The sequence below is a fragment of the Mauremys reevesii genome, linkage group 1 (assembly GCF_016161935.1).
Source record: "Mauremys reevesii isolate NIE-2019 linkage group 1, ASM1616193v1, whole genome shotgun sequence".
In the NCBI taxonomy this organism is placed as follows: domain Eukaryota; kingdom Metazoa; phylum Chordata; order Testudines; family Geoemydidae; genus Mauremys; species Mauremys reevesii.
In genome coordinates this window covers 76919278-78072710 of record NC_052623.1, presented here as the reverse complement: position 1 = coordinate 78072710, position 1153433 = coordinate 76919278, and the positions used below count along the sequence as shown (strand labels likewise).

Below are 1153433 nucleotides of genomic sequence, written 5' to 3'. Positions count from 1 at the left end.
TCCATGTCCCTTCAGCCAGAGGTTGATAGCATATAGCTGAGCTGGAGCCTCATATTTACTACAGACTCAGCTGGTTATATTGTCTGAGATAGTTTGTTCTCCTTAACAGGTGACCATACCAAGAGTGACCCACCTATATCTCCCTTTTACCTATCTTCAGATGTAACAAACTATCTCTCTGTGGAGTTTTCTCCTTCCCTGTAAGATTGGCTTCCAGATGGTTCCCGGTCTCTCCACTTTGTGCTTATCTTTGTATCTCTGTAACTCTCTGTGGCAATGTAGGTAAATAATTCTTCAGGCAAATGTGGGGTTAAAGTATACCCTGTCCATAAAACATTCAATTGAAAGACAACATTTGTCCAGTAGTGAACACCCCAAGATTACTACTACTGCTGTTTGGACCTAAGTTGAAGGATGACATTGAGGCCAATGATAATCCAACTATAAGCTTCTATTTCGCAGATCTTGGCCACAGTTGTTAAGCAATGAAAATGTGTTAGGTGCTATCCAAGACTCAAATATAGGTATAGTTCTTAATCAGAGAGTTCACAATCTACTCAGAAGGGAATCATATCTAGATTTGATTTGATTTTAATTTAATAAATGACAGCAAGTCCAGACTATCCTCAAGCAAAGCACTGGAAAGCAGAAAAGTAAATCCAAATAAAAGTCTTGACCATGCCTTAATACCACATGGGTGCACACCTGCACTTTAGAACTTTATTAAATCCAGAGGACTGCTCTGTCCATGTGGCTGAGTAGATTCACTGTTCCTTTGGTGTTCTGTCAATAGCAGTCCCTCTAGGGAACTTGGCCCTTCTGACTTCAGTTCCATTGATTATGATACTTCCCCCTGTTTTACAAACATTTACATATAAACATTAAAACCAAATAACTGATGCCCAGATCCCCACTCCATGTCCCTTTGACCAGACATTGCTAGCACATAGCTAATTTCAAGTCTCCTCTTTACCACAGATTTAGCTGGTTACATAGTCTTTGAGATTTGTCTCTTGATGTGACCCAACAACCAGACTGGGAATGAGCTACCTCTTTCTCCCTCTCATCTGTCTCAGATTCTAGAGAATAGAACCTCATTCTCTCTCTTTGAAGTGTCCTTCCTCCCTGTGGGGTTGGCCTCCACATGGTTATCTGTGTTGTGTCTCCTAGCTAGTGTTTCTAGTTTTCCAGATCACTTATCCTTCTTGCATAGTTGCCTCATATGATCTGGGTGCCATTGCATCCCTCACAACTTTAGTTCACTCCTTCTGGTATCTCTCTAATGGATAGATCCTCACAGGAGTGCTTGTCACCCCTCCTTGGCAGCAGGGTTTTGGTCCTTCACCCTATCAGTGCCTGTTCTAGACTGTTTTGGTACTGGGGTATTTCTGTAGGCCAAAAATGCTAACAAGGAAGCTGAACCAAAAGAAAGAGTCTTGTGTAACAGTCTCTTAGTTGTTTTCACAGCTGATTCTACCTTACCATTACTCTATGGATATGTTGGGGAAGAGGTGTGGTGGTCAAACTCCCATCTGCGAGCAAATTCCTTGAATTTTTCCAAGGTAAACTGGGATCCGTTGTCAGTGAACACAGTGTCCAGAATACCATATCTTACAAAGCAGGCCTTCAGTTTGCCAGTTACTGACTTGCTTCTTGTATCAGGAAGGGCATCATCCTCCCAAAATGTGAGTAGTAGTCTACCATAATGAAATACTGCTTTTCATTGAAGTCCACTCCCATTTTTCCCATAGTCAGGCAGGCAGCTCATGTGATGATAGAGTCTCTTTCTGCTGATGGTTATCACATGACTGGCAGGTATCACACCCTTCTATCAAGGAGCGGAGTTCTATATTAGTTCTTGGCAAGTATATGCACCTTTGATTCCATCTAAGATAGCAGGATGAGGCATGTGCTTTTTGCATGACATCCTTATGTAATGAGACAGGGACAACAGCTCTGTCCTTGAAATATCATTCCATCCTGCACACTCAGCTCATCTTACATTTGAAAATATGGTTCTGTTCCAGTAGTTGGCCTTTGTCTTTTGGCCATTCTGCTAGTATCACTGTCTTGACTGCCCGTATTTGACTGTCCTTTTCCATAGTCTCTTTGATTTCCATCATCTTCACTGTTGAAACTGACAGTGCAGTATGTTAATGGATTCAATGTCCTGATCCCCTTCCCCAACTTGGTGATGCTGGGTATATATGCCCTGATCAGTGTGTCAGTTAACACCAGTAGTTGACCTAGATAATATCCGATCTCTACCTGGCAGTTCTGAGGTGGTATCAACATGCACTGCAATCTCTTTGGTGCCCTAAAAAGGTCCTTTGACATGATTGTCTCTAGGGATTTGTGGTCTGACTGCACCATTACTGGATTACCATAGGTGTAATGATGGAATTGCTCCACTCCAAATACTACAGCCAGATAATCTTTTTTCTGTTTGGGTTTATCCCTGTTTAGTTTCAGATTGGACTCTGCCTGCATAAGCAACCACTGTGCCTGCAAAAAAGGTACACCTACTCCTTTCTCTGATGCATCATACTGGACTGTCAGTGGCTCTTGTGGCTGGTAGCACTTTAGGATGGGGCATCAATTAATCATTTGTTTCATCATATAAAATGCTTGGTGTTGGGGACCTGCCCAGTCCCACTCAACAACCTGACTTGTGAGCTGACATATGGGTTTTGCTACTGCAGCCAAGTATAGACAGAACTTGGACAGAAAATGTATCATTCTTATGAAACACTATGACCCTTTCACATCCATTGGACCTGGCATGTCTCTGACTGCCTTGATTTTGTTGGGATCAGCTTTCAGTCTCTCTGCTTTGAGCAGATGTCCAATGTTCATCATCTCACACTGCTTGAGTAGCATTTTTTTGTGTTGAGATTTATGTTCTTGCCCCTGAATTGCTGTAGAAAAGCTTGTAGTTTTGCTGTCATGATCTTGTTCAGCTTCTGTATCATTATTCCCTCCACCTACAATAACAATGTCATCTGCAATTATTTTCACCCCAGGGAGTCCTTCTAGCGCTTGGGTGAGTCTTCTTTGGAACATCTTTGGTGATGGGTTTATGCCCATTGGCACGTGCAGCCATCTGTAGTAACCAAATGGTGTTGTAAATATTGCCAGCATGTTGGGCAGTTTATCCAGGTTTATATGCCAAAACCTGTTCCTCACATCAGAGACCATAAAGATTTGGGCTTTGGAGTTTTCTGTCAAGATGTCCTTGAGTGTAGGCAGTGGATGGTGGCATCTTTTTAAAGGCTGGTTCAGTGGCTTTGGTTCTATACAGATGCAAAATATGCCTGATGGCTTTTTTACCATCACCAAGCTGCTTACTCAGCTGTTCTGGCCTCTATAGGTGCTACAATACCCTTCCTCTGCAGACTTGTAACCTTCTTGTGTACAGAATTTTGTAGTGTCCTGGAATTTTCCTTAGTGGTGGGCACACAGGTTCCACTGTGTGTTGTACTTCCAGTCACACACATGTTTTGAGGCACACATTGCCTGTGAAAACATCCCCATATGCTTTTAAAATAGTCTCTGTTGTCCACAGGACTTCTCTTTTTGCTTCTTGCACTGCAGCTATAAAAATCTGATGTTGCACCTTGATTAGATCCCTAGATGTATTCCTTGTATGGTCTGTGGTGTTTTACCATCTACTATAACAAACTTCACCTGGTACCATCTGTTGTTTTTCAGGTTAGTTACTATGAGGTCACATTTTCCCATGGGCTGCATTATGCTCTCATTGAACATTATTAGATTGCACCTACTATTTGTAATGGGTGTCTTCAAGTTCAATTCACCCCAAAGAATGACATAGTAGGAGGCCCCACTATCCAGCTGAAATCACACATGGTTGCATTACCTATTACCATTGTTGCAAGTGTAACCCATGTGCCTAATAGGGAGATATCTCTTTAAGAGACCCATTGGGAGGAGGTAGGAGTGAGTTGTGTCTGGGTCATTGTTGCTAGGCCAATTTAGCACTCCACATCCAGAAGCTTCTGGAATTGGGTGTGGTAGTTTTGGATATGCTCCAATAGGTTCCCTGTTGCTGGGATCAGACTCCATGAGGGCAAGCATCAGGGCAGCTGTTTTACAAAGGGCCATGTGTCCTGTGTGGGTTGTGAGAAGCTGAGCCCAGGGGCAGAAAGCAGGCTGTTGTCCCTAACTGAAGCGTTTTGCAGCAGGTTAATGATACTGTTAACCCTCTAACAGGGAAGCATGGACAATCCTAATTATAGCAAGGGGAAATTGGGAGGCAAAAATAACTTCTATTTTAATTGTGTGCTTTGAATGTTGTTTTGATTTTAGCCAAACTGTTCTAGTTAAATTGTCTCAACTAGTCTGATTCACCAACTTTTCTTTAAATGTAGTAATGGGGAAAGAGTCATTTATATTTTGCTATTCTCAGTTTTGTATTTTCTTGTAACAGGGTTTTCTTTAAATCTATACACTTGTGATTTAACTGAGTATGTAGTTAATCAGTTAGCTGACTGGCTAGCAGTGATTTCAGCAGAGGAAGAGTGTGCATGGATTCCAGCTGAAGATTCCTAAGAGCAAGTGGAGGGAAGATGTTGTTTTAGACTCAGCAAACTGTATAGATTTGGTAATCAAAGACTCTAACTGAGACTTAGGTGAACTAAACCTAAGCTTTTGGGAACTCCCAGATTCTTCTCACTTTGTTTCTGTGGGGACTGAACTGTTCAGATTTTAATTTTTCTTTATTTATGTTTATGTACAACTGTAATGATAATGTCTGTGGATTATAAAATAGATATCTTATGCTGTAAAAATTAGATTATTATTTGTTTCCTTATCACAAGATTTTATAAAGCAGGGTTCGGCAACCTCTGGCACGCGGCTCACCAAGGTAAGCACTTTGGCGGGCCGTGCCAGTTTGTTTACCTGCCGCATTGGCAGGTTCAGGGAATCGTGGCTCCCACTGGCCGCGGTTCACCGTCCCAGGCCAATGGGGGCTGCAGGAAGCGGTGCGGGCTGCGGGATGTGCTGGCCGCGGCCTCCCACATTGGCCTGGGATGGCGAACCGCGGCCAGTGGGAGCTGCATTCCACCAAACCTGCCTATGCGGCAGATAAACAAACTGGCTGGGCCCGCCAGGGTGCTTACCCTGGTGAGCCGCCTGCCACGGGTTGCCAACCCCTGTTATAAATAGGGCTGGCTCCAAGCACCAGCCGACCAAGCACATGCTTGGGATGGTACTTTGGGGCGGGGCGGTGCTCAGGTTTTTTTGGGGGGTTTTTTTTGGTTTGGCGGGCAGCACTGGAGGGTTTTTTTTGTTTGTCTTTGTTTCCACCAGGCAGCGCTCGGAGTGGGGGCGTGTTTTGGCGGCGCAGCGCTCGGGAGGGCGGGAGCTTTGGCGGCGCAGCGCTCGGGGGGACAGGAGCTTGCACAGTGCTGGGGGGGGCTTCGGTGGCAGTCAGGGGGGTGGGGGCTTGCATGGCGCGGTACTCGGGGGGCGGGGCTTAAGGCGCCGCGTCGCTCAGGGTGGGGCGGGGGCTTCAGGCGGAGCAGTGCTCAGGGGGGTGGGGTTTCGGGTGCCACGGCACTCACGGGGGGGGGGGGGTTACAGCAGGGCAGCGCTCTTTTTTTTTTGCTTGGGATGGCAAAAAAGTTAGAGCCGGCCCTTTTTATAAAGTTATTTAATTAAATTCATTTCTTTAGTTCCTTTAGGGACTTGAATGTGGGGAGGCTGACCCTATACAATCCTTGCTGAAACTCCTTAGACACTGAACTCTGGGTCTCCAGCTACTTTTCTATGGGAGTTGGGGTTTTTTTAGGCACTGGAGTAGGGCAATGAAGTGAACTCTAGCCCATCCAAAGGTTATACAAGCACAGCAACTGGTATTGTCCCATGTTGCTTTCCTGTCCCATCAGTCTGAACCTGATATGTTCTTGGACTCAAGGAGAGAGCCATGATGTCATTAGCAAGGTCTGATGGGCAATCCCCCTTTTATACTCTTGTACAAGTTTGACCAAATATTTCTGAGAGCTTCTTCTGTTCTTGCATACACTACTAAAATGGTTCAACTTAGCATATTCCTTGCAATGCTGTAACAGTGCGGGGCATTTCTCTTTTACCCCCTCTTGCTGCCTCCCACTGTAAATGCACGTTGCTATGGATATGGAGCACTGGTCACTGCTCCTTTGCTGTTGTCTTACTGCATGTACTTCTGGGGGAGTTGTACCTCCTAGGGATTTCATCCTTTCTCTTGAGGCTTGTAAGACATTGTAAGGCATCTGTTACATGCCCTATGTCTAAACATCTTCTAATGAGAGAGAACCTTCCTGGAGCAGCTGATCCCACAGGTGGTGATCCCAAGTGCTGCAAACTAGCCTGTCCAGAATTAGGGAATTTGTCCATCCCTGAAATTGCTAGTATCAGCCAGTGTTTGAATAGAAGTAACATAAGGGTCAATCCCCTACCCTTTGGATTGGTCTCTAATGAAAAACTTGTGTTATTCCAGTTTCATTCTGCTCTGGGAAGAAATAGTTACTCAGGGCTCCTAGGACTGTTGTGAGTCTTGAGGTAATGGAAAGCTTCAGAGTAGCACAGATCTCAATAAGGTAAAATAAATGTTTTGTTTCCCTGCTGTTGTTGCTCCCCTGAATGCCCACATCTGTGTAGAACTCGAACTTCTCCTTCCACCAGGGCCATTCCTGGGCTAAGTCCACAGCGACGGGAGGGCTTCAGATTGAGTCCATGTCTTACACTGCCTATTGCTGCACTTGAGAGATCTCACAGCTCAGACATTGCCACCATGTGCCATTTGCAATGGACGAAGTTGAATGCAAGTTAAATTGAGCAAGTGGAACTTTATTAAACCCTGTGCACTGTTCTGGCTATGTGGCTGATGTGGTCCAGGTGAACTCATCTCATGCCCCAGTTTCCTAGCGTTTCCTCAATAACATTCCCTCCAGAGAACATGGGCCCTCTGACTCCAGTTCCACTCATTATGATACACTAAGGAGGAGCAGCTATACAGCTGCTGCCAAGGGTGTCTGGACCTCCAGAATTCTTTGTGTGTATGTCTGGTGAACAAGTGGGCTCTACAGTTCTTTTGGGGTCAGGATTTGGCAATAAAACGTATCCCTGAAGTACAGATAGTAGATTTACTTTGTATTAAACATCATAATTCAGGGCTTGGCAACCTCTGGCATGTGGCTCACCAGGGTAAGCACCCTGGCGGGCCGGGCCAGTTTGTTTATCCGCCGCATCAGCAGGTTCATCTGACCACGGCTCTCACTGGCCACGGTTCGCTGTCCCAGGCCAATGGGGGCTGCAGGAAGAGGCGCAGGCGAGGGATGTGCTGGCTGCGGCTTCCTGCCACCCTCATTGGCCTGGAACGGCTAATTGCAGCCAGTGGGAGCTGTGATCGGCCGAACCTGCGGATGCGGCAGGTAAACAAAATGGCCCGGCCCGCCCGGGTGCTTACCCTGGTGAGCCACGTGCTAGAGGTTGCCAACCCCTGCCATAATTGATGTTTTTTTGGTATCTGTTAGTACATTTAGCTATTACCTCATCTTACATCGCAACATATTTGATAAGTATGTAAAGGTAATTAGATGAGTTTGGGGTCTGTTTACATAGAAATGGTAATGGGTTGCAGAGTCTTTAACTAGCAAATTTGAAACCAGTGCAATCTAATAGTTACTTTAAGGCATTGGGTCACATTCTGCAGCCCTTAATTAAGTAAACATTAATTGAAGCCAAGGGAGGATTGTTTGATTAAGGACAGGAGAACTTGGACCATTGCTATCTGACAGCTGTTAAGTGATTTCAGTCCAATTCTTAGTATACAGGTGTCCACATTACTAAAACCCTTGGCAGTATCTGCAGAAATTATAAGGATTGAAGGGTATGGTGATTTGACTATCCTCTCGCCCCAAGAAATGACCTATCCCAGGCAGTGTGGACAAGCATGCACCATCCTCTACTCAGTTGAATCTGCATGTGTCCATTCAATATTACCTTTTTTTGGAATCAGTTCTCTTGATTTAAATAAAAGAGTAGTACTCGGTGCTATCTGCTGGTCATCTGGACATTTCAGTGTGACCAGTGAACAATGTTACATCCCAGCATTAGCTGATAACACAGGACACTCAGTACCAGGAATATCAATAGTAGGATGTTCTATATAGTGACAGGGAGAAGTTAAGTGCTGCAATCTGCTCTTTCTTATTTTATTTTTTTAATTTGGGAGGAGCTATAGCTTTGTGTGCACAAATGCCTCTGCGTTTGCGCAGCGGCAGCAATTTGGCAGCAGCTTCTGTCTTCAGCCGGAAGACAGAAGCTGCACCGCCGCAGACAGCTGAACATAGAAACTGCGGCCGAATTGCCGCCACCGCGGAAACACACGTGCTGCCCTAATGGCACATGGACTGCCCCCGCCATCTGCGGCGGCAATTCGGCATGCTGCTTGGGGGCAAAAACACATGGACTGCCTCCCCTTGCAGAAACAAGCACCTGTTTGGAATGCTGGTGCCTGGAGCCGCTCTGGCTCCTGTACAATAAATGGAGGGAGATAGGCACCTTAGACCGCAATTCATAGAAGCCAGCATGTAGGCCGGGAGCTGCCTCAGCTAATGAGAGATATGGATGAGTGGATGTGTACTAAGACCTGCCCTTATCTCAGAGATAGGTGCCTAAATCCAGGCTACAGGGAAGCAGCTGTCTCTGCTAGCAATTCACAGCCAGGAACCCTCTTTAGTTAGTCACCTAACCTGTTTTTCAAGAAGCAGGGGAAAGAGGGGTGCCCACTGTATAACTTTTAGCCCCATAGCTACGATATTTACCCTCAAACTGTCCTCTTCAAGCTGTACCACTATGGATAAATAACTAAAGCTATGTTTACACTACAGCCTATGTCGGCATTAGTAATGTCACTCGGGGGTGTGAATAAACATGTGCACAGTACTATGTTGGTGGGAGAGCTTCTCCTGCTGATATAGCTTCTACCATTCATGTAGGTGGATATTTTATGCCAACGGGAGAGCTCTCTCCCATCCATGTAGACCATCTTCACCAGATGCACAGCAGTGACACAGCTACATTGGTACAGCTGTGCCCCTGCAGCACTGTTTGTGTAGACATAGCCTAAAGAGTCAGTAGCTCTGGTGGACAGGATTCTGGGTCTCCCACTTCCCAGGTGAGTGCACTATGCACCAGGCTACAGATTCATTCTAATACTTGTGCTCACTTTTTCTTTGAGAACATTTGTGCCAAAGAGAAGGACTCTACAAATGGGTTGCCAAGCATTTGTGCCAAGCATGAGAAAGACTCTACAAATGGGTTGTTGGATTACTCACCCGGGATACAGGAGACCCAGGATCCTGTCCTCCTGCTCCATTGTTTCTTTAATTGTTTATTCACAGTGGAACAGCTCCAACAGGAGAGACTAAGAGAGCCTCACATCAGCATAACCCATAGCTCACTGGTTAGAGCAGTCATCTGAGACAGAAGAGGATTTCTCTCATGACTTTTAGCTCAGAGGTTACGATACTCACCTGGGATGCAGGAGACCTCCCTGTTCAAATCTAACCTCTGCCGGAGAGGTAGAAGCTTTTGAAACAAGGAGGTCTCCCACATCCCAGGTGAGTATCCTTACCTCTGAGCTCCATCTGCCTTGAGTGAACTCCCCTTAGGGTACTGACCAGTAAGCAGTCTCAGAGACCAGCAGATTGGGCCTCACACATGACCTGGCTGGCCAATGCCTATTTTCCCCTGGGTTGTGAATCACTCTGGGGCTTAGGCAGGAGATAAACATCTGGGAACCAAGAGGGAGGCAGCAGTGTGCATGCTCAAAGGCAGAACATAGGCACCTATGGAACTTTTACTGCAAAAATTAGATGTCATGAATTTAGGAGCCTACAGGATTCACTGAGAGTTTTGTGCACTGCAGTGGAGCCTAATGCTGGCACTTAGGCACCTAACTTCCTTAGTGCATCCAGACCTCTCCTCTTTAAATTTGCTTTTTCTTCTCTCTGACATATAAACCTTGCTAAAATAAGCAGTCATTTTCAAGGTTTATACCCTTCATTATCCCCTTTGCTTATCTTGTGTACCAGACTTGTGCTTTTTAAAAGGCCCTTTTTCTTCTAGGTATGGCTGTTTACTTCTTGCACAGTACTTTTAAAGAGAAAATGTCATGTTGTGATATCTCCAGGTAACCTCAACGCGATGCTTTTTATTTTTTTTTACTACAACTTTATTTTATAGTGGAGCTTTTTGCAGCAAAGCCATTTCCCAGCACTGCAGAAATTGGAAACAAAACAAAAGTCCCACAGTCAAGAAAAAATCAATGATCTTTCAAATAAATCAAGATTAAATCAAATCAAAGCAGCTTTAAGAGTGCATTTTAAAGCCAACCAATGGCTTGGCTTACCTGATAGCCCTACCATAAGCACAGCAGGTTAGGCTAAAGTATAGAGCCTAGTAATAGAAGGCTGTCCCCTCTCCAGCAGAATGTTATAAATAAATGAAGAGACATAGAGCTAGCTTCTGCCACCTTTATTTATGTAGCATTGCTTGTAGAGTAGCACCTTACTCTACAAATTATCCCTTTGGTTCCAGTTCACTACACCTGTAGTAAGATACTACTCAGTGTGAGGATGGCAAAATTTGGCCTTGAGCTATCAATTGGATACCTCATTCAAATACTCATCATTAATTTAAATTTGATCCAAAAATATATTTTAATCCAGATAAGGCAAAATTTATGTTAATGTGAAATTCGTAGATTCCAATTAGAACAACAACACGTTGTAGAGAACTGTGTGTAAGCAAGAACCTTGGCCACTCTATTTTCATACCAGAAATGTCAGACAATCCTTTGAAATATTAGATGTCCTATTAAGCAAGCCTATATACTCATCAGCCCTAGTAAAAGTTAAGGTATGTACCAGCTTTTCAGCAGCAGGCAAGAAAAGACTTGACTGGAGATTGTACTCTTGTTTTTCTATTACAAGTAGTTCTGGCATTAATAAGTTAATTTTTGTTCCAAGCTCTCCAAGACTCTGCTAAATTGCCAAGTTAGTCATTACCCATCCATTTCCCTTTCACCCAGGTGCTCTGCACAGTTTAGAACTTGACATATTAGACATCATGGTGACATTCTGCATACATATACAATCTTAGTTTATTATTTAAACTGCAGACTACACCTTACCTGCTTTGTGCAACGTAGCACATCTGTGGTATTTTGTTCAGTACACTGATAGAATATAAAGTAACCATCATAGCTGAAAGACATTACACTTCTCTTTATGCAGCTTGCAAAAGTGTTAGACTTCTGGCTTACAGAACAGCATATACCGAATATCTCTCACAGATATACTGTAACCAGTTTTACTTGTTAGCTGCTGGCCCATAATTTACCGTCTATTTTTTTAACCCAGTTATTCAAACTATCAAGGTCAAGCCTTTGTTTTCTTTGGACCCAGGGTCTGATACCCTTCCTCAAAATGAGTAATACCTAGAGTCCCTCCCTATAGCCCATACTTAGGAAAAGAACTCTGTGAGGGGGTGGGGCTTGGGACACTCACCCTCTCCCATTGGCTAGTTTAGGAGAGGAGCTGCCTATGGTGCTGGCCATTATGGATCCTATTCTCAGGAGTATCTCTCACCATGCATTGTATGGGAAGCCTAGGCACCAAACACAGGCATTGGGGATTCCAGTGATTTTCAAGACACTTCAGTGTTAGGCTTTGCCTCACTTGTCTTCTCCTGGTTTGAGGATCATACTGGAATCACCAGAAGGCAGAAATGTAGGCTCCTAGAGGACATTTACAGCAAAAATTAAGGTACCAACTGTTGCAACCCTATACATAGTTATGGCTCTGTATGGCCAATTGTCGGTCCACGGCCATCTTGTTCTGCTAAAAGGACAAGGCAGCCTCCATCTTGGACCAGGTTCTTGTTCCACAGGAGAGGGCAGAGACCTAATTCTGCCCAGCAACACCGTGGTGTCATGTGCAACCCTGAGGTGCGGTGTGCAACATTTTAGTGCTGTGTGCATTTTCCCGCTCTTTTTGGCCTGGTCATCTAGGGATCAGGCTAGTGCCTTGTGCAGAGACGCCAGTGTGCAGATCCTGTTGGCGTGGGGGGCAACAGCTCAGAGCCTGGAGGGTGTAGGAGCCAGGGACCAATCAGATGCTGACACGAGTGAATGAGACCCTTCGAATAAAACTAGGTTTCCCCCCAAAATCTTTGTGGAGTATCCGCGTGTCAGCTGAAGGGCCTGATCAACCTTTCAGCCAGGTCTCCTCCCGTTATAGCTAGCTCGTGTCGTGTCGTTTTGGATTCGTCATCGCTTTGGATTTATCGTTTTGGATCTATTTCTATCAGCTCGTCATGCTTCTGGTGTCTGCTCTGCTGGTCAGCTGCGCCTGGAGTGCGGTATTTGCTTTCTAATTTCTGACAGTTTGCTTACCTAGCTTCCCCTTCCCCCCCCCTTTTAAATTGGTACCAAGTGTGTATACAGTATATGAGAGTTGAATTATTGAGCTCATGATTGCACAGTTGTCTAGTTTGTATAGTTTTTCTGGTTTTAGTAGATAGTTAATTATAAACTGTTATAAGTTGTGTGAGTTACTGCTCTGTCTTTGTCTGGAGTGCTTGGTGCTAGGTGCTGTCTCCACCTGAGGATTAGCTGACCAAGGGGTTTCTGTCCCCGCAGTCTGTGTGAGTGGAACCTGCACAATCGCAGCCGCACCACACTCTGGGTAAATCCCTTAGTGTGAAAGCAAGGGCGGTTGAGGCAGTGACCTGTGGGTCTCTTTTTCTGTGTTGCACCGGGCACCGCTCTGACAAACCCGATTTCCTCCTTGTGTAATTGGTGTGTCTGCCTACTCAGTGTGAAGCAGTGAGCAGTATAGATTTGTATTGTTAATGATTTTTGGGTGTGTTTGTATTGTTTAATAACATCCCAACTAAGAATTGCTCGCCTCCTCGGCCAACATTGTAACTATCCCCCCAATAAACGCAGCCACTTGGCTTTAAATTTTATTCTGGTCCAGCCTGGTTTTTCCTCTCCCAATACCAAAGCTGATCGAACCGCAATCGGTTTCGGACACCAACAAGGGAGTTTAGGCAACTATAAGGTTAGATGACATTTGGCTGGGGGTTTTGTGGATCGCAGTGGTCCTAAAACTGGGATTTAGTCACCTAAAGCTATGGGCAGTGGGGCTATAAAATAAAACCGTAGATGTCCAGGCTGAGCTTGGAGCCTGGGCCCTGGGACCCCAAAAGGGGGAAGGATCCCAGAGCGTAGGCTCCAGTCTGATACTGCTAATCTACACTGCAATTTTATAGCCCCATAGCCTGAACCCTGAGAACCCAAGTCAGCTGAGATGGGTGTTTTGTTGCAATGTTGACATATCATGAGGGTAAGCTTATCAGAAACTGGATATCTGTAGTTCTACAAGTGTAGCATCTAATCATGCAAGGTGCTGAGCACCTACTTTAAAACTTTAAGCATTCTCATCTCCCATTGACTTCAGTGGAATTTGAAGGTGCTACCATGTGATGATCAGCATCTCAGAGGATTGCCATTTCTCTGTTATATCAATCTTTGAGTTTAGATTTTCATTAGCATATCCCACACTTCACGCAGTGTACATACTGTTATTTGCCTGTTATTTGTGCAATGAGCCATTCATTCATTTGATTGAAATTGTTAATTTTAATATCCAGTCGTGCCTTTTTTCACCCTTACTATTATTCTTTATCAGTAATTTCACCACCATCTAATTCAGGAGTTGGCAACCTCTGGCACGCGGCTCGCCAGAGTAAGTACCTTGGCAGGCTGGGCCAGTTTGTTTACCTGCTGCGTCGGCAGGTTCAGCCGATCATGGCTCCCACTGGCCCCGGTTCGCCGTCCCAGGCCAATGGGGGTGTCGGGAAGTAGCGTGGATGAGGAATGTGCTGGCCGCGGCTTCCTGCCACCCCCATTGGCCTGAGATGACGAACCACGGCCAGTGGGAGCCACAATTGGCCGAACTTGCCGATGCAGCAGGTAAACAAACTGGCTCAGCCCGCCAGGGAGCTTACCCTGTTGAGCTGCGTGCCAGAGATTGCCGACACCTGATCTAATTAGTGCCTTAAATCAATGGGAGAACACTGCTGTCTTCTACAGCTTTCAGCAAGTCATCCTCCATGTTTCACCAAGTCATCTTCCATCAGTGTTCACAAAATATTTCTTATACTCACAAAGCAATGTGTGCTGATCACTACCTCTTACCGAACATTTGCCCTTACTATGATATGCTATAGAGATTATTGGTGGTTTTGGAAAAGAAAAAACAATTTTAAACTCTTTGAAGAAAAACTATACAATTCTTGACTAATGCTGGTATTTTTCCAAACTCTCTGCTCAGTGGTGGCTTTTATTCATCTCAATTTTCCAGTGCAGGGCATCTTCACAACAGCTGCACTAATAGCCAATACTCTGTGCCAGTTTTTTTTCCTTCCTAAGCCACAGAATACATTAAATCACTTTTACTCAATAGTTTGCCAATTAGATGTTTCAACTGGATGAGTTTTCCTCATCAATTGAAATTACTGGTGATCATTTAAGCCATTTCCCTACCTCATTGCCACCACTTCTGATGCCATAATGCCTATGCCAGCTGCCTTTCCCCTCACTAATCTATCTATAATGAATGGACCACAGTTGATGTCTAGCTTACAATGCTTGAGCTCACGTCATGAGCTCAGGAGAAGAATGACTTGTGATCAACTCAGAATATTCTGCTCCTTTTTGTTTTCCCTGTTCAGGCTCTTCTCCTCATTCCACTCACACATTGGACCTCATGAATATGTAGTATTAATTATACTTTTGCTCTTATTTTATTAGATTTTAGCTGGTTTCTTGTCTCCTCAAAGCTAAGATCAAGTGTAGTATCTGCAGGAAGTGTGTCTACGCCAACAAGGCACGACCCCATGTCCTAAGTAGCTGCAAGCCCCATTCGAGAGCTTGGCAGCTGTGACACAACGCTGTCCAAGGTCGCCTGGCCAGAGCCATCCCGCCACCTGTGGGGAAGGTTGTCGTAAACTCCGCCATCCCCAGAACCAACAGCCAGCTGCGACCAGACATTGTCATCACCAATTAGGACCGGAAGAAGATCATCATGGTGGACATTACTGGACCCCAGCCTTCCACAATGCCCAAGCTCGAAAGGTAGAGAAATGTGCCCCTCTGGCCGAAACCTTGAGAGCTGAGAATTACCATGTTCAGACACATGCAATGATCATCGGAGCCTTGGGTGCATGGGACCCCAGTAATGAGAGAGTGCTGAGAGAATGTGGAATCGGTCAATGCTACGCTCAGTTGATGCAGCAACTCATGGTGTCGTTCACCATCATGTGGTTGAGGGACATCTACATAGAACACATCACCAGACATCGGCAATACCAGGAGGGATGAGCTGGAGTGCCGATTAGAAGAGCAGTCAGCAAAGTAACTGAAATACTTTCCTCATGGATTTTATTTTCTAAATGAACAACCTACCTAATTCTCAATTACTGAGGAACAATCTCCACTCATTATATTTGCTTTCCACAACCAAATCTCTGTACAACTTTTCATCAGTGATGAACCTGAGTATTCAGATTCTAATATCTAAACTGTATTGTTAAATTTCTTCACCTAAATTTGGGTTATTGCTGATTATGTACTCTATGTATCATACGACTTTAAAAACAAACTTTGTATTTGTGGATAATCTAAGCACTATACCAGGGGTTGGCAACCTCTGACATGCAGTTCACCAGGGTAAGCACCCTGGCAGGCCAGGCCAGTTTGCTTATCTGCCGCGTTGGCAGGTTCAGCAGAGTGTGGCTCCCACTGTCCGCGGTTCGCCATCCTAGGCCAATGGGGGTGGCGGGAAGCCACAGCCAGCACATCCCTCACCCGTGCCACTTCCCGCCGCCCCCATTGGCCCGGAGTGGCCAACTGCGGCCAGTGAATATCCTTGTTGAATACAACATAAAAGAACTGAATCTCCAGCTCCCTCATCATGCCAGTGCAGGATAGTTCTGAGGCTTTTTCTTCTAGTACAGTATGTTCTAAATGTTCTTGATGTTTTTGTCTTTTTTCCAAACTTTTACTGTTGTTTACCTGCCTTTAGTAGTTCCTGAGAAATATGCACAATAGTTCAATGCCTTAAAGCAAAACATTAATATTAAAAGGGAGGTTTATTTAAACTTTTTATTAGCAGAGAGTTCAATTAGCTTCACTACAGAAAGACTCTGGAGTCAATGACGAAAGTCACTGATGCTAAGATTTAGCCAAGAGTTAAAATGAATGACATTTAACCTAGCTTTAAATGAATAATCAGTAGTAACCAGAACACAAAAGCACTGATCCAAAGCACGTTGCCGTCAGCTGACTTTAGATATGGCCCAAAAATAACTTATCTGATTCTGTATCTATTCAAGACTTGTCCAGTCTCTAACACATTGCTAATCTCAGATTTTGGATCTTTTGCTTCAGTGGAGACAGTGATTTTTTATTCCTATGTTGGAAAATGTTACCTAATATTTGCAAGTTCTTTCTGAGCAAAGCCATTTTCAGGTTATTCATTTCTTCCTGTTACTAATAAACAGCTATTATCACTTCCCAATTTCAATTTCTTTAGCCATACCATAAATTTTCCTACTAGAGCTGATCAAAAAAATTGCGCACATTTTTTTCAGTGAAAAATAGCCTACTGCTGAACTGAAAATTATTATGAAAAGCTTCAGTTTTTGAACTTTTCTAGGTTTGTTTGTCTCCTTTCTCTCTTTTTTTAATGGTTTGACACTTAATGCAATAGATTCCATGATACCAAGATCTGGTGCTGTTTTCCTTTTTAATTTGTTCTGTTTTCATTTTTCCCTTTGCAGTGGTGTAACTTTTCTGAACTCGGAGCAGTTTGAAAAGTCACAGTAGCAAAAATAAAAACCATACCAAGCAGGGGCCAGGGGTTTCATTCATTGTATTTTACCTTGGGCAGAAACCAGAAAAAAGACAAAATTTGAAATTTTTGAAGGAGATATTTCACAATTAAAAAAAAATAGATCTTTACAATCTGCCCAGACTAAGGGGCACACAACTGCCCACTCACAGGCAGAAAAACAATATCTCCTTTGCACCAGGGAGGAGTAAATTACTTCACCCCTTTTCATGGAGTGGGTTTCTCCCCACTATGCACTGAGCCTGTTGCTCTGGCCAGCAAGTAAGAGAGAGCAGATCCAGAGCTCTTTCATAGATTCATAAATTCCAAGGCAAAAAGGTACCACAGTGATCATCTAATCAGACCTCCTATATAGCACAGGCCAGAGGACTTCCCCGGAATAATTCCTAGAGCAGAGCTTTTAGAAAAAATCCAATTTTGATTTAAAAATTGCCAGTGATGGAGAATCCACCATGATCCTTGAATCATAGAATCATAAAATATCAGGGTTGGAAGGGACCTCAGGAGGTCATCTAGTCCAACCGCCTGCTCAAAGCAGGACCAATTCCCAACTAAATCATCCCAGCCAGGGCTTTGTCAAGCCTGACCTTAAAAACCTCTAAGGAAGGAGATTCCACCACCTCCCTAGGTAACCCATTCCAGTGCTTCACCACCCTCCTAGTGAAAAAGTTTTTCCTAATATCCAACCTAAACCTCCCCCATTGGCAATTTAACTTGCCGGCAAGAATACTGTGGGAGACCATATCAAAAGCTTTGCTAAAGTCAAAGAATAACACATCCACTGCTTTCCCCTCATCCAGACCCAATTATCTCTTCATTGAAGGCAATTAGGTTAGTCAGGCATGACTTGCCCTTGGTGAATCCATGCTGACTGTTCGTGATCACTTTCCTCTCCTCTAAGTGCATCAGAATTGATTCCTTGAGGACCTGCTCCATGATTTTTCCAGGGACTGAGGTGATGCTGACTAGCCTGTAGTTCCCCGGATCCTCCTTCTTCCCTTTTTTAAAGATGGGCACTACATTAGCCTTTTTCCAGTCATCCGGGATCTCCCCCGATCACCATGAGTTTTCAAAGATAATGGCCAACGGCTCTGCAATCACATCCGCCAACTCCTTTAGCACCCTCGGATGCAGCGCATCTGGCCCCATGGATTTGTGCTCATCCAGTTTTTCTAAATAGTCCCGAACCACTTCTTTCTCCATAGAGGACTGGTCACCTCCTCCCCATGCTGTGCTGCCCAGTACAGCAGTCTGGGAGCTGACCTTGTTCGTGAAGACAGAGGCAAAAAAAGCATTGAGTACATTAGCCTTTTCCATATCCTCTGTCACTAGGTTGCCTCCCTCATTCAGTAAGGGGCCCAAACTTTCCTTGACTCTTCTTGTTGCTAACATACCTGAAGAATCCCTTCTTGTTACTCTTGGTAAATTATTCCAATGGTTAATTACTCTCACTGTTAAAAATGTATGCCTTATTTCCAGTCTGAATTTGTCTAGCTTCAATTTCCAGCCTCTGAATCAAGATAGACCTTTCTCTTTTCTGCAAGATTGAAGGTCCCACTGTCAAATATTTGTTCCCCATGTAAGTATTTATAGACTGTATTCAAGTTACCTCTTAAATTTCTCTTTGTGAGCTAAACCATAAAAATCATAGACCCGTAGGACTGGAGGGGACTTCAATAGGTCATCTAATCCAGACCCCGGCACTGAGGCAGGATTAAGTATTATCTAGAGTCTTCTAGACCATAGATTAATAGATTAATAGAATGAGCTCTTTGAGTCTATCACAGGGGTCGGCAACCTCTGGCACGTGGCTCGCCAAGGTAAGCACCCTGGCAGGCCGGGCCAGTTTGTTTACCTGCCGCATCCCAGGCCAATGGGGGTGGCGGGAAGCCGTGGCCAGTTTATCCTTTGACCGCGCGGCTTCCTAAACTCTTCTCTAAACTCCAATTTATCGCCATTATTTTTATGAACCAAACTTGTAATCTCATAAAAAAGTGTCAAGTTAGTTTAACAGATCCACTTTCTCTTAACCCATATTTACTGGCATTAATTATAATTATAGACCCCCTTTATTTTTTTATTAATCCAGTGCCATATGAGCTGCTCCATTATCTTGCCTAGGATCAATGTCAGACTGAGAAGCCTATACTTTCCCTGGTCACCCCATTTACCCTTTTAAAATATTGGCACAACATTAGCTTTCTTCCGGTCTTCTGGAACTGCCCCGATGTTCCCAGACTTACTGAAAATCAACATTAATGGTCCAGTGAGCTCATCAGCCAGCTCCTTTAAAACTCTTGTATATAAGTTACCTGGACCTGCTGATTTAAAAATGTCTAACTTTAACAGCTGTGGTTTAACCTTCTCCTGAGATACTAGTGGATATCTCTCTGCCTCTCCTCACCCAGTTGTTAACAGCATGGGATATCAGGTAGGAAGTCCCTGCACTCCCCAGTGCAGCCAAACACCATCTGAGCAATGTCTAGTAGATGCCAAATAAGGGCCCTAGCTGAATACTGGTATTGCAACATATTGTCATGTTAAGTGAGCCCCCATGTTGTCCCCGTCTGGAATTGTTTTGGAAATGACACAGACGTTGCAAGACTTAGCACCTCAAGTTATTCTATTTTGATCCTCTGGCTGACTCAAGGAGTGGCACTAAAAGATTCTGGAAAGAATTGGCTGCAATCTTTACCAGAAAGATCACTTCAAAAATGAATGGTATTTGAAGAAAGTAGGGACAATATCAAAATCTCTAATAGTGTCTCTAGTGGCTCCTTGGGGGAAAATATCTACTTAGTGATTATATCAAGGTATTTTCTCCTTTTCTATAAAATAATGTCTAGCTTTCTCTTGAACTTATTTATATTGCTTATATTTTTTGCTGACATTGACAATTCAGTACTTTGAGCCAATGGCTTGAGCTACTAATCAGTCCAGAAGACTCATCTACCCAAATAATTTTTAATATGCTCACACTGTTCCTCTTTCTTTGCTGCTTCTCCCAATTTAATGTTACCAGCAGATTTAGGTACTTTTAAAATTATACCTTTCTCAAGGTGATTTATATAAAAGCACACAAATTATGTTAAAGCATAATTAAGGATCTGAATTAAACCCAAAAAAGCAAGTGAAAAAAAACAACCCGACACTCCCACCGTATTTTATATAAATGTCCTAAAACAATAATGAAGAAAAAAAGCACAGCAATCTGAGTAAAGGATGGAGTGTCAGCCTGAATTTCTGAACTTTTGCATTTAACTTAAATTGCCTTGCTTCGATGGGTGAGTCAAACTCTTTGCATTGTACTTCAGCACACTTTTTTGTGGCTTGATACGTTTCCTTGTAGATTTTCATAATTTGGGGCCAGATTCTTCTGCCTCTACTCAGATTGTGCTGTCCTATTGGAGTTCATTAGACTAATCACAGACTAAGACATGGATTCACCTGAATAAGGTTAGAAGAATCTGGCCCTTGATTTTTATGAATTAAAAACAAACTGGCATAAAAGAATTAGAACAGATACACTGACTACCTTTACAATCTATGGCAGAGCCATTGCAGATGAGTGAAGAGCTGTTAAAATACAGACTATTTCATGGGTTGTTTTGTTTGCCCATTTACATAGCCAAAGGTTAAGCCTCCATATCTATTTCTTGTACAAATACGAAATGTGATTAGTTCATAACACAGACTAGTCAGTTTTCAAACTTAATTTTTGTTTTTAGAGATACATTAGATGAGAGGTGAATCATTTAAACCTGTATTGGTTCACACTTGTACAGTTTTTCATTGTGCTAACTTGTGATTATCCATTCAAACAAGGAAGCAAGGGGGAGGAAGTACTCACCTTACATCCCTAAGCTGGTTATGTGGACTTTGTATCGGAGCTATGTACCTGCTCACTTCCTCCCAGGAGCAAGTGTGCAGCGAGGGATGGAAATAATGAAGCCTTAGTTCCACCTTCCTCCATGTACCAGCCAATGCAGCTGAGTCAGTATGGGGGGATAAAAGGGGACATAGTAAGCTGCTGGAATAGGTACTACACCCCTGAAGCGAAGGGAAAGCAAAGGAGACGTTATGACTTGCAGGTGCATATGATTCACAGCATCTCCTGTAGCTACTCTTGGAGTGGAGCAGCTTACATATACCACTCTTGCTCAAGGCTGTACTAAGGTCTAACCCAAAGTGTGCAATATACTCTATATTGACCCTCAGGCTGAGACATGGTGTGACCAACTTCAGTCAACAGCCAGTCTTTATAGTGGAGTTTATAAAATCAGCAAATAGGGATTTAATATAGAACTACTTAAAGACCTTTAACCTTAACAGTGTTGCTTTAATAGTAAGGAGGTTAACTAGGGTTGTTAATTCCTTCCCTCTTTTTCTCAGGGTATGTATCCCAACATGGATACTGCCTGTTAATTCATTCCAGGGCACTCAAATGAGCTTCTATTTTGGAACATGTACTATCTGATGCAAGTAAAGAACTGGCCAGAATTTCAATGGCTTGAGGAAGAAATTGATATTATATCATTCACAATACAATTTCTACACATGAGAGAATAGAGAACTAGGGCAGTACCCCTGGGCAATGCCTTCATCAGGGTTGCCAGGGGCATAAATCAGAGCAAAATATGGCCCCTTGTGCCTAGAGAAAGGAATGGCTATTTAAAGAGATTAAAGAACATTTTCTGATATTAGAGAATAAATACAAATAGAGATGAGCCAAATCCTACAGAGGATTAGTTTCCAAAAAAGTTAAATTCCACAGCCCATCCTTTGGAAAAAGAGCTTCATATTTTATTTCCATTCTGTATGCTAGCCCACTACTATTGTTCAGCCTGATTATATGCTTCCTGACTGGTAAGAATGGTAATGTCACCGTTTCTGCCCAGGCCCTCACAGAATTGCAGTGTTAACCACTCCCAACAGCTGCATTTCCAAAGGATGTGAAAATTAATAACTCTTATTGAATGACTCTCAGGTGTTTGATTACTTTAAGCGTTCTCCACAAGAGTCTTCTAGTTAAATGCCATTCTTCATATCCAAATAAATAGTCCCTAGACTATTACTAAAGCTGTATGATCTGGGGTGATCTTGATAATTTTGCTTCAGCCAAAAAGAGAGGGAGAGAAAAGAGGAGAACAGATAACTTTTGGAGAGGAAATTAAAGAATTAGAATTAAAATTCTACTATTATCTGGGTTTATGACAAGCTCAGTTTGCTGTTATCTGATAAAATCCAGCATATTTTCCTTTTAAACCAGAGGAAACTTTGAGCAATAAATAGAAATATATGTCAAAAGCTGGAAATTCAAAGGAAAAGTTGCTATTTCTTTTGATATCTACTTCAAAAGTTCCCTTTTTTTTTTTTGGTCTGATATAATAGTAGTGTCTGGGGGTAGAACTGTTCAGATTGATTATTTTGTTTAAAGTTTTGTTTTGTTTTGTTGTTGGTTTTTTTACATACTTTATATCGTTAATCTCTATCAACACTTCTTCAAATGGGAAAGTACGTCATGTTAATGATTGAGCCAATATTTCCAAACTTGGGTGCTGAAAGTTAGCTACTTAAATCCATATTTGAATACATAAACAAATAGCCTGTTTTTCAGAGATGCTGAGCACCTACAGCTTCCATTGCATATTGAGCTGTCACAAATATCTGGAGATAGGAATTGTTTTTAAAAGTTGATATGCATCACTGTGCGCATTTGAGAAAAAGGAGTCGTTCTTCAAATACCTGGACACAGTTTCCATTAACTTAAATGGAAGTTACACTATTGTATCTGAGGACAGAATTTTGCATTGTAAATACAATAATTTGAAGATATGACCCCAGTTAATTATTTTTATTAGCTATTGTATTGTCTATGGTAAATACATACCTACCTATATGTGTATTATACCTTTGGATTGCCAAGCACAATTTAAATGGTTGAGAAAATATTTAAGTGAATATTAGGCATTTAAGGTTCAACACCATTTTAAACTTGTGTATCACAGCTTTTCTTTAATCCTGAGTTTACAATTTATATTTTGATGTTGATTTTATTTTTAAAGTTTGTTTCTTCAGGTGTATTATTGAAAGATGGGTAATAATGTCTCATTGCCATAGTAATTTATACTATAATACAGGGGTAGGCAACCTACGGCACACGTGCCGAAGGCGGCACGCAAGCTGATTTTCAGTGGCACTCACACTACCTGGGTCCTGGCCACCAGTCCGGGGGGCTCTGCATTTTAATTTAATTTTAAATGAAGCTTCTTAAAAATTTTAAAAACCTTATTTACTTTGTATAGAACAATAGTTTGGTTATATATTATAGACTTATAGAAAGAGATCTTCTAAAAATGTTAAAATGTGTTACTGGCACGCGAACCCTTAAATTAGAGTGAATAAATGAAGACTCGGCACACCACTTCTGAAAGGTTGCCGACTCATGTATGCTATAATACATGAGTCAGATCTCCCTAATTTGTGCAGTACACACAACATTTCTTCATCATCATCATCATCATCATCAAAAAAGAAAGCCAAAGTGATCTTATCAATTATAGACTGATCATGTATTTACCAACTGTGTGGAAATGTTTAATGGCAAATCTGGAAAAGAAGCTCAAGATACTGCTAATTCACAATGGCATGTTGCCTCCTGAGCAAAAAGGATGCACAGTAAACATGAAAGATATAAAAGACCACTTCAGGCTGACCAGGAGGCTCACAGAAGATGCAAACCAAAAAATAAAAATAAAAATAAAATAAAGATGGTATACCAAAAAGTATATGGTCCCATGTTCATAGATCACTGAGACACTGAAAATCTACAAGTTTCAGTCAAAGATCATTTACTTTCTGCAGCAACCTACGGTTAACTGGAACACTTAACTCTACCTGGAAGGGACTGTCATTGCTGAGGTCCAAATTATGTGAGGAATCTTTCAAGTCAATTCCTTATCACCAATGCTGTTCATGGGAGCGATGCTGCCACTGACATGAATTACATGAAATAAATTGTTTATCATATCAGCAAAGAGCAACAATGAGTTAACCATTTGTTATATATGGATGATATGAAACAATATAAACAGCCACTAAAAGAGATACAGAGATTAACATAGAAAAGTTTGTTCAAAATATAAAGCTATGAGTTGCCTTGGCTAAATGTGCATCTGTAAAGAACAGCAAACTGATGTAATAAGATGGCAAGTAAATTAATGAGGGTGGTATTAAATGTATCTGTCAGCATGAACCATACAAATACCTTGGAATCAGAAAACCAGCTCCTCAAAATTTTTTTAGCTAAAATCCTAATTATTTAATTTATTTTCATCAGTTTGGATTTTTCAAGTACAAATTGAAAATTTTCACTGAAAATTCGACATTTTGGGGGGGTTCGTTTTATTTTCATCAGAAATGTCCATGGATTTTTTTTCTCATCAACTTCATTATTAAACATTACACATTACTGCTGGTTACTCCCTTTGAGATCTGCCTATTTTCAGCATACCTATTAGATATCAGACGTGTATGTCACTATGCACCATGGAACTAATACCCAGTGATGGAATACTAATTAAATTGAACATATTTGGAAGAGAATTGTTTTGCTGTCATTCCAAGCAACATTTCAATAAATCTTGTCTAAATCCTGTATACTTTATGGAAGAATAGAGTCTTTGCAGGCAAAGAAGCCTCTTCATTAATCTATTTTGATGGGTTTAGACATCACAAGAGAACTCTTTGTATCAAACATTGTTCTTCTTCAAATGTAAATTGTCATGCTGCCAAAAAAAAAGCCCTTATGCTTTTCAGTTCCAGTAATGTCAATGATGTGTGCACAGCATTATGAAGGGGTAATTGTGCATATGGTACTAAAGTAGATGGCCTGAGATAAAGTTTGTATCCCATAACTATGTATTATACCTGTTATTTGTGACTATTGCTGTGAAGAACTTTATTTTAATAAAACGGAAACAGATTAAACTCACCTGGTCTATTTTGATGCAAAAGTCATTCTTTTATTGAGTTCCCCAATTCCCCTTGTACGGTTCACACAAAACTCTAAGAGGAGTTGAGCTGCCCTGAACCTTCCCTCCCTTAAAAAGAGCACAGACCATTTACCTGCTGCTGTCATGTGGGATTAATCAGGTGGCTTCCTCTTTAGAGCATGGCTGGCTGACTTCCACCAACCAGTCTGAGTTTAAGAAAGGTGAGCAAGAGATTATTTGTCACTGAAACACAGGCTGAATGGAGAAGAGACTGAAATTGAATTTGTAAGATTACTTGTCATTGAACCACAGACTGAAAGGAGGAGAGGCTGAAATGACACAATTGTAGATAAGGCAACACAATTTAATAGATATAAGCAAAACTTTAGAGGGCTTCTGAAGAACTCCCTCAATACAAGAACTCAGGTTCAGTACAGATTTGTTTATGCTTAATCAGGTCACACCATCTAACTTTTTTGCTGTGTTAAATACTACTCCAGTTCTGCTGCCACTACCAAAGAGTCTTTCTTTTTGCTGTGCCTGGAAAAGAGGAGATTACAGGAACAGGACATTTTCATCCCAAACTATCACAAAGCATTTCACAAAATATATACAAACTGCATAATTGAAATGCAGCCATTTTGAGGGAGGAAGGTACAGCTTGTAAGGCAGTATGCTGCACACCTGTGGAAGAAGACATTTTGTGAGCGGCAATGCTAGCAATGTGCAAAGATTATGGTCAAACCAATGCTCCCTTCTCCATGATGGCACCTCAGCAATAGTGTGATGCCGGGCAACAATGAAATGAGCTATTTTCCCATAGGAAGTGTATCAAAGAAGTGTCAATGAAAGGAACACACTCAGTAATGTTTGTGTTTCCCCCAAGTTTCTTGGATTCCCAGTGAGAGATCCAAGCTTCTTGTTTTTTATTTTTTCTAGATTTGACTTCATCATTTCAGTGCTATGAAAGAATGTATCGAAGACGTGAGAGTGATGGGAGCTGAAGAAGGGAAAGTGCTAGGAAAGAGGGAGATGGAAGAAACTGTTGCTAGCACCACCTTCACACAAAGATAATTCCGCAACTTCCTCTAAAATGTACATAGGGATCATCTCTGCAAGTTGGCAAGGGATACAGGGTCAAACCCTGCTCTTATGAAGAGCAGCCTGGAATCTTTAATGTCTATGCAGAACAGAAGGACTTCTCCTAATCAAATCTCATCTGAAAACTGAGGGATAAATGGCATCATCCTCAATAAAAATGCCTCAGAAGGCTGAGTCAACCTTACCAGGGTTAGAACCTGTGATCTAGGGAGCACATAAGCCAGATTCACTACTGGCATAATTGAACTCAATGCCGGGGGAGTCTAGGAATTTAACCAGGGACTTCAGCTATTTAAAATGGGTTTATAATATGAAGCCATGCTCTGCAGCTTTAAAAATTATTAAATCCACATATAGGGTCAGCATTCTCCAATTGGCAACTAGAAGAATGTATTCATTTTCAGACCTGCTTCGATCTTTGATGGTCAGAATGGTCATGTACCTCTGTCAGAGATGGTCATGGAGATCACAGTATCAGAACGCTGTCAGATATTTATTATCATTGTAGGGGCATCTTCCTGGGAAAATGGGTGAAAATAGATGTTAGCTCCTTTAAAGCCACCAGCTGTCTAGCTACTTGCTTTATGCTCCCCGTGGAACAACCACATGAAAATAAATGTGGGGAGGCAGCTACCTGCATGGTCAGGGGAGTAGAAGATGGCAGCTGTGGCTTCTTTTACCACCCTCTGGAGGTAAGTGGGCAAAGACACAACAGTCAGAGCATATGATATGAGGAAAGGAATAGAGACACCAGGTAGTGGGTAGAGAGAAATAGGCAGATATTTGATGAGGTGTGGAAGCAGAGGGGCGGAGCCAACAAGAATTTGCGGAGAGACGAGGAGAAGGCCAGATGGATGGCAGAAGATGTCATGATTAAGATGGATATTTTGGGTGGGTGTGGAAAAGAACAAGTGGACAGAGGGTTCTTTAAAGTTGTGTCCACTTTAGTTGTTCTTGGCGACCCTCCAGAATATTGCTAAATCTTGCTCTTGTAAGCAAATGTGTAAATTTTTCACAGGAGATGTACACACGAAGTGATACATTTTCAAATGCTTGTGAGTAAGTGAAGTTCTCCATTTGTTATGAGCAACATATGCCTATTTCACTTCTGTAAAGTTTATTTATTTTCACAGATTGTAACGTCCAATGAATTATTACAATACTGAAATCTGTATATATTTATGCTAATATTCTTGGAAGTTATACTGTTCCTTGATCTATAGTCCACTCACTTTATATTGGATATACTTCCAACTAATCTGAGGGTATATTTTTAATTGTACATTCATTCAACTGTTACATGTGTTTTGGGTTTTTTTAATGGAAGACAATATCATCTCTAATACATCAATGCTAAAAATAACAGGAGAGTTTATCTTACACTCTCCTTGTAGTTATAATGTCCAATCCTAAATGTTGATATAGAACTCTGATTGCATAGCATCTCAAGAGACTGATCCCTTTTCCTGAACGGCAGCAGTTTGGGCAATACTCTTGCTCCTCAAGAGTTTAGGCAAGAGTTTGTCTGCAGCCTCCCTGCATTCAGCACTGATAGAGATTCTATTTACTTTTGCTTGTTTGGGGTTAGGTGGGGTTATTGATAGTTCTGGGATGACAAGATAGGTGATTTTGTAATGCCATTTTCCCATACGGTTTTGAAAATCTTGATTTTAGTTATACTTTTAGTATGAGAACTGTAAAAATTAAATTAATTCTCTTTGAAATTATAAGGTCTAAGCAGTTATCAAACATACTGAGGAGCAGTAAATACAATTGTTATAATATTTGCCTCCATACCTCATAGTTAATGGTAAGGGAGGAGCTCTCAGAAACCCTTTTTTCCTCCCCAGATCTTGCTGTTGACTGATGGCTGAACCAGTAATTTACAGCTATGGTGATCTGGTTACTCTTGTGTTATGCCTTTTAGGGATTACCTGTCTCCTTAAATGCCTAGTTATGGCATGTTTAATATCCCTTTGTACCATTCCAGCTGCAGGAAAGGACTTTATTGGGGCCAAGGGTCTGGCCTTGGAGTATCAGAAATTAGATGATAATTTCATTTATCTACATTTGTCTGAAAATAACAAAAGCTAACTGCCAAGTGTGGCAGCAAACACACATCCATCTCAGTCTGATTCAGATCTGTGTAAATCAGGAGTAACTTCACTGAAGTCAATCAAAATACAGCAGGGTAAAAACTGATGTACGATCAAAATCAAACCAGTCCCTAAATAATTCTGCATCTATTCATGTGTTTTTCTGTACTTGAATAGTCTCTCACATTTCCCAGATTTTACAAATACATACATGTAAAGCATTTAGCCCAGACCTCTAAAGAGTAAATGAAATAGTCTAAGTGAGGTCCTGAAGACCTGAAATCCTTATTCAGGCTAGGAGGGAACATGTATTTGGTAGTCTCTTTAAATACAGGTTCCCATTTTTCCACACTACTCAAAACTACATCTGACATGACTGGAGTTTCCATTCAAGACAATCCTTGCACTGGAAATGAATTTAAAGATCAGAAGTGAGGTCATGTAGCTGAGTTAGTAGTATAGAGGGAAGTTTACATTTCAATACCCAAAAGATGCTTATATTTGTCCCATACTTTGAGTCCCTTGCTCTTCATACTAAATTAATTCATTCAACTGCCCCCCACCCCAAATACCCTAAAATAAATAACAGAATTTGTCAATACTCCTCCACTGCCTTCTCATATACAACACTGTGGTAACACTACCATGCCTGTTGGTAAAAGGTACCAAATAAATGACATCATAGTCTATAGTTTAGAAGCAGCTTTGCTCATAAATAAAGAGCCACTTACTGTCATCATATCAACTATATAACACTAGCCAGCTCATTGTTTGAGTATCAAGACTTGGGAATAATGTCTTTCAAATTACATATTTTTTATTTCCCCTTAATTCTTTACTTCTGTATTTCTATAACCAGCTTATATTTGATTTCCATGTGATTTAACGTCTAATGCTATGGCTGGATTTTTAAAACTGCTAGATAATATGAATATTAATAGCATATGCTTCACAAGCTAAGATATAGATATTCAAATATTATGTTTCAGGATAGAACATAAGATAACTGCTTACAGGGGTCAGGGCAGAATTTTTCTCCCATGTATAGTATTGTATAATTGACTTGGTGTATTGCCTGTAGACTGAGAATAAGGGAAGGTTCACCTTCTTTACAAGCACCATGTATTAGGGTAAGAACTGTTGGCCAGACCTAAAAGACAGGCCTGTATTTCTAATGGGAATGGGAAGAGAAGTAGCCTGGCTTTCATTCCAGTGATCGTTATCCTTCCTGGTATTAAAATGCCTGCTACAATTAATGCTGCCCCCTTGAACAAATAGTATTTACTCAGCACAGCATCACAGGTCTCATTGACTATAACAAGAGCATGGGATCATATTTTCATTTTATTTTATTAAATGTTCCTTAGTATTAAATATCCCTCTACAGGTTTTTCCACCCCAAACATGTTTATTGTGGAAATTTCAATGAGCGGCACACACTCAGTAATGTTTGAGTTTCCCCCAAGTTTCTTAGATTCCCAGTGAGAGATCCAAGCTTGTATTTTTATTTTTTTCTACATTTGACTTTATCATTTCAGTGCTATGAAAGAATAATAAGAGTGTTTCATTGCACCATTAGCAGTGTTCTCAAGAGCAGATTGTATTTGGACAGCTGTACAAACTGCCAAAATGCTAGTTCACACTGATTATCTCTCATCTTGATTACTGCAACTTCCTTCTCTCTAGCCTCCCTGATATGTATACCCCTTCTCTCCACTCTATCCAAAAGGTGGGCTGCTAAAATATATCTCCACAATGACAATAGTTATAGTACTTTGTAATTTTATATAGCACTTTTATCAGTGGATCTCCAAGCACTTTACAAAGGTGGATAAGTGTTATTAAGGAAACCCTAGCTTGCAGTTGTTAGTTGCATTCTGATTCAGGAAGAGGATCTCTTTGCTAGTGCCTTCATGCCACTCCCACCATGATGGTATCTGATGAGCTAAGTCCTTGAAAAATGTCGCACAGCGAGCAAAGTCAGAAATAGAAACCCAGGGTTTGACACTGCAAGGTGCCAGGCAGCCTCAGTTACTACTGGAGCCAATTATGAGGGCACTCGGCTTCTCACAGAGCTGGCCCAAGACTGTAAAATAAACTCCCACAAGAACTCAGGACTGTCACAACCCTCACTATCTTCTGCTCTGAGTGCAAGGCATATTCCTTTTACCTTGCCTTCTCTAACATAAACATATAACAACAAGTGTATATGTCTACATATGTATTTAAAAAATTCCACAACAAAAGACTCCAGTGCACACCTGTTTCCCCCAGGGATAGGATGAGAGAACACATGCCAGATTTTAGTCACATTGTTCAGTGCTGTACTTGAAGGTGCTCAGATACTATAGCAGGGATCGGCAACCTCTGGCATGTGGCTCACCAGGGTAAGCAACCTGGCGGGCCGGGCCAGTTTGTTTATCTGCTGCGTCGGCAGGTTCAGCCGACCATGGCTCCCACTGGCCTCAGTTTGCCATCCCAGGCCAATGAGGGTGGCAGGAAGCCGCAGCCAGCACATCCCTCGCCCACACCACTTCCCGCCACCCCCATTGGCCTGGGACAGCGAACCAATGTGGCAGGTAAACAAACTGGCCCGGCCCGCCAGGGTGCTTACCCTGGCGAGCCGCGTGCCAAAGGTTGCCAACCCCTGTACTATAGCAATGAGCTCAGTATAAGAACCTATATAGAATAGAATAGAATCAAGTTCAGACACTCATTTCTCCCAGCTCCTATTTCTCTGCTATAATATCTGGAACATACTGCCCCGCATAGACCACAACTTCCTTTCATTATAATTGAAGCTGTTATTTTATAATATATGTTACAAAACTGTTTTATAATCTTAATCAGTTATGTTAAATATGACTAAATCTGATAATTAATGTACATGCATTTTATTAAAGAGTTGAGATGTACTTTTTTATATATTGGCAGATTTTTGCACTCCCGGTGAATGCTGTACTTAGGTACAAAGCACGACTTTAATGCTCCACTAATCACAGAGGCAGCATTTCAGTAATGACTCATAACACCACTCTGGTGTTCTGACCTTGCTCTGCATCCCTGGATCAAGTTTGGCATTATGATACTAATGGCAATGATAACTTTCACACTAACAGCCCTCTGGGGACCAATCGAGGCATCTTGAGATGATCTCAGAGTATTCAACATCCAGGTCTTGAAGAGCTTCTGATTCATCAGGAGGATGTTTCCGACAGGCAAGCACTCTCCTCCAAAGTGAACTCCAAGTCTCACAGGTGGATAAAAAGTGAGCAAGACAGCTAGAAGTCAGCAGAGCTTGTGCTTTCTTTATATGACACTTGACCTGATAAACATTATTGAGTGCTTTCTAGGGCGACAAAGTGGGCACTCAGCAATTCACAGTACTCCAATTCTTTGTTCTCCCTGTAGGACTAGGACAGCTCTTGGAGCTGTGTTATCTCCAAAAAATTGGGGGGGGGGAAATCTTATGACAGGCACCTTTCAGGCCATATCTAAGCTAGTAGCATTGGTGGGGAGGCAGAGTGCATAATTTTCTAACCTTCTTTTTAAGTGATAAAACAGTGACTTGAACCCCCAACCCAGTTTAACCTCCCACTATGTTAGGCACTGCACAAACACCTTGTAAAATAGTCTATGTCCCAAAGACATTGCAACCAAAATAGATAAAGGGTAAGAGAAAGTAAGTATTCTTAGCCCTGTTTTCAAGATGGGAATGAGGCATAAAATGATTGCCTGGTAGAAGGTCACAGAGGAATCTGTGGCACAGACAGGAATTGAACAAACGTCCACTGATTTATAGAGATGGTTGAATAACGATTTTTCAGTTTGCTGATAATTCTGAACAATCAAAAACAGCTTTGTTTTGGTCAAAATGAAAATGATTTTTTTTTAATTTGTGGCAAATCAAAAAAATGAAATGATATCTCCAGTCAAACTGAAACAAAACATTTCATTTTGACATTACCAAATATTTTGATTTTTTTTTCTTTTGGTTTGGTCAAAACTTGGCAAACTTTGACTTGAATTCCTGAATAGTTTTGGTCAATCCCAAACTGCCTTTTTCAGACAATATTCTCCAAAAAACAAAATTGCCTAGCTCTACTGATCTACCATTAAAATAAAGTAAAATAGGAAAAAGTTCCCTCAGCCGTATAATGTACATATTACAATCATGCATTATTATACAATAATATTTCCACTACAGTTTTCTGTACTTTTAATAAAAATGCCAGATTATGGGGCATGTCTTCAGACCTGTTGCTTCCTAGAATTTTCAACTTCATTTACCACACTAATAAAAGGGAGCCTTATTTCAAGTATTCTTGTGAAGCTGGATGCCACAAGGGATTATTAGTGGGTTATAAAGACATGCAACCCATGGTTACAGGAATAAACTATCATTGTCTGCTGAATATTCAATGGCCAATGTAAAATCATTTATTTATTTATTTTGGTTTTGATTAATGATCTAAGTCTCCTGAATACCTGAACAAAACAACAAGTTGTGTGTACAGCAGTTTACGGATGATTAAAAAGCCGTAGATCCCTTACATTGTGAATTAGACATAACATAACAAATCATTGGTTTTAAAGGGGTACCAGCATGAGGCTTACAACAGCAACCAGTTGTACAAGAGACTCACTGTTACATGTGCATCTTGTTAGCTTCTCTACAGCTCTCTGCCCCTTAAATGTGTGCAGCCACAGTCTCTTTCCCTCCCCAAACTCTCTGAGGTAGCTAGTGGGTGCCAGCTATGAAGAAGTTCTTTTGCTGAGGTGCTTGTGATCACAGTGATTGTGGCCATTCCGTCACAGGGGGAGCAAAGAGTGAGCTGGTTCCTTATACCATCCATCAACCGAGTGCACAGCTGCATACAGGCCAAATAGAAGAGAACCCTAAATTAAACACAGCTTCCATGCACATATAATATACTTAACAAGTCATTGAAATATAGTCGTGAAGTGGCTGTTGCTGGCGGATCAAAGTTTCCAGCTGCTGTATTTGTGCCCTTTTTAAACCACCTGTTTATTTGAGCCACTAAGCAAGCATTTAACCTGTCTGTTTACATTTTTGATTGGCACAATTAACAGACTCATGAACAGTTTGCAGTAATTATTGAACTGACTCTTCTTATTATGAAATTTCAATATTATTGACTAAGATAACAAATGAACTTGCATGTGTAAAAGGCTTTTAAAAAGGTACTTCTGAGAACTGTCTAGTGCTCTAATTGCTGGCTTTTCAATAGAACAAAGCCACTAGCCAGTAGATCAAAGTCTCCTAGATGCTTACAATCAGTTATATTCACCAGGTCTTTCCATGACACTGATTTAGCATTCTGTTTGCGTAAACTACGGGCTTAGCATTTTATCTGGAGTGGACAGGGACAAAAATGATTGTGCATCTTGATCAATGTACTGTGTCTTTTCAAGGCTAACTGTGATGCACAAATAATCAGCAAATTAGTAGAGCTGCAAACCTTTGCAGCTGATTTTGAAGACTAAATCAAAGTACTTAAAGTGTTGTGCTCTATTAGAAGTTAAGTGTTAAACAGCAAGAAGCAAAAAGGTTGTCCTTGTACTGGCAATTGCCACAACAAATCCTTTCAGATGCTGCTTTATGGAGCCATGTTACCCTGATGCTTAAATCTGTAAGACATCTAGGACACCCTGTGTTGTCGGGCAGCAACTGTATTTTATCCACTGTACTAGAGCATGATTTTCAACTGAACATTAGTGTCAACAATAATTCACTCTAGAAGCCTTTTCTGAATGATTAAGCATATGTAAACAAGTCACTCTTATATGTCAGACAGTAGCTGCTGACTTTGGAACATCAGAAATACAATTATGTTCAATAACTCCAGAATAGCTCCTACCAAGAATAAATTTGCCTGTAAAATGTAAACATTTTTTCTGGATGATTTTTTAAAAAGGCAACCTAGCAAAAAAATAAAATAATTTTGTAACTTTATATTGTACTAGCAAGAGGCTTGATTTGATTCAGGTACTTTCAAATACAGAAATATCCACTTCTTCTGCAGGAAGGGGAAATTTCATCCAAGTTTATGGTGTTCACAGCGGCAGTCCTGTTTTTGTTTTTTACTTCACTTTTAAATGCCTTTGCTGCTTACGTGCCAGGGGTCATAGCTGTGAGGGGTTTCTAGATGAAGGATCTTATAAAGAAAAGGAAAGACACTCTTTGTTCGCTCTCTCTCTCATGGAGATTTTATCTTTTCTCTTCCTTTCTTTGTTGTTTTCCTCAATCAAAAACAAGTTGTCTAGATTGAAAGTACATGTTCTGCTCTTTGTGTGTGGAGAACAGAATGGAATATTCCGTATGGATTTTTGTTTGGATTAGATAGATAGATTAGATAATAGAAAGAACTACTAGTGAGTCTAGCAATGGCATTGGAAACCTCTAACAATGTTAGCTTCTTTCCATGATGTCTCTGCTTCTTTCTGATTTCCCTCATTTCAGTCTGAAAAAACCAGCAGTTTTGCCTAAGTCAAACTTATCATTTTGCTTAACACTAATTTCCTATAAAAAATACTGGGTTTAGAGGTTTTTAGAAGGTCACTTGTTTTGTCATGAAAACTAAATTGACAAAATGTTGTCACTATAACACTTTCTCTCTCTTCTTCTCAAGCAACTGCTCAGACTGATCAGTCATGTCATTATATCCCCAACAGAGGGAGATCAACATATGGTAGGATGACACAAGACCCCAACACACTAATAACTAAGGGTATGTCTACACTACCCGCCGGATCGGCGGGTAGTGATCGATTTTTTGGGGATCGATTTATCGTGTCTAGCGATCCTCGGCCAGTGGGAGCCGCAATCAGCGGGGCCTGCAGACGGGGCAGGTAAACACACTGGCCCGGCCCGTCAGGGGCTTTCCCTACAGAAGGGGAGACCCCTGTTTGAGAAACCCTGTATTAAAGTCAGACAAACAATAAGCCAGCTAGTGACTCTTGGTGTTGCCCTGCTTGCACACTACATACAATATATGTGAAAATGCTTATCTGAGTTCGTGGACTTGTTGACTGTTTGGAAATGTGTGGCTTTTTTGTGGTCTATCTTATAGCTCTAATCAAACTTCCCCTTATAGACTCAAAGTATGTTATTCATTTAACTGACTGCCAATGAAATTGTGGTACTTTAAGACTAATGTGGACACTCCCTATACATTGTTCGTTAGTCTAGAGATCATCCTGTTAACTGATTGCCAAGTAACTCAGGATAAAGAAGTCTAGTGAAGACAAGATCTCACAGTTCCACTTAAAAATCCCACCAGAGAAATCAGTGGGAACAGATAAAAACTACAGCTCCCACCAGGAGCCACACACTGTGTCTGTTATGTCCTTGTGGTCTGTAGATGAATAAGCCAAGCAACATCTTCTACATAATCCCACCCACTTCCTTGTAAGGGATTCAATTATTGTATTTATTCTCCTCATTTGAAAAAACTGTGGGTGGAAGCAAGAAGAAAAGTAGTGGCAAGGGGTGGTATACCTCTTGCTTTTATTCAGTAGCATGACATCTGCTACATTTGATTGTCTGAGAGTCATAACACTTTTTACCACTTCTGCATAACATTTTTCGAACAATATGAAGCATCATTAGTGTATTTCAGTTCTCAACATTATCGCTTCATGTTGCTTTATTACCATAATAAACTTGTGAATCATAGTAACTAACACAGTGGGGCTCTCGTAGTGATTTCATTTTCGTACCCTCTTTTGTAATCATAAATGTGATCCAGAAAATTGTGAAGTCAGCAGTTCTATACAGCTTATTAATAAGGCACATTACAGGAATGCATTAAAATCTCAACAGCTGTAATATAATGAAACACTCTACTTATAATTGCAATTATGCTAACACTTAATAATAATTGGGCCTTTGTGTCTGTTTCTCATTTTCTTGATAGATGATTGGGTCTTTCACAAGTAGCCATCCCCTCAGCAGGTGACCTGCTTGCAAACATCACACAGTCTAAAGAGGGCATGAAGCTGGTAATAGCATGAGAAAGGCAGATCTGCAGGTGGAGTTGCCATCTGTGTAAAGGGAAAATGTAAAATAAAGAGATGTGTGGGCATCTCTTTTCACGGAGATGAGATGTCCAAGGGCAAAGAAATGAGACACTGAAGATAATGTATGGTAGAGAGAACAAGGTGGGCAGGTGAAGAAATCTCCTAAAGTGCACTGCACAGCTTGCTGCCATTAATGATATGTAGCACTGCAATGTCAAGAGTAAACAAACTACCCATTGTTCTCCTCCAGCCCAGAAAAATCAGTACAGGAAGAAACAACTGGGAAATCTATTTCAGACCCCACTTCCTATCCAGAGGTAGTAGCAGGGATCTGAGAGATAGGCCAGTGCATATTACAGCCCCATGTTCTGCACGCAGAAAACACTGGTTTCCCTTTTTTTCATCCGGGGGAAGCAGCAGGACTCAGGCTGTTAATGGCCCACTTGCATTCTAGAAAATGACCTATATCAAGGCAGGCAACCCACTTTCTCCAACAGCAAAACCAGGGATCCCTGGGACTTTTGGTCTACTTCTTCTCCAAAAGGAACAGGAGATCCTGAAGAGGAAGAGGAACTGGTCCTCTTTTATCCAGTATCAGAATATTAGTCATCATTCTTTTAGACAAGTTAGATATATTCAACAGGGCAGATGAAGTTCACCATAGGGGACATAATGAACTAGCTAAAGCAATCTCAGAATTGTTAGTGATTATCTTTGAGAACTTGAGAAGGATGAACAAGGTACCATAGACTCGGGGAGGGAAGGTTCTGGAACAGTGTTGGTGAGAGCATTGACCGGTTGGTTTGGGCAGGTTCCCTAGCTCACTGCCTGTTCAGATGTATGTTGTCTCCCCATCTGGCTGTGGTTTATGTAGCGTGAGCTAGAGGCCCACAGGCCGAGGCTCACTGCAGTGTAGGATTCTGCTTTCGCCAGTAGCCTGGGGAGTGGATCCAAGCAGCTTGCAGCAAAGCAGACTGTCAAATCCTGGGTTAAGTGGACCTGGGCAGTCCCTTAATCTCAAGCAGAGGTGGAGGGTAAGGCCCTAACTGTCCATCTCTGGGACAATTGTCTGGGGTCATGACTGAGCACTGCTGGGTTCCGAAGGAGGCAGCTGTGAGTTCTCGTGAGTTACTGACCATAGGCGAATAGCCACCACAAATCTAGGATGGTGGGCTATTCAGCTTTGACATAACTATTGTCTATTTTACCCATGGTAAGCAAGTGAAGTATGGAGAAGGTCTTCAGCCTAGAACAGGGGTCAGCAACCTCTGGCATGCAGCTCACCAGGGTAAGCACCTTGGTGGGCCCGGCCAGTTTGTTTACCTGCCACGTCCACAGGTTCGGCTGATTGTGGCTCCCACTGACTGTGGTTCGCCATCCCAGACCAATGGGGGTGGCGGGAAGCCACGGCCAGCACATCCCTCGGCCCGTGCCGCTTCCCATTGGCCTGGAGCAGAGAATCGCAGCCAGTGGGAGCCACGATCGGCCGAACCTGCGGATGCGGCAGGTAAACAAACAGGCCTGGCCCGCCAGGGTGCTTACCATGGTGAGCTGCGTGCCAGAGGTTGCCGACCCCTGGCCTAGAAAGATGGTCCTGGCAGTCTAATAAAAATACTTTGGAGTATGCAGTGTCTATTTTGGGGAAATCTCAAAACCCTTGGAAGGAAGGGGCTTTCCAGGGATATGAGGCATTACAAAAACTACAAATATTGTAGGGACGGTATTTGGTAAGCAAGCCGGTTCCCAAGAAAAAATTACAGAAGCAAGCATTAATTTATGGGCCCGCCATGGTGTGTAGGGCACTGGATGGTAGGGTGAGTCACCTAAAAGCTCTAGTCAACCAGGCAAAAGATTGGGAGAAAACAAATGGGTTGGAATTGGAGAAGGCAGTGGCACAACATCAGATGGATACTGCCCAAATGACAAAACAAGCTGGGAAAATCATGCAGCTAGAAGAACAGCTGCAGGAGGCCAATTCATGCAGGGCAGGGGCGGAAAGGGAAAATCAAATCCTGTCCACAAAATTAGAAGAGGCCCTAGCTACTATCAGGCATCTCCTGAGGGAGACCAAGCAGGCTCAAGGGTCAGAAGTAATCAATCATTCAGCCTGCTTGAACAAGATTCCGAGGCTGTAGCAGCAGCTAAAGATCTCTAGGGGTATGATTAGCGAGATGGAAACCAATCCGCTAGCCGAGTTCACTTCCGGGGAAGATTCAGAAGTGGAGTCTGAGGAACACAGGAACAATCCACCATGTTACTCTATTGCAGGGAAAGGCTTTGTTCCATCAGCACCATTTAATTTAGATGAAGACCCAAGGATGATGGGATAAAGTAATCCACCAATTGCCCCGATCACTACTATAGTCACGCAATATTGGGTTCAATGGCCTACCGAGACGCCTTATGAAACAAAGGTGTTATTGACAGAACAAGCAAAAGCTTTAGGAAAGCAGCTGAGCCAGCTTGATAAGAATAATGCTTTGAATTGCCTAGTGTGCTTAAGCTGCTTACCTAACCTTAGCAAGGAAGATTCCTTTATGATAGGCAGGGAATGTCTGAGTGTAGAGGATTTCAATGCCTTACCAGATGGATTGACTATGGGACATGACACTGAAATTGTAGATATTGTGACAAAGTTCCTCCTTTACCTTGGTGGGTCCTGCGCTTATTGGCAGATTTGCTCACCTCAGTGATCTTCCCCACAGTCTGGGTCAACTCCTCCTGTGTCTGATCAGGAGTTGGGAGGTTTGGGGGGGACCCAGGCCCGCCCACTACTCCGGGTTCCAGCCCAGGGCCCTGTGTATTGCAGCTGTCTATAGGGCCTCCTGTAACAGCTGCATGACAGCTACAACTCCCTGGGCTACTTCCCCATGGCCTCCTCCAAACACCTTCTTTATGCTCACCACAGGACCTTCCTCCTGGTGTCTTATAACACTTGTACTGCTTAGTCCTCCAGCAGCACACCCTCTCACTCTCAGCTCCTTGTGCCTCTTGCTCCCAGCTCCTCACACGCACTTCCTCTCCTCTGGCTCCCCCCACACACACACACCGACTGGAGTGAGCTCCTTTTTAAACCCAGGTGCCCTGATTAGCCTGCCTTGATTGGCTGCAGGTGATCTAATCAGCCTGTCTGCCTTAACTGGTTCTAGCAGGTTCCTGATTACTCTAGTGCAGCCCCTGCTCTAGTCACTCAGGGAACAGAAAACTACTCATCCAGTGGCCAGTATATTTGCCCTCTACCAGACTCCTGTACCCCACTGGTTTGGGTCTGTCACAATATATATATATAGGTGTGTATAAAAAATTTTTTTCCTAATGATAACCTTATTGGGAAAGTGTATTCAGAAAAACGGGAAGCTACAGAGTATCCAGAGACCTATATAGCAAGGAAAAGGTTGTTGTATTGGTTAGCTGGTATGGCACCAGTAGACCGGAATGGTAACGTGCAGTATAATGTGCCAGCATTTTGTGAATTGGTAATACAAGAGCTTACACTTGCCCTGAGAATAGCTATAGGACCAGTAAATCCAGCAACCATAGGGCTCCAGCAATTGCAGGGGCTGTCCACCATCGAGACAGCCACGTCCAGTTTCTTTGCACAGACATTGGATCAAGACTTCAGCTATTAACACCTGCCAAGGACTAATACTTACCGGATATCTGATTCCTGTATGCCATCAATGGACCCAGTGAAGACTTTGCCATTAGCCCAGATCTGTTGATCTCCTGCTTCAGCGGTAGAGAGCCAGATCCTCTGATGTTCCTGAGACTCTGGGACAGTCCATCAGTTGCCGGTAACCTCCATTTGCAGTGAAAAAGAGACAGTAATTGTTTTTCGGGCATTTAATAGTTTAACCAAGGGATGGTTTAAGGGTCTGGACTTTATGCCCCTTGCTGGAATATATTCTTGGGTATTTCTAGTGATCCCTTTAGTGGATCTCCCCCAACCCCAGTTGTAACTATCCCTTAATAAATCTTCTTTCTGTTTAAGATTATATTTTCTCTATCTGTTATTTCAATGCAACACAGGCATTACAAATTTCTAACTCTCCCAGTTGATAGATGCTGGTAGGAGTCAAACCTGTTATTTATATGTCACCTCCTTATTATTCTATAACAGGATGTCCAGCTACACTCTATGACAATTCCCTGTTTACAATTGAATTTTGAGACCAATCCCTTAGCTAAATTTTAATCCATTTAATGTGTAACATGTTAATGTTATATCATGCTAGCTTTTTAATCAAAATGTTGTATGGTGCCAAGTCAAACACCTTACAGAAGACTATATATTACATCAAAACTATTACTATTATCAAGACAATTTCTAATATAATCAGAAAAAGATATCAAGTTAGTTTGAAAGACCTATTTTCCCTAAACCCATGCTGATTTGCATTAATTACATTCCTTCATTTAATTCTTTATTAATTGAGTTCCATTTCAGCTGCTCCATTATCTTATTGGAGATTGAAGTCAGACAGAAAGGCCTATAATTACACAGGTCATCCTTTTACACTTTTTAAAAATTGGCACAATGTTAGCTTTCTTCCAGTCTTCTGGAATTTCTCCAGTGCTCCAAGACTTATTGAAAATCAACATTAATAGTTCAGCAAGCTCCTCAGCCAGCGCACAGATCCATAGACTTGCAGACTTTAAGGTCAGCAGGGACCATTGTGATCATCTAGTTTGACTTCCTACTCTTTTAAAACTCTTGTATGCAAGTTATCTGGACCTGCTGATTTACAAAGTCTAACTTTAATAGATTCTGTTTAACAGCGCTGAGATACTAGGGAAGGGAAAGAGTGTGAATATCACCATATGATGAGACTATATCATCTGCTTTTTCCCCAAACTCTGAACAGAAATATTTAGTCAACGCTTCTGCCTTTTTTGTGCTATTACTGATAATTCTACCATTTCCATCTAGTAGTATTGTCAGGATTCTTTTTCTTCTTAAAACATCTTAAAAACTTATTATTATTGTCCTTATCTTGGATTTTGGCTTTTTGGGTATCAAGTAAGATATTCTCACGTGATTCCCAATCATCATTCACATTTTTTTAATTAAATTCTTCCTCCTAGCTGGCTTGGCTCATAAGTGTTTTCAGCTTTATGTAATTGGCACTTTTAAAGCACCAAGTGTGTACATTACTGGTCTAGAATTCATTCTGTTTGTACATTATAAATGTCATCAAGTCAGGCTCTCTTGTACCTAAGTGACTTAATTTTTAGTTCTGTGATCAGTTCCTCTTTATCTGTTAAACAACATCTAATATAGAATTCAACTGTATTTGGTTCAACATTTTTTGAGTTAGAAAATTGTTTAAAAATTCCAAGAATGTTTTAGTACTGCCAGCATGAGACCTCCAGAATACATCATTCAAACTGAAGTCTCCCATGATCATGCAGGTTTTTTTTGTCTACACATTATAAATAGATGTGTAAGGTGGTGCTCATCCTGTCCCCTAATGTGATTTGGTGATCTGTAGCAGACACCAACTAAAACCCCATCATGTGCTTTATCTGCTAGGGCACTGATCAATAAGCATTCAAGATCATTTTCTTCCAAGTTATCAGTGACTGGGAAACAGGTAATGCTATCTTTGACATTAACTGCCATTTGTCCTCTCCTTTTGCCCACTTGATCCTTTCTAAATAAGTTATAACCATTGATTTTAACATTCCAATATTGCAAATCATCCTACCAGATTTCAGTAATACCAACTAGATTGAATTTATGCTCATAAATGTGCACTTCCAATTCTTCTTGTTTGTTATCCAGGCTCTTAGAATTGGTGCAAACTCAGTTCAAGATTTCTATTATTCTATTATTCTTTTTAACAGGCTCTTCTTTTTCCAGCTGCCAAAGTCAAGTTTGTGTTAGAGTGGGATATGACTGTATCAGATTATGAACTCTGTGTTGAACTATGTGTGGAAATATTATCACTGTGCATGCACAAGTCTGGACTTACCCAGGGCAGCCCATTTTACTTCATTCCAGACAGTTGCCCATGTCCTAAGAAAGGGTGTCAGACAAGAGGTCTGAGCCCAGGACTATGCTCAAAAGGCCCAGACCTAGAAACTGTGACAAGAGCCTACCCAGACCCACTTGGCTGGGCCCCAGAAACATGCAACAGACTCGTAACCACACAGTGGGGTGTTGGGCCAGTTTGTAACATATTGGCAACAGAGTGGGATCATCATGGCAGAGGGTAATTTTTTTAAAGCAGGCTTTTGCAAGGAAACAAGCTGCAGCTCTTAAATCAAAAGCAAGTAAACATGAATTATGAAGTCCTTAGATAAGAGCAGCTTGTAAATTTATACTTCAGAGCTGGTCTCTGCTGTATAAAGATGACTAGAATTAAAGTGGGATACTAGCCCCAAACCAGAACCTAGAGGAGATCCCCCCTGTCCTCCTACAGGCACATCACCAAGGACACTGTTATAGTGCATCCTTTTCAGCGTACCATCTTGTGTAATGCAGCAGCTATTCAGCCTCCATGTTCCAGCTGCTCTTCTACTGCTTCACCCATCCTGCAGCATCTCCTGGGTTGCAGAGTCTTATAGATCTGCCCTTCCATTGCACACAAAATGAGCATGAAGCAACATTTTTTTTCCCATGCCTGCAGGAGAGCTTCTAGACACCGGGATTTGCCAGTCCTTGTCTGTAGCCATCCTTCTCTCCCACAAAGAGTGTTCTACATCTGCTCTCTCTGCCTGCTCCTCCCAACTGAGCAGGGCTCTTCTTTTTAAACCCCTCCCTGAAAGCCTGCCTCCTACTCCAGGTGTCTGAATTTGGGCTAATTGTGCCATCAGTAGTCCCCTTCTGCCTTGCAGGGAGATTTGTAGTCCCATTACAGAGACCATTCCACAATCAGTCCCATGGACTCATTGGAGGACACGAGGTGGAGGAATGGTCAATCTCCATCCAGGATGGGGGCCTCAAAATGACAGGACCTGAAGTGGAAGAAGCTGGTGAAAAGGAAGCTGCTCATGGAGGAGAAGCAGCGAGACTGGAGGCCAAGTGTTTTGCTAAAAGAGAGCTCAAGTATCTGCATGAGCTGCAACAAGAAAGCATGAAGTGGCATCAAGCACTTGAGAAGCCAAAGTCCTAGTAATCCCGTAAATGGGGTAGAACTTGGATCACCAATCCTGTGAGAAGCAGATGCTAAATATTTGCTCCAGTTTAAGTAGTGAGGACATGTTGATTCCTATCTCCCAGCCTTTCAGAGCGCTTGTAAATTAAACCACGTAGTCCTGGCAAATTGTCTGCAATTTCTAATTCCCTATGGAAAATCCATAGATTCAGTTTAAAGCAGCTTTTCTCCTTCAATATGAAGTTACTCAAGAGTAAACAGATAACAAGTGTAGTTCAGAGTGGAAACCCAAAGAGGAATGGCCCATGCATGGGACTCCGAAGAGGGGACATGCAGGAGCTTCACAGAAATTGGAAGTGGGTAAGCCCAAAGTGTGGGGAACATTGGCCACAAGCTGATCCACAAAGAGAGATCCCAAGGAGTTGAGGTGTTTTACCTGTCAGGGGACAGTGCACAAGTGGGCAAACTGCTCAGTGACCATCTGCCAGGAGATTGAAAATACACGACACTAGGTTAACATGCTAGCATTCCAACTGGAGGATGGCTAGGAAGCTGCCCCAAGGGTGCAGCAGGTTAACATGATGATTTCAGCCCCAGAGGGGTTGACCACAAGAGAAGGTAGATGGGAAAAGGGCCCGAGGCTAGAGAGACGTGGGTGCTGTGACTCTAGCTCAAGTCAACGTAGTGGACCAAGCTAAAATTTTGCTCAGGAAGCACCCAACACTGCAGAGAGCCTTCCACTTAAGATACATATAACTCAGCTATATCTGAAGTGGGATGAAAGGGAAGGACCCCAGGATATTAAGGTCAATGAACACCTACTTGTGGAGGTGCTGTTTGACTATGAGTTGCACACTTGGCCTGGCAGCATACACAGCACCCTAGTATTTACAAGGAGTCAGATCAGAGAGTTTCAGCCAGCCATTATACAGGGATGTAGGCACACAGAATGGGTGACAGTGAGCCACTGGCACAGCCTGTGAGAGTGCGTATCCTGGGGCAAAGTCAGTGTTAAGATGGATGAGATCCCAGCGTGATGGGGGAGGGAAATGAGTCTGTCAGGGAGGAGCAGGCTACACTGTCTGCCCCAGCTGTAGAGTTCAAAACTGGCTGATTCCTCCTTAGAGAAAGTGAGGGCTGAAGCAGCCAGGCCGAGTTCTAAAAACTAAAAATCCTCCTGCCAAGGAAAACATAAAAAGATTCCTGTGGGATACAGGGCTTCTTGACAGGAAATGGGTTCCCCCAGGACAGATTGAGACTTGGGGTACCAGGAGACAGTTGGTGGTGCCTCAGAAACATCAGCTTAAGCTCCTCTTCAGCTCTGTGTAGCTCAAAAGTTTGTCTCTTTCACCAACAGAAGTTGGTCCAGTAAAAGATATTACCTCATTCATCTTGTCTCTCTAATATCCCAGGACCAACACAGCTACAGCACCACTGAAAGCAATTACTAATAAAGTTATTATTAAGCGTTCTTGCCCCTGCGAAGACTCTCAGACCACTGCACAGCAAAAATATAAAGAGTGGGCTACATTCTGATACCTTTAATAACTTGGATAGTACCTTTCACTCTGAGCTGTCCCATTGACTTTAGTGGAGCAACCTGTGGAGTAAATTGCTACTGAAGTTGAATAAGGATATCAGGACTGAGCCCAAGCAGCAGAAATTAGACAATATAAAAACCAGCTGCCCTACTCAAAAGATAAAACAAAGTATCATCATTTAAAATTTTGACATTAATAAACCCCTGTGTGATTATTTTTTTTTATCAGACCAATGATTCTGGTAGTCAGTAGGAAGATGCAGATGCCACACTCGGGGTTAATGTGTCATTGAAAGCAAAGGCAGACAATTTGCCAACTTCGTTTTTTTCCTTATTTTCTCTATTTGGTCGTTTTCAGAATGAATTCATGAGAATGATGGGAATAAGAGACTTGCATAGAATTGCCTAGATATGCTTTACCTGACATAAATCTAGATAGGAAACAACCATGTCATATCAGACATCCTCTCTGAGCAATCTGAATGATCTTGAATCATTTAGCTTCAGTTTTGAATGAGTAAAGCCCCAGTCCCAAGAGCTGTCTTCTTGTGCTTTTCAAATGTTGAGGAAATGTACTTGCAGATTTGTGTAACACCTCAGAAGCTTTATTTATGGATTTGTGGCTATTACAATATTTAAATACATACATAAGCCTTTTAGATTTAAACAGGCTTTTTTATATAAAACCCCTTTCTGAAACATGTGAAATTTAACCAAACCAGAAAATGAAAGCTGAGCTGGGGGTGGTGTTTATGCGTGATCTATACATTACTCACAAGATAGATTTAGCGTTCAAGAATACACTTTCTTTCTACTTAGGCTACTCCAATAAAGGTACCCTGATTCGCGGGCAGAACTCTCATTGTGTCATCATGCATTGTTCACACATTTCAAGGGCAGTATGTGGCCCTTATGTATTTAAATCTTCAGAATCAATTACCAGCCATTTTAACTGTTCTGATTCACACTTCATCAACATGATCAACATGTTCTACTGCTCTCTACTACTTTACTCCCTCAGATTTCAATATATTTTTCTGGGTAGAATTTAAAATGTACTCTTCTCCTCCTCTCACTTGATGGAAAAAAATTTGTCAGTCCATTAAATTAATGCAGGAATATTTTTACAACTGAGTACAGCTAACATTACAGAGGATTTTCTGTTGCAGTATATTTAATTATCAGGAAATTTAAGAGAATTAGATAAAATATTTTCAGAAAATTGCAATGGTATAAAACAAGAAAAATGCTTTGTGGCATGCTTTATAATGATTTGATGGTGCTGCTTTTAGGCTGGGATTTTCCAAGATGCTTAAGGGAGTTAGGCACCCGACTCCTATTGAATTTAATGGGATGGGGTGCCTAGCTCCCTTTGAAAATACCAGTCTAGGTTACCTTGCTGTTTGTGACTTTTTTGCAAATAACTGATAGGTCTCTGGAAAAATCTGTACACATTTAGGGCCAGATTCTGGCACCCTTATTCACACTAATACCTTAATCCACAAGTGCTCCCATTGACTTCTCTGCAGGGGCGGCTCCAGGCCCCAGCAAGCCAAGCGTGTGCTTGGGGCAGCAAGCCACTGGGGGCACTCTGCTGGTCGCTGCAAGGGCGGCAGGCAGGCTGCCTTTGGCGGCATGCCTGCAGAGGGTCCGCTGGTCCCGCGGATTCAGCGGACCTCCCACAGGCATGACTGTGGAGGGTCCACTGGTCCTGCAGCTTCAGTGGACCTCCCGCAGGCGCCTGCGGGAGGTTCACCGAAGCCGTGGGACCAGCAAACCCTCTGCAGGCAAGCCGCCGAATGCAGCCTGCCTGCCGTGCTTGGGGTGGCAAAATGCCTAGAGCCGCCCCTGCTTCTGTGGGACTAATTTGTGGGGTAAAATGCTACTCCATACAAGTAAGGATATCAGAAAAGAACCTATAATAAACTATTTATACTAAAACTTAAAAGAAGAGTTCTTCATGTCTCTTCTGGTCTCCTAAAATGCAGTTACTTAATATTACTCTTTTCTGCATTGTGCAAAAGTTTAAAAAGAGACATCCTCAAAAATCTGCCCATGGAATAGATTCATCATCATAACAGGTAATCAGGATAATACCATCTCTAAAAAAGATTATGATATTATAGCTGTTTTGTGTCTGATTTATGGTACATTGCTCACACAGCATCTGCATTTTAATATTCTTTATTGTTACAAAAATCAAAATTTGTATCAAAAAGTAAAATTTGCATAGATTGTTATTTAATGTGGGTTCATTTTAATTCTGCAACTTTGTCAATGAGCATGAAAATTGGAAGTGGAAAAACAAGTTTGCAGTTGGTTCTCCTTCCAAAACACAAACAGTAAATCATACCCACACATAATTTCTTCTGTTCTATATTGTAAAGGTTATGTTTATACGATGAGCTGTGAATGAGATTAATGAGTTTTTTCAGCACTGTAAACCTCCTCCACTGAAACAGGAGCTAAATTCCCATAAATCACAGTTTTATGTTCACATATTTATGGGACAGTGAAGATTTAGAGTTCCTCTTTAGGGAAAAACTACCCCAAACAGAAGAGGAAAAAATTACAGATTCTGTAGTGTAAAGATGGGTAAACAGGGACAAAAGCACGAATGGACTGTATTTGCTTTAATGATGCCAGTAATTTATTAAAAGCTATTATTATAGCTAATCTTTTTGCCAATACTTCAGCTGAAGTTACAATACATCAGCCCAATATGCTTGCTCCTCCATGTCATTGCAGATCAAAAGCAATTAAATTATATGCCTTTCTGACAGCGTTCTTTAAACCCATTTCTTCTTTTTTTTGTCCAAAAAGTGCCAACAATATTACAGCTGGTGTCCTTCAGACCCTATAAAGTTCCTCATGTGAGCCTGAGAATAATTATTTACTTTTAGGTCACCTCTACACAGATTATTACAGATATGATTTCTCAGCTCACTCTTTATAGAAAAGTAATGGCATTAACTGCATTTTCTTTGATTAATCATGCATAACATTTTAATTTGTCTACCCAAGAAATGCAGGATGCTTCAAGAGCTTTTGCCCATAAATTGTGTGGCGAAGAAATGGCTGAAGCTATTCTTGAGGCTATTCTTGAGGCTATTCTAGTGTCATTTTTATATCAATAAGTATTCTGATGCTGTCTGTACTACATTAGTGTAACAACACCTGAAAGAAAACATAAAACTGTAATTATAACAAGAATATCACAGTTTCTGAGATGCCAGTGATTTCTTCTTTCAATAACTGCAAATAAAGTTTGCACTATTAGGAGTCTTCTGACACCTTTTCTTTCCAGCCTGTATTTCAGGCTTACAGATCTTTGGGGACCAGGTAAGTTTCTCTGACAAAAACTTAAAATGCAAAGTGTCCTAAGCTGAATTGATTTAACTAGGAGGAATGCAGTGGCATCTAAATACAGAAGATGGTTTTGATTACATGGGACATAAGAAATAAACTTGTGACCTGCCCATAAGTGGACATTTACTTCTTGTGAGTAGTTCATTAACAATACTTCTCAGCTACTACCCTCTACAAATTCAGATTGAAAATAAGGGGTAAATTTTTTAACAAGAGCAATTAACAATGAAACAATTTATGAAGGGTTGTGGTGGATTCTCAATCGCTGACAATTTTTAAATCACGATGGAATGTTCTGGTAAAAGATCTGCTCTAGGAATTATTTTAGGGGGGTTCTATAGCCTGTGCTATACAGGAGATCAGACTAGATGATCACAAAGGTCCCTTCTGGCCTTGGAATCTATGACTCTATTGCAGGTTGACCCATCATGTACAGGTTGCTTATGTGGAACACCCATACTGTTAAACCCTTTACTATGATATAAAGACTTATAAGAGTTACCTTTGCCGTACAGAGTGCTGAAAATGTGTGACCTTCATGATCTAGTCTCCAAATGTCAACTTAAGTTATGTGATAGCATCATGTCCAGACACTACAAAACCAGTAAGATATATTATTTTTCCCAAGTGATCCTCACTCCCACACATTACCCTTAGGTTCTGATCAACTGCTTACAAAGGTTGTTGTGGTGTTAGCTGTGAATGTGTAGAGTCCCACAAGGGAGCATACAGCAAGGTGATCAGAGTCTGTATCAATAGGAAATAAAGTTAGGCTTGCATTCACCCCAACCATGGTTTCCTGGGTCTCTATAATCTCTACACAGTGTCAAAGTGGGATTGAATAACGAGTCAACAGACACAAAACACCCCAGCAGAAAGGGAAAAGAGGGAAGGGAAAGCAGACAGCAAGCCCTCCTGCCCAGCCAGAACAGCTGAAAAGCTGCACAGAGCTAGCAGCACAACAGGCAGAGAAGAGGCCTGAAAACACAGAAAGCCCAGAGAGAACCGATAGGGTGAGTCCAGACTGCACCAGGGAGGCTAGGAAAGTAGGGGAAATTGAAACTAAGGCTAGGTCTACAGCAACACCAGTTGCTTAGGGAGCCCCGCCACCTTACGCCATACAGAGACAGCAAAGAAAAAGGGGAGAATCTATAATCTGATAAAGTAACAGAGATGGCTTCATCTAACCCAGCTTTTTTCCATATATCAACCCCAGCAGAATTTGGTTTCCAGCACCCTGAGGGATGGCCACTCCGGAGAAGTAGATTCCGGAGATGCTGTCAAGCTTCTGGTTGTGATTAGGAGTCAGAGGAGAAATAAGTGAATACCCTGCTCTATACAATGGAACCAGCATCAGAGGACATTTCCTTTCCAGAAGTCTCACAGCTGTTCAGATGAAATAGTTTGATACAATTAAAGAAGAACTGGATAATCATTTCATGCCATTCCGCAATGGGGTTTTTGAGCAGGCACCTTTTCACTTACACAAGCAAGAGACAGCTGAATCAGCAAATGATTTAAATATATACAACCTAATCCAATGCTGTGGCTATTGGGGAGACGAGCGAAGAATTTATCATAGGGTGTCTTGTTGTAAGAGTGAGGACAATCAACCATCAGAAAGGCTCCAAAGTTATCCTAACCACTAGAGACAACCAGGAAAACTGTCCTCCAAAGTAATTACTTAAAGAAGCAACAGACTCTTCTCAGGAATAACTTTTGGGAGGAACCCACTGTAGAAGCCATGGACATGGGGAGGAAAATACTTCAGAATGACCAGAAACAATAACTACTCAGACAAGTGCAAAAACAAAGGGATCCAGGGAGGGTTAGTCTTATATAGAGTAAAGAAAAGGAACAGCAAGAGCATGAAAGCACCCCCATGGTGTTGCAAACTACTTCATAACAAATAGCATTGTCCAGAAAGGGACACTATATGCAATAAATGTCTAAAAAGGGGACATTATGCATCAGTCCGTTTATCGAAACACATGATAGTAGCTGTCTTTCAAGAAGAAGACCAAAAAAGCCACTGCAATCACACACGATGGAGCAGTCGGAGATGGCCAAAAAAGAACCATCATGGATCACCACGATCACCTTGGTAAAGTATAAAATAGACTTCAAAACAGACACAGGCACAGATGTAACAGTAATTCCAGAATCATATTATACGAGGATGAAAGCACCAACACTTCAAGAGCTAGAAAAGATATTGAAGGGCCCAGCACAGTCTTCATTAAACATGGAAGGAAATTTTTCGGTCTTTCAAAATCTTGGAAAGAAGATTACATCCCAAAAGGTACACATTGTAGATGGCCTACACACTGCTGAACATGGCCACCCAGCAATCAGAGCCTTAGGCCTGGTTATAAGGATAGAGCTGGTCACCATGGACCTAGAACCTGAGCGTCCTTATTCCAAGGACTGGGAAATTAGACTTAAAATATTACATTAAACTTCTACTGAATGCAACACCGTTTCCTCTGTTGACACTTCCCTTTACTGTCCAGGGCAAAAGACAGCTCAGCCGCATGGAGCAGATGGGTGTCATGTCCAGAATGGATACCCCAAATGAATGGTGTGCTGGCATGGTAGTGATCCCAAAAGGAAATGACAAGGTTCAGACCTGTGTAGACCTTAACTAGATAAGTGAGAATGTCTTTAGAGAGCAACATATACTCACATGTTTTGAACATGCCCTTGGACAACATAATGAAGCAAAAATCTTCTCAAAATTTGAAAGGCCAGTCTGGGTTTTGACAATAGCACTTGCTGCAGAATCTGCCCTGTAAAAAGCTTCATCACACCTTTTTGGACAGTTTTGTTTCAATAGGTTAGCTATCATTTGGCCTACTGACTGCTCCTGAACACTTCCAGAAGAAAATGCCACAACTGCTGGAGGGTGTGGAAGGGGTTCTCTGCCAAATAGGTTATATCCTTATCTCTGGATCAAGCCAACATGACCGATGTCTCTTTGCAGTCCTGGAAAGACTGGGGAAAGTAGACCTAACGCTTAAGAAAAAGTGTGAAATCTCAAAACACAGAATCAAGTTTCTAGGCCAGATCATTGATGCAGCAAGGGTCAGACCGGAGCTACAGGAAGTGCAAAGCCAGTGATTACAGAGATGAAGGATCCTCTCAGTGTCAATGAAGTACAATGTTTCATGGGCATATCCTACAAGATCCTACAGACCACAAGAAACAGAAGCAAAAGCAGAGTAAATTTGAGTTAAAAATTGAATATTTTGTTGCTCCAAAGGGAATAATGACACTTGTCATTTTACAAATAAGTTACTCACTACACCTTTACAATAACATTAGGTGAGATCCTGACCATAGGAAAAAAACTGTTGCACCAAAAAGTTTGAATATGCCCAGCTGTATAAGGGAATTTATCTCAAACAATCACCAATTTTGAAACAGAGAGAACCCAAAAACACCTAACAAAAAGAAGGTCTCTGAAAACACAGCATAGATTTAATATGCCACACTTGGGAAATCTAAATCAAGCACATAGTAGCGGAAGAACATCATGGGTTAGATTGAGCGGGATAAATTAGTCTATACAAGTATAACCCACAGAGAAGAGTCCTCAATGAGAGAAAATCATTCCAAAATCGAGGGAGATTCCAGTAGGGTACATACCTCAATCCCTCTTGTGACATGGAAAGTAATAGACAGCCAACTCAGCCCCCATAGTGGACTGTATTGGGCATAGCCAGGATAGACATTGCTTAAAAGAATCCTTCACGGTACAATTGTCTCTGCCCAGCTTCCCAAGTCTATAGGAAGTATATCATGGATTTCCATGCCTGAGTCAATAAGTAGCATTAGAAGAAACTGCACTGTCCAGCCTTCCTCACCTTTGCTAGCCTTTTGTGGAGTACCAGGAAGAAACAGGTAATAAAATTAGAAGCAGTTCCGGCAGATTTTGACTGGAGCACTCACCAGTGCACAGCTGTGTAACCTTCACTATACTGATTTCAAGCTCTGTGGGATAGGAACCATCTTTTTTGTTCTGTGTTTGTACAGCATGTAGCACAGCGGGGTCATGCTCGATGACTGGGGCTCCTAGGTGCTACCACAATACAAACAATACATAACAATAAGGTTCAAGCAATGCTACTAAATTCAGTGGAACTAGTTTCATGAATAAGTGTAGTCTCAAACATAGGTAAAGGATATTCAATCAGCCTGTTGTGGAGAAACCTCAATAAAAAATGTAGGGCCTAACTGTACTGGTCCACACTCATAGTGCTGTGCATTTACTCACATGAGCAGTCCTACTGCCCTGAATGCATCATGAGTTAGAACTGCAGAGCAGGATCTTAGAGTTTTACCATTATGAAGTCTGGCAGACAGATCCAACTCTAGAGTTCTCAGAGGAAGCACAGTTTGAGATATATCTACAGGCTCTGAAAGGTTTCCTACCACATGCCTTCGCTCCTAGGCAAGGCATTAGCCACTGTATTCTCTGTCCCCAATATGTGCTCTGAGCAGTTAGAGTAAATTAAATTTTCTGCTTTGCTTCCAGATTTTTATGGTCATGTTGGCCATGTGTGCTGATCTGGTTCCCCCTACTTTGGATAAAATAAGACAGTACCATTTCCTGAGAGTGAAGTTCACCTTGGTGGAAAGGACCCACATAAAGTCTATGAATCACTCAGGTCTCCCTTACGTTAACAGGCTTATGTTTCACTTAAGTAGGGTGTATTCTTGGGTGGCTCCTCTGCCCAGAGATGAATTCCATCATGAGAGATTGTACTTGAGTTCTCTGGGTTATCTGTAATAACTTGAGATCATGTCACTCAGAACAGTTCAAACCTGTTTATAATTAGAAGTTTAACAGGTGCCACAATCTATTTACTCTTTGGTAGATGAAAATTCCCCAGCTAACCTTTGAAGTCTGTCTCCAGTAAATCTAAACAGAGACATCTAACATATATGGTATATACGTTTATAAGAATTCAAGGGCCTCAAATATTTAATATATTTCTCTCCATAACACTCCTGTGAAATATTAATATGGCTATCTGTAAGGTGGGAAACTGAGGCACAAAGAGACTCAGTGTGTTGCCCAAGGTCATGGAGAGAGTCTGTGGCAAAGCAGGGAAAGGACTCTGGTTTTCTAGGCTAGTGTTCTAACCACTAGATCATGCTTTACATCTGATAGGATGATGAGGGTCTAACGGCATTGTGTCTAGTCAAGCAGTTTGTGATAGGGAAACAATTGATTTCCATATAGTTCCAGTGTCTCTTCCATCCAACAGACACATTTGGGTATTTCTGTTGTAGAAGTTGGATGGTTTAAAAAGCAAGGATAAGCGCTACTAGAGATTCCAAAGTCTTTTAATAGGTGTACTGTGACTGAAAAGGGCAGTTTTACAAGCATAACTGACTTTACAGCAGTCAAAACACAAATTCACTTTCTACTATATCAGATTGAGAAAAGCATTTTCTTTCATGAAAATTCCCTACATGGCAGGGAAAGGGAAAAATAGAAGTTCTGTTTATCAGTTGACTACAGCTTGTGAAAGTCCAGTAGCACGTGCTGGTGCTTTGCTGTACCATGTAGCTGTATCTTATATATATATATAAGATACATATATGTATAAGATATATATATGTATAAGCTACAGAGAAAAAAATATATATATACAAAGAAAAATATACTCAGAAATAACAAGTGCACATACTTACAGGATTAAGGTTGCAGCCTGAAGTGTTAAAATAAGGTGTCATTTAATTTCCATGGCAACAAAAATAACACTTTTTTTAAGTATTGACATAAGGTGTGCCCTTTGAATGTAACATAAAATCATTAAGATGTTTTAGCTTGATTTTTCTGCCCTTTAGAATATTTTATGCTTTGAAAATACTCTGGCTCAGTTTTTCACCTGCAAACACAGAGTTTTCCAAGATACAAATTGTCTCACTGATGTTTTCAGGTCTACAAACATATCCCAGCTGCTGGCTTGAGAATTAGGCCATTTCATAGACAATGAAATGCTGTATGTAATTTAAATATGATGATATGCTCGGCAGATAGCTCAGACTTTTCATAAAGTCTAGCTTAAGTGCTCTGTCACACATTTAATTATGCACACAATCTGATTTATGAACAATCCTTGAAGAATTGCCTCAGTCTGAATTCTCATGATATTACAGGTGGATGTTATGAGAAAGGGACCAGTTGGGATAAGAGAAATAGTCCTGGGATGCTGTTTTCTTGGTGGAGAGGTTTGTGTTTGAAAGATAGTAACAATTCCCTATACTTTATTGCAGGGGAGGCTCTAGGGATTTTACCGCCCCAAGCACGGCAGGCAGGCTGCCTCCGGCGGTTTGCCTGCAGGAGGTCCACCAAAGCCGCAGGACCAGCGGACCCTCCGCAGGCAAACCGCCGGAGGCAGCCTGCCTGCCGCCCTCGCGGCGCTGGCAGAGCGCCTCCCGCAGCTTGCCACCCCAAGCACACGCTTGGCGTGCTGGGGCCTGGAGCTGCCCCTGCTTTATTGGGTAACAAAAGGGTAAGGGATTGTGGTCTACCTACTGCATTCTGTAGAGCTCTGTAAAGCAATTAGAATTCAAAGCAAAACTGATAACTGTTGATGTCTTACCAAGTTTCCAAAAGGAAAGTTAAGGTGTTTTTTTTTTTCTTATTGCATTTATACAAGTATTAACCACTAGGGGAAATTCTATGGCCTGTAAGATTCAGAATGTCAGACTAGATTATCATAATGGTACCTTCCATTCTTAAAATCTATGAAAAAAAGAATATTTTAAATAAACTGGAACAATTTGAAAAGAATCTGCTGAAATCAGGTTCAATTTATCACTGGTAGAGGATTAAATTGACTAATCTCTAGAGGAAAACACATAATGTTTATACCACAACTCTCGGTATGGATTCCAATGGGAGAGGGAAGTTTTGTATGGTGGACTCCACAGAAACAACCCCCAAGTGATGGCTGCTTCGGAATTCAATGAACCAATTGGGCAAGATGTCGTTTTTATCACAATAAATTTGAATGGGCTCTATCTTTGGTTCATACCATCATATGCTGGTAGAGCTTTTGGTTGCTGCCATGATTTGTGTTGTGTATTTGGTTGTCATGGGTTTTGTTACTATGGCAACTGAGTTAGACTATTAAGGGATAGCTCAGCCGGTTTCAACCGGCTGAGTGAGCTCTCTGTCTCTGTAAATAAAATGGAGGTTTTGGTTAGCTGTCTGCTCTCTGGCCTCAAGTGATTTCTTCCTAAACCGGCTGCCCCAAGGATATAACACTGGCAACGAGGATGGGATCCTGGTGCTGCTCCAGTAACAGAAGGAAGTAGAAGTCAAGGTAAAGACCAAACAAAGAAAAAAAGTTGCTTGTTTGCACTGACTGTGAAAGTGAAACTAAAAATCATGGCTACTCTGACCAGGCCCCTGGAGCCTTTTGATAAGAAAGGCCGTACCGGGTCAGACCAAAGGTCCATCTAGCCCAGTATCTGTCTACCGACAGTGGCCAATGCCAGGTGCCCCTGAGGGAGTGAACCTAACAGGCAATGATCAAATGATCTCTCTCCTGCCATCCATCTCCATCCTCTGACGAACAGAGGCTAGGGACACCATTCTTACCCATCCTGGCTAATAGCCATTTATGGACTTAGCCACCATGAATTTATCCCCCCCCCTTTAAACATTGTTATAGTCCTAGCCTTCACAACCTCCTCAGGTAAGGAGTTCCACAAGTTGACTGTGCGCTGCGTGAAGAAGAACTTCCTTTTATTTGGTTCTTGTATTATGTGAATAAGTAATAACTTTTCCTTATCCACTTTCTCAACATCACTCATGATTTTATATACCTCTATCATGTCCCCCTTAGTCTTTTCCAAACTGAAGAGTCCTAGCCTCTTTAATCTTTCCTCATATGGGACCTTCTCTAAACCCCCTATCATTTTAGTTTGCTCTTTTCTGATTTTTTTAGTAGAATACCTTTTGAGGTGAGAGACCACATCTGTACACAGTATTCGAGATGCGGGCGTACCCATGGATTTTTAATGATTCCTAACATCCTGTTTGCTTTTTGACCGCCTCTGCACACTCGTGGACATCTTTTGTATGTATAGTTGGGGTTATTTTTTCCAATGTGCATTACTTTACATTTATCACACATTAAATTTCATTTGCCATTTTGTTGCCATCACACTTAGTTTTTGAGATCTTTTTTTCTCTTCTCATCATCTTTTTCTTAAAAATTCTATTTGAGTAGTTTAAGTATCATCTGCCATCATTAATTCCTACCCTTTGTTCCCTGTCCTTAACAGTTTTCTCAATCCATGAAAGGACCTTTCCTTTATCCCATGACAGCATGTCCACCGGATCCCCTTGTCACATGTTTGTTGACCCCTTCAAAGAACTCTAATAGATTAGTAAGACACGATTTCCTTTACAGAAACCATGTTGACTATTGCTCAAGAGTTTATGTTTTTCTATGTGTCTGACAAATTTATTTTTTACTATTGTTTCAACTAATTTGCCGGGTACCGGTTAGAGACTTAGGTCTGTAGTCTGCCGATCACCCTAGAGCCTCTAGTTAATAGTTCCAAACTTCACATTTGAGTTCTTTCAGAACTCTTGGGTGAATGCCATCTGGTCCCGTGACCTCAGGTTTGGGAATCTCCTACATCCTCAGCCGTGAAGACTGAGGCAAAGAATCCATTTAGTTTCTCCGCAATGACTTTATCATCTTTAAAGCTCCTTTTTTATTTTCATCGTCAAAGGCCCCCCACTGGTTGTAGCAGGCTTCCTTTCTGATCTGTACTTAAAAACATTTTGTTATTACCTTTGGAGTTTTGGCCTGCCGTCTCACTCTCTCTTGGCTACACTCTTGCACTTAAGTTGCAGCGTTTGTTTTGATGAGAATACAGAGCAGTGGCATGTGTATACTGAGCGTTTTGAGCTTTTTGGTATTGCAAATGACATTACAGAAGCGAAGAAGGTGCCAATATTCTTAACTGTTGTAGGGGCTAAAACCTACTCTCTGCTACGCAGCTTACTACACCCTGTTAAGCCTGAGACTAAATCTTACTGTGACATTGTGGAAATCCTGGGGTCTCATTTCTCCCCAAAACCACTGGTAATTGCTGAAAGATATAGGTTCCACAAAAGAGACCAAAAGGAAGATGAAACAGTTGTACAATTTGTAGCCATTTTAAAAAAGCTAACAGAACACTGTGAATTTAAAGAGATGTTAAATGATGCCCTGCGTGACAGGTTAGTGTGTGGCCTCTGCAATGAAGCTATACGGAAGCGCCTACTGACAGAGGCTCAGCTTACATTACAGAAGGCTGTTGATATTGCTGTCTCCATGGAACTGGCTACAAGGGAGGCACAATACATCAGTGCATCCCCTAGGGTGCAAGAAGTGTCACAAGAACTGACCCACAAAACGGTGCAGAGTCAAGAATGTTACCGCTGTGGTAAGCTGGGTCACCAGGCATCAGAATGCTGGTGTAAGGACCTGGTGTGTCGACACTGTGGCAAAAAGGGACACATCGAGTATGCCTGTAGACAAAAGAAAAAGAGGCCTGTGGTCTGGCCGACAAAAAGAGGAACCTTGCATACCCTAGAGCAGACCCAGGATGATCAAGGTGACACCTCCTCACAAGAGGAAGTGCCACTGCATGCTTTGTCTTTGGCAGCGGGCTCACATGAATACTGGGTAACCCCCTTATTGGAGGGCAAACCTATACGCATGGAACTAGACACCGGTGCAGCTGTCTCACTGGTTCCTGAGACTGTGTATAAGGAAAAGCTACAGCATCTTCCGCTTAAGGCAACAAAAACTGTTCTGAAGACGTATACAGGTGAAGCTGTGCCCATGTTGGGCACTATTGATGTTAAGGTGGAGCTCAATGGACAGGTGGCTAAATTGCCACTGTTTGTGGTGAGAGGTGACTACCCAGCCTTAATGGGTAGGTCTTGGCTTGGGAAGATTCAACTGAACTGGGCAGAAGTGCACCGGATGACTAAAGAAGAAACCAGTCTAACCCCTATACTAAGGAAACATGCTGCTGTTTTTGGAGATGATTTGGGAAGTATGAAGGGAATCACTGTGACATTGAACATTAAACCTGGCAGTCCACCAAAATATCTGAAAGCCCGAACTGTGCCATATGCCATCAGGCCAAAAGTTGAAGCAGACCTGGAGCGCCTGGTCACCAATGGTCACCAATGGAGTCCTAATACCAGTTACCCATAGCTCATGGGCCACTCCTGTCATTCCAATAGTAAAGAAAGATGGCTCTCTCCGGATTTGCGGTGATTTTAAAGTCACTGTCAACCCAGTGTTGTGTGCAGAGCAATACCCGCTTCCCCGCATCGATGACCTCTTCGCAGGCCTGGCTGGGGGACAAAAGTTCAGTAAGATTGATCTGAGTCAAGCATATTTACAGATGCACGTCGATGAAAAGTCCCAAGAGCTGTTGACTATTGTGACTCATAAGGGTCTTTATCGATACTGTCGCCTACCCTTCGGAATCACATCGGCTCCCGCCCTGTTCCAGAGGGCTATGGACCAGATCTTGTGTGGCTTGTCAGGAGTTCAGTGCTATCTGGATGATATCCTGGTCACTGGAAGAAATGAAGAGGATCACTTAAAGAATTTAAAGGCTACCCTACAAAGACTGGAAGAGTATGGCCTACGAGTTCGCAAAGACAAGTGTGAATTCTTCAAGCCCTCTGTTGAATATTTGGGACACATCATCGATTCTGCAGGTCTTCATAAGGCCCCTGCAAAAGTTAAAGCTATTGTGGAGGCTCCCCCACCTCGAAATGTAAGCCAGCTGCGCTCATTTCTAGGACTACTGAACTATTATGGGAAGTTCATCTCACAGTTAGCCACACTGCTAAAACCACTTCATGAGCTCCTTGGGCAGAACAAGGCCTGGAAGTGGACTGAAGCCTGTGATGTTGCATTTAACAAAGCTAAGGATGCATTGTTAAATTCTGAAGTTCTAACGCACTTTGATCCGTCCTTACCCCTGCAATTGGCCTGCGATGCTTCCCCTTATGGAGTGGGAGCGGTCGTGTCACACATTATGCCTTCGGAGAAGAAAGACCTATTGCTTTTGCTTCACGCACTCTAAGCAAAGCAGAAACTAACTACGCCCAAATCGAACGTGAGGCATTAGGAATTGTTTGGAATTAGGAAGTTTCATCAGTACCTATTTGGGCGAAAGTTTACTCTTCTTACAGACCATCGACCTCTGACATCAATTTTTGGACCCTACACAGGCATTCCCCCATTAGCTGCTAGTCGTATGCAACGTTGGGCATTGATACTTTCTGCACACACATATGAAATCAAATATCGGAAATCCACTCTGCACGGCAATGCAGATGGCCTCTCAAGGTTGCCTTTACCGGTCAAACATCAAGATAGTGCCCAAAAGGAAATCTTCTACTTTGAACAGGTAGAGAATACACCCATCACTGCTACTCAGATAAAGAAGGCAACCCGCATTGACCCAGTATTATCCCAAGTTATGGACCTGGTGATGCATGGAAAATCTCGACAAACCTCTTCAGTCTCGCCCGACCTTGTTCCCTACATGTCCAGGCGGACGGAGTTATCGGTCCAATCTGGTTGTTTGTTGTGGGGGAGGCGTGTCATTATTCCACCACCCCTGAGATCACAGATGTTAGAACAGCTACATTCCGGTCACTGTGGAATAGTGCGCATGAAGGAAATTGCACGAAGCTAATTTTGGTGGCCTAGATTGGACAGTGCTATTGAAGAGAAGGCAAAAGCTTGTATGTCATGTAAGGGTGTAAGAAATGCACCCCAGTGGGCACCCCTACACCCATGGGACTGGCCTGAAAACCCATGGCAACGTATTCACGTTGACTTTGCTGGCCCCCTTGAAGGAAGCATGTTCTTGGTGGCAGTAGATGCCCATTCTAAATGGCCAGAAGTCTCTATAATGCAGTCCACTACTGCAGAGAGTACTATCCAAAAACTACGAGGACTCTTTAGTCATTTTGGTCTGCCAGAACAACTTGTGAGCGACAACGGACCGCAGTTTGTCTCTCAGGAGTTTCAAAATTTTATGAAGGCAAATGGGATACACCACATCACGTCAGCACCATATCATCCGTCTACCAATGGATTAGCTGAAAGATTTGTGCAGACAATGAAAAACGCTTTGAAATCAGCAAAGGGACAACACTCCATTCAAAAGCGTCTGGATACCTTCTTACTTTCCTATAGAAACACACCTCATGCTACGACCCAGGCTTCCCCAGCCTTTCTAATGATGGGACGACAGCTGCGCACTTGCTTTGATCTGCTGAAACCTTCTGAACCCAGACAAACTGTGCAACATCAGCAGCAATATCAAGTCATCAGACGGGCACCCAGAGCAAAAGACCGAACCTTTAGCCCAGGACAGCCAGTTTTGGCTCGGAATTATACTTCCAGAGCTAAATGGGTCCCGGCCACAGTCATCACTCAAACAGGACCTGTTTCCTATACAGTCCGGACTGCAGAGAATCTTACCTGGCGGCGACATGTAGATCAGCTGTTGCCAGGTCATGCCAGTCTACAGGACCCATCTGCAGTTGAGGGGTCTGACTTCACCCCTCCTGGTGAGACACCGAATCATGAGTCACCTGTTCCTGACTGTTCTCCTCCATTACTGCCGGCAGCTGAGATACCCCTTTGCCCAGCACGAGCTGATACCACCTCCTCACCTATTCGTGCTGCGGACCCTGAGCCCCTAGTACTTTCGGGTGCAACAACACCAGAAGTTCGCCGTAATCCACCTAGAGACAGAAGGCCTCCTCATCAGCTGGATCTTTAGTTAGGGCGAACCCACGGTTATGGGGCAAAATAATCCCCAGGGTTTAGCCGGGAATGGAGGCAGTCTACCCTCCTTCTCTAGTGTAGTGTGTGTTTTATTTAGGGGATGTTCTTATTAGAGGGGGAGGAATATGTTGTGTATTTGGTTGTCATGGGTTTTGTTACTATGGCAACTGAGTTAGACTATTAAGGGATAGCTCAGCCAGTTTCAACCGGCTGAGTGAGCTCTCTGTCTCTGTAAATAAAATGGAGGTTTTGGTTAGCTGTCTGCTCTCTGGCCTCAAGTGATTTCTTCCTAAACCAGCTGCCCCAAGGATATAACAATTTGGGCCATGTAAATCAAGTATGCATGAACTGGGTCTTCTGTTAGTTGGTATTTTTATTTCCACTGCCAGTGATTCCAAAACCCCTAAGACAAATAGTTAGTAGGTCTTTGCTCAGGAAACCATTTCTTAACCTTGATATTCTGGCTGGCAATCACCTAGAACCCAGCACATCCATTTATTGGCCAGGTTTATCAAGAACATAGCAGGGCAATGTTGGCATCATCTGGAGGCCACAAATTTATTTGACTCCATGCAGTCAAAATTTTCGCTTGACTATGATTTGGAAAATTTATTGGTCTATTGGTTGAGGAACTTCTTTGCCCAAAGGACAGTGGTCAACAATCCATGCTGATTGTTTTAAGTTTAGCAGCAGCCTTTGAGACTGCTGACCACAGGGTTTTGTTGACTCACTTGTGAATTTTGACAGAGGTCTATGCAATCACAATTGAATGGTTCCTTCCCACCACTCAGAAACATTCCAGACTAATAGTGCTAGGGAATTGCTCATCTACTGCAAAGGCTCTCTCTTCAATAGGATTCTACAGGGTTTCTATTCTGTCACTCCTGTTGTTCATTGTAGAGTTAATTCCAGAAAAAGAGTTAGTAGATGGTTTGGGCTATGGTCAATCAACATGGGGCTGACACCCAGCTCTGTGTTTCTTTTTAATTAAATCTAGAAAGTGTAGTATCTTTTCTTTCCCAGTGCCTGGATGAATTTAAAATCTCTATTAGAGTGAGATAGTTGAAACTTAGTCCATGTAAGGCAGATGTCATGTTAGCTAGCTGGAGGAAGCCTTCAGAGGGTTTGTCAGGAATGGTTTCTGCCCCCATGATTGAGGCACTATCCTTACTCTTTAGCATGGACATTTGCCATCTTAATATAGTTCTGGCTCTCCATCTGCTCCTTGAGTCCACATAGCTGCAGTGTCCAGAAATGCCTACTTTAATCTCTGTTCACAGTAAAAATGGATTAAATTTCTCTCTGATTCCAACTTTGTCATGGTCATTTTTTCTTTACCAAACCTCTTTCTATATTTTTCTTGTTGCAGACAGATTTTAGAAAGCAGTTCAGCCATCGCACCCATTTCAGAGTCCTCATTAATTTCATCCCTTACCTCATTTACTGATGGCCCTTCTTATTTCCCCTCAAACTCTTTGGCTAGTATTAATTTATTTGGTGAGTAAAGTGGCCAGGGGTGTTGTTTTGTTTTTTTGCATAGAGTACCTTAGAATAGATCTACCGATCAGGACTAGCTCAGAAAGAGAGTACAATACACACAGCAAAAATAACTATACCAGCCCTCCAGACTTAAATTATTGAGGAAAATTGAGAAGACAGATCATTTATCTTTGAAAAGAAGAGTTTTAATTGTGACCTACTTGGTTTATTAGAATTAATTAGGTCAATACACTTGACCTATTTTTGAAATTATAACTTAAATTGATTCTAAATACAAACTTTATCAGAATGTTAGTAACCAGGAAAAATGATTGCATCACAGGGATCCAAAAGACTTTGCAAGCACTAATTTTCCATTTGAATAACATAAGATCTTATGCAAAAAAATTAAATTATAGTTAACTTTAATATTGTGATAAACTCAATAGTAAGCAATTTTGAGCACCAGCACAAAATCTAACTATAAAACATTCCATTTTCATTCCCAAATCCGTGAACTAAATATGCAATAGTATCAGCATATCACTGTTTTATATAAAATACAGTTAATTTCCAGCAGCTGAGGACACCATCAACACTATTGTTAAATCGTTCCATAATTTTCCTAATAATTTATATCAGTGAATTACAATCACTCCATTTCCAATTATCCAACATTAATTATTTGCATATTTACCTTGCCCTACAGAAGACCAAAGTTGTTCCTAATAATTATGGAACAAATTAATTGATTTTTAACGATCATAAGTAAATTAACAAGAATCTTCCTGGAAAGAATCTCTTCACAGACCTGCTGAACTGTTTTGTATTCATTGAAGAATTCTGAACCCACTTAGAAGGAGTTAATACCAGAACTACATGTGAACATATTTATTGCCTTACACTTTATAAACTTGCTTAAAATAAATAATCAAAGGAAGAGAACTATATCTGAAGGTCTGGTGTCATGAAAGGGAATTAGAGCTGGTCATGAATTTTTTGACAAAATGATTTTTAGTCAGAGAATGCCAGTTCAGTGAAACCAAAACTTTTTGTGGGCATGTATCAGTTTTGACTAAACTTTCTTTAGGAATTGAATTTCTGATCTAAATGAGAGAGAGCCCCCAGAATATCTAATAGCCTGGTGGTCCAGGCACTCACCTGGATTGTGGGAGATACAAATTCAAGTGCCTGCTCTGCTTTATTCAGGTCAGGGACTTGCTCCTGGGTGTTCCACATCCCAGGTGAGTGCCCTGACCACCAAGCTATTGGCTATTCTGGGATCTCTCTTCCTCATTCTGTTTCTTTGGGGGGGGGGGGTGGCAACCTGAAAAGTATCCATGTGAAACGAGGACCTCTTTTAAATCTCAAAATGATTCACTGGACAGGAAAACTGTTTCCTACCCATATTTAATGGATATTTTCATGATCTAACATATGGAGGATAAGAATACTTCATACTAGAGCCTATCTAAAATATTTGAGCGTGTGGACAGGTTTGTTTCTGTGGCAGCCCATTGTGGCCTGTCAAGACCTGACTGACCCAGCTGCAGGTCTCTGCTGGTAGCTCACTGTGTTTGCAATTCTGAGGTAGCTATGCTTTAGCCCTATAGCCAAAAGAGATTTTAGTCCTACCTCTCCGGGGGTGATAAGGATTAAAGGAAATCACAGCTCAAAACATGGTCATCCAATGAATTTTCTGTGAGATCCTGCTTTTCTGTTCAGGGCTTGTCTTCAAACAGTTCATACTTCAGATCACCCCCAAGGGCCTCGTCATCCCTTCTAGCAGGAGGCTCACCTAACTGACAAATTTAGCTCCGTCACCAGAGTACAACCAGGCTTCTCTCACATCAGGAGAAATGGAACTCTGCTGTCCTTCCTGGGCAGCCCCAAATTAGGCTGGGTCTCCTCCTTTAAACTCCACTCTCCATACCTAACATTTGCTGCAGGTGTAGCAGAGTGTGGCTAATTGGGTCCATTGGCCCCCACATTAGCAGCAAGAGACTCAATCTGCCCCACCACACATTCTCCCCATCAGGACCTTGGGGCACTGGTCTTCTCTGCCAGCTCCCTTCTACCTGAAGAGAAAAAGTCTGCATTTGGAGAGAACTCTGAGCCCTATTCTGGACATGGTATGAGAAGAGCTGGAGGAATACATACCTGCTTATGAGTTGCATAGCAGCCATCACAGAGGGGCATGATTATTGATCAGAGTGAATTCTTTGTCGAAAAAGTAATATCAGAGTCCCTCCATGCCTTCTTCACAGCAAAGCCCCCTTTTTTTTTCTAAAACAGAGTAGGCCTTCTCCCTTGGGAACTGTTTTTGGCTCAGATAGAAGATGGGATGTTCCCCACCATCAATCACGTGGGAAAAGATAGCTCCCAACCCAACTTCAGAAGAATCAATTTGTAATAGGAATTCCTTGGTGAAGCCTGAGCTGTATAAAATGGGTTTCCTTCAGAGGTGAGCCTGTAGGATCTGAAAGGCCTTCTGACAGGCTTCAGTCAATGGACCTTTCTTGGTCTGCTGTTCTTGAGCAGATTGATGAGAGGGGCTGAAATAGATGAGAACCCACATGGGGGAGTTAGAACACAACACACTGGTGCACTCTACAAATGATACCCCCAAGTTCAGACTCCAGGGCTATGTAGACAAGACTTTCTTATCTTTTATTGTGGTCAACTCAGCATGGCCCCCTACTGATATCTACAGGAATGTGGGTTCAAATCCCGACAAGTAATATTAGTTTGTAATTAAAGACCAACCAAGACCACTGTGCAGCGATCCTGCAAAATTGGCCTGCAGCAAGTGGCAGAATATCAAATCAGGCCCAATATATGAAATGAGTTTGACACCCATGAACTAGACATAGAGTTCAGTATGTGCTATCTGATGTTACAATAGGAGGCTGGCCTTTAACTGGGTACTGAGGAGGTCTCTGTTTGCAAGAAACTTGTTAAGCAAAAGGTTGGAATTCCCAAAATAAACAACTTTCTCTCTGAAAAGATGAGTTTTCGGATTAAGAGTTTAACTAGTTTAGATTATGAGCCTGAGCCTGAGCCCTCACTCCATGTATGCAGACAGAATTCCCACTGATGTCCAAGACTTTTGCCTGAATAAGTAACAGGCCCTTAAAATGTGTAAGTAAATATGTTTAAAACAGTATCATTAAAATAGTTATTCCTTTATTTACCTACCAAGACCTGAGCTCAGAGCTCTGTGCCAACTTTGACCTTTACACATTCATTCTGTTATGATCAGTTTCTCAAGCTCCTTATTTTGTGTGTGCTTAAAAAAAAAAACATTTCCGTTGATGAACAATATATTTTAATGTAGGAGGCAGCATTTTCCAGTATATAGAAAATTGAACTGGGAGTCAGCAGATCAGGATTTTAGTGCCAACTTTGCCACCAACTTGCTGTATATCATCCGACGAAGTGGGTATTCACCCATGAAAGCTCATGCTGCAAAACGTCTGTTAGTCTATAAGGTGCCACAGGATTCTTTGCTGCTTTAACATTAGATGAGTCACTTCCCCTTTTTACATCTGAGTTTCCCCATTTGTAAAACTGGGAGGATGATACTTATGTTTCTTTGTAAATCATTCTGAGATGTAGGGATGAAATTCCAATATAAGAGCTAAGTATTATTATTAGTGGCATAGATTTCTGGACACAGGCTCCTCAGAGCAAATGGCAGGAGAGGCAAATGAACCAGACTAAGGCTCAAAACTATTTTTTAATAAACACAAAACATTAACATAGGCAAAATAATACCCATGTTGAAATAAAGTCTTTTTACAATATAAATATTTTTAAGTCTTTATCAGGCTGAGTGTGCTGAAGAAGTCTTAAGGCCAGGGCAATTTAAACAAGAATATTTGAAGGGAAAAATATAAAATTTGAACCACAAACCATCTGAACTTATACCCATCTCTGATGAACTTCCTGCATCTCTGATCCTATTCAACCTGTCATACTGATCCAAAAAAGACACTGATCACTGTAAAGATGTGGTGTGACATCCTGGGGCTATCATGGTACATAGGCAGGAGGCCTGTAGGTTCACCTCTCAGTTAAAGATGTTGCATTGGTCATACTATATTAAGTGTTTAATACACACACACCATTCCAGAATCTGGACATTATGAAATCAAGAATATATAGCTAACATCAGTTTCACTATGTGGATATTCAGTATAAGAGGTTGCCAGCACACACCTTGGTGCAGGGCCGGCGCTTCCATTAGGCGACCCTAGGTGGTTGCCTAGGGTGCCAGGATTCGGGGGGCGGCATTTTGTGCACTCCCCACGGGGCACACGAGAGCTTCCGGTTCTGCTCCCGTCGCACTGCCGAAGAAGGAGCATCTGCCGATGTGCCGCGGAAAACAGCGGCAGGCAATTGAGCAGCTCAATGACTGCCGCTGTCGCCTGTGGCATTTCGGCGGAGGGTCCTTCTTCAGCGGCGCAATGGGAGCGGAACCAAAAGCTCCCACATGCCCCGTGGGGAGCGCACAAAATGCCACCCCCCGAATTCTACCTAGGGCGCCAGAAACCCTGGCGCCGCTCCTGCCTTGGTGGGATAGAAATAGAGTCATGGGAATAGCAATCTAGTTTTAATATGAATATGATAGTCTTGGAGGGAAGTTTACCAGCACACAGACGGAAGCAATACTATGAAGTCTATGGTAAAACTCCATTGATGTCAATGGGGACAGGACTGGATGCTTACTGTTGTTTCCTCATGGACTAAGGCCTGGTCTACACTAGGACTTTAATTCGAATTTAGCAGCGTTAATTCGAATTAACCGTGCACCCGTCCACACCAGGAAGCCATTTAATTCGACATAGAGGGCTCTTTAGTTTGAATTCTGTACTCCTCCCCGACGAGGGGAGTAGCGCTAAATTCGACATGGTTATGTTGAATTAGGCTAGGTGTGGACGGAAATCGACCTTAGTAGCTCCGGGAGCTATCCCACACTGCACCACTCTGTTGACGCTTTGGACAGCAGTCCGAGCTCGGATGCTCTGACCAGCCACACAGGAAATGCCCCGGGAAAATTTGAATTCCTTTTCCAGTCTGGCCAGTTTGAATCTCATTTCCTGGTTGGACATCGGGGCGAGTTCAGCAGCACTGGCAATGATGCAGAGCTCTCCAGCAGAGGAGTCCAAGCAATGTCAGAATAGAAAGAGGGCCCCAGCATGGACTGACCGGGAAGTCTTGGATCTGATTGCTGTGTGGGGCGATGAGTCTGTGCTTTCGGAGCTGCGCTCCAACAAACGGAATGCAAAGACCTACGAGAAGGTCTCCAAAGCCATGGCACTCAGAGGATACAGCTGGGATGCAACGCAGTGCCGCGTGAAAGTCAAGGACCTGAGACAAGGCTACCAAAAAATCAAAGCGGCAAACGGACGCTCCGGAGCCCAGCCCCAGACATGCCGCTTCTACGAGGCACTGCATGCCATTCTCGGTGGGTCTGCCACAACCACCCCACCAGTGTCCGTGGACTCTGATGATGGGATAGTGTCGATGGCCAGTTCCTCGGCGATGTTCACGGATGGGGAAGATGAGGAAGGGTTTGAGGAGGACGAGGCAGGCGACAGTGCTTACAACGCTGATTTCCCCGACAGCCAGGATCTCTTCATCACCCTCACTGAGATCCCCTACCAACCCTTCCCAGCCATTACCATGGACCCTGAATCAGGAGAAGGATCAGTCGGTAAATGATTTAAACATGTTAACATTTATTTTTTAACAAAACAGGAATATAAGCTAGGCGAAAAGAAGGTCTATATATAGGGGGACGGAACAGGCATCTTCTTCGGAGATCTCCAGGAAGCTGTCCTGGAGGTAATCGAAAAGCCTCCGTGGTAGCACACTTTTCCGCGCCAGGCTCTCATCTGGTACTCCGGGACCATTGCTTTCACGAGCATGGCAGCAAAGGCCCCTGGTTTGTGCTGGCTTTCATGCAGCATGCGCTCTCTGTCTGCCTCACTGACCCTCCTCAGGGTGTTCTCGCGCACAGACTCCTGCATTTAAGTAGAGTGATTTTTGTACTATTAGTACTGGTAGTGCTTCACTGTTCCTTTGCACAACAAGAAGCGTCACTTTACAGCCACGTGGTGGAGGCTGCAGAGTGGAAGCATACAGGGATCTTTCCCAGGGAAGAGCCGCGAGGGGGTGGAACAGGGGCAGAGTTTATGCTTTCAGGATTGCCTGCAGCAAGAGGACAGAGCTATACATTCACTTTTAAGCAGCCAAAAGTCTTTGGCTTACCATGCCTGGCTGCTCCATGGATTCTGCTGTCCTGCTCCGCTTCTCTGATCTGCAGTGCGATACCCCAGGCAATGAAAGCGAATTCAGACAAATCAAACTTTCCCTGAGTGAGTTCGCATGAGATAGGTGCTGTGCATGGTCTTGTTAACAGACACTGATTAGACTATGTTCCTTGTTCGCAAACATGTATCTTTGTAAGGAATTCACTCCCTTTTTCCCATCACACAGCTGCAGCTGCAGCTGTATCCCGACCTGCTCCAGCATGCCCCTCACAGAGGCTGGCGCAGATTAGGCGGTGCAAGAAAAGGACACGGGACGAGATTTTTGCTGAACTTATGGGCTGCTCCCGAGCCGAGGCGGACCAGCAGAGCCAGTGGAGGGAGAACCTCACTCAGCAGCAGCACTCACACAGCGAACGGGAGGACAGATGGTGTCAGGAGGACCAGCAGGCAACTCAAACGCTGCTTGGACTAATGAGGGAGCAAACGGACACGCTCAGGCGCCTCGTCGATGTTCTGCAGGACCACAGGCAGGATGACAGAGCCCCCCTGCACTGTATCTGCAACCGCCCTCCCCCGCCACAAAGTCCAATACCCCCCTCACCCAAAATAACCAGAAGGAGGGGCGCGAGGGGCCGTGAAAACTGTCACTGCACCCCAGCAGAGAGCTCAATTACCCAAAAGCTCTCAGTCCATAAATTTTGAAAAGTCCCTACCTTTCTGGCTCACCCAAGCCCAAATCCCAGTTTCATCCCCCAATTGTGTTGTTGAGTATTAAAATTAATTAGCTGTTAATTACTGTTTCCGCCATGTTTCTTTGCAGAAGACTTTGTGTGAAGTGGGGGGGGGGTTGTAATTGTGTAGGACATTCACCATTACCAGGGTACAGACATGGGGGCAGGATCAACAGCAGGTTACACACAGAGTGCAGTCACTAGGCACCCTGGTCAGTCTGTGAGGTGTTTTTAATGTTCTGTTCATAGGCGGCAGGTGCCCTGCTCAACGTATATTTGGAGGTGGGTCTCTGTCTGCTGCCCCAGGGTCCTAGCACCTGCCATCCACAAATGGCAAGGCAGGCTGCCCTTACCCTGCCTTTCCACCACAGCCCTGAGCCTCTACAATGCCCCAAACCCTCAGCCCCAGCCAGAGCCCTCATCCCCCTACACCTCCTCCCCCTTCCCACACACCCCTCACCCCTTACTACGCCCCCACCCCCAGCCCAGAGCCTGCACCCAAACTCCGTCCCAAACCCTGCACCCCTCACCCCTTCCTGCACACCCACCTGTAACCGTCCTCCCCCCCAGAGATCGCTGTAGGAGCAGTAGCCTGTCATTCCTGGAGTCTAGAAGCTGTCTCTACATCACTGCACACCCTACCCACCACAGTCTGTGTCCCTGTTTCAACCCTTTATCGCGAAGTCATTAGTAAAGACAAGGTTGTTAATTAAAAATGCTCCATTACCTTTATTTTTACACGGGTGTTGGAAGGGGGGAAACGTGGTGAACAGGGTATGTAAGCATAGAAAAAAGTCAAAAGTAAGTGAAAGAGGGGCAGGTTCAGCTTATCTGTAAAGAAACAGAACTGTCACAGGTTACCCTGCTCGCTGAGGAACCTAGCTTTCAAAGCCTCCCGGATGCACACCGCTTCCCGCTGGGCTCTTCTAATTGCACGGGTGTCTGGCTGAGCATAATCAGCAGCCAGGCGATTTGCCTCAACCTCCCATCCCGCCATAAAGGTCTCCCCCTTGCTCTCACAGAGATTGTGGAGCACACAGCAAGCTGCAATAGCAATGGGGATATTGGTTTCGCTGAGATCCGAGCGAGTCAGTAAGCTCCTCCATCTCCCCTTCAGACGTCCGAAAGCACACTCCACCACCATTCTGCACTTGCTCAGCCAGTAGTTGAAGAGCTCCTTGTCAGTGTCCAAGGCGCCAGTATAGGGCTTCATGAGCCAGGGCATTAGCGGGTAGGCTGGGTCCCCGAGGATCACTGTAGGCATCTGCACATCCCAACATTTCTTTGTAGTCCGGGAAGAAACTACCTTCCTGCAGGCGTTTAAACAGACCAGAGTTCCTGAACACACGTGCGTCATGAACCTTGCCCGGCCACCCGACGTTGATGTTGGTAAAGCGTCCCCTGTGGTCCACCAGTGCTTGCAGCACCATTGAAAAGTAGCCCTTTCGGTTAATATACTGGCTGGCCTGGTGGGCCGGTCCCAGGATAGGGATGTGAGTCCCATCTATAGCCCCACCGCAGTTTGGGAATCCCATCGCGGCGAAGCCATCTATGACGAACTGGACATTTCCCAGGGTCACTACCTTTGAGAGCAGGAGCTCCACGATTGCGTTGGCAACTTGCATCACAGCTACCCCCACGATAGATTTGCCCACGCCAAAGTGGTTCGCTACTGACCGGTAGCTGTCTGGCGTTGCAAGTTTCCAGAGGGCTATGGCCACTCGCTTCTGCACACTCAGGGCTGCTCGCATGCTGCTGTCCTTGTGCTTCAGGGCAGGGGACAGCAAGTCACACAGTTCAAGGAAAGTGCCCTTACGCATCCTGAAGTTTCGCAGCCACTGTGATTCATCCCAGACCTGCAGCACTATGCGGTCCCACCAGTCCGTGCTTGTTTCCCGGGCCCAGAATCGCCGTCCCATAGCATGAACATGACCCATTGCCACCATGATCTCCATGGCGCGGCGTACCGTGCTTTGTGAGAGGTCTGAGCCACTCTCTGACTTCATGTCCTCACCGCGCTGCCGGAGCCTCCTCGCCCGATTTCTCAGCATCTGACTGTGGAAGAGGTGGATGATAAGGTGCGAGGAGTTGACAACGGCCATAAGTGCAGCGATGATCGCAGCAGGCTCCATGGTCGCACTGCAGTGCTGTGGCGTCCGCACTGTCACGGACCAGAAAAAGTGCGCAAACTGATTTCCCGCCGGTGGGAGGGACTGTTGAATTCTGACAGTTACCCAAGACCACCCTCGACACAGTTTTCCCCCCAGCATGCATTGGGGGGAAATCCCAGAATTCAAATGGGCAGCGGGGAGTGCAGGAACTGTGGGATAGCTTCCCACAGTGCACTGCTTCCAATGTCGACGCTTGCCCCGTTAGTGTAGACTCACAAAGTCGAATTAGTGTCCTTAGTGTGGACACACAAATTCGACTTTGTAAGGTCGATTTCAAAAGTTTGATTTAACTTAAATCGAACTAATCTGGTAGTGTAGACATACCCTAAGTTGATTTTACACTGCAGCAGTGAGCTTGATGTATTCTTGAACCAAATTCTGTTATGTTTCCTTGGTAGTATTGTAGCCATGATGGTCTCAGGATATTAAAGAGATAAGGTGGGTGAGATCATATGCTTCATGGGACCAACTTCTGTTGGCGAAAAAGACAGGCTTTCGAGCTACACAGAGCTCCTTTTCAGGTTTTCTTTGGGCCTGAAGAAGAGCTTTGTGTAGCTCAAAAGCTTGTCTCTTTCACAAACCAAATTTGGTCCAATAAAACATATTACTTCACCCCACTTCTCTCTATGATTTCCTTTACTAATCTAATGATTCCTTTGAGATTGCCATGTCCTTGGGGAAAACAAAAACATGTGGCATCATGTTTTAATGAATAAATCTTGGTAAATTTGCTAGCATTATTTCTGCTCTGCTTTCTGACCCTATCTCTGTTACTAAATTGCACCACAAGCCTCCTCTCTCCGCCCTCTAAAAATTGCCTGTAGTCCTTAGTAACAGAAACCATCCCTCATCAGCAACAAGATAATCAGTACAGGGGGATAAAAAAAGCTGGGGTAATGCTTCAAAAGTCTGGCCTTAGCTTTAAAACTTGAGAATTTGCAGACAAGTATGCTTCAGAGTTCTGGTACTTTATCAACTTGTAATAACTGTAATTTCCTAATTATCTGCTCCAGTGCAATAATAAAACCTTTTACTATTTCACTTTTTTTCCTACAAGGGAAGAGCTTCTAGTCTCTGCAATGTTACCTTCTGCTTCACCTCAACATTCAGAAAAGAAGGCCTTTAGTAATATTAACCTCATCCTTCATAGCCAGCCATCCCGGTCTCACAACTGTCTTATATTTCTAAGTTTTTTATTTATTTAAAAAAGCTTTGTGTTATTTTTCTTCCCTTCCTTTACCCTTTTTATCAGTTATCTTAGCCTTCCATATGATTTTGGTCTCTTGACCTATGCCTGTGTTACAATTCGTAGCCAATAAAGTTCAACCTTTCTTTCTCTATGGAAGCTTCCACTCATGCTATGTGGTGAATGAGGAATTTATATGTATGAGTTTTTTATAACTATCATATGCATCTCTGTTTACCAGTGTGATATTATCCTGCCTGGCTCCATAAAGTTAAATCAAAGGAGGCTGTAGAGGGATACCAAGAGGAAACAAAACAATGACAAAGACAAGGTGCTATCAGATAAGGTTCGTTGCAGAAGTAATGGGGAAGGAATTAAGTAGGAAATAACCCCCAGCCTATTGCCGACTAGCCTGGCAAGATGTACTCTTTCCATACCTAAACCTAGGACCAAAGAGGATGCTAAAATAGTAAAGATGCTGTCCAAAAGAAGAAAGGGATATTGAGTGGGTTGTCAGCATGGTAACAAAGAGGAACACTAGTAGAGAGAGTCACAGAAAGCATGCCATAGAAGCCAGTCTGTCTACACCTGCCAAAGATGGGGTTAACTGGGCTGAGGGGAGTTTACAATAGCTGGCAAGGAAAGATTAAGGTGTAGGCCATTTATGCTGTCACTGACTCCCAGAGTAAAAGAGCTTGCAGGTGCCAAACCCAGTTGAGTCTGTCTTGTTGATAGGTTTCAGAGTAGCAGCCGTGTTAGTCTGTATCCGCAAAAAAAAACAGTAGTACTTGTGGCACCTTAAAGACTAACAAATTTATTTAGCATGAGCTTTCGTGAGCTAAAGCTCACTTCTTCGGATGCATAGAATGGAACACACAGACAGGAGATATTTATACATACAGAGAACATGAAAAGGTGGAAGTATGCATACCAACAGGCAGAGTCTAATCAATTGAGATGAGCTATCGTTAGCAGGAGGAAAAAAAACTTTTTGAAGTGATAATTAAGATGGCCCATAGAAGGTGTGAGGTGAACTTAACATAGGGAAATAGATTCAATTGGTGTAATGATCCAACCATTCCCAGTCTTTGTTTAGACCACAGTTAATAGTATCTAGTTTGCATATTAATTCAAGTTCAGCAGTTTCTCTTTGAAGTCCACACCATCAGACACACCATCAGGGGCTCGTACACCTGCACATCTACCAACGTGATATATGCCATCATGTGCCAGCAATGCCCCTCTGCCATGTACATTGGCCAAACCGGACAGTCTCTACGGAAAAGAATAAATGGACACAAATCTGACATCAGGAATCATAACATTCAAAAACCAGTGGGAGAACACTTCAACCTCTCTAACCACTCAGTGACAGACTTGAAGGTGGCAATTTTGCAACAAAAAAACTTCAAAAACAGACTTCAAAGAGAAACTGCTGAACTTGAATTAATATGCAAACTAGATACTATTAACTGTGGTCTAAACAAAGACTGGGAATGGTTGGGTCATTACACCAATTGAATCTATTTCCCTATGTTAAGTTCACCTCACACCTTCTATGGGCCATCTTAATTATCACTTCAAAAAGTTTTTTTTCCTCCTGCTAACGATAGCTCATCTCAATTGATTAGACTCTGCCTGTTGGTATGCATACTTCCACCTTTTCATGTTCTCTGTATGTATAAATATCTCCTGTCTGTGTGTTCCATTCTATGCATCCGAAGAAGTGAGCTTTAGCTCACGAAAGCTCATGCTTAAATAAATTTGTTAGTCTTTAAGGTGCCACAAGTACTCCTGGTTTTTTTTTGTCTTGTTGATGTCGTTGTTAACCAAGGGTCAGTAGCCCAGAAATGCAGTCTAAGAGTGGATCGTGAGAACCATGCAATTCCATTGAGACAAGGCTGAAGGTAGCAAAACCTATCCACAGCGAGGAACTAAAAAGGTTCCAAAGCACAGCTCGTTCTGTAACTGTGACACACTGATGGAAATTTTGTTCCACTCTCCTTGCATTCCCGCCATTATCATCTTTGATAAGATGCTTGTCCTTGGTGTACTGAATGGTTACTGCCAGAATCAATTCTTTCAGTTACTGAGAGAACGTCCTGCCTTGAGCCAACTGCGGAGCAAGGGACCAGGAGGTCAACAGCAGCAAAAGGCTTTACAGACACCAGTAAGGAACTGAACTTACACTCATGCTGTCCTGTGATACTTTTCACGTACCTTTTACAGAATTAACAGATGTTTTAAAAATGCACATCTAACTTAAAATATGTGTAAAGACTACTAAGGTATTAAGTAGAGACTACTTAAGTACTAAGGACTATTCTTCACTACCCTCTGCTCATCAGTAATCATGGTACACCTCAAAAATGAAAGACATTTACTCTGAAGAATAGAGCCTCCTAATTCACAGTGCAATAGTTCTTTTTAACACCAGCCATGATTCTCAGTCTTTCAGACCTCATCCATGTTGATGAGATAGTTTAAAAAAACACTTGGTGAAATGTGCAAGTTTGTGTAGAATTTTCTGTGTGAAACCATTGAAAATTAAGTGCAATGTTCAGCAATCATTACACATTTTCTTTTTAAAAAGGCCAGATCTGAGGATCCTTCTAAATCTCAAATACACACTTCAATCAAAAAAAATCAATATATTGTTTTTATAGAGAAATTGAATCATTTTACATGAATTTCTTTGCTCATTGACATTCTTTTTACACCCTGTACAGTAAAAAGAGATATTAAGGATTATTTTATTCATAGAACAATACATCCAACAAATGAAACATCAAAAGAGTATTCTTTTGTAGCAGATTATATTGTAATGCTTGCAAATATGCTTCTACAGCCTGAGATTTTTGTACCTATATCTTCATTTTACAGGCAAGGTGGATAATGGCTGTGCATATAATATATTTTATGTGGATTTCCAGCAAGTCTTTGATCATGTTTTACACGGCAGGCCTCTGCTTAAAACTACAAGCGCTAGAGATCCAGATTAAGATGCAGGAAAGGATAAAGGACTGGTTAAAAAATAGACCATAGTTTATTTGCTGGAAACTTAACTTATTGAGATTTTACACAGGGCAGAGTTCATGCTTGAAAGTGTTAACATCTACAGATCATATGACCAAGGCAAAGGCACCTATCTATCAGTTAAATCCAAAGAGGGCACACATTAAACAATGAGGGCCAGGAGCGACCCAGGAATGTCTTGATGCCAACCAGCAGAGGGCACAGCTTTTTACAGGGATACTCTGGATCAGATAGATTCATAACAGTTCACCAAAGTGTGGCATGTGAGGTCTCCATCATAAGCCAATAGCCCACTAGTCCATCATAATCATTGTGAAATGCAAGTACAGATAATATTTAAGAAGTTATGTATCTATACTGAAAATTATGTTCTTAAGGTCACCTGCCTAGGATATGTTCCTTTCACACAGGAGGAAACAGATGCTTATCTCCCTTTCTGGACATTTGTGTGATGCGCATTGTATGTCTCACAATGTAGGTCTATTTGCATACTGAATCACAGGCAAAAAGAGATTGCAAGACAGAAGATTCAAGAGAGTAAAACAGAGTGTATTCTGTTTATGATTAAAGAAAAAGGTTTGTTAGGTATACCTGAGGGGACAAGGAAACACACAAATTTCTTCACCGAAAACACAATCACAGCTAAGCCCTGACTGTAAAATACTGCAAGCATTTTGGGTGAGCATTACTCTGCAAGACAGGAGATAACCAGTTAATTAAGTCTAGGCTCTAGAATATGTTATGATTTTATTTTATGCGTAGCCATTTATCTCCAATACTTCTACTTGCTGTTATTTGAATCTTTGTGCTTTGTTAAATAAACTTGTATTTGATTTCACTATAAACATATCTAAGTGCTGTGTGTCAAGTGGTTTGGTGGTTTAAAGTGAAACTGGTAAACTGGGGTGTATTGTTCCTTTAGAAGCAGCAAATCTGTGAATACTGCAAGGGACCAATGGAACAAGGGCTGAACACTCCTGAGAGAGGCTCAGAGGACTCGCTAACCTGTAGGTAGAGTGATAGCAGGACCTAGAGGGAGTACTTGCATTGCCTGTGGCAGGCACAGACAAGGCTTCCTCACATGAAGGATAGGTCGTAGAAAGGTGTCTCTCAAACCTGGGTATTTGCAGAAACGCACACCAGTATGGGTGCAAGGAAGATTGACATACACCTCCTGCTGCAATGAGGCTCCTGCTTATCAGGAGAGACTCTCCCTGAGACAGGTCAAGTGACATTGGCCCCATGTTGGCCTCAAGATTTCTGTTTGGATAAGGTGGCCAGCTTTAATTTATGGCTGGACTCCATATGAGCACTGTGAAAGGAGGCTGCTATGGAGTCATACTTAATCAACAATCTTCTGGCCACACCCTCTCACCACACAACAATAGTTACCACTTTGTGGGTGGTGTTGACTCTATGCCTCTCTCTACATAGCTGATGTTGTGGCTACTTTATGCCACTGCATTCTCTCCTCTGAGCGAGCTTTCCATTGCCAGAAGACTGAACAAGAGTCTGCCAGTTGATGCCAATATAGACTTACAAATAAAACTGGCCCAAGGACTGCAAGCCTTAAAAAAGTACCTATATGTGTGTCAGAGGGTTCTTATAAGCGTTCTGTGACAGATTGACACTTGATTCATGTACATGTATGCATATGTAGCTGCAATGCAGGTTAGGTTTTTTAATCCATATTTGCATATCCATATGCATGTAAATAAAAGTGGCATGCTGTTCAAAGGTGCTAAGCACCTGCATGTTCCATTGACTTCATTAGGATTTGTGAGTGCTCAGTACTCCTGATCATCAGGCCACGATTGTTTAGGTATGTAAATATGAACTTAGAACTCTAACATGAGGCACCCAGATGTGAAAGTGCTGGTCTAATAGTACATTACATACTCATACTTGCATACTGTAGACCCAGGGCTAATATGTATATTGCAAGTATATGTGATGCTGAAGGAGTCATCTTAGCTTCTCTTATCACAAAACACTCAAAATACTTGCTTCATTAAATTGCATTATGGTTTATTAATGTGTCCATTGTGGTTTTGTTAGGCACTTTGGTAGTTAACTGCAGTACCTGAAGCACAGTTGGTTCTGCAGGACATGGTGGCTGCTTAGCAGCATCATCTAATGTCTACCATTAGGCTCCAGATTATTTATTCACAACAGTGAGAGAGCTAAAGAAGTCTAAGGGCTAGTCTACACTTACGAGCCGGGTCGACGTGGTGAGTTCGACTTCTCGGAGTTCGAACTATCGCGTCTAATCTGGACGCGATAGTTGGAACTCCGGAAGCGATAGTTCGAACTCCGGTATTCCACCACTGCAAAAGGCGGTGGCGGAGTCGACCTTGGAGCCGCGGACTTTGATTCCGCGGCGTCTGGACGGGTGAGTAGTTCGAACTAGGGTACTTTGAATTCAGCTACGCTATTCACGTAGCTGAATTTGCGTACCCTAGTTCGACCCCGCTTCTTAGTGTGGATCAGCCCTAAGAGTTTCCAAGTATAATTTTTGAAGTTCATTTACCTCTTTCCCAATGGGTAAAGTACCTGGAATTAAATATAAAGCCTCAGACCTTCTGAGACTCAAGTCTCTTCCCTTTGAGTTTGGCAACATCACTACAGACAGGCCTCATCCCTAAGAAGCACAGAGTGCAGGTCAGTTCTCCACCACTGTCTGCTGCACTTCTGAGCTGGTCTGCTCTTCTTCTGAGTTCCTCCTCAAAGCGATATATGCTTTGCTGGTTTGGAGAAGAAGGAGGCTGCCTGGCCTCAGAGCAGCTGCTCAACTCCAGGAAATAGTAGCAAAATATTTGGTCTGCTGAACAGTTAGACATTTATAGTTCTGCAGCAATTTCACAATTCCAGCTGACCTGTAGGAAAGGAGAGTTAATGTATTTATTTAGTTTAAACAGGAAGGGCCTAGGCAGCATAGGAGGTGTTAGCCAATGCATACATATTAGGCATAGCATACACTGCATTAACAAGTGTTGGGAAGTTATGTAAACTGAATGTATTATACTCGTCCAATGATTCAGTTCATGCATGTCCAGTATTCCACTACACTTTGCAAAGCTGAAATCAGCATTGGCATTAGAAAATAGGAAACTTACAAATATAAGAACATAAGAGCTGTCATACTGGGTCAAACCAAGGTCCATCTTGCCCAGTATCCTGTCTTCACCTGTGGCCCATACCTCAGCTTCAGGAGCAGTGTACAGAACATGGCAATTGTGGAGTGTGATCCACCCCATCTTCCACTCCAGATTTCTGGTAGTCAGATGTTTAGGGTTGTCCCGAACATCAGGTTGTGTCTCTGGTTATTTTGGTTAATACCCAATGATGGACCTATCCTCCATTAACTTAATCCATTTTTAACCCAGTTATACTTTTGGCCATCAGTGGCAATGAGTTCCATAGGTTAGTTGTGTGTTGTGTGAATAAGTAGTTCCTCCTGTTTCTATTAAACATGCTGCCCATTAATTTCATTGGGTGACCACTGGTTTTTGTATTGTGGAAAAAAGGAAATTAAATTTCTCCATTTACTTTTTCCACACCATTCATGATTTTATAGACCTTTACAATATCCCCCACCTTAGTCATCTCTTTTCTAAGATGAACAGCCATAATCTTTTTAGTCTCTCCACATATGGAAGCCATTCCATACCTCTGATCATCTTTGTTACCCTTCTTGTAACCTTTTCTATTTTCACTATATTCTTTTTCAAATGGGGCAACCAGGACAGGACACAGTAATCCAGGTGTGGGTGCACCAAGGATTTATATAGTGGCATTATAACCTTTTTGAACACCGCTGCACATTGAGCATACATTTTCAGAGAACTATGCCCAGGACTCCAATATTTCTTTCTTGGTTAGCTAATTTAGAATGTATAATTGTATGTGTCATAATATTGCCAAAGCAAAGATGTACCAATAATTTGTACAAAGTACAGTTAGGTAGTACTTTCGTGGCTTGTACGGGGAGACTCTGGCAAACCAGTAAAGTGCCTAAAACCACTATGGCTTATTGTTAAAGGCGGCCTAGTCAGCAAGCTGTAAATTGGCCATTCAGCAGTCTCAGCTTGACCAAGGCAGGAGGGGAGGGGGTTTTGGGTGCCACAGCAAGGGCAGCTTGACCCCGCATCCTTCCTGATAAGAATTGTGTTGAAGTTGCTGATACATGCATTTTTAAAAAAGCAGGATGTACCCTCAGGAATGTCTATTGGGGTCTCAAGGCTGCAGACTCTGAAAAAACTCACACCTGGTTAATCAATAATCATAGGAACCTCTTGCCTGATCATTAAAACTGCTTACTTAACAAGGTTTCTTTAAGGGATGTGTCATTCTATTACTAATGTATAAATAAGGGGAAAAAGCTTGAGATAGTTGGACTCATTTGGGGACTCTTTTGGACTCTCTGTGGATTCTCCCTCTGGATACATCTTGCAGTCCCCACTGGCAGACGGAAGATTTGGCCACTGGAAGCCTGCCGCTGTGTCACTCCAAAGCCTCACTCAGCTTTGGTAATTATCCAGGTTTGGGGGTGATTTACTAATCTTGTTGCAGACGTGTGTAAGTGCTTGAGACTAGTAAAGCTTAGCTTTAAGTGAAAGCACTCTTGTGTTGTCCTGTTTGTGCCAGCCATCTATCGGTTGGACGGCCGAGTCTCCCCTGATTTATTTCCTGACACCTCCTTGCACAGAGTAAAAGTTACCAAGAGCTTTGGGTTGAAAGAACCCCGGGTAACAGGCTAATCAACACTTGGAATGTAGTTTCAAAACGAGATATAGGAACATATAGGAAGGTACTTTCATAGACCAGTACCTGGAATGCTAGACTCCATAACAAAGATAAGGAAGGTACAGATCAACAAGTTAAGAAACCAAAACAAACTGGTTGGATTTTAGTGACGTGTAAAGAGTTTTGTAACCCATAAAAATCATGTTATAAATACTGGTAGCTGAAATACATATCTTTGAAGAATACCTGCTGGGGAAGGTGAACATGCTGCAAGAATTTGCTTCCCCAAATGAATGAAAGTATGTATGTCTCCCTTTCAGACTGCTTTGTCTTTAGACAATACATTTGGCCATGTTTGGTTATTTGGTCTCTTGAACATTTTAAAGAATGAACCACGAGTGTAGTCAAACAATTGGCTACGCCTTTTGATCAATAAAGGGCAACTTTTCAAGGGCCAGTCTTTCCCTTCTCCATGTTCAGGGTCAGAGGTGGTGCCATGGGGACAAGAGGGCATAATTTTTTTCTTCTATGCCCCACTTGCCCCAAAGTTTACCAGCCATCACTGCTTTTAAGAACCATAGAGATTTATTTAGTCAGTTAACTTTCGCTTCCCTTGGCTGGTCCTTCAATTGAACCTGAGCTCTCCTGCTATGAAAGACTGTCCATCTCTTCCCCTCTTCTACCCAAAGATTCCGGAGTGTCTCTAAAAGCCATTCAAATTCATATTTCCCCCTACCAACACATGGTTTCTTTGTTCTTCTGTTAAGGATTTTCCATTCCCATTCCCCTCAGAGAAGTTGGGGTGATAAATCTTCTTAGAATAGCCACTGTATAGTCAGAGCACAGTTATTAAGGTTAGCAAGATTCTATTTTATCTAGTCTGCAGAGATGTGCGATAGCCCTGTCAGCAAATGGTGATTCCACATGAAGTTAGAGGCATTCCTTGATATAACAATTTCATAATAACAACTTCGTAATATCAATGAGAACTCATACATTGTACATAGACAGAGCCCAAAATTGTCACATTCTCATTGAAACAGATGAAGTTAATGGGACTATTTGTATGAGTAAGTCAAGCAACATTTAGCCCAGGGACTACAACCTGAAACGGTTAGACAACCTGAAACAGCTGTCAAATAGAAGTTGACCTAGGATGTGGCAGAATAAAACAAACAAACCTCTTTTATTTTCCAAACAGCTAACAACCTTCCCATCCGCCACACCAAACAATATTTTCATAGTTGGACACATGAAACACTTTCCGAGTATAACCCCTTTCCCCAGCAATCAAAGAACATTTTCAGGGTTACTACACTTGCTGCAAAATATCGCAGAGCCTCTAAAATAAGAAAGTCAATACATATTAGACAAAAGAAAGAAAGAATATAAGGAGAAAGCAAGCAACCAGAGATGAGGAAAACAACAGGGGGTTGCTTGTTGAGCCTAGTGACCTTTTTTGCTGCTTCTTAATATATTGAAAATTGTGCCGATCACAGGAGAAAAGTCCTTTTTATTTTGGAGTCTTTCCACCTAGATGTTGAGGTATGTGTTTTTCTCTATCTAGCTTCAGCACTTTTATTTTTCCCCCCAAGTGATGCTTTTAAATGCATCTTTATGTAAGATAGAGGAGGGAAAAACTGATTATGCGTCTTTAAGTCATTACTACTGACACGTATGCAAACTGCTAACTAGTGTTATTTGCCCTCAGTGCTGCTTGTATTCTTTCCTTCACAAGCAGCATCAAAATCACTCGAGGAGAGTGAAACACAGCCCCAAGTGGGTCTCAGAGCTTATTAAACATTTAATAAGTAATCAGGATCCATCAAAGGGTGGACTCTACCTTACAAGTGGCAGCTAGAGGCAAAAACTGCTTTACAGCTTGGCCTGAAAATGTTTTGCTATTAAAATGACATAGGCACAAGAAGCAGGAAGGGGGCGGAGGTGTGGGAGAGAGAACTATTCTATTGCTAGCATGTAAATATAGAGTAATCTAAGAATAGCTGATTTATTGACTTTTACATTTATTATTATAGGTCCTTAGGATCTGTGAGCTATGACTGCAGATACAGTTATGTGCATCTATCTATGCATATGTGTTTGTGAATTGAATAACTCAGAAGGCTTTGATCCAGTTTCAGCTGAAATCTCATCTTTCCTGCTTGGTCTATTAACCATTTAGATCATATCATATTTGAGGTGTTTTACTGATGTTAATTTGCATATAATTAGGAAGGAATGTAAGACTTTTGGTGAAATTTACATGCATTTAGCACCATATGTGCATATGCTGAAGCTGGAATGAGATGGAAGATAAAAACTCGTTTTTGCATGGGTGCACCAGAATCAAAGATTTCTTTCCTGTGATTGCCAACCTATATAAACCTAGATTACCAACTCAGACTGTGGGCTTGCTCCTGAGAGGGGCTTAGCTGTGCAGTTGAAGGCACAGAGGTACTTTGCAGATACTACCCCTATATCTATCTATTCCATTTTAATGGCCCTTATCAGCAAAGTAGGAAAGTGCCTTCTCATCGTTAATGTATTTATCCTCATTTATCCTGTGAGGAGGGACATGTCATTTTCCAAAGGGGCAACTGAGGCAGCAAGAGACTAAGCGGTAGGCCCAATATCACACTGAAATTCTGTGGTAGGGTAGGACAGAGAATTGAACAAAGGTCTTCAAAGTCCAAGGTTAGTGCTCTAACTGTGGGACCATCCTTCTTCTCCTGATACAGGATTATAATGATTTTACATATGCTTGATTTAGAGAGCCCATTTGCAACCAAGATTTATTCCAACTGACATATGGTCAGGGGTGGAGCCACAACAGTGGAAAGACCACTGAGAGGGAGGGGTTGCAAGAGCAGACAACAGCTGCAACCTCCTTTCCATTGTGAGGAACCCCAGCACAGTCCAAAAAGTGTGTGGTAGTGGTTGAGAAGGGGCTATGGCTAGACTAATCAGGGATCGCACTAATCCTTCATTAGGTTCCTCCAGTAGAGTTCTCAGTGAGCATCACTGATAGTATATAAAGCTACACCCAACATCACTAAAAGAAAGACCCAAGAGAGAGCACACTTGTCTGGTCTGCCACAGTCAGTGGTCTGCCACAATTCATTATAAGTTTGTGGATCAGGTTACATTAAAAAAATCCAGTAAACTGCATATTTTTCATGTAGCTCTGAAAGGGTAAATGTAAGCATGCATTTGTGTGTTATTCTGATCTTTACACAATAACGTTACAATGTCAAGAATTAAGAATTGTTTTTTATTATGTGCCAAGGACAATCATTATGAAAGGAGCATGTGTAGCATTTGGAATAACTAACGAATCTGGAGTCATCTTGTAATTTCAATAAAAACAGTCTTCTCTTCAGTCTGTTCCACTGAAGTCAATGAGAATCTATCCATTGACTATAAAATCCTGGACTCAACATATAGACCAAGTGAAAAGGCTGTGTTCTGGAATGTTCCATAGAGCCTAGGATCTTGCCCACAGACCCCAAGATGGCAATCGTATCTTCCACATCCACTGTTCCCCACTCTATCCCTAGTGCATACGAGTCTGGTCAGTCTTGGGCCCACCAGCACTCAAAACCCAATTCCACAGTGAGGCATACAGAACCCAGAATAGCTGAGCTCCACAATCTTCTTTTTCAAGTGAGATCTCTGATACAGACATTGTTAACCACCTTCCATCTTTCACAATTGCAACAGAGTTGTAAAACTTCCACTCTTCTTTGGATACCAGTCCATCTAGTGATGTTTCTGATGCATCTGGCTCTCTTTCTTTTCCTCCTGGTTTGCCTGCAGTCTTATCTGATAGTACAAGTGCTAGAATCAAGTTGCTCTGTGATCAGCGAGCAACGTGTCTGCAGAAAAATGTTGTTCTCTTACCTAGGATCTCAAATAATTGTGCTCTTTTAAAATGTATCCTTCTCATCATCTCATTGTTCGTAGTTTTGGTTAGCGTGCAAATATTTAACATTTTACTGTAACACCAAAACTCAAGTGCCCTGAGTCATCTCTCAGTGTCCTTTTTAAGTTTCCATCTCTCATATCCGTATAGGAGGGCTCACCATATGTCCCATTTCAGCAATGTATTTGTAATATTAACTTTTGACAACATACAAGTCTTTGGAAGTTGTTCAATGCTTATATTGCAAGCTGTATCTTTCTCTTTATTTCTTGGGCCCATCATGCATCTGATGTTATTGGACTCCATAAATAGGGGGAGCTATTCACTTGTTTCACCACATGACCGTCGTGATATAGATATTTCCTACTTTGTGCACTACTGTGCTTACTTAATTTCATATTTTTGTCTTCCTAATATTAATCGTCATTCCACATTTTTTGCTGGCATTTTTTATAGTACTAAGCGTATTCTGAAGTTCTTCCCTAATTGAAGCAATCCAAATCAGGTAATCTGTGTATTTTATGTCTTTAGTGTATACACCATTGACTTGGATGCTCTGGTATGCTCCACAACCTGGAGACCCACTTGTCAAGCTTCCCACATCCTTCTTCTTTCCCACATCCTTGCCACACTGTTTCTACTGCATTTGGGGCTTCTTCTCTCTCAGACAATACAGGGCTAACCTCTTAATTACTAATAGTTCCCTGGGTTCTTTATGTTTCTAGCCATAAGTGATAAAGGTTGTATTGGCTCATGATAATTTTTTGTAGTTATTTTGCTTCATGTGGGTTTAGATTGCCTAAGTTTAACTTTGAGTTTGAGGTTTAAACAAACTCAAAAACTCAGTGCAGAACTTGGCAAAACCTTCAAAATGTTTCCCTACCTTCTAATCAAAATCACATGAAACCACTGACTTTCCAGATGGCTTCAAATGACACCATACCATGGCCCAGACTCTCTCAAAACTCAGCAAAGCTGAGCAATGTTTTTATGAAATAAGGTGAGCCTGGTCCAAATTTCAGGTTTAAAATTAAACCCAACAACAAGCATACATTGACTGCACTGATATGGCACTGAACGTGCACTGGCCACTTTGCAAATGTTAGATAATTACTCCTCACAGCATCCATGCAAAGTAAGTAGTTAGGTATTGCTATTCCTATTTTACAGAGAGATAAATTGAAGTTAAATAACTTGTCCAAGACATGAAGCTAGTCATTGGCAGAGCTGAGACTAGAAGCTAGGTCTTCACACTCACAGTCTTGTGTGCTAATCACTAGGCCATGCTGCCTCTCAGTGTCCTACCTTCACTATAAAAGTTTTGCACAGCTCTAATTATCATCCAGCTCCAGAAGTAATCACAATTACTTTGGTCAGTTGGGGCTAAAACAAGAGTGAGAGTTTCCATGTTGTACATACTTTTATTTTATCATTAGAATCAGGGAACTGGGCCTTCAAAAGATATAAATGTCTAAGGACTTGTGTGCACACAAACTGAAACCATAATAAATTGGTTTTAATTCACATCTTTATTTATTTCAGTACAAGTCAAAGTGTGTGGAATATTTTGGAATAAAAGTACCTTATATCAATTTAACTTAAATTTTATCTGGGGCAATGTTTGCCCACAGGAGTGTATGATTCCTGTGCTGCCCTGAGCCCTTGTGCATATCATCTAAAGAGATGGGGTGGGGGAATGATTCCTTGATCTTTCCCGTCCTGAGCACACTCAGTAGGGTCAGGGTTGTTCTGGATCTTAATTCTTGCCCAAGTAGTTATATAAATACGTTTTTGCCAAGCTAATCTGTTTTGTTACCTAGGATTGCTGAAATGATGCTCAAATAAAAGGGATTTTCTGACACTAACTCCTACCTATGGAGCATAATGTAAAGTGACTGATGGAACAGCACACACAAGGATATTGTAACTAAGAAGCTTCACTTTCCACTGCTTGCAAATATGATTTTAGACTATCTACTGCTGCATTTCTCCAACCACTTTTCTTTGGCAATCACACACACTTCTAAATTAAGATTTCTACATCGTTGACAGCTAATGATGCAGTGCACTGCCTTTCCTGTTAATTACACAATATTATTTCCCTGGTATTTCTTAGGGCAGGTTACGATTTCCTATTGGGTCTGACTTTTTTCAGCTTGTCCTTTTGTTATTGGTAGAGTACAGGCATTTAAAGACATTACAAAGTGCATATGTATTACAGCATATTTTCATTTGTGGTTAACCAAGAAACTATATTCCCATCACGTGAAAGCCACAGTGAACCATGCTCATGCTTTAAATCACCTGCAGGGTAGATAATTTTAACATGGTGTACCTTAGGCTGACTCTGAAGGCCACCAGGAAGCTGCAGCTGGTACAGCCTGTAGCAGCACACCTGCTAAGCAGAGCAGACTAATGAGAATATATCACACAAGAGCTGTGCAATTTACATTGGTCAGCAATTCAGTCCTGGGCCACATGCAAAGTCCCAGCCGTCATCTACAAAGCCTTAAATAGACGGACACCTGCCTCAAAGCTTCTCTGATCTGTGCACTGGAAGGACAACTGCATTCAGCAGGGTCACGTTGGCTGATGAATCACTTATGTGTTTATTTAGATTTATAGTGATTCATACAAGGTACATATTCAAGTCTCCAAGCACTTTTTACAGAGATAAAAAGCAAAAGCATACAAACAAGAAGACAACCGCTCTCTTTTCATCCCCAATTCTAGAAAATACTCAGCCACCCTCCTCAGCTAACATGTAAGCAACCACTCACCACAGATTATGAAACGGGTCAGTCATTACTTGCACACCTTGGCTGTGTGGAGGCATGAGGCACAGCAGGGTTGTCAAGCATAAGATGACTGTTGCAGACTTCATATGGAAGTTGTTGATGAACACATTTATAGATTGACAAAGGTACACCGTGGAGTGTGTTATGGGCTTACAGAAAGTGTGTAAAATTTGTGTGTGTGTTTCTAAAAGGATCTGCATGCTACATTAATGTTGATAAAATATTTTCTCTTTACGTTTCAAAACACCATTATATTTTACTGCTTTAAATATGTCAGCATTTGCTAATCGTTACCACATAGTGCTGCCTTGCGGGCAAGTGACCTTAGGTATGTGATATCTGGTTCAACGGACTTTTGTGGTATGATTAAGTATTCAGCATCTTTTTAAAATGATCTTTCCAGATGTAGGTGTCCAGGGCCGGCTCTAGGTTTTTTGCCACCCCAAGCAAAAAAAAATTTGGCTGCCCCCCACCCCAGCCCTGGGCTCTCACCCCCCCACCGCCAGTGCCCTCCCCCACCCTCACCCCCTGCGCCCCAGCCCTGGGCTCTCTCTCTTCCCCCACCCCCACACCCCTGCTGCCCCAGCCCTGGGCTCCCCCCCCACCAATGCTGACTCCACCCACTCCCCCCTCGCCTCCAGCCGGTCCAGTGCTGGCAGGGTTGAGGTAAGCAGCGGGGCTTCCAGGCCACGCCTCAGCCCAGGGTCCTCCAGCCTGGGCTCCCACCTCCAGGACCGGCTGGGACCCAGGAGGGCAGAGCCGGGGTAGGGTAGCCCCAGAGGGAGCGGAGCTCCAGAAAGCGGGACGTGGGCCCCACATGGCAGCACCCCACCCTCTATGGCCCTGCTGCTGCTGCTGCTTCTGGCCGCCTGCTGCAGTCCCTGGGCGGCTTGAGCCCCAGCTGTGGCCCTAGGGGGGCGGCCACCCCGAGGCACCTGCAGGTGGTTTGTGTGCCCCGCGGGGCAGCCCCCAGCCTGAGTGTCCCCCGCTCAGAGCCTGCCCAGCCCAGCCACAAGGTGCGGGCGCTGCTTCCCCGCGGCACAAACCGCAGTCCCCAGGGCGTGTCCCGTGCTGCTGCTGCCAGGGCCGGCTCTAGGCCGTCCGAAGAAAAAAAAAAAAGACGGCCAAATGCCGCCCCTGAAAATGTGCTGCCCCAAGCATGTACTTGGTTTGCTGGTGCCTAGAGCTGGCCCTGTAGGTATCCTCTGTTTTATTGTATTTTTATATATTTTGCATAAGTTGCTTGTTTTATTTTAGGTAGAGATTTCTTACTATTTATCCTATCTTCAATATTAGCTAATTAGTTTTTCATGTTTGTCTCTGAGAATTAACTACAAGGACAATTTACAATCCTGATTGAAAATGAGACAGCACTGAGAGAATATTTATGCGTAGAAAGTCTTAAATCACAGCTCCAACCAAAGGGTAAATATAGTAATTGTGTAGATATATCTACCTGATATTTCCTTTTACATGACTCACCCTAATTATAAAGGCTTTCAGTGTTAATTGTCTGATATTTCAATTGCTGTAAGACACTGCCTTCATGAACACCCTGGAATTCTGCCCATAGCAGTTCCAGACATCTAGCCTTTTGCCCTTCTTTCATATTTTCTAGGATTAAACAGCTCCAGAGCAACAAAGAAGGCCACCATCTAAGAGCAAATGGAGTACAATAAGCCCAGATTTGTCAACATTTCACTCATACAGCAAAGCCAATATTTTTTTCCCAGGCATTTCAGGAAGAAGTAGGCTGAGAGACATATGGCTTATGAAGGAGTTTGGTAACAGGCATTTAGTGAATTATGAATGTCAGTCTGGTATGTGATATTTTGAAATAAATTTGATACTGTGCAAATTCTTAAATTATTTGAATGTCACAAGAGCACTAGAAATTTTGAGCATTGCTATTATTATTTTATAAATTCAATTAAATACATTGAAGGTAATAGCACTTTTCTCTCCTCTTTCTGCAGTCATTTGAAACTTAACAGAAATGTGGAGTATCTGAAATATGTAAAATATGTTTTTAAAGACTTTTATTAAATAAAATAAACTGAAATCGAATGTTAAAGGAAAAGTAGCTTGTAAATAGATACCCCAAACTCACCGTCAAAGATCCATGTGTATCTGAAAAGTATTAGTACTAGTAGTATTCATGTTTATTAAGATAGTGACTAAAGGCCAACCAAGAATAGGGACCCATTGTGAAAGGCTCTGAAAAACTGAGTAGTCAACTGTCCTGCCACAAGATCTTACAATCTAAATAGACAAGAAATCCTGGCTAGGTGAATTGGTAGAACACACCATCAGAGCAAACAGTGTAATGACACCGAAGGTCATGTTTTCAATATTTTTTGGGGGGTGGAGTTACTTAGGAGGGGATCAACTAAATGAGAAGGGAAGGATATGATGGGGACAGGGCAGGGCAGAAGACAGTAAGAGGGGCAGGTGTGGAGTGAAGCTAAATTAGGATGACCATATTTCCCAAAAGGAAAACAGGACACTGTGCAGGGCTGGCCTGAGCCCTCGCCTTCCCGCACACTGGGCTGGCCTGAGCTGCTCGCCTAAACCCTCCCACCTCCATGCAAGGTTTGGGTCGCTGGTTGCTCAAACCCTGCCTGCCCACCTGCACAAGCCCTGCTTCCCCCCTTGCAAGGGTCTGGCATTGCTGCTCGCCCCCTACACTTTCCTCTGCACCCCACTTTTTTGACAAAAGTGAGCATTTGTCCCATTTGTTCTTGCCAACTGATCAAGCTGGCAACAGCAAACAGGACAAATGCACATTTTTCCCAAAAAGGTTGGGACAGCCAGGACAGGGCTTAAAAAAACAGGACACACAGTCACCCTAAACTGAGGTGAAGAGACTGAGAGGGAGGGAGAGGGTTGGAGCAAGCCGCCAATCAGCACAGGGCAGAGAAGTCCAGTTGAAACTGTAGAAAGTTCTCTGAATGTCACAAGGTCCCTGCTTTTTCTGCTTCTGCAGCTGCTCCTATGAGAGCTGGAGTCCCTGGCTCACTCCTTCCTCAAGCCCACATGGTAGGGTGGGGAGGCAGCACCTGGGTCCTAGTGTGGCATGCTGTCTAGGCATGCAATACATGCATTGCATGCCCCAGAGTCCACAACAAAAGTTGCAGGACTTTCATATTCTTGTAGAATACGACAGTCCTGCATGTCAGCAATCTGTTCATGTCAGGTGTCTTCATGTTTTGCTGGCAGGGCATGCAATGCTCCAAGTTGCACCATGTTGCCTAGGCAACATGACTCCGTAGGCAGTTGACTTCCTGACTGGCTGTAAAAGTAGTTGAGGCATGCAAGTTTAGACTTGAATCATCCATTGGGTTGCAGAGCTGGCCTTGGGACCCAAAAGCACAAGCAAGGCTGGAGGTGCCTAGATGGGAAAGAGCCATAATTGAGACACTGATCCTGGCCAGTGGGACCTGTGAGCCCATGCAGGAGGTTGCCAGGCCACAGGATCCAGGGCCTGGCAGCAGGAAGCAGGAGTCATTTCCCACTGGGGCCCCAAGGAGTCTGGAGGGGAGCAGGGAGCCACCCCCAAGTCTCCAGTGGGGCTGGCAGGGAGCCGGGGCATCCCTGAGTAGGGGCAGGCAGCAGCTGCCGCCACCCCCATGGAGGCACATGTATTGTGTGGAGACCAACAAGCTTGGGGCAGTGCTGGGACCCCACCTGCTGTGCTCTGGCCCCAGTCCCCTTTTCTCCTCAAGCGCAGCATCAAAGTGGACTTTCACCTGCTGCCTGAGACTTTCTCTGGGCTGATAGCAGGAGACTTCATACTGCTGCTGGCGCTGAACAGCCGAGTGTGTCTGGAAAAAGATGCCCATCAAGACTCTGCTGCAGAAAGGTGAGGCTGTCTAGGCTTGCCAACTTTCTAATTGCATAAAACCAAACACCTTAGCCCTGCCCCACCCCTTCCCAAAGTCCCCGCCCCCACTCACTACATTCCCCCTCCCTCGGTGGCTTGCTCTCCCCCACCCTCACTCACTTTCACTGGGGTGGGGCAGGGGATTGGGGAGTGAGAGGGGGTGAGGGCTCCAGCAGGGGGTACAAGCTCTGGGGTGGGGCTGAGGATGAGGGGTATGGCTCCAGGCTGGGGATGAGGAGAGGGCTCCAGGCTGGGGGTGGGGCAAAGGGATTCAGAATGTGGGGGGGGGGAGAGGGAGCTGTGGGTTGAGGCAGGGGGGTTGGAGTGTGAGAGGAGAATCAGGGCTGGGGCAGGGGGTTGGGGTGTGGGAAGGGGTATGAGCTCTGGGCTGGGGCTGGGGACAAGGGGTTTGGAGCACAGGAGGGGGCTCCAGGCTGGGGGTGGGGCCAAGGGATTCAGAGTGGGGGGGGCTGCTGGTTGAGACAGGGGGTTCGGATGTGGGAGGGGGTATGGGCTCTGAGCTGGGTGCAGGCTCTGGGGTGGGGCCGGGGATGAGGTGTTTAGAGTGCTGGAGGGGGCTCCAAGCTGGGGGGTGTGGCCAAGGGAGTCAGAGGGCGGGAGGGGGCTGTAGGTTGAGGCAGAGGTTGGGGTGCAGGAGGAGGTCAGGGCTCTAGGCTGGGGGTTCAGGCTCTGTGCTTGGACCGGGGATGAGGGGTTTGAGGTGCAGGAGGGGACTCCAGGTTTGGGGGGGGCTCAGGGCTGGGGCAGGAGGTTGGGGCTCAGGGTTGAGGCATGGTCTTACCTCAGGCGACTCCTTGTCAGCAGGGCTAAGGCAGGCTCCCTACTTGTCCTGACACCGCGCTGCACCCCGGAAGCAGCTAGCAGGTCTGGCTCCTAGGCAGGGGGAGGGTGGGCAGGAGGCTCCGCGCACTGCTTTTGCCCACAGGCACCGCCCCTACCCCCGGCTCCCATTGACATGGTTGCTGGCCAATGGGAGTGCGGAGCCGGTGCTCAGGAGCAGTACATGGAGCCCCGCGGTCCGTCCCCCCCACCTTTCTCTGAACAAGCGGCCGACCGGCTTTGAGAACCACTGACTTAGACTCAATGTTACAACACCTAATGTTTAGGTGCCCTGCAGCTGAGTAGACACCTCAGCTCCAATTAGGCACCCAGGCTCCCTGTACGATGCATGGGGAGAATTAGGTCCATAAAAGGGGTTTACAGACACAAGCTAGCTGGGTGGGAACCCACCTAAGATAGACAGAAGGAAATGCCAAAGAGAGGGTGTGGCCAAAGCCCCACCCTCCAAAGGAAGCTAAGCACCTGTGTCCAGGCTAGAGGGATGCATCTATCTCTGTTCAGGATTCACAGCTGTGAATCTGCTGCAGGAGATAGGTGCCCAAGCACTTTCTCACAAAATACTGAGGAGGAGATGCCCTAATAGTCTTTAGCCTAGTGGTTAGACCACTCACCCTAGGATCCCTAGATTCAACTTCTCTTTTCTGCCTGACGTGATGTAGGGAAATGAACTTGGCTCTCACAGCCCTCAGGAAAGTGCCCTAATCACTGGCCTACAAACTGCTCTAGGGAAGGAAGCTCTCCTGTTGAAGCTGTTCCACTGTGTATCAATAATTAACTAGGAAATGGAGCCAGGCAGACTGGCACCTGAGTCACCCATCTGTTAGGTGAGTGCCCTAGCCATTGGGTTATAGAGTTGCTCTTACACGCTTGTTGGCCCAATGCATAGAGTTAGGCAGCAGCTGAGCAGGAGTTTTAAGAATCTAAAATGTAGAGTTCGGTTTCTGAAGTGACAAGTCCCTAAATCCCTTTGTGGATCTAGCCCTAAAAGTTTGTATTGTTTTTCAGACCCTTTTGAGCCTTTTCAGTGATTAAGAAGAATTTGTAAGAATGAACTTCTGTTTTGAATCACTAGTAAAATATCACTATGATTTGAATATAATTGTTACTTCATTTTAAATGCTCCTGTTGCACATTATACACTGAAAGTGTGATATTTTATTTATACATGTATACATTGTGTTATATTAATACACAATGTTTTTCTTTTACTCCCAGCTTTTGTATGAATAATGAAATATACAAATGTTAGATATGAGTTTAATATTTAACACAGGGGTTCTCAAACTAGGGGTTAGGACCCCTCAGGGCATCAGGAGGTTATTAAATGGGGGATTCTGAGCTGTCAGTCTCCACCTCAAACCCCCCTTTGCCTCCAGCATGTATAATGGTGTTAAATATATTAAAAAGTGCTTTTAATTTATAAGCGGCAGATGGAGGGGGGTGTCACACTCAGAGGCTTGCTATGTGGAAGGGGTCACCAGTACAAAAGTTTGAGAACCACTGATTTAACACAGTCACATTGTGGCTGGTTTTACATGAATGATCAGGGTGGGAGTGTCCAAGAAATCTCCACTTGCTCAAACTGCACAAGGGTCAACTACATTTGCACTGAAGTGCTAGTTATAAATGCAATCCATGCTCTTTTGCGTCTAGCTTGTACAACACTTATTCTCATTACAGAGGAATTCTTCTGTACTCCCAGCATATTCTGTTCCCCTTTTCGAATGACTGTGCCTTAACTCTGCCCCATGTGTCTTTATTCTGTTCCAAAGACATTCAAAAGTTATTGTGTGCTTAGCCTGTTATTCAGGGGTATGTTTTCTTCCAAATCTCTTGCTTATAGCCAGTGATGTGGTATCCAATAAACACCAAAGTGCCACAAGACTCTTTGCTGCTTTTATAGATCCAGACTAACACGGCTACCCCTCTGATAATAAACACCAATGTACAGATTGTGGGTCATGTTGCTTAGACAAGCAAAGTTGTTACTCCCACCCACTGCATTATGAAAGTGTCTTCTATCAAAAAAATGCATGCCAGTGTGGCAATGAATGTGTAAGTCAGTGCCCAATCCAAGTATCTGCCAAAGATCTGTGGTAGGTGTAACTCCTGAAGCTAAACCCATTCTTAGATAGATCCATTATTTTATTGCAGTTACTCAATTATTTCAGACTCAGGTATTCAAACAGGGTTGCCAACTCTCGCGGTTTTGCTGGGAGTCTATCAGAATCACGCTCTATCTCCTGGAGGCTACTGCAGCCAAACCGGGAGATTTTGGGCACTGACAGTCTGGCATGCAGCGGGGCTAAGGCAGGCTCCCTACCTGCCTTGGCTCCACACCACTCCCGGAAGCACCTGGCACATCCCTCTGGCTCCTGGGAGAGGGGAGCAGGGGATCTCCACGCACTGCCTCCATCCCGGTGCCAACTCTGCAGCTACCATTGCTCCCCCCCCACCTAGGAGCCACTGCCAGAGGGATGTGCTGGTCACTTTCGGAATCCGCCCAAGGTAAGCACCACCCCCCTCACCCTCTCTGCACCCCAACTCCCTGCCCCAGACCAGACCTCACACCCAAAATCCCTCCCAGAGCCCACAACCCAACACTCCCTCCCAGAGCCTGCACCCTCCCACACCCAAACTCCCTCCCAAAGACTGCACCCAGCACCCCCTCCCACACCCAAACTCCTTCCCAGAGCCCGCACCCCTTCCTGCAACACAACCCTCTTCCCCAGCCCACACCCCGCTCCCCAGCCCACACCCCAACCCCCTGTCCCAGCCTGGTGAAAGTGAGTGAAGGTGTGGAAGAGTAAGGGGGGGATGGAGTGAGAGGTGGCGGAGCCTAGGAGAAGGGGCAAGTCGGGGCATGGCCTCAGGGAAGGCCAGGGCAGGGGGAGGGGTAAGGGTGTTTGGATTTCTGAGATTATGCAGTTGGCAACCCTATATTCAAAGTGCTGGTCAGAAAATGACTAAATGAAAATTCAACAAAAGCTGGGGAAATGTTTTGTGAAAATTGTTGATTTCCCCACACACACTTTCCATGTAACTCTTGGTATTAGCATCATTTCTCTATTGCCTTTGCTCCAAAAGTGGGTCCACTTCAAAGAAGTATATGCAAAAATGCATGTATGTTTTTGTGTGCACATTTTAATATGTAACACAAAACTGTCAGTCACCACTTTCATCTGCATATAAAAGATCCCTAATAGCATTGAGCCTATCAAAATGTGACTAGCTGTGAAAAGCAATCCCAAGAAGGAGTCAGAACTCCATGATTCATAACTCAGCAAAAAAGAAACAGAAGTGAAATCTGCAAGCACAATGACATGTGCCCCTGTGTGCTGAATAGCCTTTACAACTGCAGCTCACACACAGTCTAGCAGGGTTTCACACATGTTACAGTGTCTTCTTTAAGGAAGAATTTGGGACATAACCACCAAACACAGAAGACTTTGAGCATTGAAATAAGAGTGGGCCAAGCAAAGAATGCTATTAGATGGCAAGATGAAAATTTGGCCTCGTGAATCACCATTAACTGAAAAAGGGAATAAGTAATTAACAATTTCTCTTCTCTTAGCCCATCATAGGAAGCCTTTTCTATCTGGAGAGGAAAACATACGCTGACTTTGACAAAACAGACAGCAACTGTAGTAACTAAGGATTTGAATAATTGAAATTGGAACTAGTTTTGCTTACGCTAACTCTTGTGATGCAAGTTCAGAACCCTACAGATTTTAAGGTCTCAGTCTTGTAAGTAGAAGGTTTGTGAGAGAAAAATACTGAGCCATCAATAAGATTGCTGAGGGTGGTGCTTTTTTGTACATGATTCAAAAAAGTGTGGTAAACAAAGGAGACAGACTGTTTCAAGAACTCTGTGTCCTGTACAAGACATGAAGCACAGAGCAGCTATACAAGAGAAACAATTGTTCCATTGGAAACATGCCTGGCAATGGCTTATGATGACTACCACTGTTCTAAGTTTTGTCTAAGTGCAGCTCTTAAGCACAGTCAAATAGTTGTCAAACAGTGGCTGTCAGTGGGAGAAACTGAAAATCCTAAAATTGGCTCTTCGCATATTTTTGTGCATTCACTGGATTGCATTAAAGCAGATTATGTCCTGGCCAGGCACTGGCTGTACCCATCCTTGCCAACGCCCCTCTCTTCAGCAGTGCTCTCTTCAGTGACGGATGCAGAGATTTGGTTACATTGTTAAGTACAGCATACATTCTCCACAGTGTATGAAAGCCTACTGGCACGGGTACTTAGCAAAGACTGAGGGTTAAATCCTGGCCCCACTGAAGTGAATGGCAAAACTCCCATTGACTTCACTGAGGCAGGATTTCACCCAGAGTGCGAAGTTCTAGTGCTCATTTGGCTCATTGCATTTCTTTTCAGCAGCTTTAGGAAGCCTGAAGGATCAAGCCCTTAAAACCTTTTATCTTTTGAGAAACTTCCATAATAAGTAATTGAATTAAAAGCCTTTATCCAGCAAAGGAAGACTTGTGAGAGCTGACATTTTTAAATAATATCTCCATATTTACCATTCATAAACTCTCTGGTTAACAGGAAAAGCAGTTAGGATTCCATTTAAAGTTTAAATGTACTGATAGATTTTGAATAAATTTCAAGTGGGGCTGCTACAAATATCCTCCTGTCCTTGCCCACTGCAGAGGTGGGAATGGGGCGGGGAGTGGAGGAGGTGTTACAAGCATGCCAAGCTAAAACAGACATTGCAGATGCCTCTTCTCCTCTTCCTTCAGATATCTGTCCAATACCCAGCATTAGTACTTCGGAGAGCAATGGCCATGATTTTTTACCCTTATTTCTTCCTTACTGTTTTATTTTTACAGACATAATGGTGTCTTTTATTGATTTTTTTTCGTGTCATAAAGACTTTTCAATATGGCCACTGCAGTTAAAATGATATTTTTTTAAACAACATTGTTGATATTTTAACAAAAATATGTTTCAGGTGCCATCATTTATAGAGTGATGTACTCATTTGATTGGTAAATAAGCAATTTCATCCTACTGTCTACATAGTGGTATGGTGTTTAGAGCTATCAGGAACTGGAATTTCTCTTCAATGAGAAATTATGACATTTCAAAAAAAATCATTCCAAATCATAACGGAAAGCCAAAATTGCAGTGAAATGAAAATTTAGAAAACTTAGTTGGGGCATGCTGAAACGTTTCATGTTATTGAAATTTCTACATTTATATTATATAACATATTAAATATATATTTATACACATATAATTTAATATTTAAATCAAGATTTTAATATAAAAGTGTAAATGAAATGATTTGACAATGTCAAACCTTTTTTTTTAACATTTTCCCATAGAAAATTTTGTGGAAATCAACAAGTTCCCATGAAATGTCACAATTTCAACTAGATTACATTTTTCAATGGAAAACAAAAATGTTTTCAACTAGCTATATAATAATTACACAGGATTCATAAAGGAATTCGTTCTGGGCCAGATCTAAAGCCCCCTGAACTAAATGGGAATCTTCCCACTGAATCCTGTGGTTCCTCCAGCAGACACTCAGTGAATACTTCTTTTATCAAAGATATTGTATAGAAGCAAAGTGCTGTACAAATGCTATAGTCATGCTTTGTCTAATTAGAAAGCGGAACAACCTTCACATCTACAGCTTCGGCTCACTGCTTGGAGGGAGAAGGAAGAGAGTTCAGTGTAGCATTAAGAATGCAGTGGGATAAATATCTTGCAGCACTGTGCTCCATAGAGGGCTAGCCTTATATTTTCAGGAACACCATTAAGAGCTGACTTACACATTTTTGGGCATGTCAGATCCAGAAGTATCAGGCCATGAGTTGCTTCATGCTGTAGTTCTGCACTGCTGACAGGCGTCTGTCAATGTATTGTTTCTTTCCTCTTCAGTACCAGTAAGAGTAAGTCTAAACTCAGGTTGGAGTATGTGTATCTGAGCGGGCAGACAGGCATGAGTACAGTAGAACCTTAGAGCTACGAACATTTCGGGAATGGAGGTTGTTTGTAACTCTGGACTAAACGTTATGGTTGTTCTTTCAAAAGTTTCCAACCAAACATTGACTTAATATAGCTCTGAAACTTTACTATGCAGAAGAAAAATGCTGCTTTCCCTTTATTCTTTTAGTAGTTTAGGTTTAACGCAGTGCTGTACTGTATTTGCTTCTTCTTCCTTTTTTTTTTTTTTTTGGTCTCTGCTGCTGCCTGATTGTGTACTTCTGGTTCCAAATGAGGCGTATGGTTGACTGGTCAGTTCGTAACTCTGGTGTTCATAACTCTGAGTTTCTACGGTATGCTAAAAATAGAAGAGTAGCTAGGGGTAGCATGGGCGGCAGCTCAGGCAAGCTGCTTGAGTAAAACCCTATCTAGATCCCCTGGGTATGTACTCGGGCAGCTCGCCTGAGCCACCGCCTCCCAGCTACATTATTTTGAGTGTGCTAGTTCGAGCAGAGCTGGCACATCTGTCTGTCTGCGCTGGGAAGCACACTCCCAGCTGCAGTGTGGACATGCCCTAAGGGAGATAGTGCTGGCCAATGAGTTGTAGAGCTTGCATGGGATTTGGATCCCCAAATGGGCAGGTCCTTGATTGTGCATTTGCTTGCTTTGTGCAGAAGGTCACCTCTGGCTCTGAAACAGGATGTTCATGAAGAAGCTAAAGCTATAGTTTACCTTTTTCTAAGAAAAGATTTTTCTAATATCCAAACTACACTACCTTGGTCCAAAGTGAGACTGGTCTCAACACACACAAAACAGAATGCCCTTTAAAAGGAATTTTATGTTTTAAAAGAGTATAACATAAATTTGTGGAATGGCAAGTGACATTTCCACTCAAATAGACTGAAAAGGTCTTAAGGCTTTCTCCCGATCTTAGCAAAGATTTTATTTTAATTTTTTGCATTTATGGTAAGAGACAGCTTTCATTTAAGGTCGGAGTGAGTACAGGTTTTAACACCTTTTCACAAAAATATGAATCCTATTTTCCTTTACTCATCTTTAGCCATGGAAGTGTGAATGTGAATTATGGGAATAAGAAAATTACAGGTAATTTGTGTTTGTTGTAGTCTTGTTTCTATGACTGTGGGAGAAAATGGCCATCATTTGTAGCCCTGGTAACTGGGACTGCACATGCATTTGTTAGCTTGTCTCTCTGGATTTTAGCAAGAGAAAAAACTGAAAATGAGATTAACTCTCATTTTAAAAAAAAAATCAGTTTAAACAGTAATTTATATTAAGAACTATTTTTATTAATGATTTCTTCTGTCAGATTTATTTATGTTCAGTCCAGCAGTGAAACAAAAATAGAGACAATTTTCCTTTCTAAATGATACTTTGGGGGCAAGATCAGATTAAAACGACCAAAGCCCCAAGTCAGTGCAGCATCTAAGTATGCTTAATTCCTTCCCTATCCAGGACTGCTCCTATACCTAAGCACAGGAGTAAGCTAAACCTTGCTTAATGTTAAGCACTTGCTGAATCAGGGCCTAAAACTGAAGGTTTTATCCTTGAATAAAGTAAAAGTTTAGTCGCAGGGGGAAAAAGAGGGCAGGGGCTGCTGATCATGTGGGGTCCTGAGCCCTTTCTGAAAATGGTGGAGCATGACCCTCTATTCTCATGTAGTCCATGAGAGTCAAAGGTGATCCATACCTGATAATAGGTGCTCAGTATTTGCAGCATCAGGCCCTCCATTAGCATCAGTTTTCAGCCAAAATCATGGTTTGTTAATTTAAAATTGATTTGATGTGATGGAACATTGTCCTTAATGCTTCTCCCTGCATCACATACAATTAAATAAAAAACTTGTGATATGTTGATGCGATAGCAGAGCCCACAAGAACTAGGGTCTATTTTGAAAAAAAGTAGCCAACTCTTTTAGATTTCCATGAGAGCTTACTTTTTTAATACTACTGTGAAAAATCCATCTATGCCATGAAACATACCAACTCTAATGACCACACTCCATTATCCATTTGTTTCATATTGCGTTGTTCTGTCTCTGTACCCATTGTGCCTTTAGGGCTGGACTTGGAAACGTTTACTTGTGAGTAATTTCATTTACTTCCTTAGAGATACTCAAGTAAGTAAGGACTACTCACCTGAGTAAGGGTTACCAGGATCAATTCTGTAGCCTTGTCAGCACAGCTTATGTATTTTACAGTACAGTTGCTCAGGTGGCTGCTATCTAAATAAATAATAATAAATAGCAAGTGTCTCAAACCAAAACCCCAGCTACAAGCACCCCTAGCCCTTTGGGTGTTTGAAATCTCAATCTGGATAAACTTGTTTGGCTTGATCATATCTCTAATAAAATTTTTAAAAAATGAAAAATACAAGAAGAAGAATACACTGATAACATTAATGGTATGATTTAAACCCCACAAAAACCAGAGTAAGAAATTAAAACCCATTCTTAATTCATCTAGTAATATTTTTAGGTGTTGCATGGCTACCACACAATGTGTGATCTTACATAACACCCTGATGCAAGAATTACTGGTGAAATTCTATGGTCTGTGTTCTTCAAGAGGTCAGATTGGATTATTATACTGATCCTTTCTGTAGCATCTGTAAGGATAGTACTGTGAGGGTTAAGACAGCAGCTCTTCAGAGGAGTGAGGGGCAAGGAGGCAGGAGAGTGAAGGAAGCTTGAGGGCACTAGAATGCAGGAAGAGGCACAGGAAAGGAGCTGTGGCTTTACAGGATTTTTTTTTTTTTGCAGTTTTTAATACATCTGCCACCTCCCTGATCTTGTAGGCAATGTCTCTCTCTACTGTAGGGCAGAACCTGCCTCCAGGTTATTCCTTATCAAAGTGATATCCTTTACTCCATCAGAAAACACCTACTAGTGGTACTGTGGCATCTAGGAGCCATTGTCATGGACCAAGATCCATGTGCTACACGTAGTACAAAAACAGAACAAAAAGATCTTCCCTGCCCCAAGGGTTTTTACACTGTAGGTATAAGCCAAGAGACAAAATACAGATACAGACAGAGAGGGCAATCAATATCGATCAGCATGACAGGCAGTGGTCGCCACACGCTACCAGTCTAATCATCGTCAAGCTTTATGTAGATATTCCAGCAAAGGAGATTTTTGAAGAGGGATTTGAAGGTGTCTCGTGAAGTAGCTTTGAGGATGTTTACAGGGAGCACCTGTCTCCCAAGCATAGCAGATAGCACTAAGGTGTTTGACTGAAAATTTAGCAAGAGGGCAGTGGAGGTTAACATCATTGGCCAATTGGAAGAGAGCATCAAGAGCTTGATAGTGAATGAGAGATGTTAAGTAGAGTAGGTACTGAGTGAGAAGAATGAATACAAGCAGCTTATGTTTGATCTGATAGAGAAGGGGGTGACAATGGAGGGATTCAAAGGGAGAGCTGACGGGTGAAGCGACAAGTTAGGAAAATAATCATTGCAGCAGCTTTCTGAATGGATATGAATTGGACAAGACTGCATTTGTCACGGCCAGAGAGAAGGGTGTGGTAGAAATTAATATGCATGATGAGGAGTTTCGGAACAAGAGTTTTAGCTATGTGGATTAATAGGAAAGGCCATATCTTAGGGTATGACACTGACAAGTGCGAGTGTGATTGTAGCATGGGTATATGTTTGATTTAATCTAGGTAGAATGGATAACAATGCCAGTGTAGACATGGTGGCACAGGTTTCAGCACAGGCTACCAATCAGAGTATTTACCCAAGGTCCCTAGAGGGCTTATACTCTGGCTTCTAGCCTGTGCTGAAATCCATGCCAACACATCTGCACTGTTATCATTACCCAATCTTGTTAGCTAAAAGCTGGCACTGGTCTGCCTACCCATACTAAAAATCACAGTTTCACGTTAGAGCAGGGATCGTCAACCTTTGGCACGTGGCCCGCCAGGGAGCGGGCTGGTCTGGTTTGTTTACCTGCCACGTCTACGGGTTTGTCTGATCATGGCTCCCACTGGCCGTGGTTCGCTGCTCCAGGCCAATGGGGGCTGCGGGAAGCAGCGTGGGCTGAGGGATGTGCTGGCTGCTGCTTCCTGCTGCCCCCATTGGCCTGGGACGGCGAACTGCAGCCAGTGGAAGCCGCGATCAGACAAACCCGCAGACGTGGCAGCTAAACAAACCAGCCCAGCCTGCCAGGGTGCTTACCCTGGTGAGCCACGTGCCAAAGGTTGCCAATCCCTGCTTTAGAGTGTGGACATCTTATGCAGAAAGAATCAGCAAAATTTAAACATATCCTGGATGTGAGGGCCTAGCAAGAGGTCCCAGCTGAATATGCTGCCCAGGTTACAGGCTTGAGTTGCAGGCTGAATGGTGGTATTGTCTACAGTGAACACAAAAGCAGGCAGTGGGGAGGAATTAAGAGATCTGTTTTAGCTATGTTTAGCTTGAGCTGTCAGCTACACATCTGCAAGGAAATGTCAGACACAGGCCAATATTTTTGCTTAAACAGATGTGGAGTACAGAGGTAAATCTGTAAGTCATCACCACGGAGACAGTAGTTGAATTTGTGTTTGCAGATGAGATTACCCAGAGATAAGGTGTAAAGGGTGAAGAGAAGGGGAACAGGGCCGAGCACTGGGCCCACAGAAAGTGGGAAGGCAGATGAGGAGGATCCTCCAAATGACACTCTAAAGAGGTGATTAGAAAAGTTGGAGGAGAACCAGGAGTGGGCAGAGACGCGGGAAGCCAAAGAAGGGCAAGATTTGAAAAAAAGAAGAACATGATTGACTGTGTCAATGGCAGCTGACAGATCAAGGAATATGAGAAAGGGGTACAGGTTCTGAGCTTTAGCTAGGAAGATGTCTTTATTAGAGACTTAGGTGAGAGCAATTTCAGTGGAACACAAGAGGCGGAAGCCAAATTGGAGCGAGTTTAGGATGGAATTGTGAGGAGTATGACCGCATGTTCTTCAGGACCCAAGACAAACTACAGGGAAGATTTGAATAGGTTGCAAAAGTCCACAGAGTTTATTGAGACAGTTCCCCGCACATATACCCCATCACACACCCTCTCTCTCAAGCCAGTTCCCAAGGGACTGGACATAGATGACAACTGTTCACCCTCTACCCCCCAGTCCCATGGGAGAAGAAGTCAACATTCAGGGGTGCTTTCCCTGCTTTGTGTTGAACCTGAAAAGCATATGGCTGAAGAGCTAGGTAACACATCATTAGTCCGGGGGTGTATTTCTTTCATAACCACTCACCAACTTAAGGCGGGGGAGGAGGGTGCTGTATAACCAGGATGAATGAGTTCCCAAGGAGGTAATAATGATGTGCATCCATTGTACATTTTACAGGCAATTTTCTTTCTCAGTAGCAGAATAGGCCAAATATCTGGGAAAGAACTTGCAGCTAATATATACCACTGGATGTTCCTCTCACTAGACCTCTTGGAACAACACTGCCCCTAGTCTGACACCTGAAGTGTCAGTTTGCAAGTTACATGTCTTCAAGAAATCTGGGCTAAACAGTACCAGTTCCTCACATAGCACTTCTTTAATGACTGGAAAACTCTTTCAGAGGCATCAGCCCAGCAGACCTTCCTTTGGGAGCTCTCTTTGATCTGGTCATGAGGGGGCTGCTAGTGTTGAAAATCTTGACACAAACTGTTGATAATACCCTGCAAGCCCAGGAGCTTTTGCCTCTATTTTTTCATCGTTGGGGCAGGACAGACTGTCAAGGCCTGCATCTTGTCTATGAGGGTGGGACTTAGCACTTCCCTACAGTGTATACAAGGTAAATAGTTTCTTCCTTTCCAATTTTGCATTTGGCTGGGTTCACCATCAGCCCTGCCTCCTCCAGGGACCAGAGCTGATACATGAACAAGGTAGATCTCCCAATCCCAGCTATAAATGATGACTGTCATGCTGTCTGGAGTGCCTCATGACAGGGTGTGCCTACCTCAGGGCAGACTGTCAAAAACAGGGCAGACACCCCAAACTGCAGGTAAAGTATATAATTAGATTTCACCCCAACCCAGTGACAAATGCATGAAGTCCTGGATCACTATAACAGTCTCATCATGGGGTCACAGACAGTCCACTTAGACTGTGCAGACTATCTTCCCACTCAGGCAAGCTGGAAACAGTGATAAATGGTCACTTACACCAAAAAAAAAATTAAAAATCACACAATATTCAGCAAAGAGTCCTGTGGCACCTTATAGACTAACAGATGTATTGGAAATCATGCTCCAATACATCTTTTAGTCTATAAGGTGCCACAGGACTCTTTGCTGCTTTTACAGATCCAGACTAACACGGCTACCCCACTGATACCTGACACAATATTCAGATTGCTTGCAGTCCCACAAGACCAGTCACTTACCCCAGATGCAAGTGCAAGTGCTGGAGGAACCAACTAGGGGAAAAGCTCTTCTTGACCTGCTGCTCCCAAACAGGGAAGAAATAGTAGAGGAAGCAATAGTGGATGGGAACCTGGGAGGCAGTGACCATGAGATGGTTGAGTTCAGGATCCTGACACATGGAAGAAAGGACAGCAGTAGAACAGAGACCCTGGACTTCAGAAAAGCAGACTTCGACTCCCTCAGGGAACTGATGGGCAAGGTCCCCTGGGAGAACAACATGGCGGGGAAAGGAGTCGAGGGAAGCTGGCTGTATTTTAAAGAATCCTTATTGAGGTTGCAGGAACAAACCACCCCAATGTGTAGGAAGAAAAGTAAATATGGCAGGTGACCAGCTTGGCTTAACAGTGAAATCCTTGCTTGTCTTAAACACAAAAAAAACAGCTTACAAGAAGTGGAAGATTGGACAAATAACCAGGGAGAAGTATAAAAGTATTGCTCAGGCATGCAGGAGTGAAATTAGGAAGGCCAAATCACACTTGGAGTTGCAGCTAGCTGGAGATGTTAGGAATAACAAGAAGGGTTTCTTCAGGTATGTTAGCAACAAGAAGAAAGTCAAGGAAAGTGTGGGCCCCTTGCTGAATGAGGGAGGGAACCTAGTGACAGAGGATGTGGAGAAAGCTAGTGTACTCAATGCTTTTTTTGCCTCTGTCTTCACAGACAAGGTCAGCTCCCAGACAGCTGCACTCTGCAGCACAGTATGGGGAGGAGGTGACCAGCTCTCTGTGGAGAAAGAAGTAGTTTGGGACTATTTAGAAAAGCTGGATGAGCACAAGTCCATGGGGCCGGATGCACTGCATCCGAGGGTGCTAAAGGAGTTGGCCGATGAGATTGCAGAGCCATTGGCCATTATCTTTGAAAAATCATGGCGATCGGGGGAGGTCCCGGATGACTGGAAAAAAGCTAATGTAGTGCCCATCTTTAAAAAAGGGAAGAAGGAAGATCCAGGGAACTACAGGCCAGTCAGTCTCACCTTAGTCCCTGGAAAAATCATGGAACAGGTCCTCAAGGAATCAATTCTGAACCACTTAAAGGAGGGGAAAGTGATCAGGAACAGTCAGCATGGATTCACCAAGGGCAAGTCATGCCTGATGTGGAGGCTAGGAAATAATTAATAAGGATTTGAAGGGATCTTAAATGCATGTTAGTTAAGTTAGCATGAGTTAGGCTAGCTGTGACCCTAATGATGTGAAATTTGTAGAAGCAAGATAATGTGAGACAGAGTGAACTGTGTGAAAAGTTATTACGACCTTGCAATGTGCAGTCTTGCTTTTTTCTAGTAGTGAGACAAATAAGATAGCAAAGAAGCTTATGTATAAACAAATGCAAATGTTTTACGGTCTCCATGATTGCTAGCTATTGTCTGTAACAAAGGTATAAATGCTTGCTGTGATTGTTTACTAATTGAGAGAAACCTGTCCGGGACAAGGGGCAACCCTGTTTCCTAGGACACTCTCTCCCTCTACTGTAATTACTAGAGAAAGAATAAAGTATTTGATTTTGCTGCACCCAAACAGAAAACGAGAACTGAGTTTTTCTTCGACACTGACTAACCTAATTGCCTTCTATGATGAGATAACCGGCTCTGTGGATGAGGGGAAAGCAGTGGATGTGCTATTTCTGGACTTTAGCAAAGCTTTTGATACAGTCTCCCACAGTATTCTTGCCAGCAAGTTAAAGAAGTCTGGGCTGGATGAATGGACGGTAAGGTGGATAGAAAACTGGCTAGATGGTCGGGCTCAATGGGTAGTGATCAATGGTTCCATGTCTAGTTGGCAGCCGGTATCAAGTGGAGTGCCCCAAGGGTCAGTGCTGGGGCCGGTTTTGTTCAATATCTTCATTAATGATCTGGAGGATGGTGTGGACTGCACCCTTAGCAAGTTTGCAGATTACACTAAACTGGGAGGAGTGGTTGATACGCTGGAGGGTAGGGATAGGATACAGAGGGACCTAGACAAATTAGAGGATTGGGCCAAAAGAAATATGATGAGGTTCAACAAGGACAAGTGCAGAGTCCTGCATTTAGGATGGAAGAATCCCATGCACTGCTATAGACTAGGGACCGAATGGCTGGGCAGCAGTTCTGCAGAAAGGGACCTAGGGGTTACAGTGAACGAAAAGCTGAATATGAGTCAACAGTGTGCCCTTGTTGCCAAGAAGGCTAATGGCATTTTGGGTTGTATAAGTAGGGGCATTTCCAGCAGATCGAGGGATGTGATCATTCCCCTCTATTCAGCACTGGTGAGGCCTCATTTGGAGTACTGTGTCCAGTTTTGGGCCCCACACTACAAGAAGAATGTGGATAAATTGGAGAGAGTCCAGCGGAGGGCAACAAAAATGATTAGTGGGCTGGAGCACATGACTTACGAGGAGAGTCTGAGGGTACTGGGATTGTTTAGCCTGCAGAAGAGAAGATTGAGGGGGGATTTGATAGCTGCTTTCAACTACCTGCAAGGGGGTTCCAAAGAGGATGGATCTAGACTGTTCTCAGTGGTAGAAGATGACAGAACATGGAGTAATGGTTTCAAGTTGCAGAGGGGGAGGTTTAGGTTGGACATTAGGAAAACCTTTTTCACTAGTAGGGTGGTGAAGCACTGGAATGGGTTACCTAGGGAGGTGGTGGAATCTCCTTCCTTAGAGGTTTTTAAGGTCAGGCTTGACAAAGCTCTAGCTGGGATGATTTAGTTGGGTTTGGTCCTGCTTTGAGCAGGGGTTTGGACTAGATGACCTCCTGAGGTCCCTTCCAACCCTGAGATTCTATGATTCTATGATCAATTGGTACCTTAGATCTTACACCAAACATAATGCCTGTAGCCAGTCTTGTAATAAAGTATCTAAAAGTTTATTAACTATGAGAAAGAAATGAGAGCTATTTACAGGTTAAAGCAAGAAAACATATACACAAATGAGTTGCAATCTAAATCCTAAGAGTGACAGAGCTGTAATGCTCAGTGGTTTGAGCAGTGGCCTGCTAAACCCAGGGTTGTGAGTTTATTCCTTGAGGGAGCCGTTTAGGCAATTGGGGTTAAAAAAGAAAAAAATGTCTGGGAATTTGCCCTGTTTTGAGCAGGGGGTTGGACTAGATGATCTCCTGAGGTCCCTTCTAACCCTGATATGATTCTATGATCTGTCAATTCAAAGTGTCTTCCATGGCAGACCAAGAGGTAACCTTCAGGGGTCTCTGGCTTCAGTTTGGTGTCTCAAGGCCTGTGACAGTTCAAAGTTTGAACTTCAAACAACAGAGATGGAAAATTTTCCTGTCTTTGTTTTATTTCCTTCATTTAGCCTCCAAGTCCATAGGAGGAGCTTGTTTTCACAAAGTATTTCCAAGATATGATAGGGACATTCACCAATCCTTTGTACTGCAATGTTCCTTGATGGCCCATCTGATTTGGATAGTTCTTCTGGATGCACAGAGGAAAACACTTTTCCCATCTGAGGTCACAAGTTTAAAGAAAACATTTTCAAAGTTATAAAGCAAAACTTACTTTTTTCCTTTTAGCATGGAACACAGACATTACAAATAAGATGAATGCATACAGCAACCTACAAACATTCTATAAAGTCTGAACACTAAATACATTCTTATAAGACTATTTTGGCTCTCTTCTCTGTGTTGTCTGGGGTCAGTGTACCTGGGGCCTCCTACAGTTCCCTGAATTTTTCCAGCACTTTGTCAAAATATTCCAAGTCCCGGCCCAAAAATCACTGGGTAAGCCAGGGTTGAGGCTACTCGCACAATCAGGAACTCCGTATATTAGCTTATAGTCAGCTGCACTCAGGCACTAGGATACGACTTAAAGTTGTTGATACAGTGTAAATAAATCATCCCCCCCGGGAGTCACCTGGCATTTATCAAGTGGCCCCACACCAAGGTCTTACCACATCGTGAGTCAGCAAGACCTGTGATTTTGATCCCATTTACTTGGATGAGAATGGTCAACTTGGTGAACACACCTGCCCAGCCCACCAGGGGCTTTCCCTACACAAGCGGCAACCCCAGTTTGAGAAACCCTGAGATAGATAGTATAACAATCATGAATGCCAGCCAGGTTGAAATAACTTTGAAGAGGGCCCCAAAAGGCCTTCTGCACCATAAAAGATCTGCAATTCACCTGTGTCAAGGGATGCACAAGGCTTTTAGCCTTAGACTGTGGGTGGAGCATCCACTTGGCAGGGTACTCCCTCATGCCACATAGCTGGGCGCCACGCTTAGAACAGGACAGCAGGAGGGGAGCATTGGGCTAAGATGGTGAGGAGTATTCAGATTTAATGTACAGAGTTTCAGTGGCTGGGAACTTTTGTACAGGGGTGTTGAGGAGCCCCTGCTTAGCATTCTGCACATAGCCCAACTTCTCAGGCTCTGTGGGTAAAGAGGTGAATTTTACCCTAAATGCACATTCTCACAGGCTTTTTTCTACTGCTCTTAAGCAAAACACATTCAGTTACCTAAGCAACTGTCATATCATCAGGTTATGCTAGCTGAAAGAAATGCATATAAATATGTGACAACCCCTTTGTACCTTGTTTTCTAGGAGAAATCTGTCTGTTAATATACAGATATGTCTGAGCTAATACTTAGTAGATTGTACTGTACTAAATTACCATATAAACTGTTGTCACAACCTGGTCCCAGTCCTCCTCTCTGAACAGTCTGTTGTGATTGGCTCTAATCACTGAATCCTGTGTGCTTGTAAGCTTCTTGGGGCCTGGATAGTGACTGATCATTGGTCATATCTCTGGGTCTCCTAGGCACACTCCCAATGTGAAGGCCCTGGTCTGACACTTTTCCTTGGCAGTGGAACCCCCACTGTCTGGCTGAGTACACAAGTTGCTTAGAAACATTCCTCTTAGCTATGGGAGCTCTGGTTTCCTAGTTACTCCCTTCAGGGAAAACATCAAAGGGATTTCTTAGGGCTTGTCTAGAAGGCGACACTCAGGAAAATTAATCTGAATTAACGAAAGGCATGAATTTAAAGTGAATTAGTTAAACTGATTTAAAACCCTGTTTGGACACGTTCAGTCAGAATTAAAGTGGCTTTAATTTCATTTATTAAATTCACTGGAATAAACTGAATGAAGGACACTTTAATTCTTAGTGAGAGTGTCCACACAGGAGTTTAATGCAGTTTAACTAATCCACTTTAAATTCACACCTTTCGTTAATTTGGATTAACCTTCCTGAGTGCCCCCATGTAGACAAGCCTTTAAACACACGCACCTGGGCATGCACACATACATTTTACTCTTGAAGAAGAGAATTACACAGGGACTCATCCCTGTGAGTCCTGAATTTGATCTGAGTCCATTACATTGCTAACCCTTCTGACCTTTTTGGTAGGGTGGCCACTCACACATTCCTTGAATAGCAGACATTTGGGTACTTCCAGGAATGGCATGGGCCTGCCCCTACCAGCATTACCCTGGCATGACCTCAAACATAGTGTACATGGAAGGGGGTGCCTTTTAAGAGTGTGTCGCCCAGCACCCACTGGCATGAACTTTCACACAAAGTCACACTGGTGGTGGCGGAGCAGTGCTCTCTTCAAATGGGCATCCCTGTACAGTTTCGTCTGAGTACTGGATGGGGAACAAGGAGGACACTCTGGTTTAATACTGGATGAGTGACCTGCCTAACTTCTTGGCCTACGTATCATGTTTCTGGTAGTGAAATGTTTTGCTTAAACAGCATTCCTCTTTTAAAACAACCTCAGACACCTTTTCTGCCCCTGCACTTCCACTGCACCTTTCCAAGCTCCAGTCCCCTCTCTCCACTCATCTTCTCAGCAGAGAGTCTTTTAAAGTCGAGGGCTCTGCTGATAGAAAACCCATCATTCCACAGCAGTCATTCAACATTGATGGCCTTTGATTGCTCTGTCACAGCTTCCGAGACCAAGTCTCTTCACTAAGTGTCAAGTTCCTGCTTCAAAATGAATGCTGAAAGCCATACTAAAGGTTACATTCAAAATGGAGTCTGAACTACAACAAGGCATTCACAAAACCAAACTGGAATTTATAAGCCAGCATAGGCATAACTCCCAAACTGTCATAAGTTTTCTGAATGTACCTGTCAATTAAAAGTGTGTTCAGTATAACAAGGAAAAAAGTGAAGGACAGAGTTTGAAAGAAGAAGCCAGCTCTGAGTAGAGACAGAAAAGCTTGTCTGTGTGTGAGCAGATGGGTGGTCACTGGTAACTCCATTAACTACCCCAAGTTTTATCACTGCTCTGACTCCATGGCAAAAGGAGTGGTTTGTTACTAAAGCTACTCTGAATAAAGGTGCTATAAGTATCCTAGGCATTGTCATCCATGTGGCCAAGCCATTGTGAAGAACTATGAGTTATACATAATCAGGGCCAGCTCCAGGGTTTTTGCCGCCACAAGCAGAAAAAAAAAAAAGCCGCGATCGCAATCTGCGGGAGCTCTACTGCCGTCGCTTCAGTCTTCAGCAGCAATTCGGCAGCAGGTCCTTCCCTCCAAGAGGGAGTGAGGGACCCACCGCTGAATTGCTGCGGAAGAGCCGGACATGCCACCTCTTCCCCGTGGCCACCCCAAGCACCTGCTTGCTGGGCTGGTGCCTGGAGCCGGCCCTGTACATAAGAGTTTTTGATAAGCTCAGCTCAGCTTACTCTTTGGCAAGGTCCATATGCCTAGGGTGCTGATGATTTTGATATTCAGCCTCCTGATGAATTCTCATAATAAATTTTGGATTTGCACATTTCCCTCCTTTCTTTAACAAGGTGTGTGACAGCCTGTAGTTCTGCATAAGGACAGACCTGGTTAAATCCAACCCCCCTTGTAAACTCCATCACCTTTCAGATTAATAAACCAATCTGTAGCATAGAAGCATGTTAAGTAATGAATTACAATTTCAATCTTCCTGTCACTGAAAATAAATTATTATATCATCTATGCACAAGGAAAGGAAGCATTTCTGTTTGCTCATACTTCATTACGATGCAGAGACTCATACTAAATTAAGGGAATGTCTATACTCTGGAGACTATACCAGCATATCTCTGTCTTCATAGCTATGCCAGCATAGCTCTGAAGACATGGCCTGCACTGACAGAAGGAGTTTTTCTGTTAGTGTAGGAACACTACCTCCCCAAATGAGGATAGCTATATCGATGGAAGCCCCTGTCTATCAGCACAGCTGTGTCTACACTGGGGGTTATGTCAGCATTGCTAAAACAGTCAGGAGTGTGGTTTTTGCACATCCCTGATTGACATAGCTATGCTGATATAACTTTTTCATTGTAGACCAGGACTAAATGTAGACTAGATTCTCAGTTAGTGTACCTCTATTGAAGTCTATGTTGATTTATATCAGCTGAGGATCTGGCCATTGTGACTACGTGTTTAGGTGAAAGTGAAATTCTATTATTTGTATAGAGAGTCCTTTGTTCCACTTACTTGGCTCTTTTAAAACATGGTAGAAAATAAGAGTCAGCTGCCTAGTTTGTTTTGGTTTAAAAATAAAAAATACAGCCTAATGCTGCCTTTATATTCATTGAAAAGAACCACATTTCTAAATGTTACTCTGAATGCGACAGTTTTTCCCTGATGAGAGGGAGGGACAGTTTCCTACTGAGTGAAAATGCCATCTAGGAGCTGCAGCATAAATAAGGCAGTTAGACTGTAGGATTGAAGCCCAGAAATGGGGGAATTCATACAAAAGGAACTTAAGTAACTAGCAACAAAGGATATGTGCATTTATCAATACAATGAACAGCTCCTTGATATGAATTTTTGTTTTTGACCAGCACAGCCAAATAGTTCCAAAATGTGAATTTTCCCCCTACTGTTTTTAAGGCTAACATGAACATAAACAGTAGGAGGTCAATACCTCTCAAGTTTACACTGGAGCCTGTTAAGTATGAGGATGAAGGGTTTCCTGTTGCTACTTTGCAGTTGTTGTTTTCTGTGCCAGTTTTAGATGTTCCATTTTGATATGCAAAATAACACAGGACAAATTTTAAATCACCTGCTAAACAACATGACAATCTTATCTCACTTTACCTTTCAAAACATAGCCAATTGATTTGGTCTATTTTATAGTAGACAAGGATTTTATTTTCAGTGTGGTAGAAGTTGGGGCTTTCTTCATTAGATTTTATAAGGTAAAGGGATAATTGCCAAGTCCAACTGAGCCCAAAATGTAAACATGATTTTTACAAAATGAAGGTCACTAGGAAGGTTTTCACAAAGGCATCTTTGTAAATAACCATATAATGTAATAAACTGCACCCTGTAGTATTTGTGACCCAAACACTGGAGGATCGAGCTAGGGCTAGACTTCCCACCTACACAACTACCAAATGGAGAAGAGATGAGTCTAATCAACAGCATCTCCCTTCCCTCCATCTCTGTGCAAGTTCCTTGCTTGTAAATGCAATGGATTTAGGATTCTATGGATATGAGGGGTGTGGGTAGGTAGTGAGGGTAAATAGCCAAGGAAGAGTCACTTTATTTGGCCTCAAGTATCAGAGGGGTAGCCGTGTTAGTCTGGATCTGTAATGTGTCTGACAAAGTGGGTATTCTCCCACAAAAATCTTATGCTCCAATACATCGGTTAGTCTAAAGGGGCCACAGGACTCTTTGTTGTTTATTTGGCCTATTCCTTGACACACCCATGGGTCAATACCCACAGGAATTAATGCTGTCTGTGTTAGCACTGATTTCTGTGTGGTTCCCACTCCACAGGGATAAATTGTCTCTGAGGAAGGGACAAGATGCAGACAGACATACTTTAATAGCACAGAGCCAGATCAAGTCATGCTACCAGGCAGGGCCTAGTGAACAAGGGCTGTCCCTCTAAATGAATGCCTCAGTCTACAGTAGATACTCAGAGATCTCCATGATTTTCCCATAGTTAGTGGTACAACCACAGGTTGGAATGCCATGCCCTCCCTGCTTACTCCACCATGTTCCCCAACCAAGTCACTTGTCTGAAATTCCACAGCACAGAATGCTGAAGGAAATTGTGAACACTTCCTTTAGTTATTCATTATACTGTACTAACACTAACAATAAACATGCATAAAGTATTCCATGCTCAGAAGCATCTGGGTAGCTACCAGAATATAGAGTGGTCATTATTAAAGGTCAACATTTGCCAGCAATTGATATCTGAGACACCATATTTTTTTCCCGTCCTAAGAGATCTCAGATACCACAATGAGCTAATTATTGGTAAGTATTGATTTGTTTTTCAATAGGAATAGCTGCAGTGGATTAAACAAAATAATGGGTAAGACTAAATTCAAAATAATAATTAATAATGCTATCACAACATTTATACAACCCTTTCCATCCAAGGATCTCAAACCACAGCAAAACATTAATTAATTAAGCCTTAGGCACATTTCTGATCATTTGTCCCACAAATGAATGGTAGCCTTCTTTACGGTGAAACCTGGCAGGTATTTAATATAATACAACAGTCTGAAAAGAACCTGAAGAATACTTTATTGAAACTACAAGGGGAATTTAGTTGGGCAGAATATAATTACTTGATTTGAAATTAGTATCAATCATTTGCTGTTACTCTGTACCTTTTACGACCACAAGCAGTCAAGACTTCAGTTTTATGACTCACAGAGTTGTACCAGTACCAGGATTACAGTATCTGTCTGTTATTTTTGTGGGTGCTTTATTCCATTGCTGAAACTGCAAAGCAACTTTAAACTGTTTGCATTAAAAATTGATGAAAGTAGATCAAAAAGATTATTTTAAAAGTTCTTCTGGGAAATGTTTATTTGTACATTCAACATTGCAATATAAATTACTGTAAGTGAGTTAAAGATTCAGAATTAAGAACATACTGAATCATTTAAAAAAAAACTGAAACATTATTTTATGAGTTGTTCAATAGCCACAGCTCTTTTTAGTTTTAAAGTTTACTTGTGAACTGGTGAATTATTCCATAATACGAAATAATACCCGACAAATTCTGATGTCCCACTGGTCTAAATCCAAAGTAACTGCCAGATTTACACCATCATAACTGAGAGTAGAATTTGACTCTACATCTCAGGGCATTTTATGCTCTATGTTAAGAACTATATTTTGGACAATCATGGCTGAAGAGTTCTCAGGCTCTCCAATGGGAATCAAAAATGATCAGCTATTGGGCAACAATTTTGCACAAGCCCTCTAGCAGATTTTTTTTTCTTTTGCTGTGCTATAATGTCTACCACACATTGGCCATTATAATTTAATTTATAGTGCTGTAGTTTTCCTTAGCATGCAGTTTATAATGTTCTCCATGGTACTCATTATACAGCCTACAGATTACTAGCAGTTCCTGGACATGTTTTTCAAGTTCAATATTTAACCCTGGTTTCTTGTTCTGTAACTGGAAGGGTCTGAAACTGTGGTGGAGGCAGCTCAGTCAGCCAGTGAGGACAAGGGCGTAACTTTTGGGACATCTATAGCCACCCTTGAGGCTATGCAGATGTGTTCCTCAGGAAACTGTGTACAGGCCTCCCCAGCTGGAAGGGCAATGGACCCATCTCAAGGTTGGGGGTAGATGGAGCTTTGGAGTTATTGAAGAGGCACAAAAGCTCTCCTGAGGAAACCATGTTCAACTGTTGTAAAATTCTGAAATAGACATTTATAATTATGAAAATGTAACAAAGCCTGTCCATGTGAAAACTGGAGGAATTGTCGCTTCATGTAAACAACTAATTAAAGAGTATGTATTTCAAAGCATAAAAGTTAGGGAGTGTATATATTACACAATATAAAGTAATACCTATGGTGATCTGAGTGGGTATCCAGATAGTACTAGAGGAGTTAATTTCTACAATCAAAATATAACTGAGGAATTGTCATTTTTCATGGAATTCCTGCTGGGGAGGAGCTAAGGGTTCCTCTTAACAATACAAAACAGAACCATCTCAAGCCCCTAGCCAGTAATCTGGGAAAAATAAGCATTAGACTTGAGCACCTGTAAGAGAGCACTTCCTCACTCATAAGTATTGAGTCTGTATATAAGAAAATTAAACTTTTAATAAAAGGGAAAGGGAACTCAGCATTAATTTGGGAAAGCACCACAACCTTGTTTCAAAAACATGCAACCATAAGTAAACAGATACCCCACAATACATTGGACAATGGCCTTTGCTTCAATTTCCCATCTTGTGGTCTGAAAGTCCTATCATGCTGCCTGGAGTGGTTCAAAACCATGAGTGCCAACTTCAGGGCAGACTATCAAGAAGCAGACCAGAGACCCCAAACTGGTTGTGTGTTTTATAATTAAATTTCACCAACCCAGTAAAAAGTGTGAACTCCTAAAGCGTTATAAAAGCTTTACCATGAAGTCATAGACAGTCCCCTTGGGCATTCCAGTCTATCTTGCACCCAGGAAAGCTGGACTTTGTGAGAGTTGGTTGCTATATACACCAAAGATCACAAAAGTGTTATTACAAGGTTAAAGCAAGCAAATTTATATACACAGATGAGTTATAGCCTATGGTTTCCAAAAGGTGACAGAATTGTAGTTATCTGTCATCTCTGAATGTCTTTTAGGGCTGACCCAGGCTGACCCTGGGGATCTCTGCTTCTCTTTTGTAGCATCAGCCCTGTCAGAGTCCAAACAGCAAAAGAGATAAAAAATAGTCTTGTCTGCTGTCTTTATTTCCCTTTTCCAGAATTCAAGATGATGGAATGAGCTCTTTTGCATGGAATCTCTTCAGGAGTGTGTAGAGGCAATTAGCAAGGTCTTTGTCTTACAGTGTCCCACAATGACCCATTTCATTTTGATAGCCTTCTTGATGAGCACCAGATGATCCCTCATGATAGGTTCGCAGTTCCAGAGGAAACATTTTTTACACATATGAAGCAAAAACTTAAATATTACCTTATAGCACGTGATAAAAATGATATTATAAGTGAGATGAATGTGTGCAGCAATTTATGAGCATTTCTTAGACTAAACGCATTGTTATAAATGTGGCAAACAGCAGAGGCTAACAGAGGGAGTTTGCCAGGGATCTGTCCAAGAGGAGGTATGCTAAGTGCTGCATTAGGGGGGCTGTGTTGGTGAGTATCTGAGTGTCTGTTGTGGGGACAGTTTGTCAGTTTGACCATATGCTTGATTGTTTGTTTGAAAAGTGTGAATGGAGAGTGCTTTGTTCCAGGTGGGCCTTGACTGGGCCTGACTGTTGTAAAAAGGTAGTCAGCAGCGAACCAGTGGAGAGGCGAACAGCGGAGAGGCTAACAGAGGGTGTTTGCCTGAGAGTTCGCCTGGAGAGAGCGCACTGAGGCTTTCATCTTGCGGGCTTCTCTGAGTAGTTACTGCAACAGCTGAGGAAGCTCTTAGAAGGAAGGTAATATACAAGGTGAGCTTACAGCTGTTGTAACCTGCACAGGTTGTGCCATGTTTGTCTTTCTTCCACAGGACAGAAGCAACTTTGTCTGTACAAAGTACAAGCTGGTCTCCATATTGGAAGAGAAGTTTCGAGGTCTGAAGAAACAAGTATCGACCCGGCGTTGCTCAAGAGAAAATGAAGATTTCCTGGACAGACACCAGGATATGCTTCTACGGGTACAACATTCTGAAGAATCAGAGCAGGCTGCGCAGCAGGGAGAGAGGGATGGTGAAGAAATTTGGCAGAATATGACCTCCAGAAGAAGAAAGAGGAGCATAAATGTATCGGCAATGGAGATACAGGTGAGCAACCGTTTTCATGTTCTCTCCACAGGTACTAATTCAGAGAGTGGACTAAATGATACATCTGAGGGAAGGGAGCAGAAGGAGACTCCACCGATTGGAAGGCATGAGATGCACTGTTCTAGAGATGGGAGTTCCATCACCACTGCTCCCAAGAGAAGGAGGCGGGGTGGTGGTGGTTGGGGACTCCCTCCTTAGGGGGACTGAGTCATCTATCTGCCGCCCCGACCGGGAAAACCGAGAAGCGTGCTGCTTGCCAGGAGCTAGGATTCACGATGTGATGGACAGACTGCCAAGACTCATCAAGCCCTCAGTTTGCTACCCCTTCCTGCTTCTCCACATGGACACCAGTGATACTGCCAAGAATGACCTTGAATGGATCACTGCAGACTACGTGGCTCTGGGAAGAAGGATAAAGGAGTTTGAGGCGCAAGTGGTGTTCTCGTCCATCCTCCCTGTGCAAGGCCTGGGTAGAGACCGTCAAACCCTGGAAGTCAAAGAATGGCTACACAGGTGGTGTCGGAGAGAAGGCTTTGGATTCTTTGACCATGGGATGGTGTTCCAAGAAGGAGGAGTGCTAGGCAGAGACGGGCTCCACCTAAGGAAGAGAGGGAAGGGCATCTTCGCAAGCAGGCTGGCTAACCTAGTGAGGAGGGCTTTAAACTAGGATCATCGGGGGAAGGAGACCAAAGCCCTGAAGTCAGTGGGGAAATGGGATACCAGGAGGAAGCACGAGCAGGAGAGTGCAAGAAGGGAGGACTCCTGTCTCATACTGAGAAAGTGGGACGATCAGCAAGTTATCTTAAATGCATATACACAAATGGAAGAAGCCTGGGAAACAAGCAGGGAGAACTGGAAGTCCTGACACAGTCAAGGAACTATGATGTGACCTGAACATACAAGGATCATGAAAAGGGAAAAAAAAGATTAATTTGTGTTGGTGAAGTCAGACCTGCACAGTCATGCTCATGCTAACTTTAATAGGTAAATTTTAATCATATGTTCTCTGCTCCAGATTTTAGCCCTCTGCTCCAGGATTATTTCCTTCTCCCTTATATTATTTTCCCCTTCTTTGAGTACAGATCATGTCCTATGTTCAGTTCACAGTATATGACTTTTCCCAGTATCAGTGCTATATAGCTGTCAAGTCCTGCATAATTATGAGTGTTATGAATTTATCTACTTTTTAGGAAGGATATAAAAAAACCCAAAACTACTACTCATGCCTTTAGATGCAGAAGTCAAGACAAAGACAACTCATTTATCAGATCCATAATCACTTGATTTATTTTTAAGAGATTTTGTCTCTATATTTTTATTTTTAATCTCCTTCTCTACATATGCTCAGAACAGACTTGCTGGTTGAATTGTGGATTTTAAGTTATGAATGAGAGCATTTGTCCTGCGTTTTCTGTATTAATATGCAATGTACTCTATATGTAACCTCTTTATGTGATTGCATTGGTTTAGATTTCCAGCTACAGATTCTATTTAAATAGAAATATTTGTAAATACAGGAAAAGGTAGAAATTCCAAGCCTGTAAAAGCAAAGTAGTTGAGAAAATAAATGACCTACAAGCGTCAGCTACAGGGTCAGTAATCAAATCTCTAACGTCATGTCTTGAAAAGGAATCATGGGATTGCATACTAAATACTTGACATTATTTTCTTTGCTCCCAAAGAGAATATGACTTTCCTGTGCAAAACATTCAAAGTGTCGTTTATGCCCTGTGCTCTCAGCCCTTCAAATTGTTTAAGACTTTAAAATTTAATCAAGGGATTTCTTAATGGAGGCTAAGGAAGAGCAACATCAGAAATACATTTGACAAAAAGGTAACAAATTTCTACTTAATTATTTACAATGGCCCTACACTGCTACTTGGAGACACAAAGTAGTCAGGCTCCTGAGCATCAGATCCAGCAGTCTGGAAGGACAAGGGCATCAATTCGTCCTCACACCATGCAAACAGTTTCTAAGATTGCATCTTGTTGATCTTGATGAAATTACAAGTCTAGGATCTGATGCATTTTGCCAGTAATTTACAATCACAGGTCACTCTGAGTTGAATGTTTTCAAGGCACATCTAGCCCACTTGTCATTTGCATGCAGCACATTTTATCACCTACAAGATGGTTTTTCATCAAGCTGCCAGATAGGCATTTGCAATTCTGGAAGGAAGGCCTGTATTTTAAAAAATTGACCTCTTTTCATCCATCACAACATTAAAACAAACATCAATGCAAAATGCAGTATTAAAGCAATTAACCTATTAACTTGAGGTCAGGTCTTTGCCATTTTGCCATTTATGGAGTGACAGGCTCTTCCACTTGGTCATTGACATCTGGACTGGACCAACTGTCTGGTCTTTCAGAATGCTGTTTCAGTTGATTACAAAAACATGAAGTACCCTTTTTCCTGCCACTTGGGACTATACCTTGTTAAAGTTTTAGCTGTGTGTTTTCCCGTTGCTTGTCCATTTAAAAAATAAGGGATGTGAAGTTTGGCAGATTTTATGTAATGTTCCTCACAGCCTGCAAATAATTGACTGGGTGAGATACTCTAGTGGCATCTGGCCCACCCCTCTAGATGCCAGCTAATAAAAAAAAGTTCCTTGCAGGTTTTTTTTTTATTGTTATGAAACACAGGCTGAGGTGCCACAGGGGTCCTACCGAAATAATAACTAAAGCAACCATTGCAAAAAGAAGGAAACATTTCACAAACCATTCCTAAATGAGAGGCTGAATGGTTTAAGAACTTGCCTAATGCCAACCCTTCTGCTTGAGGTCTATACATAACTTGATTTGGAGTCTCTGAATCAGCCTGGAGTTTTTTCATGCAACAAAAGGTCTTTCTGTACACCAGGAGTGGAGTGCAGAGTGGGCCAAATCCTTGCTATGGCACAATGGAAAACGGTATCCTGGTTAGCTGCCACACCTCAGAAGCCTTGCTCATATTCGGAGTAAAATGAACACAATACCAGGTAGATAAATATGAGTTACATGTTGCCTAACTGCTTTCTAGTCTAGGACAAGGAGAGCAGAGTCTACGAACTTGCGGCCCCAGGCTCTGAAACAAAGCTAGGTGAAAAAATATATTTGCAAACAGGTTGACTAAATCTGATCTGAGATTTGAGCTGACCATGTTCATACCTTTTTATGTTCGCTTTTCTTGAAGCATTTTGGAAACTGGTTTTGTCCATATAAATGTTTGGGAGGTGCTTTTATGTTCACTAATATGAATTTTGTGTATGAATATCATGTCTGGGACATGCGAGCTTGCCTGGCTACTGGTATACTGGTGTAGCAACCCTATCCACCTGGTTACCTCCATTAATGCTTATCTCCTTATGGGTTTTGATGGCCTGGGCTGGCTGGATTCATCTGGATTCTACCTCTAGCTCATGAGGGTGTAACTGCCTTATTTTTCCCCATATATATTTATTTGGTGGTGCCTCTGCTCCTGTCACTCCTTCCTGGCAGGTTCACCAGGACAGCTTGGAAGGAAAATTCTAATTCCCGGGTAACCCTGACTTACTTGCCAGATAGTTGGAGATTCCCAAGAAATAACACAAACACATACAATATATTAAGCAGAGTAATTATATTAAACAGGAAGTAAATATAACAAGGTAAACACTACTCTTAGGGTCACCGCCCTCCCCATGCGGATAATACCTATGAATTTCCCCAGTCCTGTGACCTGATATAGCAAGAAGAAAATTTAGTGTCCTGTTGGTACGCATACTTTGTAGGGACCATTGATTACCTGTGACAACGATATCTTCTCTAGCAGCAATAAGCAACATGGCTGACTTGGTTCAGTACAGCCCAAAAGACTCAAACGCAGGATAAAATAGTAAATCCTTCCATAGGTTTAATAGGAAATAGGTTATAAAATCCCCAAACCCTTATCCCTGGCTTCAGGACACATTTCAGGGAATAGGGAGTCTCCCATACAATTTCCCCAGCTATCTAACTAGAAGATGGTGCACTCACAGCTCCGCGAATGACCCCCAGTTTCAGAGATGGTGTGACAGGATCCTCAGGATGCAACCTGGGACTATGGGACTGCTGTGTCCCTTTAACTCACTAATCTGGGTTGTATCTCATAATGCCTTACTGGTGACAACCAGCAAACCCCTCCTGGTGCTGTTACCAGTCAGTACAACCACATGTGCAGCCCAACACCCAGCTAGATCGCATGAATGCTCCCAGAGCCACACATGAATCACACAGAGTAAGGCACCAGCCAAATCCCCAGCTCCCAGCCTTGTACCTCAGGAATATACTGCACTTCTCAAGACCCTTTCTTGAGCAACACAAGTTTATTAATTGGTTCACCTCTTCATCAATGGAATGTGGACATACACCAGCCTTTGTAACCTGAGCAGATTTACCAAGCACTTAAGTCAAACTCACTGAGTACAGCAGGACACACCAGCATGATATTAGATGTTTTCGCAACTGACTCACATTGCTGAATCATATTCAATTTGTGATCTACTATCACCCCCAGATTCTTTTCAGCAGTACCACTGTCCAGCCAGCCATTCTCCATTTTCTATTTGTATATTTGATTCTTTTATCTATTTTTATTTTTTTCCTAAGTGTAGTACTTTGCACTCGTCTTTATTGAATTTCATCTTGTAGATTTCAGAACAATTCTCCAATTTGTCAAGGTCATTTTTAATTCTAATCCTGTCCTCCAAAGTGCCAGCACCTTCTCCCAGCTTGATGTCATTCAAAATTTTTATAAGTGTAAGTATGATAAAGAGAATTGACTCTGTATGGGGATATATGATTTAGGGTGTGTTCAGGGGTGAATACACTGTCATTTTTCCATGGTGACAAGGTAGCACCTCGAGCTGAGAAAGTGAAAGAAGGGGGCCCCTCCCTGGGCGATCGCTGGAGGAGAAGAGAGGAGACAGTTCAGGGACAGAGCCTAAGGGCTTGTCTACACTATCAAGTTTTGCCGATGTAACTAATGTTGACAAGGGAAAAATCGACAAAAGCAAAGTTGCCAAAGCGTGTCTACATTTGCTCCCTCTATCGACATATCATGTCCACATTCGGGGCACCTTTGTCAACAGCGAGAGTAATGGACTGTGGGCATGTATTGCACAGTGCCTGGCGACACCATCTATCGCTAGGTGTTGAGGGAATGTGGAAATGGAGCACAGCGCATCCTGGGATGTGCAAAATGTACCATCAAGCACTGCTTTGTGTCCCACCTCTCCAAAGGTCTCTGGCTTCCTTTTGCATTGTTTTTCCAACTGTCATTCTTTTGTAGTGCACGCCAGCATCTGCAGTGACAAAGGATGGCTCCCTCACTTCTCTCCTATGCATTGTTAGCTGTCATGAGGACATCACGCATGGCAGCACAGTTACTCACAGAGTTACTCACAAAGTTAACCGAGGATGAATCGCAGGCACCCGAGTGTGATATGGACAGCAGCAACTTATCAGTGCTTTGTGCATTCACAGAGCAGCTGCATATGGTAAACCATCGCTTTTGGATTGCATTGTCATGCAGGGGTGGGATGACGACCAGTGGGTACAGAACTTTAGGATGCATAAAGCAACCTTCATGGAGCTATGTGCTGAGCTGTCCCCCAACCTGCGGTGCAAGGACACCAGGTTGAGAGCTGCCCTTCCGGTAGAGAAGCATGTTGCAATCGCTGTGTGGAAGTTGGTGAATCCAGACTGCTACCGGTTAGTTGCAAATCAATTTGGAGTAGGAAAGTCACTGTTGGGGCTGTATTACTCCAAGTGTGCAGGGCAATAAATAGCATCCCGCTGTGGAGGACCATGACTCTGGGAAATGTGCATGAAATAGTGGATGGCTTTGCAGAGATTGGTTTCCCTAACTGTGGCAGGGCGATTGATGGCACACACATTCCAATTTTAGCACCAGACCACCTTGCCTCTGAATACATGAATAGGAAGGGATACTTCTCCATGGTGTTGCAGGCGCTTGTAGATCACCTGGGGCATTTCATGGACATCAGTGCAGACTGGTCTGGAAAGGTGTGATGCATGTATCTTCAGGAACAGTGGCCTGTACAGAAAGCTGCAGGCAGGGACTTTCTTCCAGACCACCAGATCACAGTGGGGGATATAGAAATGCCCATTGTAATCCTGGGAGACTCAGCTTACCCCTTACAGCCCTGGCTCATGATACCTTAGACAGGGTACCTGGACAGCAGCAAGGAGCGTTTTAACAACAGGCTGAGCAGGTGCTGTGTGGTAGGCGACTGTGCCTTTGGCCATTTGAAAGCTTGCTGGAGGTATCCCAATGGCAGGCTAGATGTTACTGAGGACAATATTCCTGTGGTCATAGCTGTGAGCTGCACTCTGCATAATCTGTGTGAATCTAAGGGTGAAATGTTTGCTCAGGTGTGGAGCACTGAGGCAGAGCACTTGGCTGCACAGTTTGAACAGCCAGATGCTAGGGCTGTCAGAGGAGCCCAGAGGGCTGCCATTAACATCAGAGAGGCTTTAAGGCAGTGGTTCCCAACCTTTTTTGTCTGGTGGGCACCAGACGACGAGCTATGGAGGACTGCGGCGGTGGATGAGCATCCACCAAAATGCCACCGACAAGTCACAATGTCAATAGGCATCACTGCCAAAATACCACCGACAAACAGAATCATCCAGAGGCGTCACCACGGCAATGCCGCCAAAAATCGGCGGCATTTCGGTGGTGATGCCTCTGGATGACACTGCTTGTCGGCGGCATTTCAGCGGATGCTCGTCTGCTGGCCGGTACGCGGGCACACTTAGATGCCCCGGCGGGTGCCATGGTGCCCACGGGCACCACATTGGGGACCCCTGCTTTAAGGAACCACTTTGACAATGAGGGGCAGTAACATGTCTGCTTTGGAGTTGCTTCCCTGGTGCATCCATGTACAATTTTGGGGCCCAAGATCTATGCAACAAAATGCCTTAGAAGCTTTTGTAGAACACAGAATAAAAATTCTGTACCATTAAATACCTTAGCCTTTATTTATTGTTAAAAAGGGTAAAACCTCACAACTGTGTGTAGCTCCAGCTATCATTGTGCAAGCTGTGAGAGGGGGTGGAGTGATGGGGAAACTCAGGAGTGCTGTGAAGTGAAAAGGAATTGTGGACATAGAGGAGGGTGGGGTTGGCAAAGAATTGTGCATCTGCATGTGCTGCAGTGGAGGTCAACCATGGATCTGCTCAGTCTGCAGCTGTATCAAAGACTTGAGCATCTCTGTCTGATCCTCCATAACTTTTATAATCCGCTCTGTCGCTTGCCTAGCAAATGCAGCATTCTCTTTTCTGTCCTGCCTTTTGGCTCCCCAGCACTCTTTCCATTCTCTGGTCTGTCTCTCATCGCACTGCACCACCTCCCGGAACATGTCTTCTTTGCTGCACCTAGGGTTTCTCCTTATCTGCCAAAGCCAGTCCGCGGGGATGCGTGGTGTGTTCCCCAAGACCTGTGGTGAACAGAAGAGGGATTGTTACATTCCAGCAAATGATTGAAACATTTTAATAACAAGGGCCTTTTGCTAGTAGAAATCATTTTCTCTCTGAACACTAGGCAGGCACACAGCTTCGCAAGCACCCCAATCATGGTGAGTGTCGGGAGTGGGTGGGGAGGCGGTTGTGCATACGGACAAAATGGTCACGGCTTGAAGGCAGCTTTGTAGGGAACTCATTCTAAAATTATCACACACTTTTTCACAGGCGGCCAACCTGCTGGCTGACATCTCACTGCTATGGGTTACCAGGGAAACCAGGGCCCAACTGCGGAATGCTTGCGGCTTTCACCCGGTCTATATGCAGCTCAGCTATGTGCCGCTTTGGTCCCAGCTCCAGTGATTGCTAAATGGCTCGGTACAGTTTCCTACAATGGGAGAACTAACAAGGCTGCAATCCCTTGGAATCTGTGGCAGAGGATTAACAAGTACCTCTTGGAAACTTTCCAGAGCCTCTCTCTGGAGGATTCCCTGCAGGTCTTGATGTCCATTGACACCCTGGTTAGCCATGCAGATTAGCTACACAGGGGAATGTCCAGCTCACAGAAAACACTACCTGCCTCCCAATTTTTGATTCCTTACACAAGCCACAGCAACTTACCTGGCGTCTCATCTGCTTCTTGCTCTCTGTTGAGCACTTTTGGAGTAGAGAAAAGTTCCTGGCTGCCTGCCCCACTGGGCGACCCCACTGGGAGCACCACATCCTCTTCTAGCTTGACTTCTTCATCCAGAATTTCAGCCTCCAGGTTACCCCCTCTTTCTGCTGCCTGCAAAGTATCCACAGGGCTATCGGCGATGGAGATGGGGTCACCACCGAGGATGGCATTCAGCTCCTTATAGAAGTGGCAGGTCTTAGGTGCACCACCGGAGTGATAGTTCAACTCCAGCACCTTATGATATGCCTGCCTCAACTCCTTTATCTTCACTCTGCACTGCTGGGTGTCCCGATCATAGCCCTTTTCGCACAAGCCTAGAGAAATTTGCCCATATGTGTCCCAATTCCTATGGGTCACTCGCAGCTGCGACTGAACAGATTCCTCTCCCCATATACTGATCAGATCCAACAACTCAGCAGTGGTCCAAGCGGGACCGCATTTGGTGCAATAGCCAGCCATGCTGACCTGGGAAGCCACGTGAGAAGCTCCTCTGGGAAATTAGCAAGCATGAAATGAGATTTAAAATTCCCAGGGCTTGCAAGACGGAGGGGCGGATTGGCTGCAGAGCAGCGGCGTTCAAACCGCTGACCAGAGCAGCAGCATGGAAATTTCGGGACACTTTCTGGAGGCCAATAAAATCGAAAAAAAAAAAGCTGTGGTGTCTACACTGGCTGTTTGTCGACAATAAAGGAAGGGGAAAAGACAAAAGTCTCTTGCAGGCGTGGAAGTTTTTTGTCACCAAAACTAGGCATTTTTTCAAAAAAAAAAAGGTCACATTGCAGTGTGTACACTATCACTGTTTTGTTGACAAAACTTGCCAGTGTAGAGAAGCCCCTAGAATGGAGAGAAACAGAGAGTCTATGAGTAAACTGAGAGAAATAGGGAGGTGGAGAGAGGGCAGAGAGATGAAAACGGGGAGGAGAGAGAGGAATGGAGGGAAATTGGAACTGAGAGAAATCAAAAGTAAGTGGAGAGAGTGAGATTGAGCAGGACCGACAGAAATGCAGAAGCGGGTCCCTTTAGTTTAAAGCTGGCTGGTCAAGTCAGTCCATGTTTGATGGCATGTTCCTGAACATCAGTTCCTGTTTGTTCCTGCTCATCGGTTCTGCTCATCTCCTATCATTGATTCATGTTGTGCTGGGGATCTGGAACAGGAGTATCAAAGGTCCTTCAGATCCAGTGGGTCTGGTCTAATGGGCACACATGCAACCAAGCATCCCAAGAAGTCATCAGAGACACTTGAGGCTCAAAGACTGACTTGGGTATTAGACAGCACCCAGGGAGAGATTTGGGGAAAGGGGATCTTTGAAATAAATAAATAAATAATAAACTGTAAGATAATACAGAGATAGATATATTTCTTTATTTAGAGGGTTATATTTAGGTAAGTACACTCAGTAGTAAGTTATAGTATATATAGTATATAATTTGAACAGTTATTACATTGTATTATGTATATTCTTGGGTTTCTTTGTTCTGGTTTAAATAAAATGCATGTTATATTATTTTTGACAACTAATTGTATTATCTTGGCTACCATTAAATAACCTTTTATCACGGTATAATACCTGCCACAGATCTCACTTTCTGGCACCACCACTGTGACGGACCATTACTAAATCTTGGTCAGTGGTTTAAGGATGGTGTGACCCTCAGATATGTTTCCAATTATAACACCATAACCTTCCTCTGAGAAGTGTGCTTACATAAGCATACTCTTCACTCCATTATCCAAGTCATTAATTAAAGTTGGTGTCCAGCAGGTTGCTGCCTTTCATGCTTTTTCTCTCTTTATGTTTTATACCTGTATAACCTCATCACCTTTTATGGTTTCAATTATGATAATTAGCCAAATCTACCTCTCTGCCTCCAACTACTATCCCTCCGTTAAATCACTCATCTCATGTGATACTCACAAGTTATTTGGAATGTCCTGTCACCAATTCAAATTCAAGTTGATGAAAAACAAACCCCCAATCTTTCTCATCTCCTCCTATCCATCACTGCTCCACCATTATCATCCCATCACTTTTACTCACAACCTAGGTCATATTTGACTTCTCCTGACTTTCACTTTGACATTAATGGGAGATGATGGCAATCAGCTCCTTTCAGGTTGGCTTGGGCCCTAAGAAAGCAATTGTGGTAACTCTTTCAAAACTGTGTGTTGTTCATTATCTGGGCAATTTTTAAATCAGAGACCCACAGTGGCTGGGACAGAGATGCTACTGCCATGCTCCACCTCCTACTTCCAACAAAAGCAAACAAAGATTGCAGGAGAAATACAACATTGCCTCTAGTATCAGAGGGGTAGCCGTGTTAGTCTGGATCTGTAAAAGCAGCAAAGAGTCCTGTGGCACCTTATAGACTAACAGACGTTTTAGAGCATCCAACAAAGTGGGTATTCACCCACGAAAGCTCATGCTCCAAAACGTCTGTTAGTCTATAAGGTGCCACAGGACTCTCTGCTGCTTTAACATTGCCTCTGAGTGCTATCCTGAGAAGCATGCCCACCAGTAATCAGCAATAGCACCAATTAAACTAACCGTAAAAAATGACATTTAATGCTGAAGCAGATAATAAATGAACACAAGTAAAATATTTCAGGGGAACAAGGAGATTAAAGGTGAGTCGGAACACCTGGAAACCACCAATGGCACCATATAAGACTTAAAGAAGAAATTACATACACATTACAAAAATATAATTTTATAATTGGATACAGCACCCTTGTTGCTGTTATACCATATGTCTTTTTATAGACTACTGAATAATTTAGTAATGTATTTTAAAATTAGAATATGTTACAAGACCCCATTAATATTTCATGAAGCTTTGTTGAATTTTGCAGTATCAAAATTACATCTGTTAGTGTTTCTTTCAGTGATGGTCAACTATATTTGCAAGTACACAGACACATACACACACACAGCTCTATTCCTAACTGTGGGTATCCCAAAAGCAATAGATGTTATATATCACATATATCATCCAGACTGTTAGCACTTCCCCTTTAAGATCTTAGTTCAGTTTCTTCTTTCTGCTTTATCATCAACATTTAAATATCACTGCAACATAATTTTTTAAGCTATCAAATGACAGAACTTACCACTAATATTTCAATGTACCTTCAGAATACTAACATGAGCAAATCCTGTAACCCTTAGTCTAGCAAAATTCCATTTGAGTAAAACTCCCTGGGGAAAAATTGGGAGTTAAGAAAACTGTTGCTCTTGATAAGAACAGACACCTTTTCCCACCCGTCTGTTATGTCAAGTGCCACACTCTTAGCTTTCAAAAATGTCATACCACCACTTTAGCGTTGCAAAAAGACAAACAAACAAACTTTCCAAAATGGTGAATGCACAGTGAAAGTTGTCTTATGCTGCCCCTAGAAAATACGGCTAGAAAGACTTTTTACTAATAGAGAACAAAGATATTATGATGTAAGTAATTTTTATATAACAGGATTTCCCACTATTTATATTCAAACAGATCTTTCATATTCTTCTTGTGCGACAATTACTGCGTCAATGCTTTAAGATGCAGATAGACTCATTTAATTAGCATTTGGAAAGTAATAAAAGTGATTGCATCTGACCCTTTCAGTTCAGAAAGGCATAACCCCTACCACAATAGGACTGCAAATAGCTACCCACTAACTGCTTTCCTTATCAAACCCTAATTATAGAGATTTAAGTACCTGCCTTCCCAAATACAAACTTATATTAATTTTGCTGCAATAATACTGTCAATCTCAGCACAGCTGTGATATACAACAACCCAGTTTGCTCTATCAATGATTCAAAGAACTAAGCCTTAAAAAGACATTGAAAATTATATTCAATTGCAATTTTTACCAGTTGCTGTCAAGGTAACCTCCAACATTCAGTTGTCAGGTTCCCAATTAAGGGCTCCTCCCAAGCTCATTGAAGTCAATGGGAGTCCCCTATTTCAGAAGCTCCCCTTTCCACCCACCAGTTACTGTACTGAGAGTCCAGTTCCTCTTTCCCATTCTTTTCAAATGACTCAAGATGATATTTACACTCTTTCCTCCTTTTATGGGTACACTTTTGCTGAATTCTATCATGTGGCCCTCTGTTTCTTAGCTACATCTTACCTGCAAAATGCATCTGTTGGAAAGTCTATAGAGATGCCAAAAGTACTTTTAAAAACCAATTTCTTTTCTTTCTTTCTCACCCCATAGTTTAGAGAAGCTTGACAAACTATTTCCTTTGCCTAGTACCTATTGTGAGTGTGTTCATTTAGCAAACATTGTTTTTTTCCTTTGTGTTTCTTATGACTAAGTGAACATGCCTCCTTTTCATGTATTACCCCTAGTTTTTCTCCTGTATCCCTGATGATACAATCAATGATGTAATGCATCCAAGAATAGGCTTTTATAAAGCTGTGCTCTCTCTCCTATCTCTCTGACTAGCTCTTTAGTGCTAGAGTGCAAGCCATTAAAGCAATCACAACACTAACATAAGACCAAATGCTGGCATCTGTACAGCTCAAGTACTTGGGCTGTGTTCAAATCTTCTTCACTGGCACAGGAGAGGAGAGGAGGAGAAGGACTTGTTCTTCATGCCATCACTCTGTGGCTACTACTGGAATAGTCCCAAGGGTGGAACTTGCCAGAGTACTGTGCCTATGAGAATCTACTGTCCTACCCCTAAATCTGTCCTGTATAGTAGGGTGTAGGGAGCACAACTCTGAAGTGTGCAGAGGATCCGACCCCCTGTACAGGCTCCTCCAATCCTGCCATACACACACAATTCTGCTTTTCATACCGGTATAGAGAAAGGTCAGTGGTCTCAGGCAGTGGGTTCTTTTGCTCACAGTGGACAAACATAAGAATGGCCATACTGGGTCAGACCAAAGGTCCATTCAGCCCAGTATCCTGTCTACCGACAGTGGGTAATGCCTGGTGCCCCAGAGGGAGTGGACCTAACAGGCAATGATCAAGTGATCTCTCTCCTGCCATCCATCTCCACCCTCTGACAGAGGCTAGGGAGACCATTCCTTACCTATCCGGGCTAATAGCCATTAATGGACTTAACCTCCATGAATTTATCTAGTTCTCTTTTAAACCCTGTTATAGTCCTAGCCTTCACACTAAACTGCTGTTTAGTGATCCTCCTATGTCTGGAAGTAGAAATAAGCTTTTCTCTCTGTATATGGAAGCACAATACTTACCAGGTCTGCAGTTGCACAGAGAGGGGCTCAAGGAATCACGTGATGAAATATGTTGAAGGTGCGAGTGGCCAACTCCCCCATGATCCTATTGCAGCCAATGGACTCTCTGTAATGGAAGCTAACCAAAATTACTTATATAACAAAGAGATCTCAGCCCAGTGTTGCAATCTCTCACAATGTGATTGAGAATTTTGTAATTGTTACTGTTTTTCTTCATGCCTCAGGTGCTGGAATCTTGCATGACAATCTCAACATGCATTTTTTTAAAGTAATTCCTAGTACTTGCAGAAAAAAAAATGTAAATGCTGATAAACAAGCAAAGACAAATAAAAAGAACCCAACATGTATTCATTTTTTTTACGTCTCCTGATTTTTAACACAATCTTTTTTTTTGAAGGCCGTGAATATGAATTTTGAACATATGAGATTTGCAACACTGCTAGCCTCAGCACTGAGCAACACATACAGAAAGGTTCAGCTACAGAAGGGATCCTGTATGACTCTTGCCTTTCTCATCTATCTAAGAAATAGACAGCAAATAATATTTACACACAATGCTGCAGATTAAGTACAACAGCAGAAATTATTCATAAAAATTTACTGGCCTATGTAGCACGTGTAAACTCACAGTTAAATTACCTTTATAGTTTACTGTCTGATCCCCTGAATTGCCCTGAGGAAAGCTGTGATGATGGGGCAAAGAAAATGCAGTGTATAATATACGGGCTGACAAAGTCACTGATTCAGGAAAGCACTTAAGCACAATCTTAAATTCATCCCTATTCAAGACAGCACTGAAGCATGCTTAAATTTTAAATTTAAAGCACGTGCTTCAGTGATGTCCTGAATGGCGAAGCTCTCCTGAGTCAGAGACTGAATTGTTATAATAAATGCCATTAAAATAAGATAAATGATCATGTAGGAAGTGACAAGACAGTGAGAATTTTTTTTTTTGAACCAGCTTCTGTTGGCGAGAGAGACAAGCTTTTGAGTTTACACAGAGCTCTTCTTCAGGTCACTGTTTACATGTAAGAAGTCTAAGTCAATAACGATATTCAGGACCATGATAACAATGGGCTACACTCAGGGCCGGCTCCAGACCCCAGCGCGCCAAGCGCGCGCTTGGAGCGGCATTTTGCCGGCAGGGTGGCAGGCGGCTCCGGCGGACCTTCCACAGTCATGCCTGCGGGAGGTCCACCAGAGCCGCAGGACCAGTGGACCTCCCGCAGGCATGACTGCGGAGGGTTCAGTGGTCCCGCAGCTCGGGTGGACCTCCCGCAGGCATGACTGCGGATGCTCCACCGGAGCAGCGGGACCAGCGCACCCTCCGCAGGCATGTCTGCAAGAGGTCCCCCGGAGCCATGGGACCGGCGACCGGCAGCGCGCCCCCTGCGGCGTGCCACCGTGCTTGGGGCGGCCAAATTCCTAGAGCCGCCCCTGGCTACACTCTGTCACCTTTACTCATACTGAATAGTCCCAGGTTCTAAGCCTCCAGAGCTAAATATTACTGTCACTTAAGTAGTCAGGGCCTTAGCTACATGAGCAATCTCAAAGGCACCATGTTGTGGATAAGATACAATGTAGAATATATGCTCCCAGTGAAATGAATGCAAAAGAACGGGGAGCTGTGTAGGAGAAGGTAGCCAGGCAGACCTAAATGTATCTTAACATGGATTATTTGATGGCTATGTAAACAATATTGCAAAAGAGTATTGCACGACTCTGTTGGGTGGGCTCTATTTTAATCCTTAAAGATGAAGGAATTATAAATGGAAACATATAATGTGATAATTTTATCCATATTGTTCACTATGTCTTATTTAATACCATCATCACTCACATTCCAATGGATTGTTCACCACTTGAAGTAGCCTCTCCAGTCTTCCACCAATAGAAATTCACCAACTGAATACCATGCAGTGCTCTTTGCTCTGTTTCATAAGAAATATAATGCTGCAAGGAGAGCCAAATAGTTCTGGTTGGTTCTTAAATGGGAGTCAGCAAAATTAAAACTTGAAATTAAAACAAAACCTTGAACATGAGAATGGAATCATGCCAAAAGTGCTGTAGTCTAGCTAGATGTACAGTACTTACAATACAATTAGCTTGTCAAAAAGGAAATGCTATAACATTAAGTCAAGCTGGTTGCAAAATTTCCATCAGAACAATGAAAAACGTAACAAATATATATTTTTGGTGAAAATCTACCTTTTTTGTGTCTCTCTATTTCTGACAAGTTCAACTTAAGGAACACGCCAGTTACTTGAGAGAAGTTTCTTGCACAGTTCATTCCTTTCACCTCCATGAACTCCCAGGAAGTTGTGTTCTTTGTGTCATTGTGAGGAGAGCTATCCAGTCCAATATTCATAAACAAATGGATATGCTACATTTAAGACCAAATTCTTCTTTCAGAGCTACCCGTGCTACCCCACTGGATTCAATGGAGCTGCACAGCTGTCATTGTGGACAGAATTTGGCTCACAGTGTTTTCCATAATGCAAGGAGCTGAGGACCTGATATACTCCAGCTGAGGACCTGGCCCATAGCTTGAAATCAATGTTTACTATATTCATTTATACAGAACCCCAAAAGAATCATCTTCACTTCTGAAAGAGTTGCAGCCAGTATAAGGAGTGGCCTTTACAGGTAAAGAATTTGCTTAAGAAGAACACTTTGTACTTAATACCTCCTAAAAACAAATAATGACTGTATGAGTGCTTAACTGCACCATATGCACACCAAATATGCCCATGAATTTCATAAGCTCAGCAAAGGGAACCAGTATGTCCTACTGCACAGGCAAATTAGAGACCTGGGACTTCATATGAAAACAGACTATCAAACGCTACATGAATCAAGAACCTGTCAGAATGGGATCAGGTAGCCAGTTTGTTTCCCCACCCTCTATTTCCCCAAAGCTGTTCTAAGTGCAATTCAGAGGCAGCCCAGGATCAGGTTTAAACTACAGAGCTGAAAACTTTGCATATAAAACAAATTATTACAGTGAATGTGACTATGTGAATAAAATTCCAGATGGAAAAAAGTTTCTCAGCCATTTCAGTATGTGTGCTTTTGTGCATCCTACTGTTACATGAGCAACTGTAATAGCTAGCGGGAACTGGCTAAATTCTGGCACCTATTGGGAGCTGAAATACAAGTTTAACGTTACAACACTCTGATCATGAGATTAAAGATGCCACATGCTACAAGCTAACATATTCAAACTCCAACATTTGTACATTACAGCATTGTAATGCAGGAGACAGCACAGCTCACCATTGTAGCTACTCACATGGCAAAATGTAGCCCCTCCACTACGTACATTCCTGAACCTCATATATGTCCATGAGATATTTTGCCCCCTCAGCTATATTAAAACAAGATTTAAAAAAGACTTATGTAAAGAAAACACTTGTGGTGCCTTTAAGCCAAGCCCTGAGCAAGAAGTGCTGCCTAAATAGTTCAGTAAACCTGAGACACATTGTGACTTAGAGATGCCCCTCTGAGGTACCTATCCTTGTGCCTCTACTTGTTTCAATGGAGATGGCTAGGTGACCTATACCATAAGCATATTACACCACCATCTTCAGGCACAGCTGTGGTGGACAGTGCAATAGAAAGGCGGAGCCAAGGCTCTGCTCATTTCCCACCCACTCCCTGCCCACCTGATTTGGGAGGAGTAGTGATCACAAAGTGCCCACATACTCCTGCTTACCCAGACCCAAGGTCAAGCTGGGTTGTGTAACAGAGGGTCTTGCTCCCCTGACCAGTCATGTAGTCCAAGGCACAGTCTGGCCCAGATTTAATGCTGTAATGTCCATATATCGCAGATTATATGGTGGGGGCAGGGCTATAGGATGGCATTTTAACATATAAGCTGGAAACCACTTGCAAAATGGGCAAGTGATGGACAGAGTCTTCTGGCCACATTCTGAACTCATTTACGTATTTGTAAATACAGAAAAACCCCATTGGTTTCAATTAAGCTCTTCTGGATTTACATAGACAAGAGACAAAATTTGGCCCTGAATTTCCTAGTTAAGTGGGCTGTGTGGGAAGAATATTTTCATTTTACATTTTTAAAAGAACATTTCAAATGGATTTTAACCCTGTTTAATTAAGATTATCAGTCCAAAGCTGCTTACTGTTTCTTCAGATAAAATACGGGATGCAGTGCATTGTCAGCATAGTGACAAGTGCACTACCTTGTCATGGGATAACAGGTGTGATTCCCCTCCCCCATTTCCGTACACCCTATTAGATAGATAGCCTATACATCTCTTATGCTGAGTATTTATCTGTGTTCTACAGCTTCTGAAATTAACAGTATTTTAGAGCAGTGGTAGTTACTCCATCGTTAAGGTAGTAAGTACCTTCCATTATAAGCCCAATTCTAATTCTAGGAACATTGAACCATTCTATATGAAATTTCTCATGCATGATGTTCTGCTAGAAGAATTTTTTTTCCTTTGAAAGTTGAAGGGTAATTGAACACGGCATTTGTGAGATTTGAGAGTCTGTAAAATCAGTGGTAATTTGCTTTCTTAACATTATCTTAATGTGTTTTATAACAGCATATCCCCAAAACAGCATGGTGTAGAAACTCCAAATGTGGTTTGTTCTAGTGTCTTTGTGAGGAGTGTGGAGTTTATGAGCTTTACAAGAGCGGACAGAACTACCAGGGCTAGGCTATAGACCACTCTTAAAAGGTCCCCGGGAGCAGGTTTGCAGTCAGAGCTGTTGCTTAGCAGATTCTCTGAAAGAGTGGGACTTCAGAAAAAGCTTCCTGACTGAGAGACATTAAAAATGGAACTAGGAATAAATGAAAATGTTACTTTAGTAGAATTAGTTTTCTCGTATTACAAAATAAGGGAAATACCCATACAAAAATCATTAAAATGAAAAAAGATTTAAACAGCTTTCTATTAATTTAAGACAATTCTACTGGAATATTTAGGGAAAAGATATTTGAAAATCAGGAAATTACAATAGTGTATGAGCAGATAAAAAAACCCAGGATTGTCAGAAGGTCTGGAACTTTCAGGTACAGTATCAAACCCAAGTTTATCTTGGGCCCTTATACTGATAACCATCCCCTATCTATCAATTTCAATGATACTCCAAAGACACATATTGACTTAGACCAGTGTCTCTCAACTGGTGGGTCGCAATCCCAGTCATGAAAGTCACTCGAATGGGTCACAAGGCACTGAAAATTGTGTTACAATCTAAAGCAGCAGTTCTCAACCAGGGGTCTGCTGACCCTGGGGGTCCACGAGCCCTTTCCAGGAGTCCGTGGGGCCCTGCAGCTGAAACACAGAGCGCGAACCCTAGCGCCCCCCCCCTTGGGGCTGAAGTTGGGAGGCATGCGGCTGAAGCCCTGATCCCAGTACTCTTCCCCCACCTCCCGAAGTGCTCCCTGTGGGGCTAAAGCTGGGAGGCATGGGGCTGACTCCCAGAGCCCCGAGCAGGGCCGGCTCCAGACCCCAGCGCACGAAGCGCGCACTTGGGGCGGCATTTTGCCGGCAGGGTGGCAGGTGGCTCCGGCGGACCTTCCGCAGTCATGCCTGCGGGAGGTCCACCGGAGCCGCGGGACCAGCGCGCCCTCCGCAGGCACATCTGCAAGAAGTCCCCCGGAGCCGCGGGACCGGCGACCAGCAGCGCACCCCCTGCGGCGTGCCGCCCTGCTTGGGGCGGCCAAATTTCTAGAGCCGCCCCTGGCCCCGAGCCTTGGTGCTCCCTGTGGGACAGAAGCCCTGAACCCATGGGCAGAGTTGGGGGCCTGGCGGGCATTGATCCCCAAACTGCAGCGCAAGAGCATGACAGTCCTGGGGGCAGCTCCACACCTCCCCCCCATTTCCTCCCCCTGCCTCCGGCCAGGTCAGAGACAGGAAGCCAGAGCTGGGCAGTGCAGGGCAGCTGCTGTTCTGGCTGGCACCATGGAGCAGGCAGCGGCAGTGTTCCCTCCTCTTCAGCTGGTGCCCCAGGTTGAAGCTGCTGCTCTGCTCCCAGCCCCCTTTGCTCCTGCAGAGGCTGCCAGTAAGAGCCGCCCAGGTGGAGAGACCTGGCTTCATTGCTGGCAGACCCCTCCGGGAACAGGGACCACAGGAGAGTCCTCCCAGCACACAGCCCCTAATGCCCTCCTCCCTATACCCTGAGATTATGCCCTCCCTGCACCCTAAGTATCCTGCCCACACACAACACCAGCTACCCCCTCCCTGCACCCTGATTTACCCCCCTGCCTGCACACAGCCCCAGCTACCCCATCCCTACACCCTGAGTTCCTCCCTGCCTGCACACAGTCCCATGTACCCCGTCCCTGAACCCTGAGCTACCCCCCTGCCTGCACACAGACCCAGCAACCCCCTTCCTGCACCCTGAGCTACCCCCTCCCTGCACACAGCCCCTAGCCACCCCTCTCCCTGCACCGTAAGCTGTTTTCAAACTTTTTGAGCTAAGCGCCCCCACCTGGGTGGCCTGCTGAGGTGAGTCAGGGCCAGGTGTGGAGGTGGCACTCTCTCCCTGGACCAGGCTTGAGGTGGAGGTGCTTTGAGTCCCACTGGCAAATAGAAGTCAAATTATGCCAATGTCTAAGGCCCCTGCGCCGAGACTCCACAACCTTGCTGGGCCCTGGAGTTTTTATAGCATGTTGAGTGGGGCTTCAGAGAGAAAAGGTTGATCTAAAGCAAAGGAAATCTCGCTCTCCCACTCCCTGCACACCTTCATCTCTAAAAGAGACACCACAAAGAGCAAACAGAAAAAGAAATTTTGCTACAAGGGAGAATAATCACAGAGAGGAATTTTAGAAGACCATGATTCAGCAAACCATCCCTCTTTAGCAAAGCACTCTTCCATGGCCTTAACTTATACAACACATTTAAGTCCTATTGACATTAAGCTTATACTTAAGATTCAGCACATGCTTATGCTTTGCTGAGTTGGCACCTCAGGGAATGTCTACACTTAGAAACTTAAGACGCCACCACAGTAATTACCGTGGTGGTGCATATCCCCACTACCCTCCTTGGGTTGGTGGTACGTGTCCTCACCAGGAGCTCTTCTATCGACCTGAGAGTCAGTGTGGGGAGCTGAGAACCCTGTCTCTCAGCTCCTCTGGCAGCTCTCTGTCAGGAGTCTGGCTGCCCCACAGGCTCCTGTGCTCCCAGTGGGCTCCCCATTCCTCGCTAGGAGTCAGGGAAGTCACCTGGGGCTTCTTGCCTCCTCATTCCCTGCCAGGAGTGGAGGAGAAGTTGCCCAGGACTTCTCAATCCCGGGGAGCAAGGTCCGGCTGCCACAGCTTCTCAGCCCCCACCCCAGCCACACTCCATCAACAGCCGTCAGCCTTGTCAATTGACAAGATGGTCAACGTTCCCAGCCAGGAGCCGGCGGGGAAGCCACCCAGGCTTCTTTCCCCAGCTCCCAGCAAGCAGCATGGTCCAGCCACCCAGCTCTCCAGGGAAGTTGGGGATAGCTGGGCTCTAGCTGCCTGGGTTTCTTGCCAATTTCACGGCTCCTGTCCTGAAATTGACATGACAGCAAACAGCAGATGTAAGTAAAGCAGTGTCTACACAGACATTGCACCACCCTAAGTACACCGACATGAGCCCTATGCCTCTCATGAAGCTGGAGTTACGTTGGTGTACTAGGGCACTTAGGTCAGCAGAAGCAAGTCTGCAGTGTAGACCCTGACATAATTAAGTCAATGTAAGATGCCTTACGTCAACCTAACTGTGTAGCATAGACCAGGCCTAAGAGAGGAGGAGAAAGCAAGGAGAGAAAGATGAGAGGAGACCATTGTGAGAAAAGGAAGCTAAAAATATTTTCCTCACTCTGGAGCAACACTTTTTCCTGGAAATACGGTAATGATCTAACTAAATTGATGCTCCCCTTACAATGAAAATTTATGCTTAAATGATTTAGCAACAACAGTGTATGATGAATAAATTATACATGAAGATTAAGTAAGTCAGCATTAGAGCATCAGTTGCAACTCATTTTTACAACATTAACTGAAGGATACTTCAACGAGTGAGCAACTGTCTTCTAATACTTGACAGAGCTAGCTGCAAAACAAACAAATAGTGCAAGTGCATGAATATAGATTTGTAACAGATAATTTAATAGTTCACTCTCCTATTTAAAGTTTATTCTAACTAGAGTGTTCTGAGATTTGCATTTATTTATTTTTGTGTGTGTCATTGACGCCTTCTTCGAAAGATAATTTTTTTAAGCTCATGTTTTAGGGGTAAGATACATATCCTGACATCTAGATAGGTTCATTCAAATGGGGAGAGGTTTTGCGTACCCTATCTTCTTTCTCACTGATGAATGAGTCCACCATTTTTTTGAAGTCACTCCTACAATTTCAGAATCCAAATGCAGCTATAGCTCTTTGATTGCCCTGCATGGATCATTGCATTACCCATTGCATTGATTGCCTGACTGGGTAATATTATCCCTGGAGTTAAATTAATTTTGTGCTCAGGGCAAGCCTTGGATTGACAGCTCTAGAGATTACACCAATATTCACATCCTGAACTAGCTGTTATTGATTAAAAGGGGCTCCACAGATGTAGTGATAGGAAATATTCAGGGGTTCCCGCTCCACACTCTGTATTCTTTTCTTAATCTGGTACAATTTATTTCTACACTCAGAAATCTAATGCCTTTGTTCATGGATGGTAACAAAAAATGTATGAGTTGGGAAAACTTTGAGAAGTTTCCACTTCAACAAACTGAAACTTGCTAGGTAAGGGGTAAAAGTGATCCCAGTTCAAGAATTGTATGAGGAAGGACACAAACACACTGGGGCAAATTCATACTTCATGACGGCCCACCAAAATCAATAGGCATATACCAGGAGCAACATGGCTCATTATGTATACTAATACAGACTATTCCTTGTGCACCCAAATTCCACTGAACAACAGTGGTTTGGAATGTGTAAATACTGCAAAATCAAGGCTCTATTTTCTGTTTATATGACAGCAAAAGAATGATAGAAGCAAAGTGATTTCACTGTCCTGAAAGAGGTAGTAGCAACAAGCAACAAGATGCTCCAGGGAGGACAGGATGGTCTCAGAATATGCTTGTAGACATGTACCTTAGCTGAAGTCCAGGTCCAACTTATGATGGTGTAAACCAGAAGTAACTCGGCTGAAGTCAGTGGAATTATTCCAGGGTAAAATAAGTGTGAGAGCAGAATTGGGATCCAAGTTTCTTGTAGCATGGAAGAGCCTTATACAAACAAATCAACTCCTATTTACAACTGTTTTTGTAGTTTTAATAAACCATTTAGTTGCTACAGTTTAATCATTTAGCACCGCATCAGCAAATGTAAGCCTACTCAGTCATGGGCTGGTGACAACAACATTTGCAGTTAAGAGGATCTACTGCATGAAAGTGAGAGAAATGCCTGGAAAACAGCAGTTGTGTTTTTTTAAATACATTCCTAAATCAATATAGCATACCTCTTCCACATTAACACTCATCTTTCTTCAAACAATCCTAATTACCATCTCATATCAAAACACTGACAAAGAAAACCCATTTCATATCAATTTTTTATGATAGATCCCTTTAATGATTGCTATCCATGGTGCACAGCTTTTATTTGTTAAGCTGACACAGAAAATTAGCTCTGCTTTTCCCTTACAATCCTCCCCTGAACACAGACCAGATGGCATTGAAAATCAGATAAGAGAATAACAAAGTTAGCAGGAGAAACTGGGATTGTTTAAAATAACATAGCATTTGAAAGATATAAAAAATATCAAATCTCTTTCCTTTTGCTCTTTGGCATGAGCAACCCAATACATTTTTATTTCAGTCTATTTTGTGTCTCTCCATTAAATTAAACTGAAGAAATGCAGTGCAAACGACTCTTCATTCAGGGAACTAATAAGCACAGTAAGTCATAAGCATTACATTGTATGAGCTATAGTTTTTCACATTTCTTGCACACCTGGGAGGCATTAAACAATTTTTCCTCTGGAGGAGACACCTTTCCCCATCCAGACGAAATACTTTCCTTACACAGCAACTAAATAATGAACCTCTTTAAGATAACCACAAGTAGAGGGGGTTGTGTAACAGAAGTGCATCATGAAGATGTTGTGTAGTTAGAGGCTGAAGCTCATTACTTTGCTGTATAAGATAAAACCACCACTCAACATCCACTAAAAATCTATTGCTTAAATTATACCTCCTCCACAACACACACAGCCTTAGACAGTTGCAACAGAGGGAGGAGGTAGTGTGGATAGCCTTGCCTCCCTCATATTCTCTGCCAGCGCAGCCATACAGAAGACACTCATAATCCAGGCACTTGGGCGTATAAGGAAGGGTCTGGCTAATGCTGACTGGCTCTAGAGGTAGGTGTTTCTGACCAAGAGATGGACAGAGTCATGCCCCACCCACTTACACTCCTGAGGTCTGATCATTAACTTCAGCAGGTGCAGGACTGAGTCCCTGTCTGGCTGTGCCAGAGAGAGTACTTGGCATAGTTTTTTAAACACATAAAAAGGTCTCATGTGCACCATGCTCCCCTCAACCATAGTACTCGGGAGACTTTATGCCTTTTTAAGCCTGACAAATTTAGGGTATTCACCTTTCCCCCTACAAAAGTGGCTCAGCCCCATAGGAAGAAAAAGTGAATCCTATATATCTTGCATGGAGTGGGGGATGAGGAAATATGCTAGCTAGAGAATAAAGGATATCTGATATACTGTTCCTGTCTCTGTGTCAAGACCCTTTTTGTGAAACGCCAACTGGTGCCTCAGGGGAATTATTGTAAATTATATTCATGGGGAGCAGAGGGAGAGAAAGACACTAAACGTGTCTTTCTTGCTTTTAAAGGTTATTTTTAATTTTCCATTAAATCTCCTTAATGAGAAGGCTGTTGTTACCCTAGACATACCTGGCTAAGTAAAATAGGAGACAGATTCAACCCACAGCATCTGATGGATGAGCAAATATTAGAATATGGCAGTGAACCCTCAGCAGCAACCTTAAACAATGTTTGCTTGTTTTTTAGGAGGCAACAAGAATAACTTCTCCAAATGAAAGTGCAGGGAGAAATTCCAGGTACACAGAACAGAATCACCCACATTTGAATTTATTTTTTCTTATATTACAGATTTTCAAAATACAAACATATATGACCAGACATAAAGTATTATACACGTGACAAAACAACCAGTACACATCAACACTCATAGCCCTTGGTGCTGAGAACCTCCTCCTCGTCTCCTCTCTGAGGCACTGTTTGCTCCCAGGAAAGTAGAAATCAGGCGTTAAAGTAAATAACGGGTTCGGGAGAAGGAGTACCCCTTCTCTCTTTGGCTTCTGGCTTGGGGGAGCAGCATTCCCCTCTTCTCTTTGGCTGGTGCAGTGAGAGCTCTCCTTCCTGTTTCAATCTACTTTAAGCACTGGTAGAGATGAAACAGTCCCTGAGTTCCCCAGAGCACAGGGGGCTGAAATTCTACTTGTCCTTTAACAAGGCACATAACAGGAGAGGATTCTTTACATCCTGTCTACTTTTTCTCCCCCTCTGCACAGACACACACACACACACACAATGTTCAGGAAGAATATGGCTCTTACAATTACAAGGTCTTTATTCATTTTTTTGAAGCACAGTCTCTCCAGATTAGTGTTAGACAGAGACTATCTTCTGTCATTGACAATGGCCCTAGCAACACAGAAATCATAGCTGAGGGTAGACAGCACAGCTCCTTCACTGCTCATCGGTTGTTGTGAGATAATAACGACAAAACTTCTTATTCATGGGTGACACATTCCTCTGGCACTTTACCCTCTGTTGGCACCACACAATCAAAATATTAGCGTGAGTTGGGAGAGTGTTGAAGAAAATGGGGAAAAGAGCTGAGCAAATGCTTCACAGTGAATAATTTCATAACATTTAACCTCTTTTTCAGTTTGCAAAGTGCCCACAAGTAGTTTGCTGTTTTCTCAAATGTATGAATTATCTGAAAATATTCACCGAGTAATTTGTGTCAATAATTTGATTTCTAGATCACTGTTGAGTGTTTGGTATTTGAGATGCACTGGATATTTTTTACTGGACACAAAGATTTGTTTCCTGACTGGCTGAGCATAATGAGTGAGATTTCTGGTGCAACTACTTTTACAGTTAGAAATTCAAATTTTACTTTCTCAAATATTTGGTGAAAATTTGCTATTTTAGCCAGAAACATATTCCTACTAGTAACCTATTAACTAGAATATTTGCAGCATTGGAATTCAAATGAGTACAACTAATGCAGATTCTGTTTGGTTATTCAGATTTATTATTAATTATGTTTTATTATTAATTATTATTATTTTATTTTGTTATGTATACACTGAGTTCTAATGGAAAATCATTCTAGGAAGAAGAGCTAATGCTAGAGCAGACTGTCCTTTACTAAGTGTTGAGCTGTTATTAGCCTCCCTCTTAATCCAGTTTCTCCTATTTGGCCTATAATGTATGTGGCAGAGAAGTCTTCTTTTTGTTTTCTTTCTCTCTAAAGAGCTCAAATATAGTCAGTAACCTTATCTGTGAAAATCTGTATCCATGTAGAGGTCGACTTCGCCCCGTTGTGGAAAGGCAAGTACAAAGTCCTTGAAACGCTGGTTTTAAAAGTGTAATCTGGCCTTTTTAATAGCAAATATGGAGTCCTTTTTAGTGTCTCTATTAAGCTGTCCTCCAAATGAACAGCAGGAATAGCAACACTACTTCAAAGTACTTTGGCATATGTCACATTTTCTTTCTCCAGCAGCTAATTCATCAGGAATGATCAAAATCAACATTAATGCAGTTTATTAGCTGTGTGGTCTTCCCCAAAATGTCTCATGATGATAACTGGACTTTCCATAAGAGTCTACTGAGATTCACAATGCATATATGCATGTATAGTTTCTCAAACCCATTACTCTTCTACAGCATGCTAAACTCGTTGATGGCTCATTTGTACTGCTCATAGAACCATTCAAGCATTTTCAGGGTTGAATTCCTCCAGCTGTTGCTAGTAAGTTTGACCATAAAGAGGGAAATGCTCACGCATGGCCACCCTTTCTGTAATTGTGATGCTTGCAACATCTCATTTTCCTTCAACATCAGCTATAATGAGAACTCAATGTTTATTTTGCTAGAGATGCCAAATTCACTATGCTGTTGTGCGTAGATTCCTAAGACTGACTGAGGGGTTGTTAGTCATGGAGATAGGTCAAGGATCACAGAAGGTGAGAGTAGAACTAGCAAGGAGGAGGGATGCTGCTGCTGCTGCCACTGCCACATTATCCCGTTACACAGGCCCTATTGTTTAGTTTCTTTTCATATTTACACTGGACATCTTCTAGGTGTTGGGAATTTACTCCCACTTCCTTCATCATTTTTTGCTCTGTTTCTTCATTTCCCCGTATCATTTTATCTTTTTTGATCCTCTACCATAGTAACTTGCCTGTATGTTTTCACTGCATCGGCATCCTCAGCCATCCTTTTCCCACAAACACAACCCTTAACATTTTTACATTTCCTTTTTTATTTGCCTGCAACATTCTAACAACATTCTGGACAGTCTAAAAACTAGATCTGCAGCAGAAATTGGTTTTGCATATTTTTAAACAAACTTCTGAGTTTGTTTTCTTTAGTTCAGGATGCCCGGTGAAAATTCCACTAACACTTCTGAGTGTGAGCGTTGTTAGGTTGGGCCATTTAAACTCATTTCCCAACCATGGTCATTAGACATTTCCTGTACAGCTCTTACAGCTTCATGGAATCTGATAGCCCGTGCCCTTTTTGAATGAGAATCCAAGATAGATTAGGCTCCAGACTCCTTTCTTTCACTATCCTTTGTCTACATTAAGGACTTTACATACCCTAATTACAGTCAGCAGGAGCCAGCTGTACAGGTGCAAATCCCTAGTGTAGACAGATGAATTTGCTATTTGTATCAGTGCAGCTTACTCCAGTCTCAAGAAGGGGTAAGCACTACTAGTGCTAAATAAAGCTTTGGCTGCACTGACACAAAAGTGCTTTTTTAGAGTGAGCTAACTAATGTGCAGTAGTTATCTTGCTGTAAAATCCAAAGCGGAGCCAGGGCACTTCTTGCTTTTACCATGAGATAGCTAGGTGAAGTCAGCACTACACCCTGCACCTATGGTTGACCTCAACTAGTTTACCTCGCAGTACAACTAAAGCTCCTTGTGTCCACTATGGTTTTACATTGGGATAGCTACTGCATGTTGGTTATTCTATGATAGACACATTCCTTGTTTCATTAGTGAAGACATAGCCTTTATCTGCCTATAGTATGAGTTCACGCTATATCAGTGGATAGCCATCTGTGGCTGAAATTAAGGCAAAACCCCAATGCAGACAAGGTCTGAGAGGTCGTTTCATCTGTTTGGGGAGTTCTGCATAAAATTCTCTGTTTAAAACCACAAGGATTGCAGTTAGAAAAAGGTGATTACAAATAGAGAGGAAATCCTTCCAAAAGAAAAAGTTTGGACAATACATCTAGGCTGAAACGCTGCAAAAGGCCCGTTTTGTGCTAAAGAAACAAAGTCTAACATTTCTCAAGAGCTCTAATTCTCTTTCACCCAACTGGTCCTTGTTCTTCTCTTCTCCTTTTTTGCAGGCAACATATCAGAGGCACAACCTTTGGTGTCAGGTGTCTTGTGTCATCCCCTGTCCTGCCTGACTCACATCCAGTTATATTCTGCTTGTTTGATACTTCTGTCTCATTACCATACCAGACACCCCGCAGAAAGTGATGGCCATGTTCCCTCCTGTCTCCACAGTGAGGGATATTATTCTGCCACTCATGCTGTTCCCAAGTTATTCACCATTATAATCACTGTGCTGAATATACAATTTAGGCTCCTCTTTTTCGCTACACTATTCCTACCTTAATTTTTTTGAAGATGTATTAACACAATAGTTGATTCTCAGGCCACCTTTGCATCTTATTACACAATTAAGCATGCTCTCCTCTTGGGGCTGCCTGTTCTGTGTTCTGGCTTAACAACCCTGCCTTTGTGTGTTAATTGGTCTGGTTGCAGAGGTTAACCTGGTTCCAGCTCCCTGTCTGTCTGACTTCTGAATTTAAAAAGACAGGACTCATAGAATTCTTCTAATTCTCTCTTAATTCACTTTACCCTATCCCAAATATGAATTATGGGCAGATTAAAGACAAACAACCATGTATGCTGAGTGGCTTAGCGTCACGTTCATATCAGTGCCAAGGAGTACAGAATGCAAAACATACCTGTTGTCTGTTAATCTGATGTTTCCCCTCTCATTGCTTTAACTATAATATTCATGTTTTGTGTTTGCCATGAACTGACAAAACTTTTCACTCCAAGAGAACAAAGAATTTTATTTTTATTTTTGGCTTTTTGCAAATACAGTAAAAAATGTGAGATTTTGTAATCAGAGAGCCATGTTTGCTGATGATGAAGTCTCACTTTGATGTCACCGTATGAGGATTTAGCACACTATTCGTAGGGGAATACACCTCTAGCCCGATATAACGCGACCCGATATAACACAAATTCAGATATAACGTGGTAAAGCAGCACTCCCGGGGCGGGGTGGGGGGGAACTGTGCGCTACAGCGGATCAAAGCAAGTTCAATATAATGCTATTTTACCTATAACATGGTAAGGCTCCCAAGGACAGCGTTATATGGGGTAGAGGTGTATGTATATATGAGGTCAGACCAATGCGAGAACCACAAACAAGGTGTTAATGCACATTGCTTCTGTGATAAATGAAGGGGGAGGGGGCAGCTCCCTTTTATGAACACCCAGCCAGCCAGTTAGCTATGAAATTCCTCTTAGTAGCTGTTCTGTACTTGCTTTACCTGTAAAGGGTTAAGAAGCCCACAGGTAAAAGGAACGAAGTGGGCACCTGACCAAAAGAGCCAATGGGAGGACTAGAACTTTTTAAAATGGGGGGAAAACTTCCCTTTGTCTGTGTGGTGTTGTTCTCTGGGAAAGAGGGGAACAGGGAGCAGTTATGCTGTGAGACGCTTTAAGCCAGGTATGAAAAACCATCAGATCACACCTAAAGATTGCTTAGCTGATCCCCAGAAATGTAAGTAAATTAGGGAATGTCTAGGAAGACATAATTAGGGTTATTTCTTTTATTTTTTATTGGCTTGTGGACTCCTCTGTGCTAACCCCAGATGCTTTTGTTTTGCTTGTAACCTTTAAGCTGAACCTCAGGAGAGCTATCTTGATGCTTAATTTTTGTAATTGTTTTTTATAAGATCTAACAAAAAGCCTAAGATTCAGATGTATTTTCTTTCTTTTTGTTTTTCATAACATTTACCTTTTTTAAGGACAGGATTTTTTTTGTGTGTCCTAAGAGGTTTGTGCACATGTTGTTTAATTAGCTGGTAGCAACAGCTGGTTTCCTTTGTTTTTCTTTTTCAGCTCTTCCCCGGAGGAGTGGGTGTGAAAGGGCTTGAGGGCACCCCGCAGGGAGGAATTCCCAAGTGTGCCTTTCTGGTTTTAAAGGGGTTTTTGCACTTGGGTGGTGGCAGCATCTACCCATCCAAGGTTAGAGAGAAGCTGTAACCTTGGGGGTTTAATACAAGCCCAAAGTGGCAAGTATTAATTTTTAAAATCCTTGCAGGCCCTCACCTTCTGCACTTGAAGTGCCAGAGTGTGGAACCAGCCTTGACATGGTGGCAGAGCGGTGGGATTATTTGAACCAGAAGCACAGACCTCAGGATTTTAAAAGGACACATTTTTCCTTTTGGCTGCTTGAAAGCCAGGGAGTTTTTTCTTTTCTTTTCTTTTCTGACTGAGGGGGAACAGGCACGCAAAGGGTTCGGCCTGCAAAGCCAGGGAGTCCAACAAGCAGTTTATTTTTTTTTCCTAGCTTCATGGCAACAAAATAGCTGGCTAGAGTAGGGCAGCCTGTGCATGAGGTTGAGGTCAGGCACCAAACCCTAGAGAAGTCAGTCTTCCCAAAGCGGCACTGTGATGTTATTGACATAAACTGGGACCATATAGATCATTGTTGCCACCAAGATCCTCTAGTGGCACCAAATCTTGTATAAAGGGGGTCAAATAATGTATCTAAGACAAGGTTATGGTTTGCTGGTTATGATTATGCTATCTGTATGCATGTATCATTTTTGGATTTAAAGTTATAAGTATTGGCTCTATATTGTCTGTATTTCAAACTTGTGCTATGCTTCTGTGTGATACCCCAGACAAGTTGGTGTCACCTCTACCTAGCCTGCTTGATACCCCATTAAGGACCATCAGCTATACAATTGTCCCATTGAGAGAGGGCAGACACACCTTGTGACTCAGCAAGGCATGCAGGGACATGCCTATGGACAGAACTCTGAGGTTTTTCCATGCCATTCGATGAACAGCTTGTCTTTGGGACAAGGAAAGCAGATGCCACATGGCAAGAGACTATAAAAAGCTGCTGCAGCTCCTCCATCTTTTCTTCAATCCTGCTTCTGACCTCTGGAGGGACTTTGCTACAAACTGAAGCTTTGAACAAAGGACTGAATGACCCATCCAGCTGTGGATGTACTCCAGAGACTTGATTTAAGCAGTTTATTCTATCACTGCTACAAGCTTGAACCAAGAACATTGCCATTACTGTATGTAATTAGTTCTATTTAACCAATTCTAGCTCTCATCTATATATTTTTCCTTTTATGAATAAACCTTTAGATTTTAGATTCTAAAGGATTGGCAACAGCATGATTTGTGGGTAAGATCTGATTTGTATATTGACCTAGGTCTGGGGCTTGGTCCTTTGGGATCGAGAGAACCCTTTTTTCTTTTACTGAGGTATTGGTTTTCATAACCTTCATCCCCATAACAAGTGGCACTGGTGGTGATACTGGGAAACTGGAGTGTCTAAGAGAATTGCTTGTGTGACTTGTGGTTAGCCAGTGGGGTAAAATGAAAGTCCCCTCTGTTTGGATGGTTTGGTTTGCCTTAATAGTAAAGGAACTCCAGCTTTAAGCTGTAACTTCCCTGCGTTAAGCAATTTGTCCTGAATTGACACACACAGTTGTGTCCCACCAAAGCCAACATCGTTACAGGCACACCACAGAGAAGACAGACCCAGATCAAGCCCAGACATTCAGCTCCATGACAGAAATGAAGGGAGGGGATGGGGGACCAGTAACTTCCCAGGAGGGAAGAGTCAGCCCTCCCCAATCCGAGATCCAGGTGAAGCGCTTGGAGGCAGAAGCAGAGGAAAGAAGAGAGGCAAAGCGCATGGAGCTGAAGTGCTTAGAGCTGGAAAAGGCTAAGCTGGATCAATCAGGTAGCCCTAACAGTCCTTCTCCCCATTCCAAAAAATTCCCTACATACAAGGTAGGTGATGATACAGAGGTCTTCTCAGAAAATTTTGAAAGGGCCTGCCTTGGGTATGACATCCCTACAGACCAGTATATGGTGGCGCTAAGGCGACAACTCAGTGAACCCTTAGCAAAGGTGGCAGCTGAAATGTCTAAAGAACACATGAATGAGTACAAACTTTTTAAACACAAGGCCAGAATTAGGATGGGACTAACACCCGAGCATGCCCATCGGTGGTTCAGAGCCCTAAGGTGGAAACCAGACGTGGCATTTTCCCGACACGCCTATCACATTGTAAAAATTGGGATGCCTGGATAATAGGAGCAAATGTTAAATCTCTGGAAGATCTGTCTCTCCTAATACAAATGGAGCAGTTCTTAGAGGAAATAGAAAGGAAAGGAAATAGAAAGGGAAGCCCAAAATTGTAATCGAGGTGCGGGAGATCAGAATCAAATGGGTGGAGGTGGCGGAGAAGAAGAAAGCTAGTAGCAGTTGGTGCGAATACCAGAAGGGCAACCCAAGACGACACCCCACCATCAGGGTCAGCCTAAAGACCCACCTTGCAAGGAGGAGCACTCCACACAACCAGGGAGACCCCAGATGCCTTCTCGGCCCACCACCCCACTCTCCAACCACCCACCTCGCCCCAGCCCCCAGTCAGCTGGGCGATGCTTTAAATGTAATGAGCTGGGGCATGTGAAGGCCAACTGCCCCAAGAGCACCAGCCGACTGCAACTCATCACCCTGGAGTCCCATCAAGAGCCTTCAGGCTGAGATGCCTCACAAATACCCCCAGACTGAAGGGAAACTGTGTTTGTGGGCAGGAGGAAGATTACTGCATGGAGAGACACTGGAACACAGGTGTCAGCTATCCATCAATCCCTGGTGGACCCCAATTCATCGACCCAGACACCTAAGTGATGGTGCAACTTGCCTATAGCCAAGTTGCCTGTCCAATGCAATGGCTGGTCATGAATATGGACTTTTGCAGTTTATGATGATTATCCCATTTCCATGCTGCTGGGAGAAGACTTAGCCAACCATGTGAGGCTAGCAAAATAGGTGGGGATGGACATCTGCAGCCAGGCTAAACAGGCCTCCACACCTAACTCCATTCCTGAGCCTCCTACAGGAACCCAGCCAGAGTTGGTGTAACCAGACCCCAGTCCAGAGTCTATGACAACAGTTGTAGACCCAGCTCCTGGAACCTAGCCAGAACCAGCCCAAGGACCAGAACTGGTGGAGCAGTCAGCACCGGAGCTTGTGCTTGCAACCCCACCAGAGTCTGGGGAGCCAGCACCAAAGAGCACTACAGAGCCAGCACCTGCAGCAGCAGCTAAACCAGCACAAGAAGCTCAACAGGAGCCTGAAATACAACCTAGTGCACCAGTGGACAGTGAAAACAATGGAAACAACCCTATCACCTGCAAGGCTTCCAGTGGGACCAAGCCAAAGTCCACAACCCAGCGAGGAACGAATGTCTCCAGCATCAAGGGAGCAGTTCTAGGCAGAGCAGGAAGCGGATAAAAGCCTCAAGGAAGCTTGGATAGTGGCACGGAGCAACCCACCGCCTCTCAACTCTTCCAATAGGTCCAGGTTTGTTGTAGAAGGAGGACTCTTATACAAGGAAACCCTTTCTGGTGGGCACACGGAGGACTGGCATCCTCAGATTCAGTTGGTAGTTCCAACTAAGTATAGGGAAAAGCTCTTGAGCTTAGCCCACAATCACCCTAGTGGCCATGCTGGTGTGAATAGGACCAAAGACCATTTGGGGAAGTCATTTCACTGGGAGGGAATGGGCAAGGATGTTTCTACCTATGACTGGCCTTGTGAGGTGTGCCAGAGCGTGGGAAAGCCCCAAGACTAGGTCAAGGCCCCTCTCCAGCCACTCCTCATCATTGAAGTTCCATTTCAGCGTGTAGCTGTGGATATTCTGGATCCTTTCCCTAAGAAGACACCCTGAGGAAAGCTGTACATACTGACTTTCATGGATTTCACCACCCAATAGCCAGAAGCAGTAGCTCTAAGCAACACCAGGGCTAAAAGCATGAGGCAGGCATTGGCAAACATTTTTGCCAGGGTAGGTTGGCCCTCAGACATCCTTATGGATTTGGGAACTAACTTCCTGGCAGGGACCATGAAACGTCTTTGGGAAACTCATGGGGTGAACCACTTGGTTGCCACCTCTTATCACCATCAAACAAATGGCCTAGTGGAAAAATTTAATAGGACTTGGGGGTCCATGATATGTAAATTTGTGAATGATCACTACAATGATTGGGAACTAGTGTTGCAGCAGTTGCTTTTTGCCTACAGGGCTGTACCACATCCCACTCTGGGGATTTTCACCCTTTGAACTCGTTTATGGCCATGAAGTTAAGGGGCCATTACAGTTGGTGAAGCAGCAATGGTAGGGGGTTACATCTTCTCCAGGAACTAACATTTTGGACTTTGTAACAAACCTGCAAAACACCCTCAAGGATTCTCTAGACCTTGCTCAAAAAAATCTAAAGGATGCTGAACAAGACCAAAAGGCCTGGTATGATAAACATGCCAGAGAGCATTCCTTCAGAGTAGGTGACCAAGTCATGGTCCTGAAAGCGCTCCAGGCCAATCAGATGGAAGTGTTGTCAGAGGGACCGTTTATGGCCTGAAAGCGCCTGGGAGCTATTCATTACCTCATAGCGTTCCCAGACCCTACCCTAAAAGTATACCATGTTAATTCTCTAAAGCCCTTTTATTCCCAAGAAATCAAGGTTCTCCAGTTTACAGCCTAGGAGAGAGACGACGCTGAGTGGCCTGAAGGAGTCTATTGTGAAGGAAAAAGCAAGGGTGGCATGAAAGAGGTGAGCCTTTTCATGACCCTTGGGCATAAACAGCGACAGCAAATCCAGGAGCTTTCCACCAATGTTTTCAGCCACCCCAGGACAGACAGAATGGGCATACCACTCCACTGGTATGACACAGGTGATGCTCGCCCAATTACAGCCCAACCCTACCGGATGGCTCCTCAAGCCAAAACCATAATAGAAAGGGAGATCAAGGACATGTTACAGATGGGTGGAATCCACCCCTCTGAGAGTGCATGGGTCTCTCCAGTGGTTCTCATTCCCAAACCAGATGAGGAAATCCGCTTTTGTGTAGACTACCATAAGCTAAATGATGTAACTCATCCAGAAAACTATCCAATGCCACGCACAGATGAGCTATTGGAGAAACTGGGATGTGCCCAGTTCATCTCCACCTTAGACTTAACTAAGGAGTACTGGCAAGTGCCGCTAGATGATCCCACCAAGAAAACGTCAGCATTCTGTAGTCGACCCTCGCTCTCCCGCTTGGAGGGAGGCCACTCATTCTGGTTGCTTTTGCGCTTGTCTGGCCAAGGCACGAAGCTGCAGAACACTCTAGGGCCCTTGTCTCCACCCCAGGTGGAGAAAGGCCTCCCCAGGTCCTCTAGTTCCCAGCCCCACAATAGGGCTGGGCACCAGACAGTCATGGCCAGGCTTTAGCCTGGGCTTGGGGGCTCAAGCTGCCAGTAATTAAAAACTGGCTACAGGGGACTGGCTTCAGCTGGGGTGGGGCTCCGGCCGCCAGCAAGGCAATCACAGTCTGTGGAGCTGGTTCAGGCCTGGGCTTGAGGAGGCTCAGGCTGCCAGCAAGCAAACTTCCCTGCACCGTGAAGGGAGTCGGCCACCCAGGGGTAGGGTGGCAGGGGGATGCGGGCCCACCCTACTCCACTCTGTCCCAGCCCAGGGCCCTGGCAGGGGCAGGATTGGCTGCCCCTGCGTCAGCAGGGATCCAGCCGCAACACGCCGACTGAGCCACACCCTGGCTTCACAGCAGGCTGCTCTGCGGCTGCCCCTGGGCCACTTCCTGCCTCCCCAGGGTTTGGTACCTCTCGCTTCCAGGGCTCCATGGGCTCCTCGAGGTACACCGTGGCCAGCAGTCCAGGCCACTCCTCGTCAGGATCTCCCACTTCTGCAGCTATCGGACAGCCGGGGTAGGTTCTCCTCCTGGGCACGGCAGTATGGCCAGAGCATTCTTCTCCTCCAGGGATTCTGCCACAAATGGGCTTCAGGGCCTTTCTCTTATACTTCTGGCCCCTCCCTGGCACTTCTGGCAAGGGGAGCGGGGCAGGGCAGGCTCCGCCCACCAAGGCCACTCAGCCTCCCTTCACTTCATCACCCATATGGGGCTGGATGAATTTAATGTGCTCCCTTTTGGACTGCGAAATGCACTCGCCACCTTCCAGAGACTGGTAAATAACCTTCTGGCTGGATCTGGGGAATTTGCAGTCACCTATCTTGGCGATGTGGCTATATTCTCAGATTCCTGTGCAGAACACTTGGAACACCTCCAAACTGTCTTCCAGCACATAAGGGTCAAGGAACTATCAACCCCCTATAGGCTAAAGTAAATGCTATCCAAAATTGGCCTGTCCCTAAGTCAAAGAAACAGGTATAATCCTTTTTGGGCTTGGCTGTGTATTACCAATGATTTGTACCACACTACAGCCAAATTGCCACCCCACAGACAGACCTGACCACAAAAAAATAGCCAAATGCAATTCAGTGGACTGAGAAGTGTCAGAAAGCCTTTAACGAACTTAAGGTGGCCCTTACGTCTGACCCTGTACTAAGGGCCCCAGACTTTGATCAACCGTGGGTATAGAAGCATGTGTGTGTAGGAGCAGTTTTAATGCAGGAAGGACCAGATCAACAATTCCATCCTGCCATGTTTCTCAGCAAAAAAATTTCTGAGAGGGAAAGCCACTGGTCAGTCTCATAAAAATAATGTTATGCCATTGTATATGCTCTGGAGAAGGTATACCCATACATTCGGGGACAGCGGTTCCACCTGCAGACTGACCATGCTGCAATGAAGTGGCTTCACACAGTCCAAGAGACTAACAAAAAGCTTCTTCAGTGGAGTTTAGCTCTTTCAATACAACACATTTCAGGAGCCTCTAACAAAGTGGCTGATGCACTCTCCTGGGAAGGTTTCCCAGAAACAGCCAGGTAAAAATGTCCCTGTATTCTAATTCATTGTAGTCCTTAAAATGTGAAAAATACTGTTTAGTTCTTCATGTAATAATTAATAGAATTAACAGTGCATGTATCTTACTTCAAAGAAGTTAAAGGCAAAATGACTGATTGGAGGCCAGCTTGCTCTGTCATGGGCTGTTGCTTCCAGTTGCTGGGGTCAACCTGACATGCTTTCCATTTGACTTCAGTGTGTCTTTATATTGCTTGCACTGGTCATCATGAGAAATGGTGCCTTACTTTAGCTGACCATCAAATACGTCCTTTGTATTCTCGAATTGGCCATACAAACAAGATGTCCAGACCAATAAAGCTGAGCTTTTATGAGCATGCTTTGAAAGCCAGCCATCTGACAGCAGTTAAAGATTTTAATATTGGGAATCTTGTCCAAACCATTTGATCTGGCAGACAGAGTGAAGACAGTGCCTATGGAGCTCATCAAGTTTCCTAATAGGATGGCAATATGTTGTCCATGTCTCACAACCATATAGAAGCATTGTAAGTGTGACTGCCCGATAGACATTTAGCTTAGTACTTATTTTGACACTCCCTCATTCCATAGGTGGTGTGACAACATTCCAAATGCAGAATTGGCCTTAGCTGTGCAATGGGCAATATCATAATCCAGGGATCAGCAACCTTTGGCATGCGGCTCACCAGGATAAGCACCCTGGCGGGCCAGGCTGGTTTGTTTACCTGCCGCGTCCGCAGGTTTGGCCGATCACAGCTCCCGCTGGCCCCGGGGGTTCACCGCTCCAGGCCAACGGGGGCAGCGGGAAGCAGTGGCCAGCACATCCCGTGGCCCGCACCGCTTCCCGCAGCCCCCATTGGCCTGGAGCGGCGAACCGTGGCAGGTGGGAGCCGCGATCGACCGAATCTGCAGGTGCGGCAGGTAAACAAACCGGCCTGGCCCATGGCAGCTCTCTCCCCCCAAGTCGATTGGCGCTGCAAGCCTAGGAGGCGGGAGAAGTGAAGCAGCAATGGCGTGCTCGGGGAGGAGGCGGAGCAGGGGTGAGCTGGGGTGGGGAGTTCCCCTGCGTGCCGCCCCCCATCTTACTTGCTGCAGGCGGCCCTCCCCACACCTCCCTGCCCCATCTCCCTCTGCCTAAATGCCGGCGGCGACTGGGCAGCAGAAGATCCGGCAGCCCTGGTCGCCGCCGAAGAAAATGCCGCCCCCTAAATCCTAGCACCCTAGGCGACCTAGTTTGCACCGGCCCTGCATGTTAGTAACAAGTTTGGGAACCACTACATTAGAGCTTTCCACTGTTTTAACTAGATTGATGTAGATAAGTTCTGAGTACGCTCATATTTCATTAACATAGACAGGAACCAAGGTCCAGCTCTTCAAAGCTATTATGGTGCCTTACACCCCTTGATTTACCTTTAAGAATCTGGGCCCAAGCAGATGTAGTTTATGTGTCAAGAAGCTGGAAGAATCTTGACATATAAACTTCCCAATCTTGACTTATAAAGTGCATCAATTTACATGATCAGACTTGAAGTAGATTTATTGGAGTCCAACTGAGTGTAAGAGGGAAGAGATCTAACTTACACCACCTTACACAGCAGGTCTGGATTTGACTCATAGAAATTAAAGACAGAAAATGCCTTTTCCATCATCTGCAGTCTATTTTCTAGTGCACAGTGCAATCCAGTTACCTCATGCTCACACTTTCCTATTTTAGATGAGAAGGTAAGGTGACCTTTCTCAGTGAGCAATTAGTTGGCCAATAGTTTCATGGAAATTCTTGACTAGCTAGGAGGGCAACAGTGCAACATTATTTTAGGTCATACGACTCTCAAGCACTTAGGCATGCAGGAGTAAAATGCATATGCGGAAAATACCTTGCTAATTTTCACTTCACTAATCTACTTGCATCATAGTTCACACACAAAACCCAGCAGTTTATCCCCACCTGTCTGTTACTGTTTAACAGAAGAGGGCTGTAGTGGTTTCCCATATTAAATATTACTAAGACTTCTTTACTTTTACAAAATAAACTAGAGAAATGTTCTAGTATTTTATGAAGTATTATAATAAATAAGTAAAACTAAACTTCATCTTTCAAATATGTGAACAATGTATAGGTGTGATGACTTATCCTTGTGGGTTTTTTTTTTAACTATTTGTTCACTTTGGGCAAAATTCAGTTCTCAGTCAGGCAGAACTCTTATTAAATTGTGTGTGTGTGTGTATAGAGGGGTGGAAGAGGGAGTGTAAATATATCCTGCAAATTAATGTGCAGTGTGTGTGTTTGTGTGTGTGTGTAGAGGGATGGAAGAGGGAGTGTAAATATATCCTGCAAATTAATGTGCATTATTCACCATTGATTATTTTTAGTAAAAAATAAAATACTACCATACATATGCTATGTCATCCGTGAAAAATACTTCTCTTTGCTATGTAATCAACATAGAAATATAGGTTTGGAAGGGACCTTGAGAGATCATGGCACCCATCCCCCTGCGTTGTGGAAGGAGCAAATAAACTGAGACCATCCCTGACAGGTGTTTGCCCGACCTGTTCTTAAAGACCTCCAGTGATGGGGATTCCACAACCACCCTTAGGAGCCTATTCCAGAATTTAACTATCCTTATAGTGAAAAGGTTTTTCCTAACCTAAATCTTTCTTGCTGCTGTGGACCTGAAGAACAATTGATCATAGTCCTCTTTATAACAGCCTTTACGATATTTGAAGACTGTTATCAGGTCCCACCTTAGTCTCTTCTTGAGACTGAACATGCCCAATTTTTTTTAACCTTTCCTCAGAGGCATGGGCGCCAACTTATATGGGCTCGTGGAGCTAAAGCCCCAGGAATATTCAAAATCAGGGGCTCTGCTCCACCAATATTTGGAGCTAGGTTTCGCCCCTTTAAATCCCAGCCACGGCCGGGAATCAGAGGGCTCTGGGCTGCCCGCTGCGGCGGGGAGCCCACAGCCTTTTAAATCCCAGCCGCGGACGGGAATCAGAGGGCTCTGGGCTGCCCGCTGCGGCGGGGAGCCCAGAGCCTTTTAAATCCCAGCCGCGGCCGGGAATCAGAGGGCTCTGGGCTGCCTGCAACCGCGAGGAGCCCAGAGCCCTTTAAATCCCAGCTGCGGCGGGGAATCAGAGGGCTCTGGGCTGCCGGCAGCCGCGGGGAGCCCAGAGCCCTTTAAATCTCAGCCGCGGCTGGGAATCAGAGGGCTCTGGACTGCCCGCTGCGGCGGGGAGCCCAGAGCCTTTTAAATCCCAGCCGCAGTTGGGAATCAGAGGGCTCTGAGCTGCCTGCAACTGCGGGGAGCCCAGAGTCCTTTAAATCTCAGCCGCGGCTGGGAATCAGAGGGCTCCGGGCTGCCTGCAACCGCGGGGAGCCCAGAGCCCTTTAAATCTCAGCCGGGGCTGGGAATCGGAGGGCTCTGGGCTGCCCGCAGGGGCAGAGAGCCTAGCGCCCTTTGAAGCCCCGCCCCGGCGGCTGGGATTTAAAGGGCTCAGGGCTCCCCGCGGCTCCCAGCAGCTCAGAGCCCTTTGAATCCCAGCCCCTGGACGCTGATTGCCCCCTCCCCAGACCTCTGTCCCAACTGCCCCAGGACCCCACCCCTATCTAAGCACCACTGGTCCTTATCCCCGTTACCCACTCCTGAGACAACTGCCCCTAACTGCCCCTTGGGACCCCAGCCCCTATCTAAGCCTCCCTTCTCCTTGTCCCCAACTGCCCCCTCCTGAGACCCCACCCAACTTCCCCCCAGGACCCCACCCCCTACCTGTCCCCTGATAAACCTCCTAGACTCCCATACCTATCCTACTGCTGCCTGTCCCCTGACTGCCCCTCCGGACCTCTGACCCATCCAACCCCCCCTGCTCCTTGTCCCTTGACTGGCCCCTGGAACCCCCTACCCCTTCTCCAACCTTGTGGCACTGACGCGTTGTAGCTTCATTTTATATCGGCTTACAGGGCGGGAGTGGGGGGGGGCACCACCATTTTGTGCCCCACCAAAAATTATACAAACCTGCCGCCTATGCTCAGAGGTCAGATTACATAAACCATTTATAATTTTTGTTGGTCTCCTCCAGACTCTCGCCAATGTAACAACATCTTTCCTAAAGTGTGGCACCCAGAATTGGAAACAGTACTCCAGCTGAAGCCTCACCTGTGCCGAGTACAGGGCAACAGTTATCCCTCATGTCATACATATAACACTCCTGTTAATACACTCCAGAATCATATTAGCCTTGTCCACAATTGCCTCACATTGTTGACTCATAAGCAATTTGTGATCCACTATAACCCCCCAGATCTTTTTCAGCAGTACTACCACCTAGCCAGTTATTCCCTATTTTGTAGTTGTACACTTGATTTTCCCTGCCTAAGTGTAGTACTTTGCACTTGTCATTACTGAATTTCATCTTACTGATTTCAGACAATTTTTGTAATTTGTCAAAGTTATTTTGAATTCTAATCCTGTCCTCTAAAGTGACTGTGCTGCCTGTGGGAGCCAGATGAGGCCTTCAATTAGGGTGAACTGCAAACAAAATGGGGCAGACAAACCCCAGAAGTATCTAATACTTAGATTTACCAAGCCAACACATAACAGTTTCTATAGTACCTCACTGGTTACTCAGAAGGTCAAACACCGCAATTCCCTTAAAGTGCCCAGCCTCAGGCCTCCGTCCAGACACACGTGTCAGCTATGATGATGATTACTAAAAATCTTATCTCAGCATATAAAAGAAAAAGTTCTCCTGATCCCAAAGGATCAGTCACATACCCAGGTTCAATTATAACTTAGATCTTACCCAAAATATATGCTATTAGCCAATTCTTATTAACTAAGCTAAAATGTATTAAAAAAGAAAAGAGAGCGAGAGTTGGTTAAAAGATCAATATACATACAGACTTGAATTCAATTCTTGAGGTTTAGATACACAGTAGAGATGACCTTGTAGTTGCCAAAAGTTCTTTTAGAAGTAGTCCCAGGGCCGCCCAGAGGGGGGGGCAAAGGGGGCAATTTGCCCCGGGCCCCGGGCTCCGCAGGGGCCCCCAAGAGAAGAGCGGAGGCTCCCGCCTCCGTCCCTCTCCTGGAGCCCTAGCGCATCAAGCGCCGAGACTCCGGCCGAGCCCCTGAGCCCCGCCCCGATCTGTGTGGTGAGGGGGCGGGGCTGGGAGCTCCAACGGGGACTGAGCCCCGCCCCGCTCAGAGCGGCGTGGGGAGGGGGCGGGGCAGCTGCCTCCGCTCGGCGTGGAGCTCGCAGCCCCGCCCCCTCACCACGCGGCTCTGAGCGGGACGGAGCTCAGGCCCTGCCGGCGATGCGCTCGGTAAGAGGCCTGGCCCCGGCGGCCGGGGCCAGGCAGGGGGGGGGAGAAGCAGGGGCCGGGGCCGGGCTGGGGGGGAGAAGCGGGACCCACCGCCATCGAAGCGCAGCCCGGTCTTTGGCGGCGGGGGCCCCTTCTGTTCCGGGACCCACTGCCAAAGTGCCCCAAAAGCCCGCGGCGGGGACCCCCCCCGCCACCGAATTACCACCGAAGACAGGGCGGCGGGTCCCGCTTCGGCGGCGGGGGGCTCCCGCCGCGGGTCTTCAGGGCACTTTGGCGGCGGGTCCCGGAACGGAAGGGCCCCCCGCCGCCGAAGACCCCGGGCCCCCGGAATCCTCTGGGCGGCCCTGAATAGTCCATAGGTTATAATCCAATGTCCATATTCAGGGTGACTCCAGTCAGTGACTGGGGATCTCAATCCTTATGGCTTAGGGTTTCCCCTTCTTGAAACCCAAAGCAGATCTGAGATGAAGCAGGATCGTGTCCCAGGGTTCTTATACATTTCCAGCAGCCTTTTGGCCTGAGAAAACAATAGGCTTAACTCTCACAAACATCGGGGCAATTAGCACAGGGTAATTTATCCACTAAATAGTTCAGCTACAGGTTACCACAACCTTCAAAGAGACATAGAGACAAAAATACTATTTCACTCAAGTATCTTCCTAAACGTTAATATTCCAATCGAAGCTATAGCAATAGACAAGACTTGTTTGCTTACATCCCAAGACCTGAGCAAACACCTACCCTTCTACTTCTAATAATGCAGACTTGTATTTCAAAGTGCTATTCATTTACATATCTTCCTAACAAGTCTCTAAAGTTCGCCCATGGGTCAGGGCCCTCTGTGAGTTAATTAACTCTTTCTGACCCTGTCACCTTTCAATGAGATATTATATTACACTCATAACATCACAACCATACTCTCCACTCTATTATCCAAGTCACTAATAAAAGATATTGTATAGTACTATACCCGGGGTAGACCTGTGCAGGATCCCACTAGATATATCCTCCCAGTTTGACAGCAAACTGTTTATAGCTTGTCTTTCACTTCAGTTTTTTAAATAATTGTACATCCATCTTATATTAATTTCATCTAAATCACAGTTCCCTAGTTTACTTATGAGAATATCAAGTGGGACTGTCAAAAACCTTATTAAAATCAAGATATATCATGTCTATTTCTTACCCCCATCCACTAAGCCAGTTATCCTGTCAGAGAAAGAAATTAGGGTGGTTTGGCATGATTTGTTCTTGACAAGTACATGCTGGTTATTCATTATGACTCTATTAGTCTCGGTTAAGGATCGGCAACCTTTGGCATGCAGGTTGCCAGGGTAAGCACCTCTTTGTTTACCTGCTGCATCCACAGGTTTGGCGGATCAAGGCTCCCACTGGCCACGGTTCATCACCTCTTGATCCTAACCTATTTAAAGAACCTCTTATTGCCTTTTATGTCCCTTACTCAGTGTAACTTATTTTGTGCCTTAGCCTTTCTGATTTTGTCCCTGCCTGCATACTTGTGCTATTCTTTTCTACTCTTCCTTAGCAATTAATCCACATTTGCTTTTTACTTGTCAGGTCACAAAAGAGCTCCTGATGGAGCCTTATGGTTCTCTCGCTATTCTTCCTATCTTTCCTTCACATTGGGATAGTTTACAGTTGTATCTTTAATGCTGTCTCCTTGAGAAACTTCCAGCTCCTGAACTCCTTTTTCCCTCAGTTTTTCTTCCCTTAGGATCTTACCTATCAGATCTCTGAGTTTGTTAAAATCTGCTTTTTTGAAGTCCATTGTCTTTATTCTACTACTTTCATTGCTTTTCCTTAGAATCATTAAATCTTTCATGTCATGATAATTTTCACCCAAATTTTCACCTTCAAATTTGCAACCAATCCTTTCCAATTGGTCAGAATCAAGGCTAAAATGGCTGTCCCCATGGTTACATCATCCACTTTCTGAAACAAAAATTTTCCCCCCAATATATTTCAAGAACCTATTGGAAATTTTGTTTTTTGCTGTATTATTTTTCAAAAAGATGTTTGGGTAGTGAAAGTCCCCCATTATTATGAGGTCTTATGTTTTGGATATTTCTGTTATTTGTTCCAATCCACTGCCTCTTTCTGACACCTACCCTCATGTCACCTCTATTTTTCCACTTTTATTTTTACCCAGAGACCGAATTGGTCTGCCTCTCACCTCCTTCTGGACCTCAGAACAAGTGTATATATTCTTGCAGTAAAATGCAACACTTCTTCCCTTTCTATCCTGCCTGTCCTTCCTCAACGGTCTATACTCCTCTATACCAATATTACAGTCATGAGACTTATGCCACCAGATCTCTGTTATACCAGTTAAACAATGGTTTAGCTTATGGACTAATACTTCCAATTCTTCCTGTTTATTCCCCATATGCCTTGCATTTGTGTGTGACATATAATGTGGGCAGATTGCCCCACTGATTTCCCTCTTGTTGCTCGTATGACCCTACTGTCCCCCCAATAACAAGCCCTCTGTAAAGGTTGCCTTTTTATGCTTACCTGTGGGCTTTTACCTGCTCCCTTTGAACCTAGTTTAAAGTCCTCCTCACCAGGTTAGTGAGTCAGTGAATGAAGATACTCTTCCCCTTCTTGGTCAGGTGGAACTCATCTCTTCCCAGTGGTCCTCCTTCATGGAAAAAGCATTCCATAGTTGAAGAAGCCAAAGCCCTCCCATCTACACCATCTGCACAGTCATGCAGCCATCTCCATGCTTCAGTCTTGGCCCTTACCATCAATACAACACCTCCCTTTCAAAAGCAGATCTAATAGCATCAGAATTATCATTATGTATTTTGAATACCAAACAAAACAGCAACGTTACACACATGTATCACCTTTAATTCCAGTCTACAGCTGGTGCTTATTAAAGCAGAGCAGTTTTTAAAAATATTGCATTCAAAGATGAAAATTTACTGGAAATTTTTTAAAATGACAGGTCCTTTGCAGCAAATGAAGGCGTACTGCTTAGAGAAGAGTAAATGTAGCCTCACATATACTTGATGCTGATTCAGTCCACACAGATGGCAACAGGGATGCAAATGAAATGTGTGTCTTTTGATTGTTATTATTTAATATTTACATCAGTGTAATGCCTAAAGGCCCCAGTCATGATCAGAGCCCCATTGTGCACTAGGCTCTATACAAATATATACCAATGTGTTTTGGCTCCAGCTCCATCACTCTCCTGCTGCCCAGTAAACTCATTGATGACTCATTTGTATTGCTCCTAGAGCCATTCAAGCATATACAGGGTTGAATTCTTCCAGCTGCTCTGAAGAGTTTACAATCTAAGCAGACAAGTGACATACATTATATTCCCTAATAAAAAACCCTTTGTTTAGGCGAAATTTATGCTTGAGAATATACAACAGTCACCTCAAGGTGACAGTCCTCACACGATTATAGTAGTTGCAGTAGCAAAAAAAGTACTCATTAAGGAGTGAGGAAATCAAAAGCATTTGACAGTACAGAAATATGGTTAAGTTTCCTGCCTTAAATCTCTTAAGTTACACAGATACGTTGGAATGTCCCTTCACACTGCTGTCCCTGTGGTTTCCTTCTCTTTGGCCCACTACTCTGCTGTCCTCCATGCTGCCTCTCACCTCCTGCTCCTCACTATGCTGTTTTTCTCTTTCTTCCCTGCTCCAGCATTCTCATACTCCTTGCTCAAACCATCACATCCCTCCACACCAATCCCTGCACTTCGTTCAGAGAGCTTAAGGGAGGGGGGGTTGCAGTAACTGGAGCTAAAAGAGGGCTTTGGAGACAGAAAAGTATGAAGACATTTCCTTCTGTAGACAAGATTAATCCAATACACTTAATTTAAAAATTCCCCAATTTTAATTCTCAGAAAGTATTAGAAGATTGTAGCTGTGGTGACCATGACTTTGAAAATGAGCTTTAATTTACAACACATTGTTTGACGAATGTCTGTTGTGATGGAAATATTAACCTATCCCCACTGACAAGCCTCCCTTACCTTTCAGTTTGAAGTCTATTTCCAGCAGGAAACAGGATCAAAATTTCCTCCCCAACCCCTTTTTTAAATGAAATTTTGGGATGTCAGTGATCATGTAACTCAATATTTTAAGCTTATCATACCTGATGTGCCATTCTGATATTAATAACTAAACTCTTGATATTGTTTGAAATTACAGTGCAATCAACCAATCCTGTGAACTAGTTCTCAACTAGATATTCTGGTAACCTACCGGTAAGTTATATCTCTCTCCTTTTTTGTAACTATTGTGACAAAGTCAGGTCTGACAGATATTAGAGAGTGGTGGAGGGCAGATATAGCAGCTCTAGAATGGTGAAGGCCCTGTTCCCTATGAGCTGAAAAAGGGTTACCTCAGGTTAACTAGAGACACCTGAGGCCAGTGACCTTTATAAACTCCTCTTCTGGTGAGAGAGGGGATGGGAGAAATGGGAGATAAGCTGCTGCAGGGCTAGTGGCAGCAGGGGAAAAGTTTTCTCCCGAGTGGAAGACTGCTTTCCTTCCTATTGGTTAGGCACCTAAATACTTTTGAATGATGGGGGTAAACTGGGGATATTAGTCTGTACATGTCCTTGTTCTGTACAGAATGAAAACATTGGACCAAATTTATTCCTGGTACAATTCTATTGATTTTAGTGGAGTCATACCAATATCGGGCTAAATTTATACTGGGAATAACTTTATTGATTTCACTGGTGTTATACCACGGGCCCCTGTTTCTAGAATCAGAAAGCACTCATCAATTTTCCTTTCAGTCCACATTCCAAATAATGTTTTTGGAAAGTGTTTCCTTTCCTTTTCTTTTGAAATCAAACAAGAACATGATGTACTGATTCTTTGTAACAAAATGTCTCTGAGCATTTGCTGGGCATCCCACTTAGTCTCCATAGGTCTTAACACTATGTCATTTAAGTGGTGCTACATGAGCATTACAGTGATTGCCACGGGACAGACAGGGGCCGTTTTCTGTTTCAAAGTCATAATCTGAACTCTGACATCCTTGACAGTGGCACACGTCAGATCAGAAGTTCTTGCTCCCAAGTTTGTGCCAGCGTGGAGTGATATAACCAACAGCTTTGATTATCACCCTTTTTAGATAGTCAAACCACACAAGCTGCAAAAAGGCAATGATAAGAGCATGGTGTAAGATCAGAAATTCAGACGTTAGCACTAAATCATAGGCTTGCAAATGCCAATAATTATAGGATTAATGGAGGCCACTGATAGAACCTCTAGATACGAAAAAAAGTCTTGTAATGCTTTTTAAAACAACATAAATAGAGCTTTGGAAAGAATAGCAAGCCCTATTTTGGTGACACAGATGGGAGTAGCAGCCCTTACCAAATGAGGGTCAGATGCTGCTTGTAACAGTGGCCCGAGTTACTTCAGATTCATACTGGTGCAACTGAGAGCAGAATCTGACCCTGAAAGACTTGCATTTCAGAGCAGCAACTCTGTTCCTTGCCAGAAACAGTCCTTAGAGATACAGTTCAGTATGCATTGCTCTCATGACACTTGGTGGGCCCAAGCATACTGTTCTTGTGGAATGGCATAGCTCTTATAAGTTTTTGATCCTAGGAGAGTGCTGCACCTGTGACTGAACCCCAAGAACAAAAAAAGCTGGTTTGGGAAATGATATGTTTTGCAAAAAAATTCACAATATCATTTTCAGAATTTGTTGTGAATTTTGAAGGAAGACAACAATATTTTATTTTAATTTTATTTGTGAAAAAATCAGAAATATTTAAAAACAATTCCATGACATTTTTTGTTAAAAAAAATGAAATTTTTCATTGAAAAAAAAGTTTTGAATTAAAATATTTTGACTAGCTCTACTGAGAAAGAAAAAAAGAAAGCATAAAGGAGATGGTAGCATCTGAGAATGTGGAAGACAAAAGTGCAAGAAACTCCCTGAACTATGTTACAAACAATCAATCATAGAATATCAGGGTTGGAAGGGACCTCAGGAGGTCAGTCCATCCCACTGCTCAAAGCAGGACCAATCTCCAACTAAATCAATGAATAACTCTAATTGCTTTCAGTGTGGAAAAAGAGGAGCAAGAAGAATCAATCTGATCTATGTTATGCTGAACCTATATTGTAAATTAATACCGTGAACTTGAGTCTTTTCTCACTCACACTTGTTTTTTACTGGCTACTCCACTGAATTCTGCTGAGTCACTCTTCATGTACATTTGTGTGAGAGGAGAATCGGGCCCAAATAATATAAAGAAAAGGATATACTGTATATTTCTGATGCTATTTTGGGTTTGAAATGTTTTTTTATTATTTTTCTTTTAAAAAATTTTTTTTAAATATCTATTTTGCCATTTAAATCAGGAAGTCAAATTATGTTTTGTTTTTTGTTAAAGTATTAGGACTTACAGATTGGCCACAAAATTGGCCTTTAATAAGGGTGGCCTTCAGCATTTTCAGATGAATTAGCCAGTAGCTGAAGGTCACCCTTATTAAAGGCCAATTTTGTGGCCAATCTGTAAATCCTAATACTTTAACAAAAAACAAAACATAATTTGACTTCCTGATTTCAACGGCAAAATAGATATTTTTAAAAAAAATAATTTTAAAAGAAAAATAATAAAAAACATTTCAAACCCAAAATAGCTTGTTTTTAACATATTAGTGCCTTAAACTAAAGAACTGTTTAAGGTTGTGTAAAACATGCATTCATTATCAATCAAAGAATAATCAAGCAATGTTCAAACTCTTTGCATTTCAACAGAAGTCAGCGATTAAATCGAATCACTAACCTTTGTGTAACTGAAAAATATCATATAGAAGAATGACCCTTTTGCATTTCTGCACAACAACATGCAATGGGAGTGGACAAAAAAAACAACAATAAATCATATCAGGGTATAGAGAAATATGTAGAAAGAAGAATTTGTGCAAGCTGTTACTCAGAGTACTTGTAGCTTTGGCCTCATAACTCACATGGCACTTGAGGCATGTTCCAGTAGCTGTGTCTACACTTCGAGCTGGCAGTATGACTTCTAGCTCGAGGAGGCATACCTGCACTGGCTCTGATTGAGTCAGTGCACTAGAGTGTAGCATGAGCAGCAGCATAGGCTAGCTGCTCTGAGGACAATCCCGGCTGAGACACTAGGTGCATATGTAACCCGTGTCTGCTTGATAGGGTTCTCTGTCCCTCTCTAGTGGCAGCTAGGTCAGCTAGAGTAGTGGTTCTCAAACTTTATTTTTCGTGGACTGCTTGAAAAGGGCTGAGGGTCTTGGCGGACCACTTAATGATCTTTCCAAATGTTTGTACCATTAGCTAACTATTGTAAAATGCTTTGGATAAAAGTGCTGTGTAAAAAAAGTAATAATAATTAACATTTTTGTTCTACAAATAAAAGCAAACAACTCATATTTTAATATCAGTAGTCTTACCTTTCTAATATGATGGATGTGTCCCCGCCGTGGCAGCCCCCGGGTTGGGGCTCGGAAGGAGGGGGGGGTGTCTCCCTCTCTCCCCTGTTGTGGCAGCCCCTGAGCTGGGACTAGGAGGGAGGGGGGTCTCTCTCTCCCCCACCATGGCAGCCCCCGAGCTGAGGCTGGGAATGAGGGCTGTCTTTCCCCAGCAGCCACAGTCCTGGAGCTGGGGAAAGTCACCTCTTTCTCTGGCCGCTGCAGCCCTGTACGTCTCAAATTCCACCCATCCCCTATACTCACCCCACTGCCCCCTCCCACGTACCCCTTATTCCCCCCAAGGCCACCACCTCACCTTACATGTGCATCTTCTCCAGGCACCAGGCACCTAATTAGTGGAGCCACACCGGTGCGGTTCCATTAATTAGGTGGGTGGCCCTCCATTCTCTCGTGTACGGCCACCCAGGCACACACCTTAGAGGGAACTATCCATGGATCACCAGAATGGAGCTTGCGGACCACTGCTGGTTCATGGGCATTGGTCCTGCTTTGAGCAGGAGGTTGGATTAGATGACCTCCTCAGGTCCCTTCCAATCCTGATATTCTATGATTCTGTGGACCACAGTTTGAGAACCTCTGAGCTAGAAATTGATGAGTCTCCTACAGCCTTGGCTAAGAGAGATTTGTCTTTTAGCTCATGCAGTAGAGGCTCATGCATTAAGCTCCAAAGGTCCCAGGTTTGATCGCGCCAACAATGACCAAGGTCTGTCTGTGTTACACATACTGAGGGTAGCTAGCCACACACATCTCTATTCCCTCTTTTTAGCACACTAGCTTGATCCGAGCTAGCACACGTTTGTCTCCTCGAGCTGGAATTTATACCTTCCAGCTCAAAGTATAGGCATACCTGCAAATACACATCCTGCTGTGGTTTATAGTCCTAAAATGGAAGAATTATTAACTCTGGCAACAGTTTACCAACCCATATGAAATGGTCTGATGTAGTGAAAGTGCATTTGCTTGCATTTCAGAGCCTTTCTTGTCCTTGTACAATTGCAAGGCAAAAATAAACTGTTTTCCCCTTAACCAAACAGATATAGCCCCATGATGTGAAATTACTGAAAAGATGTGATTTGGGGAAATTACAGCTCCTTGCTTAGTATGTATTGTGCATGCCCTACAGCCTTCCCTAACCAGTAACTCCCAATTTCATTTAAATTGTAATGATTTCCTTTAAGGATAATTACGTGCCCAAGAGCAATGCATGCATAATAATGCTGCTTTGGCCTGGTTGAATGTAGAGGAGAGTAATAACTGTTTATTAATATGATAATTAACTGTTAATGCTTAGCAACCTAATTATATCTGTTAAACAACTTACAGTTTTGAGACAAATTTTGGTAGAAGGAATTCTATTAAAAATAATAAAATGTTATGAATATTATAGGAAAGCCACAATTACACTTTAAAAGGCTGTATTCTGCCTTGACTTACACCAAATGGATTCTGGATTTTTGCGTATTGTGAATTAAAATTGGCTCTAAGGCCTCCCTTGTTCTAATTATGTGCAAGCGGTGTTAGAATCTGGTGCATATTCAGGAAAGCCCAAGTACTTGAGGTGGCTGTGCATAACTGAAAAAGTCAGAAGAAAATTAACTAGTCCCTCCAGCTGAGAACATTGTACATATAGGGCAATTTAAAAAAAAATCACCTGTTTCTGTACTCGCATACACTCACAGGGTATTTGACTCTAAGTGGGTGAATCTCCACTGAAGTCAAGAGAGGTACACAAGCTCAGAACAGTGGGGAATTTAGGACCATTTTATTATAACTTATGTTTCAGTGGCACACAGATTGTTCTATATGATGAACAGATGTAAAGAAAGACACAGCCCCTGGTCCAGAAAGCTTATAGTACAAAAAGACTAGTTGGAGTTTGAAAGATTTTAAAAGTTTAGGAAAAGGCCCACCAGTGGTCTTAAATTAGGAATACATTTGTCCCAATATATTTATGATGTCCTATCACAACACCTTAGTTATTGGAAACTTCTGAAAATTTCTCCTAATATTACTTGTACTTGCAACCTATATGGTGACGTCCAAGGGCCACTTTTCCCCCATCCATCTGCTATAATGTTACCAAATTTCTCATTCATAGACATTAGAGTGCTTTACAAAGGAGGGCAGTATCATGATCCCCATTTTACAGATGGGGAAACTGAGGCCCGGAGAGGGGACATGACTTGCTCAAGGTCACCCAACAGGCCAGTGGCTGAGCCAGAAGTAAAACCCTGAGTAACTGTCCAGTGTCCTATCCACTAAGTATGATGCCTCCAAATACTTGCCCCCGATTCCCGGCAAACAACACTTGGTTGAAGAGATAAGAAGATACTCTAATACCTTTTAAGTTTCTTTGATCATCTTCTATCCCTGAATTTTGATAAAAGCCACTAGTCCTGATACCAGTTATTTCTCCAGTACTTGCTATCACACCAAGTCTGAGCCTGGAGTTTGAATGCCTGGTTTGCTGTCATTTCACCAAGTGCACTTTGACTAATCTATCCCACAGTCATCACCACTGTATCTGAAACCCTGACAAAATTATATAAAGCCAATATGTTTGGGGTTTTCTTTTGTTGTTGTTCCTTAACATCTTCTAATAAATCTAGCACATGTGGCCACTGCTTTATGAAAATATATTTAGAAAAGTATCATCCTGAATGAAGTCATATCTGTGATCCTTCTGGTCTCTTGTAGAAGGAGGCCTATGGCTACAGGGTAAATGCTATAAAATCTCTGTTTCCTGTTCCTACAGTTCTTACATGCTATAAAATCTCTGTTTCCTGTTCCTACAGTTCTCACATGCTATAAAAGCTCTGTTCCCTGTTGCTATAATTCTCAACATAGATATTGACAGCTCCATTCTTCAGCATAAATAATTGATGTGGTAGGACCTAATGCTGGAAAGAAAGGTCCCTGTGATGCTTGGGTGAAGTCCATTTGAACATCAAGACCAAGATCTTGAGTTTAATCTGGTATTGGAATTGAAAGCAAGTGTCATTTGCAGAGCACTGGTCATATGGCCTGTGTTCAGTATGTGTCTCTCTTCCAGCTAAGTGAACTAGCTGGACAAGCACTTTACTGTATGATGTGTTCTTGTAGACATGTCAGTGCCAAGATATTAGAGAGAGGGTGAGGTAATATCTTTTATTGGACCAACTTCTCTTCGTGGTCTTATTGGACCAAGCTTGTCACTCACCAGTAGAAGTTGGTCCAATAAAAGATATTATGTTAACCACCTTGTCTCTCTAAGCACTTTACTGACATTCCAAGGGCCTGGCAATAGGTTTATATTAGAGGGGAAAATGGGATGATGAGGAAATTAGGGTCTAATTCAAAGCCCACTGTATATGTCTGTCTTTCCATTGACTTCAATGGACCTTAGATCAAGCCCTTACTGAGCAGATATCATAAATGCCAAAATGAAAACGTATCTTAATAATAGGGATTTGAATTATACAGTTATTGGTTAGAAAATGGATTGACAAGAAATTTATCCTCGGATGCCTTTTTAGATCTAGTGTAGGATAGTTTCATTTTCTTAAAGGTGGAAGAAGAAAGAATGCATGCTGAAATCTTTGATCTCATATGTAAGAAAATCAAATATAAAATGGGAGCGCACAATATCATTTCTCTGTATTTACAAACTTGGGGAAACTCATCCATCTTTCAGCAAAAAAATGGGTTATTGGCAAACTAAAATGGCTGAAAATGTTTCGATATCTTTGACCAAGCTATTTCAGGGTGATTCATTTATTGCATTAAGAGCTATTAATACAAAATTTAAGATCCCTGACTTTCCACTTTTTTCTTTATTTCAGAATTAGAAATTTTGCCGCAGTGAGGACAATTAAATCCCATATTATTACAGAGCTGATGAAGTAAAAAGACTTTTTATTTTTCCATAACTCTTTCATGGATCTTGCAGGCAGATTATATAGAGCATTAGGAACTGGACTAACACCAGAGGTGAAAGGCTTGCTAGCCCAATCTCAATCTCTTTAGCTAAAATATTTTTAAAACCCATGAAAACATGCAATAATTATGTTTTTCTACAACTTGGATTCACATGATTATTAATAGAGGCCCAATACATCCCACTGCTTTTAAAGGGAATCAGTTCTACAGTGCTTTGTTACCCGCAGTTACAATCACTTGCCCATAGCTCTTATTATCCAGAAAGAATAAAATTTAGTGACTCCCCATACAACAAAGCTTTCTTCCAACGACCTTGCTCCCTAGACATACAAAACAAATAAGCAAAGAAAATGCAAAATAGAAGCTTTCAATCTTCTCCCATCTTTTAGGAATTCCATACTCAAGGGCCTAGTACAATCCCTATGCAAAAAAGGGGGAAATTTGGAGTATAAAGTCCTCAGAACAGTAACCTTGCCATTTTTTTAACTTGTCTGTAAAGCACCGATGGGTTTCTATAAATAACCAGTGCTTACATGTGTCTGGTCAAAAGAGTTTGCTGACCCACAAATAACATTTCTACAGCTGGATTCCTAAGAGGCACACATTTCAACGTTGCCAGGGAGGTGGGGACCCTCTCATTGGTTGCATTCCCCACCTCCCAGGATGTAAGTAGCCAATCAGATCTGCAGCAGAAAGTAGGCATAGTTCTTCTCAGGAGCAGAAAAAGCCCAGGCCATCACTGCAATTCAGGGTGACTCTGCTCCTTCTTCTCAGTTTGTGAGCAAGGGGACGGTTCTTCTGCTCTTCTCCCAACCCTTTTTCCTCTCTGCAACATCCAGCCTTGGATGAGGGAAAAGAGTCCCCATGGCAGCCCACTCCAGGCTTGAGAAAGGGGGTTGAAGAGCCCCAGGAGCTGCAGGGAAAGCAGTGTTGAGGCTGGAGGGTAGGGAGAGAAGGGCAGAAGATTGAGGGCAAAATTGGTTGAGAGCTGGAGGGATAGAGCAGAGGTGGGGCAGAACTGATGTGGGAGTAAGGGGACCAGCAAATGGGATATCACTTTCCTTTCTGTAGAACATATTAGACCTCCACGTTTTTCAGACCACTGTAAGCACTGAAAATAATAATATTAAAAGAAAGGGAAAATTATTCACTGGTAACTCCTTTCGTTGTTATCTTCTTCTCATCACCTTATATCATTGCAAATCTTTCTTCCATTTCTCTGTTCTTTGACTTCCTACTCTAGAAATTTCTCAGGAAGGAAGTGAGAGGACTGGGTCATCATATATATGTGTGTATGGGGTGTGTATATATCTAATCAAATCCATCTATATATATATACACACACACACACATTTTATATATATATACACACCCACACATACCCACACACACAGAGATACAGATTTTTGCTTCCTTCCATCCTAATGGGCAGATCTATAGGGCTGTATGTCATTACATGCTCTCTCTATAATGTCAACACATACAAATCCTGGAGCATGTTCTCTCCTGGAGCCCATTTATTGTTCTTTGTTGAGTAAAGTGATTGTCCTCAGCAGTGCACAGAATAGGGAAGACAATGCATGCCACAAGGCACTTACCAATACCATCTGAGTTAGACACAGTACAGTCCACATGAATTAATACACAAATAAATTCAATGATACATAAGTCCCAAAGTATAAGTGAGTGTTCATGCTTTTTTTCCCCATTGTGTTTCCCTGTGTTGGTGCAGGGTGGGGAGTTTCCTTATCATCAGAAGTGTAAATTCAGCCATGATCAAATTTGCTGATGATGGAAGAATTGGAGTAATAAAACAACAGAAGTAGAGAGAAGCAAACTGCAATGTGACGTGGAAAGATTTGAATAGTGCGGTAAAGGCAATGAGAAAAGTAAAGTGATACAAATAAAGACAGAAATAAAGAGAAGTAAAAATTAGGGAAGAGACATCTGGAAAGCAGCAAGTCCCAGGAAGACCTGCAGGGAATAGTAGCTGCAAACTAATTAAGAGCTCCCAATGCAAGTCCGTTGTGAAATGCAGTTTATGTCTCACATCTTTATATAAGGAGCTTCCATATTCATTGTTTATGAGTGCCTATTCAGAACTGGAATAGGCTGGAGTTGCAGAAAACCATAAAATAATTGCAGTGTTGTGTAGCCATTTCATTGCAACATGTCAGCATCATGTATTGATGCAGCAGCACAGTGCCAGGGTCACAAAACAGTATCAGGACATTACACCAAGATTCTGTGGCTTTTTGCCATTGTTAGATATCCTGTTCTATGTGTGGGTGCCTCTTCTTCTCCTCCAGTTCCATCACTCAAGTAATGGGGATGGCTCTGGATCATTTCTGTCTGTTTCTTAAGTCCCACCATATGCGGTCTTGCATGTATCAAGTGTGGGGAGTGCTCCTATGATCAGTATTGCTCACTCTGTTCATTCCAGTCAAACACTGAAGATTCTTGAACAACTACATACACTGCCCCCAAGAGATGCACATTGAAAAGCTTTGTCTTTAACTTCTTGAGCCTCAGACTAAGTATTGTTGTCTTGAAGGTAATATACAGAAAGGAAATTAATTAATCACACTCTCAGAAAATATTAGGATAAGAAGCAATGGCCAGAAACTAAGGAAGGGAAAAGTTAGGCTAGTTATTAAAGAAGGTTCCCAAATGCATAATAAGAGTTAAACACAACCCTCATGCACACAGGGACAACTATATTGTCTTCTCTGGAGTTGTCCCAACTTACAGCAGGCTGAACTGGTTCTCAGAGTAATTGGTCAGCAAAAGAAACTCCCAGGAGAATGGACTGAAGCACTATCAGCACAGACATTCAGGAAAAGTTTACATAAGACTAATGACGCAGAGTTGTGCTAGATCAGTTTCACCTTCCTAATAAGAATAAGATTAAGACTATAATATCAAGTGTGGAAAGAAAATGTGTGTGCCAGAGTATCAGTTTACTAAGTATTTAGCAGTGTTGCACATCTCAGTGGTTTCTGGGATAGATAAATAATTTGCTAAATAGGCCACATGACTGATACACTCCACCATTCTGGAGTAAGAGCTGAACCCTGGTGTTACCGCACATACAGCTGAAGTCTGCCTTTGGCTACATGTGGGAGACTTCTGCTGACATCACTAAGAGCCACAGGCACATAGGCAAGGGCAGAACTTGGCCCATAGTAAAAGCATCTCTGGAAACCAGTCAGGGTTGGGTGGGGGGAAACGGGAGGTTTGGAGGAAACTGACTGGAATGTAAGGGGAATAATGATTTCCTGCTCAATTAATTTACAAGATTTATCCTATTACATATCAATTAAATGTATATTTAAAACATGTAATTGAAAATGTTACTAAAATATGGAAATTGCACTTAAAGTAGGGGAATTTATTTTGTCCTACCTTGAATATCCACGGCTGTAACTTACTAAATGGGGCATGAAATGATTTAAATGTGTGACTTCAGTTTTGCCACTTTTTGTAAAACTAGCATAAAACATAAGCATCATGCTTTCATAACAACCACAAGTCAAAGAAATGTACTGAAAAATGTTTTTTACCATACAAACAAGAGGACAAGATCCATATCCACTGACATATGAAATACATAACAAAGGACAACGTGTAGAGGAGAAGCAAGGAAGATTCTTTAAACTCCATAGCTACATATTAGACTATTATTTAATCATTATTTTTTATATGTCATAATTATGCATGGTGTTTTGCAGAGCAAATAAAGATGTGAAATTTAATCCTGGCCCTATTGAAATAAATGGCATAACTCCAACTGATTTCAATGGGACCAGGATTTTTAGTCAGGGTCCCTACTTTAGGAGATTACAGTTTGCGGCCCTGATCATGCAAACACTTATGCACAAAACACTCAGTGATATTACTCACATTCGTAAAGTATTCACATGTGTAAGTGTACTCAGGATTGGCGGGCTATCTTAGATAGGACATGACATGACATGACATGATGTAGGAAGAAATGATGACAGGAAAGCAGAGGGAGGTTTGTACAGGTGTTAAAATGTTGCCTGATCATATCAGGAGCATATTATAATTCCCTTTTCTGGTTAAGTTTTTGTTATTTTGTTTTTATTCTGCTTTCATTAGGTTAAATTGGGAATGGGATTGTTGGAGAGATTGAGCGTTTTGAAGAAGGATTACAAGGAGCAGGTTGTGTGGGATTCAGGATGATGAAGTATATGCCAGATTCAGTGGGAAGCATAAGAGAAAGCACAGATGTATTTGTCTGAAAATCATATAATGGTGGGGTTGCCAGAGAGCAGGAAGGGCTAAGAGGGAACTGAAATTAGCAGAACACTGAGCCTGAGCTGGAGAGTTGAGGGAGACAGGGGACAGGTGTAAGAGGTGTAGAGGTATGTAGAGATGTGAAGATGAGAACACCATCTTGAATGTGACTCTAAGAAGTGACTCTAAGAAGAAATAGACCAAGTCAGAGCAATAGGAGAGAGCAGCATTTCATAGACAGAAGCTGGGAGCCAGATAGACCAGAATGGAGGAGGGGGAGATCTCTGAGACACTGACAAAGGGTGGAGAGAACAGAACAAAATTGGAAGAAGTTGTAAAGGAATTTATCAACAACCTGGATGAGTGGATTAAAGGAGAGAGAAGTCAGTGTTACACTGAAATTCTGGGAGTCCCATAAACATGTTGGAATTATCTACAATGATGGAGAAAGAGGGAATAAGGAGATTTTGGAGGGGACAATGAAAGATTCTGATTTTGCAATGCTGAGTTTATAAGAAAGGCTATAAATCCTTATGCTTAAGGACATAAATCACCCCTAACTAACAGAGGATAGGAAGAACTGTCCCCTATAGGCATACTATTTCATAATTGCCATTTCATTTTAGTGTCCCAAGTATCTGGCTCTAACCACCGACAAGGCAACACTAGATTGGATGGACTACTGGTCAGGTTTGGTATGGCGATTCTTATGCTCCAGTAAGGAAGCCATTGAAGAAGTGGTCTAAGAGGTAGGAAGAAAACCAATCCAAAACCAGAGTCACAAACCCGAGTGAGGACAGGGTTTAAAGGATGAATATGAGAAATCTGAAGGGACAGAATAGAAAATATTAAAGGCCTCTAGAAAATGTCAGTGTTACAGGGGAGAGGGATAGCTCAGTGTTTTGAGCATTGGCCTGCTAAGCCTAGGGTTGTGAATTCAATCCTTGAGGGGGCCACTTAGGGATCTGGGGCAAAAATTGGTCCTGCTAGTGAAGGCAGGGGGCTGGACTCTATGACCTTTCAAGGTCCCTTCCAGTTCTAGGAGATTGGTATATCTCCAATTATTACCTTTATTACTTTATTCTGAATTTGATTTTGAATGCAGAGGCCTCAGCACAAATGCAAGTATCCCCAAAAAGGAATATTAAGCATATATACACTCACAAATATATGTACATATCTAAATGGATCTTTAAAATATTGAATATAACAACAAGGTTTAATGAAATCACATTTTATCATTGTAGTCATAATGACTCTTAGGACTTTAGTTCCTTTTCTATCTATGAGCTCGGTTCAGCAGAACGATTCATGGTCTCTCATGGTACATGAGCATATGAAGGTCATGGATTTGGACTCCACACCTGGCTGAACTACTCAGCAGAAATGCAGCTGGGCCATGGAAACCAACTTTGCTAAATTCAGCATGTGTCCCGTACAAAGCTGCTAGGGACTATGATTTCATTTAGACCAGTTTCTTTAATTCTATTCCCCCTGTACAGCACTAATTCAGGTTGGCCAAGAAACAGCATTCCATAGTGGTAAAAATTTAACAAGAAAATGGATTATCACCCTCTAAAAATCACAGATTGCTAGCTGGGTGCCCAGAACTGTTTTCAGGTTTGCTTTAAATCACATCCTCTGTAATCACAAAGGGGTCCTTCACTTTCTCAGCAAGGACTCCATGACCTCAATCGACATTTTATTAATGTGTAGCATTAATCTTCCAGTTACTGCATTCAGGATTTTAGAGATGAAAGTAGCTGCCAATCAGCTTTGAATAGTTCTTTCTGCTTATATGGATATCAGCCAATCTGATACCATGATCTGATGTCATTGATTCCAAATTTGGATGTTTGTGCACATGTAGAAGATTATTATTGTTAATATTATTTCCTAGTTGCTTATCATCAACATTATGTTAGCACTATGCAATACACAAAAATCAAGAAAATCTTTCCCTTAAAGCCCTTAAGAGATCAAGACAGAAATAAATTCGTTTTCTTTTCTTTTCTTTTCTTTGTTTAATTTACCCCCTTAAATATAATAAACTAATTTCTTAGGGCCAATACCGAAGAAGTGTTTTTTAGAAGAACTTTGAATAAGTAGAGAACGCTGTCCTAATGGAAACTGGTATTGGGAGAACATTTTGCAAATGGCAGCACCATGGATAAAGGAAAAGACAGGAGTGGAAGAGGACGTGAATGGGGAGTGAAAATTAGAGTAGAAACTTGGGACAAATTGGTCTGGAACTAAGAAGTTTGCTGAGCCTGCAAATCTCATATGCATTTCTGCTGAACTAGCCTTCTAAGTAATAAAGTACTGCAAGAGCGTGACCAAGAACAGCAACATAATTAATTTGAAATTAAGATATACCAGCAACCACACCGATAAATTGATAAAGGGCCTTTTTTTTTACTGGCATAAATTGGTCTAGCCCCATTTAAATCAGTGGAACTGCCTCGCATTACACCAGAATTTGGCCCATAGGATGTAGCTATCAGACAGCGCCATATTGAATGTTAAGTAAGAAGGTATTAAATATGATCATTATTTTCTTTCACTGTCAGTGCATGGCGTCTATAGCATAAGCAGTAGTTTGGAGAGCTATGTCACATTTTCAATTACATGGAACTTACGGATAAACCCAGTTTGCAGGTTATTGTTGATCTGGGCCTTTAGTTCTATTTCACAGGTGGAAAGATCTACAAAGATTTACAAAAAAATCCCAAACCCCATTTAGCTTCTGATGGAATCTAAATGATAAGCGGTGGAGGTAATATCTGCTGTCATTTAAACCCGCTAGACCCGCTGAGCAGGGCTGCTCAATATATATGACCACAGAATTTGAAGCATTGTTTCTGAACTGCCTTATTATATTTTTTTAAAGCCTAGTAATTATCCCAGGAGATATTTTACAGGAATAAATGTTGCTTATGCATAAATGCACATTATTTGACTCCTTCTACACTGATTCATTTTCTCCAAACCAAATGTATACAATACAGTTACATCTGGGCCAATTTTCCCAGCTTGAACATTTAAATATAGTCTTGCTTCTTATCCAAATTTCCATATTATGTTTTCTTCAGCCATTTAGAAGTTATGTTACAACTATCAGCAGCAATAATTCTTGATTTCATAAAATGCAGAGTTTGACAGGCAGTCCAAAAAGTCTCCATAAATTAATTGAAATGCTTGCCTCTGCAGAGGTATTGAAATCCTTTCTTGTGATCACACTTCCTTTGTTGTTGTTATTGTTCTTCTCTGCCTTTTTAAGTTGAGGAAGTCTTGAGAAAACTGGATCTCTTTCAGAACACAGAGGAATGCACTTCCTTTCAACACAAGAGCATGTACTGAAAATACTTTTTCCATTCTAAAATGTTTCTGTGTTTTTAATAAATGTTACTGTCATCTCCTGTGAACCAACAGGAAATAGCAATGAGTCTTATTCAAAGGAAAGATTTTGTTACAGAAAATGTTGATCTTCTTTTGGAATCATGATACTCACTAGCTCAGGACCATGCAAGATGGGGTACTGAAAGGCATTCACCATTTTACCCCTTTAAACTGCTTCTTCACTCTGCTGAAATACAGATAAAACCAGGGGCGGCTCTAGGTATTTCGCCGCCCCAAGCACGGCAGGCAGGCTGCCTTCGGCGGCTTGCCTGCGGGAGGTCCCCGGTCCCACGGATTCGGCGGCACACCTGCGGGAGGTCCGCCGAAGCCACGGGACCAGCGGACCCTCCGCAGGCAAGCCACCGAAGGCAACCTGCCTGCCGCCCTCGCGGCGACCGGCAGAGCACCCCCTGTGGCTTGCCGCCCCAGGCACGCGCTTGGCGTGCTGGTGCCTGGAGCCACCCCTGGATAAAACAGGAAGAGTGTAAGAACCACATCTTTCTTCCGTCAATACTGCTTCATGGTCAGCTATCTGGAATTATTACTGAGTGATTCTTGGATTATCACTGCAGTGAACAGGAAGTCAAGTCGTGAAATCAGGTTGTTGGTCCTCTAATGATAGTACAACAAACTGACACCAAAGGGACCTGTCTGTTAGTTTTCAGAATAATATTAATGTACAATACTAAAGTATCTACCAATAACGATCTAGATTGTGAGTTAACGATCTGATCTGAGCAACAGGTAGTGTGTTGTTGCACTGATACTGGAGGAGACTGGAACAGAGATTGTGACTCATTAAGTCACTGAGCCACAAAAGGAGTTAGTGTCACAGTGTCAGTGTCACAATCCCTAGCTTTTACGTGCCTAAAAAGTCACAGCTATTCACAAAAGTTGCATGTGGAGCGATAGGTGCCTAAGAATGGGATTCACAAAAGCTAGCACATTAGGCAGGGAGCTGCCTGAACTAATGAATGGGAGATGCTGAACAGAAGTGGGAGTGCTAAGCCCAACCCTCTCATGGAGCTAGGCACCTAATTCCAGCTTGTAGAGAGGCTCCTATCTCCGCTTGCGATTCTCAGCTGTGAACCTTCTCCTGGAGTTAGGCACCTATGCTGTTTTAGCCAGAAGCTGAGGAGAAGGAGCACCTCCCTTGTAACTTTTAGCACAGCAGTTAAGGTACTCACCAAGGATCTGGGAGCCCACCCAGCCCAAGGCCCTCCTCTGCCTGAGGGGCAGAAGTGATTAAAATAGGGGTCTGCAATCTCTCTGGTGACTGCCCTAAACTGTAGGATACTCTGATGAGGGGGAGGGATAGCTCAGTGGTTTGAGCATTGGCCTGCTAAACCCAGAGTTGTAAGTTCAATCCTTGAGGGGGCCACTTAAGGATCTGGGGCAAAATCAGTACTTGGTCCTGCTAGTGAAGGCAGGGAGCTGGACTCAATGACCTTTCAAGGTCCCTCCAGTTCTAGGAGATTGGTATATCTCCAATTATTATTATTTTATTATAGGTGAAGTAGTCCTCTGTCAATCTCTCATGCTGAAGCTGTTGCACTGTGGCTCAATAATTAAAGAGTCATTACAGCAGAAGGACTGGACCCTGGGTCTCCCACATTCTAGGTCGGGGTTGGCAACCTCTGGCACACGGCGTCAGCAGGTTCGGCCGATTGCAGCTCCCACTGGCCATGGTTCGCCATCCCAGGCCAATGGGGGCGGCGGATAGCAGCGTGGGCAAGGGATGTGCTGGCCACAGCTTCCCAGGTAAGGTAAACAATCTGATCCGGCCCACCAGGGTACTTACCCTGGCAAGCCATGTGTCAGAGGTTGCCGACCCCTGTCCTAGGTCAATGCTCTAATCACCAGTTTCTCATACTCTATCTCTCGCTGGTCCAAATGACTCCAAGTATTATTTTTACCAAGGCTTCTATGGTTCCCAACATACCTATGCATACACTGCCTGACACATTATGTCAAGGTTCTGTCCATTTCTTCCTATTTCTCACCCACCTGCATAAGGATGGAACATAGCAGATTTGCAGAACACGCTTTCCTTCCTATGCTGTGAGTGTTGGTATAGATAGTTAGTGTAATGTATTTGTATGTATTTTAACCCTTTAATAAAATCAATGGAGTCATATCAGGACTGTATTTGACTTGGTAATAATAGATACATTTTATTTGTATGACTCCACTCATTTCAGAGATCCAAATCCTATTACAAACATAGGAATCAGTTCAGTCACTAATGAAATGCAGTCCCCCTAAGGTAAATTCAACAGCTTTTTAAGAGCACACTACTCTATATAACAGTTTAGCACTGGACATGAAAAAAATCCAGAATGGGGCAAATACTGAAATTAATAGGCAGCAGGTTTAAAACAAACAAAAGGAAGTATTTTTTCACATAACACCCAGTCAAACTGTGGAACTCTTTGCCAGAGGATGTTGTGAACGCCAAGATTATAACAGGGTTCAAAGAAGAACTAGATAAATTCATGGAGGATAGATCCATCAATGGCTATTAGTCAGGATGGGCAAGGATGGTGTCTCAAGCCTCTGTTTGCCAGAAGCCAGGAATGGGTGACAGGGGATGGATCACTTGAAGATTACCTGTTCTGTTCATTCCCTCTGAAGCTCCTGGCATTGGCTACTGAAGGAAGACAGGCTAATTGGCTAGATGTACCTTTGGACTGACCCAGTATGGCTGTTCATTCTTATGTTATATACTTCACATCAGATTCTGACTTAATTTATACTGCACTCCACTGAGTAACAAGAAGATTTTGTTCAAAGTTTTAGGAAGCACCTAAATTTTCAAATAGCAAACATTTTCAAAAATGGGTGCTTAAATTTAGGTTGCCAAATCAATATTTATGCAACTAAATTAACTGCTTAATGTTGTGGCAATAAACAAGGGTTTTATTAAGATCTTAAAGCCTTTTGACGTGAGATCTCCCACACCTCCATTAACACTATAGCTCTAAAATCCATATTTAGACACCATAATAAGTGATCTAATTTTCAAAAGTGCTTAGCATCATGCAGCTATCAGTCTGGATGAGCTAACAGGTGCTCAGCACTTCGGAAAATCACACCACTTCTCTAGGTACCTAAATATAGAATTAGGAGCTATACCATTAATGGGGTTGGGGGAGGTCCCATGCCCACATGGGTTTAAGAAGTTAATAAAACCCTTGATTACTGCGACAAGATTAAGCGTTCAATTGTGGTTCAAGATGTTATATGCCCAGAGCCCTTAAGTTGCTAATTAGAGTTAGAACTGCACTATTAAAATATCCCCTCAACTATTTATTAAGTACAAAGACAAATAATTAAGGCAAAATGTTAGAGCATTTGAAATTTGACAGTTGACCGGAAGGCACCACTTTACTACATTTGCCAGCTCTTTCATGAATAGAGAGAAAAAGAAAAAAACATAAATTGAGGACATAGAGGGGATTCCCTTAAAAGGTTCTTTATAGTTTTAGAGATGTTCCTTATACTTAAAATGGGGAATAAAGCTAGAACTGGTAATAGGTAAAAAACTGGCAAGAACTTTGTATGAGCACCCAGTGGATAGAGAATTCATGTCTTCTTGCTGCCATCTTTCAAAGGAAAACTCTTGAAGAAATTCAGTTTTGCCATTGTAAAGGGTGGCAAATTGTTCTAGCTCTGGAGTTAACCACAGGAAAGTATCCAGTATGAGGGAGGGTTATATGCATTTTCCCCTGAAATATCTACCACAGCCTCTGGAATGTTGAACATGGAAAAGTACTTTCTCCTGTAGTACAACTTCAATATTTTATGGTCAGGTTGGTCATCTGTTCAGACCTAGATCCCTTGTTCAGTCAGTAATGTCTACTGACAGCAACTGAATCTGGGTACTCTGGATTATTAGTACCCATTCGAAAGAAACTAATTTGTTTGTGTTGAATGGGGCCTCTGACAAGTTCTCTGACTCATGTATTTTGTGGAAACTGAGGAAGGCCCCCTCTGCCTTTGAGGCACTTTTTTGCAGGATCTCTGGGATAGGTAAGTGTAAGAAGATGTTGGTTACAATACCATTAATTTCCTTCTCCTCCACATGAGACTGTTATTGGTAAACGTTTTGTGACCAAAATCCCTGTTTCTTTCCCATTAAATAAGAGTTAACACCCTGCTAAGACCTCCCATGTGCATAGGTTAAATTAAAAATGCACGACTGAAGAATGAAGTCCCAATCATGGTGGCTAATAAACAATACAAATATCTGTTTAATAGTTACAAAGATCAAACGCCTTTGAGAAGGCAGAACCAGACATACAAGCCAAACTGTGTTATCTATGCCCTTGTTGGGACAGCGTGCAAGTAACCTAATATGCAATGGGACTCTTCAGGCGGCAGCAGCCTTTAGTATTCTGTAAGAAACTCTGTGGGTTAGTGTACGGCATGTGTACTACAGCCTTAGTTGCAGTGGGCTTCTTGGTAGAACAATCTTTACAACTGCTGGGCCTACAACAGTTAGTGGCTCTTGTACAGAACAAGCAAGGGTAAGGGGAAGAGGTTCCCTACATACTCTCTCCCAGCCTATGCGCAAGAGCTTCTGACAGTCTGGCCTCACTTGTGATAAGACTATCTGTCTGTCTGTTGTTTTGTCACATTAAACCGGGTTTGTTTCTCTTATCACTAGAGCACTCTAAAATCTCAAGAATAAAACTGTGAGAAGGAAAACCTGTTGATTGACTACTCCTTTTCCCTTAGTGCTTCCCAATTGGTTAAACTTTTTTTTAATCCCTCTGGTTGCTTCTGTAATAAAATTGAGATTTGGAAAGACTGGGAATAGACCAACTAGGGACTCCAGTAGCCCACTATAACCCTTGCCAAAAATCCTTTGTGTGACAGAGAGCAGATATCACTGCTTGATAAGTTTTTGCTATGAAATTCCCCTTGGATAACCAGCCTCAGAGGCCATTCTTACCCTGTTGAAATCAAGATATAGTCTAAGTAGATAAGCATTTTCACTTCCATGAACCATAGAAATTGGATGACAAGTGTCATAACTAGATTTGGCAGGAATTTTGCATTCCACCTTTTTAAAAAAAGAAAGAAAGAAAGAAAATAGCTTTTAAGAAAAATTAACAAAAAAGTTTTTGTTTTTTCAAAATTTTCCGATAAATATAAAAAATGAATGTAAATATGGAGGTTTTAGATTTGTTGTTTTCCTGTTTCCTCTCCCTACCCTCTTCTTTCTTTCTTTCTTACAGAATAGCAAAATGAAAAAGGCAAAAGTGAAAAACAAAACTTGGACATCATTCATTTTAGTGCACATTATGGCAAAAATCAGAAAAAGGGTGAGGGGAAAGGCACAAAATGAACATTTGAAATTTCAAAAATTCTATTAAAAATACTTTTATAAAAAAAACTGTTCCATTTTGAGCTCTGCAAAATAGAAAAACCTTTGAAATTTAATTTTGTGTGTGTGAGAGTAAAATTGTTTTTCTATTTTCAACCAGCAATACTGCTAATCTGGTAAATAAGTAAAACAGAAAACAAAGACTTTAACCTGATACATCATGCATTTCTACGAGAATATTATGCTTTTTAAATTTTTTGAACTGTTTTTTTATTTTATTTCAGTACTTAGCATGCATACTGCATGAATACCATTGAAAGTTTTGCTAAGGTCTATTTTTGTAAATTTTATATTATATATTTATTTACGGTTGTTTTAAGACTTCAAGTTTTTCATGCTGTCTGTGTGGAAGGACTGGGCATTCATGAAAGAGTTTTTGGTCTAATGCTTGCAAGTGGATGGTAACCCCACCGAAACATAAATATGAAGCTTATCCATCTCAAAGGCCTTTGACTCTCAACATTCCGGATCTTCTCTACAGTAAGAAAGGCATCTCTGCCTAAGGCCTGGTCTACACTGGGGGGGGATTGATCTAAGTTACGCAACTTCAGCTACGTGAATAACAAAGATGAAGTCGATGTACTTAGATCAACTCACTGCTGTGTCTTCACTGTGGTGAGTCGACTGCTGCCGCTCCCCCGTCAACTCTGCCTGTGCCTCTTTCAGCAGTGAAGTTCCGGGGTCGAGGGGAGAGAGTATGAGGGTCGATTTATCGTGTCTAGACTAGATGCGATAAATCAACCCCCGCTGGATCGATCGCTGCCCGCCGATCCAGCAGGTAGTATAGACATACCCTAAGTTTCTTAGTAAAGAGAGAGCTTTGAAAATGGAAAACATATGCATCACTTCTGTCACAAATTTTAGAAGAAAAAGTCAGTGATGAAGAAAAGAAATTATTGAATTGCCTGTATACCAATTCTAGAAACCCGGGTAACAAATAAAAGGCATTTGAATTGTTCAGTTATGAGTATAAATTTGATCTAGTTCGTATTACTGAAACATGGTAGGATGATTAACATGACTGGCGTATGAAAATAAATGTTTATAACATATATAGAAATAATCTAGTGGGGCAAATGGGGAAGGGGAATCGCACTCTGTATAAAAAATAACATTGCCAATTTCCAAGTCACTGATAACTTGAATGAAAGTGATTTTGAATGCTTATGGATCAATGTCCTAATAGATAAAGCACAAGATGGGGTATTAGTTGGTAATGTATGTATGGTAATACACCATAATGAACAGGATGACTTCCTCTTTACACACCTATCTATAATGTGTAGGGTGGGGGGACTATCATGGGGGACTTCAAACTGAGGTTTCATGCTGCCAGTACTAAAACATCCTTGCAATTTCTAATATTATTGATGACAATATCCTAACTCAAGAAGTGTTACAAACAACACCAGGGAATTATTTATTAGACCTTGTCCTAACAGATAAAGAAGAACTGATCACAGAACTAAAAATTAATGGTAGTTTAGGTACAAGTGACCATTATTTGATCACATTTATAATGTGCAAAGAGAATAAAATCCAGACCAGCAACACACACACACACACACACACACACACACACACACACGGTGCTTTAATGGGGCCAATTTCACAAAGCTGAAAATAATTGAGTGAAATCATCTGGGAGGAAGAATTTAATCAAAAAATGTAAATGATAATTGTGAATCATTTAAGAAGATCTTATTAGATGCTGAAAAAGCCACAATTTGACAACTGGGAAAGAAGGCCAAGCTGGTTAAAAAAAATGACTTAATTTAGTGCAAAAGTGAATGCAACTATTTTACACACACACACACACACACACACACACACACACACACACATCAAATGGAAGAAAGGTAAAATTGATAGTAATGAATATAAATCAGAAACTAGGAATTGTAGAAAATTGATAAGGGAAGCAAAGAAATGCAAGGAGAATTTTTTGGTCATCTCTGAATCCCTAAACCATGAAGAAGCCATGCCTTCAGATGAAGGAGACATGGATTGGGATGGAGGATTCAGCCTGAATCCTGCAAGAGGAGGTATCGACTCAATTGCACGGTGATCGAAGAACACACCACACCAGGAAATAAGGATACCAAATTTGTCATGGCCATGTTGGGGCTATGAGGATGACTCGGGCTTATTGCACCTATATTTTCTGAAGTACCTTGAACAAGAGGGGGAAAGGTAGAAAGGCATAAAATAGTGGAGCATCCCATATAATAAGGAAGGCATCTCCCAGACACCCATGACCTAGACCTGCTCGTGAGCAGAAATTGAGGGCATTTGGCATCCTCTAGTGTGGCAAAAAGATCTATATGGGGAAATCCCCAGCAGATGAATATGCACTGATATTCTCTTATATCTAATTCCCACTCATGGTCTTGTGAGAATTGTCTGGTCAATGAGTCTGCCATGGTGTTCTGGAGTCCAGGCAGGAATGCGGCTGAAATGTTGATGTCACACTGGATACATCAGTTCCACAATTTCAGTGATTCTGAGGATAGAAAATGGGACCTTGCTCCGCCTTGTCTCTTGATGTAGAACATGCAGGGGATATTGTCTGTCATTATTTTTATGGTCCAATGTCTGATCGGTGGTAGGAAATGTTGGCACATGTTGTGAACTGCTCGCAGTTCTAAAAGGTTGATGTGCATGGAGGATCACCTTCCCTGCACTGTGTGGGTCTGAAGGTATGCTCCCCAACCAATTATGGAGACATCAATTGTTAGAATCAGGGACAGTGCTGGTTGGAGAAAAGAGACCTCCATACAGACATTTTGGGGTTGTCTCCACCAGTGTAATGAGTCCTTGATCTTGATAGGCATGGATAGAAGTTTCTGAAAACTGTGTTTGTGAGGTACATACACTGTGCGTAGCCATGCCTGGAAACAGTGCATGTGTAACCTGACATGTTTTACCATGAAGGTAGCTGCTGCCATATGGCCGAGCAGCTGGAGACACTTCCTGGCAGAGAACTGCACACTGGTTCTCCTAGTTGATACAAGGTCAATTATTGTAGAAAGTCTGTGACTGGGAAGGAAGGCTCTGGCCTATATCACATCCAGGTGTGCCCCAATAAACTCCAGATGTTGTACAGTGTCGATTTTTGTATGTTTATTTGAAGACCGAGGTGCGAGAAATGATCCATCTTCTTTTGTATGGCATGAACTGTGTTGGGTTCGGATGGAGCCTTGAGGAGACAGTTGTCTAAGTATGGGAATATGATGCTGTGTTTGCATAGGTAGGCTGTCACTACTGCAAGGACTTTGAAGAATACTCAGGGCGCTGTAGAGAGTCCAAAAGGTAGCACCTTGTATTGGTAATGATCAGTCTGCAGGATGAATCTGAGAAATCATCTGTGAGCAGGGTGTATGGCGATGTGAAAATACATACCTTGGAGGTTGAGTGCTGAGAACCGGTCCCCCTGTTCCAGTGCTGGGATAATGCTTGATAGTGTGACCATCTTGAAGCATTGCAGCTTGGCAAACTTGTTGAGGTTTCCTAAATCTAGGCTCAGTCTCCACCCATCAGATTTCTTTTGGATCAGAAAATAGTGGGAATAAAAACTTTTCCCTCTGTGTTGGGATGGTACCGGTTCTGACTCCCAATCGCAGAAGGTAATTTACCTCTTCTCATAGAAGGTGTTCATGAGAAGGATCCCTGAAGAGGGATGGGGAGGGCATGGGGTGGGAGGGACAGTAATGGAATGGAGTATGGAATCTTTGTTGATTATTTCCAGGACCCATTTGTCTGAAGTGATTTGCCACCATGATGGATAAAAAGGGGCTAAAACGGTCACCAAACTGGTGAGTTGTTAAACATGGTTGCAGCAGCTGGAAGTGGGGGAAGCTTCTTGGAGTGTCGACCAAATCTTCAAAATTGTCTGCACTTCAGAGGGAGTCTTTTTGCTTTGTGACTGAACAAGTTTAGTCGCTTCCAATCCCTTACATAGGGGGTTGCCCTAGGGTCATGTTGAATCTGGATCAATTAGCCTGCTAGTTGTGTAACCCTTTCTGGTCCTGTGTCACAGAGGGTAATTAAGAGAGGGTTACTCACCATGTGCAGTAACTGATGTGAGAAGAGGAGTAGCATGGTGGTGTAATCTCTTTCTCCGTTTCTTCCTGCTGTTCCTCCATTGTTACTGAGTTGACATCAGGTGGTTGAGAGATGGATGAGGATGACAATCATGCATGTTTCTGGCTCTGCACTATGGATGGTTTGGGAAACTGCGCCCTGTACAAAGCCCATGGGTCCCTGTAGGGCCAATATGTAGGAATTGGTATGTGGGTCTGCACTCACAGGAGTCTGTACCAGGGCCCCGGTTTGGTTCCAGGTTCTGAATAATGTGGACAAGCAGAGGATTGTCTGTGTGGGTGTTCTGGATATGCAGGTGGAATAGAGTACTCTTCATCCTCTTCCTCACTGGGAAAGGATGGTGCAGGTCTCAGAGGTGAAGAGGAGCAATGTTGTGACTCCAGAGAAGAGGCATGAAGTATAGGGAGCTTGCTACAGTGGAGCAGAGACTCAGGCATAGCAGAAACAACCAGGTGGAGCAGACTGGAGCATCACTGGCACCAGTGGTTGTTTGGAAAGTGAAGGAACTATTAGTGCCAAGGGTAGCATGCATTCCCTTAAGTGGTCAGTGGATGTAGATGGCTTATGTAGTGCCAAGAGTTTGCCCAGTGCTGAGGGTGTTGTCAGTGTCAAGAATTTGATCAGTGCCAAGTGGTCGGTGCCAAAAGAGTTGTCAATACCAACACTGTTGTCGGTGCCGAAGCACCCAAGATTGTCTTGGATGAGGCACTTAGTACCATTTTTGGATGCTCTTGCACTGTGCTTCTCAGTCCTGAGAGACAGTGTGTCCGCCTGAGGTCCTTCCCATTGAGGGTCCTTGGACTTCTGTTTAGCTCCAGTACAGGAGGTACCCTGAGGGCTGTAGAAGCTAAGTCTCAGCCCTGAGGATGTTGAGGCTACTGCCTCACAGGGGATGGCTTTTACTGAGGTGGTTCCTTGGCAGGCAATGTAGTGATCCATTTTTTTCCTGTCTGAGCAGGAAAGAGAGGATTTCCTCGTGGATGGCTGCGGCGAGTGGGGGTGGCTGACTGAGCTGAGGTAGAGAGCTACCCCAGACAGGTATCAGAGCCGGGGTACAGTGGGGCATAGAGAATTCTCCATGAGGAGAATTTTCAATTGGAGTTCTTTTCTCTTTTTGGCCTGGGAGGTCAAGCTGATGCAATGGCTGCACTTAGGTGCGACATGGCCCTCACCGAGGCAGCAGATGCACCATGTGTGACCATTGCTCATGGGAAAAGCCTCCTGACGAGAAAGGAACCTCTTGACCTTAGGAGATCTCAGCATACTCCCAAGGGCGAGAGCTCCCAATCAGGGAGGGTTTAAAACAGGTAAGAATAAGGTAATGGGGAGGGAAAAGTAACTAAAAGATTAATTTTTTTAGGGGGAGAAAATGTACAGAAATGGCTAATCACTACTAATGTAAGGTAACTTAATGAGAGTACATTTATATATTCTTGTATTCTATATTCTCTATATATTCTTTTTAGGTAACCTCATCCTGTCCCATAGCTTCAGATAACTCCTTTTTCCAGAAGGTTCCCACCCCCCATGTCTGCACCCATAATCTTTATACTGAAAGCTCCTTCTGATCACCACCAATGCCCTACTTCAATGTTGTGTGGTGTGTACTGCAATTTGCATCAACTCTTTTCCCTCAGTGTCCTCCCTCCCTATCCAGTCTCTAAATGAGTCCTGTCCATGTTTTCTTTATAATATAACCACAGTCCATCCTTCCCTTTCTATCGTATTGGTCATCTTGGTTAACTCCCATTTTGATTTCTTTAAACTTCTCTTTTCTGTGCACACCTATCCTCCATTCCCAGTTCTTACAAAATTCCTCTGATAAAATTGTCTTCCTCCCTTGACGTTACAACCTTGAAACTCATAATTTGCTTCCTTTCTTTAACCACATTACATCTCTTAACTTTGTCCCTATATACATCTCACCTGTCATTAACTTTACTTTTGCTCCCTATTTTCTCTTTCCTTGCAGTTTCATCTCTTGTCTCATTCTTGGTCTTCTTTACTGCTGCTCTCTCTGCTTAGAATAGTTTCCAACTTCTTTTCTACCAAATTCTCCCTGAACCTACGTCATCACTAGTGCCAAATTTGAACATCTTATTTGAGGTTAAATAATAAAGGGTTTTTTTTTTAAGGACCACACTTACTATTTGCTTTCCTCTGACATTGTCCCCTCCCCTTCTGCTCTTCTCTGTTGGAAGGCCCAGCTGTCTGTTGCTCATCATTTTGTTCTGAAGGGTCTTCACTTTCCCTCCCAGTCCTTTGGCTGAGATGCCTGACACCCCACACCAAACCCTTAAGCGGTATCCTCTGAAATTATGGTTGAAGGCAAACATTAATGGGTATATAATATGGGCTAATGTGAAGAAGCTTGCACAGCAACAAATACTGACCCCAACTTGTGGATACCAAGGGTATGTCTATACTTAAAACACTACAGCACACAGCTGCAGCTGCACCACTGTAGTGCTTCAATAGATACCACCTACACTGATGGGAGTGGTTGTCCTGTCATCATAGGTAATCCACTGTTCTGAGAGGTGGTACCTAGGCCAATGGAAGAACTCTGTCTTCCATCAATCTAGCATTGTCTACACTGGTGGTTAGGTCAGCATAGGTATATCTCTCAGAGGTGTGGATTTTTAGTGAGAGATATAGCTATGCCAATGTTAATTCCCAGCGTAGATCAGCCCTAAGAGATCTTCATTATCCAGTCTGGTCAATCTATGACGAGAAAGGTGGATGGAGAGAAGGGATGGGTCTCTGTGACTGTGGGACATTTTACTAGTCTTCTGTCCATGCATAGTTGTTCTGAATCGTGTCCATTGACTTTTGGACTTCATCTTGAGGTGGTGGGCATTCTTTGCTCAGTGTCCCCCACTGGATCCCTTTAGACCATGTGACGTGCTTGTCCTTGTTTTTCATTCTTTGTCTGTCATGCACTCAGTTAAATTCTATGCTCTGTGGCCTCTCCCTCACCTGAACGAGTGGGATCTTTGGTGCAAAAATGGGCTCCATCCACCATCCCATGATTTAAATCAGATTAGGATCTAAAAAATTGTGAATTTCACTTGGATTTTTTAAAAATTCTGATAAGCAAGTTGCTGAACAAAGATTTTATGTATTTATTAAAAGCAGCAAAGAGTCTTGTGGCACCTTATAGACTAAAAGACGTTTGGGAGCATGAGCTTTCATGGGTGAATACCCACTTCGTCCATCCGACGAAGTGGGTATTCACCCATGAAAGCTCATGCTCCCAAACGTCTGTTAGTCTATAAGGTGCCACAAGACTCTTTGCTGGTTTTACAGATCCAGACTAACAGGGCTACCCCTCTGATACTTGACACTATGTATTTATTGTTATTATTAGATTAGTGTCTAGGGGCCTCAAATGAGGTTACAATCGTGTTGTGTTTATCACTGTACAGACATGTACTAAGACACAGTCCTTGCCCTGAGAGCTTACCCTTTAAATATACAAGACAGACTAAGGGTAGGAGAAAGAAAATATTACCATCCCCATGTTATGGATAAGCAACAGGAGATTAAGTGACTTGTCCAGAGTTACACAGGGTTACTCCTGTGTAAGAGTCAGGAACTGAATCCTAATCTTCTGCACTGCAGACCTGTACTGTAATCACCTAAATGATGGGAGCATCAAATGAAACTATTAAACTATCTGCTATTAAATTATTCTATTTTATGGTGAATTAAGTGTATGAATTTCAAATTTCTATGAAAAATGTAAATAATAGCACATGAATAAAATATTAGATACATGAACAAAGGGAGAAATCAAAATATTAGAAGTAAAATAAAATCAGATAAATTTAGCTGAACAGTACACATAGTCATTGAAAAGAAAAGATAAAGGAAGGTAAGTAAAGTGTAGCACACAGGTGATTTAAATTAATAGCGGAAATCATGTATATAAAAGAATTTTGAAAAGTACATGAGAAACAATGAAACATGAGCAATCTTAAAAATTCCCATCACTTTGAAAGATTATAATAGTTTCAAAAGCATTCCCCATATGAAAGAAAGAGATGAGAAAATCTTTCTATTCAGTAAAACTTTTGAAGTGTAGGTATCATAGAATATCAGGGTTGGAAGGGACCTCAGGAGGTCATCTAGTCCAATCCCCTGCTCAAAGCAGGACCAATTCCCAACTAAATCATCCCAGCCAGAGCTTTGTTAAGCCTGACTTTAAAAACCTCTAGGGAAGGAGATTCCACCACCTGCCTCGATAACCCATTCCAGTGCTTCACCAACCTCCTAGTGAAAGAGTTTTTCCTAATATCCAACCTAAACCTCCCGCACTGCAACTTGAGACCATTACTCCTTGTTCTGTCATCTGCTACCACTGAGAACAGTCTAGATCCATCCTCTTTGGAACCCCCTTTCAGGTAGTTGAAAGCAGCTAGCAAATCCCCCCTCATTTTTCTCTTCTGCAGACTAAACAATCCCAGTTCCCTCAGCCTCTCCTCATAAGTCATGTGCTCCAGCCCCCTAATCATTTTTGTTGCCTTCTGCTGGACTCTTTCCAATTTTTCCACATCCTTCTTGCAGTGTGGGGCCCAAAACTGGACACAGTACTCCACATGAGGCCTCACCAATGTCGAATAGAGGGGAATAATCACGTCCCTCGATCTGCTGGCAATGCCCCTACTTATACAGCCCAAAATGCCGTTAGCCTTCTTGGCAACAAGGGCACACTGTCAACTCCTGTCCAGCTTCTAGTCCACTGTAACCTCTAGGTCCTTTTCTGAAGAACTGCTGCCTAGCCATTCAGTCCCTAGTCTATAGCAGTGCATGAGATTCTTCTGTCCTAAGTGCAGGACTCTGCACTTGTCCTTGTTGAACCTCATCAGATTTCTTTTGGCCCAATCCTCTTATTTGTCTAGGTCTCTCTGTATCCTATCCCTACCCTCCAGCGTATCTACTACTCCTCTCAATTTAGTGTCATCTGCAAACTTGCTGAGAGTGCAGTCCATGCCATCCTCCAGATCATTAATGAAGATATTAAACAAAACCGGCCTGAGGACCAACCCATGGGGCACTCCACTTGATACCGGCTGCCAACTAGACATGGAGCCATTGATCACTACCTGTTGAGCCTTTAACTTGCTGGCAAGAATACTGTGGGAGACCGTATCAAAAGCTTTGCTAAAGTCAAGGAAGAACACATCCACTGCTTTCCCCTCATCCACAGACCCAGTTATCTCCTCATAGAAGACAATTAGGTTAGTCAGGCATGACTTGCCCTTGGTGAATCCATGCTGACTGTTCCTGATCACTTTCCTCTCCTCTAAGTGCTTCAAAATCGATTCCTTGAGGACCTGCTGACTGGCCTGTAGTTTCCCAGATCCTCCTTCTTATCTTTTTTAAAGATGGGCACTACATTAGCCTTTTTCCAGTCATCCGGGACTTTCCCCGATCACCATGAGTTTTCAAAGATAATGGCTAATGGCTCTGCAATCACATCCGCCAACTCCTTTAGCACCCTCAGATGCAGCACATCCATCCCTATGGATTTGTGCTCATCCAGCTTTTCTAAATAGTCCCGAACCACTTCTTTCTCTACAGAGTGCAGCAGTCTGGGAGCTGACCTAGTTCATGAAGACAGAGCCAAAAAAAGCATTGAGTACATTAGCTTTTTCCACATCCTCTGTCACTAGGTTGCCTCCCTCATTCAATAAGGGACTCACACTTTCCTTGACTTTCTTCTTGTTGCTAACATACCTGAAGAATCCCTTCTTGTTACTCTTAACATCCCTGGCTAGCTGCAACTCCAAGTGTGATTTGGCCTTCCTGATTTCACTCCTGCATGCCTGAGCAATATTTTTATACTCCTCCCTGGTCATTTGTCCAATCTTCCACTTCTTAGAAGCTTCTTTTTTGTGTTTAAGATCAGCAAGGATTTCACTGTTAAGCCAAGCTGGTCGCCTGCCATATTTACTATTCTTTTTACACATCGAGATGGTTTCTTCCTGCAACCTCAGTCAGGTTCTTTAAAATACAGCCAGCTCTCCTGGACTCCTTTTCCCCTCATGTTATTCTCCCAGGGGATCCTGCCCATCAGTTTCCTGAGAGAGTCAAAGTCTGCTTTTCTGAACCCCAGGGTCCGTATTCTACTGCTCCCCTTTCTTCCTTCTGTCAGGATCCTGAACTTGACCATCTCATGGTCACTGCCTCCCAGGTTCCCATCCACTTTTGCTTCCCCTACTAATTCTTCACGGTTTGTGAATAGCAGGTCAAGAAGAGCTCTGCCCCTAGTTGGTTCCTCCAGCACTTGCACCAGGAAACTGTCCCCAACACTTCCCAAAAACTTCCTGGATTGTCTGTGCACTTCTGTATTGCTCTCCCAGCAGATATCAGGGTGATTAAAGTCTCTCATGAGAACCAGGGCCTGCGATCAAGTAAGTTCTATTAGTTGCCGGAAGAAAGCCTCGGCCACTCATCCCCCTGCTCTGGCGGTCTATAGCAGACTCCCACCACAATATCACCCTTGTTGCTCACACTTCTAAACTTAATCCAGAGACTTTCAGGTCTTTCTGCAGTTTCATTCCAGAGCTCTGAGCAGTCATACTGCTCTCTTACATACAATGCAACTTCCCCACCTTTTCTGCCCTGCCTGTCCTTCCCGAACAGTTTATATCCATCCATGACAGTACTCCCACCAAGTCTCTGTTATTTCAATCACATCATAGTTCCTTGACTGTGCCAGGACTTCCAGTTCTCCCTGCTTGTTTCCCAGGCATCTTCCATTTGTGTATAGGCACTTAAGACAACTCGCTGATCATCCTGCTTTCTCAGTATGAGACAGGAGTCCTCCCCTCTTGCACTCTCCTGCTCGTGCTTCCTCCCGGTATCCCATTTCCCCACTTACCTCAGGGTTTTGGTCTCCTTCCCCCAGTGAACCTAGTTTAAAGCCCTCCTCACTAGGTTAGCCAGCCTGCTTGTGAAGATGCTCTTCCCTCTCTTCATTAGGTGGACCCCATCTCTACCTAGCAATCCTCCTTCTTGGAACACCATCCCATGGTCAAAGAATCCAAAGCCTTCTCTCCGACACCACCTGTGTAGCCATTCTTTGACTTCCAGGATTTGAAGGTCTCTAACCGGGCCTTTTCCTTGCACAGGGAGGATGGACGAGAACACAATGAGAACACCACTTGCATCTCAAACTGCTTTATCCTTCTTCCCAGAGCCATGTAGTCTGCAGTGATCCGCTCAAGGTCATTCTTGGCAGTATCACTGGTGCCCACGTGAAGAAGCAGGAAGGGGTAACAATCCGAGGGCTTGATGAGTCTCGGCAGTCTCTCCGTCACATCGTGAATCCTAGCTCCTGGCAAGCAGCAGACCTCTCAGTTTTCCTGTTCGGGGCAGAAGATAGATGACTCAGTCCCCCTGAGGAGGGAGTCCCCAACCACCACCACCCATCTCCTTCTCTTGGGAACAGTGGTCGTGGAACCCTCATCCCTAGGACAGTGCATCTCATGCCTTCCAATCAGTGGAGTCTCCTTCTGCTCCCTTCCCTCAGATGTATCATTTAGTCCACTCTCTGCATTAGTACCTGTGGAGAGAACATGAAAATGGTTGCTCACCTGTATCTCCATTGCTGGTACATGGATGCTCCTCTTTCTTCTTCTGGCGGTCACATGCTGCCAATTTTCTTCCCCGTCCTTCTGTCCCCACTGTGCAGCCTGCTTTGATTTTTCAGAAAGCTGTGCCCATAGAAGGATATCCTTATGTCTGGCCAGGAAATCTTCATTTTCTCTTATGCAATGCAGGGTCGATACTTGTTTCTCCAGACCTTGAACCTTCTCTTCCAATATGGAGACCAGCTTGCACTTTGTACAGACAAAGTCACTTCTGTCCTGTGGAAGAAAGACAAACATGGCACAACCTGTGCAGCTTACAACAGTTGAACGCTCACCCTCCATATTACTGTACTTTGCAATTGAAGTCCAGAATTAGATTTTCTTTCACAAAATAAAAATGTATTAAATGTAGTTAAATTATATTTTCAATAGCAACCAATAAGACATATTTTATGCTTCCACATACAGTTGTGTGTGCAAGTGTATCCCATTCTAAGAAGCATTCACAGAAAAACAACCTTCCATCAGGAAATTAGTTTACACTATCTGTCCATTCTTGATCCCATTAAATTCCATTACAAAACTCCTACTGAAGACAATAGGAGCAGGATGTAGCCCAATTTGTAGTCATGAACAGTTATGTACCAATTTAAACCCCATGCAATTCGATATAAATCAGAACAGAATTTGGCTCAACATATATTTAACACTCTGAAATGCCAGTATCACTTAATTCCAATAACCAAAATTTTAGGGAGGAAGATCAAATTAGAATAGAAATGTACCCACACTAAATTAGATAAGCCAATAGAACAGGGGAGTCTCATCTGAATGTTATCCTCTTCCTTCCTCACCTAGTCACCTTCTCATTGCAGCAGTTGGTTGGTTGCAACTTTTCTTGTTAGAAAATCATGTGTTAGATGCAATATTGCTCATAATTACAGCAGTCACAGTCCTATTACTATCATTATTCCTGTAATTTGTACTTACATAAATGTAAGCTTATTGTTGAATGCAAGTGATGTCAACCCTCATAATGGATGGTCACTGTAATTATAACAGAATTATTAAAAGAAAATTGCTTTTTAGCCAGTATTATCTTGTCAAAGATTTCATCTCCAACTAGTTAACTTGACAGCTTTACTGAAACTTTGTATAATTAAATTCTTGTATCATGTAGCTGTCTTGTTTGATTTTATATCATACTGCATTTTTAATTAATTTAATTAACTTTATAGCCTGATTAACAATTGGCATGCTTCTAATGCAGGTCATTTATAAAAGAGATATTAACTGGTGTTCTAATCAGTCTATCCCACTATACATTCTTTACAGGTTGCAATCTTGACCCATGACTTAAATTAGACTGAGCCACAGATATTTAGATTCTTGCAAAATAATATAGGATCATTGTACCTTTTCTAATTCCAATCTTTTTTGAGATATATTGGAAATGGAAAAGGCACAGAAAAGGGCAACAAAAATGATTAGGGGTATGGAATAGCTTCCACATGAGGTGAGTTTAAAAAGACTGGTACTTTTCAGAGACTACTAAGGGGGGATATAATAGAGGTCTATAAAATCAGAACTGGTGTGGAGAAGGTAAATAATGTTCTTTACTCCTTTCCATAACACAAGAAGGAGGGGTCACCAAATGAAATTAGTAGGCAGCAGGTTTAAAACAAACAAAAGGAGGTATTTCTTCACAAAACGCGCAGTCAACCTGTGGAAATCCTTGCCAGAGGATGTTGTGAAGGTCAAGACTATAACAGGGTTCAAAGAAGAACTAGATAAGTTCATAGAGAACAGGGCCATCAACGGCTATGGGGCGGGATGGGTAGAGATGGTGTCCCATCCCTAACCTCTGTTTACCAGAAGCTGGGAATGGATGACAGGGGACAGATCACATGAAAATTACCTATTCTGTTCATTCTCTCTGGGGCAACTGGCATTGGCCACTCTCAGAAGACAGGATACTGGGCTAGATGGACCTTTGGTCTGACCCAGTATGGCCATTCCTATAGTAGCCAGAAATAGAAAAAGGACATTGAGAGCATCAACTCACTCTCCCAGTAAAGGCAGTGGATTACAGAGTGGAAGCACAATGGAAGTTTTGTTTTCCAGAAACAAAGGAGCACTACATCAATTAAAATGCAAAAACAACTTTTTTGTTAGGAAACAGTTAATAGAGTTTTTATCCTGAAAAGGACATGAGTGAAAAGCAGGATTGAGGTCAAATTGTATAGCTGATATTCAGGATGTTTTTATATTATGTTTATTATTATTATTACTTTAGTTATTCACAGCATACATCTCATGTTGGCAATGGAAACCTCTTGCTAATGTCAAGTTGTCTGCATATGAAGAGAGACATAGGGTACTTCCTTTTTAATTGTTTTAACGAGTTAAGGTCCTACAGTGCCTCAGCTGCTATTGATCAATGAGTTACTCTGAATAACTTTGAAATCAGCACATGGTGTAAGTTAATGGAATACTGGGACAGAAAAAATGTCAAGTTAAAAAAAGGAATGAATGACAAGAGATCTTTAACAAGTAATTTACTTGTTTGTTCCGTGTGTAAATATATTTGAAAATGGGATATGCTGCTGCTATTCATCATCAGTGCAACTTTGCTTTCTTTGGCAATAAAGATATGGTATGGCTAAACATAAATTTTATCAGCTTTTATTTACTGTTAATTAGACCTTTTCATTATTTTGCAAAGCCTCTTAATACAATTTGAATTGCATTAGATTAGGGACAAGTAACTAGAGCTAATTATTTTAACATGCATTGGTCAAAACTACATGATATTACAGCCTATGGCCTTATTTTCTATTACAGCAGTTTTACATATTATGTCACCTTAATTGAGCTAAACCAAAGATTCACAGCAATAATGGATGTTAGTTTTAATTTCTTTAAAGCACGTTGATTAAATTAACAGCCTTGAGGCATCCAAGCATTTTGTTGTGACAGGGTACTAGGCTTTCAGGTGTTCAGAAAGAAAAGCATATTTGATAGTACTTAAAAAAAATAATGCTATGGCAACTGGTTATCATCATGCTTTTACTTTGCTTGTCAAAGTCTGTATAGGAGATATTGGTTTGTCAATGACATGCAATACCATAAAATATCCTCTAGATGACACTGTTTACTGCAGTTAGAAGACTTGCAAGGCTATAGAAACAAGAGTGGCGAATTAAACAGAATAAAGTTGATAAACTGTCTGAGCCTAATCCTGCCCCAGTTGATGTCTAACATCAATAGCCAAAATCTCAATGGCTTCAGCGGGAGCAGGAACAGGCCCACTATTTGTCTATTTAGTTTCATGAACTTTTTTTTCTTTTAACAGAAAAGACTGACCTTTAAAATTGAGAAAAATAGTTCTTATCAAAACCTAAACTATGAAATGTGATGTCTCTTAGGATTTTTAACATGCCCCCACGCCACTCCCAGTTAATTATCCTGACTGGCTTTGTTAAATAGTAACACTATAAATATTACAACTTTTTTTCTAACTTTTCTTTGTTCTGTGGTGTACATTTGTTGTAGCACAGCACATTTACATTAATTAGATCAATTAGCCCTATTTAGATGTATATGCCTTGAAGTGGGATTAATTATGCTAGTTTGTGTGTGTGTGTGTGTGTGTGTGTGTTTGACCTTTATAGTCAGGATAATAAAGACAATCTCTGACATTTCTCTGAAAGAAAAAAAGTAATAGAAACTCCATCTTGTATTTCTCCACCACCAAACACTTATTGGGTAAAAGTTTGCAGAGTTGTTTAAGTCACTTAAGAGCTTTGGAAAATGTTACCCACTATTTTCAAAGATCCCATACAGTATGCTTTGGAGTTATGAGGGCTACATTCTACTGTGTTACCAGAAAAAACCCAGTTATGTCAGGGTAACTGAGAAGATAATTTGCTCATTGTACTTTTAATCCCAACTATTCCTTGATTAGTGTCACCTGAGCATTACCATTTGTAACTCTATCTCCATGCTGTATCAATAAAAATAACATGGACCTTTTGCCTAAATTTCTGTGGTGTTGTCAGGATTATCAATGTTAAATGGAGACACAGATGTTAAATGGAGACACAGGCCCTGATCCTGTACTGAGTTTTGTGTGGGTGGAATCCTGTGTTAATGTATTAGTCATCATTCCAGGCTGTAGCCCTAGGACTGCAAACACTAGGCTTTCGATTCACAGAGGGGTTTAAGTAAGTTCAGTCATTGTAGGTGTGTTAGAGGCTTGAGTATGCTTTACCCAAACATCTAAAGAGAAATCCTTACAGCTGGCTGCTTCTATCTATCAAGCCAGCTCCTCCCTCACAATAAGTTCTGGGATCTCCCTCTTCTTCCCTTACATATCTTCAGGTAAGTGCAGAGGTGAAAGTAAGCCGGTCCAGTCCGGTACAGCTTCTGCAGCGGTGATTTAAAGGGCCCGGGGCTTCAGCCACTTAGGCAGGGATTTAAAAGGCCTGGAGCTCCAGCCCCTGTGGGGAGCCCCGGGCCCTTTAAAGTGCTGCCCGAGCCCTGTTGTCGGAGTTCCGGTGGCGCTTTAAAGGGCCCAGGGCTCCCCACAGTGGCAGAAGCACCGGGCCCCTTAAATCCCCGCCCGATCCCAGCCGCCCTGGAGTAGCGGTGGCAGGTCTCCGATGGTGATTTAAAGGGCCCGGAGCGCTGCGGCGGCCAGAGCCCTCAGCCCTTTAATTTGTCCCTGAGCCCTGGGGCTCCCAGCCACCTCTGCAGCTGGTATCTCTGGGGTGATTTAAAGGCCCTGGGGCTCCCAGCAACAGCCAGAGCCCCAGGACCTTTAAATCTTGAAATACACCGCCTCTTCCAGTTGAGGCCCTGCCTCTTCCGGTTGAGGCCACGCCCTTGCTCAGGAGTCCAGCGTACTGGTAAGTCCTTTAAGTTTCACCCCTGGGTAAGTGCTGGGCTCACTGCTGGAGAACAGGATATCTGTTGTGGAGAAAGCAAGGGAGACTGACTAGAGGTGACTCTTTATGAACAACGTTGGCCCATGTTGGCTAAAGTTACTTTAGCACAGGCTGAGGTTTGCAACTGAGTATCAAACCAATACTTTTGTGATTTGAGTAGAACATTCTCCACGGCACTAAAAAAGACCCTACATAAAGCACACAACAAAAACAACAAGAAACAGCAATGTGAGGATCGTCTCTTAAACTTTCATATAGTTCTCATATATGTCTACACTACAGCAAGTGCCATTGCAATCAACATAAATTTGCACCTTTTTGGCAGGCTCAGCTTAGAGGCCATGCGTGGAATAGGCATGACAACTGAACTAGCCCCACTCAGAAATACAAAAACATCCAGTGGAAAAATATGGGGACATTTGCACTGCTGAGCCCTGTGCTATACCTTTTGTAGTTGAACAAAAGTCTTTAGTCCTCTGGCCTATGAAGCCGACTACTTTCATGAATACTACACTCATTTTAAATATGTATTTTAACAACTTTTCTATAATATCAATTTCAAAATTTCCTATTTCTGACAACATTCAGCAGTGTCTTAATGCCCCAAACATGCCTGACCACACTCTTTTCACATCAACTCTACACCTTCTCCCAGGAACTTACGCCACAAGAGGAACAGTCCTACCTCTTAAGGCTCCCTGTGTTGTTACAAACAGGAATACATAACTGAAGAGTAACACAAGTGAGTCAAACAGTAATTGTAGGCCAAATGCTGCTCTCAGTTAAACTGATGTCAATCCAGAGTAACTCCAAAGACTTCATAGGAGTTACTCTAGATTCATTCCAGGGTAACAGTGGAAAATAATTAGCTTTGTGATTATTGCTTCCCATTAGTATGATAACATCTGGAGTGGAATGGAGAGGTAAATCTGAATTTATAATGAGTGATATACTTCAAAATGAACTACATGTAAAAAGTCCTCCCCAATATGAGCTAGAAGAGAAGCTTAGCTACATTTTGCATATTATGCTTCTCTATTTCCTTCCCTAGCTTCAAATATATCTCATTAGGAACTTTGATCCCAGTGGGTTTGCTTTTCTATTATATGAATATCTCATCATCAGTGATAAACAGTCTAGAGAAGCTGAACACAAGGAGATACACCAAATATGAGAACAATTTAGAGATACACATAAAATGCTAAATGAACTGTATACCTTATATAAACTTAATGTGTTCATTTCAATGGAAAAATGTCATTAGGAGATGTACAATAAAAAAATTGAAGGATTTCCACATAAAACCAGTGACCAAAATGACCCAGTGGGAAGTAGGCTTTGTCTCTGCAGCACCAGGCTTGGGTATGAGGCGATCAGGGTTAACATTTCAAAGAGAAGGCCCTCAATCTTGTCTAAAAGCTGTTTGGGCTTTAGACAGACAAGGGGGAAATGCAGGATGTGAAGGAGAATCCAAGTACTGGGCCCTGTAAGTACATCTGAAAATAAAACCTCTTGGCATATGATAGCAAAAACAAACATTGCCAGAAAACACCGTGGTAATTCTGGGAAATTTTTAATTTTGCTTTCCTGTAATTTAACTCTCTCATCCCCAGCATAGACCAGAGGAATCGTCTCTCACCCCAGGCTTTCAATGGTTGGACTAGCTGCTCGGTGGATTTGAGCTCAGTGCCTGTGAAGCTCAGTGCCAGTCCCACCTGTATTTAATCTATCTGTGTAGACAAAGCTTAGCAGCACCATGATTTGCTCTGGCCTGGTTCCTCTCTTTGATGTTTCTTGTGACAGCTAGAAATTTGACAAGGAAATCCATTAATGATCAGTCTGTGGTATGTTGTTGCTGGGATTTAAAAGGCCTGGAGCATAGGTAAGCAAGCACCTATCTATAGGTGCATCATTCAGTCGTGCTTACACGTGTAAGCACGACTGAATGATGCACCTATAGATAGGTGCTTGCTTACCTCCTAAAGCATGTTGCCCTTGGAACAACAGATACATTGATAAGGAAGAGGACAAAATGACGAACTTTGATTGTGTTTGTGTTGAAAAATCTATTGTTTGTTTATATGGGAGGCAGGACCCAATTTATTAGTGGAGATTAGGGGAAGCCACGGAAATCCACCACCAATTCCGTCCCCTAAGTTGTTTCCTGGCTCCAAATATTCAATAACTTCCCAGCAATAGAGAGTACCATCTCATCCACTATATTTTTTCCTGTGGTTTGCATTATTGTTTGCTAAATATATTACAACAAACTATTTACCTTGCTTGTAATGTTTGTGTAGCTTATGCCTATCTAAAGAATTTTCTTAGTTAATCACTGGATGGGATAGTGCAAATCATGGAGCTTGGGGAAGCCAGAGTCTGGAGTTAAGGCCTTTTCAGGAGATTTTGAACTCTTCACCAGAATCTAAACCCTGCTAGTTGCAAAGATAGTTATCACTATGTAAATGAATGCATAACTCTCGTTACACCTACAGAAACACACTGAAAATATAGCACCTACGGAGGTGCAAGTTCTACCTATTGATTAAATGAGCTATTAGCTTCAATTGGTTCAATCCTGACATTCAGACACAGCCCTGCATTAGGAACACTCTGGAATCACACAACACTAAAGGGAGTTCTGAGAGGACTTAGGCCTCAACAAGGCAGAATTCCAACTAAAGTATGCTGGCAAGCAGAGGGAGTGTGCCCACTATGCATCCTTTAGTCAATGCAGAAGGCTTTTCCCTGCTGCTCTATCTGGAGTATGTGCATGAGAAGAAAGAAGGAAGGGGCTGATGGATCCTCTCCTTGTCTTTGAGGTATCTTGTGTCTTGAAGATGCACAGAGGGACTGCAGTTGGGCTAGCTTCTGGAAGGAAAGGAGAGGAAGAAAGGAAGACAGATCCAAGTTCCTTATGCCCTCCCCTCTACTGCACACATGTAGAGTAGTTGGGCATAGTCTTCCCCAGTGTAAAGCTGTGACCCTTTAAATGCTTGTACTGACACAAAGAAATAGGTCCCATGTCAAAAACCAGAATATAATAAATTATCCTTAGACATGTTAATTTAATTTTTGGACCCTTGGTTTCATTCATAAGTTTAGGAAAGGTAGAAATCAGAAAACTAAGATGCCAACTCATGCCCTTAAACAAAAAGAAGTCATGTATCTATCTATCCTTGAAATCAAGCATTTCTATGTTGGATAGATGTAGTCCTCCAGTGGATGTATAGTTTAATCAGGTTGCACCATTCTGATAACCTTTACAAATGGTGATGTGTGGGGCTTAGATAGGGATGGGGACTGAAGAACAGAAAATATTTAGCATAAAGTTCAGAAGTGATATAAAGGATGGTGTAAATTTCACCTTGATAAGTGAATGTGATTGAGCGGACATTGGTCTAAATTGCATGTTATTTTAATGTGATCAGCATGAGCAAGGACAGAAAATGTGGACTTGAAGCTGGAAAAAGTTATGCAGAAGATATAACAAGGCTCTTCCTGCTTGTCTCATTTTGATCCCAGTTTTACACCTGTGTAACTCCATTGATCAGATTTGCATTATCTTGTCAGGGGAGATTATTATTACCCAGTGAAACTTTCTTCAGATGCTATTTTGTCTAAAAGTCCTTAGAGCCCCTGGTTCCTTCTGACTTTTTCTTTTTCACACATCTGAACAATGTCCCTCAGCAAGCTATACAAGTTATTTGCAAGTCTTGGAACATTTTCTCCCTCCACTATAACAAATTGGTTGTATTCTGCTTCTAGATTCTGATTCAAAAGCTACTTTCATCAAAATAAATGACATGAGGGTGGCAAAGAATAAAATATATTTTTTATGTGCCACATGTAATTACATACCTTTTAAGTGGACAAATAATTGCATTTTAAACTGTACTTGTTTATTATTCTCTTTTTGCCATTTCAAAATTGATTTCCATTGTTTTTATTAAATAGTTGCCAGAGCCCGGGGAGGGAAAAATACTCCTAAGCAAACCATTCAAGTCTGTCCATTAATCTGTACCTTTAAATAAACAGCAATAATGAATGAGAGTTCAGCACCTTGTTGCATTGTACAATGACAGTGATTAAACACTGGCACTGCAAAATGCCACTTTTCAGCTTTTGAATTTGGAGACCAGTTAGAGCCAGGAACCTGACATTTGTAATCTTTGTCAGTCAAAAAATATGGCAAATTCAGTTAAATTTAGTTATATCATTCAAATGGAATAAAGGTTGTCACCTGCCCCTTTTGTGATTTCATTACCCAGGAATGAATTTATTTTCCTGAAGGGAGACCCATTAAAAGGGCCTGATCCTGCAAACATTAATCACTTGACTAGTCCCATTGGCTTCAATTATTCAACATTAATTGACTTTTTATTGCTGTTTATTTAAAAGTTCAGATTAATGTACAGACTTGAATTGTTTGCTTAAGTGTTTTCCCCCTCCCAGGACTCAGACAACTATTTAGAAAAACAATGAAAATCAATTTTTAAATGGCAAAAAGAGAATAATAAACAAGCACTTTTTATAATGCAATTATTTGGCCTCTTAAAATGGTGTAATTACATGTGGTTACATAATACAGAAATATATTTTTTTATTGAGTTCAGTGAAACTATTCATGCAAGTAAGGGCTCAAAAATCAGGCCCAAGCACTGTGGAGAGGAAGACAAGTAATTTTAAGGAGCTTCCCACATGAGACATGAATAAAAAAAGAATAGTAAAATCTAAACTATCGTATGGTTAAAATATGAACAAAAGTAGAAGCAATATCATTTATGAGGAGAAAACAACAATACACCTGTTAAGATCTCTTAGAGCTATATGGTCCCTTCTGTATATTGATTTCCCTTGGTCTGCACAGAAAGTGGGGACAGCATCCTTTGTGGCATTATTTAGCGAGGTTTTGGAAAGTGGGGGTGAAGCAGGGGACTACCTTATTCTGTGGCACTGTCCTCGTCTTAGCCTCTGGATTTGCCTGTGGAATTCCAGGAGGTTGCCATATTACTCAGCAGCAGTGGAGGGAACCAGCCAGTCATGGGATGAGAAGTAGAGGCAAGTTTGAACAAAGTGGAGGCAAGAGCCCTCCAGGTAGGGTCTCCTACCTCCATGGATCAGTAGGATTCATAAGGGGGGGAAGTCTTGCCCTTTGCCAATACTACAGAAACCTAGTGGAGGTTGCCAGGAAAACCTTATGAGGTTCCTCCTTTAATTGACCCCTCAAAAGTGGGGATTTGGAGTCCAGTGGAGTTGGCAATCTCACTCTGAGTTATTCCCTAATTATGACTGAAATTCAATTGAATTTGGTAATTCTTAATCAGCATTTCAAAAACAAAGCCTACAAATATTTGCTAGCATACAGTATTTCATTTAAGCACATGGGGAAATCTGTACTACATTTATTTCATGTTCTGCTACATGTTAAGAAAGCAGGCACGCCATAGGTACACTAGGTTAGGCTCTGATGCACATGTAGACTTCTATCTTTATCATGGTGTATTAGGTTTTCATATATATGTATTTATGTACAAATACAGAAACCCAATGCATTCAATTAAATATAGGCATCTACTGTATAGGTAGGGGGTACATCCTGATCCTTACAGTCACATGTCTAAACACCCTTGGTAGTCACACTGGTGCAGATGCTCCTATATAAGCGTGCATGAACGCTGCAGTCTCAATAATCACATGCTGTGTAAAGATAAAACCTTCCTGTCACTCTGTTTTATATTTGTGTCCAAAAAGTTTGTATTACACACACACAAAAATTGATTCTGGTTTTGATGACATTAAGTAATGGGAGTAAACAGAAAAGTGTGCATTATGTAATACAGGAAGGATGGCTGTAGCCCTAGCATCAAAAGTCAAGGAATTGACAAGAAAGAGTAACCTTTCTGCTAAAACATTTAGAAATAATTTGCTGTGAAAGAATTAAGTATATAATTCCTTCATCATATTACAGTACAAAGCAATACAGCTATTAATAAAGAAGATAATTAGAATTACTAGCATTCTGCTCCTGAAATACTGTGTCTATGTATTCATTAATAATGCACACATTTTTTCTGACACGAGTCATATCACAGCGGTATGGCATCACAGACGTTTTTCTCCTTCTAGAAACATCACAGACACAACATTTTTATTCTAATCACACTGCAGTCATTTCAAAGTCACATTGTAGTCACATCACATCGTCTAATAATAATTATTTAACTTTATTGCTAAACTGAAATAGTTTTCTGTTTGCGTAGAGATGACTTTAACTCGTAGTCAGAACTGATTATCTTGCGCTCATAAATGAGCTCTTCACATGTACACAAGGTTAGCCCTATGAAGGGTTAGGAAGAGAAATAATCAAATTCGATTAAACTAATGGCTGCTGGACTTAAATGTAACACATTCACAAGTCAAAAAAAGTTAAAACATGTCTGCTCTTTTCAGAAGCTGAATATGTTAAAAAGCCAAAGATGTTTGCTTGAAATACAATCTGTCATGTTAATGTTTGTGTACTTGCTGTAAAATGCTGCTATTCTTTAACTAATCTGACTTTGTTAACCTCTTGGAAAAGGTAGGTCTTCAGACTACATTGTTTGCATTAGTATAGTACAATAAATTGTGAAATCGTGACTCCTGGTATCAAACGGGTTAGAACTGTCATAACTACTTTTATTAATCTTCTAGAAAGAAAATTAATAAAAACTGGTATTCTGGCACAGGAATCAGGATTGCCCAGTACATTGTTATATGGCCTTTTAAATGTGAAGAATGGCTCTAAAAAGTCCTTATTTTAATGTTTGCTTGAAGAGCCATGTTTTATCTTCTAAAAAATGTTCCTCCCAGTACACTTATTTTTGGAAAAACTATAGTATTTGATGTTATGATTTGTTCAGCTATGTACTATTATTTATACTGTTTTTAATAGTCTCCTATCTTTTTCATAATGTATTAGGCTTTTGTCTATGTATTAGAGTATTTAGGCCCCTAATCACATTATAACCTATTAGACTGCCTTCTGTATTCTAGCATATTAACTATTCATCCACCGCATTATATGGTCTCCTCTTCATATTATTATGTATCAAGTTCTTTTCCATATCACATTTGACTCAAACTGGAGCATGCTAGAAACTGACTCCAATTATTCTGTATTAGCTATAGTCAAATTGCACTAAATGGAATTGGTTACATTGTATCACACAGGCTCACACAATACATTATACATGAAACTGACTCACATTATGCTTAGCTAACTAAAGATTTTAATCTTGAACTGTTGAGCATAAAATGCTATCATGCTTCACTGAACTGGCTATGGTCACTTGATCATTTTATACCTCATATTGCCTCTCCTGGTCTGTTATTATGGAGGCATAATGCCTTTTCATCTATTATGGTTGCCAATTTTGGTTAGACAGATTCCTGGAGGTTTCATCACATGACATAATCTTTAATTCCTGGTGACTCCAGGACAATCCTATAAGAACATTAACACTTTTTATGGATTGCTGATTCATATTTTGGTGAATGAGCTCCTCTACTGCAACTTAAAATGGGCACAGTATGTATTCATGTTATGGTTTTAGGACCTGAAAATCTTATATTGATGCTATTCTTGTTTTTATATACATAGATTTGGTGGTCATAAACAATACCATAATTATTGTGGCCATTTTAACCTGACTTGTTAAGTTTAATAGTTGTTAGATGATGTGGTAGGTAAATTCAGGCTGAGAAAAGCTAGGGATTTCAAAAAATATTCAGAATAGTTTATTCATGCTGCAGATGTTGAAGAAATGCATTATGATCCTATTCTTGTGAAACATTTAAAGGTAATTAATTGCAGAATAGGTTATCATTTGATTATAGCAGGCTAGATGGACAAAGTAAATGTGTCACAGGCTAGACGAGCTTATTGTTATTATTGATTAGACAATAATGAAGAATGTCTTTCCATTCAATATTGCAGGGGGTAAAAAAGGGGGGGGGCATTTTTTTTTAGAAAATTCTCCTCTGAGCCTTCAGAAAGGAAAATGAGGAAGGTGTACAGGAGTCAATGGGAAGCGAGACTGAGCTGGAGTCAGAAATCTGAATTATAGATGAAGAGGCATGTATTAAATATAAAGTTGAAACAAGTTGAGGAGAGCCAGGGAGCGATATTTTATACAAGGAGAGGAGAGATGCCAGCCGGAGAGAGCCCTCCAGCAACTCTGAGAGGGGGAGTTTGACGCACAAGCAGCAGTACCAAGCACAGCACCGGCCTCCTGCGGTGTCGGAGCTAGGAGATCGGGCAGGAGCGGTGCACGGTTAGGGGGCGGGGAAGTCTCCCCCTCCAGTTAAGAGCAGCTGCCCCCACCAAAGGAGCCTGCTCCGTGAGAACCAAAGGCAGCAGCTGCAGCCAGGACAGACTGGGTTTCTGCTCTCAACCAAGCCACCCCCGCTGCGGTTGCTGTAAAGGCTGCACCAGCTCACGCCATCCAGCACCCCTCATTCTCCCCCTCCCGCGCACTCTGTGACTGGGGACCGGGGCTCCCCGCTCCAACGCCGCGGCTGAAACGCATGTGGCGCCTCGCGTGGCTCCCCGCAGGCGAACGCGGGGCGCGCACACGCCGCTAAAGCCAGCGGGGACTACGCCGAGCCGAAGCCCGCCGCCCCAGGGCAGTTTAGCACCGTGCAGGGCAGCACGGCCGCCGGCCCTCCCTGTGATCTGGGGCCGCGCTCCCCTCCCCCGCATTGCGATCCAGGAGCACACAGCCACGTCCCGCCGGCAGCCGGGCGCATGCACCGACTCCCCTGCCCACGGCTGGAAGGCAGCGGCGGCAGGAGCCTCCTCCCGAGTCCCGCCCGCCCGGCAGCGGCTCCGAGGGCTGAATCCACAAGGTCCCGGCTCCCGCGCCATCCCCCCCGCGTCTCTCGCGCTCCAGCCCGCCGCCGCCGCCGCCGCTGCCCGCAAACCTATTAACCATTCCGGGCGGCGGCGGCGGCAAGCTCCGCTCACCCTCCTCCTCCTCCTCAGCTCCGCCTCCCCGCGGCCCCGGCTGCCCGACCGACGCGCCTGGCGGCCAATGCCAGGGCAGCACCGCTCCAGCCTCCACCCCCGCCGCTGCAGGCCAATCGGGTGCCACAGGAGGGGGGGCTTAGCAATGCTCACACCCTCCCTCTGGGCTTATTGAGAGTTATATCAAGAAATTTCAGTTCACAGAGAAGGAGAGAAAGAAAGAGACACTAGGAGGGAGAAGGGCAGGGGAAGCGCTGTAGCTTCCTTCCATCACTAAAGCAATAACCTATTAGGATTTTCTTTGGCACCTATCACCCCAGAGATGCAAAGAAGGAGAGAGAAGCATCAACCAGCCCAACTCTGACATTTCTAATAAGAACTTACAGACTTAACATGCCTGCCTCTCTACACTGAGGAGACAGGAATGGAAAATGTGTGCAGTGTAGAGTGGAAAATACCCCTGATCTAAAGAAGTGCACTGGGTTTTGTGCTTGCTGGTTGGTTGTGGTGGTGTATGCACGTTAAGCACCAGAAGGATCGTCGCCGGATAGAAATGAAACGTGGAGAGGATGACTAACGACAGAACTGTGAATTTGTTCTCTGGAGTTGCTAATTTCCCACCCCGAAGCAACACATTTCGCAAAGAGCAAGCGTTTGGCTGCTGCTGATTTCTCCAAAACTGGTGGTTTAGCAGATGCTTTGTGCTGTATGTGTTGGATCAGATCCTTGCTGAGCCGCCGCAGATCGGCAAAGGTACACAACCAGTGTAAGTGCAAAGTTACACACGCACCGTGTCTCTGATTTTTTTTTAAATACTAAATATATTTATCTAGGTAGAGAATCTGTGTTTCTGACTCAGTTGCTGTTCGTGGCAAAGGCTCACCTACTCGGCTGTCTCTGCATCCCTACCTGCATCACTCTGCTGGAAGTGATCACAGGCATCAGCTACCGTGCAGCTTTAATGCAGATAAGATGTAGTGCTTAGGCGCTGACCAGTTCCACTCAAGTATGTAGATGCCTGGAGCCTTGCACCATTTAATTTGCGGTTAATAGAGCATTTCGGCAGAAGTCCTTTTTTTTTTAACCTGCATTATCAGTCTGCAGTATTTATGTGTGGCAGCCGCTAATAACATCCCGAAGGGAGATCAGTGTCAGTGGTAAAAGACTGCACCTTTTCCCCTCCTCCTGTGATCAGAACATATTTTTTCCTGCATGTTCTTTGCAAACATTTAGGTTGCTTCTAAGTTGCATTTTGAATCCCCAATCCCTCTGATTTAGAATGTTTTAAAAATCAAATAAAGTTTAACGTTATTAAACATAAGGTGAAGTAGCCAACATCTGGAGACGAGACACCGAGCTTACTGTGTAAGAAACTGAGAGTCCTGTTATTGTCTCTTTAGTTAATAGGGATGTGAAGTAGCCAGTGACGACTGCTGCTGCAGCAGCATGTCCGGGTGTTTATTTCCCAGTACTATAGCAATAGTGGGGGATGCAAGGCACCAGGAGGAAAGAAAAATCTGGTTAGCCAAAAAAAAAAAAAAAAAAAACCAATGCACGGAAGGAAACAACAAATTACGTTTGGCAGCTGACATTGCAGTTAGCACAGAATCCTAGAGAAGTACGGCAAGGTTTTTCACTGGCACCAAATGCCTGGGTGGAGGGGGGAATGCACATTACTGATTATTACACCAGTGCTAACAGATGATTTGGAAAGTACGTGTCAAAACTGTAGCTGCCTTTAGTACGGCAAGTAGTTAATTCCATTCTCGGTATGTGCAGTTAACGGGATATTGGTGCATTCGTCCGGGATTGGTTGTAAAAGGGAGAAGCAGGGATATGTACTGTGTGCAAGTGTGCATTGCAAACATGAGTAGTAGTTCTTGGTGGTTGTGGATTTGTTTTGTTTTTTTTGTGAAACAATAATGCTCGTCTGTGTGATTGTGTTGACAGTTGCTGTCTCCAAATAAGAAATGAGATGTAATGCATCCTGCAGTCCATGCACGCCTCCTCTTGCAAATCGTGCACCATTCCTCTGTGGAAACCTTTAAATCCTAAAATCCAGAAAAAGAGAATAAACACATTATCATGGACCTGAGGGATTTTTACCTGTTGGCTGCTCTGATTGCCTGTTTAAGGCTGGATTCAGCTATAGCTCAAGAACTTATTTACACTATTAGAGAGGAGCTGCCTGAAAATGTACCCATAGGAAACATACCAAAGGATCTGAACATTTCTCACATCAATGCTGCCACAGGGACCAGCGCCAGCCTCGTCTACAGACTGGTTTCTAAAGCAGGGGATGCCCCTTTGGTCAAAGTGTCCAGCACCACTGGGGAAATCTTCACCACCTCTAATAGAATAGACAGAGAAAAACTCTGTGCTGGAGCCTCCTATGCTGAAGAAAATGAGTGTTTTTTTGAACTTGAAGTGGTGATTCTCCCCAATGACTTTTTTAGGCTGATCAAAATAAAAATCATTGTAAAAGATACCAATGACAATGCACCTATGTTTCCATCTCCTGTCATCAATATTTCCATACCTGAAAACACCTTGATCAACAGCCGCTTTCCAATTCCATCAGCAACTGATCCCGACACAGGTTTCAATGGTGTCCAGCACTATGAATTGTTAAATGGGCAGAGTGTCTTTGGACTGGATATTGTTGAAACTCCGGAAGGAGAGAAATGGCCTCAACTGATCGTACAGCAAAACTTGGATAGAGAGCAGAAGGACACCTATGTGATGAAAATCAAAGTAGAGGATGGAGGAACCCCTCAGAAATCCAGCACAGCCATACTGCAAGTCACAGTAAGTGATGTCAATGATAACAGACCAGTTTTTAAAGAGAGTCAGGTGGAGGTTCACATACCAGAGAATGCCCCAGTAGGCACCTCTGTAATTCAGCTTCATGCTACAGATGCAGATGTAGGAAGCAATGCAGAAATCAGATATATTTTTGGTGCCCAAGTTGCCCCTGCAACCAAAAGGCTCTTTGCTTTAAATAACACAACAGGGCTGATTACAGTTCAGAGGTCCTTAGATCGAGAAGAGACTGCTATTCACAAAGTGACAGTGCTGGCCAGTGACGGTAGCTCTACTCCTGCTCGGGCAACTGTTACCATCAATGTCACTGATGTAAACGATAACCCTCCTAACATAGATCTCAGGTACATTATAAGTCCCATCAATGGCACAGTATACTTATCTGAGAAAGATCCTGTCAATACAAAGATTGCCCTAATTACAGTTTCAGATAAGGACACTGATGTGAATGGCAAAGTGATCTGTTTCATTGAGAGAGAGGTCCCATTTCACTTGAAGGCAGTTTATGACAACCAGTATTTGTTAGAGACCTCTTCCTTGTTGGACTATGAGGGCACCAAAGAATTCAGCTTTAAAATTGTTGCCTCTGATTCTGGCAAGCCCAGTTTGAACCAGACTGCCCTGGTAAGAGTTAAACTGGAGGATGAAAATGACAACCCTCCAATTTTCAGCCAGCCTGTAATTGAGCTGTCAGTTTCTGAAAACAACCGTCGTGGTCTATACTTAACAACTATTAGTGCCACAGATGAAGACAGTGGGAAAAATGCAGACATTGTTTATCAGCTTGGCCCTAATGCCTCCTTTTTCGATCTGGATCGAAAGACGGGAGTTTTGACAGCCTCCAGAGTTTTTGACAGAGAAGAGCAAGAACGTTTCATTTTCACTGTAACAGCAAGGGACAACGGCACCCCTCCTCTGCAGAGTCAAGCGGCTGTAATTGTTACTGTATTGGATGAAAATGACAACAGTCCCAAATTTACTCATAATCACTTTCAGTTTTTTGTATCTGAGAACTTACCAAAGTATAGCACTGTGGGAGTGATCACAGTGACCGATGCAGATGCAGGGGAAAATAAAGCAGTAACCCTTTCCATCCTGAATGATAATGAGAACTTTGTGCTGGATCCTTACTCTGGAGTTATAAAGTCCAATGTTTCTTTTGATCGAGAACAGCAGAGCTCGTACACCTTTGATGTCAAGGCCATTGATGGAGGACAACCTCCTCGCTCTTCTACAGCGAAAGTAACAATAAATGTCATGGATGTTAATGATAACAGCCCAGTTGTCATCTACCCACCTTCTAATACTTCTTTTAAGTTGGTGCCACTCTCAGCAATCCCAGGCTCTGTCGTAGCAGAAGTATTTGCTGTGGATATAGACACTGGAATGAATGCTGAACTTAAATATACAATTGTAAGTGGAAATAACAAAGGTTTATTTCGTATTGATCCAGTGACAGGTAATATTACTCTGGAAGAAAAACCAGCTCTTACTGACGTGGGGCTGCATCGTTTAGTGGTCAACATAAGTGACTTGGGTTATCCTAAATCCTTGCATACTCTTGTGCTTGTATTTTTGTATGTAAATGACACTGCTGGAAATGCCTCTTATATTTATGACTTGATACGTAGGACTATGGAAACACCCTTAGACCGGAACATAGGGGACAGTAGCCAACCCTATCAAAATGAGGACTATCTTACTATCATGATTGCTATAGTGGCAGGTGCTATGGTTGTGATAGTGGTGATATTTGTCACGGTTCTGGTTCGCTGTCGACATGCATCTAGGTTCAAAGCGGCACAAAGGAGCAAGCAAGGTGCTGAATGGATGTCTCCCAATCAGGAGAACAAACAGAACAAGAAAAAGAAAAGGAAGAAAAGGAAGTCTCCTAAAAGTTCTCTTTTGAATTTTGTTACCATTGAGGAGTCGAAACCTGATGATGCTGTCCATGAACCTATCAACGGGACAATAAGCCTTCCAGCTGAGCTGGAGGAGCAAAGTATAGGAAGATTTGACTGGGGTACAGCACCACCAACAACCTTTAAGCCTAACAGTCCTGATCTTGCTAAGCATTACAAATCTGCCTCTCCACAGTCTGCTTTTCATCTTAAACCTGACACTCCAGTATCAGTGAAAAAGCATCATGTGATTCAGGAACTTCCGTTGGACAACACCTTTGTTGGTGGTTGTGACACCCTTTCCAAACGCTCTTCCACTAGTTCAGATCACTTCAGTGCCTCAGAGTGCAGTTCCCAAGGAGGCTTCAAGACAAAGGGCCCCTTACACACCAGACAGGTAAATGAGCACTTTTACTGGTCTATAAGTACTGCATACAAGTGCCCAATCAACCAGTATTAAAGTGCCAGTATGTCTTTTGTTTAGGTCTACTTTTAGCTTGGTTATAATATGGAGAGAGAAAAAAACGACCACTTTACCATCTGTCTGGGGACTTGTAAAATGCCTCTGATATTTCACAGTTTTAAGAGTCACTGATTATTAAACAGAACTACATGTGCACATGTACACACGCACGCAAACACACACACACACACACACTCACATATCTGTGTTGCATAAACAACAGATCAAAAATGGAAATACATTGTTAAAAGTCAAATTGTTTTCCCAAGAGTGTCCCAGTGTAAAGGTTACTGAAGAAGAAAAAACTGTGTTTTCTAATACGCCAAATTCCACTGAAAGAGAAAATTTGACTGTTTCAGGATTAATGTGTTACTTTGGGGATATGTAAATTCACTTTTAAATTTCAAGTGAGGCTGGTTTGAGTGTCTTTTATATTTCAAATTAATTTGGAATATTGTTAAGTTACTGTTGTTAAAGGGGTTCTTATTTTTTCACTTACAAAGATAGCAGACTTTCCAAGGAACTTCAGCTGTGAAGCATATGGTTTGTTGGTAGGATATAACTAAGCCATAAGGAAGTCTTCCTCTGTTTTGATTTTTAATTATTTTGTTGTTCTAGAGTATAGTAGGGGTCTAACAGAAAGTTTTTTGCATATTTTCAAAAATGGCCAAAGTATACTTTCAAAAGGAATGCATTCGCTCTAAATACAACTTAATTATGCAGAAAAAAATCAGCCCATTGTACATATTTTCTCATCGTAGTTATGCATAAGTGATCTGTCATAACTCATTTTAAACTGTGAAATATGCCATATGAAGAGGGATTAGGAGGCTGATAAACTCATATTTCAACCAAATCCAGCATTAGTTTTTCTTAGGTCTAATAATTCCTTGCTAATAAAGATTTAAATGCAGCGCTGTCTAATTTATTTCATTGATGCTTGTCTTTTGCCACTAAATTAGAATGTCAATATAGCCTGTAGATGGCACTAAGGTACTGTGTCGCTTGTGCTGGCCAGGTGCCAATCCTGCAGTAGATAGGAAATGGGGGAGGGAGGATCAAAGTAGTACTACAGCCAAAGAAACCTTTTGTTTAATCATAGTTGCACTGGAGCAACCAGTAGTTAAATTTACGGGTTTGCAAAGCAGCTTCTTAGTGCTTAGCTTTCACTGCACCAACTTTCTAGGGTTTAGCAATCAACTTCATATTACTGTAGGCATTGTAATCTTCAATATATGGTGATTTGTCTGAATTTATTAGGGGTCCACAAAGTATGAATTTTAGAACAGCAGGCAAGGAACATTTAACCTTGCCTTTGCAAAAAAGATTTTGTCAGTTGCAAATTTAGGACCAAGTACTTCCCTTAGCCTTATCTAAGATGAATGTGATGTTCCCAAAACCATGTCTTGACTTTTGGGTGTCTGTAAGGTGCCATATTAACAAGACACCTTGTTTAAAACAGGCACTTACAAGGCATCTGCTGTCTAGGTAACTACTCCAAAAATCCTCAATAGACTTGAAATGAGACACTGAAGAAACACTTAGAAAACTCTCCACACAAAAATCTATCTTTTCCAAGGACTATAAAGCCCGGTAAACTCTCAGAATGTTTTATGCACTACAGTAGCACTCCTGTCAGCATTTTTTTTTAAATGCTGATTTAAAAACCTCCAGTGCAGAGCGCTCTGGGTAATCTGTGGTTGTTCAGATGAGGGAATACACTCTTCCCCCATTTTAGTTACAAAATTTGAAAACCTCCTTCTTTGGTGTTCAGAGGTGCTGTTAATTTAACTTAAATTAACTTCCAACGTTCTGTTAAAAGAATCACTCTTAATCCCCTTCAGCCTCCCAAAGACGTTAAAGGATATAAAGTTCACTAAAATGATTTACCTGACAGAATGTCAGCACTGAACAGTGATGCTGAATGTGGGCAGAAAACCTACAGGCAACATTTTCACCTTCTTTTTTGTTCTTTACATTAAACAAATATTGCTTGAGTTTTAGTAATAATACCAGTCAGTATACTCATATTCTTGTATTATGGACCTGATTCAAATCCTGTTGTAGGCAATGGAAAGATTCTCATTGACTTCCATGGATTTTGAATCAGACTATAGAAGAGGTATAATGCTACATGGGACTGAAAATGCAACTATATTTTATTGTTCTTTTGATATAAACAATTATTATAATTGAGCTTTTCCATTCATAAGCCTGATTTTTTAAAATAGATTTTCCAGTTGATCAGTATTACAGGAACTAAGGGTTTTGACCTTACAACATTTTCTGATGGTTGAGTTCAGCCAACAGTGGCAGCATGAGTTAGCAGTCTGGTGTTTCTCTATCTATGATCTCTAGAGTTAGGATGTATCTTTGCTACTGTTCCCTGTGATGATGCAGAAATTGAATATAGTTTCATAGGTATGGGTTGTTGGGGTTTTTTAAAGCCTTGTTGATATAGAGTATGTCCTTAAAGTAGAATATAAAATTTTAAATAAAATCTTTCTTATAGAATGTTAGGTGAAAATAATGTAAGATCTGAAATGCATTTTTTAAAGTCCTTTGTGACAAAGTGTTTAATTCTGTGCCATTGTACTGTTTTCTTGCATTTACAATTGAAGATTTCTGTATTTTATGCTAAAAAGCTGTAGCAGAGTGGTCACCTGCATCTTTTGCAGAAAGTATTTATTTCTGTAATTTGGAAAGGGTCCATGAAATGTTGCAGAGAATGTTGGAATAAAAAAGGGAGAAGGTTAGGGGAATACTTACCTGAGAAATGTTATCATGATATATTTTCCATTAAAAATGTTATTTAAGATTATTATCCATGATGAAAACACATATACATAGCATTAGGTACTGCTGATAAACTAAAATCAGGCAAAACTCCTATTGACTTTAAGTCATCTGCTAAGACTGGATCCCATGATAAAATCTTTCAGGACTCCTACATTTTCAGAATACTTTGTTGGGCTTTGGCTATGTGATTGCCATTAAATCCAATGGGAATTGCTTGTCTAAACTTCTGTACACCACTTTGAATTATGCTGGTTGGTGTTTCAAAAAGTGCCCAGTATAAAAACCAAAGCCCTCCCCAAGTGCCTATGATGCAGAACACCTGGTAGCTGCTCTGAGCAGAGCACTTCTGAAACTTGAACTTGGGAGTGTCTTTTCAGAGCTAATTAACATAATTAGGAACATGAAAAGAATGTTACCCACTGTCAGCTCTTGTTGCTCAGATTCTGTAGTCACTAATATGACTCATGAATAATACTGAAATCTATGCAGGGTGTTCCATCAGTGTTCATTTCAGTATTCAACTGAACAAAAACATTATCCAAAATATTGAGCCAATGCATCAAACAACTAAATACAAAATACAGCAGAAGACAGCATGTTGCATTCTTGTGTGTGAAAAGTTTTCTTTTATAAAAACCCTACTCAGTGCCATAATTTTAGCAACAGGATAAATAGTGAAATGATAGACAATGAAAGTCAAATCACCACACTTTATTCCAATTTTACACTAATGTAACTCTGTTTTAACAAATTTGGAAGGAGTTAAACCACTGTAAAACTGCAGTAACATAGGCCTAAAAACCTTACATTAATGTCACATTGAAAGTTACGAGCAAAGACTTCAATTCATGAAAGCATTCCTATTCAGAATAGCACTTAAGTGTGTGCTTAACTTAAAGTGCATACATATATCCCATTGAAGTCAATGGATGTAAGCACAGGATCAGAGGTAGTCATCTGCTTAAACATTGTCCTAAGTAGGGATGGACTACAGTACATGCTTAAGTACTTTTCTGTATCTGGGCCAAAATTAAACCCGTTCGGAAATGTGTACAATTCCACTGAATTCAATCAAGGTAAACAAGCGCTGACTTTGACCCTAAATTTTCAAGCACTCAGAAGACAGAAAATACAAAAATTTAAGGTTCTAATAGTAAACTTAACTTACACATTACTCATATTGCATATTCAGGTATATATTTAACTGCATAACAGTAATGCAATATATTCTGTGGGGCCAATTCTTTGTTCCTTATTCAGTCAATGGGAGTTTTGCCTGAGTATGGAGTGAATATGAAGAATGAAGGCTCAGTAATATGAGTGAAGATCACTTAAGCTTGCTCTGTCAAATGTAATTTTTGGCAATTTTTGACTTTGGTGTGTTTAAAATTGTAACCTGAAGCTTTTGTATTCAGTTTCTCTATTTTTTAAAGAAAAAAAAGATTAAAACATTAATGCATCTAATGTGTTCTTCCACAGTTGCAAAATTGAAAGTGTGCGCAACTGTGGTAATCCACAGTGAAATAGCAGTACAGAATTTTTCATAATTTTTCAGAATTTGTAAAGATTACCATTATGTATTCTTAGCATTCCATAGTCCCATAAATAATATTGTTCTTAGTGGCAATTTTTTACTGCAGATGCACAAAGTTGCATTTTCTATCAACTATAATTTCATTGTTTCAAGTATTTATGCTTATGGTTATTTTATTTTTACATGTTAGCCTGGACATTAGTTCATAGTGAGGACTAGCCACTGAGAGGACTTCAGCATATAAAATACAGCTGTTTTTGAGTTATGTATGTCTTAAAAAAACTGGAAATGCTGAAAAAGTACAGTATGTTTTTCCACCTTTGCATAGCTCAAAAATAGGATAACACATTTTGCTCAAATGGCTAAAGAAATTTATCTTTGATTTGAGACTAAGCATGGAAAATTTCTGCTGAAAGGGAGAGTTTTTCAGCAGTTAAGAGCATGTGAAAACTCATGGTTATAATGGAAATCTGAACATAACCCTAAGCAATAATACTGTTTTCAATTGTGGCACTGTAAATGCTAAGCTATAATAAGGAACATTTTGTGTATACAGTTACATACGTTAAAAGCCTAGCAAGCTTCCTTTCTCTTTAAATCGGTTTTCCATGCAGAGAGTTTTTGTCTGAATCACTGCAGTCTGTTCTCACCTGGATGTGCAATGCCTAACTTTCGTAAATGCTAATAAGAATCACATCACACACAGTAGAGAGAATAGGATCCTAAGAGTTTAATGCTATTGGAGTTTTGTGATACTATTCTTTTGTGTTTAGGGACAAGAAGGGATCTTTCTAGTTACCATTTCAGATTTTCATTTCCAAAGAATCTATTCTTCTAGCAAAACCATATCAGCCACACTTTATTGACAGCGATTTTATTGTAGCTAGAGGCTTTACAGTAAGCTGTTTATTGCTGTTCCCTAACTCAGTTGACAGCAATTGGGGAATTAATTTTCTTGCCCCTGGTGTGCTTTCTTGGATATAAACAACAGATGTTAAAGATATGAAAACAGTGACCCATTTACATTTGACAACTCTTTAAGTACACAGTTTACCTGTGTGGATTATGCAGAAGTTCATATTGGGGCAGAAAACAAACACATACAAAATTTAATCTGAGGGAATGCTAAATAATAGGTAACATTGCTCCATGGATGCTATACTATATATTTTCATATTAGAGTTGTTTATCCATATATCAAGCATGTAATATACTGACACATATTTCATATATACATATATTTGCACACACACTCACATATATCAGTATATCTATCCAAACATATACCCACTCTCACACACGTATATATACAGCTCTCATTTATTAAATTGCCTTCTCAGTTCAGTCTCATTGTGCCTGCTTACTGTGGGCCTCATTTGACCTATCTGGTATTCAACATACTGAATATAATGTACCAGTCAGAAAGCAGTATGTTCTGAAAAATCTAGCAATAGCCACAGATAATATTTGGATTTACGTAGCACCTTCCATCTAAATAGATTCTAAAATCATTTGAAACCTTTATTTATTCATTCACTTCTGAAGTGCAGCTCTCTCTGGTACTTCCTTTAGCATAGGTGTTGATTCAATACAATCACAGAGGGAAAAAGTGAAACTAAATCATCAACATTCCCTGCTGCAGCCTTGGTTTTTCCTTTTAATTCACAGCCTGTGGTAGATGATCTATAAAATCGTATATGCCAGATATATCACTGGAGACAAGTTTTCTCTGATTTACATCCCACTCAATCCCATTAACAAGAAGGGTATTATCCAGGAGGATGTAAATCATGGAGGAATTTACCCCATATCTATAGTCATTGGCATATTTCTGTTAGAAATCAACATGAAGACATAAAGGGCCAATATTTTTCTCTAGCCAGGATTCCAATCAGCAAGAAACTTAAGATTGGTCTCAGTTAAAGCATATGACTAGTCCTAACAGGGCTTAAGCTTGCTTAAGATTTAGCATCTTACAGAATTGTGACCTTAAGGGCTTGTCTACACACACAAGTTGTAGTATGTTAACAATACCGTTATAGTTTGAGTGGTATGACCCTCTTATTGTGGATGCAGTTATATCATTATAAATATGCATTAAAGCAGTATAATTTCTGTATGCGAAGGGGAATAAGATAAATTGGGATAAGGCACCTTTATAGTGATATAACTGTGTCCTGTACCAGTATAACTATTTTGGTTAAAAAAAACAAAAAACAAAAAAACATACCTCTAACCAAAATAGATTACTGGTACAAAAACTGTGTGCAGACTAGGCTCACACTGCATGGATGTAAGTCAGATAAACATAAGGCCCATTATCTCTTTATGTCTACTTCATATTGTCCTCATTAAAAAAATTGCACAGGGTGTAAATCATGGAAGAATTTGGCCCATTTTGTCAGTTATCTCCACATTTTTAAAGCAGCCTCAGTCTAACCTATGGTTTTGGGAGCACAATGAATTGTGAGTGAAAATACATTCAGTTGTTCGATTATCTGATTTGTAGGCATATTTAGGTAATTAGGTGTCTAAATGCTAGCAGGTTCACCTACAAAGATCGTGCCTATAATTTCCCCTTTTATTTTCTATTTCAACAGTTAGCAAGGTTAGCAAGAATGAAAAGTTGTTATAAAACCTCTGTGTATCTTTGTAGTGTTTCTGCTATCATACCACATGAAAAGTGAAACTTGAATTGTTCACCCTTTGTCAGGAGATTATCTAGCATTATTTCAAGTTGCCATGCAGTTGCTGTAGTTTACTGTGAAGTCTCTTTGTAATCATGTTACATTTTGCAAAATACCACACTATATTTTGCATTAGTAAAATCTCTATGTCACTGTTGTAGTATTGTTTTAATTAGAATGTGCATGCTCTGCCTACAGGAAGAACGCAATGAGCACTCATTTACATACACAGTTAATAGTAAGAATTAAAAAATTGAGGCCAAATCTTCAGTTGAGGTAAATCAGCATAAATCTACTGAAGTAAATGAAACTCTGCTGATTTACCCAATCTGAGGATCTTGTCTGGTATTTTTGTTTTTACAAAAAACTACTGTGTCGGGGAATAGGTGATGTTGATATAAAATATCCAAAATATAAATTAATGCTGAGTAAAATAAATGTGGGCTTGACTGAATTCCAGATTAATCCATTTTGAATTCAATCAAACACAGTGCAGAAATCAATCTGTTTGTCTATCACCTTTATTGACTTCAATGGGAGCAGGTTTTGGATAGCACCTACAAACAGCAACAAAGACAATAAAAACACAACAACAAAGAAAACAAATATTTCTGCTGACTAATGGATGGAAGGTGAGAAATACAGAATTTTATGTGTTCATTGAAATCAATTTGTAAGTTGCTCAGATGCCAGAAATGATAGGATTGTTTCAAGATGCCCAGATACCACTAAAATAGAAGATCTGACTGTCTGTCCATCTATCCATCTATCTGTCTATGCATCTATCTAGAGTTTAATACTATTGTTGTTTTAAGGTGCTAAGTGCAGTCTACTTTTGTTGAAGTCAATAAGAATTGAAAGATATTATTTTGTAGAAAGTGTTCAGCACCTGTCAGTTTGAGGTATTTTTATTAATAGTCTTAATTGTATGATTTTTTGTGAATCAGTTCCTGAAAAGTATATACAAATATTTTTCTATCAGTAATAATGGTTATTTTTAGCCTAATATAGCGATATTGTCCTTAAAATACAAATAAAACCCAAACAAAAATTCTTATTTCAGTTGTGAAAGACATTTACCATCAGCCTGACCCTGTTGTTGATTCATGCAGTTGGAGATCTGTATATTTATTTATTGATATTGTTCAAACTTCTGGAAACAAAATAACTTTGGATATCTTCACTGTAGATTCCCATCTTGGTTACGATAGCTATACATTCACTGGCTTCATTAGAACTGTAAAGCACAGAAAGTAGGATACCTTCACATTGTATACTGACTGCAATGTTATGTATGAGTCTTTGGGTCTGATCCTTCAAGTCTTCTGTATATGTTAATTTCAACACTGCAGGTTCAAGCCAAAAACTCTTAGTGAAGTCAACAGTAATGCTTGCAGGATCTGGTCCTCTGTTTATAAAAGTATATTTATGTCCATAGTGTGTATATATAGAAACATGCACCCAGTACACAGTAACATTTGAAAAGCTCTTCTTTGTAATACGGGCCCAAACCAATGTCCCCTTGAGTCAATGGAAAGACTCCCATCGACTTGAATGGGCATTGGATTCTGTCCTATATGCAGTTAGTTCTCTTCCTGTAGTAAGTGCATTGGAATGCAAGTTATTTTGGTTTGCTGCCTTTGTACCAGGGAGTGAGCTTCCTATGTTTTGTCTCACTGTAGTTGATTCCTTGATACAACATTTTATGAATTTACTATCACTATAAAAAGTGTGTTATAGCTTTCTAGTATATAACTATTAGCTATTAGAAAAAAATACTATTCTGTTCAACTATTCAAGCCATTGTGTTAAAATATTTCCCATATCTCTTTTTGTGCATGTGTCTGCAGCTGCCTGAATTTTCAGTTGCTTGTCAGTTTGGTTCACTTTAACCGTGTCAGAAATACAGGTCAAAATATCAGTAAAGTGTTGGTCTAGTTGGTAACAGGACTTGAAATTGCATTCAGGTTGTGACAACTGTATCCTGAAACATGCCTCACGCTGAAGTCTTCAGCATTCAGAGCAGCAGGAGGTAGACTGTGCACCAATAGGAAACCTGTAGTCATCCCTATATTTTTAACAACTGCCAAATAAATAAATTAATTAATGAAATCCGCATCTGTCTAAGGGATAGTAGTAAACCTCACCTGTTGAAATGTAATCTCTCGTGTACAGGAGATGGACTTTTCTGTTTGAGGTTTCATCAGTTTTTATTTCAGAAAGCTGTTAAATCTGTCAAACATTTCAGATGGAAAAGAATGCCTGCCTTTTTAAAAAAAAAATTATTTCGCCTTTGTATGCTACAAGAGCACAGGGCTGTCAATCACCAGAAATACAGAGTGAGACAGGATAGACATGTTGCCATGAATGGCAAACTCCCTTTTTCTTCCTGAAACCAAGATTAGTTAAAAATGGCAATGCCTGATTATGACCTGGCCTTCCTGTGAAAGTGGATGAGAGGTGTGGATATGGCCAAGGGAAGCCACTTATAATATGCTCTGGTACAGTTGTTCTGGTCTCCTGGAGGCATCCTTTTGAAAGGGGTGATTCAGTCTATGGGGTTTGTGCAGCTGTAGCTGAGCAGCGTTGTAGAGCATTCAGAACTGGCTGTTTATTTAAGCTGTTCATCTATCATGGATCTGTTTTTGCATCCTTAGCCATTATGTGAATGAGATGTGAACATACTTTCTTTGTTTTCATTGTGTGTGTGTGTGTGTGTGTGTGTGTGGTATTGATGCATTAAAGTTTACCTCATGCAATCCATCACATTTAGAGTGATGGAGTGAGATCATTTCTATGTGGATTGCCTAGCAGTCATGACACATAGTATGGCAAAGGTGCAGTCAAGGGCTTTTGGAAAGATACTTAAATGCCATAAAAAGTAGTTTCCTTTATCCACTTCTCTTGAGCTGGCTGTTTTGGATGCCCTCTGTCATTATGTGTTGGTGTGGTCAGCTTTGTGTGACCTCATTAAAAATCAGTGCACTGGTTACTGTCATGTGATTCCTCAAAGTTGTATATTGCAGACAAAGAAACTGCAAAGTTACTAATTGGTTTTCTGTAGATTTTAATAACACTTCTTGCTGTGATTGTATCCTTTGCTTCTTGTTGTGATGGTATCAAAGCTATCTGAACATCTCCAAATTTTACTATTACCCAACTTTGCTAATGTGTAGGCTTTGGCCTTCTTCTGTGCTTTAGCAGTTGATTAAGAAATATTTTAATCCCTTGCAGGGTACTGAGAAACTAATGGCTTATGTAGTATTTTAGTCTTTAAGCTTCCATTGTAAATGGTATGAAAAATTGAGTCACTTGGCTGATGCTTAAATATATCTTTCCCTTTTACTAAATTATTGTCACTATCATTTCTTGTTTCTCGTTTTAATACTCAGAAAATGAAATTTGGAGATATTTATTTTTATAGGAAGTGTGCATGCACATATTAGAAATCTGAGATTTCCCCCAAAATGAATATTATCAGAGAAATGATACACAAATGATTTTCTGTATGATCTGTTATTGCATAGTGAACTCAAAAGCATAGATTGTAGTAAGTACTTTAAAGGAGCTAAGTGGCTTCTTTAAAATTTGAATAATAGAGTGCTTTTGGAGGAATATTTTTATAGAATGTTGATAATGTGAAGTAAAATGCTTTCTAATCTAGATATCTGCTTGCACTTGTTCCTACATTACTGTATTTTTTTTTTTAAAAATCAGATTAAATAGAGTGATTTAGGGATGCTAATGAAAGTCAGAGGAAAAAGACAGAGAACCCAGCCCTGCAATACTTATTCTGGAAAAAACTCCCATTGAAGTTTGCAGAACTGGGCTGAGAGAATGAGGGAGAGGAGAGAGAAACTAAGGCCTAAAAATACTCATTATTTGTGGGTGTCTCCATTTTCAGGTGCCCAGCTTGAGATAACTTGATATTGATTTCCAGAGGTGCTATCTGGTTGCTGCTCCCCTTAGTTGCATTTGGAATTGTGGGTGCTAAAAGTCAGACTTCTATGATTCTCAAGTTGTGCTCCAAAATTTGAGGTATTCCTAAAGTAGTGGACAGACACTGTTGAAAATGTAGTGCTAATTAGATGAACAGAGACTGTTAATTGTGAACAGTCGTATATGCGTATTTAAAAATTGATGAAACCTGATTCACTTGTAACCTAAATCTGATATGAACCCCATGACCTCTTCTAGGTATAATAGGCCACTAACAAAGTCAGGCTACTAGTATGATCTGGTAAGGTAACTTCCATGAATCTCATTCTTTCTGAGTATTTAGGACCTAAAATGTATGTTAGAAAAGTTTGGATTTTGTAGTTTAAAACATTGCCCTTTTTGGAGAGCTATGAAATATTTATTTTGAAGTAGCCTGCTGGAATCCATTGGCTAGTTCTGTAGCCATATTATATTTGTGATCGTTGAGGTAGGCACACAAAATATCTCATTAATGTTTTTTGAGCAGACTCTGTTGATACCACACTGGCAGAGGGCAACATCCATGTTAGGTCTGGTGTCTTGCTGAGATTTATGAAAGAGAAGAAACAAGCAAACAAAAATATAAACAACCACAAAGCAGGACCATACAAATTGAGTTTCAGTAAGTGGACAGTACTTGAATTCAATAGTCTGCAAGGAAGATTGGGATGAAATCTGAAAACACTTATGAAACCATACGGCTGTCATTTGGCTAAAAACTCAGTGTGGATGTCTGAACTTTCATGCAAACAGAATAGGTCTGTTAATAAGAAAGCTGGCAGTGCTTATATGATACACAGGATGATACTGACTCTTGAGTCTGCATGTTTAAAACAGTATGTTGAGAACTTTTAATAGTACAGCTTCATAAGATCCCTCATGGGTCTCCTTGTATATGGCGCACATCACAGATGGCAACAAAATGGACTTACCTTGTCTGGAGCTGATTTCTAATGTCCGTCTGTGTCATAAGCAATTCTTGCATTTGGAACTTAGGTCAAGTAAATGTGAAATGTTGATTCAGTCTGTGAATCAACTTAGAAGGAAATGACTTGCATTGGAAACCATTTCTATGTTTGGTAACATTTACTTGCTACTCTTGCGCCATTCTAGGTATTTTGTTAATGCTCTCACATTTTGGGCCAAGTGCAAGCCTGGTGTAAGAATGTGCAAGCCTGGTGTTACAGAAGCCCATATTCAAAGAGTCCCTAGCTACCATTATCCCTAGAGCCTGTGTAGCCAACTCCCTGCGTCCCCTAGTATAAGTGATGATTCTAGGTTTGCCAGCTTGATGATTGCAGAAAACCGAACACCCTTGCCCTGCCCTTCCCTGTGGCTCGGCCCCTGCCACGGGGACTCAGCATGCTGACTCCGCCCCGAGCACTGGTTCCGCAGCTCCCATTTGTTGGGAACTATGGCCAATGAGAGCTGCGGTGGCGGCGCCTGCGACCGGGGACAGCGCACAGAGCTGCCTGGCTGTGCCTCCACTAGGAGCCAGAGGGAAATCCGGCCACTTCCTGGAGCTGCATGGAGCCAGGTAGAGAGTCTGCTTTAACCCCACTGTGCTGCCGAATGGACTTTTAACAGTCCAGTCAGCAGTGCTGACTGGAGCCTCCAGAGTCCCTTTTTGACTGTGAGTTCCGATCAAAAAACAGATGCCTGGCAATCCTAGATGATTTGGGAGCAGGAGGAGAGGGCTTGTCTGGAGTACTACTTCTGCTGCTGATGACATTTGTAATCTGTCAGTTGTTACTTGGTAGACATCTCTTTGGGAACCATAGCCAGTGAGCATAGTGTAAAGCAGCCTCAAGATTGCGCTCCATTATGCCAGGGCTGAAGGTAAACCAATCTCAGAATCAGGCAGCTGCTCTGGGTACTTTGTGGTTTTCACCAAAGCAGCACCCAGCAGATACTGGTCCCAGCTGAGAATCCAGGCCAAGGTATCTTTTGAAAATGACCTAAATTAATCATATTCCTTTTTAAACAATTGAAATTAATTCTGTCCTAATTTTCAAAGCCGTAAGGGTTTTTTGCCTGTTGTGATTTCTTAGTGGTCTTTCATTACTTTTGCATCTATACAGTTTCACAGATAATGACAGGCCCTCAAAACCTGCAGAACATTGCATGTAACATTGCTTCTGCAACTATTTACCACTTCATTAGCTTTTTCAATAGTGAAGATAAGTTAGCATTTTGTCATGAAATTTGAATTGCCAACTTGTCTGACTGAAACACATGAACCAAGGCATAATAACTCTCACAAAGTACATTAATGCTTGTACAAGCAGATGCAATCCCCTAAGAAAAGAAAATTTGTGTGGGGTGTTTTTTGTGATGGTGAAGCCAATTTTTTTTGACATTTTCTCCAGCAAATTTTGCTGCTTTGCAGAATATCTGAAAATACAATGGGAGACATTTAGCTCTTGTCTAAGAGGGAGCAAATCAACTGACTGCAGTAAACTTGATCAGAGCTACATTTGTCCATGCAGTTCACACATTACACTTTATATGTAATTGAACCACCGGACCAGTTTCAGTGTGATGTTTGTCTTAAAGTTATCAGGCCAGATTCTCACTAAGGACTTTTTACATCACAGGAAAGTGTGCATAACTGTGATTGATACCCACTATACGACATCTTTATACTGTCAAGTGGTGGCAAAGTGGAAGTTGGCTATGACTTTGCTACAGAAAAACGGTGTGGTTTTATACTGTGGTAGCCATCTTAAAATAAAATTGTAGTGGAGATGGGCACTGTGGTTTTTAACCTGCGTGTAACCAGTTGAGGTTAACACTAGGTGTGTAGTACTGGGATCAGCTAGCTACACTGAGGACTTTAACCATCAGTATCTGTCTCATATTAGATATCTCAGTGTAAAAAACACCCCCTTTTTCCCCCATGAAGACAAAGCCGTCATGTAAATGAAAATCAGGCCTGATACCATTAAGGCAGACTTTCACTGAATTTGGTCCCGTGGTTCATGGAGTGAAATAACATGACTTTTAGGTTATCCAATTTCTCCCCGGTGACACTAGTGGCAGAACCCCTTAAAACTCCTGCCAGGCTCTCAGCACCATCTGTTACACTACTGATATGTTTCTCATATCAGCTTCAATGTCAATGCCATACTTCTGCAAATTATTCATTGTTGCGTCAGTGATTATCGTTCCATTCAGTGAAGATAACTCATTGAACCCAAACAAATGCAGTAACCTCTAATTTCACTAACAGAAGTAACTACTCATAGCCTTTCTCTTTTACACCTGTAGCTTTTCGCTTTTACACCGTCCAGAAGTTTTGTAGTTTTGACTTCTGTCAAAGTTTTTTGAAGTGTGGTGATGGTTAGAAAAATCACGGTAAAAATAGCATAATTTTCCTCAACAGATCTATTCCTTGTGTACATTGAGAGTCTGTTCTGTTTGCCTTTTCTAAGAAACAAACAGGCAAACTGTTTATTGCTTTTAATTCTGTTAGCGCACCAGCACTGTAATGGCAGAGAGAAAGTTGTATCCTCTTCTGGCTCACGTATTGTCAACCACATTTTTAACCAAGATACAATTGCAAAATATTTATTACTGATTATTATGACTGAGTCAGAACAATCCCAGTTTGATTTGCAGTGTTAGCAATTAGAGAAAAAAAATGTTTATCTGTAAATAAAGCCCTTTATTGCTTTTCAGTAACTCCAGCTCAACACAGAACCCCATGATGCCAGTCTGACCATCATTTTTTTGGGAGTATCACCACACTTCAAGGTTTGCTGGGCCCAATCCTGACCTTGCGCTTGAGATTCCGAGGATTAGAAGGGCCTGATCCAAAGCCTATTGATATCAGTGGGAGTCTTTCCATTAACCTGAATGGGATTTGGATAATGGAAAGACTCCCATTGATATCAATAGGTTTTGATACAGGCCCTTTGGAAGGGCAGACTTTGGCGCACTGCACTAATCATTTTTGTGCTGTTCAGCTTCGCTATCACTAACCAAAAGAGGGGTTGGATTTTTGCTTAGCATGAAAACATCGGGACAAGACTTTCTTCACAGTTACAGAATGAAGAAGGCAAGCAGGTCAGAATAAATGTGTTGTTTTATACCTTGTGCTTCAACTTTTTCCTTTTATCTCTCTTGTATCTCTTTGAAAAAATTCCTTTACAGTATCTTATCTCTTCGCTTTTGATCTACCTCATAGCCATTTTTTAAATGTAGTTTCCACTTCTGAACATTCTTGGTAATTTGCTTGCCTCTTTATCCTCCACAGATGCTCCACCCATCTGAGGATCCTCTCCTTTATAACATCTTCGTTGCAAAACTGCCTACAAGACAGTGAATCTGGTTCACAGTCAGTACTTACTCAGCAGGAGACATTTCTCACTCACATTTGATACCTGCTGGCTGCTGCTTTCAATTATGCCCTATACTGGAGAGCAGAACTGTTGAAGTAATGGAATCAATGATGTAATCAAACTAGTTAAAATGCTAGCAGGGTAGCTACAGGGTTCTGGACATTGTCTAATTCCTGCCATAAGCAAAATAGTGACAAGTCCTGCTATTGTTTTGTTGCTTTCTTAGATGGCAAAAAACTAGACATTTGTTCATTATATTGTGAAATCGCATCCCAGGATATTGTTGAATCTGCCCGGCAGATAATTATCAGATGACTGTAGGTAATGAAAATAACCTTTCCCTTCCACTAGGAATTTAGTATTGATCAAGTAGATGCATTATTTTTGTGAGTTCCTGGTCCTGTAGTACATATGGATTTATTTAATATGAATTAATGGTACTGTTTTCCAGAATTTGGGTATTGGTGTTTTACCAGAGGAAGGGGCATTTCATACATTGCATCTTGGCACTGAGAATGACCAGAGACAGTGGGCCTGATTCACATTTACACTAAGACTATTTAACAATGCTCTGGTTGTGGAAAGGGGTCTTAAATTGGGTATAAACACAATTTACCCTGGGCCTAGTTCTGGTCTCACACTGGTTTTCCACTAATGCAATTCTAGTTACATCACTGATGTGTCCTCCTCCTCTTTCTCACACACCCCACAGCACACATATGGGAGGAAGGTTCTACGGTCCTTCTGGAGCCCTCAGAATCACCAGCATACATTTTTCCCCTTTGCACTTTGTTACCGCCATCCTTCTTCTACTAAGGCTGCCTGGATGGCAGTCCCTTGGGCACTCTTGAGTGGTTGCTGTTTATTAATGTGAGGTATTCTGTCTCTTTGAATAGCAAGAATGCAAGAAGGCTAAGTCCTTCCCCTGTATGGCAATTCAGAGCATGACCAGTAGGCTGGCCATTTGATGCTATTGTAATACTATCTTCACTTCAGTGTTGTATCTAACATGTATCTTCTGTGTTTCAATTGTTTTATCATGAGGTTTTCCAAGTATTACATACGGCCTTTAAAAGCTAGAGCTCAAATCTCACTCTGAAGAAGCATGCGGTATCAGAGGACTAACAGTGATAAAGATTTAAGTAGTGGTGTGATTCACTAGAGGTGACCTGCAGTATAGTGAGTAGTTGTAAAGGCATTGTAATAATCTCTGATGTTACATGCCACTTGTTGTCATGCTCTGCATTTTTCCTCTTACAATCTCCTGCATGCAATTTCCACTTGAGATTCATTTTAATGTATTCTTAATATGTTCCTTAACATGTTAATGGCACTTTGACAGCTTAAGAAAAGAGGGCCAGTGCCAAAACTATGGAAGACTCTTTAACCAACATACTAGTTTAAATAATTCAGCACTCATAGTTTTAAGACCCAAAGGCATTTTTACGTGTGTAGATGTAAAAATTAGATGCATGTTTGGGGAGATCACTACTATCAGACTTTAATCTTAAGGACATAAAGAAGCTGTACACTTAACACAAGCTTGTACTGTTTTGAAATAGATGCCATGATTTTCCGATCATGTGTGAGAACAGAATCTCAAGTTTAGTCTAGGAGACCTATGGTAATATAAGGTTGTGTAACAAAACAGTGACATCCATTATTTTAAATCCAAGACCATCAGAATTTCAAATTATGCTTCTCCCACTTACTGTGGCAATGTACTTCAGAGGAGACTTTAGAGAAATTACTTACTTGACTCTTAGGGCAAGTCTACACTACAGCACTACATTGGCGCAGCTGCACCGATGCAATTGCGCCAGTGTAGCGCATCTGGTGAAGATGCGCTATGCCGACAGGAGAGTAGTCTCCCGTTGGCATAATTACTCCACCTCTGTGAGAGACAGAAACTACATCGGTCGGAGAGTGTCTCCTGCCGACATAGCGCCGGTGTGGACAGCACTTAGGTCACTGTAACTTGTATTGCTCAGGGAGTGTCTTTTTCACACCTCTGAGTGATGTAAGTTACATTGACTTAAGTGGTATTGTAGACCAGCCCTTAGAAAAACACCATCAAGAGGAACTTGGCTTGTCCCTTGTCTGGATTGGAGTAGCCATTCTGATATATTAACCTGAAGACAAAGAGCCAAATCATGGAGTGCTTACTCAGGTGAAACACCCATTTGCATCATTTAGAGTTTTGCTTGAGTAAGAACTGTTTTCCCGTAATCACTGAGTTCCTTGGACAAACCATTTTGACTCTGATCCAGTAAAGCAGAGCAAGCTCCTTCATCTGGCACATTAAATGGAAGCTCTGCTAGAAAAGGAAATGTAGTATTTTGCCTTTGCATTTCAATTGAGTCAGAATTTATTATTTTAAGCTTAGGTGATAAGCATCTCCAAGCAATGTAACATCATTTACAAAGCCAGGTGACAGATCACTTAAATACGAGGATACAGTTAGGCATGTGGATTCTGTTAATTACAACAAAAATAAATGAATGTCATACGCAAGCTTCCCTGTTCAGTTCTTTCAGAGTAACTCACTTCTGACTTGCAGCACTCCTGTTCGAGTCTGGGATCTTTCTTTGACACAGAAAGTCTTTTATGCAAATTTGCATGGTGGGCAAGCATCCAAGAGAAAATAGTTAAAAGTCTAAACCCGCTTCCACTTTTGACCAGATTTAGATTTGAACCAGGGTGGCTAATGTTGAAAGACATGTATAACTGTGCAAGTAGGACCTCTCTCACACAGTTTTTCTTAATTCAGGTCCCAGGTCCTGATTCTCTTCTCACCCACTGCATTGATTTCGGTGGAATTACTCATGATTTATACCCATGTGAGAAGAGAAAGAATTAGACTCATGATTTCTAAAACAAGCAGGGGATTTTTTCCACTTGCACTCAGGCTTGTGATAAATTCTTAGATTTGTGCGAAAAAATATGAAAAGAAGTCACCAACTGTTCTGCAGCTCTTTCGGCAATTATCACTGAACACACCCCATGGTTCAAAATGCCATGAGCACAAAGAACTGCAGAAAGCAAGATCTATGTAAATTGCAAACAAACAAGTGATGCAAACACTAATAGTACTTCTTGGTTAATACATATTGATTGTAAAATCTAAACAACATTTCCGTAATCCAATAAATGTTTCGATTTATATAATAAATGATTGGAGGGTTCATGAAAACAGAATGTTTGGAAATGAATTTCTCTCTGAGCAGTATTGAATATATTCTATTTATGGACCCATAATATTTGTTAAAGAGTTCAGTGAAACCAGTAAACACAACAGGGTGGGCATTAGGCTGAGATCATAGCAGCTGCTCCATGCTTTGGTTGCTGTGAGAGTCACAAGAAGAAATAGATCATGTTGAATAGGAAGTGAGAAATACTGTAATCTGACGATTTGGTATTTTGGCAGAGTTCTTTTTCTTACTATCAAAGCAGATATTTAATACTATACTGAAAAACTTGCCATTGTTACTGTGACATTATTTTTGCTGTCATTCATGGATTTGACAATACAAAGCAAAAACGTTTGTAGATCATGGGAAGCAGTAGAGGGCAGAAGGACTTGGACACCTTAATTGAGTAGCTCAGTACTCTCCACCTTTAGGATGCAGTGTGATTGGATGGAACAGTATGCGTGCACCAGGCCTCAAGTTGGAATCGGCATGTTCAGGGTGCCTAGAAGTAAAGATGATTGCTTTCCCTGATAACTTTTTGCCCTGATTTCCCATTGTTCCCCTGGGTCCACAGAGTCTAGGGGCTGGATTCTGCCATCTCTTGAAAACCGGCTTATGGGACTTTTGTGACTTTAGTACTTCTTATGCTGCAATGGGCTTAAGCCCTCCTTCTGCTCTGGGGACTTCGGCTTCTCTGCATGTTTGCTAATGGTGGGGAGCATGACGGTACTCCCCCCTCTCCTTTGGGCTACTACTCACAGTTAGTTACCTTTGTTTTATTTCAAGAAAAATAAACAAGTGCTTACAGGCAAGACTCATTAACTTTGTGAAGTAAAACAAATGGGGACGTAAGTAGTTCTCTGGTATCTCCTTTGACGCGCATTGTTTCACCAGAAGTTAACTACGCTAGTTGATGAGGAGGGTTGGCGTAATGTTCAGCACAAATTTCTGTCTTCCATGTTTGAACACCAGCAGGAATCCCAGGCCTGATTCTGAGCTCTTTTGTGCCGGTGCAAATCAGGAGCAAATCTAGAGAAGACAATAGGGATACACTGGTGTAAAACTGATAGATGTGAGAGGAGAATTGGGCCTTCTGGATAGAAGTGGAGGATTTTTTAATCTGCTGTTTTCAGTATGTTAGTTTAATTTGCATCGTTCACAGAATTTCATCTATTTCTTGCACATTTGTCTTCTTCCTCAGTTATAGCTCCCTGCTTTTGCAGGAGGAATACATATAAATGAAAGTGTGTGGTCTTTAATAAGAAGTAGAAGTTTTTTACTAGGAGGGGCTGAGATTTGGCTTGAAGTGACAACTGCAATAAATAAGCTTGAGAGAAGTGAATCCTGCTTTTTTTGTTGCCATGGTGTTGTCACTGTGGGTGTTACTACTACGTGGACTTCAGCGTGTAGGTGGCTTAGACAAAGGCTTGCTCGGTAAAAGATGTTCTATGTAGATACAGCTGTAAATTATGCTCAGACCAGCATTGTGGATTTGCTAGCACACATTGCACTTCGCTGTGCCTACAGGGGCTATTGTGACCTTGGATTAAATCCATTGCCAAGGGAGGGCATCCTCAGGACATCACTACCCACTGCTGTCACTGTGCCAATTCCCTGCTGGATATCAGGCAGAGTGGAGGATTCAGGACACTTTCCCTGCTGCAGCTCCCTTCCAGGCAGATTTAGTCAGTCTGCACTAGAGCTGGGTGAATAACTATTTCCATTCGGTGGCAGTTCTGAAAAAATAATGTTGTTAATAATAATAATATAATTAATAAAAAATTGGCTTGACTCAAAACAGATTTTTTTGGAAATTCCATACTATTTGGTCCTATTTCACTTGCCTTGATTTCAATGGGAGCCCAGTCATCTCAATGGAGCTTGGCCTACCATGTGTTCATTTTCTCACTAATTTTCTCCTTCCTGTGCTTGCTCAAGATGCCCTCCATTCCTAGCATTTCCTCACATTCTTTCCGAGCCTGATAAGTATGCTTGCTTTATTTGTGTTTAATAATAATGATAAAGTTTCTGTTAGGAAGAGTGACTGAAATGTGAATCTTCCAGACTGGGAAGATGCGTGCTGGGAGTGAGGTGGGGCACAGATTGGGGAGTGATTGCTGGTACAGTTAGGATGAAAATAGGAATTTATATCTTTTAAAAGTATGGGCCCAATCATATTCCTCTGTAGATGCATGGAAGATATTCTGTAAGCCCAGAGAGTTGAATGTATGTATGAGGGAGTGGGGGGAGGCAGTAGAGCTGAGAAAGGAGGAGAAGGTTGAAGAAAGGGGTACATTCTACCCCCGCTGGATCTGCAGAAATCAGGATGGATGGATAATACAGCTCCAACTTATCTTTCATGTAGGCCCCCTATGCAGTGAAAATCCCCTTTTAGGGTATCCCCAGGGCAAGCGCTGGCTGCAGAGGGCCTGATATCACAGCTTCAAGAGGTACCAGGGAGTGGGAAGGAGGCATAGAACCTCTACATTGATGGCCTTCACCTTTATCAGATCCTGCAGGAAACAGGTTTGTGATGGACTTTGTCACCTTTTCCATGGGGAAAACCCCAGTTTTTGCCCTATCACATCCCCACGACATGTCTCTGTAAGGAGACCTTCTTCCAAACCTGCCTGCAGGAAGTTTTGCCAAGGGAGGAGGTAATCAGGGTATCTTCTTCTAAGGCTCTCTAGACATCCTGGCACACATTCGGCCGGTCTGGGGATGGATACTTGACCTAACCATAGTGGTTGGATAATGCCATTATTCTAAAGAAGCATTTTTTTTAGTGGGATCCCTGCAGCTTTGTCTAGAATTAATATTCCCATTTGCTTCTTGTCTCAACAAATACTCTTCATACAAAGTGAAGCATCTAATGTGCTCAGATTACCTAGACAACATGATAAAATGAAATTTGGATTAATAAAGGAGAATGATATATATTCATTGTGGTCATTTTGTAAGATAATAAGAATATTGGAAGGTCAATGATGTCCCCTATCATCAAATAAATTGTGTTCACATTGTTTCCAGTAGACCCAGTTTAATTCAAAAAATGTTTTAAAATTTGTTTTTCGTATTACAGATTAAAATAACCAATTCACTGTTTAAATGGCCCAGTTAGCACAACATATAGCTTTTCACAGCAAATAACTACAGGATAATAACACCAATATTAAAGAAATAGTGTTTGGTGGATTTTTGTTTGGTTAATTCTGTGTTGTCTGTGGGTGCAGTATTTTCACATAAATGCACAGATTCTCTAAATGCAACAGTATAACAGTATTCTTTGTCACACATATATAGTGCTTTAGATGGGAGGGAGACCTGGGGTTGGAAAAGGAACTATTGGTTTTGAAATCTAAAACTTCAAGTTATGAGAAGTGGAGTTGTTGGACTTGATTCTTGTTTCCATGAAGGCCAATTTACACCACTTTGGTAGTATAAAGGAGCATAAAATTAGATGTACATTATATTTACACTCATATGAAGACCTATTTACATTCTTAGAGCTATGCTGAATGTCCATAGTATAAATGAGGCCCGTCAAATATAAAGTAGATAGTAAATAGTGATATAATCTAATATTATTAGGTAGCTAGTGTCAAACATAATGAAAATAAAAATAATACACTAAATAAAAAAGAAAGTAGTTCATACATAGTTTTTGAAGTATTTTATGAAGGAAGGTAAGTCTCAATATCCCCATTTTACAATTGGGGAAACTGAGGCAGAGTGCAGTGAGTGGCACAATGTCACAAAGCAGGTCACTTTCAGAGCCAGGAATATAATATAGCTTTTTATTAATATGCCGAAGGATGCACAATAAGTGCAATGAGCATTATGTAGAATAATTAATTGAATGAGGTGTACAATTGATGTTTTCATGAGGGAAAACTTAGCAAGGTGAGAGAGCATGCCAGCACTGGCAATTGCATCAGCAGTTTTTTGCATAGCACTGTCATGGACAACTATTCTAGAGACAAAGCTGTTTGATTAATCAAATCAGTTTTCCACTGTAACAATGCAGAGAGGTTATGTCTGCTGGCAATCTAATTTGAAATCAAATGTGTATGGATTAATGAACACAAGACAATTCCTTCCAAGCTTCTTTTCAAACAAAAGATCTTAGGTCCTTAGAAATGTGGATAAGTAGAGAATCATTAGCCAGGGCTGGCAGTATAAATAGACCTCGCTCCCCAAACAAACTCTCTTTACAACCAAAAAAAAAAAAAAGTCCTTGGGTTGTTATTTATTTGTTTAAACCGTAGGGTGGCATAAATAAGGGTAACTCTATGTATTTCAGTGAATCAGGCCTCTCAAGTTTAAAGGAAATAGGAAACTAACACATGGTCTAACATTATCATTCAATAACATTGAGTTCAATGGAACTGTGCCTTTTTACATCAATGGAGGTTGTAAATCATAATCTCCTTCCAAAAAAGAAATCCAGGCCATGTTTTGGAATGACCCTTTTGCTAAAATATATTGGAAAATTCAGCCTCCATTTTGTACTCTTACGTGAGGTTATTCATGACATTATCTTTAAATTCCCCAAACAATTGGCTTATTATAAAAGGAAACATGTAATTCAGTTGAGCATAAAAGAAACTTCTTCTGCTTTTATAAGAAACAACTCTGAATTAATTCAGGTACCATTTTGTGTTCCCTTTGGTCCCTTTCTTCCCTAAGAAGACTATTTGCTTTGGTTTGATTCTAAATTGGTGGTATCTAAATGCTCCCCATTGAGTTTAACAGTTAATTTTGCATATTGGAAAAAGAAATCTTTGCTCTGATGTTTTATGGCATCCCCATGGTGCCATAGACAAATAAGAAGCATATAGCTCTTATTGAGTCAAGAGAATACTACAACTTCTCTGAAGAAAATTGGCTGGCTTTCACTAACTACATAAAAAATGGTCAGTTAAACACAGAAGCAGCTGGAAGTGAAAATCCTCTTGTTGTCAAAGGTGAAAATTAAACTGCTTCCTGCTTTGACTTGCTTCTTCTCCCTCGAAGATTATTTTATCTTTATACTATAATGTTTATACCACTGGTTAAGGCCAGCCTGCTTACGTGAGCTGCTTGGACTCAATTTTACAAGCTTTCTTCACTTTGGGTAGCACTTGCTTTATGAGTAGTTTCATTGATTTCCATGCAAAATGTACCTGAGTCTCTGAGTTTAAGTTTTAACACTGGTATTTTCAAAAGTGTTCCGTACTGGCCTATGTTTGCTCCTTTTGAAGTCAGTGACTCAACTATTGACTACTGACTCCAATAACAGCAGAGAGGCCAGTGCTGAGTGCTTTGGAAAATCCCTTCCAATGACTCCTGTGAGATGACTCATGTGAGTAAGTGTCACTCAGTATAAGGGTCACCGAATCAAGTTTTATGGGTTTTGTGCAGGACTTTGTCTAAAAGTAAATGAGAATAAATGAGAACATTTTAAATGGACACTTTAGTGTAGGGTTTCTCAAACACGCATTGTCGCTTGCATAGGGAAAGCCCCTGACGGGCCGGGCCAGTGTGTTTACCTGCCCCGTCTGCAGGTCCGGCCGATCGTGGCTCCCACTGGCTGCGGATCGCTGCTCCTGGCCAATGGGAGCTGCTGCTCTAGTTATCCACATTTCTTCCAGCAGCTCCCATTGGCCCGGAGTAGCGAGTCACGGCCAGTGGGAGCTGCGATAGGCCAGACCTGCAGACGGGGCAGGTAAACACACCGGCCCGGCCCGCCAGGGGCTTTCCCTACGCAAGCGGCGACCCCTGTTTGAGAAACCCTGCTTTAGTGGGGGAAGAAATAGTTGCGAAAAGTTAGACAGAGAACATTAGGTTTAAAATCTGTTCAACGGGTACTGCAACCTAAAATGTTATCTGCAACTATGGAAAATATTGTTTTACAGTTTAAGTGATATGTTGCATTGGGACAAAGCTCCTTGCATTGGCTACTCTACATTAAGCAACATTGTCTGCAAATCCCAAGCAATTGTTCTTGGCTTAGAACATTTCACTGACGAATTATTTTCAGTGCTGTTTTAGCTGTGGGTTGGTCCCAGGATATTAGAGAGACAAGGTGGGTGAAGTAATATCTTTTATTGGGCAAACTTCTGCTGGTGAAAGAGATAAGCTTTCGACCTACACAGAGTTCCCCTTCAGATCTTCCAGCTACATTCAGCTCTTCTGGGAAGATCTAAAGAGGAGCTCTGTGTAGCTCAGAAGCTTGTCTCTTTCACCAACAGAATCTGGTCCAATAAACATATTACCTCATCCATCTTGTTTCTCTGTATCTCACATTGTTTTTACTGCTTCTTTATAATTTCAGAAGTTATAACAAATAATATCCATGGCAAGGTGAATAAGATAACAATTGTCTCACAACACTATGCATATATAGAGCAGTGTATAAGACAGTGTATAAGATGGAGCTAGGCTGTTCTCAGTGGTGGCAGATGACAGAACAAGGAGCAATGGTCTCAAGTTGCAGTGGGGGAGGTCTAGGTTGGATATTAGGAAAAAACATTTCACTAGGAGGGTAGTGAAGCACTGGAATAGGTTCCATAGGGAGGGGGTGGAATCTCCTTCCTTAGAGGTATTTAAGGCCCGGCTTGACAAAGCCCTGGCTGGGATGATTTAGTTGGGGTTGGTCCTGCTTTGAGCAGGGGGTTGGACTAGATGACCTCCGGAGGTCTCTTCCAACCCTAATCTTCTATGGTTCTATGACTATGAGACATGTAGGGAGCTTTGCATCACGAGAGTGAGACAAAGTTATTTTCCTGCACCAGAAAATATGGCTTTGTATAACTTGCCCAGAGAACATCAACATATAGGCAATATAGGAATGTGTTACCACAGAGTTCAGAGTCATTTTCAGTACTTTTAAGAAGACCAGCTTTACTTCTCTTTTGAGAGATTCCAATATACTTTTCATCTTTATAATAAGAAAATTGGCTAGAGATCCTTAGCTGGTGAAAATTGGCATAGCTCACTAAAGTGTTTGGTGCTACGCTGATTTACATCAGAGGAGGATCTCTTCTTATGAATTTTGGGAAAATGTAATTTTGTGGGATTAAAAGAAGAACACTTTATGGCAATGAACTATGATATGGGCACTGTCCCATTTCCACTGAAGTTACCGGAAACATTTCCACTGGAGTCTTTGGATCAGATCCTAAGAGATAACAAGTATCAGAGGGGTAGCCGTGTTAGTCTGGATCTGTAAAAGCAACAAAGAATCCTGTGGCACCTTATAGACTAACAGACGTTTTGCAGCATGAGCTTTCGTGGGTGAATACCCACTTCTTCAGTTTGCAATTGCTTAGGAATGTCATTAGATCAAAGGGAGATAAAAAACAAAGGGCATAACAAGTTGTGAACTTCCAGCCTCTGGCTGAAACAGCTTACAATATAAATTAGAAATAAAAGAGCTAGCGAGTCAGTGGATGGGATATGGAAGGATGAGGATTATAACAGTGAGAGTGCATGCAGTATGTTCATAGTCATGTATGAATCTCATTTGCTACTGTTAGGTTTTATTATTATTATTTTATTTATTTTATTTTTAGTATTTGTTGTTTGATTTAATGTGGTAAAGTTTGGGGCAGTGTGTGGAGGAGTTCAGGAAAGGAGCCAAATGGAACTTTCCTATCTACTACAATGGTAAATCTTTCCAAACCTTCACTCTTAAAAGCTCTGTCTACACTAATCCTGGAAATGCACTTGACAGAAATGTGTTTCTGTGCTAACATTTCCCAGGTGTAGCTAGGGCTTTGGCAGCCATGTGATTTTTTTTTTTAAATTGTGCTAGATTAGAGAGATCATTATCAAGAGCACAGATTTGTAGTCTGGTTTACAATGATTATACCATGGCTTAGCTTTGTCTACACTGACGAGATAAACTATCCTAGCACCTCATATTTGAATATGGCATTGGCTAACGTAAGCTGCAAAGTAGACTGGGGTGATCTGTTCAGAAGGACCCACATTACTTATTTGCACTTAAATATTTCTGCTAGAATCAGCACTGGATAGAAGTTTGTCTTTTGCCTAACGTCTCTGTTCTGGTGAGCAGCATTTCTCAGTTGGATACAAACTCTCTAAATATATTTAGAAATGTATTATTTTTATACCCCCATTACCTCACGAGGCATCTTGCTATTTTATACAGTGTTTTGAATATGCCAGCTTTATGTTGCTGGTTTCCATACTGGCACTTTTTTATATGTGCTAAAATATGGCCACCTCATATTAAGCTTCCAATATAATCCTTGAAACTGGTCATAAATAACGTTTACAGTGTTCTTATCAGTAATGAATGTGTTAAGTATGGTGTAGGTTTGAATGGAGTAACATCAGATTTAAATATAATTCTGCATTGCAGAATTTTGTGCAGGTTAACCTCTGTGCATATTACAGAATAAAATAAACTAGCTCAGTGATCTAGAGATGGTGTACACTGTGCCCATGGGTGAATGAGATTGATTCTTGCAACAGTCTGCTAACAAACTTGTTTAGTGTGTGAAGTGCATGTAGATCATGTAATCAGATTTATGGCTGCTGTGCTAATTTAGGGCACAAGGTGTTGCAGATTTCTAGAAAATAATAAAATACAATCTTAATTTAAAATATGAAAAAAGAGGAGCCATATGTAGGAGGTAAAATAAATCAGCTTCAGACACCTAAGATATCAGAGGAACAATGCTTTTTAGTTTTCCTCTGTTTTGATCATTACTGTTTAGTTATTTTGAGGTTGATTTACTTATTTATTTTTATTTATTTCAGAATTAAAATTCTAATGAGCTCTCATATGTGGAAGGGAAAGTTTTTACCTAATTAAAAAATGCTGTTAAACATGTCACTGAATGCGGACCTTAGTGCAGTTAATTAGCAAACAAGCTTTTATTGCAGAGTTCACTAGATGATCAATCATAGATTTTTAGATAGTTGGATTCAGCTGTTAACTCTTCCTGTCACTGGGATAAAACCAGGATTTACAAGTTTTAATTCATCAATCCAATCAAAGAAAATAAACAGTGTTCTCTGATATGTGTATTTTTAAAAATTGACTTCAGACCAAATGAGATGGGAATAGAAATGGTGTGTGTGTGTGTGTATGAGAGAGAGCGAGAGAGAAGAACAGTACCATTTATGAAGAATCTCATATTTAACTTGAACAACCCTGAAAGGGAATGCTCTCAGTAATCGCTCTTTAACAGATTCAGGTGGAAGAATGCCAAGTTTTTTTGTTACACAATAGGTGCAATCATGTGATAGAGTTTCCAGTTGGGAGTTGAAAACTGAAAACCTGACATGCATAAGTGAATGAAGCTGCCCTATGTGATGTGTTGATTTAGTATTTTTCCTCCTTAAAAATACAGCTGGAGTTCTGCCTTTGTCTGGGAACTGAACAGACAAGGCTATGTGAGACGCAAAATTAATTTCGCATTGACATTCTGGATGTTGGTGATAATTTGTACTGACATTGTGGCTATTGGTTATTATTGTGACAAGCAGGCTTGATCCAAGTGGACATTGTAAGAGCCAAATTTAATAGACTTATCATTGTAATTTTCTGCCTTGAGGACAACAGAGACTTTCCAATGTTCCTTTACCACAACAATCATGGATTACAATATATGAATATAACAAGTCCACAGGATTGGGGGAGGATTGAGGGGATTAATGAAGTATGACAAAATTGCACCTAAGGGGGAAAAGTCTGTAGCAGTTTCTCTATGGTGATGTGGTAGACCAGGCAAATTGGCAATTGCTACTGATCTTTACACATGCATGTCTTCAAATAAAGTGTGTGAAAGTCAAGCGGAATGCAACTATGTGGCTAAGACTGTCACAATCATTTATGTCATCAAATGCACAAATCACTTAATACTATCGTTTTAAGTATTTCAGTGATCAACTACATTACCATCAATAGATTGTAGGCATTGCATTAAATCATTTTATGCTCTGTTATAACCTCTTATCCTGCTAAACTAAATCCTAAAAAAGATTAAAAATGTAGGGTTAGGCCAAGTCTCTTTAAGAATAATTAAGGAATATAATTCCTGTTCAGCAGGAGTGTTCCAGCCTCAGAATGTTAGAAACACTGATATTAAAATAGGTTTGTTGTCTGCATTTATTTGCTGACGTGCTTTTAAATAAGACCCCAGTTCCCCATCCCTTTAAAAATGTCCATCTCACAGCAGAATATATTTTAGCCCTACTTCTCATGGAATATGAGTATATTAGTAACAATATTGGCATAAGCAACAAAGAATCCTGTGGCACCTTATAGACTAACAGACGTTTTGCCTAAGCAGGGATTGCCAGTTTGGAGTCTGGTTCTCCTCTCACAAGGTTGTAAAACAAGAGTCAGTCCATTGACTGCAATGCAGTTACATCTGGGTGAAAACAAAGAGATTAGGCGTATGACATTTTTCTGGTTTGTGACAGGAAATCCCGACTCTTCATTTCAAGCATATTTAGAGAATTAGAACTAGATGCTTTTCTCTTTTCACTCGTGAAAATTTGGAGTAATTTCTTAGATGTCAGTGGTGTGGTTTTAGATTTATGCTGGTGTAAATACCAGCGGAACCTGGCCCTAGAACATCCTTCTTCCATGGATATTACTGTGAGCGCTTCATTATTAATTTTAAAAAAAATAACAAAACAAGTGGTTAAATGTTGATCTAGGAAGAACTATAAAAGAGGGACAAAATTAGCAAAAGAAGAAAAATCACAAACATTTATCAGTGGCTGAGGTCATAGCTCATGTGTTTTGAATCGTTTAGGAAGTGCTTTTGCAGCAGTGTTGACTGAAGGTCATGTTGTTATTTAGGCTTTTTGCTAGTAGGCCAGCAGGCAATTCATTAATTCCATTAGCCATCCACTCCGCAGGCTGAGACGTGCAGATGTAATTGTCAACAATTCCTACAGTATATTTAAGCTGTCAAGGCTTCTGTAAGGCTTCTGTTATCCTGTTTGGCGATATCAGTAGAGGCAGGGAGGGTTATTTCATGTCATTTAAAAACCAGAAATAAAGAGAACTTTGTATTACAGAATCTATCCTAAAAGATTTCAACTTCACTGTTAACTTAAAGTGACATTCCAGCACAGAAACGCTGAGTAGATTTCTAACTGGCAAAGCTTCTGATTTTTTTTTAAATGAGTTTCGAAGCCATTACAGTGTTCTCTCTCTAAACCCAAACCTGTATTCTTTCTAATAGCCGGATGGACAAGTTCTCTTCTTGTTCCCAATGGCACAGTGATATATCCAGTGGCCCCGATCCTGCACACTGCTCCATGTGGGTAGATTCTGGTGCAGAGTACAGCTGAAGCCAGTGGTGCTCTGTGCAGGTACACAGGTTTCCTCCCACATGGATCCAATTGCCCGATTGGGGCCTATTATTTTTTATACTAACATTTCACCCTAAAATTTCTGGTCAATAAGTGAGAAGAAAAAGTGACACATGACAAACATGTTTTGTCTGTCACTAATATATATTCTTAAAATTAACTGGTTGTTAGTTGCTTTGATGGCTTTTGTGTCTGAGTGATGGTCAGAGCCAGATGTTTAGAAATGAGAGGCAGGAGATATTCTTGATTTATGAGCTCAGTAAAAAGTAGATTATATCTGCATGTGTGTGTCTGCCCTCCAAGCGAGGCACTGTTACCAAACAATGCCCTGCAGAGAAAAGTTTATTTTCCCACGTAGAAGAGACCGTTACCATAAAAAGATTGCAAGACTGCTTGGAGTGAAATGCCTCATATTTAACAGTGATGTGTGAGTCCTGGGGAGGTACACAGAATTTAACTTGCTCTTCCGCTCTAGTAGCCTACATAAAAATAGCCTGCTCTCTCTTGAGATCTTAATATACCATAAAGCCTCAGTGGCATTTAAAAATCTTTAACTTTCAGTTAATATACATTTCAGCATGTTGCTTTTCTTTTAACAATAATGAATATAAAGCTGTGCTGTCCTTTGCCATGCTTTGAGCTGTTCAGATAACGCACCGCAGGGTGGATAGGTATGACTCAAATAGGCCCACTGTGCACTATTTGAATGGAAAGTACTTCTTTTCATTCATCATTGCTTAACTAGTTTTCTGGTTGTGTGTTTCCTAAACTTTCTGAATGACACCCCTATGCCCACAATTCCCAATTTGTTTAAGGTCAGTGCCAAATATTTGACACTCTGTTAAAGCTGTTATTCCTTAAACTCTGTTTGTAAAATGGTCAGGTTGCTGATCATTTTCTGATCTTGCAATAGAAAATGCATTTCACGTATTTCTGGAGAAATACTTTGTCACTATGAAACACAGATGATTATTCTCTGAAAGATAACAAAATGTGGTAAAGGAGTCTGTCTGGGAAGAGGTTCCCCCTATTGTGTGATATAATGTATGAGTAATCATAAATGTAAAACACTTGATGTGAAAATTTCCTATATAATTATTATTCAGTAGTTAGTAGGCACAGTATACTATATTACTCCTGTTATGTATTTATATGGTGGACGCTATGTATTCATAATATGGTTTAACATGTTGTATACGTAGTATCTACCCATCTGAGGGATAGTCTTCCCCCAGGTTGACAATTGAAAACTGACAGTGTTCTTTTCTTTTCTTTTCTTTTCTTTTCTTTTCTTTTCTTTTCTTATGAGCCACTACAGGGTAGAAAATATTTAAGGATAGCAGTGTATTTACTTCTTCTTTACAATTCTGATTGTTGAAAAACTCTCTCTCTCTCTCTCTCTCTCTCTCTCTGTATACATACGCAAGAAATACCTGAAAAAAATCAGGTAAAATGTTTCAGTGTTTTAAAGTAGTAGTAGATACCATTGCTATGTATTTAATACAGGCATAGTTTAAAAGAGAAGAAGATGCTGTCAATGATTCTGGAATATTTTCTTCATTGTAGTGGCCACTGAGTTGAATGGGAATTCACTGATGTGTATAGTAATGCATCTTTCAATTTATCATTTCTAATCAGTGTTGGGCAGTGAAAACCAACAACTGTCCTTTACAAAATGGACCTTTGTGCACTCTGATTTGATTTAAGAATTGATTTAATAAAAGAAGGTATTCAAATAGTTGTACATTTAAAATGTATTAAGTTCCATTTTTCTTTTGCTATATTTTGTAAAACATTTTCAATGTAAACGGTATGCCTCTCACACATGTCAAATCAAAAGTCCTACTATTTATTCAAAAATATATTTACCTAATGTAATTGGAAGCTTATTGCACTCTCATAAATGTATATATTGTGACTTCAAAAGTATGTACTGAACTTTTGCTTAAACTACTAGTATGTGGATTTCTTTCAAATTTATTTTTAATTAATGATATTAAGGATAAGGTCCTTTACTATATGTACTTTAAAATTCACAATAAAGTTTCAGAATTTGTTTTATACAATGCTGAGGTTTTGTGTTGAATTTTATTATGGAAATCTACTTGCATTGATACCTTGGTAAGGTCCATTCCTTGAGCTGCGTGTGTAAATCTGCTTCACATCATAATGATTTAAATCGGGTCTGTCAGATGAGAAATGGCCTTATCTCCATTCAGTGAAGAGCTGTCTTCTTTTAAACAGAAAAAGCTGCTCTGCTGAAGCAAGGAATTACTGACACCTATGTAATCTATGCTTGAAAAGGCAAAAGCCAAGAATTCCTAGTATTTCAGTGTACTGGGCTCAGTGATGAGGAAATATATACAGTAACTGGTGCATCAGTTCTAGCCAGAAAAAGGTACAGAAGAAGCTAGGTGGGCTAAGGAATAAACACGGAGGAAAACATTTAGGTACATTGGGTATATACTAATGAGTATATTCATTTAAAAATTCTAAATCATCATTTTATAACTTCCTATGAAAGGAAAAAATCATTCACAGATTTACAGTGTTAAAATACACTGTTCACTCGCTTTTATAGTTTTTCATTTTTGCTCTTTGCCTAGCTATTTTTTTTAATGTTCTTTTATTACCGCATTCTGCAGTAGTTACTTAGGCAAAGCTTTCGTTGACAATCAGTGAGGATTTCTCTTGAGTAAAACTGTTTTGGATCAGCCTCTTAAAAGCTCCTAATTTTTTCACTTCCTTTCTCTATGCCCTTTTGTAAATTTAAAAAATGACATTGTTTTGCTTATAAAACCTCTCAGTAGTCTTTTTCTTGACAAAATATCATCACCCATTTATAACATCTTCAACTGATTGGGACAGCATTGCTCAGGAATAGAGGTTTTTTATTTCAGCTAACTGCTGTGGCAGAGCTAGCCAAAAGCACAACATGTTATAATTTTTCCCTGGGAAACACAAAAAATTAGGGATATTAAAAAAAAATTATTGACAACACATTCTTAGGGCATGAGACTTCTCCCATTAAAGTCCACCGTAGTTTTGCCATTCATTGTAGTGGGACTGGGATCAGGTCCTTAGATTTTATAGATGGAATTTTCAAAAACACTCAGTGTCAGCCTAACACTGCTCCCATGGATGTCAGTTTGAAAACTCCAACTGATTTCAGTGGGAGCAGAGTTAGGTGAATGCTGAGCAGTTCCACCCTATATGGAGATATATATCCCTTTACAGTGCAGTCATTCACATTTAAATTTTTGAAATCTAGGAACATGCCCATTTCCGTATTTATTTCAGAGATCCAAATATATTTTCTAAACTCTGGTTCAGCCAACTGTTGGCTAATTCAAATGGAGATTTTGTAATCAGAACCTGGCAGCGCTATTATATAATTGAAGGGTCAAATTCTGCCATCCTTTGTTTCCTATATGTATGTTTCCCAGTAAGATCCAGGTCAACACTGGATCCCAATGTAGAAAACACTTTGGCCAAGTCACTACTGACAAACAACTTTAATAGAGTCACACTAGTGAAGAATTTGGCCCCCTCTCTTTTTTTTTTAGTGTGATTCCTTAAAAAAATCTGAAAAAGAAAGTTGAATTGTCATTTGAAAAGCTGAATTTGAAATTCATGCTCTTAAAACACCTTCAGGTCATTGCAGAGATACCTAGTATCTCCATGCTTTGCTGTTTCTGCAACATTTAGTATAATTTGCATCATTAAAGCTATGCTATGGACAGCCTCTCTCAACGTGCTCAGTTGAATTAAAGCCCTGATACAACAAGCAAGAAAGAAGCAAACATTTTTCATCCCTAAAATGGAAAAGGATATTGAAGTAGTCTCATTCGAGGAAACACTCAGGACCAACAGGAGGTAGGCTGGATTGTCTGTATCTTGCAAGTATAGCCAGGGTCAAGGAATAACACCATTGCTATTCTATAGCATAATAAAGAGGATTATTCATAATTTTCAAGAATAAATGTCATACCATAGTCTATTGCCCATTTTCATGCTATCCATCATCAGTTCTGTCTGTCTTATTTCCATGTCATTCATACTGTAATTGTCTTTTGATGAATGTCCTTCTGTTGCAGGCTGTTACTGGTGTTCACATTCCCGCTCCTCCTTATCTCCATATATCTTTTATTTTAATACAGGTGAAAATGGTCAATGAATTGTGTAATATAGATCCAGATCTCAAAGTCTCAACTCAAGTTGGTGAGCACTTCTACATCTTACGAATGGTCCTGTTGATTTCAATATCATACAGTGCTCTTGTGAGTTAGTGCTCAATAACACGTGAAAGGTGGTGTGATTTGGCTCTTAATATATTGGTTCACCTGGGCAGAATTTGCACTTGGTAAAGGTTACATTGCCTTTTGTTCATTATTAAGTAACATGATGTTAGGGCAGAGTCACACTAGTGAAGAATTTGAGCTGTCCCTGAGCAATGGGCCCAATTTTGATAATAAAATATCAGTTTTACAATACTGTAACTTGATGGGTATAATTTCTCCACATGTGTGAGATCAGAATCAGAGCTTGGTACTGTCCTCATACAAACCAGAGTGCAGGCTCAAGATCCAATTTTCGAAGTCATAGAATCATAGATTCATAGAATCATAGATCCCTTAGGACTAGAAGGGTTCTTGTGATGTCATCTAGTCCGGCGCCCAGCACAGAGTCAGGACCAAGTAAACCTAGACTATCCCTGACAAATGTTTGTCTAACCTGTTCTTAAAAACCACCCATGATGGGGATTTCACAACCTCCCTTGGAGGCCTATTCCAGTACTTAACTACCCTTACAGTTAGAAAGTTTTTCCTAATAACTAACCTGAATCTCCCTTGCTGCAGAGTAAGCTGATTACTTTTTGTCCTACCTTCAGTGGACGTGGGGAACAGTTGATCACTATCCTCTTTATAACACCCTTAAACTATCAGGTCCACCCTGAGTCTTCTTTTCTCAAAACTCAACATGCCCAGTTCTTTTAAGCATTCCTCATTGGTCAGGTTTTCTAAACCTTTCATCATTTTTGTTGATGTCCTCTGGACTCTCTCCAATTTGTCCACATCTTTCTTAAAGCATGGTGCCCCAAACTGGACACAATTCTCTAGTTAAGGCCTCACCAATGCAGAGGAGAGCAGAACAATTACCTCCTGTGCCTTACATACAGAATTATATTAGCTTTTTTTTGCAGCTGCATCACATTAAAGACTTACATAATGATTACCATGTGGGCCTAAGAAACAAGAAAAAATGGCAAATTTGTTATGTATCCAATAGGAATGTAATAAATATTCAAGCTCAGCAGCAATATTCTACAGACGTGTTGAACTTTAAATCAGGCATTACTCTGACTGAACAAACATAACAGCATTGTCAGCTCTCAGTTGTTTGATGTTGCATACTTTTTCTACATTATGTGGCATTTCTTTATCCCTCAAGTTAGATGTTAACAAAAGCAACTGAAAGTTAGACTCCGGCACTTTCCTGTATATGTACGTATTTAATGGGATTTTTTTTAACAAAACAAAACATTTCTTTTGCCCATGAATTACTGCAGAAAGTGCTTGAGCATCTTTGTCTTGCAGTTTACTTGAAAGAAGATGCCGAGACTGGAGTGAACTTTCCAACAGCCAATGTGTGACAAAGCATGCTTAATAGGAAATGAAGTCAAATATTTTTCTCTTTGAAAATGGCTTCCCCTAGATTTGATGGAGAGCAGATTTACTGTAGGAAATTGTTCAATTCCATTCTTGCTTGTTCACTTTGCATTTCATACAAAATGTTTTCTTGCATGCAACATGAAGCAGAATTTTGTCACTGTACTGTAGAGGGAAGAAACATAATGTGCTTTGGCGGTCCCTGACAAGATACATACATTAAAACTTTTAAATCTAAATTTATGGGGGAAATGTATGTCATGTCCCATCATACAGCTTCACAGCCATTGCATTCATTGCCACTGGTTACTAGCAAAGCTGTTCTTTCTTGTGTTTGTAGCTTGTTTCCCCTGTAAGTGCAAATACTTACACAGAGCTATATTTGGGAGATTGCTTTGTAAAGCTCTGCAAGTAAATAAAGTCTTGTTCATAAGCAATTTAACATGAAACTGTTGGATAACATATTTTTTTTTGAACTATTTACAAAAAAGTTCAAGTCTTTTTCTCAAACTACCTAATTAGATTTTTTTTTTCAGGTAACAACTCACTGTCTTATCAAAAGGAGTGGGTGGATTAGAATTTGGATGTATGAGAAATGCTAAATGGAAACTGTTCAATACTGCTTTGACTGTGACCAGTCAGACTGTGGTGTCAATTAAAAACTAAGAAGAATATACCGGTAATCCTTTGCTGAATCCAAATGACTATGACAGTTTGTAGAGTTAGTAAGTATGGGGCATGTTTTAACCAGTTATAAAGCTGTTCAGATGGATCAGAAAATATACTGGAGAAAGATTATGACAAACATAGAATCCAATTCCCATGTCATATCATCCTTCCTTTAACCTTTTCCATTCTTATTTTAATGTTAAGTACTTGAAATACAATCAAACATTCTGAACATGTTAATTACAAAATAATTTAAGAGCCTTAGTTCCTCCGAGAGTCAGTAGCACCATATTTTCAATCTGAGAATACGCAGCAAAGTGCTCTGACAATGCTGAATCCCTTTTCTTTTTCCATATTCTGTTTTACATATCCTACACAAGGATTGTACTTGGAAATTTGTCTTTCCTAGGTAGTGTCCTAACAACAAAGAGGCAAGTTTGCATCCCCTGAGCAGGATCTTGCATTTGTTATTAAAGTTGAATGACCACTGAGGCTAGTGCCAGTTTAATCTTGAATGAGGAATGCAGTATCTGCCCACTCTATAGTTCTTTGCAAACCAACTGTCACAGCTTGGACCTCCTATCGTTTTCCATGTGGGATGTTTATAGAAAACAGTGGGCGTTTTCTGTGTGGATTATGGCAGGATTAGGAGACATTGCAATGTATCTCGTGCACTGAGATTTTATCTCCATACAGGCTCTTAACCCATGTTTGTAAAATAATTATTTTTGCAGTGGTATGCTCCATATTATGGGAGTTGCTCATAGAAGCCTTAGGGCCCTGTGCAGTAATACCTGCTCACGACAGGCTTGAATTAAGAGTACTTCAGCAGTGTTAACTCTGCATGCTTCTATGTGTATTTGTATTTTACTCATACAATTATTTTGACATAGCTTTTTTTTGCTTTGCTTCTTTCTCTTTTCTTTTCCACTGATCTGTAGCTCACACTGGCATGGTCCCCATAGGCTTCCACTGACTATGTTTCATATTTTTTCTAATTAATATTCTTTCTTATGTGGTCTCTCTAGACCTGTGCTGACATTGCTTCTTTTCACGGCGACACAGTGTCATCCTGTTAGAGACAAATTTTGACATCTTTAAAACTTATACTCTTAAAAAAGGAATATGTCAGTATTTTACAGTAATGGTCAGTGTGTGGGGCCATTACAGTGAAATGCTGTAGTGTTCTTTTTTAAATATGACAAGAATGTCAAGTTAGAGTACAAGAGGATGGTAAATTAGCATCATTTAGAAGAAATAATAACTTGATCATATGCAAAAAAATAGTTGTTTGCCAAACGTAGATATCTATTGTTTTATTTGAATAACTGAAACTCTCAAGCCTAAATTAAAGGGACACTGTCAGTATGTTTAGGCCAAAACCATAAGTTTGAAAATAGAAAAGTTTTACCAATGCTAATAAAAATACTTTCATGCTTTAAAAAAAAATTTCAATAAAACCTTCATAGATATTCTCTGGCACTGTTGGAAACACAAACATTACTTCATTGTATTAGTGCCAGAGCACTTAATGCTGAACCTGACTAAGCAGCTCTTAGTCAGTGTCTGTCTCTGTAGCTTCTCCATGCTTGATATTCCCAAGTCTGTCTGTCTACCTACTCAGTCTATAGTATTTCTCTAGCGTCTATCACTGTATTCAAGTACTGAGAGTTCTGTACTCAGAGTGAAATTCACTGCTCTGCAGAGGTTCCGTATCACTGTATCATTTAAATACCACTAAGGCATAGGGCTTAAGTGGGACTGAAATGGTGCATAAACTTTGCTCTGGCCTTTTGCATATTGATGAGCTTCATCAAGTGACCACGGAATGAGACCCTGATAGTCCATTATGAGTGAAATACACCAGTAAACAGCATACGTGATAAACCTGTATTTATCTGATTCTTTCACATTAATAATTTAAAGAGCTATGTGTAATAGAGGTAAGGACTTTTTTTAAAATTAGACTCATAAATACAAAGTCCCCGTAAAAACTAAAATTTTATAATTAAATATTAGAGGCTTTTTGTTTCTGTAGCTTGTTTGAAATAGATGGAAAAAGGCTGTTCCTATGATACTTCTAGGATCAGGCACTTAGAGGCTGTTAAAAACTGCATAACTAATTACACTTATTTTTTTGTAGTTGAAAAAAATCTATTAAACACATTTTAAATTCTGACCGACAATTAAGTTTAAACCTGATACAATAAAGCCAATTTATCCTTACAGTCTGATTCAGTTCTGGAAAGTGACTGTGTCAAAGCATTATCCTGGTGTTCCAAGTTCATTGTCTCTCAGTCATTAGCATATGAAATGTGCACAATTTTGCTATTCAGAAAATATATTTTTCTAATGGCTAGCCCAGAAAACTCATCTGGCTTCTGACCGTCAGGCCAAATTCTGCTTTCAGTGCCATGGGAATGAATCCTCTGTCTTCAAATTATGCCCTTGTTATAGGGGTAAGGTGGGGTTTGCCTCCTTGTGGAAAAGGTGGATCGAACCCAAAAATGTGGGTGGTCCTGTCTAATTTGTATGGAACTGCACTATTTCCAGAGCCCCTCCATTCCATTGCATCTTAATGGCAGCACAGAGGGGGCTCACAGCATGGAGGTAGTGCTCTCCAAAGGTACTTTATGACCTTTATGCTGAATCTTAGCTGGATTAATATCGGGTGACAATGCATGAAAACTGTCATTCCTCCATCACATCCATTCCCAGGCCACTACCTCCCAAGGCATGAATCTAGATTGCTACAGAGGAAGATCCAAGCGAGGGAGAGGCAATGCTATTCATGTGGTATTCCCTCCCTTTGTACTTTGTCTCTTGGAAAACACCAAGTTTTCATACCTTCTGACCATGATGGTGGAGGAAAAGATTTGGATCTATACCAAAAATAAACAAATAAGAAGGAATATAAAAAAGATAAGAAAAATATTTCCAAATGTAAACTCTGAAAGGAGGAGCTGCAAGCTTATGGCCATATAATTCCTGAGTCCTACAGAGGCACTGGACTCCCAGTCTGATCTTTTTTCCAGGTGTTCTGCCTCTATGGAAGCCAAGGAGTGGTTTGGAAAAGATGGGAGGAGAAAGAGTTTGGAGGCCCTTTAGGACCTCTAGCATGATATGTAACAGCTCTCTACTTAGAGCATGCAGTAGGTGATCTTTTTCAAAACCCTCTTTCATTTTCATGGTATTAAAAAGATGTACAAAAACTGGCTGTGCCCATGAGGTCCAGGAGTCGGATCATTTCTCTCTTTTGTGAGTGGGCAGCTGTAACTTAAGGACTGCATGTTGAACGTTCGCTTTCTTGAGATAATAAAGTCTCGTAGAAGAGAATATATAAAACTAGATCCATGGAAATAGTAAAAGGTCATTGCCATGGAAACCACAGGAAACTCTCAAACTATGATTTTGAAAGAATCTGTCTCTGAAGCTGCAGAATGCTTGAACAATGAGATTTGTTTTAAATTAGAATCCAATCTCTATCTTTTAAGTGATAGACACTTAAAAGTGTTATTTCTAATTTAATGCAATCTTTTGCTAGGAAGGAGATGAATGTATATGTCAAAGCCAGCTATATTGTTAAGTTTGGCCTTCAATAGAACTCTTTGGTATCTTTCCCTGCTTTTGCCTCCTGTTGTGAATGGCTGAGCTTTTATACTGAGCATGCTAACCTTTTAGGATTTGTGGCTGAGGTTTCCATTTGCTGTGGTTTCATCTGCTGTCTACACCTTAGGCCATAAATCCAGCCTCAACAGACTGCTGTCTAGAATACTTTATATATATAATTTATTCACACACAGTGATGAAACAAGGTGAAAATAACTATGCAGCAAAAGAGCTACCTTTATGGGTAAGTTCTGTATAATAGGGGTGAAAGCAATAGGGTTCTGTATAAATTACTGTAAAAGTTTATAGAAGTTAATCTATCCTAGATGTTTTTTCTTAGATCTCCTATCTAGAGAATTTTTAAAACATCCTATAATTAAACAAAAAAAAAATATGCTCTAGCATGTTACAAAATTCTATAGAAAATGTATCGTTCTCCATTTAATTCTATAGTGTTTTTTTCCTGTAAGGGTAGAGAAGATTTCTGAAGTTTTCATAATAAGAAGGTAGTAGCAGGATGAAAAAAATGGTGGAAACAAGACAATTAAAGGTGGGTTTTAAGTCACTAGAACATATGTGCACTTGCTTTCAGTGCAGAGATATAGGCAAATATGAATGTTGTTTGTCACAGCCTCAGAAGTCTGCTACATTGTCTGTTGTTTTTTTTTAAATGATATTATATCAACATTTCAATACAGCAAGAGCTTTCAAGCAAGGTAACACATAATATAGGAATCCTTAACCAAGATAAAGTTAAAAGTAGTAGTAGAGTAGAACAAATCATAATGAAAATAGGCTCAGAGATCACTTCCTCCTTCTTTCTTCATCCTCATCTTCTTCCACATAGTGTCTTTCATCCAAGGCTCTCAAAATGCTTCACCTATTTTAAGCCTCTCAATCTGTGAGGTAAGTAGATATTGTTATTCTGAATTTGGAGATGAGTCAGTTGAGACTCAGACAGATTAAGGCTAAAGTTTCAGAAGTGTTCCTTAATTTGATGTGCCTCCGGTTTTGGATGCCCAGCCTGAGACAACTAGTGCCTGATTTTCAGAGGTGCCGAGGACCCGCAGCTTGTGCTGAAGTCAATTGCTTTCCTATAGAAAGGCATCTGATAAATCACTGTAGGAGCAGAAAATCTGTTTAGGAAGTGACAAGTGGGAAAGCAGAGGTCAGTTATCCACTGGATTGCAGTTCAACCTGGATAGGCCTTATATGGCTTTCTTCCTGCCATTTACAGTGTTGGTAATCAAAAACAGATCACAGAAGACACTATTAGCCTTGTGCAACATCACTGATATCAAGGACACTGTCCGAGGTGGGAGTCAGCACAGTTGGCCCATACTGTAATGCTGACATGTAGATACTCCATTTTAAATGAAAGATGTTTTGAATGGGCATGAAACGTTCAAACATTATACAAAAGTATAAACATGCAATGGTGCGCTGTGAAGGAATTACAAGTTGAGCTCCTGGCAACAAGCAGCTGGTGCTTTATGTTGTTGTTTGATGCCCTCAGTACATGTATGTAAAAGACTGTTTACAAATTTTTCCGAGTGTTTGGCATTATGACTAACTCTGCACTGCCTGGTAGTGGATATTGTTGTAGTCACCCCAAGTATGTATATCACTGCTATGCTGTTACTTTGGTGGCATTCGCCACGATGCCTCATTTCCCTAGCTAATATCAGCTTTTGCTCCTGATTTGATTGGATGAGGTTGTTAGAAATGACACAGTGCCCTTCTGCTCCTTTCTTTGTTTCTTAGCTTTGGCCAGCTCAAGATCCAGAGGTGGAAGAGAACAGGTTGCGCTGATATTAGCCTACCAAGATGCCCATGATCCATGCAATTTTAGGCTGAGATTTTCTAAGGGGCCTAGAGGAGATAGATACCCAACTCTACTGCACTGTATCTAACTTCCGCCAGCTCTTTGAAAATCGCAGCCTTAACTAGTAAATCTACAGAATACAAATTAATTCAAATACATTGAATTATATGGAGAGCTCTTCTTGTCTTCAGATTAGCTGAGCTGCCATTGAAGTCATACCCCCTGTCTGACAATGTCCTATTTCCTGATTATTCTGGAAATCAAAGCAAATATTGACCATAGACATCCAGACAACATCTCTTATGTGAACAATTGTTTCCATGAGGAATCTGCTGAACCCCTATTGGAGTCTTCTATCCCACTGCTTTTACCTCCCCAGTGTAGAAGCTTTGTGTCAGAGCTCTCATTTCTCTGGCGAAGAAATACTGAACTAGATTCATTTCAGAGGCTATGTACTTTGATGGAGAGATTGCTGTTGAACCGCACTCTGAGCAGCATCCACAGCTCTCTCTCTCCCTTCATCTTGGGCCTGATCCAAAGCCATCAGAGTCAATGGAAAGAATCACAATGGACTTCAAGTTTTGCCTTACAGGGAGTAAGAGACCAAAAATTAAAATTAAATTGAGCTCTTTTAAATGGCAACCGAAACTCCTGGGGCACTTCATTATTTTTCTGCCATGAAGTATTACTGGTAGGGATTTCTGATTAAAGTCTTTTACTCCAGTATGTGGTGGATATAGGGTCTGATTCTATAGCTGCTCTATGTAGGAAACTTGCTTTGAAGTCAGTGGGAGTTGTGGAGATGGGGTGGGTACATCTCTGGATGCGTATGTCGTTGGTGTTTGCCTGAGAGTCAACCTGAAAAAATGTAGATCAGTCATTTTTATATGAATTACTTCCTATGTTGTAGGTGCTGGAAGTAGGAGTGCTGGGGAGTGGCAGCACCCCCTGGCTTGAAGTGGTTTCCATCATATACAGGGTTTACAGTTTGGTTCAATGTCTCTCAGCACCTCCATTATACAACCAGGATCGATTGGTCTGATTCGCCCCTGCCTTACACCACTTTTACATCCATGGAAAGGTATTGACTTCAGTGGACTTACTCCTGATTGTTCTCCATTTAAATGAGAGGGGAACCAGGTCCAGTCCAGGTCAAATCCTGCTGTCATTGGGAGTTTTGCCATGGGCATCAGTGGGACCAGAATGTAGCCTTTTGTGTATTCAGTTGTAAGGTATATTGTTGTTTTGTTTTTTTTTAAAGATGGCCTCTATTTGCACAGTGCTTTTTCTCTTACACTGTTGTAGTCATCAAAGGAAGTAGGACATCATTAAAACTGCCAATGCTCAAATGTGAATTTTCAAGATTAAAATAAAAGAAAATATGGTTTTAAATGTTTAAAGTAGGTCAAAGGCTTCACTTAAAATAGGAGTTGGTGGTTTGACCACACAAAAAAAAGTACTAGGCAATAATTCAGTAGTAGTTTTCCTGCTCTCGATGATTCTGAAAGTGGGAAGGTGGGAAAAAATCAGTTTGATTTTTTATAGTATATTTAGCTGTTGAAAGGTCAAATGAAAGGTTATCTTTATTTGATATTTTTGAGCATTATAGGAAGGGATGGATGAAATGAAGGACTGTGGAAAGTATTAGGAAACTAGGTAAAAAAACATCAACAGAGAAATTATCATTCATTTTGAACTTGCAGAAAAAATGCATATTAAAAAGTCCAAGGAAAGATAATCATATTAGTCAGGAACTCAAATTTTCATTAAGAGAAATGAAACCATTCATCATCATTATTAGTAATTTATTACTTATGTTCATTTTGTTAGTGCTTGCCATGCGGTAGGTGCTGCCAATGCACACAAGGAGGATCAATCAGTGCCTGGAAGGGTTTACCACCAAAGGCTTTCATTGTAGAAACTGGTCTGCAAAGGCAGACCCCAGGTCTCATGTGGAAACCAATTGACTCCAACAGGACTCTTTATGTGCCCAGCAGTCTGACTGTGTGGAGCAGCTTGCAGGGCTGGGGTGTAACGGCTTAGTCCTAATAACACTCAAGTTTAGGGAACTAAGTTATTCACGCCCATAGGTGTTTTTAATAACAGGTCCCAATTTCAGAAGTAACTTAAGAAGTGGAGGATGAGCAATTCTCAACTGTGTCAGCCAATGGACAAAAATATAAATAGAAAGGCAACCAGCATGAAATTTTAAACTAAAAGCCTGTCCTCAATCCATTTGTATTACATCATGTGAGTGTCACAAGTGGTTTAATCTGTACTGCTCTAATTGAAGAGAAGAGCAGAGAAGATTGGTCCTGGAATGCTAAAGATTATCAATATTTTTCTATCCAAAACCACAATGAAAACAAACAAAAATATGTGGTAATCGTTCCAACTGCAGTCTGATCTAGACTCGTCCAACCTAATTTAATCTGACCTATCAATCATTAAGAATATTTTCCTATTAATAATAAATATATATGATTGAACAGAAACGTTACACATTTTATTCAATAGCAATGATAGCCAAACATTTATAATTAATGTTAAGATTTTACCAAATAGGGCCATATTGTGTTATCCAGTGTGACCCTGGTGTGCCATCTGGGAAGTTAAAGGGGGCTAGAAACTGGCTCTGTCGGAGATGAATGTCCTGCTTTTGTCAGCCTACTGACTTCAGGCCTCTCCCTCCCTCTTCCCTGCCGGGTTGGTATGTTGGGGGCAGGAGTTGGAGGGGTCATTGTGAAGGATATCCATTCCACTACACCTCTGTTGCATTGGCATTGGGACTATTAAGGACTCTGGGCCAGTTTCACAAGTTAAGGCTGCTTGGAAACATTTCTAAGTGTCATAATGGCTGGAGCAGACCTTGAGAGTCAGGGAGCTAGAACCGGCTTCATTTCACCTCTCCTGAACTCAGGCTCAGGAAAGGATCAAGCCCATCATGATTGCTTGTTAATAAGTTCAATAGCTGTATATAAATTAAAAAGGGAATATCTTGCTCAAGATTATCAGCTTGTGTACAGTCACATAGCTCTGTGGTGGAGATATGGTCTTTATTTTTTGTTTAACATAATGGTGAGCTTATTGTCAGTGCTGATAAAATAAATATTAAAGTGTAATCAGAATAATAATTAGTAATAATGAAGGTCCAATATCCAGATTTTTCTGTGATGTAAGTCAGTTGTGAATAATAGAACTTGCACCAGGGATAAATTTGGCTGGCTAGGTCCTTGCATAATATGTGTACACTGGGTGCACAATAAGATTATCATGGTTGCTTGAGGGTAAAATTCTGCCTTCATACATACAAGTGCAGGACTGATCCATTAGAGTCTATCGGAACTCCGTGCGTGAACTCAAGGACTGAATGTGGCCCTTAGCTGTGCATTTTTGACTCCTTAAAGCGTTTTAAATCTCTCCTTAATATTCCATGAATGTAGTTGTTTGTACTGAATACACTGTAGTTGCTTTTGTGCAGTATTCTATGTATCTCTGTCTGTCTCTGTCTCCTTTTGTCTGTCAGCCTCTATTTTTTTCCCTTTCTTTCCCTAACATATTACATTTATTTACATGGGTTTGCACTGAGTGCATTACTTGCAAGTAGCAGAGTGAAATACAGATACTATATGAGTAATAAAATCACTGGTTCCTAACAACTGTACATAAATATAATATTTTAAGGAAGGTTATAATGTTTGATGTATTTCACATCTTCCTAGAGATGCATTGTTGGCCAGGTAAGTGATTTTCATTTTTATTTTTTGTTTGTTTCACCAAATCATTACATGAGCTTGTGCAAAAAGAAAACATAACCGCACCCCCTGCAGCTGTTTTGTAGGACTGATGATTTATTGCAGTTAATTCACATGATTAACTCAAAAAATTAATCATGATTAAAAAATTAATTGCGATTAATCACAGTTTTAATCACACTGTTAAAAAATAGAACACCAATTGAAATTAAATATTTTGGATGTTTTTCTACATTTTCAAATATATTGATTTCAATTACAACACACAATACAAAGTTTACCGTGCTCACTTTATATTATTTTCAATACAAATATTTGCACTGTAAAATGATAAACAAAAGAAATAATATTTTTCAATTCTCCTCATACTAGTACTGTAGTGCAATCTCTTTATCATGAAAGCTCAACTTACAAATGTAGATTTTTTTTGGTTACTTAACTGCACTCAAAATCAGAACAATGTAAAACTTATAGCCTACAAGTCCACTCAGTCCTACTTCTTGTTCAGCCAATTGCTAAGAGTTTGTTTACATTTAGGGGCGATAATGCTGCCTGCTTCTATTTACAATGTCACCTGAAAATGAGAATGGATGTTCGCATGACACTTTTGTAGCCGTAATTGCAAGGTATTTTTGGTGCCAGATATGCTAAATATTCATATGTCCTTTCATGCTTTGGCCACCATTCCAGAAGATATGCTTCCATGATGATGATGCTCATTAAAAAAATGTGTTAGTTAAATCTGTGACTGAACTCCTTGGGGGAGAATTGTATATCTCCTGCTCTGTGTTGTACCCACATTCTGCCATATATTTAATGCTATAGCAGTCTCGGATGATGACTCAACACGTGTTCATTTTAAAAACACTTTCACTGCAGATTTGACAAAACGCAAAGAAGGTACCAATGTGAGATTTCTAAAGATTGCTACAGCACTTGACCCAAAGTTTAAGAATCTGAAATGCCTTCCAAAATCTGAGAGGGATGAGGTGTGGAACATTCTTTCAGAAGTCTTAAAAGAGCAACACTTCAATATGGAAAGTACAGAACCCAAACCACCAAAAAAGAAAATCAACCTTCTGCTGGTGACATCTGACTTAGATGATGAAAATTAATATGCATCAGTCCACACCGCTTTGTATAGTTATTGAGCAGAACCCATCATCAGCATGGATGCATGTCCTCTGGAATTGTGGTTGAAGCATGAAGGGACATATGAATCTTTAGCGCATCTGGCACATAGGTATCTTACAACGGTGCCATGTGAATGCCTGTTCTCACTTTCAGGTGATATTGTAAACAAGAAGTGGCTAGCATTATCTTCTGCAAATGTAAACAAAATTGTTTGTCTGAGCAATTGGCTAAACAAGAAGTAGGACTGAGTAGACTAGTAGGCGCTAATGTTTTTGAATGCAGTTATTTTTTGTACATAATTTAACATTTGTAATTTCAACTTTCATGATAAAGAGATTGCACTACAGTACTTGTATTAAGTGAATCGACAAATACGATTTCTTTTGTTTTTACAGTGGAAATATTTATAATAAAAATAAACATAATATGAGCACAGCACACTTCATATTCTATGTTGTAACTGAAATCAGTATATTTGAAAATGTGGAAAACATCCAAAAATATTTACATAAATGTTATTCTGTTATTGTTTAACAGCGTGATTAATCACAATTATTTTTAAGCTTATGATTAAGAGTAATTAATTTTTTTATTCGCTTGACAGCACTACTATTTTGTTCAACATCCATTGTCTCTATCATATGCAAGCTGAAAATGCTGATAACATAACTTTTACAGACTGAAACAATGTCAGGCCTTTCCTCTTGGATATCAATAGGGATTTTGCCACTGACTTCAGTGGGAACAGAAATGGGCCCATTTAAATCATCCATAGTGAAATGTAGAATCTTCCCACGATTTCTTGGATCCAGTTCTGAACTGAGTGACACCAGTGTAATCAGTAGAAACTCCTTAGAAGTCAATGGACTTGCATCCACACAGCATCACTATCAGGGAGAATCATGCTGAATCCTTGTATAAATGAGTGCATATACAAAGAGGAAACATGATATTTATTTATAGATATTTACTTTTAGCATGCAAATTACAATTACAATATTAGGAGTGTCTTTTCTTCCCACATATATACATAATTCCTGTTCCCTTAAAGGGAGTTGCACACATATAGAGAGATAAGAAAAGCTTCACAGAAATTTGAGCTGAAAAGCGATTCTAAAAATGACACTATGGAGTTCTATTTCCATTTCCTCTCAGTGACTTCCATGTCAGTCTAGTTCAAAAGCCAAAAGATGACTTTTCTAATTGGCAGGTCTGCAAACACAGTCTTGGATGTGAAAATCAACGTGTGTTCCTTCTGCCTCTCACGTCATCCCTACTAAAAAAAACTCTGCAGTTCAAATTTAGATAAATCATTTTGTTGATGATGGGTGAGACAGAACAGAATTTAGGTCATTCTTCTACAGTGGTGTTGTCTATGTAGTGCAAACAGTAGTAAAAACTTGATATTTGTTGTTAAAATAATTGAATGTGAGTTGCAAACAGTCTGAGCAGATAGAGTAAGTAGGAAGAGAAGCTATTATTATAACAATTAATTTTCCGACTATGACCACACTTAAATGTTAATCACTAAGGGCCAGATCCAACACCCATTAAGTCAATGAAAGGACTCCATTTGGCTTTGGATTGGGGTCTACATCATAGAACATATCACTTATCTTATTGGTTCTGTCAAGTAAATTGTAAATGACACTTTGGAGGCTTGTCTGTGTATAGTATCCTTCACAAGAGTTCTTCATCCAGACTGGACATTTGGACTTTGTTGTCAATCTTGTTGGTCTTATCTGGTGTTCTAAACCTTTTTTCTGAAAGAACATCCTTTTAGTGTTTTTGGAAACCTAGGTTTGATAATTAATGTCATCTTTTCTTCATGCTTCAAACAAAAGAACTTTAAGAAAACTGAGTATTTTTTTTCTCTCACTGCCCTCTTCTAATCAAGAGAAGATATAACAGGCAAGAATGATTCAAAATTAGTTTGATGGAATCAAATGATTCTTTGTAATACGGCACCAATATGCACCTGATCCGAGAATTTTTAATGGCTAGAGACCACAGGTGTCTTGAGACATGCCATTTCCCAGTTTTGGCAGGCTAAAAGCACTGAGACTACAGTGTAAGTCAGCTCTGTCAGAGGACATGTTTATGTAGATTTCAACACTCTGACATTGCACAGTTCCCTGAGGGCTCAGGGAAACATGAGGAAAGATGTTTATTATTGGTTTCATTTATTGAAGAAGAGTGCTCGTGTTTAGTGGGAGGATCACAGAGGCACAGTGAAACTCAGATAGGTCCCTAAGGTTCACATACTAACTCTCCCAGTGTTCTTTTTTTTTCTGTCATTGTGCACAGAACAGCATGGCCACTATGTGCCTCCTGAGTCCAGATGCCAATTGGGGATAGGTGAGAAACAGTGCAGCAGAAGGGAGGAAATATGTTTACACAGATCTGTTCTGGTGTTGAAGTTTATGCAGAAAAGAGTGAGGCTGTTCTGTATAAGTCACTTGGTAATGCCAAAAGTGAGGGTTGCATGTCATCTAATGGAAACTTGCTACACCTCCTACTAACTTTTATTTACTTCATAGAGCAAAGAACTCCCAAGTTCACTCAAGCACATATGAAGTTTTCATTAGCTTCAGGTCAAGCTGATCAGACTGTCTCCCCCAGCTGAAACTGGTAAAGCATTGAATTAAGGCAGGTCTGTGACCCAATGGGCAGTTGATACATTTTTGTTCCTTATGGATAGTTGTGGCTCATCTCCAGCCTGTGTAAACACTTCCCCATTCATTAGTGTCACCTAAGAATTGATTCTCTATCAGTGTTCAGACAGCTTGGAAAATGGCTTTATTTTTTATCTTCCTTCATGCTGACCCCTTTCCACTGTGTGAAAAAGACTGGTAGCTATTTGTTTTCACTATGGAGCATGGGGCTGTTATTCTGCCAGACTGCAGAAGCCTGAATTAAATAATACATTTTGGGCTAGATTTAGCACCACCTAGAGCTGCCAGGTATCTGTTTTTTGACCGAACTGCCTGGTTGAAAAGGGACCCTGGTGGCTCCAGTCAGCACTGCTGATGGGGCCGTTAAAAATCCGGTTGGCGGTGCAGCTGGGCTAAGTCAGGTTCCCTGCCTGCCCTGGCTCTGCACAGCTCCCAGAAGAGGCCAGATTATCTCAGTGGCCCCTAGGTGCAGAGACGGCCATGGAGGGTCCGCACACTGCCCCCACCCTGAGTGCCAGCTCTGCAGCTCCCATTGGCCAGGAACCTTGGCCAATGGGAGCTGCGGGTTGGTGCCTGCAGACCAGGGCAGTGCATGGAGGCCCTGGCTGCCCCTGTGCATACTGTCCGCTTCCGTGAGCTGCCTGAGGTAAGCGCTGCCCAGAGCTTGCACCCCAACTCCCCGCCCCAGCCCTGAGCCGCTGCCTGCACACAAACTCCCTCCTACAGCCCACACACCACATTCCCTCTCACACTCTGAACCCCTCGGCCCCAGCCCAAAGCCCCCTCTGCACCCCAAACCGCTCATCCCATCCCCACACCAGAGCCTGCACCCCCAGCCGGAGCCCTCCCACCCCTGCACCCTGCCCTAGCCAAGAGCCCCTTCCTGCACCCCAAACCCCTCAACCCCAGCACCACCCCAGAGCCCGCTCCCGCAGCCAGAGCTCTCACCTCCTGCTACACCCCAACCCCCTGCCACAGTCTGGTGAAAATGAGCAAGTGAATGAGGGTGCCGGAGAGCAAGTGATGGAGCGAGGGGGGAGGCAATGGAGCGAGCAGGGCCAGGGCCTTGGGGGTGGGGCCTCGGGGAATGGGGTGGAGCAGTGGGCAGGGCAAGAGTGTTCGATTTTCTGCAGTCAGAAAGTTGGCAACCCTAGCCTCACCACTGTGTGAGAGAAAATGCAGCACTGCCATCCCCCACGAGGAACTCCTATAAAGAAAGTACTTCAGGGGTCACAGTCCTTCCTAGAGCTGCCAGTGCATGATGGGAGCATGAACGTTGCATCATCCCTTGGAAAGCCGCAGCCTGCTTCTCTTTTGGGAGCTGGCCAGCTTCATTGACTGGGGAGAGGAGACAAGTGATCTCACCTCATCACCTTCTCCCCCATTTTGATACTCAGTGGTGTGTTGAAGGGGCAGTCCCGAAATGCAGGGACAGCAAATACCCCTGGTCCTTGCACTGTATGTGCAAAGGATGAAAATTTGCTCCCATGCACCAGAACAAGGTCTAGCTACAATGGGACTCTACTTCCTTGGACTATAAAACAATATCAGTGTAGTACACTTCAGCACAACTGTTCTATATTCGTCTCTGTTAAAGGTGGCACACAAAGATAAGGCATCAAATAACTGTATGAGTGGCTGCTGATTGCTCCGAATAGTCAGGTTAGAAGGGCACAACTCATTTTTCCTTGTCCTTTTTCGCAGGTCACATGACATCCATCCCTGTCATTGCTGACTAGTTCCTATGCGATGCCCCCAACATATGCGATGCAGTGGTGTCACAGCCACCACACAACCTCATGGGAGCATAGAGCTGTCCCATAGTAGGTTCAGTGTGTGCCAGATTTTTCATATACTACAGAGTGTTTCAGAGTTTCACATGCATTAATTTATACTCTTTGTAGCTATACATTAGTACAAAAGAAATCTGTGCAATATAATTAAAATAAAAGGACACTTCAATGCCTCCTTTTTCCTCCATTTCCAATGTGTTTAATCTCTCTGTTACAGTAATGGTCAAAATCACCTCAAATCAAATTGTCCTGTGTGTAACATGGGTGAGACCACCAGGACTTCCCTGTAACAGAGAAGAGAGTTTTGCCTACATTTAGCAATAGCAATACTGCAGTGATCCAATCACACATTACTGGGCTAGTGCTGTAACATACTGTAATATTTCTTTTTAAGTCTCCTGTAGTATTTGCAGTGTAACAACATGATTCATGCTGGACATCTCTTTGGAGACAGAGCTGGCCATCCACAACACTACTATTCACTTGAGTGAAGTTACTCCTGGGCATAGTCTTTGTGGGATTAGACCCTTAGATAATCATATGCAGATTTTCCATCTTGGTGTGGCTCTTGGGGGCATTCAAAAACATTGGTACTTTTTTTTAAATTTGGTACTTAATTTCTTCAATTCAATGTTCAATGACACAATTCTTAGATTCTGAAACAACTTTTATAGAGATGTCATATTGTATCTCACCAGATGTGTTGATTTTCTGGTTACAAAAAATTAATAAGTAAAAAATACATTAAAATATTTATAACCTAGAGTGACTATGCTACATGCAATTTTTTTGCTATACTGTATGCAAAATATTTGAAAACTATACCACATAAAACTTTGTTTTTACAACCCAACATGAAACCTCACTGAAACTGAATCACATGTATGTCTGTCCTTATTATCTGCCTGTCTATAGATCTTATTTGTCTGTTGGTCTAATTGATGTGTCACTCTTATCCATGTATTTTATCTGCCTATACTGTCTACCCACCTACCTATCTTATCCATCCAATCTAATCTAGTTAATCTATTTTAGGCTTTTCTATCATGCTTATCACGGTGGTGCATAAGCACCATACGCCTCGATCCATTTCTGCTTTTTTATTTAAATGAACTTGAACAACATTTTAAAAATGTTGTTAATTGGAATCAGCTACCGAGCATAATTTTAGCTCATAATTAGGCCTTTTCCTTCTAGAATCCCTTCCCAGTCTTCCTAATCACAATGAATTTTAGCTAACTCAATAATTCTGCAGGGGGAAAAATAGCTTTAAGTCAGGGTTTCTCAAACAGGGGTTGCCATTTGTGTAGGGAAAACCCCTGGCAGGCTGGGCCGGTGTGTTTACCTGCCCCGTCTACAGGTCCGGCTGATCGTGGCTCCCACTGGCCGTGGACTGCTGCTTTAAGTGCTTTTGCAAATCCTTATTGCATAATTGTACTAAGCATTTTTGTGGAAACCAGAAAATAAAGTTCATATCCTCTTCTGTCATAAATTGGAGTTAGTCCATTGAAGTCCATGGAGCTATGACAATTTTCACCATATGAGGACCTGGCCTAAGATATTTAGCAGAGAATGATGCACATGATGTAGTCACTTCAAAAATAAATTAAGTCTTTGGATGCATTCACAGGTTTTCATTGGTGTCAATGACCACAGAACATATTTACCTGAGGGCTGAGTTTGACCCTAACATTTCTTCCCCATACATATTTTGATACTATTTAACATTTGTTTATTATTTCTTTACTTGTTATCTGCCTATACCCAGTAATAACTTGCATAGATTAGTTTAAACATCCTTTCCTTTGCGGCCTATTACCCCGGACTTAAATAAGCCATGTGATGTTCAAGCAGACAATGATTGTTGTTAGTAATGGTAAGGTACGTGTGAGGTAGGTGAGCTCTTTGTGCATAGGCCATAGGTTTATTTACCTGCTGTGTCCTAGGAGCCCATTGAAAATGTGACATTGCATGTCATGATTTTGTCCTGCTGAGCACGAGTTTAATACATCATCAATCCCAGTAAACAACTACAACTTATTCTAAGTAATGTTATAACTGAGGACCATTAGCAACCATTCTCAGCTCCTAGGAGAGCAAAGGCTTACCTTGGATGCAACTTTGTCTTACTGGGGAAGTATGAGTTAGTGACAATGCAATGCCAAGTCTGTCTCACCCTTGATCTTACTAGTAAGGCTGAGCCTACCTGTGAGAGCTTTCCCTAGAGCTTCTTTGTTGGACTTATTGTCACTGATCCACAAGTTATAAAGTAACATGAAGATGAGATAGTGCTTCATAGAGTAGTCGCTATGCTACAAAAAGGGAGTCAAATATGAGTGGATTAGTTACACACCAAAATATCTTCCTGGTGTTTTTAAAAGTGGTGCAAGTGCTTCTCCGGCAGGGGTCGGCAACCTTTCAGCAGTGGTTGCTGAGTCTTCATGTATACACTCTAATTTAAGGCTTCGCATGCCGGTAATACATTTTAACGTTTTTTAGAAGGTCTCTCTCTATGTCTATAATATATAATCAAACTACTGTTACATGTAAAGTAAACAAGGTTTTCAAAATCTTTCAGAAGCTTTATTTAAAATTAAATTAAAATGCAGATCTTATTAGTTTACTCTGATCCTTGCCCTTGATTTTCCTTGCTGAGTTTTCCAATGTCTGGTGGCACGTATTTGGATACTTTAAGCTGCACACAGGCTTCTGAGTGATCAGTTGTTAACCGGCTGGAACCCCAGATGAGCAGCTGAGGTGAGTGAAGCTGGCAGCTGGTAGGGCTGAGCAGGGCCGGAGGCTTGGACCCCGTCTCACAGGGGGCCTGCTCTGGAACTCCAACCAGAAGCAAGGTCAGTGGGGCTGCGGCAGGGACTCAAGCTGGCAAGGAGCCAGCAGCCAGAACCCCAGAGTGGGGGCTAATTGGGTCAGCCTGCCCAGCTCTGGGGTTTTGATGGTGGGCTGAGCGTCTCCGCCTGCCTCCGCTCTGGGGTTTGGCTGCCGGCTCTTGCCAGCTGGGGTCTCAGCCTGCTGCCAGCCTGGGGGAGTGAACCCCAGGCCAGCAGCAGGTGCTAAGTGGGACCGCCTGCCCCGCATGCCAACAAAAATCGGCTCGCGTGCCACCTTTGGCACGCATGCTGTAGGTTGCCGACCCCTGTTCTAGGGTAATAGCTTTTTTCAGAGATATTGTGCACTTAAGAAAGTAAATTTCTGTACCATTATAACATATGTGTATAACTTTAGTGGCAGGGTGAGGGGGGAGACAGATGCTAAATTTAAGCTGCTTTAAATGTAAGTCTGCACAAATGGGTTTGAAAAATAACCCTTCTACCTTTTGTGCCATACATTTAGAACTAGTTATGAGTTGAAGACAAAATAGCTTTGCTTAATTTAACAGCCATCTTTTCTTTGCATGACATTCTAATAGTTTCAGCAAAACTAGATTTATTCTCTTGCTCTCTTGCTTGCTTTCTACCTTGTATTTTGGATGTTATACACTCCAAAGATTCAATGAAAACGTGAGCATTGTTCCAATTGTAGTAGAGTTTGATGCCATTCAGTGTCTTATGATCCAATTTAAGTATCTAACATTCTTGAAACCTCTTTGTCTCAAATAGGCCCTTACGTACTCTTCTTTACTTAGGCAACATTCCAATTGCATATTAGACCTATGTAGATCTAAAATTAAATTATATTATTATAACATGGAAAATCATGTTTAGCTGGCCTAATTCAACTTTTTCAGAAGAAATATCTAGAATTAAACAAAAGTATTTGTTTCCCCCTCTACCTACTGTAACTTAATATCAAACTGATTTGGTCATATTCTACAATAAAATTGCAATTAATATATTTTATCCTGTTCACACATGTTTACATTGAAGAACTCTCATTTTATAAAATATTTTGCTTACTGTCATTTAAGGTGCTGAAAAAGAACAATACAACTTATTGAATACATGCCAGTTTGTTCTTACGATAGCCAAGAACCAACATCACAGAGTTCTCCTCACCATGATAAATATACTGGGCATGCAAACAGAACAAGACAAGCTGAAAATATTAATGCATCTTTGCCTTGAAAATACTAATTGACTTAGTCTTTCCAATCTGTTCTTTACAAAGGTGGAAGGCGGATGTTGCAGATTAAAATCAACAACAAAACACTAGCTACTGTGAATTAGCAGGACAGAACTAGGGGGCATCTAGCAAAACCTAAAAACAGACTAGGAAATATAGAGCAATAATGTAAATTTGAACAAAGACCATAGCCCTAAGGATAACAAGGGAAATCTTAAACTCTTTAAGTAAAAGCCAGTGAAATTAACTTAAATTCTGGAGTAATGTGATGGGTTGATTTAGTGCAAGTGTCTCCTCAGGCATCTACTGTCTGTAATAATAGCAATACCATTGTGCACAGTGAAGCATCAAGGAAACCAACAGTGAACTGTAGTACAGTAGTTCATTGCTGAGATAGCAAAAGCTTACAACAGCAATATTAGCAGAAGTGGACTGGACTCAATCATGTAACATTCCTGAGGGAGATGAAAAAGCAGCCCCGCTAAAGTATTTATATTGTCATCTATAGTCAAATAATAGTCCATTAACCCCTAATCAGAGCGGTCAAAATACAATGCACCTTAAAAGGCAGCGTTTGAGAAACTGCCTTCCCTAGGAAATACTGAGGCTCAGTCCAAAGCAGCTTTGCCCTATTGTCTATAAGTTCAAATAATGGTTAGAGATCCAACTCCACCCTTCAGCACAGTGGGACAGCCCAGATGTTGCAGAGACCAGATCAGATAATAGTCTTGTGTATGTCCAATGTTGTATATGAATTTGTGAACCTCTGATGATTAGAAAAGAGAACACCAGAGAACATACAGCTTCTAAACAGCACTGTCTCCACAAAGGATCATCTTCTTGGGATGGCACCCTATCTTGAAGCTAGATGGTGGTGAAAGTACATTTATCAATGGCAGATGATAACATTTAAAAAAAAGAACCCAAATTTTCTCAGGGAGGTCAGCTGCCAAGGTCCCCAGCTCTCCTGAAGTAAAGATGCTGAATCCTAAATAGCTGGGCCAGAAAGCAAGCTTGTATCAGAAGCTGGGCATTTGCCGTTCTTCAGCAGGGCAGCTTTTGTTCCATGTTAAGGCTGCAGCTCAGCAAAACTTGTTTTTCTTTGGGGGGCGGGGAGGAGCTGACATTGGACTGCAGCTATGATACTGATACCACCTCAATGGATCTCTTCTTAACACAGTGAAAGGTTGAGACAGAGCAAACATTTTTACCAAGCCCCAGGGGAGAAAGTCAGATCCCTGGAGCAAAGAACTGATTATCACAAATTCACACAGTAATCTGACATTTACAGTTGACATGAAATCTGAACTTTACACTAAATGACACTTAGATACTATGTAGTACATGCAATGTCTAAGCCATAGGGTATTTCTGCTTTCCTCCTTAATTCCAGTACATATTAGGATTACTGCTTAATTATTTTATCTAAGAACTATTAGCTTCAGGCGGTCATTCTTACATAGAAGCTTGATTTAGAGGGGTGTGTTACAAATCTGCACTGGGTGTTAAGTAGTATAGCAACACTACTCCACCTCACTCAACTTGGCTCCAGTCCCATCACCTGACATTAGGAGTTCCTGTCACTTTTTCAGCTATTCTAAGTGCTGGCCATACTAATACACAAAGACAGTATTTTGTATTGGGTTTAGACAGCAAATATTTGCAAATACATTTCATATATATAATCCTGTTAAAAATTAAAGGTTATGGATAGAAGTCCGGGCTAAACTGTGACAGACATTAGCCATGGTAGGATGAAAAAGCATCAACAGTGCAAAAAATGTAATCTAAAATACATCTTCCACAGTTTCACATAGTTATAGATATATGTGCATTTTAAACATAGACAATCTGACTGAGCTCCTTGCTTTATTACAAATTTAATCAGTGTTAACGAAAACAAGGCCCCCAATGCAGTTTTGGAGTAAGTAGGTATGTTGCTAATTCTCTGCCTTCTCTTTTCTTTATTTTCACCCAGGATGTATTTCAAGGAAGCTGTTAAGCTACAGTAATTGCAGTAATTTCATGAATCTGTATGAAGATTTTCCCTTTAAAGTTTAACACTTTGCTAGTTCAGTTTAGTAGCTCTGGTCTTTGTTGTGCAAATTAAATGCAATATGTTTGCTGTGTTCTTGTTTTTTCCACAAAGATTTCTTTTAACTCTGCCGGAACTGACTTTTTGTTTTGTTCTGCTTTTAAAAGTAAAAAAAATAATACCACTAAATAACTGGCAGTTCATTTAATTAAATCCACCACCCCGAAAGAGTTTCTCTCTTGTACTGGACTTGAAACTCACAGTGGAAAATGTAAGCCTTTTCTCCAGCTTACTGGTGCTGGGTAAATGTGCCCTATTCAGAGTGTCAGCTAACACTAGTAATTATCCTGGACAATATCTGATCTCTACCCAGTAGTGCTGGAGATTCATCAACATGGGCTGTAATCTCTTTGGAGCACTAAGAAGAGGCTTTTCCCAAATTGTCTCTAGGGTCTGTGCTCTGATTGTGCTATTACTGGGTGGCCATGGGTGTATTGATGGAATCACTCCACTTCGAATACTACAACCAAAAGCCCTTTTCTATTTTGGCTTACCCCTGTTCAGTCTCAGATAGAGCTCTGCTGGTATTAACAACCAGCTGCTCCTGCAAAAGAGCTCTACCCAATCCTTTCTCTGATGCATCACACTGGACTGCCAGTGGTTCCTGTGGCTGGTAGTACTTCAGGACGGGGCATCGATTAATCATTTGTTTCTGCATGTAAAATGCTTGGTGTTGGGGACCTGCCCACTCCTATTCAACATCCTGCCTTGTGAACTGACACATGGGTTCTCCTGCTGCAGCCAGGTGTGGACAGAAATTGGACAGAAAATTTATGATGTCTTTGAAGTGCTGTACCCATTTCACATCCACTGGAGCTGGCTTGTCTCTATGCACTTCAATCTTGTTGGGAACTGCTTTCACTCCCTCTGCTATGAGCAGATGTCCAGTATATGCCACCTCATGCTGGTTGAGTCACACTTTCTCTGTGTTCCATTTTATGTCCTTGTACCTGCATCGCTGTAGAAAAGCTTGTAGATTGATTCTGTCAGATCTTTGGTATGATTATTCCCTTCACCTGCAATGAGGATATCCTCTGCAATTATTTTCACCCAAGGCAGTCCTTCAAGCGCTTGGGTGAGTCTTCTCTGGAACATCTCTCAGACTGGGCTTATGTCCATTGGCATGTGCAGGCATTTGTAGTAACGAAATGGTGTGGTCAAAGTTGTCAGCATGTTGGACTCTTTCTCCAGGCCTATGTGCCAAAACCGTTCTTCACATCAGACCATAAAGATTCTGCTTTGGAAAGTTCTGCCAAGTTGTCCTCAACTGTGAGCAGTGAATTGTGGCATCTTTTAAATGCCCAGTTCAGTGGCTTTGAGTCTATGCAGATGCATAATTTGCCAGATGGCTTCTTTACTACCACCATGCTGTTTACCCAGGCTGTACTGGCTTTTATAGACGCACACTTATAAGCTCCTTCTGTATTGGATTACATAGTACGACTGGAATTTTCCTTCATGGTAAGCACACAGGTTTCATAGTGGGGTCTTTTTCCAGTCACAACTTTCCTCTGAGGCATCTGTTGCTTTTGAAAACATCCTCATGTACCTTTAAAATTGTCTCCGTTGCTTCTTGCACTGCAGTTATAAAATTCTGATGCTGCACGTTGATTAGATCCATGGCTTGTATGTATAGAGGGATCTGTGGTGCTTACCATCCCCCAACAAAAATGTCAGCTGGTAACATCTGTTCTTTTTTGGGTTAGTTACTATGAAGTCACATTTTCCTGTGTGCTGCATTATGCCCTTTTTGTACATTTTTAGATTGTGCCTGCTTTTTGTGATGTGTGTGTTGGAGTCCAGTTCACCTCGAGGAATCACACTGCAGGAGGCCCCACTATCCAGCTGAAATCACACAGGGTGTTTCCCCATTAACATTGTTAACTTCATGGAAGTTGGCATTATCCCTTGTTGCTTTCCTGTCTTGAAAACCTGAACCTGATATGCTCTTTGACTCAAGGAGAGAATATGATCACGGCTATCTGATGTGCCATCCCCCCTCTTGTACACGTCTGAATGAATCTTTCTGAAACCTTCCTCTGCTCTTGCACACACTGCTAAAATGGTTCAATTTGCCAGATTCCTGGCAATGTTGTCCTAATGCGTGTCATTTTGTCCATTACCCCCTCAGGCTGTCTCCCACAGTAAATGCATTTCACTATGGATACCCTGGTCACCTGCTTTCCTTCGCTGTTGATTTACTGCATATACTTCTGGGTGTGTTGTTCCTCCTAGGGCTTTCATCCTTTCTCTTGGGGCTTCTGCTGCACGCCTCTTGTCTAAGCATCTGCCTAATATCAGATTGCCTTGTTGCAGGAGTGCTAGAATAATCTGTGTAGTGGGGGTGCTGAGGGTCATTGAACCAAACCGTAAACACTGTATATGATGGAAACCATTATGCCTTGTTGGTACAGCCACTCCCACAGGTGGTGATTCCAAGTGCTGCAGACTATCCTGTCCCAAGTTACAAGAGCATGTCAAATACTCAAAATTGCATGTAGCAGCCAGTGTGCATAAGGCAGTAACATAGGGGTTTAATCTCCCTCCCTTTCAGATTGGCCTGTAGCGAAAAACCTCTGTCACTCCACAGTTTTGTTCTGCTTTGGGGAGCAACAGTTCCCGAGGACTCCTAGGACTGCAGAGAGGCTTGAGGCAGTGCTGAGCTTCAGAGTGGTGCAGACCTGTCTGCCTTGTTCCCCAATAAAGTACAACACTACTTTCCTGTCTTCATCCTCCTGCACGGCCAGGTCTGTGTACAGCTGGAACTCCTCCTTCTATGAGCTCCTTTGTGTCTACAAAATCCAGGGCTCCCAGTTCCATGGCTCAGGCTGCAAGCTGCTGCACTTCAGAGAACTCACAGCTCTGATGCTGCCACCATGTTTCCTTCACAAATTGCGAAGCTGAATGCTTCTTAAGTTGAAAAAGAGGAATTTTATTCAACACTGTTCCATCCATGTGGCTGAGTTGCTTCCAGGCTAACTATCCTCATTCCCTGTTCTACTGATGTCCTGTCCATAACAGTCCTTCCAGGGAACATTGGCCCTCTGACTCCAATGATCATGATATAAGGATGACAAATCTAAGTGTCCTGATAACCACATTGCTAGCCTGTCTTCTTTGACTACTCTACTCTTGGGCATCCTAACACTTGTAAACAGATGTTTGCCAGCTTTTAATCAACAAGACTGTCAAAGACCTTGGCCTTTCTTCCTCTGACCTCCTCCCTGTAGAAAATTTCTGATCAAATGCGTTCATCTTCCATTAGATCTAAGCTGCCACCTGAACTTCCATTGCAACAGCTTCCATGCTCCCTTCAGAAAGAGAATTTCCATCCTTTCTCTGTCAAAACATTGTTTAAAAAGATAAGATTTACCATTGTGGGTTTGTGGTCCTGGGAAGCATTCTACCCAATTATGACTTCTACAATGCTTAGAATAAACAACTATTCCAGTTAATATACTGGCTCACGGACCAAAAAGTTTTCCCACCCCGATCTATATGAATAGCAATCAGCTCCACCACTCTGGAGAATCACCCATAGGTCTTCATTTATTAAGAAAGAAAAATAACTTCCTTATTAAAAAAAGTTGTGGTATTATCTGGGCTTACAGAGGGCAAAGTAGCTGCTATGACATGCCAAAGACTTGAATACTGATTGACTCAAGTTTTGATTTACCTGAGTGATGGGTAAAAGGCAGGGGAGAATGTTCTTTCCAATGTGGCAGATCTTCTGAGTCATAGAATGAAATTTCCAGGTTAAAAATGGCCTTTTCCCAAAAACTTTTATTTTGTTGTAGCTCTTTCTCTACACAAAACCAGAGCCGTTACACATATTGTTTCTCACACTGTTAGCCTTTATTGGACAGATGGAAATACCGCTGGTTTGCAAATAGGCTATGGAGGAGGGAATGGTTAGACACTTAGCCATAGGAAGTGTCTGAACACTCTTCCACATTAGCTTGGCATTGGTATGATGGCATTTTGCCTTGGCCTTGACATGTACATTTCAGTGGCTGGACTGTAAGCTCTAGAATAAACTACTGTTTGGCTGATGAGAGACTTTTTATCGGGTGACCTTTTTCTTGTATTTACAATAAAAATTAACCTTTCAGAAGCTGTGTTAACTTTCAGTCTGAGGGGCCAAAACAAGCAGTGAAAACAAGGATTAATTCCCCAGCAACAATATAGTGCATAAGCTCTTTCATTTCCAAATGAAAATCAAGTGCAGACAGGGGTTTCTTTTTATAGTAAAGATGTAGATGCACATGAAAATATCAGACTTTTAAGTTTTCCTAATTAAGCTCCTCCTCCAAACATGATTATGAACCTCCGATGGCAAAATAATAATCAAACCAGAGACTAACATTTTTAGGATGTCACAGCATTGCCTTCCTTGTATTTTGTACTTTTATAAATAGTCTTTGATAATAGCTACCTCATTGTGTCTTTGATTTTGGTCTGCATTTTGAATATATTGCTCTTCTTGTGTGTATTGCCATCACAATTTATAAATAGTATGATTGTGGATGCCTGTTATGCACCTCTCCATGCACTCTTTAGTACTGCAGTTGCTGTTGCATCTTTTCTAATATTTACATTGCAAATTGATCTATTTCTCAGTGTTTCTGTCTGTTCTTTATTTCTTACTGCTGTGGTTATGATGATTATTCTGTATCAGCCTTCCAAATCTATGTAGCTGCACTACAGCAATGTCAGATAGTGAAATCATCCAGAAGTTTAGTAGGGGGATTATATATTGAAATGATTACTAAGTCAGATATTTTACGTTAAGAGAAATCTATGAGAATAAAGGTTTTGTCATGACTTGTCACAGATGTGGAAATGGATTGTCACATACTGGAGGATGATAAGTGAGATCCCCCAATGGTAGTCCACAACATTGTTTGGCTTATCAGTTTGCATTCTGCTCAGTTAAAGTTATATTTATCATTTTTTCCCCATATGAACTTTGGTTATCTATTGCTGTATATCCAGACATTTATTTATGTTTGAAGCAGTGATCTTCTACCTGAATATATAATATTAAACCACTGAAAATTCCCCTGCTTGCCTGCTTTTAAAAAAAAATATTAGTATCATTGCAAAAGTTTTATTCTTTGCTCCTTTAGATGAAGACACATTGTATTGGTTTGTACATGAAGATAAACTAGGACGAATGCCAGTTCTCTTGATTATTTTAGAGAAATTCCAGACAGCTTAGAAAGTAGTAGCTCCTTAATGTATGTTTACTATTGTAAGTCTACTGATGGTGCATTAATAGCTGTCATCAGGAGTATCATACAAAAATGTTGGCGTCAGCAAGCGCTGAGCCTAATGGCACTCCTTGTGAGCAGACTATAGAGAGGAGAGTGAAAAAGGATAGATGACTGTTTTAGGCTCTTGTCCTTCATCTAAGGGCAAAGAGGGGTGAGACTGTCACTTTAAATTATAGTTCTCTACTTCAAGCAATAGTTTGTTAATTATTCTCTATTAATGTTACACCAAAGTTGATTTTTATGTACTAGAGACATTAACTGAAATGCAGAGGGCTGATACATATTCATAATTTTGTTCTAACGTTAAAGTGCTTTCCTTGTAAAGCCATCTAGCCAGAGATCTTGTGAGCACCAAAAGCAATTACTTCACTCCTTCAGTTTGGTCTAAAAAGAATACTATTAAACTCCTTGTTCAAAATGTATTGTTCCAATAGGGAACTAGAAGAGCGGTCTGCTGGGACACAAGTACAAGAAAAAAAGTATAGAGCTCTCCAGTGATAATTTGTGGCAAAGAAAGTGAGACAAATTTACCAAAAGGGAGACTCTTTTTCCAATTTAAAATGCACACTTGAGATTCTTAGGAAAGAATGCTAGAGTTTCTAGGGAGTGGTCATCTGGGCTCTTTAGAAATCAAAAGATTTGTGGAAGTTGATATAAACTATAATGTACTGTTGGATACTCAGCACTTTTGAAAATATGGACACTTAAGTGCCTAAGTATGGATTTAGGAGTCTAATTTTAAGATCCTAATTTTTGAAATCCTTGGTCATGGATGTTGTGGATAGACAGGAAGATTGCTATCTATCTATCTACAGTACAGACCCATTTATGCGCAGATGTCGGGAATCAAGCCATCATGACCGCATGATAATGGACCACGGGTTAAGAGGGCCATGCTGATATCTTAAGATATCTATATATACATGTATAATTATCTAGGATTACATACGTATTCACAGCGTCCCAAATACTGCAGGCCTATCTGTTAACGGCGCTTTGCAAAAATATAAATTCAAATGTATAATCTAATAAAAAGATTATTACTATTACACAGGGGTGAAAGTAACTCAGGACACTTACCGGTATGGGGCGGGGGGTGGCTCTGGCCCCCGGAAGGGGCAGGGCCTGGGGTGGAAGGGGCGGGGCTAGGGATCAGCTTCCAGGCTGCCTGGTCCACGCCGCCCGGGGGTTCCGTGGCAACTTAAAGGGCCTGGGGCTCCGGACGCCACTACTGTGGTAGTGGCGTCCGGAGGCCTGGGCCCTTTTAAATAACCAGCCCCAAGGCAGCTGCTCCCTTTTGCCCCCCTATCAGTGGCCGAGGGTGGGCAAAAGGGGCAGGGACCTTAAAGCGCTGCAGGGTCCTTTGCTGCGACAGCACTTTAATGTTGCTGTCCCTTCCCCTCGTCAGCGGTAGAGACGTACAACACGTTTCCGCTCCGCATTTCCTGTCGATTTCTATGTCAGTGAGTTAATGAGCAAAGCTGTAGCGCTACATAGCAAGTTCCTGTATCGTGTGTTAATGAGTCTTGCGTGTTAAATAGGTAGCACTGGGAGGCATGGCGCTAACGCGCATTAAGTGGATTTGCACGTAAACGGGTCACACGTAAACAGATCTGTTATCTATCTATCTATCTATCTTTCTATCTATCTATTTCTACATAGGTTGTGGGCATGTTCAAGTCGTATTTTTCAATAGTAAGTTTATTTACTAACAAATAACAAGAACAAATCTATTGCTGATTCCTTCTTTTATAATAAGCACTGACAAGTTTAGGTCAGAACATTAAAAGAATTAGGGATATTTTCTGCAATCCTTACACAGTCTCAACTTTGGCAAAACTCTCACTGAATTCAATGGCATTTTGTCTGTGTAATGAGTGGGAATAAGAAGTTGGATTTGGCTCTTGATGTGTCACTTGAAGTTTTGTGTTAGTCCATCAGCTATCCCAGCTATTCATTAATTCTTAAGAAATTATCTGGACTGTAGTCGTTACTTAATTAAGTGTGTACTTAAGAACTTTAATGGAATGTGTTAATTGAAGAACTGTTCTTGGCAAACACGAGACAGGCAAGCTTTAATTTCAGTGCTTGTGATGATTTCCAATAATGTAAGAAATTAAAAGCAACAATCTCTTCTTTTGAGCTGCTCTTAGTATAAATGAATGCTACTTACAATGAGATATTGCAGTCATTGTCAAAAGCCCTTTGGTATAAGATTAAATCATTTCATAGTTGTATCATTTTCAGTTGGGGAATTACATATTTGTTTTATGAAAGCTTGCTAATGAAAAACTTCACTGGAACTTGAAGGAATAAAGAAATTGCTTTTGTGATGATTTAAGATTATAAGTGTTCGGGTAAACACAGATGATAATTTTAATATATTTGAATTGTCACCTGAGATTATACAAGCGCCTGGTTTATCTTTTTACTGAACAATCACAGGTAACAATTTACAATATATTTTTCATATATGGTCTTGGAGATACTTCCCTTAATAAATAGAATTCTTCTGTGTAACAGAAGCAGCTTTATTCCTCTGCTCTGAATAAACTTAAAATGTAAGAAACAGTAGGAGTAATCTCAGTAAAAAAAAAAAGATGTTCTTTACATCCTCATTTTGATGTAGTCAGGGCTGGTTATAATCTTTGTGTATTTATTTATACTTGATGTATTCCAATTCTCATTCATGCTCATGGAATCACTACAGTAACTAAATCTGCCAAAGCTTTTGTTTGATTTCCATTCCTCTGAATAATGGGCCCAGTTTAAAAGAGCTACTTGTTCTACAAGATGTCTACTTAATTATGGCAATTGTGCAAGCACATTTGTTGGTCTAACTGCTGAGAAAGATTAGCCAAATTCAGGAGAAAGTAGAGAAGGATGGGTGATCAGGAAAGTACAGTTTGTATGTAAATAATTTTACATAGATTTTTCCTGTTAACTTTTTCAGACGTTGATATTAAAATTTAATGGTGCATTTAACAAAGATTTTCTGTTTCACTGATCATGAGCCATACAGCTATTTTCTCTGCTTGCAGGAGCAATTTGTTTCACAGAAAGGATCTTTTTTCCCCAAATACATTAGCACCAAAACAGTGAAGACCAAGGAATGCACAATCAGTTTTCATTTTTCTGTGATGCAGCGAATGGTGTTAAAGGCTCTGTAGCGCCTTATCTTCTTCACCTACTCAGGCCTGTAGCCTCTTAGTCAAGTGTACTGAAGTGAGGCCAATTTTTATTTTCTGATGCAGACTCCTGCAGAGTAGAATCTAGGTCAAGCCCTTCTGACCTTATTCTATGCACAGTCCCTTCTAGTGCTCAGTAGACATGATATTTGATTGCTGCAATGTGGATTGGGAGTCTAACAATTGAAAATTCATGGTGCTTATGCTGTTTGGCCATGTTGTGTGAGTGCTGTTGCTTTACAGTAACCTTTTTTAAGCACTAGTTGCTAGACATCACTAAACAACCAACCAAGCAGGCCTATTTCTCTGATTCAGCAATTATATTTTTAGATTTAAGAATTTCACAGACATTTGCAACACTGTTGCCATATTATCATAGCACAGTGGCTCTCAACCTTTCCAGCCCTACTGGATCCCTTTCAGGAGTCTGATTTGTCTTGCGTACCCCAAATTTCAGCTCACTTAAAAACTACTTGCATACAAAATGAGACCAAAAAAGAAAACAAAAGTGTCACAGCACACTTGTAACTGAAACATTGCTTCCTTTATCATGTTTACCATATAATTATAAAATAAATCAATTGGAATATAAATATTGTACTTACATTTCAGTGTATAGGATCTAGAGCAGTATAAACAAATACTTGTCTGAAATTTTAGTTTGTACTGATTTCGCTATAGCTTTTTATGTAGCATGTTGTAAAATTAGGCAAATATCTAGATGATTTGATATACCCCCTGGAAGACCTCTGCATATCCACAGGAGTACTTGTAACTCTGGCTGAGAACCACATAGCATGAATCCATTGGCTCCTTCCAGACGAAGATGACAATTTTAATGTGTGCATTCTTTGACACAAAATCAGCCTGAATAACCAATTTGCTATTTAGCTATAGATAATAACTGTTGCCAGCACAGAATGCCCGAGGACAGCAACAGTGGTTCGTTGCCCGGTGTGCTTCGCTCCAATAAACACACCAAGGTGGAGAAGCAGACAAAGTTTATTTGAGATCTCAAAGCGGGATGCCAGGAGACAGACATATCTCAAATCAAGCACACAGATACAAGCCGTTTTTCTCTCTTTATACATAACTTCAGCTAAGCATTCCTATTACCCCCACACTACTCCCCCCCTTACTCCCCCTTACGTTCCCATGTAGCAGGCACACTATGCAACTAGCAATTACATTAAGCAGGTTAAATCATTCTTGGCAGCAAACAATTCATCTCGTTAGTGACTTTTTCTTCAACTGTTATCTTGTTTTACTTTCCTTGATCTGTTATTCTGCCCCCCTTAGCCAGGTGCAAGCAGGCCTCATCATTATCTCCTGGCAGTACCAGGGTTGAGATAGCTGTTGCACATTCCATACTTGGTTACTGACCTGCTAGGTCAATTAGAGTTTAAACATGGAGGCACTCTGGGCAAGCATAAAATAACTTTGGTCCATTCAGGCCTAGTACAGATGCCTGATGACACCAACATAACTATACACACACCTCGTTAGGGGGAGTTAACTAAAAGTAATGGGACTAGAGAATGAATGAAGCAAAGAAACTTAGCTTGAGTATTAGAGAAAATGCCTAATGGTGAACTCTATTAGATGGCGAAATAGCTTCCTTTGGGAAAATGTGGAAGCTGCATTATTTGGACATTTGAAACTGAACTAGATGCAGCGCAAGAAAATATATTGAATGGAACAATCCGGCACCAGCAAACTGATGGACTAAGTGAATAAATAAGTCTTTTATATCTGTGATTTCTAGAGCTAGGGAAAAATAAGAAAAGTAAATGTAAATTACATTTTTATTTTTTTTATTTTTGTTAGAGTAGTCGCATACTACTCAGTTCAGTAAGAGCATCAGAATCTGGCACTTAATTTTAACAAGAAAAACTGTTTTCTACAGGTCCCTTTAAATTTAACTCTGTCCCGGAGTTTCCGCAATCTGTAGTACATTAAAATCCCAGTCTTTCCATGCACCTGTTGACATAATTAGCATGCACGTGCCTGCTGATAAACATAATAAACATGCATGTGAAACTATGGCTGTCAAGAAATGAAACACTCAAAAAGCTTCCAGACATTTGATAGAACTGTGCTATCACATGAGCTGTATGGAGCCTTAGGCTCCTTAGCTGACTTAGTTTTTAAAGAAGAGGGGAAAAAGAGATTTAGATATTTAGAGGAGGTAAAGTCAGAGAGTGCTGTGTCAGGTGTTTCAGTCATAGACGAGCTTAAAGCATGGAAGGAGCAATATACCAGCAAAGCAGGCCTGATGAATAATTCATCTCTGTCTTACACATGTCTGCTGCTGTACCATTATTTAGGTAAGAATATTATATTGTTATTGATTGCACCACTTGCTGATACATTTCATTTGCTGTGAAGTGTGTGTGTTGTGTGTGTGGTTTTTACCTCTGACTCTTATACCATCAGCAAAGAAACTTATATATGAGATCTGTTGAAACTTAAGAGGCCGTGTAAGTGTCCCAGATGACCCTCCAGATGGGGAATGAAAACAGAGGGAAAGCGAGGGACTGCATGTCATCCTGCAGTGCTGCATGAATGTTCTGAGGAGAAACCCACAAACGGATTCTGTCATGAGACTAGGTCTCTGATGTAGCTGTGATCAGAGCCGGTCCCCATTTAAGAGCCAAGCTCTTTGCTTATGCCCCTGCAATCGCTGATACAAATAAAACTTCAGCCTGCAGTGGGCTAAATGCCCAAAGCATTCCATGGGCATTGCAGTCAATATGTGTCAATTGAATGCAACAAACAAAACTCACTTTAAAATAAAAATAGCACTTCCTGTTTGTGGTTTTTAGATTTTTTTAAAATATTTTTTTTAATGACTCAGGGTGCCTTGCACACATTTTTTCAGATGTTTTCTGAAGCCCAGAAGGAAAGAAACATTTTCCTCAGTTGTGGATGAAAAGAAAAATGCCTTGCGTTATCACTGGTGACCAGGACAGTAAATTATCTAGGATTGTCCTGAAAGAGGGCAGAATATCCAGGAGTGGAGTTGTGGGGATCTTGAGTGAGCACTATCTTGCTTTTTTCACTGCATCTAGCTTTTCTCAAGGAGATGGGATAGTGGAACAGGCAGCTATCCTTTAAAAAGCACTGGAAGATAAAGAGGAACGAAACTGGGATACATTCTGCAGGACCTCACCTTTCTCAACCCTCATCCCCACAAGCCAGATAATCTCTAAAAAACAATAAACATCTCTGCAACCTCTGTTAGAGACACTGGATACTGTACAATGGATTTGCTAGAAAAGAAATGACCTTATGACTTCAGGCTGCTCTCCCTTTCTTGGACAATTAGAGAAATTATTATAGGAAATCCAGTCAAATTGATTCCTGATTAAAATTAATCAAATAAAAGAGAGAGTGTGAAATCCAGACCCCATTGAATTCACTAGGAGTTCTGCCATCAGTTTCAATGGGTAGGCTTCTATGGGTAGGAACAGGAGCTTAACATGGCCAAGGGTCGGTCCCGGGGCCGGTTTATTCAATATCTTAATTAATGATCTGGAGGATGGCGTGGACTGCACCCTCAGCAAGTTTGCAGATGACACTAAACTGGGAGGAGGAGTAGATACGCTGAAGGGTATGGATAGGATACAGAGGGACCTAGAAAAATTAGAGGATTGGGCCAAAAGAAATCTGATGAGGTTCAACAAGGACAAGTGCAGAGTCCTGCACTTAGGACGGAAGAATCCCATACGCTGCTACAGACTAGGGACCGAGGGGCTAGGCAGCAGTTCTGCAGAAAAGGACCTAGGGGTTTTAGTGGATGAGTGGTTTGAGCATTGGCCTGCTAAATCCAGTGTTTTGAGTTCAGTCCTTGAGGGGGCCATTTGGGGATTGGTCCTGCTTTGAGCAGGGGGTTGGACTAGATGATCTCCTGAGGTCCCTTCCAACCCTAATAATCTATGTTTCTATGAGAAGCTGGATATGAGTCAACAGTGTGTCCTTGTTGCCAAGAAGGCTAACAGCATTTTGGATTGTATAAGTAGGGGCATTGCCAGCAGATCGAGGGACGTGATCATTCCCCTCTATTCAGCATTGGTGAGGCCTCTTCTGGAGTACTGTGTCCAGTTTTGGGCCCCACACTACAAGAAGGATGTGGACAAATTGGAAAGAGTGCAGCGGAGGGCAACAAAAATAATTAGGGGGCTGGAGCACATGACTTATGGGGAGAGGCTGAGGGAACTGGGATTATTTGGTCTGCAGAAGAAAAGAATGAGGGGGGATTTGATAGCTGCTTTCAACTACCTGAAAGGGGATTCCAAAGAGGATGGATCTAGACTGTTCTCAGTGGTAGCAGATGACAGAACAAGGAGTAATGGTCTCAAGTTGCAGTGGGGGAGGTTTAGGTTGGATATTAGGAAAAACTTTTTCACTAGGAGGGTGGTGAAGCACTGGAATGGGTTACCTAGGGAGGTGATGGAATCTCCTTCCTTAGAGGTTTTTAAGGTCAGGCTTGACAAAGCCCTGGCTAGGATGATCTAGTTGGAGATTGGTCCTGCTTTGAGCAGGGGGTTGGACTAGATGACCTCCTGAGGTCCCTTCCAACCCTGATGTTCTATGATTCTATGATTCTATGATTGGAATATTCAGCGCCCCTGCTAAAATTATATCACCGCATCCTTGCCATCCCTACACAAGGGTATAGTAAAATGATACTTCTCCTTACATATGATGTGCTTCCTAAAACAATAGGGCCAAACTGCCATGAGTATTTTGCAATAGCCCATGGGGAACTTCAGGTGAGACTGGGTCTTGGGGATGCACAGTGCATCCCTGAAGAGCTCCGGCCAGCAAAGGGTGCAAGTTCAGGCTGCAACATTCTTTGGAGTGGTAGAATCTGAATCCCTAGTGTGTCCATCCCCACTCTGTGTGTGGTGCTGACCTGGGCAGTGCCATGTCCCCACCTTCGCCTGCACTCTCCTAAGGTTTTGCTGAGGGAAGAGTTCTTGTGTTTCCTCAAGAGCAGAGGTTGTGTTTGTGACAGACATTTGCCCAAATAAGGCACTTGCATGAAGGGCTGTCACAATGTCGCTCTTTGGACTTAGAGGCAGATTCTCCACCCTGCTTGAGCTCTGCTCAAGTTTAGTGGAGAGAGGACACTGCAGAGAGCCGTTGATGACTCCCTGAACCTCAACCACCCAACCATGACACAGGTAGAGCTTCATAGAACCAGGTGTGACTCACCTCACTGGTGTAGGCTCCCTAAGGAACCTTTACCAGTGGAGAGTCAGAAAGGCCATTACTGGATTACTGTGTTCTGTCCTGGTATCCATGCTCTAATAATGATGTTGGAAAAAATAGAGAGAAAAGAGTCACAAAAATGAGAATCTGCCTTACAGTGAGAAACTAAACAAGCTCAATCTGTTACTTTTATCCAAGAAAAAGTTAAGAAATAACTTGATCATGATCTATAAATACGTACATAGAGAGAAAACTGCAGAGAGTAGAGGACTTTCTGACCTAGCAAACAAAGGAATAACAAGATCCAGTAGCTGGCAGATGAAGCTAGATGAATTCAAAGTGAAAGTAAGACACTTTTTTACAGTGAGGGTAATTAACCATTGGAACAACTTATGTGGAGACATGGTGGATTCTCGATCACTTGACGATCTAGCTCAGCCATGATTTATTGGGTTTGAGGTTAGAATCACTGGGTGAGGTTCTTGGGGCCTGTGTTAAGCAGCAGGTCACACTAAATAAGTATAATGGTCCCTTCTGGCCTTAAATGCTATGAATCTTCACTTGAAGAAACGTGGCCTTAACAAATCGGACAATCCAGGTGTGTGTGTGTGTGCACGCGCGCGCGCGCTGGAAAACTGGTGGAGTGGAATATGTCTAACACTGCATCTGTTGGGTGCAATGAATGCTACAGCCACCTTTTTAATCCAAGAGGCAATAGTTTTCCTGTACACTGGGCAGATGCATGAAGTTTGAAAGCTTGTATTAGTTCTACCACTCTTCCACATTAGATGTAAGAGAAATTAGAGCCTGGCAACCCACCCTGAACCTGATGGGACTCAACTCCTTGTGTTGGGTTTGGGTCAGGTCATGTCTGCAAATAACCCAACCCTCTCAGGCTTGGGTTTGTTGAGGTCATCTCTGATCACGTCCTCCTGCCTATGGAGTTGCCGCAGAAGAAGCTGCTTGTCCCACTCTTGGCTGCCATTACTTCTCTGCATTGTGTGTGCTGCAAAGTGAGTTTGCTGATAAGTCACAGCACCTCTCAGTCTGAGGGGCTTGCAGCCACCACTGTGACAACCCCAGGGGCAAGAAGCAGCCAGAGATAGATTGGGGGGCACGGGTTGTAAAGAGTAGGAAGCCCTCACCATGCTGAATGACAAGGACGAGGCAGTGGAGCTGGCCCTGACACAGGTTCAGGGGAAGTGTTGGGGTCAGGTTGGGTCTGAAAACGAGACAGCATGCTTGGACTGAATTCAGTTCAGCTGTGCTCTGGTCGGGTTTGGTTCTGGGCTGGGCTAAGCCCGAAAGAGCTCTGTGAGGAATAACTTTAAAAAATGGTAAAGGCATTCAGAAGGGCAGGAATATTTTGTGTGTAACCACCCTAATTTAAATTTTCCACTCAATTTATACCAGTGATAACTCGGCCTGTGCCTCTACAGCCACAAATCTCTATTTAGGGTTCTGCATGTTGTTGTACCGGAGCCCATGAACTCCTAAAGAGATCTCCTTGTTCCACCCAGTTTCAGGCAGATTGAATAGATCACTGTCTACAGATGAGCTTGAGGGAGGTATAGGAATTATCAATCAATAGCATGCTTTAAAAACTTGTCTTTCTACTAACAGGAGGAAATTGGTTGAGCACCATAATATGGACTTGGGAGCCTACCTTTAGACACCCATTTATGAAAAATCTTGCCCTTAAGTTTTGCCAAGGAAAATTGTGTACTAATAACTGTATAGTCGCAGAACTTTGTGGATTCATACATAGGCAAATTTAAGTGTTTGTTATCGTACATCAAAGAGTTCACACAGTTCCACAATCTAGTTATTGAAGATCATTTGAAAAAAAATACATATATCTGTTTAGTCAGTGTTCTCAGTTTTGGTAACTCAGAGTTAAAATGACTGGAAGGAATCCTGTCCATCTTAACAAACAACTTGTGTACAGTAGATTCATTATTTACTTCTAGAGCTTTTTTGTAATTCTGATTCATTTTTAAGGATTAGGGGTGGAAAATATATTAATCCAGTGTACTGGTTGCAAAATACTCTTGAAAATTAGCACTAGCACTGGGACAATTAGTATAGGATCATGTTTACAATAAGTCATATAGTATCAGTTATTTTACTTCTGATGTACTATAGGAGCAAGATGTTCCTGATATGCTTCTCAGAAGTAGGACAAAATGTGCACTCCATTACTCTGGTAAACACACATAATCAATCTGAACTTCATATCTTAATTTTTGCTTTCCTTCAATTACCTTCTGCAGACAGACATACCTCTCAACCTCCTAAATGCTGAAGTTGAGATTTTCAGGGAATTTAGACAAATGATTGCAGAATTTGGCTCCACAGATGTACAGGAGTCCTTCAAAATGTATAGCAAAGAGCTAACGTTGCCAGCAATCATTTTCACATGAATATAGGCAATTGTATCTTTTCTAGTGGGATGACTATACATATTTTGTGATTATTGTAATTACTGTGATAAGTGTACCGTATCTGTAAACTTGGCTGTAGTTATTTAAGTTTAAAGTCAACTAAAAATGTAAAGATTGTGCAATGTTTTTTTCCTTCACCATAAAACGCTTGATCCTGTAAGGTTCTGAACACTATGGTCCAGTCTGGAAAAGCACTTAAGCATGTGTTTAACTTTAAACATGTGGTCCCATTAAAGCCAATGGGACTGCTCATGTGGTTAAGGCTAAGCGCCTGCTTAAGTGCTCTGATGGATCAGAGCCAGGCTGCAGTCAGTTAGTTCAAAGCTAGAATAATGGCAGTGCCTGCATAGCTATCCCCTAACTGGTTGCTTACCTCTACCTATTTCCAGAATCTGTCTTTTAAAGTTTCAGCTGCTTGTAGATCATGTGGAGGAGGATCTACATAGACTACTACCCATGGGCAGGAACAGGCCACAGTCATCCTCAAGATTGGCTGGTGATAAATGGATAGCATGAACATTGTGAGAAAGAGTAGAAGGAACACTTTTTGTTTTCTTGTCCAAATGTATCAGGCTCTCAAAAAGAGAAGCACTCGAATGATTTGGGGACATGTTTTTGAATGCTGGTGTTTTTCATTGAGATGTGGGCAAAGCCGTGAGACATCTAGTAAATTGATGTATGGGGTTACCAGGCTGAGGGAAGATGGAAAATAATGTGAAACTGAACTAAAAAACCTTGTAATAGAATGAGAAACGGTATGATGTGGGAGTGTTTGTTGAAGTGAATGAAAAGTGTTTCGGCTGAGAATAAAGTAATGTCTTGCTCACTGTGAATCCGTGTGTCTAACATGTGACCCATGAATGGAGAAAACACAAACCCACAGTCACATGACCAACTAATGATGAGTACACAGACTCTCTAACTGTCTATCATGTGATTTGGGGACATGTTTTTGAATGTTGGTGTTTTTCAGTGAGATAAGTGCCTCTTGACCTGATAATATCTAGTACATACCAAACTGATGCCTTTAAACTACACTAAACAATTTACACATACTTATTTTGAGGAGCCCAAGGCATTTTGAGGGGACTGACTGGCTAAGCAGCAGTTCTACAGAAAAGGACCTGGGAATTACAGTGGAAGAGAAGCTGGATATGAGTCAGCAGTGTGCCCTTGTTGCCAAGAAGGCTAACGGCATATTGGGCTGCATTAGTAGGAGTATTGCCAGCAGATCGAGGAAAGTGATTATTCCCCTTTATTTGGCACTGGTGAGGCCACATCTGGAGTATTGTGTCCAGTTTTGGGCCCCCCACTACAGAAGTATGTGGACAAATTGGAGAGAGTCCAGCGGAGGGCAACAAAAATTGTCAGAAGGCTGGGGCACATCACTTATGAGGAGAGGCTGAGGGAACTGGGATTGTTTAGTCTCCAGAAGAGAAGAGTGGAATCTCCATCCTTAGAGGTTTTTAAGGCCCGTCTTGACAAAGCCCTGGCGGGGATGATTTAGCTGGTCCTGCTTTGAGCAGGAGTTGGACTAGATCACCTCCTGAGGTCTCTTCCAAACCTAATCTTCTATGATTCTATGATTATCATACTGATAACAAACTGGATTGGTTTACAGACGATTCTGAAACAGTGGGGGTCTGTAGCTGTTCTCAGTGACAGACTTTCAGCTTCATAATGAATGATAACTGACAAGGCTAGTGTGGGCAAAATGTCTTTGTATGGGATTACCAGCCTGAGAGAAGTTGGAAAGAATGTGAAACTGAACTAAAAACCTTGTAACAGAATGAGAAATGGTATGATGTGGGGTGTTTGTTGAAGCGAATGAAAAGTCGTATGGCAGAGAATAAAGTAATGTTTCGCTCACCATGAATCCATGTGTCATGTGGCAGATTCCCGAGACTTAGAAAATACAGTATGCTTTCCTTCTGCTCTTCTTTCTACTTCAAACCCTCTCACTTCCCCCCCCTCCTTCCCTTTCGTCACTTGTACCTCTTTCCTTCCCTTGCTTTACAGTGAATATTTGATTAGCAGCTACTCAAACACTGTATTATCCAAGTTCCGCTTCTTGTAGCAGTGCCCCTCTTCCTTTTCACGTCTCTCACAGTGGCTCTTTATCCTGGCAGTTTTCATCACTGCTGTATTTTTGCAACTCTCACTCCCATCACCATTTTCCTTTCTTCTCCTCCCTATGATTCTCTTCCCCTGTGGTTTTTTCGCTGGAGCGAAGGGACGCTGTCAAGTATTTTTGTCCAAGACAGAAACAAAATCAAATAGAACTGTTCAGTGTTAAAACAAACAAAATCACCTCAGTGGGGAAAAAAACAAAAACAAAACAAAACTTTTTATCTATTGAAATATTATCCTGCAGTGGTGGAAACCCAAACATCACTTTGCTGTGCAAAGGCTTGATACAAAAAACACTGACGTCTATAGGAAACTCCTGTTGACTTAAAGTGGGCTTTTATGAGAGCTGGCTGGAAGATGTGAACATTTTTGTAACCAAAGGAGCTGAGTAACTCAAATATTTATTTATTTATTGTATCTATCCTCACAATATCCCTGTGAGGAAGGGATTAGCCCCATTTTACAGATGGGAAACTGAAGCACGGAGAGACTATGTGAATCAGCAAAGGTCATACGGGAATTCTGTGCTACAACAGGACTCAAACACAAGTCTCCTGAATCCCAAAGCTAGCACCGCAACTGTTGGGTCACCTTTCTCTGTGGTAAGCCCATTGCAAACAAGAACCAGAAAATGAAATTGGCTGTAAACCAAAAGTTAAGCTGCCTCATAGAGTGTCACTGTCTACATTGAGCAAAAAGTAAAGAAATAGTATGAAATGTTTTCAGAAGTGCCTAAGTGTCATGGAACTTAGGCACCTAAGTGATTTAGCACTTATTAAACCATTGTCTGTAACACAGATGAGAATTTTTAATGCAAATTTTATGTTAAGAATTTGCATTACAATTTGTTATTCATAAAATGGATAAGTGTGTGTGTGTAAGTAAATGGCTGCTCCTCAGGATTTTGGAGCGTTAATGTAAATCCAGAGGTGCTGAAAAGTGGACACAGGACATAGTAGGTGGTTAACAATAATACATTAATTTCTCACATGGCTCTGCAGTTTACCACATGCATATGCATATACATGTCTATGGATATTACAGGTGATTCCCATGTAAGAAAATTCAGAGCCACATAAGAAGTATAATGTACTCCTTTGACTGTCACTTTGCCCACTTATTCATCTCTCTGGAACTTTAACATCCCAAACCCCAGATCAGCATCAAAAGCTGATACTTATTTTATTCTTTTTAAAAGAGAGAAATCAACCTGTTGGAGGAATATTCCTCCTCCTCCCTCCATATGTGCAGATACGCTTCCCTCCTGCCCAAATTTACCTCTGCCCAAGGCCCAGCAAGGGCAATATTCAGTTGTGGATCTTGAAACAACCTTTCCTATAAATAAAAAATGTAACAGCTTTAAATTCCAAAACCTCACAGCAAGGCTAGAAATGAGAGTTTATAGCATTGTGAAGTGGAAATACTCAGTTCCCCAGTGTGGACTCAGCACTCACTTGAATATGTGGTTGCATTATACATAGTAGATTTCAAAGTCAGGAGATTTTATGTTTAGAAAAGCTGCTTGTGAGATATCAGGCTTTTGAGAATAGAGATCTGAAAAGGACTGTGACACAAAGCTGAGATAAATAATGATATATGACTACTGAGGAGGCCAAGTGTGGAAACAGCAGAGAGGAAATAGTGTGTGTCACTTGTTGCTCTTCTGGTTTAAATGGTTAGATAGCAGGTTTTCTTAAGTGTTTGTAGCAATGTGGGAATCCCTTGGAACACTACTATGGAGAAAAAACAGGAGTAGGCTCAAAAATATCCTTTGCATTTCAACCAGGAGTTTTGTATTTTTCTCTCTATACAGAATTTGCCTTTTCTGGAGATAAAACATGCTCAGAAATTTACTGCCTTCCACATTGGTGCCTGTCTTTTGCACACACTGTCTTCACTCTCCTAACAGTATTTAAATTCTCCGCCACTATTTCAGCCAATGATATTTCTTTGCCAGTGGCTTAACACTGGCCAGTAGTGTTTTGTCACCATTTTACCCTCTCCCATCTCTTAAAGGGGAAGTAGTAGTTTTGCTCTCCTTGTTTTCTGAAAAAAAAATGACGTCAATTCTTCCTTTATTCTTTGAATCTAGCCCCTCCTGGTAGTCTGTATACTCCCTGATTTTCAGTGTGCTGAATTGCAACTTCTGGATGAATCATCCTATGTTCTAGGGATTGGCAAAGGGTGTCATACTCCAGGAAGTGCATGTTTGGAATGGTGCCAGCAGGTGTGACAGCCACCATCTTGCTGGCCAACGGGACGGCAGCAGTGTGTGGAGCCCCATGACCCACCTGCCTAGGAGCCGGATCTGCTGCTGGCCGCTTCCGGGGCGCAGTGCGGTGTCAGAGCAGGTAGGAACTTACCTGCCTTACCCGGGCAGCACCATCGACGGGACATGTCACGACCCCGTCAGCGGTGCTGACTGGAGCCACTGCGACCCAGTGCTTTACATTCTGCAACCCAGTACTGGGTCACGACCTGCAGTTTGAAAACCACTGAGCTATAGAACCAGGTTCTGAAGCGGAGAGCTGTAACAGACTCACAGTCTGTGTGGATCAGGCACAGATGGGGATTCATAATGCACACTGACAAGTTTATATATTTCCTCTGGTTCATCCTCAGCAGCTGAAGCTTATAGCAGTTTGAATTCCAGATGAGCTCCATTTCTATGATGGTCACCATGCTATGGATTGTGCTGGCACCTTTAATAGACTCATTCCTCTGTGAATCAGGCACAGAGATGGACATGGAACACACACTGACCAGTGGGTTACCCAGGCACAATTGAGTACACTGTTGGAGGCAAAGCAGTAATACATATTATTCATGTTTGAAATGTCATGTTGGGACAGTGTGCTTAATGTAGGCCATCTGGTCATTTTACATGTTGTTATTCATAAAATGGATAAGAGAGTGGGTGGGTAGGTGGGAGGGTGCTCCTCAGGATTTGGGAATGTTAGTGTAAATCCAGAGGTGCTGGAAAGTGATGTGATGGACAGGTCTAACTACAAGGCTTCATAAGGAGCACACAATTCCTTTTCCTTATCTACTTTATGTATTTGCAGGTTAGTAGTTGAAATAAGTCAATTTGTTGGGTGAGAAAAAAAAGACTCTTTTTTTGTTAAAGTGAGAAGAGAAAAATATTAATCTCTATCAGGCACTAGGCTTTGAGAGTCTCCTCTAATACTGTGGTTCTCCTGTGTTGTGCTGCCAATTCTATTTTTCCGAGCCACCCTGCCTTTCTTACTTTTTCTCATCCTGCTTTTGAAACTGTACCAATATTAGTAAAAGCTATTACTCATAATTTCAATGCAGACTTGGTCAGTGTCTTTTAGGCTCCAGACCTGAAAGAGGCTCCTAAAAGATGAATGCATTTTAAAACCCTCATTAAAGTGAAGATTCTTCAGCAACATGCTCTCCTCTTTCTTTCTTTCTTTCTTTCTTTCTTTCTTTCTTTCTTTCTTTCTTTCTTTCTTTCTTTCTTTCTTTCTTATATTGCTGGTGCTTTTATGAGAAATACAGGGGCAAGTACCTGTGTATATATTGCCATCTAGCAGGGCCATCGATCATTTTGAAGCTGAAGATATTTTCTGGAAGATGCTCAGGTCTTTTCATATTGGAGGTAGCTTGATTCAATCAGAGATATGAAAACATCCTTTGACCTTACCATTGAGACCCTGATTTTCACTGGCCTCATGTTGTCACTGTAAAATAAAAGCAGAAATATTGGAGATGCATGTTAGTGAAAGAGACATTCTGGGTTTTTTTTCTATTAGTAAAGCAGAATCAGAATTCTAATACTTGCTTCTCTGTGCAGTCTGAATAGCACAGATTTGTTTCAGATACTGGCCGTAGATTGCTAATTTTATAAACTTGAACAGAATTAGATCAGGCATGGAGTTTTGAAAGTTACTAATTCATTAGTTCACTGCTTGGCAGAGAGCTGTTTTCCATCAAGAGTGAGGAGCTGCTGTTCATGGGCAAACTTCTGCACCTGTGTGGAACCCATTGAATCACTGGGACTCTGCATGAGTACAGGCATTCAGTGCAGGGGTGTTGCTTTCATTTTATTTAGAACACATCATCCTGAAATCTAACTGAAGGTGTTTGTTTCTTTTAACTTTTTTGGTGTGCTCAAGTTTTCATGTATGTGATAGACCAGGGGTCGGCAACCTCTGGCACGCGGCTCGCCAGGGTAAGCACCCTGGTGGGCTGGGCCAGTTTGTTTATCTGCTGCGTTGGCAGGTTTGGCCGATTGCGGCTCCCATTGGCCGTGGTTCGCTGTGCAGCGGGAAGCGGCGCAGGCAAGGGATGTGCTGGCCGTGCTTACCCTTGCGAGCCGCGTGCCAGAGGTTGCCGACCCCTGTGATAGACAGAAGTGATTGGCAGCATGAATTGTGTGCTGTGCAAGCTTTATTCATTATACACATTTGTCATTACACCTACTTTAAGTCCTTACCTGCAACATCATACTTGGCTGTTTCTGAGCAGAGACTGTCAACAATATCAGCTGTATTCTTCATCCATGCCCACAACATGGCCTGCAGAACATAGCTCTTGCCTATCACAGCACCTTCTTCTCTCCTCTTGACCAACCCAGGCCACTCAACTCAATGCTATTACACAGTGCATGCAACTTCTCCCTTCACTAAATCCTCTGTGCCCTCCCCCTCTCCATATTAAATCCCCCCTTAAGAGAAAGAAAGTTGCAGGGACATTATTTATTATTGTATATTATCATAGCACCTAGGAGCCCTAATCATGGATCAGGACTGTGTTGTGCACTGTTCAAACACAGATCAGTAAGTCAGTTCCTGCCCCAAAGAGCTTACAATCTAAGTATAAGAAAAAAGACAACAGATGGATATGGACAGATCGGGGAGTACATGGAAACAGACAGTTTTGGTCAGCATCATAGGCCGTGATCTCTGCTTAGCATCAGTCTAACTTGTCTAGTTTTTTGTAGGTGTCACAGCAAAGCAGGCCAATGCATGTCACACATCACTGCTGCTTGTTGCCTCCCTTCCCCTTTCCTACATTAGTATGTACTGTCTGTCTGGACTACAAGCTCCTGGAACCGGGATTGTTTCTTTTTTAGTTGTCTATAAAGATCATAGGAAATTATGTGGGCTATACAAACAATAAATAATAATAACAACAATTTGAAATCATGCTACACTTCTCTGGTTTAGGCAGACAGACACTACACGAGGTTGAGGCCACCACAATCATTTCATTTGTAATATAGCACAGATTTAATGAAAGCCTGATGCTGTTTGCATTGAGACCAATGGCACTTCATTTGATGGGAATGGGAACAGGATCAGGTCATACATGCAAAATTCCAAACCATTCATATAGTGATTTTTATTTTTTTAGCTCTTCAAAATTCAGTACAAACATGAACTAATTAGTTCTCCCAACTCCCCTCTGAGGCAGCTAAGTACAGTAATCACCATTAAACAGAGGACATTTACCAATAGGTACCATCCTGTAATATTTGACTTACCATAGAATTTCTAGATGGTTAGATTAGGAAATAGGGAATTTTGCCATTAATTTAGAAGAGGGCAGGATTGTGCCCTAAATGTGGAATCTCAGGTTAGATGGTGTGGTTACCATTGGTAAATATTGACTTTTTCATGGCAACCATTAACTATTATTATCCCCATTTTACAAGTGAAAATAAATCAAAGCAGGGAGGGTTAGTGACTTGTCTCAGACCCCAGATGGAATCTGTGAGAGCTAAGATTAAAGCTCAGGAGCTCTGAACTGAGAGCCATTAACCCTGCCCGTAGTCCTCTAGAGCACATTACCTTGCAGGTGAATCACATCTGACTACCCTTATACATTTCTTAACATGGTCCAAGTTTGCTTTTGATGTGCCTCAAAGGGGAACACGTTCAACATTTCAGTCTCTTAATTTACTGCGCACTTCACTGAAAATTTATATCTGTGTGACTGGAGTCGATTATTACAATTAGGGTATTAACCTAATATTCAAACCATATATTTTGGACATGTAATACAATAACCTTACCAGAAGGATGGTAGAAGGAGCAGCACATATTTATATAAGTGAATGCTAATTTTTACATCATAATTTAAGCAGTATTAAGTATTAGTCATGTCCTCTAGATAGATAGTTTCTGTTAGGGTGAGCTAGTATAGCTGTTTCTTTGCTCAGCTTGAAGAGAGCTTTAGCCTTGAAGAATGAGATTTTAGTTGCTGCAGGTACTAACTGTTAATGTATTATTTGATGTGTGTGTCTATGTAGTTAGGGGTCTGTGTAACACACTGTATATCTGTGCACTGATAAAGATTACACATGTTGCATTCCAGCGTTGGGGAAGCCGACCAAGTCACTGTAGCAGCTGGCAAAGCAGGCCACAGTATAGTGAAACTGAAATAATTCTTGCTGTGTTTCCAATAAAACTGCTTCAGAACCTAGGACTGTGAAGCAAAGTATGAATATGGGGAGAATATAAGAAAATAAGACCGGTTTGTGTTCATGTTATCCTTCCCTATAGATCCATTAGCACCTTCTCCACACATTGACTCTTTTAATATCCTAGTTCTTCACACTGCTCTGCTTGGGCAGAGCCCTACATGTGCAGAGCCTATTGAAGTCATTGGAGCTCGGTGTGGGCACAGGAGTCTTCTATATGGGGTCTGCTGCAGGATTAGAGCATTCGTTTGGAGGTTTTGTGTAGTGAAGGGAATTCTCTTCATGCTTTGTCGATTTTTAGGGGGCGCCATTGGCATATCCCAGGGCAGAAGTTAGTCAAAATACTTTTTGTTTTTTTGCCTTCCCCATGAACTGCAGAAGAAGGTTTTTCTTTCCACAGTAATCCACAATACACAGTTTGCACAGTTTTAAAGCTGTCACTACCTAGAGACAATTACCAAAAGGGAATGTCATGGAGAAGGAGAAAAAAAAACAACTCAAAACCCAACTCCCTGATCTGAAGGATCACCTTCATGATCCTGGCTTAGATATATAAGTCAAAATCCAAAGTTTGATCATTCCTCCTCTCACCGGGATCTGCCACATAAAGCTTTCATGCACTGAAAGAAAGGCTTGTGCCTTTTTTAGCTTCAAAATGGAGCTTCTCAAAAGTAGAACTTTAAAGGTATACAGCAGTGGTTGAGAATGCTGATCCTTACATTCACTACTCAATGAGGTTTGACAAGGTCATACCATAGGGTATGCATTGTTTCACTGTCACAATGGGAAGTACGATTGCAATATGTGGATATAGAGCACCAAATGAGCCTGCCTGTCTGCTATACTGAGGGCTTGTCTACACTTACTGGGGGGTTTGACGTGCAGTGATTGATGCATCGGCGGTCGTAGACCTGCTAAATCGACTGCCGATTGCTCTCCTGTCTACTCCTCTACTCCATCTGAATGAGAAGCGCACAGGGAGTCGACGGGAGAGCGTCTCCAGTCAGCATTGTGTAGTGTGGACCCCGCAGTAAGTAGATCTAAGTATATCGACTTCAGCTACGTTATTCATGTAGCTCAAGGGTTCTCAAACTGGGGGTCGAGACCCCTCCGGGGGTCACGAGGTTATTACATGGGGGGTCGCGAGCTGTCAGCCTCCACCTCAAACCCCACTTTGCCTCCAGCATTTATAATGTTGTAAAATATATTTAAAAGTATTTTTTATTTATGGGGGGGGGTCACACTCAGAGGCTTGCTGTGTGAAAGTGGTCACCAGTAAAAAAGTTTGAGAGCCACTGATGTAGCTGAAGTTGCGTAACTTAGATCGATCTCTCCCAGTAGTGTAAAGAGGGCCTTAGTTTAGGTAGGCTGAGATTGATTTAATTAGGTTCCTTTAGACCACAAAGCACAAGAAGGAGCTGAATGAGCAGGTCAGTTGCTCTTTTAACCTTACAACATGAAACTCTTTGCACTGATCAGCTTTTCCTAAAGGCCTCCCAATGAACAAGAAAATTACTTTAGTTTAGAATGATGTAATCAGTAGGACCCACAGTGCTGGAGGAGGAGCCTGTGAGCCCTTTGCCTAGAGAATGTCACTGTCTGGAGTTTTTGCAGGAGGAGGAGGAAAATGACAGATCTAGGAGATGGCAGGTGTGCAAGGTAAATTGATATCCTTATTGATTTTGCAGTGTGCTTATTTTCTTTAATGAGAATTCTTGTTTAATTAAAACTAAAAATTAGCCATGTCTTTATAACAGAGTGTGAGGATTACAGTACAGAGCTGAAAAGAAAACAAACACATTTGCTTTCTGTGTCCCACTGCACATGTGCAGCGTGCTTGTTACCTAGGAGAGGAAGGGCTGCTCCTCAGCTGTAGAAATTCAAAGGAGGGAAGAAATTTCTCTAATTGGTCCCTAACTGGCTGGGGAAAGAGGTGTTTCACACAAAGAAAGTGACTTAAATATGTGCTATCTTGTTAGAAGGTGTTTTTGTTTCTACATAAACTGAGATGAGGAGAAAAACAAGCACAAATTCCGGATCCTTGATTAAAATTAATTAATCTTGCAGAAATCACAAATAAAGGATGACAATATACATATTCAAAATATCTATATCTATGTATTCTCAGCACCACTGTGAACTACTGGCTTCTGAGGACTTGTGTTAAAAAGGTAGACCTGCATTTAAATGCAGATCTCAACTTTTCACAAGGGACCGCTAAAAAGTCTTTCAGTAGAAAAGGCCCGGATCAGCAAAACATGAAATCATTATAGCTGTAGACTTTCTAGACCTGCTTTGTATTAGATGCTTGAAAAAAGACATTTGTTTAAGGATCTGAGGGTTTTAATCCTATCTGTAATGCTTAATCATCTGCTGTGAACTAAAAAAACCCACCAGTGTTCTCACTGTAAGGTCACTAAACAAGGACCATGTAGTACAGTTTTCCATCCTCGAGCTGACATTCAACAGTTCACCTGCAAACTCATTGTTAGGATTAAAAGAGACCCTGACAAGCTGGAGTAACAGTTATGTATAAATGTGTGATTGGAATGTAAAATAACGGGAGATAGTCATCTAACCAGCTTTGAAATCCTCCCTCCACAATAACTATTGAAATCTTGACTGCTGCTAAATATACCAGTTACAGTAGATATGTCCATGCACCTGCTGACCGCTGAATAATCCAAGTATGTCCAGGCAGAAAATACTATGCTGCTTGGTGAACCAACCCTATGTAGGTAAAACATACCTGCTGAGCTGCTGAATATTATGGATATATCCAGGTGTTGCTGCTTATGAATGTTAGGTGGAATGTACTCGTCCAAATGAAACAATGGCCACACACTAGGTCCACTGGAACATCAGTAACAAAGGGGCTTCTCTTGCCCTTTTATTCTTTCTCTTTAATTTTAGTTGACAATGATCTATATATAAGAATAAGACAGAATGTTCATCATAATCCTGGCAGAACTTTCCCTTTATAAAGGTGTCACAGAGCATTTTTGTTATAATTATGAAAAACATAAGTGGCTCAGCCTCAAAAGCTGAGTAACATCTGGTACATACAAATCTAACACAATAGAATCTATTTGCAACTTGACTTCACAGCAGATCACTAGCATGTTAGCAAACACCTATTTAAGTAGTCGGAGAAGTGATAATTTGCCTTTTTTTCCTTTTGGACTGTGTGACTCTCACTTGTGTATGTGCTTTCCCTCCTCCCCCCGCCCCTGTTTTAAGCAGAAAAAGCCTCTTGTCATAGTCAGTGTGTTCTGAGCCTCAGTAGATGATGTAAAACAAAACAGCCATAACACGTGATGTGGCAAAGTCTATCTGAGCTGTTTCTCATGTTTCCCACTGAGGGGGTAAAAGACAATGCATAGTACAAAGAGTCTTGAAGTGGGATTAGAAATTCAATGTGACTGAATGTGAGTAAAATGTCTAAGCAAATGCCTCACAGAAAATTGGCAAAAGGAAACTGCACATGGCTCAGACTTGTGCTTCTATGGTAAGCTGTAATTTAAAGGACCAGAATCATTATTTTTGTAAACATGAAACAGTTTAGAAGAGAGTTGAAATACATTTGTGTATAGCTGCTTTTGTTATAAAAATCATCAGTTTAACATTGAATCAGCCCAGATCCTGGTAGACAGGTGTCCAGAGTGCAAAACTCACTTGGCAGTAATGAGTAGGCTTATAGGCAGTCTCAAAAGAATAACTGAATGAATACTGAGACTAAATTATCTTCTCATGCCACAAGTAGTTGCTTCAGGTCAAAGACAGTGTGATTAATGCTGCATCTGCCTATGTTGTGCCTGTGTCAAGGATAGCAGTTTTCGGGGACTTCAGCCTTGCACCTTTCACAAGCAATGAAAGAATAAGACGTATGGAAGTTGTGTTGAATCTGCTGGGAAAAAGGAGGCCAGATCTTCAGATAGTATAAATTGTCATAGCTGCATTGTCTTCAGTTGAGCTACAACAATTTACACAAGTTGAGGATCTGGTCCAAAGGGTGTGTGTGTATGTGTCTGTGTGTGTGTGTGTTTGTGATAATATATATTTGTATTTAAAATGACCTTCCACAGGAAACCCTACTCCCAAGTAGAGTGAGATGTTGCAGGTAATCAAGTAAGCAGATTTATAAATGAGAAAGAAGCTTGCTGGCTAAACATGCCACAATCAGATGGTTAACTCAGTAGCTGACAATCATGTTCATATTGAAATGGCATGGTTGCAACATCACAGGGTTGAGAATAACATGCTATTGTGGTTGAAATAAAACAGGGCATTTACCAGCAGTAATCAAATAGTGGAGTCTGGGATATCAGAACTATTTCCTATTCTTAATAAAGAGGACTACAATGGTATAGCAGATGCCATTGGATGGTAGCAACTGCTAAATGATGGTTTTTCATGGTGCCCACTGGACAATTTGTTTTCCCAATCCTGCAAGCTCCTTCATGGTGATGGACTCTTGCACCCATGTAGAACCCCACTGACATAAGCAGGGGTTCATGCAGATACAGAGGTTCATCTGCACAAAGAAGTGTCATCCCTTGAGGAAAAAAAAAACTCCAAAACAAATGAACCAACCTCCACCCTGCCAAACAATTTGTTGTATGTATAAATGTGAATTCCTCTTATAATTTCAAATGTGTTACAAATGAGCCGTATGCAAACAGACTTAGAAAAGTTTTATCTTTGTTAAATTACTATATACAGATCAAAAAAAAAACCTCAATACTCGCTCAATAGTCCTTGGAAAGTTGTATTTCCTTCCTGTGGCAAAATGGCTTATTGTTTGGACATCAAGCAAAAATAATAATTCATGAGTCCAGCAATAACTTTATTAAATAGTCTTCCTTACCTTGCCTATGAGATACATATTTTCTTCTCAACATACCAAGAAATATTTGTTTGTTTGTTTATAAATATCACATTAAATAGGCAGGAGAGAAAGAGGTTATATAGCTATTACAGAAATAAATTAATTATAAGCAAAAATAGGAGATAAAACCAGAAAAAAAAAACCCTCACATGAATGACCAAAGATTCAAGGCCAGATTGAGCATGAGTCTCACACACAACTTCCAGGGAAATTGGTGGTAGAGAGGGGAATTGAGTCCACATCTACCAAGTGTGAGCCCAGGGCCTAAACCATGAGGCCATACTTCCTCTTTAATTAAGGTCTCCATTTGAGAGATGGTGCATGTTAAGATGGCTAGGAGGGTAGAAAAATGTTCTGCTCTGACAAACAGGCTCATGTGTGAGGGACCTTGTATTGAGATATTTGTACCATGATCCCTGTGGTACATTTTAATGGGAGACAAGGCTGAGGTAACCATTGGAAAGAGGAAATCTTGTGTGAGATACTTAAGGCTCCATACATTTTGTCTGTTATCTGTTGGAGTGATAGGATGTGTGTTAGAAAACCAGATCTACACTTTATGCTGATAAGGTTGTTGGTGAATACAGTATCAACTGTATCCATTGTTTCATACAGGATGAGGCTCTTTAACTGTCTAGAAATGTGGAACATTCTTTCCCAAAAGGTTTGGTGGTGCTGCTGTCATGACACGTCCTTCCTTGATATTTCAGGTCTAAGAAGTGAGAGTCTGGGAGAGGTATTGAATTTGGCTGTTCCATAGGACAATACAGAGAGCTACCATTAAGCCTTTGGGCAAATCCAGACAATGTAAAATAGTCCATGCTCACTAACATGAGCAAGGGTTGACAAGTATTCTGTCTTGCCATCAGCCCATAGTATTCTGGTTTACTATTCTACAGTCTGATGCATGTACATATGCAAATGTATTGGAAGGAATATAGCCAGAATTGTATTACTGCCACAAAATAGTATTGTCATGAATAGCCTAATACAGGGATCAGCAACCTTTGGCATGCGGCTCGCCAGAGTAAGAACCCTGGCAGGCCAGGCCAGTTTGTTTAACTGCCACATCCGCAGGTTCGGCCAATCGCGGCTCCCACTGGCCGCGGTTTGCCGTCCCAGGCCAATGAGGGCGGCGGGAAGCGGCGGACAGCACATCCCTCGGCCTGTGCCACTTCCCGCAGTCCCCATTGGCCTGGGACAGTGAACCGCGGCCAGTGGAAGCCACGATCAGCCGAACCTGCAGATGCGGCAGGTAAACAAACTGGCCCGGCCTGCCAGGGTGCTTACCCTGGCGAGCCGCGTGCCAAAGGTTGCTGATCCGTGGCCTAATAAATGTTCAAATATTTGAAGCCCAATAAAAAGTTCAAAATATTTTATAAAATTGAAAAGTAAGAATCATTGACTGTTTACCAAATAGAGTTCTGTGTTTCCTTTTAGAAATAAACAGGATGATAAATAAGTTACTAACCTGGCTCTTCTGAACATTGCTCGGTCCTTACAAGAAAACCTGTCAAGTAGAATATATAGACTTCTAACGAAGAAAGAGATTCTAGGCTTTCTTTTAAAAGATGATTCTCCTGTGTACCCCTGTAAGATATGAACATTGACCAGCAAGGCAGTGTGAGTAACCTATATGTTGGGTTAGGTCAGGGAGCAGAGGAAATACTCTACAGGGTGTGGGCAGTAACTGAGTTTGGACACAGCAAGACACAGAGAGAGGTGACAAGTAGCATTTTTAGAATCTCACAAAGAGAACAATATTTTAGACTCAGTTATTAAAGGGAAATTATCCTGACTGTACATCTGTCTTGCTGCGTCTGAACTCTTACTCCCTGCACCCTGTAGTTTGTCGTCTGCTCTTACTTTTCTTTGCCAGCCTCTGTGACTAATTCTTAACCCCAGTTCAGAATGAAGTCTTCAAAGATCCCCAAATTGATCTTCTTCCTTCATTTCATCCAGAAAAATCTTAAGTAGCGACCTCTCTTTTTTAATTTGTATCACAATTTAATTATTATGCTTACTGTAGATGTTTAATTTATTTGTGGTAATAATACTTCACACCTATGTAGTGCTTTACATTTTCCAAGTGCTGTGCAAACTGACAAATATTTGTGTAGTTTAGTGAGTTGCTTTGATAAAGGTAGGGTGGGGAGTACAACACTGCTCATGTTTTATTTTAATTATCAAATGGTGCAATTAATAGTTTATTTTAAAGTCTCAGGTAAATGGCTGACACTGTCTCAATGTCAGCTTGATTGAGAATGAATTTGAACCACTTCTTTGTTTCCTTTTCCAAAATATTGGGCAAAATTAGACCAGATCTGAGAACAAAGAAAAGTCAACATTGTTGCTGGTCAAATTAAACTTTAGAATATATAATTTTTATAGTAAATATGAAATAATTTATATTAAAGGTATTCAGATATTTATTATTTGCATTTCAATAGCCCCTGAAGACTACAGCTATGATCAGAACCCCACTGAGTGAGGCAATATGCAAACACTTAGTAAGAATTTTCTATCTATCTATCTATCTATAAATACGAAGGGGAGGCAAAATAATGCATCATCATCAACTGCATTTTACAGATGGGGAAACTGAGGCAAGGAGCGATTAAGTGAATTGCCCAAGGTCGCAGAAGAATCCTGCAGTAGATTTGGAAATTGAACCTACTTCTTCCAAGTCCTAGTCTAAGATCTTAACCACAAGGGCATCCTCCCTCTCTAAGGCAAATCTCAAGGCAGCAGCAAGGGAATGGAGTTATTATCCCTGCATTATTCTACTCTGATCCTGCAAGAACACTTAATATAAATATTAGGGATGAAATTCTGGCTCAAATGAAATACATAGGAGCTTTGCTATTGACTTTTGCCCAAGATTTTGGTATTCTGTTATTGACCTCTAAATCGGCCAGTACTAAGAGTTTATCGTACTTATGCGTATTTTCTGTTGTGCTGCGGAATGTGCAACCTATTGGTAAATTGTATTTGATGTAATGCTAAAGTATGATGTTGCCTTCTTTTGTATTGCTTAGTAATTGCAGCTCCTACATTAATGGTCAGACTGGATTAATGTCTGCATAGTATACTAGAGATTTTTATTTTATTGCTAACATGACAGAAAAGTCCATCAGGTCTATGTCAAAGTCATTCAGAAGGTTACTGGTGAGACACTTGGTACTCTACATATATGTGATTAATTTGCATTGGACAGTATTAGAGTCTACTCTTATTAGAGATGACAGTTTATTTCTAGCTATTAAAGTACTTTAAGTGTTTTGTCTTTATTAAAATTCTTAAGCTTTTACCATCCTAATTGATGACTAGTCAAATCCTTTATCATCCCCATAATGCATATGAACCCATGAAAGGATGAACCATAGTTCGTGATTTCTTTTTTCAACTAATTTCAAATGAGGGAAGCAAAGAGGACAATAAATAACAGTATATGCAACTTCTGCAAGTGGCTTGTATCAGAGAATGGACTTAAATGATCCCTGAATTTGGTGTCTTGTAGAATGCAGTCACGGCACACATGTATTGCCGAATCAATGTGAAATCTTAGCCCCCTTGATATCAGTAGCAAAACTTGCATTGGGGCCAGGATTTCATCCCCTGGAATCCATAAGAAAAATTTTGTAGAGCTATCAGAGTAGGGGTCCTGAATCATTTACCCATTTACCCTCTGAGTTTAAATGAGCTTTGTATCCGTGACTGTTTTGTTCTTAGTGGTGTCATCATTGTATTTGCAAAGTGATGCTATGTTTTCCCCAATCTGTGTGACCTGTGTTTTTCTCCTGCTCTCCAAACACTCTTCATTATGAACATGCTGTAAAATTTCAGATATTGTTTGGTTGCTTTGATTTGACTGATTAACCCTGACTGTGTGTTTTAGTTAATCATATCCTAGACTGGATTCAGCATGGTATTTATAGACTTGGGTGTCTCTATTAAAGATATGGGAAGTAGATGGGTTTCTCTTATTTTTAGGGAAAGCTCTTACTTGTATGCCAAGGGCTATGGTTATTATTCAGAACTAACATGTTCAATGCTTGCTTTTCAGTATTCATTTTGGTTCTAGTTGAAGGCATTGGGCCAAATTCAGACACAGTGTAAGCAGGTATAGCTGCACTGAAGTCAATGGAATTAAATCCTATAAGTCTGAAGCTGAATTTGGCCAAATGCCCGTATACATTAACTTTCAGAGGATCTGATCCCAGAGCAGTGGACATACAGAAAGCTTTTGCCTGTCAGACTTTTTCAATTACTTTAGAATAAAATGTATGGCATATTTCTCTATTATAGTAATTATTGTTCTCAAGGGATAATCAAGACACGGAGCTTTCCTTTCAGACAGTGCTTGCTGCCTCAAGGGGGAAATAGTAAGCATGCAGAGTATTCTTAGACAGCCTTTGTCACTCACAATAGCTTTTCCTAGATGTACAGTAGCTGAATGCCAGGGAATCACTTGATTCATTGTGAGGACACTTTGTTATGGATCTGTCTTACAGCCCCAAACTGGTTCGAAGATTGGAGTAGTTTATTAAACTTCCAGCTAGGTTTGTACTGATGGTCCATTGTAATGGAAAGCAGAGTGGCATAATACTTCACACAGTGATATGATGGGGGCATTTTTAAGCAGAGCGGATTGAAAGTACATTTCAAGAGGGAGGTTATTCCAAAATCCAAAACGACTACAAATCCGGCGGAGTTGGGGAGATGAACAAGGAGACCGCATGGAAAATAAAATAATGTATTCCCCTCCAGAATTTGTTTAAATATATGAGGACCTGATTTTCAGAGGTGTTGTGCACCCCCAACTCTCATTGACTGTAATCAAGTATGAGAGCTGCTTGAAAAATATATAGATATTTTCTGTATAGAAAGTATATTTTCTGTACACTATGATCCTCAGCTGAAGTGAACCAGCATAGCTCCATTGAGATCAGTGGAGCTATGTCAGTTTACACCAGTTAGCTCCCAAATCGGAGAGCAGGAGGAAGTAGGGGGTGGAGGCCAATAAGAGCCCTTCTATTGTGTAGCATCCACAGCCTACAGACAGAATGAGCAATCCTCTCACTCTCTCAGCTTGCGGCTACTACTTCTGTGTGACCTAGCGTCTGGAATCACTAATGGAAATGGAAGTGGGTTGTCATTTCTTGTCACAGACAACTGCTGTTCAGAAAAGAGAACAAAGGTTTTAAAGTAAAGGTAAAAAATACTTTCCCTTTACAATTGCCATTTATTTAAATATCAATAACACTGTAAGGATATTTCATTCATTTCCTTTCTTTTACAAAGCTAAACTTCCACGAAATTGAGGGGAAAATGCCTGAAAGTTACATGTAAATGATCACACTGCAGCAGAACACGGAGAATGGTATTATCTGTTGTTTACCTCTGCATCCCCTATATTTCAAACCAGAAAATGAACCTCTCTGTGATTTACAATGAAGTTACTTTACACCAAAACGGCAGTATCCAAATTTGGCACATTTGTTTTTTGTCTGTGTTTTTTTTAAGTATGTAATTCTGTAAAACTGTAAATAAACAAGCAGAATTAATACATTTATCACGACTGCCTGTGCTGGATATACCATGAGTAATGCTGTTAGTCATTCCACTTTCAGCCACTATAGGGGCCATGTGTGTAGTGGATTGTGCAGCCCAGCTCTGAGGGATCAGGCTCCTGTACATAACATTACATTGACAGAGGGACTAGATTTTCAAAGCGAAAGGTGAGAGACCTGTTGGGGTAGGAATGTAGAGTGGTTTTGGTGGTCATCATGGAGGTAGGCACAGGAGATGTTTGGTGACTGGGGAGGGGAAGAGAAAAAGGCTGCCTACTCCCTCTTGAGCTGAGTAACACACATTCCTCTTGCCAGCTTGCAGGTTTGTCTCTGCATGCAGGGTTGAGCTAGTCAGAGGATGCATTCAGTGGAGAGGGAGTGGGCTCCCCGGGAGGTCTCCTGGGGCCTGCAAGTGTTTATAACAAGCAAGACAAAATGCTGGGACAGGCCCTGTAAACAGGGACATTTAAGTGTTTCAGGAACATACTATCGCCCTAGGCATCAAATTCTGTGGGAATTCTGTGAAGGGAGAGCTATAGGGATTATACCCTGTATATCCAGCCCTCAAACACAAGTTCCCATTTACTTGGACTGTGCTGTCAGGCTCTATCAAGGCAGAGAGAGGAATGAGCTGTTCATGTGGAAACCTAAAAATACAATGCTTTATGTAATGATACCTTGTGAAACTGATGGTGTCAGAGCCTCTTGGCCTGCTGATAAAAGTGCAAAGTGGTTTGTTGAATCTATCGACTCAAGAAGTATTCCTCCAAGTGAGCCCACTTCGGCAGCTGAGCAGGCACCCAGCCTGGTCACTTTCCAGGATTCCATTGCTTGATTATAAAGAGTTACCAGTTTCCTGCCACCTAACCCCAAGATTAGACAAGTTGACAAGTACATCATTTATACATGTGGCAGGAGACCTGGCCTTGGGTGTTTCCACATCTTTAGCCAGTGGAAATGGTGCATGTTACTTAGTGACATATTTTCCTCCCTAGGGCAGAGGTGCTGAAGGGTAGAAATGCGGTCTGGCTAGAACATGACTGGTGGCCAGCCACTGAAACGGAATTATTGTGACTATTGTATTCTTGAAGTCCTAGTCAGTGTGGCCTGAATTTCAGAAGTCCTGAGCACTAGCCATCCCTATCGAATTCACTGAGAGGTTCAGCCACTTGGAAAAGAGCTGCCTTTGAGTTAGGTCAGGGGTCGGCAACCTATGGCACGTGTGCCGATTTTTAATGGCACGCTGCTGCCTGCCGGAGCAGCGTCCCATTAAAAATCCTGCCCAGCCCGGCCCGCTCTCCTCTGCCCCCCCCCCCGCGGGGGCAGGGCATAGGCGTGCACACGGGCTGTGCTGGGTGTGCCCAGGCACACCCTAATGCAGGGGTGTGCAAATGGCCTCACTCTCCCGGCGCCGCATGCCGTGGGGTCTGTGCTCCCAGGCTGGAATGCCCGGCTGAGCGCAGCAAGCCGCCAGCCCCTCCCCCGCCTTCCCCCCTTCCCCCCTCCCCTGGAGCCATTCCACCGCATGCAGCGCTTTGGGGGCGGGGCTGTGCGCTTCCGCGGGGCAGTGTTTGGCTCCGTGGGGAGGCAGACACACTCCCCCCTCCCCAGGAGCCCTGCCACTGCGTGCAGCGCTCTGAGGGGCGGGGCTGCCCGCTCCTGTGGGGCAGCGTGTCTGGCTCTGTGGGGAGCAGAACATGCTGCTAGAAGCCTCATGGTAAGGGGTCTGGGGCCATGGGGGTTGGATAAGGGGTGAGGGCAGTCAGGGGGCAGGGAGCAAGGTGGGTTGGATAGGGAGTGGGATCCCAGGCAGCGTGGTTAGGGGCAGGAGGTCTCTGGAGGGGGCAGTCAGGGAGCAGGGGGTGGGGGTTGGATAGGGCATGGGAATAGGGGTCTGCAGAGAAGAAGCGGGGGCAGGGCCTTGGGGGAGGGGGGTAGGTGGAATAGGGGCATATCCCCTCCAGCCCTCTGCCCTGACCCCCCCACACACCCAGCCCTGAGCCCTGATCCCCCCTCACATAAACCCAGCCCTCTGCCCTGACCCCGCATCACACACACCCAGCCCTCTGCCCTGAGCCCTGTGCCCCCCCAGATCCCTGCCCTGAGTCCTGTACCCCCCATACACACCCAGCCCTCTGCTTGACTCCTTCACCCCCCCCATGACCCCAGCCCTGACTCTGGCACCCCCACACATACCCAGCCCTTCCCCACCCTGACACCTGCACCCCTCTCATGCCTCCAGCCCTCTGCCCTGACTCTTGCACCCCCCTACATACCCAGCCCCCCCACACTCCATGCACACACCCCCACATCCTGACTCTTGCACCCCCCACATCCCCACCCCAACCCTGAGCACCAAATGGAAGCTCCTGCACACATACCGCCCCCCCACATTCCCACCTGCACCCCTCGCACCAAATGGGAGCTCCCCAGGTAAGTGCCCCACACCCAAACCTCCTGCCCCAACCCTGAGCCCCCTCCTTCATTCTAGCTCCAGGCCAGACCCATCACCCCCAGCCCTGTGCTCAGTGCACTTCCACCCTCAGCTCAGTGCAGAGAGAGGAAGAGAATGGCCAGAACCAGGGAGAAGGTAGGTACCCACTGTATGTGGGCAGGGCCAGGACCCCAGACCAGCAGCGGGCTGAGCAGGTCCAGCTGCCGGGATCCCAGCTGGCAGGAGCTGGCAGATGGAACCCCTGAGCGGCAGTGGGCTGAGCCGCTCAGCCCACTGCTGGTCTGGGGTCCTGGCCGCCAGCCCCGCACAGCCCGCTGCTGGTCTGGGGTTCTGGCTGCTGGACCCTTGCCAGCCAGGGTCCCAGCCACAGGCCCCGCTCAGCCCACTGCCAGCCTAGGTGAACAGAACCCCAGACCAGCAGCGGGCTGAGTGGGCCGGCAGCGTAAGATCAACATTTTAATTTAATTTTAAATGAAGCTTCTTAAACATTTTGAAAACCTTGTTTATTTTACAATACAACTCTAGTTTAGTTATATAATATATAGACTTATAGAGAGAGACCTTCTAAAAAACATTAAAATGTATTACCGGCACGTGAAACCTTAAATTAAATGAAGATTCGGCACACCACTTCTGAAAGGTTGCCGACCCCTGAGTTAGGTGCCTACATATGGAGATAGGTGCCTAATAGTAAACATCCTTGTTGGAAAGGTTTGGTTTTGGAACAAATGAAGTCCACAGCTATGCAGTTTGGGAAAGAAATATACTAGCTCCTAAAATAAGCCTGGATGGTGCAGGGCCATTTTCTGAAACAGAAAATAAAATGTGAACAGTCTTCGTACCTGAAACCTGCTAGATGGCTTTAGTGCCAGATATTCATAATTTGTGACTGATGAGGATGGTTTTGCAGTTAATGAAAAACATAATATCTTTTCTTCCAAGACCTCATATCCACAGTTAAAGTTGGTGCAGTAAAATAGATACCAGTGCTATAGTGCAACCTGAACCTATTAAACCCATTACCTCTCAATTGGATTGTGTAATCAGATGAACATCTCATGCTCTTTAAAGAACAAAATTGCCAATTGTCTAAAATGTTGTTTTTTTTAAATTGCATATGCTGGCAAAACGTGGGTAGTTCTTACTGATCTTTACATATTTTCATGTAATTCCCATTTCAAAAGATTACATCTCTAAAATAACTCTATTTCTTTTCATTTGAAGCAAGAGGAGTGAGGCAGAGATTTCACAGAGTTACATTGTTAAGTGTTTTGTAACCTCTTGTTGCACTCCAGTGTGGGGGATTTGCTCTGATTGCCTCATCCTACATCTCTCTGTTTCTAAACTACTAAGCCTTGTTAATAGTCATGAGAGTCTATAAAGATGCTCAGAGACAAGGACTGAAAAGTAGTCAGAACAAGAAATGAATTACTTTAATGGAGCAAATTTAATGCACATACAGTATGACAAACAATGTCAGAAGAAAAATCTGCACATCATATTTGAGACTATTGTGCTACATTTTAGCTCGCTTGACAGAAGCCACTTTGATTTACACAGAATCAAGGATGGGTAGAAAACTAAATGTACATAAAGTGTCATGAGCGGCTAGACTGCTCAAGGGATTATTCTGGGGAGCATGCTAGTAACTTCTTTTCCCTGGCTCTGGTAACAGCAGGATCATGGAGAGATAGGCTGCTGGTTCCCTTCTCTCCCCCATAGTGACAACTCTAGCTTGCATGCCTTCCCTCATAGACAGGGGCGGCTCTAGGCACCAGCGGGCCAAGCGCCCGCTTGGGGCGGCATCCTGGGGAGGGCGTCATTTGGCTCCGGTGGAGCTCCCGCCGGCATGCCTGCGGCAGGTCCACCGGAGCCCGGGACGAGCGGACCTGCCGCAGTCATGCCTGCGGCGGGTCCCGTCTTCCCGCGGCTCCGGTTGAGCTCCCGCAGGCATGACTGCGGCAGGTCCGCTCGTCTCGGGCTCCGGTGGACCTGCCGCAGGCATGCCGGCGGGAGCTCAACCGGAGCCAAATGCCGCCCTCCCCAGGATGCCGGAGCCGCGGGAAGAGGGGACCCGCCGCGGGACTGGGGAAGGGCGGCGCAGCGCTCCGCGCTGCTTGGGGCAGCCTACTTTGTAGAGCCGCCCCTGCTCATAGATATCCCATAACAGAAACTGCTTTTCCCAGGAAACATCCATTCCCTGCATATGCTTATCTACCATTACATACTCCCCTTCACCATGCATGCTTTCCTTCTGAGTCATGTCCCCCATGTGCTTTCATTCTATGAAACGTCCACCCCATATAGAATATCCTTTGACAGTTCACATAGAGATCCATTTGTGTATGGGTCTGACTATTCAAGTTGGCTCTCTGAGAGGGATTTTGCTTTCATGCACATTCACCTTCCCCAGGCAACAGGAGATGGCCCTTTTTGCCAAATTTTGTGAAGCCCCCAAAAGAAGAACAACAAAGAAAGAAGGAAAAGCGTAATATTGCCAGCCCCAAGCATTCTAAAATCACAAAGTCGAGCTCCCAAAATCACAAGATTGACTTTAAAATTATGAGATTTTGTGTTGGCCTTTTGGTTTTTGAGAATTTGGGGTCCACTTGGGTAATGTTTCAAGCTTTTCTCTGCAGTTGCGGGGGCTAAAAACTTTATTTATGTATTTTAAGGAAATCTGAGATTCCCATGTATTCCTATAACTCCAGGTTTGGGGTCTAAAAGGAATATTGCAAGCCTCGTGATAAAATGTTAAGCATAGGCAACACAGGAAGTGGAAGCATTTTTGCAATCCTTCCTTCCTTCAGCAATGCCCAGGAAGATAGACGAGGATCCCAGTTCGATCCTTCCCCCTCACACCACAAAATAGGTGGAAGTGGGCAACCTCTTGTGGCCTAATCATTGCTTTCCCTTGAGTAAAGAGATATAAATGGGAAGGGAAGAACTACTCCATCCCTTTCCTTCATCTAAAGGAATTTCCAGACTGGAGTTAATGCATACATTTTTGACAGTGAGGGTAATTGTTCCAATGGTTAATGTATCAAGAGTCATGGTGGATTCTCCATCACTGACAGTTTTTAAATCACAATTGGATGTTTTTCTAAAATTATATGCTCTAAGGATTATTTTGAAGAAGTTCTGTTACCTGTGCTATACAGAAGGTCAGACTAGATGATCACAATGGTTCCTTCTGGCCTTAGAATCTATGAATCGTGAATGAAAAACCTCTATCCTGCAAAAGGAAAGCAATAGGCAGTTTGTCATAACCAAATATCTGTTATTGGATCAGGGAGCTGACATTGGTGGAGGAAGTATTGCTCAATCTGATCAATCTCCTGAATGAAGGAGAAATTGAGGAGTGTTGGGGTCTCACCTGCAGCCACAGTTTATCTTCTCTGCAAGAGAAAGTCCTTGTTCATTAAAGGTCTGTGCACTTTGTTTAGAATTGAGCCCAATAAAGTAAAAAATAAAGTATTAGCCAATAAAGATAATGTTACAGAAAAGAGAGACAATATGTTTGTTTAATTTAAATTGTTTGGTTTTGGGGCTTATCTCTCTGAGGGACTGCAAGCACATTCCTGGAGAAAGGAATCCTTATTGTTTCATTGTGTATATATAACCTAAGCTTAGAGGATCACAGTAACTCTGCCATTGCAGAGTAAATCCAAAAAATGTTGAAAGGCAAAAGGCTCTGAAATCTACTTTAATGGTGAGGAGTATGAAAGACACATTTCATAACAGGACAGGAATATGCAGATGTCTGTATTTGTGCAGCCCTCTAGTGTTTTAGAGATTAAATATCCATGAATGATGAGATATCCTGCAGTTTTTCTGTGGCTAAGGAAGCTTGCCTGCTCTGCTAACCAACTTCCCTATTGTCATTATTAGCTGAACAGTAGAGGGGGAGCAAAACCGATTCAAGTAAATGATACACACGCCAGTAGCTTACATGCATACTACTTGTATGGAGAAAGTGACAAATTCCAACAGCTTATCTGATGCAGTGCAGCAGCTCACTGAAAGTAGGCATACTTTCTGCAGATATTTTCTTGTAATGTAACACTTCTCTGTCAGTTCCATAGTTTCTAGAAGTAGTCTATCTCGTAAGAACTCCCGTAAACTAGAAATTCCTGCCACACTTATACTAGAATAAATGGAATTGTGCTGTAATGCTGGCTCAGTTCCATTGAAATCAGTGGAGTAGCATCTATTACTCCAGAGCTGAATGTAGCCCATTACATCAAATGTGTGCCATTCTACCACGTTAACCATGTACTGGGTATGTGTGGCAAAATGTTTCTGCAGAGCTGTCCCCTGTACTGTATCTATTATGTCCCTGTGGAGCCATAGAGCATTTAAAAAAAAAAAAGCATGCCACTATATTGCTGCAGCATAAGAACTGCATAAGACTGAAGTAGTGAAGAGGTAAACGGAATTGACAGGCCTGACAGAGGATGAAGGACATTGATTTTAGACTTCTCAGGGCAGAGACTGTCTCTCGCTACACTCAGTGTAGACTGTAGAGCATCATGCACATTTAGGGCACCATGTACCCTAAATAAAGTAAACTAATGTTCATTGTGAATTTTGAGTAATAGGGCTGTTTAAGTAGCAGCAGATTTACAGGAGATGCAAATAAGCATATGTGTGTGTGTATATATATATTGTCCCCATTTATTTAGAAAATCCTACCATAAGTAGGTTAGAATTCCCCCACCTACTTGGAAGGTTTTATACCTATAATAGTAACATGCTGGATCTGTATTCATAGTCTGTTGCGTTTTCAGACACTACGGCCATGGAGGCTGGACAGAGGGATCAATAGTCTAATACATGTGTGGTCATTCCCATATGCACGAGAAGCTCCTTGCATGGTCTGTTTATTAACCCATGCTTGAAAAAGTATTTTAAAAGTTGTGTTCTTGTGACAAAGAAGGGCAGCAGAAAATGCAAGTAAGACAAAGCTAGAGCTTAGATTTCTGTCCAAGCTAAGCTCTGAAACCAGAAACCATTTTTTTGAGTTCTCTCTGGGCTTTTTGTTTGTTTTTAATCTATAGTGTTGCTAAGCTATTGGTAAACATCATACAGTAATGCTAAAAAACACAGCTGGCAGAGCTTACACAGTCACCCGGAGCAACAGAGGGGATTGTTCAGGGAAAGGTGACAAAGTTTCTACTAGTGTACGTTGATATGTCACTTCACTGGGAAAGTACTATATTAATACATCTGCTGCTTTCTGTGTAATAAAATTCTCCCTTCAACCTGCCCCCCCTGTCCGAACTAGATTGCGGTTCGTTAAAGCTTGGTATTGAGTGAGGAAAAACAGGCAGGACCAGAATAACAGTGAAAAGCCAAGTGGCTGCGTTTATTTAGGGGATAATTACAACTTGGGCCGGGGGAGTAGGCAACTTTGGCTGGGATGGTATCAAAAGTACAAACACACCCCAAAACACAGTAATAATACACTTTATACTGCTCACCACACCACACCAAATAGGCAGACACACCAATCACACAAGATGGGAATCGGGTTCGTCAGAGCGGTGCCCGGTGCAACACAGAGAAAGAGACCCACGGGCCACTGCCTCAGCCACCCTTGCTTTCACACTAAGGGTAACCCAGAGTGTGGTGCAACTGCAGCTGGGCAGATTCCACTCACTCAGACCGCGGGGACAGGAACCCCTTGGTCAGCTAGTCTCCAGGTGGAGACAGCTCCCAGATTCATTCACTCCGGACAAAGACAGAGCAGTGAGTCAAACACATAAAACAGTTTGCAATTAACAATTCAATTAACAACTGGAACAACTATACAAGCTAGCTAAGCAATTGTGCAATTCTGAGCTCACTAATACAATCCTGATATCCTGAGTAGATATTTGGTACCAAGTTAGGGAGGGGAAAAAATAAAAGGCTAGATAAGCTAACTGTCAGATATCAAAAAGCAAATACCGCACTCCAGGCGCAGCTGACCAGCAGAACAGACACCAGAAGCATGATGAGTTGACAGGGATCGGGTCCAAGCGACAACGAATCCAAACGATACGACACGAGTGCACTTTACCGGGAGGAGACCCTGGCCGAAAGGGTGATCAAGTCCTTCAGCTAACACGCTGATGCTCCACACAGATTTTGGGGGGAAACCTAGTTTTATAGAAAGGTCTCACTCACTCGTGTCAACATCTGATTGGCTCCCTGGTCCCTCCTCCCTTCAGGCTTCGAGCTGTTGCCACCCCACTTCGGAAGGATTTGCACACGGCACACTGGAGTTGACAAGTAAACAAACCTGACCCTTAGATGACTGGGTCCAAAAAGAGCGGGAAACTGAGTCGCTGGGCAGAGTTAACCTGACCTCCAGACGACCGACCCAAAAAAACAGGTTGCCGGGCAGAATCAGGCCTTCACACACAGAACTAGCCTGACCTTTAGATGGCCCAGCAGGAGAGAGAAAAAAAACCAAAAACACAGGAGAGCATACACAGCCAGTGTTGCTGGGCAGGATTGAGTCTCTGCCCTCTCCTATACAACAAGAACCTGGTCCAAGATGGAGGCTGCCTTGTCCTTTTAGCAGGACAAGATGGCCGTGGACCGACAATTGGCCATACAGAGCCATAACTATGTATCGGATTGCGACACCCCCCACCAAAAAAAACCCTCCAAAGAAACCTAACAATACCAACCTCACTCACCAGAAGCCCCATCTAGCTGTGGCCTGATTCAATAACAGCTCCTCCCCATTTCCCCACTACAGAAGCCTCCAAAATTTTGTGGGACAAGGTTTTTTGGCTCTTTTTGCATAGAAAACAATGAGAAGACCATTGAAGCTTTCACATGGAAGTGTAATTTACCTCCCTAAATCATCCTGGCACCCTGGCCCCAGTAGGCTTCAACCAGAAGAAGGGGAAGGAGTATTATCACCACCATCTACTCTTTGAGTTTCTGCCAAATTAGAGGAAGGAGAACAGCTTTGAAAATGGCTGGGCTGTGTCTTAATCTTTATGGTGCAGGCTTTTAGAGGAATATTCCCAACCAGTATATTTGCCCTGGCAAAACCCCTTACCTGATCAAATAACCTACTTCTTGAGCATGACCATCTCCTGGCATAGGGGATATTAGTGAGAGGAGGGTTTCTGTCTCCTCAACATCCTCTCACTGTTACTTGTACTTGTGTGTTTATGCTGGTGCAAGCCCAGTGAGTTCAGTGGGGTTGCACATACATAACTGAGAGGAGAATTTGACCTACTGAATGCATTTAATAGAATCTAGCCTTCTATGCTGCTGTGTTTTAGTTTATTTTACTAGAAGGTCATTTCTGTGTTGCTCTGTTTCAGTTAAACTTCAGTGAATACTAGCATAGCTTTTTTTTCTTTTCCGCAGTTTAATGATGTGTCAAGCTATTGTGGTAACAAATTAACACACAAATTATCAAGAAATATTTGACATTACTGTAACAATACGAAGGGTTACAGTAATACAAAATACTCCAAGTCAGTGATAGGTCTTCAGTAAAACATAACCACTATGTTCCTTCATTTTACTATCCCTCACACTTTTATGCAATCATTTTGGGGTGCTTGAAAAACAAGTGATTTTAAGCTATGTACATTGGTACCATTAACTTACATGTTAAAAATCAGTTTTTCATTAGAAGTTAAAGCTGAGCATGGAAGAAACCATACTTTCATTATATTTTAAAGGCAAACCTCATGCTCCCTTGATCAGGAAAATATAACTAGCAGCCATTTTGCTGCATTATCACAACATCAAAAGAAATCAACAAACTGGCATAGAAGAGAACTGTTCTGTCTAGCAGAATCCACATGCTCCTTATGTCTCTGTCCCTCTCTCGGTTACTTTTTATATTCATTTTTGGGTTAATTTTTAAAAGTAAAGATTAGGGAAAACACAAATATAAAATTTTCCTTACATAGCAGGTTTTGGTTTATTGCTTGACAAAATGTACCTTATTTCAGTGGGCATAGATACTATTTGCTAATCATGTTGAAAGCTACAGGGCATTCTCAAAATTTAAACTCTGTTCATGCATCCTTAATTCCAATTTTGAGGGACAACAATATGTGTTTAGAGAGATTGAGAACACAGTTTAAACCCATTCCCTGCACAAATAGTTTGTGGCAGTGGGACATGAGCAGTATTCTTTTGAAATGTCATTTGTCCATTGGAATATCAGTCCTTCAGATGTGAGAGGCCACTAACACATGGAGGAGCGTTGGAAGTGCAATCAGTGACATATACTGTGGCCAAAATTCTTCTATCAGTGACACTCATGCCCTCTGTGGTATTACATGACTATAATTGGGGTAAGCATTTGGATTGATGCCTGGTAGAAGCAGGGGATATTTTGTGCTGAAATCTTTCTTAAATTACTGTGTGTAAAACAGATTCTCTAATCAATGATTTTTCAGGAAAAATATAAATCAAGAATAGCATTGCTGTAGTACTGATCCAGGTTTGTACTTTTTTGTTTGTAATTGGTTAGGCTTTGACAGAAAAAAAATCAGTTAAGATGCAAGGCTTTGCATTTCAAGTGAGGGAGGCAATCATTGTCTGACACCCTGCTCCCCTCCTCCCACCAACTTTCATCAGAAGGAAGGGCAACTGTTTCTAATCCTCAATTTATTGGCCATAATATCAAGCCTGGTCCTGAAACCTTTATTTTCTTTGAAGAATTCTGTAATAACCATTTCCTGGCCAGATAACTCCATTTTCTAAATCACATACTTTGTATCCTGTCCGAGTGAGCCTTGCTCCAAAAATATTCTCTCCTTTTTTGTTTTCATCCAGAGCAGTAATAGTATTTTGGACTCAATCCAAACATTTTTAGAGTGTCTAGCTTCCTAGTCAAATCTTCTCTCTCTCTCTCTCTCTCACTCTCACTCTCTCTCACACACACACACACACTCTTTATATATATATATATATATATATATATATATATATATATATATATATATATATATAACAGGACAGGGTATAATGGGGTAAGGACAGGAGGTGAGAGCAGAACTCACATATAGGACTGGGGTCAGGAATAAATGCATAATAATCTGTAAAGTGGCTTGTTGTTTTAAGGATGCAGGTTTTGTGGTTTAAAAAGAATACCTTGCTCTTATATAGCCCTTTTCATCAGTAGACCCCAAAGCACCTTACAAAGGAGATCAGAAATCATCATCTCTAATTTAGAGATGGGGAAACTGAGGCACACAGAGATGTGACTTGCTTAATGTCACCCCACAGGCCAATGCAGAGTAGAACCTCAGTTTACTGAGTGCCAATCCATCAGGTCTCACTAACTCCCTTTAAGCAATGTGTTTTGTTCAAATATCTATCCAGTTATCTAACTATCTAGTTCAATGAAACTGGATGAAATAAAATCACACAGACATGAAGATAGCACAGTACTTTGAGAAGAGTGGTCTGAATGCACCTCTCACATCTTCCCACCCTGAAATCCCAACATTTAGGGGGCTAATTGTTAGTGTTATTTATTTGCTCTGTATATTGCTGGGGGTGTTCTCAGATGTTTATGGTAAATAAAATATTCCAAACTAAGAACAGAATTCATGATCTTGCCCTTTAAAAAGAAAGCAGCAGATGTAATACAGGCCAATGAAGTACAGGACATATGCCCAGTGGCTGGAAATTAGTGACGATCATAGCTGTGATACTTTGTGGAAGAGAGAGAATTTTCAGAAAGTAGAAGAAGGGGGTTCCTTGGGTACATTAGCTGATATGCTGTTACAAGAATGAGGGGCAACATGGAAAAAGTTACAAAATGGAGAGTGGCTAATAGAGAGAGAGACAGAGCATGCAGGAGAGAGGCTTGAGCAGAGTGTAGGGAGCATCGTGGAGTGCAGGAGGAGAGGAGGGAAGAGATGTAGGTGAGAGAATTAGGCTTTGTCTACATGCAGAAGTTACCCCAGTCTAATTTAAATTATTTAATCTGATTTCATTATAAACTAGTGCAAAAAGTTCATACTGGTTTAAGCTTAAATCAAACCAAACTAAACATGATTTCCCAACCGGGAAAACCGAGAAGTATGCTGCTTGCCAGGAGCTAGGATTCACAATGTGATGGAGAGACTGCCGAGACTCATCAAGCCCGCAGATCGCTACCCCTTCCTGCTTCTCCACGTGGGCGCCAGTGATACTGCCAAGAATGACCCTGAGTGGAACACTGCAGACTACGTGTCTCTGGGAAGAAGGATAAAGGAGTTTGAGGCGCAAGTGGTGTTCTCGTCCATCCTCCCTGTGCAAGGAAAAGGCCCAGGTAGAGACTGTCCAATTGTGGAAGTCAACAAATGGCTACGCAGGTGGTGTTGGAGAGAAGACTTTGGATTCTTTGACCATGGGATGGTGTTCTAAGAAGCAGGATTGCTAGACCGAGATGGGCTCTACCTAATGAAGAGAGGGAAGAGCATCTTTGCAAGCAGGCTAGCTAACCTAGTGAGGAGGTCTTTAAACTAGGTTCACCAGGGGAAGGAGACCAAAGCCCTGAGGTAAGTGGAGAAGTAGGATACCAGGAAGAAGCACCAGCAAGAGAGTGCAAGAGGGGAGGACTCCTGTCTCATGCTGAGAAAGCAGGACAATCAGCAAATTATCTCAAATGCCTATACACAAATGGAAGAAGCCTGGGAAACAAGCAGGGAGATCTGGAAGTCCTGGCACAATCAAGGAACTATGATGTGATTGGAATAACAGAGACTTGGTGGGATAACTCACATGACTGGAGTACTGTCATGGATGGATATAAACTGTTTAGGACAAGCAGGGCAGAAAAGGTGGGGGAGTTGCATTGTATGTAAGACAGCAGTATGACTGCTCAGAGCTCCAGTATGAAACTGCAGAACAACCTGAGAGTCTCTGGATTAAGTTTAGAAGTGTGAGCTACACACCACCAGACCAAGGGGATGAGGTGGACGTGGCTTTCTTCAGGCAACTAACAGAAGTTGCTAGATCGCAGGCCCTGGTTGTCATGGGGGACTTCAATCACCCCAATATCTGCTGGGAGAGCAATACAGCAGTGCACAGACAACCCAGGAAGTTTTTGGAAAATGTAGGGGACAATTTCCTGGTGCAAGTGCTGGAGGAACCAACTAAGGACAGAGCTCTTCTTGACCTACTGCTCACAAACAGTGAAGAATTAGTAGGGGAAGCAAAAGTGGATGGGAACCTGGGAGGCAGTGCCCATGAGATGGTCGAGTTCAGGATCTGACACAAGGAAGAAAGGAGAACAGCAGAATACGGACTCTGGAGTTCAGAAAAGCAGACTTTGACTCTTTCAGGGACCTGATGGGCAGGATCCCCTGGGAGAATAACATGATGGGGAAAGGAGTCCAGGAGAGCTGGCTGTATTTTAAAGAACCTTATTGAGGTTTTAGGAACAAACCATCCTGATGTGTAGAAAGAATAGCAAATATGGCAGGCGACCAGCTTGGCTTAACAGTGAAATCCTTGCTGATCTTAAACACAAAAAAGAAGCTTCTAAGAAGTGGAACATTGGATAGATGACCAGGGAGGAGTATAAATATATTACTCTGGCATGCAGGAGTGACATCAGGAAGGTCAAATCACACTTGGAGTTGTAGTTAGCCAGGGAAGTTAAGAGTAACAAGAAGGGTTTCTACAGGTACGTTATCAACAAATAGAAGGTCAGGGAACATCTGGGCCACTTACTGAATGGGGGAGGCAATCTAGTAACAGAAGATGTGGAAAAAGCTAATGTACTCAATGCTTTTTTTGCCTCTGTCTTCAGAAACAGGGTCAGCTCCCAGACTGCTGCACTGGGCAGCACAGTATGGGGAGGAGGTGACCAGTCCTCTGTGGAGAAAGAAGGGGTTCAGGACTATTTGGTAAAGCTGGATGAGCACAAGTCCATGGAGCTGGATGCACTGCATCTGAGGGTGCTAAAGGAGTTGGCGGATGTGATTGCAGAGCCATTGGCCATTATCTTTGAAAACTCATAGCAATCGGGGAAGGTCCCGGATGACTGGAAAAAGGCTAATGTAGTGCCCATCTTTAAAAAAGGGAAGGAGGAGGATCTGGGCAACTACAGGCCAGTCAGCCTCACCTCAATCCCTGGAAAAATCATGGATCAGGTCCTCAAGGAATCAATTTTGAAGCATTTCAAGGAGAGGAAAGTGATCATGAACAGTCAGCATGGATTCACCAATGGCAAGTCATGCCTGACTAACCTAATTGCCTTCTATGATGAGACAACTGGCTCTGTGAATGAGGGGAAAGCAGTGGACGTGTTATTCCTTGACTTTAGCAAAGCTTTTGTTACGGTCTCCCACAGTATTCTTGCCGGCAAATTAAAGAAGTATGGGCTGGATGAATAGACTATAAGGTGGATAGATATCTGGCTGTATCATCGGGCTCAATGGGTAGCGATCAATGGCTCCATGTCTAGTTGGCAGCCAGTATCAAACGGAGTGCCCCAAGGGTTGGTCCTGGAGCTGGTTTTGTTCAATATCTTTATTAATGTTCTGGAGGATGAGGTGGATTGCACCCTCAGCAAGATCGCAGATGACACTAAACTGGGAGAAGTGGTAGATACATTGGAGGGTAGGTATAGAATACAGAGAGGCCTAGACAAATTAGAGGATTGGGCCAAAAGAAATCTGATGAGGTTCAACAAGGACAAGTGCAGAGTCCTGCACTAAGGACAGAAGAATCCCATGCACTGCTACAGACTAGGGACTGGTTAGGCAATAGTTCTGCAGAAAAGGACCTAGGGGTTACAGTGGACGAGAAGCTAGATATGAGTCAACAGTGTGCCCTTGTTGCCAAGAAGTCTAACAGCATTTTGGGCTGTATAAATAGGAGCATTGCCAGCAGATCGAGGGACGTGATCATTCCCCTCTATTCGGCATTGGTGAGGCCTCATGTTATGTACTGTGTCCAGTTTTGAGCCCCACACTACAAGAAAGATGTGGAAAAATTGGAAAGAGTCTAGCGGAGGGCAACAAAAATGATTAGGGGGCCGGAGCACATGACTTATGAGGAGAGGCTGAGGGAACGGGGATTATTTAGTCTGCAGAAGAAAAGAATGAGGGGGGATTTGATAGCTCCTTTCAACTACCTGAAAGGGGGTTGCAAAGAGGTTGGATCTAGACTGTTCTCAGTGGTAGCAGGTGACAGAACAAGAAGTAATGGTCTCAAGTTGCAGTGGGGGAGGTTTAGGTTGGATATTAGGAAAAACTTTTTCACTAGGAGGGTGGTGAAGCACTGGAATGGGTTACCTAGGGAAGTGGTGGAATCTCCTTCCTTAGAGGTTTTTAAGGTCAAGCTTGACAAAGCCCTGGCTGGGATGATTTAGTTGGTGTTGGTCCTGCTTTGAGCAGGAGGTTGGACTAGATGACCTCCTGAGGTCCCTTCCAACCCTGATATTCTATGATTCTATGATAAACCAAAATAAGTTTTCACACAGCCTTTCCACTGCTTTAATTAAATTAGTTCAAAATCAAATCTTAAGATAAGTGTCTGCAATTTTCCTGTATAGACAAACCCAGAGCCTCAAAGAGAAAAAGGTATCTGGGAGAAAGAGCATATATAGGGAGAGGTGTAATGGGTCAAGGATGGAACTCTGTTCTACTATGACAAGAGAAGGAGACAAATGGATGAGGAATGCCAGTCTCTCCCCTAAAGCAGATAACAGGGGACTGATCACTGAGATTAGAGAGCAGGGGTAGATTAATACAAAGTTCCTGGATACTTGGAATGGAATCTCCTGGTCAGATGGGGGCTTGAGTATGTTAGATTTAGAGTAGCTGATGCAACACAGTATTCAGCTGGTTGCTGACTGTTTCTGCCTCCCTTGAGTAGAAAGTCACGGGCTCAAGGGTGGGAGGGAGAGTAAATACTAGTGGGGGTTGGAGGAAGTGTCTGTCTGGGAGAGCTGAAACTGTGATTGATGTGGGCTCCATTTAAACTTGATTCACCCAATGAAATCAGGAGAGAACAGAGCCACAGTGAGCAAAAGGAGAGAAGGATGAGCCAGTGACCGATTATCTGACACAGCAGGAAGATCAAGAGCAATGAGAATGAGAAGGCCATGGAATTTGAAAGAATTTCAAAGGCTTTTTCAATGAGATGGGTAACCGAGAAAAACTGACGGTAAAGGAAGACGAAGCAAAACGAACACCTGAAAGGACTACATGGAGCTAAGAAGGCATAAGCATTGAGGGGAGGAAGAAGGAAGGCCCAAGCTCCCAAGCCCATTATAAATGATTTCTGAATCTAAGGACTGTGCCTGCCTTTGCAAGGATGAGGAATGCAGGGATGAGTGTAAAAGGGGCCTGTGTTTCTGACCTTTCTCACTCATGGCTTGATCCTGTGCCAACTGAAGTCAATGAAAAAAGATTTCAGTGGTGGAGGATCAGGTTTCACACAGGGGTCAGGCACAGTGGTACTCACCTGAGTTCAAGGACCACTCAAGCGTAGCTGCTTGTGTTAGCCTGTCCAGAGAGGGTGGAGAGCAATAAGAAAGGTGCAGAGCGTTTCTGAGCTGAGAACTGTTCTCCTACTTTTTACAGGGCTTTAAAAAGGGCAGTGTTGAATCCTGGGAATCCTGCATTTTCCCCACATTTTCCTGCATTTTTGGTAATTGTCCAAGAAGTACTGAAGCAGAATCATCTCTCAATAGAGTGATGGTGGTGCTGCTTGTATTGGCACTGTGATGATAAAAGAGGCGGAGATCAAAAAAGTTGGTGCTGATAAGGAGAGAGACACAAAAAGGGGAGAGTGGCCATTCCTTACTTTATATACCTTTACCATATTCCTGCTTGGTCTTCTCTCCGCAATAAATAGTGTTATTATTTTAAATCTCTCTTCATATCGTGCTTTCAGTTCTTTTCATTGCCTCTCTGTATTTTTTAAATTCTTCTTTTTTGAGACAAAGTAACCAGAACTGAACAGAGTATTTGAGGTCCCACAAATCCATATATATACAGGCATTATTTTCATTATTGTTCTTCAACCATTTCAATACTCTTAATTTTCTGTTTGCTTTTTGACTATTTTTATACTCCAAACAGTTTTTTTTAGGTGACAAATCTGAGGAACTGTCCCAAATTCAGGTGAAGTGGAGGAGGTCTTGGAGCAAATTGATAAATTAAACAGTAATAAATCACCAGGACCAGATGGTATTCATCCAGGAGTTCTGAAGGAACTCAAAGTATGGGATTGCAGAACTACAGACTGTGGTATGTAACCTATTACTTCAATCAGCCTCTGTACCAGATAACTGGTGGATAGCTAATGTGACACTAATTTTAAGAGACACCAGAGGTGATGCTGGCAATTACAGTTATAGTAAATAACAGAATTATCAGACACATAGGTAAACATGCTATGCTGGGGAAGAGTCAACACATTTTTTGAAAAGGGAAATAATACCTCAACAATCTATTAGAATTTTTTGAGGGTGTCAACAAGCATACGAACAAGGGTAATCCAGTTGGTATATAGTCTTACTCCTGTGGGAATTCTATGCCAAAAAAACAAAAATTCTGTGCACAATATTTTAAAATTCTGCAAAATTCTGCAAATTTTATTTGTCATATAAATGTGGAGGCTCCAGCATGACATTGGAGAGCACAGACCACTGACTGCACAGAGGTGGGAGATCACTGTGCAGGTTCCACCTGGGACACAGACTCAGGGGTGAGGCTGCACCCAACCCTGACACAGCGCAAGGACCGGGCCTGCCCCAGAAACACCCAGAGCCATGCCCCTCCATGCCAAGTGCACCAGGTGTGGGTAGGCGGGCTCAGCAAGGGAGGATCCAAGTGTGGAGGGGTGGTGTCTGGGTTTGGGGGTGATATTGCTTGGTAGGGCAGTCTGGAGGACTCAATGTTGGGGTCCAGATGTTGGGGGAGCGGGGCTCGGGACAGGGGTGGGATCTGGGTGTGGTTGGTTCATCGGGGTGGTCCAGATGCTGGGGGAGTGGGGCTCGTCTGGTGGGAATCTAGGTGCAGGGCTGGGGTGAGGCTTGGTGGGAGGGTCTGGGTATGAGGGGGTCTGGATGCATGAGGGTTGGGCGGATGGGGGAGCAACTCCCTGTACAGTGATCCCTCCCCCTGAAGCTGAGGAGTGATGAGCACAGGAAGCACGAGGGGTGACAGGGGGAGTTTGCAGAGCTTCCTACAACCCGGGGAGAAATCTGGGGGTGGGTCTGACACAGTCTTGGATGCTGTGCAGGGAAAGAGGAAGTCCTGTCTTCTCCAGCACAGCTGGGATTAGACGAGAGTAGGAGCTACCAGCCAGATCTTCCCCAGTCCTGCCCCCTGCCCCACAGTGATTTATCTCTCTGCTGACTGCCCTGGGCACCCGAAATATACAGCTGAGGAGGGTGGCATGACTGCTCTTGTGGCTTCCATTTGCTTCCCTGTCAGAAAGTCACTTTTCTGCAGGGGAAGCAAAGAAATCTGCAGGCGAGTGGTGCAGAATTCCCCCGGGGTGTATAACAGTGTACTTGGACTTTCAGAAGCCCTTTGACAAGGTCCTACATCAAAGGCTCTTAAGCAAAGTGATTTGTCATATGATAAGATGGAAGGTCCTCTCATGGATCAATAACTGGTTAAAAGATAGGAAACAAAGGGTAGGAATACATTGTCAGATTTCACAGTGGAGAATGGAAAAGAGCGGGATCCCTCAAAATCTGTATTGGGACCAGTGCTGTTCAACATATTAATAAATGATCTGGAAAAGGAGGTAAACTGGGAGGTGGGAAAGTCTGCAGACGATGCAAAATCACTCAAGATCAGAGATCAGCAACCTTTGGCATGCGGCTCGCCGGGTGCCAAAGATTGCCAATCCCTGCTCAAGATAGTTAACTCCAGTCTTATGTAGCATTCTTAATACCACTGAGATCTTTTTTTTTTCTGAGTAGTTTCAGTTAATTTAGAACCCACATAAGTATAAGAGTAGTTCACATGATTTCTTCCCATGTGTATTACCTCACTTTTGTCTACACTGAATTTTATCTTCTATTGTGTTTCTTAATCACCCAACCTTGCTCAGTCTTTCTGAAATTACTCCCAGTCTTCTAAAATCTTGATTAACCTGCGTCAATTTGAATTTGAGTTTTAAAGGTCCTATTAATAAATTTAATGGTTTTTAATTTTTTGTTTTGTTTTGAGAATGGCAAAGTAGTATCAAAGGTTCATTCAAAATACAGAAGTTCAGCAGAGCTGCCATAAGCAGTTTTGTCTCTTGTAGCTTGTGGGAAATGAAATAAAGTGAAAATACCCATTCATAACAAGAAAATGTAAAGTCAAATAGGCCCCGAGTTTTTAATATTTAATTTTCTGCATTATAAAGCAGACTCTTCTTCTCTGCCTCCCCATAAAGGCAGAAATGGATAGGATTAATTAAACATTAAACCATAATTCTTCCTAAAGAAAAGTTCTTGCTGGTCACATTTGATATAATTTATTCCCAAGGTGATCTTTCCCACATTTGATTTTTAACCCCCATCTTTGGTTTAAAAGTAATTTATAATAAGGAAATAAGCATTGTGCTATCCTATTATTCCTTTATCTTTTTCCTGGGGGAGAAGGAGTATTATTTAGTCATTTTTTCTTTAATTAAATACATGATTTGTAGACTGATTCCATAGTGGAAATGTTTTATTAGATTCAGTTCAGCCACTGATTTGGAACTGGGTACAGACAGTCATTCTTTAGAAGTGGGTAGGTTTCTGGGTTCCTAGACCCTTGGGAAGGAGCAGATTACTTCCTACAGCAGTGGTTTTCAAACTGCTGGTCGCGACCCAGTACTGGGTTGCGGAATGTAAGGCACTTTATCGTGGCAGCTCTGGTCAGCGCTGCCGACCAGGCCACTAAAAGTCCTGTTGGCAGTGCTGCCTGCTAAGGCAGGCTAGTCTCTACCTGTACTGACACCACACTGCACCCCAGAAGCGGCCAGCAGCAGGTCTAGCTCCTAGGTGGGGGGGCCACAAGGCTCCGCGTGCTGCCCCCACCCCGAGCACTGGCTTCCCGGCCAATGGGAGCTGTGGAGGGCAGTGCCTGTTGGCGAGAGCCGTACGGAGCTGCTGGCGAGCCTCCGCCTAGGAGCCGGATCTGCTGCTGGCCGCTGACTGGAAGTCGACAGAGGTAAGCCTGCACCCCAACTCCACGCCCCAATCCCCAGCCCTGAGCCCCCCCAAACCCAGAGTCCCTTCCTGCACCCCAAACCCCTCATCCCCAGCCCCACCCCATAGCCTGCACCCCTCAGCCCAGAGCCCTGACCTCCTCCTGCACCCCAACCCCACGCCCCAGTCCTGAGCACCTCCCACACCCCAAACCTTTCATCCCCAGCTCCGTTGGGTCGCGGACATCAACAATTTTCTTCAACTGGGTCGCCAGAAAAAAAGTTTGAAAACCACTGCTCCAGACTGTTTGCCTTCTAGAAAAGGGAAGGAAGCCAAAGGAAGAGCTACTTGCACTTTTAGCTAATCCTGTGCAATGTCAAGAAGGTGCTACTTCCTTCAGTGGAGTATTGCTATGGGCTGGCAGGATAAGGAAAAAAAGAAACATGTGAAGGGAAAATGTTAAACTTGGAAGAAGCAAACTGTTGGCTAAAAAAGAAAAAATATATAACATATATTGCAGTCTCTTGAATAGTATAAATATAAATCATAATTACTTAAATTACAGAGAATAAATTTTGAAACTGCAAACATACTTATCATGAACTTAATTGCAGCACTTACTGTATTCTTTTGTTCTTCAATCTCTTGCTCTGTTATTTGCTATGTGATGACATACCATGTGTGCTCCTCAGATCTATCAAAAAAAAGCTGCACAGCTTTTCCAGTCCACAATATAAACATAACAGCAGAGATGATAAATAATGATTAATGCCATGTTTCCACACATTATCCTCATAGAATTTTAAAATTAAAAAAAAGGAATCACTGCAGTTTGTGATATGGTTATGTCCAAAAAGAAAATTCATTGCCATCAGTCAGCTAGAAAGCAGTAGCTTGGTCAGTGTCTCTCTTAATTTTGAGAAGATACATAACTATAGCAGACAGGCTGAAAATGTACTTACTTATTCTCTCTATGACCCTTTGTGAAAGTGAAGAGCAGTTCTATAGATCACTTAGCCAGTCCCTTTTGAATAATAACTAGAATCTCCAGCACATCTCATCCTTCCCACAGTGGTATATTATGTTACAGCCTATGCCATGGCACTTGTGGAATCCTAAAGAAATTCAAGAGAGGAAGAGAGAGACCTACCACTGTTCAGTTATATAGAACCCGTGACTGATAATGAAATCTATCAACCATTTCCTCTTTCTAAATTGTAACCAAAAGAGGAATTGACAATAAATGCTAGGCACTTGGGACTCAAATGTTAGTGGGAGAGGTAGTGGAAAGGAGAGAGTAGCCCACTGAGTGCTGTGAATAAGAAAATTCCATCTAAGGGAGATCTTTGTGACTCCAAACTCCCATAATTTTGATTAACCTTGCTGTGTTTCAGCACAGGGTCATGCTATCTTGTTGACACTCTTCCTTTGAGATGTCAGTCACATTTCAATAACTTTTCAGCATAGGCTTGTAAGGTCTTTTCATTGACTTTGAATAAGGCAGGTTGCTTATGAATGCAGCTTGAGGTGTCATTCACATATTCTTGCATTGCGTTATCTTTGATTGGCGTGTCTGAAGTTCTGGAAAAAAAATTCAGGATATTCAACTGCCTCTGTTTTGGCAGTGCAGTCCCTTCACTTTTTATTTTTTTTAATATCTTCCACTTTTATGAAGATAATGAGTTTTGATAGTGCTTTATTTCAGTGTTAAAAAAGCACAGAAGAGAGTTAACATACAGGTGTAGCTTCTCAGGTTTTCTGTTTGTCTGAAGTTTAGCTCCCCCCAAGCCTGCAAGGCTACAATTCTATTAATGGAACACATTAGCTGTCACATGCCAAGTCAGTACAACAACAACCTAGTTACTGTGATGAGAATTCCTACGTGATCTTCTCCTTGGCAAAAGAAGAATTGTTAAAAGGATCATATAGTATCTAGTTTGGTCTAACAATATGATGCATTAATCATAATAGAGAAAAGCAAGTCTAAGAAAGGACCTAAACGTGACTCCCACTAATTTTAGACTTCCCGGTAGATTTTTGTCTGCCTTGCATGGTTTCATAGGGTTAAGCCCAAAGCAGGTTGAATGAGATAAACTAATTTCTAGTTTTGCAATTGTTATTAGCAACAGACTCCATAGTTTTTGTGGAAGTTTCACTGTGCAGCGAATGTTGTGTCCCAGGACAATGGTGGCTCTAAGGCAGTATTATTCAATAATCGGATTTATAATATAGTGTTCGAGTTGTAATTCAAGAGTTGTTCCATTAATTTTAAGCAAAATAAATATTTCTCTGACACAGCTTCTTGAGGTTTATCATCTCATTTTCAGGAGTGCCCTAGCTCACATAAACAGACATTTCCCTCTTCCAGTGTTAGCAGAAAATACAAGGGTTTGTGGTGGGGGAGTGGGGAACTGTATAATGTAAAATACTTCATATCACTCAGAGGCAGAAAAATAAATAAGAGGAGTTTCTGTTCTCATAGCTACTGCTGTAACTTCTCTGCTCAATATGAAGGAAAGCAAGAGTATGTTATTGTAAGTAGCCGAAGACTAGGAGTAAAAAACCAAACTAAAATCCCTATCACAAACTTAGTCCTCTATAACCAGAGAAAGGAGAAGACATTATGAAGTCCATTAGGGACCTTACGTTTCTAATCTAATTTTCAGGTACTGTGCTGGGGCATGCCAGTACAACCCCCTAAGAACTATACATAGATACTGTTGACGGAGTTGTTAATTTACAATGGAACTTTGAACTAATCAGTTAACTTTTGTATGCCTCAGTTTCCCCACCAATTAGATCTACCATATAGGAGTTTTGTGAGTCTTGGTTAACTATTGTTTGTGGAGGCTTTGAGATCCTGGGCTAAAAATGCACATAAGTGCCAAGTTTTCCAGTATTAGCCCAGACAAAGATTTCTCTGATTGTAAACAGGAGTTTCTTCCTCTGACACATTTCTTATTTTCCTGGTGAATGCTATATTTTATTTGCAGCAGCTAATAGTATTAGAATTAACCCCAATATATCTTCTTTTGGTTTTTTGGAAAAAATAAAGGGCCTACATTGAAAAACAAAACAAAACACCCAAACCCAAACCAGTCCTGAGATATGCATGCAGTTGTGTATGTGCATTGGCTTGCCAGTTATCATGATTGTATATGAAGATGGAGTAGTTGCATTCATAAATGGCTAGATGCCTAGCTAGCAATTATCATATGTTATCATCTCATACAATCACAGTAATTTCATGTGAATCTGAGACCTCTTTTTAATTACTGAAAAGGCCCAATATAGTACTGTCATCTTTACCTGAGTGTTTCTTTTAGTCAGCTTATATGTGGCTTCTGTTACTGTCTTTGTATGTGAGAAATGAATATTAAACTATAATGAAAGTTTTCTGGCTAGATAATAACATTATGAGCCTCACTAATATGAGAGTTGTTAGGAAGCTCAAGAAGTATTTTTTTAAATGTACTGAAAACCATTGATATACTGACCTCATTCTCCAGTCACCTGTCTTGAAAACTAACCGAGCTGTAAAAAGAAAATATGTATTTCCCAGTGGAAAACCAAGAGTAAAAGACAGAGCTGTGACACTACTTCAGATAGTGCATTGTGAGGGTCATTGTCTAGTTGCTGAGAAGCATATGAATGTCACTAGAAATGATTGTGGGAGCCCTTTTATGTAAAATCATAGGTCATATTTAACCAGCATAATATAATGTGTAATGAAAGCCTCATGAGAGAAAAAAAAGCTAGATTTACATATTGAGCACTGGGTAGGAACTGTTATTAGCATTCTCTTAATTATTCAGCATTCTCTCCAGAGAGAGCTATTTTTTTCCCTAGAGCCTCACACTTGGAATCATAGAATCTTGTCTAAAGAATCAGAGAAGTTAGGAACAGGTAGGAGAAAGATGGAACTAGGCATTTAGTCTTCCCCACTCCCAATGCTGTTCGTTCCTTACAGTGCTTTATTTTCTAGTACCTTGTTCAATCCTGTTTTAAATGTCCCCAGTCCTGGGGCTCCCACCACTTCTGTTGGGAGATTGTTTCACAGTCTAACAGGCCTGGCATTATTAGAAAATGTTTCATGATATTCTGCCTAAGGACTTTACTGTGGCTTTTACAGCAGGACTTGAATAATGGGGCAGTGAAGCCATATTGCACAGTGGCAGTGGGAAGAACCGTTCTGCCTACAGGGAGCTAAAGCAGGCTGAATGCCTCCTGGGCATGGTGGGGAGCATGCTTAGGAGTAACTCTTAAACCTCCTGTTCAGATATGCAATATGAACTGCTCCAATTATTGCTCTCTTTCCTGAAACCCTCGTGTAGGAGTTGGAGGCCTTGACCACACCTCCATTCTCTCCAGCCACGTCCCCTGTGGGATAAGCCTCTGGCCATTCTAGCCCATTTTAATGCAGAAGCACTATCATTCTGGTTGCCCCCTGAGGAAGTAGAGTCTGGATATGGGCTCCCTGCCCCTCTCCTCTTAGTTGAACTCATGCTGGGATAGCCAGATGCTACTGTTATCTTTTCTTAATTTTATTCCACTTCCCTTGGCTATATAAACCACATATGTATGTACCACCCTAAACAATTTATCTCCCTAAAACATTAGGCCAGACTTTTTATGTTATAAAAGAAGCCTTTGCTGGGTTGTCTTAAATAAATTGGAATGCTAGGGCACTGTATCAAAAGTACATTCACCTAACATTAATACTTATGTAGCTCCTTACATTCAAGAAACACAACACATTTCACAAATTTAACTGAATGTCTCCCAATACCCATCAGATACAAAATAGAGGAGAGCACCACCACCATTATTCAACTGTGCATATGGGACAGAATGTAAAGAAGGATACCATAATTTATGGTATGGAGTTACAAAAATTACCAAAGTTTTTCAGACTTAGTTTTAACCTTTTTCACCTATATGGAACTCATGGAAACTTCTCTGTGGAAGGGCTTCAGCAGGGTAGATTCAAAAGGGAAGGAATTCTTCCAAGACTAGAGGAATACTCCTCTTCTGGGGGGGGGGGGGGCAAAGCTCTCTTCTGTGTGCAGGGGAGCATGATCCTGATTTAATAAAAATCCAAATCTGAATGTGAAAGCATACAGTAGTAGCAGCTGGAACTGAATTTTCTTTTTTAGTGGGTTTAGGTTAGACCAGGGGTCAGCAGCCTTTCAGAAGTGGTGTGCTGAATCTTCATTTATTCACCCTAATTTAAGGTTTCACGTGCCAGTAATACATTTTAACATTTTTAGAAGGTCTCTTTCTATAAGTCTATAATATATAACTAAACTATTGTTGTATGTAAAGTAAATAAGGCTTTTAAAATGTTTAAGAAGCTTCATTTAAAATTAAATTAAAATGCAGAGCCCGCCAGACCAGTGGCCAGGACCTGGGCAGTGTGAGTGCCACTGAAAATCAGCTTGCGTGCCGCCTTCGGCACCCGTGCCATAGGTTGCCTACCCCTGGGTTAGACCCTTATGTACTGAGCACCTGGTTAAGAATCTACAGTTTGCAAGTCACAGAAGGATAAGGTACCTGTCCACTGGAAGTGCTTGCACAGAGATAACACAAAACAGACACAAAACATACTGGGGCTCTTAGACATTCTGCCACAAAGGGGCTTGAGGTTTTGTTGATGTTGCTTGTTAGTAGAAGCAACATTTTTTACTGTTGTATCATTGTGATTGTTCAGCTAGCAGAATTATTGTGTTTTGAGTAGGGATTTGGGATTTGAAAGCATATTGCTCATGCTAAACAAACAGTAAATAATGAGACTGAAGTGTTTTAAGAAAGTCATTAGTATTTTTGTATATTTTTATAGACAAGGCAAACAATCAGTGGTTATTAAAAGTAGTTTGGTTCATGAGGCTAGCTCTCATCTGCACAACACCTCTTGAGTCATTCACAACCAGATGAAAATAAAAAACTTAAACCTCAGTGCAACTGTTATAAACAGAGCCTCAGATCTGTTAACACGAATCACTGTACCATGTGGAGCATCATTGACTTCAGTGGTGTTTTGCCTAGACAGGTGTCTGTACTTACAAATTGCAGGATTGAAGTCTGGAAGGGAACATTACAAACCTTCTCAAACTTTGGGTAATTTTGGGTCCAGATCTGAACTTCCTGGCTTTAGCCCATCTCTAAGTAGAAACATGTTAAAATTTCCATCTCATGATAGACATAACCACCACCTAAATCTTGTATTTTGTAGCCAAAAAAAGCACTGCTGAAAAGGGATTCTGTTTTTTCTTGATATAGTCTAAACCAGTGGTTCTCAAACTTTTTTTTTTTTGTAGACCACTTGAAAATGGCTGAGGGTCTCGGAGGACCACTTAATGATCTTTCCAAATGTTGTTTGTACTGTTAGCTAACTATTGTAAAGTGCTTTGGATAAAAGCGCTATATATAAAAAAAATAATAATAATTAACATTTTTTGTTCTACAAATAAAAGCACCCAACTCATATTTTAATATCAGTAGTCTTACCTTTCTAATGCGATGGATATGCCCTCTCTCTCCCGCCGGAGCAGCCCCCGAGCTGGGGCTGGGAAGGAGGCGAGGTCTCTCCCCTGCCACAGCAGCCACAGAGCTGAGGCTGGGAAGGAGGGCCATCTCTCCCCGGCAGCCGCAGCCCTGGAGCTGGGGAAAGTCGCCTCTTTCTCTGGCCACCACAGCCCTGCATGTCCCAAATTCCTCCCAAATTCCCCCCCCTCTTCTCACCCCACTTCCCCCTCCCACCTACTCCTTATTCCCCCCAAGGCCAGCACGTCACCTTACATGTGCGTCTTCTCCAGGGTCCAGGCACCTAATTAGTTGAGCCACGACTGCACGGCTTCTCTATTTAGGAGGGTGGACCTTCATTCTCTTGTGTGTGGCCACCCAAGCACACAGCTTAGAGGGAACTATCCGTGGACCACCTGAATGGAGTGGTCCACCGACCACGGTTTGAGAACCTCTGATCTAAATATTATCCTACAAAGCTTTGTGCTTAAATTCAGTATTATAAACCACCTGCTACTGCAGAGGAACTGTTTTAAATCTCCAAGAACAACCAAATTAATAATTATATGATTCATGCCAGGACATATTGCTCTTTCCTGACTAAATAAACTAATTTAAATATGTTGCTTGTACTACATTTGGATGCTGACCCCAATAAATTGTGGTGACATCTAGAAAATTACTCATTAGGAAAAGGTATTTGGAACAAATGAGCTGTAGTTTGAAGGAGCAAATATGCTATAAATCTCAATTTTTATGAGTTTGATGTAATTTCTATTTTCGGTTCTGGTCCATCTTGCCTGGAACATTTCTTCTTAACAGGGTTGCTGAACAATTTGTGTATCCACATAGCAAGGGACTTTGAAGAAGTCTGCTCCCCATGGCTTTAAAGATTAAGAAAGAAAAGCACATTTCCTCACTAGAAAGGTCTTTCTGAAACAAAAGAAGAAATGCTGAGGACCCATTTTTAATGAAAAGCTGTTAAACATAACAAAAATCCAGTGTACCATATGGCAATTATGCCAAAAGATTGAATTTATTATCAAATAAAACTGTTGGCTTGTACATTTCACAGTTTCCTCTTTTCTCAACCAGTGTGTTTTTAGAGGTTTTCTGTAGGGTTAGTTGCCCAGACTTCTGCAAAAACAACAGTTTGTCCTTGTCACAGGAGGTGTTAGGAAATCAAATCCAACTGAAACAGCGAATGAAATTACAGACTAGTTCTGTCCCAGCTGCATGACATGTGCCAAAAAGCTGATTTTCCATAAAGAAATGTAAGGCAATGGACATAAAAATCTATTTGCTCTGTTATAGGAAGGTGTTTCCCCTGTTATGGTCTTTCATAATTTTCTCTGATACTTAATCTTTCTGCAAAACCCCAGTTCATTCTCACCACAGTTAAAGGTGATTCAAGTGTCTTTCTTGAAAGATTTTCATATAACAATTTTAGTTGGATTACTAAATAGCTCCAGTGAAAAACGTTGAGCCAGATTCTCAGATGGTAAAAATCAGCATAACTGGATCGTTTTACCCAAGCTGCAAATCTGGGCTGTTGTTGTTCATTTGTGGAATAATGTTCTTTTTTCTAACAATATATTGTAGACTCCAGAGTAGTTTAACCATTCATGTTACAGAATTTTCTTCAGAAATTTCCTCCAGCATCTTCTGGTCTGAGGGAGTCCCCCAGGGGACACTTGTATCCTTTTTAGTTCTGAAAATGTTTTCTAATATTTTTTAAAAAATGTATATTTTATATCTGACAGTTTTATGACACCTATCCCCTTTTTCATCTACGATCTTAATTAGGTCACATTAAGCAAAGTGCTTCCTCTCTTCTTCCCCCACCCTTCTCCCCGTGTAGCCATTCATCTATGAAAGTGGAGGTTGATATTATTGCCTCAGATAAGATTTGCTTTCTGAAGTTCAGAGTCTCTGAAGCAGTTAACAAGTGTAATTTCATAGCATGCATACTTAGACAACATTCATTGAGAGCTTTCAATGCAGCTTGCATTCAGACCATAAAATTATACTTTCTTATGCAGCCACTTGTCAAATGAACTTTAAATGAGTGATCAGTGATGCTTATTACATTCAAATTCTATTGCCAAAAAGTGTGTGTGGAGGGGATCAGAGGCGTGAGACCCCCTCATTTTCACTTGGGTATGAAGTGCGACTTTCACAATTAAACTGGCAAAGAGCCTTGAGGCGTGAAAGGGAATCCTTCAATAAGGACAATGGTGCTTTTCTTTGGCAATAGGAAAAGATGCAAGAGAACACAATTAAGCTCCCTACACCTGCACTGAATGGCTTAATTCAGCATTGCTCGTTCACCGGTATTTCACTCCTGTGATTGGCATGGAGAGGAATACAGGAAAACTAGTCCACTGAAGCCCTCTTCACAAAGACAACTCACTTATCTATAACCTGTCAAATTTGCCACCAATTAGTGTCAGTATAATAAACCCTCTACAAATGTGTCCAGACACTTTGTTCTTTAGATCACTTCCATTATCACAGCACATCTTTAAATTTCTCCCACTCTTTCATTCCCCTTCTAATTTTCCTTTTTTGGCATCTAATGTAAGAGAAATAGGATAATATGAAGCTGTGCACAATGTTTTGGGCGAGTTCATGTTGATATTTTATAATAATTCATGTTGATTTCCCTGAGAGGAACATTATGGGTTTGATGCCTTGATTGCACTTCCTTGGTGCATTTATTGTTGCTTTGGGGAAAGTATGGATGTTGGGTTCAATGGACCATAGAATTTTGAATTAACCACTTTTTTCCCTAATCATGAATATAATGGGTTTCACAGCCTGTTCTTCTTTGCTTCTTTTTTAAGAGGGGGGGAAGAGATGTTCAAGTTTTTAAGGTTCTGAGATAGGTATGGAGAAAAGAAATTCTTTTGAAACAAAGTTTCCTTATGAATATTTCTCTAGGTTTCTTTTCCCATAAGAATTCCCCACATTGTTTCAACCATAAAATATTCACTGCAGTCCCTAGGAGTGAAGGATGAAAACCATTAGTACTACATTCAGATGTGGCAGTTTCAGTTATACATCCCTGTGTTTGGTGAACGCTTATGATGAATTTGAGAGGCTCCCCTGGATGATTTTCAAGAGTCTTATTAAACACTACCAGGAGCCCTATTTTAGGTAAATGCCTCATTTTCCTGGAAGTTCTAATTAAATAATGTAATTTACAAGACGGAGATTAAAGAGAGAGAGGGAGGGAGGGAGGTTTTCCTTGATTCCTGGTTGCTATGTTCAAGGCATATTCTGGTTGTAAGGAACAATTAAGTCAACTAGAAATGTTGCTTCAGGGATCCCCATGCATCAGAGGATCAATCTGAACTTTGCACTGTTTCCAAAACTTAAAATGCTTATACTTTGTATGTGTGTGAGGGTGGCAGTGAGGGGGACGAGGGAAGAGGTGGAGGAGAGAGGGAAATGGACTGGTGGCGGTTGAATGGGAAAATAGAGGAAAACATAATTGCAAAGGAAGTTTCTTCATCACTACATTGGTGTCATTGTCACAGCAAAGACAGGATATGCCTGGCAGAAGAGAGCATAAGTAGTATTATAGATGGTGAACATGTACTGGGGCAATGAAGGAGTCACGTTGGGACAGGACAGGGAATTAGCAAACATTGTTTCAAAATAATAGGATTTGTATGTAATATAAGAATAATTGTCACTTGTAAAGTGACTTCCATCTGAGATTCTCAGAGCATTTTTCTAACATTAACTATGCCTTACAAAAGCCTTGTTGATTAGGTACAGTTACACTCATATTATAGATGGGTAAACTCAGGCAGAGAGGTTAAAGTGACACTATCGGTTTAAAAATTATACATGTTTGAAAACACACAGATTTCTTTACCAACTGTTGGTACTGCTTGGTTTATTACAATTGAAAGAATTTTTAAAATTAAATTTATTTTTCATTATTTAGTCTCAGCTGTGTGTTTATTCTGTCCATTTTACTCTATTTAAATAACAAAAATTAAAATGAAGAGTTTAACATTAGGTGGTTTAATTAACTGGCAGACATACACTAGCACCATGCTGCAATATTTAGGTTGAAATACTACAAGGGAATATTTGAAACCATATGACCTTTTAATTGAAATAAATAAATAAGTAAACCATGACAAATATATTTAATAGTTAGTCTTGTCATTTATTTTAAGCAGACTTGGGTTTAAATGTTTTTTTTGTTGTTGTTGTTTTGGGGGGGGGATTAATCTAATAGCAAGTCAGTGGAAAACTCTGAGTCTGCTCATCTAAGCATGAATCATGATTGTGGACATTTAATAATACTGTGTTGTAATTTACTGTTTTGCAAGTGCATTGAAGGCAGTAGGTGTCTTTCCATCAACTTCAATGGGCTTTGGATTAGAACTGAAATTTGGATTGATGAAGTAAACCTTTGGGACATTCTACCTGCGTTTCTGGCTTGCACTAAATAATGTGGACTAGATTTGTTTGCACTCGGAATTAGTTTAACTGAACTGGTATTGTCCACAGTTTAGTTCTTAGTGAGGACAGGGATGAACCGTGGTCATCACTGGTTCAGCAAAATCATTTCAACAATCAGTTGTCAATAATTTGTTTGATTTCTAGTGCAGACAAGGTTTAAGAGCAGCACTGCTGAAATCAGAGTCTGTTTTCTCTTTGTTCAATTCACTCCAGTAAGCAAATAGGACTTGCCACTTTTTTTTCCCCTAAAGCTGAGTTTCTTGCTAAAATTTCCCACCATTTTTACTACTGTTTCAGCTGCATTGTTGATGGGAAGCAATAATGTAGGCAAGACTCTGGGAAGCTCTGGCATTTTAATGACCATGGGATTGTTTTTCTGAAATGCCCAGCACTCATAACTCTAAGTGATGTCAGTGGGTGTTGTGAGTGCTCAGATCCGTTGAAAATCAGGCTCCATGTCATCTAACCACACATGCGACAGGGGTTTTGGCAAATGTTATCTCTTCCGCTATTGCTACCGACAATAGAGCTGAACCATTAATAGTGAAATTGGGAGATTTCAACAACAATTTCCTGGTATTAACAAGGCCTAAATGATTGTACTTCCATGAGACAAAGTATGCACAGTTGTGGTATCAGAAGACCAAACAATTTGGTTAAACAAAAGCAAATATAAGGTGCTCAGCTTGGTAACATATGGAACAAAGGTAAAACAAAATGAGGATGAAAGGCAAAGCAAGGCAATTAGCATGCTTGTTATTCGTCAACGAGTAACCTTCAATATCTCAAAATGGTGCAGTTCAAGTTTCATGCCAGGGTTGTGGGAATGCATCAGAAATGGTGATTTCAAAGTCTGATTATTTAAAATGTATTGCAGTGACAAATGCAATGGAAAGCTATTCATAGGCTTGCTCTATACTCAATTGCTTCTTTTAACGTATTCATTTATCAGATATTTGACTAGGAGGAACACAGCCTAACGTTATATTGATGTAAATTGGTGCAGAACAAAATACATTCATTTGTTAGGATTGCACATGCAGCAAAGCAGCTGATCATTACTATATTTCATATACCAGGTATTTATTTCATAAGTATTGGCACGTGTGAACTTATTCTTCTTGTAAATGTATTTCTGTATTATTTTAGAGTGCCAATTTTTGATGATAAATGTAATGAAGCTGTGATACACAGGAAAGAGCCTGCTCTTAATTTCCTGGCTTCTGTCATATAACTTGTGTCAAAGTTACAGAAACTTATACCTCTGTCACATGGAAGGACATTAAGTTATGATGAGTGTGTTTTACAGTAGGGTTTGGCAACCTCTGGCACGTGGCTCACCAGGGTAAGCACCCTGGCAGGCCAGGCCAGTTTGTTTACCTGCTGTGTCAGCAGGTTCAGCCGCTTGCGGCTCCCACTGGCCGCGGTTCACCGCTCCAGGCCAGTGGGGGCTGTGGGAAGCCATGGCCAGCACATCCCTCGGCCCATGCCACTTCCCTCAACCCCCTTTGGCCCGGAGCGGCAAACGGCAGCCAGTGGGAGCTGCGATCAGCCGAACCTATTGATGCAGGGTTGGGGTGTGGGAAGAGGCTCAGGGGCGCAGGCTCCAAGCGGTGCTTACCTCAAGCGGCTCCTGGAAGTAGTGACATGTCCCTTCTCCAGCTACTATGCGTGGTGTGTCCCCTGACCTGGAGCGCTGGGCTTAGTTTGCCCACCCCTGGTTTAGACAGAACCTTAACATCACTTCATGGTATTGTTTTGCTTATAATATGTTAATCTGAGTGATTTTTACTATACTAGAGAATATGTCATTCCAGATAATATACTGTTTTGGAAGGTATATGTACTAGAGTGTTTCCATGTAAAAATTCTCCTTATCAGTTGAATCTAGTAGGCCTGTATTCTTTCCTGTAACTTGAAATCATAAAAATAAATAATTTTTAACATTGGCACAGATGTCCTTTTGATCTTAAAGATGGTTTCCATTCATATTATCTCATATATATATATATATATATATTTCGGACGTGTGGATCATTATCACATCATTTTCATTTGCATGCAAGTATTTTTTCAAAGCACCAGCTTTTGTAGCCTTTTCTAGTTCCATAGCTCCATTTCCTAGATTTATTTCTGAGAGCAGCATTCAAAGCAGCACTGTGAGCCTTAAAATACCATATTTCAATCGAGTTTGCTGTGAAATTCGAATCTGATTTAGTCTCCATTTTGAAAACAAATGGAATAAACACTACAATTTGAATGTGGTAAAATAATAACCAAGAATTCTAGATTTCTGTGTAAACTCTGACATACTTACTTACGGTATCATAACATTTTGGGCTTTCCATGAATATAGTTGTAGGTTCAGCTCTAAAATCTCCAACATGCACTGCTACAGAATAAGGTTGGATATCCCAGATTATGGGGGGGGGGGGTTGTTTTGTTTTTTGAACCTGATTGGATCAGTGCAGAGCTGCACTTGAAGGCAGTTCTGAAGTTGATTTGCATGGGATTAGGATCTTGTCAAAAGTCAAATCACTAACACTTCTGCAGTGTCTCATGCATGTAGTTTCATGTTACAAGAAAAGAGAGACAAGCTGGGTATGGTAATATTTCTTATTAGACCAACTTCTGTTGGGGAGAGAGACAAGCTTCTGAGTTTACACAGAGCTCTTTTTCAGGTCCTTCTTCTGACCTGAAGAAGAGCTCTGTATAAACTCAAAAGTGGATTGCTCTTGAAATGGTTTTGACAATGTAAACAATGAGCAGGAGATTACTCTCCTAAATTCCATATGCCCAGGATGGAGGCTACCTGCAGTTGAGGAGTTAAGTATCCTGTTGGCAGTACAATATTGGAAAGGAGTCTCTCTCTCCTTCCAGTGGAGTAAAAATATCACTAATTGGAAATGGTAAAATATAATCTTATGTTTAGTGATACCCTTGGCAAATTTCTGTACACCTTGTCAGTAGCATCCATTTGACCTTCTTGGAAATAGGCCAGTTTCTTATAGGTTTACAAGGAGCATTTATAAGTAGTTTGTCAGGAAATGGGGAAGGGGAGAAGGATAATGTTGGCTATGGAAAGTAGGGGAGTCTACATCTAGATTAAAACATGGCATCAAATAATTAGATCGCTTTCTGTGAGGAGGTGGCTGTAGTTTATGGAACCGGGTCTCTTTTGGGGAGGCAAAACGAGAAACCTGAAGCTGGAGATATTGGGTGCATTTTGAAGTGACTACAAGAGGGGTGGCTGAGGAATTGAAATGAGTGTTTAAGGGTTAAGGGGAATCTTTTTATAGATTATGTTATTAAAGATATATATTACAGTAAATATATATTGTATCGATGACATGCTAAGAGTAATTGAGTAATCAACTGCTACAGCTGAAATAGACCATATAAAATTTTCGGTGCTATTAGGTCATAAGAGATTTCAGCTTGTGTTATTGTAACTAGACAATTGCAAAGAAAAACAGTCCTTTGTTATAACATTGTTTGTCAGTAATGTGTCAGGATTGCTAGTGCACCATAAGCACTTAAGGGCTATTTTCTGAAACTGTGATAACTAAATTCCATGCCAAAGATGTCTAAATTTGGGAGATTCTAACAGCCAAAATGTAGCCATAATCATTTCTAAGGGGTTGAAAACATCAGATTTAATTTTACAGTGACAGTAAATTTTGTATAAGGAGAGAACAAAACAATGTTTTTAACTCAGCAGTATCCAGAGAGCATAATGTTGCTGCCAGCAGGGTTTTTTTTTTTGTTTTGTTTTTTTTGTTTTGTTTTGTTTTGTTTAATCCCAAGAACTGCTTGCTCCTGCTTGGTCAGGTGATGTCAGATGCCTTCTTGCTGGAGGCAACAGGGTGAAAGAAGTGCTATTCCAGCTTTAGTCATCTGACATTCATGCCATTTGTTAGCATACATGGGTAATTTTAGTCTGTCTGATACTAATTTATCACTGTCCCATATTTCACAAGGATGAAATGAATCTCCCCAAGATAATACCAGAGTTGATTCAATATGCAGCTACTGTATACGTGTTGTAGAGTTCATCATATCCTGTTCATCAAACACTGTTTTGAATGGCGTGCAGCGTTTGCAAAACACAATAAAGGAATAAAGTAGCCTAAACAGCAAATAATAAAATAACTACTACTTTTTAATTTAGGGCTTTTGAGTCCAGAAGATATACTGGATTAACCACCCTATTGCCACCGTCAACTATGATTTTTGAAGTGCCATCGTTCAGTTGACTTAGTTAGAGTGTTCATAGTGAACTTTTAGCAAGAGGGTAGGTCCAGTCACTCTCAAAACTCTAATCACGAATACAGAACAGATTCTATTTAAAAGGAGTGGTGGAAGATGTGACATACAAATCGCCTAAGAATTCTGGATGTAGTGATGGGTTTGGATTTTCTGTAACTTGAAGTCTTTAAATCAAGAGGTGAGGACTTTAGTAACTCAGCTAGTGATTATGGGCCTATGACAGGGGTGGGTGGTTGAGGTGCTGTGGCAGGAGGTCAGACTAGATGATCATGATGGTCTCTTCTGGACTTAAAGTCTGAGTCTTTTAGCTGTATAAACTAAAACGTTCTTGATTTGCAGTCCAAAGAGCAGTTGTTATGGCCAGGATGTCAGAGCCTTGGTTCAGCTCCCCAAGACAACAGAGGAATAAAAGGAAGTGAATCCAGCCACCCCCGCCCCCAGTCCTCTCTTTGGTCTTGCTCAGATTGTGACTCCAGCCATGGGTAGGAGAGCCAGGGCTACTGATTAGATACTATGAACGTTGGGGAGAATACAGGAAGTTGGGGTCTAAATTCCACCCCCAACTTGCAGACCATAGTATATGGCCAAGAACAGGGAGGAGCAAAGTAGTTTCTCTCTCCTCCACACAAAGTCCTGTCTCCCCAGATTAAGGGGTAGCAGGAGAGGAATTGTGATTGAGTCACAATTCATTCTTTGGATTGTTTGTGTGGTAGTGCAGCTATATGGGTTCCTAGGTGCGATGGTAATACAAATAAATAATAATTAATAATAATTAATAAATGATGCTCCTTATTCTGAGCTACATTATAATTTTACAATCTGTCCTGTGTGAGAACTAAATCAATCTACATTGCATACACTGATTTTGGTAGAGATTGGACAGTGTGGTACTATCATCTTAAGGACACTATTGTGAGTGGTTAGAAAACATTGAAGTAGACTTCAACACTTGGAATATTGGAGAGAATTCTAATATATGCTACTATGATTAGTACTGGAGAAATCCTCTCTATTATTGACTTCCTTTTTCTTGGAGAAAAATAGTAATAAAAATGGATTCTAGAAAAAATGTAATTGACTGTGTTCTCTGCTGTATGAAAACTTCCATTTTAACTATTAAAGAGCCATGTGCATTTTCTGCTAACGTATTACTTAACCAGAAGACGGCATTGAAAAAGAAGTTCCAATTTTAGCTCTGTTATCACTACATTTACAGAGGTAAAGGGACAGCTGAAAGAGAAGAGACTGTTTCTTTCATTCTGTGTTAATACAGGCGACTCATTAAATCTCATGTCAGGTTTGCAGCCTCTACAGAAAGCCAGACTTTTCAGAGAACTTCAACCTCTTAAGAACTATAGTTTGCACACTTTGGAAGTTAATGAGCTATCCCGCAGTTATTAGTTGGTGTTTTATCAATGGGTAGGCTCTGGGATTTTATTTGACTTTCAGATTGTAACTTGCTCTCCTATGCGCTGCATGACATCAGAGCTAGAGTAACTTTCTAGACTGCTTTCCAGTCTGCTAATCCTCCCAAAACAGATTAGACAATAATAAATGTTGCACAATGTAGTGAGTTAGCCAAAAAGTCTTATATGATTATCAAAATACCTGATAATATCTTCCACAAAGAGATTATATCACCTTCAGATTGTGGACTCTAAAGTCTACAAAGTTGGTCCTGGAATAAGTGAGCACATCTCCCCTAACACTATCCATACCTGGGATAGGCCCCCATTCCAGCCATGGCTGAGAAGTGAGCAGTGTTGCTGTACCTGTGCAAACCCTTAATGTAGAGAAGGTAAACCCAAAGGATAAACAACATTGCTACAAATTACTATTTACCTTGCTTACATTAGGGATTTGTACTGGTACATCTATGCCAGTAGCAGGACTCCAGTGGAATAAATTGAGACACTTGTCCCAGTGCATACAAAGTCTTAGGGCCAGATCCAAAGCACCTTGAATTCAATAGAATACCAGTAGTGCTTAAAGTGAGGGGAGGTCACAGACCAAGCAAAAATAATTTAAAAAAAATTTTTTTTTAAATGAGATGCGTCACTGAGGGGTGCACTTTAAACACTCTGTTGCCAAAGTTGCTGCTCCCAGATTATGGTCTTCAGACCACTTTAAGCACTGGATCAAATTTTGTCAGCTAAAGGTATCCCTTCAGGGAACTGCAGATAAACCCAGGAGCTGATGTCAAGTCTGGTTACCTGTTTCTGCTGTGTGCCCGATCATTGACTTTTTTCATGTCTCTTGTTTTGTTCTCTTTGCTATTAAACCAAAAATCAGTAGAACTAAATAACATAGTGGCATGTTTTATGAAAAGAGAGATAATTTTCATGTACTTCACCTTCTCTCATAGCCTACAGAGAAGTGGAAGAATGCGGGTGAGTTAAGCAGAGATTAATTTTGCTTGAGGATTAATTTTTGGGGAGAGTCAGGACAGGAGGCTCCTGGGGGGAACTGAAAAAGAAACACATTTATTTTATACCAATCAGGCCTTCTTGTACTGACATGCAGTATTTTTCCACTCCAGGAAACATGGTTAGACATCCTCTGACACCCTGGAGGGTTTAAATCAGGGACTGAGCTCTTTAGCCTTCTTACACTCTGGAGAAATGTACCCATTTTTTGAATGATTGTTTTTCTTTCCCAAGTGTATTCTTGCTTAAGTGCTTTCAGTTTAAAATAAAAACAAAGCTCCCCACACACATATCCTCAAAAGACAAAACAACTTTTGTCTATGTCGCTTGTTAGCATCGTAGTGCACCAAGGGATTTTTCCAGAGGTGCTGTATGAACAGCCTGAAGTACAGCTGTTCTGCTCCAGCTAAACAGGTTCAGAGGGAATGAAGAGCTTAGAGCAATTTGTAGGCAACCAAGCAAAAAGAGAAATGCACAAAGAAGCAGCGGATGTTAGCGGCTTTTGCAATGATAAAAAGAGAAAAGGAAGAATAGGCAACGGAACAAGAGCAGCGAGAGAAGATGACTCTGGAGGCAATTTTAATAACTATTTCTCCAAACCAAAGAGAAGCCAGAGTAGTTACTTACTTTTGTAAGTCAAAATTTATTCAGTCTTGGATTTCACTGGGATACCTGCTGAACAACATTCTTGCTTAGAATATGCAGACATTAAGCCAAGTGTTTTCTCTCTTTTCTAGAATGTTTTCCCTCATTCACACAGTGACTAGAACATGAGACTGGCAGCCATTTAGGTTTTATTTCTGTCACTCTCACTCACTCATGCCCAGGCTCAAAAAAAGCACTTAAGCACATGGTTAAATCCCATTGATTTCAGGGAAGCTTTCATGAAGTGGGGCCTCAGGGTATGACTTTGGGCAAATTAATAAGTTTTGGTGCCTCTGTTCCCCATGTTTAAAAATGGGCTAATAATACCTACCTCCTATAGGTGCTGTGAGGCTTAACTCTTCTTAATATTTGCAAAGCATTTTTTAAACTTTTAAACAATAGAAGAGCAATGTATTATTATCTCTCATTAACACTAACAGGAGTTCTTATATGGGCAACTTGAAAGGAGAATGAACTTTCCTACTGTCACTTGTTCTGGGGGTGCTCTTAATGGGCAAATTCTCAGTTCCTATAAATTGTCATAACTCCATTTAACTCAATATTCAAAAGTATAATCCTTCAAGTAGAAGCTTCTTGGATCACCTCCCAGCAATGGGGTGAGGAAGGTAATGTTTGCTCAGTGGGACTGATTCTTGCTCCTGGTATACTCATTTAAGCCTGTCCAAAGTGGGTGTAAAATGCTCCCAAATCAGACTAGCATAACATTTTGCACACTTTGCACAGGGGTAAATGACTACATTAGGAGCAAGATAGGGGAGACTCAGGTCCAGGGTGTTTACAAGATAAGGTATTTTATCTGCTATAATACAAAACAGTCTTTTAATATATGTATGGGACAGAGCTTAGAGTAAAGGTAAAAGAGTATGTCAAATAGTATTATAAATATATTCACATATATGTATAGGAGTTTATCACGTGAGATGTTACTGAAAATTTGAATGTCACAGACATTTGATAAACCATTAAAGATAATTGAAGAACTGTTATGTGAGAGAGAGCGAGAAAGAGAGGGTGTAAAAAAGTGTTGCGGCTACTGCAATTTAAAAAAAAATATTTCAGTGATTTAAAATTCCCCCTAGGAGTATGTTTGATCTTCCTGAGGTATATAACAGAAGTTATGGAGTGTCATGGAGCACAGGGACCCATTATTATATTTCATTGGTACTTTTATTACCTGAGGGTAAGTGCAGGCAATAGAACAAGGTGTCAAAGTTACTTTTAACCTTTGGTCTTCGAAGACGCTAGATGAAGGGTTGAAAAGGATTTTAAGTTATTATCCTTAGAATCTCCTCACTCCCTCTCCGTTTGCAACCACTGCACATGAATGTTATCCAGTTTGTAATGTCAACCCCTCCTATTGTGCTCCACTTAGACCTGTTGTTTGCTCCACAGGCAACTTCATGCCTTTGCTTCTGCTTTATGTGACATGCTATAGGTTTTGTCAGATATCTTCAATGTAATTCTGCTTAAGGAAAAAAAATAAAAAAGAGAAATATTTAAGTTTGTGTGCTGGGTAAGAAGCAGTAGCATGAGGTAATTGTTTAGAAACATATATGTGGGCCAGAGATCCGGTCTGTCATGCTTTGAATGATATGTGGCTTATCCTTCGGTGCCGGAGAGTAAAAATCGGAGAAATTGACGAATGTACTTTGAAGTTAAAAACTGGACTATGTTTGTCATTAGGGACATGTTGGTATTGGCAGCATTGTTAAAGGACTTCTGGCTCCAGATTTTCTTAACTTTGTTCTTAAATTGAGACATAAACTGCTCACAGATTTCAGACAGAGAGTGAGCTGAGTTAAGTACCTTCTCCGAGTTAAAGAAGCCACTTAGAATGTCTGGCAGGAGAGCAGGGCAGTTAGCTTTGCTGTACATTTCAAAAGGAGCCAGAGCCACATTATTCCATTTTTCTCCGTGTATCTTCAGAGATTTACATGAACTGCTGAAGACTAGAAATTCACTTTGAAATCCAGAAAGCCTCCGAGAAAATACTCTTCCTCTGATAATGCTGAATATCTACATCTTGATTTTTATGACAACATGAGGCTCTAGTTTTGGGACATTAGCATAACAGTTCTCATGAAGTAAGTGTTCTCCCTGGTACTAAGATATTTGTTTCCCTTACAATGACTGGCAAATTTACTGAATGCTTATAATAGGGGATTGCCATGGAAAGTAGGGATGTAAATATTGTTTAAAAAGTTAACCATTTAAACTATTAAAATTTTATCGTTTAAACGGTTAACTTATTAAAGGGAGAGAGGCTGGGGTTGCTCTGGCTGGCGAGGCAGGGGATGGGGCCAGTCGGCTGGCTGGCAGGATGGGCTGGGGGCCGGGGTGCAGCTGGGCTGGGGTCTTGCCTTGGTCGGGGTCCAAGGTACAGCTGGTGCGGCTGGGGCTGTGGGCCAGATTGCTCAGCCGGGGATTGGGTCCAGCTGGCGCGACGTGATGCAATGGTTAATGTTGGTTAACATTTTAATGGAAAGGTGTAAAAAGAAAGAATGAAACAAACAAACAAACAAAAAACATTGGCAAGTCTCATCCCCTCACCTTCATCCCCAGCGTATGATAGTATCAAGCCATATGACAATTCTTCTGGTTTTGAGTAAAAATGGTGAACCAGACCTCCATAACTTACCCATTGCTTTAGAAAGCACAGAAGTAAATATAGAACATTACAAAAGTAATACTAAACATTTTACTTCGGAGCAGATCAAATGAGCACTTCAAAGAAGTTAAATCTTCAGCACGCTGTAATGCAGTGTAAAATATTTTTGGTTTCTGCTGCAAAAATATATATTGAAAGAATGGCACTTGTCATATTAACCCTGATATAAAGCTGATAAAATTAATCCATTAAATGGGTTTGAGGGGTGGGAATCTAACAAAAATCTAACTTCCAACAATTGTAAAAAATATCTTTCAGATTCATTGTCTGTTTTATTTTCCTAGTCCAACAGTCTTCTTTTGTTGTGGCCTCTACCATCCAGTTGGTGCCATTTGGTGCCTTAGCCTTGCATACTGGAGACAAAATTTTGGTTGAAGTCATGTTGAGTAAAGCCAGCTCAACAACAGGGATGATTGGTTAAGTAAACTTATGTGTTACAGATTTATTTCACATCTGTGGTTTGCTGATGTTTGTTAATTCTGTTTTTGGAATTTTCCTCATTTCCTAAGTGGTAGCGTCCTTTGTGTTGTAACCCTTCTGCCACGTGGGTTCAATATCTAGGAGTTCCTTTTTAACAATACAACACAGAACCGGCTCGAGCCCTAACTCAGTAACCTGGGAAAATTACACACCACCTCCTGGGCACCTCTAAGAGGCAATACTTCCCCTCTTGCAAGCACTAAGTCTGTGTGTAGAGAAGAAACTTTTAATAAAAAGAGGAAAGTAACCTGGCATTAACTTGGAAAATGCTGCAAGCATGATTCATAAGCATAAGCTACAAACATAATTCATAAGCATAAGACCATGAGAAAACACCCACACCAGAGTACCTTGGGCAGTGTCCTTTGCCTCAGGTTCTCACCTTACGGTGAAAAAGTCCAACAAACAAACTAAAGTTCCTTTACTGTGCCCCTTCCTTCTCCCTACACCACACCCCACTCACAGTTGTCCTTGGTCAGTGAAAACCGAGTTCAGAGGTGCATTTGTGTGAGTTCACATCTCACCGTGGGAGGAAGGGGAAGGCACTTTGATCGCTCTGGCAATCAGGAGCTCGCTTGCCGGCTGCTCTGCCAGTGGCTGCTCGATCTGCTGGCCACTTCACTGGCCACTTACTCTACCATTGGCTGCTACACCACCCACTTGCTATACTGTTGGCTGCTCGCTATGCCATCAGCTGCCTACTCACTCCACCATTCACTTGCTCCACCCTCAGCTCCTCTGCTGTTGGTTGCTGGCCCCACCAGTCAGCTGCTTCCTCCACTGCAATCTCTGGGATGTCTTGAAGTCCAACCATTTAGCACAGCTTTCAGTGAGTTCAGCTGTTAGTGGGGAAGCCTCCCTGCTAGTGGAGGCTGGGCAGTCTTTTTGACCAGAGACACTGTCCTACAGCAGGTCTAATGGTTAGATCTGGTTATCAGTCATTTCAGCTGTATTGATCCACAAGAAAAGACTCTCAATTGAGTCCTAACCAGCTCTGTCATTACTCAGTGGAGAGTCAAATGGTGTCTAGGACCCTTAAGCAGAGCCCATACCATCAGGTACAAACACTTATCTCTACCTGCTCTCATCTCCACTGGGCTTTGGCACCCCTACCCCATGCCTAGCAAGAGCAGTTCAGTTGAGGGTGAGTCCCTCAATCAGGGCATGCCAAGCACAGTTCTCTGCCCTTTATTCACACAACAAGCGTAACCACACTTTATTACTTCTGCCCCTGCCCCAAATAACATAGTAACTTGTGATCCAACACCAGCCAAAAGTGATCATATGGGCAAAGCAGTTCCATCATGCTGCTCACCTGGGCACAGTGGCTGTGTCTACGCAAACAAGGTCAGTTCCTGGAGTCTTCTCTCCCAGGTCATCACTACATGCCAGGGAAGAGCTCATTCGGACCCTGTTTGAGGTGTTTATAATTTTTCATCAGTTCCCAAGCAGTGAGTGAGACATGAATTTTTACTTTCATTATATGCTTCGATATTAAGGAATTTATCCGTATGTTGCATAAGAACATAAGAACATAAGAACATAAGAAAGGCCGTACCGGGTCAGACCAAAGGTCCATCTAGCCCAGTATCTGTCTACCGACAGTGGCCAATGCCAGGTGCCCCTGAGGGAGTGAATCTAACAGGCAATGATCAAGTGATCTCTCTCCTGCCATCCATCTCCATCCTCTGACGAACAGAGGCTAGGGACACCATTCTTATCCATCCTGGCTAATAGCCATTTATGGACTTAGCCACTATGAATTTATCCAGTCCCCTTTTAAACATTGTTATAGTCCTAGCCTTCACAACCTCCTCAGGTAAGGAGTTCCACAAGTTGACTGTGCGCTGCGTGAGGAAGAACTTCCTTTTATTTGTTTTAAACCTGCTGCCTATTAATTTCATTTGGTGACCCCTAGTTCTTGTATTATGGGAATAAGTAAATAACTTTTCCTTATCCACTTTCTCAACATCACTCATGATTTTATATACCTCTATCATGTCCCCCCTTAGTCTTCTCTTTTCCAAACTGAAGAGTCCTAGCCTCTTTAATCTTTCCTCATATGGGACCCTCTCTAAACCCCTAATCATTTTAGTTGCTCTTTTCTGAACCTTTTCTAGTGCTAGAATATCTTTTTTGAGGTGAGGAGACCACATCTGTACACAGTATTCGAGATGTGGGCGTACCATGGATTTATATAAGGGCAATAATATATTCTCAGTCTTATTCTCTATCCCCTTTTTAATGATTCCTAACATCCTGTTTGCTTTTTGACTGCCTCTGCACACTGTGGACATCTTCAGAGAACTATCCACGATAACTCCAAGATCTTTTTCCTGACTCGTTGTAGCTAAATTAGCCCCCATCATGTTGTATGTATAGTTGGGGTTATTTTTTCCAATGTGCATTACTTTACATTTATCCACATTAAATTTCATTTGCCATTTTGTTGCCCAATCACTTAGTTTTGTGAGATCTTTTTGAAGTTCTTCACAATCTGCTTTGGTCTTAACTATCTTGAGTAGTTTAGTATCATCTGCAAACTTTGCCACCTCACTGTTTACCCCTTTTCTCCAGATCATTTATGAATAAATTGAATAGGATTGGTCCTAGGACTGACCCTTGGGGAACACCACTAGTTACCCCTCTCCATTCTGAGAATTTACCATTAATTCCTACCCTTTGTTCCCTGTCCTTTAACCAGTTCTCAATTCATGAAAGGACCTTTCCTTTTATCCCATGACATCTTAATTTACGTAAGAGCCTTTGGTGAGGGACCTTGTCAAAGGCTTTCTGGAAATCTAAGTACACTATGTCCACCGGATCCCCCTTGTCCACATGTTTGTTGACCCCTTCAAAGAACTCTAATAGATTAGTAAGACACGATTTCCCTTTACAGAAACCATGTTGACTATTGCTCAAGAGTTTATGTTTTTCTATGTGTCTGACAATTTTATTCTTTACTATTGTTTCAACTAATTTGCCCGGTACCGACGTTAGACTTACCGGTCTGTAATTGCCGGGATCACCCCTAGAGCCCTTTTTAAATATTGGCGTTACATTAGCTAACTTCCAGTCATTGGGTACCGAAGCCGATTTAAAGGACAGGTTACAAACCTTAGTTAATAGTTCCGCAACTTCACATTTGAGTTCTTTCAGAACTCTTGGGTGAATGCATGTGACTTGGGGAGCATGTTTTGTTTTTTTCTCTCTGTTTAATTTTTTTTAATATTAATTTGTTTGCTGATATCCAGGAGAAGTATTAATCTATCGGTGTTACATAGTGGTATGTAGCTTTTGAATGAGCTCTTCTATAGTGCTTTTTATCCATAGATCTCAAAGCACTTTACTAAGGAAGTCAGTATTATTATCATCCTCATTTTACAGATGGGGAGACTGAAGCACAGGGAAGGAAGTGACTTCCCCAAAGTCACACAGTAAAGCAGCCACAGAGCCAGGAATTTAACCAAGTCCTAGTTCAGTGCCCCTACAAACTAGGATACACTGCATCCTTTAGTAGACACTGCCTGCTGTTACACTCCCATACACACAAGAAAATAAGAACTCACCAAAGATTTTTGCAATGAAAGGAGCATAAAGAAATACTTAAAAATTAATGTACAAGCTTACCCCCTACCACATGGCTTTGTGTTCACATAGCGGGGACATATTATATAGTACCATTGTATATTTCCAGGAAAATTAACTGGAGTATATCGTTTGCAATGAAAATAAAAAGTACCATGCTTGTGTAGAGTCCTCCAAGATATTAATAGTCCCTCAGTTTACATTTAAATCAACGTTTCTTGAGAAAAACATATTTTTATTCAGCAATATATTTCCATTTTATCAAAGTGTATATAGATTGCATTAGGACCTTTGCCAAGCAAAATTTCTGAAACTGTAGCTGACATGTTTTCATAAACAGCAATTTACATTACAGAGAAACTGTTCACTCTTAAAGTAGGTAGCTAAACATACAAACATCTTTGACATGGCCATGTCTTTTGCCAATTATCTTAAATAGTCCAACCTTTATATATATATGGACACTTAATTTAAGAGTAATCCTTAAATTTGTTGGTGCCAAGAAATCTTTGTGCCTCTATTTAACATTCAGAGATATAACTGGAATTTACATACTAAAACAAAGTCCATTCCAGAAAATGGAAAAGTGTTTTCTAATGATGTACTGCAAAGAAATGGAGGAGGAAATCTGTCTGACACGATTCCAGATGTTATCTTCCTTCAGGTGTATATATGTGCAGCTCCCACTGAAGTGAAGATAACAGGCATTGCGTCCAGACATGTAAGAGCAGAGTTGGGTCCCTTGTCAGAAAACATGTAAAGACTGAAGCTCTTAGCTTGTAATAAAACTCTATTCATGTTGTGCTTCTAAAAGGTGCTGGCCAGCCCTGTAGACAGCTGTCTTCTGTCCATAGAGAAGGTTTCCATGCAGGCACATTGCAATGCTTACTTCCCCACATGTCTAGCAAGTGTAATTTAAACTTGACCTTGAAAGATCACATTTAGGAGAAGAGAAGGTAGGTCAGCCTCTGTGATCATTCAGTTCTTGGCCCTGTTAATGCGATGGCCAACAAGGTACAAGTTGTTTAGATACATGTCCATTGGGAATTGGGTAGAGACCATCAACTCATTTCACCAGGACGATTAAGCAGCCATTACTTGATGATGTTGCATACTAATAATTTTCACTGTTGACCTTGACCAGATTAGAACTGGTGATCTAGAGGTGACCCATAGTCTGATTATTTTGCTTAAAGTAAATAGACCCTAGTAATACATCCCTGACTCACTCCTGTGACACTTATATGGTTCTTTGACTATATATTTTTGAACGAGTATATATTTCTTTCAAACTTTCTTCAGCAGAGCCTTACAGCAGACAGTCTGATGACTGGTGAACTAAGTAGAGATAAGGCCAGATTGAGTCATAAAAAAAAGTAAAACCTATTTCTGCCATAGACCTGTCATGCTTGAATGAACATGGAAGCTTGAATGAACATGGGAGCCTGGTCAAAAACAATTTTGAAGGGATCATTTCCATGAATGAGCTTTTTGAAGTTTGAAATAAAGTCTTTTGTGGGCAGGAGGAGTATACATAACAAATGATGAAGGCAGTTTTTGTGCTGATGACTTTGTTGACCCTTTTGGGGGCTATAGGTCTGTTTCCTGTCCTACATTTTCCCTGCCAGTTATGCAGCATATTGCATGGTTCAAACAGTTCATTCAGTCATAGTGGAATAAGTCTCTTTCAAAAGAGACTAAGGACCAGGTTTCTTTGTAGCAAGAAACTGAACTTTGGACAGCAGATTATCCTCCTTTATTTAAACAACCATGAGGATGATCTTGGGATATGACCTCCAATACATAAGCATTCTCAATATTCTGTGATCTTCTAGGACTCACTTGAGGGAATGTTAATTTTTATTATCAGTACGGAAGATCGTGAAGAAAATAATTGCTGAAACTTCACATAAAGAGTAGTAGTGGATTTTGTGCTTGGCGTAAAAATCCAATATTTCCAACTATGACTACAAAGTCAATTTAGCTTTCAGACAATCAGACAATGTTATGTCTCCCATAGTTCTGTTGTTATTATCTACTCAGGTATTGATTTCTATATGGTATAGTTTAAAAGTTGACTTTTGTTTTTCTTCCAATGCTCAGTAGCATAAATCAGTGGATAGTAGACTTCCAATCACTATGCGGCTCTGATAATACACAGCACCACAGGAATCATATCTCACTGTGGGAAAAATGGATACTCTATTAATTACTTATGCCATTTATTTTATGTTTTGGGGAAGAGAAAGAAATATAGGATGTTTGTAAAACTGAACAATATAGTGATCTGGAGCATGGAGCTTTGGCGTCTATTGCATTCTGCCTCTATGTGAAATAAACTAAAATAATGTAATGAAAAAAATCATTTAGTTTAGCAGTATATAGTGCACTTGACCACACATTATGACTACCCATTAAGAGAGTGTGAATATGTCTGGACAGTAAAGGCAGCATCAGCTAACAAGGAGCAGATTTCTCCCACAACATCATTCAGCAATGGAAGCTTCTCTTCGGACAGGGAATACAGAGTACAAGATTAAGTTGTGGAGTTACAGAAATACAGGTGGTCAGTGGACTCAAAGAAAATGTCTGAGCTTTATCCTCCTGTATATATCTGCAAATAATTATGTTAATGTATGTACGTAAAGGAACATTCATTATGTGTATATGTACAGAGTCCCTATTCAAATATACACATGTATTTTTGTTTTCCTTTCTTTTATGAGTTACAACCTTAATTTTAAAGTTAAAATGACTCTCTCCTTAATTCATTGGTTTGTTTCCGCATCACAGCATTCCACTGCTTTGAGACCCTCAAATTATTAAGGCACAAATTGGAAGGGCTAAGAGCAGAGAATCAGCTGGAAAGAACAAAGTTGGTAGGTATAAAAAAAAATCCTAAAATGACAACAGTCCCACAGGAACATACTATCCATGTTTTTCGTGTTTCAGAACACTTGTTAAAACTGAAAATGAAAAGGAAAAAAAATGTGGCACTTAGACTCCCAGTAACAATAAACATAAACCATTTCTTATCTTACTTCTCAGCCCCTCTCCTCCACTTTCCTTCCCTGTCTCCATTTACAACTTCACTATTCTTCCTGTCTCCTGGGACCATAACCTTAGTGTAATCTTTGACTGTTCGCTCTGCTTCCCTCTGCATATCCAAGCTCTTGCTAAGACAAACTGCTTCTTTCTGACTTCACCAAAAAATCCATATTTCCTCACTGTTGCTACTGCCAAAAACCCTTGTCCATGTGCTTTTTACTCCAAATCTTCTTCATTCTGGCTTCACTGCTTCTCAGCTCCCACTGTCAATCCACAGTGCTGCTGCTAAAATCTCTGCAGAGCCAACCACAAACGGTGCCAGTTACAAAGGTGTTTTCTTTCCCTAATGTGGGCACTGATCCATTAGGAACTGGACTGAGATCTCACAAACTTTTGCCATATAATGAACAGCCATCAAATGGTGCCAACTTAATTTATTCCCAAACTGGACTGAATTTGACACAGTAACCTAGCCCAGAAAAAGGCCTATAATCCATTATCTATCAATTCTCTGAACTTTAATTTGCTTGCATTTGTCAATGTATTTCACAGCTTTTATGTTACATATTTTTTAGTACATTTCCCCTTTTGTCCTTCTCCCTTCTGTAGCAGGGTATATGGCCCAATAAGTAGGATACTGGATAGGAATTCAGGGTATTCCTACTGTAACAAGAGGAAAGTCATGGACTCTCTTTTCCCTAGTTTCTCCATCTGCATATTTGCTGCTTTTATAAAGTGCATTGAGGTCTACAGATGAAGAGAGCAATTTAAGAACTAGGTATTATTGTTGTTAGCCTGATTTTGACAGAAGCCTCAGTCCAGCCTCTAATCTGGCATTCACATTTTTTGTGGGTACAAATACTTGCAAGTGCAAATGATGCCATTTAAACATATAGCTTCCAGAGTATACCATAAAAGCAAGTCCAGTAGTTATATGTCTAACTATATCTAAGTGGCATCAGTTGTAACTACACAATTGTGACGTATTGGGAGGCCACATCTAATAATCAAATCCTCTGTATAAACCTTTCTAGCTTCTTATCAGAGTTTATGTGGACAACTCAGGAAATGCAGTTATTCATATTCTGCATTAACTTTTATTTTAATCATCTGCATTTTGAAGGGCATATTGTTTTAAAACGTGGCAGATATGATGTATAATCATGATGGATTGAGAGATGTAATACTATGCTATAATAAAACAAATATATAAACTTAACTGTGACGGCTGTTGACTTTTTTGACAAGTCAGGCACAAATCTCAAAATAGTTATTTCCACCCTCTTCCAATATATAATTTAATAGATATTAAAAGCTTATTGTAATAATACTTGAAGAAACAGTAGGCAGACCTGGGAACTGGAGCTGCCACCGTTATCTCCTCACAGACACACAGGGCCTGCCCAATGGGAAGAAGGTTGGGGAGGCACAGGGCACAGGCCTCGTCTCATCATCTGCAAACCACCTGCAGACTAGGTTTAACTGCTACAATTCTGCCATGGCCTCACCAAGCAGTAAATCCCACTGCAGCACCATTACAAAGAGCTTCTCAGCGTGCTGAGTTGCTGTGGTAACAAGGCATCTCCATGAGGCACCAAGATTCAAACCTCAACTTTCTCTTGTTGCATTTTGCAATGGCAAGAGTGAGCTGTGATATTTAAATGAAATCAGAATTTGCCCTGAAGTCTGTATGTATTTATCAGCTAAAGAAAAAAAAAAGAATATGCAAAATGTATTTTTTAAATTTTAGGACTTCTTGGTTAGGCTGCGACTCACTTGCCTGGGCTGACAATCCACCTCTGAAACCAACTGGGCTTGAAAGTTAACATATCTTTACATATGGAATCCAATTCTGTTTTTTCCCAAATCCATAAGTCACATCAAAAATTCAATGGAAAATTAATGGCTACTGGCTAAATTCTCAGCTGCAGCTCCATTTATAGCAGCACAGTATATGGCCCCAATAGCTAAATAATTGATAACAGAATTGTGACAATCAAAGCCCAGATATCCCACGGGGAAAATAGGGTTTCTGAACCCCAAAGAATAAGCAATTGAATCAACTGATTGTATACAATAGTATTGTACCGTAAAAGTGCATGAAGTAAGGTCTTTTATGAACGCCGGTGACACTGGTCATGAATATAATTGCGTGATGTATGTGTGGTTATTGTATAAATTGTTATGTATGTGGTCCGGAAATATGTTTCTAAAATATATTCAGACCAAGCAATCTGAGTAGAGCAGATAAATGGGTTTGTCCCCAACCAAGAAATATGGATTCATCCTTCTGGGAGGGTAAGGTTTTGCAAGCAAAGGACAATAGAAGTACATTTGCATACAAGGTAAACAAAGTAGTCAAGCTAATCAAAAACGGAAAGGACCTGGGGGTGAATAAAAGGACTTGGTGCCTGCACCCTGAAGAACGAGCAGCAGGAACAAGGGATTTTGTCTGGACTCACTTTTCAAAGAATACAGTCCAAAGGCTTAGTGGACTATAAAAAGAGGGCAAAGAAAATAGCGATTTATATCTATGAAAGATGGATCCTCCTGCTAAAAGAAATTGGAGAATGCTGGCAATTTGGGTGATTAAGAAACTATGTTAGGCAGAGCTCTATCTTTCTAGAATTAAATTTTAGTCACTAGAAAATGTGTTATTTTTGTTTTGTTTGTAACCCTTTCATATCTCTTTCACTCTTACTTGAAATCACTTAAATCTATGGTCTTTGTTAATAAATTTATTCTTCGTTTTGTGCAGACCTTCTCAATGCTGTGTATTAAGCTGGAATGTGTAACCCCAGCTGAGCTAACAAGCTGTTGGGTATACTGGCTCTTTGGAGGCAGTGAACTTGATATTGCCTCTGTGAGTGTCCAGTAAGAGGGATAGGACGTTGCCTGAGAGACGTGTCTAGGGAACTCAGGAATTGGAGTTCACTGGTTGTTACCTGCAAGGGAAGGTTTGGACTGGCAGAGTCCTGTCAAGTTTGCTGGCAAGGCAGATGGGCTGGTTTGCTAGGAAACTGACACACAGCTTAGCAGTGGCAAAGCTCTCACTCTGGCTAAGGCAGAGTTGTAACACAGTGGCCCTCGATTCTGGGTGTCAGGATGTCACAGCCTTCTACGATTTTATGAGTCTACCTAAGTAAATAGAAGATAGGCTATGACAATGATTAAAAACAAACAAACAAAAATGTAAGGGACAGAAAGAGAGAGATCAATATCTACAAATAGAAAGGGAGACAACTATTATTTTCTAACTTCTAAGAGATTTTTGCAATCGATAAAGGATAAAGTTCTCTTAAAACAAACACAAACAAACAAACAAAAAGTCCGGGGTAATTTCACGTCTATGTATGTGAGTAATAGCAGGTCTATTGTATTAAAAATCTGTTCCTTTAAGAAGATTAGGAAGTTTAAACCTTCAGCAGGTATTAGACTTAAAAAGGTTTTCTGACACGCAGTATTGATATAATTGATGCTAAGGAGATTTATTTATGTAACTCGGTCATTATTTTTTATAATAATTTAAGAGAGAGGTTTCTACACTAGACAGTAAATTTTGAAAGCCCACACATAGTTCAACATGACACTCCTATTTAGAGAGTCACTCAGCTAACGCAGATCTTTGAAAATGTACCCTCGTAGGAGTATATTCTACTACAAACACAGAAATCTGCACAAAGCGGTGCAATATCTAGTACATTTAATTTGTGACAAGTCACATTGGACTGCCAAAACTGGGCTAGTGCTTTTTCTTGTTCATCAGTGCATTTTGCTGTCAGAGTACAGGGACCTGCATTCTCCATTTAGAGGCATCAATGCTTCATGCTCTTTTTTCTGCTGACCATTTTTCTTGTCAGTTTGCTTTTTCTCATTGCTGGTAGCTTATGAGAAATAAACCACTGAGGCACATCAGACCTTGTAAGAATGGTAGACCAATGAGTAACTCAGTAGCTAGCTGAGTTTTTCCATTCTGCTTTCTGTTGTGTGGCTTGTATTAAAAATTAAAAAAAAAATAAAAAAAAAGACTCCTGCTGCGTCTCACATTGATATTTAACATAACTGTAGAAACTCCTTTTACCTTAATTATGCCAGTGACATGTATTTTTGTTTATCTTTCTAATTATTTATTTATAGTTGACATGAAAATGTTTCCCACTAGACATCATTGACTGCACCTAACCCAGTAGTGAATTTCCTTTGTGAGACTTTTGTTATTATAACACGATTAAAATAGCACATTAATTATGCATCCTGCTATAAAACTGGATACAGCAGAGGAAATAAATGCATATTAATAATACATTAGTTATTAATCTGTATGCTTGTCATTTGAATGAGATGCAAACTACTACGTCTTCAATTCATGAAGACTACCAGCAGTCTGCATGTTAAGTCCACTTACATCTCACCCCTGCAGAGGGATAAACTTTTGTTCAAGGTCATCTTGTGCTACAAAATTACTCTGTTGTTAGTTGTCCTACCCAAGATAATGTACAAGCGTAGTTTTGTTATTAAGCCAAAATTTAAAATTGACTATGGCAGCTGATTTGATTGCATCATAAGAACATAACATGAGAAGGGCCATACTGGATCAGACCAATGGTCCATCTAGCCCAGTATCCTGTCTCTGACAGTGGCCAGTGCCAAATATTTCTGAGGGAATGAGAAGAACAGAGTAATTTTGAGTGATCCGCCCCTGTCATCTAGTTCGAGTTCTACCCATCAAAATGTGCTAGAGTATCTATTAGGTTTGGCATCACAGCTTTGTGCTCATCAAAAAAGTAGTTGCAGCTCAAATCACTCACATAGAGGACATTGTTAGAAGAGTAAGAGGGATGATATAAACAGTTTGCTCTGCAACTACCTCCCATTGTCTCATCAAAAGGGCAGATTTGTGCTAACTGCAGGGGATGCCAATTATAAAGCTAGTCCCACCTCTTGTGGCTATCTAGAAGGTTCTGAGAAAATCAACACTTCATTGGATTGCTTCTGAGGGTTGTTAATAAGGTTGAGAGTGGACTAGCTTGAATGTCACAAAGCTGTGTCCGTTTTGGTTGCAACCAAGAGAGGGTAATTAATGTCTTGTGCAACAGGAAAACCCCGGCCACATCCTTCAAATTTTAGTCTAAATAGTACAGTTGCAGAGTAAATAGGTCCAGCTCACTATTATGCCATGTTTTTGTGGGAGACATTTGTTTTGTTTTCTTCAAAGAAACAGTTTATTTAAATTATGGACTGTTTGGGCTGAAATCTTTATTGGGAGCAGGACTGTAAAGCAGAGGAGTTTAAGGGCAATTTTTATGTTCCCAATTTCAGTTCCAGCATGAAGGGCATAGTGATATTTTCCTCATTGCTTTGTTCTCTGAATGTTTAAATAAATTCTGAATATTAGGGCCAGGGTATGGGTTTTTTTTTTAATATAAGGTTTTGAAGTGAGCCATTGCCCCTTAACCAAACTAGGTATATGTCACCTCTCTCACCTTATCTTTAAATACCATATACACATTCACTAATTTCGGGTGCTAACGTTTTTGTCTAGTTGCCTCAGATTTGGCACTGAAAAATGGATGCACTCAGAATTAGTATATGCTTTTTTATGACCTGATTAGCTTGATGAAAAGGGTCACAGAGGTCAGCACGTATAATAATACTTAGCACTTATGTAGCACTTTTCATCAATAGATCTCAAAGCTATGACAGAGGAGGTTAGTATTAAATGGAAGCACAGAGAGGGGAAGTGAATTGCCCAAGGTCATCCAACAAGTGATTGGCAGAGCCAGGAACAGAATGCAGGTCTCCTGACTCCCAGTCCAGTGTTCTATCTACTAAGCCAGACTGCCTCTCCTCATCTAGATCACACTCTCTCTGCAACAGATAGATCCAGTCATTGTTAGCAACATAGATTTAGATTTTTCCCAGTTGACTTTGTATCCAGAGAAGCTGCCATACTGTTGATTTGTACAGCATGTAGCAGGGTGGACATGATACCCTTAAGATTAATGAGTCCGAGCAGTCAATCATCTGTATATAAGGATAATAAGCCTTCTCACTCTCTATCTCTTTCCTTTCTGTGGCTTAATCTCTTCTTACTATTTTCTTCCAACATGTCCTTTACTGCAAACAAACATGCTGGGTTTTACTGTGAAAGTAGATGGTGGCAGGAAATGAAAAAGTGCATGGCAGAATATCTTGTCTAAGAGAAGAACAAAGAAGAGAGACCATTTCCTCTTTCCTCACATGCTAAAAACCTTCCAGAGCTCCTACCAGAACAGTCAATATCCCCACCTACTGTTTCACCTTGAAAATGCGGTCATACGGCACCTCTTGGGACAAGCTCAGTTCATTGCAGAAGCGGGCCTCTGGGGATGGAGAAACCAACAGTGAACTGCTCAAAAAGACCCCATCACAAAAAACAGGAAAGAAAGCTGAAAACCCAAAATACTAATGTTTTTAATATTTGTGTCATTAAATTGGTTTAATTTTAAAATGACATTGCAAAATTATATATTCACTGTTTACTTTGTGTTGTAAAACCCCTGAGTGTTCTCTGTGAGACTAAATGAAATGATCTGGCGGGCTGCTGAATGTTTTGGCTGCTCTAGGGTACTTAAGTAGAAGTGGTTTTGCATTATTTTATTTTATTTTCCTTTTTTGGTAGGATAAGTCATAAATAATTACTCTCTAAAAGACCTGGTTCTGCCGTACTTACCTAAGGATTGAGCACTGCATTTTATTAACCCTACAGAGAAACAGCACATTCATTCAGAGTGGGCCACAGCGGCATTCTAGAAGAACTATATTTTCATAAATGCATGTAATCTTGTGGTGTAAAGCCTTAGTTATTCCTAACTGTTCCTTGTCTTGTAATCTGCAGAGCACAAATAATCATGTGGTTGTTCTGTAAGAACAAAAGAATGACCCTTTAATTCCAGCATTGTTACATCGGTGCTTTCCACATTTAAAACTAGCTGTTCCTGCACTTCCCTTTCAGCTTTGGTGGTGATGTTAGTAATTACAGTACCACACAGCCTGTCTATATATGTTAGTGATTATGCTGTATTAATCTCTCAGGGCCTAAGGGCTGTGGGAAAACTGTGAAGATCCTAGGAGATCAATTGGAAGTGAAGGCCATCTCCACAGAGGATTTCTGCAACCCTCCTCCATGTCCTGCCAGTAGGGCTCCAGTGGGAATATGCTTATGCACTGTGGGAGGAGGATTTCTACTGCACATAGGAAGCACTCAAATTATATAAAGCATCCAAAAATAGCTTTATAAACCTCAAACCCATCTCTACTCCTGAGTTGAATACTATACATCTTATAGCTAAAGCCACTGGTATTTTGGTGGGGAAATTAACTTTGGAGGGAAAGATATTTTGTGGCAGTTTTGTTTTTGTTTTTAAGCAGACAGCTGCTTAATATGTATTCAGAAGGCCAGTACAAGAATGGATAGATAGTGGGCAGGGTGTGAATGAAATTGTCAAAGGTTCTTTGGCTGGGAAGCTGGAAAAAGGTGTAGTTGGACTTCTAACATTCTCACCAATCTGATAGATGTAGTGAGAGAATCCTTTGCCAGTACAGGGGAATTACATGAGCCTTAGGAGTTGAGATTTGGTAGGGATGGTTGCATATGGGATATGAAGATGTGGAGTGATCTGGATTTCTTGATAAGCTGGCCGCAAACAAACAATATATGTTTTAATATAGGTAAATGCAATGTATACATCCAATAACAAAGAATGTAGGGCCATACTTATAGGATGGGGGGACTCTATCCTGCAAAGCAATGACTGAAAAAGATTTGCTGATTGTGGTAGATAATTAGTTGAACATGAGCCCCAAATGTGATACTGTGGCCAAAAGAGCTAATGCAATCTTGGATGAATTAACGGGGGAATCTCGAGTAGGAATAGTAAGGTTATTTTACCTCTCTATTTGGCAGTAGTTCACAATTAAAGAAGAATGTTGATAAACTAGAGAAGGTTCAGAGAAGATCCAAAATAATGACAAAAGTATTAGAAAACATGTCTTATAGTGACAGACTCCAGGAGCTCAATCCATTATCTTAACAAAAAGAAGGTTAACGGGTGACTTGATTACAGTCTGTAAGTAAGTACATGGAGAACAAATATTTGATAATGGACTCTCCACTCTAGCAGAGAAAGGTATGATCCAATGGCTTAAAGATAAAGCTAAAAAAATGTAGACTGGAAATAAGGCATACATTTTTAACAGTGAGAGTAATTAACCATTGGAACAATTTACCAAGGGCTGTGATGGATTCTCCATTATGGACAATTTTTAAATCAAGATGGACTGTTTTTGTAAAAGAGCTGCTCTAGGAATTATTGTGGGGAAGTTCTATGGCCTGTTTTATACAGGAGATCAGACTACATGATCACAATGGTCCCATCTGTCCTTGGAATCTATGAATATATGGAACACTTTCCATCTATGGAATGGTTATTTTTTCTTCTTTCCACCACCAGCCAACTTTCCCTCTCAATAGCATCTGTGGCACCTTCTGGGCTTTATGAGGCTGGGAAGGTCATATATATATTTTGGCAGAGTAGGACCCAATCATTGTTTTCTCTCTCTCTTTCTTTCTCTCTGCCTAGAAACTATTGAAGAGAATATGCCCAGTCTGTCTAAAGATAAAATAAAAACACAATACAAGTGAAGTGCCCTGGACACCACTGCTTTGTGGTTTCTCCATACAAATGCTTTGACAGTGTGCCAAGGCATGACAACTGAGCCTGAGACGCAAACCAAATCTGGAGTGAAAAAAAATAATGTAATGTTAAAGTGAGTAGGATGTCAGGTTTTTTGGGAATAGGAGCATCTGTAAAAGGAAACAATGGAGTATTCTCCCCTCCCCCATCAGCTATCACTTATTTTATTTTCATATTTGTTTGTAGATATTTGTTTTCCTTAAGATTAAAATGTGTCTGATAAAGGAAGTCATGATAGTATCAGGTTAACAAAGCACATTTTGAAGTGATTGCTACTCTCTTTTTCTACTGCTTTCTCTTCCCCCTCCCTCATGCCCGCAGAACAACAACTAATAATACTTGCACCTAGGGCCCAGTTTGTCAAGCCATCTGTGTACAGAACTTCCATTGACCTCAATGAGAGTTCCATACCTGGAGGGCTTGCAGGATCTGACCCTTACCATATATAGTTCTTGTCAACTTCAAAACACTGTAACATACATTAAGTAATCTTCACAATACCCCTCATACAAGGCATGTTTTACTACTGCCCATTTTACAGATGGGGACACTTGTCCTCCGGAAGCTCAGGTGACTTATTCAAAGTTGCACAGCAAGTCAGTAAAAGAGACAATGTTCCAATTCAAAATTACTGGCTCCTCATTCTGTGCTCCTCATTCAGTTTACGTGAAATAATTGACACGGCAATTAAGATACAATTTTACATGTTTGAAATATCTAGGGAAAAAACATATTTGTACATATTTAGTACATGAGCAATACAGGAAAATGGCTGAGCCCCGCTTCTTTCAACGTAAGTTTTAATTTTCTATCTGCTAATACCTACATTCCTTTCCTCTGACTCCTTCCCCTTTGGTCCAGTTTCCCCTGCAGCTCTTTCATCCCTCTAGCCAGTATCTGCTCCCAAGTATTTTGCTTTCAAGTAGAGACTGTCTCTTTGTAGCAGATGCCAGTTCCACTCTGTGGGATTGTAAACAGAAAGTACCCATGACAACTGATTCATTCCCCCATAGAGACCACACAAGGTATTTGTGAAATGTGTGCATTTTCAAAGAGCAAATCCTGTCTCTGACTCAGGTTCACAGAACTGAGTGCCAGAGCAGGTGCCAGGAGAATTCTTTTTGGCTTGTGGTGTGTGAATGAACTAGTGTATGTTGAAAACCACAATCTCCATTGATGCTGCTTTCAGCATTCTCTCTATTAAGTGCAGAGAGCAGCATTCAGTCCACGGTATAATCATTTCCCCCACCCCTGAATTGATAATAATAATTTGTACCTGTATAATGCCCTTCATTTGAGAAGTTCACGCTCTGCAAACATTACTTAGCTGAGCTTCACGATCTCTCTGTGAGGCAGGTATTATTAATCTCTTTTTTCAAAACAGATAAATCTGGGAACTGAGAAATACAGGGCTACATTGTGTCTAGTCCTGCACAAGTGTGCAAGAGGGAGCATATAAGAAGCCTTCATCCACCCCCTCCTACATATGCATGGGGATAGACAAAGTTGCCTTCCAGAACTGCAAGGACTGGAAAAAGCTGTAAGGAGTCTAGTGCTGATAGTGCTACTCCTCTTCCAAAGGTAGAAGGGCAGAGAAGGGAAGGGCCATGTACTAGGCTAATGTGGCAGAGGAATGAATGCTGCTCTGTGTAAAAGGGTGTAGCAACAGTTGCAAGTTACACACGCTCTCCTGTGCTCCTAGAAGACATTGTGACTGTCACAGGCACAATGACTTATCAGTTGGCCTCCTGTACACAGCTCTACCTCTCTCCCTTCCCCCAAGTCTAATGCCAACCAGGGGCGGCTCCAGACCCCAGCACGCCAAGCGCGTGCTTGGGGCGGCATGCTGCGGGAGGCGCTCTGCCGGTCGCCGGGAGGGCGGCAGGAGGCTCCAGTGGACCTCCCACAGGCGTGCCTGCGGAGGGTCCGCTGGTCCCGCATGGCTTCGGTGGAGCGCGGGGGACCAGCGGACCTTCCGCAGGCATGCCTGTGGGAGGTCCACTGGAGCCGCGGGACCGGCGACCGGCAGAGCGCCTCCCGCGGCATGCTGCCCTTCTTGGGGCGGCGAAATGTCTAGAGCCGCCCCTGATGCCAACTTAGAGCTACAGTCTTCCCCATTGTGATTTGCCAAAATCATACACAGGCTTTGTGGGAGTAAAACCCAGGAATACTGTCTCCCAGACTTACGCTTTATTAGAAACCAAATGGTAGATACCTCTTTCTTTTGTTCATTTTTTCTGTTATTAATCCCACTCTTGCATGTGGAGTAACTTTCATTTTTTTGGAACAACAATACTATAGTGAGCAGAATATTATCAGCAGAGACACTAAGAGAGAAGAAAGAGAAAGTAAATGTGTGTGAGTAAGAAAAGGTGTCTGCAGGACTTGGGGCTAGAAGAAAATTTAATGCTGGCTTTTAAGGGCTCGGGCGGTTTGCACTGGGATCGAACATTGGCAATGTTGAATTATTTTAAAATGACAGAATCCTTTATGCATCCATAAAAATTGTTGCTTCTTTAAAGCTACTTTACCAAGGACAAAAAAAGGTTGAAACTTAGTCTACTTGTATTGGGGTTTACCCACCATTTAATATACATTCTAATCATATACTGGGTGTATACTCTGGCTCTTAAAGCCAGAGCCTGGTTGGGAGTGGGAGTGGAGGACATGCAGTATCAAGCAGTGGCTGCTAAAGGCATTTTGACTGCCTAGGCTAGGAGTAGGCATAATGCCTCCAGGGGTGCTGGAGAGATCTGTGTGCATTGGCAGTGCTTCCTGTTCTTTATGTCTTGTGAAAAGCTATAGCATGCACAACCCACGGCAAAGCCCTGAAGCTGCTAAAGCACAGAGGGAAGAAGACTATGGCCATGCTGCCACCCAAGGAGACACATCCCCTTTAGGACATTGGCAGCATCACTAAGCCCATCATTTCTCTTGTGCTCACAAAATGCCTACATTGTTGCTGCCCTCTCGCCTTAATTTGGCCCAAAATGTGTATGACCTGATTTGTCTATTTGACATTTCTAGTAGCCAGAAACCAGAGAGAGGTTTAAGTCACAAAATTAGCATTGGTTTGTTAGCTAGCAGTTCAGAACCCGTGAAGCACTTCTAAACACTTCACAGTTCAGGCAGGCCCAGGATAGATACACTAGAACAGAGCCTGAGGTGTGTGAGTGTAGGTTTGTATCTATCCAGTGAGAGGGCTGGTATTCACAACAGGGATAAGTCAACCTAAATTACACTACTCCAGCTACATGAATGACGTAGCTGGAGTCGACGTAGCTTATGTTGACTTACCCCAGTGTCTTCTCGGGGAGCTGGAGTACTGGGGTTGACCAGAGGGCACTCTGCCGTTGATTTAGCGGGTCTTCACTAGACCCTCGAAATCAATCCCTGCAGCATTGACTGCGGCAGTGTTGATGTCCCTGGTAGTGGAAACTAGCTCTAAGCTCTAGTTCATAAAGCTGCCATACCTGCCCCCAGTGGATTTTCTGTGTATAGCATGATACTCTGGTGCTTGAGGGTTAATGTAGTGGCACCTTCTTGCAACTGCCCTAGGGTGTATGGTTGGGGTGTAGCTCCCGGTGATCTCCAGCTGCCAGAAGGATCTGTCCCTTGAGGCCATAGACAGTCAGCCCATAGTAAAGTCCTGATGCTGGCCCAATACAGATCAGCCCAGGATTGGTAGAGCACAAAGATGGTTTAGTCCCGTATGCTCAAACCCTTCGTGAGCTGCACCATGTAATACTTGAGGCAAGTCAAGATCTTTCCTCTGATTGGGTTCAGAAAAAAAAAACCTATAATTTCTTTGGGCCATTTTTATTACTGCCTCTTTAGTAGTTGTTTGCCAAGTCAGCACTTTCTTAAGAGAGATCTTAAATTGTGTTCCTCAGTTAGGAGTGGTGTTCAAAGGAAGTCAATAAAGAAGCAAAAAAAAAAGTAATTGAAGAGGGAAAGAACTCTGACTTGTCAATCTGTACATAAACATTTGAGCATTGCAGAACTCCTCCCTCAGCACTAGAACTGCAACATTATATGAGCCCTGCAATTTCTAATCTGCAATAGTTTTATTGAGTCTGAAGCGAACTGTTTCACTCATCCAGAAATTCATCCATTTGAAATATGTGTTTGACACATTGTCCTGGGAATACCCAGTGAGATCTGTTTTGTTATTTTTTACTTTTTGCAGGTTCCAATAGCCTAATTTGTCAGTAACACAAGCAGAAGAAAGGGAAAGGTTTGATTTCTGTAACTCACTTCCTCCAGTGTGGACATCTTTGCTCAAATTAGTTTCCTATTGTTGGTGAGGGCCAGAGAGATTAGGTTCAGATATCTTAGGATCAGATGCCTATGTTCCTCAAAGGGTAAATTTCACTAATGTTAAGTATCTCCTGGCTGAACTGAGTGGTAGAAAATGAAAGGGAGAATCTGAAGGAGTCAGAAATTATACTATTAAATTGCTCTCAACCAGCTTTGACTTAGAAGCAGAGGGATAACCCTTTGGTAAGGGATCATGGGTCCCTAATGGAGACACCAGATTCACTGTAAAAAAAAAAATCCCATACTTATGATTTGGAAATACAGAAAGATGAAAATTCATTATGACATTTTAAGTGGAAATAGAAGACTGAGAGTCTAATATTCAAACCTTCAATTTATACAGAAAATCCAGGCTTGATCCTGGAGACAATCCTTTCAAGTAGTTGAATGATGGCCTATGTGTGATTTAATAAGTGACAATTGTAATGCTTGTGACAAATGGAGAAGCTCTCAAACACACTGGCTTTGTTTTGATTGCTCAGTGAAATCATTGTAAACAAATAAACCCAACATTACCTTAGTCACTGAAATAAATTCCAGCCTAAAGGGAAAAAGGTTATCAATACCAGGGCCACTTTTATGCATAATTCAAATGAGTTAATGTCACACAAATTATATAATTAAAAGACCATCCTTCTATAGGTGTACCAGTAGCAAAGTTACTGATTTCAAGAGTCTAATAACATATGTGAGCTCCTGAATAAAGTAGAATGTTTTCAGCATGAATGCTTGCTTCTGAAGTGATGTAGTATATTGCTAAAATTGACATGAATTACAATATGCATAGCTGTATTTACCAACAAGTAGAGGTTAACTGTATGTTTGCTTTCCACTTTCTATTTACAAATTCTCCTGTAAAGAGCTGGTTCTAAACAGAAAGTGAAGCATTTCTTTTTGCCAGCTGAAAATCACCATGTGTTTTGATGACACAAAAGAAGTATCACTAAGCATCAGGGCGGCTCTAGACATTTCGCCGCCCCAAGCATGGCGGCATGCTGCGGGGGGCGCTCTGCTGGTCGCCGGGAGGGCTGCAGGCAGCTCTGGTGGACCTCCCGCAGACGTGCCTGTGGAGGGTCCGCTGGTTCCGCAGTCCACTCGTCCACCAGAGCCACGGGACCAGCGGACCCTCCGCAGGCACGCCTGCGGGAGGTCCACCGGAGCTGCCTGCCGCCCTCCCGGCGACCGGCAGAGCGCCCCCCGCAGCATGCCGCCTCAAGCAACTTGCCCCAACTCTCGTTTTCCCTTCATCTTTTCTCATAGACAACAGCTGCTACCTGCTGATGCAGTGTATCAAAGAGCATTGGTTGGTTGCTTTGTGATTCTTGGGATGTCTGATTTTTCACATGCTTTCTCCCCAGTTTTTTCCTATCCTTGGTGCTATTTGGCTTTTGTGTCCTGCTTCACATCACCAGCTTTTTCCACAGGAGCCTCCCACCCTCAGTCTTTCCCTCCAGTCAGCCCAAATACAGCAATGCCTTTAGGCTGAGAGGACAGGATACAGCAGCCTCTTAAAGCCTGTCAAGGATGCTTCTTTTTAAGCCAGCGAGAGTTCCTCTCACAGCTGCACAATGCAGTATATTTTGGTTTATTATGCTTCCATCTATCCACAGGGTACCTCAAATGCTTTATAGAGTAGTGAATTAAATACTAATAAATGAAGGCAAAGGAAGACAACACCCCATGCTTAGTATAGACAGCCCTGTATAGCAGAACCTGTTTTACAGAGAGGAAGGGATGTTGTCTGGTTATTCTGTATTCTTTGCAAAAAGTTTTTTAGGAGATTTTTTTATCTTCAAATTTGGCTGCCACCAAGCAAGGGCAAAAGGCGAGTTGATACTTCCTTTGAATGCTTCATTGCGTAAATGCTTCATTAATTAAAATGTGCTTTATTACATGGATATGTGAAATCTTTTGAAATCTATCCTACTGGCATAGAGTTATTTCAGAACCTAGTGGTCTCACTTCCAAAATGCCCATAGCCAGACTGTTTGTTCTTTAGTCCTAGTGTGGATTTGGACCAACGGCCCCCAGGCCCAGAAGCAGTAATGCTACCACCTTAGTCATCATGATAGAATGATATTGATACAGTGTTCAGTCTACCAGAGCAAGGGCACAGCCCCCACATCACTCAGCTTCAGAAATAATAGGCTATGTACTTGATTGTTCCAAAGTCAGCATATAACCATGCCCCTAACAGGTCATCGAGCCAGCTCACAAATCAATTTGTAATTAGTAAAACCTAAATTTCACTCTAATTACAATTAAAATATTTGTTGCATGCCTGCTGCCGTGGTTAAAAATTCCAAGTTAAAATTCTGGCTTTATGTCACATATGGAAATGAGCTTGCTGGCCTATCCCAGTCCCCAGTTGTGCCTATCACAAAAAAAAAAACATGCACAGTTTAGTATGATTAACAGCATTTGCTCAAATGATGCTCAGGACCAGAGTAGCTGATGTAGTGTTGGTCACAATTGAGGTGTGTTGGCAGCTCTGTGTAGCGATCTGTATACCTGCTCACATTCTGCCTCCAAAGACCAATCTTCAGAATTGGCCCAGTGGCTATTCCACTGTGGATAAATAGTCACTAAGACAGAAGGACTTTGTAGGCCATTGGTTAGAGCACTCAGATGGGAGATAACAGGTCCTGTCTCCCTGTTCCAATCACTCTTTCATTATTTTTCCATAGAGGAACATCTTCAACAGGAGAGATTGAATATCTCATAGCTCAGGGTTGGAGCACTCACCTGAGAGGTTGCCCTGTTGAAATCCTTTTGCCCTCTCTGGTGGGGACTGGAGGTTTGAACCAGTGTCTCCCACATCCCAGGTGAGTGCTCTGACCACTCCACTAAAAGCTCTAACCTGGGCACTGACAGCAGATTTTGAATGGGAACTGATGCAGTAGGCAGCCTCTGGACCAGGCCCTGCATGCAACGTAGGTGTCTAAATTGCTCTGGGACTTAGACAGGAAATAGGTAACCATATGCTTACAGTGAGGCAGCAGTGTGGATGCCCTGAGGGAACTTTTATCCTGAAAACTTTGGCGCTGAGTGAGTAGAAGTGCCTATTTGGTTTGGTGGGAGTTTTTTGGATCACAGTGGAGCCAAAACTGGACTTAGGCCCTAAACCTGAGACGTAGGCATCAAAGGACCTTTGTGGAGCCCACCCTGAATGCCTTGTGTGCATGTAAATGTTCTGAGCACTAGATTGCAAGCAGAAACTTATAGGTCAAATGAAACATACACTGAAAATTTGGGCAATAATATTTTGGGAATAAAACCATGCTTGCTATGCTTGTGATTCAACACAGTTTTTACTGCTATAGAATCAGTTTGGACGAAACCTTTACACAGAATGCTGAGCTGCTTTCAATTTTATGTTAATGCGGTACTGTTTGTGACAGTAGAGGCCACTGACTTTAAATGGGAGAACAATTTCATAAGGAGCAACATCATTTTAGGAGATCAAAACTTTTGCTGTGTAAACAGGCTGGGAAAAACGTTGTCAAAATGATTAAAAGGTCTTTGAAAATATATTTCCAAAAATCAAAACAAATTAGCTGCCAGTTAACATGATAATATGCTTTAAAAAGGGGGTATTAAGCGTGAAACCAACAGCTTTATAGGATGCAAGTTCATAAAAAGGAGAGACATCAAAGCATCCCCACAACTGTAAAATGTTAACAAAGCATTTGAAAAAATTAACTGTTTTGTGGGTGATTAGATTTATTTAGAGATCTTTTTAAAGAGATATGATGACTAGATTTTAATGAAAACACTTACTTTGGTGACTTTAATAAATTGGGTTTAGTCAGTAAGAAAACATGAAACATCAGATTCTTTGACATGATAGAAAATACCACCTTTCAAACACCAGGCAGAATTTCAGAGTAGCTATTAATCTATCCATTACCTTGCAGTGCTGGGAAATGACTGCTACATTTCCAAATGTCATCAGAACCATTTGAGTCACAGTATACATAAATGGAGCTGCTGGATATTATTATGAGCCTTGTCTACACAGTTTAGCTCAGGGATTGGCAACCTTTGGCACGCGGCCCATCAGGGAAATCTACTGGCGGGCCGGGCTGGTTTGTTTACCTGCAGCATCTGCAGTTTAGGCCGATTGCAGCTCCCACTGGCTGCGGTTCACCATTCCAGGCCAATGTGGGAAGCGGCAAGGGATCCGAAGTTTGCCGATCCCTGGTTTAGCTCCTCCGGCATTACCAGTGTTGTTGAGCATTGATGACCCACCAAAATTTTAAGCACTTTGTCTATCTCTGGTCTCATTAACACGGTGCTTAAAATGCTGGCAGCAGCTATTGGCTCACAACATTTCTACCACTAGAGGATCTCCACCATTGTTAACAACAGTGGGAATTGTTTGCAACATTTCACTACTGTAAATAAGATGTCTTTCACAGGAGTGTAATGGGCTGGGACTCTTTGTTTGAAACAACCTGTTACAGATGTTGAACTGCTGCAAAAGTGTTAACTGGGATTTGTTCACTCACTGGTACAGCTAACTTATTGCTCCACCAAGGTATAAGGGAGGTGGATCTAGTCAATAGGTTTGGTACAAACAGTAGCCCTAGAAGAAAGGCTTAGTATTATTTGCAGTCGTATTTTTGTTAATATCTGTCCCCTAGCAGAGTGACTTTTTAAAACGATTCTATGTTGTTTTGTTTGAAGTGTAGTACATGGTTCTAGAAGATTCAGTAAGAAAATATGACCCTCTTTGTTTCTAAGAAAACTTTACAACCAGAGTGAGCATTAAAAATGAACTTCCATCTCTGCATTTGTTGAACATCTTACACATTCCATTGTAGTCTTTCTTGTGTGAGCCTAAAAAGTTAGAGGCTTCTTAGTTGGTGCTTAGCGTTGATAATGCATTTGCTCAGGCAGATGTGCTCATAAAATTACAAAACCATTCAAAGTTATAACATGGTGCATACTGGTTTCATCTGTATGAAAGAAACTGAATCTTTCCTCTCCAGACATCCTAGAACGTGAACATCATCGTTGCAGTTTAGCAGATTCGATTGTGCTGTCGGCTGGTGTTTGCATTGTTACTGCAATTTTTTTTTCGGGTATGTTTATTTATAAAGGAGTTATGAGACTGTGAGTGAAGTTAGAAAAGATGGTTCCCTTTGGCTTGAAAACTGACTGACCACAATCAGCAGGGCTTGTTGTCAGTGGTGCTGGAATTTCTCCATGAGTGAATGTAAAGTGGTTTCCTGTCAAGTTTAGTTAGAGTTCTTTTTCCCAGTGTTGCCTGTCATCCTTGTTTAATACACATTGAAATTGTACATTAATCCTGTGCTTCCTTAAAAAGATACATAAAACAAAATTGTGTCTGTTTTTTTTTAAACTGACCAATACAGCTAAATTCTGATTTGAGAAGAGATGTGATGTAGATTATTTCTCACTGAGAGAGAGGGAGATGTTTCAATCAGTGGGACCTGTCAGAGTTCTTTAAAAAAATCAGCCCATATGATTGAGTATCCCATTATAGCCCAAACTACTTTAACTTCTACTTCTCCAGTTTGAACCTAGTCTTGAAATCTTTTGCAGCATGTTGAACTGGGGATATGTGAGGTTATACAGATAGAAGAAAGGGGAACGATGATGCATTGGGTAAAAGGGAAGCAAAAAAATTGTTCCTTTGAAACAAGAACATCTCTCCATACTGTGGTTGACACAGCTCCAGGAAAACTGTAGTACCATTTTCCTGATCAGAGATTTCTTTGTTTCCTGATGAACGAATTATGATATGGATTATCTCTTTTGTTAGTTAATACATGATTTTATAATGGAAGTGTAGCACAGTCCTTCTGGGGAGGAGGTGATTGGATGGGGAGAAGGAGGAAGAATCCCTATAGTAAGTAGAAAGGGAACATTTTTCAGACCAATAGTTTATTGGCCGAAAAATGCGGTTTTGGCTGAACCGAAACTGTTCGAGAATTTGCCCGGATTACTTTAGGTTGGATAGAAAAAAAAACAAAAAACCTTTTCCAGGCTAGCAAAGTGTGTGTCCCACTTATAGTCATTAGGCCACAAATGAGGGCACTTAACTAGGATGTAGAGGCTTTAACTGCAATGCTTTAGAGCACAGACGTAAAATCAGATTTTGTTTGAGCATCCTAACCACCAGGCTATACACTGTTCGGGGGTGGGAGTGGGGAATCTCTCCTGTTGAAGCTGTTCTACTTTTTATGAAATACTTCAATATTAATTGAAGACAACAAGTGAGACTGACTCTATAGTCTGCGGATTAAGGCACTCATTTAGCAAGTAGAAAATGTGGATTGAGATCTCTCTGCCTGATTCAAAGGAGGGATTTGAATCCATCTCTCCTCCCATGTGAATGCTTACTCAGCAGATTGTAGAGCTGTTTGCTCTTTGGCCCAATGGATAAGTAGTTAGTAAAAGTGGAACTGCTTCAAGAGGCTCAAATGAGAGCATCCCTATAACACAATGGTTAGCGTGCTTACCTAAAGACAGGGAAGGTTTGAGTTTAAGTCCCTATTCTAGAGTGGGGATTCAAACCTAACTTTCCTGTATCCCAGGTAAATGCTCTCTCCTGTGGGCTAAAAGTTATAAAGGGAGAAATTAATGCATGTGGTTTGTTGACAAATTCCAAACATTTCTGGAACTATTTTTTCTGGTTTTTCAGTTTGCTGGTTGAACTGAAAAATTATTTATTCGCCCAGCTCCATTTATGACAGGCACAACACAGACACACCTCATTCCTAAGAATGACTTCCTAGTTCCTGCTAACTTTGGCTAAGTGAAAGTTTGCCCACTTATAGGAACCTTTTTCCGAGCATGCTCTTCTGGGGCTGGCCCGTTATATTTGGCAGAACCAAGCAACTAAAGCATTTATATGGCCATGTTGCAACTGGCTGCTGTTTACTACAGCTCCTTTTTTCTAGCAGGTAAGTGTTCTTAGCTCCTGTTGCTTCTCCCACCATGACCCCTAGTTTTCCCAGATATATATATGCTGACAGCACTGGTGTGGGTCTGTCACTATATATATATATATATATATATATATAGTGACAGACCCAAACCAGTGGGGTACAGGAGTCTGGTAGAGGGCAAATATACTGGCCACTGGATGAGTAGTTTTCTGTTCCCTGAGTGACCAGAGCAGGGGCTGCACTAGAGTAATCAGGAACCTGCTAGAACCAATTAAGGCAGCCAGGCTGATTAGAACACCTGCAGCCAATCAAGGCAGGCTAATCAGGGCACCTGGGTTTAAAAAGGAGCTCACTCCAGTCAGGGAGGGGGGAGCCAGAGGTGAGGAAGTACGTGTGAGGAGCTGGGAGCAAGAGGTGCAAGGAGCTGAGAGTGAGAGGGTGTGCTGCTGGAGGACTGAGGAGTACAAGTGTTATCAGACACCAGGAGGAAGGTGCTGTGGTGAGGATAAAGAAGGTGTTTGGAGGAGGCCATGGGGAAGTAGCCCAGGGAGTTGTAGCTGTCATGCAGCTGTTACAGGAGGCCCTATAGACAGCTGCAATCCACAGGGCCCTGGGCTAGAACCTGCAGTAGAGGGCGGGCCTGGGTTCCCCCCAAACCTCCCTACTCCTGATCAGACACAGGAGAAGCTGACCCAGACTGTGGGGAGGATCACTGAGGTGAGCAAATCTGCCAAATAGGCGCAGGACCCACCAAGGTAGAGGAGGAACTTTGTCACTGTATATATATATATAGGTATAGTTTCACAGCTATTCATGTCCCATCAAGGAAACTGTTAGAACTGTGAAACCAATAAAAGAGCAGTTCTTAACATGGTTTCAACTATATTGTGAGCTTTGTCTCAGAGCTGTATGGTTACAGAGTCCAGTTCTGAATCAGGCTGTGGAGTTTATCTCTAAAGCCCTTTGACAGTTCCAAGCATGTGAGCTGAAATAATAGTTTCCTACCTCACAAGATTGTTGTGAGGATTAATTAATAATGTAGTGTGCATTGTGATGCTCAGATGACAGGTGCAGTGCAGTAGAAGTGCCAACTGGTCTTAATTATTAGTATTAGTGTTTAGTTGGATGCATCCTTCATGGTAGTGAGCACCTGCAAATCTAACAGTCCTGAGGTTGTTGGGAGGTACCAGTGCTCAGCTTTTTTCAGAATTTGGCTCATTATTACTGGGAGGAGCCATGATGACATGAAAGGCAAAGTATTACAAGTATTACTGCATGCTGGAGGATTACTTCTGTTTCAGAGAGATCTGAAAACCAGTGCTTTTTTTCTTTCTTTTCATTTGTCTGCTACCTTTTGAGGCGCTTACAGTAAAGAGTGATTGAATATCTGATTAACATCGTGTAAGAACCCTTTTTGCCCAATTTCCTGATGAGACGCCGAACCAGTCCAAATCCCCTGAGTTTTATAGGAGACGTAATCCCACGATCCAATGTCAGCATAATCCCCCCAAGACAGCTTAAATATTTGTAGTTCTTTCTTAAATCAAGAAATCCCTTGAGGTTTATACCAATCCCAATTTAAAAAAAAAACTTGACCTGAAAACCCTGGAGGAATATTTGAATGAGGTTGTCTCGCCTCCAGCTCCTTGGCCAAGTTGCTCTAACAAGATATGAATAAGATATACAAGGTCACAATTTATAATGGGATATGAAAATTATGCATCCAGTGAAAGGCTAGGGGAAAGAAAGAAGGGGTGGCCCTCAGGGGAGAGGCAGCATTTATTGTGATTACTAGAAGGGGGCCTCAGTGGGCTAGGATTATTGTACTTTAAGTGAAATTGATTTTGTACATGATTTGATTTTAATCTAGTTTAGATTAATCAAATTCTACAAGGAACAGATATTTAATTTAGTACATTAGGATGAAAAGGACATCAGTTCAGAGAAGTTTAATGCATATGATGTGATAAAAGCAGTATCTGATTATGAGAGGATTTTTTATAATAATTCCTTTTTATTTTGCTACTACTTGGGTAACTTTTTCTGCTCATAATATTTTTTTCTTGTACCGCTAAAGTTTTAGTCTCTTTAATGGTATTTTGTCTGATTTCCTGAGGTAAAATAATAAAAAAAAAAGGTGGGGGGGGAGAGGTGAGGGTGAAGAAAGACAGTGCTGTAGGTGTACAACTGGGGCAAGCCAAAAGTTCTCTCTCATAGTTGGACACTTGCCACAAGCAGGCTCCTTAGCAAAGCAAGTCATAGCTGTCTTGTTACAGACAGCAGTTGTAAACAGGGGGCCTATGAAAACCAGTCTCCTGCAATTTTCCAGTCTACTGTTTTCTAATCTAGAGGAGTTAGAACACTTTTCAATTTTGAATATGCTGCTGTTGAACAGAGGTCTGCTACTCTTTAACAGTTAGGACCAGATGGAACTGTTTTCAAAGGAGCTGGGAGAGCCATCCATGCACAGAATGGAGACAAAGAAAAGTTCAGATGGTGCATACACAGGTTTCTTTTTCTTATAGAATAATTTTATAAGTATTTTTCTTTCTCTTTTTTTCCCCTGAAGTCTGATTATTGGAAGAAACAAGTGCTGTTGATTCACTGGCTTCCCTACGGGTTATTATAGATGAATCAGTGTACCTGTTCTTTCTCTTTCACTGAGGAATAATTTTGGTTCTCGTGCTTAATGAACAAACCTTTTATATGCTCAAGGAAAAGATTTGCTGTGCTGGAAAGGACTTTATATTATCGTCTAACATCACAATGATTTGCATGGGTCATAATGATCTGCATGAGTAAATAATAAAAAAAAGAAATGAGGGAGAATTCTTACATCGTAGATGCAGGGCATGAGTTGGCAGAAAAGCATTTTAATACATCAGTCTAGGGATGCTTGATTATATGTCACCTAGTTGTGCTTGTGTTGCAACAAATACAAATGCTTTTTCCCCTTTTGTAAAAATATTATTAAGCTTTCCCATTTGCTGAAATGCTTTACCATAGAAGAGGAACAGGGGGTAAAAAATTGTATGTACTTAACTGTCTGTGAGTAGCACTTAGGGCCCTCCCTTTCCATGCAGAGATCCAAGCATCTGTCTCAGACATTGCTGATATTACAAGTTTAAAGATGTGGTTTTTTTAAATCAATTTAGTTAAACTGGGGCAACGTCCCTGTATGGACACTCATAAGATAGATCAATATAAGGCAGTGTCTGGGGGGTGGGGGTTGCATTGGTTTAAATCAAATTAAGAACTGATTTTAAACAAGTGCATGTTTTCCATATAGACAAGGGTTTGGGATTCCCCCTCATAAGTATCATTTAAGGCAGCAACCTTTCAGAAGTGATGTGCCGAGTCTTCATTTATTCACTCTAATTTAAGGTTTCACGCGCCAGTAATACATTTTAACGTTTTTAGGAGGTCTCTTTCTATAAGTCTATAATATATAACCAAACTATTGTGTATGTAAAATAAATGAGGTTTTTAAAATGTTTAAGAAGCTTCATTTAAAATTAAATTAAAATGCAGAGCCCCCCAGACCGGTGGCCAGGACCCGGGCAGTGTGAGTGCCACTGAAAATCAGCTCGCGTGCCGCCTTCGGCACGTGTGCCATAGGTTGCCTACCCCTGATTTAAGGCCATGCTGCCGAAGAGTGGCAGTCATTGTGTCTCCCTCTCACAGACTGGTGGGAATAGATAACAAGGATCTCTGGTGGCTAGGGCTGCTCATGCCCCAGGAAATGTGTGGAAAGACAAGCTGAGAGAGTGGTCTGGTCTGACAGGGAGGCACTATGTCCTTTTGTGGTTTGGAGACTGGGCTCCTTTGCTAACCAGCCAAGTAATAAAAGTCCTGATGTCAGTCTTGAGCCTGATGAGGCAGCAAAATTGGACAGTGCAAAAACTATTGGTTTAGTTGTAATATTTCACTCTGATGTTTTGCCCATGAAAGGAAACACTGTACCCGGTCATCCATAGATGAACATTTGCTGTAGAGAGAGATTATCCACTCAGATTGTTCACTTTTTAATATATTTTTTTAGCTATCAACTTTGTTTACTTGTCTGCATTTCACTATCTGGCGCAAATAAGGCTTATTTTGCTTTTGGTCACATGAGGCCTGAGTGAGGCAGTATGAGATGCAGTCAGGGTTGAAGTAACAAAGTATTAGTTTGGTCCATGCCTTATCAATAATCTCTGATTTCTACCATGTACAAATGCTCGTGTTTCAATCCAGCTCCTTCTCTTTCCTTGAGATTCTGGAAATAATGAGAATTCCTTTGTCGTCGCAACTGTAAATCCTGTGCTGAGATTACATCAGTTCATTTAGCTGGAGCTTTTCAGGGACACGTTGGCAGGAATTGATTTCCTTATTTTAGTCCTTTAGCTTTTTGGATTCAGACCCAAAGGCATACTTCAAGGAAGTGAATTCTGCCCTTACATCTATTTCAGACAATTACCAGAAAACATTATGCTAGGTAGGGGAGGAAAGCAGCTTTTCTTTTTCTACATATAAAAGTACTTCACAATTGTTGAACATTTTAAAGCATTTTGATTCATGTTACAATCCTAACTGGTCTTTCTTGAAAGTGGATGGGGTGGAATGGTGCAAAACAAAGAACCGCTTAACTCTGGACAGTGACTGATAGGATAAACAGAACACCAAGAATATTGTCATTTTTATAGTGTCACATTTGCTAACCCTTTTTGCCCTTTAAATAGTCTTAAAACCTGAAAGGCTACATTCAGCATCCCAAATCTACCACAGAGAATTTGAAGGAGGTTGGCATACTTGGCAGTGTCTGCTAAGAACAGAGCTGGCACGGAGTGTTTAGCGGAACAATAGAGTAGTGGTATCTCCAGAAGAGTGGGATTAGATAACAAAGCAGATGGAGTGGTAGCTTTAGAGGTTCAGCTAATCCTCTATAAGTACGAAGAATAAGAATTTAGGCCTGATCCTGCTGCCCTCACTCGGGCAAACTCCAGGGTATATTTTATCAGGCCCAGAGAGTCCAGTAATTTTGCCTGCTGAGCTTGTTTAAAATGTTTTAACTTTTTCATTACCACAGAGTACATCATATGAGGTATGTGAGTTTATTGCAGGAGTTGGCAACCTCTGGCACACGGCTAGCCAGGGTAAGCACCCTGGCGGGCCAGGCCAGTTTGTTTATCTGCCACGTCAGCAGGTTGAGCGGACTGCAGCTCTCACTGGCTGTGGTTCGCCGTCCCAGGCCAATGAGGGGCGATGGGAAGGGCCGAGCGACGTACTGTCCGTGGCTTCCCACCGCCCCCATTGGCCTGGGACAGCGAACCACGGCCAGTGGGAACCGCGATCGGCCGAACCTGCTGACGCGGCAGGTAAAAAAACTGGTCCGGCCTGCCAGGGTGCTTACCCTGGCAAGCCGTGTGCCAGAATTTGCTGACCCCGGTTTATTGCATTAAGTAGATCCAGGAAATGGGCCTATATGAGCTAATTATATTATTTTTATTTATTTATTTGTTATAGAAGTGTAGATAATGACACGTATGATGAATTTTGCTTAACACTTTCCATTATGAGACCCTGTCTTCAGTTGTTTCTAACTTTTCCAAACCTAAACTGTTTAGGTTGAAAATTTCCATACAGAGTGTCTACCTGAGGTTGAATTTTTTTTGGAAACTAAATGGCTGCTTTTAGCTGAAACAAGACTGTGGGCAGTTAGGGAAAAGGTTATTTTGCCCATGTTAAAAAATAATTTGTACAACAGTTTAGAAGAGAAGCTCTGGGGACTCCATGTTTTGTATCAGAGACTTGAAATTTGGCTGTGGGGAATCATAGAATCATAGAATTCAAGATCAGAAGGGACCATTATGATCATCTAGTCTGACCTCCTGCAAGATGCAGGCCACATAAGCCGATCCACCCACTCCTTAAGCAAGCGACCCCTGCCCCATGCTTCGGAGGAAGGCGAAAAACCTCCAAGGCCACTGCCAATCTACCCTGGAGGAAAATTCCTTCCCGACCCCAAATATGGCGGTCAGCTGAACCCCGAGCATGCGGGCAAGACTCTCCAGCCATACCCTCTGGAAAAAGGCTAACAATATCCTATCATTGACCCATTGTACTAATAACCAGTGTGGCACTTAATTGACCTATTGACTAAGCCCGTTATCCTATCATACCATCTCCTCCATAAACTTATCTAGCTTAATCTTAAAGTCATGGAGGTCCTTCGCTCCCACTGTTTCCTTCGGAAGGCTGTTCCAGAATTGCACTCCTCTGATGGTTAGAAACCTTCGTCTAATTTCAAGCCTAAATTTCCTGACTGACAATTTATATCCGTTTGTCCTCGTGTCCACATTAGCACTGAGCTGAAATAATTCCTCTCCTTCCCTGGTATTTATCCCTCTGATATATTTAAAGAGTGCAATCATATCTCCTCTTATCCTTCTTTTGGTTAAGGAAAACAAACCGAGCTCCTCAAGTCTCCTTTCATACGACAGGCTTTCCATTCCTCGGATCATTCTAGTGGCCCTTCTTTGTACCTGTTCCAGTTTGAATTCATCCTTCTTAAACATGGGAGACCAAAACTGCACACAATACTCCAAATGAGGTCTCACCAACGCCTTATATAACGGGACTAGCACCTCCTTATCTCTACTAGAAATACCTCACCTAATGCATCCCAAGACCGCATTAGCTTTTTTAACGGCCGCATCACATTGCCTACTCATAGTCATCCTACGATCAACCAGGACTCCTAGGTCCTTCTCCTCCTCCGTTACTTCCAACTGGTGCGTCCCCAGCTTATAACTAAAGTTCTTGTTAGTCATCCCTAAATGCATAACCTTACACTTCTCACTATTGAATTTCATCCTGTTACTAATACTCCAGTTTACAAGGTCATCCAAATCTCCCTGGAGGATATCCCGATCCTTTTCCGAATTTGCAATACCTCCCAACTTGGTGTCATCCGCAAACTTTATCAGCCCACTCCTACTCTTGGTTCCCAGGTCAGCGATAAATAGATTGAATAAAATCGGACCCAAAACCGAATCTTGAGGAACTCCACTGGTAACCCCCCTCCAACCCGACAGTTCCCCCTTCAATACGACCCTCTGCAGTCTCCCCTTTAACCAGCTCCTTATCCACCTCTGGATTTTCATTTTGATCCCCATTTTTTCCAATTTAACCAGTAATTCCTCATGCGGTACCGTATCAAACGCCTTACTGAAATCAAGATATATTAGATCCACCACATTTCCCTTGTCTAAAAAATCTGTTACTTTCTCAAAGAAGGAGATCAGGTTGGTTTGGCACGATCTACCTTTCGTAAATCCATGCTGTAATTTGTCCCAGTTGCCATCGGCCTCATGCTCCGTAACCACTCTCTCCTTTAAAATTTTTTCCATGACATTGCATACTACAGATGTTAAACTAACAGGCCTGTAGTTACCCGGGTCACTTTTTTTCCCCTTCTTGAATATAGGAACTATATTAGCTAATCTCCAGTCAAACGGTACAACCCCCAAGTTTAGAGATTTATTAAAAATCATCGCTAACGGGCTTGCAATTTCACTCGCCAATTCCCTTAATATTCTAGGATGAAGATTATCCGGGCCCCCCGATTTACTTCCCTTTAGCTGTTCAAGTTTGGCTTCTACCTCAGATACCGTAATGTCTACCCCATATCTTCATTCCCATCAGTCCCTCTATCACTATTCCTTAGCCCTTCATTAGCCTCATTAAAGACCGAGGCAAAATATTCGTTCAGATATTGTGCCATTCCAAGATTATCCCTAATCTCCACTCCGTTTAAAGTTTTAAGCGGTCCCACTTCTTCCTTCTTGGTTTTCTTCCTTATATGGCTTTATATGGCTAAAAAACCTTTTGCTATTGGTTTTAATCCCCTTCGCTAGGTCCATCTCCACCCGGCTCTTTGCCTTTCTCACTGCTTCCCTACACCCTCTGACCTCAATAAGGTAGGTTTCTTTGCTGATCCCTCCCATTTTCCACTCCTTGTACGCTTTCTGTTTTTTCTTAATCACCCCTCTAAGACGCTTGCTCATCCAGCTTGGTCTAAAACTGCTACCTACGAGCCGTTTTCCCTTTCTCGGGATACATGCCTCTGACAACTCCTGCAACTTCAACCTGAAGTAACCCCAGGCGTCATCTGCCTTTAGATCCCTAAATATGTTAGTCCAATCCACTTCCCTAACTAGTCACCTTAATTTAGTAAAGTTAGCCCCTTTGAAATTGTATACCTTAGTCTCAGATGCAATTTTGATTATCCTCCCATTTATTTTGAAACAAATTAGCTTATGATCACTCGAGCCAAGGTTGTCCCCTACAACTATTTCCTCAACAAGGTCCTCATTACTCACCAAAATCAGATCTAAAATGGCATCCCCCCTCGTCGGTTCAGCAACTACTTGATGAAGGAATTCATCAGCTATCACATCTAGGAAAAGCTGAGCCCTATTATTATTACTAGCATTTGTTTCCCAATCTATATCCGGGAAGTTAAAGTCCCCCATGATCAAACAGTTCCTATTAGTATTTACCTCCTTAAAAACATTAGAGCTCTCTATCCATATCCAGGCTAGATCCCGGCGGTCTATAGCACACCCCAATCACTATCCCAGGGGAGGCTCTTGTAGTTTTCTTCCCCAATGTGACCATTGCCCAAACAGACTCCGTATTATCCATTGCATTGCTAGTTATTTCGTTACATTTCACCTCATTATTGATATACAATGCTACTCCCCCACCTTTACCTTTGCATCGGTCTTTTGCCATTTTTGTGAAAGTTCACCCAAATGTTGTTGAGTTCTAATTATCTGAAGAGTCTCAGTTACCACATGCTGAGGAGAGACTTGTTAGAGTCTGGCAGTTAAATTGTCTGAGGACTCCATTTGTACTGAGCATTTTCCAATACATGCTCCTATCTCCAACCAGACTTCTCATGCACCACCCCAAAAAAGCAACTGAGCATGTTCCATCCAAGGGCTGTAAGTGCTGAGCAGGACTTCCCCTTCAATAACTCCTTCCAATTCCCAGAAGCCACTGTGGGGTGGGTGTCACAGTTTAGGGCAACAATACCAGTATTCCCCCTTTATGGTCCTGTAAGGGTATCCACTCTAGGCTTTTGGCTCACCGGCTTTTGCTTCTCTTGGGTGGAGACACATGTCTCCCTCCCTCCCTCTCTCTCTCTTCTGAGTGGTATAGTTGCTGCTCAACTCCTTCTGAAAGAGTTGTTAAAAACTCTTAAAAGGCTGCATAATGATACTATGCTCAGTCCAAAAATCCAAGATGAAGAGGAGAATTCTGTGCTGACTTCCATGTGGTACCTCCTCTATTGTGTCCACTGACATGCACATGTTGTAAATCAATAGAAAATTCATCTCAGAATATACCTACTAGGTCATCGGCCCCTTGGCTATTGCAGGGTTGTTCACAGTGAAAGCAAAAATAGACCACACTTTTCCTGCAGTACTTCTGTCACTTCAGGACACTGAACTTGCTCTGTTCCAGGAAAATAAAGACAAGAGTGATTCCTCCTGTCTCTCAGGCTACACATTTCCTTGACTACTATGAATTCCCTTGCAAAAGACAGGCTGCCTAAGCAGCCCACTGCTTCACTTCTCTCTTCAGAGACCATCATAGTGTAATTGTCACAGTTAAGTTACCCCACAGCCCTTTCTAAGCAAGACCTTTTATTTTTAATGTGAAAGCATTACAGAGAGAGACCATTAAAAACAAGCAACGAACCTACATGTATGCTAATAAGCTTAGCAGAGATCACCCCAACTCCAACCTAGGGCTCTGGTTGGTGACTAGCACCTCAAACCCTACACTGAGTTTTTTCCTGTAGTCACAAGTTCATTACAGCTTCAGCTCAGAACCTGCCTTAAATCCTGTGGGTCTCAGTGGGCTGAAGACCTGCCAACTCTTCTCCTAAATTGGAGAGGGCCCATCTCGTTGCTGGATCAGAAAGAAAGCCCTGAGTCAGTTTTAACTCAGGCTATTTAGTGAAAAATCTTTTCTTTCCCTGGTCCCTGAAGAATCCAGTTTGCCATTTGTTAGCCTCTCTTCAGGTAGTGGTAGCACTCTGGAGATGTTACAACCTGAGTGAATTTGCCTAATCACCTCCAACTGTTCTTAGTTCCTGGAGGCCTGTGGCCCTCCTCCCCCATGGAATTAAATACAGTCCCTCAATAGAATTTAAACATTTGTGGTTTTTAATACAATGAACTCCTAAAATGCTTAAATGTAATTCAGTAATGTTTGTCCTGGATATTGTCATGTCTGTCAACGTGGGACACCAGTACTTGAGAGTTGGAAGAGTCTCCTGTGCTCTGGAAACTCCCCCTGTTCATGCCCAAGCAGCATGTAGCTGGAGTAGGAGGCAGCAGCCTGATGGAATGAGGAGGAGTGAAGAATGGAGGAGGGAGAACAGGCAGAAGCTGGCAGGGGAAAATAGCTGGAAGGGGGAAATAGGAGCCGAAGGTTGGAGCTGCTCTGGGGATGAGTGAGGTTTGTCTAATGAAGGGGCTTGTTGTGGCAGGGGTTCTATGGACATTTGTTGCATAAGGTGGAAAGTGTGTAGTAAAGGTGGCAGGGAATGGCAGGAAGAGAAAAGATGGTCTAACGCCTAGGGCAGTTGAGTGCTCCCCGGAGAACTAGATTCTATCTCTGCCTCTGCCACATGGCTGCTGTATTATACTAGGCAAGTCATATAAATGTTGTCAAGTGATTAAAAAAAAATAATGATTAATCATGCTATTAAAAATTAATTGTGATTAATCACACTGTTAATAATAGAATACCATTCATTTAAATTTTTTGGATGTTTTCTACATTTTTCAAATACATTGATTTCAATTACAACACAGAACACAAAGTGTACAGTGCTCACTTTATATTTATTTTTATTAGAAATATTTGCACTGTAAAAAACAAAAGAAATTGTATATTTCAATTCACCTAATACAAGGACAGTAGTGCAATCTCTTTATAATAAAAGTTAAACTTACAAATGTAGAATTATGTACAACAAAAAACTGCATTCAAAAATAAAACAATGTAAAACTTAAGAAACAACAAGTCTACTCAGTCAGTCTGAACCAATCGCTCAGACAAACAAGTTTGATTGCAATTTTCAGGAGATAATGCTGCCCACATCTTGTTTAAAAACAGACATTCACATGGCACTTTTATATCCAGCGTTGCAAGGTATGTACATGCCAGATGCACTAAAGATTCATATGTCCCTTCATGCTTCAACCACCATTCCAGAAGACATGCATCCATGCTGATCACGGGTTCTCCTCTATAATGATCCAAATCAGAGCGGACTGACACATGTTCATTTTCATCATCTGAGTCAGATGCCACCAGCAGAAGGTTGATTTTCTTTTTTGGTAGTTCGGGTTCTGTAGTTTCTGCATCGGAGTGTTCCTCTTTTAAGACACATAAAAGTATTCTCCAGACCTTGTGCCTCTCAGATTTTGGAAGGCACTTCAGATTCTTAAACCTTGAGTCGAGTGCTGTGGTACCTTCTTTGTGTTTTGTCAAATCTTCTGTGAAAGTGTTCTTAAATCAAACAGCATGGGATAGGTCATCACCCGAGACTGCTGTGACATTAAATATATGGCAGAATGCAGGTAAAATGGAACAGGAGACGTATAATTCTCCCCCAAGGAGTTCAGTCACAAATTTAATTAACACATTATTTTTTTAATGAGCATCATCAGCATGGAAGCGTGTCCTCTGGAATGGTGGCCGAAGCATGAAGGAGCATATAAATGTTTAGTATATCTGGCATGTAAATACCTTGCAACACTGGATACAAAAGTGCCATGTGAATGCCTGTTTTCACTTTCAGGTGACATTGTAAATAAGAAGCAGTCAGCAGTATCTCCTGTAAATGTAAACAAACATGTTTGTCTTAGCAATTGGCTGAACAAGAAGCAGGCCTGAGTGGACTTGTAGGCTCTAAAGTTTTACGTTGTTTTGTTTTTGAATGCAGTTATGTAACAAAAAAAATCTACATTTGTAAGTTACACTTTCACAGTAAAGAGATTGCACTGCAGTACTTGTATGAGGTGAATTGAAAAATACTATTTATTTTGTTTAACATTTTTACAGTGCAAATATTTGTAATAAAAAATAATATAAAGTGAGCACTGTACACTGTGTATTCTGTGTTGTAATAGAAATCAATATATTTGAAAATGTAGAGAAGCATCCAAAAGTATTTAATAAATTTCAGTTGGTATTCTGTTGTTTAACAGTGTGATTAATTTTTTTAATCCAGTTAGTTTTTTTGAGTTAATCGCGTGAGTTAACTGTGATCAATCGACAGACCTAATATAAACCACAGGTCGTCACTAACTGCCTCATGTACAGGGTGCACAGCTTGGGACACTTACACTTGAACATTAATTTGCAGAAATACTGAGCACTCACATCTGTAACCAAAATAATGGGAGCTGTGCTCTGACGTGCTATGTGATGCTAAGTACTCTGAAAAGTCAGGCCCATGACTTGTCAAATTTGGCACCCCAAATTGTCCGACAATTTTGACAACGATGAAGAGAAAAAAAAATTGAATAGCTGCCCATTCAGCAACCTGTGCACTGAATGAAACAGAGGTCCTGTGGAAAAAACCTAGCATGTGATCATGTAATTAAAGACTATATGATAATACATATGCACAAGGGTGGTGAATTAAGGGTGCACTGGCACCTTTAATTCAGACATTTCCAAACTTTTGAGTACTCAGTTTTGCAACCTTAATATTCTTTCAAATTTTTCTGTAATTATTGGGGCCCACCTTTTACATCCCCCTAACATTCCGTTCATTTCAGCAGGCTTTCTGTAAAGAGCTGGTACCAAAATGCATGCAACAGTGAAGGAAGTTAAGCTGCACATATCTTACACACCCATTTGTTACTCTGGGAATAGTGTTAACCTCCTACGAAACTGTACATTTATCTTCCGTTTTAAAGCTCACAAGAATTTTCAATGATGCTCATTTGTCGTAATACCTGTTGGGGGAAGGAAAAGCCTGTGCAATTACAAGTTTTCTTATAGCCATTGCTTATCAGCGTCTGCCTCCTAGTCAGCAGCCTGTTCCTGGCTTGAGCAGTGCAGTGAAGAATGACTTCTGTGCCAGCAGAATGGAAACTCAGAATGAGATTGAGTTTAAATCCACAGCAGGGACTTGAGCACTTGGCACAGGAGATCATAGGGTCATTGCAGTAAGACAGGGAACATTCATGCTTATTGTGTAAGAAATACACCAGCTCTCCAGTTTTCAGCTGTTCTAACTGCAGTGCTTCACTGTATTGTGTATGTGCGTGGTATACACATAGCTTACCAACCTGTAGAAAAATAACTACTCTATAAAAGTCTTTGTCTTCTTAAGCCAAGGCATTTTATTTTTACAAACAATAAGTATTTATTTTATTATTGGACTCACCACTTCCAACACAGCACAAAATGGTGTTTTTATTTACTTTTTGACAAACAGAAAATGCATGGTATCCTGTGAAATATGGGAAGATTCCCCAGGATATCAGAACTCACATAACCAAAAGCAATTGTTTTTCCAATTGCCACATTTAAAAAAAATAATAATTATTTTTTTTCTAAACCATTGTTTGTGATTCCTATATCCTTTTAATGCCTTGCACATACACCATGATGTGTCTGTTCTGGAGTTATCAATATTATAATCAGAAATCAGGATCAAGATCGTTCAGTAGGACAAGGTTCTGCTAATAGATAGCTCTAGCCTTATAGCAGGTTTTCTCCCCACTGCTTATTCCAGGTTAGGTGGATTACCTTGTATAGTTCTTGATAAATATGAAAGACCAAAAGAGAAAGTGCTCCTTTGCAGAGAGCCAATGTGACCTCTGGAACTAGAGATGCATATTAATCTTGCAACCAATAAAGCTGCCTGAAAAATACATGAAATGTGTTTTAATAGCATTGGCAGTAATAGTTTCTTACTGTGAAGGGTAGGTGAAAGCATGACTGAAGCAGATAGAAAAGAAACATGTCTGGCTGCAAGGAGTTGGCATTCAGATTGTATTAGAAAGACAGGCAAAATTCTACAGACACAGAGATGAGGGGAGCTGCAGGAAGCTGAGTCTCATGAGTGGACTTTTATGGGCAGAACCTATTAACAGCTGCAAAAGTTGGGTTAGCTGACATCACTGCAGGGTCATTTATGAGCTCTGTTTTTCTTTCATGTTTACGGAGTACTAATCATCAAAGTATCTAGATACTGCATATCTTTTGCTATGCGTAAATGCCAGTGTTCAAAGGTACCATCCAAAGAGCATGACAAATTCTTTCATGTGGCCAAATGGGATATAACTCGGAGTGATATTTAATATATGCAAAGGATAATATTGGCTGAATATCAGGGAAAATATCAAATTGTGACCTCCCAGGGAAAGTGCTGGCATTCTAGTCACTTGCGTCATTTAAAAATAGATGGCACAAAGCTCTAGAGAATACTCTAGAATATGGTATAAAGGAAGATGGACTGGATGACCTAACACCAATAGATATTTTACATCTCTTATTCCTACAATTCTGTTATTTTTATGAGTTAGTTGTAAATAATGGTAGTCCTGAATGAAGCCATATTTTTTTTAAAAGCCAGATTCTGACTTTGACCAGACTAAACAGTGACTTCGGTGAGGATACACTGGGTTTATTCTGCACTCTGAAGAGAAGCGAAGGCTGGAAGGAATACACAGGCATAGAAACACTCCCCTTGAGAAGCTGAACAGAACTTGTAATAGGACCGGAAAAAACTCCTTCTGGTGCCTCCATAACTTCCCTGGACAGGGCTCACCTTCTAGAACAGGAATATTGTAAAGCTTGCTTTAACTAGAATCCCCTTTGAATTGGGCTTCTCTGACTGCCTAGCACAGGGGACGGCAACCTCTGGCACGCAGCTCGCCAGGGTAAGCACCCTGGCGGGCTGGGCTAGTTTGTTTATCTGCCGTGTCGGCAGGTTCGGCCGACCGCAGCTCCCACTGGCTGCAGTTCACTGTCCCAAGCCAATGGGAGAGGCGAGAAGCCGCGGTCAGCACATCTCTCGGCCTGCGGTGCTTCCCGCAGCCCCCATTGGCCTGGGATGGCGAACCACAGCCAGTGGGAGCCGCGATTGGCCGAACCTGTCTCCGCGGCAGGTAAACAAACTGGCCCGACCCGCCAGGGTGTTTACCCTGGTGAGTCACGTGCCAGAGGTTGCCGACCCCTGGCCTAGCAGTTTACTAAGTAAAGCTGAAGTCCTCTGGTCATGTTAAAGGACCCAAAACATCTCTCCAAATATTCATTTAATCTTGTGTCTTTTTCCTTTTCTTCCATCTCTGTGTCAGCTTTTTCTTGCCTCCACTCTCCTCATGTTTTCTAGAGTGGCCGTGGTGTTCTACCAAATGGGCCTCTCAATCAGTGGCACACACCCAATGGCCTAGTTTGGAACTAAGCTCCCCATTGAACCTTCCCATTGCACAACAATGTTAATGATCATGTTTGGTTTTTTAAATATCATTCTGCTATATGAATATTACTATTGTCTTCATAAATAAATATAACCTGACTCATTCTTGGCCCTACATTTACTGTGGTGTATCAGAAATTGGGGCCCTAAAACTGTAGGCTCCTACTTTTTAACCTTTCATTCTTGTTTTCTATCTTCCACAGTGTTTTCTCTTATTGTGATTTATTTTTATTTACTTTCCCAATAGACCTGCAGTAATTCTACCTTCCTTGTCTTCTGTGTGCAAAACACTAGCTCTTTGCAGAGATTCCTATTTTGTTTGTTCCTCTGTGGGGTCTGACTGAGAACAGCTTTAGCATGAGAGGGAATATTAGCATGATGGCTAATTCTCTTCATCGTCTTCATCTTAGAACGGTCTTTGAACAATATTGTATTCATAAGTGCTCAATATTTACAAAGGAACATCACCACATAAAGGAATGCATTAATGTTCCTCTGTTACACTGTGTGGTGGTGTTGTTTTGCTTATCTGCTATGAAAAGGTTCTAATGCATATTGTACCGAACAAATATGATATATTCTGCACAGCTAAAGTAGTGTGTGATTACATCAGTGACATTTCAGCCATTGAATGTGGCTCCTCACAACCTTAAATAGAAAGTCTGAGATGGCTAGATCTGTGTGGTTCCTTTTTCAGGAGGAATCATTAGTTCTGTAGGGTACATCTCAGGGAAAAAGCCTGTCCTTCAATGAGAGATGTGTGTTTGGGGTTCAGGGGGCAGAGGATGCACGCAGGTGCTGGATGTTCATCTGGTACAAGAGCTAGATGGCTTAGGGCTAGCAGTATTCACTGTGCTAATGTATTCCTCTTTAGAAAGGAGTAGTGTGAACGTCACCTATATTGTTCTGCTGGCCTAAACATGCTCCCTACTCCCTGGGCCTCTGGTATGCTATTCATTATGATGAACAAGCCTCAATCTTGAGATACCAGTGCAGCTGCTAATGGAAAGAGGTTCTTTGTATCTCTATACTTCTCTACCAAAGTGGAACTGCAGAGGTAGAATCTCTAGCTCTTGGAATCTTGGGGACTGCTGAGATGTTACAGAGTATACAAGGAAGGAGGTGTTACTTTGCTAAATTCCTACAAGTACCTCACACACAGTTTGCTTTACCTTGAGTTATGGTTTTGCTGCAAACTCTTGAAAGAATGAGAGTCAGCGAAGATTTCAATTAAAATAGGCAGCAGGAAGGTACAATAGCAGCACTTGTTATGTTGTGTCTAGGGGAAAGAAGGTGAAAGTGAGGAATATGGAAATCAGAGAGCTAGAGTATGTATAGTGCTGCAAGATCTGCTGTGCAAAATACTTGCTTGCTTGTCAGTAAGACCTGATTTTTGGGAGCAGATCATTTGCTCTCTCAAAGAAGACAACTTGCCAGTTTCATTACTTATGTCTTGTCTACAAGATATAGACCCTGTTCAAATCATTAAAGTACCCATCCTAAGCTTTCATTAAGTTTGAGCCAAATGTCACCATCTCCTCGAAGTGTGCTGTAAGATTACAATATGTAGCTGCCTTCTGCTTACACATGAGTAAGCTTGTGATAACTTCACTCTAAAATAGATTTTCTCTCTCTCCTCTCACCATCCCCCCTTTTTTACTTGCTTGCAAAGGTTTAATTTTCACAGGCTTGCCAAAAGCATAATTATACTTGATGCCTATAAATACTCAGTAGAGATCAGAGAGAGAGAGAGAAACTCGTTTTTAGAATTCTGGAGAATTTGCAAATGTAAACTGAAAGCACCAACAGTGTTGGAAGTGTGTGAGTTGGATCACTGATTTCCACTAGGGCAAGCTTTATTCAAGGGGAAAATATGGTTAAATTAGATGCAGGCAGGTATGAATTACTTTCACATCTCTAATGAGCATTTCACATTGCCTGCTCTTAGAACCTCAATGCATCTACCTAAATTTGGATGGAAACCTATATCTACAAACAGCTAATCTCCTGCTGGGAAAAATAATATATTTACTTTTTAAAACCTGGGCATTTCATTACACTGTGTCATGCTAAATGATCAATACATCTGATCAAATACATCACCTACATAGGATGCTGTATGTGTACGCATGACCTGGTAACAAATATTGAAAGGAAAGTGCATACTGGATGCTGCTAATTCTTCTTGTTATTGTACTGGAATTCATTGGGCCATGTTCTACTTTCTGTTTCATCATTGTGAATGGTGCAACTCCATTGACATCTGGATAATGGAGAGCAGAGTTTGTCCTTTCTTCTGGCTAGCAAAGAGGAAGAATAACATCTGCAGTAACACAGGACAGATCACTGTTTGCTGACCTCAGATGCAGTACTATATTTCAGGACAACACTATTTTGCATGTCTTCAGGGCACATTTTTTGCCTCTTTACACAGCACTTGGCTCAAGGAGCTCCCTGAAGTTTGGATAATACTGTTCTGACATATATGTACAGTATAGTATTTAGATTCATGATGATCCTTTGAAACAATCTACACTCTTGTTAACTCAACCTGTGCCATGTCAGAAAACATGAATGGGATGCGCTGTTATTCTTCTCTGTCTTCAGAATGTCATTGACACCCTGTCTAAATCTCTTCACAAGCTATCGCCTTCTCCATCAATTTGAACCTCATAGGGTATGAACCGAAGTCCATTGAAGTCAACAGAAAGAGTCTTGTTAACACCCGGTGACTTAAGATTAGGCACATATCCACAAAAGGACTTAGGACCATAGAAAATGACTGGATCAGCAATGTAATCCTGTGATGGGGTATACAAACTGCAAATGGACCACAAGGGGTTAAGGAGCTGCTCTGGGCTCTGCTAGGTCTGCCCCTCCAGACCAGCAAGGCATTCAAAGCTGGAGCTTGCAAAAAGAGCAGGACAGCTCACTTGTTGGCAGCCCCAGAAAGAGAACAAACCTTTAACCCTCAGCTCCTGAGGAAAGGGCTGACTGAAGGCAGGAGCTTTGCAGAAAACTACTGCTCCTGAGGCATGGGAGAGACAGATTCTGATACACCTTCACGGGGATCGCTCCCCTCTATCTCTGACTAACTCCGTTTATTTGTGTTAATTCCCCTTGCTCTTTGTTCATGGACTACCCTGGAAGAGGAGAGACTTTGAAGTGACTTGGCCAGAGCGCCAAGTCCCAGGAAGAGGCAGGCCACTGCAGAGGCAGAGCAGCCACTGGCAGGAGACACCAGTGGAGGGAGAGCTGCCACACCATGCCTGGGCATGAGGAGGTGGCACAAGTGACTTGACCCCTTCACAGCTCCACAAACCCTGAAATAGATTCCTAGGCTTCCTATATAATGAATGGGAAGTGGGAAGTGAATAAGAATGTGATCCACAAAAGCCAGCATACTACCCGGGGCGTTGCCTGAACTAGCCAATGGTAGATGCTGATGAGAGGGGTGTGTGCTATGCCCCATCTGTCAGAGATGTGTGCCTAAATCCTTGCTGTTGGGAAGCATCTAGCTCTGCTAGCGATCCACAGCTGGGAACTCCTTTCCTGGAAGTCATTTGGCAGGCATCTAACTCTGCACAAAATGGCGGTGGCTGGGGGAAGAAAAGGAGCTCCCTCATAAAATTTAGCCCAGCGGACAGGGTAATCAGTTGCAATTTGGGAGACCCTGGTTCAAATCATCCCTCTGCCTGATGAAGAGGGAGGATTTGAACAGTCCCACTGGACTATGGGATATTCTGATATGGGTCTCTCCATCTCTCTTGTTGAAATTGTTCCACGTGATGAAATAATTGAATAATTAAATATTAGTTATGTCAGAGAGTGAAAATCATTCCCTACTCCAGCGTTTAGGGCACTCATCTGTGAGATGACAGATATCTGTTCAGATCCCTTCTCAGCTGGCAATGGGGGAAGTGAACTAGGGGTCTTCCAAATCCCAAAAGCGCTAAAGTGTATAACAGAGCTCCTCTCCTCCTCAAATCTACCCCCTGCCATTTTGTGTGGAGTCAGGTAGCCTCTGAGTATACTTACTGGATGAGGTCCTGCAGGTGATATAGGCGGAGCAGTGCCTATCTTTCCCTGCTTTGTGGATCATGTTGGCATTTAGGTAGGAGATAGGCCATCTATACCTACAGTGGGGCTGCGGTGTGCATGCCTAGAGGCAGAAACCTTACTAAACTTACGTGATTGGGCAACTTTTAGTGAAAAGCATATGCACTGAGGTGAGGACCCTACAGGGTTAAGTGGCAGTCAGGTGGCCCTGTTGTCCATTGTAGTGGTGCCTAAAACTGGGATTTTGGCATCTAATCCCAGATTTAGGCATTTATATCCCTTTGTACATCTTGTCTAACTGGTCTCTTCTTAACCCTCTTATTTTGTCTTAATGCCTTCTTCTGTGCTGCATTTTATTCTAGATCTTTCCATTGACTTCAGTGGGCTCTGGATCCTAGCCAAAATGATTACACTCTCTTCATTCAAATACTTCCTTAAGTCATCTCTTCTATGAAGCATTTTAGAAAAAAATCTCACCCTGGTGGAAGAAATTTAATTTTTAAATGATATATTCACACAAAGCTGCAAAGATTTTAGAAGCTGCTCTTCTTAGAAAACTGCACTCTTCCAAAAGGCATGATTTTTTGGTTTCCTTCCATGCACTTCTCTACCCATTCTCCATCAAAGTCTGTTATCATTTCATTGTGTTGACATTTTCACATAGATTTTATGCAGCTGATGGAAGTGACCTTGTCTTTGCACAAGGCACATTACAGGAAAATGTACACAGGGTCCTCATATAATAATAAATTATAATACATACAGATGAAAAATATATTGTGTACCCCAAAATATTATGTTGTTGTGTTATGATCCGATGCTGTCACCTAGCAATTATAATTTAAAACACCCAACCAGATTCATCTTATCGGCTCCAGGTCAAAAGTTAAATAAAATGATAGTATTGTAAATGCTAGAATGTTATCTTGGCTCTTTAATCCCTTCTGGCTGTTGCACATTCAATTCATGTTGCCCCACATGAGCACAAGGGAGGCTTTCCATTACTTTCAATGGAGATTGCCTAAGGGCACATTAAAGAGATACTGACAGGTGGATAGACATATTTTTTTAACCAATCTGAATAAATGAAGGGTGCATGAGTCATGTGGGAGTGAATGGAATGGCTCTCTGGCCTCTTCTTTTCCCTGCTGGTTTTTTGTATGTTTGTTTTTGTTTTGTTTAAAAAATATCTGACAACTTTCTCCTCCCTGTCAAGCCATGTGTGTAATTTAAACAGCAATTTCTGTTTACATCTAGTATAAGTATGTCTCTGGGTGTACAAAAAAGCAGGAATATATAGGCACAAATCCTTTGGGTAAACCTGGAAAGTAAAAATGTAAACATAAGCCATCATTTGGTGTATTTCCTCCAATATTGTGTCTTGTGTTTGCGTGTGTGTGTTGCATGGGAGACCTTTTTTGATGGAGGCAAAGATTGGTATTGTCCGTCTAATGGCAAAATGAGTCAAATATAATATGAATTTATATTTATAATTTAGATACAATATCGGAAACAGAATCATTACTCCGCTTATTAATAAATCCATCTGTACTGATTTCCAGTAAAACCAGTACAAACTCCATTTACAGTGTTGAGGTGGCACTAATCTATACTAGAGCCTGTCTCATATATTAGCATTAAAACATGAAATTTCTTACTAATTGATAAGATGCAATCAAAGTTGAAGCTCATAAATATACAAAACAAATTAAACATCAAGACATATTCTGAAATGAATGGTTCAGTTGTTCCCCAGCTGGTGAGGACTGAGATTTAAATACGGAAGGATTACTGTAATTTTTACATATTAATAAATTGGTTATGGATACAGAAATTATTATTATATGTACTTAGCACAGCATCATATGTCAGGCAACAGGGCACCTACTTTGTTAAGATGCCTTGAACATCTAGCCGGCTAATTTTTATTTTCACCTGATGTAACATGAAGCAGACATTTGTGTCTGAAGAAATAATGATGAATAGGGCTGTTTGGCGTAAAATAAATAGCATACGGAAGGCATTTGCACGTTGTTTACTTTAAGATCAGAAACCTGGTAGATTATGATTGGATAGGTTTCAACAGGAGGTCTCTCTTTTTTTCCCCTCCTTCCTGGAGACATTTCTTTTTACTCTTGGCATCAAGCCTTCACATTTATAAACAAGATCAAAAGTTTGGGAAAAAACTCAGTCTGCATCCCTTTTCCTTAGTTCAGATTTACTATTACTTACCAGGATGTTATGTGATTCTCTTTCTTATTGTCTTGCAGACATCTTCTATAACTGAGATAGAGAATTAATATTGTTATATACACAGCAGTGGGGCATGGTTTAGGCAGGATGAGGAGGTGTAACTTTCATGAGGTGATAATAAGGGATACAACAGAAATGGCTGTGTTCCTTAACTGTTCAAATCGCAGACTTTCATATTTTAATGGCCTTTTTTAAATTGAAGGATAATTCCATAGAGATTATAATATATTTACTGGGGGTCAAGACTCCAGAGATACACAAGGACAGATCCCCAGCTGGTGTAAATCAGCATAGCTCCATTGACTTCATATGGAAAAAGGTTGTAGCTAGTCGTTTTGGCATAAATTAATCTCTGTTGATTTACATTAGCTAGAATCTGGCCCATACTTTCAACCTGAACTTTTTCATATCTTTTTTTTGTTATTATCTTTAGCTAACTAGTTATATACAGTACAATCGGAGAGATTATTTTAGGTTTTGTTTAAACTTTCCTTCTCCACATGACTCACATTTTTCCTGACCATAGAAAGTTAACATTGACACTTGTTCAAACAGGGATGCCTTAGTGCACAAGACTTTGTGACATGCTTTTAGGTGCTGTCCGTTTTTGTTAGAATAATTTGTTGTACAGTTCATCTAACTTCTTTGAGTTCAGTAGAAGGCCTTGCATTGGTTGCTGTAGCTATCTGTGCAAGTAAATGAGTTGCCACTAGTTACAATCTTGTTTTTCTTCTTCTTCTTATGCAGCAATAGTCAGGGAATGAAGGACGGGATAAAAAAATCAAAGTAATTGGATGTTAGAAACCTGAGGATTCCGAGAAACATCGTTTTCACAATTAACTGTGGAAGTTGAATAAGTTAACCTTTAAAATGTTGTTTATTCCGTTATGATCAAGGAAAAAAAGTGTCACTCTTTTCTTTTGCTGATGCCATTTACAGGTTATGATTAGAGATGTGTGCTGCAGGTGCCCTGTGTACAAGCAGCCTTTGCTCAGTGAAGATCCTCACTGGGTAAAATAAATCAGCCAAAACAACTAAAGAAACTAAGGGAAGGTTTCCAATTTTTTGGCAGCAAGTGATCCTTACCCTGAATCATCCTGGGTAATAGTCGGGTGAAGAGACTCTGACTCACATGAAACTGGAACTCTGGGTAGGGAAAGTCTGAGGCAAACTGAGCAGAGGTTTTGCTTCTCTCATCTTTGTCATCATATTTTTACTTTGTACGATCATCTCCTCTTACTCCTACATCTTTGGTACTCTGGAATTTGCAGCCTTATAATGAGCGGGTGATATACAACATAGCTTGAATAGTTTCAGGACTTTATCCATTGTTGTTCTAGTTATGTATCTTGTGCACCATTTTCTAAGTGTGCAACAATATACATACTGGCGTTAACCACTTGATATTGGGATCACAGATGAAATAACTCAAGACATGTGGTGAGCTTCATTAGGAAAGGGTGCTGGAAAATGTCCTGGATTCCTCCCGAGAGACAGAAGGAATCACTCTTATCCTTATTTTGCTCAAACAGAGCAAGTTCAAAGATTATCGTGTTTCTCTCTCTTTTTTTCTGGTGCTATGCATTGTCTGACACTAGTCACAGTGGAGATAGGAAGATCTTTAATATAAAATACCTCATTCACAGACACATGCCAATAAGTGCGTTGCCAGCATTGCTAGGAGAAACAAGAATGTGTTGGGTAGGGCTTTCTTATCAGAAAAGCAGCAGAACCCTGTTGAAAGGGGAGGGAAAAAATGGACCAGATCCGCAATTTCAGCAGGACTCAAAGAAGACTTAAAGCTTCTTAATGCCAGCCCTATTTCAAGTATCAGAGGGGTAGCCGTTGCTCCTGCTTAGCAATCCAGCAGTTCTGGCCAGCAGAGAGGCTTCTTGGGAGCTGTTGTCTACTGCACAAATTTAGAGCAGTTCTGAGTACTGGAGAGGCAAAACTGTAATATAAAGCAACCTGTGCTGTCCCTGCTCAGGTGTGCCGAGTGCTGCTCTGGCACATCTGGCCTCATCCATTTAACAGACAATGCAAATATTTCTGGATAGCTGGAATGGGGTTTTCTTGTTAACCAGATAAGCTTGTTTGTGGGACAGGCGACATTATTTCTACTGAGCAAAACTCCTGCTAACAGTTGTGGGGTTATAAAAAGTGATAATATCCAGTATAATATTATTGCATTTCTCTAGTACACTCCATAAAACAATCTCAAAATATATAACCCTTATGTGTTCCAGGGATATAGTATTTCACCAGGTCCTACTGTATGCCATACCACTTCAGATGGTCCATTGAAAATTTGGGGTTTGCTTTATAAATAATGGCTTGTGCCATGCCTTAGGGCATGGTACTTGTGGGGCTGCAATGATACAATAATTTACTGTGTATGTACTGTACAGTTACCCATACTTACTTCAACATAAAATGGCACATTTACACATAAGACGAGCACAAAATGGTCCATGTGGAACTAGTTGCACTTCAGGCAAAGTCTCGTTGTAGTGGTCTGAAATGTGAAGTGAATTTTATTTTAAACTGTACAAAAAAGCAGAAAGTTGATCAGTATTCTCTTTTCCATTTCATGGCAATGGGGGGTTTGGCCTTTGTTTCTTTTAGGAATGAAGCTATTTTCTTTTTTCATGCGGCCAACCCCATTTTCAAAATAATACAAAGTAAAATAAAAATGGTGGGAAAGAGAAAGGGAGTCTAAGCCTCTTGAGGTTGATCGGTGTGTGTGGAGAGTAAATTCATTTTATTTAGCATAGCATGGAGGTTTCTGCTTGGCTGGGTACAGAGAGAGAAGGAACTGATTTTATCTTGCATGTGATGAAGTGACAGAAGTACTGCAGAAAAAGTGTGGTCTGTTTTTTGCTTTCACTGTGAACAATCCTGCAACAGCCAAGGGGGCGATGACCTAATAGGTATATTCTGAGATTAATTCTCAATTGATTTACAACATGTGCATGTCAGTGGACAAAATAGAGGATGTACCACATGAAAGTCAGCACAGAATTCTCCTCTTCATCTTGGATTTTTGGACTGGGCTTGGTATCATTATGCAGCCTTTTCAGAGTTTTTAACAACTCTCTCAGAAGGAGTTGAGCAGCAACTATACTAAAAGCTGCTTTCTCACCAAAAGTAGCTTTCTGAAAGATGCTCAGCAATATACACCTCGGTAAGCAGAGAAACTTGAATTACTCAGACTCTGCCATTCAAATGCAAGTATCACCCGTATGCAGTGGCTGATCTGACAAAGTTGTGAATCACAGGTGGCAAAAATGAGTCCAAGACCAGAATCAACTCCTCTGAGCCTCAATCCGGTGTTGCTTATGTTGGTGTAAATCAATAGGAGTAACTTCACTGAACTAGTGGGACTACTTGTGAAAATAAGGGAGCTAAATCCAGTTCACAAGAACAAAGGTGGAAAAATACCCCACAGGTTAAAATGCCCACTGATATTACTGGGGATATTTTTACATTGTTTATGAAACTACAGTCAGATATCTTTCATAATCTAAAAATGTTTGAATCTCGCAGAGAGCTGAGGAGTTTGTAATTGGGAGACCTGTACAGCTTGCCTCTTCCTAAATAGATGGGGTAATCTGGAAACCAGCCACTCCAACATGTAGTGTGGTATGAGTTAAGCCCCAATTTTAATTTACAGTCCATAATATAGTTTCTTTGGCAGGGATTCATAAATCTCCATTTCATCCATACGACTGCTGCATGATAATGGAGCTTTCTCTTGAGCTGCCTCTATCTCCACTAAGCCTGCCTCTCAGGACACGTAGGCTTCAGCTGTAGGAATATCACCCGATGCCAGTCTTCACAGACGTGTAACATTATTGAAAATGTGCTGGTGCCTCACATTGTTATGCGGGTCCATAGTCATTAAAATTTTATCATATAAACCATGCTGTCTGCACCGAAGAAGAATTGAGAGCCTTGGCAGAGGATGATCACATATTTTATCAGAATCTTCCGAGAGGGAAAAATCAGCAGATTCAGAGCAGGAGGGAACCAGGACAACATTATCTTTCATTTAAATATAATATAATGTCAAAACCCCTGAAATTGACATTTATCGATGACAGTGGCTCATGTCATGGTTGCATGACAGTTCAAGCCAGTTGCACGTAGTATCATTTTCATATGTTTCTCTTGGAAGGCAGGTATTAATCGAGGGATGCCAGTGAGAATTAAAGCACAATAAAGGAATCTATTGATTTTAATGTTGACTTATCAGTGGTCAGACTGTCATGTCAGTAGTTTCAGAGGCTGTCTGGCTCTGCTTAGTATGAATACAGGTTTAAATGAATAGCGAACTAACCACACAGAAAATTCTATAGTTGAATCAGTCAAGAAGAGGTTTAAATAAAAAGAAATAAGCTAAAACCATGCTTAGACCAAAATCTTTGGATTTCCTGCTTTGCCAACCAACCATCCTTCCATGTTGTCCACAACAAATCTGATTCATTTTGGGATTTTCTCTTGATTGTGAGTACAACAGAAATACTACAGCAAGCACAAATAAGATACTTCACTTTTCTTTTTTCAAAGTATTTTATATAGCTCAACTAGTTCATAGGTATTCAGGATTGGTAAAATTAGTAAGAATGCATTTCACACATTTGGAACTTGAAAAAAAGAACAGAAAATCTACATTTTACAAAACATCCACTAAATTTTAGGTGCCTTAATTTTAATACAACTAGGTACCGTTTTTAAGAAAGTATGTGCAATTCCAGTTGAAGTCAGTGGGAGCTGTTGGCATTCAGCAGTTCTGATAATCAGGCCGTAGATGTCTCCAGACAGGTACCCCAAAAACAATACTTAAAATCAGTTGGTACTTAAATCAGTGGACACTTTTGTGAACGTAAATGCTAGTAACTTGCCAAGTGCTATAGAGGGAGTTAGGATCAAAAGTTGTGAGTTTCTTGCACCCAGTCCAGGGTTCAGATGAGGAAAGAACAAAGAAACTTTCTTAAAAGAATAAAAATAAAGACACTCCAGATCCATTGAAAGTATAGAATATGTCCCCTTTCTCATGTCACATAATCACATGGCTTATCACGTTAGGCTGAACAGAATGAGTCAGATTCACAGGCAGGAAGAGGCAAACCCCTAATTTCCCAGTAGTAGAATGAGGTTGGCCTCTAACTGTACATAAAGTGAAAGCTGAATTTGGCCTTTTTGCTGTAAAGCTCAGGAACAGTGTCAAAGTCTTCAAAGGTAATTAAAATAAATCGATGAAAAAACTCATGCTCCTGTAATTAAGGAACCAATATTGTTCATATTTTTTTGTTCACAAGTAAAGTTTGCCCCTAGAACTAACAGATCCAAGATTTGTACATAGGTTTCTTTTAGATTTTTCTCCCCACACATTTTAATGTGGCAGATGGTGTAGATCTGGGGGCTAATTAGTAAATCGTTATTTTTATAAGTGTGCATGTCCTCTCTGTAGTTTTACTACACTTAAGACTTAGAAATTTTCAACTGTTGTCTTTTCTTTTTCCTTAACAGGAGAACCTGCAGCTTTTTACCCGTTTAACAGTGACGGGCCAGCAGTGCCAATTTTGAATAGAATTACTTTTGATAGCAGTTTGTCCCATGCCCTATAATGACTTAAACAACTATTTTAATCAGTTGAAGTAGTGCATGATGTCCTGCTGAGGGAACCCTGGGGAATTACTGACAAGCAAAGAAAGTTCAGTGCTCAAAGATCCATCTTTTTTTAATGTGTTTTCTTATCTAATACACCTGCACTTATACTACGTGAGTGAACCTATATGTGCCAAACTTACATTTTATATCTTTGACTCTTGGAAGTGAGAGGTTGCTAGGCAGGCTCTGTAAATGCAAGACCCACTTCTTCTGGTGTGGAAGCCTCTTCCCACCCCTGTTCTCTGTAACCCATGGCCTCTGTAGACCCAGGACCAGTGGGGAGGGAAGGTTAGTGAGAGGAGTATGAGTGCTAACCTGGAGCCAGTGTGGAGGTACAGGTCATCTTCATGGATGGCCTTTCACAACTGGCAAATCTCAGGGGATCAGTGGGCTCATTTCACAGAGTTCAAACCTGTGAGTGGCAAATAACTCAGACAACTCTGCACAGGGAACCTTATACAATTTACTTCTTCCCCAAAGCACCTTCCGGTGGGTTTTCCCAAGGGAATGGGTGATGTGGTGTTTGGGGATTGTAGTTGCTAGGCAAATAATTAACGGTTTTGACAAATACAAATTTCTCCCTGCCCCCATAATCCCTGAATATGATGAACCTGTAAGCAGTTATACTTCTTAGCATCTGCTTACTTTCCATAAAATTCAGCTAGATTACATTGTTTCTGTGCTTTTGACATTTATCTCCTCTGATTAATTTCTGCTTACAGGGCTGCTGAGACATATTTAGGCCTAAAAGTTTGACAAAATTCAAAAGGGCACTGTCAAGATACTATTCTAAATACACAATTTTTTTTTCTCACTTCTGTTTATATGATACCATTTTAGATACTTGAAGCTGAAATCTGGTTCCGTATCAGTGTTTGATTTTTTAAAAAAATCAGTTGATCCAGAGCATAAGCATGGATAATTTTAGCTTCAAACAGAAAAAAAAATGTTTGGCAAAATTTTAAGTAACTGAAAACAAGTACTTCAAGCATTGTGCAACCTTAACCATGAACATCGCTCTGTGTATAATATTTATTTTAAAATTTCTTGACAGACTCTCCTTCTGTTTTTTTTAGCTCTGGGAAATATGATGAGTAAGAGGAGATTTATTATGTTTCTAAATCAATCTAAGCAATACTTAGCACTTGCATAGCACTACTTTTCATTCTTTTTAAATGAAAGCCCTTTTAAAAGGTGAAAGGCATGTGTTTTCTCCATATTGATTATGGAGAAACTGAGGCAGGATGTGACTAAGTGACTTGCCTGAGGTCAAACTAGCGAGTCAGTGGCAAAATTGGGAATGCCCATGATTGGAATCTATAAAGGAAAACACAGCTGCTCCTGAAAGTACACAATACACAACAAAGAAACAAATGAGGAGATATTTAAGAGTAGGTTAGATAAATGTCTATCAGGGATGGTCTAGACAGTATTTGGTCCTGCCATGAGGGCAGGGGACTGGACTCGATGACCTCTCGAGGTCCCTTCCAGCCCTACAATCTATGAATCTATGAAATGATGATAACTGTAAAACAAGGATTTTACAAAGTGAAGAGGCGGGTAACTAGTGGCCTCAGAATGACAGGTGAAGAATCAAAAGGAATCTACAACATTATTTAACTTATCTGTGTTTTGGAGCAGAATCAGAATCTGAGATTAGAAGAATGTATGAGTATGTGCATTATTGATACGTGTGTGTGCATAAAAAATATCTTACCATAAGCTTTGCCTTCCCCACAACTTTATCCTTTTTCTTTGCAATGTCCTTGATTGAGAAATGCTATTTAAGTTTCCTAGGCACCACTCAGTAGGCTTTTTCACTTGTCTTTCTGATTTTGGCATTCAGTCACTTGATGTGGGTGAACAGAAGCAAAATGAGGACAGATGCATGGAATTTAGTGGCAGGCCACAACTTTTATTAAAATTAAATGCAGAAAGGAGAGCTGTAACTAGACATTTTAGCGCCTGGGGCAAGCAAGCATATTTGTGCCCCCTGCCATTTTCCACCCAGCATCTTTCTCCGCCCCATTTTTCCGCCCGTGCAGCTTTGGGCTGCTGCCCTAATTGCCCGCCCTGGTTACGGCCCTGTTAATTGGTTCCTGCACGGGGGTTACAGGGATCATGGGGTAAGTTGTCCTCAGTTTACCCCTGAGGATTCAGCTCTCTCTGAGTCCTAGAACACCCCCCCACCCCTGCAAGAGGGACAGAGGGTGCACAGGGTGAGGACCTAGGCCTGCAAGGGCCACACGGTCTCAGATTATCACATGAGCTCAAGGCCCAACACCCCAAATCCCAGGTCTTTTACCTCTGGGAACCGTTCATGTTATTCTTTTAACCACGTTGGAAACCGGCCACAAGTTGTGATGAATAAATAGCTCCACCACAGTACCTCAGTTAAGTACTAAGGACGTTCCTATTCAACCCACTGTGGCTTGAAGGTGCTGCGAGGAAAACAAACTAACAAAAAATCCCATGTCTTCTGCCAGTTGCCCCAAGGGATCAAAACATTCCTTACTGACCCCCAGATGGGTGATTGGCTAGAGCCACAGCATCTGTCAGGCTGGTATCCCATTCCTAGTTCAAGTGGGTAGGGTGGGCTGCTGGAACAGAGCCGAGAGAGGCTCCATATGCAGGGCCGGTGCAAGGATGTTTCGCGCCCTAGGCGAAACTTCCACCTTGCGCCCTCCCCTGTCCCCGAGTCCCCGCCCTGAGGCACCCCCCCTGCAGCAGCTCCCCACCCTCTGCCCTGAGGCACCTCCTCCCACCCCAGCTCACCCCTGCTCCGCCTCCTCACTGAGCATGCCGTCGCTGCTTCACTTCTCCCATCTTCCAGGCTTGCAGCGCCAATCAACTTAGGCGCCGCAAGCCTGGGAGGCGGGAGAAGTGAAGCAGCCAGGGCGGGGCAGGGGTGAGCTGGGGCGGGGAGCTCCCCTGCGTGCCACCTCCCCTCCTTTACTTGCTGCAGGTGGCCTTCCCCGCACTTCCCTGCCCCAGCTCCCTCCGCCTAAATGCTGGCGGTGACCAGGGCAGCCGAAGATCCGGCCGCCGCGGTCGCTGCCGAAGAAAATGCTGCCCGGTTGCCTAAATGGTTGCACCGGCTCTGTCCATATGGTCCCTGCACTGGACTAAACCCTGGGAGCTGGGGAATGCTGGCCAATCAACACTCTTCTCCCCCTGCTGGCCAATGGATATCAGAGACTCCTGGGAGAAGAGCTTCCTATTATCCCTTAGTGAGTGTCTCCCTCCCTTGCAACTGGGACTGTTCCCCTTTCCCTGATAGTATTCCTGGAGAAAAGAGCATGCTCCAGATGTAGGATGCTGTAGGAAAGCATCATTCAGCACTTCTGTTTTACCAGGCAATGTACTTCGTTTTTATCTCTTTCTGCCAGTACTCTAGCAGGAATTTACTGGAGGGATAGGATGATGTTCTGTGAGAGATAAGATAATATAGTTCACACACTGATTTCTAAACAGTGCATACCAGATTGATAGCACAGCAAGTAAACAACAATAACTACTTCTCTGCCATACATGTCTACAGATATCACTAAGGGACACTGCCATGTGAAACCTTTTCTTCCATGCAGTGCTGCACAGCTGGGCATGGATACCGTGATTTACAGGCCATTGAACACAATTCCAGCCAACCTACTTTGAATCAAAATTTGCTCTTAAAAGATCAGTCTGTGCTTTGTCGTTCTTTCAAAAAAAGTCAACTGAATTTTCCACCAGATTTGTAAAGTCCTAAATCTTTTTTGTTTAAATGACTAATCGTTTTCCCATTGAGCCTTTTACACGGCAGGACAGCACTATTCCCTGGCTGATTTAAAGGCAGAAGACAGAAATGGGCCACTCCAGGCTTCCTGTAAACAATTTAGATGAGAACAATGTGCTAACAGTTCCATGTAGTTTTCAGAGGCTGCTTATTTTGCTGAGTCACTGACAAGCTGTCACATCAACAAGAAAACAATTTCTTTCAATTAGAAACTAAGACGCATGATCTCCTTTAAATATGACTGGGATAAATGGAAATTCTATTATATTTCACTTTTTTTTTCCTTGCTAAGGAGCGAGCACCTGCAGAGGGAAGCTACGTATATTTTCATAAACGTCAAACTTCTTTCATTTTTATTTTTCTTTAAATATTTCTGAACTACCTTTTCTAAATCCATTTTCCTGTTGGCTGCTTGTCACTGGTTACCATAGCAACAACCTCTAGTAGCAATGAGTCTGGATTGCCCAGTATGAACATCCTCACATTTAAGCCTTGCCAAGGCTAGCTATTAATCCAGGGCTCTATACTGGCTCAACACAGTAAGATTGCTCTAATTTCCTCCCTTCTGCCATGCTGCCTTCCTGAACTGGTCGCACTTTCCCCAGGTGCATGCCTGTCAGGCAACCCACCGTTAATTTTCATGCTTGTGATCCTTGATTTGGCTATGGGTATTTTCAGGAAGTGGACTGTTGGTGTCTTTAAGTGCCTTCAACAAAATATCTCAAAACAATTACTTAAATCCAGTTTTTAAGGATAGCTCCTCTCTCTCTCTCTCTCTCTCTCTCTCTCTCTCTCACGCATACACACACACAAAAGAAAGAGAAACTTATTCTTTAGAAACATACTATAGGCAGTTTATAATGGAAAATTTCACCTGCCAGTAATTCTACTTGTTCATGTTTTTGAATTGCTTTACAAACCATAGTGAAGTGATTACCTTTTCAATGGGTTTGGGGGTGAGGTGGGAAACAGGAGACTAATGCAAAACAGGTGTGAATGATGCAGGACTTACACCCAGCACTCGAGCAGTTTTAAAAATATTTCAAGACCCAACACCTTCCCTTTAGTCAACCCTTAATGGCAGCTGAAAACTCTTTGTAAAGCAGAAGTAGCAAAGTGGTTAAAAGTAGTTGGATGGGAAATGAGAGCTGAAGGAGAAAACTGCAGTGTAGTGATTGGTTTGATTTGCTGAATAAATTGCTATTTTCAGATTCAATTTGTATCAATAGGCAAAGCACTGTATACCTGCAGAGCCTGTCACACTTGGTATCCAGAACTCTGATGCAGCCAGTCTTAAACAATCTTTTCACTGTTGTCAATAATTATAGCAACCCCCCTTCCTCCTCCCAAAAAACACCTTGATGGCATTGGCCTTTTATTTTAAAATATTTAATAGTAGTGTTTCTCCTGCCTGCTTCCTTGAAAGGAACAATTCACTCCATAAATACGCAGAATAATGTTGCTATTCTCAACGGGTAATTTTCAAAGTAGCCAAAAGGTGCTGCTCATTCGCCAGAAGGATTTAGCTTTATTAAATGTGACTGAATGCTGGAAGCATAATGTGCCGTCTCCCTAATGCACTGAAAATTACACTTTGTTAATTTACAACATATGATGTAACAAAGAGTGGAACAGGTTAAGCGTGTAAGTATGTACAATCACACTCAGACAGTTAACATTTTTTCTCCTTTGCAATCCATATAGTTTTTCAGGATTGTGAATATTTGGCTTCTAGGTAGGGCTTTTTTGCAAACCCTGCTGGGTTTGTTTTGCGTGAGTTCACAATCTGAACCCTGCAGGTTTGTTTGGAGGTTGGAAGAAAATCCCGGTGGGTTTGGAGATCTGAGTTCAAACTGCTGAGATGGGGAGGGAAGGAGAAACCCAGCTGGGGCTTGCAGGGGGCATCTGTGCAACCAGCATCAGTCCATGTGTGATAAATGTTTGAGATCATAGGCTGAGATGTGCAAACACCAATCTTAAACATAAGGCTCTGTTCAAGAGGGTTCAGTATAAACAATTTCCAGAGTCCCACTTTGTATGTCAAAGGCAGTTTGAGCTTAAGTTTTATGATTCAGTATCTTTGTTCCTGAGGGCCAAGTTATGCTGGCCTTGCTCATCTATATAATTCCACTGACTCTAATGGAACTGTTAAATTAATAAGTCTTTGGCCTTGTGTGTGTGTGTGTAATATTTTTATATGTATATGTATTTTATGTATGTATGTAATTTTATGGAATGGTCTGCATACATCTAGGTCACTGACAGAACAAATAAAATTCAAAGCATGTGTTTACACTCAAATTCCTTGAAATTTGTGAGATTAAATCTTGAGTATCAAAGCGTACATTAAAAGCTTCAAATAGTAAGGTTCAGTTTAAACTGAGAGCTGTTTTGTAAAAATTGCAGACTCTTTGGGATAGGGAACTTGTCATGTGTGTCCAGGATATTTCATAAACACTTGTGATGCTATAGAAATGATACGTAAGTATTCATAGTATTATTTATTACATTCAAATGTCAAAGTTCAATTTTTAAGAGCGATGAAAGGACAAAAAAGTAAAAGTGACATTATGGGTCTATTAAAGTTGATAGAAAAAGTCCCATTGACTTGAAATGAGTCTAGGATATTCACTGTACACATTTTCTGGTTGTATCTGTTTTTTTGCACTGCTGAAATTTTGCATAACATCATTTTTTAAAATATGATGTGATATAGATTTATTCCAAAATGTAGACTAACTTGTTAGCAAGTGCTGGTGAGAGGGGAGAAAAAAATAATTACATTTATCTTTGAAAAGTAGTGTGTGTGCATGTTTAAATACTACAGCATTCTACAGCAGTTCTGCAACGCTGCAATAGCATGTAAACTGTAGTGTTTTAAGGACCTGATTTTGTACCACTAAAGTTAATGGCTAGGGTGACCAGACAGCAAATGTGAAAAATTGGGGCAGGGGGTAATAGGAGCCTATATAAGAAAAAGACCTAAAAATCAGTACTGTCCCTATAAAATCAGGACATCTGGTCACCCTATTAAGGGCAGATTTACTGTTGACTTCAGTGGGAACAGAAGTGAGCTTTTATAAATGCATGATGTGGGGATACCATTGTATTTTTGGAGAATGAGGGGAAATTTGAATCTCAGGAGAGTCACAGGTTTGGGTTGTATAATTCTTCCTAGGATATGTCTACACGGTAATTAGACACCTGTGGCTGGCCAATGCTAGCTGACTGAGGTTCGCGGAACTTGAGCTGCAGGGCTGTTTAACTGTGGTGTAGACAGCTTGCACCTCACAGAATCCTAGAGCCAGTGGTGCAAGTAGGGTGGTCTGGTCTGGTCTGGTCTGGTACGCCGTACCAGTAAGATATTTATAGCCAGTATGCCATGCCGGAAAGACACAGCAGGAGCAGAACATGTAGCAGCAGGGTGACCCCACGTCGGCAGCTCCTCCAGCATGGCTGTACCATCCCCAGCCCTTCCACGCAGCTGCGTCTCCTGAGTCCTGTTTGGGGTCTGTACAGCAGGAGGACAGGCTGGGGGCGGTACAGATGCGCCGAGGAGCTGCGGCCCCACGTTCTGCTCCTTTTGTTGCTGCGGTTCCGGGGAGCCCTGCGATTTGACGCAGCGGTAGGAGAACAGAGCCTCCCCACCAGGTAACATGGGATGGATCATGGGGAGGGGGGAGCCCGGTCTGGAGGCGGGGAGGAGTCATGTGAAGAGTTACATGGGGAGGTCACGTGCCTCCCTCCCTTTAGCTAGTGCAGCATACTGGTAAAAAAAGAATTCTACTTGCATGACAGGCTCTAGGCTGGGGTTCTGGGCTCTAGGCTCAGTCCAAGCTCGGACATCTACACAATAATTAAACAGCCCCTTAGTCTGAGCCGTGTGAGCCAAGTAAGCTGGCACAGGCCAGGCCAGCTGTGGGTGTCTAAGTGCAGTGTAGACATACCCGTAGTGTAAAAACGTATCCAAGGCTTATCTGGACCAAACCAAATATGTCTGGTCTAAGTAGACTTTAGGGACAAACCTCTTTTCCTTTTTAAAGTTGATCATGTGTTCTGACTCACATCAGTATATACTGGTATAACGGTCACTGGAGTTACTTCAGTGTTTCCAGCTATCACTGCATAAAGGGGCAATTCATTGTTCCTTCTGGTGAGCAATTGTTCTCCACACAATGATGTAATTGAGAGGAGAATCAGCCCAATATTTGCCCTTAAGAGACCAGGTGTCCTGGGGGCATGGGGAGGGGGAGTGGGGAAGGACTGTAAATGATTTATCTGCTTCTGTTGAACGGTAAGGCCTGGTTATCATCTGGGTTTTACCTCATGTTATCCTGTGTGTTTGTATATAGTGTACCAATTGGGTAACTTTTGTCCTGACCCTGCAATTTGTTAAGTTCAATTCCAGTTGAAGTCAGCACCCTGCAAGATATGTTCCTTAATGCAAATCTGCATCTATTTTGCTCAGTCCAGCAGTATGAATAAATTTTGAAATGTTATTCTTAATTACAGTTGACATTTGTGAACCCGGGGTCAAGCCGGTTGCTGAAAAATGGCCACTTGACAAATTTGGAGCAGCATTTTTTGACACCGTGTCATCAAAGACCAATGGAAGACACTAGAAACTAGTTTTCAACCTGCCTTAATATTGGTTTAACACTCTGATGTTTAAACCAAATGTTTGATATTTAAATATTAAACATTACCGTTTTCCTCCAGACTGTTAAACCAACATTAAAGCAGATTGAACACTGACTTTCTGTCCTTTACACTTGGACTCCTGTATTGCTCATGTCACAGTAAACATATATTTGCAGTAAGGTGGCACATACTAGAATGGCCTGATTCTGTTCCCATTGAAGTTGATGGAAAACTTGTGCCAAGTCAAGGCCGAGACTCAAAAACATCAATGGTTATTACTCATTTGAAGAAAGAAATACACTTCTGAGTTTATTCATGGTGACAAGTGTTCTTGTTACCATGCAAACTAATGGAATGTTGGGCTGGATAAAACTAATGCAGCCTTCCTTTAAAGATGTTTTCTCAACACTTCTGCAGGAACTTGAAGTTCAGGAAAGGAAAGAGATGCTTCAGCTTGGATGACTGACAGGAAGAATTTAAATGTCCTCTCTAGTATTGTATAGGGTGTACTGTTTTCAGCGATTGCTACTTTGTGGTCAAGAATACGCTAGTCATATAGAACATACATTGTTCTGTATGCTTGGTTGAGCAATACAGTTTACCCAATAGTCAGTTTCTCAAGAACTTGCAAGGTGATTAAAATGAGGGCAAAGACTTCTTTCTCTGACTGTATTGTCAGTCAAGAGATATTTCTGCTTAAATGAGTCCCCAGTGCAAATTCCTATCTAGTAAATACTCTTCTTTCTCAAAAAGATCAAAGATAATGTCCAGAATTCTGCTATCACATTTGCACTCCGTGGAAGTCAGTATTTTAAGGGTAATATCTTGCTATACATCGTGATTTGTTGCTTATGCATCTAAAAAACAAGATCAGTAAAAAGAGAGATGTCACTCATGAATTGGTAGAAGACAGACCAACATTGTATTGTATTGTTGGAAGGTATTAATGGCTGCCATCAATACCCCCCCCCCCCCCCCGGGTTAAAGCTGATGGGTGTACTAAGTACTTCAGGCTGAATCATAGCAATGTAAGGCTAGAAGGGGCCTCAAGAGGTTATCTAGTCCATCACACTATGCTGATGCAGGACCAAATAAACCTAGACCATCTCTGACAGGAATCCCATACCTTGACCATCCTTTGTCTATTTTGTTTTTAATAACTTCCAGTGATGGGAATTCCACAGCCTCTCTTGGTAACCTAGTCCAGTACTTAACTACCATTATAAAGATTTCCCCAGTATATAACCTAAGTCTCCCTTGCTGCCGATGAAGTTGATTACATTTTTCCTACTTACAGTGGACATGGAGTACAATTGCTCACTAAAAGGAGCAAAAATGCCCCTTTATGTGGTGATAGCTGGAAACACTAGAAGCCACCACCCAAGAAACTGGGCCACATGGCAAGGCCTGATTGCAGAGAAAGGAACAGAAAGTTGGTGACAGAACTTCTTTTGGCTCAAAAGAAAGGCAGTTTCAAATTTCTGAGCAAGGGAACTGCCTGTGTTCAGGGAAACATAACTTTGTGTGTACTCTTAATAAATAAACAAGATTGCAGAAAAGACATATCTGACATATTATCCCTTTCTCCTCCCAACAGGAATAACTTGGCAAGGCCCTGAATATTAGCTAAGCTGTCATATCCAGAAGGGGCAAACATATTAATTATTGTAGTATATTAAAGACTGAAGTCACAGGGTGTATGTATTGTCCTGTTCATACAGTATGGAATTTTCTCATTTTGTTTTTCAATACACCGTTTTGCTTCAAATATTGTAGGAATTCATCACTTGTTATAGGTGGATTTGTCTGACTTCTTGTCAAATCAGTGTTCATTTACAGAAATCTATAAGGCACTTTACCCTGAAGGCATTTGGTTAGTCAGTGCCAGCATGAGCTGCCAGCTTTTACTGATTTTATGATGCCAGCTGCTTTCTTGGTGAACAATCTGCTCTGTCTTCCTTTACTTTGTGAGAGCTTGGGCTCCTTTTAATCAGCTTGTTAACGAAAGTGAGGCATCTCCTCTTTGAAATCTTTATTGGCCCCGACCTGCTCAGTAGAAGATGACAGAGGATTGATTTATCTTTTCTTTTTTTTCTATTTCTAGCCATTTTTATAACGACGATTAGAAGCTGGCACTGACTTACTGAATATGAGGCATCATATTTAGATAATGATGCAGACAATAGCTCTGGTGATAGTTTAAATGAAATACTGGTAAATATGATCACAAATAAAACCTGGCTACCTCTTGAATGGTTGGGCCAGGTATGAATGTTTGCTTGTCTCTGGATTATTTGTCGTTGGTAATAGTTAATGGCTTTGGATTTCAAAAATTGATGAAGAACAGTTAAATCGAAGTAGCTATCCCCAAACAAATTAAACTCCTGTAATGGAATTATTGTGCTGGGTGCATGGGTATTCCCTGGTGCACGCACACACGCACAGTCTCCAGAGGTATGGCTCCTTGATAGATAGTGAAAAAATCATTCTGAAAGGGAGTTCAAGGGTGTGTCTGCTTTCTTCCTCTGTAGGAAATGAAAATGTTAAGCAACTGCAGAGCAACCCCAGCAGCAGGAGAGGAGCTGCTTTTTTGTACTAATAAATAACAGTTATTTTGCTCACTGACTTCTGCCTGCATCCTAATTCCATTGATTGTTTGTGCTAGCTCAACAAGAAGTAGATTGCAGAATCATATAACATGCCCATTCTGTGTTGCTCTTGGATGTGTATTGAGGTAGAAACAATAGTAGTCCCTTAGCTCAGGATGAGATGAAGGGGGGAGGGAAATGGGAACATTTTTTAATCTTCTGCAAAGAGGGGGATATTTTGCATGATGTCACATTCCATTGTGCTCGCTCTTTACAGGATATTCTTCACAACTTGCCCGGCAAGGTGAAAAGGAGTGGTAGTACAAAATGGGTGTCAAATACTACCTGATCAAGGGAGCTCTTTACAGCCCACATTGTGAAAGTGTAAATAACTAAACTGATAAGTGAAGAATTAAGCCCTTCATACTAAGGCCATGTCTACACTACACTACACACTACACTGCACAGTGCTATGTCAGCTGGAGAGCTTCTCCCACAGACACAGCTACCACTGCTTGTGGAAGTGGGTTTTTTGTGTTCACAGGAGAGCTCTTTCCCATCAACATAGAGAGGCTACATGGGTGATCTTAAAGTGGCTCTGTTGCATTGGTACAGCTGAGCCGGTGTAAGCTTGCTAGCGTAGATATGACCTAATTTTCTTGAATGCTTGGATTCAAATTATAACACTGAGAGTGAGTGGAACTTGAGGGTGAGAGGGGCTTATGATGACTGAGGAAAACAGTATGTTTGAATAAGGCATAATGACTCCAGGACAGCTTTATACCTGTGCAAAAGACCAGTGTGCATTTTTTCCATTTCTTTTTCTTGTGGGGTTTGGTTAGCGTGTTTACAGCATTTTTCCTTTCTTTGCCTTTTAGCCTCTTAAACAGTTGTTATTACTGCTGTGCAGCACTGCAGCTGCTCATTCTCTCGCACGCATTCAGGACCTGGTCATGCAGCCATTTCACATTAGGCATTCCCATTGACTTCACTCGGAGAGACTTGTCTGCAGCAACACAATCATTTCAAATTCTGTGCAATGATTGGGGTTGGTTCTCATTTTATTCGAACCAGGTCTCCTTCTGCAGTATAGCTGTAAATTGGAAAAGCTTCTTAAGTGCCCATTCTGAGTTTCCTTTTTGGGTGTGCAAGTTTCACTTGAGTCTTAAATTTTTTTTTAACAAGGATTATTTTTTATAGTGTGTACCTAGGAGAGCAAACTGAGAAATACATTTCACCAAAATTCAGGGCCATTTGATCTGATTTTTCAGCTTGGTTCATTTAAATGGTAAGATCTTGCTACAAAGGTCAGATCTGTAACTAAATTCAAACTTGACTAAAGTTTTGGGATGTTAAGATCCAACATTGGTTTATGCCCAACTCTATTACATTGCACCCAAAGTGCTGATACATCCAGTTCCTCAGCATTAGAAAATTTAGGGCCTGATTCATCATTGCCTTGCAGCTCGTTGTGTAGTTGTTTACCCCACAGAGTGGATGCACAACACGACTAAATCTTAATGCACTCACTTTGCACTGGGGTAAAGCTATAGGGCAACCATGACTAAAACCTAGATTATTCTGGAACATTAGCACATTCCGTCTTCCTCCACTGCATTATACAGTGCCCAGCGATGTGGGGCAGAACAACAGCTTCTTTGTTACTTTTCAAGTGGAAATCTATCTGACTGGCTGTAACTCCCCATAATGGGGGACAGAGTTGGTGCAATTGCTGGGTGAATTGCAGGGTGACCAGGTGTCTGATTTTTGGCTGGAACACCAGATCGAAAAGGACTCTGGTGGCTCCAGTCAGCACTGCCAACGGGGCCGTTAAAAGTCCAGTCAGTGGTGCTGCGACACTAAGGCGGGCTAGTTCCTACCTCTCCTCACTGCCACCGTGCGTGTCCTCCTGCCCCGAGCACCGGCTCTGCATTCCCATTGGCCAGGGAGTTCCTGGCCAATGGGAGCTGTGGGGGACGGGAGTGCCTGCAGTCGATAGCAGTGTGTGGAGCCTACTGCCTCTCCACCCCCTGCATAGGACCCTGACCTGCTTGCTGCTTCTGGGGGATGCACAATGCGGTGCCAGGACAGCAGGCAGTCTGCCTTAGTCCCCCGCTGCACCACTGACCGGGAGCCACCAGAGGTAAGCCCACACCCCCAGCCCAGAGCCCTCACCCCTCCCTGTACCCCGACCCCCTGCCTCAACCTGCAGCCCCCTCCAGCACTCCAAATCCCTTGGCCCCACCCCCCAGCCTTGAGTCCCCTCCTGCACCTCAAACCCCTCATCTTGGACCTACCCCAGAGCCCTCCCGCACCCGAACTCCCTGCCCCAGCCAAGTTAAAGTGAATGAGGGAGGGAGAATGTTGTGAATGGGGGCGGGGCCTCAGGGAGGTGTTCGGTTTTGCGAAAGTAGAAAGTTGGCAACCCTAGGTGAGTGCAGAGAGCACTTGGCCTTGACTCAGATGTTCCTGCCCCCCCCCAACCCTGTCCCCTCAAGAAAAAGGTGTTTTGATATCTGCGTGGTGAGAGCCCTATGTTTGTTCCAGAACAGAGTGGGACCATGGTTGTTTTCCGTAGCTTGTTTAAATCCTTCCTAGGTTGCAAGTCACTTGTTCAGCTGTCAATCTAATCTGCTCACAGGAGCAATGCTAAAGTTATAAGCTTCAGATAGCAAAAATCTTTTAAAAAGATGTCTATTTCCCACTTTCCACTAAGAGCCACTGGAACAACGTTTTAATATAGGAAATAAAAAATGCTGATGCTGCTTGGCAACCCTGCCCAAACAAATGCAGATCACGGCATAATGTCCATGATCACGGGCAAGTGGGGCAGATAGATTTTCTTTGCCATGCATGCCCCATCCGTATGAGCAGGCAGCATGCTGAAGTGTACCGGAAGCTTGTTCTCTGAAGTGCTGGGAGAGCTGGGTTGGTTTAAATTTCAGTACACTTCTTGCTCACAAGGATAAGGCAGACAGGCACAGCAGGGAAAGTTGTGTTACCTGCAACCTTTGTGACCTAGCTTGCATTCAAAACAGTTGGTGGTAAATCAGATATTTGGCTCAAGTTTGGCAGTTTCAAGTGTGTAGTCCACTGATATGTGCCATTTCAAAGGATGTGTACATTTTAAAGAGATTATGCTTTTAAAAAATAAACAACTTTCCAAATCGGACAACTTTTAACATTGGATGTTAGACACTCTGAAGCATCTCATTGTATTCTGATATCGGTCCACAGGTGATTTACACACAGTTACCATATGCATCAAGGCGAGGCTAGATCTCATTTCATTTTTTTAAATAGACGCTTGTGAAAAATTTCAAATTGGAGCTAAATTCATCTTATTCCTTTTAACAGACTCAGCTGAACACAGGAATATATATGTAGTAAGAAGAGAAAGTTCATGAATCATAATATTCTAGTCACAGTTTCTGTCATTTCCCAAAGTGGAGAGCTGCTGTGTTGTTTTAAGATTTAGAAGTCAATGCATTTGCCTTTCAACAATCAATAGCAGCTGTTGATCTGAGTCGTTAATGAGATTTAGACTGCATCCACATTTAAACCTTGTATATTCAGCAGGAGATGGAGTATGCTTGGAAAATGGGATTTCTGTCATGGTTATAATGAAAGTTTTACATGTTTAAGCTGAGGGGACACTACAGTGAATCCTCCACCTGACACAATGGAAGCTAAACCATGCAAGCTTTTTCTCTAATGAGGAAGCATAAAAGCAGTTTCTTGTTGAGATTTAAACTAGAGCCCCTGGTTTCTGAGCAAGTGGCTCTTGGGTGGAAGTACTTGCCACTTCTGTGTTTGAAAACTGTTTGAAAGTCTTCTTGAAGCAAAATGTAATTTCATAGGTGGCCTGTTCATTAGAATGCTACCCACTACCGGCATAAGAGCAGCAGTTTACCTCAAAGAGTGACAGGCCTGTGTACAGCTGGGGAATGTTCAGTATAATGCCAGGGTAATCTACATGCACTGACTCTGGGTACATTGAAACTCCACCAAAATTAGAATAGAATTAGAATAAAAGTCCAAAAATATTGTACACATTATAATTCTGATCCATAGTGAACTTCCACTTACATTTAGGTTTTTCTATGGGGGAAAAATGATTGAATTGTCAGTGGGCTCCCCTGAAATACATCCTAGAATACTCTAGGAGCTGACTGGGGAGATATCTGAGCCATTAGTAAGGCTATGATTTAATTACGGGTATTTTTAGTAATTCATTGGCAAGTCATGGGCAAGAAACAAAAAAGCATGACCTGTGACCTGTCCATGTCTTATATCATAAATACCCCTGATTGAAGAATCTAGGGGTGGGTGTACCAGCAGCTGCTATGGCCACCACCATGGAGGGAGCACCGAGGGGCAGTGGCTGCTCCAGCTGCTACCAGTTCGGGGAAGAGAGCCCAGTGGGGACAGATGCTGCTTTGGCTGCCCCGGGACAACTGCCAGGAGCCACCGAGCTCCAGCTGCTCCAGCCACCCTGGGGACTGCTGCTCAGGCATTCCTCATGGCCGGATGCATCGGCCACTGCTCCGGTGGTCCCTGGGGCAAGCTGCCTGGAGCCGCCGGAGCAGCGGCTGGGGCCATGACCACTCCAGTAGTTGCTGGTATTGCTGTTTCCAGGACTGCCCGAGCAGCTGGCTCCAGGGCCAACTGCTTGGGCAGCCCAGGGGTCAGCCACACTGGCTGCTGCAGAAGTCATGGAGGTTGCAGGAAGTCATGGAATCCGTTACTTCCTCAACCTCTGTGACAAACACGGAGCCCTAGCCATTAGCTATTATCTTCAAAAAGTCAGGGAAGATGGAAGAGGTTCCAGAGGACTGGAAAACAGCAAATACAGTGCCAATCTATAAAAAGGGAAATAAAGGCAACGTGGGGAATTACAGTCCGGTCAGCTTAACTTCAGTACCCAGAAAGGTAATGGATCAAATAATTAAGCAATCGGTGTGCAGACACCTAGATGAAAATAAGGTGATTAATAACAGTCAGCATGGATTTGTCAAGAACAAATCATGTCAAGGGAACCTAATAGCTTTCTTTGACAGGATAACAAGTCTTCTGGATAGGAGGAAGTGGTAGATGTAGTATGTCTTGACTTTAGTAAAGCTTTTGTCTCGCATGACCTCCTCATAAACAAACTAAGGAAATACAACCTAGATGGAGCTACTATAAGATGGGTTCACAACTGGCTGAAAACTGTTCTCAGGGAGTAGTTATCAGTGATTCACAGTGAAGCTGGAAGGGCATGTCGAGTGAGCTCCCAGAGGGATCCGTTCTGGGTCTGATTCAGTTCAATATCTTCATCAATGATTTAGATAATGGCATAGAGAATACACTTATAACATTTGTGGACGATACGAAGCTGGGAGGTGTTGCAAGTGCTTTGGAGGATAGGATTCAAATTCAAAATGATCTTTGCAAACTGGAGAAATGGTCTGAAGTAAAAAGGATGAAATAAGGACAAATGCAAAGTATTCCCCTTAGTAAGGAGCAATCAGTGGCACACATACGAAATGGGAAATGAATGCCTAGGAAGGAGTACTGCGGAAAAGGACCTGGGGGTCATAGTGGATCACAAGCTTAATATGAGTCAACACTGTGGCAAAACAACAACAACAACAAACAAAATAAAAACAGCAAACATCATTCTGGGATATATTAGCAGGAGTGTTGTAAGCAAGACACGAGAAGTAATTTTTCTGCTGTACTCTGTGCTGATTAGGCCTCAACTGGAGTATTGAAGACATTTCAAGAAAGATGTGGAAACATTGGAGAAACTCTGGAGAAGAGCAACAAAAATGATTAAAGGTCTAGAAAACATGGCCTGTGAGGGAAGATTGAAAAAAAAGGTTGGTTTAGCCTGGAAAAGAGAAGACTGAGAGGAGGCATAACAGTTTTCAGGTACAATAAAGGTTGTTACATGGAGGAGGGAGAAGAATTGTTCTTCTGAACCTCTGAGGCTAGGACAAGAATCAATGGGCTTAAATTGCAGCAAGGTCCATTCAGGTTGGACATTAGGAAAATCTTCCTACCTGTCATGGTGGAATAAATTGCCTAGGGAGGTGGTGGATGACCGAGACAAACGCAGGTTCGAGTAAGTATTTAATTGAGAGAGGAAAATCAAAACGTGACAGATTAAAATTTCAAACCACGTGGCCGTTTATTAACAAGGGATAAATTACAACTTGGGCCGGGGGGAGGTAATTTATCAACTAGAAATACTATCAAGATAAACCACACACAACTTGAAAACAGTCTATTTGCATCTAACAACAAGAACTAAACGACCTATGATCAACCGATTACTAAAATCCAAAATAGACACGCAAACTGAGTAAACTGTGCACGCATTAACCGAATGTTGTGAAATGCACCAACTAACCACAACAGTAATCAATATGACAATTTGATTCTCCTATACTGTATATACAACTTTGCACCAAATAAGGGAGAAAGAGAGAAAGGGAAAAAAAAGGAAGAGGCTAAGCAAACAAAGTGTTTACAGAAATTAAAATGCACATACCACACTCCAGGCGCAGCTGACCAGCAGTACAGACACAGAGTGCATGACGAATTGAGGGGAAGTAATCCTAACACGACATGACATGAGCCGGCAAAATCCGGAGGAGACCCTGGCTAAAAGGGTGATCAGGCCTTCCAGCTAACGCGTGGGAACTCCTGCCATTTTTGGCGTGAGATACAGTTTTATTCGAAGACTCTTACTCGTGTCAGCGTCTAATTGGTCCCTAGCTCCTTCGCCCTCCAGGTTCCGAGCTGGAGCCCTCTACGTCAACAGGAGCTGCACCCGGCACACTACTCTTTTGTACACAACACGCTGGTATTGTAGCACACGGCACCAACTTGACCCACAATTGACCAGATAGACGGTTCGGGAATAGGCACATGGCACTATAATGTTGCACACGGTACCAATGTGACCTTTTGACCGACAATTGGCCATACAGATGCCATGTTTGAGCATGAGTTTGGGGTTGCGACAGTGGAATCTCCATCATTGGAGATTTTTAAGAGCAGGTTGGACAAACACCTGTCAGGGATGGTCTAGATAATACTTAGTCCTGCCATGAGTGTAGGGGACTGGACTAAATGACCTCTCGAGGTCCCTTCTAGTGCTACAATTCTATGATAAATAGTAGCCAGCTCATTGTTCAACACAAACAGAAGAAAAAAATATGCTCCACTTTTTCAAGCTGAAAAAAAGAGAATTTCAACAGTTTGCTTGTTTTTTTTTCTTTTTTCTCTTGTGGTCTTTTTCCTGATATACGTGTTTCATTAGCCTTTTTCATGCTTTGACTTAAAAAAAATCCATCTGTTTAAGAGCCTTCAGAGGTTGCATTCCTTAATTTGTCCTCCCCAGCATGCAAAGGGGAATTCTTTATGTAATAAACAGACATAAAACTCTTCAAGATAGCAGCTACTGAAAGTGTGGAAAATAAAATACAGAAAGAGTATTCTTGAAGAAGGGCTATTGTAATTTTGCACCTAGAAGTCCAACTGTGAAATGAAAAGTTCCTCAGTAGGAAGCTTGTCTTCATCATGAAGCCAGCACTCATTTTTGTGCCACTGGCTAACTCACTCAAGAGAGGCCTGTCAACTGAAACAGCAAGGATATTGTGTGGTACGGCAGGTGTGAGGTGCATTGGCAGAGTTATTGGAAGAAGCTGAGCCTGACTGAAGACTGTAGTATGACAAGATCAAGCCACTAGTTCAAGTTATCACACTTTCCATGAGGATCCACTTTATCAGACTTGCCTAAAATTTAAGACAGAAAATAAGCAAAAAAAGTCAGCAAGTGTAGCTCACTATCTCAGAATTACAAGATGCCAGGTGAGCACACCAGGTGTGCTATTGATCTCCAGTAGAGCAAATAATCCAATTCTTAGTCAGCACCACTGTCCCAGAGGAGGGAGTGTAAAGCATCCAATGTCATTTCTTAGAAATTGCATTATGGGATTACTCAGAATTAACGCCGCTGTTTTTTTTCCACGTTGGATGGTATAGACAAAGTTCTTATTTGGCTGGTGGAATTAAGGACAATATAGGACACAGTGTTAAGGTTTATGAAAGTGATCATGCCCTTCTTTATCTTTCTACATCTTTTTCAACACTTGCCCACGTGTGATTTACATTACCTTTAGTACTCTGTTCCTCCTCTACAAATGTTTCTTTCCCATAAGTGCTTGACTCATCTGTTTAAGTCACTTACCTTCTGCAGTGTCCATCCTCAGCTGATATTTCAGTTTTTGTCATACTACGTTGCAATGCAGACTCAGGGAATGTTAAATCACACCACACTGACAACACAGGAAAAAGCTAAAAAAAGATTATTTCCGAAATTTGTAGAAAATATTTATTGTTTTTACTTCAGCTGTGCACATCACATAGTGGGGGGAAACTGTCAAATACTATACAGGTAGGGGCCATATAAATAGATAGTTTGGAAGCCACATTGTCAGCCAGATACAAATTCATGGTGCGTAGTTGAGGTTGGGGCATGAGTTTCAGTTATGGCTCCCTGATGCTAGGGACCAGTCCTGCAGTAGCCTTGGCATAAGGTAGAATATCCTGGGTGCTGATCTACATCAGCTGGCTATAACTCCAGAACTTTGTGAAAGGAAAGGAGGATTGGGCCAGAGAATACTGCCTGGCACATTAAACTCCAGCAATTATGGAGATTAGGAGAAGTGAAATAGGAGTGGAGCAATCTCTGGTACTCATGAGCTGGAAAGCAATGTAATTCACAAATTGTTTAATTTATTTGTGGGTTTTCTGGTCATCAGTCACTGAATAGCATAAACCAGATGAAACAATGATTCAGAATTTGCTTATCAGTGTTCATTCAGCAGGAGAAATTGTGCTGTCCCAGAGTTTATTTTTGCTTTCCATCATCTCTCTGTTTCAGTGATGAATTAGGGAAAAATACTCTGAGTAATAACTTGTCTGTTTGTATAGCACAAGATGACTTTATGGAGGCTTTTAAACACGATTAACCTTTGAACATTGGTCTTCCTGCTGAAATGACTGCTGGTTTAGAGCTGTGTCATCATCTCAGGGCCTGGTCCTACCAACCCTTATTCACATTGGTGCTCCTTCTCACATGCAAGTAGTGAAACCCATGGGCCTAATGATGGGGCTAAGGGTTTTCAGATAGATTTGGACTTCCAAGACCCTTGCGTAGCATGACCAGATGTCCTGATTTTATAGAGACAGTCCTGATTTTGGGGTCTTTTTCTTATATAGGCTCCTATTACCCCCTGCCCCCGTCCCAATTTTTCACATTTGCTGTCTGGTCACCCTACCCTTGTGTGTGAGCCCTGAATAATAGCTGAACTTGAGGCATGTTATAAATAAGTTTTAAAACACATTCAAAATCTCTTTTAGTTTATTTGAAAATGCCTACATTACTATATGGGAATGTCAGTGACCAACTTAATTGTATTTTGGGCTGCATAAGCTCCAAAGGCCCAAGATATTTATAATGTAGCACTCTAAGGCCAAGCACCCAGGATGTGTTTCAAGAACAGGATGCGTGCTCAAGATTTTCATGCTTTTTTTTTTAATGACACTGTGGTGGACTTAAAATGCACAAACATGAATCATAAAGTTCAACTATACATGCACAAAATTATTAATTTTTAAAGTTCATAACTTTAAAGCCATGTTTGTAGGAAACTTGTTCAAGTTATCAACTTCTAAAGTCTCAATGGGATCTACAAAACAACTCAGCTTGAAGTTTGTCTTCCATCTTATTTTTAGTCATACAAGCACAATGTATCTGACTGAAACCTATGAGAAAAACAGCCTAAAAAACCCATTAGTAATAGTTCAGTTTGTTCTTGGCAGGGGAGGAGGCGTGTGGAGATTTTTGGCTTGAGAAAAACCATGGTAAGTTTCAGCCCCAAAATAAGTTGTATGAGACATTTATGAGCAGCTGGAGGAGAAAAAAATGTGGTCCATCTGTCTGAATACAACTTGTGTCTCAGATAGTGGTCATGCAGTTTCCGACTAAAAAGATAAATTCTCTGCTGTCCCAGAATTTGTTTGTGCTTTTCCATAATCTCTTCCCCTTTCAGTGATGAATTCTTGTTTGCATATGGTCATGATTTCCTCAGACTTTTACATTTGGTATTGAAGTTTTCAGTGCTTGGTTTCTATAAAGTTTGAAATTGAAATCCTCCTGAAGTTTGAGTTACAAGAGTCTAAAAAAAATATTCCTCTCTAAATTGCCTTTTCCCCCATGCAAACAATGCATAATGGTTGAATTTGAAACTTCAGATTCAGTATGTAATCAGTCCTTAGTACTTTTGGAAATTTTGAACACAAAATTAAAAGTGACTACTGATGTTTGGATGCCAGAATTTTTTGATGCCCAACTTGACATTTCAAAAAGGCCAGGTTTTTGATGCTGAGCCCCTTAAGGTGACTCGAGTTGCTCAGCCAAAAACTGAAGGTCCCAAAATCACTACTCGCTTTTGAAAATCTTGGCCACATTTATTTGGATAATGATAAAGAGACAGATTATTACTGGCTGTCATGCAGGTGCTCTTTGTATGCATTGGGGTGACTGCAAGTGGAATAAGGGACTATCACATGTTCACTCCCTGCACTGCATTCTCAGAATGTCTCCACATCACTGCAAAGGGGTTGGAGAGGCAGGTCTATGTAGGCAGCCTCCCAACACATTGGAGTTTAGGGAAAGATCATAGCTTCCTGGGGTACAGTTCCCTCCTCAGTCTCCCTATGGGGCAGACACAGTGGCTTCTGTTTGGTGAACATGTGCACAACATTATACATGTAAATGTCTCATTGAAACACACACTGATTAAGTCTTCCAAAAATACCACCAAGAATTGTAGTGTTTCTATGCCATTTTTTGTTGCGGTGCAGAGTATTCTACAAATTCTAAGCTTTTAAAATATTTTTAACATGCATTGCTATCCTTTTCTGTTGCCATGCTACAGCCATCATAATGTAAGCAGACGTGTTGCTTCCCTGTAAATGCTACTTGCAGAAAAGTCTCCATAAAGCAATAACAAAAGTATCCATGTATCCTTCCCATATCGTTCTTTCATCCCAAGCATTTTAGTAAAGTGCTAAATTTTTAAGAAAGAATGTTTTCTCTCACCTTAAAACCATCAAATTAATAAAAAAAACCACCAAGCAAAACACAACCTATGTACAGTTAAGTCAGAACTTTAACCAATATTTACTTACACATACTAGGCATTTTGCAGAAGGTATTTTAAAAATCTTTTACTGCATATATATATATATATTAGCTACATTTAGCTATTATTTAGCTACCAGATTAAAAGGTAACACTCAATGAGAGACTACCTCATTTGTGCAATATGGATGAGTTAATGTGACTATAAGAGCCTTAATTTTGTATAACTGAATAATATAGTATGTGTCATATGTTAATTTTAATATACAGTTTACAGGTTTTTCAAATCTGAATACTAAGCAAAAAGGGAGTGTGGAATCAATTGCAATAGTTTGCAATAATTATTTGAGTTCTTTCATGCAGCAGGGCTATTTCAACTTCATTCTTTGCTTTTTAAGGTAATTGAAGGGTTTAAATTGGGAGACTGGAAAGAAGTCAAAAGAGCACTTGAAACATACATGATCATTATTGTAACAGTTTGTAACCAAATCTGTTCTCCTAAGCAGTATTTATGCTTATACTATTCTTTCATTTATTATGAACTAACAAGATAGATACTAACATAATGTAAGTGATTGTCAGTAAGCATACCTTTACAATAAAAGAGCCCAAAATATGGACCAGAATTGCTGTATTTAGCTGCAAATGTAGCTTCATTATATTTTGCATTTGTGTTGTATTAAATAAGTACGATGCTATATAGTTTTTTTCCCATTAGGTGGCTTTCAGTTGAAAGATATTTAATTGTTTTTATTGTCCTATAATATTTCCCACTAAGCCCTGATCCTGCCCACATTTAAGAAAGTGAGCAACTTAATACATGAGGAGTCTTTTGAGCTCACATCCATAGCAAAACACGAGCAGTAATTCTTCCACTCTACTCCATGCTGATTAGGCTTCAACTGGAGTATTGTGTCAAGTTCTGGGCATCACAATTCAGGGAAAAAATGTGAACAAATTGGAGAAAGACCAGAGAAGAGGAACAAAAATGATTAAAGGTCTAGAAAACATGACTTATCAGGGAAGATTGAAAAAATTGGGTTTGTTTAGTCTGGAGAAGAGAAGACTGAGAGGGACATGATAACGGTTTCTCAGGTACATAAAAAGTTATTACAAGGAGGAGGGAGAAACATTGTTTTTATTAACTTCTGAGGATAGGACAAGAAGCAATGGGCTTAAATTGCAGCAAGGGCAGTTTAGGTTGGACATTAGGGAAAACTTCCTAACTGTCAGGGTGGTTAAGCACTGGAATAAATTGCCTAGGGAGGTGGTGGAATCTCCATCATTGGGGATTTTTAAGAGCAGGTTGGACAAACACCTGTCAGGGATGGTCTAGATAATACTTAGTCCTGCCTTGAGTGCAGGGCATTGGACTAGATGACCTCTTGAGGTCCATTCCAGTTCTTTGATTCTATGATTTCTATGATAGGCATTTGCAAGATAGGACTTCCTTTGTCTCTGACAGTGACCAGAATGAGAGGTCTCAAGGGAAAAGGCAAAACTCCCTTGAAATAGGTAGAGGTGGGGTAGGTTCCCCCCCACCTCCCCACCACCCACGGAAATCTTATGCTAACCCATTTAGTTATATTCTGCTTTTTTGCTAGTATAAGGATCACAAGAATATCCAGAGTGACGTGTCCATACCCTTTTTGAATCTTGCTAAATTCTTGGCATCATTGACATCCTGTTGGCAGTGAGCTCCACACTCTATGTGCTGTGTGGAAAAAATTACATACTTTTATCAGTTTTAAACCTGCTGCTTTTCAGTTTCATTTCATGTCCTTTTCTTCTTGAATTCTGAAACAAGAATATAGAAGCTCCTGATCAACCTCTGCTTTCCTACTAATAATTTTATATACTTTTATCATACTCCCTCTGATTTATCTTCTAAGGTAAATTATTCCAATTTTTTCAGTCCCTCTTCGTATTCATTTCCCCCCTGTTTATTCTGATGACTCTTCTCTGAATCACTTCTAATTCACTAATAAACTTTTTGAGATGGGGTTACCAGTACTACACACGGTATTCTAGATGAAGCCAAAGTATTCATTTTATATAATACTATTCTAGGGGTCAGCAACCTCTGGCATGCGGCTTGCCAGGGTAACCACCCTGGCAGGCCGGGCCAGTTTGTTTACCTGCCGCGTTGGCAGGTTCAGCAGACCGCAGCTCCCACTGACTGCGATTCGCCATCCCAGGCCAATGGGGGTGGCAGGAAGCAGCACGGGTGAGGGATGTGCTGGCCGCAGCTTCTGCATGCTTACCCTGGCGAGCCGCGTGCCAGAGGTTGCCAACCCCTGTACTATTCTCTATTATTCTCCATCTCATTTTTATGCATCCTAACAGTGTGTTGTTTTTTTTGACTGCAGCTGCACATTGAACAAAGCTATTCATTGAGTTGTCTACCATGATGCCCGGGTCCTTTTCTTGAATTTATGCTGTTAATCTAGACCCCTGTAAAGTGTATGAGTAGTTATATTCCCTGCCTCCAACATGCACCACTTTGAATTTTATCTGCTGTCCTGTAGTCCATTCACCTAGATTGGTTAGGTCCCTCTGAAGAGCCCAGTTTTCATTGGACTTGGCTAATGTAAACAATTGTATGTTATATGCAGATTTTGTCACCTTGCTGCTCACTCACTTTTTCACACCATTAATATATATTAAACACCTGAGCCCTGTATGGAACCATGGGGCACCAGCTGTTAACTTTTGCTGTACCATTTATTCCTACTTGTGAGGAGGTGGTTTTTTTTGTTTGTTTGTTTGTCTCAGTGAGTTTTTGATCCATTAGCAGTACTTTGTTTTTTACCTTTTAACTACAGCACTTAATTCTTTTAGTAGCTTCTTGTGAGGGACCTTGTCACCACTACAGCTATTCAAATGAGTCCAACAAGGTTAAGTGGCTGTTTCCATCATGCCTGGATCAAGCATATATATGAGACCAGTACACTGTGTCTGTAACTGTGAGGAATAATGGCAGAAGATAGGAGATTAGTGAATTCAATCACTGCTTTAGGCAGATACATTAAATATTGTTACATATTGAAGTGACATTTATCACAACATTTCCAAACACTGTCTTAATGAGAGCCCTGGCACTTAAGAAATTAGTCAGGACCCCACCCTTTACACTTAAGACCTAGTTTTGTGTGAATGTGACATGAGAGAACTGAAGGTAAACTCTAAGCAGCTATTTATAAAGATCTTGTATCTTTCTTTCTGAACATGTCTTGAACACAGATTTTTTTAAGGTTGGGATCTACATATGTAGTCAATTGTAATGCTCTTTTTTTGTTGGGGAAAAAAAAAGCAAAGAAATACCTATTTTTAGGTTTAAAAGTCCTAAATATCCCCGTGCCTGCTCATCTCCTGGTATTTCTCTCTTTCTCTCATGTGCTCCCCATCCTCGCCCTGAGAGAATCAGTGTCTGCACCACCAATCCTAACTACCTGCAGCCCATAACAGAATCCAGGAGCTATCATGCTCCTTCAGTGAGAAGATTACTTGCATACAGGAAGGCTTCTCAGGCAGGGTGGAACCAGACACCAGAAAAAGATGCATACTACATCCTTTCCTTCTCTTGAATTCAGTCTGTGGACAATAAAAGAAATCTAGGACAGTGCTTCTCAAAGTGGTGTCCATGGATCGGTGCCGGTCCGCGAGCCATTGGCTGCCAGTCCGCGGTGAGTTTCCTCATAAGAGCGTCAAATAGGATAATAATATGGCACCGGTCCCTGGCACATTGGAAAAAAAAATTGCTGGTCTTCCACATCAGATAGCTTGAGAAGCACTGATCTAGGATGTATGAATGGAGATGCGACTCAACACTTACAAATCACTCCCTTCCTGGCTGGCAAAGGAGTCAATGACAATTAGGACGACTTCTGACTAAGTCTGATAAAATGTTACTTGAAAGAGGCATTGCACCTCACACATTAAAGCATGCTATAGTCCTGCCAACCCTAAAGTTTTCTTCTATAGATGAATAGGAGATTGCCAACTGCTACCTGGTATCAAGTCTCTCTTTTCTGAACAAGTTTATTGAGAAAATCTGTCCAGAGCTGGTACACAAGCGTTCCTGGTCAAGTGTCAGGAATGAAACAGAAATTTCACCAGTGGATATATGTGGATTTTTCCTACTCATATAACCATATTATCACTCATTGACTTTTCTGCATCGTTTCACAGAGTCCATCACAAGATATCAAGAGGTCTAGAAAGGGATAAGTAAAATTATCTACAGTGACTTCCTTGCCCTGCATACCAATGCAGAACATATCAAGTGTTATTGATATTAATACAGAACAACTTTAACAAAGATGTATAACTTTACTCTCTTGATGGAAGACTGAAAAGAAATAATTGCTTCATACTAGTAATCTTGTCTATTTTTGGAAGACACTAAAATACTACAGTGTGGATGTATAAGAAGTTGAGTAGGATAGGATATCATAATTTGTTCAGACACTCCTCCTATTAATGAAGGTTAGGAAATCCAATCAAAGAACAGAAATTCTGCCATGTGATGTAAATGACCACCATATCATTTATTTACAAAAGTATAAATGTCAAATACTTGAGCTCACAGCAAAGAACCATCCAGAGGCAGATTTTCAATCTGATTCATAACAGTTTTGCCAGCCAAATCTGAGAAACCTATTTCATGTTAGGCAAATGATGGCTCAGGTTTTCAGCCACTTTGCATTTGGAATGCACATAGGGAAGCCTTGGGAGCACCTTGCCACTCCAGGCTGGCTCAAACTTAGAATATGTTATCTGCTTATGCTTGAGTGGAATATATTTTCTGAAATGCTTTCATGTTAAATAGCATAAAGAATGAATATATGCTTCTTTCAAGAGTGCATTGTTTGGAGGGGGTGAAGGTGGAAATCACAGAATATGTGTTGGTATTTCCGGAGGCTGTCACTCATTAAATGGTGCTTCTAGTCCACGCAATTTTAATGTAATCCACCATGATTTAATACATCAAAGAAATAAAGGGTAAAATATTGTCTGGGGTGGTTTCTCCTTAAGGAATAAACCCAGAAAATACTCCAGTACAAAATGGGAGCATTTTTCACAGGCATTTTTTTTCATTCTCCATTTCACACAGAACCTTCATCAAAACTAATGTGAACATAGAGAAGATTTATCAGAGGCTCTCAGGCAGGTTTCTTAGATCTCCCTTACACTGAGAATGGTACACATCCATCTGCCTTCCCAAGAGATTAGCAGCAAATCAGAACCCGTGACAGATATTATGTTTTAAAGAAAGTGTTTTTAATAGCTTTTGCTCTTCTATCCTGTTAGCCTCTAATAATGACTGGTAATAGTTCCCAGAAAGTGGTGTTTAAAGTTTACAGTTTTAATATATAGAAGAGTAAGTTAAATGATATATTGTGAGTGAGTCGTGAAAGGATTTAGGGTGGAGAGGACATTTATGGTACATTTGAAAGATCCTGTTGCATATTTTTAGACATATGAAAAAAAAACATCAGTTTCCATTTACATGAGTTTCAGTGAATCTTAGCGGCAGGTTTGGTCTCACATTTTTTGAACCCCCCTCTTATGGTCTGGCTTTCAGGTTCATACTAACACTAAACTCAAGATGAAGTCTGAACAAAGGTGACTTGTGTTTTCTATTTTGTTGCTAAGCAAACAAGTTTAATTAGGAGACTCCAGAAATGAAACTTGCTATTTACTGAAAACTTGTTCATGAACTCTCTGATAAGTTTTCTCTAGAATCCAGAGCCAGCAAAATGCTTCAGGAAATGTTTCTTTAATCAACCTTGACCAGGTTCATCATCTGACCCAACAACTGTGAGAGCAAAATCTGTTCCGTGGTCTTTGATGGCCCATTAATCCTTCAAATACATTGATATAATATTTTGATATCATTTTTGTACAATTCTAGTTATGCATGTCTGCATAAGATAACCTGCGATGAGGGGTGAAAAAACAAAACCCTCTACTCAAAAAAATCGTAAGGTGGAACTGTATACAGTTCCTAGAAAGAAACTGCTGAAAATTGTAGTGCTAGATGGACAAATCCATTAATTAATGTTAGTTACAAATTCCTTTCATATTGTTTCAATTTGGAGAAATAGAGAGTCTATCAAATTTAGTGTTTGACAGGTGATGTACAAAATATGTTGCCAGTTAGCTATAATGAAAAGAAATTCCTCTTCCAGCTGTCTCTGATTACAAGATACTTGCACAGTTTCATACATACAAGTGTCTCTGATTACAAAATACTGATGTTCTTGACCACTTTGTGATGTGATATTCATATTTAACCTGCAGTATAGACACTTTAAAAAATAGTATATAGCAGACTACACTTTGACACCAGCTTGCTCACATGATATTTATTCTCATGGGAGCTCCCTTTTGAAAACATAATGGCCAGTGTTCTTCTGTCTAATAGATCTGAAACTAAGGGTTTAATCAGTGGGAAGGCTTATTCTATGTCCTTTTCTGTCAAGAAAATAAACTGCTGTCGTTTCTTGCAATAAGCTCATGCCCTGTGTAGTCAAATCATTATGAAAAAGAATCAAAGACTTTTACCTCTGCTAAAAATGCATAATTTGTTAAGTGCAAGCTGCTACAGTCCCAAGACTAGAGTTCCTATATTTACCTTTGGAGTTTGCTGAAAGGGACACCGTTGTGTAAAAGATGATACTTAATAACATAAAAATCTTTACCTGTGTGCTTTAGTATTAATAAAACAATTATTACAATTTTAGGGCCAGATCTTCAGCTGGAGTGCATCAGTGAACAGTGAAATTAGAGTGGTCTGTATCTAGTCAATTTCCATTTGATTTTTCCTTTATCGACAGGACTATTATGTTTGGGCAACAAACACAAAAGAAGAAAGTTTTAAATTCTTTAAATAAATAAATATTTCAATTGATATTTTCCTTCAGAACTAAGTTGTGGCTCAAAGATACTGCAATGTTTCTCTTTAAAATGTTGATGCATGGGAATATTGGATTTTCAAAGTGACAGAGCTAACTAGCCAGATACATTTCCTCTCTCTAACCACAACTGTCAATAAGAGTAACACTGTCAATGTCGCAACAGATTTGATGTTGCATAATACTCATCTTTTTTTCATTCAGTGAAGCCCCTGAGACAAATATTTAATTGACAAAGAGATAAATGGTTTGAAAATGCACTATATCCATGCCTAATCATGAAGGGAGATTGTTTATGAAGCAGCAACAGTTAGTTTTTATTTTATTTTGATATTCTCTGAAGCACTTTACAAAACACTTAGATGAATACAATATGTTGGGAGAACAGTCAACATGTCTTTTCTAAAGGGAAATCAGGCCTACTAATCTATTACAATTTTATGGGGATCAACAAATATGTCAACAAGAGTGATCCAGTGGATGTAGTGTACTTTGACTTTCAGAAAGCCTTTAACAAGGTTTCTTACCAAAGTAAAGTAGACAGGCATGAGATAAGTGGAAAAGTCCTCTCCTGGATCATTAACTGGGTAAAAGCTAGGAAACAATAAATTGTCAGTAATAAATTGTCAGTTTTCACAATGGAGGGAGGTAAATATCAGAATCCCCTAAGAATCTATACTGGGACCAGTGCTGTTCAACATATTCATAAATGATTTGGAAAAAGGGGTGAACAGTGAGGTGGCAGATGATACAAAATTACTCAAGATTACAAAGCTTGCAGATGATACAAAATTACTCAAGATAGTTAAGTCCAAAACTGACTGTGAAGAGTTACGAAGGGATTTCACAAAACTGGGTGACTGGGCAACAAATTGATAGGTGAAAAACAGTGTTGATAAATTCAAAGTAATGCACACTGGAAAACAATCCAAACTATACATACAAAACAATGGGGTCTAAATTAGCTTTTACCCCTCTAGGAAGACATCTTGAAGTCATTGTAGATAGTTCTCTGAAAACATCTGCTCAATGTATAGCGGCAATCAAAAAATCTAACAATGTTAGGAACCATTTAGGAAAGGAATAGATAATAAGACAGAAAATATCATAATGCTACTACATAAATCTGTGGCATGTCCACACATTGAATACTGTGTGCAGTTCTGATCACCTCATTTCAAAACAGATGTATTAGAACTGAAAAAAGTTCAGAGAAGGGCAACAAAAATGATTAAGTGTATGGAGCAGCTTCTACATAAGGAGAGATTAAAAAGACTGGAACTATTCAGCTTAGAAGAGAGATCACTAAAGGGGGGATGTGATAAAGGTCAATGAAATCATGAATGGTGTCTAGAAAGTGAATAAGAGTTATTTAACCCTTCAGATAACACAAGAACCAGAGCTTCTTAGTTAAAGACGTTAATAGACAGCAGGTTTAAAACAAACATGAGAAAGTACTTCTTTACACAATGCTGTCAGCCTGTGGAACTTGTTGCAAGGGCATGTTGTGATGGCAAAAAGTGTAACTGGATTCAAAAAAGAATTAGATAAGTTCATGGAGGTTAAGTCATACAATGGCTATTAGCTAAGATGTTCAGGGATGCAACTGCATGTTTTGGATATCCCTAAATCTTTGATTTCCTGAATGACAGGAGACAGATCACTTGATAAATTCCCATGTTCTGTTCATTCCATCTGAAGCATCTGGCACTGGCCACTGTTGGAAGACAGGATAATGGGCTAGATGGACCATTGGTCTGATCCAGTATGGTCATTCTTATGTTCTTAAAACTCACATATAGTTGCCACCTATGTTCCTCCAAACTTTTTTAGGCACTAACTCAATAATATGAAATTTAAAATGGCGACAGAATGTGTGTAATAACCTTCTCACACCTGCCATAGACTAGTATATACAAACCAGCCAACCCATATAACTTAATTTCAGAAATATTTGTGATCAATTTATACAAAGATACATGAACAAACTATACAGATCTCACATCCTTTGATCTCTTGGTGAGGTTTGTTTTGGTGTTCAGAGAATTTATGCAGGTCTTTCTCTTTCCAATGATGGGAAGTAGAATGGGTTGAAAAGGGATTTTTTTTCCCCTAAGAATTCATCCCATTTATTTTCATTTTAAGTTTTAAGCAATTAATTAAATCAGAAATGTCTAATTTTGGGAAAATTTGATGAGTTCTTTTAGGAAGAAACTGCATCGTTCCTCCAAGAGTATAACATCTGTTGTTTCCCTTTCAAACAAGGTATATCTATGTTAGTTAAATATTTCCCTGCCTGACTTAAATATAAGAGATTTGCAAACTTAATGTCAAATTATTTCTTTGGATTCCACAGCTGGTTTCCAACTCAAGTCAGTGGAACCTTTTCTTATGCATCTAATAAGGGTAGAATGTCACTCCATGGGTTTTGTTCTCCTTTTGGAGTACTTATGTTCAGTGGACATAGTACTCATTTAACTATACATTCTTTTAGACTCATGTAACTAAAGCTTCTATCTGAGCTATGAGCAAATGAGACAATTGTGTAAGACAGAGAGACAGCCTCTCCCTATGCTCACCATTGCCACATCCCCTATGACAAAACAAGATAATATTTGATTAATATGTTGGTTAATCCCATTTTAATCGGATAGTTTAAAGGCTGTATAATTGTGATAGAGATGACACAAGCATCATTTCTTGGTTTTGGAATACCTGGTCCTTTGGTCTGACCAAGTTTAACAGAGACTTGTTGGCTTATGGCTCAAGGAGCTGGTGATGATATGTAGAAACTATCAGTTTTAAACTTAAATCATGAGTTTAAAGAACTGAATATTGGAAAGTGGAAAGATAGAAGCAAATTCAGTATTCCTGGAAATGATCGAGAAATATCACCAAGGTGGTTGTTACAGAAAGATATTGGCATGTAATGCCTCTTAGGAACCCAATGTTAAAAGAAGCTTCTGAACTTTGTCCTCTTGGTAATAACAGAGTTCCCAGAAGACCAAATCCATGCCATCACTGCACTAATTGACACCTTTGCTAATCTCAGCAGAAAGGTCAAGACTCAGTTGGGCACGGGAGATGGAAGTACCATCTTATCCCTAGGTAGCTGCATAGATCACAAGGCCTTCTCGCCTTGCAATCATCTAGTCTGACCTCCTGTGATTTAAAAGTTGCCAGTGATGTGGCACCACTGGCTGAGGATTCAGATTTATTGGCAGGCTATAAGGAGCGGGGGCAGCTCTTATTTCCACTGGCAGTGTTTTAGCCAATTCTGTAGATGAACAGATTGCCACTTTATTTTGTATAGTGCTGTTTTTACAAACAACATTCTGTGCAGGTTTAAATGGGTACATATAGATATATAAAATAGAGTAAGAGACAAATTAAGAGGTATGAACTGGGCAAGTGGGAAAAAATCACTTCAGATATGAAAATAGATGGTCAGTCAATGAGTCAGACTGTTCCTGGTACAGGACGACTTACTGATAACAGGAACTGCAGAGGTTAAGTCTTTCACACAAACATTTGTTGTGAAGGAACAGAAAGGAGACAAACGCTAGACAAGTGGAGTGAGTGAAGAGAGCAATATAGTATGCCAAAGTCTATGAAATATACTGAATAACTCCATAATGGACTTTAAAAAAAAAAAAAAAACAGGTCCATTTGGGTCTTGGTACTGAATGAAGTGAGTTAATAAAGTTGTTTGATGCAAGTGACATGGGCATACTTGACACAGTATGTGCACGAAGATGGGTAGCATCATAATAGGCATCTGTCTCCAGGCTGTTGGTATGATACGTTCAGAAATACTTGTGCATATGTGTGGACACTTTTATTATTATTTATTAACTGTTATAATAGTACCATCACCAACAGAGATTGGGGCAAGTTTTAAGCACTGTACAAACACATAAGAGATAGTTCCTGCTCCAAAGAGCTTATGGGCAAAATAAACAAGATAGTGGGAGGGGAAATAGAGGCCCGGAGAGATGAAGTGATGTCCCTAAAGTCACACAGTGTGTTGTAATTTTTTCCTGCCATTCCATGGATGGTAATGTGGTTTGCATGAGTTAGAGAGAACTTACAATACACACACACATTTTGGCCACCCATTTATGAAAGCTTTTACTTTCAGCGATAAAACAACCATTTCTACTTACAAATGGTGTTATTGTAGTAAACAGGCTCATTTTCATTCATGAGGAATCAGTGGCATTCTTAAAGAATTAATTCTTATACACTATTTATGGCTCTTCTGTTTTTAATTCATTTTGATTATTTGACACCTTTTTAAAAGAATTCAGGAATTCCAAAACCAGCTGTCTTTAAATTTATTGGGTCATTAATCACTGTACATGTGGATGGGAAATCTCAATTTTTCATCTTCAAAACTGAAGGTTACTAAAGGACACTCTACAGACTTAATTTACAGTTAAAATCCTTTCAGGTGTCTTTATAGCATATAAAGGGTGGAAAGGGAATTTCTAACCAGAGCTCCTTTCTGGATTCCTAGCTATATCTAAAATAAAGAATTGTTATATTATGTTTGAATAAAATTGCTCAGGTCTAGTCAGAGCTGTCTGCCTCCTTGAGAACAGTTGTATCCTGAGAGGGCAAATGCTGAAAGTGAAATCCTCATCCCATGTAAGTCAAAAGGAGTTCTTCCATTTACTTGAATGCAGCCACCTTTTGTCTCCTCTGCCTGGGTGTGACATTAGTCACTCGCTGCAGATCTGGAGGTGTTGAGGGTTTATCAGGCCTTATACTGTGAGTTAGTTCCACAGCTTTTCTGGTTGATGAAGAGCACTAAGGAAATATGAGGCGCATTGTTGGTTGAGGTTCAGTGTACCCCATTGCTGGGTTAGGGAAGTCTTGAAAGTGGCCATCTTTGGATCAATCTGTATTCAACCCTCTTTTTTTGTGGGGAGGAGGAGGAAACATGACTGAATAGATTGGAGCAGGGCAGCTCTTATGTGTGGAGTCCTCAAATTTCATTGTCATGTAAGGTTTCAGAGTAGCAGCCGTGTTAGTCTGTATCCGCAAAAAAAACAGGAGTACCTGTGGCACCTTAAAGACTAACAAATTTATTTAAGCATGAGCTTTCGTGAGCCTGTTGGTATGCATACTTCCACCTTTTCATGTTCTCTGTATGTATAAATATCCCCTGTCTGTGTGTTCCATTCTATGCATCCGAAGAAGTGAGCTGTAGCTCACGAAAGCTCATGCTTAAATAAATTTGTTAGTCTTTAAGGTGCCACAAGTACTCCTGTTTTTTTTATTGTCATGTAAGTTAGGTTTTCTTTCCTGGCACGGGACAGCATCTTCCCTAGCTATATTTCAGGGGTCAGCAACCTCTGGCACGCGGCTCACCAGGGTAAGCACCCTGGCGGGCCGGGCCAGTTTGTTTACCTGCCGCATCGGCAGGTTCGACTGATCGCAGCTCCCACTGGCCGTGGTTCGACACTCCAGGCCAATGGGGGTGGTGGGAAGCCGCAGCCAGCACATCCCTCGGCCCGCACCACTTCCCACAGCCCCCATTGGCCTGGGATGGTGAACCGTGGCCAGTGGGAGCTGCGATCAGCCAAACCTGCTGACACGGCAGGTAAACAAACTGGCCCGGCCCGCCAGGGTGCTTTCCCTGGCGAGCCGCGTGCCAGAGGTTGCCGACCCCTGCTATATTGGCTTATGATGCCCTCTCAGTGATGTGTGAAGATAAAGAGTCCATGCTAATTAGCTCTGTCTGTAGCCTTTAATCCTGTTTACCATGAAGTTTTCCTAAAATGTCTAAAGCAACAAAGAGTCCTGCGGCACCTTATAGACTAACAGACATATTGGAGCATAAGCATGCGTCTGATGAAGTGGGTATTCACCCACAAAAGCTTATGCTCCAATACGTCTGTTAGTCTATAAGGTGCCACAGGACTCTTTGTTGCTTCTTACAGATCCAGACTAACACGGCTATTCTCTGATTCCTAAAATGTCTGTGTTCCATAGCAGTGTTGGATGTGCTATCTTTTTGTGTTCCTTTTGTTGGTAAGATATTTGAGGGTAGTTCAGAACAATTGATCTGCAGGGAGTTTCCTTTGTCAACTGTTACTGCTTAATGAGTGCATAGCAGCTTTGGGAGGGGTAATGAAGGGTCATGGACTGTGCTGCATTTAGTATCGCTGTCTGTACCACTTTCTTTACACATGTTCAAAATTTGGGATTTTTTATTAAACAAAGAACTTTTTGGAGGTCAGGTAGCAACTGTAGTCAAGAGTAGGTATTTTCCTCTCTGCTCCTGACGAAGGGAGTGTAGCCTTTAATTTCATATGCAGGGCTTGCTATGGTTAGGTAATAGCTATTGTGCTTCCTCCTGTCTCTGAAAAAATGACCAGGTACTTGCATGTGTCCTGGGCAGATACTTTAGTCCTGTCTAGAAACTGATATTGGCTTTGGTTCTCTACTGCTTCGTACCTTTCATAGTTATTTACATCTGTGCTGTATGGTGTAAAGTACTACCATTCTCAAATGGTGATATTTTACGTCCACTTTGCATGGATGTAAATGACTACACAAAGTGCAAAGCAGTAGAGAAGCCCAATATTGATTCCCCTTTGAGAAGATGAAATTGCCTGGCCTGCTTGAGTTCTCATAAGGATGACCAAAATAACTGCTGCTTAAACTGAGTAAACTCCTCACTTTTCCTAGTACCAACGAAAATCTGATTCAGTACCCAATATAATAAAAATAATCTAGTGAAAGAAAGGGAGCTACATAAGAGATGCTAATATTGTAAAGCATTTTTTTCGGATTACATAATAACAAAAGGTTAACAAATAATAATAAAGAAATAAACAGCATTTATAAGTTCATCCTTTTGTAGTCATACCCTGCATATAAAGTATCTCCTCTATCAGTTTCAAAAGCTTTGGAGGAAATTCTGTTCTCAGTTGCACCACTGTAACCCTAGGATAACCCCATTGTTGCCAAAATTATTATATACTCAGATAATAGAGGGAGAACCTTTTGGGCCTTTCATTTTTGCACCCAAGAAGTGAATCAGATCACCATATAGATAGACAATTTTCATCAGAAACTACTCATTCTGAGGTTATAGTGTACTACATAAAAACTGTGGCTTTATTACCTAAATAGAGATAGTATTGAGTATAGCCTTCCTCAATATGATTCTTTGATCACTTTTACTAGCAATGAGTATATCTTTCTGTTTTGTTTTTACACCACCGCATATTCACTGCCACCTCCCTCTGCTAATATTTTACTGTTTTAAAGGAGAAAGTACTTCTTCCTTCCTTTGAATCAGATACAGAAGTGTGCCTGGGGTTGACTTGACACTCAGAATTTCATCGCACTCATATGCTTTGTTTTGTTACTCACTTGGTTTTTTATTGTACACATCCTGGTAGGGTTATCAGGCAGTCGAACATCCGGTCGAAAAGGGACCTTGGCAGCTCTGTTCAGCACAGCTGACGGGGCAGCTAAAAATCCAGTTGGCCGCAGCGGCTGACACCTCACGGTTCCCGGAAACAGCTAATATGTCCAGCTCCTGAGCGCAGGGGTGGCCGGGGGGCTCCATTCGCTGCTCCTTCCCTGAGCACTGGCTCTGCAGCTCCCATTGGGCAGGAACTGTGGCCAATGGGAACTGCAGGGGCAGTGCCTGCAGAGCCGCCTAGCTGCACCTCTGCCTAGGAACCAGAAGGTCATGCTGGCTGTTTCCTGGGCCGCCTCAGGTAAGTGCCCCCGGGAGCCTGCACCCCTGACCGCCTCCAACACCCCAACCCCCTGTCCCAGCCTGGTGAAAATGAGCGAGTGAGTGAGGGTGGGGAAGAGCGAGTGATGGAGGAAGGGGAATGGAGTGAGCGGGAGCAGGGCCTCTGAAAAGTGGTGGGGCGGGGCAGGGCCAGGGTAAGGGTATTCAGTTTTCTGCAATCAGAAAGTTGTCAACCCTACATCCTAGGCATTCACTTTCTTACATCTTGGATATTGCCATATTCCAAGAAAGTTTTGGAAACATCTTCCCTTTTAAACATGCTCTTATTAGTGCAGTAGAAACACATCAGCAGTACATGAACAAGAAGCACAAACTACAAGAGAGAACATTTTAGCATATCTTAAGTCAGTATTTTTGCACATTTGGTATTACAGCTTGTTATGTGCGGAAATGGGAGATTGATGGGCACTGAACTCTGAAATTTTTACTCTTCTAGGAAAAACAGTGCTAAGTATATTTGTTTATTCAATGGAAAAATCAAGTTCACTGCCTGTTGTAACATAGTCCATTTTTTTAAGGAGCAATACTGTTCCTATTGAAATAAATTAGATTAAACCCAACAGACATATATTGAAGGACTCATCTGTGCCATGACAGCCTGGTGCATCAGTGGTGCTAAGCTGCACTACCTCACAGAAGCCCAAAGAATTAAAGACAACATTGGTCTCAGTATTCTCAGAATGTTGGGGCTGGGTTAGAAGCGGGGTTGGGGAGGGGTTGATTCAGGGACTTTCTGAAGCCAAATCATATACTGATATGGACATTAGTTCTGTAGGGGGACACAAGCTAAAGTGGTGTAGGTACCGCAAAGAAGCATAGAGAAGGGAGAGGGTGATGGAAGAGGTCTGTCAGCCTGCCCTTTGTGCTCAAAGTAGAAAACAAAGTTTAAAAAAATTAAAGACGGGAGCAAAATAAATATATTAAACATGCTTTGCGTGCTTAAAATTCATAAACATAGTCTGAAATATAGCAGCAGCAGGGTGATAAACTTGCCCCTTTTCCGCTTTCTCAGTAGTGGACACTTTCACGCAACAGCACTCAAGCACAGCTTCTTACGGCAGGTGTTTTTCCCATACTGGGAGTTCACTGCCCTTATTTTGTTAGCCTCAGCATTTTGAAAGCGTCTGCTCACCCATGTGCTTGTGAATATATCACTGTCCATGCTGCCTTTGCCTTTTGTATTCACTGGTGTCTTATGCTTCAGGGTTTCTGATGCCCTTGAGAAGTTGTGACCATTCTTTACATCTTTAAGAGTGCCAACTCATTTATTAAGACAGAGTCTGTGAGGCCTGGATGAATTTATTCTATCGAACATTTAATAAAACATTAAATTAAAAATGTGACTTATGCTGTGACATGCTCAGTATTACCCTTTCAAGGTTTAAATTTGAGAGGCATTGGGCCCTCCTGTTCAGAACATGACATGTTATCAATCTTGTGCTTAGGTGACAAGGCCACTGATGTTTTCCTGAGGCAGTTGTTTAATAATAAATTTTTCATTGCTGGCATGTTCAATAAATGGATTGCAACATTTATACCCAGTCTGGAAATTTTACAAGTTCCTTATAAATATCAGTAATGATAATAGTTAATAATAGAATAATGAATTTATGCTCAAAGAACCCAAGATCAATCAAGGAAATTAAATCTGGCCTAGGCCTCTGCTGCTGCTTTTGAGCTTTTATACCCTAAAGTGTACCCTGTGTGGACAGGCCTATCTGGTGATTTGTTGAATTTCTTAATGTTTCACTTGTCATATTAATTTAAATCTTTAATCTGCAGACATGTCAAGTGTATCAAGTGGCATATTAAATCAATATTATATTGCAGATGACATCTCTAAAGAGGTTGCAATTGTGTAGTGGAATGTAATAATAGGAATAATAAAAAGAAATTGCATTTTGATCTTCCCACACTTGTTATCACAATGCTGTTCACCCTTCACAGCTCTGCTTGTGGAGGCAGCCCCTTCCATAGAGCTTTGCAACACATTCAAAATGCAAAGTAACAAACAAACAAATCCAAATGGGGAAGGCATGTCAGTTACTATTAGGAATCTAGAAAATCATATCTATGAAGAGGGATTCTGTTGCTAAACAAGCATTAACTTGGCATTTAAAACAAATGGTTATGATCCCATTAGAGTTCCTGATAGTCGGGGATAATATCATTAAGAGAGTTAATAAAGGAGGAAGCAAAGTGTATATCCCTTACTGTTTTCCACTGCTTTTCACCATGTGTGTGCAGGCATTTCTGCCTGTGCAAAGTAGGCATAAAACACTATCATTCCATTTTGGCAGTGATCCTGTTAACAGGCTCTTTGCACAGGCATAAATGACTATGCAAAGGATAGAGCACTGGACTGGGACTTGGAAGACCTAGGATCTATTTCTTGCTCTGCCACCAGTCTGCAGGTTGACCTTGGGCCAGTCAACGTCTCTTCTCATTTCTCTATGCCTCAGTTTCCACACTTGTAAAATGTGGATCATGATACCAACCTCCTTTGTAAAATGTTTTGAGATCGATTCATGAAAAGTGTTATATAAGACCTGGGTAGTAATACTACACAAGAAGAATGACAGTGAAAAATTGAACCCTGGCTTTCTAAAGTCTTAGGTCCTGACTCATTACATTGTTACACCAAGTATTTTGAAAGAAAGATACAGGCCTGCTTCTAGAGGCAATGCCTTACAAAAAGCTTTGCTGTGCATTTAAAATTAGAAGTAGACATTTTGTTAAATGGAGAAAAATTGTCAGCTAAAAAAAAATAAGATCTATGAGGGAAAAAATCTGGTTCTAGACTAACAGAGGGCCTGATTCTGCTCCCCTTAAAACACTTTTAGACCGACTGGCATCAGTGGAGCTATTCCTGAGATACTTGAGAAAATCAGGTTCAGTGTATATGTGTGCACAGATTGCAGTTGCTAAATCTGCAAGGAGCACTACTAGATTCTGTGTGAGTGGTGAGTGGCGTGGACAGCTTTTTGAGTGCAGATTTCCTATAAGAGTGTTCACCATAGATGCGCTATTAAGATTTGTCTTTGACATACAATAAGTGCACAGAAAGAATTACTGCAGTAAACCTGTCAAACTATAGGTATTTGGAAGTGAATTTGAACATATAGTATCTAGTCTCTATTCCAGAAACTGAAGGCAAATTTATTAAGTTATATCCTACTTAAAATACTAGACCAATCCAGTTTTATATAAGTGAGTGGGAGAGCATACAAATGCATTGTTTTCTCCTTTATTCTGTTAAAGAGATTAATTCTAACACTACAGGCATGCAGAATGTACCTAAGTTTGCATGAAGCATGGACCTTTTAACATTTCCCCTGTCCTGCAGGAAGAGAGGAGGGACCTTTTTGAAAGAACCCCAAGTTTTTCAATAGATTTTACCCTGCAGGACAGAAGGGATTTGAAAGGGCCAAGAATTGAATACATTGTGAGTAAGAGGCTGCGTTATTATAGATGTTGGAATCCTAATGAAAAACATTTCATAGAAATCCACATGGAAAGAGATGTGGTTTTAAAATGTGTCCTCAGTGGATTCCCACTCCCATATCATTAACATGAATCTCATATGTACAATCAACTGCTATTCATTTACTGTTCTCTCACTCTCTTTATCTCAGAGCCACTTAATTCAATACACCCTGGTTTTCAAGGAATCTTGAAGTGACAACTAATCTCATTTCTTCCACTCTGCTGTACAAACAGATACAGTTTTGAATGAGGAAAACCTTTGTTGCTACTGAATAAAAATCTTCCTTTATGGTGATCCATCACAGTATTAAACAAACTCTCCCTCACTACTTTTGGATCCAAGCCTAAGGATGCACCCTCTCCTCATTTAGTGTCTCTCCTCTTTAGGGTATGAATCTTATTTTCCCCTTAAGTACAACAGTAGCCTCTATTTAATACATCAGTTGCAGTTTAAAAATCAGCCCTTGTTAACAAACTACTATGTGAGGTCTCACAGTTATTTCCTATTCTAAGTAGATAGCAAAACTGCTTCTCTCAGATGTATATGACTAAACTGTTTCTTCCATTTTAATACTGCTCGACTGCCTGAGCACATGAAAGCCAGAACCCCCTTTTTTTAAAAATTTGACTGTTTGAATTCAGCATTCAAATGCCACATTTTGGCACTCAAATGCACGTTTTTACATGTGAGCATTTGAGCACCCTAATGTGGGATATTGGCACCTAATTTTTAAAAGTGGGCTTAAGATGTTAATGATAGCTCAGTGATATCAGTTTTTTAAAAAGGGAAAATAAAGATGCACATGAAACTTTGAAATTCAGGTTTCCTTTCTGAGTTTCCAGATTCTTCAGGCTTATTATACAGGAACACAAGAATTGCCATACTGCATCAGAGTAGTGTTCTACCTAATTCAGTATCCTTTCCTCTAACAGTGGAGAATGCTAGAAGCTTCAGTGGAAGGTGCAGAGAACTCCAAAATGGACAATTATGTAATATCTTTCCCAGAGATATTGTTGTTTCTAAGTCATCAGTTAATGGTTGGCTTATGCACTGAAGAATGAGAATTTATATCCCCCTATATAAAATAATGTATTCTGTCCAGTGCTACTGTGGATCTTTTTGAATCTTACTGAGCTCTTAGCTTCAATAATATCTTGTAGTAAGATGATAAAATAGTTTCCTGACACCAACTTTCTCTCTGTCTGGGGGTGAGTTGCTCATTCTGATGAGAACATATTCACTAGAGTCTTTCCTGGCCTTAATGGATGTGAGATACCCTTTTTTCTAGAAGTGGCCAGCTTCTTGTCCCCTGGAATGGAAAAAAATGTGCTTCATCCTCTCAACTCTATTAATAGTGTTTAGATACTAATGGATTGGTCTTGCAATATTGAGTTTGCACCTGCTGATAGTTACCAGCTCAGTCTTGATTCAGTCAGATGTATCAATCATTTATGGACCGTGGACAGATTTCAGGGCAATGTCTCTTGGAAAATAAATAAGAAAGGATTATCTGACCTGTGATCCACATAAGATTTATAATAGGTGGGTTGAAATAAAAATAATTTTAAAATAGACTGGTATGGATTACAGGAATATGCTGATTAATGAAATAATAGGCAATAGACCAGCTCCTCAGCTGATGTAAATTGGCATACCTACCCTGAAGTCAGTAGCTACGGAATTGGCCCAGTAGCAAATCCTAAAGGAGACTTACAACCGAAAAAGTATACCAAGGCACCATTGGTTTGGATGTTCACAGGAGTGTTCAGACCTGGATGCTGAAAGGGCAGGGATGATAGTTGGTATATGAAAGCAAGTTTAAAACAGAATATGAAGGAAGGAAAATGTGCATAGTCCTGTCATTTGTTACTTGAGTAAGGGAAGGTGCTGGGCTAAGAAGACTCATATTTAAATCACAGCTCTACTCTGGAAATGGACTGGGTAAAAATGACAGTTTCATATGCACCAGGCCGGGCCAGGTAGTTTCTGTTCCTTAATGCAACTGTCAGCTCTGTGGAACCAATGCAGCTATGGGAGAGTAAATTAGACTCTTTTGTGGCTCATGCATCATCAAAAGAATTGTTAGCCACATCCCATTTTCAAGACTGTTCAACCCACTGTCTTCAAATTAAGTCTTCAGTTACACCCATGCAACCCCACTGAAAGCAATAGGGTTTCACAGGTGCAACTGAGAAGAGCATTCGGCCTGCAGAATCTGTATTGCTGGTGGTCGTACATGAGCTAGAAAGGCAACAGATTGGCTTTTAAATAGCATGCTGAGCAGGGTTTTTTGCCGCTCCAAGCAAAAAAAAATGTTGTCTGCCCCCACCTCAGCCCTGGGATCCCCCACACCCCCTGCTGCCCCAGCCCTGGGCTCTCCCCCCTCACCTGCACCCCCTGCTGCCCCAGCCCTGGGCTCTCCCCCACCCACACACCCTGTGCTGCCCCAGCTCTGGACTCCCCCATTCCCCCCTCCACCAGTGCCCCCACCCCTGCCGCCCCAGCCCTGGGCTCTGCCCCCTCCACCCGCACCCCCTGCTGCCCCAGCCCTGGGCTCTCCCCTCCCCCACCTGCACCCTCCTTCCGCCACAGCCCTGGGTCACTGGTAACTTGCTCCCAGGGTGGGTGATTCAGCAGGAATTTTGGATGTGCACAGAACACAGACAAGATTGGCTCCCATATGGTTACAGAACTGCAGTAAAGTGGAACAATTTTCAGCTTGTGTGATTAAAGGATATCTGGATGCGTATTATAAGACTGTCCTCCATAAACGAGGAAAAGTTGAGGTGCCTTTATTATTCTTTTGTTCCGCTCTTTGTTTCTATGGGGAATTTGCCAATGCAATATCACTGTCTTCCTTTTAAACAATTAAAACAAACAAAAAAAATGGTTGTTGAACATAGCAATTCCAGCCCTAAAAACCACTGGGAAGCATTTCTTGCTCAATTTTATCCTACTTTTTCTACAGCAAATTACAGTGGATCAGTATATTTGATTTGGGAGAAATGAAATAACAGCTTCCCAAATTGAGCTTAAGCACGCCTGAATTTTGAGGTATTCAAATCTGGAAGGCAGGTGCTAGATTCCCTTCCTGAATATTAGCTAAATCTAGAAAGGAAAAGTCAATTTCTGCTTCCATGGCTCAGAAGTGGAAATCCTCCTACGTGCCTGTACTGTATCTAAAGCTGCCGAAGTCCCTTAGAAGAGCCGCCCCTCCCTTACTTTTCATTTTAAACTCTAGTGGGATCCACATACCTCCCTTGCTAGGTTTCAGATAGAGAGGGGCACTGTCCATGTAGTCCACCCAATTCCTTCTTTGGGGGCTGCAAGGTGAGGTCACACCAGTATCCCTAATCCAGTCTGGGGATGTCTTCTGAAGGGTATATCTGGGCCAAAGCCTTCTACTCCTTGGGCACACTTGTTCCCCATTCACAGTGCCACCCCGCTCTAGCAGTGAGCTCTCCATTCACAGCAAGCTGCAGCATGAGGGTTCAGCTACCATGCTCCCTCCCCCTCCCTTTCCTGTGGATAGCGGCCAAGGGAATGTTGGGAAATGTAGTTCTTTTCCTGCTCCAGGGCTGGCTGTATAGGCAAGGAGCTAACCAAGGAACTACAGCTCCCAGGGCTCCCTGTTGGCGCTCAGCTCCCAGGCTGGATCCCTGTGGCCTGCTGCCCCTGTGAATGGGCTGCGCCAAGCATGTGCTTGCTTTGCTGGTGCTTAGAGCCGCCCCGATGCTGAGACTACAGTGCTGGAAGATAAGCTGAGCAAATTTTGATGGGCAGCCAATGTAGAACTGCACTATGCCATTTTTACAAAGTTCCTTTACTGAGAAGGGCCATACTTGAAATTAGTTAGGTGGGCATCCTGCTTTCCAAAATACAGAATGATCTCTGAAAACATTGCATTTGATTGACATTGAAGTGTCTTTGTTTTATGAAATCATCTAAAACATTGAATCTCCATGTTTATTATTTTCCTGCGAGCTTTCCACTTGTTTAGTGTGGTTACTAGACTGTATGTAATGATGAGTGGGTCAGTGAAGCATCCAGTGCAGAGAGAGCACCTATGAGTGGGGACACCCTAGTCCCTGCCCTAAGTGACCGCGACAAGGTTGGGGGTCGAGCCCTCCAGGAATCCTTGGCCCAACCTTGTTGGGATTGCAAGGACTCTGCCACACAGGAGAGTGGAAGGGGAGCACTCGAGGTCAGGCAGGCCTCTGGGTAAAGGAAGTGGGAGTGAGGACTCAGATCCTTTTGCTAGCCCATTTCACTGGGGTAGTGGATAAGGCAGGAAAGTTTCCTACAATAGCTTACACATGCATGTGTGTTTCTCATAGTATATTCCAGAATACAGTGCCTGCTGTCTCACTGATAGAGAGAATTTTATGGACATAATCATTTGATGTTTGTTTCCTAAGCTTGCTTGATCTTGTTTTGAAGTATCAAGATTTTTCTATCTCAGGAGAAGAATAGAAACAAATGTTTTGTTGGGAAATCTTCCATGATATATCTAGATTTTTTTTTTCCTGGCCAGCCTTCAAAACCTCCAGGGTCTCTTTACCAGACATTTATCAAATTCAGTTAAGGTACCATCAACTCTCTTTAACACAATATATACATAAGTTGCACTGTTGTGGCAGACTAATAAAATATATCAACCTTTTTGCCTTCCCCCAAAAACAGTTTTGTTTTTTTTCCAGGTTGAATGCAGCATGTCACGCATGAAAGTAGTTGTATGTATTTAACTAAGCTGTTTTGAAATGTAATTGCTTCCAACCGTTCTTTAAGGTATATTACTCTGGGAAGCCTCCTAGGGAAAGCAGTGGATATCCTGCAAAGAAGTAGCTTTCAACTATTCCAACCTGCAGGCTAAAACAGTACTAACATTAATATTTCTACTATAACTTGTTCATCATGCTACTATTTCATTTCCTGGCTTTTTTTTCTCCTTTAATATGCTGTGAGAGTCTTAGGAAAAAGAATGTGGCAGTTGCTGGTATGTCAAGAGCTTAGCAGATTAGACACTCTGTCACATGAAGTGAGAAAATAAATTCTAACAAAAAATTAGGTATCTAAAATAACGTACAAGTACATTGGGTTGTTAGTTCATTATTCCTAAGAAGTGTGGCTCAGAGCAGATACTTAGAGGAGAGTCTATCTGGCAAAGTGGCATTATGAATGGGACTTCATAGGAACGTGGGGTAATTTCATAAAGAGCTATTTCCACTATCAAAAAGTTGTATTAATTACTTGATAAAGTTAGTTGGGGAAAGAAATTGAAGACAGTTTCTTAAACAGCTCACATGTGGGAAAACACCATTTAAGCAGAGTGCTGGAATCTATTTACTGTTACTAGCTACAGTATTTAATTCAGGGGAAAACGGTATATATTAATAAAAATTCTAACATTATTTTTGGGGCATTGCCTGGCACCAGGTTGACAGACACATGGTGTGGGGTCAAACTGCTGTTGGTAAGGTGCAAAGTTATGGAAACCTAGGAGCTGTTTTGCTCTGCAGTCTGCTGTGGGGAGTCTTCAAATCCTCTGATTTGCATCTGCGGACTGGTTTGCACATGACCAAACAGTAGCTCAGTCTGCTATGTTGATCTTTTTACACAGTGTGTCCCCTATCTCCTCAAATGCCAGCAGTTCATTTGATACATATCCCAACACCATGTGTGTACAGAAAGGGCTTGTCATTTGATTCAACTGCACTTTGCTTTATTTGCAAGGACCACTCAACATGCCAAACAACACGCAAGCTGCACTGCACTAGAAATATAAAAGTGAGCAGTGTTTCTGGATTGTGCGAATGGTAGAATCTGTAATGAGACAAAACCAACCATGAAACATCAAATTATGTTAAAAAAAAAAGAAAAAGAAACAAAAAAAGCAACAACAAAACCCAATCAGGAAATTCCTCCTTGACCCCACAGTATGATAGAATCTAATCCTGCAGTTCCTGAGTTCTGAATAAGAGAGTGACTTATAACATCTTCTTATGAAGTATCAAAATTGCCCCAAAGTGACCACATCATATGATATATATCTGGCTTAAGAAGAATCAAAATGGAGGAGATGTAGATTGACTCAGTTTCAAAGAAGAGAAATTGGTCATATTGAACTTGTGAAATACCCCTGTACACAAAGCAAAATCCCAGATGGCCAGGCTACACAATTCTGGGCCTTACCACTAGCTCTATGGGTGGCAGGACCTGAATGATGGCTGTGAGGATGTTCAGAATGTGAGACTTCTAACCCAGGCTTATTTGATTGGAGCCAGACATCAAGGCTAGTCACTCTTACTTCACCACCTTTAAAAGGAACAATTTGGGCCAGGGCCCTAAAGGGAACCTTGGATAAATGATGGTCAAGGGAACATATTGAGAATTGGGAAACATTGTCGTTAATGGCAGTATTGCTAGAGATTCCACGTGTGCCAGAATCAGCTCATGCCAACGGGTAAACACTCCTTTACTTGCTACCTGACAGCAAAGAGGGGTGAGCAGTATTGAGGATACCTTCCTAAAGCACTATGTAGGTGTTTATCCCAGGAATTCCCAGGGATTATACTGAGATCTGTGTGGCAAACACTTCTTCCTCATTATAATGCTTCAAAAATAGACCTTTTTTGCTTTTTGTATTAAAACTGAAATGAGACAATTATTCTCTCTGATTTCATATATTTCCTCAGCAATGACCTTTTCCTTGGGCAATCTTTAAAAGACAAATACACCCCTTCACACTTAAGTTGATGACTAGTATAAAGGGTTTATGAAACAACCTATTTGACTTCAAAGAAAGATATTTCAATCACCGTTCCAACATTTCTGCCTTACTAATAAGTGAACTAGATGCTTGTTTGATAATTGAAAGGATAGTAAGTATGTATGTTCTGTCTATTTAAATACTTCCTATGGTACTCGTCCTTCGTACATTATGAGAGGGTCATTTCCTGAATGTCATGGAACACGTAGACTTGCTGTGATGAAAGCCAATCCTGAGTTGCGAACAAGAAGTTCTTTTTCACATTGGAAAAACTGGCACAGGACTGCTACATAACCATTCACTTTTTAAGGTCAAACCATAATAAATGAAGGACAAATCTTATTCCTGACAATTTTTTACACAAATCCTGGTTGACTTCAATGGGCGCTCCAGTTGTACTACAATGGCAGGACATGCCTGAAATTTACTTGAGGGTTTCAAGCTTTTTTATAGGTTACACTGAATACTGATCTGGTTTTAAAGCAGTACGTAAGGGTTCTTTTTTTTTTTAATCAGAACTTCCATTGCATACATGGTTTGTTGGTTTGTTTGTTTGTTTGTTTTAAACAATTTTCCTCTTGCAAAGATAGCTGTATTTGGATATGGAAACTCAGTAATCAGTGACAATAGAGGCTTTTATATAGATTTTTTTATTTAGTTATTTTTTAATTTGTGAAATTTGGGCAGTGGAAGGAACCTTTTATGATGACACCACCCATAATGCATGTTCTGCTCAAGGCTGTTCACAAGTTACTGAGCCTGAGATCCATGGCTTTAAAGCCTTTTCCAGTCATTTACTGAATGATGCTCATTCACTCTGTTTAGAATTGGGTTTGATATGAGGTCAGATGCAGGGTCACTAAGTCACTTGACCTGTTTTCAATGTTTTATTTCAATCCTGAAACCTGAATCCTTTTTATCTTGTGCAACATCAACTGAGTGCAAATCCTCTTGATACGCTTAGTTGTTTTTCTACTTACTTTGTAGTGCTTTTGTTTAGTCAACATTGCTTTCTCATATTCTATTTACAAACATCAGATAACTTCTACTGTGAATTATGTAACTTAATGCCTTGTAAATGTTAATAGTCTTGATATGCAAAATGTACTCTATTTATAGGTGCCAACATTGATAGCTTGACTATTCCACAGGAAATGCTAAGATCTGTGATCTCTCCACGCACACACTTTAGTGCATTAGGGATGCGTGTGTGATCTTACAACGTGTGTGTGTGTGTGTGTGTGATCACTGATAGGCTATCCAGGGCCCAATCCTTAAATCTTCACTGTCAGGTGAATAGAATTGTGTGGGAATTAGAATTTCTGTTCCATGGAAAATACTGCAATTTCAGGGTTTGGGGGTTTTTTTAATTCAAAATTGGAACAAAAAGTCAGAATTGTGAATTTTACTGCAAAATTTAACTTTTGAAACATTTCAGGACCATCTGAGCAGCCCCAGAGATCCTGGCTTCCTGCCAGCCCACCCACCAGCCAACTGGTTCTGTCAGGAAACCAGGCAGGCAGTTTAGTTGTCCAGCCTGCCTGGTTTCCATCAAAAGTTTTGATAGAATCAACACATTCCTGAAGAACATTTAGGTTCCATCTAATCAGCATTTTCCAATGGAAAACTGTTCTGTGGGAAATTCTTGACCAGTCTTACATGTGAATAATCCTTATGGGCCATTTTCTCACATTTTACTCACATCAAGTAGCGTACCTATTCATGCAGTACGGTTCTTCTCAACTTGATTAAGGGTGGCAGAATATGGCCCTATGTAAGCAGTTCTTTGGAAGACACTAGAGCACTGCTTGAGTGGGTAAGGATTACTCATGAGTGTTGTTTTTTCATCACATAAATCTATTACAGCGCTAATGCATATACCATAGGTCAGGGATCAGCAACCTTTGGCATGAGGCTTGCCAGGGTGAGCACCCTGGCGGGCCAGGCCGGTTTGTTTACCAGCCGCATCCGCAGGTTTGGCCGATCGTGGCTCCCACTGGCCACGGTTCACCGCTCCAGGCCAATGGGGGCGGAGGGAAGTGGCAGCCAACCCATCCCTAGGCCTGCGCCGCTTCCCGCAGCCCCCATTGGCCTGGGACAGCGAACCGCGGATCGGCTGAACCTGTGGACGTGGATGGTAAACAAACCGGCCTGGCCCTCCAGAGTGCTTACCCTGGCGAGCCCCATGCCAGAGGTTGCCAGTCCCTGCTGTAGGTTATTGAGCATGGTGATTCTTTGACATTGGGATGAATCTGAGGTTCTCAATCTTTAAAGTAGTCAATAAACCAATTAATGTATCAACAGCAAAAGCTGTTAAGCAGCAGTGCAATAACACTACTGATCCTGCCACTGATCTCTGAATTGGTATAGAAGGAAAAGAATTCAGTATTGTTTTATTCTTTGTGCTACTGGATCAAAAATATAATAGCACTTGGCACTAGAATAATGGAAGGAAAGGACAAGTTTCTTTGAAATTATTTGTTAAATAATCACTTTTTGAATAGATGGTAATTTAAAAAACAAGACAACAGCAAAAACAAATTGATAGATTGTGTTAGCTTGTAAAATCTTTGTTTAGAAAATATAAATGCCTGTTATAAAACTTGCAGACTGCTATCAATGGAATTAAGTGAAGATTTTCATTCTAGTAACTGACAACCTGTGTAGCAGACTATGCCACACCTTGCATCTTGTTTCCCCCTCCCTTCTTCCTAATCTTGAAATCCTCACGTATCATTAACAATCAAGTCAGGCTTTCTGACTGGAACAGTATCATTACAAATAAATACCTTAACACTCTGTGCACGTTAATGCAACAGAACAAATCTTAGCACCAATTTGCAGGCACTAAAACCCATTAGAGCACTGGCCCCAAAAGGGGTAAATCGTTGAAAATGCACTAATTATTACTTGGGCTCTTTGGAAGGATTTTGGGTTGATGCCAGATGTTAATAAGATTTTCAGTGACTGAGTTCTTTGGGCAGCTCCCAGAATGAAACCAGTAACCAGAGACATTTTCCTTACTAGCTTGAACTGATGCATTCTGGTTTTGTAGAATTTTTTGTGCAAAATGACCCATATTTGTCAGTTCCAGTGTGTAGCACTGGATGTGAAATGAAACTACCACATTACGATCCCTAAGACCTCTTTATTCGGTCTGCATTTTGGATGTCCCAGTTGTATTACCATTGTCATCTTGCTGCTCTTCAGCATGGAGCTGAAAAGTAGTCAGCGCATATTAATAAATTGGTAAATGTTTACACCAATGTCATGGCTAGTACAGAGCAGACTTTCTGTGGGGAAGCTAGTCTGTGAAAAATGGGCAATATGTGAATTTATGGATCTGTCAGGTCAGTTCCATGGCTAAGGGAATGGAGTATAGTGATTATCGACCAGCAGAGGATTTATGGCTAGGATTGACTATCGTTGTTTTGCACAATGGATTGTTTCTCACACATCTCATAAATAATGTGCAGCATTTCATTCAAACTGATGAATATACCAAAAAAAGGTTCCCCCCTTCTGCTTTGCACTGAAACAGTGAAAACATCTTGTCATTTATTTGTTCTGCCTTTGCAGCTACAAGGTCTGAAAGAGAAGAGGGTAAACCATGCATACATTCATTCAGGTACCTATTTTTTTTTCTATGAAAAAGAAGCCATATGCAATAAGCTGCACTGGTTCTTGGTCTCTCTTTATTTAATTTGAGTCAATGGTAGAACTAGATTCTTTAGTAAACTTTAACATCCTTCATGTTCGGTAGGGTGCAAACATTCATGGAAAGTAGAAGGCCAAATTCTGTACAAGTGTAAATGGGATGCTCTCCATTGACTTCAATGGAGTTTCACCCATTTGAACCAGCAAAGAGTTTGGCTCACAGTCTTTAAAATGCATGTTTCTTCAAATAAACTTAGAGGAAAAGCTTCTTCCCACGTCTGTAGTTGTCCGTTCATGTGTGAGTTGATAAAAGCACCTGCCTTTTAGCGTTATCCTCTTACTTATACAACTGAACTTTATTAATTCATTATAATCCCTTTCAGTGACAACATCAGACTACTTCTACCTCTCTTTCCTGTCCTATACTCACTATCATTGAAGATAGTGATGGGGAGAAATCTGTTTTAAATACTCAGGAGAAATATTGTAATTTCTGTTGTGCTTTCCCCTCGTTGATGAGCGGTTTCCAGCCACAAGTAGTGGCGGAGCTCATGGTATTTGAATCTTGTATGTTTTGAGGAACAGCAAGAAAATCAGGCCTCAGTTCTAGGGCATCCAGCAGGGGTTGTTGTAGATACTGAAACAGGCCTTTTCATTCATTGATTTAATGTACATTCACTTGGAAATATTGTTTGCAAAGTCCTGCAATCACACAAGATTGTTAGTGGCATGGCCAGGATAGCAAACTCTTAATAGATCTGAATTAGAATACATCTGAATTAGATTTGCACAATTTTCCCCTGATATATTAATATCTGCCTTATGTATTGAAGGGAAATTACTTTTTTGAAGGCACAGTGAGAAAGATACACATTTTTATTTTGATGAGGACATCCAAGCAGTGGTAAATCAAGAGTAAATATCATTAGTCTGTTGATTTAGGTCTTTGTTGGCAAGGTGCCCAAAGCTCAACACAATTTATATCCACAGGTCCATCTGGAGGGATGTCTCACCACAGAAGAAATGGGGGTCTAGGCCAGTGGTTCTCAAACTAGGGCTGCCGCTTGTTCAGGGAAAGCCTCTGGTGGGCTGGGTGGGTTTGTTTACTTGCCGCGTCCGCAGGTTCAGCTCCCACTGGCCGTGGTTCGCCGTCCCAGGCCAATGGTTGCTGCAGGAAGGGCGGCCAGCATGTCTCTCGGCTCACACCAGAGGGAGCCGCGATCGGCCAAACCTGCAGACGCGGCAGGTAAACAAACTGGCCCTAGTTCAGGGGATCCCTGAACAAGCAGTGGCCCTAGTTTGAGAGCCACTGGCCTAGGCAACATAGAGGGTGATGACTCAGGCAGGGCTGATGGCTGGTGATGTGCCGAAGTTCAGCTACTTTTGCGTTGTTATGAAATGAGATTCAGACTCAAACACACATTCTGCTAATGGCAGGAGGGCCATGAGGGACAAAACCTGAGGTATCTAGGACTATCAGATAATCACACGTTGACAATGTCACAGTGATGTTGACCTTTCCAATTGCTTCTTTTACCTAAGGGGAGAATAAACCATCCCATCCCTCTGGGTACTGTGGGTGACAGTGGGTAAGCACGCATCTGCCCAGAGTACTGTGAAAGGAAAGTGCTTCCTCAGCCCAATTATGACCCCAACATAATAGTCGTATATTTAATACTTTTGTGAATCGCCTAATCCTGTTCCCCTTCTCTAGTAACACCCACATCTACCGCTTCCTACAGGTGTTCACATCTTGTATTTGAGTAAGCAATTGAGAGTCTTTGAATAGTGCTTTAGCTATATGAATGTTTAATGGCGGGTTTTACTGTGGTAAAGTATCTGTATCAAGCATCTCATCTCTTGAAACATATAATTACCTGAGGAGAGCAGAAAATTTGATGCATGTTCATGATTTATATGTAAAATCTTTTCTTATTGTCCTCATTTTTATCTGCATATTTTGCATATTGTGTATTTCTAGAAGATCATCTAGTGTATATTTTTATAATATAAATTATTAGGTGCTAAATCATGTTGTACATGATAAATAGAATGGAGTTGTTTACTATAACTCAGAAGAGCTGGGTTCAATCTCTGACTCAGACTTCCTCAGTGATCTTGGGCAAGTCACTTAATTTCTCTGTGTCAGTTCTGCATCAATGATATTGGCATAATTATACATTTTAATCCATCCCTTGTTCATCTTGTCATTTTGGGAGCAGGGCCTGTCTTTTAACAGGTGTTTTATAGCAACTAGATCAATTTGGCCAAAAATCTCATTGGGGGTCTGTAGATGCTCCGGTAATAAATAAAATGTAAATATGTAAATGACTATTACATATTACAGACATAATTGTAAATATTAAATCGTAGCCAGTGAAACCAGTTCCTGGTCCCAGTTACACTATGTAGTGAAGCAGAAAGAGAAAGAGTGCAAATGTTGTACTATATATTGTATGTGTTTATCACCAATCTATTTGAACTCCTTCTTTTGAATTCATCAGACTGCTGTGAGGGTATCCTTGTGTTTTAAGTCTACAGTGTCTGAACACAGTCCAAGCACTACCCCTGGGTTGGGGTCTCTAGGCACATTTTTGAGGTGCAGATCATCTGTCTAGCACAGGGTTTCTCAAACAGGGGTCGCCGTTTGTGTAGGGAAAGCCCCTGGCAGGCCGGGCCGGTGTATTTACCTGCCCCGTCTGCAGGACCATCCGATCGCGGCTTCCACTGGCCACTGATCGCTGCTCCGGGCCAATAGGAGTTGCTGAAAGTGGCAGCCAGTAAGTCCCTCGGCCTGCACCACTTCCAGCAGCTCCCATTGGCCCAGAGCAGCGATCCGCGGCCAGTGGGAGCCGCGATCGGCCGGACCTGCGGACGGGGTGGGTAAACACACTGGCCCGGCCCGCCAGGGGCTTTCCCTACACAAGCGGCAACCCCAGTTTGAGAAACCCTGGTCTAGCATTCCGTCCTGAGAGTTGAGATGTTGTGGTCCAGATGACCCCTCAGATGCCTATGTAGCTTAGTATCAGAGGAGTGGCTGTGTTAGTCTGGATCTGTAAAAAGTGACAAAGAGTCCTGTGGCACCTTATAGACTAACAGACGTATTGGAGCATAAGCTTTCATGGGAATACCCACTTCGTCAGACACATGAATACCCATGAAAACTTAAGCTCCAATACATCTGTTAGTCTATAAGGTGCCACAGGACTCTTTATCACTTTCTACATAGCTTAGACACCCTCTCTTCCAGAATTCCAGCTTTGTGGGTGCTCTGGTTAACTCTTCAAGGGCACACGACAGGTATAACATATAACACACATACAGACTTTGCACATGATTCTAAAACACTATTTCTCATTACTTAATAGCATGAAAAATACACAGGTCTATAAAAAGTAATAAACCCTACATATATTTCCCTGCCTCGGTTTCCTCACCACTCTGGGGCATTACTTGGGCTGGGGTCAGGGTACTATGGGGGTCTCCTGGATTCTTCTGCTGCAACTCTTGATTTCTGATCTATGGACCCTCTATCTCACTCGGTCAGCTTGCTTCTTCTGATGTTGGTTGGTCCTGCAGCTAAACTGGGCCCTCCCCTGTTATGAAATCATATCCATTTCCTGCCCAGAACTTCCTGCCTTTCTCTCTAAAGCCTTCCCCCGTGAGTCCTTTTCAACCCCCTGGTCTGTCTCCTCTGTGTCTGTCTTGTTTGAGAATGTTGCACTCTCCAAAAGTCAGCCCCTGGTCTATGGCCTGGAGAAAAGTGGTTCACCTTGCTTTAGCCAGCCTCTTTAGTGTATCCATTGTGCAGCCACCACAGAGTGGTTAAACTTAACTACTCTCCATTGTCCCTAGTCTGATGGGTACATGATACTGGTCCTGTCTGTCCATGATGGATTCCATATTTACATGGAGATATTCAATGATACAGCAATTTTCATAGTAACCATTCATAATATCAGTCAGAATTCATAAATTGTACAGACAAATTCCCCAAATCATCATAGAATAATACAAGAAGGAGTTGTTTTAAAATCTGGTGTTGTGTGGAGAGCCCTTTCTCTGCCATCAGAAAGAGGATGAACTTACCCTTGGAGGCTGGGTTTGATGAATTTTTCCAACCGCCTCTTTTCCCTTTTTTTCTCTGCTACAACCAATCACATTGCTACTGTGATCAACCCTCCCTTTGGCTAAGAAAGGACAATATGGTATCTAATGCTAATGTGTATCTATTATTTGATACCACGGGGGATTGTCCAAAGACCATCCCAAATCTAACTTCCCTGCTTCCCAGTTCTCTTGGGCTTTTTGTATGGCTGTCCTTACTATGGGATTGCTGTGCCCTCTCAACCTAGGTTCAATCTATTATTAAGATCCTTTTACTCAAGCACACCCCTCTAACAGCCTAATCAAAAGGAGTGCTGTATTTTTCCATCAAACATTGATTCTATCCTTGAATCCCATGTTGCTCTTCAATTCATAACACTCTCAATATATATAAGGCACTGATTTTTATTTAGAGCTTGTCGGTTATCTTTTCCACAGATGAATAGACATCTAGTCTTAGTAATAAGTGGGAGGAGAAGCAAAGTATTTATATGCTGCCAAAAAATTGTCACTCAAGAGAAATCCTTCAGGAAAACAGGTAGTATTGGGCTAAGTGCTACAATCTTTGCTGAGAGCTCTCCATGCATTGACTTCAGTGGCAGTTCTAAAGATGGAAGTATAGAAAGATTGGTCCCTCAGTCCTTATTTGGGCTAAATGATCATTGGACTCAATGGACACTTTATTGATAATGAAGATCCTTTACCATTGTAATGCAGTTTCCAAAACAAACTCTGAGAGTGAATTAAGCATTATGGTCTTGAACTTGTAAGGTGTTGAAGATTCCAACACCTCACAATGGAAGTGCTTGTTACATTGCAAGGCTGAAGTTTTTGATACTAAGACACTTCCATATGGGCAAAACTAGTTACAATGAGTGTGTAAGAAAAAAAGGTCTTAGAGTTACCTATGGTATAGATTTATTTAAAAATTATTACTCATGGGAATTCACTGAATTTATACACACATGCTTGCTATTCTCTCTTTAATTGTAGCCACAACATACAAAAAACAATGTTTCTATTTCTACAGTCCCTTCAGTCTGACAGGGTATACAATACAATATCACCAGGGGAAAAATAGATAAAAACATGTTTACAAATTTATTTTGTTTCTTTACCTATCAAGGTACAAAACTCTTGCAGCTTCCAGAAGTTATTGCAATAAAGTAGTCAGCATTATGATTACCAGACAGACAGGTATCAGAGGGGTAGCCGTGTACCTTCTTCTTGCATCTGAAGAAGTGGGTATTCACCCACGAAAGCTCATGCTGCAGAACGTCTGTTAGTCTATAAGGTGCCACAGGATTCTTTGTTGCTTTTACAGACAGACAGATATTTTATCCATCCATCCATCCATTCACATTGTTCCTTTTTCCTTTAAGATTAGTGTGGCTCAAGGAACATGGATTTCTCAGCAGGACTCCAGGATTACAGTGGTTGTGTTTTTTAAATGGATTCTAGATTGTTAAATAGTCTCTAAAAATAACCTTAGAAGAGCCATATAAGAATGCCACGTCTAAAACTGTCAGACACATTTCACCATTTGGCTATGACACAAGGGCATTTTTTATTTTAATTTAGAAATTTTAATGCAGACATGCATAGCATTAGGGTCCAATTTTCAGACATTATAAACACTTTAGTGTGTACACTGTTACATTTAATGACCAATAGTGTTTCTAATAATTAGTACTTCTAGAGTATTATTTATTTTTAGTGCTACTACTAATGTAAGTAAATGTATTTATGAACCTCTGAAATCTCCTCTCTACCTCCACTTTGATGCTCAGAGGACAGCACAGTTAAAATACAAAGTACTTAAAATAACATTTAAAAAGAAAAAAAACAAGTATAAAGATAGTGCTAAGTACATGGTTGGTCAACACTGACTGAAAATCCAGCCCATTTCCCATTCCAAAACACAAAATACACATAATTATGTATCAGGTAAAATTGGCTTTGCAGGGGGAACTGCAAGGTGGTTGGGGAACAGGAATAAAATCCAGTTGCAGGACCACTCCAGAGTTCCTACCTCAGTTTCTGGGTTATAATGTTAGGCACCTAAATACATACAGTACTTTAGGTATCTAAATGCTGATTGTGGCACCAAAATGTCAATTTATTTTCTTCTTCTTAAGTTTAGGCATCTGTGTGTGAAAATTAGACCCACATTTATCACAGAATCACTTTTACAGTTTGATTTGAAAAGCTGCTAAGCTCTTCAACCTCCTGTTGACTTCAACAGAAGTTTTGGGTGTTTGTGGCATATTTGAGAATCAGGCCCTTGGTTTTAATTAGACCAAATATTTGAATTTTCAATGTGTTAAAGATTAAACCTAACTATAGTAAAAGCTAATAATTAAAAAAAAACAAATAAGAAAAAAGCATATTTGTGCTCTTTTTGAGATATCAGTGATCTTTCCACAACTTGTAATGCTTCTTTCATTTCCTCACCATTATACGTCTCCGTTGGCAAAATTAATTCTCAAATCTCTCTACCTTCCCAGTGATGATAAAACTGTGTGTGGTTAGTAGCCCTTTCTTTCTAGGCTCCTCTTAAGTTTAAGTAGTGTAGGATCAATTGGATTTGCTTGAAATCTTAAAATTTGTTCAAAAGATATTTCCACAAATTTTGAAAATAGACATTTAATAAAAAAAAATAAGAGTGGAGACTAATGCATGAGACCTCAAGGAATGTCAGCAAAGAGATGCTATGACATTATTCTTTATGTTGGGCAAAGCCTAGAAGAATCTGCCTGGCAATATTTCTTGTTTTCTTCTCTTTTTAAGAAGAAGAAAGATTTTCTAAGTTTGCCAGGCTCACAAGTGAATAGTAGGCAAAAAAGAGATGCTGATAAAGTTGACAGGTCAAAAGACAGGATTGTGGTCAGGGAATTCTGAGGTGAAGAGAAGGTTAGAAAACAGATATAGATGCAGTCACCAGATTCCACAGCTAACTTTTTTGTAGTGCCTCACAGCAGCATATACAGACTTACATGCAGGCTTCCCTAGTATCATTTCCTAGAAAAAAAATCTTAAACTTTTCTTGACCTCTGCCTTTGTGAGAGTTATGGATCTCCTTAATGTGTAGATAACATGGATATTTGCCACTGTAAGGTGGGTTAGTAGGAAGAGGCAGGTAGACCCATCAACTCAGACCAAAGTATATGGGGATGGGATAGCAGAGTTCCAGAAGCTGGCTGTTTCTCCAGAAAAAAAAATGTCTCTCTAACTCCTCTACTTGTAGTGACTTCCATGTATAGGAATATTGTCTCATAGTCCTTTCGGAAGGGTTAAAGGACAGCAATCTATGGAGACTCTTATAGGGTGAAAGTGAAAAATGACACTGCTTTACTATTCTACATGTTTGTTTTATATTATGTTTCTACCTGTATAAGACTGGATGAACCAAATACAGATGTGATGTTTTTTCTTTAAACAAGCAAACAAACAAACAAAAAAAAACCAGTGTACCACTTCTGAGCAAGTCTACAATAACAAACCAGTGTGTAAACATGTTGGATAGAAGCATAAATTAGTCAGGAAACATGAGTGTTGACTGAAATTTCTAATAAAATAGTAAATTCAGTGGAAGTAGGATTAGGGAACTGAGAACTTTTGAAAAATCTTATCCCATATTTTAAAAAAAGCAACTTTACAAAATATTCTTTGGCACATCATTATTCAATCTTAAGTCAGTGAAAAATAAAATCATTAAGTGCCTAATTTTGCCATGCTTGCTCACATGGAGTAGTACTTCACTCTGTAAGTAGTTAAGCCTTCTTTAGTTGTGACTATTCAGGAAGCAAGGATGGCAGAATCTGTTTTGCAGCTCTGAAAATATTCTGCTTGTGTCAGCTGTAGAATTTTGTACTGTGAGCAACTCTAGTTTCTAGTCCATAGTTCCTTTTCACGGTCTTTGCTCTCAGAATGTTTCAAATATCTTTTTTGGAAAAGAGAAGGAAAGAACAATTAAAAAATGTGCTTTGGAGGGTTAATTAATACTTCTCCCTGTGTCCTCCCTCCCATGCAATCTCCTGTATTCATTTTTAAAACCCAGCACTTGAAAGTGTTGCTGTGAGGCTCACATCATGCAGTCGGTTCTCCTTTCTCTGTTGGAAGTCACTGGTTAGGCCTCAGGCTTGCCTCAGACGTGCACAAAATTACCATTTGGAATAAGTGTGAGCTGATCTTGCTCAGAGCACTACCTTACATTTCAGCATCTTGAGTCAGACCTGTTTTACTTTCCTGCTGACTCAGTAGGGATTTGCATGAAATAGTAAAAATTAGGGTTTGAAGAAGTCTTAGGTCATATAGCCCACCTGCATATATAACACAGAGATGGGCAACCTGAGGCCTGCAGACCATCAGGGTAATCCACTGGCAGGCCGCGAGCCTGGGTTCACTGTTCCCAGCCAATGGGAGCTGCGGAAAGCAGTGGCCAGCATGTTCCTGCAGCTCCCATTAAAAATGTCAAATGTATAATATGATATAATTATAATATAACATACTATGAATAAAATTTCAGCTGTTTGGAACTTTTATTTTAAAATTACTATATATGATTGAGATTTTTATATGATGAATGAAATGAGATAATTGGTGAGGTAATTTTGAATACAACATAATCTAATACATAGCACTCATCAAATTAAAATGGTTGATCAGGAATTATTCTGTGTATAGTAGCATTAATTTTTTTGTCCTTCATATAATGGCATAAAAATGCTTCTGGAATGGAATGAGGTCTTTCCTTGAAACATATTCTCTATTTACATTGCTTGTAATTTGTGTTATGTATCACCATTTATATCTTGGCTCTTTGCCTATCATAGTGGATATTCTGTTACAGTTGAAAATCATCTCCTCTAGGAGATTGGGTGGCTTAGAACAGTGCATTACATTTCCAACTAAGACTGAATTTAGGAAAAAAGTAAGTTTTCCAGAAACTTTTACTAATGGAGGTTGGATAACTACCAGAAATGATGCTACCACAATAAAGATCTGAGGTATTCTAGATTGTGCTCAGTTGTCGTTTGAGTAGCAGCTTGCTGTGTCAGTTGTCAACATTGCTCTTTCTGATGTCCTTTAATTGTATTCTGTTTAAAATAAATACTTCAAAGAGATACCTGCTGGGGAAACCAGAGAAGAATCTCTGCAGTATTCTGGCAAACAGATGCAGTTACCCTACCCTGAACAGTTAATTAATGTAAACTTGAAGACAACAGACTTGAAGTAGTCATGCCTGTTGTTTTCAGTGAGGAGACAGGTGAAGTGACTGGGCCATTGAAATGTATGTTGTATTCATGCAACTAAGAGCTGGGCATAGTCTTCTCACCCAGTTGCTTTGGCTGTCTGCTCATGTACTTAAACACATGGTCTGTAACACAGGACAGAGAATGCAAATAGAGTGTTAACTTTTTATCTCGGATTCCCCTTCCCCACATATTTTTTCACTTCCTTTGAAAATATGAGCGACGTTAGAAGATGTGAGAAATCTTAACTGCTGTCTGTAATTGTGAAGGGGAGAGACACATTATTACTAAAGCAAAACCCAGTGGGAAATGTAGGAATCTCAAAGCCATTTTATAGGATGACAGATAAAAATGACTAAGTAATCCAAGACAAGGTCTACAGTGCATGACGACTATCTATATTCCAAATCTAGAATCTCTACTGATATGATATTTTATCTGATGGAGGATAACCTACTTCTGGTGATTAGTTTAAATGGAGCCCCCAAGAAAAAGATCATTTTACTTGAAGCAAAGAGTAATCAGACTTTTTTTTTTAGTCTTTCCTATTTTCAAAGAAAGAACAATTTGACTGTCTGAGAATAGCTAAGTGTAGCGGTCTATGGTAGTCAGGTTAAAAAAAAATCTGTTGGTCAGCTCATTTGATTGAGGATAAAATGTGCAGCCTTTCATAAATTTCCAGCTCAGACACTCGGGATTTATGATGCAGTAACTTTACTGAAATCTCCTGGGAAACAGAGCTCAGCATTCAACTCATATTTTTTCCCTTATCAGGATGATTTTTGAGCTAAATTTTTTTTAAGGTGCCTATGTTATACTCACAAAATGTGTACGTACATGGTGAAACCGTGCGTTGGGATGCACAAAACACACATTTGCATAGTTACAAGAATGCAACTTTGCACACAGAAGATACTTCCATGTCCAAATACCCCCTTTACACATGCAGTTAACTTTTTAAAATGCAGATACATACTAGTGCATGTGCACACACATTTTGTGGGCACAACTATATGTATTGAATATTTGACCCACTGAGTCAATTATCCCATATAGTAGGGATGAGGGGGCAGTGATTATTTCTAGTATATATTGTAGATTAATGCATCTCTTTTATTTGCTGATTGTGATTTACAAAAGAGACTTAAACTCATTCTGTTGTTCTATGAACCTAGTGTAATTCCCTTATTTTTTTAAGGGCACAGGCCACCACTAATACACTAATATGGGGTGAGCTATTGGTAGTGTCAGATCAGAATTCATTAAACTACAATGTGGGATACAGCAGTCCATTATTAAAGCCAGGTTATGTCATAGCATTGTTGTCAATGAGAAGGTGAACAGTTCATGGAGGATTACTAGTGCAATCACTCATAATTAGCCTCCAGAATGTAGAATGTCAATTTGCAACATCTTCAGATTGTTTATGCCCACAGGGCCTGAAAACTCAGTTTAACATATTGTAGTAGACCTTACTGTTATTTCCTTGACTTGTACTGCTCCTTGTCTCCCAGTGAAATTAGACCTACCACTCCCCCATCTACCCAGCTCCCTATGCAAAAATATTCATTTACACAGAATGACAGTATCAAAATAAAATGACATTGATGCATTTTTTCCTAAGACCTGAAATGATATTTTCCAGCTTCATGAAGGACATAAAGCATGTTCTATGGTTAGCAGGAGTGTGAATATAGCTGAGGTCTAGCTAAAGTTAATGTGGGTGGAAGTTGATTTGCTTGTCTAAATTTTCTGCATTGTTGTGTGCATCTATAGGTTTAACAATTATGCTAGTGAAGTACTCTGCTGTCACAGCTAGGTAGCATGAGTAAGAGGTGACAAGAAGATCAGGGTTAGGGTAATTTCTGACTGATGCTGTTAAGCCTTGATTTAGGCTTCTTCTGCACAGCTTGGCCCATGCACACAAAACAAAACTGTTGGACTGTGCTGAGATCATATAGCCTGACTGAGCATGTAAAGTTAATATAAAATACTATGGCACTGAGACTGCAGATTCAACTTAGTTGCTGTGAGCACTTGAAAACAGACAGACTCCACTATTCTCTTTGCTCTTGTATATCTTGCAACTCTCAAAACCCTTAAGTTCATTTTTCGTCTGTTTTGGAGAGAATGGGAAATTACTATTCATCACAAAAATCAACTTCTGAAGGGCAGATCTGAAGGATAAAAGAAGCCTCTGCTTATCCATATGTGTATTAGGTTACCAACCTCTCATAGATTGGTTGAGACTATTAAACAGGCATCCTAGTACAAGTAGCTAGCGATGCCAAAGTGTAGCAATGGCTCAGTGGCGATATAGATCGAATAATCAGAATGTGTATTTTGAAAAGGAAATTAGGTACAGGCATTTGGATCTCCAGTGCATTCATGTCACATCTTTGATACTATTAGATGTATATTTAAGAACAGGAGAAAAATGTTTAAAGTGGTTATAAGAAATGATTTCTTAACTGCCAAAAGCAGCTGATAATAATTTGGGAATTTAGTGTTTAGTTTTTATTTGTGTTTATTTCCATACCAGCGACTGTTTACATAATAATTAGTGCTGTCAATTAATCGCAGTTAACTCATGTAATTAACTCAAAAAATTAATCATGATCACAGTTTTAATCATGCTGTTAAACAATAGAATACCAATTGAAATTAATTAAATATTTTGGATTTTTCCACATTTTCATATATATTGTATTGTGCTGTAATTGAAATCAAAGTGTACATTATTTTTATTACAAATATTTGCACTGTAAAAATAATAAAAAAAAGAAATAGTATTTTTAAATTCATAGAGTCATAGAATATCAGGGACCTCAGGAGATCATCTAGTGCAGGGGTCGGCAACCTCTGGCACACGGCTTGCCAGGGTAAGCACCCGGTGGGCCGGACCAGTTTGTTTACCTGCCACCTCCGCAGTTTTGGCTGATCGCGGCTCCCACTGGCCGCAGTTCGCTGCTCCGGGCCAATGGGGGTGGGGGGGAAGCGGCACGGGCCAAGGGTTGTGCTGGCAGCCACTTCCCGCCACTCCAATTGGCCCAGAGCGGCGAACTGTGGCCAGTGGGAGCCATGATCGGCCGAACCTGCAGAGACGGCAGATAAACAAACTGGTCCAGCCTGCCAGGGTGCTTACCCTAGTGAGCCATGTGCCTGAGGTTGCCGACCCCTGATCTAGTCCAACCCCCTGCTCAAAGCAGGACCAATCCCCAACTAATTCATCCCAGACAGGGCTTTGTCAAGCCTGACCTTAAAAACCTCTAAGAAAGGAGATTCTGCCACCTCCCTAGGTAACCCATGCCAGTGCTTCACCACGCTCCTAGTGAAAAAAGTTTTTCCTAATATCCAACCTAAACCTCCCCCACTGCACCTAGAGACCATTACTCCTTGTTCTGTCATCTGCTACCACTGAAAACAGTCTAGAGCCATCCTCTTTGGAACCCCCTTTCAGGTAGTTGAAAGCAGCTATCAAATGCCTCCTCATTCTTCTCTTCTGCAGACTAAATCCCAGTTCCCTCAGCCTCTCCTCATAAGTCATGTGCTCCAGCCCCCTAATCATTTTTGTTGCCCTCCGCTACACTCTTTCCAATTTTTCCACATCCTTCTTGTAGTGTAGGGCCCAAAACTGGACACAGTACTCCAGGTGACGCCTCACCAATGCCGAATAGAAGGGAATGATCATGTCCCTTGATCTGCTGGCAATGCTCCTACTAATACAGCCCAAAATGCTGTTAGCCTTCTTGGCAACAAGAGCACACTGTTGACTCCTATCCAGCTTCTCGTCCACTGTAACCCCCAGGTCCTTTTCTGCAGAAATGATGCCTAGTCACTTGGTCCCTAGCAGTGCATACATCTCATACAAGTACTGTAGTGCAATCTCGTTTTGTGAAAGTGCAACTTACAAATTTAGGGTTGGTTTTTTTTGTTACATAACAGCACTCAAAAACAAAACAATTTAAAACATCAGAGCCTACAAGTCCACTCAGTCCTATATCTTGTTCAGCCAATCGCTAAAACAAACAAGTTAGTTTACATTTACAGGAGATAATGCTGCCCTCTTCTTAATTACAATGTCACGAGAAAGTGAGAACAGGCATTTGCATGGCATTTTGTAGCCGGCATTGCAAGGTATTTACGTGCCAGATATGATAAATATTTGTATGCCCCTTCATGCTTCGGCCACCCTTCCAGAGACATGCTGACGATGCTCGTTAAAAAGAATGCATTAATTAAATTTGTGACTGAACTCCTTTGGGGAGAATTGTATGCCCCCTGCTCTGTTTTACCCACATTCTGCCATATATTTCACATTATAGCAGTCTCAGATGATGACCCAGGACATGTTGATCAGTTTAAGAAAACTTTCACTGCAGATTTGACAAAACATAAAGAAGGTACCGATGTGAGATTTCTAAAGATAGCTACAGCACTCGACTCAAGGTTTAAGAATCTGAAGTGCTTTCCAAAATCTGAGAGGATGAGGTGTGGAGCATGCTTTCAGAATCTTAAAAGAACAACACTCCGATGCAGAAACTACAGAACCTGAACCACCAAAAAAGAAAATCAAGCTTTTGCTGGTGACATCTGTTTCAGATAATGAAAATAAACATGCATCAGTCCGCACTGCTTTGGATTTTTATCGAGCAGAAACCGTAATCAGCATGGATGCATGTCCCCTGGAATGGTGGTTGAAGCATGAAGGGACATAAGAATCTTTAGCACACGTGGCACGTAAATATCTTGCGACACTGGCTACAACAGTGGTATTAGAATGCCTATTTGCACTTTCACTTGACATTGTAAACAAGAAGAGGGCAGCGTTATCTCCTGCAAATGTAAACAAACTTGTTTGTCTGAGTAATTGGCTGAACAAGAAGTAGGACTGAGTGAACTTGCAGGATCTAAAATTTTACATTGTTTTATTTTTGTTTTTTTGTGCATAATTCTAAATTTGTAAGTTCAACTTTCATGATAGCGATTGCACTACAGTGCTTACATTAGGTGAATTGAAATATACATTTTTTTACAGTGCAAATACTTGTAATAAAAAATAAATATAAAGTGAGCACTGTACACTTTGTATTCTGTGTTGTAATTTAAATCAATATATTTGAAAATGTAGAATACATCCAAAATATTTAAAGTAGTATTCTATTATCGTTTAACAGTGTGATTAATCACATGATTAATCACAATTAATTTTTTTTAATAATACCACTGTTATTTCAGATCACTCCATGATAATGACTCACACATCACAACTGTACATCCTTTTTTTACATACTCTATTGAATTCTAGTTAAGTATTCTGTCTGATTTTTAAGAGTTCACTGTATCTGAGAGAATGCAGTTGGATCATGTCAACAAGGTTTGGATACTAAATTACTTAATTGTTGTTCAGTGAATTTCCTGAGGTTGATAATTTAGTGGGTGAAGATAGAAAAAGGCAGAGGAGTGGGGTAACAACTTAGAAAATCAGTGTATAAAGAAGAGGGTTTCAGTGTACACTTGTCTCAGTTCAGATGGAGGATTACTAGTTCAATGGATTGGCAATGAGAGAAGAAGAATGGTCTTCTGCTTAAGGCACTGGACTTGGGATGCAGATGTTCTAGATTACATTCCAATGATTTCCTCTGTGCCTTAATTCTGATTAATCATGCGATTCTACAAAACTGGAATAACACTTCCTTATTTCACAGGCATCTTGTGATAATAAATACAATCATATTCAGGAGGCCTATCATGATGCCGACATATAGGATATGGTCTACACAGCATTTTGGAGCCTGGGAAGTGAGCCTCCCTGCCTGGCTGACACACTTGGGCTAGTGGGGCTTGTGCTAGCACTCTAAAAATAGCTGTATAGACATCGCTTTTAAGTTGTGGCTCAGGCTCGAGCTCGGGCTCTGAAGCCACGGGTGGCATCTCTGTCTCTCTCTCTCTTTCTAGTTGACAGCTAAAAAAGAAATTAAGGGCAACATCTTGTTTTAATGTGGGTTTTTAAAAACAGCAATGACCTTTGGAAGTTGCATTGTCTTTTTGCTAGTTTATGACAGAATCCATACTAGCCTGATTTGTCACAACACAGCATCAACCGCTGAGGAGAATTGTAGAACCGCTCTCTGCTTCTTATCTTGTTCTCTTTCATCTTTCTTATTTCTTTCTGCTTTTGTGTTTAGCCTTTAGTTCAACCTAAAGACACCTTCAGCTTTACCCACAGGGAGGAAAAGCTAAGAAGAGGTGCAAAAACACATCTATATGAATATCAGTATGTCAGGGAGAGAGGCGTTCATATCAGAAGAGGATTAACGTCTCTTTTCTAGTGACTGGGGAGTAGGAAGAGGGGTGAGACGGGAATGGCAGTGTGTAGAAAATGAAATGAGAGGGCTTTTGCAGGTAGTGCCATTACAGAAAAATGTTGTGGTTTAAGGGTTAGAGCAGGGGACTCGGAATTACGTTTCCTGGGACATATTTGGGATTGTACAACTGACTTCTGTGACCTTGCGTAACCTATTTGTCTGTTCATTCACTAAAATAATATATTTACTTTATGTGTGTGTTGGGACTTATTTACTTAATGTTTGCAAAATGCTTTGAGGCCCTCAGGAGATAAATTAGTATAATTAGTAATGGCCCATATTAATTGGTCCCTATTCCTTTTATACCCATGTTCCACTAACTGGTTAGGAAGAATGGCGAAACAGCAAAACTGTTAAACCTGATTCTTCCCTACATTGCAACTTGTGGAGTCTGGGACCCTTCCACCTCACAGGGTGTGAGAGCCCGGACTCCAGTCCAAGCCCAAACATCTACATTGCAATTAAACAGCCCTTTAACCTGAGCCCTACAAGCCTGAGTCAGCTAGCACTAGGGTTGCCAGTTTTGGTTGGACATGTTCCTGGAGACTCCAGGACAGGGGTGAAAGTAACTTACCGGACTCACCGGTATGCAGGGCAGCCGGGGTCCTGGGCAAGGTGGAGTGGGGGTCGGCTCTGGGACCCCAGAAGGGGTTGGGCCTCAGGTGGAAGGGGCGGGGCTGGAGCTGGGCCTCCTGAGCCAGCCCTTCAGTGCTGCAAGGCCCGCACCACCCAGGGCTCTGGCAGTGATTTACTGGGCCCGGGGCTCTGGCCACTGGCATGGTAGCGGCAGCAGCAGCAGAGTCCGAGAGCCCCGGGCCCTTTAAATTGCCATTGGAGCCCCAGGATAGTGGCGGCAGTGGCCGAGAGCCCCAGACCCTTTTACATTGCCAGGACCCGGGGCAGCTGCCCCTTCCCTGCCCCCCCCCCCATCAGTGGCCCTGCCGGTATGGTCAGCTGTGTATCAGCGGTCACTTGCTTATTGGAATGCTGGACCAGACTGGACTGGCTTACTTACTTTCACCTTTCTCCAGGACAATCCTGGAGGGTTGGCAACCCCAGCTGATATGATTTTAATGGCAGGGAGACACACACAGAGATCTTCTTATCTAAATAGACAAGCCAACATGTGAGAAGGGAAATAGGCATGGAGCAGTGACATAGTGGCACAACCTAGAATAGGACCCAGCTCTCCCAAGTCCCAGTCCAGTGACTTGGAACATATTGCTTCTTTACAACAATCTGCTTGTTATAAATTATAGAGACTTCCCAGATACTAAGGGAAGATTCTTTGGCATATTGTTCACAACTTTTCTGTCATGTTATCAATGACATCTGTGTTTTAACAAATTTTCAGACGAGTTAATTCTCAGGAAGCTTTTATAATATAAAGAATTGTTACACAAACTATGACTGAATCTCAGGTAGACAATGTGTTCCTTAGGGAATGTAAGTTTCAGAGGTCTGACAGATGTATTTCAACTCAATAGTCAATATTAAGAGCAAATATCTATTCTATAATTGTGTATATTGTTATGACAATTGGTAGAATATAGAGGGAAATAACCGATACTGTTGATCAAAGCACCAATATTTACCTATGTCTTCTCCAAAACAGACCCTTTGCAGTGAGTTACCATTCCATTAATTCACCTCTCTCTTACCTGTAAAGAACTGTCCTGGAAAGACAGTGTTTAATTCACCTGCAGACAGTATTGTTTCATGCAGTTAGTATTGTGCATTAAAAATGATTTTGCACGTCAAAAAAAATAAATAGAAAAAAATAGGACACCAGACTCTTAACCTGTTAGCTGGAGGAACACTGACCTGACATACTCTCAGAGTAGCAGCCGTGTTAGTCTGTATCCGCAAAAAAAACAGGAGTACACTGTGGCACCTCAGTGAGCTGTAGCTCACGAAAGCTCATGCTTAAATAAATTTGTTAGTCTTTAAGGTGCCACAAGTACTCCTGTTTTTTTTGCTGACATACTCTGGCTGTGTAAATCAGATGAACATTGGTCAAAAGAAATTTGTTTGTCTTTGTGAAGACAGTTTTTTATGATACATTATTAATTTTCAGTTGTATATTTAAAATCTTATTTTTGGTTTCCAGATGTTAATGAATCCTACCATTTATTAGTAGGGTCCTACCAAATTCATGGCCATGAAAAAGGCATCACGTACCATGAAATCTGGTCTCCCCCCCGTGAAATCTGGTCTTTTGTGTGCTTTTACCCTATACTGTACAGATTTCATTGGCGAGACCAGCATTTCTCAAATTCGGGATCCTGCCCAAAAGGAAGTTGCAGGGGAGTCATAAGGTTATTTAGGGGGGTCGTGGTATTGCTACCCTTACTTCTGCGCTGCCTTCAGAGCTCGAAGGCTGGAGAGCGGCGACTGTTGGCCAAGTGCCCAGCTGTGAAGGCAGCCCCACACCAGTAGCAGCACAAAAGTAAGGGTGGCAATACCATACCATGTCACTCTTACTTCTGCGCTGCTGCCTTCAGAACTGGGTGGCTGGAGAGTGGCAGCTGCTAACTGAGGGCCTAGTTCTGCAGGTAGGAATATACCACCATGCCATTCTTACTTCTGCGCTGCTGCTGGCGGCGGCTCTGCCTTCAGAGCTGGACTCCCAGCCATCAGCTGCCACTCTTCAGCTGCCCAGCTCTGAAGGCTGTGCGGCTGCCAGCAGCAGCACAGAAGTAAGGTCAGCAGTACCACCACCTCCCCTACAATAACCTTGTGACACCCTCCACCCACAACTCCTTTTTGGGTCAGGACCCCTGCAATTAAAATATCATAAAATCTCAGATTTAAATAGCTGAAATAATGAAATTTACTATTTTTAAATCCCATGACCATGAAATTGACCAATATGGACCATGAATTTGGTAGGACTCTGTTTATTAGGAATAAGTTACTTGGTACAGTTCGTTCAAATTTTGTTGTATATCAGCTTATAGGCATTCCTTAAAGTCAATATGTCTGCCCCAATAACTGCAAATACAGAGTAAGTTGCTCATACTCCCTATGAATGTTCCTGAAAATCCTACTTAAAAATAAGAGGGTTAAGATTTTCTTTTTGCTCTGTTTTTGTACAGCACTTAACACGATAGGGTCCTGGTCTATTACTAGGGATCCTAGACACTCTAGACACTCATACTACAAATAATAAAGAATAATACAGATTGCACTTCTGGTCACATTTTTTTGGAGTCTCTGTGGGAGTCTGAGGGTTTGTTTACATGGAGACAATCAGGAAAGTTAATCCGAATTAGCTGAAGGTGTGAATTAAAAATGGATTAATTAATTATTTTGGGGGCTTCTCTAGGAATTATTTTGGGGAAGTTCCATGGTGTGTGTGTTGCACAAGAGTCAGGCTAGACCAGGGATCGGCAACCCTTGGCTCGCAGCCCACCAGGGTAAGCACCCTGGCAGGCAAGTCCAGTTTGTTTATCTGCCACTTCTGCAGGTTCGGCCGATCGCGGCTCCCACTGGCCGCCTAGGGCACCAAGTGGTTGGGGGCACCAAAAAGTGCGCTCAGGGGAGGTGGTGGAGTGGAGGTGAGCTAGGGCAGGGAGGCGCAGGGAGGGCTGCCTGCAGCAAGTAACTGGGGAGGGGGGGCGTGCAGGGGAACTGCTCCCCACCCCAACTCACCTCCGCTCTGCCTTCTCCCCTGAGCACGCTGCCCCTGCTCTAATTCTTCTCCCCTCCCAGGCTTGCCACGCCAAACAGCTGATTGGCGCAGCAAGCCTGGGAGGCGGGAGAAGTGGAGCGGCACTGGCATGCTCAGGGGAGAAGGCGGAGCTGAGGTGAGCTGGGTTGGGGAGCTGCCACGGGGGGGGGGGCTGCCCAGGCGGAGCGGGTGCGGGGAGCTGCTGCGGGGGGGGTGTGCCACAGAAGGGGTTCCCTGTCTCTTCCCCATGGCCCCCGCTCCTGCCCCGCCCCCCCCAAAGACTGCAGCCAGGCCCAACCCTGCACTCACCGCATGGTAAGTGGAGCGACCTGGCCCCAGCCTGGTCCGCTCCCCCGGATCCCAGCCGCGCCACCGGCGAGTACTGGGGGGCGGTTCCCCACTCCCTTTCCCCCCAAAGCCTGGGAGCCAGGGGAGCAGAGCAGGCTGGGCCCAGGCCTCCAGCGAAGCTGCATAGGGCACCAAAATAGCTAGGGACAGCCCTGGATCCCCAGGCTGGGGGGGTGGGGGGGCAGAAGGTGGAAGTTTTGCCTAGGGCGCGAAATATCCTTGCACCGGCCCTGGGTACATTAAGTGACCCAGATGTTCTAATGTAGAGGAAAGTGATATCTATTTAAAACAAGCAGCATGTTAAAAGTTATAAAAAGAAACGAGGGCATCTGTTTAAAGAAGAGATAGCTATAAATAGACCTCAGTTTGAAAAGGGCTTTCTATTAACATAGCCAAGTTGAACAACTCTCATTAATCCTGCCTTTCTTATGCCTGTCCCTTTATCTCCAAACAAGTCTTAATTTTCATTTGGCTATCATAATTAGTTAAAAGATATAGCCCTTTTCTAAGCACCATGCTATGTGACATGTAAATAAAATGCAGTGTGGTATAAAGGTTTTATGGTTATTATCTCATTACTCACCACAAATGGAATTTTTTGTGCATGTTTCATGACTTAAGATGACTGATTTATTCATAAATAACTACTCTGTTTCATTTGTAAAGGAGTGTCTTGTAGTTTGATTTTATGTTAATAAGCCATATTGTGTAGATTGCTGAAAACTGGATTTAGGGATGTGTGAAATTTGCTTCTGCTGACTTTCTTTGTCTGGAATTCTAAATAGCACTATTTGGGCATTAATAGATACAGATTATATAATTGCCTTTGAACTGCAAGGTAGAGTAGTAGTGGTACACATTCAGCAGTGAAACAAATGGGAGGTGCAGAAATGTTTCAAAGGCAGATTTTGCCTCTGTTGGTGATTCTCTTAAGTGCACGGTGTATAAAATACATTGTAAGGTAGTAGTGGTGGCTAGATATGCCTCTTTGACAAACAGGTAGACAGACAAAATTGTAATCTGGTATCACTTCATAAATTAAATGGGACATCAGTATGGCTTTATGCAAAATTGTGCATGCATATTGCATAAAACAATGTATAATTACAATACAAATTGGATTTGCCCCAAGGTCTCAAACTTTAAAAAAAACAAACAAAAAAAACCCACTTTTGGGAAACGGAGTTTTGACTAAGTAGAGTTGCAATGTTTTGTGCACATTGTTGCTGGTGGGATGTAAAAGACCTGCAATTGTCCTAATCCAAACATTTCAATTAAGCAGAGGTCGGGTAATAGGGTTCGTATGGTAGCTTTATGCTTGGATGTGATATAAGTAAATATATAGATATATTCTTACGCAACCATACATATAAAATATATTATATTTTAAGTGATTTTCTCTTTCCCTGTGTTTCCGCTGTGAGAATGAAGAATTGGCCTCCCATAATTCTCCACTTGTCTTTTTGTGAGACTCAATGAGAATATGCACACTGTGTATCTTAGAATCATTAAAATGTAGGACTGGAAGGGACCTTGAGAAATCATCAAGTTCAGTCCCCTGCACTAAATCAGGACCAAGTAAACCTAGACTATCCCTGACAAGTGTTTGTCCAACTTTTGTTCCTAAATACCTCCAGTTTCCTAAATACCTCCAGTGGCAGGGATTTTTTCAACCTTCCTTGGAAGCCTGTTCCAGAACTGAACTACCCTTATAGTTAGAAAAAAATTCCTAATATTTAACCTAAATCTCTCTTGCTGCCGATTAATCTCACTAATTTTTGTCCTACCTTCAGTGGATATGGAGAACAATTCCTTTTCACAACCCTTATATTTGAAGACTGCTATCAGGTCCCCCAAGTCTTCTTTTGTCAAAACTAAACATGCCCAGTTGTTTTGTAAGTTTTTCTCATAGGTCAGGTTTTCTAAATCTTTTATCTAGACTTTTTCCACTTATCCACATCTTTCCTAAAGTGTGGCACCCAGAATGGGACACAATACTCCAGCTGAGGCCTCTCACCAGTGCTCAGAACAGGACAATTACCTCCCACATTTTACATACAACACTCCTGTTAATAATACACCCAAGGATTATGTTAGCCTTTATCACAACTGCACCATGTTGTTGATTTATATTCAATTTGTGATCCACTATAGCAAAAGTGGAAAAAAATCAGAGGGAAAGGTTGCAGACCAAACTGGTTAAGCAAACATCTGAAACAAGTGATTACGAAAAAGAGAGCCTGCAAGGAATGAAAGATGGGATGGATCAGTAAAGAATGCTACCTCTTGTAGGTCAGAAAGTGTAGGGATAAAGTGAGAACTGCTAAAAGCCAAGTAGAGTTGGACTTTGCAAATGGAATTAAAACCAATAGTAAAAGGTTTGATAGCCATATAAATAAGAACACAAGGAAAGAAGTGGGACCTCTAAACACTGAGGATTAAAGATAATCTAGACATGGCCCAACACTTAAATAAGAACTTTGCCTCAGTTTTTATTGAGGCAAATGAAGAAGAAGGGATAGTGGCAGGCTAATAGGAATGGAGATATGGAGGTAGAAATTACCACAGACTAGGTTGAAGTTAAACTTAAACAACTTAATGGGACTAAAATGGGGCCCTGGATAATCTCCATTCAAAAATATTAACGGAAATGGCACATAACATTGCAAGCCCAATAGAAGGATTTTTAATGAATCTGCAAACTTGGAGGTTGAACCATATGACTGGAGAATTGCTAATACAGTTCATATATTTAAGAGAGGGGAAAAATGTGATCTGGGAAACTACAGGCCTGTTAGTTTGGCCTCAATTGTATGCAAGGTCTTGGAACAAATTTGGAAAGCGAAAGTAGTTAAGGACATAGAGGTTAACTGTAATTGTAATAAAATACAACATGGTTTTATAAAAGGTAGATCATTCCAGATCAACCTGATCTGCTTCTTTGAGAAGATAACTGATTCTTTAGACAAAGGAAATGCAGTAAATCTAATCTATATGGATTTCAGTAAGGCATTTGATTCAGTTCCACGTGGGAAATTATTAGTTAAATCGGATAAAATGCAGATTAATATGAAAATTGAAAGGTGGATAAGGAACTCATCAGGGTGAACTGTCCAGCTGGAGGGAGGTTACTAGTGGAGTTCCTCAGGGACCAATTTTAAGTTAACATTTTTATTACTGACCTTGGCACAAAAAGTGGGAGTGTACTAGTTGGGAGGTGTTGCCAATACAGAGGAGGACCAGAATATCATACAAGATCTGGATGACCTTGTAAACTGGAGTAGTAGAAATGGGATGAAATTTAATATTCCAAAGTCATTCCTTCAAGGATTAACAACAAGAATTTTTGCTATAAATTGGGGATGCATCAGTTGGAAGTGACCAAGGAGGGAGAAGATCTGGGTGTATTGGTTGATCACAGGATGACTGAGTCACCAATGTGATGTGGCCAGGAAAAAGGCTAATCCAGTCCTAGGATGCATCAGGCGAATCTTCCATTAGAGACAGGGAAGTCTTCGTACCATTATTCCAGTCACTGGTGAGAACTCATTTGGAATACTGAGTGCAATTCTGGTCTCCCATGTTTAAAAAGAATTAATTCAAACTGGAACTGGTGAAGAGAAGGGCTACTAGGATGATCCAAGGAATGGAAAACCTACCTTCTGAGAGGAGACTCAAAGAGTTTGGCTTGTTTATCTTAATCAAAAGAAGGCTCAAGGGAGTTATGATTGCTCTCTATAAATATATCGGAGGGAAGGGAGGAAATTATTTAAGTGCCAATGTGAACACAAGAACAAATAGATATAAACTGGTCATCAACAAATTTTAAGCTTGAAATTAGCAAAGGTTTCTAACCATCAGTTAGAGGAGTGATGTTCTGTTACAGACTTCCACGGGGAGTAGTGGGGATAAAAAACATAATTGGCTTCAAGACTGAGCTTGATAAATTTATGGAAGGGATGGCATGTTGCCGATCTGTGACTGCTTGCAGCAAATGTCTCCTAACAGCCAGTGATGGGATACTAGATGGGTAGGGCTCTGAGTTACTACAAATAATTCTTTCCCAGATGTCTGGCTGGTGGGTGTTTCCCACATGCTCAGGGTCTAACTGATCACCATATTTGGGGTTGGGAAGGAATTTTCCCTTGGGTCAGATTGGCAGAAACCCTGGGAAGTTTTCGCCTTCCTCTGCAGCCTGGGGCACAGGTCACTTGCAGGTTTAAACTAGTGGAAATGGTGGATTCTCTATTACTTGAAGTCTTTAAACCCTGAGTTGAGGACTTAAGTAACTCTGCCAGAGGTTTAGGACCTATTACAGGAATGGGTGGGCCAAGTTCTGTGCCTACAATGTGCAGGAGGTCAGACTAGATGATCATGATGGTCCCTTCCAACCTTAAAGTCTATGCGTCTAACCCCAGATCCTTTTCAGCAGTATGACCACCTAGCCAGTTGTTCCCCATTTTGTAGTTGTGCATTTGATTTTTTTTCCTTCCTAAGTGCAGTACTTTTCTGAAGTGCTGCACTTGTCGTTATTGAATTTCATCTTGTTGATTTCAGACCAATACTCTAATTTGTCAAGGTCATTTTGAATTTTAATCCTGTCCTCTAAAGCACTTGCAATCCCTCCCAGCTTGATGTTATCAACAAATATTGTAAGCATACTCTCCCCAGACATTATTGAAGTCATTAATGAAAATAAAGTACCGGGCCCAGGACTTAACCCTCAGGGACCCCACTAGGTGGGCCATCCTTGTTTGACAGCATGTCTTGTTTTCGATTATCAATGTGAAATGATCTCCAGATAGTGAGGCAGACAAAGAGTGTGTTCTGAACGGGCCAGAGAGAAAACAACCAGTCAAATGAATGAGAAATAGAATAAAGATTCTACAGCAGTGGAATATTAAGGTGAATATATGCAATCTTGCAACATTTTTGTTTGTGTAGTTTTCCTGCTACCCAAATATACCTCTTCAGCAAACAGATATAATACACACTGTAAGTCATCCTCAGTAAGATATCTGTTTAGAACTGGTTGTAGAGCAATAAGAAGTATAGCCTGACTTATTCATTCCCACCACATTTTTTTTCCACTTAAATGTAAATAATGATTGATGTAGTTAGACTTTCTCTCAAACACATCATAGTTACATTATCTTTAGTGAGCATCTGAGACAGTCTCTTGAATGATAATGAGCAATAGTAATACTTCACACGTTTTGAACCTTTCATTCAAAAATCTTAAAGCGCTAGAGAAACATCCATTAATTACTGCAACTCTTCCATCTGTAGGAATATATACAGTAGAACCCCATTCATTCTGCCCTCCACTATCCGGCTCTCCATATTAAGCGAACAACCAGCACACACAAATCCAGAAATGAGTGATCTCTCCTGTGGTCATTAATTGGCACTTTCCCATTCTCCAGATTATCCAGTTTTTTGATTATCTGATCTGTCCCTGTCCCAATTAGGTAAACGGGGTTCTGCTCTATATCGTTCAAGCTATTTCACATGCCACACAGTCAAAAAATCAGCCACATTCATTTATTCATTTATTTATTATTTATTCGTTGATTGATTTATTTATTTATTTGATTTATTCAGATATCAAGGAAGGGTCAATGCCAGACAGGTAAACACACGGTTTCACTGAAGTTTAGAGTTCAGATTCAGCTATCTATCCAACATTCTTAGTTTTAAAATTTTCATTTATCCCGATAGAATCTAAGCACCTACATACTGGGGTATCTGATTCATACAAATGATAGAACTCAGAATGAGAACTGTCACAGCAACTTAAAACATCTGGTGTAATTCCACATGTAATAATAGCTGTTACATTTTTTAAAGGCTGTTAGTCCATTAAGGCAAAATGAGTCACATGCTACTTGCTTAGGCATCGTGTTACTCTACCTTATTAAACATGGTGATATTTAAAAACAAGTACTTTGTGGGGCTACTTATGATATTTGTCTTTTGTCATAAACCTCATATTTGCAAATTCAGGGAAGGGAAGAGAGACTAGGTTCACATACTAGAAATTGGGTCAAAACTATGTGGTTTCTTTTTGTCAATGCCATCTCAGGGCTTGGCTACACTTACAAATTTGCAGCGCTGCAGCAGGGTGTGAAAACACACCCTCTGCAGCGCTGCAAAGCGCTTGCGCGCCGCCAGTGTGTGTAGTCAAAGCGCCCCAGCGGCTCGGCGGCAGCGCCTGTCCCGCCCCCCCCAGGGGGACTGGGCTGACAGACAGAGGAGGGAGAGTTTTTTCAGCTGGCTGGCGCTTTGACACAAAGCTGCGCTGCAAGGCGCAGCGCTGCGCGCGCAGCAGCTTTGAAGCAAAAGTGTGCCTTATAGTGTACTATCCATACTATACTCCATACAATACTAAATCATTGGGGTCCAATTTGATCTTCCATAGAGCAATCCCCATTGACTTTTTCCCCCATGGAATTGAATCCACTGAAGTAGTTTCCATGAATGGAACTGCTGGTAAAATGGCTCTGCAACTATTAAATCACTAGTAATTTTCAATAGGAAAGTAAGGAAAATTAATACTTTTTTTAGGTTTGCTGTGATCATCCAAACTGTAAAAATATTGAGCAATTATTCAAGGCTCTCTTTTAATACAAATGCAATTATTTCCCAAAGGATGATTTAACATAGTGCCTCTTGTTCCTTATTATGACTGACTACAACTTATCAGAGTCCTTTGCTGTATACTTTGGTTGCAATAGTGCAGGGATCAGCAACCCTTGGCACACGGCCCACCAGGGTAAGCACCCTGGCGAGCCGAGCCGGTTTGTTTACTTACCACATCTGCAGGTTCGGCTGATCACGGCTCCCACTAGCCGTGGTTCGCCGCTCTAGGCAGGGGCGGCTCTAGGCACCAGCGGGCCAAGCGCCCGCTTGGGGCGGCTTCCTGGGGAGGGCGGCATTTGGCCCCGGTGGAGCTCCCGCCGGCATGCCTGCGGCAGGTCCACCGGAGCCCGGGACTAGCGGACCTGCCGCAGTCATGCCTGTGGCGGGTCCCGTCTTCCCGCGGCTCCGGTTGAGCTCCCGCAGGCATGACTGTGGCAGGTCCGCTCGTCCCGGGCTCCGGTGGACCTGCCGCAGGCATGCCGGCGGGAGCTCCACCGGGGCCAAATGCCGCCCTCCCCAGGAAGCCGGAGCCGCGGGAAGAGGGGACCCGCCGCGGGACTGGGGAAGGGCGGCGCAGCGCTCCGCGCTGCTTGGGGCAGCCTACTTTGTAGAGCCGCCCCTGGCTCTAGGCCAATGGGGGCAGCGGGTAGTGGCAGCCAGCACATCCCTTGGCCTGTGCTGCTTCCCGCAGCCCCCATTGGCCTGGGACAGTGAACTGTGGCCAGTGGGAGCCGCGATCGGCGAAACCTTCAGATGCAGCAGGTAAACAAACCGGCCCGGCACGCCAGGGTGCTTACCCTGGCGGACCGTGTGCTAAAGGTTTCCAATCCCTGCATTAGTGGGATTCCCCTAACCAGACAAGGAGAAGTTTTTTTTTAAAAAGCTGGGTGCAGCCCCCTGCTGCACCCTTGCCTAAACCTATATTTTTGATGGATTCATTCTCAGTTTCGTTTCAGAGTTGGATTTTTATGTAAGATTAAACAGTTTTGTATTTATAGTTTAAATGGAGATAGACCTGTCTGGAGTTGCAATTTTAAGGCTAGACATGATGAATCTCTAACAGAAACTCAACCTGCTCCTATTTCTGTAGCACAGATGCAAAACAGAGTAAAACAATTCATTTGAAACAGGAGCACTAATATGATCTTTACAGGTTCATATTTAACTTGGCTTGACAAAACTAGGCAGTCTTGACTGCCTGTGCTTTCAGTGGTCACAGCAGCTGCTGTTTTCTTCATACAGAAGTAGAAATCTATGTAGGATAAATTGGACCAAATGCCACAACTTACTGTTTTATGAGCAGCAAGGTATGTCAACAATGCAGAACATTGTAATAAATGCCATTTTTCTACCTTAAATATAAAAGAATTTTAAAGTATTTTGCAAAATTCAGGCCACTGAAACTCACACACATTACTGTTGTCTGACCCAGAGAACCAGTCACCTGCATCACCAATAGGTGGTGAATTTCATGTATTAAGTTTGTGGGTAAACAGATGTGTGGACTGCAAAAGTTCTAATCTGCTGTTTGGTTTAGTGAGAAAGATGCATGTGAACGTGTTCTGGTCCCCACCAAGCAATGTAGATGGTGGTGGATTATCTTTGAGTTCAAAGTGATACAGTTCATTTCTTTGTCATTATGATTTAGGTTCTTTAAAGAGAATAGATTACTCTGAGAATAGATCAGCAGTCAGTAGACTTTCTAGATTAAGTCTTATGTAGAGATGTTTCACTGCAGTATACAATGCTAATAAAACAAAGAAAAGCCTTTTTTTTAAGGAATTCACCATTTGATATGAAAGGTACCCATTAAATTATTCAACAAATGTTTAAGCTTGAGTGAACAGCATACGGCCTGGGGTGCATGTAGCCCAGCAAAAAATATTTTCATTTCATGTTTGCCTTGACCCTTGACATCTCAGTGGTTTTTGAGGTCTCAATCCTGGAGCTTGAAGGAGGAATAGAAGACCAAAACTCAGAGTGACATTGAAGGAACAGGAGAACCAGCAAGAAACAGAGTTAATAGGGCATGCTAAATTCTTGATAAGAATACATCCATAGCCTGTAAAGTGATGAATTATATACTGGTATGGAGTATATTGTTAGTAGCCTTACATGGGCTTGCAAGAAATAGGGAGAGAGAACAAAAAGAGCCATCAAATACACACTCACTTATGGCTCTGAACAGTCACATTTCCTGGACTAGGCCACAATCCTAGTCCAGGAAATCCCTGGATGAGACATGAGGAGCTGGAGAATTTGCCACTAATAGATGGAAATAGATACTCCAAAGAGTGTGGGAAGGTGGTGAAGCTGTCACCTCACCGTATACTGCATTGACTGATAGCAGAGCCAGCAGAACAACAAGCTCCCACTACATCCTATATAAGGATAAAACAGCAGCCGCTGTGGTGCACATTCCCTTAGTGCAGTTAGCAGCATTGTGCCTGCCTGATGCAGAATGCTTACAGGAAATCACTTCAGAGTTCTGTGCCCCCACACCTTTTCTCTTTCCTTAAAAGCCATAGCAAAGTGCCTAGAAGTTAGGGAAGATGGTATATATTGAAGGATCTATGTACAAATGAAAATGGGAATTTACAAGTGGCTTCACCAAATATATCTTACAGCACTAGTTTTTATACCCTAGTAGAGTATCCATAGACTGACTAAATGTGTGGGGGAAGAATCTGGTATTACTATATATACTTTAAAATGACTGGGCAAACATTAAAAATCTTTGAAGATTGTTTAGACCGCTACAAAAGGCTTCTCAAGGAAGACAGATTCTGGGAAGATGTTGAATACTAAAGAAACACTACAGTCCTGAATAGAGAGATGCTGTAGTATGCAGAAGCCAAGAACTTTGACTCTTGTCTGTTTAATCTGAAGGTTGGTGGCCAGCAGTCTCATCACTCTGAACTGTGACTTTTGTCAGATTTTACAAGCTTAGTAGGATCAGGCCTGGTCAGTGCTTGGAAAGGAGCTCTTCAGTGAAAATCCTGTGAGTCGGTTCTTCAGAAAGGGTCACTCTTCCTTTAACACCTGTACTACACATATGCCCCAACTTATCTCTAGGTGCAGGGGTGCTCCTTTCATTAAAGTACCAATTACTTGTGGTTATTAAGAATGCCAGTGCACATTCATCAAAAGAATGGTCAGTAGTCCCAGTATGTTGAGCAAATTCCAAATACATAATGATATCAGCTTCCCTAAAGCCTAAATTGGCACTTCTCTCCCTATTTTAAAGAGAGTTGTGTTTTTCATCTGTATCCAGAATTTCTTTTTCAAGTAAGCGTCAAATGACATACAGTAAAAAGTGATGGACAATGTCAATACAAAATGATTTCATTCAGTAGAATTTTACAAGACAATTGGGAAAGAGGGAAAGAGAGAATGGGCAGAAAAGCCATAAATAAATCCTTTAAAAATGAGATAGCATTCCTTATGTAGGTTTCTCTGGAATAAGGGTGAAAAAAGGTATTTTGTTTTAGTGTGCTATTAAATGTAACACTTTCCACTCTGATAGTGGCTGGATGTCTGAACTAGTTATTCCTGTAAATGTATAATAAGCAAGGTGGATTGAGATCCTTCAGGATGAAATTATTAATATTTTACACATTAATATATTATGCACCCGCATGCATACACACAAAAGATCTTGAATTTTAGGCCCTTATCCTGCAATCAGATTCATGCAAGTGGTTCCTGTACACAAACCTACAGATTCATTGATGTCAGTGGGGTTCCACGGGGATCTGATTGCAGGATCAGGGCCAGTATGTGTGATGTTTGAGGACGCCATTGTTACAATGTGTAGCCAGTAGTTATTTTCTGTGATCCTGCAATGACTTAATACATGTGCTTAACTTTAGGCATTCTAAGTAGTCCCATTGACTCCTCGCAGTGCGTAACATTAAACACTTATGTAAGTCTTTGGAGGATTTGGGGCCTTAGGTAGGAAAGGACAAGCTGGTTTGATGGGAAATGAACTATATCTGATTGTGTTCACAGATCACCTTGGATAAGTATCTTTCCTCTCTGGTTTTAACCAATCACCTTGTTTTGCTGAAATACATCCAGGAGTCTTATTGGGTTGAATGGTCGTGAGGCACAGAATGGTGTTAACCAGTCAGATTTCATATGCTAATAAGTGAATCTTTATTTGTTGCCATGAAGCCTAGAAAAACCTATTATTTACCTTCTGGGAGGTGCTTTCTGTATTGCCATTTTCATCTCTTATATAGAATGTTAGTTGTGAAGGAAAAACTATTACGCATTTGAAATTCATGGCCTTAAAAGAGAGATTTCCACATTTCTGCCAAAGGTGATTGGAATGCATGTAGCAACACATTCTGTGAAAATATTACACCTCTACCTCGATATAACGCTGTCCTCGGGAGCCAAAAAATCTTACCGCGTTATAGGTGAAACTGCGTTATATCGAACTTGTTTGATCCGCTGGAGCGCACAGCGCTCCCCCCCGCAAGCGCTGCTTTACTGCGTTATATCCGAATTTGTGTTATATCAGGTGGTGCTATATTGGGTTAGAGGTGTATATTAATATGTCTGGATTACTAAAACTACCCTTACATGTAGCACAATCTGTTTGAGGATATTGCTTTTAATTTGTCATTATAAATATGTTGTTACAAGGATAAAAAAATATAAATGAAAATAAGCACCAGGTATCAGTGCTCCCAATAGACAGTCTGTAATTATTTCCCAATAAAATAGATGACTGTGCACACATTCACAGGTTTTTTTGCCTTTTGTACTCTATGCTATGAATTCAAGTGTTGGAACAGAAGGATTTATTGCTTGGTAGTTCAAATGGTAAACATAGGGAGGATTTGATTAAACAGTTTAAGACAATGTTTCCTAAAGCCAGTAACTTATTTAACACTTCAGCAAGGTTTTCCAAAAGGCTGTGTGTTATTTTAACAACAGATTATTTCTGACAGCAGTGCTCTTCTTATTAGAACATTGTCAAAACAGGTACATACACAAGAATGAAAAACAGCTGAAATACATCTCCTGCCAAACACATTCTTGGGCATGCTCAATCTGGCTGTCCAATCATATAGCACAGCTCAAGGAAGGTATTCAACAAACATCATTATCTTAGACAGTGAATCTATAAAATAGTTTTTATGTTCCTGTTCTTCACTGAGCCTTGAGATCTATAGTCTTTTTTTGGGTAGGGGGAAGGAATTCACCTTCCTAATTTTCACTATGGTCCCATTTCAGCTTTTTGCAATCTGGTTACTACAAAATTAGTTACACTATCCTAAGTGATGGCCAAGAAAAACACAAAATGTGGCTTGCATTACAGTAAATTCTTAATCTGAATTAAGATCCTGCAGCTTCTATTGTAGTCACCTGGTATACACATGCAACATGTTTATCTGAGGAATCTCACACATTATTACACCTATTGACAGTGAGGACAGATTCAGTATCAGAGTTCTCCTCATGTGCTGTGCTAATATTTACTCAATCTTGTTAAAGTGAGAATGTAATTTTGTTTTTGAAATTCTAGTTGTCATCAGTGAGGGGCTTGATTCAAACCCACAGATCTGCCCACTCTCTAATGTTTGGGAAGATCTTATTCAAATCAAGATCCAAACTTTGTGACTCAGGCCTCTCCTCTCTTCTTTTCACAATCCTCTGCCAGGTCACTGGATGTCTGTCACTACCATTAACTTCAACACTATAATATCTAATGTGTTCCGAATTTTAACATTCCTAATATCAGGAATTGGTGCCATGTGAGGCACCATAACTCACTTTCAAAAATCCAAAGCTGATCTAGCCTGACAGAGGAAGTGGCTGAAAATGTACTAGACAAATTCAGAATAGAAATAAGTTTCACAGTGAGGGCAATTAACAACTGGAACAGTTTACCTGAGGATGTAGTGGATCACTTGACATCTTTAAATCAAGATGAGGAGGGCTCTGAGTTACTACAAAGAATTCTTTCCCACGGTGTCTGGCTGGTGGGTCTTGCTCACATGCTCAGGGTCTAACTGACTGTCATATTTGGGGTCAGGAAGGAATTTTCCATTGGGTCACATTGGCAGAGGCTCTGGGGTAGAGCGCTGCGTGGACAAACAGTTTATATCCACGGCTACAAATAGTGATCAGTAGCTCCATGTCTAGTTGGCAGCTGGTATCAAGCGGAGTGCCCCAAGGGTTGGTCCTGGGACCGGTTTTGTTCAATATCTTCATTAATGATCTAGAGGATGGCAAATTTGCATATGACACTAAACTGGGAGGAGTGGTTGATACACTGGAGGGTAGGGATAGGATACAGAGGAACCTGGACAAATTAGAGGATTGGGCCAAAAGAAATCTGATGAGTCCTGCACTTAGGATGGAAGAGTCCCATGCACTGCTACAGACTAGGGACCGAGTGGCTAGGCAGCAGTTCTGCAGAAAACGACCTAGGGGTTACAGTGGATGACAAGCTGGATATGAGTCAACAGTGTGGTCTTGTTGCCAAGAAGGCTAACAACATTTTGGGCTGTATAAGTAGGAGCATTGCCAGCAGATCGAGGGACATCATTTGGCATTGGTGAGGCCTCATGTGGAGTACTGTGTCCAGTTTTGGGCCCCACACTACAAGAAGGATGTGGAAAAATTGGAAAGAATCCAGCAGAGAGCAAGGAAAATGATTAGGGGGCTGGAGCACATGATTTATGAGGAGAGGCTGAGGAGACGGGGATTATTTAGTCTGCAGAAGAAAAGAACGAGGGGGATTTGATAGCTGCTTTCAACTACCTGAAAGGGGGTTCCAAAGAGGATGGATCTAGACTGCTCTCAGTGGTAGCAGATGACAGAACAAGGAGTAATGGTGTCTAGGTGCAGTGGGGGAGGTTTAGGTTGGATATTAGGAACAACTTTTTCTCTAGGAGGATGGTGAAGCACTGGAATGGGTTACCTAGGGAGGTGGTGGAATCTCTTTCCTTAGAGGTTTTTAAGGTCAGGCTTGACAAAGCCCTGGCTGGGATGATTTAGTTGGGGTTGGTCCTGCTTTGAGCAGGGGGTTGGACTAGATGACCTCCTGAGGTCCCTTCCAACCCTGATGTTCTATGATTCTATGATATCTGTGAATATAAAGCAGGTATCTATGGAGCTACAGGACTCTAGCGACAATGAGCAAGACCAGCAAAGCCATTGCCAGTGAGTGGGCCAGGAACCGCTGCGACGAAAGCAGCTACATGTTGGGCCACCGCTCGCAGGAGCCAGTGACCAGCCGAGGCAGCTCCTCCAGTGTGGCTGTACCACCCTCTGCTCTGCCTACTGGGGTGGGCACCAGGCTCACGGGAAGCTGTCCCTGGTCACACTAGTGTTTGCAAGCAGCTCGCATGCTCCCGGACAAGAGTTGCTGTGTGATCATGATGGTCCCTTTTGACCTTATAGTCTCAGTCTGTTGGGGATATTTGTAAAATATATGCTGTAGCTCAAGAGATGTTATGGGCTTGATCCAAGAAAAACTGGGTGAAATTCAATAGCCCTTTTTGTTTCCAGTAGGTCAGATTACGTGATCATAATGGGCCCTTCTAGCCTTTAAAAATAAATCCTAAGAAAATCCATATCCAATCATTGTTAAAGGGTCTGATAAAGAGCCTGATCCTGAAATCATTGGTAAGGCAAAATTTCCATTGATTTAATGGAGAGCCCAATACTAAAATCCCTGTGGAAAATGAAATTGCGTTTGAATCCAATAACTATCCTGGAAGTCCTGTGGGGAAGAAGTCAATGGCTGTATTGCTAAAAACTGAAATTAAGAGTTAAGGAATGGGCCCTCTGATTTTTTTTATTTTTCTGAAAAAAAGTGAAGAATTGGATCCCAAATGGAACGATGCTGTTGTATAGATTTTAACATGTTGTTTTGTGCTTAGAGCAGTGTAGTGGCATACAAAAATACTAAGTACTGTCCTTGGTTCTACCAATGACTCACAATGTTCAGGGGCAACTTATCCTCTTTGTGGTTCAGTTTACGTGTCCACAAGCTCAGTAATAGTTAACTCATTGGGATGTTGTGATGCCTAATAAAATAGTTCCAGATTGTGTAAAGAAAGGCATTGTTCTGCTCTGAACAGAATCTATAGACACTGGCCAAAACTGAGGCTCTTTCTTTGTTTTGGCTTAATTAGTAACTCAACACTAACAACCAAAGTAATCCTCAACTTACTCTTGGCTGTTCCTACAGTATCTACTCAGAGTCCTCTGTGTCCTAGACCCCTGTTCCCTATGTTGAAAGGGCCACTCCCATCTCCTATCCAGGTGGAATTAATGAGCAACCTGCCACAATGAGTCAGTAGGAATCTGCTCTTCCCTCCCGGATTCCAACTCCTGCCTACAGGGTGGTTCAACAGAAGAATGCTTCCCTTCAGTTACAGGCGCAATGCAAATAAAAATGAATATTGCTACTTTCTTTTTATATATTTTCTTTGTGTATGAGATCATGTCAGAGTAGAAAATATCTGGTCTAACGATTTGGGCAGTGTTACTGTGGCATCAGCAGAGACAGAGAAGCTGGATTTCTGTCACTGGCCATTTCCATTATACACCTCTACCCCAATATAATGCGGCCCGATATAACATGAATTCACATATAATGCGGTAAAGCAGCACTCCGGGAGGGCGGGGCTGCGCACTCTGGCGGATCAAAGCAAGTTCGATATAACACGGTTTCACCTATAACGCTGTAAGATTATTTGGCTCCTGAGGACAAGGTTATATTGGAGTAGAGATGTATTTTACTCTGTGATAGAACGAATTAAACCCCAGAGCCAGCTCATGGAGGAACAGCTAACATGTTTAATGTTCATCTGTAGATAATGTCAACTGTGCGAGCTGAACCCCAAAAAGCAAGGTAATTCAGATTTAAAACCTAAACCTATAAATGCACCCTTCAGTAAATAAGCATGGTTGCCACATGGTCTTCCAAGAGCAGGCCTTTGTAACCATCTTGCTATAATGTAAGCAGAGTACTGGTCAATAGGCATCTATAGTAAAAAATGGTAAAAATGATTATGTGGAAGTTAAAAACAAAAAGAAAACGAACAAAAAAATCTAATTTTCAATGGTTCCCTATGAACATGTCATCTTAACTTCTCTCTCTTAAAACAGAAATTCTATTTTACTTCCTATTCTCATTTACTTAATATTTTAAATTTCTTATGTATATCTATTATTTAAACATATTTCTTAGAAATACGAGTACTTTCAGGTCAGAATTACTTGTGTGTTTGATTTTGAGTACCATATTTTCCGGCGTATAAGATGACTTTCTATACTAAAAAACAACCCCCAAAAATCGGGGGTCGTTTTATATGCTGGGTATAAACAGCGGGCAGCCCAGATCCCTCTGACTCCCGGCTGCGGCTGGGATTTAAAAGGCTCTGGGCTCCCCGCCGCAGCGGGCAGCCCAGAGCCCTCTGATTCCCGGCCGCGGCTGGGATTTAAAAGGCTCTGGGCTCCCCGCCGCAGCGGGCAGCCCAGAGCCCTCTGATTCCCGGCCGCGGCTGGGATTTAAAAGGCTCTGGGCTCCCCGCCGCAGCGGGCAGCCCAGAGCCCTCTGACTCCCCACCGCGGCTGGGATTTAAAAGGCTCTGGGCTCCCCGCCGCAGCGGGCAGCCCAGAGCCCTCTGATTCCCGGCCGCGGCTGGGATTTAAAAGGCTCTGAGCTCCCAGCCGCAGCGGGCAGCCCAGAGCCCTCTGACTCCCGGCCGTGGCTGGGATTTAAAAGGCTCTGGGCTCCCCCCCTCGGAAGGGGGGATCGTCTTATACGGCGAGTATAGGCCAAAACCTATGTTTTAACTGTAAAATTAGGGGGTTGTCTTATACTCCCAGTCGCCTTATACGCCGGAAAATACGGTAATTAGATTTGTGGATTGTGGATGGGTGTTGGTTTGTACTGAATGGGGAACATGTTGCAGTGTGAATATCATGTATGGTTGTGATATTAACTCATTTAGCTTTCTATAAAATGTCTATAGACGTTTAAAAACAAATAAACATATGTACCCATCTCATATTTACTGTATATACGTATGACTTGGGCTGCTTTCATCTTGTTGGCAAATGCTAATTGGCTGGTGAACTTGCTGTCACTGTTTCCATCTGGGGAAAATTAAATATTAAGTAACCCAAACAAAGATAAAGGAAAACCCCTCACGTTGCTTTATCATTAGAGCTGTGTGCGCAATGTACATGTTATTCTGTATATTTATACATATTTATATTGGCACTAGAAAAGGTTCAGAAAAGAGCAACTAAAATGATTAGGGGTTTGGAGAGGTCCCATAAGAGGAAAGATTAAAGAGGCTAGGACTCTTCAGCTTGAAAAAGAGGAGACTAAGAGGGGATATGATAGAAGTATATAAAATCATGAGTGATGTGGAGAAGGTGGATAAGGAAAAGTTATTTACTTATTCCCATAATACAAGAACTAGGGGTCACCAAATGAAATTAATAGGCAGCAGGTTTAAAACAAATAAAAGGAAGTTCTTCTTCACGTAGCGCACAGTCAACCTGTGGAGCTCCTTACCTGAGGAGGTTGTGAGGGCTAGGACTATAACAGCGTTTAAAAGAGAACTGGATAAATTCATGGTGGTTAAGTCCATAAATATTAGCCAGGATGGGTAAGGAATGGTGTCCCTAGCCTGTTTGTCAGAGGATGGAGATGGATGGCAGAAGAGAGATCACTGGATCATTGCCTGTTAGGTTCACTCCCTCTGGGGCACCTGGCATTGGCCACTGTCGGTAGACAGTATACTGGGCTAGATGGACCTTTAGTCTGACCCGGTACGGCCGTTCTTATGTTCTTATGTTCTTATATGTACGTATGGTTGTTAGTTTATAAATGTGACTTCTTCAGTTTGTAGCCCATAGAGCTAGCTTAGCCTTTTATTCTACTTAGCAGTAATGCTTAATCCAATGTTTTTACAGCAGGGTTCAGCAACCTTTGGCACACGGCCCATCAGATAATCTGGTGGCAGGCTGCAAGACATTTTGTTTACGTTGACTGCCTGCAGGCACAGCCCCCCAAAGCTCCCAGTGGCCGTGGTTTGCCGTTCCCAGCCAATGGGAATTGCGGGAAGCCACGGGCCGCAAGAACGTGCTGGCTGTCACTTCCCGCAGCTCTCGTTGGCCGGGAATGGCACACCGCAGCCACTGGGAGCTACAGGGGCCCATGCCTGTGGATAGTCAACATAAACAAAATGTCTCATGGCCCGCCAGCAGATTACCCTGATGGTCTGCATGTTGAAGGTTACCCACCCCTGTATTACAGGATACAGGCCTATAGGTTCTTTCGGGCCACCAGGCCAACCCATTGCAATCTGCGGGTTGACCTGATGGCCCATAAATTCTAAGGGGATTGTGCAAATCTTGCTTTGGTTTCAGTTCAGGTTAAAACTCAACTGAAATGATCAGGTTTTGCTTGATTTTACCCCATATTATAAATTCTACGTTCTACATAATAATTTTAAGTTTCAACTAACACGTTTTTGAATCTAGCCTAAATTTTTGATTTGCAAGAAAATTTTTGGCCACTTTTGATTGTGTTAAGAGTTTTTCAACAGTTGCATATGTAAGGTTGAGATTACATACAATATAGGAGTATTGCCTCATTTCTGGTATGTGGCTTACATGCCACACTGCTCTTAATATGACATTCACATTGTAAGATTCAACTCTGGCTCTATGATTTTTAACTTAAAATATGGATTTCCTGTTAATAGCGGGAGTCCCAATAACTCAGTTTGCAGTCTCTGTGTTTGATGAATTGAGCTGAGTCTAAAGAATTCTCTACATTGATGTGTGAAACCTTGAACTAATAGAAATGTGTTTTCCATCAACACATTTGGAGGAGTAATTTTAAGTCTTCACAATATGAAAGACTTGTCTGGGAATGTCATGTTCTCAATGCTCTGCTGAGCAGGGGCGGCTCTAGGTATTTTGTCGCCCCAAGCACGGCAGGCAGGCTGCCTTCGGCGGCTTGCCTGCAGGAGGTCCACGGTCCCGCAGATTCGGCGACACGCCTGTGGGAGGTCTGGCAAAGCCGTGGGACCAGCGAACTCTCCGCAGGCATGCCGCCGAAGACAGCCTGCCTGCCGCCCTTGCGGCGACCAGCACAGCACCTCCCGTGGCTTGCTGCCCCAGGCACGCGCTTGGCATGCTGGTGCCTGGAGCCGCCCCTGCTGCTGAGCTACTCATTAAAGTGTGTGTGTGGGGGTGGGGGGGAAATCTTGGGGGAAAAACTGTTGCTTGGCTAGATTATGATAACGTCCTCTCTTAAAATGAATCATAAAATCAACCCAGGGAGACTTTAAGTTGTTTTCAAAACTACCAACTTCTCTGTATGAACCATATTTAGAAAAAAAAAACTTTTTTTTTTGCTAACTAACAGTTTGAACAGGGTAGACAATTAAGAATAACAATCGCTCTCTTTTAATGTCAATTTAGCATTTAATGGATCAAATTAGGTGTTTCCACATAGTAATTTTGTATGCAAAACGGACAACCTAGTGTGTGGTTCAAGCCTAAACAGCTGAATATCTCAGAAATGTTTTTAATTAGCTATGTTGATGATCAATTAAAAAAAAACTAACTTGACTCAGGAAATACATTTGTAATGTAAAAATGTTTGTGTCTGTGTATCTTTTGTCATAGGAAGCAAAGCACTATGTATGCAAAAACCCCAACTAATTAATCAATTAATTTCCCAGTCTTTGTCTGCACCATAGGATTATTTTCCAGACTCTTTTTTTAAAGTGTCTGATTTGTTTCTCATTTGAATACTTGCATAAAAATTCTCTAGGCCTTTAGATCTTCTCCTTCTATTTTACATATTTCATTTTCCTCAGGTTCTGAGAAGGCTTTGTACTGAGGGAGTCAACTGGCACAATGCCCACAATTAATGATAAGCCTTTCCTTGTCATACATACTCTGCATCATTGGAGAGTAAACTAAAAGAACATAACATATAAATCCAGAGGCTGAATGCAAAATCCAGCACTTCACCTTTTCTTCCTGAGAGTGGGCATGAATGATTTTATATAGTTTAAAGGTAAAACAGTGACAACTGATGTCAGTGTCTCCAAGGAGGATTTAGAAACTTGCTTTTTAGAAAAAATAACTGCTAGGAGCTGTTGTTTTTGTTTATTGATTTTTTAAAAAAATCATATTTTCATATATTTAAAGCCTAACAAATTGCAGACTTGAGTGAATGCTTTTTCTCATTGCTCTGGAATTCCTAGAACGGTGAATAGGGTAAGACACCATGTTGGTTTCAGTACTGCAGACTGATAAACACCTGATGTTATAATATATTCTGATACTGCAACCTGGAGGGAAAAAAAATAATATGGGGAGGAGTTATTAGATCTTTATAAGGAGGGAAGAATCATTTAGATGAAGCAAGGAGGGGGAATTTCCTAACTCTCCCCTTAAAAATAAAACTCCAACTTTGAGGGCTTGATCCTGCAAGGTGCTCAGCACCCTTAACTCCCATGTACTTGAAGGAGGACTGAAAACATTCAGCGCCTTGCAGGATGGAATTGTATATGAATAAAGCCTTTGAATAATGTAACAATTAGGGATTTCTGCAATGAAACTTACGTTTATGTTGTCTTGTATTTGCTATTAAGGACTTGATCCAACCTCCCCTGAAGTCAGAGGAAGGATTTTCCAGTGATTTCAGTGGGTTTTGGATTAGGCCCTGTAAATTAAATCCACTTCCATTAAATCAAAGCTCTCTTCCCTTCCCTCCCTCCCCCCCCCCAGCACAAACACTAAAAAATATATGGAGCTTAGTTACAGTGATACAGGATTGGGCTCTTAATGTGGATTTAAGAGGTATAATAAATGCCTGTTAAATAAGATTGCCTTTGTGAGCCTTAATGGGGAAAGGATAAAAAGAAAAAAACCCTTTGAGACTCACAGAGCAGGGAAAATAAGTTAGTTCAGATAAGGAAAGAGAGGAGTTTAGATCTTGTTTGAGTGATACAGTATGTGTTCCCTGTGATTCATTACTAAAGTATTTCAGCAATGAACAGTAGCAGTCTTTCCTATTTGTCACAAAAGAAGTGGAATCTGATTTAAGGGGAGAGGATTCTATTTTGCGGTTCTGTCAGTAGCAGATGTACATGAGTTAGGATCAAATGTGGTTTCTTTCTCCGATTTCTCTGTTATTGCGCGGAAGGCAGGGGGGAAAAAACAAGTACTTCCAGAGATCCCATCCTTGATTGGTTTCATTGTTCTGTGGTGCTGCCAGGAGGTTTGAAAGGAGAAAATCCCTTCTAAAGGAAGATGTCAGAGAGGCACAGCCATGTGAGCTTGTGACAATGAGCCGAGTTTCCCAGGCTCTTGACCAGCGGTGGATCAAGGAAGTTGCAAAAGTGACAGTTTGTGTATGAACTTATTGTGCAGAGGTGCACACAAAAGCTAGACTATAAAGAGTCCAGAGAGCTGATGAGGAAATAGGGTAAATAATTTCTGAATGTCTTCTCATATTCTGGGAACTAACATTACCATTGAGCATCCAGCAGCGTGTACATTATGACTGATGCAGTCGGTGCCCTTCCCAGGAAACCAAGCACATTATTTGCATGACATGTGCAGTCTGAACAGCCCACCTAGCAGTGCTTTGAGCTGCCCTTAAGGAAATGCCCTGTAGAATTTATTAGAATGTAACCTTTCTCTAGCTTTTTAAAAAAAACTTTCAGACGCTAACCGAGAATTATATCCCTACTATTGAAATCTAGAGGATGGTTTAAAATAAACGTATATAGATATAGATACTCAATATTCAATAAATATTCCTTTCTATAGGTTTTTAAGCAGACCTTCTATAGAACTCTGGTTTCACCCCATTACAGTCTATAGCACTTTCCTACAAAAGCGCTCCATGCCGATCTGCTGCCATTTAAACTACAGATTTAATGGGATCATCAGCTAGCGTTCAGAGATAAAGAGCAAAAAAAGCACTGGTTAGCCACATATTTTACATTGTGAGACGGGCACTCACCAGACTGGTTTTTGCTGTGTTTGGATGCTACTGAACTTATACGGAGCAAGACAGGTGTGCCACATTGAAGAGCCTTTTATTATAAATGAAAAAGTTTTAATCTATATATAATTTAATAGCTCAACATGCGTAATGTTAAATGGGACAATATAATGCATTTTCAGAACAGTTCAGTGCATTTTCCCCTTATTCCACAAAGATGTAGCCCTATTAGCCTTCCTCCCATGAGATGCCATGGCATTACAGCAGAGCAGAAATCCTTCTGAGAAAGACATGCCAAAATACTGACTATTCTTATGGGACACCTTAGCACTTCAAAGGAACAGGACAGATGGGGTCCCACCTCATGAGAGGGAGGATCACATCAGACTTCAAAGGAACCAGAAGAGCTAAGGGAGGGGCACCTGAGCCATCTTTTTGACATGTCGTTTCTTCTGCCAGCTTGTTGTATTACAATAATACATATGACTCTATGCCTCTATGAATACACACACACACACAGACTGTAGGTGTTTTGTACTTGTAGGGCACCTAATATTTCTTATAAAGAGAAAAATATGAAAATTATAGCAACATAAAGAATAAAAGAAAGCAGTGAAACATTTAGTATGAAATTCAGTGGGTAAAAAATCCAATCATACACAGTATCCAGAAGATTTCATCAAAATCTTAGGTGTCTTAGATCTAGACATCCATTTTTAAAACTGTTAATATTAATATTTGCAGGCTAGGTAAGAGGGGGTTCCAAAATAGTGAAGTGTTTTCCCCTACCTGTCCTCCCCCACAGCGTTACCCTTTCCTGTCTCCCCCACACCGCCTCCCCTCACACACTTTATCCTATCCATTCTTCCTTGTGCTCCCTCAGTCCTTTTGTACACTTCAGAATCATTTCCATATTAGAACACACATCAAAACATTGCCCTCCCCTCCCAGCTCTTTGGCCTTGCATAGACTGTCCTGTCCTTGCCAGGCCTAATGCATTCCTTGGATCCCCTCCACCAATTCAGTTCTTTCTATCTGTAACATAGTGTGTCTGTATGAAAAGAGACAGGCTTTGCTAGATGGAGCTGTGGTGATGCAATTTGCTGGTTGGGGATTCACACAGTACATGGGCCATAGTAGAGGGCTGCCAGGCAAAACCAAAGAGATGGAGGAGATATCCATTCAGGGGTGTGCATGGGAATAACCGCTACCACCAACGAGCTGCTCTTGAAGATTCTAAGGCTGGGGTCAGCAACCTCTGGCACGCGGCTCTGGTAAGCACCCTGGCGGGCCAGACCAGTTTGTTTACCTGCCGCGTCTGCAGGCTTGGCCGATCGTGGCTCCCACTGGCTGCAGTTCGCTGCTCCAGGCCAGTGGGGGCTGCAGGAAGCTGCGGCCAGCACATCCCCCGGCCTGCGCTGCTTCCCGCAGCCCCCATTGGCCTGGAGCGGCAAACTGTGGCCAGTGGGAGCCGCGATCGGCTGAACCTGACAACGTGGCAGGTAAACAAACTGGCCTGGCCCTCCAGGGTGCTTACCCTGGTGAGCCACATGCCAGAGGTTGCTGACCCCTGTTCTAAGGATATGTCTACATTGCCAGCTAAGGTGTAGGTGAAGGTTGTGGAGGCATACCTGTTGATAGCTTTAATCATGGTTGCACGGGTAACAATGTATATGAAGATGTAGCGACCTTGGCTTCCATGCTGACAAGCAACCCAAGTACATACCCAGGGCCCCTGGTGGCATTTTATTGGAGGTGGCAAACCCAGACTGCCACCTCTTCACTACTACTGTTATCCGTACCTAGCTAGATTAAAGCTAGCAGGGCTAGCCTCTCTGTGCTGCAATCACACTTTCACTTGTAATGTATAGTTGTTCTAAAATCCTAGAGACTAACAAGTTTATTTGAGCATAAGTTTTCGTGGGCTAAAACCCACTTCATCAGATGCATGCAATGGAAAATACAGTAGAAAGATATATATACACAGAGGACATGAAAAAATGGGTGTTGCCATACTAACTATAACTGTTACTTTCTTTGTTGGGTCTGTCCTATAGTAGGTGACTTCTGGGTACTCTTTTGGCTCTGTCAATCTGTTTGGAATTAATTTGCAAACTGGACACCATTAAATTAGGCTTGAATAAAGAGTGGGAGTGGATGGTTCATTACACAAAGTAAAGCCTATTTCCCCATGCTAATTTCCCCCCAACTGTTACACCTTCTTGTCAACAGTTGGAAATGGGCCATCCTTATTATCACTACAAAGGTTTTTCTCCTTCTGATAAAAGCCCACCTTAACTGATCACTCTTGTTATAGTTAATATGGCAACACCCATTTTTTCATGTCCTCTGTGTATATATCTCTTCCTACTGTATTTTCCACCGTATGCATCTGATGAAGTGTGTTTTAGCCCATGAAAGCTTATGCTCAAATAAATTTTTTAGTCTCTAAGGTGCCACAAGTACTCCTTGTTCTTTTGGCTGATACAGACTAACACGGCTACCAATCTGAAATCTAACAATCCTGTAGTTGAAGATATCCTACCAGTTTTCTTCCCCACCCTACTCTTGCAGAGCTATTACAGTGACTACTGCAGAGCTATGGGATAAAGTTATCGGGCAGCACCAATTTTTTTTCCACTTTGAAATAAACCGTGAGGAGCCCACATCAAGGTTCTTCAGCATCTATAACTAGATTTGTGGTATAGGACTAGTTAATTGGATGCATGTGTAAGTAGGGACCCCAAGTGTTGCATAAATAGAGTTGCCAGTAAGTGTGCATCAGGGACACATATCTAGTGGCCCAGGAAGAGAGCTGAGAAGTGAGGAATAGAAAGAGGCCCATGCTAAGCCCTGAATGAAGTAAGTGATGCCTTTGCAGGATTCACCTGCTAGGGAAGAATTCACTATGTAGAAGCAGGGTTAAAATGATGCATTCTTTCTGATCATGCATGCACTGCAGTGACTGGAGTAAGTATGGGAGGAGAGGAAGCCACATTAGTCTTCCTTCCATAGGTATATAATCTCACCAGATTGTCATCATTACAAATAAGGAACACTTTTATTTATTTTCTTAGAGACTTACCTCTACAGCACAACATACTATTCTTGAATTAAAAGGAATTGTGTGCACAGCTGCTTGTGAAAGGGAATGAAGCTGACTCTCTAGCTCTTCTGTCATGATGAATTCTGGAACTAGCTGTTAAGAATCCTTTTGAATGAGTAGCTTCAAATTGATCCAGTTTTCTGAAGAGCTTGGGGCCCAGTGAATTGAAAAATAGCACTGGGATTAAAAAAAAAATAGAATTGAAGTTTCTATACTGTAGATTTAAGTTTTGTGCACACTGGGGGTGGGGATGTCTTGCAGCGATAATCCAATAGTATGTGTTTGCATATTTCAGCATTCTTTTTAGCTTGCATTCTTTATCTTTCTTTTCTGCAACTTCTCTAATGCTTTTAAAATATATGTATATATATTATACTTGTGTGCATATAAAATCATTCATACTTTATATTAAGATTCCTTTTAGAAATTGTTTTAAAGGGTTAATAATTTATTAATAAATGTTATAATTGTGTTACCAAGATGAGCAGTATGTAATATAGTAACCAAGAAAAGATGCTGGTTATAAAAAAAAAAAGTCTATTGACCAGTTGGACTCTTTAACGATCAACAATTATTCATTTATTAAAATATCCATTAGTCATTTATCGTCTCTATAAACTATTTATAAATGGAGCTATAATAAAGTGTGACCTATATATGCATGTATCAGAGGGGTAGCCGTGTTAGTCTGGATCTGTAAAAGCAACAAAGAATCCTGTGGCACCTTATAGACTAACAGACGTTTTGCAGCATGAGCTTTCGTGGGTGAATACCCACTTCTTCGGATGCAAGTGGTGGAAATTTCCAGGGGCAGGTTTATATATGCAAGCAAGAAGCAAGCTAGAGATAACGAGGTTAGTTCAATCAGGGAGGATGAGGCCCTGTTCTAGCAGTTGAGGTGTGAAAACCAAGGGAGGAGAAACTGGTTCTGTAATTGGCAAGCCATTCACAGTCTTTGTTTAATCCTGAGCTGATGGTGTCAAATTTGCAGATGAACTGGAGCTCAGCAGTTTCTCTTTGAAGTCTGGTCCTGAAGTTTTTTTGCTGCAGGATGGCCACCTTAAGATCTGCTATTGTGTGGCCAGGGAGGTTGAAGTGTTCTCCTACAGGTTTTTGTATATTGCCATTCCTAATATCTGATTTGTGTCCATTTATCCTTTTCCTTAGAGACTGTCCAGTTTGGCCGATGTACATAGCAGAGGGGCATTGCTGGCATATGATGGCATATATTACATTGGTGGACGTGCAGGTGAATGAACCGGTGATGGTGTGGCTGATCTGGTTAGGTCCTGTGATGGTGTTGCTGGTGTAGATATTTGGGCAGAGTTGGCATCGAGGTCTGTTGCATGGGTTGGTTCCTGAGCTAGAGTTACTATGGTGCGGTGTGCAGTTACTGGTGAGAATATGCTTCAGGTTGGCAGGTTGTCTGTGGGCGAGGACTGGCCTGCCACCCAAGGCCTGTGAAAGTGTGGGATCATTCTCCAGGATGGGTTGTAGATCCCTGATGATGCGCTGGAGGGGTTTTAGCTGGGGACTGTATGTGATGGCCAGTGGAGTCCTGTTGGTTTCTTTCTTGGGTTTGTCTTGCAGTAGGAGGCTTCTGGGTACATGTCTGGCTCTGTTGATCTGTCTCCTTATTTCCTCGTGCGGGTACTGTAGTTTTGAGAATGCTTGGTGGAGATTTTGTAGGTGTTGGTCTCTGTCTGTGGGGTTAGAGCAGATGCGGTTGTACCTCAGTGATTGGCTGTAGACAATGGATCTTGTGGTGTGCCCGGGATGGAAGCTGGAGGCATGAAGGTAGGCATAGCGGTCGGTAGGTTTTCGGTATAGGGTGGTGTTAATGTGTCCATCAATTATTTGCACCGTAGTGTCTAGGAAGTGGACCTCCCGTGTAGATTGGTCCAGGCTGAGGTTGATGGTGGGGTGGAAGCTGTTGAAATCGTGGTGGAATTTTTCCAGAGTCTCTTTCCCATGGGTCCAGATGATGAAGATGTCATCAATGTAGCGTAGGTAGAGAAGGGGCGTGAGTGGACGGGAGCTGAGGAAGCGTTGTTCCAGGTCAGCCATAAAAATATTGGCATATTGTGGGGCCATGCGGGTGCCCATAGCGGTGCCACTGATCTGGTGCACGTTGGCGGAAGCATTCAATGTATAGGTCCAGACTGTCATTTCGACCCTCAGGAGGAGTCCATGTGGAGTTCTTCTTTTTGTGCTGTTGGTGGGAGGGTAACTGTGTATCAGTGCGCTGTTCAGTGTTGTCCTGAAAGTATTCTTTTAGTCGGAGACGGCGAAAGTAGGCTTCCAGATCCCCGCAGAACTGTATCATGTTGGTGGGGGTGGCAGGGCAAAAAGAGAGTCCCCGAGATAGGACAGACGTTTCTTCTGGGCTGAGTGTGTGGTTGGATAGATTGACGATATTGCTGGGTGGGTTAGGGGTACCACGGTTGTGGCCCCATGTGGCAGGTAGAAGTTTAGACAGCTTACAGTCCTTTTTTCTTTGTAGAGAGGTGAAGTGAGTGATGTAGATCTCCTGTCTTATTTTAGTGAAGTCCGTTTGTATGGAAGTTTGGTTATTGATGAGAGTCTCCAGGTTGGAGAGCTCTTTTTTGATGTTTTCCTGTTTGCTGTATAGGAGGCTGATCATCATCAACTCGGCCCACATATCTACACCAGCAACACCATCACAGGACCTAACCAGATCAGCCACACCATCACCGGTTCATTCACCTGCACGTCCACCAATGTAATATATGCCATCATATGCCAGCAATGCCCCTCTGCTATGTACATCGGCCAAACTGGACAGTCTCTAAGGAAAAGGATAAATGGACACAAATCAGATATTAGGAATGGCAATATACAAAAACCTGTAGGAGAACACTTCAACCTCCCTGGCCACACAATAGCAGATCTTAAGGTGGCCATCCTGCAGCAAAAAAACTTCAGGACCAGACTTCAAAGAGAAACTGCTGAGCTCCAGTTCATCTGCAAATTTGACACCATCAGCTCAGGATTAAACAAAGACTGTGAATGGCTTGCCAATTACAGAACCAGTTTCTCCTCCCTTGGTTTTCACACCTCAACTGCTAGAACAGGGCCTCATCCTCCCTGATTGAACTAACCTCTTTATCTCTAGCTTGCTTCTTGCTTGCATATATAAACCTGCCCCTGGAAATTTCCACCACTTGCATCCGAAGAAGTGGGTATTCACCCACGAAAGCTCATGCTGCAAAACGTCTGTTAGTCTATAAGGTGCCACAGGATTCTTTGTTCCTATATATGCATGTATATATAGAACACTTTAAGTTCTAGGTTTTTCCTTTTCCTTTTTAGTGATGTTTTGAAGACTTCATCTATTAGTAAGATACCTAAAATCAGTATGAGCATTTGTTATGAATTGTCAATTGGACTTTTCTTAGCAGGGAAACACCCCATCCTTGATCTATGTTGCAGTTCTCTTATGCTGAGTGTTACATATTCTGCATTTATTCTGTGTGAAAGTGGTCCAGATATGAGTTTTGCAGGTCAGAGGGCGCTCTTACTTTCTTTTTGATTTTTAATATGATTGCCATGAGTATTTCAGTGTTTATTCCATTTCTCTAAAAAGCTATACTGTGCCCCATTTTTTTTATCTAATTCAGATTTCTTAGGTTCTGTAATGTGTATAACTAACTTATTTCCAGTCTACTGCACAAGTTAATATAAATTCAGTGAGAAGAGAACTAAATATATGTATCTATAGCCACCTCCAGGCTAGTCTGTCACAATGTGTTTTACCTGGGGCTGACCCTCAAGGCCCACTCATAAAGCAACATCTGCTGCACCATGCTGTAGCCCACCTCCTAATCAGGTCACCAGGCCGTGATCTCTATTTAGTATAAGCCGCTAGTTCATGACTGGGTCCAGGTATTTACCTTCAGTAACTTAAATGTATTAGGTTTTGGCTATCTTAGAAATTGCCTCTTTGTGCACCCTGAGACAGCAGCTGGGAAACTTTGGTGACAGTACCTAATTTTGACTGGGAGGGTGGGGGTGTCAGGGAATTCTTAATGGAGAGCTCGAACCTGTGGAATTAATTATGTGAACAAACCTGAGTCCACTTTTAGGGTTTAAGCAAGATTCACTTCCTTGTATGAGCCTCCTAACTGAATTTTACAGCCACCACCTGAATTTGCATTCCTTTAAGAGGGATTCTGAGGAGAGAAAGGAGAAGAGGAGATTAATGTTCCCATGATAGGTAATTAACATGCTTCAAAATTTTGTCAAATGAAGGGTGCACAGGTACTACAGTGACGGAGTGCATGAAATACTAGTGGGTGATAATTGTGTATGTGCATGTGTATGTCCACATCTATCTTTGCATCCTGACGCTAGAAAAATCTTCAAATCCATGTCTGCAGTTCACAGCTGGCTCCTATTTTTATGCAGAGCTGGATCCCGTCACTAGAACAAAACCACAAATGTCATGGACTATTGCAAGTTTGACATCAGACCCAAATTTATGCAAGGTTCAGGTGTATTTAGATTTGGGATTTTGGTGCAGTTCACTTGTAGTAGAGGAGGATCCAGCTAAGGAGTCTAACTACAGAGCAAACTTCACCAATGTAGGGGGAAGTTTGAATGTAGGATTTTGGTTTGGGCTCACTTGTAGAAGAAACTGCTGGCTGCTGTTCCCTGCCCCGCCAATGTTGACCTCTTACAAATGTTACTTCTGGTTGTTACAGTAGGAGGAAAAATGCAACATGTGGCCCTGGTCCTGTATCATTAAATTGAATGGGAGCTTTACCATTAATTTCAATGAGCATGGGATCAAGCCTTATATGTGAGGAAAGGGTAAACAAACCATGGACCTAACTCTCCTCTCACTTGCACTGTTCTTATACTGGTGCAACATAACTGATTTTCACTGGTTTAAGAGAGAGAGAGATATCATGGCTCATGCCTTTTCTGATGCCTTCGGAAGAAATCTTTACCCTGTCTCTTCAGCCCAGCAGTAAAAGTTCACAGGGTTAGAAGCACTTCTCACCATGAGTAAACTGTGAAATGTATGTGTCCCAAAGCCACCAGTCATATCCTGTTCCAAAGCCACACAGCAAGTAGTGTTAATTCTTTTTAGCACTCAGTTTATACATCCTGGATTTCCAATCACTGCTTCTTGCAAAAGCAAATTATACTCTTTAGAGCTAATGATCCAAGTTTATCATACTCAGTAATACCCTTTGGATGGTAGATTATAGTCAGGCTTTAGCTTGGATCATTATGGTCATAGCAGAAAATACAATAAATGTTAATATATTAATTATAGTATAATAGAATAGCATGACACTATAATCTATTTACAGGAAAAAAAAGCCAAGAGTGATTAAAATAAGCATTCTTACATAATGCCACTAAAGGTGCTTGAACAAGTTGCATTATTGCAGTGAGACAGCAGAGACAACTTGAAATCTCCATCATAATGTATTGGCACAGCAGCACAGGAAAGATAATTTCAGGAACCCTACTTGTATGTGAACAAAAGCAGAAAATTTACACCTACAATTTCATAGGTTCATATATTTATAAATTCCAAGGCCAGAAGGACCATTGTGATCATCTTGTCTGACATCCATTTATAACAGTCCTTAGAACTTCCCCAAAATAATTCCTAGAACACATCACTTAGAAAAAAATCCTGTATTGGTTTAAAAACTGTCAGTGAGGGAGAATCCACCATGACCCCTGGTAAACTTTGAGTGGTTTACAAGTTCATACCTTCATATCCCACGGAATCCAAAGTCAAATAGTGGTTCCAATAGCATTCCCACTTGAATTTCTCAAGTAAGTCCATTGCTCCATAGTCTCCTTTGTATTCTGCCATATCTCATAATGTCATGAGAGGAAAAGAGTCCTTATTATAGGAATTGACCAACAATTCAGTAAAAATTATGGCATAAAAATAATGTTATTAATAATATACAACGTATTCATCCTTGGATGAGTATAGCTTGACAGCGTCAAACTAGCTTAGCTTCTATAAGGGAAAATCATGCCTCACTAACCTATTAGAGTTCTTTGAAAAGTTTAATAAAATAGCAGCTAGTAATGAGAAAATGGATACAATTTACTTGGCTTTTCACAAAGCTTTGGACAGAAGACTATTAAGGGAAATAAATAACCACAGGTTAAGAGACTAACACTTGTTGTAGATTAAAAACTCTTTAGATGATAGAAAACAAAGAGCCATAGTAAAAGGATGTTCCTCAGAACAGAAAGAAGTTAATGGGGTAATGAAGTAGCCTGACCTAGGGATCAAGACTGGAACAAGGACAAACAATTTCAAGAGAGCATTGTGGAAATTTGACATCATATATCATTTTCTGAATATAGCCTTTAGTTCATTTTATATCAATTTACTTTATCATTGCTACAGAAAGGAAAATTTTATATGACTAGTGCAAATATAATCTATATGTTTTCAGGTGCAGGGTCATCATTTTCAGTCTTATATATATATTTCTGAAAAAGCCACCTATCTTAAAATCCGAGTAACTTTCTCCAGGGTGAGTATCTATCATGTAACACAAATAACAATTTGGCATTGTCATGCTTTTACAACATTCCATAATTAACAATAACCCTGCACCTTTGAAGAATTTGGATGCTTATATGGATAGCAAGAATATCCAGTGTTAAAATAATTTGTTAATAATCATAGAATCATAGAAATGCAGGGTTGAAAGGGACCCCAAGAGGTCATCATGTCCTGTTCCCTGTGCTGAAGCAGAACCAAATACAGTAGAACCTCAGAGTTATGAACTCCTAGGGAATTGTTCGTAACTCTGAACAAAATGTTATGATTGTTCTTTCAAAAGTTTACAACTAAACATTGACTTAATACAGCTTTGAAACTTCACTATGCAGAAGAAAAGTGCTGCTTCATTTTTTATCCTTTTTTTAGTAGTTTACATTTAACACAGTACTATACACTATTCATTTTGTTTTTGTTTTTGTTTTTTGTTTCTGCTTCTGCCTGATTGTGTACTACTCGTTCCAAATGAGGTGTGTGGTTGACTGGTCAGTTCGTAACTCTGGTGTTCATAACTCTGAGGCTTTACTGTAAATCTAGACCATCCCTGGAAGGTTTTTGAGACCATCCTTGACAGTATGGGAAGGGAGATAAAAGGTAGTGTTTCAGGATTTAAACCAATCTCTGACTCCTAAGGATTATAGGGAACAGTTTACCTCACATCTGCCTAACATGGGTTTTTTTTCTTTGCACTGTGCTTGGAAACATCTGGCACTTGCCACTGGGAGACAGGATATTGGACTAGATGGTTCACGTTACTAATCCACTATTGGAGTTCCTTTGTTTCTGTGTAGATCGCTTGTTGCTTAATTCTGCATGTAGGACTTGGTGCTAGATTTGTGCCTACCCCTATGCTGGTCCACAAGTTGGAAGCTATGACATAAGAGGTCCCAGGTCAGGAGCTACTAATCCAGTCACTGTGCTCTGAGTGCAAGGATTGAATGAAGATAGTGCCCATGGCAGTGCTAACCTATCAAAGGAAGCAGAAGGTGGAATTGGGTGGAGAGTTGGGAGTGTGATGGCTCTCCCTCCTGCAGCAGCCAAAGGAGATGGTCTGTTACAGGGGTCGGCAACCTCTGGCATGTGGCTCACAAGGGTAAGCACCCTGGCAGGCCAGGCCAATTTGTTTATCTGCCGCGTCGGCGGGTTCAGCCAATCGCGGCTCCCACTGGCCGCAGTTCACCGTCCCAGGCCAGTGGGGGTGGCAGGAAGTGCCGTGGGCTGAGGGACGTACTGGCTGTGGCTTCCTGCTGCCCCCAGTGGCCTGGGATGGCAAACCACGGCCAGTGGAAGCTGCGGTCTGCTCAGCCTGCCGACGCGGCAGATAAACAAACAAGTGCGGCAGATAAACAAACAGGTGCGAGCCGCGTGCCAGAGGTTGCCGACCCTTGGTCTATTATGAGGGATATTGCACATTCTTTCAAAGGCTGTAGCCATAGGGTGTGTCTACTCTGCAGTTCGACACTCATGACTGGCTTGTGCTGTTTAACTGCTGTGTAGATCTTCAGGCTTTGCCTGGAGCCCAGGCTTTAGGACCCTGTGAGGTGGCAGAGCCACATAGCTCAGCCTGTAGCATGGGCCTGAAGGTCTCTACCATAGTTAAACAGTTCCTTAGCCTGAGCCAGCTGGCACGGGCCAGCCACTGGCTTTTGACTGTAGTGTAAACATACCCATAATGCCTCTGGCTTGCACTCCCTGCCATTCACAGAGGTAGTCTATCTGAGTCACTACAGCAAGACAGTGTCTTGTAATCTTACACATAGTTTATTCTCAGAAAGTATGGAAGCTCAGGAATTGGCTTTCACGCTGATTGTTGGCAGTTACAAGTAAATGAAGTAATTAAGCCCTAAGGAGAAAAAGAAGCACAAACTTTTGAAAATAATCAAAATGAAAGAAGCCCTTTGCACTAAACTCATTCAGGGGCATGTCTCACCCTTATCCTGTTTTCCTTTTTCAAACCAACATCTAGTTGCACTTTCATATTTGCTGGGTCTCTAGATTGTCAAGTGTCGTTGTATAATAACCAGCTTATTATAGAAAGTAGCAAATGCCATGCTGCCAGTCATTTGTCCGTCATACTAACAGGTGCACTGCCATTGTCAGTGTCAGGCTGAATGCCGGGGATCAGTTAGACAGGTGGAGTAATTTGCTCGTCTTGAAGTGGCAGGAGGGGACGCCTTATCAAGGAAGAAAATGGGGCTTCACTTGGTACATTTGGTATTTGGCTGTATGACCTGGGGTTTACACTATCCAGGCAGAAAGTGATGCACCGAACAGATACTGCTGTTTAGAATCATCTATTACTTTCACTTATCTTGAAAATCTCTCTATTTCAGTTCCTCCTCCCCACCTCTTTTTCTTTCTCTGCCAAGCTGTCACTGAGTGTCGGGGAGTCAGGGCCCTGCACCCCCCATTTCCTGCAATTCACCATGGCTCTCAGCCAGACAGTAAAACAGAAGGTTTATTAGATGACAGGAACACAGTCCCAAGCAGAGCTTGTAGGTACAACCAGGACCCCTCAGCCAGGTCCCTCTGGGGGGCAAGGATCTTAGACCCCAGACTTGGGGTTCCCTGCCTCTTCCCAGCCAGCCCAAAGCTGAAACCAAAACCCCCTCCAGCAGGCTCTCTCCCCCTCCTTCTCTCCCCTCTCCCTTTGTCCAGTTTCCAGGGCAAAGATGTGGACTCGCCCCACCCCCGTTCCTGGCTCAGGTTACAGGCTCAGGTACCATCCCTCACCTAAAGTCATTCCCTGCTCTCCCATCACCCATGCAGACAATCCCAGTAAAACTAAATGACATTCCCAGGTCAATCCACCTCGCTCCCTACTGCGTCACACAACCTGTTACCAGTATCCTTTTGGTAACTGCTGAATGCTAAATTCTTGAAAGGCCTGATCATTTCACATAACAAAAAGGAAAACAAATAAAAAACCAACAACACACCACTCAGGGAAAGAAACTCACTTCATTACCCATCCAAAATGAGAGGCACAATTTATCTGGTCTATATGTCTGTATATCTAATCTGTCTCTATATACTCTTATCTATCTAGGGCTTTGTTTTGCATTCACCACTATTATATGATCTGTCTGAAATATTCTGAAATCAGATTTTGTATAGACAGCAGTATAGCCCTTGCCTTGGACTTTTTTTTAATCCACTCTGTGAATCCACTTGGGGATTCATGCACCCCATTAGGAAATTAGGCTCAATCAATCTATTTTATTGTGATTGCAGTGCTAAATCTTGAAAGGGTTTATTCAGAATGAGTGCCAACTTTTGCTGAACTATTGGGATTATGAAAGTAAATCAGCTCTGTGGTGTTAATATATACTGTTGACAATGTCATTTTAATGTTTCCTGTAGAGTTTAAAAAATTGGGGGTTTTCCACCCCATTGGATTCTGATAATCTTGTTTCTTTTAATATATGTTATTGTGATCTTTCCATTAATGATGCATAATCTTTTTTGAGGAAAACACCATTGATGCCAGAGATAAAGGGTACAAATTTCCCAAGAAAATTTGACCTCTAAAGAAGAAAATAATGGGTTTCCAGGAGATCATAAATTAGAACTCTTTTAGCAATAGGACATCATGCAGAAAAATCCTTGAGGTTACAAGGGTTTGTTCTCTCCCTCTCTCTCTCTCTCTCTAATGTGTGTGTGTGTGTGTGTGTGTGTGTGCGTGTATTATATGACAAGGCCTGCTTCCATGGGATAAATGGCACACATTAAATCTTCCACTGGAAAAGTTGATTGCTCAGGGAAAAGCCATACTTTGCTTTTGTAAGGATCTTCTATCACAACAACTCCAAGTCATCACCTCCCTGCTTAAAAGACACCAAAGACTAAGCTGTGCCAACCCACTCTTGTGAGACTTTGTGGTCTCTGCTAACCCTCATATATGTCAGTGCCACTAGGAAGGGACTGAAAAAGGCAACAGCAAAACATTTATTGAAATAATTTGAATCAGGAGACTAAATCGTCTGAGGGTACAGGTTAAGAGAACCATTAAAAATGCCTGTGACTAACAGGCCATATGAGTGCAGAATGGGCCCTCAGACTGCTACTCTCTAGGGTCCTTCACTTCCAGGATGGCAGTTGAAACTCAGTTTTCATCTGGTAGGGAGATGCCTGTTTGTATCTGAACACTGTTAGACAGTTAAGATTTTATTTCATTCAGTGGTGTGTGAAAGCAGCTCTTTAGGAAAGCTGAACTGTTCTACTAGACATTGCTGCTGCATTAACGGTGCTGCATAGTAAACTGTAAAAAGTTTTGCCTTTGCCATCGGATCATTCACACTTTCATATGAGCCTCCGATGCTAACTTTTTTTTTTTTTAACAGTTTACACAATACAGAACTCAGGTGAATGCTAGCACTTGCCACAGTCAGCAGTGGCTACACACGGGAACATTTTTAAATGTGTTTTTTTTTGACAGAGCAGCAATGAGCAGAGACACAAAGCCCTGAGGGGGCTTCTCTTATAAAGAACAAGTTTCCTCTGCATGGGGATTTATGTGCACAAGTCTCATTAGCATTATAGAGGAAGTCAAACACATAAATCTCCAAGCATCCAGACAAGGCTATATAAACCGCCTAAAAATCTACCTGCTTTTTGCAGTATAAAAGGCTGCAAGTTTGCATGTATGGCTAAAATTGTTACAGCATGCAAACCCCAGTGGCTAACTTTAAAATGAAACCTTGTGCTCAGCTTACATACGCGGCATTTCATTTTTCAACAAATTTTCAGCCTGCCATTTAAATATTATCACTTAAATGCACAGGGGATTTCATGTCTTTTGTTGTTAACTTCAGGTGCCACACTGGCAACTGCATGTGGAAAAATATTTTTTGTAGTTCTCAGCTTTCTGCTCTGACAAGTGTCTGAAAAGAGATGTCTCCGCTGTAGGTATTTTTGGGATGTTTGTGTCACTGCCAGCGTACTTCTTCCAATGGGAACCATTGTAAAACAAGGATTATGTTGAATAGGTATTGGCAGATTAGGCAGAAAGAATACCCCCAAACAACCTACCCTTACAAACATGATATTGAGGAGGAGGAAATGAAATACCAAGTGAAAATGTCAACAGTATCTGGTATATGGTTTTGTAGGTTTTTTCCCCCCAATTTGCTTTATGACCCTCCAAACCACTTGATGTGAGTAAAGTGTGCTCTAAAAGCATATTTAGGATGTCAAATGCATACTAAGGAAATATGCATTATCCTACTAAGGAAATATGCCCAGTTTTTGCAGTGGTATACCACTGAATTTTTATGCTGCAGTCCTCACTAAAATTGCTGTATGCTTTTACTGCTGCTTTGAGCGGTAATTGAAGATTGGGAATGGTATGTGCAAAAGCAAGCTACTTGGACAAGTACACTCCTTTACACCCAAGAAGCTCTTGGCTTCAGTGGGGAAAAAAAAGAGGCAAAATATAGACCCAGGTGTTTGGAGCTCCAGGGCTTCATTTAAAGGTCTCACTCACTTCTGGTCAGTCACTAAGCACTCATTGAAGTCTACTGAAGTCTTGTAATTGATGTCAGTGGATGTTGGATCTGACCTTAATAGAAGCTGGCCACTGAGTTTCCAAGCCAAGGAAACCTCATATGTGAATGCTCAGAGCACACACTTTGACAGGTGTAGGGAACTGAAATCCATACTGTCTCTCATAGGACACACTGACAGATCACTCCTCTAAGACTATGTCCGTAAATATAAATCAATATAAGCAAAAAGCAAAAGTAGGTGACAGTCTATTAAAAGCTATTTAAAGATTAGAGTTAAAATTCCATCTGATTTATTTAAGATGAAAGGAAAGCTACCTCTTGGAAATTAAATCTCATTAAGTTAGCTCCCTATCTCACTTCATGTAATGTAATGTCTCCTGCCCTCAATCCTTGCTGTTCTGCAGATCTGAGATTCAAATAGGGTGCTTCAGGTGGGTCACCCATTGAAGTCTCTTCTTTTATAAGTGTCTGGCTATTAAAAGTAAAACTATCCAAATTATTTTCTAAAGTATAACAATATATTCATAACACAACCAAGTTGACGTTGCTGAAGAGATTGGAAGCTTACCACTGCCGCTTATTTATTTTTTTTCTAATTGATCAAGCATGCATGATGATTTGTTTTTCTATCACTGGAAAGCCTTTTTGGCTACAGTATGTGTTTGTGGTGTGCAACTGAAATGTGTGTCCCATTTTTGTAAGTGTGTAGATGGCTTAAACTAAATGATGAAAATCTAGTTATTCCCCCCCAGAAATTCATGCAACTGTTAAACTATCAACCAGACATTTTCTCGTGCCTTGCCTTTATGATGATTAACTTGCAAGCAAGCAGATTTAATATTAATTCCTCTCAAGTCAGCTACATCTACACTCTGACTTACAGGTGTGAACCCCCTGCTCATGTATACCTGCTTGCTCTAGTTCTCATTGAACTAGAATGAGCATAAATAGCAGTGTAGCCACAGTAGCACAGGTAACAGCAGACCCGGCTAAATTGTGCTGCATATGTACTCACTGGTTTCAGGTGGGTTTGTACTTTGCACAGCTGTGATGGGCTTCTGCCATGTTACTGTGGCTGTGGTATTATATATACTAGTGCTAGTGTCTCTGAGCTAGTGTAAGTCGGTGCACATCAGCAATGGAATTACACTCTTTGCTTGTAGTGTAGATGTAGCCTTTGTTTTAGGCTCCATAGATAGAGATAATTAAAATGGCTAAAATTCATTTCTATTTTGTCTGCAGTGTATACTCAGTGGATTGTGCTAATTTTGTTGTTGAATATACCCAAATATGAAAGATAATCAGCATGGATGTTGGATCAAGTTCAGAGAAAATGTAAGGGAAATACTCCCAAAATCTTTGGTGTATTTAGGATTGGGCTTCTAGCTAGTCTGCCTTCAGATAGCTCCACTATATTACACAGAGACTAAATTAATATCTAAAGTGTTACAGTTCATTGTGGATGAGTGATAATGGGATTATTGCTTGTATGCCCAAAGCATGACATTTTAAATCACATCATTCTTAAAATGCAGTTATAGTCAGAAAAGTGACTGCGTGAAGATGACAGTGTGGGGTTCCATATTTATTCTCTCTCAACAGCTTCCCTATCAAATTTGCTCAGCTTATGAGTCAAAAGATGATTTTTTCTGCCAGCTGTGCAACTGAAGCTGTGATTTGAAAACTGACTCACACACCCTATCCACACAATAAATAAAAGACTCTGGTATTGAAACTTATATGACAATTCTGTTGATGATGGATGAGGCAGACTAGAAGCTAGCTCAGTCTTCTATTCAATAATTGAATTGGCTCTTGTTGCTAACAATTGTCAAAACGTTCTTTATCAATACAGTAAACAGATGTGACTCTACAAATAAGGAGCAAATATGGTAAAGAAAAAATGTTCTTTTTTACATCATAATTTTCATCCATAGATCCCAAAGTGCTTTTTACAGAGAGGTATTATTATTCCCATTTTACAGATGGAAAGAATGAAGCACAGAGAGCTGAAGTCAAGTTACCCAAGGTCATAAATGATTTTCATAGACTACAATTTGTCATTTTAAGGCTGAGCCAGGATTTACTCTCAAGAATACCAGAATATTTTTTCCATTCATAACAAGGTATTGGAGCTGTAAATTGAAAAGACATCTCAAATGGTGACTTGCTTTTTCCTGGAATAGTATCACTAAACTCATGTTATGTACACTACACTCCTTTCAGTGTTTCCTCTTCCTCTCCATTTCTGCATACCTAATCTTCCTAACAAACCCCAAATATAAGAATAAATAGAAGCAAAACCAAAAGCCAATCTCTGCTCTCCCCACTCTGATTGTATATTGTAACCTCCCATACCCTTTGTCTGTCTGTCTCTTACAGCATAATGGGTCCCTGATCTCAGCTGGTCTCTAGGTGTTACTGTATTTGATCAAGTCAAAAATCTAACATAAAACTTTATCACTCCTCACTCCGCTTTCTTCCAAACATTTTACTAGACCAGAGCTTCATTGTGCAATAAATGAGTCTTTTAGCAATAGCCAACTGCTACATATAGCAAGCTCCTGCCCCTTTATTATTTTGGGGGGAGAACAATGGAAATTTATTGTTACTAGCCACATGAACCGGAATTAAAGTCAAATGGGAAAATTGAAAGTGATTGTCAAGTTCATCATTTCTAATACAGTAGAGGCAAATTAGAGTTATCTGCAGCAGAAGTAGCAACAGATTGCGTTATAAATCATATCATTGACAGACAATTACATTCGAAACTTTTCAAGCATGAGGCAGTGGCAGTGTTTATCTACCAACAAACTTGATCAAGCCAGAAACCACAGTGATTTTGGGTGCATGAAATTTCTCGAGGATCTGCTTATCCTGTGCTCTGGGTGTCCCTAAGCCTCTGAGTGCAAGAAGCTAGAACTGGATGATAGAGGATGGATTGCTCAATAATTGCCCTGTTCTGTTCATTCCCTCTGAGGCATGGGCCACTGTCAGAAGACAGGATACTGGGGCTAGGTAAATCACTGGGCTGACTGAATATGGCTGTTCTTAGATTCTAAAGGACGTACTTTTTTTTTTTTAACCACACCTCTTCCTATTTGCTTGTAATACACTCCATGTTAAGAAGGGTGTCATACTATCTGGAGTGGCTCATGAGCAGAGTGTGTATCTCAGGGCAGACTGTCAGAAAACTGGGCAGATACCTCAAACTGGTGGTGTGTTCTATAATAATATTTCACCAAGTCAGTAACAAATGTGAACTCCTGGATCACTATACCAGTCTTACCATGGAGTCACAGACACTCCAGCCTATCTTGCCACCCAAACAAATTGGAGTGTGTGATAAAAGGTCACTTACACCAAAATCACATCACATTTAGGTTGCGTATGGTCCCAAGAGACCAGTCACTTACACTAGATCAATTGGTACTCTAGATCTTACCCAAAAGCAAAGCTGGTAGCCAGTTCTATGGTAAATTATCTAAAAGGTTTACTAGCTAAGGGTATGTCTACACTACAAGAGTAGTTCGATTTAACTTAGGTCGAATTTGTGGATTCGACCTTATGAATTCGAATTTGTGTATCCACACTAAGGACACTAATTCGACTTTGTGAGTCCACACTAACGGGGCAAGCGTCGACATTGGAAGTGGTGCATTCTGGGCAGCTATCCCACAGTTCCCGCAGTCCCCGCTTCCCATTGGAATGCTGGGTAGAGCCCCCAATGCCTGCTGGGGGAAAAATGTGTCGAGGGTGGTTTTGGGTAACTGTCGTCATTCAACCGTCACTCCCGCCCTCTCTCCCTGAAAGCGCCGGCGGGAAATCTGTTACCGCACTTTTCTGGTCAGTGACAGCGCGGATGCCACAGCACTGCGAGCATGGAGCCCGCTGCGATCATCGCTGCACTTATGGCCGTTGTCAACTCCTCGCACCTTATCGTCCACCTCTTCCACAGTCAGCTGCTGAGAAATCGGGCGAGGAGGCTCCGGCAGCGCGGTGAGGACATGAAGTGTCAGAGTGGCACAGACCTCTCACAAAGCACGGGATCCCGCGCCGCGGAGATCATGGTGGCAATGGGTCACGTTCATGTATGGGACGGCGATTCTGGACCCGGGAAACAAGCACGGACTGGTGGGACCGCATAGTGCTGCAGGTCTGGGATGAATCACAGTGGCTGCGAAACTTCAGGATGCGTAAGGGCACTTTCCTTGAACTGTGTAACTTGCTGGCCCCTGCCCTGAAGTGCCAGGACACCCGGATGCGAGCAGCCCTGAGTGTGCAGAAGTGAGTGGCCATAGCCCTCTGGAAACTTGCCACGCCAGACAGCTACCGGTCAGTAGCGAACCACTTTGGCGTGGGCAAATCTACCGTGGCGGTTGCTGTGATGCAAGTAGCCCACGCAATCGTTGACCTACTGCTCTCAAAGGTAGTGACCCTGGGAAACGTCCAGGTCATCATAGATGGCTTCGCCGCAATGGGATTCCCAAACTGCGGTGGGGCTATAGATGAGACTCACATCCCTATCCTGGGACCGGCCCACCAGGCCAGACAGTATATTAACCGAAAGGGCTACTTTTCAATGGTGCTGCAAGCACTGGTGGACCATAGGGGACGTTTTACCAACATCTACGTCGGGTGGCCGGGCAAGGTTCATGACGCGCGTGTTTTCAGGAACTCTGGTCTGTTTAGACGCCTGCAGGAAGGTAGTTTCTTCCCGGACCACCATATAAGTTTTGGGGATGTGGAGATGCCTACAGTGATCCTCAGGGACCCAGCCTACCCGCTAATGCCCTGGCTCATGAAGCCCTATACAGGCACCCTGGACAGTGACAAGGAGCTCTTCAACTACCGGTGGTGGAGTGTGCTTTCGGATGTCTCAAGGGGAGATGGAGGAGCTTACTGACTCGCTCGGATCTCAGCGAAACCAATATCCCCATTGTTATTGCAGCTTGCTGTGTGCTCCACAATCTCTGTGAGAGCAAGGGGGAGACCTTTATGGCGGGATGGGAGGTTGAGGCAAATTGCCTGGCTGCTGATTACGCTCAGCCAGACACCCGTGCGATTAGAAGAGCCCAGCAGGAAGCGCTGTGCATCCGGGAGGCTTTGAAAGCTAGGTTCCTCAGAGAGCAGGGTAACCTATGACTGTCCAGTCTCTTTACAGAGAAGCTGAACCTGCCCCTGTTTCACTTACTATTCACTTTTTTCAGCGGTTACATACCCCGTTCCCCAGGTTTCCCCCCTTCCAACAGACGTTTAAAAATAAATTTATTGGAACATTTTTAATTCACAAAGTTTTCTTTACTAACGAATTCGCGTTAAAGGGTTCAAACAGGGACGCAGACTGTGGTGGGTATGGTGTGCAGTGATGTACAGACCGCTTCTACACTCGAGGACTGACAGGCTCCTGCTCCTACAGCGGTCTCTGGTGGGAGGACGGTTACAGGAGGGTGTGCAGGAAGGGGTGGGTTTGCAGGAAGGGGTGAGGGGTGTGTGGGAAGGGTGAGTAGGTGTAGGGGGATGATGGCTCTGGCTGGGGCTCAGGGCATCGGAGAGGTTCATGGCTAGGGTGGAAGGGCATGGTACGGGCAGCCTGCCTTGCCATTTGTGGATGCCAGGCGCTCAGACCCTGGGGCAGCATACACCTCCCAGATTGACCTGGGGCAGCAGACACCTCCCACAGTGACCCGGGTGTCTAGTGACTGCACTCTGTGTGTGACCTGCTGTTGATCCTGCCCCCATGTCTGTACCCTGTTAATGGTGGCTGTCCTATGCAATTAACAAACCCCTATCTCCCCTTCACACAAAGTCTTCTGCAAAGAAACATGACGGAAACAGTAATGAACAGCAAACTATTTTTAACACTCAACTACACAGTTGGGGGATGAAACTGGGATTTGGGATCGGGTGAGCCAGGAAGGGAAGCAATTCTCATACTTTAGGGAATGAGAGCTGTTTGGTACATGAGCGCTCTGCTGGGGTGGAGTGACAGTTTTCACGGCCCCTAGCGCCCCTCCTTCTTGTGATTTTGGGTGAGGGGGGGACAGGACTTTGTGGCGGGGGAGGGCGGTTGCAGATACAGTTCAGGGGGGCTCTCTGCTCCTGCCTGCGGTCCTGCAGAACATCCACAAGGCGCCGGAGCGTGTCCGTTTGCTCCCTCATTAGTCCAAGCAGCGTTTGAGTCGCCTGCTGGTCTTCCTGCCGCCACCTGTCCTCCCGTTCGCTGTGTGAGCACTGCTGCTGAGAGAGGGTCTCCCTCCACTGGCTCTGCTGGGCCGCCTCGGCTCTGGAGCAGGCCATCAGTTCAGCGAACATCTCATCCCGAGTCTTTTTCTTTCGCCGCCTAATCTGCGCCAGCCTCTGTGAGGGGGATGCCGGGGCAGTTCGGGAAAGAGCCGCAGCTGTGTGATGGGAAAAAGGAAGTGATTTCCTTGCAAAGATACATGTTTGCGAACACTGAACACAGTCTACTCAGTTTCTGTGAACAAGACCATACAGGGCACCTAATCTCATGTGCTCTCAGGACAAGTTCGAATTTTCGGCATTCGCTTTCATTGCCTGGGGTCTTGCACTGGAGATCGGACAAGCGGGGCAGGACAGCAGAATCCGTGTAGCAGCCAGGCCTGGTAAGCCGTAAACTTTAGGCTGCTTAACAGTTAATGGATAGCAGTGCCCTCCTGCTGCAGGCAATCTGGAAAGCATAAAGTCTGACCCTGTTCCAGCCCCTCGCGGCTGTACCCGGGAAAGATCCCTGTATGCTTTTCCTCTGCAGCCTCCACCATGTGGGTGTTAAACGACGGTCATTGTTATGCAAAGGAAAAGTCAAGCATTCACAATAGTAACATTAAAGTAATTCCCCTAATTAGATGCAGCAGTCGCCGAGCGAGATCACCCTGAGGCAGGTCACCGGGAGAAACAGAGAGCGCATGCTGCGTGAATCCCTGCACAGACCAGGGCCCTATGCTGCCATGCTGGTCGAGGCAATGCTCCCACTATACCTCAGGATGGCCTGGCGCGGAAGAGTGTCCTTCCACGGAGCACCCAATAAGGCACCTCTCCCCAGGAACCTCCTGCGGAGGCTTTTCGAGTACCTCTACGAGAGCTCCGTGGAACTGTCCCAAGAGGATTTCTGTTCGATCCCTATATGCATTGACCTTCTTTTCATATAGTTTTTATTCCTGTTTTTAAAAAAATAAATGTTTACATGTTTATAGCACTTACCGACTGATCCTTCCCCTGATTCAGAGTCCGGGTTAACGGCCGGGGAGGGTTGGTAGGGGATCTCTGTGAGGGTGATGAAGAGATCCTGGCTGTCGGGGAAAGCAGTATTGTAAGTGCTGTCGCCTTCCTCGTCCTCCACAAACCCTTCCTCCTCTTCCCCATCGGCGAACATTGCCGAGGAACTGCCCGTCGACACTATCCCATCCTCAGAGTCCACGGTCACTGGTGGGGCAGTGGTTGCAGACCCACCGAGAATGGCATGCAGTGCCTCGTAGAAGCGGCATGTCTGGGGCTGGGCTCTGGAGCGTCTGTTTGCCGCTTTGATTTTTTGGTAGCCTTGTCTCAGGTCCTTGATTTTCACGCGGCACTGCATTGCATCCCGGCTGTATCCTCTGAGTGCCATGGCTTTGGAGACCTTCTCGTAGGTCTTTGCATTCCGTTTGTTGGAGCGCAGCTCCGAAAGCACAGACTCATCGCCCCACACAGCGATCAGATCCAAGACTTCCCGGTCAGTCCATGCTGGGGCCCTCTTTCTACTCTGAGATTGCATGGACTCCTCTGCTGGAGAGCTCTGCATTGCTGCCAGTGCTGCTGAGCTCGCCACGATGTCCAACCAGGAATTGAGATTCAAACTGGCCAGACAGGAAAAGGAATTCAAATTTTCCCGGTGCTTTTCCTGTATGGCTGATCAGAACATCTGAGCTCGGACTGCTGTCCAGAGCATCAACACAGTGGTGCACTGTGGGATAGCTCCCGGAGCTACTAAGTTCGATTTGCATCCACAACTAGCCTAATTCGACATAGCCATGTCGAATTTAGCGCTACTCCCCTCGTCGGGGTGGAGTACCAAATTCGAACTAAAGAGCTCTCTAGGTCAAATTAAATGGCTTCCTGGTGTGGACGGGTGCGCGGTTAATTCGAATTAACGCTGCTAAATTCGAATTAAAGTCCTAGTGTAGACCAGGCCTAAGAAAAGCAAATGAGCATTATTGAAAGGTTAAAGCTAGTAAAATGTATGTTTTGGTGAGTCACAATCAAATGGTCGAAGTGATGTAATAAATTGCCAGTTTCCGAAAAGTCTTTTCAGCATACCCAGATTGTCTCTGGGGGGTCTATGCTTTCCACCAGGGATACAAAAACAGTCCAGGGATGAAGGATCTTTCTATGAATCCACAATTATAGCTTCTTCTCACAGAAAACAAGTTGACAGGGTCATGACCCACGTGGGCATTTCCTTTGATGAGGGAGAGTGAGGAATGCCTTTTGAGTCTTTGGCTCTGATAATCACATACAATGACCACATGCTTGAAAATTAACACTTTTCTTTTAAAGTTTTTCATTTGCATTTCTCATTTGATGGGTTATTTAGTTACAGGAGTATATACAATGTAAATGTTTGCTACTACATTATAATGGGATACAGAATCACAGGGTTAGAAGGGACCTCAGGAGGTCATTTAGTCCAACCCCCTGCTCAAAGGGGACAATTTGCCCCAGGCCCCACTTGAGAATATAGTATTGCAACTTTTTTTTTTTAAATGGAAGGAGCCCCTGAAATTGCTTTGCCCCAGGCCCCCTGAATTCTCTGGGCAGCCCTACTCAAAGCAGTACCAATCTCCAGACAAATTTTTGCTCTAGATCCCTAAATGGCCCCCTTAAGGATTGAATTCATAACCCTAGATTTAGCAGGCCACAGCTCAAACCACTGAACTATCCCTCCCCCTATGTGAAAACAATGCAAGTAACATCTGATTAGTTTTCATGATGTTTAAACACCAAATACAATCTTATACATTTAACAATCACTTTGATCTAAACTAATACACAAGTAAATTGGCCTGGCTATGCATTTGTAAGCATTTAGTGAGGCCTGAGGCTTTCGTATGAGCTGGCACCTGGTCTGCCAGCATCATAAGGGGGATGAACTTTGTGAACACAGCAGGAGAATAATCCTTTATTTTGGGGACTGTCTGGGTCAAGGAATAGAGAAGGAGATTTAATTAAATAGTTGCTGATCTACAGGGGTGGAGGCCAGTGGATTTAACATAGCTGGATTGGCAGAGACCTCTTGACAAAGGTTTTCCTGAAGGGTTACTGTATGAACTCTATAAAAGTGAGGACTTGATTGCCACATTTAGGCACAGCTTAAGGGCATGGCTACACTTGCAGATGTAGAGCGCTTTGAGTTAAACCAGCCTTCGTAAGTGCTGTAGGGAAAGCACTTCAGTCTGTCCACACTGACAGCTGCAAATGCACTGGCGTGGCCACATTAGCAGCTCTTTCAATGGCCACAGAGAGCAGTGCATTGTGGTAGCTATCCCAGCATGCAAGTAGCTGCAACATGCTTTTCAAATGCGGGGGTGGGAGGGTGGAGTGTGACAGAGAGTGTGTTGCGTGTATTTGGGGGTAGAGAGAGTGGGTTTAGGGGGGCTGAGAGCATGTCAGCATGCTGTCTTGTAAGTTCAGACCCCCTTCCCCCTGCACACACAGCATTCCACAGTAATGGCTTGCTTTGTCTCCAAGCAGATAAGCATGCCAGATGTAAGAAACGGAGCTTTGAAAGGGCATATCCACATTCCTGCAGCAATTCCAAAACAATGACAATAGTGGCCACTTGACTTAAGGCGATTATGGGACGTTTCTGGAGGCTGATGAGAGCGCAGTAATACAACACCTCAGTCACACTGACGCTGGGGTGTTTCAGCTGAGGCGCACCAAGCGTTAATCTTCTCATGGAGGTGGATTACCAGGAGCGCTCCAGCTGCAGAGTCCAGGTGCTTTAAGTGCCTTGCCAGTGTGGACGGGTCATGAGTTACGACACCCGGGGCTGCTTTAATGCGCTCTAACTTGCAAGTGTAGCCATGCCCTAAGAGGGGTGTTTTAGAGCCACACAACGTCAAGGGGAGAATGCTTGATGGAGCTCCTGATCATGCAGTGGCCGTCCACCCAGTGCTTCTCCCCAAAGAGGTCACAAATTTATCCCACTGTCGCACCCACGGCTATGCCTCATCACTGGCCACCTGGAGGAGAATAGGGAGAGGACAATGACTGCATTCCTCTGAGCATAGGGACTATGATTCTTCTGGGCCCTTATACAGAAGGGGATCCTTAGGACATTCCATCCGCACCCATGTAAAGGCATGCAGAGCCTAGTCCTGTTGTATGAAATGTCTGAGCAATTGGTTAGAAGGTAGAAAAAGGTTGGACTTGACCTACCACACATTAAGCTGTGGAGGCCGTGATCTGGCTTGTCGGAAAAAGTGTGTGGACCCTTCAAGGGCTAGATAGCCAGAAAGTGACATGCTGCCGCAGCTTGAGACAGGTCCAATCTATCTTCCCCCAGATCACTGGAAGTGGGGCGGTGCACTATTTAGCTCCATGATGGTGCAGGAAAAGCCCTCTTTTACCAGGGTAACACCCACCCTCCTGCCTGTAGGAGTAGTTAAATACAGATTTTGTCATGTTCTGCTGTGGGCATTGCACTAGTTGCTCCTTTGTCGGAGGAATGGGAAGGAATTTCTCCTTCACCTCCAGATTGGCCAAGGGAAGGGTTTTTTTTTTTGTGCTTTCTCCACAGTGGGTTGGGGGCTTAGTTGGTGTGAACATGAAACGGGAGTTATGCTATGATGTCTCTAGTCATTATGTAAGCATGGGTGGATGTCCAGTCTGGGTACTCCATAGGGAAGTGATCAGATAAAATGGATTGGGAAAGGATTTAAAGGAAATATTCTTTAAAGGAGCAGAAACCAGGAGGTGGGAGAGATTCAGGACTCTTATGAGTGGTACAGCAGGGAGCCAACCCCACTTACTTTATAGGCCCCCTCATTTGAAAATGGGGAGTGGTGGGATTCCAGCAGTGGGTTGGCTGGGGACAAGGATGGGTAAAGGAGGGGGAAGGCTGACAGCAACCTCCTACCAGATATATATATATATATATATATATATATATATATATATATATATATATATATATATATATCAATGATTATGAAATTACCCGCACTGTACACTTTTATCTGCTGGGTACTCCCAGACATGTAGGAATAAAGTTGTGGCCTGATTAAACCACCTCCAGTGTCTCCTCTCCTTTTTCCAGCATAGCTGGACAATGGAGGCTTTCATTCTTCATGAATGTCGATAAGGAGCGTTGTCTCCAGGGAATCTATTCTGGGTCCAGTTCCCCTTAGAGCTTTGTTGAAATCATTATAAAAATGAATGTGAAAGCATTACATTTGCAGATAATATTGAATTAAGGGGAGTAGCTGATAGAGAAATGTAGCTGTTTTGCTGGAGAAATTTTATAAGATTGAACTTTGAGGAGTATGAGATTTAGGGTCAGCCACTGTCTCCTGAAGGGATCCCTTTGTGCTCTGGATGTCATCAACCCTACATCACATTATATCCCTAAGCACCTGTCTCCTGTTATAAAGGACTGGGGGTGTGCCAGGGATCCAGCATAAGTTAGAACAGCTCTCTAATTTGTCCCAGGAGCTGAACCATCCCAACAGATCAGAGGAACATAAAGGTGGAATACCATTTTGTCACTTTCCCCTCATATCCCTACTCATGTGTAGCTTGGCTAGTCCTGAGGATTGACCTAGGGTTGCCCATTTCTGAATCGCAAAAAACGAACACCCCTGCCCTGCCCTGCCCCTTCTCTGAGGCCCCGTCCATGCTCACTCCATCCCGTCACTTGCTCTCCCCGACCCTCACTCACTTTCACTGGGCTGGGGCAGCTGGTTGGGGTGTGGGAGGGCTCTGTCTGGGGGTGTGGGCTCTGGGATGGGGCTGGAGATAAGGGGTTTGGGGTGCAGGAGAGGGCTGGGGCCAAGGGGTTCAGAGTGTGGGAGGAGGTATGGGCTCCAGCTAAGGATGTGGGCTTTGGAGTGGGACCAGGAATGAGGAGCTTGGGGTGCAGGAGGGGGCTGAGGGCTGGGGGCAGAGAGTTGGGATATTGGGGTGTGTGCAGGGTCCCAGCGGTGTGGCTGCCAGGTCCCTGCAGCCCCTAGGCACATAGCAGCCAGGGAGGCTCTGCACAGTGCCCCCACAGCTCCCATTGGTCACAGTTCCTGGCCAATGGGAGCTCCGGAGCCGGCAGTAGGGGTGGGGGAAGCGCATGGAGCCTCCCTGGCTGCCCATGCACCTAGGGGCTGCAAGGACCTGATGGCCGCTTCAGGTAGACACACGGAGCCAAGGTAGGCAGGGAGCCTGCCTTAGCCCCGGGTCCCCGCTGTGCCACCAACTGGACTTTTAATGGCCTGGTCAGCACTACCGACTGGAGCCGACTGGGCATTCTAGTCGAAAACCAGATACCTGGCAATCCTAGATTGATCCCCTAATATGTTTAGGTTTAAAATGATGAACATGGACAGAAATAAGGTCCAAGGCAAGTATAGTTTCATGGGAATGAGTCCAAGTGGTAGAGTAGAAGGATCTATGCATAGGGTGACCAGACATCCTGATAAAATCAGGACCATCCCGATATCTAGGCGTTTGGTCGGGACGCAATTTGTCCCAATATTTCGCGGTACTCCATTTTTTTTCTCCGCCGGTGACACCCTCCCCCCCCCATGTGTCCCGATATTTTCTTCCTCATATCTGGTCACCCTATATGCATAATGATAGAGCCAAAAATTAAAATGTCACTCAAATGTGCAAAAGTAGTAAATAAGTTTAATAAGGTCAAGTATTGTATTAAGGGACACATATTAATAGTCTGTGGATACTATAAGACAGTAGATTCTGCTATCACATTATAGTGTACTGACTAAACATATGTTAACTGTAGGGCAAAATTAAAAAAAGAATGTGATTGGGTTAAGTCCCTTAACTTTAAAATGTCTGCATTCACTTACACCAGGACTTAGTTTGGTCGTACATTCTAGTTTTGGTTACCTTACTTGAAGGAAACTATAATTACACTGGAGCAAGAGCACAGCATAGGGCTACGAAGACCATACATGGAGTGAGAATGCAGCTCATATGAGACAGTGACAAGATCTGAATTGAGAGTGGCTAGTGTTTGTTGTAACATCCACATGAGATCTCTGGATGGACTAGAACTAGAGGCCATTAAGTTTATATGGAGCATACAACATACAAAAAGTTAATCACATATTTTAGAGAGAAAGTGATGAATAGGAGACTGGGCTTCTGAGTTCCATAATGGGTTCAAATGATATGGCTGTGGGAAAGAAACAGACATTAGAATGTATTACAGCAGTAGTAAATTAAAAAGGAAAAGAAAAGACCAAGCTGTGTTTCCCTTTGCAAGGACTTCTACAAACATTTTATTTGGTGAATCTACATTAATTGGCATTCCATAGAATTCACTGAGTATGAATAAGTAAATAAATAAATCAGGGGTCGGGAACCTCTGACACACGGCTCACCAGGGTAAGCACCCTGGCGGCCGGGCCAGTTTGTTTACCTGCCGCGTCGGCAGGTTTGAGTGATCGCGGCTCCCACTGGCCGCGGTTCGCCGCTCCAGGCCAAATGGGGCGGCGGGAAGCGGCGCGGGCGAGGGATGTGCTGGCCGCGGCTTCCCGCCGCCCATAAATTTCACAGAACTCTGCCCATAAATTTACCATGGTCAGTAACCTTTATCTAATGTGTCTGCTAATGTCCTTTTCCTATTGTATCCAATACTGTAACATGTAAGGACTGGAAACTATATTTGTCCTGCAAACTGTGAATTTGTAGAGGATTCTGTTCTACAGCTTTCCCAAAGTCTAGGAACGTCTTCATTTGTCTGTTTGGTTTTTGTTCTAACAGCTAGAATTTGGTAGGAAGGCTCAGGGGCGGCTCCAGGCACCAGTGCACCAAGCGTGTGCCTGGGGCGGCAAGCCACGGGGGGCGGCCTGACGGTTGCCGTGAGAGTGGCAGTCAGGCTGCCTTCGGCGCCATGCCTGCGGGAGGTCCACCAGTCCCACGGTTTCGGCGGTAATTCGGCGGCGGGTACGCCGAAGGCACGGGACCGGCGGACCTTCCACAGGCACGTCGCCAAAAGCCATCTGACTGCCATACTTGGGGCAGCAAAATACATAGAGCCGCCCCTGGGAAGGCTTTAACAAATGGGAGAGACTTGCTGCAGGCTGTAAAATTCATTTGCCTTTAGCTAAAGCTAATCTCTTCTAGTAGTTTGTTCCACAAATAAGCGCCCCTTGTTCAAGAATGCTTTATCTCATCTCTTACGCACTTTGTTCTGGATATTGTTAGCTGCATTGTTCCAAAGGAGCACGACTTTCTTAACAACACAAGGAAACAAATTTTGTCTGTCTGCGAGTCAAGTGATATGGTTCTGTATATAAACATATATTTAAATAACTAGTATGCAAAATAATTATATATTTGAAAGTGAAGAAAAATAGCTTTGAAAATATATTAAATACAGAGACAAATCTGAGTTAGAATACTTAAGATCCAATCTAGTGATATGATCTTATTGGCATAACAAAATACTTAGTTGACAAGTTTTTGTAATCTGTTATCCAGCTCCATTAATCTCTTGGTGTCAGGTTCAACAAATTTCTTTTTAATTGTGTGCATAACATTTTTAGTGTATTCATTTTGCACTTATAAAGGGGTATATACACCTGTCTGTAGTGACTAAAATCAATAGGACTAATTTTGTGCTTACAACTATGTACATACATTTACTTTTGGCAATGGAATCTGCCTATGCAAAGCTGATTCTTTTTTATGCATACCACTATGTAAAGGTCTGTTTAATATTTGCCATTAACGTCCAGGCAGGGCTTGTACAAAGCAGCTTTTTGATATCCATCTTTAGTTTGTTTTCAAATCACAAGAGCTATTACCTGAAATCGCTTCCTTATTCAAGTATCAGAGGGGTAGCTGTGTTAGTCTGGATCTGTAAAAAGCAACGAAGAGTCCTGTGGCACCTTATAGACTAACAGACATATTGGAGCATAAGCTTTCGTGAGTGAATACCCACTTTGTCAGACACATGCTTTTTCCTTATTCAAGTGTCTACCCTCCCAACAAATCATCAGGATTATGTTCAAAACTTAGGTATTGAAGTTATTCTGTTTTTTGTTTTTTTTTAACTGATGAATGCTGCATTTGAGCCTTATGATAAGACTTCATTATAACAATAACTCTGCTATCAAGCTAGAGCAGGGGCCGGCAACCTCTGGCACGCGGCTCGCCAGGGTAAGCACCCTGGTGCGCCGGGCCAGTTTGTTTACCTGCCATATTGGCAGGTTCGACCAATTGTGGCTCCCTCTGGCCGCGGTTCGCCGTCCCAGGCCAATGGGGGCTCGGGAAGCGGCGCGGGTAGGGGATGTGCTGGCCATGGCTTCCCGCCACCCCCATTGGCCTGGAATGGCGAACCGCAGCCAGTGGGAGCCGTGATCGGCCGAACCTGCTGACGCGGGAGGTAAACAAACTGGCCCGGCCCACCAGGGTGCTTACCCTGGCGAGCCGCATGCCAGAGGGTGCCGACCCCTGAGCTACAGTCCCTTGACTTCCAACTGTACTAATACCCATTATATTATCTTAGCATTCACAATCCTGGACTTCTGTGTCAAGGTTTAAAATAAGGTTAGTCTGTTTTGTAAAACAAATCCTGTGATTATCATGGGTTTCTTGGTGGATTTTGGGAGGGAGCGGTTTTTCAGTTCCTAAAATTGTTTTCTATTGGGAAGTAGGTTTGGTTTTTTTGTTTTTTTTTTAAAAGCCCAATTTGGAATCCGGAGTGTTGTATCAGAATAGCCCCCTGCTGTAGCAGTGCATATGATCTCATAATTGTATGTTATATAAAGAGTGGAGTTGGCACTTGTGCCTTTTTTCTTATTTATAAATATTATCGTGTGGGGGTGGGGAAATTATGGATTGTCAAATTGTGTTATATGTTTTAATTTTTTATAGAAAGAACAGATTTTATTTATAGATGGTCACCTGTAGGTATGGTTATTAATGTGTGAAGTTATTTATTGACAATTTCTGTTAGTGAAATTCATCACTCAATACTTGTTTAGATACATGCAAAATACACTCTAAATGTTGTCTAAATTTCAAGGGTATTAATGCTCCTGCTAAGATCTTTTCAGACTGCCTTGACATTAGGGCTGGGGATTAATGACAACTATACATTTGTTGCTTTTCTTTATATAGGTTTATTGACTTTCATATTCAACCTTGCATGTTCACTCCTTTCCATAACCTGAAACATTGCTCTGGAATCCCATTTTGTTAATATTCATCTTGCTTCTACATCTGTAATCTGTGCAGTTTAAAGGACACAAGGTCTCATTCCCACCAACTACTGAATGTTAAAAAGGTCACAGTACCCAAGTGACCTGAACTGAAGTTGCAAGCCAAGCTTCTTCAAAATAGCTATCATAGAACAGAATGCAAACTAAGTTTAGTTCTCAAATATTTTGCCCTCTAGAAAATATAGTACCTATATTTATGCTAGGCTTATACTTGCAGGGCCGGCTCCAGGGTTTTTGCCGCTCCAAGTGTAGGGAAAAAAAAAAAAAACACGATCGCAATCGGCTCCACCATGCCGCTTTCTTCTTTGGCGGCAATTTGGCAGCAGGTCCTTCCCTCCGATTGGGACCTGCCGCCAAATTGCCGCCGAAGGGCCCGACTTGCTGCCCCTTCCCCTTGGCCACCCCAAGCACCTGCTTGCTGAGCTGGTGCCTGGAGCCAGCCCTGTATACTTGAATGGCCCGTGACCAATTATAAAGCACAAAAGGCCAGACCTGAAGAAGAGATCTGCATAGCTCAAAATGTTGACTCTTTCACCATCAGAAGTTTTTCCAATAAAATCTATTGCCTCACTTATCTAACCTCTCTAATGTTTTGGGACCAACACAGCTACAACTCTGCAAGTGACATATGAAGCATAAGGTTATTCTAGGGCAGCGGTTCCCAAACATGGTTCGTGGCTTGCTCAGGGTAAGCCCCTGGAGGGCTGTCAGATCCTTTGTTTACCTGAGTGTCCACAAGTACAGCCACTCGCAGCTCCCAGTGGCTGCGGTTCACCATTCCTGGCCAATGGGAGCTGCGGGAAGCGGTGGCCCACCAAAAGAGCTCTGGATTAACAGATAAATATTAATGGTATATAACATGAGAGAAAAACATACAGGAGTATAGTCCAATAGTCACAGTGCTGGCCTGGGACTCTGAAGACCTAGGTTAAATTATCTATTTTCCCATAGAGTTCCTGTTGTATCCTTGGCTGAGTCAAAAATCTAGGCACCTAATGGCATCTTTGGGAGCCTAAATACCTTTAAAAATCTGGGTCTTAGTCTCTCTGTGTCTCAGTTTGCCAGCTGTAAAATGGGGATAATACCACTTTCTTACCTCATAGGGGTGTTGAGTATTAAATACATTAAACGTTATGAAGTGTTCAGAAACTACAGCTATGGGGGTGGGGGGCACATAAATACACTTCTAAGAAGTCATTGCGGAAGTGACATCTTGAAGGCCTTTGTCCTAATTCTGCGAGCTCAGGTTGGCTTGGAAAGTGATTTGATAGAGCTAAAAAGGAAGCAATCTACTGAGTTGTTTTCTTTGGGTCTCCTGGATCATTTGGTACTATAATGGATATAGTACCAAATGATCCAGGAACTGCATTTGTATATCTCCAATTCCATCTCTGAAGGAATGGGTAAGAGGGATCCATCTCCAGGGGCTGACAGAACCATTACCTCCTTTGGAAAAGTGGCTCTGCTGACACAAATTCTGTTCTAATGCTCACAGGAAAGGATCTGTTGTTACTAAACACTTCTCAGAAAGGAGGTTGCTACAATGTGACAGTATAAATGTTTAAATTAATAACCAATAATAAATTACTTTTGCAGACATTTGTGGTTTATAAAAGAGATGGTGAGGAAGAAAGATAGATTATCTTTCTTCAATATATTTTGCTTCATGCTATATTTTGATCACACTTATGAACAATAAAACTATTGCTCCTTAACTTGCTCAATTAGCTATGTGGTATTTGTGAAAGAGACACTGAAACCAAACCCTGATTACTACTGGATAATGCTTATCTCATTTTCATTCACTAGGCGATAAATCCTGTAGCCCTCAAACAGACAAAACTCCCACTGATGTCATTAAGAATTTTGTTTGAGGAAGGATCACAGGATTTTATGCAGGGATCATTTAGATTCTCTCTTATATAGGTTTATCATGCACAGTATTTACCAGTACTTGTCTTTTGTTTTCTTCTACACCGCATCATGATGCATCACCATCATAATAACAAATAGCCTGTCAACACATTTACTGGACTGCAGCCCTCTTGGGATAATCACTAAATTTTCATCAAGACTGCAATGATTAGTGTTTGATTATGATAATCAAATGACTAATTAACTATCAGATTTCAGAAAAGATTTATAAAATTAAAAAAAGAATGTTTCCAGAATAGTGGGAGACTGAAATTTTAGCCACTTCCATTTTCTACAGACGGCTTAGATAATAGGAGGGAATTGAAGAAATGTAATCTTTTGTGGAAAAGTGGTGTTCTCTCTCTGTGTGTGAGTGTGTGTGTGTATGTACCTATTCACACATTTTGTTTAGGCCATCATCATTGTAGTATCTGAGCACAACTCAGATTAATTAGAACAACATGATGGGGTTTCTAGTGCACTTCATATCGCAATACATAACACATTTTTGTTCCTGCCTGTTTTGCCCCTCTCTATTTTGAACCTTTTGATGAATTTTCAGAGGTGTCACAATCAGACTAGACATCAGACTAGAAGCAGGAGGGGGGTCACATCTCACAGATTTACCTCGCTGCAGTACTGCCTAATGGTGCTGACATGCTGTATATATCTTTAATAGTCAATCATCATGAGTGTGTGCAGGGCCGGATTAAGACCTTTAGAGTCCCTAAGCACTGAAAAGATTATGGTGTCCCCCCATATGTAATTCAAAATAAAAACAATACAATACCATAAAATAATTTTTTTTCTAAATGACACAAAACTTACATGTATGCTGAAATTAAAATAGCTTCTTTCTAGATTTTCTGATTGCAAAATTCTGGATAAGTTCATCAAGGTTGATTCGATGAAGCATGTCCGCTTCCATACACAATAGGGAAAGTGAATCAAGTCTGTCCTGACACATTGTTCTCTGAGGGTTTTTTTATTCTTTTCAGCTGAGAAAAAGAGCATTCTGTGACGCAGTTAGTAATCATCAATGTTAGAAAAATATGTAGTGTGAGCTCTACATTTGGAAATACACATTGTATTCCATCTTTCAATAGTGTGTCATGAAGATCAGTGTGACTGAATTTCATTTTTCCTGTTTCATTAAACTTTGCGCGCATATAACAGTGGAACTGCCGTACTTCTCCACATGTTCAAGTCAACAGGGTATGAGTCAACTAGCTTTTGGGAACCTTGTAAATATTGTTCGTCAGATAAGACCATATCATTTAGAAAAGAAAATCTACTTGATACTTCTTTGTATACTTCACCTCTCCTCTTCATATGAGCTTCAAGTGTATCAATTATAGCGTAGTAAGTAGATGCGCAAAATTTGTCTCTAGGATTCAATGCTGTTTCTGTTGCACTGCTGTCATTTGCTTGTTTTTTCCTGACTCACTTGCCGGACTGGGCTTCTTTGTAGTTAGTATCAGGCAAGATATCTTTTGATATCTCTTCAAATCTTTCAAAATCATTCCTCAAAGTGTGTAAGTGGTCTGCTAATGATTGACAGAGGTCTGCACATGTTTTCAATTCAATTCTTTTTCTTGGAGAGCTTGACTTATGTGGTAAAAGTGTTGTAAAATTTCATTCCACATAGTCAACATGAATACAAACTCTAGTTCTGGCATCTTGTTTGCAATGTTTTCTGCCTCTCGTATAGTTTCTCCCTTTTGTGATTGGATTTCAGCTATACTTTCTAACGCATCCACAATCTTTGAGCAGGACTCCAGAATTGCACTTGTTGCCACTGCATGTGCCTCCCAGAGAGTATTAGAAAGAGATTTCAACACATGATTATTGCCTAAATATGTTTTAAGAACTGCCCATAGGTGTGTTGAGGCAGAGAAAAATGTATAAAGTAACTGGACTGTTTTGAAAAAACTTACTGCCACCAGACAACAATAAACAGTACTGTGGCCAACAAGACTGAGAGAGTGTGCAGCACATGGTATGAATATGGTATATTTCTTCTGTTCTAAAAGCTTCTTCTGCATTCCTTGATAACGCCCTGACATGTTGGCAGCATTGCCATAAGATTGACCTCTGCACTTGGAGAAATCTATTTTGCAAACTTGCCACAGATAATGCAGTACTTGATTTGTCATTTCTTCACTACTGTGGCTTTTCAGAATGAGGAATGTTATAAATCGTTCAACTGGTTTTCCATCTGTGGGAGACACATATCTTAGTACAATACTCAATTGATCAATATGTGAGAGATCAGGTATAGAGTCGTACACTATTTTTTTTCTCTTTCTTATATATATAATATGAAAGAAAAAAATGAATCAAGTATGTATAACTCAGAAGACTATTTTGATAATAAAACATAAATTTATTGCAATACATGACAGGATCTGATTTCCTCGCATTATTTCTATCTACGTTAGTAGGACACCTCCCCCCTGGTTTAGGTGGTGATAAGTAATAAAAAGAGAACAGAAAAATGGGGGAAGAGTGTGTAGTGGACTGTAAGGAAGTCTAATAAAGTTCTGTTTTTTCCCATCACGACTACTTCGATGCTTTATTTAAAATATCAAATATCATTTTTATTCAAAATTAATCTCATTTTTTTTTGGTGCCCCCTGCTTTGCTGGTGCCCTAAGCATGTGCTTAGTCTGCCTATTGGGTAATCCAGCCCTGAATGTGTGCATGATGAAAGCTGTGTTGTTTTGGGGTCGCCCTCCTGGAAAAGTGTGTGTGTTCATGCACAGGGGCTGGGGGAGGAGAGGAAGACTTAATAAACTCTCATGTCGTTTGTTAAAGGATGCCTTAGGTGCAATTGAAGGTACCAGTTCCATTGACAGCTCCTTCTGTTTCATGGGGTTCTGTGCCACACATTTACCTTGATGTCTCACTTGTCCTTCATCCTAGTTCAGTTTACACATTTCAGAGGGAGATGGTGGCATTATGGTAATTTGCAATAGATTCCAATGTTACATTTCTCCACATCTTTGACCATAGCAAAGGCCAGTTGCTAGGATGAATAGAGGGTAATGAACACCCCTCTGAGAAAGAACTAACTGCTATGGCTATATGACAGGGGTAGGCAAACTTTTTGGCCTGAGGGCCATATCTGAGTATGGAAATTGTATGGCAGGCCATGAATGCTCACAAAATTGGGAGTTGGGGCATGTGGGAGGGGGTACGGGCTCTGGAGTGGGGGTGTGGGTTCCAGGGTGAGGCCAGAAGTGAGTGGTTCAGGGTGCAGGAGGGGGCTGTGGGCTGGGGCAGGAGGTGCGGGGGAGGGAGATTGGGCTGGGGCTAAGGGGTTTGGAATGCAGAGGGGACTCTGGGCTAGGGCAGGGGGTTGGGTTGTGTGGGGGGGTTAGGGCTCTGGATGGGGTGGGGCTGAGGATGAGGGATTTGGGGTGCAGGAGAGTGCTCTGAGCTGGGATTGAGGAGTTCGGAGGGTGGGAGGGAGATCAGGGCTGGGGCAGGGGGTTGGGTTGTGGGAGGAGGTCAGGGGTGCAGGCTCCGGGTGGCACTTACCTCAAGCAGATCCCAGAAGCAGCGGCATGTCCCTTCTCCAGCTCCTACACAGAGGTGCAGCCAGGCGGCTCTGCATGCTTCCCCATCCACAGGCACCGTCCGCGCAGCTCTCAGAAGCAGCAGCAAGTCTCCCCTCTGGCTCCTACGTGGAGGCATGGTGCCAGCCAGGTGGCTCTGCATGCTGCCCCATCCGCAGGTGCTGCCCCTGCAGCTCCCTTTGGGCGCAGTTCCCGACCAATGGGAGCTGCAGAGCCGGTGCCTGGGGTGAGGGCAGCTGCCCCCTAGCTGCCTGTATGCGCAGGAGCTGGAGGGGGGAATGCCGCTGCTTCTGGGAGCCGAACAGAGCCACAGCATGCAGCAGAGCAAGCCCCAACCCCCCCCTGGGGGGGAGCTGGGGGCTCATAAAAAAAAGTGAAAGATCTGATGGCCTGCGGGCCATGCATGCCAGTTTGCCCACTCCTGCTATAAAGAATAAAAAAGGGAGCCGAACAGAGCCACAGCATGCACAGAGCAGGGAAAGCCCCCCCCCCCCGCCCCTGGGAGGGCTCAAGGGCCGGATTAAAAGTCTGATGGATGCCATATGGGGCGGGCCCATAGTTGCCCTGCTCTCTATATATGCTATAAGAATAAAAAAGAAAAGTAGTTGTGCAGATATAGTACATGTTTTGTGCCTAGGGGGGGAAAAAAAGGGATTTCAAAGGGAAGAATGTTTCACCTGTGAGAATTTTTCACCTATTTTTCACTTAGTCCATAGCTGCTTCCTCAGAAAGTATCTCTTTCATTCAGAGATTCCTATCCAAGTGTATAAGAAGATCTGTTTTTAGTGAGTTTGAAAAGAAAGGTGGCCCACATGTACGTAGGATCTGCTTCTTAAGAGATACCAAGCTTTTATAGGGAATTAGATGGAAAGACTATCTAAACATCATACTTTAATCTGAGTTCTTCGCTAAAGTTAGACAGTGTCTGAATCAAGATAAGTATCTTGCCTCAAAGATCACTGTAGTTTGTTTCTCTTGCAGCCTAAACATGGGAATTATTGAGCTTTTGACTATAAAAGGACTCTCAAAGCAGGCCCTGAAACCATAGAAATTCTCTGTTGCTAGAATAAAATACTGGTGGAAGCATCAAAGGCACAGTTCAACCATGTCTGCTCTTTTAAAAAGAGAACTGAGCAGGGGTCATGTGGGAGGACACTATGATAGGTAAAATTGAAGTAAGGTTTCAGTCTACTTTTGAATATACACTGGCATTCATATGATTTTTAAGAGCATGAATAAGAAACTCTACAGTCAAAGAACTGCTGCAGGAGCCTGTTTTTGGCCTTTTTAAAAATCTCAGTTACAATTACACTTTATCTCCAAAAAAAGAGGTGAATAAAGCCCAAGGACTTGATTCTGCATTCCTTACTCACACAAAACTCTCATTGAGTTCGGTGGGAGATCTGTGTTAGTAGTAACTGTTTGCAGTTATTGACTATATTTACTCACAGTGGAAGGAGTACATAACAGGGTAACTTTCCTAATTCTTTCGATTTCTAGGATATACAAGCTGAACCAAAGGGAAATCTTGATGCAAACAAAGATTCAATGCCTAAAATTTTCATTAAAATGACTATTTACTTCAGGTGTCCCATGGTTGGTTTGTTTGCTTGGTTAGTTTTTTTGGATGCCCAACTTGAGACTCGTTAAAGGTGCCTGATTTTAAGAGGGCAGATGTTCATCACTTTGTGAAAATCACATACCTTTACAGTGTCTTAAGGTGGGAACTGAAAATCTTGTTTAGCATCTTTAATTTTGGGACCAATCATTTATTCTGTTGTTTCTTTTTGGTGATAATGAGATTGTTAATTGACACAGTTGAACTCATCACAGAGGTTATCTTTTCTTGGCCTATCAGCAAAAAAATATGTATTTCAACCCTATCAGACCAATTTCATTCTTCCTTTAGAAGTGCATTAGCAAACATTCAGGCTGTAATAGAAGTTACTGAACATGGGAAGTAAGGATGCATTTTCTGCTGAGGCAAAAAAGAATATCAACTTTACGTCAGTGTTAGTATTCTCTCTTTCCTGTCTTTGAGAAAGATTTATATTTGTGTCCACTATGGGCTTTGGGATCTTTTAGAGCTTCTGAGATGTCAGAATGTTGGGTGGATTAGTTTGTCACTAGGTTCTCTCAAGCAATTGCCTTACAAATATAAAATGAAAATGATCTTTTCATGTTTTTTTTTTAATTATACATTGGTATTACATTATTACACAGAGTTCAAAATTCCATCTATTGCTCTATTCTTATCCCTTTCATTACTCAGTCCCCAGAATTAAAGAAACAGTTCTGAATGCAGGAAATCCAAGATGACCATGTCCTTATAACCATTTGGTTATATTCTATTCAGAGAGGGTCTTTCATCTTAAAAGACTCCTGAGTCACTTTTTAAAATATACTGATAAATTATACCTTATGTTATAGCTGTATATCCCCATAAACTTCAGTGGGATTACACAGGTATAGCGGTGGAAGAATTTGGCCCTATCTATTTATCTGTCTGACTAATTATCCTCTCTTCACCTGCCACCCTGTCTGCTGAAATGCAGATGCTTCTGGAGTGGATCATAACAGCTGTTTTATACTCTCTCTCATCAAAACTGCACAACCATTGGGGAGAGAAAGTAAAGCTAAAACCTGACGACAGGGAGTAAGCACTGTAATTCCACATACCAGTAGATGTTCAGTCAGTTCTTTTTACCAGATACCAGAATTATTCTGTGGTAATTCAGCTGGTTGGAAAGTTCATCTGTTGAAGTACAGAGCAGATTTAATTCCCCCTCAAGACATAAAAGGGGTTAATCCTCCAGAGTATAGAAAAGAGCTCAAAATTGCCAAGTAAGAGTCAGATATGAGCTGTACTTATAACACTTGAATTCTTTAGTAGAGGCAGTCTACTTAGCAACATGCTGAATGAATTCCTTTATCTGTTAATGAACATATCTGATGTATTATTCCTTAGGCAGATTTTGGTCCAAAATAGCATTTGTATTCAGCTGGATGTGAAGTTAAAAATGCCTATATTTCCTGCATCAATTTATTTAAAACATAATGTTAAGGTGCAGTCAAGAAATCACCGTGGCCTGTAATGCAGATTCGTAGAACCAATCCAACGTGTTCTTCTTTTTTTAATTTAAAACCTTTCAGTACATTTTCTCTTTCTATGAAATGGATTTTTGGCAAGGAAATAATAGTGTGTGTGCAGGGGGAGTAAAAGGGAGATGCAAACAAAGAAATAGAAAGTACACTTTGATATACATTTTATTTAAATGCATACCCATAGCAACTAGGTCAGAACAGGTGAATAAAAATCAAATATAACAGCACGAACCATTTAAACTTGGTCACCGTTATGTGTGCAGAACAGCTAACATTTGTGGCCCAAACCAAAGGGGTTTTGCATTGCTTCTGCTTTGTGAGTAATGACTTGAAATTGCATCTGGCATGGATATATTAAGATGGAATGGTGGACAGTAATTGAATGTGAATGGTCTTTGCAGTTGGAATTCAGAAACAAACAATTGGTTCTTCTAAGAGCAATGCTTTGTTTCCCATTTTGCCCATACACCCCCTACTTTGCAAGGTTTCCATGGCATACTTAGTGCTTTTGTTGAATTCTAGCAAGTCTAGTCTAGCTTGTATATTACAGCACATTTAGAGAGACCCTGCTGTGTAAGTTTCACACCGGGTGCTGTTGTTCAATTCTTAATTAAATTACCAAGAATTCCATTGTAATGGTACACTTTTTAATATGTTTCTTGCAAACCTTTGCTAGATTACTTGCAGCAATAACTGAAGTCATTATTTTTCTTTTAACAAGTGTGATGACATAAGTAATACACACACATCTCTTTGAATCAGGGCTAATTCTAGCACCAATTGTATCATCATTTAAGGAACTATTTTTCTTATTTTTATTCACCTGTTAAAGGAAGAATTTTGAAAACAAACATACTTTTACTAGCAACATTTTCTTGGATATTTTTAAGCAATATCTTCAAACTATGTCAAAGGGACTGTAGTACTGAGTATCCTGAGTACAAAATACAAAGGAAATTAAAACAAAACAAAATAAAAACAAACAACAACATGTAATCTCTTTATCTCCTAATCCTGATTAAACATCAGCCTTTTGGAGTTGGAGAAGTTGACCAGCCCTTGTCATAACCAGTACCTGTGCTAAAAATCTGCCTCTGTTCTCATCAGAGAGAAAAAATTCAATATTGTGTGTATATTTGTGAAGAGATTTTTTGTGTAACAGCTGTCAGTAGGGCTGATTTTAGAACTAGCCATAGGCCTACACTTTTCCCTCCTTTGTTTTGACCTTGACTTTAGTTCTTTGAGTTTGTGTTTCTTTGGTGCAATCCGTTCAAATATATACACTGACCTCATTTATATTACCATTATTATTATGACTTTAAAAAAAAAACAAGCTAACTTAATAGAATAGAAGCAATAATTTGTTCACTGTTTTGAGGTGTGCCCCATGAAAACACTTTGTTCAGTCATACTTTAACCAGAAGTGTTCAAAGTGTGACAGACCATAACCAAATAAGGAAAGTTATGAAATACTGCTCCCTTAAAGCCAACTTTTGTTTCCTGTTAGTTAAAGGCTTCAAGGTGGTGACACCATCCATTGTCTTTGAAGTTAATGGGGATTGATGAGCTCAGCACTTTGATGGATCTCTACTTAGAGTGGGTGCATTGTTTTTTTCAGAGCATATTCAGTGAACTAAATGTGATGGCCAGGGCCGGATTAACTCTCCTGTGGGCCTGGGGCTATTAGATTTTGTGGGGCCCCTGGGGGTTTGGAGTGGGGGAGTGGGCTCAAGGCTGTGGCAGGAGTGCAAGAGGGGGTGCAGCTCCAGCTGAGGGGGTGGGCTCTGGGGTAGGGCCAGGGATGGGATAGAGGGTTGGAGTGCAGCAGGAGGTTTGAGGGGTGGGCTCTGGGCCAGGTGCCCAGAGGATTCAGGTGGCCTGGGGTCCCTGCCGCCGAATCGCTGCCAAAGACCCGGCACTTCGGTGGCGGGTCCCAGGGCGGAAGGACCCCCCCCGCTGCCGAATTGCCGCCGAAGACCTGGAGCAGAAGAAGCTCCAGGGGCCGGGCCCTGCGAGAGTTTTACCCCCAGAGCAAGTGAAGGACCCCGCTCCAGGGGCCCTGAAAAACTTTTGTGGGGGGCCCTGCGGGATCTGGGGCCCAGGGCAAATTGCCCCACTTGCCCCTCCCCCCAGGCAGCCCTGGCTCTGGGTAGGAGTTTGGGTGCAGGAGGGAGCTCAGGGCTGGGACAGGGGTTTGGGGTGCAAGTGGCAGGGGTGTGGATGGGGTCAGGGGACGGGGAACAGAAGGAGTTGGATAGGTGTGGGGTGCAGGAGGGAGCTCAGGGCTGGGACAGGGGCTTGGGGTGCAGGGTCTGGGAGGGAGTTTGGGTGCAGGAGGAGGCTCTGGACTGGGGTAGGGTGTTGGGATGCAGGAGGTGGTGCAGGCTCTGGCCAGTAGGCATTTACCTCGGGCGGCTCCTGGTCGGCGGCGCAGCAGGGCTAAGGCAGGATTCCTGCCTTCCCTGGCTCTGCGCTGATCTGCTCCCTGAGGTGACTGGCATGTCTGGTCACGCCACTCTGCGCAGTGCACGCTGCCTGTGCATGCAGGCGCCACCGCCGCAGCTCCCATTGACCATGCGACCTGGACAATGGGTGCTGCAGAGCTGGCGCTGGGGGCAGGGGCAGCACACAGAGATTCCCTGAATGCCCCTCGGGGGGGGAGGGGAGGGGGTGCTGAAGCTGAGGGACTGATGTCCGGCCTGTGGCATGGAGACTTGCCACAGGCCAGATGAAAAGAAGCAGCAGGCCCCTCTTAGCCCGAGGCCCTGGGCTGCAGCCCCTAAAGCCCCTGCATTAATCCGGCCCTGGTAATGCGAGGAATTAATCTTTAGAATCCTGAATTTTCCTGCTTTCTGGTATGTTAGACTGAGGTTTTCAAGCTGTGGTCCAGAGAGCTCTTCTTGGTGGCATTTAAAGCATCCTCTTTCACAGGAGTGAAGCATCTCTTAGTCATCATGCACTGACATTTGTTGTACTTGCAGACCATTCAGGATTTCCAGGAGTTTTTTTGGACTAGGAAACTTCCCAAACAAAGCCCTGTCTGCACCTGTATGAATGATTGCTGGTGTTTCTTTGAAAATCCAACAAGTTGGAGCGTTAGCAATCACACAAGTGGACTGAAATCAGGTTGCAAAGCAATCTGAAGAGATTCACAGATTCCCAGGCCAGAAGGGACCTCTGTGATCATCTAGACTGACCTCCTGTGTAACACAGAGCAGAGAACTTCCCCAAAATAATTCCTAGAATAAATCTTTTTAAAAAAATCCAACCCTGGTAAATTGTTTGAATGGTTAATTACTGCCACTCTGAAAAAAATTACACCTTATTTTCAGTATGATTTTGTCTAGCTTTAGCTTCCAGCCATTGGATTGTGTCATGCCTTTCTCTGCTCAATTGATGAGCCTATTATTAAATATTTGTTCTCCAGGTAGGTACTTACAAACTGTAATTAAGTCACCCCTTAACCTTCTCTTTGTTAAGGTAAATAGATTTTACTCCTTGAGCCTATTATTATATTTAGGGTTCGGGGACTACAATAAACAACTGAAGAGTCAATATTAATAAATGTATAATCCTAGAACACTGCTCTACAGCCAAAATGCTTCTGAAATAAACGTAATCCAACTTTACTAATTCTGGGTCACTGAGAACGAAAATGATGCTTAAAATTGTTGATTGGCTCTAGTTTTCAAGTTATGCAATTGGGTCAGTATATACGATCCTTGACTTGGGAATAGCGGAGGATAAGTGAGTTATAAAGGGAAGGGATCTCAATTTAAACCAGAAATGACCAAAATACATCTTTGACTGGATCTATGAATAAATCTATGACTGGGTTTGGACAGTACTTGCTTTTTAGGCAAAACAATGAATGATGAAATCTGAAGCTGGTATTGCGTCATACATGATATGAATTGCATCATGTTATTCCTAGAAGTCATGGATGATGCAATCATAACGAAGCTTACATCACTCTGCTGAACAAATTGCCCTATATGAGCTCTAGAAATCATACAGTGCCGTGCTCTCTTATTTGTCAGTGTTTGATTTTGCAAAGGGACACATTTCTGTTTAGCCAAAGTGAGCAGAGATGCCTCGTACTTGTGTGAACAGTGCAGATAACTTCTGCTATGTTTGTGGTGAAGTGACTTTTGCATCACAAAAGCGCAGTATAACCATTATGATTAAGAAAGCCTATCACCTTTATTTTGGCTGCAAAACTGGAGATCAGGACAAGAGGTTGGCCCCACACATATGCTGCAACACTTGTGCAACAAATCTTCGCCAGTGGTTGAACAGGAAAAGGAAATCTATGCCTTTTGCAGTGCCAATGATTTGGAGAGAGCCAACAGATCATACCAGCAATTGTTACTTCTGCATAGTGCCTCCAGTTGGGAAAGGTGTGTCAAAGAAGAAAAAGTGGACTGTGCATTATCCAAACATTCCATCAGCTATACGCCCAGTACCCCACGGAGAAGGACTGCCGGTTCCTGATGCACCAGAATCATTCTCACTTGAGTCAGACGAGCAAGAGGAAGAGGATGAAACTTCTGGTCCTGAACCATCAATGTCACAGGACCCACATTTTCTCCCATCCTCCTCCTCTGAACCACACCTCATAACACAAGGTGAACTGAATGACCTTGTCAGGGATTTGGAACTACCCAAGAGTAAGGCAGAGCTGTTGGGCTCCAGACTACAGCAGTGGAATCTCCTGGCAGGTGATGTTAGGGTTTCCATGTTCCGTGAACATCAAAAGGATCTTGTCCCATTCTTCTTCATGGAAGGTGATCTTGTAGCCTGAAACAACATCGATGGTGTGATGGCAGCCCTCAACATCGTTCACGATCCAGATGAGTGGAGACTGTTCATTGATTCATCGAAGACGAGTCTTAAAGCTGTTTTACTGCATAATGGCAATGTTTTGCCATCAATTCCAGTTGGTCATGCAGTCCATATGAAGGAAACCTATGACAACATGAAACGACTTTTGAGGTGCATAAACTATGACCAACATCAGTGGCAGCTTTGTGGCAATTTGAAGGTTGTTGCTCTCTTGCTTGGTCTGCAGACTGGATATACAAAGTACTGCTGTTTTCTCTGCGAATGGGATAGGCGAGCGATTTCACCAGGACATTGCAACAATGGAGAAATGCTATCAGGGCAAATGGAGCCCATCAATGCTTGCAGACTATTGCTGGACAGTGACAAGAGATGCTCCATTTAATGAATACAAGAGACAAGCCAAGAAGCGCCGAGTAGACACTGCATAGGACTAAACTATGTACATAATAGTTTTTTGCCTTTTGTTTCATAATAAATTTTAGTTATATAACCCTTTTGCTGATTTTTAAAGTGTTACATAAACAGGACAGGTGAAATATTATCATGTAAAGCAACCATAAACACATGAAAAGACCTAGGTTTACAATTTATGATTAAAACTCTACTATCTACACAATATACATAGACATAAAATGTAAAAACTTACATAACTTAGAAACAGTAGCCAATCAGTTGTTTTAATTGTCATATTTGAATTCAGCACATCAAAATACATAATAAATAGCACATTTTATCTCTGAAGCAGACGACTTCTCAAAAATTGTAGACCAGTGGAATCAGAGAAAGGCTACGTCTACACTACCGCGTATCGGGGCGTGCGATTTTTTCGGATCGGATCGATATATCTCATCTAGACGCCTGGCGCGATATCGATAACGCTTCTATCGATTCGATTCCCCACGCCGCCACACCGCGTGGCGCGCGGGCGCGTCGGAGACGGATCGGCGGACATCGCGCGCCGTGGTGGAAAGTAAGAATATAATATAAGACGACTTCAGCTACGTTATTCGTTATGGTGAGCTGTGCGTCGATTATGCGATTTTTTTTTTTAGAGGAAATAAATAGCTCAGGTACAATATTGAAAGTTATAATCAAGCAACGACATGCAGTCATGTGACTGGCACATGCGTGTAGCGCCTAGTGGTTTGAATGGGAGCCAGGTCTAATGATCAGTAGGAGTCACTCCTTGTGGTCAGAGCTGGCGTCAGGAGCCTGGAGTCGGAGCGTGAGATCAGAACTGGGGTCAGAGGCCAGAGCCATGGGTAAGAGCTGAAGTCAGGGGTCAGGAATCGAAGCTGAGGCTCAGAATTCAGTTATCTGGATGTTAGACAAGGAAGGGCCAAGGCTGGAGCCAAGGCAGGAGCGAGGCTGGAACAAGGTGCAAGAGGGTCTGGGAACAATCAGGCAAAGGAGCTGATACAGCCATGTGCACATGCTTTGAGTAGCCACTGAACTGCTGCTGCTGCTGCTGCTGCAGAGCCAATCTGCTCACTCTTCAAACCAAGAAGAGTAGCCAACCAATCAGGCAGCCTATTACAGGCCAGCTGTGCATATTAGTTTGCCTGGAAATCGACTTTGCTGCAAGGCCCGTTTCATGACTCACTCATAGCATTAAAGTGAGTGTATTTTCAACTTAATACAGTTCTAATATGATCGTGTTCATCTCACCCCAAGTAAGGTGTTAAATTGGGACTGAGAGGGGAAGTGGTTCACCTTAAAAAGTGATCCAGAATATGGGAGAAGGGAGAAATAAAGTTTGAGAACTATTATATTAGGCTGTTGAAATCCTTTGAAGTTGCATCTTTTCACAATTGTTTTCTCTTTTTTTTCACTTGTTAATAACCCCTTTGAAGCTGAAAAAAATCAGAAATCTTTCCTTACCATTTCCCCTCTGGAACACGTGCACAGTTGAGCACTATAAAACATAACAGTCTCGGTTTTCAGACAATATGGCTAATATTGAACTCTGGATGGAAGGGAGGGTTGGGAGGAAACTGTCACAGTAGCTTCTATTAATACATCCGTACCATCTCTGGGAAGGTCTCTCCTCCTGTTTTAACTTTCCCCTATTTTAATGTAGTATTAAGCATGCGTTTAGGATATGAATCTCAATATTGTCTACATAAACACCAATACCACAAAAATGCGCCTTCATTCCATGGCTGTACACAAATCTGGGATGGTTTTTGGGAGACCATAGGTATAGAAAATCTGCAAGTCCCAATATCTTCAGTTTGGACTTTGTGGGTAGGGTGCCAAGACAGCAAATGTGAAAAATCGGGACGGGGATGGGGGGTATTAGGCACTTATATAAGACAAAGCCCCAAATATAGGGACGGTCCCTATAAAATTGAGACATCTGGTCACCCTACTTGTGGGTAACTTGCACTTCAGAAAACAGGCCTCAAACACCAAAACCCTAGTTGTTTGAAAGAACCTAGCAGCATACCACCAAAGAGAATGGTAAATAGCATAGGTGCAAGCCCAGAGCCCTGCTTAATGTCATTCATGACAGAGAGGCTCTGAAGAAGCGCTATTTTCCAGCACTCTAGCCAGCATGATTTCATGATGAATTTATATGGACACCCAACTATGTGCAAGATTCACCAAAGATCCTTGCAACTAATAGCGTTGAAGGCCTTCCTCAGGTCTACAAACACCACACAGAGGTCATGGTTTTGTTCCTGGCACTTTTCCTGTATTTGGGGATCAGCAAAAATAGTATCTGCCCTTCTGTGTCCTGCACAAAAGCCATGCTGACTCTGAAATGAGTTGATCAGTAATGGGGAAGAGTCTATTGAGCAAGATTGCGCCAAACTCTTTCCATCAATGGAAAAAAGCAAGTTGTCTCAGACTGCTTGGTCATCTTTGTGTTTGTATATATGGATAACTAAAGGCATCTTTGAAGCATGGTCTCCTGATCCTAGATGGCATACAGAGCTGCCTGAACATTTGAGACATGATAACCACTGTCCTTATAGACTTCTGGCAGAATTCCATCTAAGCCAGGTGCCTGTCCTTAAAACAAGTGTTTGATAGCGGCATCTGTCTCAATAATACTTAACAATTTAGTTAGTTCTTTGTGTGTTGGGAACTGTAATAGGCTATCTGTAGCAGTTTTAAGGTCCCATGGCCTACTGAGCTACCAGCAGGGGCGGCTCTAGGCATTTTGCCGCCCCAAGCAGGGCAGGCAGGCTGCCTTCGGTGGCTTGCCTGCGGGAGGTCCCCAGTCCCGCAAATTCAGTGGCAGCCTGCGGGAGGTCCGCCGAAGCCGCAGGACCAGCGTACCCTCCGCAGGCATGCCACCGAAGGCAACCTGCCTGCCGCCCTCGCGGCAACTGGCAGAGCGCCCCCCGCGGCTTGCCGCCCCAAGCACGCGCTTGGCGTGTTGGTGCCTGGAGCCGCCCCTGGCTACCAGGCAGCTGGTGTCTCCAGGTTTCCACCCAGCAGCAGCTGTAAACAAGTTGTGTTCCATTTCCTATGACCCACTGTGGACACAGTTAATAGGAAGTTCTGCCTCAAGCATTTGACAGACAGCAGCCCCATGGCTACTGATTGGCACCCTGTCCTACGTAAGCCCAAGGGTCATTCCAGGAAGTGCCCAGGCAACAGCATGGATCTTTTGTAGCTGCCATGACCATTCCTGCCCCTTGCTCATGAATTCTTGGCTTGATCTCGGCTTGATTTGGGCTTTGCCCCCTGACTCGGACTCTGAAACTGACTCAGACTCTGACTCTCGTATCGACTCTGGCCTGGACCTGACTATGAACTTCTCTGCTACTCCCAGCGTGAGGTTTGCCCCTGCTCTGTCCCTTGGTCCTGACTGCCCTTGTTGGGATCCTGACAGCAGCAGTTTGAATAGACCCTTGGGCTGTTCAGCCCAGTGATTGACGATGGCTTTCTTGGCTGGGTGTAGTATATTGTCATCTGCACTATGGATAGGAATGCTACCAAGAGATATGGGACCAAAAACATTGCAATTGATCGTAAAAATGTTTAAGGTTTTTCTTGTCTGCATCCTGTTTGATATTTTCTGCTGTGTCTTTCCACCAATCATCTTTCATTTTATGCAGCTTAGACTGGGCAGAACATTTAAAGCTGTGATACGTGGCTTTCTTAGTGGTCGAAGTCTTGTCAGATAACAATGTTTTATGTGCCACGTGCAGCGAGTCAAGTACGTGCATTATCTGAGTCATTTTTGTTGAACCAATCTTGATGTTTCCTTGTGCTAAAGCCTAGCACATCACTGGCAGAACTGAGGGTTATATTGCGACGCCATCTCCACTCAGCCTCAACATCCATTATAGAGCCGTCTGATGACGGAAAAGCCTCTGAAAATGTTTGCTGCATTTCTTTGTGTTTATCTAAGAGCTTGAGCTTTTGGACCTTATGTTTCTTTATGGTTTTGTCTTGCTGCGAAATGTCTTGGAACAGATAACTAGCTGCATTTTGGTCTGCACCAGGCTATGGTCAGGCCAACAGTCAGTACCTCTTGTCACACTGGTCAGTCTGACATCTTGCAGATCACTCTAGCACAATGTGAAAAGGTCTATCAAATGCCAGTGGCAGGAATGAGGATAAATCCAGATTGTTTTCCGTTTGTTCACTTGGTGGAATACAATATTGGTAATGATGAATCCATTGGCAGTGCAGTTCGCAAGAAGAGTACTGTTGGAGTTTTCGCTGCAAATGCCGTGATTTTCAGGTTGTCTGATTACAAATGATCCCGGTGTTAAAATCTGCAAGGGTGATAATCCAGCTCTGGTAAGCTACTGGGTCAGAAAATGGAGCAGGCATTGTTTGGAATCCTTTTATCCCCTTAACTCAGATAGGGGAGAGCAGCGCTGTCCCTGCTCTGATGCACGGACAGAATGCAGTGGCTGTGATGAGTATCCATCATGCCCACAGCACTATGCATGCAGATTTGTCACGGGAGGCTCCCAATAGCATCCTCTATCTGCCACCATTGCCACTCGCTCATCACTGCAGGAATTGGTGTGAGACGAAGGGTCTGCCTGGACACTGAATGGGTTTAAGTGGGAGGTGCTGGTGCATTGGCCAATCCCAATCTCTCACCCTGACCAGACAAATGCCCAGCTGGTACAGAAAGCTGCAACAAGCAGGGCGACTGGTGAGGACACAGCAATTTAACCCCTAGCTAGGTTCTAACTTAGAGGTGGGCAAACTATGGCCCCCACGTCCGGCCTATGGGACTATCTTGCCCAGCCCTTGAGCTCCCAGCCGGGGAGGCTAGCTTCCGGCCCTTCCCCTGCTCTCCCTCCTCTCCCACAGCTATGCCGCCGTGTGGGCAGCGCTCTGGGCGGCAGGTTTGTGTGCTCTGAGCGGCATGGTAAGGGGATGGGGGCAGGCGATCCCAGGGGGCAGTCAGGGGACAGGGAGCAGGGGGCGGTTGGACGGGGTGGAGTTTCTGGTGGGCGGTTAGGGGATGGGGTGGGTTGGATTAGTGTGGGAGTCCTGGGGGTCCTGTTCAGGAGGCGGGGGTGTAGATAGGGGTCAGGGGATGGGGAACAGGGGTTGGATAGGTGGGGTCCCGGGGGCCTGTCAGGAGGCAGGAGTGTGGATAGGGATCAGGGGTCAGGGAACGGGGGGGTTGGATAGGCGTAGGGTCCCAGGGGGCCTGTCAGGGGGCAGGGGTGTGGATAGGGGTCAGGGGACGGGGAACAGAAGGAGTTGGATAGGTGTGGGGTCCTGGAGGGGGCTGTCAGGGGAGCAGTGGGGTTGGATGGGTCAGGAGTTCTGAGGGGGACAGTCAGGGTGGGAAGTGGGAGGGGTTGGATAGGAGGTGGGGGCCAGGCTCTTTGGGGGGGCACAGCCTTTCCTGCCTGGCCCTCCATACAGTTTTGCAACCCCAATGTGGACCTCGGGCCAAAAAGTTTGCCCACCCCATTCTAACTTGTTACTTTGAGAAGTTGTACTTCTTCATACAAAGGGATAGCCACCTTCATCATTTAATCCATGGTTGGGACTGTTTACCCATAGCTATGATTAGGGCCGTACAAAATTCACAGCCATGAAAAACTCGTCACAGACCATGAAATCGGGTCTCTACCTGTGAAATCTAGTCTTTTGTGTGCTTTTACTCTATACTATACAGATTTCATGGGGGGAGACCAGTGTTTCTCAAACTGGGGATCCTGACGCAAGGTTATTTTAGGGGGGTCGCGGTATTGCTACCTTTACTTCTGTGCTGTCTTCAGAGCTGGGTGGCTGGAGAGTGGTGGCTGTTGGCTGGGCGCCCAGCTCTGAAAATGCCCCAGCAGGAGCAGCGCAGAGGTAAGGGTGGCAATACCATACCATGCCACCCTTACTTCTGCGCTGCTGCTTTCATAGTTGGGTGCCCAAAGAGTGGCGGCTGCTGACTGAGAGCTCAGCTCTACAGGCAGCAGTGCAAAAGTAAGGGTGGCAATACCATATCATGCCATCCTTACTTCTGCACTGCTGCTGGCAGTGGCTCTACCTTCAGAGATGGGCTTCCGGCCAGCAGCCACCGCTCTCCAGCTGCCCAGCTCTGAAGGCTGCACCACCGCCAGCAGCAGCGCAGAAGTAAGGATAGCAATACTGCAACCCCTCCCCCCCTGTAAAAAAACAACAACAAAAAACAAAAACTCGTGACACCCACACACAACTCCTTTTTGGGTCAGGACCCCTACAATTACAACACAATGAAATTTCAGTATTAAATAGCTGAAATCATGCAATTTATGATTTTAAAACTCTTATGACGGTGAAATTGACCAAAATGGACAATGAATTTGGTAGGGCCCTAGCTATGGTGGTGGTGCTTTGGCACTGGACTGTGTGATGCATCTAGTGCTGTGTGTTGCATTCCGCTTCTCACGTCATACCCAGTTGCCAGCTAGTCTTGGCGAAAGAAAGGCAAAGTATAGAAGTCCTACTTGCTGGCACATAGCTTCTGCACGGTCAAGACTCTTGGAATGCCTCCTTGTGGCACCAGCTGGGAACTGACTACACTTTGTAGTTTCAGGCTAAATGTGTGAGGGATCTCACAGCAGCATGGGCCCCAGAGGTGCAGTGTTCAGGACCTCCAGTGTGAGCATATGCTCTGGTGCTCACCTACCATTCCCCAGTTATGGATAAATAGTCCCAACCATATATTTTATATATTGAAGGAGGAATAAGAAAGATAAACAGAGCAGGATTGTATCCTAGATTCATGCCAGATACATTCTTTCACTTCCTTCAGTCTTTTTTATTAAATAATAAACATTTCAAAATCATGGAAATGTTATTTTTTAACAGTTCCTTTGAATCAGTAATGATTGGTAAATATTCTGAGGAAAACAAATAATATTCCAGGGGCCATATTGTGTAGTTTCTATGCAATCACACTGTCAATCATGGGAAATTCTACTAAGAAATACATGACCTCTTTTGTGCTTATCATTTCTGTGCCAACTTGTGGCAAAATGCACTTCAAAATGACCGACGTGTTAAACCCCACTATATGTGACAGATCCTTAAGTGTTCTGCAGTTACCAAACACTGTGATAATATATGATGCTAAAAAGAAATCACTATGTTGCAAACCTTTCTCTTCAAACAGTTATTACACTAAAATATGTGCTGTGATTTAAGGTAATTTATGCTGTTTTTCCCCCTGTTGTTCTGTTCAGTCTGTTGTGGTATCTGGTATAGTCTTTGTCTCAGTAATTGCATGCTTAATCAAATTGGTTTGGACGTGCTCCAAGCAAATTTAACATGAACCAAACTTGACCAAGCATATATCAGCCATAGTGAAAAATGTTCTGTGCCCTTCATCAAATGTGGTTATTTCAGAATAAACAAGTAAGTTCTCAGCTTGTTTATCATTGATATTTGTTTCTGGTAACACCACAATATTTCAGAGGCTGCACAAGCATAGAAGAAAGCACAATCCCTGACTGAAAGCAGTTGTTGTCTAAGGCCTGGCTCCTACAAACACTTAAGTATGAGTCACTTTATTCATGTGAATAAGTTCGTCTTCTATGGCAGTGTGGAGTACTCACATGTATAAAGCTATGCACATCATAAGAATTTGCAGTATCGGTGCCTAAACTATATTTGGCCTGCCTTATTTAATTTGGTATAAAATTTGCACTTAATTTTTGCTTTGAGAACTTTACAGAACAAGGTTGTGTGATAGCCTTTTTGTTTTGTTTTGTTCATTTTAAAGCTCTTCCTTCCCTCCTTAACAAGTGGGGTTGGGGGAAGAATGGCATAGACAGTTCACTCCACCTCCTTCAGAACTTGGATCTCAGAAGATAGGACATTTGACAGATATTGACAAAAGGGTTCACTCTAGCTTTTAGATGGAGTCAGGAAGTGCTACAGAAACATTTTTTAGGAGAGCAAAAGACTTGCTAAAGAAATAAAATACAAGGAGCTTCAGCACTGGATGTCTACAGCACTGAATAAGTGGTAAAGCTGAGGTGGTGCTAGTGCTAAATCAGTCCTGATGTTGGTTGGGATTTTAATGCAGCCCGTTGCATGAAAATAAGACTCCTGCCTCCTTAATTATAGCAAACCCCTTTTTGTAATGACTCTGCTGATCTTTTGCAAACAAGGCTGATTTTGTTAGGAAGGGTAGGAGGAATAAGTGAATAATAGCACAAACTACTATTGGATTCCAGCATGGAAATAGTATTTAAAAAGCTGCTTTAACAAAAGAAGCTACTATTTGTTACTGATGCAGAATATATTTTCAATAGTCCAAAAATAATCCAGTATATCTCTGATTCATGACTAGAAGTATTACCAGCTTCTGTATTTTACAGGAAATTACATGCAAAAATCTCCATAGAGAACATATAGTTGTTTTAGAATTCTAGTGAGATGAGGTAATGCTATGTAGCCAGTGCAGATTGTCCCTGGCATACTGAATATAGTGTTGGGAAGAACTTTAGGCAATCATTAAAAATAGTGGCTACATATTAAAATGAAAGCAAATACTCCATGAATTGAAAGGAGACTTCTGGGAAAACAAGTGATAGATAAGTGATCCCAAAGTGATGTCTAATCGATAAAGTTACATGAACTATTTGCAGCTAATTATTCAACTAATTTTGTCATTAAGTTCTCCAATTATCTGCAAAAATGCTTTGACCGTTAAGAATGTGTGAGTTCAGAATTTGAAGATTTATACTGTTTATGGATTTTTCATTATATATTTATTTTGACTATATATTTAACTATTCATTATTCGTAGTGTGACTAGCTACCTATTGGATATGGTGTTATTTTTCTTTCGGATTAGATGATGATGGATTTTATTTGAACAAATGTTGGGAATTTTTTTTTTTCAGTACCCAACTCTAGTGCTGAGCAATTAATGTTGTAGTGATATATTCTGTATAATTGAACTTGATTTACAGAAATCATCTTACATATTAGGTACACTTTTTGCTACTGATCTGTCATGTGTGCTGCAAGATCTTGAAAAACACCGCAAAATATAGATCTATATATATATATTTGTGATGTCTTCAGAGCCAATAATGTTGTAAGAAGGGTTTGGAAGCAGATGGTGACTGTTTAATCAGTTTCAAGGCTCTGACTCTAAAGTGGACAGTAGGGAGCCCAGTCCTCTTCACTTTACTCACAAAAATAAGTCCCACTGACTTATGTGAGTGCTAATCCTGTGACTAAGATTAACAGGATTTGTGAGAGGATGTTTCATTAATAAGAGCAAAAGATCAGAAAAGAAAAAAAAAGTCCATCACTTGCAAACATCAAAATGCCAAATACAATATATGCTAAATGTCATGCATCATTGTAAGCACCCGGAGGGTAAAAGGGTTATTAGGAATAGTCAGCCTGGATTTGTCAAGAACAAATCATGCCATACAAATTTAATTTCCTTCTTTGATAAGATTACTGACCTAGTGACTAGTGGGGAATCAGTAGATGTGATATACCGTGATTTCAGTAAGGCTTTTGTCACAGTCCCACGTGACATTCTCATAAGCAAACTAGGGAAATGTTGTCTAGATGAAATTACTATAAGGTGAGTGCACAACTAGTTGAAAGACTGTACTCAAAGAGTTGTTATCAATGGTTTTCAGTCAAATTAGGAAAGTGTATCTATTGGGGTCCCACAGGGGTCAGTCCTGGGTTCAGTGGTAGTCAATATTTTCATTAATGACATAGATAATGGAGTAGAGAGTAGGCTTATAAAATTTGCAGATGACACTAAGTTGGGAGGGGTTGCAAGCACTTTGGAGGACAGGTTTAAAATTCAAAATGATAGTGACAAATTGGAGAATTGGTCTGAATTCAGCAAGATGAAATTCAGTAAAGAGTGGTGCAAAGTATTCCAGTTAGGAAGGAAAAATCAAGTGAAAAGCTACAAAATGAGGAATAATTGGCTAGGTGGTAGTACTACTGAAAAGCTTCTGCAGGCTATAGTGGACCACAAACTGAATATGAATCATCAATGTGATGCAGCTGCAAAAAAAGACTAACATGATTCCGGGGTGTATTAACAAGATTGTTGTATGTAAGACACAGGAGGCAATTGTTCCGCTCTACTTGGCATTAGTGAGGTCCCAGTTAGAGTACTGCGTCCAATTCTGGGCACCACAATTTAGGAAAGATGTGGGAAAATTAGAGAGAGACCAGAGGAGAGCAATAAAAATGATAAAACGTTTCAAAAATCTGACCAATGAGAAAAGGTTAAACTTTCTAACTATAAAGGTAGTTAAGCTCTGGAATAGGCTTCTAAGGGAGGTTTTGGTTTCCCCATCATCAGAAGATTTTAAAAACAAATTGGACAAACACCTGTCAGGGATGGTCTAGGTTACTTGGTCCTGCCACAACACCGGGGCTGGACTTGATGACTTCTTGAGGTTCCTTCCAGCCATACATTTCAATCGTTTTTTTGGGGGGATGGGGAGTGGCGAATAGAGGCGGGGAAGAACCTGTTGGATCTGACAAGTTATAAGCACTATTTCATGGTAATTAAAATATGTTTTATTATGAATTTCAAGCTACATTATTACAATTTAACAAATATTTCAGAGAATGCAAATACTCTTCAAGAAAATAAGCAGTTATAAGAAGCAGACATATTCACTTGTACTATTGAGATCTCAGAATTAATTCTGTCTTCTCTCACAAGGTGGAAAAGAATTACCTTGCAAAAAGATAAGAAAGACATTATGCAATATTAGGAAATAGATGTTTATCGCGGTGTTACAGGAATTCAGTTTGCTTGGGAGAAAGCTGAAACTAGGGGCTCAACTCAGTGGTGATTGTGCAAGATAATCGCCCATTGAAGGTAGTGGCTAGTAGCCTTCGGGGACTGTTATAGAATTTGAAGGGGTATTTGATGTAAATGGCTCATAAATGTTAATAGCCTTGCGGATTAAGACCCAGGCCTTCATTTGACACCAGTACTGAACTGGGAACCAATGGAGAGTGTGAAGCAGTGGCGTTATGTATTCTTAGGGAGTTTTCTCACAAAAGAACTGGGCAGCTACATTTTTAACATTACTGGAGAACCTTTACATTTAACCCCAGATATAGTGAATACAGTGATCTAGTCTGGATGGTTTAAAAACATGGAATTGTGTGACCGTATTCTCATCCAAGATAAAAGGGTGTAGCTTACTGGGTAACTAATGGTGGAAGTAGGCATTTCTTATCACCGTCCCTGTCACTACACTATCTAGTACAACCTGACTTCTATGATCCACAGTCTGGTTCTCATAGTCGATTTAGCAACGGAGACATTACGACTTCATCATACTATATTACAGGATTTTGTCTTTGTATTTATGCTTAAGTTTCACATATCTGCAGCCATTTGCATAGACTTGCCTTGTTTGGAGCATATTACATCTCATTTTTCCTGAAATACAGCTCATCAGTGTGATAATCACCTTGCGCTATATCTAGTTGACTAGCTTGTCATGATCATTTTGTAATGTAATGCAGTGTAACACAACTTAGTAAGGGCGACAGTATTTTTCTCACTACTTTGGAATCCCTGTGCAATAGTTTCACACATGCTAAAGACGGGAGAAAGACACTCTGAGGTATATTTCTAAGGAGATGGCATGTTTGTACTGATCACTTTCTCCTTGATCACTTGGGATGGTTTCTGTTATGTTATCGTTGCTTCATTATGTTGCCTTTTTACATACTCTGCTTTTCTCATGACCTTTTGTACATGTTATTCATTTATAAATACTGCACATATAAAAACTGAACAGCACCCAACAAATAATCCCTTATCTTTTTTTCATTGCTCTAAGGTACAAATGTGCTCTCAGATATGCACCTAAACAAACACACACAAAAACTACTCTGAGAATGAGTTCAAAGTACTGATGTTTTCTTAACCTAGACAGCCTCAATATCAATTATCATCTGATAAACTAGGAATCTACTAATCATGATAATTTATCAGCAGATATGATTTAAGAATTGCCCTTGAATCCAAGAAAAACTAGAGACCTTTGTCAACTAAATTTTATTCATGTGAAGCAACATTCTGATATCATTGTGCCACTTATTTCCTATTGAAATGAATAGGACTACTCACAGAATAAGATCATATGCACTCTGAGTGATGGTGACAAAACCTGGCCACTGGTGATTAGGATTTCTCCAGCTATCAGGAAGCCTGGCAGAACTTCTAAGGTAGTTTGGTATTAAAGGAATAATTTTATGCATCTGGAATAATTGTTACATGGAAACAAGAGGCCAATTAAAGTTGTTCGGGTAAATTGAACTCTGCATTTCCATACTTAGTAATAGTTTTTGTAAATACATAACCTTGCTTTTAATGTCCTGTGTGTGCATATATGTGTGTACTATACACACACACACATAAACTGCAGCATTCTATGAACTGTATTGAATCATATTTACCACTTTTTTCCAGGTTAATGATTTTTTGGGGTCTGAGATTAGCATTTTGTAGAATAATACAAAAGTTCCATTCTACAGCTTGTCAAAAACAGACACTATGGTGATGTGCTATAAGAGGGGACCTCTCAGCAACCCCTTGCTAAAATTCCACAACCAAACTGAAGGAAGAGTTGGAATAAGTTCCCTGACTTTGACTGGGTTCACAGGTCTAGAGGAGCTGTTGTATAATCTGCACCAGGACATAGTTTAGTGGAGGATTATGGGCAACTGCTTCCCTGTCTCAAACAGTTGTTGGGGAGGGGAGGGTGGAGACATGATCCTGTCCTGTGATAAGAGAATATATTTAGGGATCATAACAATGGCTGCTGCTCTTTTAAGAAGATAGGTGATGTAATGAGGGGAGAGCAGCTTAAACACTACTATTTTTTTTTAGGAAAGGAGGGGTAGAGGGAACAGAATGGTTCAAACACCTCTGCTGATTTCTTAGGAGGGGAGAGGGGAGGAGAGTGATCTACAATCTCTTTTAGTCTGTGAGTGGATGACTACATATGTGTGGCCGAATGAGTGTGTGCATATAAATATGAGTGAGTAGATGCCCAAGTGCATATGTGGATACCTGTGTGCAGGTGGGTTCATGCATGCAGGCAAGAGGGTAAGTGTGAGTCATGCTGGTTCAGTCAAACTGTCATTCTGTACACAGAGGGGAAAATACTTACGAAGAATAAACAGACTTCTATGTCAAAAGGACCAGATTTTCCCAAATGGCTGGTATTAAAAGAAATAAATATTCAAAATAGAGCCTCCCTACTTATCTTTTTTCAAGTCACCACCTTTTGAAATAAACAAGTGGAATGTCCAATTGAATTTAGCATAATTTAAGATTTTTTTTTCTGAACAAAGTGTCAACCCCTGCAGAAAAGCATAGCTAGTATAAATTTGTTTGCCCCTCCTTCATTACAATTAGGTAAATAATTTTCTGAATGAGCAAGCTGGGAAGGAAGAAATGCATGGATTTGGTAGGCACCTCTTTCTTTCTCCCCTATGTCTTTGTAGGTACATGTACCACAGATCAGCTAAAGGAGACTATTTTCATGGAGCCTTAGAAGCCCATCATGAACAACATGGCAATTTTATTTCTCTACTTATTTATTTTGATTAATTAAAGAACCCATCTTTAAGCTCTGGCAGATTTACCATTTCAAGCCAAAAATAAAATCTTATTACATACTTGGTGAATTCAATGCACTCCGTGAAATTAATAAACTGTGTGGGACAACAACATAAAAAGCTAATAATTAACAATAGTCATCAACAATTCAGCCACCTCTCTATCCCATAAATCTGATTTATCTCCAAAGCCTGGTGAAGTCAGTCAAGGATGAGGTCAGGCCCAAAATGCCCCAGAGGAAAGGATGAGCTTTGCAGACTTTATTATACCATTTAAAGTAAACGGGGAGGGGCAAATAGAAATGTTGTGTGTTTAATGTATTTGCTTTGTTTGCTCACTCAACCCAGTTGTGGGTTTGGATGTTCAGCAAAGAAATGGACCTTACCTTCTACTTCAGGGCATTAACTTCCTTTTTTCTTTTGCCAGCAGAAATAGATGGCAATAGCAGTGGTACAAAAATTTCAGATGTTTTTTGCCCCCTGAGAGCAGAAACCTAAAATAATATTGTGATAAATAAAGTGGGAGATAGCTCCCTTTGATGGACACCCAGCCAGCCAGTTAGCTGTAAAATCTCTCTTGGTAGCTGTTCTCTGCTTGCTTTACCTGTAAATGGTTAACAAGCCCACAGGTAAAAGAGCCTGACCAAAAGAGCCAATGGGAAGGCAAAAACTTTTTAAAATGGAGAAAGAAGCTTTCTCTTTGTCTGTTGTTCTCTGGGCTGCAGAGACATGGAGCAATAATACTATAAGTAGCAATGCTGTGTAAGATTTGAATCAGGTATGAAAAAGTATCTTCCATACTTAGAAGACATAATTTGGATAGGGAATGTTTAGTTAGATGCTATCAGGTTTATTTCTTATTGTGGCTTGTGGATCTCTTCTGTGCTAACCCCAGATGCTTTTGTTTGTTTGTAACCTTTAAGCTGAACCCCCAAGAAAGCTATTTTGGGTGCTTAATTTTTGTAATTGTTTCTTTTAAGATCTAGCAAAAAGACTAAGTTCCAGAGGTATGTTTTTTCCTTTTTGTTTTTAATAAAATTTACCTTTTTTAAGAACAAGATTGGATTTTTGGTGTCCTAAGAGGTTTGTGCATATGCTGTTTAGCTGTGGCTACCAGCTAATCAATTTCCTTTGTTTTCTTTCTCAGCTCTTCCCTGGAGGGGGGGTGAAAGGGCTTGAGGGTACCCCACAGGGAAAAGTTCCCAAGTGCTCCTTCCTGGATCCAAGAGTTTTTTTTTGTTTGTTTGTTTGTTTGCATTTGGGTGGTGGCAGCATTTACCAAGCCAAGGTCAGAGAAAAGCTGTAACCTTGGGAGTTTAATACAAGCCTGGAGTGGCAAGTATTAATTTTTAGAATCCTTGTAGGCCACCACCTCTGCACTCAGAGTGACAGAGTGGGGATTCAGCCTTGATAATATGAAAATCAAAATCTCGATATTCCACCGCTCACAGAATGTAAATGAATTCTTGTAATTTCTTACAACTTCATGGCATGAAACTAACAATAGAAATGGGTGACATTAGAATTGCACATCAGTAAGTGTTTGTCTTAGTGGGCAAAGTATAGCAAAATAAACATCTGTTATTTGAGACATTCATTTCTAATATTTGTTATTTTAACTTACAATAACAAGACAAAACAAAAACATGAGAACTCAATGTAATATCCCAGAAGTAAAAACAAGGGGCAACCAAACTTCAATCCTGCCTTGCAATTCACAGAAGATCTGTTATCTTAACTGATGAATTGCTACAAGTTTTCTCTTCTCTTACATTCCTGTCTTTGTACAGAGAACACTGAAAATCTGATTTCTAAAGGAGACTGCCATATCTGTAATATAAATACTTAAATTATAACAAGGTTGGGCAATAACTTAAGGGCCTTTGTCAGGCTTAAAAGTATGCATTTCCTTACTAATTTTACTTACAACATTTGAATGCATTTGATTAAAAATACTTTTTTAAATTTTGTGCTCTTTGTTTAAGTTTTGCAGTTCTTTCCTTGGAAAATGCAAAGAGACTAATTATACTTCTGAATAGCTGTCTCTGTGCATTGTTACTGTGCCCAGCCTTTGTGGTGTCTAGGTACCAGTTGTTACAGACTGGACAGTTTCACTTTTGTTTATAACCACTTTCTAAACAATTTTACTCTTTGGTACTTATGCATGAGCACAGTGCTTTGGTATTTAGATTGAATGATTGCTTTTGTTAAACTGATCGATTGTTTTAAAAGCATTGTTTCCAACGGGGCGTGTTGTTTGTTTTTTTTAAAAAAACATTTCTATCGATCTTACATTTTGTAAAAACTTATTTAACAAACTGAATTTTGTGATAAATTGGAGCTGTCATTGTCCCTTTAAATGTGATCTCATTTATCTGATAAATTACCATGATCATTGTTCCTGCTATATCACCAGATTTGATTTAAGGAACTACTCTTGAAGCCCTGTCAGAAGTAAGTACCTGTAAATGTATGAGTAACCTTAGTATAAGGAGTAATTCCACTGAAGTCAATTAGATTACTTGTGTGAGACAGGATTATTCCTCTGATTACAGATTGCTGGATTAGGCTCTTACTTGTGAAAGGAAAAGTGGACACAATTCTCAGTTATTAAACAAAGATTAAAAACATAGGACCTAGTCCGGCAAACAGCTACTCATGTGTGAGGTTAAGCATGCATGTATAAAGGTTTGCAGGATGGGGAGCAGAGATGAGAAGATGACCAAGCAGAGGAAATTGAAATTGAAAGTTCTCAGAAGTACTGAACATTCACAAGTACCGAGTAAAAGTACTCAGAAGTAATCATGTGAACTCCAGAAGTGGTTTAAATTTTTCTGTGGTATCTAAAGGTATCTTTTATCTAGCTAGGTATTCTTAGCTATGGACCACATCACTGTAGTAACTGAGTACATCACATGAATTGGAAAAAAAAAATAGAAGTCAATGTACAGAGTAATGCTTTTTTTCAGAACCCCATTGGTTGTGCTAGCAGGTGGAAAATTAGTGTGATGCGCCAAAGATCTGGGAACACACAGAATTTGAGTGTTTCCTAGAATTGGCTAGAAGATAGAGTGGTGGGGTGAGAGATGCAGTTTTGTAAATTTTGGCTCTTGTTTTTTCCATGAAATTTTCCAGACAGCCCCTCACAACACATTGATTTTTGAAAACAGAATTTGAGTGCCAGGCTGCTTTGTATATTAGATTGTCTCTTTGGACTTATCCTTCCGCCTGCTCTTCTTCTCTTGGAACTTTCAGTTCTCTTATCATCCTCTCTGGCTACAGCCTACACCTCCTGGTTTTTCAATTGCTGGAACGCTGTATGCACGTATGTCTCAAGATTTTCCCCATAACTGTAGAAATAGTGTGTGTCTATTTGTGTGTCCATACCCTGCTGACCCAATCATTGATCTAAAGAAGGAATTCAATAAATAAATGGATTAGAATATTAAAGTAATGGATTATCTGTGTCTTTTAACCCACCAGAAAAAATTCTCTCTTTTGATTTCAGGAAGGTCAGTTGGGTAACTGAGCAGAGTTGATCCAAAGCCGAATGAAGTTAATGGGTGGGTGATGTGTGTGTGCATGCACACATGCATGCTTTGGTTTAGTCCCTTAATGCACAGATGTTTGCAGCATTTACCCATATTGTTGATAGAATCTAATTTCTAATAGAAACAAAAAATAACTGTTGTTTGTATGCTGTTGATGTAGTTTTGAATTGTTAAAATATTTTAGAGAAGTAACAGTTGACATGCTTTCAATTTTGTCAGTGTAGATGTAGTAAGTAGTGAAAGAAGAACCTGGCAACACATCTAATTAAATGTATAGCTTTGTTATAGAAAAGGGGTTTAAATTCAGAGATTTCTGTTATTCACCTTGAAATAAAAGATTAAATACATAATCATGTTGCCCTCCCATCCCTACATCATGTAAATGTCCCAGATCCATCAGACACTGAATCAAATACAGCAACCGTTGCCAAATTCCGGAATCTCTGCTAGGATGCCTCACTGATATTAGACGTCACACGAGGCTGGATCTCAGTATGAATAGCTGTTCCCTGTCACTGTCTTTGACGCATGACCTGAAGTAGTTTTACAAAGTGATCTGGTGTGCAGTGTATGAATTTCTGCGATAAGACTTCTTTCCTTGTAGGGATGAAATCCCCAAATCAATGTCAGATTGAAATCTAAACTCTCAGAGTTTGGGGGATTAGTGGAAAGGGTTTTAATAAGTGTGAATTTTAGATTTTACCCTGGGAAATTTGGCAGATAGACCAAGTGTGAAATTCATGGGAGCAGATGGCTGATTAAGATATCTGAAGACATAGTACTAAGAAGGTCTAAATCAAAATTGGGAATAACATTTTGATGGAATGAGAAAATATTGTGTGTTTCACCTGGATTTATAACACAGACTTTCCTGGCATTGAGAATTTTAGAAAATTAAGTTCTTGCTTGCACCTTTGTGAAACTGAATGATAACATTCCAATATCTCTCAGTAAAAAGAGTATCAAACTTAATTGCTTCTATTCAAGTAGCTATTTTTTTCTTTTTTACATTTAAACTACACACTCACGTGTGGACACACACAAAGTGGATACAGGATTACTAACATAGCCAGCAGAGTGGATCAGTAAGGTGAAAGTCATTATATATTGAACCAAAAACATTGCTGCACAGAATAAATAAAAAAGCACAACTTCGATACAATTTTTTTAAAAAAGAAATTGTATTTAGCAGGGTAATACATACACATTCTTTGCTAGCTAGAGTTGATTTTGGCAATGATTGCCTAGAATCTCTGTGGAATTAAAATATTTTAGGTGTTACATGTAACTACTGCAGTACTATAGGCATATTTTATATGCCTTTCTCTGATCACTATTGACTTCTTATCTCATCATGCTTAACCCAGCAATTTTGGCTTTGCTAAAAAAAATGTTTCTTTATATAATATTTCATATTGGCATTTAAGGAACTAACTTAAAACTATGATTGACAAATCATTCATGTGAAAATAGTGGAAAATTATCTTAAAGGAGTTTTCTGTTTCTTGAGGTAACAGTGGAAGTATAAAATGAAAAGGGAGTAATAAAATTACTAATAGAGATGGAATTTCATTAGAAGCCTCGTCATCACAGAAGCAAGGCCCTCTGGCTACTAATGTCAAACTGGAGATCTGTCTCCACTTTCTTGTATATATTTTAAGAAAATAAGAAAAATCTTTCATAGTTCAAATAAATAAATAAATAAAGCCTAGGCTGGAAAATGATTGCAAGGGACAATCTGGCTTAGAATGCAATGGATCAGTGTTTCACAATGGCCAGTCCGTGGATCGGTGCTGGTCCCTGAGATCTTCCTCACACAGTTTAGGAAGGTAGTAAACTGGTTCCCTGGTATCAGAAAGGATAAGAAACACTTCACTAAATGATGTTGTCATGAATAGTTAGTAAAGGGTTAAAAATAGTACCTGGTAGGCACCTGACATGAGGACCAATCAGGGAAAAGAATTTGAAATTTCTAGGAGGGAACTTTTTCCCTCTGTTGCTGTGTTTTTTGTCTTTAGCCGTTTGGAGTTACAAGAGTCCAGATGTTTTAATCAAGTCTACAAGTTTCTACCTTTCTGAACTAATTTCTTCTAGTCAAGATAGTGAGTATTAGAAAGATACTTTGTGTCATTATCTAATAATCCTATGTTTGCAATTCTGTGTGTTTGTTATTGATTATTCTTGAAGCCATAGGGAATCTTTCTGTTGACTTCAATAGGCATTGGATCGGGTCCCCAAGGTCCTTGTACTATCTAAATTGTGTGGGACATATTTTCCTTCACCTCTGCATGAGTGTGCAAGAGAGAGGGCACAAGGGAACTTCTCCTCTTTTGCATACCTAGTGCAAGGATCTTGCCCAATGTTCAGGAAATGCAGCTCTGCAGGGCTAATGCGGCTGTGAATGCTATTTTGTGCCCGAAGTGTGGTGAGGGAGGAGCCATGGCTTCACTCCTAGTTCTCCTGCTGCAGACAGAGGTGATCAGTCGCAGAGGGATGCAGTGACCATCTTTAAAGTCAGCAAAGTGATTATTCTTAAATCCTGTGGGATTGTGCCTCTGTGAGATACCCACACCACCTCCAAGCCCAGGGCGGTAGCTAAAATACTGCAATTGAGCTCAGTGACTGTTGGAGTTCAGTCGAGTAAAACTTGTTGAAATTAGACACGGTAGTTTTCAGTGACCTAATTATCAATTTTTCTTTTTTTTTTATTTCCCCGCTTGCTTTATGAAAAAGCTTTTACAGTCTAACATTCACCATTCTAGCTACAATTTGGCTTCATCTAATTAGAATTATGAGTTCCTAATAGTGCTCAGTGTACATAGAGTAAACTTTGTATTAGAAAAGAGCACAAGAATCTACACTCAGGCAAGGGTTATTTACTTATTAGAGAGATGTTTGGTTGTTTTTTTTTTTTGGAGGGGGGAAGAAATTTAGTGAACAGCCTACAGTAATTACAAATCACTGAAATAAATGAAGTCTCACCAACTGTAATATTCTTACCTCAGATATTTTTATTAAGATATTAAAATATATGTATGTGTAAATTTCCTCTTAGCTCTGAGATACCAGCATAGAGATTTCACAGCTCTATGAAACTGAAAAGCAGTGTTTCTGAAACTGGGGTTGCCGCTTATGTAGGGAAAGCCCCTAGCGGGCCGGGCCAGTTTGTTTACCTCCCCCTTCCGCAGGTCCGGCCGATTGTGGCTCCCACTGGCTGCGGTTCGCTGCTCCAGGCCAATGGGAGCTGCTGGAAGTGGCGCGGGCCAACGGACTTACTGGCCACTGCTTCCAGCAGCCCCCCTTTGTCTGCAGCAGCGAACCACGGCCAGTGGGAGCCGCGATCGGACGGGGCAGGTAAATAAACTGGCTCGGCCCGCCAGGGGCTTTCCCTACACAAGCAGTGACCCCAGTTTGAGAAACACTGCTGTAAAGCATTCAGATAACGAATGTATCTGTAGGAGGTGTGAAATTCCCTTATTCACTGAACACTGTGGTAGAGAAAGAGCATCCACTTTGCTCAGTATTATTTAAACCTGTGTTCTACCATCTTTCCTTAGCCACAAAAAGAGGGTGTGCCAATTTTCTCAAATGAGGAGCCAGACATGACAGAACACTTGATGGTGTCGACACTGGCAGTAAATTTGATGGACAGCACCAAACCTTGCTGTGGCCTACCTCCAGCTAATTAGCTGTTCGAAGGAACTCTGTGCCACAGGCACAGTCTTATCAGTAAAGGACATCTTTGCCATTCACACTGACAGCTGTGATGCAGCTGTTTGTGAAGAGAATTGACTATGTAGAGGGGTGAGGCTGAGGCGGAGGAGGATTTAGAACAAGTGACAGCTCCCGTGTCTTGCACTGAAGCCATTCTGAGCTATAATAAATATGCAGAGTAGAGAATAGAAAGGTGGGAATCAAAATGTATAGAATCAAAATGTAGATTGGACATAAAACAAGAGTGAGAGTGAAAGTGAGAATAAGAGAAAGAAAACATGCTGCCCCACGAATACTTTGTAAGACAACTGGCGCTGTATACTCCCGTGATTAATGCAGGCCTAGGGATTTGCTTATGGATTTAACGTACAAATGTTCATGATTTTCTGTAGGTTGTGTGCATGTCCATGGATATTAATGGGGAAGCATGCCAGGAAGTCCCACATTTGAGCAAGATGTAGAGAAGCATGGCTATGAATAATGTATTGAGGTGCCTTAAATCTGATGGCTTTGGAGACAGGCTGGGAGGAGGAGTTTTAAAAAAAAAAAGAAAGGAAGGTACTTGCTTAAGAAATGTTGAGAGATTGGGTGGGGAATTAGATGGAGAGAAAGCAACCGTCTGCTTGTCAGAGAGAGCTTCTTTTCTGATGCAGTAAACCAGCATGGTTAGAGGACACAGTTTGTTGTGTTGTTATAATTATTTATTGAGTTGTTTTTCACTTGTACAATGTGAACTTTGTGCTAAGTGCTTTACTGACAGGTCTGAAGACAGATCCCTGGCCCAAATTGCTTACAGTTTAAATGAACAATGTAGAAATAAAGCTAGGAGCAAAAAATCAAGAGATTGAGATGGTGACATTTTGAATAATGCATTTTTGTTAGTCCCATTTGATTTTCGTTTAGACTTTTTCTTAGGATGGGAAAGATTATCCCCTCTTGGAGTACATTTGCCTTTTGGATATACAAACCTCACAATACAATGGTAGGCTGAGACAGGGAAGGACGCTAATCATGGGGAAAAGTTCATTAATACTTGGGAAGCAGCAAAGAATCCTGTGGCACCTTATAGACTAACAGACATTTTGCAGCATGAGCTTTTGTGGGTGAATACCCACTTCTTCAGATGCAAGCAGTGAAAATTTCAGAACCAGTTAATTAATTACAGAACCAGTTTCTCCTCCCTTGGTTTTCACACCTTAGCTGCTGGAACAGGGCCTCATCCTCCCTGATTGATCTAACCTCGTTATCTCTAGCTTGCTTCTTGCTTGCTTATATATACACCTGCCCCTGGAAATTTCCACTGCTTGCATCCGAAGAAGTGGGTATTCACCCACGAAAGCTCATGCTGCAAAACGTCTGTTAGTCTATAAGGTGCCACAGGATACTTTGCTGCTTCTACAGAACCAGACTAACACGGCTACCCCTCTGATAATTAATACTTGGTTAATTTATCTGTTTCTGTATTTTTTTCTCCCTAACAGTTGGTGTCATTAGAGATGAATGAACCAGTAGAGTGAGGGAGGAGAGAAAAACCTAGAACACAAACTAAACAATTGTTGAAGCTTGAGAGGAACAAAATAACACTAGTTTATTCCTCAGTACTTCCTAAAAGCAGAAATATTGACAAAGTTTCCATCCTAGACAGGGGCAGGGAGTATCAGAAATTTCTGGAAAGAGCTTCTTTAAAAGTTTCCAGTATAATTTTACAAGTCTCAGTGGGTGGACTGATTTGGATAGTACTAAAAGTTGGAATGTTACTGTGAACCAAACCTTTTAAGAATAATTCTTTATTACTGATTGAATGTGGGTTTCACTGCATCTAACTTTTCTCTTCTCTATTGACACATAGTTAACATAGTACAGTGCAGCCAGTTGCCAAAAGTGTCCCAAAGCAGATGTTTCTACTGTTATTGCAAAGAAATTACACACACACTGTCAGAGTGTGGCTGGCCCTTGTTAAATGAAGAAAATCCAGCTCCCCTGTGCAAGAGCAGGTGCTCCCATTTCTCCAGTTAAGAAGGCAGGGCAGTGCTTGGAGCTATAAAGGATCAGGGAGATCCAGTAAACGAGTGAGCTCTGGTGAGTCTGGGCTGCTAGAGACAGTTGTTGGGGGGGAAAAAAGCATGTGAGAGTTACTGGAGCCAGAAGGTGTTCCCTGGGGGAAGACTGAGGGCAAGGAGAGCAGCAAGAGGGGTTTTCCGGGTGGCCTCCCCAATTCAGAGAGCCAGAATTAAAGGGGTGAGGGTAGGAGGAGCAGCAGAGGGGGTTGCTTGCTGGCTCTATGCTGGAGGGTCTTAGCTGAAGGGTGGAGAGAGCTGAAGGCAGGGGAGCAGTAGAGCGGCTTGTGAGCTGATGTGTCCATACCGGAGAGTTCGATCCAGGGAACAGTGAGACGGTGAGGAGGAGTGAGGGAATCTCCCTTGGTAAAGATGAGCTCCAAGCAAAGAGGCTGTGGGGATTCCTGCTAGGAAGAGTGGGGTTCCACTCTACTTGGAAGGGCTGGGGTGGCTGTCTTGAGGCAGAAGAAGAGGACTGACAAGGAGTCTAGGTGTGGTGGAAGACACTTGATTATGGTATGGAATGGCTCCCAGCATAGAGGCTGCTGCGGGTGCCTGCTGGAAAGAGCAGAGGTTTAAGAATTGCATGTGCTGGGGGTTATATGAACTGTGTTTTGGGGCTTTGTTTACAGACTATTTGCACTATGTTTGGTAATAAACTGGCTCCCGGGAGGGGTAAGCAAGAGAGCCTGGTAGAGAGTGGTTGGGTTACCTGAGGGACTGAGCCGAGCATACCGCTCATGCCATGGTCTGCTGCAGGAGGGTGCGCCAGTTGGGATTGCTTTATGACACACCTTTACACACCTCCCTGAATTTAAGCTCTTGCTAGATTTTACTACCTAGCCAGCTTCTTCATTCTATTTTGCAGTAGAAAAACAACCTTCACTTGCCAAAAATTATTTTTCTATATATATATATATATATATATAAAATATGATGTCTTTGTTTACTTATAAAAAGACATCAGATAGGAAAGATGAAGTTATGCCCTGGGGACTCTTTCCCAATAAGAAAATAAGAATAATGGGTATTCTTCCTCTGCTTTATAGTAGGACTGTTTCCATCATTTTTTACTTGTTTGTCTATTATATATCCTGTACTATATGTGGAGAGACATGTAATGCCTTCTGGTGACATTCTGTTTATTTTCACTCATGACTTGTGGGGTAATTCCTATTATCCTACTGGAAACTGTTAGGTATTCCTCATAAATATTAGATGCGGCCACATAACCTCAGGTTTATCTTTCAGATTTCATACAAGTCTAATGATGTCTCTGAAATTCATTTTTAGGGGAAAGCAATTTTGCTCAGTACCACAACTAGTTGAACTCATTTGTTGTAAACACTTTGTCCTTTAGATTAGCCCTTCTTTCTGAACATGATTGTCAGAGAATTGAACCTGGTTTCTACAAATATGATGATGTTTTATAATTGTTTAAATAGTTTTCAGAAACTATTCATGGTCAGTGCTCCTTTGAATAGTTAGCATTTGATATCCAATCTATATAAACTAATAACCTAACTCAATTATTTAAATGAGACTATTTGTGTCAGTACCACCTAATCATCGCAGTGATTTAAGTGTTCACTGTCTCTCCCTAGATTTGGAGAGTGAGCATATTTCTATATCTTCCAGATGGAGAACTAAAAATGTTTTAAAGGTTTGCTTGTACTGCGTTTATAGTAACATTTGTTCAGTAAACGAAGTGTGATGGTTTGTCGTGCCACTAAAAGTTGATATTCCAATATAAAGAACGTAGATTTATAAGCAGATATAGCAACATTATGATGCATTCATATACTAGTTTTGTTTATAAAGATTTTTTTAACTATGGGTATGGATACATTATTGATCCATGGGAAAAGAATATCCTTATATACTATTCACATAGTCTTGAATTGCTAAAAGAACATCTTTCTGAAATATGCATGCATAAAATCAAATCTTTGCAGTCTTTGCATTAACAAGAACAAAGTGTTAAAGATTTACTGCACAGTTATGCAAGAAAGTTATTTGATGGATACTCTTGGTATGAACTGTTTAGATCTTGGCAGTGGTTGAGTAAAAATAGAACCATAAGGAGGCATGAAAGTTTAAACTGGACTTTGGTTTGGATGGCTTGGGGGATGGGGGGGGAGTGGAAATTGGGTAGGGAGAGACAGGGAAGAAATCCTCCACCCAGGCCTTTCTGTAAAGTGGGAAGATGGATGACACTAGTAGATCCTCCTAGTCCTGTCCCCACCCAACACACCATTTTGCTCAGTGAGAGCAGAAGCCTGTTCTGAAGTTGAGGGAGAAAGAGATGGTGAACATTTTCCAAATGTAGGATTTTCTTCTGAAATGTAGAGGTTTTTGATCAGTTCTAGGGAGTTTAACTCCTTGCACACACACCCCACAAGCCCTTCTCCTACTCTCCTTGTACATAGGGTAACCTCAATTTGCTTCTTAGGGCCTGATTCATACCCACTGGAGTGGCAGATTTCATAATGATTTCAATAAGAACAAGACTGAGACAAGAGTTTTCTACAGTGTGTGTGCCTTCTCATTGCTCTGTGGGGACGCTCTGCTGAGAGAAGTAGCAATAGCTTTTCTTTGCTATTTCATTCCTGAGTCCAAACCCATGGCTTCTCTGCTCCCCTATGGGCTATTCTCCTATAGGGGATCATGAGGCCTCTTCTTTGGGGGTAGGGGGATATATGCACAAATTGCCTCCTGGGCCAGAGCAGAAAATGGTTGGCCCTGAGGACAGGTTGTGACATTCCCCAGAGTTCCATCTGGACTGTGGAACCATTGTGCCCCCTTTAACTCTCCTGCCCAGGCTGTCGCCTATACTGCTATGCTAGTGAACAGCAAACCGCTATAGGCTCTGTTCACTCAGCCATCAGTATGCAGCAGCACACCCAGCAAAGTTACATGAAGGCTCTCTCAGCCACTCATGAACTGTATACAGGTAGACACCTGCAAATTTTTTTACCCCCCAGCCTTGCACCTTAGGAATGTACATCTTACACTGCTCAAGACCCCCTTGATCAGAGTAGGCTCATTAATTAATTTGTCATGCCATCAAAGGGTATGGATATGCACGAGCCCTTGTAACCTGAGTACATTCCCCAAACTTCAATCAAAAACACACTGGCGTAGATAAAACATTAAAAAATGTTTATTAATTACAGAAAGATTTTAAGTGATCATAAGTAGTATAGGCATAGAAATTCAAAACTGGTTACAAAAGGAAATAAAAGATAAAATTACAGTCTAATTCCTAAATTTTATCAAGCTAAGACAAGTTTGAAGTAATACAGTTTCTCTTACCCAAAAACCCACAATGGTCTGTGCTAACTGGAAAAAAACTTTTCAGTTATGACCACTCTCCCCAGTTTAAATGTGTCTTTGTCTTCTTTCAGTGTAGGTTAGGCAGGAGATGTGAAGTGATGATGTCACTTTCCCTTATTTTATACTCTCCTCTAGATGCTGGAAAGATCCTTTTTGTGTAATGGGGGTTAAGCAGCCCCATGGTGCATGTGCTCGAGCAACTGTCTTTCATGTTAATTGTAAATCTACTTACAGTGGTTCTCAAACTTTTGTACTGGTGACCCCTTTCAAATAGCAGGCCTCTGAGTGTGATCCTCCCTTATAAATTAAAAACACTTTTTTTTAATATATTTAACACCATTATAAATTTGGATGTAAAGTGGGGTTTGGGGTGGAGGCTGACAGCTCCACATGACCCCCCCCATGTAATAACCTTGTGACACCCCTGAGGGGTCCTGACCCCCAGTTTGAAAGCCCCTGGCTTACAACTCCCCTGCTGCTGAATGGCAGGTGATGGTCACTTAACACCTGGCTGGATATTAGTCACTTCTTTGTTGCCACTGAAGAGCTAGTCTGTGGGCATTTCCCAGACTCTCGCCATGTTTCAGTAACCTACATATAGCAAAATCTCATAATGTCATATACAATGATCATACATACATTTCAACAGGACAGTAATGGTCTACAGATTATGCCTTTTCCAATGATGCCTTACAAAGTATACTTTGCACAAGCCTTATAGTTTTGTAAAAGCGGTGACCAGAATAGTGTAGACTGTCACACAGGTGGTGATGCTTTCCTGCTCTACTAGCCCTGCCAGCATTTTGGAGACTGTGGGCTATATAGGGGCTGGAGCAGGATTGTACTTGGATGGCTAACTTGAGCCGATGCTTGAGCCACCATGGCCATGGTACTACTCTTACATGCTAGCATGCTACCTTAAGTAGAGCTATCTGCCTACCCGTGCTTGACGCACACTCCCAGCTTCTGTGTAGACATCCTACAAGGGAAGAAGCAGGCTTCAACCTGGATGGGTCTGAACATAGAGACCTAGAGGTGGGCAGAGGCAGTGAAAAATCCTAGAGAGAAGATATAGATCAGACTTTGTTTTACTGCTAATTTGTTTGTTAATTGTTCATCGTGCAGGCAGTGGCGGTGTGCATGAATTTGGAACCTACGGAGAGGATGGGAAGTCACCTTTTCACACTCACTGATGTGCAGGCACATTCTCACACATTTGAAGGTGCCAAATTCACTTGTGAGGGGGGAAATTGTGTTGTTGTTTTGTTTTGTTTTTTTTCCAGGAGTAAAACAGTAAGGTTTCTTAAGTGTTAGTGTCACTTGAGTGCAGCTGTGAGAGAAACTCCTTGGGGAGAAGTTTTGACACATACTCATGAGTACTCAGCATATACCATTGGGGCACCTGCTTTGCTTTTCCAGAGTGGTCTGTCTTGTTTTAAGCAAAGATCTTATATTGGAGATTTTTATGATAATCCATAACGCACTGGTGCCTGCTACAATCATGAACTATCAGGTTTCTCCTCTCTGTGAAATTAAAATAGTGCCTCTGGATGCTGTAGATACAATCTGTTTGTTGGCATTTCTATCTGTTTATTGAGTTTGTAAAGAGATGAACAGGAAGTGGTTGTTCAAAGAAGCACAATTTTTAATCTAATGTATCTGATATACTCAGTGATAGAGTTCAAATATACATAATGTTCCTGTGTAGCTGAAGAGTCCATATAGCAATGCATTTTTAGTGTCTTGGATTGTATCTCTTCTAATGAATATTTTAAATAAATAAAAAGAAGTATTGAAATGGAGTTTTGGGGGGAGCTTTGTTTTTTTGAGCTTTCTTTCCTGAAATTAATTTAACAGTTGCTGCCTCCTTGTTTAGTCTCCCCAAGCTTCATTTTTAATCATTGACGTTTAATAATGTTATCTCAACAACAATTTTAGGGCAGATTTTTCATTGCTGGGACTCAGCAGCTGACCAGGGATTAGTGAGGCAATGCACTTGGATCTCGGGTGCAGAGACCTCCTTATGAATCTTGTTAACTGGATTCACAAGAGGGTGGTTGTTGTTGGTTTTTTAAAGTTCAATCACTTTATTGAGGGGAGCTAATTTAGCAGCACCAGTAGACATAGGCATAACAGCATCAATCAATCAACACAAATACTTTCCTACTGAGACTCCCCTGTGACCTTGAGGAGTGTGACAAATGACTTGGAGGATGGAATAGACAGATACCTTGTGATAAACCGAAACATATATGTTCTGCTACTTGACGAATAAAAATGAAGAGTGCGTGTAGATCTAGGTCTGGTTTAAACAAGACTTGATAAGTTCTGTAACTACCTTGTGCGGCTTTGGCTCTGGTTGGAGGAGTTCAGTTTCTCAGTAATCAAGACTTCTTTAATAGACTTTAGTGCAGTGTTTAGTTGGTCAGTGCTATAGTACTTTATGGTTATCTGTGCTTGATTATGGTTGGAGGTTGTAGCAGTTACTGATAATGAATCTGGAGGCAATTTATCTCATCAAATACAAGCAGAGGGAAGGTAATCTGCAAGTTGAATCTCCTAGTTTGGATTTACTTTGTTTATTCTAAAAATCTGCAGAATAGCAACTAAATGACAGGAAGCTTGATAATCAAACATTAAATACATTAATAACAACAATCTACAGTCTTGCTAGAGATATTGTGCACAGAGACTTTTATTTTAAAATGAACTTTAGTTCTTGTGAAAAGTGATGTAAAACTGTTCTCTAGCTCTTCAGATAACAGTTGTTGCATTGGTAGCAACAGTGCATGCTCTGCCACCCTCCAAGGTGAGCCTGAACAGGAGAAAACTCTGCAGGAAGAGTAGCTTCAGTCTCCATATCTGTTCTGTCTTGGTGCATCATTTGATACTGCCTATTACAATGTAGACTGCTGCCACTGTACAGAGACCACCAACTCCTATTCCATCCATACACCTGCCAGCCTCATCTAGTATATTTGCCCGCATCACAATATTATCTGAACACTTTCCAAATATATAATTATAGATAAAACTAATAATATCTCATGCTTTCTTCCTTTCCAGCCTATAGGAGAAAGCTTGATGGACATATTTTTGATTGAATGATTGCTTTTGGTGTATGAAAGAAAGAGAAACTGAGTATGGGAAAGCCAAGTCAAATCTGATGAGTTCTTTAGCTTATTCAGAAAGCAGTGAGACCTCTGGTTATTGTTACCTCTTGTAGGAGTGAAGTTAATAGGCATCAGTTTTAAAAGAAACAAAAGGAAGTATTTCTTCACACAATGCACAGTCCACCTTTGCAACTCTTTGCCAGAGGATGTTGTGAAGGCTAAGACTATAACAGGGTTCCGAAAAGAAGATATGTCCATCAGTGGCTGTTAGCCAGGATGGGCAGGGATGCAAACCCATGCTCTGAAGTGGCCCTAGCCTCTGTTTGCCATAAGTTGGGAATGGACAACAGGGGATGGATCACTTGATTACCTATTCTGTTCATTCCCTCTGAAACACCTGGCATTGGCCACTGTCAGTAGAAAGGATATGGGGCTAGATGGACCATTGGTGTGAAGCAGTATGGCCATTCTTATGTTGAATATTCAAGGCCAAGCTCCTGTAAAAAATGTGTTTTGCCTTTAATCCTCTCACTCCTGGGCAACCATTTCATTGTTTCAGCAAGCATAGTGGTTACAGAAGAAGGAGCAATTTCTCCACTAGCTAGAGCCAATTCCATGGAGAGGTGAGACTATTAGAAGAGAGAGCTTGCACAGATCTTGGTAGTCAGTGGGGAGAGAGCCCAATATTTTGCTCTTTGCACTGATAGTCTACTATTTTTTGTACCTGAGTGTTTCAGGGTATGCGGCTTCATTCTTTATATGAGTTAGTCAGATGTCCTGATATCACACAGTCATGGGTCACTATGGCCAGACTGGGGTCACAGGGTGCCTGGCCCTAGTAAATGAAGCAAGTCCAGATCCTCTGTGCCAGAGCAGGTGCTCCTATTTGGCTAATTAAGAGGACAGGGCAGCATTTGAGGCTATACAGATTCAGGGAGAGACCTGGCGAGAGGGAGTCCCAGTGAGTCACAGCAAACTGGTTCAGTCAGGAAGGCCAGGTGAGAGCTGCCAGAGACTAAAGGATTGGGGAAGGTCCCAGAGGGAAGCAGAAGGTGTTCCCCGTGGGAAGGACTGAAGACAAGAAGAGCAGCAAGAGAGGTTTTCTGGCTGACTTCCTAGAGCCAGAGGGCTGGAAAGGGCAGGAGGAGCAGCAAAGGGACTTGTCTGCAGGCTCTAAGATGGAGCCAAGGGCCAGAGAGGGCTGAAGACTGGGGAGCAGAGGAGGAGCTTTCTCACTGACATCTCCACTGGACCCACAGGAACCGTGAGAAGGCCAGTGAGAGTGAGGGGTGCTCCCAGTAGAGAGGCTTTACTGGTTCCCACTGGGCAGAACAGAATTGCCTTCAGTTGCAAGGCCTCATGTGGCTGTCCTGGTCTAAGACAGCAGAGAACTGAGTGGGAGTGTGGCAGGGGATGCGGGATCAGTATGTTACATGTTTTGTTTGAACTATAATGGGGGAATTCTGGACTATGGTTGTGGCACTCTTGTTATGATTTATGTGCATAGGACTTCTGTAATAAATAAACCCCACAAGGGCTATATTTATACTAGGAAAGATGTTTTGGATAATCTTGTGGGAGGGCAGGTCTGAAGGAGAGAAACTGAGATAGGTGCACATTTCATGCCAACCTGAGGCATGAGGGTGCTCCAGACAGGCCTGCCCTTCTTACAATATGGCATAATCTTCTGGCCAGTTGCAGATGTTTTCTTGGTACCCCCCAAAGGTCATTACAGATCTGGGTGACTTTCTTAATGAAATATAGGCTGCTGCACAAACGTCAGAAAGTAATAACATTTGGTCTCCATCAACATGGCTTCACTCCAACCAGTAGAAGCTAAAGGCTCAGTACCCCATTTCCAAAATGGGAGGTTGTCTTTTTCTAATGCCAGACTAGACTTGTCAATGCATAAAAAGATGTTTTGGTTCATTAAGATCCATAGCACCACTAGTTAACCAAAGGGCAAACGAAAGGAGTGGTATAGGCAATAAAATACCATCCTCTTCCAATACTGAAGCTGGTCAAACTCAGTGGTAAGATGCCCAGATTTACACTCATAATCAAGTGTTTGAATGTGGTGCTGAAGTGGCAGAATGGCAAGTCAGAATAAAATAAATATATAAAGCATTACCTTGTGGAGTAGTTAAAATAATCTGGAGGAGTGTACGCCTGTATGGGGAGGAGGGAATGACAATCACTACAAGGCCCTGGAAAATGATTGTCGAAAGAATTCTGCTGCAGTTCCAAAAGTCCTGTGTTAAATTTACCAACAAGGGATGTACTATCAGAGGGCAGCAGACATGGATCAGGAAAAATCCAGGTAGCTGCTTGCAACTGGGGTTTTTAATGAGGTCAGTAACCCAGTCCTGTTGAACAATTAATTTCTGCAGCACCTTGCTGAATGTGCTTCTGCTTTTGAAAGTGTTAGATTTCTTCCCCCCTTAGATTTAGCTGTACTTTTCATTCATGTGAGGCCAAATTGGCACTATTTAACTTTGCTGCCCACTCATTCCCTCATTTGCTATAATGAGGGCTCTCGGCGTGGGTTTGACTATGGAAAATGACAAGCAAATGGGATTATAGGATTAGATTGAGGTTAAAAAAAAATCAAGTCAGAGCATTTAAGGTTAGGATGAGCCATGAAATGAGAATCATAATTACGACATGCTGTGTTTAATTAACAATAAATAAAACTTAAAATTAAAAGCCTCAAGATTCAGCACCTTTTCTGTCTGGAAGATTCTGCACAGCCCAGACATATGCCCTGAGGGTAGTTCATATCCCATCTGAACACGTCCTATGAAAAGATTTTCAGAACTGTTTCTGTTCCATACTCCCTATCTTGTCCATCCATGAGTTCTGTCCATAGTAAAGATTTTAAAATGGTTTCATTTAATCTGTGTATCTTGGGTACCTGTATGGCCTCCTTGCTATCTGAGTGCTTAACAATCTTTAGGGCTTCCCTGCCTCATGGGGGGAATGTATATTATTCTCACCATTTCACAAATGGGGAACTGAGGTACAGATAGGCTGTGTGACTTGCAAAAGGTCAAAGAGGTAGAACAGGGAACTGAACCCAAGTATCCAGAGTCCCAGACCAGCACTTCAGCCATCATACCATTCATCCCACTGCCAAATCTGCTTCTTAATGACTTTCCTCATAAAATAGCAACAAACTTCCATGGAAAGTTACCATCTTTTATCCTTAATACAAATTAAATCATAGACTTTAGGGCCCTATCAAAACAGATTTGTCCCGAGAAAGAAGTGGTAACCATTCCTCACTAGTTTACATCATTACTAGGGACACACACTGCCTCTGAGTTAAATTTGCCTTCACAGTACAGAAAACGGATCCACTTGTTTTGTTTAATATTGAATTCCAGAAATACTTAGGGACAAATTCTAGACAAACTTGCTCCTCATGCTCTTTAACTGAACCAAAGGGGTTTCCACAGGGTAGAAGTCCCTTGAATTTGCCTTCAAATTATTACATTGTAGCTATGGCAAACGTTATTTTTCTTTAGCCCTACCTGCAAAGTTCACAAGCTGTCAAATCAGGGACTTAGAGGACTCTTACTGACTTCCTGCATGATCTTGCAAAAGTAACTGAGAGACTAATCCTGATCTTTTTACTGTCAGAGCAGAAGTAGCTCCAAAATTTTCTGTCTTGGATTGGCTACATTAAAATTTACTTCACATGGATTTTCTGAGGCATAATTAATTGTTTGTGAAGTGCATTGAGAATCTGGGATGAAAACAGTCTATGTATGTGCCAGTTTATTTCCTTAGCTATGTTGGTCCATAGGAATTTTCAGTCCATATGTGTCATATTGGATCAGTAGTCAAATTTAGGATTTATTCTTTAGCAAAGATGGGATGGAAAAAATGAGCCAGTAGATCCTGCTGTGGCCTACTAACATTGGGAAATGTTATGAAGCCTAAGGATCTCACCATTTAAGAATGGCGTGTAGGATGTTGCATGAAAGGGAAGCTGACGTGCCAGGGGTGGGGTGGGGGGGAACTAAGATATTACCAAACGACATTGTTTCTGAATAAGATTATTTTTCCCCCCAAAAAATGCTGACAAGCAATGAGGTCTATATTTAAAAAAACAAAATAAACACATCTTACTGGGATCAATGCCAATAAGATGCAAAATTGAGACCTTAGATTTTGGTTATCTTTTTCATGCCAGATGAAGAGTATGGTTTGAATAAATTAAGTATTCTGTATAGTCTGAGCTGTAAGCTCCTGAGCCCAGCCTGAAAGAGAGAAAAAACCTTGAACTGTAATGAAATGAATTTTATTTTGCAGGCACAGGGCCCATGCTATTTCATTTCATTACCAGGACATGCTGAGCGGGCTGGGAGCAGCAAGTACTCCAGGCAATGCAAGCAGATGATAAGCATTTCATCATGGTCCTAAACATATTAAATTTTTAGCTATAAATTTTATCAACAGCATCTCCGTGACATGGTAGTACTCCCCCCGCCCACTTTCCTTCTCCGCCCCCTCCTTCTCTCCTGCACTGCAAGCATAACTTGCATTTGACCATTCTGAAAAGAACTTATTGGCAAATTTGCTTGTCCATTAACTATCAATCAAGTTGTTACTTGCTGTGCTTAAGGAAAATAGGGAAACAAATATTACAGCATCAGTAACTGTAATAACAGAGAAATACCATTAAGCACATTCAGCTTTTTCTTTTCTTGTGCTTTCCAATCATCCTTCATATAGAAATTCATCTAGTTCTCCTATCAGAACCCTTTGCCTGCTTATTATATTGGATCTTTCTTTAAGCATATAATAGATTTGATTAAGAAAGATAGTGATTTATAAGCAGTGATGATAGGCAAACATCAAAAGGAACTTCAGAATTTCTGAAGCTTTTTTTATACCTTTATGGACAACCGTGGTATAAAAAATTGGCCTGGAAATCCTGCTAGAACAAACTTTTTTGCATGTTGAATATACAACCTTAACTTCATTTCTTAACTTGAGCGCAAAATGACACAACTAGAGCTGACTGAAAAATATGGACAACTCTATACATTTCTGGGGAAAAGTGTTATTATTTTTGAGCATTTCTACTTATGAGTTTTCATGGTTTTTTAACAAAGGTGTGGGTTTCTTTTTTGTGTGTGTGTGTTTTTTTTTATTAATAGAAAAAACAAGTTTGAAAAAAAATAAATCATAGTGCAGCTATGTGGCTAGACACCAGGCAAGCACCCCACTTCATGCACAAATCTGCAATCAGTGGCATGTTTACAGCTCACCTTAGGAAGACCATAGGAAAGAACATCTCTCCTGCAGGTTTTAATGTAGAAGACATGTAAAGAATCTAATTCTCTTAAGTTCTTATATGGCCCCTGCCACCACAGTGCTTTCTTCAAATAAACATAGCAATAAGGATCTCTCTCTCTCTCTCTCCCTCCTCCTTCTTCCCTGCTGGTGAGACCGTGGCAGGGATTCCACAGCATACTTTAAAACAGGGGTTCCCAAACTTGGTTCATAGTAAACAAAGGGAGGGGGCAGGGTTCAGTCCTTGAGGGGGCCATTTAGGGGTAAATGGGGTAAAAATCTGTTTGGGGATTGGTCCTGCTTTGAGCAGAGGGTTGGTCCCTTCCAACCAGGGCCGCCCAGAGGGGGGAGCAAAGGGGGCAATTTGCCCCGGGCCCCGGGCTCCGCAGGGGCCCCCCAGAGAAGAGCGGAGGCTCCTGCCTCCGCCCCTCTCCGGGAGCCTCGGCGCATCAAGCGCCGAGACTCCGGCCGAGCCCCTGAGCCCCGCCCCGAGCGCCGTGGGGCAGCTGCCTCCGCTCGGCGTGGAGCTCACAGCCCCGCCCCCTCACCACGCGGCTCTGAGCGGGACGGAGCTCAGGCCCTGCCGGCGACGCGCTCGGTAAGGGGCCGGGGCCGGGGAGAAGCCGGGGCCGGGTGGGGGGGGGAGAAGCGGGACCCGCCGCCATCGAAGCGCAGCCCGGTCTTCGGCGGCGGGGGGCCCCTTCTGTTCCGGGACCCGCCGCCGAAGTGCCCCGAAGGCCCGCGGCGGGGAGCCCCCCCGCCACCCAATTACCGCCGAAGCCGGACCCGCCGCCGCAGCGCAGCCCGCGCGTCCGCGGGAAGTCGGTGGCGGGGGGCTCCCGCCGCGGGTCTTCGGGGCACTTTGGCGGCGGGTCCCGGAATGGAAGGGCCCCGTGCCGCCGAAGACCCCAGGCCCCCGGAATCCTCTGGGCGGCCCTGCTTCCAACCCTAATATTCTATGATCTTACAGCCTGCCAGGGGCTTACCCTGAATAAGCCACAAACCAAGTTTGAGAACCCCTGTCTTAAAAGATGTAAAGTGGATATGAGAAGGCCTCCACCTTGACTTAAATGAACTTTGGATCTAGGCCTACATGCCTGCAAAACATTTGTCCCTGTGTAGGAAAGTTATCCAAGCACAACACAAACAGTGTTGCCATCTTTACATGTGCACTTTAACCTTGACCCAGCAAAGCACTTAAGCATGTGAGTAGTCCCACTGACTTCAGCCCTTTTTTTTTTTTTTTTTTTGTACTTCATGTCTAGGGAGTGCAATTTTTAGTAGATTTTAACTCGGGTAATTCTAAACCAGTCTTCACCAGAATACTAAGGTATTTCTGCTCAGTGACATCTAACTCCATGCCAAGCTTCAGCTTTATACACATACACTAAGCAATCTCAGCACTAGAACAGGAAGCACACGGCAGCAACAAAACCCTAAAAGTCATTTTTTAATAACGGTGAAAGGTATGGGTTTGATTTTATTTTGTTTTTTTCCATCTACTCTCATCACACTCATTAGTGGCTGAACCATTTTGCTTGGTCTTAAAAAAAAAACAAAAAAAACAAGGAATGAAAATGGGCAGCTTTGTGGGGAAAATGGAAAATTATGCAACTTTAACTATACCTTTTGTTGCCACTTCTCATGTAGAGCCATATTATAATATTATAATACCCTTGCTCAAACGGAGTGGTCCCTTACTCCATGTACACCTCTACCCCAATATAACGCTGTCCTTGGGAGCCAAAAAATCTTACCACATTATAGGTGAAACGGTGTTATATTGAACTTGCTTTGATCCACCGGAATGTGCAGCCCCGTTTCCCCCGAGCACTGCTTTACCATGTTATATTCGAATTTGTATTATATCGAATTTGTGTATTAATTGATTTCAATGGCGCTCTTCTGGAATATGGTGCTACTCAGCATGAGTAAGAGTAGCAGAATGTGACCTATAATAAATAATGTAGTTAATTCATAAACATGGACCTTCTCTCACTCTATTTCCTGTGGAACTATAAAACCTGAAAGCTATGCCTGAATTTCCAGGAAAACCTCAGAATTAACAGGGAAAATAAATAAATCCTCATATGGAGAGGACACTACTCAGTAAAACTAATATTTGTTTAAAGATTAATTGAGGAATATTAAACATAGTTTATGTAATAAGATTGGGATTAATATGGTCTGATATGTAGGTTAATCTTAAAATAACTCTAGTCTTGCATGACCTGCACAGTCAACCATATTTTACTCTGTCCTCACTTCTTGCACTTTGGCTGATTTAATGAATTAGTCTAGAACTCATTTCTCCTTTTCATGATTTCTATAACTTTCTGAAAAAATTGAATTGAATGTGAATTAAATTTCGCTGTGCGATCTCAACATTCCTATCATACATTCCAAGCCTCCTGTTGTCATAAGTGATGATCTGTGCTGTAACCTTCAGAGGGCAATTATATCCAGAAGCTTTTTTAGGCAGCTGTGTTTGGTGCCACATTCTATGTCCTGATCATCAAAGGGGTCACATGCAGAAATTTTGTTCTGAAATCTCAAGAGCCCTTAGGAGTTTCATTCTTTCAGGGGATGCAGAAAATTCTTGCTTCCTTTCTTCACACAGTGCCCCACAGTTAATGAACTACCTCTTATCATAGCTTTTAAAACAAAATGCTACATAGCACTTGGGATTGCAACTAGTGCTTTATATAAACATTCTGTTTTCTTTGATTTATGCACTAGTGCTTTACTAGTGCAATTCTACCCAGAGTTTGTTTGACTTAGTCACTGTCTCTGTGCAATGGGTTGAGAGCTTCAGAGATTTTTTTTCCCTGCAATAATAACACTCAAACCACTTTTCTATGTCCTTTTTCCTAGAGCACCTTTTCAGCTTGCACATATTCCTTCTTTGTCCTTTGGTTCCAGAATTTATTTGCACTGCATAGTATTTTTGTCTTGAAGCCAAGACCGTAAATTCATTTCTAGTTTAAAGACAACTTCCTTGTCATTACCTACTTTGCCTTCTAATTTTGTATTACTAGTATCTTAGCATCATCATTTGAACTCTCTCTCTCTCTCTCTCTCTCTCTCCATAGTTAGAATTTGGGGCCTTAGAACAGTTTTCATGATGTCCCTTCCTTGTTGTTTTTTTTTTCTTTGAGGATATAGTTTTACTGTCATGCATGCATTTTCATCTTGCCTTTTTTTTTTTTTTTTTAAAGATTTTGAGCCAGCTGGCAGGTACCACTCTCTAATTTGTATGATACTACACATAGCTCTCTGAACAATTGCACTTGATGTGGTCCTCAGGAGGTAGTATTTCCTGAAGTGATGTCACCGTGTCAGCCAAATGACAGTCTTCTGAAGATAAAGTAAAGTAGATACTGGCTTTGGCAGCAAACCAAATCACTTGCTTGCAGGCCATCAAACACCCACATGTGTTTTAAGAAGAACTTTGTCTGAAGAGCTTGTTCCGGGCACATCTAGCCATTATGCACTCTCAAAAAAACTTCTGAAACAAACTGTGTTTTATCTACAACAGGGCTTCTCAAACTGGGGGTCGGGACCCCTCAGGGGTGGGGTCGCGAGTTGTCAACCTCCACCCGAAACCCCACTTTGCCTCCAGCATTTATAATTGTGTTAAATATATTAAAAAGTATTTTTAATTTATAAGGGGGGGGTCACGCTCAGAGGCTTGCTATGTGAAAGGGGTCACCAATACAAAAGTTTGAGAGCCACTGATCTAAAACAATGCCAGTGCAGCTGGATGATCAACAAGATGTGTCATAGAAACACAATAGTCAGCTATCCCTTTCCTGAGGTCGAGAACATCACTTGAGCATAATGCATCCAACATCCCCTAGGTCAGAGTCATGATTTCTGACGTTCCATTTTCTAATCTGTTCTGATAGTCCCACCTAAGATAAGGATGCCTATACAATATTTGAGCTTGGCTCAAACACTGCCACTGTGTTAAGTAAGTGACAAAAACAAATCTATAACAGGAATTGAAGTATATCATTCTCATAGAAAAGAATGCAAGGATTTTTTTGGAAGGAGAGGTGCAGAGGGATTGGTTGTCACTGTAACATGCTCTGTGGTGATACTCAAGGAGCTCCTCAATCTAGTTAGTTTTAACGAACAGAAGGTCCAGGGATGACTTGATTACAGTCTAGAAGTACCTGCATAGGGGACAATTATTTGATAATAGGCTCTTCAATCAAGCAGAGACAGGTACAACCTGATCCAATGGCTGGAATTTTGAAGTTAGACAAATTCAAACCATCAATAAATTGTAACTTTTTAACAGCGAGGGTAATTATCCATTGGAACAGTTTACCAAGGGTCATGGTAAATTCTTCATCACTGGAAAATTTTAGATGATGATTGGATGTTTTCTTCTAAAAGTTCTGCTCTAGGAATGAATTTGGAGAAATTCTATGAACTGTGTTATGCAGGAGCTCAAAATATATGATCACAATGGTCCTTTCTGACCTTGGTATCTATAGGAATGTCATTTTAGTTAAGTAGCAAAAAATATTGAACAGCGAGTGGAGATTTTTTTCAGTGCATTTGTCTAAGAGACAGATCCTCTGGGGCGAGTGTGAATGCTTCATCCTGACTCACATGCTTCCGTCTTGGCTTTGATCTACATAGTTCTGGAGGAGTACAACTGTCTTTGTAGTTCATACGCTGAAATGTGACCTCTAATGTAACTGGGGTCAAATCCATTAACTGTCTTGAAGTTTGGGACCAAGACTTCAAACTGGAAGTAGAAGCAGAGGGGTAGTCAATGGAGGGAATGGAACACAGGTTTGCCTAAACACGGAGGAGGTGATCAGTTGCTTTCTGTACCACCTGGAGAGTTTACACTTTATTTTCACATTCAGCTTCAGCTACAGTGAATTACCAATAGTTCAGTCCAGAGGGGAGAAATGCATGTCACTCTGGCCAGGAGGAAGGGATGAAATTTGCTAGAAAACAGTAGGTGCTTTTAGATACTGATAGTGCCTTGTTGTCAAAGCTTAGTAGTGAGTGAAATGGGATATTGAAACTTTGACAAATGAAGACCTCAATTCAAGGAGAGGACACATGCCCATTATAATTCTTCAGTGTGCTTTTTCCTTTCAACCAGCATCACTCTGGTCTTCCTTGGGTTGAGTTTGAACACAAACTCTCTCAAAAAGTTATTGTTTTATGGTGGTGATAATGCAACAGCAAGTGGCTTACCTCTTCTTCAGCCCATAGGCGGGGTGAGGTAAGGGGAGATAAATGCATTCTGTTCCAGCAAGGGAGGAAGAGTTGTCTACACCTCTCCTGTTCTGGCCCATATCTGATTGGCCAGGAGGGTAGAGCTAATCAGAGGACCAAAGGAGGAGACCAGTTGCACTGCCTGAAACAAAGCTGAGCTGTAATTGGTCAAAAGTGCGGTGGTGCCCTTGACATTGTCTAGGTTCTTCCAGTCAGTGAGGGATTGGATTGGAAGCTGGATGTGTCAGTTTGGGAGGAAGGGAACACCACAAAAGTTCAGCTTTGTATGCTTAAATAGCCTGAACTCCAATGTTGTAGCAGCTACATTTTTAGCAGATATGCATATTGAAAGCAAAACATTGACTCTCAATTTCCATGCCTGGTTGTTGCTACTGTTGGATCCTGTAATTATCTGCTGCTTCCAATGTCAACATCACTGTCCTCTTCACTGGTGCTGAGTAGCTGTAATTCCCCACCCCCACCCCTGGGCAATGGCTTGTTTTCTTTCTTTCTTCCTTCCCCCCAAACAAAAACCCATTGACTGTGCATGTGTATATATCCATTCTATTGTACTGTTTTTTTCCACAGTACTAATCATGGTTTATATCTGTTGAGCCTGTAGCTGCATCCACAACACCTTATTAGTGATCTCATCTCACAATTCCAAAAGAATGGAACAGCTGAAAGTCTGTAAATAGGAATCAGAGTAGCAGCCTTGTTAGTCTGTATCCGCAAAAAGAACAGGACTACTTGTGGCACCTTAGAGACTAACAAATTTATTTCAGCATAAGCTTTCGTGGGCTACAGCTCACTTCTTCGGATGCATAGAATGGATCACACAGACAGGAGATATTTATACATACAGAGAACATGAAAAGGTGGAAGTATGCCATGTACATTGGCCAAACCGGACAGTCTCTACGCAAAAGAATAAATGAACACAAATCTGACATCAAGAATCATAACATTCAAAAACCAGTGGGAGAACACTTCAACCTCTCTAACCACTCAATGACAGACTTGAAGGTGGCAATTTTGCAACAAAAAAACTTCAAAAACAGACTCCAAAGAGACTGCTGAACTTGAATTAATATGCAAATTAGATACAATTAACTTAGGTTTAAACAGAGACTGGGAATGGTTGGGTCATTACACTGATTGAATCTATTTCCCTATGTTAAGTTCTTCTCACACCTTCTATGGGTCATCTCAATTATCACTTCAAAGTTTTTTGTATTTTCTTTTTTTTTCTCCTGCTGACGATAGCTCATCTCAATTGATTGGACTCTTCCAGTTGGTATGCATACTTCCACCTTTTCATGTTCTCTGTATGTATAAATATCTCCTGTCTGTGTGTTCCATTCTATGCATCCGAAGAAGTGAGCTGTAGCCCACGAAAGCTTATGCTGAAATAAATTTGTTGGTCTCTAAGGTGCCACAAGTACTCCTGTTCTTTTTGTAAATAGGAAGAGGGTCCACATTTTTGACATCACACAGACTTTTTTTTTTAATTCTGATTCCGACCCTATGCCCCATTTCTCACTAGACAGATGAAATCTTAGGTGGTATTATGGTATACGTCTGGGACTCAGGAGATCTGAAATTGATTATTGGATGTGTAATGGAAGTCCTGCATGATGTTGGGAAATATTTAGTCTCACTGTCTCAGCTCCCCATCTGCAAATGGGGGATACTACCTTTCCCCAGTCTTTGTCCATGTTATCAATCTATTTACACTAAATTCTCTGAGGCAAGGGCTAGCCCTCATTATGTGTTGCTACACTGCATAGCGCAATGGGACTTTTAAGTACTACTGAAATACAAATAACTAACAATAATAATGCTTTCCTTTCCCAAATATTGTGTACTCTATCACACTAAAATCTACAGGACTATTTTAAGTAAACACCTTCAAGTTTGATTTGGTGAAAATCATACCCCCTTCTTCAACACACATGATGTCCAGCTGCTTGGTCTATAATGTCCCGTTCCAGTTTCATTTCCGTTATTCTTTAAAGTGGTATTCAGTCTTGGTTAGTCTGAACCAGTTTGCAATGTACTTTGCCCATTACTATTAATAATTTTATGGTACACTTGTTAAAAATTGGGTTACATCTTCCACTTCTCAGATATCAAAGCATATGGCAACACACTTTCAAAAATTGGCCTCTTATTCTGGGTAATTCAATTTCTGGGTCACTAACTTGAAGTACTTTAAAGATTCCCAAGTTGGTCACTCAAAAATAGCCATTTCACTTTTGAAAACATTTCCCTAAACACACACATTGCAAAGCTTTGCATTAGCAAATTGTAGGTTTCATTAATAGGGGCATTGCCTGACTATGGTGTCTTCTCACTTTAGAGACCGTCACCTTTTCCTAAGACTCATTCTTTACCCTTTTATGGAAGTGTATGAATTCTATAAAGTATGAAATTCTTCCTCTTCACTGTCTCAAAAATCTAGTGTCTGCTATAAACCAATCTCTCAGGATATGTCTACACTAGAAATGTAAGTCAATCTATAAGGTCTAATTACAGCCACCTCAGTAATTAACTTTGGAGGTGCATGTCCACACTACCATCCTTGTGTAAGTGGTGCTTGTCCTCACCAGGAGTGAGCAGTGTGGGGAGCTGAGAGACCAGGCTCTCAGCTCCACTGGCAGCTCTCTGCTGGTAGCCAGGCTGCCCCCCAGGGTCCTGAGCTCTGAGCAGGCTGACCATCCCCCTGCTTCCCATTCCCCACTGGGAGTCGAGGAGGGGAAGCCACCCAGGGCTTCTTGCCTCTGGGAAGTGGGGTCCAGCTGCCCTGGCTTCTTCCCCTCCTGCATCAAGAGACGACAGACACTGTGCCACTCTAGCTGCCTTACCTCAACCTAACTGTGTAGTGTAGACCAGGCATCACCCTTCTCATTCGTGAAGACAGATGTACAGTACGTGTGTGTGGGTATAGGTGGTATGTACTTTTCATATTCTCACTAGCTCATGTTATAACTCTAATCTGTGGTGGAAAAAAGCTGAACAGGTTCTGCTCCATGGCACTGGGCTTGATTTGCTGAGGGTTGCTGTTATAATTATTGAATGTTGTTGTAATGATTCTTTGTTTATTGCTGACAAACTCTCATCCAGCAATTTCTCTTTCATAAAACTACAAGGTTGCAAGTACAGTATATGATACAGGCACCTCATGCAAAAAAAAAAAAAAAAACAGACCTCTCGTGACTGAAAACAACATGACAGGGACTGAACATTAAAGAGTAGGATAAATTGACTACGGAAATAGGAAATCAATATGCAAGTGTACAGCAAAAGCATAGAGAAAAGCTGCTAGTAGTGCAGAATACAGGGGAAAGTGTTAGCACTGAAAAATCATCATCATTTTTCAATATATTAAATATAAGGTCTTGCCAAAAATGGGAGTGTTTTCCTTCTGGCAGACGCTTTGACATTTATAATGTGTTTCAGTATTGCTGGCATATTCCCAGAGAGTGGAAACTGATACATTATTATAATAGGAGGAAAAAAATGTCCAAACCACCCACTTTCCTCTGCGGAGGCTTTACATTTGTGGTTTTGTGTGCAATTAATCAAAGCCCAAATGCATTTGTATCCTCTGAACAGTTGGAGAACACTTCCATATTTTCACACTGGAGCAGAGACAACTGATACAGGATGCCAATGGAAAATTGTTCTGGGAACGATATTTTTATCTGCTAATACTGTTCATATGGGTTTTGTAACTGGAGTTTTAGATGATGGATTGTGACTTTTCAGTTGTTTGCAAGTCCTGGACTTTACATTTGTTCCCTGCACTATCAACATTCTTATTCAGTTTGAAAATCCCAGCATTTTATTTAAAAGCAATATTACGTCTTGTTGCCACGCCGGTTGGTGGTGTTCTAGAAAGGTGGTTAGGATTGGAGAAATAATTTGTTCATTTTACTGCAACGTAAAAGCTCAATACAGACATCTGTAAATGTTTTTGAATTAGCAACCAATGGGGCTGAAATGTAAATTAACACAAAACCCTTCTGAACCCTCAGCTACAAAGCACTCTCTTAATATAAATTCACTGACTCAAAAGACTGAATATCTGAGGGCTTAGTAACATCTAAAAATGGTGTCAGTCCCCCTAGAACAGCCTTAGAGAATAAAATCTCCTTTGAGGCATGTTATTATATATGGCAGAGATTACTGGATCTGCTTCAGCAAGACAAGATCAGAACACACAAATGTGCCATTTTATTCAGCAATGGCTGTAAGATCAGGCTTCTACTGCTCATCAAATGATGGGCTTTAAATTAGCCCTAATCTTGCAAATGAAATCTCTGCAAGAATTTGGGGACCTTGGAGCCATACTGCAACAAGACCTCTTTATTCGGCTGTGCATGAGACGGGATTTAGAAACAAACTGAGAGCTAGAGTCACAAAGATGCTGCCTTATCCAGAGCTAAAAAAGCGATTTCAGAAATGCCAAGTTTATGCACTGATGGAACCCTCTGAGGCACTCACTCATGTGTAGGGCTTTTAAATAACAAGTTTAACTTCACAGGATGATGATGCTGTGTTGTCTTCTCACTCCTACAACCTACCTTTCCAGGCAACTTAGTCTGAGAGTTGTGTATCACATTTGTATGGGTGAGGCTGGTTTTGTTTGTTTTAGTTGAGTGGGGAAAGATCCAGGTAGTGTTTGGTCTTCCAAAAAAAAATCATTTTTTTGTTTTTTGGTGTGTTTTTTTTTCAGATGCAGTTAAGGAGATTCACAGTTTATTGGCATTATATTTATAGACAATATAATAGATGAAACTGAGTAGAGAAAAATGACTGACTGAAAATGAGACTGGGGCAAAGGTAGATAGAGGTACATGGCTAGATACCCAATGGCTCCAAGTATTGTAATGTCTGAGTACTTCCCAACCATTTAAAAATAGAAATAGCAGTAAAATACCTTTTCTTTCTTCCTTCCCAGCCTGTAAGAAAAATGGATGGATTAGTGTCTACGGTTTGTTTGGGTTTGTGTGAGCAGGTGAGTGAGAGTCTCCCTGTGTGTATGTGAAGAAACTTGTGAAAGGAAAGCTAAGTCAAGTTTTGCATTTAGTTGTGAAAGTAATGAGGTCTAGGGTCATTCTTAACTCTTGCTGGCTTCAGTTGAACCTAGATGTTCCAGAAGATCATAGTGGGAGAGAGGATTTCTCGGGTAGTTTAATGTGATGAATATAGAGACAGAAACCTTCAGCTGAACTGTATATTAAACAGAATGCCTGTGCAGAGAGAAGAGCATATGGGTGATGTGCTTGCAGTGATCTATGTTGCAAAGTATATGGGCTGCTTCATTTTGTACCAGTAGGAGGTTTTTTTAGGATTGTTCCTGCACATAATGATGAGCAGAGTAATCAAGTACATAAGTCACAAATGTGCAGCTCACCATAGCCAGATCATGATCTAATAGGATGAAGTGCAATCATGGATGGACGTTGTGCAGGTTTAAGGCTGAGGACAAAAAACAAGAGATATTACAGTGCAGGCAAATTCTCTGAAGCATTTTGTTTATCTTACTGCATAAGGGAAATGCCATCTTCTTTGCCTCAGTTCAGCTATAGCCAACCTCTATTCCTCTGCATGCTCATTTGCAAAGGAGATGATCATGTAACTTGTATTAGTTTTGTGAAAGAAAAAAATCCAGAAGAGTAAGTAAGTAAGGGCTAGGTCAGCTTCAACCAACAGGTTTAAAAAAAATTGCAAAGGGGAATTAAAACTGTGACAAATTTGTTCTAAGGTTTGAGGTTGTAACAAAACCTGACCCAAGCAAATTTGCATTGTGAGCATTTTGCAGTTGTAACACAAATGTAGGTGTGTGAGCCTGTTTGCCTCCGCAGGGGATAAATAAGAGCATGCAACTTACTAACAGTTCATCTAGTTACCCCCTTAACTCTAATGTGAGGGACGTGTGCTTTTGGTGATGATCTGGGGTTACAAAATGACAACCAAAATGTGTCTTGGGTCCTGCAATTCAGTACATATTGGGTCACCATTGCATCTGCCCGGAACCTCACTGAACTCACTGAGGCTCAATGAGAGTATGGCAAATTGTGGACCTCAAATACTTCACATAAGCCTTGTCTACTGTGGGGCAAATGCAATATATTGACTAAGCGTATGCAATCATGCCTCTCTGAGGTGGGTAGATCGCAGAGAATAAAAATCTGTTAGTAACAGCAGTTCATCATTTGGCTCATGTGGTACATGCTTGTGCTTTTAATGCTGAAGTTTGAAAAATCTATCCCTGAAGACAATGCATGATGTCTCTCTGTGTGCAGCCACCAGTTTGTTACATGCAAGCTAGTCATTTTGTATTCTCTCTGTCACAGAGCCACAGGACTGATGCTAGGGAACAGTTCTGGAACAGTCTCTAGGAGGAACCCCTTCAGTGTGCCAGACCCTCTCCAGGGTACACCCCACGCGACTTCACTCCCTCCTCAGACTGAGCCATCAGCACTCCTGCTTCACACTGTGAGCTCTATTCAGTGAGTCCAACTGAGACAGAGACTCCTGATGAACACTTGTACTTTCTTCAGGGATTAATGCATCTCACTCAGCATTTGCAGTGACACTCACACAGCGCTGTCAGAATAGGATTTTAGTCAACTGAAGATTAGGACTTAGTCCATTCTGATTAGCGCAGAGCCCAGCAAGCTGTAGCGAACCCCTTGGTTCAAACTCTCTGTCTCTCCATCTGACTTCACTTGTCTCAACCGAGGTGAGAGCCCCTTTCCATACCCCCGCCTCATACCTCTCCTATCATTTGATAAGGAGCTGGGATATTGTTGTTCAGCTTGAGCCTCTCTAAGGAGAGCTGGGAAGTCCATGTCCCTCTGGTAAGTTGGTTGCTAGGTGTCAATGTCCTGGCAATTGGATTTGCCATTGTTTTCTCAACTGGTTCATCAATATAAAGATTAAGGCCCGGACAGCTAGGTGACACCCACTCCTGTGTGTCTCAGCCTCTGGAGAGAGCAAAGAGTCCTCTTCCATTCACTGGGTAAAACCATGTAGCACCTAGGGGAAACTGAGGCACAAACAGGACTAAAAATATTACAAAATATTCCCACTTTCTCAGATTCTCATTCTAGCATTTATATCAAACCATATGTATTATGAAACTGTTTGGATAAAATGATATGTTTTTAAATGATATGCAGCAGCAGGCTGAATTATAGAAATTCTGTATATAGTGGTAACAATTATGTTAGACAGATATAATGCTACCACTAATTGGCCAATGTAAAAATTAATATTACACAAACAACCATAACAATAAAAAGTTCAGTGTTTTTCTTCTCAACAGTGGACATTTCACCCTTAAGACTCATAGAGTGCTGCTTTGAGGCTATTTTGACTCTTCTTTTCACAGCACTGTTCATGGTCTAATGCTTTAATCTCTTACCCAGATCCTCAGAATTGCTAGCACTTTGCTTGGTGCAATGGTAAAAGGTAAAACTGGCTTTAACCCACTTTTGCATTTCCTTCATCCTTCGGGGATAACTGGTGCGGATTTCTTCCCTGGTGCCACTTATAGCAGCTTCAGGATGGTTCTGAATTATATCAGCTGGTAATAGCCCCTATAGCCCTTTGCATATTGTGGGGATTGTTGGAGGATAGCATGCTCTGGTCAAGCTCCTTTGTCCTCCAGAGTGGCCTATATGCCAACAGATTGGGGTGTGTGGGAAGATGGTGTAAAACTGTCTATGCAACCTAAAATTCTCAGCAGCTGGCTGCTTAAAGCAGCTTTCCATGGTTGGCACCCCCAGGGTAGCACAAAGGAGCCAGAGATGTGACCTGAAAACTTTACATTTATCACATTTAGCTGCCACAGATAGTGAAAAGGCTGTGTAATTTTTTCACCCATTCATATCACCATTTTACCATTCATTGAGAATAATCTTTCCTCTTGATGGTACAGTCTGCCAAAAACACAGACTGTATTCAGTGGAGTTAGTACCTGTTTTCATTTCAGTGGTGACTGATAAATCTCAGTAAGTAAAACGCTGCAATCCATAACTATCACTTATCACAAAAAATGGTGCATGTCTCAATCTTTTTTTCTCTTTGAAGCCAGTGTGAGTTTTGCCATTGACCTCAGTGGAAGCAGGGTATTGATTCAAAATATATGCATGTTGATTTTCCTCACAGAAGAATGTAGACAATATAGCTTTTTTTTTTTTTTTTTTAAGAAAAGGAACTCAAGAGAGGTGATTTGATCAACAAAGTTTTCCTCTGTTTCATTGTACTTTATCTTTTTATATTATTTGTGAGCTATTTAGGGTTTTTTTGCATTTCTGTTCAAGGGCTGTAGGTTTCAGAGTAGCAGCCGTGTTAGTCTGTATCCACAGAAAGAACAGGAGTACTTGTGGCACCTTAGAGACTAACAAATTTATTTGAGCATAAGCTTTCATTGGCTACAGCCAGGACGGGCTCCAGGCACCAGCGCAGCAAGCAGGTGCCTGGGGCAGCCAATGGAAAAGGGAGGCACATCTGGCTCTTCGGCGGTGGATCCCTCAATCCCTCTCGGAGGGAAGGACCTGCTGCCGAAGTGCCGCCGATTGCATTTTTTTTTGTCCCCCGCTTGGGGCGGCAAAAATGCTGGAGCTGGAGCTGGCCCTGGCTACAGCCCAGTCTCTATTCAAGCCTATGTTTGCATATTAATTCAAGTTCAGCAGTTTCTCATTGGAGTCTGTTTTTTGAAGCTTTTCTGTTGCAAAATTGCCACCTTTAAGTCTGTTACTGAGTAACCACAGAGATTGAAGTGTTCTCCTACTGGTTTTTGAATATTATGATTCCTGATGTCAGATTTGTGTCCATTTATTCTTTTGCGTAGAGACTGTCCGGTTCTGCCAATGTACATGGCAGAGAGGCATTACTGGCACATGATGGCATATATCACGTTGGTAGATGTGCAGGTGAACGAGCCCCTGATGGCGTGGCTGATGTGATTAGGTCCTATGGTGGTGTCACTTGAATAGATATGTGGACAGAGTTGGCATCAGGCTTTGTTGCAAGGATAGATTCCTAGGTTAGTGGGGGTTTTTGTGTGGTGTGTGGTTGCTGGTGAGTATTTGCTTCAGGTCGGGGGGCTGTCTGTAAGACTCGTTTATCTCCCAAGATCTGTCAGAGTGAGGGATCATCTTTCAGGATAGGTTGTAGATCTTTGATGATGCGCTGGAGAGGTTTGATGCGGTTGGAGGGTGAAGGTGACAGCTAGTGGTGTTCTGTTATTTTTTTTGTAGGGCCAGATCTTGGGAGACAGACCAGTCCTTGCTTATAGACAGCCCCCCAACCTGAAGCAAATAGAGAATAGAGCTTGAACAGAGACTGGGAATGGCTGAGTCATTACACTGATTGAATCTATTTCCCCATGTTAAGTATCCTGACAGCTCTTGTCAACTCTCTGAAATGGGCCATCTTGATTATCACTACATAAGTAGGTTTTTTTATTGTTTTTTTTCCCTCTTGCTGATAATTGCTCATCTTAATGAATTAGCCTCTTAGAGTTGATATGGCTACTTCTACCTTTTCATGTTCTCTGTGTATTTATATCTCCTTACTATATGTTCCATTCTATGCATCTGAAGAAGTGGGCTGTAGCCCACGAAAGCTTATGCTCAAATAAATTTGTTAGTCTCTAAGGTGCCACAAGTACTCCTAAATTATTATAGAGTGTTAGGTCTTTGCTAAATGTTGTAACACCACTAGATGATGCATACTGATGATGCTATTTGGGGGCGGGGAGTCAAAGCAAAAAGACAAATGTAATATTATTTGTGCCTGGGAAAGTACCAAACAGTGCTAAAACAGAAAAAATGCATATCTAAAATACAAAAAGAGTTTTCTTTGCACGTGATTCTTTGGGAGCAAAAGTGCTGCTTTTAAAATAAAATAGCTTTGGCTAATTTTTTATTGTTATCCAATAACACAGTAAATGACTTAGTGACTACAAATGTCTGCTGTTTGTTAGTTGCTTCTGATTTTTTAAATGCAAGGGCAGGGATTTATTTTGATGTGTTTATGATGGAAGCGTTTTTTGTTTTTTTGGGGTTTTGTTTTGCTTTGCCAATAGAATGTGAGGGAGGAAATAAATAAAACCAAGATTTGGAGGGTTTACACAGATGATGTCAGTTCTGTAGTTTTTGCTACTGTAAAATCTATGAAAAAAGTAATGGATATGATAAAATGATTTCTAATTTTATCAGTGTGCTAATGTTTTCATATGATATTGAGATGAACTCTCAAAATGCTAAAATCGTACTGAGTTTCAGAGTTAATATAGCACTACATGTTAGAAGCCTTTATTATCAGCTGTCCAATTATATTGCTTTTGTGATATGACGCTAAAGTCAATATAATATGAAACTCGTTTAACTAGTATGTTGGAAGTTTGTTAATGCAATAGCCTTATCATGTTATTAATTTTCTTAACGGAAGCACTAAAGTAATGAAGAGCTGCTTAAACTCAAAACAAGATTAATAAAACAGTAGCATCTGAGCCCAACTCCTGCTGATAGTCTTTGTATGATTGTCTCATGCAAAGAGGGAATATGTAAATGAGAGAGTGATTTTTAGTATAATATTTTTGTTATAATTGAAATGAAAGATGTCATGCAGGTGTCTGGTAATGCTGGCATTCAAAGAAATGTGCTTGAAAACCAAAACCCTCAATATTGATTTATTTTTCTCCTCTAATTTGAGTATTTCTTTACTAACAAAAAGGATGATTTGTTTCAAGTTGATTATGTATTTAAACTATTTAAAAATGAAATACCATTTCACTATTTTAGCCTGTGTATTAAGGCAAATCATAGACTTTTTAAGGCCAGAAAGGACCATCATGATCATCTAGTCTGACCACCTGCATAATATCATAGAAGATTAGGGTTGGAAGAGACCTCAGGAGGTCATCTAGTCTAACCCCCTCCTCAAAACAGGACCAATCTCCAAGTAAATCATCCCAGCCAAGGCTTTGTCTAGCTGGGCCTTAAAAACCTCTAAGGATGGAGATATCACCACTAGGTAGCCCATTCCTGTGCTTCTCTTCCCTACTAGTGAAATAGTTTTTCCTAATATCCAACCTAGACCTCCCCGACTGCAACTTGAGACTATTGCTCCTTGTTCTGTCATCTGCTACCACTGAGAACAGGCTAGCTCCATCTTCTTTGGAACTCCCCTTCAGGTAGCTTAAAGCTGCTATCAAATCTCCCCTCACTCTTCTCTTCTGCAGAATAAATAAGCACAGTTCCCTTAACCCAGGGATTCCTTTTGGCCCAATCCTACAATTTGTTTGCGTCACTCTGGACCCTATCCCTACCTTCCAGCGTCTCTACTTCTCCCTGCAGCTTAGTGTCATCTGCAAACTTGCTGAGGGTGCAATCCATCCTATCATCCAGGTCATTAATGAAGATGTTGAACAAAACTGTCCCCAAGACCAACCCCTGGGACACTCCGCTTGATACCAGATGCCAACTAGACATTGAGCTGTTGATTACTACCTGTTGAGCCCTATGATCTCGCCAGCTTTCTATCCACCTTATTCATCCAATCCTTACTTCTTTAACTTGCTGGCAAGAATACTGTGGGAGACTGTAAAGTTTTGCTAAAGTCAAGGTACATCACATCCACTGTTTTCCCCATATCCACACAGGGCCGCCCAGAGGATTCCGGGGGCCCGGGGTCTTCGGCGGCGGGGGACACTTCCGTTCCGGGACCTGCCGCCGAAGTGCCCCGAAGACCCGCGGCGGGAGCCCCCCGCTGCCGAATTACCGCCGAAGCGGGACCCGCCGCCGAAGTGCCCCGAAGACCCGCGGCGGGAGCCCCCCGCCGCCGAATTACCGCCAAAGCAGGACCCGCTGCTGAAGTGCAGCCCGGTCTTCGGCGGTAATTCGGCGGGAGGGGGTCCCGCCGCGGTCTGACACTTCGGCGGCGGGTCCGGAATGGGGCCCCCGCCGCCAAAGACCGGGCTGCGCCCGGCGCGGCCCCGCTTCCCGCCGGCCCCAACCTCTTACCCCCGGCTCCCTCCTCACCCGGAGTCTCAGCGCCTCGCCGGAACAGCCGCAGCGTGTGGCCGGCAGGGCCTGAGCTCCATCCCGCTCAGAGCCGCGTGGTGAGGGGGCGGGGCTGGGAGCTCCACGCTGAGCGGAGGGAGCTGAGCTCAGCCTGGAGCTCCCAGCCCCGCCCCCTGACCACACGGCTCTGAGCGGGGCGGGGCTCAGGGGCTCCGGCGGAGACTCGGCGCTTGGTGCGCTGAGGCTCCAGGAGAGGGGCGGAGGCGGGAGCCTCTGCTCTTCTCTTGGGGGCCCCTGCGGAGCCCGGGGCCCGGGGCAAATTGCCCCCTTTGCCCCCCCCCCTCTGGGCGGCCCTGTATCCACAGAGCCAGTTATCTCATTGTAGAAGGCAAACAGGTTGGTCAGGCATGACTTGCCCTTGGTGAATCCATATTTACTGTTCCTGATCATCTTCCTCTCCTCCAAGTGCTTCAAAATGGATTCCTTGAGTATCAGTTCCTGGAAAAGTAATGGAGCAGACGTGAGGCTGTAGTTCTCCGGATTCTCCTTTTCTTTTTAAAAAATGGGCACTAAATTTGCCTTTTTCCAATTTTCCAGGACTTCCCCATATCACTATGAGTTTTCAAAGATAATGGCCAATGGCTCTGCAATAACATCAGCCAATTCCCTCAGCACCCTCAGATGCATTGCATCCAGCCCCATGGACTTGTGCATGTCCATCTTTCCTAAATAGTCCTTAACCTGTTTTTTCACTTCCTCCCCGTACCGTGCTGCCCAGTGAAGCAGTCTGGGAACTGAACTTGTCTGAAGACTGAGGCAAAAAAAGGATTGAGTAATTCAGATTTTTACACATCATCTGTCACTAGTTTGCCTCCCTCATTCAGTAAGGGTCCCATGCTTTCCCTGACCTCCTTGTTGCTAACATACCTGTAGAAACCCATGTTGCAGGCCACAGAATATCACCCATCCAGTCCTGTAATACACCCATAACTTCCGGCTCAGTTACTGAAGTTCTCAATTAGGATTTAAAGACTTCAAGTTACAGAGAATCTACTCTTTACTCTAGTTTAAACCAGCAAGTGATCAGTGCCCCAGGCTGCAGAGGAAAGCAAACAAACCAACAACAGCAACAAAAAGCAGCATCTCTGCCAGTCTGACGTGGGCAAAATTCCTTCCTGACCCCAAATCATGGAATCACAGAACTGGAAGGGAACCTCGAGAGGTCATCTAATCCAGTCCCTTGCACTCAAAACAGGAATAAGTATTATCTAGACCATCACTAAAAGGTGTTTGTCCAACCTGCTCTTAAAAATCCCCAATGATGGAGATTCCACAACCTCCCTAGGCAATTTATTCCAGTGCTTAACCCCTTTGCCAGTTAGGAAGTTTTTTCCTAATGTCCAACCTAAACTTCCCTTGCTGCAATTTAAGCCCATTGCTTCTTGTCCTATCCTCAGAGGTTAAGAAGAACATTTTTGCTTCTCCATCCTCCTTGTAACAACCTTTTATGTACTTGAAATATGGCAATCAATTACACCCCGAGCGTGTCAATGAGACCTACCAGGCAGACCCCTGGGAAGTAATTCTCTGTAGTAGCTGGAAGCTCGCCCCATCTAGTGTCCCATCTCCAGTCACTGGAGATACTGGTTACAAGCAGTTGCAGATGGGTCACATGCCACTGTAGGCAAACTCATCATACCATCTCCTCCATAAACTAATCAAATTCTGTCTTGAAACCTGTGAGGTTTTTTGCCTCCACTATGCCTCTTGGAATGCTGTTTCAGAACTTCACTCCTCTGATCGTTAGAAACCTTTGTCTAATTTAAAGCCTAAACTTGTTGATGGCCGGTTTATATCTCTGTTCTTGTGCCAACATTGGTGTTTAAATTATATTACTAATCTCCCTGTGATGAATTTATAGAGAGCAATCATATCTCCCCTCAGCCTTCATTTGGTTAGGGTAAATAAGCCAAACTTCTTAAGTCTCCTCTCAAATGTAGGTACTCCATTCCTCTGATCATTCTACTAGTCCTTCTCTGTTCCAGTGTGAATTCACCTTTGTTAAATAAGGCAGACAAGAATTACACACAGCATTCCAGATGAGGTCTCACCAGTGCCTTGTATAATAACACTATCATTAATGGAAATATCTTGCCTGATGCATCCTAGGATTGTGTTAGCCTTTTTCATGGCTGCATCACACTAGTGGCTTATAGGAGTCCTGTGGCTGATCAATACACCCAGGTCTTTCTTCTCCTCTGTCACTTCGAACTGATATGTCCCCAGCTTCTAGCAAAAATTCTTCTTGTTAGTCCCTCAGTGCAGGCCTTTGCACTTTTCACTATTAAATTTCATTTCATTTCTATTACTCCTGTTTTTAAGGTCATCCACATTTTCTTGTAGGATTTTTCAGTCCTCCCTGATATTGGCAATATCTCCAACTTTGTGTCATCCACACATTTATTAGCGCACTCCAACTTCTTGTGCCAAAGTTATTAATGATAATGTTAAATAAGATTGGTCCCAAGACTGAGCCACTAGAACTCCACTAGTAACCTTCCTCCAGCCTCACAGTTCACATTTCAGTATGACCCATTGAAGTCTCCCTTTTAGCCAGTTCCTTATCCACCTCGTATTCTTATATGAATTCTCATATTAAATCCCGATCTTCTTCAATTTAACGAATAATTTCCTATATCAAGTGCCATAATGAAATCCAAATAAAATAGACCTACTGTCATGGGCGCTGACTCCGTGAGTGCTCTAGGACTGGAGTATCCCCCCCCCCCAAGAAAAATATAGCCGATGCTTGCACCCTCTGGAAGGCCCTGCAAATCAGCTCCTTCCCCTCCCTCCCAGCACCTCCCACTCACCAGGAATCAGTTGTTCAGCAGTGAGCAAGAGGTGCTGGAGGGAGGGGCGGAGCGAGGGCAGGGCATGCTTGGGGGAGGGGGCAGAGTGGGAAGAGGCATGGTAGGGGTGGGCCCTTGGGTGAAGGGGTGGAGTGGGGTGGGGTCTGGGATGGAGTGGGGGATCGAGCACCCCTAAGGAAATAAGAAAGTCAGTGCCTATGCCTGCTGTATTTCCTTTGTCTAAAAAATAAATTATCTTTTCAAAGAAAGGCATGAGGCTGGTCTTGAACGCTCTACCTTTTGTTAAACGGTGTTTTGTTTTATCCCAATTTCTGTTCACCTCTATATCCTTAATTATCTTTTTCAAAAAAAATTCTAAGATCTTGCATACAATTTAAGTCAAACTAACAAGCCTCTAGTTTCCTGGATCACTTTTTTCCCTTTCTGAAAAATAGGCACTGTATTAGCAATTCTCCATTCATAGGGTCTGACCCCTGAGTTTACAGATTAATAAAAATTCTTGCTATTAGGCTTGCAATTTCATGTGCCAGTTCCTTTAATAGTCTTGGATGGAGATGATCCAGGTGCCACGATTTGGTCCCATTAAACTATTTGAGTTTGACTTCCACTGCAGATGTTGTAATTTCTACTTAGACATCCTCATTTCCATTAGCCAACCTGCCACTATCCCTAAGATCTTCCTTACCCTCATTAAAACAGAGGCAAAGTAATTTAGAATTTGGGCCATGCCTGGATTATCTCTAATCTGCATCCTATTCTTAGTTCCCAAATTTCAAATCATATCATAATGCCACTGTATAAATCCATGGTATGCCTACACCTTGAATACTGTGTGCAGTTCTGGCCTATTAAAACTGGAAAAGGTACAGAGGAATGCAATGAAAATGAGTGGAACAGCTTCCCTAGAAGGAGAGTCATCTCTTTTGTTAATCTAAGGGGGATATGATAGAAATGTATAAAAATCATGAATGGTGTGGAGAAAGTGATTAGGGAAGTGCAACTTTCCTCTTCACATAACACTAGAACCAGGGGTCACCCAATGAAATTAATAAGCAGCAAGGTTAAAACAAACATAAGGAAGTACTTCACACAATTCCCAGTCAACATGTGGAATTCATTGCTAGGGGATGTTGTGAAAGCCAAAACTATAACTGGATTCAATAAAGAATTAGATCAGTTCATGGAGGATAGGTTCATCAGTGTCTATTAGCCAAGATGGTCAGGGACACAACACCATTCTCTGGGTGCCCTAACCCTCCAACAGCCAGAAGCTGGGACTGGACAGCAGGGGCTGCATCATGTGAAACTGTCCTGCTCTGTTCCTTCCCCTTGAAGCATCTGCTACTGTCAGAAGACAAGATACTAGGCAAGGTGGCCCATTGGTCTGACCCCAGATGACTGTTCATATATCTCTGTTATGCATCAACAGAGATAGTACTGGCAACAGAAGAATGCAGCCTCCTGCCCAAGAATGCTTGCTTAAAGCATTATGGTTATGTAAGGCATAAAGGCTACAAAGGCATTGGACTATGTGCTGTGAGAAGTAGCTCTTGCCAAACCTTTAACCCCCATCAACAGCAACACCCAGTTGTCCCCATACTGCATCCACCTCATTGACTGAGGAAGTGAGCAGTGGGATGGGACAAAAGCAGCACTTACCCTAAACAAACACATATTTTTGTGTCAGTATGTAGCTGCCTCTGGAGTAACAAGCCAGCCTTAACTTGGCCTTAGATTCTGAATTGTTAAAGTTAGGGAAGGTCTTTTTTAGATTCCTGTAAAAATCATGTACAAATGTAAGCTGTTGCATAAAAATAAATGTTGTTTCTTTTGCCCACACACTATGGGTCCTATCTAACTGTCCCTTACTCATTACTCTCCCAGAACTCCCATTAACTTCATTGTGGTTTTCCCTAAGTAAGAAGGCAGTAAGTCACAAGTACAGTTGGGAAAAGACAAGGGGGAACAAAAGTTAAAAGAATAGCATTGCATATTTTAAATGAATATGCTTCAGTGTGTTCTTGTCTGGAGGGTTAGGGTACCAGAATTGTTTCTTACTATCGTTCTGTTCAGTCTCTCTGGTGCGAAAACAGACGCTCTGGGAATTTGTTGTGCTTGTATCATCACAGCTTATCTCTTAGACAGCAGTTTAGCCTAAAAGTTTATCTTTCACATGCACTGCAGAAAACAAATAAAAGTAGAACTCTGTACAGACACTCAAACAGCTTGAGAGCTCAGCTTTCAAGAGCTTTTCACCTGAAAATTGGTCTTAGACTTGTGAGTTCACCTGCAATTGTTGAGCCTTAAATCTACAAGCTTTTCAAAGAGCTTTCCACAACTCTTGGACTCTTATATCTCCTCCTAGAAGTTCTCTGAAATGGATGTTTCCTGACATTGATTATACACTAGAGGAGACCTACATCTGTCTTCCCAATCCAGTAGTGAACAAATAATGTAAACTTGAAGACTGCTTGACAGTAAGATCTTCATGTTCTGATCATAATAAAATGCCATTCAAGAAAGTATGTGCTGTCATATTGGTACTGGAAATATGCACTCCTTTAGCTCTACCTCATGAATCAAATGAAAATACTTGGGGTGTATGTGTGTCTGTGTCAGAGAGAGAGAGAGAGAGAGAAATCTATAGTTAAGGTTGCCTGACATTATAAAACTACATTTACAGTTACTTATAACTTTACCAAGCTTTCACCATTTGTGCTGAAATTTTCCATGATGGGTGCCTGCCTCAGGCTGACATGTATTTGGGAAAATTTCATTTAAATTGTTTCAGTTGTTTCCAAGAATGGGGTTGGGGAGAAAACTGTTTTTTTTCCCCCAGGTTAAAAATAAAATGTGTACAGACGTTTTGTTGAGAAGTTCTGTTGCTTCCATGCTCTGGCATAAGGGTGGCAGCAGTGCTACCTTGGTGTCGTGGTCTGCCCCAGGACTCCTGCTGTCCCTCTCCTGACTGGCTTCCTTGTAGGAGCAAGCCTTGATTGTCAGTCTTGAGACTGTCAGTAAGAATATCTTGCAGGCAGAACAGAGAGGACACGGGTTGCTGGAAGCAGGGCAAGGCTGGGCAGGTTCCTGAGGGGAGGCCTGGCGCAGAAGCTGTCTGCCCCCTCCTCACTCAAATTGTTCCCCATGGCCTCTCGGTCATGATGATGGGGCAGTGGAGCCAAAATTGAATTGCATATCAACCTGGTATGCAGGGATGGGGAGTACTGCTACTGAGGCTTGGCCTTACAGCCCCAACATTGTGTCGGGTGAATGTTAGGGACAAAATTAAGTAAGAGGCATTCCAACCTGGTATGCAGACCTGTGGGGCCAAATCTGAGTGGGCGGTGGGGCAGCCAGCACTGATCCTCCTCACCGCTGCTAATGGGAGGTCCCAACTCTGATGCCTTGGCATGGTGCCACTCCCAGTGGTATGCACCGTGCTTAGCGCGTGTGTGTCTGTAGGCACTACTGGTCCTTGTAAAAATCTGCCAACATTTGAGTGAGGCAGAGGTTACCTCAATTTTCATACTTTCTAACTTTTGAGCGCTGTTTTTATATATATATTCTCTCTCTCTCTCTCTCTCTCTAAGTTAAGGCTAATGTTCCCCCAAACCCATTAACTCTCTCTACACTTGAGTCAGACTGGTGGAGGGGAATGAAAATAATTTATCTTTAAAAATCAGTTTAACCTGGGTCCACAAACACTAACATGTCTTCATCATAATAGCATAGCTATTGCACAATGGTAAGGCTAGTGAGCTACCTATACCCATGCTGTATGCCAGATTTAGCACATAGTTTTTACATAATTAAAATGGAATAAATCTGGCTCACTGACAGACAAATTGGAAAATAGCTTTGGTCAATGAATGTCCAGTGCTTTGTTGTAACAATACTTCAGGGCCTGTTCTGCAAACTCTTAGTTATGTGAATGAATAGTCCCTTGATATTTGTGATTATTCATGTAATGACTGTTCACATGAGTTAAAGGTTAGGCCCTAAGATTCCTTTAATAAAAATATGGGTGTGTTGGACAATATTTTTCAGGCATGTATATGAATGCTAATGCTGCAGGAATATGATTTTCATAGACTGCATGCTAAGGCATCCAGAATGCTTCTAATATATAAAATGTTAGGAAACCTTAAGTATAGGTGGTGTTTCCAGCTCCGCCTATAATGCAGCACTCGTAGAATTTGGAACCCTGAATTCATTACTAGGAAATATAGCAAAACAATATGAATACATTGTTTTTCTGTTTTGAGTGTTTCACATTTAGGGCCTGCTTTAAGTCCCAAGGAAATCAGTGGAAAGACTCATGTTGACTTCAGTGGGCTTTAGATCAGGCCCTTACTAGGGTGTGTGTGTGTGTGTGTGTGAATGTGTAATATATACACACAAGCACCATGGCTGAAACATGGCAGACAGCAAAGAAGCGCCTGTCACATTGAGCAGGTTGTGTGTAAATATTGTCCAAGGGAAGTTTTTGCGCTTGTCACGGGGATGAGAAATGTGTTCACTGAACAGGAGGATTTCTTTAAAGCGGAAATTCTCTGGACATAGTGACACCTATAACCCCATCCCAGTCAGCAGTAAACACAGGCTATTGAACAGATGCTTTCTTGGCTAGCAATCAAACTTCTTTAGCAGAGCTTCTTTTGTGTATACACTCCCATTTGAGCTAATGGAATACTGACAACATGTTTTCTAAAGAAAACCTATGTATGCGAAAATTGCTTAGACATGCACAATCTCTGTTCATGGGGCTGTCAAGGATTTGTATTGATGTTTGATGGTATATTATTAACATGCTTACAAAACTAATTTAAAGGCAGTGGAGCAATGCTGTTTATACTATTTGCAGTAATATTACCATTACTAATTACATTATATTGTTATACTCACTGATACAAATCAAATGCTGGTAAGTCAGGATTAGTGTAGGATGGTAGAACTAGCTGGTTTTCACACCCTTTGATTCAGCTTGGCACTGTCTCATCTTGGTACTTGTCATCTCTTTAAAAGAACCTGAAATGATGCAAATACAGTTTGCTTTTATTTCATGTCCTCTATTTTCACCTTAGGATAAACTTCAGTTCTATAGAGCAGAACACTGTTAAGTCGACTGAAGGCCATTTCATTTCTTTAAGAGAGCAGCCGTATTTATTGATGAAGTATAGTCTGGAAGGTGTTAATTTTTATTTTTCATCTTTAGGGTCAGAAATAATGGGTGAATAATGTATATTGGGATCAACATACTTCATTTAAGGCATTTTAGTGTCCAGAGTGGAGCAGCCTGTACTGATTAAGTGGTCTGACTTTATTGACTACATTATTAAATATGAATTCTATTAAACTTAAGTACAGTCTTTTCCCCACTTCAAATGTTAACATCAGTGCAAGTGCCAGGGTAAAACTCATGACATTTAGAAAGAATAGAGAATCAGATAAGATTTACCAGAAACAGGATGTATGAATAATTGAAGAGGAACGTCTGTAACAATGCAGCTCCTTTAGATAAATCTTGACAAAATATTTTTTCCAAGTTGTGATGAGAAACAGTTGCAGAGGGAGGGTTCAATCAGTTGTTCCTTAGGCACTGTAATCAGAACAATTTCTGAGGTTTCTTTCTGAGACTTGATTTATCTCCCCTGTATCCCAAGGGTCATCAGTATGATTGTTTTGGCACTACTATTTATGGTGGGAAAACGAAACCTGTCACAGTAGACTTGCCAGCAAGTTAAAGAAGTATGGGCTGGATGAATGGACGGTAAGGTGGATAGAAAACTGGCTAGATGGTCGGGCTCAACGGGTAGTGATCAATGGTTCCATGTCTAGTTGGCAGCCGGTATCAAGAGGAGTGCCCCAAGAGTCGGTGCTGGGGCCAGTTTTATTCAATATCTTCATTAACGATCTGGAGGATGGTGTGGACTGCACCCTTAGCAAGATTGCAGATGACACTAAACTGGGAGGAGTGGTTGATACGCTGGAGGGTAGGGATAGATACAGAGGGACCTAGACAAATTAGGGACCTAGCCAAAAGAAATATGATGAGGTTCAACAAGGTCAAGTACAGAGTCCTGTACTTAGGACGGAAGAATCCCATGCACTGTTACAGACTAGGGACCAAATGGCTGGGCAGCAGTTCTGCAGAAAAGGACCTAGGGGTTACGGTGGACGAAAAGCTGAATATGAGTCAACAGTGTGCCCTTGTTGCCAAGAAGGCTAATGGCATTTGGGTTGTATAAGTAGGGGCATTTCCAGCAGATCGAGGGATGTGATCATTCCCCTCTACTCAGCACTGGTGAGGCCTCATTTGGAGTACTGTGTCCAGTTTTGGGCCCCACACTACAAGAAGGATGTGGATAAATTGGAGAGAGTTCAGCGGAGGGCAACAAAAATGATTAGGGGGCTGGAGCACATGACTTATGAGGAGAGGCTGAGGGAACTGGGATTGTTTAGTCTGCAGAAGAGAAGAATGAGGGGGGATTTGATAGCTGCTTTCAACTACCTGAAAGGGGGTTCCAAAGAGGATGGATCTAGACAGTTCTCAGTGGTAGAAGATGACAGAACAAGGAGTAATGGTCTCAAGTTGCAGAGGGGGAGGTTTACGTTGGACATTAGGAAAAACTTTTTCACTAGTAGGGTGGTGAAGACCTGGAATGGGTTACCTAGGGAGGTGGTGGAATCTCCTTACTTAGAGGTTTTTAAGGTCAGGCTTGACAAAGCCCTGTCTGGGATGATTTAGTTGGGTTTGGTCCTGCTTTGAGCAGGGGGTTGGACTAGATGACCTCCTGAGGTCCCTTCCAACCCTGAGATTCTATGATTCTATGATTTGTTTCTGGATCAGAAGTACACCCCTATTTTATCTGATAATGAAGGGTAATTCACACACTATGACTGTCTTTCTCTCTGTACCATCCGTGCAAGGTTATCACTCTCTTCGTAACCGAGAATGACCCTGCTACCTCTGTAAATGAGGTCCAGGAGGTCTGACTGTACGTTTTTGTTCTCAGCTGGGATTCTAGCTCATGGTACAAAGTAGAGTCAATTAACTAAACTGGGATAAATTAGATCATTGAGTCATAGTGCCAGTTTTACAGCTGAATCCTGGCTTCCTTTGGGGTTCTAGCAAAATGTAGCTTTTCATGCCTGATATTCTTCCTATCACATTGCAGCCCTCTTCTGAGGTGTAAAGAAATGACCTTTCTCTTTTTCAGCATAGCAAATCACTTCTCTGAATGCGAGAGCAAGAGAGATTGCTATTGCTTCTGAAGGGATAAGCTTCTCTTGAAGAATATGCTGCTACTGCTATGGGTAAAACACCTGGGGGCAGGGGGCTATGGAGAGTTATAGTCTCAAAGGTGTGCTCCTTTTTTTCTTTTAGAGCATTTGGGTTTGTCAGTGTCTTATGGTGTCAAAAGCTTTTCCTGACTGCTGATATGCCTTCAAATAGCAGATCCATATATAGCCGCCACTGCTTCCAATTTTAAAGGCATCTTATACTAGTGAAAGGTGATGGATTTGACAACACTGGAGGCTGAAGTTCTTTGTTTATCTCAGGTGTAGTACAGTGCACAGCAATGCAAACTTCTTCACACGGATGCAAGAGTGTATATCAACCCTGATCTTGAGGGTAAGTCTCAAGGGGCTAGAGAGCAGTTTGAATCCTTCACCTCTTTTTGCCTGAGACTACCAACAAGCATGCCATTTGTGATTGTGTCTTTTGGTACCTAGAATGCATCACTTTTGAAGCAGATAGAAAACACCAATGTATTTCACAAAGTACCTCACAGTATCTCCTTGGCCGGAACACAGTTTATTTTTGTTCATAGAGGGCCAAGTGTTGCAGCCCTTCCTCAGTCCTTAAATAATATCTGACTGAGGCTGGCAGAATGTCACCCTTAAAACATGTCTTTGTTGGGACCTAGTATGGACAAAGGTGTTATTGGGTGGGTATAGTTAACCTGGATCTAATTCTTTAAAGGGTAAACTAAAAATAAACAAGAAATCCTTAGTTGAGAATTACCAAGTGTTGCCCTTTGGAATTGGTTTCTTGTGCCCCAAATAAGCTAACGCCTCAAAATAACTTTCACATGTATTATTTATTTAGTGCCACAGGTGTGATGAGCTTTCCACACCTTAAAAAAAAATCCTCATTCCAGGAGTCTAGTCTTAATTAGATATTACATAGACAATAAACAAATGTGAAAAGGGGGAATAAGAACAGAAGGGTTGCAACAGTGGAAGACCTTGAGGGAGAAACTGGCTATTGACAAGTTTAGGCTTGAAATTAGGCAAAGGTTTCTAACTATCAGAATAGTGAAATTCTAGAGCAACCTTCCAAGGGGAGCAAAAAACCTAGCTTAGGGCTGCCAGTTTTGGTTGGACATATTCCTGGAGACTCCAGGCCAAACCTGCAGGGTTGGCACCCTAAATAGGCTTCAAGACTGAGTTTGATAAGTTTACAGAGGGATTGGTTATATGAAACTCCCTATAATGGCATATGATCGACCTGTGACTTCTAGTAGCAAATATCCCCAATGGCTGGTTATGGGACACTAGATGGGGAGAGCTCTCAGTTACTATATGCTCAGTCTTGCCAAAATGCTCAAGGTCCAAGTGACTGCCATATTTGGGGTTGGGAAGTAATTTCCCCCTGAGTCAGATTAGCAGAGATTCTGGGTTTTTGTTGGTTTGGTTTTTTGGTTTTCTTTTTGCCTTCCTCTGCAGCATAGGGCATGAGTCACTTGCAGGTTTAAAAAAAATGTAAATGCAGGTTACAGAGAAATCACAAGTCTTTAAATCATGATTTAAGGACTTCAGTAACTCAGCCACAGATTATGGATCTATTAGAGGAGTGAGTGGGCGAGGTTCTGTGGCCTGCAACATGCAGAAGGTCAGACTAGATAATCATGATGATCCCTTCTGGCCTTAAAGTCTGAGTCTGTGTTTACTATTATGTTTGTATTGTCTTAGTTTCTCTTTAGGTTTTAAAAGCAATTAACATGATACTTTATGGTGTCTGGAATGAAGGTTGGGTGTAGGTCAGCAATGTAATGCTGAGTAACAGAAGTAACCTTAAAGGAAGATTTATAGTGTGTCATGGCTAGGGTGACCAGATATCCTGATTTTATAGGGACAGTCACAATATTCTGTGCTTTGTCTTATATAGGCACCTATAACACCCCACCTCCTGTCTTGATTTTTCACAGTTGCTATCTGGTCACCCTAGTCATGGCAGAATACAGAGTCACACGTAGGAGACTCGTAACACACTCTGAAAGTAGAACTTGGATCATGATGCTTCTTCTGTAGTTCAGATGCTTCTCACAGAAGGTCTCCACTGTAATATTTTCCCTTCCATAACTGCCATTCCCACCGATGTGAAACCATCCCAGGCAATTTCTTGACAAGCAGTAGGTCACAGAAAAGTTTATTAGCGAAAAATGTGTTTGAGTCCCTTTGACCTTGTCTTTAACACAGTGAGTGGGTGTATTTGTCTCTTTGAAAACAAGCAACTTTGAATGAGTTGCTATCTGCTGCAGCTGATTTGTTCCAAGATAGCGGTGGTGTTCACGATAAGGCATAACCGATTTCACATTTATCTGTGGAGTTGGGTTCTTTTAATGCACAGCAGTTTTGATGGCTTTCCAAGTTTTTGTACACTAAAATACTGCAATTTCTATAGACCAAACTTGGTTGTGTTTTCCCTTGCACAGTGGGGTCCATTCCTCTCTGAACAAACAAACAATAAAGGCAAGCTGCAAGCAAGAGAATAGTGAAGACAGTATAGGTCATGCCAATTGGCATACACAGGAGCAGAATAAATTGGCAAGGGCTTATCTGGTGCTCTTTCCTTGAGTTAAGTGTTTATTATGGAGGTATTTTTGTGTGTATCAAAATGTCAACTAAATTCAGGTTCCTTGATTCATTATTTTTTCCTTCTTTCTTGGATCCTTTATTTCCTTGACATAAATAAAGGGGAATATTTAACTTTCTCCTCTGTTTTTGACAAAGGTCTCCTTCCATGAAGATGATTTTACATCTGCATATAAAGGACTAGTCCCAGGTAGGCAGCAGTGCAGAGCCACATCACCCCAGGAGGTACACAGAACTACCCCTGTGAGTGCATCGATTTTAATACCCATCTAAAGACACTGAAGGACTGCAATGTGGCTTAGCCGCATGTCTCTGTGCACACATACCTATGAAAGGGACTAGCCATAATCTGGCCTAATGTCTCTTCTTAGACTATTGTATAAAATGCTTCTTGGTTTTACTAATTATTATATTTTAATTTTATTTCCTTTAATGTATGTGGGGCCATACCCGAGAGAAGGTACTGCTAGGGAAGCAGGATCTGTCTTCAGAGTGATGATATCATACATGATGCCAGTAGATAAGTAGAAAACAGACATCAAATTCCTGAAAATTAAGGGCCTGACTCTGCAAGCCTATATTCACACAGGTAGTGCTGTTGATTTCAGTGGGAACTGTGGGATGACCAACACCTCCAAAAATCAGGTCACTTATTTAGAGATCTAAAAATAGATTTTAGTTTTTCATTTGAGGCTTCCAGGTTGGAAAATTGTGACTTACCTAAGATCACACACAAATCTCTGGCAGAACTGGAAATAAAATCCAAAGGCTTGTCTGCACCGTGCCTTAGTCTGGGATGTAAATTTTAATGCGCACCAACATGTCACGCCCTCCTGCTGTGCACTCAAAGTTCCCTAGTGTCAGGGGCAGCTCCAGGCACCAGCGCAGCAAGCGCGTGCCTGGGGTGGCAAGCCGTGGGGGGCGGCCTGCCGGTCGCTGTGAGGGCAGCAGTCAGGCAGCCTTCGGCGGCATTTCTGCAGGAGGTCCGTCAGTCCTGCAGTAATTCGGCAGCGGGTACGCCGAAGGCACGGGACCGGGAGATCACTTGCAGAAATGCCGCCGAAGGCTGCCTGACTGCCGTGCTCGGGGCGGCAAAAAACATAGTCGCCCCTGCCTACTGTATATTAACATAGCACAGTTTGAAACAGGACTGCATAATGTGCACTAGGGAACTTTTAGTGCATGCCAGCAGAGTCCACATGGGTAGTTAGTGCGCAACACTCCAGTGCTCATTAGAATTTATACTTCATCTGTTGTGCATTAAGGCACAGTGTAGACAAGCTCCAAGTCTCTTAACTCCCCTATCCTATCCATTAGCCAGACCGTGTCATCTGTCTCTCCTATTTCCCTCTAAATCTGCAGAAGAGTAGAGCATGTGCTACTCCAATTGATGACAGCAAGTTCAGCATTTCTTATGTTTGCTCCATTAGCTTCAGTGAGAGTTTTGCCTGAGTAAAGACTTATAAACATTTAATTTGTGGAATTGAGGCTGCTAAACTCCACAGGCATTATGCACACCTCTCTGTATGATCTGGCTGAAGAGACCCAGGTTAAGACTTTCAGGTCTAGGTAGCCAACAGTTTTCAGCACCGACACATCAGTTGTGGAACTCCTCACCAGAAGAAGGAAGACTTGACAGTATTTGGTTTAAAATCCGAAACTTGTCTTTTTGATTCAGATATCCCTAATTTGAGATTCTGATTTCTTTTTTAAATATTTTTTTAAAAAAATTCAAACATTACACATTTCTTGGATCCAGGGTGGTGGTAGGAGGGTGAAGGAACAGAAAACTCATATTTTGATAGATGGATGCATGGGGGGGGGGGGAAAAAGATTTCAGGTCTGATCCTGCTGTTCATACTCTAGCAACTGTTCCATTAATTTTACTAGGAACTTTGCCTGTTTATGGACTGCAAGATCAAGCTCCTTTAATAAACAAGAAAGATGCAGAATAATTAGAAATAAAGCATGGACAGGATTTTACTATGTATTGGATTTTTTTAGCTGACAGAAGCATGATTATTGTGGGAGTTTTAGGCTAATATGCCCTTACTCTTACTTTTGTGCATAAAGTGATGACACTGTAGACAGTTTTCATTACATTTTGCAGGTCTGTGGTTCAGTCTGCTCATTTTATTGGGAAATAGAGCAGTGAGCAGAGCTCCTTGTTGTTATCTCCTTTGCTGTTGGATTGCAGTACATCACCCTTGATGCTGATTTTATGTCACTTTCCCCCAAATTGATATTCAGCCAGGATATTCTCCCAACCCTTCTGTTTGTAGATGGAGAATGTTAGATTAAATGGATTGCACAACTGTATTTCAGCTGAAGGATTTTGCTAATGTCAGTTTATAAAAGCCAGGCACAGTCAGAAAGAAAAAGATTAGAAAACTGGACTATGGTCTACAGGTACAAATCTTACATGTTTTATAGTATCTTAAATTTTGCTGGCTTTTAAACGCCTACTGGGGAAGAAACTAGATATATTCAAGATCTCCTTGAACCTGGCCAGAACCTGAAAAGCGTCTGCTCTTTGATGACAACAACAACTGTTCAAAGATTCTCATTACACTGTAGGTCAGGAGGTGACTGAGTCTTCCCTGCCTTGTACTCTAGGTTATGGGTCTCATCTGTGGCTATGACAGCCATCTTTAAACTATCCTTTACCATTTTTAACACAATGTATTTTTTAAAGCCACTCTATTTAGAGGTGTTTTCTTTTTCATTACTGTCAACCTCTCGAAGACTCTCCTCTCCTCTTGGGCTAGCTCTAATTTATCTGGGCAGGAAAATAAAGTCCCTCTTACTCCCCTGTCTAGATGAAATGGGATCTTGTATCCCCAACCTTGTTGGGGCCAAATAGGTAGCACACAGAAGGAAATAAACTGCTCCACAGAGCAAAGGGAGATTAAGGGAGGAAGTGTACATATGGGTCATAATTCATTCTCAGGGCAGCTGTGTGCCTTCCGTTACTCAAGGCAGGTTGTAAAGTTACAGTCCTTTATATTTAATAATCCCATATTATTTAACATTTTCATTTAATAATATAATATTTGCATTGTTGCATTCAATATTTGCATTGTTTTGTTTCATTATGGTTCATCATTTTGTATTTTAATGATCTCTGCAACGTCTTTACCTGGAAAGGGGAATACATTATTTTCTTACTAAGATTACTGTTTTTATTATACTTCTTTACAAAACCACTTGTAGGAAACAATAATTCTGAAAGCTATCTAGAGGAGTTTTAGGAGTGTTGATAGTTTAAGATAATGTATTTGATAATGTATGCCAAATTCTATCTTCAGATATATTCATATAACTCCTATCCAAGTGATTGGGAATTGCATACATTTATCTGAAGACAGCATTTGGCTGATTCTCCTCTCTCTGTGGTTCTACACCTATGTAATTCCATTGACTTCAGCTGAGTTGCACTTGATTTATACCTGTACAAGTGGAAAGACAAACAGGCATAAAATACCAGCAAGCGAGGCAATCTTGTGAATGTGGTATGTATTTTAAGACATTTTCAGTTGCTTTTAATTTTAATTTTTATTTTTTTTGTTAAACTATATTTATTAATCTCCATTGAGTGCATAAATACTTTTGATACAAAGAGCATAAGAACCAAATAACAGGTTTCTTTTGGTTTAAAGTGAGTTTTCTTTCAAATGAGGTGTTAGTTGGCAAAGAAAGGATCTTCCCACATTAGTCAGAAATATCACGTCAGGTATCAGAGGAGACTGCTTTCAGTGGATATAAATAGTTAAGAAGACATGCTGCTTTCAAGGCAGGGTTTTTCAAAAAGCTTTTTAGAACTGTGATATAACTCTCTAAGAACACAAGACTCACGTAAGATATCTGAGATATCTGCTGGGAGTACTTTGGAGCAGACATGTGTTTTCCATTGGGGTTGACAACTCTTTTTGATGTAAAGTTTTCTGATGTTCTTGCTTACCATATGATGATAAAGGACTGGGCAAACAATTCTGAACAGAATACTAATGTCCTCCTTGAATATATTGCACAAAGATGTTTGTTTGGAATTCAGAATCATCACTCTGTAGAGAGTGGATTTGAAGTGATCCAACTTTCCACATATGTTGTTCTTAATCTAATGTTAGCTGTCTAGGAAGGCCTTCTTTTCTAATAAAATAATAATTGAATATCTGAGCAACACAATACACAGAGAGGAGAAAATAAAAGAATATACATTTCTGGCTCCCCATTTGCTTCTCAAGTAGAATACATGATTTTTTTTCCTGTTTACAACTGCTTTAAAATTACTCTGCCACTACTGATCTGTTGTCAAAATAAATAACCCGAAGAGTCATTTCCTAGAGCGATATGCAGCACTAAAGATTCTGCAAACTTTTGGAACCCAGGAAACTTCTTCTCCACAGATGCTGTTTTTATCCCACACATATGGATTAAGATTATTGTGGAGGTGTCCAAGTCCTACACCCAGAAGGGAATTTGATCTACATAGTGCTATTTATATTCAGCAGTTAGTAACAGAGCATGAACATCCATTAATGCTCCCATATTAAACACAACTTTAATTGCAGTTTTAAAGATCTGCTGGTTTTGCTTTTTAGAGTCTCAGGGTTGATTTAATAATATCTTAATAAAAAGCTTAATAGTGCATTAAATTAAAAAATAAGTTTCTTCTTATTATGAGACAGCAAAATCAGTGGGTAGTTCACTAAACAGAAAACTAAACCTGCTCTGCTGTTTTAAAAATCTGTTGCCTGATTGCAGCAAAGTATAGCATAATGCTGTAAAATCAGCCTTCAGAAAGTAAATTGTTCCTTGATGTAGCACTTCAAATGTTACCAAGTATGTACTTGGATAACCAAGATACAAGCTTTCAGAAGCCTGAACACCCAAGAGAGAATTATTTCACTTCCCCTGCCAGAGATTTGCCCATATTTCTGCTTTATATATTAGCCAACGCTGGGCCAACGGGTGGTGGGATATCTGAAAATCTGTAGTAAAAGTAACACACCTTTTTATTTAAATATTACTTGCTTTTTAGGCACTGAATTTTGGAGATATGCCGAAGTACTTGTGGGAGATTTGGGTACCTGACAAACCATGGGTGGTAAGATATCAGATCAATGAAATAAATAAACAAAAATATACATATATTTTTAAAAGTTAAATATTGTGGGCTGTGTTCCCATTGGTCATAACTCCCATGGGGCTGATGGCAACTGGATTACTATGATTTTGCACACTCTGTTGATTTCAGTAGCATCACTCTAGGGTAAAACTGAAATAAGGTGGTGGTAAACTAGGATCATGCACTTCGTCAGGAGCAGAAATTAGCCATGCTGCAAGTCTAAATCATGCTTTCAAATACTCTGACACTTGACACTCTGCAATCTGTACCCTATAAGTAGCCAAGATTTTTGGTGAGGTGGGTAAGATTTACTTTAGGAGTGAACGTGTGTTGTTTCTTATTTTAGTTTGAACAAAACGATTATAGGTCTATTACTACCACTCTTACACTGGCAAGCAGTTACTCACATGAGCAATCCCATGGATTTTAGTTACTATTGTGAAATCTTCTTACCAGTAAGATTAAGGGGGTCAGAGTCTGGCTCACTAAATAGTACCTTGTGCTACCACAAAGGCTCATTAGTGTCAAATGGCTGTCATCTACATGTCTGTGCTAAGTGCTTAATTTGTAATGAGAGGTGCCTGGGCTCAAACAATTTTTTTTTTTTTACATTCATAACTGACGCAGCAAACCCAGAGGTGCTGGGGCTACAAATTGCCAAGCCTAAAGGTGCCAGGGCTCAGCCCTGGCACAAAGTAAGTACTCCTTAATGCCTCGGCATGGGCAATAAGACCTTCCTTACAGCCCAGTGTAGAATACCCAGAAATTAGGCCCAGTTAGTGCTCTGCACCTGCTACCTACTCCCCCACACCCAAGAGGAAGGAGAAGACTCTACCCACTAAAGCACTGACCACCACATCTGAGCCAATGCAGGTAAATGGTAATTTGCTACTTCCCCTAGAGTCAGGGGTAAACAGGTTCCTCTCAGAAGTATAGTTCATTCCCTGTGCAAAGCTACAGTCCTGCCCTTTGGTTTCAAAGGACTCAAGCAAAGGTGGCAGCATCTGCTAATTAGGTTGTGAAAAGGGGACATTGTAGAATTTGTATTAATGATCCAAGTCCATTTAGATCCTTATAAATTCACAAGGTTTCAAAAGTTAAAATTCTAAATAAAATCTAAATTTTGATGCAATGTATAAATCTACAAAAATTATAATTCCTTCAGCTCTTCAGGCTGGAAGCTTTCAGTGAATATTTGTTTCTACTATGAGTTAGTTAGTATTTGAACGCTAAGCACTGTCCTGCAGCAACTTTGAGTTACATGAGGGCCAGGACAGCTTCCCAACAATCAGGAGGCAACCTTAATTCTGGCATTCTCTAACTTTTAGGTGCTTGGCTTTGCTACCTTAATGATCTTTGAATGTAGTTGTTTTTCTATATCATATAATAAATACGCAGTATTAGCTCTTGAAGGCTTTATGGTCTACTGATACATATTAAGCACTTAAATTAATATTTATATGTTTACACAATAAACTGTAATGGCTCCAAAAGAGGTATTATGGTCTGGTAGGACAATAGTCTTTCATTTAAAGGGTCTTAATTTGTAGTTAGCTTTTAGTGACTGGTCTCTTTCTATCAAAACAGTTATCCTAAATGTGTATTTACACCCTTGGTCTGAGTTTTCAAATGTTCTTGTGTATGTATTTATATGATAAACTTGTAACAATTCTGCAGAAAATGACCTCTCATACATTTCTGTTAATGATTTGCATTTAATTGAATATTAAATAGAAGATGGAAAAATTAAAGCCACATTCAGTTTCTAGGCACAGCATTGTTTTGTATACTATTTTTAAGATCTGATTTTTCAAACAGCCTAAAGGAGTTAGGCATGCAACTCCTATTGAGTTTCAATGGAAGTTAGGTGCCTAGCTGCCCTTTGAAAATCCAGCCTCAAAAGGTTGTTGTTTAATTTGACTGTGGGATTTAACACTCAAAATTTCTCCACCTTTCCTCGGCTAAATCATTCTTTTTCAAGTAAATCCTTGATGCCATGAGAAAGTCAAGTAAACACAAACAAACAAAGAAATAACAGCAACAATAACCTATCGTGAGATATATTCTAGCTTTTGGGAAAGCCTGAAGATCCATGCTGGCTAACAGTTAATGGGTGTGAACAGTTTTGTGTATGTACGATCTAGATCAAGGATTGGCAACCTTTGGCCCGCGGCCCGCCAGGGTAAGCACCCTGGTGGTCTGGGCCGGTTTGTTTACCTGCTGCGTCCACAGGTTTGGCCGATCGTGGCTCTCTCTGGCTGCAGTTCACCACTCCAGGCCAATAGGGGTGGCGGGAAGCAATGGCCAGCACATCTCTCGGCCCACGCCGCTTCCTGTAGCCCCCCTTGGCCTGGGATGGTAAACCGCGGCCAGTGGGAGCTGCGATCGGCCGAACCTGCAGACGCAGCAGGTAAACAAACTGGCCCAGGCCTCATGCCAAAGGTTGCAAATCCCTGCCCTAGATTTTACAGGTGATACTCAATAGAAGTAATCTTGCCTTTATTTATGAACTAATTACATCCAAATTTAGTATGTTCAGTTTTATGCAAGAATTCCTCTAACTCTCTCATTTTGTTTACCTTGTAACTCTCATTTTGTTTATGTTGAACGTCCAGTTTAATTGTGGTTTTGCGCTCTCTGCCGCTGCTGAGGCTGTGCTGAGACATTCTACCTTTGCATTGATTCTGCACGACACCCGAGTGCTGTACCAAGTTCCTTAAACTTGCTTTAGAAAGGAGCATCATATATTCCCTTTTGTTCCTGCTGCCAGATGCTAGCAGCAGCTCTCAGTGTCAGGCAGGGTAGGTCTTTGGGCCCTTGGGTCCATGGAGTCTAATTGGGGACATTAACGAGTGCTCAAAAACGCACTAGTTCTGTATTGTGCTTGGCTTCAGAGTGACTGTGCTGAGGTGGGGGAGGGACATGCTAATTGAAACTTCTTTCCACCATTGCTTCTGTGAAGTGTTAGCCAGTGTTACCCACAAAGGTAACAGAGTCCTTAAAATTAATAAGAAAGGCCTGATACATACTTAAAGGAAGATAAGAGGAAAGCCAATCATTCTATAACTCAGTTGATTCTGTCTCAGTTTTCAGGGACTTGAGTCAGTTGGGGACCAAATTCATTGATTTACGTTAGAGATTAATTTGGTCCCACCAATCATATTACAGTTATTCAAATTAAAGATTTAATTCCCCTGGGGGATGGGGAAGAGTTTGCACTATTCATATAACAGCCATTATTTTAAATGTCATGATAGCTACAGTAAGATGGAAAAATATCTGCAGTCAAATGTATTGTACCCTCACAGTGTCTGCTAAGAAGAGGCCCTCCATGTGAGGAAGTGCTCCTTGCCCTCTGCTTTTGGGTTAACCCCTCACCTTCCCTCAAACCTCCAAGGGCTCCATAACTCTGGGATCTGAATGAGGATACTGGTGGGAAATGGGTAAACTGGGGGAATGATGCAAATTGCCTTCCATTGGCCCTGAGGAGATTTCTCTCCCCCACCTCCCATAGTACAGTCTCAGGTTGTCTCTCCCCTATTCTCCCACAGCTGGAACTGTTTCCCATTAAACAGGGGCCCCCAAAGCAGCCCCTAACTGTAGAAGTCCTGTCAGTGTGGCTTCATAGGAGCCAAACTGCTGGAGAGCAGTCGGGGTTGCTGGAAAGCAAGAGCCAATGTGGATATTGATAGTCTCTTCTTCCCACTGAGCCTCCAGAATCCTGTGGCTTCCAGTGGGCCTGTGAGGTTTCTGGGATTGCCCCTCTACCTGCTGTATTGGGGGAGCAAGCCCTACTTTCTCAAAAGAACAACTGGAGAGCACTCCTTGAGGAAAACCTCGCCAAGGCTGTTTCCTTTTAGTCCCTTCTCATTTGTTTCTCTGCAGGAGGGGTGAGTCTGAAGTAACGAGACCTTACATATTGTAAATAACACAAAGAGAGGCATAGCAAGTCAGTGGAGTGTAAATAATTCTATGATATTTCCCCGCTATGGGGTGAAGAAATACAGGTCTATCAAGCATATATATTTTCATATAGGTATAACCATTGTACTATAGACTCGTGCGTTAACAGTATTTTAATATTAAAATAATTCATTTAGAAAAAAGTCTCAGTTTGATGTGTTGTAGGTTTGTGCTTGCATGGAAAATTGCTCTATTTATTATCCATTCAGTTTTTAATGAAGCAGAACAATAAGGCAGTAAAATGTATTGAATATATTGAGTCTAAATATTAATGATTGCTGGGCATATTCATAATATCTGTGCATAATGCTGAAATATATATTCACAGAGATAGACGCAATGTGTGTCTATCTGTGGGCGTTTTTACACACAATATAATGGAGCGAGGGAGGGAATACATAAAATTTCTTAGTGTACTTAGTAATTCCCATGTGGCTAGGATTTTTTCTTCAGTGATATATATTCTATATGATCTGTTGATACTGTTATCTGAGTCTGATATTTCAATTGTCTCAAACCGTCGTATGCCATCATGGAAGTGAGAAGCAGAGATTGTTCATATGTCTTGCCACTTTGCAATCTCTTCTTCTTTCTTGTAGAGAAGGAGCTGTTTATTTTGGATAGGCTGGTGTGCCACTATATACAGGATTGCCAACTTTCTAATTGCACAAAACAGAACACCCTTGCTCCACCCTCGGTCCTTCTCTGAGGCCCTGGTCCCCACTCACTCCAGCCCCATCCTGGAACCCGCACTCTCAGCTGGAGTCCTCACCCCCCCTCTTACACCCCAACCCTCTGCCCCAGCCCAGTGAAAGTGAATGAGGGTGGGGGAGAGCAAGCGACGGAGGGAGGGAGGCTGGAGTGAGTGGGGGGAGGGGTCTCAGAGAAGGAGCAGGATGGGGTGGGGGCTCGGGGAAGGGGCAGGGCAGGGGCAGGGAAGTGTGTTTGATTTTGTGCAATTAGAAAATTGGCAGCCCTACCAGGCATTCCGGTCGAAAACCAGATGCCTGGCAACCCTACATATATATGTATTCAAAACATCTATGTACGTTGAGAAATTTTCATGTTCTGAACATTTTCTTGCGAAACCAAAGGCAAGGAAAACTTTCAACCTATATAGTGTCATCTCTGACAAAAGCATAGCTGAACAGTGGGACCCACTATCCGAGATGACATTTTGTGTTCCTCCCTCCAGCTACTTGGGAAGTTTAAAAGTTCTGTTTACATTTGAAAAAATGCCAATGGCCAACAAGCAGTTCTATGCAGTTATAATGCCTTTTAAGTACAGTGTTCATGACTTTGGTGATCCTGTGATGCAAGATCTTGTGGGACTTGTGCCTCTCTAGTTACCAAATTATCTTTGTGTCACTAATGTGTGAGAGCTGAGAAATCACCCAGGCACTTGTGTAGGTTGCATCCTGTTATTTACTGTATGCCATTGTTTGTATTTTTATGAAGCTAATGAATATGGGGGAAGTGAGCCTGTGATACCAGCTGTTAGACCATTATAACTTCACAGGTTTTCTTTGTATTTTCTCCCCTTTCTAAAGGGATTTCTTATTTCATATATGGGGAAATGCTATATTACCAGCCAATTAAAAAAAAGAGAGAGAGAGAGACTGAGAGAGGAATGTTAAGTGTCCCACAGTGCATTAGCCTTTCTAAACCAATCTTGGCCAGCCCTAATGTTGAGTTTAAATTTTGTAGCTACCTGTAGTTGCTGAGAGTTGATTTATGAGTGCAGGGGACAGGATCAGTAGCCAGCAAATTTTAAAGAAAAAAGGTGCGTGTGGGGGGGCGGGGGGGAGAGTTTTATGCCACAAAATGCTTCACCAGTGCCCAATTAAAGCAATCAATCTTTTGTCAGCCAGCTGCACTTAACACCGTTTGTTCTGAGCTGGAGTATTTGTCACAGAGAGTAGCCTTGTTAAGAATGTACTAGCTCATGTCATCCTTTAACTCTTTGAGGACCTTTGGGCATACATGCACAGAGCATACGTGCATGAACACAACTATGAAGAGGTGTGGATTAAAGTGAATATGGTTGGAAAGCATTGCTGTTTTTGCAGTGTTCTCTGATGCAACAGCGTGTTGCAAATCACAGGGATTTATTGCAAGCCATTTTTAATGATCTCCACTGTACTTCGTTCATTATGCCATTCCATTGCCAAAAACTGTAAATCTATTAACATAGTCCTTGGTGGTCTGCTGTAGACTGGTCTGAAATGGGGTAAAAATAATCCTTACATTTTACCCCACTAAAACTAACCCCCCTCCTACTAATACTGTGACATAGATCAGAAGCTTTAGAAGGCTGACAGCTGCCAAGTGTGTTTGCCAACAATTCATTTGTACACTTTTCAATTTACAGAACCAGCCCTCGGTCTCAGTTTTTAATTTGGTGCTTTAGATGAAATCCTATTTGGGGAGATCAGCGAGAGGTTAACTGAAGCCGAGGCAGCTGCAGTGGTTAAAAGTCCACAGCTTTGATTTGACGCCAAACTGACATCTAGGTTTTGTTTTCTGTTTTACATTGCTCGTTTCACCAGCCTGCAGCCACATCACATAATGCCACTGTTGTCAAGCATCGGTGACAAACATTAGAAAGCTTATCACAGTATCATTCATTACCATACATTATAATGTTACAAACCTAAAAATATCAGAGAAGGGAAAAAAAACCAATGGATATTTAACATGGATGTATTTCTGAAAAAGCTTGGCTTTCTCGCTAGGAGGCCTATTGCTCCGACTCCCTCCACTACCCCCAGTTTAAATGAAGCTAGTGATTAAGTCACAGCATTGCTGGAATGTAAAAGGCCACAGATGTATTTATACACTACAAAGTGATACACACAAACAAAAATGAATCACAGTGTGCACAGCATAGCAAATTAACATGTGCCAGATTGTGCTTTCCCCTGAACTGTTTTACCTGTCTGAGATGAAAATCCTGACTCTTGCTGAAACATTTATATCCCAGTGGAATTGAAGGATGTAAATGCGCACATCCTCTCTCTCCCTAAAGTAAGTAGAAGGAGATCAATAATTATAGACCTTTTGTATCTGTATATAACAGTGTCTTACAAAAGTGAGCTAAGCATTAGTAAATTCATGTGGTAGCTGATGGCAAGTGGTTATTGATGATGTGACCAAAGTCCAAAGGATAACAAACACTCCAGACCCACAACAAATTGAGTCCACATTCAAGTCTCTTGTGGAGCCCAAAATAGTATGGCAGTATGAGCAATGTAACAATTATGTCAACAGTCTGTTGATATTGACCATTGCCATGCCAGTTGTGTGTAATATTCTGCATCGGGCCACAGACAAGAGCTTTCAACTGAACAAATTTCTGAGTTGGCTGAATGGAATTAGGGCACATGTAGGACACGTATTTGATGAAAGAGTTTTACCATATCCAAGTAACATAGAGGCAGTTGTACAAATGGAAATTATCCAAAAAGTGAAGCTTTACAGAGATTCATGAACATTTTAACATAGATACTTATGTGTAATTTGTCATATTTAAGTGTGCCACTTCTAATGCTGCTTGAGGATGGTAAAGAATGGAACTGGGAAAATTGTGAACAGCCATGGGGAGGTGGGTTTTTTAAATAAGTTGTCACAGAAGCACTTGCACTGAAATATTTTGTGATCAATGAAGAACATAAGGTCTCTGTGGATGTGAGCTCACTGGGGTTATCAGCTAACCTTTAAGATGACTACCAAGTGGCATATGCTTCTGTGCTAACAGAACAATAACCAGATATGCTGATAACTGGTTTTAGTTGGAAGCAATGTTTATAAATGTTTATGGACAGTAGGCAAATGAGGCAGAAACAGAGGGTAAGGCTTTGGAAATCATATTACAGACACTAGGTAAAAGTACCAACTAGATTTCAGAAAATGACATTGCGAACCTGATTTGGTACCCACTAAAGTCAATGGAAAAAGTCCCATTGATTTCATCTTAGAGGATGAATGGTCCTAAACACAAACATACTCATTAAATGTTCAATAGTGTTACAAAATGGAATTTTTTAAAACAAATATGCTTTCAAGACCACTTATCACTAGGATCCCTAGGGAGAGGTGTTTCAAGTAAATATGGCTCAAGTTACTTATTTCCAAAACAAAATTTTAATAAATGCAAACAAAAATGAAATAACCTTACCATTATTTCCCACCTTTATTCCAGTATCCATATAGTAAATTTCTTCCATCCTACAAAGTTCATGATCCTGGCCAGAATCTTTCTAGTAACACTACATCTTCCAGATAGCCCGATTTCTCTGTCCACAGACATGTAAATCCCGTTAAAGTGCTCTGGCTGGCAGTTGGAGGCAGGTTTGAAAGCTCGAAGCCTCTGATAATTGGCTGAGCCTTAATCAGTGGGCGGGGCATTCACTCAGGCCAGGGCATTATAAAGCCGCGCACAAGCGACCAGGGAGCTTTGCGACCAGGGGCTGCTAACAGGGAGTTTCACAAGGGAGTTTAGAAGGGGAGTGGGAAGGGAGTGGGAGCCCCTGGCCAGCCCTAACCCCGTCCCCGTGGGCCCCCCCTAAAACCTATAAACCGAACCACAGTCCAAAACTACTTTCCGTAAACCACCCTTTCACTAACTAGGAGACAATGCAGGCAGAAGTCCAGCAGCAGAGTGGGGGCTATCCAGTTTATTGCACTGACTGTCGCATGTATGATTACCTGCCCTGTGGGCGGGTGGCGTATGTGTGCAGTCGGTGCAAGGAGCTCCTGGCCCTCAGAGACCATGTACGGGCTTTGGAGGCCAGGGTGGCGGAACTGGAGGAGCTGAGAGAGGCAGAGAGGTATGTTGATGAGGCTTTCCAGGACACTGTAGAATTGTCCCACCTCCGCTTAGACAGCTCCTGTGCTGTTGAGGAGGAAGAAGGGCCCAGGGAAGTAGAGCAGTCGATGGGAGCAGAGGGAAACCTTCCCGTAGTTGGGACCCTCCTTCCAGATGGTGCTGGGGTTGCCTCTCGCACTGAGGTTGCCTCTCCGGGGGGAGGGAACTCCAGTTTCTAGGAAAAGGCAGGTGTTAGTAATGGGAGATTCGATTATTAGAAATGTAGATAGCTGGGTCTGTGATGAGCGGGAGAACCGTATGGTGACTTGCCTGCCTGGTGCGAAGGTTGCGGATCTCTCGAGGCATCTAGATAGACTTATGTGTAGTGCTGGGGAGGAGCCGGTGGTCATGGTACATGTAGGTACCAATGACATAGGGAAGGGTAGGAGAGATGTCCTGGAAGCCAAATTTAGGCTGCTAGGGAAGAGACTGAAATCCAGGACCTCTATGGTGGCATTTTCAGAAATGCTCCCAGTTCCACGCGCAGGGCCAGGTAGGCAGGCAGAGCTTCAGAGTCTCAATGCGTGGATGAGACGATGGTGTAGAGAGGAGGGGTTCACGTTCATTAGGAACTGGGGAAACTTCTGGGATGGGAGGAGCCTATACAGGAGAGATGGGCTCCACCTAAATCAAAGTGGAACCAGACTGCTGGCACTAAACATTAAAAAGGTTGTAGAGCAGTTTTTAAACTAGGAGATGGGGGAAAGCCGACTGCTGCAGAGGAGCGTGTGGATCGGACACAGACTTCTCTTAGGGGAGAGTCTGATGATAGAGAATCTCCAGGTTATAGTCGGGAGCAGAGGAATGAGAAATATAATGTATGGGCCGGATCAGATGATAAACAGTCACATAAAAAAGAATCTGGCACATCAGAAAAAGGCAGGCTAATAAACAGGGACAAGTTTTTAAAGTGCTTGTACACAAATGCCAGAAGTCTAAATAATAAGATGGGTGAACTAGAGTGCCTTGTGATCAAGGAGGATATAGATATAATAGGCATCACAGAAACCTGGTGGACTGAGAGCAATCAATGGGACACAATCATTCCGGGGTACAAAATATATCGGAAGGACAGGACAGGCCGTGCAGGGGGAGGAGTGGCACTATATGTTAAAGAAAGTGTAGATTCAAATGAAGTAAAAATCTTAAGCGAATCCACAGGTTCCATAGAGTCTCTATGGATAGAAATTTCATGCTCTAGTAAAAATATAACAGTAGGGATCTATTATCGACCTCCTGACCAGGACAGTAATAGTGATGATGAAATGCTAAGGGAAATTAGAGAGGCTATCAAAATTAAGAACCCAATAATAGTGGGGGATTTCAATTATCCCCATATTGACTGGGAACATTTCACTTCAGGACGAAATGCAGAGATAAAATTTCTCGATACTTTAAATGACTGCTTCATGGAGCAGCTGGTACGGGAACCCACAAGGGGAGAGGCGACTCTAGATTTAATCCTGAGTGGAGCGCAGGAGCTGGTCCAAGAGTTAACTATAGCAGGACCGCTTGGAAATAGTGACCATAATACAATAGCATTCAACATCCCTGTGGTGGGAAGAACATCTCAACTGCCCAACACTGTGGCCTTTAATTTCAAAAGGGGGAACTATGCAAAAATGAGGGGGTTAGTTAGACAAAAGTTACAAGGTACAGTGACTAAAGTGAAATCCCTGCAAGTTGCGTGGGCCCTTTTTAAAGACACCATAATAGAGGCCCAACTTCAATGTATACCCCAAATTAAGAAAAACAGTAAAAGAACTAAAAAAGAGCCACCGTGGCTTAACAACCATGTAAAAGAAGCAGTGAGAGATAAAAAGACTTCCTTTAAAAAGTGGAAGTCAACTCCTAGTGAGGCAAATAGAAAGGAGCACAAACACTGCCAACTTAAGTGCAAGAGTGTAATAAGAAAAGCCAAAGAGGAGTTTGAAGAACGGCTAGCCAAAAACTCCAAAGGTGGTAATAAAATGTTTTTTAAGTACATCAGAAGCAGGAAGCCTGCTAAACAACCAGTGGGGCCCCTTGATGATGAAAATACAAAAGGAGCGCTTAAAGATGATAAAGTCATTGCGGAGAAACTAAATGGATTCTTTGCTTCAGTCTTCACGGCTGAGGATGTTAGGGAGATTCCCAAACCTGAGCTGGCTTTTGTAGGTGACAAATCTGAGGAACTGTCACAGATTGAAGTGTCACTAGAGGAGGTTTTGGAATTAATTGATAAACTCAACATTAACATGTCACCGGGACCAGATGGCATTCACCCAAGAGTTCTGAAAGAACTCAAATATGAAGTTGTGGAACTATTAACTAAGGTTTGTAACCTGTCCTTTAAATCGGCTTCGGTACCCAATGACTGGAAGTTAGCTAATGTAACGCCAATATTTAAAAAGGGCTCTAGGGGTGATCCCGGCAATTACAGACCGGTAAGTCTAACGTCGGTACCGGGCAAATTAGTTGAAACAATAGTAAAGAATAAAATTGTCAGACACATAGAAAAACATAAACTCTTGAGCAATAGTCAACATGGTTTCTGTAAAGGGAAATCATGTCTTACTAATCTATTAGAGTTCTTTAAGGGGGTCAACAAACATGTGGACAAGGGGGATCCGGTGGACATAGTGTACTTAGATTTCCAGAAAGCCTTTGACAAGGTCCCTCACCAAAGGCTCTTACGTAAATTAAGCTGTCATGGGATAAAAGGAAAGGTCCTTTCATGGATTGAGAACTGGTTAAAGGACAGGGAACAAAGGGTAGGAATTAATGGTAAATTCTCAGAATGGAGAGGGGTAACTAGTGGTGTTCCCCAAGGGTCAGTCCTGGGACCAATCCTATTCAATTTATTCATAAATGATCTGGAGAAAGGGGTAAACAGTGAGGTGGCAAAGTTTGCAGATGACACTAAACTACTCAAGATAGTTAAGACCAAAGCAGATTGTGAAGAACTTCAAAAAGATCTCACAAAACTAAGTGATTGGGCAACAAAATGGCAAATGAAATTTAATGTGGATAAATGTAAAGTAATGCACATTGGAAAAAATAACCCCAACTATACATACAACATGATGGGGGCTAATTTAGCTACAACGAGTCAGGAAAAGATCTTGGAGTTATCGTGGATAGTTCTCTGAAGATGTCACGCAGTGTGCAGAGGCGGTCAAAAAGCAAACAGGATGTTAGGAATCATTAAAAGGGGATAGAGAATAAGACTGAGAATATATTATTGCCCTTATATAAATCCATGGTACGCCCACATCTCGAATACTGTGTACAGATGTGGTCTCCTCACCTCAAAAAGATATTCTAGCACTAGAAAAGGTTCAGAAAAGAGCAACTAAAATGATTAGGGGTTTAGAGAGGGTCCCATATGAGGAAAGATTAAAGAGGCTAGGACTCTTCAGTTTGGAAAAGAGAAGACTAAGGGGGGACATGGTAGAGGTATATAAAATCATGAGTGATGTTGAGAAAGTGGATAAGGAAAAGTTATTTACTTATTCCCATAATACAAGAACTAGGGGTCACCAAATGAAATTAATAGGCAGCAGGTTTAAAACAAATAAAAGGAAGTTCTTCTTCACGCAGCGCACAGTCAACTTGTGGAACTCCTTACCTGAGGAGGTTGTGAAGGCTAGGACTATAACAATGTTTAAAAGGGGACTGGATAAATTCATGGTGGCTAAGTCCATAAATGGCTATTAGCCAGGATGGGTAAGAATGGTGTCCCTAGCCTCTGTTCGTCAGAGGATGGAGATGGATGGCAGGAGAGAGATCACTTGATCATTGCCTGTTAGGTTCACTCCCTCAGGGGCACCTGGCATTGGCCACTGTCGGTAGACAGATACTGGGCTAGATGGACCTTTGGTCTGACCCGGTACGGCCTTTCTTATGTTCTTATGTTCTTAAAGTCAATGGGAGTTTTTCATGTCATGGGTGTGGAGGATCAAGATGAGGAGCTCCGGATCTTCTTATACTGTTGAGTGATATTATATTATATTTCCACTTAATAGTAATGCCCACTTTTACTTCCTTGCTGTATTTCTGCTGGTCATGGCATGTAATCGGCAAAGCGGGAGGGGGAAATTCCTTTTTTTCTGTTTCTTCCCTTAAGGAAGATATAAATAAGTTTAGTATTAAGCCTAAATGTAGTCACCCATATGTGCATTTGCTACTTTAGATTTGTGAACACTGATACGATAAGTTAAAAGAGGGACTGCTACCTTGTCTCAGTGAAGTAAATTATTGAACCCAAGAATGGTAGCATTAAATCTATGGAAGTTTTTACAGTGATTTTTATGAAATGTCAAATTATACCTGAAGAAAGATAGTGTAACTCATAAGCACTGAAGACACGGATGAATTGCAAGGTCAAATTTCATTCTGGAATACAGCAACTGAATTTATGATTGATTTTTGTTGTATTTCTTTTATCTCCACCTGAAGAAAAAATGAAATTAGGCTCACAAGATTGCGTGTGAGTGCACACAGAAGGGATAGCTCATTAGAAGGGAAAAAAAAAAGATGACATGAGCTAGGCAAGAATATTTTCTGTTTTGAGGGAAACTGAAAATTTTGTGGGGAGGGAAAAAAAAGGAATTCATAGCCAATTTTGATTGATTTTTTTGACATGTAAAATGAAGACTCAAGCATCTTAGATATATGAAACTAATCTCTTTATGATGTAAAGCTTAGAAGAATAACCTGAGGTGAAATAGTGATATCAGGATATGAGTTACACCAGGGATTGGCAACCTTTGGCATGCGGCCCACCAGGGTAAGCCCCCTGGCGGGCCGGGCTGGTTTGTTTACCTGCCGTATGTGCAGGTTTGGCTGATCACGGCTCCCACTGGCTGTGGTTCGCTGCTCCAGGCCAATGAGGGTGGCAGGAAGCGGCGGGTAGCACATCCCTCGGCCTGCGCTGCTTCCCGCAGCCCCATTGGCCTGGGATGGCGAACCACGGCCAATGGGAAGGCGTAGATCAGTGGTAGGCAACCTGGGGGCTGCATGCAGCCCATCAGGGTAATCCGCTGGCAGGCCACGAGACAATTTGTTTACATTGACCATCCGCAGGCACGTCCACCCACAGCGTTCAGTGGCTGTGGTTTGCCTTTCCCGGCCAATGGGAGCTGCGTGAAGCGGTGGCAAGCATGTCCCTGCAGGTTGCCCACCACTGGCATAGATGGTCCTAGTGTGTTTATAATCCAGAATGTACACTTCAAATAGGATTTAAACCTCAGCCAATGAGGGACTAGGGAGAGTGGTTACATTTATTGTTAACTCTCTTTAGTGTACTTAGAAAAGAACAAGACTTAAATACAAAGAATGGTTAACAGACTGAGCAGGAATGGAATGAAATATAAATCCTAGAGCCTATCTCACCAGTTTCACACTGGTGCCACTTCATTAGAGTCACTCCCAGGGTTTACATTCTTATAGAGTATTTCCTGGAGCCCCCATATGCTCCCAACAAGCTATAAAAACTCTGGGGGGGAGAGGGAGGGAATATTTACCGATGTTCCACTCCGGACAGCTCCAGCTGAATTTAAGCCCTGATCACTCCTGATTGACACTTCAGCAACTGAGATCAGAATCTAGTTTTAAGAGTTGTGCCCACCTTTCCAAATGGTCTCATTAATATGTTAGCCACCAATTGATGTGTCCTAGGTCTCTCTGGATATTTTGGTGGCTCAAAACACAAGTTGGATTATCATTATCTTACTGTAAAATAAGTTTTGTCTTTTACAAGGAAACAATCACACTTTGCTTGCACTTTAGTACAATAGCTCCTTGGCATGCTGGCCTTAAACGTTATCTAAATTAATCTGAAGCCGATTCATATGTCAAAATTTACCCCTGTAATCTATATGTGATTCACCTTTCCTTACCATACACCTTTGCCCCTAGATGTCCAAATCAAGGAACTGTTAGTGTGAATGCATCTGCTGATATCTGTTGCCACAGCTGGTGCAGAAGAAGAGGTGGCCTCTTGAGTAGTGAGGGCCTCAATCAAATACACTTTTAAAGATTAAAATAAACAACTTGAAGTACACTTGAAAGCAAACAGGATGCCAGTGCAATCTAATCTCCATAGTTCCCTCCACTAAGCATAGTTCCCTCCACACTTTTTGTACCACATGAAGACTCTGAGTGGTCTGTAAAAGTGTAGTCTCACATAAAGGGTATTGCATTAATCCAGTCTGGGGATGACACAGCACCAGACACAAATTCATTTGGAATTAGGGCACATTGTGTGTGTGGGGGGGGGAGCTTGATTTTCAAATTTAAGGGCCTGCTTCTAATACCCTTTCAGATCTTAATATTTTTATTGCAAAAAAATAGATATTTATAAATCATTAACCCCTACATTGAGTTATAATGTACAAAAGAAAAAAATAATCAAGGTTTCAATACAGTTAATTTAATTTAAAAACTGAGAACTCACTAGATTATTACAATTATTACAGACAGAAAAGTAACTTAATATGTTGTCCCTCTCTTTCACAACTCTTGTCATACCTGAAAATAGGAGGGAAAGAGAATAAATTTGGAGCCAGTGAATGCACAATATATATATATATATATATATATAAAGAAGTACAGAAAAACTCACACATCATGTTTCTTGATGTTTATGGGCATCATATTGGGATTTGTGTAAGACACGAGAGCCCAAATATAACACATTCAAACTCCAGGCTACTTAGAAAACTTCACCATAGTTATTGATAGGGAGGGTAGGTCTGTCTCAGAAGGCTTAGTTACATTTTTTTTTTTTTTTTTTAGTGTTTCTGAACTGCATAAAACCTCAATTCATGACAGCACTTAAGCATGGGCTTAATTCCTGTGAAGTCAGTGAGACTTAATCATACGCTCAAGTGTTTTCATGAATCATTACCAAAATGTGGACGTGGAGGAGATCCTGTAACTGTATTCTTCCCAGTCCCCAGAAGCATTCTATATGTTTTAAGCTCTTTCTGTGTTAAAATTTCACTTAATTCCACCACAAGGATAATTAATGCTGGGTTTGGGATTAAGGTCGGGTTTTTTTGTTTGTCTTTTTAAATTGCCAAGTGCATTTAAATGCTCAGACCTAAATTTAAGTGTGTTAATGCTGCCATGGATATTATTTTGTGGAGTATTACCATCACTGTGTACATAAATCCAATATTAATGTATTGAAATTGTTAGTTTCACTCCTATCTACATATGTCTATGTGAATATATATATAACTTGCAGGGCAGTTGTGGTAATCATTTTGGGTGTAGCTTTTTACAGATAAGACACTACATTATAAGATATATGTGATCCAGGTGTTTAGTTGTGCATCCTTTGAACTCTCTTAAGTTGCACCCTCTTAAGTGGAAGTCATTAACATCCAGTGTTTGGTGGTGGAATTTGCATTTTGTAAAATAAATAAATCCAAACGGTTAAAAATCAACATATAATTTAACTGATACATTATTTTATCTGTTGAAGATATAGAAATGTACAGCATTTGTTAAACTAAAAACAAACCTCTCCCCACAAAAAGTGTTTTCAGCTGTTATATTTTCAAATTGTTCCCTAACAGCACATGGTATGATTGCATGAGACAGGAACTTTACAGAAGGGAAGTGGATGGGGCCCCCCAGTAATGGTATAAATCAGTCATCTTCAGGAAAATGTGGCTATCTCCTCTCCGCACTAGACCATATATGCTGTTTCTGGCTTCCTCATTGCAACTATATATTGTTGTCACCTCTATGGGCAGTTAATACTGGTTTGAGGACCATTGCAATTTCCATTTTGGATTGTTTCCAGGAGAGCATGTCATAGAACAGTGATGGGCAACCTGCGGTCCATGCCCCTCCCACCCCCCCACAGCTACCAGTGAATGCAGCTCTCTGTTCCCGGACAATGGGAGCTGTGTGAAGCAGTGGACAGCATGTCCCTGCGGCCCCTTCGCCTGCAGGCGCTGCTTCCTACAGCTCCCATTGGCTGGGTACAGAGAACTGTGTCCACTGGGAGCTATGGGGGGCAGTGCTTATGGATGGTGAACATCAGCCAAATGTCTTGCGGCCTGCAATCAGGTTACCCTGATGGGCCACCCGCGCGCTACCCCAACCCCCAAAATAAAAACCTCTACACCTTTTCAGTCATCTGTGTCCTCCCAATGTGCAGAGAGTTGCTGGCATGTGGTATATTTGGAGAGGGGAAGTTTTGTGTTTGAAGGAGATATTGAAAATGTAACACAGTATGGTTTAGGTGTTAAAATTGATGTTTTCAAGAGCATCTGTCTATAAAACATTCTAAATTTATTCTTTACTGATCTATTGGATGGCTTTAAGTGGGAGTGGGGGATTATTAGTTGTCCATTTCCTGCTCTGGAAACAGTACAAACCCATATTTCGAAGGATTTGAAATTTTAAGAGAAGTGTTATTTCATTAACACACACACACACACAGAAACCACAAGCGCGCACGCACACACCCACACACCAATTGCCATGTCTGATTTAGTTACGTCCAAACCACTTGACTAAATTGTTATGGGCACAGACTCCTACAACAAATTCAAAACTGACTTCCCATAGGGCAAGGGGTATAGAAACCAGGAAGGTTTCTAAACCAGAGTAATATAGCTGGAACCTAAGAGTAATGCACAAAGTCCACAAGTTGAAATAAATGAGTCCCAGGGAAAAAACAAAATGATGCTTAGCTATGTGTGTTGGAGAAAGCAATATTTTATTATAAATTGCTATATCAGTATTGCCTAAGGTCCCACCTGAGATCAGATTCTCCTAGTTATAGGTAGTCCGTGCCCTAAAGACATGCAACTGTATCCAACAAAAGGCGGATGACAGGAAGTATTATCCTCATTTTAGTTTCTTTTCTAATTTTTGAGGTTGGATTTTTAATAATAAATAGTTGGCAAGTATTCACAAACTGTAAGGTGTCTATTAAATTAGTGTTGTTTGTGATTTTTATGAGGATAGTAGATTTTGGTGTGTTTATATTAGTATATAGTGTATCTAAACTTGCATTTACCCTTTGCATGAGAAATGTATCATTTCATTAATTAATTTGGTATCTACCATTGCCATAGGCTGTTTCCTTTTAAAGGTGTCGACATTCTCAGTATTGAATTGTGACTGGGTTTGAATAAGGAGTTAGAACAGACTTCCAACTTGGTGCCTTATCATAAAGCGCTCTGTACATATCGACTGTGGTTTCATCCCTGCCAGATGCAAAGGAATGTTGCTTAGGGTAGAAAACAAGACTGAGGATTTTTGAAGAACGCTGGTATTTTTAAGCTGGCACACATTAGCTCAAGTAATGATTGAAAATTGGCAGAGCTGTGCTGTAGGGAAATCTGCTCCAGCATGTCTATTCCTGCAGGGTTGGCTTTGCTATTGGTCCAGCAGACAGAGAAGGGAATGAAAGCAAACATAACAAATATTTAGAGGCATAATCTTATCTCCCTTTATCCAGAACTTTTCAGTGGATTAAAATAATAAATCCTATGAAGAAATATGGTGATTGTTACGCTGGTGAATAATGTATTCAGAAGAAGGCTGTCTGACCAGTCTTGTCCTCACAAAAATTATAGAAAAGAGCTATTCAGTCATACCCTATGCACTTTAGTAAAATACCAGATCTTCTAAACCTGTTCCTGAATCTATAAAAGTGAAGATTGCAGAAATATTCTCCATCACCCCTATGCTCCATTTGAGAAGTTGATGAGCTATAAAATATCATTTTATTTTGGCTGCCCTAAACAATCCTTTCTTATGTGGATATTTACTTCTAATCTTTTGGCATTATCACTTGCTTTAGGCCGCATTTTCAATCCCAAGAACTTTTTCTGAAATAAGATACTCAGGAGTACAGGAATTCCTTATTTTCTCTACTTATTTATCAGTTTTTTTCAGCATGTGTAAGTAAATGATATGTGGAGGACAGATAAATGCCGAATGCATCATTAATACATGTATTTATTATTTCCAATTTAGCTCTTTCCATTGGTTGAATTGAAAAGGCGTTTTCTTTGTTCTGCTTATGGTGCATCAAAACAATTAATGGTTCATGATCATTCTTGACTTTCACTGTTCTCCTCAAATTTCTTGTAATATGTTTGAATAATATGGCCAAGATTTTCAAAAGTGATTACGTGTGTGTGTGTGTGAGAGAGAGAGAGAGAGAGAGAGAGAGAGAGAGAGATGTACTGTATTCCTCTCTCCCTCCACCCTGGTCTGGTAGGATACACTACATATATAACAAACTTGGAGGTAAGTGCCTCCAAGCACTTAGATGTACAGACTCCATCCATCCAGTGAGTTCCAACTTTTTACATTGTGTGTAGCAGAGAATTACTTTACTAAGTCTTCCAGAAACTGAAATACCCCAGGCACAGTTCCTTTAAATTGCAACACAAAAGATCAAATCAACAGTTTTCAAACCAGATCCTTAGTGTAGGTCCCTAAAAGATAAGTCTCAGAACTCCTCCATAATATCCTGGCTGGATGCTGCTGCCCTATGTCTTCCTCCTACAGCTGGTCTGGCCTGGCAGAAACAGGATGTCTCTCTGTTTGGCTCTTAAATGCTCCATTGCCACCTGTGGGTTGTTTGCTGCCCAGTCTTGCCTTCACAGCTTACTGCCTGTGGCCCACACATAGCCTCTGGCTTTGTCTTGAGCCTGGCCTCAGACTCTACTTTTCTTTTCCTGTACACTGGGTATTATGGATCTCTCCACTGGCTGGATGTAGAAGTGAGGGACAATGCAGTGCCCAACATTTAACCATTAAGTTCATTAGAATATGATATCCTAACAATTTATAGGTATTGCTGAACAAGAATTTTAAGGCTTAAAATTTCCTCCCTTCTGTGTTAAAACAGCAGCAGCAAATTATAGTAACTACAGCAATCCAAACTTAAAAGAAAAAGCTTCCCTAGACCTCTGAGCTGATTTAAGGAAAGTTTGTTTGACATATTTTTATTAAAATTCATACTTTGGCATTCTCCCAAGCTGGTGAGTTCTTTCCCCATAGGTATGAGAAACAGTAAAACCCATACAACTGTATTCAAAGGAGAAGTATGTATTGCCAGGGTAACTATCTGAAAATGATGATGAAACTTTGTCAAGGAATGAAGAAGTTATGTAGGGAAAAATGAGAATCTGCCTTAGTGTATTGTTTATCCTACAGGTTATACTCAATAACCAGGATCTTGTTCAAAACTGCAAAAACTTTAATGACATATATTTTTCAATCAATAATGACTTGATTCTCTAGAATCATACTCCTGACTAAATCAAATTGAGTAATATCATAAAATTTAGTGTGACAACCATTTGTCAGTATAAGCATACAGATTCATTAAATTGAATATAATTTATGTAAGTAGAAGAGTTGACTGCCACAATATAGGATGACAAAGGAGGAAATCTCCATATAAATCAGGCTGCTAATAAATGCTTTTAATGTTTGATTAATGGGGTGCATTGAGATGTCACATGGGGTGGGTTCAGAAAGTAGATGCACTTTCCTTTGCTCCATCATTGTCTTCACCTTGGGTGAAATCCTCATCTCTTTAACATCAATAGCAAAACTATCATTGACTTATTTGGGAGCAGAATTTCACCCCTTTCATTATCAATGACATTAACCAACACTGTGACCAAATAGGAGAGATTAAAAGAGAGCTAGAGAATGTTTTGCAAGAGTGGATCAAAAGAACATATTTGTTTAGCAAAACAAAAAATGCTAGTATACTTATGGAGAAGAAGGTCTCAACTTTGCAAAAGAAGAAGAAAGCATGGACTTCCCTCTGGCTGAAATTGAGAACTTGGTTTATTGCCATGGTATTGGAATCTTGACAGGTATGACAGAGGAAGGAACAGAACCTGCCATGGCACTCTAAAATAGGACCCGTTGTAGGATCTCAACAATCAAAGGACCCAGGAGTAGGTTTTAAAAGGTGTTTAGCGGGCTGGGTAGACTATCCTGTTATTTTGGGTAAAGAGACAACCTGTCCGTGGGATTTCTCTACACCTAAGAGACTACTAGGGAGCAGTCTTTTATCCCAACAGTCAGAGAAGACATAAAGGGAAACAGACTCGTTGAAGATTTTGGACTTTTGTTTTGGACTTTCAGTTGATGCAGAAGGAGTGGAGCTTTTGATATAGCAATGCGGATAAACTATTCACCGAGGATAGAAAGTGTGATAGTTGTATTACAATGAGGATGAGGTTACCACTGTTATAATATTGTTTGAGTTTTGGAAAGTGAGAACACAATTCAAAAAATCTCAGGGTTCAACATTTTTTTGTCCATCAGGGACCACATGCCACAGATTTTGAAGCAGACAGTCATGCAGTAGACAACTTCAAGCAACACTAATGGCTGAAAAATATTCTTTTTAACAAAAAGTATTGTTTTTTCCATCAAAATTTAAAATTTATCTATCTGTTTTGTTTCAGTTCTAATAAACCAATATAGATTATCCAACTGACAGCTATTGAAATTAATGTCAGGATGAATGATAGCATGTGAATCTCAAGAATTGCCTACACCAAGCTTTATGATTTGACACTTTGTCCTCCTCCTGGATTCCGCTGAGCCCTCAAAGAAAAATAGCTAATGGCAGTGTTTTAACTAAAAAAAAAAAAGAAACACAATATAATTTAAAGAGAAATTTACCACTTTTTAGTTAACTGAGTCAATAGTAACTAGCAACCAAGAGAATAATAATTAATATAAAATAACACCCAATATTGCAGACAAGTATAAACAAAACAAAAACCCTAGATCAGAACCAGTTTGAGTTTCAAATTTCATATTTCTATTTTGGGCCAACCAAAATCAAAAAGGATATTTGGGTTTTGCATTCTAGATCCAAATCTAAACCTTCTGAAATTTCAGCGTACCTGGTTCTGACCTATTACAACGAGAAATACAACCTGCAAGTTTAGATTTAAAATCTGAATGTGAATGTGATTTTCTTGAATTTTGTATTAAGACCAATCCCTAATAATAACTGTTCAAAATTCATGTGTTGTCCCTTAGCTTGAATTTACAAAACTATTAAAGGTCTGCCATGAAAACACAAAGTATTATGCAGGGGATTAGGAAAAGTGACTTTCTTTTTGTACCTAATCTCAGAAGTAGCAGGTTCCCAGACTTTCTCTTTATGTTTCTCTTACTGAGGCATGAATCCTAGGATGGGATGAGGATGAACTTGATGTTGGAGAAGCAAAGGAGTTCTGGATGAGTTTCTCGTGATTCTAAGTGTTCAGGTGCTGGAGATACCAAGTCTTGATGTTTGGTGACTTTAGTGTGCTGAGAGATGGTGATTCTTCTGGACAGACACAGAAGTTTGTGGCTGCCATGACAGCTATGGGACTATCCTCAATTGGTTCTGGCTCTGTTATTATATTTGACTAGCCTTGGGGCTGGGATTGAAGGTTGTAGAAGTGAAAATTATACTCTTCTTAGATTTATAGTTTCCAAGGCCAGAAGGGACCATTGTGATCAGCTAGTCTGGCCTTCTATATAGCACAGACCATAGAACTTCCCCAAAATAAGTCCTAGAGTATATTTTAGAAATATGTCCAGTCTTGATTTTAAAATGGTAAGTGATGGAGAATCAACCATGACACTTAATACATTGTTCCAATGGTTAATTAAACTTACATTTTTAATGGTATGCTTTATTTCTATTCTAAATATGTATAGCTTCAATTCCAGTAATTGGATTGTGTTATTTTTTGCTAGATTGAAGAGCCTGTTATTAAATATTTTGTTTCCTTTGGAGACACCTGTAGATTGTAATCAAATCTCTCTTCTTTTGGTTAAACTACACATATTAAGCTCTTTGAGTCTATCACTAAATCACGCTTTCTAATCCTATAATCATTCTTGTGGCTCTTTTTGAACCCTCTCCAACTGATCAACATCCTTCTTGAATTATGAACATCCGAACATGACACAATATTCCAGCAGCAGTCACATCAGTGACAAATAGTACAAAGGTAAAATAACCTCTGTTCCTACTCAAGATTCCACTGTTTGTGCATCCCAGGATTGCATTATCTCTTTTGGCCACAGTGTCACAATGGGAGCTGATGATCCACCATGACCCCCAAAACATTTTTAGAACCATTGCTTTCCAGGAAAGAGTCCTCTATACTGCAAAAAATGTAAGCCATACTTATTCTTAGATGTGCACATTTACATTTAGCTGTATTAAAAAACATATTGTTTGCTTGTGCACAGTTTACTTAACAATTCAGATTGCTCTGACTCAGTGACCTGTCTTCTTCATTATTTACCACTCCCCCAATTTTTGGATCATCTGCAGACTTTATCAGTGACGATTTTATGTTTTCTTCCAAGTCATTGATAAAAAATGTTTAATAGCATGGGTTTAATTACTGATCCCACTGTAAGCACACCTGGTAGATGATGGTCCCCTGTTTACAGTTAATTTTGACACCTATCAGTTAATTTTTAATACATTAATGTGTGCTATGTTAATTTTATATCATTTTAGGTTTTTTAATCAAAATATTGTGCATTATTAAATCAAATGCCTTGCAGAAGTCTAAGTATATTATTTCAACATAATTATTTTTATCAATCAAACTCGTCATCTCATGGGGGGAGAAAAAGAAGAAAGATATCCAGTTAGTTTGATAGGGTCCTTATTCCATAAACCCATGTTGATTTTCATTAATTACTTTACTACTTTATTAATCAAGTCCCATAAAAAGCCGCTCCATTACCTTGCCTAGGATCGATATCTGGCTATAATTATCCAGGTCATCCCATTTACCCTTTAAAAAAAAAAAGTGGCATAACATTAGCTGTCTTCTAGTCTTTTGGAATTTTCCCAGTGCTCCAAGACTTATCGAACATCAACATTTAATGGTCCACTAATCTCCTGGACACCTCTTGTATTCAAGAATTTCAAGTTTATCTGGACCAGCTGATTTAAAAAATGAGTTTGATTTTTAGTAGTGTCAATTTAGCTTCCTCCAGAGATAGTAGTGGAATGGAAAGAGTGTTATCACCACATTGTAAGACTATATTGTCTGTTTTTTCCCAAATACAGAACAGAAATAGTCACTGAATACTTCTACCTTTTCTGCATTATTCTTGATTATTCTATTATTTCCATCTAGTAACAGACCAATACCATTTTCATGATTAATTTTGTTCCTAATATTTTTTTTTAAACTTCTTCTTATACCCCTAACTCTACTGGCCGTAGATTGCTCCTTGTGTCTCTTGGCTTCCCTAAGAAATTTTCTACATTCCCAACTGCTGATTTATATTCATTACTATCAACTTCTCCTTTCTTTCATTTGTTATATATTATTTTTATTTTTACAGATGCCTTCCCTTGCCCTTTAAACCAGGTAAATTTTGTCAGCATTTAGTATGATGTTCTTAAATGATTTCCAATTATCATTCACGTTTTTCTGATCAAAATATTTCTCCCAGCTGATTTGTCTCATAATTGTTTTCAGCTTTGTTAAATTAACCCTATTAAAGCACTAAGTGTATCTATTACTGATTGGAACTTTATTCTGCTTGCACATTATAAATCATGTCATGAACACTTGTACGCAAGCTACCATTAATTTTTGGTTCTGTGATCTGTTATGGAAAAGGCTAATAAAGAATTCCCCTGTGTTCACCATAACACTTTTTGAGTTAAGAAATTATCATCTATAATATTTAAAAGTTCCAAGGATATTTTATTACTGGCAGCATGAGACCTCCAGCATATGTCACTAAAACTATGGGAACGGGGAATCGTGGCCAATGGGAGCTTCGGGAGTGGTAGCCACAGGCGAGGGCAGTGTGCAGCAGAGCCGCCTGCCCCACCCCCAGGAGCCACTGCTGGACATGCTGGCCACTTCTGTGAGTGGCGTGAGGCCTGGGCAGGCAGTGAGTCTGCCTTAGCCCTGCTGCATATGCCGCTGCCATCCTGAAGCTGCTTGAGGTAAGTGGTGCCGGGCCGGAGCCTGCACCTTGAACCCCTCCTGCACCCCACACCCCAAACCTGCCCTGAGCTCCCTAACCCCCTGCCTTGAGCCCCCCTGCCACACCCCTCCTGCATCCCAACCCCGCCTTGAGCCCCCTTCTGCAATCTTTGCCCCTCCTACATCCCAACCCCCTGCCCTGAGCCCACGCCACACCTTGCACCCCTCCTGCACCCCACACCCCACCTGCACCCCATCCCTTTGCCTGAGCCCCTTCCTGCAAATCACACCCCATCCCACACTCCCTCCCACACCCCAACCCCCTGCCCCAGACCTACAGTCATGGCCCTGCATACAATTTCTGCACCCAGATGTCGCCCTTGGGCCAAAAAGTTTGCCTACCCCTGGATTAAATATTGTTTAACTGATAGTGAGGTTTCAAGGTTCAGACTCAATTTAAAAGGATTCCTGGATACTTCTATTTATGTGCGTGTGCGTGCGCACACACCTCATGTGTGCACACGTACACACTTTGTTACCCCTCATCCTATCATTTTCACTTTTCACATAATAGGGAGGGGCTGAGCAGTGTGTGAGTAGAAATCATCATGTAAAGCCAAATTTGTTCCATTGTCAAGACAACTGACAGCAGATTTAAATAGCTGGACTAATCTGATCATATGGCTGGGATATAAATATTTAATCGATATGATTTATGCTTCCCCAGATTTGATAAAAAATAAATAAGGTAATGAATTCATTTGCACAGCAAAGATCCACGAACCCTTTACTGAACAGCCTTTAAGCTATAATACTAGACATCAGAAGTTGGGAGTGACTGTTCTTGGAGCACCCTGGACTGGATGTCGCCTCATTCCCTTGCCTCCAGTGAGAGGGAGCCTTTCTTGTAGCAGATGGATGTCAGTTCCCCTACACTTCCAGCCTTTGAGCCACTCAAGCACTCTCCTTTGAATTGTTCCACTGTGATATCCAGCTGCTGACACTGGCTACTCACAGAAATTTGCAGTGTACCACAGTTTACCAATTTTACCTTAAACTCTTGCTACTGGAAACCACACAGCAATTGTGAGCACTTATAATAAAACAGCACTAAGTTTATTTATAAAAGAGTAAAGATTTAACTATTAATGACAGAAAATGATGGAAGCAAATGGTTACCACACAAAAAGAAAATAATAAAATGTGAACTTAGATCTACATTTATCAATAGTTACTTTTCCTAATTAATAAAGTAGGTTTCCCCTATAGAGTTCAATCTATTTCAGAGCTGGGTGGTTTCACAAGAACCAGGATCCAACTATTCATGAAAGTCCCAAATTTGTTAAGGGTTTTCCTTAGTGAATGGATAGAACGCCTTTTCTGACCCTCCATCTTTTGTCTTTATTGATAGCTATAGAGATCTCCTGCTTGCTATAATGTTCCTTTTCACCTCTAAGTAGTTTCAGTTGTTTGCAATTATCTTTGATGCTTTTCCATGGATTGTTCTGGGATGTGGCAAGTGTACACAAAAGAAACTTGCATTACCTCAGTGGCTGATGAGTAAGGGTTGACAGCCCCCTCTTGCTTGAATGGGTCATCACTAAGACACAACAGTTCCTGGTGACTAATTTCTACTCCACATACGTAAAGCATACTTTCAAAATAAATACATTATTCCTTAAATGTTACCTGTACATAAAATAGCTCACAGTGATTGAGTCTTGACAAGTTATGAGCTTTCTGTGGATACCTTACATGTTAATCTTTATGGATAAATATCCACATGTGTTTGGTGTAGTGAGTTTAACAGGTCTGAGGTGAGATTTATTTGCAAAGAGCAGGGGATCCTTTGCCAAGGAATCTCAGAGTCACATGGGGGATATAAAAAACCATATTCAGTTTACTAAGTAGTGCTAAAGAAATGTAAAGTTTCATACCAATAATTCTACATACACAGATAGGAGAGAGCCTAGAATCCTAAGCAAATAAGAAAGTTAATAGGAGCTGGTGAGTGCTCAGCACTTTTCAAAATCAAGCTGGGGCCTAAATATGGAGTTAAAAAGGAGAATTTTACACTATTCAAGAATGTTGGGTTTTTTTTTTATTGTGGCCCTTCCCATTTTCAGGAGTTACACTCACTATGGAAAGATACAATTATTTTTGGAGTATCCTTGTACATGTGTGCGTGCACACACAGAGATACAAATTATAGTAGGTCTCAAAACAATTTTACAACTCTTTCAGATTTTGTAATTTCTTACTCACAAGATGATGTAGAATTTACAAGATAGATGAAATTACGCTTCTAGTACCTCTAGTTAAGATATTTGTCCACTAATCTTTACTTCATAGCTACCATTCCTTCTTACCTCCCAGCAAACCTTGTGAGGAGAGCCATTTTAACAGTCTGCTAAAATCAGAAATAATATTGCAGTTATAAAGAGTGACAAATATGTTCTCTGCTACCAGCAGCATAAGTTTGAAACACATTCTATAGAAATGTTTAAATATTCTGGGCCTAATTCTTATTTAAACTAAGGCAATTTTTACTCCTTTCTGTAAAGTAAATTTGTAAAATAAATTACTGTTTACACCCACTTTAAACATCCAGTGCTTACCCTGGTGGGCTGGGCTGGTTTCTTTAAAATACTAGAGTGGTATAAAGTGTAAATAGAATCAGGTCCACTATGTTTGGAAGCAACAAGAGGATGTCCAGACAATTACTCCTCTTAGCTACAAATATTTCCTCCCAAATCTTGTCTCACTAATCCCATTGATGGGGTGTTTCAAAGACTGATGCAATTAGCCCATCCTACTGTACATGCCAAAGTGCAGTGGAATAAAAGCGTGGTACATATTAACAAGAGGTAATAACACTTTTGCTAAAAATAATAGGTTCATAGTATATGATGAGCAATCTGTAATCAAGGGAGGACATGCTGTCCATGATTCGTCACTTGACAGGAATATAGCCTTCAGAAATAAAGGGAAGCACAGATATTTATATAAAACAATAAACAGTGGTTTGCACATAAGTGCTTAACTTCACTCTGAGTCTAGATGGTTGCATAGGTTGTCATTAGAGGTTCTGGGATGGTAACTTTAAAGCCCAGCCCTGCTGTCAGAGAGAAATGGAGGCAGATCTCCCTGATGGGGTCTCCTAGGGGCATGGAACCTAAGGCAGACACAGTACCTCCAACAATGTTGGGATATGTGTCGGTGCCCTAGCATGCCTTTTACAGGATGCAGCATGTACTTCTTCCCTGAGTAGGTCTACACAGCATTTGGGAGTGAGCCTCCCAGCCTGGGTCCATAGATTTGTGGCTTGACTAGAACACTGGAAACAGCTGTGTTGATGTTGCTTTGACATTGTAATTCAGGCACTCAAGCCTGAGGGAAGAGGTAGGTTTGAGAGCCTGAGAGCCAATCCGAGTCAAAATGTCTACACAGCTATTTTTAGTACAATGTTGCAAGCCCTGTAGCACAATCTGTTGATCCAGGCTGGGAGGCTTGCTCCTGGACTCAATGTAGACATACCCTCTGAGGTTGCTTCTGCTGCATTTGCCCTATATCCCTGCCTCCATGGGGTAGGCCGGAGGTCGGCAACCTCTGGCACACGGCTCGCCAGGGTAATCCAGTTTCTTTACCAGCTGTCCCTGCAGGTTCGGCCGATTGCAGCTCCCACTGGCCAATGGGGGCGGGGGGAAGTGGCACGGGCCGAGAGATGTGCTGGTCACAGCTTCCTGCTGCCCCCATTGGCCTGGGAAGGCGAACCGCGGCCAGTGGGAGCTGCGATTGGCCGAACCTGCGGACGCGGCAGGTAAACAATCTGTCCCAGCCCGCCAGGGTGCTTAGACTGGCAAGCCACGTGCCAGAGGTTACCGACCCCTGGGGTAGGCTAATGTTGCTGTGAACATTAACCTGGACCGCTCCTTGTCCTTCAGCACTGGACTGGGATTGTTTGTCTTTGGTACAAGTATTTAAAGGGAGGAAAGGTTCCTTTCATCCTCTCCCTGTCTTGCACTGCTGCACAGGACAAGGCGCAATTTTTTTTTTCTTTCTAGAGGTGCCACATTTTCTGACAAGATCCAGGCTAGAGACTTTCAAAGTCAAAAGATACAATATGAATTTTTGATCATCCTTTCTGGGTCTATTAGAAACCAATGGATGCTCCCAATAGTTATAGTAGAGGGAGAGTCTATTACTATTTTCAGTCAATTTCAGTTGTTGCAGTATTGTGGTCACTTACATTGTTGTTATACCATTGGAGTAAACCTGAATTCAGCAGATGAATACTAATTTCAGTGTTACCCTTCTCATTTTAAAATTAGCTCCTGTGTTTCTCTCTTTCTCCGTTCCCTGCACCCCATTTATCCAGCCCCCATCAACCACCTTGTAATTTTCTTAGTCCTCACATGGTTCATCTGTACCGACTTACTATGTCCTTATTCTGTTTGTTCAATTATTTTTGTTTTAATTCCATCTTGTTTCCTTTCCTTTGTTTGTTATCTTTCATACGTTAAGACCAGATAGAAACTTTTATCAAGAGCACATCTTTAACAGGTAGAGGAAGTTATACTAGTCTTTCATTACACATTGTGGCTTGCTGTGAATCAGTGAGGGTATTGCAGTCATTTTGCATTCCTCGCAGTCTAGAACCCAGTAGACGTATGTTTGGCTAATATATACGTCTCTACTATAACACAATATCTAGCAATGGAGAAGAAAAGTCAGTTGGAAGTTGTAACAGTTAATGTTTTAGTTTGTGTTGAATATTTTAGGTTTACAGAAAGGCAATCATCATTATTATGAAGGTTAAACAAGAATAATTCCTTAAAAAAAAAAATCTCTTAATCAGTATTTTTCCAGATGATGAAAAAGAAAGCGAGAGAGATGAAATTGACAAATGTAGTATGTAATGGTCCTTCTTGGAGCAGTACTACAGGGGCCTCATTAGTAGACATTTTAGTGCAATCATTTTTACCCCTGTGGCTGTCATTTCAGACTATACACAGAAAAGGTGGCTGTAGGAGCTAATCACAGGGATGCCTTTCTCATTTTTTTTCCTTGTAAAAATGAGGCACAAGAGAGCTAGTAAGCTCTAATTGAAATAAGAATTAGCATTGCCATAGATGCATGCTATGTCTGTAGGGTACTGTTTCACCACTGGATAATTGCATGGAAAATTTCCTCCCTACATTATCTTAGAGTCATGAATTCATTTGTTAGACTTAAATGTGAAGTTCTGCTGAAATCAATATCAATACAAGTTCCACTCTGCTATTCTGAATGGGACCAGCACTATGTGTCCCATCTTGCTTAAAGAAGACTACTTGGCCATTTAATTCAGTATTCCTAATAGTGGTTGATAACGGGTATGCTGAGGCCCAGAGGGTTGCGTCAGCTTCAGAGCCAAAGCTGCTGCTTCAGCTGCAACTTCCACACTGCTATGTTTAGTGCGTTAGCTTGAGCTCCATTAGCACGAGTCTGTCTACCCAGGCTGGGAGACTGGGAGGCTCACAGACTTTGGGAATGAACTCTCGCATTTGTATTATAGTTTAAATTTGATGTCCCTCTCTGTTGGCAAGTTTGTGGGTGTTTTATTTTTAAATTAGCTATATAAACAGATTTCCCCTAGAGGAGACGGAAGGGAGCAGTGGCTGTTTGCAATTTAAGTGCTCCCAGGCTTCCAGGATACCACAAGACTCTTTTTGCCTTTCTCCCCAAATAAGCTAAAAATGTTGTTTGGGAACAAGGGAGAGGATTTACAGTGGTATTTAGGCTTGGAAGGGTTACATCTTTATTGGTAAATGTTGATTTCACCATACACATATAAACTGGTGAATAAATATTCGCATCTATTTCTGTTTTGATGATCAAAATTCAGAGATAGGCAAAGTAAGAAAAAAGCTGCTTGAAAACTTGATGTACTTTTGCATGTTTTGACATAAGATGTTGACAATTCGTGTTTTATCAGTTTATAAAACCTTAACTTTTTGAATCTCACCATCCACTGCCATTAAACAAATATTATCTGATCCTCCATAGTTTCCCAGAGCTGAAAATTTAAATAGATACAAAGTGGAAAAAAAAAGTTTAACAGTAAACATCAATATTATCCGGGGAAATTCTTTTTTTGTTTTTTTTTTAAAGTGAATTCTGCGAAGCCTACTTGTACTCCAATTTAAAAAAAAAAAGCTTCTATTTTGTTTAGGTCTAGGTAAGAATCTGGCTGTGATTAACCCATGTTTTGCAGCCAACAGACATATTAAGAAATGAATCCCTCATACTTCTCCATAGCTTGTACTGGGGGGAACTGTAATCTTTCTGCTAAAAATCACAGTTAATGGATCATATAGTACGAGAGCCTTTTTCAGCTCTGTAGGCCAGCCACTAGAAGGCAATAACACATCCAAAGATACACACACATGCCCCAGTTCTGCAAGCCGAATCTATTTGGGTAGTCCTGCAAGCTGAGCTATTTCTGCTCAGAGTCCCACTGAATGGTTCTTTTTGTGATGTCATCCTTCCCTCTCCACAAGGATTCGTCTAGTTAAGGTGATAATTACCCATCAGCATTAGATTATGAAGTGATACCTCCATTCACCATGAAACTCCCCTTCCCTATCTTCCCCTCAGAACAGGAATTTGAGGTCAGTGCTCTGGGTGGACTCCACAGGGAGTTACACTTCCATGAAAGATGCTGGTGCAGAGAGCTTTCTGCTTCTGTGGAGGGCACTCTTGGACTTTGTAATTCTCCTAAGATCTTCTAGTTTTAAGGGACTGTAGCATCTGCTTACTATACTGGGATGGGAGAAACCCTGTCCATACCAACGAAGTGATTAGGTGGATTATCTCCTTGAAAATATTGAGGAATTTTAATAGAATTTGCCTTCTTGTGTGGGTATCTCCTTGGAAAGGGGATGTTATGACACTGAGTGAAGAACAGTGTTTGTGTAACAGCTTAATTTAGGCCCAGAGTCTTGTTTTGCTCTTGGTAACTGAGAAGTGGTGTGACTTCTTGGTAACTGAGAATTTAGACCTTGGACTTCAGATACTTTTCTCACAAAACCTTTGAAAAGCACTTTTGTTTATGCTATTGGATCTTTCATCTAAAGCCTGAAAATACAACTTAGAAGAAACAAATTTTTATTGCATATCCGTATTCCTTTGGGGGGAATTTGTTAAATGTTGTTATTACTGAACATCCCAAAGTAAACAGAAGCCACAACATTGTTCCTAAAGGCTTAGAAATCAGTAAGCCTTTCAGTAAGTTAATGAACTGTGATTTTCCGTTATAAGGAATACAAAACAACATGGCACAGCAGTTAAGTATCATTATAACTACTGAACAACAACATGTCCAAAAATGCATCTTTAAAAAAAAAAAAGCAAAGTTTTTTTAACAAATATTGATAACAGACTGATACCAGGGAGAGAGATTTTCATTGCTTACTGTATTCTTGCTTATAGTGTCTGTCAAATAAGGATAAAACAACTCATAGGTAAACATTGTTGTCAGAACCCTAACAAAAGGTATATGTTTTGAAAAGCCATCTACTTTTATCCATAATTCCTTCCTCTGTGGCTGAGGAAATGAAATTGTTTTAGAGACCAATAACTGAAATAGAACAAAGAATTAGAGTGCTCTCAGTTCACCAGAATACTACCGGGGCAACATTTAGAAGATGAGTGTTTGAAAACAGGCAGCTGTAATGGAAACTATTTTTCAACCTTAACTGTAGCAGGCACTATCAGACACTTGCTATAATATTGACTTCTGTTGAAGTGATCATCAGGAGTTATTGACCCAAAAGGTAACTATTGACTGAGGTGAAATTAAGGTCAATATAAAACTAGAGAGACTATGAATTTTAATGTTCACTGAAACCCCAAGTCAATATAGATAGGTATATACATGTTTTTTTAAAAATAGCTTCAACAGAGCTAGCTGGAAATCTTTTGTTGTTGTGGTCATAATTTTCTAACATTTTACAGGGCGTTTTAAAGCTAACATCTAATTGGAAGATAGTTTTTCCAATTCAAACTCTAAGATAATGAGGATGTAACTACTTGTGTATGTAATCTAATTAGTTAACATAACCCAAAACGTCAGAGAAGGTACACATCTGAAACTTATTGATCTCGTATGTGACTGGTTTTAGCCAACCATATGACAATTTGTTTTTCTTGTAATGAAATTGTTATAGTTATATATAAGTCTGAATAAATCAGTGCACTAACAGATGACATTAGCAATTCCTGACCAGCACACCACTGAGGCTGCAGAGAGAAAAAACCAAACACCAATCTCTAGCACTGAGGAAGTAAGAGGAGGGGTGAGGTGTGTGTGGGTGTGTCAGAGAGAGATTTTGAAATATTTCTATTTTTTTTTTAATAAGGAATCAGCCCTAAAACTAGGGATGGAGTTACTGATTATGTGAGGGAGAGTACCCTGATATTTTATTTTGGAATAATGGGACAGTAGTAATTAGAGATGGAGGTCAAGGAGGAAACTTACTTTCCCCCTTTGAAGTGAGTGAGGTTGAATAGGTAGGTATAACTAAGGGCAAAAATTGGCCCTAAAGATGTGGGTGCTTTTTCTTTGGTTGGCTCGGGGAGGGGTGAGACGGGGAGTATAGGAGGAAGGGTGGTTCAGGGCCGCCCAGAGGACTCGGGGGGCTGGGGCAAAGCAATTTTGGGGGTCCCTTCCGTAAAAAAAAGTTGCAATACTATAGAATACTATATTCTCGTGGGGGCCCCTACGGGGCCTGGGGCAAATTGCCCCACTTATACCTCCCCCCCTTCCCCCCAACGGGGCGGTCCTAGGGTGGTGACTGAGCTGTGAATACAGCTAGTAATGTATTTATATTAACACTTCACTGCTGCCACCTCTACCTTGGGCATAGCTTATGTATGCCTTATGTAACCAGGGTATATTTCATTGTCCTATTGTGATTTCTAAAGAGTGAAAGGAATGCTGTCCTGTAGCTGAGTCATCGGGGAAGTATGTTAATAACAAACATATACATGTTTCTTTCATTTTTATTGGTAATATGAATGATGCCCTAATTTAATAGGCAGTTGTCTGGTTCTTTTGCCTGGATAAACTAAACAACCTTCAGACTAATCTAGTTCCTTTATCAGGCTAATCAATTGTCTGGTTCCCTCATGCAAGCAAACCAAACAGCCTTCATATTTTATCCATTTAAGATTTGAGCTATTTCTTTGTAATATGGAGCTGTCTTCTTATCATTTTGTTTTAATATATAGCTATATTGAGTGAGTGATTTAGTAGGACTACTTCTAACTTAAGATAATATAATTCCCCCCCCCCAAAAAAAAAATTGTTGTTCCTGTCATATCCTTAAAAAGCGTAAATAATAAATAGGGAAAATTCAAACTGAAAGGGGTAAAAGGGCTCACAAAATATTTTTTTACAGTGGGGAACCCACCTAGGCTGGCATTCATGATTTAGTTACAGATGTAAGTCCTCAAAATACATGTACAGAAACCTTGACATATTTGTAGTGTTATCACTTTAAAATTATGGCAGATTGTCTCAGGGTGACTGTCCAGTGCAGCTATGATTGATATTACTGCTGCCCAGTTTGTCCTGAGGGAAGGCACCTGGCCTTGTAAAGGGAAATGAATGCACTATGGGTAGAGAGAGAGTGGAGAGCTACTGCTGAAAAGGCTCAGGAGGGTAGCAGCTGGGGAACCTGCTGAAGGAGCAGCCTAGAGTTCAGCAGGCACAGGCTCAAGAAAGGGGCTTGTGCCTACCCCCAACCCCGCGATCTCAGTGGGTCAGAAGAGATTTTACTTTAGATTGATTTTATGTTAATAAACCAGTCCCCAAGCAGGAGTTTTGTTACCGAGCATAGGCCTCTGTAGATTAGTCTGGATAACCTGTGGGGAAATTGATGCAGGGTGCCATAGAGCCATGGTTGGCAGCATGCCCTTAGATGCAGACCAATATATCTCATTTACATTGCATTGTGGGAGCCATACATTCTTGTCACACAGTTGTTTCCAAAATGGCAGTAGTATAGTAACTCTTCACTTAAAGTCGTCCCGTTTAAGGTTGTTTCGTTGTTACTTTGCTGATCAATTAGGGAACATGCTTGTTTAAAGTTGTGCAATGTCCCTTCTAATGTTGTTTGGCAGCCACCTGCTTTGTCTACTGCTTGCAGGAAGAGCAGCCCGTTGCAGCTAGCTGGTGAGGGCTTGGAACCAGGGTAGACCGGCAGCCCCCCTATCAGCTCCCCACTCCCCTAAGTTCCCTGTGCAGCAGCTGCCCAGCAGGCTAGCAATTGCTGTTGTCCCTCCCCACACTGCCATGTGCTGCTCCTGTCCTCTGCCTTGGAGCTGCTCCCCGAGACTCCTGCTTGCTGTGCGGGGTGGGGGGGGAAGAAAGAGGGGGCTTAATGTTAAGGTGTCCCCCTGCTCCTGCACCCCGCTTACGCCATCTTCCATAGAACGGGGGGGCACACCAGGGCTGCAGTCTCAGCAAGCTGATCTAATTAACAAGGCAGTGTACTTGAAGGGGAACTGTGCCTATCTCCCTCATTCCTGCTGCCTTGTAGAATGAGAGAGTTAACCCTTGAGAGAGAAAGAGAGCGAGCAACCTCTGGCATGCAGCTCGCCAGGGTAAGCACCCTGCTGGGCCGGGCCAGTTCACCTGCTGCGTCGGCAGATTCGGCCGATCACAGCTCCCACTGGCTGCGGTTTGCCACTGCAGGCCAATGCGGGCAGCGGGAAGCCGCGGCCAGCAAATCCCTCGGTCCGCGGCGCTTCCCGCCGCCCCCAGTGGCCTGGGATGGCGAACAACGGCCAGTGGGAGCCACGATTGACCGAACCTGCCAAAGTGACAGGTAAACAAACTGGCCCAGCCCGCCAGGGTGCTTACCCTGGTGAGCCACATGCCAGAGGTTGCTGACCCCGATATAGACTTTTGTCTAGTGAAAATTTTTTTCCCTGGAACCTAACCCCCTCATTTACATTCATTCTTATGGGGAAATTGGATTCACTTAACATCGTTCGCTTAAAGTCGCATTTTTCAGGAACATAACTACAGTGAGGAGTTACTGTATCTCTTTGAACTTGACTTACTAGAATTGTTTTAAAAGATCATTTTTAGTTGGCGGAAAGCTTATTTGAATTTAAGGTTATAAACCACAGTTCAGATAAATCCCATTAACAAACCTTTCTTATATCCTATATCCATGAATGGCAAGTGGTGCTCCCCTGCTTATCCAAACCCCTGTTTTTCCACAGTAACATAACCCTTTCCAAACCATAGGATAAACAGTTTTCTACTGTAAACCACAGTTTATAACATCTGATATTAAAGATGCCCTCCTGGGGCTTCCTCTGCTGAAAGTTCTCGATTGCCTGAAGCACATTCAAGGGGGGACAAAAAGCCAGACGCTGTACTGCTAATCTGCATTCTGTTAATGCAGACATTGTAATTCATCTCTCAAGTCAATTAGCCTTGCTGGTGGCTTGTGGGGAAAGCACAGACATTAATATTTCCAATAAACCTGATTCTAGTATGGTAAAATTTGAAACAATTTTCAAGCGGGAAAGGAAATTAGGTCAGGAGAAATAGCCACCACAAATTAACAAGCCTATTGATAGCTTCAGCATAAGCTTCACTATTTCCATAAACTATTTTAATGTAGAATTAACCATCACAATTTATTTTATTGACTGGGGGGGGGCAGGGAAGAGAGGATGTTTTTAACATTTTTTCTTTTTTAATGCATTGTAAGTGGATGCTGCTAAAGCAAACACACAATAGATTAGAAATGCTAAAACTGGGCAATGGGCATTGGTGTATGTTTTGCTTGTTGGCCTGTGTTACTTATGACATTGTAGTATTTGTCTCCATTCTGTGAAGAATTGATTATAGTTCTGTCTCATAGCAACCCTGCCATATACCATTGGAGACCTGTAAAGAGAGAGAGAGAGAGAGAGAAGTAGCAAGATTTGAGCATAGAAATAGATAATGTAAATCTATTTAATTATAATGAATAACATTTGCTTTGCAGAGTAAGTCAGGTGTGTGATAACTATTCTTCTACACATGTGCTTTTTCTATTATTATTTGAAAAACAAACTTAGAAACAAAGCTCCCAGCAAATGTCTAGTCACAAATATGCCTTTGGATGCAAAATGACATGAATGATTTATTCCTCCTGAAATAACTCTCTCAGATCAAGACAAAGAAATGAGTCCTGAAGCACTATATATGTATATGTAGTACAGTCATTCTCAAACTTTTGTACTGGTGACTCCTTTCACATAACAAGCCTCTGAATGTGACCCCCCACCCCTTTATCAATTAAAAACACTTTTAAATATATTTAACACCATTATAAATGTTGGAGGCACAGCAGGGTTTAGGGTGGAGGCTGACAGCTCACGACCCCCCATGTAATAGCCTCACGACCCCCTGAGGGGTCCCGAGCCCCAGTTTGAGAACCCTTGATGTAATGCGTGAATGTGCCAGAAAAATGCATACTATTTAACCGTGGCCTTTATACCTTTCCCAGGTTAATCCTCAAAATTATTTTATACTGGGATGTGTATAGTTTTAGTTGTGTGACTGAAGCAGAGTGGTAAGCAAGTCTGGAAGTTGTAAATGGTATGCTTTTCTATGGATATCTCACCAGATCAGCAGACCAAACAACTGCATTGGCCTCTGAGCAAAATGGGAGATTTTGTAAATGTAGCAAGCTCGCTTTCTAGTGGGAGATGAGAACTTGTTCATATTGGATGAAGCTCAGCCTGTGCAGATGGCTGGCTACAGGTCTGTGCACCACTTAAGTTCTACCTAAATCCATTATCTTGAAGCATATAAAGTGTGTACCACTTAAATCCTACTTAAAACTCGGCTCTGCCACTAGCATACTGGGTGACCTTGGGCAAGTTACTTCACCTCTCTGTGCCTTGGTTTCCCCATTTCTAAAATGGAGATAATGATACCTCATTTGTAAAGCATTTTGATATCTGCTGCTGCAAAGTGCTATACAAGAGTATATTACTATTGTTACGTAAGTCCATTAAGGTATTGAGCAGGATTTAAGTGGTGCATAGACCATGTGCCAGCCCTCTTCACAGGTTGAATGTCACCCATTAAGAGTACAGTACAAGGAGTCAGACAGTAATGACCTAGGGACTGAGAAAGAAGGTTATTTTCCCTGTGCCAAATGTGTGTAGTTTTAGTTTGTGACAATTAAGCCTACAGCACCACTTTTCCCTTCCCCCACAAAAATGGCAACATCTTTAAAGTATTCTACTGCCTATGAGAATCTGTCTAATCATATAGATACAGAGTGAAATGGCTTTTTAATGTTATATGATCATTTTTAATAAGGGCATGTGAGTATGGAAGATAGACATCTTTGTTCAGTATACTTTCCTTGCCATTATTTATTCATCAGAATAAGATAAAGCTGTCATTTAAAAATATATATATATTCCAGTCTTGTTTGGATAAATCATATCAAGTTCAAGGGGATTTGAAATGGGAGGATAGTTGCAAATGGGAAGAAACTAGTACTAATAAACACGCGACAGATATTCACCTTTGTAACATTCTGGAAAATCTGGGAAAAATTGTGTGAGTTAAAACTATATAAAGGCAACTTTACAGTAAATCACTTAAGAGGCAGTTAAACAGCAGATTCCTTTGGCTGTCACTGGGTTTGGGTGTAAACATCTGTCATATTTGCACAAAAATTTTCAAAGCTGTTTTTTCTACAATTTATACAATGTATTGTGCACACTCAGACTCTTCTTCCATAGCAGACATCTAGGATTTATCTTTCCACTTCTCCAGTAGGGCTGGATGAGTGACTTATCAAAATTTATACAACCACCTTCCCCTCTCTTTCCCTTTCCTCACTCCCCCCACAAAAAAGGTAGATTTGCATTTTCTGAAAATGATCAGAAAATTAAATGTTTGATTTCAGACTTACCCGATCTATATTAGAAGCCAATTGTTCAAGTCACTTTGGGCTGAGATGGAAATAAAGGTGAAGAGTGTACTAGAAACATGTGCAGATATGTATTTGAATGCTTTTCACCTAGCCCAGTGGTTCTCAAAATACAATCAATGAACCACTAGTGTTATTCCTATTTTAATGCATTGGTTTGCAGTGCCACCTTGTTATGCTGAAGAAGCATCTTTCAAACAGTGACATTTATTGTTAGTTGTAGTCCAGTTCAAGACTCAACATCTTGAGAGGGTTTTTCATCCAACTTAATGAAGGAAGCCCCAAAAGGGCATTCTCTATCCTGCTCTGTCACTGTTCTGTGTGATTTTAACAGACTTTTAACCTCTCCGTGCCTCGGTGTACACACATGTAAGAAGTGCTTAGAAGTTTAATTAATTAATACTAATAAAATGTTTGAGATACCCACATGGAAGACTTGTTGAATAACTATTAGAGTGTCTGTAAACATTGCTGTCAATGGATGCTTGGAACTATATTAGAAAGATTGAAAGGCCATAGGTAACTAGTGGAAAGTAGACATTTATCTAACTATTCACTATTGCTGTAATGGGAACTCACAATTAAAAAGCAGTATCATAGCATTGCTGTAGTGTAGGAAATCATTATTATTCCTATTATATAGATAGAAAGCTGAGGGACAGAGAGCTTAAAGGTAAAATCTTGGCCCCAGTTAATTCAATGGCAAAATTTCCATAGAATGAAATCCTGCCCCTATTGACTAGCTGCGTATTATACAGGAAGTTTCAAGCAGAAGCAGGAAATCAACTCACATCTTTCAAATTCCAGACCAGTCACCTAATTCTGTTTCCCACTCTTTGTCTATGAAGATTATGCACAGTCTTCAGCAAAGAGGTGCCTAGTGCACTTTTGGGTGACTGTGTTTGGGCACATAAGCCGCACACTGGGGAACCAAGGGATAATGAGCAACTCCACACCCAAGAGAACCCCACCCTCCGTTTGTGTGTGGATAAACAGACTCCTGTTGAGACTTTGAAGGGGCAGAGGCCACAGTAGGAAGTGACCCAGGGAGCAGGCTTGATGGTATCCACCCCAAGGCCGCATACTCTGCCTGCCATTCACAGGGCCATGGGTTGAAACCTGGTAGAGCAGAAAGGGCCTGGAGTCCCCTTCCATCAGCCCTGCAGACTCTTGCCACTGGGTGATACTTCCAGGTTCAGAAGCAGAACCTGTGGACAATGACACATAAAAAAATAATAATAGAAGCAAAGTATTTTTACTGTGGATCCTCTACATAAGTCTGGTAACACAGAAGTTCTGGGAGTATGCATATTTTTCCCTTGGGAAATAATTACAGTTTTATGGAAGGAATAAAATCAATTATTTCAATGTAGACTTGGGAATAGCCAGAGAATGCCCCTTGCCCAGTCCCTCAAAGATTGTATATGAGTAACAGCAGCAGAGGGTGTTGAGACAATAGTTTTTCATTCATTAGCATCTGGAGAGTCATTATGTACAGTCTGTGTTGATAGTAACTTCTGCCAAACATTTCCCATGAAGCCAAGCATTTTTGTGCATGTTCAGATTCTGCCTCTTTCTGGTTAGAATCCCCTTGGTATGGTGTTACAGGGGAAGCCAGATGCCTCACTAGAAAATCTCTCCAATCCAGATCATTCTGCTCAAAGTGCACATTCAACAGTCACTTTTCCTATATATTCTTTAAGAAAAATGGTCACTCCCCCTGCCCACAGTTGAAATTTGGTGTCAGTTAAACTCTATTTGGAGGCCAATAAACTGCTGTGCATTTTGAACATTCCTTGGCAAAAATACTAAGCACACAGCAGAACTGCCCTGCTGTGCAGAAGACCAGCTGGGAAAAAAGATACATAACGTAGATGTTAAAATAGTCAGAACAGGGCCCCTCGTTGATAACAGCAGAGTGCTATAGCCAAATACAGCTATTGCCGCAGGATTCTATTGATTTAAACTGGACAAAACTGTGGTGCTTTTATCAAACAGTTTTGTGGCTACTCAGCAGTCCGTGTCAAGCCATAGGCAGAGATTTTCAAGAAGTTCCTGGCACCCAGTGAGCCAAAGACAACTGGTTATTATACCAGGCAAATCGCTCAAATCACTTAACAGCATGCCTGCCTCAGTCAGATGGAAAGCACATTCACATTATGCGGATTATACTGCCAGCCAGCACAGCAGAAAGATTAGGCCTCACAATTTACCAGGTAGTGTTTAAAATCTATTCCCCAGCTAAAGGATATAGCTGACAGTTCACACTCTGGAGTCAAGTTAATCTGTAATATTATCCACCCATTTTGCACTGAGCAGTCCCCAAAGCAGTTTGTAATATGCATATGAACTGAACCATTGTTGTGATCAAATTTTAAATACCCTTGTGAAATGGGGAAAAAGGGAAGATAAAATAAAACCCTGCTGCTCTGGTACTGAAGATTGACAGCAAAAGGAAAAATATTGCTTCAGTGAATGCATGGCTTTGGCTACGGTGGATGCATTAAGTTGCTGGTGGGACTTTCTAGTCCCTCTTCTAATGCATGGCTAATAGCTCAGCATTAACTGTGTAGAGTTCTAGATGAAGCTTTCCCGTTCCAGAATATTATGAAATTGTGATGGTGTGAAATTAGAGTGATAGTCATTGTAAATTTGTTTTGGACAAGGACACTTGGTTCATATAACTCATAAGTGTAGCTCAGTGTCTAACAGTTGCTCACTGCTGCTGCTGTAGCCGCAGAGCAATGGCAATACATATTCCATTTTCTGCAGTTGATGGCTTTTTAAACTCACTATTTATTGTACCAGGGATCACACATTTGTATGAAAGTGAGAAGAAAAAAAGAGCACATGGAAACAATTGCCATTATGGCAAAAAGCAGAAAACAACACATGCTAGTTCTGTACCTCTGCTGGCATGATGCCCTCTTCTTGAGTGGCTGACACCATAATTAATTATATCCATTTGTTTCATAGTAGTGAAATTCAGTGTTGGCTTTACTGTGTACTCAGAGTTGATCCCATTTGTAAAACTATATAATTCACTTTAATAACCTGAACACCAGAAGTGTGCCATGAGATTAGTAACAGCTTCTGTACTTTATGACTATACTGTTAAATTAAAGAGCTTTCTGTTGGTGTAGTCCCTAAACACAGAGGCGAAATAAAATTTCATTTTTAATTTTTTTTTATCTATGTAATTTGTATTATATACTGCTAATGTGCTAATCTCCTCACTGCTTTGTTAACAGTTAACCTTTTCTTATCAATGCCATGGGAACCCATCTGGGGAGATTCCAACACTATGAGTGAATTAGAAGGAAAAGTAGTGTTTTTGTTTTTTGTTTTGTGTTGTAATTTTCAGGTGGTCATAGAACAACACAAGTTTGTAATTTGGACTTCCTTGAAAAAGAACAGAAAAACCCAGGACACCTTTTTCCCATTTCATGTGGTATATTGAAAACTTTTACTGTAAGGAATTGTATCCCTGCAGCTTGTTTGATCTGTGTTTAAGAAGCATATTGAATCAGACTACTGATCCAAGCAAAGAGAAGGAACAGGATTTGTATAGGAGCAAGATTGATTAACTAGCATTGTCATTGTTTGGCAACACTTTCTTTTTTGCCCTAGGCTGAACCAGGGGCATCCCAAGGAATGTAGTTGTTCAGGCCTTGACCCTGTGAGTTACTTCATGCAGGCTTAGCAGTCTGTTTGCATAGAGCAGATCACAGGAGCCTTAGGACTGAAAAGATTTTAAAAAAAAAGTGGACTTTGTGAATGTATTTGCAAGAATATTCTGTATATTAAATCTGTCATGAAGTTAGCACAGATTTTTAATATAAATTTGATTTGAACAGATTCAAACAAGTTATTTAGGTCAAATTAAAACAAGCAAAAAACAACCCCCCCTCCCCAATAGATTAAACTTGTAAAGAGAAAGCTACAGGACTTTCCATGCCTAGATACTGCTGTTGAAGTTTCACCTTATTAGAACTAGCTTCATAGTTGTTGCAAAGCCTATAAATACTGGTGCAGAATCAGAAGCCAAACCACTAATTTAACAATAGTAAGTCATGAGTTTTATTTATGGATTTGTTCACTATATTTCTGGAGTCTCTTTTTTTTTTTTTTAAATCTTCATATATTTTATACTCAACTAAATATTATTATAAATTCTGACACAAGTATGATTTACATAACAATTGGTCACAAAACATAATTCATTAATATGCAATGATGTGCTAATTTGGACAGTGCCTAGAGTAATTGTAAATTTCATTTTGCTTTTAGATGGACATTTTGTTACAGAGCAAATATAACTGTGTATAATTGTATTAATCAGACTCACAGTGTTTAAGCTTCAAATCTATAGTGTTTGTTATTTCTGATCTAGAGCTTGACAAGAGGAATTGGTTAAGGCCAAAGAATTCAGTGCTGCCTTTTATTACATTTTCAAATATTATTATAATCCTTAACTCTTTATACTATTAGAAGGACCTGCACAGTTTAAGATGAGACTTCTTTGTCAATTTGCCCTTGAGTTATGAAATTTGGCATTCTATTTTCTGCAAAGGTGTTACCTGGTCAATTTAAGGCACCCCTACCCTTTCCCTACTGAGGGATTGGGGTATAAGGCACCTAACCTTTCCCACAGGGCTCAGGGAGAAACCTAGTCAATTTAAGTATCCTCCCATACCCATGAGGCTTTGGGCTCTGGGTCCGTGTGAACTTTTCCCAGTGAAAGAGCCTGGCACAGCTGTGCTCTAAACATCTGTTTATTAGCAACACACACAATACATATGCCAATCAAATCTCTAATCGTCACCACTCCCAATATACAGACAAATTTCTCCTGATGGCCAGTCAGGATCCACTCATCTGGCAATGCCCCTGCACGTCACGGTCATGAAGAGGGGTCAGAGTTCCAGCAGCTTGATGTTGATTTGCAGTCCAGAAATGGTTTGCAAAGAGGATTGTTTTTCATTTACATTATATAGGTAAAACTAGCTCCCTCCTTCAAATTTACTAAACCTGTCACATTATCCCACGCTCCTAAATAACAAAAATGTTAAATTACATACTGGCACCTATGTGTCCTCCTTGCTGCCCTAGTTTACATTTTATCTTTCATGCTCAAATAGTAATTTAGTTATGACCTTCTGTGTTTATGCTGATGATCAGCACAAAAACGCTGGTCAGAGCTTTCTGTCTCCTTCCTAATTTCCCAATGCCTGGGTGTCTCTAGTTTACAATCTTGGTGGTTATAACTCTTCTTAGGGACATTCCTGAAGAGGGGGTGCTTTATCAGCTGCAGAACATTTCTTTTTTTCTTTTCTTCCTCCCCCCCACCCCATTTTAGTGGTGAACTCCAAGGGGGCGGAGGTTGATCAGGCCTCAGGTCAACAGTGGTGCTCCATGCAGCACAGTGGAGATGAAGCGAAGTTGTAGAAGAAAAAGTAGTAGGTTCATAGATCAAGGAGAATGGAAGCATTAAAGAAATTGGGCAAAATTCTTCTCTATTGTTCCCGTTAAATCCTCAGATTATGTGGAAATAATTGATAGCAATTGCCTACTTTGTCCATTTGACCACCTGAGGGACTTTGAACAGGAAACTGATTCCTTTTTGTTTTATTACTATGTCATTTCAAACCTGGTGTAAGCAGGATTGAATTCAGTAAACCAGTACCTGCTCTCATCAGGCCTGAATTTGGCCTGGGCCATATTATGGGGTGATACCTGGAAGCTCAACATTTGAGAGTTAGCTTCAGGATCATAGATTTCTCAACTTTGTGTACTTGATTGAGGCTGCAGTGGCAAAGCTGCATCCGGGGGGGGGGGGGTGTGGCTATTGTAATCAATAATAAGAATCAAGCCTGATGGCCAAAAAATTCAAATTCTGCCCTGCTCATGACGACATATGGCACTGTGCACTTTTAAAGTGTAAACTGCAATATGCTACAAATGGAAGTTGTCTGGAACTGTGATGCTTTAAGGAGAGGTTGTCCATATATGTGATTATTCCCCCTCACAGCCCTTTAAAATGTTTTTGTACCATGCAGTTATTTTGTCAGGAGAGAATGAAAAAAGAAATTAAGAGCAAGCAAAGACACATGCACTGCAGAGATGCCCATACCACCAAGAAACAATTTGGGAAGTCAGCAAACGGATACCTGCAGTTCACAGCAGGTTACAGTGGAAAATTACTACCTGCTGAGGAAAGGAAAAGCTTGTCTCACCGTAGGTGGACATGGTGGAAGTAGGTCAAACATCCACAGGTGTCTGACCACTGTGGGTATGTTAATACCTATACCTTGCTCGTGCATTGTTTTTCAAAGTGTCTTCAGTAGTGGACTCCTTGCAGCTTGCCAACCATCTGTCATTTCTCAGAATGTAAAGCAGGCTTTTTGCAGTGTGCTGACCAGTGCTCATTATTCAATCTGTGCCATTGATACCTGACCTTTTGCAGTGAAAAATACCTACAGTATTATGCATACATGAAAGGATGTGTCATGAAAGTCTCTTATGTGAAAACATATCTTGTTTCAAGATAGAGCAGGTACATGGGACCAGATTTGGTAAAACAACATTGTTTGTGAAGTCACAAGGAAGCACAATCATAGGTTATAGAGCTTTCTAATATGTAAAGAGATTCTGCAAAGTGCATCTTTTCAGGTGCTGTGCACTGAAAGAGAGGGATCAAAGGAAGGTAGAATTTTTTGATACTGTGAACAACACAGTGAGTGAATGCATGTATCCTCATGTTTAACATCATCGGGCTTTTGGATTGGTGTGGAAAAAACAAATTATAATTATCTGCCTTTAATACTGTAATGCCAAAATCTTATTTCATATGGCCAGTAGATACAGACTAGAATATGATTTCAATATTACCTGCCTTTAATATGTAATAAGCTTTTACCTTCCAAAACTTGTCAGAATTCTGTAATTTTAGGCCAATATGTTGAACATCTCGTAAGATAATGGTGCTTTTAAATCTAAAACCTGCCCTTGATTCAGCCTCATACCCAAACTCTCTCCCTAGACAAAGGGGTTCCCAAACATGGTTTGCAGCTTGTTCAGGGTAAGCTCCTGACGGGCCACAAGATGCTTTCTTTACCTGAGTGTCCGCAGGTACAGCTGCTCGCAGCTCCCAGTGGCTGTGGTTCACCATTCCAGGCTAATGGGAGCTGTGGGAAGTGGTGGCCCAGCCCGCCAGGGGCTTACCCTGAACAAGCAGCGAACCAAGTTTGGGAACCCCTGCCCTAGACTAACCTTAAGCGATATGCCAGAACCAGCTCCTCTGCAAATCACTTATATGTAGAGACAGAGCCAATTTCTGTGCTGGTATAAATGGGTGAAATTCCACTGACATCAATGGAACTACACTAGTTTACACTGGCAGCAAATTTGGCCAACAATAATTATACCATATCAGACATGCTTGTATTTTGGCTTTTCCTTTTACCAAATCAGAGTAGAGAGTGTTTATATGTGTGTGTGTGTGTGTGTGTGTGTGTATTTTCTTTTCCATTGCTTTTAATTGGATTTCAAGTAAAGAAAGGTCTGCTTTACACAACTGATCTATGCTAATGTGATCCAGATGAGAAAAGGAAAGCTTCCCCTTCCAGGGTTTATTAGTTCAAACCCTGGCACTTTTTATATATTCTTCCTCCCCATAAAAAGCCATCAACAAAACAAAAATAGACTCCAGGAAATGTATCTTCAAGGACCAAGCCAGGCTAGTGTTAGACCTTGTCTAGTGCTATGTATCCACACGCTGTTAGTGACATGAGATTTTCAAACAGCAGTACTGTACTCCATTGTTTTCTGCTCCTATTTCTTCACACAGCCAAAAATTGTGGCTGGTGAACACTAGCCTTCCCCAATTTACTTTCCAAATGAGAGATGCAAGCTTGATGTGGTAAAGCTGCCAGCAGCTACAGCAGGCTGGGGGCACAGCTTAACTGACTGCCACTAAATGAAGAGAGAACGTTAATGGTTACAAGTAATATTTCTGCAGTAATGAGAGCGTTCCATTGACACACTCATGTTGCTCTGTGACAGACTACCCCATTTTATAGAGATGGCAGTGCATTTACTATTCTCTGCCCCCACCACCCACACAACCCAAATGTCCTAATGCAATATACAAGCTGACTTGGCTGAGAGATTCTATGCTTCTTCCATTCCCATTCAAAATAGGAGAGAATTGGGCCTGGTGGAAAAATGCCGTCCAGCTACAGCTGAAAGCCAGGAGTGCCACTTAACTAACATAGAACAATAACTAGAAAAATGTCTCCATACGGGTCATGGTAATTGCTGAGTCATGGTGATAATATATTAACATGACTGTGTTACCCATTTTTGTTTTGCTTTGGGGTGTTATTTTTTTTAACATAATTTATAAAAGAGAGGGAGGAGATGAGAATAAAAGGAAGCCATTCCAGTAGATGCAGCATACAAGGAACCAGCTGAAATAAATGCTGGACTGCAGCCACTGTCTCCCATAGGGTAAACAAGCAGGTTTCATCTAGAAAACCCTGGGATAGAGCTGAAGTAAAGAAATGTTGGAAAATACAGGGTGCAGCTGAACTCCCTGTTCAAAATGACTAAGAGATGTTGTTTAATGGCTACAGTAAATGTTCAGATGTAGAACAAAATGGTCCTTACCATGTTCAATTTAGCAATATGATCATATTCACCATTATTTTCAATTTTTAGTGACTAGCTGTTTTGGCAGGGACGCAGGCCATCTATGGAGAAATAGGAGACAGCAGCTGTTTGCTTTCCAAGGGAAAGGAAGACACCTTGTTTGGAATGGTAGGGCAACCGCAGAGCTACCTACCTAACCACTGTCCACCAGATACAGATGTCTTGTCATAAATAAATGTAGATAGCAATGAGGTGGGAGGGATGCAGTGTCATGAGTTGAGCCTGGAGAATGAGGGTTGGAGAGGTCAATGTTTTATGCTAAACAAGGGTAGTTTTTAATGTGTAGAGGGGTTCAAGACTATTTTTATCCTGTTTTTGCTTAGCATAAAATCATTGATTTTTTTTTTAAACAAAACATTACCACTAGAAAAACCTATTGGAGATTTTCACAAGACAATATATTGTATATACCCCTTCTATCTTATTTTTGAACCACTCAAAATATTTTTTTCATGCTAGGGCCCATAGACTGTAGGTGACATTAATTGTAATATAAGTTACTCACTGGTGGACTGGCTTCAGAGTGAGTGTAAAATGGTGATATCTTCATTCCAAAGGAGTGAAAGGCTGGGATCATAGCAGGTGAGGAGGTGAGATCAAGCAGACCCTCCCCCTGTATGATTTTTATCTCCCCATTGGTTGCTGTTCCTGCTACAACCTGGATCCTGATTTCCCAGCCCCTCGGTATATAAGGCTGTAGTTAAGGAAACCATTTAAACATGTGCTTAAGAATTTTCCTGCATTAGGATATTCTCTTGAAATGGGGCCTAAATGACACTTTTTAAACGCACACTCACCGCAGCATATTGACACATCACTTGCACACAATTTATGTCACATCTGAATTTGGCCTTGTATGTCTGTGCTAAATTCCTAGCTTTATTGGCTCCACAACACTTCCAGGGTAGTGGTATGGAAGGGTAGAAATATTTTCTCCTCCTCCTCCTATTTATATTTCTAAGAAGAAATAACAACATTTATTTCTCTAGGTGATATGTAACTAGTATATTTTCATAATGATATCTTGTTTACTAGCAGATACATTCAGCCTGGTTATTCATTCCATACTTATGGTTAATCTCATTTGCAAAATTATCTGTTTAACAATCTTAGCATTGAAATCTAATTCAAGACTAGTGGCAACATTGCCCCTTATCTCTTGAAGATACCAAGCAAACAACCAGTTGTGTATATTTGGACATGGTAGGTTTTTTGTTGTTGGTTTTTTTTAAACAAAATTTTTGAAAGTATAAAACATGTAGGTATTGACTGGATATTAATTGTTTCACCTGCTTAACAGATACTGCAGATAAATGGCAGAACACTGTCAACACAGAATTTTAGGTGGCACAAATTATAGAGCCCATGTCATATTTTGTGTGCAAAAAGTTAAGGTCAGAGTACACACAAAATGAGTTGGAATTGGTTGGATGCTGCTAGCTATTCTTCACTGTAGATCTAAACCATAATCCATAAAGACTGTTAGAGCCTCTGAGTGGAGGTTAGGTGACTGTTATCCTAAGAAACAGATGGTAGAGTGAGTGACACCTATAAATGTGCAGGGTATGTTGCTTCATTGACAAGATGCTAAGTCCTTCTGACACTAAAGTAGAAAGGCAGGTGGCTTTGACACAAAAAAGTAATATTGAAACTATACCTCAAGCCATTTGGAGAGGAAGAGACAATTTTTCAAGTAAAAGTAACTAAAAAACTAAATTGGGATATACATGTAAAAGCACAACAGCTTCAGACCTTTCCCATCAATGTAATTTTGGTGAGTTCTAATGCCTTTCTTATATCTGTAGAAGTAGCAGATCATCTTTCAGGAAAAAAAATAATTTTCAGGGCTTGAGAAGATTGGTAGCTTTGCTCTGGAAACCTTATGCTGTTCATTTCCAAGGCAAATGAAATGGCAAGTGGCATTTTTGGCTTCTTTGATAACACCCATTATATTTGACGGTGGAATTCTTCAATTACCTTTATATCTGCCTTAAATATAGCATGAAGTTAATCAAGTGTTCACATACCACATATTATAATTGTAATTAGCAATGTCAGGTTTAGAGATTCATGTGGCCAACAGGGAAACCACCATAGTGTAAAAACCAATTTAATGAGTATACTTACTTTAAAATCCATTATCACTTCAACAGATTACTTTGTTTAAAAGGGTATTAAAGCTAATAGCATTTAATCTACTTGCTTGAATGTGGTGGTAGTTTTCAGAAGCCAATGAAACTAAAGCTTCAATAATCGAGCACTTCCAGATGGTTAAATTTGCAGTGCAGTTCTTTCTGAGAGAAATTGAGTTCCTATCTCTTTTGCTGCTTTCAAATTATAAAAACCTATCTATTTTTATTCTGGATGGAAGTAAGTTATGAAACAATAAAAACAGCCTCATATTATTCACCTAAACAAAATCCACTGAAGCTCACCTAAACAAATGATGAAAGGAATAACCCTTAAATTCTGTGGAAGATGATACAAGGGTAAATACGTTGTATATCTCTTGCACTGAAATGAGATGGTCCGCTAGATTGAGTTACTTTGAATAAAACAAAATTCTTGTTCGTCAGGAGTAGTGGTTTTTGAAATGAAAGAACCTTCTGGTTTATTGGTGGCTGAGTCTCTCCCTGCATCCCCCCAGATCATACGCTTATATGTACTAATGCAATAATAGAATATTTATCTTGCAAATGTTCTTCACATAAATATGACAGCTGTTTATATATCTTCCTCAGTACATCTTTTCAAAAAACCTTCCGTACAGAATCTTGAAAACTACCCTAGTAATCAATGTTGGCTTATGTAAATAATGCATTTTTTTATATCCCCTCCTTCTTTGCTTCTTCTTTCTCCATCTTTCCCTTCCCTTTCATTTGCTTGGTCAGGAAGCTTGTCTTGCCAACTGGTTTCTTCTTGCACTAGGGATATGCTCCTGGAGTCCACATCTTTTGGGAGAGCAATTTATTACTGTGGTAGAACCCTTCTCTCAATAATAATGCACCCTTGAAATATGGCTACTGTGTACCTTTTACTTAATCTGTTGCTGAAGTGTCCCCTGCTAGAAATAAATTTTCTTATACTATAACAGATCATCAGTTAGAAGGTAGAACTAGTTCAGTATCTGTGCTGAAGAATACATGTGGTGTATAGATAATGTTATTTAACTAGTTGATATCCTCTGCATGTAATCAATCACATGTCCATTCAACATACAGTGGATACCACTTACCAAAATATTTGCAAATATTTATTTAGTTACTACATTCACAATTGTCAGTGTTTAAAAATCAGCTTTTACCGTTACCACATGGTGATATTAGTTATCACAGTTTACCCTCAGATTTGGAATAGGAAATGGATATTTTAACTACGGATAAATGATACTCTTCTATGACTACACTGTGTATGCTCTGATTTCATATGATTTGCTGCATTGTCTATGATGCCGAAGCAAGGTTATATGGAATGTGATTATATGCAAAAGGCTGATACCCATTTCTGGTGTGCTGCATACAGTCCAGAAACATCATGATTCAGTTAAGAATTGTGGAAGTGTAGAGGATCCTAATTTTTTTGAGTCTTATTGAGAGGATAGTTTGTTAGTTTTATTATTTATTAATATCATTATTAAATATATATGAAAATGACAGAAAAATTACATCAAAACGATTAACAGTAGTCTCTTAATCACAAACTGTGCAGCTAGATACTCGGTGTGTTGGATGCATTTTTTTCAGATGCAAGGTAATTTATATTGTTTTCTCCTTAAGAAAGTGATTTCAACTCTTCAGTTCATATAGAGTGTTTCAGATGAGGGGAATTATCTTAATCAGAATGAACTTATATATATGACCCAAAACTTTTTTTCTGAGAGCTCAGTTTAGGCTCAGATGGCAGTACTCTAAACCCAGGACCAACTTTTCATAGAATAAGCTATTCACTTGTGCATGTACTTCATTGTCTCCTTTTTCTGTTTTTATGATATCCACTATTTATACATCTGTGCTGGCCATTATCTTGGTTGATAGGATTGAACTGAAGACCTCTAGAACTAAAAGCATGAGTCCCAGCAATTTGATCTAAAAAGACAACCTCTGTCCTTTGGGGTTATCGCACACATGTCCTTTGTGGACTATGCACAGCTGGGTACATAGGCTTCCAGTAAATTGAATGGAACTTTTTTGCTTGGGTAGTTAAATATGCTGAAGTTAGACCCTCACTAGCTTTGTATGATCTTACATTTTTTTACTCCCTGTCCTTGGCTAGGATTTAAAAGGTATGTATGTGTCCTGCACCTGAATCTTTGTCTGGTATTGAAGTACAGATACTTGTGGGCTGAAATTCAGCAAGAAACAGTGCCCGACAACACTGTGCCACAGTTGAGAACAAGTAATGAAGTATATCTTATTTATGCAAGAATTTGTCTAGTTGAGCACTTACAGATTTTTGTCCCTTTTTATTTTAGACAAATGAGGACATATTTCCTCACATTTCTGTAGGCAGCAGCAGTGCTTCATTAGTGGTGGGAAGTTTATGTAAATTATTATTAATTTTGTAAATGAATGCCTAGCTGCCACAGCGATGGGCACACTATAAAGTAATCAATCATTCTGCACAATTAATGAAGATTTGTAACACTGGGAATGTCTGAAGTAGGCCAACTTTTAATTACTCAGATTGAAGTTTGGCAAGGACAGTAAGGCTAACATATTCCCTCTGAAGCACCCAGCATTGTTCACTGTCAGAAGACAGGGTACTGGGCTAGATAGACCTTTGGTCTGACCCGGTATGGTCATTCTTATGTTCGCTACTATTATGAAAAATATTATGGGATTTTAAATACTCACTAGTTTGTTTTTTTCTTTCTTATCTGAAATCTGGCACTTCCAGCATCACAGCAAACTCAGTCACTATGCTGAAGCTTTCTAAATTAGCTGAGCGAGAAGAGCATCTACAGTACATAGGCTTGACTGCTTTCAATCTAAGTCAGGGGTCGGCAACCTCTGGCACACGACTTGCCAGAGTAAGCACCCTGGTGGGCCGGGCCAGTGTGTTTATCTGCCGCGTCGGCAGGTTCGGCCGATCGCAGCTCCAGCTGGCCGCGGTTTGCCATCCCAAGCCAATGAGGGTGGCAGGAAGCCGTGGCCCACACATCCCTCAGCCCATGGCGATTCCCGCTGCCCCCATTGGCCTGGGACGGTGAACCGTGGCCAGTGGGATCTGCAATGCGCCGAACCTGCAGACGCAGCAGGTAAACAAACTGGCCCGGCCCGCCAGGGTGCTTACCCTGGCGAGCCGCGTGCCAGAAGTTGCCAACCCGTGATCTAAGTACTTCCCAAGCCAGACACTGTATAGTTGTTGGGATCTGATGAGCTCACAGGCCTTTGGTTAGTACATTTCCCATTTAAGGGCATGATCCTATAGCCATTGAAGTCGAGTGAAAATCTCCCATTGATTTCAATAGTGCAGGATCCAGACCCTAACACATTTCCCCATGAAAATGAACCTTTAATGATGCAAACAGGAACTCTTTTTCATGTTCCTTAATCACAAACCATAGACCATTTATTTTAATTTAAAACAAAATGGTAATATTAAAGTCCATTTATCAGTTAGAAATGAATTTAATCTGATATCAAACTCAACCATTTAAAATTTATACAAATTAAGTGTGATTAAAGTACTCAATATTATCATCTAAAACTATTAAGTCTATTGAATAAGGTGATGACTTCAGTTATTTTAATTCATCCAAACACACTTAAATATCATCCCATCATTGCCCGACATATAAAATTTAGACCTTTCTCAATTACATTTAATTGAAGGTTAGTCAGTTTTGTAAATAAACATATTAATATTTTAACCAGATTATGCTATATAAACACCATACAATCATCCAGTTAGATATATGTGCCTAACTCATTGGGTACTCTGCTCCTCAGTCTGCACCTTCAGGGTAGACTGCTACATGAGAGATGTTGAGTGTTCTCAATTTCTGTTGATGCCTCTGGTAATGGAGAGCACGCAGTACCACACAGGAGTAGATTATACATTAACAGTTCTTAACACAAACTCTGCATAAAGTTACTGAGCCAGATCCTCTGGTATACTAGGGCATCGTTGCTCTGATTTATCTGTACAAACTGCCTTAAAGATGACTTACCCGGACACTGAGATTTTGCTGTGCAAGGGATCCTTAAATAATCTAGAGTGACTGTAGCTGCTATGTGCCAATAGCTCCCCCTCCTCCATGGTGGGTGCAAGAGGGATAGCTGGGTAAGCAGGAATGGCCAAGGCATCTCTGCATCTCAGTGGACCTCATTACAGCCCACTGAGACCATATGCAGCCACTGCAAATTATAGCCAGCTGCTCTAATTTGCACCTGGGATTGGACCTGGTACAAAGCAATCCCAAGGTTACAAGAATGCAAAGGTGGCCTAAATCAGGCTCCCTTGCATACCCCTTTCTTCGGTTCTATCTTGGAGTTGGATAAAGATCTGGGACCATCCTTTCAATTTGAGTCTCAATACACTGTAGTTGGTAAAGTCCATTGAGCTGTACTGGTTTAAAATTGGTTTAAGTGAGAGGAGAATCAGGGCCTACAAATTCAAATGCAACTGTTGCTGAAAAAATGTACCTCAACAAACATAAACCCAGCAATCCAATTCATATTATATTTTTATTTGCACTAGTGGCTTTCTCTGAGGTTGATAATCTGTAATGGCTGTATAAAATAATACCCTGTATTTGTACATAGTGCCTTTGGTACGGAAGAAGATTGTTAGAATGCATTACACCTTTGGTTTGGCAAATACAAACCAATTGACTGAGATATACATGTGACGTAAAATGGGTTTTTCTTTTCGCCATGTAGTTACTTGGTAGATTTTTACATTGTCACCCCTCACTGAAATGCAGATAATGCTGAGATGAAACCTGAGTTGCACCATCAGCACCAGGAGAAGAATTTATAGTTTACACAGCCAAAACTAGAGTGGAAATGTAGAGTTAACTCATCACTGGTACAAAGCCATAATAATAGGGATTTACACAGTAACCTAAAGCAATGTTATTAGGTATGTAATATTTCTCCACAATCTCTAAGCACTCATGCAACTATTTTGCAGCCAGGACTTAAAATTCACAAGTCAGACTAGTGTAGGGTAATCAGACATCAAGTGTGGAAAAATTGGGACGGGGGTTGGGGGGTAATAAGAGCCTATATAAGAAAAAGACCCCAAAATCAAGACTGTTCCTATAAAATCGGGACATCTGGTCACCCTAGACTAGTGCCTGCTGCATGCTCCGTAGACTTGGTTTTGAGCTGGTGCATCTTTGTTGTTTGCAGTCCCATTAGCTACATCCAGTCCCTTCCCTGGGCGACCATAACCTCACTAATCAAAGTCTTGGTGTTGTCCCTCATAGATTGTCTCATCCATATAGAGGCCCTGTGATGATTTCATGGGTTTAAACCTTGCTTACTCACACAAAGGGTAAGACAGGATTTCCCTGCGTGGGCAGGTCACCATTCCTAATATCCCTGTTCTTGCAAACAGTGCCATGGAATGTGTAATGACCAGGAGTGTTCAAGACTCCTGTATGACACTATCTCTTCCAAAACATAGTACTATACCTTCAACCCCATGATGATCCATAGGCATAGTACTACACAAAAGGATGAACATTGTCACCTGTTGAGTCAGGTATATCACTTCAGTTAACTTTTTTAAAGCATGAAATCTGTGAGTTAAAGTGAAATAACTCAAAATAATGAATCAAAATAACAACAATATAGAAAATTTTACCTCAAAATGGCATAATTAAGACCACGATCCCTTCTCTAGAATTAGATCTGATACCGGCAAGTTAACCTTAGATGATCCTGCCTTCTAGAAATGTTGCTGAATGTACCACAGTTTGGTGTGTCTAGTGTATTAAGTTTTTGGCTTCTAACAAGTATCATGATTTAGATATATGCAAGGCTGCATATGTTTAAGTGACACAGAACTGTTTTAATACCTAATCTGATATGGGTTTACCTTTCTCCTCCCCTCTCTTAACTGTTTTCTACACGCCAAGGACAAAATTCAAGATCTGAACTAATAAGCCCTTCATTATAATTTTCAGTGCTGCTTTTTTTTATTCCTTTGTAATCTTGGTAACAGTTATAACACCTTGTCAGGCATTCAGGAACTTCCATCTGTGCAGCATAGTGCATTTGTGAAATAAACCCATCTGTACAGCTGATTAAAAATTGGATGTAGTCCACATTTTGTCTTTGCTATGAAAGAAGCAATATTGCTGCAGTGGTTGTTGATGTAAGGGCTCGGTGTACAGTAGAATGCACAAGGCTAATGGACCAAAATAGCTTTTAATGTATTCATTTGTATTTAATAATAGTTAAAAATAAAATCAGGACAAATTAAGTGTGACAAGCAAGACCAATTAGAAAGACTGCAAGTTCGTATTTGCAGTTGTTTCATGCATGCAACGCTTGTTATTAGTGCCATTTCAAATGTGTGTAAAACAGCAAGGTGAATCCAGTGCTGATAGCATCTTATTCTTATTCTCTTTCACCATGTCTGACTGAAATGTAAATCTTCTTGCCTCATTTCTTCTTTTGTTTTGTTTGACATCTACTTTTGCTATAGGCCTTCTCTGGTAATATATTTTCAGAAAGGTTGAGGCAGAGCGTACTTTTTCATAGGTGCAAAATAAATTGTAGATGTAAATCCTAGAAATTGTGCTTCTAGTTACTTGATTTACACCCACAAACAGGCAGCTATAGAAAGACAATTCCTCAGATTTGAACCCACAAACCCTTGGGGCAGTGCTTAATTTGTAATGAAAGAGGTGCCGGAGCGCAAGCAAATTTTTATGTTTGTAACTGACACAGCAAGCCCAGAGGTTCCGGGGCTATGAGCTGCCAAGCCTAGAGATGCCAGAGCTGAGCCCTGGCAATCCCTGGCACAAATCAAGCACTGCTCATGGGAGTAAGTGCAAATTTTGTGGGTGTAAATTGCACGTGCAACAGGGAGGCCAGTCTTTTTTTCCAAAATAAATTGTTTTTCTAGAACAAATACACAAGCTAAAAAGGTTCAACATACTTGTCTGGTTGAATGGGGCTTTGAGTTTTCACCCTCTTCCACAGACACTATCCTCATCAAGCATTTAAACAGTGGAGCCCTTCATCCATCTGAAAGGAGAAGGCAAGTTGCTCCCTTTAACTGCAGAGATGGGGGCTTGTCCTGCAGACTAGTAGGAAAGAGGTCAGTGTCCCCGTCCCACATCCCCGAGAGGATTAGGTGTTCAAGTGAAGAAGCAGCTGACTGACCAGATCCCGGTACCTCAGCTCACTGGAAAGGGAGCAGATTTATACTCAAGGCAGTTCTGGGAAATCCCTCTTTACCCCAGATCAGGCTAGGAAGGAGGTGGTGTGTGCCTGATCCCTCTTGGCTTATATACTCTGTATAGTTTTCTTTGAATAAATGTGGTCACATATCTTGCTCTTAATGTGCATAAAAATGCAGACATATTTTCTTGCACAGAAATCTTCTCGCAGCTTTTGTGTGTTACAGTAGTGTTGTGGAGATCACTCATAATATTTCCAAGCTAGGAGTTATCACAGTTTCTAAATAGATGGCAGAAGGTGTAATTTACTGAGAAAATATTATTTACCTTTGGAGAGCCAACCTTCTGTGAGATAATTTCATCCTACAAGGCCAAGGAGCGAATATTTTAGGGTTGCTTCTGAACCTTAGCTTCCTGTCTCAAGGAACAATTACTACTTTCTGAGCAACCAGAATATGTATGTGGGGCTCTTATCCTGCAAAATGATTCACACTTATGCCTGCAGGGAGTTCCTTTGACTTGGAGGAGGGAGGGTCTGTGGAGTTATTCTGGCTTTACACCAGTGTAACTGAGAGTAGAACTTGGCCTTATGTTTTTAGATGAGATTTTTGCTAAGCTGTAGATGCAAACAATGCTGTGCAAACGGTCATAATTCATTAATTTTGAGCAGCAAAGGGTTTGGGTATAGCTGAAAAGATCCTTGCTTTTGTCAAGGCATTTACAGTAATCAGCAAAAAAACAAGACCTTAATTATAATGCAAATAGTGTTTGATAATTATACAGGATTGCAGTGTCATACTCCAAAAATAATATCCCATTTTAATATAGGAATGGCCATACAGGAAGGAAGCTAGCTGCTCATGGAGAAAAGTAATAGTTTGAGTTAGATTTACTCAGAGACAAGATATATGTGTTTAAATGTTATAACAAACCTCCATGGATGAATCTTTGTAAATATGAACACAGATTAAATACTGGGACGGGGGAAAAAAAACTATTGTAATTATACACAATAGAGTTGTGGTCCACTGAGTACTGTTGGGTTGAATATGGTTCATTTTAGTGTTTATGGTGATAATAACAATGCGTCATTTGGTGTATTGTGAGTCCCCTCAAGGGATATGTGATATAACCCTGGGGTGAACAAAGCCCTGGTGTTGGTACCTGAGTTAAACATGATAAATGCAGCAGTTTCCTATATAAAATGAGTGTCACCATAATATATACATAATATTTTTTTAACTCCTAGGCTGTGTTTGGAGTTCCAACTTCAGCCTGTCCAGTTGTAGAGGATTGATTCATTCTATTAAACATATTTTAAATTTTGCTGATGATTTTTCTCAAGGGCAAAACGTAATAATGCATAGGAAAAAATAGTTGCATCACCCCCACTTTCTCCCATCTGCTTAAAGTATGTCATCTTCATCTTGTCACATGCATAGACAGTGACTCACTCAGGGATAGCCTACTCATTGGTGTCTTTCCACTAAGTTGTGTGAATTCTTGGTGATTCATATGCTGGCTGCTGTAATAGACTAATATAGAGAGAGCTTTCTCATTCCATGTGGGATGTATGACTGAAGTACTCCAGGGAAGTACTGTACAGTAGAAAATAAAAGGAATTAATGTAAGCAATGTTGTAGGTAAGTCCCTCTTAGTACCAAAAGGTTAATTCTGGTTCTTTTAGGGATATGTGATCCTGCTGGAGTTTGTCAGGGCAGAGCCTGAGAGAGGATATTGGTGTATACCACAGTTGAGAGAACAGCTTTTGATTTTGAATGATATTGACTTTAGTATGATGGGGACAAATTCACCCATTAGTTACACTGGTGTAACCCATTTATGTCAATAGGTTTGCACTGTGTAACTGAAAGAAGAATTTGGCCAAGCATTTCTATAGGGAAGATAAATAGGAAAGTTTTTTATAGAGCGCCTAATATTTTTCAGTGTAATATCTTATCAAGCTGAATGTAAAAATGTTCCAGGTATCATTATTGTAATCAACTACATTTAAAGGGCTAAAACAAAATATATTTTTCCCCCACTATATTTTATTTCAGGCAGGCATTTCTTTTAGCCAACCCATTTGAACAGCTGATTCAAACTCATTAATGTAACAGTATTATAGTAAAAGTCATGCTGATAGCAATTGGTTCATTAGTAACTGCATCCAGAAGGCATCCAGAAGTAGTTAGAAGCAACTGACAATCCAGGCTTCTAATGCAATGCACTGTTAAATAGTTTAACAGTGCTTTTTTGTGATTCCTCCAGTAGTGTGAGGGACATTTAGAAGCTGTGCAGTGGGGAATACGTCTTCCAAGAGAGCTAGTGAATCAGTGAGCTCTTACTTACAAGGATCAAATTCTAAATCAGTTGCATCATAATCAACCCTATTTATGCTTATCTTCCTCAAACATAGCAAACTGGAATGCCTAAAATAAATCCCCACGGGCCATAGCAGTTCATTGACTAAGTCTGATGCATGCAGTCATTACGCAGATGAGGCCTATACAGAATTTGAAATCTCAGATCCAGTAACTTAATAAGTTAATATAAGGAATTTGGTCTGAGACAATTTAAAGTGCATTATTTGAATGAATTGAGTATGCAGTTAAAGACTTAGGCACTGATTAAGCGAGAGCGTAAGTCTCATTGATGTACATGCTCTTACCCATGTCCTTTAGTGCTATTCTAAATAGGAGACTTTGGGATGATTCATTATCACCCTTTTAGCCCTGTTTTAATGTGGTGTAACTCTACTGACTTCAGTGGAGCTACACTTGTGTAAAACTGGAGTAACATAGTGATGAATCAGGCCCCTGTATTAAACACTTGCACATTTCAAACACCAAATATGATGAGGATAGCCTTAAGGAGGCAGTAAAGGAAACTATACTGACACTTATTTTTTTTTTCTTGCATGCAAAGAAGAAAAAAAAAAAGAAAAGAATTTGGGCTTAAACTTTGCCTTGAAAATTAGCACTTAGCAAAGGTTATGATAGCAGGAGTTTATAGCAGCATGATTTCTCTTCCCCCTGCAGGTGCTTTTGTTGCACACAGGGGTGATTGCAACAGCAAATCTGACCAGGTTTATATACAGAGCCTACTGTACTAATAAAGATCTCTACAGTGCTTACCAAGTGGTCTAATGGACATACAATTACAGACTACCAGCTGGATATCAAGGGCTCATAACTATTGTATAGTACTGAATCATTTATATTTTAAATGATATAAATGAAATTAGATGACACGTCAATTGTGAGAAGTGGTTATTATTTACAATAATTTACCAGGTCTCTGGATATGATTATCTTCACTGCTTTATATGAATGAGCATCCTCAGAATAGATTTCCAGCAAAAGACCGTTAGATTTTAGTAAATACCTTTAGTGAATATTGTGAGGTGTATGAAAGGGGGAGCCTTTTTCAGGCTCCCCCTTTATAGTTAAGTGTCACCTCATTTCAATTGTAATCAGAGTATAAGACAGGGATGGGCAAACTACAGGCTGCGGGCTGGATCCAGCCCATCAGGGCTTTGGATCTGGGTTGTGGGATTGTCACCCCCTGGCGCCGTGGGCCCCGTGCCGTTCCCAGAAGCGGCCTGCACCACGTCCCTGCAGCCCCTGGGGGAGGGAGGCCAAAGGGCTCCATGCGCTCCCCTCGCCTGCAGGCACCGGCCCCCACAGCTCCCATTGGCCAGGAATGGAGAACCGCAGCCAATGGGAGCTTCGAGGGAGGTACCCACAGGTGAGGGGAGCGTACGGACCCCTCTGCTCCCCCTCTCCCAGGACCTGCAGAGATGTGGTGCTGGACGCTTCCAGGAGCGGTGTGGGGCCAGGGCAGGCAGGCAAGGAGCCTGCCCTGGCCCTAGTGCGCGCCGCTGCCACCCCGGAGCTGCTCCAGATAAGCGGTGCCGAGCTGGAGCCCGCACCCTGAACCCCTCCTACACCCTGCACTCACTGTCCTGAGCCTCCTGCCGCACCCGGCCTGCACTCCAACCCCCACCACACCCTGCACCCCTCCTGCACCCCAACCCCCTGCCCTGAGCCCCCTGCTGCACCCCACCCTCCCTCCTGCACCCCAACCCCATGCCCTAGCCCTACCTTCATGGCCCTGCATACAATTTCCCTGCTCAGATGTGGCCCTTGGGCCAAAAAGTTTGCCCACCCCGGTGTAAGATGTTATTTGAACTACTAATGAACAGAGTAGCCTACCTGTGGTTTATAGGTCAAGGTATAATAGCCCAAACTGTTTTTTGACTGGTACAAATTGTAACCACAGTTATTAACTTGGCTCCAAGAACCCTACACACTTGTGTTGAGGGACCAGGATGTAATAATGTGGCTTTTAATGATGCCAAAGTATTTCAGGAGATTGCCTTACCAAATATTAATTCTTCTATACAAGTTCTACTTTCCTTATAGTGCTGCTCCCAATTAAAGCATTAAGCACTTAACCTGTAGTTGTGAAAAAAGCAGTTTATGATGGGTGTAATCTTACTCCCAAAGGTCTAATTATCTCAGTTGGTTCCCAATTAATCCATGAAGTTGTTAGGGCCTCCTTTTTAATTAGAGCTGTTCCTCCTGAAGAACAATCTTATTTTTCAAATTTCACTTTATTATTTCCTTTACTGGAACCCTGCAGGGTGGGAATACTACTTTCAAATGTTCTTGTTTGTTTGATTGCTAGTTGATGCTTAATGAAGATGATGCTCTTTACCCAGAGCTTGCATTAAAGTTCAGAGTGGAGAGCAAAATGCAAGTCCTCTAAGCATGAAAATTAAATGTAAATATGTGTCAAGTTTGACTGTGCATACTTCAGATATTTTAAGGCCATTAGTCAATATTCAACTTTTTTCTTATTACTGCACATTAATCTTTTGTCTAATCTTGCAAAATGGGAAAATCAGTGGTGAATTTGTCATTTTATGCACCCTCTGAGTTACCATTGTGGTTTATTAACTTACTGAAGACATGAATTTATATTTAAGGGAAGTTGTTATAAAATACATATGAAGGAGAAAGTTAGATCTGAAGTGATCTTTCCTTTCTCTTAGTTCGGTGTGAGAGAAATTACTGAGTTTAAAAGAGATTTAAAGAAGGATTAATTAATTATTCCTGATAGCACAGTATATCCCATGACTTCACTGCAGCCTCTATCAGTAATGCTCCTTGTACCCCTAGCACCTTCCTTGAAAGAAGCCACTTCTACACTAAGTAGCAATGCATTGTTTTTCTAATTAGAGAGAGTTATTCACTATTGACCAGGTGCTTTGTTGTCTTTTTTGGCTGTCATAGACTATTTCCTCTATGTCTATAGCCATTTAAACCAATCATGTCCTTTGTCAACGGTGAGGAATTGGACAGCCTGGAACACAGACAAGTTCATAGAATCATAGAATATTAGGGTTAGAAGAGACCTCAGGAGGTCATCTAGTCCAATCCCCTGCTCAAAGCAGGACCAACACCAACTAAATCATCCCAGCCAAGGCTTTGTCATCCAGGCCTTAAAAATGTCTAAGGATAGAGATTCCACCACCTCCCTAGGTAACACATTCCAGTTCTTCACCACCCTCCCAGTGAAATAGCGTTTCCTAAGGCCTGATCTACACTACGCGTTTAAACCGAATTTAGCAGCGTTAAGCCGATTTAACCCTGCACCCGTCCACACAATGAGGCCCTTTATATTGATATAAAGGGCTCTTTAAACTGGTTTCTGTACTCCTCCCCGAGAGGAGTAGCACTGAAATCGGTATTGCCATGTCGGATTAGGGTTAGTGTGGCCGCAAATCGACAGTATTGACCTCCAGGTGGTATCCCACAGTGCACCATTGTGACGGCTCTGTGGAAAGCAATCTGAACTTGGATGCACTGGCCAGGTAGACAGGAAAAGCCCTGCAAACTTTTGAATTTCATTTCCTGTTTGCCCAGCATGGAGCTCTGATCAGCACGGGTGGCGATGCAGTCCCAAATCCAAAAAGAGCTCCAGCATGGACCATATGGGAGATACTGGATCTGATCGCTGTATGGGGAGACAAATCTGTTGTATCAGAGCTCCGTTACAGAAGACGAAATGACAAAGCATTTGAAAAAATCTCCAGGCTATGATAGACAGAGGCCACAGCAGGGACTCAGCACAGTGCTGCCTGAGAAGTGTAATGGAAAGCCAAAGAATCAAATGGATGCTCATGGAGGGAGGGAGAGGGTACTGAGGACTTCAGCTATCCCATAGTCCCCGCAGTCTCCGAAAAGCATTTGCATTCTTGGCTGGCTCCAAATGCCTGAAGGGTCAAAAACATTTTCCCGGGTGTTTCAGGGTGTATGTTGTCAATTTACCCCCCACCCGAAAGAAAAGGGAAAAAAAATCGTTTCTTGCCTTTTTTCAATGTCACCCCATATCTACTGCATGCTGCTGGTAGACGGGTTGCTGCAGCGCTAAACAGCAGCATCCTCTCCCCTCCCCTCCCCGGTTGCAGACAGTACGGTACAAAAGGACTGGTATCCGTCCTCGTTGTCATCCTGTGAGAGCTCCTGGCTGGCCTCGGTGAGGCCGGGGGCGCCTGGGTAAAAATAGGAATGACTCCTGGTCATTCCCAGCAGATGGTGCAGAACGGCTGGTAACCGTCCTCATCATAGCAACTGGGGGCTGAGCTCCATCAGCCCCCTCCCCCCCGTCATGTCTAAAGAAAAGATTCTGTGCTTCCTGGACTATCATAGAGGCTGGAGGCTTCCTCCCCCTCATTTTATCTCACTAAAAAGTCTGTTTTTCTTATTCCTGCATTCTTTATTACTTCATCACACAAATGGGGGGACACTGCCACGGTAACCCAGGAGGGTTGGGGGAGGAGGGAAGCAACGGGTGGGGTTTTTGCAGGGGCACCCCCTAGAATGGCATGCAGCTCATCATTTCTGCGGGATCTCGGGGGCTCTGACACAGAGCGGCTGTGCTCTCTGGTTCTCTAGTACACTTGCCCGATATTCTAGGCTGGACTGACTCTATTTTTAGACAAAACATAGGAAGGGAATGACCCGGGGAGTCATTCCCATTTTTGCCTATGCGCCCCCAGCTGACCTCAGCGAGGGCAGCCAGGAGCACCCATGATAGCAGCAGACGGTACAGAACGACTGATAACTGTCATCTCATCGCCAATTTACAATGGCAGATGGTGCAATATGACTGGTAACCATCTCTGCTATCTTGCAAAGGCAAATGAATGCTGCTGTGTAGCAGTGCAGTACCGCATCTGTCAGCAGCATCCAGTACACATACGGTGACAGTGACAAAAGGCAAAACGGGCTCCATGATTGCCATGCTATGGCATCTGCCAGGGCAATCCAGGGAAAAAGGGTGCAAAATGATTGTCTGCCGTTGCTTTCCCGGAGGAAGGATTGAGTGACGACATTTACCCAGAATCACCCACGACACTATTTTTGCATTGGGATCTCAACCCAGAATTCCAATGGGCAGGGGAGACTGCGGGGACTATGGGATAGCTATGGGATAGCTACCCACAGTGCAACGCTCCGAAAATCAACGATAGCCTTGGTACATGGACGCACACCGCTGAATTAATGTGTTTTAGTGTGGCCGCGTGCACTCGACTTTATACAATCTGTTTTACAAAACCGGTTTATGTAAAATCAGAATAATCCCGTAATGTAGACATACCCTAATATCCAACCTAGACCTCCCCCGCTGCAACTTGAGACCATTGCTTCTTGTTCTGTCATCTGCCACCACTGAGAACAGCCTAGCTCCATTCTCTTCCGATTCTCTGTGACAGATGTTTTTTGCCAATCTGCCTGAGGCATTAGGTGATTAGGAGGTGATGACGGAGCACACCAAGTAATTGAGTTTTAAAGCTTTATTGATAAAATAATAAAATAACAGCAGAGAGCGCTGGGGGGTTCCTACATCACTCAGAGGAAGGAAGAAAGCATTAGAACCTCAAGCTCTAACCCACTTTCATACTCACAACCGCAGTACCCAAGGCTGGCCAAACCTGGGCGTAACATAAGAAGAGGGGGAAGGGTGGATGCGAGTTCTTGTCCCGTGCATGGGTCGTCCAGGGTCCTCTGTTGATCTCCAACTTGTTTTGGCTCTCGAGAGTTTTTAAGTCCTGGGTTCTTTTGGCATTTTGTTCAGGGACCTCTGTTCCTGGTGCTCTTTGTACCAGTCCAAACCGGCTCTCTGTGGCCTCCTTAACTTCCCAAAACACAGCAGCTCCAGAATGGCTGTTTCCCCCCGCACTGGCCCTCACTGCCTTGCTTGTTGTTGCGGCTCCTGCAATTTTGTTCCGCAACTCTCCTTTTTCACGCTGGTTGGGGGCGGGGTGGACTCCCTCCCTCCCTTCTTTCTTGACAGGTAACAGAATATGTGCAATGGCCTTGGGCTGAAGTCAGCTGCTTATCTTTGAGTTTAGCTGGAACATCAAGTTAACCTATTTTTTCTCCTTTCCTCCCCCTCTGGCCTTTCGCCGCCTGTAAATAAACCCTTTGTTCCACATTCATACCTTTAACCCTTCCTGAAATGCCTTGCAATGCTTGCAACAGTGTTAGCAACATACAATGCTAATCTGCCTTCCCAGGAGACCCCCTGAGGGAGGGGGCCATTGGATTGTAACACCCCCCTTCAGGTAGCTGAAGGCTGCTATCAAATCCCTCCTCACTCTTATCTTCTGTAGACTAAATAACCCCAGTTCCCGCAGCCTCTCCTCATAAGTCATGTGTCCCAGTCCCCTAATAATTTTGTTGCCCTCTGCTGGACTCTCTCCACCTTGTCCACATCCCTTCTGTAATGGGGAGCCCAAACCTGGACACAGTACTCCAGGTGTGGCATCACCAGTGTCGAATAGAGGGGAATAATCACTTTCCTTGATCTGCTGGCAATGTTCCTACTAATACAGCCAAATATGCTGTTGGCTTTCTTGGCAACGAGGGCACACTGCTGACTCCTATCCAGCTTCTCGACCATCATAATCTCCAGGTCCTTTTCTGCAGAACTGCTGCTTAGCCAGTTGGTCCCTAGTCTGTAGCAGTGCATGAGATTCTTCCTTCCTAAGTGCAGGACTCTGCACTTGTCCTTGTTGAACCTCATCAGATTTCTTTTGGCCCAATCCTCCAATTTGTCTAGGTCACTCTGGACCATATCCCTACTCTCCAGCATATCTACCTCTTCCCCCAGCTTAGTGTCATCTGTGAACTTGCCCATCATCCAGATCATTAATAAAGATGTTGAACAAAATCGGCCCCAGGACTGACCCCTGAGGCACTCTACTTGCTGCCAACTAGACATCGAGCCATTGATCACCACCCGTTGAGCCCGACAATTTAGCTAGCTTTCTATCCACCGTATAGTGCATTTATCCAATTCATACTTCTTTAGCTTGCTGGCAACAATACTGTGGGAGACCGTATCAAAAGCTTTGCTAAAGTCAAGATATATCACATCTACCACTTTCCCCATATCCACAGAACCAGTTATCTCATCATAGAAGGCAATCAAACATATGAAACATTCTAGAGTCCAGAATTTCATTTTGTCCTAAGCAGCTAACACTTTCTAAAAGGCTTAAAAGCACTATAAATACATATATTAATAATACGATCCAAAATGTTTTTAGTAGTATATACCACATGTAAAAAAAATTACTGATTCATGCAATGATCTATTCACTGAAGGGCCAGTGGATCCCGCCTTTCTTTCGCATGTTGAGAATTACCTTACCTCAAAAATCAGTCCCACCAGGTTAGGTTGTCCACTTCAGATTCCTATGTAGCAGGGACCTTCTATGCATGGACCTTTCCCCTTTTTGTATGGAATGGTGGGGAGGAAATGAGCCATCTCTGTGGCATGCCATTTCCATGGCTCTCCTTCTTTGTATATCCTGCAGAGGCACTTGTCGGTTTAGGGTCTGCTGTGAAGGAGGTGGCAAAGAATTAATAATTGGGTGAGAGGGAGGGAACATTGGGAAGGGAATGAACAGGAACAGATGACACTTTGAACTTGTCAAGAAACACCCTGTGGCTTGCAGGATCTGGCCCTCGTATCTTCTGTGATCCTCACAGTGTGTTAGTAAAAAAAAATACATCCTTGGTTTCCATTACTTTTATTAAACAAAATATGCAAACCAAAATCCTTCATAGTATCACCTAGATTTGCATATACATTAAAACCCAAACAAAAAGTCTACTGAAATCAAGGGAGAGGCTCTTTGATTTCATTGCTGTGGATCAAGCCCTTCCTGAGTATCTGTATAACTGTAACCACTTAGCCTTTAAAAGCAGCAAAGAGTCTTGTGGCACCTTATAGACTAACAGACGTTTTGGAGCATGAGCTTTCGTGGGTGAATACCCACTTCGTCGGATGCATGTAGTGGAAATCTCCAGGGGCAGGTATATATAAGCAAGCAAGAAGCAGGCTAGAGATAACGAGGTTAGTTCAATCAGGGAGGATAAGGCCCTCTTCTAGCAGCTGAGGTGTGAAAACCAAGGGAGGAGAAACTGGTTTTGTAGTTGGCAAGCCATTCACAGTCTTTGTTTAATCCTGAGCTGATGGTGTCAAATTTCCAGATGAACTGAAGCTCAGCAGTTTCTCTTTGAAGTCTGGTCCTGAAGTTTTTTTGCTGCAGGATGGCCACCTTAAGATCTGCTATGGTGTGGCCAGGGAGGTTGAAGTGTTCTCCTACAGGTTATTGTATATTGCCATTCCTAATATCTGATTTGTGTCCATTTATCCTTTTCCGTAGAGACTGTCCAGTTTGGCCGATGTATATAGCAGAGGGGCATTGCTGGTATATGATGGCGTATATTACATTGGTGGATGTGCAGGTGAATGAACCGGTGATGGTGTGGTTGATCTGGTTAGGTCCTGTGATGGTGTCGCTGGTGTAGATATGTGGGCAGAGTTGGCATCAAGGTTTGTTGCATGGATTGGTTCCTGAGTTAGAGTTACTATGGTGCGGTGTGCAGTTACTGGTGAGAATATGCTTCAGGTTGGCAGGTTGTCTGTGGGCGAGGACTGGCCTGCCACCCAAGGCCTGTGAAAGTGTGGGATCATTGTCCAGGATGGGTTGTAGATCCCTGATGATGCGTTGGAGGGGTTTTAGCTGGGGACTGTATGTGATGGCCAGTGGAGTCCTGTTGGTTTCTTTCTTGGGTTTGTCTTGCAGTAGGAGGCTTCTGGGTACACGTCTGGCTCTGTTGATCTGTTTCCTTATTTCCTCGTGTGGGTATTGTAGTTTTGAGAATGCTTGATGGAGATTTTGTAGGTGTTGGTCTCTGTCTGAGGGGTTAGAGCAGATACGGTTGTACTTCAGTGCTTGGCTGTAGACAATGGATCGTGTGGTGTGCCCGGGATGGAAGCTGGAGGCATGAAGGTAGGCATAGTGGTCAGTAGGTTTTCGGTATAGGGTGGTGTTAATGTGACCATCACTTATTTGCACCGTGGTGTCTAGGAAGTGGACCTCTCGTGTAGATTGGTCCGGGCTGAGGTTGATGGTGGGGTGGAAGCTGTTGAAATCGTGGTGGAATTTTTCCAGAGTCTCCTTCACATGGGTCCAGATGATGAAGATGTCATCAATGTAGCACAGGTAGAGAAGGGGCGTGAGTGGACGAGAGTTGAAGAAGCGTTGTTCCAGGTCAGCCATAAAAACGTTGGCATATTGTGGGGCCATGCGGGTGCCCATAGCGGTGCCACTGATCTGGGGATATATATTGTCATCAAATAGTTTGTGTGTGAGGATAAAGGCACAGAGCTCAGCAACCAGTTGTGCTGTGGCATCATCAGGGAAACTGTTCCTGACATCTTGTATTCCATCAGTGTGTGGGATATTTGTGTAGGGAGCCTCTACATCCATGGTGGCTAGGATGGTGTTTTCTGGAAGGTCACCAATGCATTGTAGTTTCCTCAGGAAATCAGTGGTGTCATGGAGATAGCTGGGAGTGCTGGTGGCATAGGGTCTGAGTAAAGAGTCCACATATCCAGACAGTCCTTCAGTGAGAGTGCCAATGCCCGAGATGATGGGGCGTCCAGGATTTCCGGGTTTGTGGATCTTGGGTAGTAGATAGAATAACCCTACGGGTATGTTGATTTGTTCCGGTGTTAGTGTAGGGAGTGTCCTGAGTAGATGGTGCAGTTTCTTGGTGTATTCCTCAGTGGGATCTGAGGGAAGTGGCCTGTAGAATTTGGTATTGGAGAGTTGTTTGGCGGCCTCCTTTTGGTAGTCAGACCTGTTCATGATGACAACAGCACCTCCTTTATCAGCTTCTTTGATTATAATGTCAGGGTGGTTTCTGAGGCTGTGGATGGCATTGCGTTCTGCACGACTTAAGTTATGAGGCAAGCGATGTTGTTTTTCCACAATTTCTGCCTGTGCACGTCGGCGGAAGCATTATATGTATAGGTCCACACTGTCATTTCGACCCTCAGGAGGAGTCCATGTGGAGTTTTTCTTCTTGTGCTGTTGGTGGGAGGGTAACTGTGTATAAGTGGGCTGTTCAGTGTTATCCTGAAAGTATTCTTTGAGTCAGAGACGGCAAAAGTATGCTTCCAGATCACCGCAGAACTGTATCATGTTAGTGGGGGTGGCAGGACAGAAAGAGTCCCCGAGATAGGACAGACTTTTCTTCTAGGCTGAGTGTGTGGTTGGATAGATTGACAATATTGCTGGGTGGGTTAGGGGTACCACGGTTGTGGCCCCATGTGGCAGGTAGGAGTTTAGACAGCTTACAGTCCTTTTTCCTTTGTAGAGAGGTGAAGTCAGTAATGTAGATCTCCTGTCTTATTTTAGTGAAGTCCGTTTGTATGGGAGTTTAGTTATTTACGAGAGTCTCCAGGTTGGAGAGCTCTTTTTTGATGATTTCCTGTTTGCTGTATAGCATGCTGATCAGGTGGTTCCTCAGTTTCTTTGATAGAGTATGGCATAGTCTCTCGCTGTGGTCTGTGTAGTATGTAGATAGCAGTGGATTTTTTACCTTTAGTCCATTTGGTATGATGTCCATCCATTTGCATTTGGAAAGGAAGATTATATCTGTCTGTATTTGTGCAAGTTTCTTCATGAGGTTGATGGATTTCCACTCCATATGGCTAAATGCAGTGCCTTGCATGGTGTCAAGTATCAGAGGGGTAGCCGTGTTAGTCTGGATCTGTAAAAGCAGCAAAGAGTCTTGTGGCACCTTATAGACTAACAGACGTTTTGGAGCATTAGCCTTTCTCATCCATATGTTTGATTGTTTGTCACTCTTATTTGGATAAAATGTAGATAGTAAGCACTTTAGGGATTGTATATTTGTATGTCATCTGTTATGTACCTAGAACACACGATGCTAAGAAAAGAGTATTTAGTCTTATTTTTATGACATGGGGTCAAGAAAGAAAAATATCTTAAGCCTAATTTTTTCAGCATTATTTTAATCTAGTTTTTCTTTTCTTTTCTTTTTACTAATTCACAAAATTATTAAATAATGGACTACAAATGATGCCTTTGCAATGCTTAAGAACAGGGGCAGCTCCAGGCCCCAGCACGCCAAGCGCGTGCTTGGGGCGGCATGCCGTGGGGGGCGCTCTGCCGGTCGCTGGGAGGGCGGCAGACGGCTCCAGTGGACCTCCCACAGACGTGCCTGCGGAGGGTCCGCTGGTCCCACGGCTTCGGTGGAGCATCCGCAGGCACGTCTGCAGGAGGTCCACCGGAGCCGAAGGACCGGCTACCAGCACAGCGCCCCCCGCAGCGTGCCGCCGTGCTTGGGGCTGCGAAATGGCTAGAGCCACCCCTGCTTAAGAAGTGACTTTTTTTTAGTCTCTTACTTTTCTGATGACTACATTTAAAAGACAACATAAATAATAATTAAATAACGACAAGCATTCCAAATACAAGTAGCCACTAGGCAGAATATTAGCAGAACTTTCTTGGAAATGTAGCTCTTTGTTTCCACATATATCAGCTATGCTACATATGCTACAAAACTGCAATAGTTTCTCTGTCAGTACTCCTTTCTTGCATTCTCAGTGATATTTCCTTGCATTTCACCAGAAATCAAGCTGTTTATCCACTGGAACTATGATTCTCAGAATGCTTGGGAAAGAACTGATCAACTGTGGTCTCTTAAACTGTTGAACTTAGCCAGCAAATGACTGTCATCTACAGTCCTTATATCTGTCATAAGCGACTTCAGTGAACATGTTTCTCTTTTCTCCCAGTGGCACTTGCATTCCTTTTACAACTGCATCAATTTTATATCCACTTTTTGTTTAATTTCTGTTTAATAATTGAAACTATTAGCCAATATTGGTTGTGTAATTTAACATTTGGGGAGCAGTCAGTGCTTAGCCACCAATACCAGATTCTTATCATGAACAATATATGCTGTACATATTATTCTTTGTGTCTAAATAGAAAAGTTTACTGATTGGAAAAAATAATAAGTATAGATGATTGATGATGAAAGATGATTAATTGTCTAAATAAAATAATAAAAATCATTTGCTTGTGGTATTCAGCTCCAAAAGCACAAAGGAAGCTAATAACAGGATAGCCACTAGAAAGAATTACTCGACAAAGAACTGGTCTGATATAGTCTGTACAGTAACAAGCAGTAGTACAAATCATAAACAGATCAATGTTATTTTAGAGCACAAGGCATCAGTGCAAAGAAAATTTTCATTTTGATCAAAAAATACTGGGCTATTTTGTGACCCTGGACAAATCTCTTGACCTTCTTTTGCATCATCCAGTCCACCTAGAAAACTGGGTAGGAAATCAGATAATGCATCACTCCTAGGCAAGTAAATGATGGGCCAGATAAATCCCCTTGGGAATTAGTAATGGAGGGAAACTCCTCTTTGTTTATGTACACATCACCTCACTTCTCAAGTACTCCAGAGGCACTGTGTAGATCAGGGGTAGGCAACCTATGGCATGCAGGCCGCCTTCGGCACACGAGCTGATTTTCAGTGGCACTCACACTGCCTGGCCACCGGTCCGGGGGACTCTGCATTTTAATTTAATTTTAAATTAAGCTTCTTAAACATTTTAAAAACCTTATTTACTTTACATACAACAATAGTTTAGTTATATATTATAGACTTCTAGAAAGAGACCTTCTAAAAATGTTAAAATGTATTACTGGCACGCAAAACCTTAAATTAGAGTGAATAAATGAAGATTCGGCACATCACTTCTAAAAGGTTGCCGACCCCTGGTGTAGATCGTCTTGCAGAGGAGAGGGTGAAGACAAGTAGACTGAAGGAAGGAAGAGGTGGAGCAGGGCCAGAAGACATTAGTCAAAATAGATGATATAGCTGAGCACTGAATTTTCTTTTCTGCTCTCCAGGATTATTGTGGCTGCTATGGCCAGGGGGAGTCCCTAGTTGTGCAGCTCTTAGAAAGCTTTACAGCCAAGGATTCAGTGTGGGGGAGAAAGCATAGGTCTTTGGGATATATGTAATTTGTGGGTGGATTTAACTGCCTTTCCCGCAAAAGTGGGAGAGAAGTCCCACCCTGCCCCCGATGGGCCATACTGGGAGATTCCCTGAGAGGTTCTTCATTGATATTTCTCTTTGAAGAGGGGGGCAATAGATATTTAAATAGACTGATTGTGTCACATCTCCTGTTTAAAATAACTTCATTATTCATTCCCCCTCCCCAAACCGTAGTAGTTTTTAGTAATCTGTGACTTCTGTGCGTATCTGTGTGTATGTGAACGTGATTTTGGCATTTGAATTATTTTCTCTGTAGGAAGTAGAAAGTGACTTTAATATTGGTTTGAACAACCACCGCAAAGTACATAAATAAATAAATAATAATAAAAAAGTCCACTGGCTATACTCTGGGCAGGTAGTTTCCTTCAAATTCAGGTATCTATCATGTGCTCTTTTACTCCATTCAAAGTGACTTTCATATAAAAATTAAGTCCTGCTTATTTTTGTTGGAAGGAAATGCAGCATGTTAGGCTGCATTTTTGTCCCCCTTTCCCTGTCCCCCTCAGTAGATTCAGACACTTACAAGTTTTAACTGAACAGAAGGTCAGTAAGCAGCAGATATGATTCTTGAGTTTTTCAAAGGAGGTCAGAAAATATCCAGCACAGTTAACATATTTTTTAAAAGTCTCTGTGACCCTAAGTCATGATTTTTCAGTTAATCAGCAGTAACAGCAGAAGCTTTTGCATCCGAAGAAGTGGGTATTCACCCACGAAAGCTCATGCTGCAAAACGTCTGTTAGTCTATAAGGTGCCACAGGATTCTTTGCTGCTTCAGCAGAAGCTTTGGTCATGTTAGTTTTAAAGGGTTAATTTAATAAAACTATTATATAATTCTAAAATTGGCCTCTTAGCCATATGGAAGTGGGGTAGCAAATTGCACACATGCATATCTGTATTTGCAAGGGGGAAAAGCATGACCTTATTCTATTATTGAGAAATAGTCTAGGATCATGTAACTGGAGATTGTACTGAAATTCATAAACATAAAAGGCAGACTTAATTTTTCTAATTGAATCTTAACTTTAGCAAATCCTGTCTTTTGATCTTATACATTTGTAACCTTGTTGTTACATTAGACATTGTGTTGTGATGTTATGTTTTATATATGCATCAACACTGGATGGGTAAACAAACTGCTAGGCTCCCTAATTGCTCATGAAACTTGAGGAGTCAGAAGGGTCTTAGAGAATGACATGCATTATAATTTAGATCTCAGATATGGACCTATCATAGGGCCTGATCCAGTACCCATTTAAATCAATTGGACTGTTACCATTGTCCTCAATGGACTCTATCAAGTTCCTGGGGGTTGCCGACTTTTTATCCTATGGTGTCCAACATTACTTACCACAATTGCAGATGTACCTTGAAAGCACTACTGTAAAATGTTTGGTGTTTTAAGAATATTGTTTATTTAACAAAATTGTTCTTAGCAGGTGTGGATGAAATGTGGCCAGCTGCTGGCTCCTCATCTGCATTAGAAATCACTACTTTGCTAGCACCAATAGAGTTGCCACAGTGGAAATTTTGGAAAAATAAGTCTAATGTAGACAGGACCTTACTATTTTCTAAAATGAAGTATTGGTTTCCAATTGCCAGTACATGGTATGACCCCTTCCTCTCTGCTTTACATGCTCCCAGGAGGTGAATGAAATTCAGTTAAATTCAACCCCAGAGAGATGATCCATGAAAGTTAAGTACACTTATGGGAGAGTGTAAAAAACAGAGATTGCAAACTGTTTCAAAGTAGATTAGAGGGGAATAGAAAGAACTGTAAATTTTATATAATCAGAAATATTTATACAAATTTGAAAACAAAATTAGCTCTTTTGGGTGTAAATTCCTTACATTACATTAAATGTGCAAGAGTGTAGGTGGATTTTTTTCTTAAATATAAAGAGGGTTACTAATTGTAGTGCCTAACCTCTGAAATTGCTCTGTCAGACCTTTGTTCATTATGCAGTAATTAGAAAGGGAACATTAGCATCTATGTTGTGAACTTTTCAATGTAGTTCAGGACATAGGGCAGTATAACCAATTAAAACAAAAACATTTAAGTGGGTAAAAAAGCCCATTAAAGCCAATTCATTAGACCTGCATATTTTGGGGTCAGTGGTACAGAACACGCACATCAAAGCAAAAAAGCTTAAGTTGCTGATATGCCCAAAGCACTGAAGTGAGCGGCATTGCAGATTGTGAATTTGAGAGGTAGGGCAGCCTTAGGGTAATGATTACATTGATGAGGATACAGTAATGACTTAAGCAGCTGTCAAGACTCATAGAGACCAAAATCCACAAGGATGTGTGGGAAGGTAGCTTTTAGATGTTTTTAGAACTGTCTGCTTCATATGTGTTGAATTACTTATAGCAAAGCTCTGATGAGATCATTTCTGGAATGTTTATTCACAGACTAGGTTTTTCAGTTGTCAAAAGTCAAATGTATTGGTATCGTGGATGAGTATACAATGGCTACACCTGATTTGAAGAGTTGCCAATAGACTCATCTAATCAGGGAACAGAAGAAGAAGAAAATAAATAATATGCGTCCAGTCTAAGTAGTTTGAACTTTAAACTCTTGAGACAAACTGATCACAAACTAAAGACCAAGAATTATCAAAATGTATTATTTGGTGAAGAACTCTGAATAAAAAAAGTCAATAAAACCAGAATTGGTTTGAAAACAATTAATGACCAGAATAAGAGATTGAAAGGTGTCTAATGGCTTACCCGTTAACTAATTAGCCACCCAGTTTGTCTAAAGCATATAAACATTACATTCTATTCCTACTTATTTTCAAGAACCATGTGATGCATCATTTTACAAGCAAATAATTTAAAAGACTTTTACAGTCAATTGTCTATTTTACTATACTGGATTGCACTATACAGACAAAGTCATGAATACATAAGAATGGCCATAATGTGTCAGACCAACATTCCATCTAGCCCTGTATCCTGTGTTCCAACAGTGACCAATGTCAGATGCTTCAGAGGGAATGAACAGAACAGATAATCATCAAGTGAGTACATGGATGCAAAGTTATACTGACCTTGGGGGGAGTCCAGGGGACATTGATGTGGTGTCTTATTTCAGTTAAATTGGTATAAATGCTAAAAAGGTTGCATATTAGGGAACACAATTTACTAGTGGTGGTTATAATTCTGCAGGGATCACCATTCCACATCCTTTCCCCCTGGTCCACATAACATTTCTGTTTATTGAGCAGTTTAGCAATCTTGCCTGCACACATATATAGAACAGTGAGCTGTTGAGTACCAATCAACAATATGATTAATCAATGTTAGCATAAGACCAGGGTGCTATAGACAGAATGTCAGTATGCATTGTTTGATCTGAATGCATCTATTTCAGGGGTGGCAGTCTCTCTTTATGCTTTCTGAAGTAACCCTGCTGTTCCCAACAACTGCTGAAATCAGGCATGTTTCATTCCTATTAATTCAACAGGCAAAATTGTTAGCATTGTGCTGAGGTGTTGGACGCATGTCATTCCTGCTTGGTTGATTTCTGAGTCAAATTAGGAAGACTTATGTGTGCTGAAACAATTAAGTATTTATTGAGTAAATGGCATTGTCCTGGTCACAGTTCAGTGCTGTTGCTTTGCCTTACAAACTGAAGCAATGAAGTATCACAGCTCAAGGATAAAAGAAAAATTATTGTAGTTCTTCTTTGCATCATGTGTGAATAGCTCTTCGTGTTAATATGCTGTTTGATAAAAATCAAGGTCCTGCTTTAGTCAAAAAATACAAAATACAAAAATAGAGTTGTGCTTTCTTCCTCTAGCAATTGAAGCCAGAATATTTTTAAGGCATTTTCTTTGGGTTGGCTCCCCACTAGGGATGATGGGTTGTTCCTGCCCTTTGGAGTCAGTCAGCATGTAAGTGACCAATTAGGTGTGGAAGTATACGACAGGAAGCCCAGTCACTTTCAGTCATTCTGTCTCCAGGATCCCTAGTATCTCTGCCTCTCGACTGCGAAGGAAGGCACAAAATCTAATGTTACCCATCTTAGTGTTCTACACTGCTGCTCATCACGGTAATATTTGAGCACCTTCCAAGTAAAATGAATAGCAATAGCAAAGTCCATAATGCACTTCCTGGAGTTACCAGTGCTTCTTCCAAAGTTCTGCTTGAGGAAAGGGTATATTTTGGTAGAGATTGAAAGGGTTGTCAGTGTTGCAACCATTATTCTTATGGTGGAAAGGCTTTTTTGAAGAGGAAGGTTTTACAGCATTCCCTAAAGTTGGTCACATTCTAGATTTGCCTAATCTCTGGATGTTTGTTCTGTAGGCTATCAAACTACTTATTAAGGTGATTGTACTGCACCCATCACTATAATATATCTGTGTCCCTTACATGGGTGAAGAATCATTAAGACATTTCTCTCTTCTTTCTCTGTTGGCATGAGACAACCTTTTAAAAATAAAATACACAATATGGTTGTGTTTCTGTGTGCAAGAATATTATTACACAGGAAGTTTAGAACAAAAAGGTGGGATACACTGGATTATTTATTTCTTGATTCATATACTACTGCTCCTTTGCAATCACTTTGCATATTAGTAACTCTACAGAATTAAATATTTGGGTTTAAAATAATTAAAACCTTTAAAGTGTTATGCTATTTTGCTTGTTAAGGAAATGGATATTGCCATTTTAAGCTGTCATATTGGTTGACACATGCTTCTGTCAACTAAATGGAAGCCTCCGTAGCTATCACAATGTCACCTAGGTGACCACTTTGTCCATCCCGATGCTCAGAAGAGCATCTTCAGGGTCTGAGCAACAAATTGAGCTGTTTACTCTTGCTGTTAATTTGTAGCATATGGGTGTAAAATCCATGGTTTGCACCTGTCATTTCAGGCCATAAATTCTTGGCTCTGGGCATCTGCTTTGTGTGTTGTAGCAATCTGATCAATGAAGAATCCATTAAAAATGATTCAGGTGGATGCAGCCTGGTCCAGCCAATTAACTATAGGATGATTGAATGGCCTTTTTTATTAAAAAGTGTGGTGGTAAACTACCTATGTGTACAGCTAATAGAAATTCAAGAAGCTGTAGAAATTTCAGTCTCCCGTTATATTTAAAGGAACATTTTGAGAATTGAAGACATCTTGAATAGCCTCAGTATATAAATGAAATGTAAATATTCACTGTGTGTAAAACTGAGGTTATAAAAAAAGATATATATTTTGGTGTTCAATGTTATATTAAAACCCAGAGAGCCAAATCTATACCATGATAACATCTTATATTGCCTCTGATATTTTCTATCTTGTTTAGTACTATAGCAGTGTAACCAAAGAAGTAATATTAATCTTAGCATCTCAACCTTTACTTTGATAACCAAACATCACCAAAAATAAATGAATCTGAGCCATTAGATTGGTAAATTTAACGGTAAAATTATTAATGCTTTCAGTCTTTCCTGAAAATAAGCAGATGGTGGATAGCAAGGTCTAAACAAAAATATCACTTATAATGGAATGTTGGCCCGTTGGCAAGACAACTTGAGCACACTCAGATTGATCCATTGCTAAAATAAATTGATTCAGAAATTGGAAGTCAGAAATACTAATGATTCCTTCGGTACTATGAATGTGAAACTCATCAGCTAGCATAGCTAGGATCATACCATTAAAGGTACGCCAACAGTTGTTGTTAGTTTGTCAAGGCAAATAGTCTGCCATGTGGGACAGCTTAATGTGTCCTCATAAAATGTATGTTGTAACATATCTGTTTCATGACTCTGCCTAAAATAGGTTTATGACTCTTCCTTAATGTTAGGCTTCTAAGTCCATAGTTATGCATCTAGAACAAAATTTTCAAAAATAATTTTGGCACCTATCCAATTTAGGCTCCTAAGTGCTGAAGTCACTTTTGAAAATGGGACTTGAACTTGTAAATCTCAGCTCCTAATGCCTAAGTATGTTTTGAAAATAAGATTTGGGATCCAAAGACATTTAGGTGCTTTTGAAAATTGTTCCCCTCATGACCTAATTTTGAAAAGTGCTGAGTTAAAGGGGCTGCTTGGTGCTCAGCATTTTTTAAATGAGATTTATTTACCTGCCTCAATCTGGATTTAGGAATCTAACTTTTGCCGTCTGATTTTTAAAATGTTGACCTTGTTCTTAGTGTTGTTTGCAAACTTTAAAATAATAATTAATAAATCAAGCAGTTGCCTAACTGGATATGTGAACTGTTTAAGAACCTCACCATGAGTTTGTGAGCTGGATCAGGGTTTATATACATTATGTGTCACGAGGATATCCTTTGAATAGGTTTGTCTCCAGCTGTGGAATTTTCCTCTTCTTTGTGGAAAGGAATGCCTCCCACCCCAACCCGGCAATTCTGAAAAGCTACTTTGTGGTAGCTCCTAAATGTGCTGCAGGTTAATAAGGACTGATTTCAGTCCAACAAGTTCACATGCTCTATCATAGGTACTCAAAATTACATTGCAGGTTAAAAATCTGGAACACAGGATACTATTAAATCTGCACATCAGCTTGTGCTCAGTTTTGATTTGACTAATGTTACCTCTTGACATCCTGAAATTTATCAATAACTCCTTGAGTGCTGGTGTGTAGTATAGGATTAAGAGCCACAGCAGTTTAATGATGCTCCATTAATTTCAGTGGAATGCTGGGAGACATATTGGTACCACTGTTCTGTGAGTACATCATGCTTTGTGACAATTACAACATCCATAGGGTACTAAATCTGTTAAGCGGTATCCCTCTAGGCCCCAAAAAAGAGGTAAATCACCTTTTTCAGATATAACTTTTTCTAAGATCATTTAAATTAAGATCAGCTGGAGAGAGAGAGAGAATTAGCAGTGTTCTTTAAAGTGTATTAAGTTGAAAGGCAAGAGAGGTACATAGGTGTAACAAATTGGTACCAGACAGGGTTTGTGAAGAGGGTGCCTTTTGTTTGAGTGTACTGGTTGAGATAATGGAAGTGGGGAGAAATATGCTGAAAGCAATCTCTTTCTATGACGAAAACTGAAAAGGTGAAATAGGAAAATAAAATGAGGACTAATATTCTCTATGTTTTAAACAATGTGTTGGCTTTGCAATCTTCTTCCAGCTGTGGGGATGGGGGAAAGAAAATAGAATAAAAACCCTCCGGCCAAAATGTCCTTTTAACTCCTGGAGTGTTCCTGGCCATGAAGCTGATCTAAGGCTGCAGACATTCTAACATTTCTGCTGCTCTGTTGAAAATAGTGTGATGTCCTAAAAAAAATACTAGGCGTGCCAAGGAATGTGACACTCAAGTGATTATTCTTTCATTTTAGATAGCATGAATTTAATTGTTTCTTAACTTACAGTGACACAGCAGCATTTTCAGGTATTAAATAAAAAATTAGAAAAAGCCAATTAGATAAGCAGGAAACATACTGAAACTTCATAATAATAATGTTAATGTGAGGTATTTATAATGTAACATTTATGGCTCACTTGAGAATATGCTACTCATTAATAATATGGACTTTATTCACTTGCGGGATATGCATATCTTATTCAAACTGATTAGGATTTATCTCTCTTGCAGCATAAGAAGTTATATGCATATATATAGTGAGATTTTTTCCTCTTCATACCACTAAAGATAGGGAGACCTGCTGAGTAACTGAGGCCCCCACAGGAAACAGAAATACTTGTACAGGAACTTCTCACTTAAAGTTGTCCCAGTTAACGTTGTTTCGATGTTAAGTTGCTGATCAATTAGGGAACATGCTCGTTTAAAGTTGTGAAATGCTCCCTTCCAACATTGTTTGGCAGCTGCCTGTTTTGTCTGCTGCTTGCAGGAAGAGCAGCCTGTTGCAGCTAGCTGGTGGATGGTTGGAACCAGGGTGGATCAGCAGTTCCCTTATTAGCTCCCCACTCCCCTAAGTTCCCTGTGCAGCAGCCAGGGCTGGCGCTTCCATTAGGCGACCCTAGGCGGTTGCCTTGGGTGCCAGGATTCGGGGGGCGGCATTTTGTGCCACGGAAAACAGCAGCAGGCAATTGAGCAGCTCAATGACTGCTGCTGTCGCCTGCGGCATTTCGGTGGAGGGTCCTTCTTCAGTGGCGCAACGGGAGCGGAACCGGAAGCTCCCGCGCGCCCCGTGGGGAGCGCATAAAATGCCACCCCCCGAATTCTGCCTAGGGCACCAAAAGTCTGGTGCCGCTCCTGGCAGTAGCTGTCTCTCCCACATGGCCACTGCTCCTGCCCTCTGTCTTGGAGCTGCTCCCAGAGACTCCTGCTTGCTGGAGAGGGACTAATGTCAGGGTGTCTCCCCCTCCCCCCTGCTCCTGCATCCCGCTTACCCCATCTTCCATAGAGCAAGACACAGGACAGAGGGAGGGAGCTTCTAGGCAGTAGCTGCCCTCTCAGGTCTCAGCAAGCTGATTTAATTAATAAGGCAGTGTACTTAAGCCAGGGGTCAGCTACTTAAAGGGAAAAAGCACAATTTTTCTCTCACACACAGGGTGTGTGTCTCTGTCTGCCCTCCCTCCTTTCCTGCTGCCTCGTAGAGTGTGAGAGTTAACCCTTGAAGGCTCAGTCAATTGTTAGTTCATTTAGCAGTAAGGAATTCCCTGGGAAATATCCCACCCTCTGACTCCTCCCCCTCAACCAAGCTTCACAATCATCATCACTGTGAATCAGTATTAAATTGTTTGTTTAAAACTTATAGAGTGTGTGTGTGTGTGTGTGTGTGTGTGTGTGTGTGTGTGTGTGTGTGTAAATTTCCCTGGAACCTAACCCCCTCATTTACATTAATTCTTATGGGGAAATTGGATTTACTTAACATCGTTTTGCTTAAAAAGTCGCATTTTTCAGGAATGTAACTACAACGTTAAATGAGGCGTTCCTGTAGTACATGAAAGGCCTGATTCATCTTGCATGTTGATGTAAGTCAAAGGAGGTATCATCGTATAAAAATGGTGTGAGAGGAGAAACAGGCCCGACATTTAAAAGGCATGAGAATGTCAGAACACAACAAACTGAAACTAGGTTTAATAAAATATATGTTTACAGTCTAGTGTACCAGTTGTAGACCCTGGGAAATCGTTATATAAGAATATGGACACTGCCATAATTCAGTAGATTGGAGAGATTACAAGGATTGATTAATGACTACAAGTTACAGACATTGTTACAGTGGAACCAGGTTGACCACAATTTTAGAATTTCATTATTTATTTGGAATGAATTAAACTGCGAATGTGACAGCATCCCAATTTATGCATTATTTTTTGGACATTTTACTGTGGAATTGTTTTTGGCATTGTCGGAAATTCATGTTGTCTCCATTAGACTAGGTTAGTTACTGAGAAAGAGTGGCTGGTGCATTTGAGTGAATCGTGATATTTGAAATCAGGCCTCCATGAGGTGCAGAGCTAATGCATCTTCTGCAGAATAATTTGCCCATCTGTGTAGCTTCCCCCACACTTCCTATCACATAGAAATCCTAGCTAAATATTTCTAACTGTTAACAATATAAAACAGTTCATGGCATGGCAGAGGCCTTAGAAGGATCAGCAGAGACCAACATATATATTGTGGTTCCACATTTTCTGTGAGAGACAACACTATATAATGTATATGATCTGTGTTTGTGTGGTATGTATGTATATCCACACAGAGTTAAGTAAGCTATAAGGCTATTGTCAAGGGATTTACAGTGGCTTCAGGGTAACCAATCAAGTGGTTTGTTACATCTTGAAACTTTGATTTATATTCAGAAATGTCCCTTTTGCCTTGAAACCTCCTGCATATTTTCCGTTTCTGCACCTTAAACTGATTCAGAAGTTGGGATGACTATAGAGGGCAGCTATCCATTTTGTAAACAGTATAGAAAGCATGTGATACCTATGCTCCAAAAGGGCTGCAGACTCTCCTATCTAAGAGTTCAACTCTCTCCTCATGATACACTTGCTGCTGTTAAGTAAACACTGATGCTAGACACTATTTGATATAATGGAGAGGGTTGTCCCAACAGGTCTTTGTAAAGACCATGAGAAACTTGGAGCACCCTTCCATCTCGGGTCTGAAGTAACCTAGATTTTCAAAATATCATGGTGCGCTGGAGGGCCCACTTTTTTTCACCTGGCCTTTAAGGACAATACTGGCCAATGTGCTGGATGCTTATTAACTTGTATTCAGAGCTTTTGTTGGTCACAAGGGGCAAGCTTACTGAAGTAAGTGCTTGGCTTCAAAATTTAAATAATTGACAAGATTCTTAGAACCTGTTTGGACACTTTCATTGTTTAAATAGGAAGAAATAAAGTTAGTAAAGTTTTGTTGGTTGTGAGGAGGAAAATTGTTTACATGTATGTTTTAAAAAGTAGTTTGGTTGCATTATAGTTATGGCTTTTCTTGCCTTGTGGGATTAAGATAACACTGTTTGTAAACTGCAGTTTGGTTAAAATTTTTGAACAATTTGGACTTTCTTACACTTAAAAGGTAATATTTTGTGACTGTAGCCTCAGCTGTGAAATTTGCACTTTTAAAAATATTCTTACTGGCAAGTACTGGGTTCTCGCTTCCATGCTCCCTCACCCTGCCTTCCCCTGCTACTTCCATTATATAAAGCATTTTCCCCCAGGGTGCCTAATACAAAACTCAGAAAATAAAATACTGGGTCACTTCAACTGACAAAATATATTTTGTTATATATAAAAAGTGGATGCTTCAGTCTGAAGATATGACTAAAATGTTACTGGAATTTTTTTGGGAGGAACACAACACCATAAAGCTTTTAAGGGGCTGAGTCACATGTCAGGAATGTGTCTTTTGCCATTGCATGAAAATCTGCCCAAAATGGGAGATATAAGTAAAGCTGGGCAACTTTTTGTTTTTGGCAGGAACTATTTTTGGCAGCCTGGGACTGAGCAGGACTTTCTCTAGAATTGAAACTCTGGGCTGTGCCAGCTCCAGATCTGGGCACCTGAACTGAGAACAGGGAGCCTGCCTCTCCTGCATTCTCAGTAACTGCCCTACTGGGCTCAGGCAGTGGGGAGGAAGAAGCTGCCTTATTCAAATGCAGAGGGGACAAGAGCTGGACCTGCGGAGAGTACATTGAAACAAAGCGTATGGACAGAGGGACTGGCAGGGAGAGGGAAATTGGGACTGAGTGCCAGGGGAGAACCAGGGTAATGGGACAGAGATCTGGTGGGGACTGGGAGCTGGGGACAGAGAATGCGACTGGGAGTCAGTAGAGGTGGGATTGGAATCTGAGCACACAAGGTGTATGTGTGGGGTGTGGGGGAAGGCAGGGGAGCTGTAGTGGAGGAGACTGGGTGGGTCTGACAAATCAAGGCAGCTGGGCTTGAGAACCAGTGGAGTAGAGGGAAGGATGTGAGGGGAAGAGGAGATGTGGAGTAGGGATGCAGCAGGAGAACTGAGAATTGCTGGGCAAAGAGACTGAGACAAGAAAGTGATAGTGTTGGAGGAGTGACACTGAGATTGGATGAGGAGCTCAAAAGGAGATTGGACTGAGAACAGATGAGGGCAGGAAGCCCATGTGTATGTGGTGTGTGTCACTGGAGGCCAGTAGTGAGGGAGAGAGACAGATAGGATGAGGAGTCAGAAGTGGGAGGAACTGGGACTGGCTGAGCAAGGAGACTGAAGAGGTGCTGGAACAGTTTTTATAGTGGGGGTGCTGAGAGCCATTTAACCAAACTGTAAACCCTGTATATAATGGTAACCATTTTAAACCAGGGAGTGTGGCAGCACCCCTAGTTCCAGCACCTATGAGAGACTGATGCTGGGAGTGGGGGGAGATTGGGATGGCAAGTCTGGAGGGATGAGACTAGGACTTTCTGGACAAGAAGATTGGGACTGGGATAAGAAGCTTGGGAGTGGAGCCAGGGGTTCTGAAAAGATAGGTTTGGGGTGATGGGGCACAGAAGGTCACATTTGTAGGAAACGGACAGAGTAATCTGTGTCCCCTAGGGTACACTTCCCTTGAATGGAATCCAAGATTAATGAGTCTCACCATTCCTCAACACTGGCAAAATGTCCCATCCCCTTCTAGTGATGTCAGCATGGAGATGACCATCTATTACTGCTATCAGTAACTGTTAGTTCAAGGAGCAGCCGTCTCTATAGAGAGCTAGAATCTCCAAGCTTGCTAATGACCCATATCATTCTCAATATAATGCTACAGGATGGAATTTCTGGGTTTTTGTTTTGTTTAGTTTTTTTCCAGTTTGCTTTTTTTCTATTAAAAATAAATTAGGTAATTAGACAACACATTCAAACAAAACACCAGTGCTAAAAGTATATTATTACTTTTGCAAAGTCAATCACTCAAATTGCCATCCCAATCTCCCCCCACTCAAATTTGTCAGAATTAAAATTGCCTGTGCAACCTTATTTTGCCTCTCCTTTTGCAAATGTGTATGATAGTCTATAATTACACGAAGACATACATTTTTTTCCCAAAGGACATTTACCTCATTCAGTGCACCATTTGGAGCTGATCTGGGGATGAACCAGGATTGGGTAGAGAAAGAGATTGTCTATCTGTAGAGCACCCACTTGCTTTGTCGCAGAAATTCAAAGGTGTGTAGTGGATAAATCAGGGAATTGACGGAAAAGAAATGATAATCAGATTGTAAAGGTATTTGAAAGCTGCCCTGGAGAACTGGATTCTGTCACTACAACTACTATAGTGTTCCTGAAGAAGAACTGTGTGAGCTCAAAAGCTTGTCTCTTCCACCAACCAAAGTTAGTCCAATAAAAGATACTACCTCATCCACCTTGTCTCTTTAATATCCTGGGACCAAAATAGTTTCAACAACACTGGAAGCAAAGAGTTCCCATGTGATGCTAGACAAGTCATTTAAACCAAACTTTTCTGAGATGGTCACTAATTGTGTATTCTTCAGTGTCTGGATGCCTGACTTGAGACCCTGGGGTCTGATCTGCAGAATCAGTGTCGAGCACTCACAGCTACAGCTGAAGGAAATGGGAGCTATGCTTTGAAGAGGTAAAGGGCTATATAATGCTTACTCTGAAAAATCATGTTATAGGTGTTTCAAATTGGGCACCCAAAGTTAGTAGATAAGGTTCACTAATAGTTTATCTCTGCCTCATTTCCTAATCTGGAAAATGGGGATAATACCACACCCACACCTAACAGGGGTGTTGTGAAAATAAGTTCATTAATGTCTGTGAAGCTCTCAGCTACTATAGTGATGAGCACTATTGAAAATATCATAAGGAAAATAATAATTCTGTCTTCTGAGTTGTCTTTGAATATTGTACGGTAAGTAAGGCAGAAGATCACATTGAACAATGAGGAGATAACAGAATATTGAATAGCTACGTATTCAGTGAGTAATGTCCATCCTGTTCACTGGAAGACGCAAGGTTGGCTGGGGGGAGTGGAATCCTGTGGAAAGAATAGTACATCATTATGTAACTAAAAAATGTATCAAAGTGCATATTCTTGGGGGACCAAATTAAGGTTGCACAGGCAACCTAAACATTAGCATGTCTCAACTTTTGAGTCCTTGGCTTTGAAATTTAATGTTATTTTAACATATTTTTGTCTGTAAAATGTGTCAGCTGGGCAAGTCCATCTTATTTACTTTTATTATAACTGCAACTGGTCCTACTCATCTGTCTCAAACTCTTCAGAGAAGGCAAAGAAACATGTTGACAGGAAAGCATGCATTGTGGTTGCTTAGTACAGGCTCATTGAAATTCTCATATTTTCTAGGAAGCTTTTGATAGAAGCCTCAGCTGGAACATCCATCTGCCTCCTGACTAAACACAATAGATACTTGGAGCAAAGTATATTTTTTCTTAAATATGTAATATAGATTAGAGTCAGAGAACCCAAGTCAGATGTGGGATGAGGTCATAATTAGTTCTGATTGGTTTGGAAAGACCTGATGAGAAAGGTGCATGGCCAGATTTTCAATTGTGACTAGTGAGTTTTGGGTGCCTCAGTTTTGGGGTACCCAAACCGACACACCTAAAGGTCAGAAGATTACCTTTCCAGAATGTGAGCCCTCAGCATTTTCTGAAAATCAGGACTTTGTAACATGTTTCAATTTGGGCACCCAAAATGATTAGTGACTTTTGAAAATCTTGTCCTAAATGTTCAGCTGTGACGTCCTTTTTATTTTCTTACTATTTTCTCCCTTCCCTCTCCTTCTTTCTTGTTCTTTCATTCTCTTTCCTTCTATACATGCACACCTTTTAAAACATAATGAAACCTTTCTCCCATCACACAAATCCCTCCAAAATCAAACAAACAGCCTCCTTCCCTTTCTTTACATTTTGAAAGGATCCTGAACTGATTTGTCTAGTTATCTACTCTCCACTACAAAACCTACCTTCTAGGCTGCTATGTAGTCTTGTACTGTTACTCTTTGGCTACAATTTGTCCAGTCATGGAATATTGTGTATCACTTTATTGTGTTTTGTCTAGTTGTTTTCATTTGTTTTGAATGGTAATCTGGTAGAGTTTTAGGCAATGACGTGAAATTGCTGCAATGCAATATGTTTATACTCTTTCATAAATTCTGTAACATAAACATTTCATAACTTGATGACACAGTTACAGGGTTTAAATAATTGCAGAGAGAGAGAGAGAGAAATCAAGAGGCACAGGTTCAGGAGAAAATAAGTTTTCAAACAGATCATATCTGAAAGGAGTGAGTGAGCTGATGAGACACTCTGTCAATATGCAGAGGAAGGCTGGCCCAAGCAGCACAATGTTCACAAAAGACACACTCCACAGAACAATAGTGAGGACAGAGAAACATCTATGTAGGTAGGCTGAAAATGGATAGACGGACAAGATCTGTGAGGAGAGTTGGAACCAAGTGATGGAAGATTTTCAGAAGAAAGGAATTATCCTCCAACATTTCCTTTCTTCTTTGCAAGTAATAAGGGATGGGGGGGACAAACAAACAAAAAAAACCCTGACTAATTCCTCTAATAAATGTATAATATGCAGAGTTGTCCCCTCTGAAGTTATTAATCTTTACACTTATTTCAGTTACACTGTATTTCTCTAACTCACTGAAAATATTGGCCTATTAATATTGGCCTTTTAGTACAGTATATTGTGTCCCAGCAGTACTTAAAAAAGGAATAGTTTTTTTTTATCCTGAATCCCGATTGTACTTCTACACCAATAATGCAAAGCTATCAGTATTAATTTTATTATAGAAATCTTGCCAGCTCCTTTTTCTAGTAGCTTTAATGATTCTCAGTGCTGTAGCTTGCTTTCTTGTATTCTATCAAATCCACAGAATTCATTGTTCTGTTAACCTTATTTAACATCTTGTTTTTTTACACTTAGCCTCTGACCATTCATCATTCCAACATGAATTGGATTTTTGCACACATCCCTTTTAATGTTAATTTTTTGAATAGAAAATTATGCAGCATATATAAGAATTTGGTGATTTTTCTGCACAACTCACCGACATCTTCATAGATATTTATGGAAGGGTTTTATAGGTCTCTAAACAGTCTATGTTCTTTGCAGTCTATGATCTTCACATTTTAGCTGCCTTTTCTTTAATTTTCCCTTAACTATGCAGCTAATAGCTCTTCCACAACATTTAAGAAATTATTACTCCCTCAAGAACATCTTTATTTTTTCCACACTATCTCTACCTTGCTACCTACCATTGGCAAAGTCACAACACTAAACTATTAAATGACCTCAAATCAAAAACAATTCTTGTATAATATAATTAAAAGTTTCATACAAAATAGACAAGTATATCTTATAAACAATGGTGGCCTAGATAGGCAAATGAAGGTGAATTATGGTAGGTTACATTATAGCATGCAAGATACTCCTATACATCTACCAGATGCAAGGACAGGGGGAAAGCTGAATGCAGTGATTACATTTAACTGAGTTCAGGGAAATTGAATGTCCTGTAGAATTTGTAGAATGTGGAGAATTTGATTTTTCAAATGGGATCTAAAAATGGCTGCGGTAGTTGGTTAGGAGCAGAGGCAGAGGAGACTCTTCCAGCAGGCTGATGCAATGAGGAAGAAGGATCTTCTACCACTTTTTAGGTGGTCAGACAGAAAGAGATTTCCTATTTGGGCAGAATATAGGAAATGAGTTGGAGCATAGAAAGAGATTGGTTTGGACAGGCAAGACCATGGAGGACTTTTTAAATTATAATCAATGTTTTGATGAAGATTACCACTTCTAATTCTCCAGAATTAGGAATGCTTCATACTATTCTCCTTGTGGCAGGTTGGCAAAAGGGGGAGAGAAGAAGAGGGAGAATCTTGTTAGTTTTGGTTTTGGTTTTATCCAGATTTGCAGGGGCGGCATCAATCAGCCATATCTAATACTCTGTCCCAACATAGATCAGAAACCAAATTATGTTATTAAGTACTATGATTTAAGAAATAAACACTGGGAAATTGTGTAGATTTAAATCTGAACAATGGGAAGGATCATTTAGTTACATATTATTTTGGGATGATACCTAGAAAATTGTCCTAACCTGAATCTACCCCTTCCTCACTGTGCTAAAACAAAACAAAACAACCCCCCCCCCAAATCCTGATATCTTCATTCTGTTGTTAATTAGATAACACTCCTATTGATACCTATTGGCTTTATGAATGAGTAAATACTTCAGGATTTGGATTATTAATGTTAAGCAGTGTAAACCTCATTAAATTGCTTCAGGCACAGATCAAAGTTAAATGAAACCAAAAAAGAAATCTCATTTGTGGGACACCAGTATTACTAAGGTATTGTTGTGTCACTCTACCTATTCAGTATACTGCCACTGTTAATAGTATAATAGGTTTCCCAAATTCTCGAGTCTACCTGTCTATTGATTTACGTTTGTACACTTATGAGACTCAGAAGCCTCAATAAAACTTCTTGTATGTAAACAAGACAACTGTCCAGTGGCCTTGGAGAATGCATAGTTTGGGAATAAGGATGTGAATTTTTGGAGTTCATAGGAACCAGTCAATCTCATGGTTACTTATCCCTTCAGGTGAAATCCTTATGAAACATATTCTAATCTCCTTCCTTAAGGTAAACAATACCTTACCCCACAAAAAGCACCATCAATGGGTTAAAATGCTATTCACTATGGGTAAGGATGTCCAAATCTACCTGCATATATAAAGGACGGGTGCAAGGATGTTTCGCGCCCTAGGCAAAACTTCCACCTTGCGCCACCCCCCCGAGCCCTGTGACAGCTCTCTGCCCCCGCCCTAAGGCAACCCCACGGAGCTCCCACCCCTCTGCCCTGAGGCGCCCCCCCTGCGGCAGCTCCCCACCTCTGCCCTGAGGCGCCCTGCCCGCGGCAGCTCCCCTCAGCCCAGGGAGCCATGCAGCAGCTCCACGCCCCAGCTCACCTCTGCTCCGCCTCCTCCCCGAGCACGCCATCACCGCTCCACTTCTCCCGCCTCCCAGGCTTGCAGCACCAATCAGCTGTTTGGCACCGCATCCTGGGAGGGAGAGAAGCAGAGTGGGGCAACGTGCTCAGGGGAGGAGGTGGAACAGAGGTGAGCTGGGGCAGGGAGCGGTTCCCCTGCGTGCCGCGCCCCCCTTACTTGCTGTCGGTGGCCCTTCCCGCGCCCTCCTGCCCCAGGTCCCTCCGCCTAAATGCCGATGATGACCAGGGCGGCAGAAACTCCGGCCGCCGTGGTCGCCACCGAAGGACCCAAAATGCTGCCGCCCAAATGCTAGCGCCCTGGGCGATCGCATAGGTCGCCTAAAGGGTTGCATCAGCCCTGCATATATAACTACAAGAACCAACAGTTTTGTACAATATATGTCTCAAACCTTTGGCAAGGTATACCAAGGTATAAAGCCAACTGAAGTCTGTTGGGGGAGACTCCAATGGGTTTTCGATGAGGTCCTAAATTTGTTTCATATTATACCTTATATATTATGTATACTGGTACAGTTTGTTGTAGTTCAGAGCCCATTTTCACTTCATAGTGGCAGATGTTCTTTGTTGTATGAAGGTAGAGAAGATAGATGCTTCATTCCTGTCTGCCTTATCCTTCGTAAAAGGAATGTACCCAAGTATTACGAAAACATCATTTTATTAAACTGTGTTTTTATATATACATATAACATTTGGAGTTATTTCTTACTCACCAGTTAATCTCTTTCAGACTTGGCCATGAGCCACCAGGCTCCTAACAGTCTAAAGAATGTAACTATGAACACACTGGAGTCATTACTGATTTGTACTACAAAGAATTATTGAAATAAAATCAGCTGATGCTTCTTTAAGACTCCACTGCTTCTAGTGCAATTATAGTATCTTATTCTTTGCAGTGGTTGAGATGAGCAAATTATAACCTTGGTGATGTAAGTGAGGAATTGATTCCTATTAATCAGCAAAGTACTTTCATCAAGGGTGTTCTGTTCATCCAGAAAACAAGCTGGATTTTTAGCAGACTTTATTCTTTTGTAACTTTACCAATGCTCTGCTTTCAACTTATCTTTTATTCTATAGCCCCAGGAACCTCCCAACTAGCATTAAAAAGCAAACAGCCCCCTTCCCCTACTTTAAAGGCTTCAGTAGTGTATGATATCATAGATGTTTTATGGTTCAAACCTGTTGCACTTTTAGTCCCCTTATTTTTCTAGGGACAACCTGTATACAGTATTTACTCTTCTCTTCCTCCTAATTCTCAGTACACACACAAGATTTGAGTCCTTTCTACTCTAAAAAGTCAGTCAAGCATTTGACATGCTCTTTTAGAGATCATGACAAAACAAACAAAATTGAGTCCTGACAACATAATGGAGTTGGGGTATAGTGTGAGTCTATCTGCCATTGACAGATCTGGCTTGAGTGGCTGACCTTCATAAGAAGAGCTCTAAAGTAGCTGATGTCATGACACCAACATTCTCTGTTACAGCTTTCAGATTATGATCTGTGGCATATTCCTTCCATACATTCAGTACTTCAGTGTCTCAAACAAGGAAAATGGATCTGTTGGGTTAATATGCACTTGATCTGTGGGGTTCATGCCATTTCAATGTGGTTTCCCTGTACAAAAGAGAACTATCTATCTAAGATTTTGGACTTGGGGCTTTTTTGTTTTTGTTTAACCCAAGCATTTAGCTGTCCCTTGGTTGTTCTGATTTTGCATTCAAAAGTCTCCAGATGATGATTACAGTTGTTGCCCGTGCAAAATTAATGTCTGACATTAAAACTACCAAAGGGATGGTAATAAATCTTGGGAATACTGAAATAATTTCTGATCTTGTTGTGTTAGATATAGCTGGGTATAGAAGCTTCTTATACCCATGTAATTAAATACAAACTCTGGCTTAAAAACCACTGTTGAAATTGTGCTGCTGAGTGGCAGGTTTCCAGATCTCCAATAGCAGGCTCAGAGATGGGTGTGGGATGTGGTAGATAAAGTTTGAAATGTTGTGGAAGGACCACTTGACATAGAATATTTAGGTGACCTTATCTGACAGATAATGCAACAAGTTGCTGGGTTAGTTACTATGAGCCTTCAATGCTTGGTTTGGTTTGAGATTTATCTTCCTCAGCAACCTTATGGATATATGCCTTAAAGAGAGAAGCTAGCTTGAGACATAGGGGAAAAAATAGTATAAAGAGATACTCTGAAATATTTCTTAACACAATAATAATTAATCCTCGAGCAGCAACAGAAACATTTGGCATTGTTAATCCCATTTTTGATGTATTTTTTTCCATACATTTCTTCATGCATCATGACAATGTGACATTTCAAGCCTTGTTAATTGTTTTTTAAGTTTGCCTTAAAATGTATCTAGCTTGACAGTTTGATGTCATGTGATATTCCTTTGAACCTTTGGGAAAATTGCTGTTTTTGAGACAAATTCTTCTCATCATTTTCCATGACAACTACTTAATGAGAAGATGTAGGTGCAGCGGATGTGCAATGATTTTCTGTTTGAGTGGTGGAGTTTTCCTTTGAATTTCCTTTGCATTATAAAGACTGAACGCATGCCCTAATGTTCAGCTCATATTGATCCATCCACTATCTGTATTGTTTAAAGCTACATTTCTTTGTTTATCTTTGTCATAATTTATTTATGCCTACATTCCTTGATGGAATCTGATAAAGACCAGACAGGGTGGCATGTTTTTGTGTGTTTGTTAGTTATTTAGTTTGTAGTATTGTTTAAAATTCTGGACAAGAGGATAGGGAGAGAGAAAGAAACAAAATATGAGAAATCAAACCTATATAACACCAGCCTCATTATAATAGTTAGCAATCAGTTTATTTATGAAGTTGGAAGTCGATTATTGAATCACATGTAGTTCAAATGTATTGTGAAATGAAACCTTATAACCACTAAATTATTTATCCTTCTGTTTGCAAGTAAATAAATATCAAACATCTCCTCATGCTTTTTTCTCCATTTTCAGATGAAACAAATATAATCTTCTGTCACAAAAAGACCTGTATTATTTATGAGATTGGATTTCAGTTTGATTCACTTTAAATTAAATTGTTTTAAATGTTTGGTTCATGTTCTTAGGAGGCTCAGGAGGGAAAAAAATCAGTTATTCATATTTGATTGGAATGCAAACTTTACAACAGAGAAATGCGAAATCAGTGTAAGCAAGCAACAAACATTGCCACTCAGTTTTAAATTCTGAAGACCTTTTACTTGCCTGCAGTCGTCTTAGAACCACTACAAAGCTGTGCTCTTTATGAGTCATCCACAAATAAATGTCCTGAGACCAAGTTCAGCTCTCAGTTACAATTACCCATTATCTTCAATGCACTGGTGTAACAGAGGGCAGAAAGTGTTCCAAGAAATGGGACTTAGTTAACAACTGGATTGAGGCATAAGGGAAAAAAATCCATCTCCCTTCCTCTTAGCTGTGTTTGGTTTTCAGGGCCAATAGGAGTAAAAAGAAGCAGACACTTATTATTGTCACTAAAATCAGCATATATAAATCTGAATACATACAGGGAGGGAGCTAATCTGCTAAGTAAAAGGTGCCCTTTTTACCTTGTCATTATTCAGAATAGAACTGTACTTTAAAATATGCATCTACTGCGAGATGCTGAGCCCCTACTCACATTGTAGTGTAGTTAAGGTTAGGCAATACTCAGCACCTTCCAGGACTGGGTCCTCAGTTTTCAATGATGGCCATCAATTCATTGCACTCCCTCATGGCACACTTGTAGGGCATTCTTCCCCTGCAGATCCCACCCAATCCTCATAATTTTAAGAACTCTGTCCAAGTGGGCCAACAACTCTATTAGCCTCTCTACCAGATACTGGTGCTGCCACTTGCAGATTGTGTGTTGGGGCTGGTGGAAGGGGCTGATTTTCTTCTGCCTTGCAGAGTCATATACACATGTGTAGAGTGCAAAGCACTCTGGGGGCAGATCCTCAGACTCCATGCACTGTCAGGGTTCCATTGACTTTATTGAAATGATGACAGTTTATATCAGCTGAAGATCTGCCCCCACCACTGTTGAATGTGTGTGGATAACCTGATTGGGTAATGACCAACATTTACTTTGCAGAAGTGTAAATGATTACACTAGAATATTTCTATTTGCTATATGAAGTTGTTTTCTAATTAGATTTCCAGACCATTATTTTAAATACAATTCTTTTTTTTTTTGGCAGAAGGTCACACTTCATAAGAACCTATTATTCTAAATAAGAGGAAAAACCTGCATATTGATAGCATTTACGTGTGTCTGTCTGTCTATACACACAAACATTCCCCATTACATGAGGCTTCAATTTGTATTAATTAAGGATGTTCCTGTTCTTGGGTGGTCAGAGACACAAGGTGAAAATCTAGGCATGCTGTTTTTATACTACAGCCACACACCCTGGCATTTTATTGCTAATTTTCACATTTTCACTGCTGTTCCGTATTGCTTTGGTGGACTGTGAAATTACTCTCTACTCCTATAAAATAATATAATATGCTGTAGCCTGTTAAATTGGAGATCTTTTCTGAGTTCTGATTTCAAAGATCAATCTTTATGTTTATGCTTAAAATAGTTTTAATTTCCTTTTTGGTAACAAAGAAAGTTTTGAGATATGTAGCCATGATTCTCCTTTCAATTACACCACTTTTCTTCTTAAAGTGGAGTTACTCTTGATTCTCACCAGTGTGAGAGAAGAGTCAGGCCCAAATTCTCAGAATCTGAACATGCAACCAACAACAACAACAAAAACATTCTGGCTCATAGATTTTTCTATCTATGTATTTTGGTGATGTGCAGCAACACAAAACTCTGCAGTATATGACTTCCTTCTGCCTAAAAGAGATTGGCAGTTGTGGTGATGTGGTGGAAAAGCTTTCTCAAATGAGAAGGTTTCTCCCCACACCAAAGATGGTCAGACTGTGAGTTTATCAACCTGATGTGAATGGATGTTCATTCCACAGCCATTTCCCCTCTGTTAAGAAAGATTTGTCTCCAACTCTCTCACACTTTTACTCTGGGCTTCTGTGTCCCACTTTTAAAAGCTTCCTTGATAAGAAATACCAGGGGGTATTTCCTGATTTCAACTACAGAGGGCAAAAACCTATATCTGATAGGTCATTTTTTCCTTTGGCACCTTCAAGCTAAGAGCCCAACTACAGTTGACTTCAATGGAACGATGTAAGGTAGTAAGCACAACGGGATGAAATCCACCTGCACCCTATCAGCTCATGTCTCTTCCTTGATCTGTAGGCTTCTCCCCGGTCTTTGCTTGCTACAACTCCCAGTATACCTTAATGGGAGAGGGCATTTCTATCCATTGCCTCATATGACTCAAACCAGGAATGTGAGGTTTAGGCAACAGAAATTTCATACCCTTCAGCAACTCTTCATAGAGATAGAGGTATTCTTATCTTGTTGTCTGGCTAATCTCACACAGACAGAAGAAAATCTTCTTTAAAACAAGTTTTATTAAAAATAGAGAGCAAATGATAATAAAACAAAAGAGACAGTTTGTACAGCATACCTCAGCTGACTATTTTGCAAAGTAGTGAAGTAGGCTTTCCTTAGCTTAATTCTGGAGAAAGGAATATCTATAGAAATCAATTCCCTCTGATCATTTTGCAGTCAGCTGTGATACAGCCTCCCATTGCTGTGTCCAGAATAGTGCAGGTATATTCCCCACCTGACCTCTGTGTATCCCTGTACCAGGTGATAGAGTTCATTATCATTTAAAGATGAGGTTGTAGTGTTTGGAACAGAGGAGTGTTTGGTCAGGACTACTACCTGGAGGAAATGCTAAATTATTTGTCCCTTATGTAAGGACCACTGTTCCTTTGTTATGTCTGAGGAGCTCTGCCATGCTATTGCCTCCAAGTCCAGAATTTCGAAGGCTATTTTGAATTTCACTTCTGATGACTGACTTTGGATTTCCGTGTCCATCTGGGTTATAGGTGTTAGTTCATGCCCAGGGAGTATCTAGTTGCTATCGTAACTGATCACAGAGGTAATATGGATTTGCTTTTCTTAAGTTCTTTGTATCAACTCTTCCTTCACTTGAACGTAAATTAACAGATCTCGGGCCTGTGCCACATGGAGTTTTGAGTGTACAAATACACACCAAGGAGAATGGTTTTAGTCTGAGCTTGTGCTGGGATCCTTGGAAAGAGAGCTTTTGGTGACAAAGCCGGTGCTTGGAAGAGAGATTTCTTAGAAGGAGTAGGCTGGTGTAACATAATTGATTATCTAAAGCTCTGATGCATCTGAGACTATATATGTTGAATCAATTTACTAGGGTTTCTAAGGTACTTTTAACTTTTTTCTTTTACAAAAAGAACCAGCTTTCCAGAAAATATTGTACCAGCTCTTCCTAAACCTCTTAAAAACTATTTTGCTTGTTAATTGTCTCTCAAAGTAAGGAAGTGTATTTTTGTAGGACTTGGTTCATATACTACTTTTAATAATGGCAAGACAGGGAGTTGTGCCAAAGTTAGAAATTCCCATTGGGGATTATTTGTTAGCTATGTCTCTGTATTATAAGAATTGCTATAGTGGTGATATGATTCATATCTGTATCCAAAGATATATAAAGCAAAAATGTGTCATTTGTGAGTGCCTTCAAAACTGAGAAGGGCTTAGATTTCTGTTTCCTGCAGAGGTAAAGAACACCTTTTCTGGTGCAGTAGATGGCACCTTTCCTGATGACAAATAAATTGTACAGCAACTTTGTAGCAAAGGCAAATATATTGATTAAATTTAGCCATCCAACACACTTCCTCTTATGATCTAAGCATAGAGGTTTTCTGCAGAGCTCTAACGCTAACGAATTAATCCACTGCATCATTGGAACAACTGATTTTTATTTTATTTGAAATTTTTGAAAGATATAAAATCATGCATTGCTGTGAAGTTTTTTTGTTTGATGTAACAAGCATTTTATTTTGTGTGCAATGTTTAAAACATGCTGATCACCATAAGATCTTTTCCTCAGTTGCAAAAATAAGCATAGGAAGTAATTGTAAAATTTCAGGGTAAGGGTTTGGTTTTAATTTCAATAGGAGCCACTGGGTGTGTGTGTGTGTTTGTTTGGATATGTTGCTTTTTAATAAATATTACATGAAATCATATCTATATCTGACAGATATTTTCTGAAGGAAATGTCAATAGCAAGCCAGAGCACTGGACATAATAAAAAGGCCTATGTAAAAATTCAGCAGGCATTTGCTACTATGAACAGAGAACTCAGCTAATTCCCCTGCCCTAGCCTGATTGTGCTCTGGCAATTAATTCTACCCCTCTTGATTATCACAAGGAATAGGAAAAACAAACCCTTGTCTCTTTCCACAAGAAGGGTGTTTTTTTCTTAATTTTATGCAATGCATCAGTTGCATATTAATCTGATATTGATAAAAGAAGCAAGCCACTCATTGTAAATTATAAATTTTAAAGGTGAAAGAAAACAAGCCCCTTTTGCACTCACATCTATAGCTGTCTGAATGCAAAGTTAAACTATACATTTGTTCATGACATAAACTGTATTGACCCCATCTATGTAGTTAACGTTCATGACAATGCATTTTAAAGATACAAATCTTTTCCCGACTGGCTGTTGTCAAGATTATAATACAGGTAATAACATAATTAGGGATAAAGTCTTAGAGAAGATTTGAGTTTCGATAGCATAGGAGACCTTTATCTAAATCTTAAAATATCTTCATGTTGCAAGGCCATACAGTGAAGGCTGTAATGATATCATGATTCCAACACATCCCTTGAAGGATAAATTGGATTTAAATGCTGATAATTTAGCTGATTTAGTAGCTTGTGCAAGTTCTTTCAGCTGGACAGCCATATGGATTGAAAGACAGATAGACTAAGACATGGAGGCATTTTCCTTCCACAGCTACCCTCTATAAAATCACACCTGATCTTCAGAAAACAAAATTGCCCATGGTATGAAGTGAAATACGCTGACTGAATTTATACAATATTGTTCAAAAATGGATTCTCAGTGGAACACTTCTGATTTCTTCTTATAGCAGCAACTCTTTTACCTACACAGTAAGCATTATGCACAAACAGACCATTAGTGTGCATCTTGAAGGAGGCACAAGTCAGCCCACTGTGCACTATACTGGGGCAGGAGAAGGAAATTCTCTGCCTCAGTGATTCTCAGATTTTGGAAGCAATGCCAGAGGAGAAATCAACTGGGCTTGAATTCTCCTGTTAGGAACTGGTCTGTGTTGGAGACAGCTTAGCAAGCATAACAATGCCTATGTTTGGGTTGTCTTTGAGGACTGAATCAGCGACCTCTGGATCTAAAAGCACAAATTTCTGCCACTTTAGCTAAAGGACGAAGCTCACTACCACGGAGGTGGTAGCACACACACAAACCTCTATTTGAAATCTAACCATCAAGGGGACTAAAGACTAACATTGTGTTAATGTAGGTCACATAAGCACTTAATGTAATTCGTGTCTTCGAAAAAGCAGTTTGGAGAAGTGGATGACCCTTGGGTCTGTTGTATTAGGGTAGGGGATTTTAGTCCCTTCTCTGCCTGAAGAGACCTTTCAGTTATCTAATTTGTAAAATGGATGACAGATGATTGCCTTCCACTAAGGTAGAGAAAAGTGACTTTGGTTAATAAAGGTTGTGAAGTGCACAGACATATTAACAGCAGGCAGAGGACGGGGGGTCGCTCTCTCCTTCTCTTGTCAAAAATGTGTTACATTTTACAATGAATTTGTGACAGATCTGCCAAACATGGGACACTTGGCAGGTCTGCTCCAGTAAAGATTAATAAAAAACCAACAGCAGCAGCAGCAGCAATAACAAAATGAAATGAACCCGACCTAAATGCTGGCAAAGAGCTATGTTTCTTGTATATGTTTCTGTGCTCTTACCTAGACAGTTATTGGACACCATATCTAAAGCAACATTTATACCACAAACAAAGGGTAGTTACTAGAATTAGCTTATTAGAGGCTCCCATGTCCCTTATAATTGTCAGTTATCAGCAAAATAAAATTTCATTTGCTATTGTGGCTTGACTAATAATCTAAAACCAAGCAAAGTAATCACTTCTGGTGGATAAACACTGAGAAAGAATGAGGAATAAGCAGGACCAGGCCTGCTTAAAGTTAAAACTAGTTCTAGATTTCCACTGACAGATCAAGCTTTATTCCTGTTTTGCGACTTCAGAACTATAATTGGCTAAACAATAAAATTGCAATTCACAAGTGAGGATTTCTATTGAGGCTCTTGTTCTATAACCCATGAAGGAGATTATAATGGGAAAAAAAGGGTATTTCATGAGCTGGACAGGGACTGTGAAATGCTATAACACTGCGAGCTGAGAAACAAACATAAAAGGGAAGTTAAAGATGCTGTTTTGTTATCTTGGATCAAATCTCAGCCATATATAGCTGTTCATAAGCAGAGGTCAAGTGCCAGTTCCCCCTGCTGAAATAATCAATGGCTACAGATATTGCACTCAACTTCTGTTAATTCCAGGGCCACTGTGAACCAGACACACACTCTCACACAGCTGTAAGCTCTAAAGTTTTTTATACCTATGCATCAATTGTAGTTGGTGTCACATTTAATAGATGCATGACCAGAAGTGGTGGTTTGATTTTTGTATACTTTTCTATAGTTGTTGACAGGAGAGTTTTTTGTTGGCACAGTGCTTTACATTTGAGAACACAGGTTGAGTATAATTGGGTTTTTCTGACTAACAGGTGACACCGCTGGACATCTCTGCATAATGAATTGAGGACCTAGGGAGATCAATTAAAGTCTCTCCATTGACTACAGTGGAATTTAGAGAAGGCTCTGTAAGGTCTCACTGTAATTCTTGAGATTTTTCTCATCACCATCCTGCTTCCATTCAAGTCATTTACTCCAACAGTTAAGGATTGAGCCCTATGTTAGGCAAATCTTTCCTTATTGATTTCAAACACTTTCTCTGAGATTTCTGCACTTTCCATTTTTAATACATTTTTAAACTGGTAAACCTGCTAAAGCCTGCTCTTCCTTCACTTGAAGTCATTGGCCAAAGTCTAAAACAGGAGTGAGTGAGTTTCTGTAGAACTGTGTAGAAAAGATAGTAGGAATGAAATATAGGGGACGTCTGGTTGGTTAGTTGTATTAGGGAGCTTGGGGTAGGAGCAGAGTTGTCTGGTGTATATGGTGAGTGTTCAAGTCGAGGGGTGTATGCCTCTGACTGTCGAAATTAAGGGGAGTTGTACGGATAGATGCCTTTTTCATTCCTTGCTTTTTTGGTTTTGTGTTAGGTACGTTAGGTATCCTGACCCCACTGAATTCAATGACAGAAGTCCTATTGTCTTCACTGGTGCCAAGATTTCACCAATTTTGTATAGACCAATGTTGACTCTCACACAATACTATTTTTGTGCATAACCATAAATATGATATGTATGTTGGACTTATGTCTCCTATATGAACTAATATGAAAGTGATCTCTTCATATTTTTCAACCCACATATGTCACATAGTATTTTAATGTCATACATAATAAATGCCCTTTCTACAGATGGAGACCCCTTTCTAATGATTAAAACAATTTTTTTTTGTTTAAAAAAAGGTTACTTGGGGATCCACCTGTGTAGGGTCAGTATTATGCTTTGAAAAGTTCAAGACATTGATCTAGGGCAATGGATTGGATCCAGTTCTGGGTATTCCTGCAAACTGGGACATGTGGTCACTAGATCAATACAATCTATGTTGTGCTTCCTTGGGACCTGATCCATTGAGATTAAAAAAAAAAGATTCCCATTGACTTCATTGGGCAGTGGATTTAGGTTTCTAATACATAACTTTAAATTCAAGAATAATGCTAAGGGCCTAATTCTGACACCCTTATATTGCAAGTAATCCCAGTGGAGTATTAAGTACTACTCACACTGAGTAGTACTTAATACTCCACTGGGATTACTTGCACTATAAGGGTAAGTGTGGCAGAAGTGAGCTCTAAATGACTTTATTCTGATCTTGAAAACAAAATTACATTCCACCTATCTGTTTCTACGTGGTGACAGATTGATTGTACATGCATCCGACAATGTGGGTATTCACCCACAAAAGCTCATGCTCCAATACGTCTGTTAGTCGATAAGGTGCCACAGGACTCTGCTGCTTTTACAGATCCAGACTAACACGGCTACCCCTCTGATAGATTGATTGTAGTTCCTCATTCCCCACTCAGTAGATCAGAGATTTAGGGCCAGCAGGACATAACTGCTTTACATTCCAATTCCTCCAGCAACCCCAACTTTTTTGATTCAGTAAGAAGCAACAGAAGGAAGAGGGGAGCTAATGTGCCTACAGTTTCATAAGAAAACGGGGCTGGGGGGAGGGGTTGTATTGCCTGGGGATCTAGGGTGAAGAGGATGAGAGTAAGAAGTATCATGAGAGAACTTCACAGGCTGATTGTGGAACTGGCAGTGGAGACCTCATGAGTGACGGCACGGGGGAATCTTTCACGGTGTAACTGTTTTGGAGGTAACCGCTGGGGAAAGAGAATTTAGGAAAGCCTGGTAACAGAAGAAGGAAGTGGTGTGGGAGAGTCTCATGTATGGGGGAGAGATGTTGTGATGGTGGGCATATTAAGTATAAAATTGAAGATGGGAGTTGATGCCCCTTAGTACTTCTCAGACATCCTATGAAGACTTGGACAACGAGCACAGGTTACATTTGAACATTTTCCTCAGTTTCATACTTCTTCCAAACAGCAAATTTGTGCATTCAGGAGTATGATAGGAAAAGGGCTAGATGAGCACATGTTTCACAGCAGATTCTTAGCCAGGTTAATTTTCCCCAAGAAACTGACACAACCTGCAATACAGAATGAAGAACACTATGTTCTTAAATCATATCAACAGAACAAATAAAGGAAGAGGCATGATTACATGGCATCAGAAAAATGTGGAGCGTAGGTTTTCATTTCAAGTTTCCTGATTTTTTTTTCCAATTTCACAAACATGTTAACATTTGAAATCCTTGTTTTATAAATACCCCTGTCCTTCCGCATAAAGATTTTGAATGCATCTGTATAATGCACCCGTGTGTGTGTGTGTGTGTGATATGTGAATATCTGTAAAATCTTTGTGAACGGGTTAGGGGTTTTATTTATTTGTTGTTTGTGATGTATAATATATAAAATATGTGTAGCCAAAAGAATAATAATCCTCCTTCTCACCTGACCTTTCCCAACCATTGAAACTTTATTTATTGGAGAGATTGGCTAAGGTATAAACATGTAATTCTTCTTTTATTGGCAACTGTTTATACTTTAGCAACAGATGCTGTAAGCATCACTTTCTTATGTGCAATAAAAGCTAATCTTAAGTGACCACTCTAGTGACTTAAAAAAAATAAATCAGTTGCTTGAGGTGAATTGATTAAAAAGAAATGATCCAGAGTTGTACTCAATATGTTTGGTGATACTTAAGATTGGTGTCTTAAGACAGAAAGTTGGCTAATAAAGATAGCTTCTAATAGAGCTTTCTCTGTAACTAGTCTGTTAAAATGTTCTGTTCTCATGGACAAATATCTTCATGTAACTGTGATTTTGGGGGCTAATTGATTAAAATAGGTGTTAAGTACAGACCCTTTATAGGAAATTAAATTCCAAATTGCTTTGCTTTCATCAAAGTGAACTCCATTTTTCTGGCATTTCTCAAAGAGAGTTGCTAATTAGGAATATAGGTGAGCCAGTTGGGTTAAAATTAAAGCAGACTCCCAACCATGATCAATTGTAACAGCACCCCAGATTTAACCACCTGTTACTTTGTAATTGTTTAATATTGTGAGTAATACCCCAGGCAATATGAAGCATTCTGATTCATACAGATGGAAAAGATCTAATAGACCACTCTGCTCCACCCACTGCCGTTCTCTGTTGTGTTTTCCAGCCATTTGTTCAGTCTAGTTTTATATGTCTCAAGCAATGAACCTCCGCCACTATCTTTGCCAGATTATTCCACAGCCAAATGTATTTCAGTGTCATTATTTTTCCAGAAATTTAGCTTAAAATTTCCGTTAGGATTTTACCTTTATACTCAGTTACTATCATGTACTTTCATAATAATTGCTCTGTTTTTTTACTGTTAATAGCCTTGAAATATTTGTAGATTTATGTCACTCCTCAATTCTGTTGCTCTTGCCAGAGCTTCCTTCAACTTATCAATAACTTTGTGGTTGTTCCAAGTGCCTTTGCTACTGCAGCCTGTTTGTGTTGCCCTTTCTTCCTGTCATACGGTACTGCAAACTCACACCTAATTTGCTTTAGACCATCATTTGAAAGTCTGTTTCAGCATTACTACTGTTACATTTTTGTCTTTCCCATTGGAAAGTTTTCTTTTATTTCTAATTTCCCTATGTCTGTTACTGTTTTTTTTTTATTCCCTCCCAATTCAGCATCTTCTGTCAATTTCATTAAATGCTGCATCATCCTTGTGAGCAGGTGGCATTCCCACCTGCCCTGAACAGAGGATACACACAAGGGATACAGTACAAAGTTGTTCCCTTCCTGGGGTTTACCTTTATTGTTAATTTAAGTGACATCAAAGAGTAAAGCTCACCCTAAGCTTTCTCCTAAATATTGGCTATTCCTAGGCATTTCCATGTAGAACTTTTTCTGTCCTGCTTCCTCCATCTCAAAGAGACATTCCAGAATCTCATCTATCCTGGCTGGAGTTAATAAGGGTCCCCTGCTGGTGTGACCCTTTGCTTATCCTTATGCTCCCTTATCCCTTTGTTTGAATGATCAGCAAAGGTCGCAATCTAGTACATACATTGTAAGCACTTTGAGGCAGGTGCTGTACATTTGTAGAGTGTCTATGGTGTCTGCTTTCTGTGGGAAATGTTGACCTGTTGTGGAAAAACCAAAAACCATGGGGTGTTTGGACAAATGCAGAAAACTTTCCCACTGAAACCAAACTTTGTATTTTAAATACAATGTTGAATTTTCAATGTTGGAGGAGAATAAAACCCACATAATTTTCTGACCAGCTCCAGTCTGGGTGCTTGCATGCATACTTGCCCTCAGACCACTAAGATTTAATTCACTATGGGATATTATGGATTTCCAGTGTTTCTAAATATAGTACTTTCTGTAAGTCTTATACCATTTTTGCAAAAATGCCCTTTTCTCATTAATCCCTGTTGCTATCTCAAGAACACACAGGTTTTGTTCATAGTTTGGGGATGAAATAGTGGAGGAAGCAGACTTCAAAATATATGCTATTGTTATTATGCCTTTAAAGAACGAAGGGCATGGGAAATGAACCCTTCTTTTCAGATGGAGAACATGTCTGTTTCACAGTGAAAGCATAATTTTGTACATGGCAAAAGGAGCATTCTTGTCATGTTGTCTCATGGGTTTTTCCCATTAAAAAAAAAAATTAAACAAGGTCAGACATTCTTTAGAGTGTCAGGATAACAGTGTATTCAGTTTCCTTATGTAGCCAAAAATGAAATCAAAGCAGAGCTACTGCTGAACAATGATAAATTTAAAAAGCTATAAAGCATAATTAGAAAACACCACAAATAAAAAATTTATATTTTTATATAGGGAAAGAAGCTTAAATTCTTGCAACAGCCCTATATTAAATAATAAGTTGAATATTTGCCATTTTAGACAATGCCTTTTGGGTCCAAATCCTTTCCTCTATTTTCACTTGTTTCTTCAGATGTATTTAAAAGTGCCTGCCCACTGCTCTTGATACTTGCACAGACAATTAAAATAAGCCAAATGTATAGGATAAAAATCCCAAATGTAGCAACTTGCCATCCACACCAACCCTGAACTCAAAAAAAAAATGGCTTAGTGAAGCAGCCAATATTAAAAGGGACAGTCTTTCTCATATTGCTTGGGCCCTCCTCAAAAGGCTTGGGAAAGATTAACAAATCCAGGCCCTGCTGAACAAGTGGGGAGTGAGTCCCAGTGTTTACGTCACAAGGAGAAATGAAGTTTTAATTTTCTTCAATGGAAGTTTCACCCATGTGAGCCAGAGAAGCATGGACCTTGAGGGGCAAATTTTCCAATTTTGCCATGCAACTCTTTCCCCATCACCCCCAGCAGCCTCAGCGGTGTGGAGTGATTTGTCTTGGTCAGCAAGGACAAGCCTATGGGGCTTTTTTAAGGGTTGATCCCCTCTTCTCCACCCTTACTTGGGCACTCAGCATCTTCATGGGATTAGAGGAGGGGACTAGAAAGGGTTTTCTATCCACAGAATAGTGGCTGATAAACTACATCCTTTCATGTAGGGGTCAGCAACCTCTGGCATGCGGCTTGCCAGGGTAAGTACTCTGGCGGGCCGGGCAAGTTTGTTTGCCTGCCGCGTCCCACTGGCCGCGGTTTGCTATCCCAGGACAATGGGAGTGGCGGGAAGCCGTGGCCAGCACATCCCTCGCCCACGCCGCTTCCCGCCGCCCCCATTGGCCTGGGACAGCAAACCGTAGCCAGTGGGAGTCGCGATTGCCTGAACCTGCCGACGCGACTGGTAAACAAACTGGCCTGGACCGCCAGAGTGCTTACCCTGGTGAGCCGCGTGCCAGAAGTTGCTAGCCCCTGGTCTGAACAATGGTGCTGGGACCAAGTTAAGGGTTTGGAGGAAGGATGGTGTGTGTATGGGGGGTAGTAGTCTCCCAGGTGGTATGGATTACAGATGGGAGTTTGACCTGTACTGAATGAGTCATTGCCAGATGTGTTAAGTTAATAAAGTTGCATTCCTGATCATATCCCAGAATTTAGAGCAGGGGTCGGCAGCCTCTGGCATTCGGCTTGCCAGGGTAACCCCCCTGGTGGGCTGGGCCAGTTTGTTTACCTGCTGCCTAGGCAGGTTTTGCCTATCACAGCTCCCACTGGCCACGGTTCACCATCCCAGGCCAATGGGGGCGGCAGGAAGCGCCGTGGGCCGAGGGACGTACTGGCCACAGCTTCCCGCTGCCCCGTTGGCCTGGGACGGCAAACTGTGGCCAGTGGGAGCTGCGATCAGCTGAACCTGCCAACGCGGCAGGTAAACAAATTGGCGTGGCCCACCAGGGTGCTTACCCTGGTGAGCCACGTGCCAGAGGTTGCCGACCACTGATTTAGAGGTTTAAGCATGAACCCATAAGGTATGACAAAGTGCATCTCTCTCATCCCAACTACCATAAATTTAGCTGGGGTGCAAGTCTCCCTCTGCAGGCCTAGTCTCACTACAGCATGTGTGGTCTTGGAACAGCAGTTGGATGTCATGGATTTAGCTGCAAGTTGGAATTTCTGTGTTCAGGAGATAGTTTGCATCCATTCCACTTCATGGATACTGTGCCCAAAGAATGAATTTTAAATTAGGCTTAGTATCCTTAGGAGTGATGCCCACTGGTTTAAGTTTAAAAAAAAAAAAGTAGTTTAGACATATTTATTTGTACTCCTTGTGCATGTGTCTATATATAGCTGCAAAACTGTCTGCCGCACAGGAAATAACCTGTTTGATCTGGGCATACTAATTTCCTTCTAATCCTCTGAAGTTGAGTTGAAAAACGTTGATTTGATTTTAAATATCAGAGTTAGTCTTTAGAATTGGGAAATAAAGTTCTAAAAAAACCCAATTATAAATATTTGTTCCATTTTAAAAATATACATTGACTGTATTCACTTTTTGTGAACATTGAATCCCTTTGATTTGTATTGGTTAAAAATATTTGACTTTCACTTTCTTGCTATACCAGATAAATACTTCCAGGGGAAAAGAAGAAAATGAATGGGAAGGGAAAACAGAATGTGAAAACCAGTGTCAGAATATTAATGCCATGATCTTGTGTTCTGCTGTGCAACACTTCCAGTGTGAGGAGAGGAAATTCTTCTCCTGGCTCAGCAATCCTGGGATTTTAAGAGATGGCCAGTCTAAAGTCCTTATAGAAATCTGCTTCAGGCCAGTCTTGGCCCGTACTTGCTTTCGTATTTGGATGACCTGAACAATAGCTACTTCCTATCCCTTCTGCACTAGACCCGCACACAAAGTAGCAAGACAACTAACTGTAGGAAGTCACTTTTGTTCCTCTGCCAGCTCTGATAGTTTCTCACTCCTGCATAATTGTTCATAGTGTTTCATGAAGAACTTGTTAATCCCTATAGGTTGTGTAAAGTTATTCCCTGTGGATGACCTAATTGAAGCAATTAACGTGTGTATTGTCAGAGTTTAGTAGCTGGGCCCACAGCCTCCTTATTGTATTTCCAGAGTGATGCAAGTTGTTTAGGAAAAGCGATGGGCATTTCTTCTTTATAAGCATGGACAAAATTAAGGGATATGCAAGTTAAACAGATAATCAGGTGGTTCAATTGGTGGTTAATTTACTATTAGAAGAGCTTTTTTATCTGCTCTTTCTTTTTTTTTAATAAAATTTCTATTGAAAGAGTTTTTTGCCTTGATGGCTTCTTTCATTTGTCAGGTAATGACAATGGCTCCAATAAAAGGGAGGGATTCAGCTGTAAAAATCTTCATAAAAATCTGTAGCTTCAATAAAAGTCAGAACTAACTAGGTTCATGATGGTTAGACAACATATTACAGCATCAGGGTTGTGGGAGTGATTATAGATTGTGTGAGCGGTAATGTGGTTCAGCGGGTAACAATGTTGACTGCAACTGAGGCGATCTGGGTTCTGTTCTCATTTCTGCTACTGTCCTATCATATCTTTGTATCTCTTTCCTTTTCCACCATTTGTCTGCCTTGTTTATTTAGGTTGCAAGCTCTTTGGGGGAGCGAGGATTATCTCTCATGTGTTTGTACAGCACTATCCTAATAATTAATAATAATTTCACAATCTATTTCAGGACTGCATTTTCTGAAAGACAAAAATATGCATGATAGAACCAGTTGTTTTGTAGGACAGGACCCACGTCTGAAATGGGCTTAATCTCACACAACCATCAGACAGAAAACATTCTTTTTATCATCCTCAAATCATGTATTGTAGTAGCTCCATTGAAGATTTGGAACAAAATTGTACTCAGTTTCTCCAGTTTAATACAGGAATAGCTGCACTGAAATCAGTGGAGGCTTTCTGGGCTTACACTCATGTGTCTGATAGAATTTTCCCCTTGGAGCAGAGATGTCTCTATATATGAATTTTTTGCCATCTCAAAGCCACTAATACAATAGGTGAAGATAATGGTGACACTCCTATTCTTTCCGTGCCATATTTATTTATCAATATTTTTTAAAATGATAGACTTCCCATCAATTAAAATGCACAGTACAATAGCAAAGGCTCCCCATAAACATCCTCCAACACTCCGCCCACTCTGGTTTTAAAAGCCCAAGTACAAAGTTTACCAAAAAGCTTCCATTGTCCCTACCTCCCTCTTTGTGAATTCCTGAGCCCTCTTCTGTGGTTTTAAAATCACATTTTTCTATTTTAAAAATGTTTTTTTTTCTCTCCCCTATTGCTGTGTGAAAGTCCAACACAAGCAAGGGGGAAGAGTGAGTCGTCTGTGTACATAGTAGATTATTGTTGGGATCTCCAGCATTATATTCAGTATTGGCATTCACTTGGTTAGAGAGAAACATATCCAGTTGCATTCCTTTCTTAGGTCTTTGATTTGACAGTCCTCAGAAGTGCGGTTAGTGGCTAGAGACAGGGCTCCTGAGTTGTATTTATAGTTGTGCTAATGATTCGCTGTGTGGCATGAGTCAAGTCACTTACGGGGAAACTTAGCGAGATCCTCATCCCTGCTCTAGCCCCATTACCCTGCATATAAGGACTGTCACGGCATAAAAGGCTCTAAAAGCACAAGAACTACTGAAGTTATAAGGCTGCCTCCTGAGGACCCTGACAGGAGCCATGACTGAGGGCAGTCCCATAGCACTTCAGAGATTCTAAGCAATGACACAGCTCAGAGGGCAGCCCAAAGAGGCTGCTGTAATGCAGACGGGCCCTTAATGCAGTCTAAGGTATGCAATGTGGGGCCCCTGCAGCCTAGGATTGACAGAACCCAAAGATGTCTTAAAAGCTTTCATAGCCTCCCTTCTTCTCTGCAAATCCCTCCAGCCATTTTTCTTTTGTGGTTTTAAAAATGTTTTTGTCTTTGTTACTGCTGTATGAAGACTTACACAAACAGGGAGGCTGACTGATACATAGTAGAAACAGTCAAATTTGATTATGTACTAAGTGGTGTCAAATGCACACAGTGGACAAACAAAAATTCTAATCTCTTAAAGCAGGGGTCGGCAACCTCTGGCACGCGGCTCACCAGGAAAAGCACCCTGGTGGGCTGGGCCAGTTTGTTTACCTGCTGCATCAGCAGGTTCGGCCGACCGCGGCTCTCATTGGCCAATGGGACATACTGGCCGCGGCTTCCCGCCACCCCCATTGTCCTGGGATGGCGAACCGCGGCCAGTGGGAGCTGCGATTGGCCGAACCTGCTGATGCAGCAGGTAAACAAACTGGCCCAGCCCACCAGGGTTCTTACCCTGGCGAGCCGTGTGCCAGAGGTTGCCGACCCCTGTCTTTAAGTAACTGCGGCCACTGGGAGCTGCAGGCGGCTGTGCCTGTGGACGGTCAATGTAAACACTGTCTCGCGGCCCACCAGCAGATTACCCTGATGGGCTGCAGGTTGCCCACTGCTCTATGTACTGGGGCTGTAGGGCATAAGGAAGAGTAAACCTAGAGGTTGGTTCACTACTAATAGCAAGTATCAGAGGGGTAGCCGTGTTAGTCTGGTTCTGTAGAAGCAGCAAAGAATCCTGTGGCACCTTATAGACCAACAGATGTTTTGTAGCATGAGCTTTCGTGGGTGAACACCCACTTCTTCGGATGCAAGCAGTGGACTAATAGCAATTTCTGAGTATCTTTCCCTGGCTGTGTTGTCGAAGCAGTGAGCACTGATTGTTCATGCAGATCTTTATTGCATAAACTACTCTGAGACTGTGCATTGAGGTGCATAGAAAATACAATACAGATCTGCACTGTAGGTGGGAGTTTTGCAGTGTGGTCCAGACAGAGAATTTTGCCTTATTTAATATTTCAGAAGTTTCTAACCAAAGATATAGATTTACCTTTGTATGCTGTGATTCTTATCTGCCAGACATCCAAAGGGGGGACACATGCTCTTCTGTTTTAAAACCCCTCTTCCCCATTTTTTGTCCTTTTGATGTCATTGCAGGTTCTATTGCAATCAGTTTCACTTCCTTCTGTAAAAAATAAACTGGAAATACCATTTTCAATGATTATTCACCTTAGATGTCTTCCAAAAGCCAAAATATTGTTTTTGGTGGTCGTTTCTTCCTTTTGGGATTTTATCTGAAAAAAAAAAGGCAAACTGTATGGAAACTGCATTTATTTGAGCTGTGCAGTAAATTGTGAGTCATCAGTGTGTGTCTGGTATCTTACACAAAGAAAACAACATTAAGAAATGCCTAGTCTTCTTGACCCTTATCAGTTTTGTCCCAGCCAACAATACTACTTGTCACATACTCTGTAAGAATCAGGTTCTGCCTTAACTACATTGCTGGTATGTTCTGTAATAGAGGGCATTACCACTTAACAAAATGGAGAGAATTATTTAATCTTTCTTTTATGCAAAATCATACATTGTGTTCAAAAATACGTCGCTATGAATGAACCAGTCAGGATCTATTTCTGATAGGTGGATGAGGTACCCTGAGTGAACGAATGTGTTCTTTGAACAGATCATTTTAAATTAAAAAAAATGCATAATAAACTATTTAAAATCATAATATAAAAAGCTATGTAACATTACCTGATAGCTTGGCTTCTCAAATATGTGAAGTCAAATATTCTTTGCAAAAGGGAATTACAATAAAAACAACTTAGTATAACATCTTGACAAACCACAAAATACCAAAGCAACCAATTTACAGTGGCCAACTTGCTACAGCAGGGGTCGGCAACCTCTGGCACACGGCTTGCCAGGATAAGCACTCTGGCATGCCGGGCCAGTTTGTTTACCTGCTGCGTCAGCAGGTTTGACTGACCGTGGCTCCCACTGGCCGTGGTTTGCCTTCCCAGCCAATGGGGGTGGTGGGAAGCCACGGCCAGCACATCCCTCGCCCGCGCCGCTTCCTGCCGTCTGCATTGCCCTGGGACGGCGAACCGTGGCCAGTGGGAGCTGCGGTCAGCTGAACCTGTCGACGCAGCAGGTAAACTGGCCCGGCCCGCCAGGGTGCTTACCCCGACGAGCCGCGGGCTAGAGGTTGCTGACCCCTGTGCTACAGTGTATTGTCATTTGATTCTGTCAGGCAGGACACTTATCACATCCTCTCAAATCCATTAACTTGTGTAAGTAAAGCAGTTGGGTGTGTGCTCTGATAATTTAATTTAGGTAATATATAAGTGATTTAATAGGTGGTGGCCTTCTAGATGAGTCAATATTGAATGAGTGTTCACTCCATAACGCTGTTGGATCGGGTACATTTTGCTGCTGGGAGTGTCAACTTTTCCATGAGACATAATTATTGTTCTAACCGCTTGAGTTCATTAAAGATCATGCTGACTTTGGTATCTTGGCCAAACTCCTTTTTGATTACCAAAGTTTACCCAGAAGTTTCAGATTGGAGGGAATATTCAGCCTAATTTGTCCTTAACTACTGATATGTCCAGCTTCAATGTGCTGTTAAATAGATGTTGAAGATATTATACTGTAGAGGAAATAAAATCAGGATAAGGTATTGTTTTAAACTATTAGGCTCCAACATTGCAGATTCTTTGCAAGCAGAGATCACCGTTGTTAATGGTAGGCACTGTGCTTCCTGTGCTGCAAAAAGGAGCTACAAAACTTCCCAGAAGTCCTCAAAATCTTTGTCTTTGTGAAACTCTTGACAAAGGTCTGGAACCCTTAATCTACCTAGTATCACATGATAGAATATAGTTGCATATTGAATATAAGCATCTTGCTCAAAAGAGCCAGTGATAGTAATTATTAATGAGTTTCTTGATGTTTTACCTAATTTAATCACTGACATTGGCCACAGTGAGTATTGAAAGAAGTTAGTCATACTGCTCACGTGACCAGAGGCAAAAAAAAACACAAAGGAAAACTGAGAAAATGCACTGTGGAAGTACATCTAGAATAAGACAGATGGTTTGAATGAATGTAATATTCCTTTAATCATGGAGTTCTGCTAAAGTCAAAGAACAAGAATACATCTCAAACAGTTCTTGAACAATGACAGAAACCTGTAATTGAATTACAGCCTTCAATCAGGTATTGTGTATTCATTGTATATACATTATTTTTGTAAGCCAGTTAGGTGAATATACTGTAAGAGTCTATCAAGCCATAACTATACAAAGTTTACCCTGTAAGTGACATAAGACAGTGATTATGTAGCTGGAAGTGGCTAATTAGAGTGATGCTAAATGATATACAAGGTAGAAGAAAGATTAGCATATTCATTATGTTGCAGTACTTATACAATATATGTTTACTGATATATGCAATAAAGGATTGCCTAGCATAAGGGATGGGTTTGTTTGGGGTTTTTTGCATCTGTTTTTTTAAAGTGTGATTGTACAGCACCTAGCACAGTGGGGTCCTGGTCCATATCTGGAGATCTTAGTTGCTATGGTAGTACAATTAATAAGTAAGTATTGCATAGGCCATGTCTACATGTACAACACTGCAACGGTGCAGTGTTGGTCTATGCCTACGGGAGAGAGCCCTCCCATCAGCATAAGTTATATTGGCAGGAGAAGTTCTCCCACTGACATAGTGCTGTGCATGCTAATGCTTATGTCAGTATAATTTGTCATTTGAGGGGATGGAATATTCACACACCTGTTTTGCCGACATAAGTGGTTGTGTAGACATAGCCTTAGTTTTAAATACTGTAGCTGTCCTACTTAATGAAATTAAATTGCTAGACTGGGCCAGCTAATTGGGCTATGCTCTTTCCGTTATAATAGTTGTACAAAGAAAACAAGTCTGTTCAAAAACCGTATCTTCACAAATGGCTGATCTGTTCCTTGTTAAAATTCATAATAATCGCATTGGGCCTGATTCTCTACATTCACAATTTTTTACGCCCATGTAATACTTTTGACTTCACTGGAGTTACTCTTGATTTATCCAAGTTTAAGTAAGTGGAGACTAAGATCCAGGATTTTTAATCTCCTATATGAATTATCTTCCTTGTCCTATTTTTGTAACTCTTCATCATCATTGTTCCTTGTAAGAAATTATCATGGTAGTTCTGGGAGGGAATAGGTTAAAAATAACCTCTATTGAATAGGACAAAGAGTGTTAGCCTGCTGCTGTGCTATATAGCCCGTCTGTTCTGCCAAATTATTTTTGATGAGCTTCTTAGAAGTTGCTGCTTTTATCCCAGTGTAAGATAGTCTGTAATTATGTTGTAAGTAGCATTGCAAGAGTAAGGGAAGAAGAGAGGAAAAAAGACATAGGTCTTTTATGGGACCTTTTGTAGGCTTCTGTCTCATTATGTTAACAATCTGCCAAGAGAATGGTGTCAGATTTGGAGAGCAGACTAGATTGATTTACTTTTCAGGCCCTTCTACCCAGCCTAATTATTGCATTACAAATGGCGATTCTTTCACCCCTCTGAAGGAGCACTTTGATTAGTGTCTGCAGTGCAGGTGCCAGGGCCTGATACGGTAAGTGCATGTCAACTAGCTTCTTTCATCACATAGTCAAACTGTATAAAACAGCCATTGCATTGGAGGAGATGATGCACTGTTTTATACTGCTTACAAGAGCTTAAAATTGATAAGGTTAGGACAGTTATGGGTGTTGTCATCCCCCGTTTTTAATGCCCACCTTGTTGCACCAGTAAATACAGGAATGACAGGTAGATATAACATGAAAATAAAATTGGTGTGAGCCTGTAGTCTGTCATCATTGAATTTTGTTTAAAATTCAGGTCAGATTTTTTCCCCTCTTTCATAGACAAGGTTGAATGGTTCTAATTGCAAATTGGGATGTAGTTCCAATATCACGGGCACACTTATCAGCAGATGTGTTTAGTGATTTGACTTGTGAATTGTTTTGGCATTAAACAATAGTAGAGTGGTTTTTCTTTTATGCTGGTTAAAGATTTATTTATAAACAGCATTTTTAGCAACTTCCAGTTGACTAGACAAACACAGAATCACACATCAGACTAGACAAACAGTAAGGCCAGGCCCGATCCTACAGTTGTGTTGAAGTATTTAGTGTAAGTTCCTTCATAAGGAAGAAAGAATCAACAGTAAGTGCCTGATCCAATACCACTGAAGTCAGTGTGAGGCTGCTCATTGACTTCAGGGTGGTCCAAGAGAAATATCTAGGCTGATAAGATAACAATAAAGACAGCCTGAATATGCAGTGAAAATAAAAAGACAAATTTCTTCATGGCAAGAGCTATTAAACTGTAGAATACTCTGCCAAGGAAAGTAGTGGCACTCTCATTGCTTGAATCATTTAAAGTGGACTAGACAAAGAACTGGAGAATCTACTATAGGGGAATCCTGAATCTATAGAAAGGCAGAAATGGAAGAAAACTTAATAGGTCTCTTCCCTTCTGACTTTTGAGATTCTATGAACACAGCAAACACTTTATTCAGATTAATTCACGCAATCTTTCCACATACTGTGGCCCCGATCCTGCACTATCTTGTACCTTTTGTAGTCATTTACACTTGTGCTGATAAGTGCAAAATAGATGTAACATATTTCCAGATGAGAACAGTAGCATTTTACATCCAATTTGCACTCAATTTGTGTACGTGTAAATGACTACACAAAGTGCAAGGCAGTAAAGAAATCAAGCCTTGTGTTCTGAATATATGTGAATAAACAGAAGGCATAGATTTATCTTTTATTTTCTGTCTTGTAATTAACATCAAACATCTTTTTCAGGAAGAAACAATAACTGGAGTTTTGTTATCCTTGCATTAAAAAAGTAAAATTAAATGCAGTGGGGAACCATCTTGATTAGCCAGAAAAAGAGGATCAGTTCACTTGATATATAAAAAGGCTAATGTGTTACTGTGTATTATGGTTGTCATGTGATCACATCTCCTTGGACTGTTTTTGTCACGTCAGGATGTACCAGAGTTGTGAACTGACCAGTCACACCTTGTTTGGAACTGGAAGTGTGCAATCAGACGGGGCAAAAAAGCAAATACAATACAGTAATGTGTTAAAAGTAAACTACTAAAAAAAAGGAGGGGGGGAAGCAAACATTTTTCTTCTGGACAGTAAAGTTTTAAAGCTATTAAGTCAATATTCAGCTGTAAACTTTTGAAAGAACAACCATAATGTTTTGTTCAGAGTTACGAACATTTCCGAGTTATGAACAACCTCCTTTCCTGAGGTATTCATAACTCTGAGGTTCTACTGTAAGTTGTTTCAGTGATCGAGTGGTTGTTCTGATTCTAGAGTAAGATGGACATTTTCTTTTACAAATTTTGACAGGATTTTGTTAACAAAATGGAAATTTTTGAAAATAAATGTTCTTGTGGATTCCTCCCCCCAAAATACTCCCCTGAAACGCCCCAAACTACATGTTTTCTATTTTTCATTGTCAAAAAACAAACAAACAAAAAAGTTTTATTTTTGTTGGGTTTTTTGGTCATGAAAGAAGAAATCCTTTCCTGATAAGCTCTGTGGGTTTCCCACTGAGTCACTACTAACCAAATGCTGCAGACTGTTCTAAGGATGTTGTCTTTTTTGAGTGAGAAAGAAACCTGAGGCTCTGATTACAGGAGGTCACTACAGATACCATGGTTCTTTTCACTAGCCTGTGAGTTAACGTCAGCTTCCTTGCTGAAAGCTTACTTTGAATTCTACCTATCTAAATTCCCCCTGAAGCTTCATTTTAGACTTACTCAATTATTGTCCTAGGTTGCTCTTTAGTGTTGTGCATTATTAAACAGTAGGTCTCCATCTCTAATTTCTGTGATTTCGTGAATACATCAAATACTTTGTTCAAGTTGATACATTCAGAATCTAATGGAAAGGGAGCATGCATGTCTGAATATCTGAAGATAGTAGGCACAGATCTGTTTCTCAGTTCTCTGACTTGGAATGAATGTAGTATAATTATCAGAAAACGACATTCCTGAAATCTTGAACAGTTTAATCTACTGAATGTAGGTCCAAAGCTCATTAACTTAGAAAATTTGCTGATTGTTTCTCTTTGTCTTTTTCAATCTTTCAATTTTAGTCTGTGAATATCCACAAAGTTTACGGGATGTCACCTGGATTAGATCTCTGACTACAAATTGTGCTCTTACAATTCTGATAACATTTTTTTCAGACAGACTGCTTTCCTTATTTCAGACATATTCAGACATGCATGCTCCCTTTCCCTTTCCTTTTAATGGGATAAATACAAAACAAAGAGACAGGGTGAAATCTTGGCTCCCCAGGGACCAATAGCAAAACACCTATTGATTTCAGTGGAGCTAGATTTTCACTCAGTATATTCATATGTGGGGATTTTGCTATTGATTTAATTGGGCTCAGGATTTCATCTTTGTCTCTGTTTTGTATTTGTCCCATTAAAATAAGAGGAGGAGACTATAGGGTTTTTTTCCATATGGAGTTGATTCAGCCAGTCCCTCTCACTTGGAATGAACTCTTAGTCCACAATTAAAATCGTATTGAAATTAGATACAGTAGAACCTCAGAGTTATGAACACCAGAATTACGAACTGACTGGTCAACCACACACCTCATTTGGAACCAGAAGTATGCAATCAAGCAGCAGCAAAGACACCTCCCTCCCCCCCACACACACACAAAGGAAAGTTTAAAAAAAATGACAAGGTAATAAAACTGTTTCGGTGCTTGTTTCATTTAAATTAAGATGCTTAAAAGAAGCATTTTTCTTCTACATAGTAATGTTTCAAGGCTATATTAAGTCGATATCCAGTTGTAAACTTTTGAGAGAAAAATGATAACATTTTGTTCAGAGTTATGAACATTTCAGAGTTACAGACAAACTCCCTTTGTTCTACTGTTCTAGTCAATGTAAGCTCTCAAGAATTTAGATCAGAATCTAGCAATCACAGCAGTCCTTTATACAAAAAAACATTCCTTTCCACCTGTATTCAAAACTTTGCATATACTTTGTTCAGCTCTTTTGTTGATTAGAGTAATCTCTGCTCTGGTCTTTTTACTCTCAATGCTCCAGATCATAGGTGTTGGAATTAGGGGTGCTGTGGGTGCTGCAGAACCCCCTGACTTGAAGTGGTTTCCATCATATACAGAGTTTGCAGTTTTGTTCAATGGCTCTCAGCACCCTCTGTATACAAATTGTTCCAGCACCCCTGTTCCTGATGCCAGCCTATCCAAAACAGCTATTGAGTCCTTTTCCACTCCTTTTTGTAATCAATATCAAGAGTGTCACCAAATCATGTAAATTTTCCTATATAGCATTGTTTTAAAATCAGTTCTTTCCCTTTGTCTCTACAGCTAAAATGTTTTTATCTGGACTTTACTTATCTTTGACCTAATTTCTTACTCTACCCTTGCTCATTTTGCTTTGCCAACATGTGATGTCTCACCACTCCCATTACATCCTACTCCCCACCTTGTTTCCAGACTATCTCCTGTTCTGCTGCAGCTCTGCAGGTACAACTCTGTACAAATCTGCAGGTACAAGCCAATTAACTTAATGTCCCTGAGCACAGGTAAAGACATGGCACTGAGGCTTAATCCTCTGCTGTTGTAAACCAGTATGCATTCAAATCAATTCTCAGTTGGAAGGAACTTCCAGAAGAATAAAGCATTATTATGAACAATGATTAACTTATTTTTAATTATTTATATTACTGTTATTTATAAAGTGTATACAGCATCATACAGAGTTAAGCCTTCCAAGGAGTGGACCACCCCATGCCTTTAACTGTCATTATAAACCTATGCATAAATAATGGCCAAGATTGTCAAGAGTTACTAGTGAATTTAGATTCCTGGTTTTTGGATACTCATTTGGCGTTGCCTTAAAAAGACCCAGAAAATAGTTGGTTAGCATATTATGAAGGCTTCTTTCAGGTGTCTCAAGCTCTACACCCAAAATCACTAAACTTTTGAAAATTGTACCCAATAAAAATAACAACAACATTGTCCTTAGGGTCTTATAATGTGTTTACCTTGTCCATGGGAGGCCCTCAAAGTACTTACAAACATATAAGAATTAAGTCTCACCAGTAGATTTTAAGGAGATGGAATCCATATTTTACAATGGGAAATTGAGACACAAAGAGATTAAATCTGACCTCAGTTTTAAATACTGGCCATTTAAATGCTAACAATGCATGCAGGGAGAAGTTTATCTTCTTCCCCCTGCCCCACCACAAAGAAAAAATGGCATAAAGTTACATTAATGCAATATTGGGAATAAAAATGTAAATGCACAGAAATTCGGAAATAAAATTGGGTACTCTGTAGTCACAATAATCCACCTATAATGTCATAAAACTCATCTTCCACACCACCATCCTTCATCATTCCCACTCATTGTGTCATGTCTACAACGTATGGTGTAAGCTCTTTTGGGCTGGGATTGTGATTTTCCATTGTATTTGCTAATGTCTAGCATGCCTTTGACTATAAAAATTAATAACTATAAAAGCTGATGCTGTTCTGATTTACACACCACACAGCCCCAGTCATCTCACTTTTTGGCTTGCTGTGTAGATTTAGGTATGCTTTTAACGGCCTAAGTACTAAAACAAACAAACAAACAAACAAAAAAACCCAACAAATTTCTTCTCTGAGAACAGAAGTTGCAATATGGGCGAGTTAATTACAAAGTAACCTTAACTTAATATCCTGACTTGTACATTTCAATTCAATCCTTAATGTTGCAGTAATCTTTATTTTTCTTCACTCATTTGTTCAAAATGGAGCATGAGGAATACTGAAGTTGTGGCAATATAATGTCATGCTCACAACTTTAATTAGCGGGTAGCTTTCTCTTTCTGTATTATGTATCACGTTATGGTGTTTATGCTATCACTCTTGACTTGTATAATTGTGATCTGAAACCTTAATGTGAAGTGTCCAAAGGAAGGTTGAATTAACGTCCTTTGCTACCTTAAAGACTAACAAATTTATTTTAGCATGAGCTTTCGTGAGCTGCAGCTCACTTCTTCGGATGCATAGAATGGAACACACAGACAGGGGATATTTATACATACAGAAAACATGAAAAGGTGGAAGTATGCATACCAACAGGCAGAGTCTAATCAATTGAGATGAGCTATCAATTGATTAGACTCTGCATGTTGGTATGCATACTTCCACCTTTTCATGTTCTCTGTATGTATAAATATCCCCTGTCTGTGTGTTCCATTCTATGCATCCGAAGAAGTGAGCTGCAGCTCACGAAAGCTCATGCTAAAATAAATTTGTTAGTCTTTAAGGTGCCACAAGTACTCCTGTTTTTTTTGCGGATGCAGACTAACACGGCTGCTACTCTGAAACCCGTCCTTTGCTAGTAAATATAACAGCTGGGCTTCTCTTCATTCCCCAGGCAATAGTTATTAGAAATTTCAAGTGTAAAATAAACTGTTGTGCTTCAGCAGTCAGCTGGCATCGTGATAGGTCTAAGCTGTGGAAAGTGGCAAAGTTCACAAGAGCACAGTGAAGTTCGATCCTGTTATACGTCTGCTAACCAAAGCGTTGTAAAACTTCAGGTTTTATGATGAATTACCACATACTTCATTATGTCTTTTGTACACTTGCCTGCAGTTAACAGTCAAGCAGTAGGAGCTGGATGCCCCCTTATAGAACCTCCTATATTAGTCAATAGAGGGTTAATGTGTTGTAGAACTGTTATGTGTTTCTATTTCCTTGTTAGATAATCTCTGATTTTAATCTTCATTCACTAATTAGTGTGTATAAGCATGTTTTACTTTTGTGTCATTGGATGCTGTCATTCTGAGAATGCAGGTGGAAAGAATTTAGGACAATGCCCCTTTAAAAGAGGGGAGAGATTCTACAATGCTCAGTCCCCAGCCCAGGCTTTTCTCAAGTGACTAGAACTGTTTTGTCAACAGCTCCATCTGCAGCCCATGGGTAGCCTGTGTGCCTCACATTATCATCCTGGTATATGCTCTCAGAACACAGTTGTCTGTTAAAATTAGATTTGAAAGGCAACACCTTAGAACACCTTTTTTGCAGTTGAAATTTTGGCAGTGTCAGGTTTTATATGATTGTTGAGAGTATAGCCGTAGGCTTTGTCAATGGAAACTTGCTGAGAAAGAAGGGGCGGGGGTGAGGAAGAAGCTGTCACTGTTGCTGAAGGCCTGCAATCAGGCATAATAAACTCTCCAGTCAGCTGTTTAAACAAGTACACAGCAAATTAAATTCATCTCTAATTTTTTTCCTGGGAGAAAATTGATTAATCTGAGGGGTTTTTTTTCCTTGAATATTGTAGTTATTAATAACAAAGGCAGTTTCTAAGCTGTCGTGTACTTGGTACTGTCTCCCTTGTGTTTTGAGAATGAGCAGTGCAGATCTGTCTGCCAAAGTTATTTGAATAATCTCTATGCCCAGCAGTAGTATTGTCAGTAGTGTTTCTCTAGCAAAGGTGTGGGTGAGGGGCAGAGATTAGTATTGCTTATGTCTATTGATAGTTGGGGTCTGAGGTTTTGCAACACTAGAGGGCTGTGTAAGTCTTTTCTAGTAACCTGCAATGGAGATAGCTTTGCTTCTTTGTTTTTAATTTAAAAAAAAATGTGGGAAGATGTGGGGGATGGTGTTCTAAACTTAACTGTAACCTTTGTTTTACAGAACTGAGTTCTGGTAATTTAGAGGAATGTTTCATCTGTTGTTTCTACCATACCCAGATGTACCCCTCCGTACATGCCTGCATAGATGGGTTTTCTAGTATCCTCTAAAAGTCAACAAATTTGAATCACTTTGGTTGGGCTGGGAAGTGAATTGTAAAGTCAAGGAGCCCTCACACAGTACTGCCTACCAGCAGCTCCCTCTCTTTCTTATGCCAAGGGAGCTCTGGTTTAAGCGCTTCCGATGATCTCAACACATGGGGAGAGTCGGTCTCTCAGGTAGGCAAGTCTCAAGGCATTTAGGGATTTATGGGTCAAAAACAACACTTAAATGCCACCTAGAAAACTTGAGGCAGCCAATGCAGAATCTGGAGAGCAGGTGTTTTATGCTTACAAAATAACTCACACCTTTACAAGTGGACTGCTATCTTCCAGTTTCCAATTTTAGGTGTACGCCGTATAAAGGACACTGCAGTTGTCAAACCTTGAACTGACACAGGTATTGATGATGGCAGCGAGTGGTAAATAATTATGATATTGCCTTGCCAAGTGATTTATAAGAGTGCATTAAAACAGAGGGGCAGTTGGTCCTTTTTGGTTTTGTGAATGGGAGTGAGAAGGATGAAAGAAAGGGAGTGCCACTTCTGTAGTATAGTTTTCCATTTCTCCAGACCCCACAGAAGTCCCATACAGGACATCATCATCCTGGAAACATATAGTATCAGCACAATCTTTCTCATTCCCTGTCATGGGAACTCATGGGTCACACTGTCCTACAGATCTTGGGCAGGACAGGCGGATGGTCAGAGGCACAAGACCTCCACATGGGTCTCCCTATCATTAAGCAGAGCTCTTAGGAATCTTGATGGAGCTATGAGTTTAATTTATTATTCTTTATTTTTGTGGTTTAAGTATACTGCTAGATTCATATGGGAACATCACTTATACCCCTAAGGGGGGATATCCGGTAGAAACTGTGCAAGTTCAAACTTGGGGAGTTAAGGAAAAATACAGGAAAAATCTGCATAGGTAGCTGTATGGACAGTTATAAGTATGTATATCATTGACTTCTGATCTCTGAATAATTTTTTTTCACTTTAGAATTCTGTTTTCAAATGTTTTTACAGACACTTTGCTGAAATAGATTTTGTTTTATTTTATTTGCCCCTAGAATTGTATGGAGTACTGCATCTGTTTGCCTAAGTTATCTGCATAGCTCACTGCAAATGTTACTGAGCATCCTATTTATTAATAATGACTTACATTTTATAGCACCTTTCAAATGCTTTATGAACTTAATTAACTGAGGTATGTATTATTCACATGGTGTTGAAATGCAGCCACCTCTGGGGTAGAATGTGGCAGCTGTTTAGCAATATGCATCAACATCACACAATTTAAAGCAGGGAGTGAAGAATACTGTATTCAATTGAAAATGTTTAAGAAATGTGTTCCCCTCGTCAGCGTTTTTAACCACACTCCTTATTGTGGCCATAATCAAATAGATTTCATTTTAAATTAAGGGAGAAAAGCAAGCTTTTTTTCTTGTGCTTCCACTGTCAAAATATAGTGCTGGCAGGATATGTTGTGATGTATTCATTACAAGGGAAGAAAACAATATGTAGTCAGTCTGGGAAGAGGGAAAAAAAGCCACAAACACAGAATCAGATTCAGCAACTTCCCAACAACTCTGTTAGTTTTTCAGCTGTCAGCAATGATAACATGGAGTCTAGAGTAAACACTGTAAAATGGAACACCAACAGGAACTTCCTTTCTAATATACTATACAGAATAAAACAAACACAGAAAAGGCAAATGGAAAATGTGACACAAGCTCGTGCTTTTATCACAACTAAGGGGAAACAAAATAGGATGTCAAAGTAATCTGAAAAATAGCAACTTTATCTTCGGAGAATGTAGGTCATGTTTGCAATCCACATGTGTTTTGTTCTGTAACTGCGCATCATATATGGTGTCATATTAGTGGAAAATGTATAGAGAATTTAGAAAGATATTTTTTGTTTAATTAATGACGATACAGATTTATTTAATGATAATAATCTTGCTCAGAATCCCAAAGAGCAGGGCTTAACATCCTGTGAATTGACCATTCCGGATGATGTCTCTGAGCTGTTTTGAAACATTAGTGCATTACTGGCATGTCCTTAAAGTATTAAAGGAAAAAAGAAATTATATGATACCACAGTTATTTAATTTCTATTATTGATTTAGCTGACTATGTAAAAGGATTCCCAGAATTTAATGTGAGTAGCATGACAAAACTGCATCAAATAGATTCTTATTTGATTACACAAATAAAGTGAGAGTTGGAACTTTCAAACTGAAAAGAAAACCACCCCAGAGGGCTTCTGCACTTCACGAGAGGGATTGTGCAGGGATTGGTCTTTGGCCCTACCTTATTTAATATTTTTATCAGTGACCTGGAAGAAAACTTATAATCATTACTGATTAAGTTTGCAGAAGACACAAAGATTGAGAGTATTGTAAATAATGAAGAGGACAGGTTATTGATACAGAGCAATCTAGATTGCTTGGTAAGCAGGGTATAAGCAAAAAATACGTGTTTCAGCATGGTCAAATGTAAATTCATATATCTAGTAACATACAGTGTGAGCCATACTTTATACGGTGTGGGAATCTATTCTGGAAAGCCATGAGTCTGGAAAATGACGTGGGGGGTCATGGTGGGTAATCAGCTGAACATGAGCTTTCAGTGCAACGCTGTGGCTACAAGTAGTAATGTATACAAATAGGAGAATGTTGAGTAGTAGTGTACAAGTTTACATTATCTCTATGAATGAATTAGGTGCTGGTGTAACCACTGCTGGAATACTCTGTCAGTTCTCTTCATAATTCAAGCAGGAGGTTGGAAAAATTGGGGAGGATTCAGAAAATATCCATGAGTATGATTAAAGGATTAGAAAACATGCCCCATAGTGAGAGGCTCAAAGGCCTGGAGCATCACAGTGCCTAAGTTTTAGTAACCCAGAAAATTACTGTAATTCACAAAACCTGAGTGTAGGTGCCTTGGGTCCCTGTACAATGAATGGGGAGATATAGGTTCACAAAATGGTTATGCTAGGCAGGGAGCCCCCTAAGCATAGGCATGGGAACTAGTAGTGCGGGAGTGCTGCAGCACCCCCAGATTTTATGTGGGGTCCTGGCCACCAGCCTTGTGTCTGGGGCTCTGCACCTGGTACCCAGCTCCCGGCCCTGTGCCCGAGAGTCCGATCCCCGGCCCTGTGCCCAGGGTTCTGTTCCCTGGCCCCATGCCTGGGGCTTGAATACCAGCCACTGGCCCCGTGCCCCAGCCACTGGCCCCACGCCCGGGGCTCCATTCCTGGCCCTGTGCCCACTCCCAACTGTGGACCCAGTCTCAGCCCCCTTATCCCTGTCTGGGTTCTCTCCTCCCAGAGACACGGCCCCAGCTCTGGGGGATAAGGAGAGGTGTGGACTGGGATAAGGGGGGCATGAGGTAAAAAGTAAAAACTGCTTTCAGCATCCCCACTATTAAGCGTTCCATTGCCACTGCCCCTAAAATAACCTATGGGAGATGCTGACCAGAAGGGTATGTGCTAAATTCCACCCCTCTCATGGAGAGAGGTCCCTAAATCCAGGCTGCAGGGAGGTGTTTATATCTCCTAGTGATTTTTAGTTATGAACCATCTTCTAGAGTTACAACCACCAATTTAACAAGAAGCTGGGGACATGGGGAAGAAGAAAAGGAGCTCCTTCGTTACTATTTAGCCTAGTGGTTAAGGTACTTCCCTGGAATATAGAAGATCCCAGTTCAAGTCCCCCAACCACTTGAGGGGGAGACAGGATTTGTTGTCTCTCTGGTGATCATCCTGACTGCTGAACTATGGAATATTCTGATGTGGGCTCCCTCAGTTCTCCTGTTGAATCTGTTTCATTCTGAATAAAAAATGAAAGAATGATTGAAGCAGGGGGACTGGACCCATGGTCTCCCACCTTCCCAGTTTGTGTGCTAATGCACCTAGGTGTGGTGGGAGCTAACCAGTGGACTACAGAGTCATTCACATTCTCTCTCTCTCTCTCTCTCTTTCTCTGGCCAGTGACTGTTCCACAGTGAATAAATGACTTGGGCCACAGAGAACGTGAGAGAGATTTCTATATTGTGATGATCAGAGCACTTACCCAGTATGTAGAAGACCCAGGATCCAGTCCCCCTACTCCAATGAGCCCCAACATCAGAATATCCTTAAAGTTATGAGGGAGGTCTTCTTCCTATCCCTCTCCCCCGCTGTTTTGTGTGAACTCACCTGTGGTACTCAATCCAATAGGCATCCTCTGAGCACACCTACCTGACCAGGCCCTACATCTATCTTCCCCTGGTTTGTGAATCACTGTGGGGCTTAGACAGGAATTAGGCATCCAGATGCCTAGAGGGAGGCAGCAATGTGAATGCTCAGAGACAGAAACATAGGCATCTAGGAAACTTTTACTGCAAAGACTTACTCACCAAACGAGTTTAGGTGCCTACATGGTTCACCAGGAGTTTTGTGACTTGCAGTGGTCCTGAAACTGGGATTTAGGTACCTAACTCCTTTTGTGCATCTGGGACTTAATCTATTTAGTTTATCAAAGAGAAGGTTAAGAGCTGATTGATCTCCATCTGTAAGTAGTTTCATGAGGAACAGAAACTTGATGATAGAGGGCTCTTCAATCTAGTAGACAAAAGTATAACAAGATAGAATGGCTGGAAGTTGAAGCTAGACCTAATCAGACTAGAAATAAGGTGCACTTTTTTAACAGTGATGGTAATTAACCCTTAGAACAATTTACCAAGGGTTGTGATGTATTCTCCATCCATGTTAATTTTTAAATCAAGATTGGATTTTTTTTGCCTAAAAATATATGCTGTATGTCAACAACAGCTATTGGACTTGAAGTAGGAATGAATTTAGGGAAGTCCAATTACTTTTTTTTATGCACAAGGTTAGATTAGATGGTCACAAGATCCTTTCTGGCTTTAAAATAGATGATTCCTTGAGTGATGCCTTATGTCACACTCTTTGGAGTGGCTCATGACTGTGAGTGCCAACCTCAGGGCAGACTGTCAAGAAGCAGGCCAGAAACCCCAAACTGTTTGTATGTTCTACAGTTAGATTTCACCAACTGGGTAGCAAGTGTGAACTCCTAAAACATTATAACAGGCTTACCATGGAGACACAGATAGTCCCCTTGGACATTCCAATGTATCTTGCCACCCAGGCAAGCTGGACTTAGTGATAGTTGCTTGCCATACACCAAGGATCACAAAATATTTAGGTTGCTTCCAATCCCAAGAGACCAGTCACTTATCCAGGTCAATCTGTACTGTAGATCTCTCCCCTAAGACAATACATAATAAACTAACTAGAGACGTATTAACTAGGAAAAAGAAATGAGAATGTTATTACAAGGTGGAAGCAGGCAAATATATATGCACAGATGAGTTACACATCTATGATTTGACAAGGTGACAGAGTTGTAGCAATCTGTCAGTACTGAATGTCTTTTAGGGCTAACCCAGGTTGACCCTGGCGATCTCTGCTCCCATTTCGTAGCCCCTGCCCTCTGAGAGTCCAAACAGAAAAAGAGATGAAAATTTTTCCTGTGAGCTATTTTTATTTCCTTCCTCCAGCATTCAAGGTGATGGGACAAGCCCTTTTGTAGGTGACCTCTTTGTGGTGAAGGGGCAGTTAACAAAGTCTTTGTATTCTGATGTTCCACAGTGGCCCATGTTAGTTTTGATAGTGCTTCTTGATGGGCAGGAAACGATTCCTCCTGACTGGGTTCACAGTTTCAGAGCAAACATGTTTTACAGTTATAAAGCAGAAAGTTAAATATTATCTCATAGCACTTGATAAAGATATTGTAAGTGAGATTAATACATGTAGCAATTTACAAGCATTTCATAAAGCCTAAACACTAAACACACAATGCCCATCTTAACCATACTAACACACAGGTGAAACATACTGGTTTCCAGCAATGAATTTGTTAATTCTCAACTGAGGCTTAAAGCCTTGGCAAGAACTTGGCACCTGGTTTGCCAATATCCTACAATAAACATGTTTTGTTTGTTTTTATTTGTGCTCTAAATGCAATCTAATACATTGTGTTCTACTTTGGAGTTCAATCCTGAAAACCTTCCAGGTGGAGAACTTCCAGTTAAATCAATAAGATTGGGGATGCAGGATCAGAAACGTTAATCTTCTTCTTTGCCTTCGCCTTGTTCCATTAGTCAGGGCTGGCAGCTCTTTTTCTTCATCTCCAAGCATTCCTGTCAAGTGCACCTTCCGAACTGACACCGACCCTCTTAATGTCTTCCTTCTGCATCTCAAACCACCTTTTTGGGGAATCTTCCTTATGGTCTCTGCCCCGTAACTACTAGATACTGTACTCCATGCAGGATATGTTGGCCAGACATAATGTCACATGACACAACCATCTCAGCTTTTCCAGGATGGGGGCAACTTGCATCATGGCACATACCATTTCATTGCATAGCCTATACACACATCTCTTACCTAGTGTCCACATGAGCATTCTCATTTCTCATTAAAGATCAAGCTGTTAATATGAAATATAATGTATTTGGTTATGTTCAAGCTGTCTTCTGGTGTAATAACAAATTCCTCTCACAAGAATGAGCTTTTTTGTGTGTGTCTTTTTTTCTTTTCTTCCCATATGTACAGCACTGAACAATTGACCAAGTGTGTTAAGGGGGAGGTGTGTCTCTCTCTGGAGGATTAGATATTGTCCTGTTCCAGAGGCAGAATGTTGGGTTTGGTGGACCAGTTTATCAGGTCAAATTGTATATTCCAGAAACATATTCAACAAAGAGTTACTGTCTGTTGTCTACCATCTGCTGAGCATCTGATATCATTAAATTTAGTTGATGGATGCAGTCAATTCAGGTAGTAAATTATTTTGTTAAATATCATAATGGACACTTCCCCACAGGAACGCTGCTGCTGTTCTTTCTTTTGGTTTTGAGATTTTAGTTATCTGGGAAATAAAACTGAGTAGAAAAGTCCTTATCAAGTATTTTCCTATAATTAAAAATATCAAATCAGATTCTTCACTGCCTTGAACCTTGTGCAGTCATTTACATCTGTGGAAAGGGAGTGTAAAATGAGGTCTGAATGATTACATTTTGAATCAAGTTAGCATGTACAAATATGCTAATTAGTAAAGAATAAGCCCCCACCAATCACAGATGGTAATAGTACTGTGGTGTCGTCATGAAATGATAATCTAGCAAATGTAGCATCACACTGTAAGCATGTTTAAACCAGTGGTGGGCAACCTGTGGCAAGTGGGCAGCATGCGGCCCATCAGGGCAATCTGCTGGCGGGCTGCCAGAAAGTTTGTTTACATTTGCCCGGCCGCCCACAGCTCTCAGTGGCTGCAGTTCACCGTTCTGGGCCAATAGGAGCTGCAGGAAGCAGTGCGGGCCACAGGGGTGTGCTGGCCGCCGCTTTCTGCAGCTCCCATTGGCTGGGAACAGTGAACCATGGCCACTGGAAGCTTTGGCCAGCTGGGCAAATGTAAACAAACTGGTGGCCCACCTGTAGATCATCCTGATGGGCTGCATGTGGTCTGCGGGCCACAGGTTGCCCACCACTGATTTAAACTGTTCTGTGCTGGATAGTGGGGAGGCTGAATAGAATGTACAGCTGGAAATGTGTGTCTCTCTTGTTCTAATACCTATTTGAATTTGTATCTCATGGGGATACTGTGGGAACAGTTTCATTGAGAATGGTAACTAGTGACAAGCATGACTTGTCAGTTAAGCCATGTCAATTGATAGTATGTCTGGACTAAACTGGTGTTAGTCTGATTGTTTGAATGCCCATTGGGCTAAAAGAAAAAAAATACAAATTGGATGTGTCCGATAGGCTTGCTGCCATAATTGAAGCTTTCTTGATTGTGGACATTACAGGCAGCCCACCTTCTGTGTCATAACAGGCTCTAAAATTGTATTTAAATGACAACTGCCAATTTAGATTGAGTTCACAAGTCTGTAGTTCTCAGAGGTACTATAAAAATGTTAACCAGCCAGACCCATAACATTTGTTCCTAAGTGCTGTGTGCACTAATAAGGAGGAAAGAGCAGGAACAGTAGGCTTGATTCTGTTGTTTTTTTCACTGCAGTGACTGGAAAATAGCATTAGTCATATGACGTGTTATTTTTCAAGTTACCTACAACCAACTTCAATAATACTGTTGGGCCCATACTAAGCTGTTGGCAGCACCTGCAAAGCTTGCCTAACCCTAAAAGTATGAGCAGAGGATGGCAGCACTGGGAATTGTTATGTAACCCAGAGGGGTGGAGAGGGAATAGCTAAAACACAGACAGTACTAGAGTATCCCAGTATTAAGGGCTGGTCTACAGGGGGATACCTAGGAAAATTAATCCAAATTAACTAAAAGGGTGAATTTCAAATGGATTTGTTAATCCACTTTAAATCCCTGTTTGGTGGCTGCTATTAATTAAATTAAAGTGGCCTTAGTTTGTTTTAGTTTAATGAAAGTGAATTAAGCTAAACCAAATTAAGGTCTTTTTCAGTTTTGAATGAGGAAGTTCACACAGGAATTTAATCCATTTCAAATTCACACCTTTAGTTAACTCAAATTAACTTTCCTGGATATCCCTGTGTAGACAGACCCTTAACCAAATATAAGTAAATAACACTGGAGAATTATGACTGCATCAACCCAATGCTGAATATCTCTGTCAATATTTCAATATCTTCTATAGAAAACAATCAGTCTGTTAAACTGTACTTGACTATTAGGAGAGACAAGGTGGGTGAGATAATTTCTTTGATTGGACTATGTTGGAAGCAGATTGTGTAGTACCTGTCATTATTGTATGCTGGAATGGGATGTTAGTTCTGCATGGTCACATATTTAATGAGGGGGTCAGAGTGTGGCTTCCTGTCAGCATTAGTACAGGATTTTCTGCTTCCTGTTGAGGATCACATATCCCACCATGCCTCTCTTTAGTTGGAATTGTGTTCACATGCCAGGGTCTCTCTCTCTACACACTCTCTCTCTCTCTCTCTCTCTCTAGCAGGGATCGACAACCTTTGGCATGTGGACCGCCAGGTAAGCACCCTGGCTATGGGAAGCAGCGGCCAGCACATTCCTCAGCCTGTGCCTCTTCCAGCAGCCCCCATTGGCCTGGGACGCAAGCCAAAAGTTGCCAATCCCTGCTATAGTGTGTGTGTGTGTGTATAGTAAGCAATAACTACTAAAAGCTTTATGTAAATAGTTTCTTATATATTTTTTTAAAATACCCTATAATTTGTCCATTATAACCAACAGTAATTAAGTTCCATATCAACCATGTGGTGTGGCTTCATTGCCTTGTGCTACATGGAATCTTATAGAATTTATGCTAGTGTATGGCTATTTCTTCTGCTATTTGCTGATTTTGCTGATTGACACTTGCCCGGCAGAGTCTTTAACAATGTAATTAGGCTATTTGCATTGCCTGGAATTAGGTGACCTTTGCTTTTGCCAGTAATTACAGTATCCCTGCTGTACTTGCTGGTAGGCACTAACCAGGCAGAAAAGGTGACCAAGCGCCTCATTTAGTAAGCTACAAAAGCTTTTCAAATGTCATTAAAATGAACATGAAATGATAATTAACAATGTGGTCTCATTTTATGGATGTGTCTTACAGATAAAATGTAACTAGGAACAGTTACTTACATAGCCAGAAACAAGGTCAAATAAATGAAAATGATCTTCGGCATAACTACTTTAACATCTAATACCAACATCCAGTTATGGTGCTGGATCTTGGAACACTTGCATTTTCCAAATTGCCAGGCAAGTGAGTTCTGGAAATATGTGTGTATACAAAAGGAAGGAGGTACAGTGGTTGAGATACTAGACTGGGCCCAGAAGAATCTGGATTCAGTTCCTGTCTCTACTACAAACCTCCTGTGTGTGACATTGGGCAAGTAACTGTCTCTGTAAAAGGGGGGTAAATAACAGATTATCTCTAAGGCTGTTGTGATGATAAATTCATTACACTTTCTGAGGTGCTCAAATACTTTGGTGATGGGGGTCATAAATACATAAATGGATATGTATCTACTGTACACATACATATACAGATCCTTTCCTGCTTTACTAGTACATAGAAAGAACAAGGTTGAACTGCATTGTCCTTGCTCGCTGAGGGTCAGTATGGATCAGGCCAATAAATTATGATCTCAACTATAGAACTCCTTCCTTGTGGATGTCCCTTGGATTCCTCATGTTTCTGTATTTTGGGGGGGAAATGATCATGAATGACCCAAATTGGAAGGCCCCAGGTTTAATCATACCCTGTGTTTCCATTTACCTTCATAAGTATAAGGTTATGGGGGGTAGTTTTTGTTGAAGGTATGTATAATTGGGCCTCTAAGCCTAATTTTAAGACTTTTAAATCTTTTCACCTTTATATATGTTTCTTAATGTTTATATTCAAATCCCTCCGTGAGAACTCGTCCAGGATGCTCACAGGAACTGTTACTAAATATTTTCTTTTCAAGAAGAAATAAGAATAGTGGGAAATTATGGCATACTATCTTTTGAACCCATTCATACAGACTGAACATTAAGAACCAAATTTTCAGGTACATGTATGTCGGAATGCACACACAATGTTGTGTGTTCCTGACACAGATACATAAGTCCCTGATGCATAAGTGTAGGTCAGGTTTGTCTATGCACATACTGTATAAACATGGGCACAGGCAACAAGACTTCCAAATATACATTGAGGAATTTGTTAGGTTGACACATTAGATGTATACTGGTCTGAAATTGTGAGCCTGGGTTTTGCAATGCATTCAGGTGGATGCATAATATTTATATATATTTGGTGTGAGTCCTTTCACAAGAAGTCTGAATTTGACCCATAAACTCATAAAGGCAGCAACACATGAGTGCAGTCATATGTGTATATGAAAAAACTTTTCAATACAGAGAATCTCTTCTGGAGTTAAAAAAAAATATAGAACCTCAAGATTACATAGAAGACTAGTGTTGTTCCTAAAATTATGGGTTCAAATTCCCCAGTGAGCACTGGCTGTTTTGCATCACAAGTCTGTTTGAATTGGCTAGTATAGACAGGTCTATGATTGCTTTGTGATACTGCAGTGATGCAAAGCAGCTGGAGCATACCAGTGACTATGGCCCATGGTCAACAGGCCACTATTAAAAAACTGAAATTAACATACTCAACACTCTTGATACCTTACATAAGAACATAAGAACATAAGAAAGGCCGTACCGGGTCAGACCAAAGGTCCATCTAGCCCAGTATCTGTCTACCGACAGTGGCCAATGCCAGGTGCCCCTGAGGGAGTGAACCTAACAGGCAATGATCAAATGATCTCTCTCCTGCCATCCATCTCCATCCTCTGACGAACAGAGGCTAGGGACACCATTCTTACCCATCCTGGCTAATAGCCATTTATGGACTTACATTGTTATAGTCCTAGCCTTCACAACCTCCTCAGGTAAGGAGTTCCACAAGTTGACTGTGCGCTGCGTGAAGAAGAACTTCCTTTCCAAACTGAAGAGTCCTAGCCTCTTTAATCTTTCCTCATATTTTGACCGCCTCTGCACACTGCGTGACATCTTCAGAGAACTATTTTTTCCAATGTGCATTACTTTACATTTATCCACATTAAATTTCATTTGCCATTTTGTTGCCCAATCACTTAGTTAACTATCTTGAGTAGTTTAGTATCATCTGCAAACTTTGCCACCTCACTGTTTACCCTTTCTCCAGATCATTTATGAATAAATTGAATAGGATTGGTCCTAGGACTGACCTTCCTACCCTTGTTCCCTGTCCTTTAACCAGTTCTCAATCCATGCACTATGTCCACCGGATCCCCTTGTCCACATGTTAGATTGCCCGGTACCGACGTTAGACTTACCGGTCTGTAATTGCCGGGATCACCCCTAGAGCCCTTTTTAAATTGGCGTTACATTAGCTAACTTTCCAGTCATTGGGTACGATCAAGCCGATTGGGACAGGTTACAAACCTTAGTTAATAGTTCATTTGAGTTCTTTCAGAACTCTTGGGTGAATGCCATCTGGTCCCGGACACTGATACTTCAATCTGTGACAGTTCCTCAGATTTGTCACCTACAAAAGCCAGCTCAGGTTTGGGAATCTCCTAACATCCTCAGCCGTGAAGACTGAGGCAAAGAATCCATTTAGTTTCTCCGCAATGACTTTATCATCTTTAAGCGCTCCTTTGTATTTTCATCGTCAAGGCCCCACTGGTTGTTTAGCAGGCTTCCTGCTTCTGATGTACTTAAAAACATTTTGTTATTACCTTTGGAGTTTTTGGCTAGCTGTTCTCAAACTCCTCTTTTTTTTTTCTTATTACACTCTTTGCACTTAGGTGGGCAGCGTTTGTGCTCCTTTCTATTTGCATCACTATTCCACTTTTTTTTTTTTTTTTTTTTTTTTTTTTTTTTCTTTTCTTTTACATGTTAGGTTAACGGTGGCTCTTTTTTTTTTTTTTTTTTTTTTTTTTTTTTTTTTTTATATTTGTGGGTGTTGGCTATGGTATGGTGTCTTTTTGAAATTAAAGGCCACAGTGGTGGGCAGTTGGGATGTTCTTCCCACCACAGGGATGTTGAATTCTATTGTATTATGGTCACTATTTCCAAGCGGTCCTGCTATAGTTACCTCTTGGACCAGCTCCTGCGCTCCACTCAGGATTAAACCTTACCCTATTATTGATCATAATAGGTGTTCCATTAAATGTAGAAGCCTTTATATAAATGTAGGAATACCACAAGTTCAGATAAATAGATTTTATTTAGTACTTGTAATCTTTTCTAAGAATTTTACAAGCATTAGTCCTTATAATGCCATTGTGAGGTCACTAAGGAAGGTGTGAGTGTGAGTGTGTGTGTGAGAGAGAGAGTATGTGTGCGCACATATAAAAGTTTTAAGATTTTTTTATTCTTTCTCAGCTGGATCTACTGTTTGTATATTGTACCACTGTGTGGATTATGTCTATATTTTCTTAGACGACATATTACAAAACAGATGTTGAGAATTACAAATCAAATTAATGGTAACACAGCAGTAAAATATGTTACTTTTGCAATAATTTAATTTCTACTATAGATATGAGCCATTGTCCCACCTTGGTGTAACAACTGTGCTACATAGATTCATTCAGGAAATGATTAGGAAATGCAAGCAAGTTGGTTTTAGATATTATGTTTCTTTGCTTAAGCAACTGTTGTGGGCCCTAAAACTATCCTAGTGCCATAAACAGGTCCGTCCTTAGGGGGACGCGGGGCCCTGGACAAATCAGCCTGGATAGGCCCCCCTTAATATTTTTTTTTATACAGGTGCAGAAGTCCCTTTCCAGGTTCTCGTGCTGGGGATGCTCCAGTTCAGGGGGAGCCCGGCTCTGGGGGAGCCCAACACAGCTGCTGGCGCTGCAGCCCCTGCAGGTTTGTCATGTGACTCACCCCTGGTCTCCAGCCACAAAGTGGCGAGCCTTGGGCTCCTTGCCCCTGCCAACCCAGCCTGTACTGTCCAGACCATGCATGTCCTGGCTGGCACAGACTCACTGTGATGGGGGCAGAGCAGCTGGGCACGATTGGTGCTCAGGGTTGTGGACCCTGCTGCAGACCCAATGCACAGTGTAATTGGGGCATCCTCTAGCTGCAGCTAGGACATGCCACGTTGGCCTAACTACTTCCTTGGACTCCCCTGAGGGACCAGCTCCACTGCTGGGACTCCTGGGCCCCGGAGGGACGTGCACAGCTTCGAGATGCCAGCAGAGCTCAAGGCCAAACCTGTGTTATGTTCTGTAGGTGTCTGTGTGTGTGTAAGTGCCGCAGCTGGGTAAAGCTAGCCAGGGGCCTGACTGGCCCACCCCATGCAGGGCCAGCACTGGACCCCCCATCGGCTCCCCACTGAGCCCTGAACAGACCCGGGAGCAGCCTGCAGAAATCTCTTCCTGATGTTGAGTGCAGGCCTGATCCCTGCTACCGGCTCCAGGCCCCGTGCTAACCTCCTGGGCAGGCCTGCACCCCTGAGCTCCTAACACCACCCCCTGGGCCAGCCTGGCCCCCCAGGATCCCCTAATGCACACTGAAGCGTGGGGCACAGAGCAGTCGCCCCAATTTGCCATACCCAAGAAAAGAAAGACATTGTTTGGAACAATGTGCCTGACCCTACTCCCATTAAAACCAAAATGAGAATTCCTATTGATTTCACTGACCCAGTGTTTTCATCTTACTTCACTCAGGTGTCCTAATCAAGCCCATTCAAGTCAGTGGAAGCCTCTCCATTGACTTGAGAGTAAAATCAGACCCTGAGTTTGTAGATATCTGTGTATACATAGGTATCATTATTACTTATCTGTATTACCACTGTATTAATGCTGAAGGTGATTAACATTTCTAGTCTATTCGTGGCATGGTGAGGAGATCCATTTGTTATTTATTATTTGTATTATCATAGCACCTAAGGTTCCTAGTCCTGGACCAAACCCCATTGTTCTATGTGCTATGCAAACATAGAACAAAAAGATCGTTCCTGCCCTAATCGCTTGACAGTATTGGTGAGCATAATAGGCAATGATTGCAACACACAACCAACCTAACCATTGTCAAGTTGTTTTTATTTTTTTTATATGCATGATAGCAAAGCATTGTTTTGAGAAGGGATTTGAAGGTGGATAATGAGTTAGATTTGCAGATGTATACTGGGAGCACCTTCCAAGTGAGGGGCAACATAGGAAAAGCATGAAGTTTCTTCTTTTAAAACTTGATAAGTGGGTGCTCGAGGCTGGCATCATGGGTTGATCAGAGTTGAGTGTCAACAGCAGGATAGCAAATGGGAAATGATAGGGTGGGGATTGACTGTGAAGGGCCTTCTGAATGGATCAGTGTGGGGCGAGATTGCATTTGCCAAGGCCAAAAAGAAGGATGTTACAGAAATCAAGATGTGAGATAAGAGTTTGGATAAGAGTTTAGCTGTGAGAATGGATAAGTGAAGCTGGAAATTTATGCAGAAAGAATCAGCAAGAGTTAGACATAGCAGAGATGTGAAGATCTAGAGAGAGATCTGAGTCAAAGATGATGCCCATGTCCCCGGCCTGAATGACAGATAATATGGTGATGTCAACAGAGACTGGAGGGGTGGGAGGGGAAGATAGTGGGGATGTCTTAAGAGCTCTGTTTTAGTCCTGTTGAGCTTGAGCTGATGGCTAGATATCTAGAAGGAGATGTCAGAGATGCAGGCCAAGATTTTAGTTTGGACAGAATGAGAAAGGTCTGGAGTTGGGATCTGTAAATTGTCAGCATAGAGATGGGTGTTTGTGTTTATGGCTGAGATTACTCAGAGATAAGTATAGAGGGTGTCATAAACAGATAGTTAAGGGTTAATGCCTCTTTTACCTGTAAAGGGTTAAGAAGTTCACCTAGCCTAGCTGACACCTGACCGGAGGAACCAATGTGGGGACAGGATGTTTCAAAAGGAAGGAGGGAAGTTCCCTTTGTCTTGGTCAGTTTCAGTTTCAGGCGGAGTGGAAAAAATCAAGGAACCAGCCTCTTATCAGAGTAGTAAGTTTTAGAAAAGAATAAATAGGTTTATGTTTATTTTCCTTTGTGACTTTGTCTTTGTGCAATTAGAGGAATAATCAAATTGGGAATTCTTTTGTGTACTAAGTTTTGCCCAGGGGAACATCCTCTGTGTTTTGAATCTGTTGTCTATGAGAGTAGCTGGTATGCTAATCTCTCCCAGAGGTTTTTTTTCTTTTACCTTTCTTTTCTTTAATAAAAAGTCTTATTTTTAAGAACCTGATTGATTTTTCCTTGTGTTAGACTCCAAGGGGATTGGCTATGGACTCACCAGGAATTAGTGGGGGAAAGAAGAGGGGATGGTTAAATTCTCCTTGTGTTAAGATCCAAGGGGTTGGATCGGTGTTCACCAGGAAATTGGTGAAGAAGTCTCTCAAGACTACCCAGGGAAGGGAGTTAGTACTTGGGAGTGGTGGCAGCAAAACCAGATCTAAGCTGGTAATTCAATTTAGGGGTTCACATGCAGGTCCTCATATCTGTACTCTAAAGTCCAGAGTGGGGGTGAAACCTAACAGAGGGGAAAAAGAAGGGGACCAAAACCAGATCCCTGTGGAGGAAACCCCACAGAAATTTGGAGGGCAGATGAGGAGGATCCTCTAAAGGACACTGAATGAGCAAGGTTGGAAGAGACTCCAAAGAGGACAGAGTAATGGAAGCCAAAGGAGGGCAAGATTTCAAGAAGAAAAATGTGGTCAGTGGTGTCAAAGGTGGCAGACAGGTCAAGGAGGATGAGGATGGAATACTGGTTCTGAGCTTTACCTAAGAAGTGGTCATTAGAGACTTTGACAAGAGCTGATGCAGTGGAGTGCAAGGGGCAGAAGGCAGATGAGAGAGCATCTCAGATAGAATTGGAGGAGACGAACTCCAGGTCACGATTGACAGCGTGTTCAGTGTGCTTACAGATAAAAGAGAGATGGGAGATGGGGCAGGAATTCTGTGTCGCATACCTGATATAGTAAACATTAAGTGTCACTATTAAGTTTTCTGAACATTGAATACATACTTAGTTTTGATAGTAACAATGGACAGGTGGCTGGCCAGAGACATACATTAAATGCATTCTGAAAGTGCATGATTTTATATTTTAACCAGAAAATTAGATTAACAGTTTACAAAACTTTTCCTTCGAGGTCCGATTCTTGGTGGCCCCATATTTCACAGCTTTATCCCACAAGCAATTGTTTTGATAGATGCCTTCATATTTCCTGTAAATATAAAATTCAGTCTCATTGATGTGTCTGGACTTTTAAAAAATCACTCAGAACTGAAACAGTTAATTATCAGATTACCACCTATTGGGCTGCTGCTGTTTAATATTTTCATTGCCATAGCTCCCAGATGCCCCAGTCAAGATCAGAGCCCTGTTGTGCTGAGTGCTGAAGAAACATATGAAAACATGGTCTCCCCTCTACAATCTAGAACAGGGGTCAGCAACCTCTGGCACGCGGCTCACCACGGTAAGCACCTTGGAGGACTGGGCAGGTTTGTTTACCTGCCGCATCGGCCGGTTCGGCCAACTGCGGCTCCCACTGGCTGCAGTTCGCCATCCCAGGCCAATGGGGGCTGTGGGAAGCGGTGCGGACCAAGGGATGTGCTGGCCGCAGCCTCCCGCCACCCCCAATGGCCTGGGACGGCGAACCGCAGCCAGTGGGAGCTGCAGTTGGCTGAACCTGCTGACATGGCAGATAAACAAACTGGCCCGGCCTGCCAGGGTGCTTACCCTGGCGAGCCGTGTGCTAGATGTTGCTGACCCCTGATTTAGAAGAAGGGTAAGAAATTTCCCTACTCTACTCCATAAATGTGACTCAACCCCAGAGTCAGTTTAAGGTTAACATTTAATCAGCATTTCTCTTTCATAAATTCCATAAAAGATTAATCAATATCTATCCATATCCCTTTAAAGTGCTTTTCAACAGATCACAGAGAGCTACTTAAAATCTGAATTCTTATTCAATTCTTGCTCAGTCTGAATGCTGACTCACTTAGAATCAACTCCAACATCCACTGCTGGGCAAAAAGTCACTATATAAATGATTTAATAAGTAAATGTTTTTGTAAGTAGTTACTGAGGAAAAACTACAATCTTTCATGACCAGAATATAACTCAGCTGTCCCTTATTTCAGGGGACCATCACTTATTTTAGTCCCCAAATTAATTAAGTTAATTTAGTATCCCTTTACTTTTATTGTTGAAAATAATTTATTTAAGAATATCTGAACTGAGGTTAGAGTTATTTTTCACAGTAAAGGAATGAGTTCCATGTCATTTTAAGTTTCCTGCATGAATAGATTTTTGTGTCTGTCATTTTGGGTTTACTGAATCCCACATTTGAGTCTTAGCAGGTTGAGAGGAATGGCTTAAGATTTTACAGCTCTGGTACAAAACTGTTTCAAAGATTCAACTGAAAGTACTTAGCTTGCTCATGGTTTCAGTCATACTTACTGGAGTAGTCTGGGGAAGCTTCCATGGATGTACTGTTATGTGGAGAAGACTTCAGTATCGCTGACTGCTGGTTCAGCACCTTTAAAGAATAAGAAGCAAGAAAGCGCAAACAAATAAAAATAAAAATAAAAATAAAAAAAAAATAAATCACAAGAAAACTCCAGGAACTGAAAAACTTGTTTTAGATATGTAGCAATCTGCAATGCTCATATCTAGAACAGGGCAAACTGGTTTTAATCAAAAAAGTTTCGGGGGTTGGCAAAAATGTCAGTGAGACAAAAACATACATCTTCTCAGAAAATATTTTATTTTGTCCAAATTTTTCATTTCTTGTACACAAATTTTGAAATGAAAGAAAACTAAAATCTTTATTAAATATACAAAGAAAGAAAAACTGTCAGTCTCTCTTCCCCCATCTCTCTCAATTATACTGTAATGAAGGAAATGTAAAAAATGAGAGAAACAAAATATTTTTTTTTGGACTCAAAATTGAAATTTTTGTGTCAAATATATTTTGTCAACAACATGGGGAAACAAATACTGAAAAAAATTAAACCAACAAATTCATCATCATTGGAAAAATTTCTGCACACTCATATCCATTTGTTATTTCAGCAGTGCTCTTTGGGGCATGTTTTACCACCTTTACGGACTTTGAATAGTCTCTTACTCCACAATTAGATCTGTTGCCTTGTATCAGTTTTGAGAAGCAACTATTTATTTCACTGCAAGAATGATCCTTTGGACATCGTTTTTGACACTATAAACAGGCCTGTTTCTCACAGTTTAAAACAAACAGATATAGGAAACCACTATAACTATATTTAAAATATCTTCCCAAATACAATCTCTCCAGTAGCCTATAAGACACAGCATTCTTCTTTGACCTCATGAGGCAGAAATCAATTGTCATTATACACATTCTAGGCAATGGTGGGAGGTAATGAAATTGCTCTCGTTGTTATATCTCACAAGCAGCTGTTTATTTTAATATGATAACTAGACAGTTAAAGAAGAATACAAATTATGGTATATATGAAGTTGAACTGGTTAAAATTTTTCCATCAGGAAATATTTCATCAGAATTGAAACTTACTTAGCTATCATGTCAATTTTGACAAAATTTTGTTAAGAAAAGACTTGTTTTGGCATTATTAGAGTGGAATGTTTCAATGTCTCATTCTGAAATGACCTTTTTTGGTTTTGAAATGTATTTGTTATTTATTATTCATTATTATTTTATGCTAAATCACTTAGATAACTATAAATGAGGGACAGTGTACACAGTGAAGGCACACAGCATTCCCTTCACCTTCCTCGTGCCGGAAACTTGTATCCAGACTTAATATGCACGCATCTAGTAGTCAAAACATCTACTGAAGTCATGTGGAAGGTAGGTTGGTGGAATGGAATAAAATTTGTAGAATTGGGCCTTTTCTATGCACAATCTTGGGAAAATTAAATATAAGTATATAGTTATATTAGAAATCTGGGTTCCAAATTCCCTAAACATGTGGAGAGCAAACCTTTCAAAAATATATATATTAAATGGTGTGGTAATTACAGTAGTTTGTATTGTTTAATAGGTTTTCAAATTTAGTGTTAAAAATGTTTTGAATTGGAACACTGAAAAATGTATAGAAACCTTCCCCCCCTCCACCCTCCCTTTTGTAATAAATATTCTAATACTCTAGAGGTAACAACAGAGTCTGCTCTTAGTATGTCTGGCTTTAGACAGATGGATTTGTAAATTACGGTATGAACTGGTAAAATTAGGAATTTATCAAACACTCACTGAAACCTTATAGAGGTGTCTAACCCCTGTATTAAATTCAGTACTAGCATAATAAGCTCCAGAGCTATTGAGAAAAGGATTATGATTACAGTTTGACACAGGATTAGATTTTGAAATCATGTAGTAAAATTATTTTAAAGGTTTGTGGCATGTTGAACTTTAAAAAAACAAACAAACAAAAAAAACCCCATGAAGTGTGAACTCAAAACTTTTACTATCCCCATTTTATTGTGGGCTCAAACTAGAACACCCCCCCCCCCGCCGCCACCCCAAGTACTTCACTGTTGTTCAGATCTGGTTTTAGATCTAAAATGTATGGTATGATCTACTCTATATTTATTTGCATAATATTTTTAAATGAAAATATAAGTTCTAGATGTTAGGATTTTTTTTATTTTTTAGTTTAAACTGAATTCTATTATAGCTCTGACCCAATTTTCTTGAGGGACAAGTGATAAATCTTTAAAAAAGAGCAAGGGATAGGTAGACGCATTTCTTTCCCTTGAAAGTGAAATAAAAATTAATTATTTTTTTTTCAAAGTAAGAAACACAAGAGTTAGGAGGAATTCTTTGGTAGTTACTAAAGCAAAATGTCATTGACATCCTAGGATGTGAAAATAGAAAGTTGTCACTGTCATTTTATCTATGCAAAAATGGCTTCAAATCTTAATATGTGGAACAAAAATGACGGATAAACAGTGAATGTAAATAAAGTATAAAGGTGTCACTTGTCTCATGCAGCTCCAGCTGCTTCCCTTCTGAGCCTTATTCAAATTTATTGCTGGTTTTTCTGGGTTATAAAATCTTGGAGTGTAACACAAGTCTCACATAATGCTCCCCTCAACTTTTACAGCAGAGGTCTGATTTAGTATAGTAATAAAACTCAGCTTTCAAGTTTCTTTTAACAGCTTTTAGTATTTTTGTTTATGAATAAGATACAAAATGATATTCTCATCTGAATGTCTAATTGAAGACAAAATTACGTATCGTATACTACTTTAAGAGGCAAAATGGGTTTTGGTGTGTTAGATTAACACTGAAATGTGTATGAAAATATCTCTCAAAGTGTCATTCATATTCTTGCTTATCCAGGAGCTTGTGAATTAAAGTAGGCAGGTGAGGTCTTCATAAACTTGGCTCTACTATCCATAGGGGGAAAGAGTAACCACAAGAACTTAAATGTCAGACATTTGAGTCAATGTAGCTGTATTCATAATGTGATTGTATGCAGTAGTTCATTTTGTGCTTTTTTGGATGAAAATGCACATTTCTGAGTAAAAAATGAATTCCTATTGGAAGGAAGAAATGTAAAAAACATTCTGGGGACATAGAAAACATTTCCTTTAAGTTACAAACATAACAGTTATTAAACCTCCTGAAAATCCATTTTTCTTTCCATTCATCGCTAATTAGTGTAGCAATCACTTTTCCCAGCCATAGAACATGTTTATAAAAACAGTGTAAAATAATAAAAAAATAAAAGGGGCACAGCATAACTGCTTCATGTGTGACAGCTTTGAATCCCACATACCAGAAGCCTTGGGATCTATTAAACATACTGTGCCATGTGACTTCAAAATAAGATTAGTTCCTATTAAATTCAATTATTTTCTCCTCCAGCTTGCATGGTGAAGGTACTTATAATCTCAAAACTATCAGATGAACAGTATGGGCAAGGACATTGGAGTATGTTTTTACTTCAGAATGCTGGGATCTTTTCATGGAATTAGTCTAGGCATGAAGTGAGATGGAAGAGTTGAATTATTTGCCTTTATTGCACTGCTCATACCAAATTTACCTACTGCTTCCCTGCTGGTTTCCGTTCACAGTTAAATAGTAGGGATTCTATTTATTATTTGTCGCAGATTCCATGATAGGTTTATTGTCTTGTCAGATTTATTAGAAAGAACTTTGGAGCAGCAGAATTTTTTTATAATACAAGCAATCGCTCATTAAGAGAGCTGTGAAGAGGATGGAAATTCTATTGCATGAAATATTTCATATTTCAAAATTTGGCTTCATTTCAAATTGGAATGAAATCTGGAATTTTCAAAATTCTTAGCAAACTAAAATTCCAAGAAAAAAATAAATTGGTTTGGATTGATCGTAACAATTCATTTTAACTGAATTGAAGTTGAATTTGCGTTTTGTTTTAATTTTAACTATATTTTATATTTTTCATAAGTAACATTATACAAAATAGAAAAAAATGGACAAGTCATCTTAAAACAAAAAAAACCCCTATATTTTGTTCCAAAAATGTCAAAAAGGGGCACATTGTAGATTTAAAGAAAACAAAAAATCTTCAAAGCAAAGTTTTGTCAGTAATCAACACAATTTTGTGAAGTGTTTTGATTTCGACAGAACCGTGTTTTTCAATGAAAAAGGATTCTGTCAATTTTTTCTGACCAGCTCCCCTTGTTAAGTAACAGTTAAAAATAACAGGCTTACTGAAGTAACTATGCTGCTGTTTCTTAAGTGAAGTTTTTTAACAGTCAATAGACATGAGCAGGGCAGTAAAATAGACACTTTTAGAGTGGGCCAGTTTTGATCCACATTTTTGATTCTGAGAAGCTGAAGTTCCTGTTGCTGAAGCAGAAATGTACACAACAGAACTCGGCACTCTTGTGAGATTTCCTCTTTATGGCCCAGTAAAAAAACAAGTGAAAGATTTGAATTGATCCAGAAGCACAAAAAGGCATATAAGGCCAAATGACTGCACTGAGCAGAACTTTCCTAGATAGCTTTGATTTAAGAAAACTCACTGTGTCATCAAGGAGGATTTCCCACAAAAATAAATAAAAATACCCAAATCCTCTATAGAACTTTTAATCAACAGACGCCACGCACTTTACAAAGACTGCCACTATCACAATCTCCATTTTCTATATAGGTAGTCTGATTGTGAGAGCCGTACACAGTTTTAGGGATGGGTAATTGTACAATATAGATAATACCTAAAGAATACTGAGTAAATGTGAAACTGTGGCAAGCCTGCTACCAAATATGAAACAGCAATCTGTAGCTCTCCATGTAATCATAATGGACCGCTACAAATGTTCTGTTAATAAAATTGTATTGCTCTGAATAACTCTTATTTCCCAGCAACTCGTTGTTATTAATTTATTTGTCATTGTCAAAAACGTAAAGAAAATTTCACACAACAAAAAAGAAGAGGAAGGGGAAAACCAGGTTTTTCACTACGCACAATTAAAAGAAACTGAGAGGCAATGCTGATCTTTCTTGTATAGATGCACTGGAGTGATGAAGAAAGCTAGTTAGCATGTGGCAATCCTGTCCTTCAAATAAACATAATGAATGCTATTGAAGGACAAGTTAAACCTCTTCCTGTTTGGCTTTAGTGATGGTAAATGAAATAATAAAGAATAGAAATCATAGACTAAGCCTTCTCCCCAAGCCTTGTATGTTCTAGGATTTTCAGCGGGGCCTCTTGCTATGACCTTACTTTTCTTTGAACCAAAGGGTCCACTACCACCTCTAACAGCATATGGTAATGGCAACAAGCCAGTCCAGCAAGAGTGAGTCAACAGAACATACTCAGCAACTTTCCTCAGGGTTCTGTATCTCCTGATAACAGGATAGGTAACAAGAATAGTACTGCATCCTAATGTGGAGTTCCATTCTTTTAAAGATCCTTTACCACCCACCCATGTCCCGCCCCTTCTCAGATGCCCCGCCCCCACTCACTCCATCCCCCTCCCTCTCTCTCTCACTCCCTCATTTTCACCAGGCTGGCTCAGGGGGCTGGGATGCAGGAGGGGGTGAGGGCTCCGGCTGGGGGTGCGGGCTCTGAGGTGGGGCCAGAAATGAGTTCAGAGTGCGGCAGGAAGCTCCAGGCTGAGGCAGTGGGTTGGGATAGGAGAGGGGTTGAGGGTTGGGGGTGCAGACTCTGGGGTGGGGCTGTGGATGAGGGGTTTGGGGTGTAGGAGGGTGCTCCGGGTTGGGACCGAGGGGTTCGGAGGGCAGGAGGGGGATCAGAGTTGGGGCAGGGGGTTGGGGTTCAGGAGGGGGTCAGGGGTACAGGCTCTGGGTGCCTCCTACCTCAGGCAGCTCCAGGAAGCAGCGGCATGTCCCTCCTCTGACTCCTATGTAGAGGTGTGGCCAGGAGGCTCTGTTCACTGCCCCATCTGCAGGTGCCAATGGCCTTCTGCATAAATGTATGAGAACCCAGTATCTCTGCTGACTTTGTCAGATTTGTCTGGTGTCTCTTGGCCATATAGTAGAGATGGCACAGCTGTGGACCCTGAGAAGGATAGATAGTCATTTGATTATTTTCTTGCTGAGATGATTGAGGATAGTGTGGAACAATTGCTTATCTGCCCCAAGACCCACTTACCCGGGGATCCGTTTTGTTGCCTCTCCTGCTCAACATTTGAGATAAGGTGTTTTATCTCTGACATGTAAATGTCACTTAGCTATAGGTCTGTAGGCCCTGAATGGAGGTATTTTATGGCTATCTAGTATCTTGCTCTGATGAGGCTTTGAGTGAGGGCAAATGGTTGCGACTCAGGCTAGATTTATGTGTGTCTATGCTGGTAGATTGGGTGAAATACAATGAAGAAATAGTGGAAGTGATATTAGCTGCCCCTTCCTCCAGTCTGATGGAATTCATCTGCCTTTGATAAAATCATGGAAATGTAGACCTAGAAGAGGGTTCAAGAGGACATCTAGTCTGTTCCTTTGTGCTGAGGCAGGATTAAGTATTCCTAAATCATCCAGGACAGATGTTTGTCTAACCTGCTTTTAAAAACCTCCAATGATGGCATTTCCACAACATCACTAGGTAACATTTTGAACATGGAATCACAATTAAATTATTTCTGTTGTTGCAAGCTGGGATCCTTACTCCCTTATCCTCCATTGTGTAGACAGATTTCAGCCACAGAGAACATGAGAATAGAGGAGCCTATGCCTATAGCAAGGGGCAAAAATTCCTTGGCTCTGATGCATATCCAATCACCTTATTATCTCTGAGTGCTGGGTGTTAGGAATGTGTACTCATTATTCTATTGTAAACATCCGCTTCAAAGGTTGATACCTTCATTTCCCCAATGTATATGTAGATAGAAAAAAGGTAGCTAAACCTTGGCTTCTGGTGTCAGATTAGGAGTTTGTGAAAGCTTGGGTATATTTTTGCAGTTTACAATAAAGTAAAATTGTATTTACTGGTGGGTAAAATTGTTGTAAACTAATTTCACCAGTTCACTTCAAATCTTTTCATTTAAACTGACAGAAGCAAATTATGGTGCTATAGTTTGTTCATCCATGATTTCATGCTCCTGCACTTCAGGAAACAAGAGGCAAATCTTGAGGGATTTCTGTGTGGTAATGCAGTTTTAATTAGTAAATAATCATGAAGTTGCACATTCAAAACAAATCCTTACTAAGCAAGCCATATTGGCACTTCCATTCACAGCATTTTCAGATTTCTCAATGACTGTGTGCAGAGGTTCACTTTCCACAACAATTTTCACTCCAAGAGGGAAGAGAGTCCTGAAGGTGGTTGCTGTCTCTTGCCAATTGGAACAGCATACAAATTAAGCCAAGTGGAAGTGTCTCGGTTTGCAATCCATGAAATTTATACATAGAAACTACATTGTTGTAAAGAGTGAGGGAGTGTCACACAAATATATATTTAATTTAATAAAATATAGTAAAAATAATGTTTCTGGTGATGGCTCATGCAGGGCAAAACAAACAAAAAACCCTGGAATATGCTGCCCTTGGTTTCATTTTCTTTTATTTTATAAAAGAAGACAGCAAATAAAACTTCTGGGCTAGAAAAGTAAGGATATAAACCTAAACCACAATTCAAAAAGAAAAACAAAAGAACAGTGGGAGGTAGGGGAGAAGAAGACTAAAAAAGTATTTAGTGTTATATATGTTGTATTCAGGGCCTATGCTTACTTTTATCCTAGTACTGTACTACATGTTCTGCTGTTTTGGTGGATAGTTTGGCCTTGTTGTGAGCCAGGAAATCACCATTTCCGAGATTAAGATCTGATATAGTCACTGAGATACCTAGGACCTGATTTTGCAGAGTGCTGCCTGAAACAGACACCAGACTCCTAACATGGATAATTTCAGCCCAAACAGAATTTTGCAAAGTTATAAGGAACTCAAAACCGAGTCTGATAATGGGATATTCCAGGCAACCTTAATAATCAGTGCTGCCAGCCTCACCTATAATATGTATAGACTTATTTTCTTTGTTTTCTGTATTTTGATTTTAGCTACGAAGGAGTCTGACCTTTCCTTTTTCCCATTAAAGGCTTTCTTTTTTTATTATTGCTGGTATCCCAAACCCTGTTAAACTCTGAACAATGCATGGGGACTTAGACTCTAAATATTACTCTGAAAACAACAGAGCATGTCTTTTTAATCTGGCAAAAGCCATCTCAGCAGAATTACTGAGCCGCTAGGGGAATTTTCAAATGCCAGTTTCTTTGTTGTTCTTCCTTTTGGCATCCTTCCTGGATTGCTCCCAGATCAGAGAGATATGAAAGTCCCCTCTGATTAAGAGACTGTGTGTGGGTGGCCATGTGCCAGACCACTTCCTTTCATTTGTGTAAAGCCCTTCACCTACAGATGACAGACAGAGTTGCTGAGTGAGAGACCTTGTTAGAGTCAGAGGAGGCGAAGTGGACAGAGAGCTGTCACTGGAGAGTCGACAGATGCACACAAATGAGACTACTCTTCCACACTCTTCCTAAGGTGGGAAAGCTGCTACTGTAATTGGATATCATTTCCCATAACCATTGGTATCTCGACACCTCTTTTGAAGAGGTGTGTGTTTATGGAGGGATGGTAATAAAACCTGTAGGTGGCTCAGGCAATCCTCTGTATTTTTTCATTAAAGTGAACACTGAGAACCAAGAAGTTACTCACTGTTATTGTCCCTAGCCTTCTGCTCTTGCTGGTGTTTCAGATGCTGGAACTGCTGCAGATTTCCTATCAAGAGCTGGTTATGTTCTTGCACTTTCCTTTATCCAGGCACTCTTTACAGAGTTTAATCTGGGCCCCAAACTCAGATTTGAACGTCTCAAAATATTGATCCAAAATATTCAATTCAATATTGAGCATCTGAAATTAGGCACCTAAATCTATATTTGGGCAATTTGGTAAGTGTCTAATTGTCTAAGGTACTGAACACCCACAACGTCAATAGGAGCTATGGATGCTTAGCTTCTCTGAAAACTGGGACATTTAGCTGACTAAACATAGATTTCAGTGCCTGATTTTAGGCACCCTAGTTAGGAAACATTGGCTGTAATTTCTAGGTGTTATTCCCAAAAATCTCTGTGTGTCTTCATAAAAACTATTGCTAGTAAATAGGAGATATTACCAGATGAAACTTGAGCAGGAAAAACTCTATATGCAACCAAAATTACAAAAAAACAAAAACACCACACCTAAAAATGAAACCATTTCTGAAACCTAATCCTGAAGGATGAGTCTGCTTTGCTTTTGTGTATGTCAAGGTAGGGGACAGTATTTTACAGCTGCGATCTTTCATTGGAAAAGGTTCCTCTCGCCTATCCTTTTCCCAACAGTTGCAGGTATCATGTTGATTATTTAGACCCCAGTCCTGCAAGTAAATGTGCTTTGCAAACCCTTGCATCTATGTGCACCACTGAAAACATTCATGTGCATCTGGTTGCAGGGGCCATAGACTTTATCAACATACTGATGTTCTGAGTGCATAGATCTTGCACTCAGAACTGTTGCCAGCACAGAATGCTCAAGGACAGCAACAGTGGTTCGTTGCCCGGTGTGCTTCGCTCCAATAAACACACCAAGGTGGAGAAGCAGACAAAGTTTATTTGCTATCTCAAAGCGGGATGCCAGGAGACACACACGTCTCAAATCAAGCACACAGATGCAAGCTGTGTTTCCCTTCTTATACATGATTTCAGCTAGGCATTCTCATTACCCCCCACTACTCCCTCTATTCCCCTCTCCTATAACAAATACATTATATGGCGAGCAATTACACTAAGCAGGTTAAATCATTCTTGACAGCAAACAATTCATCTTGTTAGTAACTTTTCAAGGCTGTTAGCTTGTTTTAGGGTATTTGATTTGTTTATCCTGCCCTCCTCAGTCAGACACAAGCGGGCCTCTTTATCATCTCCTGGTACCAGTGTTACACTGATAAGGAGCAGTTACACATTTCATTCTTGATTCTGGCCTGTGAGGTCGATCAGAGTTTAACATGGAAGGGTTTAGGCAAACATAGCATTAACTTTGGTTCATTCAGGCCTGGTACAGAAAGGCTTCATTAACACTGTGGTTTTCCACCCTCCTGAGTTACCTAGGCTTATGCCTAATGACACCAACAGATCCAAGACCATATTACTATGGTGGTGAAAAAATTATGGAAAGTAAAAACAATACTTTTTTTTTTTTTTTAATGACTGGAGACCAAAGTGTCTAATTGAATAATACTAGGGAAACTTCTCATGGTGTATTTTAGCTTGTGTATTTGAACTGCATTTCCTGCATATTCCTGAATATTTGCAGGCATAAAATATGCATTACCTGCATATTTTAGCTGGTGTATTTCAGCTGTATTTCAACTGCATGTTGACATTTCAACTCTGCTTCCTTTAATTAACTTGATTCACTAACATTCTGACTGAGGAGGTTTCCTTATTCTGTGCTTTTAGGGGGAGTAGGGTGTTTTTTTGTTGTCTGTTTGCATTTGTTTTTGTCAGAGGATCTTCACCTATTTGTTCATTGCAATTTGTTTCATTCAATAACAGTCAGATTTTAGGGAATGTTCTCTCGCAAAGAATTTTCCTTTGATTTCTGTGGTTTTACCCTTTCAAACTCTTTCATTTGTTTTGCCAACATGTCTGCTTTTTTGGCACACCTGCTTTCCTCCTTAGACTGTGTTAATTCTTCTCTCAGAATCAATCGTGAGCAGCTTGCAACCAAATGCCTGATTAAAAAGTTAGCAGACCTTGAGTGCAATTACTTCAGCTCTATAGCATTCACGCATTAAACCCAGTGTTAATTGTTTCCCATTTTTGTAACGATCCTTATAATAGGATAAAAACAGAAGAGATCATTTCTTGTAGTTAAAACAGCAGAAAATAAAGACATTTGCTCTGATTAATCATTGCAATATGAAATTAAATGCAATCACGAGTAAACACACTCAGGCAGTGAGCTGTATGCCAGCAAATATTGCCATTTGTACAGTGTGAAAAATTTATGTCGGAGGACTGGCACAGCACACACATTTGTCATGTTTGCTTTTGGTTGGAAATGATCATATGATGAGACAGTTTTATTGTTGCAGATTAGGCTATTGGTGCCCATTGTGTTCATTCTGTTTTCTGCACTAACTGTTTAAAAATATAAGGGGCCAAATCCCAATACTACTGAAATATAGGGGATGTTTGTCAAAAACAGAAATGCAAGTAAGATCTGTCCAACGACACAGTGGCTAAGGCCACGTCCTGCAATGATCTATGCATGTGCCAAACTTTAAATATGAGTAGTTCCACTGACCTCTGTAGAAGACAACATATGTTAAGCGCACACATAAGTCTTTGCAGAACTGAAGCCTATTTTTGTAAATCTGCAAATCATTTGTGGGCTTAAGGTGAAGGTTTAATTTTGCTTGGGTACCACTAGCTCTTGGGTTTTTTTTGTTTGTTTTTTTGTTTGTTTTTTTAAAAGAACAAAAACAAAGCCTTAAAAATCTGAAAAGTCTGAGTTCTTGACTAACATCTGGAAGTATAAAAACTAGAGACATAAAGTGTCTGAATTTTACAGCTGTAGGATCTTTTGGGATTTTGTTCAAGATGTTTCTTCAGTAATTGGGAAAGCTAAACTTTAGCTATCTTCAAAAAGTATTCCTTGTATATGTTGTCACTGTGCCTCAGTGGGTCACAGCTGAGAATACTGGATTCAGGACAAACAGCTGATAAATAGAGTAGACTCACCCCACTCTGGTCATTATTCTACCATTAGATATATCAAACCAGTAAAAAAAGTAAACTTACGTCTCACCACACTGGTTAACAAGAATTCAAAAATGCAGTCTCCTTAGGCATTCCAGCACTTCTTTCACCACCCAGACACTAGACTTCATGATGAGTAGTTATAGAAAAGTGGTTTAATCAAACAAGGAGTTCTTCTGATCTCAAGAGACAGACAGGTCAATATATAACTCAGAATTTACCCAATAATCATATTATTGCTAATCCTTTAGTAACTATAATCTAAAGCAGGGGTCGACAACGTCTGGCACGCAGCTCACCAGGCAGAATGTAAACTATGTTACTCCAGGAACAACACATTTATGGTAGAGAGACAATGCTGATACTTTTCAGAGTGGTAGCCGTGTTAGTCTGTATCAGCAAAAACAACAAGGAGTCCTTGTGGCACCTTATAGAGTAACACATTTATTTGGGCTTTTGTGGGCCAGAACCCACTTCATCAGATGAATGGAGTGGAAAATACAGGAGCAGATATAAATACATGAAAGGATGGGGATTGCTTTACCAAGTGTGAGGTCAGTCTAACGAGACAAATCAATTAACAGCAGAATACCAAGGGAGGAAAAATAACTTTTTTGAAGTGGTAAGAAAGAGGCCCATATGATGATACTTGGATTTAATCAGGATAATTTCATTTAGAAAATCATAACTTTTCCATTGACCTCTTTCAATTGTCTATCAGTGGTGATATCAATGATATACATGGTCATATTTCAATCATACAGTATCATACATGTATGTTCAGATGACATCCTAATGCCTGACATCAGGAAAAAGTGTTGGGAATGGGCAGTGCTTGGGAACTGAATGGCCAGGAGAAAAAAATACATAATTTTGAAAAACCTTGAAACTGAAAATAGGCAGAGGTTAATATAAAATAGCTAAGAGTTATGAAAGTGGATATTGACAAGGATCAAATAACTAACTTTTTAAACAAAGAAGCAAAAAATGGATACCCACAATGATTCGGATCCTTCAAGTTGTGCACATATAAAACTACTGTAATCGCTGTTGGCATCATCATTGCCCCCTGGCACTCTTGTATGGTTTGCTACATTTAATCTTGAACTAGTTTGTAAGTTTTCAGGAAGAATGAGTGTTTTCCTGTATGCTTTGAACAGCGCCTAACACAGTTCTTATGGGATGTCTTTTGCCACTACAAAAATACATATGATAAATATTTTCCCCCATCAAAATAATGATAATAATTAAATTGTTTTTGTAGTGTTTTCCATCTGAGAGTATAACATTTCTTTACAAGCATCATGGAGCTTATTTCCCCAGCGTCTCTCTGGTGATGCTGTCACCAGTTTACAGACAAACAAAGAATGTGTGCATCTCAGTTTTAAATCAGTGACAGATGATGACATTTGGCACCTCTCAGGAGGTACCCAACACCTGGAAGGATCAAGCCTTAAAGGTCTGATCCAAAGCCCATTGAAATGAATTGGCTTTGGATCAGGCCCTAAGTGACTTCTGTTAGGTCACACAGGAAATCTGTTACAGAGCCAATAATGGAAGATATAGGCCTCCTGTCTCCCAGTCCTGTACTTCAATCACACCTCCTCTGGGTGGGAGAGACTCCTTATATTTCCTCAAATGTTGGCTTGTCTGTCATTTTGAGTTTAACTTAGAAACTCAGTATCATGAATTGTTTAAAGTGCTGCTTGTCTGACCTGGCCCCTGATTTTCATTGTTAAAATTCAGGCTAACATTCCATATGGTCCTCTGTGGTAAAAGGATGCACAAACTGGACCTGTCTGGTGTTCTGCCATTCCTGAGGAAAGTGACAGCTGTTGGGTGTTTACTCATTGCTGAACTCCATTTGAGACCACACCAGTGGGCAAAATCCTGGAAAAAATCCGGCATTATTGCTCTGGTATATATCTTCAGTCAAATATATTGAAGAAACAGTTTCATCTGTGCTTGATATTCTTTTTTTTTTGAAAAAAATCAATAAATTAGAGCACATCTGCCTTTCTTTCCCTTCCATCTGTCAACCCAGAGCATGCACTAGATCAGATTTTTTTCTAGCATGGGAAGCATTTGGCTTCTTCATTATGAAGTTAACTATATGCAGCTAGACTCTGGATTATTATTATTAGTATGTAATAACATTTTGCAGTTTAGATAATTGAAACATAAAGTTTCCCCTGAAATTCCTTTAAACAGTTTTAACTTTTTTCTGAAAACAAGGGGTCAAGACCGTACATACTGATCTTTTGCAACATATTCCTAGCTAGGTTGGCTAATGTGTTTTGGGTGTGTGTTTTTAGGCTGCAATTTGTATTATGTACTGAATACATTTATCTCAGAAATTAGATTTTTTGAATAATCCCGATAATAAAAACAACCTGTGACGATTCCAGTTTCTTTTTAAGATTTCCATTTTGTCTTAGAAGCTCAAAAGCTTGTCTCTGTCACCAGCAGAATTTGGTTCAATAAAAGATATTACCTCACCCACCTTGTCTCTCTGACAAGACCTAAGATGTTCAAATGTGCCCTTAACTTTGCCTTGCCTATTCCACATCAGGAAACTGTTCTTTTCCAAAGGAGTGAATCAGACAGAAGAGATTGATCTAGGTAGGTGTTAAGTTGTCACCCACCGCATCATTTTGGACTGTCATTTTTCCCACCATATTTCTACTGTCCTCTGTTAATTATACTTGCTGCACTGCTCCTTGATACGATGCATGCTAACCTTGCTCTGTAGGGGTGGAAGTCCCAACTATTGCTGGAATTCTAGAGTCACTCCTTATCCCAGGTGTTTCACATGATGAGCTGGAGCTCAACTGTATCTTAAAGGCACAGCTTTGTGTTGAAAAAGGTGCAGGGTCACAGGGTACTGTCATGCTCTATGAGGAATTCTTGGCAGGCAGGGAAGAGCTTGCCTAATGCCATATTCCTCCAGAGGGCAAAATATACTCTCTCACTGTGTCTCTTCTCAGTGCTACTATCTGATTCATTGGGAGGGTGCAGCCATGGGCTCCTTGTCCTTTGCCTTTGCACCCTAGGCAGTGCACAGATAAAGCAGTCACTGTATGAAAGTTTAAGGCCTAGTGTGGCCCATACATTAATACTTTGTGCCAGCCACCATAGTCTCATTCTCTCTCTCTCTCTCTCTCTCTCTCTCTCTTTTTTTTTAACAATTGAAATGCTAATAGAAGAATTGCTATTGAGCCAAGTCTACAGTCTTTTGGGGAGGCAGGATTCCCACTGACTTCTGAGTAATGACTTCAGGAATTTGTCTTTAATGAAACAAGACATTACCGAGTAGCACTTTGTACTGTACTGTTGACCTCACTTTTCAGTTACTATTTGACTACGGGTTTTTTGGTCAAGATATAATTCAAGTGTATTAGGGCATATTTTACATATGCTTCATTAATTATGCATAATTAATGGTCTCCGTTTGGAAACTGGAGAAGTATTAACTAAAATACACTATTAAAAGAGAATGTGTCTGGTTCAAAATCCTATGCCATACTCAAAAGGTTATTTAGCTATATTTAAAGCATATTTAATAAGTCCTAATCAGATTGTTTTTTGAATATAAAAATATTCTATTATATACTATTATCACATAGTAAAAAAAGCATCTAGGGGAGTACTCATTCAGGAGAAATAAGGCAACCGGCATCTCGATACAAATGATTTTATCATTGTTAATTTAGGACAGAAAGACTGTTACTAGTTATCGATAAGAATCTGAGCCTTTATGTTAGTGGACATAGTGGTAAAGGGCCTGATCCAAAGCCCATTGAAATCAATGAGTTTTTCCATTCGGTTTGTGTCTCTTTTTTGGATGTTTATCTCTCCTGGTGCAAACAGGCTTTATTCCATTGAAGTCAACCAAATTCTGTCTGCTTAGGTCAGGTTTAAATTTGGCTCAGTCAGCTGTACACTTTCACTGATTTTCAGAAGTGTTGGGGAAGTCTCAAGTTCTCCTGCAGCGTTAAAAACTTGTGTTCATGACCATGCAAAGTTGCATCTTAGGAAAAAATGAAAGCCTATGCTAATGCTCATATGATAAAAAAAATTTCCACTTTCAAGATTTCTGTGAAGTAGGCAATGGGTAACTGCCATGTTTGATCAGTTATCACCTTACCTACAGGCCCTGTGGAAAATTGTTCAAATGTTTCTATCTGTGATCTGTCAAAGTTAAAGATCAAACCAGGAGTCTGAGCTTCATTCTGTGTGTTTTGTCAACCCGTGAAGCCTGAGATAAGATGGCTTCTACAGACATTAAGCTCTGTGATGTATTCCATAGAGAGATAACACCTTAAATCCAAAACTACCATCATATTTTCTTCCATCTGTTGGGGGAGGACATGTAGTATATCAGGATTCTTCTTGATATAAGAAACATTTAACTTCAAAATGATGAGGCCAACTTGGTGGAATTTTCTTCTAAATACATCCAGTTTATTTTAACAATCATACTAAGGTTGAACTCTAAAGTCAAAAAGAGCTTTGTCCATTCTTCCTTAAACCCAAGTAATCTCATGTATTGCAAATACTGAGCATTCCACAACTATAATGCATTTACACCAGTGGTTTTATGTATGAATGTGCATTTCTGTGCATAGGTTGCTCTGTGTTTACTCCCTCTTAAAGACCTTGAAATGTCATGGTCATGTACAGCTCTCCACCATTTACAAGGTGCAGTTGTATAGCTTTGTATGGATTTGTGTATGAAATCCTTCAGTATTTGCACCTTGATTTTTAATGCTTTAATTTAAAATATGATAGTTATCACAAAATAGAAATGTGAAATATTACATTGGGGATTTTACTGTTTCATCAAAGTACATAAAAAGGGGTAGCAACTACAAAAGGTAGAGATTACCATGGGTAGGTTGTCAGTACAACTGGAAAGTTTTTTAGTGAGCAATCACAGTGAATATAAATAGGTGTTGTGGTTCACATACAAATAGGAGTTGATCTACTTTAAACTCTAGAATCAAAGGTTGCAGCCTCAGATGAATTGTGTGAAATAAGGCATGAAACTCACACTAAGAACAGTTTACCTGGCTAGTACCATAGTTTAGCATGGCATTAATAAATATAGAATGAGGGTATGATGAATGACAACATCAGGAGCTAGGCTGTCTGTCATAAACATGGGCCCAAAGACCGGAGGTGCAGAGTGCATTAAAAACATCAGCTTTACTTTAAACAGTAGCATGTAAATTTGAGGGGGGAGGGGGAATGCACCCATCAGAAAATATTTTCTGACCAAACTTGATACCCACAGTGTCTTGCTTCCTCAGCCCCCTGTGGTTGTATGTGTGCAGTATGGAGAATTCACAGTGTGCCAAGAACATTTAAAGCTGTATGTTCTTGAATGAATGTATCACTAGAGCAGGGGTTCCCAAACTTGGTTCACGGCTTGTATAGGGTAAGCCCCTGGTGGGCCGCGAGACGCTTTCTTTACCTGAGTGTCCGCAGGTACAGCCGCTCGCAGCTTTCAGTGGCCACGGTTCGCCGTTCCTGGCCAGTGGGAGCTGCAGGAAGTGGCGCAGGCCGGGACACCACTTCCCGCAACTCCCATTGGCTGGGAATGGCAAACCGCAGCCACTGGGAGCTGTGAGTGGTGGTACCTGCAGATGCTCAAATAAACAGTGTCTCGTGGCCCGCCAGGGACTTACCCTGAACAAGCCTCGAACCAAGTTTGGGAACCCCTTCACTAGAGGAAACTAAGCAGAAGTTTTGAGAATCAGCTGAAGCAACTCTGAGACTCCACCAAACTATTCCTATAATGCCCCATACCTGCAAAGTCAAAGATTCACCCATAAGGGTTCAGATTATCACCACAGAGCTGAGTAAGCACAAAATCAGCTCAGGATCCACACTAACAGCACCAAAGCATATAAAGTGAATATCAATCCAGCATCTCAGCCTGTCTCTGTTGGAGACCCCGTGGCTTCAGATTTGACGGCATTTTCTAAAGCCAGCCTGCTGGTAAGAAAGGTCTTGTTTTCTCTATAAATTTAAACAGGGCAAGAGCATACCATCTGCTACATAAATGACTGAAGTGGGTCAAGTGTTTGGTGGTAATGGTGGTCCCCAGTGGTTTGTTTGCTCCCCATCTTAATTCTGTCCTAACCAAACAGAGATTATATTGGATTATGCTGCTCTACTATTGTGGTAGGAGCCCTGTTTTGTTCATGCTGCTGTACAAGTGGACCAAAGGACCTTCTTTGCTTTTTTTTTCTTTATGGTCTGCTGCTAAATGAGATTCCAGATGTATTTTAAAAAAATGCAAATACAGATGTGCATGCATCTTTTACAAATTTATAAAAAATCTCTTTGCACAGAGAGGGCTGAACAGGTTACTCTTCACTTACTTTCAGATCTTGCATCAAGCACAAGCCTTTTCCACTATGTAATGAGCATGGCACTGGAAAAAAGCACAAACTGAGAAACCACAGTTCAACTGTTGAAAGACCTGAACTTTCTTATGGATTTAGTTTTTCAAGATTTGACGTCAGGAGGTATTTATAAGTAGGGATCTTTCTGTGTGCACACGTGCATACACAAGCAAATGAAGGGGATGTTTTGTAGCTTCTGCTTCCTGTCATATGTGTTGTACAGTGAAGAAGCACAAGAGACCCTTTTGGATATCTTATCCAAACTCCATAACTTCTATTTAAGCAAACAAACATTTTCTGGCATGCTAGATTTCAATGCAGTGGTGTGACCAGCTTAGAAGTTGGTTTAGGTTGGATATTAGGAAAAACTTTTTCACTCAGAGAGTGGTGAAGCACTGGATTGGGTTACCTAGGGAGGTGGTGGAATCTCCTTCCTTAGAGGTTTTTAAGGTCAGGCTTGACAAAGCCCTGGCTGGGATGATTAGTTGGGAATTGGCCCTGCTTTGAGCAGGGGGTTGGACTAGAAGACCTCCTGAGGTCCCTTCCAACGCTGATATTCTATGATTCTATAAGTCTCCTGAGCAGCTTTTCAGGACTGCTCCACGTCCACAATGGCTAAACAAAGGTGCATGCTGAACATATGTTGCAGTACTGCATTCTTGTCAGAACTTTCTAGACAATAACAGGGTCATCAGATATTTTAACTAGCATATAATATATACAATAGATCTGGATAATCAAGAGATTCATTTCTGCATTAAAATATTGCATAAAGCACATATTTCACATTACATACTTAGTTAACCAAATTATCTTTGACAGTCATGTCCATTTCTGGCTTTTCCACATAGATTCATTTGTCTAACATGACAGTTATGATGTCTGTTGTGTCAATAGATGTATGGTTGCTTACGAGAATCACGGCATGTAAAAGGGTTTATCCTCAAAGGGCAATCCTGCTGTTGTTGCCATTTCCCATGCTCGCAGGAGAAGACATGACTGATGACTCAGAATTAAATGTAACCCAGTGAGCTGTCAGTGACAGATATCCATTACATGCACTAGTACTAGTTCAAGAGGCAATGTTCTAATGTACTATTCTCGTGTTAGCAGCCTTAAACTGAGATTCTACATTTTGCACTTTAAAATATCCTGAGAGCCATTGTGAGGATTAAAGTTGTTGTAGCACAGATTAGTGTTTGTTTTATCTAGGAATAATACAGTATTTTCTGCAGTTCTGTTTATTCACAAATTGCTAAAATGTGAAGATTAATGCTAAATTGCTGATGTTTATACTGACAATTTAAGTCCTACTGATCATTTGAGATAGTGAATCAATTAGTCAACCTTTAAAAAAAGTTTCCTTTTAAAAACGTATTAACCTGAGTTACTTTAATGTCTAGTGTCACAGAGGTTCTTACTGGTTAACTGGTCTTGTATTGTTGAAGCAGCACATTGCAAAAGTTTAAAGCACATTTTTTACTCTCTTCAAGTTAACAATTTTGTAAGCCAAGTGTTCAAGACCTCAGGTTAATCATAATATATAGTGAAGGCCACATCCCTTCAGACACAAGCTTTCTACCTTTACACAAGAGCCATGGCCTGCTTGATTTCCAAGGTCATACACTGTGTTAAAGAAAGCTAACAGAACAGAATACTAAAGGGATTTTCATCAGCTCTCTTTTTCCTGAAGATCTCTGGGAAGTTTCCTGCTTTCTGGCACCACACAAATTTGCATTTGTACTTCAGTGACTGACAGTGTTGAAACCATAAACAGAGAGTGCATTTGTATAGCAGATGAATTAGCAGCTAGGCCAAGAAAATGCTACATCAAGAATAGTTATTGACATTAGACCATGTAATATATTAGTGTACTCAATATAATTAGTAAGCCTTAGTTGATGACACTGATAATTTGCAAGTGTAATTAATTAAATGGATATAACCTTAATTTATGTTGATGATATAAATATCACTACAAATACCATAACAGTTAACATTTTTACTATTTCATTTCATGGAGATGGCGCTATAATAGATTTGTTGATATATTAACTTCCAGATTATGCATCTTCTTCAGATAGGACAAATTCTTGCTCATTATTTATTTTTCTTGCTCACATTTTAAAATGCAACATAAAGATAAAAGGCTCAAATGATATCCTGGCTTACACCCCAGGCACTTCACAGAACCTAGTGGAGTTCCACAGGATTCAAATAGGGACATGATCTGGCCTATTGAACTTGTAATATTTCAGCAACAGCTGCTACTTTTTAACAGTCGTCTTCTTCTTCTTCAACCCTTAGCCAAACGGTGGGCCATAGCGATCGTTCAACGTTTGCTTCATTTCTGTGCTGTCACAAGTGCTTGACGGGCCAAAAGTCGAACATCGGAACAGATTTGATGCACCCATTTAATAGGGAGCCTGCCTCTGGGCCACCTCTCCCTCTTGTTTGGTGGAATTGTATACCTGATCTTACAAGCCACCCAGAAAAAGGCATTTGACGGAATGTCTTGTGGCATTCTTGTAGGATGTCCTAAAAGCATAAGATGTTATTTGCGGACAATGTAGACCAGCGCAACTGTAAACATCTGCATTAAAAATGAAGTCCTTCCAATTTGTCCAGTATACAATGTTGGCATTTTGTGTAGAAAGCCTCTAGTTTTGCCCAGTCTGGCATAATCTCCATGTTTCACAACTGTACAGCAGTATGGAGAGGATACAGCTTGAATAGATCCTGAACTTGGTTGGCATGCCAAGATTATATTGATTCCATATTAGTTGTAAATGACCCATGGCAGATGCTGTGATGCTAATCCAGTGGAGAACCTCCATGTGGGAGATGGAGGAACTGGTGTATAGAATCCAAATAGCAAAAGCTGGAGACTGCTTCAACCGTTTCATTATTCAACGAGATTGGGGTCACAGGTAGATCTAAAACTAGGTTTTACAGCTTTGTGTTAGCCCACGAAACATTGAGGCCAACTTTAGTCAACTCCTCCTCCATTTGCTGGAGTGCCTTGTGAGACCTGTCAGGGCTCTGCACTGGAAGAATGTCATCTGCATAGTCAAGGTCTGAGAGCAAGATATCACCAATCTTAATGCCCATTGATCTGATGGAATGCTGCATTATGAAATCCATTGCCCGACAAGAGGAGTGCAGGAGCCAACACATAGCCCTGCCTGACACCAAATACGGATTTAAAAGGTGCCAACATCCGATTCCCAAGATATACATGGACACTGGTTCCATTATACAGCTTGATAATCAAGTCCAGCTGAGTGGTTAGGACACCTATGCTCTTTATGACTTTCCATAGTGCAACTTCGTCAACTGAATCAAACTCAGCCTTAAGATCAACATACACCATGTGCAGAGGCTTCTTGAAATCATGATGTATCTCTGAAAACAAACAGAGGGCTAAAATGGCATCTAGCATGGACCTGTTCCTCATAAAGCCTGACTGTTGTGGATGATGCTTCCGATGCATGTTAGCAGATCGCGTCTGCAGTATATGTATTCAAACATAGCTGGGATCTCTGCCAAGCCTTCAAAATTGCAACCTGGAAAGTTGTAAATCTTTAGATGCATGGTCATCAGGTTGCTGTCTCGCATGAAATGGACCATCTTGGCATATTGATGGCTGGTCTAATGGAAGCAAGACTTGATAGATCATGGATGGTGCAAGCTGAAAGATTCATTATTTCAGTATTCCAGCAGTTCTAATCACTCACATGGGGTAGCATTACTATTGCCAAGTCCTCCTTGATAACTTGGATGCCCATGTCTTCTTGATTACTTATTGCACGTCTTAAACATTGGCATGGTTCAAGCGACACACATAAACTGGATATCCTGGATCTCTCATGATGGCGTCACTCAGAAGGAGTTGGACCGCATCATTACATATGACAGGCCTTTCTTCACCTCCTGCAGAGTATTGCAGTGCGGAATGTGCCACAAACATGGGTCACCACATAGTGGTTGCCTGCATGACACTGATGCTTCGATGAGCAAGTAACTCCTCTGCAATTATGTAGAAGTTTGACATTGATGCACTTCTCTGTGTTCCAGGTTTAGCCAACAGGTTTTGTATCGATGTTAGCAAATGTTTCTTGGCTCTAAATGACCTGCCAGACAATGTTGAGGTCTTCTGATCTCTGTTCACCTACATCCTCCACCAATCTGCCAAGCAGATGATCAGCTATAGGCACCCAGCACATCAACAGTAGCTATCAGAGGAGGCCTTCCAGATAATTAAATTGAAGGCCACAGCCCGCAAGCATAGTGATAAGCTCACTCATAATCAACTGACGTGAAATTTCAACACTCTGGCACCTTGTGATCACAAGGCATGTTATAACCAAGTGGTGGATGATGTTGAACTCAGCTTAGCCAGTGGAGACTTAAAGCTGGCATTCCACATGATCCACCATCTCAGCGGTCAAGAGGTAGTTGCTATGAACGACATCCAGAACAGCAGCCAAGGCTGTCAAGGTAAATTGAATGATGACATCCTCTCATGCTGGCTGGAATATTATCACAGAGCCCTGAACCACCCTCCAGCTGCCACTTTCTCAAAGCTGGATGATCTGGTCACCACTGTGGTTTCGGACGCAGACACTTGGACTCATGCACCAATGTTAGATGAACTGAAGTGAGTCATCTGCAAACTGAAAAGCGGAGTCGCAACTGGCACTGATGGCATACCCGCAGAGCTGCTAAAATGTGCTATTGACCTAGTAGCGGAATCACTTCTGGCCTATCTTTCCCCTGCGAACTGGAACCTTGCCAACCACCTGGAAGGAAAGTATTCTGATCTCACTTAATAAGGGCAAGGGACTGCTCAGTAAATGTAAGAGCTACAGGCCAATCACCTTGATTTCCATGCCAGGGAAGGTGTTTGTGCATGTTCTGCTGGTGCGTTTGGAGCCCCTGCTGCATTGGAAGCATTGCCCCCAACTTTTTAACAATCAGGATGCATTATTTATCCACACATGTTTTTTACTACTGCAAAATTTGTAAGGGTGTGGAGAGCTTATAGTAAGTGGTGCAGTGCTTCTGTGGTTCCTTTCCAATTCAGGGCAGTTACAGTGTGCCATCTCAGTTCTGGCAGCTAGTTACCAAAATCAAACTGAACAGTTAAGTCTTTCAACCTCTAAAGAGCATATAAAACATAATTCAATTAAAACTTAATTGTTTGTATCTGACTTCTTTGTGTTCTGTCTTGCAAAACCAACTAATTTAATGGACTATAGAAGAGTAACAGGATGAAGTAATGTAGAGTCAGTGTATTACATCTTTGTCATTGACATCCACCTCATTAAGGCATCCCACCTAAAAAGCAAATGGCCAGACTTTTCAAACTTAGGTGTTTAAAGTTATGTTGCTGAATCCATAGTAGGGCTGGTAGGCCAAGATTTTCAAACTCGAGTAACTAAAGTTTGAAGGTTTCAGAGTAGCAGCCGTGTTAGTCTGTATCCGCAAAAAGAACAGGAGTACTTGTGGCACCTTAAAGACTAACAAATTTATTGTAGCATGAGCTTTCGTGAGCTACAGCTCGCTTCTTCGGATGCATAGAATGGAACACACAGACAGGAGATATTTATACATACAGAGAACATGAAAAGGTGGAAGTATGCATAACAACAGGAAAAGTCTAATCAATTGAGATGAGCTCTTATCAGCAGGAGGAAAAAAAACTTTCTGAAGTGATGATTAAGATGGCCAATAGAAGGTGTGAGGAGAACTTAACATAGGGAAATAGATTCAATTAGTGTAATGACCCAACCATTCCCAGTCTTTGTTTAGGCCAGAGTTAATTGTATCTAATTTGCATATTAATTCGAGTTCAGCAGTTTCTCTTTGGAGTCTGTTTTTGAAGTTTTTTTGTTGCAAAATTGCCACCTTCAAGTCTGTCACTGAGTGGTTAGAGAGGTTGAAGTGTTCTCCCACTGGTTTTTGAATGTTATGATTCCTGATGTCAGATTTGTGTCCATTTATTCTTTTGCGTAGAGACTGTCCAGTTTGGCCAATGTACATGGCAGAGGGGCATTGCTGGCACATGATGGCATATATCACGTTGGTAGACGTGCAGGTGTACGAGCCCCTGATGGCATGTCTGATGTGATTAGGTCCTATGATGGTGTCACTTGAATGGATATGTGGACAGAGCTGGCATCGGGCTTTGTTGCAAGGATAGGTTCCTGGGTTGGTGTTTATGTTGTATGGTGTGCGGTTGCTGGTGAGTATTTGCTTCAGGTTGGGAGGCTGTCTGTAAGCGAGGACTGGCTTGTCTCCCAAGATCTGTGAGAGTGAGGGATCATCTTTAAGGGTAGGTTGTAGATCTTTGATGATGCGCTGGAGAGGTTTTAGTTGGGGGCTGTAGGTGATGGCTAGTGGCGTTCTGTTATTTTCTTTTTTAGGCCTGTCCTGTAGTAGGTGGTTTCTGGGTACTCTTCTGGCTCTGTCAATCTGTTTTTTCACTTCAGCGGGTGGGTATTGTAGTTTTAAGAATGCTTGATAGAGATCTTGTAGGTGTTTATCTCTGTCTGAGGGATTGGAGCAAATACGGTTGTATCTTAGAGCTTGGCTGTAGACAATGGATCGTGTGGTGTGTCCGGGATGGAAGCTGGAGGCATGTAAGTAAGTATAGCTGTCAGTGGGTTTCTGGTATAGGGTAGTATTTATGTGACCATCACTTATTAGTACAGTAGTGTCTAGGAAATGGACCGCTTGTGTGGATTGGTCTAGGCTGAGGTTGATGGTGGGATGGAAATTGTTAAAATCACGGTGGAATTCCTCGAGGGCTTCTTTTCCATGAGTCCAGATGATGAACCTGTCATCAATGTAGCGCAAGTAGAGTAGGGGCGTTAGGGAACGAGAGCTAAGGAAGCGTTGTTCTAAGTCAGCCATAAAGATGTTGGCATACTGAGGGGCCATGCAGGTACCCATAGCAGTGCCACTGAGTTGAAGATATATATTGTCCCCAAAAGTGAAATAGTTGTGGGTGAGGACAAAGTCACAAAGTTCAGCCACCAGGTTAGCCGTGATATTATTGGGGATACTGTTCCTGATGGCTTGTAGTCCATCTTTGTGTGGAATGTTGGTGTAGAGGGCCTTACTTACTTACTTACATGCCTCTATCAAGCATTCTTAAAACTACAATACCCACCTGCTGAAGTGAAAAAACAGATTGACAGAGCCAGAAGAGTACCCAGAAGTCACCTACTACAGGACAGGCCTAAAAAAGAAAATAACAGAACGCCACTAGCCATCACCTACAGCCCCCAACTAAAACCTCTCCAGCTCATCATCAAAGATCTACAACCTATCCTTAAAGATGATCCCTCACTCTCACAGATCTTGGGAGACAGGCCAGTCCTCGCTTACAGACAGCCTCCCAACCTGAAGCAAATACTCACCAGCAACCGCACACCATACAACATAAACACTAACCCAGGAACCTATCCTTGCAACAAAGCCCGATGCCAGCTCTGTCCACATATCCATTCAAGTGACACCATCATAGGACCTAATCACATCAGACATGCCATCAGGGGCTCGTACACCTGCACATCTACCAACGTGATATATGCCATCATGTGCCAGCAATGCCCCTCTGCCATGTACATTGGCCAAACTGGACAGTCTCTACGCAAAAGAATAAATGGACACAAATCTGACATCAGGAATCATAACATTCAAAAACCAGTGGGAGAACACTTCAACCTCTCTAACCAAACAGTGACAGACTTGAAGGTGGCAATTTTGCAACAAAAAAACTTCAAAAACAGACTCCAAAGAGAAACTGCTGAACTCGAATTAATATGCAAATTAGATACAATTAACTCTGGCCTAAACAAAGACTGGGAATGGTTGGGTCATTACACTAATTGAATCTATTTCCCTATGTTAAGTTCTCCTCACACCTTCTATTGGCCATCTTAATCATCACTTCAGAAAGTTTTTTTTCCTCCTGCTGATAAGAGCTCATCTCAATTGATTAGACTTTTCCTGTTGTTATGCATACTTCCACCTTTTCATGTTCTCTGTATGTATAAATATCTCCTGTCTGTGTGTTCCATTCTATGCATCCGAAGAAGCGAGCTGTAGCTCACGAAAGCTCATGCTACAATAAATTTGTTAGTCTTTAAGGTGCCACAAGTACTCCTGTTCTTTTTAAAGTTTGAAGGTTACCATCAGGCTCTTAAGTTTGAAAACACTGTCCTCAGTATCTATCTATGGATTTTTTAAACTAACTTTAGACATCCAATTTGAAACTTTTATCCTATATGTTAGGTTTGGCCAAACTGTGGCTTGCAAGCCATGTGCGTCTCTTTTACAGTAAAAGTGCACCTTGCAGAGACCCCCATGCCTCCCTCATTCTCTACCTAACAGACTGGAGGGGGGAAGCTCAGGACCTCTGCCTTGCCGTGGGGTAGTAGGGTAGGGTTCTGCCTAGCGGGGAGTGAGGTTTCCAGGCTTCAGCCCCATGGGATGCACCTGCCAGTGCTCGGGGCTTCAGCAGGAGCAGGGCTGAAGCCCTGAGTCCCATCAGCCACCTCCCACAAGGCTGAAGCCCTGAGCCTGGCAGGTGCACTCCGGCTCTCGAATTTCTGAAGATTGTTGTATGCAGCTCGGAGGGTCAGGAAGTTTGGCCACTCTTCTATATGTCCAGAGAGAATCACTTGATGGTACTGGTGAATTAAAATTTATTAGATTACAGCAGTTTGATGACCAGTATCCTACAGATTTGCTAACATGTTAGCTTAGTTGCCTACCAAGGAAACCTTGTTGATGTCTCCTATTGTAGATTGTTACCATATTCTATACAGTATATAGATTTTCCCCTCCCTCCCAAATGAGATACTAATTTACCTATCCATGGGCCTAGAATTCACTTAGTTTCCTAACCCTTAGACACATTAATTCTGTTTTTAAAGACTAAAATATGAAATAGAAGTATTATTGTTAGCTGATTCACACATTGAGCAAGGCAATACCATTAGTTAAGTGAGATTAAATTTTACCACTTAATTTTCTTATGTCAAATTTATTTTACTTTGAGTCAAGACAATTGTAGATAAATAATCCTTTTCCTAATAAGCACCTAATATTTATATTCTAATTGGAAATTAGGAAGGCAGTACTTGAAGTGAAATACTTGACAGAGTTGTGTTTATTTTCTGTAGTTAAATGTACATCAGTCTTTCCGTTGTCCTGGAAAAAGCCCTTACAAACTAGACACAAAGACCGCACATTTATTAGATAAATGACAACAATATTAACATGAGAAAAGGGGACGGCTGAATATAGTGCAGCAAAAAGTAGCTGTAGTCACTCAGAGTGACCATGAGCCACCCTTTATTCTGACTGGTGGACTCAAAGTCAAAACCACTACCCAGCCAGCTTGGGCCACACCCTCCATTCCCAATGAGAAGGTTCAGGTCACCTCTGAGGCTGCCATTGAGTCCCACAGTTCTGGGCAAGAGATCTCCCTCCCTCACTTTGCAGGAGATTAAATGTATGTCCATCTTCAAAGTTACAATATAACATTCCAAAATATGTGGAAACCCAAATGAGATTCTGCATTGAGCTGAACAGTAAGGTTAATTGGCATAATAGTGATGCATGCTCCAATTCAACACCAATATCATTGGTAAATTCTCTGGAAAAATTCCACCATGATTTCAACAGCTTCCACCCCTCCATCAACCTCAGCCTGGACCTATCTACACGGGAGGTCCACTTCCTAGACACCACGGTGGTGGTGTGTGGTCATTAACACACACCCCCCCTAAAAAAAACCCCCGACCCCGCTATGCTACCTTCATGCCTCCAGCTTCCATCCCGGCACACACAAGATCCATTGTCTGCAAGCCAAGCACTGAGGAACCGTATCTGCTCTAACCCCGCAGACAGGAGACCAACACAACAGAAAAATCTCCACCAAGCATCTCAGAGAACAGTACAGGACACACGAGGAAATAAGAGAGAGACAGAGAGAAGAGCAGATGCAGAACCAGATGACAAAGAGAAAAAAAAAAACCAAAACCAACCAACACTCACTGGCCATCACATACAGTCCCAAGCCCCCTCCCCACCCCATCACAATCAATCATCATCTCATCACAACACTCCACACAATGATCCCACACACAGGCAGGCCTTGGCCAGCCAGTCCTCACACAAAGGCCACCCACACCCAACTCTGCACAACCACACACACAACAACCACAACACCTCACCAACCAACCCAGCAAACCCCACACCAACAAACAACTCTGCCAACATAACACCAGCAACACCACACCAGGACCAGCCCCAGATCAGCCACACCATCACCGGTTCACACACCCCATCACCCACTCAATATACACCACCAATGTAATATATATCATATGCCATCAATGCCCCAATGCTACTCTACATCGGCAATCGAAACACAACAATCTGGAAAGGAAAAAAATGGACACAAACACAACATTAAAAATGGCAATAGAACAATAAAACCTCTGTACCACACAAACCCTCTGTACACTGGCACCACACAACAATAAAAACTTTTAACAACAAACTCAAAAAAAAAAAACAGAAAAGACAAAACTTTAGAGAGAAACTTCATCAAAGACTGTCATAAAGCCATCAGCACTGGAACAAACAAAAGATCTTAACTTTTTCCAGCCAAATTCACAACATCAGCTCCCACACCTCTCACCAGTCTCTCCTCTGCTTATCATCCACCTCTCTCCTCTTGCTCGATATAATTATCTCTTGCTTGCTTGCTTGGCTTATACTTACACCTGTTGCTTGCTTATTCATACACACCTGTCCCTGCAAAATTCACTGCTCACTTCTCACAGTCTATAAGGTGCATGCAAACATAGTCTGAGAAATAGGTCTGAATGCTTGGCTTAAGACCCTGCCCCAGCTTTTGGGTGGGAGCGAAAACACTGCTGTAGCAGGAGGAGAGACTGAATAGCCATCCACTTATCCCTTAACTCAGTCTTAAAGAAGAGGTAGGTACCACTCCCCTATTCTTACAAAAAAGGGGGCTCCATAGACAAACCTGTGCCTTGGTCCAACACAAATCTGATCCACAATTGGTTGAGAGAGGCAAGGAGCCCTTCATTCTTGGAAATTCCTAGCAAACCCTGCCCAGCCTGCCACTGCCCTACAATACTGTTTGAAAGGGAGCGGGGGAGTACTTCTGGATGATGACTGATCTAAATTATATAAATCTTTGTTTTGAGAACTTTTCAGTCTGCCCATAGAAGTACATTCTAGGCTTGCAGAGAAGGTCAAGGTAGAGGAGTGTTTTGTTTAAAGGAAATTTAAACAACAACAACAACAAAAACTGGCCTTCTGAGTTGTAAACTTTTTTTTTTTTTGGTTACACAATTTAATACGTTTTTTAAAGCAAGTGAAAATCCATACATATATTTGAACTTTTGGAGATTTTTAATCCTTTTGGTAAACTCATTGAGCAGAGTTACTTTATATTATTGGAGAGAACCTGACTCTTAGAAGTATCTGGTCTAGTTCCACCCTGAGGGAAATATTATTTCAGTTCGTAAAATAATTTAGGTATATGTCTGTGGATTTACTGGCCTCTTTTGGCTTTAGATAAAAGAAATAAATAGGGTGTCCCCCACCACACAACTCCATGGTCAAATTAGAATTCATACTCCAAATATCTCCAGCCCTGAGAAGACTTTGGCTAGCAGAGACAAAGAAGTAACCATGTATTGCCTGTGTTATGTTACACTACTTAAATTTAATGGTACTCTGGAAACCTGTCTGTCATTTCAGGCTAAAACTGTCAGTCTGTTTTTTTCTGGGTTTATATATTATTATTATTTTATTAGTATTTATTTTATTATTTCAGTACATCTGACCTTCATCTCTTCTGCTCCAGTTACAGGCTCAGTCCTATCAAGCAAATTATATGAGAGTACACTGGGTGCTGCAATGCAATAAATGACAATATCTGATAGGACCCAAAGAGGGCCAATCTACAGAAAACAGCCCCCTCCTGGGCCTCAGTAGAAACATAGCCTTTCCACACATATATTTATTACCTAACATTTTCCTCTAACAATGTACACATATACAACTTCTTCTCTTCTCCATTTTTCCCTGTCCTTCAGGAGTATATTTTCCTCTTTCTGTTGATCTAACTTTGTCTGTTGTTCATGTGTGGGTTTTAGAATCAGTAGACTATGTGGCTTACAGATCTTTCCCTCATTGTTCTCATTCAGAATATATTATTTTCATGCTGTTTTCTTAGCTTCCGTAGATTAAGCAATTCTGTCATGTCATCAGAAAAAATGTCAGATTGGCTTTGCTTTCTTTTTCTCCGCCGTTGTTTCTCTTTTTTAATCTTCTTCTTGCCTTTATTTTCACAAAGCATGGCCGAATCCAAAACTGGGATTGCAGGGGATGGGGGTCGGGGACAGATTGTGAGGTGATGCAAATATATTCCAAATTTGACTTCAATACCTCTGACAATTTGCATCAAATGAGGATCTGTTCCCTTGTTGGATATAATAGGTGGCAATGGTTGGCCATTCTGCATTGCTTAATTCAACTTGGTTTGAACAACAAGGTTTGGTGACTCTTACTTGTCTAGAGAAACAGTAATCAGGGTCCTTAATTTACAGTTGTGTTGAGAAGAAAATCAGGTCCATTGTTTACGCTTTTGGTTTATAACTAACGAGGACAACACTGTGTCATTTCATACATGGTTTACATTCAGCATGTTAACTTTGCAACAATACAGGCTAGGGGATTTTTTTCTTTATAAATTTTAGATTATATTCTGCAGACACATTCTAAGGCAAAGGATGAATTTGTGGGCAGTTCTGTAGCTCTGGGAAGCAGAGACCCAGAATAGTAATACAAATTTTGTCTTAGACATTTTATTGATAAACATAATACAGCAATGGTACAAAACACCATGGGTCAAATTTTCAGAAGAGCTCTGCACCCAAAAACTACCATTTTGGCATGTATATAAAGGGGCCAGATTTCAAGAAGTGCTTATTGAGAACAATGGGAGCTGTTGGTTGCTGATCATTTTTTTCGAAACTGGATACTTAAATTAAGCTATCTTGACAAGTCTGGCCCAGTGGAGAGGGTACTGAACACTTTTGAAAATCAGTCCCTAAAGCTTACTACATTTTTACAGGGGTTTCAAAAATTCTTGCTCAGGCAAAATTACCCATAAAAGTCAAAATTCACTTAAAATCAATTGTTTTGCCTCAGTAAGGGCTTTAAGATTGTTCTGTGCCATTTACTGAGGAATACTGTAGTAAATCCCAAATGTAAATCTAGTATCAACCTATATTTACAAAACCTGTCTGCTGAAAATACAGTACTTAGGCACAATACATTTAACTTTCATACCAATCTACAGCATTTGGAAAGCAGCCAAAGAGCTCCAGATTTTTTTACTCTACTTTTTTAAAAATTTGTGTTTTGTTCATTTTTAATTACAACTCATGACATCAAGGCAACAAAAGTGTGAAAAACTGTGACAGTAGAATATATGGGGGGAAAAGATAAGCTATGACTAAAGTGTATTTTAAATAGGTTTTAATGCTTTGAAATAAAACAAGTTTACCATGAAAATGTAATATGCTGTGGCAAACACAGCTTTATTGTTCTGTACCTGAACAATAAGATTAGGAATATTTTCAAAGAAAGGCATTTTGTTGTTGTTGCTGTTGACATTCACAAAATACTATAGCTATTATTGATATCCAGTATTTAAGCAAACTGAAATTCATATTCTTGGAAAGCCACAATCAGCTCTCATTTTTTGCGATGAGCAATAGGCAACTAAATCAGTTTAACTCAGGGCTGTTTTGCTGTTGTGTGCTGCAGTTTTGTTTGTTGTTATGATGAAAGGCATCAGCTGGCTGGCCAACTAGTCTCAAATACCTTCCCCAGAACAAAATTGCATTCACAGTGTAACTTGAATAATCTCTACATGTTGGAAAACACTGATGATACTTGTCACACTGTCTAGAGTGGCTCACAACTCTGAATACTTACCTCAGGGCAGACTGTGAGAAGACTGTCAAGGCAGATACCCGAACTGGTGGTGTATTCTATAATAATATTTCACCAAGCAGGTAACAAATGTGAGCTCCTGCATCTCCATACCAGTCTTACCATTGAATCACAGACAGACTCCTCAGTCTCTCTTGCCACCCAGGCACACTGAACTTTATGATAAAAGGTTATTAAAACCAAAAATCACACCATGAGGTTGCTTCCAGTCCCAAGGGACCAGCCACTTACCCCAGATCAATTGGTACTCCAGATCTTACACCAAAGACAATGCTGGCAGCCAACTCTATAGTAAACTAACTAAGGATTTATTAACTTAGAAAAGAAATGAGTTATTGAGTGTTTAAAGCAGCTAAAATATAACAAGAGATAAATCAGTTAGTAACTCCAACTGGTGGCAATGATGTACTAAAGTGCCAGCCTCCCAAATGTTTTTCAGCGCTATCCATAATAACTCGGGGATCGCTGTCTTCTCATTCAGTTATTCTATCCCGTTAGAATCCAAACAGTTCAGAAATACAGGATCTTTCCTTGAATCCATATTTATAGTATCTTCCCAAAGAAAGAAGTCTCTCTACCAATGTGGGCTTTTCCTTTGATGACTCTGAGTGAGGGAAGCACTTAGACTTTTGACCTCGACCATATACATGATGGACAACTGCTTTGAAATTAGCATTTTCTCTTAAAGTCCTTAAGTCCTTCATTAGCATTTTACAAGATTTCTTTGAGTAATTTAGTAACAAGGCTATTTACCATACAGCGTTTGCTATTGCATTATGACAGGAACAGATAAGCAAAAACAATACCAGTAAAATTTCACTAGTTTTCATTAAGTTGAAACATCTGAATATGCACTTATACATCTAACCCTTACTTTGATCTACACAAGTGAACTGACCAGAATACACTCTAGCATGATGTGGTCAGCCAGTGTCACAATACTATAACACAGGGATCGGCAACGGGCTGAGGGACATGCTGACCACCACTTCCCGCAGCCCCCATTGGCCTGGAGCAGTGAACCACGGCCAGTGGGAGCTGTGATCAGCTGAACCTGCGGACGCTGCAAGTAAACAAACCATCCCAACCTGCCAGCAGCTTTCCCTGATGGACCACATGCCAAAGGTTGCCAATCCCTGATATAACAATATCAAAGGCATGAGAAATGTTCTGTATCATATGTGAAATAATCCTTTAGCGGGATGAGCTGTATGGAATCTCCTGCACCAGGTGACTAAAGAGGGCTGTGTTTCAGTGACACTTGAAACAGCACAAAATATATATATTTTTTTTAAATTAAAACTCAGCCCAGGTTCAAAAAGCAGTTGAGGGAACCTGGCCTGCTTCATAGATTTACATGGGTGGTTTCAGTTGAATTTTGATTTTTGTGTCCATCTGAAACTCAAACACATGCAGTGCAAATACATGTACATCAGGAATGAGATAAATTGAAAGGAAATCTTAAACTATGGAGTTTTGCCCAGTTCTAATGATAATCTAGGACTGAATATATGATGAAAAGTTTAGATTTCAATTCTGACCATAAATGGCAGCAAACCTAATAGAATCATAGTACTGGAAGGGACCTCGAGAGGTCATCTAGTCCTGTCCCTTGCACTTGTAGCAGGACTATGTATTATCTATGCCATCCGTGACAGGTGTTTGCCTAACCTGCTCTTAAAAATCTCCAATGATAGAGATTCCACAACCTCCCTAGGCAATTTACTCCAGTACTTAACCACCCTGACAGGAAGTTTTTTCTATTATCCAACCTAAACCACCCTTGCTGCAATTTAAGCTCATTGCTTCTTGTCCTATCCTCAGAGATTAAGGAGAACAATTTTTCTTTCACCCTCCTCCTTGTTACAACATTTTATGTACTTGAAAACTGTTACCATATCCCCTCTCAGGTTTCTCTTCTCCAGACTAAAATCCCATTTTTTTCAATCTTCTGTCATAGGTCATTTTTGTTGTTCTTCTCTTGACTTTCTCCAGTTTGTCCACATCTTTACTGAAATGTGGTGCCCAGAATTGAACACAATACTTTTGTTGAGGCCCAATCAGTGTGGAAGAATTACTTCTCTGTGTCTTGCTTACAAGACCCCTGCTAATAAATCCCCGAATGATGAGGTTGGTTTTTTTTGCAACAGTGTTACACTATTGACTCATATTTAGCTTGTGATCCACATGACCCCCCCCAGATCCCTTTCTGCAGTACTCCTTCCTACGCAGTTATTTCCCATTTTGTATGTGTGCAACTGATTGTTCCTTCCTAAGAGCATTTGTCCTTATTGAATTTCATCCTATTTACTTCAGATCATTTCTCTGGTTTGTCCAGATCATTTTGAATTTTAATCCTATTCTCCAAAGCACTTACTGCCTCCCAGCTTGGTATCATCTGCAAACTTTATAAGTGTACTCTGTATGCCATTATCTACATCATTGATGAAGATATTGAACAGAACCAGACCCAGAACTGATCCCTATGGGACCCCATCGTTATGCCCTTCGAGCATGACTGTGAACCACTGATAACTCAAATAAATTTGTTAGTCTCTAAGGTGCCACAAGTACTCCTGTTATTTTTGTGGATATAGACTATGACGTCTGCTACTCTGAAACCTGTCTCTGGGAATGGTTTTCCAACCAGTTATGTGAACACCTTATAGTAACTCCATCTAAGTTGTATTTCCCTAAATCATGCTCAAAATGTGATGTGATATAAGCAAGTTTGCATCAATGTTGTGACACAAACAGCCTCCACATTGTCGTGGTGTATATTGAACCTTCACTTGCAACATTTGGATTCAGCTCAGCAGAATCTTACAGGGCAGAAAGGTTTTCAAATGGCTTGTCCAGCCTTAGTGATTTGTAGGCTCATTTGATGCCTTAATCACATGTAGATTGTTGCATGATTGACCTCAAATGGGACTGAAATCCATGATGTCAAGATCTAATGGATTTGTTAAACGATAGAATGTTACTCACACAATGATACATGGTTATATATTATGCAGATCTTTAAGTTTTGCTGTAGTCACTGCAAAAATTTAGTTGCTGATTAATTTCTGATACTTGTACATTCCCAACTTGCTTTCTTCTTAGACCATTTCTTACTGCTTCAAAGTGGCTATGGTATCTGCTAAGAATGTATATTTAGAATGGTTTTGGTTATTAATACAGTCTCCATGGAAAAAGTCACTCATTTAAAAATACATATATTTTAAAAAGTGAATTTAGTGCAGACAGGTTTTGTAATTAGAAAAGTGAAAAATGCTAACAAGCTAGTAGAGGTATTATGTGTGTGCATGAAATACAGCTAAAAAGCTGCAGATGAGATCATAAGGGCCATCATCCACATGTGTGTTGGATGTGCTAGGTGTTGCTCACATTGATGCATTTCAATATAGCATAGACTGATCCCCCCCATCTGAAAAAAAAATTGAAAATGCTGTAGTTAGTGACTGTACAGATGATACATGATAGATGGAGGAGGGAGAGCTCCTGCCAACAGACAGAACAGTAGTGAGGAAAGAAAAAGGAAAAGAAATGGGCAGCTTCAAAAAAAAAAAAAATAAGTGTGGTCCTCATGCAGGAGAGTTCAGTAGAGAGAGTTATGTATTGGAGGTTAACAAAACAGAGGGGACAAGGGAGGAAAAGGAAGGGCTGGAAGGTGCCTGCCCATTGCATGCTAACAATACTTCCTTATTTTGGTGTTAGGATGGGATGGATTGGGCTGTTTTGGGGGGAAAGGGAAGAAAGGAAGTGTTGACTTAATGCACCAGAATGGGACTTTGGTTGTTGTGTATGTTTCATGACTCCTCTAGTTTCCTGATTGACCTTGACTATGTCATCATATATCATCATATGCCTTGGGTCCCCCATAGCCATTGATACTTGTGATGTGCTCCAATTCTACAGCTGAAACCTTTCTTCTTTCACTGGACAACTTCAAAAACTGAGCTGTCAGCTAAAGAGCTCCCACTGTCATTGTTGAAGCTGTGAGATGTATCTTCAGCTGACTAATCAGCCAGGAAAAACCTGACCCATATCGATCTAGGTACTCTTATGTATCCAATCCCCTTGTTATAACACCCCGACATGACAATGGAGTGGAAGCAGCCATAATGGATTGTGTATGCCTGTTAGTATGAGGAATTATTGTTTTAACTACAATCAGCTTTCTTTGCTATATAACCCTAGAGGCCTTTGGAACGCTCTTGGAATTGCAGATGATTCTGTTTAGCTGAGTCAGACCCTATTGTTTCTTAACTATTTTATATAGTCCTGAAGAGAAGGACTTTTATTGGATCCCTAATTTAGAGATCTGTTTTCCTCAACCATTGACATTGCCTTATGTTGCCCTTTTACTTCACAAATATTAAAAGAATATGCCTTTCTTTCAGCAGAATATGCTGCTGAAAGTCCTGCTAGTGTCATCATCTCTTGTTTTGGAAATACAGTACTTTGAATGTGGTTGTTTGGAGATAAATGCAGAATGTTACCAGATTTGCCCGTTACTTTGGGGTACGCTCATTTATTAGGGTTACTCTTGGGGGGGGGTGTCTGTAATTCTATCAATGTGCTGCTTGAGTCACTTGTGTTTTCATGTGGAGCTCTACTTCTCCCTTCTGCAAGTCCCCTCCCAATGGAGCTATCCTGCAGGACCTAGGTTCTCCAGGGCTGGGTTCTTCCAGCCCCAGAATCAGACGAACATTCACACACACATTAACAGAGCGCGTCTGAGAGGACCGGGCTAATCAGCACTCCCAAGCTGACCCCTTATACGTCCCTGGACTCAGTAGGCTGGGTTGAACAGACCTCCAAGCTGTCACCCTCATATGCCATGGGCACTGCACCGGAAGAGAGGCTGCACTGAGCAGGCTGGGTCGAGCAGCACTTCAATCTGCCACCCTCATGTGCCCCTGGACTCAGCAGACTGGGTCGAGTAGTACTTCCAAGCTGCCACCCTCATATGTCCCAGGATCCACACATCCCTATCCCCACTTTCATGTTACAATTGTTCTGGTAGTAAACACCACAGGATTTTGGGGCCTGCAGGGATCTTTTAGCTTAGGTACGAGAAGTGCTGCTGCAGAGCGAATGGGGAAGCCTAAAACACCTACGAGCGGGGAGTGAGAGAGAAGCAACCAGCCTGACCATGAAAGTTATTTATTGCCAAGTAAACCATACAACGAGAGCCAAACAAACAAAACAGTTATGATATTAAATCTAACTTAAATTTGATTACAAAAGTTAGGTTTACAAAACTATAACTGATCACACAAGTCAGGGTCAGAAGGCTATACCTAGCTAGAGAGAGAGTGAGTGAGCTGGGTTCTCACCAGTCCGTGAAGCTTGAATCAATCAGCATTCCCAGCCAGTGGTAGTAGCTGAGGGTCTGGAGTGCTGGAGACAGGCAGAGCCCCCAGCATGATCAGTCAGGTGAAGATGAAGTCCCAATGGAACTGATGCAGATTTTGGGTCCAGGCATCAGAGTATTACTTGAGCATGGGTAGGGTTTTCTGTAGGGAAAGAACAGTGGTTCAAGGGAGAACACTAGATAGGGTTTGTGGGTAAACTGATGGCTCAAGGGAATATACCAGGCTAGACAATGGGAACAGACCATTCCTGGCTATGGGCAGCTCACAATGCAATTAGGCAGCTTTGGTATTTTGGATATCAGTAAAGGATTTATTACTATAATTTGTCTGATACTACTGGGCTGGGTGTGTACAGGTGTGGATTCATTAAGATCTGGAGCAGAGGTTGCCCATCATGCAGTGCTTTTCTGGTTCCAGAGTTCAGTGTAGTTCTTGCCTTGGAATCTCTGTTCTCCATTTTGTATGCTAATAGAGATGCTTCCCTGTCCCACCTTTGGAGATATACTGATCTCATAGAGCTGGAAGGGACCTTGAAAGATCATCAAGTCCAGTCCCCTGCCTTCATTAGCAGGACCAAGTACTGATTTTGCTCTAGATACCTAAATGCCCCCCTCAAGGATTGAACTCACAACCCTGGATTTAGCAGGCCAATGCTCAAACCACTGAGCTATCCCTCCCTACCTTAATGCCTGAGCATTACTTTGTAACCTTTGATGCAAAGGGATTTAGATGTCTCTCCCTGCCTTTTCATTGCTTTTTGTAAGTCTTTCTTCTGATCAGCTTTGGTTCAAGCGGAGGCTTGTGGGGCTGGGGAGGGGTCGGAAGTCTTTCGTGAGTCAGACAGGCTGGTACTGTGCCCTGGTTCCCCAAGAACACAGAGCTGATAGGTAACAAGGAAAAGATACTAAGCTATATTTGTTTAGAATTGAAATGTATTCTGTTCATATCTAATGGAAAAAGAATCTGCTAGCAATACTGATTACACAGTATGTTCAGAGAATCAACTACAGAGTGAAAGAAGTCCATAAAATAAACTAACTGGTATAGTTTGATGTAAAATTTGGCCTAGTCATAAAACACTGAGAGCTAAATCTTCGGCTGGTATAAATTGGCAAAGGTCATTGATTTCAATGGAACTACACCACTTTGCAACAGCTGGGAAACTGGTATTACAGTGTGAGGAATGTCTTAAAAGAAAAAAAAATTAAGCTTATTTGATAAGAACAGATTTAAAAATTTTATTAAAGTAAATGTTTAAAATGAAATATATACAGGTTGAGAGGGAAGGTACTGTACATCTGGGGTTAGACTTGGGTTATGGGGGGTTTCAGATATCGTTTGCAAGGATGAAAAATACATACATATCGCATAACCGGCATAGACCCAGATTGGAGTGCAAGGGTTTTTAAAGTGTCAGTGAATAAGTGGGCTCGAGTTCGCCATCCATGGAATGAATAAGGAGTCCAAGTCAGTATCGGTGGAGCGGATAGGTACATGGGTGGGGTGCGTCCCTTGGTCCCTCAGGGAAGGAAGTGGATTATTTCCCTGGTCGGCTGTCTCAATTACTCAGTGTGGTATTGGCTAAATTAAGCAGTAATCCAACAAAATGGGTTCAATCAAGCATCTAGGTTTGACCAAGTACGATGAATAAAAAGGGAGCCCGGAGGAGGATATTGATTGTCTTGCACAACTGTTTTCAAATGGCTGAAATGAGTAAACACACCATTAATAGTGTTATCTCTAGATTTTCTCCACATCATAATGAATATGGGCCCAATGCTGCTCCTATTGACTTCAGTCAGACAACAAGCCGGGGGGGTGACATTAGAATCTAAAGGCTTCCAAAGCTCAGCACTAAGATTGTGAATCTATCCTGGATCCCATACCATCTCACCTAACCAGATCACTCAAACTGTCCACTACTACAATTCAGATTGTGAGGGAAGATGTGCTAAACTTAAGGTATCTCCTCTCTTGGGATGCTCTAGTTGCGTCCAGTGTCTGAGAATGTAACGATCTCATGATACACTTAATATTATGATCATACTGCTTTTATGAAAAACCTCATTCTGTTCCATAGCCACTAGCTGCTAAAAGGGGGAGTTTGCATCTTGCAGTACTGTGTGACTCTTGAGGAATTACTAGATCATTTTGTGGTCCCAATTCACAAAGTCAGCTTACTTCCTTAGTCGAGAGTTGTTTAAAAATCAAGATTGTTTGTTAACCATTTCAGGTGTATCCTGTGCAATTATTTTGGTCAGATTCCCTTAGTTCTGTCCTGTAATTTGAGATAACTTTTAATCCTGGCTCTGACTCACTCTGTTCCATTGAGCAAAGCATCTAACCTTAGTCTTCCCCTCTGTAAAATTGTTGTAGTAATCAGCTATTCCATGGATGTGTTCTGTGAATCCTAGTTAATCATTGTAATTTCAAAGCAATGTTATAAATGCTAAGTGTTAGTATAATTAAATAGAGAGACAAGGTGGGTGAGGTTTTATCTTTTATTGGACCAACTTCTTTTGGTGAAAGAGACAAGCTTGTGAGCCACACAGAGCTCTTCCTGAGATATGTGTAGCTAGAAAGCTTTCCTCTCTCACCAGCAGAAGTTGGTTCAGTAAATATTACCTCATCCACCTTGTCTCTCTAGTATCCTCAGGCCAGCATGTCTACAACAACACTGCACACAACAATGGATAGTATAATTAAATAGACTTTTATCATTCTGGTCCTGGAAAGAGTGGGGAAAAGTTTTAAGATACACACACTGATTGTGTAGGTGATATGTTCACACTGTTTGCTGACTTCAATGGATGATTAAATCATCAGTGTTACGTTGCCTACTTTTCTTAGCATAGTTCCCAAAGATTTCTGTTCTTCAAGACAAGATTTGTATGTCGTCCCTTTAACATGGCAAGAAACACATAAAAGCGCTTTCTGTTGAGACGCCTGCTTCAGAGATGAGCTCATGGAAACCTCTGAACCTCCACTCTCCTGCATGCCTTCTTCCCTGGGTTGCTGTACAGGGTTAAAAAAAAAAAAAAGTGCCACAGGAGTCTTTTTTTTTTTTTTTTTTTTGTTAAGAGAGAGAACAGAAAAAAGAGCACTAATCAGCATGTCCTGTGCTCTTCTTTGTAGTCCCAGCGCCGTGTTACGTTTCACCTCCCTGATGGCTCCCAGGAAAGCTGCAGTGACAGTGGTCTAGGAGACCATGAGCCTGTGGGTAGTGGAACCCTGATCTCACACCCTCTCCCTCTGGTTCAGCCACAGGACGAATTCTACGACCAGGCCTCACCGGACAAGAGGACTGAAGCTGATGGCAACTCTGACCCCAACTCTGGTGAGTTGACTTTCAAGGCTTTGGTAGTCTTTTGTAGAGGTTGTTTGTTTTGTTTTCCCTTTTTACTTTTAAAAAAATGTTTAAGCTGAGGGATGTGGAGCATGTGCATGGATATTTAGTCACAGCAGTTCAGTAGAATTTACAGCATGTTAAATTAGTTGCCTGAAATATCATGTTGCAAGGTTGATTGTAAAAAAGAAACACAAGTTAAAAAAAATTGTGCTTATTTGGGAAACATGTATAGACAGACTACATGATGAGTGGAAAAAACAAAAAAGAAGGAAGTTCTACAAGGTAGCTTGCTTGTCTTTGTTATCATTTGCTGTGTTGTTTAGTATTTACCTATGCACTTTCTTCTTACAATGATGCTTCTGTCTTCACTGTGAGATGGGATTTGAAATCATCCTAAATACCTGTTGGAGATCAAAGGAACAATGAGTTGTAGGTGATATTTTTCATTGAACTAAGTTAAAAAATGGAGCAAAATAGGGTACATATAGTTTTCTGGCTAGTTTGCATATAGGTACCACCTCTTTCTATAGCAGTCGCATTGAAAGCCCTTCTGCTTGCAAAAGTAAATAGAGATTCTCCATTAGCTTGAGAGGCTGGGGGAGCTTATGTTTGGCTCTAATGGATATGAGTTTCATCTATGATGTTCCACATGGGCAGTTTGGCTGGTACCCCATGTCTATATATATGGTAAACTATTTTTTCCTTTTAATTTTAATTAATTTTTACAGTATATTGGAAATATAATGCTTGCATCCTGCACTATAGATGCAGCTCAGCAAGTGATAATGGGAGAATCATACATCTGAACTGAGGAGTTTACAGGTAATGTGAGTAGGGCTCCTTGGGAATTTTTTGACTGTGTCTTGTCATTGGAAAATGCTGATTCATCAAGACCTAAACTTCACAGAAACACATTGGTTTTGACAAAACGTTTGCTGGGAACATTTCTCAATGGGGAGAGAGACAGAAAGACAGACACTCCCTATAATAACCAATAGTTTCATTTAAAGCTGAGATTTGAAGCTGGGCCTACCATATCATAGGTAAGCATGCTAACCACTGGGCTATTGGCTAATATGGGGTTTATGTAGTCTCTGTCTCTCTGTCACATACATATTTTTGTTATTGTTTTTTCATTAAAACTGTTGAAAGCTCTTGGTCTTGTTCCGCAAAAACAAATTCCCAAAGCTTGAAATTTTTCACAAAATGGAAATGTTGTTTTCTGGCCAGCCCAAACTGTGACTTTAAGTCCATAAAAACACAAGGACCAGTAAGAACGAAAAATGTGTATAGTATATGTAATTGATTAGTTTAAGTGGAATTATCCTGTTAATTCCCTGTCCATGCAAGAGAAGAGTGACATATTTAACTAGAGTACAGGGCTGTATTAAGGCTTCATTCATTACCTGTATGCACTGTAGCATGGGCTTTGCTGATACTGAGTTGTATATCTCTATATAGCACATAGCATACAAGTCTGTCAAACAAAGCTGAACAAAGAGCAGGATCAGTAAACTTTGTACAAAGGTCTTACATGGGAGTGTTTCTCCATTAGTGAATAGGTGTCAACTGCACCGTGCAATCATGCAATATTAATTACAAATTATCTAACTCACCGAAGTCGGCAGATGTGTTTAGAGCTCATATGAATATATCTGTTTTAGTGATGTCTGTAACTGATGTGATTATACACAATTTAGCCTTTGGGGACACTAAATTCATGGCAAATCTATGAGAAACTAATGGTCAAGCTGTATTGAAGGTTAGTGAGGCATGGGAATATAGTTTCCTATACTAATTATTTTATCAGACTGAATTAAAACATGCATTTAAATAATGTGTTATATATCTCATCAGATCTTACAAGCTAAGCAGACCGTAATAATTTATTTCACAGACGTCACCCCAGGATGTCTGTGAAATAAATTATTATTTATTTATTTATAAGGTCATGAGGCACTGGTGATTATGTAGATTCCATTCTTAACTCTTGAGTCCTTACTTAGTTATTGCCCAAGCAACAATGAAGTGGTCACTGTGTGGCTGAAGATGCCTAATTTTTTATAATGAGATGTGAAATAGTTTGCAACAGTTTATGGGCCTGAAAGATTCTATGGCATCTTTACAGGAGTAGAAGTTCTACCCAGCGTTAGGGCAAAATTAGAATGTGAGTAATTACATTCTGCCTACCTAAATTACTGATGTTGTGTCAATTGGATATGGTAATCTTTGACACTTCCTGTCTTAATCTGTAGTGTATTATTGCTGTGCAATGTTAAAGAGTTGTTGCATTCAACCCTAGAGGTAGTTTGATTTCAGTGGTTGTTGAAGTGATTCCTACTGTAGTGTGCATGGTTTAAAAGCATTGTGAATACTTTGGGATGACAAGTGCAATTATGCGGGGGGGAGGGTCAGAGGGAGAGGATCTTAGTGAGAACCCATATTGTTACATTAATGAAACATATGCATTAGATTAAATCTTTAAAAATACAGAGAAACAGTTAGACAAGCTTTGTGATTTCTTTGTAATCCTAATATTTAACCATATCTGTGTTCACAAGAAAAAAATGGACCCATTAAGACTTTTGAGGGGCTTTATGTTCCTCTCTCATTCACCACACCTATGATTTACACTGGAACAAAATGCTCAAAAAGAGGGTGTAAAATGTTTCCAAATCAGAATGGTCACATTTATATCCATTTTACAGAAAATATAAGGAGGTGATAAATGAGGGATTTTTAAAAGAAATCTGTAACTTTGATGTTAATCTGGAGGTGTTATATATGTAATAGTCTCTCAGAAAACAAAAAAACTGTGTAATAATAGTTACATGTTAGACACACACACACATCAAAAATAGCATCAAAATTCAATATTTCTTTAATAAAAAGCCTCATTCTCCATTGCCCTTTCTCTTGTGTAATCATAACAGTAAATGACACTATCATGTGTAATCAGAATTGTATTACGTAGGTTGTAGTACAATTGCCTGAATATTCTATTTTTTCCCAAAGTTCCTTATTTGTGTTACAACAAATAACACATTCATAGAATCATCGGGCTCAACGGGTAGTGATCAATGGCTCCATTTTGAAATTTTGAAACTCCAATTAACTTTTCTCTATTTACACTGTGTGTGTGTTTGTTTATTTATTTATCCATTTATTATTTCTCTTCAGGTGGCAATGAGAACAGACTAGGCAATTTCATGATTTTTTTTTAGTCAGCATCTAGTATCTAATTTCATGTTAGTGTTCCCATGCACAAGTACTGCTGCAAATGTAGTGTGGTAAATATTACAGAGCAAGGTTTTGTAGTGTTCTTTAACAGTTTCAACAAAAATGAAAAGAAGCATAGTCATGGGACTATTTGTAATGATTGTCTAATAATGTATCTGTACCAAAAATTACATGTGGGGCCAAACTTGTCCTTCACTATCCCTTTCAAAGCGAGTTCTAATGCAAGGTGTGTTCAGTTTGTTGAAGCAGGATGCTATTTCTGCCTGGAAAGACCTGTTAAATGGTGACAACCATTTTGGTGAATGTCTTTAATGTTTTTGTGAATGGTGTGTTTTTATTGTTGCATACCATACATTTATGTAAATAAAGATGTAGCCATTGTTTCCTGGTAGTGGTATGTTGCTGCTTTAATTAAGTTTGGACAGGGGGCAAGAGCCAGTTTTGGACAGCCTGCAATGTTGAAGAATGATTAAATATTCTCATAGCCAAATGATCTACTGCATGAGAAACTCACTGTTATGTTTTGTAAGTGTTGCCAGCCTATGAAGAGACAAGGGAGTTACAATTACACTAGTCTAATGAAAAGGGCATACACAGCCAGAGAAAATTTCCCCAGCTAATATTAAAGACACCAATATTTTATGAAAGTAAGAGAGATTACAAACACTAGTTTTGTTAGCTAAATATTGTCACCACTACTGGAAGGCAGACAGGAGAGGCAGGACAAATAGAAAAATAAATAAATAAGCACTTTAACCAGGATCTGCATACTCCAAGATTGGTTTAGGACACTTAACCTGTCAACTTTGTGTAGGCTCACATTGTCCAGCCATGCCAGAATTAAAACAGAAGGCAATGGATTTAGTTTAATTAGTCTGCAATTTTATTCACTTAAAATATCTGGGAGTAACCAACCACAAATTGTACAGTGCAGATCATCATACTTTCTTTAATCATTTACCCTGCCACCCTCTCCTTGTAAGAGGGTTAAGGGGGCTAAAAAGGAGGGGGCTTGCTTTGCTTTACATCCTTTTTGGATCCATTTTCTCTGATAACAGTAACCCTTCCATACTGATACCCACACTGGACATCCACCATAAATTTTATGTACTAATTTGTGACATTATAATCTAACTTCCCTGCCCCACCCACTGGATCCCAGACCCTCTATGGGGAAGGAAAAAAAAATATTCCACTTCACCTTGGCCGGTCTGGGAGTGAGGGAAAAATTACATACTCCCCAGCTCCCAAGGAAGAAAGGACAACTAGCATGATGCCTGCAGCAGATCATAAAGGGACCTGATTCTTTTTTAGATTCTATGAGTCGGAGGATGGGTACTGCCAGCCCAATCTAGGCAAAAGCAAGCTTTTCTGGGACTGCACATAGTATAAATACCTCCACTCTTCCAGTCAGCAGGAAGGGCAGTGTCCCTCCCCGCCCCCCAACCTGATTAAGCTATTTTCTTATCCTCCCTACTCTGTATAGGTCAACTTTCTTCCTTCCTCTACCTCTGCTACCAGTAGTAGAGGGAGCCTTTAAAGAGGTAACAACCCCCTTTTTTCCAGCCACCTCACAAAGCTGTGGTGAATGAATATCTTATTCTTAAAACTTTCATCTAATCCAGATATAGGTGTTTGCCATCTCAGACTTGTATGATCAATGATAATTGCCAATTAAACAACTATGAAGTTCACCTTTCACTTGATGCACCAGTATATCCCAAGGTTATCCTATTTTCATCAGAACTCGTCTGTTAGTGAGCAATTTATTGTTGGCCGAAAAATTGCATCCTTCCATACATTTTCATGAGCTCCGTGGCATTATTATAGGTTAGTAACAACAACTAATTCAAATTCAAGAGTCATGACTGAGATGACTTAATTTCACACACAACATTAATTCGTAAAATGTTGCCATTCTTAAACACAGTTATGAACAGCCATGTAAAATGACACCATGTTGACCATGACTTTGTGGTCAGTGTAGATCAGGACAAATTGAAATCAGCATGTAATAAGTCAATTGTTTGCAACCATCTTGAAACACAATAAAATGAAGTATTATGTGTAAGCCCAAAGAGGAAGTAGAACAGGGATTTGTGATTGCTGCATTGAGAATATATAATTAAAAAGAGAAAAATAATGAAAAAACAAATGTAATTTGCCATAAAAGAAGCAGAGCTTTGAAAGGAATTTGCAAAAGTCGAGGTTTAAAAATTAGTCGGCCACATTTTGATTTCTGGTGTATGTATTTTTGACCCAACCTGTTTCTAAATGAAGAATATTTTTTAATTTAAAAGACTATTAATTTCATTTCTCACTCTTCCTAAGAAAGCTATTAAAAGGGAAAATAGTTCCAAAGGTTTCAATTGTTGCCAGATTTTATCTCTCAGTATGTCAGATACGCACCTGCAAAACCACCAAATTGCCCTAAAGTCTAGTAGAAATTGCATATTACCAACATGACTTTATTGCATCTCTTCTGCTTGCTTTGTGGCTTTTTAATGTGTTTATTACAAAGTGTAATGTTAACAGAAACATCCTGTTTTATGACCTGTTGACATTAAGAATAGAATTGGATGTATTTTAATCTGGAATGTTTCTTTTGTAGTTCGGCAGGCAGGTGCTCAGTGTTGTTTTCTTGCTAGTACGGTTTTGATTTTCATCAGCATTAAACGAGCCCTTATTAGTTAAGGATCCTGCTTTCACTGCTCTTTTAGCAGCCTTTACTAAGTACTATCATTTAAACTGGAAATGTTAGCTATATTGAATGTAACCATTAGATGGGTTAACAGAATGATAGAATTGTACGTAGGAAAAATGTGCCTCCTAGTGTAAAGAAGGTGAAATGTGTACTTTCATGAACTTGCTTGATGAAATTACATTTTGATAGCTGCAAGCTGTGGATGTGATTCATTCTCCCTCAAAGAGATAAAGAGAAATAGCATATATTTATCGAGTGTGGGAACTGCTCTGTGGAGAAAGCCTATTATACATTTCAGATGTGCGTCTGTGGAAATAAGTAAGAAGCAGAGAGAAAAAATATTTGTCCTTCATATGTTTATATTAATAAGCAATATAAATAAATGTTACATAACCCAAAATTATGCCTTCATGTAAGGAAAACAGGGCTTGGGTGAAAAACTGTAACAAAACCTTGGCATTTTAAAGGTTTCACTTCTAAATATAAAAAGAAGAAATTTTTTTATAATGCCTGAGGATATTCAAAAATAAAAATAAACATTTGGAAGTAATTCCATGTTCTTGGAAGCAATGTCTAAAATAACCCAAGTCTGCCATTAATGCTATACTTACAATGCTTTTTATTTCCAGTATATTAAAAAAATATTTGTTTCAGTGTGGCTTATAAAACACGAGACCCCACATTTGAATAAACCTAATGATACAGTTGTTTAGTGAAATGATTTCAGGGGAACTAAATCATAATATAATTCCAGTAATAAGCAGGAATATTTCTGTGGCGTGGTTTAATTAATATTACAGTTCAGAGTTATGGCAAGAGTGTCTTGTATTAAACTTGCAACAAAGAGTCCTGTGGCACCTTATAGACTAACAGATGTATTGGAGCATAAGCTTTCGTGGGTGAATACCCACTTCGTCAGACACATGTATTAAGCTTTGTCATATGACAGAGTCCCATGTGCAGAAGCTAATCCTTTCATGCAAACAACTCTGGTTTACAGTGTTACTATCACAGGGGCCAGTGGGTGATGGTGTTTTAACCTTACAGTCTGTTTTCACTGTATAATCCTTGCTTTTCTTTACTGCTCCAAAGTTGCTTGTTCCACTTGGCTAGACTGAAGTTCATAGTGGAGAATTTACAGTTTAACATGTAACCAGGGAGGCCTCTATGTTAACTTTTTCTCTCTAGATAAATCACTGTCCATAGCTATTTTTGTGTTTCATATTCTGAGAACTGAAAGAAGAACATTTGCCTTTGAGACATTTCCTCCATTTCATTAAACACAAGTTCATACCTCACACAGAATCTTACACTGTCGCATTTTGCTACAGGCAAATAGCAAGAGGAACTGGAGACAAGTTGGCTGAATTAGCCTACTGAACAGCTATAAAATAGACTGAAGACTGGATTCAATCTTAGCACCATGTATTTGTTTCTTAAAAAAAAAACCCTGAGAGGCATGATATGTATCAACATTTTATTAAGATTTCTACAGCATTCTTGGTTTAGAAAGAAGACACAGAACCAAATTTTATCCTGTTTTCCTTTCCCTTCTCCCCATGCACCAATTCAGGATGTGTGGAATGTAAGTCAGGTTTAAATCTGATCTGTGAAACTCATGTCATAAGTGTGGGGTGGATATTTAGTGCAGGTACTCCATAGGGAAGGGATACAGAGACTTGATAAATGGCTTGGTAAAGGACTTAAAGGAGGTGTTTATTAAAGGAGAAGAATGAGGAAGGTAGCCTAGGGGCTTCTGTAACTTGCATGGCAGGGAGCCAAGACCTGTTTCCTTGAAAGCCCACCTTAACCCTCATTTGAGAGTGGGGATGGTAAGGTCCCAGCAATGGGTTGACTGGGGGCCAGGATGGAAAAAGAGGGAGGCTGGCAGAAGCCACCAGGTAGATACTGAACGAAATGGGGTTATCCGCACTGTACACTTTTATCTGCTGTGTTGTCCCAGAAATCCAATAATAAAGTTGCGGCCTGATTAACACACATGCAATGTCTCCTGTCCTCCTGTCAGGATAGCCGGACAATGTCTGCTATACTAAAAAGCCATCTACGCTCAGAAATCTTTTCATTATACAGATTCATAGATTCTTAAGGCCAAAAGTGACCATTTTAATGTCTGTTATAACTACAGCAGGGGTGAACAAACTACGGCTTGCGGGCTGGATCTGGCCCTCAGGGCTTTGGATCCGGCCCGCAGGATCACCACCACCGTGGTGCTGCAGGCCCGGCGCTGCTCTCACAAGCAGCTGGCACCACATCTCTGTGGCCCCTAGTGGGGGTGGGGCAGAGGGCTCCGTGTGCTGCCCTTGCCTCCAGGCACCGCCCCCCGCAGCTCCCATTGGCCGGGAATGGGGAACCATGGCCAATGGGAGCTTCGGGAGAGGTATCTGGAGGCACGGCAAGGGCAGCGGATGGAGCTCTCTGCCCCCCCTCCCCAGGAGCCGCAGGGACATGGTGCCAGCTGCTTCCTGGAGTGGCACAGCGTGCGGAGAGGCAGGGAGCCTTCCCTGGCCCTGGTGTGCGCTGCTGCCACTCTAGAGCCACTCCAGGTAAGTGGTGCTGACCCGGAACCCGAACCCCTCGTACAGCCCAACTCCCTGCCCCGAACCCCCTGCCGCACCCCACCCCCCTGCCCTGAGCCCCCTCCCGCACTCCGCACTCCTCCCTGCACGCCTGCCCTGAGCTGCCCTTGCACTTCACACCCCTCCTGCACCCAAATCCCCTTCCCTGTGTCCCCTCATACAGCCTGCACCCCTCCTCTTCCCCAGGCCTGAGCCCCTTCCTGCACACCGCACTCCCTCCCACACCTTGCACTCCCTCCCACAACACAACGCACTGCCCTGGCCCTGCATGCAATTTCCCCACCCAGATGTGGCCCTCAAGCCAAAAAGTTTGCCCACCCCTGAACTACAGCATATTTTCAAAAGATATCCAGACTTAAAGACTTCATTTAAAGACTTCAAGTGATGAAGAATCTATCCAACACTCAGTTACTTATAGACAGCAATCAAGTTACTTCTTTACCTTCACTTTGATAAACTACGCAGACTGTGCTTCTTAACCTGACTGTAAGTCAAGTTTTCTAAATGTTGACTCATATTGGTAGCTCTTTTCTGAACATTTTTCAGTTTTTCAACATCCTTTTTAAGTGTGGACTCCAAATCTGGACACTATATAAGAGGGAAGTGACAAATGCTGCATGCTTAACCACTTAATCATCCAGACCTTTTATAACAGTCTCAAGGTTAAAATGACATAACCACAATTTCAACTTAAATGCCCACAATAGGGAAAAAACCCCTTCTCATAAAACCCCTAAAACACAGGCAGTGCTTTTATTGATTTCCTTCTGTACAGATTCTTATGTTTTGATGTCAGCGGGTATTTCTTCATGCCTTAGCAGCTAAACAAAAAGTCTCTTTACATTAGGATTAAAACAGAGAAACTCAAACCAATTTTATAGCCATCCAAGTAACTGATAAAAATTAGAGCAACAAAAGAAAATTGCAGTTTCAGTGTCAGTTAAGTTTCTTATGCTACACTCCATGCTGGAAATCATTTGTAAATAAGGCTAAGATTTTGTCATGGATATTTTTAATAAAAGTCAGGACAGGTCACAGGCAATAAAGAAAAAAATCATGGAAACCATGACCTGTCTGGGACTTTTATTAAAAATATATGTGCCAAAATGGCGATCTTTGGGTCCCCACACCGCCTGAAGCAGGGAAGCTGTGCAGCAGCTAGGAGCTCCAAGGCCCCCACTGTGGGTTGGGTGTCAGAGCTCCAAGGACCCCTTGCCACCCATGGCTGGGAGCTGTGCAGCCTTCCGCCACTTGCAGCAGCTGCGGCCTGTGGGGTACCCCTGCCACCTGCAGCTACGGGGACCCTCCCACCACCTGTGGTGTCTGGGAGCTGTGGGGTGCCCCCACGGTATCCAGGAGCGGTAGGGTACTCCCACTGCCCACATCCCCAGGGGCCCATGGTGGATGGGAGCTGGAGCTGCAGGGTTCCCCTGCTGCCTGTAGTTCCAGGATCCCCCACTGCCCACAGCAGCTGGGAGCTGTGGGATACCCCCCCTGACCATGATGGCCAGGAGCTCAGGGGTTCCCCTGCCACCCACACGGGCCAGAAGCTGCAGGGATTCCCCTGCTGCCTGAGGGCTGGGAGCTGTGGGGATGTCAGAGGCGGCGGGGGTACCCCGCAGCTCCTGGCCCCCATGGGCGGCGGGGGATTCTGCAGCTCCCAGCCACCACAGGCTGAAGTCATGGAGGTAACTGGAAGTCACAGATTTTGTGATTCCACAACCTCCATGACTAAATTGTAGCTTTATTTATAAATAATCATGCAGATTTTATAAAATGTGTAACAGTAGCAAGTTGCAATCCTGAAAACCCTTACTCAAGTAAATAGTTTCTCTGACTTTGCATCACATGTTTACAGGTTCTCCCTGTGGAGCTTCATGCAGGCAACTAGTAGAAAAATGTAAGATGAGTGGAATAAAGGCAAAGGTAGAGGGCCGGTTGCTGCACAGATCCTCTGTAATTGGCCAGTGATTTAGAATAAATACTTTTCTCTATTTACAGCAGGCTATTAAACTAAAATTAATTTCTATAAAGTTTATTGGCATCACGTAAAACTAAAATTAGTGAATTATGATACAGAAGCTCAACTTTCCATCATACTCTAACCCAGGGGTTGGCAACCTCTGGCACGCGGCTCACCAGGGTAAGCACCCTGGCGGGCCAGGCCAGTTTATCTGCTGCGTCGGCAGGTTCAGCGGACCGCAGCTCCCACTGGCCGCGGTTCACCGTCCCAGGCCAGTGCGGGAGGCGGTGGCCAGCACATCCCTCGGCCCGCACCAGTGGGAGCCGTGATCCGCCGAACCTTCCGACGCAGTAGGTAAACAAACTGGTCCGGCCCGCCATTGTGCTTACCCTGGCGAACCACGTGCCAGAGGTTGCCGACCCCTGCTCTAACCTGTTCTGAAACTGGAGTTCTAGATTTTTATGGAAGGGTGTCAAAATAGGGGAAAAACTGATTACTGACTATGTCAAGACTTGCTGTGTGCTTTAATTTCAATACATATTTGTGAAAGTGTAGGGAAATATCTGATATTACTTATTTCATAGCTCATATTTCAACTTAATTAAAATGTAAAACTTGTCCTGACATGGGTCTCATTTAAATTACATTCATACATACCATTATCCTTCCCCCTAGAAGCTGGTGCTCATCTCTGGAAAATTGCCAAGTATTGGTCCAGTATCATTTTTAACTTGGAGTCTATAAACAGAAGGAATTAAGATCTCCATAAACAAGATTATATGTATTATCCATTCAAACAAACTAGAGGATATCTTGAAAAACGTATTTGCAAAAGTCAAACGCTAGGGGACAAATCCAGTGACGAGACTGAGGGAATTTAGCATTATAAGTAACATGCATCTTCAAATGATCTCTCCGACATGGAAGTTACACTAACATATAAATTTAGACTCACAATCACATACAAACATATTATTTACTACCCTTACACATTACCTCTGAATGTGGTCCACTGAATGTGAATTTTAAAAGTCTACATTGGGTGTATCTTACACACCCAGAGATAGACTCTGCTCTAAATTACACTGCCATAAATCCAGAGTAGCTCTACTGACTTCAGTGATGGAAGAATCTGACTCGGAGAAGAGAGAACAACTACTAACATTGTGGTGTTTATTAAAGCTATCTTCTGACATCTTTCTCAGGCTCCTCAGCATGTAAATTACATCAGCTTAGATTTCCTTTCACTTAGCCACAGTCAATGACTGAATGGAGAACAAATTTAAGGAAATCTAAGAGAATGTAAGGGATAAGACTTATACCATCTTGCACATCACTAGGGTTATTTGAAATATCTATATAAGCATTTTTTTAAATTAAAAATGGAGGAAATTTTGCCAGCCGGGTTTCTCATTTATTGACCACCTATTACACATTATACATTTATCCCCAGGGTTAAATCCAGGCCTGGCGTAAGCAGTTGAAAACTCTTTTGAAGTCATTGGAGTTTGCATCTGCTTCAGTGGGCTGAATTTAATCTTAGAGCTGTGTGAAAGTCAGTGGTTTCAGTTCACTGGAAGTCAGGTGATCTTTTTTCTCTTCTCTCTCCTTCTGTACATATATATGTAGTTCTTGGCATCCTTTTTGTTTCTTGCTGATTTTTCAAGATTGAATGAAACCAAAATATAAGGTGAAAGAAGCAAAGAAGCAAGCTCAGCTTGAAATGGTTATAGTTTTCCTGAATTCATGTCAAAACTACTGAATTTTGTAAGATTTTCATTTGAAACCACTGAATTTCAAACTGATTTTTTACTAACCACTCTAGCTTGAAACTTGCTTCAGTTTCATTGCAAGTGCTATGAATCTCTGAGAAATGTCTGGTCCAAATGTCAGTTCTGAAACAAAAAAACCCCCAAATATTTGGCTTCATTGTAGAAATTTTAAATTGCATGATTGTTGTTTAAAATAGGAAGCCACTGTATTTTCAGTGGGATGCTCTGCCAGTTAGCATGATTTCTCCAGTTGGCAGGATTTGTCTTCTTTTCCCATTTATCATTCTGTAAAAAATAGAAATAAGATGAACAATTGATTAAAATCCAATTTTTCAGGCATAATTGAATGGATCTGGAGAACTGTGTGTGAATTTTGGGGTATTCCAGAAGGCAAACTAGTTCTAATCGTGTGACACAAGATCAATTAATGATAGTGGTGATTTTTACAAAATCCTAGGGCAGTGAAGCATATAATATGTCACATACAGTTTGTTATTTGTTTATGTTTGTTTTTGAGACTCTTTCAGGAAACTCTGGGGAAATGTAGTATTCTAGGGTTTTTGATGAATATCTTGGTTTGTTACATTAGTACTGAAATTGATTATCTGATTAGTCAAATTCAGTTTCTAATGGTGGACTTGACTGTGCAATCTCTGTTTTCTTTGGTAAGCATTTGCTCATTCAGTAGGACTACTCTGATGAAAAAGGATCACACTGCTGAGTCCTTGGAAATCTCACTTGCAACACTTGAATGGGTACAGATGACCAACGGAGTGGTAGAATTTTTGAGCACCAATTAATGCTGTTTTGACGCTCCTGTTAGCTTTCCTTACTCTTTAGCATACCTTAGACAGACTGGACATTATGCATATTTAATTCTTATTTCTGCTGCTGTAATTTTTCTTACATTAAATATTCTGATGGAGAAAACTAATTTGTGATCCTTATTATATTCATGCCCAGCTTTGTCTGTTAGAGGCTGATCACAAGATATGCCAACTCTTGAACTAAGAGAGGCAATGCTTTTTTTTAGGTCTTTCACGTACTCTTTTACAAGATATGGAGTTGACAGCTAATATTGTTCTGTAGATGTATATTTCCACAAAATCATTCCTGCTTCTGGTTTTGAGAAATAATGAGAATGTGACTCCAATTCCATCCGCTCAGAAAGTAATCTTGTTCCTTTAGAGAATAAACAATATTTGTTACTTTTAAATGGCATTTTTTGAATGAACAAGGTTGTTTTCTAATTCCCAGTCTTTTGTTCTATTACCATGCTAATCAGATACACTAATTAGGCCTGGTCTACACTAGGACTTTAATTCGAATTTAGCAGCGTTAATTCGAATTAACCGTGCACCCGTCCACACCAGGAAGTCATTTAATTCGACCTAGAGGGCTCTTTAGTTCGAATTCGGTACTCCACCCCGACGAGTGGAGTAGCGCTAAATTCGACATGGCTATGTCGAATTAGGCTAGGTCTGGATGCAAATCGAACTTACTAGCTCCGGGAGCTATCCCACACTGCACCACTCTGTTGACGCTCTGGACAGCAGTCCAAGCTTGGATTCTCTGACCAGCCACACAGGAAACGACCCGGGAAAATTTGAATTCCTTTTCCTGTCTGGCCAGTTTGAATCTCAATTCCTGGTTGGACATCGGGGCGAGCTCAGCAGCACCTGCAACGATGCAGAGCTCTCCATCAGAGGAGTCCATGCAATCCCAGAATAGAAAGAGGTCCCCAGCATGGACAGACCGGGAAGTCCTGGATCTGATCGCTGTGTGGGGCGATGAGTCTGTGCTTTTGGAGCTGCGCTCCAACAAACGGAATGCAAAGACCTACGAGAAGGTCTCCAAAGCCATGGCACTCAGAGGATACAGCCGGGATACAACGCAGTGCCGCGTGAAAATCAAGGACCTGAGACAAGGCTACCAAAAAGTCAGAGCGGCAAACGGACGCTCCGGAGCCCAGCCCCAGACATGCCGCTTCTATGAGGCACTGCATGCTATTCTAGGTGGGTCTGCCACCACTGCCCCACCAGTGACCGTGGACTCTGAGGATGGGATAGTGTCGAGGGGCAGTTCCTCGGCGATGTTCGCCGATGGGGAAGATGAGGAAGGGTTTGTGGAGGACGACGCAGGCGACAGCGCTTACAATACCGCTTTCCCCGACAGCCAGGATCTCTTCATCACCCTCACAGAGATCCCCTACCAACCCTCCCCGGCCGTTAACACGGACTCAGAATCAGGGGAAGGATCAGTCGGTAAGTGTTATAAACATGGAAACATTTATTTCTTAAAAAACAGGAATATATACTATATAAAAACTAGCTAAAAAGTTGTCCATATAAAACTATATAAAAAGAAGGTCCACACATATAGGGATTGAATAGAAATCCTCTTCGGTCACTTCCACGAAGGTCTCGTAGAGGTGCTCGAAAAGCCTCCGCAGGAGGTTCCTGGGGAGAGGTGCCTTATTTGGTGCCCCGTGGAAGCACACTCTTCCGCGCCAGGCCATCCTCACATAAAGCGGAACCATTGCCTCCACCAGCATGGCTGCATACGGTCCTGGTCTGTGCAGGGATTCCCGCAGCATCCTCTCTCTCTCTCTCCGAGTGACCCGCCTCAGGGTAATGTCGTTCGGCGACTGCTGCATCTAAGTAGGGCAATTAGTGTACTGTTACTATTGTGAATGCTTGACTTTTACTTTGCATAGCAAAGACCTTCGTTCAACAGGCACGTGTTGGAGGCCGCAGAGGAAAAGCATACAGTGATTTTTCCCGGGCCCAGCCGCGAGGGGCTGGAACAGGGTCGGACTTTATGCTTTCCAGATTGCCTTCTGCGGGAGGGCACAGCTACCCATTAACTGTTAAGCAGCCTATAGTGTAGGGCTTACCAGGCCTGGCTGATAAACGGATTCAGCTGTACCGCCCCGCTTGTCCGATCTCCGGTGCAAGACCGCAGCCACTGAAAGCGTCTTCCGAAATCTCGAACTTGTCCTGAGAGCTCGTGAGACTAGGTTCCCTGTATGGTCTTGTTCACAGAAACTGAGTAGACTGTGTTCACTGTTCGCAAACATGTATCTTTTCAAGGAAATCACTTCCTTTTTCCCATCACACAGCTGCGGCTCTTTCCCGAACTGCCCCGGCATCCCCCTCACAGAGGCTGGCGCAGATTAGGCAGCGAAAGAAAAAGACTAGGGACGACATGTTCTCGGAACTGATGGCCTGCTCCAGAGCCGAGGCGGCCGAGCAGAGACAGTGGAGGGAGACCCTATGTCAGCACCAGCGCTCACACATCGAACGGGAGGACAGGTGGCGGCAGGAAGACCAGCAGGCGACTCAAACGCTGCTTGGGCTAATGAGGGAGCAAACGGACACGCTCCGGCGCCTTGTAGATGTTCTGCAGGACCGCAGGCAGGAGCAGAGAGCCCCCCTGAACTGTATCTGCAACCGCCTTCCCCTGCCACAAAGTCCTGTCCCCCCTTCACCCAAAATAACAAGAAGGAGGGGCGCTAGGGGCCGTGAAAACTGGCACAGCACCCCAGCAGAGCGCTCATGTACCACACAGCTCTGATTCCATAAACTTTGAGAAGTGCTTCCCTTCCTGCATCACCCAGTCCCAAATCCAAGTTTCATCCCCCCACTGTGTAGTTGAGTATTAAAAGTAGTTTGTTGTTATTCACTGTTTCCGTCCCGTTTTTCTTGTCAGAAGACTTTGTGTGAAGGGGGGGAGGGGTTTTTTAATCGCATAGGACAGCCTCCATTACCAGGGTACAGACTTGGGGGCAGGATCAACAGCAGGACACACACAGACTGCAGTCACTAGGCACCAGGGTCAGTCTGGGAGGTGTATGCTGCCCGGGTCAGTCTGTGAGGTGTATGCTGCCCCAGGGTCCTAGCGCCTGCCATCCACAAATGGCAAGGCAGGCTGCCCTTACCATGCCCTTCCACCCTAGCCACGAGCCTCTCCGATGCCCTGAGCCCCAGCAAGAGCCCTCATCCACGGACACATACTCACCCTTCCCACACACCCCTCACCCCTTACTACGCCCCAACCCCCAGCCCAGAGCCTGCATCCAAACTCCGTCCCAAAGACGGCACCCCTCACCCCTTCCTGCAAACCCACCCCTTCCTGCACACCCACCCGCAACCCTCCTCCCCCCAGAGACCGCTGTAGGAGCAGGAGCCTGTCATTCCTCTAGTGTAGAAGCGGTCTGTACATCAGTGCACACCGTACCCACCACAGTCTGCGTCCATGTTTCAACCCTAGAACAGGAATTCATAATTAAAGAAAACTTTGTTAATAATCAGTGTTCAATTAACTTTATTTTAAAACGTGTGTTAGAAGGGGGGAAACCTGGAGAACGGGGTATGTAACCGCAGATCGAAGTCAACAGTCACTGAAACAGGCTCAGGTTCAGCTTCTCTGTAAGTCAAGTGGACAGTCATAGGTTACCCTGCTCTCCGAGGAACCTAGCTTTCAAAGCCTCCCGGATGCACAGCGCTTCCCGCTGGGATCTTCTAATCGCACGGCTGTCTGGCTGAGTGTAATCAGCAGCCAGGCGATTTGCCTCAACCTCCCATCCCGCCATAAAGGTCTCCCCCTTGCTCTCACAGAGATTGTGGAGCACACAGCAAGCTGCAATAACAACGGGGATATTTTTTTCGCTGAGGTCCGAGCGAGTGAGTAAGCTCCGCCATCTCCCCTTGAGACGTCCGAAAGCACACTCCACCACCATTCTGCACTTGCTCAGCCGGTAGTTGAAGAGTTCCTTCTCACTGTCCAAGGCACCTGTATAGGGCTTCATGAGCCAGGGCATTAGCGGGTAGGCTGGGTCCCCGAGGATCACTGTAGGCATCTGCACATCCCCAACCATTATTTTGTGGTCCGGAAAGAAACTACCTGCCTGGAGGCGTCTAAACAGACCAGAGTTCCTGAACACACGCGCATCATGAACCTTGCCCGGCCACCCGACGTAGATGTTGGTAAAACGTCCCCTATGGTCCACCAGTGCTTGCAGCACCATAGAAAAGTAGCCCTTTTGGTTAATGTAGTGGCTGGCCTGGTGGGCTGGTCCCAGGATAGGGATGTGAGTCCCATCTATAGCCCCACCGCAGTTTGGGAATCCCATCGCGGCGAAGCCATCTCTGACGACCTCGACGTTTCCTAGAGTCACTACCTTTGAGAGCAGTTGCTCAACGATTGCGTGGGCTACTTGAATCACAGCAAGCCCTACGGTAGATTTGCCGACGCCAAAGTGGTTCGCTACTGACCGGTAGCTGTCTGGCATTGCAAGTTTCCAGAGGGCTATGGCCACTCGCTTCTGCACAGTCAGGGCTGCTCGCATCCGGGTGTCCTGGCGCTTCAGGGCAGGGGCCAGGAAGTCACAGAGTTCAAGGAAAGTGCCCTTACGCATCCTGAAGTTTCGCATCCACTGTGATTCATCCCAGACCTGCAGCACTATGTGGTCCCACCAGTCCGTGCTTGTTTCCCGGGCCCAGAATCGCCGTTCCACACCATGAACTTGACCCATTGCCACCATGATCTCCACTGCGCGGCGTACCCTGCTTTGTGAGAGGTCTGTGCCACTCTCCTCACCGCGCTGCCGGAGCCTCCTCGCCCGATTTCTCAGCAGCTGACTGTGGAAGAGGTGGATGATAAGGTGCGAGGAGTTGACAACGGCCATAAGTGCAGCGATGATCGCAGCGGGCTCCATGCTCGCAGTGCTGTGGCGTCTGCGCTGTAACCGACCAGAGAAGGGCGCGAACAGATTTCCCGCCAGTGCTTTCAGGGAGGGAGGGCGTGATTGATGGTTCAATGACGACAGTTACCCAAAACCACCCTCAACACATTTTTTTCCCCAGCAGGCATTGGGGGCTCTACCCAGCATTCCAATGGGCAGCGGGGACTGCGGGAACTGTGGGATAGCTTCCCACAGTGCAACGCTTCCAAAGTCGACGCTGGCCCCGTTAGTGTGGACTCACAAAGTCGAATTAGTGTCCTTAGTGTGGATACACAAATTCGACTTCATAAGGTCGATTCCACAAATTTGACTTAAGTAGATTCGAAATAGTCTTGTAGTGTAGACGTACCCAGACACTGAAAATGAATGTCATTAAGGGTACGTCTACACTACAAGACTATTTCGAATTAACTTAATTCGAATTTGTGGAATTGACCTTATGAAGTCGAATTTGTGTATTGCAAGTTGTAAAGCAGTAAGCTAGTCTCAGCCTTAGCTATAGTGGAGCTCTCCTCTCACTATAATGGGTCCCCTTTGAATTCACATGTATGTGATAGGTATCTGCAACTCTGATCAACCCCTGTCCAGAGAAGAGAAAATCACTGTTTGATTTGTTATTTGTTTTGTTGTTGTTTGTTTCTTTTTTGGGGGGAGAGGTTTTATTTTATTGCACAAGTAGGATACCAATGGGTTGATGTAACCATGCTTCCTCATGGAAGTGCCTTAGAGTAGAGAAATGTGTTATTAATTCATAACATTGACTTGACAACAAGCCTTTATCTAACCCATGAGACTCAATACTTATTTTGTTTCTCTAACATAGGGAAAATAAATATTACATGTATGTAACAAGGTAAGGACACACCCCTGCAGCACCTCCTGTCGGTCGTCCTGTGAATTAGCTCTTTTGACCCAGAGCGCCCTCTGTAGGCCGGTGTCCCGCTTGCCCCCGTGTCCCTCCCGGACCTGGTGCCCCTTGTCCTCAGACGCTTCCCCCTGGCAGTACACCCACTCTCAGGATCTCCCCACCCAGGGGAACCCCCACCCACTAGCCCCACCTTGCCTCAGTCACCATCTAGCCCCCGCTCTCTGGGGCAGACTGCAGTGTAAAAGCCACTCATCATAGGCAAGGGGGGTTTAGACCGGCTGTACCCTTGAACCCTAGTACCTTTCTGGCCTTTGACAAGGCTGCAGCCTGGGGCTTTTCCAGGCGGAATCTCCCCAGCTCTCTTGCCCTATTTCCCAGCCATGCTCCCCTCAGATACTCTGTTCAGCTTCTCAGCAGCCAGGCCCTTCTCCCACTAGAGACACAGAGAGACTAACTCTGTTCTGAGCCCGCTGCCCTCTTATAAAGGCCAGCTGAGCCCTGATTGGGGCATGGCCAAAGCTGTGCCTGCTTCCCCAATCAGCCTGGGAACTACTTGCTCCCAGCCACAGACCACTCTCAGGGCTGTTTTAAACCCTTTAAGGCTGGAGCGGGTGACCACCCCACTACAATGTATTTTTCCTTAAAAATTTGTGTTTTCCACAAACAAAATAGAGTTGTGCCTGTCAATACACAAACTTGGACTGCTCTCCTTACCCAAAAGAGAAAAAAATCTAACCTTTTTTTTTTAATACAAAGGACAACTTATTAACATTTTAAAATATGAATGAATAAATTCTCTAGAAGCAGGGATATTATTTTGTGGCTGTGGCTTTCTCCTCTCATACGGATCCAGAGAAATACAGGGTTAAAAAAAGTAGGTAAGCAGATTGCAAACGTTCTATGATTATTTTCAATGTTCAGACATGTACAGTACATTACACTGTGATTCCACCACCACAACAAAATACTCATTACCTCTGTCAATCATAGTGAGTAGAGATGCCTTGGTACTCAGATGTGATAATATCTTAGTCTATTATAGTTAGCGCTTATTTACCATGTGTGTGGGGAAGAGTGGAGGGGCAGAATACACACATCTTCACATTTACCACAGCCCGAGATGGATATTTTTGTTCTTCTGGAATCATAATAACAAAATCCAGTGTTTTGGCTTGTGCAGTAGGCTTGTGCATTATTCTTAAAAAGTTTTGCAGTTTTAAGAAAGGGTTGTTTCAATGTAAAACACATTCTGAAAAGCATTTCTTGTTTTGCTATGTCTATGCATCTTGCAGACATGCAGGAAATCAGCACCTATAGCCGCAGTCAGTGGCATTCAGATACCATGGTGATAAGTGTGATATAACAACCTAAAATGATATATTCTAGATAGTACTTACTGGAGTCACATACAAAATGGTAGACTCTCCCTGGAGAATGTGCCACAGGCAATTTTACTAGAGTTGGTTCATGCAGTTAGGTTGCTTGTTCTCTTCAAGGCTACCTTATTAATTTTTCTTCTGAGGAAATATCTCCTTCTTTAAAGAAAAATAATCCTCATATAGTATAGAAGTTGCTACTTGTATTAAAATAGGAGAAATGTTCTATCTATCTATCTATCTATCTATCTATCTATCTATCTATCTATCTATCTATCTATCTATCTATCTATCTATCATATAAAATTTAGACTGATGTAATCTCCCAAGTGCACATTTGTTTTTCTCCAAGGGACAGCTTACTATTTAAAAATGATTTTCATTGCTTCTCGTCAAAAATCAAATTGTACTAGTGCCTAAAAATTCATGGTATTAACAGTTGAAAGCATCCCCCAAAATTCCACAACCTGACAAATCAGAAGTTTCATTTTCAAGACATGATTTGAAATGTAATTTCTCTGAGGGTAACCCAATTTCTGCACAGAGAAGACTCTTCTATCATCCTGGTTATATGCCCGATTCCTCTTTGAGAGTAGCTCTCTGGTGACCTATGGATTTGAAGTCAGTGATTAAGCACTAGACAGGAACAAAAAGGGTGAACATTTTTTTTTCCTTTTGGTTTCCCAACTAATCAGGATTAAAAGTGCTGTATAGTACTTAAAGGATCTGGGTGTGCTTATGTAAAAAATGTCACTGGGCATGCTATCAGAGGGGTGGTTTTGTTGGCTGTTAAACATAGCATATTAGTTATAAATGTTCCTTTAATTTAAAATGTTTCATTTTTTAAACAAAATATATAAATAAGAGCATTCTCATATCCATGATTCATTAGCATAGATTGTACATAGATAGTTATTGACAGGCATGACTATCACATTAAATAGGCCTTATTTTTTGTACATGTAAAAATATGCATGGACGGGATTATACCGCTTTGGAATAACTGACTAGTTTTGACATTTAGCTTTCGCTGAGTAATTTTTGTATCAAACAGCAGAGGAAATAGATCCAGTGTAGGTATCCTTTTTATTGAATTGTTTTATCTTAAACAAGTCCTTAGTTAGTTGAGTCACCTAAGTTAACGCACATCATTTTTAAGAGAGCTTTATGTGCACTCATATACTTGAGTAACACCAAATAAATTTACACTGACAAACTAATGGCATAGAATAAAAGCCTCCATGGAGAAGCCAATACAATTCAAGTGTTATTTTAAGCATATTGTTTTTGCAAAAATGCAACAAAAGAGGCTGGTTTGATCGTTACTGTTATTGCAAGGCCCTTGAAACCCAGCCACTTCCCAGTCCTGAGCATGAATGTGATCTGGCAAGTAGAGCTTAGTCATTAACTAATGAATTGTAGCTGCAGTCTTTCAATAAAAATGTGTAGGTGGCTAGTAATGCTTTAGCATTACCAGCAATTTTAATGTCATTTGTAGGTTAGCTTGTGAAATTAAAAGTTGAAACTGATCTTTTATTTCTCTTGCCTTTTGAAAGGAGGCTTAACTGCAGATAATTTGGATCATTCAGGAAAGGAACTAAATGGTGCTACAAAGGTGTTCAAACATAACATGATGGATTAACTCTGGATGATGCAATTCCATTGATCATTTTTTCTCTATGATGTACAAAACAGTCTAAGCTGAGAAATTGTGTGAGCTCAATAATTTTTATAGTATTATGCCAGGAATAATCATGGGACTCTTTTTTTGTTTGTTTCTTTTTCCAAAACTGGTGAAGCATAATTATGCACTTAAACTGTGTTTATGGATCCCTTGATGTGCATGCAGTTAAAAACATAACTATTTGCTATTTGCATGCACAGTTTGCATACACGTTTGTGAAAATTATGTAAGTGTGCATACATTTTTGCACATCTAATACGTAATCTATACATAGATGAAGAAACATCAATGTGCAAGTTGCAAAATGCAAATGTATACACTGACAGCTTCTCTTCAGCAATAATGGAGATTGCATAACTGAGACCATAAACATTTACTCGAGAATATGCCACCTATTTTTTTTCATAGTAGCTTATGTTAGAGGTGGACATGTTTAAAAAATAATAATCTGAAGTCTCAGTTAATGTCATCTGGGTGACACTGTGTGCAGTCCAATCAAACTGTTATGGTTGCATTTTCAAACTGGAGTCTCAGAAGCTGTGCTCACAAATCCTGTTACAGAAAACTTCATGGTCTCCTGATTCTGTTGTGCTTCACTGAAAGGGTTTGCTTGCATATGGGTTGGGTCCATGGTTTCTGTGCAGTTCACCTTGAGAACCATAAAGCAGAGGGTCTCTGCTGGCCTTACTACACATACTTAAGTCCCATAGACATTAACACAAGCTATTCGGTGATCCCTTTAGGACTCAAAAGCTCTATTCATATCTTCCTTTCTAAAAGTCAGCCAGCACCTCAGGATACCTACATGGATAAGTGGGTGAAGAAGATGTGATGACCAAAAGGCAGGGGTGAAGGAAAAATATTAGAAATGTTGGCAATTATTTTGAATTTACTCATGCCAGTTTATGAACAGTAGTTTTGTATGATGACTAGAAGCCATTTTTATATGGAAAACTGCCTAGTTAAGTAATGAAACTCTTTAATAAATAACAAGGGGTACTGTAACTGCCAAAGTAACAAACCATTTGGATATTTTATTTACACTTTGGCTGAAGGGTGAGCAGCTGGAGTCACAGTAACTTACATAAATAAATGAAACATCTTTATAAAAGCACAGTAGAAGTTAATATTTCTAAGTAGCGGTTAAAAATACATTTTGCCCCCTTGGAGAATATTTTAGTAATGCAATACAACCTTCTGCTCCACACTCTATCTCATTTTTGGAGGAGCATCATTTATAGCCAGTGTCCTTCTGCACTGACCCTCAAACTGAGGCCCTAGTACTTTTTTGGGGTGAGGTGGGGTGGGAGGGATTCCTTTAAAATACTCGACATGATTGTGTCTCGTTACAAAGATTTTCACATCATTTATAAACTGAGATTTGTGCAGTAACTCCTCACTTAACGTCCTCCTGCTTAATGTTGTTTCAAAGTTACGTCGCTGTTCCATTAGGGAACATACTCGTTTAAAGTTGTGCAATGCTCCCCTATAACATCAATTGGCTGACTTTACAAGGGAGCATTGCACAAGTTACTCTTCTCCGCCTCCTCCCCCGCCCTTCCTCCCTCCCTCCCTCCCTCCCAGTGCTTCCTCCTCCGCCAAACAGATGTTTGGCGGCGGTTAGGATTTCTTGGGAGGATGGGAGCGAGCGAGCAGGGAAGCTGCCCCCCCACCCCCAGCAAGCGGGGCTACCTGGAATGCAGAGTCCTTAGGGGCTGCAGGGCCCTGGGCTAAGGGGGCCCCGGGGCCCTGGCCTGCAGCTCTAAAGCCCCTTTCAGAATGCGGCCCTGTGAGCACGGGCTGGAGGACTCAGGAGGAGCAGGGGCAGCTGCACAGCCAACGGCCGGAGAGAAGCTGCGCTTTCCCCTTCAAAGCCAGCCAGAGAAAAGTGGCGCTGCCCAGGGGAAGTGCTCTGCACCTCCTGTCTGTCCCAGCCCTGATCCTCCTCCCGCACCCTGACCCTGAGCACCCTCCCGCACCCTAACTCCCTCCCAGACCTTGCACCCCCCATCCCTAATCCCCAATGGTAAGCCAGGGGCACCTCCCCACCACAGTACAGTACAATACTGTACAGTATATAATGTCTTTTGTCTGCACCAACCCCCCACATTTACATTAAATCTTATGGGAAAATCGGATTAGTTTAACATCGTTTCACTTAAAGTTGCATTTTTCAGGAACATAACTACAACATTAAAGTGAGGAGTTACTGTATTTGGCTCAGGGCTGGAGCAGGCAGGAGGTGCAGAGCACTTCCCTGGGGCAGCTCCTGTTTGGTGCCAGGGGTGTGCAAGTTCCTCTTCTCCACCTCCTCCCCCTCCCTTCCTTCATATGATGATGAAGTATGAGGCTTTTTTCAAGCCTTTATTAAAGGAGAGTGAAAACTGGTTTGTAATCTGGCACTGGGTCCCACTGCTGATGTCACAAATCTTGACACTTTTCAGTTTTAGAAAGGGTGCCAGCAGAAATCCTAGAAAGGTTGGGCCAAATTATTGGCTAGTGTATTTGTACAGCTGCATTAACACCAGCAAAGAATTTGGCCTGCTAATTTTTAAAGAAAAAAGACTTCAGTTTCAAATATGTCAGTTTTGCCAGTAAGAATTAAGGACCAGCCAGGAGGTATTTGCATCTTACGTAAATAATTTGGTTGGCATCCTACTTGATACTCTTGCCTCTCTAGCCAACAACCAATCCTTTCCACACCCCAGGTTCTCTTCTTCTCGGCTTTCACCTCATCATTTCTTTTTCTCCCACTTTAGGAATATTGTCTCCAGGATGGCCTTTCCCCACAGCTTCTGCTCACAGAGATGCCATCCAGGAGCAGTGTTTGGCTGGATGGCTTCTGAAATGTAAAGCCCCACATGGTGGTCTATCCAGCCTAAGCCTTAAGCTAACTCTAAGAGAATTTTTCTAACCGTTAGATCTAGAAAACATCTAGATCCAGTTAACTGAACAAACAAGTGCAACTGTTTTATACAATAATGAGTTGACATGCCAGACTAATCTGTTCCTGTACCAGGAAGAGATGGCAATATATATTCACTGGTCAAATGGAATAATTGTCTCTTGGTGTGCCTTATATTCGGATATATATCAAAGCATTATCTTTATTCCTCCATGTATAAGGTTTTATACATGGTGAGAATCTTTTTTTTCTTTTTTTATGTGTGTACATAACAACACAGTTTCTTGCAATGTTGTTGTAGCTGTGTGGTCCCAGGATGTAAGAGAGACAGGTAAGGTAATATCTTTTATTAGACCAACTTCTGTTGTTGGAAAGTACAAGTTTTTGAGCTACACAGAGCTCTTCTTCAGGTCTGGGGAAGGAAGCAGAGACACTCGAACTTGAAATGAGGTGGCAGAAGCAGATCCAGCTAGGAAATGGACAGAAGAAGAGGGTGATGTACATATGCCTTGTCTGTAGTTCTCTACTGCAGGAGGAAGATGATCTTTGGAGTACATATGTGTCCAAATCTCTTCCCTTTTGTTCCATTTAGAGACCAGCTGTATAGGTGTGTGACATACTCAGCATACAATCTGGACTGATGAACAGCAGTTTCTTCTCAGCTCTCTAACCTGAGATGCCTTTTAACTACTTGGCTGTGAGAGCTACCACTCCTGGTCTTCTCACACATAGCCTCCAGCATGTAAGTTACTCCCACTTATATGAGTGCTGCAGCCAACCACTCTTAAATTACACTACAGAGCAACAAGAGCAAACTCCTAGTCCCAGACTTTCTCCAGAAATGTATATCTTGTGCTGCCCAGCATCCTCCTGGACAATACAAGCTCATATGAAGTCATTTTATTAATAGAAAATGGTATGCACAAATCCTATTATCCCAAATGGAGTTTCCCAAACGCTTCAATTCAAACAATAAAACATGTTTATTAACCACAAAATAATAGATTTTAAGTGAATATAATTAATGAGGTATAAAAGTCAGAACCGGTTACAAGAAAAATAAAAGTAAAACAACTAATGTCTAACATAAATTAGAATGAATTCAAAGCAAGGTCTCTCACACCAGGTTTCAGCAGTCTTACTGGTTGAACTTCTTTCACTCAGGATTCCACTCCCAGTTCAATGCTGTTTCCTTTGTTCTTCAGATATTGTGGATGCCATGGGCAGAGAGAAAGGGAGAAATGATTTGGGTTATCTGCCCTCGCTTCTTATAGTTCTTTCCCTTCCTCAATGAGCATCTATAGCTGAGATTCCCAAGGCAAAAGGTCTGTGTGGACAGGAACCTCACACTGTTTATTTTTAAGATGTAGACTTTTCACCTATGTCTCTTTTCCTGCCAATGAATAGCCACTTAAACAGGTGTTGGCCCATTTGGTTTGTTTACACCTGGCTGAGGTGCCAAGTTCTCTTTTGTCTTTGAGGAACTGGTTTGGCCATTCCACAGACTTTGAATATGTCTTAGTAACACCATACAATGGAATCTTAACTTTATATACGTTACCACACATATTTTATCAGGACAATATTGACCAGTGAGTTATGAATTTTCAAATGATACCTCACCAGGAATTACAAAAATTATCATAAAGGTGTGCAAGGGATGAACACCTGTATAGACCATCACAAAAGGATCAGGTGCCAAGATGATGAGGAAGGGGGCATCTTTGTGTGGGGTGGACCAAAGAAGGACATTGCTTGGTGTATTCTGGAATGAATGTGGATTTTTTGTGGGGTTTTGGAACAGGATAGGAGGAAGATGGGGGACAGTTTTGTGTGTGTTTGTGGTACCTGGATGGATAATGGTGTAGGAGTAAGGTATGAGAGATTCTGTGCATGGGACCTGGCACCTTTCTAGGTAATTCTTGTATGTATACTGAAAAACTTGAGGACAGCTCTGTGCAGGCCAGAAGGCAGACAGTTATTTCATTTATGGCTCATAAGATATCCATGAATCATTCTGCTTGCTGTATAGGCTTGAAGGGAACAGTTGTCCTCAGAAGGCTTCAGAATCCCAGAACCTGGGCCAAAGAAGGGTTGAACTCAATGTGATTGAAAATAAGAGCGCTCAGTTGAAGGAAGGATGAGTGCCATATTTCTTATGTCAGCACCTTTCTTTTTTGGTCTTTTCAGGTGTTCACCTATCAAAAGGTGTTGTCAGCCTGTTTAATGCATCATTCTCCTGTGTGTAATATGAATTGCATCACCTCGGTTTGGCGGTTTGCTGACAGCTCATAGTACTACTTTGCTTTAATGTGAGACTGTCCTCCTCTCTTCAGTTGACCAATAAAGTCTATATGATTAAATTGAGCTTTGGTAAATATATATTAACTATCTAGAGGAACTAAACTTGGTTGATGTGATGCTTGATGTGAAAAGGGGCCTGGCACTCACCAGAGATATGTATTGAAGGAAATATTTAAATTATCATTGGAGTCTTTAATAACTTTTAAAGTAGAAACACTTATGTTTGTGTACCTTCTTTTTCTTATTTTATATAATATCCAAATGCTACTGCTCCCAATATGTGAATTCTATGCAGATTCTGTTCGATGCAACTGAAAATAATTTAGTTCATATATACCCACACTGAGTTAACTGAAGTCTCATTAACCTGCAAATTAACCTGCTAAATATGGTGGACAGAGATATTTTTTTCTATTTTCTTTTTCTTTTTTTAATGTTGTTTAATCATTATCAAGTGAATTAGCCAGTCCAGGTTAATTTAGGGAGTCATCTAAATTATCTTTTCCTCTAGCATTTTAAGTCTGTAGATGGTGCAGAAGGAGATAATTGTCAAATGTGAATTTGGCTTTAGCACTGTCTTTAAAGAATTCAAAGTGAATTTTGTTTTCTGCGTTTATTCCATAGTTATGATAATTTGAATCAGTCATCCACAATTGACAAGGGTCAATCCCTGTAGCTAATTGCATGTCTCTGGGTAATACTACAGTAAAAAATCTAGGTTAAAATAAGTGCTTGGGAGTTTACCAACAAAAAAAAGTAGTTGAAAAGATTATTGAACTTCTTTATGTAGTTAAGGATCAGCTTTTCAGATAACCTGTTCTCCAGGATGTTTTTGAATTCTCTTTAAGAATGGCCCATTGATCTGTGTACAAAAGTGCTGGGATTGAAGTGGCTTTGAAATATTGCATTTCCACCTTTTTAATCAATTGTATCCTTCAATATAAAATGAAGATATTAGAGGGGAAAATACATTGGTTTATTTTATTACCAAGGTGTTGTTTCTTTGTCAACACGTGAAGAAATGCTCCCCGAGTTGTCACAATTAACACATTAATTTGATGGACAGGACAAAACAAATAATTAGCATAGTATTAAAGATGCAAAACCCCAACCAAGTGTGCATGAACATACCTCATTCTCTAACAAATGTAGCTATAGGGAAAGCCAGCATAATCTGCTAATTATAAAGTACTTTGATTACCAGTAGGTCTGTCTTGCATAGCAGTTTCATAGAAATACTGTAGTAATCAAAGTAATTTCTATTCTACCATGTGAGGTGAATTATTATCTGACCAATTACTGGAACTTGTTGTCTCTCTGCTGAGGAATTTATAAAACTTCTGGCAACTGTGACTTTCTCTCACCCCAAAATCTCCCTTTTAATTTACTGGGGGGACAAGGGGAAGGAGGAGAGGAAGGAGCCCTAGCAGTTTTGTCTCCATTAATATGTCATGTGCTAAACAGATTTTAACAAGCACGAATTTCTGTATGTTTAGATTAAGTAAATCATTAAACTAGCATTTGCTATGCTGCAAATATCCATTTCACCCTGTTGAGTTTATCTAATATCTGTGGGCACTGATTAGTAGATTTGCTCATTATCTAACTGAACTTGTTCCATAAATCAAGGCCTTAAAGCATTATTTAGTGTGGTTGTTCCCTGAGCCATTTTTAAACTTTCTGTCTCAAGTACTGCAATTTAGTTTAAAAAAAATAAAAGATAAATATGTACTATTTCATTTCTCAGGCTTAATATTGACTGTAAATCATAACAATGCATGAAAAGTTCTCTCTAACCACCAAAGGAAGATCTCCCAATACAGTCATTTAAAGTAGAGTTTAAATGACTGTATGCATTTTTATTTTATGTATGTATGCATTTTTATTTTACCGCTAAATATTTAATATCTTTAAACTTGTTTGTTTGCTATTTCTATCCTTTCTTCAAATTTTTCTCTTGATCATTTTTTCCAATGGTGTGTGTGCATCCCAGGAACTACTGTATATGCTTTTACATTTTAATTTTATGTATATATCAATATTGCATACATACTACATTTTATATATATATATATATACTATTTTCTAATATATATACTATTTTCTTATTATATATATATATATATATATATATATATATATATATATATATATATATATATATATATATATATGAAAATAGTTTCATATTTGGAAGATAAATCAATAGACATTATCCTGAAATTCCACAGTGAGGAATGAAGGGCTCACTTGAAACAAGAAGCATAACGTTAAAGCTGTTATATAGACCATTTCTGGATTTTTAAAAACATCTTCAGTTTAAGCCATCTCCTCTTCATCCCGTTTTATATCTCCGAGGATGCCCTCAGTGGATTAATAAACACAATCATATGTAAAATGCCTAGCAGAGAACTGGTGGATGTTAACTTGGCAGCATTATTCTACAGGAGAATGTGATGAATCATGGCAGAAAATGTCACTTCACTTCTTAACCCATGTGTAAAGGGACCTATGCAAAAAATATTTTATACATATTTTCTTCATTTCAGGAGTCCTTATGTAAGGAAATACTACTGACTTTAGTGTGGCTACTCCCATGAGTAAGAATTTGCAGGACTGGGTATATAAAGGAAGAAATGCTGTTTGCGCCAGGAGGTGTACAGTCTAATTCAAACACTTACACTTCTTTCACCAAATCACACAAAGTGCAATAACAAATCTGTTAAAAACAGGTACATTGTTTTGTTTTGTTTTTCCTCACAGTGTAATTTTTCAGTCTGCCACTTCATTATGCCTTCCCACAAGCACTATAACCATAATATGTAGATTAACAACTTACATCTTGTTGGGTTTTACTTTTCCTTTTTTAATAAAAAAGAAACACAAAACACTTTGTTCTGCTCTTCTCAAGCGCTCACTGCTTCTGAATTATCTTTACTGTGATGCTGCTACTACCCCTTTTCAGGATCCTATTAGAACTTTCCACATCCTTCCACCCATTCCCAAAAAATTCCATTACCACACTTACCTCCTCAGACCAGCTCCTTCCCACACTGCATAGACAGACTAACAATTCTCCCCCTTTCAAACTACCTTTGAGCAATAGCTCCCTGCTCCTCAGATGACTCATTCAGGTACAGCCTGTAGATCTGGTCAGAGCAGCCTCTGACAGAATATTTGGGTGCTGGTCTTTCTTTCTTGTACAGCTGAACACCTGGAAGGAGAAACCACTCTGATTTCCCATCAAAAACAACAAGAGCTTAGAGCAAAGCTCTGACATTTACTAGAATGCAATCAAGTTAGGCCTGAATACAGTTTTCTTCCTTCTGCTGTTACCCAGGGTTTTTAGAACCCAAAGCAGTGGTAACTTCACTGTTTTTCTCTAGGCAGTGTCAGGAATAAATCAATGGGGACGCAGTTCCTCTTCTGATATATGATTGATACAAACTAAAGTACTTTTACTAAAGTGTGTACACACACACACACACACACACACACACTGTAGCAGTAGGTTCAGAGCATGTTAAACCTTTTATACTTACCAAAGTTAAGATGGTTTCAAGGAATTAGCAGCCAGGCTATCCTCCTTCCCCCTTGCTGCTGAAGAAGTTAGATGTCAGATCCATGCCCAAAGAAAATTTGGTTGGACTGCTCCAAAGCACACTTTCTAACTATTTATAAATTTTATCCGAACAAAGCACATAACTCATAATAGCCCCTAGTAGGCTAACAATTTCCCTAGCAACAGGCAATAACAATTCACTATTCGCCTTATCAGCAAAGCATTTCTAGTCAATAAAACTTACATGTCAGAAGCACCTAATACCAAGGCTGCCCAAACATTCCTTCTATTTTTATGGAACCTTAACTCTGTGCCCCAACCTCCCATTCTGTTAGCAAAACTGCAAACATGCAGTTGCACGGCCTTTCCTCTCAGGGTCCTAAAACTATTTGTAGTTATGTGATGTTTCAGCTGGCCATGATTGAACATAAAATATGGTTGACTGCAGTACTCTCAAATTCTGGGGTACATACAGGAATGTCAAATGTGGGGACTACACTGCAACCAAGTAGATGATTTATTACTGTATAATCCTGTGCCAAGGTCCTGAGATTGTGAATGATTTTCTTCCTTATCACTAGCTTTACCACTCTTCCAGAATGATGACCTCCCAGTTGTAGGATGGGGTGTTATACTTAGATTGTAAGCTCTTTGAGGCAGGCACCATCTTTTTGTTCTGTGTTTGTACAGTGCCTAGACCAATGGGCTCCTGGTCCATGACTGGTGTTCCCAGATGCTATGGTAATCCAACATACAATCATCATACAACAGGAGAGTTCCCTCTCCACCCACTGCCTCCTCCCTTTCCTACTTATTCGTGCCTCCGTGTTAACCACAGGGAGATCATTACAATCATGAGGGCCTGTTGGAACGATTCCTTTTATTTTATTCTTTTTATATACATGTATTATAGCTGGTCACAAAACTTGTGATGGAACAACTTGTCTGAAAAAATCCAGTTTTGTTGAAATAGACATCTTCTGCAGGAACATGTTCATTTTGACAAGCTTTGATGGGAAGACATTGAAACATTTTGTTATGACAATTCTGAAACATTTTGATTCATTTTGTTTTGACTTTTAGATTAAATATTTTAGCATTATAACTAATATTAAGTGTGTGTGTATGTGTATGTGTGTATATATATATATATTATAATGTTTTAGTACATCGTAAAAGTCAAAACAAAATGAATCAAAGTAATAAAGCTTAAAATGAATCAGTTTTTTAGACTATTTCTCTTATAGGTAAAAAAATCAAAATTTCAACTTTTTATTCAGATTCAGAACTCCCCACCCCACAAAGTTGGAATCTCCCACAGAACAGAAATTCTGGATCTCGATCAGCAATAATAAATATCTTAAATTTAGATCCCAGAGAACAATTCTGACCTTTGAGGTTAGGTGAGAGTGACGTGCACACAAGAAAGGAAGAGTTTTGCAAATCATGTGTAGCTATCTGAAACAACGCAAATACGTGTTGTCATAAACCCCAATATCAGGCCAGGTCCACCAGGGTTTCTAAGCCTTTGGACTGACTGTGTCTCAGGTGTCTGAGAGGGATATTTGGGAGAAATATAGACAAAACTCTATGGGTTTTGGCTGAGTTTTTTTATATTGAGCGTTTGTTCATATCTGAAACCTAAGCAGTGCAAATCCCTGCAAACTGAAACAAACTACTGAGGTTAGCAGGAAATCCTTGTAAAGTGAAATATCCAGTTTTGCACAATTCTAGACTCTACCATTGCTTTAAAAGTACCCTCCACATTTTTAACATTTATTTTTCTAGGATGGATTTTTCCAGTTCTTGAAAAAACAATAGGAATAATAAATAAATAAAAATCCTGCTTTGCAAACATATGAAATGAAAATATTAGAAGGCCAAAAGCTACACGAAGTGTGTCCCGACTGGTTGATTTGTATATCATAGTGGCATTATCTTAAGTGCATAACTGGATGAGAAATCTTTCATTAACTTCAGAGGGGCAACAAATAGGTTAAAAGAATATAGTTTTGTTGTGGATGGGCCAGGGGGAGAGGAAGGGGAGGAAAAAAGAGGCATCATAGATTTTCCCCCCCCCCCCCCATCTAAAATAAATGATCATTCTTAAGACTTTGTCTGGAAACTACTTAAATTCATTCTGAATATTTAGTACCGGTAGTTTATTTCTAAACCTGCAAATGCATTTCAGAAAATTCCAAGGTAAGATTTAATTAAGTTATATTGGAATGTACTTTTCTAAACAAAACAGTTGCTTACAATAGAATTCTAATATGTTTTCAATTGAGCATGTTTTCATTGCATACCTGTCTGAAGAAAAGGCTTGCGGGGGGAGACCTACCACACTGAAATAGAGCTCTGTTCAGTTTAAACGGATGAGCTGCAAACAGCTGTCACTGAATAGTTGAATGTTTCACTAGGCTTGGCTTGCAATCATTTTCCCAAAGTACCATAAGAGACACTGCTTATGTGTCCTTTATAGAGAGCCTCATTCTTTGCTAAATAGTGTGTGGCTCTATTGTCCCTAGTGCATTATTATTTCATCCTTTTGGAGCTGTTTCTCACTTGGTTGAACAGTCAACTATTTAACATAAATTCAGATAACCTTTGAAAATGTCTTTTCCTGGTATTTATTAAGCAAGCACCATTCCCCAAATACAAACCCCAATACCCTCAAGTTTTTTGGTTTTGTTTTTTTGTTTTCCTTGTGTGACATAAGCCTTACTCAGGAGAATGCTCTGCTGAGGGCCAAATTTCTTTTATCACTTGTACCCAGCATCTTTGCCCAAGAAAATCCACATGTAGGACAAAATGTGTCAAATTAATCCTTTGTGTAAGTACATTAAAATCCATGGAGTTACACTAGGAATCTTTTCAAATGGATTCTTATTTCACCTACTGAGACTGAAAGGTGCCTTCCTACTTTCCAAAGCTTATAGAATGTATACCTCCCCCCTCATGCACCACCTCCAAAAAGACCCTGGCCGGGAATCTCTGCTTTCCAGGCTGCTTCTGAGCTCTAAGGATCTTTGTAATAGACATACCAATCTCGTTAGACACCCCTCCCACCCCAGAGTTGAAGCTTTACATGCCTTTAAAGAACCTCTTATGCTGACTTTGGGAATTTCCTAGCCAAAGCTTAGCGTAAGCCTTTCCCATATATCAGTCTGCTAAGCAGGCATGAATAGTACAGAATACAAATGTGGTTGTCATGATTTGTCATTTTTGCTAAGGATCTTTTTTAGGGGAGAGAAAAATGGGAGGGGGGAATGCATAAAGGAAAGTTAAAATAGTATTAAATCATGCCTAGAACTAGAAAGAGTTAAAGAAGTAGCCTAGCTGTGTTGATTTTTTTTATTCTTTTAAAATATCCTTTTTGTGTTCTGTTATGTGGAAGTTGGTCATCTACTGGCTTTTTTTATTTCGTTTTGTTTTGTTTCATTTTTTCTTCTAACAAATCCTGCTCCTTTTCCTATTACAATAGTCAAATACCTGCAGTCTCAAAGCATTTAGTCAGGTTTTCTTTTATTTTTTTAAATAAAACTTACAATAAAGTGTACTTAACCTTGGTTCAACCAGACAGTCTGTTTGGCTTTGGAATAGAAACAGATTTGCCTGTATACCTGACTTAAATTGAAGTGCATTGTATGTTAATTGTAAGCAGTATTCCTGAGCAGAACAGTGACAACAAACAGTGTTGGGTTGTTTTGTTTGTTTGTTTGTTTTTGTTTTATTTTGGTTCTTGAGGCCCTGGCAATAGTTGTATGGCTCCAGATATCTGAGACATACAACTCGATACCAATGAGCATAAATTGATGTTATATGCAGACAATGTCCTTTTGTATATATCGAAGCCAGAAACCATGATTCCAGCTAATCACTAATTCAAAAATTCTGATCAATGTGTGGGTGCAGAATAAATTTGGGAACAACTATTGGAAATCTCCCAGTCATCATCCAGAAGGACTTTCTCTCAGTGGAATTTCATAGGCAAACTGATAGGCAAGTTAAGTACCTAGGTATAAAAGTACCAAGAAATATTAGCAAACTAGTGAAGATAAGTTTAGATCATGTGCTCTCAAAAATAGTTAAGTATCAGAGGGGTAGCCGTGTTAGCCTGGATCTGTAAAAGCAGCAGAGTCCTGTGGCACCTTATAGACTAACACATGTATTGGAGCATGAGCTTTCATGGGTGAATATGACAAAGTGGGTATTCACCCACGAAAGCTCATGCTCCAATACATCTGTTAGTCTATAAGGTGCCACAGAACTCTTTGCTGCTTTTACAAAAATAGTTAGTGATACAAACATCCTGGTATTCTCTCTCTCTCTCTCTCTGAACCTGTGGGGAAGGATTAACTTAATAAAAATGAATATGCTGCATAGGCTCCTCTATATTCTAAGAGGTCTGTGTATGTCCCTCTGTCTTATTTTGTAAAATCTAATAGCATTATTAAAGCCTTCCAGATAGGCTGTGGTCATCACCCACAAGTAAGATTTAAAACTCTCCAATTCCCTATAGAAGGGAGGAGGTGTTAGGCTCCCAGACCTACAAAATTACTATGATGCTTTTATGATGTCACAGATAACATGCTGAAACCAGTCTGACAACACTGGATGGACACTGAATGTGTATTGTGGCACTCAATTCCCCCTGTCTGTCTCCTTGTTTCCTCCTTTTGTTTGATGGAGAAAAATAAAGTATCTACAGTTATGGATAAATGAAGGGTCTGGGCAATCCCAGCTAAGAGGTACCAATATCATCATTGGAACAATGCACCTATATGGGGAACCCAGACTTGCAAATTGGGAACAAAAACTATTTTGCATCATATGGATTCCCTAATTAGTCCATGATGGGGCTTTGTTCCTTTTCTAAGGCTAAAGCTACCTAGCCTAGTGGCAGTATTTACAACTAAGACACTTGCTAACAAATCAGTTTGGCCTCAATGTCCAGGGGCGGCTCTAGGAATTGCGCCGCCCCAAGCAGGGCGGTACGCCGCGGGGGGCACTCTGGCGGTCGACGGTCCTGCGGCTCCAGGTGGACCTCCCGCAGGCACGCCTGCGGATGCTCCACTGAAGCCACGGGACCAGTGGACCCTCCGCAGGCACGCCTATGGGAGGTCCAACGGAGCTGCCCGCCGCCCTCCCACAGCACGCCGCCCCAAGCGCGCGCTTGGTGTGCTGGGGTCTGGAGCCGGCCCTGTCAATGTCCTAGGACTGCTAGAAGACCAAGAACTACCGGGAATTTTAAGACTGCTTCATAAACTCCCCAGGCCCATGGCTACGTCATATGTTTTGTTAATGAAGAAGGAGTTCTGTTGTAGTCTGGAATTCTTTCTGAAAGGAGTCATAGTTTCGGGGTAACTGCAGCTGTATTCCCCACCCCACGCTTGTCATGGGCCCTTGAAGGCACCACTTAAGATTTCTGTCTCCCAGCCTTGAGCTCTCTGGGTGGAGACCTGTGTCTCTCTCCTGCCTAACTGGATTTTAAGGCTGCACAACTCCCTGCCTTATACTGTGATATACTTAGCAAGTCAGTCCACCTAAAGCCACTGCCTGTGTGTCTGCCAACACATCTACCTTGGTCTGTGTAGAAATCTGTGCTGTAGGTAGAGTGAAGGCTTTTACGCTGGGAACTTTAACCCAGATTTCATACCCTGGAGCATTTGATGGGGTTTCATTAAATGGGATTTATTGATAGTCTTACAGCCCAGTGTCTCTCCACCAAGTGAATGTCTCACCATTAGCTATCACCTTCCATGCCCATTGGGGATCAGATGGATCAGCACCCAGGCTTAGAGCATGAACATTATATGTAATCAATGGACTGGTGTGTGACTTCCTCTCCAGAGACTCAATCACTCAATTAACTCTGTGAGGCTGGGGTGCAGCTGGCCTTTCCAGCACTGAGGTGAGCCTGAGTGGGTAATTCCAAGCAAAGTGACCCCCACTGGCCACAGGTGGAGCACCAGTTTTCCCCACCCGTCCTGAGGCATCTGAGAGGTGATTTCTCTGTGACCAGGTTTGGTCCTCATTCCCTGTCCTTTGATTCCATTCCATCTCTATTAGGTTGCCTTTCAAAACTAGGACAACTATGAACAATATAGTCTGCCAGTTTCCCAGCTGTGGTTACAACTCTAGGATTTTTGTCTGTTAACCATGATTTTAGATCAGGATGCTAGAGTTTATAAAATTGTTCAAAACCCATTAATTTGTAGGCCTCATTGACTATAGTAACCCTTTCCCAGGTCCACATTTTCTTATGGTACCCCTAATTTAGGTTGTGTAGAATGGATATTCCAATCCAGACCCATTCTGCCCAAATATAATTTTACTAAAGGTAGTAATGGTAATGTGACCCTCTAGAGTTGGTCAGAAATATACTAAACTATGACAAATAGCTGTTTGTGAGAGTAGTACTTGCTGTCTTGGAGAATTTAGCTAAGAAATTTATGGAAAGTGCTATGGAATTTTAGATGACTACAGGCCATTTTGAGAGCAGTATCACATCCTCTCCAAGAGAGAGCAGAACCCATACCACATGCCTCTTAAAACATTGCTGGAGGTTTGATCCCATAGTGAATCAAAGGGAAGAATACTAACCTTCTGTTTCACAAGTATCACTTCCTGTTGCACCTTTTATTTTTCTTATTATTGTTTCCTTCAAGTGTTGACTTCACCTGACCTTTCTTGGACAGCTGATGAAATCCTTGTTTGCTGTATATATGGTTTTCTAGAGGAATTGCCACTTTTACTTTCAATACACACAAGTGAAAAAATTGCCATGTTAAACAGGGTAATAAGAGAACAGTACAAATATTGGTTGACTTTTTGACTCCCTATATTTCCATATGAACACCAGCTGTGTTGCCTTTCAAGATGATATCCTGACTAACACCTGCCACTTCAAAACAAGGGCAGAAATCCAATGAAATAGTATGATGGAGATTGGGTTTAACCTTGCTGTTGCTGGTGATCAATGTGAAGTGCAGTTAAGCTCCTTTTTAGAGTAAGATAGCTGAAGTAATAGGAGCCACCTCCCAAAGCAAATACAAGACCAGTGAGAAGCAGAGCTATCTGGGTGGAGGGATGAATGCATATGCAGGTGACTGGGTGGTATTTAGTGGAGTTATGAGTGTTTGTGGGTAGATGCAGCCAGAAGCAGTAATGTGGCCCTGAGGGAGAGACAAGAAGGACAGATTTTGTGGCAGACTACTGGATGGAAAGAGGCTTGGAACTTAGCAAAGAAACTGCCTCCTGTTGTTTGATTCCTATTGTGTTCAGGAGAAACAAGACTTTATCGAAAGTTAATGTACTCAATGCTTTTTTTGCCTCTGTCGTCACAAACAAGTAAGCTCCCAAATACTGCACTGGGCAGTATTTAGAAAAGCTGGATGAGCATAAGTCCATGGGGCCGGATTCAGGTCCTCAAGGAATCGATTTTGAAGCACTTAGAGGAGAGGAAAGTGATCAGGAACAGTCAGCATGGATTCACCAAGGGCAAATCATGCCTGACTAACCTAATTGTCTTCTATGGGGAGATAATTGGGTCTATGGATGAGGGGAAATGTTATTCCTTACTTTAGCAACACTTTTGATACTGTCTACCACAGTATTCTTGCCAGCAAGTTAAAGAAGTATGGACTGGATGAATGGACTGAAGGTGGATAGAAAGCTGCCTAGATTGTCGGGCTCAACGGGTAGTGATCAATGGCTCCAGGTCTAGTTAGCAGCCGGTAGCAAGTGGAGTGCTCCAAGAGTCAGTCCTGGGGCCAGTTTTGTTCAATATCTTGATTAATTATCTGGAGGATGGCGTGGATTCTACCCTCAGCAAGTTTGCAGATGACACTAAACTGAGAGGCGTGGTAGATACGCTGGAGAGTAGGGATAGGCTACAGAGGGACCTAGACAAATTAGAGGATTGGGCCAAAATAAATCTAATGAGGTTCGACAAGGACAAGTACAGAGTCCTGCACTTATGATGGAAGAATTCCATGCACGCCTACAGACTAGGAACCGAGTGGCAATGCAGCAGTTCTGCAGAAAAGAACTAGGGGTTCCAGTGGACAAGAAGCTGGATATGAGCCAACAGTGTGCCCTTGTTGTCAAGAAGGCTAACGGCATTTGGGGCTGTATAAGTAGGGGCATTGCCAGCAGATTGAGGGACGTGATCATTCCCCTCTATTCGGCATTGGTGAAGCCTCATCTGGAGTACTGTGTCCAGTTTTGGGCCCCACACTACAAGGAGGCAGTGCCACCCAGAGGATTCAGGGGGCCTGGGGCAAAGCAATTTCAGGCCCCCTTCCATAAAAAAAAGTTGCAGTACTATAGAATACTATATTTTCGTGGGGGCCCCTGCGGGGCCCGAGGCAAATTGCCCCACTTTCCCCTGCAAGCCTCCCGGGCAGCCCCAGGAAAAATAAACATTTAAAAATATTCCGCATCTCAGCACAAACCCAATTTTGAGAACTTTTTTTCAAGTCACCTTTAGAAGGTATCGCTGGTTCTCAGCATCAGCTAGTGCTAAAAGGCACTAAAGCTCATTAAAAGAGTTGGACAAATATTTTCCATCAAAACTTTTTTTGGATCGAAAACTAGGGGTTTTTAAAAAGTAGAAAAAAATCAGACAATGTCTGCTTTCCTTCAAAATTTGTTGCCGTTTTTTTAATTGAAAAGCTGAAATTAGTCTGCCAAAACCCTGAACATGGTTTGGGGTTTCAGAAGTGTTTGGTCAAATATTTGCTGCTTGCTGTGTTTGTTTAAAGAAACAATTAAAAAAATTCTGCTAAAAAAAAATCCAAAACTTTTGAACCACCTCAGCTTGTGACCAAACACCTGAGCCCATCCAGTCAGAGATTTTTCCAGGTTTCTGATACCCTGTTGGCTTTCTTGAATTATATCTGTCTCCATAACTTTGGGTTAATTTAGCTTAGAACATAAGAACATAAGAATGGCCATACGGGGTCAGACCAAAGGTCCATCCAGCCCAGTATCCTGTCTACTGACAGTGGCCAATGCCAAGTGCCCCAGAGGGAGTGAACCTAACATGTAATGATCAAGTGATCTCTCTCCTGCCATCCATCTCCACCCTCTGACAAACAGAGGCTAGGGACACCATTCCTTACCCATCCTGGCTAATAGCCATTAATGGACTTAACCTCCATGAATATATCTGTTTTCTAGAGACTGGCTCCACGGGATCTCTCACAAACTGGAGACGGTTACTGGGAGTTTGTCTTTAGTATAGCTTATGTACATACTCCACGAACTGAGCATTTGAGCTTGTTCCAGAATCTGGGATGAGCCTATGCTGTGAAAACTGAAATGCTCAAAATAGCACATGCATGTGAATGGACACAGGGTGCTAAAATTAAATTAACCCAGGGGTTCTCAAACTGGGGATCGGGACCCCTCAGGGTCTCACGAGGTTATTACTGGGGGTCGCGAGCTGTCAGCCTCCACCTCCAAACTCCTTGCCTCCAGCATTTATAATAGTATTAAATATACTAAAAAAGTGTTTTTAATTTATAAGGGGAGGGTCACACTCAGAGGTTTGCTATGTAAAAGGGATCACCAGTACAAAAATTTGAGAACCACTGAATTAGCCCCTCTAGAGCCTCGAGGAATGCAGGGGAGGGGGAGTCTCCCTTGGTAGGATTGGGAAGGAGGTAGGTGGTGTAGGATATTGCTGTTCTCATGTGATCTCTCCCCGCTGGAAAAGATAACAGCTTGGCTCTTTGTGTTAAACAGCTCTCTGCAAGCCTCAAACTGCTGAATGAGCTTTAGGGTAGGGAAGGCTGTGCCTCCCCAAACAGCCTGGCCCTGCCCCCTATCCACTTCCTGCCCCCTGACTGCCCCCTCAGAATCCCCAACCCAACCTGCTCCTTGTTCCCTCACTGCCCCCGAGACACCTCCCCAACCGACCACCCCAGGACCCCACCCCCACCAATCCCCTGCTCCCTGTCCCCTGACTGTCCCAACCCCTATCCACTCCCCTGCCAAATCCTGACAGATCCCTGGAACGTCCATGATCCAACCCCCTGTTGCCCATCCCCGGACCACCACCCCGAACCTCTGCCCCCTCCCTGTGCCCTGACTGTCCCGGGACTCCTGCCCCTTATCCAACCCCAGCCCTGGCCCCCTGCCATGCTGCTTACCCCCGCCTCTCCCAGAGCCTCAGCGTGCCGTGCCCAGGAGTGGCCCTGGCTCCTTGACAGCGCTGCAGCGGCCTTGCTCCGGCGGGACTGGAGCTCGCAGCCCCGCCCCCTTACCATGCGACTCTGAGTGGGAGGAGCTCAGGCCCTGCCCGAGCCACACCGCTTTAGCTCTGTCCAGGGCCACTCCTGGATGCAAATTGCCCCACTTGCCCCCCCGCACCCCTAGCGGCCCTAGAGTTCAGACTTCAGCTACTATGGAATACCAGTGAGATGGAAGGGTATTCTGGATATTACATATAAATGGACGTATTTCGATTATTTTCTCCATGATGTCAACAGGAATAATACTGCAGCTTCCTTACATGGATAGTCCTAATGGCAGCTGAACTCACATGGTTCAGTTTGCAGAGGTGGACAGGATTCAGTGAGCTAGTACTCCTACCAGGTGTAGCAGTGGAGGGACCGGTAGTCTTGCCATTCCCTCCGCTGTGGGTGCTCTTCCAACCATGGTGACTTCTGCAGGAGCAGTCTGGAATATATGATTGCTTCCCTCCTATCATCTTTATGGACTTCCTCAGAGGTCACCTTATTTGAGCTGCACACTGGGCACCACATGTGGCCTCCATCAAATAGTTTTAACTGGATTATGGTTTGTCTAGACCTAATATGATCTGGACCGCATAATTAAAGCTCATAATTAGAGCTCTTCAGCCTGCTGAAATTTAGGTGAAGTTCAGTATACATTCTAGTCCAGGAGTCGGCAACCTCTGGCACGTGGCTCGCCGGGGCAAGCACCCTGGCGGCCCGGGCCAGTTTGTTTACCTGCCACATTGGCAGGTTCGGACGATCGCGACTACCACTGGCCGCGGTTCGCCATTCCAGGCCAATGGGGGCAGTGGAAAGCGTTGAGGGATGTGCTGGCCACTGCTTCCCGCTGCCCCCATTGGCCTGGGACGGCGAACCTGCCTCCATGGCAGGTAAACAAACTGGCCTGGCCCGCCAGGTTGCTTACCCTGGCGAGCCGCATGCCAGAGGTTGCCAACCCCTGTTCTAGTCAAAACACAATTAAAATAAAATAGAATCTGAATGTGGGAAAAGACCTTCACAAGCCATTTTAGATTTGGTTTTGGTGAGTAGTGAGGACCTCATAGAAGAAATAGTTGTAGGGGACAACTTTGGTTTGAGTGATCATGAGCTAATTCAGTTCAAACTAGATGGAAAGATAAACAAAAATAGATCTGGGACTAGGGTTTTTGATTTCAAAAGGGCTAACTTTAAAGAATTAAGGAAATTAGTTAGGGAAGTGGATTGGACTGAAGAACTTGTGGATCTAAAGGTGGAGGAGGCCTGGAATTACTTCAAGTCAAAGTTGCAGAAACTATCAGAAGCCTGCATCCCAAGAAAGGGGAAAAAAGTCATAGGCAGGAGTTGTAGACCAAGCTGGATGCTCAAGCATCTCAGAGAGGTGATTAAGAAAAAGCAGAAAGCCTACAAGGAGTGGAAGATGGGCGGGATTAGCAAGGGAAGCTACCTTATTGAGGTAAGAACATGTAGGGATGAAGTGAGAAAGGCTAAAAGCCATGTAGAGTTGGACCTTGCAAAGGGAATTAAAACCAATAGTAAAAGGTTCTATAGCCGTATAAATAAGAAGAAAACAAAGAAAGAAGAAGTGGGACCGCTAAACACTGAGGATGGAACGGAGGTTAAGGATAATCTAGGCATGGCCCAATATCTAAACAAATACTTTGTCTCAGTCTTTAATAAGGCTAATGAGGAGCTTGGGATAATGGAAGGATGACAAATGGGAATGAGGATATGGAGGTAGATATTACCACATCCGAGGTAGAAGCCAAACTCGAACAGCTTAATGGGACTAAATCGGAGGGCCCAGATAATCTTCATCCAAGAATATTAAAGGAACTGGCACATGAAATTGCAAGCCCATTAGCAAGAATTTTTAATGAATCAGTAAACTCGGGGGTTGTACCGTACGACTGGAGAATTGCTAACAGAGTTCCTATTTTTAAGAAAGGGAAAAAAAGGGATCCGAGTAACTATAGGCCTGTTAGTTTGACATCTGTAGTATATAAGGTCTTGGAAAAATTTTTGAAGGAGAAAGTAGTTAAGGACATTGAGGTTAATGGTAATTGGGACAAAATACAACATGGTTTTACAAAAGGTAGATTGTGCCAAACCAACCTGATCTCCTCCTTTGAGAAGGTAACAGATTTTTTCGACAAAGGAAACGCAGTGGATCTAATTTACCTCAATTTCAGTAAGGCATTTGACACGGTTCCACATGGGGAATTATTAGTTAAATTGGAAAAGATAGGAATCAGTATGAAAATTGAAAGGTGGATAAGGAACTGGTTAAAGGGGAGACTACAATGGGTCGTACTGAAAGATGAACTGTCAGGCTGGAAGGAGGTTACTAGTGGAGTTCCTCAGGGATCGGTTTTGGGACCAATCTTATTTAACCTTTTTATTACTGACCTTGGCACAAAAAGCGGGAATGTGCTAATAAAGTTTGCGGATGACACAAAGCTGGGAGATATTGCTAACACAGGGAAGGACCGGGATATCATACAGGAAGATCTGGATGACCTTGTAAACTGGAGTAGTAGTAATAGGGTGAAATGTAATAGTAAAAAGTGCAAGATCATGCATTTAGGGATTAATAACAAGAATTTTGGTTATTAATTGGGGACACATCAGTTGGAAGTAACAGAGGAGGAGAAGGACCTCAGAGTATTGGTTGATCACAGGATGACTATGAGCCGCCAATGTGATATGGACATTAAGAAAGCTAATGCAGTTTTAGGATGCATCAGGAGAGGTATTTCCAGCAAAGGTAAGGAGGTGTTAGTACCGTTATATAAGGCACTGGTAAGACCTCATCTGGAATACTGTGTGAAGTTCTGGTCTCCCATGTTTAAGAAGGATGAATTCAAACTGGAACAGGTTCAGAGATGGGCTACTAGGATGATCCGAGGAATGAAAAACCTGTCTTATGAAAGGAGATTGAAAGAGCTTGGCTTGTTTAGCCTAACCAAAAGAAGGTTGAGGGGGGATATGCTTGCTCTTTATAAATATATCAGAGGGATTAATATCAGGGAGGGAGAGGAATTATTTAAGCTTAGTACCAATGTGTACACAAGAACAAATGGATATAAACTGGACACTAAGAAGTTTAGACTTGAAATTAGACGAAGGTTTCTAACCATTAGAGGAGTGAAGTTCTGGAACAGCCTTCCAAGGGGAGTAGTGGGGGCAAAAGACATATCTGGCTTTAAGACTAAGCTTGATAAGTTTATGGAGGGGATGGTATGATGGGATAGCCTAATTTTGGCAATTAATTTAGCAATTGATCTTTCATTATCAGCAGGTAAGTATGCCCAGTGGTCTGTGATGGGATGTTAGATGGGGTGGGATCTGAGTTACTACAGAGAATTCTTTCCTGGGTGCTGGCTGGGTGAGTCTTGCCCACATGCTCAGGGTTTAACTGATCGCCATATTTGGGGTCAGGAAGGAATTTTCCTCCAGGTCAGATTGGCAGAGGCCCTGGAGGTTTTTCACCTTCCTCTGCAGCATGGGGCACGGGTCACTTGCTGGAGGATTCTCTGCAGCTTGAGGTCTTCAAACCACAATTTGAGGACTTCAGTAACTCAGACATAGGTTAGGGGTTTGTTAGAGAAGTGGATGGGTGAGATTCTGTGGCCTTCATTGTGCAGGAGGTCAGATTAGATGATCATAACGGTCCCTTCTGACCTTAAAGTCTATGAGTCTATGACCCCTGTTCCAGTCAAAACACAATTAAAATAAAATGGAATCTGAATGTGGGAAAAGACCTTCACAAGCCATGATTGCTGAAAATTAGTCAGATAAACCATTTCTTTTATTATTTGATCTGGATGAAAATGTAGCTGAAAGGAGGAATGGGGGAAAAGAGGGGTTCCACAACATTAGATTTGTAGTTGGTTCTAGCAAATAAATGTGTTTTCTCGGTTCCTCCCTCGCTACAAGGTTTTGCTAACTGCCACATTGTCTGCATTAAACCAAAAACACACTATCAGCTGAAGATAAATGAGGGAGTCAGCTGAATAGTGTTGCATGAATTACAGATAAGAAGAATACTTCTTTAAGCACTTACAAGCGTAACGTAAAAACAGTACACATGAAGCTAAGAAATAACATATTTGCTTTTGTGGTGAACCGTTGACGATCACAACTAGGGCGCTGCAGATGAAAAAGAGAGATTGTATGTGTGAATACATGGTGTGTAAGATGTTTGCGTGGAGGATATCGTGGGGGGCATGTGTCACACATTTCCTTCAGCACAGTTTTAAGTTTGTCCTCTTGTGGTTCTCAACAGTTTGAAAAAATATATTCCTGAGGTTCTCCCCTTTGAGTGCAAAATAAAATAAAAAAGTAATAACACTGAAAAAGCCGATGGGCAAAAATTGATTCATAAATGAGAAGGTGGCATTCATCTCAACATTCTTATTGGAAACCTAAATCTCAGTAAATTTGTAGCCTAAGGATACAATGGGCTTAAAGGATTTCTGTCTCTGAAGAAAAATTAGAAGGCCTTTGAGGTAAGGTAAATGGAAAAGGTTGTTTGGGCAAACGTGGAACTCCAGCACTATTAAATGTTAAGCACCATCAGGGGGTATCTCAGTCATTAATGAGAGTGGCAGGTTGGAGATTGTTTCAAGCAGGAGAAGAATTATGGATGGCTGTGCAGAGGTGGCCCAATGCCACAGGGAAATTATGTCAAGCAAGACAAAGATTTTTTGTATCTTATTGTGGGGGGAAAGTGCTGAAATAGTGTCCTTTTCTTTATCTATTTCAGGAATATCCCCACTCCTCCCCAACAAAAATGACCCCTAGTGGTCCTCTAAATGCACCAAGTCTGTTAATTTATCTTCACAGTCCACTGAGAAGATTTGGCCATATGATGGTCAGCTTTGCCAATGTGATGCACTCACTGCTTACTAGTAATGTAGCAATGAGCACATTCACTTTAAATTCAAGTAGTTAGCACTCTTGATTGACTTGGCAGTGTTTTATAGACCCTGTGTGTTAGTTTTATATATAATTAAAAGGATCTCAGGGGTTCTGTTAGCAACTTACAAGTTAAGTTATCCTGTGTGAATGTAATGTTGCTGTCTAGGGAGGGAGATATTTAGAAGCCAACCCAAGATCATCCCTGTTTCAGACCACTGGAGCCTAAGAACAGAGCAGACGTGAAGTGTTATATCTCTAGGCGATAGTTACCAACCTTCTCATTACACTAGCACATCCTTCTGGCTGCTTTGCAAAATAGCCCTGGGATTGGAAACTCTGCAGGAAGCTGTGTGTTCTCTCACAGCTGGAAATATGTTGCTGTGATGACAGCAATTGCATGTAAAATGAGTATTAAAATAGTCCTGAGTGCTGAGAATATGTTCCTTTCCCAGTGTGCCTTAAGTTATTGCCTGGAGAGAACGGCAGCTAGTGTGATCTATGTTGTAATCCCATTTCAGAACAAATGCTATACATGCTGTTGAGAAATGCTATTTTTAGGCTTGTCTACTAGTACACAATTCATAGCCATGTGGTAGTGGGTTGTTATGTGGTCTCATGTTTGTTTGTTTTTATCATGAGAGCCATATATTTATGTAGAGATTGTCTCATGGACTATCACCAGCCTCATTCATGATGGCATGGACCACTTCTACTGCCATTCACTGTCAGATAATACTCCTGTTGTGCAGCTGCTGTGAAGGAGCTGAAAGCCAGGAGGAGAGCTGGCAGCCTGTCACCTGCCGGTTCCCCATGCACTACCATTGAGAGCTCGGAGCCCACCAGTGAGCCCACAGACCACAGTTTAGGAGCCATTGGTCTAATTCAGTTTGCTGTTGCTATAAGCTATTACTTTAATTGTTTTTTCATCAATTATTTTGGGCCAAATCAAATCATACAATCAATTTAGTCACAATCTCTGTGTAAGAATCTGCCTTGTGGTGGGGACATGTAAGCTGTGCCATGGTACAGCCTATTTCTCTAGTATGCCACACCTGCTCAGCAGGCTGGCATAGAGTAAGAGAAGGGCCAGGATCCAATCTCGTCACCACCCTTCTCCCTCCCTTGGGGCGGAAATGTGAGCCTTTGGTGGTACACAATTGGAACAGGCTCACTACCATTTCTAGCTACCCCTGTTCAATCTCTGCAATGCAGAAGTGACAAGCCCTGACACAGGATGTAGACTAGGAAATGGGGAGATGAAGGCTCCTGGCCTCCTTCCTTCTCCTCTGCTGCCTATAATCTACCCCTTAATCAACTATATATATATATATATATATATATATATATATATATATATATATATATATATATATAATATAGGCATAGGGAGAGATTGTGTGACTCCCATTCCACCTACTCACAAAGTATGGGGCAGGAACTGTCTCTCACAAATGGCTTTTATAGCAGTTAGTTCAGTGGGTTCACAATATAAGTATTAATCACAGTCAGACAATGGGGCTGGATTGGCAGAAATTTGAATAGCCTCTTAAAGAGCACATTGGAGCAATAGAGTTCTTATTGGTAGCTATATGTGGACGTAGTTTGTGCATTTTTTATAACTATACAAGGAACTAGAGTCCAGGTTTTTTTAGAAATAAGAATAAGGGAATAAAAAAGTAGGACCATTCCACTGATGCAATCAATTCAATTAATTTGAATAATATTGGGGGAAGATCAATGCTTTGGGTGGCAACCATGAAAAAAAATACTGATTAACCATATGCTAGTAAAATGAAGATTTTTATTGTCTCACCTTGGTAGATGTCTCCTCCAGAATAAGGATGGAAAGACCATGGAAAAGTAGGACATGAAAGTTTGAAGTACCATTTGCAGTGCAGAGGCTATTGTGTGGGGCTTCGTTTTCCATTGCTGTCAGCACCTAGCACCTTTCAGAAGAAATTCAGTTTGAAATAAGAAGCACATATTCTTAGAAATTGATCTCTCTCTCTCTCTCTCTCTCTCTCTCTCTCTCTCATGCACACACAATTAGATTTTGTAATATCTTGGATTTGTTAAGCTCTGTACAATTCTGAACCAGGTTGTTCAGGGTATTTAATGTCTTTAAAATTAAAAACGTATTATTCCATCTTCATTTTTAATACAAGCCTCAAAGTTCAAAGTCTGAAGAGCCGGGGAAGAAAGAGACCACTCTCGGACTAAGATGTAGTAGACTAATCCTGTAGGATCCATGTGCAGTTCACTTATGTACATTTTGCACTTAAACAGCCATTTGGCAAGTGGAATTAAAGATAAAGAAATTTATGTAAAACCCTGACGTGCTGGGTTCATTCCTAGACTAAAAGTTTTAGGCTGTAGATTTAAGTGCAGCTTCTGAAAATGTTAAACATCATGCATACTAAAGATACCTAATTCAGATTTAGCAGTAGGAGTTTTGAAGGCCTGCCACAAACAAAGTAAAGCCAGAGAAGTATGCATTCCCCTTACGTTAAAAGGAACTATCACTCAAAATAATATCTGCCTAATATGAAACCATAGAATTGAAGACTGAAATCCTGTAGGGGGTTTGGGCTGCTATGAAAAGTTTACATTAAAACCAGAATAAACGCTCTACCAATTATAGAATCCCATCTGTATCAACAAGAGAGAGTCTTGCCTTGTGTCTTCAAAGTTTGAGTAAAACTGAGATAAAACTATCCGAGGTCAAAAGCCCAGTTTTAAATTTGGTTAAGTTGCAATTACTGAATATAAAGACCAGCAATATAAATACTGCATTCATAATAAAAAAGCTGTTGAACTTCAATCTGTTTCATCCCAGCAGTATGTGTGATATCGATTAACATCTAATTGCGTTAGAACAGACTTTAAATTATAATATTTACTATATATATTAATACATAAGTTGTGATTAATTATTTAAGGGATACATTTTCCTCTCATTTATAGTTATGCCACTCTTACTGAAATTCCTCAGAGTTATGCACATTGAACCAATGGCAAAATGTGGCCGTTAATTCTAAACTATTAATAGTATTTGTAAGTGTGTTTGATTAAAAATATGCACATTTTGACCCTTATCTTGCAAATTCTTATAAAGTCACGCCCATGCACTCTTGTGTTTACAGGTCTGAAGCCTTAGTCCTTGGCACCCTCCGACTTCTGGAAAGTGGTTACTGCTGTTAATGATTTGTATACTCTAGCACCATAAAGTTGCATGGTACTTTGTTGAAATAAATTACAAGGTCTCCTGTTGAAGATATTACTGAAAATAGACAAATGTTGGAAAAGGACAAAGGAAAGCGTAAAGATAAAGGAACAGTGTTGAAACAAATACAAATATTGTGAATTATAGTATAATATATACAAAGCTTATAAATTATGATATTATAAAATGGTGAGTGAGGTAGTAAGACAAGAAGGGAAGAATAGATAGCACAGGAATGGAGATCAACAGCAAAAAGGAAAGTGAAAGAGGAGGGTTTTGAGCAGTGAACTGAAGAAAGAGGCTTTAGAAGGCAGTAATTCCAATATGCAGGGTGACAAGGTAAAAGGCCAGAGGAGAGGGGGTGCAGATGTAGGGCAGGACAAAGTGAGTAGAGTTGGTTAGAGTGTAAGTTGTCAAAAAAGGATCCTTGTCACAAAATGTTGACACTTGTGTTTCACAACAATGTGAAACTCTACCCATGTGACAAAATGTGTGTTGTTGATTTTTAATAAAATAGCTTTATCTTATCAACATTCCTTAGAAAAAAGAAAATTAAATGTCCATAGATTATAATTTTTAAATTCCTATCTGAAGTTCCTGAACCAACCGAGGCAGCATGGTCCTGTAGATAGGGCATTTGACTTAGACACAAGAAACTTGGATTCATTTCAGCTAATGACCTGGGGTCAGGGCCGGCTCCAGACCCCAGCGCGCCAAGCGCACGCTTGGGGCGGCATTTTGCCGGCAGGGCGGCAGGCGGCTCCGGCGGACCTTCCGCAGTCATGCCTGCGGGAGGTCCACTGGAGCCATGGGACCAGCGGACCTCCCGCAGGCATGACTGCGGAGGGTGCGCTGCTCCGGTGGACCTCCCGCACGCATGACTGCGGAGGGTTCGCCGGTCCCGCGGCTCGGGTGGACCTCCCGCAGGCATCCACCCGAGCCGCGCACCCTCCGCAGGCACGTCTGCAAGAGGTCTCCCGGAGCCGCGGGACCGGCGACCAGCAGCGCGCCCCCTGCGGCATGCCGCCCTGCTTGAGGTGGCCAAATTCCTAGAGCCGCCCCTGCCTGGGGTGAGACATTAGGCAATTCCTTTCATTTCTCCATGTTCTGTTCCCATTCCATCATTTGTATGTTTTGTTTATTTAGAGCTTTGGCGGCATAAATTTTCTGTCACTACATAATGCCAGGTGTGGCTCCACCAGCCCTGGTCACTCTGGTTTAGTAGATTATGTGTGTTTGATGATGATGACTTTCTTTCACTGTGTGTTTGTAGGCTCTAATATAATGCAATTATTATTAATAGTATTTAGTAAGCTCCTGGGTGGAGATGTCATGAAACTTGCATGTTTTTTTGTAAACAGAACATGCTGAGGGGAAAAATAAGCTACTTAATACTGATGACACTAATGTTCCTTTAAAGTAACCACAAGCTTAATTCCACTCTTCAGTAGACTTTACAAACAAGAGCAGAATTCTTCCCCCTGCTTGGAATAGAGTGGCTCATGGTCACTGCAGGGTAGAATTTTCCATTAGAAAAAGTTCCACCCTACCTCTCCACCTCTCCACATGTTCTTGTAATTAAGAGCTCTGCTGGAGATTTTTCTTTAGGGGAACTGTTGTTACCAGCTATGGAAATCTGGAAGTTGATGGAGAAGAAAATTTTCTTAGGGTTGTATTTGCTTAATAAGAATATCTGCCCATGTCTAATAGCAGGAAAACTATTTCAACCAAGTGCCCAGTGCAATCTGATCGGGATACAGAGAAGGTTTTTGTGACTCAAAAGTCTCTGCATGAAACACATTGAGACTTTTGTGATGGAGATTACATTTCTAGGGCCATATCATGACTTTCTGGTTGCACACAGAGAGGGCCAACTATGTGAGGATCTCTACCTGGCCAGATGATGGGCAGCTTGTGCTGCTTTCAAGGATGCCTACACCCCACATGCCTGAATACACACAAATCCCACAATGGGTGCTCCCCGGGTCTGAAATCTACATATGTGGAGGAGGTGCTTGGAGAGGGATGGAAGACATTAATCATTCCCTCCCCAAACCTTTCTGCTCAAAATTCAGGGAGACAGGGAGTACCATTGTCAGTATAGAGGCACAGCACCTACTGCACATTCTACAGAATCAATTGGGATTAACCCCAAATCCAATTTTTTTGGGGGGAGGGAGAGGGTTGATCAGCAAACTCCACCCCCATGAGTGGAACAATATGAAACAATTTCATGAAAATTCCATGAGGGGAACTTTAAATCTCTCCACCCACTCAATTTTGCAGACTTCCCCTCAGGGAGAGGTAGGTTTGGCCTCTAGAAAATTTGACCAATGTGTTTGGATTATACTGCTTTTTTAACTCTCCACTTTAAAATGGGTATAATTATACTGACCTCTATTGTACAGCACTTTGAGCTCTACCAATGAAAAGTGCTATATAGGAACTGGGAATCATCATTATCAACATCATGTGTATGTTATTCTCTCCCTCTCCTACATCTTACATGTCCACTATCTCTATCCTGTTGTAAGTAAAACTGAATTCCTAATGGTAATTTATTAGTTTAAAATACGGTTGTAATCTACTTTTCCTTCTCCCCTTTGTTCCCCCTGCCCCAAACCTAACACCTTACTGGATTTTACCTAAGGTTACTCAACCTCAGAGGTCTTCATTTACAAAGAGGTGAAAACCTAAGGATCTGAAAATATCTTTTAACTAGTAACTCATCCACACTACTGTTCAACTCAAGTGGAACACCTAATCTTAGTAAAATAGGAAAGCAATCTTCTATCTCTAAAGCAGGTGAGTTCTATTTCGGTTGCTATGGAACTGTACAAGAAATGAAAATGCAGACATGAAATATCACATATTGTACCTCATGTTCCAGAAAGAGACTAGGGAACTTTAAATGTGCAGGGAAAAATGCTATATTCCCTTACTCTAGAAGTCCAAAACTTCAAACATAAAAATCAAATTGGGGTATTAGCAATTTAGTAACATTGAATTGTCATACTAATACCAACTTAAAATTACTTATCAAATAACGTTAATATGAGTACAGTAGAAAAAAATTATGAACCGTACAGATAGTATTTTCCTTCTTGTCAGAGAGCTCTACCTGGAAAGGGCCACATTTTGCTCTTGGGATTAATGGAGGCAACTGCTTTGGACCTGCAGCAGTGTCTAAAATGAAAAATAAACAATTCTAGCACATTTGGTTATTATTACCTTTGTTTTTGTATCATTTGTACAATTATTTGTAAGTTTGTATAGACTGTCAAAATTCTATTGTAGTTGGTTCAGTTTTGTTACCTTGGGCCTTATATTTTTTTCCTTGTCAGCACTTATTGCTGTATGTTTTTTTGTTTTGTTTTGTTTTTTTTGCAGGGCAAAGACTGGGGAGATTATTTGTTTGTTGGTTGGTTGGTTGTTGTTGCTTTTCGTTCTTTGCTTTAACCTTGCTTCATTTGGCATTCTGGGACAGAAAGAATAAAAAAAACATATCACCAGTTCTGAGCTCTGGTCTATACAGTACTACAAACATATGTCAGTATAACTACATCCCTGAGCGATGTAGTTATATTGACCTCACGCCATAGACAGCACTATGTTGATAGGAGGGCTTCTCCCTTCGACATCACTACCACCTTTCAGGGAGGTGGAATATGGGGGTGAAGCTCTCCTGTTGTCATAGGAAGTGGCTTCACTAAGGGTAGGTCTATACTCACCGTCCGGGTCGACGCGGTGAGTTCGACTTCTCGGAGTTCGAACTATCGCGTCTAATCAAGACGCAATAGTTTGAACTCCCCGCGTGCTCCGGTTGACTCCGGAACTCCACCACAGTCGACCTTGGAGCCGCGGAGTTTGACCCCGCCGCGTCTGGACAGGTAAGTCAGTCGAACTAGGGTACTTCGAGTTCAGCTACACTATTCGCGTAGCTGAACTTGCATACCCTAGTTCGACCCACCCCCTTAGTGTAGTCCAGGCCTAAGTGATACACTGGCACAGCTGCTCCAGTGCAGCTGCTCTGCTGCAGCACTGTAAGTTTAGACAATCCCTAACTGTTATAAATTCAAATGCTGATTGTAAGGCAGTCAATTTTTACTCCTTTGTTGGGGGACATGTTCATAAATCAGATTTAGAAAAAGCTAGGTAAAGCCTAGATAAAATATGGAATCAGGTGAAGCATGTATTGCCTTTAATTTTATAAGATTGACTATCAAAAATGTGTCTGGTACTATATCCATAGTGAATCATTTAATTTTTTTCTGCTAAGGAAATACAGCTATATGTTGTTGTAATTTAAACTTGATAACAGTTATCCCATCTTATATTACTTCATAAGTGAAAGTCTTCAGTGATATCTTTAATTCACCAGACATTTTTAAAACAGTTTGATCAAATCATTGCATGATTTAGAAATACTTTTTACAAGTAATTTTGCAAGCTAATTATTTAGTGAAGTGTTGTTTTTTTTAAAGTGCACGAAATAAGTGATTAGAAGGTAGTAAGTATTCTTTAAGACAAGAAGAAACTAAACAATGCAAAATGAACATGAAGAAATAAATAGACATTTTATAATGATAATAATGCCTTTAACTGAACATTTCACCTATCAAACTTATTTGTTTTTATTTTAATTACCCATAGTAATGCTTTCTGATACCTATGCTATAGCACTGAATTCGTATTTCTATAGTTCCATCTCTCTAAGGATTTCATGCCATACAAGAATGGAAAATTGAAAAGGAGTGAGCTTATGGCAAAATAATCAATATTCCTTAAGGTTTTTCCCTTGAGAAGATTAATTGTTTTGACCAGTCTTTCTGGGGGTTTCATAGTCCATGTTACATGCAACTCATCTGTTTTGTAGAAACCATTCAGTGAGGAATTCAGGCCCTCTGGCTCGCCTATCAAGCAAAATTAAAATATTGGTGGGTCTTGAACATAGATTAAAATAGTAATAATACAAACAGTACTTTTTTTCACTATTGATAGGCATTAATGGCTAGATTCTGCCACATTTATGTGGATTGCACACATTATTCGGTGAGTAGCCCCATTGAAATTATTGCAGTTATTTATGAAGTACTGTGTTTCTCAATATGGATAAGGGTTTCAGAATCCAAGCCAAAGTGCTTCTAATAGTCTAATTAAGAATGCTACACAAACTATGAGATTCTGCAGAATGTTGCTATGTGGGTTTTTTTGTTTTTATTCTGCTTGGATAGAAATATGTTTTCTCTTTATTGATATTCCATAAGCATTTTCCCCTTTTTACAGTGTATTTAAATCCCTGTTTTTTCTTCATACAAACCATCATCTTGCATTTATACAATCTAGGGCAAAGTGCTGGTGGGAGTCAGAGGGAAAAATAATTTTTTCCCTTTAAAGTGTAGTCTAATAATAGGTTGGTAAGTGTAGAGAATTTTTTTAGCAAATACTTAAGTTTCATAGCTGAAATACTATAAACACCACATTTTGCTGTGGTTGCCTTGGTAATAACTATAGAATATCAGACCATACAATGCAGTTGTTCAGAATCTACATAACTTGCTAGGGGTGAACGGTAGTGCCTCTGGGGTGGAAATTTACATGTTCATTTCTATGCAACGTGGTGATGTATTTTTCCCCCAGGTGCTTTTAAAATATATATATATATATATATATATATATATATATATATATATATATATATATATATATATATATATATATGCAAATTATGGTCTTTTGTCACCATTTTTTCAGTGAGCTGGCATATTCTTGCAGTTTTCAAGTTTTCGTGTTTTTGTTTGCTTGTTTGTTTATTTAAATAAAATATTTTTTGTTACAACCCAAGGCATTATACTGGATAGGAAAGTCATTAAAAGAGAGAGGTGAAGTGTGTATATTCTGTCAACTATCTCCACCACCACACTTTGTTGCTGTGGGGCCATACTTGCCCAAATTGTGTAATACCACATTGTGACTAGTCCCACTAAATGCAATGTTAATAATAATAAAATAATATAATATAATTAATAAATAAATACAGAAATAAGTACAAGAGTCTGATCCTTTATTTGTGTTGAATAGCACCTTATTCCTTAGACAGTCCCATTATTCTCAGTGAAGCTGGTCATGGAGTAAGATGCTACTTACTCAACATTAGTAAAATTTTCAGAATCTGGACCTAAAATATTATTTATAAAGTGTTTCATCCTTAGTTCTCAAACTGCTTTATAAAGGTAGGGTATCATTTATTCAGAGACCATAGCAAAGTCCTGATAGTTTGTTAAACAGAAAATAGTATTAGGGCTTACGCCACCTTGTTATGGAAATTATTCTGCTATATAACATAACTCACTTGTGAACAATGTTTTCTTATATTCTGCCAACATTTTCTTTTGCTCAGTTTCATCCTCTAAGCTATAATTATACTTCTCCAAGCCACTCTAAAAATTCCTCTCCCTCCTGAAGTCCAGAATGTGCTATCCCTACTGATGTTGAGTAAGTATCTTCTCTCTCAAATAGTTCCTTTGACTTTAGTGAAACTATTTGTAGAGTAAAGGTGTACTCTGTCTAAGTAAGGGTATTGGAATCTGGCCTTTGCATCTTGTACCTTTTGAGTATTTGTATTCCTTCCCCCTGATCTCCTTCATAGTCATTATTTAGACAAACTAGGCATATTTGGGCAACATTCTACTCTCTCTTTTTTTTTCTTTCTTCCAAACATTTAACATTCCTAAGTGAATGAGACTGCACTGCTGGGTGACAAAATTTGGCTTCTTGAGGAGTTTTTATTTTATGGCAGAACTCTCCCTTCTGATCTACCCAGATTATCTGGACTCCATTAGTCTGCTCCTCCTTCATCTGTGGAGCTTCCATGTATGTAGACGGAACACATTATCAGAATTGAAGTACTCATGGGTACTTGGAAATGAGGAATTTACAATTAATCTTTTCAATGATTCAGTTTCTCAGGCCCTATTTATTTTTATTCCCCCTCTCTGAGCTACTCTCAATATAACAATGTTCCATTATTTAAGTATGTAGAGCAACTGCTAGGTTCAGTAACTGGCTGAAAAGCAGCAGTTCAAGTGCAACTGAGATAAAACTGAAGTGATATTGTTAGAAATAGGGGAAAATTTCAAGACCTTTCTTTCCATTGATAATATCTGTTCTCTAGTTGTCAAGGAGATACTCAGGATCTTTTAGTTGCAATTGGCTTTTATCATCCGTAATAGTGGCAGTGGCCAGAAATTCATTTTTTCCCTTCTTTGGCTTGTGATCGTTTGCCACCCTTCTTATCAGAAGTTGACTCAGCCACTCAGTTTCAGGTCTTTGTCACTTCCAAGCTACTTTACTGCACTGAGACACTGCAAAAGCTGCCTTAAAACATATGTCTGTTCACAACAATTAGGCAGTGTAGACAGAAACACTCCATTGGCTCTCCATCCAGTATCAGATAATTTCCAAGGTCCTGATGCTAATATTTAAAGCCATAGATAGACTAGAGCCTAGCTTTCTCAAAGACAACCTTTTTACCTGAACAACAGGGACAGTGAAACTGAAAGAAGCCAAAATGAACCTCAAAGGAGCCAAGATCAAGCTTTTTCAGTGGTAGGTCCTTGAGTGTAGAATTCCCTACCACCTGAGATCAGTATGGGCACAAGTCTCGCTGCCTGTAGGATGTGATTCAAGATTTGTTTTTTGCAGAAGCCTTCCTTCCTTAAATATAACTACAGAATGTCCAACAATGCTTTCCCTTAACAATCAAACAAGTGACAACAGCTATCCTTTTAGAAAACAGCAGAATGGAGGGATGAAAAATATCCTTTTGGAAGAATGTTGCTTAGTAAATATGTGTGTGCGTATGCTACCATGATATCAGGGTGATAATGCATTGCAAATGTATAAAATAAATATAGGCTCGTATCTAGGGCTGAGTGAACTTGTAGGCTCTGAAGTTTTACATTGTTTTGTTTTTGAATGCAGTTATGTAACAAAAAAACCTACATTTGTAAGTTGCACTTTCACAATAAGGAGATCGCACTACAGTACTTGTATGAGGTGAATTGAAAAATACTATTTCTTTTGTTTATCATTTTTACAGTGCAAATATTTGCTATAAAATAATATAAAGTGAGCACTATACACTTTGTATTGTGTGTTGTAAATTGAAATAAAATATCTGAAAATGTAGAAAAACATCAAAAATATTTAATAATTTTCAATTGGTATTCTATTATTTAACAATGCGATTAAAACTGTGATTGATCGTGATTCATTTTTCTAATTGTGATTAATTTTTTGAGTTTATCACGTGAGTTATGCGATTAATTGACAGCCCTAGTATTAATTGACTGATTAATTGATGGACCTAGTATTATTGTATCTTGTCTAGACTGGAATACAAACATTCTCTGTGCAGGTAAATCACTGGGCTTTAAACATTTTGTAAATAGCCTAATGAATGTTAATGTTTAAGTTTTGGTTTCTGAGGAGAAGGAAAAACATAAAGAAGGAAACAGGCATAAGCATTAAAGTTAGTAGTATTAATCACTGATTTAATCAGATATTTCATTTTTTGTGCATTTCGTGTCTTGTCGCTCCTTTGATATGAAAAGCCTTATTTGTTTAAGAAATCCAGAAGTGTTTGCTGTCGTTAATTTAGTTTGGAACAGTTACTGAGACTTAGCAGAGAACATCACTCCTGTCCTCTTGCCGGGGGGGAAGTAGAAGAGGTGTGAGTGACAGCATGCATACTGGTGGTGAGCGGCTGTAGCCTGTGCTCTGAAGTGCGCCCTGGAACCCCAGGGGGTACAGAAAGGGCACAAAGCAGCAAACAACTGTCAAGTAACAGTTCCTGTCAGAGTGATGTAATTGAAATGTCTGATGACTGCTGCTGCAATGAGTGTGATTTCAAAGTAATAAGCATAACTGGCAGATGTAAATGGCTAGTTTATCAGTTTCTGTGACATCTACAAGATTTTGTTGGCACTTTTTAAAAGGAAGACTGTAGAGCACCTAAGGAATGAGTTTCTGCAATAAATATTTTTCACCATAATAACGTACCTTCTCCCCACTCACTTGACTGTCATAGAATTCTAGGATCATTTTTTGTATCCATTTTCCAATCATAAGAATATATGTGGTGTATGAGTTTTTGATTGCAATGGGGACTTGATGTCTATGATAACAGGGAAAACCTCAATATTTTGCATGGTTTAGATCAGTTAATGTTTTTTTTTCATTGTTAGAATTTGCGTTGAGACTTTAAATAATAAGAGGGGTTTTTTTTACTGCCTTCAGGTGTTTTCTGTACCATTGTCTTATTGACTGATTTCTCCGTAATCCGTAATACAAAATTAAAATCGACCTGTAAACTGAAACAAAAGTGTTAAGTACTCAATTCTCCATTTACTAACAGCATTCCCCTCCCTCATCTTTGTTTTAATACAAAAAGTCCTTCCTAAGTACTTCACTGAACTTATAAAACTCTTACATCGAGCCATCAGAAATACCCACATAGTATGTTTACAATCTAACTTCCTCCATAGGTAACCACTTTACTGTTACTAAACACTGAGTGTGTGCGCGTTTGCACACATGTCCAGCTATGAAGCGTAGAAACCGGTTTCTATTTCAGCAATAGAATAGTCATAGATTGACGGGCTAGAAGGGAACATTATGATCAGTTAGTTTGACCTGCACAATATAGGTCATAGAATTTCACCTAATAATGTCTGCATCAAGACCACATCTCCTATTCATGCTAAAGCATGCCTTTTAGAATTTTATCTGATCTTGATTTAAACACTTTAAGTGATGGATTAGCCATCCCATCACCATTGAACTAGTTACAATGATTAATAACCCTTACTGTTAAATTTTTGCCTTATTTCCAGTCTTCATTTGCATAGCTTCAGCTTCCAACTGTTGGATCTTCCTATGCCTTTTTCTGATAGATTGCTGAGCTGTGTACTGTCAGAAATCTCTTCCCCATGTCGGGTACATGTTAGACCAGAATCAAGTCACTTTTTAACCTTCTCATGGATAAACTAAATAGAATCACTCTAGTATTTCTTTGCCAAACCCTTTCCAATTTGGCAACATTTTTTTAAAAGGTTTACATCAAAAGAGGACACAGTATTATAGTAACGGACTCACTAGTGCTTCCAGCTCCTACTTCATATTCCTCTACTTTTTCATCTAAGGATTGTGTTTTGCTCATTTAGCATCACAGTGTGAACTCGTATTCATATGGTTACCTATGACATGACCCTAAATCCTTTTCAGTGTTGCTCTTTACTAGGATACAGTCTCCCCTCTTCTACGGGTGGCCTACCTCTTTTTGTTTCTGAATGTAGGACCTTGCATTTGGCTGTATTAAAATGCATGTATGATGGATATGGACCTGTTCTGCAATATTTTCTGGATCGTGTCTGTTGATCTGGTTGTTGGGATGTTTACTAGAGGAATGTGTTTGTTTAGTTTAATAGGGGGCAAGGAAAAACAAGAAGAAAAGAAAAGAATGGTTCAAACATAATCCACCCTTCTGCAAACACTTCAGAGTGTGTGAAGAGACAAAGCTCGGAAGGAATAAGGCATGTAAATATAGGAGTCAATAGAACTATTGCCGGTTTAAAAAGAACACTCTCTCAAGAGAGTGGTGTTGGGAATCATTTGGGAGAACCAGACTTGGACACAGTGCCCTGCTGGGGGTGTCTGGAGAAGTTAGGCTTGCCTCAGTTATCATCGGGGGATGCTAAACCTTTAGGTAAAATAGATGAGGGTAGACTGTGCTTTTAAAATCTCTTTTCTCTAAGTGCTTTGTTCCTGTGATGGGTTGCATCACAGAAACCCCCTTGGGGCTGCCAACTGATGTGCCAAGACTACTTCAGCTCCTGCTTTCCCTGCCAGCTTGGGACTCCAGCACCCCATCTTGTTGAGCCAGACACGCCAGTCTGCTCCAACACAGACCCAGGGTCTGAACCATGTGCCTCCAAGCTGCAGACTTAAATGAAAGCAACTTAAGAAGTGTTCCTGCCTTTAACACTCAGATGCCCAACTCCTGATGGGGTACAAACCCCAAATAAATCCATTTTACCCTGTATAAAGCTTATACAACTTAAACTCATAAATTGTTCACCCTCTATAACAGTGATAGAGAGATATGCACAGCTGTTTGCCCCCCCCCCAGGTATTAATACATGCTCTGAGTTAATTAATAAGTAAAAAGTGATTTTATTAAATATAGAAAGTAGGATTTAAGTGGTTTCAAGTCATAGCAGACAGAACAAAGTGAATTACCAAGCAAAATAAAATAAAATAAAACAAAACACGCAAGTCTAAGCCTAGTACAGTAATAAAACTGAATACAGATAAAATCTCACCTTCAGAGCTGTTTCAATAAGTTTCTTTCACAGACTGGATGCCTTCATTGTCTGGGCACAATCCCTTCCCCTGGTACAGCCCTTGTTCCAGCTTAGGTGATAGCTAGGGGATTTCTCATGACGGTCGACCCCTTTGTTCTGTTTCACCCACTTATATATCTTTTGCATAAGTTGGGAATCCTTTGTCCCTCTCTGGGTTCCCACCCCTCCTTCTCAATGGAAAAGCACCAGGTTAAAGATGGATTCCAGTTCAGGTGATATGATCAAATGTCACTGTAAGACTTCATTACCCACTTGCCAGCACACAGGTATACAGGAAGACTTACAGGTAAACAGAGCCATTTACAGACAATTTTCCTGGTTAATGGGAGTCATCAAGATTCCAAACCACCAGTAATGGCCCACACTTTGCATAATTACAATAGACCCTCAGAGTTATATTTTATATTTCTAGTTTCAGATACAAGAGTGATACCTTTATGCAAATAGGATGGCCACACTCAGTAGATTATAAGCTTTGTATTGATACCTTACAAGAGACCTTTTGCATGAAGCATATTCCATTATATTCATATTCATTAGCATATTTTCATAAAATCATATAGAGTGCAACATCACAGTTCCTACTGCAAAATAAACAGTACTTTTGGTATGACAAAAGTTTCCTTCGCCTCCCCTCTTAACCAGTTTTTGTTTTTCATTTTTTAAACCAAAGTAGTTTTCTTTCATGACTGTGGATTTGTGTTTTTTCGTAGCTTCTAATAAAACATTCTTAGGCTGTGGCTACACTTGCATTTCAAAGCGCTGCTGTGGCAGCGCTGCCGCGGCAGCGCTTTGAAGCGCTAAGTGTAGTCAAAGCGCCAGCACTGGGAGAAAACTCTCCCAGCGCTGTCCGTACTCCACCTCCCTGTGGGGAATAACGGACAGCGCTGGGAGCCGTGCTCCCAGCGCTGGGGCTTTGACTACACTGGCGCTTTGTAGCGCCGCAATTTGCAGTGCTGCAGAGGGTGTGTTTTCACACCCTGCTGCAGCGCTGCAAATTTGTAAGTGTAGCCAAGCCCTTAAACAATTCTTATATCCCATTCATGGCTTTGTGTTTAAATATTAACCTCCCACTCGATTTTGTTCATTTTTTTTCTCAGTTTTTGGAAATTTTGCTATATTAAAGCACCAAGTACATATATATTAATGGTCAGAACCACATTCTGTTTGAAAATGAATAGCAAATGAAAGAGGATTGTGATCCTTGCACCTAGACAGCAATCAATATTTAGTTCAGTATTCAATTCATATTGAGTGGAATTGTAACATAGACCTAGGGCAAAACACCACTAATGAGCAAAGTGTTAGGTTTAATCTCACTATTGATTATTTTTAAATTTAAATAATTAATGTATGCCATACAAGCTCACACAACGATTAGCAAGTCAAATGTTTGTGTAATACCCAATTCCTGTGTCATCCATGAGAGTTCTCATGGTATAATAATACATTAAATGGTTGATGCCATTAAAAATGATAGGCTAAATTAGCGGGTAATTGCTGCTTAATAAGAAGGTCATTGTTTTATAGGGATTTTTCTCCTGTCCCTCTGTTAGTCCACCAAACCATCCTAACAATGTCAACTCACTAAAGAAGTTGTTGAGAATAATAGAATGGATGTAATTCAATAAACAAGCCTATAAGAGCTCATCTAATCCAGAGGGAAAGAACTGCTTGTCTTTATAATTTATTCAATCCACTTTTCATAAAAAGTTGAGTTTTGAAACGTTTCTGAATATTTTTTTTAAAAGTTGTATAAGGTTCCAAATTGTCATTTTCCTAGTCTAATACCCTACACATTTTTTTTTTGGTGGGGAGGGTCGGGGGGGGAAAGAAGATGTATGGCTTTTGTTCAATCTCAGTTGCTGAATATAAATAGAAGCATAATAATATGCTGAACACAGCAAGTGTAAGAAGTACCCGTAAGGGTTTTCATTGAATTGCATGTAATTTGTATCCCATTATCTCTCAGCCTCAAATTTTAGATTAAAAACCTTCTCCTTGAAATCCACTGAAGGATGTTCTTGCTATTTTTGTATTCACTTTTTCATTCAAAAGAAGGATTGAGAATAGGGATGCAAGAGGTGCTAAAGTCCTATACAGAATATTTGCTAGCATTTCAATGCTAGTCTCTGAAAAGAGAAGCATTGCTATTTTGGCTTATTAGATGATAATTTCAAGATAATAATTGAATCCCATGTTGCTGTAAAAGTTACAATGGCTAAAGATCACTCAGTGTAGGGTACAAAAAGGAACACTTTGGTGGAGAAATGAAACCTGATGTAGTTACCTTTATGGGAATAGGGGCTGAAGAGAGAGTGGAAAAAGTAATGGACAAACTTGTCAGTTCTACTGACAGCTCTTGGTTTTCTTCCAGTTCTGGGTGCAGATTCACATTAGAGCTCTGGTCGCTGGCCCCTTTAAGTGAAGCAGGTCCAGGGCTTCCGTTCTAAAACAGATGCTCTCAGTGTGCTCAATTAAGAAGGCAGGACATCACCCGGGACTATAAAGAACTGGAGTATCAGGAAGGAGGAGGAGGAGGAGTTGTCCTTGTTGTCTCCTGGGAGGTGAGATGGGGAAACCTGCTGAAGAAAAAGGGCCTTCAAGAAGAAAGCCCTGAGAGGCAGTGCTCAGTTAATAGAGCACAGAAGATTCCTGCCATAGGCCGTGCAGCAGGAGGAACTGGGAGAGGCAAAGGGGAAAATCCCTGAGAGCTGTAGACCAGGGTGGGCTGAGGAACTGTTTTAGTGTTTACCTATGTTTGGGAAATCCAAACTGTGCCTACAAAGAGACTCTGGGTAGGGGAGTGGGTCCTTTGTGGGCTGGGGACATGCCAGCATCTAACAAGCACCTGTTGGTGCAACTTTTAATTTTTTTTAAATTTTTTAAAAAAATTTTAATTTTTTTTAAATTTACTTAATTTAAATCTTGCATTCACCTACTTTGCACAATAGAGATGTCTGGGTGAAGTGGGACTAGAGAGAAGTGAAACTAGTTGGAAAATTTCCATTGAATTGACATTCATAGGGAATTTAAAAAAAACGGCTTGCATTTGTGTTTTCCATTTTCTGACCAGTGCTAAAGAGAAGACAGAACAAGACTTCTTTATAGTTTCTCTGTACTATAGTCCCAGTGCCAAAAACAAACAAATAAACGGCCTTTTTTTTTGTTTTGCTGTTTCGTCAGGCGGCTTCGGCCGGTTCACCCACCACGGGCCCGCCTGGCCATGGCCCGCCAATGGGGGGGGGGGCGGCGGCGCGAGCGAGATGTTCGAGCTCGCGCGCCTTCCCCGCCCCCCCGGGGCCCTGGATGGGATGGGATGGCGAACTATGGCCAGAACCTGCTACCAACGACGCCCCCACCACAACCAGCCCAGGCCCCCACTGCCCAGCCCAGCTTACCAAGCCCAAAGCCGGTTGTGAGGTGTGTGTGTGTGTGTGTGTGTGTGTGTGTGTGTGTGTGTGTGTGTGTGTGTGTAAAAACTTTCAGTAAAATGTTATCTCCTTTTAAATAACCCCTAGGCATATATGCAATCTGAAAATTATTGTATGAGAGAAGCAGGCAGTGACACTAAATAGAGTTGTGGTGTTTGCAGTCTGAAAAAGAGCTCTGTGTGAGCTAGAAAGCTTGTTTCTTTCATCAACAGAAATTGTTCCACTAAAAGATATAACCTCACCCACCTTGTCTCTCTAAATAGAAACATGTCAGTTTAGATTCACTGTCCTAGCTGAGTGCAATATGAAAGTAAATAGTAAAAAGTAACCCCATTTTTAAAATGATTTTCTGCTTTAGTAAACAGATTCCCCAGTCCTGCTGTCAAATCTGCATAGAGAGACCCAGAGGGGTGCTTGGAGCACTGTTGAAACCAATAGGGCTCTCCATGAGTGCCTCAGCTATCACTGATCCAATTGCAGGTTGGGGACATAGGTTGTTAGTAACAACTAAAGTTTGTTGACATACATATTTTTTAACTTGGCAGCCTTCTTTTAATTTACAGTATTTGTGAACAGCTATTTGATTCCCTTTAATCATCCAACATATGGAAAGGGAGGAAGAGGGCAGGGGAGGAGAGCGGGATGTCACTAGGTGCCTGAATACTCTACCTGTGGTGGATATACCATTTTTTTCATTTGTGTCAAAAATGTATCATTATTGCATCAGGATAAGGCACTCAAGGGGTTGTCTAAACCTTTTCTCTATGGTGAGGAAAATAATTGCTATTGATTAGCAGTTGGTACAACATTGCTGGAAGGGTTATTAAGGCCCTCAAGTGCAGTACAAAGTGATACCGAACACATCATGTACTCCCTCATATGTCCTAGAGTAACCATTCCTGTGTTGGAAATGTCCTCCTGACTTTGCTTATGATCCTCAGGAGTTTTGTTATACTCAGTGATTTGAAAGACTAAAAAACATTTATCTAGTTAAAGGGGAGGAGGGAAGCAGAGGGAAGGGAATTGCCCAGAAGCAGAGACTGTTGGCTGTGTCCTCAAATAAAATTTCAAAGCTGTTTCATTTACAAAGTAATGATTAAAGAGTCAGATCATACAGCAATATTTATCCTTTACAGAGCTTCATCGTCTGTGATAACAAAGTGACAGCAAGGGACTGGAGAGTACATGTTCCTTTCTTTCTTTGTGTTCTCAGTCAAAGAATCCTCGCAGTGAGCTAAGAATATACTGGACTCGGCAAAAATGATATCCCCGCTAATCCACTCATATTTGTCACTTCAGTTTCTTAACAGGAAATGATTTGTCAAGGAATGTTTCATAAACATATACACAGGGCCGCCCGGGGGAGGGGGGGGGCAAGTGGGGCAATTTGCCCCAGGCCCTGGCCTGATGACGGTCCGGGTCTTTGGCGGCATTTCGGCAGTGGGGGGGCCCTTCAGTGCTGCCAAAGACGCAGAGCGACTGAAGGGCACCCTGCCGCCAAAATGCCGCCGAAGACCTGGACCACCTCCGGATGAGTACAAGCGCTGCAGCTCCTCCGCTTTGCCCCAGGCCCCCTGAATCCTCTGGGCAGCCCTGCATATACAACTTACAGAGAAAGGAGTTTGATGAAAACTTGGATTGAAATGGCAGTGAAATTTTCATATCACAGGACTAATTCTGCTCTCACTTCACTGATGCAATCCAATTGTGTCTGTGTATGTTCTGGGAAGGCACCCATCACTGTCATATTTGAAAACTTCAACAAATATTAGTAAATTTGGGTAAAATTTTCAAAAGGCCCTAAGTCCATGTTGAAAAGCATCTTGGGGACTTAGGAGCCTGAGTCTCACTGAAATCAGAGTTAAATTTTAGTGGCATTCTTTATCTGAGGCATCTTGTAGCAGAGCATCATAACAGGTGATCTACTACAAAAAGATACTCAAAGCATTGAATGATCAAACTGAATTAATGAATTCATCATTTAATAACTGAGGAGCTTTGCTTGGTACAGGAGAAACAGCCATTCTCGGGACCAGTCCCAGTTCCAATGATAGGTTATTTCCTATCTAGGCAACTTTAAGATCCACCTTTGAAATAGAGTTCTTTAATGGACCATAATCCAATGGAGGATTGCCCTGGCAGAGCTCTATATTCCTTCATGACTCTTTCTCCCTCCCCCCAGGACATCCTATACCAGGGATTGGCAACCTTTCAGAAGTGGTGTGCCCAGTCTTCATTCATTAACTCTAATTTAAGGTTTCGCGTGCCAGTAATACATTTTAACGTTTTTAGGAGGTCTCTTCCTATAAGTCTATAATATATAACTAAACTATTGTTGTATGTAAAGTAAATAAGGTTTTTAAAATTTTTAAGAAGCTTCTTTTAAAATTAAATAAAATGCAGAGTCCCCGAGACCGGTGGCCAGGACCCAGGCACTGTGAGTGCCACTGAAAATCAGATCACATGCCGCCTTCGGCACCCATGCCGCAGGTTGCCTACCCCTGCCCTATACACTTGCAGGGAGGTGAGGATAGAGGCACAGTGTTCAGATCTGACCCAGATGTGCCAACAAGGAGCATCCCTTGGCCAGGTGAACTCCCTGCTATCAGTTTGTCGTCAGAGTCCACCCCATTTACACTTTCTGAGTTGTGTTAAAGGACTGAAAATCAAAAGAGTATCTGGCCCCAAATCTTGATTTTTTACAAGTAGATTTTTTTATGGCAGTAAAATGGGTGCATATAATATTTATGTCCACACTTCTACTTTGCTACTATTTGCAAATAATGTATCTTTTTCTGAAGAGTGTGTAAAAACTGTTCAACTATATGATCACTGTTAATACCAGTAAGATATCTTTCTTTTTTTCCTGTGGAAGAGGAAATAAAGCATCTGTAAATGCTTTATACTATATGATTGCAGTGTTGTTGTAGCCTTGATGGTCCTAGGATATGAGAGAGACACAAGGTGGGTAATATTACCTCACCCACCTCGTTTCGGTCATATTATAGGAATAGTTTTTCGTAAATGAACTGTAAATAAGATTAGAACTTATAAATGTGTTTAGGAATTACACACTGTAGTTTTAATTTTCCTGACTATCAGATATCATTGCATAACACACATTGCATCATGGCTAACGTTAGTGTAAAGAAATAATTCCGTTTTTTCCAGTTGCTCAGATGTAGTTTGGAAGTCTTGACTAATTATAGCAGCATTCTCTTAGGGTATTATGATTCGGCTGCAAAAAATTGCTATGGGCTGAAAATTGTAATAGCAAATCTAAGTGCATTATTTTTAATCAGTCTGTTCAGGTAGTGAGAACGGACACTGTATAGTAGTTCTGTGGCTGAAAAACTGCAAACAAAATTGTCAGGCCACTGTCCATAATATTTTTAAAATAACAAAATAGATGAGGTAATGTTTGCAAAACTGCTTTGTATAGTGTAGTAAAAGAGGAAGAGCATACAGAGTGAAATTAGGTATTGAACAATTCCTTGTTCACAGGTATTAAAAAGTTAACAAGGGAAGACAGATTTGTAGCTCCCCTTGGAGGCAGGACCTGTGATCTGAAATGTAGAGGAGTCTGCAGAAGTTATGGGCACTGGGTGGTACAGATGGCATCTCTTCAGAGGTCTGGCACTTTTTATGGTGGGACTCAGACTCTGTTTCCGCTAGGGCATGTCTACACTGCACCTGGGAGGTGTGACTCCCAGCGTGAGCAGATAGACTCGTGCTAGCTCAGCTCAAGCAAGCACACTAAAAACCACAGAGTGGCTGTGGTGGCCCTGGCAGTGGCTCAAGCCAGCTGCCTGAGCTTGGACCCAGAGTGTCAGGCAAACTTGGACTTGGGCAACTAGCCTGAGCTGCCACCTGTGCCACAATGTCCATGCTGCTATTTTTAGCATGCTAGCTCAAGCTGAGTTAGTGGGAGTCTGTCTACACATGTTGGGAATCATACCTCCATGCTTCAGTGTAGACCAGGGGTTGGCAACCTCTGGCGCGCGTCTTGTGGGCCGGGCCAGTTTGTTTACCTGCCATGTTGGCAGGTTCGGCCGACCTACTGGCTGCGGTTTGCCATCCCAGGCCAAATGGGGTGGCGGGAAACCGCGGCCAGCACATCCCTCAGCCCGCACTGCTTCCCGCCGCCCCCATTGGCCTGGGATGGCAAAGCACGGCCAGTGGGAGCTGCGATCAGCCGAACCTGCCGATGCGGCAGGTAAACAAACTGGCCCAGCCCGCCAGGGTGCTTACCCTGGCGAGCCACGTGCCAGAGGTTGCCGACCCCTGGTGTAGATATACCCCTAGTTTTGCTATGCTGACTCATTCTGCACTCACCTCCTAACTATGGTGATATGCCCCTTCTGCAGTGTGTAAATGATTTGTACCAATATCAATGTTTTACAATCTTTAACTCAGCCATAACTTGTCGTAAATTTAAGAGAAGCATGAATAGCCCTTTCATCAACACCTCCCTGCATCCAGGCCCTCTTTCTCCACTCTAGTTTCTGTAGAGAGGTGGCTATGTTTTGGGAACGGGGCGGAGGGGTGTCACTTATTGCCTGAATACACTACCTGTGGAGTTCCTTTCTGAACTGGAACAAATGTGGGCCCCTTTAATTCAGCACAATGGTTGCCCTCCATAGGGTACAATTATAGCTCAGTATTGTCTAGAGGTTTTTGAGTAGCTTAAATTGGTGGTCTCATTCTAGATCCTAATAAACAAATCTGCATTATCACCAAAACAACTGTCACATTGTTCATACTCTGTCTTCCTTTTTGGAAGATTCTGTCCTCTGTCTTTGCTGCAGAATTAACTTGAGTTTCCAACACTGGTGCTAACTCCTTTCAAGTTAGCCTAGCTCAAAAAAGAGCAGTCATACTGTGAAATAACAACTGGAGATGCACAGATTGATTATATTAACAACACAGAACAATTGAATTAGCTGCTGTTGAGTTATGTTAGCTGAAACACTAGCCAATCCCCTCTGATGGGCCAGTCAACTCTAGTTGAAACCATCACCACACTCATGTTAAGGGTTTATGTGTATGGATGGGACTTGGGTCTGCAGCAACACTTGAGTTATATCTTGAGTTAATTGCAGTGAAGACAAGCCCTGTCTCTGTCCAGCCTCCATAGCTGGAATGATGTCCCTTGGAATGCTGACTGAGAGGGAAGAGGGTAACTCCATCACTGATATTTGTGCAGTACTTGTTCTGAGGATAAGACAGCAGTTTTCAGCAGCTTTCTCCAGCACTTTGGCACTTTTCAAGTAAGCTTACTTACTGTAAAATGTCTTTAAAGACTCTTTTAACTAGATAAAATTATTTTTCAAATGCTTCTCTAGATATATTGATCATCATGGATTCCTGTTCTTTAGGTGATATGATATACTGTGGCATAAAGTATCTGTCCTGGCCTTTGAAGTTGTTGATTGTGTGGCATTTTCCCACATAGTGGCAAACTACTAAACCCTATGGTTTCACAATTGTGACAGTAATTTGCCTTATTCTTGTGCATTATAACACCATCTAAGGAGTGCTGTAATTGCCCTGAAATGCACTGCCTGTTGTGTCTGATGTATAATTAATGTGCATATGGATTCTTTAGAAAGATTCTATTTTATGCTATCTGCACTCCCTCTCCCTGCTTCTGCCTAAGCACTTTAGTTATTGCAAATGACCTTTCCAGCAAACTTTACAGATGAGTATCTGTATCTCAGCTTGAAAATTTGACATACCCAAACCAGTTTACTTTATAGATTTTTCAAACTGTATCTCCAGTACTAAGAAAAATGCTGCAAAATATAGAAAGAATTTAGCAATAGCTTGTAAGAACAGAAGTTTCCCTCTTCACATTATATGGTGACAAATTAAGCAGAGCACTATGGTAGAGTACTTGGAAAACATCTGCTAAACAAAGACATAGTTAATGATAAACTAATCAAACTCTTTTGTGGCTGATTGTCATTCAGCCTTACCTAACAATAGAAAAGCTGTCAAATAAAACTGCTCATTATTAGCAGCTTGTCAGGAAAGACTTAAGAAAGAAGTTCAGTACAATCTGTTCAAAGTGTAACATATCTTTTTTAACACTCATCTGTTCTCACCCAGATATGGGTAGATAGGCATTAAATCAGACAGGTATCAATCCTGGCTTCACCTCGTCTCATGAAACAGAGATGCACACAATATATAACTCTCATAGAGGGAAACTATTATTCTCAGATGCATTGTGGGACCATTGAAATTGATGGGATTTTGCCACTGATCTCAATGAGAGCAGAATCAGCTATGTTAACATACAGATAGAGCTATCTATGGCCTTGTCTATACTTGCAACAGGGTATAGGGTATATGGAACGACACACTGCAGTGAAAATCAGCCTATGTCAGTGCTCTTGGTTTGTGGCTACAATTGGCTCCAGGAGGGGGAAGGCAGCAGGAAAAGGCTCCGGCAGTGGGGAGTTGCCGGAGACTTTCCCTGCTGCCTTCCCCGTCCCTCCTCTCTAACCCCCTGAAAAACCTTTCCTTGCTGCCAGCATTTTTTTACTGCAGAATGGAAAGGCTCTGGCAGCCAGAAGGTAGTGGATAGTGACAATGCTATAAATGCCAGTGTAGACAGGAGAGTCACTGCTTGGGTGTGTAGAGAGCCGTGTAAGGTGCATAGGGCACTCTACTCTTCTCCACTTGCCTAAGCAGTGCCACACTGTCTGCACTGCTATTTATGCCTGTGCTAGTTGGCTGTCTGTACTCTGCACATCACTATAAGTTCAGACCGTGCCCTATGTATATTACTGTTTCCGTTAATTTGAGGTTAACAGCATAGAGAGCTAAAATCCTGCAAGTTCCTGAGTGCTGCTTGAAGACACCCAGAGAACTAAAGCACTAGCAGTCAGCACTCAGCATTTCCTCAGCTCATCTTCAGAGATATATACACAAATGCCCATGCCTGCACTGAATTGAACTTTGGTCATTGTGAGGGAACATAGACATACTGGGAGTTGCTGATGAGGTGTAGATACCAAAGTGAAAATTTGGAGAATAACTGCCATGTGACAGTGTGCATGGTACACCCTTGGGCCCTTTAAACATGAGAGCTGTAGTCACAGGGCATAAGATTAGGCGCAAGCACATATAGGAAACTAGGATTAAAGCTTTCTGCGGGGAAAGCAGAGAGAAAAGACCCAGGGTCAAAAAAAGTCCTAGTATTCCTCTAGCAATTCCTCTAGGAATTGCGCCGCCCCAAGCAGGGCGGCACGCTGCGGGGGGCGCTCTGGCGGTCGCCGGTCCCGCAGCTCCGGTGGACCTCCTGCAGGCATGCCTGCGGATGCTCCACCGAAGCCGCGGGACCAGCGGACCCTCCGCAGGCATGTCTGCGGGAGGTCCACCAGAGCCGCCTGCTGCCCTCCCGCGGCACGCCGCCCCAAGCGTGCGCTTGGCGCGCTGGGGTCTTGAGCCGGCCCTGAGTCTGGATCTCTCCATAGTAGAGCCTGCCTGGGTCTCCAGAGTAGCCAGGCAAGTCAAGGCTAACAAACAGGTCAGATATTTCCTCTCCTTCTGATTGAAAGAAGAGGAGAAAGCCTTGGGTGGTTAGTAGCTAGTATTTTGAATTGAGTTGATTGCTTTTTGTTTCAGGACATTGGTTGAAGATAGGGATTTGAAATTCCTTATACGTAGCTGGGACTTTATTTTCCCTCCTTTGCTGGTGAATCTGCACACCAGCTTACAGACTTTTTTAGGATTTTCTTTTATTAAAGCTAGGACTTGTGACTTACTGGAGCATGTTTAAGAGCTGTACTTAGAAGAAATTAATATCAGGGGCAGCCGTGAGGCCAGCCAGTGACATAGCAATGTGTCCATAAGTTCTCAGAAAACAATATATCTCACTGTCAGCCTTTCATTGCTTCATGCTGTAATCTGGGCTTTTTTTTTTTCTTTTTTTTTTTCTTCCCCCAGCAAACCAGTCTGCAGTACCCTCTCTGCTCAGGTTACTGCACTTGATTGAGTTGTAGGTAACAAAGCACTTATGCTCAGCAATCTTCTTGTATCTCTCACAACCTTCATCGTACAAGGGTCAACATATAGTGTGACTGTAACAAAAGATGATGTAAATGAATGAGATTCATTAGAGCTGGTCAGAGACGTTTGCTAAATATGACACTTCAGTGAAAAATAGAGATGGATTTTTTTGTAAAAATGTGGGGGGTGGAGGATTGCTCGGTTGTGTGTTTTTCTAAGCCTCTGGAATCTTTATCCACCAGGTAATGCTATTTGAGTGTCTGATTTTTCAGGCCTGACTCTCTCACAACTCTCACTGACTTCAGTAAGAGTTCTGTGCCCCCTTAAATATGAGGGAAGAATATAAACCTCCAAAAATATATTAGCTCTTGGAATGGTTAAGTTAAGCCAGGCAATTAGAGAGGCAGTGTGACCTCAAGAAGAGAAAACTGAATTCAGAGTTTAGCACATTGGCTTCTATAACTGGATCTGCTGCTAACTTGTTGGGTGGCCTTGGGCATGTCTCTGTGCCTGTGTTTCTCCTCTGTCTCTTTTGCTTATATTATAAACTTGCTGGGGCAGGGCTGCCTCTTACTATGTGTTTGTACAGTGCCTAGCACTTGAGACCCCAATGTCATTGGTAATATTATAATATTGAAATAACAATCAACAAAAACAATAAGAATAAACTTTATCCTCCTTCTCTAATTCCATTTAAGAAGGGGCACAGGCCAGGGAGGTCTAAAGTGGACAAAATAATTCCTGATGTACCACTTACTCCAGTGGTGTTACTCCAGGGAGGAAACTGGATTATTGTGTCTTCTTTATCTTAAGCACTCAACTGGCTAAGTCTACTTTTATAATATGTCTTGTCTTCATAGACATTATATCTTTCTCTCTCTGGCCGAACTATTCTTTTCTAACTTCGGATTTCTGCAAGATGTGAAAAGATTTGATCAGATAGATAGAAAGAAAGATAGTGAAAAATTGTGATAAGCATGAAATCCAATGTAAGATGTAATTTTCCACCAATTTGGTTTCTGCCTTCAAAATATATAGTTGGATAAGAGTTGGGGTAGAAAATAATTTGTTTTGTTGTCTGTGTTGCAGGGTGATTGGGGCACAACCTGAGCAAATTATGTTTCTTGTAAAACTGTACTAAAGCAATTTCTAGAAGAAAACTGTAGAAAGAGCAAAACTCTCTAAGCTATTGGGGCAGAGGACTCAGAAGTTTACAGCTCAAAATATTAATGAAGTTTGTACTAACACTCTGGATGCATCAGTCCTTCTGGACTGAGGGGTGAAATAGTATATGATGCTCTCTTAAACCATTGACCAGGAGAGATTTCAATAGATTTTCTTTTATCTTGAACTTTAATTTTTACTCTCCTCTTTAATGAAAAATTGTGAGATCACTGAGGCTGTACACTGCAATGTTGAGGTTTTCACTCACAGGTCTGACCACCTCTTATTCACGGTAATACGCGTGTCAAAAGTTGTGTAGGTCATTGCTGCATTTTTGTACTGTTTCTTTCAGCAGGGTTACTGATTTTGTATGGTGTCCAGGCTGATGTTATACTGAGCACAACAAAACAACTAAGAGCTCTGTGACCCTGTAGGGCAGGGGTTCTCAAACTGGGGGTTGGGATCCCTCAGGGGGGTCACAAGGTTATTACATGTGGGGTCATGAGCTGTCAGCTTCTACCCCAAACCCTGCTTTGCCTCCAGCATTTATAATGGTATTAATTATAATAATGTGTTTTTTAAATGTGTTTGTGTTTTTATTTTATAAGGGGGATCGCACTCAGAGGCTTGCTATGTGAAAGGGGTCACCAGTACAAAAGTTTGAGAACCACTGCTGTGGGACATGTACAAGCAAGTTATATACTTCACTGGTGAACACAAATGGGTGGTAGTGCCCCCACTTTTACTAAAAGGAAATCATATTCCCTCCTTCAATCATTTTTAACTGTAGCAGCATGAACAGGATTGGAATACATTTCATCCTCTTTCTCATCCCTCTTCCTAAAAAGCCACCATTTCATATTAAATATATGAATCTTTTAAATTAAAGACAACCTCCTGCTGTTGCTATCTCTTGCTGCTGCACTGTTCAAAGTCCACTCAACCACACATCTGTTTCATTGCCCAGCAAAGTTAGATGTGAGTCACTGCATGAGGTAGAGAGAACTCTGCTCTGTAGCTGGACAGGAGGAGCAGCAATGACAGAGGGATCAGCTAGAGAGAGAGTAATATTATTGCTGTTTTCCTATTTTCATGTGTCTCTTTTCTGATGATTGTCTTTTGTTCTCTGTAAAGAGAATGGATAAGGACAATTGAATTGGCATGACCCCACATCTCAGGTGTGCATATCCTAGAAGCCAAAATCACCCCTGGGTTACATATACACAATTCCCATTGACTTCAGCGAGAGTGAAAGTATGTGCAAGTAAGGGCAGAATTGGGTCTTTTGTCTACTGTGCTGTTAGTATACACTATGGTGGATGATTGCAAAGGTAAACCAGAATTAGTGTGGTTCCCTTCTCCAAGCAAACACCTGTGTGAAAAAGACTGACTTAAGGAACAGAAACTTGCTGTAATGTCATTTTCAGTATGAAGTCCCAGCTTGTGTCACTGTAAAAAGAAAGGGGAGTCTAGCCAAGTTTTTGAAAATGTCAAGAATTCTCTCTGTTTGTCAGAGTTCAGAGTGGTGTCATGGGGCTTAATTAGACATCAGGTAATAGAAAAATGCAGGGGTGGTAGGTAGTAGTGAGTGTCTTTCACAGAGATGTAAACATTCATGCTGCTACATTATTCAACATCTTTCTGGTATGCTTGTGAATGACCTAAACTCTAACGAAAGATCATTCTACTATGAAATGTCAGCTTGGTGCTGCAGTATAAATTCTCTATTCTTTGTTTCGGAGAGATTTCCCCAAATCTATTAAAGGAAGATTGGAATTTTTAATTATTTTTTTAATAAAATCCTGGAGGGGACTAGATGTTCAGTTATTCTTTAAGTGTTATTTTATTACTGAGTAGGTTAGAGGACCACCGGGTAATTCTTCCAATATTTTTCTACTCATTCTTCTTTTTCCTTTGAAAGGTTTTTAATTTAGAGGAGTTGAATGAGAAGTTTTCACGGTTCTCTTTCTGAAGCTAAATATGTGTGAGGCTGTTCTGGAAATATTAAAAGCCAGGCTATAGGTAGATACAAAACTTTTGCTGTCCCTTGAAATTTGACATGTGGCATATCTTTTGAGGAATGCCTAGTTTAGCTGTGAATCAGCACTGATAATTATGAGAAATAATAAGCTTAACAATCAATAAATCCAAGATAAGCCCTGGCACCAGGTGTTTTAAGATCATTTCAGAATTAATTTATATTTTCCTTCCCCAATTATTAGAGCTTTAGATAAGGCCAGAGTACTGCATTTTAAATAATTCTCGAGGGGACACACAGAGCTAATTGTACTGGATTATTTGGGTGTTAATGAAAGGTAATAATGGATGAGCCTTTGCAAAATGCCAGCTAAGATTCATGGATGTAATAATGTTGTTTCCCTGCTGTGATGCTTGAATAGATACAAAACCATGACAAAAATTTAGGAAAGATTATGAAAAGCTGCATAATAAATGGCTTGTTTATCCTTCTTTAGCAATAATAAAAATAATAAAAGAGGGATTTTTTCCAAACATGGGTTTATATTTATGAAAAACGTGTGTAAAAGTAAAAACCTCTTTTGCAATATTTGAAAACCAAAATCCTATTTCTGTTGTATCAGCTCGCAGAATAGCTCTCTCTGGTGACAACCATGTCTTTTTCATGAGCTTTAAGTATCTTGTCAGTCTTCATTCAGTTTTTGAGATGCTATTTTTTATGTGCTTTTGCTAAAAGTTGGCTATACTTTTTGGTTAACAGGTTCAGTGTACTAAAAACATCTTTTAGGTTTGTTATCATCATGGGACTTGTGTAGTTTTTACATAGCTCTGTTTTCTGAAATGTCAATCATTTCTCCCACTCTGTTTTCCCCACGTCCTCTTATTTATATGCTGTTTCACTTTGCATTTTATATATACCTATATACAAATAAAAATGATTGGCTTGCAGAAACCTAAGATGATAAATACCTTAGAATTATTATAGATAAGGCTACTTTTTAGGTATGGATATTTTTAGTAAAAGTCATGGACAGGTCACGGGCAGTAAAAAAAATTCACAGTCTGTGACCTGTCCATGACTTTCACTAAAAATACCTGTTGTGACTAAGACTTGGGTGGGTGGCCATGAGTGTTTGGGGGGGAAGGCATTCTGGGGGCACCTCAGGTGCTGGGGGAGGTGGCCTGGAGAACCCTGCTGGTGGGGGGTGAGGGAGCAGGCTGTGGTACGGGACTCCTGCTGGGAGGTGGGAGGGCTGGTGGGGCTGGCAGGGGCTCCCTACCCGTCTCCTTGTCCCTGCAGCTCCTAGGCAGCGGAGGGGCCAGGGGCTCAACGCGCTGCTCCCGCCATAAGCACTGGCTTCCACAGCTCCCATTAGCTAGGAACCACAGCCAATGGGAGATGTGGGGGCAGGACCTGTGGGCTCGAGCAGTGTATGGCGCAGAGTCCCCCTCCCTTTCGTCGCCTAGGAGCTTCAGGGCCGTGGGAGCTGGGGAGTCCCCCCTTCCTCCCTGAGGTAAGTGCCCCCCAACCTCCTGCCCCTAGCTCCCTCCCACACACCCAAACTGCTGCTGCTGTCCCTTGAAATTTGACATCTGGCAGCCCCTCTGCAGAAGTCATGGAGGTCACGGAAAGTCACAGAATCGGTGACCTCCATGACAGACTCATAGCCTTAATTAAAGATGGGTGGAAGTATAGATAACAGCATATGGTATGTCATTCTGGATCAGTTGAGCTAAGAATTCCATTTTTTGTGGTATATACCTGGAAACCAGAAGCATCATTTCAGAAAAATTCAGGGGAAGGGGGTGTTAATTGTATCGGTTTATAGACCATTATATGCAATCGATCATATTATATTCTGCAAAGTGTTTGGGAGGGTTCAGGGTGGGATGTGAATCATATAGTCCTATGAACAATCTTGAGGGGCAGGCAAACCAAAGTTGGGTGAAGCAACTGCCTCCTTGCCCGATAGCAAATGATGCCTCTGCTGGAAACCACCACTCTTCATGCCTCCTTGAACTAGATGACAGAGAACTGTTAACTCAACTGTTCATATTCACGCCAGCCTCTTAGCTGGTGCAGCCACCAAAATGTTGATGTTAAACCCTCAGGGAAGATATTTTTAGCAATCTATGTTTTGATCCTTTTTATTTTAGCTGTTTCCAGGGGATTCTCCCACTTCTTTTTCTGCTTCATCACACACACAGACAGGAACTTCCAATACACCCTCTGCTCTGAGCATCTTCTTAATGTTTCACAATAGACGGTGCCCCACATCTCCACTTAGCCGTATGCATATTTAGATGCAATGCTCAATAGTGTATTTAATGGCAGAAATGCAGAGAATAGAATTACAATGAAATTACCATAATACTGTGATGTCAAAATTCACTGCTATAGTAGATCTGAAATGAAACATTGTATAGTGTAGAAACCATTTCAAAGTTTAAAAAAATACATCCCAGGGCCCTCACATTAATTTATATATTTGTATGACTGAAATCTGAAAATATGATATATTCTTCTAATGAATTATCAATCTATTATATTCTGTATATGTTTTTATATCACCCTTTTCACCATGGTATCAGAATAGCTTCTGGTAGAGCATTCAGCAACATGATTAACATCTGTTATGTAGCTCACAGGTCTAATCACTAACAGTTTCATTCATGAAGTCACTTCAATAATTTCCGTGAGGGTGAAGGGGAATAAATAAGGATTGCTCCTCAACTCAAGAATAAGGGTACTTAGTGCAGGAAGTGATGTATGCAACACTCCTGCTAAGTTCTCTAGGCCGAAAGGTTCTAATTCAAGTAATAACTGTAATAGTGAAAGTGGAACACACCGCCAAGCCAGCTATAAAGCAAGGGATGATGCCAAATCAATTCAGAACACGTACATATAACTTATCTAAATATTCTTTAATCAGTTATTTCTCTCTTTTGGATTGCATTTTTAGGCCTTCTTGATATTGTCCATTATTAGCACTCCTTCCCTGTTAAGTAGAGGATCTACACTTCCGTTGCTCCTGATAGATTTTAAAAAACTCTTTTCTATTGCCTTTTACATCCCTCACTAGACATACCTAATTTTGTGCCTTTATTCTTTCTGATTTTGTCCTTACATTCTTGTGCTATTCTTTTGTACTCATTGTTTGCAATTTGTCCACATTTCTGCTGTTTGAAGGAAGAATTTTTGATTTATAGGTCATTAAAGAGCTCCTAATGGAGCCATATTGACTTCTTATTATTCTTCCTATCATTTCTTGCATTAGGATAGTTTACTGTTGCTTCTTCAATATTGTCTGTTTGAGAAACTGCCACTCTCTTGAACTCCTCTTTCCCTTAGATTTTCTTTTTGTTTTGGAACATCTGTCTACAGTTATAAAACAGCAAAAGATGGAAAACTCTTCACACACCTTTTCTTTTTCATGATTTGTTTCAGTCATGGTAAGAGCAGCAAGGCAGTAGTTCTCAACCTGGGGGTTCTCCAGACTATGTCTAAGATTTCCAAAGGGGTTCCCAGCTCCATTTGATATTTTTAGGGGTCCACAGATGAAAAAAGCTTGAGATCTTCTGTCCTATGGTACTTATGCTAAAGCATTCTGATAATTGCTAGTGATTATCCTTGAGAACTCATGGAGGATGGGTGAGGTCCCAGAGGCCTGGAGAAGGACACACACAGTACCTATCTTTAAAGAGGGGGAAAAGAAGACCTGAGGAATTATAGACAAGTCATCCTAACTTTGATACCTGGAAAGATCCTGCAACAAATGATGACACAATCAGTTTGTAAGCATCTAGTGCAGTAGTGGACAACCCGCGATTGGCGGGCTGCATGCAGCCCATCAGGGTAAGCTGATTGCAGGCACCGAAACATTTTGCGGATGTTGACCGTCCACAGGCACGGCACCCTGCAGCTCCCAGTGGCCATGGTTTGCCATTCCCGACCAATTCGGGAGCTGCGGGAGACGGCAGGCCACAGGGACATGCTGGCCACTACTTCCCGCAGCTCCCATTGGTCGGGAAAGGCAAACCGCGGCCACTGGAAACTGTGGAGGGGCTGTGCCTGCAGATGGTCAACATCTGCAAAATGTCTTGTGGCCCACAATCAGCTTACCCTGATGGGCCGCAGATTGCCCACCACTGATCTAGTGGATAATAAGAGTATAAGTAATAGCCAACATGGATTTGTTAAGGAAAAATCATGCCATACCTTCCTAATTCCCTCTTTTGTTAGGGATACTGGCCTAGTGGAAATGGAGTTGCTGTAGATATATCTTGATTTTAGTGACACTTTTGACACAGTCCTAGATGACATTCTCATAAGCAAACTATGGACATGTGGCATAAATGAAATGATTATAAGGCGGGTACAAAACTGGTTGAAAGACCTTATAAGCTCAAAGATTAGTTATCTATGGTTTGCTGTCAAACTGGGAGGGCATATTTAGTGGGATCCTGCGGGGGTTAGTGCTGGGTCTGGTACTAGTCAATATATTCATTAATAACTTGTATAATGGAGTGGAGAATATGCTTATAAAATTTGTGGATGACATGAAGCATGGAGGGTTTGCAAGCACTTTGGAGGACAGTATTAGAATTCAAAATAACCTTGACAAATTGGAGAATTGGTCTGAAATCAAAAAGATTAAATTCGATAAAAACAAGTGTTAAAGTAAATAATCAAATGCACAACTACAAAATGGGGATAGTACTGCTGAAAAGGATCTGGAGTTTATAGTGGATCACAAATTGAATATGAGCCAACAATATGATAAGTTGAAAAACGGTAATATTCTGGGATGTATTAACAAGATTGTCCTATGTAAGACATGGAAAGTAATTGTTCCACTCTACTTGGCAGTGGTGAAGTCTCAGCTGGAATAATGTGTCCAGATTTGTGCATCATACTTTAAGAAAAATGGGGACAATTTGGAGAGAGACCAGGGGAGAGCAACAAAAATAATTAAAGTTTTAGAAAACCTGACCTAACCTAGAGAAACTGGTTATATTAATCTTGAGAAAAGAAGGCTGAGGAGAGATCTGTGAACAATCTTCAGTGTGTTAAGGTTGTTACAAAGAGGATGGTGCTCAATTGCTCTCCATGTCCACTGAAGGTGGAACAAGAAATAATGAGCTTAGTCTGAAGCAAGGGAAAAACATCCTAACTATAAGTATAGTGAAGCACTGGAATTGGCTTCAAAGGGAGGTTGTGGACTCCCCATCTGTGGATGCTTTTCAGAGTAGGTTGGACAATCACCTGTCAGGGCAGGTCTAGGTAAACTTGGTCCTGTTTCAGTGCAAGAAACTGGACTAGATAATCTCTAAAGATCCCTTCCAGCCCTACATTTGTATAATATTGTGGGGTGCACACTACTCCTCAACTTGCACTAATACTTTTGTTGCTGATCTGAGAGCTCTTGCTGACTCCTCAGAAGGAATGGTGATGTAGGGCTCCCATCTCTAACTATTTGCATATGGTAAACTTCTGCTTTGTTGAGAAAGCCAGGGCTCTTGCCACACAGAATACCTAAATCCTGTTGCATAAATGTTAGAGGTGAAAAAAAAATGCTTATTAGCTCCTCTAGTCCATCTCCCTGCCAGTGTAAAATATTTTTCCTTCAAGGGTTAAAAGTACAAAATGAATCTGAGGCATCTTTAATAGCCACTTTCATAAAAACAAGTGTCTTTCCCCCCCCAATTTTCCAAATAATGTACTGCATTGTAACTTGTCACATTACATTATATCCATCATGTAGCTCTACAGTACCTGATTTGACATAATGGGATGTGAAAGCAAGTATTAGATATGAAGAGAAGAAAAGGGTTTTATAAATGTTGAGCATGCTTTTGTGTGCCCGTGTATCTCCATTTATCCTAATATTAAACCATAAAAAGCCACACTCTGCTCACATTAAGGGTTTGACTTCAATGCACAAAAGCAAAGACAATCAGAGTTAAGAATAAAGCTCTCTCCTTAACTCACCCTGGCATACTTCAACACATTATTCTCTGGGTTGTGTAGAATCACCCACTCTTTTAGATACCTGACCTATGCAAGATCCAGTGACATTTGAATGATTTAAAGATGTTTAATTCTGAAAGAAATGAGTTAGGGCTCACTTCAGACCTTCCCTTTACAACCTGAGCAAGGAACCTGTAGGGCTGCTCACAAAGTTAGGTACTACACAATGTGTGTGTGTGGGGGGGGGCAGTAGGGGGCTGTGGGAACAAAAATCTGGCCCTTGAGGAAGATATTTGAATGTTAAACCTATTTTCCTTTCATTTTCCTTCTTGATCTTACTTGAAGAGTTTGTGATTTAATTGATAGATAAGTACTTTCTCCTGCAATGTTTAAGTATCACAGTTTTCACAGTTAATAGCTATATGATTTCTCATACATATTATTTAAACAGAATCCAGTTTTTTGGTATTATAGATGAGTTCTTTCTTCCACGTATCTGTCTTCCAGTTCAAACTCATTAAGGTAGGGAACATCTTTATTTTTTGTTTTGTACAGCATCAGATACAGTGTTATTTGAAAGCTAATAATTAATACCTAATAACATGAATATATCAAAAATGGTGCAAGATCTTCTTTTTTCTAACATAACATCAGAATTACGTTTACAAAAGTGCCACGAGCAATTCCCCCATCAGAGAAACAAAAGCTGTAAACAGAGATTCCCGTAACCAAGGGAGAAGAGCTGAAGTGTTCCCGATCTCCCCTTCCCTTTGCCATTATAATACAGTAGGCATTTATAGTACAGTGTTGGGAGTCAATAAAAAATACTAAGGTGAATAGTATATTTTCTGCTTTCTGAGTAGGTGATTAAAACTTTTTAAAGAGCGAATAAATGCTGATTGATATTGAGTATAAAATCAGAGACCTCCTGTTTTTTGTTTTGTTTTAAATGAACTTTTGGGTTTTGAGAACAGGTCATGGTATCAGTATTCATGAATAACAAAAAAAAATGGTCCTTCTGAGTAGTGGTAGATTGAATTCAAGTAATTTATTCATGAATTAGCAAATATGTTTGTTTTTTATTATTATGTGACCAACTGGATTAATTATCTAAAAATGTGTTTCAAGATATCTTTTGTTTTTCTGCTAATGTTACTCCATTATCTCTCCAGTGTTATGTCATAACTGTGTGTGTGTGTGTGTATATATATATATATATATATAGGCTCCCTTTCTTCCTAGTGATGACTCCAGTTCACTAGTTAACTCATCAGGAAATCCAGAGCAATTCTGGCGAACTTAATGAAATTACTCTGAATTTACATTGGTAGAGGTGAGCAGAATTTGCCTAAATAAATCTACATATTTACTTACCTTGCATTATTTTTATCCTCCTAGAAATTTGGCATGCTTGTAATTGAGAGAACTAAAATATTTCACTGCCAATCCTGATTAAAATTGTTGTGGGTTAATAATTTGTTATATAGTATTTTGACAAATTCTGATTGGCAAATTATATTTACATCTCAGTTATTTCCTGCTAACTTCTAGTGATCTAGGGGAATGTGTCAGTGATTTTACAATTTAATGTGCAATTGATTTCTCCATTTCCTAATGCCACTCCCTTAGGAAAAGCATTATGCAAAATGAATGAGTGTGAATAGAAGATTTTTCCCCCTAGAAACTCTATATTTGGTTGTTAAAATGTCTATAACAGTGTATTAAAGTGGTTGCTAAATGTAAACATGGTTCACGAAGACAGAAAGCTTTCTCTTTCCATTGTTTTTGTTTAGGAACCTTCTCAGTACAAACTACCTATGCAACACACAGGAAACCAGAAAAAAATGTGACATAACCTCCACAACCTGCCAACAAGCCTTTTGGCTGCTACTTGGTTATCAATTAAAATAACATTAGAAGAAAATTGTCTCTGTTTCCAGTACTGTGCATAGGGAATTAGCCATGGAATTCCCATTATTGCTAATAGGAGCTGTGCAGCTAATTCCCAGTGCAATTTGCTGTAAATTTACCCCTACGTGCTCCTCCAGATTTCTCATGTGGAGAAAACTAAAAACAAGTCTATCTGCTGTATCATAATAGAAAACTAGAAGCAACTGCTGTCAGTTATATCATCAAGATTCACTGCTGGATTTCTTTGAGAATATGGGAAGCTTAGCAAGATTTGAAACAACAGAAAGCTGATTCTGTGTAATGGCAATATTCCAACAATAATCTTCTATTTTTTTCCTAAAATATTCCTTTAATTTTGAAAATATTTTGTGCTAGTAGATTAAAATTTGCCAAACAAGGTCTCAATCCTGCAAACATTGCCAGGTGTAATGCTTACTATGGAAATAGTAATAGTATTGTATATTGTAGAGTACTGTATATTGTAGAGACATTTTCATTCTTAGATCTCAAAATGCTGTACAACCGACAGTAAGTCCAATTTTCCCCATTTATAAATACAGGAGCTGAGACAAAGAGAGGTGAAATTATTTCCTCATCACTGGCAGATCTCTGGACTCCCAGTCTAGTACCCTATCCGCTAGACTGTGCTGTTCATTCTTCTAGCTGAAGTCAACAGGTCTACTCACAGCATTTCCAGCCACTATACCTGGACATAAGTGTTTGCAGAATGAGGTCCTAACTATTACTACTAGCAATGTGAATTCCTTACCTCTTATTTTCCCCTCCTCCAGTCTAAAAGACATCTTTCTCTCCAGCCCTTTTGAAACATGCCATCTTACTTCCTGAATTACTTAGCTCACTTCCTCTCTCTTCATGAAGTTAAAACTCCTCTTTGTTTGCTGCTATTTCCTATGTCTGAGCTCTTATTTCTATATGCTATCTCAATCTTTATCCTCTACTCTTCGGGTCTAATCCAAGTCCTTCAAAATCAATGTCAATCCCTTATTCATCTTTGTGATGTATCCAAGCCTCCTTTTATTCTTAGAACAGTCAATCTTTCACTTGCTGTGTCCCAAAAACCCATCATCTCTTTTGTTTTCCTTCTTAAAACCCCTCCTTTAAGAAATCTTTCCTGAAGTGATTTCCTCACCATCTATACCTCAGTTCCTTCTTTTGTTTGCACTGTTGACCCATGTAGAATATTTGATTGAATTGGATGGTTAGTTCTTTAGGGGCAGAGACCTCTACTGTGCTGGACCAATTGATAATTTAAAAAGTAATAAGCCACCAGGCTCAGATGGGAAACATCCAAGAGTTCTGAAATAGCTTTATTATGAAGTGGTTGATCACCTAACAAAAATGTTATCTCTCATTAAAACTAGCCAGTGTTCCAGAGGATAGTTGGGTAGCACATTTTGTACTTGTAGTTTAAAAAGGCTCTAGGGATGAACTGGGGAATTGTAAACCAATACATTTTGCATCTGTATCTGGAAAATTGGTTAAAATGATAATTAAAAGCAGAATAACAAAACATCTGGAAGATTATGGTATGATAAGGTCTAACAATACAGTTTCTGTAAAGGAAAATAGTGTCTCACTAATCTTTCTTAGAATTCTTTGAACGTGTCAAAATGGTGGATAAAGGGGAACTGGATAAATGGTGGATAAAGGGGAATATAATTTATTTAGACTTATGAAAGGCAATTCCTATCTTCCTAATGGGCTATGTGCAGATTTTTATGGTGGAGTTTCAAATCCTTTAAATATTTTAGTAATGGAAATTCAGCATTCAGAGTCAAAGTAAAGGTGGAATGGACCATGGAATGAGAGAGAGGGGATCATAACAGATGAGCTCAAATCAAAACCCTGAATCCAAACATTCAAGAACATTGGGGAAATTGGGTAGGAAATGCTGGTGAATGAATAACAGACTCAGGCTTGTATTTAAGTAGCAGGCAACAACTTTATTAATTTAATAGGCGGGGGTGGCGGCTATCTTCCCACTGCTCTCATACACCAGACATTTATCTGGGTCCAGTACAGGGATACAGGGCTTCCATCATAAAATCTCCTTGGTCTACCCTTAGGACTCAGCTCACTTCTGAATCCTCTTTCTCTCCCACTGCATGGGGATGGGGAGAGTAGAGGATACTGAAGGGTGACTTCAGCACATGAGGACTTCAGATCTGCCCTTCTCCTATAAACACAAGGTCTACCAACAAAGTTCTGGGCCTTATTTACCTCAGGGAGCTGGCTCTTTCAGAATTTATCTTCAGTGTCCATTGGGATGCCAGAAATTAGCTTGGTCAGCCCTTGCATCTGACAGGTGGACTCTATCATCGCTAATAAGCTCAGGCCCAGTGTATCCGAAGTCCCTGTGTTTGATCAACTTCTTCCAAAATTATCTTGGCAGCCTTATGGTTCACATAGTCCAACCCAGGGGGGCTGGCTCAATAGCTTCCACCAAACTTGCCTTACAAGCATTTTTGGCCAAAACAACCTTGTGTGTGGCCATGACCCCCTAACCAATGCCACATCTTTCTAAATCCTAATTCCCAAGATTACTCCAGTGCAAGCCCCAAGGTCATTTTCACCATGGTGACATTTGGTGGCTTTAGTTCAGCCATAACAAATGCAGAAGAAGTATAAGCTGATTCCACAACATGTGTCTTCTGCTGAACCATCAAAGACAGACTGCTTCAGCCCTGGCACTCCATTGAGATCCACTTTCTGATCTAGTTGCCTGTTTGTGGGACCAATGCACAACAGAGTGCTTGCAGATCCAGACATCAACCCTCTTCCCAATGTCTCCTGCAATCACAAGTAACAGGGTTAGTTCAAAGGCAGGGCATGCCCCAGCACCCCATCAGGAGGGTGAACATAGGTCCTCGTAACAATCAAATTTCAAAGACCCAGTTGCCTGGACCTTCCAAGGATCAAAACCATTTGATGCTACTGATGTCACTGTAAAGGAATACATGCCAAAATATGCCAGATTGAGATCTAAGTAAGCTAAAGCATTATTTATGAATAATGACCTGTGTGATGGTGCTGCCCGTGGGAGCCAACTGAGGTCACTCAATCAGGGTGAACTGCAAACAAAACGGGGTAGAAAAACCCGAAACGCTGGTGGATATTCCAATACTTAGATTTACCAAGCCAGCATAAAACAATTTCTGTATTACCATACCGGTTACTCAGAAGTCCAAACGATGCAGTTCCCTTAAAGTACCCAGCCTCAGGCCTCCGTCTAGACACACACGTCAGATATGATGATGATTACTGAAAATCTTATCTCATCATATAAAAGAAAAGGTTCTTCCAATCCCAAATGATCAGCCACATACCCAGGTTCAATTATAATTTAGATCTTACCCAAAATACACGCTGTTAGCCAATTCTTATTAACTAAGCTAAAATTTATTAAAAAAGAAAGAGAGAGAGAGTTGGTTAAAAGATCAATATACATACAGACTTGAATTTAATTCTTGAGGTTCAGATACATAGTAGAGATGAGCTTATAGTTGCCAAAAGTTCTCTTAGAAATAGTCCATAGGTTATAGTCCAATGTCCGTATTCAGGGTGACTCCAGTCAATGACTGGGGATCTCAATCCTTATGTCTTAAGGTTTCCCCTTCTTGAAACCCAAAGCAGATCTAGGATGAAGTAGGATTGTGTCCCAGGGTTCTGATACATTTCCAGCAGCCTTTTGGCTTGAGAAAACAATAGACTTAACTTTTTTCTTCTTCTAAACATCATGGCAATTAGCACAGGATAATGTATCCATTAAACAGTTCAGATACAGGTTACCACGATCTTCAAAGAGACATATAGACAATAAATCTACTTCACTCCAGTGTCTTCCTAAATGTTAATGCTCCTTTTTTGACCTTTGAATCAAAGCTATATTGATAGACAAGACTTGTTTGCTTACATCGCAAGACCTAAGCAAACATTTACCCTTCTATCTCTAACAATGCAGACTGCATTCCAAAGATCTATTCATTTACAGATCTTACTAACAAGTCTCTAAAGTTGGTCTATGGGTCAGGTCCATCTGTGAGTTAATTAACTCTTTCTGGCCCTGTCTCCTTTCAATGAGATATATTACACGCATAACGTCACAACCTGGTACTTGGCTCCCTGTCTCATATGGCTAAAAAGCTTTGACGGCATTCCTAGAACATACTCTTTCATCTGTGCATTCCTTTTGCTCTATTGTGGCCCCCTTTCCTGTTTGATCAGCTTTTAAATATCTCAGTTTCAAGGACATTGCTCCTTACATAAGCTGCACAGCCACCAATTCTAATTCATGACTGGAGCAGTCCTGCTGCCTGCAGCACAAGCTCCCTAAGCTTATAAGCACCAAAAAAGGCCACAGCAAACCAGGCCACGGGCAATCAGACTTAGTGGATGGGGCCAGAGTCCATCATTATTAGACAGGAATCAAGAGTCTGGGTCAGAATACTGGGAGGTCAAAAGCAGGAGACAAACTGGAGCTCAGGAACCACAAGTTAAATGCCAGGAATCATGCTGTGTTTGGGATGCCAGTAAATCAAGCTGGGAAAGCAGGAGCAAGGAGCAGGAAGCACAAGGCATACAGTTCAGAGCAAGGTGGAGCTCATTTGTTCAGGAAGCTTCCTGTTCCTGCTGTTGGCTTAAGTATGACCGGTGGGCTAATCAGCTGCTCGGTGCTTCCTCCAAACAGACCTTGAGGTGGAACCTCATACTGGGGCTGGGCTTCATGGGTCCCAGGTAAGCTATTGTTAGCAGGTGGACAAGCAGAGGGTTGCAGCATGGCTGCTCCCATGAGACCACCCCACAACTTTACACTCTGGGTAAAGCTTCCAGTAACCCTATGCATGGTTATATATGTATGGTTATAGAGTGTCTTTATCTTCTTTGCATCAATAGCTCAAGGAAGGATGGTCCAGATGCTAACTTAATTAGAATCCCCTACAAGGGTAAGCAAATCCTGCTCACCTGCTACAACTGGCCAGGACAGCATGACAACTCAATCCAGGGTGAACCCAAATCCAATCTATGGTGGATCAGACACACCTCATATCTCGTCATCTGAAGCGTGGGGATGGGCCAGATGCACTGGAGTCCTTCCCTAATTCTAATTTATATGAATCCATAAAATGGGCCTTCTAAAACCTGGGGGGCAATGAAGTTTTCCACCAATCATGAGCCAGAATTCCCCAACTGATGAGGCCTCACTTGCAGGTCTCAGCTGGCAAAGTATGTGAGCTTCTGGAATCTATCATCCTAGAGACATAGCTTGAGCAGTGTTATTATTGCCAGGACTGTGCACTGCACAGAACAAAAATGTTAAACAAAAGGCAATACAAAACAAATGCCCTTACAGCCACTTTACCTGTGCCAACTTTGCTGACTGATTGATAATGTGAACCATTGCCTGGTTCACACACAAAAAATGAACCTGGTTATTTCTAAATTGCTCATCCCAAATAGTGACTGCCACCAATACTGGAAAAAAAAAATCAAGAAAAGTAATATCACTAGTTGTACCCTGTGCTGCCCACTCTTTGAGCCATGTCTGTGCAAAGCAATTCCTTTGATAATATATTCCAAAACTGATTCCCACAGCGGCAGCAGATTGTATCGTACGTTCTGTTCTCAGCCTCCAGTCAGATCACCTAATAGATATATATCTGAAACAATTAATAGTGTTTCCCATACCACCAAATCATCTTTTCATTTCTTTGATTACTCTAATGTAATGAGCAAGCTTCCCAACCCCAAAGGTGGCAGCGCTCTGGTGGGCACAAAAGGTCCTACCCAGAGTAACCACCCTACATGCAAAATTCATATAGCCCGTGATTACCTGTAACTGTTTGTGTAACTTTCCTAGAACCTTTAATTGCCCTTATCTACACCCTACACCCTTTCATTGTCTAACTATTCTTTATATCCAATTCAGCTTTCAAATACATCAAAGTCTGTGTGGGCTTTCAGTCTTTCAGTCTTTTCTGAGGCTAAGGGGACAGCTTCTGAAATGTTCTTAATAGGCAGGCAATTTGCCCATCCCAGATTTACCTGTAAAGAGAAAGGCATCAAGATAAGTAGGTGCATGGTGCAAGCCTGTTTCCTTTACATCCATGCATTCTACCTTGTGCTAAACCTTTCAAAGACTGATCACAATGTGGAGAAAACGTGGGCCCAGCCTTACCTAGTAGTAATAACCTTCAAACTGACACATGTCTGTTAGCCAAGACTGTAGCAGGGTCACCATTCTCTAGGGCCTTAGCCACCACTAGAGGAGGACAGAACACCACGTCAAGCAAGCAGGGGATTACAATAGCAAATTAAAATCTCGGGTTTGATGGATTTGTCTTCCTTCCTTACCAACATCCTCCTTCCAGTTTTCTACAAAAGAAGGCCGATCTCATCTACATAATCCCCCTTCCAAAGTTTTTCTTTAGCAGGCTACAGCCTTGGACAGATGGCTAAAGTGGACTATAAGTTCCAGGCATCAACACCTGCATCCCCTATTGTGTTATTATTTACAATTTGTATATTGTAGCACCTAGGAGCCCTAGTCATAGATGAGGACTCAGTTGTCTTAGGGGGCCGTAAAACAGAACAAAAAGTCAGTCCCTGCCCCAAGGAGCTTAGTATAAGACAAGAAACAACACAGAGAGAAAACAATGAAATGATATTGGTCAGCATAATAGGCAGTGGTCTCAACAAACCAACTGCTTTGCTGCTGTCAAGGTTTTTTTTGTAGGCCTCACAGCCAAGGATAATTTTTTAAGGAGGGTTTTGAAGAATGCATTTGTTTTGTGGATGTTTATGAGGCGCTTCTCTCTAGCATGAGGGGCAAAATGGGAGAAAGCACAAAGGTGCTTGTTTGAAAATTTAACAAGTGGGTGATGGACAGATCAATGGCTGATCGGAGGTGGGAGTGGACCTTTCATTTCTGAGTGAGACATTATAGGTATGATGGATATGGGTTGTGAAGATCCCTGAAAACAAATACAAATAGCTGAAATCTGATATGTGTGTTTCTCAGTAAAGAGGGGTGCAGCACGTGATAGCCTATGTTTTTCTGCTAAGGCCAGTGCCGTCTTGGGAGCACTGACCCTACTGTTGGGGCATCTCGCCTCAATCCCATGGACCCCTTTTCAGGTGTCTACCTCTGCAAATAGTAATTTGCTGGAGGATTCTGTCGGTACCACAAAATGTGCGCTTCCTCCTGAATAGCAGCTACCCAAGTTGGGCAGGCCCCCTAGCCTTTTGGGAATGAAAGGTGCTAGAGATTCCACAAGTTCCCCCAACCTCTCACAGGGCTGCTTGTCTGCTACCCTGGTTCTAGGCTGGGGCATATCTGCAGCTGCTCCTTTCACGTAGTTGGAAGCTGTGCTTCTGGATCCATCCTTTGCAGTCTCAAACCTGCAACCCACCTGGGTTACGTGTATGCTCCTGCAGGGAGGCCCAGACCCCTTCATCTTTTAATCATCACTTTTCCTCAACTTAGCCTTTGTGTCTGAGTCCAGTGTTTCTTGATACAGGCATCCAGGGTCACACCCCAGCACATCAGGCAATCTGCCCCTTCCGCTGCTCTTTGTAGTTCAGAGAAGAGAACTAATTTTCATACCGCCTTGGCTGGAGGAATTCACCATTCCTCTCTGAAATCCTCTGAATGGGGGACATTGACTCACCATCTGCCCCTGGAATCCTGGTTCTGGACAGCCTGCCTCCATCAGCAGAGACACATAGACTTTTAAGGTCAGAAGGGACCATTGTGATCATCTAGTCTGATCTCCTGAACGTTGCAGGCCACAGAACTTCACCTACTCCTGAAATAGACCCCTAATCTCTGGCTGAGTTACTGAAGTCCTCAAATCATGGTTTAAAGACTTCAAGTTACAGAGAATTCACTGTTTACACAGTTTAAACCTGCAAGTGACCAGTGCCCCATGCTGCAGAGGAAGGCGAAACCCCCCTGGGGTCTCTTCCAATCTGTGGGAAAATTCCTTGATGATCCCAAATATGGTGATATTAGACCCTGAGCATGTGGGCAAGATCCACCAGGCAAGAATTCTGGGAAAGAATTCCCTTAGTAAATCATCTCCAGACGTTGGGGATTTTTTGCTACTGGTAGTTACCAATGATCCACATACAGTCTTAGGCAGTCCCATCATACCATTGCTCGATAAACTTATCAAGCTCAGGTTTGAAGCCAGTTAGGTATTTTTCCCCCACTGCTCCTCTTGGAAGGCTGTTCCTTGACAACTCTGATGGTTAGAAACCTTCACCTAATTTCAAGCCTAAACTTGCTAATAGCCATTTGTTCTTCTGTCCACATTGTTGCTTAACTTAAATAATTCCTCTCCCTCCCTTGTATGTATGCCTCTGATATATTTATAAAGAGCAATTATATCTCCCCTCAGCCTTTTTTTGGTTAGGCTAAACAAGCCAAGCTCTTTGAGTCTCCTTTCATAAGGTAGGTTTTCTATTCCTCGGATCATCCTAGTAGCCCATCTCTGCACCTGTTCCAGTTTGAATTAATCTTTTTTAAACATGAGAGACCAGAGTTCTCTCCAGTCTGTGGCAGTTGTTTCTCGTTTGATCCTTGTCATGCCTCAGAATGCTTCCTCACACTCACACATGTCCAGCAATCTTCACCTGGTGAGAGAGTCCTGACCCCCTTCCTTCAGCCTGTGGGTACCAAAAGTCTGTCCCCACCCCAGGGAGGTGGTCTGAAGTTTGGGATTCCTTTGCAAAGCTCAGTGAAGGAGTAAACCTCTAGAGGGGAGAGTCTGCCTGCCCGCTCCCCGCTGAGTCTGGACAATGGGAGGCAGCACAGCTCCTGCCTCACCAAGTATGTGCTGCCCAACTGGACTGTGTTTCTCTTGACTGTCAGTCCGACCAACAACCCCTGCCCATTGAGGTGGTGTCATCTGCGTATGGATCCAAACATATTTGGTTTGGACTGTCTCTGGTCAGGGACAGCAGGAGAATACAGTCATTCAAAGGCTCTGCAGGAAAGACAACTAGTTCCCAGAACAATAAAATATCTTTTTAAAATTAGTTTTTAAAACATTTTAATTATTACTTTTTTCTGTCAGAGGAAAATAACTTCTGTTTGAAAAGTTTATAGATGTCTTGTCAATGCTTCATTGCAGAATTTCATTATTAAGTTTAGCCGTGTTGTTATTATTGCTGCTGTTATTATTTTATAATTAATCCCTTTGCTACTGGTTCCAAGTGAATACGTCATGTTAGACCTTGGTAGTTATTGGAATACAGAAACTTAATAGTACTTTGTGCCAGGTATAGTATGCAGGGCAAAGTTAGAGTATTTTGCCCCATATATCTGGCATAACAGACAGCATTTCAGCAATTATGTCTGGAAAATTGTTGTATTCAGTGCCAAATTCTACCTTTGGTTATGAGCACATAGCTCCCATTTACAATCCCCCCATTTTTTCCCCCCTGAAAGTAGAATTTAAACTTAACACCATATATTTTGGCATATAGAACCTACTCTTGTCTATTCTCAAACAATCTTATATGTGGATACATGGAAGATTTTTATCTGAACCAGGTTCAGCAGCTGAGCCTGTCACTTAATAATATGCTCCACAATGTTCTGATGTCCTGGACATCTATAACCAAATACTCATTAAGCCAAGCTAATTAAATAAAAACAGTAAGCCAAATAATTAAGATGAAATTCATGACCTGTAATGATCTCAGGCACTGTCTATGACACAGAATTAATCTTTAATCACACCTAATGGCCTTTTGCATATTTAATACATGCTACAGTTACTATCTCCCCAAAGGGAGTCCTGGGTTTCTTTCCTCCTTCCAGTCCAGTTGCTCCTCTGGGAACAGGTATTAATTGCTCTTAGAGAGAAACAAAAGTAGTCAAAATTTAAAGTTCGCATAGACATTTTTTGTTTGTTTGTTTGACAATTATCAACAGTGTAAGTGTACATAAACTTTTAATTGTGTCCTCAGTGGTATCTCATGTAAGATTAGCCTCAAGAGTTTTCAGAGAACTTTAAACTTTAGTTACCATGTGAGAAATGCCTAATAACTAATTTGCTTATTTTATTGTTCAGGCAGCTCAAGTTATATTTAATTTTGGTGAATGGAACTGACAGTTTGATGTGTGGTTCAGGTCATATTTAATTTTCAGCTGATATTACAAAATTTGCAAAACTAGCTCTACCATGTCATATGCTGTACCCTAATCTTCCAAATATTTTTTAGCATAGTGGTGGGCCTTGTGGCATATTTTTTTATTCTTCTTCCTGTTGCTTTCTGTTGGTTCAAGGAGCTGGAGACTGGGTTTGCAGCATGGTTTTCATGTTCTATTTGCTCTTAAATTATCTAAATGAGTGTTGTTTTGGTTTGGGTGTTTTTTTTGGCGGGGGGGGGGAGTAGAAGGGATTTTTCTTGGGTGGTCAATTTTTTGTGAGTAGATGAGGCTTCAGGAGGAGTTGAGACTTGTCGGTACCCTTCAGGATCAGGCCTATAATGAAGCATTTTTTACTCCATAGAACAGTGTCCCAGGCAAGAAGAACAGCAAGCCATCAGACATGTGGTTTATTAGGTCTACAACTGTATTAAGTAACACATCTGGGAAGTATCCAGCAATCACTTGTCCAATGCAGGGTCACTCTTCCTTTGTCATTTGTATTACCTGGTGGAGGGCTACTTCCAACCCCCCCACCATTAATCTGTTTCTAGCACTGTTGCTGGGACACTATCACCCTCCCCTAGTCTGAGAGGTAAGGGGAAGGGTAGCGGGTTTTCCCGCTCAATTTAAGGCACCCCACCTATACCCTACCGAGGGCTCAAGGAGTGACCCAATCAATTTGGTACCGCCACCCTTTCCCTTTTGAGGGCTCAGGGTATAAGGCACCTATCCTTACCCATGGGGCTCAGAAAGAAACCTGGTCCATTTAAGTATCCACCCTTTCCTTTGGGGCTCAGGGCTCTATGGGTCTGCGGAATCATTTCCTAGCGAAAGAGCCTTACACGGTTGTGCTCTAAACATCTATTTATTAGCAATATACACAGAATACATATACCAAGCATATCTCTTATGCTCATCACTCCCAATATACAGACAAATTTCACCCGATGGCCAATCAGGATTCACTCATCTGGGGGGTTCTCAGTGATGTCTGTGTACGTCATGGTTGTGCAGAGGGGTCAGAGTTCCAGCAACTTGATGTTGAACTGCAGTCCGGAAATAGTTCCCAAAGAGGATTGTTTTTCATTTACATTATATAGGTAAAACTAGCTCCCTCCTTCAATTGTACTAAACCTATCACATTATCCCACGCTCCTAAATAATACAAAATTTAACCGATTATGCATTGGCACCCATGTGTCCTCCTTGCTGCACACGTTCTTTACATTTTATCTTTCATGCCCAAATTGTAACTTAATTCTGACCTTCTCTATTTGTCCAGATGGTCAGCCTAAAACACTGGTCAGAGCTTATTTTACCATTTGTTGTGTCTCTTTCTGTATCCTCCCTAATTTCCCAGTATCTTTAGGGACATTCCTAAGGTGGAGGGCAGGGGGGCTTTATCAGCAGCAGAACATTCCTTTGTTCGATTTTAGTGGTGAACTTGCTGAGTTTCTCCCAAGCCTGGTTTAATATGGGGGTAGGGGTAGGAGGAGGTTGATGAGGTCTCAGGCCTACACTAGCGCTGTTGCTGGGACACTATCACCCTCCCCTAGTCAGAGGAATAAGGGAAAGGATAGAGGGTTTTCCTCACTGTACCATCATTAGGAGCCTCAACCCCATTCCCCACCTTCTTTAGGAGATGGCATCTTTTAATCCGCTTCTAATTCCATTTTATCAGGGAACCAGTCCCGCTGCTGAATGAGCAACTGTGCTGGGCATCTGCCAGGTTGTGACATGACAGATTTTACAATCTAACCTACCTACTGGGTCCGTGGGGTGCTGAGAGGATATCTATCTATCTATCTATCTATCTATCTATCTATCTATCTATCTATCTATCTATCTATCTATCTATCTATCTATCTATCTATCTATCTATCTAACATAAAAATTGAAACAACTACCAGTCCAATTAGACAGTGAGGATAAACTTCTTCCTATCCCCATGATGCCCAAAGCAAACCTTGCTCCTATTCTAATCACAAGAGGGGAAAAACATCCTGGGCAGGGGGAGGACTTTATAAGTCCTGCCTTGGGTGCATGAGAGCCAGTAGGCTTAAGTGTCTCGACAGAAGGGTTCAAATCAGGTAAAGACCCCTCCTCCTCAAGCCCACAGGCAAGCTATGGGCCCAAGCGGGGTTGTGCGCAATGTATAAAGGCACCATGAGTTTTCTTTCCCCTGCTGTTCTTGTCAAAGCCCCTCCCTGAGCTGCTCTAAACTGCCACAGATCCACTGAACACAGTGGAGGTACACTGATTAACACTAATTGAGGAGTAGTCCCAGTGTCTATAACCAGAATTGCAAATGGTACATTGAGCTAATTTAGTATTATTCTTCTTCAGTATAAACTTGAATTTTGTTTTATGCTTAAATCCTCTATTAGGGGCTTCCACTGAATAGTATAGGGCCATATCTTCAGGAAATCTTAATGTTTCCGCTCAAGTCAATAGACCTGTGCCAGCCCTTATTGTTTGCCTATATTTATGTATTCTGCAGACTTTGGAAAGTATTTTTCTGGCAATTATAACTAGTATAATTCCTGCTGGGTTATAAAATTAAACATAAGTGAACAATATGGAATTCCAGAGAGCAGGGTGGAGGAGAGGATGAGGGTCAGGGTGAGTGAGTGAGTTTTTAACATTACTATAACTTTTTTTTAGACACTAAGTTAAAATCAGTATGTAATCTACACAGTTCAACATAGTTCCATTTCTTCAAATGGAAACTTATGTAAGTCAGCTCAGTGGGTTCTCGGCCAACAGTCTCCTCAGATCAGCTGGTGGTGAGGGAAGGAGCAAAAAGCAGAGAAATCCCCCTTCCTTCCCCATATGTTCAAAGCAATGAGAAGTAGGATTGTGGTGGTAGAAAGAGGAGAGAAAGGAGTTATTGGGCAAGAGCCATCCTTTTTGTAGCTCCTGTCAAGTAATTAAATTTACACCATGCCCGTTGCACCAAATGGAGCTGCTGAGACACACAATGAGTCACTGTGGTGCAATGTTGTGCCAATAGTGATGGACCTGGAGTGATGCAGAGATGATAATCACAATGTCAAGATGTCACTCTGTGACTTGATGGGTCAACTCCATCAGATGATCTGTGTTCTCTTTATGTGAGCAAGATTGAGCTCTAATTGGTTTTAACTATTAGAAGAGCTAAGAGATGTATTGTTTCTAATTGCTAGCTAGAAGGTTTAATTGTCTTTTGTATACCCTGCTTAAGCCTAGTATCTCCTGCTCATCACATCACTCTTACCTCTGTCTCTTGCATGTTGTTAAAACTAGAGGCATCATGAGGAATGATAGGCTCTGGATTACCATAAAAGCTCCTTCTTTAAGCTAGTGCCCTTATTTGATAAGAAGTCCTGCTGTCACATTTTTGCTTTCTTTAAATCAAAGAGACCACACACACAGTTTAAGTTTGCTTGGGGATGGAAACTACAAACAGCTTGCCCTCTGATCTGAAGATGTTTGCTATGGAAATATCAGTATCTTTAAGAGACAAGTACTCACAGTTGTGGGGCATTAAAATGTATGTGCGTTTATACTATTGTTTGCTGCTATCTCCTTCCATTCTCTCTTTGAAGGGAGAGAGGTAAGTGAGCTAAATTAATGAAAAGCACAGGTAAAACATTTGCATTGTCTGTTCATGTGTCATTAGAATGGAAAGCTTTACTTAAGTGAACCTTTGTCTCTCACCTAGACAAGCAGAATGACTCTAATGAGTACGAGCAACTAACTCATTTCATTGCTTGTATCCCATATAAAGCCTATCTGAGCCTTTTGTCAGGCAGAAAAATAATGATAAAAAGGAAAGAAGATTAGCCCTTTGACAGTAGCAATTCACTATAAAAGACTTAACAGGTACTGAGGGTGTTTAATGTAAAACTGCACTGGTTAACATTTACCTTTAAGATGAAACTGAATAAAGAAACAAAAGCATTAGCCTACTGGATTTTTAGCCTAGTTGGACATTGCACGCTTCACAAATCCCAGCAGAGCTTGCTGTTTGAAAACTTCATTGGTATTCAGTTAGTTAACATGACAATGATCAAAGATATCCAGACTAAAACACTCATTTATTTTAATTAAAATAACTGTTCCAGTCTCTTATAGGTTAATCTTTACAGTATGTATATCTAGTTAGGGAATAATTGGTAACCTTAAAATGTAAGAAAGAGGCATAGTGCATTCTATTTCCAGTAGCACTGTGGTTTAAGATAGAAAGACTAGAATTTTAAGAGTACTCTATATCTTCTTTATCTCATTTGTGGTAAAGATAGTGGCCAGTTGCTGGCCTTTGGCCAAATAGTTTGACACTGTGTTTGTTATTACAGTTGAAAATGCAAAGATGAGAAATGACATTAAACACTGTGATTTCTCCATGCTCCTGGTTTTCCTTTTCATTAAGGAGAGGCACACACTGGCAGGCTTTATGTGATAGTCTGATTGATTAATTCCAATCAGAACCAACTCTGTGGTATATTGATTTTTTTTTTGGTACATTTTAGTTTCTGTGTGTCACGTCCTGCAAATTATTTATATTTAATTTAAATTATCTGACCTTTTAAAATTGCAAAATAATTAAGTGTCTTCCTTACAATGAGATATGGGCTGACCCTGAATTACCCAGCTTGCTCAGCAATTTGAATACCACCAGAATTGCTTCAAAATAATGGGCTGAGCAGTGGACAGATTCAATTCTATTCCCTTTTTATTCAGGTTCTTATTCTACCCTCATCACACTGGTATCTGAGTGCCTTGCAGTAGTGATGTGACTAATGTCTGTCACATGTAGTTCAATCTTTTGCTCATCTTCTCCCCAGGGGGAAAATTGTGTGTGCAATGTAGTGCTTTGTTTTGGTTGGTGCTCTTACCCCCAGTAAATTATCTGTACACTGGGCTATATGTCTATATTAGTAAAGGCAAGGTCAGTGAAGTCACTTGGAGTATAGTTTTTTGTCAGCCATGTGTGTCTAACTACCTAACTTTCAATAAACTTCCCACATCATATGCAAATCTCTTGTAGGGCTTAGTATTTGTGCATCCATTGCTTCCCTTAACATAGTCTCCTTTAATATAATTTTATGTCTTTAGTGGCTACTAAATTTTGTTTTCTTAGAAATCTCTAAAAATACTATTAATTGTTTCCTGGTTGTAAGTGCATATTGGAAATTCCACATCAGATGCATACATGCAACTTAGGTCGAGTGCATTGTAGATCAGAGACCAAATTGAGCCATATCATTACCAACTCCCATTTAATTAAAGGAGAGTTGTACTGTCTTACAGCAAAGCTGAATTTAGTTCTTCGTTCTTTGTTAATTGCCTGAAACACTAGTGCAGGGGTAGTCAATAGGCAGACCACAGGCCAAATCCTGACTGCCAGATGCTTTTGAATGGACCCCAAAATCATTTTATTAACTAATTATTATTATTGTTTTGTTTTGTTTTATTATTTTCTCTGGAGTCTGGACCTTGACTATACCTTGACCAAGAAATTTGCACCTTGACCAAAATAAAAAATCACTAGTCCTGTGTCAGAGCGACAGATGCCAGTTCTCAGTGGGTGGGATTGAACCTGAGATCTTTGGAGCTTAGTACATGAGCCTCTCTACTGCATGAGCTAAAAGCCATATAGCTGTTCTCTATGGTTGTAGAGCGACTCATTAATCTCTCTCTCTCTCTCTCTCTCTCTCTCTCTCTCTCTCTCTCTCTCTCTCTCTCTCTCTCTCTCTCTCTCTCTCTCTCTCTCTCTCTCTCTCACAGTGGTCTTGGTGCCACTAGATGGGACAGAACACCACACCCAGAAGGTGTGTGGATTACACCTGCACTAATGGATTTACTATGTGCTCCCTCTTTTGCCCATCTTTCGCCTTATCTCTCTTTGTGTGGAATTAGTTATGGAATATTTTCCAAATTACCCACTTCAGCTCTACTGATGGAAACCTTTCTGAAGTGATTTAGTCCATTGTATCTTACATTTTTGACATGGCAGCAAAACAACCTAATTGAAAACTATATCAGTAGCTATTAACACTCTGATATAGTAATATCCATTAAAAGATTGTCACATTCTACTAGCTTTACTCATTCTGAATACCACCTAACTCCATGAATAGTCCCACTGATGTCAATGGGACTGCTTGTGTCAAAAGATGCTACTCACAATCCAGCCCTAAATCAGTCAAATGTGTTCAGGGAAGCTAACTGACTAACTCCATCACAGAACAGAAGTGAAATATGAGCCTCTGCTACCCTGTAAAAGAGAAACTTAACATGATGCAATGGCTGCCTTATCACTGGTGTCCGGTAGCTTTTGGGGAGTGTACTTGTTGATTTGTCCACAATTCACCTAAAGCAGGGATTCTTAAACTTTGTTGCACTGCGACCCCCTTCTGACAACAAAAATTACTACAAACCCCAGAAGAGGGGGCCAGAGTCTGAGCTTGCCCTAGCCCTACCTGGTGGGGGCTAAATCTGAAACCCAAGGACTTCAGCCCCAGGCAGGGAACCTGAGCGCCACTGCTCAGGGCTGAAGCCCTCGGACTTTTGGCCCTGGACCCCGGCAAGTCTTAAGTCAGTCCTGGTGACCCCATTAAGATGGGGTCGTGACCCACTTTGCAGTCCTGACTCATAGTTTGAGAACCGCTGACCTAACATATACATACAGTAAAGAATAGTCATCTCTGAATTAAACATTCATGGAAGCTGCTGGCTATTGACAGCGGCTAATACAACTGTGATTAAAGGGCAGATTGAAGGCATGTTCTCAAAGGACGGTGTTCAGGACATCTAAAGCTTAAGTAAATAGCCAATTGCAAGTAAAATATTTGTCCTGCAACAAGATTTCTAAAGTCACCAGTCAATGCCAGGCAAGGTTAACAAGAAAAATACCATTTCCCTCCTCCCACAAAAAAGCCCTTAAAACCAAAACTCAGGCTATTTAATTAGTGATCCAACTAATATTTTCTTTTTGAATCCATCAAGTAGCTTGGAGCCAATAGTTAAAATACCTGACAGAAACTCTTCCTAAAAGATTAATGAAATGAACTCTTCAGCGGTTTGCAAATGGGATTTTTACACTCATAAATTAAATAATATACACATGTAGAGCATGCTAATTCATTGTGAAAAAATTATAATAATTGTACCAGCCTCCCACCCCAAATAACAACAACATGGACACTACACTCCTAATGAAAACTAATGTCAGCCACTAAAACAAAATAATTTGCAGGCTGATTATGCAGTCCTTATTCAAGTTGTCATACCTTATGCCGTAAGTAGCTCCACTGATTTCAGTAGGACTCCTTGAGTAATATAGTATTACTCATTGTGAATAAGGATGGCACAATTGTGGCCCTTATTGTCTATCCAAATTACTTATATGGTCCCCATTATTGTAAGTGTTCGAGTACCTCACAATCTTTAATGTATTTATCTTCACAACACAGTCCAGTAGGGAAGTATTACTGTGCACACTTTACAGATGGGAAACTAAGGCATGGAGGAGTAAGATGCCTGGGCTCTTTTGAAAATCTGCCTAGCTGAATCTTTCGGTGACTAAATACCTTTAAAAATCTGGGTCTAGGTGACTTTCCCAAGGTCAGGCAGGAAGTCTGTGACAGAAAAGGGACTTGACCACAGATTTTCAGGCTAGCGTCCTAACCATTGGACCGTCCTTCCTCTCTACAGTATCCTGTAGTCCCGAGGCAGTCACCACTCCCATAGAACTTGATGGGAGAGCAAGAGCAAAGTTACTACAACTGGACATAAAAGAAGGAAAAAACTGCTTCGATTTTCCTTTGCCCCCTCACTAGCTCTTCTTCAAAGAACTGAAGAATCTACTTTTTATGGCCTGCTACAAAATACTGAATTGTGCAAAAAACAGTACAACAGAGAATAATGTACGAATAATGGTTAAATAGGAAGAAAAAACTCAATTGGGTTATTGTAAGCCTCAGAAGGTTTGAACTGATAATGCTGGTTTATGCCATTTTATCCAAACAGGTAAATATTAACTTCAATATTTGTGTAGATTCAATGAAGCAAATAGCATTGTACATGTCTACTTTAAAATTAAGTAGACCTTTTTTGTGCATGTATCAGAAGTAAAATTGTGGTCTCCTTGAAGTAAATGAGAGTTCTATCTTTGATTTCAATAAGCTAAGATTTCACTGTGTATTTGCAGTCTAGCTAACAGGTTTTTTTTAAAGTACCCCCTATACAGACAATTAAATATTCTTGTGATTACAGAATACAGAAGATCCCATTTTCTAATTTGTTATGCTCTAAAGAGCAGTGTTTCAGGAGAGGGGGCATTTTCCTGTTCTTAGCTACTTACCTAGTTCAAGCATGAAAAGGCCAGTGGTTCAGAGCTAGTCTTCTCAGTCTCTGTATGCTGTATAGTGGGTAACCAAGTATAATCCTATCTCAGCTGGCAGCCTGAATTTAGTTAGTGACTGTTGACTTGCCAACTTGGTCTATTAATGGATGATCTTTCTTGCAGCCACTTTTTAGCCAGAAGTGTGTTTTAAAACAGCTGGCCTATAGGAGTGGTGGGAGGAAAATATTGTGCCACAAAAAAGTATGGAAAACAATATCCAAGCATCTGTTTTTGCAGCCAAAAACAAAGAAAAATGACACTAGGTGTTAATAACTATATTTTTGTCACTCCTCACAAACAGCCATTTTTAAATTTCTGATGTATTTCAATAACTCTGAAAAACGATTACACTGGCAATATTCATAGAAGCACCATAGGCTCTGTCAGTGCTGATGTATGCTACACTCAGTGTAACAGTGCTGTGACTGAACCTTTGCAGGCTATTTCAGTTTCACAGCACTGCCTACAGCTAAATGAAGTGCAGGGGCAAAAGAAAGATGCATACAAATGGCTATTTCTCTCCTTCTATGTTTAATAAGGAAAACATGAGGATTGGTTTCTATCAACAATTAAATTGATTGAGAGTCAAACTGGCCAACTGAATTAATGCTTCAAAACTGAGCACCAAGTGTTTTCAAAGGAAGGAGGAATTTGAGCTACCCAGATCCTAAAGTGAGTTACTGTATGCCTGTTGGTAAAAATCAGGAGCCTGACTTGCTTTAGTTCACTTACTGAAGGGGTGCTATAGGCGCCAACTCTGTGGGTGCTCCAGGGCTGGAGCACACGCATGGAAAAAATGGTGACTGCTGAGCACCCACCAGCAGCTAGCTTCCCTGCCCGAGTCTCTCCCAGCTGCCAGTGGCCCTGCCAATCAGCGCCTCCCCCTTCCTCCCGGTACCTACTGCCTATTGCCATCAGCTGTTCCATGGTGTGCAGGAGGCACTGGAGAGAGGGGGAGAAGCGGGGACGGGGCATGGTCGGGGAAGAGGGCAGAATGAGGCGGAGTGAGGGTGGGGCGTGGCCAGGAAGAGGCGGGGTGGGGGTGAGGATATTGGGGAAGGGATGGAGTGGGGGCAGGAAGAGGCGGGGCAGGGTGGAGGTTTGGGGGCAGGGGTTAAGTGGGGTGGGGGCTGGGCCCTGGGCTCTAGGACCATAAGAGGTGGGAGGGTCCCAGATCTCTGGCTCCAGTCTGAGCCTGTTCATAGACATAGTAATGAAACAGCCCTGCAGCCCCAGCCCTGCAAACCTGAGTCGACTGGCATGGTCCAGCCAAGGGTTTTTCTTTGCTGTGTAGACATACTCTGAGAGGACAAAGAAAAAAAAATAGTACAGCTACACCTGACACAGACCACACTCACTTTACCTGGAGTGCATACAACTCCTCAGAAAGAATTGCACAGGTGTACAATTTAAGAAGCACTTCACAGCCATTTATAACTCCCTTACCCTCAGAGTATGTGTACGTTTGAACTGGGATTCCAAGCTGATTCCAAGCTGATGTACAGATACCTGCACTAACTCTGCTTTAGCTAGCACACTAAAAATAGCAGTGTAGCTGGGGTAGCATGGGTGAAGGCTCAAGTACATAATCAGGCGGTTAAAGTAAAGTGTTAGAATCCTCTCATATTCCACCTACTGACAATGTCCTTTGTAATGAAAGCCCTGTGCCCTACTACTGATGTGACCTACACAATTCTGCATAGAAAGAATGCTTCATACTGCATCCCGAAAGTACTCATGTGTCTCTTCATTTTCCTCACATACATGAGGAAGCGGCGTGGGCGAGGGATGTGCTGGCCGCGGCTTCCCGCCACCCCCATTGGTCTGGGACAGTGAACCACGGCCAGTAGGAGCCGCAGTCGGCCGAACCTGCCAACGCGGCAGGTAAATAAAACTGGCCCGGCCCGCCAGGGTGCTCACCCTGGCGAGCCGCGTGCCAGAGGTTGCCAACCCCTGAATTATAGCATGTGGGGGGAAAAAGCAAAAACAAATTCCAATTTATTATTTATATTTGTATTCCAGCGGCACTGACAGTCTTAATTGAGATTGCAGCCCCATTTTGATAGATGTTTTATAAACAGAGAATAAGAGAGTTTCTGCCATAAAGATCTTATCATCTAAGTAGACAACAGAAATTGGGTAAGAGAAGGAGGTATTTTATCCCCATTTTACAGTTGGGGAACTCAAACACAAAGAGATTGCTATTTTCCAAATTTTATTTAATAAATTCTTTCCTCATCGTCCAACAAACCAAAGTCAAAAGTGGGCTGAAATATCAAATACTGATATTTCAGATGCTGAAGTCTTTCCTCGGATGAATACATTATAGGTGCCACAGTACATTTCAGTTAAAGGGACACTAGCTGGATGCTTAAGATTAGATTCCTTTAGCAGTATTCACAGGGCTCATATAGTCTATATTTCTTATGCAATTGATTTATTAATTTTTATATATAACTTTCAAAATGCAGAGAAAGTTCTGATATTAAAAGCTAAACAGTATTGACCCTGATTAATAAATATCGTGTGACCATTTTAACATACAAAGAACTGGATAGGGCCAAATAAGCAGCACCTATGTTTTCAGGGAATGCAGAGCTACACTTCTGCATCAGAAGTTCGAGGGATTTGCTTCTGCAGGGGGCAGCCATCCAGCACCTTTTGTATTCAGTTTTTGTTCAGACTCGCGTTTGGGGTGTGTGAAAGGGAGGAGTTACATAATTGTGCAGAATTGGGTAGAAAAGGACATATATGTGTTTTGTTCTTGTGATATGTGAGATGACTTTGTATGTAACCATATACATACAAAAGGTTTGGCCAGCATCCTCATTTACAACAGCTTCTTTTTACCTTGAAATTGTAAAGCATGAATACACCTGCAGAGCTTAAACAGGTCTTAGTTCCGCCACCTCCTATAGTAGTTAAAATTGATTTAAATTAAGCAGCAGGATTTTCTTTTCATCCTATGGAGATCGTGATTCTTTGCGGTACTGGTATGTTTGCTTTCAGATTTAGAGTACTACTAACTAATTGGTAGATGTTGTCCTTCTAAGGGGATAAGGAAGGTAAAGGAATCAGATTAACAACCACCAATCTCAGAGAGAATTGGCTGTCAGAGTACTTAAAAAAAGTAAAGGTGGATTCTTGAGAGAATTTGATTTTGTGGCTTACACTGCAGTCCATTAGTTTCCCTTCTGCAGGTGTGGGATGCTGTGGTTCTTGCACACAGAAAATACAAAAAGGGGAGGAGCCCTACAGAAAAGGGAGGAGCCTGCTCCACACTACGCTGGCTTATTGGATCCACTCCAATGTCCTATTTCTATTCTTTACAGCCTCAGTGGAGTAGTTTTTCTTTATCAGATATTGCCTCATTCTTGGACCCCTCACAACCACCATGACTAGGAAGGAAGCAGCTAAGAGATCCAATGATGAAAGTTTCAGGATCAAAAGGCTGAGCTTCCCCAAAGGAGGAGAGTCACTACTTACTGTCAGAAATTAGAATGTGCTCAAGAGGTGCAGAAATATTTTAAGTGGGCTGTGGGAAGGGAAGAAGGGGATATGAGCTTTTATGAGCCTCAACACAGCTTTGGTTTGTATTTCTTGTTTATCTGGACTGCTTCATCTAGCCCTGCTTCCTGTACAACAATTTCTACGTTCACTATCTGACTCTTTGGAATCCACTAAAATTCAGAAAGTACTAGGGAGGCAGGGTGAATACCTCACTGCTGGGCTGACTGTTGAGTCACGTGAGTTCTATTTCCATCTCTACCACTGATTTGTGTGTCATTGGACAATACATTTCACTGCTCCTTGCCTCAGTTTCCACACCTGTAAAATTAGGATAATGATATTTCCATAGTAAATAGCTTGTTATTCATGGATGAAATGGCCTGTATAGGAACTATAATTATTATAAACCCAACCCATCTTATTATGAAGAAGTTACAAATCAATCTGAAAAGTTACCATAGTTTTAAAGATGTTCCAGTAATGTGGAGTTACTGCATACAAAAAAAAGAGCTTACTGAAAACAAAACATATTCAAACACTGTAGTTTTCCAGATATTATTGGAAAATACCAGCATTATCTATGGGGCAAGTTGCATGACCACAAATAATGCAACCATTATGGTCATGGTTTATTTGGAAAAACCACATTCCACATCTGGGCATAGGATTGAAATGAGAAACCATTAAACAGATACATCTCCCCACTCCTCCCCCCCCTTTTCCCATGTCAGCATCTACAGATCAAAAGGACAACCCACAAATCATATGGACAACCCCGCTTGCACTATAACCTGTATTTCCAATAGTTACTGGTTTATTTGCTTTATCTGAAATGTGATGGTGTCCAGAAGATGCCTCTGGACAAACAGTGGGAAGAAACAAGTGATAGCTAAGGACAATGTGTCTAATGTGATATTATACTGAACTGTCAGGAAAAAATAAATCAAATGGTTGTCTAATCTCAGAGGATAACTTTATAGCACTTTAGCTTGCTTACATGCTATTTTGTGTTACTTTTACTTTTAATCAAGTCTCTCCCTCTTTCTGCACTCTCTCAATCTTTACTGTTGTTTAGGACTGACAAATGACCTATCAGGACTCAATAAATCATCATAGAGGATACAAAGCCAGCTAAAACTCTATTCAGAAGATGACATTAGGCTTTGTAGCTTGCTCAGCACTGGTATATCTGCCATGTTAGATAAAAAAAAAAAAAGACATATTGACAAAACTGAACTGCTGTTGCACAAGTATTAGTATTGAGGAAGGAATTTTGAAATGCTAACTGTTAGATACAAAAATTTGGCAGGTATGTCATAATGCATTAATAAATTTGCATTAGTGCAGTAAACATAAAAAATGCTCAGATCTAGCAGGTTGGCATGTAGCTGGCATTTAAATGAATCTGTCATCATAAAAACATTTATCGTGATCAAACATAACTGACTGTGATCAGTTATTATTTCATAATTCCTGAAGGTCAAAATTTGAGTTTAGAGGAATAAATGTGTACATAGGCAATGCTTTTAAAAAAATGGAGCTTTTGCTGCTTAAGTAGTGGCAGCAGAGGTGCCCTCTTCAAGGAGAGAGAAGCTAAGATGTCTGTCTCTGCGTGGAAGGGGTTTGTTTGTGTGGATGAGCAATTTGAGTTTTGTGTGACCCTTATGTCTGCCAAGTCTTGAAGTGACAACACTATGTCTGTTTTCCCCCTTCATTCTGTATTCTTGGTGATGTTTCAGTCTTATTATGTACTTTGCTGATGTCCGATTGCAAACAACAATTGCTAATCGGCTTATTCTAGGCTTCCATATATAACTTTTTAAAGAGCTTATGAAGGTAACCCATTGAGATTAAGCAGGGATAAGGTCTGTTGTTTTCAGGTACCTGACAGGGAGACGGAAATACACCCACCTCCCCTCACAATGAATGTAAAAGTAGAACAGCTTTCTATCAGCAATTCTCATTTATCCTTTGTATGTCAAACTCAGTTCTTTATCATCCCCTGAACTCAATGTCTTATCGCCACCTGAGTCTAATACCAGCAACATGCCAAGAATGTGAGGCACAAGTGGTTCAAAGGTGGAAAACTCAATTCAAAGTGTAGCCGCATTGTTTTTTCTTCAGCGATGTAAGGTTGTCCTTTGAAAGAACTAAAGAACACCTCTGGCATGCAAATAAGTATGCAGCAAACGAATGTAAAATTAGAAAAGAAAAAACATTGTCTTCCTTTGAGGCTGTACAACAGTGCTGGGCCAAAGGGCAAGACCTCTTCTAAAAGTCAGAGAGGTTTCACACAGGTTTATACAAAGTGATTAGTGATGTATTTCAGAAGGCAGCATTTCATACTTTCCCCAGAGTGTAAACTTCTTGGGACTATGATTCAACTAAATCAGTGCTGAGATCAAGATGTGTGGTATTTAACTGGATAAAGCATACAATTTATTAATTGTCAGGCCAAAGACTGGGAAAAGAGAAGATCTGTATATAGAATAAATAAAATGCCAAAATAAACATCAAATATTTTATTTTGGATTTGATTTTTATGGCATACTTTAGGATATACACTGATATATGGAAATAAGTAAGTTTGTTGATTTCTAGGTCTTATTCCCAATGATATACTTGTTCTATGACTAAAGGCGGGTAAAGTTAAAGGGCCTTGATGCATTTTAATTTCATTTCTCACTTCCTTTATTACAAAATACTTTGTCATTAGGACATTATAAATATATAGAGGATTTAATACAAAAATATTTTAAAATTGCACATCAGCCATTAATCAGTATTCTGATTAATACAGTCTTATATAGAACTGGTCAAAATTCTTTAAACTTTTTTTTACCAATTTCTTTTTTTTTTTACTAATGTGAAAACTAATGGAAAATCTTCATTTTGCTCAAGAAATTCCAGTTTTCAATAATCACAAACATAATGGTGATGAAAAACAAAAACAAAATGAAACACATCTTCTTTACAAAAGAATTAGTTGTAACAAAAAACTGAATAAGTTTTGCCCAAATCTTTTGATTTCCCCCTACCCCCAATGTCCTATGAAAATTAATTGGCTTCTTAAAGCTAATTGTAATTAAAGTATTGGTACATCATTACTGAGCCTTCATTTCATTTATATTGTTCTAAGAAAGAGGTCACCTATTGTTTAAAAATAATGGAGTCTGAAAGGCTGTTGAACAGGGGGACCAGTGTCATAGAATCATAGAATACCAGGGTTCAAAGGGACATCAGGAGGTCATCTAGTCCAACTCCCTGCTCAAAGCAGGACCAATTCCCAACTAAATCATCCCAGCCAGGGCTTTGTCAAGACTGACCTTAAAAACCTCTAAGGAAGGAGATTCCACCACCTTTCTAAGTAACCCATTCCAGTGCTTCACCACCCTCCTAGTGAAAAAGTTTTTCCTAATAACCAACCTAAACCTCTCCCACTGCAACTTGAGACCATTACTCCTTGTTCTGTCATTTCCTACCACTGAGAACACTCTAGATCCATCCTCTTTGGAACCCCCTTTCAGGTAGTTGAAAGCAACTATCAAATCCCCCCTCACTCTTCTTTTCTGCAGACTGTGTCTGTAAAATATATCTTTATTTCTCGCAGTATTAATAGCTATTTTTCTATTTACATAGAATGGGGCCATCAAGTCCCTAAGACTCCTCAGAATTAAAGATGGGAAAGAGCCACTTCCCTTGTAAGTGACAGTTATAGGAGCTGATAGCTAATATTGTGAAATAATATTTTAAAGGGTTTTATCAAATGCTCCTTTGAGGAAGAAGGGAAAATAATTCCCGAAGAGAAGTCAGAGATTTATATATAAACTTGACTATTTTTGTTCAAATTCTTTATGATCCAACTTAGTAGAGATGAGGTGGTCTCCTTGCAGACATTAGGACACCATTCCCTGCCTTCTTTAGGAAATGCCTTCCCCTAAATCCACCTCCAGGAGCCCCTTAAGGAATGAATACCCGCAGTGAGCACTTGCAAAGTGGTGTCAGACTAAATTTTGCAACCTACCCTACCCAACCAGGTCTCCGAGTTGCTGAGAAGAAGGCAAATGAACCCTACAGTGCCCATGGGAGAAAAACCTCATTTCCAGCCTATTGCAAAACCCCAAACCTGCTTTTATTTTTATCTCACGGTGGTGATGGAAGAGATTTTTCTCACGTCACTCTGGGCAGGGGGAAGGCCTTATAAGATTTCCTTTGGATGTGCAAGAGCCAATAGGCTTATTCATGGACTTAAGGTCAGAAGGGACCATTATGGTCATCTAGTCTGACCTCCTGCACAATGCAGGGTACAGAATCTCACGCACCCACTCCTGGAACAAACTCCTAGCCTATGTCTGAGTTATTGAAGTCCTCAAACCGTGGTTTAAAGACCTCAAGGTGCAGAGACTCCTCCAGCGAGTGACCCGTGCCCCATGCTGCAGAGGAAGGTGAAAAACCTCCAGGACCTCTGCTAGTCTTCCCTGGAGGAAAATTCCTTCCCGACCCCAAATATGGCAATCAGTTAAACCCTGAGCATGTGGGCAAGACTCACCAGCCAGCACCCAGGAAAGAATTCTCTGTAGTAACTCAGATCCCACCCCATCTAACATCCCATCACAGACCATTGGGCATATTTACCTGCTAATAATCAAAGATGAATTAATTGCCAAAATTAGGCTATCCCATTATACCATCCCCTCCATAAACTTATCAAGCTTAGTCTTGAAGCCAGATATGTCTTTTGCCCCCACTACTCCCCTTGGAAGGCTGTTCCAGAACTTCACTCCTCTAATGGTTAGAAACCTTCATCTAATTTCAAGTCTAAACTTCCTAGTGTCCAGTTTATATCCATTTGTTCTTGTGTCCACATTGGTACTAAGCTTTATTTATATTTATATTTATCCTTCTGATATATTTATAAAGAGCAATCATATCTCCCCTCAGCATTCTTTTGGTTAGGCTAAACAAGCCAAGCTCTTTCAGTCTCCTTTCATAAGACAGGTTTTCCATTCCTCAGATCATCCTAGTAGCCCTTCTCTGTACCTGTCCCAGTTTGAGACCAGAACTGCACACAGTATTCCAGATGAGGTCTCACCAGTGCCTTGTATAATGGTACTAACACCTCCTTATCTTTACTGGAAATACCTCGCCTGGTGCATCCTAAAACCGCATTAGCTTTTTTAACAGCCATATCACATTGGCGGCTCATAGTCATTGTGTGATCAACCAATACTCCAAGGTCCTTCTCCTCCTCTGTTAATTCTAACTGATGTGTCCCCAATTTATAACCAAAATTCTTATTATTAATCTCTAAATGCATGACCTTGCACTTTTCACAATTAAATTTCATCCTATTACTATTACCAGGGCCGGCTCCAGACCCCAGCGCATCAAGCGCGCGCTTGGGGCGGCATTTTGACAGCAGGGCGGCAGGCGGCTCTGGCAGACCTTCCGCCGTCATGCCTGCGTGAGGTCCGCGGGAGCTGCGGGACCAGCGGATCTTCCGCAGGCATGACTGCGGAGGGTTCGCTGGTCCCGCGGCTTGGGTGGACCTCTCGCAGGCATGACTGCGGAAGGTCCGCCGGAGCCGCCTGCTGCCCTCCCAGCGCACCCTCCGCAGGCGCGTCTGCAAGAGGTCCCCCGGAGCCGTGGGACCAGCAGCGCGCCCCCTGCGTGCTTGGGGCGGCCAAATTCCTAGAGCCGCCCCTGACTATTACTCCAGTTTACAAGGTCATCCAGATCTTCCTGTATGATATCCCGGTCCTTCTCTGTGTTAGCAATACCTCCCAGCTTTGTGTCATCCGCAAACTTTATTAGCACATTCCCGCTTTTTGTGCCAAGGTCAGTAATAAAAAGGTTAAATAAGATTGGTCCCAAAACCGATCCCTGAGGAACTCCACTAGTAACCTCCTTCCAGCCTGACAGTTCACCTTTCAGTGTGATCCATTGTAGTCTCTCCTTTAACCAGTTCCTTATCTATCTTTCAATTTTCATATCGATCCCCATCTTTTCCAATTTAACTAATAATTCCCCATGTGGAACTGTATCAAATGCCTTACTGAAATTGAGGTAAATTAGATCCACTGCGTTTCCTTTGTCTTTATGATGCACCTTCCACCAAGCCAGCAGCCAAGAAGCTCCCCTCCTCAAGCCCATGGAAAAATGTAGTGTCCACAAAGAGAGGGTATGTGTGCAATCTTTAAAGGCCTCAAGGATTTCTTTCCACTTCTGGCCCAATTCTGAGGCATCTGGAGAGAAGGGGGCACTTGAGTGACTCAGTTTTTGGTCTGAATAGGGTTGCCAGTTTTGGTTGGATGCATTCCTGGAGGTTTCATCACATGACATAATCTTTAATTTAAGATTAATCTTTAATTCCTGGAGACTCCAGGACAGTCCTGGAGGCTTGGCAACTTTAGGTCTGAAATGGTGTCTCAGATTGGGCTCCCAAAAAGCCGGAACAACTAAAATCTGTGGCCACTTTTTTGAAAAAAGATAGAAACTATTTATTCTGAAAAGAGGCTGCCCTTCTTACTGTCATGCATTTGTGGTATAACATCTCTCTATAGTGAAAGAATAAATCTGTCTGTTCACCTTGTAGTATTGATTGGTGCAGTCTTGCCTTTCTGGTTTATGTCTTTGTTCTTGTAACTGTAATACTATATATCATCTATCATATTGCAGACATTTGCCACTAAAGTTTTACTATATAAAATAGGAGAGAAGAAGCAAAGTGTTTGCTTTGCTGAATGTAGACTGATTTTAAATCAAACTGTTTGGGTTAGGAGGATTTAAGGAGGCATAAAATGAAGATTTGATATCTGAGGGCCTCAGCCAGGCCCCTGAATTTTGATTAAGCCAAAGTAGAAAAAAAGCATGACTCCTTTGAAGTAATGTCTTGATGTCTGACTAGTTTTCCAAGATTTGGTGCAAGGGGCACAGGTCACTTGCTGATTTGAACTAGAGTAAATGGTGGATTCTCTGTAACTCAAAGTCTTTACATCAAGATTTGAGGATATCAGTAAGTCAGACAGAGGTTATGGGCCTATTGCAGGAGAGGATGTGTAAGCTACTGTGGCCTGCAATATGCTGGAAGTCAGACTAGATGATCATGGTGGTCTTAAAATGGGAGTCTATGACACATTTTACTCCTGCAGTTTTTTTTATTATGTAAATAACTATCTTCTTCCTTGATCTGATTAAATCAGATTAGAATCCTCAGCACACAAGAGCCTCGTCTTCTTTTAATTTTGGTATTTAAGCTTTTCTCTTTAAGTAAACATTATAATCAGCAAGGGAGATTTAGGTTATATATTTAGTTTTTTCTCCCTAACTATAAGGATAGTTAAGCACTGAAAAAAGTTACCAGGGGAAGTTCTGGAATCCTCATCACTGCAGGTTTTTAAGAAGACAAACACCTCTCAGGGATGTTCTAGGTATATTTGGTCCTACTTCAGCATGGGGAGGTGCACTAGATGACCTTTTGAAGTCCCTTCAAGCCCTTCATTTCTATGATTTTATTAATAGAGCTCATTGGAAAATGGATTCGTTTTCTTTTTACTTCAATTTTGACTTAAAGATAAAACCTTACAGCTGAAAGCTTTTGATTCTGAAATTTTGAGCTGCTGTGGTGCCTCATGGGAGCTGTAGTTTGGATGCATCATGCCTCAATTCTTTCTATTAGCCAAGTTCCCTGGCTGGACTACATCTCCTATAATGTACCACAGTCTCCCCTCTTGCTGAGCGGTTGCAGTGCCTCATGGGAACGCAGCCCATACAGCAGAATAGGGACATGAGGCACTGAATTTTTCAAAATCAAAAATTTCAGTTTTTGACTGACTGAAAAGATTTTGATTTTCAGGGTTTTTTTTATTTTCTAAGACAAAATTTTCAGCAGAAAGCAGGCATTCTTTCTGTAAAATTTTGTTTAGTCAAAACCCCAATTGTATGTTTAAAAAAATGGACAGAAAATTTTTGACCAGATCTGGTATACATATATATGATTATAAAGTTTCTTATTGTCTCCAAAATATGAAATTGTGGCCAAAAGAAAACTTTTATTCAGTAGATTATTCCTGGTGCTGATACATTATTTCCTCAAAAGTCAGTGCTGTTATTGCTTAAAAAAACTACATGTATAGCTAGAATTTTTCATTTCCCTTAAGTGAGAATCAGTTTGTCTGAAGAAATGGTGCATTTCAAGTCCTCTTCAACCTGTCAGTATTTGAGGAGTTATTAACTTCAGCTTCCTTTTCTGCCTTTTCAAATCTGACACGGATTTGTCCCACATCTCCCAGAGGCCTCTGTGTGCAATTAGCCATTGGTTTCACTGAGTAATTACTTCATTTTTCATGTAAAATGCACTTGATCTATTACATACTTGGGAGGGGATGGCAGAGATGGGTCAACAGCAGTTAAAGGAGATTAACGGAGATATTCTCTGCTACTGTGGTAGCAATCAGTCCCCAGGGAACCTGACTGAGCTGGAGCGGGAGCAGTGCCATTCAAGCCTTGGCAATGGTATGCCAGTTGACTGTGCCACTCCTCTGTGGAATTAGAATGTGTGGCTGCAGGGCAGATTTTAATCCCTACCTATTTCTATGAGCCAGGAGATTGTGGAAATGATGAGCTGTTAGAAGAATGTCTTTCAGAGGAAGCAGGCTCTTAATTCTCAGTAGGAGTTATGTGAGTTTTCAGAAGCTCTCCTACAGGGGAAGAGTTAAAGTGCATAGGAGGAAAATATGTAGACTGTCATCTTTTTTTGGACAGGCACTACTTATACTTGGCGTTCGTAGTTAATATCTTACTAAATAGCAGTTTCAAAATAGTTATGTTACTTTAAATGAATGCTTATAACAATTAGTGCTATTGCTCTCACAGTGAGAAACATTCGGTGGCTTTTTCCTAACAGAAGTGAGCTGATAAAGTTATGTATCTGGCACAGTAAATTCTGGTAAGTATTATCACTGGTTTTTCAAAAATCTTAGTTGTGGTGAGAAGCATGATATTTATGGCCTTATATCACCTCTGTTGTCGATGGGAGATATTTTGTGTTTTTACGAGGCTGTGGCAGAGGTTAGATGCTGGAGTCTGAAACTAGAAAAAATCAAGTTGGAAGTGAATGTGTTGTATATAAACAGTGATTGTAATAAATCACTAGAATAATTTACCATAGGATGTGGCTTGAAATGTTTAAATCATGATTGGGTTTCCTATTGAAAAATATAGTTAAGATAAAACAAGTTATTGGGCTTGATGTAGCAACTACTGGGTGAAGTTTTATGGCTTATGCTAATTAGAAGATTAGACTGGGTGATCACAGTAGTCCTATCTGGTCTTAAAAATCAATGGGTTTAGGTGATTTTACACTGCTCACCTGGAATGCCAGTTTTGTACCACAATATTCTCTTGTGAAAAAACTTCCAGAGATTTGTCATTACATAATGATGGGAGAGCTTCCATCATCTTGTGGATCTTCCAAAGATTAAGAAGACATTATTTCATAGAATATATAATCTTCTTTTGGAATTTAAACCATTTTATGCTTCTAATTCTATCCAGATCCATAGTCAATATAAAGGGGATCTTTGATATTGGAAGGCAATTGTGATATGGAGCTGACTAATTATGTTGAGAGAGCTCAGTATGTGTATATTAATCAATCATCCTCTAGAAAAACTCAACTAAATTGTAAGAAATTAGAAGTATTTTTTGTGTTAATTATAAGGATAATGTAAGACGAAATTATGATAAAACTGAGAAGGTAGAAGGGAAATTAGCCTGGAGGCACTGAAGTAGGTTTAATATTGATTTTCAAATTCAGAGGGACACTCCACTTTCTCTCCAATAATAAGGAGCAAGCAAAAACAGAGCAATAACAGAAACTTTTCTGCTCCACAATTGCCATTCTTTCTTTCAGTTACATGAATAAACAGGATGATCAACTATAATCCCCCACTAACACAAAAAGTACACCTTGTACAGGATTCACAGAGTTAAACAACAGAAGTTTTCTGTAATCATACATTTCCCTAAGGGTAGCCAGTATAGTATAGCTATTTTGTCAGAAAAGCTTTGTTGAGGATTAGTGGGTGTCAGTTCTGACACACTGTGGTGAAGTAGTCCTGTCTTGGACAGAGTAAATCCTACACATAGCCATATTCAAATGCATCTGCCATTCTTAAACCATAGATATATTTCATATATTCATCTTTCTTATCAAAGTGCTTGAAACGGCGTTAGGGCAGGAGTATTGTAAAATGGGACCCTACCCACCACCCTAAATTACCTTGGTGGAATGAGAAGCAACCCATCTCTCACCACCCAGAGGGACAGTCTGGTAGTGATTTTAATAACTCTGGGAAACGTCTTTTCCCCAGAGCTATCTAGCAAGTCTACACCAGCAGGACCTTGCTTGCTGGATCCCAGAACACTGTGGGATTTTGTTTTGCTTGCTGGATCCCAGAACACTGCAACTTAATTACCCTTCCTCTTCAGGGATGTTACAGCTGCTTGTGAGACCCTGGGCCTCAGTGTGCACACTGGAGACTATGGCGAGGGAGCTTCCAAATCACCTTGCCCTCCTGCCATGGTACCTCTTCCTCAGTTGCTCCTCTTACCAACTTCAGATGTGTCTGTGAGGTGGAGTGATCCCACCTGGTTACTAGATAGATTCACAATAAGTAAAATACCCCTAACTGAGGTAGCAGCTTTATTTTGAACTAAACTGGTAAAAAGGGGCAAACACACATAAAACAAATCAAACAGATTTACCTTTCTCAGGAACAGCCTAAAAACAGGAGAAAACTTGTTAGCAAGTTTCAAAACATACTAAGTAATTAAAAGTCATGCCAAACTATTTACCCTATACATACAAATACACCCACTTTAAACAGTAACAGTCTCTTCCGTGGGGTGGTGAAACTTGGCCCATCAGTTTGATAGGGGCATGTGATGAGGCCAATGCCCTGCCCACTGGAATTCAGCTTCACTTGGTGTTCCACATAAACTATCAGAGCAGTATCCAGACCCACCCTTTTTGTGCAAGCCCCAAATCACCCCCTACAACAGAGACCCTGGTTTGAGAGGTCACTAGGTGGTTTTTCACAGGGCTTTAGTGAATGAAGACCCACCTCCAAGGTGCACTCACCAGTGGGAACAATCATTCACTCTCCATGGTCAAGGGTCGTCCTAAGAAGAGTGAAAAGGAAAAAACACCCTCCTCTGACAGTGCACTCCCCTGCCTGCTGTGAGGTGGGGCCACCATTGCCCAGGCTGATCACAGCTGACGCAGGCCTTTGCCTAAGGACCAGACTGGACAAGCCTCACAGATCTGGCTGCAGCTACCCTGCATGACTTGCCACCTTCTCCGTGGCTCAGGGGCTGCTGAGAACTCCCCAGGCCAGTGGTAGTCACGGCTCCCTGTGCATGGCTGGTCTCACGGCAGTAAGTTGGATGGTGATGTGGGGTGTTACTGGGCTGCCACACTTCCTCCTGTCTGCTCCACTCTCTCTCCTTATCTGGGGTCTCCATGACTGTCCCTAATTCCCTTTGCCATCACTGACCCCTCGCCCTGTGCTCAGGCTTCCTTTATATATGTCAGTGGGTTTTTGGGCAGGGGCCATGTGAGTCCCAGAATCCTGACTCTTCTTTGGCCCTTCCCCTTTCTCCAGGCATGGGGAGAAACAACTAAAGCTCCATGAAGTTTTTGTAAAGAAGCAATAGGCTGTGCTGTTGACTAATATTGCATGGATAACCTTAGAGCCTAATTTTGTTTTCTCATCTAAGAGGCCAGTGTAATTCACTATATTGTCAGTGTTGGGGAACAATTTGCATGATTTTTGTTCAGGAAACGAAACTCTTTAAGGCTCTTTTTTTCTCCTTATGTAATGTGCTCTAAGCCACAGGAACAATCAGACCAATAGATTCAGTGAATTTCTGCAGCCTAAAGCATGTTATGTATAAGACAGTTAAACGATCTCAGTGCTGCTGCATGAATATTTTTTCTGGCATGCTGGTGTGGTGTGAAAGTCTGATTTATGTTCAGCAAACCCAGACAAGTGATTAAAGTGCAAATGTACCCTTTTCTTTTAATTTTGAAACCTTATCTATGTTAGTTATGCAGGGGAATGGGAATAAGAAAATTGGTTTCCTGAAATAGAGAAAGGTAGGGGAAAAGATCTTTAAGCATTGAATTTACATGTGTAAAGAACTGTTTGCTTAAGTTTTGTCATTGTCATTATGTTTGAAAATTATGCATGTTAGAGAAAAAGGAGAGGGTGTTCCTTTAAATCATTAACCCACTATTAAAAAATCAACATTAGCCAGTATTTGCAACTTTATGGTGTTTCAGATTACCACAGTTTTACCATTTGATTATATTAGAAACTAACTATGGTATCAGGGTGATCATTCTTGGGAGATACTGACTTTTTAGAAGCTTCCTCTTTCCTTCATATTCAGTTATCTCACAGTAAAGGTAAGCTACATGAATGACAGATATTGGGAGGTAAAAGAGGGAAAAAATATCCCAGGAATCAGACTAGCACAATTATTGTAGAGTTGCCTATCCATGCTACAGTAGGTCAGCTTCAACAGTATTCCTATCTGGCCTTGAAAACATGGATTTAGGTGTCTTTAAACCCACATTTAACCTCAGGCAGGATGTTTGGAATTGAGGGCATTCATTTGCAGCTCTTCTGAGGGAACAGTAATTCTGCATTTTGCCCACTTTGATCTTATAGCAGGAAAAGTACTTTACACACATGCTAAAGCTTTTGTAACAAAAGTCTGTGTATCAGTCTAGCAATTTTTGGCTTTTCCTGCTTGCAACTTCACTTCAAAAAACTCTGAAATAGCTAGTTATTTGTAAACCAAAGACAGCACTTGGCATATGTATGTAATATACAAATTAACAGTTGGGCAAAACTTATTTGTCTGCTTCTGGGACAGATAAAACTAAAATATGAACTGTGTATTTCAAGGCCCCATTATGAATTCAACACCTGCTTAGGTAAACTTAGTTTCATAGACCTACACTTTTCTTTTAGCATCTATAAGGCTAATTAAAGGTGAAGAAGAAATGCGTCTCATCTTTCTACATGGAAACATTTTTTTTTCCAATGAGAGGAGCTCAGCAAAATTTCTGCATCGTGTGATTTCAGCACATTATGGTAGTCTGGCATATTGCCTTTACAGACTTCATGTATGACACTTTCTCAGTTGGTTGCATAAAGTGGGGGGGGCGGTACTTTGAAGGGCCAGATTCTGAGCTGTAGTGGAGGAGGTTTCTGTGAATATCAGAAGGGGGCCGAGGTGTGGTTTACGCTCACGCTGATCCTTGGCATGCTCAGTGCTGGCTCATTACCCTGGTGCAGATTAGTAAAGCATAAAAGGCCACTCTCATCATGTGTTAGTTTCCATTATTAGTGCATAAGGATGGCCAGTCATCATCCTATTTGTCTAGCCACGCTCCTGCCCTGGGAGCTGGCGAGAGAGTGGCATAAGAGCTGCTATGGCATATCTGAGCAATCTGAGGATTCTCTTGAGCAGGGGAAATATTCAAGTAGCCAGATAAGCATCTTCAGGGCGCCTTTGTGCAGCTGAAGTTCTGGCCCTGAGGTTTACTTGAGTGGTTTCACTTTTTTCAGATGTTGCATCACACTGCATAGAATCCAAATGTTATCTCTGTGAATGATCACTTAACTCAACAATATGCTATATCTTACCTTTGAGTTTTGGGAGGCAAGAATTCTGCCAAGTTGCTACAGGCCTGATTTCCCTTTTTCTGAATCTATCTAATTGTTTCAGTCCAAGCTGTACTTTTTCAGTATTCCTCTTTTGATTTTCTAAATATAGTTTTTTAGCTTTCCCCACAGCTGATGTCAAATTGATTAGACACTAATGTCTTGGTATGTCCCTAGACTATTTTTGTCCAAGCAACAGAGGTAGGATAGCCACTTTATGTTCCTCTGAGATTTCTAGCTGAAATGAGTTAATGTGAAAAAACCTGCTAAAGTGTCCCTACTTTCCATTCTCAGTCCTTTAGTTTCATCTTTACTAAGTCTTCAGAACCATTAACCTTTGATTAACCTTTCCTGTTAAGTATATATTTCCAAATTTCTCACATGCTCTCACAGGAATCCAGGTCCCCATTTAAACTAATGTTCACAGATTATTTCAACTTCATATGAAAAACCTGAGTTTTAACAATCCGATCCCAAACTGGAAGAAAGATGAGTGCATCATATCTAGGGGTATGTCTACACAGGGACTCTCTGGAAAGTTAGTTTAAATTAACTAAAGGTGTGAATTTAAAACATGTTAATGAATGTGCATTAAACCCATGAGTACATTGAGTACATCTTTAGTTAATTTGGCTTTAATTTTCCTGAGTGACTCCATGTAGATATGCCCTAAAATTTCTTGGAGAGGAAGACGTTGTTTACATTCCCCATATCTGAAGCGATTGCAACTGGGGGTCAAATATTCCAATGGCAGCAGTGGAATAAATATAAGGTGACCATTCCTCAAAACAATGGAAAATGTGCCCAGTGCTTCCGGTTTCCCCTGCCTCTTGCTAATGCATATGACATCCTGTACCCTGGCAGGCCCCATTCACTTTGTTTTTTTAGTTGTTGTTTATGTGCCTCTACCACACTCATGTGAGCTGCTCATGATTTCATCTTACAATCTGCCTGTCTTGATATACTTTACCTTGGTGTTATCTGTTTTTTCCTCTCCTTTTGCCACCTTCTCCATATTCCTTGTTTGTTTGTTTGTTTGTTTGTTTGTTTTAAATCTCTTCAACTAGTGGTGCCATGAAAAAGTTTTGAAAAGTTCCCCTTCTCCTTTCCTCTTCCACTTTTTCCTACTCTCTAGCTGTTACCCCAAATTTCCTAATTCCCCATTCCTTATCTCTGTAAATCCTCCTTTCTTTACTCTTCTTTCTGAGTTCTTTTTCTGTCCCCTCTTCTCTTTTCCTGCTTCAGTTCTCATTTTTCCCCTTTCCTTCAACAATTCCTTGCCCCTCTTTTCTGCCCTAGTGCTCATTTACTACTACTGGAAACACCAGAGTATTGTACCCTGTGTGTGTGTGTGTGTGTGTGTGTGTGTGTGTGTGTGTGTGTGTGTGTGTGTGTGAGAGAGAGAGAGAGAGAGAGAGAGAGAGAGAGCACTAAAATGATGCTTCAGTGCAGCTGTTCTCTCCCTCACACCTAATCACGCTCAGTGTCACAATAACTAAAGCACTGAGAGATAGCCAGTGAGCACTAGATGGAAGGGGAAACACAGCACTTGCTGTGGGTCAGAGAGGGGACACAGGGTAGCTGGGTAGTAAGATGAGCAGGCGACCAAATGTTGTCAGTGAGACCTTGACAAAACAATTTTTTTTTTTAAAACTGTGTCTGAAGCCGTGGAACTGACCTTGCAAACTGGGACGCTGCTGGTAAACTAGGATGTCTGATTATCCAAGATCAATATGCAGAAAGAGGAACGATAAACAGTAAAATAAAAACTATAATCTGAGGCCTGTCAGAAAAGGGCGTCTTTGGATCCAAGGAAATTAATAACCACTGTGCAACATCAGTACTTATTAAACCCTGAAGATCTATCACAGACAATTCAACTCTTTTTTCATTTTCCATTACTTTTCATTTATTTGAATTTAACAGAATAATCTCTCTAACAAGATGGTGATAAAATAACATAAGCACTTTACTTGGCAAAAAACCAAGAACTCATCTACGATATTTCCCCCACTTCCCCTTTATTTTTCTTGTTTACATATCCAAGTACTGACTTATGATGAAGTAAATCATTTAGCAGGATCATTTTACAATGGGAAAACTTGACCTGCCGATAACAAATACACAATGTGGAAGCCACTCTCATATGGATTGGATTTATGGAAATAGCCCAAATTAAATCTTTCTAAAGGTGAGTACAATATTCTCCTGATATGCCTTGCTCCCTGAGAAATCGCTTAAACTACAAAGAACAGAGGGTTGTTTTTTTTCATATTGGGTTTTTGTGCAGATGTGCATGAACCCAGAAGCAGAAGGGAATTTGGGTAGCAAACAGAAATTCAGAACCCTAAAATGAGATACAAGGAAAGAATAATGGTTTTAATCTCATAAACAATACGCATACATGCACATATGCTATCTGTTCAATATAATAATTAGAACAGGAAGTTGAGAGTCATGATTGCTTGGTTTTATTCCTGCTCTTCTAGTGGCTCTCTTTGTGGCTCTGTATGAGTCACTTGGGCCCAAGTTCTCCAAAGTGGCCAGTGACTATGGATGTCTTCGTTTTGGTGCTCAGCTTGAGACATGTTAGGTGAAACCCTGGTCCCAGTGAAGTCAATGGCAACACATTCCGCTCTAACTGAAGTGTATTGGTGTTTTTGCAAGTATATATGCAGATGTAATATATATGTGCTTAAATTTTAAATGTTCAAATATAGAGGACAATCAAAAAGCGTTAATCAGAGAGTAATGGTTCTCCCTTCCTTGGATTTCCCATCCTGTTGTCTATTTGTCTGTTATTTATACTGTAGGCTCTTCAGGGAAGAGGCCATCTTTTTCTTTGTATTACATACAACTCAAAGCACATAGTCAATACTAAATAATATGAGGTCATCTAATTTCATCCCTGATGATGCAGAAGTGTTCCCTGCAATGTATTTTTCCAGTGGTTGGACAGTCTAGTTTTACATACTCTACTCTAACCACCTAAATTTCTTTGTCTAGCTGCCATTGCCCTGGTTGACCTATCACAGGGGTCAGCAACCTCTGGCACACAGCTCGCAAGGGTAAGCACCCTCATGGGCCGGGCCAGTTTGTTTACCTGCCACATTGGCAGGTTCAGCTGATCACCACTCCCACTGGCCACGGTTTGCTGTCCCAGGCCAATGGGGGCTGCGGGAAGTGGTGCGGGCCGAAGGATATGCTTACCGCAGCTTCCCGCTGCCCCCATTGGCCTGGAGGGCGAACCACGGCCAGTGGGAGCCGGGATCGGCTGAACCTGCCAATGCAGCAGGTAAACAAATTGGCCCGCCCCCCTGATGAGCCGTGTGCCAGAGGTTGCCGACCCCTGACCTATCATATCTCCACGTAGTATAGCAGTGAATTTTTATACGTAATACACAGGTTTTACCATTGAATTGCCTGCTTCTTTTTAGACTAGATTTCCTTATTGATTTAATTTCTTTTTACTGGCAACTTTTTGTACCAAAGACAGAATTGCTGCTATCCTTGTAATATATATATAGAGAAAATCGTATTTAATTTTTGGTCTGATTGCTTAGTTGGCTGAGCTACTTCAGCCTCTCACATACAGCATATGGTGTGCCTGCATGACAGATGTTGGAAGATCAGAAAGGAAAAGATTATCCTGGATTTCAGAGTGGCACAATTGTTGGAGGATTTGACTATTCATACTATTGTAGGGGTCAGCATCACTGGGGATACTTTATCTTCTAAACCTCCCCTTTGCACTAAATTTTCCTTAGCACTACTAATACTACAATTCTTTGCATCTTAGTTGGTCTCTGCAACATTCTTAGCAGGTGTCTAGCTTCCAACTTAGAAGAGCTAAGAAAAGAAAGACTCTGTTGTGTCTTTGCTCTTTTACACAACATTAAGGTTATGAGGAAACCACATGGGCACAGTTCAGTTCCAGATAACTATGTTTAGTAACTATATATAAACATACAAGGCCCAGCTAGACATTGCTGCTCTGTTAGGTTCTGGTGGCTTCTGCAATAAGACAAGGAGACTGATTAGATGGTCCCTGACAGTTTGAAGGAATTCTGATTTATTCCTAATACACTACACTCTCTCCAAGGAATGACACAGGTTCATGATGGGTGTTGTTCTCTTGTCTGTTCTGGCTACTTTTTTACATACTTAGGTATATTTCTGCAACCGTCTTGTATCTTGTAACTCCATTATCTGATTATTTTTTTCCTCCCTCTCTCTTGTTCATCATTGATAGATTTTCCCCTCACTCTATCATAACTTGAAATGCTCCTTCAGTTTTCCCCATATACCATCACATGCTATTACAGCTAATGACCAATACACAGAAACACACATGGACACACACACATTCTTGATATAATGCATTGTGCACCATCAGTGCACTAGAAATTGTACAAACATAGAGGCAGGATCTTGGGTTCCCTGCAGTGAGGCCTTTACAATGATAAAGTTAAATTAGTAATGAGGAATATTATGACATCCTTGGAGACTAAAGTCCTTTTTCCACAAAAAGAAGTACAGCATGGAAAGTAACAGTACCAATCCTGCCTATCTGCTCCTACGATGTTCCTGGATGTGAGACAAATAGTTGTAGAAATGTTGCATATTATTATTATTATTTTATTGTGATTTAACAGCATAAGAAAGAGCCATCAAGAGTAATGACTACCTCTAATGATGTTCACTAAGAAAAAGCCGGGTCCTGTTATCAAAAATGTTCTTTCAATGGCTAACAACCAAAATTCAGTGTCACAGCAGCCTATGAAAGCAGCTGTGATTCTAACAAATCCAATACTTTTGTTCCAGCTTCAAAGAAGAATAGTGTACCATTCCTAGGAATGACTGACAGAAAGCTTCTGTCTATATCCTGTTGTAGAAACTGCAAATCTCATCATGGCCCATTTCCTTTCAAATTGCTCAGAAAAATAAATGATGAAAAAATGTGAAGGAAATGTTTCAGAAGCAATTTTTTCACAGTGCTAATAATGTTCCACAACACACAAAAAGCCAGCTCATTTTATCTGTACTAATATAACTCATATTCAGACTTGCAAAGGGTGTGGGAGGGGGAGAGATTTAAACATAGGTCTTGGCTTAATTTAGAAGTGATTGCTCATTAATCTTTGGAATAGTTACCCAAGCTGTCTTCCAACTGCAGGGGAGGCAATTGGCTGCTAACATCAAACCATGCTGTGCTGTATTCAGTTTTTTTATTTATTTAAGTACACTATTTAGCCTTTCCCTCAATGTTTACATACACAAAATTATTACAGAAAAATATTGCTTAATGAGCTGATATAGTTGGATGAAGACAGTTAGACACTCAGTGGCTGCAAATGTTTAGCCTACTTGAGCCACAAGGCTAGTTAGATGTAATATTTCACAGTTTGATTTGCTGAGGCAGAAACATTAGACACCATGGAAACGCTGAGTATTAGGCTGAGGAACTCCTTGAGCTGCTGATTCAGACTCAATGATAAAATATGCAAAGAGCAGCTTCCAGCTGAGAAGCATTGCTCAGCTCCTTCTTCCCTACCATTTAGCTCACCTGGTAGAACTGCTGCCTCTTGGCCACCAGGGTTCTGATTTGTCTCCACTGCAGTAATTTATGGGATAAACAAGAAATATCTTGTAACAGTAGATTGAAGGATTCTAATAACTGGTTAAGTCTATTCTAGTTCCTACCCTCTAGCTGGTACATATATCAGGTGGAAACATGAATGGGATCAACTCTGGTAAGCTTCTGATAAGGCAGTAATATATGGTATGGACAGTGTGATTTCCAGCTGTGATATGTAGCATGTTGGCCAGGTGGAAGCCTTCCTTTTGAACACTTAATGGAGAGAGGCTGACATATGAGGTATAATTAAGTGAGTGGTATTTGTGTATTATTGCTTTACTCTTCTTTAATTCAAATGAAAAAGCGTGGTGTTTTTGGAGTCCACATGATAATTTGTGGAATAGGGTGCATAAAGCCCCAACAGACATATTTAGATCCAGATCATTGACTATCCATTTGAGGATTGGGCCATTAACTGGTTGATTCCACTGTGGTCACAATTGGCAGGTACAACAGTATTATTCATAAAAATATATATAATGAAATAACTGAAGTTCATCTAATTGTATCTTTTTATTTCCTGGAACCATAACAAAACACTAAAGAATTATATATATGGCTATAAAAGTGCAATTAATGTGGAATGAAAGAATAATTCTGAAAAGTGGAGAAATGTCAATATAAACCTATTGTCAAGAAAATCTTAACACTAATATATCCTTTGAGAAACAAAAAAGATAGATACAAACATTAAGAGCCTAAGTCAAGAATTTAGGGGACAGTTGAATTTCAGGGACAGTTGAATAATACAGTATGTCTCCAAGTAATTACAAAAAGCCTGAGGACAAGAGTTTCCTTCTTATTGTGTTCCTGTTTTGTCAGCAAAGGACAAACTGAGTGATAGGAAACTCATATCAGTCAAAAATGTTTTATTTAATGTAATCCCTTTTCAGGATAATGTGAAAGCATATATCTTGTTTTAATGGGACTGCCACAGATCAGTCACATAAAAAAAGTTGTGCATCTTTAAACACTAGTCATTCTGTCATGCAGACACTCTAATGTAGTCCGTTACTGTTTCTTAAAGTCACATTACCAAAATGTCTAATGAAGTTCACATAAATTCCAATAGGTGATATGTGATGCAGACAGTCCATTTGAGAAGAATTTTAGCCGATGTGGGCTTTGCTACTGTAGCATAAAATTTTGCAAAGGAAAGATACTGCTCAGTGCAAGCGTAAGTATAACAACCTAACCATGCACTATTAGTGTGGGTGTCTATATGTGAATGGGTATATAGGGCTGGATACTCAGACTGTGTAAATTTAGTATAGCTTCTATGACTTATATGGAGATACACCCATTTGTATCAGCTGTGAATCTGTGCCATACATAAAACATGAGATTTAGGAAAACAGATGACAGTTTTGTTGGTGTGTGTGAAATATTTCATTGGTTTATTTCTGTGTTCTTGAAATTCCACTTATTACAAAATTTTTGAGGGCCCAACCCACTGCCCCTCTTGCTCACCCCATCCCAACACACAAACACATACATCAACTTACAAAATCCACTCTAGTTCAAAATGTTGTGCTATGGCAATTTTGCTCATTTATAGTGGCATCCAGAAGTACCTTGTACCATCACTAGCAGTTTTGGCTTGGGGAGAGAAGATGAGAGCGGGGGAGAAAGAGGGAATACTATGAAGGTAATTACACACACAGAATGATAAACTGTACACACACACATGCTATAGACATTCTAGGTGAGTCAAGGAAAGGAGAAGCCAGGGATAATAGTCTATAGATAAAAGGGGGGTGTTGCTCCCAAGAGGAGGCACAGGCCCATCCATTCATTGTGCAGACAGTGGCAGATGTGTTGCCAGTGGTTGGTATACCCATGGAGGTGGAAGCAGTAAACCTCAGCATCTCGTATAGTGCATTTTCAGTAGTGCTGGTCCCATCTTTGGTCCTACTCTGCTTCTGCCACATTTAACTCCTCTGCACTTCATCCACCCCTACTTGTGTGGCTGCAACAGACTCCCAAACACTCACTCTGCCATGGAGGTGTGTGACTTTAATCCAAAAGTTTGGCCAATTGAATGAAGGCAATAATAGAGGTAGTGGTTGGTTTGATTTCTAATGGGGCAGTGCAGATCACCAGATCCTTTGCTCGGAATACCCATGCTGTGCACAGAAAGGCTAAAGCAACAATGAAAAGCTCTGACAAGGGGAAAGTCACTACCTTCCCCCACTGCAGGGGCCTTTCACTGACAAGTGTAGCTACACACCATAGTGTGGATATAGCCTGCTTTTCACTGCAGCCTATAGCTACACATAGCCTAAACACCACCAGTAGTGGTGTGCAGTGTAGACGTAGCCAGAGAGGATGAGTCACAATGGCTTATGCCAACTCTTTGTACTAATCAGGGTAGGCCCATTCAAACAGGGAGTGAAGAGTAATACCATGCAACTTGTATAGCCAGTCACTGCTTGACAACAGCTTGACATTTAAAAAAACACAAAAAACAACAAAGATTTGCTGTAACATTCCCAGACATCCTACTACCAAAACATTTTTTCAGTGAGCTTTCATCCTTTTTTTTAAAAAATGAAAAATTGGTCCATTTTTGCAAACATTCTGCAAACACCAAAACAGGCCTATTTAAATGAAGAAAAAAATATTATGAAAATTACCTCTGTCTGTCTTAACCATATATTAAAGGGGTACCTGCATTCATTTTATGAAGTTAAGAACTTACCCTTAAAACCAAATCTATATTATAGACACAACTGATTGTTCATTCATGTTCTCTTGAAAATGTACAGAGTACGTAATACACCATACTATATCTATTTATATTTTGTGGAAAGCAGTATCTTGTGTTTGACCTTTTATGGTTTCTTCTCCTGAATCGTGTAAATCTTTGGTTGTAGGGGTTGCTGTATGGTAGTTCAGGTTTCAAAGAGTTTTAATGAAATTCATCACTGTTCTTACTATAATTATTTGTATTCCTGTAGTGCCTCCAACAAGCTTGACACTGTCCATGCACATTCAGGAGGATGCAGTCCTTCTCCCAAAGATTTTATGCCTTGAATGTAAAGAACTGACAGCTTTATTGAATACATTGTTATTGGATGTCTATGTGGTATTAACTGAAATCTGAGAAATCTTGTGCTAACACTTACTGGGTCCTGATTTGTATTATTTAAGTGTGTTCTTAACTTTGGTCATTCCAAAGGTTAGGATACTGAGGAGAGCTTTCCAGGTCCTCATAGGGTCCTCTGACATGATAGGTGTATGTTGTCTTGGTATGAGTTTGAATGAGACAATTGCAGAGTAAAGTTGCAGACAATTGCGGAGTAAAGAATTATGCAATTCAGACACTAGCATAATAATGTCCTCTGTGCTTTCTGTGGCTGTCTGGTTAGGAAGAAAGCTCTTCATCTCTATCTCTGCAAAATAAATAATAATAAAAAGAAAGAGTGGGCAGGATTGAGGGGTGGAGTTGCACTAGGCAGTATGTCATTCTGGTCTCCTAAACTGTGGGTTGATCCTCAGGAAAGGTTGTGCAGAATTAAAATATGTTTCAGAAAGCACTAATTCCCTGTGCCCGTTCTCTTGTTCCCTTATGTAGAATCAAGAGAACAGTAAGGGTAATGGATTAAAGGTGATCCTCTCTTTTTGTTTGGATGAGTAATCTATCACCAGCCAAAAGGTGAGATAGATAAGGGAGAGACTTCAAAAAACTTCCTGAGATCTTCCACTTTGTGGCCCAGATCCACAAGGATCTCTGTCATTTGCTGCCTCTTTTAGCCTGACCCCCTGTGTACTCGATATGCCTGCTGGTTCTTGATAGCATAAAGGAATAATGTGGAGAATGTAGGTCTGCAGAATTTGGGGATTTATTGGGCTGGCAGCCAAGAGAAGATAGAGGGTGGGAGACCATGAAGGGAAAAGTAAAGAGTGGAATGGAAAGATGTATGGGGCAGAGATGAAGGACATTTGTAGCCTAAAAATACCATCCAGCATTGGGAAAACCTGAAGAAGCGCAATAGAGATCTAGCCAAAGGTTTCTGGGAAACTTCGTGTGGGTCAAAGTAGGGTAATCAATACTGAAGTAAGTACCAGGGTGTGTATCTCACTATGGGGGTGGAGGATAGGAGGAAATTTATATTGCTTGGAGATTGGTGGGAATAGGGAGACACGAAACTGTTGGCCCATTGACCTGAACAATTAGCCAATATTCAGGACTTTGCAATTGTGAAGAGAAATTGATGATAGAGTGAGGTATTTCTTGACAGGTGCAGTCCTATTTATATACAAAGAATGTACACAGAGTCCCGTTTCCCTGAATACAGAGAACAAACAGCAGGCAGTTTCCTTGATGATCATTTCAAAACTTGCCTTTCCAGTGACTTTTGTGCCCCAAGGGGGCTCTGTGCCTCTGCTCCCTAAAAGGGCCACTCTCATGATTACAGATTTCAGAGTGGTATCCGTGTTAGTCTGTATCAGCAAAAAGAATGAGGAGTACTTGTGGCACCTTAGAGTCTAACACATTTATTTGGGCATAAGCTTTCGTGGGCTAAAACCCACTTCATCGGATGCATGCAGTGGAAAATACAGTAGGAAGATATATATACACAGAGAACATGAAAAAAAATGGGTTTTGCCATACCAACTTTAACAAGACTAATCAATTAAGGTGGGCTATTATCAGCAGGAGGGAAAAAAAAACGTTTGTAGTGATAATCAGGATGGCCCAGTTCAAACAGTTGACAAGAAGGTTTGAGTAACAGTAGGGGAAAAATTAGCATGGGGAAATAGTTTTTACTTTGTTTAATGACCCATCCACTCCCAGTTTTTATTCAAGCCTAATTTAGTGGTGTCCAGTTTACACATTAATTTCAGTTATGCAGTTTCTCGTTGGAGTCTGTTTTTTTGTTGTTGGAGATTTGCGACTTTTAGATCTGTAATTGAGTGACCAGGGAGGTCGAAGTGTTCTCCAACTGGTTTTTGAATGTTATAATTCTCGACGTCTGATTTGTGTCCATTTATTCTCTTGCTTTCTGCCTCTCACACACAGTGACATCCACAGTCATTGGCACATTATGAACAGTGTATACGTTGGATGTGTCAGGGCTGCCGGAGAAGAAGGGGGAGCAGTCTTCCCCAGACACCCATTGATAGGACCACCAAACTGAGTGACACTGCAACCCTGATGAAGGGGTTGCTGGGCCAAACCTGAGTGGCATCATGCCAAGTTAAAGTGAGAGTGATTCAGCTGTGTGTGACATATGAAGAATTTTTGAGGGTGCCCCTGCCCACTCATGCAGTTTGTAAGGTCCTCACTGCTGAGAGCCCAAGGTCTTTTCTCTGTTTGTACAATTTCAAGCGCACTGATGATGCACAATGCAGAATATTGTGTGTCCTGGTCATTAACTATAATAGCTTTGAAATGCTATATGGGGAAAATGGAATGAGGATTTCAAGCTGAGATAGGGTGGGAAAGAAGCTATCAATGACAAACAAGAGAAGAGGAGGGAAAAATGAATCAGTAAATGGAGTTACAAGATTCAAGTAGCAAAAATATACCTAAATATGTAAAAAAAGTAGCAAGAACAGCCAAGGGTGCAACACTTGCCAGGAACCTGTGTCATTCCTTGAAGAGGGTGTATATATTAGGAATTGGTCAGTATCCCTTCAGATAATTAGGAACCATCCAATGGGCCTCCCTGACTTTTTGCAGAAGCCACCAGAACAGAGCAGCATTGTCTAGCTACGTCTTGTATGTTTGCCTATAGTTAGTAAACACAGCTTTTTGGAAGCCAACTGCATCCATGTGGTTACTTCTGCATTAGTCACCATTCTTAGTCTACACTGGGGCGGGGGGAGAGGGGGATTGATCTAAGTTATGCAACTTCAGCTATGTGAATAACATAGCTGAAGTCGACATATTAGATCTACTTACCGTGGTGTCTTTAATGTGGTAAGTCGATGGCTGACGCTCCCCCATTTACTCCGCCTGCGCCTCTCGCCCTGGTGGAGTACTGGAGTCGACAGTAGAGTGCCTGGCGGTCAATTTATTGTGTCTAGATTAGACTAGACACAATAAATTGACCCCCGATGGATCGATTGTTGCCTGTCAATCCAGCTGGTAATATAGACAAGCCCTTAGTTCAGCCCCTCAGGCCACATGGCTTAGATCCTGACCAGGCCTTGCCAAGTGACTCATTGCCTTGGGTGTTAGTGTCTACAGTTTCCAGCTGACACTACATACATGACATTTAATTGCTGATTCCATTTAACCTGAATGAAGGGTGTTTAGCACTCCACTTAGTTTTAACTGAGTCTATGATGGTCCATAGATCAAAGATCCCCTTGATGACAGCCATTAACTTCTTCCAGCATAAAAAGTACTATGGGTGAGGGTCTTTGCCGAACGCCATCCCCACCCTCGACTTTGTGGATAATGTTGTTCCACTGTGGCCAGCAGTGATAATATTAGTAATGTTAAAATTAATAATAGACTAAATCCTGATGTCTCAACTCTCTCCTTACTCAAGTAGCTGTCTCATTGACTTTAATGGCAATTTGCCTGACTAATGATAATTAAACAGTGAATAAGGATTTAGGGTTATAGGCTGTGGCTTAATAATGAATAATTGGTTGCTAGCACCTTTTCTCTGAGAATTTTATAGTGCTTCATAACACACCTGGCAGGCATTTTAACAGATGAGTAAAACTTTGGACCTGTATTGGTTTACTTGTAACTGAAAGTGGAATATGGTCCCTAGTTATTAAATACATTGCTTAGCCAGTGTTCCTACTTTTCTGTTAATACCTAGAGCAATGCAGTGTATAACAGCAGCTGAAGCCTGCACTTTAGGAATTATCAATAGTTTTAATCATATTAGATTAAAAAAAATATTCTCCTAAGCAGTGCAAAGCTACTGATTTAAATGCTTCTGTCTCAGGTCTTACTACTTAATTGTAACCACTGTATACCATATGTGCTCTACTGTCTCCAGCTTGGTGTTATTAATACAGAAGCACTGTATGCATTATCCATTGAGTTGAATTACTTTGGGGAAATATAAATTAAATTGAATTATTACAAACTTCCTCAGGTTAGCAATAAATGAGAAGTAGGAAAGAGAAGTAATCTCTGATGATACACTAATTCCTTTTAAAACAGTAGATTTTAAATCATGTTAGGATGACACTTCAAGAATCTATAATATAAAAGAACTTTACTCAATGGTAGCAGAAACCTGCAAGTCTTGTTTCTGACATTTCCTCAATATATTTTCACTTCGTCACGTTACTCCTTCCTGAGTGCACCAAAATGGCCGTAGAAAAATGTAGATGGAATAGCTCTCTCTCTCTCTCTCTCTCTCCAAAATAACTAAGTGGTGTGTATGTGAGTATGGATGTGTTTGCAACATCAATTAATCATCAATCAAGGATTCTTCCTTTAAGTTATACGATCTGAAATATGTGGTAGAAAAGATGACTGATGTCTGATCTTGGTAAAAGTAATTACACACAACTCTTAGGTCCTTGTGCAGGGAAATAAAGATCTTTCAAAACCTCTGATAGCTAGATCTGAAACACACACATTGTAGGAGCCAACAGAGGTGAAATTTCAAGCTAGCCCTGCTGACCTGCTAATATGCATTTGGCTACTTGCAGGGGGAAGGGAGGGGAGAAAAAGAAGCTCTGGGTGGCTCTCTGAGAATAGAGATTTCCTGTATACAACAAATCTCAAGAAATATGTGTTAGTTTATGATAATTCAAGCAGGACTCCCACAATTCACAAGGTCAAGTCCTGCAGAGAATCTGCCATTCATTTGTGGAGTTAAGCGAACACTTCATAAACTTGCACATTGTGTCTTCTTGCACATAGGTATGCTTTTTTTCAAGAGTTTTCTCCAAGGATATTATTCAGGATAGGAACAATGAGTTTGAATCTTAATTATATATTTAAAAAGGTATCCCTGTTTGTTAATTGTATTATGTCATTGTCCTTAATAGAAAATTATCCTTGAAATACCACATGCAGAAAAACAAAGCAAATTAACTGTAAAATATTTCATGTCAGCTGGTGTATAAGAATTAAAACAGATACTGCACTGGCCTTCTCATCTTTTTCTAAAGGTGAATAATCCTTTTAAAAATACAAGGCCTGATTTTGCCGTAACTGGCACCAGTGTAACATGAGTGAACTCAATAAGATTGTGTGGGCATTAACGGTGGTAAAATTAAGAACATCATTTCAAAACTGCAAATCCTGTTGAATCTGTTATAATTATTTAAAATATTATTTATAGGAGCATGTGCCATTTTACAAACAAGTAAAAAAAATGAAGGTCCTTGCCCATAAATTGCTTACTGTCTGAGAGACTGAGTATCTTCAGTGCTTATTACTTTTGATCAGTGATCTGAACCCCCTTCATGAGGTACTGGACCCATTGCAGGATGAGACTGTAAGAGACCAGTCCTGCTGCAGTTAAATTTAATGGTTATTCTGCTACTGATTTCTGTAGGCGATTCAGAACAGGTCATGGTTAGCAGCCCCATCTGCTTTGTAGCATGCACATCTATGTGTGGGCTCCCAATCATGGGGAGAGATCAGTATTGATGTACCAAGCTAAATTTAGTAGTATTTTTTAGGCTTTTAGCATGTTCTGTGGGCTAGATCACTTACTCCTACATACAAATCCAAAAGATTCCTCTTTTGGAGTTTCTTTGGAAGCATCTCTCAAGGTATACGGTATTTTTGGAGGCCACAAACCTGTCAAAAGGCTACATCTCCCAGCTCTTAGATCTAGGGGTAACACTAGATCTAAGGAGACAGGTGTTGCTCTCCATGTTGATCTCTACAGCAGTGTTTTCCAAACTTGGGATGCCACTTGTGTAGGGAAAGCCCCTGGCGGGCCGGGCCGGTTTATTTACCTGCCACATCTGCAGGTCCGGCCGATCATGACTCCCACTGACCGCGGTTCACTGCTCCAGGCCAATGGGAGTTGCTGGAAGCGGCAGCCAGCACATTCCTTGGCCCGCACCGCTTCCAGCAGCTCCCACTGGCCTGAAGCAGCAAACCGCAGCCAGTGGGAGCCACGATCGGCCGAACCTGAGGACGCAGCATGTAAACAAACCAGCCCGGCCCACCAGGAGCTTTCCCTGTGCAAGCGGTGTCCCAAGTTTGGGGAACGCTGATCTACAGGTATCCCCTTCCTTTGTCAGCATGACTCCTTTCAGGAGGATCAGTCACTTGTGGCTGCTGAAAATTAGCTACAGAGCACGTTTTTTGGGCATTATTGATACTCCCAATGACATTTCCACATGGGAATTACAGGGCTAACCAAAGGCTGTGCAGAAGATACTGATTGATGTCCTTTTCCACAACCATCTATCCTGTGGAACCAGAGTATCTTCCATGCATCACATCTATAAAGGGGCTTCCACAGTCTTCATGGGTTTGCTTTGGACACTGGCTGTTGCTTTGACAGATTTTTTTTTCTATGTATTTCATCAAGATTTTTGTAGAAGTTCATGTGCGCAATGGATTATTCATCCAAAAAAATGGAAATATAAAGTTCATCCCCATACACAGGGTACATACCAAGAATTTAACAACACTGATTATCTTGTTTACAATTCCTGACACTGATGCACATACAGTTGAGGAGCGGGGTTTACTTTTTATTGTGGTAGCCTTTTTCTAGATCAGTTTCAAACTGGTATGTTCAATGGCAGACTTTTAATGTATGTTTAATATTGATTTTGGCAGCTCAACATTCATTATTGAAATATACTGCAGAATGTCAGTGGGTCACAGGCCCTTAACTAGTGGAGCAACACAGATGACACATTACATGAGTTCAGCGCAATTATGTTAGGAAGCAGATTTACAATTGAAATTTAGCAAAGTTAGTAGAAAAGATATCAGTGTCTATAAATAGTATTTGTTTTCCAAAAGATTTTTTTCCCCTCAGGTGCTTATTGCTTACTAAGTAAATTACAGAAGCTCTCTGGAAATCAAATGATTTGCCCCAGTACCTGAATAAATTGAATCTGCCTACTGTTGAACTCTGAAATTCTCTCTCTCTCACACACACACACTCTCTCTCTCACACACACACACTTCCTTTATGCTTTTTCGTTCCTCGTTTACTCGTGACCAAACTTTCGCAAACACTGTTGATGCTCTCATTAGTAAAAGCAGATACTAAAATGTGAAACTTATTGAGAAATGTTAGCTTTTCACTGTTAACCACTCGTCATTTCCGGTCAGTATCATAATCCATTTTATCATAATTACATTATATTCACGAGATTTATTTTGTGAAACAATTTGACTTCTTTTAAATAAGACTTTTTTGTATCAAAAGTGTGCTGAGAACTGAATTATTAAAAAGAGGCTACAAAACTGAATTTTGAAAGTCACTACATAAGTCATCCAGGCAAGGTACCCTAGCATAAAACTAGAGTAACAACAGTGAATCAGGACCTATATTTTTCAATCAGAAACATCTGCCTTTCAGATCAGTAATTCAGAAACATGTGACATTAGTCTTCATTTCATGTAGTAGAGCAGAATGAAGAATGAAGAAAAAAGGATTTTGTTTTTAGAGTGCCAATGACTTGTCTATTGAAATTTAAATGCCTGATTTTATAAGTGGAGGGCTCCTGACTCATTTAAGGAAATGCAGTAATGAGGGACATTTTGGCAGTTAGTAGTATTTGATTGGTGGGCAGTGACTCCAAGGGGTAAAGCCTCGTAAAGCACCAAGTCCTTTAAATTAAATCTGCATCTGATTAAATTAAACCCACATCTGATTAGAAAAATGTATTTCATTATTGAGCCATGAAAGGAAGTTATTCTTGGACTTTGAGGAAAAAAATCCTAACTTCACCTGACTTCAAGGTCAAAGCAAAGTATAATCTCTCAATTCCAGCATATTTTAAAGCAAAAAAAGGGTCACATCATTTATATGCTGACATCTTTTCTATTGTTTTCATTAAAAAAGACAAATGAGAGACTGAGAAATCTTCCTGCTGCACTGATAAAAATTTTTTAAAAGATGACCCCAACCTGTGGAAGATGATTTATGAAATCATGGTTTTCATTATTAGACTTAGTGCTGACTGTGATGTTTCTGATTGATATGCCTGGTGCTTATAGGCTTCATCTTTTGTCTAAAACCTCAGAACAAGGTCATTGAAATTCTTACTGAGAACAAATTTATGTAAAATACGGCAGGTAGTATGGAAGGCAGAACTTCAATTTAGAAAAATGTTTTGGGTTTTTTTGTTTTTTTTTTAATTACTAGGTAATGTATTCAATTTTGTTTTAAGTGGAAACTTTAAACAAAGCATTATGACTAACATGTTTGAAACAAAGAAAAACAATATTTACTTATTTCCACAGAATAAATGAACATAAGATATTCCAGAAAATTTAGCTCCATCTGTATATCTGTCATTACGGGGCAGGTGAGGGGGAGGGGAGATAATAATGAGAAGTAGGATAATGAACATGTTTACTCACATTGGCATATGCGTATTTACTGAATTGACAATGTTGTACATATCTTTTTATCAGGCTCACAAAAAGACATCTTTGCACTATAAGATATTGAAGATGTCTCAGCTGAGTTGACAGCAGAATATGTCTTGCATTAAGAGTGTAGTTTAAATTTCATAGGCAGTTCACCCATCCCATTATCAATGTCCAGATGACAGTGTAATCTCTCTCTCTCTCAAAAGTGTAAATTGTTAGAGTAATATTTCACTTAAAAAATGTCCAGTAGTATTTGGCAGTACCTGTAGAAGACGTCCATTGGGGGGACAAGTTCTGCATTATTCCTCTAAACACAATGCTTTTTATTAGTTTTAAAAGCTAAGAGAATAAACTGTGATTAAGTTAGGGGAAAACACACACACACACACACACACACACACACACACACACACACACACACACACACACACACACACACACACACACACACACACACACACACACACACACACAGAGAGAGAGAGAGTCTGGCCAAGACAAGAGCATAGGTCTGATGTAGATTAGCATTCTTGACCTCTTAATCAGAGAATAGGTTTTGTCCACAAAAGCTTTTTATAGATTAGCAGTTAGATCTATGGAGTGATGTAACACCTTAAAGAACAGGCTTCAGTGGCCAGCGAAGAAGGTCCTCTGTCATATCAAAGTCCCAAGGATATGGTGTGCTTTCTGACCTTGTGAACTGGTTAAGAACATCCTGGGGTTTTTCATTGCCCTGATATGAGACACACTTTTCAAACCACCCCAGCAGCTGATGCACAAAGATCCTTGGATTTTTAGAACTCTGCCAAGTGCTATAGTGAGACATCCTGCTTAATTTATAGGAAACACAGTAATCTTCAAATGCACTAATCTGTGGAAGTTAAGGAGTACATTAGGCATTACAAATAAAAGGAAAAAGGGGTTGCGGAAGGATGAAGAATGGAAAGGAGTTTCTGTTGGTGAAAGGATTCTCTTCCTGCACTTGCCTTCAGTTGTTGAAGGTATAATATGTGCTTATGTGTGCAGAGCATATGTGTTTGTTGTAGAGAAATTGATACATTGAAATGATATTGAAAATAATGGACTACTGAATACAGGACCCTGGGCAATGACTCCTTTTTACCATAGCAGCTAAATATGGTCCAGAATTGTAATGCTGAACCTTGCTCATTATATAACAATGGAAATATTGGTGGCGGGGGAGGAGGGGCATTGGTGAACCTTTATGGCACTGATGCTACTTACATATTCTCTACGCACTGATTAAACACCAGGAGCCTTTTAGATCATTAATAATGGAGTCCACCAATGCTTTTAAAGCCTGTCTGCTTTTTGTTTTTTATTGATTCACTAATTTGCCACCATTTATTAAAAGCTTTGCATACGACATTGGCTTTTATCTTTGACCAACCAAACAACAGCATCCAGAACATTTTTTTCAGCATCTACCAGTTTTGTGCCTAGCCCTTTCTGGCCAAATTGTATCCGACATTAGTTCAATGAGAGCTCTCAATGGACATCTTTTTAAAAAAAAAGTTTTATTATACTCACTTGTGTCTCACTTGTGACACAAAACAAATTGCAGTGTTGCATACCAGCAGGGATAACAGTAGCAAAAAAGACCTCCTCCAAAGCTAGCAGTAAGATGTTAAATGTGACAGTATAATAACACAAATATTTATTCAAAGGCTGCTATAGTAATCAACAAGACAAAACAAAAACAACCAGACAGGGAGATTTTCCACAACATTTCTGGAGAGTGAGGAATATTTCAAATGTTGTTAAAGCTTTCATGAGTCCCCAAAAGATATGTTATTAAGGTCCCTTTGGATAGGAAAAATGGATTTTCATTTATTCAAGAAACTGTGCATGATGAGAGTTGACATAGGGTTTGACACAAATGAAAGATACAGTCAGCAGTGGGTTCTGGTAAACATGGCCAATTTCATGTCTGGTAAAGGTCTATATATACTTATATATACATCTGAAGTAAAACTGGTTTTATTGTTATATTTGATATAATCTTACTACTGGAGGCCAAATTCTTGTCTCTGTTACATTTCAATAAGGCCCTGATTCAGGAAAATACCTAGGTACATATTTAAGTCCATCCTTATTCAGATCAGCACTTAAGCATGTCTCTAATTTTAAGCATGACTTCAGTGGGATTTAAGTACTTGTTAGGAGCTGTCCTGAGTAGATGTTCTTTCCTGAATCAGAGTCTAAATCTGAAATTGATTCCATTAGCCTGTGATTTACCCTGCTGTAACCATCCCTCACAAACCTCTATAGAATATCATAGGGATGAAACCCATATGGGTCTGTACAAACTAATAATGTTCTATAAAAATAACTCCCAATTTATTGGGAAATTAGCTCCTTTCTGTTTATTTTTTAACCATCCTACAGAGAAATTATATAAATCACAATGTTGATTATATAAATCACAGAGGGGGTGATGTTTTACAGATGAAGAAAAAGACAAGGTCCTTTGTCCATAGGAGTTCACAAGCTAAGGTCCCAGTCCTGCAATCAGATCCACATGTGTGGACACTTTTGCCCATGGTGAGCCCCATTGATTGCAATGGGACTCCACACTTAAAGTAAAGGTCTGCCCAGGCAGGTGCATTAGGACAGTTTCTCAAACTGGGGTCGCTGCTTGTGTAGGGAAAGCCCCTGGCGGGCCGGGCTGGTTTGTTTACCTGCCCCATCCACAGGTCTGGCCAATCGTGGCTCCCACTGGCCGCGGTTCGCTGCTCCGGGCCAATGGGAGCTGCTGGAGGTGGCACGGGCCGAGGAACTTACTGGCTGCTGCTTCCAGCAGCCCCCATTGGCCTGCAGCGGTGAACTGTGGCCAGTGGGAGCTGCGATCGGCTGGATCTGCGGATGGGGCAGGTAAACAAACCTGCCCGGCCCACCAGGGGCTTTCCCTACACAAGCAGTGACCCCAGTTTGAGCTTTGATCCTCCTAATGTAGTGTTTCTCAATTTGCTTCACGAACAGAATAAAGTGGCAAATGACTATGGAAGGAGGTAGACAAGTGCAGGAGGTAAGAAATATAAAACACCGAGAGGAAAATAATGTATTTAAGGGAGCATAGGTTTTCTATGGAGTAAATTTTATACATCATTCTACATTTTTCATTTTGGTTACATTTATTGTTTTTAAGCTTTACATTTATTTTGTTAGTGGGTACTGTAAAATCAGTATGTGAGAAGGCAGCCAATCTGTATATTTAAAACTGTTCATTGATCAAGAACTAACATTAGGTGAGCTGTTACATTTCCTTACAGAAAAGTTCACATTTTTTATCTGTCCGCTCACAGATTTTTTGGCCTTTTGAAGACTATTTCATCACAACACTAAAGGAAGATGGCAGAAATCAATTTTGAATCATTTACTGTCAATATAATTTTCAACTTTCAGAGATTTACAGATGGCTTAAGTACCATCATAAACACCCTGCTACTTGAACAAATTGCTATATTATTGATTATAGCCTGTCAGATTCTAGTTTTAAATGATTGAGATATGATAAAAATGATAAGATAAAATGGAAGAATCTATTTTCATGGATTAGGTTACTTGTTAGGTTTGAGGGTTTTAAATATCCTTTCCCCCACTTTCCTTGAACTACTTTCAAAGGAAACCCATCTTTAAAAAAGAAAGAGTCCATACATTAAAAATTTGCTAACTCTGATTTCTTGCTGTTAGCAAATATTTCGTAAGGCCTGGGCGAAAATGTGATTTTATTAATATTCTGAGTTCCTATCTGTTACTTTTGTCTTTATTCAAGTAGCTTTTAATATATAAACATGTCTATATAGATAAAAACACATAAGAATAATGGAGATTAGGTCAAACAGCAGGATCCTGAACTGTTAAATCACTATATGAACTCCATAGCAATTTCATGTACCTCTCCTCTGTTTCCAATTGGAAAAGTTAAATTGACCTAATTTCACACAAAAATATTTAGTCTTTGTCATTAATTTTATAAAGATTGTGTTAATTTGAGCTAATTCAGCTAATTTCACTTGAAAAAGTAAGACAACTGAGCTTTTTGCACAACTAAAGGAACTTGGAATCCATTTTAAATGACTTTTTTGTTCAATATATTAATAAAAATTCATGTAGCAAATAATAGTTCTGACTCAGCCAGTAGCTTATGACTCTATACTATTTCCTATAACATCGATATTATTTGACCAAAAAGATTCTATTAGGACAGTATGTGAGTGATATAGTATGTCTTAAATTACCTTGATTCCCACAATATTAGTATATGATATTTTAACAAATATGCAGGAATCCATACATTCTTAAACAGTGAATCCAAAAATGAAAGTACAACTATCAGTTCTAGTATTAATTGTCCCTCACAAAAGAATACATTTATCTCCTATAGCCATCTCACTTTGAGACTGAAATGCATGGTAGAATAGTACGGTTCAAATAACATTGTCTATGCATTGAGACTAGATGAGAGGAGGACGTACTTTTTAATATACAAAGAAATGAAAGGGATTGACATATGCATTGGGCAAACAGAAATGCAATAACTTGAAATTACATTAATAATTTTAATTGCTTGCATTTACAAGGATACAAAAAGAGCATGTAAACTTCCAGGTATAAGTTACAGATAAATCATCCTACCTTTTCCTGTTCCTCACAGTAAAGGAGCTTACTGATACCTGACAATTTTATTTTAGCATTGTTCCAGTTGGAAGAAAGATGGTTTAATTTTGGTAAAATGTTGATCAGTTGTGTGTGGTTTTTTTTACCAGCAAGACTGGATAAAATGTCATTTCTGGAGCTTGTAAAAGTTTTTGAATAGAAAGTGATTCAGTAGATCCAAGACAATGAGACAATTATGAAATATAATTTACAACATAAAATAATGCTGTATTAAAAAACTCTAAGCCACCTTATGTTTTATGAAATTCTTATCCTCCTGTTGTAACACTTGGGTTTTTCCCCTTGCCATGGAAAGGTTTTGATCATGTGCTGAAACTTTTTCAAAGTAATTGGGCGGAATTGTAAGTGGCAGCATACTAAATGGAGAATTCAGCTGCAGAGTTCCTATCACTTTGACAGTTCGGGTTGAAACCCGCAATGAGATAATTAATTGTATTCCTGAGGCAAACCTGCCTTGAAGGTAAATGGTCTGCTAGGATTTCAGCAATGAGTTAAAGAAACACTTGCAACTGAAGGGAAGCTATGATTTGAGGCCATATATGCAATGCTTAGCCATTATGCAGACAGAAAATATGAGGCTTCAGGAGGGGTAGGATTTGTGTCTCTTTCATTTTAACAAATAATAAAAATGTGTTTGACAATGAAAATGAATCATAAGTGGTAGATTTCATATGAAGAACTGAGTATTGTGTTATCCCGTTTACCTGTGAACATATAGTACTGTGTGCCACACCAGCTTTCTTCCATCTTTAGGCCCCTGCCATATCCCACAATTATCCCAGAGGAATAAAGGAATTTAATCACATTGTTTGTTACGTTTATCCTCTTGAGCTGATTTCCAGTTTTTGAAATAGGCATTTTGATCCATGAGAAACCAACAGCAATTGCCTTGTTCTTGTTATTAAGAAGAAGTAATGAATAAAGGGGCTCTGTAAAGATAGACAAGTTTTACAATTACATTCTCCATGTTTACTGCATGGATTAATACATATTTCCCAGGATGTATTCTTGGCAGATTATAGGTTTTGTCTGTACTTTTGGTAAACATGATTAAACAATAATTAAATATATCTTGCTGTGCTGTTCATCAAAAAGAAACAGAGAAAAAATGTGTGTGTTCTGCAGTTAGTGCCCTGAGTTCTTTCTTACATAATTGGGATAAGACATCTGCTTACATTTAATCTATAAGTAACTATACTACACAGTACCATACATTCAGAAGAAAACTATTGGGTCAAGACCTATGCTTTCATGTAGAAGGGAAGCCTAGGGAGAGGAATATTGTTAGAAAAAGAAGAAGACGAAGAAGAAGAAGAAAAGCATGAATGTCCTAACTTTACATGTAGGGCTCTCTAGCGTTTTAATATCCAAGCAAAATGAAGCTTGAATAGAGAATGTGGAATGAAGACAAATCAGATCTTGAATTTCAAGTGAGTTGGAACTTCCCTAAACAGAGAGTAAGCCTGAACTGTGATGTTTTGTGTTTTAGGAATTGACTCTGCAGTCTTCGTATCATGGAATTTCACCCGTGTAGCCCAGGATGTCTTTCAAAGAGAGTTCCATTGAACTATAGTGACTTCCTACAATAAAAAATGGGCACTACCCTTTCTGCAAGACAGGTTAAATTTCAAGATTTTCAGACCAAATTTTTGTGCTTAGTTGGATCTGCTTAGCTGAGCAACAAAGAATGAAAATGCCTGATATGATAAACTTCTCATTGCTCAAGTCAGGAAATCCCTGAACTGTGAGCCAGAATCCTCCTCTGAGAGTCCACTCATCTATAGGCTGATTATTTTTTTTTAACTGAGACCTAGGATTTACCTAGCAGTAGAGGGACCAATTCTCACTAGTGGTAGCAGCTATTCACCACAGCCATCACTGTAGCCAGTGGATATTATTTAAATCATATAGGAGCAGAGCCCCTTGTTTCCCATTGAATTTAATGGGAGCATCAGGAAATGCAGGGGCTGCTTTAACTATTGGCAAACTAGGCAACTACCTGGGGGTGGGGCAGGTTTCTTGTCTGCCCCTCTGTCTGGGCAAAGGGGAGGCTGGGCCCAATCTGCTGCCCTAGGCCAATGAGGAGTGAGGCAGCACAGCGAGGTTTTGTGTAAGATGGCAGATTGTCTTGAACAGCCTCTGAAGAAATGTATATTTTCCCTTTATTGTTCTGTTAATGGGAGGCTGGGTTTTGTTATCTCCCATCGTCTGCATTTGCATTGATGTTTTCTCTGGCCTTGTCTACACTAGCAATTTTATAAAAATCTCTCACTGATTCACTACATGTATTTGAATAATGTAGGTAAGGTGCTGGCACTCATGTTCTTATGACCTGCTCGGAGTAGGATTAAGTGATATTGTGCTTAAAATTACTAAGATCTATCTATACTAGTGCTCCCACTGATGGAGCAACAATGGTGGTAATAGAACAGGATAGTTTAAGGAGAATGTTAACCAATGCTTGACAAGGCTAGTGTGCTTCCCTCTTTGAGCACACTGATGAAGCAACACTCAAGACTACGGGCCTGGATTCTCTACATGGTTACGGCTATAAACTGGCAGCAAATACCCAGCAAAGAATTTCTGCATTGGTGGAAAATAATCAGCTATCTGGGCCCTGTACCTCCTACTCCTCACATTATGGATGTGTTAGGGGCATTGTAGAGCAGTGCCAGTTAAGCTTCCTGTATTAATGGTGCAATTTACTGCAGTCCAGTAGGTATATTGAATGATGTCAGCTTCCTGACACAAAGCCTTCCAGCTCCCTCCCATGCCAAGCAGATTCTGGTACAGAAGAAAATTTAGCCTTAGATCTCCAGTTAGGACTCTTTTTTTTTAATGGGCATCTGACTGTTTTTCCTTGAAGTAGGAGCGTCTGCAAATTGCTATTTTTGCTGTATCTGAAACTGCTGCTCGTAAGGGCCAGATTGTGAACCTCTTACTCACAGCTGTATGCAGTTACTCATGTAAGTAGTCCCTTTAAGTTAAATGAGAACTACTACATGATTAAGGGTTGCACAGTCTAGCCCTAAATTCTTGTATCATTTTCCTTTCCATAGCATAACAGGATCTACCAGTTGGTGGATGCAGTACTGCAGTGCCTATCAGTAAAAACATAATCAGGCTGGAAACAGTAGTTAAGTTGGCTGAGCCAATAACGAGCTAGTTGGAAAGCAGGGGAAAAATAATCCACATGATAAAGTTCAGAATAAATGGTTATTTGACTGTTTGTCCAGCCCCGATAAATAGACATCCTGAATTTTTTTAAAATGAAAAAAATCTGCTGCAATTTAAATACATTTTGCCTTAAGGAGCTTCAGTCAGTTTGAACTTGAAATGCAGCCTTTGAATGAATATTTAATTTCACTTCCCTTGTAAGTGAAGTTGAATCACTTCTGCCAGTCTGTGGGTGACAGTTTCAAATTTCAACTCAGGCAGGCAATCAACAGAGAATAATATTGCAGCAGGGCAAAAAGTTGGTGATTCAGTAATGACATTTTAATATTACAGAGCAGTGGTACAGAGATCTGCAATCTCTTGTGATGGCTTTCTGTTGACTTAATAATCAATATAATCATAACAAGGAGCATATGTAAAATCATAGCTAGAGGCACTGCCTAATAATTCGGGTGAATGCATTGCTCATGTTTTCTAAAAATCTCAGTATATGACTCCCTTTTTTAATGGTTAAGATCAGTGATATTCAACCTATAGCCCTAGAGTCATCCATGTATTTGAAGACCCCATTTTCCATTCTTATGGTGTCCCCAGATCAAAGTTTCTCACTCTCCCTATTGTCACACAGAATGAGCAGAGTGCCAGTCAAAGGAACAAGCTGTGCGTCTCTAGGGTCCCTTACTCATCTCTCCCAGGACCCTGAAAATGGTGGGATGGCAGGGAGATAAACCCTCTCTGCTATCATCTGTCCCTGAAGGCAGATGAGGCAATGTCAAGTAGAGTTGCACCAGAGATTGCAATATAATGCCCTGGCATGGCTTTGCAATGTTTTCCTTATGATGTAGGCTTCCCAAAAGATGATACTGTGCCCTAACAATGCAGTGTCACAACATAAATACTCCAGTGTCAGAACACTGTCACAATAATGTTGTCTCTCTCTGGAAATATCAATGATCTAGCATGCCCTGAACAAAGAGAGAATGTCTATTTACCTAAATTAAATTAGTGTTTAATAAAATTATAGTAATACACTGTCAGTTTTTCAGAATGAGCAATTTTATCAGAAAGTATGAAAAGATGATTCAGTTTGTGAGTGGACTTAATAAATAGCAAGTTATGTAAGTTTAGAAATTCATCTCTGCCTGAATCTCATCAGATGCAGAATCCCACTCATTCCCTGCTTAGCTTAACTTTATTTGATAGAAAATGTACTTGTCTATATGTATGAGTGTGTAATCTATAAAACATGTGTCTATAACATTTTCCAAGCAGAGAGATTCACAGTTTCTTCTTTAAGATTACTAATAAATGAAACAAAATGGCTTTCTTAATTTAGCTGTGGAGATGAAATGGAGATGTGGAATAGTAAGACCAAAGAACAGCATCTAAAAAGGAAAGATAAGTACTTAAAAAAAACAATAGGCCAAATGCTGAATTCCTTCCTCATGGTCTAATGCCTGGCTACTGTATGGGGTGAAAGGGAGCAAAATATGTGGAAAAGGCTAACTAGACCAATATATATATATGGGAAAAGGCATTTCTCTCTGTTCCACCATTTATGGGAGTGGAAAATACTTGGATTTTGCCTTCAAAACTCAGCAAAGCACTGAAGCACATGCATAACTTTAAGCACACAAGAAGACCTACTGATGTTAGTGGGGGTACCTGAACACTTAAAGCTGGGCACAGGCTTACATACTTTGCTTTATCAGGACCTAATTTGCTTAGGAAGGGAACATATGGGGCTTGTTCTCTACAAAAGCAAACCTCTAACTGAAGTTAATGGGAAGCTTGGCTTGAGTAAAGAATGCAGGATTTGTGTCAGCATTTTAAGTTGAGATCTGTGAAATTGTCAATTAGAGAACAGGAAATTTGGAATTAGTAGGAAAAAAAGTCACTGTTTGATGGATCACACAGGGATAAGAGATCTCTGAACCTAAATCAGGTGTATCCCTGATTGAGATCCTTTATGCATACGACAGTGCCTGCCCACTATCTCTTGCATGTTTCATAACTAGGGGGGCGGGGGAATGTAATCCAAAAGGAAAGTAGAGAACAGACCTGGCAAATAATGCATGTATTAAATTTAATATCCCTTAATAGCCTTGGGACTAGATAATTTTCTGCATATAACAGTTTTTATTTTAGAAAAGGATTCAGTATAGTTTGTTTTAACTCTAGCATAGAGCTGAATATATTATATCTAGATGGGCCTTTAAACATGATCATGAATACCATCTATAATGCCTTTTGATATTTTAGACTGAATCCCATTGGTCAATTTTATGCTTTTAAAAATCAAGTTCCATGCTAATAAATGTGTTGAGATTGTGTTCTATGAAGACTGAGTGTCTCAATAAAGAAAACAAAGTAGATTATCATCTACGTCTATGGGGTAGGAGCGAGGAGGGACCCCACAATATGGTAATTATAGACTCAACTGAAGAGTGCATCTTATTAGCATTGAAGTGAAGATATTAAAATATTAGTAATGTATCCTTGAAATGTGGACTGCAGGGATAAGCTGCAGTGAGAATGCTGGTAAGGAATATACTTTTGGAATCAATTAGTATATAATTATGTAGACTTTTGATCTGTATTACATTTTTACATTTTCACAGGTGATAAGGATCGGTGATAACTACAAGTACTAAATCCTATTTAATCATTTTTTTGCCATCAGGAAGTTGTCATTAATGTTTGCATTTATTGGGGCTATGCTATTGCCATTGCAATTTTCCAATGTTCTCATAGCCTTTATTATTATTTTAGCCAGATTAACTACTAAACCAGTAGTACTATCTGTGTCTACAACAAACATATTTCCAGTGCTATATCTGTGCTCCAGAAATACGGTTTTCAAGCTTCCTTTGAGTTCAAATTGCAAAGTATTTGCTATTCAGCTATTTGTCTTCTGTTTTTAACCCCTTTTCTACCTTATCCTCTTCTAATTTTAGCTACATATCTGTGAATTCTTGTGATTTGGCTAGAGTATGGGCAAAGAACATTTAAATCTGTCATTCTATCCCCTGATAATTTGTCTTGCTGAATTCCCTGCAAGTCGCTCCTTGAGTTTCTGCCACATGTGGGGTTGCCAACTTTCCAATTTCTGGGACCTGGACACCTCTTTTCCCTTGAGGCCTGCCCCCTGCTATCTCCCCTCCCCAAAGATCCCGACCTCTGTTCACTCCTTCCCCCCTGCACCTCGCCCAGCCTGGGGATTGCCGCACTCTCCCCACCCTATCAGTTACCTGCAGGGTGGAGGGAGTGGAGACCCTCTCCTCCCACTGCGCCTGCCCCCTGGCACATTCAGCCCCTGTCCCTGGCAGCTGGGCCTGGGCAGGAGGCAGCCTGCTGCCGCTGCCTCCCACAGCCAGTCTCTCTCTCAGGCAGCCCCACTACCATGCTGCGCAGCTAGGCTCTCATGATGACCCACAGCAGAGCAGCCGGCAGGAAAAGTGTGCCACCCCTTCCCTCCCTGGCACATTTCCGTCTCACTTAGCCTCTGATCCTGGCAGCCAGGCCCAGGTGGGGAGAGGAAGAGGTGGGACTACCCACTTCTCACATTAGCTGCTCCGGTCTGGGTCAGCATGAGAGCCCTCAAGCCACCCAGCCAGTGGGGCAGCTGCCTGCGAGAGAGAGAGCCTGGCTGTGGGAGGCGGCAGTGGGAAAGGACAGAGCCCCTCTCTCTCTCGCAGGCCAATCTCAGGGAGTGTTTACTCTTGCATGTCCCCCCAGGCATTGCCCATACTCCTGTAGGTGGGAACTGGACTTTTGGAGTCCGGTCAATGTTTCTGACTGGACACTGTCAGGTGTCCTTTTCTATCAGATTTTCCCATCAAAAACCGGACATGGCTCAGGTTGCCAGATGTCCGGTTTCCCATCGAAAACCGGACATCTGGCAACCTTAGCCATGTCGCATTTGAGAATCAAATCCTAGTCACGTGTCTTTCAGATAAATATACACTGTTTCGGAAGTTTACATTTTGTTGATGAAAAGTAAACTAATGTATATGATAGATTTAGCTTGGTGTTTCTGATATTCAAGCATAATAAGATACTCAGTTTGCAAGACTTCACTCATGGAATACTGGTATAGCCTTCTAAATATAGAACGCTCATTTTAGGCCAAGAAATTAGTGTCTATTATTATTAATAATAAAACTATTAATGACACTAAAAATTGCGTACTTGAAAAAATCATCCATATGTGGAACCTGACTGTCATTCCTCTCATTCCCATGGGAATCAGTACCACAATTCACACTGACTTCAATGCAAGCACAATTGGGCTTTGATACTTTTTAGTGATCCATTTTCTCTCGCAAGTAGAGATGGTTCTGTGCTGAAATGGTCAATCTGAACTGGCATAAAAATAAACCAGAAGAGCTTCTGTAAAACTAATAGTATCTGTTCAGGCTTTGGTAAATTGTAAATATGGAATTCTTCTCATATTTAAAGTATTTTAGTGGAATAGTTGGATTTTTATTGTTTGGCCAAATAGAAACAAAGAGAGAGAGAGAGAGAGAGAGAGTGCATGTGGGCACACAAGCACAATGAGAGACAGCAAAAATGCCTTATTATAAGAGAGAGGAAAAAGATGGACTTTACACTTGGCACTGTGTAGAACGCCAGTCTTTATGCCAGACAATGAGGATCATCCTGTATCCTCTATGTTTTCATTGTTCTCTTCCATCTGTTGAACTTGGATGCCCTCCTAGCACCTACTGGGAGAGTGCCCAATTACAGGGGAAGTAGGTCATTATTAGTCTGAAGTTCAAGAAAATTACTTGGGAAGATAGTGTTATTGAGGAGTCAAAGTACCTTGGAAGAAGGTACAGGAAAAGAAATACATGCAGAGCAGGGTGAGGATGCACGTTCCTTGAAAACTGAAGTGAGCTCAGCTGTTTGTGAAATATATTTATTTCATAGTGAAGGCAGAATAAAATTCTCAAAAATAACGCACAAACAAACTGAGTCTCATATTTTTAAAATTGTATTTCCATTCTTTTGTCAGTATATGTCTTGGGGCCATAACTAGCAATGTGTACATACTGGTTGATGTTTTGTATTCCCATCTGCAGTACCCAAATTCCCCAAGGTAGACATGCCTTTACATAGACTATGATCACTAACCCAGCAGTTGGACATAGATACAGGTATCAAGCAGCATGTTAATAAAAAGCCTTGATGAAAAACAATGTTGCCTCCAGGAAATACAAAAATCTACATCCTGGCATATGCTTGTCTATACCCCTGATATGTCTTAATGCTACCAGAAATATTTTTATTTTAAAAAAGGAATCTATTTTCCCCCACTAAATCTGGAAGGAAAAAAAGATCAATAATGCATTTTGCTAAATAATGTGTTTTTACTTGCACATCCATCTGTTGTCATGAAATTAGGTTGAATGCAAAATTATAGGAAGCAAATAGTGACCTCAAAGGCTAGCTAATAGTATACATTTTTGAACACGTCATGTAGCCTTCTGAAGTGGCCTCAATCCAGACTATGTGTTAATTTTGCAATCACAACTGCTGTCTCCTGTTAGCTGCAATATATAAAATATATGAATCACTTGATAGATTTTCATTTTTCTATCAGAATCGCACTGGTTGCTTGTTATAATGAGCAAACTGTAAAATGATAAGGCTCTGTTCAGCAGAAAATATCTGTCTTGGGAAGATGTGGATTGTGGCTACAGAGGGGGCCATACATACAAGTTGACAGCATCTCCATCCCAGCTTTAAAGCTGGATGTTGTGGATTCACTTCAGAAGTAGAACCGTCATACAAATTTGCACCTGCCTTTTGCAATCCACAAGGCCAAATTCTCATTTATGTATGTAACCCATCTGCCAGGTGGTATTGGCAGCAACAAGGGCCAGGTTCAATATCTAGGGGTCCGTTTTACAAAACAGAACTATATTGAGCCCCCAGCCAGTAAACTAAACACCTCCCCTGGGTGCCTCTAAGAGGTAATACTTTGCCACTCAGAAGTATTGAGTATAACAAGAGAACTTTTATTAAAAGGGGACAGGAACCCAGCATTAATTTGGGAAAACACCATAAGTACAATTTAAAAGCATGTAACCATAAGCAAACGCCCAGCCCACAGGATGTTGGGCCGTGTCCTTTGCGTCAGTTTCCCACCTTGTGGTTTGAAAGTCTGAATAATGAATGTTCCTGTAACACACCAATCCCCTTTCCTTTTACTGCACTCCACTCACAGTAGATTGCAAAGTCAGCAGTAGTCAGAAAAGACCCAAATTTCAGAGATGCATTCATGTGGGCTCACCTGCAACCTTTGAAAAGCGGTGTGGGGGTGAGCACTGCTTCTGCTGCTGCCGCTACCTCTTGCCTCACTTGTTGCTCACTGCCACCTCTGCTGCTATCTCTGCAGCTGCTGCTTCATGTCACTGCCCATCCTGCAATGCCATGTTCTCAGGTTCCATCACTTAGCCCAGCCCTTAGGGATTTCACTGGTTACTAGGGAACCTCACAGCTAGTGTAGTCTCTGCATTGTCTTTCACTGCATGCTGTCCCCACATGAGAGAGAAGGTTTAGCCCCTAAACCTCACCAATAACAGATTTCAACAGAAAGAAGGGCTCATAACTGATTCTTATCAGCAACACTGGAGAGAGGATGGTCAAATGATGTCTCTAGCACTCTTTGAGCAAAATCCACGCCACCAGGTAGGAACATCTGTCCCCACCCCATCTAACTTTTGCTAGGATTTGGCATCCCTGTTCCTTGTTTAGCAAAAGTGGTTGAGTTTAGGGTGACACCGTCAGTCAGGGCAAAATAAGTACAGTTCTGCTGTTCATACAATAAGGAAAACAATATTTCATTGTGCCTGCATTCAGTGTTAAAGTGAATTGCAACCCCAAACAAGCCAAAATGGATTACTTTGGCAAAATGGATTACTTCAGCCCTGTCTGCTGAACACCAAGGCAGAGTAGGTGTGTCTATGCAAATGTTTCTGAAGTCTCTTCTCCCAGTTTGTCACCAGATGTCAAGGGAAAACTCATGCAGACCCTGATTATATTTAGTTGCCCAGACAGCCCTACAGCCATGCTGGAAGTGTTAATGTGTCTGCAGTAGCTCTCATTTGCTTCATGGCTGTAGGTGATCTGAAGTGTAAAGAAAATGAATATTTGGTGTTGTATACCCTGGGAGGTGGGCAGCTGATTTGCATAATCTCTCCACCTCCCAATCAGCTCTACAATTTTCAATCTGAGAGCTGTTTCAGTTTTGATTTTTTTTTTTAAATGAGTTTATATGGGTGGCCTCCTGTGGAGTCAGAATCCACAACTTCCCAGTGTGGATGTTTTCTGCTAGATTGTGTGCTAAACATTTTAATTTTTTTAGAATTCTGACAAGCAACTGGTGACATTATGATGGAAAGTGTTTTTAAAGCTATTAAGTACTTACTGTACTTACTATGTATTCTATATTTTACTTATCATCTGATAGCCAAGTAATTGCAATGTGAACATTTAGCGTAGATTGAAGCCACTATTGACAGGAGTGGCTGTGGGTGGGGAGAACGACAGGCTTGGTGGCCTGTCTTCTGCTGTTTGATGAAATATAAATACATAAGTTTACCATGCTGACAGCCTGCACATCTTGCCAAAGGTATTTTCTTGTCATTTGCTGTTAAATCTTTTGGCCATTCTTGGGTCCTTTAACGTTTGTTGTTGACTGACAGGTTAATTCTGGTGTTGGTCTGTAATTTAGCAGTGTAAGGGGAGGTAAATATAAAAAAGTAGCCTCAGTTGCTTTCCCCTGAGTACCACAGAAAATCAGCTTACTCAGAAGAAAACATGTTAGCCAGCAGAATTCTCCACTGCCTGGCTGATGTTTGGTTATTCAAGGAAGAACACTACCTTGCATTGTGGTTTGGTGTTTCCTGATCATACTCTGAATGAGGCCCCACATCACATTCTCTTGGAAAGAGCTGGTAATGGAGGCCCTGATTCAGCAAAGCCCTTATTCATGTGTTTAACTATGAGCACATACAGTCCCACTGAAATTAATGAGACTGCTCATGAGCTTGAAGTTATGCATATGCTTAAACTTTGCTGGATGGAGTCCATAAGTGTTTGTGAGAAATATTTGTTACAAGTTTTGATTAATTTTCATTAACTAACTATTTGAAAATACATTTATTCCATTATTTGACCAGCTCTCTTTTCAGGATACTCAGTCATGCATTCTGTGGGCACTGAAAAAGGATTTTTTTTCCTTAGGAAAAAAGCCTCTTCAACTGCTGAGCACAGAAGACCCACAAAACTTTCATGGGTTTTCAGTCTCAAGGTTAATTTTGGTTTGGGTCCTTAATATGTTTTGAGAAATGGTTCTCAAATCAAATAGTCTGAAATTAAGGTCCATAGACATTGGAGGATACATGATGCCTAATATATTTTGCATATAACAATGAATTTCCTTGATTTACTAGTTTGGATCTCAAACTTAACCTTTTAAAAAAAATTATTTGTGTGTGTGAATAGTTCTGATCATTTTAATGAGATGGGATGTTTGTCTCGTTAATATAATTGCACTGCTGCACTGCATTATCATCCTCAGCACTAGGCTCTTATTACAGCAACAATTGTTGTAACAGTCATACTAATTTGTACATTTTCCCTGCCCTAATATTCCATGGAGATGCTACTTTAATTAAAACATGACCTTATTATTCATAACTAAATGTGAAGCATAACCTTTTATCCTCAAGGAATGGCATCAAAGGTTGCATCTCCGTTCTGCAGCGGATCGATGACTGTCATACAGGATGAGACTCCTACCCTCTGTGACTGGCACCTGATGGTAATTTATAACATTACCTGCCAACTCATCTATCTTTAGAGACATGCTGCAGTCATTCCCAACCTGTGTTAGATGTTTTTACTTAGCACGGCCTGCCGTCACTCACCAATCACAGTGTCAGGTGACACATTCATAAAATCAGAGTGAATTACCCATGTTTGTATGTGTGTCTGTGTGTGAAACATAGAAAGCAAGTCTCCCAAGGCTGAAATTAGTTTGTATATACTGTTCTATCAATTTATATAGTTATTGTACCCTGAGGGAAACTCCTGTTGTTTTAAAAGGTGAGCAGTTCTGATTCCGAGTTATGGGATTGTGAAGCAAAACAGAATGGTTTTCTCTTAGATGAATTGTAAATGGAATACCCTACAATAAAAACAGCTTATCTCTGGTCAGCAAAAATGCAATACTGAAGCAGTAGATAATGCCATAACAAAAATAACTAACAAAATAACAAAATGAAGTGTATTCTCCTGTCAGTAAAATACATGAATTTAAAGTTCAGATTGTTTTCTCATTCTTAGTTTAAGCACAGAGCAGAATTAAGAAGAATCAGTTGGAAGTCTTTATACTATCCTCAGTCTGCTAAAGTATATCTGATTTTCATCATAACTGTTTATGTCCCATAGAGCAGTTGATTCCACCAAGTGGGGCACCTTCTTCATGCAAAACTATGCACTAAGCATGTCCAGTCATCTGTTGGCTCAGCAAGCCCTTCTGCTAAATTAATTATTTTTTACTAGGGCTGTCGAATAATCGCAGTTAACTCACGTGATTAACTCAAAAAATAATTGCAATTAATCACACTGTTGCTATTTGTATTAGGTGAATTGAAAAAATACTATTTTGTTTTTGTGCAGTGCAAATATTTGTAATAAAAATAAAGTGAGCAGTGTACACTTTGTATTCTGTGTTGTAACTGAAATCAATATATTTCAAATTTATAAATCCAAATGTTTTTAAATAAATGGTATTCTGTTATTGTTTAACAGCACAATTAATCAGAATTATTTTTTTTAATTGCTTCACAGCAATTTTTACATTCTTCAGGATCCCTCAGGTCAGAGGCATTAGCTGAAAATAACAATAAATAAGTACAAATTCAACATAAAAAACCCTGAGCAATGATCCAAAATGACTTGACTCACAGTAATTGGTTGATTTATTCCGTACTGCAAACTTTGGGGTCACATTGATGTTGGCCTCTGTGAGGTTGCTGAAGGGTGGATGGGGTATAAGGAGTTGTCTCCTGTTTTTGTCTCCCATCCCTCAGGGGAGAGAGCATTTGCACTCACATAAGAAGAAGGCCTGCTCCTTCCTAGCTCCATCAACAAAAGCAGTGGAGAAGTCATGCCCAGGGGCTGCCCTCCATCCACACTAACCAGCTCTGCTGGCCAGGCCAGAGAGCGCATGCTGCATCACCTTAAGGCACAATGCCCCTCAGAGTTCTCCTTGAGGCAATGTGACACCATGTCTAATGAACATGATTAATCGTTATGTGATACAGAGAAGCTTTATTGCAGTAAGTTTAATGTCAATTTTTAGCAACAAAATTAACATGATTCAGTGTGAACTTTTCCAGACCAAGCTTGTAGTTAATATCATGAATCATAGAGTGTAGGTAGGGAGTTTCCTTGTAATGAGGAATTTGATACCTGGCAGATGTCACTATTTAAAGCAAGATGAAGGCTGAACATGACTTACGTTGTGCTTGGAGATTTTTTTAAGATGGATCTTACTTAGAGTTACAAATCTGTGATGCCCTTGTGAAAATATGGGCCCTTTCTAAGAGCATGGCCAAAATCAGATGACCATTCTGATTCTACCTTAATCCATCATTGGTGGCATTAACTGTGAATTTTGCTTTACTTTTCTGTCACAGCTTTCTTTACAAAATAATAGTCTGGTTTGGGGCTCAAACAATTCAAAACTGTAATTTAATGAAATTAATATTGTTTTGCTTATAGATTTGCTACCAATTGATTACTATTGTAACATTTAATGGAACTAGGTCTAAACAAAAGGTCAGCTGACAATTACTTTTAGCCTTTTTTAGTACTTTGCTCTTTTGGAAGAACACAGGATCTGTGGTTAGGTGTTCTAAGAATACTCTCAGGCTGTCAGCTAGTTTAAGGAGGTATTCTCCCTTTCTTGTAGTACTGTACAAGGGTACATCCACACTACCCGCTGGATCTGTGGGTAGCGATCGATCTATTGGGGATCGATTTATCGTGTCTCATCTGGATGCAATAAATCGATCCCCGCCACGCTCCTTGTCGACTCCGGAACTCCACCAGGGCGAGAGGTGGAAGCAGAGTCGACGGGGGAGCCACAGCCATTGATCCCGCACATTGAGGATGGGAGGTAAGTTGAAATAAGATACATCAACTTCAGCTACGCTATTCTCGTAGTGTAGACCAGCCCCAGTGTAGACCAGCCCCAAGAATGACTCACCAAAGTTGTTGACACTTCTTTTTTATAAATGCTGAGCAAGAATTGTAGAGTAAGATTTTTTTAAAAACTCAGTTGATATATACAGTGAAACTCACTTAAACCACATGGACACTCAATCAAAAAAATCCAATCAAAATGTTATGAATTTATGATAAAAAGTTATATGAATGTTTCGTGCATCTCTCTTTACAACCAAATATCAAGAACTGAAGGAAAAAGTTGACAACTGTCAAAAAGCTTTTTCCTGTTTTTCATCCACTTTGAAAGCCAAATTGGTTATCAATAGCATCTGTGTTATTTAAGAGATGTAGAATTTTTGTTCTATTGATAGTTTTCAACTGTTCTGAATTATTCCTTCCCCCTTTGCCTTTTGCCACTTAATAGTTCTTATTCCTCAAAGTTCACCCATTTTCACTGCACTTTTTGCACAGCATCTCTATACAGTTTCTTACTCTCTTGGGGAAAAACGTCATTTGGACTGGGCACCTGATTTAAAAGGACTAATTAAACATTGCTATTTTACGAGGCTTTCACTTTAAAGTGAAGGGATGCTATCCTGAATTCTGTACTCAACTGGTGAAAAATCAAGTTATCTCTGTGACTGATTCATAAGTAAGGGTTCAAGACAGCCCAGTTTGGTGGTGGTTTTTGGTTGAGGGGGGGTTATGTAAAATAAACCTGGCTTCTTCTGGATGTTTCAAATTCCTTATATTGAGTCTGCTTCATGTGGTATGTCAGTTCAGTTTTAAGGACTTTTCCTCTGTTGCTTCCTGCTCAAAAGAGGGGATTTTTTTGAAGGTTAGTTTTAGCAGTATGTCAATGTGATGGTGTTGGTCCCAATTGAAGAGAAGAAAAGATGAAATTAAAGTGTGATTTTTTTTTTATCTTGGAAGTAATTTCAGAAATGACATTGTTTGGTTTCTCAGTAACTCAATATGAACTTTGCTCTTTTTACAAGTAAAAAAAAATGGCTAGTTTTGTTGTATTTATTTTCTGAATCTGTTGGTTATTGTTAAGGCTCTGTGTTTGTCACAGAGGTCACAGAGGTCACAGATTCTGTGACCTCTGTGACTTCTGCACCGGCCCATGCGGCTGTCCTGGGAGCCACCTGAGCAGCTCGGGAAGCCTCTGGGCTAGTCGCACTGACTGCTGCTGGGGCAGTATCGGCCCCCCCGGCTTTCCAGCAGCAGGAGTTTGTGGGCGGGGGAGGCTCAGGGCTGGAGACTTGGGTATGGGGCAGTGCTTACCTAGGGGGGGCCTCCCTGGAAGGGCAACAGGAACTCCCCTCCCTCGGCTCCTAGCTCCATGTGCTCCCTTTGCCCGCAGGCATCACCCACGCAGCTCCCATTGGTTGTGGTTCCCAGCCAATGGAAGCTGCAGAACCACGGCTTGGGGTGGAGTGGAGGCAGCACGTGGAGCTAGGATCTGGAGGTTGCTGCTTCCCAGGAGCCAGATAGGGAATGACCTCAGCCCTGCCAACCCCAGCACCTGCGGTGCTTTCTGCGCTGTGCCCCCACCCCCACCCAAGCACCCGTGATGCCATCCCTGGGCTGTGGATACCCCCCCCCGAGTATCTGCGGCGCCCCCCAGGCCACCCCCTTCAGCACCCGCAACACCCCCCTGGTTGCTCCCCCAAGCCACCCCCTCCAGGTTGTAGTCAGGGATATATAGTAAACGTCATGGACAGGTCACGGACCATGATTTTTTTTTTTTTTACTGCCTGTGACGTGTCGATGATTTTACTAAAAATACCCATGACTAAAACATAGTCCTTGTTATCGTTCATTTTTATTTTGAGCTCATTGGCCTGGGTACCATGTCTTTCTAGAAGTTTGTATTTAGCACACTAGGGCCCCAGTGCTGATTGGGATCTTTGAGTCTATTGCATTGTGAATAATAAGTAATAATAATAATACTGTTTTTGAAGAGGGTTGTCTTTCCTTGACATTTCCATATATTCTCACTGACTTTATTACTTTTATGTGCCTAATTTTACTTCAACATTTAATAATCCGTGTATTATGGATGCCTAAGTATATGGTGGAAATTGTGACCATGGTGTAATTTCACTGGCTTCAAGGATATTATACCAGGGATTAATTTTGACTCTCATTGTTTATATTTCTGTGATGTGCTTTTGAAGTTCATGGCCTTTTGCTGTTATGTATGACTAGGTGCTCAGAGGTCTTAAGGCATAAGCACATTGATTTATTCATTTGCACAGGTAGTGGGTGATGATGATAATAATAATAATTAATTAATAAATAATACTTTGCTGTAACATCTTTGAAGTTCATAACGAATATTAAATATCCCCAGGACAACCCTGTGTGGTAACTATTCCTACCCCATTTTATAGATGGGGAAAATGAAATAGAGAGGTTAACTAACTAGCCTGAGGCCACAAAATAAATTAATGGTCCTGCAGAGATTAGAATTTAGGTGTTCATATCTTGTAGTCCAGTGCTCATTTCTCTAGACTGTACTTCCTCCTTTACATTGATTGTAGCTTTGTTTAGGTAATTATTTTTACCTCTCAGGTCAATAAATCTTGATGCTCATTGCAACTGATGTCACTGGGACAAATTCAATGCTAGGTGACACCTGTGTTAACTCCACTAAATTATTCCAGACTGAGTTGTACTGGCTTTTTTACAGCTATGTCACTGAATGCAGAATTTGGCCCAATATCTGGTGATTTATACTAGTTTTTATAAATACATAAATTAAAATTAGGGATATTGTGATTCAAACAAATTCATGTTATATGCTTGTGACAGTGTGAAGAAAAGAACTCAGGAGTCCTGACTCCAGGATTACTGCTGCATCTTAATTCTCAATTAGCTGCATTGCAGCTATGGCACAAAATGTTATAAATTTATCTCAATCTCCTTAAATATCTAGGCCCAACCATGTGGCTTAAGGAAGAAAATCCCTACATTTTGTGTGGGCTGAATTCATATTCCTTATGACACGTAACCACTCTGTGCCTCAGTTTCCCCATCAGTAAAATGGGAATAATGATACTTACCTCCTTATAAAGCACTTTGAGATCTACTGATGAAAAGCACTATATAAGAACTAGGTGGTGTTGTCATTAATTGTTCTGTATGTAACATGATTGTAGTGTATAATCTGCCTATTCACTTGTAGTATAAATATTTTCTGTTTTATGTGACCCATCATTGCAGGTACAGTCAGGGCTGGCTCCAGGGTTTTTGCTGCCCCAAGCTATGGGGGGGGGGGAAAGCCACGATCAGCACCTGCTCCACTGCGCCGCTTTCTTCTTTGGCGGCAATTCGGCAGCAGGTCCTTCCCTCCGAGAGGGACCAAGGGACCCACTGCCGAAAAGCCCGATGTGCCACCCCTTCTCCTGCTTGCTCAGCTTGTGCCTGGAGCTGGCCCTGGGTACAGTTACAGTATTAAAGGCAGACTTGTACAAACAAATGTAGATCTTGTTACAAAAGAAACAGAAACTAGAAAAGTCCTTTCTTGGTGGATAATGTGAATTTTTTGCATATAACTGCCAGGAGAAAAGCAAGGAGTTTTACCAATCTCCAGGGAATCTAAAGATCTGCATTTAAATAAAGATACTAATAACTGGAGCTAGGACTTCTTTTACAAGGATGTTAAGTGTTGTAAGATGTTTTGTAGAACACGTGAGCGAATTCCTAATGACAGTCAGGAAGATTCTGAAGGGCTCATCTTTTGTCATTTATCATATCTTATGCAGTAAATTGCAGGCTACATTGTAGTATGAAGTCTAATAAATGCATTATTCAGGAGTTATTGGTAGAATTCTAATAAAGTAATACAAGTTGAACTTCAATATGCATCTGTTAGGAATGTTCATTATAAAGTAGCATATGCTCCTTAAGAGATGAGACTAAGAGAAACACATCTGATATGCAGTAAAATACCACAGTAATTAAAAATGTCTTCCTTTTCAAGTAAAAAGTATTTTCATAAAGTTGATGACAATGTGTAATATAATTTGGAATTATTCCTTTGGAAGGAGTCTGGGGGACCAAGAATGAGGGACATAGAGAAGAGTGTACTGGACTAGGAGGGATATAAACTGAGGTAGGGAACTGTGTGGCTCAAAATTGGGCTACCCTGTCTTGGAATGAGTGCTCTGTGGGAGGCAAGAAGAGGAGGGCTATATGGAGTGGAGACAGGCTATTGCAGGGCATGGAAGAGGGATGGAGGGGAGTTTCAAAAGTTGAGGGGGCTCAGAGAATGTGTGGGAAGAATATAAATAAGTCAAACAGGATGACAGTGAATGATGGCAGACTATAGGGCAATGGGGAACTGGCTTGATCCCTGAACTCTTCTTTCCTACATACTTTTATTTTTCTTTTGCTATTTTTATATGTGTAGAATTTCTATAAAGAAATATAATAATGTTTTGGGGTGATAGGTAGACTCTCTAAAACACACTTTCAGTCTTACCACTCTTTATGTGATCTTGTTGTTTGTGACTGTCTCTATGCATAGAGACACCTTGGACCACATTGTTAGATAACAATTCCTCCTTGCATCTCATAGAATGTTTTTTCATACTTCATCACTGACAGTCCTGGAATTCCTCTGCCTTTCAAACCCTTCCTGATGACTCCTTTTTCAATCACTGTGGACAGTATCACCGTCCTGCCTGTCACTCAGGCCTATAATGTGGGAATCATCTCCGACTTGGACTTCTCTCTAGATACTCATATCCAGGCTATGACTAATTTTGCCAATTATTTTTGTGTATCATCTGTAACATACAGCCTCTCTTATCCATCTGCACAGCTAAAACTCTGGTCCTGGCTCTCATCAGCTCACAGCTTGATTACTGCAAAATCGTTCTCTCTGGCCTTGACAAATGCAATCTTTTCCTACTCATATCCCTTCAAAATGCTGCTGCAAAATTCATTTTCCTAGCTCATCATTCAGACCATGTGACCCCTCTCTTTGCATCCCTCCATTTGTTCCCCATTCTCTGTCAGACTGAACATAAGGTGCTTGTCTTCACTTTCAAAGCCAGCACAGTCTGTCCCCACTTTACCTAATATCTCTCATCTGTTATTGAGATGTCGACTTTTGTCTCTGATCCGTCTTTCGTAATTCACATGTTAAACTTTTAACAAGCTTCTTTTGTGCTTCCTCTCCTGCTACCCCTTATGCTTCAGAGAAGATGCAAAGGTAACTCGTTATCCACCTTCAAAACCTATCTCCAAATTGTCCTTTGCTCTGATGCTTACAGAAAACCTGACAATGGTTGTGCTACTGTTGTGTTGTGGTCAGCCTGTCATGCTGACCAATATTGTCTCATTGTTTTCTTGTACTGCCCCATCTGTCTGTGTCCATCTGTTGTCTCTTTTCTTATCCTGTGAGCTCTTTGGCCAGGGACCATCTTAGTTCTGTGTTTTTACAGTGCTCATCACAATGGAGACCTAGTGACTAGGGCTCCTAGGTGGTACGGTAATATATATAATAAGTAATAATTTCTCTCCTCTAAAATTGTGGTTTTTTTTTTTAATAATCCTCTGAAATTTTTGTCATTTTTATGTGCCCATGAGAGCTGCCTCTTCTACTTCTACTTAAAGCTCGCAGAGAACTCTGGCAACCACTATAGTTGTAGCCCTTTTGATAAGGCCTCGCAGAATATGTCTACACTGCAATTAAAAACCTGCAGCTGGCCTGTGCCTGTGGTATCAGACTCATGGGGCTTGGACTAAGGGGAGTTTAGTTGCGATGTAGATGTTTGGGCTTGTGCTGGAGCCCACGAAGGGAGACTCCAGCCCAAACATCTACACTGCAATTAGACAGCCCCTTAGCCCAAGTCCCGCAAGCCTGAGTGAGCAGGCACAGGCCAGCTGCAGGTTTTTAACTGCAGTGTAGATGTACCATTAGAGACTCAGTCTGGCACTCCAGGAGCTGGTAAACTCCAAGTGGGGGTAACACTGCTTACAATGGTTAAGCTACTTCAGTGTTTGCCAAGAGGGTGCCAGCCAGAATAATTTATTCAACCAGTTACTGGAATCCTCCATTCTTGTGGCTGGACTTGCTTTTATATGACTTTGGTGAACCCCATAGTCAGCAGCTTTCAGGAATATGCCCAAGTAGTGCCCTTCCCAGAGAGCGAAAATGGACCCTCTCTTTGGCTCAGCCAATAGAAATGTCTCAATTGAAGATGGCTTTTTGGACATCTTGTATCTATAGCCAGTCAATATCTCTGGGCCAAATTCTGCTCTGACTCTTGCATTCCTGTACAATCCTCTTGACTTTAATGGAACTACACAAGTTGTCAGTCTGTGCAGAATTTGGCCTTGTGTTTGTTGCCTTGGTAACCATAGTAGTCTCTAGTAGAAACAAATAGCAATCAGCAAATCCTATTCTTTAGCTATTTGCCACTATTATAATTGTGACAAAAATATGAATAAAAAATACTGCCATTTAAGCAATTGAAATAATAGCTGGAAGCAGATTGGTACTTACTCATTCATGCATGAAGGGGAGGAACTGCAGAACATGTTTGAAGCTTTGTCTCTTTTAAGTTATGATCCTTCCCCTCTCTTGTGATCCAGTAAGAAAAAGAGTACAATGCCCCAGCAACCTCTTATGTGTGAAATACATAAATAAAACGAGACTGGAAAAAGATCTTTGTCATGTTTTCACATTCTATTGTTATATTCTCAATGCTTGTCTGCTTTGCTTTTTTTGTGAGACAACATAATGTGGTTTTGTCAAAGCACAATGTTTCTTTGTGCTGAAAACAGGTGTATTACTGTCCTCATTAAAACAAAATTAAACTGTCAACCACAAGTGTATATCTAATTATTTAATTTGTCAGAATTTTCTAAGGAGATGTGGTGAATGGAAATTATTTGTGAGTCTGACTGAAATAATGCGTTCTTAGCACACTGTGCCAGGTATGTATGGATATGTGTGCGTGTTGTTGGTATTTTCTACACCTTATCTCTCTTTTCTAAAATAAAGATGCTTGAGGCCAGATCCTTTACTCAGATAAATTGACAGAGCTCAGTTAGCTTCAAGTTAAGGTTCTGGCTTCAGGAGTCCTTATGAAAATACAACAGGTTTTTAAAAACGGTAGGTATGTTTTACAAAATATTTTAAATTAGTTTTTCCCTTTTGTGCCTGAAAAATGGGCAAAAAAGTAATGAAGGGAGAGAAGGGTGGGAAGCAAACAAAGAAAAAAACATAATTAAACATGATTTAAAAAACTGAGCAAAAACATTTTTTGGACTTTGTTTTTCACCAAAACATGCAAAATTTGTGTCGGGGGATATGAAAATATTCTCAGCAAATTAAATTTTAAAAGACCATTTTGCCATAAAAAGTTTTGAACAAAAATTCCCATCAATTCTTGTAGTAAACACAATTAAGAAAATTCCATGTGTTTGCTACAGTAAGCACAAATGGGGAAAGATCCTTTTATGGTGTAAATCAGCACACTGTACTGATTTTAGTGAAGCATATTAGTTTACATCATCTGATAATCTGGTCCTTTAACTCTTTTGATTTTGGTTTAACAAGCAGAACAGGTATAGTTTGCTATAATAATTATAACCAATTACTGGTTTGCATTAGAAATGGGCCTAGACCAAAGTTCCACATCCAGTCTATAGATCTGAGTTAGGATCAGGCTTTTCACCTCAAGACATTCTCACTTATGGATCAAATCAGGAAAATCTGGCACGTTTTGGATCCTGATTTGAATTCTCTGTGTCCAGATCCAGAGGCGTTGTTCTCTCTGTTAATGAAGCAAATATTTTTGAGTCCTTCTATAGTTCCCCTGGGCAGATTTTAAATTTTGCTTTGTTAGAAGAAAGGAACTGAGATCAAAGAGCAGTTGGCTGGATCCTGCAAGGTACTAAGCTTGAGCATCCACTTATCTTTAAGCCTATTGTAAATGTTTTGTTGAATCCAGGCCAGAGTGCTAAGAACCTTCTAGCATCAAGCCCTATACCAGGGGTCGGCAACCTCTGGCACACGGCTCGCCAAGGTAAGCACCCTGGCGGGCTGGGCCAGTTTGTTTACCTGTCGCATCGGCAAGTTTGGCCGATCACGGCTCCCACTGGCCGCGGTTCGCCGTCCCAGGCCAATGGGGGTGGCGGGAAGCCGCGGCCAGCACATCCCTCGGCCCGCACCGCTTCCTGCAGCCCCCATTGGCCTGAGACAGCGAACCGCGGCCAGTGGAAGCCGCAGTTGGCTGAACCTGCCGACGCGGCACGTAAACAAACTGGCCCAGCCCGCCAGGATGCTTACCCTGGCGAGCCGTGTGCCAGAGGTTGCCGACCCCTGCCCTATACTCTGCTCCCAGATAAATGATCAATTCTCATTCACTTCAGTGGGAGTTGTATGTCTTCGCTTGAGAGCGGGGTTTGCACACAGTGATCCTATGACTTGACCTCATTGTCATGAGGAACTTTCTGGTGTTGGGTATAAAATTAAAAATCTCTCTCATTCTTTCATGCAGTTGCATAGTACCTTCCATTACATGCAAATTGCTCCTCAGTACATTATTTTTATGGATTATTTTCATCTGTTCATCCACATGTTTACTGATAAACAATTACTACATATGTTGGCAATTACACTGATACTAAGAATGGTAATCCAGCTAAACAAAACCATAATTATTTCAAGGAAGAATGTAGAAAAGGATAAAAAATGAGAAAACTACAGTTAGTAAAGTAGTGAAGAAATAACTACTTTGAATACTATGCATATGAAAAAAATTAGTAACCAAACCGCTCCAAACAGGCAAAGTCAAGGCTTGAAGGAAAAGAATATTAAATAAATATTATTACAGCAATGCATAATATTAATGAACAGAACGAAATATTGAAACAAGTGATACAAAGTAGAATCCCTAATGGTAATAGTCGTGCAGGGTAGATGATGGAAACCCCATTGCTTGAATCATTTAAAATGGGAGACACAGCAGGACTGTAAGGAATGAATCTCTACTGCAGTTTTTTGTAAGGCCAAATGTTACACTCCTCTTCCAAGAGCAAAGGAGATTAAAAATAGTGAATCCAGGCCAATGATGGTGAGAGGAGATAGATCTGCTTTATGCTCTCTCTCTTCCTCCTGGCCACTCAGGAAAACCTCTGTAGGTGCTCTGTGAGTGTTGGACTCCCTGAACATGGGCAGGGTAGCACCATATGTAGGCCCATCTGTGCAGCAGGATGTCCCCTTTGACCCACAGGCGTTACAGCAGGGATTGGCAACCTCTGGCATGCGGCTCGCCAGGGTAAGCACCCTGGCAGGCCAAGTTGGTTTGTTTACCTGCCGCATCGACAGGTTCGGCTGATCACGGCTCTCACTGGCCACGGTTCGCAGCTCCAGGCTAATGGGGGCGATGGGAAGCAGCGTGGGATGAGGGATGTACTGGCCTGGAGTGGTGAACCACGGCCAGTGGGAGCTGCGATTGGCCGAACCTGCAGACGCGGCAAGTAAACAAACCGTCCCGACCTGCCAGGGGGCTTACCCTGGCAAGCCTCGTGCCAAAGGTTGCTGATCACTGGGTTACAGCTTTATCTTCTCAACATTAACTTATCCTAGTTTCTCCAGAATGATTTAAAAAACTCCCTGTCCTATCGCCACAATCCATATTTGAATTTGAGAGCTGTGTGGAAGCCAGTGACCATAGCTCCTGACAATGGGTGCTGGGAGGCAGTGAAAATGTGCAAGGTCTTTGTGTGCATGGTTTGGGCCTCCACCAAATTGTGTGGAAGGTTTCTGGGGCAGTCCACTCTGAGTTCTTTGAGGAGATGAGAATAGGGGAGGAGGTGGAAGCGGAAGTATGGATGGAGACACTCCATTCTATGCCAATCAAGCTACCAATCATAAACATTGAAGTGTTTTAATGTCTAGGAATAATCTGCCTAGGAATAATCTGCATAAGGAACATTTTGGCTCTAGGAATTTATGGTCTTGCAACATGCACTTTCCCTCTCCTTTGGAGTAATGATATTCTTTCTTAGGGAAGAGTTTTGTGTGAAATATTAATTCATTTCACAGACTCTCAAGGAGTATAATGAATAGCATGAGATGGGGCTTGCATACTCAAATATATGATTACTTCATACAGTACTCAATTTGTATTAAATTACTAGTTTTCAAAACAATTTTGTTTCAGCTTGAACTGACATTTTGAGAGTCAAGGCAATTTAAATTTACCAACTTGACTGCACTTTTTAATTCAAGTGCACGTTTGAAAAGATTGAAAAAGCTGTTACAATAGCTTAACTCTAGCTCAACAATTTGAGAGCCAAGAGTAATGGAGAGTTAAAGACGTTGCTTTCTCACTCGAGGCTGCTCAAATAATCTGAGGATTAAATCTAACATTACAAAGGTGGAAATGTACAACAAAGGGAAAAAATGCTTTCTGCCCAGCCAGCTTCTCAGACAACTGCATTACCAGGCCCATTCAGTAAAGAATAAGTCCAAGTGCTTCCAGCTGAAATCTGTGGTGGCAGGTTTTTATAACATAATCAGGAGGGCTCATGGATCAGCAGGAATAGTACATGTATTTATATGCTCCCCTCTGCTGGGTTGGATGGATGGGAGCAAAACCACAGTGATCAAATCAGAACCTTATAAAGAGATATGGGAAAGGCCAAGGCAGCTAAATTAAATGTATCCCTCCTCTTCCTAGTCCAGAGGTCAGCAACCTTTGGCACATGGCCCATCAGGGTAATCCACTGGTGGGCCGTGAGACATTTTGTTTATGTTGACCGTCCACTTGCACAGCCCCCCCACAGCTCCCAGTGGCCGTCAATGGGAGCTCTGGGATGTGTTGGCCACCACTTCCCATAGCTCCCATTGGCTGGGAATGGCGAACCGTGGCCAATGGGAGCTGCAAGCGGCCATACCTGCAGAAGCTCAGGTAAACAAAGGGTCTCGTGGCCCACCAGGGTCTTACCCTGAACAAGCCGCGAACCAAGTTTGGGAACCCCTGACCTTGATGATCCCTGACAGGTGTTTGTCTAACCTGTTCTTAAAAATCTCCACTGATGGGGATTCTGCAACCATCCTTGGTAACCTTTTCCAGTACTTAACTGTATTTATAGTTAGGAAACTTTTCCTAATGTCTAACCTAAATCTCCCTTGCTGCAGATTAAGCTGATTACTACTTGTCCTTCCTTCAGTGGATGTGGAGAATAATTGATCACTGTCCTCTTTATAACATTCCTTAATGATGCATCTTAATAAAAAATGCAATAAAATAGAAAACTAAGGGATGGAAAGCGTTGTCCCTTCAGCTTGTAGCTGCACAACTCTTGAGAAATAAGTGCATTCTAAGAAACAAATAGAGGAAGCTCTGCAGAATATTTTAACAGCCTGTTTATCAGAAATATACTTGAAACTGAGTGCATCTGGGGGGAATTCAGGAAATCTGTTTACATTTCTTATAACTTAAAATGTATGAAAGATTTGTCATATACAAACTTTTGTGCAGTGGTGAGAGGTTGTGCAGTTTAGTAGTGAATCACTTCTTTTCCCCCTGGGAAAATAGAGAGAGACTGAATTTGGAGTTTGTTTCTCACTGAAATGTCTACTTATATGGCTTCCTTCACTATTGTGCCTAATGAACGTATGCTCATAATACTCTTGAGAGATAGAGAAATATTATTATCTACACTTTCATAGAGGAGGAAGAGAGATTAAGGTCCAGATCGTCATCTTGTGTAGATCAGCTTAGAGCCATTGAAGTCTTTACACAGGAAGTCTGTTGCAAAGCAAGGAATTGACCGCAGATCTCCTGAATCCTATCTTCATGTATTAACAACAAAAGTAGACTCCATTCCCCCAAAGGAGGACAGTTATCCTTCACGGTGCCCTTCTTGACTCCTTTAGTTCTGAATTTGTTTGATGGGCACAATGTAACTGGGGAACATGACCTTTCCCATATTGTGCTGTGATGCCTAGGGAAAGGCAGCATAATGGTTAGGAGTGAACAGGTAATCGTTGGCTGTGGGAATGTCACAGGCTTTGGTTTAATAGCATATGATACACACTTGTGTGATATAAATTCAGAACCATATCTCAGGAAATAGGTGGCAGGGCTGCAATTCCATTTGAAATTCAGAGTTAAAAGAAAATTAATGAAACAGAGACTATGATCTAGCAAGTCTCTGGACCCCAAATCTTCCCTGAGATGAGCATCTAAGGGCCGAGAATTGACTGTTAACAAAGAGTGTGAATAAACATCTGAAAGCAGAGAGTAATACGTTCACTGCCTTACTCCTCAGATTACAATTGATGGATTTTTTTAAATGGAAGGGTAGGAGAAAACCTTTTGGGAACTTTGTGAGTTCCATTTTTCAGCTACTTCATATGCTTTCAGATATTTCTTTTTAAAAGACTTTGGTATTAATTATCTGAGATGACATTAGATTTACTGGTTAGCTGGTTCAGGCTAACATGAAGATCTTAACTGGGCTGAGGAACCTCTAGTCAGCAATGCTTTTCTAAGAGTTCTGGTTCCTATTGGACTCACTGCCACCTTGACTAGGAAATGAGAAATGTCTCTGGGTTTTTATACAAGTGGAATTTCCAAACAATCCAACATTGTTGGCTTACAGAGGCATCAGTGGGAATTTTCAAACAAAGCAATTTCAGTTAAAAATGCATTTGTTTATTGAAAAATGTTGTTTTAAAGAATACTGGTCAGTCTAGAGGCATCTTCTCTGTTTATTTATTTTATGTGAATTTAGTGCTTATACAAAGTGACCATGGATGGGTAGGTGTCCTGCGGATGCTAGTCATCTATTTGCTGCAAAGGCAGTAAATGTAAACTTCTCTACCAATGCTCAGCCAATGTGCAACAACTCTGATATTGAAAGGCTATTGCTATGGGTGAGAGAGTAATTCATTCTCTGTGCTCATTCAAAATTTGACATTTCTGCCCAGACTGACAAAAAGTATTTCAGTTGTTGCTGGTGCTCTTTGTGATTCAGAGACCTACCAACCAGGAAGTAGGCACATTCATTCATCTGACAAAACTTCAAATACTGTTTGAGCTCAGGAATATTCCAGAATTCTATAAAAGTGGGATGGAGAGTATGGGAACTGTTGACCAGAATTGTGGGTTGAGGTGTAGCGCATAGATGCCAAGGCCAGAAGGGGCCATTATGATCATCTTGTCTGACCTCCAGCATAACACAGTACACAGGATTTCCCTGAATTAGTTCCTGCTTTAGGTCCAATAGCTGTAGTTTGACTCAGCATCTCTTTTAGAAAAACATCCAATCTTGATTTTAAAATTTCCTTTAATAGAGAATCCACCCCAATCAATTGGTAAATTTTTCCAATGTCTAATTATCCTCACTGTTACAACATTGTATCCTCTTTCTAGACTGAATTTGTCTAAGATGTCAACTCTGAGATTATGGAGTCCTCTTGCCTAAGGGCAAATAACTAGTGACACAGGGTGATAACAAAAAGCCTATAAAAATATCCCCTCGGTCTAGGATTGAAGCACGAGGAAGAGAGCCTGGGCCACAACTACCATAGGGTGAGATATCAATATATTAGGGTATATTTTTTTCTTTTTAACTGATGAAAAAGTGGTATCAAGATGTTGGTTTAACTCTCACAAGTGGTGTACAGCTGGGGCACTTTCCCCACGGATTCACATAGGTCAAAAATTAACAACAGAGGTTTGGGGGAGTTATTGGCTCAACCTAATGAACAGTTTTCGTGTTCCCTGTGCTGTATCCATGTATATTTAGATTTTATTTCAAAATTGTACAAAGGTTTTTTAAAAAATTTCCTAAAAGCTTTTTGATTCTGCCACCATTACTCATGCTGAGTAGTACCTTACTCCACAAGAAGCCCCTCTAAGACTGCTCAACATGTTAGAATTTGGGTTTACATGAGGGTTTAACGTGATGAGCTTACTCATATGAAAACTGCACACGCCTTGTTCACACTGGATTTTACCATATGTTAACTACCACATAGTAAAAACCCACCTTTTTGTCCTAGTGAAGACAAGGCCAGTGTGGGTGCTTGTGTGGGAGGAAATCAAACAGAGGCAAAAAAGGGCCTGTTCTTTCCAAGACTTAAGACTGTTATCTTTCCCTTGCTTAATATTGTCTATATGATGGGTTTCATGATATTATTATTATTTATTTATTTATTTATTTATTTATTTATTATTGTTATTATTTATTATTGTTATGTGAGATAACAAAATCTGTCTCAAGTTTATATCACCTTAAACCTATATTGTTTGTGAAAACCAGGTATGTGCTTTGGGAAAGTAACCTGCTCACTAATTGCATGTAGGAAGTGACCCAGGCAAGATATTTAGTCTTAACTTGTGTGGCTGCAGCTTACTCAGCAAATTGTTCCGGATCTCACTAACATTTGAAGTGTCCTTTCATCACACAAACAAATTATTTTTGAACTTTTTTTGTGCAATATAATTGAGCACAGGGACGTTTTTCTTTAACATTTGCCATGTTCAGCTTGTTTGTCTACCTCTTTTTCCCCCTTAAGGTTACTTTGCAGTAGCTAATTTAGAGAGCACAGTGAAATTCACCTACTTCATTTTTTTTCTTTTCCCCCTAAGAGGACATAAAATAGGAAGAAACCTTGAGTAATAATTCACTTGGTAAATAGTCCCACTGAAAACAACATTATTACTGAGGAAAATAGAAAGGAGCATAGACTCTGGCAAGTCAAGTATAAAAGTATAATTTGGCAGGCCAAAAAGGAATCTGAAGAGCAACTAGCCAAAGAATCAAACTCTAACAGCAATTTTTTTCCCCAAGCACATCAGAAGCAGGAAGCCTGCCAGACAATCAGTGGCGCCACTGGATGATTGAGGTGCTAAAGGAGCACTCAAGAAAGACAGGGCCATTGTGGAGATGGTGAATGATTTCTTTGCCTCAGTCTTTACTGCAGAGGATGTGAGGGAGGTTCCCACACCTGAGCCATTCTTTTGAGGTGTAAAATCATAGAATTATAGAACTGGAAAGGGCATCTAGTCCAGTCCCCTGCACTCATGGGAGGACTAAGTATTATCTAGACCAGGGATTCTCAAACTTCATTGCACCATGAGCCCCTTTTGACAGCAAAAATGACTACATGACCCCAGGATGGGGGACGAGACCCAAGCCTGCCTGAGTCCCACAACGCCGGGTGGAGGCACCAAAGCCAGAGCCCCACCACCCCAGGCAGGGGGAGGGGGAAGTCAAAGTCCAAGAGCTTCAGCCCCAGGCTGGGGAGGTAGAGGGGGTTGTAACCTGAGCCCTGCCGCCCAGGGCTGAAGCCCTCAGCCTTCAGCTTTGGCTACTGATGGTGGGGCTTGGGCTTTGGTCCTGGGCCCCAGCTATTCTAAGCCAACCCTGGTGTCTGCATTAAAATGGGGTCACAGCCCACTTTGGGGTCCCGACCCACAGTTTGAGAACAGCTAGGGAACAGCGAACTGTGGCCACTGGGAGCTGCAGGGGGCCGTGCCTGCGGACGGTCAATGTCAGCCAAATATCTCATCACCCTCAATCAGATTACCCTCCTGGGCCACGTGTAGCCCGTGCCCACCACTTGTTTATACCCATTTGTTATGTGAAGTTTAGTGTTACAAGTAATCAAAGTTACATATACATTCCAAAAGGATACAGCGTGTGTAAATCAACAATATGCTGTGGATTATAGCTCAGCTGGTATTAACTGCTATAGTCCCATTGAAACTGATGGAGCTATGCTGATTCACACCAGTTAAGGATATGACCCATAGATGCACCTAATTTGGGCCAGTGCATGTTTCTACTTGAAATAGTCATCCAGCCCTAGTATGTATGTAGCTAACAATGACCCGTAAAAATATTGTGCAGTGCACTAATTGCTTATTATTAAACACTTGTAATAATAATGCCTATCTAATGACAAGTGTAATCAAATGAAAGATGGCAGGACCTCTCCAGCCTCTATTGCTATACTGGTTTGACCTGATCAGCGGAACTGGTCCTAAACACCTGAGAACACTGCATTTACGTGTTGCACCCTTTCCCTGAGGTACCTCCTAGACAAACTAAAAATTAGGGCTCAGAACAGTTATAATAAAATATTTGCAGTCTGAAGAATATGCCAAGGTTGAGAGTAGTGGAAGGGGTAGAGAATTGTAGGAGTTTCATGAGACAAAAGGGGTTTAAGAAACAGCTATTAACTTGGGTGATTCTTGCATTTTTAAAAGACCAGATTGATGAAAATTGATCTATTTGTTTGGGAGTTAAAAGTTAATTCCTCATTCTGAGCTCTATCTTAACTTTGGCCATTATAATTCCCTCTCCTAACTGAACTTGTTTTGCTACCACTGTTCCCCATCACTCCGGGCACCACTGTGTCAGTGTTTTAAAAGGTGCCACTGCCATTCAGTCTTTATTGGAAAACTATATATTAGTCTTCTGTGACTTGCTTCTGCTAGAATTGCTGCAGACTGATAAAACCTTTCAGCTATTCCCAGAAATTAGAAAATGCTGCACCTCTGCAATTGGCTCCTGCCATTAATTTTTACAAGTTATGGGACAGTTTACTTCTCTCTGCCTCTCTTTCTTAAGCTTACCTGTAGGTCCCTTATTTAGTTTCATAGTTTAATTCAGTTTTTTTAGAGTCTAGTATTGATTCTTTGATATGTAGCTCTCCCTAAAAGATGCTTTTAAAAATTATGCAATGTTTATAGTTTTAAATCGCTGTCTGCAGTGTATATTTCACTAAATCTCTGAAAATACAAAAATTATAGTGAAGAGATATAAAAAGCAACGTGAGTTAGATTTAAGAGTGGTCAAATATGTAATTTAATAGTACAGTTCTCTTTTGGACTCAGTGGCTTCTCTCAAAGCTGTATCATAAATGTCATTGGAGCCAGCAAACTTTAAGGTCTAGTACAGATAGTGGCCACATTTAGATGAAAAAATGTAGTTAGGTCATGTGATATGTACCTTCTCTCCTTCTGGTCTTGCATCATCTCTGTGTCATGCAGATTGCATAAAAGCTGTAGGTATGATATCGCACAAAGTATGTTATACTGAATTTGCTGCCAAATATGACATGCAGATATTTACTAAATGCTACAATATTAAATATTATCCAAGAAGCTTTATGCTTGATAATACTGTATATTATGCTGGTGAAAAAAGTCAAATTAACTGGTGATGAAACCACTGGATAATGACTCAGTAAACTGTTTTTAAAAAGCAGTAATAAAATACAGAACACCACATTCTAACTATGTTTCTGTAAACTTTAATCTGCTTCATCATTTTAATTGAACTAATTCCAGTCTGGCATATAAAATATAGTTTTTTACAGTGGTGTAGTAGCCATGTTGGTCCCAAGAGATGAGAGAGACAAAGCAGGTGGGGTAATATCTTTTATTGGACCAACTTCTGTTGGTGGAAGAGATATTCTTACAAGCTACACAGAGCTTGTCTTCTTCAGAAGTTGGTCCAATATAAGTTATTACTCTCCTATCTTGTCTCTCTCATAAAATATAGGATCTGTCAAAACTTAGTGGATGGTCTGGGGAAAACTTGAATCAAGACACACCAGATTATTATTATTTTATTTAAATTAGAGCCTTTTGTCACTGCAAAGGCTTTAAAATATGTTCATCTGTGGCGACAGTGAAAATCCAGGTATTTTGTCTCCAAGTCTACAGACAGTCATTAATACTTTTAGTCACTCACTTGTTTGTTCCTCCTTGTACTTGTGTGCTTTCTGAAAGCTGTAGTTAGTGGCATGCCATACAGCCTTCCCTAGAGCCGAGTCCTTTGAGTATGTGCATTATTGTTGTACTCAGCTGGATGGAATATATAGCCCCATGTCAACTGCTGCACACAGGCAGCCATTTAGACGAGAATGATTCACTTCTACATGGTATACTACTGTCACCATTGTCAATTCTGAATGTAATCCTTCTGCCAGGTGGAGCTGGCAGCAACCAGGTCTACATCTCTCCCTTTGCTACCCCTGGGATGTTACTTTTATAGTAGGTTATGCTGATGTTACCATGTCCAATGCATATTCAGTAGAGGTCCTTATTTGTATTTCCTCCCTTAAGGTGTCCGTTTTCTATAGGTTATGATTTTACTCTATTAGCATACACGTCAATTTGTTGTCATGGCACCTTTGTGGTCAGACATTCTGTCCAGAACCTTCCTGATGCTGGTGTCAGCTATGTTCTGTGGGTGGCTGATGTCAGTATTCTGGACAAAATTCCCCCTCTTACATGCTACTTTCAGTTCCCTATAACTTATGAGTTACTTACATTTATCTGTGCCAAAAGTTATAGGCCTCAAGCCTCACGCCATCTACTAAAGCCAAATCTTACAGGATAAAAGCCTGTAGATTCCTTGCATTACTACTAAATATAATAAAGCAGAATAACAAAGCAATGAATATAATACAGCAGGGATCGGCAACCTCTGGCATGTGGGAAGCCGCAGCCAGCACATACTTCCCCTGTGCCACTTTCCACTGCCCCCATTGGCCTGGGACGGCGAACCACGGCCATTGGGAGCCATGATCGGCCGAACCTGTGGATGCGGCAGGTAAACAAAGTGGCTTACCCTGGCGAGCCGCGTGCCAGAGGTTGCCGACCCCTGTAATACAGGTAAGCTGGCCCCCTGGGCTACACCACCCAGCTCTTAGGGATTTTCATTTCTGAGGCTGAGCAGAGATGCTGTTCCACCAACACATTTCTTTGGAGCAGTTAAAATAAACAAAAGGCTCCTAATGGAGCCTATTTAGCTCTATCTTTGAACATTGGGAAGGAATGGGTTAAATCAGACAAGGGACCCTTAGGGAGAGTCCACACCTCCTGGCTGGGACACCTGTCTCTGCCCCTCTCCCCATTCACAGGGCTCTGGCATTTGAGTCTCTGGCTTAATGAGGTCCTTTCAGCTGAGGGTGGCCTCCTCATTTGGGACAGGTTAAGCACAGTTCTGCACCCCTTTACTCAGACAATAAAGACAACAACATTGATAACAACATTTCACTACCCCTGCATTCAGTACTAAAGTGATTTGTAATCCAACTCCAGCCAAAGTTGATCACTTGGAGCTACACAACTCTTGTTTGCTATATACCTACACAGAGAAGGTATGTTTATGTAAATACAGCTTGCTCCTGAAGTCTCTCCCCCTCCCCAACTGGCTGTCGGGGGAGAATTCATTCAGACCTTGCTTACATAAATGGGGAATACTGGGAAGCAAACTGATGATTTCAATAACTGGAGGCTCCACTCCTAGTCCTTAATTACTTTTACCCATAACAATCAAATAGAGTATCAGAGGGGTAGCCGTGTTAGTCTGCATCTGTAAAAGCAGCAAAGAGTCCTGTGGCACCTTATAGACTAACAGATGTATTGGAGCATGAGCTTTCGTGGCCACTACATGCATCCAACGAAGTGGGTATTCACCCACGAAAGCTCATGCTCCAATACATCTGTTAGTCTATAAGGTGCCACAGGACTCTTTGCTGCTAATCAAATAGAGAGCATTGCTTTAGTTTCATACTAGATTGTTACTCTAGTCTAAACAGAATTTAAATTATATTTTAATAGACAGTAAGCATTGCATAGTATCAGCAGAACATTAACACATTAGGTGCCTGGTGGGATTTTTGTTATTTATTTATCTACACTGTCCTTAGCACAATTTAAATTAGAGATTTCTTAGCACAATTTAAATTAGAGATTGATCAGTTCTTTTTTTCATTACAATGATCTAACAAATACAGTTCTAGTATATGCAAGCTGTGTAACATCTTAGAGAAGGTCATGTGTGTTGTGATCTCCTACACTACAAGATAGTATCTAACTTTTTGAATGTCACAGTTCATCTTCGATATAGCAATGCAAACTGTCTTTGATTACTTCCCAGATAAGATCAAAGCTTTGTCCTATTCTTCTGCTGATGTAGCTTTCTTGTGTTCTACTGAATTTTCAATTAAATTAAGGTAAGTGTAGAGCACTTACTCATTGTCCCTGGCCTCCTCTTTAAAGGAAAAATGAAAGAAAGAAAGAAATGGAAGTTAAGCAATAGACATCAGCAGATTGTCAAGAATAAATGGAAAAGCCAGAATCTTTGCAAAGGGTTTGAGGAAGACAAACAAGGAATTTGATGTGAGGATTAAACAATAACCTAGTTCAACTCACGAAGTTCTCAAGCAATGATTTCCTCCAGTTGGGAGTTCTCTGAAGGGCTTACTGAGTTGCCACAAGGAAACTAAAAAAGCGAGGCTTTCCATACAGTGTCATGTTCCTGCTCCTATGCACCTTGAAGTGAGAAGAAGTTATTTGCACTAATAGGTTTACCAAACCTTGATACAGCATTAGCAGAATAACTTTTTTTAGTTCCTTTGTAGCAATAAAGTGGCAGCCATGGAGGTGACTCTCAGTGACATAGCATTAACACCAGCCTGGGTTTCCACCTGGAAATCTACAGAAAGAGCAGCGGATGATGTTGCAGAAACTGGCTGGTCCCTAGCTTCACTCCCAAAATAGTATGGCTCCAATTCCCCTTAGATCCTCAGCAGAAAGGCTCTCACAAGGCACTGTGGGATGGGAGAGGGGAAAAAGAAGACTGCCATGGGGATGCAGCTCCCACTCCTCTGGCCCAGGGGAGAGCTACTGGATTTCATTTCCCTCTACTAATCATACTGGAAGGGAAAGTCTTTACTCAGTAAAAACTAGAAGGCACAGTTTTTGCTCAAACCTTTCTCAATTAACGCTGTGATTGAATGTAGTGGGAATTTTGGCAGCTCTGCTTCCTTCTGTGTTGTATGAAGGGACATGGTTTGACACCCCTGGAAGCCAATTGTCATAAATTAATACAAATTTTTCACCCCAGCAAATGTATTGAGACTAAATTCACAGAAAATAATGAATTTAAAAGAAACTAGTGCAAATAACCTTCCCTCCTCTGAACAAAAGCATATTTTAAAATGCATATTTTAAAATAGGTAAAACCCAGATAGGTATTTTACCAGCTTTCTGGATCTCACACTGGATTAACACACTTTATTATTTTGAGACCCTGAGTATCATATTCAATTTTATCAAGATCAGCTAATTGCTATAAAATATTTTTATGCTCCTTGTAATTCTACAATAACTACAACAGTGTTTTTAATGTTACCCAATGAAATATAAAATTGACCAATTTTTCATAGGTAAAGAAATAAAAATGTCATTGTTCTCCATCTCTGAGAGAATCCATAAAACAAACAAATAATATAATTAAGTATAGATCAGGACTGTTAAATGATGAATAGCTGAGCGTCACTACACTGTTGATGCGTATTGTATCAAATCAGGCTTGCATCCGTTTGTGGATACTTGCATCAATAAGAAATGTTCACTGCTGGCTAACTACATATATCAGTTCTTGTTCATTTCAGATGCTTTTATGCATGTGCAATATGGTTCTTTTTTTCGTCCTGATCTGCGCAGAGATTAAATGATGATGAGAAGTTAGTTAACGTCACACTTAACTGTCTTTCCAGCAGCGTGTGTTCTTTAGGACTTGTATTTGCTGACAAGGACACAAGCAAATGCTGTGAAGGTTAAGTAGTGAAATTAAACAAAAGTAATCCTCCTACATGTTCTTCCAAGGACACTTCCAGAAAATTAGCAGCAGAGTTGGGAGTCAGTCCTCCATGGGAAAAGATTTTTTTGTGGTTTGTTTTTTGTTTAAAAAAAAAAGTATAGAAAAAAATCTATTTACTCTCCCCAAATATGTACTCTTCCAGTCTTTTACTGGAAGCCTGCACATTGCAATTACTTTCCATTACTGAACAATGATGGCAAATTGGTTTCTATACAAAGATCTGGTATCAATCTACATATATGTTGGGTAGAGGCGTATCTTCCAGTCAGCACTGAACAGAAAAAAAAGCCATTTTGTCACATCAATTTATGATAGTGAAATACAGGGTCATGGGATGAAAATGCCATCGACCCATGCAGTAGTCCTTCTTTCAGACTCCAAATGTTTTAGAAGAATAAAGCAATAACTTCAACAGCAATGTAGTAGTGTATAAAGGTTCAATTTGAGAGTCTTCTGATCAAGTACAACGTCACTGAGTATAACCTGAGAGAAATGAATACCTGGCTTCTGTAATTTAGACCCACTTATTAAAAGGATTTAAGTGGTGAATTACAGTCTTTAAAAAAATTATGTAAAGGGAGGAAAAAGGAGTAATATGAAAGCAGCATTTGTTCATTATCATTATATACCTCATTGCTGCCTAATAGATCAAGTATGTGGAACAACACACAACTTACCTGTATACCTGGTGCATTCCTATCTGGGGTCAATGGAACTTTAAAGATAACCACCATGTTCTTCTGGGATGGATTTACGCTATGCCCTGCATGACAACTGACATGGGCTTTGGTTAATTTAGGGGGAGAAAATGATTTCCACAGTCAATGCAACCAACCCCCAAGTGTATACATCGATAGGCTATTAGTAGAAATGCTTCAGCCTAAATTCAGCTGCAGCAGGACCAATTGGAAATCAGTGAGTGGGGGAAATGTTGCTTAATGTGTTATTTGTGGTTTAAATTTGAGATGTTTTTCATAACTGCTGCTTTTGCAAAATTCTACATTGATGCATCATTCTTATTTTAAACCATTTTTTCCTGCCACTTGTCACCTATAAGTTGCATAACTATTAGCACAGGTCTTGTGAAAAAAAAATTCAAGTACACTTAAAAACAGTTTTACTTTTCTCTTTTTAAAAATGTTTTCAAAAATTATTGTAATGTTCACTCAAGGATAAAGCTGCTTTGTAACTATTCTTCAGCCAAACATTGTTTAGGGTAAAAAAAGTGTACTCTTTCCAAAGGCTGTTATAGAATAACTACTTTTTCACAGGTGTTAGAATGAATTTGCTCTGAACATCTCTGATACTATTGAGTTTAATTTGAAATAGATGCACAAGAGAATCCTATGACTGAGCTACCATACTTAGTGTATGTGGGGGATATTGGAGATAGAAAATAAATGTATTACCATATTTTTCAAATAGTAATTATCTTGCCATTGATTCAAACAAGTGCCATAGTATTATTCATGAAACCTTTTCTCATTGACAATGCTATCACATTTAACAGGGCTTTCAGATAGACTGCAAGTTTTGTTGCAGTACTATTTTCGATCACCACCATATCATCAAGAGAGGGAAATGAAAATTAATATTGCATTGATGCCCAGTGACACTAGCTTGATTAGCTTACTTTACTTTTATTGAGAAAAAACAGGATTTAAAAAAAAATAGAGGTGTTGCAGGAGAAACAAATGCAATAAACAATGTATTTGTCAACACTACTAGAAATTTCCTTGGGTTTGCAGAAACTTATTAAAAAATCCAAGTAATGATGCATACCATTTCATTTACTATAGACTTGAAGAGAAATAGAAAAAGAACAGCTGAAAGAGTAACAAAACAAAATTAGAAATAGAGGTATGAGGAGATGAGAGGAGGATCACAACAACAGAGAGAGAAAAAATCTACAAATGTTATCTTGAGAGACACTCATTTAAAAGCAGCTTCCCTTATTGCAGTTGCTATCTTAAAAATGCTTGCCAATGTATGGAAGATTTGCTAGTTACATTTAAATTTGTCTTTTCCACTTATGCTAGACAGGAATAAAATAATCTTCCTTAACTGCTGGTCCAAGGGGATCACCTAATAAGATATTAGTTTAGCCCTTTTATTTTGCTACTGATTTTACCATCAGCTAAATCATACCTGCAGCTAATCCAGCTGGATCATGGTTTATTTGTACAAAGTAAACCACATCTCTAGCTGGTGATACCCATATGGTTATTTAAATGGGCTTATTGCGGTTTGAAATGCATTCTTGATGGCTAATCACTTCAGATATTATACCTCCAAGTCTGTGTGTGTATGTGTGTGTGAGTGTGTGTGTGTGTGTGTGTACACATTATGTATTTTCTGAGTTTAATATTAGGTTGTTACTAGTATCTTGTATTCCATCCTTTTTCTTTGCAAAAAAAGAGTATTGCACATTTGTTACAGGAGAGATGTTGGTGATATTGACATTATATATGTGCTTTATATCTGGAGGCTTTTTCCCAGGGTACCGTCGCTGCTTCAGCTGAAGCGACAATTATGCTGGTATGGGAGGTAGATGGAAAAGTTTGTTTGTTTTATGAATTTGGTTCTTTCATGTAACAAATATTCTGAAAATGGCTTAGATTTAAGCATTATGGAGGAATGCATTAGTCATGTTCCATATCCTTTCCAATTGCACATCTTTTACACAAATTCAATTTAATTTTGATGTCTTTGTGATCTTACCACTCAGTACAGCAACTGAGCTACTCCTTTTGTTCTGAATTCATGCCTGAGCTCAGACAGATGAGAGGTTGTGCATGTGTCCACTCCAATGCACAGCCCCTAGGAAACTTGCAGGAAAGTGGAGATGATAGAACTTTGAGTAAATAAAAAATCAGAAAACTAGATTAACCTCTTGTGACTGCTGTGCCTCAGGGGACCAGGTTGCACAAGAGGCAAACCTATTATAATTGAAGTAATGGCATTACATACTGTATAGTGTGGGCCAAATGAATGGCCGTTCATTGAAAATACACTATATTCTGGAATTCTTAAGAGGTTAAGGAGTGAGTTATCCATAGATAAAATGTTGCAGTGAATATGTGCATGTGGCAATTTGAGTCATTCAGATATAGCACAAAGGATATTTCATAGTTTTCAGGAATGAATTCAGCTTGCTACATTTTACTCTGTTATGTGTGTAATAGAATGCAAATTACACCTGTTATCTTCTGAAAGTCAGTACACCAGCCAGAGATACATATACAGTTATTATGCAATATATGTCTCTGTTACCGGTCTAAAACATCTACTCTGTGTTCTGCAACAAATGGAGTCAGAGCACGCTGGGCAGGCTCATCACTGAGACACTGTCATCGTATATTGTATTTGTTTATTTATTTATTTGTATCACTTGTGTTTTAGAATTCGAACTTATCAGTTCTCTGTCAATGAGCTCAGACCCCAGGGAGCTGGAACTGCAGCTAAAACAAATCCATCTGCTTATCAGAGTTGACAAAGCTACAATGGAATTGAGGATGAATCCTCATTTTTCCCTGAGTTTTTGTCCATTGCATTAGGATATCATGCTGAGAACATGGAAATGGGACTCACTCCTTTGCGACTACAAACAAACAAACAAAATCGTGTTTTTTCTTTTCAAGAAACCAGTCTCTATCTAGTCTCTTCTTTTGATGCATGCCTTTAATACAAGTTAACGTAAACGGAACCTATTTTTGTGTATCATCTGGTAGGGAATCCACCCTTAAATCTGATAGACTATTAAGTATATCTTATTAAAGAACTCATCATTATTTGCTACCTCAACCTGTATTTATAGCCCTACCTAAAATATAAAACCATGACTTCTTTGTTCATGCGTCCTCTCTCTCTCTCTCTCTCTCTCTCTCTCTCTCTCCTGTGTGTGTTATTTTTAATAAGCGGGAGTATCCTCTAATTATTTCTTTAGTTTTAAAGTATCTTTCTACATTTCTGCCATCCTGGTTCATTCTGCCTGCTTGTGGTTCCAAAAAACCTTGCAAGGCAAAATAATCACTAGATTTAGGATTCTCCTCCAAATCTCATCCGTGATGTTTCTGAAGGGAACACTGAAGTACAGCGCCACCCAGAGGATTCAGTGGGCCTGGGGCAAAGCAATTTTGGGGGCCCTTCCGTAAAAAAAAGTTGCAATACTATAGAATACTATATTCTCACCGGGGCCCCTGTGGGGCCCAGGGCCTGGGGCAAATTGCCCCACTTGCTGCCCCTCCCTTTCCCTCCCCCCGGGCAGCCCTGCTGAAGTATGACACAACATGCTTTCTCTTTTCCTGAATTTGCACTGGTGTATGTAACTGCAAAAGTTGCTAGGTAGTAGTGAATCAAGCCCTTAGTTTCTACGTAAGAAAGCGTGAAATGTTGCTTCTAGTAATGTCTATCTCAGGGCTGGTCTACACATAAACTTCACCTGCGATAACTAAATTAGTGCAATGCACATATTTTGTTACATTGCAATATTGAAATAGAAGACTTTTATTACAAAATACAGTAACAAGGTCTGCATAAAAGCTTGCACAGAAGTGACAAAAGGTGTAATTTAAAACCAACATAATGATTTTGGTGAATGTTTGTGTGTAGGCAAAGCCTGAAATAGGAGTGCAGCTTGTAAATAACTAAAATTATCAGTTTCCAAAGTTGATTAACTATTTCAGTAAAAGAAAAGGTCTCTGATAGGCTAGAAAGGAGCATGTGGTTAGTCTTGGACTTGGGAAATCCAGGTTCAGTTCTCTACTGTTTCACGGGCTTCTGGGGTTACTTTAGGCAAGTCACTTAGCTTCTTTATGGCTTATCTCCCCCATCTATAAAGTACTGATGGTAGCACTTCCCTACCTGACAGGGATGTTGTGAGGCTAAACACATGAAAGATTGTGAGGTGCTCAGATACTGCAGTATTGGGGTTGTCTTTAAGTGAGGGGACAGCTGTTTGTTAGCTTGCATATCTAGAATGTCTGGTTACAGAAAAGGATTTGTGTTTTGTTGTGACATATCTATCTCTCCAGCCTGAAGGAAAGCTGTAGAAAACTCAATGTGCTGACTCACAAAAGGGGTAGCTTTTCTGCATAATATAGTTGAATGATACTGATATTTTTCTAAAAAGTGATTTACAGGCTACATTTTTATTGATTCACTACCCTTCAAATAATAAAAATGTTGTTTATTGAATTATTGGAAGGACTGAAGGCTGCTTCTTCATGAGCTATTTTGTAATTTATGCTCTTATTTGCAAAAAGCAATGTTCTAGTTGTAAAACGGTTGTCTAGGAAAGGATAGAATGATAAAGTAGGGCAAATTATTTGTGTACTGAGTTTGTATGCTTCGGCTTAAGAATGGATATTAATATATGTTCATAATAAGAAGGGACATGATTTTGTGAGAACTGCAAAGAAAAATAATTCCATTCATTATTACCAGGCAAATGTGAACTCTAATGGTTCCACTGTATGCATAAGACCAAAAGGATACAAAATCTAGTTATTCTTTATTTACTGGAATTTTCTAGAAAAAATATTTCTGGTGCTGATTGTGTCAAAAGATGCTGAAGGTTAATTGTGATATATAAATTTATTGGGGATTTAAAAAAATCCAATGAATTAAACCCTACTGTTAGTAGTTACTCCCCATATCACAACTTCAAGAAGGAAAAAAGTCCATGTTCTTGACATAGGACAGCCTCTGACTCTGTCCTGTCCTGTGCTATAAATATGAAATTAACTTGGAAGCTGTCATTGTTTCATTGTGTAAATAATAGAATCATGAAACCGTTGTTATAAGCACCTCACAATTTTCAGATTCCTTTGTCAGTTCAGGAGCATCGTAAAGCAATTATCATTATCTACATGTTCAGTGAGATTAAAAAAATCTGGTAATAGCCCTACACAAATAGCTACTGTCCCCCTTTATGCCTAAGATAAATTTTTAGGAGGCATCATTGAGAAGAACAGATGCTTCCTTCACCCTACCCCCCATATTTCCTGCTGAACTGCGTTAAGCAGGTTGTCTGCACTTTTTCATTTATTTATATCCGGCTTTTCGCCTCTGCCATGAGGTTGAAAAAAAAAAAAGAAACTAAAAAGAATTAGGCCAGGATGATAGTAGACTAAAAAAAAAAACAACATGTGGCCTTCTGTGGGAGTCTGAAAGATAAGATGCTTTCTATAGTCTTGCTAAAGAACAGGCAGTTTTACCTTGCTGTACTTCAAGATGAAATATGTTAACCTGTTCAGCTTGGCTTGTGCAATATTTACAATGGATGACTACCTTAAAACAAAATCACATTGAAACTCATCGTTTGCTGCCTCCAAAAACAGACCGTGCTGTGTATCTACTACTTCCTTAAATAAGTCTGTATCTGTTCCTCACAGTCCTATTTCCAAATATTTATTTCCTTTTGTCTAAAATACTGTATTGTAGCTTTAAGTCTGGGTCAAGTTTATTTTTCTTTAGACCCATTTATGTCTCCTTAGCCAATTTCTTTGAAGTGGCCTTATCTATACTAAATATGAATTTGTCCACATCACTGAGAGCCGGCTGTACATAGGTTTTGGACAGTTTTTTTACATTAAGGTTTTTAATGTGTCCTCATAACTCATTCTCCTTAATCTAGGGATTAACCTGCTTGCTGTTCACTACTGCAATATCTTTTTTGCTAGGTGGTGAAAAAAGCACAGGACTTCAGCTAAGGTTTGCCCATCCAAAATGCACAAGAAAGCACATGTTCTCTTTGTAATATGCTATACTTGCAGGCAGCAGGTACACACATTTGCCGCACATACTATATAATCGTGTTATTAAGAAAGTGAATGGAGAAATGTGGGTTTAATCTAGCTAGAATGAACCTCCACAGCTGCTGATCAATGAAAATTCTGTGGGGCCTCTGGCTCCCTCAGCATACTCTTGATCCCTTCTTGCAGTGTTGCCAGTTCTTATGATATTTAGCACTTTTTCTTAAAGCCCCAGCTGCTGGAATCAAAAGATTACATGAGAATCTCAGCCTTCTCTTGTCTTGTCATCTCTCCTCAGAGAACCATGAAAATGTAGAGTGAGTGTACCCTAAGAATTCTAGAATGCAAAGTGGAAAACCCCCACATTTATTTAAAAAAATCATGAGTTTTAAGCCGGTCTAATGATTTTCGGGGGCTTGACTTATGATTTTTGAATGCTTGGAGTTTGCAGTACTTCCTAAGTAATGTAAAAAGAGGCATTCTCTAGTTACTCCCATCCTAAACCTCAGGAGTGTAGCCTTTGCTTCTGCCCTGCCAGGAGAAGAATTTGTAAGGGACTCATCTTGAATTAATCAAGCCCTTCCCAAATATCAGCTGGGTAGATGGAGGGACAACATCCCTCAGATCAAAGGGACAGATTAGGCAGCTAAATATCTTTAACAGGCTGGACAAAAGACTTACTTTCCCCTCTCCAGCTCCTGAAATCAGGGAGTGTGAATAAAAATAGGAAGAGTAATGAGCAGAAAGAATACCCACAAGGGATCTTGGACAATGGAGAGATGTCTTCCCCGCAATCTGTTTCCTACCCTTCCACCCACACATGGAGCCATATTTTCAAAAGAGCTCAGCTTGTAGTAATTCCCATTGACACGTATGGCTACAGTTTTAAAAGAGCTCAGTCCCAAATGTTCTGAGCTTTTTTGAAAGATTTTGATGCTGATTTTGGTGTCTAACTGGAATCATGGCTGACCTTGGCTGAAGGAGATGAACTTTTTGGAAATTCTGATTAACAGTGTCAGTCTCTCTCTTTATTGAGATGGGAAATGTAAGCATGCATGTCCACTCACTCAGAGCTAGTTTTTTAAATCTGGCCCAAAGGCTGATCGGGAACTACTTACATTTTATCATCCCAGAACATACTTTTGAATGGTAGCAATTCTCTGGGTTATGAAGCCCAGTATAGGTGGACAGAATTATCTATATAATAAGATCCCAGGATTGTCACTCTTGTGTTTCATTCCAAAGCCTAAAATGTCGGTTGAATCACTGTGAAATGATGGAAAACACTGCAAACATGATTGAGAATATATTTAATTGGTAAATTAAACAGTAATAAGTCACCAGGACCAGATCATATTCACCTAAAAGTTCTGAAAGAATTCAAATAGGACATTGCAGAACTACTAACTGTGGAATGTAATCAGTCTCTGTACCAGATGACTAGTCGGTAGCTAATTTAACATCAATGTTTTAAAAAAAGATTCCAGATATCTGTCAATTATGGGCCTGTAAATCCAACTTCAGTATCGGTCAAATTGGTTGAAACTACAGTAAAGTACAGAATTATCAGACACTGATAAAACATGATTTTCTGAGAAGAGTCAACATGGTTTCTGTAAGGGAAATCATGCCTCACCAATCTATTAGAATTCTTTGAGAATGTCAGCAAGTATGTGGACAATGTGATCCAGTTGATATAATGTACTTGGACTTTCAGAAAGCCTTTGACATGATTTTTCACCAAAAGCTCTTAAGGAAAGTAGGCTGACAAGAGATAAGAGGCAAGGTCTGGTAACCTAGTAACTGGTTTAAAGAAACAAAGGGTAGGAATAAATGGTCAGTTTTCACAGTGGAGACAGGTAAATAGGGGGTCCCCCAAGGATCTGTACTGGGACCAGTGTTGTTCAAAACATTCATTAATGGTCTGGACAATGGAGTGAACAGTGAGGTAGTAAAGTTTACAGATGAATTACTCAAGATAGTTAAGCAAAAAGCTGATTGCAAAGAATTACAAAGGCAGCTCACTGAATTGGGTGACTGTGTGACAAAATGGCAGATGAAATTCAATGGTGATAAATGCAAAATAATGTATTAAAATAACAGCTGTGCATACAAAATGATGGGGTGTAAGTTAGCTGTTACTGCTCAAGCAAAAGAACTTGAATTCATTGTGGAACTCGTTCTCTGAAAACATGTGCTCAGTGTTCTGGTTCAGTCAAAAAAGCTAACAGAATTAGCATTAGAAAAGGGATAGATAATAAAACAGAAAAATATAATGCCACTTATAAAGTCCATGGTCCACTCACACATTGAATAATACATATAGTTCTTTTTGCCCCCTCTCTCTCAAAAAAAAGATACATTAAATTGGAAAACGGTCAGAGAAAGGCAACAAAAATGATTAGGGGTATTGTACAGCTTTCATGAAATGAGAAATGAAAAGACCGAGACTGTTCAGCTTAGAAAAAAGACGACTAAGGGGTGATATGATAGAGGTCTATACAATCATGAATGGTGTGGAGAAAGTGAGTAGGGAAGTGTTATTTACCCCTTCAAGTAACACAAGAACTAGGGGTCACCCAGTGAAAATCATAGGTGGAAGGTTTAAAACAAACAAAAGAAAGTACTTCTTCCCACAATGCGTAGTCAACCTGTAGAACTCGTTGCCAGGGGATGTTGTGAAGTCCAAAAGTATAACTGGGTTCAAAAAAGAATTAGATAAATTCATGGAGGATAGGTCCATCAATAGCTATTAGCCAAGAGGGTCAGGTACGCAACCCTATGCTCTGCGTGTCTCAAAACCTCCAACTGCCAGGAGCTGGGACTAGATGACAGGGGATGCATTGCTCAAAATTGCCCTGTTCTGTTCATTCCTTCTGAAGATCCTGGCACTGTCCACTGTCAGAAGATAAGATATTGGGCTAAGTGGATCATTGATCTGACCCAGTATTGTCATTCTTATGTTCTCACAAGGTTGAATCATCACTGGGTTTCATAGTCTGTTCCTGTCCAGTTTTTAAATTCTCAGCCATTTAGACATTATGAATTACACCTGTGCGGTGCCAAGCTACAGCAAGATATTTATTCATGCCATGCCAAGAGTCCTAGATGATTGTGATATCAGAAGCAACTCAATCACTACCCTTACTGTACAGCTAATTTGCATGGAACAAGTTCATTGGTTATATGAGGGAAACTGCTCGGAGGTTAATTACTTGGCCCAGTTGCCAAAGTTCTACAAAACCACACGCACACCATAACCCCAAACACACATAGTCTGTCTTGGCAGCACACTCCTGTCATTCACCACCTGCACAAATCAACACAAATCTACCAGCACAACCCTCCCCCCGACACAAATTAACATAACAACTCATACAATACAACCAGCATACATAGTAATAGCAAACACATATAGCCTTTCACTGCAGCACACACCTCTCATTCACCACCAACACAAATCAATACAAATCTCCCAGCAAAACACAACCCACACACAAATCAACACAACCACCCACAGAAGAACAAAATAATCCCAGCACACACAATAATTCCAATCATCACTCTGAAGCCTAGAATGTCTCTGTCAGCGTGAAGCGATGGAAAGCTACAAGCATGGTTGAGAGTTCTCTTTGTTCAGAATATCGCCAGGTTCAATCATAACTGGGATTCACAGTCTGTTACCATCCAATTTTTAAGTTCTCAGCCAATTATAGCTTTTTTACACACATGACTTTATGAATTACACCTGTGTGATAGCATGGGCTTTCAGCTACTAGTAAAGTAATAAAGTGCTGAAGATCTCATCCCAGTTTCTGCCGTGATGGCTTTTCAACTTGTTCCTAAGAAATAATTTTCATTTACTTACAGGGGAAGGTAGGCTTTGTGTGAGAATACATTTTTATTTGGCCTAAATTCTTGTATGGCTTGGAAGCACAAGAGAATATTTGCTGCAGTGGGTCTTGCACTGCATGTATGTTTGGACATCCTTTTAGTTCTATTTGCTATTTTCTAAACACAGTATCTAAACCATCTGTTTTCTTTTTATGCAGTTTTTCCTCAGTGTTTTGGTATTTTGGAAATTTGTCAATGTTTCTTTTAAAAGGTCCAATCCTGCATAAATGTAGGTTAATGGGAGTTTTGCCAATGACTTTAACGGGCACAGAAACAGGTCTTTAGGCTTCCTGCTCTAATGTGATTCTAATTGTGTTGCACTTTTGTCCTTCTTTTCTGCTTTCCCTTGCAACATTAAACTTAATTTGTTAATTACCCAACATTTGCAAATTACAAGGCAAATCTGGAACTCATTTTCTTTCTTTTGCTTATTGCTTTGTGTCCTCTCTGTTAAACAGATGCGGTGATAAGCATCTGACTAGGTTTTTTTTATAAGATTTAGTAAACTTTATGCACCCCTTTATTCACTCCTCAGTTTTGTATACAGCAGTTACCCTTAAAATCCTGTCAGTTTGCCTTAGAAAATTAAATTGTTTACCTTAGTATGGTGCTCATTCAGCAAGGTATTTAAGCATGCACCTAACTTCAGACATGTCAGTAGTAGCCATTGAAGTCAATGATACTACTCAAGCTGAAAGTTTGGCATGTATTTAATTACCATGCTAAATAAGTATATCTTATTAGAAGCCTATGAAAATTTATGGAATACTGCAAATATTGAGGTAATATCCATTCATCTAATGTAAAATAGGCAAGTTTTAAAAAGTGTATACAATATATTGAAGATGATCATCAAATATAGGAACCAGTCTGAGCATCTCCTGACTGCATTTATCTTGCACTAAAGTTGCTGATAGTGTCAGTCCCATGATTGTTTGCATGGAGAAAATGATTAGAAAAATTATCCAAAATTCTCCACTTAAAAAAAAAAGTCTTTATGAAAGATGACATGTTTTGAATACCTCCTTAGGTTGGATCCACATTCACTGTATTCATGGTGATACTTTTTGCTGATGCTGCCAACAAGAATGTAGATTGTGGTACAGATACCATACAATGTCATCATCAGATGTTAATGACGTTTGACCTGGACATACTAATGAATGAGACAAACAAATAGCCTATTATAGGTAACTAGGCAAAATATTTCTTTACCAGACCCTTACAGTTCTCCCAGTTGTTTTATTTCACTTTTCTTATTCTTGTTTTCTCTGCAGTTTTGTTTTAATTGACCCCTTGCTTAACCATGTTATAATTCATCTCATAGAGCTTCAGTTTTCAAATGACATTACACTTATAATTTGTGTACAGAATATATCAGTTGTAGTAAATCTGTACTGAACTATCAGATATTTTAGTGTATTTCTGAAAAATATTCTCAATCATCCATTTCAGTAAGGGACCTTTAGCAAACATCACATCACCTTTAGGCAAAATTAAGATTGAAATGTGGGGCTAAGGATGAAATTTTCAAAAGCACTGAAATCACATTTTTAAAGTGACTTTCAAAGAAGGATAAGCTTCTCAGTAAAGCTGGGAAGTTTGGTGGCCAAATTGCAAAACTGAAAAAAAAATTCTGAACAAATTGAAATTAAAATTTTTCAAGATATGAAAAAGTTTTTTTAAAAAAAGAATTGTTTTGGGATGAATTAAATATTCCATTCTAAATGGAACATTTGCTTTGTCTGTGGTTTATTAAGCAGTTTTCATTTTTAAAATAAAATTTAGCAAAATTCCAAATCAAATATCTTCCCAAAATTCGAAGTAAAATGTTTCATTTTGGAAATGCTGCTTTGACTTTTCTGATTTTCCCCACCCCCTGAAACAATTTGTTGAAATCAATCTGAATTCACAAATAGTTTTGGTTGACCCAAATCTGTATATTTCAGTGAAAAAACTATATGCACGAAAAATGTTGCAAAGTTCTACTGCTAAGTGGCTAAGTCACTTTAAAAAACAGTATGCAGTCTTCTAAGTTACTTAAGCTCTTCTGCAACTTTTACCCTAGATCAGGGGTTCCCAAACTTGGTTTGTGGCTTGTTCCGGGTAACTTTCTGGTGGGCCGTGAGACAGCTCACAGTGGCCGCGGTTTGCTGTTCCCAGCCAATGGGAGCTGCGGGAAGTGGTGTCCTGGCCCGCACCACTTCCCGCAGCTCCCATTGGCTGGGAACAGCAAACCGCGGCCACTGTGAGCTGCAAGCAGCCATACCTGCAGATGCTCAGATAAACAAAGCATCTTGTGGCCCACCAGGGGCTTATCCTGAACAAGCCATGAATCAAGTTTGGGAACCCCTGCCCTAGATCCTAGTGGTTCTAGTCATAGAATCATCAAAATGTGGGGCTGGAAGGGATCTCGAGAGGTCCATCAAGTCCATCTCCCTAGGCTGAGGAAGGACCAAGTAAACCTAGACCATCCCTGACAAGTGTTTTTCCAACCTGTTTTTAAAAACCTTCAGCGATGGGGATTCCATAGCCTCCTTTGGAAGCCTATTCCAAGAGCTTAACTACTCTTGTAGCTTTTTCCCACTATTTAACCTAAATTTCCCTTGCTGCAGCTTACTCCCATGACATGTTGTCCTACCTTCAGTGGACATGGAGAACAATTGATCACCATCCTCTTTTTAACTGCCCTTAACATATTTGAATATGTTATAAGCCTTTTCTCAAAACTAAACATGCCCAATTTTTTTAACCTCAGGTTTTCTAAACTTTTTTTAATTGTATTCTTTTGTGGCTCTCCTCTGGACTCTCTTCAATTTGTCTACATCTTTCCTTAAATGTGGCACCCAAAATTGGACACAGTACTCCAGCTGAGGCCTCACTAATGCTGATTACAGTGGGACAATTATCTCCCTTGTCTTACATACAACACTCCTGTTAATACACCTGAGAGTGATATTAGCCTTTTTTGCAGCTGTGTCACATTATTGGCTCATATTTATTTTGTGATTAGGATGATCAGATGTCCCAATATTATCGAGACTGTTCTGATATTAGGGGCTTTGTCTTATAAAGGCAACTAATACCTTTTCCCCCTCCCACCATCCTGATCTTTCACAATTGCTATCTGGTCACCCTATTTGTGATCCACTATAAGCTCCAAATCCTTTACAGCAGTACTACCACTAAGCCATTTATTCCCCATTTTGGAGAGGATCATTTGATTTGTCCTTCCTAAGTGAAGTACTTTGCACTTATCTCTGTTGAATTTCATCTTGGTGAATTCAGACCAATTCTCTAATTTGTCAAGGTTGTTTTTGAATTGTCCTTCAAAGTGCCTGAAATATTTCCCAGTTTGTTGTCATTTTCAAATTTTATAAGTCACTCTTCACTTCATTATTCTAGTAATTAATGAAAATATTGAATAGTACTGGATTGACCCCCTCAAGGCCTCCACTCAATACACCCTCCCAGTTTGACAGCGAAGCATTGATCAATACTCTGAGTATGGTCTTTCAATCAGTTGTGCACCCACCTTATAGTGATTTAATCTAGACTGCATTTACCTAGTTTGCTTCTGTGAAGCTGTGCCATAAGCCTTACTAAAATCAAGATATGTCATGTCTACGGCTTCCCCCAATCCACTAAGCCAATATAATAATATAATGGCTCAGGATGTGTTTCTTCAGTGCATCATCCCTTCATTCAAATCCCTTCAAATCTTAGTAGTCTTAAAGTTTACATTATGGAATTTTAAGTGTAAGTAACTACAGAGTTGCAACACACCATGCACCTTCAGTCTTTAACGATAGCTTCCTTTAATTACCACTAGCAGAGAGAGTTGTATTATCATTCCTTCTTGCAAATTACTAATATTCACTTACTTGCTAAAAGGCTAACTGAGAGGGTCAAAGTCTAAAAAATTATCAAATTTCCATATGCACAACTCTACCTGTGATAAAAGGACTTGCAGAAAGATGCACACACAAAAGTTGGTGGATTGAGACTGGTTAACTACTTGTTCCTGTACTCTCTGTCCAAATACACATTGATTCTCTCCCTTCACCCCGCCCCAAGTCTTCTCACGTGCAAAATAAACTCCACATTCCAAACTCTTGATTTCCCCCTTCTGTCTCCCACCTTCTCTCTTCCCTAGGTCTGCCTGGATCCTCTTGGAATCTTTATTGAAAATTCATCACCGCCCTTTGAATTAAACCATGTCTTGGTAAATGCCTATTATATCATCCTTTTCAGCTCCCTTCTTTGCAGATTTCATTTGTATTCTGAACAGGCACCAACCAGCTCCTGAATTTGCCATTAAAATAAGGATTAAGTGCTGATTTGGCATGCTTATCATATGTTGGCTAGTGTTAAGCTAGGGGAACCAGCTGGGCACTGGAATGAAACTCTCTTAATGGCTGTTCCCTAGGACTTTCTTTAAAAAATTCTAGTACGGCTGTTTACAGCACAATTTTGAAAAACTGATTGTCCCTGCTGCTCGAATCACCTGCCCCCACCCCCCTTGAAACTACTGGACTGTAGCTTATTTTGGCATAAAATTACTAAAGACCTAGAGCAATTTAAAAGTTGCCACCATTAGCACACTAAATACTCACTAAAAACCTCATTGTTATAAGACTACCATTAGCCTGGTTCGGGTTCACATTCAGTCCTTTTTATAAAAATCCTCTATCTAATTGACAATACCTTTGGCTTAAAAAAACCCAGCTTTATTAGGGGAGGGCACTCTCCCTTCTTTCCTAGAGGAAGCTGTCTTTTTTTGTGTGCCTCTGAGCTACAAAATGTAAAAGTCAGTCCCACTAAGTTATAATTATAAGTGTAGGATAATTCTAATGATGTCTTACAACTGATGAAATCTACTTCAACTCTGTCTACCACCTGATTACCATGGAAACCATTGCTGGCCAACAGAGTAATTCTGATCAAAAGGAATTGTTATTAATCTTCCCTGTCTATAGTGGATGGGGATTTGGCCAGCTTTTGTTAAAGTTTCTGGTAGAGGCTGAAAGGGGCAGGAAGGGTAAATATTAATTCTTAATGTGCTGGAGAGCAAGAATGGCTTATTCTCGGTGGGATACAACTGGCTTTCACAAAATCAGATATTAGCAGATTACAGGATCAGGCTTACACCACCCAGGGATTGGAGATAAACAAAGGTGGTTTGGTCCATGGAAAAATGCAACAAGAAAAGCTGACATAACAAAATTATCTATTTCAAGGACAGTCAAATTTCAGTTTAAACTTTAATGCTGCAAGGAGAACAGGGGGTAAAAATGTAATAAATGGACTTGGTTTCAATGAGACAAATGATGACATCACAATGTGGTTACTTTGTGTTCAAGTGCCTAGGAAATTTACTTAGTGGGACCCTTTTGCTCTGTTGATATACAGGGACAATAATCTAGTCCATAATGAAATTTGAAATATAAACAGTTTGCAGAAATTTGACTTAAAGAAGTTTGCAGAAACCTGAAGCATACTGATCCTACCACACACACACACACACACACACACTTATTCTACTTATTAATGAGATCTGAGCTCTGTAGAACAGGCCAAAGTTTTCCAGGAATCCACCTTTTCTTTATTACCATCAAAACAAGCTGACAATAATGTTTAGAGTGTCTGAGACTTCCTAGTTTCTCACCAGTTTGTGTGCTCCATAACCTAAATTGGATTTCTATATTTGGTTGTTTTTTTTTTAATTATATTGTAGTAGCTGCCAAAAGCCCTAATCTGGATCAGGGTCCTAATATAAACACAAAGAAAGGCATAATCCCTGCCCCCAAAGAGTTTATAATCTAAAAATGATAAAAAAAAACACAGAAGGTGAAAGGAAAACAATGTACATGCTAAGTGATCAGGGAGACAATTGGCACGTGCCCTGTTTTGTTTCCCTTCATTTTTTAAAGTATGTATTTATGTATAACAGAAAATTAGTTTTAGGTGGGTTTTATTTTTATATATATTTTGTGTGTGCAGGTAGAGATGGGGGGGAGGATTGTTGGAGTAAGCATGAAGGTGTGGAAAAGGAAACATTGGGGAGGGATGTAAAGAGAAGGGGAGGGGAATAGTGAAAAATACAATGGACATGGAGCCTCATTGGTTTTAACAGGGGGCTGTTGGTGGGATATTCTGTGTCAGAGACCTTTGATTTGGAACTCATCCCATTATTGGTTCTAAACCTGATGATCTTCAGGACTTGGTGCAAAGCGTTTTGGAACAGGGGGAAATGGTTGAGGATTGGTCTCGTGGGGGGTTATTATACCTGCTAAGATTATTTTTGTTTGGCTTACTTTTGACTATGTGAATAAAGCCATGCTGCTAGATTTGATATAAATACAAAAATGAAGACAAAAACCTCTTGTTCCAGTATAATTATTTGCATAGCATCAATAAGCACTAATATGTTAGAAGCTCAAGGCATGGAGAAACTCTGAAACTCATTGTAGAATTTTATAAGATCGCACTCACTGTCCCCCCATTGGGAGAAAAAGTTCTTCTTTGTTGGTAGTTCACACCCTGGGTGGCCAATTAAAAAGGATCATTGGTGCCAGTTGAAGAATTGGATGTTTATTGCTTTGGGTACAATGAAGAGAGAAAGGGTGCAGAACATAGTGAAAGTTTGATTTAGGCTAGAGTTCAACATCTGTGACTGGTTTGGCACGATGTCCATGTGTGAGGTTAAGGCAAGGAAAAGTCAAGCTAGTGAAAATCTTCTAATATTTTTTCTTGGCAGTCACGATGACCTCAAATGTCAGTAAATGCATTTATCTTTTCATATATGTATAGTCAGCATCAATGGCTTGGCTTCTGTCTTACTCAGAGGGACAAGCTCGGACCTTGGCATGTCTCCACTCCCATATTTCTTGGCTCATGTATCTGTACTAACTGAAGAGAGAGAAAATCTCTTTATTAAATGGTAATGGCAAGCCAACAACAGACTTTATTATGTGAATCTGCAGAAGTAAAAAAAAAGTTTTACAGTTTTTGTACCTTTTAATTCATAAATTCTATCTTTCAAAATATTAGGAGATTCTGTTGTATTTAATAGATATGGGGATTTGAAAGTATGAGCAGACTATTAAATAAGAATCCAAAAGTTATGTGGTGAAATATTGGAAGCTTTGCCATTAACTTCAGTGGGGTCAGAATTTTGACCCCGGCCTTTTGTATTGTCCTCACAACCATACATACATATATGAATAGATTCAGCATTCTGTGCAAACATACATCCATTCACCTAGATACACTGTAATTAAACAAATGAAGTAAATATTTAAATACTTGTTTCTGATCCTTTTGGTGCAGATAATGAGTGTTCTTACTATTGCCTTTGAAATATTTGAATTGGGGTTTCCTTTAGAAGCTTAGCTATGCCATTCCTTCTGTCTACCACAGACATTACTAGAGGCAAACACAAATTAGCCCCCCTTACACTAGAAATTCAGTTTTGCTGCTTCTGAATATGTGATTTTCTATGTATGGATTACTCTACTGAGACTAAACAAAGTAGTAGCTGTTAAGAATTTGCACTGGCATATTCTTTTACTGCTATTTTCCCATAAGAATTAAAATGTATTAAAATATAGTTCTACATGGAAAAAAGGGGAAAAAATTGTGATTAATTGTGGATAGTAAAATACCTTACATTGACATGTCCCACTATTAATCAGGTTTTAGTCTGAAAATCTATAGCATCTTTGAGAGTCCTTTGTGGTATGGGTATTTTTTACTGAGAAAAGGATGTTAGGATTTAATCTGCGTAATTAGCATGGCACAGAAACTTTATTTCTCTCATTAGGAAAACAAATTTACAAAATTAACTAAACTGTATATTTTCATGTTTTGTAATTTTCCTAACCATTAGCTAGCCATTATTATACATACTCATAAGATGAAACCCCATTAGGACCAAATCCTATTCACCTGGCTCACAGAAGTAGCTCCATTTGGCCTGATTCTGATTTCACTCATGCTGTCTTTACATTAGTGAAATAACGCCACTGATTTTACAGTTCAGACAATTGAATTTAAAGGAATTAACTATTCTTCTTCCAAAACTAAAGTCACTGGAACTACTTGTGGTACTGATTTTGGAAAGGAATTTAATATATGCTTAACTTTAAGTGTTTTCCTGAATAAAGATGGTTTCTTGAATCAGGGTCTGTGTGAGTAACTTCAGAACTGGCAGCGAATGCTAGACTTTGGTTTCAATGTTAAATATGATCATATTATAAAGATACTACTTGAAACAGAGTAGATTTATACTCTCTTCTGTACTGCCAGAATAAACCATCAAGATTAATGTATGTGTGTGTATATAGGTATGTATTCTTAGAAATAGAGCTTATACTATTATTCAAGATGAATGTTCCAAACCAAGAATATTTTATACTTCCCCAGTTTTCCATACTTATTTTCCATAAAATAACATTTATATCAGAAGGATTAAACTTTCATCTACACCATTTACGTGTGTGTGCACGTGCGTGCACATGGTCTACTTTCTGTAGCTGACAAAATTTGGTGAAATTTTAATGTTAGAGTATGGAGGAATTAGAATGACACACAGAGAGTTTTTTTTAAAGTCTGCAGATGTTGTATTTATAGGATGCAACAGCAGACTAGCAATCAGGAAGCAATATAATTGAGTAGGAAACCCATTTCCAGGTGCATTTCCCATTTAAGGCATACTGTATGTTAAAAAAAAAAGACATTTAAAGTCAATATTAACAGAGCCAGTCTAATTTGAGAAAGGACAGATGTTATAAACTTATTTACGTTTCAGATACTGAGGACTGCTTGTAGTGCATGTCACATGAGTGTTGTGTATTTCTGCACACTTCTGTTTTATTCAATACACAAATATTAGTTTTACTGAGAGAGAATCATAGATGGTTTCTCAACTATAAAGATTTATTGGTCCTATGCTAAATAACATAGGGAGGAAAATTGTATTAGGTAAGTTCTATTATACAAAGACTAGACAAAAGAAGTGATACTAATTTAGAACAAATAACCTTTAATAATAGGACACTGTCCAAATATCCAAGCCTGTAGTTTGACCTACTGTGCCGTACCTCCACATTTATTTAAAACATATCAGAAAAAATTGTTAGGGCTAAAGTGGGGCATTGACACCTCAACTAAGTGGGGCAGTGTATAGTGTTCTGTTCAGGAGCAGACCAGAGACCAGATTGTGACATGGAAAATTACAGTCTTGTCCTTGGTTCTTCCCCTTGTTTCAGGGGGAAGTAAGCTGTGCTAGTCCTAAACTTGCTGCAGATTACTTCTCCTTATGTGCTACCAGGGCTGCACTAGCCACCACAAAAGTTGTTTGGAGTAAAAGCTCTTGTCATCCATGCACTCACCGCCATCTGCCTGGAAGTGGGAGGTAGCAACTCCATGAGGGATAGTCCATGATGGGGCCTAAGGGTGCATTTTACTCCATTTATTGCTGTAAGTAGCTATGTCCAGCAGGTGACGCTCTTATATTCAGCACTCCATCACTTATTTAAAAACTCCCCACCATACCTTTATTTTTGGTGGTATAGGTCTTCAGATCTGGCCAAGCTTCATCTGTTGTAGGACGTTGCAGACGGAGGAAGATGGTGAAAGTGGTTTAGGAAAATAGGAATTGACATGCTACGTCAGAGCTGGGGCCATTTAGTCTAATAGCCTTTCACTTACTCTGGCCACAACTGGCTGCTTCAGAGATTAATGTAAGAAACCCAGCAGTGTAGGCAGTTATGGGATAATCCGTCCCCATGGCAATTTCCTCCTAATGTCCCAATAGTTAGAGGTTACTTTATGCCTTGAAATATGAGGATTTACATTCTTTCAAAAATAGTTTTAATTCTGGATATTCTTTATATCTGTGTATATGATTCCTCTCTAAAGCAATTTTTGTTCCAAATTCCTGTGGACAGACCCTATCCCACCTCCAACATGCCCCTGTGCCAAAGGGACTAAGTGGGTAATGTAATGCTGGGTGCTATGTGAACCAAGGATTCTCTTTCCCAAAAAAAGGGAATCCTTCTGGAAGTGATAGGAAAAAAAGACAAGAATCCTGAGTTACCTCAGTAGTTGTACTTCAATCATTGTATCCTAGAATATTGAGTTAATGCAGTAGCTGTACTGTGGAGAGAGGATAACTGGAGTGGCCATGACCGTACTGTTAAATAGAACAGTTCATCTATCTGTTCCATGTATGATATGAGGGAAGTATTACCAATACTGTTTTGCCACACCAATTTGGTATAGCAAAACATAAGCATGTATATTTAAAGAGTTGCTTACACAGTGACACTTTTGTGTCATATCTTCGGCCTCCCTTTTGTCTTAGTGAATTTCATTTTGACTAATATGATATGAAAGTTACTTGGCTGTATATGATCTGAGAGCTTTATCATGTTAGTGAAAATGAAATAAACTAATCTCATGAAAGTTGCTAATAACATTTTAGCATATTATCAACTCATATGGTAGTATGGAAAGGGGAGTTGGCTAATATGATAAGAAAGCAATTAATGTAATACAAAAGAAAGTAATATGATCCAACCTTTGTACTGAATTACTAGCTTTGATAAAACCATTAACAGTCTCATTCAGTAGTAGCTTGTCCAATGTATCTATGATAGCTCATTGAGGTCCACCATGGAAGCAATTAGACATACATCACTTCTGTTCTTCCTAATCCAAATATCTCAAATAGAACTAGGTGAGAAATGCTTTTTTCCCTTTCGTGAAAATTTTTGTGACTTCAGAATTTTTTTCTGCCCTCATTGAGGCAAACCTGAGACCTTTTAAATTTTCTCATGGGAAAAAAAGAGAAACACATTGTAGAATAGCCAATAGCCCAAGTTAAGCAAAGCAGGTATTTGAATTTGGACCTCCCTTATCCCAGGTGAATGTCCAAAGCACTTGGCTGTTGACTAATCTGGAGTTGTTGACATGCATCTGCTCACAGTCTCTCTTGGTTTGACAAGAACTTACATCAAGGCACTAAGAAACCTTCCCTGACAAATTGCCATTGAAACAAGTATGCTGCTGGAGTCCCATGTGTTGCTCCTGCCTCCAGCCCCGACTCACCTCAGCGGGCACCTGCAAAGCAGGCAGTAGTGCTGGAACTCCAGCAGCAGGGAATGAGAAGCAGCAGGTTGCAGCTGTTGGGGGAGGAGGGGCTCATCTGGCAGCCAGCCACTCTGCTACTTCCTCCCTATCTGAGCTACAGGGACTCAGAGAGTCGCTGCCGAGGGGAGCTTCTGCCTTCTCCTGCAGGGCATCCCAAGAAATGGGGAGTGGTTACACAAACCTTTCATTTGTGTGTGTTTAATGTGCCCCTTCAAAAGTATTCAAATTTAAATTCCTGTGCATGTTCCTGGACATATAGAACAGAAGAGGTGCAAATAGTGTAAGTATTGATAGTATGGATATGGTTTGAATAAGCAGATGAACCTGAATGCTTAATTGAACCTAACTTCCCACCATTAGAGATTAGTGTATCACTAGTTAATATTTATATTTCTTTATGCTATACTATTTATCAATGACTGAATATTTTAGGAATTCATATAAAAAATGAAAGGAAAACAGTTTTAACTGAATTAGGTGCTTATTGAAGTTGCTAGATTGATAGCCCTTGAGACTGAAATCTGTTAATGCAATGACGTATAGCAATGTCCTACCACTCATTTACATGAAACATTTACCTGGATGACACTAGGAATGAGGCAGAGCCAGGTGAGGTAGAATGCTGGCCATGTCCATCCCCAGTTTAGCTCCAGAGATGAATTTGACTCATTTTATTTTAACTATTTTCAAAGAAAAGCACATTTTTATTGTATGTCAAAAACATTTTCATTTTTTTAATTTGTTTAAAGTTCAGAGCAACAAGAATGCTTAGGAAAGATGGGTAAACTCTCATATGAAGAGAGATTGAAGATTGTTTCCCTTAGAAAGAAGGTAAATTGGGAACTTCAGAGTTCCCTTCTTATACATGAATGACAGAGGAAAAAAAGCTATCATATGTTTTTAATTACCACTTTTTGAAACTGGTTGCCAAAATCAAATTGTTAAATATTCATTTGCTTTCTTGAAGCATGGAATTAAAAACCCAACCAACCCACAAAGTGAGATGAAGCTTTCCTTTTGGCAGTATATTCTGAACTTGATGAACCTTTAAGATAAAGGCATTGTTTTGTGTATATTACTTCTATTTTTAATTACATTACCTTAAATATTTTCTTTGAATTGCAGCAAAGACTCCTGTGGCACCTTATAGACTAACAGACGTTTTGGAGCATGAGCTTTCGTGGGTGAATACCCACTTCGTCGGATGCATGTCGTCTGTTAGTCTATAAGGTGCCGCAGGACTCTTTGCTGCTTTTACAGATCCAGACTAACACGGCTACCCCTCTGATACTTTCTTTGAATTGTTCTTTTGTGATCCTCATTTTTAGTTCACTAGGCTTTTTTTCTAAACATCATTGAGCTTGTAATTGTCTGAGGCGGAAATGAAAAAAGCAAAGTTGTTGAGGCTTCCTGAAACACCCAGGAATCCAGTAGAGGCTTAATGGATTTCTATACCCCATTTCTAAAAGGTTGTTCTTTCTAGTTCTAATTCCTTCTCTGGCAAAGTACATTTCAGTGATGCGTAAATTCAGGGATGTAAAGGTTATGAATGTATCACTCTGCTTTCCTGTTTATTCCTCCAGGGTCATGAAAGCTCATCCGAAGTTACTAGTGTCTTTTTAATCTTTTTGACAAAAATTGTGGGATACAGGATACAGCAAGAATGAGCTGCTCTGTCTATCCGTGACAAAGGCATTCAGTAACACTATTTATTACTTTTTAAAATTCTGATAGATATTGTACTGCAGGTGGAGGCTCTTGGATAATCAGAATGCATGGCTCCTTTCATATTGAATATGAGTAAGGGGTGAAACTAATCTAAATTGACTTCTTCCTCTGGGTCTTCCAGCCCATCTTGTCTTTCCAGGCATGCCTTCTACATTATATGCTTTCCTGGACAGAGACTCTCATGGTATCTGTCTTGGCAGACAGTGCTTAATAACTACTTTTATTATTCCACAAAATGGCTGTTACCTCTGAATAAAGAAGCTGATATTTTCACAAAATACTACCAAAGCATTTACCTCTTTCCTTTCCTGGGTCAATGTCACATCATCATCTTAACTTCTACATATAGTAGCTATTGAAACTGATTTTTAAAAAGTTTTCCTGTTTCTGCCCCCTCATATTAAAATGTTGCATTCTTTCTTAATTAATACATTTTCCTCTCTCCCTCTTCCCAGCTCACTACCACAATCACTATTTAAATCCCCAGTTACCCCTTTTACTTCATAGGAATACAGTTTCCTTCCAGTCCTTCAGTACCCTGCTTTCTTTTTCATGGTCAATTAATATAAAGTTTAAAACAATTAAATTGCCATGTACCAAACCTAGCTTTTGATTCACATTTCCTGCCTTTTGCTCCTGGAGTAACTGGGGCAGAGATTGCTGTGGGGGAAATGCACACGGTCTAAAGGACTAATCTGATGGCCTCTGAAGTCAATTGAAGAATGGGATTCTTTTAATCAACTTCAGCAGGCTCTGGATAAACCCCTAAATGTAGAGCAGGCATCCTGTTTTTCAGTAAAATCTCTGACTAATTTAAAAATCGCTGCTGACTAGTCAAATTGTTTTTGGCCAGAAAGATGGTGGTTGTGACTAGGGGATTCAGGATTGTGTGGTGGAGTTAGGTTAAAAAAGAGATAGGAAACCACTCTTCTGAGGGAAAACAATGAATTTTATGCACCTCGCATCCATTGTTCCCAGGTTCCCACTAACAAGTGTGTAGCAATCAACTGAAGCACTTAGCACAGTAGCAGTCTTAATCACATGTGTCTGATCTAAGCCAATCAGTGTGGCAGCTGCCAGCTGAACTCATCATCCAGATTCCTAGCGGGGAAAAAAGCTCATGTTGAGTAACATTGACTGATTGTATTTAATATCTTTACAAACTCATGACAAAGCAATGGGGATAGGTAGGAACTGCCATAACACATAAGACCAGTGATCCATCTTGTTCACTATCTTGCCTCTGATAGTGCCTAATACTTTGAACTTTATAAGAAGGTGCAAAATAAAAACACAGTGAACAATTATGTAGTGACCCGCCCCCAAGGCAAATTTCTTCCTAACCCCAAGCTTAGTTTTACATGTCTGTGTATACATATAAAATGTGTGTGTGTATGTGCACGCACACACGCGTATGTGTATGTAATGCAAATAGAAAGTCTATATTCTAACTAATAATTAAACAAATCATCTTATTCTCTATCTTAGGTATTTATATGCCCCTTATCACCCTACTATCTGACTACATCACAGTTTTTTAATTTATTTATCCTCACAACAGCAATCTAACGTAGGGAATTGCTTTTATTCCCATTTACAGAAAGGAAACAGAGGCACGGAGATACTAAGTGACTTGACCAAAAGGAAGGTCATACAGGATGTCTCTGGTAGAGCAGGTTATTGAGTCCAGGCTACGAAAATCCTAGGCTATTTCCCTAACAACTAGACCATCCTTCTACTTTTGTGTGCACTGTTTGTACACTGATTTCAACAGAATTAGTCCTGATTTACATCAGTGTGAGAGCAGAATCACATGCTATTAGTTCATCCATTGCTCAATAGTTGTAATAGCAGTGATGCCCTTTTCTCCTCAGCTCCAACCAGATTTCCATACTGAAATAAAACACTTGGTTTTCCTCTACTAATTTATGTATGGGAACCACACAGCTACTCTGTAAAGCTGAGTGTCCATTTTATTCTTTCTTAATTACATGTAATTGTTATGCAAACTTATGGAAAACAAGATAAATTGACCTATTGCTGTATAATTAAATACAAATTCAATAAACCATAAAATTGCCCATATATTAATAAATTAAACTTGTAGTTAATGCGTAAATTTAAATTGTCATTTAAAACTATTGCGATTTCAGGTTAATCTGTGTTAATTTAGTTGATAAAATTGCAAATTTTTATTTAATAAATGTGCTAATGAAAATATACGGTGGCTTATTTTTATTTTTGTATGACAGTTATCTTGCAAAGCATTCCTTTCAGTGTATATTGAGTGTAAATAATCAATACACTGTTGCTTATTTAGTCTAAAATTGTTATAAAAGGAGGGCTAGTAAATACTAAAGTTAAGCTTATACAAGCATTTCCATTCTAACCCCCTGATTTCTATCATGTACTAATCTCTGAAACTGTCACTTTTGGGCCAGAAAAGTTCTACACTTGGTCTGTGTCTGAAGGTGGTTTTGTTTTGTTTTGTTTATGTCTGCAGAATTTGAGCTCAGCTGTTTTGGAATTTAAGGAGATTTGAAAAAGTATACTTTCTCCACTATAAAATAAGATCTGTGAGCCTGTTTTTTTAAATTAAAATTGAAACAGCACTGATGATGGGGGTAGGCATTTTAATTTTAGAAGGGAAACAGAAATGCCTTTGCATGTTGTGGTTTAAATTGCTTTTGATTTAACTGAATATTGAGCATTTAAAAGTATGCTTCACATGTTTGTTAGAATTGGTATAAGTGGGGTTTTTTTTATCACAGCAAAACCAGGCTGTGGTGCACATACAAGCATGGCTAACATATCTCCATAGTTAAAAATGAAGTAAACGTGCACAGAACGAGGGCAGTCTCTGAAGAAACTCTTTCTTTATTCATTGTGAATTTTGTACTGTGTTCAGTGAATGGGACAAGGGACACCTACATTCCTGCCAGTGGACGTAGGCAATGCCGTCTAAGCCCTGATGCTGCACAACTCATGCCTAAGCCTTGCCTGGATTCAGAAACTAGGCATTCCCTTGCCTATCTTGCCTGTATGCCTCGGCCCCTTCTTAGACAATAACTCAGTAGCTGGACCAGTCCCCTCTTCAGAAGCAGGCCATTTGTCTCATTTTAAGATGGACAGTCCTGCTTTCCTAAGTTTTGTGCCCTATCCAAGGAGGCATCATTTGGTCCATTATTGGATTGGGGGGGAATGAAATTGTGAAGCGCGCACTGCCCCATCTTCACCAGGGGAACGGTGATGTGCTCTTCAAAATGGTGTCCCTGTGCAGCATGACCTCACATGCACCTTGCTTATGAGATCATGCCAGCAAGGGTGGGCCCCCACCTTTCTAGATGTATTAGAATGTCTGGTATTTGGAAATGCATGGGTGGCCAGCCTACTTCTTCAAATCCCCACTCTGCCTGATTTTGAGCAGAGACTTAAACCCAGATTTCCCACCATGGAGGTGAGTACCCTAACCACTGGGTATTTGCATTGCACCACCTAAGTCCCCCTTGTAAATCTAGCCCTAAGAAATCAAGGTGTTTAGAACTCCTATGAAAATAAAATTAGTCTAAGTAGAAAGGAATAGAAAGCAAATATTACAATATGCTACACTCTGATGCCAAAGCTTTAGAAAAAAATTATATTGTATTGTATTATTCAGATCATAGTATTTGATCATGTAATTAAAGACTATTACAGAATATGCACAGACAGGTGGGGTTAAGACTGTGAGTGCAACCTTAAATTTGTCATTTCCTCATTTTTGAGTGTTCAACATACAATCCTAACATTCTGTTGATATTTTTTTGACGGCATAATTATACAGCTTGGTTTCTGTTTTGCATTAAAGCAGATGGATTGTGTGCTGCTCCTTTATAGTGAAATGTCAACAGTCCCATTTTATATCTCAACTTCAGGGCATATACTCCACTTACAAATGTTTTCTGTGACCTCCCATTGAGCATTAAGGTGTCAACCTAAAGCACTAATTTGTATTTATAAAAGTTGGAATACATTAGTTCTGTGAGTTGGATGCAAAAATGTTTTTAAATAGTTTTTTTTGGCTAAAATGTTGTGGGGTTTTTTTAAAGGAAAGAAATGTGGGTCACAATAAATTGCCAGTATCTTATTTGCCGTCATGCTTATAATATATATCCAATGTACAGTGACATCCAGTAATGATGTATTCATATCAACCTACATTTTATTAAAAGCAGCAAAGAGTCCTGTGGCACCTTATAGACTAACAGACGTATTGGAGCATGAGCTTTCGTGGGTGAATACCCACTTCGTCGGATGCACAGGACTCTTTGCTGCTTTTACAGATCCAGACTAACACGGCTACCCCTCTGATACTTGACTACATTTTATTGCATTTCTAAAATGTGCTTAACAATGATAGATCATAATGAATACCACATCTGGTATACTGAGCAATAGACATATGGCTGTAACTGGCTGTAACTACGTACCTGAACTGTATGTAATATGTCTGATTTTGAGGGCAGAAGTGAGATTTAAGGAATGCACATGCACTTCATTCTAAAAGGAGTCTCTAAATGGAGGTGAATTTTACCCTTTGGTTTTGGGAGATCTGGCAGGGATCGCTACAGCAAGAGCCTCAGAAACAAAAGTGTTGGGTGGGGGGATATGAGGAAGATATAGATGACACCACTGTGTGTTGGATGAGGAAAAATATAGTTCCTATAATAAGCATTATTTGATTTAATACCTAGTAAAGTACAGGTTTTGGTGTCTACTTTTCCCTGAGTCTTGCAATAGGATCTTGTGGTTGAAATATGAATATAATGTAATATTTTTGAAGAGGACAAAGTAGCTCTTGCTACCTTTTGGACATTTTATAGTGAGAGCAGTATTAAACAAAATATTGCTTTGAAGGCAGTGTGGCAGCACATGCTTAGAGGAAAGCACCCCAGAGCTCATCTATCATGTTTGCAGAAAGTCCCAGAAGCTTTCTCTTCTCATATCACCCTAGCTAGGCCTGTTATATTGCAATATTGTACTGTTCATTATTATCTGCTAGTGTCAGACTCTGCCTCTCTGGAGCCTGTAAATAAGCTTTCCTTTCAGACTAACACAACACAATTACAAAGCAAGCGATTGTGTTATCAGATTTTACTTCATCGCTGCATGATAAAAGCCTTAGTATACGGTTTATATACATCTGATTACTGTGTCATATCATCAGGGGCGGCTCTAGAAATCGGGCTGCCCCAAGCAGCGCGGAGCGCTGCGCCGCCCTTCCCCGGTCCCGCGGCGGGTCCCCTCTTCCCGCGGCTCCGGTTGAGCTCCTGCCGGCATGCCTGCGGCAGGTCCACCGAGCCCGGGGCGGGACCTGCCGCAGTCAGGCCGGCGGGAGCTCAACCGGAGCCGCGGGAAGACGGGACCCGCCGCAGTCATGCCTGCGGCGGGTCCGCTCGTCCCGGGCTCCGGTGGAACTGCCGCAGGCATGCCGGCGGGAGCTCCACCGGAGCCAAATGCCGCCCCCCCGGGAAACGGCCGCCCCAAGCGCCTGCTTGGTGCGCTGGTGTCTAGAGCCGCCCCTGCATATCATGCCCCTGTCCTGTAATCAACAATGTAAATTTTTTAGGGGGGAATAAACCTTCCTTGCCCCTTAGAAGGAAACATCATTCAAAGGTGGTTTTGTTTTGTGGTTTTTTTTTAAATCAACTTTATTACAAGTATTCAGGAATGAATTGATTTTAATTGTTACTATCGGAATGCAGAAAATCATAGGATTCCACTCTCACTGTCTTGTGTCTATCTAATTTTGTCAATCGATTTAATATTGTTTTTTTCCAAATGTATGAATTTATAGGGAGCTAATCTCCAGATATTTAGGCCATTAACTTCAATGGAATCAAGAATTTACCCAAAATATTGTTTCAATGAAGTCATGTTTGCTTCCCCTTTGTTTCAATCTCCTACTTGAAATATGATGCCTATAATGAAGATATATAAATGAATTATTCTTAGGACTCAAATTAAAATAAAATTAATGGTGACTCTTTAAAAGTATTATTTTTGTACATCCTTTCATCCTTCCACTCACTGGCGATATTACAAATGTAAAAAACCAAGGCTCAAAAAAGTTCCTTTTAAAATTATATTTGTGGTTAATCTGAGTCCAGCTGGTGTTTACAAATATATTTATGCAAGAGAGTTAAAATAACTTTATGTAAAATTAAAGCCTTGGCAGCAATCCAATCAAATGCTAAAACATTTAAAGGTTGAAGCTTAAAACTATCAGCAGATGAACTAGTCAAAATGTAAGCAGCTTGACATTGATATTCATAATGTTTTTTTTACAAATTTAGGACTCTCTTCTGGCTTTACTCTTCTTAGGCATGTACAGACTGTGACACTTAAGGGCAACTGAACTGCATGTATGATACTATAGTCTTCCTATACCAATGGTAAGGCTAAAACACTTCACACTGGTATCTAGTCAGATCTCTCGCCTATTTTTCAGGAATATTTGCTACATCATTCCCCACTAATTATATCTCCTCTTTTCTTCACTATCTGCAATAATGGGACCTGGACCACCTTCCCATAAGGCAGGTTTCTCAAACAGGGGTCATCGCTTGTGTAGAGAAACCTCCTGGTGGGCCGGGCCGGTGCGTTTACCTGCCCTGTCTGCAAGTCCGGCCGACCGCAGCTCCCACTGGCTGCGGATTGCTGCTCTGGGCCAATGGGAGCTGCTGGAAGCGGCGGCCAGTAAGTCCCTCGGCCCGCACCACTTCCAGCAGCTCCCATTGGCCCGGAGCAGCGATCCGTGGCCAGTGGGAGCCGCAATCGGCCAGACCTGCGGACGGGGCAGGTAAACACATCGGCCCGGCCTGCCAGGGCTTTCCCTACACAAGCGGCGACCCCTGTTTGAGAAACCCAGCCATAAGGTGTCTATTCCACCAACCAGTTGATCTTAATGTTAAGACCTTTTTCTTATTAACTGCCCCACATTTTTCCTTTTTTTGCTTCAAGCCACTGTTCCTTGTCCTACCATCTTCCGATACTGAATGAATCCTTTCCTTCATTTGTAGTTTTACTTCAAAGGAATTTATAGACACTGATCACTTTTTTAGACATTATTAGATCATTCAATCTATCTTCATATGATTTACTTTCCAATCCTTGTATTTCATTTTTGTTGTCCTTCACTGTATTCTCTCAATGTGTTCAGTATGGTTCATTATCTGTGTAAGAGCATTGCACATAGTGGTCAAAACTGAACCTTGGCTCCATTAGCTACAGTGGAGTTTCACCAGTTTATACCACAGCTGAATCTGGCCCGTAATGCCTGGGGAGCTGGCACCAGAGCTGATTCACATGTGTGACATCCCTGCATAATGCACGAAATTCATCTCTCTGCAGAGAGCATGCATAAAGCCATGCACTGCTTAAGTCCCACTTTGCATCTGCTTTGTGATGGCCCACCTCACAGAGATGAATTTCGCCCAGTGTGTGGAAAGACCCATTATGTCTAGACTACAAAGGGCACAGAGTACTTGAAGGACAGGGAAGGGAAATATTTTTCCCTTGCCTTGTTCTCTGACTCCTCAGAGTCCTCACATTCCATGATATTAATTAGCTGTCAGATCCAGACTCAGAGTGGTGTCAAATACTTATTTTCTCCAGATCTCCCTCTTCTTTTTCTTCTCTTTTCATCTTACCAAATTCATGTATCAACACTGGAATTAACTCTTCTAACTACTAGTATAGTTATCTCTGTCAGATTTTTTTTTCTATCTATGGTACTATAATCCCAGGAAAAGAAAAAGGGAAGGCATAAGTTTCAGGGTTGCTGACCCAGCAATCTTCCTTCAGTGATGGGACTTGCAAGGGCTCTGTGCTGCCCTAAAAGTGAATGGTGTTAGCCAGAGAAGGCCATATTCAGTGCATTCCTGCTGCAACCTCCACTTTTATGGATCCAGAAAGGGGGGATAGATGCCCTCTCCTCATGTAGCAGTGATCAGACAGCCTTCTGAAAATATAAGTATTGTTTATTTTAGCTGTAGGATCAATGCTCTTGGAGAAAAGAGGTCTTAAAACAGTCTACATGCATGTCTATCTTACCTAAATGTTTGCCATTCCTAGATTTTAGCCTAGACATCTTTAACTTCTTCAGACATCCCCTTTGGGTGTTAGGTACCCTTTGTTCTTCTGTGTTCGCTGGCTTTTACCTGTCCTGGTTCAAACCAGTTATGTAGGCTGGCTGAAGAGGAAATAGAATCTTCAAAGCTAATAGGTCAGGCATTGTATTTTAACAATCTTTAAGTCTTTAACAAGGGGTGGCTTATCTTGAGGCATTCTTTCCCTTCCTGCTTGCTTTTCCAGGCAGCCCCATATTGAACTAAACCAATACTCATACTGTACATGTCCCTATAACGAGGTCAACATACAGTGTTCATAAATTATTACAGAACAGCTTTAAATCTGTCACACAAGTTAAGTGCAGTTGGAGCTGAGCAGAATGGCATTCTGGTGCCCCTCAGCAAAGACTCAGTTAACCGCTTGTGTTGAGCAAGCTTCATCCACCTGAGGCTTAGAGATAGTATGGGTGTGAGCTGTAAAATATGTGACCTCTGAGGCTGCAGCCCAGTTATGTGTATTATTTTCTCTCAAGATATGTTAACTTACAGCAATTAGTCTAGCTACAGAACATTAACTGTGAGGACAGATTAACTAATTGGGCCAGCTTCACTGTTATTTCTGAAAATTCAGTCTCCATGTTCTATATGTTAAATCCTGTTTAAATTTCGTTAGGTTTCTAAAATGTTAGCTTATTTTAATTTTCCTTGTCCAGAAATTGTGTGGTCTTGATAAAAATCCCATTGATGTCAATTGAAATACATCCATTGACTAAAAGGGTTTTAGCTTAAACCCTATGTGAGGCTGTCTGTTATGCTGAGAGCTTAACAGTAACTCTCATTTTCCACCATTATAAAAATATATAGCTATAGTTGCTGTCACTGCTTGGTAGAATGAAGCAAACACACGGTGGAGTGCTGGATATTTAACCATAAAATAACCAGACTTAAAAGGCTGAAGAGCCTTTGCAAAAAGGTTCAAGGCAAATAGATGCTTCTGATTTATTATATATGATGACATACTGTATGGCAGAAATCATACATCTGGGATGATGTCACAGTGCAATATATATATATACACACTTGTATTTACATAAATTAGTTTTATCTATTGTATATAGTATGTTGTGCAATAAATGTACGTAGTTTTAATATAGTTCATTACTCTTTAAAATGAATGAAAATAAGAAAAATATTAGGCTAAAAACACTTCCATACTTGGTAAAAATAAAGTGTATGTTGTTACTGAAAATTCAGATAGAACAGCATACATAGCCATCATGCTACTGAAGTGATTCATATTAATATAAATGTATTGTTCATATTAGTGTGAACAATTTGGAGTATGGAGTTCAAAAGAAAGCATTTTAAATAAGTTCTTTCAAAGAATGGCATGTATTTCTGAAAGAATAAATATACTATAATTTACCATATTTCATGCTATCACCAGATTTCTTCTGTATAATTATATTTTTTGTATTTTAGAGGGAGAGAGCACCTACTACTTCAATGTCTGCCAAAAGGCACATGTCTTGAGGTTTTTGGCTTATCTATGGTGCTTGTCTGGTAAAACATCTGTTGTGTGAAGATATACTAAATATGTATTTTTCAGTTTTACTGTAAAACAAAAGCTGGTCCAACAGCAAAGTGAATCTCATATCCTTAACACTCTTCTCTCTGTGTTTATTTTACTGTATATCTCAGTAAATACTCATCTCCCCAGCCCACTAAGTAAAGCAACTTTCTGTTACTAAAAAATGTCATATATGATGGAAAAGGGAGAATAACAAGAGCAAAAGATGACCACAGCCACTCCTATAGAAGCAATCCCACAGGCCGTGCAGATTCTACTGGTTTAGCAACTGTACCTGAGGTAAAGGGGCAGGCTACCACTTCAGCTGCTGCTGCTGCTCTGTCCAGTATCAGTAGGGTCCATCAGAAGAAAACTTCATAAAGAACAGCATAATGCCAGTGTTGGCTGCCAGCACTGTGCCCCCCTTGCTGCTCCCCTCTCCCCCGCCCATGATGCTAATAAACCCTAAAGCCCATTTTTATTTTTCTTGCTGTACTAATCTAGCTGGGGAAAGTGTAAGGCCTGTTTTCAAGAGTAAGTGTAGAACAAAAGTTACAGATGTTGCAGGTGGAGGCATTGGACATTTGAGTATCTGTCTGATTGGTATGATGCTGTGGCAAAAAAGGCTAATACTATCCTTGGGTGTATAAATTGGAGAGTAGTGAGTAGGAATGAGATGAGATTTTTACCTCTGCATACAGCATTGGTGAGATTGATACTAGAGTACTCTGTCCAGTTCTGGTGTCCATATTTTAGAAAGGATGTAGAAAAATTGGTCTGCCCTTAAAATCATTGCACAGAAAAAAGCAGATATTCATTCTATATAGAGGGTCAATTTCCATTTTTAATCACAATTTGTGTATTGGGTATAAATTTAGGACTTGATAGAACTCTGAATCCAAAGAGAAGATCCCAGTGATGTCACTGGAAGATTTGAATAGATCAAGTGGCCTTTATGTATAAAAAGCATCCACTTTATCTTCACTTTATCTATTCCTTGTTCGCTCTGTATCGTATTGTTACATTCAGCATCAATCAGTGGGAAATATATGCTCTCCTTTAGAATTATCACTATTTCTTCTCTTTGTTTCTCTTTCTTCCCCATCCTATGTTTTCTTTCTCTCTCTTTTCTTTCTTTCTTTCTCCTCTATTCTTCCCTTTACATTCCTTTCCTTACAGAAACTCCTTGTTCCCATTTCCTGTAGGCCACGCTCCCACTCTCCGGTCCTTCTCCACTAAAGTGATGGCAGTTCAATAGTTAATGCTTACACTACACTAAAGTGTCATCAATTGGCTGTAGCAGGGGTCGACAACCTCCGGCATGCGGCTCGCCAGGGTAAGCATCCTGGTGGGCCGGGCCAGTTTATTTACCTGCCGCATCGGCAGGTTTGGCTGATCGCGGTTCCCACTGGCCACGGTTCGCTGTCTCAGGTCAGTGGGGGTGGCAGGAAGCTGCAGCCAGCACATCCCTCGCCCGTGCAGCTTCCTGCCACCCCCACTGACCTGGGACAGCAAACCGTGGCCAGTGAGAGACGCAATCGGCCGAACCTGCCAACGCAGCAGGTAAACAAACTGGCCCAGCCTGCCAGGGTGCTTACCGTGGAGAGCCGCGTGCCAGAGGTTGCCGACCCCTTGGCTGTAGAGTCAACATCACATTCAGTTAATTAACAGCAGGGAGTTTATACCTCTGAGTCATTGTTTCAGGCTGTCTTTAGACACAGAATGGCATCACTGCATAGGATTGATTCCTATTTGGAAGGCTTTCCTCACAACCACGAGGACTAGAAATTTAGGATGGAACCCTAGCCCCATTGAAGTCCATGATAAAACTCCCTTTGACCTCAATGGAGCCAGGATTTTGCCCCCTCCCACTTTTTTGATGGTTTCAAGCCTGCCAAATTTGAACATGTCATGCAAACCATAAACACATGATGCAAGCCAGGTCCATTAGTTGTGTGTTTGACACCTTTGTATTACTGTGTCCAAATTATAGCATGTACAGTTTTCTAAGGCATACTGAGATAGTAGTGCTTAAACCTGGAGACAGTGGATCAGCAGTATTTTCTGAGTATATCTCCATCACCAACTTGGAATCTCTATCCCATTATGTCTTAGACTGAAATAAAATTTGAGCAGATGTGCAGTAGGAGGAACACATCATTACTAAATTCTAAGAGTTGTGTTTCACATCAGTGAACTCAAAGCTGCTTAACTAGGCATTACTTTTTCATCCAAAACATAAAAAAAGAACCTTAAATATAAGGCAAATGGGTCTCTCTTTTTATATTGAGGTTTTACTATTCACTTGTAGAAGCAGGCTTTTATATGTGCTTTACAGAGAGTCTACACCTCAGATATTGTTAGATCAGACACCACTGTAAGGTAAATAAAGTGATATGGTAGGGTAAAATTTAGCTCTGGTGTAAGCAACTTTAATCTCCTGATGACAGTTGAGCTACACCAGACACCTCAGGATTTAAAAAAAAAAAACAAATGTAAATCCTAATTACAGCACCATAGATATCCGTGGTGGTCCTTTAGTGACAAATAAATGAGTTAAGACCACATTTCTATAATCAATCTTTAATGCATCCACCTAACTACAAAAGTGCTCATCTTCCCTAGAGCTGACTAAAGGCAGCACAACAATATCCACTTCCAGTGTTCATTCCTCATTCCAGGCCTATTCATATGCAAGTCAGATAAGACTGTGGGGGAATTGTTTAAATGGCCCCACTTACAAGTTATAGGTGAGGGGAAACAAACTCTGTCTTTTCACTTTATTTAGAATTATCTGCCTTTTTATTTTGCTTAATTTGATAACATTTAAAAAAAACAACAACCCAGAGGTTTGGGGAGAGGAGGATTTATCTGCATTTCTTCCTCTTCCTTTCCACAAACACTTGCTCCACCCTCTTTTATCACCCCACATTTTCTAATTCTTTAGTGTTTTATCATTCATTTAACATTGGTTCTGGGGCATGAAATTTAATTTATCAAATTTGTAGGAGTCATTTGTTCTTCCTCCTGTTTTGTTCCAAAGTATGGTTTGATCCTCCTTGCCCAGTGAGGTGAAGGTGAACACTGAAATGTTTTATGTATTTCCTTAGGCTCTCCATGTATGTCAACTTTTTTTAAGGAAGTGGAAAAGTAATCCTTTCAAAATGCTCTACAGTGGAATAATATTATCTCTGTTTCTATGGAAGCAAGCTAAATTGTTGTGCATAGTGATTAATTTGAGGATTCACTGTCCTTACTAGTAGCCAGGAGAACATATCTAGATCAATATGAAATAAAAAAAACATGTGAAATTGGTCAGAAGTGCAAAGGCATATATCATACATGTTATCTGAAAAGAAATTCAAGTGTTCATATTGATATTTCTGGAGGGGAGTGGGTATCTTTGTTTACTTATTTGGTGTGTTAGAGATAGTCTGAGGAGAAAAAATGACATGTTTTAATGCCTGGGATTCTGTACGACTGCTGGATTTGAGGAATGTGCTGGGTCTCTCAGATCTCCAGGAAAATTGCTGTAAACAGATTTATTAGAAACATTATGTATAACAGAAACATTGTTACAACCTCCTCAAAGCTGCATGTTCTGAATGGAACCTAGAAAACAGTGATGTTTTTAGTTGTTTCCCTATATGAGCTGTTTGTCAGGTATCATCTAGTGCAGGAGTCGGCAACCTTCGGCACATGGCCCATCAGGGTAATCCACTGGTGGGCTGGGAGACATTTTGTTTATGTTGACTGTCCACAGATATGGACCCTCGCAGCTTCCAGTGACCACGGTTCATCATTCCTGCCCAATGGGAGCTGTGGGAACTGGCAGCCAGAACGTCCCTGTGGCCCGCCACTTCCCACAGCTCCCATTGGCCGGGAACGGCGAATCGCGGCTGCGGGGGGCCGTGCCTGTGGACGGTCAACATAACCAAAATGTCTCATGGCCCACCAGCGAATTATTCTGATCGGCCATGTGCTGAAGGTTGCCAACCCCTGATCTAGTGATACACAAGATCACAGCCACACACTCTTTATACTTTGCAATGGGTGGTAAAACTTCTTTATCCCTATAAGACTCGCAGTACCTCACCATATTGCTCAGCATTATACACATGCAGTTTCTTTTCCTGGTTTCCCATCCTCTCCTACCACACCTTTCCTTACATTCCTCCTCACACTTGCTCCTTCCTCTGCAGTCACCCAAATACTTCACCTCATTCCCATATTTCTTTTTCCTTTCTATCTCTATATTATTAGTTTAATAAAGAGGAAAAGACTGGAACTGGAAAGAGCGCTACGTATCCTAAGCTTTGCAAATAATTGGATTTTGTATGCCATACAATGCCCAGGTATGAACTGATGCATTCAGTAGATGCAACTTACAGACTAGTTGAGAATTCATCCTTATTTGTGTTCTTTGAGAGATCCCCAATCATTTCGACTGAACTAAAAAATAGAATATAATGTTTTTGCTACTAGACAATTTTCTTTCTTCGGGATTTTGTATGCCAGTCCAGACCCCATCTCATTTCAGCTGGTGCCACTTCACATGTAAATTCTCTCATATTCTCAACATTCTAAGTTTTACAAGGTTTTAGCTGACCATTGCATATTAAACTGAGCTATGTGAGGGAGAAAGCTGCTTATATAGAAAAGGAATGTTATCACCACAAAAGACTCCATGTGGTGCCTTTAGTTATTAGTAATGGTATTAATTTCTTCCTATCTATGCATATCTATATTATAGTTGGGCAGTGGCAGCGCTATACTTAAGGTTGACATGAGCTTACAGTTTAACAGCCAGTGTTTCTAAATGCTCTAAAATCCACATAGGTATCTGAATTTTCTACTGCTTTCCTTGTCTTTGTGGGTTGACAAGAACCAACCTCACACTTGGCATGGAGAACTATGTCAGCATTTTATTGTTATGGGAACTTCCATAAATCAAGAACAGTTTTTTTTCCCTAGTAGCTTTTGGAATGTCTGCCATTTTAACTATTGGATTAATGAGCTGCTTGGTTATTGCTTGATGGGGTCAGTGCTCTATTTCTTGTGGTTGATTCCCCAAAATTTGTAAACAATAAAGAAAATATTTTAATTATTATAAACCCTGGGGTCTATCTTGGGGAGAAAAACAATATTCTAGCATTTTTCCTTCATATCTTCACTGAACTTCACATGCTTCTTTCTCTTAATATTTGTAGCAGTTCCAAATCCTAGTTGTGATTTATAGCTTTTCAGTAACCATTTTCTAGCTTCATGCTCAGCAATATCACAGTCCTCAAGGAGCTGACCTGCTCAGCAAGCAGTTTAGGTAAAATTGTGACACCTGGCTGGTTTCCAAGTGTCTCTGGACCTCCATTATTCTGATACATCAGAACTCATCCATTCTGAATGGCAGTTTCTGGCCCTGCCAACTGCAATAATAACTAAACTAAACAAAGTCAATTTGCCACAAACCTAAGTTAACAATGACCACTGAGGTCTGTTCAGCAACACTTGTGGGACTGTATTTAATTATTAATTAGTGGTATAGTTTCAATTTTCTATCTTTAGGTTGCTTCCAAAACATTGTATAGGCAACAGCTGTGGCATGACATGAAAGCAACTTATAATGCACATGCCTCTTTTGAAAACCAGCTGATGTCATTAAAAATTTTAACAAGACAATGTTCTTAAAGGTTTGTGTAGTTATAAAATAAAGCTGTGAAGGAAAATTTGATTTTCATCCGACTGCTTAAATACTTATCAAAACAGAGGGGGGAGGGGAAAGCCTATTGTTTGGGGATTTGCGGGGAGGTGAGGAGGTTTGTTTTTGTTTGTTTGTTTGTTTTGTATGGGCTTCTTTCACTGTTACAGTTTATTATCACAGATCTGAGCGGAAATCTAAAACTTATTTTCTGGGTGTACTGAGTTTAGCCAACCATGTGTGGAGGGAAGGAGATGTGGTCATAAAGCCTATTCCTTACTGTGTCCACTTTACATTGCTTCATTACTGAACATCTCCAGTTGGATGGCTGCAGGGAGCTGCTGGCTTGAGTAGTAGCATCACACGTGGATTCCTAAAAGCTATTCATATCAGACACAAATTTAAATAAGATATAGATGTCTCCTGGCTTCTGATACAAGCTGAACACCAGCCAGATCTGTAGCTTCCACTGCTCAAGAGGAATCTCAAAGGGACTCTTTTAACAACAGGCAAATATGAACCAGCTATTCGTTGTTCAGGGTTGGCTATGTTGTGGTAGCTCTTTGTTGCTTCTGGTTGTTTGATCGGTGTCTTATGCCACCGATTTATCAATGAAAATTATGTATAGTCCATTGAGTATCTTGGACTGCATTCATGATTAGTTTAGCATTAAGAACCTGTAGCGAGCAACTGAAGGTTTAGTGCTAAACAACAATCTCTAGGCTTAGCCCTATTTCAATGATTCTTGCATGTGGCTTTCCTTATTAGATATTAACCAATGTGTGACTAATGTGTTATTGCCAGCTATTACAGCAACCTAAGAAAGACCATTCTATTATTGCAGAAATCTAGAATTAATGATCACCTCATATTAAGAAAGGTCAAACAGTTTTTAAAAGCCATTATAGTGTATAATTGGAGCCAGGAAAGCTTGCTCTAAACTATTCAGTATTTATTTCAATATAGATGATCAACATACACCTGACTTATCTATACATGAATACTCTGGGCTAGCTTTACCATTATGGGGAGCCTCCCTCTTTTTAATCTCTGCTTTCCTTTCACTCTTTCCTCTGGTGGTGTTCCTTTTTTTCATCCAAACCCTTTCCTCTAATTACTGTCTCTCTTTTCTTTCAAACTCTGCAGATGGCATGTTAGTTTGTTCAAATAGCACCTGGAACAGTTAGGGGACTGTTGTGTACATTTGTCCCCTAAGAATGAAAGGCCTCCCCAGGTCACAGGATTAGCAGGTCCCTAGAGCTGCCTCGGTGACCAACCCCTCATGTTAGGAAAAATTGCCACATAAGATTCCACTCCTCTATTTCACAACTTTATTTGTCCTTAACTCTGTATTTGTTATCTGACACTACGCTTGAAAGGATAAGAAAGTTTCATCATTACGTGTTTTTCAGGGCATACAGAGACATTGCCTGCAGTGCTAGACCAAAAATTAACTGGGAGAAACTTAAACGTATAAACTACGGTAGGTGGTCAGCAGAGTCAGATAAGTAAATTAAATCTTGATGGCTGATAAATGCCAGTGCTTTAAACTTCTGTTTTATTTTAAATATCAGTGTGAATCTTATTAGAGTTTCAAGCAAAACTGATTGCTTGCAGTGATTCAAGCTAAACCTTTTAGGCTGGAGATCTGCTATGACTGTAGGGAGTTTACTTTATTACTTTGTAACTGGGCACAATGAAAATAAACATTTTCCTATTAAATCTGTAAGTGTCATAATCAAATGGTTAAGGCTGTGATGTGTGGCGAAGCCTTGAATTATATTTTCCCTAGATTGAGATCACATGTGAAGCAGCAGCCGATTTCTCCATGGCTGTTTGCATTAGATGAATGCTGCTCAAGGGCATGGCAGTAGAATTGGCTTCCACTTCTTACAAAGTTATATAATGTATTTGGAATGAAAAAAAGACGATTCTCCATTAGTGAATCCAAATACTGTGTCCCATTTTGAACCCAGTGTATAATCTGCCAGGGAGGATGAGGCTGGGGGTTGGGGATAGGGAGGCAGCTGAGAGGAGAGGAAGACTTGTGATGCAGTGCTTTTATACATCTTCCGAATGTGTGTGTGTGTGTGTGTGTGTTTTAATCATCCTGTACTGTGCCTGAGCATACTAATTACTTCTTTTCTCCTGCCTTGTTAGTTCTGCAAACACTCCAAACTACAGTACAGTAATGCCTTACATCAGAGGTGAAAGGGTGAAGGTCATCTGGTTATATGACACTGCTTCCGTGGAGAGGTTTTATCCTCTAGCATTCTTTAAGGAGAGTCTTTTCTGTTGTAAGTTAAATGTGTGTCTCATTTCTGAGTTGAATGGAAGGTCTGTTTCTGAGGAACATTATTTCTTTTCTTTCTTTCCCTTGGATGCCTTTTTTCCTAACCGGTATGTGTAGGTCATGTGAATCATGGCCAAAAGATTTCCTTGGGATCTTTTGCCCAAAGTTATTTGTATGATGTACCCATACAATCTTCTCTAAGACCCATTAGAATGGCCTATTATTGTGATGCTGGAACAAAAGAATACATTAAAGTGAGTTTCTGAGCTGAACATTGACTGAAAAAAATGTCAGTGTGCATCTCTGTATCAGATGTGCTCAGTCTACAATCAAAATGATGATTTTCTAACTGTCAGCCCTACAAAGTCAGCCTAGATTCTGAGAGTGACAGCCTAGACTCTGGCTTCTTCTTGGCTGACACATGGCTGATATTAGAGAGACAAGGTGGATGAGGTAATGTCTTTTATTGGACCAGCTTCTGTTAGTGAGAGAAACAAGCTTTCAAGTCATACACATTTCTTCTTTAGAAGCTGGTCCAATAAAAGATATTACTTCACCCACCTTTTTTCTCTAACGCTCTAGAACTAACACATCTACAACCACACTACATACATTGCTGATAGTAAAGCGGTGGTGTACCATCTTTGTATGCCAGGCATGCATTGTGTGCCCCAGGCCCGTCTGTGCCTGTGGAACAGTTCTGTGCAGCCCCCAAAAACACATGTGGACGATGCCATTTTGTAGAACACACCATACAAGCAAGGTCACACTGCCTAGAGGATGCCATTTTGAATTCAAGTGTACAATTGTATGCCCGACTAAAAATGTCATGGCATGCCACTATAATAAAGAGCCTTCATTTGTCATCTAATAAAAAGTTTTGTTGCTTATATATGAATCTGAAAATAACCCAGCGTACTCTTTTATACGTTCAGGAGTAAAAGACTAGTAAGCTTACTTTGTCACTAAAATAAGCTGATATGACTCTGATTACATATGGGAAACAGATCTAATAATGCGTAATAAAATCCAGATTTACCCTAGTCACTTGTCTGATCTGCTCACTTAAAGGCAGTGTTCCTGCTAGCGCCTTGTGAAAGTGTACTAATTAATGCCCTACACATAAAAACTGATCATTTTTAAATATTGATGAATATCAAGTACTCACACTGACTGTTTTAGGTCTGTCAGCCATAATTAATCCTTTTTTCCTGAACAGAAATGGGCAAAGTCGCTCCTTTCTGTGGCTCCATTCTTTTCTCTTTCAGATGACCTAAAAGGTGGTGTTGGGTGATTGCTTATCTACAGGAGTAAATTCACTTTTTGTTATTTGGGTTCCCAGGTTGGGTTTGTTGTTTGATTGGCAACTGCTCCTGAATCATTGCTGAGCAAATGATTGATTGATTGATTGATTGATTGATTGATTTCTTTCTTTCTTTCTTTCTTTCTTTCTTTTGTTTTTTGTTTCAGTGGCTGAACTGAAAAATCTGGCAAAATAAATCAGTTAATTTCTACCTGAAGCTGAATTTTTAAAAATATTTTCTCAGCAAAATGAAAACCCAATGCATAAATAAAATAAAAATTCATTCACATGGAACAAAATTTTTGAATGTTGATTAAAAAGGACATTTTCTTTGTTTGAATCAACATTTTGTTTCTAAAATGTTTCAGAACAGAATGTCAAAATGATTTATTTTGAAATGAAACATCCAAAGGAAAACAAATTCAGGTTTTTTGGCCAAAACTCTTTGTATTATTTGCTGAAATTTCTGTGCCCTGAAAAAATCATTTTTTGCAAAATTTACTCTGTGCTGGAAATTTTTTGCCCAGCTCTATCCTGAAAATTCTGATAATAATTGTGTTTCTTTTTTTATCTATACTTATCCAGAAGGTTGTTAACTGTTGCAATGTTGGCATCTGGAAGAAAACTGATCTTTATATTTCTCACCATGACATTTGATTACTGCAGTGTCTAGTTAGGGCTACACCCGAAAACCATTAAGAAACTTCAACTGCTTCAAAATGTAGCTTCCTGTCTTCAAAGTGTCTTTCTTACAGGAGCATGTTATACCTGTGCTCCATGATCCATGTTGGCTTCTGATTAATTTCCTGGTACAATTTGAGATAGTTTTAATATACAATTTTAATTGGTTGAGTCCTGGTTACCTCAGTCTCGCTCCCCTCTCCCCCCGCCCCCCCACCCCCCGTGTTAACAAAAATTATCTAAAAACATTGACTGAATTTTTCTAATTAAATAAGGAATGATTGGATCACAATCCATAAGAAATCTGATAGTAGAGGATTCTTTAATCTATCAGCAGACAAGATCCAAGGACTGGAACTTGAAGCTAGACAATTTCAGGACTAGAAATAAAGCACACATTTTTAACTGTAAGGTTAATTAACCATTGGAATAGCTTATCAAGTGTTGTGATGGCCTCTTCATCAGTGGAAATTTGTAAATTAAGGTTAGAGATTTTCTAAAAGATATGCCCTAGTTCAATCACAGCTATTGGACTTGAATTAGGAATTAATTCAGGGAAGTTCCTATGGCCTGTATTATGCAGGAGGTTAGACTAGATGATCATAAAGGTCCTTTCTGGCCTTAAAATCTGTGAAATAACCTTTAAGAAAATAAGTGTAAATATGGCATATATAACTTCTGTGGGTGGAAATGGGAGCAACAATTATGGTAGATGGATAGTCACAATCACTAAAAATACTTCTTTCATGGAGAGGATTTGTTTGCCTTCAGTCACTCTGCACTTTTTGAGACTGTGTTTAGGAAAAGGGAAAATCCGGTGGACCAAAGAATTCTTGGATATTACTATTAGAAAAGAAATAAAAATATTTTGATACATTTCAGAATCAGATGTAGAGTTTTAAGTCAAAGTTCACAGATTGCAGTTTAAGAGATCCCCTCTAAATGGTCTTCTGCTAAATTATCAATCGCTATATTATGGCTACAATGATATAGCATTATCCTTGATGAAACAAAACCCCTTAGGTTTTGAAAGTTAATAAAAATAATGTACATTGCAGGGCCTGTCTGAACTTTGTTTTTATTATTAATTTTGTTATTAGTAGAATATTAATGTTCACAATGTTTAGTTTCACAGGCTTTCTGTTACATTAAGTTTTGGTTTTCTATTACATTAAGTGCATTTTCCGTGATTAAGTTCAGAGTCAGCACGATTTTGCTTTAAAATATCGGGGAGCAAAACATTTCAGTAAGGTGAATTTAACATATTACACATCACACAGCATGTCAGTATTAATAAGAACTTTAATTTATAACAAAATTAATAGCTAAATCTTTGCTGCATCCATTAACAAGAATTAATAAATCAAAAATCCAGGTCAGTCGTCAACAATATTGCAAATAATTGTGACTTTCAAATACCTAAACTGAAAGGATGAATATTAATGATTATCTTAAATTACCTTGGCATGTACATCAGCATAAGCCATGATAATAAAGCCAACATTCATTTAGAAAGGCTCAAAGCCAGTGGGAATTTTTAAAAGCATGTTTCTTGGAACGTGCTGTATAAACTAGCCAAGCTGTTGAATAACTGTTGTGACTATTATTTGTATTGAATTATTTGCTGACATTTGTGATCTCTCAGATTAGATATGTTCAGCAGATTGTTGGATTTTACCATTTAGATTTGGCAATTATAAAATAAAATCTAATTGCATATGACTCTTTGCTTACCTGTTTTTTAACTGTGATCTCAAAGCATGCAGAACTGTGCTATCATGAGAAACATGTGATGTTTTGTTCCTCTTATGCTGTATATTAGCATTTTGCTGTATATTAATGACCTGGGCTTATTTTTGTCTATCCATCTGTGTGTTCCCATTTAGATAAAATGTCTGGTTTATTTAGTGATTTTTATTCCTGACTCAGCAAAATCTTAGTTTGTAACCTAACCTGTTTTGGATCTAGCTTACTCATATAATAGGATATTATATGATATGAATATACTCATAAATAACTTTTACATAAAAAGATGTGCCTGTCTGAAGAAATACTTGTCAAAACGTGACAGACATGCTGCTTATTAAATTTATACCAGTACAACCACAGCTCAAATGACTCAGTTCAAGTATGAGCACATTTTCTACAAAGCAATTTTTAAATCAGTAAATTTCCCTACATATATCCGTACAACATTAATTGGTTAATAATTATATTTCTTTGGAGCAGAAAATAAAATCACCTTTCTGTATTACCGATTGCTTGTAGATAGTGCATCCACTTATACCTTCCCGAAGAGTTCATATACAGATTAATTGCCAATAGATGCAGGTATATTTATGTCCTGTTAATGCTAGTCAATCTATGTTGCCATACATGTAGATATTTATTTAAAAAAAAGTATCCTTATTGCCAAATTCATAATGATAAAGTCCAAGGAATGGCCCAAAAATAATTGAGATCCTCATTCTGGAACATTTCTAGTGGTACTAGAGAAGGCATACAAAGCGTGGGCAAAAAGCAGACGACTGGGAACTGAGACATTGGGAGATTAACTAACATATCAAAGGTCACACAGGAAGTTATTAGCAGAGCAGCGAACTGAACCCATATCTCCTGAGATCCAGTTAAGTGCTTTCACCACACAGTTTCTACGTCCACTTCCTCCCTATGTTAATATAGTTACATTATAGATGAATTAGGCCCAATCTGTTGTAAATGGGAAATTATTTGTGGTTTTTTAATTAAATCCTTAGATCATAAGGTTTAATTCTTTTTTGTAAATTTACTCTTTTGCTCTTCAATAGAATACTTCTGATCACTCAGAAAAAAGGTATATTTTAAAACCTTGGAGGAATTTATCTCTTGTCCTGAAATAGAAAATGTATGTAAACTGGTAATGCATATCTTGAGACTGATGAGTAGCACAGGCTGCCCACTGAGATCATAGCGAGTTAGGGAGATGCTTTGCTTTTAAGCAGAGATGCAGATTCTAAGACAATGACTGTACAGGCAAGAGAAGAGTGATCATTTGTCTAAATCAGGCTTTTGTTTAGACAGCCTATGACAGCTGGCACCTGCTGCAGTGAGATGAATAGGCTGGATTGTCCTGCAGGTCACGCAGGACTGTGGAACCACTTGAACAGTTAAAGGACAAAAAACTGTGCTAGGCTGAAACAGAGAAGGGTCTTGAAATGATCTTCCATTTTATGCCACCTTCCCTGTAATAATAGTTAGAATTTGCATATCAAATTGATTAAATTACATCTAAGGGATTAAATTACATTTCCATGTTCTAATATGAATTTATTGGGGTTTTTCGATAGTTGTGTGGGCTCTTAACCATTGAATTACCATTGAAGATATACCATAGAGAATGTACAGTACTTTATGGCTCTTGCTACTTGATGGGACCACATTGTTTTGTTGCACAGGGCCATAAATTATTTCTTTAAAAAAAAAAACACATTTAGCTATTTCTAGTGTGGAGTGGAAAGTAAATCACTAGTATAGTGTAAAAGAGGCAATTCCTTTACCCATTTAAAGCCTGATGTACAATATACGTATTAGCAAAATGTTGTTATCAACAGTTCAGCACCACTGGTGGTAGCAATGGTAGAAGAACAAATGTAGACTGGTGGCCATCATTCTTTCAAGCACCATGTTGCAGCGATCTTCTATGGATGGCAGTGGGATTTTTGTGTATTTGTTTGCAAAAAATCCTAATATAGACACCTTCTAATTGAAAAGCCAAGTGACTAAAAAGCAAGTTAGAAAACAAGCCACAGCATTTCTCTCTACATGAAAACTTGATAAGGAATCTGGGGTATTTTGTGGAAACTAACCATTCAAATGCTATTTGGCACACCTTATATTAAATGTACATTTAAACACAGTTTATAAAGAGATAATAAATGATTAATAGCTGTTTAGATAAATGCATAGTCAGTTGATGTATAGTCCAGGAGGTCCATAGGTAACTTCTGGCCATCTAGAACACCTGTTGATGTGCTTATAACCATCCGTAGCCTATTACATCCAAGAACTACATTAAAATAATGTTATGGCTGCAAAATGAATCCTTCAGAAGTTATTAAATGCCAGAATTGGGGAGACCATGCATATCTAGCATAAAAATGACCTGTTTAACAAAATACTATAGAGCTCTCTTTGCTGGCATATAATACAAATGTGCAGCACAATATGTTGTGGGTTTCATGGTATTTTGAAGAAGGGTAATTTGAAGTTTATTTACTAATAGTTCTTTGATTCCACAGCAATCATACAATGCATTAATAGATATAGAAATATAGTTATAGATATGGTTACCGCTGTAATAAATGTTTATTGTGCTTTTACTTTTAATTTTAATTCTGCCGTGGCTAATCATTTTGTTGGTGGTTGTTTTTTAAAATTTCAGTTACTTTTTTTATCCATGTAATTATTAATTAATTAATTCTTAATACTTCCTTTAAAATTAAAAAAAAACAGTTCACATGTTAAAAAGAAGAGGCAAGTGAGAAAAACAACAGTTCTGGTATATGCTAATGTGATGTATATGAACAGTCACATCAGGAAAGGTACTGATAAATAAGGTACTATTGTCCATCTATCCCTTTATCTATCTGTGTAGGTACTTATATAGTCCTCATCACCATAGTATCTATTCACCTAACTTAGTGCTAATTTAGTTCCCAGGTATAGGTTCAGTAGGATAAGGCAAAACAATCTTGTTTGAGTTAATTTAATCATTTCCACTGTTAATCCCATTCTAGTATGGCTGTATCCATAGATAGCACATCTTCATATGGCTGAATTATTGTTTTTTCAAAACTTGGAATTTTGAAATGTTTCTGACCAAACCAGTAACATTGTATATTTAGTTCTCTGATTCCATAATCTTTCTTATTATTAAAAGAGTTGCTCGGTAATGTTTTGGGCTACTGATAATTATCATCCAACAGTAAGTGCTTGCCTACACTCCAGTTCCTCAGTGTCCATATGGCACACTGACACTGGCTTCAAGGCATTTTGAAGAGACTATTTTATATAAACTCCCTGCGTGGATCAATATTTTTTAATAGAAACTCTCCCGAAGGCTATACTTATATAATTAGTTTTCTCATTCATATGGAATCAAACTCAGTGCATTATTGATATGAAATGGAAATCCCCTGAGTACACAGAAATGCAGGCACCATGAAATATTTCTCTAGCCAGATTACCACACCACACCTTTAAGCGGGGGCGGGGAGGAATTTGGCTGGCTGGCCAAAGGAAAGGAACAGTGCTTTATGGCTGGGGTGGAGGAAGAGGAAAACTGCTGGAAAAGGAAACAAGGGGCCAGCCTGGCAACGCTGACTCATCCCCTAAGAACCGGACGGGCAGAAGGGTTTAAAAGAGGCAGCCCTGTGCGTGAAGCCCCCATTTTAGATTGAGCAGGCTGAGGAAGCTGCAGGGAACAGAGGACTTCAGCATGTTTCAGCATGGTTCCACTTAGATGCAGGACAGTGAAAATGGGGTGCGTTGATTCCCCCTTCCTCTCGTGAGAGGCAGCCAGACGAGAGTAGCTCCAAAAAGGGTGGGAGAGCTGATTAGCCTTCTCCCTCCGGGTTGGTCTCACTGGGACAAGGATAGGGGGCGGGATCTTATACTTGCACAACCACTAGTCTCTTACTTGCACTATGATTTCATAATACTACAGTAAAAAAGAGAACATAGCAGGAAACGGGGCATGTTGTGGAGGGAGGAATATGTGTGTGATGGGAAGAGAGGATCTGTTGGATGTATACCTAAACTGAGTCAAGGAAACTGTATAGATTTACCCATCACTACTAATAACATGCTTTCTGAAATGTCCAGGTTATGAGCCTGATCTTGCAAATAGTTAATCATGCATGTATAGTGGGACTCCAAGGCAGAGCAGCTATGTGCTTGCAGGTAACTATTTGCAGAACTGGGTCCCTAAACTGAGTTTCACACTAGTACATGATGAATTATTCCACTAGAGAATGCTATTATTTAGAGATTGCTGTAGGCCACTTATGAAGCTGAGAGTATGATCATTCACATTTCAAATATCTCTAAATCATAGCACCAAAAAATAAGCATAGAAACCTTGACATGCAACACTGCCTTTAGATGTCCAGCCTGAATATTAATGCAAATGCCAGGTGTTCTGCAAGAAGTTTCTCTTTTAGAAAAGCAATGAAACATATAACTCTACTTGATAACCCTTGTTGACACTTATGTACTAGAAAAAATTACCTGTTCACTTGAGAGAAAAGATGTGCCGTTAACAGACATTTGTAGCTCCTTTAGAGCCGGAGCCAGGAAAACTTAACTACTCACAAAATAATAAAAATATAAGACTGGAAGGGACCACAATAGGTCATCTAGTCCAGTCCGTTGCAGTGAAGTAGGACTAAGTATTGTCTAGACTAGGGATTGGCAACCTTTGGCACACAGCCCATCAGGGAAATCTGCTGGCGGGCCAGGATGGTTTGTTTACCTGCCGCATCCGCAGGTTTGGCTGCTCGCAGCTTCTACTGGCCTTGGTTCGCTGCTCCAGGTCAATGGGGGCGGTGGGAAGCCGCTGCCAGCACATCCCTTGGCCTGTGCCACTTCCCGCAGTCCCCATTGGCCTGGAGCGGCAAACTGCGGCCAGTGGGAGCCGCGAACGGCCGAACCTGTGGACACGGCAGGTAAACAAACCGTCCCGGCCCGCCAGCAGATTTCCCTGATGGGCCGTGTGTCAAAGGTTGCCGATCCCTGGTCTAGACAATACTAGTCTTACCAGTTCTTAAAAACTTCCAATGATGGAGATTCCATAACCTCTTTAATTAATTTGTTCCAGTGCTTAAATACCCTTACCATTAAGAAGTTTTTCCTAATATCTAACCTAAATCTCCCTCACTGCAATTTAAGCCCATTACTTCTTGTCCTGTCCTTAGTGCTTAAGGAAACAATTTATCACTCTCTTCTTTATAAAATCTTTTACATACTTGAAGACTGTTATCATGTCCCCCCACAGTCTTCTATTCTCCACACTAAACAAGCACATTTTTTTTCTTTCTTCATAGGTCATGTTGTCTAGCCCTCTAATAATTTCTTTTACTCTCCTCTGAACTTTTTCCAATTTGTATACATCTGTCCTGAAGTGTGGTGCCCAGAATTGGACACAGTACCCCAGGTCAGGCCTTATCAGTGCTGAGTAGATTGGAATATATACTTCTTGTGCCTTGCTTACATCCCTCCCTCTCTAATGCACTGGAGAATTATGTTTGCTTTTTTTTGCAACAGTATTACATTGTTGACTCATATTTAGTTTTTGATCCACTATAACTCCCAGATCCTTTTCTTCAGTACTCCTTCCTGGGCAGTCATTTCCCATTTTGTATTTGTGCAACTGATTATTCCTTCCTAAGTGTGCTACTTTGCATTTGTCCTTATTGAATTTCATCCTATTTACTTTAGACAATTTCTCCAGTTTGTCAAGATTATTTTGAATTCTAATCCTGTCCTCCAAAGTGCTTGCAGCCTCTCCCAGCTTGGTATCATCCATAATCTTTATACGTGTACTCTCTTTGCCATTATCCAAAACATTTATGAAGACATTAAATAGAACCAGGCCAAGCATGATCCCTGTGAGACCACACTGGATATGCTCTTTCATCTTAACTGTGAACCACTGATAACTACTCTCTGAGAATGGTTTTCCAACCAGTTGTGCACCCACCTTATAGCAGTTTTGTGTAGGCTATATTTCCCTAGTTTGTTTCTGAGAGGGCCATGTAAGACCTTATCAGAAGCCTTACTAATGTGGAGATCTACTGCTTACCACTTATCCACAAACCTTGTTACCCTGTCAAAAAAGTATATTAGGTTGGTTTGATATGATTTGTTCTTAGCAAATCTATACTGACTGTTACTTACCTTATTATCTTCTAGATACTTACAAATTAATTTTTTGATTATTTCCTCTATTCTCTTGCTGGGTACCAAAGATAAGCTGACTAGCCTGTAATTCCCTGGGTTGTCCTTATTCCCTTTTTTTTTATAGATAGGTACTATATTTGCCCCTTTCCAGTCCTCTTGGATATCTCCCATCATCCATGAGGGCTCAAAGACAATCACTAATGGCTCAGTGATCTCTTCAGCCAGTTCCTTAAGTATTCTATATCACATATACAACATAAGGAATTGAAATAATTTGTATGTGTTTAAGACTGTAGCCTCCAGGCTCTCTGTTATTGGGCAAGTTCATGGAGTCTTTTTTTATTTTGGTGCACTTATATCTTTAAAAAAAAGTGCAACAGTTTCTTTTTTCAAATGTTGTTAATATATTTGCTTCAGTGCTTATATGCTGAATGCCATGTTTAGCCCAGAGTGATTTTTTATGGATAATAAACCCCTGAAAAGAGCAGAAATGTAGGCAGCCCCTTAACTAAAGTGCTGTAAACAGCATGGTTGTAATATATGAATTTTCTCTGGTTAAACTAGGAATCCTTTTCTATCTGACTCCACTTCTGTTAGGTTGGTGAGAGACTGGGCTGTTTTGTACACAAGGGAGAAGGGAATTAATGAATTTTAAAAAGCACACGCTTTATCTTGGGAAAGCACAGTCAACATTCTGTTGGCAATATATATGGCAAACCATCATAAATGGGAGTGAGTAGCTGTTAATAGCTTGGGCTTGGATTGTAAATTAATTGTGAGGGGCCCTGTGGACCATATTATATAGCAAACAAACTGAACACATTGTTTTGTGTATAAACTCAGTAATGGCACATGGGAAGTGAGATTCCCACCCAAAATAAGTGCTACCACTGATACCTCCTCCTGTTGAGTTCAATTGTACATTTAAAATTTTAGTTTAACCATAGGTGCTGACTCTGTGGGTGCTCCAGGGCTAGAGCACCCACGGGGAAAAATTGGTGGGTGCTCTGCACCCACTAGCAGCCAAGCTCCCCACCCCCACAGCTCACCTCCTCTCCCCTCCCCTCTGCCTCTGCCACCTCCCCAAGCGCACCGTGTCCCTGCTTCTCGTCCCAGCACTTGCCACCACAAAACAGCTGTTTCACAGTGTAACAAGCTCCGGGAGGGAGGGGAGAGGAGTGGGAACATGGCATGCTCAGAGGAGGTGGGGAAGAGCCAGGGCAGGGATTTGGGGAAGGAGTCCAATAGGGGCAGGTAGTGAGTGGATTTGGGGTGGGGACTTTGGGGAACGGGTTGGAATGGGGGCGGGACATGGGTGAGAGGAGGCGGGGAGGTCAAACACTCACCAGCGCGAGGAGAAGTTGGCACCTATGCCTCTAGCACAGGGGTCTGCAACCTCTGGCACACGGCACACCAGGGTAAGCACCCTGGCGGGCCAGGCCAGTTTGTTTACTTGCTGTGTTGGCAGGTTCGACCAATCGCAGATCCTACTGGCCGTGGTTTGCCGTCCCAGGCCAATGGGGGCTGCGGGAAGCGGCACGGGCTGAGGGATGGGAGCGGCGAACCGTGGCCAGTGGGAGCCGCGATCGGCCGAACCTGCGAACGCAGCAGATAAACAAACTGGCCCGGCCTGCCAGGGTGCTTACCCTGGCGAGCTGCGTGCCAGAGGTTCCCAAGCCCTGCTCTAGCATAATCCAAACCTGCAGCTCTTGCTGTAGACACCTTCCATCTTAGATAGCAGCCCACCCCTCCACATATTATATAGAGAGAGAATGAATCCTTGCACATGCACATTAAGGGAGGAGCCAAAAGCAAGCAAGGGGTTCATACTAGCATCCCCTGTGCTTCTCTCCCAGCAGGATCTCAGCGATCATGTGCAAATTCAATGCTTGCAATCAGTGAGAGCTGCTAGCATGGAACTCATGTGCACTTAGTTACTCCCTTTATAAAATCCATTTGTAATAAATTATTTCAAGATGGTTCTTTAATTATTTATAGTAACAAATGGTCATTCAACTTTCTGACTCATGGCTTGATTTACTTAGATAAGCAATGCAATGCCCTGCATTGACTTCAAGCACTGCTAAGCATACTCATGTTACCCAAACCAGTTTTAAAACACCATACAAATTATAGGCACAGACTAAAATTACTAAGTGGTTCTGAAAATCTAAACCATAGCTTAAGACTGCTATATTTTAGTATTGATTTTAATCAGTAATATTGTGCCAAGGGTGAATTGTTTTTAACTAGATTGATAATGTTCATGTCAAATGTACCTAGAGAGCTCGAGTGTTCCCTGTAAGTGATGTACAGTAGCCTTGCCTTACTGTTGAAACTGGGCAAGAGCTACTGATCTTAAGGAAGCAAGTGAGTAAGCTGAGATGTGCAAATTGAAATGTAGGGACCCTGACTGGAAGAAGTTTGGAGCTATGTGAGGTCTTATAGAGGAGAAGAGTAAATGTGGCATGTGTACAAGAGACTAAATGGAAAGGTTGAAAAGCCAAGATGCTGGTGGAGAGTTACAAAATCTATTACTCAGAATTCAACCCCCAAAATGGTGGTGCAGTTAATCTTGATGAAACCATGCAGAGGGATGTGATGGTGGTTACTAGAAGTTCGGACCAACTGCTGAGCATTGAACTGTGTCAAGATGAGTTAACTGTCCCTATAGCGAGTGAGTGTGCAACACAAGTAAGGAGAGAGAATCAAAAGGTAAGAGAGTTTTTTTATGAGTTGTTGTGCCTTATTGGAAATGTACCTTCCCATAAAAAGATAATTATCAGGGCAGATCTAAATGCATACTTTGGAGCAATGAAGGCTGGATCTGAAACAATGAATGGCATTGGAACCAAAAACTCTGAGCAGCAATCAGTCCTACAGACTTGTCTGAAACTGGATTTGGCAATTGCAAACATACATTTTCAGAAGAGGGAAAGACATTTAATAACACTGGTCTACAATTTTTGAGAAGTCGTCTGCTTCAGAGATAAAATGTGCTATTTATTATGTATTTTGATGTGCTGAATTCAAATATGACAATTAAAACAACTGATTGGCTACCGTTTCTAATATATTTAAGTTTTTACATTTTATGTCTATGTATATTGTGTAGATAGTAGAGTTTTGATCATAAATTGTAAACCTAGGTCTTTTCATGTGTTTATGGTTGCTTTACATGATAATATTTCACCTGTCCTGTTTATGTAACACTTTAAAAATCAGCAAAAGAGTTATATAAATAAAATTTATTATGAAACAAAAGGCAAAAAACTATTATGTACATAGTTTAGTCCTAGTCAGTGTCTACTCGGCGCTTCTTGGCTTGTCTCTTGTATTCATTAAATGGAGCATTTCTTGTCACTGTCCAGCAATAGTCTGTAAGCATTGATGGGCTCCATTTGCCCTGATAGCGTTTCTCCATTGTTGCAATGTCCTGGTGAAATCGCTCGCCATGCTCGTTGCTCACTGCTCCATAGTTCGGTGGAAAAAAATCTAGATGAGAGTGCAAAAAATGTATCTTTAGTGACATGTTGCAACCAAGGCTTTTGTATGCCTTAAGGAGGTTTTCCACCAACAACCTGTAGTTGTCTGCCTTATTGTTTCCAGGAAAACTTATTGCCACTAACTGGAAGGCTTTCCAGGCCATCTTTTCCTTGCCATGCAGTGCATGGTCAAGTGCATCATCTCAAAGAAGTTCACGAATCTGAGGACCATCAAAGACACCTTCCTTTATCTTAGCTTCACTTAACCTTGGAAATTTTCCACAGAGGTACTTGAAAGCTGCTTGTGTTTTGTCAATGGCCTTGACAAAGTTCTTCATCAGACCCAGCTTGATGTGTAAGGGTGGTAACAAAATCTTCCTTGATTCAACAAGTGGTGGATGCTGAACACTTTTCCTCCCAGGCTCCAATGACTGTCGGAGTGGCCAATCTTTCTTGATGTAGTGGGAATCTCTTGCATGACTATCCCATTCGCAGAGAAAACAGCAGTACTTTGTGTATCCAGTCTGCAGACCAAGCAAGAGAGCAACAACCTTCAAATCACCACAAAGCTGCCACTGATGTTGGTCATAGTTTATGCACCTCAAAAGTTGTTTCATGTTGTCATAGGTTTCCTTCATATGGACTGCATGACCAACTGGAATTGATGGCAAAACATTGCCATTATGCAGTAAAACAGCTTTAAGACTCGTCTTCGATGAATCAATGAACAGTCTCCGCACATCTGGATCGTGAAGGATGTTGAGGGCTGCCATCACACCATCAATGTTGTTGCAGGCTACAAGATCACCTTCCATAAAGAAGAATGGGACAAGATCCTTTTGACGGTCATGGAACATGGAAACCCTAACATCACCTGCCAGGAGATTCCACTGCTGTAGTCTGGAGCCCAACAGCTCTGCCTTACTCTTGGGTAGTTCCAAATCCCTGACAAGGTCATTCAGTTCACCTTGTGTTATGAGGTGTGGTTCAGAGGAGGAGGATGGGAGAAAATGTGGGTCCTGTGACATTGATGGTTCAGGACCAGAAGTTTCATCCTCTTCCTCTTCCTCGTCTGACTCAAGTGAGAATGATTCTGGTGCATCATGAACCGGCAGTCCTTCTCCGTGGGGTACTGGGCGTATAGCTGATGGAATGTTTGGATAATGCACAGTCCACTTTTTCTTCTTTGACACACCTTTCCCAACTGGAGGCACCATGCAGAAGTAACAATTGCTGGTATTATCTGTTGGCTCTCTCCAAATCATTGGCACTGCAAAAGGCATAGATTTCCTTTTCCTGTTCAACCACTGGCGAAGATTTGTTGCACAAGTGTTGCAGCATATGTGTGGGGCCCACCTCTTGTCATGATCTCCAATTTTGCAGCCAAAATAAAGGTGATAGGCTTTCTTAATCATAGTGGTTATACTGCACTTTTGTGATGCAAAAGTCACTTCACCACAAACATAGCAGAAGTTATCTGCACTGTTCACACAAGTACGAGGCATCTCTGCTCACTTTGGCTAAACAGAAATGTGTCCCTTTGCAAAATCAAACACTGACAAATAAGAGAGCATGACACTGTATGATTTCCAGAGCTGATAGAGGGCAATTTGTTCAGCAGAGTGATGTAAGCTTCGTTATGATTGCATCATCCATGACTTCTAGGAATAACATGATGCAATTCATATCATGTATGACGCAATACCAGCTTCACATTGCATCATTCATTGTTTTTCCTAAAAAGCAAGTACTGCCCAAACCCAGTCATAGATCCAGTCAAAGATGTATTTTAGTCATTTCAGGTTTAAATTGAGATCCCTTCCCTTTATAACTCACTTATCCTCTGCTATTCCTGAGTCAAGGGTCGTATATACTGACCCAATAGCATAACTTGAAAACTAGAGCCAATCAACAATTTTAAGCATCATTTTCGTTCTCAGTGACCCAGAATTAGTATAGTTGGACTATATTTATTTCAGAAGCATTTTGGCTGTAGAGCAGTGTAATGTATGCCCATGGAGGGCACAGCCCCCAATTAGTGCCTTTTTAATAATAATAATAAGAGAGATCACGAATAACGATTTGTAAGGTAGTACCTAGTGAGTGCCTTTTGAAACTGCACAGATCTCTGCTTATATACTCCAGAATATGGAGACCTCAGAAGCATCTGAACTGCTGGGCACTGGAGAGGTCTAAGTGGTGGCACTTAAAGATGGGAATGGAAAGACTTTCAAACCAGGGGTAATGCACAGACTTTAAAGAAATGGCAGGCCAGAGGCTTGAATGATGATAAGATGGTGTAACTGATGGCAAAAAAGGAGGCCTATATAACCAACTAGGATGACATGAGGGAGAGAAAACCATCTATAGACTTGCCAGCGCATGAGTTTACTTACATTAGAAATGGATATGATATATTGCAAACAAATGGTGCATCAACAAAGTTTAGAATGATTATTCTGAAAGAAAGATGAATGAGGAGAACCCAATGAAGGAATTAAGAACAAGATGAACAGGGGTTTGATAGAGTGCATACAAGAGGCAAAAGATGCAGAGGCACTTTGGAAAATGAAAAGGAGAAAGCACCTAGGCCAGATGAAGTACCAGTGAAGTCATTGGGAAGGGAAGGCATCAAATATCTTACAAGTTTGTTCAATGATACTCTTAAAGGGAAAATGCCAGATGATTGGCATAAAAGCTTTATGATGCCTATTTTTAAACATAAAGGAGATATTACACTGTGTGCTATCACCCAATTATGCTGACATTGCATGCTGTGAAAGTATGGAAGAAGACTACTGAAAAGTGTCTGTGTGAATTTTTGAAGGTCAATATGGATTCATGCTGGGAAGGAGCACAACTGATGCCATATTTCTGATATGAATCGTCATGGAGAAGTTCAGACAAAAGCCCAAAGCTTTGGGCTTTGTGAACCTGGAGAAGGTGTGTGGAGTGGGACGGTGCCCCACTCCAGTAGGCAGGGGGTTAAAAGCAGCCCTGGAGAGGGCTGCGGCTGGGAAAAGTAGTGAGAGCAGCTGAGTGAGTAGCTGACCACAGGTGTGGCCAGCTCAATCAGGGCCCAGCTGGCCCTGATAAGAAGGCTGTGGGCCAGGAACTGAAGCAGTCTCACTCTAGCCCAAAGGTTGGCAACCTCTGGCAAATGGCTCGCCAGGGTAAGCACCCTGGCGGGCTGGGTCAGTTTGTTTACTTGCCTCATCAGCAGGTTCAGCCAATTGCAGCTCCCGCTGGCTGCGATTTGCCGTCCGAGGCCAATGGGGGCTGCGGGAAGTGGTGTGGGGATTTATTTAATAGAGCAAGATTCCATATTAAGAGGAAGAAGGTAAATGAAAAATATTTTGTGTTCAAAATATGTAACCTGTAACTCCTCTAAGTTACGATTTATATTATCTTCAAGGCAGGATGAAAATAATGACTCAAAGCTTCCTGAGGGCTTCCTGTTTGTATGTGTGTTTATGAGTGGAAATGCTCTAATAGACATCCATAAGATTTCTCTATCTATTGGGGGGGAGGGAGGGAGCAAATTGATTTCACAAGAAATATGTAGTTTCATGAGAAACCTTTTAGTTAGCCATTCATGAGTACTGAGTATCCTGACTTGCGATTGATTTCACTGAAAGTTCAGGGTCCTCAGCACCTTTTGAAGCACATAGTAGCTTGTAGTAACATCACTACTGCAAACTCCAAATGTATAAACTTCATGAGAGTGACTGAAAAATCATGCGATTTAAAACAAAAAATATTATATTGTGGTTTTTTTGGTCTGTATTTTCATTTTTGGACTCTCCATTTCTCCAGTGTGAGTATGTGACTAGTACTGTCACCAACATCCACCAAATATATTGGGTATGGTGATTTTGGCACTTTCTCCGGGAGCTTTTTAAACCACATCTAACTACCCCCTAAACTTGAAATAAATCCTTTGCCCCCAGGGACCAAATCAGTTATGCCTCAGTCCTTCCCCCAGCCTCACCTCTGTTCCTTCTGCAGTTCCTGGGGCACTTCACCCCCTCTCTTGTGGGGTGGGAGCTGCAGTGAGGTCCCTTTCTCTCACTTCCAGCCTGAGGTGGGCAGTTCCAGAGGTTCTTCACCCTCCTTAGCCTGTTTCTAGGCAAGATGTTGTGGAGATGGGGGGAGCCGAGGAGCAGTCCCATTGCTCACAGTATGGGAGGGAGTGGAACCACCCTTAGTTGCTGGGTTATTTTTGCTGCCTCCTCCCCTCCTGTGATAACAATGTCAGTTCCTGAGGGAAGGTGGGGAAGAGAGCTTTGCCTGCCTCTGCAGCAGATGATTGGCTGCTCTTACCCAGGGGGTAGTTAAGGGAGAAGGCAGCCAACAAAAGGGGTGATTTTCCACAGGCCAGGCTGACATTTGTAAGAGTGCTGAAGTTCTGGTGTGATTGCAAGACAGGCTCCAGCCTTGGCTGAAATCCCATGAATCACAAGGAAAAAAGTCGGAATTAGCAATGCTGGAAAAGGGCCTTAGGGTTGAAAAGTAGAAAACATAAAAAAGCTCTAGATCCTCAGCTGCTGTAAATTGGCAAAGCTCTGGTGACTTTTTAATGGAACTAGACTGATTGAAAGCAGCTGAGGATGCGTCCCATACAGTCTGAAAACGTCAACTTCTCTTTTTAGAACATAATCAAATCTGGTCATTTCTAAAATGGGGGATATGTGACGTCAAATTTAAAGATGTTTTTAAAATTATATTGAGAACTGTTTTGTGGGTGTATCACCAGTGCCTCTTTTGTTCAAGGAAAAAATGTTGAAACTTCTATAAATACGCTTTTGGATATCTGCATCACAGAGCATTGTCAGTGCAAAATCTACATTAATCCAGGAGACATGCAATCCAAATTCAATTCAGTGAATGTAAAATCATTATTGTATATAGACTAATTCTTCTCCCAGTGAGTAAGGAGTGGAATTTCTATGAGAGTATACACAGTCATGCATTCTCTCACTTCCATAAACATAAGTTACATATATTCACTGCCATTAGAATGGAAAACTTCCATTCAGCTGCCAAGCATAATTATTTTAGAGAAATTCATCTTTATTCCGAATGGTTATAGATGTGGAGCAGAATCAAATATCAAAGAATTGATATTTATTTCAAGTTCAAGATGTACTGCTAACATTAAGAGTGAGGTTGCTCTCCAGATATTTACATTACCCTTGCAAATTAGACCACAATGAGTCACCTAGCCAGCCCTCTACAGTACCTCAGAAACCATCTAGTAAAATGTTCACATATGCTGTTGCCTGTGCAAACTGTACATTACAGAATGAACATAGAATCACATTCAAAATCAAGGCTTACTTTGGGACCATTAGCATAGGTGGTACATGTTCAGGGAGGAGGCTCACATGTGAGCGCCGGAAGCAACCTGGAAGTAGGGGAGGCCATTGGCGTCTGGACCGTGACTCCACCCCTGAAGCCCTGTCCCTGCTCCGCCTCTTCCCCTGAAGTCCTGCCCCTGCTCCATCTCTTCCTGCCCCCTTCCCGAGGCCCTACCAGCCACTTGTTCCTCTCTGGCCCCCTGCCCCAAGGTCCTTCCACCCACTTCTTATTTCTCTCCACCTTCTCCCATGAGGCCCCGCCAATCCACCAGTTACTCCACTCCGCCCCCATCTGACATGGCCCCATCGCTTTTTCCTGCCTTAGGCAAGTGATGGAAGGGAGTGGGTGGAGATGAGTGAGCAGTGGCTGGGGGGCCTCTGGGAAGGAGGCATGGTGGGGGCAGGAAGAGGCAGAGCAAGGGTGGGGAGTGGTCCCACTTTTACAGAGCTTTGTGTTCTGGCAGTAGTGGGCCAGCATGCTTCCAGAAGGGTGAACCATGCCACCTCCACAGCATTTCCCTCCTGCATGGCCAGATTTGTTGGGGAGGCTTAACTTCCCCTGGCCTCTTATACTCGCTGCCCATGGCTAATAACTTTGGGGTGAAGAGGCCCTTCTTTCCTCAGTCTAGAAAACTAGTTAATGTCATTATATCTTCTTTCATGACACCAGTGATAGAGATGAATATGTGCTAGCATTTGTTAATGGTCTACCCCTGGAAATGAGGTAATATATTTCCCTACCACAGTTCACTGCCAGTGGTGCTCCGTTATAACTGTAACAAGATGACCAACTTGGTCAATGCTGCAGATTTGTATTTTACTCATTTCACTAAAAGGCTACTCAAGGGTATCATTCCAAACTAAGCACATTGCATGAGAATATTACATTTCAATGACAAACACCTGCATGAACGTTTCTGTAAAGGCTCCGGTTGTAGAAGAGCCCAACTCCTTGGTCCATGCTCCCACCACATGATTAGTAGGACAGCGTGCTCCCTGAAGCTGCTAGTGTATACTCTTTCCCTGCTAAGGTTTGTCATAGTTCCTAGTGTCCTTTCAGTTCCTGGGTGCCGTTGGTAGAGGAGATCCTCTGTCTACTTCTCTTCAACCATCCCAAAAATCATCTTAAAGCTGAGAAGACTAAAAAATATTCCTTTGGATTCAAATGCAGCTAAAAGGAAATTCAGTTTCTGTCCATCCTTTTCTTAAAGTGGGAAATCTAAGTTTGTGCTCTGAGGGCATGGTTGAGGTACTAATGAAGCCAATGAGAATTCTGCCATTGACTTCAGTAGGAGCTACATCAACCCTGAGAGGTTCCCTCTTCTGAGACAAGGCTATGATGGAGATGACTGATGTGGCAAATCCTTTCTCTTCCTGCCCAGATGCATGAGTGTTGAGGTGAGAGGCTGTTGGGGATGGTTACTCTATCACTCCAACTGGCCCTGAAAATTTCTGCGTTGAGAGGATGTGCCAACAGCCTGATTAACCAGGCTCAGGACAAGCAATAGAAATGAGACTGCCTCTGCTTATATCTAAAGTAATCACCCACCCTGAACCTACTGCTAGTGTTTTGTTTTGGTGGGGTTTTGGGGGGGGAGATTGGGGGTTGTCTCAGCTGTACTGTGTGTAGTCCCTGTTTGGTGGCTCAAACTGGGTCTCCTCTAGTTAACTCAAATTAGCCCAGTCCATCAAATTAATAAAAAACAAATCAGTTAGCCCTTAAGCTCTAAGTTTTAAAGTCTTCCTTCTGGGTTTATCTTCCTTCTTGGTCCCAGCTGTGGATACGTGGGTCCATGACTGGCAGTTTTGGCATCTGTGCTTGGGTATAGTCAGCCTGATTGCTTGTAAACTGGGAAGGCTCTCCTTCCTTCTGCTATATTCTATATAACCCATTACAGAGGGGTAAAGAAAACTAGCAAATTTAGTAGTTTATTGATCTCTAGGCAATCTCTAGTAGAGCTTAACAGTCTCCTGAGGCTGGGCCATCTTGAAGATTCCATGCTACTTAAAACAAACATCAGTAGGGCTTAACTTCCCTGCGCCACTACTAGTAGAATTGAGCGGTCTCTTCCAGCTCCATTATCAAATAGCCTGCACCACCTTGATGACTAAACATGATCTGACAGCTCTTTGACACACATGGCAGCCATGAGAAGCTGTGTACTGTCACCACAACTCAGTCCACAGCACAATGCTCTTCAAACTCCTCACTCCCATGCAAACTTAGCCCACATAAGGCTCTTCTTTCTACAGAAGTTTAGTTAAACATACAAGCTTTATGGTGTATTCTGAAGGTCACCAGACCTGAATTATTTTGAACCAGGGAGATGAGCAGTAAAGCTGGAAGTGGTTTTCCTGTCCTGCAAAAATTTTTAAGATTTTTCGGAAAAAAAATCCTGTCCCAAATAGGAAGATTTTATCTTTTTTCTCTCTTATTGTACCGACCCTCCCCCCACCCCATCCCATCACACCCCACCCCCGTTACGCAAATCCTCACTTAGGGAAAAAGTTCCGTACGCTAGAAATAGTGGGGTGTGTGTGTTTTGTTTTGGGTTTTTTTGTGTAATGGTTGGGTATACATTTCCAACTTATGCAAAATTTTAGTTACGCAAGGCGTTCCAGAATGGAATGCTTGCGTAAGTTGGGGAGCATCTCTACTAAAACTTGCATAAATTTTAAACAAAAAGTGAAAAATTAACATTTCACCAATTTCCAGACTTCTTTTTCCAAAAGAATTGTGGGTCAATAAATTTGTCAAAACCAACCCATTCCAGAAAAATAAATTCAATTTTGGTGAATTGGCCTTTGCCAATGAAAAAAGTTTAATCAAAAAATTCCCAATCAGCTGTAGTGAGTAGAGAGTGCTCTTCGACTAGTGCTCTCTCTTATAAACGGGGAACTCCAGTTTGAATCACTCCGCTGATCAGAACTGTGACAATACAGCACAAGGCGAGAGGCAGTGTCTCATGTAAGATATTGTGGAAAATACTGGTTACTAACTACCTTGGTTCACAAGAAAAGGCACTATTGAGAATACAATATTTTTAATTGGCTCAAGTAATAACTTGTGCTATCTAAGCTTTCAGGCTAAATAGATCATTTTCCAAGTGTAGGTGGAGGCATGTAAGCTTCTGTATAATAAAGTGGTTGGTCCAGGAAAAGGTTTTGCATTAACTACCTTGTCTAGCTATCAGAATTTTTTCCCTGAGAAGAAATACAGTTGTAACAGCATTCCAATTTCTTCATTACACACTTTTAAGTGCCTGTCCACTAAAGACTCTTACTTCCCATGATTCCTCACAAGAAGGTTGACATATTATTCCCCAGTGTTCTAAACCTGATGTTAGTTTCTATTAAATCCTGCTAGACAGGCAGAACAATATTTGAAACAAGACTGTTTGAACTAAAATGTAATTGGACTCATTTAAAGTCTTATTACAATGAAATCTGACTTCTTCCTTGTAATTTGACTTGTAGAAACCGCTCAAAAACCATTACCTTTTGCCACAGGCTGTAAATTTAAATTCTATCCTAGGTAAGCATAATGAGAAAAGAAAGTTCTGATGTGGCTGGAGATCATATCAGCTTCAGCCTGATTAATTATTTCCACAAGATCAATCAACACCTTATTTAGATAACCGGAGGCAGTCACTAGTTAATTTGCTAGAGTAGAACAATGAGGGCAAGCATTTATCTGGCCAGTCAATAGTCAGATTAGTACTAGAAAGTCAAACACTGGATTTGAAAAGTGGTGGTGAAGAAAGGAAAAGACTGGAAAAATACACCAACTTTGCAGTTCTTAACCCCTTTTCTAATTACATTTCAGTGATTCCACATCCTGCTATCCCTCCCCCAAAATCTCATCTACCACATCCACCTGCTAGTTTATTAAATGTTCAAAACCTACATTTAGAAACGGTGTATTAATTTATTTATATACATTTATGACCATCTAAAAGAAATAGATGCCTCAGTTGCACCTGCAAACTGACACATGAAAATCTACAATATGTATCCAATTACCCAGTTTGTATATGCACAAGAATAATTTACAGTCACAAGATAGACATTAGTTCTCATATATAATATTACACCTTTCTGCAATGGAAATGTGCATATTAAAGCTACAAAACACTGGTAATATGAGTCAATACTAAGATCAACAGCTGCTTGATACTCTGCCCTGTGCAGATGAATTGTCCCTTTCATGGTTAACCTACATGAACTGTGAGGGTGCCCAATCAGGAGACATGCATCTATATTCAGTTCACACGCTCTGATCTCAGCGCCAGAGGATTGAGAGTGTTTTGTAAGAGGAGGGTGCAAATTTACACTGCCATAATTCCCATGGTTTTGCAACATGCACCTAAACACTGACAAATGCCTGAATTGGTCTTGTTGGATAATAAAGGTTCTATTTTGTTTAGAGAGAAAAAAGAAATATTAACTGTATGTAGAATATTTCCCTGCCTCTTCTTTTCTAGTTATTGGGCCAAATTAAACTCTTGTATATTCCGTCAATGGAATTACAGCAGGGATAAATTCCGCCCTGTTTGATGGGGAAAAAACATTGATAAAGCCATTATTAGAGGACAACAAAACTTTCTTTCTGCCTAGCTGAATTGAAAGGAATGGAAGGAGACCTTCTCATTCAATTCCCAGCTCTGCCCCAGAGTTACTGTGTGACTCTTGGTGATGGGCCTAATCTCTCTGTAACAATACAGAGGTCTCTATAATAATACTTTCGTTCTCATACTCTTTGTCTGTCTGCTCCATTTGGACTGCATGTTCTTTGAGATAGGGATTGTATGTATATACAGTGTATAGAGTAGTAGAGCTGCAGTCTTGGTTGGGGCCAAGAGGTTCTGTAATACAAATAGTACATAAGAATTAACATTAGTAGTAGGATTCATAGCCTTTTGACTTTAGGTCACCAATTAAAAAAACAGAAATTTTGGTCAGTAGTAACTTAAAGTCATTATCATCTGATGGCTTTTGATGGTCTTTGTGAATTATGTTAAGAGGGAAGATATCACCATCACTGAAACTACCACTACAATTGCAACTAATTGTTACCTCACACATTATTCTTAGCACAAAGTCTAGGCAGAAGACAAGAATGAGATTGCACTGCCCCCAACACCCATGGAGTCCATCCATTCAGAACAGGGTTGAGGAGCATTGCTAGGAGAGTGTGGAAAAGTCTACACAGCAGCTACCTTTGCTATGCTGTTTGGTGGTTTTAGTTACCAGTATTGTCAGACTGGGAAGGAGAACTAAATATATATAAATATAAATATAAATAATGTGCTCTATCTAAAAGTGGGGATTTAATGATGGGTATAAACAAAAGCCATTTTGACGTTGCATTTTTGTGAAAACTGGATCTGGGTACTATATACACTTTTGCAGTAAGGTTCTCCAGTTGAAGCTCTCTGAGAAGCTTAGTAGACATTTGAACCATCTGCTAAAATTCTTTTTCTCTACCTCACATTTTTACACTTTCGGCAATCCATGTCTTCACCTGTTCTTCCTAAGGGATGATATGATTCACATATTTTATCAGTCTTGTATCCCCTTACTAACTGGGTACGTTAGAGTCACCAATTTGCCTAAAACTTGGTTATAAAGCAGTTTGGAAATGTCATATTTATTTTCACAGAATGTAAAAATGAATGGATTTCTAGGTGATAGTTATAAGATCAATACTAGGTTTTGGGATGAAAAGGAGTGAAGGTTCAAAGTTACCTATCCTGTCCACACCCACTGCTTCTCCTGTAACAGCAAGTCTTGTAGAAATCATTGAAGTGCTAATGTATGCCCTTTACACATGGCTCTATGCCAAGTCACAGGGTTTTGTTATAATTCTCCTCCTGTACACCTCTTATCATGTTGAATTTGTCCTTGGTATGGATGGCATCGCTATAAGTGTGGATTTAATTATAGCCATTTAGAGACAACTTAAGAACTCTTGTCTAATTTACTGCAGTTTTAAAGTGGAATCTGGACAAGAGTTCTAAAGTTTTAAAATACTGATGGATAAGCCACTTACTGAACAGTGTGTGTAGTGTGAATTCATTTTCAAGGAGAAGTGAAAGAAATATGAGCCCTCGGCATAATTAAAATCACATGAATAGAACCACCTTACAATCTCTGCCTTCATCATTTCAGGCTTTTAGGATTGTTATGACTGATCAATTGGCTGTCTATTAACCAAATCAATTATTGTATTATAACATGTTGTGGCATTTGTTCCAACTTGAAATATGTGTCTGACAGATTTTCATGGAAGATTTTATTTTAAAATCCTATAATATATATCTAACTTTATCTTATTATTTTAGTCTCCATAATTTTGGTCTTTCTTTTCTGATCTCTCTACATATGCGCATTCGAGAATACCTAATAGATGTCCTACTATTGTAAGTCTTGTTAGTCTATGCCAGTGATCAAGCTGTCTACAGTTTACTGTAGTGAGTTATTTCAGAGTATTTATTTTTAAAGTACTTATTTGTTTTCCAATGTTGTAAGGCCCTGGGGACCAGTCTGGTGTGCCCAGAGCTTTCCAGTAATTTGAAGGTTCAGCAACTTCTATAAGATACAGTCCTTCACTTCTCTTTAGGTACATAGGAAGGGATATAGCCATAACCCAAACTATTTGCTTCTTACCTAGATATTCAAAAGACCAAATTCTGCTCTTGAGTGAGTACATGTGGATTAATTTGACCTTAATGGCTATTCTTTTTCCTATCTGCTTTAGCAACATTTTCACTATTAGAGTGATTTCCAGTCGTAACACATAATATTGAATAAAGTCCCCATTATCTGGGGACATAGAGGACCAGATTCTCAGTTGCTGTAAATCAGTGCAGTACCATTGATTTCAGTGACAACATCAGCTGAGTTTCTGTGATAACCATGCTTGATTCTTCATGCTCTTATTTATTTATCTATTTCTACATTGGAAGTTGCTTCACACCGCTGTTTTTGTTTTTTTTAAGTAGATGGTTTTAGATGAAAATTTTGATGCTGATATAGACCTTCTTTCCTATTTCTCTTAGAAGAAAGCTGACGTGGATATGACACTCCCAACTTCATTCAGGGCTGAATGCTTCTGTGTGAGGAAGTTAGAGTGGAAAACAGATATGGCCATATCTTGCAGACCATGAAAACATGTTTGTTTTTAATGAGGTGCTCCATTACTGTTAGGGTTCCCTCAGAATAAGACATGCTGTCTGCTGTTCTAGTTAGAAAGTTATAATGTCTATAGAACCACTTGTTGAAAGTTGAGGTCTTCAGCAAGAGAAAAGTATTTCACTTTTGTTTCAAAGTTTTTAGTGACTTATGAAATTTAGCAAGGACTATATTGGGCTCACAGGTGGTAATGATGTTCCGAGTAGTCCTGAAAACTTTTTTAATAATCCTGTAGTGGTTGCCATTTCAATATTAGCAGTTACCATTTTAAAATTATAACCATTACCATGATGTTACAGTGAATGCCTGTAATGCAGAGGCAGTGCTTATAACTTCCAAATGGTAAATATCAAGAGTCAACAGTCATCTTATATTCATAACACATTTCATTCAGAATAAGGCTTTTCCCCTTTCTCAGCAATGTATGCTATTAATAGATCTCGTCTCCATTTTATACACATTTTATACAATTGGAAGTACCACTTCTTAAGAGATAATTAGTCTCTCTATAGTTAAGGTGGCAATTGGGTTTCATTACAAGACTTCTTTTAGTTCTTGAAGTGGAAATCTGTATGCTTTCAGATATTAAAATCTGCTTCTCTGGGTGAAGAATAGTCTCCATTAATGCGTGCTTCTCAGAGAAACCAACAGAGAAATCTACAGACAGTTGTAGAAAAAATGTAATGACAAACCAGGGACAACTGCATCATCTTCAAGAAATGGATCATTTTCACATCCAGGTTGCTACCCATGGCTGCTTCCATGTCAGGACTGATTCCCTGGAGAGGGTCAGGTATCCCATATCCAGGGCAACGCATTATTGTGATCCTGAGGGACCCTCACTGCCATCTGACAAAAGAGTCATTGTCATGTAACAGCAACTCCTATCAGGTCCAACAAACTCTCTACGCCTAGACACATGAGATTCTTTATAGATAAATACTATGACAGCAATGTAAGGTATCAAATAAAATTTTATATCATACTGGCCATCATAAGCATGGTGAGATGTATGTATGAGTGTCATGCAAGAAGTTGTTTGTTTGTATGAAAAATATTGTTAGACTAAGTAACCAGGAAGAGTTGAAAAACAAGCTTTTCCCAGACAAGGGAATGTTGATTCACCTGTCTTCATAAGTCTCTGATGAAAACAAAGCAGATAAGCCAGGCATAAAGGAAGCCCCCATATGCTTATTAAGTCAACAGAAAATAAAGAGTTTGGAGGGGAGATGTGAAACCAACAGGGAAAACTCTCATCTGGAAGATACACTTCAAACGAACACATGCTAAGGGTTTAGTGGGCTATAAAAAGGATGCGAAGACATTTTTGTTGTCCATCACTGAGGAAGAAAATGAGACAGTGCTTTTTGTATCCAGGAAAGTTGGATCCTGGTCCCAGGGGTTGGTGACACAGTGATGTTGTTTTAGGTGAGAAACTTAATTTAGATAAAAAGAACAGGAGTACTTGTGACACCTTAGAGACTAACAAATTTATTTCAGCATAAGCTTTCATGGGCTATAGCTCACTTCTTCGGATGCAGAAATAAATTTGTTTGTCTCTAAGGTGCCACAAGTACTCCTGTTCTTTTTGCGGATACAGACTAACATGGCTGCTACTCTGAAACCTTCATTTATACAAGGATTTTACCTTGCTAAAGTGATGGTTAATCTCTTATAAGTGTGTTATAGTTTTGTTTTATTTGTAACCATAGCTTTTCCCACCACCCTTACTCAGTATCAGTTGAATCTCTGTATTTATTAATAAACTTCTCTTTGTTTTATCATAAGTGCATCTCATTGAAGTAATGTCAAGCAAAGTGTGACTTTTTAGTTGAATTAAACAAGCTGGTGTTTACACTGTCTCATTGGAGATAGCAAACATGAAAATTTCTGAGAATGGTCATTGACAGCAATCAGGTACTCCAGGGGAACACTCTTCCAAGATCTGGATCTGGGGTGCACCAAATGTTACCTGCAAAGCAGAGTAAAGGCTGGCAGAGTCCTGAGAATTTTGTCTGGGTTAGCTAACAGACTGGGGTGACAGGGCGCAGAGAAAGGTATAATATGATCAAATGGCTGAAAACTGAAGCTAGACAAATTCAGACTGGAAATAAGGTATACATTTTTAACAGTGAGAGTAATTAGCCATTGCAATGGTTGTGGAGGATTTTCCATCACTGACAACTTTTATGCTCTAGAATTATTGTGGGGAAATTCTATGACCTGCATTATGCAGGAGATCAGACTAGATGATCACAGGTGTCACACAAATCTCTCTCTCTGAAGTAAGGGGAAACATGGTCACCCACAGGTTTGGGTGGCTTGAGGAAGTGTCACAGTCATTTCCTGGTGTTGGGCCATGCTGAAGTGCAAGAGATATCCCTGAGTAGTAGTGCCTAGCATTTATGTTTTCCTGGGTCTCTTAGTTTATCTGGCATTCATTGCGCTTATTCTCTCCAAACCATTTTGGTTGTCTGGTATCTAGCAAGTGCATTTCAATTGTGCTTTAATGAAGAAAGCCAAGTTAATAGAGAACCAATCTGTCTGAGGGACAAGTTGCTGTCCTATGTCCTTTAATGGCAGTTACAATTGGTGGGATGTCTCATGGCAGAATCTCAAGAGAATAGGATTCATGTCCAACTTTGTCAAGCACAGATGATTATGGAATCCCTTCTCCCTTAACGCACACTAGAGTACACTTTCAAATTGTCTGTGTAAAAAGAAAGGCATGTTTATCTACTTTTATTTTTATCATTTTTAAGTAAGGAATTAAGCCATAAGGAAGCAGATTTACTCTGAGAATTTTTATGCACCATTGGTTTTGGGGTTAATAAAGGATACCAAGTGGATTTTATGATTCTTTGTAGCATCAGGTATTGTCACAGCAAGTAATGGATTCCTTCTGAAGCAGGATGTTAAAGTAATTCTCAAGTTTGAGCAGCTCGGCTTTAGTAATTAAGGTACAGGTGTTTCCTTTTTAGCTTTACTTTGGTTTTTTGTTGAGTATTTCTGTTTGCTTTTTGACTCTATACTATTTTGAGCAGGGGCAGCTCTATGTTTTTGGCCGACCCAAGCACGGCTGGTCATGCAGATTTGGCAGCATGCCTGTGGGAGGTCCACCAGTGCTGCGCCATCGGCATCCCCACCACTGAATTGCTGCTGAAGCCACAGGAGCGGTGGACCTCCCGCAGGCGCACCTCCAAAAGCCGCCTGCCTGCTGTCCTCACAGTGACCGGCAGGCCGCACCCTGCAGCTTGCCGCCCCAGGCACACGCTTGCTGCGCTGGTGCCTGGAGCAGCCCCCTTTTTTTGAGTGTTTGTTTATCAGATGATGTTGTCTAGTTTTTAAAGAGAATATCTTAGTTATATTTTGTTTGCTGCATGGAATGTCATATAAATAAAAGTTTATTACTGTTGTTCAATAATTAGCTAAAACTTCCAATTAATAACTTACCCAACCTGTTGGACGTGTTTGTGTCTATATAAATCTGGTAATACTGCTGTCAAATATTGTATTTTGAAGTTAAATTATGCTAAATTCATCTGACAGATTTGTAGAAAATAACATCTGTATTCACTGTCATAGCACATAGTAGCTTATTTTGAGTTTGATTTTGATATATGTTATAGTTTTCAAGTATCCTTTAATGTTTGTGTTCTATGAAGAGCAACTGTTGTATAAGAAGTACAATCCCTTCAATGTTCCTATCTATCTTCTGTTTTAGGGTTTTATACCACCCTTCCTAACCACAGTATCTGAGCACCTTCCATATAAAATCAATCGCATATAGCAAAGTCCCTCGTGGACATCATAGAGTCTCTTGCTCTTCTCGTTTTTTGGGTATAAAAACTCTGCTTGGGGTAGAGTTGTTTTGTTTTGTTGATTTACTCATCAATTTTGGAGGGTTTGGGATTTTGTTTTTCAATTTTTTGGTTTTGATTTTTCAATATTTGAATATAGCTTTGTCTGATCGCTTTGGAAAGTCTGCTCCAAGGTAGACCTCTGCAACCAAGAATGCTTTGTTCTTACCTCTCACACACTTCATCCTGGGCTTTTTCAGCTGCATCGCCCCAGAGGAGTGCAGCAGTCTTGGCAGCTCCTGGGTCAAATATTGATCTTGTAATGAAGGTGGGGATTGGAACCTGGTGTGTTCGTGGTTGCCTAAACCATGGAGGAGGCAGTTACCTGCACCTTATGGGAGCTGAAGCTAATGCATTGTTTTCACAGTCAGATACATACTTAGTACAGCACATCTAGAAAGTATTGTCCATCCCTTTGTGCAGGGTCTAGCCTCTTCAGATATCCCATTTATTTGTATGTGTTTACTATCACTGCTGAACCATGGCTTGCTGAACTATAGGGAAGGTGTTAAGAAAAGAAAAACAAACAAACAAACAAAGGTTTCACATTGATCAGATCTTGAAGCTGGAGTTACTTGTGTTGTTTCTTTGTGCCTGAAATGGTAAGAAGACAAAGGGAAAATACTGTACTTGCACATTTGCAGTCTAAGAGCTAAGAACGCCAATGAACCAGAGATGGATTATTCCTTTACAAGAGGCTCTGTGCTGCGAAGCCTTTATAAAATATTATTACACCTCCAAAATGCTGAATGATAGCAATTCCAGTATTTCATGTGTTTAAATCTATTTTCATTTAAATACACAGTTTTGCACTCTGCTTGTTCCTTGAAGCTTTTCAGCAAAGTTATTTCCATAATCAGTTCTATAAAGAGGAGGTTAAAATGTAGCCCAGAAATACACTTTGCATGAATATTTCTATTTCTGTGTAATTTAGCTTTCTTAGGAAATACATTTTTAATATCTAATCATTTTTACTTATACACAACGGAACAGCGTAACATCATCCTACAGTGTCATTTGTAGGAAAGGCTACTTTCACTTTTCCTCCAGCAGCAACCAGTCTTAGGGCTACTAATATTGTGTTAAAACAACCTCCAGAAATACTGACATCTAGAGAAAGAGAGACTCTTGTATGACTTATAGTGAAAACCCACAAGGCACAGTTTGATGCTACATTACTCCATTTTTGCCATTGAAACACCATGGTCTGAGAATTAGCATCTGAAGGACCAGAGTGTGAATCAAACCCATGTTTTTATAGGTTTGGGAATTAGGTAGTGATGTAAAATCTGTTACAGCGAATTATTAACAAACGCCTAACCACTTTGGACTACATTGGTTATATTTGGCATGCACTGAATTCTAGTTCCTGCTTTGAGTTGTGTTTTATTGGAGGTTCTCTCTGACATTGTGTTGCTTCTCATCCCAAAATACTCAGTGCCCCTCAGGCTGCTGACAGGATTTCCAGTTGTCTGCTAAGTGCTCTGCTTGTCTTAGCTGCTTCTTAAATAGTGGGTACTGAAGGTTATTGGTCACCCCTTGCATATTGATTGCACTGTGACCTGTATGTATGACAGACTGATGTAAAAAGTATCCTCCCTTATGTAATTTCCACATTTAAACTAAAGACTTTCAAACTCCTAATTACAGAGTTACAATTTTTTCTCCTCAGGCCCAGTGCTAGCCATAGTTTGAGTGGCCAATGGTTTTTTCCCCCAGTGGATTATTATATCTATAATTGTAGTTTTACATTCTTTTGATGTACCTCTGTGAACTAGACAATCCATAGCAAGAACTTTCAAACACACAGAGTTAACAATAGTGAGCACAAAGTTTTTAAGGAGGATTTGCACAGTGGAGCAACCTTGTAAAAGACACTATTTCGTACAAAACCTTCCCAGAGGCCCCATTGTTCTAGATACTCTACAGGCATGTAGAGTGGCATGGTCTCTGCCCAGAAGTGCTTGCCAAGTGCTAAGACGATGCAACAACTTGATTGAGTGTGACAAACAAGATGAGGGCATGGTGGAGAGAGGATCAGGATACAGATAATAAGACCACATGGTTCATAGGGGAGTTATGAGCCCAACTCGATGGTTGGGAATCATTCATAATATCTGTTAACAATCCCATCTGTTCCTCTAAACTAGCCATCACCAATTAGCCCAGAGATCGGAACCTCTGGCACATGGATCGCCAGGTTAAGCACCCTGGCGGGCTGAGCCAGTTTCTTTACCTGCCATGGCAGATTCGGCCAATCGCGGCTCCCACTGACCGCGATTTGCCATCCCAAGCCAATGGGGGCATCGGGAAGCCATGGTCTGTATGTCCCTCGGCCTGTGACGCTTCCCACTGCCCCCCCCCCATTGTCCTGGGACGGCGAACCGCGGCCAGTGGGAGCCGCGATCGGCCGAACCTGCCAACGCGGCAGGTAAACAAACTGGCAAGCTGCGTGCCAGAGGTTGCCAACCCCTGAGTTAGCCCTTTCCAATAGATGTCATTGCAGAAGTTTTAGTTGAACAAAATTTGTGTTTTAACAAGTACCTTATTTTTCACAACTTTTGTAACCCTCAGCTTTTGTCATCAGTTTGCAGCCATGGATCTGACTTTGATAATGGAGAGACAAGACAGGTGAGGTAATATCTTTTAATGGACCTAATTCTGCTGGTGAAAGAGATCACCAAGCTTGCACAGAGATCTTCAGGTCTGGGAAAGGCAGTCTGTCTATGATGATTCAAATATAGCAGCATGATTTTTTTTTTCCCTTGTGACAACTGCTCTACAAACATATAAGAAGTCACATTTTGGATGCTACTAAAATACAAGCTGTCAGAGTTCAGGGCAATTTCACCTGTATTCCCCCCTTGTGGTCCACCAAAGAGCACCACTTAAAGGTTTCCAGTTCCCAGCCATCATGTGTTTTGGGCCGAGACCCACATTTTTCTCCTTCCTCATCGAGATTTTCCAGGCTGCAGAGTTCCCTGTATATGCTTTCATATTCCCAGCAAGCCCAACTGCCTAAAAGGCATGTGTTCTTTGCTTTCTCTCCAGAGACTATGACCAGTGCATTGCCTGCAATTATTCATTACCACGCAGCTCTTTATAAGCAAGCACATTTATTTATAAGGTGAAAGCATTATAGGAAAAAACATTAAAAACAATAAAACAACCAACATGGATGCTAAAAACCTTATCAGAGGTCACTCCAACTCCAGCCCGAACTCCTTGGGTTTTGGTAGGTGCCTTTCCTTCAAAACCCTCAACTGTTTTTTCCCTGTGTTTGCAAGTTCATAACTGTCTCAGATTCATAACCAGAACCCAGGCTGGTCAGAGCTGTCATTTATTTATACAGTTTAGGCCTTTGATTTTGGTTTTCATTAACAGGTAATGGGAAGACAAAGACCCTCTTCTCAGGGCATAGCTTCTAGGCTAGGTTTCTGCATAACCAGAGTTTGGGAATTCACATTAACTTTTCCCTAGGGAATTCAGCAAGAAATCCACTTCACATGTATCATTCCAAATGTCCATTCTTGTCTAGCACAGTTTCAATATAGACCTTTAAACTTCCAGGCCCCACATCACATCTTCCCCCTAGAGAGGTTGCATACAATCCTGGCCCGCATTAATACAGAAACTTTGTATTTAATACAATAAGTTTTTTTTTCAAGGCTATTGCAGGAAATTGTCATAGCTGTCTCACAAGCAATAACAATTGGTTATTTCGTAAAATTAAATAAGCAGAGGTGGGCAGGGCTAGAACAAAATCATGTTCAGACCCACACAATGTTGGGGGTTAAGACAGTTATGAAAATCTAATGAATGGTGCTGCTATCTGGATTTATATTTGTCTGATATACTTGAGAGTTTCACCCAGTTTGAAAGTCCCTGTTTAGGAGAATAATATTGCAAAAAGTAATTGTGTGTATGTGTTCTGTATCATCTAAAGAGATGAGTTTCATCTGGGTAATGATTTGTTATGAAGATTTTTCACAACTGCAAAACTCCCAAACTATAAGCCAGATTTCCTCCTCCTCCTTTAACTGTGGTTTAGCAAGCACGAATAAGAACTGTAATGTTTAAGTGAAATTCCAGTGTTAAAGCAGTGTGGAAATTGATAGACAGCTGCTCACATTAGGCTCCGACATTGTTTTTGTGGCTCAAGAGCATGAGTACCCAACCTTAGGGCAGATTGTTAGGAACCAGGACACAAACCCCAAATTGGTTGTGAGATCTATACTTAGATTTCAGCTACCAGTTATCAAATGTAAACTCCTCAGGCACTATAACAGCCTAAACATGAACTCTGATAGTCCCCCTGGGTTCTCCAGTCTGTCTTGCCACACAGGGGAGCAGACCTTTGTGAAAGATGCTCCCCTACCCCCAAAATCACAGCGATATTCAGGGTTACTCCCAGTCCCCAGGGACCAGTCACTTACCTCAGGTCAATTGTACTTTAGATCTCATACCAAAGTCAACCCTTGTAGCCAGTTCTATAATAAAATGTCTAAGCATTTATTAAATAAGAAAAGGAAACAAGTGTAATGGAGGTAAACATAGATACACAAAATGAGTTATAATCTTAAGTTTCAAAAGGTAAGAGAAGCTTCTATAATAAGCAAGGTCTATATGTTCTTTAGAGTTAACCTAGTCTTAGTACTGAGGTTTTCTTGCTTATGCCTAGAAAACCTTGCCCCCCAAAGTCCATGCAGAATGGAGATACAGTTCCTTCTTGCTAAGATTTTTTATTTCCCTCATACCATGTGCTCAGAGCTGCAAAATCAGCTGATGGGAGTAATTCACTTGCATGACTCATATTCATGATTGGAGAATAGCTGAACAACAAAGTATTTTGTCCTCTTTCATGTTTCACAATAGTCCACTTGGTGTGATGTTACATCTCTGTTGGGCAGGATGTAACACCTTTTGTTGGACACCAGCACTTTACATTTGTTAATGTCTCTCTCCTGTCTGGTGATTTACACAGTCAAGTCACAAAGGCTTACAGTACAAATGCTCAAGTATTACCTTACAACATGTGATACAAATGATATAAGTGAGATTAATGCATGCAGCAACTCAAAAGCATTCAATAGAGTCTAAACACATTCTTATAATCCTAATGCCTATTTTAACAATACTAGCATACAGGTGATCCAGACTGGTTTCAGCTATGTATTTGTTAGGGTTAAGTTAAGACATGGGGACCTTGGCTTGAGCTGGCACCTGGTCTGCCAGCCTCACAGTAACCATGTTATACAGCAAGATGAATAAAAAAAGAGAGGAGAATTTGAGATAGGGAGTGGTTGCAAGAGAAGAGGAGGAAAGGAGGAAGATGGTGAAAGTTGTTATGAGGGAGAGACTAGGAAGTTCCAGTGGTGGGAGTGTACTGTGATGAGGAGAGAAGTGGAAAACTCTAGATTGATAAGATTAGCAGAAGCATTGCTGAGAAGAGGACCAGGAATGTGATCTGAGATGCAGATACCTTCAGCAGCGGACCAAAGTAGTAATAGCTGGTTGTAGATTGGTACCCATGAGGCAGAGTTCAGGGACTGAAAATGATTGGTGATGGGGAACAAATTTGTTTCCACAAGTCTCATAATCCATTTGAAAAATGTTAAGATAGGTTCACTTTCCAGCTCCTGACTCAGTGGGGCTGTGGAGAAGCTTTTACATGTGTTTATTAATATGATTCAATTTGGTTGTGGGAGCTGGTAGAGGCAGAATAGGCCATGGCCACCTTTCATGCTATTAGTAGTTGGTTGAGCAGTGATTTTCTGTCAGCATCTATGCACACCTACCAGAATTTTTCCAATAGTATGTTAAAGAGTGGTGTTTAGCTCATTTGATAGGTGAGAGCCTGTTATTTAAACAGCTTATTAGCCTGAAAGCTAACAATTCAATTAAAAACTAAACTAATTAAGAATACTTTAATCTGTTTGATCCTTTAGGCCATGTCTCCATTATGTACAGGAAGGATAAGGAAACCTTGTGAAACTCCATTGTTTCCCAGTCTGAAAATGTTGGATTCTGTGAAAGAAAATAAATAGGTGTAGATGTTCATTTCAGAATGAGGAAGAGATGCAATGCACAGAAGTTAAATACAATAGAGGCAATTTGTTAATACTGACAATAAGTTACACTAATTCACTAGGGCTAAAGCATCTTTCTGTAAGGTAGAAGTCCTTAAAATACAGATTCAATGAGGACTGGGCAAGCCTTATGGAATGTTTAAGTCTGCAGGGGACAGGAGAAAGGACAGTCCAGTGTTTAGGGCACTAGCCTGGGACTCTGGATAATTGGGTTCAGTGCCATGCTCCCATACAGACGTCCTATGTGCCTTAGACAAGTCAATTAGTCTTTTTGAGTAGAATCCACAAAGCTGTGTAGGAACCAAAGTACCCCTGTGTGATCCACAAAACTCCTTCCAAACCCTTTGGGTTCTTAAACTCATTCAACGCCTGCATCGTTCAAAGTAAAAATTCCCTAGAAGCATATGTTCCTACCTCTTGCCATGTGCACTGCTGCCTTGCTCTAGGCAGCTGGATGCCTACCTACCACATAAGCCCCAGAGCAATTCACAGACAAGAGAAAGATAGACATTAGCTGCTTAACTTGCCCAAAGGGCCCCATCTGGCAGGTGCTCACTGAGCACGCTTACCAGATTTCTCCCTATTCAAAAGCCAGCTATTGGTGGTGGTGTTGTGGCAACCCATCATAATATCCCCCGCTCCCTGGCAGAAAGGATTTGCACTGGTCTTCCACCTCCATGGGGAGTTCTGTAACCGCTGATCTGGGATAGGCTGATGTGGGGTTCCCTCAGTCTCTCCCATTGAAGCTCTTCCACTGTGGATAAATAAATGAAGAATGATTGTACCCGGGGACTTGACACTCTCTCTCTAGCCTAATTTAGAGAAAGGGGTGGGGTTCAGCACATTGGGTCCCCCCATTGCCCAGCTTAGGTAGCTCTGTGCCTAGAGTGCTGGCTTTTGTGGGCTAAGGCACCTCTCTTTCCCCAGTCATAGTACAGGAAGCCTAATTCAGCTTTGTGAATCACAGTGTTGTTCCTCTGATTTTCTAGGCACTTAAAAGTTTGGTGCTGTGAAGCTCAGTATTACAACGCTTAAGTCCCTTTGTGGCTTCCGCCTTTTGTGCCTTAATTCCTCCTCTGCAAAATGAGGTTAATTGTACTACCCTACCTCACTGGAGTGTTGTGAGGGTAAATACATGAACAATTGTTAGGGGTCAGTAATGGGGGGGGCCATCTGAGTTCTGTAGTTAGAAAGCCAGGGTGGGTTTAGGCCCATTTATAACCTGTGACTATTTGCTCAAATGTTTGGCAGGATTAGCGAATGCTGTTTACGCAGCACTAGGCCTCCTTCCTATCCTGCTTTTTCCAGAGCGCTCTGTATATCCCTTTCCATGCAATCACTCTGCTACTTTTACCATTATGTATCTTCAGGTGGACCCTTTGGGATCATGGACGGTTGACTCTAGCAGGTTTTATGGAGGAGGCACTATGAGGCCTCCACATCAAAATCCTCGGGGAGCTTAGATTTAGTCACGATCCTCAACAGGACAGCGAGAGGTGGGGGAACAGTTTCACTCCCACTACAGCCAGCTCCTATATATCAGAGATAGGGACATCCCACTGTTCTCGTCTAAAAACCTGCATGCAACACTCCATCTTTGTGTTCCCACCAACCCAAATCATTCTTCAACTCAGCATTCTACAAATGGTTCCTCTTGGCCTAACATGCTGGCTTGGCAATATATGTTAAAGTTTATTTACATTTGGGAATTATGTGGTCATATGGCCACTCTCTGTAGCACTGGATGTGAAAAAAATCTTCTTGTTTTTGCAAAAATACATGTCTATATAGAAAGTATCTCTGAAAACTGGACGCATAGTGCTTCACGTGAGACTTTTCACTCATACTCAGTGCCTCTGGCTTACAAGTAAGTCTCATATGGCTGCAATTAAAAAGATGTCAGAAAAACTTCATGGCAAGTAGGATAACATATGCTCTAAAGGGGGTTGTTTCAATTTTCAGTGCTTTGAGTCCTGTTGTGCTTGGGAGTCAGATCTTTCACAGCTAGTCACCCTTCCTACTCTAGATATGTCAGATGACAGGGTGCCAGTTAAAACATCTTTTGGAAATGTTGACAAGTATCTGAAGGGAGAGAGCCAACTGTTTCATATAAATGAAGATGACTGAGGAATAACAGTGGAGAGTTTTGCTCCAGCGGTAGTATATCAATGAATCTGAATGTGAATAGCAAGAGAAATTTTGCTGGGGGGAGTGGAACCTGCAGTAATTCCACCTTCTGCTGTAGGATCTGCCACCAAGGCTGACACTGATGAATTGCGTAGAGGGAAGTGTGAGTGTAAAAAAGGGAAAGGTTATGCACTGGTGTTCGGCAAAGAAATAGAGAGATAATTAAGGTAATGTGTGACATCTCTCTTATTACAGAGCAAGGCTGTAGCTGCACAAATTCAGGCAAGTTAAAAGAGCAAACTGAATTAGTGAGGGAGACTCGTCCCTTGTGCCTACATTCTTTTAAAATGTATTGCTGCAAAATTAGTTGGATGTGTTTACTAGAAATGGTTTGCAGAGCTATTTTCTTCTTTTAAATTTGTTAGAAAAGGGGCAGTCATTTGACTCAATTCACTGTGGAACATGTACAATTATGTTCTCCCGGTTTTCAGCATAATCTTTGCATCTACTATGCAAAGGAAGTAGGGAAATCAATCTGCAAGCCACACATTTGAAGGCTATAACAGCATCTTGCCATTTGGTCTTTCTTCACATAGCTTTTTTTCTTTCTATTTCTTCTTTCTTTCTTTTTTAATCCTTTACTCTTCAGTAGATGTTTACTCCCCACATTGCTCATTTCTCAATGTACACAGACAATTCATTTCTCTCTCTCAGAAAATTAAGCAATTTAATGCACTGGGCAGAAAAAAGCTATTTCTAATTATTTCTCCATATATCCTAAATATATTACTTCTACTATGAAGGTTAAAAGAGAGAAGAAGAATAAAAAAAAACTGCTGGTGGGTACCACTCTACTTCAGTCAGTTGTTTGAACGAAATCATTTTCTCTGCAGTAAAGGTCTTAAACATTTCCCATTTCCCATCTGTATTAAACCAGGGTGATGATAGAATCAACTAAGATTGCAATTTTGCAGGATCTGGTTAGCTGGAGGTAATCATATCAAAAATAATTCATCAGTCCAGGATTATGATAGCAGCTCTACAGTCTTGTAGCATGCACACACGTTTTAATCAAATAAATACTATAAGTGAAAGTGCTAAACTGAAAAAAATGCAATGTTAACTATTTGTGTTGGTATTAAGAAAGCAATTTGTCAAATTCATTCTGTTTATGCACAGTAGAGGATCTATCTAAAGAGACACAGTTTAGTTACTGTGTTTGTTACTTACACCTCAGTTTTATGTTTCTCTTAACTGCAGTGATCACTGAGGAAGTGACATTGAAAGTATTAGATATACAAGTTGTGCCAGCATTATTGTATTATTCGCTTTTCCTTTGAAATGTTTTAGATTCTTTGGATGAAGTTGGTTCAAAATTCTGCAGAACAGGATGTGCTTCTTAGTTGTGTATTCTACCATGTGAAATCAGTATTCACTCACTCATTTTGGCTAACCCTTACGAATATCATGTCCTCGTATGGCTGCATAAGATTGTAAAGGGAAGTGAGAACATTAAAGAGAGCCAAGAACTTGTCTGAAGTGAGCCTCAGAAAGGGATAGGAGAGAGCTAATTGGCCATATCTTCTTCCATACAATTCTAAAATAATTAAGTAAACTATGAAGAATTTTGTTTTTTTTTTTTCTACCGTTCTGTTCTGGGCCTGAGACTGGTTTCCCTTTTTTTAATCTGGCATGTTTTGGAGGTTTTCTGTCAGTGATATATGGTGCATCATAGGGCTTATCTAACAAGGGAGCACATACACTTTCAAAAGAAAAAACAGTCTTCTCCCAGCAGAGGTACTGGACATCTACTGGGCCCAAAAACGGGATAAAAAAATGTGTTGGGGGAAAAGGCAAATTGGACCTTAAGGAATTTGTGATAAGTGGTAAGTGTGACAGAAATTGCAATGTTATGCAGTATTTTGGGGAGAATATATTGTACTAAGTTTATGAATGGTTTTGTATCATTGTGAGCCAGGGATTGTGTGCAATTCTGGCAGGGGGATGTTTATCAAAGCACCTCTGGGAACTAAGAACAGTGGAGAATAATTAAGGTTACTCCCTGTAACTCTAAACACCTCCAAAGAGGTACCACCCCCTGGGATGGCTTGTTTGTACGGGTTCACACTGGGTTTTTCAGAGAACAATGGACAAAAAAGAGTTTTAAGTTAACACAGGGGCCTTCTTTTGTTTCGACAGACAAATAGAACAGTCTGTCCAAGAGGGGGTGGGCAAACCTTGCAGAAAGCGTAGAAAGACTTTGCCTTACTACTAGGGCCCCATAAGGCTGATGGGTGACCTCCGGTAAAAAGGCTGAAAAAAGGGTTTAAATGGGTTTAAAAGAGAACTAGATACATTCATGGAGGTTAAGTCCATTAATGGCTATTAGCCAGGATGGGTAAGGAATGGTGTCCCTAGCCTCTGTTTGTCAGAGGGCGGAGATGGATGGCAGGAGAGAGATCACTTGATCATTACCTGTACATTTCACTCTCTCTGGGGCACCTGGCATTGACCATTGTCGGCAGACAGGATACTGGGCTGGATGGACCTTTGGTCTGACCCAGTATGGCCATTTCTTACGTTCTTATGTAAACTTTTTGCATTTGTGTAGGAGTGTTAAGTATTTCTATATGGTTTCCCTGTAATGCTTTTCCCTTACGTATAAAATATATTTTGCTTTGTGAAGGCTGGTTGGTAACTGATATACACTGTTGTAGCCCCTGGAGAAAGGTTAACCATAGGTGCTGAACCCAGGTCAGACCTTCTGGGGGAATCACAGTAAGGTGCAGATGGATTGCAAGCCTAAATCTCTGGGTTGGGCGAAAGAGAGCTGCGGGTCTCCACCCAAGAGAGCCTGAAATCTTAAGCAGGTGCCCTCAAGAGACCACAGAGGGAGAGTACCCCTGAAATTGTGACAGCGTTGCAGAAAGTGTTGGGTGTAGGGGGAGGAGGAAGGCTACTGATTTCGTGAGGTTGTGAAGAAGGAGAAAGACTTTTCAGAGTATGTGGTCGCATAGTGAAGCTTATGATGAGAAGAGGGAAGGATCTCTGGCCTTTTAAAATACATACTGCATTGTTCTACAGTAATGGGCCAGAACATTATAGTGTATGAACCATAGTGTTAGTAGAGTGTTTCAGCATTTTGATCCAGTATTGGGGAAGACAATGATATTGTTTTATAAGTGTGGATGCAAGGCAAAAATAGCAAGGAAACAACACTTTGGAGACTCCAATAAGCTTCAAGTCAATCTGGGGCAAGTTTTTCAACCTCCTTCCCCTGTCTCCTTTGGCTTCAATGCCCAAGATCCATTGTTTAGCTTTCTTTGTCTTCATCATGTACAGACTTCTATTTCACACTTATTAGAGGGGTTAGTGGGCTCTGGCACTGGGTTAGGTAAAATAATGCATCCAGGACTTTTGTGTGTGTTTGTGATAGGAGTTAGGGGAACAGTAGATTCAGGAATCCTGTGAAAGAGGAAGTGTCTCAGGCCCCACAGGTCTTGAATTTGGGTCTGTGGGGGTCATGGGAGTCACCACACTCCAACCCTCCACCGGCAGCTTACAAACAATAGCTTAGACCAGGGTCCATGAAGCCCAACTGGGGCACAATCTTTGCCCCTTTGCTCTGATTGGGAGAGATCCAAGGTTCCTGATTGGGCCACAGCCACTAGTAAAGCCAGAGGAGGAAACAGGAAGTTGTCCATACAGTTGGTCTCGTGGTCACTTGTTCCCGCCTTCTGATCCTGTGTTTTCAGTATCCTGACTCAGCCTGACTCTTGGTTTCAGTTCCTGCTCTTTGGTTCCATCACCTGATCCTGTAATCCTGATATCCTGACCTGCCCTGACTCTTGGTAACTGACTCTTGATTCCTGCCCTCCGTTTGTCTGTCAGTTTGGATCTCCTGGTGTTCCTGCCTGGCCTGATTCCTGGTAACTGGCTCCTGGCCCCTTGGCCTATGCCCAACACTAACCCCGAGGCCAGGATGCTCATACACCCATAAAAAGTAGCATGCCCTGGCCAGAGCTATGTTAAATGGAAATATATTCTGATTTATAATGGTGCTCAGGTGATTTTTGCTACAGTGTTCTTCTCCTGCATGAAGTAGCTCTGACAATATCCATGTAGTGCTGAAGCACAAGGGGCTGTCAAAAAATGATGTAACACATCAGGGGATTGGTGGGGCCTTAATGTTGTATGTTTGGTTCAATGTTGCAGGGGGTGGAGGAGGTCTTTAAAATCACCAAAAATGTGTTACATCATTCATGGACAGCCCCAAAGCAGTAGAAATTCTACCAGTATTTCAGCCTATCCTTAATCGGAAGAGAGAGAGAGAGTATGTCACATGCAGCTTCAGGTATGGCAAGATTTGCTTATCCATACTGAGCTTTGGATATTAGCACTTCAATCTTTGTGTTCTTTTCTAAAATGATATTTCTGAACATCATGAGGTGGGTCTGTGACAGAAGTGAATGCACAAAAATGTTATAAATACTATAGGAGCAGCTATGTAAAAATGCAACAACATTGATAGTAACCTGTATTTGAGAGAGACAGTATAATTTATATAGGGGCAGGAGAATGTTTAGTGTACACCATAATGCTTGAAGTCAATAAGGACTGTGGGAAGAACAAACAGGGAAGCAACATGTTTTTTCTGGGTATGAATAGCTAGGTACACACTTGAAGGACAATGATGCGCAACTATTAGCATGAGAGATCCTGCATCTGGGTTCCAATATGTTCTAAACTTTGTTTTGCAATACCTGATCAACGGGCTACAAACAATTTAAAAGTGGTTTTGATTCCTGTGAAGGCGGAGGGCACTTCTCAGAAGCTGTCTATGGGAGACAGGCTGACACAGATTGAGACTGGCTTTTTGAAGCAGTCTGAAGAAATTGGTCCTTCCCTGATGGTAAGCATTTGGGGAAGACAAGCTCTGCATTTAGCCTGGTTTATTCTTTTTAAGGTATATTTTTTTCTGCTGTGCTTTTTGTTCTAAATAAACAATGCTTTACTCAAAGAAGGCTGTTTGGTCACTGATTACCATAGTCATTACCTGAGAAGTAAGAAAACTACAGGTCTGAGCATAAGCCAGACCTGTTAAGGTGGTCACAGTTGATACACAAGGGACTGCCACCAGGCATCCAGTCTGGAAATGGGAGAATAAGGTGATTCCACCCCAAGAGAGAAGTAATAGCCCGAGAGCTAGTGAGGGTGCATGCAGAGAGTCCAGGAGAGGTCAGAGGCTAGGGTTGCCAGGTGTCCAGTTTTTGACAGAAAAGTCCAGTCAGAAAGGGGACCTGGTGGAGTCTGGTCAGCAGTATCAGTTATTAAAAGTCTGGTTACCAGAGTATCTGTGATCAGCCTCCCTGCCCAGAGGGCAGGAAGAGCAGCAGCTGAGCTGCTGCTGATGATGATGGAGAGAATTGGCTGGTTCCCATACCCAGCTCCAGCATCTCTGGTGGAGAGGTAGGTAACAGTGTCACAGCTGCCGGAGGAGTGGGGGGATTGATCCTGTCTGCCCTCCATTACCCTGATGTGCCGAGATTTCCCCATTCCAGGGACCGACCCTCGCCTCCACACTGCACACAGTCCATGCCCTCCTGCTGCCTGTTACTGCCTCCCCTCACACACATAGCACTCCCCCGCTCACTGACTTTTACTGCCTCCTCCCAACACACTGCCCCCATTGCTGCTAGTTAGTGGTCCCCCAACTCCAGCACCCTGTCTCTGCCAGATAGTCACCCCACACGTAGTATGCCCCATCAATTCCTGTTAGTCCTCTCTTCACGCCCAACCAATGGCAGTTACTGCTCCCTCCACACCCCCAATGTCCCCTAAATGACATTTACTGCTCCCCCTAAAAATCTTAGTACCCCCCTACAACATTTCTCCTCAATGCCAGATAGTGCCCCTACAATCCCAGCTCCCCTCAATACCAGTTACTGACCCCCACCACACACATCTTTGGGAAGTAGGGCAAGGCTACTTTTTTGTGAGTTATCGAGAGTGTGAATTAATACATTTCTATTCAAACAATGTTCCGAGATGCTTATTTTAGTGACAATTTTTAAAATAAGTTTGGTTTAAAATACAATACTTTCTTAAACAGCCAAAAATCACTTGCCCGCTTTTCAAAGGAATATTTAGACATCAAAAAGACTCAATTTCTGAAAAACAAATATGTGCATAATATGCCAGAAGCCATAAAATTTGTACCAAATTTAGAGATTCTAAAACAGAAACAAGATGACTAGGACTATGGAAAATGGGCCATGTACATAGCTGCATCCTGGCAAATGGGTTGTTGCTTTATATAGCAGAATTACATATGCTGCCAGGTTTGTTTGGCATGATCTTGGGATATTATGTTTTAGCAAGGCATTCTTGTTTGTGTAGCATCAACTTTCTGAGTTTGTGGAACTTCTCATTTGCCTTCACCCCAAGAAAAAAACCTCACTTTCCTGTTCCATTTGGTATCTAATAACACATAGAAAAGAAGTGGGAGGGGTTTTTAATCAAGTTTTAGGAAGATTTTTAAACTTTTCTTTTTGGATATTAGTGGTGGTGATACTTCTCACTTAATATAAATGCACTTAAACCTGTTTAACCTTCCCTTAAATCCATTTGGTTGAATTTAGTAGTTTACTAGTACAAGCTAAACAAAGACTAAATAGGTGGAAGTATATCTACATTAAGGGGTCTCACCTATTTAATTATACAGACTTCAAATTAATTTAGTTAAGTCTGTACAACTTTTCTAATATAGAGAAGCCCTAAGTATTAGGAAACAATTGCAAATAGTTGCACTTTGGGTAAATATCAATATCTATTTGTATAATACAACACTGAATCTGCTCATTAGGTTTGCTTCATTTGAGTGTGCATTTAGTTTTATCTTTTAAAAATAAAAAAGTCCCTAAGAAGGTATGTGAGTAAAACCTACCTACAGAACAGGTAAGACTATTTAATGTACGCTTGTAAGGCTAGAGGTTTTTTCTACATGATTTTCCTGTGGAGAATTTTGGTATAAAAAGGAATCAAAGTATGAGAAAAAAGTTTTCCAAAAGGCAAAGAGCAAACACTTATTTTAAACATCTCATGCTGTTCTAAGTCTCATGAATCAGCACCATCTTGCTCAATCACAGCAGCTTCCTGGGAGGGGGAAGCAAGCGGGGTGGGGGTGTGGCCTCAGGGGGAAGAGGTGGGGCAGAGGTGTCCAGTTTTCAGCAATTAGAACAGGAGACAGCAACCTCTGGCACGCAGCTCGCCAGGGTGAGACCCTGGCGGGCCGGGCCAGTTTGTTTACCTGCCACGTCGGCAGGTTCAGCCGATCGCGGCTCCCACTGGACACGGTTCTCCGTCCCAGGCCAATGGGGGTGGTGGGAAGCCGCGGCCAGCACATCCCTCGGCCTGCACCACTTCCCCCGTTGGCCTGGGACGGCGAACCGTGGCCAGTGGGAGCTGCAATAGGCTGAACCTTACCTTCGGCAGGTAAACAGACTGGCCCAGCCCACCAGGGTGCTTACCCTGGCGAGCCACGTGCCAGAGATTGCTGCCCCCTGATTTATACAATTCTTATCCACCTATTAAATTCAAGTAATTACATCTCTATACAATGCAATGCATTTTATTGTATGCAGAAAAAAGAGTGCTTAGAATTATTCACATTTTACTCCTAACAAGCAAAATTTGGAATGAATGAAGGAGTCTAGTATAATTATGAGATCAGTGTACAACTCTTCATGTCAACTGAGAAAGCCATTGTGGGGCTGCAGTTTCTGTCCCCTTAATACATTCCAGTCGTGCTTTTGTACAGATTCAACACTCCATTGATTCAGCAGAAACACACAGTGGGGGCATGTTATTATGCAGATTATCTCATCAACCAGCCAGTGCTAGACTCTATGAGATCTTAGCAGGAATATTTGAGGAAACAAAGTGGAAGCCCCATGTGAAGGAACTGTCTTCCAGCTTGCTCTAAGTGATCTGCTTTTATCAATGGGAATATATCACAGAATTATTTTAGTTGGGGGAGGGAATGATTTTCCAGATTGCAAAGAATAAAAGCAAATGACTGAGAGAATAGGACAATTGGCTGGAATTCTGTTCGTATCTATAGTAGAATTCTGTAGTATATATAAATATAGATGTGCTTATATGACAGTAACTAAAAATCCAAATAGTTAACAGATTTTCCAATTAACATTCATTCTGTTTCACCTTGAATTCTGTCTTCCTTTATGGCAGTCAATCATTGGAACTCAGTTTGTGGATTAGGGTGATTTTCTATGTATTTTCAAACAACCTTATGTAAGCGTACAAACTCATTCATCGATTGTGAGGGGTTTTTTGTTTTTCTGATGCTACAACTTTCAAATCTATCATCAAATACACACTCTATCAAACACAGCCACAATCAATCAGTTGTGTGATCAAAGATACTCTACCAGGGTTTTTTATTATTAATCAAAAAAGAGAAAACTGAAATGCAAAGTTAAATGGAAAGTTAAAGAGATCTATTGTATGGCAGCCGGCATGAAGTTGATAACCCCCTATGCTCCACATTTCTGGATTAATAAACACTCTCCTGGTTCCTGCATCTGGAGTGAGAGTTCTGTTTTGCATAAGATGACCTTGGTTGAGGCAAGAAAAAGAATGTTATTTATAATTTGCCATTAGCACCAGTTTCAATGAAATAACACACCCTGCTCTTTCCTAGTTTTTTTTCATTTCTTTATAGCTTTCATCTTTCAGGACATCAGATAAGAGCACATACAAAACAGCACCCTTAATTCTACTGCTGCTGCTGTGTGCACTATGTTGGTTATGTGAGGGCTCACAAGGATTCTCTCTGACAGTCCTTTTTTTTAAGGACTGAATTCAGCACCCATTAAAGTCAGTGGAAAAACTCCCATTGACTTCACTGGGTTTTGGATTGATCCCAAAGGTTTAGTAACCCTGATCTCAGGTGAGAAAGACAAATCCTTACAGTTTCTGTTTTGCATCATAAGGCCAACAGGAGGTGTACCTGCTGCTAATTTTCATTGTAGTCTGTTTTTTGTTTTGGTTTTGAGTTCATGTTCAGAGTTTATCAATTCAGTGGGTAAGAGAACTGTTCTGCACCACCATTACTGTTGGAAGGCCCACCAGTGTGCTACTACTATGGGTCTTCTCGATGTTTCCTCTTGTACACAATTCCTGTTCATTGCTTCTGTGAGGACAGGATACAACTTGCTTACAAATTTTATAGCTAGCAATATTTTTATTGTTGCTCAGAAAAGACTCCTAAGAGACTTTCTATTTTATTTTTTTGAGAGACATTCAGAATGTTTTCACTATTATGAATGATGACCCAACTATACATGGAAAAAAGTTTAACTGGTGTATATTTTTATGGATTGCCCTAATACTTTGATTTATTACAACAGTATCAGTCCAAACCATGCCCCGATCATTCTTCAGAAAGAATAAGGGTGATCCCTACGCTGCACATTCAATGTACCTTGTGGGGTGTTCACAGTGTCTTCAGAGGAGACACTTTTGGGTCTATATGCGAATGTTGTAGGAATAAACATCTTCAGTTAGATACATATATCCTTTAAGATACTGATCCAAAATCATCCCTGATTTAAATCACATAGAAGATGATGAGATTACACTAGGGATGAAGTTGGCTCATTATATCTGTCTTAATTGTTTATAAAAGCTTTTCCAATTAAATAATGACTAACAACAAAACACAGTATGGAATTAATAGATATTTTGTGATACAACACAATGTCTGATTATTTCTCCATGAATGTTTTCGTTTACACTTCCTGTATAGTTTGTATCCAGTATGAGCGTTCTTATTCGTGACACAAATTAAAGATCTCCATCTACTGAATTGCAATACTCAAGTGTTCTACATGGTACATTTAATAAAATAGCTGAATAGCACATTTGAGAACTCGGTCACATAATGTAGACTCATAGATACGGAATTTGAGACCATCTGTATTGTGAATATAGCAACAAAGTCATTCACATCATTTACCATACAGTAACATCCAGGGAGATATTTTAGGAGCATTGGGCCATAGATTGCAGACATTCAGCAAGCAACTACAAAATGCTTATATTGACCTCATCCCTATGAAAGTCATAGTGTCCAAATAGATCCTTGCAAATACAAAAAGGTAACGAATATGAGAGTTTGTAAAAATGAGACTTTTTCTTGTAAAATGGAATAAATATAATGGAACAAGCCATTGAGCCATACATTGTAGTTTGGTATCGTTTTTGTGACTATTTTTGTGGGATTTTCAAGTATGGTGTCTAATGCACTTAACACTAATCATGTGTTACTACAGTACAGACTATGTATATATATAATATATATTCTTTTTCTCTCACATCTCCTCTTTGTGTCATTTTCTGACCATTGGAGCATGCTTACTCGGCTTGATGTGTGAATCAGTAATATACTGCTGTGCAGTTTTGTTCATTTCTGGTCCATTGGACTTTTTCTTGTAAATATGCAATTTCTGGGCACTTTGTGCAGGAGAACATGGTTCAATATGCAGTGTTGCCAAATCTTCCAATTGTTAGTGTTTTGTTCAAAGTGCCATCTGCTGAATTCATGCTATTGCATGAGAATTTCAACTTTCATTTTATTTAGAAAAAGTAACTTTCTATTTCATGGTAGCAAAGAAAACTTTGCAAACATGAAGTAAAGGCACAATAAAGGCTGGGGGGTGGAGGAAGAAGGGACACAAATGGCAATGAAAAAGAACCCAACATTTATTGTTTTAGAAAAAAAAACTCATTTTGGAGTGGGGAGGTAGTCTCATGATTTTTGAACATTTTGAATTAGCAGTACTGCATATATGTGTGCTTCTTTGGAGAACTTTTCCTCTGTGGTGTATGTGGACATAAAGGGACATAAAGGACATAAAGGACATAAAGACTATTTTTGTGGGATTTTCAAGTATGGTGTCTAATGCACTTAACACTAATCATGTGTTACTACACACAAGACTATATATATATAATATATATATATTTTCTTTTCTCTCTCCTCTCTTCTTTGTCATTTCCTTATGGAGTTCTGGCCCCATTGAAGACAGTTGGAGGCTTTCAATTTATTACATTGGCACCATGATTTCACGCATTGTATGTTTTAAATGCTGTTCTTCCTTTCTTGTATTTAGGGGTAGATAATATGATGACTACCTGCTATCTATACTTCTACAGTCCCTGGACACTCACACTTCCATTCACAACTGTATGTGTAGCAATTGCAGGATCAAGTTCTCAAAAAAGGTCCCCTTCTGAGCCAAATCTGGCAGTCATGTAAGCCAAGAAAAAACAGTTCTGTTTATTTTCATCCTGGATGGAGTTAATGAACCAGATCCTCAGCTGGTATAAATCAGCATAGCTATTTGGCCTTAGTAATGATTGCTGTTCCACCGTTAAACTGTGACTTATGCACACACTCACAAGCGTGCACACACATGCACATACACCTAACACTCCACCTACTTTCAAGGTATATCCTGTGATTCTAGCCAATTTTTATATTGATTTTGCATTTCTTTTCTCATGGAAGCCAAGGGAATTTGTGGTCTTCAATGAGTGCAGAACTGAGCCTACAAAATAACAGGGAAAGAACATGTTTTTATTCCATATATTCTCCAAAGTAAAATAATTAAGCAATGTAAAGCAGAAATTGTGTGACTTAGAGATGCCTCAGGCAGATTAAAATGATTTGATTATACTGCTGCGTGGTTGACAGTGGGATGGGAAAATGGGCACTCTTCTTTAAGAACGAATTGCTATTAAACAATGTCTCTAACAGCCATAATTATATATTGTGAATGATGTTCTTTGTAAATCCCCTTCAACAATAACACATCATAGCAGGTGTTCTAATGATAATAATGATTATGAGGATGCAAACATTGTAATCAAATTTGCGATTATAGAACTGTGTATATCTCTCTTTCTTAACATATATATAATTATATTGAATCCTCATAACAAATAATAATTTTATAAACGAGCTATAACGTTTCCTTAAATGATCCCAATCCTTCCCACTGATAATTGTCAGTGTCATGCCATTGCCTTTCTTGTATCTATTCTATCTTGTCACACCATGAAATTCATTCACCATCATTCATTCACACCATTCATTCTATGATTGTGTGTTTATATATCTGTGTATGTGAGTCCAAGGCAGAAAGTGAAATTAGAACAATATATGATTGGGTTTTGTTTGCTAAAATGTTTATGGAAAAAGAGAGCTACAAATACTCATTGAAAATGTGTATTTACAATGGAAGAATTTGCATTGTTGTCTTGAAATCTCTCTGTGGGTCTGGCAGACAGTCGGGGACCAGAAAAAGTATAATATGCCATATGAGACCTAACCCCACGGACCCTAATGAAAGTAGTCCATGAATTGAAATGTGCCCACTTACACTATACATTCTCATTATAAACAATCCTGCCAAGATTTACACGAGCTCAACTTTATATGCACTGTGTGTAGTCCCATGGAACTCACAGAACTTCAAATTAAGAATGTCCATGAGACTTTGTAGGCTCGGGGCCTACAAAAAATATCGTAGAAAATTCACAAAGAGAAAAAAGGGTAAAATTGTCAAATACATTGTTTCTATAAACATTTTACTCAGATTCTAACTTGTCATAAACAGTTAGTTAAGGGTTAAGGTCTCTTTTACCTGTAAAGGGTTAACAAGCAGTACCTGATGAACACCTGACCAGAGGACCAATCAGGGACAAGATAATTTCAAATCTCTGTGGAGGGAAGTTTTTTTTTCTGTGTTTTTTTTTGAGTTGAGTCTCTCTTGGGAGCTAAGGAAGTCCAGACATCTTAATCAAGTCCTCCCAGGTTTCTGCAGTATTTTTCATCTATTCAGTCTAGTGAGTATTAGAAAGGCGTACTAGTATTATAAGTTTATTTCTACATTTGCAATTGTGTGTTTTGCTGAAGGAATATCTTTATTTCTGTTGCTGTTACTTTGCTTTTACTGAGAAAGAAAGGGGGAGGGGGAAATCTCTCCAGGTTATAAGTTAGACCCTGTGTATTGTTCCATCCTGGTATTACAGAGATAGTGTACTTTCTTTTTGTTCTTTTAATAAACTCTTTTCTTTTTAGGACTTGATTGATTCTTCTCTTGTTTCCATTTTCAAGGGAAGGGGAGGAGGAGGTGAGTCCCTCTTTGTGTTGAGTCAAGGATTTGACTCGGTGTGTATCTCTCCGGAGCAGGCTGGAGAGAGGGAAGGGGGGGAGGGGAACTGGCTGTTTCTCTCTCTCTGGTGAGATTCAAGGGGTTTGAATCTGGGTTCCCCAGGGGAAGTTTGGGGGACAGGCAGTGTGTTACCCACTTTAAACTTAACTGGTGGCCACAGAACCGGATCTAGACTAAGATTAGTTTAGAGGAGTCCATGCAGGTCCCCATCTTGGAACCCAAAAGCTCCAAGTGGGGGAGAAGACCTATGACATAACTGAAATTTGGAATCTATATGACAAAGTGTAGCTTCCTGCTGCAGATGCTACAGTGCAATCCTTGTCTTCTACACACTGAAGCAGGGCAATGTGGGAGGAAAGCGAACACATTTTTGTGAAGGTTCTTCTTTTCTTTTTTTAGTGCCAGGTTTGATAGCTCAAGGTTTTGCAATGTTTAGTCCCAGCAGAAAAGAATTAGTGGGCAGAGAACAAAAAGGTGCTCGGTAAAAGCAATCTGTCACACAGCTGTGAAGTTTACTGCATTTATATGGTCACCACATATTTGTGTCTGTGGTATCTCTTACACATCTTTTCATGGAATGGTCTTTTATGGTTAGATATTGAAATGGGCTATCCTTCCACCATTACCTGTGTTGCAGGTAGGCATGGTTTGAGAGAAAAGCTGGAGGTATAGTACTGAAGCAAAGTGGTTTTGATGGGAGGTACAACCTGTCTTCTATAAGCCAGTTGCTGCTGTATTAGGGCTAGCACTATGATCATATTAAAAATGTGTAGGCTCAATGTTACAGTACTTTTAATTAAAAGAGGGAAAGCAGTTGCATCATGGGATTCCCTACCCATGGTCCAGCATGGGAAATGTAGTCCAGCCAAGGTGCTCCCACAGAAACTATGGCAGCATATCAAAATCAAAATATTTAGTTTTCAACCGAAATATTTTGGGGGTTTGAACATTTGATTTTTCAATTAAAAATTAAAATTTCCACAGAAAGCAAATGGGTTTTGCAAAAAAAATCCTTTTGTTGAAAATTCAATTTTCTGCTCAATTTTATGGGAAATTTTCAACCATTCCTAACGTATATTATATGTTTTATCCCTGGCTGATACTCATTCAGACAATTGGTATCTCACTTCAGTTCTTGTCCAGCCTATAATAGTTTCTGGCACATATTTTGGGGAAGTGGGTGTATATACCATTGCAACAGTTGACATTAGAAGATTCTACAGCATTAGAAAAGTTCTGAAACCTTCTATTTCATACTATGCCTCCTTTCATATAAAAAATATAATCTGATAAAAAGATAAAACTATGAAAGGACCATTAGAGAAGGTATTTGTGTTTCCCACGAAAACCACAGGCATCCCACATACCTTTTTCCAGTTCTTGTTTTGCTACAGAGTTAGAAAAAATAAAAACTATCAAAAATAGAATCAGTTATCCCTCACCACACCATATGACAAGTTCCAACAGATCGCATTAGCAAAAGAATAAAAATAAGGAAGGAAATTGAAAACATTAAATGCCATCAAATCTATTAACTAAGACAAATATTTTGTTTCACTCTTAAACGTGAAAGTCAGTTAGATTCTAATAAGTGGATTTTCTATTTTGCCAGTTGTTTCTGTTCACAATATTTAGCTACCTAGTGACTAATTTGTGCCAAGTGGCATTTCTCCAAGAGTATGATATTTCCAGTTCTCTGTTTACTACTTTCTGGAGACAGATAGATAAAAATATAGCAGCAAGTCATTGTGCTTGCAGATAGAGCAGCATGTCTATGAGACTCAGACTAATTCAATTACAGACCAAAAATATAATGGACAGCAACAATTTATTAGTGGTAAGCTGAAATGTAGAGGGAAAAATTGTTTAGTATTAGGAACCCAGAGAAAAGCTAACTTTGGAAGACAAGGTTTAGAAAGATTAAAGAGAATGGTAAATGCAAAAACTAAAATGAGAAATATATCTAGACCAAAAGAAATAGCTGCAAAAATAAAAAATAAAATACAATGAAAATAGTAATCTCCTACAGTTTGAGAAGTGAGAAACATATAACAAGAAAAAAAAATTAATAAAAAATGGCCCTTTATTGACCTAAACATGGAAAAAAAAACAAGAGAGAATCAGAAGAACAAGAGCAGCAAATGCTTCCTTTACCACAAACACTTTTTGACATCTAGAAAGCAATTTTACAGATATTTGGAAAATACATAATTTTGACGTTCTGTTTAATATTTCTCTTTTGTTTCAGACAAACTGTAAAAGAAGTAGTACCAGTAGAACTAGTTTCACCGATAAATCTAAGTACTGAACCTTTAGAATACTGTTACCTTAAATAGGTCTTTACATTTTTTTGATATCTGGAGAGGATTCTTATGAAGAATTTGAAAATAACAAAGTAGAATTAATTAAGCTCTGCCCCTCAACATAGCTAACCATTGCCCAATATGTGGATACTAGATGCTTAGCAAAGTTCTCTAGATTTTCAAATCCTGCTTTTTAAAATGCTATAGAATTTAGCCATTTTTTAAAATATTATATATATTAGATATATATTCTCTTCAGGTTTTGGCTCCAAGGTTTTATAGAAATATTGATCTTCATGTCAAAGAATCATTATGTTGTTCCAAGATCACTTGTTTTCTGTTGCTGTGTAAGTGCAGCCTCTGGGGGAAAAAATGTATTTTAAGGAAATCATACTTGAATTACAAGCAAATGAAAAGTGGGAAAGGCAGAAGAAGGGATTTCATTGACTCTACAATCAATAATATTTGACCTTATCCAATTGTTTAATTGTTGGTTCTTCAAATCTGTAAAATGGTGGATTACCCTCCCTGGTTAGAGAAGCTATTTTACAGCAACTATGTGCATTTGTATTGATCAGGGCCATGCACCAGGTCATGATTACTATTTAATGGATAGTTCGGTTGGAAGAATTAATTTAAGTGTTTCAGAGCACTGTGACCCTGTAATAAATTGCGAAATGGAATTGATGCAAAAATAACAGTTTTATTCTGGAACTGCAGCCTGCTGAAGCCACAATAGTATGAAGCAATTTATAAAATGGTGTTTCCAAATTGGAGATATTAAAGATGATCTTAAAAAGGTATCGAGCATTCACAGGTGGCAAGGTTTTGTCTGAGTCAGCCATACAAGTCACAATACTTTTGCTTAGCTCATCTTCCTCAGTTTCATGAACATGATATATGTGTACCTGTGTATATGTATGTATTTAGGTGTGTGTTTATGTGCACAGATGTGTTTGCACACACAAGTATGCATTTCCATGGACACACATGGGTATAGGGTTGTGCACAAGTGTGCATCTGTATATTTATACAAGCTTTTGTGTAGATGACATCCATTTTCCTCTTCTAGTCCTAATCTTATTCTTACCAATTATCTAGTTTACATTAAAGGCACTGGTTCTTAATTGCTGTCTGCTGACAGCTGATATTAAACAAAACAGTGACATTTTTGACAAGGGCATTTTCTCCCAAAGGCCCCAAGACACCTGTCACTTGTTCATTTGCCCATTTATTGTATCAAACTTCATTGTATCAAGTTTAAAGCTATCCTTGCAGCCTGTGGATAGGAAGTAATGTGATGATCCACATTACATATTGTTTGGACCTTGGCTCTGAGAGTCATATACTTCCCTAGACTTCAATCATACCTCTCATTGACATTAATGGGAGTCCCTCTGCTGATTGAGTCCTTAGTGAGGATTGCAGCAGCATGAAGTCCAGATAATTTGGATGATCTTTCCGGCAATACTGAAACCTAACAAGAGTCCACTTCAATTGAGGGAGAAATGCGGTTTGCAATGTGTACATTCACTACATAATTAGGTGACCCAGGCTTATCAATAATACAATAAAAAGGTATTCAATAATATCCAAAAGGAAATATGCTGAATATCTTTTTAATAAGACACTGTCCACTATTCGTTCATATAAATTCTCCACTGAAATTTTTTTTTTACTTCAAAATCCAGTGCATCCCCGTTAGCCCTTTCACATGAAAGAGAAAGTAATTGAGGAAATTCCTTATATTATTTATAGAGTTCACATTAGCTTAAAATTATTCTTAGTTCAGAAATATTTTCTCTAAATTAGAGGAGCAAACCCCTGATCCAAACCCTCTGTATAAATTCAGTTCACATTACTGTTTATCAGCCGGTGTGGCAATATTGGTTTTATACTCAGACTTTTGAGCTCCTGTGTCATGGTGCATCTTTTAATGAAATTATCTTTAGTGGATTATGATTTGTGGAAAAAAAGATGAGATGCGGAGGGAAGTACAGAATGACTAACTGGAGAATATACCACAAAGGTGTACAAGACAAGTAGCAGAAGGCAAATTTCGAGACATACTACAGTTTCAACAGGCTGCATTTAGGAGCCAATAAATTCATATTGTAGTGTATGTTCATACTGAGGTTCAGTAGAGTTGGCTGCTAGAGTTCAGTATCTTTATATCAAGAATAATCTTCTTAAAGAGACCATATAACTATATTTGTATGAATAGGAAGGAAGTCACTGAATATTTTATACTCATTTTTTTCACTGGAAAGACTACATGGTAGAGTTCTGGCAGTGAAAAACTTCCTCTTCTCAATACAAGTAGTGGGCATAGACATTTTTTGCCCCACAAATGCCTTTTTCTTTGTTGATCATACCTTTAGGGGACATTTTTCCCAGGTGACCTTTTAAACAACCATCCTTAAGCAGATAAGGGTTATGAATCGTTTTCAGCCTTCACTTCCCAGTCTCAGCTGGTATTCATGACAAGGTATTTCATTACATTGTTTTCTTTCGGAAGTTTTCTCAAACTATTCCTAGTAAAACAATTCCCACCCCCGTTTAAAAATAATTGAATAAATATATTTCAGAAAACACTTCTTGCAAGAACAGTGAAGGTTAGTCAGTAATTCCAGGAACTGGATGGAATGTCACATAAACCAGGATACTTTTGCATCAATAACATTTAAGGTAGGATACACAGTTGGAAGAATTAAATTAAAATCCAGTAAAGACTATTTTCATTAGTTGCTCACTTTTTGTGGCCTATTCATCTCGACTGCAATCCATCTATCATTAACATTAGGTTTTCCATGACAAACGGTAACAAATATTTGGTGTGTACACTAACGGTTGTCACATAGTGCCTGATCCTGTGCCATCAAAGTTAGTAGGAGATTTGCAAAAAGAAGGCTTCAGTGGATTCAGGATCAGGCCTATCATTTAGGCGTTAAAAATAAATTTATAGATTTATTAGAACAAGTATTTATTAAAATGTATAGATTTATTAGAACAAGTATTTATTAAAATGTATAGATTTATTAGAACAAGGACTCTGAGTTATCATAAAATCAAAGATAAACTGGTCATTAAAAAAAGTTGAAGTGAAATTATTGCTGTTTTCAAGATTTCACTATTTCTTTCATATAGTATGTATCATATAGATGGTGGTCTTAATGCCCAATTATTACTTCATACTGGTTAAAAGTGTGAAGTAACAAAGTTTTAGCAGATTTATTTTAAAATGTATGTTGAATAAACACAGATAAGGCTGAACTATTAAACAAATTGTTTCCCACAGCAGCTTAAAGGGTGAATGCAAAGGAACAATACAGTAAGGATTTCCTTTTTATTTCTGGTTATTCAAAACTATGTAACCCCTGGAGTCAGCAGCAGCCAGGGCCGGGTTCAATATCTAGGGGTTCCTTTCCATTGATCCAACACAGAACCAGCTCGAGCCCTGACATAGTAACCTGGGAAATTTACGCATCAGCCCTGGGTGTCTCTGAGAGGTTATACTTCCCAACTCACAAGCAGAGTCTCAGTGTAGAAAATATTTTTTTAATAAAAGGAGGGAAGTAACTTGGCATTAATTTGGGAAAACACCGCAAACAGGGTTCATAAACATAAACTATGAGTAAAAGACCCAGCCCAAGTAGGTATGGCAGTGTCCTATTCCCCTCAGGTTCTTAAGTCCAGCAATCCAAAAGTCCCTTTCACTGCACCCCACTTACAGTTGCTGCCCTTGGTCAGTGCAGACCCAGAGTTCAGAGGTGCTTCTGCAGAGTTCACCTCCCACCCTGGGTGGGGGGAAAAGCGGGGGGTAAGAGGCATCTTACTCACTCATAATGCCTTTGGCCTTGCTGGCTGCTCATCATGCCTCTCCACCACCGCCCTTGCTGGCCCACCAGCCGCCCCTGTCAGCCACCTGCTCGTTGCTCCCGCCAGCAGCCCCTGTCAGCCAGTCTCTTAGTGATTTTAGCTCTGTGCAGGAAACAGAGTCCTGCCACAAGTGATTTCAGCTCTCAGCGATTTCCAGCTCTGGGCAGGCAGGGCAGAAACAGAGTCTTACTCTTATCCCAACTAGTTTCAGCTCTGATTGAGCAATTAAAATAACAAAAGAGGCTCCTAATGAAACCTATTTAGCTCTATTCTTTGAATAGTGGGTGGGGGACCAGGTAAAACCAACCTAAGGAGGACCCTTGAGTGTGTGCAGCCTCCTGGCTGGTATTCCTGCTCCTACCCCTCTTACTTTCATAGGGCTCGGAAATTCGAGCCCTTATTTTACCAAGGTTCTTTGAACTGAAAATGATTCCTTCTTTTCTGTATTCTCACAATAATTACAAACATTGGTAATCATATTTCACTACCCCTGCATTCAGTACTAACATAATTTGTGATCCAATACCAGCCAAGTTGATTACAGTGAGCAAAACACGGCTCCATCAGCTGAATATCTAGCAAATCTCAGCAAAGCAGGAGTAAACTGTAGTTACATAAACACACCTAGAGTCTCTTCTCCCCTCCTAGCTAGCTGTCAGGGAAGCATTCATTCAGACCCTGATTACACCTAGAGTATAACACTTACTATACAAATCAAGTAAAATCACACTATCAGAAAGGAATAATTTGCATCCAGCCAACATCACATAGCCTTTACCTTACATTACTGCAGGGTCTCATCTATAGAACACTGCAATAAACTTTCTCTCCAGATGTAATATTAGAATTTTGTGTTCTCTGCACAGTATATTTTATTTAGAATGCATTCTATTTAATAGTCATTGCTTTATAATATTTGTATTTGCTATTTGACTTTAATTCCATTCCTCTCTATGATGTGTTCATTAAAGACAGAGAGCTATGTCATTTGATTTCTAAATTCACAATAATAGAGTCTAATGTGAAAAAAATCATCTTTAAGCAAGTGACTATGATTTTGTGGTGATCTATGTTTTTTTTTAAGTGATAGGGTAGTTTTAATATTTGCACAGGACTCTTTTTTGCTTAAAATATATTTTAAAAGTGTGTGTGGAAAGAATATATCAATATTTTTCTTTATAATACAATAAATATCCTTCAGATTTACTTCTAAATGCAACAGTTTTGTTGAGCACGATCCTGCTCCCAATCAAGCCAGTGGCAAAATATACATTGACTTCAGGGAGACCAAGATTGGAACCTTAGGTCCAGATAATGTGCTGTCCTTGCTGAAGTATGGAGGAGCAGGCAGGAAGTTTTCCTCTGCCCTGCTCAGCTACTCAAAGACAGTACACACAAAAGCAGTCCCTGGCTTTCCTGTGCTATGAGGCGCACAATGACTACTTCCTCCTGCCACCTTCTGGAGAGAAAGCTGGCACCTCTCCCTCTCTGCATTGGCTGAATATTCTTGGCACACTATGGGGGGGAAATTCTGTGCCAGCATAATAGTTGGTGGAACATGCGCAAGTCCTTATGCTTTGAGCAGCGCTGAGGAAACTGCCTGCTGAGGCATATTTTCCCAGACACACGGAATGAAAGGCAAGATTCAAGGGATGTGCTTTAATTAGGCTGCAACTTTATTAACTTAACTCATCTGGGAACTATCTGACAATGGCTTGCGCAGTACAGGTCATGATTCCTTCCTTTATCGTTTTCTTCTGGTGAAGGTTGCCATCAGCTCACCACAGCTGGTCCATAGCCCACTGCTGAGACCTCACCAACCTCCCCCTCATCTGAGGGTGAGGAGGCTAAGTAAAGGGGTTTTCTTCTCTCTGTACCAGACATTAGGAGCCCTAGCCCCATTCTCCTGCTTCTTTAGGACATGCCTTCTCCTAAGACCACTTCCAATTCTGGTTGATCAGGGAACTGGACTCCTATAGAATGAATGCCTGCAGTGGACACATGTCACCTGCTGAGTTGTGACACCTTGAACCATATCTCCTGATCTACTCACAAAGTCCCTGAGCTGCTCTGGGGAAGGTGTGGAAATGCACCCCATTCTGGCCAGTCTGTCGGGGGTGGGAGACATCCTTTCCAGTCCCAAAAAAATGACAAGCACAAGCCCACAAAAACCTGGCCCTACACTAATGCCAGGAGTGGGAGGGTGGGGGCATCTAATACAAGGGGGTCAAGCTGGAGCAGGGCAGGGTTTATATATCCTTCCTCAGGTTTGCAGAGGCCACTGGCTTACCTGAGGCTCACCAGCTCTGGTAATACCTATCTCTCTTCCAGCCACCCCCTCCCAAATCCTCAGGGTCAGAGGACCCTTAAAGGAGTCACTGCCCTTTTTTATCCACCTGTCTAGACAAAGTCCTCTTGCCTTTCAAGATGAGGAGTTGCTCTTCTGATGGTGTGGTACTGCACCTAATTAAGGGAGATGGCTACATGTCACAATCTGGCCCTTAGTATTTTCTATATCACAATCTAGTCTATAGTATTTTATACACCTAATCCAGTAAATAGATGAAAATAATAATGATGCAAAGTGGGAAGTATGTGAAGTTTCAGAAATACATGAAATTCTTGCCTATTGTATGCAAGAATAAATAATCCTGAGCAGGTCTATTTTAAGGAATCCCCCCCCCATTCTAATTCTTTCCTGATTTCATTTATTGGCGGGAAGAGAAGTAAAAGAGGGAAAACTGACTAAGCATTTCAAGATGAATAATTAAAGCAGTATGATTTTCAAAACCCTCAATCCACCCAAAACTCTAACTTTAAAACTCATTCTCAGATATTTTATTAATAAATTATTTGTTTGGCTTATTGATTGTTGGCCCTTAAATTCAAGGGTAACAAGGTACTATACCGGAGAGATAGCAATATAAGGTAACATGCTTATTGTGTATTTAAAGCAGTTCAAGTGAGTTTGTGGTTCTAATCACATTCACACTAGTGGAAATCAGAAGTAACTGCACTGACTCACTGGAGTTTGACCAGTGTGAGTTCAAAACCAAGCCCTGTGAATGAGTAGCCAGTAGCTCAACTATACATTAGTGAATATTATCCATTTATATGCTAGTGTTTAGCAATGTTCCAGCAGCTCGGAATTACCAAGTTGCAGAGCAATGGCCAATGGCCTTCTACACATGGGGAAACCGGAAGTGGGCAGCCAGACCAGTTTTAGGGAAGCTTTGTGCCACCAGAATGACAAAAAGGGGAGAGAAGGAATCTGAGGATTGGGGTCAGCCTTTAAAGGGTGAACTTGGGCAAGTCACTTTCCCTTTTGATACCTCACTTCCTCTGCCTCTAAAATGGGGCGAATGATGCTGTCCTCCTTTGTAAAGCACTTTGAGATCTATTGATGAAAAACCTCCTGTAAGAGGTAAATATTATCTGCTGGCTGATTAGCACTAGCAAGGGGCCATGATATTACTCTTTGAGCACCCAACATGGGAGTCATAAGAACTGAGGCATAGAGTGACTAAGTGACTTGCCTGGGGTCACAATGAGAATCTGTGGTGGAGCAAGGAATTAATCCTGAGTCCTAGACTAGTGTCCTAAGCACCATGCTAACCTTTCTGTCTGGAAGGTGATGGATCTACTTTTAGTTCAAACCACAAAGGAAAGGGGGGATGAGTAGGGCCTGGGAAGTAAAAAATTGAGGAGGCTGAGGATAATTGTTCTTATATATAGTATTTTTGACATTATTTTTCAATATTATGTATTTATCTAGCACCCAAAAGTGCAGTGGGCACCTAATAGATGCTTAGTATACTGACGATATTTATCTTCATTAGCATCAGATATCTTGGAAATGACAGGAATACTTCACACCTTTGTGATTAGATATTGCAGGGGTCTTGCCCTCTGTATGTTGATCTTACATACCATATTTATCATCAAGAAACTGTGAGGATGAACTTAGAGCCACAGCCATGATTTTCTGGTTTAGAAAAGTGTTTATCTTTATAATATATGAATATGCTATTTTCTTCTTCACCACATCCTTGAAAACCAAGTACTTTATTTAGCTACAACAGGACTACTATGAACATGTTCAGTGATAGAGGAAATGCTTCAGAGAACTTCTGTAAGTCCACAAAAATTGTGTCAATATCAGAGCTCTATAAATCTGACCCTCATAACTATGTTATCAATAATTCAGATAGCATAAACTAACATTGGGTCTTAGCAAAAGGTATAACTGTTATTGTTATACTGTGATGGATGGATTTTTATAGTAATGTCAAAAACTGATATTGATTCATGAAGGTTTTGCTACTCTCAAAATAAACAACCTTCAACTTGCCTTCAAAATTGGTAAAAAATAGTTTCACTTTTTGGGATTGGATGGATATTTCTAAAAGCACATTTGGTGATTGTTTTCATACCCACAAAATATGTGCACTGGCACTTTGCATGATTTACAGCAGGGGGGATTCAGTCTGCATGAGAAATCATTGTCTGGAATAAATATTATAGTGGTTGTCTACACTGCATAGAAGATAATCCAAGGTGAATGATGACCAACGTGTGTGATGTGAGTTAAATTATTTACCCTTTACATATAATTATTTTACATCCCTTTGTGGCATGTATGCAGTATGATGCATGTGGTGAGTCTAAAATACTTGTATATTTGTCCCTAATAAAAAAAGGGAGAAATATTGTATTCTGTATTAATTGGATATATTTGGCTAAGCTTTTAAATGTGACAAATGGAAACATGCCAAACTGCCTGAAAGTAATTCTGTCCATCAGTGAACCACAGTGGCTGCCAGTTTGCAGACGATTTCTAGTTTTTCTGGTTCTGTCACATTTCTTTCATGCTAGCTATTTACCATCTGAATAAGGAGAAAGTATCCAGAGCCATAAATAAACGTATTCGTCTTCTAATATGAGAGTTTCGGTGAAGGGCTTGTGTTATATTGTGTCACACACCATAAACCAACCTGAGCCTCTGTAATAGCATAGATTGCAGACAGATCCCTTCAAATAAGCAACAATGAAAGTGCTGCTGGAAGCCTTAGAACACAGTTAATAAGCAGACAAACTTTCAGGCCACCTTATCATTTCCGCATGTAGGAATGAGGTTTGTTTTAGATGAGCTAATTCTCTTCAGGACACCTGAAAGTGTGTTTATGATAGTACACACAACATATCCCTGTGGATCCAACAGGAGAAGGCTTCGTTGCTTTGTGAATGTAGTCCAAAGCAGCCTTATGCTTCTTAATTTACAGGAAATCCAGGGTAAACCATTTATTTACAAACAGGGGAATAGTTGCCAAGAGAGAATAAAAAAGCAGCTGATTAATCAGCATGCAGCTTTCATCTTGAAGGGCCTCGCTGCCTGGACCTTTTTAACATTTGGAAGATTGGCCTTGTGTGAGAGAGATGTCATGTGGAAATGCCTTTGATAGCTCTGTGATTGAGAAGGGGACAGTTACAGGTTTAAACAACTCTGCATGATAGAACAGGGAACATGCGTGGCTGGGAAAAAGTTACAGCTCTTTTGCCCTTTGGAGTAAAATGAGAGAAAAGCTTGCTCTGGTACTTCTACTGATAAAATTTGCCTTCTGGAACATGACCAAGTCCCAACATATATCATCTGTGAGAAATAGTGCAATCAAAAGGTTGTGTTCCTAAATAGGCTTGGAATATCTTGGCAACTGCTAAGGAAATACAAATAAGGAATAGTGCTCTCCTAGCTCGACCCTTAAATTACGCAGCTGTTCATTACCAGAATTATATATCTCAGGCTGCCCTTTGGAAGAAAGGCGTGGTGCACAGAGTGGAACAATCACTGAATTATAGTACAGTAAGAAAGACCTCCTAAAGTGTCTCATGCATGTACAGGAAGATAAGAAAGGCCAGCTTAAGTTCTTGGCATTTTAAAGAAGGCAATCAAGAAACCCTTTGAATTCTTTGGTTTTCTTTCTCTGCAATTCATCTACATTTTATTGCCAGTCTGACAAAGCATCCCATTCATGTGTCAACACTCTTCTCTCTCTTGATGCATGGGTGTTTATAACAAGCTGAATTTGCAGATGCTACCATTAGAAAACATTAATACAGCCAGTTGCATGGTGTTAATATTTATATCATTATTAATGATTTTATGGTTCCCTCCTTTGTGCTTCTGAAATACAAAGACTATATTAGCATGGTCAAGCATAGCAGTGTTTGATGCAATCCTGTAAACCCAGATTATTTATCCATAACAGGCTTTGCATTTCAGACTGAAATAAACTATGTTATGATAATCTGTTTACTGTTAATAAATGATCTGAATGACGTTTGTCAATTTTTTTTAACATTTAGTTATGATCTCACTAAGAAAAATGGCACTGCAGCATAAAACAGATACTTCGAACATGTGTGCTTGAGAAACCTGAAATTTTTATGTTCATTCAATTGATAATTACTTGCTTTTATGTCTCCTGAGATTTTGTCCAATACTATATTCTGGCAAACAGTGCAAAATAAATGATACAAAGTTAACACGGTACACATGAAACACTGGCTAAATGTAATTGTAAATGGGGAATCTTCAAGGGGGTGTGTTTCTAGTTTAGTCCTGCATGGCTCAGTTCTCAGGTCTACAGTATTTAACCTTTTTTATCATTGACCTGGAAGAACGCATAAAATCATCACTCGTAAAGTTTGCAGATGACACAAAGATTGGTGGAGTGGATTAATAATGAAGAGGAGAAGTCACTCATACATAATGATCTGGATTGCAAGGAAACAATATGCAGGTTAATATGATCAAATGTAAAATTATACATAGGGTTGCCAGGTGTCCGGTTTTCAACTGGAATGCCCAGTTGAAAAGGGTGCCTGGCGCCTCTGGTCAGCATTGCTGACTGGGTCTTTAATAGTCTGTTTGATGGCAAAGCAGGGCTAAGGCAGGCTCCCTACCTGCCATGGCTTCATGCGGCTTCCGGAAGCAGCTGCATGTCTGCCCTCCAGCTCTTACATGTAGGGGCACACTGCCCTTGCCCAAAGCCGGCTCTGCAGCTGCGGGTTCGGCGCCTGTGGATGGGGCAGCGCACAGAGCCACCTGGCCGTGCCTCCATGTAGGGGCCAGAGGGCAGATATGCCGCTGCTTCCAGGAGCTGCCTGAGGTAAGCGCTGCCCAGAGCCTGCACCCCTGACTCCTCCCATGCCCCAACCCCCTGCCCCAGCACTAATCCCCCTCCCAGCCTCCAAATCCCTCGGTCCCAGCCCGGAACACCGTCCTGCACCCCAAACCCCTCATCCCCAGCCGGAGCCTGCACCCCTGACCTCCTCCCACCCTCTGAACCCCCTGCCCCAGCCCTGATCTCCCTCCTGCCCTCCAAACCCCTCAGTCCCAACCCAGAGCATCCTCCTGCACCCCAAACCCCTCATCCTCAGCCCCACCCCCAGTCAGAGCCCTCACTCTCCCTCCAAACCCCTCAGTCCCAGCCCAAACCACCCTCCTACATACCAAACCCCTCATCCCCAGCTCTACCCCAGAGTGTGCACCCCCAGCCAGAGCCCTCACCACCCTGCACCCTAACCCCCTCCCCCAGTCCAGAGCCTCCTCCCACACTCCGAACCTCTCAGACCCAGCTCAGAGCCCCCTACTGCACCCTAAATCCCTCATCCCTGGCCCCACACCAGAGCCCACACTCCCAGCCACAGCCCTCACCCTCCCTGAACCCCAACCCCCTGCCCCAGCCCGGTGAAAATGAGTGAGAGAGTGAGGGTGGGGAGAGTGAGCGACAGAAGGAGGAGGATGGAGTGAGCAGGGGAGGGGCCTCGGAGAAGGGGTGGGGTAGGGCAATGGTGTTCTGTTTTGTGTGAGTAGAAAGTTGGCAACCCTAGTTATACATCTAGTAACAAAGAATGTAGGCCATACTTACAGGATGGAGATTTTATCCTGGAAAGCAGTGACTCTGAAAAGACTTTAGGGTCATGCTGGATAATTAGCTGAAAATGAGCAACCAGTGAGACAAGAAGACCTAATGTGATCATTGGATGTATAAACAGGGTAATCTGAAGCAGGGCTAGGAAGGTTATATAGCCTCTGTGTTTGGCACTGGTGTCCACAATTGAAGAAGTCTGTTGATAGATTTCAGAGGGTTCAGAGAAGAGTAATGAGAATGATTTCAGGACTGGAAAACATGCCTTATGGTGATACAGTTAAGAAGCTCAATCTATGTATCTTATCTTATCTTGATTTAACCATGTTCTGTATGTAGGTACTTACTGACTAATATTTGATAATGGGCTATTCAGTCTAGCAAGCAAAAGTATAACACAGGGATCGGCAACCTCTGGCACGCGGCTCGCCAGGGTAAGCACTGGCCGCGGTTCGCCGTTCCAGGCCAATGGGAGTGGCAGGAAGCCATGGCCAGCACATTCCTCGGCCCACACTGCTTCCCGCAGCCCCCATTGGCCTGGGATGGCAAACTGCGGCCAGTGGGCGCCACCTGCTGACGCGGCAAGTGTACAAACTGGCCCGGCCCACCAGGGTGCTTACCCATGCAAGCCGCGTGCCAGAGGTTGCTGACCCCTGGTATAACAAGATCCAGTGACTGAAAGTTGAAGCTAGACAAGTGGACATTGGAAATAAAGTGTAAGCAGAGGCTTTTAACCATTGAAATAATTTACCAAGGGTGTGAGGATTTTTTATGACTGACAATTTTTTAAATCAGTCCTGGATTTTTCTTTTAAAAGATATGCTCTAATTCATACAGGTGTTATTTTAGGGAAATTCTATGGCCTATGTTGCATAGGAGGCAGGGGCGGCGCCAGGCCCCAGCACACCAAGCACACAGGGGCAGCGCCAGGCCCCACACACTTGGAGCGGCAAGCCGCGGGGGGTGCTCTGCCAACTCCACGAGGGCGGCAGGCAGGCTGCCTCTGGTGGCTTGCCTGCGGAGGGTCCGCTTGTCCCGCAGCTTCGGTGGACCTCCCGCAGGCGTGCCTGCGGAGGGTCCGCTGGTCCCGCGGTTTCGGGAGGTCCTGCACCTGCGGGAGGTCCACTGAAGCCACGGGACCAGCGGACCCTCCGCAGGCAAACCGCCGGAGGCAGCCTGCCTGCCGTGCTTGGGATGGCACAATCCCTACTGCCGCCTCTGATAGGAGATCAGACTAGATTATTACAATGTTCCCTTATGGCCTTAGCATCTGTAAATCTACTAAATGAATTATTGCCAAATTCTAGAAAAGCCTTCCTACTTTTACTAATACTGTGTATTTATTTTGATATTATTTATGTTTCATTTGGACTGTACTGAGAATGAACATGTTCATTGCAGTATTGATGATACAAGAGATAAATATCATTTCCAATTAAAATATTACTTAACCAGAGTAGAAACTTGTTGATGTAGACTTGTTAATGGCACTCGTCAGCCATTCAAAAACCATTTCCACACTTGGGAATTCTTGGAAAAAATTCTGATGAGTATTAACACTGGTTTAGCTGGTCTTAGCAGTGGTGGGAGCCTATAACTCTCTGCTGGGGATACTCAGATCTATGAGTCAGCATGTTACCTTAGGAAGAGTGAGCTTTGCTGGAGATTAGACTGTATGTCAGCTCCTTGCCACACTGGTCAATCATCTTCACCAGCAAACTTATCAAGGCTCTCCCAGCCCCAACCTTGCTAGCAGATAACAATCAGTGAACTCCAGCCTCCAAGCTCCTTAGAGATGTTTCTCTGTGGTGCTTGGCACATCTCTCTGTACATTCACAGAAGGTATTTAGTTTGCTGCTCTGTTAAAGAGTCAGTACATTACAGCTTATTAATGTAACTGGGGGCTAAAAACACTCTTCCCTTCAATCATAGCACTGAATTGGCTTATAGTAAAAGTAAAACAAGTTTAACAAATGTAATAATTTTAAGTGATACCAAGTAGAAGAAATAAAGGTAGAAAGGGTTACAAGCAAACAAAAATAAAAATATGCTTTTCTTTGGCTAACACCAAATTTAACAAGCCACAGCTTTGTTCAAGGTAGTTTCCTCACCAATCTTCCCTTTCCCAGCAATAGCTGGTTAGTTCTCAGCTAGGATTCCCACAGAATTCAAGATGCTGGTTTTCCTTGTCTCCTCGGGTGAAAGATAAATTAGGGGTTCTCTGCCCCTATCTTTATAATCCAGTAAACCTCTCAAAAGTATATCTTTCAAAGTTAATTGATCCTACTTCGAGAGGCAGGAAGGCTTCCTGAGGTGCTTTTTCTCCACTTGCTCTTCTGATGTCTTTGTTTACATTTTATGTAAATATACTTTCATTATCTCTGCCTGACAGCCAGGCTGCTCAGACAAACAAAAACACATTCCTTTGTCTAGGGCGGACTGGGCTTATGCATCATTAGCCAAACACATTTTAGGAAACATAATCCTAGCACATATCCATAGCTCTTTGTACACACCCTGTAGATACACCACACAAGTATATTAATGATCAGTGAGTTATTAGTTTTCCAGTGATACCTCAGAAGGCATATTTTGTACAAAAAATATGGAAGTAGTGTGTAGAGTGTAAATACAGGGGTGCCTAGGGCCATAGGCCCCCAATGTGGAAAAGTGTTTGGAGGCTTCTATCATGTTTAACACCATATTAGTCAGTATTATCGAGTGCTAGCATAATATTCTTTCTTAAAATTCCCTAGCACAGACCAGACCAGAGAGAGGTAATTTAAAAACATACACAGGTTCCTTCTTTTCCTATAGACTGTTAAGAGAAAGAAAATATTGTCTGATAAGATTTATTTTGTTTGAATGTGCAAAGTTCAAAGAGTTGATTCAGGTCTGAGGAGCTGAAAAGTGTTTACGGAAAAAGGAAATATATCTCACACGCTAGTTCAGTTCCTGCAAACCTAGTTCAAAGAGTTTGTTTGAAATAGACATGAGTCAAACACTTTCTTTGTAAATCAGGATCACCTCCTATATGATTAAGGAAGGAATTCTCAAGGAAGATGCATGTTCTAAGAACAATCTCTGCAGTGTATAAATGTGCTGTGAATTAAGAGAAAGAAAATTATATTTTTTGATTGTAACAGCTAAAGATCAAAAGTGGATGTGTTTGTTTTAGGGGATTGAGCTAACAGGGTGACGTCTGGAGCTAGGGAAAGATATGTCAATTTAGAGGTAGCTCTGGCAGGCTAAGAAAACAGCTATGCCTAAGGGAACATCCTTCCCATTATGGGAGCAGTAAGGCAGTATTATTGCTTTTATCTTCAATCCTGTGTAACTGTGTTTATGTAATAGCTTTACAAGAACTTCTAATGAATTGTGAGTGATAGTCTTAATGTCTACTGTCTTTTATATTCCATGTCTTTCTCACTAGTGTAACCTAATCAACATTAAAAGCCTATATCAGTAAAAATAGCAATAAAATCTCTGTTGCACAGACTGGGCTGAAACCACTTGCCCCATTGCTACTTTCTCAATGACCAAATGATAGGAGGTTTGAGAAGGGGAAGGATGTAGCAAGATCCGTAATACCTGAAGGTGGTTATTGAACAAGGACATATCCACTGCCTGTTTAAATGTAGTTGACAAGCGTTAACAATCTATGGCAATAATGGCTCAAGTCTCTTCTCTAGCTTTAACATTAAAGATGTGGGTCCTTCTCACAAATGATTTGTTTCCACTTTCTAACAAGGCCCAACCCTGGGTAAGCAAAACAGGATGAAAATCAGCCACCAAAGACAGTTGCATGATTCTCCACCCTTTCTGCACTGTTCTTTGACAGAAGAGCCACACAGGGAACCAGCTGCAGCTTCTGGATGTAGGGCCACTCAACCCTGATGCAAATTATGACTACACAAAGGCAGCCCTAATTTACACCACTGGCATAGCTATGTGCATAGGTGTTTAAATCCACCAACAGTTCATACAAGAATTAATGCCTGGAGAATGTTTGCCACAAACAATATTGCATGTGCCCAGAAGAAAGCAGTGGTCTGAAAATCAAGCCTAAAGAAAGCATGAAGGCAAGTGGATTTTGCAGATCATGAGGTGCGTGAGGGTGAATCGGAGGGGATAGAGCACAGAAGTAGGAAGGGGCAGAATCTTGAAGAGCATGAAAGGTGAGGCTGAACAGATTGAGCATGCTATGTGAGATAGTATACCAGCAGAGAGGCTAGAAGAAGGCAAATATGTGTGTGTATTGGAGTAATACAACATTTTTTTTCAAAATTCTTATCATAGAAGTCTAGAAGATAGAGATGGAAGACACCAATTTGTCCACTAACACCCACCATTCTCTATAATATATGTTCTAGAATTTACGTGATGTTAACTCATTATTTCTTTAGTATAACGCATTGTCTGGTCTGCTTAAGTCAGCATAGCTCCAATGGGAGGGTTTGGTCTGAGAACTGGGGAAATATAGAATTAGGAACAAGTAAATCTATATTTCAAAATGCTTCAAAGTAGTGATATATCCTACAGCATATATCTTATAATATAACCACAGAAACTCTGTAAATGTTTGAAGTCATGATCATGTTGGTCTCCCTTGCATGGGACTTTTTTTTCCAGGTTGCAGTTTGTCTTTTGCAGGTTTTCACAGTTGCTTCCTCCTCCAGAAGCAGGGGCGGCTCCAGGCCTCAGCACGCCAAGCGCGTGCTTGGGGCGGCAAGCCGCGGGGGGCGCTCTGCCGGCTCCGCAAGGGCGGCAGGCAAGCTGCCTCTGGCGGTTTGCCTGCGGACAGGGGCAGCTCCAGGGCCCAGCACACCAAGCCTGTGCTTGGGGCGGCATGCCACGGGGGGCGCTCTGCCGGTCGCCGGGAGGGCAGCAGGCAGCTCCGGTGACCTGCCGCAGGCGTGCCTGTGGAGGGTCCGCTGGTCCCGTGGCTTCAGTGGAGCATCCGCAGGCACGTCTGCGGCAGGTCCACCGGAGCCGCGGGACCAGCGGACTCTCCGCGGACACGTCTGCGGGAGGTCCACCGGAGCCGCGGGACTGGCGACCGGCAGAGCGCCCCCCGCGGCATGCTGCCGTGCTTGGGGCGGCGAAATAGCTAGAGCCGCCCGCCCCTGCCTGCGGAGGGTTTGCTGGTCCTGCGGCTTCAGCGGACCTCCTGCAGGCGAACCGCCAGAGGCAGCCTGCCTGCCGTGCTTGGGGCGGCACAATCCCTAGAGCCGCCTCTGTGCAGAAGAAAAGTCAACCTGCTGCTTTGGATACAATAGCAGCTGAGGCCTAAAAGACAGACTGTTTTTGCATCTCAAAAGTGTAATTATTGTGAGGAGGGCAGATTTCCATAATTACCTTTGAATTGAACAATTCAGTTACTGTATGTGTTCACCCATCAGGAAGGTCAGGATCTCATTTCTACAAAAACCAATTTAGGTAGAGGGCAGATACAATTTATAAGGCCAGGACTACACTTAAAAAAATTGGCATCATGGCTGTGCCAGTTATGGGTGTGATTTATTTAAAAAAAAAAACATAGTTATGCCAGCAAGAACCTTAGACTGAATTAGTGCTTTTGACACTATAGATTATTTTGGTAATGAAACCAATATGTTTACAAGCAAAAGCCATTTTCCCCCACAGAACCTTTGTCTATACCCAGATAGTTTTGCCAGCACAGCTATACTAATTCTCCCTGCAAATTAAACTTGAAAAGTGAAGCATTCACTTGCTATTGAATCAATAGTTTTAAAGAATGTGTCCTATGGTTTTTTTTTTGTTTTATATATTTCTCTTGTTCATTGATTTAAAACACATTTTCACCAGTCAAGCATTTTAGCTCTAGGTATTTTGTTAGATGTAATGAAAATTACAATATTTAGAATAAGGTCCAGGTTTCAGAATTGCCATGTTGGCATGTGTAAGCAGATCTGTACCCAAAGTTCCTTTATAGTTTTGTGGTGTTTGGAGTCAGTTCTGTTTGAGTTCCTTAAAGAGAGAGGTCTGAGTAGTGAAGTTTGACAGGGCTTGATTCAGTGTTCTAATCTGAGTGTAATTCTTGTTTAACTTTTCGTTCAAGTATATATATATACTTTCAAGAATATATATATATATATATATATTCAAGTATTTAAGTATTTAACCAGTTAAAGTTTCTCTAGATGCAGTGTTTTATTTTATGATAGTATTCTTATGAAACACACGTATAACAATGCATATGTGTGTTGGAGGAAAGATGACCTTGTGGTTACAGGCAAAGTCTTCCTCTGTGCAAGTCACTCAACCTTTTTGTTGCCTCTGTGACTTTTATCAGTAACACCGGGGACAATATTTCTTGCCTGTCTGTTTCAAGGTGTGAAACTAAACTAATATTTGAATGTTAAGTTATATAGTGCCTTCCAGCCAGTGATCTTCAGAGTATTGTTATTGGTGCTTCAATACCTAGGTGACAGGCACCTTAAAAAAAATTAAGATAGACAGACAAGCATCCAGATGCAAATATACAAAGAGAGCTTTGTGGCGCTTCACCATGACATATGTTCACCTTTCACTTGAAATAGCTTGGTAACAGATAACATTTTGATTGCAAAATGGGACCAATACAAATTCAGCATGGCACACAGTAAAATGATTAAAAACTGGCTAACTGATAGGTTTCCAAAATGTAATTGTAAGTAGTAAATCAGGGATTGGCAAACTTTGGCACACAGCCCATCAGGGAGATCCGCTGGCAGGCTGGAATGGTTTGTTTATCTGCAGCGTCCGCAGGTTCAGCAGATCTCAGCTCCCACTGGCCGTGGTTCACCGTTCCAAGCTAATGGGGGCTGTGGGACGTAGTGTGGGCCGAGGGATGTGCTGGCTGCCGCTTCCCGCAGCGCTCATTGTCCTGAGACAGCGAACTGCGGCCAGTGGGAGCTGTGATCAGCCAAACCTGTGGACGCTGCAGGTAAACAAACCGTCCCAGCCTGCCAACGGATTTTCCTGATGGGCTGCATGCCAAAGGTTGCCAATCCCTGTGGTAAATCATCATCAAGCAGGTGCATTTTTAGTAGGGTCTCGCAGGGATTTTTGGCCCTACGCTATTTATCATTTTTATCAGTGACCTGGAAAAAAAAATCACATTTGCAGATGACACAAAGATTCAGGAAGTGGTAAATGCTGGAAAGGACAGGTCATTGCTACAGAGTGATCTGGATCTCCCTGTAAGTTGGGCATAAGCAACCAATAAGAGTTTTAATAGGGTCAAATGTAAAGTTGTACATCTAGGAACAAAGGATTAAGGCCATACTTACAGGATGGGGGACTCTATTCTGGGAAGCAGTGACTCTGAAAAGACTCAGTGTAGATACTCAGCTGAATCTGAGCTCCCAGTGTGATGCTGTGACCAAAAGGGCAAATGAGATTCTTGGAGGTATAAACAGGGCAATATGAAGAAGTAGCAGCAAAGTCAGGTTACTTCTAGTTTTGGCACTGATGTGGCTGCTACTGGAATACTTTGTCCAGTTCTGGTGTCCTCAATTCAAGAAGGATATTGATGAATTGGAGAGGATTCAGAGAAGAACTATGAGACTAATTAAAGGATTGAAAAACATGCCTTATATCAGGGGTCAGCAACCTCTGGCACACGACTCGCACCGGCAAGTTCGGCGGACCGCAGCTCCCACTGGCCGCGGTTCGCCGTCCCAGGCCAATGGGGGCTGCAGGAAGTGGCGCGGGTGAGGGATGTGCTGGCCGCGGCTTCATGCCACCCCCATTGGCCTGGGACAGTGAACTGTGGCCAGTGGGAGCCACGGTCGGCCGAACCTGCTGACGCAGAAGGTAAACAAAGTGGCCTAGCCCGCCAGGGTACTTATATGATATTCAAGAAGAGAAGGTTAAAGGGTGACTCGATCACAGTCCATGAGTACCTATGTGGGGGAAAATGTTATGATAATAGAGGGCTCTTCAATCTATTAGAAAAAAATGCAAAATTTAACAGTGAGGGTAACTAACCATTGGAACAACTTTTTAAGAGTTGTAGTGCATTCTCCATCACTGGCAATTTTAAAATCAAGGTTGTATGAGGTATTTTTTTCTAAAAGACGCTCTAATTCAAACAGGAAGTAATTCAGGGAGGTTCTATGGCCTGTGCTGTATAGATCAGATTAAATTATCACTATTGTCTGGCCTTCTGACCTCAACATCTGTGTTCCCAGATATTGAACCAAATGTTCAAATGGAAAATTTCAGTTTACATCCTTTGACAATAAATTATATTGGGTTATTTTGGATCACACAGTATATGCAATTCGGACAGATCCTCGCTGACTTCATGGGGCTATAACAACTCACAGTAGCTGAGGATCTGCCCCATATAATTAGCTACATTGACTTGTCAATACCCCTGTGAATGTTTGGTGTTGCCTAAGCTTTTTTGACTTGCAACTTTTTTGAAGGAAAAAGAAGATGTAAAACTACCTATATTTCTGTGTTCTTTGTTCCTGTGGAAATTCATTTCATATTCTCTCAAAAGTCCCTCTATTTTTCCATTACTTAAAAATAGCTGATCGTATCAATGGGGAGTCTACTTCAGGCAATAAGACAGGGAAAAACAAAAAACAAAAGAGCATATCCCAAACAGGCAAGTTACTTTTGGCAGGAACATAGAAAACAAGGAAGCCCACAGGGCTGGCATGCCTGGGGGTTACCAGCCCATCATCTCTAGCACAGTTATCTCAGTACTTGTTTTGAGTGGCATAGAATGACTCAAATTCAGGCCTGTGAGATGCAGATAACTCTTCTTAAATACCAGGGGAAAAATATCTAGTTTGGCTTTAAATTGTGAATTGCAAACACAGTGTTATGTTTATTCTTGTTGCAAACCACTGTCTCGGTTCCTATTTCTCTGCACTCTCCAAATTCCAGCATCCGCCATTTGTTTTAGAAGGCAAATTTTAGTATTTCTAATGGCTTCTCTTCTGCTGCTGTTACTGTAATATTAGTATTCTTGGTTTTAAATAAATAAGCCCTCTGTGTTTCTCTGAATCAATGCGGTTAAAAATCTTTACTCCTGGGAAATTCTGAATGTATGCCAATCTAGCCTTGGAATAAAAGGGCAGTGTAGTGATGGAGATACTCAGCCTTTGGTTGAAATATGAACTGAAAGTATGTGGCTGATTCTAGTATCAGTCACACTGCTGGATATTGGGAGTAACTTGACTCAATTTGATGGAGTTTGGTGTAAGTAAGATCAGAATGCAGCTTTCTGCCTTTGAATACATGAAACGAGCACATAGCTTGTCAAAAGACCTAGAGTGTAAAACTGGAAGCGCATTGCAATGAGATTTTCATACAAGATTTGAACACTGGCAAACATTTTCCTGGTAGCTGTCTTGAAAGAGGGCAAAGATAATTAAAACGGATATATCATATATCAGTAGGCAGATTATACAGAGGAAGCTTTTATTGTTGCAGTGGTTGTTCACTTGAATTATGAAACAAATGGAGCACGTTGTGTGAAAATAGAAAATCATATTATGCACAAATTGTTTTAAGTAAGAACAGGGTTACAACTTTTTTTTTTTTTAAGGATCACTGTGGCAGCCATGGCTTTTCATGGAATGTTTCACAGCCCTTTCTCCTGGAGGAGCCCCCTTCTTTCAGGGGCAGGCTTACTTATGTAGCCCTAGGTCCAGTGTGCATCAACAGCAGCCGTGGGAACTATAAGTTGTGGACTACAAACTGCGGCATGTTGAGAGAACTTCCTGGTTCCTGCCAGGATGTACCCTCTGCCCTCCCAGCAGGAGGTCTCAGCATGGACTGAGCTGGGAGCACTTGGCAGGCAAGCAGAGAGGAAACTTCTAGACCAGAGGTGGGCAAACTTTTTGGCCTGAGGACCACATAGGGTTTTGTAAATTGTATGGAGGGCCAGTAAGGGGAGGGGGTCATGGCCCAGCCCTCAACTCCTATCTGCCCCCCCCCAGGACTCCTGCCCCATCCACACACCCCCACTCCCTGTCCCCTGATCTCCCCCTGACCGCCACTGCCCCATCCAATCCCTCCTCTCATTCCTGATGCTCCCCCCCCACCGGGACCTCTGCCTTCATTCAACCCACTGTCCCCCCCCGACTGCCCCGACCCCTATCCACTCACCACCCCGAACTCCCCTGCCCTCTATCCCCTCCAGCTCCCTGCCCCTTTACCGCGCTGCCTGGAGCACCGGTGCCTGGCGGCGCTACAACCGTGCCATCTGGCTGGAGCTGGGCCATGCCACCACCATGCAGCACAGAGACTGGGTCAGGCCGGGCTCTGCAGCTGCGCTGCCCCAGGAGCTCATAGCCCCGCCGCCCAGAGCATTGCATTGGCGACGGAGTGAGCAAGCTGAGGCTGCAGTGAAGGGAGAACAGCAGGGGAGGGGCTGGGGCTAGCCTCCTGGGCCAGGAACTTGGGGGCCAGGCAGGACGGTCCCATGGGCGGGATGTGGCCCATGGGCCATAGTTTGCCCACCTCTGTGCTAGACTGTAATCCTGTCCTATATTCTTCACAGAATAAAGCCTTGTTCCTGGTGTTTTGTCTGAGTGGGTCTGGTCTGAGGTGAACACACACTGACACACAACGCAGAGCACACAAAGGAGCCTCAGGCCCAGTTTCCCAAAGGCAAGCTTCCCCTATCTTGAACTGGGCCAGTGAACAGGATGGGGAAGGAGGTGGGGTGCTACACTTAGAAAGATCAAGTGGCCCTTTCCTTGGTTTGCTATGAGTAGAGGTGGGAGAACAACCGATTTTTCTCTTTGCTGACATTTCCAAAAAAATATAAAAAAATTCTTTGAGTCCAGTCAAATCAGAAAATTCTTAAAAATTATGATGAATCAGTGTTCCATTTGGGGTCCAATGAAATATGTCATTTGACTAAAAGTGTTCAGAAACAAAATGTTTTTAAAGGTCTAGGTCCACAAAATGGCTGGAGGGGGAGATAGTGGTGGTGCCCACCTTATAAATTTTAGTCTTGGATTTAAATGTGTGTCCCCCTCTCAGGTGAGTTCTCTAATCACCAGGATATAGTGCCTCTCTCTCTCTCTCTGGCCCAATGACTACTCAAGTATTTCATACAAATTATGTAGCTTCACCAGAATAGCCTATAACCTAGAGTTTAGGGCACTCACCTGGGAGGGGGGAGAGCTGGGGTCAAATCTCTGCTCAAGAGTAGGGATTCAAACCTAGGTCTCCCACATTCCACATTAGTGTCCTAACCACCAGACCAATGGCTAAAAATGGTTGGGGGGGGAGGTTACCACCTTCTTCTCTGACCGTTTTGTGACTCCATCCCAAATTTGTGCATTTTTTTGTTTCTGTTTTTTTTCCTGGCCAAAGCTATCCTATGAATGTGTGTGAAGTTCATGAATAGTTTTGGGTTGACCCAAACTACATTTTTAATTGATTGATTATTTGTCAAAAAATGCCACCCAGCTCTGGTTGTGCGGTGTATCTTCTTTTCCAGACTTCATTAGTGCTACTCTCTTTAAATGTCATAATCGTAAGGCTGTGTCTACACTACCACTTCTGTCGGCAAAACATATGTCGCTCAATGAGTGAATATTCCACTCCCCATGAGTGACACCGGCATAAGCGCTAGTGTGCACAGTGATATGTCGGCTTCTCCCATCACCATAGCTACTGCCGCTCATTAGGGGTGGATTATGTTGACCAGAGAGCTCTCTCCCATCACCATAGGGTGTCTACAAGAGAGATCTTACAGCGGCGCAGCGGCATCACTACAGACATAGCCCAAGACACTTAAATGGCCGCCATTACTGTGTATCTTTGAGCCCTACAACTTGAACACTCTCACGGCATCCTTATAAGGCAGTGAAGTACTGTTATCCCCATTTTACAGATGGGGACTTGAGGAACAGAGAAACTAAGGGCTCATTTACATGGGGAGTTGTTCCAGAATTTCTATTCCTGATTAAATGTTCTTGTTTAACTCCCATGTGTAGACACTCTAGTTCTGGAATAAGAATGTCCACACCTGGAGTTAATCAGGAATAGTTAATCTCCTTTAAATTCACATTATACCTTATTCCAGGTTAACTTTCATGTATAGGGAAAACCTGAGTCTTTAGCCCATGGTCATACAGGAAGTCTGTGGCACAGCAGGGAACTGAATCCTGGTCTCTGGCTAATGCCTTAGCCACTATGCCATCTTCCTCTAAGTCTGAAAATATGAATGTGCATCCCAGATATTCTCAGATATCTATCAATTGGCACATCAGATATAGTTGTAGGAGCCCAGTGCCTAATTTTCCTAGAGGACTTACCTAAATTTATACAAATCTGAAAAAAAAAAAGTCAAGATTTAGTTGGGGAAAGGGGAAGGTTTGGCCACTTCTTACTTTGCCCACTCCTAATTGAACTAGCTCTCAATTTCTTTCAAAACTGAAAGTGCCTGAAAGTGTCATGTGAGATTTTCCTAGACTCCATGCCCAAGGCTCCTGTGGAGCGACATGCAGCCTGAAAAAAACAGCCCAGCATATTTAATACTGCAGATTCTCATAGTGTGCATTTGATTAACTGCTTTATATTAAGAATTGTAGGTGATGACTAAAATCTATTTGGACATGATTCCTTAACATACTTCAGATATATCATGTATACTGAACACTAATTGTAGACAGTGCTTAGCCAGTGAAAATAATACAGGTCTATAGGGAGGTTATACTTCTACTATAATGAATGGGAAAAATCAGGGTGGGATTTTTCTGTGACATTTGTTTTTTTTTTGATTGGTTGGTTTAATGGGAATCTTTTGTGTCTGGGTTGTGTTTTAGGGTTTTTTTGGGGGTGGAATAGGATAGGGTAGGTTTGTTTGTTTTTAATTTTGTTCTCAGTATCCCATACCATGAATTTTTTTTTAAAAGACACAATAATGGACCTAGTACAGCACCAGTAAATGCCTATCCAACAGGAAATACATATAATAAAGCAAAGTACGTCCAGTATTGACAGGGAGGATAAGGTGATTCTCAGGCTTGTAATGTTGTAAATATGCAGTATATGCAAGTGTTTATGGTGGGTGCTGTGATTTGCTGCAGGACATGCTGAGGCAGGCACTTGTGTAGATCAGTGCTTCCCAGTCTATTTAATCAATTATGTCACTTGATCAGCATGAAAAGGGAGATCTCAATACCTCCTTTTTTAGTTGCCAAAATGGGACCCCAGAAGCAATTACATTGTAAATTAGCTGACAAGCAGAGAATACCTAGTGGATGCATAACTACTGGAGTAGAGAATGTTTTTACTGTTATTTCTTTTCTGAAAAGGAACATTGTGAAGGGGAAGCAGGAGTCAGCCCTGAATCGGTTTCCAAGCTGTTCATATGTTATGCCCGTTCTCTGTGAGTGGATGCAATATATGAACTGACAAAGTGTAGTGCTTCTTTGCCGCTATGGCTACTGAGTGCTTACTAAGTGTTTATACCTGCAGTTGTGTGGAAATTGGTTAATTTGCACAGTAAAAAAAAACCCCACACATTTAATAAAAATAAAACTAGGCAAGCACCAGATGTTTTCTGTTATCAGCACTTGAAGGTTGGGGTTGGTTTTTCTTTAGTATACTTATAGGTAAATGTGTTTTGAGCAGGGGTCCAAAAGCAGCAGCAAATTTCCTTTCACCTCTATGAAGCGATATTTTTTTTTCCAGAAAAACTCAACTGTCACCTTGACGTTTTACACTCCTCCATACATCCGCCCTTAGCCCACCACATGCACCTACATACCCCCTTTGCACCATGCCTGCACTCCTTACATGCTGCGTGGGCTCAAAAGTAATGTGAGACTCAACTGCCTTTGCAATGCTCACAAACTGAAACTGGTTGAGAATTTTTTTTGTTATTATTTGTTTGCAAATTTTGAAAACAATTTTTGCAAATAATTTCTATATTTTTTTCAAGCAGCTCCACCAGACTCTTTTTGTGTGTTCTGTGGAGGCTAATCTCTCTGCCTTGCAGCTATGCCCAGAATGGATAACTTTATTCCCTTGCATGGGCTCTTAGGATGGGCCACAATCCTGCCATTCTTATTACTGGGATTTTCTGTTTTAAAACTATGGATCTGAGCCACTGCTGCAATACTATTCTTCTGGCACCATCATTCTATTGAAATCAAGGATGTTACACTGATGTAAAACTGGAGTACCATGGTGGTAAATCAGGCCCCAGATGTTTTGCTTGGAGGGTCAGATTGTGGGTTTTTTATATTTGTGTGAAAGTCTATTCAGTCTCCTTGTCTCAGGGTGGATAAAAGTCACACTGATACACTAACTTGTGGGGAGGATGTCTGCAGGCCTTGTCACATTTGATGGCTGTATTCTATCCAGGCAGAAAGCTATTTTCAGTTAGTGATCAGCTGGAAGAAATATAAATTATTTCAGTGGCCTCAGGTACTACAGGAGTAAACTTTGGCACTTAGAGCGTTCACCATGTGACAGTCCAGTGGATATATAACTAAATCCCCACACATATTTTTGAAAATTTACAGCTTAAGTTATATCCATGTAAGTGATCTCCAAGACTCTTGAGCATAAGGACACTCATATCACAACCTGTGGCAATTTCCAAATGCATCTACTAACATTTTCCTCCTGAGCTATTCAAACTATGTCACCACACCCACTTGCTACTTGAATTTCTGTGAGATCCCCATTGTCCACCACATCAAGTTTAAATACTTATTCTTGCATTCAGTGGACCTTCTTAACTCCACTTTGGCCTACGTCTTTGAGCTACTGTACTCGTAATCCCCTCTGCACCAAATATATCCATTGCCACTCTTCATACTTCTCTTCTGCCTATCTCCTTGCCTTTTTCCACATAGCCTACTATGTGTGGAATGCCCCCAATGCTGGTTCAACCAGCAACCACCCTCTCCACTTTCCAGACTCAGTCGTTCTGTGATGTCCATGGGAAGTGAACACACACAAACAATAAAAAACTGTAAAAAAAAACTTTTTCTTTCTGCCCCCTTCAGTCTGTCCCCCTCTCTTTTTAACTTTTGTAGGGGGGGGATAGATGCTTTTTTTTTGTTGTGTGCATTTTGCATGAATACATTCTTGTTGTAATTATATATTTGTTGTGATCTGTGCCACAATCATAGATTTCAGGGCCTTGATTAACTCAATACTGTGCACCAGTGGTCTAGGGTACATCAACTCATCTATCTTTGATTCATATTCCAACTGATTTATTTTAAAATTATATGGTAAAAAATGAGAGTGGCATTACAGAACTGCTGATGTAATCATGATCCGTAATTTTTTTTGAGACTAGCCCTATTAATTACCATTATGTAAATGTGTGTGTCCCCATAAATAATATATAAAAAAATGTTAAAAAAAAAAAATACAATTTAGCAACAAAACAACAACATAACATAAATAATTTGTTACACAACAGCAAGAGTATGCTGATATCTCAGACATAGGTCATTTTATAACTATTAAAATTAAAAAAAAAAAGAACTATGGGATAAATATTGTGATCTGCACCAAGAAATTTTGATGACACAGCAGTATTCCATCAGCTACTTCCTTTTACCTTGCCGCAAGTCTGGCTGCTGGTCTCATCAGCTGCTCTCAGCTTATAGGGGAATGGGACTACTATGAATAAGAGTGTTGGGGAGGTCTGGGAATCAGAGCAGGGACTAGCAGGAATGTGGAACTTAAAAAAATAGCTCTGAGCTGGCTCTGAAGGAAGGAAGGACAGTAGCAGCTATGCTAAAGGAACCACCTGTAGTTGGTTAGAGATGTATCACCTACAGTTCAAGTGACCTCATTGGCACTCATTAAATATTACATGCAGAATTGATTTCAAAGGAGAAAAGGTTGGGCCCAACGAAGACGTGGAGAAGCAGTGGTCTGTCTCTTGTTCCATGAATGAGAGAGCAGATTTTTTCTAACAATGAAGTATTTTGACGTTTCAGATAATGTTGTTGCATTCATCAGAATGTCTTTCTGCCATTGTTTCTAAATGACTCACTGACTCTGAAATTGCTACTTAATAAATTAATTCACTCAATGCAAGGGTAATAATCTGCTTAAATGCTCATAACTACAATTTTATAATAGTTCCTCTGCTAAAGCTAAATTGTTGGCACAAAGCCAATTATTACTGGAAAGGGTTTGGAGGGGGTGAAGCTGAAAGTTTTAAACTACCAGTGATCATTTTCATCATTCTTTGGTTCATGGTAGCTGTCTAACCCAAACCTGGTACAGAGCATGAGCAGGTCAAGGATTTCTAGGTGTTTTGACAAGGCATTTTATAAATGACGAGTAACATCTATGCTGTTGTTCCTGTCAGGGAAGTGAAACACCGAATAAATGAATCCTAATAAAACTTGACAACTGGAATTCTTCATTTCATTTTCATATTTCAATAAATCGGCTAAATAGCTCTCTTGTGAAAAAAATTGAATTTCATGTTTTATTGATTTGTCTGATAGCTTTACAAAGCTCTGTAAGGTTTATCAAGGATAAACAAAGTTGATCATTTTGTCTATTGTTTTCAGAGGCTTGAATGTGCTAATTGTTTTTAAATATTTTTATTTAATTGAATTGTTATTATACAATAAATTAAAACAATATAATCATTAATATCAAAGCACTCCTTACCACTTATTAATGTATCAATCTCATGGGGACAAAAATAAAATAAAATAATAATAATAAAAAAACCCACTGAAGCTATAGGTCAGGGGTTGGCAACCTCTGGCATGCAGCCAGTTTGTTTACCTGCCGTGTCGGCTCCCACTGGCAGCGGTTCACCGCTCCAGGCCAATGGGAGCTGCGGGAAGCGGTGCGGGCCGAGGGATGTGCTGGTCACGGCTTTTTGTCCTGGTATACTGCTACTCAAATCTGAGCTGAGATTTTGTTTCAGATATGAAGCAATGTTTTGTTTTTGCTTTTCCTGGTAAATTTCTGAATGACTAGATGTGATTTGTTGAGAACGATATTGTGGATAACTTGAGAATCCGGATGCAAAGAAGCATGGACAGTATTTAATGGAGCCCCTTATGCTTATATTTGATTCTGATCTCCATTTGTATCCGTTCTAGTATTGATTTTTAGCTTCCTGTTGCCTTTCTTTAGCCTGACAGTTTGAAGTAGAGTTGGGTTGAAAATAGTTTCCCCATTTCTGAGAAAATGTTTGAGATTTCAAATGTCTCCTGTTTCAGATTGGATCAAAACAGAGACCTTCCAAAATGTTTTGTGAAAAAACTAGAGAAAGATTGATTCCTCCAAGAATAACCTTCACTGAATCAGGCAGAGCAAGGACTTAAAACTGAGTTTTCTAGATTCCAGGAGATTGCCTTAAGCACCGGGCTATTGGCTAGGCTGGGTGATAGAGCCCTGCACAGAACTAGTGTCGAACCCTGCAGTGGGACTGGGATCCAGCAGAACCTGCTGCCATAATAGTGGGAGTGGTATTAAACTATACTCCCACACAAGGCTCTACTGGGTTGCTTTCTTGCTCTCTTTCTGTCCATAAATCCCATCCTAGAAACCTTCCCAAGGAACGTTTTGTGGAAACCAGCCCTTTTGTGTGAAAAGTTTGTGTTTATACAATTGGCATTTTCTAATGAAAAACCATTTTATCAAAAAATTCCCAACCAGCTCTAGTTTGATATTAGCTCATTAATGGTTTTTGGCTGAAAAAAAATCTCAAAAGCCTATTGGAAATAATCAAAATAATAATTTAAAACAGCTCACACATCTATAGTCTGCTGTTTCCAAAGAGACCTCAGGAACTTAGCTGCCCAACTCTTTACCATAGAAAGTCAATGGGTGTTGGGTGCCTAACTCTCTTAGGCCTCTGGAAATCCCAGTTGTCATTCATTTTATTCCAAAGGATCCAAAAGTGTTTTACAAATTTAAATATTATTCAGTAATATATAATCCCATTTATCTGAATTTTGAGGAATCTCTTATACTTTTGAAAACTCTTTGGTTTGCTTAAGTTTTTTTGAGGCTTAAGACAAAGCTTCAGTTCAGTTAAATGAATTTTAGACAAAGGGAGTTCTCCATTAAAATATAACTATTTTTGGTTGAAAAGTGATTTGATTTGTTTCTGTGAGAAAGCAATTTAGAGTTAAAAAAAAAATGTGTCTCTCCCAGGTAAGAGTTGAAAGCCCAGAAGTATAAATCTTACCAATGACTATAATATAATTATATGCCTAACCAAAATTATTCTGAAAATGGGATATGCTTATATTACATTAATATTCATTTGCAATATATTAGATATGATTATGTAGATGTAAACATGAACAAAACATGGAGTTTTTCAAAATTCATTTAAAATAAATGTGTTTTTTCACTGCTTATTTGGCCTTTGGCGCATTTACTTAATGACCTTCATAGGAGTTTTACCATACATACTGTAAACTGATTTAGAAACTAATGGGAACCTCCTATAAAGAAAATTTGTGAGTTAATTTAATATTCAAGAAAGTGAAGAAATTATAGCACTTGTCTGAGTGAGGCATAATGCAGGAAAGCACTGTCTGCACTTTATCTTCAGTTCCTACCTTTTCACTAATTCTGAGCTATGTGATATGTACAAATAAGAAGTAGAATGACATCTGTTTAATAGCAATTTATAATCAGAATTAAGTCTTGGACTTCTCAGATCTGGAATAGTTTAATGGCAACTCTGCCATCTTATCTTATTCTGTTTTGTTTTGTTTTTAAATTGTGCTAGAAGAGGACACAAGGATTCCTATTTAAACAAACTTGTAGCCAGTGTGGTGAAGTGTTGTATTTATAGGAAGGAAAGTAAGTACAATCAGGGGGAAAAAACAAAATCACTCCTGATCCCAAGAGAAACCAGTGTCAAGGACTTAGCAATGAAAATAAACTCTTGATTTGTAGTAATTTAGCAAACTATTAATTTCATTTATTACATATCTGTAATTTTGCAGGGTTTTCTTACATACACTGATGCCTATATGATATAAGCATAATTTTTAGATTCCTATTTTTGAAAATCTGATCCCAAAGCTTTCTGATTATATAGGTACACCTCTACCCTGATATAATGCTGTCCTTGGGAGCCAAAAAATCTTACCGCGTTATAGGTGAAACCGCGTTATATCGAACTTGATTTGATCCGCTGGAGTGCGCAGCCCCGCCCTACCCCGGAGCATTGCTTTACCGCGTTATATCTGAATTTGTGTTATATCAGGTCGCATTATAAGCTTTCTGATTATATAGGTACACCTCTACCCCGATATAACGCGACCTGATATAACACGGTTTCACCTATAACGCGGTAAGATTTTTTGGCTCCCAAGGACAGCGTTATATCGGTACTGTTACAGAATGAGAGGAGCGTAAAGGAATCAGTCATTTTTTATTCCATAGGGCCAGCTCTATACTGGCCCTGGTCATGGGACAGATTAGAGTAGCATTATTAAAGCAGCAAATTTCCAAAGACTCAAATAATAGATGAGCTATGAAAAAGACACAATAAAACATTGTTTGCATAGAGCTCCACATCTGTGCTCACCATCTTGTTTGTGCTCTTGCAAATACAAGAGTTTGGAGTGTAAAGAGTTGTTGTTTCTTTTCTGTTGTTCTTCTTCTCCATAGAACTGTCTTTTAAAATAGCAGGAACTCCAAAGGGGAAATAGCTCGGAGCATTTTTTTTTTTTTTTACAGATTTCCAGGAATGAAGGTGGGGAAAAAAATTGCTGGACGTGCTATGAAAATGCTCAAAACCACAGGATATTGTACCCATGGGAGAGTTGAACTACCCCAGTATTAGTAAGGAGACTGATAAAAAATAAACATAGAACTTCAAAGGGATTTTTCAGTTATAGAAATAGAGAAGCCAACAATCTTTTATATACTTTTTAGCATTTTAGAATATGAGGGAAATGGAGAAGTCAAAGGGTTAAAAAACCTTAACAGAATGTTTGTAATTGTTTTCAAGAAAGCAGGTTGTGGGTAATTTAGAAATTTAGGGCTTAGGTGGTGTGACACTAAGCATCAGAATGCCTAACTTTTTGTGCCTAGAAAATCACTGTGATTCACGAAGCCTGAGTGAGGCACCTAGGCTCTTATACAATGAATGGAAAGAGATAGGTGCCTTAGACTGCGATGCACAAAAGCCAGCATGCTAGACAGGGAGCTGCCTAAGCTAGCTAATGGGAGAGGCTGTCCAGCAGGTATGTACTAAGCCCCATTCCTCTCATTTGGATCAGAGAGAGAAAGAACATGTACACGAATGATTCCGTAGCTTGGTGGTTAGAACACTCATTTGGGTGGTAGGAGACCCAGGATCCGCTGCAATGACTCTTTCATTATTTAGTCACAGTGCAACAGCTTCAACAGGAGAGACGGGGAGCATAGGCGGCGGGTTATGTTCTTTTGTGGTGCCCAAGCTCCAGCAATATTCAGGGCCGGGGGCTCTGCTCCACCAATATTTGGAGCTGGGTCTCTCCCCTGGCCCTGCCTGGAGCAGGCCCCGGCCCCCGCGGGTCTCCCCCCTCCCCCGGACCGCCGCGTCCCTGCCTGGAAAAAAGCGGCGCGCGCTTCTCCCGTACCTGCTTGTGCTGCCCGTGTAGCACATTCCTATGCGGAGCCCCGCTCCTGGCAGCAACTGCTGTCTGCTGCCCCAGGGTCCTAATGCCCCCCAACCACTAATGGCAGGGCAGGCTGCCCTTACCCGGCCCTTCCACCGTAGCTAGCCCTGAGCCTCTCCAGCGCCCCAAACCCCTCATCCCCCCACACCCTGATCCTCTGCCCCAGCCCTGAGCCCCCTCCTGCATCATGAACCCCTCATTCTCAGCCCCAACCCTCATCCCTCCGCACCCTAATCCTCTGCCCCAGCTCTGAGCCCCCCTGCATTAGGAACCCCTCAGCCCCAGCTAGAGCCCTCATCCTCCCGCACCCTAATCCTCTGCCCCAGCCCTGCACCCCCTCCTATCCCCAAACACCTTCCCAAAGCCTGCACCCCTCACCCCCTTCTGCGCCTAAAACAGGGACTTAGGCACCTAAATCAGGGACTTAGGCACCTAAATCCTTTTGTGTATCCAGCCCCAAGGCCCAATTCTGCAAACGCTTGCATATTTCATTAATTTCATTCAACTCAGTTGAGCTACTCATAAGTATAAAGTCACTTACATGCATAAACAATTGCAGAATTGGAGCATTAGAATCCATATCAACTCTGACTTCAGTGGAGTAGCTTCCATGTGACACAGCTGAATTTAGCCCCACGGAAATAGTGCAAGCAAAGAAGCTGAAGTCAGTCTTATATCTCAATTTTTGTTTAAAAATATACAAATGTAACAGAAGCCTGGAACATCTTAAAAGACATAATGATAAAGTCATATCAGACTGCACGTCCACTGGGGAATAGTGCAAGGAGTGAGATCAGAGAGTAAAGAGAAAGTGGACACATACAGAGAAAAGCCTCCACTGCTTGAGAAAAGCCTCCACTGCTTAAGAAAAAGTAAAGAAAGAAAGGAAGGTTGGGAAGGATAGTCAAACCAAATTACTTTGCAGGAGAAACATAATGGGAAGGTTGCAGGTAGAATGAGTAAACTAAAGAGAGAATATGAAAGTCATTTGGTATAGGTAAAGAGAAAATGAACCTGAAAATAAGACAGGATTGTTAATAAATTAATTGGTTTCATAATACGCTTTTATGTCATGTGATAATTGACACTGGCTGCTGTTAAAATCATTGCTGACCGGAACAGAAAATCCATGATTTTTTAATAGTGTCTGCTTTTCCAGTTCCGCATTTATTCCTTTAGGTGAGCTGTAGGTTTTCCCATTTCTTTCAGGAGTCATGAGAAAATGTTTACTTTGGCTAATATACTGCAATGGATATAGTATTTGGGGTGTATTTCAACATGATTAGAAGTATACTCAAGATAGATTTTGAACTGAAGCCATGCTGATTGCTCTGGATGACAGCTTAACATTATAAATCTTGCCAAAGGTTTCAGAGCTAGGAACTTTGGACTGCTATCTAAATTAAAAAGAAAAGGTTCACGTCACAGGCCACTTCTGTTAGAGAGAAACAATCTGACACCCCAACCAATATCAATAAGAATTAAATGAGCCAGCTGGCTTGTGGATTTGGTTAATTCAAAGAAAGAGACAGACAGAAGGAATATGGCAAAGGATTGAAATTGAGTCATCCAGATGGGAGCAGACCACAGGAAGTTGGAGTCCATGGAAGTTTAATAGTTGTAGGTTAGTGAAGCAAGTTGTAGGAATGGAGTGAAAGAATCTGTTTCAGAAGCATTTGCTCTGGTCACAAATTTCACTGCTTGAACTAAAACACTAAGTTACATCTTGCTACAGTTCTTGGATGTTCCCTTTATCTTTGGCGAATGATGGCAGCAGGAGCTTTCCCCTTCATACGCTCCTGTGCTCTCTGATCTTTTTTTCTGACATGTTCTGATGGGAACTCAGCCAGCTCCAACTCTTGACGCTGTTAGAAACAATATGTTTTTTGTGGGCATTTACAGAGATTTGTTATCCTTAATAAGAGAATTACATTGTATCTATAAAGAACAGCAGTAAAATATTTTCCATCAGAAAACACACTGTGATGGGAGAGATACAAGCCCTTGGACTTAAGTTATCAATTATATTTTAGGGCAGCAGGAAAATGGGAGGGGGAGGGAGGTAGCTCTTAGTCATCATGCACACCCAGACTACAAGTAATACTGGAATACTGATTGAACCTTCAAGGGATGCTGAATATAAACTAATAATTATTAAAGTGTGATTGCTGAGCCCAGATTTCAGTGGTTCTATGTGTCAACCAACATACTTAATGGTCTTTTCAATGTACAGTCAAACATCTTACTTAAAGAGTGGGATAGAAACTATAAGTCTTCTGGTCTTCTGTTGTGCATTTAATTATGTTAGTGCACAGAATATCATGGTGATAGGTGCAATATAGACAGGTCAATCTCTATCAGTCTAAAATTGTACGTCATATAGGGGCTGATTCTGCCACCCTTATGCACGTGATATTGCACCTTATGGAGAAAGATATACTCAGTAAGAGTAAGAATGGTAGCATCTGGTCCATAGAGTTTAAGCACTACTCCTTTTGGTCTCCACTGCTCCAGGCCTCTACTCCTATCACCTCTCCATTCTCCAAGCCATGAGTAGTCTCACCTAGATTACTTCATAAGTTGTATAGGCAAAGGAACCTGTTGGAATTTTCGATATATTTTAGGGTTTTGTATTGCCGCCCATCACAGTAGTAGCTGAGCACCTTCCATGTTAATTAAATTGGTAATGACAAAGTCTGGTGGACTTCATGGAGTCTCTGGCTCCTTCTCCCTTTCTGGAATTTATGCAGAGAGAACATATTTGGGGTAGGGAGATTAGGGGCCAGATTCTGATGCCCTTATTTGTGTTAAAGTAGCAAATTTCTCCATGAGTGGACCCATTGATTTTACCAGGATTAGGCAGCTCTAATGGTGGTGGCACACACCTGTAATCCCGGCTATTTGGGAGGCTAAAGATGTCAAATTGCTTGAGCTCAGGGGTTCTGGGCTCCAGTGCGTTATGCCGATCAGGTGTGCGGTGGCCCTGACAGCCTGGCTAGTAGGTGTCTGAAGGAAAGTCTAGAACAATACGAATGTGGTGTTGTGATCGGTGCTTTATCTGTGAGGGCTTATGGGCCAATCGATCAAGGTGACTCAGCTCCTTTTTCTCCTCCCAATGTCTGACATAGAGGGAAGAAGATTCTTCTAAAAAAAGGGCCAACACGGGGGCTGAATTGTGAGTCTCAAGTCATGTTTTGGCTCCTACCTGTCCTGTGGGTAGTGCAGTTACACTGTGCCCCTTAGTTAGGGAAGATCCCAGAGTACCAATCCTCCCCTCGTGGAGTAATGTGTATTTAATATGAGATGGAGAATCAGTATCTGGCCGTAATATAGAGAGACGCTCAGGGAAAAATAAGTCTTTTATCCAGATTTAAAAAAAAAACAAAAAAAAAAACCTTAACCAGACTGAGGCTCAAGCTGACATTTATTTTAACTGACATGGTGGTGAGGCCAAACATACAATAGCTGTAAATAAAATAAAATGAAAAAAATACACATTGCAATGGTCTACTGTAATGCTATAAATGTTGCTAACATATCTCAGTTGCTGTAGTTGTCAGCATTCAGCCAAGCTTGCTCACGCTGAGTACTACCTTTCTCCACAAGCAGTCCTCTTGAACTCCAGGGCACTATTCGTAGAGTATGGTACCGTTCAATGTAAGTGTGTCACAATCTAGTACAATTAAACCAATATATCTACATGTTCAATCTCAATTTAACACCAGATGGATTTGTGTTCATGATAAAAATCCTCTAGCTAAGTAAACATTATAGAAATATTTAAGAATGTATATATAATAAAGAAATAATCTATAGAAAATTTGGAAATGAGACTTCAGGTGAGCTATTTCGACTGGCCGCAGGTTGTTGAACATAAATATTAGGTATGGGGGAGACGGGGGTTGGGAAGCTTGTAAATGACTGTGGCCACAGGATGTTTTATAAATATGTTATAATCTATCACCATCTTTAGGGAATGAGGGTTTTTTTGTTTTGTTTTGTTTTTGTTTTGTTTTTTAGGCAGCAGGATCTTAGCTAAATAAGGAAAAAGACTCATACTAAAAAACAAATTCTAGTCCAAATACTTTAACAGTAAGTGTGCTGTGTTCTCAGTAAGCGATCCAGTGAAATTTGGAAGGTTTATTTGTATCCTTTGTGGAGATATCATTTCTAAGATTGTCCCCCAGAAATTGAATGGATTGCAGAAAAAGATGCTAATTTTGAGAAGATAGAATTAGTTGAGATAATGCCCTCTTGAGCCATAGCTTGAGCAGATGAGAAGAAGATGGATAAGGTCCATACCATTCTGAGGAAGGGTGCTGATTTATAAAGATATGCTATCTGTTATTTGTGTACTATAAAATCTGTCTAAATAACATTATCCTCCCAGGGAGAAAATTTGCTGCTTTGGCTGCCCATGTGTTATTGTATTTGGACTGTCTCCATGTACAAATGTTGACTTTTCAACAAAATATTAAATCAGTATGAGAGACATGTAAAACGTGTAATCCTTATTTATTAACAAAACATTTTGCCAGATCTTATTTGCTCCCCTTCTGTTCTGTCCCAAGGTGACTCTCTCTCTGCAGCCACAATGTGACACTTAAATCCAGGTTAGAGTACTTTTTTTTTTTAAATCAGAATGAGGTTTTACCTTTAATCAGAAACCAGAATCATATTCCCAAATCTGGACTTGTGGCAAACACCGTCCACATTTCTAAAGGAACTCCCCTCCCACACACCCATTTGTCTAAGTTTATCAATGAAAGTTTATAAAAGTTCAAGCACTTTCTGCTAATATTTGCTGATTTATAAATTTTAAGGTCAAAATGGACCATTTGATCATCCGGGGCTTTTCTACAGGGGGACTTGGAAGTTAATTGAGCTAAACCTAATTAAGAACACTTTAATTCTGAATGAGTGTTTCCACACATGCTTTATTGTGGTTTAACTAATGCAATTTAAATTCACATCTTTAGTTAATTCTGATTAATTTTGCTGAGTGTCCCCATGTAAACAAGCCCCTGTGCCTAGCTCCTCTATAACATGGGCCATGGAATTTCATCCAGTTACCCCTGTAACAAGTGGGTAGTAAAGAACTGAAAGCAAGTTAGCTACTCATCTGTGATAAATGACATGGGGCTATATGTTTTCTCAAGTTATGTGGCCATGCAGGGAACAAAAGGATCTTGCCCCTAAGGGACTGAAGTTTATGAACCAACCCTTAATCTGAGCTGATCTAATAGCCAAAAACAGTGCCCAATGAACTCTGTTAGCAATATCTGTTGTAAAAGAACTGGAAACAAGATGACGATGTAGTTAAACACCTCCATGATACTCTAAGGCCTTGTCTACACTACAAGACTATTTCGAATCAACTTAGTTCGAATTTGTGGATTCGACCTTATGAAGTCGAATTTGTGTATCCATACTAAATACACTAATTCGAATTTCTGAGTCCACATTCACGGGGCCAGCGTCGACTTTGGAAGCGGTGCACTGTGGGAAGCTATCCCACAGTTCCCGCAGTCCCCGCTGCCCATTGGAATGCTGGGTAGAGCCCCCAATGCCTGCTGGGGGGAGAAATGTGTCGAGGGTGGTTTTGGGTAAGTGTCGTCATTGAACCGTCAATCACAACCTCCCTCCCTCCTTGAAAGCGCCTGCGGCAATCTGTTCGTGCACTTTTCTGGTCAGTGACAGCGGACGCCACAGCACTGCAAACATGGAGCCCGCTGCGATCATCGCCGTTTTCTCCTCCTCGCACTTTATCGTCCACCTCTTCCACAGTCAGCTGCTGAGAAATTGGGCTACTTTTCAATGGTGCTGCAAGCACTGGGGGACCATAGGGGACGTTTTACAAACATCAACGTCGGGTGGCCAGGCAAGGTTCATGATGCGTGTTTTCAGGAACTGTGGGCTGCTCAGACGCCTGCAGGAAGGTAGTTTCTTCCCGGACCACGAAATAACTGTTGTGGATGTGCAGATGCCATAGCCAGCCTGCCCGCTAATGCACTTGCTCATGAAGCCCTATACAGGCGCCTGGGACAGCGACAAGGAACTCTTCAAATACCAGCGAGCAGCGTGACCTGTGACTGTTCAGTTTCTTTACAGAGAAGCTGAACCTGCCCCTGTTTCTTTACCCAGTTACTGTTGACTCTCCTCTTCGGTTACATACCCCGTTCACCTTGTTACCCCCACTTCCAGCACACGTGTAAAAATAAAATACATGTCCCATTATTACTTAACAAAGGTTTCTTTATTCATGACTTTTTGTGAAAGGGTTGAAACTGGGACGCAGGCTGTGCTGGGTAGGGTGTGCGGTGATGTAAAGACCGCCTCTAAACTCAAGGAATGACAGGCTCCTGCTCCTAGAGCGGTCCGCAGTGCCGGAATGCTTCTTTCAACGGAGCCTGCCATCCCTCTTTATGGAATTCTGTGTGCGGGCGGATATGTGACCTTGTGGTGGAGGAGGACGGATACAGATTCCTCAGCTGCGTGACTCAGCGGTCCAGGACAAGGACCGCTGTATAAGATCTGTAACCGCCCTCCCCCGCTGCAAAGTCACATCTCCCCCGCCCACACAGATCCTGGAAACCACCTCCAAAAACCGACCAGGGTGCCTACTGACTGCACCATGTGTGTGACCCGCTGCTGATCCTGCCCCCGTGTCTGTACCCTGGGAAAGGTGACTGTCCTATGCAATTAACCACCCCCTTCCCCACGCCCCCCATTCAAACACAGTCTTCTTTGAAAAAACATAACGGAAACAGTAATTAACAGCAAAGCATTTTTATTAATTAAGTAGACAGTTAGGGGATGGGACTGGGATTGGGACTACTGTGAGTCTGGAAGTGAAGGACTTCGGCAAATGTAGGGTATGAGAGCTTTTGGGTACTTGAGCACTGTGCTGTGGTGCAGTGACAGTATTCACGTCCCCGGCCGCCCCTCCTCCTGATTATTTTCGGTGAGGGGGATATGGGACTTTGTGGCAGGGGAATGCGGTTGCAGATACACTGCAGGGTGTCTCTGTCCTCCTGCGGTCCTGCAGAACATCCACAAGGCGCCTGAGCGTGTCCGTTTGCTCCCTCACTAGTCCAAGCAGCGTTTCAGTCGCCTGCTTGTCTTCCTCACGCCACCTCTCCTCCCGTTCGCTGTGTGAGCGCTGGCACAGAGAGACGGTCTCCCTCCACTGGCTCTGCTGGTCCGCCTCTGCTAGGTAGCAGCCCATACGTTCCTCGAACATCTTGTCCCTTGTCTTTTTCTTTCGCCACCTAATCTTTGCCAGCCTCTGCGAGGGGGATGCTGTGGCAGGTCTGGAGACAGTGGAAGCTGTGAGATGGGAAACAGGGAGTGAATTCCTTGCAAAGATACATTTTTGCGAACAATTAACTGAGTCTAGGCTGTCTCTGTGAATTCTGGGTTGAGACCCCTGTGCCTGCTGGGGCACAAATCATTTTCGCGGTGGATTCTGGGTAAATGTTGCCAGTCATTCCTTCCTCCGGGAAAGCAACGGCAGACAATCATTTCAAGCCCGTTTTCCCAGAATTGCCCTGGCATACGCCATAGCGTGGCAACCATGGACACTGTTTTGCCTTTTGTGTATGTCACCGTATGTGTACTAGATGCCGCTGACAGAGGCGGGCCAGCAGCGCTACACAGCAGCATGCTTTTGCTTTTGCATGACAGCAGAGATGGTTACCAGCCATATTGTACCATCTACCATACCATAAATTGGTAATAAGATGGTAATAAGACGGGCATGGTTACCTGTCCTTTTGCACTGCACCATTTGCTGCTGTCATAAGTGCCCCTGGCCGAACAGCCAGGGGCGCAAAAGCAAAAATTGGGAATGACTCCCTGAGTCAATCCCTCCTTTTTGGTATCTAAAAATAGAATCAGTCCTGCCTAGATTATGGGCAAGTGTACTAGAGAACCACTGTATCATAGAACCAGAGAGCACAGCTGCTCTGTGTCCGATCCTGCATAAATTATGAGCTGTATGCTATTCACAGGGGGTGCTCCTGCAACAACACCACCTGTTCATTCTGTTCTTCAGCCTTCCTGGGCTACCATACCATTGTCCCCCCACTTGTGTGATGAAGTAATAAAAAATGCAGGAATAAGACACAGTGACTTGTTTGTGAGAAATGAGTGGAAGGAAGCCTCCAGCTGCAATGATAGTCCAGGCAGGACATTAAGGAGTGTGGATGAAGGAGCCCATCATCCCTCTGTTAGTCCAGGGGCAACTGAATCTTTTATTTACAATGTAGGGTGGGGGCTGATGGAGCTCAGCCCCCTGTTGCAATGATGAGGATGGTTACCAGCCATATTACACCATCTGCCATCAAAAATTAGGGACAGGCGCCCTTGATCGACCTTACTGATGCTAGTCGGCATGGTTACCAGCCCTTTTGCACTGCCCCATGTGCCAATAGGCTGATGATGAGGACGGATACCCATCTTTTTGTACCATCAGCCATCCATAGCGTGGGGGGAGCAAGGATGTTGGTGTTGAGTGCTGCACCATCGCGTCTATCTGCAGCATTCAGTAAAGATAGGGTGACATGTAAAAAAGAGTCAACAGAGGATTGTTTTCACTTCTGGTGGTGGGTGGGGTGTGTGCGCAAATTGCCGAACTATGCCCTGACCCACCGCAGACACTGTTTTTGACCCTAGAAGCATTTGGAGCTCATCCAAGAATGCAAATACTTTTCAGAGACAGCAGGAACTGTGGGATACCTTGCGTCCTCATTCCCCCCTCCCTCCATGAGCGTCCATTATATTCTTTGGCTTTCCGTTACGCTCATCATGCAGCTGCGTGCTGAGTCTGTGCTATGCCGTCTGTCCGTAGATTTTTTAAAAATACTTTGGACCAGGCGTAAAATTACAGTAATTACCCTAATTAGATTAACGCAAGGAGAGCTTCGTGGAGATCTCCAAGGATGATTTCTGTTCTATCCCCATATCTAGAGAGACCTCCCTTTCACACAGTTAAGATTCCTGTTATATTAAGAATAAAAGTTAACATGGTTAAAGCACTTACCGACTGCTCCTTCCCCTGATTCAGGGTCCGGGTTAATGGCCGGGGAGGGTTGTTGGGGGATCTCCGTGACGGTGATGAATAGATCCTGGCTGTCGGGGAAACCAGCGTTGTAAGCGCTCTCTCCTGCCTCGTCCTCCACAAACCCTTCCTCATCTTCCCCGTCCGCGAACATCACCGAGGAACTGGCCGTCGACACTGTCCCATCGTCAGAGTCCACGGTCACTGGTGGGGCAGTGGTGGCAGGCTCCGTAGCGTTTGTTTGCCGCTTTGATTTTTTGGTAGCCTTGTCTGGGGTCCTTGATTTTCACGCGGCGCTGCGTTGCATCCCGCCTGTATCCTCTGTCTCTCATGGCTTTGGAGACCTTCTCGTAGGTCTTCACATTCCCTGTTTTGGAGCGCAGCTCCGAAAGCACAGACTCCTCGCCCCACACACCGATCAGATCGAAGAGTTCCCAGTCAGTCTATGCTGGGTCCCTCTTTCTATTCACAGATAACATGAACTCCTCTGCTGGAGAGCTCTGCATCGTTGCAGGTGCTGCAGAGCTCGCCCCGATGTCCAGCCAGGACGTCAGATTCAAAGTGGCCAGACAGGAAAATGAATTCAAATTTTCCCGGGTCATTTCCTGTGTGGCTGGTCAGAGAATCCAAGCTCGGACTGCTGTCCAGAGCGTCAACAGAGTGGTGCACTGTGGGATAGCTCCCGGAGCTACTAAGTTCGATTTGCATCCACACCTAGCCTAATTCGAGCTAGCCATGTCGAATTTAGCGTTACTCCACCTGTCGGGGTGGAGTACCAAATTCGAACTAAAGAGCCCTCTAGTTCGAATTAAATGGCTTCCTGGTGTGGACGGTTGAGCGGTTAGTTCGAATTAACGCTGCTAAATTCGAATTAAAGTCCTAGTGTAGACCAGGCCTAAGATTCCCTGAAGGAAAGCTATATGTAGTAGGGCATAGGCTGTCCAGATTACCCCTTTATGCACTTAACAGTACAAGTTCCACAGTGCACTTCTTCCCATCTTGTCTCCCTCCGCCCACCCTACACACAGGTGGACTGGGAGTGGGCAGAGAAAGGCAGGTAGCATGGAACTTGCACACTTACCAGTGCAATTAAGGCAGCATGTAATCTACACCTGGTAAAGGAATTACTCTCTTAGACTAAGGTGCGGGAACCTGGGAAATGTGACAGTTACTTCTGCCAAGCGGAAGTGATGCTTTTGGAGTGGCCTGCTACGGTCGTCATATACATGGTCATATTCTGCCACGCTTACTCCTCTTCGTTAGTATTTTACTACATGAATAGTCAGATTCCTTTCAAAGGGACTACTCTGTAAGGGTGGCAGCATGTGTCTGTCAGTCTAGCCCAATTAAGGACCAGATTCTGCTGCCAACCTTGTTTGGCTTCAGTAATGCCAAATGGGACTAGCTGTGGAGTACGGTGTCTTTCAGTGTAAGGGTGACAGAAGCTAGCTTAATTACTAATCAGAAAAAGCAACTTGTACAGCATGTGTGTGGGAGTTTTTGTTTTGTTTTTTTGAACATAATCTAGGATTCAAGAAAGCACTTTCACATTAATTCTTTAATTAATTGAAGAGAAAAATATGTCAGAACCATCTTTGTGTTATAAACCATTTTCTCTCTTTTTATTGTATACAATAGGTGCAAAACCTTCATGGAATGCAGGAAAATCAGTTCTGTAATTATAAGTGGAGGGGGCGGAAGGTTTTATAAAACTTGTAATATGTTGTCTCTTCAGGAAAGGTCATTTAACAATGCAGCGTATGAATGTGTTGCACAGTCAACAAAAGGCTTTCTATATCCAAGGTTAAATAGAGCTGAATTTTGTTAAAGGTCTGGTGTGAAAAGATGAATAAATATGATTGTATCAACTTTTAAATGCAGCTGTAGCCTCTCATTAATTGGAATGCAAAATTGCACAAGTCATTAATAACAGGTTTTGTATGCAGGGGCTTCATAATATTATTATTGAGTGAGACTGGTGAATCACACAAACAGAAACATGAAGACTTACCTTAAAATCCAAATAAAACCAAGCATAAGCATAACTGTACACAAACAGATACATATTACAAAACACCTCCAAGGCTGGCATACTCGCAATCTTATGGAGACCATTAGACATTAAGATGAAGACAATAGTAAGTGGAGAGCACCATAAGTGGGCAGTGATGAGCTAGTTACCACCTTCCTGTCATCCCAGTGTTCCAGCTAGGGGTTGGTATGACCATCTTTGTATTGCATCCCTTTTCCTTGCATCCCCTACACAACCAGGACGATGTATGATTTAGGTCTAAGCACCCTGCCCATATTTGTCATTCTGGGGGACCATAATTAAGGTTCCAGTTGCTACCATTTGCCTCATACATTTCCCAGCAGTTTTGATACGTAAATGTGGTTATTCCATGGTTACAGGTATTCCAAAATCCCCTAGGAATTCTGTATTTCAACATTAAACTGCCCTTTTTTTCTTTTATTTGCTTATCACAATATACATATTGCTAAATCTTATGACCCTAGGTCAAGTACTTTATCTAGGCCTCATACTTTTGAAATATCTACAACAAATACTTTTACATTTGTTTTCCCTTCTTACATTACAAGTCTAATGGCCTCCATTTTATGATCTTAAAACATTTTTATGTGTTTTAACACCTGATATATAGTTTAATCTTGTATAATAACTTTCCCTAAGATCAGGTCAGGGGTAAAGGGTGAACACCATGTTCACCACTATACCTAACAGCAGTGCATCCTGGCTAATGGATCCTAATTCACAGAGGAGGCTGAAAAGCATCTGAGTACAACTTAACTTGTGGTCTTGACTCTTTCACATTTAAAGAATGAGCCTCCGGCTTTGAGCAAGAGAGTTTTGAAGGAGCCAGTTGAAAAGCAGCTGGTCAACGTGCCAGGAGCTAGTTGCTAATTGCAGCAGTTAGTTAATCAATGAAATAACAGTTCAGCTTCTGGGTATAATAAAATGAGATAAAAGACCACTCTGAATTTCCACAATTAGGGTATAGCCAACATTTGACTGGCATTTAACTGCGTGCACCTGTCTCCTTTTGAGGCAGCAAGCCATGCAGTTGCCTGACAGCTATTAACAGAATAAAATAATAAAAAAGGCTTTAGGGGGGGCATAAGATCTGATATCAATAGTAACAAAGACAATTTAAGGGAGTGTTTGTTATGTACCTTTGTGTTTGCTTTCAAAACATTTAAATCCAGAGACAGATGGCTTGTACAGTTTTATCAGCAGTTGTGTCATTATGTATTCAAGCAGCCAAGACTGATAACCGGGCTCATGCATTACAGATTGTTCAGAGAACAAATACTTTGAAAAAAACGTATCAATAAAGTACTTCAGTGTGGAAAAACTTGATACAGAGATTCCAGTGACATTTTTTGGAGAGAAAGGAAACAAATTAATGCAATTATGAAATTAAAGCATCAGGAATAGGTTTTTAAGTGGTGTCATTGTTTGCAGTAATGAAGCAAGTTTAGAAAATCGGGTGAAAGCTATTGTTTGGTAGTGGTGGAGAGGAAAGATAATTACCAGTAAGTCAACATTGTGCTTTCTCAGTACAAAGCAGCTAATGCTACCATCCTGCATATCCCAACAGGTTCTTTTCCCCATCATACTTTTCATGATTATTGCACTTGTGCCATTGAATACTAAGAAGACTCTTAAGAAGGAATGAACTGTCTTCACAGAGAACATAATTACACAAGGCAGGAGCTGAAGAAAACCATGCTACTGTGTTTTATTTTTATTGTGCTGAGCTCATATTTTCTCCAAAATTAATTATTTTTTCTTCTAAATCACATGCATCTTGCATTAGGGGATTTGCAGAGCCTCCAAAGCATCATAATGATTATTAGTAAGATTTATTAAATGCATTGTGGTTGCATCTAAATGCCCTAATCAGAGATCATGATGCCTATGATGATAGTCACATGTACACATTATAAATGAGATTGTCCTTGTCCCAGATTGGAATATACTGTTATTCCATTAGTGTGGTATTAAAAGATATTGTCTATAATCTGAAATGTACCCCTGGGTGTACACATAATGCAGCATCACTTCAAACAAAAAATAAGACGCTGCTTTTATGTTGTGATGCCTTAAAGGCAAAGTATCAAAATGTTATTTGCTGATTAACAATTATATAGAGTCCTTCAAGGCGTTTTATCTAATTATTCCATAGTTAATCCTCAGAATTCTCTAGTGAGACTGGTAAACACTCTCTGCATTTTACAGAAACTGAGAAACTGGGGAAACTGAGTCAGAGAGCATCAGTTACTTGTTCCAAGTCTACAGTGGGAATGAGTATTACAGGAGTCCTCCTGGCTCCCAGGACTGCACTGTGAGTGCTAGAGCCCAAACTCTGCTCATATATTTGCAGGTGAAACCCCACAAAGAGCAAGATTTGTCCTCTACAGAGAGGACTACACCCCTGTTAGGCTTGTCTGCATTTGAAATGTATAGATAGGGACAGCTGAGAACAAAAACACATCCCTCTTTGAAATGAATTGGATTGTGATAGTCTTTTGGAGAGTCAAAGTATGAAAGTGACATTTGGCTAACCAGAAATATGAGAAATGCCCCTTCCAAAGTGACCTGAAGAGGAGCTCTCTGTAGCTCAAAAGCTTGCCTCTCTCACCAACAGAAGTTGGTCCACTAAAAGATATTACCTCACCCACCGGGTTCCTCCAGAATAAGTGATTATCTCCACAGCACCATCCTGTTTCTGTTTATTAGACAGCCCCTTGTTCTTAGTAATAGATATTTAAATAGTACCTTTCATCCAAATATTTCAAAACTATCCATAAACTTCACCAACTTCAGAGGGAATCCATTCCGAGATTTACTGTATTATCTCTCTAGGACTCTTACTAAGGAAAGCTAAACACATGAAGTAAATCTCTCCAAGTTTAATTTGACATGGCTTATAAATCCACATGCATATTTTGTCCTAAGTAAAAACAGCTTATTACCCATTTAAATTCTGAACTCAAATGATTGCCATATCTCTTTGAATTTTATTTTATTTAGCTAAACAGGGCAACATAACAGATCCACTTCATGAGTGTGGAGCTGAGGATTCTCTTGTTAACCTGCTATTACACTGCAAATTGGAAGCCCAGGGTGCATGCACTGTATTTCTTGAACTGTGTCACTCTGTGGTGAAGGCTTTTCTTTGTGTATTGAAAGTTTTAATCCCTGCCAAACCTTTCCTCCTTGGGTCAGCAAGATAGCATTTTACTGTGTGATCAGGCCGGTTGGAAAGAGTTTTGCCATTTCTCACTTTTTTCCTGTGAAAATGGGAAAAACCTAATTAAAATTACATTTCTGTTGTCAGCAGAAAAAAAAATCAGTTTTTAACCTATAGATAACCTTTGGAAATGTTAACAATATACTAGGATTACTTCCTTTACTTACTATAGCTTTTTGTACTAAATACTTGCCTCAATTTGATTATAACTGTATAGTGCTGATTTCAAAGAGGGGCTTTTATAGAACAAGAATCTCTCTCTTCCCATGAATTATCACAGCTCTTATTTTAAACCCAAGATTATTGGCTCTCCTTGAAATTTGTGCTAAACTTCTGCTTTGCAGTCACTTTTTTTACCCTAAATTATTGCAGAACTGATTATTTCATCTTATATTGCCCCAATGTCATTGGGTATATATATTTCTTAAATTATTCCAATTGCTTGTACAAGGATTGCAGGAGCTTCCAGTCATGGCTCATCTAGTTAAAAAGACATCATTACTTTTGTTTGCCATAGTACCCAGAATCTACTGTTAGATACTAATATGCAAAAAGGGTTGTTCCTGCCCCGGTAACCTCACAGTCTAAGAAAAGATATACAGAGGTAAGGATAAAGGAAACAATAGTTGACATATTTTTTAACAAAATGCATCTAAATTATATTTGCTAAAACTGAGTCTAAATGCCACAGATGATTAACATGTGGAACTCACTGCCATAGGATCTCATGAGGACATTAGCTTAGGAAGATTAAAAAAACATTAGGCACGTTAAAAGGAATAGCAGCTACAGTTAGACTAATTAGGATGATCTGGGGATTTGAAAATAAACCTGCTATGCTGCATTTGCTGCAACTGAAGAGACTGAAATCTCCATTTTTGCTGCAGCGCAAACATCTTCATTTAAATATCTTCAGTGATAATTACGGGCCCAAATTCACAATTATAAAGGTATCTTTGTGCTGACACAGCCCTGACAGACTGTTTTTTCTGTGCTCTATATTTTTCATCTAATTAATGCTAACCTTCATGACTTCAGCATTCATGCCTATCTGGTTAATCTCATTCTCAAAATCAATCCATAATTTCCTTCCTGTCACTTCACTGTTTAATCAAGAAAAAATGTTTCTTAACTCTTTGAATGCCTGGAGGTCTAGACTGATGATTTGCTCTGAAGTCAAGGAAAGGATTCCCCATTGAAGGTCTTCATCAAAATCATCATATATCTAGCAAGGATCATGACCAAGCATTGGTCATTAGGTGTATATATTCTCAGATGTTAAGAAATAGGTAACAAAAACATGTGGCAGTTTCAGTCTTTTGGAACATCTTACCCTATGTGTAAATCCAGTCTGATCAGATCAGTGACTCCGCTGCAAGTTCACTCACTTAGAAATATGTTAAGACTGGGGAGAAGGTCAGCACTTTCTGGAGATATGGGTGACTTGTCCACAGAGCTGATAGTCAGGCCTCTGAAGCAGGCCAGTTGTGTTCTCCGTAGTGGGTGAAAGATGCAATGGATCTTTAATATGCATAGCATATTACAGACTGCATGGTCCATCGCCTGTGGTCTCATATTCATGCATGTAAGAAAACCATAAAAACACAAGTGAGTTATGGAAGGTTCACATTGTGGGTACCCTTTGATTTATGTAGTTTTACAGCAAATCATTGAGATGTGTATTAATGTCCAGTGGGACTAATGTGTTTCATCTATTTAGCGTACCAAATGGGGATCTGTATGTAGAAAGTCAATTTGACAATGGTACAGATTTTCTCATCTTCTCATTCTGTTTACTTTGTACCATTCAGGTGCTGCAGAGTGGTAGGATCTAGACCTCTGGCACATGGCAACCTCTGGCATGCGGCTCGCCAGGATAAGCACCCTGGCAGGCTGGGCCGGTTTGTTTATCTGCCATGTCCGCAGGTTCAGCTGATCACGGCTCCCACTGGCTGCAGTTCGCTGTTCCAGGCAAATGGAGGCGGCAGGAAACGGCCGCCAACACATCACTCGGCCCGCGCCACTTCCCGCAGCCCCCGTTGGCCTGGGATGGCAAACTGCAGCCAATGGGAGCTGTGATCAGCTGAACCTGTGGACATGGAGGTAGACAAACCAGCCCGGCCCACCAGGGTGCTTACCCTGGTGAGCCACATGCCAAAGGTTGCCGATCCCTGATCTAGACCTAAGTAGCCAGCTGAGAATTCTCTAACATTTCTGCTCCTATATCCAGGGCCCCACCTGGAAATTGCAGGCGAGATGAGAGCATGCCTGGGCTATGCCAATTTACCCCTGGCATAAGGTCTCATAGAGAATCTGGGTCAATGTGTTTGCTCATCACTGTTTTTCATCTGCCCAAGTGTTTACTTCCTTAATAAGGAATCCTTAAAAATTTGATTGGAACCGATTCATATCCGTTGTCTGAGTCTGTTGGCTAATGACTAATTTATCCATCATTCCCTTTTTGAGGAACAGGGAAGTATACAGGCAATGACACAGAAGATGTTTTGATCACAAAAGTCACATTTCACCAATGACCTTAATAACAGATAACCACTCTCTATTAGCATGCCAAGTATATTTTGACACTGTGACATTAACATAATGTCACTTTTTTAAGTCAGTGGTATAGTTGGTTGTAGGGTTAAGAACATTGCAATTACTTTTCCCATTTTAGCAAATGTCAGGAGTACATGCAGCTTTGATAGCAATATATTCAAAGTGAAAGTCTAACACTATTTCTTTCTCTCTTTTTTTGTTTTTTTTTTGTTTTTCGGTCTCCTTTGTTGTCTTCTGCAGATGGGCCTCTTGGTCCACGAGGATTAGCTGAAGCTACAGAGATGTGTACTCAAGAATGCCTGGTTTTGGGTCACTCAGATAACTGTTGGATGCCTCCCAACCTGGGTCCATACCAGCAGCCAAAGTCTCCTCTCTCCACCTTTGCACCTCAGAAAGAATGGGTTAAGAAGGACAAACTAGTGAATGGACACACGTTGACAAGAACCTGGAAAGAAGATAGCAACAGAAACCAGTTCAGTGACCGAAAGCAGTATGGTTCTGGTGAGGGCCATTTCAACACTGGCAATCACATGACTGACATTCCTTTGGCTAACTTGAAGTCTTATAAACAGGCCTCAGGACCTGCTGAGAGTCCAAAGGAGCATCAGCTATAAGAAATGGCTACTTTGGATCAATGACTTTAGTCTACTTAGACTTGCTAATACTGTGCGTGTGTGTGTGTGTATCAGAGCTTTATGTACTGGGTAGACCTCTAGAACTATGCTTCACATAGCAGAGATATGCATATCTTTGTTTTAGCCCAATGGAAAGTATAATGTTCTGCAACACAAAAGAGTGTTTCTACTAGTTGTGTGGTTTTGTTAAATAGACATGATTAAACTCTGCAGAGATCTCTCCAGTTTGCAAATATCCTTTTTGTTTGTTTGGTTTTTGACCCTGGACTGCTGCTACAAACAACAGAAGATGCATTTGGAGAGTGATAGACCAAGAGAGAGAGTTCAGTGGATTATAATGATTGAAAAGCATATCCAGTTAGAAAATTGTGCTCTTGCTGTCATTGATCTGTGCTGGGACTGCTATACTTGATATCATACCGCAAACAAAACAACTAAAACTATAAACATTAAACCTATTGTGCTATTAACAACATTAGTGGACACTTGTAAGTCAATCAGTGTTCAAAATACTTGTAAATAGGAACAATTATTACTAACAAAATTTGTGTACTTATAACGTTCACCTAAAAGGATACTGTAGCATAATTCTTTGTTTCACAGTTGCTTTTTACTTTTTCATTTGCTTCCTGTTTTGTTTTTAATTTCAGTGATGGTGTATCTGTGTTAGTAGTCTGTCTGACACACAAAGTTCCAAGGAACTCAAAACACTTGTGTTTAAAAAAAAAAACCAAATAAAAAACCTCTTGTTTCTGTTTAACAGCAGATGATGCTGGCATTCTAGTAAGCAAAACTGTTTGCAAATATTAAAAAACAAAAGGATTTACGCAAGGGCTTTAAACTTTAATAACTTTAATTTCACTTCCATTCTGTTTTGCAAAGCAGGGGAACTTAAAAAAAGAAAAAAGAAGTTAGCTATGTGGGTGGTGGCAAAGGAGCGTCAGATGGCATTTATTTAGGAACTCTGATCAGTTAACGGTCGTCTCACAATTAATGAAAAGTAACATTGAGCTAATTTGGAGTAGAAGGAGGGAAATTTGGAGAAACAAAATACAAGGATCATTTTCTTTCCAATTGGACAAGTGTGTGTCTATACCTAAGACAGTTTGTATTGCTGAAAAAGCGGCATTTGTGTTGATCCTCATCTGCGTTAATGTTGTAGTAACACAAGTGTTTTTAGACCATAGCCACAGAATATTTAATGTGTTGTGCCTTCATGATGTAACAGAGCATTCTCCTGGTAGGCTAGTTGGGGAAACTAAGGGTTAAAACTCTAATTATTGCTGTTTAACTGTTTGTTATCATAGTTGGTCAATGCCTGGCAGGTACCGGCGTCATGTCACTTCAGTCAAACCAGCAGAGTGACTCCTACTATTAATAAGATCTAAGTTGCACGTAAAACAAATCCAAATCTGGACATTCTTAGGCGGTTTTTGTTAAGGCATGACAGATGATTTAAACAAATAAATAGCATGCAGAAAAAAATAAGAAAAAAAAAAGAAAAAAAGAAAAGAAAAAAAAGCCCTTACAGAAAAAAAAAAGGGAAAATTATCTTATGCCACAGTTGATCAGTCTTAAAATAACAAATTTAGGTAATCTGAAGGTTAATTTGTTCTTACCAAAAAAAAAAAAAAAGTTTTTTTTTGTATATAGCAGTTCACAGTTTTTTTCCTCCACAGTATAAAGACATAAAATGGGTTAGGGGTGCATTGCTTATTGCAGTACTTATGTCAGTTTGTGAGGGGTGTTTGATGACTTTGACAGAATAAATATCTAAACAGTTATCCTTGTTACTGCTTTGCCAGTTCAACGTTATTTACAGTTATTCAGCTCTTGCAATAAATGTTCTGAATTCCTGATTGTCTTGTGTTAGTTCTTGGGCAAATGCCTAAGGGACTTTATTCCCATTCATTTCCTTTGGTGGTGTTGGTGGTTCATTATGAATATATAAGTTATTCTTCTAAACATATCCATTTGGTTCACTTAGTCCTGGATGAGGAAGGTACATAGAGAAAATTGCAAACATTTAGGGCCTTATTCAGCGACTCTTATGGTGAGTCGGACCTCACTGAAAAAGAGTTCTGTAGAACTTCAGGAGGAAGGTACCACTTACCAGGAGTTAAGGGTGTCAGCATCTGCCCTACTTTGTTAGGCAAACCTATGCACACAGAGTAACCAGGAGCCATTGGCAAACGGCAGTAAGGAAACATTTCCCCATAATGATTAGTAACCTTGGTGGCCACTAAAAAAACCCTGCATTCACCTCATTGCAGTTGTTAATCTTATCTCAGAGTAGTCTGTGGTATTTTCAACTTTAAGTATAGAAGATACCACAGTAATGTCAAAATACTGTGATGTAGTAAATGGGGATATTTTTAAAGATCAGTCACTGTGGGCACGTAATAGTTTTTTGTTGCTTTATAGTAAAACAACACTGAGATAAAGGGGTAATAAGAAATGTAACCTATTTTTTGATTGTGCTGAGTTTCAAAACCTAGAGATGAAATGAATTGCAAATTAAAAATAGAAACATCTCTCAAAATGCCTTAAAATAAAAAATAAGGGCCTTTTCTAAGAAGACTATTTGAAAACTAGTTCCTATTTGCTTACCCATCAGGAACAGAGTTCCCTCTCTGGCCAGTAAGAATTGAGTATGACATTTCCACAGGCAGGTAGGCGCCGTATTCCTTAATCTACTGGTACTTCCATAGTTTGTGTTGTCATCAACTCTTGCAGGAAAAACAGAAAATACAAGCGAGAATTCTGGCAGGTGAAATAATATATATTTTTTAGTTTCACTCTAAACAAGTTACTCATTTGTAATTGTAAGTCTTTAATATATTCACCAGCTTTTAAATTTAAAAAATAATCAGTTCACCATTAATATGGTAATACACTATGTCTTAGTCCCATTAAAGCAAATGGGAGTTTTGCCATTCACTTCAATGGGCTCTGGATTTGGCCCTAAATATGTAGTCAATGAGTACTCTTTTATTTACAACTAATTGGTTGGCTCAGTCCCTGGTACTAGCACTGTTGTATAAATCCCATAAATTTAAAACAAACAAACAAACAAAAACCCCACAACTGAAATGGTGAGAAATTCACTGATGTGCCAGACAAGGAGCTTTTCCCCCTCCCCACCTTGCAGAGGCCTAAAAAGTTGATGAATGCCCAGAATTATTCAAATGTTTCTTCAGCTCTCATGGCTTGGCACCAAGCATTACCGGCAATTATTGGTGAGCAAACTGGGCTGTATGTGGATGCCTTGCTTGTGTCAGTTCCAGACTGCTTCCTTCAGTTGGGCAATGTGGGTGTGTTTTCCCTCCCCCAGATGTACACATTTAAAGGAATGTGTGGAAAGATAAACCACAGGCTGCTTTGATATTTATTTATTTTTAAGATCAGATAAGTAGGGCAGGGCAGAATCATACAGGACTTTAAAGGCAGTGACTGAAAGTTTAATTTTGAAGCAGTCTGAGGGGTCGGCAGCCCTGGAGGGATTTAAAGAAGGGGATGACATGGCCAAGCATAACTCTTAGGATGACGATATGGAGGGGGAAAGTACTACAGTGATGCATGCCACATAAGAAGATAACAAACAATGCTCCCATTGCCATGAGAACGCTCCCATGATATACAGCATGATCATAGGAAGGACTAATCTTTGGTAGGACAGATTCTCTATGACCACAGGTTTCAGAGTAGCAGCTGTGTTAGTCTGTATCCACAAAAAGAACAGGAGTACTTGTGGCACCTTAGAGACTAACAAATTTATAATAGGTGCCACAAGTACTCTTTCTATGACCACCGAATAGTTACAATTCAGATGATTAATTATAAAATATGGCTGTCTTCTGTGTGTGGCTGTGTTTGTGATATTGCCAAATAAATACTATCAGTGCTGTGCAACACACACAGCCAAAACAAAAGAGCATTCATACCTTCCTCCTTACCACACTCTGTTACCTTTAGTTATTGCTGAGGTGTGAGACTCCTTGCCTTACCCAGAGACTACAGCACATATGATCAGGGCTTCACAGAATCATAGAAATGGCACGCCCAGCCCCCTACCATGAGAGAAGCCCAAGTAAACCTAGATCATCCCTGTCAGCTGTCTGTCCAACCTGTTCTTAAAAACCTCCAGTGAGGGTGATTGTACAATCTCCATTGGAAGCCTGGTCCAGAGTTTAACTGTCCTTATAGTTAGAAAGTTTTTCCAATATCTAACCTAAATCTCCCTTGCTGCAGATTAAGCTGATTACTTCTTGTCCTGCCTTCAATGGACATGGAGATCATTTGACCACAGTCTTCTCCTCAACAGCCCACAATACATTTGAATACTATCATCAATAATCTGTGGTTCCATAGCTAAATAATTTGCTGTGGCATACAACCCTTTCTAAAGAATGGTTTTTGGGCTCCAAAACCTCAGCTTTCATTAATGAAAAATTTCTAGCCCTTTCTGCTGCAAAGAAAACCTTGAAAATGTGAACCAATGCACTGTCTTCCTCACTCTACAGATTGCCTCGGCCAATAGCTCTCAGAGAGAGGAATGAATTTAGGATTTTTTTTTACTCTGAAAGCTAAATACAACAATTTAACTGTTAGCATTATTCATATCTCGCTGCTGATCACTTTAGCAAATAATGTGTTTATCCCACAATCCGATAGTGCCTCTGGCTTCTTGCCTTGTCCCCTAAGTGGTTTATACCCCACTGCCAAAGCCTTCAGCTTCACTTTCCCCCAGTTTACTGACTGCATTTTCTAATTCTGCAAAATTGGTTTTCAGGGAATGTAATCCCCTAGTATAGCTGTTTACTATGCTCTGTTAAGTTCCTTGGGGCAGGGACCATTCTTTGTTTTGTACTGCCTGGAGGACAGTGACAAAACAGCAGAGGGCCAGATTCTGAGTCCATTGGCTTCAATGGAAGCCTTTTAGTGGGTATTGGCCCATAATCAGGGCCGGCTCCTGGCACCAGTGCAGGAAGCATATGCCTAGGGTGGCACATGCTAAGGGGCAGCATTCTGTCTTGGGGCAGCACAGGCCGAGTGTTTTTTTTTCTTTTTCTTTTTTTTTGCTTCGGTAGTTCAGGCACCTTTTTTTTTTTTTTGCTTGGGGCAGCAAAAATGGTAAAGCCGGCCTTGCCCATAATTAGTAAAAACAATAAACTGCAAGTGCTTCAGTGCCCCTAACTATCTGCTTTATAATTAACTTAACAAGTGCATATCCAGCAACTCATTCTCTTTTTCATCTACCCACATAGCTTCCCTGGAGACAACTGGAACGTATGTGCTGACATGTGGCCTAATTCTGCAAAATGCTGAACAGCTCCTGCAAGGAGCTGAGCACCTTCTGCTGACCTTGCAGTCAATGGAAGCTGAGAACAGTCATCACCACCTTGTAGGAGAAGCTCAGCATCTGCTAGGACTGGGCCCATGTTGTAGCATGTTGTACATTAAGTTTTGAAGCATTAATGCTCTCACTAACTGTGTCACTTAATGTAAACGTCTATTTGCAGCTGTAATATTTGTACTGCTGCCTGATTGATGGAGTGTAAAGTAGCTCTTTAGCTACCAGACAGGATCTCGAGTTCTGGTTGCCTTAGGACTGGAAAGAATTCAAAAGATGGTAATGTCCCTCACTCTGAACATCATTATCCATAGAACACAGCCACTTTGAAATCAATTTGTTGTGCCCGGGTATTGAAACACATTCTAGTAATGCACGGCATGTGAATAGATACCTTATTTATTTGTAATGATATATATTTAAATATTATCAAGCACATAATTGCTCAATATAATTTAATGGAATTTTTTGGATCTATGAATCTTGTTCAATGTACTTTAAATTGTATGAAACAGCATATTCTGAAGACTACCCTCACCTTTATTCATGAAATAAAGTTCTTTCTTTTGTGTGTTATATCCCTGTTTGTACAAACATGCGATAAAGTTAAAACAGCTAAGTACTATACAGACATTGTAACTGTTTCTTTTATTGTCTAAATATATGCTTATGACAATTTTAAGTAGTTATCCGAGTTTTAAGAATGTGTCATCTATGTGTTCATTGTTGTCTTGTATATAAGCCCAAATTCAAAGGAAAATTGAGCCAAGGTAGTTCCTTGTGTAACACTGAATGCGCAATTTGCTTAAAAATGTCTAAGCTGCCCTAGTTCGATGTGACCAACACACTTGACCAAGCCATAAAACAAACACACAGTACAATGCTTATGGCTCACTTACCGCAGATGTCACAAATGGATGCATTTTTTTTAGTTCTCATCCCAAGTACTGTGAAATGCCAGTGCTGCATGGTCATTGATTAACAATTGTCCCTCTTTGTGAGCCTGCAGTACCCAAAATATAATATTGTGAATGGCTGACTTAATATTAGCTAAGTCAGGGAATCTGGTGCCTTACTTACAGAAGCTGTCGTGTGTATTTCATATACTGGGCAATTTTTTAGGGATGTTCAGCCTGACTATTAACCTGAATGGTGACCATTTTGAGGACTTAGGTTGTTCTCACTGGTAAGCCAGAAATATTTTGGTTGAATCCTGACTCTGTTGAAGTCAGTGGTAGTTTTGCCCTTGCCTCTGATGGGGCCAGGATGTCACCATTTGAGCCTTAACTATTTGGGATGTTCATTTCCTTCCAGGACATTTCTCTTCTTCCTTCCTGTCTCTTCTCCCTTGCACTAGCCTTGAGGGGACCCCCTTCCTTACTTTCCTTGCCTTTGGCGTTTTCTGGAGAAGGGGGAAAATACAGCGAAAAAGATGCTAGAATGTTGGCTGGAGGCAGTTAGTTGCTTCAGACCTCCTAGCTCCTTTCTGTGCTGGATGGTTTTCCTTTCCTACATAACTCCTCTTTGAGGATCCCAGATGGCTCCTCTCCCCATCAACCATCTTCAGAACTCCCGCGTGTATTTGTTTTCCCCTCTCGAATCCTTGGAAGGGCACCTGCACTCCTTGCATACTAAGAGTCAGGTAAAGCCAAAAGCATCAACAACACCTCTTTCGTGAAACTAACAGACACATTTCTCAGTAGCAATCTCCACCAAGGTGGGCACCCATGTGGTCCTATAACCACATAGGATCTTGGGGATATGGTATCAAATGAGTGCTGATATGAAAGAGGGCTACTAACTCCCATGGCTGTTATAAGGAAGAAATAGGAGGGCCAGCAAAGAGCAATTGGAATGGTTCTGGGGGCACTCGAGACTGCATGTCACCTTGTTATCTCCTGGTCTCCAGTGAGAGGGAGACTTGCTAGTACTTAACTGGATATCATCTCCCTGACACCTTCAGTTGGTTAGCCATCTAAACAATCTCTTCTGAGCTATGCCAGCCCTTGCTTTGCCTTGCAGGTTAACAATAGATGTACCCCAGTCCCTTAGCCCCTTCAAAGTGCTCCCCAGTAATGTTCAGCCCCTTACCACTGAATGCTCACAGTAATACCAAGTCTACTATCTCCAAGGGGTCTGTGTATATGCCAGCTTCTTTGATTCAACTCAGGATCAGCTCCTCATATAATACCACAGCACTGAGATACATTGTGAAAACAATCATCAGTTTTTTTTATCAAAGCTCAAAATAATGGAAGGGTTGCATATAAAACAAAATCAAAACAAAATTCTGAGAGACTAGACTTAACAGGATAATCTTCTGGCTAAATAAGTTCAACTCACCTGAAATGTTCTTTGCAGCATTTCAACAAAGTCTGTCTGAGATCCTGTTTTCAAGCATGTAATTATGCTGCCCTGTTGCTTCCTATGTTCAGGATAAAGAGGTGTCTTCCTTGCCTCCTACATAGACCCTCACCCCACCAAAGTTCATTGTCTTTGCACATAGGCAAGCTAAACCCTATGGCTTGTTTTTTCCTGTGTGTTCCATTCCTGTTGACTCTAAAATGGGTCTTTCATTGCATCGGCTTTAGAGTGACCAAATTGTCCCAATTTTATAGGGACAGTTCCGATATTCAGGGCTTTTTCTTATATAGGCACCTATTACTCATCCCCATCCCAAATTTTAACACTTTCTATCTGGTCACCCTAGTCGGCTTATAATACTACATTTACATTTTGATAGAGAGATATACACCTTATCTCCTGTCTGGGTGAAAACCTGTTTTCCCTCTGTGGTTATTGACAGACTTTAAAACTTATTTTCAGTACATATAAACAACTCCTTAACTATCAGCTGTATATACATAAAACAATGATTGAGGATCAATATGACATAAGCTTTTATAAGAGACTTCACAGGACATTCTTTGGTGAGCTGAATGTACATGCCAGACTCCGGAGATAGCTGTAACATCTATGCAAATAGGAAAAGAATCACATGGAACAAACTGTTTGTGAACAACCCTTGGGCCCCAATGAATAAGAAATTATAATTGTGATCTGTGTCCAATTTGCAATGAGATTAAAACAAAGGACCATCTACAAAGAAACAAATTGCTCATAACTAACAGTTCAATCAGCTGTAGCCAAAACCAAGATATAGATGATGAGAGTAAGGTTTTGAATGCCCTGATAGTGGATATACTTTCACGTTATGCAAGTTCAAGAAGCTATGTATTGAGAAGATGTTCCTTTAATCTGATATTCTAAAATGTACGACGATGATATTCTAAAATATAATGATATTCTATAATATCACTATGTACTGTTTATTTTTCCTATTGCAAGTCATTTTCCAATTAATTAATATGTGGCTAGCACTCCATTATCTTTATTAGTACTTAAAATTATTTCTGGATAATCTTTTATTTTCTTCTTCTTAAAAGAAGAGTGGATTTTCCCCCTACATCAGAGTGGGCAACCTCTGGCATGCGGCTCGCCAGGGTAAGTACCCTGGAAGGCCGGTCCAGTTTGTTTACCTGCTGCATCCACAGATTGGCCGATCGTGGCTCCCACTGGCCACGGTTTGCCGCTCCAGGCCAACGGGGGAGGCGGGAAGCTGCGGCCAGCACAACCCTTGGCCCGCGCCACTTCCCGTGTCCCCCATTGGCCTAGGATGGCGAACCATGGCCAGGGGGAGCTGAGATCAGCTGAACCTGCAGATGCGGCAGGTAAACAAACTGGCCTGGCCCACCAGGGTGCTTTCCCTGGTGAACTGCATGCCAGAGGTTGCCGACCCTTGCCCTATATTGTGGGTCTTAGTTTTTATGCTTTCCACAGCATAATTATATGTTTTCCAGTCTGTTTTTCCAGTATTTTACCTCTTTTGGCTTTGAATGTGATTTCTGGCTTATGTGCTTTTGATTTTTTTAAAAGTATTCCATATGTATTGTTTTCTGCAGTGAATGTGCAAGGCCTGTGTCTTAATGCATGATCTTGTGTTCCTAGGACATTTAAACTATATCTTCTTTGTGAAGTTGTATCTACATTATTGATAAAGATCATGCATAATTGCTGACCACCATGTGGTGTTAAATCCCAGAGAGCAAAACGAAAAAGAACAGGAGGCAGCCACATAAAGACAATTATTTTATCTACACATGAAACCTGTACTGTGGTCTGAAAGCAAAAGGTACAACTGTCTATTCAATCAGCAAAACTACATACTGTTGCTGACTGCAGTTCAGCAACACATTGTTTCTTCCCTGCTTTGCAAGCCACTTTGAATGAAATCAGGAAGTCTGATGTACATAAATTCATGAAAGAAGAAACTTATGTTTAGAAATGGGCCTAAACCACATCTTTGGATCCAAATACTGCTGAACTTTGGGGGATGTTAGCTACAGATTTGGATATGAACTTAGTTCAGAGATATTAGGATTCAGGGCTACAGTCATTTTTAGACATATATATACATGGGGCAAATCACTATGGGAATGTTGAGAACACAACATGTTCCAAATGTTGAGGCACAGGCCTTATTGATATGGAGATTTAAGAAGCCCCAAGAGGGCTTAAAAGGGGGGGAATATAAGCCTGCAATGTGGAATCAGGTTAAACAAATATGTCATTTATTGTCCTGGTATCTTCTCCATTTTTTGTTTTCTTTCCAGATATTTGCAGGATAATGTTGCTAGAGTACTTAAGCATATTCTTGCAAAGCCAGAGCCAACTTCACTCTATCTTTCTGTAGCTATCTCTGTACAGATAGCACTCTAGAGCTTCCATATGTGAAACCTTCATAATAGACTCAGCCAGCCATCCTTAACTAACTTAAGGCTTAAGCATCTTCAGTCCCCAAAGCCTGGGTCACCTAATGAGTGTGCCCAGTTGGAACAATGTCTCTTTTACAAAAATGGTAGTTGAAGGAAAGTATCCTGCTAGCATGTTGTTTTATTTGACTGTCCTACTGTATATGGTTCATTTACTACTGCTGAGACTAAGAACAATATGCTTACAAGCAGTAATTCTATACCAATATTCCTTCAATTAATATATGTTTTTTTGTATGGGAAGTACAAAGAAATTGAGTTTCTCTGCATTTTCAGAATATCAAATATGTGATTACTGCATATAATAAGCTTGCAGTCACAGACTGTAATTCTTTGGTCCTGAACAATTGCACAATTACTAATTCAACTACAGTAACATAGGGCGTAGACACTGATGATTTCAAAAAGGACACTGCTGACTTAATTAGGCCACAAAATTTACCTTTTCAAAATTATAGCAATTCTTCTTGGCATACTTTGATGTCTTTGGGGTATTTGAAGCAAACAATCCAAGAAGAATATTTTTAAAAAAGAGAACAGAAGGAGAAAGAAAGACAGAGATAAGACACAGAAAAATTGTTTGGGTATTCAGTTACCCAAACAATGTTTTGGCTCTGTGCTCATGCTAGAGTGAACACATCAATGAATATGCATCATGGGCACATACAAGCCAAGACTGCTTCTAGCTGTATTGTCCTCACTCTCTCACCTCCTCTACTTCCCATCACATTGATTCTAGTTTCAGGCAGCAAATGAACAGATCCTCAAGTTGTGAGGAAGATATTTTGCATCAAGATGAGCTGCTGCTCCCCTTGAAGGAGACTTTATAATAATATTCCACTTTGTTGTCAAAGCCGTTAATGTAGTCATTATGCTGTAAGGGCACAATTCAACTTCCTTGAAGTGAATGTACAAACTCTCATTGATTTCAGGGGAAGATGGGTTAGCCCAAGCAAAAGTTTTCAGGCCTGGTGTCATTCCATCAAGCTGGGTTGAAAGTGGGGGCTGCCGTGTCATGGCAGAACTTCCACGTGCATTCGCACAGAATGTATCCTGGTGCATAGAAGGCAGTCATTAAGACCCAAGGAAGTGAAGGGGCAGGAAGAAGAACCTCATTTACTCTACCCAGAAGCTACTTTGCCCTACTGCAGCTTTTCAAGTTTCCTTCCTCCTCTCCCATCAACTTGCACTGTACTCAATTCTGTGGATGTTTAAAGAGGTTATGGTTGACTAGACCCCACAGCTCCCATTGCTGACAGAACTCTTCTGACTTCACACCTGCAGGCAATGTCTTCTTAGGAAATAAACTGACCTGAGTCAGAGCTGAAGGTGCCACAGGTGAAGCATGAGCTGCGCCAAGCAAATAGAGATAGCATGCATTCCAGGTTCACTCCTGTTTTCCTCTCACAACTGTCTCCTCCTCAGATTAGCCATTTTTCCAGGAAGGGGTAAATGTGAATGCTTTGCCTTTTCAGGTGGGCCACTACCATGTCTAGGCATTGTTTGAAGACTCTTGGCAGTATCTGAATGTACTGGTAATGATTTGGTACCACCATAAACCTCAGTTACTTCATGTCAGAGGGACGGCTATGTGGACATACGTGTCCTTCAATTTGAGAGCCATGAGCCAGTCTTGAGCCTAGAAAATGGAATGAGGAATACAAGCAATACCATTCTGAATCTGAGGCAGTGTATGCATTTGTTCAGTCTCCTCATATCTAGGATAGGACAAAGACCCCTTATTTTCTTTGGCATAGGGAAATATTGTGAGTAGAAGCCTATTCCCCTCTACTCTCAAGGTACCACTTCTATGGTTCATACATGAAGAAGTGACTGTGAAACCATGTACCCCATGTTCATCACTTTTATATGGTTATATCTTGTACAAAGTCCACCTTGTGAAGTATCATTTGAAAATACATAGTTCACTGAATCTCATTGTCCTGTTAAAATGTGTGTATCAACACTGTATGTGGAGCAATGAGATACATATGATTGTTATTGAAATATATTGTATTTCTGGGTAACATCCTCAGACCATTTTCTCAAAGACAAAGGCATACCAGCATGCCAGCTAGGTGCGGAAAGGCCATTACCTGTTTAACTGGAGATTCACCTGCAGAGAAGTTATAAAGAAAATATATACAATGCATCTGATGAAGTGGGTATTCACCCACGAAAGCTTATGCTCCAATATTTCTGTTAGTCTATAAGGTGCACAGGACTCTTTGTCACTTTTTACAGAAAGTATATACAGTTCACCTGAAGGACAGCTTGCAGAGCATGTACACAATGAAACTGCTGACCCCATGACCCAGCAAAGACTTTTACAGTACAAATGGTCAGACTATAAGAAGGGTGGCAAAAGGCTTCTGGCCACCTCTCCTCTCCACCTCCCATGACATCAATGAATACCTGAAAAACACTGAACTAAGGGGCGTGGTCCCAGGCTGGAAAAAGAAGCAGCCTGTGAAATGTATTGCAGCTAATGGGTAAGCCCCTGGCGGGCCGGGCCGGTTTGTTTACCTGCCGTGTCTGCAGATTCGGCTAATCGCGGCTCCCACTGGCTGCAGTTCACCGCTCCAGGCCAATGGGGGCAGTGGGAAGCAGCAGCCAGCACATCCCTCGGCCCGCACCGCTTCCCGCAGTCCCCATTGGTCTGGGACGGCGAACCGCAGCCAGTGGGACCTGCGATCAGCCAAAACCTGCAGACGCAGCAGGTAAATAAACCAGCCTGGCGAGCCACGTGCCAGAGGTTGCTGATCCCTGGTTTAGTAATTAGATTGCAGTTTTATCCTTTTATTTCTTTTCTAACTAATTCTGATTTTAATGCTTTATCACTTGTGACTCACCTAAAAATCTATCTTTCTCTAGTTAATAAACTTGTTTTACTGTTTTATCTAAACCAGTGTGTTTGATTCAAGCGTTTGGGAAATCTCTACTCAGGTCAATGGGGCTGGTGCATATTCATTACCCTTTGTTGGAACGATGAACTAATTTATGAGCTTGTATGGTCCAGTGGGCTACAGAATGGTACAAAATGAACATTTCTGGGGGATAAGGCTGGGACTGAGGTGTATGTGGGTATATCTAGTCATGGATGGGTGAGCAGAGCATTCATGTACTCAGCTCGGAGTGACTTTCCATGCTAGTGGCTGTGAGTGATCAAAACCTGGAGAGGTCTGCTATTCTCTAGCAAAGCTGTGTAAAAGGCATGCTGAGCTAGAGAGTTAGGGAGACACAGCAGTTCAGGCTGTACCATGGGATATGTCACAGTAAGGTCGCTTCTTTTTTATAATAGGCTTTTGGAGGAAGGGTCCCTGAAGGGCAAGGAAGTGAATGGGGAGGGAAAAGGGGGTGGAAATGAGTAGGTATCCTATAACAGAGCATGTAGTTATTTGTGGAGCTTTTATCACTATCCCCAATCCATACCTGGTATATCCCCACTTCTGAACTTCCATCCTCCTGAATCCATCTCCCAACCAGCAGAACCAATAAATGTTGCTGACAGATCATTTAGAAATAAGAGTTTATTCTGTATCCCTTAATGACAGAATCTGACATCTCCATTATGTGCCCATTTGAAGAGATACGGTGTGACTACTATTTACCAATGGCTGAAAAAAGTTACTTTTCTTTTAATCTTTAGAAGTTTTAGAGTCAAAATACTGATGATTTCCACACATGCTAAACCCATTCCATGATTCCATTTCTCAAACCTGACGCGGCAGGTAAACAAACTGGCCCGGCCCACCAGGGTGCTTACCCTGGCGAGCCGCGTGCCAGAGGTTGCCGACCTCTGTTCTAAGGCACTGAAATCCATTGAAGCCAGTTAAGTCTTTTCCATTATTGTGCACTCAGGAGGCTGAGTGTTTCTGTCATGCTTTCAGCACTTCAAAAAGGGGAGTGGGGAAGGACAACAGGTTGTTCCAAAATGTATCCCCTCTGATTGACTGCTCTTCCTCTGGAGGCAAGGAAATGCAAGAAGGACAGGCACACAGGTGGAGGTTTTCTTTTAAGACAGGGGTTTTCCCCACATACCTGTATAAGGGTTGGGAAACCTGTTGTATTAGCACCTGTGGAATTTTACAGATAGGAAAACTGAGGCACGGAGATGATTTATTTATTTATTTTTGACTTGCCCAGGATGGGTCAGGCAGTGGCAAAGCTGGGCTTAGTACATTTGCACAAAGGCCTGATCCAAAACCCATTGATTGAAATAGGAATCTTTCTGTTGACTTCAATGTCCTTTAGATTAGGTCATGATCCATTGTGTTTGTATTTGCAATAAAGTATTTAGATGAGACCACTGTCTTTATCCCTATTAATTTGATTTTACATTTCAGTCTAATTTTGTAATTATGTTGATTTATAATTGTGCATTGAAAAGCCTGATTGTGTAGACTGGTTGAGATGATATTTACATATTTTACATATTTTACAGATTTAATATCTTTTACAGATTTTTCCTCCCTGATTGGTGGGAGGGTAAGCGTTTCTTCCTATCATAACATTTTGACATTGAGAGTTGCAGAGAGAAAATCTGGTGCCATATGTGTTTAAAAACACTTGAAGTTTAGGCAATTCAAATGAGAGAAATTTCAAATGTCTTACTGAGCCTCTTTGCAAATACTTTCATTGCCTGAAGGTGATTTAAAAAAACACACCCCCAAAAACAAACCCTGATGCATTTGCGTTTAATTTTTAAGGCTGTTTTTAAAAGTATGATGATAGATTGGTTGCAAATGTGAGGTTTCTGGAAGTTTAATGGTGTGATTTGTGTCTTGTTTGGTAAGAGTACTACATGTTTATGTTTATTGACAATTTGGATAATCTTATCATGCTTTCATTTTATTTCTGTTTGCTGCATATTTTCTGGGAAATGAAAGTCCCTCAAGGGCTTTTGCTGCAGTAGTTTCTTAATCTCCATCCTACTGGGATAGCATTTTTACCATTTTAGAGGTGGTTTTTTTTTCTAATAGTGATTTACTCTTCTTTTTAACCTCTTCATTGCTGGGAATCTGTTCCCTGGGGAAAAGGAGATGCACAAAAATGAGTAAGTTATAACTGAATTGTTAAACACGAGTATTTCTACTATGATTTAAAAGCTTGATTATTGTTGTGATGATCATTATGGACATTTTCCATCACTCATGCAAATAAGCTAATACAAGCAATTCCTTGTGTGGATTTAATTGACTTTTACTGTGCAATTCACTCTACAATGCATCATGGGAAAGAACTCCCTGTGACCCATACAGGTCAGAAAAACTCCTTGAACTGACACCTCATGAGTTACATAGGACAAAATTTAGCCTTGCCCTATGGTGCCCATGCACTGGTTATACCAATGCAAAGGAACCATTGGGAAGGCATCAGGTCCTGTAGGGAATAGCAGTGGCACAAGTGACCTTTGCACCAGCTTGGAGCCATTTGCACAGAAACTCCCAAATGCAGGGGTTGATGTGCAGGAGATGAGTAGAGAAAGATGAAGCTGTGGTCATCATGTGAACTGATATATTCTGCCCACATGGAGCTTTGCAGCAGGGGGCACAAGTTAGAAGAGTCCCAGTCCCCCATGGCCTTTGAATAATGAAGGTGAAAAGCCTCCCTTTTCAGTCCCTGCACCAGCTATAGTACCAACCAGTCTAAGGTGGAACTGGCTGGATAAAAATTATACTGACATGTAAGGGAAATTGAGTGGGTTTATTAGGAATTTTATTTTATTATGAATTTTAGACATGAGTGTGACATCACTAACGGCCAGGAAGCAAGCTTCACTTGTTCTCCGGTTCCAGAGCCATGTGATCAATGGTGAGTCGTGAATGTGAATGGTAAGTCGTGTTCAGAACCAAACCTTCTAATATCATGACCATTTTAAGAATAACGTTGTTCTGCCTCCTTGGTTAGCTTTTCTCATGAGCCAATCCAGACATCTAGATCTTTCATTTATATTTTGTTCCCATGTCCAAAAGGAAAAGCAAAGAAGAGATATTAAGAGGTGAAATCAGGTCATACAGCAGTTCAGGAGAAGTGCTTAATAAAACTGGGTGGATGTTTTGGGAGAATAGCTTATTTGCTGAAAATGGAGGTTCAGTTGACCCAAAACTGTTCACAAATTTGCACAAATTCAGCAGTTTCAGCCTCCAAAAGTTGTTCAGGCTTGATTAATAAGGGGTCTTTGGCACCAGGCACAAAATGGCTAGGAGAGGAAGAAGTGGTGGTGTCTCATACAATTTTCAGCTCACTGTACTCACTCCAGATGTAGTATACATTGGTTTAATTCTCCACTCTGCCTAATACTGAGCAGGAATTAGAACGTTGGTCTCCCTTCTCCCCAGAGAGTGTCCTAGCTACTGAGCTATGGGGTATTCTTGGGCAGGGCTTTCTCAATTGCTCTCTAATGCTAAAATATGGTATAGCTCAGTTGCATTAGGCCAGAAAGGCTGTCTCTGATGGCCCAGAGTGATCATTCCTGGGAATAGAGTATCATGATATTCTCCTCTCTTTTTTTAGTGCTGCTTAGTAAGTATCTTTGGTAAACATTGTTTGTGACCGAGACTGACACTCCCAACGGGAATTGCTGTGGTAGAATAACTATCACAGTGGGATGCATGAGCTGGGGGACAAAAAGTGCAGTTTTGAGGCATGTTGAGGTAAGACAATGATAATGTAGATGAAATATGGAGATCAGATTTTTAACTCCTGAGAGTGCTTGTAAAGATTCTCCACCAGAAAGTTGTGACATGGTGGTAGAGACAAGTGAGTTACAGTTACACCTTTCTTTTAACTAAAGCATATTAACTTTTATTTGAAATGGTACCATGGCTAGGAAGTATTTTCATCATCAGGCTGAAAGTAGTGTTGCTACATTGCAGGCATTCCGGCTGTAACTTTGTTGAGAAAAGAAACTGTACGACTGCGTCTACTGGTAATCATGCAGAGAGGCTCTGCAGGCAAACTTCTGGACTTACTCCAGTCATTACCCATTTGGAAAGAGCTTCACACAAAGGTATTTTGTGCATGAATAGTCCAGAGGAATAGGTTTCTGGACCAACTGGTGTGTAGCTAATTTTAAAAAGTCAGTTTACCATAACAATTATTTTATGGGCTGTAGAGCAGATCTCATTAAAGTGGGAAGGGAATCATAAAGTAAAGGAGAACAAAACACATTAATATGTCTAATGCTGCCTCCTTTTAACAGGAATGTTACAAATGGCAACAAATACACCAATTTATCTTAGCTTTGTAGGGGATTTATTTTCTATTTTAAAAATAATGATTCATGTTTTGACTGGAATATTTTCAAATATAAAATTCAGCTGTTTTTTTTCCCTCTGTGTTTCTTTTCAAAAATCTACGTAATGGCTATTACTTTACTAAGAGACTCCTACATTGTCATCCTAATTATTTTATTAGGTTGTTTTGTTATTAGCATATGATCATCAGCTGTAGTCTTGCCTCAGCTGGAGTTTACAGCTTTTCATTCTCATTATTATCCATTCTTTGTTATTGTATATTTTTGTTTGTTGATTTTTTTTTCTTTCCTGAGAGACTTTAAGTCTCAGAACATCCCGGCTCGTCTAGTTCTGCATGCTTCTCAACAAGTATGTGTTTGTCTCTGTACACTCACATGCTAATTAAGCTAATTGGACCAAAAATGCTGTGAAGAAAAGACTCAGGCAGTAACACTCCTTTTCGTCAGCAAGATCCCAAAATGGAACCGGCATCCAAATATGTTGAAACAACTTGGATCAAGATGTGCAAATCCTGGGTTTTTTTGAAATAACATAATTCACTATATGAAGGACTGCAAACCACCTTCATTTGTTGCAATGTGTGGACAATATCTGAGTGTTTCAGCATTCATTTTAATCCATATATATATAGCTGGAATATGTGAGTGAAGATTGATGATTGTGTTTACATTATTGGAAAGTTAACATGCATTTAAAAATGGATTTTCGTTCTTTTCCCCCTTTGGTGTTGATAATATATATATATATTTCAAATATTGTATGCTTTATACTGCCTCTTCTATAAAAAAAAACAAGGTGGATGCATGCCTCTTCTTCATCTGGTTCTTGACTATTGAAACATTACTGTTTTCATTACTTCAGCAATAAATATTTAACAGCAATAACAGTTAATGGGAGATTTACCACTGACTTCAACAGAACCAGATTTAGACCAAAGCTGAGCACTTTTTAAAACCTCACCCAGTATTATGCATTTCTGATATAGAATCATAGGACTGGAAGAGTCATCGAGAGGTCATCTAGTCCAGTCCCCTGCACTCATGGCAGGACTAAATATTATCTAGACCATTCCAGACAGATGTTTGTCTAACCTGCTCTTAAAAATCTCCAATGATGGAGATTCCACAACCTCCAAGGGTAATTTATTCCAGTGCTTAACCACTGTGACAGTTAGGAAGTTTTTCCTAAAGTCTAACATAAACCTCCCTTGCTGCAATTGCTTCTTGTCCTATCCTCAGAGTTCAAGAAGAATAATTCTTCTCCCTGCTCCTTGTATCAACCTTTTATGTACTTGAAAACTGTTATCATATCCCCTCTGTTTTCTCTTTTTCTGACTAAACAAACCTAGGGTTTTTTTCAGTCTTGCCTCATAGGTCATGTTTTCTAGACCTTTAATCATTTTTGTTGCCCTTCTCTGGACTTTCTCCAATTTGTCCACAACCTTCCTGAAATGTGGTGCCCAGAACTAGACACAATACTCCAGTTGAAGCCTATGTGTGCAACTGATTGTTCCTTCCTAAATGGAATACTTTGCATTTCTCCTTATTGAATTTAATCATATTTACTACAGACAATTTCTCCAGTTAATTTTGAATTTTAATTCTATTCTCCAAAGTACTTGCAACCCCTCCCAACTTGGTATTGTCCACAAACTTTATAAGTGTACTCCCTATACCATTATCTAAATAATTAATGAAGATAAGAACTTGTCCCTGTGGGACCCCACTCATTATGTCTTCTAGCATGACTGTGAACCACTGATATCTACTCTCTGAGAATGGTTTTCCAACCAGTTTTGCACCCACCTTATAGTAGCTGCATCTCGGTTGCATTTCCCTAGTTTGTTTATGAGAATGTCATGCGAGACAGTATCAAAAGCTTTACTAAAGTCAAGATATACCATATCTGCCACTTCCCCCCATCCACAAGGCTTGTTAGCCTGTCAAAGAAAGCTATCAGGTTGGTTTGACGTGATTTGTTCTTGACCTAATGCCACAGTAGCACTTAGAAATCATAATTTTGCATCTAAAAAGGAGTGTGCCTTTCTCCCTTCTTTTTAAGCAAATTTTCTACAGTGATCAGGGGACAATGGCTCTTTTCCAGGATAGCTGTCTTGTGTATGTTATGACATGGTTATTTAGAGAAATCAAGATTAAACATGTTAATCTTGGAACATGCTAGAAGGTGGGGAGGGGAGAGAGAATTGATTCAGGCTCAGTTTGTTCTTCAGTGAAGCTGGTTCTATGATCATGGGCAAGCCACTTAGAATGCCTTGCTCATGAGTTCAGACCTGGCTCTGACCAATGAAAGTTCTCCCCTGTATGTAGTACACATGGTAGAGAGCAGACAGACCAGTGGTCATTGAGATAGCTTGGACCGTCTCCATGTTAGGCTCTTATGATAATGACAAAGACCTTAAAGCAGACATGGAATTTGTTTGGCTGGCAAAGTGGAGCACTTGTGTAACACTGTGTGAACACTATCAACTAGGGGTGTGATTCCCAGCCTTCACAGACATACTTGTGCTAGCTCTCATCTGATGTAGTCTGAAAAAATAGTAGTGTAGCCACAGGAGCAAGAGCAGCGGTGGAACAGCTGCCCCAAATACAAATCTGCTTGAACCCCATGAAATGAGAAACAAAGAGATACACTCTCTTAGAAACCCAGCCTGATAGTTCCTCATATCTGATCATAAATGTCATGTAAGTGATCAGATCGACAGAGGGAAAGATTTTTGTCTGTTTTGCTTTTGTTTTCTTGAAGATCAATTGTTTTAATGTGAAAGTTCAGGCACCAAACAATCTGGCCACTTCATTTGAAAAGTCAAATGCTGCTTTGAGGAGTGAAGGTGGGAGAGGCAGGGGTGAAAATAGAAATAGGGACTTACCAGTACGGGGCTGGGTTGGGGCCGGTTCCGGCCCCCGGAATGGACGGGGCCTCAGGCAGAAGGGGCAGGGATGGGGGGGTCAGAGCCAGCCCCGGCCCACCCTGTACTGGTAAGTGCCCTCCCCCGCCGGGGTAGCAGCGGCAGCCGGAGGCTCTGGCAGCAGTTTAAAGGGCCACCACTACTTTGCTGCTTTTACAGATCCAGACTAACACAGCTATCCCCCTGATACTGCACTCTAAATATATAAGGCAAGGAGAAAGAATGCAGGATTCTTTGCTGCATTTAGAGTGCAGACTCTTCAAGGTAATCTGTAGGAAGTGTATGGGACCCTGATCTTGTACTATAATACAATTAATAAATGTGATTGATTGAGTGATAGAGGGACAATAGGGATAGTAGCAGGAAGCATGATTTAGTGGCAGTGCTCATGCCCAAGCAACAAGAATTCTGGGTTCCCTCCCCAGATTTTCTATGTGACCTTAGATAAATAATTTGGGGCCAGACTTTGAGACTCTATTAGCAAAGTATGGTACTAATCAATGTGAGTAAAGGTATGAGACTCTTACCGCTATACCTCAGTTTCCTCATCTGTAAAATGGGGATTTTAATTACCTCTGAGGAGTGTCATGGGACTTAGTTACTATTGTCAAACTCTTTGAAGTAATGTAGAAATCAGAAATGTTATTGTCCTTTCAGGAAACAGATTAGAGGTAAATGAAGAAACACTGAAGAAAAGTATTCCACCAAATGAAAATTAAATGGAAAGATACAGTGGCTCCGAAAGATACCAAACCCCATCAATAATAGGATAGTAGCTGTCTTCACACTGGCTTGTATAATTGAGGTAACATTTCTGGAAAAGAAAATTAATTTGAAATGACGCTAGACTAATCACATGTATAGCTTAAAAAGCCTATTAAAAAGAAGCAGTAGAAGAACAAACACAAACTCCTGATCACCAATAAAAAAAATCAGTTAATAATACAATTTAATTATTTTGAAAATGTATCTCAGTCCACTTCTGGCACGATCTTGTAGAGTGAGGATTTATTGTGTTATAAATGGCAAAATATGGGCTTAGTTACACAGATAAAGTCAGGTGATTAAAGTCACCTCATAAAAATACTCAGATATAAGCTTATTTTGTTGTAATGCTGGGTACGAGAAGCACAATTATCATTTCAAAAATCACATATTTCTTTCCCTCCGCATTATTCATTAAGACAAATAACACTGAATAAATGTTAGCACATGTTCTGTGTCAAAAATGTCTAAATATTGGTATACATTCTTTCTTGCAAAGAAAAAAGGGCTAATAGAACATATGGTAAAGATTGTACAGGTTAGAAATATTACTGTAACATGCTACTGCTTTCTTCTATAGTATTTGTTTCTTTTAATTGAAAGGAACAAATGAAGCTTGACTTCCTTCCTCAACAGTGATTGTGTTTGTTGACCTCTCCTAACAGCAGAAATACTGCTGTGTGATGCTGTCACTTCCTTCACAGTGGTAACCTGGCATTGCAACTATTGTCCCAACAGCAGGGATTCCTTAAGTTGGTGGAAGATGATAGGATAATGCTTGTATCTGGCATATTTAGAGGGAGAAACTAAAATATACTGCTGCGATTCTGGATCTTGACTGACTGGGGGAACAGAATGTAACATAACAGGGCTTCAGTCATCTTTTGTTGCAGCCCAAATATCTAAAACCTGCCCTTGGTTCATATTCTTTCTTTTTTTTTTTTTTTTAATGAAAAGTCTTTTTTTTCCCCCTTAGCACTTTTAAATGTCACAAGCAAATTGAATAGATTTAGTTTTTTACTCTCCTTGTCTTCTGATATGTCAATGCAGAAAATTATAGCTACTGTATAAAAAGTGGCATTTCTGGTGTTTAAGTTTCTAGCTTGTAACAAGGTTAGCTATCCCCCTTGCGGTCAGAGGTCACTCTACAGCTCTCTGCCTTTCTTTCCCCCTCTTCAAGACCTCTGAAATATCTGCACACAGGCTTCTCTCTGGATTAAAACCACCTCCGTGTTGGGCTGTTTTAATATCAGAAACAGTTTAAAACAATCCTCAGGGTCTCAGAATAAAGTCCATCACCACCACACAAAAGTTTCTATTTAGCTTTGGCATCTTCTGTCACAACCAGAGTTTTCCACCTGTCCCAGTCTGTTCTCACAGCTAGTTCTCCCAGCTTTTCCTAGTTGGAGCTCAGCCTTCTGGCTCTGGTCTTGAGGCCCAGACTCAGGGTTCTCCACAGGAGCATCCTTCTCATAGGGCTGTGGCCTCCCAGTTCCCTTGATATCAGAATCTTTCCTACAAGGCCTCCGTCAGGTTGAGGACCCATGCATGCACTACACAAACGTATAATCCCTGCCCCAAAGAATGTACAGTCTACAAGGTGAGAGATAACAAGTGCTTGAGCCAGGAGGGGAAGAATGAAGGGATAACAAAAATAATAGGGTTTTTTATAGTAGTCTCAATGTATGGAGGAGTGTCAGGCAGCGGGGTTATTCAGTGGACAATTGTCATGGTGGAGCACTGGCACACTCCCTCTCCAATCCTGCACCAGAAAGGGTGTCAGCACAGAGTTCACCTGTGCTAGAAGAATTCTCTGATGGGCATTGGCAGTCAGATTACAGCCTCCTTGTGCCTTCTTAGTGATGCAAAGGGGTGTAACCTAGCTAGAGAATCTGGTCTCATGCATACACAATTTGTAGCCAGTCAGTAACAGATATCACAGCAAGCACAACTTGTTATCCATCTGGCTGGCAGATAGCAATAAGACGCATTTCAGCTTAAAAGGGTCCGTATGAAAATTCAAATGTTAAACCAGCATTGTTAGATTGTATGACCCTTGGGATGGATACCATCTTTTCATTATATATACCTACAGTGCCTAGTACAATGGACTACAATCCTGCTTGTGCCTGTAGATGCTACCACAATATTATAATGCAATTGCTCTTTGTATTTCTTAATAAAACCTGTCATGGTAAATATAAAAATGAGCTTCTGCAACTTTAAGAACTCAAGTCTGAATCTCAAATTGATAAAATTGATAGTGGCAGTAGGAAATATTCTAATTCCAGGTGACCCGATGAAGACAAAGGTATTCAATGGATTAGGGCAATTTCCTGAGTAATACAAGGTTCAAGTGGACACTATTGTAGGTCCTATAATGCATGGTTCTGGTTACAACTCAAGAAGTTCTATTTCCAGTCCAGATGACAATTTTGAACAGCAAGGGGAATTTACAACATATTTGCCACATATAAAATGTTATTGCCAGATTCCCCAGAGAACCCAAAAGACAGTGACAAATAATTATGTGGTGCCTGGGTTGAAAACCACCCACGAAATTGAATCTATAAACATTTATTAAGAAGTTAATATTCTGATAATGCTATAGGAAGCTAAATAGCAAACTTATGAAATATTTGTTAGAGCAAAGACAATTCAGATCTAAGGGCTAGTCTAAGGCTTTGGGGATATCCCTGATTCAGCATCCATGATCGAACTGGAGATCTCTGGAGCTTAGTGCTGTTGATCCTATGTGTGAACAAAGATATTCAGTGGCTTGAACCATTTGGGTTTATCCTGACTTGTAAAACCCCAATTTGCTCCATTAGTGCAAACTCTGACCTACCTTTCTATATTCTTAGCGGTTAGCTCTAGTGCAGCTTTAGCAGTTAGTGGCTATTTGTGATTATTTGAGAACTTATGAATTCTGGCTGACATTATGAAATGTGACTGTGAAAACTTCTGTATCATGAATGCTTCTCTGTATATATCTTTACCAAGCACAAACTCCATTTTGCATGTGCAGCCTTTTGTCTTCTCTGTTGTTTGTTCGCCTCCGTGTTGGGCTGAAATGCCAAAAGGCTGGTGGCCAAAGAATGACAGAAGAGAATCATTGAGGTTATGTGCTCTTCTACTGAAAATGAATTGCTCTAAACAGTGCACTGGCTCCCAACCAGGAGAACAAGTTTAGCAGAGGAAACAGTTGCCTTGGCAGCCACATCACCTGGCAGGGATTTTTGGTCATCTGGGGAAGCTGACAGAGTGGGGTAAAAGTTATAAAAAGGGAAGAGCTGGTCTATTTGGGCTCTTTGGACATTTTGTGTACAGCTCAAGAGCAGAGAGAAACAACCCAACCTGTAGGGTCTGTGTGATTAAGGTCTGCTTGCCTGAGCCTGGATGCTCCCTCACGGAATCCCAGGGGATGGCTGAGCCAGCAGGGGTCATTGTGGTTAGGATGCTTACTGTTTTGTAAATGATCTGTACTCTCTTGTGTTTTATATGATTAAGTAAAAGAGCAATGGTGTAAGGCCACGTCTACACTATGAATGTGATGACATTATAACCCTATAGTGTAGACTTAGACTGCAGCGATGGAAGGGGGTTTTCCATAGCTAGATTGTCGCCAAGGGTTAGGTTGGCATAGCTCCAATACTCAGGTGTGGATTTTTCACATCCCCGAGTGTCATAGCTATATTGACCTAAGTTTTAAGTGTACACCAGGCCTTAGACTCTGGGCAAAGTATATCTGTGTGTGTATTACATGATTTACACTTACCATGAGAGTTCAACTGTAAACTAGAAGGTTCACACCTGAAGAGTGGCATTCTGGGAGAGAGTGTGTTTAAGTACAGGGGAGTCTGAAGGGTCAGCACTGCATCCAGAGGGGCTAGGCAGCTGGACAGAAGGTTCCAGTTCTCAGGAGGGATACAAGACAAAGTGTCTGCACCTTGAGAATGTGTGTAAGTGTAACACCGATGGATCCCGGTCGTCATCGGGTGGGATCGAACTGGAGATCTCTGGAGCTTAGTGCATGAACCTCTATCGCAGGGGTCGGCAACCACTGGCACACAGCTCGCCAGGGTAAGCACCCTGGCAGGCCGGGCCAGTTTGTTTATCTGCTGTGTTGGTAGGTTCGGCAGACCGTGGCTCCCACTGGCTGTGGTTTGCTGTCCCAGGCCCATGGGGGTGGTGGGAAGCTGTGGCCAGCACATCCCTTGGCCTACGGTGCTTCCCGCCGCCCCCATTGACCTGGGACAGTGAACTGTGGCCAGTGGGAGCTGCAGTCCACCGAACCTGCCGACGTGGCAGGTAAACAAACTGGCCCGGCCCGCCAGGGTGCTTACCCTGGTGAGCCGCGTGCCAGAGGTTGCCGACCCTTGCTCTATCGCATGAGCTAAAAGCTAACTGGCTCTTAGCTAAGGCTGTAGAGGAATCTCATTTAACTCTCTCTAAGTGGTCTTGGTGCCACTAGATGGGACAGAACACCAGAAGGTGTGTGGGTTACATAAGGACCCCAAGACAAGGACACTGACTGGATGCCGTTCTGATGCAGGAGGCTTAAACCATCCAGTGATACAGAGGCACTTGACTGGAGCTGTGACACCATTAATGGCTATTCCCAAACGTAGACTAGGCCTGAGGTAGTAAGAAACTTGAGAATAAAGTCTATAAAAGACATCCAACATTATTGAAAATCATTCCCACACTGAAACTAACCATGTTCCTGTCTGGGGTAACAGAGCCCAAGGAAGATATTGGGTCCCATGCCTTCCCAGTGGAGGGGAAAGAACATTCAGTCTGTTTAGTGATACCCTGTGGGTGTTCACTCCTAGCCCTGGAGTTTGCAATGTCTTTACTCTCTCTGATTTTCTCAAGGAGAATTCTGGAATAGAGGATTTTTGGACCCTCCACAACAAAGTGGTTGGTAAGGGAGCCCAGGCCCCCACAGTCCACCAGGCTCTGACCCAGGGGCCTGTAAACAGCAACAGTGTCCAGCACCCGGGACTGCCTTAAGGTTGCCTCCCTGGACCACCTCCTTCCACTCTCTATCTCACCAGAATCTTATAAAATGAAACAGTAGCAAAACAAAACAAAAACAAACAAACAAAACGAATAACCAAAGTTTCAGCCATTCTGGGCTCAGCAGGCAGGCTCTGTCTCTCAGGGAAAGGTTTCTACAGCATCCTTCTTCAGGAGCCCTCCAGGAAGGGCTCTCTCTGTGGCCCGTCAGGCCCGTTCTGAGCTGTCTCGCTCCCTTTTAAGCTCCACCTCCTGCTGGATTGGCTTTGCAGGAGGGGATGGGCGGGGCCACCTGGGCCCAGAGTTGCTCCTTAATCCCCTCAGTTCCACTGTGAGGTTTATACACCCATCACAGTCACAAATGAGGACAGAAGGCACCATAGACAGATGTGTCAGTAGATTTGTTATTACTAAGCTCTGTAGTCTGTACAATGTTGGTATGATAAAGCCCAATTCAATTCTTGTTTACACTATTGTTCATGTACTGTAGGTCTATTCTCTTCAGTGTAGTTATGCCATATTTACATGAGTGAAAATTAAATCAGAACTTAACCCTTAGAAAAAATTGATTTATTTTTAATTATTTTTGCTAATTTATTTTAACAGGGCATATCCATTTGCAGCCTGACTTGCCTGAGCCATAAAATATCTGGGAGAAGAGCATTTACCATGTTTTTTGCTTGCCTGTCACACTTTGGAATGTAATTTAAAAAGTGCAAACTGAATCCAGGAGTTATATTTAGTTTCTAAATTGGCATTTAGTTGGACCACAGTATTCACAATTGCCTTTCAATTTCCTGTTAGCCTGTCTCCTAGTGTAGATGTCCAGTGACTTTCAGATGTAACCTTTGCTACCATTGTGTTACAATGCTGTAGAAAAGATCCTTAGCTAATAAGACAATGTTCTCTACAGAACAAGCAGTGCTTTTAATTGGAATGTGTTTGTAAGTGTGTATAGAAATAATTTTTACAAGAACAAAAGTTGCATTGGATTTTATTTCTTTCATGACAAAAGCAAGACCATAATCACCAGGGTACTTGTTATGTGGCATTTCATTGTGATAGTGTGGTAGATGGAAATATACTAATGTACTTTTGTGCAACTAATAATTCACTTCATCATGAGTTCTATAATGAGTCCAGAAAAACGTGGTTAATAAGTAATACATGGGTCTTTCTTTTTGCACCATTACTTTAATTATATTACACTTGATATCATAATACAGTAACTGGAGAGGGAGTTCAACAACCAATTTTCACATTTGATTCTAAAAGAGAAGGCTTGTTAAGAGCATATCTTACAGTTTAAATTGATGACAGATTGCTTTTTCCAAGGCTACACTGTTTCTAAATCCAAATTGCCAAAGATCAAATCTTGTTTATGGACTGTGTAAACTGGCTGCTTTGCAAAATGAGAGTGGGTGTGGAACAGTGCATTTCCATTATAATGAATTCACTTCCACAACATAAAACAAATGCTGCAATATAATCCCTTTTGGGCAAACAGCACAGGAAAGCAAGTGCAAGCTTTTTCTTGCTTCAGTGCTATGTTTTATTGCTGAAATAAAACACTTCAGGGAGGTATAAAATGTGTAGGCCATTCTTTTTTTCTAATTTCAGTGTGAGAAATACCCTCAGAACTGTGTTTATCCAGTATGTAGAATATGGCAGATCTGTGTCAGGGTTAAAAAACCTATGAGGAGACATCAAATTTTATGTATCTTATTCCAAATTAAATCTCTGTGTCAAGAGGGTTTTCTCATCCTAGCTTTTATAGAGGAGAATAGGTGGGCTGAGGAATGTGTTAGGTGTCTTGGGTTTAGTTGCCATTTTTACTCCGTCTCTTTTAAAACTGAAGGGAGCATTTAAAACTGTTCAATATATCAAAGTGCTTTAAAATGTTACTTGCTAGTGTTTGTTTTTACAGGTTTGTGCTATTTTGCTTTTTCTTAGAGTCCTGATCTGGGATCATTTTAAAAGTCTGCATTGACAAAAATTTTATAGTCCTGCTTTTGTGAGTTTTCTTAAAGCACTTAGTTTTTTCTCATAGGGATTGCAGGCATCCATTTATGATCCAATTTTGCAAACATATTATGTTTCACTGAGACTTCACATTTTTGTGTTGGCAGGTAATTTACAACATTCAGCATCTGCACAATTATTTTTTGTAAAATGTTGTGTTGACTGTTACCCCAACCTGAAATTGTTATTTCAGTGCAGTTTGACTTAAGAATAAAGGGCAAAGGACTGCATCTTAAAATGGCACCTACTTAATGTCTGTATTCAGGAAAGCACAAAAGCATATGCTTAACGTGAATCATGTACCTAAATTCCATTGATGGCAATGGGTGTTAAGCTTATGCTTAAACACATGCATGAATATTATAAGAAAACTCCTTGAGGAATAAAAGTCTGACTATCAAAAGAATACATTTCATACACCAAAGGACAATATATTTATAAAAAGATTACCAACCCCCTTTGAAAATAATAGAAATAGAATGAAGCTGTAAAAAGAATATGTGCCAAGGGTCTGATTCAAATTCCATAAGAGTCAGTGGAAAAGCTCCTATTGATTTCAACAGGCTTTGGATCGGTCCTCTAGGCTTTCACAGTCCTAACATAGGCAAAATTCCAGTGGAAGTCAATGGGAGTTATACTTGAGGAACGACTGCAAGATCAGAATCTGCACTTGTGGTTCAGAGAATAAAAAACTGAAATGGCCTGTTATAGTCATAGAATCTATTTTTCTGTTTAATATATAATCATTCACCAGGCAATCAATATAAAATTGGAATTAAATATTTGTTATGCAAACTGACATCAAAAAAATCTACTCTGTGTGTCTCTTTATGGTGCATCATGTAGATCACATGAATTTGGAATATGTGACATTAACTCAGTGTGAAGCAGCATAATCTAATACGGCAGCATCACATGGGTGCATTAGAAGCACAAATAAAACATATTTTTAGTGTATCTGCCACTATCAATCCACTGCTGGACAGAGGACTCCCTGCATCTTACATATTCTGCACTATCTGGTTATTCCTGCGTTCCTGCTGCTCTCGATTTTTTTCCAAGTTCTCTCTCTTCATGGTGCTGTTTTTTCCCCTCTGTCAGGATTTGCAGTCCTTGGCATACATTCTAGGATTATCTTCATCAATCTGTCATCTTTTCTGTTAGTGCCACTTCTTGCACACTGCTATTTGTTGCTCTGGATCTTCTCACTCATGCCTTACTTCATGTTCCAGCCCAATCCATTAATTCTGTTCCTTATCTAGTAACATAATTCTTATTACTGCTCTCTTTATTTTACTCTGTGTGGAGCAACTCATGTTCTGATTGTTTTTCAAGCTGAGAGGATAATATATCTCAGCTGTATATCACGAGAAAGACAACGATAGTACAGTGGTTGTAAACTTGCTTCTTGATGGGTGAAATTCACCCTGGTGCTGAAAGCCAGCACTGGCCCTATGTGGTACTTGCATCCCGCTTAAACTCTCAGATAGGGTGGAAATAGGATTTAAAAGGAGCACAAGGCTGATTCTCTGCACAGAAGTGATTTGCACCCCAGGTGAAAAACTATGGGTAACATTTTCAAAAGTGGCTGTGACACACTGTATCTCGGGGGAACACCTTGCACCCCCATGTTCATCCTTATAATATGATTGTGTGGTATCCAATGCAAAGTTTGTAATGTTGGGTGTCTTTGGGCATGACCTGAATAATTTTGTCCCCTTTGCCTGTAATATAATAGAATTCAAAGGCTTCTAATATTTCTTCATTGATTCATCATAAATATGATAAATCTAGAGATGGAAATTTTATAGAATCTAGAGATGGAAAAGACCTATTAGGTCATTGAAACCAAATCAAAAAGCCTCACTGAAACTCTCTCCCCTCTGTGCAGGATTGTTCCTGTATTCTTGTTCCATCCAGTTAGTTTTACATGCCCCAAATGATGGGAATTTGTTCCAGCTCTTCCTTTGGGCATTGCCACAGCCTAGTACAGGGATCGGCACCCTTTGGCATACAGCCCGTCAGGAAATTCTGCTGGTGGGCCAGGACGGTTTGTTTACCTGCAGCGTCTGCAGGTTGGGCCGATCGCAGCTCCCACTGGCCGCAGTTCGCTGTTCCAGGCCAATGGGGGCTGCAGGAAGTGGTGGCCAGCACATCTGTCGGTCCGCGCCGCTTCCCGCAGCCCCCATTGTCCTGGAACAGTGAACCGTGGCCAGTGGGAGCTGCGATTGTTCGAACTTGTGGATGTTTCAAGTAAACAAACCATCTTGGCCCGCCAGTGGATTTCCCTGATGGGCTGTGTGCCAAAGGTTGCCGATCCCTGGCTTACTAGGTTGAATCTCACTACTAGGAAATTTGATCCCGATCTTTACCCTAACTTTTCTTTCCTTAATTTCATCACATTTAATTCCTACTATCAAGTATTTTGTGCCACCACTTCTTATCCAGTTTGGTGTTTGCACCCTTTCAGACTGCTATCACGCCTCATCTTTTATTGTCTCTCATCCAAGCGGCAGATATTTAGCTCTTTTAATCTTTGCTTATCATAAGTCAATCACTTCAGTCCCCTGATCTTTTTTGTTGTTACACTCCCTTCAATTCATCAATATATTTCTGGTAACGAAGTGACCCAGAATTGAACACAGACTTGAATCTTATCACTATATAATTAAAGTAGATCTATGAGATAGCTTTTAACTAAGTGAACAAAGCTTCCACAATGAGAAATCGGTCAAGCTGAAGTATTAAGAAGGTTAGATTTAGCTCCTAAGAAATTCTCCATTTTTTAACAAAGAGAGAGAGGTGAATTTTAAGAGAAATAAAGACTACATTTCATCTGAATCTGCTGAATCAAACATTGCATCTTCCTATACTTGTAACTGACACAAGCTGAGAGAGGACCTAAACCATAAAAGCCAATAAATGTGTGAAAAATGAACCCACATGTTTTAAAGATGAAGATCAAAGGGGGGGGGGGAAAGAGATGGAAAAGCACAATGTGGGTAATGATGCTAAACACTTAAGGCAAGTCTACACTACAAATTTACACCTGTGCAGTTGCACTGATGCAGCTGCACCGCTGTTGGGCGTTTGGTGAAGATATGCTAAGCCAATGAGAGAGAGCTCTCCCATTGGCTTAATAACTCCACCTCCATGAGAGGCAGTCGCTATGTCGACATGAGAAGCACTCCTGCCAACATAGCGCTGTCTACAAAGTGGGTTATGGTCGGGATAACGACGTCACTCAGGGGTGTGGATTTTTCACATCCCTGAGTGACGTAGTTATACCAAAGTAAGTATGCCATATAGACCACGCCTTAGTATTGCCGCATTAAGGGTCAGTCCAACAAGACACTCTTCATGTTTAACTCCCATTCCCATTAATGGGAGATGAGGGAACTCATCACCTGTTTGAAAGCACTGAGCACCTTGCAAAATCTGATCTTAAGAGCCAAATTCTGGGGGACACTAAGCACTATGTGAACTCCTTGCAGCTCCTATTGGGCCAAATCCTCAGAAGTTCTGAGCACCAATCATTTCACTGGGAGTTGCAGTGATCAGCAGGTGCTCAGAATCTCTTAGAATATGGCCAATTATTAATGTTCGTAGAGCGTTTTAAAGATTTACAATGCTATCTTAATAGTAAATGTTATTATGATATGCATGTACAATAAGCATACATGCAGCTTATAGAAATAATAATAACAATAATATGGTTCTAAAAGCAAATACAGCAAAATTTTGACCAAGGGGACAAAAATACTTTGATTACATTCTGTATAATTTCTATACCATGAAACATCTATCTTTATCTGTATCTATGTATTTCTATTGTGCTAAACACCACAGTACAGCATTCAGACACCAGATCTAGGGGTCTTGGTATAGAAGACATCCAGATGCCAAATCCAGGTTGATATTGGTATAGAAGGCAATGATCTCTGACTCACTCACAGTGGGGTTGTAGTTCCATAGGTTGTCATGGCACTGTTCCACATTCTGCCATGTAAGATAGCCACCAAATTAGGGTTTAGGTGGAAATTCTAATAGGTCCCTAGAGCTCCAAAGGCACCTGCCAATGTCAAATCAATGGTGAGCTTCACAGTGGCACATACCTTTCCGTCCTGCCAAAATCCTCAAGTGGCAAATATGCTATAAATGTTCACAGCATTAAATGTGTCAAAAATAAACTCCATGCAAGTAGCAACTTTTTGAAAAAGCAGAAGTGTGTGATTTTGACATCTGATTGACAGTGTCTTATACATGAAGAGATGAAAGACTGAGGCAAATTTAGACCTGAAGTTCCCCAACACATCAGACTGCCTAAGCAGCTGTGCTTTGCTTTTCTCCTCAGAGGCTATAAACAGCACCATTTCCCATATCTATAAGTTACCACTCAGCCCTTCTTAAGCAAGCACATTTATTCTCAGGGTGAAAGCATTACTGAGAAAACATATTAAAACACTAAAAGAAGCTACATGCAGGCTGATTGCTTACCAGAGATCACAACCCCAATGCCAACAAGGGCAGTAGCAGATGATCAGTCCTTCAAACCCCACTAAGTGTTTGTCTGTGGCCACAAGTCCATAACAGCTATTATGATATCTGCAAATCAAAGACCCATGATTCACTCCTTTATATGGTTTTGGTCTTTGATTTGCAGATATCATGAACAGGTAATCAGCCAGACCATGGTCCTTTCCTCAGGGCATAGCTTCAAAAGTTTGTGTCTTTGCTTAATTTGAAGTGGTCATTTACATTCACCTCCCCCAAGGTATTTCCTAGGAAGCCCACTTAACTTTGTTTATCTGGCACATTGTTCAAAATAGTCCTTTGAAGCTCATTACAGTTACCAAGGTTTGCATTGGCCATGTATTCCCCCTCCCACCCGGCATACAATCCCACAATAATATATACACTTTGCATACTGAATACAATGAACTCTTAAGATACTTAAACATAATTCAATACGGTTTGTTCAGGATATTGCAGAAAATTGCCATAGCTGTCACATTGAGCTCTCTGATTTGTCAAATGTCTAAGCCTTTGCAATATTATTTAATGTTTATATTAGCTATCCTTTTCTGAAGTTATGAGAAGCAAAGAAAATATAGCTGGCTCTTTTCTGTATCCTTCAGCTGAGACTATCCTTATTTCCAGTATGATGATTATTGATCAGATTAGTATCATAATAAAAATGTTGACCACACTCAAATAAAAGTCTATTTATGTGTTAAACAGAACTTGATCCTGAAGTCCCGCTACACATACAACTTCATTTAAAGTTACACATGTAATGACTGGAGGACTATTTTAGTGTTTTTTCCAGTTCTGTTTCAAATGCACTTATCACTGTACAACATGGGTTGACAACCTTTCAGCAGTGGTGTGCCGAGTCTTCATGTATACACTCTAATTTAAGGCTTTGCGTGCCGGTAATACATTTTAACGTTTTTTAGAAGGTCTCCTTCTTTAAGTCTATAATATATAACCAAACTACTGTTACATGTAAAGTAAACAAGGTTTTCAAAATGTTTCAAAGCTTTATTTAAAATTAAATTAAAATGCAGATCTTATTAGTTTAGTGTGATCCTTGCCCTTGCTTTTCCTTGCTGAGTTTTCCAATGTCTGGTGGCATGTATTTGGATACTTTAAACTGTACACAGGCTTCGGAGTGATCAGTTGTTAACTGTCTGGAACCCCAGATCGGCAGCTGAGGTGAGTGGAACTGGCGGCTGGTAGGGCTGAGCAGGGCCGGAAGCCTGGACCCTGTCTGGCAGGGGGCCGGCACTTGAACTTCAACCGGAAGCAAGGTGAGTGGGGCTGCGGTGGGGACCCCAGCTGGCAAGGGCCAGCAGCTGGAACCCCAGAGCGGCGGCAGGCTGAGCGGCTCAGCCTGCCCCACGTGCCATCAAAAATCGGCTTGCGTGCCATCTTTGGCACACATGCCGTAGGTTGCCGACCCCTGCTGTACAACAATAGAAATTAGAACTCTAGTGCTGGAGGATTATAAAGCAGACTTCCATCAATGTGCATATTTAAATTCTATACTTTGTATTTTCAGTGCTTGGCTGAACATTTTTTTGTCTTTGAGAATTCACCATTATTAGGCAACTGGCTTGAGAAATGTAGGGCAAAATTCTTCTCTTTGAACCAGACAACGGTAGCCATTCCATATGTGGAAATCCAATGACATGCTGAACCAGATAGTGGTTTCCAGACTAGTGCATAGAAACTTCTAGTGCATAGAAACTGTCATGGACGGGTATAAACTTTTCAGGAAGGACAGGCAGGGGAGGAAAGGTGAAGGAGTTGCACTGTTTGTAAGAGAGCGGCATGATTGCTCAGAGATCCAATATGAAACTAGAGAAAAGCCTGTTGAGAGTCTTTGGGTTAAGTTTAGAAACAAAAGCAACAAGGGTGATGTCATTGTGGGTGTGTGCTATAGACCACAGGACCAGGAGGATGAGGTAGACAAGGCTTTCTTCGGACAATTAACTGAAGTTTCCAGAACAAAGACCCTGGTTCTAATGCGGGACTTCAATCACCCTGACATCTGCTGGGAGAGCAATACAGCAGTGCACAGACAATCAAGGAAGTTTTTGGAGAGTGTTGGGGACAACTTCCTGGTGCAACTACTGGATGAACCAACCAGGGGCCGTTCTCCTCTTGATATGTTGCTTACAAACAGGGAAGAATTGGTAGCGGAAATAGGAGTGGGTGGCAACCTGGGCAGCAGTGACCATGAGATGATTGAGTTCAGGATCCTCACAAAAGGAAGAAAGGAGAGTAGCAAAATATGGATCCTGGCCTTCAGAAAAGCAGACTTTGACTCCCTTTGGAGGAAAGGAGTCCAGGAAAGCTGGTTGTATTTTAAAGAAGCCTTAGTGAGGGTGCAGGAACAAATCATCCTGATGTGCAGAAAGAATAGCAAATATCACAGGCGACCAGCTTGGCTTAACAGTGAAATCTTTTGTGAGCTTAAACACAAAAAGGAAGCTTACAAGAAGTGGAAACTTGGACAGATGACTAGGGAGGAGTATAAATATATTGCTTGACCATGCAGGGATGTAATCAGGAAGGCCAAAACACAACTGTAGTTGCAGCTGGTAAGGGATGTGAAGGGTAACAAGAAGGGTTTCTACAGGTATGTTAGCAACAAGACCAAGGTCAGGAAAAGTGTGGGATCCTTAAAGAATGGGGGAGGCAACCTAGTGACAGATGATGTGGAAAAAGCTGAAGTACTCAATGCTTTTTTTACCTCGGTCTTCACAGGAGAGGTCCGCTCCCAGACTGCTGCACCGGGCAACACAGTATGGGGAGGAGGAGAGCAGCCCTCAGTGGTGAAAGAAAAGCTTAAGGACTATTTAGAAAAGCTGGATATGCACAAGCCTATGAATCCAGATCTAATGCATCCGAGAGTGCTGAGGGAATTGGCTGATGTGATTGCAGAGCTATTTTTTTTTTGGCTATTATCTTTGAAAACTTTTGGTGATGGGGGAGGTCCCAGATGATTGGAAAAAGGCAAATATAGTGCCCATCTTTTAAAAAGGGAAGAAGGAGAACCCAGGGAACTACAGACCGGTTAGTCTTATCTCAGTCCGTGGAAAAAATCAAGGAGCAGGTCCTCAAGGAAACCATTTTGAAGCACTTGGAGGAGAGGAAGGTGATCAGGAACAGTCAACATGGATTCACCAAGAGCAAGTCATGCCTGACCAACCTGATTGCCTTCTATGATGACATAACTGGCTCTGTGGATATGGGGAAAGCAGTGGACCGTGATATATCTTGACTTTAGCAAAGCTTTTGATATGGTCTCCCACAGTGTTCTTGCCAGCAAGTTAAAAAAGTATGGATTGGATGAAGGGACTATAAAATGGATAGAAAGCAGGCTAGATTGTTGGGCTCGGTGGGTAGTGATCAATGTCTCAATGTCTAGTTGGCAGCCAGTATCAAGCGGGGTCGGTCCTGGGGCTGGTTTGGTTCACCATCTTTATTAATAATCTAAGTGATGGGATGGATTGCACCCTCAGCAAGTTCGCTGATGACACTAAGCTGGGGGGAGAAGTAGATATGCTGGAGGGTAGGGATAGGGTCCAGAGTGACCTAGAGAAATTGGAGGATTGGGCCAAAAGACATCTGCTGATGTTCAACAAAGATAAATGCAGAGTCCTGCACTTAGGACCGAAAAATCCTATGCACCACTATAAGCTGGGGACCAACTGGCTAAGCAGCATTTCCACAGAAAAGGGCCTGGGGATTACAGTGGATGAGAATATGAGTCAGCAGTGTGCCCTTGTTGCCAAGAAGGCTAACGGCATATTGGGCTACATGAGTAAGAGCATTGCCAGCAGATTGAGGGATTATTCCCCTCTATTCGGCACAAGGAGCAATGGTCTCAAGTTGCTGTGGGGGAGGTTTAGGTTGGATATTAGGAAACACTATTTCACAAGGAGGGTGGTGAAGCACTGGAATGGGTTACTTAGGGAGGTGGTGGAGTTTCAAGGCCCAGCTTGACAAAGCCCTGGCTGGGCTGATTTAGTTGGGGTTGGTCCTGCCTTGAGCAGTGGGTTGGACTAGATGACCTCCTGAGGTCTCTTCCAACCTTTAAAAAAAAAAAGAACTCTTGATGAAAGAGAGAAATGAAACTGTTGTTCTAATATTAAATTAAGATACTATTTTAATTACTTTTAATTTTTTATAAAAGAAATGGGCATTGAACCTAACCCTTTCACCAGTAATCTAAACAGAGAAACTTTTCTTTTGTTTTTAGGGTGGTAATCAGTTTCATTCTAAATGTACCCGTTAGCCCATTTTTCTTTTAGTGCATGTACTGGCCTGAATTCTACAATACACAGAGCAAAAATAGCAGACTCCTCTGGAGTATACACTGCATCTTCATTTTCATACATCTGTCAGATTAATTAAATCAGCAATCTCTTCTCAGATTCATGAATTCATAGGAAAAGGAACTAAAATTTAAAAAAAGAACAGGAGTACTTGTGGCACCTTAGAGAATAACAAATTTATTTGAGCATAAGCTTTTGTGGGCTAAAACTCACTTCATCAGCTGCATGCAGTGGAAAATACAGTAGGAAGATATATGTATACACAGAGAACATGAAACAATGGGTGTTACCATACACACTATAAGGAGAGTGGTCTGTTAAGGTGAGCTATTACCACCAGGAGAGAAAAAAAAACCACTTTTTGTAGTGGTAGTCAAAATGGCCCATTTCCAGCAGTTGACAAGAAGGTGTGAGGAGCAGTAGGGGGAAAAAATAAACATGGGGAAATGATTTTACTTTGTGTAATGATACAGACTAACACGACTGCTACTCTGAAACCTAAAAATTTAGTGAAACCAAAGAAGACTGCTCTGAACTGAGCATGAGTGAGGTGATCTGAATGATCGTGTCTTTATGGCAAATATTCATGAATGAGTGGATGAAGATCATACTAGTTGTCACAGATGCCTCGAATGGGATACAGCTGAGAGAGCCAGTCTCATGTCAGACTGTCAAAAAACAGGGTCGATACAACCAAACTGGTGGTAAACTCTATAATTAGATTTAACCAAACCAGCAAGCAATGTGTGCTCCTGGATAACTATACTAGTTTAACATGGAGCCAGAAGCAGTCCCCTAAGGCCCTCCAAACTTGTGATAAAAGGTTATTAAAACCAAAAATCATCTCAGCCCCAAAGGTTCAGTCATTTACCCCTGGTCAGGGTATACTCCAGATCTCACCAAAGACAATACTGATAACCAAAGCTAAAGATTTATTAGCTAAGGAAAAGACATCAGAGTTATTGAGAGGTTAAAGCAGGAAAGTACATTACAGGTGAATTAAAGTTTGTAAGTCCAATATGATAGTAGAGGTATAGTAATTTGCTGGTTTGCAATAGTCTCTATAGTTCCAATAGTCAGGATTACCTAGAATGGCTCTAGGAATCTTGGTCCAATTGCTCAGAATTCCCCTCTGTCAGAATTCATCAGTCCAGAGATGATAAATCAGTCCCAGGATCCAGTATTTTATAAAGCTCACAGAAGACAAGCTGAAAACAGTCTGGCAGGTGTTCCTAACCCAGTACAGGTTCTTGCTTTGTTGGCCCAAGGCACAGGAGGAAGATATATGTATACACAGAGAACATGAAACAATGTTTGCAGATCTCCCATGGTCCTACAGGATGACCCATGCTTTGAAGTTAACAATCTTCTCAGTTAAATTTCTAAAGCTTCAGTCCTGGTTGATGGACCATTCAATTACAGGGACATACATAATACATTTAATAATAGGCATCCGGACCATTGGTTTTCATGAACTATGTGACAGCCAGGAACAATCCTTCATTAGCTAAAATGCAGTTTACACATCAAATAATTTTATGTATAAACACTAAACATCCTTTGATCTAGGGTCAATTAAGTACAATGATAGAAATCCCAGGAAACAGATAGGTGAAGACAATAATATTGTGATGTCACTAGCTGTCATAAACAGATAGTTAAGGGTTAATGTCTCTTTTACCTGTAAAGGGTTAAGAAGCTCAGTAAACCTGGCTGACACCTGACCAGAGGACCAATGAAGGGATAAGATACTTTCAAATCTTGTTGGAGGGAAGTCTTTGTTTGTGTTCTTTGGGGGGTTGTTCGCTCTCGGGACATGAGAGGGTCCAGACGTCCATCCAGGCTCTCCAAATCTTTCTGAATCAGTCTCATGTTTCAAATGTGTAAGTACCTAGTCAAGAAGGCGGGTTAGTCTTCTGTTTGTTTTCTCAACCTGTAAATGTTTCTTTTGCTGGAAGGATTTTTACCTCTGTTTGCTGTAACTTTGAACCTGAGGCTAGGGGGGATTTCTCTGGCTATATAAATTTAGGTGCCCTGTAATACATTTTTCCATCCTCATTTTACAGAGATAAATTTTACTTTTTCTTTAACTAAAAGCTTTCTTTTTAAGAACCTGATTGATTTTTCTTTGTTTTAAGATTCAAGAAATTGGGTCTGGACTCACCAGTGATTGGTGGGGGGAAAAAGGAGGAGGGGATGGTGAATTCCTCTTTGTTTTTTTAAGATCCAAGGAGTTTGGATCAGTGTAGCCTCTCAGGGTGACCAAGGAAGGGAAAGTCTGGGAGGGGAAAGGTGGGGGAATGGTTTATTTCCCTTTGTGTTAAGACTCAAGGGGTTTGGGTCTTGGGTTCCCCAGGGAAGGTTTTGGGGGAATGGAAAGTGCACCAAAACACTATATTTTTGGTTGGTGGCAGTGCTATCAGATCTAAGCTAGGAATTAAGCTTAGAAGGGTACATGCAGGTCCCCACCTTTTGGATGCTAAAGTTCAGAGGCGGGAACAAACCTATGACACTAGCTTTCATGCATTTAAAGCATATGTAATTTCTGGGCATGTGTCAAGTACAGGTAATGTGATAGTATCCCCTTTTTGTTCTGTTCTAACAAGTGAATTGGTATACTTAACACTTCCTTGAGATTGTGACCTGAGTTAGCTAGCTGTCAGTGCCACACTAGCCAAGATTTTCAAAAACAAGGGTCCAAAGTCAACCCTCTTATGTCCATATTTAGACACCTGACTGGGTGGCCTGATTTTTTCTAAGACTGAGCAACCTGTAGCTCCCATTGCTTCATAGAAGCTCAGACAAAATCGCAGTGATGGAAGGGAGGAGAAGGTCAATCCAGTGACACAGTTTTGACTGGCCCCAAGCTGCTTGATTATTTTTATGGGCTCCTTTAAAGTCTCTCTTGTTTTCAAGAAAGCCACGTGTGCTTGCAAATGATGTATAATGTTTGTTATTTCTGGATGAATGCACTTAATTATCTCTAAAAACCATTTCACCAACAGATGTCTCCTCCTCCTTCCTCTCTGGTACTAATCATTCTCTGCAGTTGCAAAAGTTTTTCTGAGTCCTTGTGTTCCCTCTCTTCTTATCTCTGAAGGATTTCTCCTTCAGGGCAAAGCTCCTTCTCAAAGCCAAAATGTGCAGCAGCTTAAAGTACACCATAAAAGCTTTGCAGATAGTGTTGGTGCATATTTGAATACATCCACCAGATCTGCCCAGGCAGCTGAAAAAGAAAAAAAAGCATAATGTTAATAATTTTTGCAGTCTTGTGTTAACAGCTAATGCTTAACAAACATCTACCAGTACTGTTAATGCTACATGACCGTTACAAGATCAAATGCACAAAGTTAAGTTTGATCTTGCAGTATTAATGCCACAATTACACAGCTGCTGTATTTTCAGTGTATCTTGATAACAAAGGGTAAAATATTAAGATTTAGCTTCAAAAAAGGAAAGAAATAGAAAATGTTGCATAAAATGGCTGAGTTAGTGTTGCTAGATCAACCTTAATTCTTTGAATTTCCTGACTTCGGAGAGTCTTATTTTGCAAGTTTAATTTCATGATGATAACACTCAGAAAGTATGGATCATGATGATGATAATAATAAAGTATATCAATTTTGTAAATACTATATGTGCCCAAACTCCTGACAGATAAAGTAATAATCCTGTTTTTATGCTTCTGAGAAGATGCATTTCAGACTGCAAAACAACTGGTCAAGACATAAAAATGACAGGAAACTCTTCTTATCTGTGGTTGTTTACAATAAAATAACCTTCTCTTGTTAAGAGAAGATGTGAGGTAATTACTGTTGCCTGTCTGGTCAAATGAAAAGCTGAAATGATGTTTAAATTTTGATGAGAAATCAGTGACACACACTCCATGGTGTAATCTGATTTTAACCAAAATGTATGAAGGTTTATAAAAATTGCATACAGGCTGTTGAAGAAATAGAGAAGTAGCTCTTTAATTAGAGCTAGGTGAAATTCTTCAGTCAAAACTTTTTTCCTGCAAAATATGCACATTTTGAAATGCCAGCGTATTTTGTGAACTCATGTTGGTTTCACCAAATTAATTCAACTGAGTGGGAAAAATACTAAAAAATCCCTTAAGATCCTTAAAAATATAGATATTTTGTCTTGACATTTTAAAATGGAAATGTTTCAGCTTTTGATTCAAAACAATTTTTGTTTAAAAAATGTCTTTAATTTCATTAAAAAGCCATAAAATTATGTTAAATTGCTCAAAATAGAAACATTTTCTTCAACCCCAAATTAATTTTTTTTTACTTTTTGATTTGCTGAAAATTTTGAAAAAATATTTTCTGTTTGACCCCAAATTAATTTTTTAATTGTCAGCAAAAATAAATAAATAAATAAATAAGGTTATTTATACAGATTTACTTTGAATACAGCAATAGTACACAGG

General features: G+C 41.0%; 1 protein-coding gene and 3 long non-coding RNA genes across 6 annotated transcripts; 1 reads left to right on the top strand and 3 right to left on the bottom strand.

Annotated features, from left to right (window-relative positions):
• Positions 1-35845: 35845 nt before the first annotated feature.
• Positions 35846-52494, bottom strand: LOC120395325. Of its 2 annotated transcripts, none has more exons than XR_005592593.1 (4): positions 52101-52494; positions 48737-48827; positions 39879-40024; positions 35846-36249 (listed from the first exon to the last, which is right to left on the bottom strand). It is a non-coding gene; the product is annotated as an uncharacterized LOC120395325 (long non-coding RNA). The 2 variants fall into 2 exon arrangements; XR_005592594.1 differs by having other exon boundaries at positions 52186-52494.
• A 36239-nt stretch (positions 52495-88733) lies between these two features.
• LOC120386591 lies at positions 88734-92528 on the bottom strand. Its single transcript, XR_005589792.1, has 3 exons — positions 92121-92528; positions 91123-91259; positions 88734-90826 (listed from the first exon to the last, which is right to left on the bottom strand). It is a non-coding gene; the product is annotated as an uncharacterized LOC120386591 (long non-coding RNA).
• A 116980-nt stretch (positions 92529-209508) lies between these two features.
• Positions 209509-1113829, top strand: PCDH9 (protocadherin 9). 2 transcript variants are annotated; one of them, XM_039482820.1, is made up of 4 exons: positions 209509-210144; positions 211329-214499; positions 790221-790422; positions 1111579-1113829. In XM_039482820.1, the coding sequence occupies exons 2-4, from the start codon at positions 211464-211466 to the stop codon at positions 1111950-1111952; spliced, it is 3612 nt and encodes a 1203-aa protein (XP_039338754.1). In that variant the 5' UTR covers positions 209509-210144; positions 211329-211463; the 3' UTR covers positions 1111953-1113829. The 2 variants fall into 2 exon arrangements, with proteins under 2 accessions (XP_039338754.1, XP_039338760.1); XM_039482826.1 differs by lacking the exons at positions 790221-790422; positions 1111579-1113829 and adding an exon at positions 229822-229933.
• LOC120369481 lies at positions 962374-963666 on the bottom strand. The gene is made up of 2 exons (XR_005583177.1): positions 963289-963666; positions 962374-962594 (listed from the first exon to the last, which is right to left on the bottom strand). It is a non-coding gene; the product is annotated as an uncharacterized LOC120369481 (long non-coding RNA).
• Positions 1113830-1153433: the final 39604 nt, after the last annotated feature.

What these genes read in the sequence shown, in the direction of transcription:
- PCDH9 (XM_039482820.1), top strand. Translation starts at nt 211,464, where the DNA reads ATGGACCTGAGGGATTTTTACCTGTTGGCTGCTCTGATTGCCTGTTTA. An exon ending in GCCCCTTACACACCAGACAG is followed by an intron (nt 214,500 to 790,220) that starts GTAAATGAGCAC and finishes TCTTCTTTGTAG; the next exon opens with TCCCAGCGCCGTGTTACGTT. An exon ending in CAACTCTGACCCCAACTCTG is followed by an intron (nt 790,423 to 1,111,578) that starts GTGAGTTGACTT and finishes TGTCTTCTGCAG; the next exon opens with ATGGGCCTCTTGGTCCACGA.